Source organism: Cetorhinus maximus, chromosome 11 (assembly GCF_964194155.1).
Source record: "Cetorhinus maximus chromosome 11, sCetMax3.hap1.1, whole genome shotgun sequence".
NCBI lineage: Eukaryota > Metazoa > Chordata > Chondrichthyes > Lamniformes > Cetorhinidae > Cetorhinus > Cetorhinus maximus.
The window spans coordinates 111,522,782-112,676,214 of NC_135889.1; the positions used below are offsets into that span (position 1 = coordinate 111,522,782).

At 44.2% G+C, this 1,153,433-nt stretch overlaps 3 protein-coding genes across 3 annotated transcripts; all 3 read left to right on the top strand.

The window, feature by feature from the left end:
* Window positions 1-81,452: 81,452 nt before the first annotated feature.
* LOC144686219 (contactin-associated protein-like 5) lies at window positions 81,453-820,333 on the top strand. The gene is made up of 25 exons (XM_078551310.1): window positions 81,453-81,543; window positions 84,627-84,755; window positions 118,292-118,411; window positions 129,691-129,884; window positions 284,241-284,388; window positions 357,138-357,341; window positions 359,240-359,424; window positions 366,329-366,472; window positions 381,569-381,830; window positions 426,037-426,180; window positions 429,774-429,945; window positions 473,429-473,535; window positions 475,898-476,017; window positions 479,472-479,672; window positions 571,723-571,879; window positions 592,995-593,122; window positions 595,395-595,565; window positions 602,905-603,123; window positions 631,686-631,925; window positions 644,986-645,210; window positions 688,139-688,272; window positions 712,622-712,715; window positions 747,369-747,587; window positions 812,568-812,639; window positions 819,893-820,333. Exons 1-25 carry the CDS (start codon window positions 81,453-81,455, stop codon window positions 820,087-820,089), a joined length of 4,077 nt encoding a protein of 1,358 aa, XP_078407436.1. The 3' UTR covers window positions 820,090-820,333.
* On the top strand, window positions 396,375-396,776 carry LOC144686835 (large ribosomal subunit protein P2-like). The gene has a single exon (XM_078552604.1). It carries the CDS (start codon window positions 396,392-396,394, stop codon window positions 396,725-396,727), a length of 336 nt encoding a protein of 111 aa, XP_078408730.1. The 5' UTR covers window positions 396,375-396,391; the 3' UTR covers window positions 396,728-396,776.
* On the top strand, window positions 396,790-402,184 carry LOC144686934 (small ribosomal subunit protein uS2-like). The gene is given in 2 exon segments (XM_078552779.1): window positions 396,790-397,500; window positions 402,174-402,184. Coding segments are annotated over 2 exon segments (669 nt in total). The 5' UTR covers window positions 396,790-396,842.
* Window positions 820,334-1,153,433: the final 333,100 nt, after the last annotated feature.

A 1,153,433-nucleotide genomic window follows, 5' to 3' on the forward strand; every position in this document is an offset into this window, starting at 1 on the left:
TTTCACACAAAGATAGCTTAAATCTGGAACTTCTTTCCCCAAATAACTGAGACAGTGTATGGAGGGTTAATTGAAATTTTGAAGACTGAGGCTGCAACAAAAGTGGGTAAATGGGGTTGAGGTATAGATTAATCACCATCTAACTGAATGATGGAATGGCTTGAGGGCTGAATGGTCTATTCCTGTTCTTAAGTGACTTACATCTCAAAAATAGTGGGTTTACTTGGCGGCTTCTTGCAAAAGCAGCCTATTAACATTGTAATTAAGTACTATATTGGCTTGACTCTTGGTAGGAGTCCAAGATCTTCAGAGTTTACACTTACACTATTACTGTTACGAACCTTTTTAAGCTCGTTACAAGGACATCAGAATGCTTAACTAAGAGTAATGGCGTATTCCACAGCCTCATTAAATCAAAGCTTTGCTCTGGCCCTTAGACTCTAGTGGTATGAAGCCCATGATTAGAAACATGACTTTACATATCAATAATTATATTCAGAATTCAGTTAAAATTCTGTTCTTTTGTATCCTTTAGAGTAGCCATTTGCACAATTTCCTTCCCCACGCAGGAGCTAAAAAGCCTTTTGAAAAAGCATTCCACTAGTTTTCATAATAAAGATGAATTTCAATATGAGATTTGAGTTTTTACTCCTTTAACCTTCACTCTTTACCATTTGGTTCTGTCTCTGTGTCTGATGGTGAAACTAAAATAATCAGAGTAGGTCAATGGCACAAATACACAACCTGCAGTTTTGTGAAATTGAAAAATACAGTATCTTCATATTCCTCGGTGGTGGGTGAAAACAATTATGCTTCTGTAGTTTCTATCTAAATATATATATTTTTAAGTCATCAAAGCTATGGGCCTTTGCAATTTCAAATAAACAAAGTAATTGAGAGGGCGTATTATGACAACACTTCACACAATCAGAGAATTGTTACTGCACAGAAGGAGGTCATTCTGCCCGTCGTGTCTCTGCCAGCTCTCTGAATGAACAATGTGCCTAGTGCCACTCCCCCAACTTCTCCGCATAACCCTGTGCATTCTTCCTTTTCAGATCATAATCCAATTCCATCTTGGATGCCTTGATTGAACCCGCCACCACCACACCATCAGGCAGCGCATCCCACATCTTAGATACTCATTGTGTGAAAAAGTTTCTGCTCATGTCCCCATTGCTTCTTTTTCCAATTACCTTAAATTTGTACCCTCTCTTTCATGATCCTTCCACCAGTGGGAGTAGTTTTTCCCAATCTACTCAGTTCAGACACCTCATGATTTTGAATACCTCTTTCAAATCTCCTCTCAACCTTCTCTTCTCCAAGGAAAATAGTCCCAACTTCTCCTATCTATCTACGTGACTGAAGTTGCTCATCTCTGGAATCATTCTCATGAATCGTTTCTGCACTCTCTCTTCACATCTTTCCTAAAGTGCAGCACCCAGAATTGAACTCAACATTCCAGTTGAGGCCGAACAAGTGTTTTATGCAAATTCAACATAACCTCCTTGCTCTTGTACATTATGCCTCTGTTAATAATGCTTAGGATACTTTATGCTTTATTAATTGTTCTCTCAACCTGTCCTGCCATCTTAAATGACTCATGCACATGTACACCCAGGTCCCTCTCCTCCTGTATCCCTTTTAGAATTGTACACTTTCTTTTATATTGTCTTTCTGTGTTCTTCCTACCAAAATGTATTACTTCACATTCCTCTGCATTGAAATTCATTGGCCACTCCATTAACTTGTCTTTGTCCATTTGAAATTTTACATTATCGTCCTCATTTCACAATGATTCCAATTTTCATCCACAAATTTTGAAATTGTACCCTGGATAACTGCACTTTAAGCCACTAATCACTTCATGGAAAATTTGACATAATTTACAGGCAGGAACCTAGCTCCAGAATGAAAGGTTAAAATAATCCCACACAACAAAATGGGCACAAACCTGAATAGCGTGAATGAAAAGGTAAGAAAAAGAAGGCTCCAATAATCGTTGTTCCAAATTTCTTTGTAATTCTCGTGTACACACAATTAGAATCAATAAGAGCAGAGTGAAGATCTAGCCAATTTAAAGGAAGGAATGCCGCAAACACACTTGAGCAGCTTGGGTTGAGTCAGCCTATTGTCAAGGACAGTAGCGGGAAAACTTCATTACTGTCAAGGACAACACTTACCTATTGCGGGAGAAAGGTGGGAGGAAAACCATCTATTGTCATAAAGAGTCCAGCATTAAACTAGTTATTGCCAGAGACTTATAGCACAAGCCTGTTTCAGGTCAGGGAGGGTGTTACACAAGCTCAGCTGTTACCAGAGAGTTATAATCTCTGACATCCATTGTAAGAGATATAATTTTAAAAAATCTAGTCTCTTGTCATGGACAGGATGCTGTAATAGTAGAAAGTACAGTTCACAAACTCACCTAGGACCTTTGGAAACCCTCACATACACACCTCGTTTCTGAAAGGGTACGATATGGGTGCAGCCACCATGTGGAAATGACAAGAAAACGGGTCTTTCAACCTAACCCAAGTCCTCTCAGGTTTGCAGCAAGGAGCCCTAGGCAAACTTCAGGCCACAGTTGACCATCACTCTCCCTGAATTTGCCAGCTCTTTGAGACCACACAGATCTTCTTGCTATATAGTGAACATCTTGGGCATGGAGACAGTTTCCAAATCTGCCAAATACATTTGTCAGGGCTCAGAAATTATTGCTAATTTAGACAGATTCAGTCAATTCAGCATCTCCAAGCCTTCATCACTCTGACATGTCTTGTTTCATGCTGAACGCACCCTGCCGATCACAGCAGATGGTGTCAATTGGTTAGAGGCGGGACTTTGGCCCGAGTGAGGGGTGGAAGTCCTTCCTCAGAGATCTGCTGGCCAATCTGATTATCTGGCAGCTCTTTAGTCACAGCAGCACCGATGACAGCAATGGCCATGACTGGGACTACAAGCAGTTCCCAGATTCTAAATCCAGGAGTTCAGGACCATGTAAGGGCAGGTGATCTCACGATGTGGAGGCAAGGTGAGGTTTGGAGGCGGTGGGGCAGGGGTGTGGGGGTCTTGATGGAGAAGCTGGGGTGGGGTTGAGGAGGACCTGCAGGGGAGGGGCAGCCATTGGGGAGGGGCGCCTGATGTTGAAAGCGGGCACGGGAGGGAGGCATTTCCCCCCTTCCTGCCCAAGGCCTGAGCAAGGTGACATGATGGGTCTCCCCTCTGCACCTGAACTCCTCCCACCAACCTCAAAATTGAGGCCAAGTGGGAAGTGGCTCTTAAGTGGCCTGTAATTGGCTACATGGGATGGGCAATAAATGTGATGCCCACATCCCATGAATGAATAAAAAAAAAATTACAATAGTGATTGTACTTCATTGGCTGTAAAGTACTTTGGGAAACTGAGATCATGAAAGATGCCATAGAGAAACATATGAACATGGGGAATAGGAGCAGGAGCAGGAGTAGGCCATTAGGCCCCTCAAACCTGCTCCGCCACTCAACTAGATCATGGCTGATATTCTAACTCAACGCCATTTTCCCAACTATCCCCATATCGCCTTGATATATTTAATATCTAAAAATCTATTGATCTCTGGCTTGAATATACTCAATGACTTAGCTTCCTCAGCCCTCTGGGGTAGAGAATTCCGAAGATTCGCTATTCTCTGAGCGAAGAAATGGCCCCTCATCTGAGTCCAAAATGGCCTACTTCTTATTATGAGACTGTGTCCTCTGGTTCTAGACCACATCCCCAGCCAGGAAAACACCCTTCCTGCATTTACCTTGTCGAGCCCTATAAGAATTTTATATGCTTCAAAGAGATCATCTCTCATTCTATTTTTTTATTCATTTATGGGATGTGGGCATTGCTGGCTAGGCCAGCATTTATTGCCCATTCCTAATTGCACTTGAGAAGCTGGTGGTGAGCTGCCTTCTTGAGCCGCTGCAGTCGATGTGGTCTAGGTAGCCTTATTGACTTCCTAGCGGTTTTGATACAACTAAGTGGCTTGCTAAGCCATTTCAGAGGGCACTTAAGAGTAAACCACACTGCTATGGATCTGGAATCACATTTAGGCCAGACCAGAGCATTACCCTGGGTCTCTGGATTACTCATCCAGTGACAATACCACAATGCCACCATCTCCCATCTAATGAATATGGACCCAGTCTCCCCAATCTCTCCTCGTGGGACAATTTCAGCATCCTAGGGATCAGTCCGGTGAACCTTCATTGCACTCCTTCTAATGGCAAGTACATTCTTCCTTAGGTAAGGAGACCAAAACTGGTCCCACCAAGGCTCTCTACAATTGCAGCAAGGTTTCTTTACGCCTATACCTAAAACCCCTTGCAATAAATGCAGGTCTCTTATTTCAAGTCACTTCCTTAAACTCTCCTTCTTCAACAAAGCTTTTGGTTACCTATCACTACTATCTCTATGGGCAGAATTTTACAGCCCCGTCACAGCGAGGGCGGGCCCGTAAATTGCGGCGATCCATTCAAAAGTCCATTGACTTCTGTAGGACCATAAAATCCCACTGGCGGGAAGGGCTGCAAGATTCAGCCCTTTATATAGTTGGGTGCCCAACTTTGTTTGATAATTAACCTTGAGACATTTTTTAAAATTAAGTTCAAAACACTATGGAGGTGCAAATTGTTGTAAACTACTGTGACATTTTATCTCAACAGATGACGCAGTGATTAGTTTATAAGATGAAAAAACAGAAAGTGCTGGAAAAACTCAGCCCACCTGGCAGCATCTGTGGAGAGAGAAACAGAGTTGTTTGGCGGAATTTTACAGCCCGGTCATGGTGGGGGCAGGGCTGTGAAATGCTTCACCGTTCGAAAGCCCATTGACTTTGGCTGGACCATAAAATCACACCAGCATAAAATTTCGCCCAACGTATCACGTTGAATATGACATTTCTTCTGCACACTATTTGTTTACATGGTAAGATCTCACAAAAGGAGAATACAGTGCCCAGCCTGTTTTTGGTGGCGGCGGAAGGGACAATGTTGGCCATGCTCTTCTTTGAAAGTGGTCTGGTGATCTTTAGTGTCTAACTGAACAAGCAATTAAGTCCTCAGTTCAATAGTCCACCTGAGTAATGGAGAGCAATGCAAAAGACCCAGTCACCCATGTTCTGGTTTGAGACTGAGATTTTAAAAAAGTGTTACTGCAAGCCCATTTAGACAATCTATGATGATAGATTGGAGAGGTTGGGACTGTTCTCCTTGGAGAGAAGAAGGCTGAGAGGCGATTTGATAGAGATGTTCAAAATCATGAGGGCATTGGACAGAGCAGATAGGGAGAAACTGTTCCCACTCGTAAAAAGGGCCAAGAATGAGAGGGCACGGGTTTAAAGCGATTTGCAAAAGAAGCAAGTGTGACATGAGAAAAAGCTTTTTCAAACAACGGATGGTTCGAGTCTGGAATGCACTACCTGGAAGTGTGGTAGAGGCAGGCTCAATCGATGCATTCAAGAGGACATTTAGATTATTTGAATAGAAACAATGTGTAGGGGTACAGGGAAAAGGCAGGGCAATGGCACTAGGCCATAATGCTCATTGGGAGAGCCGGTGCAGATGTGATGGGCAGAATGGCCTCTTTCTGTGCCATTAAGATTCTGCGATTCTGTGAAATAGGGCATGATATTTTTAAAAGGTAAATAAGTGACATTTCAACTGTTGTGCTGACCCAGGGAAGCAGACCAGGGGAAAGCAAACTACTGTGGATGCTGGAAATCTGAAATCAAAACAGAAAATGCTGGAAAAACTCAACAGGTCTGGCAGCAACTGTGGAGAGAGAAACAGAGTTAACGTTTCCCGTCGGTATAACACTGAAGAAGAGTCATAGGCCTTGAAACCTTGGTCAGAATTTTCTAGCCCTTCACACAGGCTGGATCTTCGGGCCCACCGATGTGAACGGAGATTTCAATAGCTCTGAAGAAGGGTCATACAGACTCCAAACGTTAACTCTGCTTCTCTCTCCACAGATGCTGCCAGACCTGCTGAGTTTTTCTAGCATTTTCTGTTTTTATTTTATATTATATAAGCAGACAAGGGAATCCAGGGAGTACCCAACTGGGTGTGTCTTACTCCCTTTCATTTATTTTTGTTATGTCTGGATTACCAATTGCGTTGGGGGTGAGGGGTGCGGGCCGTGACTAAGCAATACCGAGCCGACTATAAGTAGGGGTTTGAAAAGAAAAGTTTTTAAAAACTACCTTTTGAGAAGAAAATGCGGTTTTTGCTCTTACTTTGATTTAAAACCAATTACGACTCTTTGTTGAGATGGAGAAGCCCGACTTTTGTAATATAAGTATCGAAGGAAAATTGCATCTCTGGTAGCTGTAATTACACACGTTAGCACTGAGAGTTACTCTGGTAAATTCAGATAAAAGAATGCTTTTCAGAACATTGGAATGGAGTGGAGTGGAGGTTTTATGTTTTTTAAAAGTGCATACTGGAAGTGTTGCTAAAAGAGGCAATTGAGAAGCTATGCATCAATAACCTCCCACCCCACCCCAGCCTCACGAACACACAAAAAAACACCTGAATTTGAGCGGATTACATCTCACCACCTTTGGGCAGAGGTAAACAAACCATTGGTTTTGGTATCAAACAGGTTTGTTTCTCGTGCACGTTATTCGGACTTATTGGCGAATGGAATCAAGAAAGGAGAGCCTTAAATGATACAGCTGAGTAAGATTGAGAATTGTCTACAATTAGGCAGATATACAACTAACAATTGCAATGTTTTTAGCTAGCTCTCGAAGAATTTGATCATCAAGGGCATTTACGTTCAGGTTAAACATTGTATAGTGTCCCAAATCCATGCTTATTGCCGAAAGCACATGCCGGAAGGGAAAATAAAATTACAGGACCATTGGAAAATACTAGGTGAGTTGAATTCATTGGATAGTTTTGCCAGAGAGCCGGCAAAGGTACGACGGGCCGAATGGTCTCCTCCTAGGCTGTATCATTCTATGACTCCATGACCTTTCCACGTTATGCAGGTGTAAAGTAATCTTAAATTACGAGTCAGGTTTCAGGCTCAGTGTGTGGGAAGCAGTCGTGGGAACGCACGACTCTGTGTGTCCAGAGTGACTTTCCTGGGGTCGTTCAGCACTGAAGGGGAAGCTGGGTTACGGGAGGTCACATAGTGGAGCTAAAAACAGTGCGTAGGGTCACCCATTCCTGCTCAAGATTGTGTTACTGGGTTATAAAGTATCCTGAAACTGTACAAATGTTGCCACAGCCTGACATAAATTGCAGCCAATCTTTAGTGAACTGGCTAGAAGGATGTGCAGCGGCGCTAGCTCAATACTGTACAGTAGTTTGTGCTGCGGCCCTTCGACGCCGAGTTGCGATGTCTCTCTGGCATTTCCTCTAAGTGATATTGAGCCGCGTGGCTCCTCCGCACTTACGTCCGGATTCCCCGGTACAAATCGCTGGCGCAGGGAAACGTGTTGTGGCAGGACAGTGAAATGAACAGCTGCTTTTAAAGAGGGAGGGAGAGAGAGAGAGAGAGGCAAGGCAGAATGTGCGCTGACATGGTCAAGAGTGGAGCAAGAGAGCACCAGTCCTGAGCTTAAGATCAAATTGCTTCAAAACATGGACTCACAAACTGGCAGAGAACGCTTCTCCTTCGCTCTGTCCCTCTCCACCATCAGCCTATGGATCTTCCTGACAACTGCTCATTCCCGTAAGTACAGTTTCCGCTTATTGCTGGGGAAAGGAGACAGACAAAGTGAACCGCGGACAAATCGGCGCAGGGTCTGCATCCAATGTAAAATAAATGACAGAAAGGACACGTCGAGGTAATGTCCCTAGAAATATTTCAACCGAACTGCAGAGTGGTAATTATATTTTCTATAATAATGCGAATTAAAGGGCTGTACCTAGTGTAATGTTAATGTATCAGTGGCATTCGACGTATGTGCAAAATACTTTATGATCTAGTTTGCTCCAATGTTTATATAATTTATATATATATATATCAAATCCAGAGTGCCGAAGTTTTTATTGGGCGAATCCCGCCATCTGTTCCAACTACTTTAACGGCGTTTGCGGTGGTAATGTGCATTATGCAATATAAATCAAAAGGCTCTGTCCATGGTTCTGAAACCAGAGCAGTATCTGGGACCAGAACTGGACGCTGACAGCTACTTACTCCAATAGTTGATGCTTTGCCGAGGAGTTGCTTCGGGGACCCGGAAGCGAGTTAGCAACACATTGCCGTGTGTGGGCTTGGAGTCAGTTGCTATACACTTACGTACCGGCCACATCTCTAAATGCTTATGCTATTTTATTAAACAAACATCGTTACTAACAGTTAACGTTTTAACATTTCTAACCCCAATCGGCAGGAAGTGCATGTTGCCATTAGAAACGCTTAGCAAACATTCTGAAATTATTTCTTAACTCGACTTGTACAGTCTTCAGCAATTCCCATTCGGCGAAGTGGGTCATTGAGAGCTCTATTTTCACATTTCACTTGACAAGGAATAAGGTACCATTAATACACACTGCCTTTGTATGTAGGCGTTGAGGTGTAGCAAATAAATTATGCCTGTCTATCCTGTGTCTGTGCGAGATGGGGGTGGAGGGAAGGAAGGAGGCGTGCATAGTGCTAAATGATCAATTGACACCCTAACTCAAAGTATCCTATTTTTACCATCTGCTGAGGATACACAGAGGAAAATGTTGCACATCAACGTTTCTGAATGTTTTCCTCTGTTATTATCCTGTGGATATCACAAAAATGAACACTAACTGCAGGCAACTGCATCTAATTAGCCATGAGGTTGCCACAATGTCTTGACTGAAGGATTTTTTAATCTTTAATTTGTTACAATGGTTAGTTGGCCACTTATGGACTGCAGTTGTATTGCCTCACTTGATTCTGTGCAAAACTCTTTTGGGTGTACATTGATGAAAATGTAACAATAAAACTTGAGAGATAGGTTCTGATTAGACTCCTGAACCCACAAAAGCCAAACAATGTGAGACATCCTCCAGTAGCTAATCTTTATTCTGGGCATAACTCCAGTTTTATCAGCTTTGTGGCAATACTTTACTCCTATGTGTTTCAATTGCAGGCAGGTTTAATGGGGAAAGATGCCACAAAAGCATATTTCTCTCATACTTTGCAATCTGGCACTGTTTCTGAAGTCTGAAGATACTGAAAAGCCCACCGGCATTTAAACAAAATGTGTAGGATCTAATCAATTCATCAAAGATCATGTTCCATGTATATGTTCGATTTTAGCATAACCTTTTTTTATTTATGGTATTTAAGGTACAGCTAAGATAGAGAATTTTAAAGCCTGTGGAACAACAGGTAGGAAACATTTAAGCCAAGTCATGAATATACAATGTTATAGGGAGGGCAATACTTTGGCTTAATTCAAAATAAACTTGTGTGCCTATTTGTGTGTGTGCAATGACAGGAATGGGGGGGAGGCGGGGGTGGGGGGGTGGTTGGTGGTATGGTGTGGAAGAATAGACACAACAGAAAATGCAAAGTTATTGCAGCTGTCAATATCCTTTTAAAAAAAATAGGAATCTCTTGACGAAGCCAGTGAATAGCTCAGCAGTCTGGAATGGGAAATGATTTCAGATTCAATTCCAGATTTACAGATTTAATGGATACCTGCTGGAATGAGAGTTGGATTAAAGAGCATTTTTAGGCTAAGGGAAAGTAAATTTCCTACTCCTGGTTGTATTCAGCCATCCCTAATGAAAGCACCCATTTATAGGGGGTTGAACTTCACATTGATGATCCCCCTCAAGTAACCTGGTGGCAGTCACTGTTCAGAATCACACATAAACAGTAGCTGAAATAAAAGCAGAAAATGCTGGAAATGCTCAGCGGGTCAGGCATTATCTATATAGAGAGAAAAACATGGTTAATGTTACAGGTCGATGACCTTTCATCCGAACAAAAGGTCATTCACCTGAAACCTTGATTCTGTTTCTCTCTGCACAAAGTCTGCTCCACCAAAAATAGGAGAACATAAACAAAACTACTAAATTAGATTGCTATTAACATACTTCTGCTTATTTTGATTGTTCAGGAGGTTTTAAGTTTGCTTTTAAGTGGTAAGAGATAGTGAAATGACTAAGAGTTGGCCTGGAGTTATCACTAAGCCAGTGTGAGAGACCTGAATGAATCTGCACAATTAAAGCCAAAGTACCTTTTGGTTAATAATTACAGCTGACACCATTTCAACTTCTTCATGTTATGAGAGTTACAGGCAGTTAATGTGGTCCTGGTGTAGTACCTTGATGAACCTTTTACACAGTTGGCTCTATGGCTCCCAGTTTCTCATCCACACAGCACAGTGTTCATCACCTTGAATCCCATGACTGACAGTGTGGTGTCAGAGTTCTTGGACTACATGGGCAGCATTATTGTGCCATTAAACATTTCCTGCTTAATAAAACAAGAATGATTTGCATTCATCTAGCACTACTCATTGATTTTACTGCATGGAATAGGCCATTTGTCCAAGTGGTCACTTCCATTAATGCTCCAGCCTCCTCCCTCTGTACTTCAACTCACCCTATTAACATAATTCTTGAGATGCAGGAAGACAACTTGGGGTTTTTACAATAAGGAGGAAAAGGATACTATGAGTTTGAGACAAGGGAAAAACCAATGGAGAGAATAGGGGAGAGAAACTGAAAGAACTGTTGAAGAGGAGGTTTTTGAAAGCAATGAAGGGCGGACTGAGGAGAGAGGGAGTTGCACAAGACAGGAGCATTGTGGCTTTGAGTGGGGGAGAGGGATGAAGAGAAGCCCACTCTCAGAGGACCAGAATATGTGCATATGGATGTAAGTCAGGAGGAGATTACAAATTTAGTGTGGGATGAGGCCATTATGAGATTTGCAAGAATTAGAATTTTGGAATCAGCAAACTGGCCATAAGGAACTAATGGAGCTCAGAAAGGACGGAGGTGGAAGGAGTGTGCAACTTCATGCCAATATGGCATGAGCTGCAAATACTTGGATGAAAATGTGTGGAAGGGTGAGATGGAGAGGCAATTGAGAAAATTAAAACATAAAGCAGGTAAAGACTAAAAGTGCAAGCAAGTAATTTTGGCAATGGAGATGATCTGGGAAAGGAAGCTCAGCTTGAGGTTGAATCAGATGCTATGGCTCACTATCTCTTAATTCAGCCTGAGGTACTTGCTGGGGAGGTTGATGGAATTGAGACCAGAGACATGGAGGTAATGATGGAAGATAAAGAAGATGGCATCAATTTTGCACATATTAAGCTTGAGGAAGTATGGGCATCAGTTTGGCAATTTGAGGGTGTGGCAGCAACCTTTGGGCTAATGAAGAAGACAGTAGATGGGGATAGGTGATAACACAGTGACTTAACCAATGCTGTGTTGCTGGATAGAGCACAATTAAATTGTACACTAGGACTTTGGAGAATGGAAAGTTTGAGATAGGTATTAATGTCATTTCAGGTGGTAATTCAGGATTGTGGCCAGGGCGGATGCTGCTGAGGAACCATGGAAAGGGTTTGAAGGAATTTCTGTTTGGGGAGTGAAAAGTTTCAGAAGAAGTTAAAAAGTGAGGAGGGTGGTATGTTGGAGAATGGAAATAAGGAGGTGTTTTGAGAGAGCCTTGTCAACAATGGAGACCAGGAATCTCACGGGCACAATGGAGTTAGAGGGTGAGATGGAGAGGGGAATGAATGCAAAGAAATTACTGGAGGCAGGGAAAAATGAAGATTGAAATGACCGAGGATGAAGATTTTAATCTTGATAACTCATATTTATATAATGCTTTAACAGTAGGAACACATCCAAAGGTGCTTCAGAGAAGAGTGAGCAGACAAAATGGCTGAGTCAAAATAAGAGGGGTGCCAAAAGCTTGATAAAAGAATTGGGTTTCAAATAGGATCTCAATGGCGGAAGTGAAATGGAAGGGTTTAGGGAGGGAACTACAGAGCTTAGGCCCTAGATGACTGAAGGCTAGATCGGTCAAAAATGATGTGGTGAGAGGGGCCTTCAAGACATTAGAGTCAGGTAGAGGGTTGGGGACATGGAGGTGGTAGAAGGTTGTATTGGGTTAGAGAAATAAGGAAGGGTGAGGTCCAGGTGGGATTTAACAAATAATGACATCATTGATAGAGACATACACATAGGATTAAGGTAGAAGGTAAAATATCATAAACATTAAAAAATGTATTATTTTAAATATGTGGAATTTCTTACCACAATGGAGAAATTTGGCATTCAGCATCTATAAATTACACTTTAGGTGACAGTGAGGCTGTTTAACAGTAATTATGAAGGTATACTATTAAAAACCCAGTTACACCACATTCAAAATGATGTACTTTTCCAAAGGTTTTTCTTGAGAATAAGAGTGTAAAAGTGAACGTTTTCATCAGTTCAATGATTTCCAATTGTTTGAAGTCTGGAAGGTGGGATAGGGGAGGGGGACTTCAATAGCTTCCCCTGTGGAGAAATGTAGAATTACTGACAGCAGCTTCTGGATTTCCCTGTTCAGCATCACATCTGCAGACTCCAGAAGCTGCTGTTAGCTTTGCTGTCACTGCTACCACAAAATCTCAGCCATTACGTATTCGTACCCTAATTTTGGCAATAGGGGTTTCTAGATTCTGGATTTTGGGGTGCATAGAATGAAAACAATTCTTCCTTCACTGAAAAACGAACAATGTTGATGGTCACCCTATAAAAAATTAGTGAACCACTTGTGAACTTTTTAAAACTTTAAAGTTCGCATTGCACTGTACCCTTCACAATTCAGAACCCCGAGGAAGTAAAAACTCGACACATAAATGCTAGATTACAAGGTTGGTATCGAAATCTGAACAGTTGTCACTTGCACTTGAGTTATATTGGAGATTTCTGATTGCTGCAAAGCCAGCCTTACAGCAATGCAACATGCACAATCGAATTGTCCTGTGAATCTCAAATCATAATGATGTTTATTTAAATCTAAAGCACATGGTAAAATACATTTCCAATAAATTACTCTTTGGATTTCGCTGCATTTCGAAGTTGCCACTTTTATTTTAACCTTTCCTTTCTTCTTAGTGCCAACTGTAGAAGGTGCAAATTAAAGTGAGTGTTAAGTTGGAGAAGGGGGCTGAGATGTGGTGATGTCAAGACATCAATGATTCTGTTGATGTATGGCAGTTGACATTCTGTTTCTCTGATCTTACAAGTTAGCAGGACTTCAAAGGTTCGCACCAGAGTGATCATTGGACAATTCCAATCACATATATAGAGATAAGCCGCTCTATTTTATATAACATGCAGATATAATATATTGATACACACACACACACATATATATATATATATATATACCAAAATCCATGTGTGATATTTGTGCGGTTCAAGTATTATTTCTGGTTCCAAGTAGCATAGAGCAGGACACTAGAACTCGCTCTCCTTGCTCGTTCAGCTATGATTTTCCCTTTTATAAAGATATGAATATTTCAATGAATTGTTTCCATTATGCTTTTTATTATGGCATTATGACGGTAGTGAAAAAGATGTACAAATGTGCAGAAAATTGGTCTGCAAGTGACGTTTTATGCCCATAGTTTATTCAAATATAGACACCGGTATTTAGAGGGCGAGGTTGGGGGAGGTGGGATGTGGCGGGAAAACAGAGAGCTCCTGATCTTGCTGAATTTAACAGCAGCTGTTCCATGCCTGACAAACTGGGCAGTTTGACTGCCTGGTCAGCTGGCAGGCGGGAAAGCCAGCAGCAGAAAGCCGTAACCAGGGACCGACTTTGGTGGTTTGCAATTATTGGTGGCTCCCAATTTCGGTGGGAATCAGTAGGAATGGACGATTGATTTCTCGAGCGCCAGTGCTGGTGACTCGGAAGCAACGCTGCTTGAATGTATGGTCTACACATAACCTGAACCCTGGCTGTGGTGGCTTGCCACCAGTTTTCTTTGTCAGGGCCCCCGCTGGTCTCCCACTATTCGGAAAAAAAAAATTGAATGTAAAGTCCGCGAATCCTGAGAAAGTAGGGGGAGGGAGAGAGGAACACACAATCTTAGGGGCAGGGGGTAAGGAAGGTGGAGAACCATCACTGAGGTTGGGGGCGGAGAGAAACAGAAACCGGGGGAAGGAGAGAGGTACACACATTGGGATACGAAGAAGATACAGACATGCAGAGGGTGGGAGGGAAAGAGAGAGAGAGAAAAATAAACTGGGGATGGGAGCAACAGAGATTGGACAGAGGGAGAGTTCGTGTTGTGAAGTTTGCTGCGGTGATGTTTATGTAGTGAAGTGTTTTATGTTGAGCAACTTTGGAGCTCAGGTTCGAGTCTCAACTCCCTGAAACTGGGCTTCAGTGCTGGGAATCAGCGAAGTGAATTAGGTTTGGTTTGGGCTTTGTTTTATTTATTGTTTTTATAGCTTGCTGTCTATTGCAAAAAGTCAAACCATGTACAAATACTTCAGTTAGAAGTTACTTACATCCATGATAATTTGGCTAAATCAGTGGAATTTGCTTCATGTTGCTCTTGCAACACAGAAACTGCACAGGAGTTTTGTATTTAAATATTACAATGCTTAGATCTGCCAATTCTTCAGTGTTCTCAGTTTAACGAATCAAGTATGTTATTCATTTCAGTAGAAAACAAAAAGTTAATTATTTTATTTGGGGCTTGTTACTCAGGCACTCAACCAATGTTCCCTCATTTTTTTATGTTGTGCCTGGCCTGCTGGGTACATTGAGGATTTATCTACGGCCGCGCGCTCGCACATCTTAAAGGAAACGTTGGTGGGGTTTTCAGCCAGTTACGTTACACTGTACGGCATATACCGGATTGGGCACGCATCCGTGCAGTTTAGAGGAAACATTGCACCCCGCTAAAGTGAATGCATGTGCAAACAATGAGCTGTCAAATGTCATGTGACTAGTGTCACAGGATCAAATCTCCAGGGATAGTTCAAACTGGAGATGGCAGTTTCCTTGACGCACTTTCTCCCACTCCACTTTCGCAGAGAACAACATTTCAGTAAAACATCCTAATATTTCATAAAACCACATCTAAATAAAAACATTAAAGTAACAAATCAACATCCTTAAATTCCTGATAAAGAGTCATTGACTTAAAATGTTAACTTTATTACTCTTTACGTAGCTGTTTCCTGGCCTGTTATTTCCAGCATTTCTATTTTTATTTCAGATTTCCAACATCTGTGTTATTGTATTTATGCCCTCGAATTTAACATTTTAATTCTGGACAGGACAACGTATTAAATAATGTGCAAACTGGCTGTAGAATTATACTCCACACTGGCACTGACTGCAAGACAAGCTGATAATAGGGTAGTCAATCTTCCCGGATTGGCCAGAGACTCCAGGAATGGAAGATTGATATCCTGGACTGTGTTGCTCATGGTCCGGGGAAAAATGTACATCGCATTGGCGGTATCCTCCTGTGTAATTTAATTCCTCACCCTTCAGGGACCGGGCCGCAGTGAAATCAGGGAACTCGCAGGAATAATTATTTCGATTTATCGATTGAGAAACACCATTTTATTGTTTCACAAAAAAAAAATCAATTTGAAAACTTTCCCTTAGGGTTACTGAAGTGTGGACGGAACGGTTGCTGTCTCTTACATTGACATATATCACACAATGGTTTTCGGCGGCAGTGGAACCCGGAATTTCAGCGTGTATTCATTTTATTTATTGCTTTTTATCTTTGTTTCACATTCCCTGTTCCAAACGCGGTTCTCCACGGCCGATCTTAATAGGATGTGTTCCGCGGTCCTCAGGGATAATGGTGGATGTCCCTACCCAGGGTGCACGGCGCGAGAGAATATGCCCTATCTACTGTAGAGGAGCCCGGCGCGCAGCCGCAGACGGGGTTCTGGCTCAGCTGGTAAATTCAGCAACTCCTTATATTTTCCTGTATGGAGACCAAGAGCGATATCATGATTTGATATTAATATTTATATCAATTTTAAAGTCGCAGGAGACCAAATTAGTAGGTAGTTTGATCCAAAAGCTGGAAAGAGATTTGACAATTCATGAGTTAAGTGCAGAGCCAGACTAATGTGGCCGGTAGGTTGAGTTTTTATATTCATTCATGGGACGTGGACATCAATGGCTAGGCCAGCATTTATTGCCCATCCCTAATTGCCCTTGAGAGGGTGGTGGTGAGCCGCCTTCCTGAACTGCTGCAGCCTATGTGCTGTAGGCACACCCACAGTGCTGTTAGGAAGGGAGTTCCAGGATATTGACCCAGCGACAATGAAGGAACGGCGATATATTTCCAAGTCAGGATGGTGAGTGGAGGAAAGAATTAGATGGATGGGACATACAGATGTAGCCAGGAGTTCTGTGACTGAGATATATTCTTAGGGTCACTCAGTTCCAGACTTCAATACAGCTTTGGTCCAAACATGAGCAAAAGAGTAGAATTCCAGAGGTGAAGTGAGAGTGACTGCCCTTGACATCAAAGAAAAATTTGACCCAGTGCGACATGAACAAGCCTAGTAAAATTTAAGTTTTTGGGAAACAAGGGGAAAGCACTCATACTGGATTGTTTCCAAACATTGCTGCCATTGAGAATCTTGCTGAGGTCTCTCAAAGTAGAGACCCTTCATTGTTGGTGTAGGCAAGTGCATCTGTCCACCCTTCCAGATTGGTCAGGGAACCTGGAGGCAGCTTGATAATTAGATCGCTCTGAGAAGGTGCAACCACAGCTCATAGAGTAGGGTTCCCGAACCAAAAATGGTCCCACCACTCATCAGGGACCAAGGTGAGAAAATTCCACCCATGTCTTCAGACATTTAATGTTTTATTAGGTATTTCAATTTAAAGCTCCATGTGGTTGTGGTAGGAACATGCCGAATGGTCAACGATCAATGGGGATTTCTGGTAAAAAGGTTCGGAAGCTTGGGAAAGTGCTGAGAAACAGAGTGCAAGGGTTTCCAATCAGATGGAAGGTACAGTTAGAGGAAATTGCCTGATCTAACATCATAAACTAAATACAATATCAATTACAAAGTTGCAGTTAAGTGTCATGATCAGATATTATGTGATGAGATGTCATGTGATCTTTTCAAGGTCAGCAATGCAAATGGCTGCTGTTTGAGTCTGAGCTGTTTTTGCCTCTTTGGGTTTAGTCAGATGTGCTAAATGGTTAATTAATCTCAGCAGTGACTCAAGTTGCATAGGAGGAGAGTATTACAGTCATCCTTACGGAGCATCATATAATCTGTGGGTATATAATATTCCAAACCTTTCTTCCTTTGCATAGATCAAACAGGACATATATCACCCCTGAGTCCAAATTGAACAGTTGGAGTTAGACAAAATATCAAAGCTAAATTTATGTCAGTATGTGCTGTGTGATTACATAGAACTAACACAATTACATAAAATTTACAGCACAGGAATGGAATATTCTGCCTGCCTGGTCTGTGCTTCAGGTTTTTTTTTCCTTTTTCTAGTTTGTGGGCCTACATACATTACTATATTCTTCCAAGTGGGAATCCTTCCAATATTGTACGTGGTGATTGCAGAATATTGTTTCTATGGTACAGCATGTAAACAAAGACATAGGAACAAGAGGCCATTCAGCCCCTCATGCCTATTTCATCATTCAATTAGATTTATGGCTGATCTGCATTTTAGCTCCATTCACCCACCTTTGTTCCCTATCCCTTAATATCCTTGTGAAAACTAAATACTGTTAGTGTCTGTTGTGAATGCAACACACAAGAGGGGAAATAAAAACAGAAAATGTTGGAAAAACTCAGCAGGTCTGGCAGCATCCGTGGAGAGACAAACAGAGATAATGTTTCGAGTCTGTATGACTTCTTCAGAGCTCTGTTTTTATTTCAGGTTTCCAGCATCCGCAGCATTTTTCTTTTAAACAAGAGCTGAATGGCAGTTTGGACTGAGAATGAGTGTGTCCATTTCACAGAATGGTTGCAGCACAGAAGGAGGCCATTCAGCCTGTCATGTCTGCGCTGACTCTCTGAAGGAACAATTTATCCAGTGCCATTCCCCATCTTCTCCCTGTAACCAGTGGGGATGAAGAGGTGAAGGATGAGATGCAGGGGAGGGAATAATTCAAGATGCAGGGGTAGGGGTGGGAGTGGAGAGGACAGTTGCCAGGGATTAAGTAAAATAAGAAATAGGAACAGGACTAGACCATACTGTCTTTCGAACCTGCACCACCATTCAATGCGATCATGGCTAATCATTGACCTTAACTGTACCTTCCTGTCTGCTCTCAATATTTCTTGATTCCCTGAGAGCCCAAAAAACAGTCTATCTCAGCCATAAATGTATTCAATGATGAACCATCTACAACACTCTGGGGTAGAGAATTCCAAAGATTCACAACCCTGAGTGAAGAAATTTACCCTCATCTCAGTCCTAAATGATTGACCCCTTATCCTGATAATGTGTCCCCATGTTCTATATTCCCCAGCAAGGGGAAACAACCTTTCAGTACCGCTCCTATAAAACCCCTTCAGAATCTTGTATGATTCCTGAGATCACCTCATACTCTTCTAAGCTTAAGAGACCTTAGGCACAATTTACTCAATCTCTCATCATTGGATGACTCTTTCATCCCAGGAACCAATTGACCAAACTTTGCTGCACCACCTCCAGTGTAAATTTATCTTTCTTAAATATGGAGACCAGAACTACACACAGTATCCCAGGTGTGGTTCCACCAAAGCCCTGTACAATTGTGGCAAGAAAATGCCCCATTTATACCCATTCTTTGCCTGCTGTCTGTTAACCTATCTTCTATCCATGCTAACATATTACTCCAACTCCATGAGCCCTTATTAACCTTTGTCTGGCACCTTATCAAATGTCTTTTGGAAATCTAAGTACACTACATCTACTGGTTGCCTTTTGTCTACCCTACTCGTTACATCCTCAAAAAGCTGCAATGAATTTTTACAGGACAATTTCCCCTTCTTAAAACCATTTTGACTTTGTCTGATCATTCTATGATTTTCCAAGTGCATGGTTAAGACTTCCTTAATAAGAGATTCTAGCAAATTCCCGATGACTGATGGCAGGCTAACTGGCCTGTAGCTCAATTTCTCTCTCTCTCTCTCTCTCTTTCTCTCCTTCCTTGAAGAACAGAGTTAAATTTGTTATTTTGCAATTCGCTGGACTGTTCTAGAATCAAGGGAATTTTGGAAAATTATAATCATAACTATCTCTGCCACTATCTCTTTTAAAACCCTTGGATATAGGCTATCAGACCCTGGGGATTTGTTGGATATTAACCCCTAAATTTCTCCAATACATTACTTTTCTCTGTTGATATTAATTATTTTAAGTTCCTCACTCCTTTTAGACTACCCTCTATTATTGAGAGAGATAGAGAAATGAAGATCTTTATTCACCTTGTTGCTCTTGTTACATTATCATTGATCTCATTGGCCTTGGAATGGCAGAACAGGCTCGAAGGGCTAAATGGTTTCCTCCTGTTCCTATGCTTATTGAAGTATTTCCTGCCTTGCATCCACACCCAGGAGGTTGCTGATTCTGGAGCTAGCAATCTCAGTTATCCATGCCCGGTTCCAATGAACATCCATTTTGTGTTTCCTCTTCTTCCCATTGGTGGGAAAGAGAACCTCCCTCCTCACCCTCATCTCTTCAACCATGACCTTCAGTGAGGTTTCATTAAACTTTGGAGCCTGCTTCTACTTCTCCCTCCAGTTTTCAGCATTAAGCGACATGAATGACAGCAAAACGAATGCAACATTGGCTTTCAAGATGTGCATTCCTGCTTTAGATAAGGTTCACTGGAATTTATGGCGAGAAAATGGATGGTTACATTCCCATTCTGGCATGATTGGATGGGAACTCTGCCAAACAAATGTTCATAAGGTTTGGGAGTTAAAATACTCCATGGTCTCAAATTCAGGTCAGCAAGTGCTTTTTATATTCACTCAACAGCCTTCCCATCTGCAACTAGCTTTGGGTTAACCCTGTGTATGTACTTGTGTGATTAAAAAAAATATTGTGTTGCATTAATGGACTTCAGTTTAGGCAATGATGTGCAGACACAATAATTGGCTCTCATGCTAGAGAAGGGAATTTTTAAAAAAATTCATTCATGGGGTGTGAGCGTCACTGGCTAGGCCAGCATTTATTGCCCATCCCTAATTGCTCTTGAGAAGATGGTGGTGAGCTGCTTTCTTCATCCATTGCAGTCCATGTGGTGTAGGTACACCCACAGTGCTGCTAGGGACGGAGTTCCAGGATTTTGACGCAGCAATAGTAAAGGAATGGTGATATAGTTCTATGTCAGGATGGTAAGTGATTTGGAGGGGAACTTCCATAGTTCCCATAGGCAGAATCTTCGGGCCAGTGAGCGGGGGCGGGCCCCACTCGATGACATGTAAAATAACGCGCGGTGATGTTGGGCGTGTCCCGAGGTCACCGCACGTCATTCAGATATTCAGATCCGCAGGCGTGCACCGGAATCGGCTGCGCGCCCAATGAACTGTTAAAGGCCTATTAAGACCATTTAAATATCAATTAAAGTATTTAACTGAGCTGCCCGTCCAATCTTAAGGTTGGGGGGGGCAGGTGAAGAGCCCAGGCAGCCTTTGCATTTATCATGAAACCTCATCCACAGGCGGGATGAGGTTTCATGAAGGTTTTTAAAATTTAATAACATTTTTTCATAAAATTCATTGACATATCCTAGCTAGGGGACATGTCTTAAATTTTTTTTTGTCTTTATTAAAATTTTTAAAAATCAAACTGATCTCCCTGAGGCAGCTCTTTGCCTCAGGGAGATTTCTGCGCTCGCAGGCCCCGACTCAGCCTACTGCCCTCGCCCACACAGGGAGCGCACAGCGCTTCCAGGCGCGCTTCACGCTGGGCAATCCTTAATTAGCCCGCCTAAGCAAAATGGCGCCGCGCAGCCGATCGCGGGCAGCAATCGGCTGCATGCCTGCCCGCGCCTGCTCCCGCCCAACCCCTCTGACGGGGATAAAGTTCTCCCCCTTGTGTCTGCTGTGCTTGTTCTTCTAGATGTTAGAGGTCATGGTTTAAAGGTGCTGTTGAAGGAGCGTTGGTGAGTTCCTGCAATGGATCTTGTAGGCGGTACACACTGCTGTCACTGTGTGTCGGTGGTGGAGGGAGTGAATATTTCTGGATGGGCTACCAATCAAGTGGACTGTTTTGTCCAGTATTCTCCAGTCAAGTGGAGTCCATTCAATCAGAATTCTCTGTCCTCGTTGTTATCCAGTGATTCACTGTGAACTACTCTTGTTTGAATGCTGAGGAAGGCGAGGTTTTTCAGGTGTGACTCCTAAAATTGCCAAAGTAAAAGAAAGTTTTACATTTATATAACACCTTTCAGTACCATAGGGTGGCCCAAAGTGCTTTACAGCCAAATAAATAATTTTGAAATGTAGTACCTGCTCTAGGGTAGGAAATGTAGCGGCCAGTATTTTGCGCAGCAAGGTTCCATAAACAGTGATGTGATAATTACTTTTTTAGTGATGATGGTTGAAGGATAAACGTGGGCCAGGATGCTGTCTTCTACAAAAGGGCAATTAGGGATGGGCAACGACTGCTGGCCATGCCAACGATGCCCAAATCCCCATGAAATAAGAACAAATAATAGTGTCATGGGATCTTTTACACCCACCTGAAGAGGCAGAGCTTCGTTTTGACATCTGATCTGAAAGGTGGCACCGCTGACAGTGCAGCACTCCCTCAGCACTGCACTGGCGTATCAGCCTAGATTTTGTACCCAAATCTCTTTCTCTGGGATTTAACCGAACAACCTTCAGACGCGGGAGAAAGATTTTGACCAATTGAGTCACAGCCACCACTCAGCATCCAGCCTCTTGCATGAAGGCTGGTCACTAAAGTAGGACATGGCTTTCAGGAATGCAGGAAGGAAATTTGGCTGTGAGATGGAGGAAGAGAATTAGTACAAAAATTCCATCCAAAAGCATGAACAGGCTGTACTGGATATTTAGACCAGCAATGACTTTTGTGGGAGGAGGCAATTGCCATGTTATGAAAGACGACACAATGTATGTTTTCAGTGCACTGAGTACTACAGTTTCTGTGAGATCAGTAACCTTCATCCTGGTCATGCTAATTACTGGAATTATTGCCATGCAGATTATATGCAGGTGGAATAATAGGTGGATGTTTACGTAATGTTCTTAATGACAAAAGTTAGTCCTGTGCTATCTTAATCTTTATTGAATTCAATGTGCTATAAAGTATGAAATGCCGAGAGTCACCCTAATAGTCTCCTATTACAACATTTACACGAAATTTTGAATTTAATAAAGTCGATTGCTTATGGGGGTGAATTACAGCACCCCAGGTTTCCAGAGGGACAATGTTCTAATGAGTTGCTTTCGCGCCTGGCTGAGGTCCCAGCAATTTTAACCATAAGGCCGAATTTAAACGCCGGCAGAACGAGTGTGCAGAGCCCCCAGAGCAGCTGCTGGCAGGTGGAGATTCAGCAGACTTTGGCTGTCTACTGCCTGCCTGGAAACTGCAGGGGAGGATCTTGAGGGAGGGCCATGCATAGTGTGGGGAGCTGCAACATGTGGGGTTTGGAGGAAAAGTCTTCCAAGTGGATAGGCTTAAAATTGAACCCTGGTCTATTATTAATTTTGACCTAAGCAACATTAACATTACTGAATCTAAATGAATCAAAGTACAAAAACATTGCCAAATAACGCGGAGATCTAGAAGCTGCTGGCAGCGATTCTATGCTTCGCCAGAGTGTGCGCTATTGAGACGCCCCTAGACTGCAATCAATGGAAAATCATTCAACGAACGCGAGCTTATGCTATTAGTCTCACTGCAAAAATCCATGAAGAAGTTATATCTCGTTGAATGAGGTATAACTGGGTTTTTATCATTCACGTCACACAAGTGCCAGGCAATGACCATCTCCAACAAGAGTATTTAATCATCTCCCCATGACATTCAATGGCATTACCATCACTGAATACCCCACTATCAACATCCTGGGTGTTACCATTGACCAGAGGAACTGGACCATCTATTTATATATGATTGCTACAAGATCTGGTTAGAGGCTAGGAATTCTACGGCAAGTAACTCACTTCATGTTTCTCCAAAGCCTGTCCACCATCTACAAGTCAGGAGTGTGATGGAATACTCTCCACTTGCCTGGAAGAGTGCGGATCCAACAAAACTCAAGAAGCTTGATACCATCCAGGACAAAGCAGTCTGCTTGATTGGCACCCCATCCACCAAACAAAACCTTTACTCTCTCCACCACTGACGCACGGTGGCAGCAGTATGTACCATCTACAAGATGCACTGCAGCAACTCACCAAGGCTTCTTTGACAGCACCTTCCAAACCCATGACCTCTATCACCTAGTTGGACAAGGGCAGCAGATAGATGGGGGACACCACCACCTGCAAATTCCCCTCCAAGCCACATACCATGCTTGACAAAGCAATGAGAGGTCCCCTTCTGGTGAGTTTGTGGCGCCTGCACTTTGTATAGTAAAGATATTGGTAAACAGGATACAGAATATTCTGTCCTGGATACGGAACAGGAAGCAGACATCAACAGATGGATCATTACCAACACACACTAGTCCAGAATAATATCACATCTGCTAACAATCATGCAATGGTGAAATTGGGGGGAAAAATGTAAATCAAAAAACCTTTCCCCAGCCCGGGCATCTTGACTTCTGCTACAGCAGACCAGGATCAAAGATAGGAGATGAGAACATAAAAAAAATTTGCTGGAAATGCTCAGCAGGTCAGGCAGTATTTGTGGAGAGAGAAACAGAGTTAATGGCCGGGATTTTCCAGTCCCGTCCACGATGGGATTTGTCGGGGGTGGGAAGGGGAATTTGAGAGACCAGCAAAAGCTCTGTCGACTTCGGGTGGGAATTTCCGGTCCTGTGGCGGGCGGGACTGGAAAATCTCATCCGTTCTGTGTAACTGGGAACTCACAGCAGTCTGACGGCATGATGGAGTTAAAGCGCTCTACTGTCATCGATATTTTCCTTTTCGGTTTTAATTCTTCTCGGCTGTGGTGCTCTTCTCTATTTGCTGTTGGTAAATCCTGGCAGTCGGTTCAATGTACAACATTCAGTGAGAGGTCAACAAGCTGAAACCTGGGGCTGACTTTTTCCCCTGCAGAGACAGGAAACAAGAGCCGGGACTGTTTTCCGGTCTCCGATCCGCCTTTGATGATTGAAGTCAAGATCATCGTGTGGGTGAGCCCTTCATTGCGTGGAGACGGGTTCCTTGTCCAATTAAAGGCAGTGCATGGGCTCTCGCAGCTGGAAGGCCAGTTAGAGGCCTTCTAGCATCTGAGAAGTACCCAGCTGAGTGCAAGCTAAGTAACTGGGAGGGTGCCTGAAGAAGAGGTTGCCTTTTTGGCCACTTTTGAAAAATTTTAATTAAAAAAATAATGACAAACAGCAGCCAGCTACCACTGTGGCGGCAGAGGTGGTGAGAAGGGGGTGGGGGTGTGGTGGAGAGTGCCTCTCTAGAGGGTGACTTTTGGATGTACCTCCATCCAAACAGGAAGGAAGGGCCTGTAGGCCTGCCAGGAGCGTTGATGCTCCAACCTGCTACTGGATGGCTGCATCCAGGCAATTGATATGCCCCTTGTTGCATCAGAAAACTGGTGGAAAACTCCATTCAGTCTCCATTAGCTACCCTTTAACAAGGCTTAGAGATTAAAAGAATTAGAGGCGATCTTATTCAACCATACGATTCTGAGGGGACTTGACAGGGTAGGTGCTGAGAGGATGCCTCTTCTCATAGGGGGTCTCGAACTGGGGCAAAGTTCCAAAATGAGGGGTCTTCCATTTAAGACAGAGGTGAGGGGGAACTTGTTCTCTAAGCAGGCTGTTAGTCATTGCAATTCTCCTCCCCAGAGAGCAGTGGAGTCTGGATCATGGAATATATCCCAAGCTGAGATAGACAGGGAGCCAAGGGTTTTGGGGGAAAGGCAGGAAAGTGGAGTTAAGGCCACAATCAGATCAACCATGGCTTTATTGAATGGTGGAGCAAGCTTGAAGGGCCAAATGGCCTTTTCCTGGTCCTATTTCTTATGTTCTTAGTCTCCTAATGAGTCTAATTGCCTGTCCTCCAGTTGGACCACGAGTAGCCTTCCTGGGCCCCAAACCAACAATGGGAACAGGGTTGGGAAGCCGGCACACTGGCCAGCTTCGTTAATTTGGGGCCATGTCTGCCTCCATTTCCATTGTCGGTGGGGCTTGAAAATTTGGCCCATTAACTCTGTTTCTCTCTCCACAGACTCGGGCTGCCAATGAACGTTTCCAGTATTTCCTGATTTCCAGCATTCCAACATTTTTGCTTTTGTATCGAAGATGAGTTTGTGGTTCCTTAGGGAGCCAGGAATCTTAGGATTGTAATGCAAAGCCGGAGGCCATTCCACCCATCATGTGTCATGCCCGTGAAAGCAGTAATTAATTAGTCGCATCCTCCATCGTACTCTTTTGAAAGTTACTGTTGAATCTTTCGATTTATAGTTTCAACAACACTGAAAGCATGAAGAGATCCAGAATCATATATGATCCATTTTGACATGCAGCCCACCACCAGATGGATGAATACTTCCACCTGAGATTCAAGTGATTAATTCACAGCTCAATTATGTAATAAGCATGAGGATTGCTGCATAACTTTGCATGTTTAATTCTGCTGTGGGTGAGGAAGGTCACAGACCAAATTGTTCTGAAATTATTGCTGCTGTGTAGCGGCGATAAGAAAAAAAGTTTATTTTTTGTCATTTTTCATAACTTTTGCCACCCACTTCCACTCTGGGGTATTCCCAGATGAGGCATAGTGTGGCCATGTACATAGTAATGCTTCCCTTTACTCTGTCCAAACAATTTGTCTCAACACAGTTTCAAAATAATGCCTCTTACCATGTTAGTGTGAATGATTTCACTTTTCCCATTAATCATATATTTAGTCTCTTGGGGTAAAATGGCCATTTTACTGCTGCATCACATCTCATTTTATGTATTTTACTGCCATGAATCACATCCATAAGAGCTAGATAACCAGGGTGAGCATGCAGAACAGCAGAGAGGGGAGATTTTAACTTTGGTTGCTAGGTTGATTCAAATCTGGAGCTGTTAGGAATGTCCAAGGAATTTGCATCAGGAATCTGGAGGTAAGGGAAACTAAACATGGTAAGCCTTTATTTGGGTAAAATGTTTGATATCTGTTTTTCAAATAAATAAACAGCCCTCCATATATTTTGAACGGGATATTGGGAACTTCTTTGACCAGATATATAAAGAGCTCCCACTAGACTTACTAACTACTTGAATGGAGGTTACATATTCCAATAAAGGTTTAACAGCTGTTTAACCAACAGTGAAATAAAATCACCTTTATCAATTGTTAGCGATTAGATCTCATTTTCAGATGCCACATTGCATACTGTTATGACCAAGTGAGAAGGGGTGAGCTGGCTGAAAGGGTGGTAGAGGCAGATACCCTCAAAACTTTTAAGAAGTATGTGGATGTGCACTTGCGATGCCATGGCATACAAGGCTATGGGCCTAGTGCTGGAAAATGGGATTAGAATAGCTGGGTTCTTGTTTGACTGGCGCAGACTCGATGGGCCGAAGGGCCTTTTTCTGTGCTGTAGACCTCTATGACTCTATGGCTCCCCTCTATTCAACCTCCTTGGTTGGTCACAGCAAAGGTTTCAGTTTCTTTATCATGAGGATATGCCTTTTCCAAATCAGAATGTATTTAACTACGTAAGTGGTGAGCAATAAGGAGTCAAAAAACAAGGTTTTCTTGAGTCAAAGAAAGAGCAAATTTATTAACCACTAGACACGAGGGGAAAAAAATAAAAACGCAACCTCACACACACACACACACACACACACAGGGTTATCAGAAATAAGGGAAGTAAGAGTCCAAATAACAAAAAAGTTAAAAGGAATATATGGGGTTAAGTGTCCTTTGATTGTCCTGGAGGTATAGAGGTGTAGCCTTTCAAACGTTGCAGCCAATTTGGATTAGTTGGTTTTGTGGATGCGATCAGGTGTAGAAGATGCTGCAAATATCATAAGACCTTTGTTCGCTGGTAGATTTCTAGTAAAGTTGGCTTCCAAACCAGGTGATACACTTGTTCCAAAAGAGAGAGAGAGCTTTCAGCCTGTCTCTTCTGCCAAAGTCTTTCTTGCAATCTCATTTCAGTGGCTGCAGCCTTGCCTTGAAATATCCCACCCATTGTGTATTTTCAAGAGGGTTTAGGTATGTCTGCCTGTGGCAGCCATTGTTTCAATAACCAGTACTTTGCGCTTCAACATCTCTTCCTTGGACAGTGACCAGTTTTGTTGGATCTCTGAATTATAGGAAATGTCTTTCTCTCTTCACACTCCCCTGAAGGTAGTTTGTTTGTTTTTATTTTCACCTTCACCTTGGAAGGTGGCCTGGCATTTTTAAGTAGTTTGTTCATTTAAATTGCAAAATTTCCAGCCGTTTCAAAGTGTGAAAGTCATATTTTCAAAAATAGAGGAGCATCTCCTTGTGACAATACTCTGAACTTTAGAGGTCAGTCTTGGACTAGGCTTTACATTGCAGTCAACTAGTGATTTGTGAACAAAACTGATCAATGGCCAGGATTTTACAGCCCTGCCACAGCGTGTCTCCTCCTGCCGGATGCAACCAGCCATTTAAATCTCTGTTCAGTTCGGTGGGACTGTAATATCCCGCTGGGCGGGAGCGGCCATAAAATCCTGGCCAAGGTCTTCAAAGCCCACACAAGAACCATAGTATTGTTTGGTGAATGGCAAATGTAGGCACAGTGGATCCGAAAGCCCATGTTATTTTCATGTTTAAACATTTTCTTAACCCTTCAGAAGCATTGGGCAGAATTTTGCCGTTGGCGAGCAGGGGGCGGAACCCCCGACGTCATCCCGCCCCATTTAAATTTTCAGGAAGGCGGGGGCGCAGCAAAATCAGCTGCGCGCCCGCCGACTTGTCAATGGCCAATTGAGGCCATTGACAGGATCATTTAAACAATTAAAGGACCTGCCCGTACAACCTTAAGTTTGGCGGGCAGGCCAGCAGCCCCAGCGGGGAATAGATAAAACATGAAACCTCATCCACTGGCGGGATGAGGTTTCATGCAGGGTTTTAAAAATTTTAATAAAGTTATTATGTAAATTATGAACATGTCTCATCTCATGTGACATTGTCACATGAGGGGGACATGTTAGGGAATTTTTTTTTTCTATTTTTATTATTTTTCAACATAAAAGCGATCTCCCTGAGGCAACACTTAGCCTCAGGGAGATGTGCGCTCTTTCGTGCACATGCGCGAAAGTGCGAACTCTCGCTTTTGGGGAATCCCCCCGCCCGCACAGGAAGCGCATAGCACTTCCCGCCAGACGTCACGCTGGGCGGGCCTTAATTGGCCTGCCCACGTAAAATGGTGGCGCAGCCCACTTCTCCAGCGGGGATCGGCTCCCTACTCACCGGAGATTGGGTCGGGCCTGCCCATTATCTTATGTAGAAAAGTTGACCAGGTTGGGCCTATACCCATTGGAGTTTAGAAGAATGAGAGGTCATTTTATTGAAACACATATAAGATCTTGAGGGGATTTGACAGGGTGGATGCTGAGAGGAAGTTTTCCCTTGTGCGGGAATCTTGAACCAAGGGACGCAATGTAAAAATTAGGGGTCACCTATATAAGACTGAGATGAGGAGAGCTTTTTCTCTCAGAGGGTCATTAGTCTGTGGTATTCTCTACCCCGGAGAGCAGTGGAGGCTGGGTCATTGAATATATTCAAGGCTGAGTTAGATGATTTTTAATCGACAAGGGAGTCAAGGGTTATGGGGGGGGGCAGTCAGGAAAGTGGAATTGAGGCCACAATCAGATCGGCCACGATCTTATCAAATGGGAGAGCAGGGTCGTTAGGCCAAATGGCCTATTCCTGTTCTTGTTTCTTGTGTTCCCGGATCTCTGTCATGGCAGAGAATCTCCCCATTGTGGCAAAAATCCTGGAAATGGCCGAAATTTCTAAGTTCCACCCCTGAACCCAGCATTTTCCATCTTTGTGGGGCAGTACCGGAGTCGGGTCAGCATGCAGAGTTCACCAAGGCAGCTGGATATTTAAATCACCATCTGCCTCCACTGAAGTGAGATTTTGGAAGAACAGGAGTGTGGAATTCAGTGTGTGCTGAACACATAAGAGGAGGTCTGAACTTGGTGGATTCTTGTGGATAGCCTTTGGATAAGGTTCAGGACTCCACTGGGAGAGTTAATGCATATTTTTGGGATCATTAAAAGCGAATATGATTATGCACTTTTTACGCACAAACTCATTGGAGCTGTTAAGCTGTAAAGATGATCTCCAGCTGATGAGGAGCTGACCAGCTGACAAGGAATTGTTAAGAGGCTGTCCAGTTGCCAAGTCTGGCAAAGCTATCCAGGAAGTGTCAAAGCTGTCAAGGAATTGCCCAAGGGTATCAGGTGAGTTGGCATGGAGGGGATAAGGGTGATGGGGTGCATGGGTAGGCATGAGTTGACACTAAGTTGGCATAGTGGGTATGTGGATATTGGGGTTGGTAGAGGCGCATTAAGTTAACATAGGGGCATGAGGACCCATGGGAGTGGGTAGAGGGCAACTAAGTTGGCATTGGAGTGTGGGGCATAGCTTGGCATGGATTGAACATAGGGAGAGTGTGTGGGGGGGGTGAGGTCTGGAGGGATTCTTTTGTTTTATTGTTATTTTTTATTTCTTTGAACACAGTGCCAGGGCACAGAGGCAGGCCATGCACCAGCCCACCTCTGCGCCCGGCAGCCTGCGGATTTATTCCGGCGTCACCCGCCTTGACTCCTGTTTTAGCTTATCCTCGTCCTCGTGACCAAAAATCCCATCTGCAGAGGGCCATTTTTAAAGGCCCTGTTTGCCGAGCCGGGAAATCACCCGACTCTCTGCTCCCAACCCGGGGACGCAAATCTGGGCCCTTGCTTTTGGTCACCTGCCCTATAACTTGGTGTCAAATCTTGTCCATTAATGGTCCTGCGATGCACCATGTGATTCATTCCTCCAAAGGCACAATATCAATGCAATTGTTGTTACATTTGAATATAGAGGTGTCTTGACTTACCTTTGCCATGAAGCCGAAATGCTGTTGATTCAAATGTGCAGTGTTAACAGATGGATGTAACATATATGCTTACTGTCAGAGGTGTGTTTGAAGTGTCTTTATGCCAAATATGCTGAAAAAAACTCTACACGATGCCCCATCCAGTGGTCTGACTGAGATCTGACAAAACCTGCCCTTGGAGAAGTAAGAGGCAATATTTAACATTGGACTCAAAGTCTTACATCTTCAGCTATTGTGTCACTGACAACATTGTCTGTAAAATGTATTTTTTCAATTATGAAATGATAAAATATTTAGGAACATAATGTACAGTGTTTTACTTTTAACTTGCTCATGGCTCATTAGCTCTTAACTTTCTACTCAGGGACTGTACTTGTGTGTTATCACCAACATAAAAACGTTTCTGTATTTTGGCTGATGAATCCCGAATGCAGGAGTTGTACAGGGAATGATATTTTAAAGCCTAAATTTAACAAGATATTGGCAAGAAAGAATGGCTTGAACTAATTCCCCATTAGGGTTGCTGTATAATCTCACACACACACACACACAAATACAGTGATGATCTCTACATATGCACAATTGTATGCATTGATTAATATTCACTGTAATAGTGCGTGGAGGCACTGGTGTGTGTTATTAAGGACTCAATAAAGGTTATGCATTCATTTGATGTGGATGATGTAAGGCACTGAATTCATAAGCATGAATTTAAATGGTGGGAATATCCTGCAGCATTTTTCCTTCAACTACCACGTCCTTTCCGGCACTATCCATTCCCCCCTCCTGCCCCATCAGCACTGGCTTGGTTTTTGCGGTTCAACCTCCTGCACATGCCCAATTTTTATTGCCCCACCAGTGGCAGCCATGCCCTCAATTGATTGAGCCCTAACCTCTGGAATTCCTTCTTTAAAGCTCTCTGCCTGCTTAACTTTCTCTCCTTTTAGCCGGTCCTTATAGCCTACTTCTTTGATCGAGCTTTTGGTCACCTGTCCAAATATCTACTTATGTGGCTCAGTATCAAATTTTGTTTGATAATGCTACTGTAAAGTACTTGGCCCATTTTACTGCATCCGAAGATGGGAGGATGTGATTGCACTGGAGGGGGTGCAGAGGAGATTCACCAGGATGTTGCCTGGGATGAAACATTTAAGTCATGAAGAGAGGTTGGATAGACTTGGGTTGTTTTCATTGGAGCAGAGAGGACTGAAGGGCGACCTGATCGTGGTGTACAAGATTGTGAGGGGCAGGATTGACAGGGTGGATAGGGAGCAGCTGTTCCCCTTAGTTGAAGGGTCAGTCACGATGGGACACAAATTCAAGGTGAGGGGCAGGAGGTTTAGGGGGGATGTGAGGAAAAACCTTTTTACCCAGAGGGTGGTGACAGTCTGGAATGCGCTGCCTGGGAGGGTGGTGGAGGTGGGTTGCCTCACATCCTTTAAAAAGTACCTGGATGAGCACTTGGCACGTCATAACATTCAAGGCTATGGGCCAAGTGCTGGTAAATGGGATTAGGTAGGTAGGTCAGGTGTTTCTCACGTGTCGGTGCAGACTCGATGGGCCGAAGACTCGATTCTGCACTATGATTCTGTGATTCTGAAACAAACTGTTGTTGTAATACCATGAAGTGGATTCTTTTTATATATTTTGTAAAGCCAGTGTTTTTTTCAAATTCATTCATGAGATGTGGGCTTCGCTGGCTGGGCCAGCATTTATTGCCCATCCATAGTTGCCCTTGAGAAGGTGGTGGTGAGCTGCCTTCTTGAACCGCTGCAGTCCATGTGGTGTTGGTATGCTCACAGTGCTGTTAGGAAGGGAGTTCCAGGATTTTGACCTAGTGACAGTGAACGACCGGCAATGTATTTCCACATCAGGGCGGTGAGTGACTTGGAGGGGAAATTCTAGGTGGTGGTGTTCCCATATATCTGCTGCCCTTGTCCTTCTAGATGGTAGTGGTCGTGGATTTTGAAGATGCTGTCAAAGGAGCCTTGTTGAATTCCTGCAGTGCATCTTGTAGATGGCACACACTGCTGCTACTGTGTGTCGGTGGTGACATGACAAGTTCATTCATGGCCAACAATGTTCTTACTATTTTCTACTCTGGTGCTGTCTGTTTCTCCCACTATTCTTCACACCTTACTCTGCCTCTCTAGTGTTACCTCCTGGTTCCAACCATCTTGCCAAGTTAGTTTAAAGACTTCCCGCTATCTCTTGCAAATCTTCCTGGAAGGTAATTGATCCAGGTTCTGCCTAGGTATAACCTGCCAAGCCTATACATGTCCCATCTCCCCGAGAACTGGTTCCAATGTCCCAGGAATCTAAAGCCCTCCCTCCTGCACTGTCTTTCTAGCCATGCATTCATCTGCTTTGCTCTCCTATTTCTGCACTCACTTATGCGTGATGCTGGGAGTAACCCTGAGATTACTACTTTTGAGGCCCTGCTTGCTAATTTCCTACCTAGCTCCCTACATTCTGCCTGCAGGACTGCAATCCTCTTTCTGCCTACGTTGTTTGTACCAATGTGGACCACGACTGGTGGCTATTCACCTTCCTTCCCCCCACCCTCAGCACGCTCTACAGTGACTCACTGAATCTGTTCCTGTGGCTTCCTCTTTATTTGGCAGCTCTGTTTTTCTGTCATTTATGGAAGATTTTGTACTATCACCCACAGCACATATTCAATCTCTTCATGCATACTTCATCTTGGAACATCAACACCACCTGAAAAGCAAATCTTACACCACCGGTCTTCAGCCAGCTGAACTCTGTGAAAGAATTCCTCACTGGAATTTGATTCTGTACTCTGGACCACCACTCCGTTGGTGTTGATGTCCCAAGATGAAGTATGCATGAAGAGATTGAATATGTACTGTGGGTAATAGTACAAAATCTTCCCACAGGGGTAGAGGAACCCAGAGATACATACATAAATTACAGTAGGTTTTTCTCCCCTTTCTCCCTTTCTGCCTCGACCTGTATGTGTGTTTGTTTATTTGTGTATGTGTGTGTGTATATCTGTAGTCTGATGTCACTTTCTCGTCCCTGTGTGTACTTGCCCTACTCTATCTGTACATTGAGTGTCCAAACCTCAATTTTCATTCATATTTCTAATCAGTATAATGTGCAAATGCATCTGTGTTTCTAAGATGATTGCCATGCTCGTCCGCAGGATAAATTTCAATAATTCTTAAAACCTAAGCTTCAAACTTCAAACACCAGAATGCAACAAATTTTATGAAAATCAGTTTCTGTAAAAAAAATCATCCGTCTCATTAATGAGTCAACTGAAATCCAGATGCTGCAGCTTTTAGTGGGACCTCTTTGCCAAGGCTCCACTGAAGTCTCAGCTTAATAAGCTCTCTTGAATAATAAATATTAATGGTATTCAAGGCTAGCTTTTCATCCACATCCACTGGTTCACAGAATTTGACCAAGTTTTATTTTAGCTGTTGCCCTGTAAAATGTTTTGATCCATAATGTCTTCTGCATTTATATTTTTATATGTTGCTTAAAAATGCCAACAATGGGGAGGTGATGGCGTACTGGTATTGTCACTGGACTGGTAATCCAGGGACCCAGAATAATGCTCTGGGAACCCGGGTTCAAATCCCACCACAGCAAATGGTGGAATTTGAATTCAATAAAAATCTGGAATTAAAAGTCTAATGAAGAGGAATATGAAACCATTGTTATATAAACCCATCTGGTTGACTAATGTCCTTTAGGGAAGGAAATCTGCTGTCCTTACCTGGTCTGGCTTCATGTGACTCCAGATCCATAATAATGTGGTTGACTCTTAAATGCCCAAGGGCAATTAGGGATGAACAACAAATGCTGGCCTAGCCAACGATGCCCATATCCTGTGAACAAATCAAAAAAAAATTCTATTCCTGGCCCCTCATTTTCTTCATATATGTGATGGCCTTCAGCAACATTATTCATAGGAATGACATCAACTTCCCTATCTATATCACACCACTGATAAATCTTAGAAGAGCACCAAGTTAAAATTGGAAAACAAAATGAAGCCAATCTATTCATCACCCAACAGAGCCTCTGCATCCAAATCCTCAGTTTCTTGGCTGCTTGTTCATCCAGAATCCAGCAATGTCCAACCTCATTGCCCTGTTTGACTCTGAGCCCAGATTTAAATCCTATGTCCCATCTGTTATGGGCAGGAGGGGGTTTAATTTAGAACGGCCCTGATTTCTCCGCTCATTATCCATCCGTAAACAGAAAGGTGTTTTGATTTTTGATTTCCTCCCTTTATAAGTGGTGGCGTGTTTTCCCCAAACCTTTGGTTTGGAGTGATTCAATCCTCCATTAATGACCCCACATCAGATAAGGTAAAATGAGAGGGTTGGTTTATTTTACTCACACACAGAATACTGGAAAGGGGTTTTGCAACACCCGCCTCTTTTTGCACTCATACAACAAAAGAGGGATAAGGGAAAGAAAGTGGTTCAGGGCAGAGTCCATGATAAAAATAGGAATTATGGTTTCACATGAGTCCAGAGTACAGAATCAAAGTCCAATGAGGAATTCTTTCACAGAGTTCGGCTGGCTGAAGACCGGTGGTGTAAGATTTGCTTTTCTGGTGGTGTTGATGTCCCAAGATGAAGTATGCATGAAGAGATTGAATATGTGCTGTGGGTGATAGTACAAAATCTTCCCAGCAGATTAGATATATTAGGTAGGCCCCAGTTGTCCAACCTAGCCAGAGCTTGCTTCTGTGTGGCCTGCCATTCAGGTGTTAAACAGCAGACTGAAGATGGAATCCGAAAGCTGTATAATTAAAGCAATTCAAACAGCTCAAATCTCAGTCATGTGACAAGGTGGCTTTGGATTGAGCTATTCAACTAACGAGGATCCCCTGGTTAAAAACCATTGTGTTTTTAGCAGGTAACTGTAGAACTGCAGAACTGTAGCACAGCGTTGGAGATGGGGAGTCACAAATAGCTCTGCCTTTGTTCATAGTTAGCTGGCACAGGCATCTCATCTGCTATTCTTTGTGTTTCTTTGGCTGCAATGGCTTATACAATGCAGGGATTGCCACATTCCAGGGGTTTGATGTGTTAGCCTTTGTCCACTTTTAAACTGCTCAGAAACTTTCAGAGCTACCATCATGTGGTCAGCGACGGCCATTTTGTCAGTCCAGCCATTTGTCCATTTTAAAAGAAAAATAATAATTTTATAAAGTATCCAGGGTGATGTAGATATATATAGCTATCTGTATTTTCCTTCATGTCTCCTGATCATGACAAGTCCATTACCATAATTTTAACCTCATTAAACACACTCCCAAAACTTCTCATCTACTACCTTTAAGGTCAACATCTCCAAAGGCCCCAGATTTCATTCTGCCTTAATTCCAATCAGTCCAAACTCCACAATATCCCACAATAAAACGTGTTCCCCTGCACCCATTCCTCACTGGAATGCAATTACTCAGTGCCCCAGCGCTTTGATTTCCAAATCCTTGTCCTCATTTACAAATCCCTCCACACTTTTGCCCCTCTGTACTCCTGCTGCCCCCTCTACCTTATGTGTTAGTATGTGTCTCCTGCTTCTGTGACTCTGGCATTCTTTGCATTCCTCCTTCTTTCTGCTCCACATTTGGTCACAGTGCCTTCAAACACCTTGGGCAATATTCTGGAACGTTTCTTTCCCAATCTTTCCATTGTAATGTACTAGCTCTTCCCTGCATCAACAGGATCTTCAAAACTTACATCTTTGTTCTTGCCTTAGTTCATTGTCACCAGCTCTTTTACTTTTGCCTGTCTTGCATTTCTGCCTCTGTGAAGTACTTTGGTATATTTCCCTATCTTAAAGGCACTGTATAAATGTGTGATTTTGTACAATGTAGACTAAAATTTTATGGGAAAAGAAAATAAACACATTTCCACTGTCTAATTATTTTCCAGATAGTCTTAACAACGTATCTGTTGCTTTTATAGTTGCACAAAGGAATTAATTATTCTTTTACCTTTTTACAAATTATTCAAACAAAAATAGTCTCCCTGTCATCTTCACCCTGGTCATATGTTCTTTTTCAGGAATGTTCCTCTGGACTTCCCTTTCTCTCCGTCCAATTTGTACCTTTACTTTGTATTTTCACTTCTATAATTCATTCTCTCCATAAATATTCACAGCTAGAGATTTAACCCGCGATGCATGGACATGAGCTGAAATATCACTGCATCTGGAGAAAATAAAATCAGCACAAGGAATGCTGGATGGCCAGCAAGGGACTATATTTTTTCTTCCACTTCAGAATATTTATGGCACATGTTCTGATAACTTTGAAGTTGTTTACTTGTACAATCTGCTTAGTTGTTGAAACAACTCAGACTGAATAGTGAATGTGTTTATTTAAAAAAAAACAAATGTGCAAAAGGATAGCTTTACTGTCTGCAATCACTTTTTCTCTCCTTGCAGCTAAGAGGCATTGTGGACTTATGGGGGATACTTGTCTAAACTGTATGTATGAAGGATGGAACTTAATTTGTTTTTAAACTGGACGTGTGTGGGGTGCAAAAAAACCTTGAGTTTATGTCAAGGGACAAATCTAACCACTTACCCAGATGGATGCACTCAATTAAAAGTAAATTATTGAAATAATTAACTGAAGAACTCCACTGGAGATGGGGCTCCTCCATCTTAGATGCACGTCAGAGGCAAAATTGCTGGTGACAATTGTGATCAAACTGTGCAGGAAATAAATCTGCACACTGCAAAGGACAGCACAAAAACCACATTTGCCACAGGCAATAATGTGATTGTTTACTTGGACCCTAAATCCCATGGTTTAAGTTTATACTGCTAATATGTCCCTATAACTATGGAAGGAAAATCAAGCCTAGCTGATGAACACAAAATACAAATTGTTGGGCAGTTGCTGTATCGACCCAACATTGGTATCTCAAATCTTTTGTGTTCAGAGATTAAACAGTCCACCTACTGACTTCTTCAGCCATTTCCTTGACTAATAAATAATGCAAGCAAATGTTTGAAAGGATGAATAACAGCAAAGTAGTACATTCACCTAATGCTTCCAGTGTGGGATTAATCAACACAAAGTGGGACATCAGTCCAGACAGTGATGATACAATTCCAGCCATAGAACCTAAAACAGCAAGTATGAATTAGAATATTTATTTCAGTGTGAAATCATATAAAGAGCAGGAAAGAAAGATGGGATTAGGGGAGAGAAATATAAAAACATGAAAACCATAATAAAATTTAAAAGTAATTACAATAGAAACATAGGATTTAGGAGCAGGAGTAGGCCTTTTGAGCCTGCTCCACCATCAGATAAGATCATGGATGATTTGGTTGTGGCCTCAACTCCACTATCCTGTCTGCACCTCCACACCACCCCCTCCCCTGCTGTTCCCATAGCCCTTGATCCCTTTGTCTATCAAAAACTTGAATAAATTCAATGACCCAGCCTCCACTGCTTTCTGGAGAATGATGTGGATCTGAGAGGTTGTTTGGCAGAAATTGGGAATTTGAGTATTGCTGAAAAAAAAATGGTGTTCCCCTCTAGGCCCAGCTCTCACAAACATCCTTGATGGGTTCCATGATAAACATGTCTTTGATGGAATAACACCTAACCTCCTACTACTTGCATATTTTCAATATGTGGATGATATGTAATAGCATGTCTTAATGGGCTCCATCCTGCATTCACCTTTGAAATGGGGCAGTCAAATTAACTCCTCTTCCTTAATGTACTAGTTGTGAAATCTGCCAGGGTGTTTTCTACCACAGTCTACCTTTTTTTAAAATTCATTCATGGGATGTGGGCATCACTGGTGCAGCCAGCATTTATTGCCCATCCCCAATTGCCCTTGTTCAGGGGGCACTTAAGAGTCAACCACTGTGGGTATGGAGTCACATGTATGCCATACCCACAGTGGTTAGTAGATTTCCTTCCCTAAAGGGCATTAGTGAACCAGATGGGTGACAATCAGCAATGACTTTTAATGGATTGAAATTCCACCATCTGCTGTGGTGGGATTTGAACCTGGGTCCCCAGTGCATTACCCCTAGGTTTCCAAATTACCAGTCCAGTGACAATACCACTACGCCACCACCTCCCCTGATTAATATACCCATTTGGATTCTGACAGTTCCACATGCTATAAGATTGGTCTTATCGGCAGCCTCGTAAATAAGGTCCAAGCCATTTGCTCACCATGCAAGCTTGATGCTGAAATAGGGCACATCAAAGGCATCGTGTGGGATAATGGCTGCCCTGATCAGATCATTTGGCGCTGTATATCATGAAAACTCATGAACGGGCCTAAGGCCGACACTTTTGGCTCTGAAAAGTGCCAAGTCTACCTCAGATTGCCCTGGTACGGCAAGGTATCTCAAAAATTTCAGCAACAGGTGAAGCTGGCTACTTCACACTGCCGCTATGCAGTAGAAACACGAGTGGTATTCGCCACTAACAGGATGCTGCCATCAAACCAAAATGACGTTCTGCCTATCACACAAATGAGTAATGTGGTATATGAATTTCAGTGCCAATGTGATGCTAGGTAGGTAGGCCGTACATCCCAAATACCGGTGGGTCGTATCAAACAGCATGTCCCTTTTGCTGTTTGCAACAGGCAAGGTACAGACCGTACCCAACCAGCCCGGACTTGCAAAACTCAAAAAGCTCTGTCCAACATTAGATATGATTCCATGATTGGACAACCTTTGCTAAGTATCCTCAGTGGGCTAAAAATTACGCTGACAACCAATTTAAGTTTGTCAGTTGGGCTCGCAGTGTGGTACATTTGCACGTACTGGAAGCGACATCTATTATTACACAGGGCCCTGTTTTTTTCCGGACAAAAAGAAAGAACATGTATACACATTGCGCCTGTTTCAGCTAAACAAAATAAGTGATAGTCGTTTGCTGGTTCATTCCTCAGGCCAATGCCTTGACCAATCAGAGTCAAGCTGCCTGGTTTAAAATTTCAAACAATGGCTTGGCAGTTAACTGTCAGTCACCATTAACTGGTCCATTCTCCATGGCAACATCTCTACCAATCAGAATCCATTTGCCAACCAATCAGCACTGTCTCCTCAGGAAGTATAAAGTTGTTGCTTCCCCTGACATTGGTATTCTAGCGATTGTCCTTATTCGTGCAAGACGACAAGCTTTGATAACATGTCTTGTTTTCAGCAATATTCAAATGCAAATGTGTTTCGCTGGCATATCATGAGAACACAAGAAATAGGAGCAGGAGTAGACCACACAGCCCATCAAGCCTGCTGCACCACCATCACGCCAGGCACCACATTTAAAGTACAGCTGCGCTCAGTACTTCTAGCCCAGGACTGCAGCAAAGAAGACATGGCTCCGAAAGGCAAGAAGACTGGAGCCCTCAAGCACCTTTTGGACACCATGGAGACTCGCTGCGATGTCCTCTAACCCCGCTCTGGCCTCCGGAGGGGCAGCTACATTACCACTCCGGCTTGGTAGGCGATGGCAGCAGTGATCAGTACCAATGTTACACAGAAGAGGTTGGCCATCCAATGCGGATAGAGGATCAATGAACTCACCCATGCAGCCAGGATATAGCAACCATCTCATCACTCTATACTCACACACTCAAGCCCATCACACATTCACTGGCACCTCACTCACTGCCAGCTCAAGAGACATTACCACCCATTCTCACACACGTACCCTTACATATCTATCTGGCCTCATCTCCTCTGGAGACTGCCCCCTTGAGGCCACTTGCACAACATGTGCTGCCACACGCACCCTAGGATACCCCCGTTCCCCAGTACAACTCTCGTCCTGCAGCCTCTTCCTTTGCCTGAAGCCATTTATCCCCCTTCCCCAAGACCTTGCCCTGCAGCCATTGAAAAGCCACCCACATATGGGTGACCTGATAGGTAGAGACCTACCCATGATCCCCCTAAAAGTGATGTGGTGTTGTCTGTGAAGCCTGGAGCTGATGACTGCGAGTGCTGACTGAAGCAAGGTAGGCAAACAAACCTTGAAGTCCTGGGTGAAGTGCAGCTCGCCGAGTGCATGCCTTATATGTGCTGTCGTGAAACACATCGGCATGTTTTCCCATGGGCACCGTGGGTGGACGATCCAGTTGGAGGGGGATGAGTCTGGTGGGCTGGCCTTATAATAATATGCTGATGTATTACAAGGAGAATCCTGACGTCCAGTGGTGGGGAAAGTGGCCCACCATCGACGGGCGGAGCGGATGCTCGCAAACTGGTTTCACAACATCGTGAAAATGATATTTGGCCTTCTCACCATCCTGCCCGTCCACGCCACCGAACACACCCAACACCAGCGGGCACAGAAAATCCCAGCCCTAATGGCTAGTAAGGCAAAATGCCAAAAGTAAAATCAAGAATTCATTTCCATTGTCTTGCAACTGTTAATCTTGACAACTTGGGTGTATTGAGAAACTAACCACTTATGCATAACTTCCCAATATTAAATTGATGAAGAACTATGTTCTTATACCCAACTGCACCTTGGCTTAAATATTCAGATGCACCCAGTTTTGGGCATGTGGGGATGCAGTGCCTAGTTTCCTGCATTACAGCAGTGATTGCACTTCAAAAGTACTTCATTGGCTGCAAACTGGAACATTGCCCAGCTCTGCCCCTGTCTCAGCTCATCCATGCCTTTTTTTAGCTCTAGACTTGACTGTTCCAGTGCACTCCTGGCTGGCATCCCACATTCCATCCTGCTCAAGGATGAGGTCATCTCTCCTGCCCTTGTAATAACTTGCGCTTGCTCCATTCACCGATCACCCCTGTGCTGTCAGACCTACATTGGCTCCCGGTTGAGCATTGCCTTGATTTTAAAGCTCTCAAACGTGTTTTCAAATCCATCTATTGAATAGCCCTCCCTATCTCTGTAACCTCCAGCCTACAACCCTCTGAGCAGTTTTGGTCTCCATATTTAAGGAAGGATATACTTGCATTGGAGGCAGTACAGCAAAGGTTCACTAGATTGGTTCCTGGGACGAAGCAGTTGCCCTATGATGAGAGGCTGCGTAAATTGGGTCTATATTCTCTAGAGTTTAGAAGAACGAGAGGTGTTCTCATTGAAACACTCAAGATTCTGAAGGGGCCTGACAGAATAGCTACTGAGAAGTTGTTTCCCCTGGCTGGGGAACCCAGAACACAGGGGCATAAATTCAAGATAATGGGTCAATCACTTAGGACTGAGATGAGAAGAAATTTCTTCACTTGAAAGGGTTGTGAATCTTTGGAATTTTCCACCAAAGAGGGTTGTAGATGCTCCAGCACTGAATATATTTAAGGCTGGGATGGACAGATTTTTGGTTTCACAGGGAATTAAGGGATATGGGGAGCTGGCAGGAAAGGAGTTTAAGCCATAGATCAACTATGATCGTATAGAATGTCGGAACAGGCCCAACAGGATAAATTGTCCATTCCTGTTCCTATTTTTTATGTTTAATATCTGCTCTCCTCCAATTCTGACCCCCTCGAGCATTCCTGATTTTAATTGCTCCACCTTCAGCTATCTTTTGGAAGTCCCTCCCTAAATCTCTCCCCTGCTTGCTCCTCCTTTAAGATGCTCCTTAAAATGTACATCCCTGGCCAAGCTTTAGTTTGTCTGCCTTAATATCTCCTTAAGTGGCTCGGTGTCAAACCTTGTTTTAAAATGCTCCCTGTGAAATTTGGGATGTTTTATTACATTAAAAACACTGGGCAGAACTTAATCCAACCCATTGCAGCAGCAAAGAGGGTGGGAAGACACGTTAGGTGGTAGGAGAGGCCGCACCTCAGGGGTCTGATGGTGGGAAAACATTCTGCAATCAAGTTGATGGCAGGAGGGCTCCGATTCGCCCACTCATGATAGGCAGGTAATTACGTTCATTAAGGAGCCTGTTATACTAATTGGCCCTCTGATGATGATTACGTTTTAGTTTTCAAATTTAATCAAACTCCCATGGATCTCACCCACCCAGTGAAACCTGGCCATTTATAAGTGGCTTCGCTGATCTCTGCTGAGTTTATCTGGCAGTGACTGCCAATGGTCTTCTGTCCATTGAGAAATGTACATCAACGCAAAGGCAGACAGTAGTCTAAGGGACTGACCTTTGCATTTAAGGGCTGGAGCCTTTCAAAGGATGTTGCCCATGGACCAGCAGAGGTCCAGTCTCTTAAAGGGAATATGCCTTTCAGAGCAGCAGAAGAGCCACTTCTTAAAATTGAAGTGTACAACAGGAAGGCAATCAGGGTGGGATTAATGCACCCTATAATGTTCCAGCCATTGGCATTTGAAGGTGCACTATCAGGCAGATGACTAAGATTTAGAGGCAGCATATCCCCCACCAGCAGGTACTGCGCCACACCAAGCGGCTAGGCAGTGAGTGAGACGAAGACAATGGTGTCCAGTCAAGTCCAGACTAGAGCCTTCTACACACGGTTAAACTATCTGCAAATGACTGAGAGGCAATGCCAGGCATGACTCCATCTCTCTCACGAGACCACCACTGAGCTCTGCGCCATAATGCAGGCTGGCCTTCAACCAAAATGCTATGGCGGTAACTCCATGCCTGTAGCAATGAAAGTTATAGGCGCACTAAATTTTTATGCCACATGTTCCTTCCAAAGGATCAACAGGGACCTGTGCGAGATCGCACAGGCAGTAACCCACTGCTGCATTAAGGAGGTCACCAGTGCTCTTTGCAAGACAGCTGGTAGCTTCATAAAATTTAGGATGGACAAGGAGAGCCAGGTTGGGTGCGCCATGGACGTTGTGGTCATGGCAGGGTCCCCAAGGTTGCAGGGTATGATAGACTGCACACATGCAGCTATCAAGGCACCCTCTGGCTAGCTGGGCATGTTCACCAACCGTAAGGGCCTCTACTCTCTTAATGTCCAGATAGTCTGACCATTGTAACAGATTTTCAGGTGTGTGCAAGGTATCCAGGCAGCAGCCACGATGCATACATCCTGCGACATTCCCAGGTGTCACACCTGTTGGGACCATGCCATTGGGTCAATGGATGGCTCCTTGGGAACTGAGGATACCCTCTACAGACCTGGCCAATGATGCCCATGAGGAACCCTTGCACTGAAACAGAGGAATGATATCATGTCAGCCACGGGATCACATGGGCCAGATATTAGGGTTATTGTTGCAAAACTATAATAATTTTCATAATATTGTTGTGGGTTACTGTAAAGTAGGTTCATAGGTGTGAGTATGGATGATTCTGTCTGTGTGTGATTTAATTGAATTGGAGTCAGCTAAACTGCAAGCTTGAAATTGTCAAAAGAAGTTAGGGGTAAAAGGCATTTGAAATGCCAATGAGTAAACATGGATGAGGTCTTAGCATGTAGGGTGTGAAGGGAATTTGCATTTTTAGATAAGCGAAGGAGTTGTTTGGATTTCAAAGGGTGGTAGGATGTTTACAACTGGCAAGATAAGCGGGGGCAAGCAGTGTGTTTATTTTTTCCTAAAGGAAAGAGGTCATATTGGTATATATATATATATATATATACATATATATGAAAGACTGTGTTGGAGGGCCATGTAAGATCTAAAAGGAGTATGTAAAACAGCCTTGAAGAAACCTCCAGCATTTTTGCAAAAGCCTGCTGTGTCCAGTAACTAAAGTTGGGGAAAATATTTTGGGATTCCACTGTTGAATGGGTACCATGGTAACTTGCTGGCTTGTTTTTTTTAATTTAAAATCTATTTTGGACTGTTGCCTTAAAGGAGGTGTGTAGTTGGGAGTTAAGTTAATTAAGAATTTTAGGATTTGTTATAGTATTAAGCAACTGTAGTCTTATGGGGTATATGCTTGAAATCTTTTCTTTTGGTCATAAATATTTTAATTTAATTTTTAAAATCTCTAAAGGACTTAGTGGACTCATTACTTCTGAATTCAGTGCAACATCTTCTCATAATGAATACAAATTGCAAAACCATAGTGATAGCGTGACCAAGTCTCCCTTGTGGATTTTGTCTGCCTGACACACAACATCTGCCATATCCTAACCTTATTGAAGATGCATTTCTGTTGTCTGGAAGGGTTGGGAGAGCTCTGTAAAACCACCCAGACAGGGCCTTATGCATCATCGCGATGTGCAGCATGTTACATAATCTTGCTCTGCAGAGCGCGGAGCACCTGAATCCAGAGTGGGCAGAGGCAGCAGCATCCTCATCCTATGTGGAAGAAGGAGAGGATTAGGTTGCTGCAGAACAGGGACACCAGCAACAAAAACAGAAAATGCTGGAAAAACTCAGCAGGTCTAGCAGCATCTGTGGAGAGAAAGACAGTTAATGTTTCAAGTCTGTATGACTCTTCTTCAGAGCACCAGCATCTTCTTCAGAGCACCATCAGGGACACCAGCATCTCCATGATGCAGACAAGCAGCAGAACTCAATGCCAGGGAGGTGAGGGAAAGCCTGATCGTCCCTCATTTCCATTGCCCTGTATTGCAGTGAGGGCCAGATGGGTCTAGCTCTCCATCAGTAAGCACTGGCATGCAATGGCTTTCTCACATGAACCACACATATGCGCGCCTTTCTGCAGATCTGATGCTGACACCCGTTGAGGCAGTCAATCATCACACCCATTACCCAGCCACTGATGACTCATCCCCTTCTTAAGCTGTCAAAATACCATGCAGCCCGCAATCACTGAGCAACACAGATATGGGAATTTCAAAAAAGCTTACTTCATTACATACAAATCAATATATATGAATTCAAACAAGTCCTCGTGCTGCAAGTGGTGTGTTCATGTAATCTTAAAACATTTGCGAGTGCTGTGGCAAGCTATGTCCCCAGCATCTGCAGATGACTTTGAGGCAGGCTGCTGCTCTCCATGCCCTCTGGCCTTTGATGACCATGGTGAGTGTGCTCTGGGTGCCATAGCATGGATGTGCCACGGCAAGTAAGGGGCTCCTGCAGCAGTGCAGGAGCCTCCTCTGTGGTTACGGCTGCTGGAGAAGTTCGGGCCACTGGAAAGGGGGTGGGGAGCAACTGCCAACCCTCAAATTGAAGTTGTTCAGCTGGCAGCTCCTCAGTCCTCTCGGTGTGGGGTGACACCTCCCTCCTCTCGGTGGGTGGAGGCAATTCAGGGCGTCGTCTACCTCTCACTGGCTCACTGTAACAATATGATCTTGGCACCAGCAAGGGTCTGCATGTTTGCGATAAAACTAGGCATCTACAGCATGATCACCTGGGCCTGCTTCTCCATGGCGATCGACAACCTCTCTCTGGAGGAACCGATGTGCTCAAATATGTGAGACATGGCAGAGGTCATAGCCAGCATGGACTCCCCCACACGCATGCATGCCTGCTCAATGCTTCAGGCAGCTCTGGCAGATTCTTCCCTGCTTGTTTCTTTAACTCCAGCAGACCAATTGTAGCCATCACCCGAGGCCCTTCATCGGCCTAGGCCACAGCATTGGCCTGGCCTCCAGCAGTCCTCTGACTGTCAGTGGCCTGGGCTGTCACAGCCTCTGCCATCTGTGTCTGCTCAACAGTAAGGTGCTCAGCGCATAGTGACCCAGAGCTGATAAGTGCGTATCCACCATTTGAGGTGTGTGCATCTGCATTGGCGCATGGTGAAGGGTAATGACCTGACTCTTTGCCCTCTGGGACTGGATCGCCTTCAGAGATGATGGCCTATGTCTCGCTGGCAGGTTCTGCTGGCACTTTATCTGGCACCGATTCTGTCAAGGAAAGAGAAACACAATGAGATCCTGAGATTATACACTGAGACATACCAACAGCAGGTTCAGTGCTCTTCCATTCGGGTGCAAGGAAATCGCCATGCACGCCTGGTCCTCACTCTCCACACCTGGCGCTCCAAACTCTGAGTCTGAGACAGGCAGCTCCAGGTCCTCAGTTTCCGCAGGAGTGAGATTTCTAGTGTTGGGCACCAATCTGTCCATCTTGGCCCGCTCTGCCCCACTGTAAGCCCATTTCTCCTGCAAGTACAAGTGGACAGTGACTTATAATTCAGATGAGGATGAGGAATTGCCCTCAGCACAGTGTTTTCCCTAGTCTTGAGGGGTGCACGAGAATGCTGAATTCCCACCCATGCTTCCACTGTTATGTGTGGGGCATGAGGTAGAATGGAAGGTGGGCTTGCATGAAACTCACGTGCATCCAGCAGTCCTGAAGCAGCTGGTGAGGGTGCACATGGTAATGTGGGTGGGACGACCGGTCACTTTGAAATTTACCGATCACACTGTTCCCTGTCGACACTTTAGTCACTGCCCTTGTCGACAATTTGCAAGGCACTGACTCAGCCTCACCCTTGTGATTTATACAAAGATCATTCAACCTCTTCCTGCACTGAGCCCACCTGTGTGGATGTACCCCTCGGCTGCCAACCTGCGCTGCAACCTGTACCCAGGCACCTTTTGTCATTTTGGATGGCTTCTTCTGGCCAACCAACGGGAAATGTATCTCCCTTCACTCATGTGCTGCCTGAAGCAGGTCCATCAAGGAAGCATTGCTTAACCTAGGCGGCGATCCTGTGATCACTCTGTGACATCTCTCTGGCAATACAGTTCAGTCCCTCCAATGTGCCCTAGAATGCTCCCTCCAGCTGGCTTCTTGGAAAACTTCTGATTTTATAATTCAGCTCCTTCCATATAGCCATACCAGCAGTCACTTTCTGGTGTAAAATGAGGTACCCTGTCGATTTAAGAGAATGCAAGTGTACTGATCATGTGACAGTACTGACGAATCATTGTATAGCGTGGGCAACTGGGAACTGTAGGTCTAGTTCTGGAGGTTTCTGAGTGAGCACGTATGATCTGGGGCTCTGCCCTCTGTCTCAAAAAACCATCATTGTTTATTCTTACATCAGTCTCTCCACGTTATTGATTGCAAGCAGCAATTGATGAGAATATAGGAAGGTGTGCAGTTAGAGTTCGGTCAGCCAACGAACTCATTTATCTAAGACATAAAGGTTTCCCTGGCTTTTTATAGCAAGTTCAGGTGTGGCTGCCTTTTAAAAATGGCATCAACACCTGTGTCAGGTGCTCTGTGGAACTCCGGCATCTGGAACGCGATCGCTTGGGGTCCCCTGCATCAGTTCCCTTAATTGGTCGGCTGACGCATGAGTGCGTTTGGCCGGCCACAGGAGACCTGCTACAATCCTGTGCCATCCTCCTGATCACTATATAAATACAAGTTGTTGTTGGCGTTGTCATCATCATGCTGAAGTTTTGAAAGGCACTATATAAATGCAAGTCTTTCTTCTTTCACTCCCTGCGACTGAATGCTGAGGTCAGATGCACGCCTGATTATAGGGCCTTGGCCCTCATATTCGTGAAACATGAAAGTTGCAACACCGAATACCTGGCTGTTGCAATGCTAGCAATGGACCTTAGGAAACTGTCGAACGGTGGGCCCCGAGGCATTGGAGACTGGGCGGGGTTGTGATTGTTCCTCAGGTCGTGCTGGCAAGGAGAAAAACAGTCTCCAGGGTGGGGGAAAAAATGGCTAGTGTACATTTAATATGGCGTCAAGTGGAGCATTCCTGCCCCTCACATTTACACATACAGGTAAGTCTGAGGAGTCGTCATGCCAGACGAAATCTGGAGGCGCATTTAAGCACCTCACAAAACTAGGGAAGGCACTGAGTTGAGGGCAATTCCTCATCATCATCTGGAGTCCAACTCGCTGTCCACTTGTACTTGCAAGAGAAATGGGCTGTGCTATGCAAGCTCCACAGAAGGTGAGTGAAACACTTAGGGCATTTTAAAATTGTGAATAGGCCTCGTGAGATGCACAGGCGCCTAAATTAAATCAATCATTTCTACCTTTTAATATTCCCAGCGTGCGCTCCACTTCAAATGCTGCCACCTTACACAAAATGGCGGGTGGCTCACTACCAGTCGGAAATGTGCACGCACTCCCTGACTCCCACATTGGGACTTAGGAGGCCGTTTACCTGAAAAAAATGGCCATTGTGTTATTGAACTTCTAGGCCCAAGTATTTCGTGAATGGTTAAGATAATGAATGGTAATACACATAAACATGGGATAGGACCCTCTAATTAGGTCCGAAATAGAATGGGGGAAGAACTGCACCTCAGTGGCTTGACACATGGTAGCTGATGTAAAACCACCTCCAGAAATTAAAGCAATCGGCAAGTCACATCTCAAGTTTGTTTTTCACAGCTACATTTGTAAAAGTCGATAAGCAGCACCAATGGTAAATGTTTACAAGGCAAAATCAATAGTAAATATGGGCTGCTTCAGGAAAAGTCTAAATTAGGGGTTTCGTCAATGTTAAAATGTGGGTTAAGCTCAGTGAAGCTGGTATTGTTTATCAGGGTCTCTTGAATGAATATTTTATTTTCAAAAGCTATTATCTAATTCTTATTTACTTCTCATTTTTCTGCAACACCTTCATATATTCTCTGTTAGAGATGATGCCATCCAATGGTTGAAAAAATGTTGGATGCCTGTAGAATTTGTGATCCTTCCATCGCCTGCTGTTTGATGCATTTATGACTTACTATAGGTAGGAGAGCTCTTAAAATAGCTACAAATGTTAATATGCCATCAAGCATGTCAAGTATTTCTGTGAGAGAATCCAAGAAATCACTTAAAGGTTGCCAAGTAGATTTTATTGCTGTTTCTGAGGCCTTAGCTACTTCTAAATGTAGCAATAAAATCTGAAAATGCTGGAAAAACTCAACTGGTCAGACAGCATCTGTAGAGAGAAAAACAGAGTGATCATTTTAGGTCAATGACCTTTAATCAGAATAGGCCAATGGAACAATGGATATGAAGGTTTAGGACGTATCAAAATTGGATGGCATCATCTGTATCAAAATTCCTGTTGTATGGTGTTGTATGTGCCTGCATGCTATTGGCACTCAGCAGAGCAAGGGTTAATGTGGGACTGGAGAATAGCACTGCACACAGTATGATGTATAGAGTCACATGGTAATAGATTGAGAGATCAGTCTAGAGAGTACAAGATGGTCTGCTGCCACCATATATGTTGAGGGTCTCAAGGGATCTGTCTTTATGCTATCTATGCCAAACAGGATATTGAGACTGAGGAGGGCTTTGGTCAAACACAATTACCTGAAGTTTATTACTAGCAACAACTATATACAGCTCTGCACATGCTTTGATCTAGCCTGCGTCCTAACAGTTACATAGGCTGATTACTTGACTATATACCTAACTCATAAATATACATAGCATACATAGGGGAGAATGTTCACCTTGGTGGGCAGGTGGCTGCTTGACCTGCTCGAGTGTGAAATGATGCACGATGACGTCGGGCCAACGTCTGGATGTCAACGCACAATCGCATGATAGTTCAGTTGGCGGGCGGACGTGGGAATTGGCAGCGCCCCCGCTGATAATCAGAAGGCCTATTCAGGCCATTAAAGTATTAATTAACATAAATGTTTCGCTGCCGTCCAACCTTATTGTTGGCGGGCAGGTGAAAAGTCCAAATGGCCTTTGCATTTTTTAAGAAACCTTGTTCACGGTTGGGATGATGTTTCCAACAGCAAATGAAAATAAAATAAACATTTTTACATCTCTTTCAAAACATGTCCCTGCTCATGTTATAGAGTCATATGAGGCGACATGTTTTTTAACATTTAAAAATTCTTTATTTTTCTTTTTCAGAACTCTTCATCTCCCTGAGGCAACTCTGTGCCTTAGGGAGCTTTCCCAGTGCGCACCTGCGCGCATGTGCAAATTCCCCCTGCTCGTCCCACTCGCTTTCCTCCCCCCCGCCGCGCAGGCAGCACTGAGCGCTGCAGCACGCGTTTCATGGTGGGTGGGCCTTAATTGGCCCACCAGCGTGAAATCACGGTCCAGGCCTGACTGCCCCCGCCCGCCTCCGCTGAGCCTCCTGACAAAGGCAAAATTCTGCTCATAAAATCTTACTGATACAGAGTCACAGACAGTAGTGAGCCCTTGCACTTAAACATATACCCTTTCACTATTTTTTTTTTATTGGACTCTAACTCCCCTTATTTCAGATACGTGTGTGTGTGGGTGGGGGTGGGAGTGTTGTTGTAGCGATGGGGGGGACCTTAATGACTACATGGGCTTGACATTATAGTTTTATTATTTTTCCTGGGTTTAGTGGTTAATAAGCTTGCTCTTTCTTTGACTGACGAAAGCCTTGTTTGATTGGCTCCTTATTGCTCAGCGCTTAAATAGTTAAATACAGCCTGATTTGAAAAAGGTATATCCTTGTGATAAGGAAACTTACACCTTGGTTGTGACCAACCGAGAAGGTTGAATAGAGGGGATCCAGTTCACCCCTTTTCACCTGGGCACAGCAACACAAAATCTGTTTGAAATGTATAAAAAGGTGGACTATAGCGATGCACAGGCTGCAGGCGAGAAATAATATTAGCTGCATTACAAATTTAAAAGAAATCTCACAAATCCCTTATTCTGGTCAGGGCTTTGAATTTCAGAAAAATCATATGCCATTGCACATCACCAGATTTATCCCACGGTTTAAAATTAATTAGGTTTTTAATCAAACATTTTTGTTTTTAACCTAGTTATTTATTGGTAGCGGAGCAGCATCTACTGATCTGTTGCAAAGCTTTCTTATGCATTATTCTTACGTGGCCTGTAGTCAAGTGCGAATAATCCCAGGGGCTCTAAACTGCTATTGCCTGTGATAACCAAATTTGTTGTCAAGGTAAGTGAAGAACTTTCTGAAGCAATGAATGGTCTAGAGTCACTGGGAAAGGTTTGGCCTCTCAGCAGGAATTGGTAGGGGAAAGATTTTGATTTTGAAAATGCTGATATGTTTGTGTGCTTTTCGTAATTATCTTCAATCTTTCTTCCGCTTCTGAATGCCGTGCCAAAATGACAAGTTTAAAGGCACTTACTGGTACTAATGTGCAAGCCATTCTGCAACTTGTGGTGAGGAAGCGATATCCCATGAGTTGTGAATCACCACAAATTGCTGGATGATTTGCGCTGCTCCACTGTCAGCCTCGCAAAGACACCTGCTCGCCCTCAACCTCCCCACTGGTTTCATGAAATTGGACACTTGAGAGAAAGACTTGCATTTATATGGCAACATTTACACCCATCAGAAATCTCAAAGTGCTTTGCAGCCAACTAAGTTCATTTCAAGCGTAGTCACTGTCGTAATGTAGGAAACACAGCAGTCAATTTGTGCACAGCAAGATTCCACAAATAGCAATTTGATGATGACCCAGATAACCTGCTTTTGTGATGTTGATTCAGGGACAAACATTGACCAGGCTGCCAGGGATAACTCCCCTGTTTTTCTATGAAAGAGTGCCATAGGATCTTATGTGCCCACCTGACAGGGCTGATGGGTCTCGGTTTAACATCTCATCTGAAAGACTCCACTGCCAACAGTGTAGCACTCTGTCATACTGCACTGGAATATCAGCCTTGATTCTTTTCACTGAAGTGCTGGAGGGGGACCTGAACCTGGAGTCTCCAGGTAGAGTGCTACCAACTGAGCCAGCACTAACACACTTGCACATTAATTACCTATTAAGTAGAAAGTTGTGGTTGCTACTTCACAGCATAAATACCTTTTCAATGTGGAGATTTTTGTTCCTGCAACGCAAATCAACCTCTCCAGCAGAAAGGAAACCATTTAAACCACAGGGCTTTATTCCTACAACTCATAAAATTGTTGTGAGAAATTTTTAAATATAACATGTAAGTTTTACAAAAAATCTTACTTTTCCTTTCTGTCACTGTTTTTCTCACCCTCAAAATCCAGCCTTTCATTTTGTCTCTTTATTTCTCTATATCGAATTCGTGCTATCTCCATTGTTGCTCTGTTGTTTTCTCTATCCTTAAATCTCATTGTTTAAGATAGTTCCAGATGCTCTGTTGTCTCACTGCACTGCTATTCGCATGCACTTCCAGCAATTTGAGGCACAAAACATCTTTGAGCTGAAGGATGAGGAACAAAAACTAACAAACGGGGCACACCCTAACAAACACTTTGCCATTGGCTCCAGTCAACTACAGTCCCTATTAGTCCTGTCTGAGCCTTGACAGATTACAGTATGTAAGAGGCTATCCAATGGTGAGCCAAAGCTGGATTTGTCTTTGCCTGACATTCACACATGCACAAATGCTTTGGAGATTATTCGATAGTTGGCTCTTGGTAGCAGAACTTTTTGCTGGTATTTTTTCCCCCACAGCCCAAGGTTCTGAGAACCCTGGGGCTGTCCTAACTGATGCCAGATAACTTAGCACAGAGTAGGAATAGAACTTGGAACCTTCTAATCTTCATGGCTCAAAAACCATTAGGCCTGAAACTCCTGGGATCCTGATCTGCTACTGGTGTTTACCAACAGATCCCTGTAATCCTGATCTTGTCTCATATCAGGTCTATTGGTATGGGGGAAGGTGGGTATTTGCACCAATAGTAACATGTCTTGGACAACTGCTCAGAGTGGAAGAGTCAAGAATTTTGCTGTGGTACCTTGCTTAAAGAGGATCCCACTGTCAGCAATCCAATGTTGGCTGAGGGACAAATAATGTAATAAATAACACCCTAGCTCTTCTTCAGCAGTTCCTCAATAATGCAGTGGAGTGTCAGTCTTGATAGCATGCTCAAGTCTGTGGTGTAAAATTGTTAACAGAATCCAAGCCAGCTGTTGAAGTCAAAACCAGGACACAGAGCTTTACTTTACTGAGAAAGTTTATTAACTTTGTTCAGTTTTATAGCTCTCTTTCCCTCACCCTGTGTCCCAGCTTTCCCCTACTTTGATGCTCTTTTAATATGTGCTCAAAGCACTTAATTAAACAATACCCTTCACGTGTGTATCTTAACAGTATAATTAACATACCATTAACAGAATATAACCCCACAACCTTCAGACGAGAAGGGAGGTCAACCATGCAAGCCAAAAATTGCCAGAAACTTACACAGAGCTTTAAAAAAACCAACATAGCTGTTTTCCCAATCACAACAATGACACCTGAAACAGTTGTGAGCCCTTATTTCCACATATGTTTTGGTACTACAGTGAAGTGTGCCTACATTATGCAGTGCAATTAGTGTTGGGGAAACTGAGAGGGTCTGCACAGGTTTTCTGGCAGATGATGCCATCCTGCTAGTTGCACTTTTCCTGGGGATATCCACATGAGGAGGAGGTGGTGGTGCGGCTGAGGTGGGGTGGACACTTGTCCCAGTTACAAAGGGTTGTTAAAGTAAAATCTCTGAACCTGGTGCTGCCTCAAATTCTGGTCCATTGGAATGTGTTTTCCCTTCTACTTCGGCTCAGGAATGTCATGTCCAATTTTTCTTTTCAAACTCTGAGCCACTGGGAGATCTAATGCTCAGGTTTCTTTTTCTTAAGTTTGGTATTCTAGCTTGATAAGATTTGACAGAGTGGAGAGCCCTGGCTGATCCTGATAGTGACTTGGGGAGCAGTAATGCCTGACTGGACCTCATGCCAAAAAGATCGGCATAAGCAGCATCGAGCGCCCTTTGGTTTGGCACCGTTTTTATTTATGCAAAATGTAACAGGTGGCGACACATCAGTCTGTGATGTTACTGACAATCCCTCCTGACTGTCGTCTTCTGCTCAGGTTCATCCAAATACTAATTGTGTGAATGGCATTTTTAGTTGGGACCTGAGAACAGTTTAGGTAGCTTGAATGGTGATACAGTAAGCAAGTGCTGTCTATTTGGGTAAAAGGAGAGTAATTTAATCATAGAAACTTACAGCACAGAAGGAGGCCATTTGGCCTGCTGTGCCTGTTCTAGCTCTTTGAATGATCAGACATGCTTAGTTCCACACTCGCCTTGCATTTTGACCATAACCCTATAAGTTTCTCATCCTTATCTTAATGGACTACACATTTATTTTAGTTTTAAGCAGAAATGTGAACCTAGTCTGGATAAATGGGGTGAAAACATGCTCTGTACACCAGTAGTGAAGTTGCCAACTGAGGTAAGTGTGAGTGATTCCTGGTGAATATTAAAACAACAACAACTACTTACCTTTTATATAGCAGCTTTAACATAGTATAACAGCTAAGGTGCTTCACAGGTATGGCATTGAACTACATTTGACACCAAGCTACACTAGACGGTATTAAGACTGGTGACCAAAAGCTTGGTCAAAGAGGTAGGCTTTAAGGAGTGTCTTAAAGGGTGAGCGAGGTAGAGAGGCTTATGGAGGGAATTCCAGAACTAAAGGTCTTGACAGCTGAAGGCACAGACATCAATGGCAGAGCAATTACAATTGAGGATGTGGAAAAACAAGGAATTGGCGGAATGTAGAGAACTTGGCAGGTTGTAGGCCTGTAGGAGGTTACAAAGATAGAAAGGGGCAATGCCACAGAGAGATTTTAAAATGAAGATGAGAATTTTAAAATAACAATAAGGGATTAAATGGCAATCAGAATTGGAGGCTGCAAGGGTGGACGATACGGGAAATAAAGTATTATGTTGGTGAAGTGAGAGGCCTGCTCCGAGTTGGAACTTAAGGCACTGTTGTGAAACAGTGCCGAGTCTGCTGACCTGACCTGAGTGAGCTAGACAAAAAAAAACAATAGACCGACAAACTCTGGAAATCTAAAGCAGAAACACAGGGCGGAATCTTGTTCAGGTGTCGGAGCTCTTGCCTCCAAGATGGAGAGCCGGCCGGAGACCCACGCTGTATCTTTCCGGGAAGGCGAGCAGAACCACAAGCCAATCAAGCAGTGTCGAGACCAGCGGCGGGCCTTCCCCGGGAATCAAACCCCGGGGGGTGGTGTTAGAAGTCCTGCCTACTGAGAGCTGCCAGCCAATCAGAGGCTGGCAGCTCTGCACTCAGCAGCGCAACTGAGGAGGCTGTGGCTACTGCATTCCCCCCCCCGAATCCCACGAGAACTCAGGCTACATGTAAGAGGAGGGTGGGGGGCGGTTTTGCAGGGTTGGGGCTGCAGGGAGGGGGGTACAGAGTGAGCAGAAGCAAGGGCAAGGGGATGGCACTCAATGTGCACCCCCCCTTTCTGATGCCCAGTCCCTCTATCAGGTACTGGGTGCCTTTGATTGAGAGATTCCCCGCCCGGCACCTGAGGTGAAAAGCAGCCTGCCCACTTTAACCAGTCATGCCCGCTGCATGGCGACAGGCCCACTTGCAGCTGGGTTAATCCCCGTGGCAGTGATATGAGGCCCTCATGTGGTCATTAACTAGAGGCGGGGCGGGAAGGTTGGCTCTGGGTCTTCCCACTCAAGAGCTTAATTCTGGTGGAGGTGGAAATGTAGTGGAGTTCGGGTCCGCCACCATCCATGCCTTTCCGCCCCCTCTCCAAGCTCGCCACCAGTGGGGAGCAGAAGATTCTGCCCACAAAATGCTGGAAACAAACCCGACAGGCCAAGAACGCACCTGTGGAGAGAACAGAAGAGTCAGCGTTTTGGGTGAGCTCTTCCTCACAAGTGGAAAGCTAATGTTATCTGGAGGAACCGAAGAAGGGTTAGGAACAGGAATTAAAATGGAGATGGCCTGTAAAGTGCCTTCGTGGAAATTAGGAGATAGTTAAGTGGTAGCAGTGCTCTTAAATTTTAAGCAGGTCATTTTTTTCTGAATGTCTGTGTTCTCTTTTCCTCCCTCCTCCCTCTGATCTGTACCTTTTTTCAATGTTATAAGATTGCTTAACCCTGATATTGAATGTCAGAGTTAGAAATATGCTTTACTCCTGACACTAACCTCAATTACCTTGGTTAGCCAAAATCAATTGCCTACACCCGGAAAGAAAGATGAGACATGAATCAGTCTATTTTGGTCAATCTGTATTTTTTTTTTCTTGTCTTTTAAACATTGGAGTGCATAAACAAAGACTGTGCAGCAATAATAAGTATTGATGTTTATTGGCTGGCGTTGTATTTGGGCAGATTTGCTTTGTAACTAATGCAAAACTGTTCATTTCAATGCCTTTATATAGTTTCCTGTGCCAATGTTATAATAGCAAGATGAATTTCATATGCACATTTCAATGTCAATTTGGCTATTATTCTGAATTAATCTGTACTTCAAATGAATTTTTAAAAATGCTCTCTAGCCACAGGAGAAAAGATTGCTAAATATTCAGTTATTTTATGCTTCCTTGACTAACACAGGAAATTAGTATAGATTCAAGAATTGTTAGTCCGTCACTCCTATTAAAATCAGTTTGTCACTGTCATGGCACATTCACAGAATTACGTTTCCACACAAGAAATTCAGTCACATACGGGCATTTTCACTGCTGCACCAGCGACCTCCAGGGCCTCCTCACTTCTGTCCAAGAGGTTGGGAAAGGATCTCTGAAAAGGATTCCCTAGCAGTGACTTGGGAAACCTGTAGCGTCTAAAATACATATGCAGCAGTATTTATTTTGACACGTGCTTTGCCTACAGTGTCCTCAACTTTCCTATGCTTCTGGGTTAAGGTTATTTACCTATTGGGTCCATTGCACCCATATCAGCTCTCTGAACAAGCTATTCAATTAACTCCCGTCCTGTGCCTCTTGGCTCCCGGTCCACCAATTTAATATTCCCAATGTCAAGTTCAGTTCTTTCCAAGGGCTCAGTCCCTCCAGCTGTGCAAACCTGAGATACCTGCAACTCCCCAGTATCCGCATTTTTTTTTCGCTTATGTCACTTTTTTTTAACCCGCACGTGAAACAAATAGGTCAATTTTAACCTAACTCTCCATTGGGAATCTGATGGGATCAGGCGCCTGTTTTTATTCCCCATTGAAGTCACAGCGGAGTGATATTGGATGGAGTAGAAAACTAGAACTCCACCCGATCCTGCAGGTTTCCCACCCAGCAAGTGTTATATTATTCTACTACTCCAATATCATTTAGGAAATATGGCCAGAATTTTTCTGTCGGCGATTTGGGGGCGGGACCTGCTCGGCGACGGGAAAATGACCCGGGATGACTTTGGGAGGAACCCCTGACATCATCCCACCCCATTTAAATTCTCAGGAAGGCGGGAGCGCAGCGAAATCAGCTGTGGGCCCGCCGACCTGTCAATGGCCAATTGAGGCCATTGGCAGGATAATTAAAACAATTAAAGGCCCTGCCCGTCCAACCTTAAGGCTGGCGGGCAGGCCAGGAGCCCCGGCGGGCAGTAGAAAAAACATGAAACCTCATCCACTGGCGGGATGAGGTTTCATGTCCGTTTTAAAAATCTTTAATAAACTTTATGTCATATTTATTAATATGTCCCATCTCGTGTGACATTGTCACATGAGGGGGACATGTTAATAATTTTTTTTATTTTTCTATTTCTGAGGTTTTTTAAACTGTCAATAATCTCCCTGAGACAGCTCTTAGTCTCAGGGAGATGAGCTCTCTTTCACGCGCATGCAAGAAAGAGCGCACTCTGGCAATTGGGGAATCCCTCGCCCCTCGCACAGGTCAGGCAGGCCTCTGGTTGGGCCTTAATTGGCCCGCCCACTCAAAATGGCAGCGGGGCCTGTTTTGGCAACGGAGTTCGGCTGCCCGCCAGCCGCCAAGCCGGTGGGGCCCGGGGCCCGCCCGCCTATCGAGGGCTAAATTCTGCCCTATATGTTCATGCGTATGTACATGGGATTATCCGGAGTGTCACATCACTCACTACTGCACTGCAATCAGGGTGCCAAGCAACAACGTATCAGTCTGCAGCACGTGGTGAGATCCGTGAAATACATTCGAAGAAGGGCCTTCTTTAGTGTCTAAGAGAGTGATTATTTCGCACTTCTGGCTACCCCAGGCCTAACAGTGAGTCAGGTTAAAATATTTCCTCATCCGCTATTACCTGAAGTTTCCCTATATGAACTTGGCTCTAATTTATGTCTGGGTTGGTTACTCACAAGGATTGGCTTTTGCACATCTGCATTGCTGGCAGGGAGACACTTGCTGGCGTATCAGAAAGTTGGCCACGAGCTTCTGTGTTATGGCCAGAACATCACAGGCAATGTCAACCTGAATTTATGATATGTACTGCGAGACTCTTCGCTGTCACCACTGCTTTATCACAGGTAACATTTAACATAATTACTGCGGCCACCAATTTATGATGATTGACTGAGCCTAACTTCATTTTTATTACAGCACCTTAATTGCTCAGGTGTAAAATTACCACAAGAAATCTGCTAATGCAGAGGGGTATATTCGGTCCAATCTTATTTGAACAATCACTAAAACTTACAAGCAACTTAGGTTAGCTGAATTCAGTTGAGAATTCCTCAGTGTTACACTGAATTCAGTGATGTGCAGTTCAAGCCTTGTTGTTTATAAATGTGATAAGCTTGTAACTCATTTTAAATGAGCAAATTCTAAGGCGAGGAAATTATCCATGCAATATTACACAAACTTATTACACAAACCGTAACTTGTTTGTATCGAATTCATTTTTCCACGATTTTATATAATGGGTTTACATCTGTTAAAATAGCAAGCAATGTAATGCAAATGTATAAAAACCTCCTCGCAAGTGGCAGGGGAAGGTTGTGTATTGGGCAGGGGCTGGAGAACCGGGCGGATGGGGATTAAAAGACATATATATCGGGAGAGAATCCCCAAAATGCTGCACGTGTGCCTGCCCACCTTATTATTTTACAGTGATGGATATCAGGGTGTTCAAGTCTCCTGCCAAGGAGGGAAGGGACACTTAGTTAACAAATTTAAATCAGGCTCTCACAGCGCAGTTTAAAATTGACTGTTGCTGCACAGGTTTCCCAGTTTACCTCTGTAACCTACTCCATCCCTACAGCCCTCTAAGACTACGGTGTTCCTCAAATTCCGACCTCTTGTGCATTCTTGATTTTAAATCTCTCCAGCATCGGTGGCCATGTGTCCAGCAGCCTCGGCCCTAAGCTTTGGAAATCTCTCCTGGATGATATTTACTTTTCAATCGACATCAGTAAAACAGACGACCTTGCCGTCATCAGACTGTTTGTGGGAGCTTGCTGTACGCAAATTGGCTGTCGGGTTTCCTACATTACAATAGTAACTGCACTTCGAAAGTACTTCATTGGCTGAACAGTGCTTTGGGACATCCTGAGGTCATGAAAGGCACTATATAAATGCAAGTCTCTTTCACTCTTTTTCCATCTCTCTACCTCTACCTCGTCCTTTAAGAAGCTCCTTTAAACCTTCCTCTTGAACCCAGCATGTCTTGTGAGAGATTTTGTGTGATAATGCTCCTGTGAATCACCTTGGGATGTTTTATTACGTTAAAAGTACTATAGAAATGCAAGTTGTTGTTATTGTAGTAGAGGTTGCTTTAATTCAGTCATTAGTTTTGAAGTTAAAGCAATTATGAGCTCCAGACAGATTCTATGCCCCAAGCTAAACTTGATAAAAGACATTTTGTGGGCCTTGGCAAAGTTTGGGAGAGGAGTCAAGCTACTTTTCAACAGGCTCAGTGTAAGTGATTTGTTCAGCAGGAGATTTGAAATGGCCCAGAAACACAGAACCCTAGAAACTTACAGCACAGAAGGAGGCCATCCAGTCCAGGGAGCGACTCCCATTTAATCCCTGAGCCATCACTAAATTATGGTGAGCTCCAGGATAATTGTCAAGTGGCTCATTAACTTACCTAATTGACACCCCACTGGCGGGATTCCTATATCGAGCCCTTCCCACCCCCAACTTGTTGAGGACACTCTTCCTGATGCTGGAAATCCAATGCGGGTACACCAATGTTCCCCTCCCATTCCAGCGGGCTCCATTAATTTGCGTCCAATACTTCATTTGAGGAACCAGTATTTTATTAATGCTCGCCATAACTTCCTTGTTTTAATGCTCTATGTTTCTACTTAGAAGATCCGATGGCCTGAATTTTACGCTCCGTTGCTGGTGGATTTTCGGGTGGGGAGGAGCGTGAAATATCACGGATCAGCTTCCCACTGGGTTCCTACCCGCCCCAACCTCTCAACAATTTTATGCTGGGGCGGGCGAGGCCTCAGCCCATCCTTGCCCCAGTTGAGGCCCTTAAGTGGCCAATTATTGACTACTGAAGGACCATTTTCTGCCCAGCCTCAATTTTTAGGCTGGTGGGAAGAGTTCTGAGCATGGACGAAACCTGAAAATAACCGGGTTTAGGCCTCAGGTGGGAAGCGGGTGTGGGCGCCTCCATCAGAATCCCCCTTTTAACTTTGGGCACCCTGCCTTAAGGTCCAGTAGCCACAGCACCTCTATCTCCCCACTCAGCCACTCCCCCGATACCCCACTGTCCAGCCCCCCAGGCCTCCCCTACCTTCCCTGCCTTGAGATCCCCAAAACGTACCTTATCCTGGAATCCCAGGACTTAGGCTTCAGGGACTGGATGCAGTCCCAGTCCTGTCCAATGCAGCTTATTTCCCCACTCCTGCGGGGTCATCAACCTGACTCACTAACTCTGTTTCTCTCTCTATAGGTGCTGCCTGACCTGCTGAGTATTTCCAGCATTTGCAGTTTTTATTTCAGGTTTCCAGCTTCTGCAATATTTTGCTTTCATATTAACCCCACCAGTAATGTTCTATTGTAGTTTTTTCCTCTTTCACCCATGCTTCACCACATCAACTCTTTTCTTCCTTCAATGAGCCAACAGATAAGACTGTGCTTTTGTCTTCCAATGCAAATTCCATCAGCAAACACGTTGCAAACTTAGGCTGAGAGATGAATGGCTTGTGTGTTAAGCTCCACGATACTGTTAAGAAATAGAGCTAGTTTAAGTAAATTATATTAGTATTTGTGGGTGTTAGGAATGAGTTTTAGCTTTAATGTTTAAGCTTTATTTGTATTTCTGTACGTGTGTGTTAAGGAAAGGCCAAGTTGAGTTTTAGTTTCACTTTTAAAGGTGTCTGCATTTCTAATGAGAGATTACGCCTGTAAGTTAAACAAACGCAAGAGTAGAAAAACTGGGCTGTTGCTTAGCAACAAGGGCCCGGAGAGGCAGGTGCCTCCCATAGATACACACAGAAGAAACTAGAAACAGCAATTTTTCAGTAGCCCCTCTCCACTTATCTAAACCAACAAATAGGATCTATCAAGCTGGGTTCCACCCTGGGATCAGGCTTGCCCAGTGGTAACTAACAAAACAACACAAAGCAAGAATTTGAATTGTTACAATACAAACTGCTAGGAAGGAGCTTTACCAGCTTCTTGGAGGTGGGGGGAAAGCAAAATTAGAGACAAATTTGTCGGGCCGGTTTGCTGACGACCTGGTCCCACCTCCGGCTGCTTTTCCCAGGGGCGACCAGAGTCCAATGTTGGCAATCCATCCTGCAGTGGCAGAAAGCCAACTGAAGTGGATAATTAGGCAATTAACTGCAATCTTCCATTGACATAGTAGTTTTCCAGGTTTCGTATGGGCCCCATGCTGTGTCAGCAGCTTGGCCACTCAGAGGTGGAGGCTGCACAGAAGGGAATCGCAGTAGAATTCGAGGCTTTCTGATCTTTAATGGCAAAAGAATGGCAAGGCTATTGTCTTCCAATGGCCATTGTATAAGTAGCTTCTGATAACTGATGTCTCCTATAGTGCTGGGGTGAGGTGGTCATTCTGTGGTAGCCGCTCCTCCAATGTGTGCCTCCACAGCACTCTCAGTACAGACACAGTGGGCGGTATTTAATGGAGACATCGGTGTGTGTGTGGCTGGGTGGGGGGGCGGGGGGCACCCACCCAATGACTAGAAAGCCAACGAGAGCCCACGTTGCCTCATTTAGGGAAGGCCTGCCAAAGCAAGTGCCACTCAGGCACTTAAATGGACAGTGTCAGACCTTCCCCAGGATCAAGGATGTCGGGGAGGAAGTCCCACCTTGTGAGAGCTGCAGGCCATGGGGTGGCAGCTCTATGGGAGAGCAGTGCCACTGGGAAGATGGTGGTTGCTGCTGGTATGACACTAACCTGAGGCCTAGTTCCATTGCTGGATCCTAGGCCATAGATGAGAGATTGCGGGAGGGGGCTCGTGGAGAAAGCAGGGAGGAGGGGGGCGGGGGGTGGTCAGCGGCAAGGGCAGGAAGTGGCTCTCAGCGAGCGACCCCTTCCCGATGCCGGGTCCCTTCATCAGATGTTAAATGTCTTTGAAGGAGGGACCCATCCAGAGCCTGCAAGCAACCCCTCAAGGGTTTGCTTCTTGTGCTCCCTCCATGGTGAACAGTGGGTTAATGCTGGCAGCAGTGGGATGAGGCCCTTATGTGGGAATTGATTGCCAACTTAACGGCCTCAATGGGCGGCGGGCCGGGCAGAGCGTTCACAGGCCTTCCTGCCACAGACTTAACCGGTGTGGAGGCAGGAATGCGGCGGGGTCTCCACGCACCATCGTACCGTCTGATTAAATGCCGTCCCACCACAAAACCTGCCATGGGAGAGGATAGTAAATTCCACCCAGGGTAGGCTGCCGTCCATCCTTGCAATGGGGTGTGCTGAATCACCCTCTTACGTGCTCAGGCTGCCCGTCATTCCTAACTGGGTGACGATCCCAGAGGTGATTTCTTAATTGGCCATCTTTAGGAAGGTTGAACCAGAAGGCATGAACGAAGGCAGGACTTGGAACTTTCCGTCCCTAGACTCTACCTTGTAAAGTGGACCTGTGGCTCTGTATTTATCTGGAACAGTTTAACATTTTGCCCTAAAGAGTTATTGCTGTTTTCCTAGATCTTGCCAGGGTTTCACATTTGTAAGTTCTGAATGTAGATCACTTATCAGAAAATGGCTTTGAGGCCTTTGGCAGTTCCATTATCCTTCATCTCAACTTGCTGCTTGATGTGCCTCAGGGTTTCTATTCATGGCCTGCCAACCTTCTTTTTGGATATCATCACGTTTACCGCACATGTTCCATTTTTTCTCCTGCTATCTGGTGAGAGAAAGAAAGGGACTGCTTTTAAGAGAAACATTTATCTCAGTATGTAGAAAACAAAAGAAAGCACTCTCTTAAAATTATGGTGCTGGCGGCTCCATGAAAAACACAGGTTTAAGCCTTTTGTTTCCGTTCCCTTCCTATGAGTGCTTGCTTTCCACTCAGTGACTGCCCAATATGACACATTGACAATCAGCAGCTTATCATCTGTTAGAAGGCTCGTTAGGTGTTCTGACCAGTTAACCCAGCAGTATTAATTCATCAGTTTAGAATAAAACAACTCATAGGCGGGCGCAGTCCACTGCCAATTTCTGATATAAATTTGCGCACAGAAAGCTTCCATAATTCAGTAATAACCAGATAATCTTTTTATTTGAGTCTGCAGCAGCTGAGGGATAAACATGGGCCACAACACCAGAGAGAACACCTTTGCTTTTCTCTCAGTAGTGCCACGGAATCTTTTACTTCCGCTTGTGAAGACAGTTTGGGATTTTGGTTAAACATCGCATCTGAGAAAGGGAACTTTAGACAGTCACCTCCTCAGTATCCACATTAATGAGGCCTAAGCCTTCACATGGGGCTCCTTCCTTCCTTCTGGCTCAACAGCTTTCTGCTGGTCAGGCATTCAAAGGTTGAAATTTACCCAATGAATCTGGTAATTTGGCTGGCAGCATAAGAATTACCATGAAAGATTGTGGGTAGTTATGCTAGAACACCTAACCTAACACCATCCTGGGAGCAACATCTCCAGAAGATTCATCCCAGATCAAAGGGAAGGTCCATTACCACCATCTTCTTAAGGCAATGGAGGTTGGCAATAAATGCAATGTTTCCAGTTCCACTCAGTTCCCCAAAGGTAATTTTGAAAAAAAGTTTTTGAAATCGGAGTCTCGCCATCTGCATTTGCCCAGTACTGATCCTCATTGCAATTTACACTTGTCTCAATAAAAAAAAAATCTCCAACATGATATGACCTCGCAGTTTTGCAATATAAATCAGAGAATAGTACAGCCATTTGGCCCAATAAATCTGTTCAAAGAGCAATCCAAGTTAGTCCAACTCTCCTGCTCTTTCACCATATCCTTTCATTTCTTTTCTTCTTCAAACGTTTATTCAATTCCCTTTATTAGGGAAGGAGACAGTTAAAGAAGTTCAATTGCTAAATATTAGGTTGTTTAACTAAGTACCCATTTGGTTGTATAAAAGGGATAACAGCTGAGATTAGTGTGGTCTGTGGACAGTTTTATGACAAGCAATAAAACTCTGGCTGAAGGAATCTTTCTTGGTTTCAGTCTTCATTTCTAAACAACTATTAGAACTTAACACCTTTTTGAAAGCTACTATTGCATCTGTATCCCTCACCCTAATCGGCAGTGCATTACAGGTCCAAGCAACTCGTTGCATGAAAATAAATCCTCGTTTTGCCTCTGGTTCTTTGCCAATCATTTTAAGTCTGTGCTGTTTTATTACCAACCCTTCAGCCATTAGAAACAACTGCTTTTCATTAACTCTATCCAAACCCTTCAATGATCTTAAACAGCTCTGGTAAATCTCCTCTTAGCCTCTACTGCTCTTAAGGAGAACAGTCTTTCCAAATAAATGTAATTCCTCATCCCTGGAAGCATTTAAGTAAATCTCTTCTGAACCCTCACCAAAACCTTCATATTATACTTCAAGATGCATACTAAGTATGGTCATGTAAAATGGTAGTGTAGTGCTCATGCTATTACATTAACTACTCGAGAGGCTTTGAGATTAAATCACTGCATTGTAAGTTATGTAACTACATTTAATAAATCTTATGCTTTGATAATTAGCAGGACTGACAATAACCATGAAAACCACTGGGATTGTTTTAAAATCCCAACTAGTTCACTAATATCCTTCCGGGAAAGAAACCCGTCACTCTTCCCCAGCTGACCTGTATGTGACTGAGGCAGAATTATGCAGTTGACTCATAATGGCCCTTAGTACAATGACGGATGGTGAATAAATGCTGTCTTTCCACTGATACCCATGCCTCAAGAAGAAAATATATATAAAATCAACATGCTTTATTCCTTTAAATTAATTATATGAAGAATAAATATATTTTCCACTGATGTCCTTCGGAGGAATAAATCTGTTGTCCTTATCTACGTGACTCCAGGTCCACAGCAATGTAGTTGACTCTTGACTGTCCTCTGAAATGGCCTAGCAAACCATTCAGTTGCATTTCAAAAGACGGGTTCACCAGCATCTTCTCGAGAGCAATTTGGGATGGTCAATAAATGCTGACATTACCAGCGACACCCACATCCCTGAGTGAATAAGAAAGAACTTCTTTGGACTTAAAATTATTTCAGTATCATTCCTTTCCACTCTGAAATATGAAGAGAGAGCTTGTGTAGTTTAATTTGGCATTTGTGATAGAAATGTGTAAGAAAGTGATATAACACATTTCCATCTCAAAGTCAAATCCAATGATCTACAATGGTAAAAATTTGGGAAGGCTTCAGCTATGGAGAGGTCAAAGATCATATTTGTTAAAAGACATCTGAAATTCCTGGCTATGTATCAAATGTACCTTAAAAAAGTGGTTTAACACAATCAACCAAAACTAGATCAAACCTAAAGCAAAAGCAAAATACTGAGGATGCTGAAAATCTGAAGTAAAAACAGAAAATGCTGGAAATAGTCAGCAAGTCTGGCAGCATCTGTGGGAAGAGAAAGAAAGTTAACTTTTCAGGTTGATGCCTTTTAATAGAACTAAACCAATCTGTGAAGTTCCTGGGATAGAAACAGTTATATATTCAGCCAGAGACTTTTAGAATTAGAACTTCATGAACTGTTAAACATGGATCGTCTCTTCCTAGCAGATGCTCTCTGTATGGTAGCCTCAAATGGAAAAGAATGCACAATGCAATCTTCAATTCACTACACGATACAGTTGGTTAAAAGTCAGTTTCATTAAAAAAATCCACGGGTCTTTTTCAGAAATGTGCTTTATTTCTTGAAGGCCTTATCAAACAATTGTTCGACACTATGTTCTATCCTGATTTTATCGATTTCAATTATTCCTGTTGACCATCTTTTTTGCTTATCTGGATAGCAAAGATCATGGCTATCCATAAGCAGCGATCAAATCCAGATCCCCAGTCACAATTCGTCAGTATCTTGCTGCTAATTGTGTTCAAAATGAATGCAAAGGCTGTTACAGCACCTCAGTTACAGCAACCTTTTATTTGGTCACCAAAATGCCTTTGGCAAATCTTTCAGAGCTTTTGACTTTCAATTTCATGGCTCAGAAATACTGCGATTCCCAGTCAAAACAATAGAATATGGTTCCCCAAACTTACTGAAAAGATGGATTAATGTGGGTTTTCTGGTGAACCGTTCCACTGTATCTTGACTTTTTCAAAGGATGCAGCCATTTGGGTATTATCATTAAAAGAGCTTTTGTAAAATCACTTATGGGCCTCTAAAGGAAAGTATTTTTTTAAAAAATTCATTCATGGGATGTGGGCTTCGCTGGCTGGGTCAGCATTTATTGCCCTTCCCTAGTTGCCCTTGAGAAGGTAGTGGTGAGCTGCCTTCTTGAACTGTTGCAGTTCATGTGGTGTAGGTACACCCACAGTGCTGTTAGGAAGGAAATTCCAGGATTTTGACCCAGCAACAGTGAAGGAACGGTGACATATTTCTAAGTCAGGATGATATGTGACTTGGAGAAGAATGTCCAGGTGGTAGTCTTCCAATCTATTTGCTGTCCTTGTCCTTCTAGGTGGTAGTGGTCGTGGGTTTGGAAGGTGCTGTCGAAGAAGCCTTGGTGAATTCCTACACTGTGTCATGTAGATGGTACACACTGCTGCTACTGTGTATTGGTGGTGGAGGGAGTGAATGTGGTGCCAATCATGTGGGTTGCTTTGTCCTGGATGGTGTAATGCTTCTTGAGTGTTGAGGGAGCTGCACTTATTCAGGCAAGTGGGGAGCATTCCATCACACTCCTGACTTGTGCCTTGTAGATGGTGGACAGGCTTTGGGGAGTCAGGAGGTGGGTTACTCATTGCATGATTCCTAGCCTCTGACCTGCTCTTGTAGCCCACAGTATTTATATAGCTAGTCCAGTTCAGTTTCTGGTCAATGGTAACCCCCAGGATGTTGATAGTGGGGGATTCAGAGGTGTCATTGAACATCAAGGGGTAATGGTTGGATTCTCTCTTGTTGGAGATGGTCATTGCCTGACGCTTGTGTGGCACGAATGTTACTAGCCATTGTCAGCCCAAGCCTGGATATTGTCCAGGTCTTGCTGCATTTGGACATGGGCTGCTTCAGTATCTGAGGAGTTGCAAATGGTGCTGAACATCGTGCAATCATCAGCACACATCCCCACTTCTGACCTTATGATGGAAGGAAGGTCATTGATGAAGCAGCTTAAGAGGTTGGGACAAGGACACTATCCTGAGGAACTCCTGCGGTGATGTCCTCGAGCTGAGATGACTGACCTCAAACAACCACAACAATCTTCCTTTGTGCTGGGTATGACTCCAACCAGTGGAAAGTTTTCCCCCTGATTCCCATTGACTCCAGTTTTACTAGGGCTCCTTGATGCCACACTCTGTCAAATGCAGTGTTGATGTCAAGGGCAGTCACTCTCACCTCACCTCTGGAATTCAGCTCTTTTGTCCGTGCTTGAACCAAGACTGTAATGAGGTCAGCAGCTGAGTGGCCCTGGTGGAACCCAAACTGAGCGTCAGCAAGCAGGTTCTTGCTAACCAATGCCACATGATAGCAATGTTGATGACCCCTTTCATTACTTCACTGATGATGAAGAGTAGACTGATAGGGTGGTAATTGGCTGATTTGGATTTGTCCTACTTTTTGTGTACAGGACATACCTGGGCAATTTCCCACTTAGCCGGGTAGATGCCACTGTTGTAGTTGTACTGGAACAGCTTGGCTAGGGGCACGGCAAGTTCTGGAGCACAAGTCTTCAGTACTATTGCCGGAATATTGTCAGGGCCCACCGCCTTTGCAGTATCCAGTGCCTTCAGCTGTTTCTTGATATCATATGGAGTGAATTGAATTGGTTGAGGACTGGCATCTATGATGCTAGGAACCTCTGGAGGAAGCCGAGATGGATCATCCACATGGCACTTCTGGCTGAAGATTGTAACAAATCCTTCAGCTTTATCTTTTGCACTGATGTGCCGGGCTCCTCCATCATTAAGGATGGGGATATTTGTGGAGCTTCCTCCTCCAGTGAGTTGTTTAATTGTCCACCACCATTAACGACTGGATGTGGCAGGACTGCAGAGTTCTGATCCATTGGTTGTGGGATTGCTTAGCTCTGTCTATCACTTGCTGCTTATACTGTTTGGCACACAAGTAGTCTTGTGCTATAGCTTCACACCTCATTTTGAGGTATGCCTGGTGCTGCTCCTGGCATGCCCTCCTGCACTTTTCATTGAACCAGGGTTGATCCCCTGGCTTGATGGTAATTGTAGAGCGGGGGATATATTGGGGAATGAGGTTACAGATTGTGTCCAAGTACAATTCTGCTGCTGCTGATGGCCCACAGTGCCTCATGGATGCCCAGTCTTGAGTTGCTAGATCTGTTTGAAATCTATCCCATTTAGCACAGTGGTGGTGTCACACAACATGATGGAGGGTACCCTCAATGTGAAGGCGGGACTTCATCTCCACAATGATGTGCCGTGGTCACTCCTACTGATACTGTCATGGACAGATGCATTTGCAGCAGGCAGGTTGGTGAGGATGAAGTCAAGTATGTTTTTCCCTCTTGTTGGTTCCCTTACCACCTGCCCCAGACCCAGTCTAGCAGCTATGTCATATTGGACTCAGCCAGCCCGGTTAGTAGTGGTGCTACCAAGCCACTCTTGGTGATAGACATTGAAGTTCCCCCACCCATAATAAATTCTGCACCCTTGCCACCCTCAGTGCTTCCTCCAAGTGGTCAACATGGAGGAGCACTGATTCATCAGCTGAGAGAGGGTGGTACGTAGTAATCAGCCAGAAGTTTCCTTACCCATGTTTGACCTGATGCCATGAGACTTCATGGGGGTCTGGAGCTGATGTTGAGGACTCCCAGGGCAACTCCCTCCTAACTGTATACCACTGTGCCACTAACTCTGCTGGGCAAGTCCTGGTGGGATAGGACATACCCAGGGATGGTGATGGTGGAGTCTGGGACATTATCTGTCAGGTATGATTTCGTGAGGATGACTATGTCAGGCTGCTGCTTGACTAGTCTGTGAGACAGCCCTCCCAATTTTGGCACTGGCCCCCAGATGTTAGTAAGGAGGATTTTGCCCGGTTGACAGGGCTGCAATTGCTGTTGTCGTTTCCAGTGCCTAGGTCGATCCCAGGTGGTCTGTCCAGTTTCATTCCTTTCTTGTGATTTTATCACATTGGAGTGACATGCTCAGCCATTTCAGAGGGCAGTTACTGTGGGTCTGGGGTCACTTGTAGGCCAGACCAGGTAAGGATGACAGATTATCCTCCCTAAAGGGGTATTAGTGAACCAGGTGGGTTTTTACAACATTCGACAATGGTTCCATGGTCATTGTTAGACTTTTAATTCCAGATTTTTATTGGATTCAAATTCCACCATCTGCCATGACGGGATTTGAACCCATGTCCCCAGAGCATTACCCTGGGCCTCTGGATTACTAGTCCGGAGACAATACCACTACGCCATCCCCACTCTCATTATTTCGACAAACTCTGCCTTTTCTTCCCCATATTAGTGGCCTTTTGGGTGACTTTTTTTTAAATAACTCAGTTGCTCACCTGAGTTATGCAGAAATCCATCAGCATGTTTAAGAGTCTACACATGAAACATTGAACTCACGCCCTCTTCACACTCTCTCTACTTGGTTACCCAAGATGAGAGAGTTTATGTAAGGGAATCCAAATGAGTGCACTCTTGTTGCTAGAATTCAGCCAGGCAGACCAGGGTTGCCTATCAGCATGGGCACTTCCGGACACAAGTTCAAGGTGAGGGGCAGGAGGTTTAGGGGGGATGTGAGGAAAAACCTTTTTACCCAGAGGGTGGGGACGGTCTGGAATGCGCTGCCTGGGAGGGTGGTGGAGGCGGGATGCCTCACATCCTTTAAAAAGTACCTGGATGCGCACTTGGCATATCATAACGTTCAAGGCTATGGGCCAAGTGCTGATAAATGGGATTAGGTAGGCGAGTCAGGTGTTTCTCACATGTCGATGGGCTGAAGGGCCTCTTCTGCACTGTGTGATTCTGTGGTTCTGTAATTTGCTGCTGGTTTCGCAGGTAGAATCAGCTGACCCATTAAGGTTACGGCTTGTAACATCATCTGGATCAAAATCAGGAAAATTTCATCCCCCACAGTAGGTCCACCCCTCAGGCTTCTATGAGTGAAGAAGGTTTCTAATAAAGATGTGAGTACTCACAGACAAAAACAAAAAGACTTGTATTTATATAGCCCCTATCATGACCACAGGATGTTAAAAGCACTTCACAGCCAATGAAGTACTTCTGAAGTGTAGACACCGTTATATTGGTGGAAACGTGACAACTTTTTTGCACACAGCAAGCTCCCAGAAACAACTATGTGGTGATAACAAGTTTATCTGGGGGTTTTTTTGGGATATTGATTGGGGGATAACTATTGGCTGGAACACCGTGGATAACTCTCTTCCTCATTTTTAAATAGTGCCATGAGATCTTTTACATCCATTTGGGAGGGTAGGCGGGACCTCAATTGAACATCTCATCCAAAAGTTGTGTTTCCTATTCTTACTGCCAAACGCCAACACATGAACCACTTAAATGGATTGTTAAACTCAAATGTGGGTTCTTTATTCATGAAGATTAAGTGACACATGTACAATTGTGGAGAGCTCTTGATGTCTCATTTTACTTGGATGACTACACACTGCTGGCTACCTAACATGTCGTACCTTACATCATTTCCTATCTCGTGGTGTACCTAAGTCGTAGCTGCACCTACTTTAAGGTGAACAAAAACAGACCAGAAGGAAGAAAAAGCAGTAAAAACTGGGAAATAAGAATACTGGGCAGAATTTTGCCCTGGCTGGGCGGGCCCTGCAGGAGCAAGCGGGGACAGTCGGAAAGCCGACCGTGATTTTGCGCTGGCGTGAAACGCGAACGACAGTGCTCAGCGCTGCCTGTGTGGGGTAGGGAGGGAGGAGGGCGAGCACGAACTTCGTGCATGCTCACAGGTGCATGCAGAGAGCTGCCTCCGGCAGAAAGGCCGCTTGGCCTTTGCGCCCGCCCGCCAACCATTAGGTTGGACGGGCAGCAAAAAAATTATTTCAATTAATTTTCTAATGGCCTTAATAGGCCTTTTAATTATTGGCAGGTGTGCTGCTGACTCCGGTGCATTCCTGCCGACCGAAATATCATGCGAGTGCACGATGACTCTGGTATGCTCACCCGACATCATCGCGCGTCATTTTACGCTCAGGTGCACGTACACCCGATGAGCTAAAAATTTTCCTCACTGGTCTGAACCTTAAAGTGGAATACCAGTAAAAACTGGGAAATAAGAGTACTGGTCCAAACTGTATTTTCCTTCTGGGAGGCATATCATACTGTATTGGAGTGTCCGCCATGGTTTTTGTGCTAAATCCTGGTGCAGGACTTGAACCCACAACCAACTCAAAGGTTGCCTACTGAACCACACATGACAGAAAATCCCTGGCCGACTGCAAACTTATCTGTCCTGCACTGTTTCCTGTGCCCCCTGCCATACACTTCCCGCCACCAACAATTGCTCCTTCCCCTTTGACTCATCACTTCCTCCACAGAGGAATCACCAGATTTTCCAATCATGCTGATTGGCAAACTGGCTGTTAATACTGGTTCAACTCTTGCAGCTTGATGGTTCAGTGTGAGTCTTCAAGCTCATAATAGCTTGAGTTCATGCTGAGGACAATATGAGGACAATCGCACTAGCCAAAGTTTAAAAAAAACTTAATGAAGCGTAAAGGGTGAGAACAAGTGGACATCTGTGTAAACTGCAAGACCATGGCCAGGTTAGGTGTCTTTTGTAGAGAAGCATCAACCTTTGGAATATATTGTCAGTGGTGAATTTTAATTTGCGATGAGTGTTCAAAATGGAGTTAGATAAGTTCCTGTAAGTTACTGAACGTGGGTGGGTTAACAAGGATAGCGGTGCAGACAGAATGGAATTTCCCAAAGTTTGTTTTTTCCTGAATTGGCTTAAAGGTTTCTTTGCAGCTACTCGGAGATTGTGGGCAGAATTTGACAGTCCCCCGCCAGTGGCTTTGTAGGCTGGAGCTGAGCATAGCATTTCTCGGATGGTCTTTGCGCCGGGTTCCTGCCTGCCCTGACCTCTCTGCAATTTTACACTTGGACAGGTGAGCCCTAGGCTGGCCCGCCCACCCTTGCCCCAGTTGAAGCCCTTCAGTGGCCAATTATTGACCACTCAAGTGCCGTTTCCCACCCAGCCTCAATTTTCAGGCTGGCAGGAGGAGTTCTGGGGCAGGGGGAAAGCCAGAAAATAAACGAGGTTTAAGCCCAAGGTAGGCACAGGGCCCTGTTCTTTGCAGAGAGAAAGAACATATACATACGTTGTGCCCGTTTCAGCTAAACAAAATAAGCGACAGCCATTCTCTGACTCGTTCCTCAGCGCAATGCCTTGACCAATGAGGGTCAAGCTGCCTGGTTTAAATTTCAAACAATGCTTAGCAGTAAACTATCAGTCACCATCAATTCTGCATGCTCCATGGCAACACCTCGACCAATCAGAGTCCACTTGCCAACTAATCAGCACTCTCTCCTCAGACAGTATACATTGTTGTTTTCACCTTATATTGGTATTCTTGCGAAGTGTCCTGAAGCGGGCAAGACAAAAAGCTTCAACATATCTCTTTTTTCAGCAATACTACAAAACATAAATATTTATTGCATCGGTACACTACTGATGGCATGGTCTGCACCACTTGTGTTGACTTGCCTCTTACTTCCAGTAGACTTGTGGAGCTTGCCAGGTTTTCATGCTCTGAATAGGAGACAGTTCAGGCGTTCCCTGGATTGTATATCGCTAATTTCTATCGGAATGTCTCCTTTTGTCTTACACCATTATTCTCCACCCAATTAACGTCTCATTCTTCTTCTTTCCTTGTGCATGTGGCCCCTATTTTTCCTTGCACCTTCCTTTTCTGAACTTTGTTTCTTCTGTTTCATATGTAAAATGTTCATGTTCTGATGGAGGGCTATCTCTGAAACATTGGGTGGAATTTTACGGTCCTGTCACAGCAGGGGCCGGGATATAAAATGTAATGAGCCATTCAAAAGCTTCGGCAGGACCCTAAAATCCTGCCAGCGTAAAATTTTTCCCAATGATATTTGCTTATCTTTACAAATGCTGCCTGACTAGCTGAGCTTCAAGGGCTGTTTTTTATTTTGGTTTTGTTTTAAGATTTCCAGCATTTGCAGTAACTTATTTTCTTCATAACTTCGGTGAGGGAGATGGTGGAAGCAGTGAGTATTTCTTACATTTAAATTCAAATCAGATTTCTTTCCAAAAATAACATTTTAGGATGCAGTATGTGAGCAATTTGTAATGCGACGTGATAAGTATGGAGGAAAAAGATTGCTTTAGATTAGAACTACAGTTCCCAAAGCTCTTCACCACTGGAGTTTTCCTCATGTCACATCTGGACCTGCTGTAGACTAATTGGGTTATTGATTGCCACGATTAGTCCAATTGATTTACCCCATTACAATTGTATCATGTGAAGGCTGGGAGATGAGAAGGCAAACCAGCTGGACCTTGGTGGTTTTTTGTTCAGCTATGCTGCAGTTGCCTAAAGGGAGACTTAGAATAAAAATAAGGCATATTTAAAATAAAAATATTAAAATGATTCAGTCAAGCTTCACCCTCACAGAAAATCTAACTCCTCTTTAAATTAAAAGCATTGGGAAATGCATCATGTAACAAAAAAGTATAATCAAACCTGCTTGTTGTGCTCACCACATGTAATGAGGAAGTGCTCAATTTTGAAATACAAGAAACATATTTGATGTAAAATGCTGCCTTAGAATCTCTGCTTGCGGTACTCTTACTTTTAAATCATTTACGGGTTGTGGGTATAGCTACTCGGAGGTAAGGCCTATCCTCTGAACATATGACTTCTCACACTCATGCAGACCCAACCACAGAGAAGATACAATGAGAGCCACCTTTACTTGAGAACGCTAAGTGAACAGGCCTTTGGCTTTCTAAAGATGATGTTCAGGTCCCTGGACCACTTAGGAGGCTTGCTACAGTAGACACCTCACAGAGTCTCCAGAATCATTGAGATCTGCTGCATGCTTTGCAACCTGGCACTGATAAGAGGATTGGTTCTGGACCCAGAAGATGAGGAGCAATGGGGTCTATCCTCAGGCGAGGAAGACGAGGACGAGGATGACAATGAGGGAGAGGAGGAAGAAGCATTTCCCTGAGGAGGGTGAGGTAGATGGTCAATAGGACAACCCCAGAGAAGATGAAGGGGTTGTATGTGCACATGCTATGAGGTGTCCATGTAGGTTGCCGTCTTTGCCAAAGACCTTATATAATGGTGCTTCACGTGATGGGACCTGGTCATCAGGTTGAAAGCTGACCAGGAGGTCAGAGTAGGTGCTTGGCTACACCAAGCGACAACCATTGGAAGGATCCTGCAATCCAGCCAAATAGAGGATTGATGAACCACATGGATGCACAGCTCAGGTCAGCTGATGACTGGGAAATGGCTTAACTTTATATCACATTAAAAACCCCAAGATGTTGAACATTGCTACCTGTACCTTTAATCTATCAGATTCTGAAAACAATTCCATTGCAGTGACTTGTTTCACTTCATGGGCCAGAATTTCGCGTCCCGCAGGTAGGCGCGTACCTGACCCAATCGCGCGTAAAATGGTGCATGATGATGTCGGGCGAGCGTCCTGACGCCATTGTGCGTGGGCACGCGTGAGAGTTGGCAGTGCGCCTGCTGCCAATTAAGAGGCCTATTAAGGCCATTAAAGTATTTATTAGCAGCGATTTTTCATTGCCTGTCCAATCTTACAGTTGGCGGACGGACGAATCGGCCAGGCAGACTTTGCGTTTTTCAGGAAACCTCATCCAAGGACGGGATGAGGGTTCCATAATTAAATAATTAAAAAATAAAAATGTTTGGGCAGAATTTTTGTAATGCATGGCCAGAATCCGCGCGCCATCGTGATATTTCTGTGGGCCGGAGCACGATGATCTCCGATGCGCGCCCGACATTAATTAATGGGCCGCTTAAGGCCCTTGAGGCACCAACTGACGGCGATTTTTCGGGGCCCATGCGATCTTCAGGATGTCGCACGGGCGCAATGGGCAGGCGGGTAGGCCACATTTGTATAAACCTCATCCACGGGCGGGATAAGAGGGGTCAGTGGGGTCGTGAATGTTATTTGTCAGACATTTAATGCTTAAAGTTACTGATACTTGCCTGTGTGAGCAGGAATACTTCAAAACTCATACCAGCTGCCTGGACAGGAGTAACAGCCTTCAGGTAAGGTCTCTGAGTAAACATCATTTCTGGGGCCTTGCTAGCTTCAGGAAGCCTTCCCTTAGCCTGGGAATGGGAGTTGTGTTATCCACTGGAGGCACTTCCTCTGAGGAGGATGGGCGGGCCAGACAGGGGAGGAGGCCAGGAGTCCACATTCAGCCTCCAGGGGAGCCACCTTTGGGAGGAGAGGCGCAGGAACAAGGGCTGCAGGGCCAACAGGAAGTCCAAGGTGGAAGGGGCTGCAGAAGACACCACTATCCTGCTGCCAGGGTATACGGCGGTGAAGCAGCTACCTCAATATGTCTGAGGTGCAGTGCCAAAGAATGTTCTGTCTCTCAAGGGAGACAGTCACCTCCATCTGTCAGATGATTGGCCCTGAGATCTGCGCCAACTGTGTGGGTGGGCACCCCATGCCAGTAGCATTGAAGGTCACAGCCACCCTCAACTTCTATGCCTCCGGCTCTTTCTAGGGGTCGATGGGTGATCTTTGCAGAGTCTCCCAATCAGATGTCCACACTTGTGTCAAGCAGGTGACAGATGCTCTGTTCAGGCGTGCATTGACTTTCATCCACTACTGATGGGACAAGGCCAGCCAGACAGAGCGAGCCAGAGGCTTTGCAGCCATTGCTGGCTTTCCCGCATCCAGGGTGCAATCGGCTGCACACATGTGGCCATCAAGGCGCCAGCGGGTGAGCCGGGTGGCTTCGTCAATAGGAAGGGCTTACACTCCATGAACGTGCAGATAGTGTGTGATCACAGGATGCAGATTCTGCAAGTCTGTGCAAGGTACCCAGGCAGCTCCCACGACACCTACATCCTCAGACACTCCCAGGTGCCGGGGCTCTTCAGTGCTCCAGCCCGGCTGGATGGATGGCTGCTGGGTGATAAGGGCTATCCCCTCAGAAGAAGACTCATGACACCTCTCTGCCATCCAAGAACAGAAGCTGAGCAGGGGTACAATAGGAGCCACACCTACACAAGGGCTGTGGTGGAGAGAACCATCGGTCTCCTCAAGATGCGCTTCTGATGCCTGGACCGCTCAGGGGGCACACTCCAGTACCCCCCAGATCATTTGTCACGATAGTGGTTGCATGTTGCGCTCTCCACAATCTGGTGCTGGAAAGGGAAGAAGACGTAGACTCAGTTGCTGCGGCTGCACGTGGTAAGCCCAAGGATGAGCACGCACAGGAGAACACTGAGGGGGTAGACGCTGACCCGGGCAGCCTCCAGGGAGGCAGGGTCATCCTGGAAGCTTTAATCCAATGAACCTTCAGCTAGCCCACCACAGATGGACCTCCAACACACGTCAGGGCTGCAGGCTCCATACTCGATACGTGAGAGCAACATCCGCCTGGTTAGGAGCATTAACTATTGCCTTATCAATAAAGCTCAATGTGACACAACTCACTCATAGCATCATGGGTTCCCGTCCACCTGCAGAAGTAGGGAATCACCCTGAGCCATGCTCACATATCAAAATATAATAATTTAACACAATGAAGCACAAAAATAATCGCAAGGATGTTACACATCACACCAAGTGTTCATCAACTAATAGCGGGCAACATAAAACCACCAGTGAGAAACCCGTGCCTAAGGTGCCTTAAGTTTACATTTCCGGGTGCTACGTCTGGGTGCTCCCCCCTCACTGGCACTGGCATCTGAGACAGCCTGCTCAATGTGCTGTCCTGTTGGCCTCGATGACCTTGACGGGCATCCTCTGGCCTGTGGAGCCTTTGATGGCCCCGCCTGGGAGGGAGCAGCCAGTGCCATGGCTGGCATCTCCCCAGTCGCCGCAGCCTCATTGGATCCCACAGTCACTGGCAGAGGGGCGGAGGAGCTATTGCCCTCATCCAGAGTGCCCTGAGAGGAGCCCGCAGAGACAACAGGCAGCTGCTGTGCCGACGTGAAGTCACTTTGGACCTCCTTTCTCACCATAGATAGATAGGCACCATGGGATACTTGGTGCCCAAACCATCTCCCACACTGGCACTGACCAGCTGAGGTCAATGCTGCTGTGGGGGCTTGCAGGTCTGAGCACAACCCCAGGAGGCTCTGAATGTTCTCCTGGAGGAGCCTCTCCACGAGAGTCGCCACTCTCTCCATGGAGGAAGCATGGCGCTCGGCCATGAGGTTCATTGCATCGGTGATGCTCCGCGTGAACTCCTCCAGCACGGGCACCATGCCACGCATTGCCTCATGTATCTCTGCCAGATCCTCCCGGATACCCTGCTGCACTTCCAGCATTTGCTGCCTCATAGACAACTCCAGAGCCACATCATCAGCCACCAACCGAGCATGTGCCTGGTCCCCAGCATTCCTCCGACAGCCGGCGCCCTGGGCACTCTCTGTCTCTGCCTGCACCTCAGGTGAGCGTGAAGTGCCCTCACCGCTGTGCCCTGGGACACTAGCCGATGATCTAGTTCCCACTCATGTGCTAATATCTGCGCTTGTACCTGTCTGGCAGAGATGGTGTGACGCTGGTGAGTCGATATGTTTTGTGCCCTCAGGGCAGAAAGGGGGCCCCTCTGCCTCCTCCTCCCAGCCCTGCTCCGGTGATGCTGAAAGGAAGAACAAGGACATTTGATTAAAGTGGAGACAATGTCAGTGTGCATCCCTGTCCCCCGGATCAGTATGTGCTCATCATTCCATAATCAATGGTCAACCCATGTTGCAATCGCTGAGCATTCAGCAGTGCCGTGGCTGCTGGGACACACATGGTGACCGCAGTGCTTGGCAAACATACCTTCCCGTGGCACCCCAGCCTCATCACCACCGGTAGACCTGGGTGCATGGCGCCTCTCCAGATCCTTCACCTGTTCTTACCTGGTTACCAAGGATGACTGGGCCTGGCCTCTGCCAGTCCGCATCCACTCGGCAGCATTGTGTGCAGTCTTCTCCTGAAAAGGAGAGAGGAGCATTGATTAATCCACCCTGTACCTGGATTCCCATCACATCCCTGTCACCACAACCTGAGTGGGACATTGCAGGGCTCCAGTGATTCGTCACCCCACAGCTGCCATATACTCATACCAAGAAGCCAGGGCTGACCCCCCCCTTGCCCACATGCTGCCTCCATCACCTTTGGCACCACATGGTCTAACCTTGCGAAGCAAGCAGGCACAAGCACGTGGAACACAAAGGCCAGCAGATGGATTGGTGCCCTGCCACCTGGAAGCTCCCCTCCCAGCCTGTCAGCATCCTGACATTGACATGTTTTGCAGTTCCAGCACTGCGCCTGGGTGCAGATCCTTGAGGTTGCCCCCAAAACAGTATTCTGGGTCAGTAGTCACACATGCTGTGGGTGCAGAACCCATCTCAGCACTACCCTCTCAGGGTGAACTAGGCATGGGCAATATCTGCTGGCCCACCCAGCGAGAGATACATGCTGTGAAGGATTCAATGCTGTAACTGCACTCACTGTTGGGGGTTGTGGGGGCGGGGGGTTGGGGGTGGGGTCTTGGGGGGAAAGCCTACCCGCTGTGTTAAGTGTCCTTTGCCAGCATGGTGCTCATCCTTCCCGAGTGCAAGAGGTAGTTGAATCACTTGCGGCGCTGGACCCATGTGCATCCCACCATGTCATGGGAGTTGACTATGTCCGCACCTCCTCCCAGCCACGTTGGGTCAGGTGGGGAGGCCTCGGCCTCCTGTCCCTCGGAACGAGGACCTCCCTCCGTGCTGCCACCTCCTCCAGGAGGGCAGCTAGGCACTCATCCGAAAACCGAGGGCACACTGCCCCACTGCCCTACCTTCCTGCCTGGCCTGCTCTCCAGCAGCGCTCTGGGGAGCCCTTCTACTGGCCGTGATGAACAGTCTTCGCAAAGCTGCCAGCGCTGTATTTGAACGCTAGGTCGCCATTGGACCCAGAGGTCATTGTACTCCTGCCACCGCCCGCCCACTCCCGCTATCCTCGGGAGTCGTGTTTCATGGCTTAAAATGGCGGCGTTGACCTGATCGCGGGCGGCGATTGGCTCCACTCCTGCCTGCGCCCATTCCAGAACGGCCAGGAAAATTCTCCCCCATATGTTTAGGTTTGTGAGTCTGATGTGTGGACATTTGTTCTGCATTTATAAATCTTTATTTGATGGTTTTATATCCTTCAGCCCTTTGAGGCAGTTCTCTGCCTTCAGGGAACTTTCATTGCGTGCTCCCCTGTGCCTGTGCTGACTTCAGCGCTCACCATCCTCCCGCCCCCCACCCCGGCAGAGTTTCTCAGCGTACGTTTCACGTTGTCTGGCCGTTAATTGGCCAGCCAGTGCGAAATCATCATCGTCGGAGGCCAATTGCAGGTGGCGGACTGTTTCCTGGCCAGTCCCGGGCCTGCCCACAATGCCCGAAAATCCTGCCCGTGATTTATTTCAAAAATGTCGTTCCTTTGCTGCTTTAGAGCTAACCCAGTGTAGAAAGTAGTCCAGCAACTACTTGAGTATACGAAGCTGGTTTGGGGGAGTCACTGATCACTGGGACATGTATTTCTTGAACCAGCTGCCATATGGACAGGCTTAGTATCTAGAATCAATGTTCAAGAAATCCCATTTTAATGTATCTCAGGAAGAAAATGAACAATGGTTCTTCAGTAATATAAATAGATATACATCTGAACTTGAAAAGCAACTCTCTGTAGGGTTATGGGGAAAGAGCAGGGCAGTGGCACTTATTGGAATGCTCTTTCTAAGAGCTGCCAGTATGGACTGAATAACCTCCTCCTGTGCTATAGAAAACCTGAAACTGATTATTGCAAAATAAATTCTCATTTTTTTCAAGTTTGTTTTATGATTTTACACAGTTGCGATTTAATGACCAGACAAGCTCGAATTCTATTATATTACAGAGATGCCCAGTTTGCCTGCTAACGGTTATGCTAGCAACAGGATATCCAGGCACCCGTACCTCACTCAACTAATCTGACCTTACAAAGTCATCCTTCATTATGCTGCTGTAAATACTTTGGATAAATCGAAGTCGTGCTTTGTACAGCTTCTTGGGATGGAGATATTACCGCAATAAAGAAGAGATCTGCTGGCCTTTCATCCTAATCTGTTCACTTAAAAAAGAAAATGTGCATGTGCAACCTGGGAATGGTGGACCTTACACAATATATCGTACAATCCTGAAGCGACACAGATTTTTCTTAATGTGATCATTTTGCGTTGCAGGTCTAGGCTGCACTTTTGAATACACAGTTGAAAGTCTTACAAATATAAGGCCTGGAATTTGCTGCAAGCTGGCTTGTCAAGGTAACTGTACTCCCCGTGCAGCAGAACCTGTGAACCCAGAGACATTATGGCATCGGCTTGGAGAAAGCTCCTGGGCCAGGATTTTCTGTTTAGCATGCAGGGCTGGACGCTATCACATGAGGGGACATGTGTCAATGATTTTTAGCTTTTTTTATTGTGAAGTTTCAAATTCAACTTAATCTCCCTGAGGCACGGAGCTGCCTTAGGGAAATTCCTGCGTTCTTTCACGCGCATACATGAAAGAGTGCAGGCTCCGACTCTCCCACTCCCCCCTCCCCCCCCCCCGCCCGCACAGGTAGCGCTGAGCGCTACCGGGCACGCGTCACGCTGGACGGGCGTTAATTAGCTCGCCCACGTAAAATGGCGGCGTGCAGCCAATGGTGGGTGGCGATCAGCTCCGCCCCAGCTCCTGACCGGCCCGCCCGACGGGGAGAAAATTCTCCCTCTGGTCTGCTTCCTGAAATAGTCAGGAAGGAATGACTGGGAGTCTGGTTACAACAACCACTTACATCTATTTGGCATCTTTAACTCAGTAATACTCTCGAAGGATTGTTATCAAACAACATTGAATACAGAGCCATATCAGGAGATATTAGTGACCCAAAGCTTGATCAAAGGAGGTAGGGTTTTAAGAAGTTTCTTGAAAGGAGGAGGGAGAGGTGGAGAACTGGAGGTGTTTAGGGAGGGAATTCCAGAGCATAATGGAAAGCACAGCCGCCAATGATGGAATGACTGAAAAAGAAACAGACAACCAGAACTGTGGACTTGATTACCAGAAACGCAGGTACAAAGGTGGGGTGTGAAATGGGCGGGTTGTGTGCTAGCAGCCACCCCTTGTGAATAGGCACAAGTTGCAGACAGGGAGCCCTTTAGGTCTTGTGTGGCTGGCACCAGTGTCCAGAAAATCAGCCTTCTGTTCTGGCAAAATGTGGAGGTGGGGGGACTTGTCCACTCTAATTACTACCGACACCCCATTGAGATCTAATGCAGCATAACGTTTCAACAAAAGCTTCAAGCTCTCATTAACCAAATTCAGAAAAAAAGGACAATTCAGCAGTTAACATTTGGTTTTACAACAAGGAACCAAGAAATTAAATTGCAGGTTTTTTGTTTTGCTTTTGTTTAAAATTATGACAGTGGGCGGAATTTTACAACAGTGGGATTTTATTTTCCCTGCCAAAGTCAATGGAGTTTAGAATGGCTCTCTGCAATTTATTGCCCCTGCTGCGAAGGGGCCGTAGAATTCCAGTCATTAAGTGGAAATTTGATTGGTAATGCTTTTTTGGCTGTATATCTTTTTCCACAGTTATTTTCATCTGAACCGATAGATTTATTATTTTTGACTGCTAGGTATGTGCTCTGTAGAAAAATGTTAACTAACTAAGATCTGAAATATTTTAATCACATAATTAATAATTTGGATTGATATTGTACTGCAACTTATGTTTAATGTCAAAATAATAACCCTAATGCTCTGCAACATTCAATTAAGCAATGCAAATGAGATGACCTCCTGATCCTTTCTGGGGAACTGACAATAGGAGTAAAAAGTGAAGCAGATATTGCGTGGCAATAAAGAGAATTTATTTTCAGCACTTTGCTACAGGAGAAGTGGTTTTATTGATACCGTCTCCTGTTTGATTGTTTCTTAATAGATACATGAATGCTTGATGTATATATCGTTGAATGACAAACTGGTATTTATTGAAGAGTTGCTTTTCCAAGTTAATGAAGTTTATTGTGGATGCAATTAATGTTCTCCCTTCAATATAGGTTAGAGCAGGGAGCAAAATCTAGTTGTTCCCTTACACTAATCTCTTTTTTAATAAGCCATAAATGCCTTAAGCCAATTTTTCAAATACAGTGAAGCACACTTTGTGCATATACCCAGATAGCGTCCTATGATCTGCTGAAAATTATTTTGTTATTTTCTCCATAGTGTGTGTGCAGAACCTGTTTAAACATGTAGCGGTAAAAATTAAATATTTTCATATCAAGTACATTCTTAACATTAACCTGATGGGTTGTTCTTTGAATAAATTAAAAGATTGTTGTGATGCCTGACTGCTGCCAAATGTTTATTATTAAATACAATGTTGCAACAGTTGTGGCAATAATAAATTAATTATGGAAATGCCAGGGTGATTATGCTTTAATTCATTATGATTCTTTAATAGTTTTCAGTTCAGTTTTTTTTAATATACTCAGTTTACAGTTTTTGGAATACAAATTGTAAGTACAAAGTATTCAAACTTTAAAAAAATTCTTTCATGGGATGTGGGCATCACTGCCAAGGCCAGCATTTGTTGCCCATCCCTAATTGCCCTTGAACTGAGTGGATTGCTGGGTCATTTCAGAGGCATTAAATATCGAGGGAAGACAGTTAGATTCGCTCTTCGATGGATATTACCTGGCACTTGTTACTTGCCACTTATCAACCCAAGCCTGAAAATCGTTCAGGCCTTCCTGCTTATGGACAAGGACTGCTTCAGTATCTGAGGAGTCACAAATGGTGCAATCATCAGCAAATATCCCCTTGTCTGACCTTATGATGAGGGAAGGTCATTGATGAAGCAGCTGAAGGTGGTTGGGTCTAGGCCTGTACCCTGAGGAACTCCTGAAGCGATGTCCTGGGACTGAGATGATTGACCTCCAACAACCACAACCATCTTCCTTTGTGCTAGGTATGACTCCAAACAATGGAGAGTTTCCCCCCCCAATTCCTATTGACTCCAGTTTTGCTAGGGCTCCTTGATGCCACACTCGATCAAATGCTGCCTTGATGTCAGAGGCAGTCACTCTCACCTCACCTAATGAGTTCAGCTCTTTTGTCTATGTTTGGACCAAGGCTGTAGTAAGGTCAGGAGCTGAGTGGTCCTGGCAGAACCCAAACCGAGCACCAGTGAGCAGGTTATTGCTGAGTAAGTGCCACTTGATAGCACTGTCAATGACATTTTTCATATCTTTGCTGATTGAGAGCAGATTAATCGGGCGGTGAGTGGCCTGCTGTTTATGAATGGATTGGTCCCCCGCCTTGATGGTAGTGGTGGAGCGGGGGATATACCAAGCCATGAGGTTACAGATTGTGGTTGTATACAATTCTACTGCTGCTGATATCCCACAGCACCTCATGGATGCCCAGTTTTGAGTTGTTAGATCTGTTTGAAATCTATCCCATTTAGCACAGCGGTAGTGCCACACAACACAGAACATTTCAAAAATGCTTCATTAGTTGTAAAACAGTGAAAGGTGCTAAGTATATTGCAATTTTTTTTTCTATTTCTTTTTACAAGTCACATTTGCTTTGCTGTGCTATTATAATCCCAGCATTGTAGGAACCGTCAAGTGACACAGAGCTTGTGATTATTAATACCTTTACTTGAGTATTTCTGTAAATAGAGGCATGCTGTCAAATCTTTGTGTCTTGCACTCATCAGGACAGATGCAAGGATACTAAATTTCAAAGGATGCAACAATTTATACAGCATGAGAAATGGGTGCTGATTGGTTGGCCAGTCAGCTCTTATTGGTTGAGGCATTGTCATGGAGAATACACCAGGGAGCTACTGCTCCCCATGCTTTTGTTTAACTAGAAAAGGTGCAATGCCTGGGCATGCTCTTTCTGCTTGCATTGGACAGGGCCCCACGTATTGATATAGCTTCTAACAGGCATAAGTGAGCTAAATTGTGAGCCCGACTGATAATCTTAAATTAGCTTTATTCTTCTTTCTTAAAGTCTTCGATTGATAACATTTCCTGTTTTAGCCAGGAATGTGTCCCACATACCCACTACACGATGAGGCTATGAGGAGAAAAATGCTTTTACCCTTTCAACTTGGCAATTTTACACTTGTCTTGCAAATTTGTGTTCACAGCTAATGGAAACCGCTTGTGCAATACCGCGTTCAAGTTTTATAAAGTGAACAGAATGCTGCAGCAACAGCTTGTGCTGATACAACACCTTCAATATAGGAAACATTTCAAGGTGCTTTGTAAGGAGCAAGGTGGGACCGTGATGTTAGGGAAAAATTTGGTAAAAGGAATAGCACTGAGCCAGGATGGGACAGCTAGAGAGGTGGTAGAAAGCTTGTCTGAAAGGATGGGGTTTTGTAAAGACAGGTAAAGAAATGGAGAGGTTGAGTTGTTGAAGGAGGGATTTCCAAAGAGAAGAGGAATAATGGCTCTGCCACCAATGGTGGAGTGAAGGCAGGGTGGGCTGGTGCTGAGGAGGTGAGGGGAGGGAGGGGGTGGTGGTGGGGAAGAGAAAAGCACTTAACCATTTGGTCATGAATTGGATGCTTACAACAGCAGCAATAAAAAAGAAATCTGCGTTGTTTACCTGACATTCCCATAGCTATGGAGATTTCACTTTTACATGGGAATTATGTGGAAATTTCATATTACAGGGAATAAATATGGATTCAGGATGCAAATTAAGGAAAATTGAGAATTAGCAGTGAAACAAGAAAGAGGGAGAGAAAAACTGGTGTCCAAGTTATTTGATTCATAGCTTATTGCCTTATGACGTGGCAGATGATGTGTGCCAGGCAGACCAAATCCAAAAGGGAAACTTGGTCATGCTATCACAGCGGTTTTTCAATTTGTATTTATTATGAGAAGATATGTGCATTGAATTCAGAAGTAATAAGTCCACCAAGACCTTTAGAGGTTTTAAAAATTAAATTAAAATATTTACTAACAAATTAAAAGATTTTAAGCACATACTTAAGACTACCATTACTTACTACTATAACAACTCCTAAAATTCTGAATTAACCCGACCCCAAGTTACACCCCCTTTAAGGTAACAGTCCAAAATAGATTTTAGATCTAAACAGAACCAGAAAGTAATGCAGTACCCACTTGGCAGTGGAATTCCAAATGACTTCCCCCATCTTCAGTTACTTTACATAGCAGACTTATGCACAAATGAGGCTTCTTGAAGGTTGTTTCACACACCCTTTAGATCTCACATGGCCTTCTCTCACAGCCTTTCATTTCCCTTTATATATGTTCCTTTCTCTTTAATATGTAAATAATATTGTTCCATATGTCTTTGAAGCTGTATCTTCCTCATAATATAAAACTTTCATGTTGCCAATATTGTCAGTAACCTTTGGGAAAAATAAACGCACCCCTTAGCCTTGCTTATCTGGCTAGTTGTAAACAGACTAAGATCCCTTTTAAATCCAACAATCCCTTCATTTATCTAAAAATGCAAATTCCCTTCACACCTTACATGATAAGCTAGCATCCATGTTTACTCATTAGCATGTCAAGCACATTTCTACACCTAGCTTCTTTTGATGATTTCAAGATTGCAGTATACTGGACTCCAAAATGTAATTAAATCACACAAACAGACCCGACTATAATCACACCCATAAACCTACTTCACAATAAACAAGAAAAGTATCATGAAAATTATTATACTTTCATCACAATTGATACAACAAATGTATTTTTAGAACTAGGATGTTACAATATCCAGGGGAATGAATGAGTTATTAGGATGTTTTACTACATTAAAGGTGGTACATAAAAGCATGTTGTTGTTACGCCGTGCGTGTGGAGGTTTAGCCTAGATTGCCAGCAAGTCATTTTCAGTGTGTGAAGATTTTTAAGCTAATGAGACATGCCAGTAAGAAGCAATCATTAATGCCCTTCCTATATGACAACATTTAACAATTTGAGTTACATTTTTTCCTTGTTAATTTTTTTTTTGTGGACACTGAAAGAAACAAGCAGGGTAAAATATGAAATCCATTTTGGAAGCATGAAAATCACTTTGATAAGGAAGTTGGAAGCAAAATATTTATCTTCACAGATGATTCCAAAATAATTGGAATTGCAAACAATGAAGAAAAGTGCAGCCAGATTCAGAAGGATCAGGACCATTAAGGTAATTGGGCCACAGGGGCAATGTGAAGGAATTAGTTTGGGAGAAGGAAATCATGATGGTTATTATTGATGCATCTATAAACCCATCTGTTGATAACAATGTGTATTTATTTAGCTTCTCTAACATAATGAAGCATCCCAAGGTGCTTCGCAGGAAAGTTATAAAGTGAAGAATTAACTTCAAGCTACAAAGGGAGACATTAGGTCAGGTGACCAAAAGCTTGGTCAAAGAGGCAGGTTTTAAGGAGAGTCTTAAAAGGAGGAAAGAGAGGTGGAGAGGTGTAGGGAGGGAATTCCATGACTTGGGGTCTACGGGTAGCTGAAGACACAGATACAAATGATGGAGCAATTAAACTCAGGTATACCCAAGAGGCCACCATTTGATGAGAGCAGATACCTTGGAGGGTTGTGGGGCTGGAGGAGATTACGGAGAAAGGCTGATGCTATGGGGAGAATTGAAAACCAGGATGAACATATGTATTAGGAGCAGGCCCCTCGAGCCTGCTCCGTCATTCAATAAGATCATGGCTGATCTGATTGTAACCTCAACGCCACGTTCCAGCCTACCCCTGATGACCCGTCACCCTTGTTAATCCAGAATCCATCTAGCTCTGCCTTAAAAATATACAAATACTCTGGTTCCACTGCCTTTTGAGGAAGGGAGTTCCAAAAATTCTCCTTGTCTCTCTTAATTGAGTGACCCCTTAAACAGTGACCCCCTAGTTCTAGATCCTCCCACAAGAGGAAACATGCTCTCCACATGCACCCTGTCAAGACCCCTCAGGATCTTAAAGGTTTTAATTAAGCCCCCTCTTAGTCTTCTAAATTCCAGTGGATTCAAGCCTAACCTGTCCAGCCTTTCCTTATAAGGCAACCCGCCCATTCCTGGTAATGGCCTAGTAAAGCTTCTCTGAACTGTTTCGAACACATTTACATCTTTCTTTAAATAAAGAGACCTGTACTGTACACAACACTCCAGATGTGGGGCAGAATTTTCTGAGCCCGCTGGCAGTGGGCGTGATAGATGGCATGCACGGAAATTATGGCGAGACCCACTTCACAACGGTGTGAAGGCAGGTCGTGATCTTCCTCTCAGCCCACCATCGGTGGGCCACGTTTCCTGCCATTGGTCGGCGGGGAGCTAATTGTAATATATTACCATCTAATTAAAAGGCCATCCCACCAGTCTCTTGGAACCCCACCACATCGTCCCGCCAAGTCGGTGGGAAAGCAGGCCGACGTGTTTCACAACAGCGCGCAGGTGACCTGCACTTGGCGGCCTTCACTTTGGGGGAACGGAGGTGAGTGAGCAGCAGCGTTCTCCACAGCTCGCCTCTTGTTTACAGGCCTCAGGGGCACCAGGGGGTGGGGGAAACTGGTGCCTGGCCCCGCAGACGACTGCTGGGGGTTGGGGGATGTCTGAGGACAAGTGCTGGCCAGCCTTGGAGGCAATTGCTGGGGTGGGGGGGGGTCAAGTGCTGCCCTGGCGCTGCATCCCACGCACAGCAATTGAGGTGGGGGGGCAGGGTAAGCGAGGGGAATGGCCATGCATTGGGACACCTGTATAAACTTACCTCTGCAACTAAGACAGGTCAGGCGCAGCAACAGTGATATGATGGAGGTCAGGCTCCCAGCCTGCCCGCCCATGCAAGCAACACAGAGGCACCAAAGGGCCACCAAGTGCTCCATATCTTACCCTCCCCCACCTCCCCCAACCCCTGGTACAGACTTTGAGTCCGCCACCACCTAATGGACTGCAGAGCAGTTGGACTGCACACGTTGTACAATCTCCTCGCCAATGCTGACCATGGAGCAGTCACTGCTGGAGGGCCTCATAGCCCCTTGCAATCTCAGCATCCTAGTTTGGACCAGTGTCCCCCATGTCGCAGGTCAACAGGGCAGCCATGCAACGCATTCATCTCTGGCCATTAGAGGAGTGACCAGCGCTCTCCGGGAAGCATTAAGGGGCGGCCACACAAGGCCAAGAAAGGTGCTAATTACAGCCATGATAACCACGTCTCTCTCTCTTTCATGCTGCAGGAGGACCATGTCAGGATCATGGATCGTGGTGACCTAGCTGTATGCCTGATGGCCTACAGAGACCATAGAAGACAGAGGAGTGAGTGACTGAGGCTCCTGGCCGTGCATAGGCAGGAGCAGCAAACTCATGAAGAAGCAGCAGCAGGGGTTCCTGCACATGCTGCCCAGGAGCAACAGTGAGCTGTGGTTGGTCGGCGCCTAGCGACACCCAGGGTTTATAGACGCCGCCTGCCATTCCTGCAGATGACAGGGAACTAGTGTTGCTGATGACTGCACATGTCTAGGGACCTAGTGGCTCACATCTGCCCTTACTGAAGGATTTGGCGTCAAGAGGACATGGAGGGCATCCCCAGCCTGTGGCAGTGAAAGTGACCACGACGCTCAATTTCTATGCCAGTGGCTCCTTTCAGGGCTCTACAGGTGGCCTCTGTGGGATTTCACAATCTGTCACCCACAGCCAGGATGCAAGGGCCATTGGATTTGTCCTGATCTCAGGATTCCCACAGGTGCAGGGTGCGATTGACTGCACTCACGTGGCACTCAGGTCTCTGTCGCTACACTCGGTGGACTTCATCAACCTCAAGACCTTCCACTCACTAACTGTGCATCTGGTATGCGACCACCAGCAACACATCCTGCAGGTATGCGCACGGTTTCCGGGGAGTGTGCACGATGCCTACATGCTGAGTTGCTCGCAGATCCCTGCAGTCTTCCAAGGTCCACAGAGGCTGCAGAATTGGCTCCTTGGAGACAAGGGTGCAGAGGCCGTGGCTGATGACACCCGTGCGGCAGCCTCAGACTGCGATAATGAGGCTTGTGCAGCAGCTCGCAACATGCAGCAGACCATCGAGATGCTGAAGATGTGGTTCCGGTGCCTGGACCGGCCTGGTGGAGGCCTGCAATACAGTCCGCAAAGAGTAGGATGAGTGTCCTGCAGTCAGCATCGCGGTGAAGCAGTCTGGGAAGAGCATCCCGCAGTCAGCATTGCAGTAAAGCAGTCTGGGAAGAGTGTCCCGCAGTCAGCATCGCGGTGAAGCAGTCTGGGAAGAGTGTCAGGCAGTCAGTTCTTGCTGAAAATAACAAAAGTGACATCACAAGACAGAATGAGAGAACGGCGGAGAGATCAGAACCAGCGAGAGTGCGGGGAAGCTTCAAAAAGTGATGTCAGCACAAAGGTGAGAGCTCATTGGTGAGTAGTGGGTAAGTGTTTTTCTCCAGTTCAAAATAGATTAAGCTAAAGAAAGGTAAGGGTTCTAGTTTTTATTTAAAGTACATGAATAATTTAATGTTATTTTTTACTGTATTTAACTTAAAGTAAGGGTTTTTTTTTCAACTCGAGGCATGACTGCTCAGTCCTGTGTTATGTACCGCCTGCAATATGTGGGAAGTCCTAGACGCTCCTTGAGCACCGGCCACGTGTGTAGGAAGTGCCACCAGCTGCAGCTACTTGAGCTCTGAGTTTCGGAGCTTGAGCGGCAGCTGGAGGCATTGAGGTGCATCCGTGAGGCTGAGAGTCCCGTGGATAGCATGTTTTTAGACGTGGTCACTTCACAGCTTACGGAAGTGCAGGCAAAAGGGGAATGGGTCACCATCAGCCAGAAGAAAGGTGTTAGGAAATCCCCAGGGTGCATCACGCTCGAGAACCGTTTTTCTGTGTTGGAAAACGGTGAGAGTGATGGTTCCTCTGGGGAGTGCAGCCACACTCATGGCATTGTGAGTGACTCAGCTGCACAGGGGGGGAGGAAAAAGAGGGCAAGAGCAATAGTGGTAGGAGACTTGCTAGTAAGGGGAATAGACAGGCATTCCTGGGGCCGTCGAGGTGACTCCAGGATGCTATGTTGCCTCCCTGGTGCCAGGGTCAAGGATGTCACTGAGCGGCTGCATAGCATTCTAAAGGGAGAGGGCAAACAGATAGAGATTGTGGTGCATATTGGTACCAATGACATAGGTAAAAAGAGGGATGAGGTCCTGCAAGCAGAATTTAGGGAACTAGGAAACAGATTAAAAAACAGGACCTCAAAGGTAGTAATCTTTGGAGCACTTCTGGTGCCACGCGCTAGTCAGTATAGAAATAGGAGGTTAGTCCAGATGAGTGCGTGGCTGGAGAGATCATACAGGAGGGAGGGCTTTAGATTCCTGGGACATTGGGACTGTTTCTGAGGGCAGTGGGACCTCTACAAGGTGGATGGGTTGCACCTGAATCGGAATGGGAAGGTTTGCTAGTGCTGTTGGGGAGGGTTTAAACTAACTTGGCTGGGGGTTGGGATCCTGAGAAAAGGTTCAGCAGGGGGAGATGCACAGCCAAAATTAGAAGAGAGAGCAAGTAAGTCTGGAAGGCATAGAAATTATAGGTCAGTTAAGGCACAAGGGAGTTTGGCAAGGTTGGATGGCATTTATTTTAATGCAAGGAGTCTGATGAATAAGGCAGATGAGCTGAGGGCACAGATTGACACATGAAAGTATGATATCATTGCTGTCAGAGAGACATGGTTGAGAGAAGGGCAGGATTGATAGCTCAATATTCCATGATATAGGGTCTTCAGACGAGACAGGGAAAGAGGTAAAAGAGGAGGGGGTATTGCAATATTGACCAAGGAATCAATTACAACAGTAAGGAGGGATGACATCTTAGAAGGCTCCTCAAACGAAGCCATATGGGCAGAATTTAAAAACAAAAAAGGAGCAATCACATTGCTGGGAGCATACTATAGGCCCCCTAACAGTCAGAGAGAAATAGAAGAGCAGATATGTAGGCACATTTCAGAGAAGTGTAAAATAATAGGGTAGTAAGAGTGGGGGATTTCAACTTCCCCAATATTAACTGGGTTAGTCATAGAGTGATAGGTTTAGAGGGAGCGGAATTCTTAAAATGCATCCAGGATAGCATTTTAAGCTAATACGTAGAAGGTCCTACGAGAGAGGGGGTGGTCCTGGACTTAATTTAGGGAATGAAGCCGAGAAAGTGGTAGAGGCATCAGTGGGGGAGCATTTTGCAGATAGTGATCATAACTCCGTTAGATTCAAAGTTGTTATGGAAAAAGGACAAGGATGGGCCAGAAATCAGAGTTCTAAATTAGGGGAAGGCCGATTTTGATAAGATCAGTTATGATCTGGCCAGAGTGGACTGGGAGCAGCTGCTTTTAGGTAAATCTGCGTCAGAGCAGTAAGACTTATTTAGGAAGGAAATAGGGAGAATACAGGGCTAACATATTCCAGTAAAGACAAAGTGTGGGACCAACAAACCTAGGGAGCCCTGGATGTCCAGGGATATATCGGATTGGATAAAGAGAAAAAAGGAGGCTTATGGCAGATACTGAGGGCTCAAAACAGTGGAAGCCCTAGAGGAGTGTAAAATGTATAGGGGGGGAAACTTAAAAAGGAAATTAGGAGAGCAAAAGGGCATGAAAAAACAATGGCAGGTAAAATAGAAGAACATCCAAAGTTATTTTACAAGTACATTAAGAGTAAGGGGATAACTAGGGAAAGAGTAGGGCTTATTAAGGACCATAGTGGTAATTTGTGTGTGGAGCCGGAAGATGTAGGTAGGGTTCTAAATGAATACTTTGTGTCGGTGTTCACAAGTGAGGGGAACGACATGGAAATCAGGCAGAAGGACTGTGATATAATTAAGGAAATTAACATAGAAAGGGAGGAGGTACTAAGTGGTCTGGCAGGCTTAAAAGTAGATAAATCTCCAGGCCCGGATGAAATGTATCCCAGGCTGTTGAGTGACGCAAGGGAGGAGATGGCAGGGGCGCTGGCAATAATTTTCAATACTTCTCTGGCCACAGGAGAGGTGCCAGAGGACTGGAGGACAGCCAATGTGGTATCGTTATTCAAGAAGGGAGGAAGGGATAAACCAGAGAACTACAGGCCAGTCAGTCTAACCTCAGTGGTGGGAAACTATTGGAAGCAATTCTGAGGGATGGAATTAATCTAAACTTGGAGAAGCAGGGATTAATCAAGAACAATCAGCATGGTTTTGTTAAGGGGAGGTCATGTCTGACCAATTTGATTGAATTTTTCAAAGAGGTGACCAGCTGTGTAGATGAGAGCAATGCATTTGATGTAGTCTACTTGGACTTCAGCAAGGCTTTTGATAAGGCCCCGCATGGGAGACTCATAACGAAAGTAAAAGCCCATGGGATCCAAGGCAATTTGGCAAATTGGATCCAGAATTGACTGAGTGGCAGGAAGCAGAGGGTGATGGTCGAGGGGTGTTTTTGTGACTGGATGCCTGTGTCCAGTGGGGTTCCACAGGGATCGGTGTTGGGTCACTTGCTGTTTGTGGTATATACAAATGATTTAGACTTGAATGTAGGAGGGTTGATCAGTAAGTTCATAGATGACACGAAAATTGGTGGGGTGGTAAATAGTGAGGAGGATAACCTTAGATTACAGGGGGATATAGACGAGCTGGTCAGATGGGCTAATCAGTGGCAAATGGAATTTAATCTGGATAAGTGTGAGGTGGTGCACTTAGGCGGGACAAACAAGGCATGGGGATACACGGTGAATGGTAGGACCCTGGGAAGTACCGAGGATCTAGAGAGAGTGCAGAGGAGAGTTACCAGGATGTTGCCTGGGCTGGAGAGTTTTAGTTATGAGGAGAGATTGGATAGACTGGGGTTAATTTCCCTGGAGCAGAGGAGATTGAGGGGAGATATGATTGAGGTGTATAAAATTATGAGGGGCATAGATAGGGTAGACCGGAAGGAACTTTTCCCTTTGGTGGAGGGATCAATAACCAGGGGGCATAGATTTAAGGTAAGGGGCAGGAAGTTTAGAGGGGATGTGAGGAAGAATTTTTTCACCCAGAAGGTGGTGTGAATCTGGAACTCACTGCCTGAAAGGGTGGTAGAGGCAGAAACCCTCATAATATTTAAGTATTATTTGGTTGTGCACCTGTGATTCCATGGCATACAAGGCTATGGGCCTCATGCTGGAAAATGGGATTAGAATAGTTAGATACTTGTTTCACTGGCGCAGACTTGATGGACCGAAGGGCCTTTTTCTGTGCTGTAGACCTGTATTACTCTGAGGGTGTCATGCATCGTCATTGTCTGCTGCGCCCTTTACAACCTGGCGCTGCAATGGGATGAGGAGCTGGCCGAGGAGGAGATGGAGGAGCTGCATGTCTCCTCCGATGAGGAGGATGCTGACAGGGATAAGGGTGAGGGGGTCCTCGGTGGTGACAACGACAGGGATGAGGTTTTCGCACCAACTTGATGAGGCAGGCGCACTCGGGAGGCCCTCAGCTGCCAGATTTGTGGAGGATGATGACGACATGCAGTGAGGTGTCCCTGTAGACCCTCACATTGCAATTGTGAAAGTTTGACTCCAGTCTGGCTTATCTCAGCGCCAATACCCTCTGAGAGAATGCTCCTGTCATGGAGATGCAGTGGAGGCCCTAACGTTTTCTAATTACTTGCTGTACCTACGTACTAGCATTTTGTGATTCTTGCATGAGGACACCGGGATTCCTCTGAATCTCAGAACTCTGCAATCTCTCACCATTTAGATAATACGCTTCTTTTTTATTCTTCCTGCCAAAATGAACAAGTTTGTATTTGCCCACATTATATTCCATTTATCAGAACTTTGCCCACTCACTTAACCTATCTCTGTCACTTTGTAGCCTCCTTGCATCCTCTTCACAAGTTGCTTTCCTACCTACCCTTGTGTTTTTAGCAGATTTCGAAACCATTCTTTTGATCCCTTCATCCAAGTAATTTATATAAATTGTAAAAAGTTGAGGCCCCAGCACTGATCCCTGTGGCACACCACTTGTCACATCCTGCCAATCAGAAAAAGACCCATTAATGCCAACTCTCTGCTCCCTGTTAGCTAGCCAATCTTCCATCCATGCAATTATGTTACCTCCTATACCATGAACTTTTATTTTCTACAATACCCTTTGATGTGGTACCTTATCGAATGCCCTCTGGAAATCTAAGTACAGTACATCCACCAGTTCCCCTATATCCAGCACATGTGGCTCCTTAAAGGAACTCCAATAAATTGGATAAACATGGTTTCCCTTTCATGTTGAATCTGCCTGATTGCCTTGAATTTTTCTAAGTGCCCTGCTATAACATCTTTAATAATAGTTTCTAATATTTTCCCTAAGACGGATATTAAGCCAACTGGACTGTCGTTTCCTGCTTTCTGTCTCCCTCCCTTTTTGAATAAAGGAGTTATATTTGCAATTTTCAAATCTAGTGGAACCTTCCCCGAATCGAGGGAATTTTGGAAAATTAAAACCAGTGCGTCAATTATCTCACTCGCCACTTCTCTTAAGAAGTTAGGGTGAAGTCCATCCAGACCTGGGGATTTGTCAGCCCACAGCCCCAACAATTTGTTACACTTCCCTGGTGATTGTAATTTTCCTGAGTTCCTCCCTCCGTCCCATTTCCTGATTTATAGTTATTTCCGGGATGTTACTTGTCTTCTCTATAGTGAAGACTGAAGCAAAATACCTGTTTAATTCATCCACCATCTCCCTACTTTCCATTATCAATTCCCCAGAGCACTTTCTCCAGGAGCAACGCTCACTTGGTTAACTCTTTTCTTATTTAAATATCTATAGAAACTCTCACTATCCTTGTTTTTGGGCAGGATTTTGAGTTCGGCGTGCGGGTGCGACCAGCGGGCCTGGGAGCGGCCGGGAGATGGGCCAGAGCCCGTTCCTTGAGGTCGGGGTGCTGAAATATTCAGCGTTGCCGGGATGGGGGGGCTGGAGGAGGACGAGCGCTGAGGTCAGCACGGGCAGCGTGGAGTGCTCTCAGAAAGCGCCCTGATGGCAGAGAGCTGCCTCGGGCATCTGAAGAATCGAAATGCAATAAAAACAGATTTTAAATTCTGGAAATAAAATGCCCATGCATCAGAAACATTAACCTTAACATATACAGGATGAAAACTCTGTTTATTTTTTTAAATTAATATCGGAAACATCATCACGCCCTTGGATGAGGTTTCCTCAAAAAGGCAAAGGCCGGCTGGCCAATTCACCTGCCCGTCAACTGTAAGGTTGGACGGGCAACGTAAAATCATTGATTAATACGTAAATGGCCTTAATAGGCCTCTTAATTGTCAGTGGGCACGTTGCCAACTCTCGCACACGCCCGCCGACCAAAACATCGCAAGAGTGCGTGATGATGTTGGGACACTCACTCAATGCCATCACGCGCTATTTCATGCTTGAGCGTGTTGGGCGTGCACCTATATTACTAGCTAGCTTTCTTTCAGACTCTAATTTTCCCTCCTAATTAATCTTTGTCATTCTTTGCTGTTATTTCTATTCTTTCCAATCTCCTGGCCTGCCACCCATCTTTATGTAATTATATGCCTTTTCTTTAAGTTTGATCTTGGCCAGGATTTTCCCTGCCCACTGGTGTCGGGCGTTTTCGGTCGCGTGAGTGGACAATATGGCGAGAACGCCAAATATCGGTTTCATGACATTGCGAAACCCGTTCATGATCGTCCACTTAGCCCGCCGATGGTGGGCCACGTTCCCCGCCATCGGTCATCGGGAACCTCATTGTAATACATCAGCATATCATTGAAAGGCCAGCTCGCCGGACTCATCCCCCCCCCCCACTGGTTCGTCCAGCCAGGCCAGCGGGAAAACAGGCTGACATGTTTCACAACAGCATATATAAGGGGTGCACTTGGTGGGCTGCACTTCACTTGGGACTTCAAGGTTTGTTTGCCTACGTTGCTTTAGTCAGCACTCGCAATCATCAGTGCCAGGCTTCATAGACAGCACCGCATCACTTTTAGGGGTAGGCCATATGTGGGTGGCTTTTCAATGGCTGCAGGGCAAGGTCTTGCTTGGGGAAGGGGGAGAAGTGGCTTCAGGCAAGGGAAGAGGCTGCAGGACAAGGGCTACACTATGGGGGTATCCCAGGGTGTGTGGGGGCACATGTTGCCCTATGCAAGTGGCCTCAAGATGGTGAGGGCTTAGGAGGCATTTTCCAGAGGAGATAAGGTCAGATGGACATGAGTGTATGTGTTTGAGAATAGGTGGTGATGTCCCTTGAGCTGGCAGTGAGTAAGATGCCAGTGAATGTGTGGTGGGCTTGAGTGTGTGACTTTAGAGTGATGAGATGGTTTCCTTATTCTGGCGGCACAGATGAGATCATTTATCCTCTATTTACATTGGATGGCCAAACTCTTCTGTTCAGCATTGGCACCAATCACCACAGCCGTTGTCTACCAAGCTGGAGTGGTAATGTTGCTGCCCCTCCTGCAGGAAGAGCGGGGGTAGAGGACATCACAATAGGCCTCATGGCATCCAAAAGGTGCTCGAGGGCTGCAGTATTCTTGCCTTTCAGGGCCATGTCTTCTTTGCTGCAGCCCTGGGCTGGAAGCATTGAGTGCGGCGATACTTTAAATGTGGTGCCTGGCGTGATGAAGTGGCAAGGTGACAGCATGGCAGGTAAATCGGAGCCCGTCCGCCATGGAAACAGCGTGCATCCTGGGAATGTGGGTTTGGGACGATATGGTGTGAAAATAGCCACCATTGCGACTGACTAGTACAGTGTCGCTCTTCCTGCCTGCTACCACACTTAGTACAAATCTGGGACAATTCCACCCAATATATTTAACTTTTTTTAGTTAACTACGGATGGTGGGACCTCCCGTTAGAATTTTTCTTTCTCATTGGAATATCTATTCTGTGTATTCTGAAATATTCCTTTAAATGTCTGTTACTGAACCTCTATTGACCTATCCCTTAACCTATTTTTGCCTGTTCACTTTAGCTAGTTCCATTTTCATCTCCTCATTACTGCTCTTATTTAAGTATAAAATAGTAGTTTGGATGCACTCATATCTCCGTCAAAATAAATGTAAAATTCAGTTAGATTATGATCGCTGCTATCTCGGGGTACCTTCACTATGAGGTTATCAAGTAATCCTATCTTGTTGCTCAATATATTAGCCTTCTCTCTGGTTGGCTCCAGACCATACTGTTCTAAAAAACTATCCCGAAAACATTCTGTGAACTCATCTAAGCTAAAGGTAGCTTAGATGCCCATCTGATTTTTCCAGTCTATATGTAGATTAAAATCCTCCATGATTATTGCTGTACCTTTCTGGCAAGTTCCCATTATTTTTTTTTAATACTCTGTCCTACTGTGTAGTTACACTTAGGGGCCTGTCCACCATACCTACAAGTGACTTTTTGCCTTTATCATTCCTCATCTGAACCCAAACCACTTCTACATCCTGGTTTCCTGAACTTAGGTCATCCCTCTCTAACGTGCTAATACCATCATTAGTTAACAGAGCCACCCCTCCACCTTTTCCCAACATCCTATCCATCCTAAATGACACGTACCCTTCACTATCCAGGTCCCAATCTATGTCATTCTGTAGCCATGGCCTAAATTTTTCCCTCATCAGGCGTTTGTGATTGGCAGGCCCAGGAGCGGTTGGGAAAGAGACCCCCGACCAATTAACGGCCAGCCAGCATGAAATGCATGCGGAAAAGCTCAGCGCTGCCGGGTGGGAGTGGGGAGAGGGTAGGCAACGCAGGGCATGCTTCCACAAAGCTCCCTGAAGGCAGACAGCAGCCTCAGGGAGCTGCAGACCTCCAAACAATAAAATAAAGCACAAAAAGCTGCAAAAATATATGTCCATGCAGCACAATCAAGCACCTGAAAGCATACCTCAAAAATGCCGTCCCTAGATATTTATGTTTATTTTATTTCCTAATGGAGATTTTATCCCGCTTTTGGATGAGGTTTCATCAAAAATGTAAAAGCTACCTGGCCGATTGGCCTGTCCGCCAACTAGGAGGTTGGACGGGCCACAAAAAGAAAAATCTTTGAATTGCGCCATTAAAGGGCTTACTTGCCCATTTAATTGTCGATGGGCACTCTTCCAACTTTTGCACATGCCCACTGAGCAAAATATCATGTGAGTACGCGATGACCTCAGGATGCGCGCCTGACATCATCTTGCACGATTTTATGCCCGTTCGGGTCAGGCATGCACCCACCCATGGAACGTAAAATTCTGCCATGTCCCTGTAATGGCTATCAGATTGTATTTATTTATTTCTATTTGCATTATCTGTTCATCTGTTTTGTTTCAAATGCTACGTGCGTTTAGATACAGAGCCCTCACTTTTGTCCTTCTATTATTTTTGTAACACCTGGCCTCATCTGCTGAGTTACTCTTAAAATTGTACTCTCTGTCCCTTCCTGTCATAGTCTGTTTAACATTTCCCATATTAATACCTTTTTCTCTTGTCTTGTCTCTACTCTTTGTTTTACCACATCTTCCCAAATTTAATTCCTTGCCCCACTATTCAGTTTAAAATCCTCTTCACTTCCTTAGTTATGCAGCTCTAGAGGACACCAGCCTTACACCATTCAGGTGTGGACCATCCCAATGGTACAGATCCCACTTTCCCCACAACTGGTGCCAGTGCCCCATGAACCAGAACTCACTCCTCCCACACCGATCTTTGAGCCACGCATTCATTTCTCTAATCTTATTTGCCCTATGCCAATTTGCATGTGGCTCAGGTAATAATCCAGAGATTATTATCTTTAAAGTCTGCTTCTTAATTTGGTGACTAGCTCTTCATACTGACTATGCAGAGCCTCCTTCCTTATCCTGCTTATGTTGTTGGTATCTACATGGACCATGACCACTGGATCCTCCCCCTCCCACTGCAAGTTCCTCTCCAGCCCTGAGCAGATGTCACAAACTTTGACACCGGGCAGGCTACAAAGTTGTCTGGACTCTCGCTCTTTGCTACAGAGAACAATGTCAATCTCCCTCACTATACTGTCCCCTCCTACCGCTATGTTCCTTTTTGCTCCCTCCATTTGGATGTCTTCCTGTACCACGGTGCCATGGTCAGTTTGCTCATTCATCCTGCGGCACCCACTCATCCAACCAGCTGAGAGAACCTCAAACCTGTTGGACAATTGCTGAGGCTCACACCCCTGCCCTCTGGGCCCCCTTACCTGCCTCACTCAGAGTCACACCCTCCTGTCCCAGGCCACTGACCAAATCAGAAGACCCTATCCTAAGCGGTGTGACTGCCTCCTGGTATAAAGCATCCAGATTACTTTTCCCCCTTCCTGATGTTTCGCAGCTCGGCCTCAAGCTGCAAACACTTACTGCAGACGTGTTTGCCCTGGATCACAGAGTTATCCAGCAGCTCCCATATGCTGCAGCCTTGATATATCACTGTCCTGTCACCCTTAATGAGTTTTAAATAATTACTTAATTATATTAATCACTTAATGTTGTTTTCTTATATATTTTATTAAATTTATCACCAATTTATGTACTATTTTATAACTTAGGGGTAGAATAGAACTTACCCACTCACAAGACACTCACCAAACAGCTAGCTCCTTTCCCTGTAGTAGAACAAACACCAATTTCCATGAGGTGAGGAAGATAGAAAGAGGAAACAAACAACTCCTTTCCTTACCCTACCCTACCCTACCCTACCCTACCCTACCCTACCCTACCCTACCCTACCCTACCCTACCCTACCCTACCCTACCCTACCCTACCCTACCCTACCCTACCCTACCCTACCCTACCCTACCCTACCCTACCCTACCCTACCCTACCCTACCCTACCCTACCCACTTCTCACCAAACTCTAAATCTTCACTCAACTGCACTGCCATTTGCCAAGGTTGCACTGAAGAACCCTGAATTTATAGTAAACTGAACTGGGGCCATAATAACCAGATTTGACCAGTTAGCTAATTAACTACTCAGCTCCTACAGCTGAGAGTGAGTTTACCCCATCTAAACTGCAAGAATGAAACAACTCAGCCTAGTTACACGGTACTTTCTAGTTACTGCTAATTTAAGACTAGATTAAAATTTAAGAGCAACATTAGTTAGCTCAGCTGCACTCTGTTTACTTAAACAGGACTCAAAATAAGTCAGCAGCAAAAGGTGATGGGTGAACAGGGCTTGACGGGAGTAAGGATCCGAGAACCAGAATTTTGGATAACCTCATGAAGCCTCAAAAGTAAATAAGGTGCTGCACTAAATTAGCAAAGGAATAAAGTATATATCAGAATATATTTTGTTGCTGTATATGATCCTAATCTGGAGCATGGGTTCACTTCTATCAATTAAATTATAAGAAGGGTCTTGCCCTTGAGAATGATGAACATCCAAGATGATTATGTACATTTGGATCGAGAGTGAAATCTTGATGTGGCAAACTTGGATGATATGAAGTTCCACTTGTGCCGAAGTTATCAACCATTCCCAGCAGCAGAATAACAAAAGGGACATAAGGGACATGTCAAGGGACATAAAGGTTAGAATTAAGAAAAAAAAAGAAGCTTATGGCAGATAACAAGGGCTCAATATGGCAGAGTCCCTAGAGGGGTATAAAAAGTGCATGGGGGAGCTTAAAAAGGAAATTAGGAAAGCTAAGAGGGTGCATGAGAAAGCATTGGTGGATAGAATAAAGGAAAACCCAAAGGGTTTTTTTAAATAAGCAAGAGAATAACTAGGGAAAGAATAGGGCCAATTAGGGACCATAGAAGTAATCTTTGTGTGCACCCGAAAGACATGGGTACAGTCCTCAATTAATACTTTGTGTCGTTCTTCACAATGGAAAGGGACAATGCAGATAAAGACACCGGGGTGAAGGGCTGTGAAATATTAGAGGAAATTAACATAGAGAGAGAAGAGGTACTAGCGGGTTTAGAGATCTTAAAAGTGGATAAATCTGCAGGCCCGGATGAGATGTATCCCAGGCTGTTGAGGGAGGCAAGGGAAGAGATGATATGGGCCCTGGCAATAATTTTCAAATCCTCTCTTGCCACAGGTGAGATGCCAGAGGACTGGAGGACTGTTAGCATTGTCCCATTATTTAAAAAAGCAGGATAGGCCAGGGAATTACAGGCCAATCTGTCTAACCTCGGTGGTGGAGAAGCTACTAGAAAGAACTCTGAGGGACAGAATATACTTGCACTTGGAGAGACACAGTTTAATTAGGGATAGCCAGCATTGATTTGTTAAGGGAAGGCTGTGTTTGACAAATTTGATCGAATATGTCGAATAGGTAACCAGGAGTGTTGATGAGGGTAATGCATTTGATGTGTTCTACATGGATGTTATGACACAGCAGATGGTAAATGCCGAGCTGATTAAATCCCAGAGGGAAACTTGAAATAACTGTCACAACTAATTTTCAATTTGTCTAAATTCCGAGACGCATGCCTTGAATTCAATGGTAATAAGACCACCAAGTCTTATAGGTTTTATAAAACTAGATTGAACATTTATTAATAAGAGAAATGATTTTAAATACATATATAGATCTACAAATTACTACTATGATAACTTCTAAATCCCCTACTCATTCTAACTCCCAATTACACTTTTGTTAAGGCAACAGGAAGACTCATAGGTTTTAAAAGACCCAGGCAAAGAAACATGATACCGTGAATAAGTCAACTTCCAAGTGAGTTTTCTTTACTTTAGTCCTTTGAAGGCAGCAGCTTGAGGCATACCTGCTGAAGGCTTTTCATACTTGTAAGATCTTAAAAATGCCTTCCCATACACACAGTCCTTGCTGCTTCTTTAAACACACTTTCCTCTTTGAATGCAAATAGCCATTGTTTCACTATGTCTTTGGACTTTATCTCCCTGATAATAAAACCCTCTCATAGCACTAAGTTTTACCAGTAATCTTTGGGAAAAATAAACACACTAGGCAGAATTTTTCATATGGTGGGTGGGCTCGGCAGGAGCAGTCGCTGAGCCGATCGCTGCCACCATTTATGCGGGTGATCCAATTAAGGCCCAGCCAGCATAATACATGAGCCATAGCGCTCAGCGCTATCTGTGCAGGCGGGGGGAGGAGGGAGAGTTGGCACCAGTGCATGCGCGAAAAAGCTGTTCAATCTCCCTGAGGCACAGAGCTCATTTCGATGAGCGTCGATATGAAAATGATTAAATAAAGGGTTTAAAAATGTATTTAAACATGTCCCCTCATGTGACTGTTTCACATGAGATGGGACATGTTTTTATATTGATGCAATTTATAAAATTTATTTGATAAAAGCTTTAGGAAACATCATCCCACTTGTGGATGAGGTTTCCTAAAAAAAACACGAAGGCCGCTTGGGCTTTTCGCCTGCCCGCCAACCTTAAGTTTGGATGGGCAGTGTTAACAATTACAATAATTGCTTTGTTAATGGCCTTAATAGGCCGTTTACATTTCGATGGGCACACAGCCGACTCTGGCGCGCGTTCGCCGACCGACACATTGCAGGACTGCACGATGATGTCGGGACATACGCCCGACGTCATCACGCATCATTTTACATGTCGGTGTGTCGGGCAGGCACGCCCCCTCATGCCAACTGAAAAATCCTGCCCACTCTTAGGCTAAATGACACATTTCAGCCCTTGTTTGAAAACAATCTAGTCTGGTTCATTTCAAAATGCAAATGTTCCCTTGACAACTATGTTTCTAAACTTCTTTGTGTTTATCCAATTAACATTTCAAACCTTCCCTCTCTTCTTAGATCAAAGCACCCAGTCTAGCTGCCTCTAATTCAATTAAATCTCGCACACACACAAACCTATAGACACAAAGACACATCCCACTATTACCCTCTTTTACAATAAATTCCAATAATATTATGAGAATTATTATATCCTCTTGACAATGGACTTTAGCAAGGTTTTTGATGAGGTCTCTCTTGGCAGATGGTCAAGAAATTAAGAGCCCATGGGATCCAAGGCAAAGTGGCATGTTGGATCCAAAATTGGCTGAGGGGCAGGAAGCAGAGGGTGATGGTAGAGATGTTTCCATAATTAGAAGTCTGTTTCCTGTGGGGTTCCACAGGGCTCAGTGTTGGTGCCCTTGCTGTTTGTGGTGTATGTAAATGATTTGGACTTAAATGTAGGGGGTATGATCAAGAATTTCATGGATGTCATGAAAATTGGTAGGGTGCTAAACAGTGAGGAGGATAGCCGTAAACCACAGGAGGATATCGATGGACTGGTCAGGTGGGCAGAGCAGTGGCAAATGGAATTCGATCCAGAAAAGTGTGAGCTAATGCACCTAGGGAGGGTTAACAAGGCAAGACACTATGAATGATAGGACCCTGGAAAGTACTGAAGATTGGAGGGACATTGGTGTGCATATAGACAGATCCCTGAGGGTAGCAGGGCAGGTAGATAAGGTGTTTAAGAAGACATATGGGATTCTTGCCTTTATTAGCTGAGGCACAATACAAGAGCAGGGAGGTTATGCTGGAACTGTATAAAACACTGGTTAGGCCATATCTGGAGTACTACGTGCAGTTCTGGTCAGCACAACTTAGGAAGGATGTGATTGCACTGGAGAGGATGCAGAGGAGATTTACCAGGATGCTGCCAGTGCTAGAGGGTCTGAGCTTTGAGGAAAGATTGGATAGGCTGGGGTTATTTTCCTTGGAGCAGCGAAGGTTGAGAGGGGACCTGATAGAGGTGTATAAGATTATGATGTCTATAGATAGGGTGGGTAGGAAGGCACATTGTCCATTAGTAGAGGGGTCAATAACCAGGGGGCATAGATTCAAGGTAAGAGTTAGAAGGCTAAGAGGGGAGTTGAGGAGAAATCTTTTTCACTTAGAGGGTGCCAGGAGTCTGGCACTCATTGGCTGAAAGGGTAGTTGATTCAGAAACTCTTGTAATATTTAAGAAATATTTAGATATTCACGTGCATTGCCATAGCCTCCAGGGCTATGGTCCGAGCGCTGGTATTAGTGTTGTCAGATCTTTGTTGACCGGTGCGGACACTATGGGCTGAATGGCCTTCTGTGCTGTAAACCTCTATGAGTCTAAAAACTATAGAACAATGCCCATGATTAGCTAAAATTCCGGTGGTTGATCCAGGTTAGCCAAACCTTGTTCAGCACTGGCAAGACAAATAATGCTGAAATCCGTCACAAAAGGGGTGCTTCCACGGTACAAGCAAGCCGGCTTCTTCCACCAGGGTCATGTGGCTGCACTGACCAGAGAGGAGTAATCGACTTTTAAAAAATGTATTTACGGGATGTGGGCGTTGCTGCCAAGGCAAGCGTTTATTGCTCATTCCTAATTGCCCTTGAGGAGGTGGTGGTGAGCTGCCTTCTTGACCCGCTGTAGTCTATGTGGTGTAGGTACAGGGAAGGAGTTCCAGGATTTTGACCCAGTGACAGTGAAGGAACGACGATATATTTCCAAGTCAGGATGGTGAGTGTCTTGGAGGGGAACTTCCAGGTGGTGGTGTTCCCATGTGTCTGCTGCCCTTGTCCTTCCGGATGGTAGTGGTCGTGGGTTTGGAAGGTGCTGCCTAAGCTCAAATTTCTGACAGATGATGCCATCATCGATGCATTACATTCTTCAGCCGAGGAGGCCTAAACACATGAGGATTCCAATGAATGTCTGCCTGCTCGCCCACTTGTTTGCCTGGCTAATGCCGCAAAGGCTGTAGAGATACGTCGGGATTTTGCACTGCAGCAGAAAAACACCAAAAACACATTTGCCTGTCTTGACAACATGGTGGACTGTATCATGCACGTGGGAAAAGAGCACTCCAAGCAGAAAAAGATTACGGAAATTTTTCCAGTGTTAAATCTTGGCCTTTCTCACGGCCAACCCCTGGCCTTTTTCAACATCAGCACACAGTGAACAAATTAAATAAAGATTTTTTTTTTACTCTTTTAGTGTTTGACTATGTGTTGTTTATTCAGCATTTGAATCTGAAAAATAGAAAGTTATAAGTGTTAGAATGATTCAATAAGTAGCATTTCAAATAGGTACTACAGTATATACTGCGGTTGTAGACATATCGGGTAACATGGAAATGCATTCAGGTGGCAAATTGGGCCTCCTCAGCTATCACAAGGCTCTGCTTAACCCAAATTTGAAGGTGGCTCCCCTGGGATTTGACTTATCAAGAATTTATTGTAAATTGGGAAGAACGGGGAAGAACGTTGGACTTCACTTTGGAAAAGAAAAGCTTTAGAGTTGACCAAACTGAGACTTTTAAGATTACAGTAATGGAGGGCAGATCTCAGGAAAACCCAGATGAGAAAGACATTTAGTTTATCCCAACTCCTCCATCTAGAAATGATATACAGGTCCCCCTCACCACCATAAACCCGACAGGAGTGTGATGGAAAACTCTCCACTTGCCAGTTATGGAAGGGGATTGCGGGAATAGATGAGTTAAACTTGAGGAAGTTAGATTTAACAATGGGTATTGGACCTTCCGACCAAATTAAAGGTCAAAGCCATTGAGGAGAATAGGTAAATTGGTGCAAGAGGCAACGAGATTTAAAGAAGGGATTAAGAGATATGATGAGAAGGTAAGTAGGTGGCACTGAAATTAATCAAAAAGGTTAGGCTTTGGAGCATGGTGGCCTTTTTTGTTTATTCTTAGAAATATATATATTTTACGTAGTCACCTGTGGTTTAACTTCCATCAGTGCATTCACTCAACTCTCTGCTTGATGGAGCAGAGTCTATTCTGTTGATATGTTACTGAATATTTTTCAAAGAAATTACTTTTCTGCGATAAATAAGTGGCAGTGCTCTAAAGTTAAGAGTAATTATCACTCATCATACTTCTCTGCGTAGTTTCAAACTAATTAATATTGTTCTGTCATTCAGCGCCACTTTAAATGGAAAATTAAAACGAGAAGATTAAAGCAGCTCATTGGATTTTTCTGCTCATCATTTCTTTATGGTAATGTGGTTTTAAAACTTTTGTGGGCAGAGTTCCTTCAATTAATAATATGGGAGTTGCTATAGGAACCTATGAACATATAAGGGAGTGTTTCCCTTTGGGTAAATAAAGGAAGGGCCTCAAGCATTCTGCAAAAATACACACTGGGGCTGTCGACCTGAGCAATCAATTCATTAGATACAAAATTTTACAACCAAAATTCTTCAAAACTTTTTGGAGGTTTCACTTGCATGTGCCTGGACTTGATTAAATTAACCCACATTAAACTAAATTTGTCCAGGCATGAATTCCATGATGTTTTTGGCCTTTTCATCCTGATAGCGTTCCTTTCTGTTTTATAAAAGTAGCCTTTCTGGTCTTCTGTACCCTGGCAGTGAGAATTTTTTTCTTTAAAATTAGCTACTCTTCATATCATTGAATAAAATTTGGGTCACCCTTGGGCAGGATTTTGGATTAGGACTCCAAATAGGGGTCCTGACCCCATGCTCTCTTAGGAGCGTTCACCCAACAGTGATCATCCCCGAATTACTCAGTTCTTGGCCAGTGGGCACGCCTGCCATCCAATTGAGGACAGCTGGCAGGCCCTTGAAGCTAAAGGGCCAATAGGAGGCCACTCAGCACGGAAGGAGTTGCAGGCGGCCAGTGCAGGTGAGGGAGAGAGAGAGAGAGGGTGCCTCCATCTTGCAGTGCCCTCTTGGCAAATTTTTAAAAAGTTGAATTAAAAAATGGCCATAGCTCCTGGGTCACCATTGTAGAGAGAGGAAGTGGCTATGGCCAGTTACGCCTGCCTGGGGAGATGTGCTGCCCCTTCTCTCCCGTCAGTCTGCCATTGGGAGGCTGTGTGTAGGCAGATGACATGTTCCTGACTGCCACCATTTGGCCCATCAATCTTGCTGCTCTGTTTGATAAGGTCATGGCTGATCTGATTGTGGCCTTCACTCCACTTTCCTGCCTGTCCCCCGTGACCTTCAAGTCCCTTGTACATCAAAAATCTCTCTAACTCAGCCTTGAACATATTTAATGACCCAGCCTCCACTGCTTTCTGTGGAATTGAATTCCAAAGGTCAACAAGCCTCTCAGAGAAGAAATTCCTCCTCATCTCCATCATTAATGGAAGACGCCTTATTTTTAAACTGTTCCCTAGTTCTTGATTCCCCCATGAAAGGAAACATCCTTTCAGCATCTACCCTGCCAAGCCCCCTAAGGATCTTCTCAGCAGGTCTGACAGTATCTGTGGAGAGAGAGACAGAGCTAATGTTTCAAGTCCATATGATTCTTCTACAGATCCTGGGTCACCAATGTACCATTGTTCCATTTAAGTTGGATTTGATCTGTAGAAGAGTCATACGGGCTCGAAACATCATCTCTGTCTCTCTCTCCACAGATGCTGTCAGACCTGCTGAGTTTTTCCAGCATTTTTTGTTTTCGTTTCATTTCTGATTTCCAGCGTCCACAGTATTTTGTCCCGAAGGATCTTGTTTGTTTCAATAAGATCACTTCTCATCCTTCTAAACTCCAGCTCAACCTGCCCAACCTTTCCTCATAAGACAACCCCTTCATCCCAGAATCAGCCTAGTGAACTTCTCTGAACTTATTCCAATGCAAACATGTCCCTTCTCAAGTGAAGAGACCAAAACTATGCATAAGACTCCAGGTGCGGTTTCACCAATGCACTGTACAGCTGTAAAAGTATTTGTTACTTTTATACTCCATCTCCCTTGCAATAAAGGCCAAAGCCCATCTGCCTTCTACAACTTACGATCTATGTCATTGACTTGGATGAAGGGAACGAATGTACGGTCATTAAATTTGCTGATGACACAAAGATAGGTAGGAAAGTAAGTTGTCAAGAGGACATAAAGATTCTACGGAGGGCATTAGATAGGTTAAGTGAGTGGGGAAAAAAAATGGCAGATGGAATATAAAGTGGGAAAATGTGAATTTGTCCGCTTTGGCAGGAAGAATAGAAAAGCAGTATATTATTTGAATGGAGAGAGACTGCAGAACTCTACTCTAGGAATCTGGGTACCCTAGTACATGAGTCATGAAAGGTTAGTGTGCAGGTACAGCAAGTGATTAGGAAGGCAAATGGAATGTTGGCATTTATTGTAAGGCAAATCAAATGTATACTACATTTACTGGTTCCCCTTTATCCTTCCTGCTTGTTACATCCTCAAAGAACTTAATAAATTTGTCAAACACGATTTCCCTTTCATAAAACCATGTTGAATCCAAATGATTGTATTCTGGTTTTCTAAATGTCCTGCTACTATTAATGGATTCCAGCATTTTACCAATGACAGATTGTAGACTAACTGTCCTATAGTTTCCTGCTTCCCATCTCTCTCTTGAATAGCGGTGTTACATTTGCCGTTTTCCAATCTGCTGTACTTGTCCAGAAACTAGGGAACTTTGGAAGATTACAACCAATGCATCCATTATCCCTGCAGCCAACTTCTTTTAAGACCCTAGGATGTAGGCCATCAGGTCCATGGGATTTGTCAGCCTTTAGTCCCATTAGATTTCCTAGTATTGTTTCTCTGGTGATCATGATTTAAGTTCCTCTCTCCCTTTATTCTTTTTGTTTTCTACTATTCTTGGGATGATTTATGTTTCTTCTCCTGTGAACACAGATACAAAATACTTGTTCAAAGTCTCTACCGTTTTCTTGTTTCCCATTATTAATTCCCCAGTCTCTCCCTCTAAGGGATCAATACTTACTTTAGCTAATCTATTTTTTAGATACTTGTGGAAGCTTTTACATTTCTTGCTAGTTTTCTTTCATAACCCAGTTTCTCCCTCCATTTTTTTTTAGTCATCCTTTGCTGGTTTCTAAACTTTTCCCAACCTTCTGGCCTTCCACTAATCTTTGCAGTATTACACATCTTTTCTTTCAATTTGATACCATCCTCAACTTTCTTAGTTAACCACGGATGGTGCAACTTTCTCATAGAGTCTTTCTTTCTCAATGGAATATATCTTTGTTGAGAGTTATTAAATATCTCCCACTGCTTCTGTACCGTCCTACCTTTTAACTTTCCTCCCAGTCCACTTTAGCCAACTCTGTCTTCATACCCTTGTAATGCCTTTGTTTAACTTTAAGAAGCTAGTTTCAGGCCTAAATTTCTCAGCCTGAATGTGAAATCCTATCATGTTATGATCACTCTTACCTAGAGCATCCTTTACTTGGAGGTCTTTAATTAATCCTATCACATTACACATTACCAGGTCTAAAATAACCTGGCCCCTGGTTGGTTCCAGAATGTATTATTCTAAGAAACTATCCCAGATACACTCTATGCACTCATCCTCCAAGCTACATTTGCTGATTTGTTTCGAGCAATCTATATGAAGATTAAAATTGCCCATGATTATTGCAGTATTTTTCTTTCGAACCCCTATTATTTCTCGATTTGTATTCTTTCCTACAGCATAACTACTGCCACAGGGCTTATAATCCAATCCCACCAGTGATTTCTTTCCTTTGATATTTCTAATCTCCACCCAAACTGAATCTACATGTTGATCCTCCACACCAAGACCATTTCACACTACTGTACTGCTCTCATCCTTTATTAACATAGCCACCCCACCTCCTTTTCCTTTCTTCTTATCCTTACGAAATGTCAACTACCCTTGAAGATTCAGGTCCCAGCAATGGTCGTTTTGCAACCATGCCTCTTTAATGGCTATCAGATTATACATATTTATTGCTATTTGTGCTAACAATTCATCTGTCTTGTTACAAATGCTGCATGCATCCAGATAAAAACCCTTTAATTCTGTATTTTTACCATTTTTCCTTTATCTGACCTTATTTGCTGGTGCACTCTTATGTTTGTACACTCTGTCTCTTCCTGTCACACTCTGGTTATCATTACCCACATCATACCCTGGTACTATTGCTTTGTCCTTTCTCTTTAAAATGAATAGTGATGGATGGAAGGTTCATGTGAGGGGAGATTTGGAATGTTAAAGCCCTCTTTACAGTCCTAGTTATACAATTCACAAGTACTTGACCCAGCACAGACCAGGTGATGGTCATCGCAATGTTACACCTCCCTCTTTCCTCTGTCCTTGTGACAGTGCCCCATGAATCAAGACTCATTCCTCCCGCACCAATCTTTTGAGCACATTCAACTCTCTGACCTTATTTACTCTATGTCAATTTGCTCGTGGCTCAGGTAGTAATTCAGAGCTTATTACCTTTGTGTTTCTGCTTTTTAATTTAGTCCCTAGCTGCTCAAACTTCCTTAGTCCCACCAACATTGTTGTTACCCACAGAGACCACAACAACTGGATCCTTCCCCTTCCACTCCAAGTTCCTCTCCGGCATTGAGGTGATGTCCTTAGCCCTGGCACCAAGCAGGCAACACAGCCTTTGAGGCACTTGCTCTCAGCTAACCCACCAACTATACTGTCCTCCACTACAACTACATTCCTTGAATGGCTCCCTGCACCATGGTTCTGTGGTCAGATTGCTCATCCTCCCTGCAGTCCCTACTCTTGTCCACATGAGTTGCAAGAACCTGGAACCTGTTTGAAAATTTCAAGGGCTGACCGGCTCTTTGCTACCTTCTGGATGCCCATGCCTGCCTCAGTTGCAGTCACACCCTCCTGTCCCTGACTACGGACCAAATCTAAAGTGCTTAGCTTAAGGGGTGTGGACTGCCCCCTGGAACAGAATGTCCCCCTTCCTGATGTATCGCAGTCTCCGAGGCTCAGAATCCAGCTCGTCAAGTCAGAGCCGAAGTTCCTTGAGCCACAGACATTTACACTAGATGTGGTTGCCATGGATCACACTAGTGCCCATCAGCTCCCACGCGCTACAGCCTCAGGCATGTAGCTCCTCCATACCCGATCCTGCCTCCAGAAAATGGCCCAGGCTCATGCATTTGCCGGCAAATAGTTAGGCTGGCCAGCAGCACAAAATTACATGTCCATCCGCCTCCATTCCCACCCCATAATCAGGATGGAAATTCCCCCCTCAGATGGGGAATTGAGATCTCTCATTTTCTTAGAAATCTGAAATAGTAATCCTACTGTTAATTCTCAATATTTTTAATTGATAATGGAATTATATAGTGCATTATGTAAGTGAACAAAAATTTTCAATAACCTATTCTTCCTTTTCAAAAAATATTGTGCCTTGTTGTTTAAGGACTGATTGTAAAGGGGAGCAAAACTAAGGTAGATTCCCCACATATTGGTAATCTATGTACTGTAGATGTCACAGGCATGTTCTATGCCTGTAAAACTTATTAGGAAGATGGACACTTTAACCTTGATTTTAAAAGGCAGCATGGAATGGACAATTTACCATAACAAAATGTATTCTGGGGAGCCAGGTGACTTCTTTTGTGGTTTCTTTATAGACAAGACTTACCTCATGTCTGAACATGCCTGTGTAAAAACATTAACATGTAAGTGCCCTTGTGGATGATCTTCCATTGAAGAGAATCAGGATACAATAAGATCACCTGGAGAATTTACAGGTACTAGTGTCCGGTTATTTACGGAAACTCAAATATAATGGTTACCGCTGGCTCGGTGCCTGCAAACTTGAAATCTAACAGAGTGGGGTGTGAAGGAATCTTATATCAACCACATCAGCAGCAGGTGTGAACGGCCACCAATCATTCCCCGTTGTGTAACAATGGCTTATAACATTGAATCATTTGTGTGGGCAATGGAATACATGGGTACTGTTGTCACATAGCTGAAACTGTTTGGAGATAGCCAATATCTTATTATTGCTTGGGGGCCGACCAGTGGGCCAGTAAGGGATATGAAGACCAGAAGGAAACTATCTCTAGCCCGGCACAAGATTGGATCCTGCCTCGAAAAGAAAGTCATCGCAGGCAGTGACATAGGGCTAATACATCTTGGCTGCAGAATTATAAATTGCTACCGGAACTTGACCATAGTTTTGACTGAAAAAGCTAGAAAACTCCAACCTCCATTGTTTCTCGGTAACCAAGAGAGAATCCATTAAGGCTGCAATGCTTAAAGGAGTGACCTGTTTCTTTTACCCTTCAAATAATTTAGCTGAATATTACACCTTTAGAAATCATCTTTTCCTACGTGCACGCGCGCGTGTGTGTTTATGCAATTACATTTCGGGTGTTGTGAGAAATAAATAAACGTTTATCCTTTTGAGTTAAAAAAGTTTACAAGAAAGCCTGCTTTGTGTCTGTTCTTCGAAGTCGCAGCACTCAAGAGGTTAAAACGCTCCTTCTCAGAAATATATCTTGTTGCAGTCAGCCGAGAAGTGAGAAAAGGGGAAAATTATATCACATCTCTCCCCATCCGTAACAAAAGACTGAAGTACAATCTTTCCCCATCTGCAAGATTAGAAAGCAATCATTTGTTCTAGTTCCCTCTGCAATTACTCATGGAACACTGCTCATTAAATACAAAATAAGACACAATTTACAGGTACGATTGTCTGGGTTATCTTCCCAGGAACTAATACATTCATTGGCCCAGATAATATCATAAGCATGGAGAGTGAAGATCAATTGGAGTGTTAATGAGCTGCTGAACCTAAAGTTGAAACACCTACTCTTATATCGATGCAGAAAATGTAATTCATTTGAAAACAAGAAGGCAAACAAACTCGTCATTTAGTACGTCTGTGGGCTGCAGTGACTGAGTCCCATAATTCGAACAAAAGTGATGGACAGAAACTTTACATTCCACCCGAGGCTGGGTTGTAAGGTGGGATGGGGTGTAAAATTGGGCTCCATGGCCAGTCAGTCAACACCTGTCCGCCCCCCCCAGATATTTAACCTGCAGCTTGGCAGGCATCCATCTTTCTGCTCACCCTGGGCCAATTGAGGCCCCTAAGTGGTCAACCAATGGTCACCTAAGGGCCTCCACCCATCGCCACTGGGGTTGTCCTTGCAGCGAAGGAGACCGGTGCTGAGTGACCAAGCTGCCAGGTAAAGAGTTAGCAAAACAAACACTTAATACTGTCTATCGTATACTCCAACATCCATAATTAACTGGAGGTAAACATGAATTAACAGGCAAATTGTGTTTGTCTACATCACAAACTTCACGTTAAATGGCAGACACAGCCAAGACAAATCCCACAAATTTCTCAGCAACCCACCCAGATGTCAGAGGGTGGAACTCTCCTATCCCTTCATGCCGGTGGGATCTTCCGGTCCCGCCTACGTGAACAGGGATTTCAATGGCTCACCGGCCCCGCCGTGGTGGGGCTGGAAAATTCCGCCCTGAGAGTCAGAAACATTCTTTAAAACTCTGACCTCTACGTGAGGGATTTTAGCTTCGCTCCTTCAAGGATATAGCCTCTTATTTCCCTCAACAGCAGCTCCAACAAACCTGGAAGCCTTATTTCGATCTATTGTTTCTTCTCCACCTTTTAGCCCATTTTGATCCCTTCCCCCCACCCCACCCCCACTAGGGCCATCTGTACCTCATCCTGCTTTCTACCCTTAATGTCACCATTAGCACATTCCTTAGATAATATCACTACCGTCAACACCCATTTATCCTTTTGTCTATGACATCTTTGGCAATCTCTTCTTTGCCTCCACCTATCACTGGCCCTCCATCCAGCTCTACCCCAACCCCCTCAACCAGCTTATATTTCATCTCATTTCTATTTTTCCTTAGATTTGATGAAGAGTCATACAGACTCTCCGCAGATGCTGTCAGACCTGTTGAGTTTTTCCAGCTATTTTTGTTTTTGCTGGAAGCCTTCTTGCTTCTTCTGCTGCAATGAGTTGTCAGGCAACCAGACTCCAGCTCAGGCTGCCCCAACAACTGCTCACCTTCAGCTGCTCAATCACTTCATCCGAAACTGCGTCCCACTGGGGTGGCCTGGCTGCAACCCAGTATCTAACTAGCTGTATGATCCAAGCTATCAAGCTGTATTAAGCAGACACCATGATCACCATGGGCTCCTCTTTTCCCCCACTGCTAGCTTCATGGAGCAGACAGCTTCATTTCAGCTTCTCTGAGCTGCCAACTACTACTGGGGGGAAGGTAGCTCCTTGAGCCCCCACTCCCCAGCAGCACAGAGCTACCAGTGCCCCTGGGCTTCTCTGAACCCCAGCTCCCCATGGGCTTCTCTGAACCGCAGCTGCACAAAGCTAACAACAGCACCTCAGCTGTCGCCTCTTCGGCTCTGGACTAATGTTGTCATGTGGGTTCTCTTTCACGTCCCCCTCCAGGTCCCTTGGTCAGGTTTTCACACTGCAGGCCTCGTCACGTGGTCAACTTTTCACAGACCATGCAAGCTCACTGCTGATCCATCCCCCGACATCCTTCAACCAGAATCGGGCCTCAAAACATACAAATACAATTTAAAAGTTCAGATTCCAGTGCCCTCTGCGCCCTGCAGCTCCCCCGCACGACCCTAATTAGCAGGCAGCAGTACCCGATTCCTGGATCTCTCAGACACGGGGCCTCCTCTCCATCAAGCCAACGAAAGGCCTGACGACCATTTAGATGGCTGCAGGGTGAGCTGGCAAAGCACAGGCAGGCTCACCCTCAACTTTTATGTCCCCAGTGTAAAATTCAGCCCACTGATACACAATGTAATTCACACAACGATCCAGCCATCCCATATGGTTTGTAATGCCATGCTATCAAGTGGTAATTGAGAATGTGAATTAAAATAAAATAACGGACCCTGTATAAATTTAGAAGAAAATTACAATTTCTACAGTGTGGGACTTGGTATCATTACCTAGGTAATGATGATTATGTGTACATAAACTGGTGAAACGTGGAAATCATCAAAACTTTGATCCCGAGGTTACACAAGACCACAATACCAAAGTGAAAGAAAAGGTAACTACTTCCATAATAATTTGATGAGACAAAATAAAGTTTGATACCTGGAACCACAAGTTCAAGAAGGCGACTCACCACCACCATCTTTTCAAGGGCAACCAGGGAGGGGCAATCAATGCTGGCCTAGCCAGCGATGCCCACATCCCACAAACGAATGAATAACAAAAAAACAAGAAGAAAGTTTTACAAAGCAGCATATTGGAGTGAAATTAAGCTATTTATTTTCATTATACTAATGCTTTCCTCAATGTGTTTTATTTTATAGAATGACACAATTTAAGATCATTTTACAGATGAAATAAATCAGTATAATTTGTTTTGAAACTGTTACCCATTTTGAATGAATGTGTACACTAGAAGCCATCTGTCATGACAGAAGCTGTGAGTGTAGTGAATATTTATGATCTGATGAACATCAGCAGTTTGGAGCATTGTTATTAATGAATTCCTCAAGTGTATATTACACTGAGGGAGCTTTGCAATTTCCCCAGTGCAAGTTTTTCTAACTCATTCCAGGCTCATAGATTGTACCTGGGTAATCGTTCGAGCCATCCATCTATGTTCTAATTTTCTCTAAATGCATCTTCTGTAGTGCAAACAATGCATTTCTAAACAGAAGCCAGATAGACAGTAGTTCTCACTTCTTCATTTCGCCATCACTGTTTAATTTATTGGTGTAAACTAAGAAACACTTTAGGCTTACTGAGCAAGTAACATAGTCACCTTACACAGTGATTATGGGTTGGGTGGAATCATCCCAGATTTGCACTAAGTTCAGTAGCAGGCGGGTAAAATGACATTTTACCCACCGGCTGCAATGGTACGTTCTCGCGCCATATTGTCCCAAACATGAGAACAGAAGAACGTAAGAAATAGGAACAGGAGTAGACCATTCAGCCCCTTGAGCCTGCTCTGTCATTCAACAAGATCATGGCTGATCTTCTTGTGTTTCGATTTCCACATTCCTATCTAACCCGATAACCTTTGATTCCCTTGCCTAACAAGAATCTATCTACCTCCACCTTAAAAATATTCAATGACCCCGCCTCCACCACCTTCTGAGGTAGAGAGTTCCAAAGTCACATAACCCTCTGAGAGAAATAAATTCTCCTCATCTCTGTCCTAAAAAGGCAAATCCTAATTTTAAAACAGTGCCCCCTAGAAACACCCTTTCGACGTCCACCTTGTCGAGGCTGTTCAGGATCTTGTATACTTCAATCAAATCACCCCTCACTCTTCTAAACTCCTGTGGAAACAAGCCCAGTCTGTCCAACCTTTCCTCATAAGACAACCCACTCATTCCAGAATGCATTACTTATGCTTTCCCGGGAAATGCACCATTTCGATGGTGGGCGGGGTCTCATTTGCCCGCCATGCCATCACCTCACCGTTTCATCACACCTGACACCATATTTAAAGTCCAGCCGCATGCACACATCTCAGTACTTCCAGCCCATAACTTCTGCATGGAAGGTGTTCATAAAGGCAAAAAGACTGCAGCCTCCAGGTTTAGTGAAACATCACTCGACCGCCATTTGTACGCCCTGGAGACCTACCGTGATGTCCTCTAACCACGCTCTGGCCACAGGATGGACAGTGGCATGACCGACCAGGCTTGGGAGGCGGTGGCAGTGGTGATCAGTGCCAATGCTGCACAAAAGAGGTTAGCCATCCAATGCAGATAGAGGGTGAACGATCTCATCCCTGCAGCCAGGGTATGGCAACCATCTCATCACTCTAAACTCACACACTCAAGTCCATCACACATTCACTGGCACCTCACTCACTGCCAGCTTAATTGATATCACCACCCATTCTCACACAGATACCCACACATGTCCAAGTGACCCCATCTCCTCTGGGGACTGCCTCCTCAGCCCTCACCATCTTGAGGCCACTTGCACAGATCAACATGTGCCCCCCCACACACCCTGGGATACCCTCCTTCCCCAGTGCAGCCCTCTTCTCCCCCTTTCCCAAACAAGCCCTAGCCCTGCAGTCATTGAAAAGCCACCCCCATATGGCTGATCTGGTAGGTGGACACCTGCTGTGAGCCCCCCCTTAAAAGTGATGTGGTGCTGTCTGTGAAGCCTGGCCCTGATGACTGCGAGTGCTGACCCAAGCAAGGTAGGCCAACAAACCTTGTAGTCCCGAGTGAAATGCTGCCTGCCAGGTGCATGTCGCTTATGTGCTGTTGTGAAACACATCGGCGTGTTTTCCTGCCGATGTGGGCAGACGATATAGCAGCGTGGGGGGGGAGGGGGGGTGGGGGGGTGGGGGGGTTGGGAGGTGGAGAGGTTTCCGCCGGGCAGGCCTAATAATGATTTACAGATGTATTACAATGAGTTTCCTGACGTCCGGTGGCTGGAAACGTGGCCTGCCATTGGTGGGCTGAGCAGACGATAGCAAACTGGTTTCACACCGTCGTGAAACTGATCGCACTGATCATATTGTCTGTTCACGCCACTAAACATGCCCGACGCCAGCGGGCAGGGAAAATCCTGGCCTCTGCTATGCTATAGATTGGTAGTGGCTAAGCTCCCCATTTCATGTGGTGGGTACTCCTACCTCGGTTGAGCTGTTTAAGGGGAGGCATTGGTTCAAGACATGGCACTTTAGTAAGGGAACTAAGTGGAAGGTGAATTAACCTCCTCCATTCTTGTTCACCTCATATTGGCTAGTTGCAGGGTATCATTGGCAGAGGACTGCAAGCAGGCTGTTTGCAGGCTCCCTTCATTTGGCCTGGAGTGTAGTGTAGTGTTTGGTGGAGTAGCGACGAGTGTCATGGGGGAACCCTAAGCAGGGGTTGAAAATAATCAACCAAAAGGAGAAAATGTGTAAACAGACACGTGTATACATTGTTATTTGTGTGCTCTTAGTCTAATAGACTGCACAGATTTTTGGTTCACAATATGTCAGTGATTTCAGTTTGACAACCACCTAGGTCTCTAAGGCTTTGTTAGGATTCTCTGCTGCACTTGCAAATAGCAGAAACATATTGTGAGGCTAATTGATTTAAATTTAATGCTTTTCTTCATCTGGCAGATGACTGTGATGATCACTTGGTGTCTGATTTGCCTCAGTTGGTGTTTGATTCCTCCTCCGAGTTGTCGAGCAGTCACAGCCCTGGTTTTGCAAAGCTGAACAGACGAGATGGTAAGACGCAAGCTACTGATCAACAACCATTCATGTTTATTATACAGGACTTGAATAACAATGAAAAGGTGTATTCGCTTTCATCAGTTTGATAAGTGCAAAAGGTCAGATGCTATAACTTGTACTTCAAACTGTGCGTGGTATGAAGTTAGAAATTGGGTCGCTCCTTCAGTACTCCTTTTTCAGAATTCCAAATACCTTTATGGAAGATAATAATCAATGGTAGCATTCTTCCCTTTCGATCTGTCTTTGTTTCCCACATTTTCAAAATATTTAAACCCTTATTGTTAATGCAACTTCAAGAGAGAATTGGCTGAGAAGAGTTAGTGAACCTGATGTCATTTGTCCAATTAAAGCCCATTCTGTGGTACCCTAATCGCCCATCATAATGTCCAACTACATTTGAACTGAGGTGTCAGCTGTGGCTCAGTTCATAGCACCCTCGCCTTTGAATCAGAATGTTGTGGGTTCATGTCCCACTCCCGGAAACCAAGAACTGTGAATGTACTCAAAAGAGTTACATGCGATCTGTTGATAACTCGAAAGAGTTACATTTGAACTAAGCCTGTGCTTTTTCCTCCTAATCCAAGCAAAATAATTATCACTCTGAGTAGAGGCATTCTTCCTGAGACTTGTTTGGATGCGATTTTAAACCTTGATCCTGCCTGCCTATTCTATTGGTTCCCATGAATGTTAAAAATTTACATGGCCATGATTTGAAGAACAGGGGATTTTCCTGATGCAAAAACATAAAAAGATAAGAAATAGGAACAGGAGTGGAACATATGGCCCTTCGAATCTGCTCCACCATTCAACATGATCATGGCTGAACCTCTGTCTTAATTTGACTTCCCTGTCCATTCTCCATACCCCTCAATTCCCTGAGAGTCTCTCTGTCCATCCATCAAATATATTTAACAAAGGAGCACCCATAAACCTCTGGGGTAGGGAATTCCGAAGATTTACGACTCCCTAAATTAAGGATGAGATTTCAGAATACTTGGAAGTGCATGGTAAAATAGGGCAAAGTCAGCATGGTTTCATCAAGGGGAAGTCAGGCCTGACAAATCTGTGAGAATTCTTTGAGGAGATAACGAGTAGGTTAGACAAAGGAGAGCCAATGGATGTTATCTACTTGGACTTCCAGAAGGCCTTTGACAAGGTGCCGCACAGGAGGCTGCTCAGTAAGGTAAGAGCCCATGGTGTTAGAGGTAAGGTACTAGCATGGATAGAAGATTGGCTGTCTGGCAGGAGGCAGAGAGTGGGAATAAGGCTGTCCTTCTCAGGATGGCGGCCGGTGACTAGTGGAGGTCCGCAAGGGTCAGTGTTGGGACCACAACTTTTCACTTTATACATTAATGACCTAGATGAAGGAATAGAGGGCATCCTGGCTAAGTTTGCAGATGATACAAAGATAGATGGAGGGACAGGTAGTATTGAGGAGGCGGGCAGGCTGCAGAAGGATTTGGACAGGTTAGGAGAATGGGCAAAGAAGTGGCAGATGGAATACAACGTGGGGAAGTGTGAGGTCATGCACTTTGGTAGGAAGAATAGAGGCATAGACTATTTTCTAAATGGGGAGAGAATTCAGAAGTCTGGAGTGCAAAGGGACTTGGGTGTCCTAGTCCAGGATTCTCTTACGGTTAACTTGCAGATTGAGTTGGTAGTTAGGAAGGCAAATGCAATGTTGGCATTTATTTCGAGAGGACTAGAATATAAAAGCAGGGATGTTCTGCTGAGGCTTTATAAGGCTCTGATCAGACCACGTTTAGAATGTTGTGAGCAATTTTGGGCCCCGTATCTCAGGAAGGATGTTCTGGCCCTGGAGAGGGTCCAGAGGAGGTTCACGAGAATGATCCCAGGAATGAAAGGCTTAACACATAAGGAATGTATGAGGACTCTGGGTCTATACTCGATGGAGTTTAGAAGGATGAGAGGGGATCTGATTGAAACTTACAGAATACTGAAAGGCCTGGATAGAGTTGACGTGGGGAAGATGTTTCCATGAGTAGGAGAGTCTAGGACACGAGGGCACAGCCTCAGAGTAAAGGGAAGACCTTTTAGTACAGAGATGAGGAGAAACTTCTTTAGCCAGAGAGTGGTGAATCTATGGAATTCATTGCCACAGAAGGCTGTGGAGGTCAGGTCATTGAGTGTATTTAACACTGAGATAGATAGGTTCTTGATTGGTAAGCGGATCAAAGGTTACGGAGAGAAGGCAGGAGAATGCGGTTGAGAAACTTATCAGCCATGATTGAATGGCAGAGCAGACTCGATGGGCTGAATGGCCTAATTTCTGCTCCTATGTCCTATGGTCTTATCCATTATTTTGAACTCCCACAAGCAGTGAAAATATTCTTTCTGCATCTATCCTGTTCAAATTCATAATTTTAAAGACCGCAATCTGATCTTCCTTAAATCTTTTCTAAAAGGCATGAAACCCTAATTAGTTCAATGTTGCAGGATAGCTTTCATCTGTCAGAATAGGTGCCATCCTTGTAAATCTTTTTTGCACTATCTTCTCTGTATGGAGACCAGAATTGTGCACAGGACTCCAAGTGCAGCCTGTCCAGGATCCTACAGCTTCAGTGCTTTAACATAGCTTCATTACTTTTGAATTCTATACCCCCAGAATGAATCCCAGTGCTTTGTTAGCATTTTTAATGGATTTGTTGATCTATGATGCTACTTTTTCATGATTTGTTCACCTATATCCCTGGATCCCTTTACTCTTCTACCCCATTCAGGTTTCTAAGTTGTAAGTGATGCCTCAGTTTTTCCGCTCCCTTCCTAACTGTACTGTGGGTGTACCTACACCACATGGGCTGCAGCAGTTCAAGAAGGCAGCTCACCACCACCTTCTCAAGGGCAACTAGGGATGGGCAATAAATGCTGGACCTGCCAGCGACACCCACGTCCCATGAATGAATGAAAAAAATATCAGGCATGGTTTTTCAGTTGGCGTGCAGGGACCGGCCTGATATGCCACGCGTAAAATGACGCGCGATGAAGTTGGGCGTGCGTCCCGATGCCATCGTGCAGTCCCGCGATATGTCGTTCGGTGGGCGCACGCCGGAGTCGGCTGCGCGTCTGACGGAATGGCCTATTAAGGCCATTAACAAATCAATTATTGTCATTGTTAACACGAAAAGCCCAAGCGGCCTTCGCGTTTTTTTAGGAAATCTCATCCACGAGTGGGATGAGGTTTCCTAAAGCTTTTATTAAATAAAAAAATTAAAAAATTTCATCAATACAAAATCATGTCCCATCTCATATGACACAGTCACATGAGGGGACATGTTTAAATAAATGTTTAAACCTTTTATTTAACAATTTTAATATCCATTCAATCTCCCTGAGGCAGCTCCGTGCCTCAGAGGAATTGAAGCGTTCTTTCGTGCGCATGCAAAGGAGCTCTGGCCCCGACTCTCCCTCCTCTCCCCGCCGCACAGGTAGTGCTGAACGCTATGGCTCATGTATTACGCTGGGCAGGCATTAATTGGCCAGTCCGCATAAAATGGCAGCGCGGACCCAGTCGTGGGTGGCGATCAGCTCCGCGACTGCCCCCATCTGCTCCCGCCATATGAACAATTCTGCCCATTAACTCAATTTCTTTCTCCACAGATGCTGCCAGACCTGCTAAGTTTTTTCTAACATTTTCTGTTTTTACATTAGATAAAAGTTACAATTTGCTCATATCTGACAGGAAATGTAAACCGACACGAAAATAGTCTAGCAGAAGCAGGGAGAAAAGTAACCATGCATATATGTGGAGCTGATATAAAGTTGACACTAGGGGCCAAAAAAACTATGCCGGGTTAAGAAATATGAGCACTGCACAAGACGGAGCAAGACAAACAAAAAAACCAAGGAAATAAAACAGCTGCACTGCATCAATGTGCCCTGAGTTGGCAGAAAGATGCTTACTGATTCTGAAGATGACGGAGTGGGGTGTAGTGCCTTTATCCCATACTACATGTTGTTGTCCTCCAAATTTTAAGATTGATTCCTGGGATGAGAAGGTTCAGTCCGACGAGGAGAGATTGAGTTAGAATGGGTCTATATTCTCTGCAATTTAGAAGAATGTCAGGTGATTGCATTGAAGCATATCGAGGATGGGAGATAAAAACAAAAAACTACTGCGGATGCAGGAAATCCAAAACAAAAACAGAATTACCTGGAAAAACTCAGCAGGTCTGGCAGCATCGGCGGAGAAGAATAAAGTTGACGTTTCGAGCCCTCATGACCCTGTTCTGTTGATTCACTAATCCAGTGAAATTACCACTACCCCACCATCTCCCCCCAAAATTAGTGAAATACCTATTTTTAAATTAAATTGTTTGCCAGCATTTATATAGTTCTTTTCAGATCAAAACCTCTCAAAAGATTATTTTTGGAATGCAGTGACTCATTTTAGCACCCCAATTAGGATGTAAAATGGTCATACTTACAGATGGTGCAAAAATGAGGGCGTGGGTGATTGAATCAGCAGAGCCACCCAGCAGTGTATTAACTGTGAAAGTCGGTGGAACAACTGCAGATGAAATTTAACATGGGTAATATAAAGTAATGTATAAAGAAAGATTTGCCAACAAAGGTACTCCATAGAGGAACAAGTTGAAAGAGATCTCGAGATTCAGCACCAGTCAATTTAGCAGATTTAGTAGATCCATCATTTAACTTGTACAATCACTGATAGGCAGCAATTAATAAATCACATTGAACATTGAGCTACACTGAAAATGTAGCCAAAGTAAAGTATGTCAGAAGAAGCCATCTTCAAACTGGTCAGAGAACACTGTCATGAGGAAAGACTGGAGACGTTTGATCCTTCCAGCCTGGAGAAAGGAGACGAATATTGATGATCTCATAACTTTATTTAAAATAATGAAAGACATAGAAAGTGTAAATTCAAATATAGAATTCAAAAGTAATAAAGCTATGTTAAAGCACTGAAGCTGTAGGATGCTGTACAGGCTGCACTTGGAGTCCTGTGCACAATTCTGGTCTCCATACCGACTCGATAGTGCAAAAAAGATTTACAAGGATGGCACCTATTCTGAGAGATGAAAGCTATCCAGCAACATTGAACTAATTAGGGTTTCATTCCTTTTAGAAAAGATTTAAGGGAGATCAGATTGTGGTCTTTAAAATTATGAACATGGACAGGATAGATGCAGAAAAATTATTTTCACTGATTGTGGGAGTTAAAACAATGGATAAGATCATAAGATACAGGAACAGAAATTAGGCCATTCGGCCCATCGAGTCTGCTCTGCCATTCAATCATGGCTGATAAATTTCTCAACCCCATTCTCCCGTCTTCTCCCCGTAACCTTTGATCCCCTTACCAATCAAGAACCTATCTATCTCGGTCTTAATACACTCAATGACCTGGCCTCCACAGTCTTCTGTGGCAATGAATCCCATAGATTCGCCACTCTCTGGTTCAAGAGGTTTCTCCTCATCTCTGTTCTAAAAGGTCTTCTCTTTACTCTGAGGCTGTGCCCTCGTGTCCTAGACTCTCCTACTCGTGGAAACATCTTCCCCACGTCCACTCTATCCAGGCCTTTCAGTATTCTGTAAGTTTCAATCAGATCCCCCCTCATCCTTCTAAACTCCATCGAGTATAGACCCAGAGTCCTCAAACGTTCCTCGTATGTTAAGCCTTTCATTCCTGGGATCGTTCTCGTGAACCTCCTCTGGACCCTCTCCAGGACCAGAATATCCTTCCTGAGATACGGGGCCCAAAATTGCTCACAATATTCGAAATGTAGTCTGACCTGCGCCTTATAAAGCCTCAGCAGCACATCCCTGCTTTTATATTCTAGTCCTCTCGAAATAAATGCCAACATTGCATTTGCCTTCCTAACTAGCGACTCAACCTGCAAGTTAATGTTAAGAGAATCCTGGACTAGGACTCCCAAGTCCCTTTGCACTCCAGATTTCTGAATTCTCTCCCTATTTAGAAAATAATCTATGCCTCTATTCTTCCTACCAAAGTGCATGACCTCACACTTCCCCACGTTGTATTCCATCTGTCACTTCTTTGCCCATTCTCCTAACCTGTCCAAATCCTTCTGCAGCCTGCCCGCCTCCTCAATACTACCTGTCCCTCCACCTATCTTCGTATCATCTGCAAACTTAGCCAGAATGCCCTCTATTCCTTTATCTAGATCATTAATGTATAAAGTGAAAAGTTGTGGCCCCAACACTGATCCTTGCGGAACTCCACTAGTCACCGGCCACCATCATGAGAAGGACCCCCTTATCCCCACTCTCTGCCTCCATGCTAGTACCTTGCCTCTAACACCATGGGCTCTTATCTTACTGAGCAGCCTCCTGTGCGGCACCTTGTCAAAGGCCTTCTGGAAGTCCAAGTAGATAACATCCATTGGCTCTCCTTTGTCTAACCTACTCATTACCTCCTCAAAGAATTCTAACAGATTTGTCAGGCATGACCTCTCCTTGATGAAACCATGCTGACTTTGCCCTATTTTGCCATGCAGTTCCAAGTATTCTGAAATCTCATCCTTAATAATGGACTCTAAAATCTTACCAATGACCGAGGTCAGGCTAATCGGCCTGTAATTTCCCGTCTTTTGCCTCACTCCCTTCTTAAGCAGGGGAGTTACATTAGCAATTTTCCAGTCCTCTGGGACCCTACCTGACTAGAGTGATTCCTGAAAGATCACCACTAATGCCTCCACTATCTCTTCAGCTATCTCCTTCAGAACTCTGGGGTGTAATCCATCTGGTCCAGGTGATTTATCCACCTTCAGATCTTTCAGTTTTCCTAGCACCTTCTCCTTGGTAATGGCCACCATACTCACCTCTGACCCCCGACTCTCTTGAACTTTGGAGATGTTACTCGTATCTTCCACCATGAAGACTGACGCAAAGTACCTATTCAGTTCCTCCGCCATTTCTTTGTTCCCCACTACTACTTCTCTAGCGTCATTTTCCAGCGGCCCAATGTCCACTTTTGCCTCTCTCTTACCCTTTATATATCTAAAAAATCTCTTTCAATCTTCTTTTATATTACTGGCTAGTTTACACTCATATTTAATCTTCTCCCTCATTTCTTTTTTAGTTGTCCTCTGTTGGTCTTTGTAGGCTTCCCAATCCACTGCTCTTCGCCGCATTGTATGCTTTCTCTTTAGCTTTTATGCTGTCACTGACTTCCCTTGTCAGCCATGGTTGCCTCGTCCTCCCTTTAGTATGCTTCTTCTTCCTAGGGATGAATTTTTGCTGTGTCTCCCAAATTACTCCCAGAAACTCCTGCCATTGCTGTTCCACTGTCTTTCCTGCTAGACTCATCTCCCAGTCAATTCTGGCCAGCTCCTCCCTCATGCCTCTGTAGTTGCCTTTATTCAACTGTAATACCGTTACATCTGATTCCAGCTTTTTCCTCTCAAATTGCAGGGTAAATTCTATCATATTATGGTCACTTCCTCCTAAGGTCACCTTAAGCTCCCTTATTAAATTTGCCTCATTACACATCACTAAATCTAGAATTGCCTGTTCCCCAGTGGGCTCCACCACAAACTGCTCCAAAAAGCCATTTTGTAGACATTCCACAAATTCCTTTTCTTGGGATCCACTACCAACCTGATTTTCCCAGTCTACCTGCATTTTGAAATCCCCCATGATCACTGTAACCTTGCCTTTCTTACACGCCTTTTCTATCTCTTGGTGTATCTTGTGCCCCACATCCTGACTACTGTTTGGAGGGCTGTACATAACTCCCATTATGGTTTTTTAACCTTTGCGGTTCCTCAACTCTACCCACACAGATTCTACATCATCTAACCCTATGTCATTTCTTGCTATCGATTTAATTTCATTTTTTACTAACAAAGCAACCCCACCCCCTCTTCCAACCTGCCTATCTTTTCGATAGGATGTATATCCTTGGATATTTAGCTCCCAGTCCTGATCCCCTTACAGCCATGTCTCCGTGATGCCCACCACATCATACCTGCCAATTTCAATCTGCGCCACAAGCTCATTTACCTTATTTCGTATACTGCGTGCATTCAGATACAACACCTTCAGTCCTGTATTTCCCGTCCCCTTTCTCATTGTCATCCCTTTATCTGATGTGCTTGAAGTTAGATTCCTAGCCTTTTCCAAACACTCTGTCCTATTTTGTGTTTTGGAGACTTTAATAACCTCTCCTGGGCTCTCCTTTCTTTTCAGTTTTTTCATAATTTTCCATGAAGTTAATTCCCCCTCTTCTCCCTACATGCTAACCTGCTGCTTTGTTTCCCATTAGTCATACTTCTTGGGGTTTTACCCTTCCCTCCCCCTCCCACTTTCCAGTTTAAAGTCCTGTTGACCACCCTATTAACCCTTTTCGCTAGAACATTGGTCCCAGATTGGTTCAGGTGGAGACCGTCCCAGGGGTACAGATCCCTCCTGTTCCAATACTGATGCCAGTGCCCCACAAAATGGAACCCCTCTTTCCCGCACCACTCCTTTAGCCACGTGTTTACTTCCCTTATTCTCGTGTCCCTATGCCAATTTGCACGTGGCTTGGGTAGTAATCCGGAGATTATAACCATTGAGGACCTGTTCTTTAATTTAGTTCCTATTTGCAGATTATTTCAGCTCACACCAGTTTTTGCAGTGAGCGCTTGCTCACAACACTCACCCCTATGACTATGACTAGGTGGCAATCTGAGCAAGGCTGGACACAAGAACTAACACCCACTAATCAGGGGCAGTGCTCTGTTCAGGAATCTACCTAATGTGTGTGGCCTAAGAATCAGATGGCTGCCCTTGGAGGTATAAGGCTAGTAAAAGTTGCTTGAGAGCCGATGGAACACTTTTCAGCACTTTTCTCCTGTGCATTGTGCCCATGAAATATGCATTATTTGGACAAACAAAAGACAAAAAGAAGGAAAATGCAATTAATCAGAGTTCAAATAATCATAACCAAGGTGGAAATACCATCCAAATTTCCTCATCCTAACCTGAGGGCGCTGGGGCTGATTACAGCACCCCAGCAGTGCTCTGGAACTTGGGAACATCTTTATGTTAACAGTTCAACTACACATTGACATTTTCCTCATATTTTTCTTTTCCCCTAGACTACTGGCATATGCCCTTGTTTATGTTCCACATGAGCCTCTTCCCATTTTACTTTACCTCATCCAATCACCATATTCTCCCTCATGTACTTCGCTACTTTCCCCTTAATCGCATCTATGCTATTACCTCAAAATAAGAAATAGGAGCAGGAGTAGACCACACGGCCCATCAAGCCTGCTCCGCTATTCAACACGATTATGGCTGATCTTGGGCTTCAGGTCCATTTTGTCGCCCACTCCCGATATCCCTTAACTCCCCGAGACACCAACAATCTATCTATCGCAGCCTTAAATGTATTCAGCAATGGAGCATCCACAACCTCCTGGGGTGGAGAATTCCAAAATTCACAATCCTTTGAGTAAATAAATTCCTCCTCACCTCAGTCCTAAATGATTGGCCCCGTACCCTGAGACTGCGCCTGCATGTTTTAGATTCCCCCGGAAACAAATCTCTCAGCGTCCACCCTATCAAGCCCCCTCGGAATCTTGTATAAATCACAAGAAGTTAGTATGCAGGTACAGGAAGTGTTTAGGAAGGCAAATGGAATATTTTCATTTATTGCAAGGGGAATGTAATAAAAAATAGAGATGTGTTGGTACCGATGTACAGGGCAATGGTGAGACCATGGGCAGGATTTTCCCCTCGTTGGGGACAAAGTTGAAGTGTGGGTGCGCACAGGTGTGCCTCCGATCGGCGCCCGTGATTGGGGGCGCGGCGCCATTTTACGTGGGCGGGCCAATTAAGGCCCGCCCAGCGTGACGTCCGCACGGAAGCGCCATGCGTTCCCTGTGCGGGCGGAGTGGGGAGTGCCTAAGCCTGAGAGTGCACTCTTTCACGCATGCGTACGGAAGAGCGCACTCATCTCCCTGAGGCTAAGTGCTACCGCAGGGAGATCGCCTCTACAATAAAAAATATTAAAAATAGAAGAAAAATCCCTGACATGTCCCCTCATGTGACACTGTCACATGGGACATGTCCATAATTTTAAAAAAAAACTTTAATAAAATTTTTAAAAACCTACATGAAACCTCATCCCGCCCGTGGATGAGTTTTCATGCTTTTTCTAATTCCCACCAGGGCTCCTGGCCTGCCCGCCAACCTTAAGGTTGGACGGGCAGGTCCATTAATTAGTTAAATGACTCTGTCAATTGGCCCTTGACAGGTTGGCGGGCGCACAGCTGATTTTGTTGTGCCCCCAACTACCTGAAAATTTAAATGGGGCGCGGTGACGGGAGTCCCGCCCGACGTCACCGCGTGTCATTTTACACGTTGGCGAGCAGGCCCCACCCCCCCGCTCGCCGATGGGAAAATCCTGCCCCCTATCTGGAATACTGTGTACAGTTTTGGTCTTATTTAGGAAAGGACATAATTGCATTTTAAGCAGCTCAGCGAAGGTTCTCGCCACTGAAATCTGGGATGGGGAGGGGGGTGGTTATCATATGAGGAAAGGTTGTACAGGCAGGGCCTGTATCCATTGCAGTTTAGAAGATTGAAAGGTAATCTTATTGAAACATATAAAATCCTGAGGAGGCTTGACAGAATGGATGCTGAAAGGATGTTTCCCTTTTTAGGAGAGTCTAAAACTGGGGGACACAGTTTAAAAATAAGGTGTCTCCCATTTAAGACACAGATGAAGGGAATTTTTTTTCTCTCAGAGGGTTGTGAGTCTGCGGAACTCTCCCCCCAGGGAGTGGTGGAGGCAGAGTCATGGAGTATTTTTAAGGCAGAGGTAAATAGATTCTTGAGGTAGATAAGGGAATCATAGGGTATCGATGATTGGCAAGGTAGTGGCACTGAGGCCACAATCAGATCAGCCATGATCTTACTGAATGGCAGAGCAGACGTGAGGAGCTGAATGGCCGATTCCCACTCCTGATTCGTATGTTCCGATGTCCATGTGCTTCTGAGATCACCTCTCATTCTTCTAAACTCCAGAGAATATAGACCCAATTTACTCAGCCTCTCATCAACTATTGCATGTGGATGCATTCTCACCACTAGTTCACATAGAATGATCACATCTTCTTTATAAAGCTTCTGAAATTATCTTTTGCAGTGTTTTCTGTAAATGTGAATTTTATTTTAATATAAAACATGCAAGTATCCATAGTGATTTAAAGGTAACTTAAGGGAAGTCCATAGCCCATTGTTACCAATGGCTTTTAAAAAAAATGTTATTTCAGGGGCAGGTGGATGGTCCCCACTGGAATCTAACAAACACCAGTGGCTGCAGATAGATCTCGGCGAGAGGACAGGAATCACTGCTGTAGCAACTCAAGGTCGATATGGTAGTTCAGACTGGGTAATAAGTTACCTGTTAATGTTCAGTGATACTGGAAGGAACTGGAAACAGTATCGTCAAGAAGACAGCATTTGGGTATGTGCTTCACACAATTATTTTCAATCTCTCAGTATAAAATGTTAGAAAAGGATAAAAATTGTGAAATGCATTTAACAAGTGTCATGAAGAGACATTAATGCCTATAATGTTATTGGGAATTATTTTTTTGAAATAGAGTTCTAGTGGGGTCTGTGCCTATGTGTGTGTCTTAATTGGATTAAAACCAGCTAGTCTAGATGCTTTGATGTAAATACATTTTGAAATGTTAATTAGGTAAATATAAGGAGGGTAGATGGTAAATTTGCATTTGTTAAAAGAAGCCATTCAAGACTGCAGGTGAAATCTTACACCTGGCTAGAAGACCCCAAAAAATGTGTTTATTTTTTTCAGCTTACTAATAAATTTGGTGGAATGAAAGGATGCTATTGTTAGAAAAGGTAAAGTTAAAAGCCTATTGATATAATGGAAAATTTATATTCAATGAGAAAGATATATATAAAGGAAAAAGGAAATTGTGTGTAAGGTAGAGGCATTTTAAGGTCCAACAGGTGTGAGAAGCCTCCAGCCTGTAAGCCTCAAGCTGCTGTCTGCAAGGACCCAGAGCTGAAATAAACTCATTTTGAATGCGTCTGTGCAGGATGTGCTTTGCCAGGTGTCTGTTTAAATCTATGAGATTTACTGTTGCCTTAACAGGGGTGTAACTGAGAGTCAGATTAATTTTTAGGGGATTTTTTGCAGTTATTATAGTAGTAATTTTGTAGACATATATATGTGTTTACAATCTTTCTTGTATTAATACATGTTTAATTTAGTTTTATAAAAAACACTTGAGACTCGGTGGTCTTATTACGACTGAATTCAAAGCCTGCATCTCAAAACATACACATTGCAAAAATTGGGTTATGACAGTTGTTTCCCCCTGGGATTTGAACAACTTAGCCTTTACCATCAGCTGTGTCATAATACAAGAAATGTATGATGCAAATAGCCATCATGATTATTAGATAGAATATATTAAAACCCTTTTTACCCGCTCATATACAAGTACCCAACAAGTATTCTTTTTACCCATTTTTCTTCAAACCTCCAGTTTATTTTGAAACAAAAACAGAAAATGCTTGAAAAGCTCAGCAGGTCTGACAGCATCTGTGGAGAGAGAAAAAAATAGAGCTAACGTTTTGAGTCGGTATGACCCTAAGAAAGGGTCATACAGACTTGAAACGTTAACTCTTTTTCTCTTTCCACAGATGCACTCAGACCTGCTGAGCTTTTCCAGCAATTTCTGTTTTTGTTTCAGATTCCCAGCATCCACAGTATTTTGCTTTTATCTCCAATTTATTATCTTTGATCAAAAATTATTTGTGTCAGGTTAAACAATTTGCATCTCATTTCTGATCACCTGCTATTACCGCATTTTTCTGTGCTTGTTGCTGTACTTCTTAAGACTCTTTATCCTCAGTTTTACAAACTATTGCCATCGAGGTAAAGTCAGAAAACTACATGGACCTTTATAGGACAACGTGTTGCTGTTAGCAAGACCAGATTCAAAAGAGCACTGAGGTACACATCTGTGGAAGCAAAGCATTTGTAGCCAATTCATTCTTACCTAGGATACACTGGAGGTTAGATTTTCTTGAATAACATTTTGACGAATTGTTAGTTTGGATTCATTTTTTTTGGCAGAAGCAATTCTCTCCATTGAAACTTGAAGGTCATTTAAAAAAATGAGAATGATAACCCAGTGATTAGGGAACTGAACCAGCAACATATTGTGTCATTAGTTCATGTTGTGAAATTGAATTCACTAAATGTGGCTATATGTGGGCTGGAAAGATAATCAAAATTGCTAGGCTGTTGTAAAATCCAATAAGTTTACTAATGTCTTTTACTGTAGGCACCTATTATCTTTACCCACTGTGGCCTGCATGTGAATCTGGTCCCATTCATTGCATGATTGGCTTTTAACGTCCTCAAGTAGAACTTGGTATGGATAATAAATACTGCCATGTCAACAATGTTCATGGAATGTAAGCAATTGGAGGGCCTCAGGAGTCAAAGCTGCAGTGAATAACTTCTTTTAACCTGCCCTTTCATTGAGATACAGTGCTTAAGATTGGGACAGTTTGTGCGCTGCCAGGGAACTGCACTTGATAACCATCTGCATTGGTGGAATAGAATTTCTTTCTTTTGACTTCGATGTTCAATGGGGGATAAAAATCAGGAGAGATGTAAACAGGCTGACGACTTGCTATCATCTGTATTATATCATCGTACAAAGTCAAGGTCTATTCTGCTGTTTCTCATACTATCATTGGACGCACTCTGGTGTGATTTGATCAAAGTAACAAAAATGAAAAGGAACTGTGCACTGTATTTGGGTGACTAGCTCATTTCAATACAATAGTGAGGCTGCCTGCTTTAGGATTAGTTCTCCATTTTCGGTTTAACCCTGACCAGTTGAGTTCCCCCTGAAATTTGGCAGGATCTGAGGCAGATCCATTCTTTTGAGTTCCCTGAGGCAAAACAGCTCCTACTCCCTCCCCGCCTCAGCATAAAACTGTGGGACTAATATACTTGTGCCCTTCGCTTTAGCTAATGAATTCTCTGGGTTTCCAAGTTATTAGATGGAGTGTTCACATTCTGAATTTATATGACAGTATTACTGAATGCTGCTGTAGTCTTTTCTAAAACAAAATTGCATGCCCTTTTTGGATATCTTTTGCACTTCTCAAAATTCCTTCCTTTCCTGAAAACATTAACTCATGTTTAATATATTGTTTCACATGCTCCTTCAGGCCCCTTTACATAGATTCTACAACACAAACAGACCCAACCATGCTGGCATTTGTGGTCCCCTCGAGCATCCTCCCATCTAACCCTTATCAGCATAACCCTCTATTCTCTTTTCCCTTATAGCTTTATCTAGCACCTTGTCCAAGTGGCAATTCTTCATATGAGCTTAACTGGTAGGCATTAGGCATGCGAAGCAACACAGCCAAATCAGATTCCCTTCCTACCTGAAGTTCATGCATAAAGCATTTTCCAGAAAGCGTCTCTGGAAAACTATCAAGAGCAGGGACCATATACATCTCCCTAGCTCTCGTCCCAGCCTAAAGACTAACCGGAATGACCCCTGCCCAACTAACTCAGCACAAGTTGGTGATTGAATGGAGACTTTTTGCTGTATTTAACTTGGATCCACACCAGACGTTGAACCCATCAACTGAGATTTGAAGGAAGCTCTTTCCACTTGCCTAGCTTTTTTTATGTGTTCTCATCAAATCTCCTCTCAAAGGAACTTGTTATTAATTTTAACAGATATGCATGGGTTTGTGATGTTATACTAATGGTAAATCACCACAATTACATATAATTGTAATTTGCGTATTGCTGCGAAAAGAGATGTGCTATCAAAGCTTTTTGTCTTGCACTCATCAGGATGGATCACAAGAAATTACCAACAGTAGTGGAGAACAACAATTCTCCTGCATGAGAAGAGAATACTGATTGGTTGGGAAGTGGAACAGTTAACTGCCCAGTTTTGTGCTGATTGGTCAAGGCATTGCCTTGGGGACTGACTGTTCCCCAAGCTTTTGTTTCATTGAAAAAGGTGCAACGTATGGACGTGTTCCTGTCTGCAAGGGACAGAGCCCTGTGTGTGAATGTATGTGATTCCTAGCATGTCGGAAGCAGGGCAGCACTCCAGGCAGGCTATGAGGCCCTCCCTCCCACCTGTCTGGCTTCAGCTACCTTGAGCAGCCAGGCCACCATTGCGGAGTCTCCAGAATGGTAACCTGGCTGCTAAGGGCATTTCTTATTTTAAAGTTAAAGGAAGTTGAAAAGAGAAGGCACTCTTGGTACACCCTCTCACTTACCTGAAAAGGCAGCCTGTTCCTTCTTCCACATTGGAGGGACCTGCTGTTGGCCCTTCAGCTACGAACACCCACCCACTGTCCTTAATTGGGCAGCAAGCCTACTCTCTGGATACTAATTGGCCAATTTGGGAGAAAATAAAATCGCAGCCGTGAGAGTGTTCCTCACACAGCTTTGATGGTAGGGTCCCATGGCCCACAGGGACAATCCTGCCCAGAGTTTCTGCTGTTTTGCTCTTGTACAAACGGAAATTAACTATCATTTTTACCTTTCCAAGTGAGACCTGATATGGCTTTCTATACAATAATAAGTAACACAAAATAGTTTCAATTAGATTAAATTTCCAGTGTGTTCTTCATCCACTCCCTCCTCTTCGTTTAGCTGTAACTCTACTACCTCTTCCTATTTTGCTATGCTGTTCTTTAACCTTACCTCTTATCTCAGCACCATCTCTGTTTAGATCTTTTAAGCCAAGGCACCGGAGTGAGTGCTGTTCATGGAAAGCGATTTTTTTTGGGGTTTTAATGGATAAATTGATGTATGCTTGGTACAACTGAGATAAAATAGACAAATAGGTACCCGGTTGTAACGACAGAGAAAGCTTTCTTTAAGAAGAAAAGTGGCGCTGTTGTTGCTTACAGCATTGTTCAGTTCCCGTCTGGATTAGTATGATTAGGTTTGGTTACCTAATCAAAAGGACTGCAAGTGGATACTGAAGCTAGCAATAAAAAAGACAATTCCGGATATTAAGAATTTAAGTTTTGAGGAATGACTAAACAGGTTGACTCAATTTTCTTAGGAAAACAGGGGAGACCTTGAGATGATCCATGTGATTTTTTTCAAGGTTTGACACTGCTACCCATATGACTGTTTGAATACTTGAACATAATTTTTCAATGAGGTTAACGATAAGAAAGCTCGATGGAAGTTTTGCATCCAAGTCATAATATGACAGAATAATGGAAAGTTATTGCAAGAAAATATCAATTGACTAAAGAGACAAGAGATAGTCAAGGGATAATATCCGGAAAGAGATTTTAGAAATTAATTTTCAGGATTACAGACATCACTAGCAAAGTCAATCATTATTGTCCATCCCTAGATGCCCGAGTAGGTGGTGGTGGAGAGCGATTTTCTTGAGCTGTTGCTGTCCGTGTGGTAAATGTATGCCCACAGTTTGAGGGGTAAGAAGCTATCAAAGTGAATACCCTCCTGCAATATCTTTCATTCTTCTTCACCCAAGGTTAAAAGGAGATGGGCATTTTTTTTTTTAAACTGGACAAAACATTGTGGAAATGGTCACCCAACATAAACCTGCAGGCAATTGACAGAGCTGTCTGCAACTGTATTGGATGGCTGCTGAAGGTGAGGTTATATAGTTTAGATCATCAGAAGGAGAGTTCTCTACTATGCCACACCACGGGACACTGCCCATCAATCGACTTAACAGCATCCTTGCAAAGAGGTGGAAACAGGCTTGAAGCTACAGCTGACAGGTCAACAAGGAAAAAGTTATGTCCACTGACATCTGCAAATAGAAAAAAATAATATGCAATATTTATTTGTGTCCAAGCATAAAATAAAAACTTACATTTCTATAGTGCTTCCACAGCCACCAAATGCCTCACAGCACTTTACAGCCAATAATGTACTTTTGAATTATAGTCACTGTTGTAATTTAGAAAAGGCAGCAATGAATTTGCGCACAACAAGCTCCCATAAACAGCAATATAATAATGACCAGATAATCTGTTGTGTTGGGATGTTGATCGGAGGGATAAATATCGGCCAAGGCACTGTGGATAACACCCCTGCTCTTCTTCAAAATGGTGCTGCGGGATCTTTAATGTCCACCCATGCAGGCAGATGCAGCCTTGGTTTAACATCTCATCCAAAAGATGCCACCTGCAACAGTGCAGCAAACCCTCAGAACTACACTGGTCTTGATTTTTGAGCTCAAACCCTGGAGTGGCACTCAAACCCAAAAACCTTGTGACTTCAAGGTGAGCGTGTTACTAACTGAGCCACTGCTAACACAAAATAACCAACAATGAGCAAACTACTGGAGGTGAAAAATCTGAAATTGGGAATGACACTAATAAAGCATATCCTGATACACCAGAAGTGCTATCCAAGACTAATACATATTTTACCATTAAAGGAAAACTGAATTGATAAGATAATTACTTTTGATTGAGTAGATTAATAGCTCCAAATGAAAGAGCAAAGTTCTCTCAAGCCATAGGTATGTGCTTACACAGCAGAGTTTAAGAAATTGCTTCTCTAGCACCAATTTACTGTTGATAACCAAGCAAGAGTGCAGAGACATATGGATCAGGTGTGAAATACGCAAAACAATTTCAATCTAAATGGTGGCTGAATCCTGATGGAAAAAGTCCCCATCAATACTCAAATAACAAGCTTGTTACACTCTCAAGCAGCGGTAGAGTAATAGAAAAAACAAGTAATAGTACTTTTATCTATCAATGACTTTCTTTGAAAAAACTGGGACTGTTAGGCTTTGTAGGTTATATAGAATTACTGTTCTATTCAAAGGTCTCTTTTCATAAGAGAAAAATCAATTTGTGTAACATCCAAAATGATTGAACATTAATGCACAAGAATCCTTCTGCCTACTCTAGTAGCATAAGCACCAGAGTGGGAGTCCCACTTCATAACTGACCTCCATTCTTGACCTTGCCGGAATATCAGAGGTCAGCCAGTCTCAGTATTGCCAATGGACTCCTGCACCAGTACAGAATTTGATGAACACCAATCCAAGGAGTGAGCAGAGGGTGTAGCACCATTAGCTGTATAGAGGGCAAGCTGATCACAACTGACAGCCCCCTGTGACACTCAGGATTAGAAATTCCTAACAGGATTAGGGTCCTACTTGTGACCTTTCATGCACTTGACATGGACTTCTTTCCGGTGGAAAGGAGGTATCTGCCATAGGAACCCTGGCAGGTGAAGCCTTCCTCCAGGCCTTATCATGGATATTCTAAAGAGCAAATAGAACTTCCATTTATCTTAGGCCCAAACTGAAGCTTTGCATGCCCACTTCACCAGCTGCAGACCTGACATTTCCCAGGTTTTGGCCAATTTCCCACCCCTAAAAGGCTTCTTCTGCATCCTTGATTCCAAAGAATTCCAAGCCCCTACCATTGTTAAACTCTGGAATGTTTCTTCATTTGTTATGGGCAAACTTTAAAAAACAGACATTTCAACTGTTATCATTTCTCTCGACATCACTTTATTCTTCCATAGAACGCCATTTGCCCAACAGTGCTCTAATATCACTCATGAGGACCTTCTACTGTGTCACTATTCTTATTGTAATCATCAACATCCAGCACTGTATACTTATCAAGCGTCTTCAATTTCCTACTCTACCATCCTCATATTCTCCCTTTCTTTTCCTCCAAGGAATTGCTAACCTCTTTCCTTCCTCTGCCTTACTAGTCTTCTAGTTGTCAGGTGCAACAATAGCCTTTCAAAAGTTATTCTACCTCCCAGCTAATGCAGAAAATCTGTACTGGTTTCTGGAGCTCAAGTGATTTCACATGAAGGTGCCTTTTAGAATATCTTTGGTTAGCCTAGTCACTGTGTCATCATACTAGTCCCTTCCAACAGTTGCCACAGCACAGCCACACACAATAAATGGGGAAACCACTGTGATTGAAAATAGAACCAAGCCAAATACACTACTTTTGCCAAACACTCCTCTCACATAGCTACCTCCTCACTCTGTTAGTCTCTGGCAATTGAACTATCCCTCACTTCTACAATGTACTTAAACTCGTTAGTTGGACTCATCGACCAATTCAGACACAGGCTTACATTTTCAACACAACTAAACTAAATCACGTGCAAACAAGAGTGCCTGATTGATAGTTGGAATCTCAATAAAACCAATCCAACCAGTGCTTGCAAAAACAGCCATCAGATAAAGACCTACCATGTCAATAGACATAATTTAGACTCAACCACTTATTTAAGCTACTCATTTTCCCTCTTACTCTGGGTGGTGAGAAGGCTAAGAGTCAATGATGATCTATCAAATATGAAAGGTCTCATTGGGTATAATATGCTTGGACAATTTTTGATAATTATAACTTGAAGTATTCCACAGTGTATAACAAAGTGTTGTTCATGACTAAGAAATAGGAGCAGAAGTAGGGCATTCAGCCCTTTGAGCCCGCTCTGCCATTCAATGAGATTATGGGTTGATGGGCTGTCATGTCCCTGGCTCTTCTGGACTTCCCTGCACATGTCAGGGCAATAGTGTGTGCAATTTTCATTGTAAGTATTTTATGTGCCATTTTCAGCAGAGTACAATTACCACACAACAGCCCAACAGCACCCTCCACCAACACTCCTATCACCACTCTGATGCCCAATGGAGAACACTCAGAATGTGTTGCTGTTAAAAAATTGAATCATGTTTTACATTGCTCTCTTGAAATGATGGTTTTTGTCTGGAAACTAGTTCTGACTAGTGATTCTTTTAAAGTGGTGTAGATCAATGCATGTGATGAAGCTAATAACATATACTTTTATAGGTTGAAGAACAGTAAAATTCTGGAAAATGTTTGTGCTTTTATTGAATAGGGGAAGAAAGCAGCCATTTATAGACATTTTGAAATGTTTGCTCTTCATACTTAAGGGAAATACAAACATTATCTTATCATTTATTAATATACCGTAATGCTAAAAGTTAATGCAAAATGCAGAAACAAGTCCAGCAAATGCTGATATGTCTTTCATTTTAATTTAAGTGGTAATATAGCTCTTGCAGTGAAACTCAGCAAAACCAACTCCAGGTCTAGTAGCATACATTGTATTGATAAAACATTCTTACCTGCTGGTATTAAATTTGAACTTCCAGAAAATAACAAGCTATGGATAATCTCTCTCGTGAATTATGCATGAAAAAAGGTATTTTATAATAGCCTTCTCAGATATAACAATAATGCTCAACCCCTGTCACCTCAGTAGTCAACATGTTTACTCAACTGCATATTGTAAAAACCAATTTTAACTGATCTACTGATCTTCAAAGGGATGGGTCTAATGGTTCAGGCTGCAATCTAGGAAGTACTCTGTCTGAGATGAGTATTAAATTGCAACCACAATCCATTTTAAGTGACTCAATTTAAACATGGTTTATAGTTTATTTTAGCCATCAGGCTTTTAGATCACTCTATCTGTTCTTTGATAAGGCAGAAGTCCCTGAATTTCCTTGATGTCAGTTATGCTCTACTTGCGCTGCACAGTTACATTGCTCGCCATCAGAGAGATTAACACACAAGCTTTCTGGTGTAAGTTAATTTACAGTTTTCAGTGCATCTCTGGTGAAATTTAAGTGTAGAAATTATGAACGATGCAAAACTCTCCTGCTCAGGAAACTTCCATGTAACAGCACTAACTCTTTAAAGGACTCTATGGATGTCTGTTAGTAGCATAACACTACCAACAGTCATATCATATGACGCATCTCTCACCCACAGCATCAGTCCAGATTGGCATTACTGCTCACACCTAAGTGCCAACTGTGCCCACTGGGCACCACTCCAAGGCACCATGCTGAAGAAATCCAACTACCAACATCAATCATGCTGCTGTGAACTGCCACTGGCACCCAAAACTGAGTAATAGAGCAGAAAGAAGTGAAACCACTTCAGGAGAGCAGCCAATGTCACCACACTTCTCTTCTCCTTGCCCATCGTGGGCACCACCACACTCTTCACCCTCTTAAAACAACACATTACACTCTTGGTATGGGCTCTTACAACTCCCCTAAAGCACAACAATAGCCTTCAATAACCCCAAAACGACTTTGTCCACTTTAATACCCTCACATCTTTCATGTCAGTTCTCCCTACTCAGTTACCAAACACTCCTTAAATGATAATGTTATCTCAAACACAAAAAAAAACACCCCCTTTGCTTGCAGTAGAAGAAATGTTTGCTTTTCAGTACACTGAGCAATTGTCCTGTGGTTTATGATGAAGATAGGAAAGCAGAGAAATTGATCAGAGTGGCACAGCAAAGATGTGTGACCGAGATGGCTCCCTTTGATGTTGAAGTGTTTAAGCTCTTCTTGTAGATGTACCAAAGGAGAATTGTCCTCCTTGGGAATGAAGACCACCTTCCAGTTAAAGAACAGGTGCAAGTCGCATTGAGGGAGGCTCCTGATGGACAAATGCAGTTGCCTAAGCCCCATCTTTGCTAAACTCAGGGGGAAGGTGAAGAGTCAGGTCATTCTCACATTTGCACCTATTTTTCTAATGGTCTATCAAGCAATGACAACCCATTTTGGGAACTCCCATATTTCCTGTACACAAACATATCATATGCCATTACATTGAATCACTTAGTCACAGGTAGGGAATTCAGGAGAAACATTTCTGGCAGACATAAAGTGGCAGACAGATAACCTAGCTTGCAGGGAAAGGTTGTTTTCTGTTGCTGGGCTTCTGAAGAAATTAGCTCTTGTCCTCTAGAGCTGTTCCCACCCATTGCCATGTTTCCTCTCCTTCTAAAAACATAGCCACTGTGGATTGCTGCTTAGTGATGGCATCATACTGCTTACTGGACAATGGCCAATGATGTGTTTAATGATGTTTCTGTGGTCAGATGCATTGATTGAACACAAACCTTTTCTATGCATGTAAAGTGCAGCACTAATGTGATGCCCACATGGGTCTCGCCTTGCATTAAGGAGAAACCTGTCACCAGTGACAGCTCTGTGGCATGTCCAGCTGATGAAGGTGTGGTCGACTTGCAAACATGGCAGCTGTAAATTGCTTGATTCTTGCTCTGAAATATACCTGATAAGCTGCCTTTTCCTCAGGCACCTTGGGAGGAACTTCACACAGTGGGAACGTTCACTCTGACAAGAAGAACCGACCTTTTTCCAGATGTTGTCTACCAGTCATCCTGCAGCCTCTGGCACAATGCTTTGTTTTGCAAAGTGGAGGCAGCGAAGACTGACCTCTGATATGTCCAGGTGGATGGAGAGGTCTATAAATGTAGGCCCCCCAGGATTATGACTGATGTAGAGAGAAAAGTATTTATTGCGCCTGCATTTTCCCTCACCATTTAGAATGCCAAAGGAATGCCAACCTTGCCAATTTCTATGATGCCATTTAAATAATGAAAGGAAACAATGTGCGTCAGCTGTGCCTTAGTTGATAGCACTCTTGGTTCTGACTCAGAAGGTTTTGATTTCAAGTGCCACTCCAGGACTTGAACACAAATCTAGGCTGGCAATAAAGTGCTTACATTAATGTCCCTGTCTCTCACCACCAACCACATCTTCTTGGTGAGAGCCGCAGGTTTTCTTCTTCTTTTTACTGGGGAAATGTATTTATTTTCCTTCTTTCAGTGGATGTGGGAATCACTGGCTAGGCCAGCATTTATTGCCCATCCCTAATTGCCCTTGAGAAGGTGGTGCTGAGCTGCCTTCTTGAACCGCTGCAGGCCATTTGGTGTGTATGTACAGCCACAGTGTTACTAGGAAGGGAGATTCAGGATTTTGACCCAGCAACAGCAAAGGAATGGTGATGTAGTTACAAGTCAGGATAGTGTGTGCTTTGGAGGGGAACTTGTAGGTGGTGCCCCTGTCGAAAGAGCCTTGGTGAGGTGCTGCAGTGCATTGTAAAGGTAGTACACACTGCTGCCACTGTGCGTCGGTGGTGGAGGAAATGAATGTTTGTGGAAGGGGTACCATTTAAGCAGGCTGCTTTGCCCGAGATGGTGTCAAGCTTCTTGAGTGTTGTTGGAGCTGCACTTATCACAGAATCACAGAATCACACAGTGCAGAAGAGGCCCTTCGGCCCATTGAGTCTGCACCGACACATGAGAAACACCTGACCTACCTACCTAATCCATTTAAAAGCACTTGGCCCATAGCCTTGAATATTATGACATGCCAAGTGCTCATCTAGGCACTTTTTAAAGGATGTGAAGTAATCCACCTCCACCACCCTCACAGGCAGTGCATTCCAGACCAAATAAGCAACCAGCAGCAAACTGTCTCCTGAACTCTTCACTACTCACACTGGCAATGCTGCTGAACATTTTTATCCCACCCTTGGATGAGGTTTTGCAAAATGTGGGCTGCCCGTTTTGCATGAGCACGAAATTGCACGGTGTTCAGCATGGAGGAGTACTTGCTCATCAGCTGAGGCGGGGCTGTAGGTAGTATCTGCACTGGTGCCTGGTTCAGAGAGTGGATGTGATATTGGGTCATGTGAAGCCTGGCGGTCCTCTGGCGTCAGCAGTGGCTCTTCGGAGTCCTGTGAATGAGTGTGTGCTGGCGAATCTAAGGGAGAACAAGGATATGTCATTAGTTTACGTCTTCACACTGTCACTATGCATGCCAGGCACCTGGTGGGACCATGGAGATCTGCATCATGGTGCCATTGTCTTTCAAAGATCCGTGGGGACTCCAGGTTCGAGGCTCACATCAATGATGAGACTACACGAAAATGTTTGCAACATCCGAAACTCTCACCTCTATACACTGCACTCTTATCTTCATCTGACACCCCAGCCTCTCTGTAGCTGGTTGACCCAGGTGTGTGGTGCCGCACCAGCTCCAAAGTGTCCTGCTCGAATCTGGATAGGATTAGGAGGTTTCGGGGGCATCTGCCTGCCTGTAACCTTTCAATGTTGTTATGGGTTGTCTTCTCCTGAAAGGACAGAGGAGTATGGGTTAGTCCACTCTCTACTTGCGGCACCATTGCAGCCTGGCCAACTCCACCTGAAGGACACCTTGCAGGGCACATCCGAGTTGTGGCCCTCAAGGTGCAAGTCACTCAGTCCAATCAGCCAGGGCTCACCCCCTTGGCCAGCTCCGCGTCAATTACAGTTGGCACTCAGGCTCTGACACCCCTGATGGCCAGCCCTTAACACATCACCACACTGTTCCATGGCAACATGATACTCACCCTTCCTGAGCGCAGCAGGCCATGCGCCGCACAACATTGCGACTGCTGATCTGCGCTGCCTCCTCCTTCCATCTCTGGGGACAAGGGTGTCCCTCCTAGACAGCCCACCTCCTCCAGGAGGACCGCGAGACACTCTTCCGAAAACCAGGGGGGCCGAGTGCCCACCCGACCTGCCCTCCCGCCTGGTGTCTCCAGCCGCACTTGAGGCCATAACGTTAATGTTCAGAATGCTACAAATATGTCCTTCCCTGGCAGCCTTCAAGGAGCTGCCTGTGACGTTTTTAAACCGGCCACCGGGTCACCATTGGACCCAGCGGCCGATGGGTCCCCACCCCCACCTGGCCCTTCCCGACCATTGGGAAAACACGTTTCAAGCTAGGCGGGCCTTAATTTGCCAACCAGCGTGAAATCGCGGTCGGGGGCTGATCGCAGGCGGCGGGCGGCCTGTTTCCCGACTGGTCGCGATCCCTCCCACCCGCCAAGGGTAACATTCAGGCCAAGTTTTTTTTTTAAGTTCCAGATTTATTAATTGAATTTAAATTCCACTACCTGCCGTGGTGGGATTCAAACCTGTGTCAAGAGAATATTAGCCTGGGCCTTTGGATTGCCAGTCCAGTGACATTACCAGTACATCACCGCCTCCCCATGTCCCTTCTGCTCCTGACTTCAGACAGCAGTAATTCAAGGGAAGCATCACTGATTCTGGCTGCTGGCCTTGCTGTTTGTGAACTTGTGCTAAAAAGCCCATGGCTCTTCTAAAGTCCATTCCAGCATTGGCCCTTTAAGTAGTAGACTTCAGATTGCATCAAGCTGGTGCATATCATACCTGCTGTGCAGCTTGGTGATGCAAAATCAGGAAGGTAAAATTTAATGATACAATCAAGTCAAAATCAGAGAGTCTGACTTTACTGCCAGATTTCGCACATGCCATTCCTCACTGCCCTCACACACCTAATGAAAATTCACCTTGGCATTAATCTCATGGCCTGAGATCCATTGAACTCAAAAAGATCATGTCCTGATCATCCTTCCCAATCCACATTAATTGAATATAAATTGGTTCATACCAGACATTGTCCATCAATAGTAAACATCCATGATTTGGCAATGGCGGGAGCTGACTGCTTGTAATTTTACTGTACTCTAAGCTCAGCAGTACATTCATATGAAGTACAGTAGAAAACACTTTGTCTTCTTGAATGAAAGTGTTATTAGTTTCCTCATAGGTGCTGTCAGTTTTGTTTATCGAATACAATAAAACATCCAGGAAAGCTGAGAGAGAAATGCAGCCGCCATTTCACTTGTTGACAGCAGCAGGACACACGCAGGCTTTCCCTGTGTGGAAAATTCTACCCAAAATCACTGGCCCTAAAACATTGAGAAAACAAATTTTGGACACTTTACATTGCCAGCGTTACAGCAGTGCTGGAACTTCAAAAGAACTTCATTGGCTATTAAGTACTTTGGGGCATCCTGAGGTTGTGAAAAGTCCTTTGTAAATGCAAGTTGTTATTTTTTTTAAACATTAAATGGACAGCAGTCTTTAGAAGTCGCTAAACTTAGGTGGTACAATCTCTGGTACCAGTGGAATGAGCGTCAAGTTGGATTTACACTTTCTACATCACTGTGATGTTAAGTCAGGGTGCGTCTGTAGTCCAAATGCACGCTATGTTACATACAGCAAAACCTATTAGCGTCTGCGCTGGAGTGTTTCTTTAGCCTGGATGAATATATTGGACTTAAGTGCATCCTGTCAGATGATTCAAAACCCATCCTCTGAATTACCTTGTGAGCCCTGGTAAAGATCTGGCTCTGGATTTTCTCTTTAATTTGGCTTCAAATTCCTGGACTTCACTGGACATCTGGACAATGCTTCTGCACTGGACTACAATAGAAAAAAATAGTTAGGCTCTGCGTCTGTTATTATCTCCTGTTATTATTTTTTCTCTGCTCCGTGATCTGTGGAATAAATCCACCTCATCTTTCAAGATTCCTGGACTCCTCTTGACGTCAAAGAGGATGTTTCTGCTCTGGAACACACCGGAATTTCTGTTTCTGTCTTACTGATCTCTTGTGAAATCTAAAGTCTCTTGATTCATTCTACTGCCCTCCCGCACCACTGAAATGATTGAGAGAATTCAGTCCCCTGCTGAGCCTGTGTCTGGCTACTGGTTCGACTGGTTTTTCACCTTCAGTCTTTTCCAGGCCACAGGTTATGCTGGCCACCTGCTTATCATTGTACACAGACTCTGCTAATGTCTCATAGCAGAGCCTGGCCTCCACTCATCTTGGAACCCCCTTGCCATTGGACCAAGGTCTCGCTCTGCTGAGACTGTGTGGTAGTCGGTGTGCAATGGTCACACTACATTTAAAAAAAATCATGCACTCTACCACTCATCACATTGAAGTTTGGGAACTGGAACATCAGGACCCTCGTGGACAAGCCCAGCATTGACAGATCTGAACATCGCACTGCATTCATACTCAGGAACTCAGGCGCCCCGACATCGACATTGACATGATATTAGCTCCGGATTGGAGTAATTGGAAGGAATGTGGTACCGTTATTCAAGAAGGGAGGAAGGGATAAACCAGGGAACTACAGGCCATTCAGTCTAGTGGGGAAACTATTGGAAGCAATTCTGAGAGACAGAATTAATCTAACTTGGAGAGGCAAGGATTAATCAAGAACAATCAGCATGGCTTTGTTAAGGGGAGGTCATGTCTGACCAATTTGATTGAATTTTTTGAAGAGGTAACCAGGTGTGTAGATGACATGACGTGATGCATGATATTCAGGAGAAGGTCAATTAAAGGAACAAGGCAGCGGGTACACCTTTTTCTGGAAAGGCCTTCCGGAAGAGGCACAACACCTCCATGCAATGGGCTTCACTGTCAAAAATGAGCTTGTCTGGGGATGTCAGTGACTCCACCTGTAGGATAAGAAAACATCTCATTACGACCTGGCTCATCCTGATGAGAAATCAACATGCCACTGTCATCAGTGCATAAAATCCTACACTTTAGGCCACAGATGAAGCCGAGGAGGGGTTCTACACTGACCTTGAGCAATCCCTAGCCCAAATCCCAGCTGGCGGCAGACTGATCCTCCTCGGAGACTTCAACATCAGAATTGGGAAGGATGCGAATGACATGACCAAGCATCTGGAGAAATGGAGAAAAGCTTTGGAAGGTAGGATATGACGATCTGTAGACCAAAGACCCTATTTATGGACTGTCGACTTGAGCCTAGGAAGGAGGATCAGAGTGAAGGTGTAAAGATTATGGGTGAAGACTTAGAGAAAGTGAAGAGCTTCAAGTACTGGGGGTAAGTGGTGGCAGAAGATGGAAATATGGAAATGATAATGAAGCAATGGATTAGCTCTGGTTGGAGTAATTGGAAGAAATGTGGTACCGTTATTCAAGAAGGGAGGAAGGGATAAACCAGGGAACTACAGGCCATTCAGTCTAACCTCAGTGGTGGGGAAACTATTGGAAGCAATTCTGAGGGACAGAATTAATCTACACTTGGAGAGGCAGGAATTAATCAAGGACAGTCAGCATGGTTTTGTTAAGCGGAGGTCATGTCTGACCAATTTGATTGAATTTTTTGAAGAGGTGACCAGGTGTGTAGATGATGCAATGCATTTGATGTAGTCTACTTGGACTTCAGCAAGGCTTTTGATAAGGTCCCGCATGGAGACTGATAACAAAGTTAAGAGCTCATAGGATTCAAGGCAATTTGGCAAATTGGATCCAGAATTGGCTGAATGGCAGGAAGCAGAGGGTGATGGTCGAGGGGTGTTTTTGTGACTGGATGCCTGTGTCCAGTGGGTTCCATAGGGAGAGGTGTTGTGTCCCTTGCTGCTTGTGGTATATATAAACGATTTCGACTTGAATGTAGGAGGGTTGATCAGTAAGTTCACGGATGACACGAAAATTGGTGGTGTGGTAAATAGTGAGGAGGATAGCCTTAGATTACAGGAGAATATAGATGGGCTGATCAGTGACAAATGGAATTTAATCTGGATAAGTGTGAGATGATACACTTGGGCAGGACAAACAAGGCACAGGAATACACGATGAATGGTAGGACCCTGGGAAGTCCCGAGGATCAGAGGGACCTTGGTGTGCTTGTCCATCGGTCCCTTAAGGTAGTGGGACAGGTAAGTAAGGTGGTTAAGAAGGCATATGGGATACTTGCCTTTATTAGCTGAGGCATAGAATATAAGAGCAGGGAGGTTATGCTGGAACTGTATAAAATGCTGGTTAGGCCACAGCTAGAGTATTATGTGCCGTTCTGGAATCTGCATTATAGGAAGGATGTGATTGCACTAGAGAGAGTGCAGAGGACATTTACCAGGAGGTTACCTGGGCTGGAGAGTTTTAGTTATGAGGAGAGATTGGATAGACTGGGTTATTTTCCTTGGAGCAGAGGAGATTGAGGTGTATAAAATTATGAGGGGCATAGACAGGGTAGACAGGAAGGAACTTTTCCCCTTGGTGGAGGGATCAATAACCAGCGGGCATAGATTTAAGGTAAGGGGCAGGAGGTTTAGAGGGGACATGAGGAAGAATTTTTTCACCCAGAAGATGTTGGGAATCTGGAACTCACTGCCTGAAAGGGTGGTAGAGGTGGAAACCATCATAACATGTAATAAGTATTTGGATGTGCACTTGCGATGCCATGACATACAAGGCTATGGGTCTAGTGCTGGGAAATGGGATTAGAATAGTTAGGTACTTATTTGACCAGCACAGACTCAATGGGCCAAAGGGCCTTTTAGTATGCTGTAGATCTCTATGACTATGACTCTATAAGAAGTGCAGCGGAGTGCTATGTGATAGAAAAGTTGCACTGAAACTGAAAGGAAGAATCTAGAAGCCAGTTGTGAGAGCTGCCTTGCTATGCAGTGCAGAAACTTGGGCAACATCAAGAGGAAAGGAACAACACTTAGATACTAATAAGATGCAGATGCTGAGACGGGTGTGTGGAGTGACAAGAAAGCACAAAATCAGGAACCAACACATCAAGGGGTGAGTGAAGATTGTGGGAGCATCAACAAAAGTAGCTGAGAAGAAATTGAAATGATATGACCAACTATTTCAGAGCGAGAGAGAAAATGTGGTGAGGAGGGTATTGGAGATGGGACTGCTAGGAAGCAGGAGAAAGAAGAAGATCGAAGGCCAGGTGGAAAGATGCAGTGGTGAGAGAGACTTAAACACAGTGAGTTTGGAAGAGGAATGGGTGACTGATAGGGGGAGATGGAGAAGGGTGATCAACCAGAATTGTAGTGACCCCAAGTAAAATGGGAGAAGCCGAAAGAAGAAGGAAAATAAGAACAAGGGAAGGACACGAATCTATGAAAGGGCATGATAGGCACAGAAGGAATAGGGAAAGCAAACTGCAACAGGGCCCTCTTGATGAAATGTCTAGAACATGACCTTGTCATACCTGAGCCACGGGCAAACTGGCATAGGGTAAATAAAATCAAGGAGTTAAATGCGTGGCTCAAATGGGTTTCAGTTCATGGGGCACTGGCACCAGTACTGGGGTAGAAGGGAGCTGTTCTGGTGGGACGGGCTTCACTTGAATTATGCTGGGACCAGTGTCCTGGTGAACTAGGGCTGCAGAGAGGGCTTTAACTTCAACAGAGTGGGGGAGGGTTCTGGAAAGGGAATACGTAGGCTTACAAAGCAAAAGGATATGGCAGCTTTGCAGGGCAGCTATTTGGTTAATGATACCCAGAGTGTGACAGGAAGAGACAGAGTGTACAAGCGTAAAAATAAAGCAGCAAGTAGGGTCAAAGGGGTGAAAATAGTAAAAAGGCAAAGTTAATGGCTCTTTACTTAAATGCATGTAGTATTCGTAAGAAAGTAAGTGAATTAACAGCACAAATAGAGGTTAATGGGTGTGATCTTATAGCCATTATGGAGATGTGGTTACAAGGAGATCAAAGCTGGGAACTAAATATTCAGGGGTATGTGACTTTTCAAAAGGACAGGCAGGAAGGAAAGGGTGGTGGCATAGCTTAGTTAGTACGAGATGGAATAAGTACAATAACAAGAAATGATCTTGGATCGGAAGATGTAGAATCCATATGGGTGGAGTTAAGAAATAACAAGGGGAAGAAGATGCGGGTGGGAGTAGTGTATAGGCCCCCTAACAGTAGCTATATTGTAGGACAGAGAATAAATCAGGAGATAATGAGAGCATGTAAAAAGGCAGCACATTAATCATGGGTGACTTTAACCTTTAATGTAGATTGGGAAAATCAAATTGGCAGAGGTAGCCACGAGCAAGAATTCATAGAATATATTCAGGACAGTTTCCTAGAATAATATGTTGTGGATCCAACCAGGGATCAGGCCATTTTGGATCTGGTAATATGTAATGAGGCAGGTTTAATAAATGATCTCAGATTAAATGTTCCCTAGGAAATAGTGATTAGGTAGAATTTAGCATTCAGTTAGAGAGTGAGAAACTTGGGCTCGAAACAACTGTGCTAAACTTAAATAAGGGTAATTACAAAGGAATGAGGGCAGAGTTGGCTAGAGTGGATTGGGATAGGATTTTAGCAGAAAGAAACAGTTGAGGAACAATGGCAGATGTTTAAGAAAATAGTTTGTGACTCACAACAAAGATGCATCCCAGTGAGGAAGAAGGATTCAATGAAGGGGATAGACCAATGATGGTTAACCAAGGAAGTTAAGGATAGTATCAAATTAAAAGAAAAGACATACAATGTGGCAAAGATTAGTGGTAAGCCAGAGGATTGGAAAAGTTTTAAAAACCAACAAAAGATGGCCAAGAAAAAAATAAAGAGAAAGAAAATAAACTTTGACGATAAACTAGCATGTAATATAAAAATGGACAGTAGGAGCTTCTTTAATGATATAAAAAGAAGAGAGAGGCCAAAGTGAACATAGGCCCCTTAGAGAATGAAGCTGGGGAAATAATAATGGGGACCAGGAAATGGCAGAGGAGTTGAATAAATACTTTGCTTGAGTCTTCGCGGTAGAAGACACTAATAGCGTTCTAATATTAAATAATCAAGGGGAAAAAGAGAAGGAGGAAATAAATACAATAACCATCACTAGAGAAAAAGTACTAGGGAAACTAATGGGGCTAAAGGCCAATAAGTCCCCTGGACCTGATGGGTTGCAACCTAGGATATTAAAGGAAGTAACTACAGAGATAGTGGATGCACTGGTAGTAATCTTCCAAGAATCTTTAGATTCTGGAAAAGTCCCAGAATATTGGAAACCTGCCAATGTAACGCCCTTATTGAAAAAGAGAGGGAGACAAAAAAACAGGTAACTATAAGCCAGTTAGCTTAATATCTGTCATTGGGAAAATGTTAGTCTATTATAAAGGATGTAATAGCAGAGCATTTAGAGTTACATAATCTAATCAAGCAGAGTCAGCATGGTAATAAAAGTAAAAATAGCTGGAAAAACTCAGCAGGTCTGACAGCATCTGTGGAGAGGAACACAGTTAACATTTCAAGTCTGTATGACTCTTCATCAGAACTGATGAAATATAGAAATGAGGTGAAATATAAGCTGGTTGAGGGGGGTGGGACAGGTAGAGCTGGATAGAGGGCCAGTGATAGGTGGAGGCAAAGAAGAGATTGCCAAAGATGTCATAGACAAAAGGACAAAGAGGTGTTGACAGTGGTGATATTAGCTATGGAATGTGCTAATGGTGACATTAAGGGTAGAAAGCAGGATGAGCAAGGTACAGATAGGCATAGTGGGGCTGCGGTGGGGGGAAGGGATCAAAAAGGCTAAAAGCTGGAGAAGAAACAAAGGATGGAAATACATTTAAAAATAATGGAAATAGGTGAGAAAAGGAAAAAATATTTTAAAAATATAAATTATTGGAAAAAGGGGGATCGGAAAGGGGGTGCGGATGGAGGAGAGAGTTCATGATCTGAAGTTGTTGAACCCAATGATAAGTCCGGCAGGCTGTAAAGTGCCTAGTCGGAAGATGAGATGCTGTTCCTCCAGTTTACGTTGAGCTTCATTGGAACATTGCAGCAGGCCAAGGATGGACATATGGCCATGAGAGCAGGGTGGAGTGTTGAAATGGCAAGCGACAGGGAGGTCTGGGTCATGCTTGTGGACAGACCGAAGGTGTTCCGCAAAGCGGTCACCCAGTCTGCATTTGGTCTCTCCAATGTAAAAGAGACTGCATTGGGAGCAGCGAATGCAGTAGACTAAATTGGGGGAAGTGCAAGTGAAATGCTGCTTCACTTGAAAGGAGTGTTTGGGCCCTTGGACGGTGAGGAGAGGGGAAGTAAAGGGGCAGGTGTTGCACTTTCTGCGGTTGCATGGGAAGGTATCGTGGGAGGGAGTTGAGGTGTAGGGGGTGATGGAGGAGTGGACCAGGGTGTCCTGGAGGGAACGGTCCCTGCGGAATGCCGCCAGGGGGAGAAGGGAAGATGTATTTGGTGGTGGCATTATGCTGGAGTTGGCAGAAATGGAGGAGGATGATCCTTTGAATGCGGAGGCTGGTGGGGTGATAAGTGAGGACAAGGGGGACCCTACCATGGTTCTGGGAGTGAGAGGAAGGTGTGAGGGTGGATGCGCGGGAGATGGGCCGGACACGGTTGAGGGCCCTGTCAACCACCGTGGGTGGAAAACCTCGGTTAAGGAAGAAGGAAGACATGCCAGAGGAACTGTTTTGGAAAGTGGCATCATCAGAACAGATGCGATGGAGGTGAAGGAACTGAGAGAATTGGGTGGAGTCCTTACAGGAAGCGGGGTGTGAGGAGCTGTAGTCGAGGTAGCTGTGGGAGTCGGTAGGCTTGTAATGAATATTGGTGGACAGTCTATCACCAGAAATTGAGACAGAGAGGTCAAGGAAGGGAAGGGAAGCATCAGTGATGGACCATGTGAAAATGATGGTGTGGTGGAAATTGGAAGCAAAATTAATAAATTTTTCCAGGTCCAGACGATAGCATGAAGCAGCACCGAAGCAATCATCGATGTACCGGAGAAAGAGTTGTGGTAGGGGGCCTAAGTAGGACTGGATCAAAGAATGTTCCACATACACCATAAAGAAACAGGCATAACTGGGGCCCATGCGGGTACCCATAGCCACACCTTTTATTTGGAGGAAGTGAGAGGAGTTTAAGGAGAAATTGTTCAGTGAGAGAACAAGTTCAGCCAGACGGAGGAGAGTAGTGGTGGATGGGGATTGTTCGGGCCTCTGTTCGAGGAAGAAGCGGAGAGCCCTCAGGCCATCCTGGTGGGGGATGGAGGTGTTGAGGGATTGGACGCCCATGGTAAAGAGGAGGCGATTGGGGCCAGGGAACTGGCAATTGTTGATATGATGTAGGGTGTCAGAGGAATGGCGGATGTAGGTGGGAAGAGACTGGACAAGGGGAGAGAAAATGGAGTCAAGATAGCAAGAAATGAGTTCCATGGGGCAGGAACAGGCTGACACGATCGGTCTGCCGGGACAGTTCTGTTTGTGGATTTTGGGGAGGAGGTAGAAGCGGGCCGTACGAGGTTGAGAGACTATGAGGTTGGAAGCTGTGGAGGAAAGATCTGCAGAGGAGATGAGGTCAGTGACAGTCCTGGAAACAATAGCTTGATGTTCAGTGGTGGGGTCATGGTCCAGGGGGAGGTAGGAGGAAGTGTCTGCGAGTTGACACTCAGCTTCTGCAAGGTAGAGGTCAGTGCGCCAGACAACAACAGTACCACCCTTGTCAGTGGGTTTGATGACAATGTCAGGGTTGGGCCTTAGATAACGGAATGCAGCAAGTTCAGAAAGAGACAGGATAGAGTGGGTGAGAGGAGCAGAGAAATTGAGACGACTGATGTCACGCCGACAGTTCTCAAAGAAAAGATCAAGAGAAGGTAAGAATCCAGAGGGAGGGGTCCAGGTGGAGGGAGAATATTGGAGGTGGGTAAAAGGATCCGTTGAACGGGAGAGGACTCCTGCCCAAAGAAGTGAGCACGGGGACGAAGTTGGCGGAAGGAGAGTTCAGCATCGTGCCGAGCCCAAAATTCATTGAGGTGAGGGCATAAGGGTATGAAACTAAGTCCTTTGCTGAGCACTGAAGGTTTAGCATCAGAGAGGGAAGGTCAGGGGGTATGGTGATTACATGGTCGGGATGGGATTGGAAGATGGGATGGGGTCAGAGGACGGGCAGGGGTGGAGGGTCCTGGATGGGCGTGGTGTCGATGAGTTGTTGAACCTTGCGTTCCTTTGCACCTGCAAGAAAGAGACAAAGTTTGTTGTTGAGGCGACGAAGAATAAAATGAAACTGGGGGCAAGGACAGCTTAGAGATAGGGTGAGTCGGTGCTGCTGGAGAGAGAGGTCAAGTATGTTCATATGGCGGCGCATGGTACTGAGTGTAGATCTCAGGATGTGACGAGAATAGCAGTCCGAGGAGCGTTGTATGTTCCGGAGATACCTGTAATCCTGGGTGGGTTCGAAACATGAGGGATGGAACTTCAATTGGAATCCACGTGGGGTAAGTCGGAGACAGAGACAGTCACTGAGGAAGGAAATATGGCTACGAAAGCGAGTTTTAGTAAACACCTTGTCAAACACCAGGAGAGAAATGGAAAGCAATGAAGGTGAACAGGGCAAAAGAGACAAGCGGAAATCCTGTCGGAGAGAAGAGCAGTATTTCTTCAAGGTAGGCATTCCTGGAAGAGGAGTGGCAGTAAATTAAACACTAAGATAAAAGCAAAATACTGCAGATGCTGGAAATCCAAAACAAAAATAAAAATAGCTGGAAAAACTCAGCAGGTCTGACAGTATCTGCAGAGAGGGATACAGTTAACGTTTCGAGTCTGTATGAGTCAGCATGGCTTCATCAAGGGGAAATCATTCCTGACAAATTTATTAGAATTATTTGAGGAGTTAACTAGCTGGATAGATAAAGAGGAGCCTGTAGATGTGATATATTTGGATTTCCAAAAGGCGTTCGATAAGGTATTGCACATAAGGTTACTTAATAAGATAAGAGCCCATGGTGTTTGGGATAGTATATTAGCATGGATAGAGGATTGGCCAACTAATAGAAGACAGAGAGCTGGGATAAGGGGGGAGTTTTCAGGATGGCCACCCATAACTAGTGGAGTCCCACATGGATCAGTGCTGGGGTCTCAGTTATTTACAATATATATTAATGGCTTAGATGAGGGAAGTGAATGTATTATCGCCAAATTTGCGGATGATACAAAAATAGGTGGGAAGGCAAGTGGTGAGGATGACACAAGGAGTCTACAGTGGGACATAGACAGGTTAAGTGAGTGGGCAAAAGAGTGGCAGATGGAATATAATGTGGGAAAATGTGAGATTATGCTCTTTGGCAGGAAGAATAGAAGAGCTGAATATTATTTAATTGGAGAAAGACTGCAGGAATCCACAGCACAGAGGGATTTAGGAGTCCTCATGCATGAATCCCAAAAAGCTAACATGCAAGTTCAACAGGTAATAAGGAAGGCAAATGGAATGTGGGCCTTTATTTCAAAGGGAATGGAATATTAAAATAGGGAAGTCTTGCTAAAACTATACAAGGCACCAGTTAGACCATATCTAGAATACTGTTTACAGTTTTAGTCCCCTTATCTAAGGAAAGATATACTGGCATTGGAGACAGTCCAGAGAAGGTTCGCTAGGTTGATTCCAGGTATGAAGGGATTTTCTTATAAGGAGAGGTTGAGTAGGCTGAGACTGTACTCATTGGAGTTTAGAAGAATGAGAGGCGGCCTTATTGAAACACATAAGCTTCTTAGGGGGCTTGACAGGGTAGATGCTGAGAGGTTGTTTCCCCTTGTGGGAGAGTATAGGACCAGTGGGCATAATTACAGAGTAAGGGGTCGCCCATTCAAAACCGAGATGAGGAGGATTTTCTTCTTTCAGAGTGTAGTGAATCTGTGAAATTCTTTACCGCAGAGGGCTGTAGAGGTTGGGTCGTTAAGTATATTCAAGGCTGAGATAGACAGATTTTTAATCAGTAAGGGAATCAAGGGTTATGGGGAAAAGGCAGGAAAGTGGAGTTGAGGATTTTCAGATCAGCCATGATCTCATTGAATGGCGGAGCGGACTCAATGGGCCGAATGGCCTACTTATCCTCCTATATCTTATGGTCATAACCAACACCCTATTATGCCAGCAAGACAAGCACAAGATCTCTTGGCAACACCCACGGCCCAAATTGGCACTTGCTCAACTACTTCATAGTTCAAGCAAGGGACCACACAGATGTCCACATAACCCACACGACAACAAGCACTGACAGCTGCTGGACCAGTCATCGCCTTATATGATTCACCATCTCCATCAACCTGCCCCCCAAACAGCAGGGGCAACTGTAGCAATGCCGCAAGAAAATTAACATTAAGGACCTCAAAGCAACAAGACCTGAACGAGTGGCAAGTAACATTCGCACCACACAAGTGCCAGGCAATGGCCATCTCCAACAAGAGAGAAACTAATCATCGTCCCTTGGCATTCAATGGCATTACCATCACTGAATGCCCCACTATCAACATCCTGGGGTCTACCATTGACCAGAAACTGAGCTGAATCAACCATATAAATACTCTGACCACAAGACCAGGTCAGAGGCTGGGAATTCTGCGGCAAGTAACTCACTTCCTAACTCCCCAGTGTCTGTCCACCATTTACAAGGCACAAGTCAGGAGTGTGATGGAATACTCTCCACTTGCCTGGATGAGTTGAGCTCCAACAACACGCAGGAAGTGGGGCACTATCTAGCCTGCTTGATTGGCACATCAGCCACGACATTAAACATACACTCCCTCCACCACCGATGTACAAAGGCAGCAGTGTGTACCAATTAGAAGTTGCACAGCAGTAACTCAACAAGCCTCCTTTGACAGCACCCTCTAAACCTGCAACTTATACCACCTAGAATATACAATCATACGAATTGGGAGCAGGAATAGGCCACTCGGCCCTTCGAGCCTGCTACGCCATTCAATGAAATCATAGCTGATCTGAATATAACCTCAACCGCATGTGCATGCCTATCCCTGATAACCTTTCACCCCCTTGTTAATCAAGAATCTATCTAGCTCTGGTGTAGCGTGTAGGCAGAAATATGGCGCAGAGATTACTATCAGATCAGCCATGATCTTATTGAATGGCAGAGCAGGCTCGAGGGGCCGAGTGGCCTACTCCTGCACCTAATTGTATGTTCATCTGTATGGACATAAAGAACAAAGTAGACAGGCACTGGGAGATCCAGCAGCTCACAGCCAGCAACAAGATATGCGGTTTAATAAAAGGAAAATACTGCGGATGCTGGAAATCTAGAACAGAAACAAAAATACCTGGAAAAACTCAGCAGGTCTGACAGCATCTGCGGAGAGGGATACAGTTGACATTTCAAGTCCGTATAAATATATGCGGTTTCTTCAGCGCTGTCCAGGCGATCTATGGCTCAAGCAAACAGGGGTCCAACCCGCTGAGAGCCAAGCATGGAGAGAGCACATCAATAACAAGGAGGCAGTCAGTGCTTGGTGGAGACAACGTTTTAAAGAACTCCTCAGCTGAGGCCCTGGCTTTGATCTGAACATCCACAACTCCATTCCTCGCTACCTCTCCAGCTCAGTTTCGCTGCTTCTAAATACCAAAGAATATTCCACTCAATATTAACATATTTACTTTTACCAAGACTCAAGGGGCTGGATCTTTGTGGCCCACATCAGGTCTGAAAGGAGGGGGGGGGAGGAGGGGTGGGGGGTGGGGGAGGCCGAAAATAATGGTGGCAATGTCATGTGTGCCAGCATGCACCCAGGGTGTGAGAACTATTCATGGGGGCAGTGCGGGGTCCAGGCCAGCAAGCTGGTCTGCACTCCTGTTGAGGCCCATTGGGAATGTTGAGGGCTTGTTAAAAGCCTGAGTTTCTGCAGCTTTTCAACTTTGGTGGAGGCAGCCGGTGTTTAGGAGCTGCCTGCCTGAAGTCAGGCGTGGTGCAAGTCGGGGGCGAGTCAGAGAGATCAGACAAAAATGTCTGATGGTAAGTCTAAATGTTGATTGTAGGTGAAAGGGCTTACCATTTTGAAGGAAAAGTTGTAGTAGCCCATCACAGGTCAGGGGAGGAGTCAGCATTCAGAACTTTGCCAGTTCAGAGGGTCATCACCCTCCTGGCATCGCGTGGTCATCGGAGCAGGGGGCACGGCTGTTTGGATTCTACCTGAGCACCAGGAAGAGTGCAGCTGGAAGAGGGTGCTGCACCCTCAGAAATCGAGGTCACTAGAGAGGAAGATCAGCAGCCTGCAGAGGAAGGCAGATCTCTTGGCATCAGGAGGCCAGAGGAGAGGTACAAGGGCACGAAGGAGAAGGCGACACGACCCTGAGGCAAAGAAATCTGGACATGACTGAGAACCAGTGTCGAAGGGGATGTGACTCTTGAAGCAGATGGGCACAGATATTGGCGCCCTTATCAGTGAGGACCTCCCACCTAGCATCACTGATCGTGATACCTTGCCAGTAGCAGTCAAGCTAAATTTCTTCGCTCCTGTATCCTTTCAAGGTCAGTTATGGATTTCTGCAGCATCTCACAGGCGGCTGCACATTGGTGCATCATCCAGGGGACAGAGGCCCTCTTGGCCAAGGCTGGACAACACATCAGATTCACAATCGATGGAACATTGCTGGTTCAGAGGCATTGGGTTGGGTTGTGCCCTCCAGTACTCTCTTGCAAGGGTCTCAGACATTGTGGTGGTCTGTTGCGCTCGCCATCACGTGGCCCTCCAGAGAGGTGTGGGCCTTGAGGACAGTGAGCCCTAGCAGGAGCATCGGGAATGGAGCAGGAGTAGGAGATATGAACAGAGGAGGAATTGGAAGTAGAGGGAGATGACGCTGAACAGAGAGGTGTCCCTGCTGCATGATGAAGTGGCCTCCCCTTGCCACCCTCTGGGAAGAGGACCTTCTTTTCTCCCTCACGGCCTCCAGCATTAGATCCAGGTTGGCATCATTGAAGTGAGGAGCTGCCTGCCCCAGCTACCAGGTCTCTGGCCATCCTGTGACATCTCACTTCCTTTGGTGGGATGGAAGGCTTTGGCACAAACTGCAAATCTCTCCGTTAGGTCAACCAGCAACCACAGTGATGGCTGCGTGGGAGTCTAAATGAGATCCACACTTCATCTGATCCACCTCCATTCCCACGCCCCACTGGCTCTAATTGGACAGGAAATCCATCTCCATATCAATTAATTCTCAGTTTTTTTACACATTGCAAGACTTCAGTGCAGCTTCTACATTACCATACTATTCTATTCAGTTCTGGATCAATTTGTGAAAAAATTAAACATTCAAGACAGGAACACTAATATTATATCAATGTATATACTTTTGGAAGTTAGTTTAATTTATAGGTTGATAGAATGTTAATGCTGAGCTCTCCATAGAATGTGTTCTATCCTGGTGCACCTCAGCCATAGATGAAATGAATGATAACCCATGAAATCTTACAGTGTGACCTTCAGATAACTCGACTGAGCTCGGAGTTGTAACATCTTAAAGCAGGTAACAGGAAGGTTGTAGGTTGGCCGAGTTGAACTATTAATGAGAGAGTTGATCTGTAGGCACTTCTTGGGTGGAGACATTAAGTTTATTTACAATATGCTCAGCAGCATGTGTGCTTTCAACTCCAACTCTATCTCTGCACTGACTGCTGAGGTAGCCCGCGCTACTCTCCTATTGGTCACTACAGATCATGTGATCTTGCTTAACAAGTATTATTCTTAAAGGTACATTGCGCACTAACTAAAATCATAATTATTACAAGGAGGGTGACCTGAGATTTGGTTTGTTTTTTCAACTTTTTTTTTATTCATTCATGGGATGTTGGCTTCGCTGGCTGGGTCCATCCCTAATTGCCATTGAGAAGGTGGTGGTGAGTTGACGCCTTGAACTGCTGCAGTTCATGTGGTGTAGGTATACCAACAGTGCTGTTAAGAAGGGAGTTCCAGGATTTTGACCCAGTGACAGTGAAGGGACGGCGATATATTTCCAAGTCAGGATGGTAAGTGACTTGGAGGGGAACTTCCAGGTGGTGGTGTTCCCATCTATCTGCTGCCATTGTCCTTCTAGATGGTAGTGGTTGTGGGTTTGGAAGGTGCTGTCGAAGGAGCCTTGGTGAATTCCTGCAGTGCATCTTGTAGATGGTACACACTGCTACAACTGTGTGTCCGTGGTGGAGGGAGTGAATGTTTGTGGGCGTGGTGCCAATCAAGCGGGCTGCTTTGCCCTGAATGACTTCCAGCTTCTTGGCTGTTGTGGGAGCTACACTCATCCAGGAGAATGGGGAGTATTCCATCACACTCCTGACTTGTGCCTTTTAGATGATGGATAGGCTTTGGGGAGTCAGGAGGTGAGTTACTCGTTGCAGGATTCCTAGCCCCTGACCTGCTCTTGTAGCCACAGTATTTACATGGCTAGTCCAGTTCAGTTTCTGCTATTCCCAGTTCAAAAGGAAACTGTTATGCAGGTCTGCATGTTAGCATTCATCTAGTTGTTACCACACTGCACACTGACACATGGACTATTGTTAACAGCTGAATGAAAGAGGCTTACTTCAGGTGACTGGGATAATAATTGGAAATGTTAATTTTCTTGTTGAACCATTCACACGCTGAGGGCAAGGTCAGCATTTATTGCTCACCCCAAATTGCCTTTGAGAAGGTGGCATTGAGCCATCTTCTTGACAACTGAGTAGCTTGCTGGGCTATTTTAGAAGGAGATTAAGAATCAACTCCATTACTGTGGAGTTACATAGAGGCGATGTCAGGTAAGAACCCAACAACATCCCTTCTGATGAGCTGGTTATGTTTTTACAACAAGCCAGTATCTGGTCACCATTACAGGTACAATGGCGTTTTTTTTCAATTGCAGTTTTATTTATGAACCAAATTTAAATTCCCAACTGTGGGACAGGATTTGAATTTATGGGCTGTATCTTCTGGTTAGCGAGCGGGGGAGGGGGGGGTGCTCGCCGATGTGTAAAATGATGCAGGGTGATATCAGGCGGGCGTCCCGATGTCGCCCTGCGTCACTTACATTTTCAGGTCAGCGCGCGCGGAGCCGAGTGGGCTGAGCGCCCGCCGACCTGTCAATGGCCACTTAAGGCCATTAATAAAGTAATTGAGGTAATCGATGTACCTGCCCGTCCAACCTTAAGGTTGACGGGCAGGCCGGGAACCCAGACGGGCTTCTGAAAAAACACGAAACCTTTTTCTCATCTTTAATCAAATTTTCAAACCTGAGCCGATCTCCCTGAGGCAGCACTTTGCCTCAGGGAGAGATCTGTGCACTCTTTCGTGTGTGGAAGAGCACACTCCTGGCTCAGGGAATTCCCCCCATGCCTGCACAGGGAGCACATAGCACTTCTTGGCGGACGTCACACTGGGCTGGTCTTAATGGCCCGCCCATGTAAAGTGGCAGCGCGCCCCCGACTGAGGGCGCCAATCAGGAATCCGCCCGCTCGTGCCCGCTCCCGCACAACCCACCTGACAGGGGGAAGATCCTGTCCTATGTCTCTAGACTAAGCCTCTGGAGGGGGTTGGTTAGCTCAGTTGGTTGGACGGTTGGTTTGTGATGCAGAGTGATGCCAACAGTGTGGGTTCAATTCTCATACTGGCTGAGGTCATCCATAAAGGCCCCACCCTCACCCCTTGCCTGAGGTTATACTCACCACCACTCATTTCTCTCTCTAATGAGAGAACAGTCTATGGCCCTCTGGGACTACAGTGACATTCATTCACATCGCTGGATTAAGAGTCCCTTCTTTTTAGGCAGTCCCTCGGGACCAAGGATGACTTTCTTCCAACTTGAGGTTGTGGGTCCTGAGGTGATTAAAAAGTCTAAAGCTGGGTCCGCACACTCTGCCACAGCTGGTCAGATTTTAGTACATTCCTTCCACTGTTTATGCTTGGTCTCCACCTGGGCATGTTGGAGATGTTCGAAATGGTTGCAAACCGGATGCTCCTTCTCCAGTTTGGCAGGTCTCAAACAAGAGATTCCCACAAATTCGTGGGATTGTTGCATTTTTTCAGGGCGTCTTTTGAGGATGCCCCTGAAACATTTCTTCTGCCCTCTTGGTAACTGCTTGCCACGATGAAGTTTGGAGTAGAGAGCTTCTTTTGGGAGCCTTGTCAGGCATGCAAACGATGTGGCCCACCCAACGTAGCTGTCTTACAAGATGCTAATTAAGTAGATTAAAAGTCTAGTAATGTAATCACTGGGCCATTGATACCAGTTGATGACAGAGTTTCTCTTGTGGAACTCAAATCCTCCCATATCTAATGCTGTAAGGCTTAAATGATAGCACCTAAAGGAGGTCCTGTAGAAGATATGTAAAGTTGCTGAGATTTATGTTAGGGTACTCCAGTGGATAGTCAGCAGAAGTCCCAGATAAATAGAGTAAGCAGCTAAAATTGACCATTTACAGCCAATGAAATACTTTTGAAGTGCAGTCACTGTGGTAGGAAATGTAGTAACAGCACACAATCCATAAAAGTAATATTTAAATGACCTAGTAATATTCGTTAGTGATGACTTTTGGGCAATAAATACTGGTCAGGACACTGGGGCGAACTTCCCTGTTCTTATTCAAAATATTGCCTGAAATCTTTTAAGTCTACAGAGAGGGCAGAGAGGACCTTGTTTCAACGTCTCATCTGAAAAAATAGCACCTCTGTCATGACAACACTCCCTCAGGACTGCCCTGGGGTGGCAGGCTAGATTTTGTTCTCAAATACCTGGACTGGGACCCATAACTATTGTGTTATTGGTTCTAAATGTACCAAGCACTATGCCAATGATTGATAAATCTAAAACAAGGGTTCTCTATAAAGAGTAAGAGGATCCCAGGAGAGCTCTTCATGCACGTGTTACCTGCTGATCAACGCTGCTCCAACTACTATATCACATGTTAACATGCATCTCTTCCTGTGATGATGTTACCTATTCAGCAGAGTGTTGATCAGCATGTTTAACCACAGGCACTACAAAGCTCCTTCGCAACAATAATCTCCTGATGCCAAGCCTACCAGCTGAGTCGAGGCTGACATTGTGCAGCATGCAGTTCAAAGGAAGACTTCCACCTCCACCTGTGAGTTCTTTTTGGCACAGAAAAGATGCTATCTACTTGATAAGATCAAATCCACTGGCTCTGTTAGATGATTAAATATGTTTCTTAAAATTTCACAAGCATCACAGAATTACAGCAAATTATTATGCAGGTACGGCATGTAGTCAAGAAGGCTAATGGAATGCTATCCTTTATTATGAAAGGAATAGAACATAAAAGTAAGAATGTTATGCTTCAGTTATATAAGGCATTGGTGAGACCGCACCTTGAATGCTGTGTACAGTTTTGGTCTCCTTATTTAAGCAAGGATGCAAGTGCATTGGGGGCAGTTCAGAAGAGGTTTACTAGATTGATACCTGGAATGAGTGGGTTTTCTTATGAGGAAAGGTTGGACAGGCTGTGCTTGTTTCCACTGGAGTTTAGAAGAGTGAGGGGTGACTTGATTGAAGTATGTAAGATCCTGAATGGTCTTGACAAGGTGGACGTGGAAAGGATGTTTCCTCTTGTGGGTGAGTCCTTAAAATTAGGTGTCGTCCTTACAGGACAGAGATTAGGAGATTTTTTTTTCTCTCAGAGGGTTGTGCGACTTTGGAACTCTCTGCCTGAGAAGGTGGTGGAAGCAGGGTCACTGAATATTTTTAAGGCAGAGGTAGATACATTCTTGTTAAGCAAGAAAATCCAAGGTTATCGGTGGTAGATGGGAGTATGGAACTTGAAACGCAAACAGATCAGCCATGATCTTATTGAATGGCGGAGCAGGCTCGAGGAGTCGAGTGGCCTATTTCTGCTCCTATTTCATATGTTCATATTATCATGCTTTCAAAATGACAAGAAAAAGGCTGGAACATAACAAACAGAAGTTCAAACTGCATCACATCTGTTAAGTTGAAAAGAACACTCTGAAATCTTCTGTCAAGGAATAACTAACACCAGAGCCATCTTGGAGTCTAATTGCTAAAATGTTCTCACTCCCATCAGGGGGAACCTATTATTCAGTTAACAACATGCAGATACCATACATAAAAGTACCAACCTTGAAATGTCAAACAAGAATGGCACACCTGGTCTTAGCCATGAATACTAAGCAGTTCTATTTACGAAGGGGAAAGTGCTTTGCCTGAGACTCATCAGTCTGGTGAGCATGTAATGCAAGGAAATTAAAAGCACTGTTTATGATAGCAATTTTGAAGCAATTGATTTCCATGAGTGAAGTTCTGTTTTGTAACTCCTCAGGTCCCCAGAATCACATAAATTATTCTTGACTGTCTGACACCTGCAGTAATCACTTTACGTTTCATGTTCCTGTTTTCAATAATAACTTTGTATTACATATGTTCTTCATGTCCACAATGAGTCATCTTCCTCCAATTCCATTGCGTCCATCCCTAAGGCTATAAGACTCCCATAGGAGGTCAATGATAATACATAGAACAAGATCAGTGAAATAAAAGGAACATCACCCGTCAAAGAGGTGCTTCCCAGGGGCCAGAATCCAAACTGTGCTATTGAGTAGCAAAAATACACTGGCCTTGAAATTCTGCAGAATTTTCCCAACCATTTTAATGAAAAGTCTGTGAGTCCTGGAGATCTCCAGCCATGGCCACGTGCGAGACTGGAGTTCAAAGTTCATATCCCCTCAGGAAACGCTATCAAGGCTTGGCTTGGCAGGTGATTGCCAACTGTTTGGAAGGCACTTCACCTGTTAAGCATGTCACCCACCTTTAGCCACACTTCTCTGCTGCCAACCAACAGGGTGACATGGGAACAGCTTATGTAGCTCCACTGTTCACCTCTGCTGAGGATTGAGGGCGGAGGGCTCCCCATCTTGCACCAGCAGCAGCAGTTGCCTTCTTCTTAATGCCCCTCTGCAGGGCAGATGGGATAGAAACCAAGATCCAACCGGAAGGAGATGAGACCCCCCCAACCCAGGGTCAACAATGCAGAGGATCTGAGACCCCCCCAACCCAGGGTCAACAATGCAGAGGATCAGCTGTCATGACATGTCTGAGCACCAGTGCCTCAGGAGGCTCGAGCTCTCTCGTGGCAGGTCACTGCTGACATCTGCAGCCCCCTGGAACAAGACCTTCTTCCCAGTGGGCCTGGTGAATCAGTAGCCAACAAGGTGTCTGTTACTAGGGGATCTCCTTCCACTGCTCTCCCTCCCCCTGACACATATCCCTGCCTCTCAACAAGCTGTATGCTGTCTTCCCCTGCAACAAGGGAAAGCAGAGAGGCTTCTTGAGTGTTATTGAAGCTGCACTCATCCAGGCAAGTGGAGAGTATTCCATCACATTCCTGACTTGTGCCTTGTAGATGGTGGACAGTCTTTGGAGAGTCAGGAGATGAATTACTTGTCACAGGATTCCTAGCCTCTGACTTGCTCTTGTAGCCACAGTATTTATATGGCTAGTCCAGTTCATTTTCTGGTCAATGGTAACCCCCAGAATGTTGATAGTAGGGGATTCAGTGATGGTAATGCCATTGAATGTCAAGGGATGATGGTTAGATTCTCTCTTGTTGGATATGCTCATTGCCTAGCACTTGTGTGGCGTGAATGTTACTATCCAATTGTCAGCTCAAGTCTAGCTGGATATTGCTTGAATCCAGGTCTTGCTGCATTTAGATATGGACTGCTTCAGTATCTGAGGAGTCGCGACTGCTGAAGATTGTGCAATCATCGTCGAACATCCCCACTTCTGACCTTAAGATGAAAGGAAGGCCATTGATGAAGTAACTGTAGGTGTAAAAGTGTGTGTGAAAGTTGGTGCATATTTTATTATTTTACTGGATTAGTATAAGTAATAAAGCTAACCTCTTTCTTCATTAAAGCCAACAAAACCTGCCTGGTTCTTTTATGATCACAGTGCGTAAACAGTTAAGTACTCACTGAATTGGCAAGTATATCATTTTCAAACAAAGAAATCTGTTGCAGTCAAACCATGAGAGGGAAAAGAGGGGAGCCATTTGACCCTTCTTCTTCTGATTGTAATAGGTGTAAAGAGCAATCCCAAAGCCCTCACATTGAGGAATTGGGATCCAAACCTGAAAATGACCTGTCGGTGTGTCAGAGGTTTGTAAGATTCCGCCCAGTACATCTGTGAGTAATCTATGGTCTGAACTTGCCACATTTGCCCAGTATACTGGAAAATTTTCCACTTCAGTGCTTCTAATATTAGGAATGTATTTTAGCAAATTGTGCCTGAATTGAAGCTATCATATCCATGCAGGTGCTTAGCGAGTCCAATCTAAAACTAATCCCACTGCCCTGCTTTCTCACAATAGTTGTAGGTCTCACAGTAGTTCAAGCATTTATCCACTCCCAGTGCCAGAACCTTCCATGCTCTTAATAGCTCAATGCATAAAATAATAGTTGTTAAACTTTATCAGCTCCTTCCATAGTGGGAAGTTATATTTTTTTTTACAAATCTTGTGCTATGACTAGAATTATCTTCTCACAGTTATTTATTAATCCTTTCCTCACTGGCTACAGAAGTTCCCCAGCTTATGTTTCCTTCAGAAGTCCCAGTCACATAATCACTCTTTGAAGAATTCCAGTCATTGGCGGTTTGAACTGGAGCTGCTTCGCTAATTTATGCAATCCTTGAAGTTAATACGTTGCCAACTGGACACATTATTTGGAAGAAATCACAGGCATGCTTATATTTGAATTACTTGGCTTAAGACCATAAGAAATAGTTGCAGGAGTGGCGCCTACAAGCCTGCTCCACCACTTCATAAGATCATTGTTGATCTTCTATCTCCGCAACATCTTCTTGTGCTATCCCCATATTCCTTGATTTCCCCGAGGATCCAAAGATCCATCGATCTCCAACTTGAATATTCTCAACAATTGAGCCTCCACACCTCTCTGAGGTGGAGAATTCTAAAGATCCGTAATCCTTTGAGTGAAAAAATTTCTCCTCACCTTCGTCATAAATAGCCGACCCCCTTATTCTGAAACTGTGGCCCCATGTTCTAGATTCCCCAGCCAAAGGAAGCATCCTTCTAACGTCTATCCAGTCAAGCCCTTAAGCACTTTATGAGATCCCTTTTCATTTTTTCTAAATTCTAGGAGATATAGGCCTGATCTATTCAATCTCTCCTCATAGAATAACCCTCTCACCTCGGCACCAGTCCAGTGAAATTTTGTTGTGCTTCCTGTATGGCAGGTATATTCATCCGTAGGTAAGGAGGCCAAAACTGTACACAGGACTCCGGGTGTAGCTTCACCAAGACCCTCCCTCAAGGCCTGTCCTGGTTCCTTCCTCAAATGAACAACCCTGAGGTCAAGTTGATTAATTGTTGCAACATTATATGAATGTAAGCTGAAATATGATTTCTATGAGAGTAGCTGGTCTCGTGACAAAAAGAGGCTAATATAAAGCTAAGCATCACACTAAAATATTCATTTTTGCCACACAGCTATATCAATTTACAATAAAATTATGGTAGGAAAACGGGGGAAGGAATACAAAGAGAATATAGCAGAGAAAGGATTCTGTCTGTGAAGGGAAATAATCATGTGGCGGTTTCCATGGGGTAGAAATTAATGTGGGCTTGTTTTCAGACCAAGGTTCAACATTGCAGTGGCAGTAGACACCCTAGGCATAATCAAAATTGGTCCTTGTGTCTTGTCTGTGTATTCAGGGCTGCCATACTCTCATGGGATAAACTACTGGCACAATTGGAAGTGGCATTCAGGTAAGTCCCAGATGGGGTGGGGGAGGGAATGAGATCCTTGTGACTGCTGTGGAGTTAGGGGAGCTTTCCTGCTCCTCCTGGCTCTATAAAAAGGTTTTTAAACTCAAGAAGTTATCCATGGTTTTTTTTTACTGTGGGGCTGTTGAAGAAGCCTGAATATGGTAGGCCAGATGCCTACTCCATTCCTGAGGTAAATAATTTGTCCAAGGGGTCCTTAAACAGGCAATATGTCCCCCAGTTGATGGTTTCAAGGTATGCAGAGCCTCCTTTAGGCATCCACACTTTCAGCCTTAAATTGGACCCTTTCAATTTGGCAGCAAGGCTACTGCCTATGCAAGTTGGACAGAGGCCACCCTGACAGTAAATTGGTATGCGTTGCGTTGGTTTTATGACCTGAAACACATACCAATTTCCATCCCAATTTATCCAGCAGAAGATAGATTCATTATCCTTGACAGCAATGAACACAGCATGAAAAATTCATCAGAACATTCTTGATAAGCTGTCTTCAGAAAAGCAAAATCAACAGCTTGCAATTATACATAATTATGTATTCGATGGAATCTTATTTTTATCAACTCCTCAGTTGTAACATGTGATTTCCTTGTCAGCCACTTTGTTATTGTTAGCAGAAGGATTCAGATAATGATAGAACAAAATCATTTTGCAAGGTTTTAAAATCAATATGGTTAGCTTGAACTGCAATCAATGCATCCTAATTTCCCATTAGATATAATAACGTAAATGAAAATTTGGTTTTTTAAGTGTTTTCATCTTCAAAGGCACTAATCTTTTTATCACATCTTGTTATCTATGAAGTGTTCAACTACATCCATTTTGGACCTCCTACATATATTTATTGAGATTTAAAGTGTTTGTGCATAGCAATGAATTGCAGCTGGATACAGCTGCAATAAGGACAGATGTCTATAGCAAGTTTGCTGCTGTTGATTGCTGAGAGTATGACGGCTGGGAGACACTTTCTTGCTGAACACAAATCTCACCAGTAGCCCTGGTTCCATGGAGTAACCTTCCATTTCGGGGTTGCAGTCAGCAGTGTTTGAGAGAGTTTCACCACTAAGATGGAAGGTGATGTGAAGCTGAACTGCCGGTGACATTTTGGCCTGATACGAGAAGCTTAAGATGCAGCTGCAGCAGCAGGAAATGGAGATCTGGCTTAAGCACCAGCAACTCTCATAGTGCCAATTCAATCATGACCTTGTTGAGGATTGACATTCGAGCAGCAGACAACCCTAACCCTAACCCTAACCCTAACCTGTGTTTTTTTACAAAAATATTTCTTTCCGAATTACAATCTGAACGTTATATTTTTAGTTTAAGGCAAGGTGAGTGTTTTTATTTTCAAGATGAACCTTGCCAGTGAGAAGAATAGAACTTCTTATTGCACTTTGCATCCAATGAAGCTATGCAGTGCTAAGTTAAGAACAGTTGATGCTTCTTTTAAATGCTGTAACTTGTACCCCAAGTCCAATGTGAGAGAATAATTTGTTGGTGAAGATCACATTCCCAATGCTGTCTAATCTTGTTGAATTTCTGTGCAAGATTATGAGCTTAATGTTAATTGGAGTTGTGTAACTTGCAGTAATTGCTGCCTTCTTGAATCATTGCAGTCCATGTGGTGTAGGTACACCCACAGCACTGTTAGGGAGGGAGTTCCAGGATTCTGACCCAGCGACACTGAAGGAACAGCGATATATTTCCATGTCAGGATGGTGAGTGGCTTGGAGCAGAACTTCCAGGTGGTGCTGTTCCCATGGTCCTTCTAGATGGTAGTGGTTGTGGGTTTGGGAGGTGCTGTCAAAGGTGAGTTTCTGCAGTGCATCTTGTAGGTGGTACACACTGCAGCCACTGTGTGTCAGTGGAGAAGGGAGTGAATGTTTGTGGATGTGGTGTCAATCAAGCGGGCTGCTTTGTCTTGGATGATGTCAAGTTTCTTGAGTGTTGAGTGTTTTTGGAGCTGCACGCATCCAGAGAAGTTCCATCATACTCCTGACTTTTGCTTTGTAGATGGTGGACAGGCTTTGGGGGGTTGTCAGGAGGTGAGTTACTCACTGCAGGATTCCTAGCCTCATCTTGTAGCCATAGTATTTCTATGACTAGCCCAGTTCAGTTTCTGGTCAAGGGTAACTCCCAGGATGTTGATTTCTTTTTTAATTCATTGGATGTGGGCATCACTGTCCAGGCCAGCATTTATTACCCATCCCTAGTTGCCCTAGTTCAGGGGGCATTTAAGAGTTAACCACATTGCTGTTGATCTGGAGTCACATGTATGAGCAGATTTCCTTCCCTAAAGGGATGGGTTTTTAACAACAATTGACAATGGCTTCACGGCCATCATTAGACTTTTAATTCCACCAGTTGCCATGGCAGGATTGGAACCCGAGTTCTCAGAGCATTACGCTGGGTTTCTGGATTACTAGTCCAGCAACAATGCCACTTTGCCATCGCCTCTGATAGTGGGGATTCAATGATGGTAATGCCATTGAATGTCAAGGGATAATGCTTAGATTCTCTCTTGTTGGAAATGGTCGTTGCCTGACATTTGTGTGGCACAACTGTTACTTGCCACTCGTCAACCCAATCCTGGATATTGTCCAGGTCCTGCTGCATTTGGACATGGAGTGCTTCAGCATCTGAGGGGTCTCAGCTGGTGCTGAACATTGTGCAAACATCAGCGAACACCCCTACTTCTGACCTTATGATGGAAGGAAGGCCATTGATGAAGCAGCTGAAGATAGTTGGGCCGAGAACTCCTGCAGTGATGTCCTGGAGTTGAGATGATTGGTCTCCAACAACCACAACCATCTCCCTTTCTGCTAGGTATGACTCCAACCAGTGGAGATTTTTCTCCCCCTGATGCTCAAAGGCTCCAGTTTGGATCGGACTCCTTGATGCCACACTCAGTCAAATGCTGCCTTGATATCAAGGGCAGTCACTTTCACCAGTGTAGCCACTGAGAATTGTATTCCTCCTGCTCCAAAGTGATTTCACTTCAGCTGCATTGATTTACCAGTGTAAATCTGACTCCACAGGTCAACTCTCACTCAAACCAGCAATACAGTTGCATTAGACTGACAAAATATCCTTGGTCGTTGAACTTTCTCTGAGATGAAGAGCACCTTCAGCAAACATTGTCATTTATGTCTGCAATGGATGAGACTGAACATCAGATGCCATGATTGTACATGTGTAGGTCTATGTTTAAAGCAAACCTGGTTTCTGAGTGGTCAAAAACGTAGTGATTATCACCAGGCTGTGTAAAAATTATGTGACCTGTCAGAGTTGAGCGGGAAGTTTAAATTATACAGATATGTAATTATGATGACAGTAATATTTTGATACTAATGGATGTTATGAGATCGAGGTGAGCAAGGCTTTCATCTTCCCTATTTTTCAAATAATATCATAAGGTGCTTACCAGTTCAAACATTTTTTTTGGTTATTTATTGAGATTGTGGCCTCTATTCTATTCAATTCAAAAGATCAGGCAATTGCTCGATTAGTTTTTATAGCACATGAATTTTCTACCTTCAACAGCTTTCATTTTACAAAGTGGTACAATTTGTCTTTATGTTGATAATTAAGCCTAGTCTCTATAATTCAGACTGGCACTAACTGTTGCTGCATTGGAATTATGATGAGCTCTTGATCTTTAATTGTAATTTATTCATTTTCATGAGAAGGCACATTGCTACATTGCATGGATATGAAGTGAATGGTGCTTCCATACTGTTACAACGTTTTACATTTTCACTGAGTAATGTAAAAAAGAACAACTTGCATCCATGTAGAGCCTTTTCGCGGCCTTGGGACGTTCCAAAGCACTGTACAGCCGATCAAGTACTTTTTCATAATGTGTATGTAATGAACGAAGCATTTTGCCTAATGAACAGATAAGCATAGATTATTTTAAGGATGCCTCAGCACATCAATGTCTCTTCCATTTCATATGAAGATAGTTTTTTGATATTATTTCACTTATGTGTCTGGAATCTCCTGAGCTATTGCCGATGGACAAAAAATGTTGGTATCTTTCTGGCTATAGATACCTCTCTCTTTTCATCTATTTTTTTCCTTCCTCTCTCTCTCTTCCTGTTTGTCTTACATTCTTCTTATCTCCCTCTAGATATCTCTTTATCTCAGTTGTACCCTAATGCAAACATTTGTTTAATACTATAAACTGTTTATTTGCATCGTACTGAATCCTGAGATTGACCAATTTTCTGCTGTTTGTTACATATACCAGTAAATAGTCTGTGACACTACTCTCAGACAGCTGATGAATAGGAGGTTTTATCCTTCATTTATTCGATCATGATGGATTTGGGAGAGAAGCTTGGGAAAAACATCAGTCCATTCCACCTAGTAGTCAGAGCAAGCACTGTGCTGTGACAGTTCACACAGCAAAATTAACTAAGAAATGTTGACAGAAGTGCCTGTCCAAAAATTGTGACAACACAAATTATGACATGTGGACAGAAAACATGTGCAAGGTTTTTTTAATAATATTCAAATTGTTTGTATGGAATTATAAGTCAAAGTTTTGTAGTTTTAATGAAAGCTTTTGATGTTTTTGTTGATGTTTCAAGGAGCGGTTTGGAGTGTCAAGCTATTATGTGTTATACAAAAAGTGATAGGTGTTTAGAACAACTTGCCAGGACAGGCAGTAGGTGCAAAAACATTGTGATCATTCAATATACAGTTAGATGATATGACAGGCAAGTTAGTGCACGAGGGTACTCTGTTTGATGGGCCTAAAGCCTTTTTGTCCTTTTCATACATTCTTATGGAATGATACTCGATATTTAAGAGGGCACATGGGCACAGTCCAGTTTGCAACAAACAACAGGAAAGTTTCATACAGGAAAATTGTGCAATGCAGCACCAAAAGGCTTTGCTCCCTCTCGGTGTAACTTTAGTATAGCAGGTTGGATTAGTGATGTCTGAGAGCCTCTGAATAATAGAGGACACAAAAAGAAAGACTTGTATTTATATATCACTTTTAGTGACATCTTCCATTATGGTTTTATTTAGTGTACAATGTACCTTTAAGAATAATATTTGTTAAGGAAGATCACATGATCTGTAGTAACCAATTGGAGAGTAGCACAGGCTACCTCAGCAGTCAGTGCAGAGTTGGAGTTGGAGTTGAAACACACGTGTATTTGCTGCTGAGTATATTTTAAATAAACTTAAATTTTCCACCCAAGAAGTGTCTGCAGATCAACTTTATCATCAATAGTACAATTCAGCCACCGTACAACATATCTCAAAGCACTTTACGACCAATTAAGTATTGTTGAAGTGTAGCAGCCAATATGCACACAGCAAACTGCTGCAAATAACAATTTGATAATGACCAGACAATTTGTTTTTGTGAAGTTGATTGAGGGATAAATAATGGGAAAGATACAGAGGATAACTCCACTACTGTTCTTCTAAATAGTGCCATGGGATCTTTTACATCCACCCAGGCAGGCAGATTGGCCTCCGGTTTAATGTCTCATCTGAAAGACAGCACTTCCAATAGTGCAGCACTCCCTCAGCACTGCAGTGGAGTGTTAGCCTTGATTGTGGTGTTCAAGCCCTGGAGTGGGACTTAATTGAACCTAACTGAGCCACAGCTGACACAAAATATAATTAACTTATAGTAATTTTTGGTGGGATCTGCACCAGAGTAAAATTGTAGTCAAAAGCTCCACTCTCCACCCCTCACAACTGCACCCCAAAATTTCTAAATTCATCCAGATATTACTGTATAAGAAACAAAAGCAGATCACTCTAATACACTACACCTTCAGGTTCATTGTCACAATCAGGACAAATGTCACTTGGTCTCACATCATCATGATAACTCAAGGTTTTAATGTCGTTACACAGCTATCATAAATAAAACCCTATTTTTAAAAAATCATCTATCAAAAGAAAAGGATTATAGAATAAACGATTTTGGATTGGATTACAAATGCAGTTCCACTTAGAGTTTATGCTGTTGTTTATAATGACCTTAAGCTTTGCTCTTTTTTTATTCAATGGGATGTGGGCATCACTGGCAAGGCCCATCCCTAATTGCCGCTGAGAAATTGCTGGGGAGCTGGTTTCTTGAATTGCTGTAGTCTACGTGATGTAGATGCAACCACACTAATGATAGGGAGGGAGTTCTAGGATTTTGACCCAGCGACAGTGTAGGAACAGCAATATAGTTCTAGGTCAGGATGGTGACTTGGAGGGGAACTTGCAGGTGGTGATGTTCCCATGTCCTTTGTCCTTCCAGGTGGTAGAGGTTGTGGGTTTGGAAGATGCTGTCAAAGGAGCCTTAGCAAGTTACTGCAGTGCATCTTGTTGAGGGCTGACACTGCTGCCACTATGCGTCGGTGGTGGAGGGAGTGAATGTTGAAGGTGATGGACTATGATGCCAGTTGGACTGCTTGAAAGAAGTGCAACCTTACACCTCTTGGTTAGGTATCTCTTATATAATGTATCCATACCTTTGTTATTATGAATATTCATTTGCTCTTTTATCACTTCTTCTCACTTACTGCTAGTTAATTTTAATATTGTTTTGCTTGGCCTCTGTTTCTTTTCACTTAACATCCATCTAGCTACTGGTGCTTTTTATGATCTCAATTTTAATTGGCCTTGTTATATATGTTCTGGTTTGTTTGGTGGGTTTCTTGTTTGCAGTGACCTCTGTACAAGTTAATAGTTTTCTAACCTGAAGCTTCTTAATCTGTTTGTCTAATTGAGAGAGAAACAAATGTTGAGCTAAGAAAAGTAACATAATTTTTTTTTAAAAGAGGTATGTTTGAGTAATTTGTAAAAATATACAATTTGCACTGCCACAAACCTGGGCAAAAAGATCAAGTCCACACCCAGGCAAGAGGCTGAGACCTTTAACCAAAAGCTCTAATGAAGGTATTAAAAGACAATTCAATGGACACACTTCTTCATCTTATCATAAAATAAGTACCTTAAAAATAGATATTTTCAAAGCCCTTATATAAGGCACAGGAATATTCAGTTACTGAGGGAAAACATTGCAGATGGGGAAAAAAAGATGCATTTCAAAAGATTTGTGGTAACCTGATGACCCTAGTGTGCATCACAGGATGATAAACAGGATGAAATACTCCTGCTATAAAGTAGCCACTGGTGGGTATTGCCAGGGTGAGGCTAGAAGGCCCCGGCGAGGCAGCTGGAGAGGGGGGAATGGTGAGGCAGCTGGAGGACCGGCATAGAGACGCCAGAGTGGGAGGAAAACCGGTAATGGGGGAGCACAACCTGGAGTGGCCCATTAAGGAGGGACCATTAATTGGCCACTTAAGGGTCTCAATTGGCCCAAGGGTGGATGAGCCTTTGACGCCTCGCCTGCTACAGGTAAAATTGTGGTGGGGCATGGGCGAGCAGGTTTTTTAAACTGTGCTCTATTTCAAGTTCTTTACCTCAATTCCCACAGAGGGGATAGATATTAGGATTGCAGAACCAGCACAGAACAGTGGAAAATTATACTTTGAGAAATGGTATTGAAGAAGTTACGCAGAATTAAAGTAAAACAATTGCAGGGAGCTGATGGTTTGTATCTAAGGATTCCAAAAGAAGCTGAGGAAATTACTATGATTCTCTAGGTATTGATAGGAAGGACATTTGTAGGAGAGGAGTGGATGATATAAGTGACGTTCCTCTTCAAAAAGGAGATGCAGTAAGCCGGGTAGACTTACTTCTGGTTTGTGTAAACTATTAGGCCTCAATGTAAGGTTTAAGTACAGTGACTAGATCTTCAACATGACATGCACAGGCCCATTTCCACCCATTGTTACGAGGGCCAATATTAGGGAGTGGCGGAACACTTCATTAACATATTAAATTGTACTCCCACTCTGCAATTGGGAACCCAATTTAAAATTCATTGCTGGTGGATAGATTTCACAAAAGGTCAGTCCCTTCCTCAGCACTCCTTGTGGGCCAGAAGGAACAGGCATCCTCCCCCACACCCCCCACCCCCCACCCCCACCTGCAACCCCTCCTCCCTATGCCCAGGCCTCCCAAGAAAGCCATTGATCGGATCACTGCATCCTTGGCAGGCTCTGCGGCCGTTTTCAACTCTGCAAATGCCCTCCTTGCCTTTCCATAAATGTTGGGACCCTCGAGTTTGTATCACGGGTAAAAATTACCAAACACTTGGAGAAACGGAGGTTAATCAGGCCCAGCCACCAAGGACGTTTAAAGAGCAGGTCAGGCTTGAGCAACTGTATCGAGTTCTTTGAAGGAAAATAACATTCAGGATGAATAAAGGAAATGCAATGGACGTCATTTAAATGGATTTTCAAAAAGCATTTAATAGCATATCGTATAAAGGATTAATGGCAAAGGTAACATTGCATGCAATTATACAAATAAATGATCTATACTTCAAAATTAAGGGAATTAAATCAATAATTGACTAAATGTACCAATTTGAGGAGTATGACAAATTTTGACAAACACATTGAAAAACGTCAACAAGGCAGGATTGGCAGATAAGTATCAGGTATAGGTCAATAAGAAAGCTGAAGTAACACTTTATGGAGGTAAGAATAGATAAAAGAATACAATTTAAATGGGAAGATTTTAAATGAAGGCAAGGAACTGATGGGCCTTGATGTGTAAATACGAAGGTCATTGACTGTCAGCATCGTAGCACTCTCATCTCTGAGTCAGAAGATTGTGCATTCAAATCCCTCTCAAGAGGTTTTAGCACTTCATTTGAGCTTACATCTTCGTGCATTACTGGGGAATGCTGCACCGTTGGATGAAGGCCCCATGATCTGTCCTCTCACGTTGATTTAAGGGATCCAAGTGAACCATTCAAAGAAGGGAGGCAAGTTCTCATAATGCCCCACCATTAGGGAATTGACCATCAACCATTACCTAAAACAGATCTGAAATTTCAGGAACACACTCGTCACGCAATGACACATTACAGTACAACAGTTAGATGTTGCTCAGATGATCTGAGTGTTTATTTAATTCCTGTTTGTGGGAGCTTGCTGTGCACATATTGGCTGTCATGTTTCTTACATTAGTACAGTCACCAAACTTCAGAAACACTCCATTGCCTGTGAGGAACTTTGGGATGTCATGTGGATATGAAAGGCATTATAAAAGTGAAAGTATTTATTTATTTTAATTTCTTTAAGTGAAAGGTGAAAAAAGGGAAACAAATCATTGGTTTTGTATCAAGGACATAATGCATAACATCTGGAAAGTAGTAAGCTACAAAATGCCTTAGATAGGCCATAGTTATGATTAGTTTATATATTGAGTAGTTTTAGGTATTCTAGTATGTGGAAGAATCACTCATTAGATTTCTACTAGGGAAGAAGATTGCAGTTAGAAAGAGAATTGAGGAGTTAGGACTTCTTTACTGGCATCAGGAAGGTTAAAGGGTAACTTATTAAACCTGCTCAAGATTATGAACGGTTTATGATGTGTTATGGATGGAGGAAAGCGACAAACCTGAACTCCTTTATTTTCTCATCTTCTGCCTGTAAGCACAGATATTTTAATTTTTGAATAGGCTGTGGCATGTTTCCCCAAATCCTTGGTTTGTGAGGTCAATTTTTAAAGTGACTTGCAGCAAACTCTTTTTAGAGTTAAATCAGAAGTATAGTTTACTCACACATTCAAACCTGGGGAATAATCACAACTTCATACATGCACACAATAAGAAGATAGGAAGGAAGAGTTTTTACAACTATGAATAACTTAAAAGAAAAATAATCACTTCACGTGATTGCCAGAGTCCAGAAAGTCAGGATCCAGGGAGAGTTCCTTCACGGAGGAGTCATGGTTCAGGTGGTTCAGCTAGCAGGAATTGCAGAATTCCTTTAAAGTTGATGGTGACACAGCGAGATGAGGTTGGTATGCAAAGACTTGGTCTGTGCATCAGGTGATGGCAGGTATCTTTCAGAGGACAAAGATTTGAGGAAGCTTAGACTTGATGCAGGCTGTTGGTTAGCCTGGAGTCCTGCTGTGGTGTTTTCAGGCTGGAGGCTAAACAGCAGACTGAGTTAGGAGTCTAGAAATGTAATTTTAAAGCTTTCCAAAGACCAGAAACTTAGGTCATGTGACATTTCTGATTACTGAGTCAGTTGCAGGATACCAAACAGTTTCTATGCCTCTGGTCAAAATCCATTGTTCACCTTAGGAGGTAGATGATGGCTATTAGTGCCTCTGCAGGTATAATAAGTTTCAATGGTTCTCCTTTTGTTATGGGACCAGGCTGGAGAGATAGATTATCTGTAGGTCCCTGGTTTCATTGATTGTAATGTGTCCTCACAATGAGAGGCGTGAGATTCCACAAAGTTGAGGGTTGAGCTTTTGTCCTGTAACTGCTGTTGGACATTTCCAGAAACTCGTGAATCATGTGACATGTAACAACCATCTTTTGATTCAGTAAAGTCTACTTTTTAGATAAACAAAAAAGTAAGATTTGACTTAAACCGTTTGTGATCTCTGTCATGTCTTAGGGACGTGACAGATGGGGTAAATGTTGATAGTTTGTTTGCAATGTTCAGTGAGATATTAATAAAAGGGTACAAATTTAAAAAGGTTTCTTGAATAATAAGACCATTAAAGAGTACAGGTGAATGAACAGAATAGAATTTGACTTTGTAGTGCAAAGAGAGAACCATCGCCTTAGACTTGTTGGACCAAGTGGCCTGTTTCCATGGTGTAAACATTCTGGAATATGTAGTCAAATGCATTAGTCGTGCTTTCCAGCACATGATCCATCTTGTTGATATAAAGCAACATTCAACTGTCAGTAATCCTTTCTCCTGGCCTTATTTGCTGTCATATTATCTAAACTTATGTGTTCTATAAATGATCTTGAGTAATTTTCTATCCTGTTGAATTAGACTTGACTTTCGTATTTTTTATTTCAGCGAATCACAATAGTTCTGCATGTAGGGAGTCATTAACCTTAGATGATTTATTGGAGCTGAACTAAGATAGGGCAGAGGGGAGGAGAAAATTAAATCATATTTCTTCTCTAGCTGCTATCATGTGTTTCCTAGGGGACATTTCAGAATGCCACCGGCAAATATTTGGAAGCCGTTTATCCACCCTCTGCCACAGGTGTCTTGGGAATGATAGAAATTGTACACTCCGGCAAAAAGGGATCATTAAAACAAAAAAACAAGCACAGAATTAAATAAGAAGCATTAAAACAAAATGAAAACATTGGACAGTAAGGTAAAAGAAACATTAAAATGACAATACCATAGGTAAGCATCATAGAAAGAAAATGAAAGAAATAAAGTGGTAAAGTCCAAGATATGAACATGTCTTTTGAATTGTTTTTTAGGACTATAGAATTAAATTTACAGTACAGAAACAAACCATTTACTTGGTTTATACTTGTGTTTATTCTCCACATGAGTCTCTTCCCACCTTACTTTATCTGAACCTGTCAACATATTCCTCTATTCCTACTTTCCTCATGTACTTATCTAGCTTCCTCTTAAATAAATCAACCCAATTCCCTTCAACAACTCCATGTGGTCAGGAGTTCCACATTTTAACCACTCTTCTGTTAAAGCAGTTTCTCTTGAAATCATTATTGGATTTATTAGTAACTATCTTATAATGATAACAGCTAGTTTTGGACTTCCCCACAAGTAGGAGCATCCTCTCTACGTCCACCCTATCATGCCCCTTCCTAATTTTAAAGACCTCTAATTGATCAGCCTTTAGCTTTCTATTTTCTACTGAAAAGAGGCTCAACCTGACCTGCCTTCCCTGATAGTTATGTGTTTTCGGTTGTGTTTAGTGCTGGGAGTGATGCTCTAAAGACCTGCCAGTAAAATTTCCCTCTGCCACAGAAGTTATAAAATTATACCATTGTGTCTTAAAGTGACCACAACATTCAACTGTTATTTTTCAGAGTTTCTAAAAGGTGCCACAGAAGACTTTGAAAGGAATGAGCCATGCCACAGTGCACTGGTGCATCCACAATGTTATTCAAGTTTCACTAAGGCACATACCCACAAAGCACACTTTGTCACCAACCACAGCAGCAGACATCCATGTTGGAGGCCTCTGTGATAATTGACAATTTACTACTGGTAGAGGACACGAAATTGTGGACATTAGCCCATTTTGACTTCATTAGAGTAGGTCATGCCCTACAAAGATTAAAGGAAGCACAATATTCAATCATTATCCAGATGGTGCATGACGTCAGCCTGAGACCTGCTGTTACGGGAGTTGTGACAGCGCAACATTTATGAGCTGTTCCATTGAGATGTCAAATTGAATGGAAGAGTGATTTGAGCTATCCTCTTCCACCTTCGCTGATGGCATTAGTCAAAGTGGTATCCCAAAAGAAGGGTGCTCACTGAACAAAGCCTTGCAGTTTTGATGCCTCTATCTCTGGGTGTGAAGTTACAAAATGTCCCAGAGAAGGTTTATAAGGCAGAAATGGTGCACTGTGTGCTCTATAATGTTGTGATAGAGTGTTAACGGGATGTGCTTTTTGAAGGTACAATTTTTATTTTTTATTTTTCTGGCTGGATTTTAAAAAAGCTGGGACCCTTCACAGACAATAGGAAAACTGCCCGGACTGCTGCAGCATACACAATTTCACACTTCACCAGTCGGGATGAAGACAGACACTCAACCCCTGGGGAGTGTGAAAGACCCCGGCCCCTGTTGATTCACAGCACCATGAGGCGAGAGATCAAAATGCAATGACCTGTTTGGAATCAATAACTGCAGCAGATATGAACTAATAGAATTTCTCTGGAATATACAACCGGCAAGTTACTTCAAGGGGCTTTTCCAAGCGCACAGGAGGGGAAAAAAGACAATTCTGTCAATGCTGTCCTGAACACAGGCCGATTGAAGCTTTGTGCTCTCTCTCTCCCTTGGATGTTCTGTGCCTGGTTTGCAAGGTAACAATACTGAGAAGAAAAACCAACTGTGAACATAGATCTTTGAAAACAAAAATGTGGCAATCTGCTCCATCCAACCACACCCAGGAGGACAACGGAATAAAATGGCCACAACTTTGATCCACCACCGTCCGCCATTGAATCACCAATTAAGGAACAGCTAACTGTATACTCCTTGTTTTAACTGTCATAAGCTCTTAAAAATCCTATGAGCCTATCCTCTTTCTCACGAGCATACAAATTAGGGGCAGGAGTAGTCCAATTGGCCCCTCGAGCCTGCTCTACCATTCAATAAGATCATGGCTGATCTGATTGCAATCTCCCACCTACGCCTAATAACCTTTCACCCCCTTATTGATCAAGAATCTCTTACTCTGTCATCTGTACTGGTGTGTGTGTGTGTGTGGGCCCAGATGAATGTATACGACTGTATGAATGGTGGTTGCGACATACTAGTTTTCTTTCAGCTCGGAAAATAAATTCATTGAAACTATTTTGCTCTTTGTTTAACCTAATTCTTTAACATGATTCTTTGCAATCTCAAAACGTGAATAGTGCGACTCTTACAGAATCGGTGAAGTGCATCCTCTCTAAATTCTCAAACAGACCATGCTGTGGGCAAACAAGGAGTGGGATTTTCCGGCCCCATTAGCAGTCAGCATTATCGCGGGTGGGACAGGAAAATGTGGAGGAGGGCCAAAAGTCGGTTTCCCGCTGGCATAAAGAACGTTTTGCGACTGCCCAACCCCTACTCTCATAGAGGGCCAGGCAGCCCATCAGGAACCACATTTTCATTCATTTAAATATCACGAATACTCTTTATAAAGGCAACTCGTCAGAATCATGACCCCATTCCAGATCATGGGGCTACACCGGCAGCTAATTAGACCGGCGTGATTCACAACTGGATATAAGCGATGGGCGCCTGGCGAGCACCACTTCATTCACGTCCTCGAGGTACGTTCACCTACCTTTCATTGCACTGTGCTCTTGGTTGCTCTGAGTCCGTGCCAAGACTGTGCAGGCAAGACCAGTGGGAACTCAAGGCGAGTTGGAGTGGGGGATGCGGTCCGAGACCAAGGTTTATCTCGCGAGACTAGCGGGAAGGCAGGGGATGAGTTTTAGTTGCCGGGCAATATGATCGGCGCAGGCTTGGAGGTCCAATGGGCCTGTTCCTGGTGCTGTACTTTTCTTGAGTGGAAGGTGCTGGAGGACAAAGACTTGAATGGAGGGGTGGGGTGGAGTGGCGGTGAGACAAGACAGAGGCAAGAGAAAGGGCTGGAGGGCAAATGCTTGACTGCGGGCAGGGGTAAGACTGGAGAAGGGTGCATGCAGATGCATCATGGGGTGGCTGGGAGGTTTAATGCAGTCAGAGCCAGAAAGCTTATGCGTCCGCACCACAATTTAGAGGGCTGTGCTTGGCATGCCAGTCCAGGGAGGGGGAGGGCCTGGCAGCCCTGTGTCAGCCATGCCCAGGGTCGTGCACAGGGCATGGTCATTCCCTCCCACACATCAGGTCTGGGGGTTGGTGGCTTCATACTGGGCCGCAGATGGTACAGTCACAATCAGGAGATGCATCTGCAACCTGCAGATGAGGAAGAGGTAATGTAGGGGTGGACACTCGATGGTCTCGGGGGTGGGGGATAGTCTCTGTAAGTCACCATACAAAAAGCCTCAAAAAAAGGGAAGGGGCCAGGTCAACATGGGGCATTGGGATATCAACATCAAATGGTTTAGCGGAGAGGGCTGGGATACCAACGACATTCACGATCCGTAAGGATCAGAGGGTGAGGAAGGAGAGTGATTGGAGGCAGAGAAACCTGGACATGATGTTTCTCCAGCATGGTGGGAGGGATCTTGACAGTCACAGGGTTGGGGTGGGGTGGGGGCAAAGGTAGTAAAACCTCAGCACCACCATTTTTCAAGTTGATTCAATGATGCAGTTGAAAAAAAAAATATGGAAAAGAAATGCCCTAGAAGGGCTCTTAGGGCTTATGGGAGGACTCGCCCGCTATAACTGTGGGGCGATTGAAGGGGTACTAACTAATTTTTGCTTTTCCAAATTGAGAGGAAGGCACAACTGAGACATGTTAGGAGCATTTGAAAGCCAACTTAGGGAACGTGGCACCTTAACTTCTGTAGCGCATTCATGCAAGAGTATAATCCTGATTGGAGCCATTGTCGGATTGACTTTCAAAAACCCTTTGTCCCTCTCGTGGGAAATCCCAAGGGTCGGAAGGCACCAATTGAAAAAGGGCCATCGGCCAAAATGCATCTGCCCAATGGCCCTAAGACCTCTAAACCTTGCAGCTGACATGTTTGTGATTCCACCAACCACCACCCCCCACCCCCTGACTCCCCCAAAACTATCATACCATAATTACAAGTTTGGACTCCTGTGTAATCCAAAGAATGCAGTCTGAGAGTGCCCTGAGTGAGGCTTCTGCTGCCTGGCAGAACTCATTGACATCCAAGCTCCTGTGTTGAAGCACTGTTAAACGTGTGTTGTTTTGGGGGAGTGAGTGGGGTTGTGTCGTGGGTGCGTTAGCAGTGATCCGGAAGCCGGTAATAGCGCTGCAGAGGGACTAAGTGGGGATGTAATGGCTGGGATGATAGGAACCCATGGACTCCACACAGATTCCCTCATTGGCGAATGTAACATGACCATTTCAGCCTCATGTTCATTCATGTTTCTGTCCATTGCTTCTGCAGAGATGAGCACGAGCTCATGGTGGATGGAGCAGGGAAGGTTGTGTCCATCCTGGCAATCAGGTAACAAAGAAGGAGGAGAAGAAGGGCCCATCATCGCTAGGTTGGGCCAAGGAAAGAGCCTCACCCTGATAGTCAAGGACCAGCGGGGCCCCCTCAACACCCCAGAAACAGAGGCTGCCAGGGGCATTATGTAAGGCAAGATCAAGGGTGTACAGAAGATGTCTCTCCTCCATTCCTCCAGATGGGCGAGAGACAGTGCCGTAGACGCCTTCACATGTTTAGGGATACAATGGCCCACATCTGAGATAACACTGCAGGCAGACAGAAGCGCATAAAAACTGCAAGCTTCTGTTCGCTGCGCGCCACCATTAAATCCTCTTGGATACACATTGATTAATCCACAATGTGGAAGCTGGGGGCGGGGGGGATTAAAGCAGCCTGCAGATTCTGAAATCATGAGGCATCATGACATGAGCCTCTGAGGCAGGGCTCATTAATGCCCTGGCCAACTAGGGGGAGGCAGTGGTGTAGTGGTATTGTCACTGGACCGGTAATCCAGAGACTGAGGTTAATGCTCTGGGGCCCCAGGTTCAAGTCTCACTGTGGCAGATGGTGGAATTTGAATTCAATAAAAGTCTGGAATTAAAACTTGAATGATGACCATGAAACCCATCTGCTGTCTTCACCCGGCCTGGCCTATATGTGACTCCAAATCCATAGTAATGTGGTTGAGTCTTAAAATGCCCTCTGAAATACCACTCAGTTATTAGTTGTAGTTGGTCAAAATGGCTATTAAAAAAAAATCAATAAAAAGGAATGAAACTGGACCACCTGGCATTGACCTAGGCACCAGAAACAACAAACCCAATCCCTGTTGACACTGCAAAGTCCTCCTGCATCTGGGGGCTTGTGCCAAAATTAGGAGAGCTGTCTCACAGGCTAGTCAAGCAGTGGAGTGAGGTTGAGGTGCCCAGCTCACCTGGGGCTGGAGTGATGGAATGCAGGACCTGTCATATGAAAAGTGCTATGTCCTGTACCAAGGTCTCCATGGCAGTCGCCATCCTACCTTGTTGACCCCCCCCTTGATGCACTGGCATATCAGAGCAATGACATCAGACAGAGTGTGGATGGGCTCCTCCATCCTGTGTTGCAATTTGGTGGCGGCTTCATACAACCCTGCTTGATGTTCCCTTGCCTGCCTTTGCAGCTCCAACATCTGTGTTACGGCCTAGTCCAGAGGCTCAGCAGGAGTCTGGCTTCCAGCAGTAGTCCTCTGAGTGCTGGTGGTGACCTCGGATGTCCCGGCCTCCACCTGCTCTGGGCCCGAATCTGTGCTGTGCTCACCAGATGGTGACCCCGACCTGCTCTAGAACTTGGTCCCACTGAGGTTTGTGTCTCTGTGCTGGTGCAGGTGAAAGCTGTGATGCGTCTTCATCTCGTGGGTCCTCTGAGGTGGTGTGGGTGCTGGGGCTGATGGGCTGGCTGCCTGTATCTCTTTCCCGCTTTGTGCTGGTACCTGTCAAAGAGAGATGAGATTATTAGCAGAGTGACCAACGTAACAAAGCACTCAGTTTTGTCGGCTGAAGGGCAAGATAGTGATGGGTTGGGAGGCACCAATCTCACCCTCGGCACAGGCATGGTCCTGTTCCTTGCTGGGCAGCTCTATCGCGCGCTCCTCAAACTCTGTGAGGGGCTTGAGCTCAATCATCCCTCCCACTCCGGTCCAGGATCTCTCCCTGTTGTTGTCAGCGAACTTGTTCTGCGTAAAGACAGGTGGACAGACTGTGAGCAGGATGGATGCCAGGGCAGACGATAGGGATGCCTGCCTTCTGTAGATCCTGAGTGGGCCTGCGAACATGAGCTGTGAAGAACGTGAGAAGAGATGAAGGTGTCAAATGTGTGAGAGAGAGTCAGCGGTGATGCCCCTTGTGCTGGTAGTGTGTGAGATCCCTGTGGAATGTAACCCTGCGAAACCTGACGGGCTTATGAGAGTGTGAGTTGAGAGTCAGGAGAAGGCTGACTTACCCTGGTGGAGTGGGTGACATCATTTATCCTTTTCCTGCACTGGATGGTGGTTCTCCTGTGTGCTGTGTTGGCACTGACTGCACTGGTGACCTTCTCCTAAGCCGGAATGGTGAGGCTGGTGGACCTCCGTCGCCCATCACTGGGGTAAAGGACGTCCCATTGTGTCTTCACCGCATCCAGAGGTACTCCCAGCACTTTGTCACTAAACCTGGGGGCAGTTGGTTGCTTTCCTCTGGGGGCCGTCACTCACCACGACCAGTCCTGGGCTGCAGAGAAGGAATGATTGTGTGGGCACGGCTTAAATATGGTGCCTGGAAAGATGATCCAATGAGGTCATGGCGGGGCAGACGAATCGCAGCCCACCCCACCATGTGATCTGACATGGATCACGTTCATGCATATATATTGAGCTGAAAAGCAGACGATCTGGTGCACAAACCCACAACTCTGGCCGACGGGACACGCACTGCTTTTCCAGCCCCCCCCCCGCAACTACACTTCGTCTCCGGAGCGGAAAATTCTGCCCAAGGAATGGGAGAATACACGAGTCATTTCACCCCTTCTCGTGTAGTCATAACAAGAGAAAGAATCATTTATTATCTGCAGCATCTACGGAAGAAACAAGATGGAGGATGGCTGAAGAATGTTACAAATGCCAAAATACTATGGACGTGCTATGATCCCTATGGAGACCAATAGCTTTTAGAAAGAAATCCAACCTTGCAGTTAACAGCTGAAAGAATGACACGTTAAGATTTCACATTTTAAGACCTTTTCTCCAACAGAGAAAAAGCACTGAGGACTAAATGCTATTTTTGTAGGCAACATAGTCTTTAAACTATAGAAAGGAATACCAGCCTTCATATTTCTAGCACAGTCGAAATTCCACCATCAGGCATGTGTTACATTGTCCTTCCAGTAGACATTCAATTCTCCCAGAATTAGCCCGAAATGATTCTTAGCTCCTGAGGGTTTACTTTTGTTTTATTTTTCCTTTCTCAGCCTGGGAACTTCTAATCCCAGAAATGTCCTACACGGTGAGAGTATTACTGGTGATCCTCCTTCTAGCGCAAGCTAGGCAAATCTTCTAGCCACATTGTCAGCCCTCAGGGCAGACAGTGGTGTAGCAGTAATGTTGCTGGACTGGTAACCAAGAGACCTAGGCCAATGCTCTGGGGACATGGATTCAAATCCCATCATGACAGCTGGTGGAGTTTGAATTCAGTTAATAAATCAGGAACATAAACTATCTTCGATTGTCTTTAAAACCCATCTGGTTCCCTAATGTCCTTTAGAGAAGGAAATCTGCCATCTTTACCTGGTCTGGCCTACATGTGATTCCAGACCCCCAGCAATGTGGTTGACTCTTAAATGCCCTCTGAAATGTCCTCAGAAGCCACTAAGTTCAAGGGCAATTAGGGATGGGTAACAAATGCTTGCCTTTCCATCGATGCCCACATCCCATGAAGAAATAATAATAAAAAAACGAATTTGGTCTTTTCAAACCAAGCACAAGTTTCCACCTGTGCTCTGACATAGTGAACCATAGAAACTTTTGACCTCTAGCTGCTCTCTGTTCCAGACTCTAACTAACTGACTGAAATATTCAGTGATATTTTAGGAAAGCCTGCAATCCGACCTCACAATAGCTTCCTCTGTACCTTTCCCATCTCAAAGCCCATCACCATGGCAATGTGCATCATGTGGGCCTTGTATCTGGCTAGAGATGCTCATTAGCTATCCTTGAAACCCCAACTCTCTTTCATCTTGGAACTAAATGGACAGTTTAAAGCACAACTGTTTACAACCCCAGCATTCTCAACACTTTTCTGGGACTTTGGAGACTTACAGCCTATCCACTGCTAGCACACAGGCTGCTATGATTGTCTCCAATCGTAAACACATTGTACCTTCCGCCCAGTAAAACAAACTGGGCCCCCTTTAATCTCTAACAATCAAAAATCATGAAATCTTTTACATCTTAGATTGAAGCATTTTCCATGTCACAGTGCCAATCAGTTGGAGAGGAATTGCAAACAAATGCTAAACATTGAAATGAGGTTCTAAAGCGAGGCAACTTGAACTTAATAGCTAAAATGATCTAGAAAGAGAAAAGTATAATATGCCATTAAATTTCAATAGCGGAAGTTGCCAGTGAGTAAATGACAATAAGTGGAACTAGGAACTTGAGTAATTGGGTATATAATGTACAGCCACCCAAAAGCCAATGAAAACTGACAATGAATGTTATAGAATAGTATTTTAGTAGACATCATTCTCTGCAGAGTGATTATTCCTACGCAATCTCAGGACCTCTTTCTTTTTCTGATGTGCGCACAAAAAATGGAAGTTCGGAAACCATCCAGAATTTTTGAGGAACTGCAGATGTTCAGTTTGATCACTGCACTTCACTTCAAGTGGCTCTGCATCTTTAAATGTCCCCCAAGTCAGAGGACTATCAGTGGGGATGGGAATGATATCCAGCGCATCTTCTAGTCTTGCTGTCATCGCATATCAACTAATGGCAGTACTCAAAGGCTGCAAAGGGATAAAATAAAATCACCAGGCTTGCTCAAAGTGACAGGAAGGGTGTTGTGTTGTCAGATAGACACCAGAACAGGTCACTTGGCCCGCTTCATTTTACCCTAAATTTAAAGGCACAGAACACAAAGCATAACATAAACTTATAAACTTCATAATTATAACAGATGATGGAAATCTGAAATAAAAACAGAAAATGCTGGAAACAATCAACAGGCCAAGCAGCGTTTGTGGGGAGAAAATGAGATAACGTTTCGGGTCAATGACCGTTTGTCCTGTTCTGAGGTCATCGGCCTGAAATGTTAACTCTGTTTCTTTCTCCACTGATGCTGAGTGTTTCCAGCATTTTCTGTATGACTCAAGAAGGTGGCTGTGGATGTGGCACTGTTGCCAGGCAACTGAAAACATCAACAGATAATTGCCACATTCTTTATTTGAGTGTGGGTACTCACTGTTGAAATGTCCTTGGGCCAGCAATGGCTCTCTCCTCTACTTATCCATTCGAATGCTAATAATGGCCTGCAGCTCACAGGAAATGTGTGGCTCTTTGCTGGAATTGACTGCCGCCATATAGTTCCCGATAATTAATGACAACATAGTTGTGGGCTGGCACTGATCTCATACCCTGCTTGAAGTAAGCTAGTCATCTGACTACCAACAAGTCCCCTACCCACAAAAACAGGAGACAGTGCAAAATACTTGATTGCTGTAGACGACACGCAGGTACTGGTGTGTGATAAAGGAGGATACCTAGGGCCTGATTTTCCCATTCCGAATGAGGTCGGAACCAAGGTGGCTTCCATCTCCGCTCTCGGCTCTGCTGGCTTTCCTGAACGGAGGGGGAGGGCAGGTGTGGGTGGGAAAGTGAAGTCGCCCACTTTGTTAATTGGGTGTGTTGCTCACTGAGAGCTCGGCTTCTGACCCCTCGAGATTTTCATGGGGGCGGGCGGTCATTCAGAGCTCTCTGGAGCTGATAGGTTTCAATGTGGTGGGAGCAGGCGCAGCAGTACCCAAACAGTTTTATTTGTTGGAAAAAAAATGCAAGTTTGGACAAAAGTAGTCCTAAGCACCAATGAAATTTTAATAACCAACTTTCCCCTACCTTACTCAGGCTCTCTATTTGCCCTGGCCACCTTGAAGATGAAGGTCCTCTCATTTTTTTAAGACCATGCACTGAAGGTAGCCTTAGCAATGGCTGCCTATTTGGGTTAGGGTATGGCCCGCTTCCCTGGTTCCCTACCTCCCCCCCTCCCCCACTGCCACTAACTGGGTGGCAAACCCATCTCTAGGGTCATTAATTCCACCACCCAGCAAACTGGCAACAGAGGCAAGAACGCAAACCGGGATCGGTCCCAATTCCCACCTCGAATGGGGAAATCCAGCCCCAAATCCTTGAGGAATAAAGCATTTAATGCAAAGCATCTCTGTGATCATTGTTGGTGTACACCTCTCCCAGGTGTCCGTCTCACTCTAATTCTACCTGTGAATGCTTCCCAGTTTCTATCTGCTTAGACAGCCCAAGCAGGAATAAGACAGCATCTATTTATGCTGCAAGATAACAGTAGTCGAGCAGTATTGAAGCAACTCTCTTCTTGGACAAGATTGCTAACTTAACTTGGTGTGGTTAACGATCATTCATCCATGGGGAGTCAATCTCACTTTAACAGTGTTCATCAATATGCTGTTGTGATTGTGCTGTGAGGGGTAAAGGGTGGTGGAGGCGATGTCTACATCTTCCACTCCATTATCTTTAGTGCCAGCAGTGATCCAGAAATAAATTTGAAACTCTAAAATGCTGTCAATCAGAAGTGGAAGAAAGCCGTTAGTAAATGTATTATCATGGAAATACACCATACAATATTATGGAAAGAATTGCAAAGTTGAGCTCATTTCAGAGACCTCATTCTGCTATTTCAGTTCAGGCTACAAGAAAGAAAGAAACCCTTTTGGTCCATCAATTTCATTTTCAATGGGTGTTAAATTACAGTTAAATTGCAGACAAAGGGATTTGTTATATATGCACTAAACATTTGCATTGCTAATATTACATAGCAATGTTCCCCGGGTGTACTGAGTATCCTGTAATCACTGCAAATTATTTTTCTCTATCCCTGCAGAATTGGCACCATATATTTGCAAGGATAATTACTATGCTGAAACAGCTAACAACTGAGAAAAAGAGAAAGGCTGAAAGCACCTGACGCTGTTTTCTAGCATTTGTTACTGCGCCAATTATTTACCCATTCTTGCTTGCCCTTGAGAAGTGCTGGTTGGCCGCCTTCTTGAGCCACTGCTGTCTGTGGGATGAAGGTACTCCGACAATGTTGTCAGGTAGAGAGTTCTAGGATTTCAAACCAGCTACGATGAAGGAAGGGAATATACACCCAACTCAAGATGGTGTGTGCCTTAGAGGGAAGTCTAGAGATGATGATGTTCCCATGCACCTGCTGCTTTTATTCTTGTAGATAGTGGAGATTGTGGGTTTGGGAAGTGTTTTCAAAGAAGCCTTTTGTGAGTTGCTGCACTTCACCTTTACAGTTAGCATGCTAGTGGTAGAGGGGTAGACAGGCTAGTTGATAAGTTGCTGACCAAATGGATAACTGTGCCCTAGGTGGTCTCAAGCTTCTTGAGTATTATTGCAGTTTTATCCAACCAGACAAATGAAAACTATTCAATTATGCTCCTGACTTGTGCCTTGTAGGTGATCGCGTTGGAGTCGGAAATTAAATAACTTGCCGCAGAATAACCAGCCTCTAACCAGCTCTAGTTTCCATGGCATTTTTGGGGCATTTTAGAGTGTTATTTAAATTGCATGTGCCTGTCTAAGTATTTGAACATAAGAGCATAGTTTTAATAAAATTGTGTATAATTATAATGCAAGCAGAGAGGGAATGGGTGACTGTCAGACAGAAGAAGGGGACCAGGCAGGTAGTGAGGGAAACCCCGAGTGCATCTCGCTTGTAAACCATTTCTCGGCCTTGGAAAACACAGAGAGTGATGGTTCCTCTGTGGAGGCCAACCAATGCCAAGGCCAAGGCACGGTGGGTGGTCCAGCTGTTCATGGTGGGAGGAAGAAGTGTGGAAGGGCAATAGTGATGGGGGATTCATTAGTGAGGGGAGTAGACAGGCACTTTGGCAGCCGTAGATGTGACTCCAGGGTGGTATGTTGCCTCCGCGTTGCCAGGGCCAAGGATGTCACAGAATGGCTGCAGGACATTCTGAAGGGGGAGGGTGAACAGCCAGAGGCAGTGCTCCATGTTGGGACCAATGACATAGGCAGAAAGAGAAATGAGGTCCTGCAAGCAGACTTTAGGGAGTTAGATAAGTAAATGAAAAGCAGGGCTTCAAAGGTAGTAATCTCCAGATTACTCCTAGCATCACGCAGTAGCAAGTATTACTCTTTTAGAGTCCACCAAATAAACTAAATTAACAAACTGAGGGACAAAATAAACACAGCCCCTAAATTAGGGAACTGCAAAACCAAAGACAGAATTTAAAGGAAACTGACAAACATCAAATCAAAATGTGATTAAGGGGGTCAATAAAACACCCCAGTCCCTGTGGTGCCCACCGGGCACGGAAGGCCTCGACAGTGTCGGTAGACACTGCGTGCTCCCTCTCCAGGGGCACCCGGCCGCGAACGTAGCCACAGAAGAGGGGCAGACAGTCGGGATAGATGACCCCCTCGATCGCCCACTGCCTGGACCTGTTAATGGCTAACTTGGCCAGGCCCAGGAGCAGGTTCACGAAGAGGTCCTCCTCCCTCCCGGCCCCCTCTGCGCCGGGTGCCCGTAGATCAGGAGTGTGGGACTGAAGTGCAAACAAAACATCAATAAAAGGTTTTTTAAATAACTGAAAAGGGAGTGCAGCCTACAACACCCTATATATATGTAGTCCACGGACTCCACAAGACCGCAAAAAACACAGGTATCTTGGGAGTCCGTGAACCGCCACATCCTACGGCTATTCGGGACTGCTGGATGCAACACCCTCCATCAGAGGTCCCCAATGGAAAGCGGGAGGACACCTCCGTAGAGGGCCCCCCTAATGGGGACTTCCGCCGCCGGACAGCAAAAAGGCACGCCAGGGCCTGTCCGGGCGGCGGTTGAGGGGGTGTGCAGCAGCAGCCTGCACAGAAAACCCCTCCGTGCTGTGCTAAAGGACATGGAGGGCATTTCCACGAGGCGACTCAGGCTGCGGGGCACAGGCTCCCGAGGGAGGGTTCAGGGCCAATATGGAATTACGTCCGAACAGGGGTATGCTCAGACGGAAGACCACCACGCACCTGTGCTATCTCAAGGCTCAGTATAACGTCAGGTCCGAGCACGACCGCCCTGAGGTCTTGAATGGCATTGGCCACGAGCCGGATGTCCACGGATGCATGATGCGCCAACTCCTGTGGGAGCATCCAGCCCACTCCTCCGCCATCCAACACGTCCCCGATCCTGGTCATCCTGGCAGCCACAGCCCTCCTCTCCGCCAGCCACTGAAATGGATGGAGGGGCGGATTCCTGAGCAGTGGCTCTCTGACGATAACCGCTACTCCTGACGGGGGAGAGCTGCATCGCGAGGCGACCACGTTCCAGACTTTGATCAGGTCCTGGTAAAAGACGGGCTATGCCTGCAAGGAGCCACTAAGGCTCCTCAGGTTTATAAACAGGAGCTGCAAGTCATAGTTCAGGCCGTGCACCTGGGGGAAGAAATACATCGCGAGGGTGCACACCATCTCAGAGGGTGCCCGATGTAAAGGTATCACTGCAGGGCCTGAAGGCAGAAGGTCGCCACCTGGGTGCGTAGCCACACCAATGCCTAACCGCCCTCCACAAGCGTGAGACTCAGGACCTCAGCAGCCACCCAGTGCAGCCTTTTGTCCCAGAAGAAGTCAACAAGCATCCTCTGAGTTTTTGTGACAAAGTCCAGGGAAGAGGTCAAAGTGACCAGCTGGTACCACAGCATGGTGCCAGTCAGCTGGTTTATGACCAGAACTCGACCCCGATAAGACAGCGCTCGGAGCAGTCCTGCCCAGCACCGCAGGCAAGTGGTGACTTTGGTCTCCAGCTCCTGCCAGTTCGCTGGCCAGGATTCCTCGGCAGGGCAGAGACGAACCCCAAGGTAGAGGAGGCTGGTCCTGCTCTAGGTGAAAGGCCTGAGCTCCTCGGGTAGGGGATCCATTTGCCACTGACCGACCAGGATTCCAGAACATTTACCCCAGTTGATCCTGGCAGAGGACGCGGTGGAGTAAACCTCCTGGCGCTCACGCATCCTCCACAGGTCAGCCGGGTCACTAAACATGAGGAGCACGTCATCAGCACAAGCCAAAAGGACCACCCCGATGCCCGGCCCGCACAGAACCATTCCTGACAACCTCCGCGGAAGGAAAGGCTCCACGCAGATAGAATACAATTGGCCAGATAGGGGGCAGCCCTGACGCACTCCTCTCCCAAAGTGAGTATAGGTGCAGAAGGATAGAGCAGATGAATGCGTAGCTGGAGAGATGGTGCAGGAGGAAGGGCTTTAGATTCGTGGGGCATTGGGGCCATTTCTGGGGGAGGCGGGACCTGTACAAGTTGGACAGGTTACATCTGAACAGGAGTGGGACCAACCTCCTCGCGGGGAGGTTTGCCAATCCTGTTGGGGAGGATTTAAAATAAATTGGCAGGGGGATGGGATCCTGAAAAGTAGTTCCGAGGGGAGAGAAGCTGAGATAGAATTAGAAGTGAAAGCGCTAGTAAGTGAGTCTGGAAGGCAGAGGAAACGTAGGCTAATTAAGAAAGAAATGAGTTTAGCAAGGCTAAATGGAATATATTTTAATGCAAGGAGCCTGAGGAATAAGACAGATGAGCTGAGGGCATAGAGGAGTATGATACCATAGCTATGACTGAGACTTGGCTAAAAGAAGGACAGGTTGGCAGTTCAGCATTCCTGGTTAGAAGGTATTCAGACGAGATAGAGAGGGGGATAGAAGAGGAGAGGGGGTTGCAATATTGATCAAGGAATCAAATATAGCAGTGAGGAGGGATGATATCCCAGAAGGATCATCAAATAAAGCAATACGGGTAGAAGTAAAAAACACAAAAGGGGCAAACATGCTGTTGTGTGTGTATTATAGGCCCCCAAATAGTCAGGGAGATATGAGGATCAAATATGTAATCAAATTTCAGGGAAGTGTAAGAATAATAGGGCAGTGATAGTAGGGGATTTTAACTCCCCAAATATTAACTGGGATAGCTTTTGTGTGCAAGGTAGAGAGGGAGAAAAATTCTTAAATTGCATCCAGGAGAACTTTTTTAGCCAGTGCATAGAAAGCCCAACAAGGGAGGGGGCAGTTCTGGATCTAATATTCAGAAATAAGCCCGGGCAGGTGGAAGGCGTATCCATAGTGGAGCATTTTGGAGATAGTGATCACAACTCAGTTAAATTTAGGATAGTTATGGAAAAGGACAAGGTTGGACCGGGAACATAAGTCCTAAACTGGGGAAAGGCTAATTTTACTAAGATTTGGCCCAAGTGGACTGGAAGCAGCTACTTGCAGATAAAACTGTGTCAGAGCTGTGGGAGACATTCAAGGAGGAAATAGCGAGAGTACAGGGCAAATATGTTCCCTTAAAGACAAAGGGAGGGGGGAAACCAAGTCCAGAGAACCCTGGATGTCAAGAGACGTAAAGGTCAGGATTAAGAAAAAAAAAGCTTATGCCAGATACCGAGTGTTAATCACAATAAGAGGTTGTGGTGGAAGAATTAGTCCAGGCTGGTCTTTTGGTTTAAGCTGGTTTATTTTCAAGATAATTCCTCAGTGCTACTGACTTCCAAGTAGTTTCCACACAAAGTGTTCCAGCTGTTTCTTTTTATTCCATTTAGATGGGATAATCAATGCCCATCACGTGTTTAACTAGCAATTGGCTTTAACAAGGTGATTGCCACATTAACAGATTCTTCTCTTTTCTTCTTAAATTAAAACTAAAAAAAAACTTAAAGAACATTTTTTTAAACAAACAGAAGGAAATAATGTCACGTATTTCCACATCTATAATTCCTGAATTTATTTTACCATACAATTATAAAAGAAAATTTTTTTTATAAAATCATTATAAGACACCCCTCTTCCAACATTGTGTCAACCCATTGTATCTTAGAGACCACTCTTCCCTCCAACATCTCTTTTATGCTGGCTAGGTCTATTCTTAGCCTTTTTTCAGTGATACTTTTCGTGGAATGAACGTTGTTCCAAAGAGACCGGTTATTAACATAACATTCTAGGGCAAACTTTTCCCACATTGCCCCTTATATATTTCTGTCAGTATATTGGATAGGTAAACCCCCATATCTAATGCTTCTACCAAGGTTAACGTTCAGCAGCTAAGGTGCTTTTCATTACCCTTTATTTTCTTGGCCTCCCAAGCCAGCAAGCAACATTTATCATTCTTTCCCACCAAGAATATGAGAAACCCTGCTGTGCTAGAGTTCCTATCTGGAAGATTGGCATGTGAAGCATCGCTAAAAATAACCAACCTCATATCTTTTGGATCACCCAAGACTGGAAACTTGAGCACACATCTTTCCGAATTTAATTTTTAGTGTTTTATTTGCTCGCTCTCAGAACATTTTCAACTGTGGCATGTTTCATCCTGGTACTCAGGTCCAACATATCATAACCAGTATCAGGCCTCCTCTGAGTGCACAACCAGTTCAGCTGTTCAATCAAGCTTCTCAACTGTTCCGTTTCTTCCTTGGTAGCAGGATCCTCTTTTTGTGAGGATCTTCCATGACTTATTAGGATATGATTAACATTTTCTAGATAAGATTGTTGATTCAATGTCACTCTTAACTTGCTCTGCTTAATATCTAAGCCTATGTATTTAAAGGCCCCCTGAAACCTGACTTCCGACCTGGAATTCTTTCTTTATCTTCTCAATTATCCATTGTTCAAATTCTACAGAACCTCCCCACAGGAAATCATTGACATGCGCGATAAAGATTCCAGCTAGTTTCCCCTTATGGTACCAGTAGAACATCGCGGGGTCTGCCTTTAACTGAATGCAACCTGTGTTCAACAGGACAGACCTCACGGAAAAATACCAAACTCTCGATGCATCATTCAATCCATAAACACACTTGTTCAATTCATATAGCTTTCCTTCTACATCCCCGGCTTCTCTGGATGGTTTCCAAAAAAACTTCCCTTTGAAACTTCACCCCCTGTAAAAACGCAGCCGTTATATCAATTGATTTGCACTCCCAGGAATAGGATGCCAAAATAGTTTAAAAAATCTTCAAACTCACTTTCCCCGCAGTAGGCGAGTCCACTCTGACATCTTGATCTCCTCGTCTCTCTTCAAAGCCTTGGGCTACCAATCTCGCTTTGGCCTTGTATGTGCCATCTGGGAGTACCTTTTTTGTACTGATCCATCTGTGGAGATGAAGCTGGCTGTCCGGTTTTTCAAAATATACCCCAAATTCCTTCCAACTTTCTAACTTTCCGTTTGGCTTTCTTTATAAGCCTACTTTCCAATTTATTAGCAGCTACTAGAATCTCTCGGTCATAAGGACTTCTACTTCTATTGAGATTGCCAGCTTGATCTCTAGTCCTCCTTGTTAAGCTCTGGCCTCTACTCGCATTCCTCTCCCTTTCTGGACTGCTACTATATGATCGTCCTCCCATGCGAACAGAACTCCGTTCGCAAGTCTGTGATTTTTTTCTAGGGTCGCAGACACTTTCTGGTCCACTGCCAGAATTTATACTACGCTTTCTGGGTTTCCACATCCTTACCTCAGTTTACATTCAATAGGCCTCGTCTCCTTTCCTTCAACCTGCACATTTAGCCAATATTTGCATTTATCAGTGGCCTTTCCTGCTCTCCCTATGATTGTGGCATCCCTCCACACACCGGTCCCTTCTGGCATGTATGTTACCTTTGTCCCTACTTCGGGTAATTGCCCTTTTGGATAATTAGCATTGTCCTGTACTTCAGTATTACTTTGTTCATAGTCAGTCAACCCTGTATCTGCCATCGTCTGCTCCTCATAACTACCCAGTGTATGTGTATGTGAAGTGTATGGTGCCTCCTTGCGTTCTATGTCCTGTTCAGAACCTGTACAAGGTACAGTCAGTACCAATTAACCATGAAGAATGTACCCTAACAGTTTGATTGCCGTGTTGCACAATTACTACTTCCCCATCACTCCCTATTACTTTGCCAGGTCCTTTCCACTCCTCCTGGCCTTCCCTTTTATAATATACCATGTCTCCTTGACTAAACTGTATTCCTGATGGTCTTAGGCAATGCCATAGGGCCCACCGAATTTTCTCCGAAACCTCAGCTTTAACGAAAGCTTTTCTGCCCGCATGCAGATGAGCAGAAAAAGGTGGAGCTAATGCTAGTCCCTTCTAGAGCAGGGGGAGCATCTGACAACCCTGTAGGTAACTTTGGATTGCTTCCGTACACCAACTCGTAGGGACTGTGCCCCCCAACCATTTGCAGAGAATTCTTTGCATGCACTGCCCATGCTAGCGCCAATTGCAATTTACAGTCTGGTTGATCAGCTGATATTTTATGTAACATGTCATCTATTACCACATGGTTTCTTTCGCAAAGACCATTACTAAATGGGCTCTCAGCTGCATTGTGCATAACTATGATGTTTAAATTTTCGCACACATCTCAAAATTCCTCATTGGCAAATTCCCCACCATTATCTGTGAGGAACTTCGTTGGTGTTCCTAACCCTGTTCCTATCCATTTCTCCATGACCTTATCGACAATGGTCCTTTTGTCTTTACTATGTATCACAGTGGATAGGCTAAATCTGGTTGTCATACCTATGAAGTGCAGTAAAAAAAAATACCCCTATCCTTGTCCCAAACTTTCCAGTCCATTGCCACTGCATCGTTAAACTCTCTGGCTAGTGGCAACCTCACAACAGGACACAGTGGTGTCTTGCGATATTTAAGGCAAATTTCTCACTGAGCAGGGATTTATTCAATAAGGTCATGATATCCTTTATTGACCACTCCTGCATCTCGAAGTAGAGTCTTCAGTTTCTGTGGCGCCGGATGTGCAAACTGTCTATGTAATTTTGCAAATTATCTTCTATTTGTCCACCAAGTTCTTATTCTCAGCAGTTAACAAAACTTCATAAACTTTTTGATGAAAAATCTCTAGTTTCCTTATTGGCAAACAGTAATGGCCTGACCGAGTGAAATGTAGATCCACATTTTTTCCAAACACGACTGCTCTATCATTCTTCATCATCTGAGCCTTCTTCATCATAGATCGATTCAACAATAATGGTAACTCGCTAGAAACCACATCAATACTGATAAACAGATGGATCCCTGCTATCTTACAAGGGAAGACCACCCGTTTGGAGGATGTTAATGTATTGTCATCTCCGAACCTGAAGCAGGTAGAGCTTTCATACTCCTTGACCTTCCGCTGGTCTGCTTCATCAAGAGACTCAAGATAGCAGTCAAGCCAGTCCATGCCGCACACCATAGCAGTACAATCACTGTCCAGAACTGCACAGTTGGTGGGATCTACCATCAAGATACTCATCACCGAATTCAAACTGTGATCAATACAATTCCACTATGGCAGTCACCATCACCCTTTTCCGTTTCAGATGAATCCATCTTGTGGGTCACTTCCAAAATGCAATTCCTTCGCTGTGAGCAGTTCAAGTAATGATACTGGGAATCACACCAGAAACACTCGGATTAACCATTCCCCATGCATTATTTGGGTTTAAACACCTACAGCCACTGTCCCAGACATGCTTTTTGTCCTGACTCTCAAATTGGCTAGGGTTATGACTATTTTCAGACCTCTTGTCATTAATCCCATCTTTGTATTGGAATCTTCATCTAATATTTGGTTGACCGTGAAATTCGGTCACTATTGAATCCTCTATCCTTTGTTTCACAGCATAGTTGTTCGCAGTTGCTAAAAATGTGGCTGGGAATGACTGTTTCTCCAGAACTTTTTTTAGGGCAGCAGCCATTTGATCTAAGAGAGACTCTCTCCCCCGGAACTGAACCCCTGTTAATACTAAAAGATTACCAATGTGGGAAATGCGAGCACAGTCCAGTGCCAATACCAATTCTAATTCTGGAATTTCAAGTTCAAAGCTCTGTAGCCTCCTTTACCATTTATCAAAAGCCATGATGTATTCTTCCATGGGCTGATCATCTGTTTTCCTAAACCTATCAAAGATCATCCACCTTACTCCTTATCTTACTTTTGGCTGGTAATGATAACATCAAAGCCACACCTTGCTTCTTCCAGGGTATAGAAATAACCCAGGTCCACATTTCAACTCCAGCCTTCCATTGCTGATAAGGTTCAGAGTCAGAAAAAATTGGTGGATAATCAAAGCTTGCGATGTTTACACTGTCCTTGTGCCATTCCATAACTTAAACTGTCAGCAACAGTACACTTCTTTTCCCTCTGAGGATTGAGTCAGAAATCTTCATATACAGCAATCAATCTGCAAAGCTTAAAGTTCATCCTCTGCAACCATGTTACTCACAAGAAGAGGTTGTGGTGGAATAATTAATTCAGGCTGGTCTTTTGGCTTAAGCTGGTTTATTTTCAAGACAGCTACTGACTTCCAGGTAGCTTCCACACAAAGTGTTCCAGCTGTGTCTTTTTATTCTATTTAGATGGGAATCAATGCCCGTCACCTGTTTAAATAGCAATTGGTTTTAACAAGGTGATTGCCATATTAACACTGAGGGCTTATTATGGCAGAGTCCTTCGAGGAGTGGAAAAACTGCAGAAGGGAACCTAAAAAGGAAATTATGAAAGCTAAGAAAGTGCATGAGAAAGCATCTGTGGGTAGAATAAAGAAAAACCCAAAGGGTTATTTTTAAATAAATTAGGAGCAAGAGAATAACTAGGAAAAGAGTGGAGCCAATTAGGGACCATAGATGTAATCTGTGTGTGGACCCAGAAGACGCGAGTACAGTCCTTGATGGAGGTGTCAGCTGTGGCTCAGTTCATAGCACCCTCGCCTTTGAATCAGAAGGTTGTGGGTTCATGTCCCACTCCCGGAAACCAAGAACTGTGAATGTACTCGAAAGAGTTACATGCGATCTGTTGATAACTCGAAAGAGTTACAGTCCTTGATGGAGGTGTCAGCTGTGGCTCAGTTCATAGCACCCTCGCCTTTGAATCAGAAGGTTGTGGGTTCATGTCCCACTCCCGGAAACCAAGAACTGTGAATGTACTCGAAAGAGTTACAATCTGTGACTGTTGATAACTCGAAAGAGTTACAGTCCTTGATGGAGGTGTCAGCTGTGGCTCAGTTCATAGCACCCTCGCCTTTGAATCAGAAGGTTGTGTGTTCATGTCCCACTCCCGGAAACCAAGAACTGTGAATGTACTCGAAAGAGTTACAATCTGTGACTGTTGATAACTCGAAAGAGTTACAGTCCTTGATGAATACTTTACGTCAGTCTTCACAATGGAAAAGGACAATGCAGATGTAGGCATCAGGGTGGAGGACTGTGAAATATTAGAGGAAATTAACATAGAGAGGGCATACTAGCGGGTTTAGTGGCCTTATAAGTGGATAAATCCGCAGGCCTGATTGAGATGTATCTCAGGCATTGAGGGAGGCAAGGGAAGAGATATCAGGAGCCCTAACATTAATTTTCAAATCCTCTCTATCCAGCGGTGAGGTGCCAGAGGACTGGAAGACTGCTAACATTGTCCCATTATTAAAAATGGGAGGAAGGGATAGACTAGGAAGTTACAGGCCAGTCAGTCTAACCTCGGTGGTGGGGAAATTACTAGAAAGAATTCTGAGGGACAGAATATATCTGCACTTGGAGAGACACAGATTAATTAGGGATAGTCAGCATGCATTTGTTAAGGGAAGGTCATGTTTGACAAATTTGATCGAATTGTTTGAGGAGGTAACCAGGAATATTGATGAGGATAATGCATTTGATGTGGCCTACATGGACTTTAGCAAGGCTTTTGATAAGGTCCCTCATGGAAGACTGGTCAAGAAAGTAAGAGCCCATGGGATCCAAGGAAAAGTGGCACATTGTATCCAAAATTGGCTGAAAGGCAGGAAGCAGATAGTGATTGTAGAAGGATGTTTCTGTGACTGGAAGTCTGTTTCCAGTGGGGTTCTGTAGGAGTCAATGCTGTTTGTGGTGTAAATAAATAATTTGGATTTAAATGTAGGGGGTATGATCAAGAAGTTCATGGATTACATAAAAATTGACAGGGTGGTAAATAGAGGAGGATAGCCGTAAACTGCAGCAGGATATCAATGGACTGGTCAGATGGGCAGAGCAGGGGAAGTTAAAATTGTGTGGCAAGTGTCTTGAAATATCTTTGGCCTGTGAAAGACACTAGTATAAGTGAAAACTTTGTGGTATATGTTGTGCATGAAGATGTTACGACTTGGTCCAGCTAGTCACACTCTAACCACTCGCTCAGGAGTTATGGTTTCAATCTCCCAGTCATAATTTCACACATATTCTTGGTTGACATTTGAGAGTCTCAGTGCTAGAGGTGCTATGGAAGAATTGATGAACAAAGGTCCTAGCTGGTTGTCCTCTTGGTTTAAGTGTACAGAAAAAATTCCATTGAGCAACTGAAAGAAGAGTAGGAAGCTCTCCTGGTTTTGTAGCTAATTGGCCGGAATTTAATTGCCCCCCAACCCCACCGGCGAGTTTTTAGGCAGGGATTGGTGTGGGGTGGGGGTTGGGTAGCGTGAAATTGAAGGGTTGGGTTTTCCTCCGGTTTCCTGCCCACCCCAACCATGTAGCAAATTTATACTGAAGCTGGCAAGGCCCTGGGCGCGAAGCCTGCCCTTACCCCAGTTGAGGCCCTTAAGTGGCTACTTAACCCACCCACCCAGCCTCAATGTTTAGGCTGGTGAGAAGATCTAACCCCCATAGGGGAAGCCCAAAATACAACAAAGTTACATCTCGGGCGGGAAGGTGGGGACTTGGGTGGGGTGGGGCACCCCCATCAGAAGCCCCTTTCTGAAATCAGGTGCTTCCCCCACCCCCCAAAGGTCCGGTAGCCTCCTTCCTCACCAGCTTCTCCCCCGAGACCCTAATCGCACCGCCCCCCCCACCTGCCTCATGCCACTCCCCCGAGGCCTTTCCTACCCTCCCTGCTCTGGGACCCCTTGAACTTACCTGGGCCTCTGGTTCCAGGACTTAGTCCCTGATGTCTACTTGAACTTCCTCTTCTATCCACTGCAGCGCTGTCACTGCAGGGACTGTAGAGCTGCCAGCCAATCAGATTGACCAGCAGCTCTCTAAGGCGCGACTTCCTCCCAAGGGAGGTGTGGAAGTCCCACCTACAGCCAATTAATGCCTGTAGGAGTGTAAATTGGCTGCGGGGCAGTCTAAGTCAGTGGAAATGTGTGCTCTGCTGACTCTTCGGATAGGGGGAAGCAAAACCCCACCATCTGAAAAACTCATGCCATAGTCTTCCCTCAAAGATAGATTCAAGCAGCTATTCCTATTATTGCACTGAGGTGTCTTGGACTATGCGTTGTGAAGCACAGAGAAGAAAATTGACCTTATGGGCACGTGATCCTCTCATCTGATCTTCCTCCACGTGCTAAAGTCAGGCTTTCCAATGCACTCAGATGTAAAGAACGCTTCCCCCTTAGAAAGCCGTTCATCTCATTCTTTTGAACAGAAATTGGGCTGTTTTGAAGTCTGTGCACTTCAAAAAGTGGGTGTGAAGCACCTTGGTACATCCTGAGCTTGTGTAAAACCCATGGTACAAATTCAAGCTCATTGTTTCTTATAAGCAAGCAAGAAGGAGAGGATTTTATTTAGACTATATTACTAGTTTATGGACTAGACCACCACTGAAGGAGCGCTGAACTGTCAGAGGTGCTGTCTTTTAGATGAGACATTAAACCAAGGCTCTGTCTGCTCTCTCAGATGGATGTAAAAGATCCCATGGCATCATTTCGAAGGAGAGTAGGGGAGTTCTCCCCTAATGTTCTGGCCAGTATTTATTCCTCAAGCAACATCACAAAAAACAGATTATTTGGTCATTATCACATTGCTGTTCGCGAGAGCTTGCTGTGTGCAAATTGACTGCTGTATTTCCTACATTACAGCAACGACTACTCTTCAATAGTACTACAATGGCTGTAAAGTGCTTTGGAATGTCTGACGATCATGTAACGTGCTATTTAAATGCAAGTCTGTTTTTCAGAGAACATGGCCCCTTACCAGCAGCTTCCACCAAACATGCATCCCCAATTTCTGTCCTCTGCATTTGGATTTTCCCTTTCAGCCTCTCAAGTCCTTGGTTTTTGTTCCTCAAGTACACGTGCATTACTACACTTAAGATACAAAGCCCATATAAACTACCTGCTTTCATTCACCAAGGGCATTATCAGTTTTTGGGCTTAAGACAATTTTTGTAAAGCTGTTAGTCAGCTTTAGCTACTTTTCCTATTTTGCATATATGTTGGCGGAAAAAGGTCCATCTTGTAGGAACATAGGGATGCTCAACAAAAAAAGACCAAGATCCACTAGTTTGCCATCTAATATCCAGATTGTAGCATTATACAATGAGAGTGGAACTGTTGACTGATCATAGCAATCAATCTTTAATAATTAACCTACAAGAAACCCAGAAATGACACAAGAGAAATCCTAATGTTGGAAAACATTAAGGATAGTTCCAAAATCACCTCCTTTCTCCCAAGCATGTTACATTTAACACATGTGTTCTGATCAGGTGAGGAGGGGTAGACTGACTCCCCGCTTTTCCCACTCTTATTTGACTGCAACAAGAATTTTTTTAAGGGATATCCTTGCTAATTCAGCGAGTGTTTAACTGTTTAAATGCAGTGGGGGTAAAAATCACATACAGACAGGATTCCGTGTAAGTTTTTAAAAAGGAGAATAATATTGCACTTAACACCCAGTATAAAGAAAAATAATAAAAATGCTCTGACTCTCACACACACAATCATTCAAAGGTTCACATGCACAAGTAAGTTACTGAGTAGGAAGATAGATTAAGCAGCTTTATGACTTGGATGGTTTCAGGCTGGGCTCGATGTTACCTCAGAATTCAGCATCAAGACAGTTTAAAGATGACTTATCTAGAAGTAGCAGCTGCTGGGTTGATTCCTAAAACACTGCCTACGGTGAGCGGATGGTTAAACAACAGGTAGGGCTCCAAGCTTGCAGGATGGGTGAAGAGAGAGAGAGAGTGCCCACTCAGGGTTTTACTTCTTCAGTGTCTCGTCTGCTCCTGTTCTGTGGCTTGGAGAAATGTGGTTTCTTAAACAAAAAGGGTGGGGTTAGTTGGCTCATCACATGACCCCTCTCCCCAACTGACCAGTTACTCAAACGTGGTCATCGCAAGTTGGGTTCATGGTTTACATGTTTAGATTAAGGCTGTGTGGGTTCCTTTCTCAGCCAGAGTCTATTTTACAAAGTGATTACATCCAATGCATGTTCCACACCCAGTTGAATACCTAGGTGCTGTCTGGATGTTTTGTGAATGGGTCAAGAGGTGGTCCTTCTACACAGGTTGATTCCATTGTGTTGGCTTTACAATGTGCAAGGTAAAGTCTTGCAAATGTTTAGCCATCTTAGAAGCTATTGTTTTAAGTCACTAGAATGTTTCAGCCTTTTAAAAGTCAACCAGTGCTTTCAGCCCAATAATTAAATTGTCATTTTCAATATGAAGCATGGCTTTATAACACATGGCTCCTTTGCCTAATCACTGCTGGCCTTCTGAGGTGCTGCCTGCTTTGTTCGGCAAGGCAACAGAAGCGGCAGGCCCCATCATGGCTGCCATCTGCCTTTGCAGTTGACGCCAGGCAGGCAGCTCCCGGCACCTTGAGTTGTAGGCACCACTAATTGGGTGCCGAGCTCTCCTTTTGCCCATTTAGGGCATGAGCATTTCAAAATAGTATCGCGCGAGTGATGCAGTGGCGGCATGCTGTTGGGACCTGGAAGTCATTCGGGCATCAGGTTCCTGACCTCACTTTGAAAATCTGGTCCAAAGCTTCTTGAAAACCTGTGAGGCAAATAAGGTTCTGTTATGAATAGCCATAATTGCAAGACATTAATATAAAATAATAGCTTCTTCTGTATTTCTGTGATTACACTTAAAATGAAAAAAAAAAAATTACAGGTGACTTTGCTTATTCCTGCTATTATTATTCAGCCTGCATAAAGTAATTGTTAAACAGGAGTGCAGTATTTATAATATACCTGACAGATAGCCACTTACCTGTCTAAAATATTTACTAGAGTGTGGGCCAGAGAGGCGTAAATATCTTTGAGTGTGTTTTAGGTTAAAGTTTAATCTTGCATGAACGCCTATTTATTATTTTGCAATGGATGGCAGGCCTGTTTATATCAGTCAAATTCAGAAGTTTAGTAATTTAGATTCTCCTTGGCTTAGTGATTCCCTGGATGTTTGCATGGTTGGTTGGAATGGTTTAATTCTTCTGGCAGTGTGGAATGAAGCGTGATATTCACATGAAGCGCAGCATTCAAGTAAATGAATATGTCCGGGAATGGGTATAAACCTGGATTAGCTAGGAGCTGCTATGGTTTTTCTCTATTCAAATGTGCACTTTTTGTGATGTTTCCATCCATATTTAATATCTATCAGCTTTCATAAAGCTGAATACATAAAAACTTATTGCAAAAAAGCATTAAGATAAGTTTACACTGAATAATATATAAAATGTTTGAATTTTATTTTTAAATTCCAAACACTTTAGGCCAGAGTTTTCTGCCTGACGTGCGGATGTGGTAGACTGCACGTCAGCGGGTAAAATGACGCGCAGGCGTGCCGATGTCAGCGCGTGCCATCACGATATTTCGGTGGGCGGTCGCGCTCAGTTCGCCCGCCATTAATTGAAGGGCTCGTTAAGCCCCTTAACTTGCCAATTGTCTACGATTTTGAGGGGCCCCTGTGCGAACTTCGGGTCGGTGCATGGGCCCAACAGGAAGGCAGGTAGGAGATTATTTAAGAAAACTTTTGCAATGTCGGGATATGTGGACTCAGAGGGGTTGTTCATGTTTTTGACAAAGTTATAATTGATGAAAGTGTTTACAAGTTGCCTGTGTGATTGTTAGTAGTTCTCATCGATTTCCAAGAGCTTCTTGTGTACTTTGAAACCAGTCTGCAGACAGTTATCTTTCTCGGGCCTGCAGCTTTCCGGAGGCCTCCATTTAGCCTGGGGATATGAGTTCTGACCTCTCCACTGGAGGTAGCTCCCCTGAGGAGGAAGGGAGGGATAGAATAAGGAGGAGGCCAGGACTGGACAATCAGCCTCCAGGGGAGCCACCTTTGGGAGGCCAGGCGCAGGCACAAGGGGCGTAGGGCCAAGAAGTTGTCCAAGTTGCAAGGGGCCGCAGAAGACGCCACTATCCAGCTGCCAGGATATACAGGCGGCGAAGTAGCTACCTCAATATGACTGAGGTGCAGTGCCGAAGGAGGCTCCATCTCTCAAGGGAGACAGTCAACTATATCTGTCAGATGATTGGCCCTGAGATCTCTCCTAACTGTGTGGGTGGACACCCCATGCCAGCAGCTCTGAAGCTCACAGTTACCCTCCACTTCAATGCCTCTGGCTCCTTCCAGGGCTCGGTGGTTGATTTTAGCGGTGTCTCCCAATCAGCTGTCCACACTTGTGTCAAGCAGGTTACAGACGCTCTGTTGAGACGGGTATCCACCTTCATCCACTTCCGCTGAGACCAGGCAAGCCAGGCACAGCAAGCCAGAGGCTTTGCGGCCATTGCTGGCTTCCTCCGTGTCCAGGGTGCAATAGACTTTACACATGTGGCTATCAAGGCGCCAGCAGGTGAGCCCGGTGCCTTTGTCAACAGGAAGGGCTTCCACTCCATTAACGTGCAGATAGTGTGTGATCACAGGATGCTGGTTCTACAAGTCTGTGCAAGGTACCCAGGCAGCTCCCACGACGCCTACATCCTCAGACACTCCCAGGTGCCGGGGCTCTTCAGTGCTCCAACTCGGCTGGATGGTTGGCTGCTGGGTGACAAGGGCTAACCCCTCAGAAGGTGGCTCATGACGCCTCGCCACCATCCAATATCAGGAGCTGAGCAGCGGTACAATAGGAGTCACGGCTCCACAAGGGCTGTGGTGGAGAGAACCATCGGTCTTCTGAAGATGTGCTTCCGTTGCCTGGACCGCTCAGGGGGCGCACTCCAGTACCCCCCAGATCACGTCTCTGTGATAGTGGTTGCATGCTGCGCTCTGCACAATCTTGCGCTGGAAAGGGGGGATGCAGTTGACGATGAAGACCTTGACACCCTGGTTGAGGCTGCACATGATGAATCCAGCAGTGGCTCAGAGGATGAGGAAGCACAGGGCAATGATGAGGGGCAGAACGATGACCCGCATTTACACCAAGGAGGCAGGGACACCCGGGACAATTTAATCCAACGAACATTCAGCTAGCTCCACACACGTCGATCAGCAGGTCCAGCATTGCCTGGCACCTCCGTGTGTCTGCGCTGGTGCCTGGCTGGCTGAAATGCTGTGCTGCAAGTTGCACTTGTTAGCCCTCAGGTGTGGGGGAGGGGCCGCGGGGTCGAGGTGCGGGTCACTCTGGTGGTGATGCTGAAATTAACAACAAGGATAGTGCATCAGTTAACGGGCATTCAGTTCAACCTTTCATCCCTTTCCCCCCAGCCTCATAAGTCACTCACCCTTCAAGACCCTAAGGAGATGAACATTGGTGAGGTGAAAAAGAGTCAAGACGAGCCCCAAACATTAAACGCACATGCAGAGAGGCTGGTCAGATGGCCTCAGGAATGCCACATGGCATGTTATGTACCATAGGAGTGGGGAGAGCACAGAGGTACCTGACCTGGATGCATTGTGGACTGGATAGTTGCGGGGCTGAGGAAACATCGCAAACAGTAGCGACATTTGCCGTCGATCACAGGAGATTGAGAGGTCACATTATTGGCCTTCATTCCATAAAGAGGGGCATAGACCGGGTGGGCAGAAGGCAACATTTCGCAGGGATGAGTAACGTGCTGGCATTCATCTAAGTTGAGTGCCATGATGTCCACAGCTGAGGTGCTGAGGACCTTTTGGACAAAGTAATGTGGGGCACCCCCTCAAATGAAATAATTCTTTGGCTGTGCAGCAGCGATCCAATGGCATGTTAGGCCATGGGGATAGTGGTCACAAATGGGATAAGGTGACTTTGGAAGGTGGTGGAGACGCGATTCCTCAAGGGGACGAGGGTCCCTCTGTATGACCCACACGTCAGAATGTCTCAGTCTGTGAATGAGCATTGTTGCAGCATTAACGATTGCAGCAACCATCAGTGGTTTGGATGGTGGGCAGACAGAGTGGATGGGACTGTGGACCTCAAATACCTGGCCGCTGCACCCCAGCCTCGCTGCCCCGGCCACCCTGGCCTCCTGCCTCCTGCCCAGCTCCATGACCTGCTCTTCAAAAGGCCTGAGGTGCTGCAGGAGGGCGCACCCACTTCCAGTCCTCTGGCGCTCCCAGTCATTATGGTGAGTTTTTGCCTGCAAAACAGAGAAGAGGATTTATTGGGGCTGATCGCTCATGTACTCTGCACACGCACACTGCACCCCGACCACAGTGGCCAATCTGAGGCCTCCAGCGGCTCCTGTCCACACCACTGGTGATCAGTCCCCAGGAGATAGCATAGCTGGTCCCAACCTCCTCCCTCAACGGCCACCTTGGACACATTCGGCGTCCATCACCTTGAATATCACACGGCTCTTAGCGCCCATGGCAAGGAGGCACAACTAGGTGCGGCACCAATGCCAGCAGATGACACTTGCCCAAAACACCTTGAGGCACCCCTTGCACCATCTCATTACCATCAATAAGACATGTGTTGGAGTTCTGAGTAGGTGTCTAGCGGCCTCCCCTGCAGGTTGCCCCCAGACTACTCAAATGCCACAAAGACCAACATATGCTGCGGGGAGAATCCATCTTCTCCTCAACCACTAAGGCTGATGTAAGCATGGTCAGTACCCATTTACCCACCCAGTGTATGACAGATGCCCTGTGCAGTAACAACAGCAAGACATGGTGGGGCGAGGGTGGGGGGGGGGGGGGGGGTGATGGTGGTGGGGTGGGGGGGGGGGGGGGGGCGTCAAAGGCTAAGGCTGCCTTCTGGGTCAAATGGCCAAGGCCGACATGGTACTCACCCTTCCAGAGCGCAGCAAATCATTAAATCGTTTCCTGCACTGTGTGCCAGTGCACCACATATCATCATGGGTGCTTACAGCGTCACCCACCTCCTCCCATGCCTGGCTGGTGACATGGGGGGCTCTCCTCCTCCCATCCTCCGGATACAGAAGGTGCCGACGGATGCCCACCTCTTGCAGGAGGACAGCAAGGCACGCATCGGAAAATCGGGGGGCACAGTGACCCCCCGCTGGCCTCTCCTGCAGCCTGCCCCCCTCCTCCTGCTCATGCTGCTCTCCACTGCCTCAAGCAGGCTGCCTGTCTACTCTTTATACTGGCTGCCGGTTCCCCATTGGAACTGGTGGTCTGAGGCCGCCTGCCCACGCGACTGTATTCCCGTTCTCCATGGGAATCGCTTACCCGCTAGGCCCACCCGTGGAAAATGGCGGCACGGCCCGTTTCTTCAGTGGCAATCAGCCGCCCGCCCGCCACCGAGTCGGTCAGGCGCAATCGGAAAATTCTGCCCTTAAAGTTCACTGTTAATTGCCCACTATTACTAAACATTGTTCCCTTATTAAAGTGTGCATTCATTCATCCTTTGAGTCTCAAGCAGATAGATGTAACATATTGATAAGAGTAACAGAAAGCATTCATCCAAACTACAACACTAACTTACATTCATGCAGCGCGTTTAACATATTGAAATGTCCGAAAGCACTTCACAGGACCATTATCAAACAAAATTTGACTCATAGCAACTAAGGAGATATTAGGACAAGCCTGCTCAAAGAAGTAGATTTTAAGGAGCATCTTAAAGTAGGAGAGAAGTCAAATGAACAACCACAAATCTCCCACTATATTTCCGGTTAGTGCTATTTAATGTATGTCCAAAGTTTATTAATGAATCTCTAAAGCCATACATAAAAATTGCTAACCTATCAGCTATAACTCTTTTGGTAATGCAATACATGTCAGGGTACAATATATTTTTGAAAGCTTGACTTTTATGCATATCTTTTGCCATTCTTGTGACTGACTTTCTTTATAAAGGTATAAGGGCCTAAATTCAACATTATTGCTCCCATTTTAAGAGTGTAGAATGGGTGCAATGGTGACAGATTTTGCAGGGAGGAGGCCAACATCTAATTTGCATGTGTACCCAGGTGAATTCAGCAGTGCCTTTCTTTCACCAGCATGACATCCACTTGAAATGAGTGCAAACCTAATTTCAACACTGAGATGAGTCTCCTATCGCCAAATAGTTTTAAAAGTTCCAACTGCTTTTTCAAGCTCCACAATGGCCTCCACCTCTTTAAAGAGAGGCCACAAAAAAAGCCTGCAAGTAGCTCTCTTTAAAAGTTACTTTAGAATTATAGAATGTTACGACGGAAGAGTTGGAGGCCATTCAGTCCATCGTGCCTGTGCTGGCTCTTTGAAATAGCTACCTGATTAGTCCCATTCTCCTGCTCCCTGCCCATGGCCCTCTAATTTTCTCCCATTCAAGTATTTATCCAATTTCCTTTTGAAAGTCACTATTGAACTGGTTCCCTCCACCCTTTCAGGCACTGCATTCCGGATCATAACAACTCACTACACAAAAAAAACCTCTCCCCATCTTACCTCTGGTTCTTGTGCCAATAACCTTAAATTGGTCCTTTGTTTATCGTCTTTAAGATGATGGAAACACTTCTACCTCATTTGCTTTAACAAAACCGTTCATCATTTGGAGAACTCAGTTAAATCTCCTATAATACAGAGTTGGGAGCTGCAGCTTGTTGAGTCAATCTGGACAGTGCAGGGATACTCTTGTTACTAATGCTTTGACCTATCTATCTTTAGTTTTGGTTAAAATGACTTTATTTGCCATATAAGACACCCAGAAACCTATTTTCTTTCCGAAGAGAACATGAGTAATCAATTATACTTGAGCAAGGGCAAGCTTTTTCTTTTAACCTGCTCAGGTGTACAAAAACCAGTTTATGAAGTCAATGGCATTTTATGATTTTCACTTAATTATGATGATTTGCTTATACATGCATTTTTAGGCTTAATTGGAAAAAGTTTCTAAACTGCTGCTTCGTAGATATACTGCTGCATTAAAAATAAGAGGGCAACATTCTGAGGAAGTGACATTAATATAACAGTTTCTCGATCAGTGTTGACTTTGTATCAGCTATCTTTGTATCTATGTACTAAGGATCACAGTCAATGGCTGTTCTCACATCAACACATGTTTTATATTCAAGCCAACAGACAATCGTTGCAATTTTGTGGTTTTGTGTATGTTAGCATAGTTCTGAAAAAAAGAGATATGTCAAAACTTCTATTCCATATTTGAAGTCTTACTGAGAGCAGGGGAGGGTGTAAATGATTCTGATTTGATCATGATAGTGGAATAGCCAGGACAAAGGTTCATAATATTCTGGCCCCAATGAGCGGCTTAAAAGGATGATTTTGTGATTTACCATACACCAAATATTTCACTGCATTAGATTTTGGGTACTCTGAGTTTCCAAGTAGCAGCAGCATTGAGAAAATATGTCTGATAATTGCCTCATTATCACTGCATCTCCAGGTTGGTCTTAGGTTTGTCAACTCAAGGTGAATGCATGGTTCCATCACATGACCACAAACCACCCTCCCCTCAACCCTCCCACTATTGGTTGCCCAACATGTCCATCCCCACAGGGCATGCTTCCCACTAGCCTCCTCCCCGCAATCTCCAACAACCCCTTAGTCCACTCAAGTCTGAACCTCTCCACGATCTCCCCTCCATCTGCTAAAATTGGAATGACAAAGTTGACAGGTAGTGCCATTATTCAACTTGTTTGAAGTCTGCCAGTATGTATACTGCAAGCTCAAAGTCGCATCCTCAATTCTCTGCATTTGTTATGTTGATAGGGAAAATGGTGATGTTATATTTATTTGCCACTGTGAAAGCATGCATGAGCAAAATAATTTTTCACTGCTAAAAGTAAGTGATCTCTCCCTGCACTACTCACGACTACTATGGTGTTCGTAATCTGGTTGTGAAATTTTATTGCTATCCTGGCCTGTGCCTTTAAGGCCCACTGCTCCCATTTTCCCTATGGAGAGCTTGTCTAAATCAGCGCTTCCTGAACTCAGTAAGAAGCTGATTGCCAAAGCTACTGGAGATTTCTCTAGATTGGTAGGTGCTTACTCTTCTTGAGGGACAAGCAAGCTTAGCTCAAGGTCAAGAAAATTAGCACAGGAGTTTTCATTTGTGATCTGATAGCGTTTCATACTGATGATAGCTTCCATCTTCTACAAGCAACATCAAAGCTTAGCAGACCGGAAACATTGTGAGGCCAGTATCGTTCTTCAATAGTAATCACACTAATCTCTATCTCTTCTAAAGGGTCAGCATCTATATCATGGCTATATATTTACAAAGTCAGCATGCCTAAACCAAATTCAGAGCCCTTGCTCTGAATAAAATGTTTTGACAAATAAACTTGGATTCCTTCCTCAGTGGAGTTTGATGAGAATCTAATTTTGGTGTTTACGCTAGCACACTAACACAATTCACTCCATACACTAGACAGTTTAAACAATTACCAGCAATTCAATGCAGTAAAATACATTTATGACATACATAGTGAGACAATGTGATTGAATCTGTTTATCTCACCATTTGTTTCCTAAACAGCACTTTAGTTATCATGTTGGGAATCTCAGAAAAAGATTGAACCTTATAAATATTCTGCCAAAGTGCATAAATCCTGATTCATGTGACGACTCTAATATCTTATCTAACGCAGATAATGCAAATCCCAGCTCTTGCTACCGCTATTAACTGCATCTATGTTTTGAAGAGAAATGTGGAGAACAATTTGAACTCCCATGCAAATTTTAATAAGAGGAGCTAAATAATTTAACTAATGTCCTGACCAACCAGGCTGCTGCCTCATGGGTGAATTGCAGCAGGTCAACTTGCTGGATCACATTTTATTCGAGTACCAGAAGCAGCTTTTGCAGAGAAAGAAAGCAAATTGGAACATTCACACCTCCTTTTGTTCCCAGTAAAATTAAATGTGAAGTATTTTGCAATGTTTTATTCATTTTTTTAAAAATAGAATATTCAGTAGTTATGCTATTTTTACCCATTTGCATGCAAGCTCCCCAGCATGCATTTGTAACTTCGCTCAGACCTGACACATCCTTACCTGTTTATTGGGTAAAAAAATTGATATTCCAATTCCAATCTAAGCAACTTCCTTCGACTCAAAACGTTAACCCCCCCTTTCTCTTTCCACAGATCCTGGCAGACATGCTGAGTTTTGCCAGCGTTTTCTGTTTTTATTCCAATAGAATCCGCTGATGTCCTTGTTGTCATTTAATAATCAAATTGTCACTTGATAGGGCTATATTCCTTGGAATTTAAAAGGTGATTTGATCAAAGTTTTCAATATATTAAGGGAACTCACAGGTTAGATAGAGAAGAATTGTTTCAGCTGGTTGGGGAGTCTAGGTGGCGTAACCTAACAGAGCCAGGCCTTTCAGGAGTAACTTAAGAAACGTTTCTACACACAAGGGGGTGGGAGAAATTCAAATCCTGTTCCACAAATAGCAATTAATTAAAAAAATTGAGATTGATAGGCTTTTGTTAAAGGGATAACTTACAACAGTGACAACATTTCAAAAGTATTTCATTGGCTGCAAAGCACTTTCAGACACCCACTGGTTATGGAAAATGATGCAAGTCTTTCATTTCTTTTAAAGTTGAGTAGATGGAGTTGGGTCACAGATAAGCCATAATCTCATTGAACATGGGAACAGGCTCGAAGGGCTTTTTAAGAATTCTTTCATGGGATGAGGGCATCGCTGATAAGGCAAGCATTTACTGCCCATCCCTAATTGCCCTTAAGAAGGTGGTGGTGAGCCGCCGCCTTGAACCGCTGCAGTCCACTTTTTAAAAATTTGTTCATGGGATATGGGGGTAGCTGGCGAGAACAGCATGGTGTAGGTGCACCCACAGTGCTGTTAGGAAGGGAGTACCAGGATTTTGATCCTGCAATAGGAAAGGATAGGCAATATAATTCCAAGTCAGGATGATGTGTGACTTGAAGGGGAACTTGTAGGTGGTGGAGTTACCGTGCATCTGCTGCCCTTGTCCTTCCAGGTGGTAGAGGCCACGGGTTTGGAAGCTGTTGTCAAAGGAGCCTTGGTAAGTTGTTGCACTGCATGTTGTATATGGTACATCTCGCTGCCACAGATGGTGGAGGGAATGAATGTTTAATTTGGTTGATGGAGTGCCAATCAAGCAGTCCGCTTTGTCCTGGGAGCTTTCAAACTTTTTGACTGCTGTTAGAGCCGCACTCAATTATTTGTTCACAGGATATGGGCGTCTCTGGAGAGGCCAGCACTTTTTGTCCATTCCTGATTTCCCTTGAGAAGGTGGTAATGAGCCGCCTTCTTGACCCGCTGCAGTCCATGTGGTGTAGGTACAACCACAGTGCTGTTAGGGAGGGAGTTCCAGGCATGTGGGGAGTATTCCATTACACTCCTGACTTGTGCCTTATGGATAGTGGACAGGCTTTTGGGAGTCAGGAGGTGAGTTGCTCGCTTCAGATTTCCCAGTCTCTGACCTTCTCTGGTAGCCAAGTTATTTATGTGGCTTGCCCACTTCAGCTTCTGGAAAATTGTAACCCCAGGAAGTTGATAGCAGGTGATTTAGCAATGGTAATTCCATTTAATGTCAAGGGGAGATAGTTAGATTCTCTTGTTGGAGATGTTCCTTTCCTGGCATAAGAATGGTGCGGATGTTACTTGCCACTTACCAGCACAAAACTGAATGTTGTCCAGGTCTTGCTACATATGGACACGGACTGCTTCAGTATCTGAGAATGGTGCTGACCATTGTACATTCATCAGCAAACATCCCCCACTTCGGACCTTATGGTGGAGGGAGGTTCATTGACGAAGCAGCTGAAGATGGTCGGGCTCAGGATATTACCCTGAGGAATTCCTGCAGCTATGTCTTGTACTGAGATGATTGGCCTCTAACAACCACAACCATCTTCCTTTATGCTAGGTACTACTCCAACTAGCAGAGAGTTTTCCCCCTGATCCCCATTGACTTGTGGGCTCCTGTTCCTATGCTCCTGTGACCACAATCATTGATTCGTCAATATGTTGACTAAGCCAAAGAATATGCTGGTTCTGAACAAAGAAACACAACTTATATTTGTATAGCACCTTCAATGTAATAAAGCATCCCAAGGCACTTCACAGGAGCACTACTGAACAAAATTAGACACCAAACCACCCGCATAAGGAAATATTAGGCCAGCTGACCAAAACTTGATCATAAAGGCAGATTTTAATGATTGATTTAAGGGAGCAGAGCGTGGAACAGAGGTGGAAGGGTGCAATGAGGGAATTGTAAAGTTTAGGGCCTAGACAGCTGAAACTACGGGCCACCAATAGGGTGATTAACATTGGCGATGCTTTATAGGCCAGAATTTGAGGAGTGCAGATATATTGGAGGGTTGTGGAGCTGAAAGAGACTTGAGAGATGGGGAGAGGCAAGCCATGAAGCGATTTGATAACCAGGTGGAGAATTTAAAAATCAATGTGATGCTTGACTGGGAGCCAATGTGGATCAACGAGTACAAGGAAGATGGATGAATGGCACATGGTGCAAGTTAAAACTTGGTCAAATACAAAATCTAAAATAAAATTCCCCGATTATATTCCACTCCATCTCCTGGTATGTGGAAGTGATTACAGGGCAATCATTGGATGTTAAGGTACTTTTTCCAAGGCATTGATCAGTTAGCGATCCTCTGAAGGAGACCATTGTAATATAATCGCTCATGGGAATGCATTATTCATCATTTCAGTGCTTAGTTAATTATGAGCTACTGCTGGGCTCCAATGGTCAAATTTAATCCACGAGTTAATTTTATAGCAAGCTTTTCCTTCTGGAATAAAGTTACAGAAAAATTCTAACGATAACTATTTGCACGGCATACTTCAATTGTATATTCTTTATAACCGGAGCTAAATTGCCTCTTACTTAACAGGATGCCCTATTTTCTAAATATTTTGAAGCTAACTTCCCAATGAGCCTCTTGGCGTTAAGGTTTGTCTTGATGGTTCCCAATTACTGACATGGAGTTAATGTAGCATAAAACAATAATTTCCAGTGGATTAACAACTCCAATTGAGTCCATTATAAATGCATTACCTTGAGTAATTCTGGCATTTTAAAAACAATATTTTAAAGTACTTAAATTAGGGATGTCCAAGCTCGTTTTGGATTTTTTTGGTTATAAATGGCAGTTTAATCCACACAAAATTTGCAGACATCTCAAGTTGGTGTTGCTAAGGGATCATGATGTTCTGGTTTAGCAACTATCCACCAATGGGACAACTGCCTCAAAACCACCATTAAAAAAAAGGGACTCAAATTTTAAGGCTTGCCGAAAATCTATTTCATCATGTTTATATAAGAGTCACACAGGCACCGTGGACCCCTCCACCTCATTCCTCCACAGCCATAAATAAGTACGATCAACATATCAACAACAGGGTTGCTGGAAGTTATCCCTGAAGCAGATACCATGGAATCATAGGGCAGAAATTTACCCCTGGTGGGGGGTGGGGGGGGGCACGCGGCCAACCCAAACTGACGTGAAATAGCTTGAACTGACTTCGGGCGAGTGTCCTGATGTTATCCTGCACGCGAGAAATCTTCAGGTCGGCGGGGACGCGCGGGTGTCAGAGCCGTGCCCGTCAACAATTAAAAGGCCACTTAAGACCATTAAAAAGGCAATTGTTTGCCATTTTACATTGCCCACGCGATTCCACGCTCGTTGCACTGGCAAAAAGGGCAGGCGGGCAGCCCACTTTTAACAAAACCTCATATAGGGGCTGCATTGCCATTGTGAGTAGTGAGGGGTTTCAGAGATAGTTAGCTGCTAGATGCTTACTTGAACTTGACATCTTCATCTCTGTGCTGAACTTCAGTCATAGCATTTCTAGGCTTCATTTCAGGACTCATTGGTATCTCCAAGGACCCAGGGGATTCAGACCATGTGGGCCCTTCCAGGTATCAGACAGCCTCCTGTTGCCCTGGTAATGGGGATTGTGCTCTCCACCGGTGGCACCTCCTCAGAGGAGGGGCAGATGGGAGAGGAGGCCAGGTGTCCCTATGCAGCTTCCAGGGGAGTGACCTGTGCGAGGAGAGGTGCAGTCACAAGAGGCGCAGAGCCAGCAGGAAGTCCAATGCATAGGGGGCCACAGAAGACACCATTATCCTGCTGCTAGGGTTTACAGGCAGTAATGCAGCTACCTCAACATGTCCGAGGTACAACGCTGAAGGAGGCTCCGCCTCTCTAGGGAGACTGTAGCCTTCATTTGTCAGATGATTGGGACCTGAGACCACCTCCAAATGTGTGGGTGGACACCCTATGCCAGTGGCTCTGAAGGTCACATCAAGATTCCATTTCAATGTCTATGCCTTCGGCTCTTTCCGGAGGTCAGTGGGGGATCTTTGTGGAGTGTCCCAATCAGAAGCCACAGTTGCGTCAAGCTGCTCACTGATGCTCTCTCAGGTGAGTAGTGACATTTATTCATTTCGGACTGGATGAGGCCAGTCAGGCTGAGCGAGCCAAAGGCTTTGCAGCGATTGTTGGGTTCCCCTGCATGCAGAGTGCAATCGACTGCACACATGTGGCCATCAAAGCACCAGCGGGTCAGCCGGTGCCTCAGTCAACAGGAAGGGCTTCCACTCCTTGAACGTCCAATTAGTTTGTGACCACAAGATGCAGATTCTGCAAGTCTGTGCAAGGTAACCTGGTAGCTCCCATGACCCTTGCACCCTCAGACACTCATAGGTACCAAGGCTGCTCACTGCTCCAGCTTGACTGGATGGATGGCTGCTGGGTGACAAGGGCTATTCCTTGAAAAAGTGGCTTATGACGCCTCTCCACCATCCAAGAACAGAGGCAGAGCAGCGTTATAATACGAGTCATGCCTCCACAAGGGCAGAGATGGAGAGGACAATAGTCTTCTGAAGATGTGCTTCCAATGCCTGGACTATTCAGAGGGAGCACTACAATACCCCCTAGAGCGGGTGTCACTGATAGTGGTTGCATGCTGCACTCTCCACAACCTGGCACTGGCAAGGGGGAACCCACTGGAGGAAAAGGATCTTGAAGCAGCTCCACAAGCCACAGAGGATGAATCCGGTGGTGAGTCAGAAGAGGAGTACGGTGAGGAGAATGCTGAGGCCGTGGTGGCAGACCTTTGGATCCTTCAGGGAGGCAGGGACACTAGGAACGCCTTGATCCAATGTTCCTTCAGTCAGGCTGCCAAAGATCTGATTCCATATCAAGCCAGGGCTGCTGCCTCCATCCCAGATGTCTGAAATGACCATTTCATTTGAACCCAAAGTCCACTCAGTGCTTGCACAATAATGTTTAGAGCCACTCACGTCCATCATGGGATACTGGTGTGCCCTGCACCTGCAAAACAAGTGAAGCATACTCAGGCCATTAAGGCAAAAGCAAAATTTATAACATTTTGACACTCACATCAAGTGAACATAACTATATATGGTGTTAATGGCCACACCAGTAAACATATTAACAAAACATGACAGAACAGAAGATCACCTGTGAACAGTCCCTCTTGTGCTCATGGTACCTTAAACTTATGTTTGCGAGTGCTGCGTCTTATTGCACCCCCTCCCTCATCGCTGGCAGAGGCATTGGAGCCAGCCTGCTGACCGTGCTGTCCTGTTGGCCTTGAAGACCTCGGTGGTCGTCCTCTGGCCAGTGGAACCTGTGCTGGCCCCGCCTGGGAGGCTCCATCTAGTGCCACGGCTGACATCTCCCCAGTCATTGTAGCCTCACCAGATGGCACGGCCACTGGCAGAAGGACAGAGGAGCTGCTGCCATCATCCAGAGCACCCAGAGATGAGCCCACATGCAGGTCATGTGCCAACATGATATTGCTCTGGACCTCCCTGCTCACCATTGATGGATGGGCACGTAGCTGGAATACTGGGTGCCTCATCTATCTCCCACACTGGCACTGATCACCTGAGATCATTACCTGTATAAGGGCTTGCATGTCCGAGCATGACCCCAGGAACCCCTGATTCTGTCCCTGGAGGAGGCAGTGCGCTCGGCCATGAGGGTCAACGCTGTGCTCATGCTCTGCATGGACTCCTCCATAACAGAGACCATGACACGCATACCCTCATTATCTCCGCCCGATCCTCTCGCACATCCCGTTGGACATCTGCTGTCTAATGGACGACTCCAGAAGCTCATCATCTGCCTTCAGTTCAGCATGGTCCTGCTCTCCAGCAGTCCTCTGACTGCTGGCGCCGTGGGCACTCTTTGCCTCCACCTGCTCCTGAAGCAAGTGTGAAGCGCTTTCACCGCTGTGCACCAACACTCTAACCAACAATATGATGCCCACCGAGGCACTGGTATCTGGTGCCCAGTTCAGAGAGGGGGTGTGATGCAGGTGTATCTAAAGCCCCATGGTCCTATGGCGTTAAGGGTGGCTCTTCAGAGTCCTGTGTTCGAGTGCGAGCTGGCAAATCTAAGGGAGAAAAATGACACACCATTAGTTTAAGTCATTATACTGTCACTGTGCATGTCAGGCGCCCTGGTGAGACAATGGAGATCTGCATCATGGTGCCATCGTCATTCCATGAACAATGGGGACTCCAGGTTTGAGGCTCCTAATAATAATGAGAACACAAGAATGTTTGCACCATCCAACACTCTCACCTCTGTGCACTGCACTCTTACCTTCATCAGAGACCTCTGCCTCTCCACGACCGGCTGACTGAGGTGGGTGGTGGTTCTCCAGCTCCAATGCATCCATTTCGGAAATCGCCAAAATTAGGAGGTTTGAGGACCCTCTGCCTGTCCTTGACCCCTTGATGGTGTTATGGCTTCACGTCTCCTGAAAGGACAGAGGAGAATTGATTAGTCCACTCTCTACCTGCAGCACCATTGCAGCCTGGCCAACCCCACCTGAGGAACACTTTGCAGGGCATATCTGAGTTGTGGTCCTCGACCCGCAAGGCACTCACGCCAAACAGCCAGGGCTCACCCCCTTAGCCAGCTCAGTCGTCGTTGACAGTTGGCACTCAGAGTCTAACACCCCTGAGCTCCACGGGGGGATGGCCAACACTTAACACTTCTCCACACAGATTCATGCCAACTCAGTATTCCTAGGCTCCGGCTGACTTGGAGTGCCCGTCAAGTGTGAAACTCAGGCCATAGAATGGAATAGCATAGAAGGTGGCCACTTGGCCCATCGTGCCTGCACTGGCTCTGTCAAAGAGCAATCCACCCTTGCCAAGCGCAGCAGGACATTGAAGCTTTTGCGGCACTGCAACCACATGCGCCACACAGCGTCATGGCCGCTGACCCTGGCTGCCACCTCCTCCCAAGCTTTTTTGGTCAGGTGCAGTGGCCTCCTCCAGCTGTCCCTGGGTATGAGAGTGTCCCACCTGACACCGACCTCCTCCACAAGGGCCGCGAGGCACTCGCCTGATAAACAGGGGAGGGGGGCCGAGTAGCCACCGGGTTAGCCTTCCCACATGTCGTTTTCAGCTGCTGGTGAGGTCATTGTTCCAGTCTCTGGAGTGACTCTAAAGATTTTCCCCTGGCAGCTTTCAGGGAGCTGCCTTTGCAGGTTTTAAAGCGCCCGCCGGGTCGCCATTGGACCCGATGCCCGACAGGCCCCTGCCCCCGCCCAGCCCTTCCCGATTATTCAGAAGACGCCTTTCACGCAGGGCGGACCTTAATTGGCCATCCAACGTGAAATCGTGTTTGCAGTGCAACCGGGGCTGGGACCGGATTCAACATCCGCCTAGGCTCCGGCCGACTTGGAGTGCCCGTCAAGTGTGAAACTCAGGCCATAGAATGGGATAGCACAGAAGGTGGCCACTTGGCCCATCGTGCCTGCGCTGGCTCTGTCAAAGAGCAATCCAGTAGGCCCCATTCACATGCTCCTCTCCGTTGGATAATGTAAGTGGCGCTAATTTGATGGTGAGGGTGCAAGAAACGAGGGGCCTGGAGGACCTTTTTGAAGTTGACAGGGTTAAGTTGATAAGGCAGGGTAATTGGCTTGTAAATATGGATATTTAATACGAGGAGAGGAATGTGGTGGAGGAGTCAACCATACCTGTTTGATTCTATCTAAACCTTTACAATTCAATCTCAGCTGGAGTATTATGTACAATTCTGGATTTCACGTTATAGGGAGGATGTCAAGACCTTAAAGAGGGTACAGAGGAAGTTTACCCAGGATGATACCAGAGATAAGGGTTATATCGAGAGATTGGAGGACCTGGGATTGTTCTCCTGAGAGCAGGGAAGGTTAAGGGGAGACCTAATAGAGGTATTAAAATTATGAGGGCTTTTGATAGAGCAAATAGAGATAAACTGTTTCCTTTAGCAAGTGGTCAGTAACCAAAAGTCACATGTTTAAAGTAATTGGAAATTTAGTACACAAACTCAAAGAGGAATTGGGCACGTATTGGAAGAGGACTTATTTGCAGTGTTAAAGGGAAAAAGTTGGGCGCGGGACAAAATTGAACAGCTCTTTCAAAGAGCCAGCAGAGGTATGATGGGATGAATGGCCTCCTTCTATGCTGTAAGATTCTGTCAGTGATATCAGCATAATTGAGCCGATTGCAATTGCATTCCAATAAAGAGCATATCCCCAGGAAAGATTTAGGAAAGCCCAGCTCGCGACATTGTACCATGCTTGCTAATTACTCTTTCTTTGCAGAATTAATTACCCTGTCAATTCAGCACACATTGTTGTGCCTCATTTCATTATATTTGAGAAGCAAGACACACAGCTGGCAGCATTGGTGGAGACAAAAGCTTAACATGCAAACCATTGGAAAACTCATCAACTGTGAACTTCTACTCTGTTGTTACAAAGCTTCATAAATGAGTTTAACTTCACCCATGACCATAACTGACATTGTCTTAGTAATTTCCGAAGCAACTATTCTTTCATTGGAGCATAGCTACAGACAGCCATTATCTATATCCCATTGCAGTATCTCAATTAACAAGGAACTTTTATCTATTCACTTCAATAAGAAAGGGAGGAAGGGAAAAGTTATCTTCTGAAGCTATATTTCGTTGATGAGACTCCTATAAGCTTGGTCTTTCCAAAGTGCAGCAATCACAGCCATATCAGGGCGCTTTATTTGCTACTGCTACCAATGGCAGACAAATCCAAGGTAGCTGTAACTATGCAGTGGACAAAAGATTATTAGCACACCAGGCTTCTCGCAATTGCTACTGGAACTGTAAAAATTGGCCTGCACCTGTTAGGGCCTCAGACTGCCGAAATTTAGTCAGCGCTGATATTTATACGGCCTGGTTGTGCTTGCTGTCAACATGCCCTAGTTAATAACGCTCTCACCTCTGAGTCAGAAGGCTATGGATTCATAGTCCCACTCCAGAGCTAGAGGCCAAAAATCAAGGCTGACACTGCAGCGCAGTACTGAAGGACTGTTGCACTGTTGGAGATGCTGTCTTTTGAATATGGCATTAAACTGGGGTTCCGTCTACCCTCTTGAGTGGATGTTAAAGATCCTGTGGCATCAAGGAGCCCTAGCAAAACTGGAGTCAATGGGAATCAGGGGGAAAACTCTCCGCTGGTTGGAGTCATACCTAGCACAAAGGAAGATGGTTGTTGGAGGTCAGTCATCTCAGCTCCAGGACATCACTGCAGGAGTTCCTCAGGGTAATTTCCTCTGGCCAACCATCTTCAGCTGCTCCATCAATGACTTTTCTTCCATCACAAGGTCAGAAGTGGGGATGTTCGCTGATGATTGCACAATGTTCAGCCCCCTTCGTGACTCCTCAGATACTGAAGCGGTCCATGTCCAAATGCATCTACACCTGGACAATATCCAGGCTTGGGCTGACAAGTGGCAAGTAACGTTCACGCCACACAAGTGTCAGGCAATGACCATCTCCAATAAGAGAGAATCCAACCATCACCACTTGATAAAAGCAAAAAACTGCGGATGCTGGAAATCAAAAACAAAAACAAAAATACCTGGAAAAACTCAGCAGGTCTGGCAGCATCTGTGGAAGGGAGCACAGTTAACGTTTTGAGTCCGCATGACTCTTCAACAGAACCATCTTCAGCTGCTCCATCAATAACTTTTCTTCCATTACAAGGTCAGAAGTGGGGATGTTCGCTGATGATTGCACAATGTTCAGCCCCATTCGTGACTCCTCAGATACTGAAGCAGTCCATGTCACCACTTGACATCCAATGGCATTACCATCACCGAATCCCCCACTATCAACATCCTGTGGGTTACTATTGACCATAAACTGAACTGAACTAGCCATATAAATACTGTGGCTACAAGAGCAGGTCAGAGGCTAAGAATTGTGTGATGAGTAACCCACCCCCTGACTCCCCAAAGCCTGTCCACCATCTACAAGGCACAACTCAGGAGTGTGATGGAATACTCCCCACTTGCCTATATGAGTGCAGCTCCCACAACACTCAAGAAGCTTGACACCATCCAGGACAAAGTAGCCCACTTGATTGGCACCACATCCACAAACATTAACTCCCTCCACCACCGACGCACAATAGCAGCAGTGTGTGCCGCCTACAAGATGTATCGCAGGAATTCACCAAGGCTCCTTTGACAGCACCTTCCAAACCAACGACCACTACCATCTTGTAGGAAAAGGGCAGATAGATTGGAATACCACCTCCTGGAAGTTCCCCTCCAAGACACTCATCATCCTGACTTGGAAATATATCGCCGTTCCTTCACTGTCACTGGGTCAAAATCCTGGAACTCCCTTCCTAACAGCACTGTGGGTGTACCTACACCACATGGACTGCAGCGGTTCAAGAAGGCAGCTCACCACCACCTTCTCAAGGGCAACTAGGGATAGGTAATAAATGCTGGCCCAGTCAGCGAAGCCAACATCCCATGAATGAATTAAAAAAAAAACTATTTTCAAGAAGAGCAGAGGAGTTATTGCTGATGGCCTGTCCAATTTTTATTCTTCAATCAATAGGCTGAATTTTACGTGCCCTGTGTAATAGACTTTGGGGTACTGGTCAGGTTTCTTGTTAGAAACAGTAAACTTTAATTACAGAGCTCCTGATGAAGCTGCATGCTGTACCAAGACCGTGCCGATAAAACTCCGCCCCTAAGAATGCCCACGCTTAGGGCAGATTTTTCCGTACAGTCACATGAGCCCCATAACAGTATGAAAGGTATTACTTATAATTACTACACCCTGTGGGCATGTTTCCATGTACAATAGGGTGAGCGCCCATCCTACCACCTTCCCTCCACCCCCTGAGCTCACCTGCATAATACGGGGCGGGGTTGGCCTGCCATGTTTAAATGAATAATTAAGGGTCGATTAGGCTTGTTACCAAGACATTGACCCTGGTAATATGCTGCCCACTCCATTGGTGTGGACAGCAGAGCAGGAGCAGGAAGCACGGCTTTTTAACCTAAATGTTTAAAGGGTGGGAAGGGGGTGGTTACTCTCTGGGGGCTGCCCTTTGCCGATTACTTAGGTCAAACACCCCCTTTCTTCCTACTGGCTCCCTCTCTTAAACCCATTCCACCCGCCACCCCCCCACCCCCCACGCCACTCTCCCTAACCTACCCAAACCCTTCTGGCCCAAGACCTCAAACTGACCAGCTCCGGGATCCATGGGCCTTGATCGCCTTTTCCTTCGGCAAACCCAGCAGGCGGCCACTGACGCCTTCTTGATGCTGCCGGGACTGATGGAGCTGCAGCCAATCGGATTGGCCGGCAGCTTCAGAAGATGGAATTCCCACCCCAATGAGGGGAGGGAGCCCCGCTTGGCCCTCTTTAGTCCATTCTGCAGTCCATCTTGCTTTATGGCTGCAGAGCGGGTTCCGGGGTTTGGGTGCCATCTGTATTATTCAGCCCAACATCTCAAAATCAGATTACGTGGTCATTATCACATTGATGTTTGTGGGAGCTTGCTGTGTGCAAGTTGGCTGTTCTGTTTCCCACATTACAACAGTGCCTACGCTTCAGTGGTACTTCATTTGCTGCAAAGGGCTTGGAGCATCCTGTGGTTGTGAAAGGGACTATATCAATGCAAGTGTATTTTTATTTTTCATGGCGTAGGTGGACTCTTGTGCTTGGAAATGAGGACCAGAACAACAACGTGCAACTTTTTTGTAATCATCATGAAACCTTATTCCTTCAGTATTACGGAAAATCGAAACAGCTATGCTTCTCCTATTCATTACTGTCGGATTTGGTTTGTTTCTCAATTTTGTTGCCCTCCTCACTTTTCGTGGTCTCTGCATTAGAAGGTATGGATCAACAGGGAAATTAACAGCTTACGCACATAGCGGGAACTCTAATCTTCTGCTTCTTATGACAGAAATCCCCACTATTGCTAGGTAATGGAATGCTATTATCTGAGGGTGAAAGCTGGTCAGCTTGCATAATGCTTGTTAGGCAGCAAAGAGAACATTGAGGCACTAACCAGGCATTTGAGCCTCTAAAATGTCAAGCTGGAAGTGCACGCTCATTTTGAGTTGAAAGTGCAGTGCTCACCATATTGGGGCAGGCAAAAAAACACACATCCAGAGCCAACACCTAAAACGGGCTCCAGGCCCTTTGCAAATACAGGTAAAGGACCTGGCACTTGTTTGAGTCTCCCTCTGAAACACTAACTTGCCTAAAGGCTGCCAGTGCATGGTTGTATCAGGAAAGCCAGGAGCATATGCATTCTATCAGGCAGTCCTGAGTTTAATGAATCTTGGGCATCACTGCAGGTAGTGGATCGGCATCAACAAAGATATTTTAAAGAAGAATAATTGTGTGTGAACATATAGTGCCATTTTGCTGTCCTAAGACTCGCACAATTTTGTGAGCGGTTTTGGAGATGAACAGCTGGAGATGTTTTGAAAGACCCGTGCTCAGACATTCTAGATCACCTGAATGCAGAGCAGTGGGAAATCAGGCATATCGAGTTCTTGGAGAGTGAGGAGGGGAGATTTACCAGAATGGCAGCAGGGGTGAGATATTTCCTTTAGGTGGAGAGACAAGAGAAGTTGGAAGTGTTCCTCTTACATCAGAGAAGGTTAAGGTGGAGGTATGATAGAAATGTTTAAATTTATGAATGGTTTTGATAGACCTACATAGGGAAAAACTGTTTCCACTGGCTGGAGTAACCATAGGACACAGATTTAAGATAATCAGCAAAACAATCTGAGGATGGAGGTAGTGGATTGAGGAAAATTTGTTTTACAGAGTACGTTGTAGCATAAGAACATAGGAAATAAGTGCTGGAGTCGGCCATTTGGTCCCTTGAACCTGCTGAGCTATTCAGAAATATCATGGTTGATTTTTTACCTCAGTTCTACCTTCCTGCATTCATCCATATCCCTTATTTCCCTTAGTAACCAAACATTTTGCCTTGAATATACACAATGACTGAATATCCTCAGCTCTCCACGGTGGAGTATTCCAAAGATTGATAACCTTTCAAGTGAAAGAAAAATCCCTCATCGTCTCAGTCCTAAATGCCCTGTTATTCTGAGACTGTGACCCCGTATTCTAGAATTCCCCATCAGGAGAAACGTCAACATCTACCCTTCGGACTTTAATATTGTCAGGGACTTGATTTTCCAGACAGCTTTCCCGTTAGAAACATTGAACTTTATTTACTGGCTGCAGCAGCAGTTACATGCTTCCCTCAAGCTCCACAGCTAGAAGAAGAACTCCTACTCTAAGGTTTCCCATGCTTGGAGCTGATTCGTCCACACTGTCATGTGATACTATACAACACAGTAAGTCTTAAAGCTACAGTCACTACATTCTTTAAAGCAACAATTACTACAAATAAGTTTCAAAGAGATCACCTCTCACTCTTCTAAACTGCAGGGAACATTGGCCCAGTCTTCTTAAACTCTCCTCATAAATCAACCTGGAATGTACTGCCTGAAAGAGTGGAAGCAGCTTTAATAGTAGCTTTCAAAAAGCAGCTGGATAAATACTCGAAAGGGACAGATTTTGTGGGGATGGAGTGGGGCAGTGGGTGCAGTATGCCACATATCAGTAAGCCTGTTACAACACAATTGTTTTCGGTCAGGAATTCTGGGTTGCAGTTATCTGTGTTTATTAGGTGTTTGTCCAGTGATCAGTGTGTGGGACTAAATAGGACAGCTTTGTCAAAGAGCCAGCACAGGCACAATGGGCCAAATGGTCCCTATCTCATGCTGTAAGATTCTATTGTTGAATGTTTACCTGTCTATTCCCCTTCCATTTAAATTAAAATCATGGTTAGAGTCACGTAGAGGCCCAGGATACTGAAAACACACAGGTCCATAGTCTGCCTTTGCCCTCGGGTGCAACGGCGCACAGCAATGGGTTGCGCGCTTATTTTTGACCATACATAAGCATACCAACAAAGCAACACTAAAACCTCACTGTGTGCAGGAAATTTAACAAAGATATGAAATTTTAAAAATGGCCTTTGTCCTTTCACCATCCAAGAATGTTGTCATGTCCTTTAGAGACAAACTGTTCTAGAGATGAATGAAGGTGACATTGGACGTAACAAATGGAAACAATGTGCTATTCAACACTGAAAACCTTCAGTTTGATAAGTACACAGAAAAATCTTTATAATGAAAAGGTTTTCATCAAAACATAAGTAAGTTCAATTTTTCAATAAAAGTGAACAGCTAAAAAAAGAGCTGGGTTTAAAGAACGCCAGTAAATTGTCTGTGCTGATGCTCACAATAACGTTATAAGCCAAAGGGAAATGGTGAATGGGGAATTGGACTGGTTTGGGTAGCTTGAGATATGTTAGGTGGTGGACGCAGGAAAAGGATTGTAATGTGGACTGAGGGAAAGAGCTAGATAAAAGGGAGAGCTCAGATACTGGCAAGAAGCAGTGTGTGGACCCTGCTGTGAATATCTTAACTTGCACCTTAAGTCCTGTTCACCATCAGCCCTGTGCTCACTGACCAACATTGCTTCCCTATTAAACAATGCCTCAATTTTAAAAGTTTTCTTTTCGAATCCTGTTATGGCTTTGCCACTCCCTGTCTTTGGAATCTCTCCATGCCCTATAACTCGCAGAGATATCTGTGCTTCTCCAATTCTGGCCTCCTGCCCACTCTGATTTTAATCATTTCATCACTGGCCGTCATGTCTTCAGCTGCCAAGACCCTAAGCTTTGAAATTCCCTCCCTAAACCTCACCTGCACTCCACCTCTCTTTCCTTCTTTAAAGCACTCCTTAAAGCCTAGCTCTTTGACCAAGCATTTGGTCAGCTGCCCTCATGCCTTATTACGTGACTCAGTGTCAAACCTTGTTTAATAATCTTCCTGTGAAACGCCTTGGGGTGTTTTACTATGTTTATTATTAACTTTGGCTATCCCTCGCTAGGCCAGGATGATTGTCTTCCATGAGTCTGAAGATGGCTGATGAGGCTGATTCAGGATCTGCAGACTTTTTGGCAAGTAGGGCATTTGTTGTCATGTGGGCTGTCTGGTTGTTTGTTATCAGTTTGAGCCATAGCATATTCTTTTCGCCACTTTTGCTCTTCCTCTTCATTTTGTCATCGCTGGGTCTCAAAATACTGGGATCCTTCCCACAGACTCTGCCGCCATCCGGTCCGGGGCGATGGTCTCCCGGGAGTTGACGTCAATGTTGCATTTCCTCATGTTAGCTTTCAGCACATCCTTAAAGTGCTTCCTCTGTCCTCCTCTGGTGCATCTGCCCTGGCTGAGCTGAGAGAAGAAGATCTGCTTTGGGAGCCTGGTGCCTGACATCTGAACAATATGACCAACCCAACAAAGCTGATGGCAGATGATCCTTGCCTCGATGCTTGTGGTACCTGCTCGTGAGAGGACACTGATATTGGTGAACCTGTCCTCCCACTTAATATGTAAGGTCTTCCACAGACAACATTGATGGTATTAGCGTGCTATATAAATTAAGTTGTTTTAATGTTGTTGAGCTGTTGGAATGGGGAGGCATATGCTGCAGTTGGTTGCTGAGAAGTGTGGGAGATGGTGAAGGGAAGGGAAGCAGCAGGTAACTATGGTTAAAGAGTCAGGAAAAGTTTGTATTTGACACAGAAAATGCTTGGGAATGCAGGCAGGATAAGCGAGCTGAGGATGAGAAAACTGCACAAGACAATAAAGAGATTTTGGCTGTGCACATTGAACAAATGGACCATTTGGTGTCAACCTTGGGCTACTGGTAGCACAATTGCCTTCGACCAGGAAATCATGAGTTTAAGTCCAACTCCAAAACATATATTCTAAGCAGACACTTCAGAACAGTACTAAGAGATGCCATTCTTTGGATGAGACATTAAACTGCCTTCCCAAAACACAGAAAAAATAGCCTTAAAAATAGTGATGCTCTGTTGCTGGGCTCATTCATTGCTCAAACAGTGCAGATTAACAAATGATTCATCTTGTTGCTGTTTATCTGATCTCACTTTGAGTGAATTGGTTGATGTATTACCCACAAAACCACAATGTCCTTGCTACATAAGTAACTCATTGTTCATGAAGCACTCTGAAATATATAAAGGATGTGAAGTGCCGTGCATAAATCCAAGTCCTTCCTCTATTTATGCTCTAGTGATATGGCATTAGGGCTAATCATTCTTAGTCCTTCCAACGCACTTCATCCATAACTGGCTAGAATACAGGCTGCCCCTTTTTCCTATGGTGCACCATCAGTGACACGTTCCTTCCAGGGTCATTCAGATGGGGAGATCTTCGATGAATCCTACTAACTCCAAAAAGTCAGCACTAGAGGTCAACAGTGGCCATAATCCAGGCATGATTGCCAGAATAGCTATCTATCCATTTTTTGCACTATTATCTCTACTTAGTACAGCAACCCCCTTGCCCTTCGTTCCCGCCTCATCCGTGTTTTAAAGTCAGATCCAATACTTTCTTACAAGCAAAGACACAATGGGCAAAATTGAATTTCAATCTGCATTAACACTACAAAATGGTCATCTGTTATAGAAAGTGCAATGGAAATGAAAACCAAGTGGCTTCTATGGTCGATCCACCATACCAGTTACATCTGGGCAGCATGTTAAAAACTCCTTATGGCTTCGTGTACCTGAAGTTTTGTATCAGACATTGCACCATGCCAACATCCTAGACTGAATTGTAGAATCATAGACTGGTTACAACACATTTGGTCCATTGAGTATGTGTTGGCTCTCTGCAAGAACAATTTAGCTGGTACCACACCCTACTTGTTCCCCATAGCTGTGCTAATGTATTCCCTTCAAGTGCTTAGCCTTTTGAAAGCCACAACTGAATATGTGCCTCCACCACATTCAGCAGTACATTCCAGATCCTAACCACTCACTGCACTAATAAGTTTTTTCTCATGTCAACTTTTGTTCTTTTGCCAATCATTTTAAATCTGTTGTTCCCGACCTTTGGTCAGTGGGAACAGTTTCTCTCTACCTACTTGGTCTAGATGCATTGTGGGAAGAATTTTGCCCTTGGTTGGGGTGCTTGGCAGGGGCGGGCCGGGCAGTCGGGAAGCTACCTGTGATAGGCACAGCATCGCGATTTCACACTGGCAGGCCAAGTAAGGCCTGCCCAGCGTGAAACGCAAGCGGCAGCGCTGAGTAGTGCCTGTGCTGGGCGGGGGAGTGCGAGCAGGCCAAGTGCAAACTTCATGCATGCACGCGAGTGAACGCTGCATAATCTCCCTGAGGCATGGAGCTGCCTCAGGGAGATGAAGAGATATTTAAAAAATTCATTTAAAAAATTGTCATGAAACATGTCCCTTCATGTGACTCTGTTACATGGGCAGGGACACATGTTATTAATTTAAATTTTAAAACTTTTATTTTATTATTATTTGCTTTTGGAAACCTCATCCCACCTGTGAATGAGGTTACCAAAAAAATACAGAGGCCGCTTGGCCTTTTTGCCTGCCCGCCAACCATTAGGCGTGCCCACCGACCGAACTATTGTGCGACTGCGCGTTGGTGTTGGCATGCTTGGCCGACGTCAACGCGAGTCATTTTACGTTCAAGCGGGTCGGAAGCGTGCCTGCCCGCCGAGCGAAAACTCCTGCCCCGTGATTTTCAACGCCTCTATCAAATTTCCTCTAGCTCTTCCTTTCTGAAAGGAGAAAACCCAAAACTTCTCCAACCTATCCATGTAACTGAAGTCCCTCATCCATGAAACCATTGTTGTGAATCCTCTCTGCACCATCTCTAAAGCCTTCACATTCCAGTTCTGGACTGGCTGGTCAAACCAATCTTTTGCAAAGGTTCATCATAACTTCCTTGCTTTCATACCCTATGCCCCTATTTATAAAGCCCTCTGTTAACAGTTTTCTCAATCTGCGCTGTCACTTTCAAATATTTATGCACATATACCAACAGTTCCTGCGCCCCATTTAGAATTGCACCCTTTAGTTTGTATTGCCTCTTCTTGTTTTTCCTACAAAAATAAATCACTTCACACTTCTCTGTGTTAAATTATGTCTGCCCATTCTATCAGCCTGCCTATGTCCTCTTAAAATCTATCACTCTCCTCTTCATTATTCATAATATTCCCAAGTTTTGTCATCTTGCAATTGTATCCTGTACACCCAAGTTTAAGTCATTAATATACATCAAGAAAAGCAGTGGTCCTAGTACTGACCCCCATAGAATTCCACTGTGTATCTTCCTCCAGTCCAAAAAATGACCATTCACCATTACACTCTATTTCTTATCACTCAGCCAACTTCTTATCTATTCTGCCACTCTGTCTTTTATTCTATGGGCTTCAACTTTGCTGTTAAGACTGTTATATGACATTTTATCAAATACTGTTTGGAAGTCCATGTATACATCACATCAAATCATTACCCTCATCAATTCTCCCAGTTACCTCATCAAAAAACTCAATCTTAAACACGATTTGCCTTTAACATCCATGCTTGCTTTCCTTAATTAATTCACACTTGTCCAAATGACTATAAATTTTTTTCCCCAGAGTATGGTTTCTAAAAGCTTCCTCACCACTGAGGTTAAATTGATTAGCTTGTAGCTGCTGTGTTTATCATCATTTTATGAACAAGGGTGTAATTTTTACAATCCTCCAGTCCTCTGGCACCATTCCTGTAACTAAGGACGATGGGAAGATTGTGGTCAGTACCTTCGGAATTTTCGGCTTTATGTCCTTCAGCATCCAAGGATGCATTGCATCCTGGTGGCTTATCAACTTTAGGTACAGCCAGCCTGGTACCCCCTCTTTGTCAATTTTTAGCCCATGCAATATCTCAAATACCTCCTCTTCCACGACGGTACTGGTAGCATTTACTTCCTTGGGAAAGACAGATACAAAGTACTCAATTAGCACCTCAGCCGTGCCCACTGCTCCATAGATAGGCCTCCTTTTCAGTCCCTAATCGCCTCCACCCTTCGTCTTACTACCTTTTTGCTATTTCTATGCCTATAGAAGGTTTCTTGGATTCCTTTACATGTAAGCTGCCAGTCTCTTCTCAAGCTCTCTCTTTGACCCCCTTATTTCCTTTTCCACTTCCCCTCTGAATGTTCTATATTCAGCCTGGTTCTCACTTATGCGAACAACCTGATATCTGCCATTTGACCCCTTATTTCTGCTCCATAAACCAGATAAGGAGCATTTTTTTTTATCAATATGCAGCTAGAAAATATATAATGAAGCTTAAAATCAGTGTGCACCATATGTTTTTTCTTTGTCAGCATTAAGGAAGTGAGAACATTCATTGTCCTGGAATGACGCAGAGATCTGCAACTAAAAAGGGAAAGTCTGAAATAAGTATGAAATTGAAAATCTTTAGGGACACACCCAGAACACCGTAATCTGTTCTTTTTTCACAAATGATGACTGGCCTGCTGCGTATTTCCAGCATTTTCTCTTTTCATCGTAACGATCTCTAAAGCCCATGTTCCAGGTTGATCTTTACATAAGTGGATATTAGCTTCCACTCTAACAACACATTAAGCCAACAAATACAGACGGACGCCTTTCATCATACAAATAGATGTTTTACTGTAAGAATAACACCATTATTGCTTGCAGTAAAGAGTGATCAATATTAACAACATTCAGTCTTTGACTTTGACAGGTCGTCAATACACTTGTGAGGTGCAAATATGAGTTTCATTTTTGAATTTGCAAACCATTACTCTCAAACCAAACAAATGTTGTCCTTAAATATAATGGACTGTTATTTGCAGGAGCCTTGGCATTTTAAAAAATTCCACAAGGTTCTGGTAAAGAGGACTGTTTGGAACCTTTCATTAATTAGTTCAAAGAAGGCTGCTTGTGTTATGGACTTGTCTAGGTATTGCTGCTGGCAGGGAGTGATCAGGAAAGAAAAGCCAATTTTAGTATTTATTATCTCCCACGACTGAAATCGAATACCGATAGTCAACAACTTCATGTTCTATTCTGCAGAATTACATTATAGGTGTTTGAGGAAGACAATTGCCCTTTTGAGGGCTGGAGTAATATTTCCCTGATAATGTACTGAAATATAACAAGATTACGATGTTTGTTTTATTAGGAGCATATGATCAAGTGAGATAAAAAGACAAGGTGCCACCATGCTTTAGATCGCTGTCCTTTCAACTCTGTGGTGTGGATCTGATTGGCCTGGTTGACGGGGTGATGCAAGAGCAAAGTTTTGCGGGTGCTGAAATTCTGAAATAAAAACTGAAAATGCTGGAAATGCCCAGGCAGCATCAATAGAGAGCGAGACAGAGTTAAAGAGGAGAATTTTACCAGCCTGCATGAGCAAGGCAGGGGGTGGGGTTGCAGTAAAATTTCAGGGAGCCATGGTGGATCAACCATATCCCCAGCCACATCCCGCTGCTGGGGAATTTTACTAACGGTGGGACTGGCTTCCCAGCACAATGATGCAAGAAGCTAATTTAAATATGCAAAGGCACTATAAAGGGCCCTTTTACAATGTCATTTGCATTTTGCCAACAGCGCATCGACTCCCTGCCGCATGGGGGTGCTGCCAGCTGAATGGAGGTGACCTCCCAGTGGCAGCCTGGGGAAAAGGATTTTAAAAGTATAGAGGGGGCTGCGGGCAGGGTAGGCTGGTTTCCCCCCAACTCTTGAACATTTACTTTTTATTAACTCTTTTCGGCCAACCTCCTGAATGCAGGAGGGCCCCTTCCTACCTCAGCAGCAGCCACTGCTCCTGGTGGCACTGCTGAGGCTGCTGTGTTGACAGCCCTCTGATTGGGCTGACAGCTCTTGGGGGCGGCGGCTATCCTGAGTGGGACAGCAACCCCACTGGCAGCTACTTAATTGGGCGCCGCCCGTAACATTAGGCAAGGAACCCCCTTGCCAGCCGCCTGTGCGTGTTGCCACCATGTATTTCCAGCCAATGTCGGAGCCTTGAGGGGTCTTGGTAAAATCCCTTCCCGATGTTTCGGGTCAATGGCCTTTCCTCAGAGCTGGGAAAAGTTCTGAATGGAATAGGTTTTAAGAAAGGGAAAAGGAGAGAGCTTCAGAAAAAGAACAAAAGGAAAGGTCTGCAATAGTGTGGAAGACAGCAGCAGTTAAATGACAAAGGTATTGGTGGTGCAAGGCCAACAGGAGTGGCAATGGGACTGCTAATGAAACACAAGATTGCCTAGAGGAGGTGTGAATGGCAGAGCAAAAGCAAAGAAAAAGAAAAACAAAGCACTAAAACAAAACCTGCAAAGAAAAAGGAATCAAAAAGGGGGCAGAAGTTACGGTCTGTATTTGGCAACCAAATGTGTGTAAAGTACTTAATCACAGATGAGGTGCAGTTCCTCCAGGTTACATTGACCTTCATTGGAATACTGCAGTAAGAACATAAGAACTAGGAGCAGGAGTCAGCAATTCAGCCCCTCGAGCCTGCCCTGCCATTCAATACGATCATGGCTGATCTCATTTTGGCCTCAACTCCAATTTCCCGCCCTCTCCCCATAACCTTTCAACCCATTACTAATTAAAAATCTGTCTATCTCCTCCTTAAATTTATTCAGTGTCCTGGCATCCACTGCACTCTGAGGTAGAGAATTCCACAGATTCACGACCCTTTGAGAAAAATAATTCCTCCTCACCTCTGATTTAAATCTACCACCCCTTATCCTAAAATTATGGCCTCTCATACTAAATTGCCCCAGAAGGGGAAACATCTGCTTCACGTCTACTTTGTCTATCCCCTTTAGCATCTTATATACCTCAATTAGATCTCCTCTCATCCTTCTAAACTCTAGTGACTATAGGTCTAAACTGCTCAATCTCTCCTCATAAGACAAGTCCCGCATCTCTGGAATCAATTAGTGAACCTCTTCTGAACCGCCTCCAGTGCAACTACATCCCTCCTCAGGTAAGGGGACCAAAACTGTGCACAGTACTCCAGGTGCGGTTTCACCAATGCCTTATACAGTTGCAACAACACTTCCTTATTTTTATACTCTATTCCTTTAGCAATAAATGCCAAAATCCCATTTGCCTTCCTTATTACCTACTGTACCTGCTTACTAGCTTTCAGCGATTCATGCATGAGGACACCCAGATCCCTCTGCACTGAAGTGTTCTGAAGTTTCTCTCCGTTTAAATAATAAGTCGCCTTTTTATTCTTCCAACCAAAATGGATAACTTCACATTTATCTACATTAAACTCCATCTGCCACATTTTTGCCCATTCACCTAACCTGTCCATATCCATTTGTAAATTTCTCATTTCTTCCTTGCAACTTACTTTCCTGCCTATTTTGGCATCATCTGCAAATTTAGCTAAAGTACCTTCTACACCTGAAACCAAGTCATTAATATAGATTGTAAATAGTTGGGGCCCAAGGACCGAACCCTGTGGCACTCCACTATTTACAGCTTGCCATCCAGAAAAAGACCCATTTATCCCAACTCTCTGCTTTCTGTTGGTTAGCCAATCCCCTATCCAAGCTAATATATTACCCCTAACTCAATATGATCTTATCTTGTGTATTAATCTTTTGTGTGGCACCTTATCAAAGGCCTTCTGGAAGTCCAGATATAGTACATCTACAGGAACCCCATTATCCACTTTGCTTGTCACATCTTCAAAGAACTCTAACAAATTAGTCAAACACGATTTACTCATCATAAAACCATGCTGACTCTGATGGATTGCATTTTGACTTTCCAAATGTCCCATTACTACTTCCATAATAATGCATTCCAACAATTTCCCAATGACAGACGTTAAACTAACTGGTCTATAGTTTCCTACCTTCTGCCTCCCCCCCCCTCCTTTTTGAATAAGGGCATTATATTAGCATTTTTCCAATCCACTGGAAGTAGGCTGGGGGCAGAAAGGTGTGTGACCTATTTCTGGCCAACAAGAAATGTCCAATTTTTTAATAAATAACCTTTCATATGTTGTTGCGAAAATTGCATTTTTAAATGTGAGAAGTTTTGATTTAAAAACTTACAATTCCAACTGAGAATAAATTTCACAGGGCATTTTGACGATCTACGCTTGTGTTGTCCTGCGCATTATAGAAAGCAACAAAAGATAAAGCTGGTGAAGTAACAAGGGGGAATAAGGTGGCCGAGTATAAAACAAACCAGCAGAGAGTATCAGGACTAATAGTAAATGCTGTTTAAGTTGCTAAAAAAGCGACAGTGTGGCAAAAGAAGATGTAAGCCCATTAAAATCAGCTTCTATGTTTAGCGGCAGAGGATAATGATGTGGCTGAACGGCCAAAGTAATATTTTTTACTTAGTTTTCGCAATGAAAAAAGAAAGGATACAAATCCAATTCTGCAAGCAAGGCTAGAGATTAGTGAAGATGTAAACAGGGATTAGTATGAAGAGAAAATGGAAAATCCAATGAGATTGACTTCAGAAAGGCTTGGAGACCTGGATGGTTTCCAACTAAAAGTAAGAAAGAGCGTGCACTAATATTGTATTCAATCACATTTTTGAGATGCCCCAAATCATGCAACAGCCATTTTAATTTTTTTTTCATGGGATGTGCGTATTGCTGCCAGCCAGCATTTGTTGCCCAACTCATAATTGCTTTTGAGAAGCTGGTGGTGGGGCACCTTCTTGAACCACTGCAGCCCATCTGCTGTAGCTACACTCACTGTGCTGTTACGGAAGGAGTTCCAGGATTTTGACCCAGCAACAGTGAAGGAACACTGAAGTATTTCCTAGTCAAGAATGGTGAGTGACTTGGAGGGGAACATCAGGTGTTGACCCCATGAAGATGCTGCCCTTGTCCTTCTCAGAGATAGAGGTCGCAGGTTTGGAGGGTGCTGTCAAAGGAGGCTTGGTGAAATACTTCAGTGCATCTTGTAGATGGTGCACGCTGCAGTCAATATGTTCCGGCGGTCAAGGGGGTGAATGTTTAAGCTGATGGATGGGGTGCCGATCAAATGGACTGCTTGATAGCACTTTCAATGACACCTCACATCACTTTACTGGTGATTTAGAGTAGACTGATGGGGTCGTAGTTGGCCAGATTGGATTTGCCCAGTTTTTTGTGGATAGGACATATCTGGGCATTTTTATTAAGTGCCAGTCTTGTAGCTGTACTGGAATACTGGAACTTGGCTAGTGTTGCAGCTAGTTCTGGAGCACAAGTCTTCAGTATTACAGCTGAGATGTTGTCATACATGCAAACTTACAAACATACAAATTAGGAGCAGGAGTAGGCCATTCAGTTCCTCAAGCTTGCTCTGCCATTTGATAAGATCGTAGCTGACCTGACTGTGACCTCAACTATACTTTCCTGTCTACCCTGATAACCTTTTATGCCGTTATCAATTAAGAATCTAACACAGCCTTAAAAATATTCAATGAAGCTGCCTCCATTGTTCTCTGGAGAAGAGAATTCCACAGACTAATGACACTCTGAAAGAATAAAATTCTCCTCATCTCTGTCTCTCTCACAAGGGGAAACATCCTCTCAGTATCCACCATGTCGAGTGTCTTCAAGGGCTTAAATGTTTCACTAAGACCACTTCTTGCTCTTCTAAACTTTTTTAATAAGGTAATTTCTCATTCTTCTGACAGAGCCCATAACCTTTGTATCCAGTGCCTTCAACATTTTTTGATATCATGTGGAATGAATCGAATTGGCTGAAGACTGGCATCTGTGATGCTGGGTACCTCAGGAGGAGGCCAAGTTGGATCATCCACTTGGCACTTCTGGCTGTAGATGGCTGCCAAAATTTTGGCCTTGTCCTTTGCACAGATGTGATGATCTCCCACATCATTGAGGATGGGGATATTTGTGGAGCCTCTGCCTCTGGCTAGTTGTTTAATTGGCCATTACAATTCATGACTGGATGTCCCATGAATGCAAACCTATGATCTGATCCATTGGCTGTGGAATTGCTTAGCCCTGTTTATCGCATTCTGAAGTTTTGCAATATAGAGTTTAAAAATAAGTAGACCAGGAAACTGAGATAATAATGGTGCGTTGGAAATGAGAAACAAAGCAACTGCAGGGCACTGAATTTAATATCAGTCGTGAAAATAATTACTAAGAAATAGAATTCCTAGAGAGGCCTTGAGGACACGGTGGAACCTCTACCCAAACACAACTAATGTTCCTGCTTCCTTCAGAAGTACCAAGATCAAGCGATTGTAATTAATTTGCATTAGTATCCATGCAAAGTAATTACACAAATGGGGTGCTTGTCTAATCCATGTTTGGGGGCAAGTGTCACAGGGTTTGTGGAGCTACACAAATTCAGAAACAACTACAATGTTTTTTCAGATGATCTGATTTTTTGGTCATTCTTGGCAATGTATTTGTTTGAACTGCAAACCTGATCTTCTAGTTCCAATACTCTCTGTTCCCAACAGTACTGGGATTCATGGCAGGGCCACAAATCATTGGATCTGGATTCGAACTGGCATCAGGTTATCATGTTATTAGAATCTGACCATTCTTAGGGACAGAGTAAATGGTCACTTGGAAAAGTGGAAGATAATTAGGAAATTGCTATGGCTTTCTGAAAGGTAGGTCACCTCCAGCTAGCCTCATAGAAAAGTTTCAGATAAGAATAATTAAGGTAGAGTGGAGGGAATTGATGCTTCTCCTATTTTAGACAGTATCTAGAGTTAGGTCACAGATCAGCCAAAATCTAATTGAATGGAAGAACAGACTTGAGGGTCTAAATGACTGCCTCATGTCCCTAAGTTCCTATATTCCTAAACTGGATGAGTGCAACTCCAACAGCACTCAAGAAGCTTGACACCATACAGGACAAAGCAGCTCACTTGAATGGCAACACATCCACAAACATTCACTCCCTCCACCACCGATGAACAGTGGCAGCAGTGTGTATCATCTACAAGATGTACTTCAGAAACTCACCAAGGCTCTTAAGCAGCATCTTCCAAACCCATGACCGCTACCATCTAGAAGGACAAGGGCAGCAGATAAATGGGAACATCAGCGCCTGGAAGTTCCCCTCCAAACCACTCACCAAACTTACTTGGAAATATATCGCCGTTCCTTCACGGGAATCTTGGACATCCCTCCCTAACAGCACTGTGGATGTACCTAAATCACATGGACTGCAGCGGCTCAAGAAGGCAGCTCACCACCATCTTCTCAAGGGCAATTAGGGATGGACAATAAATACTGGCCTAGCCAGCGATGCCCACATCCCATGAATGAATTTTTAAAAAGCTATTTGTAAATTCACAGAAACCGTTACTAGTTAAAGTTATGGTGCGCTGAATTGATGGGAACCTTTGGCGTGAATAAAAATTGATATACCTGAAGAGTTGGGATAAAACGAAGATTCTTAGGGCTGAATTTTACGTACCACCAGTGGGTGTGTTTCTCATGGGTGGGGGGGAGCACATAAAGTGGGGTGGGCACCCATCCTACCACCCTCCCGTCCACCCCCATGCTCTCCCTCGTAATATCAGGGGGTGGACGGGCGCCAGAATCATCAGCCCGCCCACCATATTTAAATGAACAATTAAGGGTCAATGAGGCTTGTTATCAAGCCAGTTAAACCTCATAATGTGCTGCCCACACTACAAAAAGTTTGGAGTGGATAGCAGGGCGGGAGTGGAAAGCCCGATTTTTAAACTTAAATGTTTAATAGGCGGGAGGAAGTGGGGGTCGGTCTTGGGGGCTGTACATGGCTGATTGCGGGGCAGCCCCCACTTAGTTTGAACCCCACCCCCCTTTCTTCCTACCCGCTTCCTTCTGTAAACCCATCCCTCACACACCACCCCCCCACCTACACACCCCCCACCCCTCCAAATAACCTGCCCAAAACCTCCTGGTCCAAGACCCTGGGCTTATCTGCTCCAGGGATCCATGGGCTTTGACCTTCCTGTTTTGCTCTGGTTCCGGAAGCTGCCACTGACGTCTTCCTGGTGCTGCTGGGACTGATGGAGCTGCCAGCCAATCAGACTGGGAGCCCTAGCAAAACTGAAGTCAAAGGGGATCAATAGAAAAACTTTCCACTGGTTGGAGTCATACCTACCACAAAGGAAGGTTGTTGTGGTTGTTGGATGCCAAGCATCTGAGCCCAAGACATTGCTGCAGGAGTCCCTGAGCCCAGCCACCTTAAGATGCTTGATCAATGACCTACCTTCCATCATAAAATCTGAAGGCGGTGGGGGGGGGGGTCATGCGCAAATCATAGCTCAGTATTCAGTGTTATTCTCGATTTTTCAGATGTTGAAGTAGCCCATGTCCATATGCAGCAAGATCTGGACACATTCAGACTTGGGCTGATAAGTGGCAATAAAATTTGCCCCACAAAAGTACCAGACCACGATCATCTCCAACGAGAGAGAATCTAACCATCACCCTTTGACGTTCAACAGCATTACCATCACTGAATCCCCCACCATCAACATCCTGGGTGTTATCATTGACCAGAAACTTAACTGGACGGGCCATATGAATACTGTAGCTACAAGAGCACGTGAGTGACTGGGAATTCTGCGGTGAGTAACTCGCGTCCTTACTCTCCAGAGCCTGTCCACCATTAGGAAGATGATGGAATACTCTTCCCTTGCCTGGATAACCGCAGCTTGAATAACACACAAGAATCTTGACACTATCCAGGAAAACGCAACCTCTTGATCAGCACTCCCTCCACTACTGGCACACAATGGAAGCAGTGTGTGCCATCTACAAGATGCATTGCAGCAACTTATCAAGGCTCCTTTGCCAGCACCTTTCAACTTGGAACTTCTACCATTTAGAAGGACAAGGGCAGCAGATGCATTGGCGCACTACCGCCTGCAAGTTCCCCTCCAAGGCACACACTATCCTGACTTGGAACTACATCACCATTCCTTCACTGTGTCCAGGTCAAAAACCTAAAATTCCCCTCTGTTATGAATGCCAAGTTAAGAGCTAAGGTCAGGGACTCCAAGTCCGGACAGACCTCTGAGTTTCCATGCATGCACAATGCAGGGCTACATATGCACAATGCTGCAATCCTTATGTTCTTTGGGCCCAGAACGCCTGTGCATGAAGAAAAAGGTGCAAAAAACCCAGATCATGTGACCGGGAGCGGACTCCATTGAAAATAAGAGTCCCAGGCAGGGGATAGGGAGACGGGACAGGGAGAGGTCCCAAAAAGAAGAGTCCCAGGCATGGGAAAAGGGACATGGAAGAGAGTTAAGTTTAAATTACGCAGCAGAGAAAGAGGCTCCAATCAGAGAAATGGCTGCGGTTAACGGACTCTAAGTGAAGTGGGCTCAGGAGAAGCTGAGGCAAACAGAGAGGGTAGCAGAAGGTTGGCGACTCCCTGCTGTGGGCCGTTGGGGTGAAAGTAGCCCTTTGGGTCAGTAGTGTTCTCCTCAGTGTGGCCAAAGATCTTAAATTGTGCTTGTGAATTGATGCTTGAGTGCAGATTCGGGAATCCAGGGAAATGAAGTCTTAGGAGACGAGATTGAAACCCTATGAGGTGAGCCACTGTTGAGCCGTCCAACTTGGAGCGACTTTTAGAGAGAATTCCCCAGGTTAGATCTTTGAAGGTGAAGACAGGAATCCCTCATGAGAGGGACAGAGTGGGATTTTCTGGCCCCACCTGCCACCGAGATTGTCTGGTCCTGCGGGAGAGTCAATGGACTTTTGGCTGGGCCACCAATTCTCCCACAGCAGGTCCCGCCATGTCAGGGCCAGAAAATCCAGCCTGAGTTTCAGTGAAATTGGCTGACTCACAGTGTTTACTGACGTCTGGGTGGGTTGTTGAGAAATCCATTGTCTTAGTCTAGGTCACCTCTGCCACTTATTGTGTAATGGGGTGTGTTTGACCACAGTTTGCTTATTATTTCACATGTACCTCATTAACACTGAATGTTAGAGGATAAGATAGATAGTGTAAATTGTTTTATCTTCCCGACATTATTTAGTTTATTTTTGTTTGATCAAAACCTTTGGAATCTTGTGGCTTTATTCTCTTAGTGAGTTTCTTGAATCTCAAACTTCATCTGTTTTAAACAAAATGATACCAGTCCTTAACCTGATCTTACCAAAAACTTGGGAGTCTGGTTTATAATACTTCATAACGTCACTGTGGTTGCACCTGCACCACACCGACTGCAACGGTTGAAGAAGGCAGCTTGCCACCACCTTCTCAAGGGCAATCAAGAATGGGCAACAAATGCTGGCCTAGCCAGTGACCCTTTGTTATGATCAATGCAGTTGGTAAAGCTGAGTTGTTTAAAAATCCCAGAGGTAAACTTTAAACAGCTGTCATAACCCATAATTTTAAGTGTTGTGTTTGAGATGCAACTCTAAATTCAGGAATCAGACCACCAGTTCTCGAGGTTTTACATTAAACTAAATTAAACATTCTATTAATTTACAGAGGTTAAAATATATATATACATGGCTACAAATTACTACCATCATAACTTTTAACAAATTCCCAATCTAATCTCCACTAAGGCAACAGCAACACATAGACTTAACCAAACACCAGGCAAAGCATTTTCACCTTACAAATTCAAAATGAGGTCCATTTCACTTTGGTTCCTGTGGGGACAGTTGGAGGCTTGCAGGGCCTTTTGATCTTACATTGCCTCTGCCCTGCACACACAAAACTGCTGAAGTTATACACACCACCGCCATTGAATGTAAATTTTCATTGTATCACCAGCCTCTGAACTAAACCCTTTTAACAATAAAACACCTTTCATAATACCAATTTTATTTGTAATATAAACATATTGCTTGGTATCTGCTAGATTGGTGTCAGTTTTCACTACACTTCTTGAATGCTCTATTCAAAAAAAATGCAAATACACTCTACCTCTCTGTTTACATCTCAAAACTAGCACTTATCAAAGTACCCAGACTAGCTGACTTTAATCCAGTTATGACACACTCACAGACTAAACTTGTATTTTAAAGGAAAAATACTTTCCAATAATATTAAATACTTTAATAGCTTCATGACACCCTCAACCCCATGAAAGAATATATTTAAAACATAGTTTTCGTGGAGAATATTTCTGGGATATCATTTCTCCCTCTTTCTGAATGTTTTTTTTAGAGTGACCAAAGAGCTGCAGCATGGTAATATAGCAAGTAGTGTCTGTGATGTTAGGCTGCTGTGTCCTACCAAAGAGTCGGGTGATAATTCCAGGAGCAAAGTGCAACAAGAATATTTTCTGAAGCAATCAACATAACATACCAGCATGCTCAATGTAAATTGGCAACTCAAGCTTAAACATTAATATTTAACACTAAATGTAAAACCAAAATCAATCCACTATTTTGTATTCTTCCTTCTTCAGCTTCTTTCACCATTTATAACTTAATCAAAAAAGCCACTTGATTTGATTACTATATTGTAAATCACTGCCAGCCACCTGCTCCTGCATCCAGACTTCATTATTTGGGATTATCTGCACAATTTACTCATGATTTTGTTTCATGTATACTCTGAGTACTTTTTAAACACAGCGGAAGTTTTAACCACACATACACACATGACCAATTACTGGCAGGGACCATTTGTTCATAATGAGGAGGGAAAACTATTTATATTCCATGTGCATAATTTATATTAGATGTGGGCTTTGATACTCAGAGATTAGAAGGAGACTTTTTCCAAATATTTATGTTTATTACAGTCACAGAAGAATCTACACGATGTAAAGAAGTTAAAATACAATGATCATTCTTATAGCATAATGAGTTTGAGTTTGAGATAAAATCTAACATTTCTTTTATCATTCATTCATGGGACATGAGTATCACTGGCTAGGCTAGCATTTATTGCCCATCTCTAATTTCTCTTGAGAAGGTGGTGATGAAGGGCCTCCTTGAACTGCTGCAGTCCTTGTGGTGTAGTTACACCCGTAATACTGCTAGGGAGTGGGTTCCAGGATTTTGACCCAGCGACAATGAAGGAACAGCGATATATTTCCAAGTCAGCTTGGTGAGTGGCCTGGAGGGGAACTTGTAGGTGGTGGAGTTCGCATGTGTCTGCTTCCCTTGTCCTTCTGAATGGTAGTGGACGTAGGTTTGAAAGATGCTGCCTATGGTTCTACAAGGTTCTGAGGTAATCAAGGTTGAGTTTGCCTTGCAACCACCTGAGCATATCCAGTTCTGCTCCAAGGGCAAAGTTTTTAGTTTGGTGTGCGGGCGCGCGCCTGACCCGCTCGAGTGTAAAATAGCGCATGATGATGTCCGCTGAGAGTCCCGATGTCATCCCATGCTCGCACGAAATTCTGGTTAGCATCTGCACACAGAAGTTAGAAGCGTGCCCGCTGACAATGAGGAGAGCAATTATTCCCAATAAAGTTCCAATTGTCCCCAATTTTTTGTGGTGCGTCCAACCATATGGTTGGCGGACAGGCGAATCTGCCAGGCGGACTTTCCATTTTTGACGAAACCCCCACCTAAGGGTGGGACAAGGTTTCAGTTATTAAATAAGTAAAAATGTTTGGACAGAATTTTCATCATCAAATGTTCAGGTGACTGATTCCGAGGCGTGGACATTTTTTTCTGGGTTTTAAAATATTTATTTCTTGGTTTTAAATTCTTCAGCTCCCTGAGGCAACTCTCTGCGTTCAAGGAGCTTTCGTTCTACGCTCCCCTGCACCCCTGATTACGTCAGCACTTGCCCCCACCTTGGGAGCGCTAAGCATTTTAGCGCGCGTTTCATGCTAGCTAGCCGTCAATTGGCCAGCCAACGTGAAATCGCGGGCGGGGGCCGATCGCGGTCAGCGGTCCATTCCCTGGCCAGTCCCGGGTCCGCTGATCGCGCATGCCCACCGAACTAAAAACCCTGCCCTAAGAAATGTCCCATCAATCTCTGCTCTAAGCCCCCAATATATATGTTAAAAGCATCCATATTTCTAATGGTCCGTGTGACCTTGTGAAGCCTCCTAGCCATTGTGGCCTTTGCCTCGAAGCCATTTCATCCTTGATTTCACATGGTACCTGACGCTGACCTCCCTTAAAACCATTCTACAAACACACGATAAGAACAGAGAAAGGGGCCAGAATTTTTGCGTAAATGGAGAGGCTCTTCATCTTTGCCAAAATGGTGGCTCAGTTGTCCTGCTGAAATTGGGTGGAATCTAATGTGCACATCTGTGGTTAATGGATGCAAATGCATATGTTAAAATGCAGTTGCCACAGTCAAATTTGAATTAGCGAATGGGATGTCAAACCATGACTTGTGCACTTTAGACCTAATAGGAGAAGAAAGTCTAAAGCTGTCAAAGTTCTTTGGAGAGGTAGGGTATTCTTTTAGACATGGTTCTGGGAAAACTTTGGGAGAGGTCAGGTGCACTTTGGGATAGGTAAGGTCCCTTTGTGATTGTTAAAATTAGACATGAATGTGCATAAAAAGTGTAAAAACTCATTGGAACTGTCAAGCTCATTGGAACTGTCAAGAAAGCTGTCAAGAGAACTATCAAAAAAATTGTCAAGAGAATGGTCAAAAGATCTGATAAGGCATTTAAATATGAACTGTCAAAAGAACTATTAAGGCATTTAAATGTCCTGCCGTTTTAATATTATAAAAAAAACTGCCTGTGGGCTTGAAAAAAGTCAGCACTTGTTATTTCACTGTCTGTTGATATAACCTTAAGGGTTATCATTACAGAGTTAGTGTTGCATGACTGATTTTGTAACCTTTCATTGTCACAGTGGGGTGCCTGCCAATTCACAGTTTTATTGATGGCTCCAAGTGCTTCTCAGCCTGTGTCCTGAGGTCTGTCCATGCTAGATACTGAGTGAGTTGGTAGAGCAAGTGTAAGGGCAAAGGGTGATGGGTGGGTGGCATGGGTTTGAATGAGTTGGTATTAAGTCAGCATGGGGCTATAAAGGACCATGGACATGGCTGGTGGGCATAAGGTCGTATGGATTGATATGGATGGGGCATGGGGAGTGTGTGGGAGCGGTGAGCGGGTGTGAGGGGTGAGGGCAGTTTTTGTTTTATTGATTTTTTGGTAACTTCGACAAAGTGCCAGAGCACCGAGGGAAGCCTTCCACCCAGCCCACTTCCACATCTGGCACACTCCAAACTCTTTCTGGGGTCACCCGCCATGACTCCCATTTTCACCTGCAACACCCCCAAAATCCCCCCTCCCCCCCCATCCCGACACCCCCCCACCCCCACTTCCACCGCCATCACCCTGGACAAAAGATTGAACTTCCCGGGTACTTTATCTGGTCGGGTTTGTGAAGCCAGGAATTGTCCCGGCTCTGCTTCTGACCCAGGAGCAAAAATGCGGGCCAGAGTGTCTCATTATGTGGAATGCTTCAAGGAAAAACTACCTGACAAAGTTTTGATACTTTAGTTGAGGAATTGCCAATAATACATTGGTAATTTGTGGTGGTAGTGACGGTGAAACTGTCAGCATTCACCATCATTACTCCACTGAAACTGACAGAAACTAAAGACATCTGCACATGTGCAGAATAACGTGGAAATCCTATCATAGGAACATGGGAGCAGGAGTAGACCATTAAGCCCTTCAAGCCCAATCTGCCATTCAACTACATCATAATTTTAGTCTACCTCAATGCCATTTTCCCATATCTCTTGATGTCATTAATATTTAGAAATATATCGATCTCTGTCTTGAACATACTCAATAACTAAGCTTCCATAGCCCTCTGGGTTCCAAAGATTCACTACCCCCTGAGTGAAGAAATTCCTCCTCATCTCAGTCCTAAATACCTTGCCCCTTTTTCTGAGACTGTGTCGCCTGGTTCTAGACTACCACCCCGCAAAACATCTAAAATCCTGCACCCAGATTCTGTTGTGATAAAGACAAAGTCAATGACTCTACCCTTCAGCAGACTGTAATCAGTGGGAAATCATTGAGCTGATGAAAGCTTCCACTCTTACACTCTTCATCTCACTGTAAAATAAATGCCTTGAAAGAGTTATGCCTTCTTCAATGAGGTGTAACAGGATTTTTTAATGATGTTCAATAATTATTATTTCTGATAAATTTACAATTACTGCTAAACACCTTCACTGGCCCTGGGAAACATTGCGGAATGTTAAATTTCTCCATTATTATTTTTAAAAATGTACCTTTTAAAAATGATTTTTGAAAAGATTAATTTTATTTTATCTTTTAATCTTTATCATCTATTATTGATATCTATTATTTATTTTATCTTTATTTTAGGCTATATACTAGTCCCATCATAAATCATTTTATTTCACTGTCTGACACTTTAAATTCACTTCCTAGCTTGCTCATTGTGAGAATACTTTAAGGCAATTGGTTGCTTATCCAATTTGCTGATATCACTGCTGCTGCACATCTGGAGAGCCCTTTGACTTGGTGCCTGATTTAAACTGCAATGTGAAAAGAGAAAGCAATGCTACAGAGATCGCTGACTCGTTACAGACGGATTTATTCAAGGTCAGCAGCAAGCGCCCTTGCTTTGCCACTGACCACAAAATCGAAGCCAATGTTATATAGAAAGCCTTGCTCCCAAAGGAAAATATGCACAGGTACACTTTTTCCTTTCCCTGACCAGCACAGGAACCCCACCAATATTAATCTCCGGCTTCTTTTTTAACTATCACATATCTTCCTCAATTGACAGGATGGCTAACCAATTTACTACCAAACCTGTGTGACATGAAGCTGTTCCATTGGACATGCAATTTCTGCCCTTACACCAGTTGCCGTACAGTAATTAACACTCCAACAGGGACAGAGCATGCAAGTGGAATGAGCTGAGTTGCTCTTGAACAGAGCCAGCACAGGCACAATGGGTTGAATGGCCTTCTTCTGTGCTGTAGCTATTCTATGATTCTGGGGAAAGCTATTGAACAGAATATTATAGATAAAATGAATATCATCCAATTACATTTCACTATTAAAATCACGCAAAACATGTTTCTGCCATTTAGGTGCCTGACAAAGGTACCAAAACATTTTTGAAAAACTTTATCAATGGTTTAATATTTTATGATCAATTTATCCAGACCACATTCCCCTTTAAAAGTCCTGCAAATTTATTACAGTCTATAGTGATTGATTGCCTCATATGTAAATCAAATTGAAATACACAGAACTTCTGAATATATGTTCCCTGGGAATAGCAGCAGACAGCCAGCCAAAATAGCAACATTCAGCTTTGATACAGCTCTGGAAGTGCTTTGTGGACATACTGTGGATTGCTGTGTAAGGTACACATTTATTATTGCGTACTAGTTTTAAACAATACTTCAGTCAAACCTATTAAAATGTAAGCGTGATGATTTTCTAATTCAAAGGCAGAAAATATACACAAGTGTTGCCTTTCAATTACTCTGGCAGACCGACTTATGCCTCAGCTGCAGAGGATGCTGCCCAGCTTGCCAGAGGTAGTTTCAGACTGGCATGTTGAAGTGATGCATTAATATTGATGAATTCATCACTTAATCTTGGCAACTGGTACAGGTGGAATTTTCCAGCCCCTCTCACCGGCAGGGTCTTCCGGTCCCATTGACGTCAACAGACTTTGGAATGGCTCACTGCGTTTTCCAGCCCCACCCCCACTGTGACAGGGCCATAAAATTCCACCCATAGTTTTGAATCTTCCTATGGAAAGACATTCCTTGCAGTCAATTCTACGCATTGGCCTGAACCCGCTCGTCGTGGCATAAAATGACACGGGGTGATGTTGGGTGTGCTTCCCGACATCACCGCCCGTCATTTAGATGATCAATTCGGCAGGCCGACTCAGCTGCGCGCTCGCCGAACTGTCAAACGCCTATTAAGGACATTTAAAAAGGCAATTAAGCAGTTACCTGAGCTGCCTGTCCAACCTTAAGGTTGGCGGGGGGGCAGGCGAAGAGCCCAGGCGGCCTTCGCGTTTTTCATGGAACCTCATCCACGGGCGGGATGAGGTTTCATGAATGATTTTAAATTTTCAAACAAAGTTTTATTAAAATTAATGCACATGTCCCCAGCTCATGTGGCAGTTTCACATGAGGGGACGTGTCATAAAAATTATTTCTCCACTTTATTAACCTCTTAAAACTTGTAGTGCCTCAGGGAGATTTCTGCACTCTTTCGTGCACATGTGTGAAAGAGCGCACTCCCGACTTAGGCAACCACCGCCACCCACCCCACCCGCCTGCACAGGGTGTGCGTCACGCTGGGCAGGCCTTAATTGGCCCGCCCACATAGAATGGCGGCATCGACCCGTTCGGGGGCACTGATCGGTCCGTGCCTGCCCGCGCCCGCCCCTGCACAAGCCCCCGACGGGGGGGAAAGTTCTACCCATAGTGTAGCTTTAGATGAAGTAACAATGGAGGAGGTTTGTGTGGAGGTACATACTGGCAGAGACCAGTTTGGCTGAATGGCCTGTTAATTCTGTGTAATTCTATGCACAATGAATGTGAGCGCTGTCTTGTACCCCTTTACGTTTACATTATGAGAATACATACACGAGTTCACTAGTTACAAAATCTTGAACTCAATGGACAGACAAAATGAACTGTCTGGTTGAAAGATGGGTGGATGGCAACTCCACCTGCACCTTGTGCATCTTGCGCTAATATTTGCATTTAAGGGAACAATGAGACTGGCCTTGCTGAGCATGTTCTTTCTCTAGTCTTCGCTGTGTGTCTGTGTTGCCGGCTGTTATGTGAACATCAGAACAAAGGTGCTTTTCAGAACAATGGCAGACTTAAGTATCCCCACAGAGAACAGTGAGTTCCAAAGAACAACCATTCAGCATGCCAGTACATGGAGTTTATGTTCTCAACTAATCTGTTTTTTGAATTTATTTTGTTGGCTGGCTGTGTGGAGCTCTTTTATTTGCTTTCCTTTCACATTTGAAACAATATAGAATTCATTCTGCTTAGAGCAAGTTTCATTTCTTGCACCTTTACGCTTGCGTTCTAGATACAAGTGCAGAGATGTGGTTATAATTAAAATTACTTTTGGTCCAACTATAAAGAACCCCTGTACAAAAAAGAGCAATAAATCTGCTGCTCGTAACTTGGATATATACTGTTCAGTCTAAACTGGGTCAGTGCTGTGAAACATAAATTATCAAGAAACCTCAATTATCACTTCAGGCATGCACGAGGTTTAAAAAAAGAATCTATAGATACTCAACAGTTGGCACTGAATGTAGCTGAATGCCACTGAATTTAAATATATCACATTTGTACATTAGTGTCTTTGATGAAGCTCCTTATCACAAATTATTGTTAATAGCAGCAATGCAAAAACAACCCAGTATAGCTGCCATTTGTAGAATTTTGGAGAATTAGATTTTTTTTAATGTAATCGTGCAGAAATTTGTAAAGACTTGGGAAATTGTAGAATTTCCTGTCTGTATGAAAGTACAAAGCACTTTTCCTGACCAAGAAAGACAATGGGCGGCATCGTCCTAGGTTTGTACTAAGTGCGATAGCGGGCGTGAAAGATGGCATTTTACCTGCCGGCTGCAATGGCGGGTTTTAGCGCCGTATGGTTCCCTTACTGGCGCAACCCACCTCATTATTAATTTGTATTCTCTGGCACTTGTGTCCTCATCCCATCCATGGCTCTACTCACCACACAAACATTCCTCGCAGTTTCATGTGCCCTGCTCACACACTCTCCATCTGTTTTCATGCAGAAGAAACTGGCTCACAACAGCAGGGAGAGGTCCCAGACTGCGGGTGGAGTGGCCCATATTAGGCTCCTCACTCACTATGAGGAGTGTGCCATCGCGCTGACTGGTGAGGACATGGACCGTGCCTGCGGCGATGGTGAGGTCAGCGATGAGCACCCATGTGAGGGTCCTGCACTACATTATCCTCTCTCAACACAACTGTGAGTGCTCTCTCTCCTGCTTTTGACTCTGCTGCCACGTACTAATTATCTCTACTTTGGCTCACAGGGAGCTCTGCCAAGCGATCGACACCCTCAGCCAGACAGTCCCTCAGCTCCATCCAGGTCCTTACCTCCAGTCAAGAGGACACCTCCTCCATTGAAGAGCTGGAAAAAAGCAGCCAGGAAGACCCGTCACAGTGCCTACCCACACCCTCCACCAGCGCAGAGACACACACCTCGGACACACACATGGACATGTGTCCGCAGCAGGAGGAGGCAGGTTCAGTCGAGCTTGCCGGCACCTGGAGGACTTCTGGGGAAGAGGCGAGGTCCAAGTCAGATGACGAGCCTCTGGATTTGGCCTTCCGCTTATCGTGGAGAGTCAGCTGAAGGTGGAGGAACATCATGCAGAGCTGTTGGAAGCCCTCAACAGAGTGGCACACGAGTCGGAGGAGTGTGTCCGCCTGCTCTTTAATGAAGTGGTGCCCACATGTATGGAGGTCCCCATGGGAAGTATGGCAGGTGCCATGGAGACCCTGGTCCAGCAGAATGCAGAGATGCGTGGTGGCCATGGATGAGTTCCTGCAGTGGAATGCGAGAGGGAAATAGGGCACCTTGATGTCCTTCCAGGTACTCATTCCCCTCAAGGAGTCAGGCTGGGGCCCTTGGGCACCCAAAGGGAGGAGAAGCAGCAGCTGGACACCCCTGGGTCATCCACTCAGGAATCGCGCAGACTGTCCTCTCCCTCCCTGTCCCCTTTGCCTTTGACCCCCTCAACCTCATTCTCTGTCACTGCAGAGGGAGCAGCTGGCCCACAGGAAGACAGCCAAAGCAAGCCAGGGCCCTCAAGGCCTCAGCTCTCCAGAAGACCCACGCTGAAGTCATCAGAGGCAACAGGACCAAGCATTGCACAGGCTGTCTCCACACCTGTTGAGGATGTCAGGGCAGCACCTATAAGATGGTAGGCCTAGAAAAGTTAAGAAATTCTGAACATAAGTGGTTGCACAGGTGAACACATTTTGTTACTTCATAATCTGAAAATATATTCACTTTCACTGAATAATGTGCCATGTTGTCTTTCAGCTTCATTGACAGGCTTGGTGAGTCCTCCCACTGCATCCACTCACCAGCCCCCCCCGACTCCCGCCTCCAATCCCCACCCTTGCTGGATAGCAGTTCAACTTCATGCAGCCAGGCCACAAGAGATTCTGGAGGGAGAAGTGTGTGTGTGGCTGGGCTTCATGCAAATACTCTTCTACCCACGCGGAGCCTTCATCCATTACACTCATCTCACTGTCTCGAGCATTTTCAATGCTGCCTGCTGGGGTTCTCTTTCAGTTGTCCATCTGAGCTGAACTGCATCTCCGCCCACCCACTGACTGCACTCCCATGCAGCACCTGTGCCTGTCCAACACAAGGCTCCGCTCACTCTCAATTTTGACAGCCATGGTCGTGGTCAAGTATATCATCAGCTGCCCCACCCCTTCTCCTCCCCCAGTTGCCCATGCCCTTTCTCCTATCACTGTTGACCCCACCCCCGGCATCCCCTTCTACCTTCCCAATGTCAACAGCCAACCCAAACCCTTGTCATTCCAGGATGTCCAGGTGAACATGGACATTCCCTACCTTCCTGAGAATCCCACCCCCACCCCGATTGACCTCCCTGACCTCCTCCTTCCCAACTCCAGGCTCCGTGTCTGCCTCCGAGTCTCCACCAACCACCCTCGCTGTCCCTTGTACAGCTACCGACACACCCTCGCCCTCCCATCCTACAGCTTCCTTCTGCCCACCTCATTCTCACCATTCCCCCCTACCATGCCCACCCTCAGTTCGCTCCCCAGGAGGCAGTCATTGAATCCATAGACTCCCTCCCTTGCACAATCACCTGGACATTCCCCCCAACATCCCCCCGACTTACTCCCGCCTCCACTCTTACTCCTTCCTTTCCCTGGACACCGTCCCCTCTCCGAAATTCCTCTCTTACACCTTCCTCCCCCTTACACCTACCTCCCCAATTACAGTATTCTCACCTGTTACAGACCCCTCCATGCTCCAAACTCTCACCCCCCCAAAACCTTCTTCCTCCCCACCCACAACGTCACCCCCGCGAGACCTTTGATCCCAATCAACCTTGCCCCCCTCCAATACCTTTGTCCCACACCTCTCAACCTCACCCCCACCGACCACCGCCCCATCCCCCCCGCCCCCGGCTAGACCCCCCTCTCCCACCAATGCCCCCCCCACCCCACCCACCCCTGTCAGTGCACCTTCCTTTCCTGCTCACAGCTTGACCTTCCTCTCCACCCACCACCTGATAATCATCCATAGCAGCCCATGGCCAAAACCATGATGTTCTAGAGCAGACACAAAGCATTAATGGAGACCTCCCACCTTCCAAGAGTGTGTGGCGGAGCCATGTCCATGAGAATCCACCCAGCGTGCGATGCACGCGTTCCTTCAGGGTCTGGTAGCTGCAGGGCTCCAGCATCTTCTGTTGCTCGGACGTCCGCAATCTGAGCGAGGCCCCAAAGTTGACCCTCAACTTCTGCCTGTCTCGCTTGTCCAGACGTGCTCTGGGCCGACGTGTTTTTCCGCCGGCCTAATGGTCAATTGGGTGTTGGGAGACAATTCCGGTCGGGCCTTACTTTGCATCCCATTAGCGGGATGCAAGCCTGCCTCCAGCGGGATTCGTGTTCCCTCATCGAATGATCCCGCAGTGATTTCACGTCGGCATGAAACCGATTTCTGCACCTCCAGCCGAATTGTCCACCAACGCCCCCACCCCCGCCCGCCATGACGGCCGTTGCCAATGGGACCGGACAATTCCACCCAATGACTCTGTGTTTATAAAACTAGTTTTGATTAAAACTGCCACTTGAAATATTGCAGTTGTAGGTAGATTAAATAATAATTCAATTAACCACCTTCTACCACAGTACAGTGCCAGGAAATGCGTCATATCAGCAATGCTTTTATGTCTGTTTTCAGCAGGATAGTAGGACATCCTGGGTATAGCAGCTGAGATTTTGCATCCCAGTTTACTTACATTTTTCAATTTTATCCCCTCTCTTGATTCATCCCTGGGTAGAGTTCCACAGATGCTGCCTGCCCAAGTTCTGATTCTGGCCTATGGGGGGGGTCCCATGTGACACCAGGAAAGTTGATGCACTGCAGGAAAATGGCCCTTGATTGGGGCCCTAGTTGACTTCATTGCCTGCCGGACTCCACGCAGCGGGCTGCCGATTCCCACGGGAGCGCGCCTCTGGGAAAGCGGCCTGGAGACAGGATGACGTCAGGGAGGCAGCCCATCGTGGCTTCCTGCTGGTTCCCCAGCCTTCGGCCCAGCCTCTCCGTCCCGGCCTTCCCCACCCCCGCAGCCCCCAGCCTCCAAAGCCGTCTCCAGTGGGCTGGGAAAACTCAGCCCGTTACTTCAGCTCACTGACTTTTCATCGGAACTGGGAGAAGTTGGAGGAGTAGGTGGTTTTAAGTTAGTACTGAGACAAGGAAAGAGGGAGAGAGAGGGGAAAGGAACAAATGGGCAGGTGTGCAATAGGGCAGAAATCAGGATTGATTAAATGAATAAAGGGACAATGGAGTAAGGCAAAAGGAACATAAAACAAAAGATGCTTGCAGACTGAACAAAAGCATTCAGTAAAGTTATCATTCCATCAGCTTTTGGTTTCTCCGTTAAGAATACCGCAATCATGAGTAGCAAACATGGTGCATTAATTTGAAAGCACAAGTTTCACCTGGAAGGAGGGTTTGTTGCTCTGAGCATGGGAAGGGATGAGATGAAAGTGTAGGCGTTAATTCTGCTGCACTTGAATGGGAAGGTGTCATGGTCAGGGGAGTGGGTGTTGGCGGGGGGCAGTGATGCAAAAGTGGAACAGGGTATCGCAGAGGGAACTGTCCCTTTGAAATGATGAAAAGGGAGGGGAGGATGGATATGGTGGACGATGATTCATTCAGTGTGGAGGCTGACAGTGTGGAAGATGAAAATGAGTACCCTCTTGGGAAATGGACCCTGTCAACCACAGTGTGGCAGAATCCTCAGTTGAGGGAAAAGGAAGGTATACCAATGCAGTAGGTGGCACCATCAGAACAAATGTGACGGAGACAGAGAAACTAGGAATATGGAATAGATTCCTTACAGGGATCTGGTGGGAGGAAGTGTAGTCAAAGTGGCTATACGATTCCGTGGGCTTATAGTAGACACTGGGATCTGGGATCTAACTTGAGACCTACGAGTTTCTTGGCTTAGAAACACATCACATGGTGTAATTACCACAATATAATTTTTCACCTCTAAGAAGCTTCAGTGAAGGGGAGTATATGATAATTCAAGAAACAGTGATTAGCTGAAGCCAAGAAAATTACAAATGGGTCAATCATTGAAGGAATGACAGATTGTTGAGGGGGGGGTGGAGAATACTTCGGCGTGCTTTCCCGCCAAGGTGGACAGACGATCCAATGGCGGGGGACATTTCCAGCGGGCTGGCCTAATAATGATATGCTGATTGTCATGAAGATATTAAGGTATATAATGTTATTGGAAATTATTTTAAATTGGACTTGTAGTAGGGTCTGTTGTCTGTGGGTGTGAGTGTGCATGTCTTAATTGGATTAAAGCCAGCTAGCCTGGGTGCTTTGATGTATAATAGTTTTGATATGTTAAATAGTAAGGTAGAGGGTACATTTGCATTTTGTTGAATAAACCATTCAACACTGGGGGTGAAATCTTGCACCAAGCGAGGAGACACCAAGCAATATGTTTACATTACTAATAAAATTGGTTCTATGAAAGGGGTTTTATTGTTAGAAGAGGTGGAGTTCAAAGGCCTGGTGATACAATGAGAATTTACATTCAAAGGAAAGGCTAGATAAATACAGAAAAGAGTTTTGTATGTGTAGGTCAGAGGCATCTAATATCTAAGCCACCTGTAAGCCCTACAACTGTCTGCAAAGGAAACAAATTGCAAAGGAACCTCATTTTCAATTTGTAAGATAAAATGTGCTTTGCCTGGTGCCTGTTTAAGTTTATGGGTTATTGTTGTCTTGGTGAAGATTTACTTTGGAATAATTAATTTGGGGATTTAGAACATAAGAACATAAGAAATAGGAGTAGGAGTAGGCCATTCTGCCCCTCATGCCTGCCCTGCCATTCAATAAGATCATGGCTGACCTGCCCCAAGCCTCAACTCCTCTTTCGTGACAGCTCCTCATAGCCCTCAACTCCCCGATATTTAAAAAATCTATCTACCTCCACTTTAAATACTTTCAGTGATCGAACCTCCACAACTCTCTGAGGTAGAGAATTCCAGACATTCACTACCCTCTGAGAGAAGAAATTCCTTTGCATCTCAATTCTAATTCCCTAATACCCTTATTTTGTAACTATATCCCCTAGTTCGAGATACCCCACTAGTGGAAACATCTTCTTAACATCTACCCTGTCAAGCACCCTCAGAATCTTCTACATTTCAATAAGATCACCTCTCATTCTTCTAAACTCTAATGAATAAAGGCCTGACCTGTTTAGCCATTCTTGATAAGTCAACCCCTTCATCCCAGGAATCATCCTCGTGAATCTCTTTTGAACTGGCTCCAATGCCAGTATATCCTTTCTTAAATACAGGGACCAAAACTGTACAGACTACTCCAGGTGTGGCCTCACCAACACCCTGTACAGTTGTAACAAGACTTCCCTATTTTTAAGCTCCAACCCCTTAGCAATACAGGCCAAAATTCCATTTGCCTTCTTAATTACTTGCTGCACCTGCATGCTAACTTTTTGTGTTTCATACACAAGAATATCCCGATCCCTCTGTGCTGCACTTTTTTGGAATCTCTCTCCATTTAAATAATAGTCTGCCTTTTGATTTTTCCTACCAAAGTGCATGAGCTCACACTTTCCTACATTTAACTCCATCTGCCAAGTTTTTGTCCACTCACTCAACCTATCTATATCCCCTTGCAGATTCCTTATGTCCTCATCACAACTATTTTTGTCTCGTCAGCAGATTTGGATACATTACACTTTGTCCCCTCCTCCAAGTCATTAATATAGAGGGTAAATAATTGAGGCCCTAGGACTGATCCTTGTGGCACTCCACTAGTTAGAGCAATGTGGTTGACTCTTAACTGCCCTCTGAAATGGCTGAGAAAGCCACTCAGTTCAAGGGAAATTAGGGATGGGGAACAAATGCTGGCCTTGCCAATGATGTCCACATCGCATGGAAGAATAAAGAAAAGGAAATTACCAAGACTGCCTACTTCCACAACCATAAAATTGCTCAATTCTCCCCCTATCTCAGCTCATCTGCTGCTGCAGCCATCGTCAATGTATTTGTTACATCTGGACTTGACTATTCCATTGATCTTCTGGCTGGCCTGCTTTCTTTAACCCTACATGAACCTGACCTCATCCAAAATTCTGCTGCTCATATCTGAACTTGCACCAGCTCACCTTCACTTTTAACCAAGGTGCTTGTTGGCCTACGCTGGGTCCCAGCTTGGTGATGCCTTAATTTAAAAAAAATCTCATTATTGTTTTCAAAGTTCTCCCTATCTGTAGCCCTCTCTATCTCTGTAACTTTTTCTAGCCCTGCAACCCTCCGAGATCTTTCCGCATCACCAATTCTGAGCTCTTGTGCAGCCCCGATTTTAATAGCTCCATCATTGGTGGCTATGCCTTCCACTGCCAAAGTCCAAAGCTCTGGAAATCCCTCCCTAAACCTCTCCATCTCTCTGTCTCTCTCTCGCTTCTCCTTTTAGATGCCCCTGCCCAGTACCAGGTCCAGGACTTCTGCTTGGGGCAGGGGAGGAACTTTCAGTTGGAAGGGAAGGATCCAGTTGTCATGGTCCACGTGGGTACCAATGACATAGATAGGATTAGGGAAGAGGTTCTGTTTAGGGATTAGGAGCAGCTAGGCGCTAAATTAAAAAGCGGAATCGCAGAGGTGATAATCTCTGGCTTACTACCCGAGCCATGAGAAAATTGTCTTAGGGTAAATATGGTCAGAGACTTGAATGAGTGGCTCAAAGGTTGGTGTGTGAGACATGGGCTGCAATTCATGGACACCAGTACTGGGGAAAGTGGGAGCTGTATCGTTGGGATGATCTTCACCTGAACCGTGCTGGGACCACTGTTCTGGCGAGTCATGTAACTAGGACGGTAGAGAGGGATTTAAACTAAATAGTGGGGTGGGAGGGAGGTGGGGGGAATCACGTGAGGGGAGATGTAGTAAACTAAAGGAAAGGACAAGCAAATAGAGCATGGTAGTGATATGGATAATGATAACCAGAGTGTGGCAGGAAGTTACAGAGCATACAAGCTTAAATGTGCACCAGCAGATAAGGCCAGAGTTTGCAAGAATGGTAAAAAGACAGAATTAAAGGCTCTGTATCTGAACGTGTGTAGCATTCATAATAAAATGGATGAATTTATAGCATAAATAGAAATAAATATGTATGACCTGGTAACCATTTCAGGAAGATGGCCATTTCTGGGATCTGGTTGCAAGATGACCAAGGCTGGGATCTAGCTATTCAAGGGTCTTTGATATTTTGGAAGGACAGGAAGCTTGGAATAGGTGGTGGGGTAGCTCTGTTAATTAAGGCTGACATTACTACAGTAGTGAGAGATGACCATAGTTCAGAAGATCAAGACATAGAATCAGTTTGGGTAAAGATAAGAAATGGCAAAGGTAAAAAGTTACTTGTGGGAGTAGTTAATAGGCCCTCAAACAGTAGCTACACTGTAGAACAGTGTATACAGGAAGAATTAATGGGTGCTTGAAGGAATGTACTACAATAATCATGGGTGATTTGAATCTTCACATAGATTGAATGAAAGAGATTGGCAAAGGCAGCCTGAAAAATGGGTTCATAGAGTGTTTTAGGATAATTTCTTAGAACAGTACATTCTAGAGCCAACCTGGGAAAAGGCTATTTTAGACCTGGTAATGTGAAATGAAACAGGACTAACCAATGATCTCATCGTAAAGGATTCTCTAGTCAATAGTGATCATATTATATTAGAATATCACATTCAGTTTGAGGGTCAGAATTATGGGTCTAATACAAGTGACTTCAACTTAAATATAGGCAATCACAAGAATACGAAAACAAAGTTGGCTAAAGTGAACTGGGAAAATAGGTTAAAAGGTAAGACAGTAGAGGAGCAGGAGCAGATATTTAAAGAGATATTTTATAACTCTCAGCAAAATATATTCCATTAAGAAAGGAAAACCATGAGAAGGATGCATGATCTATGACTAACTAAGGAAATTAAGGATAGTATCAAATTGAAAGAAAAGATCTACAGTGAGACTAGGGAATTAATATTGGGAAACAAGGAACTGGAGGAAGTGTTGAACAGGGATTTTGTGCCTGTCTTCACTGTAGAAGATATTAAAAAACCCCAAGAATACTTGAAAATAAAAAGATAAAGGGGAGGGAGGAACTTGAAACAATCACAAACACTAGGGGACAGGTACTGGGAAAACTATTGGAACTAAAAGCTGACAAGTCCCTGATCTGATGACCTTCATCCTTGGGTCTTAAAAGAAGTTCAGAGTGATTAGATGCATTGGTTGTGATCTTCCAAAATTCCATAGATTCTGGAAAGTTTCCAGCGGATTGGAAAATCACAAATGTTAAACTTTTGTTCAAGAAAGGAGGGAGAAAGTAGGATACTATTGGCCAGTTAGCCTAACATCTGTCATAGGGAAATTGTTAGAATCCATTATTAAGGAGGTAATGGCAGGACACTTGGAAAATCAGAATAAAATCAGGCAGAGTCAACATGTTTTTGTGGAAGGGAAGTCATGTTTGACAATTTTTTTTAGCGTTCTTTGAGGAAGTAACAAGCAAGGTGGATATAAAGGAGCCAGTAGATGTGGTGCACTTGGATTTCTAAAAGCCATTTGATAAGGTGTCATATCAAAGGATACTACACAAAATAAGAGCTTAAGGCATAGGGAGTAACATATTAGCATGGATAAAGGACTGGTTAGCTAATTGGATGTAGAGAGTAGGGATAAGTGGGTCATTTTTGGATTGGCAAGCTGTAACTAGTGGAGTGCCACAAGGATCAGTACTTGGACCTCAACTATTTACAATCTATAGCAATGACTTGGATGAAAGCATGGTAGCTAAATTTGCTGATGACACAAAGATAGGTTGCAAAGAGGACATAAATAGTGTACAAAGGGATTTAGATAGGTTAAGTGAGTGGGCAAAAATTTGGCAGATGAAGTATAATGTGGGAAAATATGAACTTGTCCACTTTGGCAGGAAGAATAGAAAAGCAGTATACTATTTGAATGGAACGAGACTGCAAACTCTGACGTAAAGAGGGATCTTGGTGTCCTGGTACATGAATCGGGAGAAGTTAGTATGCAGATACAGCAAGTGATTAGGAAGACAAATGGAACGCTAATGTTTATTGCGAGGAGAATCAAGCATAAAAGTAGGGATGTGTTGCTATAGCTGTACAGATCTTGATGAGATTGCATCTGGAGTACAATGTGTATAGTTTTGGTCTCCTTATTTAAGAAAGGATGTAATTGTATTAGAAGCAGTTCGGAGAAGATTCACTGGACTGATTCCTGGGATGAAAGGGTTAGCTTAGGAGGAAAGGTTAGCAGCTTGGGCATATACCCATCAGAGTTTAGAAGATTGAGAGGTAATTTTATTGAAACATAAAATCCTGAGGCAACTGGACACGATGGATACTGAGAGGATTTTCCCCCTTTTGGGGGAGTCTAGAACAAGGGGACACAGTTTAAAACTTAGGGGTCTCCCATTTAAGACTGAGATGAGGAGATATATTTTTCCCACAGTGGGCCTTTAGTCTGAGAAATCATCTTCTCCAGAAAACAGTGGGGACTGGGTCATTGAATATATTCAAGGCTGAGTTAGATAGATTTTTTGATCAACAAGACAGTCAAGGATTCTAGGAGCAGGCAGGAAAGTGAAGTTAAGGCAATGATCAAATCAGCCATGATCTTCTTGAACTGTAGAGCAGGCTTGATGGCCCGAATTGCCTACTCCTGGTCCTAATTCATGTGTTCTTGTGTTCTCCTTAAAACCTACCTCTTTGATCATGCTTTTGGTCATCTGCCCTTCAAGTCCTGATGTGGCCCACTGTCAAGTTTGTCTCTAACACTCCCATAGCAGACAGATCGATATTACTCCCACTAGAGAAAACTGTTGAGGACATTTCCAGAAAAGGGATGTTTCAGGTTTAATGTACTCACTACAATTAATCAGCAATCTTTGTAGTGACCACAGGATTCCACCGAAAGGTAACTATATTCAAATCCTCATTCTCTGACATCTTCTCGCTGTGGTAACATCAGATACAGAACATGAATTGGATCACCCACCAATATAAAACCAGATCCACAGCAGTCCCTTTTTGAATACCCTTGTGTAGCTTGTAAACTTGAGTTCTGAGTGATGTGTTACCAGGTACACCCATTTTGCACATGATAGCATCAGCCATTATTACTGTGAGAAGGTATAGATGATCTCAAGTGATGAAGCCTTATGTAAGTAGTTTATTAGCTGATTTACATTTCTGCAAGGGTTTCATAACCATGTGAAATCATTATGTAGGAAGAATTTGCTCTATATGAACTGATCCAGGGAGAAGTTATGTATTTTCTCTATTGTAACATCCATTTGACATTCTTTCAGAGAACGATGCAATCCCTAATTCTTCTTAACTGCCCTTTGCAAGATTCATCTGTTATTTAAACTCTGGAGTCAAACATCTGCTTTTGGGTGTTCCATCTGTCGTATTTTTAAAATGCTTGAGCTTTATCCCTTGACAGTCCAGTCTTTGCAGTGCTGTATATATTTTTGATTGACTGTATGTTCAGGGTATCTGATGCATAATTTATACAATAGATCAAGGGGATTTGATTTGATTTCGGGCTTTCTGATTCTATTTTTGTTGGATTGACCAAGATGCTCTCCTCCAGTTCCAATATTACATTTCTGCATTAACTGCTACTTTGATAGCAGATCAGGTGGAGGAATTCAGCATTTAAAATTATTTTGAATCTGTACAGGCAGTTAAGAGGAACCTAGGTAAGCATATGAGAGAGAAAGGATTAGAGGGTTATTCTGACAGAATTAGGGGAGGAAGGATGAGAGGATGCTCGAGTGGAGCATAAATTCTGGCATGAATTTGTTGGTCTGAATGGCCAGATTCTGTATTGTATCTTCTGTCTGATTCTTTAACTCCTCCTCCTGAGAACTTTGCCCTCTAATTATTTGCCAGAGATAAAACTAAAACCTTTTCCTAAAACCTAAAACCAGGACAACCTGCAAGAAATCACTAACATTGAAGGGGAAACAACAATTTATACTGCATGAGAAGAGAGTGTTGATTGGTTGGCAAGTGGACTTTAGATGCATTGCCATGGAGAATGCAGCATGGAACAATTAACTGCCCAGCTTTGCTCAAATTCAAACTAGGCAGGTCGACTCTGAATCATCAAGGCATTGCCCTAGGGGATGAACCAGGGAATGACTTCTCTCCAAGTTTTTGTTTAATTGAAAAAAGCACAATGTGTGGACATGATCCTTCTGTCTACAAAGACCAGGGCCCTGTGTGTGAATATATCCACACATAGAGTCCACTTGACAACCAATCTTGGCATGTAGTATAAACTGTTGTTCCCCCTTCATTGTTAGTAATTTCTTGCAATCTGCCCTGATGAGTGCAAGTCAAAAGGTTTTGATAGCACGTCTCTTTTTTCAGCAATAATCAACATAATCTTAAAATTAGAATTAAGTCATTTAAGAGTGAAATCACAAAACACTTCACAAAGAGGCTATTGGGAATCTGGAACTCTCCCCAGTAAAAGGCAGTGGACGCTGGATCAATTTAAATTTTCATTAGATTTTTGTTTCGTAGGGGTATTATGGAAAATGTAGCAAAGACATTTTATGGAGTTGAGATGTAGAGGGCTGAGTTTTTGTCAAGGAGACAGGTCTCAGGAATATGGAATTTTCCTGACTCTGTGACCCCGTCTCTATTCAGTGGCAAGCCCAAGATGGCAACAGAGGTGGGCGGATGGCAAGGCTGGCAGTTTAGTGGGGCATTATTACAGTTGTATTCAAAAAGCCCATCTTGCTCTGACGTCCCCACCCACTCCCATACCCCTTCAAATGCCCTATGTGCCCTGCATGCTCATTCATCCAATATGCACTAGCTTCACAACCAATGATCTTTATAATCACACTGGCAATGCTTTGAAAAGCTCTTCAGAAAAAAACAAAACAGCCATTCAACATTTCCTTTCAAAAACATTGTCCCTCTTACCTTCTCATAAATCTATCAATGAAACACAGACAAAGTCCCATTGGGAAAGCCTTTAATCCACTTCACACCTCTTAATCTTGTCCAGTTAAACACAGAAGCATTGAAAACCCTCTGGAAAGAAAGATCAGATGATTACAAAGCTATGAAGATGTCAGCCATGCAAAGCTAGCACTCCCCTTAGCACTGAGTAAATAAATCCCTCCTGAGCTGTGTCCATTAGTCATTCTTGGAGCTCAGTCAAGCATTGGTGATGAGGCCATCTGGAAAAACAGATTTCAATCCACCTGCCTGTGTTTGACTGATAGTTTTATGAGAAGGTAGGAGAGGCAATGTTTTTCAAAGGGAATGGCGATAGCATAATTGTGTTTTTTGTGGTTCCTGTCTCAAGACTGTAGTTTCCCCTTGGTTCATGAATCCCCCGTGGTGACATGAACGACATCTCCTAATAAAACGGGCCTGACCCCATGAAAATTATGGTGTCCTTGAAATGCCTACCCCTGGTCTTGCTGCCAGCACACTTATCCTGCACCAGCAAAAGTTGCTGGAAACAGGATTAAGGGAAGGAAATTCAGAATCCGGTCCCTCCACCCTTTTTTAAAGGTCTCCAGATTCTCCCAACTTCAGGAAAATTTGGGCCGGAGCACCCATGCTGAATAGAGGAGCAGGCTAGGGGGTTTGATGCAAGTCTCTGATCCCTCTCATAATTATCAGGACCTCACATGAAAATAATTTATTCAGTCTCATTCTGTTTTATTTCTAGACTGCCCACAATTTGGAACAGAGTGCCAATTAGAGACAACATTGGGTGGCTTGACACAAAAAGTGGGAAAAAAAATATTATGGAATATTGAAAGATTTACAGCGCAGAAGGAGGCCATTCAGCCCATCAGTGCCAGTGATGTCAGTGTAGTAATGGTTCCTCCTCTGTAAGCTTTTGTTCCATGATGTACAATTGTAATTTTTGTAAATTATCCTAAATTACATTTGAATGTTAGCTGTGGCTCACTTGACAGCATTCTTGTTTCTGAGTAACAGTTTCTGAGGGTTCATGTCCCATCACAGAATGTGAGCACAACAATCATGGCTGATATTCCAGTGCAGTACAGCAGTACTGTGTGAGTGCTGCACAGTTGTAGGTGCTGTCTTTTGGATGATACATTAAACTGAAGCTCTGTCTGTTCTCTCTGTGAAGGTAAATAATCTCATGGCAGAATTTCAAAGAAGACAAGGGGAGTTGTCCCTTGTGTCCTGGCCATTAGTTATTCTTCAATCAACTTCACAAAAATGTACGAGCTTGCTGTGCGCAAATTGGCTGCTGCATTTCCTACATTACAACAGGGGCTGCATTTCAAAAAGTACTTTAATAGTTGCAAAGCACCTTGAGATGTCCAGTGTCATGAAAGGCAATATATAAATGCAAGTTTTTCTTTCTTTCAAACACATTGTGTTATTTATACAGATTTAAAAAAAAATAGTTTTGTCTTTAATGAATTTATAACATTTTAAAAACTCATAAAAAAGAATTGATTTCTTGATCACCTGCTCCCAGCAGGAAACCATGCTGAAAGGAGGTGCAGGAAGGAGTCTGGGCTACAATATTGTAACCATGACTCTCCAATATGTGCTGCCAACTAGCACGGCCCCGTGCTGGGAGTGTGGAATTACCTCCGTGGATAGTTAATTTAAAAATGATTTATTCCTTTTTGTGTCAATTTTCTTTTTACATCCTGTTGCTGTGTCGGTGTCTCTTAGAGGTGTGAGGCAGGAGAGGCAAACTTGATCTGATTCTCCCTCCCTTGGGGAATTATTGTTTCATGTAGTCTCTAGCAGCTCACAAGATGGAGGATCATGGGTATAACCCTGCAACTTAACACATGGGTAAATCAGTATTTGCCATATTGTGGCCTTTTAAAGGAAATCTAAATTAAAATAACGGTGACTAACTTTTCTGTCCCCTTTCTGGGTCCGTGGTTCCATATCCCTAGCGAGGTTTTAAGGTTCTGTCAGACCCCAATTTATAAGTGCCAATGAAGCCCATGCCCGTCTGTCAATGAGGACCTCATGCAATGCTTGTGTTCAGAATGGGTTAGGTAAGACATTTTTAATCATTGCACCTCCTGCTGTTATTGGGTGCTGAGGATTAAAGTTGAGGTGGGCACTCTTACTGGACAATTATATATAACTTAGAGGGGTAAGATAGCATCCACATGCACATGCATAGAACTAACAGCAACGTAACAGGCCATTTGGTCCAATTGGTTTATGACAATGTTTATGCTCCACACAAGCCTCCTCCCACTTGAATTCATCTAACCTTATCTGCTTATCCTTCTATTCCTTTCTCCCTTATGTACTTATTTAGCTTCCCCTTAAATGCACACAATCTATAGTTACCTCAACTATTCCAAGTTCCCTATTCTAACCACCTTCGAGGTAATGAAGTTTATCCTAATTGTTCTTTACTGGGTTTATCGATCACTTTCTTATATTTATGACCCTGACTTTTTGACTCTCGCACAAGTGGAAACGTGTGACCAACTCTAAAATTATGAAGAGTCTTGATTGGGTAGAGACTTCTATTATGCCACCCTTGGTTTTCTCTTTTCGAGAGAAAACAAATTTCAATAATTAATTAATGTTTAAGGAATTCCTAAATCCATAATTGGTTTTATCTAAGTTTTAAGTCAACATTTCTATTGGCATAGACATTTTGCGAATGTAGGTCATACTTACTACCTAAGTGTCAAAAGCATAAATTGAAGGCAACAGAAGCACCTGCTTTTTGACATGGAGCCAGCAACTCACTAGCACTGGACAATCTCAAGACTTTATTTTTCCACAGAAGTGGTTTGAAAGGGACAGGACCAGCTAACAGGTGAGTTTTACACTGTGCTTCAGATTCCAAGCAATGCCACAGGGCAGCAGCTAATTTGATAAATACCTCTTTTTGTTAATAAGCATCCAACCATTTTCCTAAAAATAAATAAAAATATCCGACATTGATTGCAGTTAAAGGAAAGTTGGCGCAGGCTTGGGCCACGCATTTTGCCTCAATGTCGGGACTACAATCCTGCCGGTAAAATTTCGGCATTACCAAGGGCAGGTGAAAAACATTAATACTGTTCCTCATTTGGTTACTGCCACTAGAAAGGAGGGAAATTAGAATTCTATTGCAGATTTTAAAGGGCTGCTGCTAGTTAAAGTGGGACATCAATTGTTCAACAGCAGGAATTACAGTTCAAGGTGTATGAATGAGCTGCAGCCTTGGGGTAAGGGTGCTGGGAGGATAAGGGGTCAACAACAGGCCTGGCTTCCAGGTTCTCTGATACAATTATGGGTGCATGGCCCAAAATAAAAGCTTAAAGGGAATGACTTTTGGGCACCACATAAAGGAAAAGCTACAAAATGGCTATACCTCTTCCCGTTATCCTTCTATCTCTGGATTCCACTAATATGCAAAATCTATGGATCTCTGGATTGAATATACACATTGATTCAGCCTCGACAGCTCTCTGTGATGGTGAGTTCCAAAGGTCCACAGCCCTTTGAGTGAAGAAATTTCACCTCACCTCTGTCGGAAATGGCTGACCCCTTATCCTGAGACTGTGACTCCCTAGTTCTAGACTCCCCAACCAGGTGAAATATCCTCCCAGCATCTACCCTGTAAAGCTCCTTAAGAATTTTATATATTTCAATGAAATGAATGCTGGCCTTGACAGCAATGTCAATGTTCCCTGAGCAAATAAAGAAAAAACTCACATTCTTTTAAAACTCATGGGAATATAGGCCTAATCCACTCAATATTTCCTCATTGGATAATCTTCTCATCCCAGGAATCAGACTTTCACTCATGCTTTCACTCCCTCCAAGACAAATATATTCTTCTTTAGATAAGAAGACTAAACTTGCTAAGTGTGGTCTCACCAAAGCCCCATACAATATCAGGAAGACTTATTTACTGTTATACATGCGAACATATGAATTAGGAGCAGGAGTAGGCCACTCGGCCCCTCAAGTCTGCTCCACCATTCAATAAGATCATGGCTGATCCGATTGTACTCAACTCCACATTCCCACCTACCCCCGATAGCCTTTCACCCCCTTGCTTATCAAGAATCTACCTAGCTATGTCTTAAAAATACTTCAAGACTCTGCTTCCACCATCTTTTGAGGAAGAGAGTTCCAAAGACTCATGACCCTCAAAGAAAAAAAATCTCCTCACCTGTGTCTTAAATAGGTGTCCCCTTATTTTTAAACAGTGGCCCCTGGTTCCAGATTCTTCCATAAGAGGAAACATCCTTTCCACATCCACCCTGTCAAGCCCCCTCAGGATCTTACTCTTCTAAACTCCAGCGGATATAAGCCTAGCCTGTCCAACCTTTCCTCATAAGACAACCCACCCAATCCAGCTATTAGTCTAGTAAATCTTCCCTGAACTGCTTCCAATGCACTTACATACTTTGATAAATAAGGAGACCAATACTGTGCACATTACTCCAGGTGTGCTTTCACCAATGCCCTGTATAACTTTCTGTCTCCTTCCCTTTTTGAATAAAGGAGTTACATTTGCTACTTCCCAGTCTAGTGGAACCTTCCCCAAATCTAGGAAATTTTGGAAAATTAAAGCCAACGCATCAACTATCTCATTAGCCACTTCTTTCAAGACCCTAGGATGAAGTCCATCAGGAGCCGGGGACTTGACAGCCCACAACTCCAACAATTTGCTCAGTACCACTTCCCTGGAGATTATAATTTTCTTCAGTTCTCCCTACCTTCCTTTTCATGATTTACAGTAAATTCTTTGCTGTTCTTTATATTCTGTCCGATCTTCTGACTAGCCACCCATCCTTGCACAATTATATGCTTTGTCTTTAAGATTGACACTATCTTTAACTTTTTTAGTTAACCACGGATGGTAGGTCCTCCGCTTGGAATTTTTCTTTCTCGTTGGAATGTATCTATTCTGTGTATTCTGAAATATCCCTTTAAATGTCTGCCACTGAACCTCTATTGACCTATCCCTTAACTTCATTTGCCAGTTCACTTTAGCTGGCTGTGCTTTCATGCCCTTATAATTGCCCTTGTACCGACTCCTCTCCCTCAAATTGAATGTAAAATTCAATCATATTATGTTCACTTCTACCAAGAGGCGCCTTCACTATGAGGCCATTAATTAATCCTATCTTGTTGCACAGTACCAAGTCTAGTATTGCCTGCTCTCTCGTTTGCTCCAGAACAAGTTGTTCTAAAAAAGCTTTCCCAAAAAATTTCGATGAACTCCTCATCTGGGCTGCCTTTGTCCATCTGATTTTTCCAGTTCATATGTAAATTAAAATCCCCCATGATTATTGTCGTAACTTTCCAACAAGCTCCCATTATTTCTTCCTTTATACTCTGTCCGACCCCGTGCGGGTAATGTTAGGGGGTCTGCACACCATTCCCGAAAGTGAATTCTCACCTTTATCATTTCTCATCTCTACTCAAGCCATCCTGGTTTCATGAACTTAGGTCATCCCTCTCTAATGTGCTAATTCCATCATTAATTGACAGAGCCACCCCTCCACCTTTTCCTAGCTTCCTGTCCTTCCCAAATGTCACATTCCCTTCAATATTCAGGTCCCAATCTATGTCAACCTGCAGTGATGGCTGTCAGATCGTACTTATAAATTCCTATTTGAGCTATTAGTTCATCTGTTTTGTTTTGAATGCTATGTGCAATCAGATTCAGAGCCTATAGTTTTATCTTTTTATTAGTTTTGTAACCTCTAGCGTTATCTGCTAATTTACTCTTAGGGCAGAATTTTTAGGTCAGCGTGCGGGTGCAATCGACGGGCCTGGGAGTGGCCGGGGAAGGGACCGCCACCCGCGATTGGCCCCCGACTGTGATTTCACACTGGCTGGCCAATTAATGGCCAGGTAGCGTGAAACGCGCACTGAAATGCTTAGCACGGCTGAGGTGGAGGCGGGAGGAGGGCGGGTGCTGATGTAAGCGCCGGGGGGAGCACAGAATGAAAGCTCCCTGAAGGTAGAGAGCTGCCTCAGGGAGCGGAAGAATTTAAAAACGATAAAGAAAGATATTAAAATCCAGAAAAAAATGTCCATGCATCAGAGTCAGTCACCTGAACATGCTCATGATTAAAATTTTGTCCATACGTTTTTATATTTTTGATTTAATAACAGAAACCTCATCCCGCCCTTGAATGAGGTTTCATCAAGAATGCAAAGTCCGCCTGGCAGATTCGCCCCATGCCAACCTTAAAGTTGGACGGACCACGAAAGATCGGGGACAATTGGAACTTTCATGGGTTTAATTGCCCTCTTAATTGCTGGTGAGCACGCTTCCGACTTCTGCGCCCGCCCGCTGACCAAAATATCACTCGAGCTTGGGACGCTCGCCCGACTTCATCACATGCTATTTTATGCTCGAGCAGGTCGGGCGTACACCCGCATGCCAAGTTTAAAATTCTGCCCTTAGGTTTGTACTCTCCAATCTCTTCCTGTCACGGTCTGTTTATCATTTCCCATAGAAGTATATTTCTCTCTTGCCTTGCCTCTACTCTATGATTTACCACCGCTTCCCAAATTTGATCCCTCGCCCCCACTATTTAGTTTAAAATCCTCTTCACTTCTCTGGTTATGTGGCTCGCTAGAACACTGTTCCCAGATCCCTGCTTAAGCCTGGTTGAAATTTAGAATTTATACAGTAAGTTCCAGTTAGATGTTAAATGCAAACAAAATTAGATTTTTAGAAACTGATTAAGATTCCCTCATTCACCCAACTCTCAGCACTCTTGATCAAAGTAACACTCTGGTCCTTTGTAATAAAGGCTAATAAACTATTTTACTTTCTAATTGCATGCTGCACCTGCTTATTAATGTTCTGTGATTCAAACACAAGGACACTAAGAACCTTCTGAATGCCAACATTACACACTCTCGCAATTTGAGAAAAATCTGCTTTTCTATTTTTCCTATCAAAGTGGATAACTTCTGCACTCTGTACTCCCTCTGCTATGTTTTAGCCGACTCTTTTAACCTACCAATATCCTTTTGCAGCCTCCTTGCATCCTCATCAGAGCTTATTTTTCCACCTAACTTTATATTGTCAACATTCGTTCCCCTCATCTAAGTCATTGATATAGACTATAATTAATTAAAACCCAAGTACTGATCCTTGTGATACCCCATTAGCTCCAGCCTGCCAACCTGAAAATGACATATGTCCATCCGTCCATTTGTCCAGTCACTTGCCCATCCGTTTACCTGTCTCACTCTACATACATACATATATATTAGAGAGAGAGATTTTAAAAAAATATTATATGCATATATAATCATAAAATATATCACCCAAACCCCATGGGCCTTAATGTGTGTACAGTACAGCACCTTCACAAATGCTGTTGAAAATCCAAATACACTCCATCCATTGATCTTCCCTTATCCAGCCTATTGTTACAGCCTCCAAAAAAGATTTTACAAACTTGTCAATCACAAATCCCCTTTCATACAGCGCCTTGTTAAGATGCCCCTAATAATAGATACCAGCCTTTTTCCTACTGTTGACATCAGCCTAACTGGCCTGTAGTTTCCCTTTTCTCTCTCCTTCTTTTCTTGAATATTGGGGTCATATTTGCTACCTTCCAATCCATAGAGACTGTGTAGATGAATTGAGGCAAATCAGAATGAAGCCACCTCCTTAAACACTGTAATATTTATATATATGTATATATATATGAAAAAAAATGCATGAGAGTTGTTTCAAGGTTGCAATCTCATGTCTGGTTTAGATGACAGTTATAAAGCACTCAAAGCTTAGCTCTCACAGTTTGAGATGTCATGTAAACTGGGAGATGAGATTATTGCCTTGTAATGACTCCCTGCCATTCATTACTTCCAATCTGATGGGAAAATACAGCTTGTTTGGGTCTTAAGACTCATTTTTCTCTAAGAGGGTCGATTCTGCCATGTTATTTCAGAATTAATTTACCAGATCTCTGTAGTATTACCCCTACAGTCAGAAATGCCTGCGTGAGAGGAATGTGTTAAATCCAGGCAGAGGTGACGGAAATGATTGCCTACTCATTATCAACCTCTGCAAGAATATGGAGGAATAAAAATGTCCCAGTCTTCAAGCTGGTAGTGAAAATTTTAGGTATTAAGATGCTTTAGTAACACTGGCGAAACATACCCATATTAAAATGAATTGATTCAATGCTGACAGTCTCAAATGCAGCATCTTTGACAAGGATAGTAACAATTTATCCCTGGAAGTAAATCCATGATGCCCACGGACAGCTATATTGAAGCCTTAAAGACTAAAATGCACCTCTACAGAAACTTGCATTGATTTTATCATTATATATTTACCCATATGAACATTCAATAAACTATGATGTACAATGCAAGCAAGAAGTCAGATTTAACATCAGCTGAATAATATAAAAGCATCTTAGCTTTTGATATTTAGGCAAATTGTTTTTTTTTTAAATGATTAACTCTGTATGATTGCTTGCAAAAATATAAACTTGGCAAATTTAATAAAATAAATTGTTATCTGTGTTGTAGGGTGTTCAGTAAAATCAGTTCTCTCCCTATCAAGTAGGTACTGAAGAATTCAATTTCACATGGAGAGAAAGCCAGGATTAATATCAGCATAAACTGCATGGATAGAATTGAACCTCTACCTGCTATTGGTAATCCAATCAAGCTATCACATGCTTAGCCAATGAACCAAGCAAGGCTATTAAGTGTGCAAGTCCAAAATAGCATTTTCCCCAGGCTTTGAGAGTAAACTGCAGAAAATCTGCATGTCTCCCCTTGAAATCCATTTGATGTTAATCTCTGAGGCATTGTATTGTGTTGCATTATCAATAATAAGGTTTAATTATATCATTTGTATCTGTAGGGTTACAAAGACATTTACATCATCTCAAGGTTTATGAGAGAGAAACTGAAAGTGGTGCAATTAGTTATATTAATCTGTTAGGTTTAAACATTGATCCGTTGTCAATGGTCCTAGATATAGATGCATGCTGTGGGTACAGGCTCCTTCTCTATTTTATTGTGATTAAGAGGCCACACACACCCCCCCGTCCCCGAAAACCCGAGGGTAAATCAAAGTAATTAATGTAACTTTTCAGTGGAAGCATGACAAATAGTTTATTTTTTCTTTATTCTTTGTTGGGATGTGGGTGTCGCTGACGTGGGCAACAAATGCTGGCCATCCCTAACTGACCATGAGAAGGCGTTGGTAAGTCATCTTCTTGAATACAACTAAGTGCCACGCTAGGCCATTTCTGAGTGCAGTTAAGAGTCAACCACATGGCTGTGGGTCTGGAGTCACATGTAGGCCAGACCAGGTAAGGACGGCAAATTCCCTTCCCCTAAAAGGACTCAGTGAACCAGATGGGTTTTGCAACAATTGAAAATAGCTTCATGGTCACCATTACTGAGACTTGCTTTATATTCCAGAGGTGATGGTATTGTTGCTGCACTAGTAATCCAGAGAATCAGGGTAATGCTCTGGGGACCTGGGTTTGAATTTCACCATGGCAGATGGTGGAATTTGAATTCAATAAAAATTTGGATAATGATGAACATGAAACCATTATTGTAAAAGCCCACCTGGTCCCTTAGGTTCTTACCTGGTCTGTCTGGCCTACATGTGACTCCAGATCTACAGCAATGTGGTTGATTCTTAAATGTCCTCTGAATAAGGGCAATGGACAATAAATGCTGACCTAACCAGCAACACCCATGTCCTGTAAATGAATTAAAACATATATATTAATTGAATTTAAATTTCACTAGCTGCCATGGTGGGATTTGAACCCATGCCTCTGAATTACTAGTACAGTGGTATTATTAAGCCACCATTTCCCCCTATGCTCGCTCGCTATTTATTTGTTTGTCATGATTGAAGGGATTTTGAATTTTTGAACTCAGCCAGTGTTTATCTAGCAGCAAATAGACTTTGAGGGGATGAAACTGGTCTATGCCAGCAGCACAAAACAGGCTTGTGGAGAATCACAGTCAATTGTTTATCATGTCTGATCTTTACCCCGCCCCCTCAGGGCTTTTACACCTCCCCTCACAGCCTCTCAAACCTGGCCATCCGATCCCCTCACTCCTTTTCTAGGGCCTGCCAGTCAGATCCCATCAATACACCGTGCTTAACTGACCACCTTTCCTTCAGGCACTGCCTGTAGTCCCAGAAGCGGCCACCATATGAACCTGGCGCTGCTGGGTCTATAGTGCTGCCTGCCAATCGATTGGCCAGCTACACTATAAACTGGGACTTCCTCCCCAGCTGGAGGCAGTAGTCTTACCCTGAGTCAATTAATGCCCCGGTAGCATAAAATAGCTGCGGGGTAGCGGCTTTTGGGTTCCCAGCTGACTTTTCAGTCGGGGGAGGTCTGGTGAATATGACTCCCCATATAAGCTAGCTCATAATTTCGATCAAACTATGCTTCAGCCAGATAACTGTGCGGAGGATGTTACAATATGATAGACATGTAGCAAAACCCTGCAGAAACACAGAACAGTCAGTCATCCTAAAAGAGGAAGCTGGGATAACATTTCAGCTGCAACCTTTCATTAATATTGAGTATGCTGAAGGGTTACACATGAAAAGTTAAGCTACTAATCTTTCCCTTACAGAAGACTTTGTTGTGCATTTCCAGCAGCTTCTGTTTTTCCTGTGTTATATACAGCAGGCTTTTCAAAGCTCTGCAATAATATTTATGATTTTTATCCCCCTCTCAATTGGCGAGCTGCTAATCTGGTGTATTATGAATAGGTTGTTTTTCTTTACAAACTAAAAATTGAACGCTATTAAATGAGCTTGAAATCAATTTTGCAAGTAATGCAGACATTTCCCATAGCATTGCACATAATTTAAGGCCAAAAGTTTTGGAGTTGCATTAAGTGACGCATAAATATGAAGAACTAAGAAAAATCACCACCATTGTTTGGTCCAAATTATTAGTGCCTTATATTAAACAATAGGAAACACATTATTCATTCACTTGTTTTATGATGAATACATTTAATATTATCATTACCTAAGCTCTACATAAATCAGAGATAAACTGATTATACATGACCTTTAATGTCTTATTAATAGCTGAACACATTAAATACGAGTTAAATCACAGTCTTTGCAAACACTTTCTTGATTATAGTTATATATCACCATGAATGAATCACAACACCCTAATTAGGTGTAGTATAAATCTACCGAAAGTAGAAATTTTTGCTCAATATTCCAGACTGCTTAAAACTAATATTGTATTACCTTGCAGGATCCCATTATTTTTGTTCTTTGATACTTTGACACTTTTCCAGATATTGATACAGAACTCTTTGCAAGCTGTGCTACTTTGTTTACGCGGGTACAGCGATGTTGTTATGAAGGATAAGCCATTAAAAATTAGCCCTGTAATTTAATATAAGCAGATGAGCAGCATAAATGGAAACAAAATTAAGCAACTTGATATTTCATGCATCACAGTGATTGCTTTGTGAGCCATAAGGAGATGAACACAGCAGCTTGAAGAGAACATTTCAGCTGGGGGGTGGGGATGGGGCAGGATTGGGTGGAGAGAAGATGGAAAGGATGTTGATCCTTTATAAGCAGTCAGTTGAATTTGGCTTCCCACTACCTGTACTTAATCCAGTTATGTTGGTTTGTGAATGGGTAACTGTATTTGATCTATTATAGAAACATCCATTCAATCTTAAAGAAATTAGGAAGAAAACTGATATTGTTATGGAAACCTAATGGCGATTATCCTTGCTGCACAAAGCATCTTCTGCATGTACGTAGAAGTTGCTGCATTCTAAAGTAATTCATTTTGAAGAGCTTTGAACATTTCTGCTATGATAATTTTATTTTTTTTCTTTGCTTTTCCTAACCACACAGTCCCCAAGCTCCAAAACCAAATATGTGTGGCCTAGTGGCCAGAAAGAGAGAGTAAATAGAGAAAGTAAAAAGACCGATATAAAGTTGAAAAGGAATGGCATAGATTTTCAACTTGCTGCCCAGATGTAAAACTGAGGTTGCAGATCAGTCATTCACTATGGCAGCTGTTCTTTTTTTCATTTAAAAAAAATTACAGGACGATTTGCATTCATATAATGCCTTTGATGACCTCAAGACCCCTTCCTGTGCTTTGCAATCGATGAAGCCCTTTCGAAGTACGATCAGTGCTGTAATGTAGAAAGCATGACAGCCAAATCATGCACACCAAGGTCCACATCCAACAGCAGGATAATGACCACATAAACAGTATTAGAGAGTGTTGGTTGAAGGATAAATATTAGTCAGGACGCCATGGAGAAACCCCTTACTCTTCTTGGAAATCGTCCTTTGGAATCTTTTCTGTCCGACAGAGTGGGAAGACTGCACCCTAATTTAATGGGCTGAATTTTACGTGACACCGTGTTCCTCGTCTCCCCGACTAAAAAGTTGGTCAGGAGCCCACCCACCAAGAAGCAGGCTGCCCTGCTGCTTGAGGGGCATTAATAGACTCAGTGTGAGATTCCCGCCCCCCATCTGGGGAGGAAGTCCTGCCTTAGAGAGCTGCCAGACAATCTGATTGGCCAGTCTCAGCAGCACCAAGTTCAAGTAGCGACCATTGCTGGTACCATAGCCAGACCCCGAACAAGAGGAAATTAAGGGGCAGACACCAGTGAGAAGGTGGGGGGGTCCAGAGACAAGATAGGGTGGGGTGGGGGGGAGGTTGCCTCCGATGGGCACAGGGGATCCGTAAAGAAGGTCACCCCCACCCCACTTTTGGCCAACATGAACCTGTGCTGTAAAAGCTGGCAGGCTACTCACCTGGCATGGGCCTCCCCCCTGCCATAGGTAAAATAGGAGTGGAGATGTGCTGAGGCACTTAAGTGGCCAGTAATTGGTTGGGGTGGGTGGAAAGGCAGTGGGCAGGCCACGCGCTGCATTTTACAAGCCCCCCTGCCTTCAGACATATCAGTGGGGTGCCGTAAAATCTAATCCAACGTCTCATCCAAAAGAAAGGAAACAATCAAGCAGTTTCTACCTGATCTGGCACATCACTTGGATGTCCAGGTCTAGAGATTAATTGGACTGTATTTTGCACTCATACTATTGACCGCTGATTTTCACCCCTGCAGTCATAGCATTATCACCATAGAGTCGTTATGGCATAGGTGGAGGCCATTTGGCCCATTAAAATTCTGGCTTTACATTTGAAAATAATCTAAAACCAAGAGAAGCTTAGCAATGTTAACCTGCCTTCCCTTGATTGAATGTTGGTTCAATAGCTTAAAAATCTTTGTAATGATTGGCATCATGAAGGATATGTTTGAACTAGCTCTTGTGTACCTTAGCTAAGTATTGTTTGGAGACAATCTTACTCCTTTGAACGCCAGTAGTGTCTAACAGATAAAGGGGGATACAATTATGGGATGAAGCATGTATTTTTCTAATAGTCTGCTCTCCTCTCCTGAAGACATCACTCATGCTGTCTATTTGTACCCAAGTTTCCTGACAATCTCATTCAGTTCCAACGTCATGTAGAAATGGGTATTAATAAACAGAAATCATGGTGAACAATCTCACCTGGTTGGGACGCACTGAACTTGCACATCGTTTTTAAGTACGAAAAGTAAAGGGCGGAATCTCCTGGTCCCGCCAGCAGAGGGTTTCGTGGCAGGTGAGAGCAGACAATTCGGAGAGAGGCCAAGAATCGGAATCCCACCGGCAGGAAAAAAAGTCGGAATTTCCCCCTCGCCACTTTCTTGGCTGACTGAGTGTGGGTCAGATTTCCCACTGACCCATGACAGGAACCCCAGCGCCATGCATTAGCATGTCATGAATACTTATGAATACGCGGAATCACGTTCCCCCCTCCTAATTACGTGCCACACCAGCGGGAAATTAGACTGGTCTCATTCACGACCGGATATAAGTGGTGTGCAGCAGTCCACCCTCACTTCGCTCGTGACTTCAAGGTGAGTGCAACATTCAGTGCCAACCTGCGACAGCGTTGCTCTGGGTCCTCAGCGATACCAGTGTTAGCACACGCTGGTGGGGGTTTATGCTTGGGCTGTTCATGATGGGTGCCGGGCTACACTGGGACAGCAGCATTGTGTGCTGTGTGCCTCAGGTAGGACTGCACTCTGAAAGAGAGACCAGCATAGTGACAGGGGCGGGGGAGGGGGGTGGGAGTAAGTAGATGATGGAGACATGAGGGTGAAGGGGTATGATGGGTTTGGGGGGGCAGAGAAGAAGACTAAGTTGTAAGGGTGAAGGGAGTGTTATGATGTTTGGGGAGGGCGGTTTCACGATGACAGGCAGAGGGAAGATTAGGGGTGGGGAAGCTGGAGGCTGACATGGACACTGAAACGCAGACACAGAGGGCGGATAGATGGGCATGAATGTGAAGGGCTGCATGCAGGCGCTGGACTGGGAAGTGGGGTAGGGGTTGGCGTTAGGTGGCACGTGAGGGAAGGGTTACACATAGATCATGAGCGGTGTCAGGGGGGAAGGCTTGCACAAGAGGGATGGGTTGCACAGAGACTCATGGAGGGGAAATGTCCTGAAGGAACTCGTGAGCTGAGTAAAAGATAATCGTAGTCCCTAGACTGGGGTCAAGAAGTCGGGGTGAGAGACTAAAGGCAGTCCTGTGGGTCTGTGGAACACTTAGCTGGGGTGAGAAATTAAAGGCAGTCCTGGGGCTTTGCAGGCCATGCTACAGGGCTATGTATGGCACGCACACTGTCTTCCCACTCCAGGGAGGAGAAAGGCCTGTGTGCTCAATAGGTATCAGGAACAGCTTTCTGTGTAAGGCGTGGTCCTAGTCTCACACTTGGGCCTGACAGGGTATCTGGCTCAGTACTGAACTGCAGATAGGATGGTCATGGTCAGGGGAGACATCTGTAGCCTGTAAATAGGGAAAACATAATAAAGTGGGGTATACTCAAAGCTCTCTTGGAGGGTGGGGTGGGGTGGGGACGGGGGTCGCCTCTGTATGTCACCGGGCACACAGCCTCAAGATGGGGAAGGGTGAGGTCTACATGGGGCATGGGGACATCAACAGTGATGGGTTCGGGGGGAAGGGCAGGAATGTCCACCAAAACGACAATGGGATCCAGGTTTACTGCGGGTGGCTGGAGAATCACCAGAGGAGCTCTACTGGCAAATTGTGAGGTTCAAGGAAGATCGTGGAGAGACCTGGACACTGACAGGAGAAGAGTCATAGCTGGTCTTGAAATAAAATGCGACATCACCGCCTTGAGACCTCTAAGTTATGATGCAGTTTAAAATCGAAACTAGAAAGTAATCTGCACGGGAGGGAGCTGAGACATAGAAACATAGAAACATAGAAAATGTGAGCAGGAGTAGGTAATACAGCCCTTCAAGCCCACTCTGCCATTCAATATGACCATGACTGATCCTCTAACTCAATGCCATACTCCTGCGCTCTCCCCATTCCTCTTGACGCCTTTAGAGTCCAGAAATCTATCTATTTCCTTCTTAAATATATTCAGTGACTTGGACTCCATGTGGTAGAGAATTCCACAGATTCACCGCTCTCCGAATGAAGAAGATTCTCCTCACCTCAGTCCTAAATGGCTTACCCCATATCCTGAGACTGTGACCCCTTGTTCTAGATGGGCCAGCCAGGGGAAACATCATCCCTGCATCCAGTCTGTCCATCCCTTTCAGAATTTTATATATTTCAATAAGATCCCTCTCATTCTTCTAAATTCAAATGAATACAAGCCTAGTCGGCCCAATCTCTCCTCATACGACAATCTTGTCATCCCAGAAATCAGTCTGGTGAACCTTCGCTGCACTCCCTCTACGGCAAGTATATAAGAGACCAAAACTGCACACAATACTCCAGTTGTGGTCTCACCAATGCCCTGTACAGCTGCAGTAAGATATCCTTGCTCCTGTACTCAAGTCCTTTCACAATGAAGGCCAACATACCATTTGCCTTCTTAACTGCTTGATGCACCTACATGCTTGCTTTCAGTGATTGGTGTATAAGGACACTCGGGTCCTTTTGTACATCAAAATTTCCCAATGTATCACCATTTAAATAATACTCTGTCATTCTGTTTTCCCTACCGTAGTGGATAACTTCACACTTATCCACATTATACTGCATCTGCCATGTATTTGTCCACTCACTCAACCTGATACTGAAGCAGTCCATGTCCAAATGTAGCAAGACCTGGACAATATCCAGGTTTGGGCTGACAAGTGGCAAATAACATTCCACCCAACTGCCAAGCAATGACCATCTCCAACAAGAGAGAATCCAACCATTACCCCTTGACGTTCAATTGCATTACCATCACTGAATCCCCCACTATCAACATCCTGGGGGTTACCATTGATTAGAAACTGAACTGGACTAGCCATATAAATACTATGGCTACAAGAGCGAATCAGAGGCTAGGAATCCTGTGACGAGTAACTCACCTCCTGACTGCCCAAAGCCTGTCCACCATCTACAAGGGACAAGTCAGGGGTGTGATGGAATACTCCCCGCTTGCCTGGATGAGTGCAGCTCCCACAACACTGAAGAAGCTTGACACCATCCAGGACAAAGCAGCCCACTTGATTGGCATCTCTTCCACAAATATTCATTCCCTCCACCACCACAGTAGCAGCAGTGTGTACCATCTACAAGATGCACCACAGGAACTCACTAAGGTTCCTTAGACAGCACCTTCCAAACCCACAGCCACTACCATCTAGAAGGGCAAGGGCAGCAGACACTTGGGAACACCACCACTTAGAAGTTCCCCTCCAAGTCACTCACCATCGTGACTTGGAAATATATCGCCGTTACTTCACTGTCGCTGGGTCAAAATTCTGGAACTCGCTCCCTAACAGCACTGTGGGTGCACCTACACCACATGGACTGCAGCAGTTCAAGAAGGCAGCTCACCACCACCACCTCAAGGGTAATTGGCAATGGGCAATAAATGCTGACCTAGCCAGCCACATGAACGAATAAAAAAAAAACAGAAAGCAAACGGACTCCTCCATCCTTCACTCTAGTCTGTTGACTGCCTCTCACAACTCTTTGCATCTCCAGCATGTTTGCTCATCACCTGACTCAGACTCAGCGGGAGCCTGTTCTCCATCTATCCTCTGAGTGCCAGAGACCTGGGCTGTCACTGCCTCCCCATGCCGTGGGGATGTGTCAGTGAGGTGTTCCTCAGAATGTGACCCTGAGCCTAATCTAGATGTGTGACCCACCAGGGTGTGTGTCTCCGCACTGGTGGAGGGTGCAGATGAACACAGTGATGGGTCATCTTCAAATGGAACCTCAGAATCCTCCTCTGAGGTGGCCTCGGGGCTGGGGCTTAAGTTGCCTTTGCTGCTCTGTCTGGACCTGCTGCTGCCTGTTAGAGAGAGAAGATAGATTTACTTCATGAACAGGCTGAATACAACATTGCATCTGTCCTGTGAATGTCAGGATGTGATCAACTCATGGAGGGCTCATTGAGGGCCGTACTGGCTTGCTGAGAGAGGCTGACCTCGCCTTTGGCACGTGAGAAACCTCTGTTCTCGCCTGTCAACTCGGCGGCATCTTCCTTGAATTTGGAGAGCTTCTGAATGTCGGCCATCCCTCCTCCAGTCTGGGATCTCTTCCTCTTGTTGTGGGCAAGCTTGGCCTGCATGAAGACAAGTGGATGAGAAGGGATGGAGCAGAGGCTGGGGAGCTGTGCATGCCTACTGGTATGCTGAGCCCTCCCCAGTAAGGACTGAAGGTGCTGCCTGTGCAGGATGATAGATGAGATGCTGATGATTAGGCTTTCAATGCTGACTCCTCCCCCAGTAATATTGTGAGAGATCCCTGAGCTGTGTGACACTTTGAGTGCATAATATCATGGTGACTGAGTGTGTTTGGAGTGAGCTGAAGATTGACTTATCATGGCGGTGCAGATGAGGTCATTCAACCTCTTCCTGCACCAGTTGGCATTTTCCCGGTGGTTGCCCGCAGAGCTGACCTTCTTTTCCGCCTCCCAGGCTGGTGAGGTAAGGTTGGCGTACATCCTGGATCCATCCCTGAGAAAAAGAACCTCCCAGTGCTGGCAGGCACCTCTAATTGAAACCTCCAGGGAGCAGTGGCTCAACCTTGATGCACCCTTCTTGTTCCTTGGGCCCATCTCTGGAATTTTCAATCACACTGCAGGGCTGCAGACAGTAATGTGTGTGTTCAGGTGGCATTTAAATATGGTGCCAGGAACCTCGACCCCATGAGGTGGCAGGGCGGGCGGACAAATCAGTGCCTGCTGCACCGATTGATCCAGCGAACAGCTCATATCTGCACAATTAATGAGATTTCAAGCGTAAGATTGGGCATGAGAACCTGACCTGCCAATCAGCGGCAATCTCGCCGCTAATCCCACCCGCCATGCATTTAGTCTCCGGAATGGAAAAGTCCATCCAAAGTATCGAACAATCTAGCAATCATTTGTGTGCACTAAGCACAACACATTTAAGAACTTGCACTGTAAAAGCTTTTCAATTTCAATTTTTAATGCAAAATAATACTGGTTCCATGAAAATGCAGTCAAAGAAACTAAAAATTTATCTTAGGTTTCAGTGAGGGTAATTATTTTTTTGTTTAAAAGTTGTCGAGAATATAACAATAATGCACCAAAGAAATAACTTATGTTTCTGGCTGCGTCTGAAATTTTATATCTTTTGTTTTGGACTAGCCTAATTGCAGAAGGTTTGCGTATATATTTCTTAAGCCTGAAGGCAGAGCCATTATAATGAACCAAGATGCATTGGAGGCAAGGGTTGACTAATGGGCAGATTTTGGGCCCATCTCTGGAATAAATTTTGTGCAATTATATACATAACGCACTTGCTGTCAAGCTTCCTCTGTCTCTTACTCTATAGGTATTTGCTTTACATCCCAATTATATATGTCTACTGGCACACATACACAGGAAATTTTACCTCTTAAGAGTTCAATCAATAGCGATTTATTCAAGTTGTAAAAGATTATATGGCTGGATGCTGGGGCTGGGAGAAGAGAGGTTGAATTGGGGACAACTGGAAAAATATTACATAAATTGTTAACTTACACAGGCCTAAAACGTTCTTCATAGAAGTAGTTTCCTCATTATTTCAGGACTTTTAAAAAAATCTTTTGATTCTACTTCAATTGTCACACATTTTCTCTTTTCACCTGCATTCCTTTTGTAACACAAAGAAATTGGAAGTCTTGACCTGTGGTACTTCAGTTCTGTGCGACTGGACAATGGTTCAACCTACTGACAATCTAATAGCAGTGCACTTGACAGTGAGTTAATTTTTGCTAGCTGTTCTACCAATAGAAATGCCTAAAGTAGTTCTGATCTGCTCAATACAAAAGCAAAATGTTGCAGATGCTGGAAATCTGAAATATAACAAAAAAAAAGATGCTGGAAACGCTCAGCAGGTCAGGCAGCATCTGTGGGGAGAAGCAGAGTTAATGGTTCAAGTCAAGGTGACCTTTCATCAAAAGATGAAATGATCAAATGATCTTTTGTTCTTTTATATGGAGGAGGCTACCACAGTTGAACACACTACTGTTTTTGTTTGAATGCCAGACATATGTACTTTTCAACGGGAGTCATCTATGGTGATTAGCAGCAGGAATCTTAACTGAATTGCTCCCTCCTTAACCCCAGGGCGCTGAAGTGTGATCTAATATCATGGCCAAGAAATCCTGGGCAGAGAACTTGGTCTACGTTAGCGGAGTTATCACCACGCCCAATCTTGTTTACATTGAAGTTCACAAAACAATACCTCAAACCCTGTTTGAAGACTCATTTCCTTGTCTCACTGTCATTTTTATTTGCTTTGAAATTAAAAAAAACTTGGCAATATTTTCAGAGTCAATGGAAAATAAAAAAATCAAAAGAATGATGGAAAATTGGCATTCGCCCAATTCCTGCTGCTGGCACAGGCCAATTTCACCGAAATTACTTCCCTCCCTTCCCCCCCAACTGGCACTAAATCTCCCTCCTCTCAGGCTGAGGATACTGAGGTCAACTGCAAGTGCTCCACTGCTGAAATCAGCTAACTCAGCACTGACTGGGATTGAACCTGGGAACCACCAAGCTGCAAACCTCAGTGTTATTCATTACTTATTCTTTTACATTACAAAATGATTACACAAGGGCTCTCTTGTGAGCTAATCCATTCTGGGTTACTCATTAAAAGATGCGGCTACTGGAACTTTGCACAGATAATGACCAATGGACACAATATCAGCAATGTATACTTTCTTTCAAAAGCAAAATTGGAAACAGGTGAACACATTTCTTGAGCACTGCTTTTATATCATCTTTTATTATTAGGCTATAATCAATGGCAGAAATGTCCAAATGTTTAGTCTCAATGGGCTACATAGGTATGTACCACAGAGCTTCGGAGGCATATATGAATATAAATCCAAGTTTAGATTAATTTGCAAGTATCTCAAACTACTAATCCTAACAGAACTTCCTGTGTGAATTTGCCCACCATTGACGTAACAATACTAAGAATAGCCCCTCTAATAACCCAAGCACACATCTTTTTTGTTTATTTCATGGGATGTGGGCGTCGCTGGCAAGGGCAGCATTTATTGCCCAGCTCAAACTGCCCTTGAGAAATTGATGCTAAGCTACCTGCATCATCAACTACTGCAATCTGTGTAGTGCAGGCACACACAAGGTGCTGTTAGATAGAGTCGCAGGATTTTGAGGGAGTGAATGTTTAATTTGGTGGATGGGATTAATCCAGTTAAGCGGGCTGCTTTATCCTGGATGGTGTTGAGCTTCTTGAGTGTTGTTGGAGCAGGCAACTGGAAAATATTCTATCACACTCCTGACTAATGCATGGTAGATGATGGATATACTGGAGGTGAGTTACCCTCCACAGCATTCCCATTGCCTGACCTGCTGTTTTAGCTATAATATTTATGCGACTTGTCCAGTTAACTTTCTGGTCAATGGTGACACTCAGCATGTTGATGGTGGAGAATTCAGTGACGATAGTGTATTTGAATGTCAACAGGAGATGGTTAGACTCTCTTGTTGGAGATCGCCATGGCTTGCTACTTATGTGGCACAAATGTTACTTGCCAATTATCAGCCCAAGCCAGAATGTTTTCCAGACCTTGTTACTTGTGGGAAGTGGGCTCCTTCAGTATCTAAGGAGTGGTGAATGGAATTGAACACTATTCAATCATTAGCAAACACCCCCACTTCTGATATAATAATGGAGGGAATGTCATTGATGAAGCAGCTGAAGATGATTGGGTCTAGCGTACTGCCCTGAGGGACTCCTGCAACAATATCCTGGGCTGAAATGATTGGCCTGCAAGAGCCATGATTATCTTCCTTTGTGCTGTACGCAATTCCAATCTGTGGACAGATTTCCCTTGATTCCCATTGATTTCAATTTGACTCATTCTCATAGGTGAAAACCAGTAATGAAGATAAATAAGTGCACAGAGGACTAAGCTGGTGGTGCTTCAATGATCTAATTGCCATGATGTACTGCACTTTGGATACCACTTGTTTCAAAGGAGATTTCAAGATTCTATTTCAAATATTTAGTTTAATGCCAATCTTGTTCCAGCCACATCAGTAGCAGGGCATTATTGCTTTCCTGCCTGATTTCTTTTTACTCTTTCTATTCCCTCCACAGGCTTTTACAGGGAACTCCAATGCGGATGGTGTTGTGCGACACAAGTTGCAGCATTCTATTAAAGCAAGACTCCTTCGTTTTGTTCCTCTTGAGTGGAATCCGCATGGGAGAATAGGAATGAGGGTTGAAGTCTATGGCTGTTCGTACAGTAAGTACAAATTAATAACGCAAAGGGCTCTGTTTTAAAAGTGTATTTCTCAAGTCCTGTTATCGTTTGGGTAAGCTGAACTGAAATGAGGAATGCCGGCACTTTGTAGTTCAATGCCGCAGAGATTTAAATGAACAGTCCTGGAGACAATCTTATTAAAAGTTAATTGAACGACAGTCATTGCATCAACCAACAGAAGATGAGGTGCCTTATAATGAAGGTCAGTGAAAATTAAGTCAGAATCTTTATCAGCTTCACTGCAAGAACATACAGTTATTAAACATAACTGATTTATGTTAATTCAGCTTAAAAGCAAACTTTTATTAGAATAACTAATAATTCAGATCAATGGCTTGACACTTCTTACAGCTTTGTGGCTAAAACATCTGAAAGGAATTTGCATTCATGTTGAAATCATTTTGAATAAATCAGCATTTTGACTGATTCCGTTGGGCATGATTTAAATTGGGAGTGGGTTCTGGACAGGTGGGGAGTCGGGGCAGAATCGAGCATGAAACCACCCCAGTGCCATCAATTTGACACCTGGGCTATTTTACTTTCTAGACCCCATTTACATCCAGCCAGCTGCCCACTAGAAATGGATGGACGAATGGAGAGGCACCTGGCTATTCACGGACAGCTAAATACCCAGGTCAGGGGGAAGGTGCAATCGGATCCATTTCAAGGGTTTGCAAGGAATGCCCGGGGCAGCAGCGGTCTTGACATTTTTTTGTGAGGCCCAGAGAGAGTGAGGAATGTGGAGCAGTTTTCAGAAATCGCAACTCAGTTTTGTGTACACCTTCACAGAATGCCATCATGCACAGGGTTGTCATAAAACAAAAAAGGAAACGCAAAAGGTCGGGTACATTCAGTCCTTTGATGGAAGTTTTGAAAGGGGGACAACACCTTGGACAGTACCTGAAGAAAGAAATTTACAACTAAGGTCAGAAAAAGATATGACTAAGGCCAGGAGAGGGACAATTGGTTTCATCCAGGAAGCCAAATGCAATTTTAAGTGATTTCAAAGACTTAATGATTTGACATTGATAAACATAAAAAAAAAGACTACCTTGAATTTCTTTATTGCCTTTCATGCACAAAGGTGACCCAAAGCACTTCACAAATAGGAATAAAGAAAACAAGCTATTCACTGGGGAGTGGTAGGTCTGGTTATGGGACAAGAGGATTACAGACATTGCCAATGTACACATTCTGGATCGATACACTGTAAGACACCTGTCAAACACTTGCAAAGTTCGCTTTTTCTCACCATAAACTGAAAATACTTTAGGTGGACCTGAAACTGAAATGTAAAAAAAATTTGACGATGAGGACAAAAATCAGAAACAAAAATTCAGCTTTTTTGTTGAATACCCACTACTCACATCTGAGAGGGACAGTTTATCATGAAAGCATATGACGGGCTTGCTAAAGATTTGAGAGCCTACAAGTTATTTGCTGCTGCCCAGTTTAAAATTAGCCAAATTCCATGTTGGAGCTTTCGATCAAGCATTCGGAAACACATTATTCTACTTGGCTACTTATCTAGTAGGAAGTGTGATCTCTGAGGCTGGAATTGACTTTCTCTTTGACCTTGGATGGACCACAGTACCGAGACACAAAAACCCAATGAGCGTTATGATTAGGCAATGTCAACTTCATCAACCAGTGGAGGCAAGTTAAAAATGGAGGTGTGGGAGCCATTTCAACTGGTAACATGCCTGGCTTGGTCTTAGAAACTTTACCATTACTGGAAGACCAATTCCTAAAAACTCAGTACACCCTATACATCTACATGTATATTTTCTACTGATTATTGCACTCTAGGTAAGGGATGTGTTATCGTTACCCAGAGCAAAAGAACATTGAAAACTGGGAAATAAGAATACTGGTCTGAACTGGCCTTGTATACCTTAAAATGGAACACCAGTAAAACCTGGAAAACAAGAGTACGGGTCCGAACTGTTGTTAACTATTGGGTAAACTTTCCAAAGTCGGGTCCAGCAAGGATGGTCTGAAGTAAATTGCTCTGTACCCCGCCACAAACATGCCTTGACTCATGCATCACCCTAACAGCTTTGCCTCACCAGTGTGGCCTTGTGCATTTCCCAAACCAGCTGTTCTAATGGCCTTTTTGTGCAAAACTACCAATTTGCTACCAATTAGTGCTGACTTATGAGTTCACTTGTGTTTTGAACCTGTTCTTTATCTACCAGGAAACAAGTTGATGCTGGCCAGGTCATTATTTCACATAGTGAATCGTGCACCTTTTCAGCCCATGGTCTTGCTCTGCAGCAACTGCGGCAGCGACTGCCATGCCAGAGTGAGGCTCCTGAGCCACACCAGGTGATACTTAACACAGAGTTGACCATGACACCGTAAACCATCATCTTACGCGATGGAAGGCTGCTACAGAATAGGATTCTTACAGAGATTCCATTACTCTGGAATGGATTTGAATCCAGGTCCCTACCCCTTGCAAAAGAAAACTAATGTAACCATCCAGCCCCACAATGCCAAATAACACTTTTAATAGGCATTTGTAGTAGTCATTCTGCAACTGTTAACAATTTTGATTACTTTCTTCCTGCTGTGTCTCAACACATGCATGGGTTTTTTCTCATCCAGTTTGAATAAATTACCTCTAATATAGCCACTGATATATTGGTGTCAAACGGGTTTGTTTCTAATGCACATTATTCAGAATTACTGGTGAATGGAATTGAAAAGGGAGAACCTTAAAAGATGCAGTGGAGTAGGAGTGAGAGTTATCTATAATTAGGCACATATACACTAACAACTGCAATGTTTTTTGCTGACTCTCGAATATTAATATTCAAGTTAAATATTGCATGATGTCACAAATCCATGCCTCTGCCGAAAGTCCACTGTGGGATGGTGCTGGTTACAGAACGTGTCTGTTAAAGAAGTCTTTGTAGTCAACTGTATGTTAACAGCAAGTCTAACAACATGTAACTATTTACTTACAGTAATGGGTACAGGCAAGGAGCTATCACCATGTCTAGGTTTTAACATGTTTCCGCTGAACACCACATGGATCCTAGGCCTGGGTGATGTGTCTTCTTACGTCACAGTGTGGGAGGCACTTTACTCTGTCCAACATTAACCCTGTATATGCCAGACCCTAATACTACACCTCCCCCTGAGTCTTTATCCAATGGATATGGAGTTACACTAGTTTACTTCATGTCTTACATTGTTAATAGTGTTATGCATTTACCCTGTTGTTACAGTCTTAAAGTTATTCCAACATTATTGCTATTACTATATTCACACTAACTTACCCCTTCAAGTTCTTGAATTTAGGGGTTCAGGTGGTCTGGAGGCCTTGTAACCCTTCCACATCTCATTTGCAGTTCTGTCGAAAGAGTGGTAAGCTCTGTTGGTTCTGGTTCTTGCTGAAGGTTTGGAGGTTGGACTGGATTTTGTGTTTCATCATCAATAGTCCTCCACTTTGCGATGGGAGGGGTCGGTCTAGGGAGAGGGCAGAGACTCCTCCTGTTTCGCCAGACTGTGCCCTCTGCCATGCACTCTGGTAGGACTGGGGTTAGTCGTCGTTCCACTGGAGGACCGTTCCTTGTCACCCTGCTGTAGCTGTGGCAAATGCCTGGTGCAGTGCCATCTGTTGTAGGCAGCAGCTTCTTCTGTATGTCTGACTGCTCTTTTGCTTGGATGTCCCAGTAGTCTTTGGCTACCAACCCTGGCATGACTTCTTCTGGCAGAATCGGAAGTTGTGTGCAAAGTTTCCTGCCCATCAGGAGCTCGGATGGGGACAGGCTGCGCTGCGAGGTAAGTGAGCAATGTGGTGAGGAAGTTCTCATTTTTCTTCAGGAGGGTTTTCACCGTATGGTCCCCTTGTTCTACTTCACTGTTTGACTGTGGGTACCTTGGGGAGCTGGTGCGATGGCAGAAACCAGCTATGACTGCAAGCCCTGTGAACATGTGCTAGAATTGTGGGCTGTTATCGGATATCAGCTTGTTCGGGTAGCCATGACTCGCAAACATCTCTTTTAGCGCTTTGATGACTGTCTCTGTGGTGGTCGTATAAAGTTGTTTTGCCCCCTTCCATCTGGAGAAGTAGTCCACCACTGTCAGGAAGGATTTGTTATTCTGGATAAACAGGTTGATGCCCAGCCTTTCCAAAAGCCTGTTGAAAAATTGCGTGGGAATGAATAGCTCCCTTTGGCCCTGGCAGTGCAATGCACAAACTTGGCAATTTGCGATGATGGTCTCTTCTATCACTTTGGAAATGCTTGGCCACCAGATGCCCTGCATTTAGTGATGCCCAGATGACCCTGATATATCTTTTGAAGGACTCTGCCCACAAGGAGGCTGGGATGACCAGCCATTTGCCATAGACAAGGAGTTTATCTATGATTCGAGAGCCTACAAGCTATTTGCTGCTGCCCAGTTAACAATTAGCCAAAATCCATGTGGTTCTGCTGCTCGAATCACATTTGAGCTGCACCTCTGTTTGGTCTCTGTCATGGCCACCCTTATTGGCAGTAGGTGTGGATGTGAGTGCACTCTCCATCGCGGAGTTGCTCCTGGTTGATCTGCTGGGGCCTGGTTGTGGTTATCAGCAGGGTGACCGGCTTGGGCGTAGGCCACAAGCTCTGCGACAAAGTCAACAAAGTCCTGTTTTGTCGGGAGGCTCACAGTCACCTGCCGTCATCTGATTTTTTTCCTTGGACGTAGACAGTGTCATAGGTAACTCTCATGAGGTGTAGGTGAAACCATTGGATCCTAGGAGGCATCTTTGTGAGCTCCTTCTCATTCAGTAAGGAGACCAGTGGCTTATGGTCCATCTTGACTGTGACCTTGAGGCCGATAATATAGTTGGATAACTTCTTACAGGCCCATGTGACTGCAAGAGCTTCTTTCTCGATGACGGTATATCTTGTCTCTATGTCGACAGCCCTCTGCAAGTGTAGTAGATGGGTCAACAACTGCCACCCAATTGCTCCCGAAAGAGGGCCTCCCTGGGGCCTGTGGATGAAGCAATGGCCACTATGATGGTGGGCAGGGCCAGGCCATAGTGGGCCAGAAATTCAGTGAGAGCAGCATCGCCTTGATGCAAGTGAACACTTGCTCTTGCTGGGAATCTTACTAACATGCTTGGTCTTTCTTGAGCAGGTTTCTCATCGGTTCTGTGACATGAGCCAAGTTAGGTAAAAACTTTGCCATCTGGTTCACCACCCCCAGGAGACATTAGAGGTCAGGGGTGGAGGGAGGGGTTCGGATTTTTGTGGGTCCAGTGTGATGCCTTTGTTGCTGCTTTGTTGCAGGAACCAAATGCAGGTCTTGGTGAGTTCACATTTGCCGTTCAGTGTCAGCCCTGCCCCCTGCAGTCAGTCCAAGACTGCCGCGAGTCTTTCGTCATGCTCTTCCACTGTGACCTCATGAACCAAAACATAGTCCATGTGGCAAATGACCACCCCCCCCCCCCCCCCCCCCCACTGCCCCCTGCCTCCCCGAAGGCCCTGCAAGATGTCAGACATCTCGCGTTGGAATATCTCTGGCACTGACGTAATCATAAAGGACAGAGGTGGAGGCAAAATCTGTCAAACTGGGCAATAAATGTGGTTATGAGCCGGGAGTCCTAATCGAGGGGAGGCTGCCAAAAACTGCTATTAGCCTCTCATTGGGATAACACCATGCTCCTGGAGATTTTAATCTGGCTCTCATCCACTGAGGACATGGAATGAACCTCCCTGACTTTGGCCTTGTTAAGCTGTGTCAGGCCGATGCAGATGTGGAGGGGCCTGTTTATTTTTTGGACTGGGGCCACCCTGGAGCATCATGCGGTGAGTTGTTTGACTGGGGAAATTACTTCCATGTTCACCATCTCATCCAGTTGGCACTGCACTTTCTTCATGAGGGGGCGGGGAACTTTCCGTCAAGCGAAAAAACGCCCACCATCGCTGAGCGTTATCCTGTACGCGGCCAGGCGGCCTAGTCATGTGAAGAGCTTCAGGAACTCATGCCTGTATCTGCAGGCAGGCCCTCGTCGGCTGACATCATCAATCCATTGCAGGAGGTTGAGTTTGATACTGTGATACAGGTGTTGCGGCTTAATAGAGAGTAGTCCTGGTTGTGGACAACGAAGAAGGTTGTTTAGATCGTTTTGTCCTTAAACCTCAGAGTTGGCTGCAGGGTGCCCTTGACTGGAGGGCGGATACCTCCTGCCGCATGAACTGGAGAGTCTGTTGTTCGAAGCCGGAGGTCTTTGAGCCATGGTTCCTTGTCTGACAGGACGGTCACACTGGTACCTGAATCTAATTTAAAATTTATTAGATTACCATTTACCAAGATGTCAGCATTCCAAAATAAAGAACCACAACCTTTGACCTCACCCAAGAAGCATGGCTGTGTGTCTAATGGAGCTTTGGTCTCAGCCTTGTGCATTACCTTTGGGATGCCTGTGCGGTGCTGAGGTTTTGACTTGCAGTTTGCTAAAGTGTCCCTGTCTGTTGCAGTGGGAGCATTGGGCAGTGCTCACAGTACACTGATCTCTCCAGTGAGGGCGCTTTGCACTGCAGCGCTGGGAAGGTCTCTCTGTTGGGCGATTTGGGACTTGCTTTCCCAGACTTGAATTGTCCCTGCGCCTTTGTGACCTGATAAGCTGGACCAAAGGTTGGTTCCTGCCCCATGTTGTATTCTCTTCCCTTCGGATTGTCCTGTGTTGCTCATGTAGCTCAGACAGTCCAACTATCCAGATTGCCTTGTCTAGGGTTAGATTATCTTTTGCTTGCAGTTCTGCAGACTTTTGCTGAAGCCTTTCACAATGCTGTGACTTAAAAATATTTCCCTCCAAAGGTCCCAATTTTGTGACTGGTCTGGGCCTTGGGCAAGTCCAAGTGGAGCTGGAAATGTGGAATTGTGATCCATGTTAAAGATGTTTAAAGTGTGGGTACAGCTTTAAGATCTTACAGGCACACTGGAGGACAAAGGATTTCCCGAGCTTGCCAGTTTTTGGCGGGCTCCACAAAATGGTGGCGGTGCACTTCCAGAAGAATATTTTTTAACAATGGCTGCATGGGTCAGCTGTCTGCCGACCAATTTCATTCAGCGATTTACTGTTGAGAGTAGCTAGGCGTTAACGCAATCTTGCTGTTTTACGAATCAGACGGTCACAACGTTCCCAAGAGGCTGAGTAATTTACTTAATTATTTTTTTCCTTTTTGAACTTAGAGGCTACGTGTTGAGGGTCAGAGTTGTGGATCAGGTTTAGCAATGAGTTTTGTTCAAACGGCACTTCTGACCCTGGATTATTAAAAAGGGTTCTCAGGACCGGCCACAGCCTGGACCTTAAAAATATTTAGCTCACCTTTGCAGGCTCTGGGCTCTGCCTGCTGAAACTGGACTTCCAAGGGAGATTCTATGGAGACTTCTTCTGCAGTGAAATCTCTGCCTTCAGCTTCCAGGCTCTTTTGTCTGGAGCTTTTCCTGGCGAATTCCCTCAGTGTCATCAGCTTCAGTTGGGAGCTTCTTTCAGGTCAGAATTTCTGTTGAAGGTTTATTTTTTCTTAGTCTTTCAGCATTTCTGTGAGGTTGAGGATTTTTGATCCTGAGTTGACGCCGTATTGGGATGGTGTCGGTTACAGAATGTGTCTGTTAAAGAAGTCTTCGTAGTCTTCTATATGTTAACCGCAAGTTTTTATCAACAACTTGTAGCTATCTACATATACAGTATAGGGTACAGGCAAGGTGTTATCTTCATGTGTAGGTCTTAACACATCTTTGTTCAACACCACACTGACCCTAGGCCTGGGTCATGTGTCTTCTTACATCACTGTATGGGCAGTACTGCACTCAGTCCCACATTAACCCAGTCTTTAACAGGGATATACTGTTAGAAGCGCACCACCACTGATATCTTGTCTGAAGGTTCATACATACAAATGAATATCCAAAATAGGAGCAGAAGTAGGCCTTTCAGCCCCTCGAGCCTGCTCCACCGTTCAATAAGATCATGGCTGATGTGTTTGTGTTTTGAATTCCACATTCCCATCTACCTTCGACAACCTTTGACTCCCTTGCCGAACAAGAATCTATCTACCTCTGCCTGAAAAATATCCAGTGACCCCGCCTCCACCGCCTTTGGAGTTCCAAAGTTGCACAACCCTCTGAGAGAAAAAAATTCACCTCATCGCTATACTAAAAGAGCAACCCTAATTTTAAAACAGTGCCCACTAGATTTGGACACAAGAGGAGACATCTTTTCTACATCCACCTTGTCAATACCGTTCAGGATCTTATACAGTTCAATCAAGTCAGACCTCACTGTTCTAAACTCCAGTGGAAACAAACCCAGCCTGATTAACCTATCCTCATAAGACAGCCCGCTGATTCCAGGTATCAATCTAGTAAACCTCCTCTGAACTGCCCTCAATGCATTTACATCCTTCCTTAAATAAGGAGACCAAAACTGCACACAAAACTCGAGATGTAGTCTCACCAATGCCCTGCGTAACTGAAGCATAACACCCTTACTTTTATGTTCAATTCCTCTCATAATAAATGATAGCATCCCATTTACCTTCTTAATTAATGCAGTACCTGCATACGAACATTTTGTGACTCATGCACTAGAACACCTAGATCTCTCTGTATCTCAGAATTCTGCAGCTGTTCTCCATTTAATTAATTCTCTGCTTTTTTATTCTTCCTGCCAAAGTGAGCAAATTCATATTTTCCTACATTATACTCCATCTGCCAGATTTTTGCCCACTCACTCAACCTATCTACATTTGTCAGCAACCTTCTTATGTCCTCTTCTGCTTTCTGACTACTCTGGTTTTTCTCCACCTTCCCCTCTAAGTTAGTGAATATTAGACTCAATCTTGTACGAAGGTGGTGTTTCATTAGCAATTCAGATGGTGTTGAACCTGTAGTTACATGAGGAGTCATGCGATAGTTGAAAATAAATCTTGAAATTTCTAACGTTCCCTCAGAAAATTTCTTCTTGCTTGTTTTAAAGATTTGTACTGCTCTTTCTGCCAAACCATTGGATGAGGAATGATACAGTGCTGTTCTGGCATGTTTAATCCCATTAGTTTCATAAATCTCTGGAATTCCACACTAGCGAAAACATTATCTGATGCAATGACTTCTGGTAGGCCATGTACGCTAAAACATTGGCACAGCTTTTCAGTAGTTGCACACAATGTAGGTGATCTCACCTCATACACATCCATTCACTTTGAATGTGCATCGGTAATCACTAAAAACATGGCACCTTAAAATGGATCTACAGTCTATATGTAGTCTAATCCAAGGTCGACTAGGCCCGTCCCACAGATGCAGAGGAGCTGAAATGTGCAACTTCTGCTGTTGGTAACACTGGAGACAGTGTTAACCATTTGTTCTATATCACTATCTATGCCTGGCCACCAGATGTAGCTTCGTGTGAGCATTTTCATTGTCGAAATGCCTGGGTGCGCACTGTGAAGGTCTGTCAAGCGTGGTTCTCTTCCTTGAGAAGGGACGACGACTCTTGCTACCCACAAAAAGATACCATCTTGACAACTTAGTTTAGATTTACGAACGTAGAACGGTTTTAACCCTTCAGGGGCTTGGGCATTTGACCATCCTTGCAATACCTGTTCTCGGACTCTTGATAAAATTGGGACACGGTTTGTCCAATTCTTTAGCTGCTTCGCAAAGTCTGTGAGGAGTCCAGGAAATTCAGCACAATTACAACTTCTTGAGGTACTGGAGCATGTGTGTTGCTATCTGGCAAAGGAAGACAACTGAGGTGTCTGGATTTGGTATATGCATAATACATACATAAAATTGTACTCGTATGTCGACAAAATTAAAGCCCACCTTTGAATTCTAGCAGAGACTGTCAGTGCGATTGCTTTATCTTCACTAAACAAACCCAATAGTGGCTTATGATCTGACACTATGGTGAAGAGTCGACTGTGCAAATATTAATGGAACTTCTTTACTCCAAATATGACTGATAAGGCTTCTTTTCCAATTTGTGAGTAACCCTTCTTAGCTGCAGAGAGGGTTCTGGAGACATAACCTATTGGCCTTTCAGATCCATCCACAATCTTGTGTGACAATACAGCTCCCACTCCATAGGCAGATGCATCACAAGTGAGTATTAATTCCTTTGACAGGTCATAGTGTACTAGCAGACATGACAAGTGTATAAGTTTCTTGACTTTTATGAAGGCTTCCTCTTGCTGTGTCTTCCAGGACCATCTGTGGTTCTTCTTCAATAATAAGTGTAAAAGGGCTAATACTGTAGATAAATTAGGCAAGAAGGTACCGTAGTAATTTATCATGCCCAAAAAAGATTTGGGCCAGAATTTTTCAGTCAGTGTGCGGGGGCAGGCCTACCACACCAGCGCGTAAAATGATGCGCAGTGACGCAGGGAATGCATCCCGATGTCATTGCGCTGCCTTGCAATGTTTCATTCGGCAGGCGCGCACCAAAGTTGGCTGTGCATCCGCCAATAATCGATAATTCATGAGCGGGATGAGATTTCCTAAAGCTTTTATGAAATAAATAAAAAGTTTTAAATGAAAAATAAAAACATGTCCCATCTCATGTGACACAGTCACATGTGAGGGGACATGTTTCATTAAATTTTTATGACATTTATTTATTTTTTTCAAAAGTGCTTCAATCTCCCTGAGGCAGCTCCGTGCCTCGGAGATTGAAGTGCTCTTTTGCGCGCATGTTGGACCCGACTCTCCCTCCTCCAACCGCCTGCACAGGTAGCGCTCTACTGCTTGTGTATTATGCTGGATGAGCCTTAATTCCACCGCCCCCCCGCCCCCACCGTATAAATGGCAGTGCGGAGCCGATCGCAGGTGGTGGTCAGCTCTGTAACCGCCCGGCCTGCTCCGGCCAAGCCTGTCCAACACGGGGAAAATTCAGGCCTTGAGCTCGGTGACACTGGTAGGAGAGAGTGCTTCCTTGATTGCCCTGACTTTCTCCTCAATCATTGGGCACCCACTCGATCACCCAAATACATGACTTCAATCATTCGGAAAGTGCACTTCTCTTTTTTTCAAACGTATGCCAGCCTCCAAAAATCTCTTCAGAACCTCTTCAAAGTTGGCCAAATGTTTTGAGTTTAATTTCTTTTAACCAATCACGGCCCAGGAGGCAGGGTCCTTCACCTGTTACAACAATTACTGGCAGCTGAGCTGTCTGTTGCCTATAGGATACAGGTACAGAGGTGATGCCTTTCACATGTATTGCCTCTCCGGTATACGTTTTTAGCTGAACTGTGGACTGCTCCAAACTCAATGGTTGAGTACATTTGTTGAGGTATTCAAAGTCGTGTTTTCCCTCCACTGTGGTCAATGCTCCTGTGTCAACCTCCATGACTAGAGGCTTCCTATTTACTTGAAGGGTAATGGTGATTGGTTCAGTTTTCCTGACCTTAAGGTTGTATAAGGAATAAAGATTGGCTGTCTGGCAGGAGGCAGAGAGTGGTGATAAGGGAGTCCTTCTCAGGATGGCGGCCGGTGACTAGTGGAGTTCCGCAGGGGTCAGTTTTGGGACCACAACTTTTCACTTTATACATGAATGATCTAGATAAAGGAACTGAGGGCATTCTGGCTAAGTTTGCAGATGATACAAAGATAGGTGGAGGGACAGGTAGTATTGAGGAGGCGGGGAGGCTGCAGAAGGATTTAGACAGGTTAGGAGAATGGGCAAATAAGTGGCAGATGGAATACAACATGGGGAAGTGTGAGGTCATGCACTTTGGTAGGAAGAATAGAGGCATAGACTATTTTCTAAATGGGGAGAGAATTCAGAAATCTGGAGTGCAAAGGGATTTGGAAGTCCTAGTCCAGGATTCTCTTAAGGTTAACTTGCAGGTTGAGTCAGTAGTTAGGAAGGCAAATGCAATGTTGGCATTTATTTCGAAAGGACTAGAATATAAAAGCAGGGATGTGCTGCTGAGGCTTTATAAGGCTCTGGTCAGACCACATTTAGAATATTGTGAGCAATTTTGGGCCCCGTATCTCAGGAAGGATGTGCTGGCCCTGGAGAGGATCCAGAGGTGGTTCATGAAAATGATCCCAGGAATGAAAGGCTTAACATACGAGGAACGTTTGAGGACTCTGGGTCTATACTCGATGGAGTTTAGAAGGATGAGGGGGGCTCTGATTGAAACGTACAGAATACTGAAAGGCCTGGATAGAGTGGACGTGGGGAAGATGTTTCCATTAGTAGGAGAGACTAGGACCCAAGGGCACAGCCTCAGAGTAAAGGGAAGACCTTTTGGAACAGAGATGAGGAGAAACTTCTTTAGCCAGAGAGTGGTGAATCTATAGAATTCATTGCCACAGAAGGCTGTGGAGGCCAGGTCATTGAGTGTATTTAAGACCGAGATAGAGAGGTTCTTGATTGGTAAGGGGATCAAAGGTTACGGGGAGAAGGTGGGAGAATGGGGTTGAGAAACTTATCAGCCATGATTGAATGGTAGAGCAGACTCGATGGGCCGAATGGTCGAATTTCTGCTCCTATATCTTATGGTCTTATGTTTACCTCCACATCAGCAATACTTTAATTTCTAAATTACTAGTGAGCTACTTTCAGTATTTCTTTTTGTTTTTCGAATAGTAGGGACCGTGTCCAGCTTCGCGGTGGCCTCCCTGGTTTTTGTGCCACGCACGGCAGCATGTTCTCGCCCTGACAGAAGAACGGCTCCATGTTGTACACTCTGCAAAGCCTGCAAGTCCCTCTCAGCACTCTCCATTGCTAGCGTTATCTCCATGGTACGCTTCAGGTCTCTATTAACTTCTGCAAGTAAACAGAGCTGAATGGCGCTGTTGTGTACACTGCATACCAAACGATCTTGCTAGATGTCGTTTAGAATATCCCTGACATCACAGTGCGCCGTGAACTGTTTTAACTTCACGATGTATGTTGCAATCAACTCACCGGGAACCCTTACTCCAGAGTTAAACTTGAATCTTTGCATGATTGGCGATGGTTTAGGTTGAAAATGTGTCTTGGTGAGGCCTACCAGCTTGTTGAAGATTCTGGAATTTGCTGCATTCGGGGCCATCAGACTACAGATTAGGTTATAGATCTTGCTGTCACAGACACTTAGGAAAATTGCCTCCTGTTTCTCCTCCGCCGTTATTTCGTTCGCCACACAGTAGAAACCTATGCGCCCCATGTACTGACTTCAATCTTTTATGGACGAGTTGTAGGGTCAATTCTGCCGATAAGCAGCATGGCTGCTGAGTATACCTCCCTTTCTTCCTTTAAAAATCAAAATACTCACATTCACGAGGCAAGGTGCAGCATCAGAGCTATTTCCCTCATCTCCAATTGTAATAAACTTGGGGTAATGGACAGGTTTCTTGTTAAAACAGTAAACTTTATTTACAGAGCTCCTGTTAAAGCTACATGGTTGTACCAAGACCAAGGTTAGAAAACTCCACCCCTAAGATTACCTGCCCTTAGGGCTGATTTGTTTGTACAGTCACATGATCCCCATAACAGTGTGGAAGGTTTTGCCTACAATTACTACACATACTCTTTGTTTTCTGCCAGCCAGCCAATCTTCTATCCATGCCAATATGTTACCCATTATGCCATGAGCTTTTATCTTCTGAAAAAAACCTTTGTTGTTGCACCTTATCAAATGCCTTTTGGAGATCCAAGTACAGCCCATCTTCAGGCTCCCCTTTATCCACAGCACATGTTACTCCTTCAAAGATCTCCAGTAAATTGGTTAAACATGATTTCCCTTTCATAAAACCATGCTGACTCATCCTGAGTACCTTGAGTTTCTCTAAGTGTCCAACTATAATCTCCTTGATTATCAATTCTAACACCTTCCCCACAACAGACATCAAACTAACTGGCCTATAATTTCCTTTTTTCTGCCTCCCTCCTTCTTGAATAAAGGGGTTAATATTTGTTTCTTTGCAGTCTGATGAGTTCTAGCAAATTTTGGAAAATTGACACCAATGCATCTACTCTCTCATTAGCTACCTCTTTTAAGACTATAGGATGAAGTCCACCAGGACCCGGAGACTTGTCAGTCCGCAGCTCCATCAGTTTGCTCTTTCATTTGTTCATTTCATTCACTATTTCCTTATTATCTACTATTAAATCTCCACTGTCACTCTTTCGAGGAACAACACTCACTTTACTTACTCTTTTCCTTTTTAAATACCTGTAGAAACTCTTGCTCTTCTTTGTTACTTTTCTAGCTAGCTTCCTCTCATACTCTAATTCTTTTCTCCTGATTAACCTTTTAGTCATTCTCTGCCATTCTTTATATTCTGACCAATCATCGGACCTGCCATTTAGCTTTGCGTAGGGATATGCTTTTTCCTTAAGTTTAATGTTTTCCTTAACTTCTTTAGTTGACCGTGGATGATGGGTCCTCCCTTTAGGATTTTTCTTTATAGTAGGAATATACTTATTCTGAGTATTCTGAAATATCCCCTCAAATGTCTGCCACTGTTTCTCTATTGATTTATCCACTACCCTAGAAACCCAGTTCACTTCTGCTAGCTCAACTTTCATGCCCACATAGTTGCCCTTATTTAAGTTTAAACTACCAGTTTTAGATCCACTCTTCTCCCTTTCAAACTGGATGTAAAATTCAATCATATTGTGGTCACTGCTACCTGGGTATGCCTTTACCCTGAGGCCATTAATTAATCCTGTCACATTACACAGTACCAAGTCTAATATAACCTGCTCACTGGTTGGTTCCAGGACGTGCTGCTCCAAGAAAATATCTCAAAAGCATTCTATGAACTCCTCATCCAGGCTACTATTGCTAATCTGATTTTTCAAGGAGGCAGTGGCACAGTGGTATTGTCACTGGGCTGGTAATCCAGGGACCCAGGGTAATTATCTGGAGACCCAGGTTAGAATCGCACCACGGCAGATGGTGGAATTTGAATTCAATAAATATCTGGAATTAAAGGTCTAATGATGACCTTGAAATCATTGTTGATTGTCATAAAAACCCATCTGGTTCGCTAATGTCCTTTAAGGAAGGAAATCTGCTGTCCTTACCTGACCTGTCCTACACGTGATTCCAGACCCACGTCAATATGGTTGACTCTCAAAACAAGGGCAATTAGGGATGGGCAATAAATGCTGGCCTAACCATCACACAAATTAGTAAAAAAAAGTATATTAAGATCACACATGATTATTGCTGTCCCTTTATCACAAGCACCCAATATTTCTTCTTGTGTACTTTGTCCTACATTGTGGTTACTGTTAGGGGGCCTGCAGACCACTCCCACTAGTGGCTTCTTTCCCCTACTATTCCTCATTTCCACCCAAATGGATTCTACATCCTGATTTCCTGAACCAAGTTCATCTCTAACTATTGCATCAATGCCATCCTTGATTAACAGTGCTACCCTTCCACCTTTACCTAGCTTCCTATTCTTCTTGAATGTCATGTACCCATCAATATTCAGGACCCAATCCTTGTCATCCTACAGCCACGTCTCCGTAATGGCTATTTATTTACTTCAATGTGCACTGTCAATTCATTTACTTTGTTATGAATGCTATGCACATTCAGATACAGAGCCTTTAGTTTTATCTTTTTGTTATCTTTGTAACATCCAGACTTGACTATTGGTGTATTTTTAGGTTTTATCTCTTTGTCCTTTCCTGCTATTCTCTAACCCTAATTTCCCATATGACTATTATGATGTTCTGCCTTGAATCCATTCCTTGATTTGTCACATCTACCCAAGCTTGATATCTCACTCCCCTTATTTAGTTTAAAGCCCTCTCTACTTCCCTAGTTACACGATTTGCAAGAACACATGACCCAGCAAGCTTCAGGTGTAGACCGTCCCAACGGTACAGGCCTCACTTTCCTGAATACTGGTGCCTGTGCCCCACAAACTGGAATCCACTTCTCCCACACCAGTCTTTGAGCCACACACTCATTTCTCTAATCTTATTTGCCCTATGCCTGTGTCAAATTTGCATGTGGCTCAGGTAATATCCAGAGATTATTACATTTGATGTTTTCTTCTTAATTTGGTACTTAGCCTCTCTTATTGACGATGCAGAATTTCCTTCCTTGTCCTGCCTATGTTGTTGGCACCTACGTGGACCATGATGACTCGGTCCTCCCCCTCCCACTACAAGTTCCTTTCCAGCCCTGAGCAGATGTCCCGAACCCTGCCACAGAACAGGCAACACAGCCTTCTGGATGTGCTCTTTGCTGCAGAGAACAGTGTCAATCCCCCTCACTATCCCCTATTACCACTACATTGCTGTTTGCTCTCCCTGCTTGAATGTCTTTCTGCACCATGGCGCCATGGCCAGCCAGGTCACCCACCTTGCAGACTCACTTTCATCCACACAGGTTGTGAGCACCTCAAACCCGTTTGACAATTGCAAAGTCTGAGGCTCCTCCACTACTGCCTGCTCAGTCCCATTACCTGCCTCACTCACGGTAACATCCTCCTGTCCCTCACTGCTGACCAAAACAGATGACCCTATTCTAAGAGGCGTAACCATCTTCTGGAACAAAGTGTCCAGACATTTTTCCTCTCCCTTATGCTGCACGTCTGCAGTTCAGCTTCAAGATCAATAATCCTGATCTGGAATTCATCTTGCTGCTTACACTCTTTGCAGACGTGTTTATCATGGATTGCCTTGGTGTCCAAAAGTCCTACATTCCACAGCTGCAATATAACACCTGTCCTGCCATTGTTACTTATGTCATTTAGCTAACTTAATTTAATTACTCACTTAATTAACTTAAAATAATTCCTATATATACTACACTTTTTTCCCCATGCACCAAATTTACATGTGAACCTAATTCGCTTCTCACTCAGTCTCTGTCTCACTCTAGCGTAGTCGCCTGTCTCCTCATGTGCCCATTACTGATCATGCAGTTTGAAAAGCCTGTCTCTGTTATAGAACCTCTGATGAGTCACTAACTAGTTAGCTTCCTGTTACAGTAAATGACATCACTTGAACCAACTCTTTCCTGTAATTGACAGATAACTGCCACTCCAGGCAGTTCTCTGTTTAACCAGCTAACCTAACTTACTTAAATAAAAGCAAAAAACTGTGGATGCTGGAAATCCAAAACAAAAACAGAAACAGAAATACCTGGAAAAACTCAGCAGGTCTGGCAGCATTGGCGGAGGAGAGCACAGTTGACGTTTCGTGTCCTCAGAAGTTCTGTTGAAGGGTCATGAGGATTCGAAATGTCAACTGTGCTCTCCTCCGCCGATGCTGCCAGACCTGCTGAGATTTTCCAGGTATTTCTGTTTCTGTTTCTGAACCTAACTTACTTGAAGGTTAGTATTATGTCGCGTCTTGATTCTTAATCTATAGTTAAAACCTGAAAAGGACTTACCAGAACTTATCATGTGAACTTAATTTGCTACGCAATCTGCCTCTGCCACACTTCAGCATAGACACCTGTCTCCTCACCTGTCCCGTACTAATGGATGCCCCTTCCTCTGGACAAGCAACATCAAAAACTCTTAGAAGTAATTGTGTGCAGGCAGACCAGGATATGTCATTGCTGATGAAGATCTGATATTTGAGTCTGACATGCTTACATAAGCAGCTAGCAGATGTTTGCTGGAAGTTTTTAAGATATTGAGGGGAACAGATAGGGTAGAGAGAAAGAAATTATTTCCGATGGTAAGGGAGTCCAGGACTAGAGGTCATAATCTTAAAATTTAGAGTCAGGCATTTCAGGAGTGAAATTAGGAAACAGTTCTCCAAACAGAAGGTAGTAGATGCTTGGAACTCTCTTTCTGCAAACAGCAATTGCTGCTAGATCAATGATGAATTTTAAATCTGAGATTGTTGGATATTTGTCATCCAAAGTTATTAAGGGATATGGGCCAAATGCAGGTATATGGAGCTATGATATAGATCAGCCATGATCTCATTGAATGGTGGAACAGGCTTAGAGGCTAAGTGGTGTACTCCTGTTCCTATGTTCCTATATCTCCAACTCCACCTCAAGTTCTGGGATCTTCAGCTCAAGTAATTAAATTCAGAAATGTTTCCCATTGATATTTCTGTCCGAGTTGGCATCTGTGCCTCGAAACTCCCACTCTCTACAGAAACCCAACTTCACTGCCCCATGGATGCTTGAAGTCCATGTGGATGCAGTCAGTGGTCACCGTGTGCTCTCGAAATTCCACCTGTTTTGAAAACTCTGTTAGCCTTTCTTGCTGCTGCTGTTTGTTGGCACTGATTTAAATGTATTCACAGGCACGTTAAAACAGGGAATCTGAGACCTGCATAATATAGTAAAGTACCATAAACAAACTAAATGCTTGCTTCCATGCCATTGCCTGGAAGAAACCTGTGGTTAAAAGAAAAGAATAGCTGAGCACTATTATTTACCATGCTTACTCTAAGTGGACATGATATTGTTGTATAGATGCAGATCTGAGTCTAAGTGACTATTTATTTACTGCCTTCTTCTTGAGCCATAGGCTCCTGACATTCTGTTCCTCCTCAAGGTTGCCATTTTCTGGTGGCTTGCATTATAACGCAATAGTGGATGTAGTGGTCTTCATTATATGGCCTCCTCTACTGTTTGGCTTCCTCTTGCTCCTCCTTATTGTTCAGTAACAGCACATATGCCAATTCATCCACACTGCTGGGTCTGGATTGAGGCACCTGCATTGCTGTTCACAAGGTGCCCAGCTGTGCTCTCTGCTGGTATCCGTGCCATTGCATTAATATCAACTTTATTATAGACTTCACAGATTTATTGCAACAACAACTTATATTTATATCGAGCCTTTAACATAATAAGGTGCTTCACAGGGCCACTGAGCAATATAAGGACATATGAGGCAGTATGGCCAAAAGCGTGGTCACAGGGTAGGTTTTGAGGAGTATCTTAAAGTAGGAAATGTGAGATAGAGAGGCAGAAAGGTTTAGTGAAGGGGTTCAAGAGCTTAGAGCCCAGACCACTAAAAGTGTGACCACCAATGGTGGAGCACTTAAATTCAAGGATGCTCAAGAGGCCAGAATTAGAAGAGTGCAGGTATCTTGGAGAGTTGTGGGGCTGGAGGAAAGAGTTAGGGAGGGGTGCAGCCATGGAGGGATTTGAAAACAAGGATGGGAATTTTAAAATCCAGGTGTGGCTTAACCGGGAGCCCTTGTCGGTCAATGAGCACAGTGGTGATGGGTGAATGGGCTTTGAGATGAGTTAGGACATGTTATGAGTTAGGACATGGGCCGCAGAGGTTTAGATAACCTCAGGTTTACAAATGGTAGAATGTATGAGGCCAGCCAATGGTATGTTAGAGTAGTCAAGTCCAAAGGAAACAAAGGTATGAATTAATAAATGTATTAATGATAAACAAACCCATAACAAGCCAGAGCAATTGAATCTGCGAGTTAGTGTGCATTAGTTTGGTTCAGTCCCAGGAGGAGCCTTGGAAATGAGAAGAAAAGTGTGCTAATTCTCCAGCAAGACTAACAGTCCATACTAATGCTCATTACATGCATTAGTTCTATTGCATCTTCTCCCCAACTGTTTTGCTTAACAAAGAATAACATATACTTCATTCCCATATCACTAAAATACTGACATGGAAATGTGGTAGTTTAATTGTTTTGTAAGAAAAAATAACTGGGCATATCGATATTGGAGATTATATAAATGTGGCTGCAGGCTTTAAAATAAATTCATTCTGAGAGAAGACATTGGCTACTTCAGATTTATATCCCTATTGAAGGCTAAGTAACTTTCACTGATATAGACATCTACTTTAAGTCTGAAGCTATTTCATTTTCATAGGAATAATCACACCATAAAAGCAACTTGCAAATGTGCACAAAAGAGCGCTGATTGCCCTCATTTCATATCTCAAATTGTCTTCATGTGGAGTATCCAGTTTTGTGAATTTTGTAATAATCATTCCTTTGATCTGCTTTTCTTTGATTTTATTCTTCCCATTTCTTTCTCTTCATCTATCTGAGTCTCCTGGGGAGGTTTGGCATTTTGAACCATGAATGCAGATAGCGAGTCACTGCACCTTACGTCAGAAATGTTTCCTTTTAAACTCTCAGGATGATTGTCACTTCTTAGTTTGAGACCTATGCACAAAATTTATGCCGAGAAAGGAACATGGATTTGCTTTAAAATTCTGCTCCTAAAATTGACAACAGGCATGCAAAATATTACTTAAAGACAGGAAAATTAGCCTTCCCAATTGCTTATTGACCAGATCCAGTGATTAACTAAGTCATAACTCCGAGATATGATGCCCCAACTCAGTTGGTGTTATGGTTGGATCACTATATTTGACCTCAGTGCCAACAACTGAGAAGGAGGGAAATCAACTAGCAACCATAGTCTTAATCACTATCCAGTGGAAGTGTTAACAGGAAGCAAACAGGATTGAGCTGCATAGTGCTGCTGGTCTCAGTGATATGGACTGGTGATAGAGGTTAGCATCAATGACAAATGCTTGAGAGAGGCACAAGATTGGAGCTGATTGCTATTTATGGAAGTATACCCCAGCACATCAATGCACTAGCAAAGATTTAACATCTTCAGGAAAGAAAGAAGTTGAGAAAAACTTTTAAAAATGATTGCCTTTGCAAATAAGGATATAAAATCTAGAATGTGTTTAATTTCAGGTTACTTTTTAAAAAACTAAATATTTTACAATTTGTAACTTAGGTGCAATGTGTCTCAAAAATAAACTACAAAACATTAATAAACTAAAGCAATGAAGCACTCTTCCCACTTTAGTTTGAATTTGTAGGTATAATCCCCAGTACCTCAGCACATAACAGTAACACAATGTTTAGTGTAGATATCTCAATCCGTTCAGGTTATAATGCACTGGTCCTAAAAGAACCTGAACAAGGTCCACACAGCAAGCTGAATTGAGTGGAAACAGGTATAGAACGGGAACTTAATGTCCGACCCTTTGGAAATTGAGTTAAGAAATTAACTTTCATCCTGTTTGACGGAACCATTTTCCAAGTCATATCAATCCATGACTTACGAATCTAACTCAGAACCGAAGTTGGGGACTTGAAACTAACCCATCCTTTGGTGAAGTGATGGGATTGGGTGCAGCCATGGTTTTACACCCTGCCTAATTTCGCTCTCCATTACACTTATAAGGACATAAGAAATAGGAACAGGAGTAGGCACTCGGTACCTTCAGCCTGCTCCACCATTCAATGGATGATCTTCTACCTCAACTCTCCTTTCCCACCTTATTTTTTTTAAATTCGTTCACAGGATATGGGCTTCACTGGCTGGGCCAGCATTTATTGCTCACCCCTAGTTGTCCTTGAGAAGGTGGTGGTGAGCTGCCTTCTTGAACCGCTGCAATCCATGTGGTGTAGGTGCACCCACCGTGCTGTTAGGAAGGGAGTTCCAGTATTTTGATCCAGCGACAGTGAAGAAACGACAATATATTTCCAAGTCAGGATGGTGAGTGACTTGGAGGGGAACCTCCAGGTGGTGGTGTTCCCATATATCTGCTGCCCTTGTCCTTCTGGATGGTAGTGGTCGTGCGTTTGGAAGGTGCTGTTGATTCTTATCCGCCTCTGGCTACCCTCAAAAATGGTAGCCAGCTTTCTTCTGGACTATAGAGCAGGTTGAATGGCCACTTTAGAGGGCATTAAGTATCAAACACAACATATGGGCTGGAATACTGGTTCTGTAGAGATGTTCCAGGGGTCCGAGAGGCGATGTGGGTGATCTCTAAGGGTGCTGTACTTAAGAGAAAGCGAGTGAGTGCTAGTTGGACATGTGTTCTGCTCTCCCCATGCTCCTGCTCTCCCCCGTTCCTTTAGTTCTCTCTCTGTGCTCCTATACTCTCTGTGTTCTGACTCTCTCCATGCTCCAACACTCTCTGGGTTCCTGCTCCCTCTGTACTCCTACACACTCTGGCTTCTTGCTTTCTCTGGGCTCCGGCTCTCACTATCCTCCATCTATTTCCAGTCTCCTGCTGTGTCTGTGCTCCACTTCCTTTTTTCACCTGCTTTCTCTAGGTTCCTGCCATCTTTTTGTCCTGCCAAGGTTAGACAAACTCTTCAGTGAGATGCAGGCGCACCCATCACACTGATATTTGTAAATAGATAACTGTTTTCTCAGAAGAACTATTAGAACAGCCTTTAAATGTGATACTTCCATTGTATGAGTATTATATAGCATTATAATTTAGATCGGTGATTGAGAACTACTGGACTAGAGTCAATTGGATGTCAAATTGAGTAGAGGTGGCAAGCCCTCCACCCTGAAGGACATCAGTGACCGGTTTTGTTTCTTGAGTAATTCGGCAAAATTTACAGAATTTACTTTTTTTTATTCATTCACAGAATGTGGGCATTGGTGGCTTGGCCAGCATTTATTTCCCATCCCTAACTGCCCTTGAAAAGGAGGTGGTGAGCTGCCTTCTTAAACTGCTGCAGCCTATGTGGTGTAGGTACACCCACTGTGCTGTTAGGAAGGGAGTTCAAGGATTTTGACCCAGCGGCAGTGAAGGAACAGTGACATATTTCCAAGTCAGGATAGTGTGTGGCTTGGAGAGGAATTTGAAGGTGGTGCTGTTCCCATGCATCTGCTACCCTTGTCCTTCTAGGTGGCAGTGGTCGTGGATTGGAAGGTGCTGTCGAAGAAGTCTTGGTGAGCTACTGCAGTGCATCTTGCACATGGTACACACTGCTGCCACTGTGCGTCAGTGGTGGAGGAAGTGAATGTTGAAGGTGTTGGATGGGGTGCCAATCAAGCGGGTTTGTCCTGGATGGTGTCGAGCTTCTTGAGTGTTGTGGGAGCTGCACTCATCCAGGCAAGTGGGGAGTATTCCATCACACTCCTGAATTGTGCCTTGAAGATGGTGGACAGGCTTTGGGGAGTCAGGAGATGAGTTACTCACTGCAGAATTCCCAGCCTCTTTTACAATTAGCCTGGAAAGATCTGAACTTATGACCTCTAGGTTGCTACATTAATACCACAATCACCAAACTGCCATATCCTATTAGTAGAGGAATACTTAATACGGCGAATTTTACCTTCTGAACGGTTGGCTGACAGAACGCATGGGCAGACCATGTAGCGGGTAGAGTGGGAAGCCCAGTCTAATCTAATGGACAATCTCATCTTAATGAACCCTGTAACTTTCATGCCCCAAACATGTGCCGAGAGGCTGCTTGCTGATTTTTGGCGTAGTGGTATTGTTGATGGACTAGCAATCCAGAGACCCAGGGTAATGCTCTCGGGACCCGGGTTCGAATCCCACCATGGCAGATGGCGGAATTTGAATTCAATAAAAATCTGGAAATAAGAGTCTAATGATGACCATGAAACTATTGTCAATTGTTGTAAAAACCCATCTAGTTCACTAATGTCCTTTAGAGAAGGAAACCTGTTGTCCTTACCTGGTGTGGCCTACATGTGACTCCAGATCCACAGCAATGTGGTTGACTCTTAAATGCCCTCTGAAATGGCCTAGCCTAGCAAGCCACTCAGTTGTAACAAGCTGCTACAAAGGCACAAAAAAGGGATGAAACCGGAAGGGCCGCCCACCATCGACCTAGACAACGGAAACAACAACGGCAATCGCAGCCCTGTCAATCCTGCAAAGTCCCCCTTACTAACATCTGGGGGCTCGTGCCAAAATTTGGAGAGCTGTCTCACAGACTAGTCAAGCAACAGCCTGGCATTGTCATCGTCACGGAATCTGGGACATTACAGATGATGTCCCAGACTCCACCATCACCATCCCTGGGTATGTCCTGCCCCAGCGGCAGAACAGACCCAGAAAAGGTGGCAGCACAGTGGTATACAGTCGGGAGGGAGTTCCCGGGAGTCGTCAAATTCGACTACGGACCCCATGAAGTCTCATGGCATCAGGTCAAACATGGGCAAGGAAACCTCCTGCTGATTACCACGTACTGCGCCCCCCTCAGCTGATGAATCAGTGCTCCTCCATGTTGAACACCACTTGGAGGAAGCACTGAGGGTGACAAGGGCATAGAAGGTACTCTGGGTGGGGGATCTCAATGTCCATCACCAAGAATGGTTCGGTAGCACCACTACTGACCGAGCTGGCCAAGTCTGAAATGACATAGCTGCTAGGCCGGGTCTGGGGCAGGTGGTGAGGGAACCAACAAGAGGGAAAAACATACTTGGCCTCATCCTCACCAACCTGCCTGCTGCTGATGCATCTGTCCATGACAGTATCGGTAGGAATGACCACCGCGCAGTCCTTGTGGAGACGAAGTCCCACCTTCACATTGAGGATACCCTCCTTCGTGTTGTGTGGCACTACCACTGTGCTAAATGGGATAGATTTTGAACATATCTAGCAACTCAAGACTGGGCATCCATGAGGCGCTGTGGGCCATCAGCAGCAGCAGAGTTACACTCGAACACAATCTGTAACCTCATGGCCAGGCATATCCCCCACTCTAGCATTACCATCAAGCCAGAGGATCAACCCTGGTTCAATGAAGAGACCAGGAGGGCATGCCAAGAGCAGCACCAGGCATACCTAAAAATGAGGTGTACAGCACAGGACTACTTGCGTGCCAAACAGCATAAGCAGCAAGTGATATACTGTGAAGCCCATATCCTGTGAATGAATAAAAAAAACACAATATTAGACAGCCCAAAAGCTGCGTGACCAGCAGCAAGTAACAACAACAATAACTCATAGTTGTAGAGCACCCTTAGTATAATGAAACATCTCAAGGTGCTTCACGACAGCACTATAAAACAAAATATGACACCTAGTTACATAAGAAGATCATGGATCAGATGGCCAAAAGCTTGGTCGAAGAGGTAGGTTTTAAGACATGTCTTAAAGGAGGAAAGTGAGTTGGAGAGATGTGGGCAGAGTATCCCAGAGCTTAGAGGCAACCAAAGGTGCTGCTGCCAATGATGTAGTGATTAAAATAGGGGATGCTCAAGAAACTAGAACTAGGGAATGTTGAAAAGAGGATGGCTGAGGCAGACGCAGCCCAAATTATTTGCCTGGCGCCTTGAATCTCATAGGTCTCCCATTTTCTTGCAAATATTTCCAAGACCCTGAGTTTAGAATTGAAAAACAGTGTTGAATATAATTTAGAATGGATTATCTCAAGATCTAGAGTGAATCTATTTCACATACACTAGGTGAAGTTCTGGTGAAATAATTGCATAGTGGAATTTAACCCTTACCGTAAAGGTCCGTCATTTCTTGACGTGAAACGCAACAGCCAAAAGCTTTGATGGATTCAGATGGAAGTCTAGAAATGATAGAGCACATAGGGAGATTCATCTGCAATTCCGGTTAGAATGCTAACTGATGATTTATGTGTTACCCAACCTACTGTAGTTTAAATTGTCACTCAACGGGATAATATTTCATCCGAGTGTACACTAACATAAAAACTGAAAAGTTGACTTAACATGATCAGTGCTGTGCTTAAAAACACTGTCATATATCAGTGAGCTATCTTTGAAAATTACAACATTACCTTTGAATATCAGGAGCTTTTCACATGGCCATTTAATTTCCTGTGGAAGCCATGCCTATTTTAACCACAGGGCCTCATTTAAATAATTTGGCTGTGGAAGGCTGCAGCTGGGTACATGCGGTTAAGGTTCCCGTCACTCAGTTGGTGGTGGGCCTCCAGAATTCACTGGGATCAGACAGGGCTGGGAACTCCATGGGCATGTTGTGATCAGAGTTGGTGCGGGGCTAGGGAGTGTGTTTTTGCGTTGGCCGACACAAGGAGCCTTTGGGCTGAAAATTTCCTGAAATTCTGTGAGAATTCTGCATTAGAAAAGGCTCAAGGATTGAGTGATTTGTGGTTCCTTCTGCCACGTTACTGCTGCTGGGTGTCATACCATGCAAGGCTTTCCAGCATGAATCTTAAAATTACGTTGGGGCACCATAGAATCATAGGGCTGGATTTCAGTCTTGGGTTTGGGAAATGGAAGTCAGGGCAGATCCTGACTTCACCAAAGCGAACCTGTCACCTCCTCCTATACCCACCATATTTTCGTCTCCCAGGGATTTGCTGGGCAAGGTTCGGGTCTGCTGCCTTCCTCAGGCAGGTTGAAGGCAGTGTCAGAGTAGTGCAGGTGCTGAGGTGGCCAAATTAAAATGCCCGCCTCGGTTCTTGAGGCATCCACCCAGAACTCCACATTGTCTTTCTGCTCCCAACCCTCACCCCTCAGGCCTCTGACCTCTCCACCCAGCCCCATGCTCCCTCCATGATCATTCATTTCACCCTTGCCCCTTCATGCCCCCTCATATCCCCCATGCCCCTTCCACGCCACCTCATACTCCCATGCCCCCTCCACGCCCTCCATGTACCTTTCATAGCCTCTCACCCAATATCCACTATGGACAAACCTCAGGAGCCATGTAATAGCAATTGGAAGCCTTATCAATGGAGTTGGGGAAAAAACCTCTAACAACCTAATAACACTGTCAGTCAAACACAATGCCATTCACCCTGAATAGAAAAAGGAACTTTAATCCCATTGAAAAAAGTTAAATCCCCTTAAGTGAGCATTCAGTTGTGAAAGCAAGCAATCATCTTTTCAAGAAACCACACCAAGGACAGAAAGTACTATTATACCCTCTTAAAACTGTCAATTGAACCATGCTGTCAGTCCCAAGTAAACAAACAACCTGCTGAGTGAAGTGTTTCAGAGCTTTTGAAACTCAGCCAAACATTCCTAGTAGGCTCAGCTGTCAAAACAAATTATTATAAATAGTTGTTTGGTAGTACAGAACTTGAGTATTGCTGAAAAAAAGAGATATGTTTAAACTTTTCACCTTGCACTTATCAGGAGACTTGCAAGAATGCTAATCTAAGGGAGAAAACAACAACTTATACTATATGTGAAGAGATTGCTGATTGGTTGGCAAGTGACATGGCCATGGAGAATGCACCGCTTATGATAACTGACAGTTAAATGCCAAGCATTGTTTTAAATTTAAACCAGGCAGCTTGACCCTGATTAGTCAAGGCATTGCCCTGAGAAATGAGTCAGCTTAAATTTAACTGAAACAGGCGCAATGTATGTACATGTTCTTTCTGTCTGCAATGAACAGGGCCCTGTGTACTAATATATGTAGCTTTCAGTACACGCAAATACGCTACATTGCGAGCCCAACTGACAATCTTAAATTGGTCGTCAGCATAGTTCTTGGAACACTGAGGATTATTTAGTAAATGCTGTCCAATTGCGGAATCATGTCTAATGTTGGACACTGGTTTGAGTTTTAGGAGGCTGGTTGGGTACGGTCTGTACCCTGCCCATTGCAAACAATGGCTGGGACATGCTGTTTGATATGATCTGTCGCCAGTCTTTGGGACGTACGGCCTACTTACCTAGCATCACACTGGCACTGAAATTCATATACTACATTACTCATTTGTGTGATAGGCAGAACGTGCATCATGTTAGTGGCAAGTACCACTCGTGTTGCTACTGCATAGTAACAGCGTGAAACAGCTAGCTTTACCTGTTGCTGAAATTTTTGAGATAGCTTGCCCTTCCAGGGTAATCTGAGATAGACTGGGCACTTTTCAAGGCTGAAAGTGACGGCCTTGGGTCCGTTCATGAGTTTGCGTGGTATACAGTGCAAAATGATCTGATCAGGGCAGCCATTATCCTGCTGGATGCCTTTGATGTGCCCTATTTCACCATCAGGTTTGCATGGTGAGCAAATGGCTCGGGCCCTATTTACAATGTTGCTGATAAGGCCAATCTTATAGCGTGTGAAACTGTAAGAATCCCAACGCATATATTAACCAGTGAAAGCAGGCTTGCGGTAGACAGTGGTAGAGAACTCCCTGGCAGATTTCTCAACTAGTACGTCGAGGAAGGGGAGTTCATTTCATGCTGCTCCATTTCATAGGTGAATTTGAGTGTAGGATGGAGCCCATTAAGAAATGCAAGGAAATTATTACACACAATACTCAAATGATCATAGCTCCAGACAATGGAGCTTATTGAACCTGAAAGACCAGATGTTATTTTTCTATTTCAAAGCAGATGGCCTGTCAAAGGAGTGGAGCAAGTGACTGTTATTTTTGCTAAATTTAAGCAGCAGGTCATTTTTTTTTTTTCTAAATGAAAGCGCTCTGGACCTTTAAATCACTGTTCACATCTTGACAGGAGAGTCACCAGGCAACGTTTTCTTCAGTTTTGAATACATAATGGGAAACAGTACTCTCATACGTCTCAACACTTACACAATGCTAGTCAACGTAATGGTTAACTTACCTTTGCAGGGCAGAACCCGATGATCAGTAACTGCAGCAAAAGCACACACACAACATCTATTAATGACATTTGTAGTTGTCAAAACATTTAACACTTACCTGTCCCAATGTCCCTGACTCCTCTGCAGGCTGCCCCGAGGTTCTTGAACTCTATTACTAGGAGGGTTTCCCAAAGGCGTCTCAAAATCGCCCATCCTGATGAAAATACTCTGCAATGTGAAATATAAATTTCTCCTAGGCCATAAATTTCAATGACGACCTGATCTCACAGACTGAGCGTGCGGAGTCACAACCCAAAACTAACCCAAAACTCTTCCCGCCTATGTGAAGTTTGCGTGAGGCTCTTTTTGGGGGGAAAATTAACATTTCTAGCCCTGCAGCCTCCATTTGCCGACTCCTGCACCCATTTCCAACTTCTTTGTGGCATGGAAATCCAACCCATAGAGGAATTCACCAAGGCTCCTTAGACAGCACGTTCCAAACCGACAACCACTACCATCTACAAGGACAAGGGCAGCAGATAGATGGGAACACCACCACCTAGAAGTTCCCCTCCAAGTCACTCGCCATCCTGACTTGGAAATATAACACCGTTCCTTCACTGTCGCTGGGTCAAAATCTTGGAACTCCCTTCCTAACAACACTGTGGGTGCACCCACACCACATAGACTGCAGCGGATCAAGAAGGCAGCTCACCACCACCTTCGCCCAGCCAGCGAAGCCCACAGACCGTGAATGAATTAAATAAAAAAGGTTACAACACAGAGAGGGGGCATTCGGCCCATCGAGTCTATGCTGACTCTCTGTAGAACAAGCCAGTCAGCCCCAATCCTCCAACCCTATTCTCGTGGTGCTGCAAGTTTATTTCCTTCAAATGACAATCCAAATTCCTTTTTAAATTATTGACTGTTTCTGTCTCCATCACCCTTGTGGCAGTAAGGTCCAAGTCACATGCTCTGTTAGAAGTTCTTCCTCACATCCCCCCCTGCGCAAAACCTGAAATTGTTGTCCCCTCGTCCTTGTACCATCAGCTAATGGGAAAAGCTTTTCTTTGTCTACCTTATCTAAACCTGTCACAAGCTTTTATACCCTATCAAATCTTCCCTCAATCTTCTTTGCTGTAAGAAGAACAGTCTCAGCTTTTCCAACCTAACCTTGTAGCCAAAATATCTGGAACGATTCTGGTAAAGCTCCTGTGCACCCTCTCAAGGACCTTCAAATTCTTCCTTATGTGTGGTGACCAGAGCTGGATGCAATACCCTAGTTGTGGCCTAATAGAGGTTCAGCATAACATCCTTGCTTTTTCACTCAACACCCTTATTTATGAAGCCCGAGATCCCATACACTTTGCTCATCACTCTCTCAATGTATCCTGCCCGCTTCAAAGATTGATGCACATGCAACTCAAGGTCCCTGTGCCCCTCCACACTGTTTGGATCTGTGCAATTAAATATATATTGTCTCTCCTTATCCCTTCTGTCAAAATGCATCATCTTACATATCTCTACATTAAATTCCATCTGCCACTTGTCTGCCCATTCTACTAGCCTATCTAGGCCCTGTTGTAGTTGCTTGGTATCATCCTCAATGTTTGTCACACCTCCAAGTATGTCATTAGCAAATTTTGAAATTTTACTTTGTATTTGTATTCTACCATCCAAGTCATTTATATATATATATATATCAAAAAGCAGTGGTCCCAGCACTGATCCTTTTGGGAAAACCATTGTCCACCATCCTCCAGTCTGAAAAACAACCATTTACCACAACTTAAATATTATAAAAGCAAAATACTGCAGATGCTGGAAATCTGAAATAAAAACAATAAATGCTGGAAAACTCAGCAGGTCTGGCAGCATCTGTGGAGAGAGAAACCGAGTATATGACTCTTCTTCAGGACTTACCATGACTTGCTTCTCCTGCCCTTAAGCCATTTTTTTTGTCAAAACTAATGCTGACTCTCCTATTCCAAGAGCCTCAATTTTGTTAAACAGCCTTTTATGTGGTACTTCTGTCAAAAACTTTGTTTAAATCCATATAAATAACATCCATTGCATTCCCTTCATCAACCTTCTCTGTAACTTGATTGAAAAATCAATTAAATTAAATTACAAATCCACACTGGCTCTCCTTAATTAACTCAAAACTTTCCAAGCGTCTGTTAATGTTTTCCCTGATTTTTATTCTCTGAAACCTTACCCACCCCTGATATTAAATTGACTGACCTGTAGATACTTGGGTTGCCCTTACACCTTTTTTTGAATAAGGGTGTCACACTTGCCCCCCTCCAATCCTCTGTTGCCTCCCTCGCATATAAGGAAGATTGGAAGATTATGGCAAGCCCTTCCGCTATCCCCACCCCCACTTCCTTTAGCAACCTGGGATGCATACCATTCAGACCAAGTGACATATCCACTCTCAGCATAGCCAGCCTTTGCAGTACTTCCTACCTCTCAATTTTAATCCCATCACCTGTACCATCTCTGCTTCTATTGATAATTGGTCAGCATCTTCTTCCTTAGTAAACACGGGCACAAAGTGCTCAAAATATGTAACCAATTACATACTGGGGCATAACTTTCGAATTTTGAGCAAGTCCCACCTGCTTTTAGCATGGGCCTCCACCCAGTGCCTGAATCGCCAGCATTAATATTATAGTAATTGATATTTTGATGGCTTGGGGGCGGAGTCTAGAATTTAGGGTTTTGAACCCTCACCGAGGCCCTTTTCTGCCGGTCGAGGGAGCGGGATTGGCAGAGAATCGTTGACCATACTGCTAAACTTTGGATCTGTCAACATCTGTCATGTGGAATTCATACATTTTGTCTCAATGGAAAGGGCTGCAGGCATATTAAAGTTCTGGGTAAAAACAGAAAATGCTGGAAACACTCAGCAGGTCTAACAGCATCTGTGGAGAGAGAAACAGAGTTAATGTTTCGAGTCCGAGTCACTCGACCTCGAAACGTTATCACTGTTTCTCTCTCCACAGATGCTGTTAGACCTGCAGAGTGTTTCCAGCCATTTGCTGTTTGTGTTTCAGATTTCTGGCATCCGCAGCATTTTGCTTTAATCTAAAAGTTCTGAATAGTTAGTTTAGTAACTATTAACCTAGTTAGGTGAAATTTGGCAAAGAATGCTTTCAGATGGTGATTACAGTAAAGTATGATTGATAATGTAAATCATTGTCCTCTTGAGAGATTGTTCATTTATTCTAATTGTATGTTCAGTTGGTTGTTTTCTGAGCCTGTTTTACAAGAGCAGCACTTTAAGCAATTATGATTTATGGGTGTTTTAATTATCGTGCCTGTTGATGGCTGCCTTCATAGATATATCTCATATTTCTTTTCATTTTCCTTCTGTGACTGCATGGGAATCTCAAATTTTCTTACAGCCTTATTGCAATCCTGCTGAACTCAGCAAATATTCAACTCACCTTTGCACAATGACGGCATGGAAACATAACTATGAAAGCATGTCTTGAAGCAAGACTTTTCACTAAATGAAACTGCATTTACTGAGTAATTGTTCGTTGGTTTGGTTTAGTTGGAGTCACTTAGTTGTTTGGTCACAAGTACCATATATCACAAGGCCAAAGTATACAATATAACTATCTGATCTATTTGCCCCTCATGGTCCTGTTAGTACATAGAAAATTTTAACGGTACACATTTTGCATATTACAATGCTCGGCTATGTTAATCAGAAGGATGATGGCCGTAAATCCAAAGCCCTTCTTTACGGTGAACTAGCCACAGGATCAAGACCTCCTAGGCATCCAGACATCCACCACAAGGACACATACAAGAAAGATATGAAGATGGCGGGCATTGATATTGACAACTGGGAGATAGTTGCTGACGGCAGTGACCTCTAGAGACTGATTGTTTGGAGGGGCATTGGGAGAGGCGAGCTGAAATAAAAAGCTCAGCTATCCAAGAGGAGAGCCCAATGAAAACAGAGGCCAGCGAATCGAGCATCTTTTCAGCCCCACTGTCTTCCTCTGCTGCAAATATGGCAAGGACTGTCATGCCAGAGTAGAGTTCCTGAACCACACCAGGCGATGCTTAACACAGGGTTGACCACCATGGTGCAGGCCATAATCTTACGAGAGGGAAGGCTGGCACATGGATTACAATGCAAATAATGAATGTACACTTTATCTAGCATGACTAATTCATTTACCAAAGTCTAGCAGGCTTACAACAAACCTTCCAAACCCAAGGGTGACCTCTACCACCTAGAAGGACAAGGGCAGCAGATAGATGGGAACACCACCACCTGCAAGTTCCCCTCCAAGCCACACACCATCCTGACTTGGAAATATATCTCCGTTCCTTCATTGTTGCAGGGTCAAAATCCTGGAACTCCCTTCTGAAAGCACTGTGGGTGTACCTACATCACATGGACCGCAGTCGTTCAAGAAGGCAACTCACCACCATCTTCTCAAGGGCAGTTAGGGATGGGCAATAAATGCTGGCCTAGCCAGCGATGCCCATACCTGGTAAAGAATAAAAAAAAAATAGTGTTAAAGTTTTTAATAATAAAAAAGTTGGGGTGTGGAGAATTGTGTTTGGGATTAAATACTGAATTAGAAGTGATTCAGAGTATATCCAGTATTTAATGAGAAACTACATATTTAGAGTGTATGCTGGCCAAACGTTCATTTTTTTTTAATGACCAATTTCATGTACCTGACGATTTTGATACTCAGATAGGAAAGTCCAATTTTTAATTCCATTTTTAAAAAATGCTTCTTTTTTTGAATATATAAATAAAGAAAAGAAAGGCTTGCATTTATATGGTGCCTATCACAATCGCAGGACGTCCAAAAGTGCCTTACAGCCAATGAAATGCTTTTGAGGTGTGATCACTGTTGTAAAGTCGGAAATGTGTCTGCTAAGTTGCACACAGCAACTTCCTACATACAACAAAATGATGAATACCAGATAATCTTAGTGATGTGGATGAAAGGATCAATATTGGCCAGGACACTGAGGATGACTCCTCTACTCTTCTTCAAAATGGTGCCCTGGGAAGCCCACCTGAAAGGTCAGCCTTGGCCTTGGCTTAACATCTCATCCAAAAGGCAGCACCTCCAACAGTGCAGTACTCCCTTAGTCATGCACTGAAATGGCAGCCTAGATCTTTACACTTAAGTCCTGGAGTGGGACTTGAACCCACAACCAGACTCAGAAGTGAGAGTGAGCCACAGTGAACAAAAAAGCTACAAGTTGTTATTATTGTTGATAAATAAACCATTTTGTTCCTGGTAACACCTGTCAAAGTAGTTTATCAGATTAAAAGGGGTAGGATGACATGTGCTACTCAAAATTATTTTGACTGCTATTTGAAAAGGATGGCAAAATTCATAAGGGGTTGCTTGACAAACATTGTGCTCTATTTGAAAAGGAGTTGAGTCACTTTCTCCATGATGACCTGATGTGTGAAGGACACAATATGGCTAGTTTTCCAAAGCACTGGGATCTGAACAGCATGGTCTTGATGCTTGCCAACACTCCTGGGGATTCCCCAAGGCCACCCTGAATTAGCTTTACATGGCAAGTTGCCTGGCCTAAACAGGCATTGTGTCAGTGGCGCACTGCCAACATTGATAGCATGTCGCCCACTTACAAGGAGTTGGTCATTTAAAGAGGCCCAAAATAATTTCAACTTTCCCAACAGTTGCAATTATTTAGATTTTTCAGTCTTATCAAAAGTTTATCTGGGGGTTGGGGAGTGGGGAAGAAAAGAAGAAAAAAACAAGGGATTGCAAAGCAGATTTGAAGGTTGGACATGGTCTACAGGCAAGTATTAGAATGGCAATAGGATCTGAATCCCCCTACTGATAAAAGAAGTAACATAACTGTAGACAAGATTAAGAATATAGGAACATAGGAGTAGGTGTAGACCATTCAGCCCATCATTCCTGCTCATCCATTCAATTTCATCATGGCCGATCAGTTATCTCAAAGCCACTTTCCTGCACTATCCACATATGCCATTAGAATCCAGAAACCTATTGATTTATGTCTTCAATATGCTCGATGATTGAGCTTCCATAGCCCTCCTGGGTAGAGAATTTCAAAGATTCACCACCTTCTGAGTGAAGAACTTCTTCCTAATTTTAGTCTTAAATGGCCTGCTCTTTATCCTGAGATTGTGTCCCCTGGTTCTAGACTCACCAGCCAGGGGATACATCCTATCTACATCTACCCTATAATGCCCTGTGAGAATTTTGTAAGTTTCAATGCGATCACCTCTCATTCTTCGAAACTCTAGAGAACACAGGCCCAGTTTCCTTAATCTCTCTTCATAAGACAATCCTGCCATTCCAGGGATTAATCTGGTTGACCTCTGTTGCACTCCTTCTGTGGCAAATATATCCTTCCTTAGATAAGGAGACCAAAACTGTACACAATGCTCAAGAAACAAAAACAAAAATTGCTGGAAAAACTCAATGAAGCCACACCTTTTATTTGGAGGAAGTGAGCTGAGTTTAAGGAGAAATTGTTCAGTGAGAGAACAAGTTCAGCTAGACGGAGGAGAATGGTGGTGGATGGGGATTGTTCGGGCCTCTGTTCAAGGAAGAAGCGGAGACCCCTCAGCCCATCCCGGTGGGGGATGGAGGTGTAGAGGGATTGGAAGTCCATGGTGAAGAGGAGGCGGTTGGGGCCAGAGAACTGGAAATTGTTGATATGATGTAGGGCATCAGAGGAATTTTGGATGTAGGTGGGAAGAGACTGGACAAGGGGAGAGAGAACAGAGTCAAGATAGCAAGAAATGAGTTCCGTGGGGCAGGAACAGGCTGACACGATCGGTCTACCGGGACAGTCCTGTTTGTGGATTTTGGGGAGGAGGTAGAAGCGGGCTCTCCGAGGCTGGGAAACTATGAGGTTGAAAGCTGTGGGTGGAAGATCTCCAGAGGAGATGAGGTCAGTGACAGTCCTGGAAACAATGGCTTGATATTTGGTGGTGGGGTCATGGTCCAGGGAGAGGTAGGAGAAAGTGTCTGAGAGTTGGCGCTCAGCCTCTGCGAGGTAGAGGTCAGTACGCCAGACAACAACAGCACCACCCTTGTCGGCAGGTTTGATAACAAAGTCAGGGTTGGGCCTGAGAGAACGGAGTGCGTCAAGTTCAGAGAGAGACAGGTTAGAGTGGGTGAGAGGAGCAGAGAAATTGAGACGGCCGATATCACGCTGACAGTTCTCAATGAATGAATGAATTTCAGCCTAATTTGATCTTTTAGCTCACACCATCCCCTCCCCCCACCCCACCTCCACCAGGGCCATCTGTCACTTGCTCATCCTGCTTTTTACGCTTAATGTCACCATTAGCACCTCCTTTAGCCAGTATCATGATCATTAACACCCCTTCGACCTTTTGTTTACGACATCTTTTGCAATCTCTCCTTTGCCTCCAGCTATCACTGGCCTTCTACCCAGGTTCACCTGTCCCACCCCCGACCCCCCCACCCTTAAACAGTATATATTTCACCACATTTCTACTTCTCTTTAGTTCTGAAGAAGAGTCATACGTACTCGAAACATTAACTCTGTCTTTCTCTCCACAGATGCTGTCAGACCTGCTGAGATTTTCCAGCAACGTTTGCTTTTGTTTCAGATTTCCAGCATCCGCAGTATTTTGCCTTTTTCACAATGCTCAAGATGCAACCTTACCAAAGGTCTATACAATTGCAGCATGACTTCTTTACTCCTGCAATCAAATCCCCTTGCAACAAAGGCCAACATATGAATTGCCTTCCTTGCTGCACCTGCATGATAGCTTTTATTGATCCTTGCACAAGGAGACCCAGGCCCCTTTGGACATCAACACTTCCCAACTTCTCACCATTTAACAAATACTCTGCCTTTTTTTTTCTACGAAAGTTGATAACTTCGCACCTATTCACATTATATTCCACCTGCCATGTTCTTGCCCATTCACTTAGCCTGTTCAACTACCATTGAAGCCGCCTTGCATCCTCCTCACAATTTACATTCCCACCTAGTTTTGTGTCACTGGCAAATTTAGAAATATTACATCTGGTCCCCACATCCAAATCATTTATGTAGATTGTGAACAGCTGTGGCCCCAGCTCTGACTCTTGTGGTACATCACTAGTAACTGCCGACCATCCTGAGAATGGCCCTTCTCTCTGTTTTCTGTCTGTTAACCAATTCTCAATCCATACCAATATATTACCCCCAATCCCATGTGCTTTAGTTTTGTTCCTACAGATTGGAGGGTAGCTAATGTAATCCCACTATTTAAAAAGGGAAGTAGAGAGAAAACAGGGAATTATTGACCAATCAGCCTGATGTCGGTAGTGGGTAAAATTCTAGAGTCCATTATAAAATATTTAATAGCTGAGCACTTGGAAAACAACGGCAGAATCGGACAGAGTCAGCATGGATTTACGAAAGGGAAATCATGCTTGACAAATCGACTGGAATTTTTCAAGGATGTAACTAGTAGAGTTGATGCAGGGAAGCCAGTAGATGTGGTTTATTTGGACTTTCAGAAGACTTTCGACAAAGTCCCGCATAAGAGATTAGCATGTAAAATTAAAGCGTATGGGATTGGGGGTAGTGTATTGAGATGGATAGAAAACTGGTTGGCAGACAGGAAACAAAGAGTAGGAATAAACGAGTGTTTTCCTGAATGGCAGGCAGTGACTAGTGGGGTACCACAGGGATCGGTGCTGGGACCCCAGCTATTCACAATATATATTAATGATTTAGATGAGGGAATTAAATGTTGCGGAGCAGACTCGATGGGCCGAATGGCCTAATTTCTGCTCCTATGTCTTATGTCTTATGGTAATATCTCCAGATTTGCAGATGACTCAAAGCTGGGTGGAAGGGTGAGCTGTGAGGAGGATGCAGAGATGCTTCAGGGTGATTTGGACAAGCTGAGTGGGCAAATGCATGGCAGATGCAGTATAATGTGGATACATGTGAGGTTATTCATTGTGTTAGCGAAAACAGGAAGGCAGATTATTATCTGAATGGCTATAAATTGAGAGAGGGGAATGTGCATCGACACCTGGGTGTCCTCGTACACCAGTCGCTGAAGGTAAGCATGTAGGTGCAGCAGGCGATAATGAAGGCAAATGATATGTTGCCCTTCATAGCTAGAGGATTCGAGTACAGGGACAGGGATGTCTTGCTGCAATTGTACAGGGCCTTGGTGAGACCACACTTGGAATATTGTGTGCAGTTTTGGTCTCCTTATCTGAGGAAGGATGTTCTTGCTATAGAGGGAGTGCAGCGAAGGTTTACCAGACTGATTCCTGGGATGGCAGGACTGACATATGAGGAGAGATTGAGTCGTTTAGGATTATATTCGCTGGAGTTCAGAAGAATGAGGGAGGATCTCATAGTAACCTATAAAATTCTAACAGGACTAGACTGGGTAAATGCAGGAAGGATGTTCCCAATGGTGGGGGAGTCCAGAACCAGGGGTCACAGTCTGAGGATATGGGGTAGACCATTTAGGACTGAAATGAGGAGAAATTTCTTCACCCAGAGAGTGGTGAGCCTGTGGAAGTCGCTACCATGGAAAGTAATTGAGGCCAAAACATTGTATGTTTTCAAGAAGGAGTTAGATATAGCTCTTGGGGTGAAAGGGATCAAAGGGTATGGGGAGAGAGCAGGAGCAGGCTATTGAGTTGGATGATCAGCCATGATCATAATGAATGACAGAGCAGGCTCGAAGGGCCGAATGGCCTACTCCTGCTCCTATTTTCTATGTTTCTATGTTTACTGACTTCCTGTGGGGGACCTTTTTGAAAGCGTTCTGAAAATTCAAATACAGCACATCCACTGGCTCCCTTTTGTCTATGCTACAAGTAACATCTTCAAAAAAAACTCCAAAAGGTTTGTCAAACATGATTTCCCTTTCATAAATCTATGTTGACTCCACTCAACCATGTCATTATTTTCCAAGTGCCTAGTTATCACATCCTCTCTAATAGCTTTTAACGTTTTCCCTACTGATATCAAACTAACAGGTCTGTAGTTCTCCCTTTTCTCTTTCCCTCCCTTCTTAAATAGTATGGTTACATTTGCTACTTTCCAGTCTGCAGAAACCCTTCCAGAATCTATAGAATTTAGAAAGATAACCACCAATGCATCCACTCTCTCTATAGCCACCTCCTTCAACACTCTGGGGTGTAGCTCATCAGGTCCAGAGGATTTATCAACTTTCAATCCAATTAATTTTTCAAGTGCTGCTTCCTTATTAACACAAATTTATTTCAGTTCCTCATTTTCACAAGTCTCTTGGTGCCAAGGTTATTTCTGGAAGATTTTCTGTATCTTCCTCCTTGAAGACAGACACAATTGTTAAGTTTCTCCACCATTTCCCTATTCTACATTATAAATTGTCCAGTCTCCATCTGTAATGGACCCACATTTGTCTTTGCTAATCTTTTTCCTTTTCAAGTCTAAAAAAGCTTTTGCAGTCCACCTTTATGTTTCTCACTAGCTTACACTCTTATTCTCTTTTCCCTTTTTTTTTACAGTTCCTTGGCTGGATTCTGAATTGCTCCCAAACCTTAGGGTTTACCACTTTTTCTGGAAATCTTATAAAGCACTTCCTTTGATTTGATTCAATCTTTAATTTCTATTGTTACCCATGGTTGATTCACTTTTCCTGTTGGATTTTTGTGTCTTAGAGGAATGGATATTTCTTGTAGGCCATGCAATACTTCTTTAAGTACTAGCCATTGTCCTTTGGTGTATTTTCCCTTGGTGTATTTTTCCAATCCACCATAGCCAACTTGCCCCTCATATCTTCATAGTTTCCTTTGTCCAGATTTCAGATTGTACAAGATCACTTTTAAACTTAATGTAAAATTCTCTGATATTATGATCACAATTTAGCAATTACAGCAAGTTCATTAATTATCCCTTTCTAATTATATAATACTAAATCTAAATTCATCCAATCCCTAGTTGGTTCTTCAAGAAATCCATCTCATATATACTCCAAGAACTCATCCTCTATAGCCTTAGTGCTAATTAGGTTCACCCAATCTATATATAAATTGAAGTCACCCATCATTTCTGTATTACCGATGTTATATGCAGCTCTAATTTCCTAATTCATACTGTGCCCAATGTTACCACTATAGTTTGGTAGCCTATAATCAACTCCCACCAATGTTTGCTGCCTCTTACTGTTTCTTAGTTTCACCCAAACTGATTCTACATCTTGATCCTCCAATCTAAGATGCTTTCTCACTAATGTACTGATCTCGTTCCTTGTTAACAGTGCTACCCCACCTCCTGTTCTTTTTTACCTTTCCTTCCTAAATGATGAATATTCAGTTCCCAGTCTCAGTCTCCCTGTAACCACTTCTCCATAATGGCAATTAAATTGGATCCATTTACCTCTATTTGTACCTTCAAATCATCCACCTTGTTGCGAATGCTGCACGCATTCAGATACAGTGCCCTTGACTTTGTCTTTTTAGCATTATTCTGTACTCTGATCCTATTTGATGCCTGCCTTCACTTCACCTGCTTTCTAATTTCGCTTACTACTTTCCTACTTCCTGATATCAGGTTTGCTTCCCTCCAGTCTGAGCACTGTCTCAGGTTCCCATCCCCCTGCCAATCCAGTTTAAATTCTCCTCAACAGCACTAGCAAAACTTCCTGCAAAGATGTTAGTCCTGATGCTGTTAAGGTGCAACCCGTCTATCTTGTACAGGTCTCACCTGCCCTGAACCAGTCCCAATGCCTCAGAAATAAGGTTACAGTTAGAGTACTGTGCACAGTCTTTGATATCTAATTCTGGAAAAGGCAGTGAAGCTACATAGGGCATACAGCAGAGCTTCATTTCGATCATGATCAGGATGGGAATTAATGCTACTAATGAAGCACTTGAGTTAATGGGATTATTTCCACTGGAGCAAAGGAATCGAAGTGGAGGTTTAATTAATGTTTTGTATATTTATGAATAGGGAAAGATTATTTCTTTTGGTTGAGGGGTCATCAGTTTAAAATTATCACCGAGGAGGAAGGTTAAAAGGATTTTCTTTTTATGCAGAGAGTTGTTAAAGCATGGAAAGCTTTGCAACAAAGAATTGTTGATGCAGAGACTAGCACATCACTTATGGATTACTTAACCAAGGCTGGTAGTTGGAATTGAGTTAGAGATCAACCATAATCAATAGCAGAAGAGGCTCAAGGATTTCAACATGGCAAAGTGTGAGCTTATCCATTTCAAATCTAAACAGAAGCCATCTGGTAAAGTTCCACACAAGGGATTATTAGTAAAAATGAGAGTGCACAGGATTGAACGTTGAGGCATGGGGCAAGAATTGGTTTGGAGATAGGCAACAGAGAGTAGGCATGAAAGGTTTGTCCTCCAGTTGGTGGGATGTGAGAAATGGTGCTCCCCAAGGATTGGTACCAGCACCTCAGCTTTTTACATTAAATATTAAGGACTTGGATGAAGTAAGAAAGTGTTGTAGATCCAAATTTGCAAATAACACTTAGTTAGCAGGTTTTGCCATTGAGAATAGAAGGTTGTAGAAGAATATAGAAAGGCTGAGGGGCTCTCTAGAAGTGGGGAAACGTGAGGTTATCCATTTTGGATCTAAGGAAGACAAATCAGAATACACTCTTAATAGTGATGTCACTGGACTAGTAATCCAAAGGTCCAGGCTAATGCTCTGGGCACACAGGTTCAAATCCCACTATGGGAACAGGTGGGATTTAAATTCTTAAAAAATGAATAGAATTGAAAGGTAGTCTCAATAAAGGTGACCATCATGATTGTTGCAAAAACCCATCTGGTCACTAATGCCACTTTAGGGAAGTGTCTTCCATCCTTCAGAGCTAAAGAGAACTAAAGTTCTGAAGAAGAGTCATACCGATTCGAAACGTTAACTCTATCTTTCTCTCCGCAGATGCTGTTAGACCTGCTGAGTTTTTCCAGCAATTTTTGTTTTTGCTTCAGATTCCCAGCATCTGCAGAATTTTGCTTTTATCTTAGTGTCTTCCATCCTTACCTGGCCTGACCTACATGTGACTCCAGTAATGTGATTTGCTCTAAACAGCCCATTGAAATGGCCTCGCAAGCCGTTCAGTTCAAGGGCAATAATTTGGGATGGACAACAATTGCTGGCCTTGCCAGTGATGCCTGCATCCCAGGCAGGAGTGAAAGGATTTAGGTGCTGATGCATACAAATACTAAAAGCTGGTTCACGGGTACAAAAAGTAATCAAAAAAGCTAATAGGATGTTGGCCTTTATCACAAGGGGGTTGGATTCAGAAGTGAGGAGGTGATGCTTCAGTTGTACAAAGTAAGACCCCAAAAGCTGTGCTTATTTTTAGATACCTCAGGAAAGATATATTGGCCTTGAAAGGAACATAACAGAAATTTACAGCCCTGATACCAGGGCTTAAAGGGTGAAATTATGAACAGAGGTTGCATAAATTTGGTTTGGAAAATTAAGTGATGATCTAATCAAAGTGTTCATCATGATAATGTGATTCGGAAGGGTAGATACAAAGAAATTATTTCCACTGGTGGAGAAGATAGACAGGGGGGGCATAATCCTAAAATGAGATGCTATGTTATTTAGGAGTGAAGAATTTTTTCACAAAGCAGAATAAAAACCTGGAAATGACTCTGCCAAAATGCTGAAGATGCTGAGTCAATTGAAATTTTCAAGATTGAGGCAATAGATTTTTGTTGGGTAAGTGTATCAAGGGATATGGAACAAAAATAGGTCTCTGGAATCAATCAGATTGAATGGTGGAACAGGGCCAAGGGGTTAAATGAACTGCTGTTCCTATGATGAAATTGAGTGTTAATGGCGCTCAATGTGGAAGGAGTTAAATATATTAGACCAATATATTGGTCATAATTTTGATTCAGCAAAAACATGTGCCAACTAGCTTTCTTTCTAATGCTCAAAAACTGAAGGTAACTATCAATGAGTTGCTTAATAATGAACCAAAAGCAATTTCCAGACCACCTACTCGTAATTTTCCCCTGAAGAAGAGTCATAAGGACTCGAAACGTTAACTCTCTTTCTCTCTCCACAGATGCTGCCAGACCTGTTGAGTTTTTTCAGCATTTTCTGTTTTTGCTCCTGTTCCTGATGGTTATTGAATTACCCTTCTTGGAGAGCATTGGTGTGCAAGTCTATGATAAGCGTTGAATTAGTGCTACTGATGGTTTCAGCACCTCTGCTCAAATAACTTCATGAATTTGCTAATGCTGCTTGCAAGGTAGCTTCAGATTTAGCAATAAATAGTTGGATGAGGTACTAGAGGATTAAAAATGCCTGTGGAACTAAATCCTAAAATGAGTTAACAACTTGAGGGAGTGGAGGACAGAAAACCATTGAGGGAGGCATTAATTCAGGGATATGCTCCATGTTCAGAATGACTATATTCCTGCAACAAACAATCATTCTAAGTGCATGAACCATTTAATTCTATCATTGCAGGGCCAGATAGGTTCACTATTCCCGTCATATGGAATGGAGTTGAGCTGTCTTTGTTATGTTACCTGATTTCTAGTGGTTTGCTGTTATTTTGTTGTAATGTCTCTTTTATTTTGTCAATATTTTTCATTAAAGTCAGATCACTGTCTTGTATAATCTTTTGATAAAACAACATTTTAAAACAGGGATCAATAAATGTATTTTTCCCCTCCCAAAGTAAACGATACTGTTACTCTCACTTACGAGTTTAGATTTGTGATCAATAAAACTTTAACATCTGTCAACAAGTGGTATATTGGTATAAAACAGCTTTCACTAATTCTAAACCGCAAACATTAAATGGCTTGCAGTACAAGCAGGCAGGATGGATGCTGATCAATTATACACTATGCAAAAATTATCACTTTGTGCATTACTAGGTGTTATTAATGTAACACCACAATAAACTCACATTTTTGCAATGCCTTTAAGACAGTAAAACATCCCAAAGCATTTCATAGGAGTTTTAGCAATCAAAAGGGAATAGTCAAGTGGAAGACCAAAAGCTTGCTCAAAGAAGTAGGTTTTAAGAAGCATTTTGAAGGAGGAATGCGAGGTAGAGAAGTAGAAATGTCTAGGGAGAGAAGTCCAGATCTTAGAGCCTCGGCAGCTGAAGGCACAGCTGCCAATGGTGGAATGAATCATTTTAGGGGATGCGCAAGAGGCCAGAATTAGAGGAGCCCAGAGATCTCAGAGGGTTGTAGAGCTGAAGGTGATTACAGAGATAGAGAGGGCCAAGGAGGGATCTGAAAGCAGGAATGAGATTTTAAAAATGCACAGGAAAGACACTGGGCGGAATTGTCCCAGATTTGCATTAAGTGCGATAGCAGGCACGATGGCGGGTTTTCACGCCATAGCGTCCCAAACCCGTTGCATTACTTATGCATTCCCAGGAAACGTACCGTTTCCATGGTGGGTGGGCTCTCATTCACCCACCTTACCTTCACCTTGCCGCTTCATCACACCAGGCACCACATTTAAAGTACAGCTGTGCTCAGTGCTTCCAGACCAGGGCTGTAACAAAGAAGACATGGCCGCGAAAGGCAAAAAGACTGTAGCCCTTGAGTGCCTTTTGGATGCTGTGGAAGCCACTGTGATGTCCTGTAACCCCGCTCTGGCTGCAGAAGTGACAGCTACATTAGTACTCTTGCTTGGTAGGCAATGGCAGTGGTGATCAGTGCCAATGCTGCACAGAAGAGGTTGGCCATTTAATGCAGATGGAGGATGAATGATCTCATCCGTGCAGCCAGGGTATGGCAACCATCTCATCACTCTAAACTCACACACTCAAGCCCATCACACATTCACTGGCATCTCACTCACTGCCAGCTCAAGGGACATCACCACCCATTCTCACACACATACCCTCACATGTTCATCTGGCCTCATCTCCTCTGGAGACCGCCTACTCAGCCCTCACCATCTTGAGGCCACTTGTACAGATCAACATGTGCCCCCACACACACCTCTGGATACCCTCCTTCAACAGTACAGCCCTCACCCTGCAGCCTGTTCCCTTGCCTGAGGCCATTTCTCCCCCTTCCCCAAGCAAACCCTCGCCCAGCAGCCTTTGAAAAGCCACCCCACATATGGCTGATCGGGTAGGTAGAGACCTGCCCGTGAGCCCCCCTAAAAGTGATGTGGTGCTGTCTGTGAAGCCTGGCGCTGATGACAGTGAGTGCTGACCGAAACAAGGTAGGCAAACAAACCTTGAAGTCCCGAGCGAAGTGAAGCCCGCCAGGTGCATGTTGCATATGTGCTGTTGTGAAACACGTTGGCGTCTTTTCCCGCCGACATGGGCAGACAATCCAGTGGGGGGGAGACACGGTGGGGGATGAGTTCGGCGGGCTGCTCTTATGATGATATGCTGATCAATTACAATGAGGTTCCCGACATCCGATGGCGGGAAACGCAGCCCGTCATTAGCGGGCTGAGCAGCCGATCGCAAACTGGTTTCACACCGTCGTGAAATTGATCATGCCATGTTGTCCGCTCACGCCCCCAAACACGTCCAACACCGACGGGCACGGAAAATCCTGCCCGTTACGTGAGACACATAATGGTTGATTTTAAACTTGGGGCTCGGGTTAATTAGGAATGAAAATTGGACAGTTTTTCTAATTGGTGGTTTTAAATCTGGATGGGAAGTTCAATACTGTGGGTGTGCCAACACCACACAGAATACTGCAGTTCTTGAAAGTGGCTTCTACCACATTTTCAAGGACAATTAAGGATGGGCAATAAATGCTGGCTTTGCCACTGATGCCCATATCCCATGAATGGACAAATGAAAAAACGACCCTGTGCTATGTAGATGGCTGCTCTATGTCTCGGGATTCTAAATGAATTAACCAACACTTCATAGCCAGTGTCTTACAATATCATATAGAACTAACCATTACTTATCGAACTCGAGATGTAGGAGTATTTAGTGTACTTATGGGGCTGGACTTTATGTACCCCCTCTGAGGTGAAGGGTGGGGGGAGGCCATGTAAAATCAAACAGGTGGCATTCCCACCACCTACCCACCTGCCCCCGACCTGTCTGAAATTTCTCATGAGGATGGGGTGTGGGAGGAAGCCGGGAGGTAGGCATCGGGCAGCTCATCTGCCCTTGGGATTATTGAGACCCTTAATCACAGAATCCTGACAGCACAGAAGGAGGCCATTTGACCCATCGTGTCTGCACTGACTCTCCAAAAGAGCATTATGACCTAGTTCCTTTGCCCTGCCTTTTCCCTGTACCCCTGCACATTGTTTCTATTCAAATAATCGATCTATGCTCTCTTGAAGTAAAAGTTCAGATTTAACAAAATAGAGATGTTGAGGGAGCATGGTCAAGCTAATAGAAATGGAAGGAGATATCCAGATAGAAAGAGAAAGAAGCCAGAATGGTTACTTGAAAGCATGCCGGAAGAGAGAAGAAAAATAAGCTGTTCTTATCATTGCTTCTTGTCAGATGATGATATTTTTGTTAAATATGCTAGCATTAAAGATTTATAAAAAATATAAATTGCTCTTGCATGTTGGTTATATATGTTTTGGTTGCGATTACAGGAAAAGCAAAGTAAGCAACCCAACTTGTTAAAATTCAGGCATTGTTGACATCAGTTTCATCATATGGTATCTGGGAAATGATGTACATATACCATTTTACGTTTTAATGTACAAGTTGCGTTTTTGAAGTAGGGGGAGAGTGTAGTATATTGTAGACCTGCCCTCTTTGCTGCCCTCTCTGTTCTGCAGGACAGGTGCAAGTAAAGTCTATTCAACAATGGCTGCCTGCTGCGAGTCCATGTTTCTCAGTGCTATACACAAAACTCAGTTTTTAAACATTTGCATCTCATTACAGATTGAAACTACAGGAATAAAATAAAATCTGTATTTTTGGTGCTTGGGGGCTTATGATTTATTGATAAGAAAGGGACAAAAGCATGATATAAGACATTGAAACAGAATTTATTTTCATGTGATTTTTGTCTCGCTGATTCGCATGAGTTAGTCAATCCAGTTGTCAAAACTTAACACTTTAAGAGATTCCTTCAATTGCTCATTAAAATCCAGTGTACAAAAGTTCAACGTTATCAATCTTCGCAATAAATGATTTTCACAGAAGTGATGTTGTCTTAATTTCACATGAATGATGATTAGAATTGAAAAGATAATGTAAATGTCATTGGTTCAATTAACTCCTGACAATATCAATGGACGTGTAGAAAGAATGATGGTGCAAAATAAATTAGCCCATAATATTCAAAAACATCTAATCAGAATTTCAAATTCATATTTTGTCTCAAGTTAAATTGCTGTTCTTGCACTGATCAAAATAAAATATCAAAGCTATAGGCAGTAGGACATGTTTCCATGTTGCTCGGCCAGTTCTCAGAGCAACACTCAGTAAGGGGGTAAAATTCAACATCTGGCCAGGACACAAAATGGGCGGTAGCAGGTTGGCCACCCATTATACATTTCACCTGATTTTCTTTCTACAACGATTTTAATTTACCCTCCTTTGCATTGAGGATCTCAAAGCAACCAAAGGCACTTCACAAAGGGACAGACTGAGCAGGAATAGATAGAAGGTCAACAAAGTTGGTTGAATCTGTGGATGCAGAGGTAGGTTTTGATTCGACAAATGAAATTGGGGAGAGGCAGTTGTGAATTAAACTTGTGCACCCTGTGCTGTGCCAGTAAAGTCAATGGGCGCAAAAATGGAGAGAGGTGTTCAACAGGCGAATGAGCCGATATTGCCTACTTTATACTATTGCCAAAAGTCAAAATTACCCCCCCAGTCTATTCGCCTGAGACTGTGTTATGTAGCTGCAGGATTTCAGGATAGTTATTTTCCCAGTCATACTTTTTCTCAGGAACTAAAGTTTAAAACATCCAAAATAAGGGCGTTGACCAACTTAAAAAGAAAATCACGATTCACAATAACATGGTTAAATGTATACTTTAAGTAGTCTATTGTTGTTTAACACCTTTACAAAAAGTTTTCATTTGAATATCTCAGACCCTCCTCGAAAATTTTGAGCTCCGAACTATTGGGCAGAATTTTGCCCTTGGCAGGGGGTGCTCGGTCACACTGCGATTTCACCCAGGCGGGCCCATTCGGGTTTGCCCAGTGTGAAATGTGAGCGGAAGTGCTGAGGGCTGCCTCTGCGGGGGAGGGGAGGAGGGCGAGCCGGCTGAGTGCAAACTTTGCGTATGTGTGCGAGTGAGCACTGCATAATCTCCCGGAGCCGTCTCAGGGAGATGAAGAGATATTTTTTAAAAATGTAATGAAACGTGTCCCCTCATGTGACCTCATGTGTCACATGAGCAGGGACATGCTATGAATGAAAAATTAAAATTTTTATTTAATTGATCACTTAATGGCCTTAACAGGTCTTTTAATTGTCAGCGGGCGTGCTGCCGGCTCCGGCGCGTGCCCGCCGACCGAACTATCGCACGATTGCACGTTGACGTCGGCACGCTCAGCCGACATCAACGCACGTCATTTCACGCTCGAATGGGTGGGGAGACCCATTGTATGGTTTTCATTAGTCATTACAAGTCAGTGAACATGGGAAAATGTTTTTTCAAGAATGCATTTTGGAGATATTCGTTTTTCATTACTTCTTTTATTCATTCACGGGATGTGGGCTTCACTGGCTGGGCCAGCATTTATTGCCCATCCCTAGATCCCCTTGAGAAGGTGGTGGTGAGCTGCCTTCTTGAACCGCTGCAGTCCATGTAGTGTTGGTACACCCACAGTGCTGTTAGGAAGGGAGTTCCAGGATTTTAACCCAGTGGAAGTGAAGGAATGGCGACATATTTCCAAGTCAGGATGGTGAGTGACTTGGAGGGGAACTTCCAGTTAGTGGTGTTCCCATCTATCTGCTGTCCTTATCCTTCTGGATGGTAGTGGTCATGGGTTTGAAAGGTGCTGTCTAAGGAGCCTTGATGAATTCCTGCAGTGCATCTTGTAGATGTACACACTGCTGCCACTGTGCGTTGGTGGTGGAGGGAGTGAATGTTTGTAGATGTGGTGCCAATCAAGTGGACTGCTTTGTCCTGGACGGTATCATGCTTCTTCAGTGTTGTGGGAGCTGCACTCATATAGGCAAGTGGGGAGTATTCCATCACACTCCTGACTTGTGCCTTGTAGATGGTGGACAGGCTTTTGGGAGCCAAGAGATGAGTTACTCGTCTCAGGATTCCTAACCTCTGACCTGCTCTTGTAGCCACAGTGTTATGGCTAGTCCATTGAATGTCAAGGGACGATGGTTAGATTTCTCTTGTTGGAGATGGTCATTGCCTGGGTACTTGTGTGACATAAATGTTATTTGTCACTTGTCAGCCCAAGCCTGGATATTGTCCAGGTCTTGCTGCATTTGCTTCAGTATCTGAGGAGTCACGAATGGTGCTGAATATTGTACAATCATCAGCGAACATTCCCACTTCTGACCTTACCATGGAATGAAGGTCATTGATGAAGCAGCTGAAAATGGTTGGGCCAAGGACACTATCCTGAGGAATTTCTATGGTGGTGTCCTGGAGCTGAGATGACTGGCCCCAAATAACCACAACCATCTTCCTTTGTGCTCGGTATGACTCCAACCAGCAGAGAGTTTTCCCCCTGATTCCCATTGACTCCAGTTTTGCTCGGGCTCCTTGATGCCACACTCGGTCAAATGCTGCCTTGATGTCAAGGGCAGTCACTCTCACCTCACCTCTGGAGTTCAGCTCTTTTATCCATGTTTGAACCAAGACTGTAATGAGGTCAGGAGCTGAGTGGCCCTGGGGGAACCCAAACTGGGTGTCAGTGAGCAGGTTGTTGCTAAGCAAGTGCTGCTTGATAGCACTGTCAATGACCCCTTACATCACTTTACTGATGATCTAGATTTACACACCTCAAGCAATATCGTAAAAGAAGGATATGATTCAGCTCTCTACTTGTAACTTTTTCAGCCCCAGGAGATTGGATTCCTCTTATGGAAGGGACAGGAACTGCTGCAGTTGACATTATTCCAATCAGCAGTAGTACTGGTGGACAATGTGAGAAATCAGGTTGCAGATCAGCAGCATCGTTAACTCATCCACTTCCTACCCGACTCATCCTTTCTCCGGCTAACGCCAGCACTCAAAAATAAGCTCACAGGTAGCATATCTGAGATTTATTTCTACTGCTCTGTTTAAACTACAAACACTCAAACGAACGGTGGCCCCATTTGTAGTTGCTGTCAATAAAAATATACTGTCCTCATTTCTGTGTGATTTGAATTCAAATTATGTGTTTGAAAAATTGCTGCAGTTTGTACACAGGTCATGAGTTTTTAGTGCTGGGCAATAGATCTATTTCCCACTCTTGGTGACGCATGTTAATATCAAGTATCCTACAATTAGATACGTCGGAGTTTTTGCGGATTTGAAGTTCACTGGAAGTTGGCCAAACCAATGCAAAACTTCACGGAATATCAAGTGCAGATTATGGCAAGTGCAAACCTAGCTTCTGCCATCACGCGCTGTTTATAAAATATCACAATGGAAGCTGGCCCCATTTGCAAAACTGGCAGTGCTCCCCAGACCGAATTAATCAGCATGGCGAGCTTTCATTAGTTGCATTCATTTGCAGGTCTTCAAGGAGATTCTTAAAATTAAGCTTTTTTATCATTTGCCAGGGAACGAATTGGCACCTTTTAAAAGCTTTCAAACATTAAGCATTTAATTTACTAAGAAACTGACAACTGTGCCCCAATGAATCCAGCAGTTATCTCTGTATAGTTTTTAAAAAAATCTTATTTAATTATTTATAATCTGGTTATTCAACAGATAGTGAACTAGGCACTGGGCGGAATGTTCCACTCAGGGGGGTTAATTCCAGTGATGCGCGGGAAAGTCGGCGTGATGCCCGCTTGGCGCTGGGACGGCTGAACCTCTGCAATCTTCCGTTGGTCAATTCGTTAATTATGCATCCGCGAGGAGATCGGCGACTCTCGTGGCGGAGCAGGCAGAAAGACGCCTGCCCCGCTGCCACCTGAGGGGGTCAAAGGTCCAGCTGCCATATTGAAAAGGCACTCGGACAAACATTCACTCAATGCAGGCCAGGAGCTCCGCATTACTCCACCAGAGCCCTTGCAGCCACAGCTCGTACTGGAGAAGCTGACAGATGTGAGCAGCCACATCCCGGGACATATAAGGGTGCTTCCAGCATTGCCTTTCACTCATCTCTAGACAAGAGCGCCTTTGGTGATACACCCATGTTCGGGCCAATGCTTGCCATTGTAGTCATCCATGTTCACCTGCATCTTGACCTTATAGGGGCTTTGCTGCCTCCTGCTGCTCAAACCCTTGCTCTTCCTGGCCCTGTGCCAACCTGCGATGGGTCTCCTCCTCATCTGGATGAGAGCCATTACCAAGGCAGGGTTGCCTACAGCCTGCATTGTCATTGCCTCAGTGGACATGTGAACGAATTGAAGTGATAAATTTACTGAGCATGTGCTTGTTAGGTTTTCACCTATCTCAAAGCCATTAGGCAAGTAGTAAACCTTCACCTGGCCTCCATCTAGGCATGGAAATTCCACCACACCCTTTCCAGGTAAAGGATATCCTGGAGGACCAGAGATAGGTGTTCCTCCAGTTCATACATGGTTGCGTATGGAGACATTGCTCTTTGACCAGGGTGATGAGAGTCATGTGCAAGAAGCCTCATTTGGACGTTTTTCTGCTTGCATCCACAACACTTGAGACTCTATAGAGAGACCATTGTCTTAGCAGCTTAGAAAGACTAATCACATGATCCCTTGTCAGCCATGACCATTCAATTGTGAGGATGGACGCTTGGAGTTATGAGTTACATAGGAACATAGAAAATAGGAGCAGGGGTAGGCCATTCAGCCCCTCGAGCCTGCTCCACCGTTCAGTAGGTTCTTGACTGATCCTCCATCTCAATGCCATATTCCTGCTCTCTCCCCATACTGCCTGACGCCTTTAGAGTCCCAAAATCAATCTATCAATTTCCTTCTTAAATATGTTCAATGACTTGGCCCCCACAGCCTTCTGTGGTAGGGAATTCCACAGGCTCTCCACCCTCTGAGAGAAGAAGTTTCTCCTCATCTCAGTCCTAAAAGATCTACCCCATATCCTGAGACTGTGACCCCTTGTTCTAGAGCCCCTAGCCAGAGGAAACATCATCTCTGCATCCAGTCTGTCCAGCCCTGTCAGAATTTTATACGTTTCAATGAGATCTCCACTTGTTCTTCTAAACTCCAGTGAATACAGGCCTAGTCAGCCCAATCTGTCCTCATACGACAATCCTGCCGTCCCAGGAATCAGTCTGGTGAACCTTCGCTGCACTCCAGTATATCCTTTCTTAGGTAAGGAGACCAAAACTGCACAGAATACTCCAGGTGTGTTCTTACCAAGGCCCTGTACAGCTGCAGTAAGACATCCTTGCTCCTGTACTCAAGTCCTTTCGCAATGAAGGCCAACATACCATTTGCCTTCTTAATTGCTTGCTGTACCTGCATGCTTGCTTTCAGTGACTGGTGTACAAGGACACCCAGGTCCCTTTTGTACATCAACATTTCCCAATCAAATACCATTTAAATAAAACTCTGCCATTCTGTTATTCCTACCAAAGTGAATAACTTCACACTTGTCCATGTTATACTGCATCAGCCATGTATTTACCCACTCACTCAACCTGCCTAAGTCACCTTGAAGTTTCTTTACACCCTCCTCACCACTCAGATTGCCACCAAGTTTCATGTCATCGGAAAACTTGGAAATATTACATTTGGTTCCCTCATTCAAAGCATTGATATATATTGTGAATAGCTGGGGCCCATCACTAATCCCTGTGGTACCCCACTAGTCGCCACCTGCCACTCCTAAAAATACCCACTTATTCCTACTCTCTGTTTCCTGTCTGCTAACCAATTCTCAATCCATGCCAATATATTATCCCCCAACCCCACGTGCTTTACTTTTACACACTAACCTCTTATGTGGGACTTTATCAAAAGCTTTCTGAAAATCCAAATGTGCCACATGCACTTATCTATTCTGTTGTAACATCCTCAAAAAACTCCAGTCCGTTTGTCAAAAATGATTCCCCTTTCATAAATCCATGTGGACTTTGTCTAATTCTGTTGATATTTTTTAAGGGTCCTGTTATCACATCCTTTATAATAGATTCTAGCAATTTCCCTACTACTGAAGTTAGGCTGACCGGCCTATAATTTGCTGTTTTCTCCCTCCCTCCTTTTTTAAATAGTGGGGTTACATTTGCTACCCTCCAATCTGCCAGGACTGTTCCAGAATCTGCAGAATTTTGGGAGATGATAACCAACACACCAACTATTTCCAAGGCTATTTCCTTTAGTATCCTGTGATGTAGATTACCAGACCCTTGGGATTTATCAGCTTTCAGTCCCATTAATTTCTCCAGTACTATTTTTTTAGTAACACTAATTTCCTCAAATTCCTCCTTCTCACCCATGAGACGCATAAGTTGGCTGCCATCTACCAGCCAACTGGAGGCATCCACCTCCCTCTTTCCCTTCTTCCCTGCCTCTGGCAGCAGTTGATGGCAAATGGCACAAAATGAGTTCCACAACTTGCTTGGATCTCGATGTTATGAGACCCATGAGTTGGCAACAAACATGCTGCTGTATGAGCTTCGCCATAGAGAGGAGAACACAAGTTAACACCTTTGACCTCCAGCTGCCTCATAATTATTGAGATGGTCGGGATTTTCTATTTATGAGACTAAGTGCAGTGGCGGGTAGTTTTGGTGACGTCCACCCCGCTGGCCGGAATGGCAGGAACTCGCGCCCGACTCCGCGCTTGGAGGGTCATCAATTATGCACAGGCGAGTATCGGGCCGAATCACCTGGCAGGTTGGGAGCTGATTCATTCACCTGCTATCAGCTGGTGGGTCAAAAGTTCAGGTGCCATATTTAATGTCAAATACATACCTCTCATTCTCTCCAGCCCACCTGAATCCAGGAGACCATTACAGATGTCTTCTGCACACAAGAAGAAGGCCGTAAGCCTCAAGAAGAAGGCAGCACCCCACTTCACCCATCAGGCCCTCGAGGCCTTCATCAGAGGAGTGCGGGCACACAGGCATGCCCTGTATGCCAGGGATGGATCTAGGAAGCAGACCAGCCTCATGTCTCTGGCCTGGGAGACGCAGAGTAGTTCAGTGTGGCTGGCAACTGCACCTGAAATGCCGCCCAGTAGGAAGAGGATGAATGATCTCATCCGCTCCGCCAGGGTAAGTCATCCTTCAACTCCCTCCAATATCAAACTCTCATCACGTCATCAGGCACTCAAACTGCTACCCTCTTCAGGGATCTCACACAACCAATAGCAGGGGACACATATCAACACTCATTCTCTCATGGAGACTTTCACATCACCGCCATCCCATCTATCATGTTACTCACACTCCATCCTCTGGCCCTTCTGGGGAGGGCTCACCACACACAGGGGACATGCATCTCACCCAACCTCTACTCCATCCCTTCTCATAACATGCCTTTCTTTCATCTTCATACAGGCCAAGCTGGTGCACAACAGGCACGAGAGGGCACAGATCTTGGGGAGGGACGGCCAACATCATTGCCCTCACTGAGTTTGAGGAGGCTGCAACTGAGCTGGCTGGGGAGGACAGGGATTGCTCCTGTGGGGAAGGGGAGATCGGTTTGTCCCACCAACCTAGTACGGTTCACAGTTCCATCACTTCATCAAATCCTGACAGTCACAATGAGCCACATGCCGTCTTATCTAGCTCATGCTCATCAACTGAAACTCTATTCTCTATTTTCTGGGCAGCAGCAGATCGAGGCCCACAAGCCAGTTGAGCACCAGCCCGAGCCCCTGGATCACGTCCATAGAGGAAGCTCTGGGAGAACCATCACTGCGCTCATCCACACCCTCCACCAGCTCAGAGACACACACGTCGGTGGGGCACAGATGTAGATTAGGCTCAGGCTCTCTTTCTGGAGAACACTTCACTGACACGTCCCTGCAGCAATCGGAGGCAGGGACAACCCAGCTCTCTGGCACTCGGAGCGCTGCTGGAGACCAGCAACCCACTCAGTCCGAGTCAGATGATGAGTCTCTGGAAGTAGCCGCCAACCCAATGCTGGAGATGTAATGACAGGCAGCGGAACATCAGGCAGAGATTCGACAGTCACTCAGCAGACCAGAGCGAACGATGGAGAAGTCCATCCACATCCTGTCTGATGTTGTGGCTCGGACATGCGAGTGCCTTGAGGTCACCATGGGAAGGCTGCCGACCACCATGGAGACTTTGGTCCAGCAGGTCTAGCCAGATTTGTGCTGGGCCCTGCACCCCATGGCCACACACCCTGCTGGGCACCATCAAGATGTAGGCGACATGGTGACGAGGCACCTTGACCTCCCTCCAGGTGCACCGTCGCCTGCAGGAGTCAGGATGGGGCCCTCGGGCACCCACAGGGAGGGTGAGTGCCAGCCAGACACCCCTGGGGGCCTCCTCTCAGGAGACTTCAAGGGTGTGCAGCTGCTCACAGTCTGCTGTGCCTGTGACCCCATCCGCTCTAGCTACTCACGCTGCTGAGGGTGCCTCTGCACCTGAGCAGGAGACTCTTATCAGGCCGGGGCCCTTCAGGCCTCAGACCACCAGAGTACGTCTGCCGAGGTCATTGCAGACATCAGGACATAGCAGTTAGTAGGCTGCCTCCACATCTGCTGTGGATGTCGGGGCTGCACCAAGTCGTAGTGGTGAGTGTGCTATAACTCTGAAGAAATTGCACTTCTGCGAACACAGTTGATAGTTATGTGAATGTTTTGGTCAACTGAAGGCATTATTATTTTGTACATTAGAATCGGCTTATATAGAGGTTTAGCCATCCTCCCATTCAGTGATATTGTCCCACTGTGAAATTAACATTCTTGTGATGTCAACCTCTCTTGAACTAGTCTTCGCACATTTGTGTGATGTCAGGGAGATATGTTTAAATCATTATTTGAAGTGTGTGATATAAGCATTTCTGGCCCTTCTTCCTCAAAGAGCATCATTGAGTGAGGGCAGCTCCTCAGCATTGATATTCCAGCAGCATTTGTGTCTCCTCTGTGGTAGTGGCAGAAGACAAGACATGCACGGGGGGAGGAGATCCGTGGGCATGTCCACATCGCAGTCGCAGCAGTGTTTGCATCATTATACGGTGGAGAAAGCTTCAAGTCTTCTCTCGCATCGCTCTCGTTCCCCAGTGGACTCTCAGTTCCTGGAGTGAGATCACTCACAGGGCCCCATGGACCAAAGCAAAGATCATGGCCTGGTGATTCATGAGGCCAGAATGCGCAAGTGTGAATGCTGAACTTGTTCTCGCTGTGAGTAGTTGTGCATCCCCTGAGATGAAAGGAAGTGGCATCGAGGTCTAGGAGAGATGTGGCCATATGCCCTCCCTTACCTTCAGTCTTCCTGGAACCTGTCAGCAATTATCGTATCACGGGCATGTCTCCTACATCTTGCTTCCTCCATGGCGTGATCACGTTCATACTGACCCTCAGCAACCTCCGAAGGTTCCTGGGCTTCCGGACCTTCATCCTCTGATGAGCTCTCATCCTCCTCCATTTCACCCTCTGGCAAGGGATCACCTCTTTGCATTGCCAGATTGTGAAGGGTGTAACACACTGCGATGATGTGGGAAACCTTGTCGGGAGTGTATTGGAGTGAGCCACCTCCAACTCCATCCCTCTTGTGCCACACTAACAATCACCCCCACCCCATTCCTATTCCAGAGTCTGTGTGCATCCCCTTCCAGTGAAACAGGTGTTATCCCGTTGACTCCCTTGAATGTCAACATTTCATGTTTCTTGTTGGGCTCCAGCTTCCCACCCCTAGGTCTACCCTCTGCCTTCCATTGCTCCCCATCCCCCTCCGCCTCCTAGCCTCTCTGCCTTCCATCATACCCTATCTCACCCCTTACAGCCATTGAACAGCCTTCCTTCCCTATTGCACCCCCCCCCACCCCACCCAACTTGTGTTCGTTATCCCCACTCTCCCCTCACACCCCACCCCTGGTCAAAATGCTCATTTCTGAGAGTGGAGTTCTGCCTGAGTACCACTGATTAGAGGTGTCCTTCTGGACAACGTAGGCAAAGAATAGGAACAGACCAAACTTACAACCCCAGCAGGGTGGCATTCATTGCAACAAGACTGGCGTAACGCTATGGCCTTGAAGTCATGAACGAACTGAGATCTGAGGTGTGCATGCCTCTCCTTTTCAAACAGGTTTAAGGCCGATGTAATTTTCTGTGATGCAAGATTGGAAGGCGTCACGAGATTCCAGCGAGCCGCTATTTTAATGTGCATTCATGAGATGGTAATGAATGCAAATTGCGTTGGTGCCACTAGGCGGTGGAATAACCGACCCGCCAGTAACCCGCCATTGGTAGAACCACAAATTACTTTTGCGCTGGTGGGTAACTTTTTGACCACCGTTGGATTCTCTGTTCCCACCCTCCATGAAACCTGTGGCGGAAAGAATGGAAAATTCAGTCTGGTGTCTCTTCAGTCAGCACTTGTGCTGACCTTGAGCTCCACCCACCCGAAAAGACCCTCCTCCCACTTTGAGGGATCTCACTGACTGCGTGGTCAAGGTCAGTTTGGAAACATGATCGGTGTCACCTTTCAGACTCGCTCCACCACTTTCTACCCTATCCCTGTCAGCCACCACTTCTCCCCCCCCTAGATCCACCCAATATCACCATTCCTCTCCCTTTTGTCACCCTTGAACCTCCCGGTTACCCTGGACCCTGTCACGATCCACCTCTACACGCCTTTCCTCTCCTCAGAGCCGACACCTGTTACCGTCCCCATGCCCACCCTGACCCTGCCCCCTCCCATTTTCTGAGCCGCCTGTCATGTCTCGCTCCATGGCCCACCCAATGAGACCTTCACCTACCAGACTCTCATGCTGGACCTGCAACCCTACCGCATTGCACTCCCCCCTCTGACTGTGACTGTTACCACTAACACCAGTACACCCAAGGACCCCATTGTCGACACCACAGAAACCACCATCTAAGACACTCACCACCCCCCCATTTCCCCAGACATTCCCCCGCCCTTCCCCAGACACTCTCCAAACAGCGTTTGCGAGTGGCACTCGAGTGAAGTTGTGCAAGATCACTGAGAGGGAGAAAGCAACGTCGCCTGATCTCAAAGTCATGGAAGAAGTGAAGCTCGCCAGGTGCACGCCACTTAAGTACGGTCGTAAAACTGGACGTTCTAAATTCTCACTGTGGAGAACTTAATTTGGAGGGTGAGCTTAATTCCGGTGAGGTGGCCTTTTAATGAGCGGGCATGAGATGCTAACGTATGCAAACGGGTATCAGACATTGTCTGTCGGGAAGCTCGATTCCCCCTTTGACCCGCCTTGAAAGTCGGGGGGACAAAATTCCCAGAGTTTATCCCGCTGTTGGGAAACAGATTTTTCTGCCTCCTGCCAAATTAAGCGTCCACCTCATTCTTGCTGCTGGTGGGAGTGGAAAATTCCACGCTGCGATAAAATGCTTTTTTTTGTGATGGATCCATTTTCAACTATCTCAATAAAAATGTACTCGGTTACCTCTCCTCGGTATTTTTGTTGATGTAAGCTGCTCTGCTGTTCAGCCTTTAGTTTCTTGAATTAAAATATCATTATTATTCTACATGAAGGATTATTTTATTGACCAATTATGCTCTAAAATGCTGCCCCATTGCATTAGTTCCATAGAAAAACGTTTGTGATTATGCAAAAGGGTTTGAGTGGAAACTCAAGCCATAGCTTCATTTTGGAAAACTTGCAATGTTTTGAGCACAATTTACGCCCAGCTTGGCAAGTGCACCCAAAGCAGAAACTTTACCCCAGTGAATTCATATGAAAAGTAAAGTACCTACTGTCAATGTCCTGCCCATCACTTAAGGAAATCAACTCCTATTGTATTCTCCATATTAGCTAGTCCCAAGAGATACGACATCAAATGGACATTCCCAAGGGGGGGAAGTAGTATAGTGAGATCATAGGAACATACAAGCTGGTTGAAACTATTCATGCTGCTCCTCACCTATACTCTCTGATGAGCTGTTCAACCCACTACTGCCTGCCTTCCATCTCAGTGTCCCATATGGAGCACCCTTCCTGAGCAAGATCAACCAGCAGATATCCTTTGGATCAAGGAATGGGAAGTCGCTAATAAGTTCCTTGTGACAAACCCCATCTGCCGAATGGGAGGCTTTGAACTAGCATGGCAACAGTGGTCCTTGCTAAATTGTTTCAGGACAGGCCTATGTAGCCAACCTCCACTGCTGAGGTCTCAATACAGACGTCTCATGCACTTGTAGAAAGATGCAAGCAATGCTGCACATTACTGAGGAGTGGCCCCTCTACAGACTAAGTGATGGACTAATTACCTTAAACTCAGCAAATGAGGAGGCAGTCACTTGGCTTCAGGGATCTGCATTCACTAAATAAATAATAAAAAATAAAATAGGAATATAGGAACAGGACTCGGCCATTCAACTCAATCATTACTGATCTGTATCTTAAATCCATCTACCCCCTTGGTTCTGCAACCCTCAATATCATAGGCGGACAAAAACCTCAGCTTTGAAATTTTCACTGCCCAGTTAATGCCTGATTGGCACTTAATGTGGTGGGCCTTCCCGTAAAGAGGCCATGTGGGGCTCCCGCTGGCTCATCATTGCTGCCGTTAGGTACCACCCAAAGAGTGTCTTTTGCAGTGACATTTAATTTTGATTTAGTAATTTGGTTAAATATTTATATTCAATATTATTTCAACAATTCCATAATTTTCAGAAATGTTGGTTAATACTATAATTTTGCCTGTGTAAAACTGCTGTTGGTTAGATAGAAGACTTTGATTTGCAATCTCACGAGTCAGCATACAGGCATGGTAAGTGAAAAAATAATAATCTCCATGTATTGAAGTGTGTTGAAAGAGGACCTATCCACAGTCAGCATACAAATTGCTATGATAAAATAAATAGAGTAGATAGACAGTCCCTATTGATTTCTTTAAGGAAAAGAAAATCAGTCAGCTGAATAACATAATTTGTTGGTGTGCTTTCTTTGCATCTTCATTGAGTCACTGGCTCCATGCTTTTATCTCCTCATATTAATTATCCATTTTTCTTGTTAGCACTGAGTGCGATTAGTGTTTTTGTCAAATAATGGAGTTTTTTTCTATATTTTTTTAATGTTTTTATGCTACTCACCTTCTCCAGCCAGGATTGCAGCTAATCAGATTTTTGCCTTGTTGTGCTTTCTCTATCTGCATTGTCACATATCAAACCATTTGCTCTCTGAAGACCTGAGACAGGGAGATTAGGTGGACAGAAGGTCATTGCAGACTTGGCGATGACTCACAGAACCTTCCATTTATTTTTTTTTGGGATCTGAGCAGCTGTCAGTGAGACGAGACATTCATCTCCTTCCCCCAAATGGATTTAAATCTGGGCTTCAAAGGTGAAGGACAGTTACTGAGATTAGTAGATCAACCAGCAATGCATTTTAAGCTATCAAAGTTATTTCTTGGTAAGTAAGTGCTTTTAACGAAGGAAATAATATACTTGCGTCTATATAGTACCTTGCGTGGCTGCAGAACATCTCACAATGCTTCAGAATTAATGAGGCACTTCTCAACTATGGTCACCGTTGTATATAAGGTTGCACAGCAGTCAATTTGCACACAGTATAGTCCCACCAAACAACAATGAGGTTTTTTTGTTAGTGCTATTGGTTGGAGAATAAATGCTGGCAGAACACCAGGAGCCTGCCCCTGTTCTTAGAACCATAGAAGGGTTATGGAGCAGAAAGAGGCCATTCAGCCCATTGTGTCTGTGCCGGCCAAAAAGAGAGAAAAAAAAAGAAACTAGCCACTCTTTTTAATCTCACTTTCCAGCGCCTGGTCCGTAGTCTTGCAGGTCACAACGCTTCAGGTGTAGATCCAGCTACCTTTTAAATGAGTTGGGCGTTTCAGCCTCAACCACAAATTTGGCAGTGAATTCCAGACACCCACCACCCTCTGGGTGAATTTTTTTTTTCCTCATTTCCCCTCAAATCCTTCTACCAATTGCTAGGAACTAGAGATAATTTAAGTAAGTTATATTTGTATTTGTGGATGTTAGGAATGAGCTTTAGCTTTAAGCTTAAGCTTAATTTGTATTTCTGTAATATGTGTTAAGAAAGGGGGACTTGAGTTTTGGTTTCAATTTTAAAAATGCCTGCATTTTAATGAGGGAAGTTAAAGCAAACACAAAGTAGAAAAAAAACTGTGCTGTTGCCTAGCAACAGGGGTCCAGAGAGAGGGATTCACAGATACAGAGAAAAACAGAAAAAATAGTTTTCAGTTCAGCTGAAAGGAGTTGCCAGGGGAAACAGCGTAGTAGAGGGACAAAGGGACAAAGCAAGCCCAAAACTAGAGAAGAAGCCAAAACCAGGGAGTGAAACAGGAGAAAAGTCTCAAGAAGACCTTCTAGTCAAAAGAAGAACAGGAATCTAGAAAATGTCCTGTTAAGTGAAGTTAAGAGTGAGGAGCAGAGGAAGGCTCCAAGCTTAAGGAGAGAAAGCTGCAGGATGTGGACTTAAAGCAAAATAGGCTTGTGAGAAGCCAGAACATTCGAGGAGACAGCTAAAGATTGGTGACTCCTTACTATGGGCATGTGAAGCAGTGCTGTTCTGCTGGTGTGACTGAGTAACTGAGAGTGCATGAAGGCAAGACTTGAATACACGTGGTGAACCAGGAGAGAGGAACATTAGAAGGGGAGTTTGAAACCCTGGAGGTGGGCCCTTGCGGAAGATCTTTGAGAGAAAGCTTTGTTTGGGAGAAAAGTCGAAAGCAGGTTCTTTGAGAGTGGAGATTGGAAACCCTCATGTGAAAGATGGAGTTCAGTGAGGCCAGTTAGCTCACAGTGTGACAAGCGTCTTGGGTGAGTTGATGAGGGGTCCATAGCATTTGTTTGGGGTGGCACCTGTCACTTGGGGCAGGATGTTTCAGTTGGCATGCAGGGGCAGGCCCGACACGCCGACGCGTAAAATGACGTCAGGCGTGCGTCCAGTGATGTTTCATTCGGCGGGCGCGTGCCTGAGTTGGCTGCGCGCCCGCCGATATTTAAACAGCCTATTAAGGCCATTAAGGAAGTAATTAATGTAATTGTTAATGGTGCCTGTCCAACCTTAAGGTTGCCGGCAAGTGAAAAGGCCAAGCAGCCTTCATAATTTTTAGGAAACCTCATCCACGAGTGGGATGAGGTTCCCTAAAGATTTTATTAATTACATTTTTTAAAATTCCTAAATATAAAAGTGTGTCCCATCTCACGTGACACGGTCACATGTGAGGAGACATGTTTAAATAAATTTTTAACCCATTTATTTAATCATTTCAATAGCGATTCAATCTCCCTGAGGTGCCTCAGGGAGTTTGAAGTGCTCCTTCACGCATATGCTCAAAAGAGCACTGGCCCCGAATCTGAGACGCAGCTGACAGCTCAAGCAAAGGGAAACCATGCTTTTCTGAAGAATTAAGGCCTGAATAGTCACAGATCAAATGTTCCAAAGTGAAAACAGGACATGCTGAAGTATCCAATCAGTCAACAACTGAAAAACCAGAACAAAATACTGCAGATGCTGGAAATCTGAAATAAAATGCAGGAAATACTCAGCAGGTCTGGCAACACCTGTGGAGAGAAAAACAAAGTTAACATTTCGTGTCAAAGACATTCCTTCAGAACCTCCTTAAGGATGCTACCCTGAGGAGCCAGCGCATTGAAACCAGCCAAGGAACAGCTAACAATAAACTCCTTTGATTTATTTTTCATGAACTGTAAAAATGCTCTAAGCTTACTCTGCCATCTGTACTGGTGTGTGTGTGTGTGGGGGGGGTCCTGACTACAGCATGTGGCCATGTGAATAGTGGTTGCGATTTTTAAAAATACCATTTGTGGAATGTGGGCATTGCTGGCTAGGCCAGCATTTATTGTCTGTTCCGAAGAGTCAACCACATTACTGTGGGTCTAGAGTCACATGTAGGCTAGCAAATTTCCTTTTCAAAAGGGAGTTAGTGAACCAGATGGGATTTTACAACAATTATCTTCCAGCCATCATCAGGTTTTTAATTCCTATTTTTATTAGGTTCAAACTTTACCATCTGCAGTGGTGGAATTCAAACCTGTGTCTCTAGAGCATTACCCTGGGTATCTAGATTACTAGTTTAGTGACAATACCACTATGCCACTATCTCCCCTCATTCATCCAGCTCTTTTTTTAGCTCAGGAAATAGTTTTCAAAACTTATCTTGTTCTTTGGTAAATCTGAGAAAACCTGTCTGAATAATTCTATGCAACCTCAAAGTGTGTAAATAGTGGGACTCTTACAGAATCGGCAAAGCTCACCCCCTCTAAGTTCTCAAAAAAGAACCCTGTTATGGTCAAACCTGGAGTTGGAGAATAGGGGAGTCATTTCGTCCCTCCCTGGTTGTAACACAAGCTCCAGAGTCATGCTTGCAAAGCGAATGGAGATGCTCTGCAAAGCGGTCTTCCAGTCTGCATGTGGTCTTCTCGATGGAGAGGAGACCTCATTATGAGCAGCGAATATGATGCACTAAACTGAAGGGAGGACAAGTAAATCCCTGTTTCACCTGGAAGGGGTATCTGGAACCTTGGATAGTGAGAAAGGAGGAGGTAAAAAGCAGGTAAAAAGAAAACAGTTGTTCAGTAATGGTAAATGTCCCACATGGAATCAGCTTCATTTTGTGAAGATTTTGGCCTGTAGTCAAGATTTTGTGTTATGAGCAAGTCAGACTGCGGCAACAATTTTCATTGTTTGCTATTATATTTTGATTAATGATGTTTTTATTGTTAATACAAAATACAATAATAAATATATGTTGGTAACCTAAAATAGAAAGAGAATTATAAATGAAAAGAAGAATCATTATTTGGAGACTTTGCAACAATCCGGTTGGTGAAATGGTCTCCTTGATAATGGAGAGTCGTCTGAGCTAATATTTCTCAAGGATATTTAAGTTTTTCCCAAAAACGTTTTTTTGGGGGAGTTATTTTGTACTGTTTCACATATTTAATAGTTCACTGTGTGCCATGAATTCTAGTCTTTACTAGTGTTGCTCTGTACCTGGCTGCAGAACGCCAAGGCAACTTGACCTTCTTTCCTATGGAGTGGTGCCTGGCCTCTTCTTGTAGGTTCCCTCTGGTGGCATATTTTTGTTTATTCTGACATGGGATGTGGGCAATGTTGCCTATCCCTAATTTTCCCTGAACTGATTGGCCATTTCAGACGGCAGTAAAGAGTCAACCTCAGTACTGTGGGTCTGGAGTCACATGTAGGCCTCGCATGGACAGCAGATTTCCTTCCCTAAAGGATATTAGTGAACCAGATTTTTTTTTTTGGTAAGTGACAATAGTTTCATTACTGAGACTAGAGCCAGAATTTTCCCATCAGCGATTTGGGGGCGGGGCCTGCTCGCCGACGGGAAAATGATGCGGGATGACATCGGGAGGAACCCCCGACGTCATCCCGGTTCCTTTAAATTTTTAGGAAGGCGGGCGGACAGCAAAATCAGCTGTCCGCCCTCCGACCTGCCAATGGTCAATTAAGACCATTGACAGGCTAATTAAGATCAGAACACCTTCGGTCTGTCCGCAAGAATGACCCAGACCTCCCTGTCGCTTGCCATTTCAACACTCCACCCTGCTCTCTTGCCCACATGTCTGTCCTTGGCTTGCTGCATTATTCCAGTGAAGCTCAACGCAAACTGGAGGAACAGCACCTCATCTTCCAACTAGGCACTTTACAGCCTTCCGGACTGAATATTGAGTTCAACAACTTTAGATCTTGAACTCCCTCCTCCATCCCCACTCCCTTTCCATTTCTTCCCCCTCCCTTTTGCTTTTTCCAATAATTTATATAGATTTTTCTTTTCCCACCTATTTCCATTATTTTTAAATCTATACCTTTTATGCCCTTTTAGTCTTATTTCACCCCACCCCCACTAGAGCTATCTGTACCTTGCTCATCCTGCTATCCATTCTTAATTAGCACATTCTTTTAGATAATATCACCACCTTCAACACCTCTTTGTTCTTTTGTCTGTGACATATTTTGGTTATCTGCTCCTATCACTGCTTGCTTGTCCCTACAACCACCCCCCCCACTTCTCCCCCCCACCCACCTTAAACCCGCTTATATTTCACCCTCTCCTATTTTTACTTAGTTCTGTTGAAGGATCATGAGGACTCGAAATGTTAACTGTGCTCTTCTCCGCCGATGCTGCTAGACCTGCTGAGTTTTTCCAGGTATTTCTGTTTTTGTTTAAGATCATTAAAGGCCCTGCCTGTCCAACTTTAAGGCTGGCGGGCAGGCCAGGAGCCCCAGTGGGCTCCTGATAATAAATTAAACCTCATCCACTGGCGGGATGAGGTTTCATGTCTTTTTTAAAAGTTCAATAAAGTTTATGTCCATTTTATTAACATGTCCCATCTCATGTGACATTGTCACATGAGGGGGACATGTTAATTTTTTATATTTTTCTATTTTTAATGTTTTTTACACTGTCAGTGATCTCCCTGAGACACCACTTAGTCTCAGGGAGCAGTGCGCTCTTCCGCGCGGATGCACGTAAGAGCGCACTTTGACAGATGGGGAATCCCTCCACCCCCTGCACAGGAAGGGCATAGCGCTTCCCGTCGGGCAGGCCACTGGGCGGTCCTTAATTGGCCCGCCCACTCAAAATGGCAGCAGGCCCCGTTTCGGCGGCGGAGTTTGGCTGCCCGCCCGCCGCCAAGCCGGTGGGGACCGCCCGCCCAACAAGGTAAGAATTCTGGCCTAGGGGCAGAATTTTGCCTTTGGCGGGGGCGAGCAGGGGCAGTCAGGAAGCCAACTGCCGCCCGCAATCGGCACCACACCACGATTTTACGTGGGCGGACCAAGTAAGGCCCGCCCAGCATGGAATGTGAGCAGCAGTTCTGAGCGCTGCCTGTGCGGTCGGGGGCAGGAGTGCGAGCGGGCCTAACGCGAACTTCACGCATGCGCGCGAAAGAGTGCTTCAATCTCCTTGAGGCACGAAGCTACCTCAGGGAGATGAAGTGCTGTTTTGAAAAAACTAATGAACAAAATAAAAATGTCATGAAACATGTCCCCTCATGTGACACTGTCACATGAGCAGGGACATGTTTTTAATTCAAGTGTAAACTTTTTATTTCATTTTTATTTGCTTTAGGTTTATTAAAAAAACGCAAAGCCAGCCTGGCCTTTTTGCTTGCCTGTCAACCGTTAGGTTGAATGGGCAGTGAAAGATTCAGCGCAATTGTTAACTTAATCACCTTAATAGGCCTTTTAATTGTGAGCGGCCAACCTAACTTTTGCAAGAGTGCGCATTGCCATCGGCACGCTCGACTGACGTCAACACGCTTTATTTCACGCTTGTGAGTGTCAGGCGCACACCGAGCGAAAAATTCTGCCTTAGCTTTCAATTCCAAATTTTATTAATTCAATTTAAATTTCACCAGTTGTTATGAGCACTAACCTGGGCTTTATTGATTACTAGCACAGTGATATTACCACTACAACACCAACTCCCCTAATACCTGGGACTTAACACTCAACTCACCATGGAGGAAGTTGCAGGCCAACACCTGATTTTATTTCAGAATGGTATTGCAAGGAAGTACTGAACAGCTTCTGATAAGATTTTCCTTCATCACATAAAGCAGCTCTGATAATGTAACTAAGGATTTAGCCCATCCTTGTGCTTGCTAGTTTATTGCTCCTCCTTTATGATGGCCTGGTTGGCCACTTGTTCATAACTATGGGCAATATATTCTTGTCAAAACAAAAACAAAAATACCTGAAAAAACTCAGCAGGTCTGGCAGCATCTGCGGAGAGGAATACAGTTAACGTTTCGAGTCCGTATGACTCTTCAACAGAACTAAGGAAAAATAGAAAAGCGGTGAAATATAAGCTGGTTAAAGGGGTGAGGTGGGACAGGTAGAGCTGGCTAGAGGGCCAGCGATAGGTGGAGATAACCAAAAAATGTCATAGATAAAAGCACAAAGAGGTGTTGAAGCTGGTGATGTGCAGATGCTGTCAAACCTGCTGAGTTTTTCCAGGTATTTTTGTTTTTATTTTGGATTTCCAGCATCCGCAGTTTTTTGCTTTTATCAATATATTCTTGTCAATGGCTTGAAGATTTTCTGTAAACTTTTATTGAAAGTAGGTGGAATATAATTCCGCACATTACTCCTCATGGGCTCTTATATTTTTAATTATTTTATTCTGTGAATTGGATGCTACTGACCTAATCAGAGGTCAATATGTATCAAAGTCGACTTTCTAACAAAGAGAGGTGCATGCTGAACAACTGCAAAGGGACAAACCTGCAGAAAAAAAAACTCTGCATTCAATTATGGTATGAAAGTTATATAATAACAGTGACTGAAATCAATTATTTTGAAAGGAAAATTATATTTTCCCTATAATTCGCAAGCATGCAGTGCTGACTTATTTGGATTCTTTCAGTAATTTTTTCCATCAATGCTGACAGTTATTAAGGACTCAGGCATGCAAACCTACTCTCACACTGAAGAAAGAAATAATATTTTGAAAGTTCAAATCAAATGAATATATATTGCTTTCCACAATGGAAATTCATTGATTGTAATTCTAGATTGTTGAAGAAAACAATTTTTTACACAGCACCATATAATACAAAAGAAAATTTCTTTAGAATTTCTTCCATTCCTTACATAATCTGATGCCTGTCAATCGACCACTCTGAGAAGTCCTGGGCTAATGTGGCAAAACTTTGTGATGATTGGCTGGGGTGGGGGAGCGGGGTGCTTAGGGACGACTGATGCTGGGAGGTATTGTAGTATTCCTTTGAACTAATTTGTATGCAAAACATATTTCTCAATAACTCAGAACTTCACAATATTTCACTTGGAAGGGAGGAAAGAACAAAGAGGAATGTCTGTAGCAGAATGGAAACTTGGAGAAATTACGTACCAAAAGGGCTGTTGGCGCAATTGCTGTCCAGATAAAATGGGACCAGCGGCCATGTTCTGAAACTCCTGAACTCACTTGAGTCCAAAAGGCTGTAAAGTGTCTAATCAGGAGAATACAGCTGCTAAAGATTTTGTTGTGCTTATTTAAAGCCTCTCTGTTTCCACCTTTCATTTCTTGTCCACTTTTGCCTTGCCCCAAATTGCGTAAAAGATCAAGGAATTTAAAGTGAGTGTTACGTCCTTTCCTACTTTACACTCGGACATCACCAATCTTTTGCATGGATTCAATAGCCTCTTCCTGAAGCAGTCTCGTCTCCACAACTGGCCATGCTCCCAGGTCAGAAAGGCAAGTATCCACCCGTTGCACTTGTTCGGGGTTTCGCATAGATACCTATTGTCACATTAATCCAGTGTTAATCACAGGCCAGCAGTGGGCAGCAACCAATTGAAGGCACTGGTCTGCCGTGTGCTGCTGCAGAAATACCATTTAGTTAATTATAGACAACAGTGACCAACAATCAACTGAAGCCACAATCTTGCCCTGTGGCTGCAGAAATAATAAAACAGAAAGACTCGCATTTATATAGCACCTTTCATGACCACTGGATGTCTCAAAGTTTTTTTACAGCAAATGAAGTACTTTTAAAGTGTAGCCACTGTTGTCAAATAGGAAACGTAGCAGCTAATTTGCGCACAGCAAATCCCACAGACAGTAAAATAAAAGCAAAATACTGCAGATGCTGGAGATCTGAAATATACACAGAAAGTACTGGAAAAACTAAGCAGGTCTAGCACATCTGCACAGAGAGCAACAGAGTTAATGTTTTGAGCCTGATATGACTCTTCTTCAGAACTAATGAGAGGAAGAAATGTGATGGGATTTAAGCTGTTGAAAGGAGGGCTGGGCCAGGTGGAGCGAAAAGGGAAGGTCAGGGATTGCTTAGAGGGCAGGGGAGATTCAATTACAAAGATGTCAGGGAACAAAAGGCAAAGAGAATGGGAGTCATAGTGGTGAAGGAACAGAGCATTGGTCCAGAGTAGGTGTTAATAGCAGAATAAAGGTCAGCATGGTGTGAAAGCAAAATAGCAGCATGTGTTAATATCAAAATAAAGATCCATGTTGTTTGAAAGCAAATCATGAGAACAAAATGCAGACTGGCACTAGGGGAAAAAGTACAAAATGGAGGACAGAGTTCATGGTTTGAAGTTGTTAAGCTCAATGTTGAGCCCAGAAAGCTGTAACGTCTGAACGGAAGATGAGGTACTTATAATCAAGCGTGTGTTGAGCATTACTAGGACATTGCAGGGGTCATTACTGGAGCATTGCAGGGGCCATGCTTGCAGACAGAACCGAGATGTTGTGCAAAGCGGTCACCCAGTCTGCGTTTGGTTTCCGAATGTAGAGGAGACTCCAAACAGTATTGTGTTAGCGATCAGATATGCTTTTTTTGTGCTGTTGACAAGGTAAATATTGACCAGGACAATAGGGATAACTTCCCTGCTTTTCTTCAAAAATAGATTTTTTATGTCTACCTAAGAGGGCCAACAGGACCTCAGTTTAACATCTCATCAGAAAGGTAGTGTTTCTGAGAGTACAGTGATCCCTCAGCACTAGACTGGAGTGCCAGTCTAGATTTTGTGCTTAAATTCTGAAATCGGGCTTGAACTCACAACTATGGTAACTCAGCAGTAAGTATACTACCAATGGAGCCATGGCTGACATATAAATCAGTGGCTCATTAAAGCTGGTGAACTGAAGTTGCTTATTTCCTGGCAATCTGAATTTTCTTTGTGATGTTGAAGAATGCCCTGTCCCATTCACAAATCGATTACAGTGCTGGACTCTGCCAATTCATGGGAGGCTTTGCCTTTGGGCTTATGCTAACCAATTTGTGTGGAAATTTGGATGTAACTAGTGCAGCTAACGGGTGCCTTCAGGGTACAATTTGCTGATTGTGTCCTGAGTGGAAACGCCAGGGCATGATCTAAACTGACATTTCAGTGCAACATTTAGGAAGTGCAGTAATGTTGGAGGTGCTGCCTTTCAGAAGGGATATAAGCCAAGGCCCGGATTGGCCCTGGCAAGTGACCATCCACAACCAAGCTGAAGACGTGAGATTTCCTGATTGATAATTGATTTAGCCATCTATCGCTAAATCAGGCTGCGTCACTATTCCAAAATCACCCAGCTGAGCGTAGATGGTACCCAGCTTCTTTTATCCACCACTGACCATCTCCTTAAACCCCACTCCCTTGTCCCCTCACTTTCACATTCACCAGTGGTTGGTATGTAATGGAGGTGATGGGGACATTGCTTCCTAGTTGGCGAGCCAGCGAGAGTCCTATGTCACCTTTTAGGCAAGGGCTGTCAAATTAAGTACCACTCAGGCACTTAACAGGACAGTAGTAGGCCTTTCCTTGGGGCCAGCTGAGAGTTGCTGGTCAGCCTGAAGCTCTATTGAACAGCAGAGCCAGTGGTGAGGCAGTGGCTGCTGCCAACATGACAAAACCAGCTGCCTAGGAGCGTCACTGGATCCCAAGCCATAGGCGAGTGATGGCAGGAGAGGGGTTGGGTGGGGGATGGGCTTTGGGGAAGAGGTATGTCATGCTGGAGGGAGGGGGTCAGCGACAAGGGCAAGGGGTGGCTCTCAGGGGGTCACCTCTTCCTGATGCCGCATCCCTCAATCAGGCACTGAGTGCCTTTGAATGAGACACCAAACCCTCTACTTCCCGGGAGCCTGCTTGTCATGCCCCCTGCATGGCGAGCACCCGCCTCCCCGACACCGCCTCACCCTCTACCAGTTAGTGGGTTAATACTAGTGCTGGCCGCATTAATTGCCCATTTACAGGCCTCAATTTGCAGCGGGTCTTCCCAACATGGACTTACTCAGGGTGGACATGGGAAGGTGGCAGGTGGCAGGGTCCCAACCCCCCACCCCCCACCCCCCCACCCTCCCCACCTCTCCCCACCTCCTCACCATCGGGGAGAGCATTAAATTCCATCCAGCAAGTGTGAAAAGTTGATGAACTTCATTGTCACTGAGGTTGAGACCATCAGTTCAGCTATCTCTGCTGCTTGTTCCCTTTTGCTAATCACAAAACCATAGCTGCTGTAAGCTGACTGCTGCACCAGCCTTAAACCTCCATCTCTCTCTCATTTTTAAAAATTTATTCATGGGATGTGGGCATCGCTGGCTAGGCCAGCATTTATTGCCCATTCCTAATTGCCCTTGAGAAGGTGGTGTTGAGCTGCCTTCCTGAACCGCTACAGTCCCTGTAGGTACACCCATAATGCTGTTAGGGAGGGAGTTCCAGGATTTTGACCCAGCGACAGTGAAGGAACGGCAATATATTTCCAAGTCAGGATGGTGAGTGACTTGAAGGGAAACTTTCAGGTGTTCTCTCGTGCCTGCTGCCCTTGTTCTCCTAGATGATAGCAGTTGTGGGTTTGGAAGGTGCTGTCTAAAGAGGCTTGGTGAGCTCCTGAAATGCATCTTGTAGATGGTAAACACTTGCTGCCACTGTGCATCGGTGGTGGAGGGAGTGAATGTTAGTGGATGGGGTGCCAATCAAGCGGGGCTGCTTTGTCCTGGAAGGTGTCAAGTTTCTTGAGTGTTGTTGGAGCTGTTTCTTTCTTATCCCCTCTCCTTGTGTCTCTGAGGTCATTTCATCTATAATACGAACCTTCTGCTCCCTTAACTCCGCTCCTATTATGTTGCTAACCTCAGCACTTTCCTAGCTGTCCCTATCCTAGCCGACAATATAAATGGTTTTGTCTCCAAGGTTACTGTCTCACCTTCTTTCAAAACTTCCATTATTGTACTTTCCTCAGAAAAACCACGCTACGCTTACATCCTTACAAGCTACTGCCTCATCTTCAACCAACCCTTTCAGCTCCAGAATCCAAGTCCATCTTTCCTTTGATTCTATGCCTAGGATTTTATACGGTGTGTCTCCCCCCCACCTCGGTGGATGGGGCGAGCCATTTAAACCTCTAATCAGTTGGGCTGGACTGTAATATCCCGCTGGCGGGAGGAGCCGTAAAATCCTGACCTATGTTTCAATTTCTCCAACAGGTTTCTGTAGCTGCACAGCTGCAAAAGAGGCCTAACTAAAGTTACATTTCATTGACTGTGACGATGGTGCATTATCCATCCTCATCCTCCTTGATCCCTCTTTAGCCTTTGACATGGTTGAGCATATCATATTTCTCTAGCTTTGACCAAGACACCAGGAGAACTTTATACTCTACTTTGGATGGTATTGTGGGATCTTTTATGTGCAACTGAATAGATAATAGCCATTGCCTTCCCCATTTTTCTTTCATTAGATATGGGCATCGCTGGCAAGGCCAACATTTGTTGACCAACCCTAATTGCCCTTAAGAAGGTGGCTGTGAGCTGCCTTCTTGAACCACTGCAGTCCATCTGGTGTAGGTGCACCCACAGTGCTGTTGTGAAGGGAGTTGCAGGTTTTTGATTCAGCAACAATGAAGATATGGCAATATATTTCCAAATCGGGATGCTGTATAGGTGGGAGGAGAACTTGTCGATGATGTTGTTCCCATGCATCTGCTGCCCTTGCCCTTCTAGTTGGGAAAGGTTTGCAGGTTTGGAAGATACTATCAGAGAGAGGATCCATGCCAAATTATTGCAGTGCATCTTGTGTACAGTGTACACTGCTGCCACTGTGTGTCAGTTGTGGAGGGAGCGAATGTTTAAGATGGTGCTGATTAATCAGATACTTTGTCCTGGATGGTGTCGAGCTTCTTGAGTGCTGTTGGAGCTGCACTCATCCAGGCAAGTGGACAGTATTCCATCACACTCCTGACTTGACCAGTGTAAATGGTGGACAGGCTTTGTGGAGTCAGGATGTGAGTTACTCACTGCAGAATTCTCAGCCTCTGACCTGCTTTTGCAGCCACAGTGCCTATGTGGCTGGTCCAGTTCAGTCTATGGTCAATGGTGACCCCCAGGATGTTGATAGTGGGGGTTCTGCGACGGTAATGCCATTGAATGTCAAGAGGAGTTAGTTAGATTCTCTCTTGTTGGAGATGGCAATTGTCTGGCAATGTGCTCAAATCCATAGTGGGGGTGTTCAGGAGGGGGAGGGGGGGTGGCATAGTGAGAAGGTCTCAATCCCATTGTGATCAGATATGAGGATGAGGTCAATGGAAATAAGTTAATACGTATTTGATGGTGAGTGATGAATTCTTCCATGGGTTCTCCAGATTGGTTTCTGTAACTTCAGTGGAAAATCCTGCCGATGGTATTGATGCTGTGCCTCCAGAGCTTCCCTGGATTTTCAGCTGAAGTCATGGTAGCTGATGCTGTATGGATATTGAACCCCTCAGTTTTAGCTTTGGCATGAGACATCAAAGAACGTTTTCGAAATTTGACATGAATACTTTTTCTTCCTCTGTAGAATCTGACGTAGCTGACTTTGACGGCAGAAGTTCCCTACTTTACAGATTCAATCAAAAGAGCATGAGCACGGTCAAGGACATCATTTCTTTGAAGTTCAAAACGATGCAAAGTGACGGAGTCATGTTGCATGGAGAAGGACAGAGGGGAGATTGTATCACACTGGAGCTAAAGAAAGGCAAACTCTCGCTGGAGATCAATTTAGGTTTGTATTTAAATACCCAAATTGGCAATAATAATTAATTATAGCCCACTAATCCAGCCCGTGTGGCAAGATATAGATGAGGCAGAGGAATGGTCAAAGATCTTGAGGAAGCTCTACAGTTAAAGATGGTGGGGGCGGGGGTTGGGTGGGAAGAGTCTCCATTGTTGGAGATGCTGTGGCAACAGTTGGATAGATAGAAGTGGAACCAAGTAAGGGACATGGCAATGAGCTTGATAGCAAAAAGGATCATGTGATTGACCTTGCCAGAAGATTCAGAAAGTTTGACGAAGATGAGGAGGGAAAATGCACCATATACAGAGTTACTGAGCAGATATTTTTTAATGTTTGTTACATTCACTTTTATTGGTGGACAGTAAGCATGATTGGACAAATCCAAACCCGAAATTGTGGAAAGGATGGGCGTGAATCTGGTAAGTGATAAACTTTCACTGATTTTAAAGAGGCTGACAATGAGACATGCAGAACTATGGGGACAAGGACTGAGGGAACACTAATGGAAATTTTTGAAGAGAGAATGGTAAGATTAGTTTTGAAAGGGATGTGAACAATTGCTGAGGAATGGGAACCATTTACAATGTCATCTAGCATGAGGGCCGGAAAAGTGGGTTGGGGGAGGTAGTCAGGAAAGTGGCAGCAGATCTCCCCATTGTACTCTCCCGCCCAATCAAACGGCTACCCCACCAACTCCCATCAACCCCACGAGAGAGTGGGGCAGGGGGGACATTAAATTCCATCCAGTGCTGGAAGTAGAACACATGAGATCTTTAAATAGGAGTGTGGATAAATGAGGGGATTGACAAAGGACAGAGGAAAAGACAAAAAAGATAATGGATACAAGCACAACAAAGAGAATGTGGAAACACATGACAGTTAAAATTTAATGCAGAGAAATGTGAAGTGATTCATTTTGGAAGGAAAAACTGAGGAGATGTAAAATTAACTAAACAATGTCATTTTAAAAGGGGCACAGAAACAAAGGGCTTAGATATACACATCTCAAAGGCGTCAGGAGAAATGACAAAACTATTAAAAATATATTGTAATCCATTACTTTATAAATAGAAGCTTGAAGTACATAAACAAGGAAGTTAAGCCTTCATAAATCACCAGTTTAGGTTATAGCTGGATTATTATGTCCAACAACTGGACATCAAACTTTGAGAAGGATATCAAGGTCAATGGGAAAGGTGCAGAGGTGATTTACCCAAGTGATTCCAGGTACAAGGGCCTTCAGTTATATGGAGAGACTTGAGGAGCTGGGATTGTTCTCTTTAGAGTGGGGAAGTTTCAGGAGAGATTTAATTGAGGCGTTCAAAATTATGAAGATATTGCTAAAATAAGTATAGAGAAGCAGCAAGGTGCCACATACAAAGGACACAGATTTAAGATAATTGGCAAAAGAACCAGAGGGGAGATGAGGGGATTTTCTTTTGAACCAAGTGAGTTATGACCTGGAAATGCACTGCCTGAAAGGGTGGTAGAAGTGGAATCAATAGCAACTTGCAAAAGGGAATTGGATAATTACCTGAAAAGGTAACAATAGCAGGACTTTCAGGAAATAAGAGGGTTTTGGGGCTAATTGAATACCTCTGTCAAAGACCTTTTTCAGACCCAATGATCCGAGAAGCCTTCTACAATGTAGTAAGATTCTTTGATTCTATGACTGGGCTCCTTCCCTGCTACAAAATTCAATGTTTCAGGTGGATACCCACCATTCAAAAATTTGCGAACCAGTTTTCTCTGTTGATTTAACAGTTCCCATGTTTCATTATGTAGCTCAGCTGGATTTCCATTCCTAAGGCAATAGCTTCATGCACATTTGTCAAGACTTTCATTGATGTGGGAAAATGTAACTGTACAGCCTTTCTATATTTTAGGTAGCACAAAGTTGCATTCCATCAACGGCCACACCTCAGTCACATTGGGGAGCCTGCTGGACGATCAGCACTGGCACTCCATTACCATCGAACGCTACAACAAACAAGTGAACTTCACCGTGGATAAGCACACGCAGCACTTTCGAACCAAAGGAGAGTTTGATCATCTGGATATTGATTACGAGGTGAGACTTGTACCTAAGAGAAAGGCAAGTCAAACATTGGAAAGAAATCTTCGAACGCCTGATTCACGTTGCCGATGAGGCCAGAACTAAGAAAGCCGCTAATAAATCCAATGAGGCGTTCGGAAGAAAGTCCTTACCCAGGGAATGGTTAGAATGTGAAACTTGCTATCGCTAGGTGCAGCTGAGCCAAATAGCATAGATACATTTAAATGGAAACAGGTTAATACATGAGGGAAAAATAAATAGAATGACATGTTGATAGGATTAGATGAAGGTGGGGAGGGGGGTGGGAGGAAGTTCATGTGGAGCATAAGCAGAGGCATCCTGGGATGAATGGCCTACTTCTATGATGTAAATAAATACTTTACAATATTTGTCATAGAGTCGTTGTGGCACAGTAAAAGGCGATTCGGCCCATTGAGCCATGTTGGCTCTTTGTAGAGCAATACAATCAGTCCCATTCCCACGCTCTATCTCCGTAGCCCTACAAGTTTATTTCCCTCATGTGCCTATTCAGTATCCTATGGAAATTATTGAGTTGTCTGCTGCCATCACCCTCATAGGCAGTGAGTTCCAGATCATTGCCACTTCAGAATCACAGAATCACAGTGCAGAAGAGGCCCTTCGGCCCATCGAGTCTGCACCGACATGTGAGAAACACCTGACCTACCTACCTATCCCTTTTACCAGCACTTGGCCCATAGCCTTGAATGTTATGATGTGCCAAGTGCTCACCCAGGTACTTTTTAAAGGATGTGAGGCAACCCGCCTCCACCACCCTCCAAGGCAGCACATTCCAGACCGTCACCACCCTCTGGGTAAAAAGGTTTTTCCTCACATCCCCGCTAAACCTCCTGCCCCTCACCTTGAACTTATGCCCCCTTGTGACTGACCCTTAAATTAAGGGGAACAGCTGTCCATGCCCCTCATAATCTTGTATACCTTGATCAGGTATACCCCTCAGTCTTCTCTGCTCCAATGAAAACAACCCAAGTCTATCCAACCTCACTTCATAACTTAAATGTTTCATCCCAGGCAACGTCCTGGTGAATCTCCTCTGCACCCCCTCCAATGCAATCACATCCTTCCTATAATGTGGCGACCAGAACTGCAAACAGTGCTCCGGCTGTGGCCTCACCAAGGTTCTATACAACTCCAACACGACCTCCCTACTTTTGTAATCTATGCCTCAATTGATAAAGGCAAATGTCCCATATGCCTTTTTCACCATCCCACTAACATGCCCCTCCACCTTCAGAGATCTATGGACACACATGCCAAGGTCCCTTTGTTCCTCAGAACTTCCTAGTGCCATGCCGTTCATTGAATACTTCCTTGTCAAATTACTCCTTCCAAAGTGTATCACCTCACACTTTTCAGGGTTAAATTCCATCTGCCACTTATCTGCCCATTTGACCATACCATCTAAATCTTCCTGTAACCCAAGACACTCAACCTCACTGTTAACCACCCAGCCAATCTTTGCTTGTTGCATAAAAAAGTTCTTCCTCACATCTTTTGCCCAAAATCTTAAATTTGTGTCCCCTAGTCATTGTACCATCAGCTAATGGGAAAATATTTTCTTAATTGTCTACCTTATCTAAACCTGTCATAACCTTGTACACCTCTTTCAAATCTCCCCTCAAACCCCTTTGCTCCAATGAGAACAATTCCAGCTTCTCCAACCTAACCTTGTAGCTAAAATCTCTCATACCTTGAACCATTCTGGTAAACCTCTGTACCCATTCAAGGATCCACCCGTTCTTCCTAATGTGTGATGACTCAAAACCCTAGTTGTGGCCTAACCAGAGCTTTATTAACATCACAGTTTTTTTTTGTTGTTCAGATGCAGACAGCTTGTCCTACACAATCTGTTGGATGTCAAGTGGTTTTCCTTTCACATCAACATAAACTACTTAGCATAACCTAAATATGGAGTAAACAGCATCTCATTGATGGAAGTATGTTGTATCATCTAAAGGCACCTCATGCCCCATTGGCTTCATGTTGGTTGCAATAGAACTTTTTTAATTAAAAAAGTTTCTTATTAAACTCCATTTTGAATCTTTTTAACATTAAAAGACATACAATGGAACATTTGGCCATGCATATAACTTGGACCAGTTGTCTGCATATGTTCATCCCAGGAGGTCTCATTGACCAAACAGTACTTGTAGTAAAATAATGCTCTTGGAATTGTGAAAACTAAGATTGGATGAAGCACTACAACTACTTCGACAAAAATGCTTCAATTTTTTAAATATAATTACTTACACACACTTGAGATAACTTCTACCAGTCAGGAAGCACAACAGAAATAATTTATTATTCCCTTATCAAGAAGTTGTTTTGTATAACTGGAGACCTAAAAACCCCTACTTATAGGATTATAGGGTCTACTCATGAATCATCTCACATCCAGGGCTTGCTTCAATGCCATGTGCATCATTCCTAAAGCCACTGCATGCCAACCCCACCAAATTAACCTTTATCACAATTCTCACATCTTGAAAGAGTTAAAGAAGGATGTTTTAGTGTTTAGATTTTCTATGCTCTCCCTCCCTTCCTCCCCCCAAGACTTCCCCACTGCCCTCCCCCCACCACCCTAGTTTTCTCCTTGCTATCCTGAACATAGGGGCCTAAACTGGACAATGCATTCAACACATACCAACCTGATTATTCATGTGCGAATAGAGCTAGTGAGTTGACTCTGGGATCCATCACAGCTTCACCTTATCTTGTCCTCCAGTATCCCAAAAACCATTATTTCAGGCATGGTGTCATTCACATGTAGAGGTTACAAAATGCTGTATATTTAAATGCAATACCAAATCTACAGGTTTCAAGATTTGGACCCTTATTAACACCAGACACAGTTTCAGGGTGAAAATTTGGCGTATTTATTAAACACAAAGCTAAATCCAGCATACATCTGCAGGAAACCTTACAGCACAAAGCTGACCCCCTAACAAAAAAAAAAGACAAGTTATACATACAGCCAAGTTAACAAGTGATCGGCTGAGTGACAAGGAGGGGTGCTTCTTTCTGTACGACTGATCAGGCCATCCAACTGACTGCTGCAGAAGAGCGCTAGAATTCCTGGAGAGTCAGTTCTCACATTTGTTTTCTTCCAGGTGCATACATGCCCCAAATTATGCTGGCTAGCATCCACTGGTGGTATCTCCTACCCTTATTGATGATCAATGGACCTCAAGGTTACTTATGCCTGACAGGAATGCATAGTTTGCAGCAGGTCCTTAATTTGTGATAGCTAGGAGCAGGATTTTCTGCCTGTCGGGCGGGCCGGTCGTGGGCAGGCGCAGGCAAGGGCAGGTGTGGAGCTGATCGCTGCCTGCCATCGGCTGCGCGCCTCCGTTTTACATGGGCAGGCCTTAATTGGCCCGCCCAGGGTGACACATGGCCAGTAGGCGCTCAGCACTACACGTGTGGGTGGGGGGAGGAGGGAGAGTCCGGGCCTGCGCTCTTTCGCGCTCAGTTGCAGAAACCTCCCTGAGGCACAGAGCTGCCTCAGGGAGATCAAGTTCAAATTGAAAGTGTCAAATAAAAATTATGTAGACATGTCCCCTCACCTGACAGTGTCACATGAGCTGGGACATGTTTATGAATTGCGGAAAAAATATTTATTTAATTATTAAAAGCTTTAGAAAACCTCATCCCGCTCGTGGGTAAGGGTTCCTAAAAAACGCGAAGGCCGCTTGGACACTTTGCCTGCCCGCCAACCTTAAGGTTGGGACGGGCAGCATTGATAATTGCTGTAATTGGTTTCTTAATGGCCTTAACAAGCCTTGGACGGTTCAGCGGATGCTCAGCCGCCTCCTGCACGCGCCCGCTGAACAAAAGGTCTGAATGACACGCGGTGATGTCGGGACACACGCCTGACATCACCACGCGTCATTTTACACATCAGTGTGCCGGGCCCGTCCCCCACGCCAACATGAACATTTTCCCCTCGGAGCATTTTCACAGAACTCTCAAGCTCTGTTTCCTTAACTTGATGCAAATGTCTGACTGTAGCACGGTGGCCCCATTCAGTCTGACATCCTTATCTGTATTTTGTCAGCAGTTCGAAAAAACAAGGTAAATGTTTCAGTTCATCAAGTTTTAAAGAAGTTGGCCCATTAACGCCATGCTGGTACATTAAATTTGGTCAGGCTTCAGTAATATCTCGTTAAATTTGCAAAAAATTGCTCTACTATCTTACATATGGCCCTCATCGTTAGGTCATCTGAGATTACCTAATGCAGTATAGATCATAGGTCCAACCTGTAATCTATCTGGTCCACATGGTTCATATGTAGCTGCTCATTATTACATTCATGACCACATTTACTAATACAGCATCAGGAAACATGAGATAACTGTGTTCATACCCAAATCAATCATAAGTAATTCACTTCTCATCCCAGTTTAATGTTCCACAAGTGCGGAATGATAAAGAACTAAAATAACTTCATTTTAATTAATGCCAAAAGAATATTATACGCAATTATAAGTTACACATTGCTTCACAGAGATTTGATGCTGTATTGTAAAGTAGTGTTGGATCTTAACCCTGTGAAGCTTGGGCTTAATGCCTGTAGAAATAAAGGCCCAGATTTTCACCCCAGGTTGGCTGTGCAGAGTGGGGACATTTCCTGCATCTACAAACCTGACTTTGAAAATGTCCGCCAACTAGGAGACAGGGCGGGCGACCCCAGAACAAGTGTGGAGGTGGGCTGGGGGAAGTCTTCCTCTGTTCACTGGCACTGTTATTAAATAAATAACAAAAAATATTAAAACAAAAAACATCCCTCCAGCCTTCACACCCCAACACACTCCCTGTTCCCCATTCATGCCAACCTATGTCAACCCACACACCCCCATGACCCTTCATACCTCCTATTCCAACTTATGCCTCCAATCATCCCACAATGATAACCACTATGTCAATCCATGCTCTCACCCACCACACTTTGTCCTTCCCCTCTCCATGCCAACTGACCTAGTATCCTTGGACATTTCCTTGACAGCTTTGACATTTCCTTGACAGCTTGACAGTTCCTTGACAGCTGGACAGTTCTGTGGCAGCTTGACAGTTCCAATGAGTTTGTATGTAAAAGTGCTTAATCATGTTTAATTTTAACAAACCCAAAGCGTGCCTTACATCTCCCAAATGTGTCCTGGGACCCTACCCAAAGGGGTTCCTTACCTCTCCAAAGGGGTACCCTGGTAATCCAAATGAGTTGACCAAGTTCGGACCAGCTCTTACCTGGTCTAATCTGCATACTCTGGGTTACACACTCCCGGCCTTCCAAAATCCCAATTCAGCAGAGACAGCTGGTGACTTGAATGGCCAACTGCCTCCACAAACCTCGCATGCGAGAACCCCAGCCTGACTCCAGTCCCATCCCCACAAAGATAGAAATTCAGGGTTCAAGGGACTTAGAAATTTTGGGCATTTCTGGGGTTTTCACCACAACAGAAAGCCTCAAAGTCTAGGCCAAAGAGTCTTTGCAAAGATACAAGAGTTCCAGTGGGAGTGGATGCAAGGTCTCCATTTGTGCAAGAGTTTCAAATAATTGAGCAGAGTGGGGTTATTTTCAGGCGGTGAAGGCTCATTACAGATTTAAACAGGAGGAATTATAAATTTGTCATGGGGGTGTGGTTGGGGAGTTGTAGACCAAAATGGGCCACAACTAATTTCCAGCTTTTTTTATATTGACTACAGTGGGAAATAAATTGGACCTAGTGTGAAATGGGAGCCTGATTCATTCGCTATTGTCCATTTTGCACAGCCACCAGGGATGGATTTCTACCCTGAGCAGTACAATTTAGTGAGAGTAACAAGTTGTTCCAACATGAATAGCAGCAGACAATTTTATGTTGAGTAATTGATATTTAAATTGCTTCAAACTGAAGTGTTAAAGTAATATTTTAAGTGAGGGGGCAAGGCTGTTGAAACTAAGCAGCTAGCTTTTTTAATGGGAACTGGGCCAAAATCCAAGCCTGGATCACTCAGGTCAGATGCACAGATATCTGGCCTGAAGCCAGTCGTCCTGGTTGAGCCTGACCTATTGACTGCTCAGTGTATCCCAGGCCAGGGATGAGGACATTCTTGGCCTGAGAATACCTTCTTTTGGAGTGAACTAATCAAGAGTTGGGTAAAAGGAGCCAGCAAAGTGGATTCAGCCCATGGCCCATGTCTTGGATACCACCATCAAGGATATGGTTCAATAGACACCGCATGCCTCATTCAAATGGTCATTCTCCATAGAAGAGTCTAAACAGTGAGCCCTGAATGTGGGGAAACACACGACTGATATCTTACCAGATATCTACACCACATACTTTCCAGCAAAGACGAATAAATTATAATGAAGAACAAGCATCTGGATTTTCTCCTGCCTACCCTCAGTGACCAAAATTAATTGTAGCATGAAAAACACCATCAAGTATAAGATCAGCACTTTTGGAATTATTTGTTGGAAGGGTCTAATTTCCTTCAAGAATTGCATCTCAAAATATTTTGCTGATACTGAGGGTTAAAACCGTTGTGCACTATGTTGTGTACAGCAATTCTCAGTGCATTTATCTTGATCATTTACAATGTGAACAAAGGATCCAGACTCTATGGTAAGACAATCAAATAGGGTCTAAATTAATTACTTATTAATAAGAAATAAGAATTGTACATGTATTTGTTATTCTGCCAGCTATTGCAGGGCAATTGAACATTGATAGTCATTTAATTATCTGGAAAAAATTGCTGTATTGCAACAACAGATATGATCAAACTCACAATATCCTAGCGCCTTTAATTATTTTGTATATTGCTATTACTTTATCCCATGAAGAAATGCTGTAATAATCATTCCTTTTTGTGTATCCTCTTTTTCTTTCAAAGCTCAGTTTTGGAGGAATCCCAGTTCCAGGCAAATCGGTGAATTTTTTGAGGAAGAACTTTCATGGCTGCATTGAAAATCTCTATTACAATGGAGTGAATATTATTGACTTGGCCAAGCGACATAAACCTCAGATACACATTATGGTAAGATTGGCAACATGCTCACTCAGGGTATAAAACTGAGGGATCTTGGATGAAATAATAAAGGCCCTATAAGTAAAATGGATGTTCTGAAAGGTTTGAAGTACAAAGCAGGCAGGTATTTGGTAAAATATAGAGTGTCAACTCTGGCTCAGTTGATAGCACTCTCACTTGGGAGTTAGAAGGCTGTGGGTTCAAATTAAACTCCATAGGCTTGAGCACAAAACACTAGGCTGACACTCCAGTGAACTGCTGCACTGAGGGAGATGCCATTTTTGGATGAGATGTTAAAATGAGATTCTGTTAGGTGGGTAGAAAATAAAATCTCTTAGCACCGTACTGAAGAAGAGCAGGGGAGCTCTTCTCTGCGGGAACTCGCTATGCGCAAGGCGGCTGCTGTGTTTCCTACTTGAAAACAGTGACTGAGAAATTGCCTGAAAGGGCAGAAGAAGATAAAATAATGGGCGGGATTTTCCAGCCCTGCCTGCCGCTGGGATGGTCTGGTCCTGCCGAAAGTCAATAGAATTTTGTCTGGGCCGTTGTATCTCCTGCAGCGGGTCCTGCCACGATGGGGCCGGAAAATCCCGGCAAATGACTTTCAAAATGGAATTGGATAAATACTTAACAGGGAAAATGTTACAGGGCCATGGAAAAAGGGCAAGACAATGAGACTAATTGGATAGCTCCTTTAAAAAGTCAGTATAGGCATGATGGGCCGAATTGCTGCTTCGCTGCTGAAACATTCCATGATTCTATGAATAACTTGATTTATAATCAAATAGTAATGAAAGGCATAAAAAGTCAACGAGTAAAAGTTGATGCAATGGGAACATCTGTCATGGATCATGTATCTTGTTCAAGCCCCATTTTTGGGGCTTAACACATTGGATTCTGGCAAGGCATTGACAGTTCGATTACCTTGCCTTTCCATTGGCCACCTGCAGTAATTATATAGTTTTAATTAATTAGGTTTTATTTAGTGTGTAATGTACCTTTAAGAATAATACTTGTTAAGGAAGATTACATGACCTGTAGCAGCCAATAGGAGAGCAGCGCGGGCCACCTCGGCAGTTAGTGTAGAGAGACACTTGGATTTTTAGCTTGGCGGGTGGCCATGCACCCCACCCGACCAAGCGCAAAATGATGTGAGATGACGTCGGCTGAGCGTGTCGATGTCAACGCGCAGTCGTGCAGTGGCTCGGTAGGCAGGGGCGTGCAAGAGCTGGCAGCTAACGCGGCGACGATTAAAAGGCCTATTAAGGCCATTAAGTTATCAGTTAAGTTTAATTTTTCACTGCCCGTTCAACCTAATGGTTGGTGGGCAGGTGAAAAGGCCAAGCAGCCTTTGCACTTTTTTGGAACCCTTATCCACGGGTGGGATGAGGTTCCTAAAAGTAATTAAAAATTCGATAAAAACTTTATTTTTTCATTAAAAACACGACCCTGCTCATGTCACAGAGTCACACGAGAGGACATGTTTCATTACATTTTTCTGTTCTTTTTAAAAAAAATATCTCTTCATCTCCCTGAGACAGCTCCATGCCCCAGGGAGCTTATTCTGCGCTCTCTCGCGTGCATGCGCGAGGTTCACGCTAGGCCTGATCGTACTCCTCCCCCTGCCCGGCACAGGCCACTCGCGTATCACGCTGGGCAGGCCTTAATTGTTGGCCCACCTGCGTAAAATCACGGAGCGCTGCCAATCGCGGGCGGTGGGCGGCTTCCAGACTGCTCCCGCTGATCCCGTACGCCAAGGGCAAAATTCTGCCCACAGAGTTGGAGTTGAAAGCACGCATTTAGTTGCTGCTGAGCATGTTGTAAATAAACTGAATGTTTCCACCCAAGAAGTGACTGCAGATCAACTCTATCAGTAATAGTACAACTCAGTCATCCTACAACACCTCTTTCCATGGGCAACCCATTCTCTTTTCCGTCAGAAGCCACAGGACTTTAGGAAGCAGAGATTTCCCATTGAAGTGTTGATTTTCTGAAGTTGGGAAAGGCATGTTGATAGAACAAAGTCACGGAAGCTTTATTCTGTATCGAGCTTTTCTTGCCTTGGCTCAGTGGGAGCTAAATGGAAACATATTTCAACTGCTAACCCTGATGCTGCTCACCTGCCTGATCATAAAAAATCACCAAACCAAAATAAACCCGTTCAGTAAACTTGAGACATCACATTAATCTACCATTTTATCTTCTAATTCTCTCCAATTGCCAATTTCCATGGAAATGCTGCAGCACTATTAATCAAAAGATTTAAATAAAACATTAAGTGAGCATTCCCTTAAATAGACTAAGCACTGTCAGTTTGCTATTAACTCCACTGAACAACCTCAAAATGTAATAAGAAGTTAGCTTTAGAATGCTCAGAGTAATTAATTATTGGGGCCTAAAGTTTTGCTTCCGATTCAGGTGCACTAAGACGGGAGAATTCCTGGCTCCACAAATCCACAAATCTAAAAATGTCTGCCCGAGCTTCAGATTTCCGGTCTGTGGGGTGGGGTTGGGGGTGGTGGGTGGCAGGCTAGGATAGGAGTCGGAACGGGCAACACCAGAAGTGGTGAATGGTTGGAGGCATTCCTAGGTTGGGACTCGAACGCAGATAAAAAGCGAGCCTTCAGAAAGGTCCAATTGAGAGGTAGGTCATCAACGCAAAAGTCTGGGAAGAGATGTCATTGCTTTCTCAAGTGTGTGTCCAAGCTCTAGATGTTGTCCGACCCTTAGTTGACCCTAGAATGGATGGCCCATCATGGGCTTTCCCTGTGGTGGAATTGTCATTGTTGCTGCCTCATCAAAGCAACGCGCCGAGGCTTCTTAGACAGCACTTTCCAAACCCGTGGCCTCTGCCACCTGGCAAGGCAAGGGCAGCAGATGCATGGGAACACCACCACCTGTAAGTTCCAATCCAAGACACAGGCCATCCTGACTTGAAACTACATCGCCGTTCCTTCATTGTCGTGGGGTCAAAGTCCTGGAACTCCTTTCCTAACGGCACAGTGGGAGTTCCTACACCGCATGGACTGCAGTGGTTCAAAAAGGCAGCTCACTACTACCTTCTCAAGGGCAATTAGAATTGGAGAATAAATGCTGGCCTAGGCAACAACACCCACATCCTGTGAATGAATACATTAAAACAAGCAAGGAACCATCAGCGCTCACGGATTCACTACAGGAAAACTTTTAATGACCTGCTGTGTTCTGGCCAGGTAAGTAGTTTGGCTCATCCACACAGAGCTCTAAGAACATAAGAACATATGAATTAGGAGCAGGAGTAGGCCACTCGGCCCCTCGAGCCTGCTCTGCCATTCAATATGATAATGGCTGATCTGATTGTAACCTCAACTCCACATTCCCGCCTACCCCCGATAACCTTTCACCCCCTTGCTTATCAAGAATCTATCTACCTCTACCTTAAGAATATTCAAAGACTCTGTTTCCACTGCCTTTTGAGGAGGAGAGTTCCAAAGACTCACAAGTCTCAGAGAAAAAAAACTTCTCCTCCTCTCTGCCTTAAATGGGCGACCCCTTATTTTTAAACAGTGGCTCCTAGTTCTAGATTCTCCCACAGGAGGAAATATCCTCTCCTCAAACACCCTGTGAAAACCCCACAGGATTTTATATGTTTCAGTGAAGTTGCTTCTTTGCCAGATGTTCTAAATTCGAGTGGATACAAGCCTAGCCAGTCCAACCATTCCTCATAACACAACCCGCCCATTCCAGGCATTATTCCAGTAAACCTTCTCTGAACTGCTTCTAATGCAGTTACGTCTTTTCTTAAATATGAAGGCCAATACTGTGCACAGTACTCCAGATATGGTCTCACTAATGGTTTGTATAACTGAAGCATCACCTCCCTATTTTTGTATTCAATTCCCCTCACAATAAATGATAACATTCTATTAACATTCCTAATTATTTGCTGTACCTGCACACTTTTGTGATTCATGCACTAGGATACCCAGGTCCCTTTGCATCTCAGAGCTCTGCAATCTTCCACCATTTAGATAATATGCTTTGGTTTTTATTCTTCTTGCCAAAATGGACAATTTCACATGTTTCCACATTATACTCCATTTGCCAGATCTTTGCCCACTCACTTAACTTATATACATCCCTTTGTAGCCTCCTCATAACCTCTTCACAACTTATTTTCCTACCTACCTTTGTGCCATCAGTAAATTTAGCAACCATACCTTCAGTCCGTCCATCCAAGTCATTTGTCTAAATTGTAAAAAGTTGAGGCCCCAGCACTGATCCTTGTGGCACACCACTTGTCACATCCTGTCAAATAGAAAAAAGACCCATTTATGGCTACTCTCTGTTTCCTGTTAGCTAGCTAATCTCCTTTCCATGCCAAAATGTTAACCTCTACACCATGAGCTTTTATTTTCTGCAATAACCTTTAATGTGGCAACTTATCAAATGCCTTCTGGAATTCTAAGCACAGTACATTCACCGGTTCCCCTTTATCCACAGCACACATTACTTCTTCAAAGAACTCCAATAAATTGGTTAAACATGACTTCCCTTTCACAAAACCATGTGACCCTGCCTGATTACCTTGAATTTTTCTAAGTGCCCTTTTTAATAATAGCTTCTGACATTTTCTGACCTGCAGTTTCCTGCTTTCTGTCTCCATCCCTTTTTGAATAAAGGAGTTACATTCACTATTTTCCAATCTAATGGAACCTTCTCCGAATCTGGAGAATTTTGGAAAATTAAAACCAACATGTCAACTCTCTCACTAGCCACTCCTTTGAAGACCCAAGTATGAAGTCCATTAGGAGCTGAGGACTCATCAGCCCACAGCTCCAACAATTTTCTCAACACCAATTCCCTGATGATTGTAATTTTCTTGAGTTCTTCCCTTCCTTCCATTTCCTGATTTACAGCTACTTCTGTGATGTTGCTTGCATCCTCTATAGTGAAGATTGATGCAAAATGCCTGTTCAATTCATCTGTCATATCCTTATTTTCCATTATTAATTCCCCAGACGCACTTTCTATAGGACCAGCAATCACTTAGTTAACTTTTCTTTTTTAAATGGCTATCAAAACTCATATATCCTGCTGTCTGGTTGGTGCCAGAATGTGCTGTTCTAAGAAACTATCCCAAAAACATTCTATAAATTCCTCATCTAGGCTATTTTGCCCTTATGATTTTTCCGGCCTATATGTAGATTAAAAACCCCCATGATAAGCGCCATACCTCTCTGACCAGCTTCCATTATTTCTTCCATCATATCCCATCCTACCATGAGGTTATTGTGAGGGGGCCTGTACACCACTCCCAGAAGTGACTTCCTACCTTTACCATTTCTCACCCTTACCCAAACTGTTTCTACACCCTGGTTTCCTGAACTTAGGTCATCACTCTCTATTGTACTAATACCACCATTAATTAACAGAGCCACCCCTCCACATTTTCCTAGCTTCCTGTCCTTCATAAATGTCATGTACCCTTCAATATTCAGGTCCCAATCTATGTCATCCTGCAGCTATGTCTCTGTATCAGATCATACTTATTTATTTCGATTTGCGCTATTAGTTCATCTGTTTTGTTTTGAATGTTACGTGCATTCAGATACAGAGCCTTTCATTTTGTCCTTTTATTATTTTTGTAGTGCCTAGCCTTATCTGCTGATTTACTCTTAGATCTGTACTCCCTGTCCCATCCTATCACGGTCTGTTTATCTTTTCCTATATTAACACCTTCCTCTCTTGCCTTGTCTCTACTCTTTGATTTACCACATCTTCCCAAATTTGATTCCTTGCCCTCACTGTTTAGTTTAAAATCCTCGCTACTTTCCTAGTTATGTGCCTCACTAGAACACTGGTCCTAGCACACTGCAGGTGTAGACTGTCCCAATGGTACAGCCCCCACTTTCCCCAGTAACAGTACCAGTGCCCCATGAACCAGAACCCACTCTTCCACACCAGTCTTTGATCCGCAAATTCACCTCTTTAATTTTATTTACCCTATGCCAATATGCACATGGCTCAGGTAACAATCCAGAGCTTATTACCTTCTGCTTTTTTAGAGGAGGGTCATGCTGCAACCAATGTGCGAGACATGGCACGTACCTCTGCTTCAGCATTGAGGGTTGTATGTAAACACATCTCGTATCGGTGTGCACAGAACACTTGTAAATGAGCATTGTAATGCACAGATGCAGTGAATAACAATATGCCTCCATGCACTTTATATCAGGCTAACATAAATTCATGTTGTTGTTCTAGCCTAAAAGAGTGAAAGAAAATTGTAGAGCAAAGGGTTAATGGTTATATTAATTAGACAATGATTTTGATGGCATGTCAGCATGACATCAGAGTCAGATGACCAAGAGGCTCCAAGGGAGCAAGCCACAGAACAGAAAACAATATACTTACCATAAGGTCTTGGATGTAAATAGTGTAAATAAATAACTTAAGGAAAACTAAATACTATCTCCAAGTCACTTCTAGAGTAAGTGAAAACTCATCAAAACAGATATGATCCCGACTGGGGGTAGGTCAGCCTGGCTGTCACACATCCGACCCATGGAACAGATGGCCATAGAGATTGCCAGGGTGCCGACAGAGCTGTCTGTTGGTGATGGTGAATCGCCGTTAGAGGTTGATGAAGGTGGTGTTGAAATCACCTTGGAACATGGTGGTAATGGTAGAGGTCATGATGTCACTTCACTGAGAACAGGGGGATGTTGGCATGAGAGAGAGTGCAAGGATGGGGTTGGGTCATACAGGCAGCATGAGCATGGTTAAGCTGGCTTTTGGTGATGGTGAATCAGCGTTAGCAGTTGATAATGGCAGTGTTGAGATCACCTTGGAACATGGTGGTAATGGTGGAGGCCATAATGCTGTGTATCAGAGAGTGCTTTCACAATGAGAAGGGCTATGCCTAAATAACTTATTTTGTGTCCCACACAGTCCCCAGCTCTGATCCCTCACCCCTCCCACCCCATCACCCCCACCCCAGGCCAGACCATTCCTTGGGCATCAAGAGGAGGGAGAGATGGCCAAGGAAGCAGCATCACTGACTAGCGCACACTCCACCAACTCAGGTACAAGCGCTTAGGAGGGTGTAGCGCATCTAGAGTCAGTGGCACAGGGTAAATGTCACCACACCAAAGTGCAGGAGGAGCTATCAGTGTTAGAGACATCTGTGCACAGCCCCCTTCGGAGGAGGGAGGAAAGACATGATGATGCTCCAGTGGGCAGGAACATGGAGCCTCAGGAGTCACCTTTTGGGCACAGTATTTACATAATCAGCAACAGATGTGTGGACATCTGGCAGAATTCCCTGAGGTATTAGGGACAGTTGGACTGTGATTGGACGAGTCCATCGCCATCATGAGCTCCATATTGTCCCAGGGGTTCAACTGCATGTACTTTGACCATTGGCGATTGGCCAATCTCATGGAGAGACTCATGCAGCAGCAGTTGGAGCGGATGCAAGAGCAGAATCTCGGCCAGGAAAGGGTGAAAGCCTCCTTCAGTAACCTGAAAAAGTCCACACAGAGTGCTGACACCCACAGAGTGCATGAGGAGCTGTGAACCCTTAACAAGATGGTAGCGCTGTTGGTCCAGTGGTCCCTGGATTGGATGACTGCTGTACACCAGCACCCAGCCACACCAATCCCACCTGAAGACCAGCCCAGGGCTGTGGAGCTGGCTGAGGAGGGTGAAGGAGCTGAGTACACTCCCATCTTCCTCCACCTCCCCAGCCCCTCTTCCACAGCCCTTGTCTGCTGCACACATGCTAGTGACCACGGATGCCCATGCAGAGGCTGCAGTCTGAGGGAGGTCCCAAACTGGTGCCTGTGCGATGAGGCAGGCCATCACTCCCCTCATTGCCGTTTAGAAAGAGAAGTGAGGAGCCTGCCTCCATCTCCTCTGAGGCAACACGGGGGGAACTTCATAGGAGTGTACGAGAGCGAAGGGTTCTGTCCTGCCTAGAGCACTAATGGGTTTACATTGTATATAGCAAATCTGAGAAATTCTTTAATATACTTACTGACACTTGAACATGACTCTGGGTGCGTGTGTGTGTACACCAGAGAGCCCAAAAAGAATGGTAACAAGGCAGTTCTCGCCAGTAATAATGAGGGCAGCCTCTTGCTCCTGACCTTCTCCCCACCCGCTGGCCTCTGGCTGCTCATGGTAACTGGCTTCAATGGCCTCTACGTGCAAGGGCACCCATGCTCATCTTCTATGTCCCTTCGCATGAAGTGCTATACACCCTTCTCCAGCACAAGGTGCTTCCTGTTAGCTGGGTGTACGAGTCAGTTGGTGCAATGATAATTGCACCTCGTGACCAGGAGCCCCACCCTCCTACTCTCTTGGGTTAAGGGAAAACAATTGGAATTTGTTTTGTGTCATTTCTGGGGCCATGAATAAAATTTTAAATTAAATTCTACAGGGTACCCTGCCTCTTCAAAATTTTAATTTACATATTGGAGTAATAAATTTTATGCCAACAAATTAGCCCAGATTTCCCGATCGGTTTTAATATTCCTCAAAAGTTGTGGTGTTGCTTTCTTTCATTTTTAGGATGTGGGTGTCGCTGGCAAGGCCAGGATTTGCTGTCCATCTCTAATTGCCCTTGAGAAAGTGTTGTTCAGGCACCTTTTTTAAAATTCATTTTACCGGATGAGGGTTTCGTCGGCTAGGCCAGTATTTATCACCCATTCCTAATTGCCCCTGAGAAGGTGGGGGGCGGGGTGAGCTGCCTTCTTGAAGCACTGCAGTCCATGCAGTATAGGTGCATCTGCAGTGCTATTAGGGAGGGAGTTCCAGGATTTTGACCCAGCGACAGTGAAGGAACAGGGATATATTTCCTAGTCAGGTTGGTGAGTGGCTTGGAGGGGAACTTCTAGATGCTGGTGTCCCCATGTATCTGCTGCCCTTGTCCTTCTAGATGGTAGCAGTCATGGGTTTGGAAGGTGCTGTCTAAGGGGCCTTGGTGAGTTTCTGCAGTGCATCTTGTAGATGGTACACACTGCTGCCACTGTATGTCAGTGGTGGAGGGAGTGAATGTTTGTGGATGGGGTGCCAATCAAATGGGCTGCTTTGTCCTGGATGTTGTCAAGCTTCTTGAGCATTCTGGGAGCTACTTTCATCTGGGTAAGTGGAGACTATTCCATCACACTCCTGACTTGTGTCTTGTAGATGGTGGACAGGCTTTAGGGTGTCAGGAGGTGAGTTACTTGCCACAGGATTCCCAGCCTCTGACCTGCTCTTGTAGCCAAAGCATTTATATGGCTAGTCCAGTTCAGTTTCTGGTCAATAGTAACCCCCAGGATGTTGATAGTGGGGGATTCAGTGATGGTGATGCCATTGAACATCAGGGGGCGATGGTTAGATTCTCTCTTGTTGGAGATGGTCATTGCCTGGCGTTTGTGTGGCACAAATGTCACTTGCTACTTGTCAGCCCAAGCCTGGATATTGTCCAGGTCTTGCTGCATTTGACATGGACTGCTTCAGTATCTGGGGAGTTGCAAATGGTGCTGAACATTGTGCAATCATCAGCGAACATACCCACTTCTGACCTAATGATGGAAGGAAATTCATTGATGAAGCAGCTGAAGATGGTTGGGCCGAGGACACTACCTTGTGGAACTCCTGCAGCTGAGGTATTTGACCACTAACAATCACAACCATCTTCCCTTGTGCTGGGTATGACCATAACTAGCGGAGAGCTTTCCTCCTGATTCCCATTGACTCCAGTTTTGCTCAGGCTCATTGATGCCACACTCGGTCAAATGCTGCCTTGATGTCAAGGGCAGTCACTCTCAGCTCACCTTGGGAGTTGAGCTCTTTTGTCCATGTTTGAACCAAGGCTGTAATGAGGTCAGTAGCTGCGTGACCCTGACAGAACCCAAACTGAGAGTCGGTGCGTAGGTTATTGCTAAGCAAGTGCCACTTGATAGCAATGTTGATGACCCCTTCCATCACTTTACTAATGATTGAGAGTAGACTGATGCGGCGGTAATTGGTTGGGTTGGATTTGTCCTGCTTTTTGTGTACAGGACATGCCTGGGCAATTTTCCACATAGCCAGGTAGATGCCAGTGTGGTAGTTGTACTGGAACAGCTTGGCTAGGGGTGCGGCAAGTTCTGGAGCATAAGTCTTCAGTACCATTGCCGGAATATTGTCAGTGCCCATAGCTTGTGCAGCATCCAGTGCCGTCAGCTGTTTCTTGATATCACATGGAGTGAATCAAATTGGCTGAAAACTGGCATCTGTGATGCTGAGGACCTCTGGAGAAGGGGGAGATGGATCACCCATTCGGCACTTCTGGCTGTAGATTGTTGCGAATGCTTCAACCTTATCTTTTGCACTGATGTGCTGGGCTCCCCCCTCATTGAGGATGGGGATATTTTTGGAGCCTGCTCCTCCAGTGAGTTGTTTAACTGTCCACCACAATTCATGACTAGGTGTGGCAGGACTGCAGAGCTTAGATCTGATCCATTGATTTGCAGAATCACTTAGCTCTGCCTGCCATTTGCTGCTTATGGTGTTTGGCACACAAGTAGTCCTGTGTTATAGCTTCACCAGGTTGATAACTCATTTTTAGGTCTGCCTGGTGCTGCTCCTGGCATGCCCTCCTGCACACCTCATTGAACCAGGGTTGATCGTCTGGCTTGATGGTAATGGTAGTGTGAGGGATTTGCCAGGCCATGAGGTTACAGATTATTGTTAAGTACAATTCTGCTGCTGCTGATGGCCCACAGCGCCTCATGGATGACCAGTCTTGAGTTGCTAGATCTGTTAGAAATCTATCCCATTTAGCACAGTGGTAGTGCCACACAACACGATGAAGGGTATCTTCATTGTGAAGGAGGGACTTCGTCTCCACAATGACTGTGCGGTGGTCACTACTACCGATACTGTCATGGACAGATGCATTTGCGGCAGGCAGGTTGGTGAGGATGAGGTGAAGTATGTTTTTCCCTCTTGTTGGTTCCCTCACCACCTGCTGCAAACCCAGTCTTGCTGCTATGTCCTTAAGGACTTGATCAGCTTGGTCTGCGGTGGTGCTCCCGAGCCACTCTTGATGATGGACATTGATGTCCCCCACCCAGAGTACATTCTGCGCCCTTGTCACCCTCAGTGCTCCCTCCAAGTGGTGTTCAACATGAGAGAGTACTGATCCATCAGCTGAGGGGGGGGGTGGGGGGGCAGTACTTGCTAATCAGCAGGAAGTTTCCTTGCCCATGTTTGACCTGATGCCATGAGATAAGACTTCATTGGGGCTGGAGTTGATGTTGAGGACTCCCAGGGCAACTCCCACCTGACTGTATACCACTGTGCCGCCACCTCTGCTGGATCTGTCCTGCCAGTGGGACAGGACATACCCAGGGATGGTGATGGTGGTGAGAGGGACATGATCTGTCAAGTATGATTCCATGAGTATGACAATGTAACGTTGTTGCTTGCCCAATCTGCGACACAGCTCTCCCAATTTTGGCACAAGCCCTCAGATTTTGGTCAGGAGGACTTTGTCGGATCGGCAGGGTTTGCCTTTGTTGTTTCCGGTGCCTAGGTCGATGCCGGGCGGTGCTTTCAGTTTCATTCCTTTTTAATGGCTTTGCAGCAGTTTGATACAACTGATTGGCTTGCTCGGTCACTTCAGAGAGCATTATAGAGTCAATCACATTACTGCAGATCCGGAGTCATATATAGGCCAGGTGAGGATGGCAGATGGGTTTATATAACAATAGTTTCATTGTCATCATTAGAATTTTTAATTCCAGATATTTATTGAATTCAAGTTCCACCATCGGCTGAGGTGGGACTCGCACCCGCCCCGGGTCCCGAACCCAGGCCCCAGAGCTTTATCCTGGCTTTCTGGATTACTAATCCAGTGACAATACACTACGCCACTGCCTCCCCCTCAAACCCTGTTGAACCTCTGCAGTCCCTCTGATTCCCTCTGTATGTATACCCACAGTACTGTTAGGTAGAAATTTTGACCCAGTGACGATGAAGGCATGTTGATATATATCCAAATGAGAATGGTTTGTGACTTGGAGAGGAACTTGGAGGTGGAGGCCTTGCCATGCACCTGCTGTCCTTTATTTTCTAGATTGTAGAGGCTGCAGGTTTGGGAGATACAGTCTTAGAAGCCTTGGTGAGTTGCTGCAGTGCACCCTGTAGACAGAAATCACTACAGCACAGGAGCATGGTGACAACAACTGCTCCATACACTAGGGCTTTTGTTGAATTGTAGCAGTCTTTCTTGTCAAACTCTCACTGCTGTAGTTTGCAGAAGGCTGAGCTGGCATAGCTGATCTGGTGTTGAACCTCCTCATCAATGGTGGCCTTCCAAAGTATGGAAGTACTCAACATACTCCAGAGTCCCTCCTTCAACATATATGGGAGGTGGACTATTTGACTGACCAGGTCTCGATTGCTATATGAATTTTGTTTTGGCAACATTCAAGAATTGGCCGAGTCTCCTCAGAAGAGACTAGGTGTGGTTTGCAAATCTGGTGCAGAGTGGGCAAATACACTGCAGTCATCCACAAACTGTAGATCATGTATGCCTATGGTGAACCTGGAATGCGTATCAGTGACACATGAGAGTGCTAGAGAAATTCCATCAGCAATGCCTCCACCACATCCTCTGGATTCAATAGGAGGACCATCAAACAAATGCTAGTGTCCTTCTTGAAGCCAGATCCATAAGCTTTCAGTCAAAACTCCTGCAAAATCAGCTGCAATGGACTAGACACTGTGTCTGGATTGCTGAAAACCATTTTCCCCGCCATTTCCTGTTCTCTCAACTCTAAATGGCCAACATTCCAGGAGACGACAAAGAAGACATTCCAAAGACACTCTGAAGCTTTCCAGGAAGCACCGCAGCATTGACATTAATGACTGGGAGGAGCTTGCTACCAACCATTCAAAATGGCGACAACTTGTCCATCAAGATGCATCTCGATTTGAGTCCAAATGCCTTAATGATGAGGCAGAGCAGCAGCAGAGAAGGAAAGAAAAGGAAGCAAATCCTGCACTCCAGATCCCACTACCTCGTGGGACATCCTGCCTCATGTGCCCAAAGATCTGGGGGTCAACATTCACATGAAGACTCATGGCGGAAACTGGCGACCGTGAGTAGATGGCAGCCTCGAATTGAGGCACGGTGAACGTCGATAATAATTTACGACAGCCACAATGCACAGGCAGTGATGGAGCAGATTTTGCAGGTGGTGAAATGGCTGCCAGTCAAGCGGACTGCTTTGTTCTGGAAAAAGTAGAATCATTTACAATTCATTTAGGAAGTGGTGTGATAGAGAGCATCAACAATGAACACTGTAGTTTCTAGATTCTTGTGAAAATTCTGCCATTTGGTTACCTTGTACCCTCTTTTCATGTTGTTTGCAACTAGTCCATGGGGGAGGAAATTGAAATACTGCCTCAAGCTTGCTGACCCTGGGATGAGTGCGGAGGTTGCATGGTGCAGAGACGGACTGGCCAAAGGCCTGCCTCTGGGCTCTTTATTGAATTAAATGGAATAAAAAGATTAATGCAAAAAACAGCCCTCCAACCCTCACCCCTCACTCCCTCTGACCTCCCCATACACTCACCACTTCCCATCCATGCTAACCTATGCCACCTTATGCCCCGCCCACCCCCAGGGCCCCTCGCTATGCCAACCCATGCCCCTCTACCCAACCTCATGGCCCTTCATACTCCCTATGCTCCCCCATATCTCCATGGCCCTATATAGCACCTGTGCCAACTTAGTGGCAACTCATGCCATGCCAGCGGGTGCCTTAGACTGTGCATGCGCAGGCCCCAGCCCGACTCCAGTCCTGCCCATGAAAAAATAGGAAGTGCCATGTTTGGGGGGGGGAGGGGTGCTCAGGATTTCCGGGTTCGTCCACCACTTTCGCCATGACGGAAAGGCTCTCTGTCATGGTGAAAATCTGGGCCATTGGGTAAGTATTTAATCATTCTCTTTAGTTCACAGCAGTTCCAATTTGCAATTTAAAGACATTTACTTAACAATCAGGATCTGACAATGTGTAATGTAGACTGCTTCAGCCTACAAGTGTAGTTTTGTTAGCAAAACCCACAATTTTGGTACATATGATGGAGTTAGAATTTAACTGAGGGTGGACTTTGTGTGGGTGATGGGAGAATTGGCACCACCCGCCTGAAATTCCTGCGGAGAGGCCCAAATATTTTGAACACTGGGCGGTATTTCCATAATCCCAGTGATCTGCTAGTAGTGCTCAGGTGCTCAAACACTGTAAGATCATAAGATATAGGAGCAGAGGTAGGCCATTCAGCTCATCAAGTCTGCTCTGACATTCAATGAGATCATGGCTGATCTTAAAATCCTCAACTCCACTTTCCTGTCTTTTCCCTATATCCCTTGATTCCCTGACTGATTAAAAACCTGTCTATCTCAGCCTTGAATATACTTAACGACCCAGCTACTGCAGCCCGCTATGGTAAAGAATTCCACAGATTGACTACCCAGTGAGAGAAGAAATTCCTCCTCATCTGTGTTTTAAATGAGCACCTCCTTACTCTGAGATTATGCTCTCTGGTCCTAGACTCTCCCACGTAGGACCAGAGGGCATAATCTCAGGGTAAGGGGGGTGTCCATTTTAAACAGAGATGAAGAGGCAACTCCCAGGATGAGAGAGTGGGAATTCTGATGGCTCTACTCTGGGTGGGAGATACAAATGGGCCGCAACAGGTTGGAAAAGTTCAGTGGAGCCAAGAGGAACATCCAGCCTGCCATTGTCGAAACAATTGTGTTGGGGGTCATAGACACATCATAAGACCTTGAAATAAGGCTCCCATCTGGATCACCGAAGCAGAGATCCCAAGGAAAATGGAGCCAAGCAAAAACGAAGCTGTTAAGGGGCAATACGCACAGCTTTTCAGGTCACTCATGCATTGTAGTTGGTGGAGCAACATAACATTATGCTTAACGTACTTAAAAAATGTTCTTCTTTTTCACTTAATCTTGATTTACAAAGAACCCTGACATGTGTTTTACTCAATCAGACATTTTTTTTCTATGAAAAAGAAAACAACCGTTACAATATGTTTCCTTTTCTCTTCATATTTCTTTAGGGTAATGTAAGTTTTTCGTGCTCAGAGCCACACATTATTCCGGTCACGTTCATGGCTTCCAGCAGTTACTTGCTGCTGCCTGGCCCACCCCAAATGGACGGACTGTCTGTCAGTTTCCAGTTCCGCACATGGAACAAGGCTGGTCTGTTGCTGTACAATGGACTTCGTGAAGCATCTGGAGCCCTACAGATTCATCTCAGTGATGGAAAGCTGAAAATAACCATTCTGAAACTGTCAAGGACCCAAACTGACATTGCTACAGGTAATTGCAACAGTTGATTACTTCATGTTCGGTGAGAGCAAAAATATTGAAACTGAAAGTCAGACAAATCTCTTAGGTTTTAGGAAGGCATTTTTGGCAGACAATTAAATTTTTCTTCCTAGGGGTTGTGCGAATGTCAGTGGGTTTTTGCGTTAATGCTTCAGCACTTTGCAGAAAATGAGTTTTGTGAAGGCTTGAGAACTATTTATCATGCAGCCCTACAGCTTCAATACCTGGAATTTGGGAGGTCTAGACTGTCGACCATGGACCCAGCCTGCATCATCTGCATAGGGAGCTAAGTGTCAGACGGCAATAAGCTTATATGGCTCCTACCTGGAGCAAACATGCAGAGTTCCTAAGGAAATCCTGGCCGTGAGCAAGACTGGAACGTTCAGCTGTAGAGCCCAGGGCGTATAGGCTTATTGGTCCTAAAGAAAATATCCATCCAGGGAAAAAAATCATGAGGAGCTGAAAGAAAAGTAAGAGTGTGTATTTAAATAGCGTCTCTCACGTCCTCAGGACATCCTGAAGTGCTTTTCAGTTAACTAATTTGAAATTAATTTTCAATCATAGTCACTGTTAGGAACATAGCAGTCAAGCAGCACACAGTAAGCAGACAGAGTGCAGCTGAGGAAACTGAATGCTGACTTGGGGAAGAATTTTGCCCTTGGTGGGCGGGCGGGCCCCACCGGCTCGGCGGTGGGCGTGCAGCTGATCGCCGCCACCGAAACGGGCCCCGCCGCCATTTTAAGTGGGCGGGCCAATTAAGGCCCACCCAGCGGCCTGCCCGCTGGGAAACGCTATGCGCTTCCTGTGTGGGGGGGAGGGATTCCCCAACTGTCAAAGTGCGTTCTTTCACGCATCCGCGTGAAAGAGAGCACATCTCCCTGAGACTAAGTGGTGTCTCAGGGAGAGTGCTGAAAGTTTTATAAACTTCAAAAATAGAAAAATAAAAAAATTATTAACATGTCCCCCTCATGGGACAATGTCACACGAGATGGGACATGTTAATAAATATCACATAAACTTTATTCAAGCTTTTTAAAACAGACATGAATCCTCATCCCGCCAGTGGATGAGGTTTCATGTTTTTTCAGAAGCCCGCTGGGTCTCCTGGCCTGCCCGCCAGCCTTAAGGTTGGACAGGCAGGGCCTTTAATTGATTTAACTACCCTGTCAATGGCCTCAATTGGCCATTGACAGGTCGGCGGGCGCATAGCTGATTGCGTAGTCCGCCTTCCTTCCTGAATATTTAGATGGGGCAGGATGATGTCAGGGGTTCCCCCGATGTCATCCCGCGTCATTTTCCCGTCGGCGAGCGGGCCCCGCCACCAGCCCGCCGACGGAAAAATTTTGCCCTTGGAGTTTGGTGAGTGGGAGAGTTTAAAGTGTTAACTTTGATCTTAAGTTTTACTCTTAAAATCTAATCTAGTCTGTAATTAGCAGAAACTGGAAAGTACTGTGTAAGCAGGCTAAGTTCTTTTTTTCTTGCAGGGTAAACTCACTCTCTGCTGTGAGAGCTGAGTAGTTAATTAGCTAACTGGTTGAATCTCGTTACTCTAGCCCCAGTTCAGCTTGACTATAAATACAGGCCACTTCAGTGCAGCTAAGGCTAATGGAGTGCAGCTGAGAAAACTGAGTGCAGACTTGGAGTTTGGTGAGCGGGGGAGTTCAGTGAAGGGAGGGAAGGAGATGTTTGCTTCCTTTTTTTATCTTTCTCACCCTGTAGGAATTGGTTCTTGCTCTACTGTCGGGAAAGGAGTTTGCTGTCTGGTGAGTATCTGGTAAGTGGTTAAGGTCTATTTTATTCCTAAGGTCTAAAATAGTATACACATTGGTGGTAAATAATAAAATATATAAAAAAAAGCAACATAAATAAGTGAATAATATAATTAAGTAATTATTTAAAACACATTAAGGATGGCAGAAGAGGCGATGTATCAAGGCTTCAGCATGTGGAGTTCCTGGATAACATTGTGATCCAGGGCAAACACATCTGCAGTGAGTGTCTGCGGCTTGAGGGACTGCGGCTTAGAGTCATTGAGCTGGAGGCAGACTCTGCGGCTCATCAAGGAGGGGGAAAGTTACCTGGATGCTTTGTAGCAGGAGGCAGTCGCACCTCTTAGGATAGGGTCTTTTGATTTGGTCAGTGGTCAGGGACAGGAGGGTGTGACTGTGAGTTAGACAGGTAAAGGGACCCAGAGGGCAGGAGGCAGAAGTGTGAGCCTTTTCAATTGTCCAATAGGTTTGAGGTTCTCTCAGCATGTTTGGTTGAAAGCCGGGACTGCAGGGTGGATGAGAAAACTGACCGTGGTACAGGAAGCCATTCAATGGGGAGAGCAAAAAGGAATCTAGTGGTAGTAGGGGACAGTATAGTGAGGAGGGTTGACATTGTTCTCTGCAGCAAAGAGCAAGATTCCAGAAGGCTGTGTTGCCTGCCCAATGCCAGGCATTCAGGACAGCTGCTCAGGATTGGAGAGGAACTTGCAGTGGGAGGGGCAGGAGCCAGTTGTTGTGGTACACTTAGGTACCAACAGCATGGGTAGAACAAGGAAAGAGCTTCTGTATAGAGTATGAGGAGCTAGGGTTCCTCCTTGTGGGGCACTGGCACCAGTAGTGGGCAAAATAGGGGCTGTACCATTGGAATGGTCTACACCTGAACCGTGCTGGGATTAATGATCTGGTGAACTGTATAAGTAGGGAAGTAGAGAGTGTTTTAAACTAAATATGGGGGCAAGCAATCAAATGTGGCAAGATGTGATATATCAAAGAGTAGAGACAAGGTAAGAGAGGAAAATAGTAATATGGGAAATGAGGATTGGAGAATGGCAGGGAAGGGACAGAGGGAAAAAACCTAAGAATGCATCAGGAATCAAGACTAGATGTCATAAAGATAACAAAAAGGCAAAACTATAGGCTTTGTTTCTGAATGCGTGTAGTGCTCATAACAAAGTAAACAAATTGATAGCGCACAGGGAAGTAAATAAATATGATCTGATAGCTATTTAGGAGACATGGTTGCAGGGTGACAAGGACTGGGTCCTGCATATTTATATTCAAGAAGAATAGGAAGTTAGGTAAGGGTGGAGGTGCTGCACTGTTAATCAAGGATGGCATTTGTGCAATAATCACAGATGATCTTGGTTCAGGAGATCAGGATGTAGAGTCGGTTTGGGTGGAGATGAGGAATAGCAGGAGAGAGAAGTCCCTAGTGGGAGTGGTCTACAGGCACCCTAACAGTAACCGCAATGTAGGGCAAAGTATGAAATATTGGGTGCTTGTGATAAAGGGACGGCAAAAACCATGGGTTACTTTAATCTGCATATATACTGGGAAAATCAGAATGGCAGTTGTAACCTGGATGAGGAGTTCATAGAATGCTTTGGACATAGTTTCTTAGAGCAGCATGTCCTGGAACCAACCAGTGAGTAGGTTATATTAAACTTGGTATTGTGTAATGTGACAGGATTAATTAATGACCTCAGGGTAAAGGCACCCACAAATAGCAGTGACCACAATATGATTGAATATTACATCCAGTATGAAAGGGGGAAGAGTGGATCTGAGACTAGTGTTTGAAACTTAAATAAGGGCAATTATATGGGCATGAAAGTTGAGCTAGCTGAAGTTAACTGGATTACTAGGCTAGGGGATAGATCAATAGAGAAACAGTGGCAGATATTTAAGGGATTTTACGGAATACTCAGAATAAGTATATTCCTACTATAAAGAAAAATTCTAAATGCATGACTAGTGGTGAACTAAAGAAGTTAAGGAAAGCATCAAACTTAAGGATAAAGCATGTATCTGTGCAAAGATGAGTGGCTGGTCAGATGATTGGTCAGAATATGAAGAACGACAGAGAATGACTAAAGGGTTAATCAGGAGGAGGAAATTAGAGTATCAGAGGAAGCTAGCTAGAAATGTAAAAAATGGATAGCAAGAATTTCTACATGTATTTAAACAAGAAAATAGTAAGTAAAGTGAGTGTTGTTCCCCTGGAGAGTAAAAATGGTGAGTTAATAGTAGATAATAAGGAAATGACAGATGAAATGAACAAATATTTTGTTTCTGTCTTCACCGTGGAGGATATAAAAACACTCCAGTAAAAGCTATAAATCAGGATGTGGAGGGGAGAGAGGAACTTGGTGAAATTACAATTGCTAGGGAAGTGCTACTGAGCAAACTGATGGATCTGCAGGCTGACAAGTCTTTGGATCCAGATGGATTTCATCCCACGGTCTTAAAAGAGGTGGCTAATGAGGTAGTAGATAAATTGGTGTTTATTTTCCAAAATTCCCTAAGCTCTGGAAAGGCTCATTCAGACTGGAAAATAGCAAATATAACCCCTCCAATCAAGAAGGGAGGGAGGCAGAAAACAGGAAACTATAGACCAATTGGCTTGATGTCTGTCATGGGGAAAGTGTTAGTGTCAATCATTAAAGAGGTCATAGCTGGGCACTTAGAAAAACACAAGGAATTGGGAAGAGTCAGCATGGTTTGGTGAAAGGGAAATCATGTTTAACTAATTTATTAGAATTTCTTGAAGAAGTAACATGTGCTGTTGATAAAGGGGAGCCTGTAGAGGTTCTGGATTTGGATTCCCAGGAGCATTCAATAAGGTGCCAGGTCAAATAAAAATAAAAGTTTATGGTGTAGGGGGTAACATATTCGCCCAGATAGAGGACTGGCTGGCTGGCAGGCAGAAAACAGAGTATGCATAACTGGACCTTAGTCTGATTGGCAGGGTGTGACTAATGGACTCCCGCAGGGGTCTATGCTGAGGTGCCAACTTTATACAATTTATATCAGTGACTTAGGTGAGGGGAGCAAAGGCAGAGCAGCTAAACTTGAAATTGACACAAAGATTGGTAGGAAATTATGTTGTAAAGAAGACACAAGGATCTTGTAGACAAATATATATAAGTTGAGCGATTGGACAAAAATCTGGCAGATGGAGTATAATGTGGGAAAATGTGAAGTCGTTCGCTTTGGCAGGAAGAATAAGAAAGCAGAGTATTACTTAAATGGAGAATGACTGCAGAATTCTGAGGTGTAGAGGGATCTAGGTGCATTCATGCATGAGTCACAAAAAGTTAGTATGCAAGGTACAGCACGTAATCAAGAAGGCTAATGGAATGCTATCCTTTATTATGAGAGGAATTGAACATAAAAATAAGGGTTAACGTTTCGAGTTTGTATGACTGTTCTTCAAGAGTCATATGGACTCGAAACATTAACTCTGTCTTTCTCTCCACAGATGCTGTCAGACCTGCTGAGTTTTTCCAGCAAGTTTTGTTATTGTTTCAAATTTCCAGCGTCCGCAGTATTTTGCTTTTACAAAAGTAAGGATGTTACGCTTCAGTTATACAGGGTATTGGCGAGATCGCATCTCAAATACTGTGTGCAGTTTTGATCTCCGTATTTAAGGAAGGATATAAATGTGTTGGAGGCAGTTCAGAGGCGGTTTACTAGATTACTACTTTTAACAAAAGATTAAAACATTTATTTAATAAGAAAAGATAAACTATATTACAATACTCAATCACCCACAACTATACCTTTCCAGATATATACAGATTTGTAAGGGTAACACAAGTTACAAAAGCTATCTTATACTCTGATGTTCATGATGAGTACACAGTCCATGTAAACCAATAGGCAACCTGTGGTCAGACACTCCACGCTCTGAAACCAAGTGACAGATGCCAGATGCTATGGATCTCTCATCAACTCCCCTCAGACACTTGTCACACTGTGAGCCAACGGGTCTCACTGAACTCCATCTTCCACACGAGGTTTCCAATCTCCATTCTCCAAGAACTCGTCTTGGAATCTTCTCCCAAACCGACGCTTTCTTTTAGACGCCTTCCCACAAGGCTTCACCTTCAGGGTTTTGAAATCTCCTTACGATGTTCCTCTCCCCTGCGTCACCACATGCATTCAAGTGTTCCTCCATGCACTCTCTCTTACTGACTTATCTGTCCACAGTACACCACTGCTTCATATGGCCACAGCAAAGAGTTACAGATCTTCAGTTAACTCTTTGGACCTTCTGGCTTCTCACAAGCTTTTATCTCTTTAAGCTTCAAGCTTGGAGCCTTTCTCTGCTCCTCACTCTTAACTCCACTTAACAGGGCCCTTTCCAGGTTCGTGTCCTTCCTTGGACTAGAAGGTCTTCTTGGGACTGATTCCTGTTCCACCCCCCTAGATTTGGAGACCTTCTTTAACTTGGGACTAGCTATCTGCCCCTTCTAGATTGCTTCTGCTTGGCAGCTGTCTTAAAAACTGGCTGAACTCAAACAGCTTTCAAATCAAACTGCTGTTTCTAGTTTCTTCTGTGTGTATGTCTGTGGGAGGGACCTGCCTCTCCGGACCCCTGTTGCTAGGCGACAACCCAGTTTTCTTGTTTGTTTAACTTAGCTTCAACAGTCATAAAACTCTCATTAGAAATGCAGGCAGCTTTTAAAGTGAAATTAAAACTCAACTTGACCTTTTCTTAACACACAGATACAGAAATACACATCTGACTTAAACATTAAAGCTAAACCTCATTCCTAACACCCAAAAAAATACAAATATAACTTACTTAAACTATCTCTGTTTCCTAACACTGGAATGAGCGGGTTGTCTTATGAGGATAGATTGGACAGCCTGGGTTTGGTTCCACTGGAATTTACAAGAGTGAGGGGTGACTGGATTGAAGTATATAAGATCCTGAATGGTCTTGACAAGGTGGATGTAGAAAGGATGTTTCCTCTTGTGTGTGAGTCCAGAATAAGGGGCCCTGTTTTAAAATTAGGGGTTGCCTTTTTCAGACAGAGATGAGGAGGATTTCTTTCTCCCAGAGGGTTGTGTGACCTTGGAACTCTCTGCCTCAGAAAGCAATGGAAGCAGGGTCACTGAATATGAGGTAGATAGATTCTTGTTAGGCAAGGGAATCGAAGGGATATCGGGGGTAGATGGGAATGTAGAATTCGAAACATAAACAAATCAGCCATGATCTTATTGAATGGCAGAGCAGGCTCGAGGGGTCGAATGGCCTACTTATACTCCTACCCCTATTTCATATTATCTTATGTTTGTATAAGGTCCCTTAAGCAACACTGAGGTGATGATCGGGTAATCTGTTTTTTTAGTAATGTTGATTGCAGGAAAAATATTAGTCAGGACGCTAGGGAGCTTCTATCTTGCTCTTCTCTAAAAGAGTAACAGGAGATTGTTTGCATCCACCTAAAAGGGAAGTCAGGCCTTTTTATCCAACTCTGCCTCCAACAGGGCTGAGCTCCCTCAGTACTTCACTGGAGAGTCAGCCTAGATCATGTGCTCAAGTCTCTGGAGTGGGACTTGAACCCACAACCAAGGCAAGGGAACTCCAACTGATTCACAATTGACAAGTTACCCAAGTGTGGGCTTGGCTGACTCTCATCATATTTTACCATGGCTGATGCATGACTTTCTCTCCAAAAAAATGACCGTGCCAAATTACAACCTTAGTTGTGGCATGAAGTACAAGGTTAAAAGACTTGTACACTGCGATAGGATTTGCACTGCAGTTATGAAAATTTTGAACAATTTTTAATTTGAAATTTTTCTTTTGGTGTTAGATCAAACCAAAGTGCCACTCCACAACTTGTTCAAATCATAACTATCACAGAGTTTTAGAACAACTACTCCTTATTTTCTAAATATATTCAAATGACAAGCATTTTTAATTTAATCTAAATCCCAAACAAGTAAAATTTACTATACCACTTCTCAGCAGCAATTACACATTTCAATAATCATTCCATGCCTGGATGTGTCACTGAGGAAATTGAATATTGTGGCAGTTTCATTCGGAGGGACACAACCATTGACAGTAGAATTTCTGCAATTACATTGCCTGTAACTGCTTAACCTATTAAAGAAAGAAAATAACTTGCAATGTGTAGTAACTTATCATGTCCTCAGGAGCTCCCAAAGTGATTCACATCCCATTAATTATCTTTAGAAATATAGCCAGTGCTGTGACAGAAGTTAATTTCCTCACAGCAAGGTCCCACTAACAGTAAAGGAGAAAAACACCATTTAATCTGTTTTTAGCTGAAGGTAAATGTTGACCAGGACACTAGGAGAATTCCCTGTTCTTCTTCAGCTATTGCTATGAAATCTTTTACATCCACCTGGATAGATAGATAGGGTCTGGGTTTAATATCTCAAGTGAACAATGTCACCTTTCCCAATGCAACACTCACACAGCACTGCTCTGAGTAGAATGGCAATCATGTGGCTTTTTTTTTAAATATAGTTTTTAATATTCAATCGGAGGCTCTAGATTCATGGATCAGATAACCAAATTTTCACAAGCTAAATGTCAGTTCTGTTGTTGCACGGATTAGTGTTTGACAGATGTCTGCAAGTACATTTAAAGGAGGTCCTGTGGCTAGACTTCAGCTTCACACATAAAGTATAGCCCTATCTCTTTTAAAACAAAGTCAATAATCTATATTTCATCAGTTTGGTGATATGGGTAGTGAACTTTGCCTGCCCCTTCCCCCCCCCCCCACCTCCCAAACCAAGGTATAAGGTTATCTTGCATCAGTTTAAACTACTATGAACGATGTTCAGTTTTCAACTGTGGGCTGTGCAGTGGGAAACAAAATTATAAAGAATTATATTTAGAAATATTAAAATAGATAAGGATGCCAGTTTGGATAGAATAGGAAATAAATCAGGCTTCACAAGAACACAAGAAATAGGAGCAGGAGTAGACCACATGGCCTGTCGTGCCTGCATCGCTATTTAATATGACCATGGCTAATTTTGGGCTTCAACCCCATTTTCCCATCCACTCCCCATATCCCTTAGTTCCCTAAGAGACCAAAAATGTTTCTGTCCCAGCCTTAAATATATTCAATGATAGAGCATCCACAACCTTCTGGGATAGAGATTTCTAAAGATTCACAACCCTTTGAGTAAAGTAATTTCTCCTCATCTCCATCCTAAATGATTGGCCTCTTATCCTGAGACTGTGCTCTAATGTTTTAGATTCTTCGACCAGTGAAAGCAATCTCTCAGATCCAGATGACATCCACCCAACAGAACTGAAAGAGATGGGACAGGTGCATTTTGAGCTCCATGCCAATACCTCAAGAGCTCAATAGAATCAGACACTGTTCCTTTAAACTAAAAGATAGCTCAATAGCTCATGTGTTATTGATTTTCAAAATTGGGATAAGACAGAGTTAACAACAATAGTTTTACATTAGGAATCAGGCTAGTTTAGATCTAGTATTGTGTAATGAGGCATGGTTAATATGCTTGTCGTATAGAGGAGTCTGGGGAAGAGTGATCATAATATGACATGATTTTGCATTTAGTTTGAGGGTGATTCAATTAAGGGCAAAAGTAGGGTCTTAAATTTGAGCAATATATGTAGATACTATAGATCTGTTGGCTAAGGTAAATTGAGAAACTAGATTAAAAGATATGATGGCAGATAAGCAATGGCTAAAAAATAATTCATGATTCACAATGAATAAATATTCCCTTATAAAAAAGTGGTCCAAGGTGGCCAACAAAATAAGTTTATGGTAGTATTAGAGTAAGAAAAGAGGCTTAAATGATGGCTGGTTCTTAACAGCAAAGATCATGGAAAATCTTTTCACTGTAGTAGTTGGCATGATCTTTGGTGACTCAAAAGACATATTGTTAGTATGTAATAGGTTCTGTTGATGGGTGTTAAGTACCTAGTAGTTGAATGTAATAAGGTGAACAGTGTTGAGTATTAATTAGTTAATTATGCCCAGATGTGTATATAAAGAAAAATCAGCCAGTACTGGGAGGATTGTGTTAGAGTGGAGAATTAAGCACTACGGCAATCAATAGATAGTTTCCAAAAAAGCATTCTAGTCTCAGTGTCTTCTTCACAATCGGGCTTAGGACAAGATTTTCCACAACTGTTTTGTGAAAGGGAACCTTTTGATCAATGGAAAAAAAGTTGATGGCTCTAGCGCTTTCGCTTCCTGCCAGGAGCAAGATCTGCTGCACAGTGTTCTCGGAACTAAATGCTCAGGAACTGGACAATGAAGCAGGGCTGCGCATTCTCTTGAGATTCATGGATAAAATTTATATGGAAGATGACTTATTGAACACCTAGGAGGCTTGGCCGGACATTGATAAATTAAAGGAAAAGGATGATTCTTCAGTAGAGGAATACATCACGGAATTTAACCGACTATATATGAGATTGCAGCAATTCCACTTGGAAATTCCTAAATCAGTACTTGCCTTTAAATTATTGGGCTGTGTTAGGATATCAAACATGGATAGGGTCTTGATTTTAACTGGAGTTAGACTTAAAGAGAGATACTCTTTCGGATCAAATGTCCGAAGTCTTAAAAACATTTCTGGGAAACCATTTATTTCCGGCTGCTTTTATGGCACTTCAGCAGTAACACCAAAGATGGAGGACACAATGCGAGCAGCATTTCATGTCCATTCAAATATAGGGCCCAAACATCTGTATGAAAGAAAAATTACAAACAAGAAGTACGGGGACAGAGACCCTTTTGGGAGCTATAACTGGCGGCGGGAGTTGGGTAATTATGGAAGGAGGATGAATCCCAGGAATAACCAAAGGGTGGTCATCAGGTGCTTCGAATGAGGCTCTAAGTATCATTATGCATTGAATTGCCCAAAAATGAAAAATTGGATTTTTGAGTTAAGACATGACATGGAAGATATGGAAAGTGAGGAGGATGATACTGACCAATCAAAAGGAATCGTATTGGTGACCAAAAGTTTCAGTCTGGTAGTGAGTATCCGAGGGTTTTCTGCCTGTCGGGTCACGCAGGCGCATGAAAGAGCGCAGATCTTCCTGAGACTAAGTGCTACCTCAGGGAGATCGCTTACACTTCTAAAAATATGAAAATTAGAAAAAGAAAAATTCCCTAACATGTCCCCCTCATGTGATAATGTCACATGAGATGGGACATGTTCATAATTTACATTATAAGTTTATTAAACTTTTTAAATCCCAGCATGAAACCTCATCCTGCCGGTGGATGAGGTTTTATGTTTTATCTATTTGCCGCTGGGACTCCTGGCCTGCCCACCAATATGAAAGGTTGGACGGGCAGGTCCTTTAATTGTTTAAATGATCCTGTCAATGGCCTCAATTGGCTATTGACAGGTCGGCGGGCCCACAGCTGATTTTGCTGCGCCCCCGCCTTCCTGAAAATTTAAATGGGGCGGGGTGACGTCGGGGGTTCCACCCAATGTCATCTCACGTCATTTTACGCATCGGTGAGCGGGCCCCGCCCCCTGCTCGCCAACGGCAAAATTCTGCCCCTAGTCACAGATTTGTTCAATTGCGCAGTTCTAGACAGTGGGTGTATGTCCACGATATGTAGAGTGGACTGGCTAAACTGTTACATGGATTCTTTAAGTAAGGAACACAGAAGTAATGTCAAAGAATACAATTCTTCTGTTTGTTTCAGGTTCGGTGATGGTAACGCATTGAAATCACTAAAAAGAATAGTAATTCCATGTAAAATTGAATGGGGAAATTACGTAATCAATACTGATATATGGAGTGAAATACCTTTACTGTTAAGTAAGCTTTCAATGATAAAGGCTCAGATGAAGTTGGACATGGAGCATGATAAAGCGATTGTCTTTGGGAGATCTGTAGATTTACAATTTATGCAGTTGGGGCATTATTGTGTTCATTGAAGGCCTATCATCTCTAGACAGAATGTTAAACAGGCATTAAAGGCAGCTGGGGATAAGGATTTAAAAGAGATGAAGCAAATAATTAGAAAACTACATCAACAATTTGAACATAAGAAATAGGAACAGGAGTAGACCATTCGGCCCCTCGAGCCTGCTCCGCCATTCAGTAAGATCATAGGTGGCTACGTATGGAGAAAGTACTTCCCAATGGTAGAAAACCAGACTCGTAACTTGGGGATTTGAGGAAAAACTTAGTAATCAGGAAGTTAGAGTAGACTCCACAACAGTGGCGAATGTAAGTTTCCTAATACTTTTTGCGACATGCTCATGGGAATGTAAATCCAGGATTTTTGCAAGTGGACTAATTTGGAGGCTAAACATGCTGTTTATGGGCTAAATAATGCATTCAGGGCCAGACATTTTTCACATAGGCCTGTCCTGCAAACATCTGATTGCTGGATCTGCTTTTAGCTGAAGGCAATGTTTTATTGTGCTCTGCGCGTGGGCGCACGCCCAACACGCCCCAGCGTAAAATGACGCACGATGACATTGGGCGTGTGTCCCAACGTCATCGTGCAGCCTTGCTATATTTTGTTTGGCGGGCGCATGCTGGAGTCGGCTGCACACCCGCCGATAATTAAAAGGCCTATTAAGGCCATTAACAATCTAATTAAATTCAAATTTACACAGCCCATCCAACCTAATGGTTGGCAGGCAGGCGAAAAGGCCAGGCGGCCTTAACATTTTTTAGGAAACCTCATCCACAGGCGGGATGAGGTTTCTTAAAGCAAATAAACATTAAATACATTTTTTTTTAATTTAAAAATGTGCCCCATGTTTTATTCAATTTTTATTCTCTCCATTTTTTTTTTACACAGTGCTTCAATCTCCCTGAGGCTCGGCTCTCCCTCCTCCCCCCGACTGTACAGGCAGCGCTTAGCGCTGCCGCTCACGATGCACGCAGTGCAGGCCTTAATTGGCCCGCCTGCGTGAAATCGCGGTGCGCAGCCAATTGCAATGGCGGTTGGCTTCCCGACTACCCCTGCGCGCCCCCGCTTAGCAACCCCGCCAAGGGCAAAATCCTGCGCATTGTTACTATGAAGGAAAATTGCAGGCATTTTCATAATGCACGTAGATGATTTCCTGTGGGGGGAATCTGCAACGCTTGAGAAATTTGTGATAGAAAAAATTACACAGGAATTCATAATTGAAAGTCCGGCTCCTGGAGCTTTTAAGTATATAGGGTTTGGCAATAGGTAGAATAAGTTGGGAATAACCCTGAAACAACAGTCTTATCTAGAAAATGTTAATACGATCCTGATAAATCAGGCCAGATCCTCACAAAAGGAATTCTGTACAACCAAGGAAGAAGCAGATCAATTAAGAAGCTTAATTGGGCAATTAAACTGGTTATGCACACAAACTGGACCAGATGTGTGCTATGATGTATTAGAATTGAGCACCATGCTGAAATATGCCGCTGTTGGTAAAAGCAAGTAAGGCACTGAAGAAATTAAGCTTAGAAGAATGTACAGTCAGATTTCCGGACCTTGGTGACCCAGAAGGGATGAAATTAGTCATTTTTAGTGACATCTCACACACTAACCTTCCCAATAGTAATTTAAGTACAGCAGGGTTCATTTTTTTTTAGTGGGAAGAAATGATAAATGTTGTCCATTAGCATGGAATCGAAAAAAAATAAGGAAGCTAGTTAAAAGCACCTTAGCTGTGGAGACACTGGCACTGGTGGAAGTGACAGATATGGTTCTGTATTTATTGGGTAGAATCTTCGGCGTAAAATGGCGCGCGGTGATGTTGGGCGAGCGTCCCGACTTCACCGTGCGGTATTTAGATTTTCAGTTTGGCTGGGGTGCAGCTGAGTTGGCTGCGCGCCCGCCGAGCTTTCAAAGGCCTATTAAGGCCATTTAAAAAGCCGATAAAGCAATTAACTGAGCTGCCTGTCCAGCCTTAAGGTTGGCGGGCAAGCGAAGAGCCCAGGTGGCCTTCGCATTTTTCATGGAACTTCATCCACAGGCGGGACAAGGTTTCATGAACTTTTTTAAGGTGTTTGAAAAATTTTTAGTAAAATTAATGGGCATGTTCCAGCTCATGTGACAGTTTCACATGAGGGGGACATATCCTTAACATTTTTTTAACCTTTATTCAATGTTTTATAAGTGAAAGTAATCCCAACGGTTAGCGGACAGGCAAATCGGCCAGGCGGCCTTTACATTTTTCATAAAGCCTCATCCAAGGGCGGGATGAGGTTTCCATTATGAAATAAAATATAAATAAAAATCTGGGGGCAGCATTTTTATCACCTAGATTTTCAGGTGCCTGATTGTGATGCTCGGACATTTTCTTCTGCTTTTTAAAACTTCGCTGGAATATTTTTGGGTCTGCAGCTCCCTGAGGCAGCTCTCTTGCCTTCAGGGAGCTTTCTCTCAGCACTCGCCCACACTTGCATTGACGTCATCGCCCGCCCTCCTCCCACCCCCAGTCCGGCAGCGCTGAGCTTTTCAGTGCACTCTTCACATTGGCTGGCTGTTAATTGGCGGTGTGAACTCGCGGGCGGAGGCAGATCACGGTCAGTGGTCTGTTTCCCAAACGATCCCAGGCCCGCCGATCCTGCCCACCAACTGAGCTAAAAATTCAGGCCTATGACTAGTTTTTGTTTGCACATCAATTTAATTTAAAAAGAGGGAACCTGCTGATATCTAATAGGTTCTGCTGATGGAAGTTAAATACCCAGTAGTTGAAGATAACAAGGTGAACAGGCGTTGGGCATTGATTAGTTAATCATACTCAGGTATGGATATGAAGAAGAGTCATCCGCTTGCCAAAATGCGTTACATCGCAGCTTACCTCCTTGCCGTGTTGGGTGGCAATGAAGCCCCATATTCAAAGGATATCAAGAAGATTCTTGACAGTGTTGGTATTGAAGCTGATGATGAACGATTGAATAAGGTCATCAGTGAGCTGAAAGGCAAGAATGTGGATGATGTCACCACTGCAGGCAATGCCAAGCTTGCAAGTGTCCCTGCTGGAGGTGTTGCAACTGCTGGTGCTACAGGTGGTGCTGCTCCAGCTGCAGCTGCTGTTGTTGAAGAAAAGAAAGAGGAGAAGAAAGAAGAGTCTGAAGAATCAGATGATGACATGGGCTTTGGTCTCTTTGATTAAATACAAAACTGTCTTTAAAATAAACTGTTCTGTGTTCTTAAAAAAAAAACATCTGAGCTTCCACCCGGCGTTGTACTGGGTGGCCCGTCGTTGCTTTTAACGGGAAACGTTCACAATGTCCGGGGGTCTCGATGTGCTGCAGATGAACGAGGAGGATGTCCTCAAATTCCTTGCCGCTTCTACCCACCTGGGCAGCACCAACCTGGACTCCCAGATGGAGCAGTATGTCTACAAGAGGAAAAGTGATGGTATCTATATCATCAACCTGAAGGAGACATGGGAGAAATTGCTGCTTGCTGCTCGTGTCATTGTCTCTATCAAGAGCCCAGCTGACATCTGCGTCATCTCCTCCAGACCGTTTGGGCAGCGCACTGTGCTGAAGTTTGCTGCTGCCACTGGTGCCACCCCCATTGCTGGAAGATTTACCCCGGGTACGTTCACCAATCAGATCCAGGCCGCCTTCAGGGAGCCCCGTCTGTTGGTGGTGACAGACCCTCGACAGGACCATCAGCCCTTAACTGAAGCACCATAAGTTAACATCCCCACCATTGGCATGAGCAACACTGACTCGCCCCTGTATTACGTGGATATCGCAGTCCTGTGCAACAACAAGAGTGCCCGCTCCATTGGTCTGATGTGGTGGATGCTTGACCGGGAAGTTCTGCGTATGCGTGGTACCATTAGTCGCGAACATCCGTGGGAGGTGATGCCTGATCTGTACATCTACAGGGATCCTGATGAGATTGAGAAGGAGGAACAAGCTGCTGCAAAAAGTAAAAAACAAAAAATAAACATTCTAGACTGTGCCTTCTTTACAACCAGGCTTGGGAGTTTCTCTGACACAAATTATTGCTTTGCTGGCTCTTCAGCAGTTGGGCCACAGGAACTCCTAATTTGGAAGGTATCTGGTAGAAGGTTGCCTGCGCCTTCCTTCAGCAGCCTCATACCTGTTTCAAAATGTCAGTTCGCCTTTCTGGTTATTGTGCACCGACTGTCTCTGTCGGCAGCTTCCTGCTCTCACACCCATTGGTCAATATCAGCCAGAGAGAGCTGTCTTTCCAGCTGGTGTTTAAAGGGCAACATTTTTAGCTCAGCGGGCGGGCGCACGCCTGACCCGCTCAAGCGTGAAATGAAGCGCATTGATCTTGGCCGAGCGTGCTGATGTCAATGCACAGCCACACGATAGTTAATTAAGGCACTTACTAAAATAAGATCTTGTGGAATCAATAGGAATTTGATGCATTAGATTAGGAATTGGCTCCAAGCCTATAGGCAGAAAGTTGTAGTCAATGGTTGTGGATCAGCCTGGTGGCTAGTGGTGTTCCATAGGGATCAGTGTTAGAACCAGTACTTTTTCACTATTTTCATTCATTGCCTGGACATTTATATTGGGTGTATGGTCAGCAAGATTGTAGATGATATAAGAATATTTGAAAGTGTTAAGACTGTAAGAGAGTACAATATTCTGTAAAAAATATAGATACACTGGTGGAATGGGTCAAACAATGTCAAAAGGCAATTAACCTAGACAAGTGCGATGTGATCCATGTTGGCAGGCCCAACACAGAATATAATTACCACTTACAGGCAATGTTACTGAATTCAGTTAAGAAGGAAAAGCATTGAGATGTTACTGTGCAAGGTTCATGACCAAAGCAGAGAAACCATCACTAAAACAATGAACAGTTAATGGAACCATTCAGTACAAGTCAAAGGACACCATTCACTCCTCATATAGGACCTTGGTTAGTCTGCTTTGATAGTACTAAGTCCAGTTTTTGTCCCCTTTCAATGTGGCTTTGGAATGGGTTTACAGGAGAGCCACAGGAATAGTTCCCAGCTTAGAAGATTTTATTTACTCAGATAAGCTTACAGCTAGATCTATTTACTTTAAAGCAGCAGAGAATTAGGGATGGCCTGATACGGGCATATAAAATAATGAGATGGCTGGAATGTGTTCCCAGTGATAGATTATTTCAGTTTTGACAGATTGAGGAGGGCTAGGGGGGGTCATGCATTTAAACCAGGCAAGAGTAGGAATAGGTTAGCTGTGAGGCGGTTCTTCTTCTTAAACAGAATAGTGAACTGGAATAAGTTGATGGTACATGAGGAATGTATTGGCTTTCAAGTGCCTTCAAAAGAGAGTGGATTTGTTCTTGGCTGGGGCAGAGATTGGGAGCTGAATTTTACCAGCCCTTTGGGGATGGGCTAGGTGGTGAGGTGGCCTGTAAAATGGTGAGGAAAGGCATAATTATGGACTAATTCTGGGAGAATTGGTTGTCTGCTTAAAGAACAGTATAACATATACCTGATGGTGTTTTCTTTTGGTTGGGTAAAAGTTTCTTAAAGTTTAGGTTGCCTACTAAAAAGAAATGTTTAGTCAATGTGCTTTTAGTCTGGTGTTACAGTAAAAGTCTTAAAACATGACATTTTGTTATGTTACCCTTTCAGCTATTAACTGGAAGACCAAATGTCTTTCTTTTTTAAAGTTATCAGTCTGTATGAGGGTTGGAACAACATCCCCATTTCTAACCTTTTGATGGAGGGAGGGTCATTGATGAAGCAGCTGAAAATGGTTGGGGCTAGGATACTCCCCTGAGGAACTCCTGCAGCAATTGAGATGACTGAGAAGATTGGCCTCCAACAACCAGAACCAACGTCCTTTGTGCTAGGTATAACTCCAACCAGTGGAGAATTTTCCCCAGAATGGGAAGTGCCCAATTTACTATAGATTATGAACTAAGTTCAGAGACCAGATGCAGGGAAGACTGGAAAAAACATCAGGTGCTGACCTGAAATCATGCCTGCAGATTCAGTCTCCCATAACCTTGAGTTCCTAAACTTGGCTGTGCTTTTGCAAGGAGATAAAAGGGAGCTCCTTTAATTAAAAAAAGAGACAATGGCCTGATTTTACCTTTAGCAGGCACGCCCGATCGGCAGGCCCGGGAGCAGACGGGAAACGGACTGCTGACTGCGATCGGCTCCCGACCGCAATTTCATTGGCCAATTAACGACCAGCCAGCGTGAAAGGCGTACTGAGATGCTCAGCGCTGCCGGGGTCGGGGAGGGGAGGGGGGGGTGAGTGATGAAGTCACCACGGGTGCGGGCGAGCGCTGCGAGAAAGCTCCCTGAGGGCAAACAGCTGCCGCGGGCCTGAAAATCATCAAATAAAGGCTTTAAAAGTTGGGAAAAAAAAATGTCCATGCATCACAATCAAGCAGCTGAAAATACAACGGATAAAAATGCTGCCCACAGATATTTATTTTTATTTTGTTTCATGATGGAAATTTCATCCCACCCTTGGATGAGGTTTGATGAAAATGCAAAGTCTGCCTGGCCGATTCCCCCGTTCACCAACCGTAAGGTTGGACAGGCCACAGAAAATCGGAGCCAATTGCGCCACTAATGCACGTATGAAGAGATATTAATGTCAATAAAGTTACTGGAAATTATTTTTAAATGGGAATTGTAGTTGGGTCTGTGTATGTATGTGGCTTACTTGGATTAAAGCCAGCTAGTCTTGGTGCTTTGATGTTTAGTAGTTTTGAGATATTATTTAGATAAATGTGAGAAGGTAAAGCATAAATTTGCATTTGTTCAATAAACCATTCGAAAGAATGGGTAAAATCTTGCACCTAGCTGGGAGACACTAAGCAACGTGTTTATGTTATTAATAAAACTAATGGGATGAAAATGTTATTGTGAGAAGATGTGACACTAAAAGCTGAGGATACAATGGAAAATTTACATTCAAAGGGGAAACTAGGTATAAACAGAAGGGAGTTTGTATGTGTAAGGCAGAGGCATTTAAAATCTAACCCGCCTGTACGCCTACAGCTGTGCCTGCAAAGGAACCAACTTGCAAGGAACCTCGTTTTGAATTTGTAAAGTCAAACGTGCTTTGCCTGGTGTCTGCTGAAAGTCTAAGGCCTGGATTTTTCAGTTGGCATGAGGGGGCGGGCCCAACACGCTGGCATGTAAAATGATGCGCGATAATGTCGGGCCTGCATCCCGGCGTCGTCGTGCTGTCTCGCGATGTTTCGTTTGGCGGGTGCTCAGCCGACTCCGGCAGGCGCCCGCCGGTATTTAAAAGGCCCATTAAGGAAGTACTTAAGTTCAACTTTACTCTGCCCTTCCAACCTTATGGTTGGCAGGCAGGCGAAAAGGCCAAGCAGCCTTCACGTTTTTTTAGGAAACCTCATCCACGAGCGGGATGAGGTTCCCTAAAGCTTTGAAAATTAAAATTAAAAGTTTTTCTGAAAAATAAAAACTAGTCCCATTTCATGTGGCGCAGTCACATGAGGGGACATGTTTCATTAAATTGTCATTGCTTTTACTTATTTTTTTTAACAATTGCTTCAATCTCCCTCAGGCAGCTCCATGCCTCAGGGAGATTGAAGTGCTCTCCCTCCTCCCCCTGCCTGCACAGGCCGCGCTGAGCGCTACCGCTTGCGTAGTACGCTGGGTGGGCCATAATTGTGAAACGGTGCAGCGGAGCTGAACGCAGGCAGCGGTCAGCTCCACAACTGCCCCTGCCCGCTTTCCCCCTGACATGGGGAAAATTCAGACCAATGGGTTACTGTTGCCTTGGTGCAAATTTACCTGGGAGTGATTAATTTGGGGATTTGTGAAAAGTTTTTATGGTGGTAATTTGTAGACAATTATGTGTGTGTGTTTAATTTGATGTTAAATTAATAAATGTTTAATTTAGTTTTATTTAAAAAACCTCGTGAGGCTCGGCGGTCTTATTCCTGAATTCAGAGCTGCATCTCAAACAAACCAATTGAAAATAGAGGTTATGACAGTTGTCCAATTTTCCCCTCCGGGATTTAAACAACTCAGCCTCTACCAGCTGCTGTGTCATAACAATGGGCTTAATTGCCCTCTTAATTGTCAGTGCGCGCGCTTCGAACTTTAGCGCGTGCCCGCCGAGCGAAACATCACGCAAGTGCGCGATGACGTCGGGATGCTCGCCCGATGTCTTCTCGTGTGATTTTACGCCCGATCGTGTCAGGCACGTGGCCACCCATGGGACGTAAAATTCAGCCCCTTGAGTTTGACAACTGGGGGTGGGGAGGGGGTGGTGGTGGAGGTAGGATAGAAATGGTCCTCTCCTGCACTTTATAATGTTTAGTTAGGGATTGTGGTCAACAGTCGATCTTTGTCTATCAGGCACGGGAAGGTGAGAAATTGAAGGGGAGTGCATAGAAAAGTCTAGATATGTCTCTGCGTTGGAGCTGTACTAGTAATCTCCAGAGTAATTCAATAGCTATTTGTGAGTAGTCTGGAATAGTTAATCAAGTTTTCTATCCTAGCCTGCAAAGGAAGATGATGGATTCTGACCACACGCTGAATGTGATATTATGTTAACAGTCTTTCATACTTGTAAATGGTGGATATAATGTAATGTTCTGGCTTTCTACTATGATTTTCCCTTTTATTTCAGAAAAATGGTGATGGGTAATAGCAGTATGCACTTTTGATTGTTGGTACAATAGGAAAAAAAAAAGCAATTACCCTTCCCCTGACCTGAAACATGCCTCTAGTTCATGCACGTTGATGCTACCTCTGGTCACACATGGTCTTCCATGAATCAGAGCAGGAGATACAAACTCCTTCATTCCAGAAGGGGGACTTTCTTCAATAAGTTTCATATTTCTTTTGCCTGGTCCGTACTTCGTGTCATTTACATAAATGGTGCTTAACATCACACCTCTGACACAGATCTGAACACAGCACGTTAGTTTAAATTCATTTTTTGGGCTGTGCTTATTGCTGGCAAGGCTGGGATTTATTGCCCATCCCTGGTTGCCCTAAAAAGTTGGCGGTAAGCCTTCCTATTAAACCACTGGCACCAGTTTGACACAAGGAAGTGACTCAACAGGCCACTTCAGAGGGCAGTTAAGAGCAAACAGAAATGATGTGGCACTGGGGTCACATACAAGCTAGAATGGGTAAGATTAGCAAGTTCCCTTCCTATAAAGAGACTAGTGAGCCAGTTGGGTTTTTAACCACAGTCTGACAGCTTTATAGTCTAGAATAAGTGCAGATTTCTGACAGAAATATTAATGACTAGATCCTCTTATCCAGTTACTGATAACTACAACTAAGCTAGAAGATAGATTACAACTTCCAGTGGGGATTAGCATGTTGGCAGTAAACTATACACCTTGAATAGGCATTCCAACGGAACTTGCCTGCTGCGGGCCAGCAGAACATTGGATGCCCAGATTGGGGATCCAGTTGGTAAAATGACGTGCCCTATTAGGGTAGGATTTGCAATTGTGGGGAGAGAGGGGAGCCCAGAGCAACAGCGGTTCATATTTTTTTTGAGTCCAGACGAGCTCTCCCTGCCTCCCCTAAACCCACAAAAAATAATTTTAGCCCTCAGAGAGTCTCTTCTGCTGTTTCACCCAGTTGTTGCTAGGTGTGATATCCACAGTCGACAGAGTCTGCAATAAAATTAGCATTGGCAGCCTGGTCTTTCTGCTCAATTACAGTCTTTTTGGCTGAAACCAGCTTAACCATGCAAAAGAATGTGAATTTTCAGTGCGAGTTTTGTGATTGGCCAGGATTTCTGCCACCTTTTGCATCAGTTTTTCAAAAACAATTCACCAGAATGCTGACCCCTCCCAAACAACTGGCCACAGCCCCAGGGTAAATTAACCAGCACTGGGAGTTTCCACTGAGACTATAACACCAGGGGGAGCACTTCCCGCTTATCTGCACTCCAATGCACAATGAGTCTCAATTTTGGGAATCAATGTCCTGGGCCCCAAGGGCGCTCTAAAGACTTCTGGCCCGATTTGAGGGACAGTTCATTCTTCTGCCACAAGCTCTCCACCAAAAGCAGGTGCTCGCCCACTTACGAAGAGCCAAATACCGATTTATCAACCCCTCTGGAATCGACTCCAGGCCAAAAGGAACATCACTCTGCTCATTTTTGTATTAAACAATATCGTTATGTTGGCAGATTATTTGCAATGGAACCTCAAAACTATCCATTCTATTGTCAAATAAGACAAAGTTCCAATTTATACACACTGCGCCTGGCCAAAAAGGGTTTACAAATGAGCTGCTTAGGAAATTTCAGAGTTATAGTGCTGCTTAAAACCTGCCATCTATATCCCATAAGACCATAAGCCCCCAGCAATAAGACATCATAAATGAGTGACATTGCAGAGCAATCACTGCAAAACATCAAGTTGCTTCTAAAATTATTTCTCAAGACCTTTCATTTAATCGATTCTCAGTAAATGGGGGATCTGATAAGTAATTAACCTGGGTTTCTGTAAGAAAAGATGGAGTTGAAATATCGGGGTGCACAGCTAAACACGTGCAAGGCAGTGGCCGCAGTGTGAGCCAAGTGTACATGTGCAACTGTTCCTGGTGCCTGGCTGGTCAGTGTCATGAGTTACAACTGAACTCTGAACTGGACCAGCCATATAAATACTGTGGCTACAAGAGCAGATCAGAGGCTAGGAATCCTGCAGTGAGTAACTCACCTCCTGACTCCCCAAAGCCTGTCCACCATCTACAAGGCACAAGTCAGGAGTGTGAGGGAATATTCTCCGCTTGCCTGGGTGAGTTCAGCTCCCACAAAACTCAAGAAGCTTGACACCATCCAGGACAAAGCAGCCCGCTTGATTGGCACCCCATGCACAAACATTCACTTCCTCCACCACCGACGCATAGTAGCAGCGGTGTGTACCATCTACAAGACGCACTGCAGGAACTCACCAAGATTCCTTAGACAGCACCTTCCAAACCCACAACTGTTACTATCTAGAAGGTCAATGGCAGCAAACAGATGGGAATGCCACCACCTGCAAGTTCCCCTCCAAGACACTCACCATCCTGACTTGGAAATATATCACCATTCCTTCACTGTTTCTGAGTCAAAATCCTGGAATTCCTTCCCTAACAGCACTGTGGGTGTATCTACAGTACATGGACCACAGCAGTTCAAGAAGATGGCTCACCGCCACCTTCTCAAGGGCAAATGGGATGGGCAGTAAATGCTGGCTTAGCCAGTGACGCCCACATCCTATGAATGAATAAAAGAAAAGTATTCTACTTATTTCTATCGTTTGCAGATGTTCAAATGTTCTTTTGGGTGTAAAGGCACAAAAGGATACATTTTACAAGCTTTGAAATGTGATTTTTGTATTAATTTACTAAGAAACTGACCATTGTACCCCTAATATAACTAGAAAGTTGTTTTAAATATTCTTTAAAAGTGAATTTCAATAATATGTCATCAGGCTACTCAAAGGTCATGGATTGACAGGGTGATTAAAATGCTTCATTTTTGTGATAAACTATAGTCAGCTGTTTTAATCAAACTGCATCAAGCTGCCACTTTTAAATATATCGAGGAAGATCTTTTAAAGCAAGTGTATATATATATTTTTAAACTACTTTATAAATACTGCCCGAATACACTGGATTTTGGATTGGGTGGTATACATTGGTGGTGTGTCTTACTTGCCAATAGAATGGACAGTTTTGAAGTCCCATTGCAAATAATCTGCCAGTGTAACAATATCCTATGATACAAAAATGAGGAGAGTGATGTTTCTGCTGGCCTGAGGTCTATTGCAGAGGGGTTGATAAACTGGTATTCTGCCCTTCATAAGTGGGCGAACACATGCTTTTGGGTGGCATTCCTGTGGCAGAAAAACGAACCATCCTAATAATGCATCGCAAGTGTTTAAGATGCCCTTGGGGTCCAGGATGTTGAGATGCAAAATTGAGCCCCACTGTGCTCATTGTACCATGTTTAATTTCTTTTGTGGATATTGTTAATTCAGGCTGATTTGAGGACAGAGCGATTCCACTCGCTAGTTAGCATTCGGGTAACCAGCATTTTTTAAGAAGAAATGTTTTACACTAAAAGCATCAACAGAATACAATAAATAAACCGAGGATGAAATGACACATACTTTAATTCTGAGCATGACAATTTTATGACAATTCCCATAATGTGAACACAGCTTATGCATCAGCAAAACTTCTCCACAGCTGGAACATCTGTTTAGAATAATCTATTAAAATGGATATGAGGGGTGGTTATGAATCATTCCCCTGTGGTTGCGAGAGATTTCATTTTTTTATTACCTGTGTTATATCCACAAGTTAAAATAAAGGAGATGTTAGTGCTGCTTTGCATTTTTTTTTGAGACTGATGTTGTTTAATTTATAACCTTCACTCTGCTGTTTGAGGAGTTTTTTTTTTTGGGATCAAATACTTGCCTCATTTATATCTGTGTCAGACGGAACGGGAAACCTTACACCATCTGGAATTTCAAAGCTGTTACACTTCAGCTCATCGGAGCATTACAGAAAATCATTAAGTTCTCCAGAAGACAACATGGGACCTGCTCTTCTGTGGGTTCTGTTGACAGCAACAAAATCAAATGATACAGTTAGGGTGACCACCTTTTGCCAAATTCTAAATCCGATAGTGAAAACAGAGCTTGAAAGGCAGTGGGGGGGGTGGTGGGGGGGATGGGACATGTGGGGGAGGCATTAAGAAGAAAACATTACAGTTTACGTGAAGATAAATTACTTTGCAGCTTCAACATTCGTCTGTTATGGGGGTATATTTATTTCAACACGGCCTCTCTGTTCCAGGATTCTCTGGCTCCTTCTACCTTCATCAGCCCTTAGTGTACACACTGCAGATTTACATCCCATGCCTGAGGCTTTTTTTGTTGTGTCTCAGAATTTGAATTTGTTTTTATACCCGGTCCTTGTCTTGGGTGGGTGGGTGGTCTGTCTGGCAGGATTTAGCCTACCCAACCGGACCGGTGAATCTGTGCTTCCACCTCCTGGATCCTTTGCTTGATTTACAATGCAGGATAGATTCGATCTGACCTAATGCGCTCTGGCACCGAATACGAGAGTGTTTCTCACTTGCTCAGTTTCAAGCACGTTCAGATGAACCTCCCAAAGGTTTTCGCTGACTTTGTGCTCGTCCCATCCGCGTGAAATATGTGTTAAAGTCAGTAGATTTGGGACTTCTTTTTTACCTAGCTCAAATTCTTCAAATGATCTAAATCCATAGGGTGGATGTGCCTTTGCTGGTGCTTTTGACAGGGGTTTGCTCGCTTAGCATTATGAGCTGCTATTGGACCTTGTGGCTGTTTACCGAAGAGGAATATAGATCCAAGTCAGGATGGTGGGAAACACAAAGTTGATGCTGTTCCTCATGACGTTGCTGTTCTCGGCCTTCTTGGAGGCCCAGGCCGCAGAGTGGAAGCTGCTTTCACATTAACCTTGGCACTTGAGTCGCTGCAGTAGTTTCTATCAACTGCAGCCACAGTGCACACTGGTGGAGGGGGCGGATACTGAGTCCAGTGGGAAGGGTGCTAGTGAAATGAACAGCTCCCACCTAGATGGCGTTCAGTCTTTTTGGGAGTTGTTGCAGTTGTACCCATTCAGCCAAGTGGTGAGAAATCCCACCACGCTGCTGGCTTCAACCTTGTAAATGGTGGACAGGCTTTGAGGGATCAGGTAGTTATCATAGTTGTTATCATAGCCACCATGAAGGTATGGTTGGCCCATTTCAACACCTGGTCAGTAATGGGCTGATGGTGGAGGCCTCGGTAATGGTGGGACTGTTGAAGGAGGAACTGGCTGGGCTCTCTCTTGTTCGGGGTGGTCATTAACCAGCACTTATTTGGCATGAAGCAAGCCTCCGCTCTCATTCCATCTATACTGAGCCTGGGGACTGATAGCTTTTTTTTTTCTATCCCAAGGGTTTCAAAATTTTGAACATCTGGGATATTGTTAACATTCACCTTACATCATTTATCATTCTGCATCTGGTGTGCAGTTAATGCAATGTGAGTTTACCTTCTCAAGATGATCTTGCAGCTCTTATATTGAACTAAACCTGGTTTAAATCTCTGCCGTAATACTACAGTTTCTGTATTGCTTCAGCACATTTTTCACCACAAATTGACACAAGAACAGATATACGATGGGCCCATAGAGGAATTATACACAGGATAGACAAGTACATAAATAACTGTTCAACAAAAAAGAACTTATACAGCATCTTTATCATAATAAAGGGTCCGAAAATTAAGGTGCTTCACAGGAGCATTGTAAAACAAAATATAACACTGAGCCACATGAGATACTAGGGCAGATAGTCAAAAGCTTGGCCAGAGGTAGGTATTAAGAAGCATGTTAAAAGAGGGAACTCATAGGCTCATAGCCATCTACAGCACAGAAGGAGGCCATTCGGCCCATCACGTCCGTGCCAGTCAACAAAGACCTGACTACGCTAATGCCATTTTCCAGCGCTTGGCCCATAGCCCTGGAGGCTATGGCAACCCAAGTGAATATCTAAATACTTCTTAAATGTTACTAGAGTTTCTGACTCAACCACCCTTTCAGGCAGTTAATTCCAGACTTCCACCACCCTCTGGGTGAAAAAATTTCTCCTCAACTCCCCTCTTAGCCTTCTACCTCTTACCTGAAATCTATGCCCCTGGTTATTGGCCCCTCTGCTAATGGAAAAAAAAAAGTGCCTTCCTATCCATCCTATCTATGCCCCTCATAATTTTATACATCTTTATCAGGTCCCCTCTCAACCTTCATTGCTCCAAGGAAAACAACCCCAGCCTATCCAATCTTTTCCTCTCAGACCCTCCAGCCCAGGCAGCATCCTGGTAAACCTCCTCTGCACCCTCTCCAGTGCAGTTGCATCCTTCCTATAATGTGGTTACCAGAGCTGCACACAGTACTCTAATTGTGGCCTAACCAGCATTTTATACAGTTCCAGCATAGCCTCCCTGCTCTTGTAGCCTATGCCTCAGCTAATAAAGGCAAGTATCCTAAGGAAGAGGGACACAAAGGTGGAGATGTTTGAGGGAGGGAATACCAGAGCTGAGGAACTTGGCAACTGAAGACATGGCCACTGGTGTTGGAGCAATTCAAATTGGGGATGCTCAAGAGACCCCAGAATTAGAGGGGTGCAGAAAACTTGGAGGGTTATGGGCTGGAGGAGATTACAGGGATAGGGAGGGGTGAGGGGAGGGATTTGGATACAGAGAATTTTTTAAAAATGAGGCATTGTTTAACTGGGAGCCAGTATAGGTCAACAAGCTCAGGGGTTATGGGTGAACAGGACTTGGTGTGATTATGGACTCGAGCAGCAGAGTTTTGGATGACCTCAAGTTTGTTTGTGAAGAAATAAGGGTTAAAAGATATGGTAATAATGCAGGAATAGCAGATTAAACGTTACTTTTCTGTAAACTCACAGAGAGCTATATTTTCTTTAACAAAAATCAGAACTAGCTTGCAAAACACAATGGTGCTGACTCCCTCCACAACCATGTGAATTTGCTGATTAAGAAACTACACGCACCCAAAAAATGGTATTATATGGTTCTCTTTCTAACACCAGCACGTAAACATACAGTGCAAGGCCAGATAATTAAAACCACAATCAGACAGAAAAATTTTAGGTCCCAAGTCCCGCTATCTTCCTTGAAACTGTTGTAATATGCCTTTAAGGGTTATCAGCAGGCCATCACTAGAAGGGAAGAATGTCATGTCATCCAGTCTCAAATTCACTTTTTCCTGTGAGCAGAGTGCAGTACAGTTCTCATGTCTTCAAGCTTTTTACCTTAGGTGCCTAGTCTAAATAAATGAACCCACAACGTGTTTACCCAATCCCTTATGAGTGATTGGTGCCTTTATATCATTGTAAGAATATGACAGTAGTCATCCTGTGACTAAGGGAAAACACATGACTACAACCTAGGCTTCCCCTTCCAAGAACAGGTCAAGCCATCATTTCGTAGAATTGATCAGAAACGTTCATCACAATAGGTGGTCCTTTCACCAAAAATGAGAAATTAAAAGGATGACCTCACTGTGAATTAAAAAAACACCTATCTACATAAAAATTAATTATATAGCCCCCAAAATTACTAAGTATCTGAACATAATTTGAATAGATATAGATTTGTTTCGCAACTCCTCACTCAGGGATTAAGGTAACCTTGCTTTAATATTTGATATCCTTTCCTTTTTTAAAATGTTATCACTGTACCAATTAAAGTTTAAACTAGGATTCAGTATTAGATATAAGAACTCGCTGGTTTCTCTTTTTCTAGATTTGTCCGGTATCGCAATTTATGCTTTCCATCTCAACACTGTGTTAGCTTCTTTTAATAAATGTTTATGTATTTTTAAATTTATATTGCCTCACATAATTTTCTGTATCAATAACTCAAAGAATCCAACTCCTACTCCCTACTGGTGGGGGGAGTAATTAACTGAGGAGTTCCACCCAGACCCTTAAATATGCAGGAAAATTACAAGCTGGCTAACGCTTGCTAAAAATAAAAGGCTATTAGGATGAAGGTAATAATCTTGCTATCTCTCTTCCTTCAGGGAAAGATTTATCAGACTCTGGAGTTAATTGTCCTCGGTTTCTGACTCTCTCTCTAATTGTGGTTGAAGGAGGTTATCTGGGAGCCATGCCTGATCTAGAATAGCCCTGAAAATGGGCTAGGATTGCAGTACACCACATATTGGAGTGTGAAATGTGGGAGACCAGCCATGAGTGCATTGGGATAGTCAAGTCTAGTGATAGGAAAGGCATGGATGAGGGTTTCAGCAGCAGATGAGCTGAGGCAACAATCAGGGCTATATGTGTGAGTAGCATTTAGAATGAAAAATATATCCTTAAGGGACCAACACCAGTAAAATTATCAGTAACCAATAACTCTAAATCTCAATCATAATGCATCACAAATTCAAGTTCCAGTCTTCTGTTTCCATCATTCAGTCTTTTTCAAGGCAATATCAAACATGACAAAATACCGTTGTTTGAATTTCTGTTCTAATTTTAAGAGACATGGTGTTACAGAACAAAGATGCGAATTAACAATTAAGCAGGTTTACTTGACTTAGGGAAGAATTCTCCAGTCATCGAGTGGGCGGGATGAGGTTTCATGAAGTGTTTTAAAATCTAGTAAAAGTTTATACGATTATTCTTTGACATGTCCCAGCTCATGTAATAGCGTCACATGAGGGGACGTAGTTTTAAAAGTGTTAAAAATCTTTATTTAAAACTTTAGCACTGAAACTAACCTCCCTGAGGCACCTCCGTGCCTTGGGGAGATCTTTGTGCGCTTTTGCACGCATGCGCGAAAGAGCGCGGGGAACCTCTCAGGGAATCCCACCCACCCCCCCCCACCCCCCCCCGCCTGCACAGCGAGCGCTCAGCACTTCCGGTTGAGCGTCATGCTGGGTGTGCCTTAACTGACCTACTCATGTAAAATGGCGGCGCGCCCCCGATCGGAGGTACGCCCACTCGCTCCTGCTCCCACACTTTGCCCCCCCTCCCCTCACCGAGCAGGGGAATACTTTTTCCTTAATGTTTTAGCAATGTAGGAGCCATTAGCCTGTCTTCTCCAGCACAACATAAGATTTGTTCAATATAGTGTTTCATTCGGCGGAGAGTAATGATAGGGAATAATAGCTGCTCTTTTCTTAAGGCATGCACACAATTTTAGAACCAGTATGTAATAAAACATATTTTTAATGAAGGTAATGTGGTATTATAATACTAAGCATAGCTTTGAAACTTTTGCTTTCAACCCTTAAATGGAATTCAAACCGATTCTGCCAATTAACAATTAAATTTCGAGCCCTTCACCTGCACATTTTACCAATAATTTCTGCATTGATATAATGCCTGATTGTGTTTGCTTGTTGAATCATTTTGAAGTGTAATGAATGTTGTCATAGGGTCATTTATGGCTCAGAAATAGGCTATTTGGCCCATCGTGTCCATGCCAGCTCTCTGTAGAGCAAATCAGTCAGTCACATTCCCATGCTTTGGCCAGAATTTTCCCGTCGGCGATTTGGGGGCGGGGCCCGCTCGCCACCGGGAAACTGACACGGGATGAGGTTGGGAGGAACCCCCAACGTCATCCCGGTCCATTAAAGTTTTTAGGAAGGTGGGCGGACAGCGAAATCAGCTGCGCGCCCGCCGACCTGTCAATAGCCAATTGAGGCCATTGACAGGATCCTTAAGCTCATTGAAAGACCTGCCCGTCCAACCTTAAGGCTGGCGGACAGGCCAGGAGCCCCAGCGGGCTTCTGAATAAAGATAAAACCTCATCCACTGGCGGGATGAGGTTTCATCTCAGTTTTTAAAAAGTTTATTAAAGTTTCACTCATATTTATTAACATGTCCCATCTTGTTTGGCAGTGTCACATGAGGGGGTCATGTAAATAATGTTTTTCTTTCTCTATTTTTAAAGTTTTTTAAACATTCAGCGCTCTCCCTGAGACAGTGAGCAGTGCGCTCTTTCGCACGCGTACGTGAAAGAGCACACTTTGACAGTTGGGGGATTCACTCCCCTCCCCCTGCACAGGAAACGCATAGTGCTTCCCGTCGGGTGGTCCGCTGGGCGGGCCTTAATTGGCCTGCCCACTCAAAATGGCGGCCAGCCCCGTTTCGGCGGCGGAGTTCAGCTGCCCACCCAGCGCCAAGCCAGTGGGGCCCACCCGCCCATCAAGGTCAAAATTCTGGCCTTTATCTCCATAGCTCAGGAGGTTTATTCCTTTGAGTGCTCATCCAATTTTATTCTGAAAACATTGATTGCCTCTACTTCCACCATCCTCATGGACAATGAGCTCCGGGTCATTACCACTTAAGAAATTTCTTCCTCACATCCCTCTCTGCTCTTTTGCCAAAAACCTTAAATCCGTGTCCCCTAGTCCTCGTACCATAAGCTAATCGTGTGCCTTATTCACACCTGCCATAATCCAGTACACCTCTATCAAATCTCCCTTCAATGTCCTTTGGTACAGGAGAACAATCCTAGCTTCTCCATCCAAACCTTGCAGCTAAAATCCTCCATGGAATCATTCTGGTAAATCTCCTCTGCGTCTTCTCAAGGATCCTCACATCTTTCCTAAAGTGTGGTGACCTGGACGCAATACTTTAGTTGCACAACAAGTTCCCACAAATAGTAATGAGTATGTGTGACAAGAAAAGCGTGACAGGAAATAAAAATGACAGTTTGAAATCAGATTTTGCATAGGTTGTTGCTTTCATCGGAAAATCAAAAGCTGAGTACAGAGGTATTTCAAGCTGGTTACCATATCTGCGAAATTAGAATATCTTCGTAGGAGAAATATTCCAACTTTAATAATTTGGTTTGTTTGAAATTTATCTCTGACAAGGAATTATTGAATCCTGAAGGTCTAGCGTGATCCAAAATGAAGTTTAAATGAATCTTCTCCCAGTTGGGAAAAATAGCTACTAGCCTGTTGTGGATATAGTGTCCCATTTGTCTTTGGCTGATGCTGCAAGATGAGACACATTAAAAGTGTGATCTATCATAAACTAGATTTGATTCCCGTTTGGAATGCCTGTAATGTAGATAGCAATAGATGCCCCTGTATTTAACTCATAACTCAAAATGCGATTTGTGAAGTTTTTTATACAATTACACGTAACCTGAGAGGAAACTCTTTCTTTGTTTGGTTTTTCTGTCAGTTTGCAATATGAATGTTACTTTTCATTCTCTGTTTGAACAGATAGATATCAAGATGTTGGAGAATTGCATTACACGGTTGTAACTATTGATAGTTTATCATTGTACAGTAACGGAGAGAAACCAACTTATAGCTCGCAAACTTATTGTAGTCATTGTGTTTTATTCATGTTCATGTAATATAATTCAAAAACTCACCTGATGTCTCAGTAAATTTAGCCGACAAGTAACTGAGACATGTAAACCCAGAAGGCTCTAAGTTTGATCTTTGGTCTGCCCAGTTAAGCAGAAGGATGCTGCACAATTGACCTCAACACTCTTTTTTAAGGAGAGGAATAAATATTCTTCCTTGTGATTTAATCCTGCAATTCCTGCTGTGGATTTCAGCGGAGGGCTGGTTTGGGATGCACTGCTTATCAAAATCACTCTCCAATGTTATGTTATTTGAAAGTTTGCTTTAAAATCTAGGCTGATGCTCCAGTACAGTATATAGGGAGTGTTGCAAGTGCTTTCAAGTGAGTTGTTAAAATTTTTCAAGACACTATTTCGCAGTATAGCAGTGGAGTTCTCCCTGGTGAACAGGCAATATGTAGCCCTTAACCAATGTCACTAAAGCGGAATTTCTGGTGATTGCTGGTTGAGACCTTGCTGTGCACAAGTTGGCTGCTGTGATCCTTACGGCATCTACATTTCTAATTTACTCACTTGGTTATGAAGTGCTTTGGGATGTTCAAGGTCATGAAAGGCAGTATATAAATGCAAGTCTTCATTTATTTTTAAAACTGGAAATATATGACCACTTTTGTGCAATTTTAATAATGTTGGCCATTATAAAGCTGCTTAGAACTGTCAACCAACAGTTGATGACAATGTCAAAATCTTGGCTGAACTGGTGAACAAGTGTCCAGATGGCAATATTAATTGTAGAGCTGAGTGGTCTGTTGGTGATTCACGTTAAGGTCAATTTTCAATCTTATTCAAGTAAAGAACAATTTTAATGTTACAACTGTTCCATATCTGACAACTGCATTGCACTTAATGAGCTCAGTGCAATGCAAACTCATACACACACAGAGGCAGGGGAATTCCAGGTTCAACACCTGCTCTGTGTTGTATTAGCAGATTTCATTTCAGGCAACGGTAGTGGTGTTATAATTGTCTTCAGTGCTACACTGCTATCTAGTCAGCCCTGCTGGAGTATAGACTGTTGTGCAATTGCTATTTTTTGTATGTGCAGAAGGAAATCAGCTTTTTGGAGTATCATTTAAAATTTTGATGTGTGGAGTAGAATTTGGCATGAGTCTTGTCAATTTTTTGGACATAAAATGGGTGCAAAGCATACTGATTTAGCAGTGGAACAACTAGTACCTAAGCATTGGTCAAAGTTGTGGACCCCTTATTTTATAATTCACAGATGTAAATTAGGGGCCTAAAGCCTGTTGAAGGCCATAATCCAGGAATTAGTCAGCGATGATCAGGACAGGCTTTGGGCACAAGGAGCTGGCATGAATCCAATTTGCATCCCTTTAATGGGATGCAGTTTAAGGATTCACGCCCCTGCCCGATCGTCCATGGTGCCAGCAGGAAATCACAGAGGTCCAGAGCACGTCTGGATCAATGTGGCATGGACATGTCAGCACTTACTTGAATAAAGCCTGGGGCAGTGTGCGGAGATCAGAAGAGAAGATGAACACCTCCAGCATGTTAGCTGATCCCTGGAGCATCATGTGCAGCAGTGGGTTAGTGGAGCATCTTTGACATAGATCCTCTGACTCCAGGATCTTCCAGGAGGTCCATCTTCTATCCTCAGGACATTCAGGGGGTGGATCTTCTATCTTCAACAGTGGGTCAGTTGATGTCCAGGTGCCTTTAAAATATGGCGCCTAGATATGATGGCAGGGCGCGAGCCATCCAGCCTGCCCTGCTGTGCAATACGTCGGGAAACCCCCAACTGCATAATTAAGGCCAAGGTCACACGATACAGCACAAATTCCAATTGGCCTCCGAAACAGGGAACATTCCCAGTTCCCACTCCCCCCACAGGACCTAGTCCCGGAATAGAAAATTCTTAGTGTATAGTGTAATAGTGTATTTCTTAAATGGTGAGATATTGGGAAATATTGATGTCCAAAGGGATCTAGGTGTCCATGTTCATAACTCACTAAAAGCTAACATGCAAGTGCGGCAAGCAATTAGGAAGGCAAATGGTATGTTGGCCTTTATTGCAAGAGGTACCAGAGTAAAGAATTCTTGCTGCAATTGTATAAAGTCTTGGTGAGATGGCACTTGGAATATTCTGGTCTCCTTACCTAAGGAGGATATACTTGCCATAAAGGGAATGCAATGAAAGTTCAGCAGACTGATCCGTGGGATGGTAGGATTGTCTGGTGAGGATAGATTGAGGAGACTGGGCCTGTATTCTCTTGAGTCTGGAATAATGAGGGGTGATCTCATTGAAGCATAGAAAATTCTTACATGGCTCAACAGGGTGGATGCAGGAAGGTCTAGAACCAGGGGACTCAATCTCAGCGTAAGAGGTAGGCCATTTAGGACTCAGGTGAGGAGGAATTTCTTCACTCAGAGGGTGCTGAATCTTTGGAACTCTTTACCTTGGAGGGTTGTGGGGGCTTAATCATTGAGTATATTAAAGACAGAGATAATAGATTTTGAGGTATTAAAATTATCAAGAGATGGGGATAGTACGAGGAAATGGCATTGAGGCAGCAGATCAACCATGATCATATTGAATGGTGGAGCAGGCTCGAGGTGCCGTATGGTCAACTCCTGCTCATACCTCTTGTGTTCTTGTGTCCTTATGGCCTTTAGCTAGTCACACAATTGCAGCATTTAAAGTGTTGGGCTGAGCTTTTTGTTATTAAAATTTCGGAAGTCCGCACTCACGAGCAGCGTATATCCAAAATATATGCTCTTTACACCCTTTAACCCATTGGCACAATCTTGAATTTCAGCTGCAAGTTGGCACAGCATGTGCCCTGATTTCCGCTACACATTTTCAGCAGGAGACTCACCTTAGTAAAATAATCTTTAAGGGCATTTTCAAAGCTAGGAGGCAGAGCAGTGAGTGAAAAAACTGAGGCAGGTCAGTGTGACCACTCGCACTGTTGGTTGTGCTTTGTAGATGGTGGGCAGGCTTTGGGGAGTCAGAAAGCAAGTTACTTGCCACAGGATTCCTAGCCTCTTACCTGCTCTTGTAGACACAGTATTTATATGACTAGTCCAGTTCAATTTCTGGGCAATGGTAACGCCCTCAAGTGTACTTAAAAGATCCAATAGCATTATTTCAAAGGACAACAGGGGAGATATCCCTGTCATGTTGGCCAATTGTTATCCTAAATCAACATCACGAAAACCGATTGTTCATTGCTGTTTGTCGGAGCTTGCTATGCACAAAAAGAGCTCTCACATTTCCTTAATTACAACAGTGACCACACTTCAAAAGCACTTCATTGGCTGTAAAGAGCTTTGGACTTCCTGAGACCATGAAAGGTGCTATAGAAATGAAAGCCTTTTTTTTACGATGTTCTTATTGCATATTCTCCAAATATCAATGATTCTTTCATTTCAATGCAGTGTGGTGTTAACTTTGTACCTTATTATATTAATATTGTGAAAATAATGTAACTTTTCATCTGATAGCTTATTTTGAAGGTTGACTTTTTTTATTTACTGCGCTCTCAAACTGAAAAAATAAAATACCTGCCTGCAATAATAGATATTTCAAATTGGCTGCTTAATGTTTCCTAAGTGAATACCCTACGAGAGCTAAGATAGAGTGCACACCACTTCCGATGTCATAATACATGTTATGTGAACCCTTTGCAAAACTTCCACGAGCATCAGAAGAGTTGCTAGCAATTCAGCCAAATGTCTGCTTTTAGGACGAAAACACCAAATTATGTTTATGTAGTGCCTTTATTGCAGAAAAATGTCAAAGAGGTAGGCTTTAAGGAGCAGTTCACAGCCTTGGCGTCACCTTTGACCCCGAGGTGAGTTTCCAACCTTATTTGTGCTGTGCTGCCATTTCCACCTCCAGAACGTCGCCTGACCCTGTTTCAGCTACTCTGCTGCTGAAACCCTGATTCATTCCTTTGTCACCTCCAGCATTGACTATTCCAATGCGCTGCTGGCTGGTCTCCCACATCCTACCTCCTGTACACTTGAGATCGTCCAAGAACTCTGCTGCCCGTGCTTCAAATCACACCTCTATGTCTGCTGACTTACATTGGCTTCTGGTCAAGCAATGTCTTGACTTTGAAGTTCTCATCCTTATTTTCAAATCCCTCCATGGCCTCGCTCCTATAATCTCCTCAAGCCCCACAACCCTCTGAGATATCTGCACTCCTCTAATACTGGCCTCATGAGCATCATTGATTTTAATCGCTTAATCACTGGTGGCCTTGACTTCAGTTGCCTCGGTCCCAAACTCTGGGATTCCCTTCCTGCTCCTCTTTATCTTGCTTTCCTCCCTCGGGCTCAAGAACCAAAAATCTGTTGTAGATATACCTAGGCACCCTGAATCAATCCAAACAATCCAGCAAAGAATACCAGCAGCAAAACCTTGTGGACTGCAGCTGCCTTTGCCCGTGGAACATTCTCTCTGACCTTGCCGTCAGATGTAACATTGTTACTTTGTGGACAATTTTAGTAGCTGAACCAGAGATATGGACCATACATTAGCCATGAGAAGGCTCTGAGCTTCCTGCAAGCACTAGGGTCAAGTCTGTAATGCATTCACCCCTTGACATTGAGCAGCACCTTGTTGTCAGTGTCACATGTAAACCTCAGCGACAAGGCACTCGAGTTGAACTTTGACTGACAGCCAACAGGAGATAGGATATAAGTGACTATCAGATATATTTTGCCAATCTCTTATTTTGTTGCGTATTTGATTTATTTTTTTGAGCAACAGCTTTATGTACAAGTCGCATTTCAGCTGCAAGAGTGCAGCAATAGCTTAAAATGTACAAAATTCGATCGATGCCTTAACTAAAAATATTCACAAATTATGTTTCTTTATGTGTGTTGTAAGTCAGAACATTAAGGCCAGGATTTTACGTGTTAGTTTCGGTGGCGCGGCCCATCCGGAAGAAGGTTAAACCGCGTGTGACGATGTTGGACACGCATCCTGTCGTCATCACGCTCTGACGCGATGTTATGGTTGGCGGGCGCAGGCGGGAGTCAGCAGTGCGCTCGCCGACAACTGACAGCCACTTAAGGCAATTAAAAGAGCAATTGAGTGGAATTTTACGTTGCCCGTGAGATTTTTCGTTCGGCACACAGGGAGCTGGCCGCCCCCTTTTTTATTTAATTTTTCTCATCCAAGGGTAGAACGAAAGGGGACAGGAGCATTGGCTGTGTGAGGTGTTAGGAGCTCGGGTAAGAGTTTGCTTCTGCTTTACTGTTGAGATTTCAGACCTTTCCCTCTGGTTTCTCCCGCAGTATTTGCTTTGTTAGCCTTGTTCTGAGGGCTCCTTTGTTTTGTCAACTCTCTTGGTGTATTTCTGCCCAGTGCAGTCTTCAGTGTACAGGGCAGTGCCATCTGCATCTCGGCAGATAGGGATTGTGTACGGCACTGGGGGGCACCTCCTCTGAGGAGGAAGAGAGGGTCAGAAGGGAGAGGAGGCCAGGGGTCTGCAGGCAGTGTTGCAGGGAGAGACCTGTGGGGAGTACAATTGGAGTCATGCCTCCATGAGGGCAGTAGTTGAGAGGACAGTAGAGCTGCTGGAGACGAGGTTCCACTGCCTGGGCCATTCTAGGGGTCCCCTGCAATATCCTCCAGAGCATGAGTCGCTTATCATCATGGCCTGCTGTGCCATGCACAACCTGGCACTGACAAGGAGGACCCCCTCGAGGATGAGGATACCAAGGCAGCTCCGCACACATCTGCAGATGGATCTGATGAGAAGCCTGGGCAGGCACAGTCTCAGGACGATGAAGTAGACTTGATGATCCTTCAGGGAGGCAGGGACATCAGGGAAACTTTGAATCAATGCTCCTTCAGCTAGGCTGCCAAGGCTTGGCTTCCATCTCAGCGCGTGGGCACCGCCTCCATCACACACATTTCTGAGGCGTCAATGCCATGGCCTCAGTGTCGCCTCCACAACCTCTGTAATAAAGTTTGCTGCCCCTACCGTCTATCATAAGGCACTGATGAGGCCTGCACCTTTGGAAAACACGAGGGGCACAGGGCTTTGAAAAAAAATCATGCCTGAAATCTTTACCAGAGTTGCAAACAAGAAACAAAACATAATATGGTTTTGAAAGTCACACAAAAACAAAACATAGCACTGATTAAATTAACTCATGTCACCTATGAAAACCCCATCCTGTGCTCACGGTGCCTTAGACTTGTGCTTGTGAGTGTTATGTCTTGGTGCTGCCCCCCACCCCTCCCCCTCACGCCCCCCACCCTCGCTGGCATTGGAGGCAGATTGCCGACTCTGCTGTTGTGTCAGCCCTGATAACCTTGGTGGTCGTCCTCTGGCCAGCGGGGCCTGAGCAGTCTTTGCTTGGGCGGGCGTGACCAGCGACATGGCTGGGTGCTCCTCAGTCATCACGGCCTCAGAAAATGCCACGGTCACGAGCAGACAGGCGGAGGAGCTGTTGCCCTCGTCCGGAGTGCTGTGCGAGGAGCCCACAGAGACGACAGGTAGCTGGTCTGCCAGCGAGAGGAATGCCTGGACCTCCCTGCACACCATTGATGGAATGGGCACCTAGCAGAGAGACTAGGTGCCTCATCCATCTCTCACACTGGTAGTGGCCTCCTAAGGTCACAGCCGGTGTGTGGGCTTGCAGATCCGAGTCCAGCCCCAGGAAGCCCTGATCCTGGAGCTGCCTCTCCATGAGAGTCGCCACTCTCTCCATGGAGGAGGTTGGGCGCTCGGTACTCATGGTCAACGCAGTGTTCAAGCTCCGCATGGACTCCTCCATGACAGACACCATGGCATGCAGACCCTCAGGGATCATCTCCAGATCTTCCAGCACCTGCTGCCTGATGGACGACTCCAGAGGCTCATCATCTACCTCAGGATCAGCATGGTCTAGGTCCCCAGCAGTCCTCCGACGACTGGCACCCTGGGCACTCTCTGCCCCCCACCAGCTCCTCGTGCGAGTGTGATGTGCCCTAATCACAGTGAATCCCAAACAGAGCAAACGGGCAAAAGCTCACCGAAGTGCCTGTATCTGCACTGGTGCTTGGTGCAGAGCAAGGATGTGATGCGAGTGCATCATTCAGTGGTTCCTCCTCAGATGTCAAGGGGGGGAGATCCTCAGGGTCAGCTGTGGGTTGTGAGGGAGAAACAGAATATGTCATTTCAAAATGTCACCACCATGGGCTGAATTTTCCCCCCGTTGGGGGGGAAGTTGATAGGCGGGCGCGTACGGGCATGCTTCTGATAGGCGCCCCCGACCGGAGGCGCGGCGCCATTTTACGTGGGCAGGCCAATTAAGGCCCGCTCAGCGTGATATCCACACAGAAGCGCTATGCGCTCCCTGTGCGGGCAGTGTGGGGAAGCCTAAAATCGGGATTGTGCTCTTTTGCGCATGCACGCAAAAGAGCACACTCATCTCCCTGAGGCTATGTGCAGCCTCAGGGAGATCAGCTGTAAATGTTAAAAAAGTTCAAAATTGAAAAATAAAATTTCCCTAACATGTTCCCTCATGTGACAATGTCACATGAGTTGGTACATGTTCATAATTTCCAAAAAAACTTCATTAAAATTTTAAAAACCCTACATGAAATCTCATCCCGCCCGTGGATGAGGTTTCATGCTTTTTTTGGTTCGCGCCAGGGCTCCTGGCCTGCCCGCCAACCTTAAGGTTTGAGGTGCCCGTCAGATTGGCACTCCTCACCCTTCTATACACACGCAAGGTGAGCTGCAACATCTCCCTCCCTTGGATGGCACAGGGATATGTGCCATTTGGCACGATGCATCTTACACCCCTGAGTGCCACACCTTACGGCCACCTTCCAAGGCATCTATACACAGTTCGACGCCAAGTTAGCACTCACCCTTGCAGAGCACAGAAGATCATTGAACTGTTTTCAGCATTGAATTCATGCGCAGTGCACCACATCATGTCCGCTCACCTAGGCAGCCACCTCTGTCCAGGCCTTCTTTGTCTGGTGGAGTGGCCTCCTCTTGCCATCCCACAGCATGAGTATTTCATGCTGGGCACTCACTGTCTCCATGAGAGCGCACAGGCAGTTGTCTGAGAATCGTGGGGCAGAGTGCCCACCAGCATTGGCATCCTGCCTGCTGTGCCCTCCAGGTGCTGAGGCCATCACTTACGCAAAATTTTCCAGTCTCTCATCGACAGCTCTGTTAAGCTCCTCTCCAACTCCTGGCGGACTTCAGGGAGCTTCCTGGGGTCATTTTTTATCCTCCTCCAGGTCACCATTCGACCTGGCGCCCACCAGGCTCCCGCGCCCTGCCGGCAGCACTGCCCCAATGTCCGGGCGCGTTTCATGCTGGCCCGCCCTTAATTGGCCAGAGTGAAATGGCATCGTTCTGACGTTCGCAGGTGGAAGCGGACACCGCGATCGCTTTCAGGCCTGCCGATCACGCACGCCCAACGAGCACAAAATTCAGGACTAGACATCATAAAAATTCACAAATGTCAGCCCAGTCACATTCCAGCACGTACATTTTACCATGTCAGGACAATCCATTGGGATTTTACTTAAATTCAAAAACATTGATCAAGCGCCAATATCCCTGTGACAAAAGCAACAACAATAACAACTGGCATTTATATAGTACCCTGGTTGTACTAAAATATCCCAAGACACATCAGAGGTGCGTATTCAAACCGAATTTGACAGCAAGCCACATCAGGCGATAATAGGGAAAATAGCCAAATGAAGCATCTTAATTAAAGGGGAAAGAGAGACAGAGAAGTGGAGAAGTTTAGGGAGGGAATTTCAGAGCTTAGGGCTTTGGCAACTAGGAATATGGAGTGAAGCCACGGAGGGATTTGAAATCAAGGATGAGCTTTTTAAAATCTAGACAATGCTTAACGGAGAGTTGAGCGCAGGGGTAATGGGTGAAGGGGACTTGGTCTGAGTTAGGACACGGGCGGCAGAGTTTTAAGGGACTTCAAGTTTGTGAAGGGTGGAAAGTTGGAGGCCAGACAGGAGCGCATTAGAATAGTCAAGACTAAATTTAACAAAAGGCTTGCATGAGCGTTTCAGCAGCCGACTGAGCTGAGGTGGGGCAGAGTCGGTGAAATTACAGAGGTGGAAATTGACAGCCTTGGTGATTTGATGTGTTCATTGCAGTGTCAAATATGACATCAAGATTGCAAACGTTCTGGTTCAGCATCAGACAGTTACCAGAGTGAGGGATGGAAGGGTGGCTAGGGAACAGAATTTGTGATAGCACAGAAAATAATGGCTTTAGTTTTCCCTGTATTTACTCAGAGGAATCCCATCCTGTATTGGATATTAAATAAGAAGAGTAGCAGTTTAGAGGAAGTTGAGGGGTTGAAAGGTATAGGCCAGGATTTTATGGCCCCGCCACGGCATGCCTCCCCAGCGGCAGATGCGGCAAGCCATTTAAATCTCCATTCAGTTCGACGGGACCATAATGTCCTGCCAGGTGGGAGGGGCCATAAAATCCTGGCCATAATGTTGTAGGGGTTGGTGTTGTTGATGTACATGTGGAAACTGATGATTGGGGGATGGTACCAAGCGACAGCATGTGGCTAAGGAATAGGCCGGGGCCAAAGATAACGGTGAGATTACGGTGCTCGCGTGGGACGAGAAACCATTGCAAGCAATTCTCTCATTATGACTGAATGGACAAGAATGGAACCAGAAATGGGTATAGTATCACCCAGCTGAATAACAGTGAAGAAGCATTGGAACACGATAGTGTGGTCAGATGTGTTGATGGCTGCAGACAGGTTGAGAAGTAAGAGGGGTAGTTTACCTTTGATGCAGTCGCATAAGATGTCACTTGCTACTTTGATAAGAGCCATTTCTCAACACTGCAGGTGTGGAAACCTGATTGGACGGATGCAAACATAAAGTCCTAGGTAAGGTGGACATGGATTTGGGAGGCATTAACATGTTCAAGGAGTTTGGAGATGGGCCGATGGTTTGCAAAGGGCGGATGGGTCGAGGCTTGGTTATTTATGGAGATGGATGATGATGGTGGTTTTGGAGGAGAGGGGGATCTGAGGAGAGATAACCGTTAGCAATGATCAGCTCATATAGGAGTCAGAAAGGTAAGTTGGGTGGTCAGCAGTTTAGTGGAAATAAGGTCAGGAGAGTAGGACAAGATGAACTCAGAGAGGGCATGAGGAGTGATAGGAGAAAAACTAGAGAAATATGCAAGTCCAGGGCTGGAGCGGAGCCAACCATAGAGGAAACTTGGCGCAGGGTGAGCTGATCGATTGGTCTCAATCAAAGTGAAGACTATGAGCTCCTGACATTTTATGTTGGAGGTAAGACAGGGGAAAGGGGTTAACAAGATGGTTAGCATTCTGGGATGATCCTGAAATAGTGAGCAATTTTGGCAGATGAGAGCAGGACCCAATAGTTCTTTATGCGATCCAGCAAGATCTGGTAGTGAATGGCTAAACCAACTGTCCTCCATATCTATACATGTGCATCCTTTGAACTTAAGGGAGCAGAGGTGAGGGCTGTACTGGAAGACAATAGCTGGGCTGAGAGAAAGTAATGGTCTTTATGGAGACTAGGGCATCAAAGGTGTTTAGTGAGGGCATGGTTGAGTAGGTTGGTAGCTGTGAAAATGTCATGGTGAATGGAAGATCAAAGGCTGGATGGTTGGGATTTGGAAAATGCTGTTTTAAATGGATTGGGAGAGATTTTTTCTGGGCAGACACAGGAGGAAGTAGGTTTAGGGGAGGAAAGGGAATGTGGGTGGAGAGCATACAAAGAATTGAGCAGAGGAAGTCTTACCTCTTATTGACACAATGGGGTAACAAGGTCACGTGTGATGGTAAGCCAGGAATATATGTTGCAGAGTTTATTGGAGGGAGCGATGAGGGAAGGATAGGAGGAAAGTGAACTCAGAGGAAAGGGAGCATGATTTTAGTGTGGAATAAAGATCTATTTGCTCTGCTCCAGCACTGTGCTTTAGATCCAACCTTAGGACAGCAAACCCTACCACACTAGTCCAGTTCCACACTAACCATCCATCATATCTGTGGTCTCCCTGAGCAAGAATGTACATTCAGTGTTAATTACTGTAGAACTGTGGGTGATTTAGGATTGATCAAACTCAGTTTGTGAAGATAGGGAGAGATAGAAATTCATGCCATTACCTTGGGTTGGATCTGAACCAGAGGGATGTGTCGTCTGGTATTCCAACCCAATGTACTATCCAGTACTTAGACCAAAGTCTCGGGATTTCAGGCCCTCTTCTTTGAAGGACAGAATTTGGGTGGCAGGTCAATGGAGGTTCTGAAATTCAAGGGAACTCTGATCCATTGGGTTTCCACCCCTTCAGTTCTCCAAAGGCACATTCCAATCAAAGTGAGTGTGTGCTCAATCTGCCCATGAAAAAATATTTGAGCAGACATCTTAAAATTAGAGCTGGACCATTCAGGAGTGAAGTCAGGAAACTTTTTCACAGAGGGTAGAAAAAGACTCAGAATTCTCTCCCTCAGTAATGCTCAAAGTAATGCTGAGTCAATTGAAATTTTCATGATTGAGATCAATGGGTAAGGGTATCTCAGGACTATGAATCAAGGCAGGGATAAACGGAGCTGAGGTACAGAGCAGTCATACTTGTGTAGTGGAATTGGCTGGAGGGGTTGAAAAGCTTACTTCTATTATCATGTTCTTACCTGAGGATCCTGCCTCATACACTTTCAATAGGTTTAAAGGTGCCTACATCTGCAAGCAGATATAGATGATTTTCTGGGCCACGTGTGGGTCCCAGGAAAAAAAGAAGTTGAATAATAATTAATGATTGTTCAGGTTTGGGTCTGCCATTTTGGCAGCGACATTAAATAAGTTTGTAATTGCTACCTGTCTTTAGCCAGTGGCTCCCCCTCATGCTTGATAAGCTGTCACTTTGAGATTTGGACCCCAGCACTTTAATTGCAGCTGGAACTGGTGTCTACCAATATCAATGACTCAACACTTGACTGAATTTTCAGACCAAGACCAGTTCAAGCAAAGAAAGGTTAGAGGATGGAATGGAGTCAGGGTGGGGGAGGGGTAGGGGGCAGGCATGGTACGTGGTGGATGAATTGGTTTAGAGCACACAGATATAGTTCACTCTCCATTTTAACAACATGCACTGAGTTCTTATTGCTACACACATGTAGAAAGTGCACATCCGCTCCAGGAATTTTGATATTTTTAGATCGGTTATTGCCTTTGGTAAAATAGCACACAGAAATATTTTCAGTTTATCCATTCATGCCTTTTTTACTAAAATAGCACCATAGGAAGGAGACCACAAACAATTTTTAAAATAACACAGTTTAAGTTTCCAAGTGCACTTTAGGTTAAACAACAGATGGCTTCTACATACATCAGCTCAACATCAATTCATGACTGTAAACCTCTCAGAAATACATTGCTGATCATCTGTTTTACTGAAAATGTTAAAGATGCTGATGCCTTAACATGAATTCATGTATCACAAATGGTGATGACACAACTGAATAAGTTCAGTGCAAGATGCAGTGCCCCCATTTATCATGCTTATGCCAACATGCTGCTAACAAGAGTGTGTTTGATTTTATGATGATCTGATTTACATTTTGCAGGTACGGAGCTGAATGATGGGCAATGGCATTCCATTCATTTCAATGCAAGGAGGAATCATGTCAGCATCACACTGGACAATGATGCTGCCTCGACTGTTCATTCAATTGTACAGATTCATTCAGGAAACAGTTATTATTTCGGAGGTAAGACAGATCCCTTGCTCCACATCTATCATTTATGCTTATTAGCCGTTTCATTTAATATATTACTGTTTTATAACCGTACGAATCAGCAACATCCAACTGAGACCATGTATAAGTGAATTTTATCAAATCACTTCAGCAAAGGCTCTACTCTTTCTACAGGCTATCTTACCCATTTACTTAATAACCTAAGGGAAAGTTTTCAAAAGACTCTTCTTAAACCCCAGGACTAATCCAATTCCTATCTTCCATCATTTATGTATTCAATAAGTCAGCAGAATTTTTACACAGAGGATTGTTAGGATCTGAAATGCACTGCCAGAAAGGGTGATTGAATCATATTTCATATTACCTTTTAAAAGGCATTTGGACATATGTTTGAAGAGAGCTAATTTACGGGGTTATGGGGAAAAAGCTGGGGCATGCAGCTAAATTGGATAGCTCTTTCACAGAGCCAGCACAGGCACAATGGGCAGAATGGCCCCCCTTGTGTGCTGTAAGATTCTATAATTCTATAATTCTGTGGATCCCAGTATTCAAATCTAGCCTGCATTTTGATACAGTGACACCTCCCTTTGTCCCAACAGCACAAAACCCGTCACATTCCTGAGAATATTTCTGTCAACACTTATCCCTTCTGTCCTATTTCCTAACTGTATATTTATCCAGTTTTTTTTTTAAATCTAAGAATATAACTAACCCAGCTTTAACTATTTCCTCTCTGGTCTCTTTCACATATCTGCTTTTTGTGTGTTGGGGTGGTGGAGTAGGACGTAATAATCTCTCATAAAAAATTTTAAAATGCAGGCTCTTGGGAGAGAGCCTCCACAGTATTTTTGGTTTGCTTTATTCTAATAATCTCTAGCCTCTCTTAAGGTTTATTCAATTCTTGGCCTCATTTCTTCATTCAGTATTCACATGAAAGATACATAATTTGCTTAATAATGGACATGCAGAAACATTGGGGTTGGTAGTGGGAGGACCCCTCAGTTTCCGCTCTGCCTCCCTTGCCCTGCTGACAACCCAGCCCGCACATTATATAAGTCTTTTGAAAGACAATAGATCAGATCCTCTGTCAAGGGTACGGGTGAGGCCACATCTGGAGTACTATGTACAGTACTGGTCTCCTTATTTAAGGCAAGATGTAAAAGCATTAGAAGCAGTTCAAAGAAGGCTTACCAGACCCATACCGGGAAATGGATGGGTTGTCTTATGAGGAAAGGTTGGATGGGTTAGGCTTGTATCCACTGGAGTTTAGAAGAGTAAGGGGTGACTTGATCGAAACCATTAAGATCCTGAGGGGCCTTGACAGAGTGAACGTGGAAAGGATGTTCCCTCTTGTGGGAGAATCTCGAACTAGGGGTCACCATTTAAAAATAAGGGGTTGCTTGTTTAAAGTAGAGATGAGGAGAATTTTTTTCTCTCAGAGGGTTGACAATCTTTGGAGCTCTCTTCCTCAATTGACAAAGTCTTTGAATATTTTTAAGGCAGAGCTAGATAGTTTGTTGATTACCAAGGGGGTGGCAGGTTATCGGGGTAGGCAGGAGGTTACAATCAGGTCAGCCATGATCTTATTGAATAGTGGAGCAGGCTTGAGAGGCTGAATAGCCTACTCCTGCTCCATGTTCGTACGTTCCTTTTTGTCCAAAGAAAAAGATTGATGAAGGATTAGTCAAGACATTTGCATATCATTGCTGGCCTTCAGAACTCGATGCCTGCTCTGCTCAGGACAAACCAGGTTCCTGAATGGGTCTTCTGACAAGCATTTCACCCCTTATTAACACATGTACTGCACTCTATTCCTGTCCTAGCCTGACTCTAGAGATTCCTCTCCAGCATACGAACCGAAATAACATTAGGTATGTTTCCGATGCTATTCAGAGCAGGAGGTTGGACCCTTAAATTGACCATGCTGTGTTGCTCCCTCCCTTTTAGTTAGTCTCTAAACCCTATACTTAAATCTGTGGCCTTGAAGATGGGCGAGACCATTCATGGACATTTCCATGGATTTCCTCACCACCATTCTTCAACTTCGCAAAATTATTACTGTAAAATGCAACAAAAAAGACAGTATTGCTTCCTTTATCAACTGATTCAGCCACTAGGGGAAGCTTTTAAGTCACTGTTAGTTGAGACATTGGGGTGAACCTTATGGAAGGGGAGGCATATTGTTCCCCTCGAAACCCCGCCCTAGTAGAAAAGTTGGTCTCGTGCCCGCCAACTTTAAATGGACTGCAGTGCAGTGATAATACACTGGGGCCAGTATTAATAGACTGAGAGTGGGACTTCTGCCTCTCAGACACAGGAAGTCCTGCCCTCGAGAGCTGGCAGCCAATCAGATTGGCCGGCAGAACTTGTAGTCCCAGCAGCGCTAGAAGCAAGTAGTGGCCACTGCTGGAATTACAAGAAGTCCCAAGAAGAAGAGAACATGAACACCGGACTTAAATAAGTCTGGGGGTTTTAGTGGGATAAGGATTGAGGACCCTAGCAAAGAGTGGGGAGAGGGGTTGGGGGTCATGTTCTAGAGTCCGGGGGATGCACAAATGAAGGGTACCATCATTTGGTGGAGGGGGGTGCCTCTGATGGGCACAGAGGAACCCGTAAAGGAGGTACATGCCCCCATCCACCTTCCTTCATGCCTTTTGCCCAAGGTAGCAAACCTGGTGGACTAGATTCCTTTGTACCACTATCTCCAGCTGCCCAGCTGCATGTATTATTGTGGTGAAGGTGGAATGAGGCCCAACTGGCCAGTTAAGAGCCTTATTAGATCTAAGGGTGGCTTGGTGCCTTACTGGGCACCATAATATGGGGCACAGCTTGAGGATGGGCAGGAAGATGGTGTGCTGGCCACCCATTTTATTTAAGTGACCCCCATAGCCTTCAAATATGCTGGCGGGGGGCTGTAAAATTCCCCAAACCCCCACCATGGTTCAGAATTTCTAATGGAACGGCATGAAATATGTATACAATGTGGGACAACCAAATAAAGCATGAGCAACAAAGACTGCTTGCCATCATTATTCCCCAAGAGCAATTCCAAGCAATGAGAAGTATGAATCCTCCACAGCTTCGGAACTTGTAGTCTAAGAAGTGTCCTCATTAGTGTGCTGAATCTGAAAATAAAACACTTAGAATGTGTTAAATAAAAAGAAAGCAACACCAGCATTGACACAACGAAGACTGTCCTTAATGTGTCTGCTGTAAGGAACCTGATAACCAGATGTATTGCTCCAATTGTGGTTTGTTCTGGGAAAGTGTTTTAAATGATTTTCTTTATGCAACTGGTTGCTCAGCAACTTTATAATGTATGCTGGTTATTGTTCTTTTACTTTTTCCATTAAATGTCTTAGCGACAGGCTTTAATAGAAATTGTCAAAACATTATATGGAATATCATTATCTCTTGCTTATATTGGACTCATGACGATAAATGAACCTACCGAAGATAGTTTCTTGATTGTTTTTGTTGCCAAGTGCAAATGTAAATAATTACTCATTCCATGGCTTTTGATGCATGACTACTGTCACATACAGAGCTTTGTCTTTGCTTATGATATTCTGAACTAATTTTTATGCATGTGTTGTGCTCCTAAGGCTGCCCTGAAACTGTCAGAAACGCTGGATGTTCCAATCCCTATGGTGCTTTTCATGGCTGCATGCGACTCATCTTCATAGACAATCAGCCAGCAGATCTCATTCTGGTGCAACAGGGCTTACAGGGAAACTTCAGTGACCTGCAAATAGACTTGTGCGGTATTGTGGACAGGTAACCGTACCTCCTGATATACTGAGTAGAGACTCTGTTATAGTTCAAAGCAGTTACGCGGATAGAAATAATCCAAAATTGGCACCACAGTCAGGCACCAACTCAATATGTAAGTCAAAGGCCAATTGTAGAACTTGATCATTGATAACCAATAATGCATTGCGTGGAAATCTTCTCGAACAAGATTGCTTTGTTTCACACGTTTGTCCTTTGGAAATGGAGGTGACGGGTTTTTGACACCTTTTCCAAGTGCTGCAAATGGGCTGCTGTATCTGTTAGAAAAACAGCAAAGAACTGATTGTGATAGGTCTGTGGGCTTGTTGCCTATAAGTCCAGCTAATTACTAAGTCTAGAAAAAGCTCAGCAAAATTAAAATTTTTAAAACAAGCCTTTTGCCTCCATTCACTGTGACTTAGGCTTTCGTAGATGATCACCTTTGCTGGTGTGCCTCTGATGAAAGGTAGATCAAGTGAAGAGTATGACTGTGTGCCCAATGCTGGGCTGCTTTCTATGTGCCCCCGTCGAGCATGTTTTCAGCAGGTCAGTGGGGGGGGACAAGTGGGGGGGGGGATGGGTAAAATAGGACGGGTGCCCAACCCACCACCTCCCACCCACCCCTGAGCTCCCCCCCGAGCTCACCCCCATAACATGGGGGTGGGTGGGCACCGAAATCAACAACCCGCACGCCATATTCAAATAAGTAATCAAGGGTTATTTGGACTAGTTATCGAGCCAATTGACCCTGATAATGTGCTGCCCAAATCATAAAACGTTTAGCGTGGGCAGCTGGGCGGGAGTGGGCAGCCCAATATTTTGAAAATAAGTTCTTCAAAGGGCGGAAAGGAAGGGGGGAATTCTAACTTCCGTTTGCGGATCGGTGGGGTGCTAAGATAAAACCCCTCGCCTTTCCTCCTACCCGCCTGCAGTCTTCAAGGTACCACCACCACTCCCCCCACACTTCCCCCAACCTGCTCAAACCCTCCCCAACCAAGATCCCAGACTTACATGTTTCCAGGGATCTATTGCTCCTTCTTCTTGTTCCCTGCTGCAGTCCCAGCAGCTTCCATTAATACAGTCCTGGTTTTGCAGGGACTGATGGATCTGTCGACCAATCGGATTGACCAGCAGCTCCCAAGGGTAGAGCTTCCTCCCCAGCAAGGGGCAGACGTTGTATTCGGCTCTTGTATAGCCCTCCCACAGCGCTTGATCGCTGCGGGGGGGGTGGTGTGTGGGGACGGGCGTAGAGTGGTCGGCTCCATGCCTACTTTGTCTTGGTAAGGGGGCAAGGGCACAGAGGTGGGGCAAGCTGTTTGCACCCCCTGTAATAGCCCACTAATTCTGAATTACGCACTAAAGTGCAAATAAAGGCCACCATTGTTAGTTGATCAGAATATGATGCATTTTGGAAAAAATCCTGCTTCCAACTATTTTCCCCCTCTGCTTCCGCCTGGCATTTGGACTGTTTATTTGCAGTGATAGCTATGGAGGATTGGACTCTGGGCTCAAATAGGGAAATGCAAAATAAAAGGCTTCCCACAGAGAGGAATTGTTAACAGCCTGAAACAGTGTTTGTGTGCATGCGCGTACATCTGTGTCTGTGTATGCGTTTCCCTCTCTCTCTCTCTCTCTCTCTGATGGTTGGACCAACTGGATAATTTGTAGACACTCTTGTTTGTTTTGCTTCCACTATCATGTGAAGTTATCCTAGGGTAATCCTGAGGTGTCCTCTGTCAGCTTGTGCTCATAATTGTTCAGCTGGTAGGTATCAGCTAGGCTCAGTTGGTAGCACTCTCTTCTCTGAGTCAGAATTGTCAAGTCCTACTTCAGGACTTCAGAATAAAAATCAAAGCTAGCAGTCCAGCGCAGTGCTGAGAGAGTGCTGTACTGTTGAAGATGTAGTCTTTCAAATGAGACACGAAACTGAAGCCAAGCCTTCCCTCACAGGCGGACATAAAAGATTCCACATCAATATTTCAATGAAGAACAGGAGAGTTATCCCTGGTGTCCTGGCCAACATTTATCTGTCAATCAACAGCACTAAAACAGATTATCTGGTCATTGCTCTGTGCAAATTTTCTTCTGTGCTTCACACATGACAACAGTGGCTACATTTCAAAAGTACTTCATTGAATGTAAAGCATTTTGTGACACTGCGAAAGGTGCTTTCTCTTTCTTATAGTTAACGCTGCACTTTTCAAGGCAAAGATTGAATAAGGGATGGTGGCCTTTGCATAGCATTACATGGAAAGAAATAATTCATCTTCACATAGCAGTTTATTATATCCTCAAAATGTCCCAAAACATGACACAACCAATGAGTTATGTTTGAATTGCTGTCAGTACGGTTAGGCAGGCGCCTGTAGCAACCAATTTGCAAAGTCCCACATGGTTAATAAGAATAGAGCTGCTGCACAGGCTGTTTTGGATTTTGCAGTCACTCCCTTAAGCAATCTGAGCACCTCCCCTTTCTGTGGAATGACTCACGCTGCTCCATACCAACACATAAAATAGCATAACCCAGGGAGATGATAGCTGTTTTTCCCTGTGAATTGGGCTATATGCTCATGCGTTTCAAATGTATGTCTTCAAGGTCGAGTTAACAGTAGATGAGAGATAATTTCGTTCAAATCATAAGCTATTTTATTCCATGGTAAAGTGAAAGGACAGAACTGTAGTAATGATCAGATATACATAGACTGATTGATCTATAGATCTTATCTCCACGTAATAATCTGAAAAAAAAAGTGCATGATATTCGACCCCACTTCAACGGACTGTCTTGCCAGACTTAAACAGGAAGTTCTGTAGCTATGGGCAGAATTTTTCACTGAGCAAATGGGCACGTGCCTGACCCGCTCGGGCATAAAATAGCACGTGATGAGGCCGGGACAGCGTCCTGACATCATTGCGCACTCCTGCGATATTTCAATCAGCGGCCGCGTGCAGGAGTCTGAGCCACGCCCACCATCAACTACGAGGCCAGTTAAGGCGTTTAAAAAAGCAATTAAGCTAGATTTTATGTTGCCCGTGCGATTTCCCGCTCGTCAAAATGGGCAGGCGGGCAGCTGACAATTTGCTTAAACCTCATCCAAGGATGGGGTAAAAAGGGTCCACAGCATTGCCAGTGTGAGTTGTGAGGAGTTTTGGAGATAGCTTGCTGCTGGTTGCTTACTGGTACTTGGCAGCTTCATCTCTGTTCGGGGCTTCATTCTTAGCATTTCCAAGTTTCATTTCGGGACTCATTGCTGTCTGCCAGGCCCCTGGAGGATTCAGACCGTGCAGACCTTTCCAGGTATCAGACAGCCTTCCTTTACCCTGGGAATGGGGATTGTGGTCTCCGCTGGTGGCACCTCCTCTGAGGAGGAAGGGAGGGGTAGAAGGGAGAGGGGGCCAGGTGTCCCAATACAGCTTCCAGGAGAGGGACCTGTGGGAGGAGAGGCACAGGTACAAGTGGCGCAGAGCCAGCAGGAAGTCCAAGGTGGAAGAGACCACAGAAGACACCATTATCTTGCTGCCAGGGTTTACAGGCGGTGATGCATTTACCGCAATATATCTGAGGTGCAATGCTGAAGGAGGCTCCGCCTCTCAAGGGAGACGGTGACCTCCATTTGTCAGGGGATTGGGCCTGAGATCAGCTCCGACTGTGTGTGTGGACACGCCATAACAGTGGTGCTGAAGGTCACAGTGGCCCTCAGCTTCTATGCCTCCCTGCTCTTTCCAGGGGTCAGTGGGGGATCTGTGTGGAGTTTCCCAATCAGCTGCCCACAGTTACGTTAAGCTGGTGACAGAAGCTCTGTTCAGGCGGGCACTGGCATTTATTCTTTACCATATGGATGAGGCCAACCAGGCTGAATGAGCCAGAGGCTTTGCAGCGATTGCTGGCTTCCCCCGCATCCAGGGTGTAATCGACTGCACACATGTGGCATCAAGGCGCCAGTGGGTCTGCTGGGTACCTTCATGAACAGGAAGGGCAGATAGTGTGTGATCACAAGATGCAGATTCTGCAAATCTGTGCAAGGTACCTGGCAGCTCCCATGATGCTTACATCCTCAGGCACTCCCAGGTGTCAAGGCTCTTCAGTGCTCCAGCCCGATTGGATGGATGGCTGCTGGGTGACAAGGGCTATCCATTGAAAAGGCGCCTCTCTGCCACCCAAGAACAGAGGCTGAGCAGCTTTACAATAGGAGCCATGCCTCCACAAGGGCGGTGGTTAACAGGACCATTGGTCTTCTCAAGTTGCGCTTCCGATGCCTGGACCGTTCAGGGGGAGCACTACAATCACCCCCAGAGCGGGTGTCACTGATCGTGGTCGCCTGCTGCACTCTCCACAATCTGGCTTTGGCAAAGGTGGAACCCACTGGAGGAAGAGGATCTTGACGCATCTCCACAGGCCACAAATGATGAATCCAGTGATGAGTCAGAAGAGGGTCATTGTGAGGAGAATGCTGAGGGCATGGAAGCAGATCTTGCCAATCTCCAGGGAGGCAGGGACACCAGGGATGCCTTGATCCAACGCTCCTTCAACTAGGTAACAAAGATCAGCTTCAGTCTCATGCCAGGGCTGCAGCCTCCATCCCAGATGTCTGAAATTACCCTTTCATTTGAACCCGAATTCCACTCAATGCCTGTGCAATAAAGTATTGAGCCATTTGCCTCCAGCATTACATACTGTGTACCCTGCACCAGAAAGAAAAAGATGAAGCATACTCAGGCCATCAGAACAAAAGCAAATTTAATGTTATTGTCACATTGATTGCATAATGACATTACCATTGCTGGTGTTGGTGTCCACACCAACAGACATATAAACCAAACATAAATGAATAGAAAATCACCCGTGTACTGTCCCTCTTGTGCCCATGGTGCCTTAAACTTATGTTTCCAAGTGCTACATCTTGGTGCCCGCTCCCATCGTTGGCACCGGCATAGGAGGCAGCCTGCTGACCCTGGTGTCTTGTTGGCCTTGATGACCTTGGTGGTCATCCTCTGGCGAGTGGAGCCTGTACCGGCTCTGCCTGGAGGGGAATGGCCAGTGCCACGGCTGGCATCTCCCTAGTCATCGCAGCCTCATCAGATGCCACAGTTACTGGCGGAGGGGCGGAGGAGCTGCTGCCATCATCCAGAGCACCCTGAGAGGAGCCTACAGAGATGACAAGCAGCTCGTGAGTCAATGTGAGGTCGATCTGGACCTCCTTGCTCACCATTGATGGATGGGCACCTAACTGGGATACTGGGTGTTTCATCCATCTGCCACACTGGCACTGACCACCTGAGGTCAGTGCCTGTGTGAGGGCTTGCAGGTCTGAGCGCAACCCCAGGAACCCCTAATTCTGTTCCTGGAGCAGCCTCTCCATGAGAGTTGCCACTCTCTCAATGGAGGAGGCAGTGCGCTCGGCCATGAGGGTCAACGCAGTGCTCATGTTCCACATGGACTCCTCCACAACGGAGACCATGACAAGCAGACCCTCATGGATCTCCGCCAGGTCCTCCTGCACATCCCACTGGACTTCCAGCATCTGCCACCTGATGGATGACTCAAGAGGTTCATCATCTGCCTTTGACTCAGCATCATCCTGGTTCCCAGCAGTCCTCCGACTGCCGACGTTCTGGGTACTCTCTGTCTCCGCCTGCACCTCAAGAAGTGCCCTCACCAATGTGCACCGACATTCTAGCCGCCATTCTAATGTCCACGGAGGTGCTGGTATCTGCGCTGGTGCCTGGTTCAGAGAGTGGGTGTGACACAGGTGCAAATGAAGCCCAGTGGTCCTCTGGCATTACGGGTGGCCCTTCGGGGTCCAGAGAGAAAGTGCGTGCTGGAAAATCCAAGGGCGAACCAAGGACCTGTCATTAGTTAAAGTCATCACTCGGTCACTGCGCATACCAGGCACCCTGGTGAGATAATGGAGATCTGCATCATGGTGCCCTTGTCTTTCCATGATCAATGCGGACTCCAGGTTTGGGGCTCCCATCAGTGAAGAGACTACACTAGAATGGTTGCAAAATCTGAAACTCTCACCTCTATGCTCTGCACTCTTACCTTCGTCTGGCACCCCCGCCTCTCCACGGCCGGTTACATGTCTGCCCCTAGGGCGTCCTGCCTGAATCTGGAGAGGAGCAGCAGGTTGGGCGGGTCTCCGCCTGTCCGTGACCTCTCTGATCAGTTATGGCTCGTCTTCTCCTGAAAGGACAGAAGAGCATTGATTAGCCCACTCTGTACCAGCAGCACCCTTGCAGCCTGGCCAGTCCCAGTTGAGGACCACCTCACAGGGCACATCAAGTCACAAGGCACTCAGTCCAAGCAGTCAGGGCTCACCACCTTGGCCAGCTCTGGTATCATTGACAGTTGGCACTCAGACCCTGAGGCCCGTGGAGGGGGGACAGCCACACCTTCACACTTCTGCACACTGACCCATGCCAACATGGTACTCACCCTTCCTGAGTGCAGCAGGTCACTGAAGTGCCTCCGGCACTGCACCCATGTCCGCCACACCATGTCATGGCTGCTGACCAGCACTGCAACCTCCTCCCATGCCCTCTTTGTGAGGTGCGGTGGCCTCCTCCTCTGGGGCACAAGGGCGTCCCTCCTAGCAGGAGGACCCCGAGGTATTTATCTGAAAAGCAGGGGGCCGAGTGCCCTCCCGACCTGCCTGGCGTCTCCAGCCGCGCTCAGCTCCATCACGTTAGGTTTCGAGAGACAGAAGAGACGTTCTTCCATGGCAGCCTTCAAGGGGCTGCCTGAGCCACTTTAAAACCGGTTGTTGGGTCACCATTGGACCCAGGTAAAGACCTGCCAATTGTCCGCTCGTGCCCACCATGACACCCGCGCCAACGGGGGTGGAAAATTCCGGCCTCTGTTTCTCTCTCTGCAGATGCTTCCAGGCCAAAAGAAGCAAATCTGTGCTGAATCAGCGTTTATCTGATATCGATCTCAAGGATTAAAGCAAGTATTATTGTTTATTTTAAGTATAAATTTTCTTTGTTTAAGAATCTCTAGGGCAGTTTTATATCATTACCGCAACAAGATCTCCTTCTAACAAAATGGTAAACATTTAATTTCTCAAAGTATTTATGCTTGACTAAGATTATCAGCCCAAAGGAAAATTCCCCAAATTAGCTCAGAATATTATTATACCCAATGACATTTTCTTTTAAATATTCTTCTTGGATCTGTATGTGTTGCAAGGAATTGCAGCTCGAAAGCTAATATGCATGAAAAATAGTCAAGTGATTTGGAACGAAAGGACTCAAGGTGCCCATAAAAAATGAGCAGGGCTTTTTTGGGACTTGGCTGAGGCACTGTTTACATTTGAGATAAAAGCAAAGAACTGCGGATGCTGGAAATCCAAAACAAAAACAAAAACAGAAATACCTGGAAAAACTCAGCAGGTCTGGCAGCATCGGCGGAGAAGAGCACAGTTGACGTTTCGAGTCCTCATGACCCTTCAACATTTGCCTGTATTTCCGGAGAGACCGGTTTGAGTTCAATCCATAGGGGAGAGAAGATGATGGCATACTCGCAGGGTTAAGGGTCATCAGTGAATTGATTTCTGGTCATTGTGTTTAGCTCTCCAGTGAGTGCAACTCCACTCCATGTAACTGCCCTTGATTTGGCATCTAATTAATCAGCAATAGCCTGGGGATATCCACGAATAAAAGTGGGGGAAAGGAATGGAAAATCTGGGACACTGAAACATGGCACTTTCAAAGGAGTCAATGCTGCATTCTTTGAACAAATTATGGGAAATGCACTGATCCGAATTCACCTGCTCTTTAAAATAAAAATGCAAGGAAGACTTCAGCTGTAAAAGCATGATTTTATTGTGACTCTTAAGTTTTGTAAGTAACGTTGCAACAGGTGATCATTTATTCTTGGTATCAGCATTTCATTATTTGAGCATTTTTGAAGCTATGTGAAAAACAAGGAATATAATTACCTCTTACAAAGCTGGACACCCAGCTCCACGCCCACCTCTTTCAAAATTACCTGTTCCCAATGTAGCTCAAAGTACTGATGATCCCCTCCCAATTTCCTCTCCCTACAATGTTAGCAGAGACTAGGTCTTTAGCCACAATTGGCCAGAAGGTTTGAGCAGCACATCAATTCAACTGAAATGAGGCTAGATGCCCAACGTTAAGGACATCTCAGGCACAGAATGTCCCTTGCAGCTGAATTTCTACACCTAGGGCTGAATGAAGGTATGTGGCCCTGGATGGTCTATGAGTTGCCACCACGGGTTGGCATTACTCAAGAGATCCAGTACGTAATGAAAGGATGTAAAGTGAGGTCTACAGTCAGGGCTCACTGAGATTAGCTATTCTTTACCAGTCAATACAGTTTTACTGAGTCCATATCATCCAGGAAAAGCACCGAGAAATAACTTATTAAATGCGGACAAGTTAGTGTCAGCTGTGGCTCAGTTGGTAACACTCTTGCCTCTAATGCAGCACATCCTTGGTTCAAGTTCCACACCAGTGTATTACTGAGGGAATGGGTGGGTGGTGGTTGGTGAAGTTATCCCCAGTGTCTTGGCCGATATTTATTCTTCATTCAACATCACGTAACAGGTCTAATCATTACCATGTTGTTGTTTGTGGGAGCTTGCTGTGCACAAATTGCTTTCTGAATTTCCTACTTTGCAGCAGTGACTACATTTCAACAGCACTTCATTGGTGATTAAGTACTTTGAGACATCTGGTGGTCATGAAAGGAGCTATATAAATACAAAGTCTTTTTTTCAAGTTTAGGAGCGATGTTGGGTAGAGGGTTAAATTATCATTCTTTTACCTCGGATTGTCTGCTCATTCTGCAACCTGTGCAAATTACATATGAGGCTAATTTAGTTCAATTGTGTCCGATTCTAAAGAACATTAGTTGACAGAGCGGACTGTCCATAACCATCACCAGTCACTGTTAATATCACTGAGAGATGGACAGGGATAGTTGGTGAGGGAAATATATATTGGCGTAGAGGAGCTTATTAAAGTCCTGATGCTAATTGTTCCATTCATCACCCTTGTACTTCATTAAGTTTAATGAAAATAGCAGAAAGAAATACTGTTGTAATTTGAATCTTGTCCAAATCAAATTCTTGAGAAATCAAATTAGTTACCAATACTACTTCACTGCTCCCCGCTATTTCACAGAGTAGTCTTGGATGAAGGCAGTATGCATACATGGAGTATGTCAGGAAAATGATGAGTACAAGGAACAAGATGAATGAACTCCTAAAAAAATTCCTGTTGCATACACATAAAGCTATTAGCAAACACAGCGATCATTTCACTTTAAAGCTTGTCACAGAGTCCCAATGTGCTAAGAGATTTTTAAAGCTGTAGCATTCATGTATAACTTCAATAGAACTTCAATATTTTAATTGTTCACAGCTTAGTTACTAGAATACATTAATTCTTGTCACATGTGCAAAAACAACAATTTGCTTTTATCTAATGTCTTTAATGTAGTAAAGGAACTTCAATGATAATGATGGATTCTCCCTTGGCTTCAATGGATGAGTGCTCAGCAAAATAAAATGGTTTACAGCCTAGGTTGATGTTGTCTCATGTGTGACGTTAGGCCATAACTGATTGCAAATGCTGCATATGAAGCCAGTGTTGGAGGGATGGATGGAAGCATTGACTTTGATTATTTGTCCTGAAGGCACTTGACTGTTCTCCTCAAATGTTGAAATTGCTTGATGATAGGGACTTTTCCATTGGTGGCTGCCCAGAGCTGTATTTCCTAATGTATTGGGATCCAGATTGATTTAAGCTCTGAGGTTGGCTTTCAGATTATCTGGGATGTCCTGTGGTGTGGGTTCCTGTGCTCAGCCGGCTGTAGTGCACTGCATTTAGTGTACAGGAATCCCACATGCGAACTATGTGACCTACCCAGCGGAGCTGAGCTCCGATGAGCATGCTCTCGATGCCAGGTATACAGCACTTTGCAAGGATCATGTTGTTGGGAATTCTGTCTTGCCACCTGATGTTGCAAATAGTTCTCAGACAGCATTGATGAAATGCTTCTAGTTGCTTTAGGTGATGCCGGTATGTTGTCTAAGTCTCGCAACCATAAAGAAGTGATGTAAGAATGACTGCCCGGTAAATTTTGATCTTTGTACTGAGACAAGCTCCATGATCTTTCCAAAATCTGAGTGAGTCTGCCAACTGCTGAGCTGGCTTTTGCCAAGTGATGATTGATTTTGTCATCCAGCGTAGTGTTACTGGAGAGGATACTCCCAAGATAGCAAACCTTCTGGACTGAGCAGAGGGCTGTGTTGTTTATAGTGACTGTGGGCTCTTGGAGTATGTGGCCAGGGGTGGGTTGATACAAGATCTCTGTCTTCTTCAGACTTATTGTCAGGCCAAAGTGTTCTGAGGTTAGGGCAAAGTGATCAACAAGCAGCTAAATGTCCTCCGGAGTATGTGCTATGAGAGCACAGTTGTCGATGAACAAGAGTTCACCCAGTGGCTGTACAGTAACCTTTGTGCAAGCCTTGAGCCTTTGCAAGTTGAAGAGGTTGCTGTCTGTCCTGAATTGAATATGTACTCCTGTGTCAAGGTTTTTGAGTGCGCACTGAAGCATCACCGAGAAATATGTAGTGAACAGAGCTGAAGCCAATACACAGCCTTGCTTCATCCTGTTCGTGACAGGAAAGATATCCAATGACATACCACCTGGCCATTATGCCATCATGAAATGAGCAACTGACACTGATCATCTTTCAGGGCAGCCATATTTATACAGAACCTTCCATAAATCCCTCCTGCTTTACTGTGTCAAAATTGGTCAGGTCAACGATCACCAAATTGAGGTCCTTATACTGTTCATGGGACTCTTTCTGAATTTGATGAGCTGCAAAGAATATGTTGGCTGTTCCCTCTCTAGAATGGGAGCCACATTGAGATTATGGACATATGGGGCAGAATTTTGCCCTTGATGGGCGAGCGGGCCCCACTGGCTTGGCGGTGGGTAGGCAGCCGATCGCCGCCACCAAAATGAGCCCCGCTGCCATTTTAAGTGGGCAGGCCAATTAAAGCCCACTCGGCGGGCCACCCAATGGGAAGCGCTATGCGCTTCCTGTGCCGGGGGGGGAGGGATTCCCCAACTGTCAGAGTGTGCTCTTTCACGCATGCGCACGAAAGAGAGCACATCTCCCTGAGACTAAGTTCTGCCTCAGGGAGATCGCTGACAATGTTTGAAACTTTAAAAACAGAAAAATAAAAAAATTATTAACATGTCCCCCTCATGTGACAATGTCACACGAGATGGGACATGTTAATAAATATCACAAAAACTTTATTAAACTTTTTTAAAACCGATGTGAAACCTCATCCCGCCAGTGGATGAGGTTTCATGCTTTTTCAGAAGCCCGCTGGGGCTCCTGGCCTGCCCGCCAACCTTAAGGTTGGATGGGCAGGGCCTTTAATTGATTTAACTACCCTGTCAATGGCCTCAATTGGCCATCGACAGGTCGGCGGGTGGACAGCTGATCTCGCTGTGCCCCCGCCTTCCTGAATATTTAAATGGGGCGGGATGATGTCAGGGGTTCCCCCAATGTCATCCCCTGTTGGCGAGCGGGCCCCGCCCCCAGCTCGCCGACAGAAAAACTCTGCCCCATGGAGTCAGTGAGGTGAGTGACAATCCAATTAAGAAAAACCTTAGCTTGCAAGATTTTTTTTTTGCTGTTGAAAGAAGTGATATTTTACAATTATTGTCACAAATGGACTTGCTCCCTTTCCGTTTGTAGAGATGAGTTATGGAGTATGCTTGTAATCTTGGGGCACAGTGCCCTGGTTTCAGATTAGGCAGAAGAGTCCTGTGAGTTTCCTCCGTTCCTCTGTACTTTGAGTATTTCAGGTGAGACCAGCTCTCAGTGGCTTGCTTCACACAAGTGAACATCAAACAAAATTTGCCACCAAACCAGAGGAGGAGATATTAGGACAAGTGACCAAAAGCCTGAACAAAAAGGGAAGTTTTAAGGAACGTCCTAAAAGAGCAGAGGGAGAAGCAGTGATGTTTCAGGAGGGAATTCCAAAGCTAAGGGCCTAAACAGTTGAAGGTATGGGTCACCAAGGGGATACACAAGAAGCCAGTATTGGAGGTCCAGTATTGGAGGTACAGCAGCACACACATCTCCAGCTCCTCATTCTGTTGCTATTGAAATTGTACAACCTGGCAGATGTAATCATCTTTTCATACTAGGAAAGTCACTTTGAATTGTCTGAAGCCAAAATGATCTCCTGGGGATTGAGTTTCCACTTTGGATGCAATTGACAATCAATGAATTGCATTCAAAATTGTGTTGGTTCTTCAACGTGAAATTATGGTTCAAATTACCGCTCAAACTTATTGACACAATCACAAATCCTCCATGAGCCATTGCAATGGGTCAATATTTCAAATGTGATACTTCAATTTTTTCCCTTGGCCCAATTAAAATTATTTCTTGATATATTTAAAAGTGATAACCTGGTGCAATTTTATTAGTGCAGCTGAAAATGGTTTTGTCACAAAAATACACAATTGAAATACATGCTTATTGCATCGCGTTTTACTAACCCATTTTAAATAACTGATAACGACTTGAAAAAATTCAGAGCCATTTACTAGTTTCATTTGTGGACTGTAGTCAGTTTCCCGGTAAATTACTTTTTATGTTTAAAGCTTTTAATAAATACCAATAGTGCCCAAAGGAAAAAAAAAACCTTGATTTAAAGTCTCCTTCAAAGGTCTGAAATGGATGCAAATAGTAGAAACTGGCCATTGTGGTGTATTTGATCTGGGGACATGTCCAGTTTTGTGGGCGGGGTTATCTTTCTGTGCAATATTTTTTAAGCCTGCGCAAAAGATCGAGGAAACTTGATTTGTGTGGCCATAACTTGCCATTCAACACAAGAACTTATGATCATAAGAGATAGGAGCAGGCTCCTTGAGCCTGCTTTGCCATTCAATAAGGTCATGGTTAATCTGATTGTGGCCTTCAATCCACTCTTCTTCCTGTCCCCCATAACCCTTGGCTTGATGGACAAATTTTTGATTGACAATCTCAGCTTTGAATCTTTTCAATGGATCAGCCTCCACTGCTCTCTGGGGTAGAGAACTCCAGAGATTAACAACCCTCTGAGAGAAGAAATTCCTCCTCATCTCCATCCTAAATAGGAGACCCCCTAGTTCTCGACTCCCCCATGAGGGGAACCATCCTCTCAGCATCTACCCTGTGAAGCCCCCTCAGATTCTTATGTTTCAGTAAGGTCACCTACCATTCTTCTAAACCCCAATGAGTACAGGCCCAACCTGCCCAACCTTTCCTTATAAGACAAACTCCTCATCCCAGAAATAAAAACAAAACATGCTAGTTATGCTCAGCAGGTCAGGTAGTATCTGCGTAGAGAAAGAGTTAACATTTCAAGCCGACGAAAGGGTCATCAGCCTGAAACGTTAACTCTTTTTTTTCTCCACAGATGCTGCCTGACCTGCTGAGCATTTACAGCATTTATGTTCTTATTCCAGACTCCCAGCATCTGCAGTATTTTGCTTTTGTATTAATCCTCATCCCAAGAACCAGCCTAGTGAACCTCCTTAAGGAAGATGACCAAATGCATTCCTTTTGCTGGACATTGGGCCTGTGAAGCTCAGGGGTGATAAATCTGTTATCGGATGAGACTCCAGGCCTACCCTGCGTGAATAAAGAAACTGAAACTCTACCTGGGAAGAATAGAGTTTTGTGGAATTTTGTGGATTAATACCATATATGGTGGGATTTTTTGTGAGACCTGCCTTTGCTGTATCGGATATTTAAAGTTAATTTACAGTTTCTATTGAATACAACCTTCCTGTTAATATATGTTCAATCTATTTTGATTTTAATTTGATTGTTACTGTAAAAGTTTTAAAAAGTGAAATCTTGACCATTAGGCTTTTTCCATTGGGGTCATTTGGAAAGCTCAATTCTTTACTGGTCTCCACGGGGATCATAACAAAATCACAACTTCTTATAAAGAGCATTGCTTACAGCTCCCTTAATAATGATTCCCATACAAAATAGACCCTTGGTAGTACAGCCCTATGACAGATTTTTTCTTGAACTCCCACACAATATAATGGAGGTTCATGAGGTTTGATGTTAACTAGCAGTTATAATTTCGGAATCGGTTGGTTAAAAATTAATAGATGTCTTCACTCTTTCGGTCAGCTGAAGGTACTTAATGACAGTGGCGCTGTTGATAGTTCTTGGACAATTTCATTCTGCAAGTTACTATTTACTCCCAGGCTGAGCAATGACACATCTTTCTTGGACTGTTTCATTATCTTCCCCTTCTCACTCATTCACATTGAGTTTTAGATTGTGGTAAATAATGGCCAGGGCATAGGAGAACTCCCCAATTTTCTTTGAGACAGTACCATAGAATTATTTTTGTCCACCTGAGTGCAGACGGGGCTTCAGTTAAAACATTTTTTTTGTCTAAAAGTGGATTATTTTTCTACTGAACCATAGACACAAACAGCTTCTAGTACAACAAACCAATTTCCCTGCTGGCTTCAAATGAAATGCCTATGACTATAACAGCCGTCTGCCGGCACAATAAAGCCTGCACCACTCTCCCCATGGCTTATACTGCAGTAATGATCCAAGTCTGTCATGCTATAAAGCTTCTCTGTCAATCTACATTTCCCATAATGATCTTGCAGGCTCAAAGAAGACAGCCACCAAGTGAGTTTGTTCCTACATGCAATTCTTTGAATCCTTTTTGTTTTGCTCATACTGTCAAGCACAGCAGGAAATTAGATGGAGAAGCAGTTGGTCTAATTGTGATAGCATTGTCAAAATATCCTACACTTCTTTAAAAGTTTAATGGGGTATTTAACATCCATCCAAACAGGCAGGCAGTCTCTCATCCAAAGGTTGGCTCCACAGGCAATACAGCACTCCATCAGTGCTGCACTAAAATATCAACCTAGATCAGGTGTTCAGCTGCCGCAGAAGGGTTGAACACACAGTGTGTTGACAGTGAGATGAGAATGCCACCAACTAAACTAAGGTGACACTGAAACAGAATGAAAACGTTGCAATCAAAGAGGGAGCGAGAGTGAAAAAGTCTCTCAGGAAGATATAATAATTTTTATAATATTATTGGAATTTTTTGTAGAGTGAGGGTAGGATCTATGTCTGTGTTGGACTTAATTGAATTAAAGGCAGCTGGCCTGAAAGCTTTGATGTAATGGAAGATAAGATAGATTTGAAAGGTTAAGTAGGCAAACATAGGTGTAAAGGGAACATTTGCATTTTTAAATAAGCCAGACTAGATTGATTTCAAAAGAGGGAGTGAAATATTACACCTAGCCACGAGGAGTTAAGAAACAGTGTGTTTACTTTTCCCAAAGATTACTGGTAAAATTGGTACTATGACAGATTTTTATTATTAGAAAGCCTAAGTCCAAAGACATAGTGAAACAATGGGAATTTTCATTCAAAGGAGAAAATATGGATAAAGGAGAGAAGGCTGTGTCTAAGATCTAACAAATGTGAAAACTTCCAGCATCTAAGCCTCAAGCTGCTGTCTACAAAGAATTGGAGTTAAGAAAACTCACTTAAAATTCGACTAGTTCAGGATACTGTGTGTTACTTTGCCTGGGTTTTTTAAAATCTATGTGTCCTACTGTTGCCGTAATGAAAGTGTAACTGGGAATTAGATTAACTAGGGGATTTAGAAGTTACCATAATAGTAATTTGTAAATTTAAGCATGTACTTAAATCATTTCTTCTATTATTAAAGGCTTAATTTAGTTTTGTAAGAAGCCTATAAGACTTGGTGGCCTTACTACTGATTCAAGGCACGCATCTCAAAATTTATACAAATTACAAAACAGTTGTGGCAGTTGTTTCAAGTTTTCCCCTGGGATTTGAGCAGCTCAGCATTTACCATTGGCTGTGCCATAACAAAGTCACACATAAAGCAACAACAATAACTTGCATTTACATAGCTCCTATAACTAAGTAAAACATCCCAAGGCATTTCACAGCAGCACAATCAGACAAAAATTGACATTGACCCAAAGAAGGAGACATTAATTGGGCCAGAATTTTGCTGTCAAAATAACAGTGAGACCTTTACCATTGTTGTGAGTAAATGCTAGGGAAAATCTAGGTGAGTACCAAATGCACAGGTAAATGGCAATACTTAAATGTTGCTGTCCACGTTGTGCCACTCTGCAGTTAGCTTTGCAAAAATGGCATTTCATTGTCTGCCTCACTATTGAAATGCACTGATGGTGTGAAGTTGCTCTATTTGTGCAGCAGACATGAACTAAACTTGCCACAGGAAGTTAAGCCTTATCATATCAAGTGTAAGTACCCTTTAATCAGCAGAACTCTTAATTATTCCCAATCAACTTTTCTGGTACCAAAGATTAACTATTACAAATTTCAGATGTTAATTGTTGTTGGAGTTTTCTCTTATTTTGCTCTTCAGTCTCCTTTTTCCCTCTCAATCCAATCTTTCTTTTCCTCTTTTCACTTCTCTTTTTGGCCCTGATTTGACATTGAATACACCCACTTAAATTCATCCTCCTGCTCAGACCTTGCGCTATTTATTAATCCTTCATCTCATTGTTTAGGGAGATACCCAATTTCTTGACCTGTTCCTTCAGCATTGTGGGGCTGGAGGCTATTGCAGAAATAGGGAGTAGAGAGGCCATGGTGGGATTTGAAAACAAGATTAGAATTTTAAAATCAAGACTGCTTAACTGGGAGCAAATGTAGGTCAGTGAGCACAAGGGTGATGGTTACAAACAGGAAACTGTATTTCGAAGAGCTAAAAAGGGGTTATTTTCCCACACAAAATGTTTATTTTCCAAAAACAAATGCTAAAATGTGAAGAGTTTTCACAATGAGTTCATCCTTCTAAATCCAGTGTATTTATATGCAGACTTATGTGGTAGGACCCTGACGATCAGAGGGACCTTGGTGTGCTTGTCTACCAGTCCCTTAAGGTAGCCGGACAAGTAGATAAGGTGGTTAAGAAGGCGTATGGGATACTTGGCATTATTAGCCGAGGCACAGAATATAAGAGCAGCGAGGTTATGCTGGAACTGTATAAAACACTGGTTAGGCCTCAGCTAGAGTATTGCATGCAGTTCTGGTCACCACTTTATAGGAAGGATGTGATTGCACTAGAGAGAGTGCAAAGGATATTTACCAGGATGCTGCCAGGGCTGCAGAGTTTTAGTTATGAGGAGAGATGGACTGGGGTTATTTTCCCCAGAGCAGAGGAGATTGAGGAGGGGACATGATTGAGGTGTATAAAATTTTGAGGGGCATAGATAGAATAGACAGGAAGGAGCTTTTCCCCTTGGTGGAGGGATCAATAACCAGGGGTCATAGATTTAAGGTGAGGGGCAGGAGATTTAGAAGGGATGTGAGGAATAATTTTTTCACCCAGAGGGTGGTGGGAATCTGGAACTCACAGACTGAAAGGGTGGTAGAGGCAGAAACCCTCTTAACATTTAAGAAGCATTTGGATGTGCACTTGCGATGCCATGGCATTCAAGGTTATGGGCCTAGTGCTGGAAAATGGGATTTGAATAGTCAGGTACTTGTTTGAATGGCACAGACTCAATGGACCGAAGGGCCTTTTTCAGTGTTGTAGACCTCTATGACTCTATGACTCTATGATGCCAACCCATGACACCCCCCCCACCACCCTTTGCCCTTACACCCTCTATCCCAACTCAAACAATGTCCACCATGGGCAGACCTGAGGAACTACAATGAGATAAAATAAAGGTCTAAATATCCATTACAACCTTCACTATAGTAAAAAAAACAAACTTTCATGCATGCCCAAAGTGTTTACATCCCCTCAGATACTTAATCCCCTATAAAAACAAACAGCCTTGTATTCATAACCGCACATCAAAGACAGCTAACATTTTAATAAGAGTCATACAGACTCGAAATGTTAACTGGGTTCCTCTCCGCAGATGCTGTCAGACCTGCTGAGTTTTTCCAGCTATTTTTGTTTTTGTTTAACATTTTAATAACCTCTTTGATCTGTTAACCAAACTGTCAACTTTGGATCCTTTAGGTTGGTCCTAGGGTAATGTCAACAAACAGTAATTGTAACTGCTAGAACAGATTTTTTTTTAACTTTCATTGAGACAGGCAGCCTATATTTTATATTTATAAAGGGCTAGGTATTTAAATAACTTGACAGATTGAGTTTGTTTTTACCTCTCACTGACACAGGCAGTGTTTTTTTTTTCAATGTTAAAGGGCCGAGGATTTAAATAACTTCACCGCTTGACAGTTTTGCAGACTTTATCCATCCTTCCGGAGCTTTTACAACTAAGTTTGTAACTTCCACACTGCAGGTTAAGGCCCTTACTACAGTTAAAATGGGGCCCCTTAGAACTCAACACTAAGTTCAAATGACTGAGCTGAGTTTGGGTTTTCCTCCTGTGTGAGTCACATCCTGCCGCCTTTCCCTGACCCGCAAAAATGGGATCTCTTGGAAATGGGGATGGGATTTCCTGACATTTTTATAAGTGGAAACTCCGCAAAAATCTGTATCCTAGTCTGTGATTAGCAGGCGGCGCCAGGACAATTACATTAATCCTCACTGACCGTGGGCTGGAGATAGCAAGCATTGGCAAAATGTTGGTCTGAATTGAATGACTGCAGCTGTGGGCCCATACATTGGCAGAAGACCTGGTGGCGATCCTGCCCTGGGTCGGGATTTCCTGACCCCGTTGCGGGTGGGACCCGCCGGGGGCGAGGCAGCGCCCCAGTCAGAAGTCCATTGACTTGCGGCGGGACTGAAAGATCCCAGCTTCGGGTGGGTGCAGAAAGTCCCACCCAAGGTCTTTTCTGGGAGTCCCGATGGTATTAAATCCTAATCAGGCACTTACCAGCCTGACTTGGGGGCTCCTAAGTGCCTAGAATGAGGAGGCAGTGGCATAGTGGTGTTATCACGGGAGTAGTATTCCAGAGACCCAGTGTAATGCTCTGGGGACCTGGATTCGAATCCCACCACAGCAGATGGTGAAATTTGAACTCAATAAAAATTTGGAATTAAAAGTCTGATGATGACCATGAAACCATTGCTGATTGTTGTAATGGTTACTGGTTCTCTAGGGAAGGCATTCTGCTGTCCTTACCTGGTCTGGCCTGCCATATATGTGACTCCAGGCCTACAGCAACGTGGTTGACTCTTAAAAATGCCCCTCTGAACAAGGGCAATTAGGGATGGGCAATAAATGCTGGCCTAGCCAGCAATGCCCACATCCCATAAATAAAAAATAATACTGCCACCAAGCGGGGCTGACCAATCAGAGGCTGGAAGTTATTCAGAAACAGCAATGCCAATGGGTGTGGTCACTACTGCAGGTAAGTGAGGGGCCTTGCTGAGGCCAGTTAGGCAGACCACAGGGAGAGCAGGAGATGGTGTTTTCGCTGCAGAGGAGGCCCTTGCCATCAGCTGGGCCCTCTGTTGTCACAGCTACCCCCAAGCTTGCAAGCAGGCGCACGTGGTGTGGGTTCCCCTCATTACTTTGTGACGTAATGAAGCCCTTAAGTGGCCAATTAAGGCCTCAATTGGCCCAGTGGTCAGAAGGCTGACTTCATCCTTTTCCCTCCCAGGCTTAATTGGGGGACGTTGGGAAGGATCTCCACCTCACACCTTCCCGCTCAATTAAACGACTCCTGCCGCCTCCCAGTCTGCTGAACATAATGTAGTAATGCCGACTGAAACCTGCTTTCATGCAGGTGCATTCAAGATCGGGGGAGTCCCAAATTTTCTCCAAGGTTGATAGACTCATGTAAAGAATGGTGACTTGTGTCAGTTTTTAAAGGGTGATTGGCTTCTGAATCATCAGCTCAGCATGAATCAGCACCTTGGGAAGAGCACCACCAAGAAAAAAACAATCTTTTAAATTCCCTTTGTAAATGTTCCTGAATTTACGCTGATTTTCTCATTTATTTCCATGTTTTATTAACATTAAATTACGAGAACCTCTACACTTTAAATTACTTATCATTGCCACTTCTAATAAATTGGATTTTTCCTCTGTGTTTGCAGAGCATTCGTGTGTCACATGCTACAACAAGGAGACAATTTCAAAGTTTTTGAAAAAAGACACGGACACAGCATGGACACGATGGGCCAAAGGGCCTGCTTCTGTACTGTATAACCCTATGACTCTATGCCTTGTATTTATGAGGCACTTTTCATGACCTCAGGGCATCCAAAAGTGCTTTACAGCCAATGAAGTACTTCTGAAGTGAATTCGCTATTGCGATTGCAGAAAATGGGAGCTGGTTAGCTCAGTTGGCTAGATAGTGAGTGTATAGTGCAGAATAATACTATACAGCAAGGGTTTGATTCCTGCTCTGGCTGAGGTAGATTTGCAAACTGCCTCCTTGCTCTCCCCCTGAGAGTGGAAGACAATAGTAAACCGCCGCTGTCAAAAGAACTGCCAAGTGAAGCAGCTCATGATAAAGCATCAGCACATAATGAGTCAAGGACCTACCTTCAGGCAGAGTATTGAGGGAATGTAGAAAATATGTAGGCTAATTTTGTGCTTAGCAAGTCTCCTGTGGACTGAGGAGGAAAGTGAGTCTCCAGACAATGATCAACCGACTCCTTCATCAGTTGGCATTCCTCAGTCATATGATGGGACACTGACTGTCTCTTTCACGCATTCACTTTTCATTGGATTTGGAGGGTGCTGGCACCACGAGGTAGATGCCTCTCCCCCCACATGCAGCCATTCCTCATGAGGAAGTTGCTGATGGGATGGACTACTCTCTCGCCCGCCTGGCCTAAGCCTTCCCACACTGAGAGCAGCTGGCAGCCGCAGTGCACTCATCATTCACTCAGACACGCCCTGGTGGTGCTGAGGAGGTCATTGACCCATTTCCGACACTGGAGCCAGTTGGGCTGCTGGACCCCATGGCTGCTAACCTCCACTGCTACCTCCGTCCAGGCTCCCTTGGCCAGGCTGTCCGTTGGGAACATGACCTCTCTCAGTTCCCGTGCCTGCTGGAGGTGAATCTGAGAGAAGGCATCACTGAACCATGGGGCCATGCTCTGTCTGGCTTTCACCATTCCCCTATCAACAGTCTTGCTCTGCTTCTTGGACTGAACACTGCAAGCACTGGTGATGAAGAATGTTGGTGGGCTCAGTGAGGGATCTAAGTCTTGCTGATGAATGCTTTCTGTCTTACAGGTGAAGGCGGTTTTGGAGGGTGGAGTCTCACAGTTGCAGGCGCAAGAAGTCAGAAAGATTTACAACACTGCAGGCAGGACTGGCCGCCATTTAAAAATGGTGCCAGCACCCATGCTGCCCTCACCTGATGTTAGGATCACTAGCCTGAATTTTTCAGGCGGCGGGTGGGCTCGGCAGGAGCGGGCGGTGGCGGTCGAGTAGCCAATCACCGCCTGCGATAAGCTATGCGCCGCCATTTTATGCCTTAATTAGCCCGCCCATCATAAGATGCGAGCTGTAGCGCTCAGCGTTACCTGTGCGGGTGGGGGGAGGAGGGAGAGTCGGGGCTAGCGCTCTTTTGCACATGCGCACAAAAGAGCGCTTCAATCTCCCTGAGGCACGAAGCTGCCTCAGGGAGATTGAATCACTGTTGTAAGTAATGAATAAATGGATTAAAAATTTATTTAAGCATGTCTCCACAGGTGACTGTGTCACATGAGATGGGGCATGATATATTTAGGAAATTTTTAAAATTTAATTAATAAAAGCTTTAGGAAACCTCATCCTGCTTGTGGATGAAGTTTCCTAAAAAAAAAGTGAAGGTCGCTCGGCCTTTTCGCCAACCTTAAGGTTGGACGGGCAGCGTTAACAATGACATTAATCACTTCCTTCATGGCCTGAATAGACCGTTTACATATCGACGGGCGTGCACCCATCTCCGGTGTGCGCCCGCCGAGCAAAACATCGCCAGACAGCCAATGATGTCAGGACGCACGCCCGACGCCATCGCGCGTCATTTTACGTGTTGGCGTGTCGGGCCCACCTCCGCACACCAACTGAAAAATCCTGCCCCACTGTCTTCCTGTTCACCTCTGACACTTGAGTGGGCGGCCCTGCACCTTTTCCCCATGAATTAGCCGGCAGCCATGTGACCACGTTCAACCAGCCGTTTCCACCCCAAACAGCAATGTTGCTGACTTACGGGTCTGTCACTGTGACCTGCGCCACTGATGATAAATTCAGCCTGTTAACTCTGTTTCTGCCTCCACAGATGCTGCCTGACCTGCTGAGTACTTCCAGCACTTTCTTTCAAAAATTCCTCCCCAAGTTTGGAAAAGGATCTCTTTTTCTCTTGCTTTAACTAAAAAATGTGGGTTGTCCACCTCTTTGCATACAATTTTAATAAATCAGCCGAAAAGACAAATTGTTTTCTGCCTGATTAAAGCAACAAATCGATCTGCACACTCATTTTTTTCTTTGAGACTGACTTCTTATAGTTAACTTTTTAATGGAGTTCAGATTTTTGCCAGTGAAATACATTACATTTATATTACTGTAGTTGTGCTATTTAATAAATTATCAATGGCTAAATCATTCAGCATTTGTTAGTATGGATTGACTGTCTCTTAGCTGATGCTGTACAGTCAAGGGGTGAACAGTTGCGACCACCCCATTGCACAAAAGCTTAATTGTATTTACGTTTGATATTCTGAAATGTGAGGTAGCAACTTGAAAAGAGTCACTGATTGACTTGTGATGAGCGAGATAAATATTTTCCTTCATTGTTCTAGGTTAAGCTTCTATCATAAGTGGGTTTCAAGGCGATATTGCAGCCAGTTCAAGTCAATGAATGAGCAACAAAAGCAAATTACGAGCCGAGATGTCTGGCAATTCAAGATCGATTTTTGTACTCATTCTTCCCTTAACAATGTGCCACAGGGCAGTTCAGGGATTTGACAGAAATGTGTTATGAATGTAAAGAACATATGATGCGATTATATGTTATAAAAATAGAAAATGCTGGAAACGCTCAGCAGGTCTGGCATCTGTGGAGGGAAAGACTGAGTGACTGGGTTCAATTTTAACTCTGTGTAAGTGCAAAGATCAGGTGAGGAGGGGTCGATTGGCTGCCCTCTTTTCTGCCTCCCTGTATGAGCGCAATAGGTTTTTCGGAAAGGACATACTTGCTAATTGAGTGAGCAGTTAACTGTTTGTGTGCTGTGACCATAAAAGGCACAATCAGAGAGGCTTTCTTGAGTTTCAAAAAATAAAGGAGGATAGAGTTTACTGCACTTAACCCAGCCTAAGTAAAATGATACAATACGTTCTGACTTTTGCACACACACACATACTCTGCAAGTTTCCACCTCCGCTATTGATTACAGAGTGGGGAAGGATAGCTTAAGCAAGTTAGAGTCCAATAAAATTAAAAGTGTATACAGTTAGTGGATGTTGGTGACATGGTTGGCTTTAGGATGAATTCAGTGGTCTTTCTGTCTTCACTCGGTTGACCTGATGCTTCCAGCGTCAAGGTGATTTGAAGGTGCAGACGGACAATTTATCTGTTCTTCTGGAGATAGTACTGCTGTGTTGACTTCTTTTAAAAAGCTCTGCCTGCAGCACTTGGATTAGTCGCAATCAGCAGATAGGGTTCAAAAACTTGCAAGTTGGCAGAGAGAGAGAGAGAGAAAGAGAGGAAGGAACCCACTCAGGTTCTTGATCCTTCAGTGTCATGGCTGCTTGTCCAGTTCTGCAGAGAAAGCAGGTGCTCAAACACTCAAAAGGTTGGGTTGTCACATGACCTACCTGCTCCAACTATCCAGGGATCCAAATAAGGTCATGGCCAGTGTATTCTACTTGTAGCTTGATTAGTTCATGCCTGGGAATCCCTCTCTCCGTGATCCCATTTTTCAAGTAGTTATGTCTAATGGTTTGTCTCCATCCAGTTGGGACCTAGATGAGTGTCTGGATGCTGTCCTAATCAGATAGGGCATGTGGTTCATACACATTCCCCTTAGATAATTATCTTTGTTTTTTTTTGCAGACAGGTGAACTCCACCTCAATGGTGTTGGAATGTGGAATGGACAGTGATGTAAATTGTGTAGTTATCTTTGGCTACGAGTTCAAGTCCACTGGAGTGCAGCTTTTGTCCTTTTTTTAAAAAAAAAATCAATTAGGGGTTTCCAACCAGTAGATTCACAAATCATTTCTTGACATGAAACAGGTGTCCATGATAATAAGTGCATGGGTTTAAAATGTGTTAGAACATCAGCCGCAAATGTTTCAAGCCGATAATCTTTTTCCAGCATTTTCTGTATTTATTCCAGATATCCAGCATCTGCAGTATTGTGCTTTTGTAACAGTAATATGATAGTTACTTTGAAAACATATAGAAAATCAAAAGGAATTGGTCCAGGTTTTATCGAACAGGCTGTTAAAAAAAAACTCTGCTGAAAAAAATCACTGTAGATTTTACCACAGCAAGGTAATTTTTTTTTGCAAAAGTGAATAGTGCAGAGTACATGGATTTCAGATATCTTAATTTATATTCCCAGATAGCTAACCTTTGTAAATGTACATTGCATCAGATAATCTATTAAATAGAAATTGCTACATTGAAATAGGTCAGCTGGTCGGTGCCGATGAATATCCTCCCACCCCGACTGCATCTAATCCTAGCAATATATCTTTCTACTCCTTCCTTCCTCATGCTCTTACCTAGATAGTGTGGATAGGAAGAACCTATTTCATCCAGCAGGGGAGTTTTCACAAGGAAGGTTATGGCTGTGCAGAACTCACTGCCTCAAAGGGTGGTAGAGGCAGAAACTCACATTGTGTTTCACAAATATTTGGATATGCACCTGAAGTGCCATAACCTACAGGACTACAGATCAAGAAGTGGAAAGTGGGGTTAAGCAGAATAGCTCTTTTTTGGGTCTCATTCTGTGCCATAAATTTCTCTGTTGTGATCTATGCATCTATGCTTTTCTGCTCAGCTGCTCCATGTGGTAGATAGTTCCACATTCTAACCACTCTTAAATTCTTTACTGCATTTACTATTTGACTATCTTATATTTATGTCCTGTACTTTTAGACTCCCCTACAAGAGGAAAAAATCTGTTCCATGCTGATCCTATCAAACCCTTCCATAATATTAGACGTGTCGAACAGAAAGATAAGAGTGCATGAGTCTATATTTGTGTGGTTAAGCATGATAGAGGTAATATGTTACAAACACACAACATTTTGGTATAGAATTAGAAAATTTGTTAGACTATTAGGCTTGAAGAAGGCCTAGAAAACTTGGATGAAATTCTGTCTGTAATCTTGAAGTGCCTATTTTATTGTAGCAGTAAATTGTGATCAAGAACTCCTGAAAAGTTATACATGGTCTGTAGGGCAATTGTGAAACAGAATAATTTTACTATTAAACCCCATAACTGCAGTTCAAAATCTTCCTGTACTCTTTACTACGCACTAGGCTTATCACCCCACCAGCCTCCGCATTCAAAGGATCATCCTCCGCCATTTCCGCCAACTCCAGCATGATGCCACCACCAAACACATCTTCCCTTCACCCCGCCCTGGCAGCATTCCATAGGGATCTTTCCCTCCGTGACACCCTGGTCCACTCCTCCATCACCCCCTACTCCTCCTCCCATGGCACCTCTCCATGCAAACGCAGAAGATGCAACACCTGCCCCTTCACTTCCTCTTTCCTCACCATCCAAGGGCCCAAACACTCCTTTCAAGTAAAGCAGCATTTCACTTGCACTTCCCTCAACTTAGTCTACTGCATTTGTTGCTCCCAATGCGGTTTCCCCTACATTGGAGAGACCAAATGCAGACTGGGTGACCGCTTTGCAGAACACCTTCGGTCTGTCCGCAAGCATTACCCAGACCTCCCTGTCGCTTGCTATTTCAACACTCCACCCTGCTCTCTTGCCCACACATCTGTCCTTGGCTTGCTGCATTGTTCCAGTGAAGCTCAACGCAAACTGGAGGAACAGCACCTCATCTTCCGACTAGGCACTGTACAGCCTTCCGGGCTGAATATTGAGTTCAACAATTTTAGATCTTGAACTCTCTGCTCCATCCCCACCCCCTTCCCGTTTCTTCCCCCTCCTTTTTGTTTTCTCCAATAATTTATATAGATTTTTCTTTTCCTACCTATTTCCATTATTTTTAAATGTATTTCCACCATTGCTTATTTCTACCTTTTAGTATTCCCCCATCCCCACTAGAGCTATCTGTACCTTATCTGTCCTGTCTTATACTCTTAATTAGCACATTCCTTTAGATAATATCACCACCTTCAACACCTCTTTGTTCTTTTGTCTGTGACAGCTTTTGGTTATCCCCACCTATCACTGGCTGCTTGTCCCAACAAACCACCCCCCACCCCCCCCCCCCCCCCCCGCCCCTTAAACCAGCTTATATTTCACCCCTTTCCTAATTTTACTTAGTTCTGTTGGAGGGTCATGAGGACTCGAAATGTCAACTGTACTCTTCTCCGCCGATGCTGCCAGACCTGCTGAGTTTTTCCAGGTATTTCTGTTTCTGTTTTTTTGGGGCTGAACACTATGCTGACTACACTACAGTATAGAGCACAGGCAATTTAATCTTCAGTCATGCTTATAATCATAGATCATATTGCATCCTATGAACAATTATATTGACATGAACAACTTGATTATGTGCCCGGGACAACAGAACACAAATTTGTAATTTAACTTGAATACAGCAACAGGAACAAATTGAGTACCAATTCTTACCACCACCAATTCAAGTCCTGCAGATGAATCTACTCTTGTGTGGTTCAAGCCACATATCTCATCCCTCATAGTCAACATGTAAAAGTCTAGACTGTAGTGTTCGGTTGTTTGGTGTTTGATTATATGTGCATGTTGACTCTTCTCTGCACTGTCTGATTAGTTAAGCCTGCGTGTGATGACTGAGAAAGAGAAACTAAACTGTAGGCACACAGCTGTAACGTGAGAGAGCAGATATTCCAAAGTGTTGAATAAAATTCCTGTTACAAACATCAAAGCTGATGTAAATCTCTTCATAGTTCCAAGGCATAAAATGCAACATAGCCTACTGTTTTTCACAGAGAGGACTAACTTGGTTTCCTAAGATTGGGACCAAATATCTACCCATATTCCACCAGGCTGTAAATGAAGTCTATTACTATCCTCCTCACCACTGAAGCTATCATCTTTGGCCCTTCTCATAAACTCTGCACCCTTGCCACCAATTCAAGCCCATTCCCCAGCTATTGGTTGAGGCTGAATCTTACTGTTCACAACTTTGGCATCCTGGTGTCCTCAACCCAGAGTTGTGCTTTTGACTCCATATCCTCACCATCACAAAGATGGTCTATTTTCACCCAAGTAATATCACCCATCTCTACCTCTACCTCATCCCATCTACTGCTGAAACCTTTAACTCCAGCCTCAGCTACTCAAACGTCCTTTTTGAAGGCCTCCCATTCTTCACCTCTGTAAACATCAGCTCACCCAAAACTATGGTGCCTATATCCTATTCTGCACAAAGTCCCACTTGCTCATCGCCATTATCCTTGTTGACCTTCAATGACCACGTGTTCCCTAATTCCTCAAATTTAAAATTCCCACTTTCATATTTAAATCCCGTTATAGCTTTGCTGTTCCCTAACTTTGTTATTACAATTCCAATTATCCCTACAATTACAACAGCAACTACACTTCAACATACTTAATTGGCTTGAACCAACATCCTGGGGTTGTGAAAGGTGCTATTCAAATGCATGTCTTTCTTTCTGAAATGCAATGTATGTTGTAGTATGTCTCTAGTTCATGAGCAGGTAATGACAACCAGATCTATAATAACCAAGACAGATTTATTCATAGAGTATAATAGATGTAGCAGGTGTTACTCAGCAGGGAACAAATACTCCCCAAATTCTAGAGTCTGCAATTCTTAAGCAAAGTAAAAACATTTTTTAATGAGATTGACTATCCAAAGCTTAAAATTCCCCAGGTCCCCACTAGTCTTCAACATATTGAATTTATTTTCCAGATACACAATTTAGGGAAGTTTCTCATAGTCTTTATTTTCCTCATTCACTAAGGGACAAACTTACTTCAGTTTGCTAATCAGGATGCTCAACTCATGACAATATTCATATATCAGTTTCAGCAGATCATGCCCAACTGTGTGCCAAGGGAGTCACTGCCTTTGATGGTTGCATCCTGATCAATCCTAGCACTAGGAGGCTCAGTCTGCAGCTGTTTCAAACATCCTCTTGGGCATAAACATTAACCCGAATTGCTATTCCCCTGGCTTGCAGAATATTTGGAGTGAATCTGTTCTTTCAAGGTTATAGCAGCTCAGGTTTCATTTTCTTGCTTTACTTCCTTTACATTAACACCCCTCATATTCTTTCCAAATCTGACCTGATTTTTAGTCTTATTTATTTCAGATATTTGCATATCTGGCAAAAGAACCAGAAGCGAGATGAGATTTTTATTTTCTAATGCAACAAGTTCTGACATTCTGGAAGTCAGTGCTAGAAAAGGTGGTGGAACACAGATACAACAGCAACTTTCTAAACAGAGTTGGATAAATGCACAAGAGGGTCACAGCTGCAGGGAAAGGGCAAATGAATGGAATTAATTGCATGCTCGTTCAAAGAGCCCACACAGGCACAATGGAATGAATGGCCTCCTACATGTTGTATCATTCATTGATTCACTGATTGGTATAACCAACCAAACAAGCGAAAGAAAGGAGCGGTTGAGAAGTCAGTTGCACTTTGACCTTAGACAGTGGGTTCACCCTGCCGACCAGAAAAATACTGCTCCATAGTCTTGCCCCGAAAAGTGATGGAAACAGCAACTGGCTGGTCTAGGTAGCGAGTACTAGCTGCTAGTTCCCTAAGTACGTTCCTATTATTTGTCAAGATGCAGGGAACACAACTTAGCCATAACACTTGACAGCTTTATCAGACAGGGAAAACCATGACAATTTGTACTTAATTCCTTAATAGCTAGGTGTTATAAAACTTTCAGACTAGACAGTTCAGTGGCAAATGAACTGTAACATAGATAAATATGAATTGATGCAGCTTGGCAGGAAAAAAACAAATGTCATCTAGAGCTTAGAAAACAAGAAATTGAATGGGATAGGAAAGTAAAGGGATTTAGGGATACAGGTGAACAAATCATTGAAAGCATATCCCCAGACTAGCAAAGAGAGTAAAACTGTTAACAAAGCACTGGATTTATCTATGAGGGTATAGAATTCAAAAATTATGAAGTTAACATTAAACTTTAAAGGGCACTTGTCAGGCCGCACTTGGAACCGTGTGCATGAGGGGAGACAGTGGTGTAGTGATAATGTCACCAGACTGGTACTCTGGAGGCCCAGGCTAATGCTCTCGGGACTTTGGCTCAAATCCCACTATGACAGCTGGTGGAATTTAAATTCGATTAATAAACCTGGAATAGAAAGCTAGTCTCGGTAATGGTGACCATATAACCATTATTGATTGCTGGAAAAACCCCTTTAGGGAAGGAAACCTGCCATCCTTACCTGGTCTGGCCTGTTTGTGACTCCAAATCTGCAGCAATGTGCTTGACACTGAATTGGCCTAGCAAGCCGCTCAGTTCAAGGGCAATTAGGGATGGGTTACAAATGCTGGCCTTGTTGGTGATGCCCACATCCCATGAAAGAATTAAGGAGTTTTTCTGGTCCCCACACTATACAAAGACTATAGAAATATTGAAGAAAATGCAAACATAATTACAAGGATGTTACCTGAACTGAGAGATGACAGCCATCTGGAAAAATTAAACAGGTTGGAGCTTTCTTCTTTAGAAAAGACCCAGTAGACTTTTTTTTAAAAATTAAGAATAGTTTGTACAGGCTAGATTATGGAAAGAATGTTTCCACTTTTTGGACCATCCATAAATACAAGATAATAAATCTAATTGGGAAAAAAAAATGAAGAAATTAATTTGCTCCGTGTGGTCAGAGTGAGGAACTTGCTATAATAGGAAGCAGTTGAAGCAAATAGCTTAGATGTTTTCAAGGGGAAACTAGATGGTATGTGAGGGTCAATGGAATAGAAAGATATGCTGAAAGGCTGAGATGAGGTAGATTTTTTTATTCGTTCATGGGATGCTGGCCAGGCCGACATTTTTATTGCCCATCCCTAATTGCCCTTGAGAGGGTGGTGGTGAGTCGCTGTCTTGAACTGCTGAAGTCTCTAATGGGAGGAGACTCATATGAAGTGTAAGCAATAGCACTGACTGGGCCAAATGACCTGTTACTGTGCTGTATATGCTATGTAATTCTATGCAACCTAGACAAAATGAAATTAGTCATGAAAGAAGAAAACGGTTTTCTGTTATATCAACTGTAATATTTTCAATTTATTCTGAAGACTAGCAGTTCAAATTGTTCCTATTGTTATGAGGACATTTCCACTGGCCATCTTTTCTCCACTTTTTACCTGTAGGCAATGGCATGTGCTCGGGCACGCATAGCTCTCAAAAGATCAGCACAAGCTAGTACCTCACTCAAGTGACCAATTTGAAATTCTGTTTCAAATAAATTAGCATAGTGAGCGTTTTTTACATGCAGGACATTGGAGCTGAGCCTGATGAGGCACTCACCTAATTTCAACACATGCCCACTTTGCAGGGGGAGTCAGTGAGTAGCTAACAAAAGCATTGACCCTGATTTATTCCTTTGCTTTTGAACTTTTGGACACTGAGCGTAATTGTTGTACCCCTACTGAGATCTCCTCCTGAGATCAGATAATAGTTACTACAACCTAGATCAGACCTGGGATCTTCCCTGTTTGTGTGGCTCAATACGAACATACAGATTAGGAGCAGGAGTAGGACACTCAGCCCCTCGAGCCTGCTCTGCCATTCAATATGATCATGACTGATCGGAATACAATCTCAACCCCACATTCCTGCCTATGCCCGATAACCTTTCACCCACTTGTAAATCAAGAATCTATCTAGCTCTGCCTTAAAAATATTCAAAGACTCTGTTTCCACTGCCTTTTGAGGAAGAGAGTTCCAAAGGCTCACAACCCTCTTAGAGAAAAAGTATCTCCTCATCTCTGTCTTAAATGAGCGGCCCCATATTTTTAAACAGTGACCCCTAGTTCTGGATTCCCCCACAAGAGGAAAAATCCTCTCTACATCCATCCTGTCATGACCGCTCAGGACCTTGAAGATTTCAATTGAGTCACCTCTTACTCTTCTAAATTCCAGTCGATACAAGCCTAACCTGTCCGGCCTTTCCCCATAAGGCAACCTGCCCATTCCTGGTACTCGTCTAATAAACCTTCTCTGAACTTCTAACGCATTTACATCTTTCTTTAAATAAGGAGGCCAGTACTGTACACAATACTCCAGATGTGGTCTCACCAATGCCCTGTAGAACTGAAGCATAACCTCCCTACTTTTGTAATTAATTCCTCTCGCAATAAATGATAACATTCTATTAGCTTTCCTAATTACCTGCTGTACCTGCATACTAACCTTTTGTGATTCATGCACCAGGACACCCAGATCCCTGTGAATCTGAGCTCTGCAATCCCTCACCATTTAGATAATAAGCTCCTTTTTATTCTTCCTGCCAAAATGAATGATTTCAGATGTGTGCATATTATACTCCACTTGCCAGATCTTTGCCCACTGACTTAACCTATCTATGTCACTTTGTAGCCTCCTTACGTCCTCTTCACAATTTACTTTTCGACCTATCTTTATGTCGTCAGCAAATTTAGGCACCATTCCATCGGTACTTCATCCAAGTCATTTATATTAATTGTAAAAAGTTGAGGCCCCATCACTGATCCCTGTGGCTCATCACTCAGCACATCCTGCCAGCCAGAAAAAGACCCTTTTATGCCAACTCTCTGCCTCCTGTTAGCTAGCCAATCTTCTACACATGCAAATATGTTACCCTCTACACCATGAGCTTTTATTTTCTGCAATAACCTTTGATGTGGCACTTTATCAAATGCCTTCCGAAAATCTAAGTACAGTATATCCTTTTTATCCACAGCACATGTGAATCCTTCAAATAACTCCAATAAATTGGTTAAACAGGATTTTACTTTTTCTTATTCGTTCATGGGATGTGGGCGTCGCTGGCTAGGCCAGTATTTTTTGCCCATCCCTAAATGCCCTTGGTCAGAGGGTATTTTCTTAAGAGTCAACCACATTATTGTGGAACTCGAGACTCATGTAGGCCAGACCAGGTAAAGACAGCAGATTTCTTTTCCCTAAAGGACATTAGTGAACCAGATGGATTTTTATGACAATCGACAATGGTTTCATGGTCATCATTAGACTTTTAATTCCAGATTTTTATTGAATTCAAATTCCACCATCTGCCGTGGTGGGATTTGAACCTGGGTCCCTGGGTCCCCAGAGTATTATCCTGGGTCTCTGGATTAAGAGTCCAGTGACAATACCATGACACTGCCGCCTCCCCAAAACCATGGTGACTACCTGATTGCTTTGAATTTTTATAAGTGCCTTGCGTAAGTAACGTACCTTTTTATTTTCGGTTGGACAGTAGATTAGAATTACAATGGCTGCAGTTTAAAGGACATGTCCACTGGAACAGGATGAGAGATATATACAATATTGCATTCCTGGAACAGAGTGTGCCATGAAAAACAGGATGGCGCCGGCAAGGAATCCTGGACCAAGGGAACTGCCTGACAACGACATTTTAATTGGCTCCTGACCAGGTGACCAGGGTTTTGTGTGGCAGCAATATGCAGCAAAAAGCTCCTGGCCTGCAAAGAGAAAACATCTAAAATCTCTTTACCTCATATCTCTATAACCTGCTCTCTCTCTGAGGAAACCCTTGTAAAAAAGAAAAGGGGAAAACCACTGTTAGAGACATTGAGAGAGGGGAATGTGCAACGAGACCTGGGTGTCCTTGTACACCAGTCGCTGAAGGTAAGCATGTAGGTGCAGCAGGCGGTAAAGAAGGCAAATGATGTGTTGGCCTTCATAGCCAGAGGATTCGAGTACAGGAACAGGGATTCTTGCTGCAATTGTACAGGGCCTTGGTGAGACCACACCTGGAATATTGTGTGCAGATTTGGTCTCCTTATCTGAAGAAGATTGTACTTGCTACAGAGGGAGTGCAGCGAGGTTTACCCAACTGATTCCTGGGATGGCGGGACTGACATATGAGGAGAGATTGAGTCAGTTAGGATTATATTTGTTGGAGTTCAGAAGGATGAGGGGGGATCTCACAAAAACCTATAAAATTCTAACAGGACTAGACAGGGTAGATGCAGGAAGGATGTTCCCGATGGTGGGGGAGTCCAGAACTAGGGGTCAAAGTCTGAGGATATGGGGTAGACCATTTAGGACTGAGATGAGGAGAAATTTCTTCATCCAGAGAGTGGTGAGCCTGTGGAATTCGTTATCACAGAAAATAGTTAAGACCAAAACATTGTATGTTTTCAAGAAGGAGTTAGATATAGCTCTTTGGGTGAAAAGGATCAAAGGGTATGGGGAGAAAGCGGGAGCAGGCTATTGAATTGGATGATCAGCCATGATCATAATGAATGGCGGAGCAGGCTCAAAGGGCTGAATGGCCTACTCCTGCACCTAGTTTCTATGTTTCCATGAAAAGCAAGTTCTCAACCAATGAACTAAATACTGAAAGTGCTGGAAGACCACCTCATGTCATCAAGAAGAACTGAAAAGTATTTTGAAGACATTGATTAAAATCAACCCATTGAATCCTGTTACTTTCTTATATATTTGATTAACTTTCCCACCAAATTGTGTACTATTTTAAACCTTAGGGATAGCATAGAACTTACCCACTTACAAGACAGTCACTAAACAGCTATCTCATTTTCCTGTAGTAAAGCAAGAACCAATTTCCATGGGGTGAAAAAGAGGAAATGGACAACTCTTTACCCCCACCCCCACCCCTACCTTCACCGAACTCTCCTCTCACCAAATTCCAAGTCTTCACTCAGTTTGTCAGCTGCACTTTGTTTGCCAAGGCTGCATACTTGGGCATGTAGTGCGCCTGTACCACCAAGAAAGCCAGGATCCTTTTTTCATAAGCTGTCTTCTTTTTCAATGCAAGTTTTTGTCTTAATAAAAAGTTTGTTAATTGGTTAAGTGTCATTCAAGCTACCTTTTATAATTGGTATCAAAATAAGCTTTAACTGAAATAATCAAACTGAAATATAATGAAGCTCCTATTGGAGTTTAATGTACAGGTGCAAGTATAATGAAGCATGTACCATACAGCAAATACATAGCTATTATTGTGATAAATCTATAAGAGCCGTATCTAGAACTGCTGTCTATCACCAGACAGAATGTGATGTATATACTCATGTGATCTTCAGGCAGAAGACACCAGCAGATCTTGTGAGGGAATCTATATTTTTTAATTTAATCTGTACGTTTTTAAAGCAGATCCTACATCAGAACAGAAACTGAACTGAGAAATGGAACTGAAAGGGAAGTAGGAAAGGTAAACCCAGAAATGAAAATGAACTCACCAGTTTCTAAGGAAACCACAAACAAACTGAGTTTGGAGAATCAAAGCTGAAATCTGGTTGAAAGATATAAAAGGACGCAAATCAATGCAAGCAGCAGTCGCAGTTGTTGAGTCTGCTGATGCAGTACAAGCAAACTGATAGGGACAGGCCAGATCCGGGTAATGTGAATACATTGCTGCAGCTGTTTCTGTTACAGGAAGATAACATGGCTGGGTCTACCACATTCAGATTGAGTTGAGCAGGTTCTGCAGGTGGATGCCATTTGTGGTGAGGAACTTGGGTTAGTGGTGCACTGCTGTTGGCTGGGGATTAGCCTAGCACTCAGAAAGGGGGGAGCTGAAATTCCTCATGAAGAAGAGAGTTTGAAGGACTCACTGTGGTTACTGAAATCTGAGTGGACTACTGAGTCAATTCATAAGATTTGCCTTCGTTGTATCTGCCAATTAATTTACAATTTATAGTTTATATCCAGGCACCAATTGTTAATTCTGTTTATCTCATATTCATTCTGGATATTAGAGTTCAAGATCAAAACTATTTAGTGTTTACTTTGTTGACTCTGTATATTAAACATTCTTCCATTTTAAACCATGGAACCAAGGCTTCATTCCCTTAGTAAATAACTGGGATTTCATATTTCTTCTATTTTTTAAAAAGTTACTGGTATCTATTGAGATCATAACAACCTAGAGATCAGGCAGAATCACAGGATTTTAATGGCACAGAAGGAGGCCATTCGATCCATCATGTCTGTACCGGCTCTCCAAATAAGCACTATGACCAAGTGTCATTGTCCTGCCTTTTCCCCATACCCCTGCATATTTTTTCTATTCAAATAATCATCTAAAGCCCTCTTGAATGCCTCGATTGAACCTGCCTCCACGACACTTCCAGACAGTGCACTCAAGACCTGGACCTCTCATTGTGTGAAAAAGTTTTTCTCATGTCACACTTGCTTCTTTTTCAAATCACTTTAAATCTGTGCCCTCTTGTTCTTGACCCTTTTACAAGCAGGAACAGCTTCTCCTTATCTACTCTGTCCAGCCCCCTCATGATTTTGAACATCTCTATCAAGTCTCCTCTCAGCCTTCGTCTCTCCAAGAAGAACAGTCCCAACCTCTCCAATCTATCCTCATAGCTGAAGTTTCTCATCCCTGTAACCATTCTTATAAACCTCTTCTGCAATCTCTCCAATGTGTTCGCATCCTTCCTATAGTGTGGCGCCCAGAACTGTAGACAACACTCCAGCTGACGTATTATCTCACCTCATAGATACTGTTATATATAGTTTCAAATCTTTAACTAAAAGAGCCCACCTTGTTTGAGTTACCAATCCTCCTTGTGTGGTTGGTATGTTTGTGTAAGCATAGCGAAACAAAACAGCTACGTTTCTGGCACAGCTAGATGGGCCGAATGGCCTCCTCTGTGCGGTATTATTTACTGATTTTGTCACATTCAATATGAGCTTACATTTATAAAATAAATAAATATAAATAAGTTGGTAAGTGCACTCCATTATTTCATGCTTAAATGATGAGAATTCTAAAGAGCGTTTCTTCTCCTGATGAGGTAGAAGTTGGATATTCATGTGAAATGCAGCACTGTATGGCAAGGAGTGTGAAGAGAAGTATAACTCCTGAGGCACAGGATTTTCTCTGGTGGGAAAAAGAAGAATGAAACAGGAACCGAGCACACATAAATGAGACAAAGCATTAGGACAGGGATAAGAGAAATCGGATATTGTTCTACTGTGAATAGAAAGGATTTGTAGGAGGATTATGAGAAGAAACTTAATCATCAGATAGATCCCAAGCGATTGTCAATGTCTAATTTAAAGAAAATGAAGAAGCAGGTCCAAATACAATTTTAATCAAAATGATTTTTTTTAAAAACTGCATTATTAAAGAGCATTCTTTTTTTTGTTTTAACAACCGTTCTGAGTTGATCATTAACCATGCTTGGGAATTCTGCTAGTAGCACACAAGACAGGGGCGAATAATGGCTGAACAAGGTGTAACTATGAGAAAGTATGTACAATACTACAGATTACAGATTGGTATGTGAGATTCCAGGTGATAAGTAAGAACATAAATGCGGCTCGTTACTACTGATTTTAAAATTCTCATCTTCATTTTCAAATTCCTCTATCACCTTGTCACCCCCGATTATTGTAATCTCCTCCAGCCCCAAAACCCTCCAAGATATCTGCGTTCCTTTAACTCTGACCTCTTGAGTATTGGCGATTCGAGTTGCTTCACCATTGGTGGCCGTGCCTTCAGCTGCTTAGGCCCTAAGGTCTGGAATCCCCTCCCTACACCTCCTTGCCTCTCTACCCCTTGTTCCTCCTTTGAGACACTCTTTAAAACTCTTTTTGGTCACCTGGCCTAATGACCCTTTATGTGGCTCGGTGCAGTCATTTTTTGTATTATAACGTACCTGTGAAGTGCCTTTGGACATTTTAGCACATTAAAGGCATGATATAAATACAACTTATTGTTGATGAAGTAACCAGGCATGATTCCAAGACATTCCTTTATTTACAAATACCCCCCCAAAAAACCTGGAGCTTTAAAGAGGTAAAACAAGGCCAAATCACTCATCCTTATAAACTGTGTTGGCTTCCCTTCAAAAAAAAGGTCCAACTAAGCAAGTGGAAAATCATCCCCGTAGTCAGGCAAGGAAAGGTCCTCAGGCACTGATGTGAAGTATTGGCAAGTTGCAAATACAGTTACAATGCAGCCTGGGGAAAGCTGTAAGAAAAATAAATTACTGCTAACATGAGATTTTCAATGAAGGCTGTTAGAAGTTAATTTATAAGCAGTTTAAATATATTATTGGAGGAATCCCCTTTTTGTTACTCAACAAGTATGTAATTACAAAGAAACTAGACTTTGTAAATCACCTTTTCTTGATTGGAATAATGTCCTGAAAAAGCACCGCCTGCTGGATATTTGGGTGTATTACAAATCCTGTTTTAAAGAAAAAAAATGATAGACAAATGAAGCCATGAAAATCAAGGATACGCCAGAGGCCAGAATTGGAAGAGCACAGATATGGCAGCAAGTTGTCAGGTTAGAGCAAGTTACAGAGATAGGGAGGGGACAGACCATGGGGGGGATTTGTAAACAAGGATGAGAATTAAAAACATTCAATGCATTGCTGGACCAAGAGCCAATATAAGTTGGCAAGCACAGTGCTGATGATGAGCAGGACTTGGCGCAAGTTAGAGCATGGACAGCAGAGTTTTGGATAACCTGATGTTTAGGGAGGGTGGAAGATGGGAGGTCATCCAGGAGTGCATTGGAGGTTGTCTACTGGTAACAAAGCTGTAGATGGGGATTTCATTTGCAGATGAGCTGAGCCTGGGACGGAGTCCGACGATGTTATGGAGGTGAAAATAGGTGATTTTGAGATGGCACAGAGGTTGGAGTCTCAGTATGGGGTCAAATATGACACCAAGGTTTTGAACAGTCTGGTTCAGCCTTAGACAATTGCTAGGGAGAGGGATGGAGTCGGTGGCTAGAAACCGGAGTTTACCATCCTCCTCAAATGTCTCCTGTATTGTCTAGCTTAATGAGATTGCCCTCACCTAGTTCCACCCTCATTTATCCAATCATAGCAAGAGATTCTCCGACAATAGCTTTTCTTCCAGGCCCCACTCTATTACCTCTGGAGTCTCCAAGGGTCCAAGCCAAGATTGTCCCTTAAATACAATGCACTGCCTTATAGAGATTGGCATCTTTTGGAATACAGCAACACTAACAAGTGAACAATCTGTCAAGTATAATACAACAAAAACTCCTTGACATGTATGTAATGGTGTTTTATAAATAATTACATACAACATTGTCACAAATGACAAAGAGATTTTAATAGCAAGAGCCATTTCTTTGATAATTAGGCATGTATGCTTTAATTCTGAAGCGAAGCACGTAATCCATAAAATACTTGATTGCTCTGGACAAATAAAAACCATAACTCAACATGCAAACATCTCTCACAGAACAGACAGCAATGTAGGAGACTTATTTGCATATTTAATTCCTATAAAGGCTTGCAGTGAACCATCAGCTGATCTTTCCCTTTCAGACTTAGACTTGAATGTTGGAGGGTTGATCAGTAAGTTCACGGACGACATGAAAATTGGTGGGGTGGTAAATAGTGAGGAGGATAACCTTAGATTACAGGAGGATATAGACGGACTGGTAAGATGGGCTGATCAGTGGCAAATGAAATTTAATCCGGATAAGTGTGAGGTGATGCACTTGGGCAGGACAAACAAGGCACGGGAATACACGATGAATTGTAGGACCCTGAGAAGTACCGAGGATCAGAGGGACCTTGATGTGCATGTCCACCGGTCCCTTAAGGTAGTGGGATAGGTAGATAAGGTGGTTAAGAAGGCATATACTTGCCTTTATTAGCCAAGGCATAGAATATAAGAGTGGGGAGGTTATGCTGGAACTATATAAAATGCTGGTTAGGCCACAGCTAGAGTATTAGATGTGATTGCACTAGAGAGAGTGCAGAGGAGATTTACCAGGATGTTGCTTGGGCTGGAGAGTTTTAGTTATGAAGAGAGATTGAATAGACTGGGGTTATTTTTCTTGGAGCAGAGGAGATTGAGGGGGGACATGATTGAGATGTATAAAATTATGAGGGGCATAGATAGGGTAGACAGGAAGGAACTTTTTCCCTTGGTGGAGGGATCAATAACCAGAGGTCATAGATTTAAGGTAAGGGGCAGGAGGTTTAGAGGGGATGTGAGGAAGAGTGGGAATCTGGAACTCACTGCCTGAAAGGGTGGTAGAGGCAGAAACCCTCATAACATGTAACAAGTATTTGGATGTGCACTTGTGATGCCATGGCACACAAGGCTATGGGCCTAGTGCTGGAAAATGGTAGAATAGTTAGGTACTTGTTTGGCTGGCGCAGACTCAATGGACCGAAGGGCCTTTTTCTGTGCTGTAGACCTCTACGACTCTGAGATGCTGGGCTGCTTGCTGTGAATTTGCAGCATTGTCTGTTTAACACCATGTTTCATGGTTTGTTTCTTTTACTTCAAAACTTGGGAACTGTAGGACTTGCTGTAAGGAAGATAGACCCACACCATACTTTGTGCAGCTTAACACTGTTCCAAAGGATTCAAATAGACAATACACGGAGCTGGATCAGATCTAAGCTCTGCAGTCCTGCCCCATCCTGTCGTGAATGGGGTGGACATTTATGCAATTCATTGGAGGAGGAGGCTCTACAAATATCCCCATCCTCAATGATGGGGGAGCCCAGAACATCAGTGCAGAAGACAAGGTTGAAGCATTTGCAACAACCTTCAGCCAGAAGTGCTGAGTGAATGATCCACCTTCACCAGAATTTACCATACTCCGAGCCAAGCTTTTCCAGTTACAGTTACAACACTGGAACCTACCCGGCAATGTGGAAATTGCCCAGGCATGTCGTGGCTACGAAAAGCAGGACAAATCCTACCCGGCCAATTACTGCCTTATCAATCTACTCTCCATCATCAGCAAAGTGATGGGAGACTCCACGACTGTGCTATCAAGCGCCACTTGATTAGAAATAACCTGCTCACTGATGCTCAGTTTGGGTTCCGCCAGGGCCACTCAGTTCCTGACCTCATTACAGCCTTGGTTCAAACATGGACAAAAGAGCTGAACTCTTGAGGTGAGGTGAGAGTAACTGCCCTTGACCATCAAGGCAGCATTTGACCCAGTGTAGCATCAAGGAGCCCAAGCAAAACTGGAGTCAATGGGAATCAGAGGAAAAGCTCAGCACTGGTTGGAGTCATACCTAGCACAATCCAAAATGGTTATGGTTGTTGGAGGTCAATCATCTCAGCTCATCACTGCAAGAGTTCCTCAGGGTAGTGTCCTGGGCCCAACATCTTCAGCAGCTGCTTCATCAATGACCTTCCCTCCATCATAAGGTCAGAAGTGGGGATGTTTGCTGATGATTGCACAATGTTCAGCACCATTCGCGATTCCTTGGATACAGAAGCAGTCCATGTCGAAATGCAGCAAGACCTAGACAATATACAGGCTTGGGCTCGTAAGTGGCAAGTAAAATTCATGCCACACAAGTGCCAGGTAATGACCACCCCCAACAAGAGAGAATCTAACCATTGCCCCTTGACATTCAATGGCATTACCATCATGGTATCTTCCACTATCAACATCCGGGAGGTTACCATTGACCAGAAACTGAACTGGACATTCATATAAATACTGTGACTACAAGAGCAGGTCAAAAGCCAGGAATTCTGTAGCACGTAATTCACCTCATGATTGGATAACATTTGCGAAATAATCCTCAGTATGCTAATAATTACGTTGACAACCAATTGTCAATCGGGCGCACAGTGGGGCACATGTGTGTGTACTGGAAGCTACACACATTAATACACAGGGCCCTGTTCTTTGCAGACAGAAAGAACACATTATGCCTGTTTCAACTAAACAAAATAAGTAACAGCCATTCGCTAACTCATTCCTCAGGGCAATGCCTTGACCAATCAAGGTCAAGCTGCCTGGTTTAAATTTCAAACAATGCCTGCCAGTTATCTGTCAGTCACCATCACGTGTGCATTCTACATGGCAACGCCTCTACCAATCAGAGTCCACTTGCCAACCAATCAGCACTCTATTCTCATACAGTATAAATTAATTTCCCCTTATATTGGTACCCTTGCAAAGTGTCCTGATGAGGGCATGATGAGAACTTTTGACACTTCTCTTTTTTCAGCAGCAATTAAAAGAAACTTCAACTCAGCTCCAACAATTATTTCTGATTTTCAGAATGATGCTTTACACCAAATTAAATTACTGAAGCATCCTCATTGAATGTTTTTTTTAAAATCTATTTATTCGTTCATGTGTCAAAGGGGACCATGGATAAAACCAGCATTTATTACCCATCCCTAATTCCCCTTGAGAAAGTAGCTGTGAGCTCCATCTTGTATTGCTGCAGCCCGTGGGAAAGTACACCCACAGTACTGTTAGGAAGGGAGTTCCCCGATTTTAGCCCAGTGACAGCGAAGGAACGGTGATTTGGTCTCAAGTCAGGATGGTGTGTGGCTTGGAGGGGGGCTTGCTGGTGGTGGTATTCCCAAGTATCTGCTGCCCTTGTCCTTCTAGGTGATAGAGGTTGCGGATTTGGAAATAAGTTAGCGAGACTCATTTTATTTTGGACTTAATTGTTCTCAATCTTTCTTACGAACCATCTTAACTTTCCCAGATGCCATGCAAGCGTTTTTTTCAAGGCATTGACATTGGAAACACATGGGTTAGGAGAGTCCCAAATTCATTACTCCCTTTGTGCTGAGCTTCCCAGCAGGAGCAGCAGTTGGATACTACAAATGTTCTCAGTACCATTGGTCAAGACTAGGAGGAGGCCAATTGTGCAGAGTTCCCAGCCCAGGACAGTATCCAGAGAACTCTGCTGGCAAGATTAGTTTTATTTTATTGGCATAGATGGTGGCACAGTGGTAATGTTGCTGGACTGATAATCTAGAGACCTAGGCTAATGCTCTGGGGGTATGGGTTCAATCACACTATGGCAGCTGTTGGAATTTAAATTAAATTAACAAATCTGGAATATAAAGCCAGTGACAACTATCATGGATTGTTGTTTCAAACCCATCTGGTTCACTACTGTCCTTTAGGGAAGGAAATCTGCCACCCTTAGCTGGCTTGGCCTACATAACGCTCCAGATCCACGACAATGTGGTTGGCTCTTAACTACCTTCTGAAATGGCCACTAATTTCAGAAATTAGTGACGGGCATCAAAGCTGGTCTTGCTAGTGACACCCATATCCCATGGAAGAATAAAGAAAAAAGAGACGTAGATTATTTCCTTAGTTTTGCTTACGGTGATTTTTGCGCAAGGGATAATTTTCATCCGCTGTTCATCACACTGAGAAAATTGTTGAAATTCGCAACCCAGCAGGAAGACCCACATTGTGCCAAATAGCCATGGCTGAAGCAGATGGGAGCTTTAAATTAATGGGGTGTTCCCATTGCTCAGAACGAAAAAAACAGTGAAAACTGGGAAATAAGAATACTGGTCTCAACTGACCTTGTATACCTTAAAATGGAACACCAATAAAAACTGGGAAACAGAAGTGCTGGTCTGAACTGTCTTTTCCTTCTGGTCCCAACCAATGGTCATTAAAGGGATCGCTGCAGGCAACTCCAATTCTGGCCAATCCTTTTATTTTTGCTTTCATTTTTATGGGGCCAGGACGAGGCAGAGTGCCCCTCTTGGCCCCACAAAATTATTCTGCCCTGCTGCCTGCTGCTGGTTCCTGTTCCAGGATTGCATCCTCCACCCTCCCCCCTCTCCCCTCTTCCCCACTTCCCCTCCAGGTATGTACTGTTAGCCTTCTCAGGGAAAGAACCGGCCAATTTCCTGCCCTCCCTGATTGTCAAGCTGTTTAACATTCGTGAACAGTTACATGCTAGTGAAGTCCCTGTGCCAGGATGATTTAGCCCCTTTGCTGCTCCAATGGTGCATAATCCGTGTGCCCACTGCCTGACCTCATTCCCACAGCAACTCAGAATTGACCCTTCCTTCAACTTGATTTGGAAGCAGCCTCAGTATGAGCTTATATTATCATGCATGAATTCCATTAAGGCTTGATTGAGCTGGTTGCAACATTGGTGGCCGTGCCTTCAGCTGCCAACCCCCTAAGCTCTAGACATTCCTCTCTAGACCTCTCCATCTCTCTCCTCCTTTGAGATCTCCTTAAATCTACCTCTTAGTCCAAGCTTTCGGACATCTCTAGGTTTCAAACTTTTTTCTGATGATGCTCCTGTGAGGTACCTTGGGGCATTTACTATGTTAAAGGAACTATACAAAGGAAAGTTGTTATTATTGAGGTACATCTATTTAATCACTTCCTTTCTTATGCTCTAGATGTTTACCAAATTACTGTGAGCATGGTGGAGAATGCTCGCAGTCCTGGAATACCTTTTACTGTGACTGTGCAGGGACTGACTATAAAGGAGCCACCTGCCATAACTGTGAGTATATCTTTGTGATCCTCTTCTTTTAAGTAATGAATTTTTATAGTCCAGTACTGCTAAGTCAAACCATCATACTCAGGCAACCACTGTATTTGTACTGAGTTTAAAATTATCATTCCATTTATTTGCTTCTATGAGCATGTGCTTGTTACAATGTTCAGCATACCAATGTGCAAATTTCTATGGGAGATGTGAATGAGACAGGGCTACTTATCTCATCAAAAGTCTACGATTAACTCTATCACGAACTCTCCATGACCTATTAAATCCTCGGAGGGTAAGTTCTGTTTAAATAGCCCCTGATCCCTGCAGGAAATCAAATAAGCCTCGAAGAATATTCAACCATCTCCACATCTCCATTATTGAGCATTCGCCAACAGGCCTCTACAGAGAAGATTCCCAATCCTCCCTTCATCCACATGCGTAAAAAATATAACATGGATATTTGATCATCTTTTTCTGCATCTATGCTGAAAATCATTGATTCTGTTCCCAACCATATAATTATCCACTCTCTTTTTGAGGAAATTAGTCAATAAAAACTCTTCTCCCACATCTGATATTTCTAGTTTTTCTTGAAGCTGATCATTTGAAACCTGTGTTCACTAATCCTGTCATAGATTAACTCACTTACTGTGTTTCACCTAGACTATTTATGATTATACTATATTTTTTGTGTGAAGGCAGGAATTCCTTTCCTTGCCCACAGGCTGCCAGCTCCTATCTCCACCAGTAGCTTTATTGAATCAGATGTAGATGGATCCCAAGAACAATAAGCCACTTTCCCTTGATGTCCCCCACCTCCAATTCCTCCTTGACCACCGCTTCCCCGCCAGACAGCTCATAAGGGGGATGCCTTTCCCCAACTCCTAATCTATTGAAAGATTTACCCTTATCAATCTATCTGGTCCATTGAGCTCCCTACATCACCCTCCAGAAAAGGATAATTTATTCCATTCATGATGCTTCAATTTTCCAAACAGAGGATGGCAGTTCCATATTAACTTTGAATCTCATTTTCAAGATTAAAGGGTAGGTTCATCGAACCATTGAATTTTCTAACACAGAAAGGCACATTTGGCTCATCCTGCCTGAGCTGGCACTTGGCTCGAACAATCCAGAGCTAACCCCAGGGCCCTCCCCTCCTCCTCACAGCTGGTATCTTTCTTTGTTTCATCTGGTTAATCAAAGGATACAATGGTCTCCACCTCATCTGCTCAATTCTATGCTCTGCAGAATTACATTGATCCTCGATTCTCTTTTCACTCACTTGGGAATCATTTTAAATTGATAACTCCTCACCACTGACTTCTAAACCTGAAATAATCTTTCCCCATTAACTCTATCAAGAGTCTTCAGAACTAATTAAACAGTAATGAAATCATCTCTTAGAGGTGATTTTTTTCTCTTCTTCTGAATGTAATTTATCTTTCGAAATGAAATTTTGATGACTGGTGATGGAAAACACTTTGCTTCCAGAACAGGTAGACATTGACTTGAAATGCTGGGCTGAAATTTTCCTGCCCCAAAGTTGCAGACTTGAAGGTGGGATGGCTGGGAAAATAGGGATGATTCCCCAATGCATTGCCCCACCGTGATATGGCTTGGCTGCCCGCTAAATGGAGGTGGACAGCCATTTTAAGCAATTAAAGCCCCAGTTAGGGGTGATTTTTTCAGGCTTGCTGGCATTTTCCCACTGAGGTAGCTTTCGTGCAGCAGGCTGGTAGGGAGAGGAGAGGGTTCGTCAGGACCAGAGGCTCCATTTCCCAAAGAGGGGGGACAAAAGAGGCTCCATCTGCAGGGGTTGGGGGGGCGGTGCTGGGGGTACCTGCCTGCTTGACTGGTCTGAATCTATCGTTGAAATTTCTGCCTTTGAGGGTGCCTCCATTTTGTGGAGCCGTCAAGGTCCTCACACCTGCCTTAGCAGTACTCACTTCTCCCGGTGTGGCTGCCAAGACTCCAGACCTGCCTCCCTTTGATTAAATTGGCAGCACCGGGAGCCCAATCACCATCCTTAATAGGACGGCAAACACGGTGGCAGGGAATTTGGAGGCCGCTTTGGAAAATAGCTCAGTCCAGCCTGGCTCCCAACAAGTGTGGACCTGGGACCCCCATTTGGTCCCGATGTCAGGGCTCCAATGCCCAGGGGAAATTCCTGTCCATCAACCTAGTTTAGCTCTGCACAGACGCCGCCTGATATGCTGAACATTCCCAGCATTTCTTGTTTTATTTCGGATTTCCAATTTCCATGGCATTTTGCTCTCAATGTTTGGCAGAATATTTGTAATACCCTGGTTTCATAACATTGTCAAAGACCTAGAGTGAAAGAACTCTTTTTATTTTGTTTGTCTTATTGCAGCGGTGCATGAACAGTCATGTGAAGCTTACAAACACAAAGGGAATACATCAGGTTTCTTCTCCATTGATCCAGATGGCAGTGGCCCAGTGGGACCACTCCTTGTATACTGTAACATGACAGGTGAGCTGCTTTACATCGTTTTTGCTTTCAAGAGTCAATAAATCAGAACCTATAGGAAGTCAAAAACCATGAACCAGGCAAAATACTTTCTTCCGCCCACTGAACAGTTTCATTCTTTGTTCTTGTCTTTCTTTGCAAGGCAAGGATCAGTTTTATGGGAGTTGATAAGATGTAAATATGAAATAGAAGACATGAGAATCGGCTTCTGAAGGAGAAAGATGGAATTATGTTCTTGGGCAGAGGTTGGGGAGAAGCGTGACTCTTCATGACTCTTGTATTTTAACATCAGAGGTAACATTGTATTCCCAGTGGGAAGCGATGCTCACAGGGAACGTGATTGGAGACAGTGCTGCCACGTTGTAGCACCAATTCTTGAGCCCACTGGGAGAGTAGGATCACTGAATCACCCCCTAATGATGTTTCTCTTTCTTTCAGTTCCTGAGTGACAAGCTGTGCCTTTCCACAGTTTCCTGATTTGATTTCTGTTTCTCAACATATTCTTTTGCTTTACATTTTGATCTTATTTTTTAGATCACAGCTATTTGCAAAAAAAATGCTTCTGACTTTCCTTATTACCAGCAAATTTTAAAAGCTAAATAAAAATTGCCTCATGATTTCTAGACGTCTTTAGCTATCAGAATTTCAACTCGAAATCCAGCAGGTATGCTAAATTGATAGCACAGCACTTCGGACTGTAGGAGATGAGGTTGAATCTAGCAAAGCCCAAGAGAAAAAGCTCCTCTACCTCTACAGCTCTAAGTATCTTAAAGGATATTGAATTCTGGGCAGTCCATCTACCCAGTCAATTGTCAGTTTGAGTCCACAGCATACAATGGGCCTTCATGTAGATTTGAATGAGAATTGGAAATATCACATTGCTGCAGCTGCAGCGATACTTACTCTTCTGAAATCATTCTTTAGACAGTGACAAGAGCCCTGTCCTGCATCTGACAAGCATTGTGCATGGGAGTGCTGGATGTTGTTACCGGGTGCCAAGAAGTGGAAAAACTTCCTGCTTCCCGGTTCTGGATCTCACTTCAGCGAGCAAAAGGAATTCAGAATGTGAAAGTTTTGAGAACAATGAGAAGGTTACTAACCTCAGGAATACATGAAGAAATGAAATATAATGCAACCATTCAACCTAGTTATTTTGTCTGACTGTAGTGTTATGTTAGCCAGATTTATTTTATTCATTCTCAGGATGTGGGTGTCACTGATAAGGTCAGCATTATCTTTGCCCACCCTTAGATGCCCTGAGAAGATGGGATAATGCAACTGAGTGTCTTGTTAAACAACTTCAGAAGGCAGTTAAGAATCAATCGCATTGATGTGGAATTGGAGTCACATATAGGTTAGACAGGGTAAGGAGAGCACATGTTAATCCCTAAAGGACATTAAGTGCACACAATATTTCATCTTTAGCAAAACTGTGGAAACATGTATAAATTGCAAATAGATTAAATAAGGCTATCCACTTTTTGGTGCTTATTTTAAGAGTGAGGAAGTGACTCTTTAATCTGTAAAATTTTACTATGATGGGTTATGAGTGAAATTAACATTTTTCCTCATAATATATTTCCCAAAGTGCCTTAGGGCACAAGGCTATAACTCAGCAATTGCACCTCAGAGGAGCCTGAGTGTCATGCGTTGTAAGCAGAATTGCCATCAAAACATCAGTCACAAACACCTTGAACCTGCTGTCAGTCATTGGGTGTGAATCATATGCATATAGTTACATGGTCGCGCAATTTGAATGCAGAAATAGTAACTGCTGCTAATGAAACAGTTTGAATATGGGTAGGGTATGCATCTTGGTACCATCCTGTCAGAGAAGGAACCACACCAGTCACACAGAAGACAAAGGGCAGGATATGGCTGTGACAACTTATTTATCGTCAACTCCTGCATTTTAACGTAGATTCATCATTCTAAGAAGGAACCTCATTCACATGTAGCTATTTGGCGATACACAGCCCATGACTGACTATTAATTTTAATTGTCAGCAAATCTCAGGTGGTACACCCACAATTTCCCATACTGCCTTAGACCAAAATCTTAGCTTGCACTCCAGGAACCTTGGGAACGTTTTCTTTTGTACCAATCTTTCCTTCCTTTTTCAGTCATTTGGGAAACAATTCCAAGGCCTAGTATATTATAATTTCACGTCTTAGTTTCTCAATGTTTTATCTTCCCTCGCAAATTCATCTTTAGCTTAAATTTTACTTTAAAAAAAAATCCAAGCTTTTTATCTTACTGTGCTCAAATAGACAAAAATCATAGCATGATGGCTCAGATTTTACAGTTAGCAACAAAGTTACAATGCTTGTGGCTGACCTCGAAGAAAGCTGCCCACAAAGATCTCGTGATTTCTATGGCGTGGAACTTTAGACATGCAGCTGCAGTGATGACAGCAAGCATGGCAGCAGCCAATCATATTGAAGTATTCTTACAGGCAGCCAACCAGAAAGTTAAAAGCACTGAATCCCATAACTTTTAATTTACATTTTCAGGTAAGGGAATAAATGGTTATGATTGGATATTTCTGAAAAGAGAGATATGTTATTAAAGTTTTTTGTTTTGCACTCAACAGGACAAACCCAGATTGCAAAATTTGCTTTCTTCATGGCAATGCCAATCAGAGTCAACTTTCCAACCAATCAGCACCCTTTTCTTCCTTTAGTATGAATAATGATCCTTTGAAATTTGACATTCTTGCATTTGTCATGATGAGTGCAAGACGAAAAGCTTCAGCGACATGTTTCCCTTTTCAACAATATTCACATTTTGTACTACCAAGCAACTGAATTTGATTGGATTAAGATAGAAGTAAAAATAAAGATAGACAAACTTTAAACAATATATTTAATTTGAAAAAATATGTGGAATTTCTTTTGTCATAATGGAGAATATTGACATTCCACAAATATAAAATTAGTACCCATGAGGATGTTCAGCATTAATTAAGAATAGAGCATACTGTTGCAAACTCAGTTACACCTCATTCAATAAGGTGTAACTTTTTCAAAATTTTTTTACAGTGAGATTAACAGGATAGGGCAGGAAGTTTTCATCAATTAAAAGATTTCCCATTGATTGTGGTCTGGGGAGGATAGGCTCAACAGTGCACCCTCTGGAGAAGCATAGAACCATTGACAACAGCTTCTGAATACCTGTGGTATTCTGTACATGTGCAGACTCCTGAAGTTGTTGTCCATTTCACTAGAGTATTGATGATGGTGTTGACTTTTCACTGTCATTGCTACCACAAAATCTGAGCCATTATAGTACATCTTCAAGATCAAATGTTAATTCCAAGAAAATCACACTGATGTGGGGGGGGAAAAAAAAACTTTTCCAGATTTCGTTGCAAATCAATTGCAGTTCCCGTATGCCATTGCCAAAATGTTCTTAAGGCTTTAATGTTTTTATTTTCTTTCTTTAAAAAAAAATCAGAAGATAAAACCTGGACTGTGATTCAGCACAACAACACTGAGCTAACCATAGTGCGAGGCTCTACTGCAGAAAAACCTCACCTCGTGCATTTTAACTACAATGCCAGCATGGAACAGCTTCAAGCCATGATTAACAGTATGGACTACTGTGAGCAGAAAGTGGCCTACCACTGCAGGAAGTCACGCCTTTTAAATACGCCCGGTAAGTACATGTGCCAGAAATTATGAAACTAATTATGTTGGAACATTAAAGTTTAAAATCAGTCTCTTCCTTCTCATTGCAATGATCAAGAAATGCCTAGTGCAAAATTAGCTTCAGTCAGAAGGCATTACTTCTGTTTGACACTGGAGTGTCATGCTCTACAGTGCTATCCTAATAAACTGGGAACCTTCACAGGCAATGCATAATGATTGCCCTAAATCAAATCTCGATGTCAGGAGAACATATGGATGGTGCAAAAATGATGAGGAAAATGTATTGGTTGCTTAGATATTAGATAAATACATTAGGTACTTTGATATGCCTAAAAATGACAAATATAATGGAATTAATGTATCATACATTTTTATATTTTCCCTCCACTCGCTAACCTGCATCATTCCTTAGTTCCTTGGCATTATGTAACTGACTGATGGAAGATATGAAATGTATCTAGAGCACACTAACTTGATGTACTGCTTATTTTCCTCTAATTTCTGTAGGTTCACACCTAGGCTTGCTCACCACCTTCCTTAACTCAATAGGCCAGATCAAGGCCTCTATATGTAGAGCATGAAAGCTGTATGTGCATAATTTACCATTCTGGTCCAGTTGTGTTAATAATCAGGATGTCTATTGACACCACTGTATCAGCAACAAGATGGGACTTATGGCAGGACTTAGAAGAAACAAATGCAGTTTACAGCGAACAAAGATAATTTACTCAACAAATAAAGCAAACAAAGGCTCATTAGAAAGTCTATTTAATAAAATTATCTAAGAATTGCAGCAAAGAGAACTCCTGAACAAAACTGCAGCAACTTCTACCAATAAAAGCAGGATTATTTTTCCAACAAAGTGCAATCAGTGGAGGGTAGTTACATTATGTTAATTATGACTGCAAAGTCAATCCTCATTACTTACAACCTACAGCAGTGTAGTCTCCAGACATTATTGATGGGGGAATTACCCAGTCCTCTCCATTCTGGTCAGGAGTAGTGGTGGCATTATAATCTAACCCACCACACCACCAGGTAGTAGATAAAGCTACAAGTATATTAAAGGAAATAGTATCCCAACACAACAATGTTCAGGCATCAGTCTCAGTAGGTAATCCAGTTGTAGTGTGCATGGCAATGTGGCGCAATTAAAGCATAAGAAAGGTTCTGGAGTAAAAGCTTCAAACAGCTTTATTCACTTAAGAAAGATGTGCAAGAACCTACAATAGCAGGTCACAAAGGCCTATTCAGTTTTGACAGGCAAAACGCAGTACACAGCTAGTAGAGCAGAAGGTGACTGCTTACCTGTCTCTGCTTGGCGAGTTCAAAGTTTTTGGACATTGGCTTAGTAATGAAAAATGTGGAAATGTAAACAAGTCAGGAAAAATAGCATTCCATTAGGTGCGGAACCTAATTGAATAATCTATTTTTAATTCAGACCTTTGGTGGCTTCATTTTAAAAGTGCACCTGGTTTTGGTAACCTGCCTTTTCTCTGAAGCTGACTGGAGCTATTTGAAGTTTGGACAACTTAAGAATTCTATAGGGAAAGAAGCTCTGCTTCTAGCATTATTGAACTCCCCATGGTTTTATTTTGCTTTGTATCTGTTACAGTTCTGTCATGTAGTAAACATTAAGTGAAGGATTTTCCCCCAGGCGTAGGGGGGTTGTGCGGAGGTGGGCAGGAGCGAGCCGAACCCGATTGGCGCCCCCTATCAGGTGCGCGCTGCCATTTTACGTGGGAGGGCCAATTAAGGCCTGCCCAGCGTGACGCCTGCCCGAAAGCGCTGAACGCTCCCTGTGCGGATGGGGGAGGGGGATTTCCTGAGTCAGGGCCTGCGCTCTTTCACGCATGCGAAGAGAGGTTTAACTTCTGGAAAATGTAATAAAGTTGAAAAAAAAATGTTAAGGACATGTCCCCTCATTTGAAACTGTCACATGAGCTGGGACATGTCCATTAATTTTTTCAAAAATTTTTATTAAATTAATAAACCCTTCATGAGGCCTCATCCCACCCGTGGATGAGGTTTCATGAAAAATGCGAAGGCCGCCTGGGCTCTTCGCCTGCCTCCCCAACCTTAAGTTTGGACGGGGCAGCTTTCTTAACAGCTTTAATTACTTTGGTGATGGCCTTTGACCGTTCGGCAGGCGCGCAGCCGAACTGACAATCTAAATGACGCATTGTGACGTCAGGGCGCCCGTCTGACATCACTGTGTTTCATTTTACGCCCCGCCCCCACTCACCGACAGGAAAATTCTTCCGAAAGAGTTGCAGCTTTCATCTGAGCTAATTACCTTTAATTCTTTGGTTGCCAAGGCAAATCATGTTTTCTTGTAAGACCATTATTTGATTGCACTTTTTCTCGCACTGTGTCATTTCAACGAGATAAAATGTTCTTACCTGAAATAGAAATACCTAAATTTCCTCCTAACTTTACCAAGATTAGGCAGAATATGTTCAATGAATCTAAATCCATATAAATCTCTCACTTAGTGGCGCACAGAAACATAGACAAGAGTCTAACGTTTCACGGGCGAGCATGTGCCCGACCCGTCAGGCTGCGTACTCGTGCGATATCTCACTCGGTGGGCATGCACGGCAGTCGGGAGCGTACTCAGCAACAATTAAGCCCATTAAAGAGACACTTGAAAGCAACTTTTCATGACCCGTCTACAGTTTTTCAGTTGGGTGGACAAGCCAATCGGCCAGGCGGCCTTTACATTTTTGGTCAAACCTCGATCCAGGTTTCATCCCAATGAAATCTCCGTGGGGAAATAAAATAAAAAGAGATATCTGGGGACTTTTTTTTTTATGAGGGATGCTTTCAGGTGCTTGATTGTGCTTCATGGACATATTTTGCAGCATGTTTTGTTGTTGTGTTTATTCTGTGGAGGTCTGCGGCTCCCTGGGGCAGCTGTCTGCCTTCAGGGAGGTCAGTGGAAGTGCTCACCAGCACCTGCGGTGCCATCAGCGCCCCCCCTGCTCCCGCCCCCACCGGTAGTGCTGAGCCTTTTTCAGTGCGTGCTTCACACTGTCTGGACGTTAATTAACCAGCCAGCGTGAAATTGTGGTTGGGGGCCGATTGTGGTCAGGGGTCCGTTTCCCGTCTGCTCCCGGGCCTTCCGATCGCACGTGCCCAATGAGCGAAAAACTCAGCGCCATAGGTCTGGAACTTCACAGCGCCAGTGTGGGTGCACGGCACTCCTGGCATCCCGTGAAATAGAGTGTGGGAGGTGTTCCCAACGTCACCACGCCTCATCGCGATATTTCGCTGGGTGGGCGTGCCCGAATGTCGGGCCAATTGAGGTGATTAAGGAAGCAATGTACGGAAGGTTTGAGAGGCTCATGCGTTTTTACGATCGGGTCACGGGATAATCTGGCAGGTGGGGAACACATAATTTGCACTTTCTCAACTCAGGGAGGGATATGAGGCTGAGGATGAAGCGAAGAGTGTGGAGGTAGGAGGATACATTTCTTGTGTAAGCCTGGACTCTCTAGTTTGCTCTGTGAACCATCTTGCTCATATCTTCTGTATGTAAGGAGGCTTCTACCCTTAAAGAGGCATTTACAGACTGGCCACAGCATCATTAATTCAGCTCCTCATTCAAACATTTACTTTTGCAAGAACATAGAGGAGCAGTGGATGTAACCTTGCAGCCATTGACCTGTTGCCCTCCATTTCTGAGCCCCTTCCCCAATCAAAAGTGTGTCCTCTTCACTATTACCCTCCTCGGAAACCCCAGCCTGCCCTCAACTAGTGCACCTCACCCCATGTTCACAGGCCAACTCTAATATGTCCTTCTCCATCGGAGTCAGCATAGCCAGATTTGGGACATCACCACCAGTACAGTTCATTCGATCGCAATGTGCTTCCTCTTCTCCTGTGAGGACAAGAGCAGATTCAAGAGTCCCTCCTCGATTTGGCAAAACCTTATATCCTCCTCCTCAGCATCACTGGTCCATGTGTCCAACACACTGCAGGACTCCTTCCTCCTAGGCAAGACTCCCATCTTGCCTGGCCCCAGACAGCCTTGTAGACCCAGGACACCTCAGCAACTGGAGCTGGTGGCTTAACACCTTCCAGCCCCCAGTGCAAGCCCACACATAAACCATCCTTCAAGATGCAAAGAGACTTCCTTACTCACCCTTACAGAGCGAAGAAGGTCATTCAGCCTCTTCTGAAACTGCACCCTTTGGATAACCCCACAACTGCTGACTACTGCTGCCACATCTGTCCAAGCTTTCTTGCTGACATAAGGAGGCCTCCTCTTGTTTTCACGCGGCAGCAGTACCTCCCGGCGATCACTTAGTGCCTGCACGAGTGTCTGCAAGTAGTCATCTGAAAAATGAGGAGCTGCTTGGCTTTCAGTCATTCCCATGTCCACTTCCCTGGCTTGATCCTCTGGATGACGTTACTCAATGCTGTATACAGTTTGCTACTGCCTTTGAACCTGCATGAAAAGATTGAATTACTCCTGCCACAATGCAAACTTCCAAAGTTCTTCTCCATAACCTTCGCTGCTTCCTTCCTCTTGTGTCCTTTTAAACCCCCCCCAACCCACAGCTGACTCCATTGAGGTGCCCACCCTGTACCGCCACCTGCCCCCTACTTTCACGCATAACTGGCCCTCTCAAACAACAAGTTTCACATTGGGCGGCCATTGCGTGATTGCTGTTGGCTGCCAGTCTCGGGCAGAAGTGGAGTTTACATCTGCTTCCGGGCTACACTGACTGAAAAATTCAAGCCATAATTATGATCAAACCATGAAAATATATCACAACAATGACAGAAAATTGTATTAATATAATGTGTTTAGCATAGTAGAACATCCCAAAATGCTTCACAGGAGCATTATCAAACAAAGAATGCCACCGAACCACCTCAAGAAATGTTAGGGTTGGTAACCAAATGGTTGGTCAAAGAGGTTTTAAGGAGCATCTTAAAGGAGGAAAGAGAGTAAGAAAGGCTAAAGGGTTTTAGGGAAAGAACTCTAGAGCTTAGGGGTGGAATCACCCCAGAATTACACTACGTGCGCTAACGGGCATGATAAACGGCGTTGACCCAACAGCCGCAATGACGGGTTTTCACGCTGTATCATCCGCTTCCCACCTCGTAAATTATGCAGCCACAGGAAACACGCCGTTTTGCTGGCGGGCGGCATCTGAATCACCCACCACGCCGTTATCTCACCGTTTCCTCGCTCCAGGTGCCACATTTAAACTGCAGCCGCCCACACAGTTCTCAATGCTTGCAGCCCAGGACTTCTCCAGTGAAGACATGGCCTGAAAGACAAGAAGAGTTCAGTGACCTGTCAATGGAAGGCCTTTTGGCCCTGCTGTGGCCGCAGAAGGTCCAGCAATCTCACCACTCTAGTTTGGGAGGTGGAGTCAGTGGCGGTCATTGCCAATGCTGCACACAAAAAAAAAATTGGCCATCCAGTGCAGAAAGAGAATGATCTCATCCATGCCGCAAGAGTAAGGCAACCATCTTATCACTCCAAGCTCACACACTCGCAAGATCATCACACATTCACTGGCATCTCACTCACTGTCAGCTCAAGGGACATCCCCACTCACTCTCTCTTACTCACATCCTCAAATCTCCATCTGGCCTCATCTCCTCCGGAGACTGCCTCCTCAGCCCTCGCCGTCGACTGATACGTGGAAAATTACAGTGTGTTCAGGTGATTGTGCTGACGGGCAGCATGTAAACAAGAGGTGGGGGCAGGTGCAGGACTAGATCCTTGAGGGACAGAGATAATGGTACAGGACCAACAAGAGAAACCATTGCAGGTGATTCTCTGGCTCCAATGAGATAGAAAAGAATGGAGCCAGGTGAATGCAGTCCCACCAGCTGGACAAGGGGTGAGAGATGTTGGAGAAGAATGATGTGGTCAACCACATTAAAAGCAGCAGACAGGTCAGGACAGATGAGGAGAGACAGTTTACCTTTTTTGGAGTTGCATAGAATGTCATTTGTAACTTTGTTAACAGCCATTTCTGTACTCTGGTGGATTGGAATCCTGATTGAAAGGATTCAGATGTGAATTTCTGGGAAGAATGGGTAAGGGTCTGGGAGAAGACAACATATCCAAGTGCTTTGATGAGGAAAGGCAGTTTGCAGATGGGGTTGTTAATTTGCAAAGGATGGAGGCATGAAACATTGTTTTTGGGGAGAGAGGAGATCTTGGAAGATTTGAAGGAGAAGGGGATGGCACCTGAGAGGAAACAATTAAGAACATCAGCCCAGTGGGTGCAGGAAAGGAAGGTGGGTGGTCAGCAGCTTAGTGGGATTGGGTTGACGAAGCAGGTACATGGGCCTCATGGGTAATATGAGCTCAGCGGTGGCGTAAGGGAAAATAGGAGAGATGCTGAAGATTGATGCATTTTCAGGACTAGAACAGGAGGAACATGAAAGCAGGTTTAGGTTGGTGGGCTAGGGGAAGGGTGGGAAGTGACAGCGATGACAGATTGGAGGTTAAGGTGCAAAAGTGACTTGTTCTGACTTAAAGATATTAAGGCATTTTTATATTGCCAAAATAAATCTAGATTTCCAGGCACTTAACATCGTCTAGGTTATAGTGCATTCCTATTAATGCCTTCACTAAGACTTTGAAATTGTCCTTTATCATTCCATAAAACATTCTAAATTACGTAAAATGAATATTACAACTTGCCATGTGGGATTATGCAGGATTGATTGCAAAATTCTACAAAGAGACTGTAAGTTATTAAAAAAATGATGAATATGATCTCCAACCAGACTTAGAGTCCGAATTACCACAATTGGAACAATGGATACACATGTTACGTGCTAAACGGCGTTCATTTCAGAAGTTGTTGATTGGTAGATTGTTGTTATGTGGGCCTAAATTTTAACTGGAGGTGGATTTTCTGCTCAGGCCTGAGTTAAAATTAGAGTCAGGTCTCAATTGTGTCATCAAGTTGCAACATGCATTCAGAAAGAAAGACCCGGGGCCAGATTTTGGGGAGTCAGTAAGGCTCTGCAGGGCTTTAAAAATGGTAGCCAGGACCGGGATGCAGAAATCCTGTCCCATTTCTGACAGACCCAATTTTTGCTGACAGGGAGATGGAGGCATGGCGTGATTCACACTTCAGGATAGCCAAACTCAGAAGGGCCATTTGAGCTATGTTCTGAGTGTAAGCAAAGCACGTTTTCACTGTTTCAGGGGGGTGAGCCCACAATGTGGGAGTCACGAATTGATGGTGTGGATGTAAATGCTCGTGGAGGGCTGGGAAATTTTGTTTAAGTGTCGTGATCCAAAGTTTTTTTTGTATCCCCTGGTCTCTAAACTGGAAAAAGAACAGGCTTAAGCTGTCAGTGAGATTTGAAAAAAAATACTAGCCGAAATCTTACGCGAGTTGTGCAGGCGCGCGCCCGACCTGAGAACGCATGAAATCATGCGAGGCGACGTTGGGTGTATGCCCCGACGTCATCGTGCACTCGCGCGATATTTCTCTCAACGGTTGCAGGTAGTAGTGGGAAGCGTGCCTGCCAACAGTTAAGCAGGTAATTAAGCCCATTAAGGACGCAATTGAAATCAATTTTATGTGGCCCGTCCGCTTTTACGGTTGGCGGACAGACCAATCGGCCAGGCGGCCTTTACATTTTCACTGAAACCTCGATCTAGGGTAAGATGAAATCTACGGGGTGAAATATAATAAAAGAAGCTATCTGGGGACTGATGTCTTTTGAGTTCTGCTGTTGGGTGATTGAATGTGCTGCATAGACACAGTTTGGTGCATTTTTTTCTTATCATTTAATCTGTCCCAGCCTGCAGCTCCCTGAGGCAGTTCCGCGGCACCTGTCTGCCTTCAGGGAGCTCGCTAGAAACGCACACCTGCACCATCACTTTTGTCGGCACCCACCCTCTTCCCACCCATGTCCCCTCCCCACCCGAATGTCACTTGTCACTTGTCAGCCCAAGCCTGGATATTGTTCAGGTCATGCTGCATTTGGACATGGACTGCTTCAGTGTCTGAAGAGTCGCGAATGGTGCTGAAAATTGTACAATCAGCAGCGAACATCCTCACTTCTGACCTTATGTTGGAGGAAAAGTCATTGATGAAGCAGCTGAAGATGGTTGGGCTAAGGACACTACCCTGAGGAACTCCTGCAGTGATGTCCTGGAACTAGGATAATTGACCTCCAACAACTACAACCATCTTCCTTTGTGATAAGTATGACTCCAACCAATGGAGAGTTTTCCCTCTGATTCCCATTGACTCCAGTTATGCTAGGGCTCCTTGATGCCAAACTCGGTCAAATGCTGCCTTGATGTCAAGGACAGTCACTCTCACCTCACCCCTGGAGTTCAGCTGTTTTGTCCATGTTTAAACCAAGGCTGTAATGAGGTCAGGAGCTGAGAGATCCTAGTGGAACCTAAACTGGGCGTCAGTGAGCAGGTTATTGCTAAGCAAGTGCCGCTTCATAGCACTGTTGATGACCCCATCCATCACTTCACTGATGATGGAGAGTAGACTGAAGGGACAGTAATTGTGCTTTTTGTGGATGGGACACACCTGGGCAATTTTCCACATCGCCAGGTAGGTGCCAGTGTTGTAGCTGTACTGGAACAGTTTGGCTAGGGGCACAGCAAGTTCAGGACCATAAGTCTTCAGTACTATTGCCGGAATATTGTCAGGGCCCATAGCCTTTGCAGTATCCGGTGCCTTCAGCCATTTCTTGATATCACGTGGAGTGAATTGAATTGGCTGAAAACTGGCATCTGTGATGCTGGGGACCTCTGGAGGAAGCCGAGATGGATGATCCACTCGGCACTTCTGGCTGTAGATTGTTGCGAATGCTTCAGCCTTATCGTTTGCACTGATGTGCTGGGCTCCCCCCTCATTGAGGATGGGGATATTTGTGGAGCCTCCTCCTCCAGTGAGCTGTTTAATTGTCCACCACCCATTCACATCTGGATGTGGCAGGACTGCAGAGCTTAGATCTGATCCATTGGGTGTGGGATCGCTTAACTCTATTATATGCTGCTTACGCTGTTTGGCATGCCAGTAATCCTGAGTTGTAGCTTCACCACTTTGGTACTTTATCTTTGGGTATGCCTGGTGCTGCTCTGGGAATGCCCTCCTGCACTCTTCATTGAATCAGCGCTGATCCCCAGCTTGATGGTAATGGTAGAGTGAGGGATATGCTGGGCCATGAGGTTACAGATTGTGGTTAAGTACAATTTTGCTGCTGCAGATGGCTCACAGCGCCTCATGGATGCCCAGTCTTGAGCTGTGAGACCTGTTCAAAATCTACCTCACTTAGTACGTTGGTAGTGCCATGAAACATGATGGAGGGTATCCTCAATGTGAAGACGGGACTTTGTCTCCACAAAGACTGTGCGGTGGTCACTCCAGTACTGATGCTGTCATGGATAGATGCATCTGTGGCAGGTAAATTGGTGAGGATGGGGTCAAGTATGTTTTTCCTTCTTGTTGATTCCCTCACCACCTGCCACAGACCTGGTCTAGCAGTTAAGTCCTTTAGGACTCAGCCAGCTTGGTCAGTAGTGGTGCTACTGAGCCACTCTTGGTGATAGACATATAAAAATGCCCCAGCCAGAATACATTCTGTGCCCTTGCCATCCTCAATGGTGTTCAACATGAAGGAGTACTAATTCACCAACTGAGGGTTGGGGGGAGGGTGGGGGAGGTTGGGTGGGATACATGGTAATTTGCAGTTTTCCTTGCCCATGTTTGACCTGGTGCCATGAGACTTCATGGGGTCCAGAGTAAATGTTGAGGACCCCCAGGGCAACTCCTTCCCGACTGTATACCACTGTGCTGCTAGCCGCTACCTCCCCTGGGTCTGTCCTGCCGGTGGGACATAAGGTATGATTTGGTGAGTAAGACTATGTTAGGCTGTTGCTTGAGTAGTCTGTGAGACAGCTCTCCCAATTTTGGCACTAGCCCCCAGATAAGGAGGACTTTGCAGGGTTAACATGGCAGAGTTTGCCATTAGTCATTTCCTGTACCTTAGCTGATGCTGAGTGGTCCATCTGGTTTCATTCCTTATAGGCTTCCTAGTGGTTTGATACAACTTAATGGCTTGCTAGGCCTTTTAAGAGCCAACCACATTACTGAGGGCCTGGAATCACATGTAGGCCAGGCAAGGATGGCAATTTTTTTTCCCCTAAAGGGCATTAGTGAACCAGAAGGGTTTTTATGATAATCGACATTAGTTTTATGGTTATCATTAGATTTTTAATTTCAGATAATTCCAAATTTTTATTCATTTGCCATGGTGGGATTTGAACCCAGGTCCCCAGAGTATTACCTTGCTTTTATGGTCTATTAACAATACCACTATGCCATCTCCTCCCCCACTGCTTTGATTGACAAACCATTTGGTGTGTGTTAGAAAAAAACAACTTGACTTCAATCAATATCTCTGTTGATGTTTGCCAAGGGTTGTTATTATTGACATTGTGAATGCTTGGCTGAGTTTCAAAACTCACAATTCCATCAATAGGGGCTTCTGAGTTCACAGTTTGATTGACAGTTTAAAGAGGCATTTAAAGGATATGCTGTATTTGTTGTGGTTACTGAATAGAAGCATGTTTGTTTTTATAGTAGATTGAACATTTAGGAGATTTAAAAGCTTTGAATGAATGTCATAAGTGGGATTTTTTCACTATCAAGTGTGTATGAGTGAGAGCTATATTAGATTGTTACAAGTGCATTTTTTTCATCTCCATATACCTCCTGATGTCTTCCCATGGTGGATACTTCAGAGTGGCTATGGAGGTATCACAGCAGCAATACAGGTCATGAGGGGTGGGTGGGGGGTATGAGTTGGCATGAAGTTGCATGGGGGTATGAGGGTTCATGCGGCGTGGGTGAGGTGGTATCAGTGATGAGAGCCAGAGGGCTTACTATTTTCTAAAACAACTGCGACAAAGTCACAGAGAATCTAGGTGGGACTTCCTTGGCACTCACCTGCCTCCATGGCTGCCTAAGATTTGCTTCCGGGGTCATTGGGTCCAAATCTATCTCACCATCACCCCCCACCCCGAATAAAAATTGGGTCTAAGACAACCCTTTCAGCTGAGGCGTGCCTGCCATGTCAGGAAATTTCTCCACTTAAGCTATTCACCTCAGTAGCAAAAATCTAGCCCCCTGTTGGCTTTGGGCACATCTCTGCCCCCTCAGGTGATCAGCTTAAAATTGCATAAGTTGAGATCATGGCAGCTGTCAGACAGATAAAAGCTAGGGTGTTTTTTTACCTGCCCACCTGCCAGTTTTTCACGAAGTAGGTAGGGAAAAAATCACGCCCATTTTGTTGCACAGTTGCAGAGAGAGAATTCCATACTTCTATCACTCTTTGCATGAAGAAAAATTTCCCAACTTCTCTTCTAAATACCTTGGATCTGATTTTAAAGCCATGGCTCCTTCTTCTAGGCTCCTAACCGGTGAAAAAAAAATCTCTCTATCTACTGTATGAATTCCTTTCAATTTCTTAAAAAACTCAGTGAAATCATCCCTTAACCTTTTATGTTCCAGGGAATACACACAGCTAGTTTTTGTAATATCTCCTCATAATCTAACCCTTGGAACCCTGATAACAGTCTGTACTCCTCCCAAGGTCAATATACCCTTTCCGAATGCATTCACAGCATTCAAAGCATTGCTAAGCAGGCAATGTGACATGAGTTCAAGAAATTATTGAGAACCACGCTATCTTAGTTTTGAAACAAACGTGTTCCAATTTTGCAACTTCCTTCTGTAGCCTGATAACTCAAAGCTTTCTATTTCAGGACTGAATCAGCTCAGTGGTTTGACAAGTTAGTTGCCTAAATGGGAGGAGATGTTTCCAAGTGCCTATTTTGATTCTGCAAGGAGTGTAATCATGGGCAGGACTTTTAGGTTAGCGTGCGGGCATGATCAGGGGGCTCGGGAGTGGCCAGGGTATGGACCGTTGCCCGTGTTCAGCCCTCGACTGCGATTTTACGCTGGCTGGCCAATTAATGGCCACCCAGCATGAAATGTGCACTGAAATGCTCAGTGTTGCCAGGGTGGGGGCGGGAGGAGGGCGGGCGCTGACGTAAGTGCGGGCGCATGCGGACGTGGAATGAAAGCTCCCTGAAGGCAGAGAGCTGCCTCAGGGAGCTGAAGAATTTAAAACCAAGAAATAAAGATTTTAAAATCCAGAAATAAATGTCCACACATCAGAATCAATCACCTGAACAGCAGTGTGTAACATTGACAAGATGCACTGTAGAAAACCATTAAGGCTCCTTAGGCAGCACCTGCCAAACCCACGAGTATATAGAAGGACCAGGCCAGCAGGTACATTGGAACACCGCCACCTGGAACTTCCCCTCCAAGCCACTCACCTTCCTGGCTTGGAAATATATCGCCATCCCTTCACTGTCAAAATCTTGGAACTCCCTCCCTAACAGCATTGTGGGTGTACCTACACCACAGGGACTGCAGAGGTTCAAGAAGGCAACTCACCACCACCTTCTCAAGGGCAATTAAGGATGGGCAATAAATGCTGGCCTAGCCAGTGATGCCTACATCCTGTAAATGAATTAAAAAAAAGAAAAAATCTATTTTCCCAGACCAAGTCTAAAGCTATTCTCTACTCTCTACTTGTTCTTTTTCCCAACTGGGTAACTTCTAATTCCCGAACTGACTTTCACCGTGAGGGTTACACTGGAAGTTCCTTCTCTCTAGCCAAAGCTTCGTTTAAATCCTCATAAACCTGGTCTCTTCACTCTGAGTTTGAGCTCCCCCCTGCATCCTGCATGATAGAAAATAGGGTCAACATTTTCTCTGCTTCAGGTGCAAGGCTGGCTGCCTCTATTTTCCTGCTCTCTCTCTCTCTCTCTTAGATTCTTAATGACTGACTTGGGTCTGTGAGGTTCAATGATAACTTCGGAAACCCTGTAACCCGATACTACAATGGCTTCCTATGGACTCTTCCCCTAACTCAAAGCCCATCTCCTAGCCCATGGCCAAGTGAATCACTTGGGCCTTGTATTCAGGTAGAAATGCTAACTAGTTATCCTCTAGACCCCAAACTCCATTTTAAGCTGTAATTAAAGTTTTAAGCATCATTGTTTATAAAACAATGACATTCCTAATACCTCCCTATGAGACTTGGGGAATAACAGTCTACCATAGTCAACACAGATGCTCTTGCCATCTTCCACAGCTGCATGTAATATAAGGGTGTTCAGGCACAGCAAGGCTAATGTGAGACCGGGAAGCAGTACCGCCCACAGTGTGATGTAAAGAGAGGCACATGATAGTAGACTGAGTACAGTAGTAGTCTAGCAGAAGCCAGCATGGAGACAGCACCCAAGCAGGACTGTACCTTCGAGATGTATATAGTTATGAGTTGTTAATAAAGACTTAATGTTCAACCATACAAGTCTGCAGACCTCTCAGTTGGACGCCAAACAACCCTTACTACATGGTTTTTGTGAAGGATGGACCCTGAATTCCCGATAGCTTGAAAAAGTAAAGAAACTGCAGCATGACCTGATGAAAAACACCAGAAGCAAAGAAGGAAATCACCAGAGAAAAGCTCCAAAGCAGGATTGGAAGCAGAAGGCAGAAATAAAATGCCACACTGCAGCAGAAGATGCCTTTGAGTCCCTTGGAAGTCCAGCTCCGATACCAAGGAGTGCAGAATCAGATGACCTGGCAGGGCCATGCTAAAAAATTAAGTTTTCGGCAAGGATAAGTTAAAAGAAGCTTTTCAGTCAACAGCAGTCAGAATTGCCATTTTAAAACGCACCACAAATAGCCCGAATCCCGAGTTGGTGCCTGGACATGCGGCAGCTGAGCTAACTCCAAACAAAACACAAATTAAATAACAAATAATCGGCAGTTAAAAGACCCATCAAAAGCTGGGAATCGACGATCTCATGACCTGAAAGTACTTATATACTGTGGGGATGACTCAGAGAGGTTAATCCAGGGAGTCATTGCTGAAAATTTAAAATACAGAAATCGTGAATGCTATTACTGTGGTAGCCCACCAGAACCGACAAGTGCAGGAAACCTTATTGTGAAGAAGCATAGTGCAGTACGATCTTGGATTCCCTAACAGCATTTTAAAGCTATACACATATTTAAATTTAATGATCATGGATCAAAAATCTACCTTATCAGGCCAGTTTGGACCCATGCAAGGGCCAAACTTAACCCAGAATTAGGAATCATGGAGAAGAAAATTTAGATTGCAGGAGCACATCAGGATTAAGTAAGAAGTCAGAAGCAGTTCAAGTTAATATGTTTTTTATTATAAATGTTTGCTATATCTGCACCTGAAATAATCTTAATGCAAGGCATTGATGAATCCTCAGCCAGCTTTGATGAAATAGTAAAAACTTTTGACAAATATTTCAGTCTCCAAGTTATGGAGAGCACACCCCCAGTAAAGCACTGAACACCCCTGATAAAGCACTGAAGGATCAAAAAGACCCCAGGCCGAGGGAGACAGGAAATCCCAGGCCAAGGGAGACAATACCTAAGCAAACTACGTGATGGTAGCGGTCAAACAGTGAACCAGCTGGAAGTCATAAAAATAAATCTTTTTGAAAATGCTGACACATTTCCCAAACTGCATCAGCTGCCTGGCTATGGGTTGAAGGTGAAGTCATAGCGTATTCCATTCCAAGCTACAAGCAGATAGTGAAGCCACAAATAGTATGATTACAGAACTGAAATTAGTTAAGACTTCACCGGAGTCAGACCTGGGGAACAGCGAAATCAAAATCAAAGACAAGGATAATGATCTGCAGAAGGAGAAATAAAAGGCAGAAAAAAGGTCTAAAATGATTGTATTAAAGTTGAATTGGAAAACCTGAAACGCAAGATTCAAGCTGTTTGAAAACACATGATAAACTAAAGCCTTGAATGAACCAAATGTCCAAGATCTGAACAAACAAATTTCTGAGATGTTACAAAGGTACAAGGAGACTTTGAAAGAAACAAAGAGGTTGAATGTTAAGAAGAATGCAATATGTACAAATCTGAATTGTGTGCAAGCTCAGAAAAGCACAAGGGGAAAATAGCAATGCTGAATTCCATTGTTGGCAAATTGAAAAGGGAGTTGGAAAAACTCAACCAGAAGAGCAGCCCGGAAAAATAGCAGGCAGAAGATGTACTCAAAGAAGTTGCTGACTTGAGAGACTCTTTGAAGAATTAATATATGACCCTGGGAAAACATGAGGAGTCACAAAAGATGTTGAATACTACTTCAGAAAAAAGCTGCATTGGAAATATCAGCAGTGACGAAGCAATGCACCGAAGTGCAGTGTGAGTTGGCAAAAAGTTAAAAGAAAATAAGCAGTTGAAAGGGCAGCCAATCATCCTTCAAGATCAAATGCAACAGAAGTACATAACCCTTCAGCAGCATGAAGAAATGAAGGCAACCTTGAACAGTAGAATGGAAAAACAGCACAAACATATTTCTAACCCAGTGTCTACATTTAGAAATTATGTCACGTAATTAAAAATAAAAGTGAAGTTGTTCTGCAACTTACTGTAGGATTTTGATTCATGCTAGTAATTTCCCAAGAGATGAGTTCCTGCTCTAATAGGACTGTTGACTTATTGCTGTATGTGGAAAGAAGTACAGGAAATCTGTGCTTATATATTAACTGAAGAGTGACAGAAGTGCTGAACTTGGAAAAGAACAATATGTTTGTTAAAACATGAGAGAACATCTAATCTTGGTAAATTAAAGAGTTTGCTAATTTAAGCATGTGTGATATCTTACACATACATCTGTGTTCTGAGACTTCTATCCAAGCTTTGCTTGCCACTTAGCCTGTTCAAATTAGTATTATTAAAGAACAAACCCATCAGCCCCTCCACCAGTACAAAGTTAGCACAAGACCAGAAAAAAAACCTTTCTACAAATCTTTTAATGTTTTTAGTTAAGCCTTTAACAACTGGACAAATATCTGATTATGAATGAGGTTCAAGAATATTGCGAAAAGTGTAGGCTGAGATAATTACACATAAAAATGGTTTTGCACCTTGGTATCAAAGGAACATTGTGTATGCAGTATAACTGATAAAGTTTGAATAATGCCTGTTAAATTTGAACATATACTTTTTTTTACAAAAAGTTATCTTTGTTGGAGAAATTCCAAGGTTTTATGTTATCTGAAGCATTGCCTGTGGCTGTTCACAGCTTGCCAAATTCAAGTAAGTTGGGCCACACTATAGCAGACAAATTTATATATATATATTGAATTCGTTCATGGGATGTGGGCTTCGCTGGTTGGGCCAACATTTAATGCCCATCCCTAGTTGCCCATGAGAAGGTGGTGGTGAGCTGCCTTCTTGAAGCGCTGCAGTCCATGTGGCGTAGGTACACCCACAGTCCTTTGAAGAGACTGAATTTGTTGAGCCACATGGCATTTATTCATTCATTTTGTGGATGCGTTCTTCTACTTGTCTGAGATGAATTTGTTGAATTCTGCATGTATATATCCAGAGATAAAAATCAAGTCTTTTCTAATAGTCTTGCCAACGTTGCCAACATCCTAAGAAAAAATAAGTTGAGATAAAATATCCTCTCTTATGTATTTTGAGCTTTTAATTTAGAAAATTGTCTCTGGTTCAGTGTTTCAAGTCATTCCTGTGAGCAAAAGATGTCTCTCTAAAGCATGGATTATCTTTTGCCTGCTCAAGGTAAATATCTAGGTTTTTTTAACATGATCATGAATAAAACTGCAAAACCTTGTTACTGTATGGCGACTTTCTGGTTATAGAATATGTCCTCATATGATTTTTTGAATGATGGAATATGATGGAGTAAACTTTTCATTAGAACAAGGCTTCCGTTATAAACTGCCAAGCAGATCTATTAATGATGAATGGTTAAGTGAACGAAATACATGACACAATGTAGATTTTCAATAAATAGCTACCTCTCCTTGGATGGTAGAAAAATAAAAGTTATTAATAAATAGTAATAACTACTGCGCTAAACCGCAAAACAACTTGAATTGGACATCAGCTCGTTGAATATTTACCCTTACATGGTAATTTGATTTTACAGTCTCTCTGATATATTTCTCTCTTATGTCTCCAGACAACTTATCCAATTTTGAATGAGACAGACCGAGAGGTAGCTTCCAAAATTTGATAAGCTTAAAGGAAATTTAAATATGAGTCTCTTATCACAATAAGGAATACCAATCAAACATATGCATATAATAAAACCCTACAAGATGCTTCCATCTCAATTGAATACTTGGTCACTTTCTCAGACACCTAATCAGACATGATGAATGTCAGAGGCTGGGAATTCTGTGGTGAGTAACTTACCTCCTAACTGTCCAGAGCCTGTCTACCATCTACAAGATACAAGCCAAGAACATGATGGAATACTCTCCACTTGCCTGGATGAACACAGCTCTAATAACACTCAAGAAGTTTGACACCATCCAGGATAAAGCAGCCCGCTTGATTGGTACCCTATCCACCACAATAAATAGTCAGTCCCTCCACCACCGATGCACAGCAGCAGCAGTATGTACCATCTACAAGATGCGCTGCAGCAACTCACGAAAACTCATTCGATAACACGTTCCAAATCCGTGACTTCTACCACCTAGAAGGACAAGGGCAGCAGATGCATGGGAACAGCACCACCTGCAAGTTCCCCTCCAAGTCACTATATCGCCATTCCTTCACCGTTGCTGAGTGTCCTGGAACTCCCTTCCTAACAGCGCTGTGGGTGTACCTACACCACATGGACCGCAGCGGTTTAAGAAGGCAACTCACCACCACCTTCTCAAGGGCGATTAGGAATGGGCAATAAATCTTGGCCTAGCCAGCGACACCCACATCCCATGAAAGAATACATTTTAAAAGGTATGATTTCCTGTTAGTGGATTGCATGATCACAACATTTAGTGGAGAAACAGGTCGGGGGAGGGCTGCTTGTAAAAAACCCTGTCTGACTTTGCTTTATTAATTTTAATGAAGCAAAAATAGATCATGTTACATTATCCATCCTTTCCCCTATGTTCTGCGCCCATATGATCCTAAATGCTCACGCCCAAAGATGGGAAAAGCTTCAGCATTGTCTAAATTCTGAGATTTTGGTGATCAAAATAAATTGGCCCATTTTCTGAGTGAATCAGATGCATACTATGACATTAAAAAAAGGAAGGCACAATATTACACAGATTTTTTTTTAAATCCTTTTTTTGTTGCAATTCTGCCACCTCCTGCCCATCACATATCTTGGATTTTTCGTTGTCATATTCCAGTCTCAATGAATTTACTAAAGCAGCTGAGAGATTTCACAGTGTATCCAATCATTTTAGGCAAAAGGAGAGACACATGAGGCAGAACTGGCTAATGGGCCACGAGTGATTAAATTACCTTTGAGGAGTATAATCATGGTTAAACATTTAAGGCCAGATTTAGCCTGTGAATCAGGGGATTGAACATATTTGCTGTAGGTCATTGGTGCACCAGTGCTTGATGTAGCATTAACTACTCTTGCCTAGCGAACCATCTACCAACCAGAAAGTACGCACACTAACTGAACAAGTAAGCAAACAACTCAACTACATTATGTACAATGCCTTATAAAAACAAACAAAAAAAAATAGATATAGCCTAAAGCACCCCAGTGAAATTTTAAAACTAAATCAGGCATATTCAACTTTATTTCATTTTAAATTTTAAGGAATAAACATTTGGTATCTTGCTGCTTTCAAAGTAAAGGCTTGAATCGATTCAGATTCACAGCAAAATGTATACAGGAGATATAAATATGTTACATGCCATCTAAGCATTGAGTTTTCTGAAAGATTCATGCTTACTTATACCAGAATAAGTTGTCAAAAACACCGTGCATGCATTTAAGCAAGACAATAATTCTTTTTAGAAAAATGGGCATACAATCTACCTTTAGCAGATGGACATGTTCAGGTTTTATCATTGAACAATCTCATTATTCTTGATTTGATCAGTGCTCCCATCTGCTGGTTTTTCTCCCCATAACGCTCCCTGGTAGTTCTCAGCTTCTTGCTTTTAAATGTTTGACATTCTTATTTTTCCTTGGTTAAATTGTTCGCATCCACCAGGAGAGGAGTGGCAGGGGAGAGCTTGTCCTTGTCAAGCCACATTTGCGGCACTATGGATGGGGAACAGGGAGAATCTTACTGAGCACATTTTAGCTTCTGTTTCAAAAGCAAACAGAGGTCGTCCTGCCCGATGTGATTAGATAAGCTGACGCTCTGATTTAATTTATTTTCTTCCTTTCATGGTATTGATCACTGAGCTAATTCCTCAAGGAAAGTAACGTGCTTCTTCTTCCCGCTCCTGTTTAGAGGGATAATGTTATTTGAATAGAGATCTTGCTAGGAACAATTACCTGTTTTCTATCTATAAGATAGAAAAGGTGTGCTCCCTTCACACCTACTGCATAGCGAGAGAAATAACTCATAGTATTGAGAAAATGATGATCCAAATTAACTGAAACTATGCAAATATTACAAATTAGAGAAATAAAATTTTAAAAATTATTTTGTTGAAGTAATGTACCCAGTGGCGTGAATAGCTGGGGCTGATGAAAATATGATTTGACGTGTTATGACTGTTGAAAAGTGCTACAATAAGCTATAGTTGAAGATATGCAGTGTGGTTGAAAATGGATACTATGCTTGGTGATAAGACTGGGGATATTAAGATTACCAAATTTCACAGTGCATGATGTTATGTAACTGATGCACCAAGTGATATAGTTAATCCTGCATGATTAAAAACTGATGTGAAGCAAGGCCCTATGTTTGGAAATGAAATGAGAGGTTGGATGAATTCTAAGCTATACTGAGTAACTAAAATAAAATGACCGAGACTGAGGAATGATGTTCTAAAAACTTATAGAAATACAGATAAATGTCTAACAATTAGCTTTTGAGAACAAGTTATAATGTACTATTGTTAAGGTGAAGAAGGAACAAAAAGTCCAAATACTGCCCTAGCCAAGCACCACACTGCATGCCAAAACACCTGAAGAATACCTAGAAGAACTCAGAAAATAGCAAATTTGACAGTATGTCCATAAACGTAGATAGTCACCTCAGCAATATAGAACACTGGGCAAGTACTAGAACATTGAATTGGCTGTATGTTTTAAGCGAGTGTCACAATCATGGGTAGTGTGTTGATCTGGAGGGGTAGGGGCACATGAGGGGGTCGGGGTGAAGCAGGATTTCTAGCAGTTCCTCTGCTGACCCAAGAAAAGGTTGGCTCTATGGGTCGTTAATTGGACCTTCCTATGCATAATGCCAAAGGGTGGATACCATGCTGCGTACACTCTACCCATTCATGTATGTCAGCTGTGGCTCAGTGGTTCACCTTCTTGCCTCAAAATCAGAATGTTGTGGGTTGAAGGCTCATTCGAGTTCCTGAGCGCAAAATAAAACATCTAGGCTGACAGTGAAGTATTGAGGGAGTGCTGCACCACTGGGGATGCCATCTTTCAGATGATACAGTCATAGAATCTTTACAGTGCAGAAAGAGGCCATTTGGCCCATTGAGTCTGCACTGGCTCTCTGAAATAACATTCTATCTAGTCCCACTCCCCTGCCTTATCCCTGTAACCTTGCACATTCTTTCTTTTCAGGTAGCAATCCAATTCCCTTTTGAATACCTCAATCGAACCTGCCTCCTTCACCCTCTCAGGAAGTTCATTCCAGACCCCAACCACCCTCTGGGTGAAAAAAAAAAACTGTCCTCACATCACATTTACTCCTTTTGCCAGTTGTTTTGAATCTGTGCCGTCTAGTTCCTGATGCTCCCTTGATTGGGAACAGTTTCTCACTATTTACCCTACCCATACCCTTCAGGACTTTGAATACCTCTATTTATTCTCCTCACAGCCTTCTTTTCTCCAAAGAAAACAGACCCACTCTCTCCAACTATCCTTATAGCTACAGTTCATCATTCCTGGAATCATTCTCCTCTGCAGTCTCTCCACTGTTTTCACTTCCTCAAGTATAGTGCCCAGAACTGGACACAGTACCGCAGGTGAGGCCTAACTAGTGTCTTATACAAGTTCAACATGACCTCCTCACTCTTGTGCTCAATGCCCCTATTAATAAAGCCTAAAGATACTACAAGCTTTATTAACTGCTCTCTTAACATGCCCTACCATTTTCAATGACTTATGTACATATACAACGAGGACCCTCAGCTCCTGCACCTCCTTTAGAGATTCTCCATTTATTTTATATTGTGTCTCCATGCTCTTCCTGCCAAAATGAGTCACCTCACACTTCTCCACATTGAACTTCATCTGCCACTTGTCTGCCCAATCTACCAGCGTGACGATGTCCTTTTGAAGTCCAAGACTATCCTCATCACATTTACAATGTTTCCAATCGTCGTATCATCTGCAAATTTTGAAATCATGCCCTGAACACCACAGTCTAGGTCATTAAGATATATCCAGAAGAGCAAGGGTCCCAACATTGACCCCTGGGAAACTCCACTACAAACCTTCCTCCAATCTGAAAAACATCCATTATCCACTACTCTTTGTTTCCTGTCAGTCAGCTAATTTCTTATCCAAGTGTCTACTTTCCCTTTTATTCCATGAGCTAGAATTTTGCTCACAAGTCTGTTGTGTGGCACTGTATCGAATGCCTTTTGAAAATCCATATGCACCACATCAGCAGCATTGCCTTTATCAACCTTCTCTGTTACCGCCTCAAAAACCTCCAGCAAGTTAGTTCAACATGATTTTCCCTTAATACATTAAACTGATGCCTCATCTGCTCTCTAAGGTGGATATAAAAGATCCGATGGCACTATTTTGAAGAAGTGCAGGGGAATTATCCCCAGTGCGTTGCCAAATATCCATCAATTAACATCACAAAACAGACTATCTGTTCATTATCACACTCATTCATGGGAGCTGGCCGTGCACAAATTGCCTGGAACTTTACCTACATTACAAATTCAAAAGTGCTTCACTAGCTGTAAAGCGCTTTGAGAGGTGCTGTGGTTGTGAATGGCGCTATACAAATGTAAGTCTTTTTTTCCCCCCCACCCCTCCATGAAAGTTGCATTCAGGTCTTACGAATAGCTTAGCACCCCGCCCATTTACAAATTAATGTTCAGCACTCCAGTCAACCATTTCCAAAACTGGTTTAAAATTGCAGCTGGTGGATCAGGAGCAGAAAGAGGGCAGAAAGTTCAGCTCTGCCGTTTTACTGAGGTGGGTCACAGGGTGATGTTGCACCATTCGCTTTCGCTTTCTTATTAACCTTACTCCAAGGAACTGAACGCTAAAACACATTTGAACATTGAATAAAGTTAGTTGATTATTCCAGCAGAGAGAAAAAAAGTATCCTTTGCATAAAGGTCATTCCTGCCTAACACAACTTGATAAGAGCAAGCAGCATGGTGTAGCAAGGTTCGAAAAGCCCAAATGACCTACATGGGTCTCTTGTGCCAGTGGACTCTCTCAACTAAACACAAACATAAACTTACACTAATGATCAGCGACCTTTTAACAATTGTGTAGTTATAATGATTTAATGGGTTTTTTTTCCCCCTATTTGAGTTTGACATAATATTCTGCAGTTCAGTTTTATTGTGACAACCAATCAGTGATCTACAGATTGTGCCACAGTTTTAAGCCATTTAAACATTTTCACCATTAACTGATTGATTAGCTAAATAATGAGGAACTGATTAGCCTTGGCCAGGTCTTGTGGCACAGTGGGTAAAGTCCCTGCCTCTCAGCTAGATGTTTTGAGTTCACGTCCCACTCCAGGACTTGATGACCACAGAAAGTGAAGCTGATAGTGCAGCCAAACAAGATGGTTATCAACCTGCAAAATCCTTCCACCGTGGCCAAGGCAGGCATGAAGATTAGGATGGTCTCCTGGTTGGTCATGCTCAATGTGGAACATATCAAGCTGTAGCCTCTGGCTTCCCGCGAGTGACCTGTTCCAGGAAACTTAAGCTTTGGAAATAGAGGTAGACATCTGCCACATGTGTCTCCAGATGTGGGAAATTTTCTAAAGCTAGGATTAGCCTACCGTATTAACTGTCAAGCTTTGCTTGTTTGTTCTGTAGAATATATAAAGCACAGAATGCATCAAATAAGTAATGATTATTGTTACACTGTTGAAAGTGGATTAAGAAATCCCACACTCTAAAAGAAATGGTTGATCAGTAATAAGGATGAACACTGTAGCAACGATTCTCCTGTATGTGCAGGGTCACCAAATTTAACCCTGTTGTGGAATCATGCACCACAGAGCAAGGCTATTTGGCCCTTTATGCCTACTGGTTTCAAAGAGTTACACAATTAGTTCCACTCCACTTATCTTTCCCTAAAGTATTGTAAATGTTCCCTTTCAAATGTACACCCGATTCCCTTTTGAAAGTTGCTACCGGCTTTATAGGCTGGGTTTTACAGAGGGGAATTGGGTAGGTGTCCCTGCCCCCCACACCGTTATAAATTATGGTGTCATGATGTTGGATCGCCAATCTAATGTCATCATGACAATCTCGAATCAGACGGAAGGTGAGCGGGCCCCAAAGCCGGAAACCTGCCCGCCTTTGGAAATCGATTGATTTAAATACAATTAAGCTCATTATGATCCCAATGTTACAGGGCCCGCTCCATTTTACAGAGGTTTCGTGGGCAAAAACTATCCGGGGATAAAAAGGCCACGAACAGTTGAAAGGTCAGATGTTGCATCTAGTCGATGATTTTGCTACTGAAGAGGAGATGGTTGAGTGCAATTTTTGTTTTTGGCAACTTTGTGCTTTTCGACAGCCAAAAATAAAACAATGAGAGGCCAGGCGTTTTGGAGACAAAGATTTCCTTAAGGATGAAGGCTCAAACAGGAGTCCAAAGGTGACTGTCTCTATGACGATTGGACATTCTTCAGGAAGCTCCTCCAGCAAGGAGGAGGCCAAGAGAAGGTGGCTCAGGAAGGCAAATGGCCAAGGACACGTGGGCCCTGCCAAACAGGTGCAGAATGGATCTGGTCCTATGCAAAGGGTAGATGGCCACCGAGAACAACAGCAGCCAGTTCCTCAAAGGAGAAGGCACTCTCCAGTGCGTAGAATATTCAAGCGGAGCATGAACTACCTGCAGCTGTTGAAGCACCCCTGTCTGCGCAGACTGATTATCTCCATGGAGACACTGATGTTCCTTTGTGACCTGCTGGCTGGCGAGATCAGCTCTAATTGCATGGATGGACACCCAATACCTGCAGCTCTAATGGTCACCATGGCTTTGTACTTGTATGCCTCAGGGTCTTTCCAGGCATTAGCTGGAGATATTTGCAACATTTCACAAGCTTCTGCACACAATTGCAAAAAGGTGGTGATGGATGTAATATTTAGGCATGCAAACCTTCACCTGAGGTTCATCAGGTAGAGAAAGCCAGAGGATTTAGGAATATTACTGGATTCTCAAAAGTGATAGTTTGCATAGATTGCACGCTTATGTTGCCATTAAGTCTCCAGCCGGCCATTTGTAAACCATAAAGGGTTTCATTCCCCAAATATCCAACTGGTGAGTAATCATCACCAAAGCATAATTCAGGTCTGTGTGCGTTATCCAGGGAGGATAACGTTATCATGTCACAACATATAGATCCTTTGGTACTCACAAGTGCCACAGCTTTTCAATGGGGAGGTAGATTCTTGATAACAAGTGCTATACATTGAAGAGATAACTAACTGAAGAGATGCCTGGACTGTTCAGGAGACATTCTGCCATATGCTCATGCTCGGGTCTCACTAATTCTCGAGGTATGCTGCGCCCTCCGTAACCTGGTGCTCCAGAGAAGGGAAACCCTAACAGAGAAGAATTTACTGGATGGGGCCACATCCTCTGGTGACAAATCAGAGCAGCTTTCTGAGGATAAGCAAGAGGAGCCAGGCCAGTTTGCAACAGAAGCTGAGGGGCATAAAGTGCTAGAGAGACGCGGAAGTTTCTCATTCTGCAACGTTTCACCCGAGATTATGGATGCCTTCTATTAAAAAGATCATCATCTTGTAGACCTTCGCAATGTCACTGCAGGCCATCACTCCCCCCAGGGCCATTATGCATGTGTCAAATGCAAGACAGGCACTGAGGAGGGTCACTGGAGCACACATGACCTACAATTCCCTGGTTAACAGTTAACAAGTCAATACACATTTGCAAGTTTACAAGGGAAAATGTTACATTTAAGAGAAGGAAGAGGATATTGCATAGACAATGGAATGGAGAATTGAAGAAAAGGTAAGGAGTTTGATATGGAGTGTGGCACTGAAACACAGATTCTGAGGAAAGAGAAGGCCAGGCTTCTCAAGAGTTTTGAGATATGACCGTGGAGATGCCTAGAGAAGATAAAGTGGACAGACAGGGAAAGTGAGGAGGAGATGTTGTCGATGATTAATTAATATTATCAGGAAAAGGCAAATGAGTTGGATTGGGCATGTCCTGAGAGTGGATGGGATGTTCAAAGGGGTGTTGGAAGACTGAATGCAAGGAAAAAAGCCAAGAGGGGGGAAAAGAATGATGCTTTTGAATTGAAGAGTAGAGCACATCTGAATAGTTCAGAGAAGAAGATATTGATTTAAGACCTGCATTAGGCAAATCAATGATGATGACATAGAGGGCATTTTCTCCAATGCACCTGTGGTGGATGCCTGAAGAAGCTATTCACATCGTCTCATTCTGCTGCAGTTCTATTTCTTTCTTTTTCAAAGATTTATCGATTTTTCTTTCAAGTGCTGGTTTGAATTCTGCTCTTACCACCGTCTCTGAGGTCAAGTGACATCATTTAGATCCCGGCGCCATTTCTATCTCTGCCCACCCGCTACTGCCAGTTCCTGCTCACATCCACCACCAATACATGCAGGTGGCAAGCACAGAGCAATTGTTCTCAAAAGGGATCCTCAGCTACTATCAAATCATGATGGATGGAACTTTTAAAGAGATGTCTTTCTGGCAGGTTTTTTTTTTGTTGATTTCCCGTTTTTAATGGAAATGAAATCTTATGGGCATATTGCTGTGGGATCAATCTGCATTCAATGGCTGGTATTTCACAATGCTCTTTCTTTCTGTTTCCTATATTGGCCGGGAAATTCTTGTCCCATCGAGGGTGGGACCTGCTGCGGGCGAGGTGGTGCGGAAAATCCCTCGGATTGTGTTGTTGAGTTGGAGTAGTCTCAATAACTCCCAAGGACTGCCGTCTGTAAATACACTAAACTTATTGTAACATATCTACAGTTATGAGAACACTCCCTTACACTAACTTCCCTCCACGATGCTTTCTCCCTGACTCAGATCACATGAGAAATGTCACTTCCTTCTATGACATCACAGTCTATTGCAGTTAACCCTTTGTCCGACTTAGTCCAACACACTCCATTATATTACATTTCCCATGCTAGGCAGGTTAAGCTCATACCATAGGCAGTTGACGTTAGGCACACTCGCCTTCCTCTCTGCAAGTTGTTGAGCTGCTTTTGGGGAATGTGTTTCATGCTGGCAGCTCACCGACTGCATTTTAATGATTGCCAACCACAATAAAATGGATCAGGTTCCATGCTGCGCCCTCTGTCTCATCACCATGCACACCCTGTCCATTGCCCACATATTTACCAGATACACCTGAAGTTATGTCACAGCCCTGTATTTAGAGTTTGAGCAAATTCCTTTTTGAAGTATAGGGCTAACACTTCATGCTGTTCCTGCTTTGAATTCCGGCAAATTTTACCATGCTGTTTCATTATCTGTGCTTACCTTTTTCTATTTACTCTATCTCCTCTTCTTGTATCTTTCCATTCTCACCCTTGTGTTAAAACCAAGGCAAAGTACTCATTTAGCATGTTTGCTACTTCTTTATCCGGATTGAGATGATCTTTTTGTCTCTAAATGGTCTTACCCTTTGTTAACTTTTTGTTACATCTCCTGTGTTTATGAGATCTTTCACTATTTGCTTTTATATTTTCTGCCAGGCTTTCTTCAAACCCCGCTTAATCCTTTAATCTCCTTTTTAGCTTTCCCAGAGCTTACATCCTCGGGACTTAATTTTCATTTCCTTAAATTTTGCCAGATTTGCCCTATGTCTTTTAGCCTGATTTTAATTTTAAATTCCCCACTCATCCAAGAAAGTAGTTTTTGCTGTATCCCAATTAATTGTGGGAGCCTATTCCATACTTGATATATCTCCCGTTTGAACATTTTTCAATGTTCATCTGCTGTCTTATCTGCTGATTTGCCATTCCAATTTATCTGGGATAGTTTCTTTTTTATCACACCAAAATTTGTTATTTTTCATGTCAAGTACTTTTATCTTTGAATGGTCTTCCTCCTTTTTTCAGGTTGAATCGAATGATCGGCTGTAGTTGTAATGAATAAAGATTAAAGACAGAAGTGCCTAAATTTTATAGCACCAGAAATAGGCATACAGATCTCCGTGCATGATTCATCTGCCCCGTTGATCGCAATACAAGCTACATGATAACTTTGTACTGCCTGCATTTTTCAATAATAGCAGAATCCAGCCAGCTCCATCCATGCTGTTGATTGGCAGGGCACCTGAGCAGGAGGCCAATATTGTGAGGGGCTAGCAGAATTAAAACAAGCCCATGCTGCTAAACGTTAGTCTACACCTCTTAGGGGAGTTAGATTGTGGCTGGTGCAGGCGTTGGCAGCTGTGCAGGAAGTGTATCTGACTTGGGAACATTGAATAATGACACAACATGGGAGAGAATGGGATTCATGGTTTTCAGATGCTGTACTGGAAGCTTTGGAGGAGGACCTGGAAGGGAGGAGGAGAGATGTCCTGTACCCATCGAGAGCCAGAGACCTTAAAGATATATGCTCAGAAGGGAGCGGGAGCATTTTATATGAGGTCAATGCAAGGAGTCAAGCCCCAAGGACCTGGATGTAGTTTCACAAGCCGTTTAATGACTTCAAACATGTGGTTGAGGTCAGAGAGTGCACCTTTAAATGGCATATCCTATTAACTACACTAGGCTCAGCCAATGCAGAAATCACCATGTCCTGATCACTCACCTCCCATCTATCCCTATCAATCAGGACTAATATCTGACACTGTACCCTCATCACATATCACAGTTGCAAGCCTCACATGCACATCCGACAGCTCGAACACAATTCCAGCTGTTCACCCATGGCATACACATCACCCAAACAGATTGTACAACACTCACTGACAGGAGAAGGGGGTCACACAGGGACCAGCCAGAGCCTACAGATCCTAAGTCCCATGGAGGAGATGGTACTGGCCATTATCTGGACAGTCATTGCGGAGGCTATGGCTGAAACCAAACTATTTTCATACCTAATCCTCTATCTCACATCCCACTTCCCCTTGTCCCACACTTTTTTCTGATCTACTAGCTGCAGATCATGTAAGTATGTACCCCTTACTTTCCTCCTGCCATCTCCACAACACAACCTTACCCTCCTGCCTTTCTCCTTTCAGAAAACCAAAAAATGCAGTCTGGCCAGGGATTGGAAGAACAGGAGGAATAGAAAAACAGCATGTTATATAAACGGAGAGAGATTGCAGAACTCTGAGGTACAGAGGGATCTGGGTGTCCTAGTACATGAATTAGGAAAAATTAATATGCAGGTACAGCAAGTGATTAGGAAGGCAAATGGAATGTTGTCCTTTATTGCAATGGGAATGGAATATAAAAGTGGGGATGTTTTGCTACAGCTGTACAGATGTGAGACCACATCTTGCTTACTGTGTACAGTTTTGGTCTCCTTATCTAAGAAAAGAAATAAATGAATTAAAAGCAGTTCAGAAAAGGTTCACTTGACAGATACCTAGGATGGGGGAGGGCGGTGGGGGGGTTGGTTCTTATGAGGAAAGGTTGGACAGGCTGGGCCTATACCCATTGGAGGTTAGAAGATTGAGAGGTGATCTTATTGAAACATATAAGATCCTGAGAGGGCTTGACAGGGCGGGTGCTGAAAGGATGTTTCCCCTTATGGGAGAGTCTAGAACTAGGGGACACTGTTTAAAAATAAAGAGTCTCCCATTTAAGACAGAGATGAGAAGATTTTTTTTGTTGTGATGTATTTGTGAATCTTTGTATTCTCTTCCCCAGGGAGCGGTGGAGGCAGGGTTAATGAATATTTTTAAGGCAGAGGTAGATAGATTCTTGATTAACAAGGGAGTCAAAGGCTATCAGGTATATGTGGAATGTGGAGTTGAGGCCGCAATCAGATCAGCCATGATCTTATTGAATGGTGGTGCAGGCTCGATGGGCCAAATGGCCTACTCCTGCTCCTAATCTGTATGCACTTAAGGCTGTAAAGATGAAGAAACACTGTCACTCGATTTCACACTCACAGTCAGCAGCTCAGATGCTGACACTGCATCTAATTTAGAAAGTAACACATCTGCACATAGCGAGACGCCAGATGTGAGTGGCCTATATCCAGGGGCAGGAGCAAGGATAACGCAGGTGCTGGGGCTTGCAGGATTTCTGCTGCAGAGGACTCAGATAGGCACTTCAATGGGGCAGCTTACGGAAGAATGCTGATGGGTAACCACAACAAAGTGCCCGGTGCATTGAGAAGTCTGCCAGGAAGCCTGAAGCCAACGTGAAGGAACATGGAGGAATCCAGCACCAGTTTCACCTGGGGCTTCATCAGGAGATTGGCGTCCATACCATCCAGCATGGAAATGCTGGCCAACTCCATTCCCACACTCGAGCACTTAACCAATACCTGCTGGCCGATATTGCTGTTTCTACTGCAGCACCTTCAGCGGCCACTCATAGTCTGGTTGCAGCAGTGGAAGCTCAGATTGCTGTCATGCAAGCTTACACTGCAACCATCATGATTGTGGGATAGCAGTGTGCAAAGAGACTTTTAGGCAATCCATCTAGCAGTCTGTCCACTAGTTGATTCTCTGGAACATGAACCTGCTTTCTACCCTCAAGATAGCATTCATCTTCCCACTCCTGCCACCCTGCCAGTGTCCCTGCTGTTTCCTGTTAGCCAGCAAGGCTAGGCTGGTGCCGCCCATGCCAAGAGCTGTTCAAGATCATCCTCCCAAGGCCATCTGCACCATCTTCAACTTTCCTCCAGCCATGCTGCAGTCTCTGAGGTAACAGCATGTCGGAGATCGAGGACAGGCAAAAGCAGACAGAAGAGCTGGCAGTGAGAGAATGCACAAGGGTGAATAGTTGACTGTTGTATGCAATATGAAAGACTTCATTTATAAACTTGGTTTGCAATGTTTATTTTGAGGTGGCTTTTATTTTTACATTGTGTCTCGGTGAATAATGCAATGGGCATTGACAGAGGAAAGGTACAGAGTGGCCCAGTTTGTGAAGGGGGAATTGTGGTTACTGGTATTGCAATTGTCGGAATTTCACACAGACAGCCCAGGTAGAAATGGACTGTCTAGGTTCCCTTTTCTCTTCTTAACCCTGCTCCCCCTCCTCATGTTCTGGCTCTTCAGCTGTTTGCTGTGTAGCCGGTGGCAAGGGTTGTCCCCCCATCATGGCGAGGTTGGGCAACATACAGCCAACCACTAAGAATCTTGACACCTGCTCTGCTGAGTGTCAGTGGCCTATATCCAGGGGCAGGAGCAAGGATAACGCAGGTGCTGGGGCTTGCAGGATTTCTGCTGCAGAGGACTCAGATAGGCACTTCAATGGGGCAGCTTACGGAAGAATGCTGATGGGTAACCACAACAAAGTGCCCGGTGCATTGAGAAGTCTGCCAGGAAGCCTGAGGCCAACGTGAAGTGTTATTTCAGTCTGCCAGTGATCTTTCTACCACATTTAGTATGGCAGCGTGGCTTTCATTTATGTACGCTGTGCATGCGTGCGTGGATTGAGCTTCGGAGTCGTCAGCCATGTCATTATGGGATTGTCCTTGTCACCCTAGTAGCCTCCATTTTGTCTTCCATGGTGATTCAAATGCATCTGGCACAGCTGGCACAACTGCTGCCAGGGTATTGGGCATTGACCTGAGTTCTATGCCTATGGTCACACACCAGCTGTATGTTGAGGGGCGGAATCCCTTTCGATTCCAGCCAATGGCAGAGTCAACATGAGCACATGCAAAGTGATGTCCACGAAGTCAATGTCACCTTGCCCCACTGGGAAACCTGAAATCTTCCTGACGCCACACGCGTGTTGTACCTGCTTCTCTGCAGCTGCACACAGTGAAATGTAGTTAGCTCTCAACGAATAGAGAGATGTTGCAAGATTTGTCATGGTCAGCTCCAACTGTGAAGGAACCAGGCGCATAAAAGTACATGACCATTTTCTCCTTCACAAGTGGCAACACAGATCTTGCGCTGTTGTGTGCTTACAGCTGTGACTGCAGGAGTGGAAGATTTTCAGAGTATATCCTTATTGAAGTGTCAATGTCACTAAAAATATTCCTTGTTGAGTTTCAGGTAGGAGACTTATATCCTGAACGCCCTGAGTAATTATGACTTTCTGCTGAGAGTTCTTCTCCACTGGCATCTTCTCCTTCCTCTTCCAGCAGCTTGTCCTTATGTGCAAGACCTCTGTCCATTCTCCAAGTGATGCTATATTCCCAAAGGAATGGCTTATCATGCACCCATGTTTGGGAGCAGCTCATTTGGGTTGAAGCCTTGAAGTCTGGTAAGGCTCCTTCAGCCCTGCCACATCACTCATTGTTGACTTTTGCAACTTTGAACCACTTTAGAAGACACTGATCACTTGCAGAATTGAAGCAAGAGCCAAATGAAATCAGGCAGCAACTAAGTTTTAAGTGGTTGACTATCCCTATAAAGCACTGCCAGGGGTGTCCTTCCTGCTGCTGAGTGCGTGTTCATCTGTGCAAAGTTATGAGAGGAGATTAGCTCAACCATTGAGGTCCAAAATGGCACAGCTGCCATCTAATAAGCATGACCTGCCTGTTCTGCATACTTCCGACAGTCATTTACTAGACACATGCTAGTGCCCTCATCAATATTGCATCTGGTGCAGCTCGTCCCAAAGGTGTGGACACCATTTTGGGGGTTGAAGAGTACTCATAGAGTCCAAAAAACAGGCACTAATGATCCAAATTTTGTGCCCTAGAGCATTATGAATTAATAGAAGAGTTGAGCTGGGGAGAGAGACATAAAGCAACTGGGGAAGAGGGGGTAGTGGGGGATAAATTGTGACTTTATCCAATAATGGCTTTCAATTGAGAGATGTATAACAGGCTATCAATTCACTATCACTTCTTTTATACAATTCCACACAAAGTCAAAATTACCCCACTGTGTGTAAATGGTACTGGCAGAGATCTTGCAATGGATTAACATGACCGCAGCTTGTTTTTATCTATTGCTGCATGCCTTATATCCAAGTACATCACTGGTTGTGCACAAACCAAGGCAAGATTTAACGGTTTTAAATCATTCCAGAGCTAGAGAACACTAGTTATTCCCAGCAGGGAACCATGGATACATTGCACAATTACAAAGGCTATTTTTCTTCTGACTTGGTTAAGAAGGGTTGATTTGAGTTACTCTCACTGCTAAAATTAATTGTGTGACTCATCTTTTGAATATCCTGTTACTTTCGGTTCCCACACCAATCTCTCCTTATTTTATAAGATGAAAATTCTACCATTACATCATGCAATCTTCTTTCCTTTGAAAAGCAGACACTTAAAAAAGCATTTGGACACTGATTTTTTTTTTTCATTTAATGGGATGTGGGTGCCACTAGCAAGGCCAGCATTTGTTGCCCATCCCTAATTGCCCTTGAACTGAGTAGCTTACTAGGCCCTTTCAGGGGGCAGTTAAGAGTCAACCACATTGCTGTGAGCCTGGAGTCTCACGTAGGCCAGACCAGGTAAGGATGGTATCTTCCTCCCCTAAGTCAACCTTAGTCAACCTGATGAGTTTTTCCAACAATCAATGGCTGTTTCATGATCACTGTTATTGAGGCTAGCTTTCAATTCCAGATTTTATTAATTAAATTTAAATTCCACGAGCTGCCATGATGTGATTTGACCCCATATCCCCAGGGCATGAGCCTGGGCCTCAAAGCAGGGAGAGGTTAATAAAGACAAAGGACTTGGGAGGAAAATCCAGGCACGGGGCATCGCAAAGGAACAATCACTAAATGGTAGAGTGAAGGGTGCAGGAATGGGGATGGATCTGGTGTAGAAACAGGCAAGAAAGAAGACTGAATTTTCAGGCCCCACCAAGGTTGGGAACGGAGGCAAGTAAGACCTGAGCAGCATGCTGGCTTTCTGACCCCGTACCAGTCACCGGCAGTTTTTGCTGCGACTGTAACAGCCTACCCAATGAGACGGGTCGTGAATGAGGCTCATTCAGAGCCTAGTCAAGCAGAGTTAAAGGAAGCTGACTAGGATTTTCCAGTCAGCTCCCAGCTTTATGTTGTGACTGGGGACAGTTTAAGTGTGTTGATGTGGGTGCGCCACAGTAGCTTCCCTGCTCTCATAGGTGCAGGAGCAGCTGAAGACCCCCCTGTAGAGGGATTCCCACTCTCTCTCCCCTGTAGTGATAGCCTGGCTGCTGTTTTTCCCATTTATTTAAAATGTATAATAGAGACTGTGAGATGGCACCTCCAGGATGAAGCACCCTCTCTGTCACTTACCCTCTACTGAAACCTGCTGCTTCTTTCAGGAAGGCCTCTGATTGACTCTCTTTTTTTTGAGAGCCTTCCCACCTCCTTTAATTGGGCAGGGAACCTTCCTCCAGGCCAATGGAGAGGGTGCCTCAGCAAAAATTCCAAATAATGACTGCTCCCAACCCTACTCTGGGGGTAGGCTCAAGGACCAGAAACAGTCCTGACTACATTTATTTTCAGAGGATGTGGGCATCGCTGGCTAGGCCAGCATTTGCTGCCCATCCCTAATTGCCCTTAAGAAGGTGGTGGTGACCCGCTGCAGTCCATATGGTGTAGGTACACCTACAGTGCTATTAGGGAGGGAGTTCCAGGATTTTGATCCAGTGGCAGTGAAGGAACGGTCATATATTTCCAAGTCAGGATGGTATGTGTTTCGGAAGGGAACTTGCAGGTGCCGGTGTTCTACTACTTATGCTGCCTTGCTATTCTAGGGGTATAGGTCCCAGGCTTGGAAGGTGCTATTGAAGGCACCTTGATGATTTGCTGCAATGCACCTTGTACATGCTGCTGCAACTGTGTGTCAGTGATGGAGATAGTGAATATTTAAGGTGGTGGATGGGTTGCCAATCAAGCAGGCTGCCTTGTCCTGATTGGTGTCAAGGTTCTTTTTATTGGGGCTGCATTCATCCAGACAAGTGGAGAGTATTCCATCACACTCCTGACTTATGTCTTGTAGATGGTGGACAGGCTTTGGGGAGTCAAGAGGTGAGTTACTCACTGCAGAATTCCCAGCTTCTGACCTGCTCATGAAGCCACAGTATTTGTATGGCTGGTCCACTTCAGTTTATGGTCAATGAAGGGAAGTTCATTGGTGAAGCAGATGAAGATGGTTGGGCCTAGGACACGACCTTGAGGAACTCCTGTCAGAATGTCCTGAAACTGAGATGATTGACCTCCAACAACCACACCCATTTTCCTTTGGTTCTGAATATGACTTCAGCCACTTACCTCGGAGCCAGAGAGGTAGTGGACCTGCAAGGAAGCAACCTGAGTGGGAGAGTATAAATGGGGACCAAGGCTTAAGGCCTACACCACTCACCTGAGAGTCGTAGATGTGGTGGACCGACAAGGAAGCAACCAAGAGCAGGAGAGTATAAATCGGGTCTGAGGCTTGAGGTCTACACCATTTACCTGGGAGTCGGAGAGGCAGCAGGGCCAATCAGCTGCTCAAAAGTGGCCCACACTGAGCTCAAAAGGAGAGTGCGAAACATAAATAGTGACAGCACAGGAAAACCGTGTTTATTGGATGCTAAGAAACTGTTGTTAGGGACTGTCTTTAAATTGCTATAAATTAGAAAAGCACATATTTTTTGAAGTAGCTATACATGGATTTAAATGAGAAACACCAGGAATAAGGGAAAGTCAGGGCCAGTATAATAAAATAATATAAGTAAACCAAAGTAAAATTAAGTTAAGACATGGCAAGGTAGCTCGGTTGAGTGGGATGCGTGTCCTGTAATATGTGGGAAGTCATGGACACTACATATGTCCTAGACAACCACATGTGCAGGAAGTACTGCCAGCTGCAGAACCTTGAGGCCTGGGTTTCAGAGCTCGAGCAGCAGATGGAGTCACTGTGGCATACTTGCAAGGTGGAGATCTACATGGATAGCATGATGAGTGAGGTGGTCACAGCTCAGCTTAGGAGCCTGGAGGCAGAGAGGCAATGGGTGACTGCCAGGCAGTCCAAGAGAACCAGGCAGGTAGTGCAGGAGTCTCCTGGGGTCCCGCTCACAAATCGGTTTTCCATTTTGGAAGCTGGTGAGGGTGCTGGTTCCTTAGAAAAGTGCAGACAGAGCCAAGTTTGTGGCAACATGATTACCTTGGCTGTACAGGAGAGGAAGAAGGAGAAAGGAAGAGCAATAGTGATAGGGATTCATTAGTTAGGGGAACAGACAGGAGCTGTAGATGTGACTCCAGGATGATATGTTGTCTCCCTGGTGCTAGGGTCAAGGTTGTCACCAAATGGCTGCAGGACATTCTTCTGGGGGAGGGCGATTAGCCAGAGGCCATGGTCCACATTGGTACCATTGACTTTGGTAGGAAGGGGGATGTGGTCCTGAGATCAGAATTTAGGGAACTAGGTTGAAAATTAGCAAGCAGGACCTCAAATGTAGTAATCTCTGGATTACCCCCAGTGTCATGTGCAGGTGAGTACAGAAATAGCGGGATAAGGCAGATGAGTGCGTAGCTGGAAAGATGGTGCAGGAGGGAAGGCTTTAGATTCCTGGGACACTGGGATTGGCTCTGGAGGAGATGGTACCTGTACAAGGCTGATCGGTTGCACCTGAACAGAGCCAGGACTGGGTTCCTTGCAGGGCGTTTTGCTAGTGCTGTTGGGAGGGCTTTAAATTAAATCAGTAGGGATGTGACAACCAGGAGAGAATATTAGAGAGAAATACCAGGATGCACAAAACACTGGGACAGACAGGTAGCACTAGTATAGAGAATAGTAAATCAACAGGTGGAGTTGAAGTAAGGGAAAAAGTCATGAACTCTAAAGCAGGGTTACTGTGCATGTATGTGAGTGCACAGAATATAGTACATAAGATTGGGGAATTACAGGTGCAGAATATCATGTGGAAATATGATATTGTGGCAGTAATAGAGTTCAAGGAAGGGCAGGACTGGGTGTTAAATATTCCTGGGTACAAGGTGTTCAGAAAAGATTGAAAGGAAGGAAAGGAGGAGGGGTGGCAATATTGGTTAAGGAGAGCATTGCAATGCTGGAGAAAGAGGGTATCCCAGAAGGTTCCAGGACAAAATCAATTTGGCTAGAGCTAAGGAACAAAAAGTGTGCAATTACATTTTTTGGTGTAGTCTATAGACTGCCGACTAGTGGGAAGAAAGTAGAGGAACAAATTTGTAGAGAAATTACAGAGAGATGCAAACATTATAGAGTAGTTATAATGGAGGACTTTAATTACCTGAATGTAGATGGGGACAGTGTTAGTGTAAAGGGTGGAGAGGGGGGAGAGTTCCTAAATTGTGTTCAGGAGAATCTTCTACAGCAGTATTTCTCCAGTCCAACAAGAAAGGATGCACTGTTGGACCTGGTTCTTAGAAATGAGGTGGGCCAAGTAGATCAAGTCTGAGTGTGGGAACATTTAGGAGACAGAGATCATTGTATTTCTGGGTTGGTCTTCTTACCTTCCAATATAAGATCCAAGGAGGTAAATTACTTATGAAAACAATCACAATAATATGCAGAACTAGTAGTATCCATAACGTAATTTTAGAGTTACGCCACCCAGGGGTGACATCCAGAATCACATCTTCGCACAAATGGTCATGGAACGTTGAAATTCTCTCAACTGAAAATATTAAAACCAAACATTTGTTAGGCAAGGGTAGTGTTGGACGTCAGTTGGTTCACATGGTTGGAATGTAATGTAGAATGACATCAGAGGCATCGGTTCAATCCCCATAATGGCTGTGGTAGTTCATGGAGGCCTGTCTCCTAACCTTTCCCCATGCTTTTGGAATGGTGACCCACAAGCTATATATAACCAATGGTCTCTGTCATGGAGAGAGGTGCTTATAGTCCTTTGTGGACTATGGCTACTTACCTTCCTCATTAGGGTTACAGAACCAGATAGTTACATGCAGTTAAGATGCAAATCAACCATGATTTAATTGAGGGGTGGAGCAGGCTTGAGGGCTGAATGGCCTGCTCCTCTTCTTAGTTTCCCATTAAGCCCTGCCTTGCAATATGTTCCATTATGAGGAGCAACAATTATTTGCATTTATATCGTGACTATAATATAGTAAAATGTTCTAAGGTGATTCATAGGGGTGCTAGCAAACAAAATCTTACACTTGGGAATGTAAGCTGATATTAGGACAACTGAAAACAAACTTGGCGAAAGAGGGAGTTTTTAAGAAGTGTTTTAAACAATGGGAACGAGATAGAGAAACAGGTGGATAAGGAAGGTCTCGGTCTGATGTTTCATCTGAAAGATGCACTTTTAACAGTGCAGCACTCCGTCACTACTGTATTGAGGTGTTAGCCTAAATTGTTCATTCAAATCTCTAAAATAGGGATTTAAGTTCATGGTTTTCTGATTCTGAGCTGAGGCTGCTTCCCCTAGTGTTGTAATGTACGGTAAATCAGCAAAAAGGTGGTGTTATTAGTTTTGTAACATTGAAGGTGAGACAATCGTGACCATATGGTGATGTTCTTGTTCCCTCATATATTGTGTTCCACTGGCATCACATCTTTATAAGCATTCATGGAAAAGCTTAACTCCAAGAAATGAATGGTTTACAAAGGACGTCTGTGGTCCATAGTCCAGGATATCGTTGAGAAGTTAACTCCTGGTCTTCAGTCAGTCGGGTAGCAGAGTTCAGTCGGTGGAAATTCTATTGCTCATTTCCTGTGACCACATGACCCAGATTAACCTAGTCTTCCAGACCCGAAGGGAATTTTCTCTCCTCGTGGCCTCTTGGACTCAGGGGCGCTGTCCAGGCATTCCCCTTCAGTCTCCAGCAGCTGTATGCTGCTCCACTTCCACTGCCTGGCTCTCTAGCCACTGTGAGAGGTTTCAGTCTGCCCTATTTGTGGCCTTGGCTCACCAGACTTCTTCATATTTCTGAAGAAGCAGAGGACATGGAAGTACATCACCCGGGTTTCTGCTCCTGCTCTTTGCTTCTGCCCTCACTAACGCTCATCCCACTCCAGGTTCCATCCCTCCTTCTACCGGGCCTCAGGCTCCGCTCCTTCTGCTTCAGCCTGCACTCGGGCTCCACCCTCCGCCCTCCTGACGGCCGAGGGCAACACAGCTTGTCCCAAGGGGGACCCACAGAGCTGACCGAGTTCCCTGCCTGGCATTCTTCCGAGCCCACTACCTCTGCTGGCGTGGACCCAGTGCTCCTCAGGGAATGCCCCATGGTGGCGCATGCTTGGCATCTGGTCACACATCATCATCGGAAGATGGGGCTCTGAAGTCCCACTCACCTTCCCAGCTACAATTGATTAATGACTCCATCTCAGCACTAGCTCAGAGCAATTGTTTTTTTTTTGTATCTAAGAAGACCTTTGAGACATGCAACCTAAAACCAATGTACTTACCACTGATAAATAACAATGATAGAATCTTGCCTGGTTTCTGTTTCTTCATGCTCAGCCTCCTTCAGATTTATATTTGTAAGATAAAACGTATTTAAAATGTCGTCGTCATATCTACCAGGTGGCATGAATTCTGCAGCAAGCAGAGAAAAGAACAAGTTAACTTACAGTTCATTTCATGTTCCTGTAGAATATAGGAGGCATACTGTTATCCCTGATCATCGCATTGAATCATAGAATGCTTACCGCACTGTGTTGGTACTGGCTCTCTGCAAGAATATATCAGCTAGTTCCTTTCCCCCATCTTTTTCCCTGTAGCTCTGCAATTTTTTCCTCTTCAGGTTGTTATCCAATTGCCTTTTGAAAGCCATGAATGAATCTACCTCCACCACACTCTCACGCATTCCAGATCCTGACCAGTCACTGCGCTTAATAAAAAGGAATGTCCCCATGTTGCTGTTGGTTCTGTTGCTATTCACCTTAAATTGGTGTCATCTGGTCCTCAACTCATCCACCAGTGGACTTGCATTGGCGTAACCCTCTATTCCCTTCTCTCTCATGTAGCCTCCCCTTAAATACCTCTATATTATTGGCCTGCACCACTCCATGTAACATGAGTTTGGCATTCTCACCACTGTCTGGGTAAAGATGTCCCACCCAATGTGGCCTGTCTCCGTCCCAAGAATGGGGTATTTTCTAAAGTTGTGAAGCCAAATGCAATATGTTTACCATTTCCTTTTCCAAGTGTATCTGACTCTGGGAGATCCAACATCAAGCTTTAGTTATCCTTCCACCCTCTCATCTCCCGCTTCTCCTTCTCTAGATGAAAGAAAAAATGAATTGTGGTGAATATACAGTGCAGAAATAGACCATTTGGGCTATCCAGCCCATGATGGTGTTTACACTCTACTTGACTCTCTTCCCATCGTTCCTCATATAACTGCATTAGCATAACCCTCTATTCCCTTCTCTCTCATGTAGCCTCCCCTTAGATACAACTATATTATTGGCCTGAACCGCTCCGTGAGTTCGGCATTCTCACCACTGTCTGGGTTTCTCCCGAATTCTCTATTAGATTTCTTAGTGACTATATTGATGATCTTTAGTTTTGGTCCTTCCCACAAATGGAAACATCCTGTGTCTAGTTAAGAGAAAAGAGAGCCACCCTGTTCATCCTTTGCTCATTGGTATAACCTCATATTTCTGAAGAAGCAGAGGACGTTGGAGTACATGCCCCAGATCTCTCTACCTCAAACCCGGTCAGCATTATGTGGCCCTCACATATGATAGGCACCTGAGATGGTGTGGTGGGGTTGGGGCATGGAGCAGGAATAGGACTAGGCTACTCTGTGTTATATAGAGTTGGAAAGAGCAGAAAGCCGAAGAGAGGAAGGGCAATGGATTGTGGATTGGAAAAGACCTATTGCTGCTTATTTCACTATTGCCAGAGCCCAGTTGACTGTTTAAAGGGGTTGGAGAAGGGAGTCTCTAGGGATTCTATGCCATCAGGATTACCATGACATGAGTAAGAAAGGGTTCATAAACATGTGCCTTGTCGGTGCGATTCAAGGGCCAAAACAATTAAGTGGGAAGTGAAAGACCCTACATAGCAGAGGCAGGCTTAGAACGACCATAAGATTGCACGTGGTCCCACATTTGTCCAGCATAAAATCTTGTCCAGCAGTTTTCTTTTCATCAGCGTCGCAGTGTTAAGAAATAGGAAGCTACCTAGTTCTGGACAGAGGCCGAGGACTCCATTTCCCGGCAGGTCCAAGAATTTGAAGTATGCGTGGAGCGCAGCAGGGTGACAGGCCGTGCATGCTCTGTCCTAGGCTTTGTTTTTTTTAAGTAAAGGACTCGACCATCCGAGACATTGGGAGTGCTGCGTGGCATGAAAAATAACGATCACAGGACCCAGGTTTGATGTCATATTGAGAAGAGTCCTGGGACAGAGAGAGAGAACCCAGGGAGAGATGAACAAGAGAAGAAGACCACTGGGGAAGGAGCCACCGACAGGAGAAGATCACCTTGGAGGACACCACCAGTAGGAGCCTCCCAGAAGAGGAACAAGGAAAGAGGCTCTATGCAGGTAGTATATCTTGGGATATACTCATTCTTGGGATGTGTGTATCACTAGCAAGGTAAGCATTCATTGCCCATTCCTGATTGCCCTTGAGAAGGTGGTGGTGAGCTGCCTTCTTGGACCGCTACAGTCCAGTCGTGGTGCGGGTACACCCACAGTGCTGTCAGGGAGGGAGTTCCAGGATTTTGTCCCTGTGACAGTGAAGAATTGCGATCTAGTTCTGAGTCAGAATGGTGTTCCCCTTATCCTGCTGCCCTTATCCTTTTAGGCCATGGTTTTAGAAGGTGCTGTCAAAGGAGACTTGGTGAGCTGCTGCAGTGCATCTTGTAGATGGTACACACACTGCTGCCGCTGTGCATCAGTGGTGGAGGGATTGAAAGTTTAAGGTGGTTTATGGGGCGCTGAACAAGCTGGCTGCTTTGTCTTGGATGGTGTCAAACCTTTTGGGTGTTGTTGGAGCTGCATTCATCCAGGTCTTAGCAGAGGAAGCACACAGAATGCCGTATGCTGCCCTCGATATGGGATTGCAGCAGTTTGAATACCCAATTTGTCAAATGCATTCAGCCCATCAAATGGGATCTTGACATCTGTTAAGTTGAAAACCTGCTAATTAAAAACAAAATCCCTAGTTACTTATTGAGCATGTGTGAAGCAATCCTGAATTTGAATAAAAAGGTTTGTACACTCGATGTGACCTTCTTCACATAAGTCCAGGGTGTGTACAGTTGTACACTGCTTATATTTTTTAAAGAAGGAACATAGCTGGATGAATCTGTATTCTGAATGGAGTTCTGAATTCGGCAATCCATTTCCTTGTCATGTTAGCTGGTATGGAAAGCTTAATTTGCATATTTGTGAAATAAATTATTTAGAGAACATGACACAGCTTGAAGGCAAAGTGTTTCTACATTGAGGTAAACTAGTTGCCCAGTACTGTAGCCTGAAACAACGTATATGCTGAATGAGTTTATTGTAATACCCTTGAGTTTATTATACCTCCATCTGGCCTGAGTCACCCAACTATCTTCAGCATGTTTGAACAAATGAATGGAATCGGTGTAAATCTGTTTGAAACTCGTATGTGAACTGAATCAGTGAAGTATTAAAAACCGTTCTGCTAAATAATGATATTAGAAAATCCAGGCCTAATTCGTAAGCAATGCATGGAGGCCAAGGAATCATTATAAACTATTACCTCAATGGGCAAGTCAACTTTGTTTGGCATGAGATGGAATAAATCCACTTTTATCATGGGGACTTTGTTTTACTTCTCGAGTTGTCCCCTATCTGATTCTGGAATGAATGATAAGAAAGCTGGAAGAAGCAAGCCAGTCTTTTTTTTTTGTTGAAAAGAGCCCCTTCTCATTCCATTTACTTCTCCATTTCATGATATGGAGATGTTAAATAATGCTTGACACTAGGCTAAACTTTACCTGGGGGGTGGTAGGTATATAGTGCAAAGGGCTGCCCCACAGCGATAATACACTGGGGCGGACTTAACGAGTTGAGAGTGTGACGTCCACCCCTCATGGGAAGGAAGTCCTGTCCTCGAGAGCTGTGGCCAGAACTCAGTAGTGGTCGCTGATGGGAGTTCTAGCAGACCCAAGGATAAAAAGGATCTCGGCTGGACTTAGAGGTAAGTCTGGGGCTCTTGGTCGAGGTGGGATTGGGATCCCTAGGGGTGGGGGAAAAGGAGTGGGGGTTGGGTTTTGGAGTCTTAGGGGCTGGGGGGAAGGGTCACAAAGTGGGGAATCATGTCAGGATAAGTACAGGCAGGCTGGCTTATGCCTTACCCACCCACTGTATTATGGGGAACAGCTCGGAGTGGGCCGGAAGGTGATGGGTTAGCCACCCATCTGGTGTAATGTGCCCCCCTCTGCAAATACACCAGCTGGGGGGTGGGGGGGTAGGGGGGGGCATGAAATTCCCCACTCTCTACCTCACTGCCACTGGGTCAAAATCGTTGAACTCCCTCCCTAACAGCACTGCGGGTGTATCTACACCACATGGACTGCAGCATTTCAAGAAGGCAGCCCTCATCACCACCTTCTCAAGGGCAATTAGGGATGGGCAATAAATGCTGGCCTAACCAGCAATACCCGCATCCTATGAATGAATTTTAAAAAACTTACTAGACTGTGAATTAACTAATGCATTCACTTCAATTAAGGGGAAGCTAGATGAGGAAGAAAATAATAGAATATTCTGATAGGGTGAGATGAAGAAAGCTGCGAGGAAACTAGGCAAAATATAAACACCAGAATGTCACCTGTTCATTCATGGGATGCAGGCATCGCTGGCTAGGCCAGGGTCTGGAGTCACATGTAGGTCAAACCAGGTAAGGGAAGCAGATTTCTTTCCCTAAAGGACATTAGTGAACCAGATGGATTTTTACAACAATCAGCAATGGTTTCATGGTCATCATCAGACTTTTAATTCCAGATTTTTAGTAAATTCAAATTTCACCATCTGCCATAGTGGGGTTTGAATCTGGGTCCCCAGAACAATACCCTGGGTCTCTTAAATACTAGCCCAGTGATAATACCAATATGTCACCACCCCTCCTGGCTTTGCTCTGCAACATTCTATGTAGTTCTAAGCATTTGCTTCATACTTCACTTGGAAGCATTTTTAGAATAGCATCGCTTGAATTAATAAATAATTCATGGCAGCTCAATTTTCTTGTTCAAAAGTAAAATGCTACAAGTGCTAGAAATCTGAAATAAAAATATTACCTCAACAGCTAGGCCAGGCAGCATCTGTGGAGAGAGAAAGGGTTAACATTTCATGATGTCAATGACCTTTAGCCAGAACTGGAAAATGCTAGAGACTTAACAGTTTTTAATCAATTACTGAAGCAGGGAAAGGAGGGCTGGGGGAAGAAAGGTCAAAGAGAAGGGGCTGTGATAGGGTAGAGAGCAGTCGTGATTAAATGGCAAAAGGACTGGTACACGATTTGATGGACAGATTTTGGGTCTCCCAGGGAATCAAGGGATCTTGTTAAGATCTTCATAGGTACTGATAATTTTAAACAGGAGATTTGAGTTCTCAGTAGATTGGGTTCATGATGCTATGTTTTGACAAGTCGTAACATCACTTGACCATCCCTCAGTTTTCGGAGAATTTCTAAACTGACTACACATAGCAAGTTCCACTCTGGCAATTTCTCATCCTGACCTCAACAGGGCAAATCTTCCAGATTTTTTAGATTTTCACAGGATGCATTTCTTCAACCAGACACTGTCCTTCCTCCTGAATACCAGCATTCAGCCTGGTAGCTCACAGAGCATCCACAACCTTCTTCTCTCCACTGACCACACCAGGTACAGCCATTTGCCTATCTGTAAGTTCTCTCTCTCTGACTGACCAAAAACTCAGAGACTGAAAGCCTGTCCACAGTCAGCCCAGCTGCTTCTGCCTTTATTTTCAAACGTGAAATATGGAATGTAAATTTCAATAGCCCCTGACCTGGGCCCTTCCTTTTCCCTATGGTAACCAACCCGTTAGGCATGTTGTTGGCAGAATTCAAAGCAGATCACATGACCCTTTTCATTCCTCCATTTTATCTTGAATTAAAGCGACAGTCGCAGGCTGAAATCATCCTACAAAACCTTGCACTCATATCAATGTGGGGAGCAGTCGAGAAAGTGGAATTCAAACCGAAGATCAGCTATGGTCATATTGAATGGTGGAGCAGGCTCAATGGGCTGTATGGCCTACCCCTACTCCTCTTATGTTCTTATATCCTCCTCCATCACAGAGGTTCCCTTTTGCATGTTTCCCCCCCGCCCCCACATTCCCTGGCTCCATGCTTGCTTAGGAGCTGTTACATCTCTAACTTTTGCCAGTTCTGAAGACAGGACATTAACATGAAACATTGGGTGGAATTTAGCATTGGCAATGGAAGTCCCACCCATTGATTGGAGAGCCAGTAAAAGCCCCATGTCGCTTTTCCCCAGGATGCACAATGCTATATAAGTGCAATCAGGCATTCACCTGGACAGTGTTGAGCTTTTCATTTGAAGAAGGCCCCATTAGGGCAGGAATCCCTCCTCCTAGCGTTGCTGGCCAATAGGGGCTGGCAGCTCTCCAGTACCCACAGGGAATGGTGGCTGGAGCTGGTAATCCACTGAAGCCTTCACTATCAATCTGAAAGCCTGGAGACAGGTAAATGTGAGGGGGGATGGAATGTGTACAACGGCCGGGGGTTGGATTTCGGGGGCATCTCCTTTCCTTTTGCTGGGCCCCTTGATCGGGCACTGAGACCTCATGAATGAGGGACCCCTCGGTAGGGCGTGGGCAGCTTTCGGGAGGTGTGGGAGACATGTGCGAGTCCCGTTATATCCTGAATTACCATTAAAAGCTGGTGGACTGAGCGTTAGTTGCTCTCAGGCGGCTTATTAATGAGTCTAATTGACATGCTGCTGCCAGGATTTCTGCTTTGAGCCCTTCCTGCACCGCACCCCCACCCCCCCCCCCTAATTGCATAACAGTTTTCCCAAAGCCAGGATTCCTGTGCAATTCTCCTGGCCTGCCCGTCACACTGCCCGCTGGAGCGGGCTCCACTAAATTCTGCCTGTTAACTCTGTTTCCCTCTCCACAGATGCTGCCTGACCAGCTAAGTTTTTCCAGGCTTTTCTGTTTTTATTCCAAGTTTCTCACAATTCCTGATGCAGTGCAGTGATGATGATTGGCGTTGAATCTTCAGGGGAATAGCACCAACTTGTGAGAATAGTGATGTTCTCCAAGCCAGCACCACAAATTGCTGTGTTACAGTTGTTGGACTCAATGTATGAGTTTCATGCTACAATTGTTATTTGAGCCTTTTGGATTGAAGTGCAACACTTGCGACAGTCGGAGCTGGCATCACAAACCTATGTTTCCAAATTGCTGCAAAAAGCAGTCTTAACGTTGTGAACACTTATGTGAAAAATAGGCTCCCTAAAGATACAGTTATAGGACAAAGTCACTGTAAATGTTAAATATGAAAACAATGGAAATGAATCTTGGCCTTTTACCTAGTTTTTTCCGATACCAGTCAAGTGTTACCATTGTAAATTACCCTAGGGCATATTCATGCATCTTGTGAATGCGCTAAGGTCATTTAAATGTTAATAACTAATGTCAAATGTCTGTTGTTGTGCATAAAATGCAGAAAAGATGATGTGCCTTTGGTAAAATGTGTACGCTGGAGAATTTCTCTTCCAAGGGGGAAGGAAACTTTTATTTATGTAAGGATGCAAATATCTGAAAGGTAACATTTGGCTTTCCGGTTGACAGCTTGTCATTTTGCAAGAAAATATTTTTAATGAGCTCCATAAGAAAAATAATCATATATATGAAGAAACTGTTTAGCTGGGAGTTAGCTGCACTTATTTAATTACTTGTGGAGTGCAGAGATTCGGTGTACTTTTGTTCATTAAAGTTTGTTAAATTTAATTGTGCTAACTCCTGAGCAACTGGTCATCGTGGCTGTCCCTCGATCCGAGGATGACGTGTTCTCGGGGTCGCCAGTTTTCATGTGACTGAACAGGTCGTTTCTCAACCTGCAAATCTTTGGGCACTTGGGGAAGGATGTCCCACTAGGTCGTGGGATCCGGAGGGCAGGATTTGCTTCCTTTTCTTTCCCTCTCTGCCTCGTCATTAAGACGTTGTGACTCAAAGTGTGACTCAGCATGATGGACAAGTTGTCACCATTTTGAAGGATTGATAGCAAGTTCCTCCTAGCCATTAATGTGCAAATGTAGCATTGCCAACACTCTCAATTTTGTGAATGATTTATTGACTTGACACAATTATTTTAAGGTGTACTTTTCACAGGATAGAAGGGCAAACATTTCTCTCTCTTACTAGCTCCTCTGTGCCATAAGTAACAAGCACTAAAAACATGCAGTATCGATAAATCACAGGAAGTACGAATGATGGTAATGTTGATGACAGTGGGAATTAACTAGACCACTTGACTCTTGGCAATCGTGAAACTCTTGATCCTGGCACCTCTCAGCTGTTTCTACAATGAAAGTATTTATTCTAGGCCGGAATCGTACGCTCCCATTGGCAGTGGGTGTCATGGCAGGTGTGAGCGGACAATGTGGCGAGAAGGCCAAAAAACGGCTTTACAGCACTTGTGATCGTCCGCTCTGCCCATCAATGTCGGGCCGCGTCTCCTGCCGTCCAACGCCAGGAACTTAATTTCAATGTACTTGCATCTCATCATTGTGGCAGCACACCAGAATCACCCCACACCTCAAATTTACCTCCCATTTCGCTGTGACTTCGGAACAGTGTGAGTTAGGACTGACTTTAAAAGGTGTGCAACTGGTGAGGTGAACTTTGAAGGGAATTCAGAGGTGCGTGCGAACAACCTCGTGCAGTGCTTGTGAGGATCGCCAGTATGACTTCAAGGAAGAGGTGCCACGCACTCAGTAGGGGAACAGGCAAGTCGCTTCTTTCCTGGTTGGCGTTCAGTGTTGTGCTGGGACAAGGGCTCTAGTGTGGGTGGGGCTGGTGGGGGGGATGGGGGGGTGGCAGTGGAGGCAACGCAACACAGACTAAAGGAAGTACGCAAGCATGTGCCCACTTGGGGGGAGGGGGGAGGGTGGAGGGGGGAGTGGGGAGGGGGAGGCCACGTACTTGCAAAAGCTTATCAAAAGTGAGCATTCTTCCGCAGCTGAGGCTGTTAAGCAGCAGCTCCATTGACAGGCTTGGAGTCAGACCTCTGAAGCCTTCCTGCCCACTCACACAACGCAAAAGCACGAATGTGCCATCAAATTCCCCAGAACCTTTCACCCCTCGGGCGCAGATTGCAAATTAATGTGCATTTTAGGGGGCAGCAGGGCAATTGCTAGGCTGGGCAAGTTGTACAATCCCCTTTCGAATGGTGACCATGGTGTAGTCACTGGTGGAGGCCCTCACAGCACTTTGCAATGTCTTTATTAAGGTGTGGACCAGTATCCATCATGGTTCAAGCCAATAGCACAGCTTTGCAGTGCGGGTTAGGAGAATACCTGCTCCTGAGCTGAGAGCACAGCATGCAGTCCATTGGGCGAAGCTGCCACCAATCAGTGAAGTGGAGTGGGGAGGAGGTGGGTGGGGTTTCAGACAGTTATAAAGTGCACTAAACACTGGCCATCCAAGTGGTGCCCAGCACTCTCCGGCATGTATGAAGGGGCCTTGAGACTTAACCAAGAGGGTCTCTTAGGACACATATGCTAACCCATGCATCTTTCTCTTTGATCCTGCAGGAGGAGAATATCAGGATCATGGAGCCTGGTGATTTAACGGTACGCCTCATGGCTTACAGGGAGCAGGGAAGAAGGAGAAGAGTGTGACGGAGGTGCCTGGCTCACCAGTAGGAGGAGCACCACCCTCAAGATGAAGGTGTGTCAAGGCCACGTGCGCAGGCAGCTGAAGATCCACAGTGAGCCATCACTTGTAGGGGGCTCGCTAGACCCAGGGTCTATAGAAAGTGTGTATCATCCCTGTAGAAGACTGAGAACCAGTGTCGCCGAAGACTGTGCATGTCTAGGGAACTGGTCGGTCACATATACCACCTGCTGCAGGATTTGGCACCACAGGGACATGGAGGGCATTCACTCCCAGTGGCCATGAAAGTGACCACAGCACTGTTTTTACACCAATGGCTCCTTCCAGGGCTCCACAGCTGACCAATGTGGGATCGTGCAAGCCTCCACCCACAGGTGCATCCAGGAGGTCACTGATGCCATCTTCACGAAGACACAACTTGTGGATTTTGATCGGGATCAGGCAAGCCAAGATGCAAGCACACTGGGATATGTGCAGATCTCAGGTTTTCCACAGGTGCAGGGTTCAGTCTTTTTTATAATTCATTTATGGGATGTGGGCATTGTTGGCTAGGCCAGCATTTATTGCCCATTGCTAATGGCCCTTGAGAAGGTGGTGGTGAGCTGCCTCCTTGAACCGCTGCAGTCCCTGTGGTGTAGGTACACCCACAGTGCTGTTAGGGAGGGAATTCCAGGATTTTGACCCAGCGACAGTGAAGGAACGGCGATATATTTCCAAGTCAGGATGGTGTGTGGCTTGGAGGGGTACTTCCAGGTGGTGGTGTTCCCATCTATCTGCTGCTCTTATCCTTCTAGATGGCAGCAGTCATGGGTTCAGAAGGTGCTGCCTAAGAAGCCTTGGTGAGTTTCTGCATTCACTGCACTCACGTGGCACTTAAATTTTCGTGGCAACAAGCAGTCAACCACAGCAATCTCACTGAATGTACAGCTGGTGTGCAGCCACCACAAATGCATCCTACAGGCCTGCGCACAATTCCCAAGGAGTGTCCACGGCTCCGACAGTCTTAGCAGGTCTCAGATCCCTGACATCTTCCAGAGTCCACAGAGGCTGCAGAGTTGGCTCCTCGGGGACAAGGACTACCAAAGGGGACATGGCTCATGAAGCCCGTGCAGCTACCTCAGACTGAAGCAGAGAGATGGTACAATGAAGCTCGTGCCGTGACCTGGACCTTGGTGGAGCAAAGGATAGGCATATTGAAAATGAGGTTCCGGTTTCCCAACAGGGGGAGGATGTGGCTGAGGAGGAGATGGAAGAGCTGCACGTCTCCTCCGATGAGGGGGATGTCGAAGGGGATGGCGGTGATGAGGTCCTTGAAGGCGAGGATGCCGGCGATGAGGCCATCGCACTGGTCAGATGAGGCAGGCACACTTGGGAGGCCCTGACAGCCTCAAGACTCATGGAGGATGATGATTAGATGCAGTGAAGACAGTCCTGACATCCTCACCTTGCATCTGTGAATGTTTGACTCCTGTGTGGCTAATGGCAGCACACATACCCTCAGTGCTCAGGCTCATGTCATGAAGATGCAGTGGAGGCCCTAATCATTGCTAGATTCCAGGAGGATGATGACATGCAACGAGGACACTCCATAGATCTTCACATTGCTTCTGTAAATGTCTGACTCCTGTCTGGCTGAGGGCAACTCACTTGCGCTCTATGATCAGGATCATATCAGAGAGAAACAGCCGTGAAACTTTAAATGCACCTGATCCTTTGGCAGCCTTCAGCACCTGTCCCCTTCAGGAGCACAGCATCACTGGTCACAGATGCTGCAGCAATGGGGGCCAGCCCCAACTCAAAGGTGCTGAGAGCACACAGAGAGAATGACAGAACTCTGATGCCTGCCAACAGCATTCTGGCAACTATGACAAGCACCATCAGGGTGCAGGTATTACTGATGTGCCCAGTGAGTGTGAAGCCAGACCATCACTTTGCACTGAAGATTGCACACTGCACAGGGAAGAGGTCCTGGACTGAGACACCTGCCTTTATCTTGTGCAGGAACCAAGGTTTCACATCTGAATGAAGCTAACACTGCTCATCATAACAAAGAGCCATAGAAAAGGAGGCATTCTTGGGAATTTATTTACAATAGTGAACATTGTGTACAAGTGATTAATGCCTGTGCCCAGTCAGCTGTGGCTCAGTTCATAGCACCCTCGCCTTTGAATCAGAAGGTTGTGGGTTCATGTCCCACTCCCGGAAACCAAGAACTGTGAATGTACTCGAAAGAGTTACAATCTGTGACTGTTGATAACTCGAAAGAGTTACATCTTCTTAACCTTCCTAACCCTGCTGCGACATGTTGGTTCTCCCCCGACATCCACAGTGGAGATGGAGGCAGCCTATTGAGTGTCAAGCCCTGTTGTCTGTGATGACTTTGATGGGTGTCCTCTGGAGGGCCGAGACATGAAGGGCCCTGGCCAGCTTTGGGCATCCTGCTGTGGGCCAGGTGCACCCTCCTCGGCCTGTGGAGCTGGTGGGGGTCACAGGAGGAGGGGATTTATAGTGACCGGGCATTTCCAGGGTGTCGAGCTGTTGGTCCTCCTCCCTATGGGTGCCTGATGGCCCCTGGCTGGCTCCTTGAGGAGAAGGGGAAGCTGGAGTGAGATCAAGTTGCCCCCCACCCCACTCGTCTTGACACTGTTGGAAGCTAACTATGACGTCAGCGATAGAATTCAGCCCATGCAGCAGGGCAGGACTTATGTCCTGGACCAAGGTCTCCATGGCGGCCATCATCCTGCAAGTTGACCTCGGTACATCAGCATGCTGGTACTATCACTTCAGACAGTTGGATGGACTCCTCTATCATCCCTTGCAATCTGAGGAGTGCGCCAGACATCCCTGCCTGATGTTCCCGTGATTGTCTTTGAAGCTCCAACAACTGATAGAGGGACCGAGTCCAGGGGCTCATCATCTGACTCGGACTCAGCAGATTCCTTGCCTCCAGCAGTTCTCCGCGTGCTGGCAACCTCAGATGTTGCTGTCTCCGCCTGCTGTGCTCACCAGATCGTGATCCCAGGGCTGCTCTACATCTAGATCCCATCGAGGTGTGTGTCACTGTGCTGGTGGTGGGTGTGGGTGAGCACCGTGACATATCCTCAGGGTCCTCATCTGAGGTGCTGTCAGCGCTGGGTTTGGGGTCAAGGTTGCCTGAGGGCAACGTGGCAGGTGTGCCTAGGAGAGGAAGTGGAGATTATTAGTGTTTGGTAGCCGTGTTACACGCAGGACCGTGGACTCAGAGTAGTGTTGAGAGAGGGATAATTTGGTACAGGATCCTCACTAGATGCTTGCCGCCAACCTCACTTTCGCTAGAGGAATGGTCCAAGTCTCCGGCCAACTCCAACGTGTGACTCTTGAACGGAGTAAGGACCTTGATGTCCGGCACTCCGCCCCCGGTCTGGGACTTCTCCCATTGATTGTGCGTGATCTTGTCCTGCATAAAGGCAGATGGAGAGAGTATGAGCAAGGCACATGCCAGGCCAAATAAGAAGGACAGCATGCGTGCGTATGTGCTGAGCGGAGCCTTGGAAAGGATGAGGAGGCAGTCTCCAGAGGAGATGAGGCCAGATGGAGATCTGAGGGTGTATGTGAAAGAGTGAGTGGTGATGTCTCTTGAGCTGGCATTGAGTGAGATGGCAGTCAATGTGTGATGGGCATGTGAGTGTGTGAGTTGAGAATGATGAGATGGGTGACTTACCCTGGTGGCACGGATGGGATCATTGATCCTTTTTCTGCACTGAATGGCCGACCTCTTGTGTGCAGCATTGGCACTGACCCCCTCTGCCACTGCCTCCCCAGCCAGAGTGGTGAGACTGATGGGCCTCCTGAGGCCAGAGCAGGGGTAGGGGACATCACGGTGGGCCTCCATGGCGTCCAAAAAGAGCTCCAGGGATGCATCACTGAATTGGGGGGGTGCACTCTTCTTGGCTTTTGGGGCCATGTCGTCACAGGAGCAGCCCTGGGCTGCGAGCAATGAGAAGTGTGAGCGCGGCTGCAGTTTAAATATGGCGCCCAGAGGGAGGAAGCAGTGAGATAGCGCCATGGCAGGCAAATTGGAGGCCAGCCGCCAGCGATCCGGCATGGTTTCCCGTGACTGCATAATTTATGAGGCGGGAAGGGGCCGATACAGCGCGACAATCCGCCATTGCGGCCGACGGGCAAAACGTCTTTCTTCACAGCCGCTACCGCACTTAGTGCAAACCTGGGACGATTCTGCCCTTGGTTGCTCTCCATAACCTGGAAAGACCAAGTCCTGGAATCTCCCCTGACAGTCCCCTTTGAACAATTTCCAATTCATTTTTCATCCTTTTGAAGTCACAATACTGAACTCAGTTCCTGAAGTGATCTATACCACATTAGAAGAACTGGTTTTGGGCATCATTATACATCCTTCAGATGAAGCTATTAGTTTCGGTATGGTCAGCTGACTTTGCATGCAAGATTTGTGGTAAACTATTATTTTGTTTCAGTGACTTTAAAGCAATATGGTAAGAAGTTTACCTGATACTGGATACATATGTTAGAGGTACATTCTAATTAATTCCCTTTTTTTTCCAGCCTCAAATATAATTAATAAGTGGATTGACAAGCCCCTTGTAATTTCAGTTTTGACGTGGGTGTTTTTGATAACTTAATGACCTGGAAATATTCATTTTTTCTCCCACTTACATGTGAAATATTTGGCCTGTCTGCCAAAATGGATTAAGGAATTTACTGCTAAAATTTGAAAATCAGGTAAACATTTGCTAAACAAAGGTCTGGGCAATGATGCATTGGTAAGAACAACTCGCCTCATCCCACTCCCCCCACCTGTTCCTCCTAGCCCTGCATTTTTTCTCTCCAGATGACTGTCCAATTCCCTTTTGAAAGTCACGAGTGAATCTGCCTCTACCACACTCTCAGGTAGTGCATTCCAAATCCCAACCACTCATATGTTTAAAAAAAAGCTTTTCCTTGTGTTGCCACTGCTTCTTTTGCCAATTGCCTTAAATCTGCCTTCTGACACATTGCATCCCCAATAACACGTGCTGCAAACTCAAACCGTATATAATGGAAAGTAAGAAAGCAACATTGTTAACGCTTTAATCCCTGCAGTTAGGCAGAATTGTTCCAACAGCCAACATTGAAAGAAGTTCTTCAAACATTCAATCTGGATATTTTAGAAACAGCCAACTTGAAGACTCATCTGTTAAGGTCTCAATGCCCTTTTAATTATCCTTCTGCACTCGATCAGTGAGCTCAGGATACAACATTTTATAAATGTCTCTCTGGTTAAATAATGTTAAGGTTTGAGCTTGAATAGAGCGTGAGTGACGCTTGGCATGTTTTTAACAAATCCCTAAAGACATTTCCCAATTTCTTTAAACATTCCGTGAATACTGGCATTGTCCTTGTAGTCATTTTCCAAGGGTGAAAGTCCAGACAGCTGGAGAAGTGCCATTAATTAATAGTAATAACCCTATCTTTCAACATAAGGTCAACAGTATTGGTTGCAAATTATATCTTGAAACTGGATTCATTCCAAACACTTTGGTGATACAGAATATTAACAGCTTAATAATTAAATGTAATTTATAAGTTAGAACATATGGTTAAAATCATTGTTGTCAGATCAGTTAATGACAGTCCCTTTTTCTTCCTGCAGTTCTCTGGTAATCCTCTCTCCCCCATCTGTACATATAAAGGATGGGTTAGCGAGTTCAGTATTTCTGATAGCCATAATATCGCAGATTACCAGTGACATGTCTTAATGATATGTGGAATTACTTTGTTTTAATTGGCATTTTTTGTGAAATGTCAAATGACGACAGGTGAAAGCTTACCTCAAACTTAGAAAAAGCTCACATACCACACTAAAGCGCAAGTACCCAAGTTGTCAAAGCGACAATCTTCAGCACTTTTTTCCTAAAACTTTTCCACAAACAAAGATAGTTCAAAACTATTTTCCAGTGCATAGTTTATTGATAAGTTCTGCTGATCTCTGCTTATGAGCATTCAGTTCCATGATTGGGAATGTTGTAGTACTTTCTTAGGTTGTGGAGGAAGAGAAAACTTTGGCCGACATTTTCCAGCCCCGTCGTAATGTGACCCACCGCAGTAGAACCATAGAACCATAGAAAAGTTACAGCACAGAAGGAGGCCATTTGGCCCATCTTGTCCATGCCAGCCCGAGGACATCCAGGTGCCCTTTCTAATCCCACCTTCCTGCACCTGGCCCGTAACCCTGCAGCTTACAGCACTTAAGGTGCAGATCCAGGTACTTTTTAAAAGAGTTTAGAGTTTCTGCCTCTACCACCAACTTGGGCAGCAAATTCCATACACCCACTACCCTCTGCATAAAAAAGTTCTTCCTCATGTCCCGCCTACACCTTCTGCCACTTTTCTTGAATCTATGTCCCCTGGTTCTAGAATTGTCCACCAAGGGAAACAATTTTATCCTGTCCACTCTATCTATTCCCCTCATAATTTTGTACACCTCAATCAAGTCACCTCTCAAGCCTTCTTTGTGGCCCAGCTAAAAGTCAGTTGGCTTTCGGTGGGACCAGATGTTCCTGGCGGCGAAAGAGGGTAGAAAAAACAATTGGGCGAGATTTGTTTCTTCCCAATATCTATAGAATGATAGGTTATGTTTCCCTTCTCTCCTTTATTGAATAAAGCTTGAGTAAGCTTCAACAAGCAATGTACGCCCTCCAGTAAAGTGAAACATTGATAATTCTGCTTGGGCTAGATATTACTAAGGAGATAAAGCATCCGAACAATGCATGCCTTTATTACTGTGAAAATTGCTTAGAAACTTGTAGTGAGAAGAGACATTACATGAATTGTGAATTGCCACAAGTTGCACCACTTTGTACCGCTCCACCATAAATTTCACGAAAGCGTCATATTTCACTAAATGTCTCTGTGATTTTCATGAAGCTGCTGCATTTGCACATCAATTGACCTTTGAACTCACCACAGAAAGCTAAGTCTAGTAGTAATTAATAGTATAATAATTATTTTAAAAACGCTATAATTGTTAATAATTGCAAACCAACCTCTCCTGCCCAGAAAGTGAACAATTATAAGTAGTGGAGCCCTATCGTTTGAGGTTGTGAATTGTTTCTAGAGATGTTAAAAATGCCAATTTTAAAATATATAAAAAAACCTTCCTTTTCCTTCCTGTCTGTCTCTATCTGTTAATCCAATATTTGTTTCCTCTCTATATTTCCCTTTCTGTACTTGACTTGACATTTAAGTAATAAAAACAGAAAATGCTGGAAAAACTCAGCAGGTCCGGCAGCATCTGCGGAGAGAGAAACAGAGTTAACATTTCAAGTCCGTATGACTCTTCTTCAATTTGTACACGCAAATTGTTGTATTGGTGCTCATAATATGGAAGTGTTTGTGGAGTACTGTAAAGTTTGAGTGGTTAGTTACTGGAGTCAACATTGATGCTCATGGGTTGTAAAATGAAGTAGAAAGGCAACAGAGAGAGCCAGTGAAATGAAGAGAGACAGAGCAAAGACAATGGCAGGAGATTTGGCAGCACAACCAAAAGTCCATTGACTTTCGGCGTGATTGGACGATCCTAGCAGTGGGCAGGGCCAGAAAATCCTGCCCAATAAAATAGAGGGTGCCATTTGAGGATGGTACAATCCCTGTTGAGATGGAAAACTTTTAAAAATGTATATAAATGAATTCCTAAGTGGCCAATGGAAAGAATCACACAAGATTTCATGTTTTAAAATGTTTACTGTAACAAACCAACTAAAATCCACATGACTAAACAATATTTAGTAGGCAACTAACACACTAAACTATCCCATTAACTAATTAACACAGCTGAAAATACTTCATGACCAATGTATTCTTTATACTGAAGATATGAAGCCTTGTAGATTCAATTAAAAGTCCCCTCTGCTGTTTTAGCAGGCTCCCTTCTCTCTGCCTTTTAAGGGTGAATCTTCCAGTGTCCCTTTGAACGTGCCTTCACTCTGAGCATCCTGGAACTGACTTCCAGCTGCAAGGTCCACACTTGTGACTCCTTGGTTCTTTAAATCTCCACAAGTTCCATCTTTTCAAACAGTGAATCCATTCTCACCAGTATTCTGCTTGGTGGTTAACACAAAAACAGTCTTTTATTCTCTGGCACAGTTGCTGCTGTTTCCAGTCTTCCTCTCCAGGTCTCTCTGTTGGATTGAATCTGAGAGCTGAATTTTCACCACTGAGGCAGGTAGCTCAAGTTGGGAAATTTCATGATTTGGTAGACCAGCCTTGATATAAAGGGCCCCAGCACACACAATATTCACTCTGTGGAGACAGCGGTGAGATTGAGTTGGGCCTGCTGACCTTGAGAGCAGATCAGAAGTGGCTATGGAAGTGCGTGAGTGGCTAGGTGGGCTGGTTAGAATGCTGGCCTTGGTTCTCTGGGACTTATTCCAGTTGTTTTAAAAACTGTTAGGCCCTCTAACCCTCAACCCTCACACCCTGCTCATCACCCATTCACTAACCATGCTCCTTCCATGCCCCTATGTCCCCTTCATGGCTCTTTCATGCCTCTCATATCCCTTCCATTCACACTCATGATCCATTTAGTAACAATGACAAGTCTTGAAATGCTGTGGGAAAAATGCTGAGTGTCAATCGGACAGAGCTATTCATTGTGTCAATTGCAGAAGCTTTTCTTCACTTCATAGCCCTTAATCTTGTCTAAATAAACATACATACATTGAAAAAATAGAACACAGAATAACTCATTATAACCTCATAAAGATGTAAATCAATCAAAGCAAATACCCTATTTCCACCTCTTAAATCAGAACCCTACTGAATTAATTTATTTGTGAGTCTTAACTCACAAGCATTCTTAATGCACCTATTTGGAATAAAAGGTGTCTGACCATCTGTCGCTGTTGACACAGTTCCCGAATGGCTTTGTCTGATTAACACATTTATAGGGTTGCAGGAAACTTTCTCAAGCAGCATGGATATTTTTCTTTTTTCCTCAGCATGTCAAAATTTGCCATTGTTATTGTATGGTTCATTGGTTCTGCAAATAGAGCATACTCAGTGAGTGGGCATTGAGGGGGCATGGAGGGGGCATGGAAGTGCCATGGAAGGCATGGCTAAGTCCTTTTGAACTTACTTTTCAGAAGGTTCCTGAATCCAGGCTATGATTCACAACTCCACTGACTCTTGGGCCACGAACCATAAAGAAGCTGGCCTGACTCCATACAAGTTGTGGGGGGGGGCTTTCAAATGCCTATCTTCACCATGGAGCCAGTCAGGTCGGGAGTGCAGGCTGCAGGCTCATTACCTGCACCTTTATCCCATACTGGGATAAATTGCTAGTGCCGGGAAGAGGGCTGGAATCCTGGAATCAGATCCCATCTGCGATTTTCAAATCCCCCTGTCTCTGTTCCGAAATGAACAAAGACAGGAAAATCCAGGCTTGAGAGTCTGCGTCCAGCAAGACCAGTTACCCTCTTTCCTACCAAGGTATGAAAATTGGCACTTGAATTTCTATGGGTTTCAGCCTGGGCATCTGTCCTCATAACAACCAAATCACATGGACCTGTCTCCAGGCAGAGTTGAATATATTTCCACTATTCCCCACCCTAGGACATTCTGTTTTACCTTGAATTAAAAGAGACAGTTTAAAACATAACCATCTTATAAAGCCTTGCATTTGTAACAAGGGGAAGACACCCACCTCACAGAACGTCCAGTGATTTCTTTTTTTGTAGCTTCCACGCACTTACTGCTTGAAATATGCCAATAGCCCATTACAGAGTCTTAGGCTTGTCTTTCACTTACAACAGTGGACCCTGATCGATCCTAGTTCAAAACACCTTTTAACATGCAGGACACAAAGCAAGACCATAGAGTGTGTCTTTCAACACTTCAACTCCCAGTCTCTCTTTTTTCCTTTATTCTTTCCTAGGTGAGCATTTGTTGCCCATCCCTAATTGCCCTTGAACTGAGTCACTTGCCACACTATTTCAGAGGGCAGTTAAGAGTCAACTGCATTGCTGTGGGCCTGGAGTCACATGTAGGCCAGATTGGGTAAGGATGGCAGAGTTCCCCCCTAAAGGGCAATGATTTCATGGTCACCATATTGAGACTGGCTTTTCAATTCCAGATTATTAATTGAAATCAAACTTCACCAGATACCATGCTGGGATTTGAACCCTTGTCCCCAGAACATTAGTCTAGACCTCTGGGTGACTAGTTTCAGTGATGTAACCACTACACCACCACCTCCCCCTAGTGGGCCCTTTTGCCTTTCATCTGGGATCAGAGCCCTCATCAGCCTACATGTGACTTACTGGCCCTCAATCACTCAGCTACACCCCATCATCAAAATTCTGAGACCAACCTGTGGGGACTAACGGACCAAGTCAGCTCTCAGTGTTAAATGAACATTGAATGGATAAAAGAATCTCAAGTTCTGCTACAAAATAGTGAAAGCTGAATGTCTGAAAGGTAATATGTGATAGGATGAAGCTGTTCTGCTTTAATATGCTTTTGCGATATTTTGAGTACTCATGATGGGAAAGGGATCAGCTCTTGGGAATACTGCATTATCATAATACACAATCATTGTTATCACCCATTGTCAGCTTCAAGCATGGCACGTCAGCTAACGAACATCTCAGGTACATAGTAAAGTTACTTCTATTCAACCACAATAAAGCCTGTGAACTTCAATCTCAGAGGACTAGCCTGACTCATTTTTCTTTCCATTTCACGCATCAATCAAATTGTTATCACCAAGTGTACACTTATCTTGTGAGATACCGCAATTTGAAGCAAAACTATGTACTTGATAATATGATTGCAGACAGTATGTAGAGCAGTGTGGAATCACTATCACTAAATTTTAACAATAGTCCAGAGTAGAAAATACTCAAACAGCATGTGCACTTGGAGCTAAGGTTTGGAACCAAACTCTGTTCACTGATTAGAGAGAAACAAGTGGATATATATAAAAAGCAAGGAATACCCACTAAATTTGCATGCCTTTCAGAATGACTATTCTGTGATTTTGTTCTGTGTCAATGAGCTGGATTTCGCAGTGGTAATGACAGTGAAACTGTCAGCATTCACCGTCATTATTCCTCTGAAACTGACAGCAGCTCTTGGAGTCCACACATGCACAGTTAAACATGGATGCTGTCAGTGATTCTACAGTTGGGAGTTTGACTTTAAAGACTGCAAATGGGAACATGAGACAAAAAAAAAAATCTAAATGTAACCTAATTTGAAAGCCTCCGATTTAAAAAAGCACTTCTTAATCAGAATTTCTTTATATATCTATTTATTCATCACCATTTGTTTCACCCCAGAGAATGGTATCAGGGAGTACCATTTAATCTGCAGAGATGAGACGCGGCTATGAGAGTCAGGTCTCCCTCACATCACGAAAATTATTGGAGGCAAAAGCTTTAAAAATAAAAATCTCTTTTGTCTTGACTCTACAAGTTACTGAAGCAGTCCATGTCCAAATGCAGCAAGACCTGGACAACATCCAGGCTTGGGCTGACAACTGGCAAGTAACATTTGCACTACACAAGTGCCAGGCAATGACCATCTCCAACAAGAGAGAATCTAACTATTGCCCCTTGACATTCAATGGCATTACCATCACTGAATCCCCCACTATCAACATTGTGGGGGTTACCATTGACCAGAAACTGAACTGGACTAGACATATAAATACTGTGGCTACAAGAGCGGGTTAGAGGCTTGGAATCCTGTGGCAAGTAACGCACTTCCCGACTCTCCAAAGCCTGCCCAGCATCTACAAGGCTCAAGGAGTGCGATGGAATACTCCCCACTTGCTTGGATGACTGCAGCTCCAACAACACTCAAGAAGCTTGTCCATTACAAAGCAGCCCGCTTGATTGGCACCCCATCCACAAACATTTACTCCCTTCACCCCGGCGCACAGTGGCAGCAGTGTGTACCATCTCCAAGATGTACTGCAGGAACTTCTAAGGACAACCGCCTTAGACAGCATCTTCCAAACCCACGACCATTACCATCTAGATGGACAAGGACAGAAGAGAGATGGGAATACCACCACCTGGAAGTTCCCCTTCAAGCCACTCACCATCCAGGCTTGGAAATATATTGCCGTTCCTCCACTGTCGCTGGGTCAAAATCCTGGAACTCCCTCCCTAAAAGCGCTATGGACACCTATACCACATGGATTGCAGCAGTTCAAGAAGGCAGCTCGCCACCACTTTCTCAAGGGCAATTAGAGATGGGCAATAAATGCTGGCCTAACCAGTGATGCCCACATTCATTCCCATGAACGAATTAAAAACAAGTTAATGCCAACTACCTGCCTGTCAGCAGCAATGATGGTGAGGAAGCATTTGGCGAGGTCTGAAAGCTGAACAGACAAATGCAGACACTAATTAGCCTAATTCAGCGATCCTTGTGCATATTCTGTGCCTATCTAGTTCTGTGTTCAGTCTCTTAGCAAAGGGGATTGGAAAAGTGAAACAATGTCAAAAAGTGATCCTTGGAGCAGAGAAGACTGAGGGGTGACCTGATCGAGGTGTACAAGATTATGAGGGGCTTGGACAGGGTAGAAAGGGAGCAGCTGTGCCCCTTAGTTGAAGGAACAGCCACGAGGGGACATAAATTCAAGGTGAGGGACAGGAGGTTTAGGGGAGATGTGACGAAAAACTTTTTTACCCAGAGGGTGGTGACGGTCTGGAATGCGCTGCCTGGGAGGGTGGTGGAGGCGGGTTGCCTCACATCCTTTAAAAAGTATCTGGATGAGCTCTTGGCACATCATAACATTCAAGGCTATGGACCAAGTGCTGGTAAATGGGATTAGGTAGATAGGTCAGGTGTTTCTCACGTGTCGGTGCAGACTCGATGGGCCTAAGTGCTTCATCTGCACTGTGTGATTCTGTGATTCTGTGAAAACATGTCAGTGTCATTTTCTCAAAGTAATGGCGTTTAATCTTCAGTTTGATATTTACTTCCTTGAATATAACACCAATAGTACGTGTTTATAAAGTGCCTTCAATTTAATAAAATGTCCCAATGCACTTCACAGAAGCATTATAAAGCAAAACATCACATGAGCTATAAAAGGAGATATAAGGCCAAAGGGGTAAATTTTAAGGAGTATTTGAAAGGAGGAAAGCGAGGTAGTGAGATGGGGAGGTCTAGGATGGTTAATCCAGAGCTCAGGGGCTAGGCAACTGAAAGCATGGCCACCAATTGTGGAGCAATTAAAATTGGGGATGCTCAAGAGACCAAAGTTGGAAGAGCACTGATATCTTACAGAGTTGTGGGGCTAGAGAGGATTACAGGGACAGGGAGGGGGTGAGGACATAGAGGGAATTGAAAACAAGGATGAGTATTTTAAATTCACAATGCGATTTTAATCCAATGTAAGTCAGCGAGCACATGGGTGATGGGCAATGGGGTTTGGTGAAAGATAGGAGAGAGGCAGTGGCGTTTTGGATGAACTCAAGTTTACAGAGGGTAGAATGAGGGAGACTTTCCAGGAGTGCATTGAAATAGTCAAGTCTAGAGGTAACAAAGGCAAGATTGAGGATTTCAGCAGCAGATGAGCTGAGACAAGGGTGAAGTTGGGTGATGTTACTGAGGTGGAAGTAGACTGTCATAGTGATGGTGCAGATGGTTGGTTGGAAGCTTGACTCAGGGTCAAATATAATGCCAAGGTTGCAAAAAGACTGGTTTACTCTCAGACTGTTACCAGGGGAGGGATGAAGTCAATAGTTTGAGAATGGAGTTTGGAGTGGGGACCAAAAACAATGACTCCGGTCTTCACAATATTTAATTGTAGGCAATTCTGTTCATCCAGTACGGCATGTCGGATAAGCAGACTAATAATTTAGCAACAGCGGAGGAGGCGAGAGGGTGGAAGAGAGGTAGAACTGGGTGTTGTGTGTGTTCATGTGAAAACTAACAGTGTGCTTTTGGATGATATCACCGAGGAGCAGCATGTGGATGAGAAAAAGGAGGAGACTAATGATAGACCAAAGTTAACAGTGATGCCCAATTTACAAGCTAAAAATTAAATTATTCTAGACCTTTTGGAGTGAGTTCAATGAAGTATTTACCCATTTATCATAATGGATAAAAAGATAAATTGAAATGTTCTTGGGCTGAATTTTGCCCTTGGCATGCAGGCTCAGTGGTGGCATCGGACCGCGATTTCAAGCTGGTGGGCCAATTAACGCCCAGCGTGAAACGCAAGCGGCAGCGCTAAGCGCTGCCTGTGCGGGCGGGGGGAGGAGTGTGACTGGGCCAAGCGTGAACTTGGCACATGCGTGTGAGTGAGTGCACAGAGCTGCCTCAGGGAAATGAAGCGCTGTTAAAAAAAAATGAAGAAAATAAAAATGTAATAAAACACATCCTCTCATGTGACTCTGTCACATGAGCAGGGACATGTTATTAATTCAATTGCAAAACTCATATTTTATTTTTATTTGCTTTTGGAAGCCTCATCCCGCCTGTGGATGAGGTTTCCAAAAAAACGCAAAGGCCGCTTGGCCTTTTCGCCTGCCCGCCAACCATTAGGTTGGACGGGCAGGCGAAAAATTTAGGTTAATTGAAAATTAACTTCAGATTCATTGATTAATAATGGCCTTAGCAGGCCTTTTAATTATCAGCGGATGCGCTGCCGACTCCTGTGCACGGCTGCCGACTGAACTATTGCGCGACTGCGTGTTGACGTTGGCACGCTCAGCCGATGTCAACGCGTGTCATTTCATGCTCGAGTGGGTCAGGTGCCCGCCCGCCCACCCAGCAAAAGTTCCTGCCCCATGTTTTGGGGATTCTTTTATAAATTCAGCGTATCTTTCATTTCATCAGTTACAGGTAGTGAACTGGGGTATATTAAATAGGGGCAATTCTACTAAAGTACATACATCTGACCCCTCAGCTCTGGAAATATTTGTTAAGAAGACAATAACCTAGCAAGTCCATCCCATAGTTTGGTTAGCAAATATATATGTGATTAAACAGGAATGCTATTAATATTATTTCAGCACCTTGATTCAACTTTGAGCAGTCCTGACTCAAATATGGAGTAAAACATTCTTTATCATGGTTCATCAGCATATCATAACAATGATCTCAGAACAACAGTCAGTACTGTATAAATCTAATGTCATCCCCGTGGTGATTTCTCGCTAATTGAGCTCTATGTAATCAACACTTTTGTGTTGTAAACCACAGCGCAAAAAGAATTGGTTTGAGATTTTAACATTCTTAGCTTTATGTTCAAATTCCACCCCCCCAACCTCACACCTCTCTATCTCTGTAATCTCCTCAAGCCCCACTACCATCCGAGATAGCTGCGCTTTTCCAATTTTGGTCTCTTGCGCATTGACAATTTCAATTGCTCCACCACTGGCAGCCATGCTTTCAGCTGCCCAGGCCCTAAGCTCTGAAATTCGTTCCTAAAATATCTCCATCTCTGTTTAACTGGGGTATATTGAGAAGTCCTGACTCTTTAACTTGCTCTTTAAAAACCAATTACTTTAGTCAAGCATTTGGTCACCAGAGCTAATATCTCTTTTATGTGGTATGCTGTTAAACTTTGCCTGATAACCCCTCCTGTGAACCACACCGCGACATTTGCTATGTTAAAGACACTGGCTGGAATTTTCCAGTCCCATTGGCGCCGGGTGTAATGGTGGGCTGGGGGTGGGGGTGGGGGTGACGACAATATGGCCAGAAGGCCAAAATCAGTTTTACGCTAGCGTGAAAGCACAGCGGGATCATCCAATGGTGTCTGCAATGGCGGAACGCCAATCCCGCTGGAGGCTGGCATGAACCCACTTTGCATCCCGCTAATGGGGTGCAAAGTAAGGCCCGATCGGAATTGTCCCACCAGGCCAGATTTACCGTTATGCCCAGAACATGTCTGGACAAGCGAGTCACGCAATAAGTCAGGTCTCACCTTTAGGGCCTTGCTCAGAGAAGAAACTTAATGGCTACAATGGCTGTCAAAATCGAGAATGAATGGAGCCTTGTGTTTGACGGGCACAGGTGCTGCATGGGAGTGCAGTCAGTGGGCGGGCGGAGATGCAGGTCAGCTCAGATGGACAACTGAAAGAGAACCCCAGCAGGCAGCATTGGAAATGCTTGGGACAGTGAGATGAGTGTGAGGGATGAAGGCTCCACATGCGTGGGAGAGCTCCTGCCTGAGGCTCTGAAAGCCACACACACTTCTCCCTCCAGATTCACTCGTGGTCCGGATGCGTGCTGCAAACTGCAGGGAGTGGGGAATGCAGGAGGAGGACTCGCAAAGCCTGTAAATGAAGCTGAAAGACAACATTACGCATTATTCAATGAAAGTGAATATATTTTCAGATTATAAAGTGACAAATTGTGTTCACCAGTGCAACCACTTTTGATCAGAATTTTCTTAGCTTTTTTAGGCTCACCACTTCTTCTAGGTGCTGCCCTGACATCTGCAGCAGAGGTGGAGACAGCCTGTGCAATAATTGGGCCTGTTGCCTCTGATGAATTTGGCATGTGTCCTCTGAGGAGCTGAGGCCCTGAGGGCCCCGACTTGTATTGGCTGTCCTCCTGTGAGCCAGCTGCTCCCTTTTCGGTGAGAGAGGATGAGGTTGAGAGGGTCACAGGCAAAAGGGGCTCACAGGGAGCGGACAGCCTCTGAGATTCCTGAGTGGGTGACCCGGGGGTGTCCAGCTGCTGCTGCTCCTCCCGAGGGCCCCGGCCTGGCTCCTTGATGGGAAGGAGCACCTGGACAGATGTTGTGTTGCCACTGCAGGAACTCACCCATGATTACAGTGATGGAGTGCAGGTCTGTGTGCATCTCCACGTTCTGCTGGAGCAGGGTCTCCATGGCGACGACCATCCTTCTCATGGAGAGCTCCATATGCGCACATGTGGGCACCACTTCATCAGAGAGCAGGCGGACGCACTCCTCTGACTTGCCTGCCACTCTGTTGAGGGCTTCCAACAGCTCTGCATGATGTTCCCCCGCCTTCTGCTGGCTCTCCACGATTAGTTGGAAGGGCGAATCCAGAGCCTCGTTACCTGACTCGGACCTCACAGACACCTCTTCCCCAGCAGCCCTCTGAGTGCTGGGGAACTCGGCTGAACCTGCCTCTTGCTGCTGTGGACATGTGTCCGTGTGGTGACCACCAGATTGTGAACCCGAGCCTGCTGTAGACCTAGGTCCCAGTAAGGTGTGTGTCTTTGCACTGGTGGGGGGTGTGGGTACGCGCTGTTATGATTCTTTCAGGATTCTTATTTCCAGCTCTTCAATGGGGGAGGTGTCCGCTTGACTAGAGGTGAGAAACTGGATGGAACTGAGGGACTGGCTGGCTGAGGGATTCGGTCGCTTGGCGGAGCTCCCTGTGAACCAGAATAGAGATAATTAGTGCATGGCAAGAGAATCAAAAGTAGGAGTGAAGGCACTCAGAGTTGAGTTCAGAAAGGGATTATGTGGTGCAGGATCCTCATGTGGGTGCTTGCCGCCGACCTCATCGTCGCTGCAGGTACGGTCCACGTCCTCACCAGTCAGCGCGATGGCACGCTCCTCAAAATGGATGAGGGGCCTAATGTGGGTCACTCCAGCCCGGGTCTCGTACCTCTCTCTGCTGTTGTGAGCCAGCTTCTCCTGCATGAAAACAGTTGGAGAGAGTGTGAGCAGGACACATGGCACTGCATGGAATGTTTGTTGTGGTGAGCGGAGCCATGGATGGGATGAGGACACAAGCGTCTGAGGATATGAGCCTGATGGAGATGTGAGGGTGTGTGAGAGAGTTAGTGGTATTGTCCCTTGAGGTATGAGATCCCTGGGGATATCCCTGCGATGTGTGTGAGTTGAGAGTGATGAGGTGGCTGACTTACCCTGGCAGAATGGTTTAGAGCATTCAACCTCTTCCAACACTGAATGGCTGACTTCCTCTGTGGTCTGGTGGCACTGATCAGCGCTGCCACCACTTCCCAGGCTGGATTGGTGACTCTGATGGAACTCCTGAGGCCAGAGCGGGGGTAGAGGGCATCGCAGTGGCCTTCCACTGCATCCAGCAGGTGCCTCAGAGAGACGTCACTAAATTTGGGGGCTGCCGTCTTCTTTGCTTTCAGAGCCATCTGTCGCCTGGAGCGGTCCTGGTCTGTGGTTATGAAATAGGCTGCATTCCTGTGCGCGTTAAACGTGGCGCCCTGCGAGGAAGCGCTGAGGTCGCGATGTGGTGGGCAAATTCGAGCCCGCCCACCAGTGATCCACCATGTTTCCAATGAATGCATTATTAATGAGGTGGGAGGCACCAGGAATGGTACGATATGGCTCAAAAACCCACCATTGCGGCTGGTGGGTAAAACGTCCTTTATCACGTCCACTACCGCACTTTGTGAAAATCTGGGATGATTCTGCCCTCTGTATAAATACAACCATAAGACCATAAGGCATAGGAGCAGTAGGTCATTCCACCTATTGAATCTGCTCCGCCACTCAATGAGATCATGGCTGATCTGATAATCCTCAACTCCACTTTCCTGCCTTTTCCCCATAACCCTTGATTCCCTTACTGATTAAAAATTTGTCTATCTCAACCTTGAATATACTTAACGACCCAGCCTCCACAGCCCTCTGTGGTAAAGAATTACACAGATTAACTACCCTCTGAGAGAAGAAATTCCTCCTCATCTCTGTCTTAAATGGGCGACCCCTTACTCTGAGATTATGCCATCTGGTCCTAGACTCTCCCACAAGGGGAAATAACCTCTCAGCATCTACCCTGTCAAGCCCCCTAATAATTTTGTATGTTTCAATAAGATCGCCTCTCATTCTTCTAAATTCCAATGAGTACAGGCCCAACCTACTCAACCTTTCCTCATAAGAAAACCCCTCCATTCCCCGGATCAACCTTCTCTGGACTGCCTCCAATGTCAGTATATCCTTCCTTAGATAAGGGGGCCAAAACTGTTCATAGTATTCTAGGTGTGGTCTAACTAGTACCTTGTATAGTTCTAGCAAGGCTTCTCTATTTTTATGCTCCACTCCCTTTGAAACAAAGGCCAAAATTCCATTTGCCTTCCCTAATACCTGCTGAACTTGTGTGCTAGCTTTTTGAGATTCATGCACGAGGACTCCCAAATCCCTCTGTGCTGCAGCTTTCTGCAGTCTTTCTCCATTTCATTAATATTCAGCTCCTCTATTCTTCTTGCCAAAATGCATCACCTCAGATTTTCGCACATTAGGGGGAGGTGGTATTGTCACTGGACTAGTATTCCAGATGCTCTGGGGAGCTGGGTTTGAATCCCACCATAGCAGATGGTGAAATTTGAATTCAATAAAAATCTGGAATTAAAAGTCTGATGATGACCACAAAAGCATTGCAAACTGCCATAAAAGCCCATCTGGTTCACTGATGTCCTTTAGGGAAGGAAATCTGCTGTCCTTAACTGTTCTGGCCTATGTGTGTCTCCAGTCCCAAGCACTATGGTTGACTCTTAAAATGTCCTCTGAACAAGGGTAATTAGGGATAAGCTATAAATACTGGCCTAGCCAGCGACACCCACATCCCATGAATGAATTAAAAAAAAATTATATTCCATCTGTCAATCTTTTGCCCACTTACCTAACCTGTCTATATCCCTCTGTAGACCCTTTGTGTCATCCTCACCACTTGCCTTCCCACCTATGTTTGTGTCACCTGCAAGCTTGGTGATAACACATTCACTTCCCTTGTCTAAGTCATTAACATATATATTGTAAATAATTGTGGCCCCAGCACTGATCCCTGTGGCACTCCACTAGTTACAGGTTACCATCCTGACAATGCCCCTCTTATCTCAACTCTCTGTCTTCTATTGGTTATCCAATCCTCTATCCATGCAATATACTATCTCCAACACCATGGGCTCTGATCTTATTAAGTAGTCTTATGTGTGGTACCCTATCGAACACCTTTTGAAAATCCAAATATATTACATCTACTGGTTCCCCTTTATTTATCCTCTTGTTACCTCCTCAAAGAATTCTAATAAATTTGTGAGGCATGATTTCCCCTTCATGAAGCCATGCTGACTCTGCTTGATTATATTCTGTATTTCTAAATGCTCTGCTATTATATCCTTTATAATAGACTCCAACATTTTCCCAATGACAGATGTTAATCTAACTGCCCTATAGTTACATGTTTTTTGTCTCCCTCCCTTTTTGAATAAGGATGTTACATTGGCAGTTTTTCAGTACTCTGGGACTTTCTCAGAATTTAAGGATTCTTGGAAGGTTACCACCACTGCATCCACTATCTCTGTAGCTACTTCCTTTAATATTCTAGGATGCAAATCATCAGGTCTAGGGGGCTTATCAGCCTTTAGCCCCATTAGTTTCCCTAGAACTTTTTGTCTAGTGAGAGTTATTGTATTTATTTCCTCCTCCTTTTGCCCCTTGGGTAGTTAGCATTATTGGGATGCTATTAGTGTCTTCTACCATGAAGGCTGATACCCTGCCATTTCCTGGTTCCTCATTATTATTTCCCCAGCCTCATTCACTAAAGGGCCAATGTTCATTTTGGCCTCTCTCTTCCTTTTTATATATTTAAAGAAGATCTTACTGTCCATTTTTATATTACTTGCTAGTTTGCCTTCAAAGTTTATTTTATTTATTTATTTTAAAACTGTCCCAATCCGCTGGCTTACCATTAATTGTTCCCACATTTTATGTTTTTCCTTTCAATTCGATATTGTCCTTAACTTCTTTGGTTAACCATGGTTGGTTTATCCCCTTCCTGGAATCCTTCTTCCTCACTGGGATATATCCTTGTTGTGACTCATGAAGTATTTTCTTAAACGTCTACCATTGTTCATCAACTGTCTTTTCTGCTAAACTCTTTTCTCAGTCCATTGCAGCCAACTCTGCCCTCATTCCTTTGTAATTACCATTATTTATGTTTAGCACAGTTGTTTCTAACCTTAAATTTCTCACTCTCAAACTGAATGCTAAATTCTACCATGTTATGGTCACTGTTTCCTAGGGGATCTTTTACTCTGAGGTAATTTATTAAACCTGCCTCATTACACATTACCAGGTCCAAAATAGCCTGATCCTGGTTGGATCCACAACATATTGTTCTAGGAAGCTGTCCTGAATACACTCTATGAATTCTTGCTCGTGGCTACCTCTGCCAATTTGATTTTCTCAATCTACATGAAGATAAAAGTCACCCATGATTAATGTACTGCCTTTTTTACCTGCCCTCATTGCCTCCTGATTTATTCCCTGCCCTACAATATAGCTACTGTTAGGGGGCCTATAGACTACTCCCACCAATGTCTTCTCCCCCTTGTTATTTCTTACCTCCATCCATATGGATTCTACATCTTCCGATCCAAGATAATTTCTTGCCATTGCACTTATTGCATCTCATAATAACAAAACTACCCCACCACCATTTTCTTCCTGCTTGTCCTTTCAAAAAGTCACTTACCCCTGAATATTTAGTTTCTAGCTTTGATCTCCTTGTAACCATGTCGCTATAATGGCTATAAGATCATACCCACTAACCTCTATTTGTGCTGTTAATTCATTTATTTTGTTCTGAATACAATGTTCATTTAAGTAAAAAGCCATTAATTTTCCCTTTTTTACCATTTGTCCCCCCCTTTGACTCTATTTGCTGCTGTATTTTTATGTCCCTTCCTGTCATACTCTAGGTATCATTACCTAAATAGCTGCCCTGCAATGCTGCCATATCCTTTTGCTTTATAAGCCTGCGTATCCCCTCTCCAGAACCCCCACCCCCACTCAATTTAGTTTAAAGCCCCCTCTACAGCCCTTGTTATTTGATTTGCCAGGACACTGGTCGCAGCACAGTTCAACAAATTTCTGTTATAGTTGAGATTGACTAATCTTCTCCTATGTGGACATTTTACAACTTGAAGAAAGGATGACTATATTCCATTAACCCAGAAAAAAAAAGGATAATGCACCAAATCCATTTGCCACAGATCTGTTTTTCGGGGGGAAATTGTATGAATGCATGTGTTAAATCTTTGTTATTCAAAAGCACCAAAACAACAAAAAGGATGTTAGAAGATTTGTTGTTATGCAAAAGGCTGTTAGAATATGGAGATCTTGGTCCAGATTTTCATCTACGAGGCGGGAATCATGAGTTTGGCTATTTCCCAACATTGCGATCCTGCCTCCTACTTGGCAGTGCCCACCCACACTATTTTCATTGAGGGGTAGTGCAGGCAGGCTGGAGTTGGGGGCCGTCATCTCCCAAAGGAGGGTGGAGATGGAAGCGGAGGTGGGCGGATACCAAGGTAGACAGGTTAGAAGGCCCGCCTCTGTTCCCTATGACATTGATCAAGTTCTATACATGTGTGTTAGGCAGCCTAACCCTCACTCTCACCCATTCACCCCCCTCATCCCACACCCATCCTCCATCCCCATTCACTCCCTACCCTCTCCATATCTCCCATGTCCTCTCCATATGCCCCCTCATATTGCCCAATCCCCACATATCTCCCAATTCCTCTTCTATATACCACAATGCCCCCTCATATCTCCCCATATCCCCCATGCCCACTTACCCAGTATTCACAATGGACAGAACTAATTAACCTTTAATAACATTGTGAAATCTTTGTGATGCTCACAAAAATGTCAAGTAAGAAAGACACAGATTCAAACCCTACTTAAAAAAAAAGCTTAATCCAATTAAGTGGTCATAAATCTGTCAAAATGAACAAACAACCATTCAAAAAACTTTTCAAAAAGACACAAACCTGCCATGAACTCATAAAATATCAATTAAAACAAAACTCATACTCTCCTTGACAGCTGTATTGTATTAACAACCCCTGCTGAACTGAATCTATTATTATTAATATGGGCTTTGGAGCTCAATCAAAAATTTAAAATGATATTTCATTGCACAACTGTGTCAACAAAGCCTCCAGAGTGGAATACATTAAAACCTTTGAAATAATGGAACAGATAAGCACATTTTGAACTGCTTCAAATGCTGAACAGATGGCTGACCTGTCAATCAATGTAACTACCAAAGCATGGGGTGTTATTGACACAGTCAAATCTGAATTTTAACATTGTCCAATGCAGAAAAACAATTTATCCAAGGATAAATTAATCCAGTGCATCTGAAGACTTTCACAATGCTGGTCAATTTAATGGTCACTTAATTTTTTCTAAACAAAGCCCTATTAAAAAAATCACTGTATTAAATAACATATCATATACTATTACACTATGACATGTGAAACTGGCCACACATTTTGATCCTGCCTGTCAAAAGGTTCCTGACTGCAGGCTAGAGTTTCCTCATGGTTCACGATTCTTATTAGATGCCACTTGGCCTACCAAAATGGGTTCAATTCCATGAAAGTAGCAGGGGTTCTACGATGCTAACCCCTGCAATGAAGTTGTCAATGCTGGGAATGTTGCATGCGGACTAGTCACCCGCATTCTTAAACCAAGCCACTAAAAATAGCCAATGACGGGAATTGGGACAGGAATTGTGGAAGCAGAACAGGCTCCCTGTTTTTAAAGCCTGCCTGCCTATGTTCTAATACAGATTGAGGCATGAAAGCATGGCCCCTTATTTCAGAATTAATGGTGGATGCATGATAACTTGTAAAAGGGAAAGATAGAAATTCTAAAGAAATTTTTAAAACCTCATTCCCCTACCCCTTTAGGGGTTAGGATTAGGGGTTAGGGTTAGGATTAGGAGTTAGAGTTAGGGGTTAGGGTTAGGGTTTAGGGTTGGGTTAATGTTAGGGTTATGGGTTAGGGTTAGATTTAGGGTAAGGGTTAGGGGTTTGAGATAGGGTTAGGAGTTAGGTTTAGGGTTAAGGTCAGGGTTAGGGGTTAGGGCTTGGTTTAGGGGTTAGTGTTAGGGTTATGGGTTAGGGTTGGGGGTTAGGAAAGGCTAAGGCAATAAAATTAAATCGGTTCCACTAAATAGAGTGCCATAGAACCCTAACAACTCCTGAAGATGCCATTTGAACCAATGTGATTTTGCCAGATGTTTGGTAAAGCAATCAAAAGCTTATCCATTGCCCTAGTCTTTTCCTATAGCCCTGCATATGCTGGCCAATAACCCAGCAGTGGACCCAATCACATCCTTTGCTGTAAGCTTCTTTGATCCTATATGCTGAGTCAACGTCCTCTTCCTATCTTTCGACACTGTGGATTTAGCTTCAGAAGTACTAAAATGGATGAAGAATATAACTTGCCACCAGCTTTTGTGGTGTAATTGGGATGGGTAATAAATGCTGGCTTTGCCAGTGATGCCATATTCCATGAACTAATTTTAAAAATACAGTTAAGTATTTACAATATTTCCCATAGTCTTTATCCATTAATTCACATACATAACATTTTTTCAAGTGTTTTCAATTCAAGATTATGCTGAAGGGTTTTCTATCTTTAGCTCATTTCATTTAGTTACGATGTAGAGTGAGGAGCATATGCAATGGAGCTCTTAATCTTAAGGTCACAGACATTCTTTTGGAACCAAGCTTCATTGACTGCAAGTAAGTTGGATCAATTTGCTGTGTGTTAAATACACCTCTTTGTGAAATATCAATAAACATCTAAAAGTAGAGGTTCCACTTATACAACCAAACAGCTTTTCTTCTGCACCATACTGTTCATTTGCTTTTGGTTCTCTCAGCTTTCCATTTCAAAAGGATTTGAATGAGCTAGGCAGACTGTAAGCTGCTGTATTACCATTTCACATGCAATGTAATTATGCTGACTAATTAGAATATATTTCAGTGTCAGAGTGTTGGATGTACATTATATTTAATGAGTAGAAGGTGGATTCTGAAGATGAATCTGGGTCATGTACCTTATATCACTGCGTGGGTGATACCTTACTCAGTCCCACATTAACCCTGCATGTGCCAGACCCTTATGCTACACCTCCTCCCAAGCATTATCCAATATCTATAGAGTTATATTAGTTTACTTCATGCCTTACACTGTTATCAGTCTCATATATTTTCATTGTGTTAACCACATTGTTGCTATTACCATCTTATTGCTAATTAACCGTGTATGTACCAGACCCTTAGACTAAGTTACCAAATGGGAAGTATGGATTCATCCATACCAAGATTGTTTACTTCAGTGTACGTGTACATTCCTGATAAGAAATCATAGCAAACTGCCTGGCACAGCAAAGGGGCAGTTAGCTAAGATTGGAGGTTGAAAAAGCCCATGGAGATGAAGTTCAAAATTACTTCAACTGTTTTTTGACCATAAGATGAAGATGAGATGTGTAGGGGGGTGGAGCAGGGTGGGGGGAGTAATTTGGAGTTGTGATTTTCCATCCCCAGTCCCTTTCTTACCCGCTCCTACCAACCACCCCCGCCCCACTGCAACCCCATTCCCAACTTGTGTGCTGGTTACTGTTGGGAGGGTATTGGTTACAGAACAGTGTTTCTTTAAAAAGCCGTCATAGCCTTCAGTAGGTTAACTGTAAGCCTTTATTAACTACTAGAACTATTTACAAATGTATAATAAAGGGTACAGGCTAGGAGCTACTCCATGCTTAGGCCTTTACCCGTCTCTGCTCAACACCACACTGACCCCATGAGTCTGGGTCATGTACCTTCTTACAACACTGTGCGGGCAGTACTGTACTCAGTCCCACATTAACCCTGCCTGTGCCAGACCCTTATGCTACACCTCCTCCCAAGTCATTATCCAATGTCTATGGAATTATATTAGTTTACTTCATGCCTTACACTGTTATCAGTCTCATATATTTTCATTGTGTTAACCACATTGTTGCTATTACTACCTTATTGCTATTTAATTGTGTATGTGCCAGACCCCTCGACTAAGTTACCAAAGTGGAAGCTGGCAGTTTCTAGGCATGCAGGGTGCCCACCAGACACAATCATTAAAAACTTGAGATTTACAAATTGTGGTTCTAATGCTGATTGTATGACCCCTGTTGCAATCAATGTACAAATAAGCATGTACAAACCTTACATTCCAAAGTCCTATTGGGTAGGATTGTCCTAGCCAGACAAGCGGTAGTAAGTTTAACACTGGCACTGGCAAATTGTGTGGTTCTAGCTAGTTAAATCCCTGCCCTAATTCACCACAGGAAGTAGCTCAAAGAAGTGTTTCCTGTTGATAATCCTGCTGGGGAGCTGGGAGCAGGGAATGCTTCTTCATGAGGAAACTCAATGTATTTCATGCAATTAACAATGAAACAAGATTCCTACCGCAATATAGGCTGAGATTTTCCCAACAGCGATTTAGGGGGCGGGGCCCACTCGCCGAGGGGAAAATGACATGGGACGCGTCAGCAGGAATCCCCGACGTCATCCTGGTCCATTTAAATTTTCAGGAAGGTGGGCAGACAGCGAAATCAGCTGTCCACCCGCCGACCTGTCAATGGCCAATTGAGGCCATTGACAGGCTAATTAAGATTGTTAAAGACCTGCCGTCCAACCTTAAGGCTGGCGGGCAGGCCAGGAGCCCCAGCGGGCTCCAGATTATACATGAAACTTCATCCACTGGCGGGATGAGGTTTCATGTCCATTTTTAAAAAGTTTAATAAAGTTAATATGTTTCTTATTAACATGTCCCATCTCGTGTGGCATTGTCACATGAGGGGGACATGTTAATAATTTTAATATTTTTCTATTTTTGGTGTTTTTTTACCTGTCAGTAATCTCCCTGAGACAGCACTTGGTCTCAGGGAGCAGTGCGCACTTTGACAGATGGGGAATCCATCCCCCCCCGCACAGGAAATGCATAGCGCTTCCTGTTGGGCAGGTCGGCCACTCAAAATGGCGGTGGGCCCCGTTTCGGTGGCGGGGGTCGGCTGTCCACCCGCCGCCAAGCCGGTGGGGCCCACACGCCCACCAAGGGCAAAATTCTGCCCGTAATATTTATTCTAGTATTCATCATGACAAAATTAAAATACTGCAGATGCTGGAAATATGCAATATAAACAGAAAATGAGGGAAATACTCAGCCAGGTCAGATAGGGACTGTGATGATAAAACAGAGTTAATGGCTGTAAATTTATGCCCCCACCCCTGGAGCAAGCTGGCAGGTGGGGTGGGGAGGTGGTGGAGGAGGCATAAAATAGGGTGGTTTGACAGGGTTTGTGCCCATTGCCTAACTGCCTCCAGTGAAATTTTACCAGCAAGTTTCTTCAGGCAGCCCAATTGGGCAAATTAAGGCCTTTAAGTGGCCACTTAATGTCTACTTAAGGGTCTTCACCTGCTGGTCATCCACGCTTGTTCAACACTACCAAGCCCCCTCCCCCCAGCTCACCCCTCCCCCGCCACTTTGGCAGGGCCTGTCTGACTGGCTGAAGCCACCCTGACTTACCTCAATCTCTCGCCTCCTCCATGGTCCTAGTTGGGGACTGACTGCAGTCCCAACATAGGCCACCACTCCTGTTGGCGCTGCTGGGACTGGAGAGCTGCCAGTCATTTGATTGGTTATCAGCTTTGTCAGGTGGGAAATGCTGCCACATGGTGGTGGAAGTCATGACCTCCAGCCATGGCTCCCCTAGCTGCTGGACGCAGGTTAGCCCCTGAGCTTTCAGCCACAATCTCTGGAAAAAATTCCAGCCAATGTTTCAAGTCAATGACCTTTTGTCAGAATTGGAAGATGTAACAGATTTTAACCAAGTAAAGAGGCAGGGAAAAGGAGAAGTGCGGTGTGGGATGGGGAAGGGGAACAAAAGGGAAAGTCTGTGAACTGGTGATTTTTAAAATTAGTTTTATGGGATGTGGGTTTCGCTGGCTAGGCCAACATTTATTACTCATCCCTAATTGCCCTTGAGAAGGTGGTGGTTAGCTGCCTTCCTGAACTGCTGAAATCCATGTGGTGTAGATACACCCACAGTGCTGATAGGGCGGGAATTCCAGGATTGTGACCCAGCGACAGTGAAGGATTGGCGATATATTTCCAAGTCAAGATGGTGAGTGGCTTGGAGGGGAACTCCAGGTGGTAGTGTTCCCATCTATCTGCTGCCCTTGTCTTTCTAAGTGGCAGTAGTCATGGGTTTGGAGCCTTGGTGAGTTGCTGCAGTGCATCTTGTAGATAGTACACACTACTGCTACTGTGCATCGGCGGTGGAGGGAGTGAATGTTTGTGGTGCCAATCTAGTGGTGTCCAGGATGGTGTCAAGCTTCTTGAGTGTTGCTGGAGCTGCACTCATCCAGGCAAGTGGAGAGTATTCCATCACACTCCTGACTTGTGCCTTGTAGATGGTGGACAGGCTTTGGGGAGTCAGGAGGTGAGTTACTCGTCATAGGATTCCTAACCTCTGACCTGCTCTTGTAGCCACAGTATTTATATGGCTAGTCCAGTTCAGATTCTGGTCAAGGTAACCCCCAGGATGTTGATAGCGGAGGATTCAGCGATGGTAATGCCATTGAATGTCAAGGGGCGATGGTTGGATTCTCTCTTGTTGGAGATGGTAATTGGCACAAAGTCAGAAGTTATAAAAAGGATAATAGTGAAAGACAAAAGGAGATGGTAATGGCATAATAAAAGAAAGAAAAGATGGGTCGAGAGAGATTGTAAATGGAAATCACAGAATCATAATCAATAGCTGACATCCCGAAAAAGGGAGGTGGCTGTTATACCTTTGTCATTTAATCACTTCTGACTTCTACCCTACACAAACATTAACTCTGCTCTTCACTCCTCCCCCACCCCCATCTCCCTTGCCTCTGTGCTTGCTTAAAACATGTCAAATGTCTAATTTTCTCCAGTTTTGATGATGGGGCGTTGGCCTGAAAGGTTAACTCTGTTTTTCTCTCTCCAAAGATGATGCCTGATCGGCTGTGTATTTCCAGCATTTTCTGTTTTTATTTTCTCTCATGTATTCATCATTCTGTGCTGGGAACTTATTGAACCAACACTCCCAAACAATCCTACATTTACAATCCCGAAGGAAAAAATAATCATTCTTTTGAAGGGAGAACGGTAGAGATAAAGGTTAAAATGTGTAACTGGATATGTGAGCATGAGAAAAATCATTGCACAATGTAATTAATTGTTCTACGAGGCATTTTGGTGTCTTAAGCTGCCATATAAATACAAATATTTACTTTATGTCCCTAGTTCCTCATAGGTTTTAGTAACCTTGGTGCTAATGAGAAAACAAAACCCTATTAAATCACATGCCAAGCAATTTAACCTTTTAACCCCTTTCTTATTGCATCAGTTGTTTGCAGCCTTTTTGACTTAGCTGAGCTAGTATAGCCCAATGTGTATTGGATTTAGCTGTAACATATGTCTTGCTATTAAGTTTAATGGCTAGATTTCTTGGTTGTTGGGTAATGGAGGTTTCAGCTCCCTGATCATCTTAACAGCAGATGCTATAAAATATCAAAATCAACCAAACATAATGCAGACTGAGCCGTTTGTCAGGAATATTTGGAATAGGAGCAGGCCATTCAGCCCCTCGAGCCTGCACTGCAATCCAATCAGTTCATGGTTTCTTAACTCCTTCTCATGGCCTTTTGCTCCATGTCCCTTTATACCTGGACCCAGTGCCACAAAGGGAATCTCTTTGTTCCAATGGCATTACATGAATGTTGTTTGAACACATGGTAAAGCTTTGTCCTGCAGAGGATACAACTTCAAATTATGCAAAAATGAATAAGTTGTTTTCAATAAAAGTCTAAATGATTGGCATAATTGCCACTGACATTTAAAAAAACCTGGGAAGCCATGACATATAATTTATCCATTCCATGCTGGTTACACTTCTGCAAGTTACAGCAATTTGTAACTTACACCCTATCTGTTCCTTATCATAGTTGCTGGATTTTTAAACTATTAAAAAGGACATTTTTTTAAAATTCCTTCTTGGTATGGGGGCATCATTGGCTGGACCAGCATTTATTGCCCACCCCTAATTGCCCTTAAGAACTGAGTGGCTTTCTCAGCTATTTCAGAGTCAACCATATTGCTGTGGGTTTGGAGTCACATGTAGGCTGACCAGATAAGGATGGCAGATTTCATCCTTTAAAGGACATGAGTGAACCAGATGATTTTTATGACAATCAACATTAGATGTTTAATTCCAGATTTTTTTTTTACTGAATTTAAATTTCACCACCTGTTGTGGTGGGATTCGAACCCAGGTTCCTCCAGAACATTACTCTGGGTCTCTGGATTATTAGGCCAGTGCCAATATCAATACGCCACCACCGCTGCCTCCTCCTGTGAGCTCACCATTGCTTTTGCAACAAATTCTGGACCTTGTGAGCCATGAAAGTGTCAGCCATGTTTCAGTAATAACACTCTCACCTCTAAATACTAAGATTAAAGGGTTTAAGCAAAGATTCAAGCATACAATCCAGGTTGTCACTGAGGGAGTGCTGCACAGTTGGCTGTGCTGTTTTCTGAATGAGATGTTAAACCAAAACCCCGGCTTCCTTCTCAGGTGAAGAATGGCAAGTGAGTTCTCCTGAGGCCCTGGTCAATATTTACCTTTCAACCAACATCACTAAAACTGATGCTGCATCTCATCACTGTTTGCCGAACCTTGCTGTGTACAAATTGGCCGCTACATTTCCAATACTAGGAACAGTGACTACACTTCGGAAGTACTTAACTAACTGTAAAGCACTAGGGCCATTCTGAAGTCATGAAAGGTGCCTTATTTTTTTCTTCTTTTGAAGAATTGATATGTTTTGGTCCAGTTTACATCATACTCTTTAGTAGTGAAGGTTTGAGCTGAGCAGTGGGTTTTTGCACGATACAATGTCCAGCGTTCTTGCTCTGTTAAGGCAAACAAATCAATAAGTAAGCCTAAGGAGATTAATTTATCAAATGCCAAAGAGTTACAACAGTGCATGGTCTGGATTAGGGTTCTCACAGATTTGAAACCAGCATAGAAAGGTTTTACAAGCAGTAAATTATAAACAGCGACAAACCTTAATGCTAGCCATTCAACACCCACATCTTCAATCATGAAGCATTGTGTCAAAGTATGTTGAGATTCTGTTTCAACATAGTCAGGCAATCTTGATAAAAGGCTTAGTAACTGGCAAAAGACTCTGCAGAGATTGTAGTTGAATGTAGGATAGGTGCACTGAAGTACAGATATAGTGTGGCAAATTCATAAAACAGATTGAGAGGGAAAGAGAGGGCATCAAATTCGTAAAACAGAGTGGGAGGGAAAGAGCGAGCATCAAATCCATAAAACAGTGTGAGAGCAAGAAATAGTCCGGCAAATTCATAAAATAGTACAAGAGCGAAAGAGAGAGAGAGAGCGAGAATGGCAAATCCATAAAACAACACAAGAGGAAGGGAGAGTGGCAAATCCAGAAAACAGCTCGAGAGGGAGAGAGAAAGAGCAGCAAATCCATAAAACAGCACTAAAGGGAGGGAGTGTGGCAAATCCATAAAACAACATGAGGAGGAGAGAAAGCTGTGAATCTATAAAACAGTGTGAGAGGAAGAAAGAGGCGACAAATCTATAGAGCAGCATGAAGGGGAGACAGAGTGGTGAATCCATAAAGCAGTGTGAGGTGGAGAGAGTGCAGCGAATCTATAAAACAGCGTGAGGGTGAGACAGAGTGGTGAATCCAGAAAACAATGTGAGGGGGAGATAGACAGTGACAAATCCATAGAGCAGCGTGAGGGTGAGACAGAGTGGTGAATCCATAGAGCAGCGTGAGGGTGAGACAGAGTGGTGAATCCATAAAGCAGCATGAGGGGGAGACAGAGTGGTGAATCCATAAAGCAGCATGAGGGGGAGAGAGTGCAGCGAATCTATAAAACAGCGTGAGCACAGCAAACCCATAATGCAGTTCATGGGGGTCAGTCTGTAGTTCCAGAGTGAACCTGAGAAAAACAAAAGTATAAAGTCATAGGGAAGCAGGTAAGTGATTGGTTGCTCAGTATTTTTCATTCATTATTCAAAGCTGGAATAACTTATTAGTAATTGTAAGGTTTTATTAGTAGTAGTAAGGTTTACCAATACAAGTAAATCCTATTATGAGTAGAAGGGTTTATTAATTATAAATTTATTAAGAAAAATAAATAAATTAAATATGGTGGGGCAGGTGATATGTTGCAGCTGCAGTACGTGGGGTATGGTGGACACGAGTGTGATCCATGCTGGCCACATCTGCAGTAAGTGTCTGTGACCCAAGGAGCTTTGGCTCAGGGTCAATGAGATGAAGGCTGAGCTACGCACACCACGATACATCAGGAAAAGGGAAAGTCACATGGACACTTTGTTCCAGAAGATAGTCACATCTCTTAGGATAGGGTCTTCTGATTTGGTCCGTGGTCAGGAACAGGAGAGTGTGATGGCAAGGGAAGCAACTAAGGGGATCGAGAGGGTAGAAGTGGAGGAGCCTTAGCCCTTGCAATTGTGCAACAGGTTTGAGTTTCTTGCAGCTTATATGGATGAGAACAGGGGCTGCAAGGTGAGTGAGTGAACTAACCATGGGACTGTGATACATGAAACCATTCAAGTGGGGGAAGTAAATAGGAATGTTTTGGTAGGAGGGAACAGTATAGTCAAGGGGCTAGTTCTCAGCAGCTAAGAGAGACAGTCCAGATTGCTGCATTCCCTGCTTAGTGCCAGGGTTTAGGACAGCTGCTTGGGGCTGGAGAGGAACCTGCAGTGGGAGTGGGGGTTCCAGTTGTCATGGTCCATGTGGGTACCAACGATATAGACAGGACTAGGAAAGAGGTTCTGCCTAAGGATTATGGGTAGCTAGGGGCTGCATTAAAAAACTAATAATCTCTGTATCATTACCTGAGCCACAAGCAACTAGAAGGATATGAAGTAGGGTAAATAAGATTAGAGAGATGAATATGTGGCTTAAAGACTGGCGTGGGAGAAATGGGTTCCAATTCTTGGGGCACTGGCACAAGTATAGGGGAAGTGAGAGCTACATCATTGGGATGGTCTTCACCTGAACCGTGCTGGGACTAATGTTCTAGTAAGTCATAAAACTAGGGTGGTAGAGAGGGCTTTAAACTAAATAGTGTGGGGAAGGGATTATGTGAAAGACAATCTGATAAATCAAAGGGAAACAATGAGATAATAGAGCAGGGCAGCAATTTAGTTAATTATAACCACAGTGTGGTAAGAAGTGTCAGAAAGTACAAACTTAAGAGTGCACCAGCATATAAGGTCAGGGATTACAAAAATGGTAAAAAGACAGAGTTAATGGCTCTGTATCTGAATGTACACAACATTCATAATAAAATGGATGAATTGTTAGCACAGACAGAAATAAATATGTATGACCTGATAGCCATTACAGAGACATGGTTGCAGGGTGACCAAGGCTGGGACCTGAATTTTGAGTGTTTTTTGACATTTAAAAAAGACTGGAAGCTAGGAACTGGTAGTGGGGTAGCTCTGTTAATTAAGGATATCATTAGAACAGTACTGAGAGATGATCTTAGCTCAAAAGACCAGGATGCAGAAACAGCTTGGGTAGAGATAAGAAATGGAAAAGGTAAAAAGTCACCTGTAGGAGTAAGTTATAGGCCTCCCTAACAGAAGTTACACTCTAGGACAGAATATGCAGTAAGAAATAAGTGGGGCATGGAAGAAGGGTGCTGAAATAATCATGGATGACTTTAATCTACATGTAGATTGGGCAAATCAGGTTGGCAAAGGTAGCCTGGAAAATGAGTTCAAAAAGTGTACTCAGAACAATTTCTTAAAGCAATATGCCCTGGAGTCACCCAGCAACAGGCAATTCCAGACCCAGTAATGTGCAATGAGACAGGATTAATCAATAACTTCATAGTAAAGGAGCCTCTAAGCGATTGTGATCATAACATGATAGAATGCTAGTTTGAAGGGGAATAATGTGGGTCAAAGACTAGTGTTTTAAACCTAAATAAAGGTATCTAGAAGGATTTGAAGGCAGAAATGCCCAAAGTGAACCGGGAAACCATGTTAAAAGGTCGGACAGTATAGTTGCAGTGGCAGGCCTTTAAGGAGATATTTAATAACTCTCAGCAAAGACTTATCCCAATGAGAAAGACTCTTTGAGAAGGATGCATCATCCTTGGCTAAATAAGGAAGTTAAAGATTGTAGCAAATTGAAAGAACCAATGTACAAACCTGCATAGATTAGTGGTAGGTCAGAAGATAGGGCAGATTTTAAGAACTAATAAAGAATGACTAAAAAAATGATTAAGAGGAAGAAAGTAGAGTACGAGAGAAAGATAGCTAGTAATATAAAACATTGTAAAAGTTTCTACAAGTACTTAAATAGGAAAAGGGTAACTAAAGCTAGTGTTGGTTATCTAGAGAGTGAGTCCGGGGCATTGAAAATGGAAAACAAGGAAATGGCGGAGGCGTTGAACAAGTAGTTTGTGTGCATCTTTACTGCAGAAGATTTAGAAAACTTTCCAAAGATACTTGAAAATCAAGAGGTGAAAGGAAGGGAGGAACTTAAAACAATTTCCATTCCTTGGGAAAAGCTGTTAGGAAAACTGTTAGCCCCGAAGGCTGAAAGTCCCTGGGACCAGGTGGCCTGCATCCTTGGGTCTTAAAAGAAGTGGCTGCAGAGATAGTTGAGGCACTGGTTATGATCTTCCAAAATTCCTTAAAATTCCTGGAAGGGGCCCAGCGGATTGGAAAATAGCTGATGTTACACTTTTATTCAAGGAAGGAGGGAGACTGAAATCAGGAAACCATAGGCCAATTAGCCTAACATCTATCATAGGGAAATTGCTAAATCCATGATTATGGAGGTTATAGCAGAATGCTTAGAAAGTCATAATGTAATTTGGCAGCTTCAACATGGTTTTGTGAAAAGGAAATCTTGATGAACTAATTTATTAGAGTTTTTTGAGGAAGTAAGCAGCAAGGGGCATAAAGGGGAACCAGCAGAAGTGGTGTATTTGGATTTCTAAAAGCCATTTGATAAAGTACAACATCAAAGGCTACTATAAAAGATAAGAGAACATTATGTAGGGTAACATATTAGAATGGATAAAGTATTGGTCATCTAAGAGGAAGCAGAGAGTAGGGATAAACGGGTCTTTCGTTGGGTTTGCAAGCTAGTAGAGTGCAAGTTGGTAACTAGTGGAGTGCCCTAGGTATCATTGCAGAGCCTGGCGGAGACTAGACCTAGAAGATACAGTTTAATAATAAGAAATCTCCCCTTAAAGACAGAGATGAGGAGAATGTTTTTCTATCAGAGGGTCATTTGAATGTGAAATTCTTTTCCCCAGGATGCAGTGGAGGCTGGGTCATTCAATTTATTCAAGGCTGAGTTGGATAGATTTTTGACAGACAAGGAAGTCAAGAGTTATGAGCATCAGACAGGAAAGTGGATCTGAGACCACAACCAGATCAACCATGATCTTATTGAATGGTAGAGCAGGCTCGAAGGGCCAAATAGCCTACCCCTGTTCCTAAGTCCTATGTTCCTATGCTCCTATCATATATCTGTCCCGTGCCAAATGTAGAACATGCTCTCCAAGTAGCCTACCCAGCAATTTTCTTTATAGTACCGCATCGGTGACTTACCTGATCTCTGACATTGAGGCTTAAATATAAATGGAATGCGTAACTGAACAACAAATAAAAAGTTTTCCATAAGTTTGTTATTATGTCTGCAGTTGTGCCCTGCTAGAAATAGTTTTACTGATCCACTATATTAATTAAAATTCCTGCAACTGGAATACTTTGTACAGGTCTGGGCACTGCACCTCAGGAAAGATATAGCAGCCTTGGAAGGGGTGCAGCACAGATTTACCATATTGATACCCATCCCTAATAGCCCATGAACTGAGTGGCTTGCTAGGCCACTTCAGAGGGCTGTTAAGAGTCAACCACATTGCTGTGGATCTGGAGTTACATGTAGGCCAGACCAGGTAAGGATGGCAGATTTCCTTCCCCAAAGGGCGTGAGTGAACCAGGTGGGTTTTTACAACATTTGACAATAGTTTAACGGTCACCATTATTAGCTTTCAATTCCAGGTTTTATAATTGAATTTAAAATCCACCAGCTGCCACGATGGGATTTAAACCCCTATCCCCAGAGCATTAGCCCTGGATTGCTAATCTGGTGACTTTACCACTACACCACATCGCCCCGATAAAATGAACATAAATTGCATAGAACAGTTTGAATAGAAAAGATGGAGGAGTCTTCCAAGTGAGCTATTTAAGAAGGTGAAACATTTTGATAGGTTCGATGGAGACAAAATATTTCCCCTGGGTGTGGAATCCAGAACAAAGAGGTATCACCTTAAAGTTAGACTACTCAGGGGTAATGCCAGGAAGCACTTCTTCATAGAATTGGTAGTGAAAATCTGAAACTTTCTCCCCTCAGAAACTGCTGAGGCTGAAGGTCAATTGAAAATGTAAAATCCTTCAGCACTAAAGCATTGATAGATTTTTGTTAGGCAAAGGTATTAAAGAATTTGAGACTAAGGTGAATAAACAAACTTAAGGTATAGATCTTCCATGATCTAATTTATTGGCAAAATCGGCTCAAAACGGGCCTAGTCATATCAGATTTTTGCTTGACTCAGGCCACCAGCTCAGGGGAAGATTGTGGCTGCCACAGTGCCACCAGGGACTGAGCAGTAGGTCACAACCCAGCATTTTCAGGCTGCTACCACCACATTTCCATCAGGCAGCAGGACTCAAAACCTATTGAAAGTGTTCTAACGCACAAAGGGGGAGGGAGGTCGTTCAGCCCATCTAGATTCAACACCTTCTATAGTGAACGATCTTAACGCCTAACTTCCTCGTGTGTGATTTCAGTGTTTCAGCCCCAGTGCGATGGGCTGAGAAGGTGGGTGGTCCGGGAAAATGCCAGAGACTCACATCGGGGCGGTTCCCCGATAAGAATATTTTCACAGAAATGTAATGTAAAGATGTGGGCCGGGATTTTCCGGCCGGGCATCGTTGTGGGTGGGACGGGAAAATTTAGTCAATTGACTTTTGGCCGCTCTCCAAATTTTCCTTTCCCACCCGCAACAATGCCCGCCACTGGCAGGACTGGAAAATCCTGCCCATAGTCTTTGCTAACTTAGTACTCTTTGTAGAACTTCATTAAATTTAACGCTGAATTAAATGTTTCTTTTTTAGTCATTCATAATTTGCCTCAGCTCCAATGGCTGTTTCAATATTTTAAAACCTATTCATTTTATTTTCATTGGAATTATATTTACAAAGTACACAAGAAAATTCATGGAATTACTTAAGTTTGCTTTGAGGACATGAATCAATGAGGCATTAAGTTTCTTTATGTTAAAAATAGAACTGATCTCAATGTTACTCTGGCGCGTCATCTCCAGGCAGCATGTTAATACAAAATAATAAGATATAGAGAGTAGGTTTTTTGATGTGAGGTTCTTTGATGTTTTTATCTATTTATTTCCCCCCAAACTACAAGGGCCACCACTTCAACCGTAGTGCCACTATTTAACGCTGTCTTGCTCACCGTTACAGGGGTTTATTTGTAGGGAGGAGATTCCTTAGCTGAAATGAAAGGTCACAAGAAAATGCAGTTTTTTTGGGGCAAAAAAAAGTTGAATTTCTTCTTAGAAGAAAGGAAAATTAAACAAAAAAATGAATGGAGTTAAATCAAAGGGTGTAATCTTTTTACCCAATTCTCTTGATTCAGTGTGTGTGTATACTTGAATGGTAACATCACAACTGTACTAAGAACTACTCAACCTTGTAAAAGATCAAAGCAAGACTTGTATTGAGATAGGGACCTTCAAAATATCCTAAAACACTTCCTATACCATTAATTACTTTGACACAATAGAGAAATCATGCTCTGGAAAATGCTTAGATTTTTGACTGAATGGAATGTGATACAAATCTGACTAACAGGACATCATTAACCTATGATTCCTGCGTTCGCTGACCAACATTGGCACAAGGTCCAACAAACCCTTGATTTTAAAATCCTCACCCTTGTTTTCAAATACCTCCATGACCTCATCTCTCCCTATCCCTGTAACCTCCTCCAGCACTACCTCTCCAAGATCTCTGTGCATCTCTAACTCTGCTCTCTTAAGCATTCCTGCTTTTACTTTGCCCCACCATTGGTGGCTGAGCCTTCAGCTGCCAGGGTCCTAAACCTTTTCTAGAAGGGCAAGGGTACTAGATGCATGAACAACACCACATCTAAATTCCTTTCCAAGCAACGTGGCATCCTCACTTGGACATTAACTGCTGTTCCTTCATTACTGTTAGTTTCCAGCACTGTGGGAGCACCTTCACTGCATGGACTGTAGTGGTTCGAGAAGTAGATTCACCGACACCTTCTCAAGGGAAACTAAGGTAGATGGGCAATAAATGCAGGCCTTCCCAGCAATCGCACATTCCAGGAGAGAATTCATAAAAGATTGAGCAAAATGGGTTTTAGTTCAGTTAATAATGAGATGTTGAATTAATGCACATCATAGATGTCCAAATTGGAAGAGAATTAAGACCTTTTTGGTTACAAAAACTGAATTGCTCACAAGTATTTAGAATGCTGTTTTTGCAGCTATGTTTGCATCTTTGTGATTATATTTTTATTTTGAAATGACAATGAAGCAATGGTATAATTCTTGATCCACTCACCAATTTACCTCCAGAAAAGAATGATCTAATGTGCTTTTGGTGAGGTCATCTTAAAACCTTTGTCTTCACACTGCAGGGAGAATAATTGGATGGTAATGAGAAATCATTTTCGACATTGTGGGTATTTAAAATCTAAGTAGAATCTTTTAATGTTCTGAGAAAATAGATCATCATACGCATTAAACAAAACAGTCACCATCTGGAAACAATGCTTTTTTTTCAGGCTATTGGCATGTCTCATCACCTGTCGTATTAATCAGTATTGACAGATGCAGAACACACTATGCAACTATCAGTCTGAGATTAGCAGTGGACCATAAGTGTCTAATTATTTCTGTGAAGAGCTATGTGCATTGAATGCATGAAAAACATCTCAAATGTTTGCAAGTATTTCAAGTTACCTGTGTAGAAGGATTTTGCAACTCAAAGCACTGTCTATTTTATAATAGCGAACAAAATAACAACTTTCCATCTTATATTTTTAGAACTGAATTAGGGTGTGCTCGGGTCCAGAAATTGGTGATCCATCAATCTCAGGAGGATTCCATTGGAATCATTCTCATCTCCATTTTCTATTTAGGTCTTACACCTTTCTAATGCATTACCACTGTTTGCAGCTGAGGGACTTTTGGTGTCTTGTCAAATACGCCAATCTTTATGTGCAGGTATCACCCAACTGTCTATCTTTGCATTCGGATCAAATGCAACTGTTGAAGGGATACACTGTTTATGCGGGGGACAATTAACACCCCATGAAGGGCAGGAGAGGGTCAGCTGGGGGTTAAATCAACAGATATGCAAAATGTCGAGTCCAGCCCATCATAAATGCACCTACTTGCATTTTAACCATGATGGATTTTGGCGGTATCAGAGCAACCAATATGGAGAATTTGGTCCATTGTTACAATAAATTATATAGTAAATAAGGCTTCATTCCTCACATTTTGACAACCATTTAACTATACCAGTCGACCAAGCTTCCCAGGGTTCAGGAAACCCAGCAGATAAAGGAAGTTTGGAGGAGTTGGATCCAACAGGTAAGTATAGCATTATATTATATATAGCAATTATAGCAATTAAGTATAGCAATTATAGCATTGCTTGCCCCTGCCCCGCATTGCTTGCCCCTGCCCCATCAAGCAAATTTCCTGCCACACTCAGCTAACCACCATCCTCCAAGTGTCTGTTTATCATCTCCGAGCCAGCGGCTGTCAGCTGTCTAATCAGGCAGGGGGAAGGAGGGGGTATCACAGTTCAGTTTGATCTTGCTCTCCTTCAATATCCACACACATGCATACTTTGCATGGACACTGCAAAATTGTTTTGCCGTTTTTGTGGTCACCAGGTATTAAGGCTAGGAGCACTGCCCACTGCCTCTTCGTCCCGAACTGAGCTAGTTCAGCACAAACAAGGAATCAAACCTAGAACCTTTTTGGTCTTTTTGGAATCAGTGCCACACCGATTATGATGAATTCATGTCTGAGCCTCCAGCAGTTTTGCATAAGTCATCAGGCTCTGAAGGGGAACAATCCGGAAAACAATTCCTGAGTGGATCAACAATAAGGAAAGAACAATAAAAAAATTGATTTCCCCACTGTTGAGAGAGAAGGGCAGGATTTTTCCCGCGGGATCCACGTTCAAATGGGAGTCAGAGGAACGCACTGTGTATGAAGCAGTCACCCAGCTGTGATTTTCCCCAAATTGGTCAATTCTTTTTTTTATTATTCATTCACGGGATGTTGGCTTCATTGGCTGGGCCAGCATTTATTGCCCATCCCTAGTTTCCCTTGAGAAGGTGATGGTGAGCTGCGTCCTTGAACCGCTGGAGTCCAAGTGGTGTAGGTACACCTACAGTGCTGTTAGGAAGGGAGTTCTGGGATTTTGACCCAGCGACAGTGAAGGAACGGTGATATATTTCCAAGTCAGGATGGTGAGTGACTTGGAAGGGAACTTCCAGGTGGTGGTGTTCCTATCTATCTGCTGCCCTTGTCCTTCTAGATGGTAGTGGATATGGGTTTGGAAGGTGCTGTTTAAGAAGCCTTGGTGAATTCCCCACAGTGTATCTTGTAGGTTGTACATACTGCTGCCACTGTGTGTCAGTGGTGGAGGGAGTGAATGTTTGTGGACGGGGTGCCAATCAAATAGGCTGCTTTGTCCTGGTTGGTGTCAAGCTTCTTGAGTGTCGTGGGAGCTGCACTCATCCAGGCAAGTGTAGAGTATTCCATCGCACTCCTGACCTGTGCCTTGTAGATTGTGGACAGGTTTTGGGGAGTCAGGAGGTGAGTTACTCGCCACAGGATTCCTAGCCTCTGACCTGTTCTTGTAGCCACAGTATTTATATGGTGAGTCCAGTTCAGTTTCTGGTCAATGGTAACCCCCAGGATGTTTACAGTGGGATATTCAGCGATAGTAATGTCATTGAGCATCAAGGAGCAATGATTAGATTCTCCCTTGTTAGAGATGGTCATTGCCTGGCACTTGTGTGGTGCGAACGTTACATGCTACTTGTCAGCCCAAACCTGGATATTGTCCAGGTCTTGCTGCATTTGGACATGGACTGCTTCAGTACCTGAGGAGTTGCAAATGGTGCTAAGCAATGTGCAATCATCAGCGAACATCCCCACATCTGATCTTATGATGGAAGGAAGGTTATTGATGAAGCAGCTGAAGATGATTAGACTGAGGACACTACCCTGAGGAACTCCTGCAGTGATGTCCTGGAGCTGAGATGATTGACCTCCAACAATACAACCATCTTCCTTTGTGCTAGGTTTGACTCCAGCCAGCAGAGAGTTTTCCCCCGATTCCCATTGACTCTAGTTTTGCTAGGGTTCCTTGATGCCACACTCAGACAAATGTGGCGTTGATGTCAAGGGCAGTCACTCTCACCTCACCTTGGGAGTTCAGCTCTTTTGTCCATATCTGAACCAAATCTGTAATGAGGTCAGGAGCTGAGTGGCCACAGGGTGGGATCGGTGCTCAATTAAGAATGGTGGGTAGATGGAGGGCCAATAGGAAGCCCCTCCATGTTCGAAGCAACAGCAGAATGCCATGCCAGGTAAGTGAGAAAGAGGACCCACCCAAGGTGGATTGCATCGCCTCTCCCATAATTTTAAATTCAAAACAAAAAAAGGCCTTTGCAGCTCTGTACCATTGTGCTAGGTTGGGGGTGGGTGGGAGGAGCCCTTCTGAAAGGTGTGCCCACGGTAGAAATAAGTAAGGGCCTCTAAATGTGTGACACTGCGTCCCACGCTGGTCCCAGTCTGCTGCTGGAGGCCACCTCGAGGCAGATGTACTGGCCGCTGTCATTGCAGATCTGTGAGCAACTTGTAATCTGCTTGGTTTTAGCTGATTAAACTCCAGCAAAATCCCTGTTCAGTTCTGGGTGCCTGAAAGCCTTGGCTTTGTCAACTGTGTCGAAACTCACTGGGTTTAGAGGAGTGGGATTTGTCTCCAAAGGAGAGTATGTGGTGCAAACTAGATAAGCAATGGGATTAGATTTTTCTTTAATTTAAATTGTCAACATTTAACCAGGGAGGTGGCTTTCTGTAAATGTGAAAGACCTGGCTGCATGTAAAAGAAAACTAATATTAGAGTTTTTTTGCCCATTTTATGATGATGATGGTGATGTTGATGATGATGATGATGGCAGGTTCTTTGTGAGCAAAGATCATGGGAAGGCTTGTCAATGTGGTGGTTGGCAGTATCGGACACTGAATTGACCAATTCTTGATCTGCAGGTTCTTCTGCAGTTGGGCCACAGGAGCTCCTGGTTTGGAAGTATAAGCAGATTCCTTCCATTGAACCTTTCTTCAATAGCCTCATGTCTGTTTGTTTCAAACTTTTAGGTAGCTTTCCTGATTGTTGTGTGCCAGCTGTCTCTGTTGGCAGTCTCCTGCACTCACACCCATTACTTACTTTGAGATACTGTGCTTTGATATTTAAGTTACTTGATGCAAATATCAAGAGCTGTTCAAACAGATATAATGAGCGTTTTGCTGCTGTGCATCATATTATGTCATCCTCAGGAGAAGCAGTTGGCATTTGTACAGAGCTCTACTCAACAGCATCGAAATCCTTTGACAACACTTTCAAAGCCCACGAGCTCTACCACCTAGAAGGACAAGGGCAGCAGATGTGTGGGAACATCACCACCTGGAAGTTCCCCTCCAAGCCACTCACCATCCTGACTTGGAAATATATCGTCGTTGCTTCACTGTCGCTAGGTCAAAATCATGGAACTCCCTCCCTAACAGCACTGTGGATGTACCTACTCCACAGTGACTGCAGCGGTTCATGAAAGCAACTCACCACCACTTTCTCAAGGGCAATTAGGGATGGGCAATAAACACTGGCCTAGATAGCGATGGCCACATCCCATGACATAATTTTTTAAAAAGCTTGTGAAATTTTAAAGTGGTCATTTTGGCAGCTTAGTGGCACTAAAAGCCTACAGAGTGGTTTACCGGCCTTTCTAAATGTTTCTCTACACATTGGGCAGAAATTTTCACTCGTTGGGTGGGCGTGCGCCCAACCCATTCGAGCAGGAATTGACATGCGTTGACGTCGGTAACATGCATTTGCGCAATAGTTCGGTCGGCGGGTGTGCGCCAGAGTCCGCAGTGCGCCTGCCAACAATTAAAAGGCCTGTTAAGGCCATTAAGTAATCAATTAAATTATTGTTTTGCTGCCCGTCCAACCTAATGGTTGGCGGGCAGGCGAAAAGGCCAAGCGGCCTTTGCATTTTTTTTGGAAACCTCATCCACGGGCGGGATGAGGTTTCTCAAAAGCAAATAATAATAAAATAAAAGTTTTAAAATTTAATCAATAACATGTCCCTGCTCATGTGACATGAGGGGGACATGTTTCATGACATTTTTTTAAAATTAATTTTTAAAATATCTCTTCATCTTACGCAGCGCTCACTCACGCGCGTGTGCGAATTTCGCACTCGGCTGGCTCGCACTCCGGCCCCCACACCCTCCCGCACAGGCAGCCCTCAGCGCTGCTGCCCACGCCCGCCCTCACCGAGCACCCCCACCAAGGACAAAATTCTGCCCATTATACTTTAGAACCAATGTGAAGGTACAGCAATGCCAGATTACTGCCTGAAGTGGCTCCTGCTTCTATTAAATCAATTTTCAGGCAGGTCAGGTGCCTTCAACAAGTTGTACTGCAGATTCTATTTTGACTTGCAAAAGGGATGTAATTAATGCCAAATAATCAGACTAACTAGCCCTTTAAAATTGTCTTAAGCAAATGCGAACAGAACTCTCAATTCACAGCCCTGGCTTTGTAGAAGCTGGCACTAGATGTGGCTGTTTTTGTATTCCCCCCAGGTGGTGTACCGTTCACATGGTGGATCGGGAGGACGAATGATAAACAAGCTTACTGGGGTGGTTCATCACCAGGAGTTCAAAAATGTGTCTGCGGATTGGAGGGGAACTGCTTAGACACAAATTACCACTGTAACTGTGATGCTGATAATGATAAATGGTAAGTCAGGCTTTAATTTATGAAAAGAAAACTGCAGCTTATTGTGTCTTGCTAGAATGACAAAATACTATTTCAAAAGTACTTGAGCAAATCTCTCTAGATTTAGTCATTTGTCTACGTTTTAAAGTTGAAATGTTTTTACCATACGTAGTAATGGCTATGAATTTATGAACATGTCTACTAAGAACATAAGAAGATAAAAATAGATACAGGAGCAGGTCATATGGCCCATCGAGCCTGCTCCACCATTCAATACGATCATGGCTGATCTTTTGTTTCAACTCTACTTTCCCATCCAATCCCCATTTCCCTTGATTCCCTGAGAGACCAAAAATCTGTTTATCTCAGTCTCAAATATACTCAAGGATGGAGTATCCATAATCCCCTGAGGTAGAGAATTCCATAGATTCACAACCCTTTGAGTGAAGAGATTTCTCCTCATCTGAGTACTAAATGATCGGCCCCTTATCCTAAGACTGTGCCGCTGTGTCCTAGATTCTACGGCCAGCGAAAATAACCTCTCAGTGTCGACCCTTGCAGGTCCCTTTAGAATACTGTCTGTTTCATTCGGTCACCCCTCATTGGACTATGGACTAATTATAAAACTGTCTAGTCTTAAGTACACAGACACAAATGGGCAATTTGGGGGTTATCAATGAAGCCATGCAGGTTGCACAGAAGCTGTCTGCCCGGGGAATACACATATGCCTACTGCAAAGCCAGAGCCACATGAAGAAATTTCTCCCCTTTTATTTGCGACCTGAATTTCCTCATAGTTTTTGTGCCATACTTCAATGTGCTGATTTATTATAATGAGTTCTGATTCAATCACATAACTGCCAAAATTGGGTCTCACTGTTACACTAATCTGTTGAATAGACTTATCTCAGTTTAACTGAGTTGGGCAAGAGGTCAATGGCATCCTTAGTCCACCCACTTGAAACTTCCTGGTCTGTGTGCTTCCCCCACCACCATTGATTCTTTCTGACGCCTTCACCTCCCACTGATCTCTGGCAACAACTTCCTTCCCGTAGTCAATGGCCTCTCCTCCTCGCTGTTACCATTGTCTCGATGCTGGTACCATGTCCCCCACACATTGCACTAATTTGTAGCTTTGAACCTTCCTCCCTCCCTCCTTCACCACCAACTCAGACTTTGGGGTGGTTGGAATCACCTCCACTCAAGACATCAACCTAGGACCAAGACTAGGCACCTTGTTTAACTGGCCTTCTACCAGGAACAACCAGGCAGGTTGATCACCCATGCACAGTCCTGTTTGAACATTGGAATCAGTGAGGAAGTAGAGGGAAGAAATGGATAGCCAGCAATTGAAAATCTGTATTCCTTTTAGCTTGTGGTTATTGCAAAAGACTGAGGTTGGTTACAGTTCTCCCTGCGAATTAAACAAATCCTAGCCATATTGTTGTTTTAGAGGAAATAATGCCACCACTGGATGAAGTAAGAATAGCAGATTTTTAAAATTTTATTTACTGTTTCATGGAATGTGGATATCACTGGCAAAGCTAGCATTTGCTGGCTAGGCTATTTCAGAGTCAACCATATTGCTGTGGGTCTGTAGGATGGCAGATTTCCTTCCCTAAAGGGCATGAGTAAACCAGATGGGTTTTTATGACAATTGATAATAGCTTTATGATCACCACCAGGACTAGCTTTATATTCCAGATTTTATTAACTGAATACAAATCCCACCAGCTGCCGTGGTGGTATTCAAACCCACGCCCCCAGAGCATTAGCCCGGGCCTCTGGATTACTAGCTCAGTGACATTACCACTATGCCACCACCTTGGGCCATTATGGCGTTACCATTAAGTTAAATGGACCAAAAATGCTGTAGCATTTCAATACATGAAGAGACAAATAATTGTAATCAATTCAAAAAATTCAAGCAATTTAAAACTTCACCAGCCAATTCTGTGGATTTACACAGAAGTTAAGACTAAATAATCTTCAAATGAAGTAGGGTTAAAGTACTGGAGACAATTGAACGAAGCCAAATCATCTAATATAAAACAATAAAAACAAAATGCTGTGGATGTTGGAGATCTGAAATAAAAACAGAAAATGTCAGGAAATGCTCAGCAGATCTGGTAGCATCTTTGGACAGAGGAATAGAGTTAACATTTCAGTTTGGATATGACTCTTCTTCGGAATAGATATAATTCAGTACTCACTTCAAAGCCATAGTGAGTCATTTTAACCCACAAAATCGGATGGGTTTGGGTCGATGAAAAGTTAAAAATTCAAACTAACCCACCTTAACCCTGCTCATAGAGGAGAGACGAGGGCTGGATGACCAACTCACTTTTGGGAGGCAGATCAGTATTGAAACATTTTCAGAAGGCTGCTTGCCTCCATTTTGACATTGTTTCTATTTTTAATACATGTTGGTCAGGTCTTAAACTTAGCAGGTAAAAGTGGGAGGGGCTGGATCCCATAGGTAAGTACCTTTACCATAGTACTGGAAGACCAGGAGAAGCACAAGTGTTTCTTCCAGGCTCAACAATGCCTTTCAGCCTCCATAATCGGCCCCCAACACCTCCCCACTCTCTCATCAACAACCCCCTTACGGTCTCTCCACTCCAACTCACTGATCAATCTCTTCCCACACCCTGTGATCTCCACACTCAGTTACTCACTAAGAGAACAAAGCCACAAGATTCCATGGCTTCAAACAAACAGAAGACGTTTCACTATACAAGAGTCAATAAAGCAAACAGTCGAAACTCTCTCTCTTATACTCTAACATCAGGGTTAACATGAGGGAAACATGAATTAACACATGAACTGCAGTCAAAAACACCACAAACTGCACATTAAATGGCAGACACAACCAAGACAGATTCTACAAATTTCTCAGCAACCCATCCAGACATCAGTGATCACAAAAATTCTTTAAAGCTCTGTCTTCCTCACAAGGAATTTCAGCTCCTCATCTTCAAAAAAGAGTTAGTCTGACCCCCAGTCAACAGCAGCTCTACTCTACCTGAGTTCCATGGGTACAATTGCCACTCAAAAGGTGAATCATTCCAGATGTCTCTCAAACCAGCTCTAAGATCCGGCCTTCTTGGTCTTCTTTTCCAGCTGGGCTGATCTACCACTGAGACTTAATCACCCTGTGTTGGCCAGGCTACACTGCAGTATACAAACATTGGCACAGTTTCCGCTCCTCTACCACAATGATGCCAACCAATGCTTCTGGCTTTCTCTGAGTCCAGCCCTTAGCAGCATGGAGCTACTAATGGCTCCCAGGGTTTTCTTTTTCTTTATTATTTGATGGGATGTTGGCATCGCTGACAAGGCCAGCAATTTTTGACTGTTATATGATGCGCCTGCATGCCATTGTAATGTAAAGGTGCTTAGCAGAGCAAGGGTTAATGTGGGACTGGAGAATAGCACCACCCACAGTATGATGCATAAAGTCACATGGTAATAGACTGAGAGAACAGTCTAGAGAAAACACTCTGGAAACTGTCTGCATGAAGGTAGCAGCACCATGCCTGACAGTAAACTGGGATCTGTAAATAGTTAAAAGTTAACAATAAAGGGTTCATGTTTAAGTATACAAGTCTCAAGATCTCTCATCATTGAGACATCTAAAGAACTCATATCACAACATGGTGCCAGAGGTATGACCTCCTAAAAGATATCACACAAGCTGTGATCTGAAAGGCGGCAGCATTTTAAACAATGAACACAGGACAGTACCCTAAGGGAAGAAACACTAAAAGCAGCTGAAGCTGATCTAGAGAAACATGCACCTAAGAAGAAAACTTGAAGAAACAGTCTTAGAAGCTTTGCTACAGCCTTAGAAGTTGAGGAATCTGCCAGAGTGAGTGGAAGTTTATTGCAAGACCCCGAGTAACTCAGGGTCAAAAGGGTAAATGAAAAAACTGGTCCCAGGGCTCAGCAGACTTCAGCAGTGGTGGCTATGCTGCATTGAAGTTAAAAAAAAAATGGCTGGCAGAGTCAAGAGAGAACCTTGCAGAGCACAGTAACAAAAAAGGAAAAAATCCCTGCAGAGCTTTTTAAAAAAGGAGGATTGCTGCTTTGCTTAGGTTTTCAAATAAGGCAAGCAGAGCAAATGGAAAGAAGCACTGTAGCTTTGAGTTCAAATAAACTGCACCTGCCAAAGCACCCAAAACGCAAAGCTAACAGAGACCGGCAGAGTTTTAGGTGGCAATTGTACCCATGGAACTCAGGTAGAGTAGAGCTGCTGTTGACTGGGGGTCAGACTAACTCTTCTTTGAAGATGAGGAGCTGAAATTCCTCATGAGGAAGACAGAGCTTTAAAGAATTTTTGTGATCACTGATGTCTGGATGGGTTGCTGAGAAATTTGTAGAATCTGTCTTGGTTGTGTCTGCCATTTAATGTGCAGTTTGTGGTGTTTTTGACTGCAGTTCATGTGTTAATTCATGTTTCCCTCATGTTAACCCTGATGTCAGAGTATAAGAGAGAGAGTTTTTTAAGAAATAAAAGCTGCAGCATTTTCTTTTATAAAAAGCTTTCTAAAAAGGTTGAAAGAATGCCCATGATTGGGGGGATCCCAAAAAGCATGGAAAAATCACAGGCAGCTGCAGACAGCCTGAAGTGAAAAGAATGGTTACTGCGCTCACAGTCTTAAAGGGGAAATGACATTTAAAGTGGTAACTACAAGAACAAAAGCAACCATGGACAGCAAATTAGAAGAAACTCCAGAGAGAGGGAACTCCCAATAAAGTGTCAAGGGCAACAATAAGAGACCCCATAGGGAGGGCAACTCCCAATAAAGCACCGAGAACAACAAGAGACTCCAGAGGGCAACTCCCAATAAAGCACCAAGGGCAACTAAAGACCCCAGAGAGAGGGCAACAAAAGACCCCAGAGAGAGGGCAACATAAAACCTCAGAGGGAGGACAACAAAAGACCCCAGCAAGAGGGCAACAGATGGCAGTGCGGTGTGAGCAGATGGCCTTGAATGAAGGAAAGCTATGTGAGGTAGCTCAAAAGAAGCAAAACATGCATAACGTAAGTGAAGCTTTTCTGCAGGAAAATGTTCACATCAAAGCTGAACTGGAGGGTTTGAAGCGTAAGGTTCAAGCTGAGTATATACCTTTGAAAATGCACAACAAACTGAAGTCTTCAATGAACCAGCTGTTTGAGATCTGAACAAACAAATTTCAGTGATGACACAGCGGTATCAGGAGGCAATAACCACCCTCAATTCCACAGTTGGGAAATCAAAACAAAAGTTGGGAAAATTCAATCAGATATACAACCAAGCAAAACAGCAGGCAGAAAATGCACATAAAGAAGTTTTAACCCTGAAAGACTCCTCGAAGAATCAATATGTAGCCATGGAAAAACATGAGGACCTTAAATGGACATTGAATATTACTTCAGGAAAAGCTGCGTTGGAACTATCACTAGCAATGAAAGGATGCACTGAAGCCCAGAGTGAGTTGGCAAGAGGTCGACCAGCAAAAAAACTGTTAAAAGAACACCTTCAAGATCAAATGCAAAAGGATTGCATTACCATTCGGCAACATAAAGCAATGAAGACTGTCTTAAACAGCAGAATGGAAGCTGGACAGAAAAAAACTCGAAGCAACTCTATTGAATTACAGGGAAGCTCAAGGTGAAACAAGCAATCTTCGCAAAGAAAAGGAAAACCTGTTGAAAGACCTCCACATGTTACAAGAATCCCTCAGGTCAAAATATATTCCTCTGGAACATTCTGAAGAGAAGCAAAATGGATGTAACATCATTCTGAACAAAGTGAAGAACCAGCTGGCGGAGAAGGTTCAGCAAAGTTCAATATTCCAGGAGGAAGCTGAAACCTACAAGAAACAGACTGAAGAGCTGAAGAAGCAGTTGAATGGAAAAGAGGAGGCATTGAAAGGAAAAGCCGTAGAACTTTTCAAAACTGTGCATGGGTTAAGAAGCCATGAGTAGCACAATTATAGAACTGAAACAAGCTAAGAATTCACTGGAGACAGACCTGGCTAACAGTGAAACCAAAATGAAAGACAGGAACAAGGTTCTCTTGCTAGCAGAGAAAGAAAAGATGGAAATAAGATTGGGAAATGTAAATCCGCACTGAAGCATGAGGAACTAGAAGAAGAAAAAGCTGAAGCTGAATGAAAAGATTCATAAGCTTGCAAAAGGATTAGAAAATAAAACAGCAAACAAATGTTTGGCAGCAATGGTGGAACAAGTGGAAATGAATGTTCCATTGCAAAATGTCATGGTCCAGCAAGAACATGGCGGCACAGACTCACAGGATCATAGAATTATTATGGTGCAGAAGGAGGCCATTCAGCCCATAATGTCTGCACCGGCTCTCCAAATGAGCATTATGACTTAGTGCCAATCTCCTGCCTTTTCCCCATACCCTTGCACATTGCTTCTATTCAAATAATCATTTGCCTTCTTGAATGCCTCGATTAAACCTACCTCCACCACACTTCCAGGCAGTGCAGTCCAGAGTCGAACCACTCGCTGTGTGAAAAAGTTTTTTCTCACATCATATTTGCTTCTTTTGCAAATCACTTTAAATCTGTGTCCTCTCGTTATTGATCCTTTTATGAGTGGGAACAGTTTCTGCCGATCAACTCTATCCAGCCCCTCATGATTTTGAACACCTCTGTCAAATCTCCACTTGCTTTCTCCTCTCCAAGGAGAGCAGTCCCAGCCTCCTATCTTCATAACTGAAGTTTCTCATCTGTGGAGCTCTTCTTGTAAGCCTCTTCTGCACTCTCTCCAAAGCGTTCACACCCTTCCTATAATGTGGTACCCATAACAATACTCCAGCTGAGGTTTAACTAGTGTCTTATATAAGCTCAGCATAACCTCCTTGATTTTGTACTCTATACCAGGATACTGTATGCTTTATTAACTGCTCCCTCCACCTGTCCTGCCACCTTCAATGTTCTATGCACATACATGCCTAGGTCCCTCTGCTCCTGCACCCCCTTAAAATTGTATCCCTTATTTTGTATTGTCTCTAGAAACAATTATTTGGGATAGAATTAGTAGTCACATGGAAAAATATGGGTTGATTAGGAAGAGCCAGCATAGCTCTCTAAAGGGGAAATCCTGTTTAACTAACTTGCTGGAGTTTTTGAAGAGGTAACAGAAAGGGTAGATGAGGGTACTGCTGTTGATGTTGGGTACATGGATTTTCAAAAGGCATTCGATACAGTGCCACACACAGACTTGTGAGAAAAGTTAGATCTCATGGAATAAAAGGGACAGTAGCAACGTGGATCCAAAATCGGTTGAGTAATCGGAAACAGAGGGTAATGATCAATGGATATTTTTCGGGCTGGAGGAAGGTTTCTGGTGGAGTTCCCCCGGGGTCAGTACTGGGACCCTTGCTTTTCCTGATATATATTAATGATCTAGATCTTGGCGTGCACGGGACAATTTCAAAGATGCAGATGATATGAAACTTGGAAGCATTGTAAACTGTGAGGAGGACAGCGTGGAATTTCAAAAGGAATTGGACAAGTTGGTGGAGTGGGCAGATAGGTGGCAGATGAAGTTCAATGTGGAGAAGTGTGAGAAAGAAAATCCGGTTCCATTCCAGGAACGAACAGAATACACATTCCCTTCGGAAGGAATGGGATAAGCCAACAGTGTCCGAGCACAGCAGATGGGTTGCTAATAAAGAGAAACACAACTTGAAGGAGCATAAAAGTGAATCCAATAGAGATAGTCAAGCACCAGAAACACAGAGTACTACTACCATTTCTCCAAACGTGACAGACCAAGATGTGGAAGAACTATCAAGCCTCAAGGCCATCTGAATTTAAAAAGTAAGAAACTTAAGAAGGGGGAGCAGGGATAGCAAGTAAAGATTGTATTACAAATAGCTATACTCCATTGGAAAGGAAAGCTTTCTTTGGAGCAGAAAGGGGGATGTTGTGTGATGAGTTTGCATGTCATGATAATTGTAAAGGTGCTTTGCAGAGCAAGGGTTAACTTGGGACTGGAGAATAGCATCGGTCATGGTATGATATATAGAGTCACATAAGACCATAAGACATAGGAGCAGAAGTAGGCCATTTGGCCATCGAGTATGCTCAGCCATTCAATGATATCATGGTTTACCTGATAATCCTCAATTCCACTTTCCTGCCTTTTCCCCATAACCCTCGATCCCCTTACTGATTAAAAATCTGTCTATCTCAGCCTTGAATATACTTAACGGTCCAGCCTCTACAGCCCTCTGCAGTAAAGAATTCCACAGATTCACTACTCTCTGAGAGAAGAAATTCCTCCTCAACTCTGTCTTAAATGGGTGACCACTTACTCTGAGGTTATGCCCACTGGTCCTAGACTCTCCCACAAGGGGAAACAACCTCTCAGCATCTACCCTGTCAAGCCCCCGAAGAATCTTATATGTTTCAATAAGGTCGCCTCTCATTCTTCTAAACTCCAATGAGTACAGGCCCAACCGACTCAACCTCACCTCATAAGAAAATCCCTCCATACCTGGTATCAGTCTTGTGAACCTTCTCTGGACTGCCTGCAATGTCAGTATATCTCTCCTTAGATAAGGGGACCAAAGCTGTTCACAGTATTCTAGGTGTGGTCTAACTAGTGCCTTGTATAGATTTGGCACGACTTCCCTATTTTTATGTTCCATTCTCTTTGAAATAAAGGCCAACATTCCATTTGCCTTCCCTATTACCTGCTGAATTTATATGCTAGCTTTTTGGGATTCATGCACAAGGACCCCAAATCCCTCTGTGCTGCAACTTTCTGTAATCTTTCTCCATTTAAATAATATTCAGCTCCTCTATTCTTCCTGCCAAAGTGCATAACCTCACATTTTCCCACATTATATTCTATCTGTGACTTTTTTCCCACTCACTTAACCTGTTTATATCCCTCTGCACTCTTTGTGTTATCCTCACCACTTGCCTTCTCACCTATTTTTGTGTGATCTGCAAACTTGGCGATAGTACATTCACTTCCCTCATCCAAGTCATTAATATATATTGCAAATAACTGTGGCCCCAGCACTGGTCCCTGTGGCACTCCACTACTTACAGGTTGCCATCTCGAAAATTCCCCCCTTATCCCAAATCTCTGTCTTCTATTAGTTATCCCATTCTCTATCCATGCTTATATACTACCCCCAACACCATGGGCTTTTATCTTATTAAGTAACCTTATGTGCGGTACCTTATTGAACGCCTTTTGGAAATCAAAATATATTACATCTACTGGTTCCCCTTTATCTATCCTGCTTGTTACCTCTTCAAAGAATTCTAATAAGTTTTTGAGGCATGATTAGCCCTTCATGAAGCCATGCTGACTCTGCTTGATTATATTATGTATTTCTAAATGCTCTGCTATTACATCCTTTATAATAGACTCTGACATTTTCCCAATGAAAGATGTTAAGCTTACTGACCTTTAGTTACCTTTTTTTGTCTCCCTATTATACGGTAATAGACTGAGAGAACAGAATAGAGAGAACACTCTGGAACCAGACTGCATGGAGGTAACAGCACCATGCATGACAATAACCTGGGATCTGTAAATAGTTAAAAGTTAACGATAAAGAGTTCATGTTTAAATATACAAGTGTCAAGATCTCGTCATTGAGACATCTAAAGAACTCATATTACAACATTGACCATCCCTAATTACCCTTGAACTGAGTGGCTTGGTAGACGATTCAGAGGCACTTAAGAGTCTTACTTTACCGAGATTTACCGAGATAGATAGGTTATTGATTGGTAAGGGATCAAAGGTTACGGGGAGAAGGCGGGAGAATGGGGTTGCGAAACTTAACAGCCATGATTGAATGGCAGACTAGACTCAATGGGCCAAATGGCCTAATTTCTGCTCCTATGTCTTATGGTCTTAAGAGTCCACCGCATTGCCTTGGGTCTGGAACCACATGTAGGCCAGACCAGGTTTCCTTGCCTAAAGGACATTAGTGAAGCAGATGGTTTTTTTAATGATAATCAAAGATAGTTTTAATACTGAGACCAGCTTTCAGTCCCAGATTTTATTAATTTACTTTAAATTCCATGACTTGCCATGGTGGGATTTAAATACATGTCCCCAGAGCATTAGTTAGGGCCTTTGGGTTAGTGGTCCAGTGATATTACCACCACACCACTGTCTCCCTATGGGACTTCTCTGAGGCCTAGCCCCTCAGCAACCCGGAGCTAGCGGCAAAGCTTCAGCTGCATGGAGCCGACTTACCTCTCCGCCTGCTCCCGGCTGACCTGTCACGTGGGCTCACTTTCGCACCATACTCCAGTCCAGTCCCGTTATTGTTATTTTCACACCACCATTTAGGAATGCATGGTTTGTCAGGAAGGCTGAGCCCTTCAGCTACCTTCCTGAGGCATGGCCTGGAGGCCGAGTCTCTCCAATTGCCACCAGAACTGAACGCGATGTGAACCAGGCTCTCAGCTTGAATTCTCCAGCAAAAAAACAATGGGCAGAATTTTGCCGTCGGCGACCAGGGGACAGAGCCCGCTCACCAACGCGTAAAATGACGCGGGATGACATCGGGCGCAACCCTCGATACCATCCCGGTCCATTTAAATTTTCAGGAAGGCGGGGGCGCACCAAAATCAGCCGTGCGCCCGCCGACCTGTCAATGGCCAATTGAGGCCATTGACAGGATCATTTGAACAATTAAAGGACCTGCCCGTCCAACCTTAAGGTTGGCGGGCAGGCCAGGAGCCCCGGCGGCAAATATATAAAACATGAAACCTCATCCACCGGTGGGATGAGGTTTCATGTAGGGTTTTAAAAATTTTAATAAAGTTATAGTGTAAATTATGAACATGTCCCATCTCATGGTGTAAAATGGCGGCGGGGCCTGTTTCTCCGGCGGGGATCGGCTCCCCGCCCACCGGAGATTGGGTCAGGCCCACCCGCCCGACTGGCAGAAAATTCTGCCCAATGTTTCAAGCCGTCTCTGAGCAGCTGTCAAAGGAAAACTGGAACACAGCACAGAGCATGTCCCCCTGCTGCACTCTGCACTGGCGCCGGAACCCCAGGCATGCTGGGAATTATGGTCCTTGGTCTCCACCTGGAAAACCCACAAGGCCAAAAATACAGATCCCCTTACCATGTGCATGCAGGCACGATATTTTCAATACACTATTAATTGAGCAGTTCAGGTGAATGATAAAGATGTTTTTAAGAGGAAGTTAGATAGGTACATTACCAGGGAGAAAGAATAGGAGGCGCTGATCTACCTGCCAGAGGGGAAAGGGGGGCAATTGTAATACCCTTTACTGCCCTGCTATGTTACAAACTTCATTTTCCAGGGAAGTGCACATCTCCTGTGGAGCTTTGGCATGTTAAAATGTTAAAGCTGAATGTCTCATTCACCTTTTTGTTACCAGGTGCCACCTCAGTAGGATTCCCAATGGTAAACTTTACCAATGATTAGCTCTGATACTCTCAAACACGGTGATCTTACCAAAGCGGAGGGTTTCTTGAGGAATTGTGCTGCAGGAACAAAAAGTTGGTGGTCTTGTTTCTGAAAAGGAAGGTTGACAGCCTATAATTCATCGACACTGGAGATGAAAAGAAAGATCTGCCCCATAATAAAGGAAAACTGGAGTCTCTGGGAGTCAGCCTAATTCCATTACAAGATTGAATTTCATAAGCTTCATAATCCCCACTATAGCCAACCTTGTACCCACCCACCCCTCCCACTGGATAGGGGCAGCTTCAGAGCAATTGCGTTTCATCAGAATCTCTTTTTAATTGTTCAACAATAAGCATTTTTAAGAGCCTTAGTGCTGCAAAAGTCTTGTGATTAAAGTAATCTATTATTAGTAAAATGCAAATACATTCCAAACATTGTTGATTTCCATTTAATTTTTAAAATGGTTCTTTTAACTTTTCCTAAGTTAAATTCCAAGGCTGTTCATATTAATATTTTACTAAATGACATTAAATGAATTATATATTTAATTCAATTAAATGACTTACAAGATGATTTTAGCATTTAATATTTTAGTGAAATTTGCTAAGTGCTTGTTTTAAGTTTTCAGTGAATTTAATATGACACGTAATGTTTTTAATATTTTATTAAATTATATTTGATTAATAGTCGAGAAAAGTTGGATGAATGGTAGATTAAATATTCACTAAGGAAAGTGATGACTTCAATACTTCACTTCTTTCAAATAAATGAATGATAATTTACTGAATTAGATCAGATAGATGATTTTTATATTAAACGATCGTTGAAAAATATTCTGTTTTGATTTTAATATTTGATATTTAATAATTTATCTTAATTCATCATTGTTTTACATTTCATGATAAGGTACTTTAACATCAGTGCATACCCTTGAAATCTTAAGGAATTTATTTAATGTTTATTATGAATGCTACAGGAGATCAATTAGTATATATTGTTACATGTGTGAGCTTTATAGGATGATTACGTTTTAGGACTATATCTTTTGGTTTGTAAGAGTATTGTTGTTTGGGACTTTATCTCTAAATGTAGGTTAAATGAAAGGAGCCATGTGCCCTAGGCTTGAGGCTGGCTGGCAGTAAACCTGCATAGTTAGGAGAAGATCCTTTGGGCAGAATGTTACAGACCTGTTGTGTTGGGAGTGGGGCTGTAAAATGCGGTGGGCCATTCAAAAGTCCATTGACTTCGGCAGGACCAGGATATCCCGCTGGTGGGAGGGGCCATAAAACCTTGCCCTAAGTCTTCGAAAACCCAGAAAGGTGTTGCTGGTTTCAGGTTATAGAGAATTGTGCTGGAACATGCCCCTTTGCTTCTAAGATGAAAGGCCGTGGTGTTCAGAGTTAGCTAATTAATGTTTCTACTGTTTTCCGTTGTGTTGAAGATGAGAATGGAGGAAGCCATTTTGAGATCAGATTACAGGCTTCCCTATAAGCCCAGAGATATCGCAGACAGAAGGGAGTTGCAGTTTTTAGCCTTGGGAAGCCTTCAGCCAACTGGGAGTTGGAGAGCAAAAAGAAGATAGATGTTAGCCAGGCCTACACCTTGAGAAGAGAAAATACTGACTCTATCATTCACCATGCAGAAGCGGGGGATGGGAGCTTGCGCTCAGTTTGAAAACCAAATTTGTGAGGAGTTAAAGCAAGGCTGGAGGATTCACCCAGCTAAGGATAGAGGGAGAATCCCCAGAGAAAACTCTCATGGTGGAATATAGCATTGGGAAAGGAAAGGTACAGAAGTAAACTTTTGGGTGCTGTGAAACACTTTGGATTGGTTCCAGGAGATTGAACGTCTACTTAAAAGACAAAGTAATGTAACAAAATTGTGGCTTCTGGTTGTCATTAAAAGTAGAAAGTGCAGACTCTGTACTTTAAAGTATGTTACCTCTGAGAAGTTGGTAATGTTTAATTAATAGGCCAGAATTTTATGCTCCCACCCTCTGTGGGTTCTGAGGTGGGGGGTGTCGGGGGGGGCTATGGAGTGCGCTGGTGGAGTGTGAAATTGCATGGACGAGATTCTCTTTGGATTTCCGCCTGCCCCCACCTGGTAGTGATTTTTGCTAATGTGGGCAGCGCCTCCGATGGGAAGCCCACCCTTGCCCCAGCTGAGGCCCTTAAATGGCCACAAGGGGATTTTTCCCACCCAGCCTCAATTTTTAGGCTGGTGGGCGGATGACAGCTCAGGTAGGGGGACACGAGAAAGTAAAGTAAACCTCGGCTAGGAAGGTGGGGGGGGCATTTCAATCAGAAGGCCCCTCCTGGCTGGGGGTCAGGCTTACCTTAAGCTGCCAACCTCCCTCCCTCCAGGCCTTCCCTACGCTCTCTGCCCTAGGACCCCTGCCACTTCCCTGTCCTCTGGTTCCCAGGACTAAGTGCTAGGCAGCTCCCTGTAGTGCCTCTTCCGGCCACTGTAGCGCTGTGCCTGGACAGCTGCTGGCCAATCTGATTAAGCCGACAGTCTCCAAGGCAGGGCTTCCTTCCAAGTGAGGGGCAGATGTCCTGCCTTATGTCAATCACACTCGTTAGAGCGTAATATGGCATTGGGGCTGCTGGAGTTGGCAGGGATGTGTTCCCACCTACTTCCTGCCATCCTGAAAATTCAGGACAAATTCAGGTTTAGTCATTGATACAGTAAAAGCTCTTTTAAAATATGAAATCTTGATGAGTCATCCTTTTAGCTAATAACTAGTTTGATTTCTGTATAAACTGTTATCTGTCCCTATGAATTTCATAACAATGCAAATATGCTTTAAAATATTGTATCATGTATTCCACATTAATTCATTCCTTTTATTCAAAATCGTTTATAATATGTGAGCCTCTAATTTTAACTTATTTATCAATTATTTTATTCCAATTTCTATTTAATTTTCTCTACTATTGACTTTTATTCTAGTATTGTTTATAACTTTATAACCCATACTCCTTGCATTTCCACTTAAATATATCAGTACAATGAAATACATATAAGATCCTCTTTTTCAAACATGTTATGACACGGCAGATAATGGGTGGAATTTTCCCAGAATGGCACTAAGTGCGGTAATGGGCGGGTAAAATGAAGTCTTACCTGCCGATGAAAATGGTGGGTTTTCACGCCGTATCTTCCCGAGCCCACCTCATTATTTATGCATTCCCGGGAAACACGCCATTTCCGTGGCAGGCAGGCTCTCATTCGCATGCTCGCCATCACCTCGCTGTTGCATGATGCTGGCTGCCATCTTTAAAAGGCAGCCGCCGGCAAAGCACTCATCACCACCAGCTCACCACCGCTGTCCGAGAGACATGGCCAGCAAAGGAAAAAAAGACTGCAGCCCCCTACTTCAACGGTAGGTCTCTCGAACGCTTGCTGGATGCCGTGGAGGCCCAACGGGATTTTCTCTACCCCTGCTCTGGTCGCAGGATGGGTAGCAATATCACCCACCCAGCTTGGGAGGCAGTGCAGTGGTGGTCAGCGCGAACATCCTGCAGAGGAGGACAGCCACCCAGTGCCGCAAGAGGATGAATGATCTCCTCCGTTCCGCCAGGGTAAGTCACGCTTTTCATCACTCCCAACTCACACACTCAGAAACCCATCACATACCCACAGGGCCCTTGCTCACTGCCAGTGCAAGGGACATCACCATTCACTCTTTCACACACACCATCATTGTCCTCATCCCGTCCATGGGACCACTCACCACCCACACAGGGCAGGCATACTTATCATCTGGCCTGATAGGATATCCATTTCTATCCATGCAGGACAAACTGGCTCACAACAGGAGAAAGAGGCCACAGACAGGTGGAGGGATGCCGGAAATCAACGTTCTGACGGAATTCGAAAACAAAGCCATCCAGCTGGCCGGTGATGACTGGAACCTGTCCTGTGCTGACGGTGAGGTCAGCGCTGCTCTACCAAGTGAGGATCCAGCAGTGCAACATCCTTCAGACAGCCATGCTGTGAGTGATGTGTCCTCTTTCACAGGCCACTGCCAAGCACTAATTATGTCCCCTTGCTTTCCCAAGTACATCTGCCAAGCAGCTGACAGACCCAGGACCTCCAATCAGACTATGAAGAAACCTCTGAAAAGGAATCTGAAGGCACCCTCTGTGAAGTTCCATCACAGCGCTCACCCACACCCTCCACCAGTGCAGAGACACACATCTTGGTGAGACCTAGCTTTACAGTAGCCTCGGGATCACAATCTGGTGAGCATATCGCACTTTCCGATGCACAGCAGATGGAGGCAGGGATTTCCCAGGTCCCCGGCACTCGGAGGGCTGCTGGAGACCGGAACATTGCTGAGTCTGAGTCAGATGACAAACCTCTGGACTCGGACATGTCCCAGTTGCTGGAGCTACAAAGGCAAGCTCGGGAACATCAGGAAGAGATATCTGCTGCACTCCTCAGATTGCAAGGCATGATGGAGGAGTCCATCCATCTTCAGGCTGAGGTGATAGCACTGGCATTGCAATGTGCCGAGGTCAACACTAGCCGGATGGTGGCCACCATGGAGACCTTGGTCCAGGATGTCACTCCTGCACTGCTCGCGGGCTTAACTCCAACTCTGATGCCAAAGTTGGCCTCCAACAGAGCACATGCGAGAGGGGTGCTGGGCAGCTCAATCTCACTCCTGCTACCCCTTCTGCTCATGGAGTCAGCCAGGGGCCCTCGGGCACCCATAGGGTGGATGATCAGCAGGTGCACGCTCTGGGACCATCCACCCAGATGACTCTGGGAGTGACCAGCCCATCTGAATCCTATACTCCTGTGACCTCCGCAGATCCAGCTTCACTGGGCCAAGGAAGCTGCCAGTGCCACACAGCAGGACCCCGAAATTAGGCCGAGGCCCTCCAAGCCTCAGCCCTCCAGAGGACGCCTGCCAAAGTCATCACAGACGGGGCGTCACAGTCAATAGGCTGCCTCCACCTCTGTTGTGGATGCCTGGGGAGCACCAAGATGTAGCAGCAGGGTTAGGAAACTTTGGTAAAAGTAGTTGCACAACCTGGCCATGGGTGTTGATCATTTGTACATATTGTTCACTATTATCAATAAACTCCTAAGGGTGTCTCTCTGCCTGTGGCTCCATGTTCTGATGAGCAGTGTTCTTGTCACTCAAATGTGAAACCTTTCTGCACAAGATAAAAGGCAGGTGTCTCAGTCCAGGGCCTCTTCCCTGTGCTTTGTGCAGCCTTCAGACCACAGTGATGGTCCAGCCTCACACTACCTGGAAACACTATTGATGCCTGCACCTTGGTGGTGTTTGTCATTACTACTAGAATGTAGTGGGCAGGTACCACAGGGTTCTCTCATTCTCTCTGTGTGTTCTCAGCACCTTTAGGTGTGGCTGGTCCCTAACACACCAGCATCTGTGACCAATAATGCTGTGCACCAGCTCCTGAAGGGCTGAGGTGCTGAAGGCGGACACAGCATCAGATGTGTCTAAAGATTCATGGCTGTGACTCTGAGATGGCCCTGATCACAGAGTGCAAGCAAGCTGCCCTCTGCCAGACAGGAGTCAACATTCTCAGAGGCTATGTGAGGATCTATGGAGTGTCCTCACTGCATGTTGTCATCATCCTCCTGCGATCGAGTGACTATTAGGGTCTCCACTGCATCCCCAAGATGGCAGTATTCTCACAGAGGGCATTCGCGCTGCAATAAGCCAGACTGGAGTCAAACGTTCAAAACTGTGATGTGAGGATCTACGGGGGCACCTCACTGCATGTCGTCATCATCCTCCACAAATCTGGCCTCCCGACTGTGCCTGCCCTGTCTAGCCAGTGCAAGAGCCTCGTCCCCGTTGTCATCACCACCGAGGACCCCCTCACCCTCATCCCCATCGGTGTCCTCCTCATCGGGGGAGATGTGCAGCTCCTTGATCTCCTCCTCAGCCAGCTCATCTCCCCGTTGCAGTGCCAGGTTGTAAAGGACGCAGCAGACGATGATGATGTGTGACACCCTCTGCGGACTGTATTGCAGGGATCCACCAGACCGGTCCAGGCACCAGAACTGCCTTTTCAGCGTCCCGATGGTCTGCTGCACCGAGTTGTGAGCTGCTGCATGAGCCTCATTATAGCGTTGCTCTGCTGCAGTCTGAGGCCACCGCAAGGGTGTCATCAACCATGGCCTCTGCGGGTATCCCTTGTCCCCAAAGAGCCAACCCTGCAGCCTCTGTGGACCCTGAAAGATGCAGGGATCTGCGAGTGACTCAGGATGTAGGCATCGTGCACACTCCCTGGAAACTGTGCGCACACCTGCAGGATGCATTTCCGATGGTTGCAGACCATTGTGAGCAGTTCAGTGAGTGGAAGGCCTTGCAGTCGATGAAGTCCACTGAGACCTGAGCGCCACATGAGTGCAGTCACACCCTGCATCTGTGGGAATCCCGAGATCCAATGGCCCTCGCATCCTGGCTGTCCCGGTCCCGGGCGTAATGCACAAATTTGTGTGCCATGCAGAAGGTGGCATCCGTGACCTCATGGATGCATTTGTGGGTGGCGGATTGTGAAATCACACAGAGGTCACCTGTGGAGCCCTGAAATAAGCCACTGGCATAGAAATTGAGTGCCCACGGTCACTTTCTACTGGCAGTGGACGCCCTCCATGTCACCTTGGCGTCAAGTCCTGCAGTAAGTGGCAGATGTGAGCCACCAGGCCCCTAGGCATGCACAGTCATCGACAACACTGGTTCGCAGTCAACTACTCAACCTACTTTACAATAAACCAGGAAAATATTATAAAAAAATATTATACTTGCATAACAAACAAACATACACACTATCACAAAAGAAAGCCTTGCATTTATATATCATCTTTCACAACCTCAGAATGGACCAAAGTGCTTTACAACCAATGACCTAGTTTTGGAGTGTAATCACTGTTGGGATGTTCACAATTTATGCACAGCACACACCCACAAACAACACTATGCTGATGAACAGATAATATCGTTAAAACATTGTTTGTTGGGGTTTACCTTTCGATCAGTATGCTGGAGAGAACTATGCTGCATTCCTTTAAAACAGCAAAATGGAATCTGTTTAATCCACCTGAGAGGTTTGACTGGTCCTTCATTCAACATCTAACCTGAAAGACAGCACCTTCTCTACTCAGTTTAGCTGCGATGGAACTCCTTCAGTACTGCACTTGAGTGTCAGCTTAGATTTTGTGCACAGGTTTCTGGAGTGGGACCTGAACCCATAATCTTCTGACTCAGAGGTTAGCAACTGGGTCATGGCTGACACTTTTAAATCAAGGCAATTTGGCTGAAAATATCACTAGGGGCCTAACAAAAGTCTGCAACAAAAACGCAAATGGACATTCAATAAGTGATCATGATGATAAATTATGCGATATGAACAATATGAACGCCCCTCTGGCTCATCAAGAGCAATGCCACGGGGAAATCATGGCGTATTTCGTGTCTGTCACACTTTGCTCACCACACTTTAGTCAGGATTTCACCTTTGAATTGACAGATACATTCTTGGGAATTTCTGTCAGAGCAATTTTTAAATGTAAACACGGGCAGTCAAGTTGTTGACATCACCTTAATTAGCACAGGAGTCAGAAGGAAACTCAATCTGACCAGACAGGGGTGAGAGACCAAAAAAAAAAAATCCCCACTGGAATTTTTTGCCAATTATCTTAAATCTGTGACCTTACTCTCCAGCCAATGGAAACAGTTCTTCCTTATTTCTGCAAACCCCAGTATAATCCCTGCTTCTCTAGTTGTTATGGACTTGAATGCACCACCTTCATATGTGGTAGAAGCAGATTCAACAGTAATTCTCAAAAAGGAATTGGGAATATGCTTAAATTGACATGATTGTGGGGTAAAAGGGGGGACAAATTAGATAGCTCTTTCAAAGAGCTGCCAGGGGCGCAATGGGCCAAATGGCCTCCTTTTGTGCTCTATGATTCTGTGACATTCAAAATGTTTGGTGAGATGCTGAGATTGGAAGTTAGGACATCGGATAGAGGGATTTTAGTATGCTTTTCATACCTTGAATATATTTCAATGTAAAATAACCTATCATTGAATAAACATAAATGATGAAAACATGAATAAAAACAAAAGTGGAAGGCAGGACTTGGTATGTATGTTGAAAGTTCACAGCAACTTGAATAGCATCCATATCTATAAAGGACAAGTTAACAATTAACAATCAGCACGCCCAGGAAAACCAAGCAAATGAGATGTTTTCATTGATTTGAGTTAATGGTCTACATTTTAATGGCAGTAATGATAGCAAAACTGTCAGCATTTGCTGTTATTACTCCTTTGAAATGGACAGTAACTTCTGGAGTCTGCACATGCACAGTTAAACACAGAGATCCAGAAGCTGCCAACAGTGATTCTGTGCTTCTCCAGTGGGTGTGCTATTAAAGATCCCCCAGTCTGTAATCAATTGGAAATCATTGAACCTGACAAGAACATGCCCTTTTATGCTATGTTTCACTGTGAAAACTCTTAAGTATATTTGTTAAATGTAGTATATTTGGGTTTTTAATAGTGCACTAGGTTCACAATCACCAATGAACAGCCTCACTGGCACTGAAAAATGAATTTTACATTTGTGGGATATCAATTTTCTACATTATGATTAAAAAATCCACATATTTTAAAATAATTTGTTTTTAAAGTTTGTTTATGGTATTTCAGTATTTACCTTATATATGACTCAATCACTTATTTCACTTTCTGTAGAGGTTATTTAAAAGAGAAGGATAATCAGTGCATTTTACTTCCTGATTTGCTCTCTCTGGGAATTATTCAATGTGATTGGCTACTTACCCTGCTTGCTGACATCACTGTTGCCGGATGCCTGGAGATCCACTTGACTTTGCATCAGGTTCAAACTAACACTAAGGAAGGGAACAGAAATCGCTGATGTTTGTGGCCAATTTTCTTTGAGGTCAGCCATTGCTTTGCCAATGATCATGAAATCTGGGCCATTAATCAACATATAAGGCAACAGGCAAATTTGTAAAGTACATGAATTAAGGTTATAGGAATTAAGGCCTAATGGAATGCTTTGTTTAACAAAAAATTATTTCAGTTATGTTTCAGTTTTTTTAGGCACTTGAGCAACCATGAAGCCATCCTTCTGAACTCATGCCTTTTTGTCCAGGATTATTTTCGTATCTCTTTTATACATTACATAATTAATAGGTGCCTCATTTTAAAAATAAGATTGAAAAGAGCACATGATTTCAATTGTGTAAGTCACGAAGATTTAAATTGTACAACCCAATGTACCAATCATATATGCGCATGTCACCAATGTGTGCACTTTATGCTAAGCATTTATGGCATGGTTAATTTTTCAATAAATGCTGCCTGCATTCATATTGTTTTATATACACCAACTGCATTCTAGGGCCCAGCAAACACAAGAGGAGGCATGTATATTTTGGACTTACAGTCCTGATGTTAAAATAGTGTTTCCTGTCATAGAAACTAGGTGATTTTAATTTCCATGCAAGGCAATGATAATGAAAATCAGATAGTTTCTATAACACGTAACTGGTCTGTTCCACCATTTTTACACCCAGGCAGTCACTGGAAAATCTACCCTCACCTCTGTGACTGAGTTATTGGTATCGAAGCATCTTTATTTGAGGTATATTTATAACATTCTACTTATTGGCAGGACTAATGACACAGGACATCTTTTATACAAAGATCATTTACCTGTAACACAGATAATTATTGGGGACACAGACAGAATGAACTCAGAAGCTGCCTATAGACTCGGACCACTTCGTTGCCATGGTGACAGTAAGTGTCAACTTCTATTTCAGGATCGGACTCGTGAAAGTTTAGCAACCGTAGATAGCAGTCAACAGTGCCTTGCATTAATTTCCTACTTGTACCTGCCTCCAACTGAAAGTTAACTCATTCTGTTGCCTCTTGTTAAGATACACGTATTGATATTTTTTAATGCCCAATTTTTTGCGCCATATTTCCTAATTAGGCATATAGAAAATAATTGATACTTTGTGCCTATTACAAGGTAACAATCCAATCAATGTGTAAAAATATCATCATTAAACATAAGAACAGAAATGTAGAAAATTTACAGCACAGAAGGAGACCATTCAGACATCATGTTTAAGCTGGCCAAGAATAAATCTCTCCAGCCTAAACCCACCTTGTAACTCTTGGCCATAGCATTGTAGGTTATGGCATTTAAGTGTATATGCAAGTTTTTTTTTTAAATGTGATGAGGATTCCTGCCTCTATCTATTACTCTTTCAGGCAGTGAGTTCTAGATCCTCATCAACATTTGGGTGAAAAAGAATCCCTTCAACTCCCCACTAATCCTTCGATAAATCACGTGGAATCTATGCCCCCTGATTATTGACGTCCCTGCTAAGGACAATTGGTCCTTCCCATCCACTTTATCTAGGCTCTTCAGAATTTTATACACCTCAATTAAATCTCCTCTCAGCCTCCTCTGTTCCAAAGAAAACAACCTCAGCCCACCCAACCTTTTCTCTTAGCTAAAATTCTCCATTCCTGGTGACAGCCTCGTAAATTTCCTCTCTAGTGTGATCACATCCTTCCTGTAATGTGATGCCCAGAATTGGAAGCAGTACTCTAGCTGTGGACTGACTAGTGTTTTGTACAGTTCTACCACATCCCCCCTTCTCTTACTTTGGAGACTTCAGCCAATAAATGAAAGGATCACAAATACCTTCTTGACCACCTTCTCTAACTGTCCTGTCACCTGCAAGGATTTGTGGGTATGGACTCCAAGGACCCTCTGTTCCTCTGTACTTCTAAGAACCCCACAATTTATTGTGTGTCCCCTTGCCTTGTTTGTCCTTCACAAATATATTACCTCATACTTCTTCAGGTTGAATACATTGTTTCTTGATTTCTCTGGGACTGACACTGAATGCACACTAAGGAGTGTCAGGGTGGGAATGTCAGGTGGCAGCAGCTAGTGAAGAAATACCTAGAAAAGCGGGAGAGGGTAAACGGTCAGTGCAACACAGAAACACTCGACAGCGGCAGATGGTTGACAGCACGATTCAGCACCAAGTATGTGTGATTCCTCGAGGGAGGAGAAAGGCTATGAGCATTGGCAAGCAAATTGTAGCCTTGCTGATTGTCAATGCACCTTGACCTGCCTGTCTCCATGATATCTATGGCTGCTTCCTCCAGATTGGTGAGTGCTTGAATGGAGATTAACCCTTCCCTTTCTGATTTCAGCCCTCTTCGCATTATTGGCAGGGAGGTTTTCCGGAATAAAGGCAAGGAGTTATTGAATGTTTGTTAAGAGTTGTGCAGCTTCATGTAGTGTGCCTGCTGAGAGAGAAAGAAACAGCAAGCTGTGGGCACAATGGGAGCAGGGGGTGGGGGAGGTGGCGATGGTTATGTGCAAGAAAGTGACTCCACTGTGAAATGAGAAAGCAGTCTGCAGAATAGTGAAGTGTTTAGCAATTGCTGGCAGGAGAAAGCAGAATTCTGTTGGTGTATGTTGTACGGTCCACAGCAATAAGTGATGAGTGATTGAAATGATAAGGAGAGTTGGTGTAGTATCCATTATAATTGGTGGAGAAGCCGATAATGCAGGCTGTGGCCTGCTAAACTGATGAGAAATAGAGGAAGGAAGACTTCATGTTCACCCTTGTAGCCTGGCATGGGTCATTAAAGCTTCTGATAATGTTGATGGTATGAGCGGAAGACAATGTCTGGAGAACATCCTTCTAACTGTGGAGCTGGTGTAGGCCATTTGACCCTTCAAGCTTGCCTTGCCCTTCAACAAGATCATGCCTGATCTACTACCTCAACTCCACCTTCCTACACTATCCCAATATCCTTTAATTCCCTTAGTTATTCCCTCATTATAACAGTGACTGTACTTCCAAAGATAAGTACTTCATTGACTGGAAAGCGCACTGGGAGGAGTGTGAAAGGTGCAAGCCTTTAGTTTCTTCAGCTGAGAAGAGAAGAAAACTGAAGCAAAAAAAAAAGCAGTTTCCAAGCGACGTTTCAATATTTAAAGGTTAATCATGAATTTAAACTCTTTTTGCCCATCCAGGAAATTACTGGAATGCAGCATCGTTCAATACCGAGTCCTCGTATCTCCATTTCCCCACATTCCACGGTGAACTCAGTGCGGACATTTCATTTTTCTTCAAAACGACTGCTTCCTCTGGTGTTTTCCTGGAGAATCTCGGAATTAAGGACTTCATAAGGATTGAGCTGAACTGTAAGTAAGGGGAGGCAATAAGACTTGTAAATAGGATGTGGGTGTAGAAAAACGCAATCACTAACCGCATTCAAACTGTCTTAATGTCATGGGTAACTCAAAATGTCTATGGGTTATTGTCATCCTTGGAGTAGTTTCACAGTAACAGTAAGGTTACACAAGACATTCAATCTGCTGTTGTTGACAGGTACCCTCACCAAAATAAATAACAGAAGAGAATAAAGGTTTTAAACTTGACTTTTTTTTAAAATCAATTTTTTCTCTTACTCTATTGGAAATGCTATCACATGGTGGAGTATGAATCAAAAGCACCCGACAGCCATCCCACGCCTCCTTCAAGTGGCCATTTTTCATTGGGGAGCTTAGCCTGCGAGTTGAACCATAGAAGGGCATGACAGCAGAGCTTGATACTGCCCTCAGCTGGCATCCACGAACATACGTTTTAGCAGAGAACAGAATTTTATGGACAAGAGCCAGCAATTTCTTTTCCACTTCTGTTCCGTCACTGGTGCTTCAGTGGATGGTTGGTCGAAACCAGGTTTACGTATATCAGCTGGGTTTGTGCCAAACTTACACTGAGGTTAGGAGGCTGGAACAAGGAAATTCCCCGCAGAAGAATCAAGTACAAACCTGAACCTTTGTAGTCTGTATGAGCTATGTGTGTTCACTTGTTGTTTCTGGAGGCAGTTATGCTGTTCGATTCTTGTAATCAGTCCCACCTATTGTTACGATTGGGGTGGAAGGAGTGTGTGAATTATCAAACCCCGCTACTCTGCAGGCCATACCGTTAATTTAAGTGTTTAATTTTCTCAAAGAAATGGCCAATTGTGTACCGATACCTCCAGTACTCAGAAGAAAAGAGGCTCTGACCAGCCTTCTTACAAAATCTCAGAATGATTAATTTATTTTAAAATAAAACTTCTTTTAACAAATTGCAAGTATTGATTAACACACAATTGTAATCAGGAATTATAACTATCTATCTCTTCCTAAAGAATTCCCCAGCACACCCACAGAAACGTACACAGACAAACAAAGGACAAACAAACAGAGTCCCTCTGCAGCGATAGGTTTTGGAGGATGGGTGTATAAAATAAAGAATAAAGTCCACGGGGTCAACTTGGGAGTTCTCTCGTTTGGTCCCGGTGGATACCTGGATGTTCTCACCAATAGTCTCAGCTTTGCAGGTCCAAATGCAGACTGGTTACACCCAGATGAGGGTTCTTTGGATACAGGTTGACAGCCAAACACAGGCAAGGTAGAGAAATGGAGCCAGTCAAGGTCGCCTTCTTTCCTCAGCTTGTTCCCCAACAAAATTGCCTTCAAAACAAGCAGGTTCACAACTTAAGTTTTCTTTTCCCTCTCTCCCACGTGACTGTCTTTTTTGTCTCCCAGCTTTTCATTAAGTAAAGAGCTTTGCAGTTCAAACAAACAAATAACTCCTTCTCAAGTACCATATAGGTCAGGTGATTTCTTGGAAGAGGCCTGCTTGTTTACAAGGTGAACAGGGTGAACTTACGACCTTACTTTTAAAAAAAAATGTCAGGTTACCATCCAGATCATTCCGTGTCCTTCCACTTTGTAAAAGAAAACTTCAGTTTTGAGAGATATGATTCTAACACTATCCATTACTCATGTCCTATTGGTTCTCCAGCAACCTTGCTAGATCGTTTTTATTTGCATTTACACCACTAGGCAATTTGTTGTACATTGTCATTGGCAAAATACCATCGCTCGTTGAATGGTTTTCAATAATAACATTTTTGTTTGATGCTGGTTTTTATTACACAAGCCACTTTATCCTGTACTTGTTTTGATATAATGAGTGCTTAATTATACTTAATGCACGGTGTTGCTATTTTTTTCCCTGAACCTTCTGGGCTGCTAGGCTTTAACCTGAGTTTTGTTGCTATCTCGCTAAAAGCTCAATAATATGACTGTAAAGAACATCCTAAGCCAAATATAAGTATCTCTGTGCTAAATGATGCATGTCGGTTATCTAATTACATTGTCATCTTCAGTTAGGAACAGGACAACTGCATGCATTAGTGGTAACCTTTACTGTGACAGGATCAACTACCACCAGGTTTTCATTGTATTTTCTTAATTGCTCATGTTTAATGGGGGACTGCAGTAAAGGTGTTCCTCAGAAACATAGCCTTGAAATTATGCCATGGGATATTAATGTACTGATGCTTTGGTCTGAAATATCTCTCTTCCATTCAAGTATTCTACCACCAAGTGTTACATGTTAATACCCTAAATTGTAATTTTAAGGCTTTTAAACAGTAAGGTGCCACAATTTGATTTCATACTCTATATAATTTATGGCAAATTACAGCTGTCCTTGTAAATAGTAGGATAGTCACTATTAACATTGTGGCTTTCAAAGCATTTAAAATAAATTCTTTAACCATAAATAAGGAAATATGTTGTCCTGCTTTGAATTATTTTGTGATTTCTTGGCTGCACAGCTAAATGAGGAAGCCCAGGTTACTATGAAGCCAGAAGGAGGAATATTACGATTGCCACAACACTATCAATCTTATTTATCTGTATACATTTGGAAAATAGAATATTGAAGGGTTTTATTTTCACCACCAGCTACACCACAGTAAGATTGCAATTGTCTTGCATAAATCAAGTCCGATGTGACCCGTGATTGTATTTGGTTCTTGTGGCTGGACCAGGTTTGGATCCTACAAATCCAGGCCAGGATTCTATACCCTGCGGGCGGGCGCGTGCCCAACCCCATCGGGTGTTAAATAGCGCGGGATATTTTGGTCGGCTGGCATGGGCCTGCCCGCGGGATGTAAAATTCTGCCCTGTTAAGGCCATTAATCTATTAATTAAAAGCTATTTTTCGCTGCCCGTCCAACCTTACGGTTGGCGGGCGGGCGAATCGGCCAGGCAGCTTTTTATATTTTATAGGCAACCTCGCCCACAGGTGGGATGAGGTTTCCACAATTAAAGAAAAAATAAAAAATAAAAATTTCTGGGCAGAATTTTTATTCTGTTTGTGTTATTATGAGTGAGTCCTACATCGGGACATTTTTTTTCAGATTTGAAATGTTCTTTTTGATTCGAAAATTCTCCTGCCTTCAGGGAGCTTTCAGTGCGCGCTCCCTGCACGTGTGCAGACTTTGGCACTGGCACTCCTCCCATCCCCAGCCCAGCAGCGATGAGCCTCTCAGCGCGACTTTCAGGATGGTGGCCGTTAATTGGCCAGCCAGTGTGAAATCGCATTCGGGGCCTGATTGTGGGCGGGGCCTGATTGTGGGCGGGGCCTGATTGTGGGCGGCTCCTGGGCCCACCTGCCCCACCCGCCCGACGACCCAAAATCTTGCCCCTACATCCCAATCAATATCTAGATAATACTAGTGTTGATTCTTCCCCTTTCTCATCACAAGAGAAAAAAGAAATACGTATCCATACTTAACTTGATTTAATAAAGAGGAAAGAGGAGAGGGCGGGGGCATGCCATCTCATGTCTTCTTCTTGTTAGACAGTCCCTCGGGATTGAGGATGACTTCCTCCCCGCTCCAGTTTGTTGGGTTCTGAGATGTGTGATAAATCCAATGTACGACCTGCAGATACTGCCGTATGCAGGGCAGGTAGTGCTTGAACAGTCAGGAAGATTAGGCATTTGCAGGTTTAAGCCCTCTCTCCAACTCAACTTTGTCCCAGTGTGTTCCCGACAAAGTCTTTCAATGTGTTCGCTGCCTTCCTGAATAAACCTTCTCCATTTCGGGTCAGTCACAAGCCAGGGGCTCCCATGAGTTGGAAGGAATGTTTGACCTCTTCAGAGATGCTTTGAGGACGTCCCTAAAGCCTGTCCGCCATCCTCTTGGGAGTCTCCGGTGCAACCGAGTTCCGAGTGGAGCAGTTGCTTCAGATGTCAGGTGTACGAGCGACATGTCCCATCCAGCTGACCTGCTTTTGAGTGAGTAGCAGCTCTCTGCTGGGCATGTTGGCTTGGGAGAGGACAGTACTGTTAGGCTGCCTTCCTTGTCCCCAGGTTTGAAGGATTGTGAAGGCACTGCTGGAGTGCTTCAGCAGTGCTTTGAGGTATCTGCTGTAGGTCATCCAAGTTTCTGAAGCATATAGGAGCACGGGGAACACCACGGCCTGGTAAACCATAACCTTAGTCCCAGGTTTGAGACCCTGATCCTCAAATACTCTTTTTCTCAGTCAGGATGAAGGCTGAGCTTTTTTAAAAATTCTTTCATGGGATGTGGCTGTCGCTGGAAAGGCCTGCATTTGTTGCCCATCCCTAATGGCCCTTGAGCTGAATGGCTTGCTTGGCCATATTAGAGGGCAGATAAGAGTCAACTACATTGCTGTTGGTCTGGAATCACATGTAGGCCAGACCAGGTAAAGGAAGGCAGATTTCCTTCCCTTAAAGGCCATTAGGGAATCAGTTGGGATTTTACAACAATTGATGATGGTTTCGTGGTCACAATTACTGAGACTAGCTTTACATTCCAGACTTATTTATGAATTCAGATTCCACAAGCTGCTGTGTTGGGATTTGAATCCATGTCCCCAAAGAATTAACCTGGTCGTCTGGATTACAACAAATGCTGGCCTTTCCAGCGACAGCCACATCCCATGAAAGAGTTTTTTAAAAAGCTTAGCCTTCAGCCCGACTGAGGAAAAGAGTATTCGAGGATCAGGATCCCAAACCTGAGACTAAGGTTATGGTTTTCCAGGCAGTAGTGATCCCTGTGCTCCTATATGCTTCAGAAACCCTGGATGACCTACAGCAGATACCTCAAAGCACTGCTGACGCACTCCAGCAATGCCTTCACAATCCTTCAAGCCTGGGGACAAGGAAGGCAGCCCAACAGTAGTCTCCTCTCCCAAGCCAACATGCCCAGTTTACTCACTCAAAAGCAGGTCAGCTGGATGGGACATGTCGTTCGTATGCCCAGTGACTTTACCACTACACCACCATTTCCCTCCATCATCCCCACACCTACTGCCCCCATCCCCACACATTCTGGGACATTAGAGGCAATGATGAATTTTCCCATCTTCCTCAATGCAATAATGCACCTTAACTCCAGCAAATTACCCACAGCCATGGAGATAATCCACAGAACAGACAGGAAACTGTTCAACCTACGTTGCCTTCAATACAAAATCAAAATCACTCCAATCTCAATCACGGAGCTTCAGGGTGCAGATGATGCTTGTGTGTGTGCACCCGTTCAGAAACTGAGCTCCAGGTCATTTTCAACATCTTCTCCAAAGCATATGGGAAAACTAAGGTCCTCTTCCAACCATCTCCCACAACACAATACTTCTCCCAGCAATTAGGATCAACAGCGAGATCCTGGAAGATGCGGACCATTTTTCCTATCTTTGGAGCCTCCCCTCAATGAAGGCAATCATAGATGACGAAATTCAACTCGTGTAGACCCTCATTCACCACCTCTTTGTATCCCTCACCACCCCTACCCCCGGCCCATGCCACTTTATTTTGCATCTGGAAACATCTCTCTCAACCTACTTACAGTGACGCTTTGAAACTCCAAACTGCCCAGCATTTGATGCTAGCGGTACTTTTGCAGCTGTCCATTTGCTCTCTCAATCCCCCTCTTCCAGCTTTGATACTGTGGTCACCAATAAAATATACCCTGGTCATTTTCCCTTGTATGGCCTACAGCTTTACTCTTTGAATTCCTAGGCTTGAGGCCTGGCACAGACTTGAGCATATCTGGCACAACTGCTTTAGCATCCAAAATTAATTTGCCCAAATCCTATCGCTCATTAAGTTCTGCTCACTCATCCTTGATGTCTTCTTTGTGGCTGGAATTTCCAGATGCACTAATCCTCTGTCTGTTTGAGGTATGTGCACCTCGGTCTATAGACTTGAGCATGAGAGTTCTGTAGATAGGAAACAGAATACTGCTGCCTCATTGGACTTGCATCCATCCATTTGCCTTAATCCTTTTACTACAAAGAGGACAGACAAAAGGGGGTCCTCATGGGGAAGTAACCGGGTAATGCTAATCGTGCCAGGAGAGAACATAAATGAGGCAAGAGAGCAATTGGTGCCGAGAGAAATGCAAGCAGCAGTGGTAATAAATAAAAATATAACCTGTAAAAAAAGCTGTTCATGAGTCTTCTGATTAAACCCTTTAAGTTAATCCATGTCAATAGTTGAGCCCCTGGCAAATCGAATCTCTGTTATAAATAGTGTGAGTGTCCACCAGTTTTCTGCTTGCACCTGCAACAGGACAAATGACAGGCCATCTTTTCCTCTTATTCCAATATTAATGAGGTCCTTGCCTGTTTCAGGTGAGAGTTTTCTATTCCGGTTAGTTTTGCTGGTGTGGAGCATGTGCAAAGTGGGCAAAGATCCAGTGTTATGTATTTTCACCTAATTCTGCGATCAAGTTGAGCACAATCAATATCTATTAATGAAGTCTATTAATCTCATTCATGACCATATCACCATTCAAAACTCTTCTATAATGTCATGAAATGCAGTTGAGTGCAACTTAAAAACAACAATTTTAATTAAAGCGTTTGATATACCTTTTTGGGAGCGAGGGAGAAGAATTCCATGCACCCTTCCCATCAATGCAATATTGTGCTGATCACATTAGGTATGATAGTATCATGGTTATGTTGTCGGACTAATACTCCAGCAAACACGAGTTCAAACCCTACCAGTCTGAAAATATGAATCCAGTTTAACAAAAAAAGCTGTAAAATAATAAGCTACTTTCAGACAGCAAAGCTGTTGGGTTCTCTTAAAAGCCAAACTGGTTCACTAATGTTCTTCAGGGAATGAAATCTGCTATCTATCTGGTCTACATGTACTCCAGCTTCCCATCAAAGTGACTGATTCTGAAGTGACCTTGCAAACCACTCAGTTGTATTCAAGATGCAGTTCAGCTTTAATAAAAATGGGGAATAAATGCGAGCCTTGCCAGTAATGTCCATGTCCTGAGAACGAGCTTTTAAACAATGTCTTTCGTTGTAATGCAGGTTATATATATATATATATATATATATATATAATGGTTTGTCCCTTTAAAAGATACAGAATGTTAGGAGTAATTAAATTTTAAAAAACTACCTCTGTAATCATAATTTATTCCACTCAGGCTCTATCTGTGATATGTGAAGAGACCTGAGTTAGACATGAATAATAAATCCACGTCTTGTGCTAATTTTCAAAGATGGGTCAATGTTAATACAGTGGGGACTAATTACATTTTTGTCTGATGAGAAACATAAATACATTATTCCAGGGCACTCTTGCAGAAGCCTTCTCTTCAGGTCAAAGATAGTTACCTTTGTTTGTATCTTGTGTGATTTTCAGCTCCAATGGAAGTGGTTCTCTCATTTGATGTGGGTAATGGACCGTTTGAGGTGACTGTGAAATCGCCTACGCATTTGAACGACAATCAGTGGCATTATGTTGAAGCAGAACGAAATATCAGAGAGGCATCCCTTCAAGTGGATCACCTGCCAAGAGAAGCTCAGGAGGCCCCCTCTGATGGACACATCCAGTTACAGCTCAGCAGTCAACTGTTTGTAGGTAGGAGCTCATTGTTTGCTATTGGCCTGTCATTCTTTGTGACATTTACACATTGATGGCAAGTACCTTTCAATTCAGAGAACCATGTTTTTCTTGCATTATTTAGAGTGGAAAAATGTACAGAGTAACAAGGTGAGCACATGTAGGTCATTGATCCAAAGAGAAATTCACTGTAGTGACTGAAATAGAGAAGAGATGTGTACCTGACTGAAAATAACACATCATTTATGCGAAGAATGCTAACATTATTGATTTAATTTAGTTCTGTTGCCATCACGCAGTGATTCAAGTGTATTCCCACTTCAAATATAGCATAGTCTGAGAATTATTTATATATGTATTAGAATTTGAAATGATAGAATTTTGTATAATTTCTGAATGACAAGTGAAATTACTTGTAATGCTAACCCACATAAAAAGGAAGTACCAACACAAAGACTGCACATTATGTTAGGGTACTTGGATGCTGTACAGTGCATGTGGCACTGTAACACACCCATAACTGTGACCCACTGTAACCCACCATCTGTAACACACCCTCCAGACTACATTCCCATCCAATACACACCTCACCCTTTACACACCCTGTTCACTACAGTACAACCATTAAACACCCCTTTTACTACACCTCCATCAGTTACGCACCCAATCTGTTACACACCCTAAGATAAAAGCAAAATACTGTAGATGCTGGAAATCTGAAATAAAGGGCTGAATTTTCCCCCCATCGGCGGGGGGATGTTGAATGGCGGGTACGCACAGATGTGCTTCCGATTGGCGCCCCCGATTGGGCCAATTAAGGCCCTCCCCGCACGGAAGCGCTTCCCTGTGCGGACAGGGGGGGATCCCAAAATCGAGAATCCGCTCTTTCGCGCACGTGCACAAAAGTGTGCACTCATCTCCCTGAGGCTAAGTGCAGCCTCAGGGAGATCGGCTGTAAATATCAAAAAGATAAAAATAGAAAAATAAAATGTCCCTAACATGTCCCCTCATGTAACAATGTCACATGAGTTGGGACATGTCCATAATTTTCACAAAAACTTTATTAAAATTTTTAAAAAGCTACATGAAACCTCATCCCGCTGGTGGATGAGGTTTCATGTTTTTGCTATTCCCCGCCGGGGCTCCTGGCCTGCCCGCCAACCTTAAGGTTGACTCTTAATTGACTCCGTCAATGGCCTCAATTGGCCATTGACAGGTCAGCGGGCATGCAGCTGATTTTGCTGCGCCACCGCCTTCCTGAAAATTTAAATGGGGTGTGGTGACGTCGGGAGTTCCCCCCGACGTTACCACGCGTCATTTTACGTGTTGGCAAGCGGGCCCCACCCCCTGCTCGCCGATGCGTAAAATCCTGCCCAAAGAGTTTTGCTTGTTTCTGTTTCTCTCTCCACAGATGCTGAGATTTTCCAGCATTTTTTGTTTTTATTCCATTATATACCCTGCCCGTTACACATCCCATTGTTTACACACCCCTTTTACTACAGTCCCACCTGTTAACACCCCACCTTCTACATCCCCATCTGTTATACATCTCGTCCGTTACACACCTTGTCCTTCACTACATCACCACCCATTACACACTCTGCTCACTACATCCCCATTCTTTACACAGCCCGACAACCATACCCCCACCCGTACACACACCAGCTGTTAAATACCCCACCTGATACACCCCCATCCATTTTACACACCCATTACACACCCCACCCTTTATATACCTTGTTTGCTACATCCCTATCAGTTACACATCCCGCTTGCTATACCCCCATCTGCTACATACTCCACCCACTACACGCCTATCCATTTTACATTCTGCCCATTACATACCCCGTCCTTTATACACCTTGTTCACTACTTCCCCATCAGTTACAGACCCCGCTTGCTACACCCCCATCCGTTATATACCCCACCCACTACACCCTCACCCATTGCATACCTCACCCATTACAAACCCTGCATACCCCATCCGTTAAACATCTTGATCAGTGCGCCCCCATTTGTTATAAATCCTGCCTGTTACATACCCCATCCACCACATCCCTATTGCACACCCTGCCAATACAAACCTGACCCACTACACCCCACCCATTACACACCATGCTCATTACACACCCCAACCAAAACAACTACCAGTTACATTCTCCTTTTGTTACACACCCTGCCCACTGCACACCCATCCATTACACACCCCAACCTTTACACACCCCGCCCACTACACACTTAACAACAACAAGAAATTGCATATTCATAATGCTTTTAAAATAACCAAATGTCCCAAGGGCTCTCCAACAATTTTCTTTACCATTGATGTCAACCCATATAAGCCTCTTTCTGCCTCTGCCAAAGTGAAGATTCTTCTTCAGGTTCCTTCCTCTTGCTGAAGATTGGATGAAATGTTGCGCCTGTCAATTGTGCTGTTAGCAACAACATTTTTGCAACTAGGTTTCATTGCTGACTATGGGAAGATACATGGTAAGGCCCCAATCATTTCCAAGGTGAGAGGTAAGAAGTCTGCTTTGTCAGGAGAGTGCTCTGGATGTGTCACACTTTGTGCGGGTGTCCACCTTCAGGGCCATCCTCTTGCTGGGATCATCTACCTCTTCCATCGTTCCAGACTTCATGCACTTAGAGAGACCCTATCTACACCGGGCAGAGCTGTTGATATCTTCATTTAGTTTAGCTCGTCAGCCAAGTCAAGGTACCTAATGGTGTGCATTACCATCTACTTGGAGGCATAAGTGAGAGCTGAGGACACTGTGGGACACTAATCAGCCTCACCCATATTCTTAATCTTGTGACCGAAATCCCAGATGTACCCCAAAGTGAAGATTAGCCGCATAGATTACTGTTCCACCCATTCCTGCTCTTGGTGTTGGGCTAACGCAAACTGGGGGCACAGACCTGTGTAAATCAGTTCCCTTGATAGGAGGTTCCCTTAAAATAACTCCACACATTACATAGATTACAAAATTAAAACAAATTCCATTTTATCTGCCTAACTGCTGATTAATTATTAACAAATAGCGCCACCAGCATCTGTTGTTTCCTGGAAATAGATTTTGTTTTCAGTGTCTATCTCTGATGAGTATTGGCTGCAAGTGATCCAACAAGGTTGTTGATTCGGTGATAGCAATGATTTTACTTAAGCCTCATTTCGTTGCATGGATTTAACTTCAAACAAAGCACAAACATTTCTTGAGAAAGTCTAAACTAACAATTATTGATGATGCACTTTTTAAAAAGAAATCGTTTTGTGATGTTCTGTGATGCAAACAAATCTATATGTTCTAAGTTGTTCTTAGTTAGACTGCTAATAAAGTTTGAGTGTGATAATAAATAGAATGGGCTCTATGGCTTTTAGAAGCAATTATCTTATAGCTTACTTTAATGAGGGCTGTGCACTATGATAAGGCCCGATTTTAATTACTAGTGGGTTGGGATGTGAGGCAGGCAAACATTCCTTGCAGATATTTGAGCATGACATCTGGGCCATTTTAACACCTGTGCCTCAAGCAGTCCAGGAATGACATCAAGGGCTGATAAGAGGGAGCTGGAATTTATGTTGGAGCTGAAAGACACGGATGTCCAATAGAATGGTTCCCCAGCGTAAATGTGGAGGAACCCAGTGATTGCAGCAAGAGGAGTGGCCAGGCCTGGGGAGATTCATTGCAAGCACAGGAGGTGCATATTTTGGTCCTCCTAACCCACCATGAAACCTCACAGAAATTATATTTAAACATTAGCTTGCCGACTTCTGGTAACTTTGTTCCTCCAAGTACGTTTTTCTAATGCCTTTACATATGGGCCTCCCCTTTCCTAATTAAGATAGTGATGTCACATTAGAGTGCTAATCGTTTTCTACCCATGTGGCCACTGCTTCTTGAATATTTGCTTTTGTTAAGTTAAAATAGCCGCAGGTGGGAATGTAGCATGAGTCCCTCCCTGACCACCATTGTGACTATGTAGCATTGCCCATGTTGACCGGCTTTGTTAATATTGTTAAAGGCTTGGAAATAGAATTAATACAGAAAAAAAAAATCCTGCAGGAAAGTCACCTTGCTACTTGACTGAGGTCTATTGGTCCTTCTGGTGACATTCAACTATAAACTCATCTAGTACTTTGTTCAAGGAGCATTATTCCTTCAAGCTTTCAGCTTCCGTTTGTGTCCCAGGTATAGACGAGTCATTACTCATTGTGATATTGGCTGATACTTTGCACGGCAGAGCTTTGCTTCCTGATTGACAGCTGCAGCTGGCCTGATTTATTCTGATAAGGCCCAATGATGAATTTTCTCCCATGGCTGCTGTGCTGTGGCAGACACGGGCACAGCTTGTGACACCAAGGAGTTTATGCCCCATTGGGGGAGAAATTGTTCGAATAGCACCACTTCAAGCAACTTTATGCAGTCTTATGTCAACTCACTGAAGTGGTCCTTCAATTATATCAATGAGAAATGCTATGTGGGCCATGCAGATAGTGACCCATGGCATTGACTGCCAAGGGCAATCAAGGTAAGTATACATAGTGCCGCTTCTAGTGGAAACAAACTAGTATGCAAACACATTTCTCCTTCATTGCATCTCAGTTTGGGAGATATCATTCAAACACCTCATTGACTGTAAGTTAATATTGATTTAAATTACGGTCAATAAAACTTCATAAAATCATACAGGATAGAAGGAAGCTTTTTGGCCGATTGTGCCTTTGCCAGTTTTTGAAAGATCAATCCAATCAGTCGCCTAGAGGTTTTTGTGTGCAGTTGATTACATTACATCTGACTACAATTTTGTGAATAGAGTACACACAAAACAGTTACAGTTCAATAAGCACTTGGTTGCTTTGCAAACATTATACCTGGTTGAGAAATCACAAAGGCTTTAAATTCTCTTGAGTGAGAAGCCTGGAAAGATTTAACTGCACTGCTTGAAGGAGCAGCTTAACTCCCCAGGGAAGAGTCCCATATCTTGACACACGAGCAGTCAATTTAAAGTCCGTTTGATCGACTCCTAGAAGGATCACAGCAACTATACATGTGAAAGAAAGAAAGGCATTTAATAAGTGACTGAAGCAGTAGGAGAAAAATTCTGACAGTTGCATGCTGAGTTTAAAGACCATTATATCAGGTGAACAGATTACCTACATTACAGCACCTGCCTAATGATTCTGACTATAGTGTTAATCTATTTAGACTCTCATGCCCATTATATAGGAATGACAATCAGTTCCTATTTTAAAAACGTTGGTCAAATTTTAATGATTACCCCTTAGAATGCCTTACAAGTGCTTTATAAAATTTTATTCCCTAAATTTGATGTTGACATCTAGTTGCAGATCATCAGTAATGCAACTGTTTTATTTATAATATACTGGAGGGTGGCTAACTTGGATTTTTATTATTTGGAATATTAATTTGGTTGGATTGGATATGGATGTTAATCTAATAAAGGTTAGCCTTGACTCAGTGACAAGACTCCCTACTCTGAGACAGAAGGTTGTGGGTTCACAGATCCACTCCAAAAAACTTGAGCACATGATCTAGGCTGACACGGTAGTGCAGTGCTGAGTAAGTGCTGCACTGTCAGAGTACTGTGTTTCAGACAAGGGATTAAACCAATGCACCCTCAGAGATGGGTGTAAACAATCCCATGGCATTAATTAAGAAGTGTATTGACCAACATTTATTGCTCAATCAATATTGCTAAAACAAATGATTTGTCATTTGTCTCATTGCTGCTTGTTCTTGCACTGGCTGTACCATTTCCATACATTACAGCAGTGACTGCATTTCAAAAGGGGATTTACAGGCTGTGAAGCATTTGTCTTGAATTCAGGAAAGATACTGTATAAGAACATAAGAAATTGAAGCAGAATTATGTCATATGGCCTTGGAAGCATGCTCTGCCATTCAATGTGATTACTGATAATCTTCTACCTCAACTCTACCTCCTGCACTATTCCCATACCCTTACTTCCCTTCATGTTTAAAAATCTAAAGCCTTGAACATACTCAATGACTGAGCATTCCAGCACTCTGGGTTAAAGAATTTCACAATTTGGATTCTTCAGATTTTAACCTCCCTGCCCCATCCCCCACCCCCCACCCCAGTCTCAATCTGCTTCTACCTATCTCAAGGGGTTAATATTGAGGTTTTAGACATCGCCACCCACCATCTGCTCCCCCACCTTTGACCACCAACCAGTAGCCATAGCAGCTGCATGGTCATTCAGGGGAAGACTTTCCTGTTACACTTAAATGCTTTCATTCTCTGAAGATGCTCGGAGGCCTATATTTTTGCAATTTATTTTGTCCAGCCATTGGAAAAAGCAGAAAGCCCCTGTTTTAAATGTGGCAGCTGGGTCATGGGAAAGCTGATACCTTGAGCTATTTCTGGATCTGTTATTGGTAACCTGCTGGATGTATTTAAAAATAGTAGAGTTCACCTCCCTGGTGACACAGTAGGTTTGCAGTGTTGATATAATTTGCTTAAAAGATCAAACTAGTTAATTTCCTTGATTTAATTAACATTGATTCCAAATGTGAGGCAAATGGTTTATTCCTGAGCATGGTTATGTACTATTCAGCGTACTAGAGCACCAAATTGTTGAATTATTGGAATTGTTATTCTCGATTCTAATATTATTAGCAGCCCCTAGAAACATACAAAGGATAATTGAATATGCCTACTTTACATTACTGCTCCCACATGATTGGAAGTGTTCTGTACAGTTGGATGATTTATCTTCAACTTTCTTTATGTGTCACTTTAACACATTCAACCTGAGATGCTAGAGTGTTCTGAAGGGTAGCATGAGTGTAGGGGCTCTGCCGGCAACCAGGCAGACAAAGCAGCATTCCTAGGCTGCATTTAATCCTGGAAAATGAGCTGCGATAAGAAATACCATCAAGAAAATTAATGTGTCAAGGCAATGGGTTGTTCTTGGAGGCTGTTTACTAATGGGCTGTTTCTGAAGTGTTATGGCTGACTCGTGAATGTGTGATTAAATTGGTTTCCGTGTGGGAAGAAGCTGAAACTTTATTACTTCTTGCAGCCTGAAACTAATTAATCAATTTGTATTTCCCTCACAGGATGATTAAAGTCACAGGTAATCGGGTTTTGAGCGTATAAATTTTTAGATCGACGTATTCCATGCCATTTAGACTGCACTTTGCCATATGATTGCGCATTGGATGCTCAATGATTTCTTCAGTAACTAAATATCTGGAGGATATTCAGCTTTGAAATGGTTGTCATTATTGCATCCTGCATGTAAACCAAAGAGAGAAAAATCTTATTCTGTAATGCATTTAATATCAAACCTTATGTCTAAAAATTACTGCAAACCTTAATGAAGAAAATAAAGAGCTCCCACTGTGAAAGCCCTTGTATGGCACAGAAGTCACATAGCGTACTTATCTGCCTTCTGTCTGTTCAATTTATTTGACATTTATTAACATACATGTGTAATATTGGAGTTTTCACTGCAGGACACAAGTTTGCAGTCAAGTGAGTTTAACTTATGATTAAAGTGCCACATGCTGAAGTACAATTGATGCTTGTTCTAATTGTTATGCAATTTTTAATAATAATGCAGCAATCGATCTTTTGTCAGATAATTACTCATACCGAGAAGCTGACATTAGCGGAGGAGTGCAGCAAATCAACAAGAAAATAAATCTGTCTGGGTTACTTTAGATTCTTCGAGAATTTAATTGAAATGCCTTAATTTAAAGGAAAATCTTTTTTAAAAAGCCATGTTGGGAAGTAAGAAGATATTCAGGATAGAAAATTGGATCAGATATTTCACTTTCTCCCTCCCTAATAAATACAGAGGGCAGGATTTCTCGGTAGGCATGCGGGGATGTGACCCCGCACGCCGACATGTAAAATGACGCGCGATGACATCGGGCAGAACTCCTGACGTCACCCCGCGTCATTTCAATTTTCAGGTCGGCGGGGGCGCAGCCGAGTCAGCTGTGCGTCCGCCGACCTGTCAACGGCCAATTGAGGCCATTTAAAAAGTAATTGCACTAGTTAAAGGACCTGCCCCTCCAACCTTAAGGTTGGCGGGCAGGCCAGGAGCCCTGGCGGGAATTAGAAAAAGCATGAAACCTTGTCCCGCGTAGGTTTTTAAAGATTTAATAAAAGTTTAATTAAAAGTGATGGACATGCCCCAACTCATGTGACAGTGTAAAAATGTTAAAATGGTGTCACATGAGGGGACATGTCAGGGAAATTTTATTTTTCTATTTTTAACATTTTTGAATTTGGCGCCGATCTCCCTGAGACAGCACTTAGCCTCATGGAGGTGAGTGCGCTCTTCCGTGCACATGCGCGAAAGAGCGCACTCTCGGCTTAGGGACCTCCCTCCTCCCGCCTGCACAGGGAGCGCTATGGCAGACATCGCGCTGGGCAGGCCTTAATTGGCCCGCCCACATAAAATGGCATCGCACCACCGATCGGGGGCACGCCCGCATGCGCCCGCTCCTGAACATCCCCCTGCCGACAGGGGAAAATTCTGCCCATATAATGGATGTGTGTGGATATCTCTCTCTCTCTCTCTCTCTTATATATATCTTTATATATATATAATAACGAATGTATGTACCAAGTCTTCACACAGTAAGAAAATTCAAAAGATTTCTCATAGAAATTACATACATCAGATAAATTAGGAAGTCTTCCAGAAGAAACATTAACAATTAAATTATTAAACATCTATTAGAAGAAGTCATGTGGTGCAGTGAGTAGCATCCCAGCCTCTGAGCTCAATGCTTCTGGGTTCAAGTCCTGCTCTAAGACGTTTAGGACTTGATGGCTAAGGAAGATGTGTTCATAATGCAGCCAAACCGGTTGAGTATCAACCTGTAAATCCTCCCAACACACATGCCATAGGCAGGTGGTATGAGCAGGAGTGATTGTTGATCAGCCATATATTGGAAAACTATGCTGTGCCTTATCTTGGATCGGTTCAGTCATCTGTCACTATATTTGAACTCCATGTGGCCCAGCTTCTTTGCCAAGGTGACTCCCCTTTCCTGCAGGATTGAACCGGAGATAGGAACAGTCTCTGCAACCATGCTCGAAGGCTTTGAACATCCTTTCACAGGGAGATCTCGATGTCAAATGATGGCTTGCCCAGCGCTCCATGATTTCACACTCCTGAATGGTCTAAATCCGTGCTGATTGGTCGGCGCGGTCACATAACAAGCTGAGACAAGTTCGGCAAATCCGGAGTTACCAGCACAGAATCTCAGCTTATCACGGGCATTGTTCCATGGGGTTTGCTACTCTACCGGCGGGATTGGCTGTCAGCTTTGACATAAACGGAATTTTGCGTCATCAAAGTTTGACTCATTGCAATTTCACTGCAGGGCGATTATATAAGAGTGTCAGCCTTGTCTCAGTTGGTAGCACTTGCACCTCTAAATCAGAAAGTTGTGGGTTTAAGTCCCACTCCAGAGACTTGAGCACCAAAATCTAAGCTGGCACTCCATTTCAGTACCAAAGGAGTGCTGGACTGTTGGAGGTGGCACCTTCCAGGTAAGTCGTTAAACTGAGACCCTCTCAGGTGAATGTAAAAGACTTCATGGTACTTTTTGAAGAAAAGAAGTGGAGCTATCCCTGGTGACGGAGCCAGTATATCTCCTTCAAACAACATTACAAAAACAGATGATCTGGTCATTATCCTATTGCTGTTTGTGGGAGCTCGTTGTGCCAAGGTTAGCTGCCATCTTTCCTACATTACAACATTACATTTGAGAAGAGCTACATTTGAAAAGAAAGTGCTTAGGGACATCTGGAGCTTGTCAAAAATGCCATGTAAATGCAAGTCTTTTCTTTACATTCAGTGTCTGTTCCACATGTCTGTTACAAGACTCTGTTCCACACTTTCTGTATCTCTTATTATCCATTCTTGTGAACAATAATTGTTTAATTCTTGCCATTATTGTACAAACCTTCTGAGTCTGCCAGCCCTCCTTTGCTCCCAATGTTACAGCTTAGTCTCTATTATAATTTCCCTATGCCTTAAACTCTTTACGGTAGCTGATCTATCTCGATGTGCCTTTTTTCCACCCTTGCCACCAATAGCATTAGCTGGAGGTCCATCTGTTAAAATTACAGTTTTCAGTACAGGGCAATATAATTTAAGCATTCCCATCAAAGCTCACATTTTTTAATTACACTTCCAATCATCACTTAGTGAACTAAATTCCTGCAACGCAATAAGCCACATGCTTTCCCTGAAGCAGCAACTTCCAACACAGACTAATAAAACCTGCAATACCAAAAGAAACAGTCTCGCACCAGATTTACGCAGCCAAGATTTCAGGTCCCTTTCTCAGCTCAGCTGCTAAATTTCTCCCAAAAAGCTAATTCTGCCCTGAGCTGCAGATAAATTGGCCGGGATTTTCCGTGCCCACTGGCATTGGGCGTATTTGGACAATATGGCATGATCGGTTTCAGGATGGCGTGAAACCAGTTTGCGATCGTCCGCTCAGCCTACCGATGGAGGGCCGCGTTTCCCGCCATTGGACATCAGGAACCTCATTGTAATACATCTGCATATCATTATTAGGCCAGCCCGCTGGACTCATTCCCCCTCCACTCCATCGGTGATAAAGCATACCAACGTGTTTCACAACAGCACATAAGCGACGTGCACCTGGTGGGCTGCACTTCGCTTAGGACTTCAAGGTTTTTTTGTCTACTTTGCTTTGGTCAGCACTCGCAATCATCAAGCGCCAGGCTTCACAGGCAGCACCACATCACTTTGAGGGGGGCTCATGGCAGGTCTCTAACTACCAGATGGGCCATATGTGGGTGGCTTCAGTTGCTGCAGGACCAGGGCTTGCTTGGCGAAGTCGGAGAAGTGGCCTCAGGCAAGGGAAGAGGGTGCAGGATGAGGGCTGTTCTAGGGAAGGAGGGTATCCCAGGGTGTGTTTGGGGCCGCATGTTGATCTTTGCAAGTGGCGTCAAGTTGGTGATGCCTGAGGAGGCAGTCTCCAAAGGAGATGAGGCTAGATGGACATGGGAGGGTATGTGTGTGAGAATGGGTGGTGATGTCCCTTTAACTGGCAGTGAGTGAGCTGCCAGTGAATGTGTGATGAGCTTGAGTTTGTGCATTTAGAGTGATAAGATGGTCGCCATACCTGGCTGCACGGATGAGATCATTCATCCTCTTTATGCATTGGATAGCCAACCTCTTCTGTGCAGCATTGGCACTGATCACCACTGCCACCGCCTACCAAGCCTGGTTGGTCATGCCGCTGCCCATCCCTGCGGCCAGAGCTGGGGTACAGGACATCCCAGCGGGCCTCCACTGTGTCCAAAAGGCGTTCCTGTGACGTGTCACTAGACCTGGAGGCTGCAGTCTTTTTGCCTTTTTGCCTTTCATGAACATCTTCCCTACAATCGTCCTGATCTGGGAGCACTGAGATGTGTGCCCGTGTCTGGACTTTAAATATGGCACTCAGCGTTGTGATTGCATGGCGGGGGAATGAGAGCCCGCCCGCCATGGGAATGCATAATTAACACGGCGAGTTTGGGACGATACGGTGTGAAAACCCACCATTGCGGCCAGCGGGTAAAACGTCGTATTATCCGCCTGCTACTGCACTTAGTGCAAATCTGGGGTGATTCTGCCGATCATTCTTTTGCTGGTGCACCATTACCCTTTGCCAATTTACAAGCCAATGAAATCAAAGCCGAATTAATTTTGTTCTACATGTTCACTAAGATCATGGAAACAATTTAAGATGAGAAATTTAATCACGTGATAGGTGATGCATCATGAACACCCAACGAACCATCAGTATGCCGACTCTGCCAAAGGATCACCTGAACTCATATTAAACAGATGAGTTCCTGAATCATTTGAGCTTGGATGAGATTTGAGGGGTTTGTTTTATCCTGTTGGTGCTCATTGTGATGCGTTGGGGAGGCAGGGTGAGAAGGGTGGAGGGGAGCGGAGAGATTCTTCCATAGATTACTGCTTGTTTAGGAGCATTAAAAGGATCAAAGTGCAACCTAGGGGATACCCCCTCAAATTTCTGCCCAAAACTCAGGCTTGCATTCACCCAAAAGAACACTAACCTTTTTTAAGATCCAGCAGTTATGAATATGTCCCAGTGTGAGTAGATGTGATGGAGTGTGATCAATTCTTCTAACTTACTGGGAGGGATGGTGGTGGATAATGTCGCTTGGCCAGTAACCTTGAGACTCAGGCTAATGCACTGATGGTATGGGTTCAAATCCCATCATTGCAGCTGGTGGAATTTCAATTCAATTAATAAAATCTGGAATTGAAAACTAGTCTTAGTAATGGTGATCATGAAACTATCATTGATTGTTATAACAATCCCACCTGGTTCTCTAATGTCTTTTAGGGAAGGAAATCTGCTCTCCTTAGCTGGCCTGGCCTATATACGACTCCAGGCCCATGGCAATGTAGTTGACTCTTAAATGGCCTCGTAAGCCACTCAATTCAAGGGCAATTAGGAATGGGCAACAAATCCTGAACTTGCCAGTGATACCTAACATCCCAACAAACAATAAAAAACACCATACACCTCCATTTCCATAACCAAAATTTAACATGATTTCCCTGAGGTGGATGAAGTTTGGAGGGTACAGCCTTGTGTGCTTATACTCAAGATGGCTGTTTCTTTGCTAGTATAGTATTCTTTAAAGTGCTTTGGCAGATGAGTCAGGACTTAATTTGCTACTTTAATTCAGCTCTACTCAAACCACCGTGTCACACTCTAGACTCAGAGGCTGAGAGACACAAAGTGGGTGCAAAGTCGGCCTTGGCACTTCCTTAAATGCCACAGACCGATTGCAGGCACCAAACGTGTGGCTGGGTACAGTAGGTTGGGTAGGGATGGTAATATGGGCTAGCTCTCCCATTGAGCCATCAAGAAGGTTGAATCTGCCGTGGAGGTAGGTGATTCCGAGAGGGAGGCCCTCCAAAAGCGCAACCTGCAAGCAGAATTATTTTGTGGACCCAGAAACAACGCTTCTATTTCTGCTGAACCCGCAAAAAATTAAAAATAAAGGTAATTTTTTGACTTTTTTTGAGAATAATTATTCTTCTGAGGAATGGGCCACTGAGGTCTGATTTATTTGAGTCCTCACCTGAGATCTGTCCATCCCTTCCCCTTTCTTTGAAGGAACCAACCTCTCCCTTCCATTCGCAGCTCCTCATTCTCACTAGTGCTCGGCGCTTTATTTCATTTTAGCTTTCATCAGGTTATGCCTGTAATGGATAGACTACATGCTGAAGGACACACAATTAACTCCGATTTGTCCCTTCTGTGTTCCTAGGTGAAAACATGTGGGATACAAATTATATCCAGCACCGCTTCATCTCCTGATAGAACATGGAGAATATTCTCAGCAGGAAATATTTTTTCAAATATCATATTTTCAATTATCATGCATTATCTTATTGAATAAATCCTAGATGTGCTTGCATGCTGTAGGTTGTCCTGTTAATTTCTCAGGACAAATAAATGCATTAATCTGGAAAGTGTATTTAACGTAAATTGAGTTTCACACACAAAGCACTGGAGTGAATCAATTTTCTATGCTGTGGTGACATTACAGAGTGTTCACTCTTGAATAAAACATACTAATGGTTTTTAAACAAGTGACATATACTAAGAATTTTCCAATGAAATGATTCAAGAGTATGATTACACTGTATTCTTCATAAGATTAGTAGCGCCATGATGAATTTAAATAGGAAACCAATGTTGTGTAAGTGCAGAATACATCTGTAAGCAATAGTAATTTTAAAAAGTGGTTTACAAAGTTTTCTTGGATGCTTTTGAATAGAACATGGTTGAGAAAAAACTTTCTTTTCATTGGCTTTATTGACTTTTGAGAAACATCAGGTGAACAGAGATTCCTACTTAGGAGCATTTTACTTTTCCTTGGATCAGTTCATAGTGACACGTGGATGTAGATCAATTGTTGCGAAGGATTGAGACTTGAATATGGCTGAAAAGAGAGACATGTTGCTGAAGTTTTTTGTCTTGCACTCATCAGGACAAACACAAGAATGCCAAATTTCAAACGATCAGAACAATTTACAGGAGATAAGGGTTTTCCCCTGTAAACTATTGTGCACGCTGGGTGCTGGGTGCTGTCAGTGTATGTATGGAAGCCTATGGCATGGTTAGCATCCTGATTCCTTAAAAAAAACTCCCCTTCCCATACTCCAGCAGCCATGTGAACTCTAAGGAGCGGCAATAAATTTAAGTTGGAATCATTTAGGACTAAGATGAGGAGAAATTACTTCACTCAAAGGGTTATGAATCTTTGGAATTCTGACCTCCTAAGGAAATCAAAACTATAAGTTGACTACATTTACCATGATTTCCATCGCTTCGTATCTCACCTGCCTTTTGTATAAGGTTTTCAGCTCAGTCAGAAACTTGTTGCAGGTATGTAACAAACCCTCACTCAGAACATGAGATGGCATATTGGATTATAGACCCATGTTCCTCTGAAAAAAGAAATGCTTGACATTTAACCACTCTTGCCCTGTGCATGACCAGTCTTGCCACCCTCCCCACCCTCCCCATCTTCCCTGTTCCTTAGAGTCTGTTATTGAATTAGTCCACCTGCACAAGCCATCTAGTACAATGGAGGACCCATCACTATTTGAATCCACAGACCCCCATGCACAATTACCCCCAGTCATAGCCTTTTTGCTTAATCCTCTGATAGAGGTCAATAATCAGAGATAGAGCTTCCAAGGAGGTATCTGATTGGCTACACTGCACGGGATGGATGAGGTTTCCAAAACCAAATAAAAATAACAACTTTAATTTTTCATTAATAACATGTCCCTGCTCATGTGACAGAGTCACAGGAGCTGACATGTTTCATCACATTTTTATTTTTTTCAGCTCCGTGCCTCAGGGAGATTATGATGCGCGCACTTGTGCACATGCGCAAAGGTCGCTCTTGCCAGGCTCGCACTGCCCCACCCCCCCGCTCGCACAGGTAGCGCTGAGCACTGCCGCTCGTCTTTCACGCTGGGCAGACTTTAATTGGCTCGCCAGCACAAAATCGCGGCCCGGTGCTGAGTGAAGGCGGTGGTCAGCTTCCCGACCGCTCCGCCCGCCCCCGCCAAGCCCACCTGACATGGGTGAAATTCTGCCATTGGGTGAGTGTAAAATTTAATTCGATAGTACTCCTATGAAGTTACTTGTGATGTTTACTCTACGATGCTACCTGTGGCTCAGTTGGAGGCTCTCATGCCTCCGATTTTCAAGGTTGAAGTCCCATTTCAGGAATTGAGAACAAAAGTCAAGGCTGATAATCTAGTACAGCACGGGAGGAATGCTCCACTGCTGGGGATATCCGCTTTTGGGTGAGATGTTAAACTGAGACACTGTCAGGTTCATGTAAAAGATCCCATGACACTATTTCATAGAAGAGTAGGGTAGTTATCTCCAGGACCTTAGTCAAAATTTATCCCTCAACCAACATCACAGAAAAAAGTTTATCTGATCATTATCATATTGCTATTTGTGGGAGCTTCCTGTGCACAAACTGGTTGCTGTGTTTCCTACATTAAAAGTGTGACTACACTTCAAAAGTACTTAATTGGCTGTAAAACGCTTTAAGCCATCTACTGGTCGTGAAAAGTGCTACATAAATACAAGTCTTTTTTGAGGGCATTATATAAATTCAATTAATTCGGGCTGTTGTTGTAATGCTGTTTTTTGACCCACCAGTTCCGATATTTGGATTTCTTAATCATGCCACTAGGGCTGATTGCTGGTCATGAATCAGTCCCATTTTTATTATCTAGCATCCCAAAAATTTTAAGAATGTTTTGAGGATAGCATTGCAGGATTATGTTTGATTTTCCATGAAAATTATAAAACGATAGCCTTGAATCTTCAGTGAAGGCAGCTTAGGGTGAGTAACAGCAGATTCACGGCTTCAGTATTGTAGTTCTTCTATGATCCAGACTCTTTATTAGAGCAGCTCACCACTGGCTGGGTGAGACTGATGAATTCAGGCTCCGATGGACAACTGAATCTGCACTCATGCCTGAAACTCTGGGTGTCTCTAAAATTGCAAGATTATAAAAAGGATGGGACAGAGTAGAACAAACAGTCGTGGGGCCTTGTATTGGGAAGAGGGATGCTATCTGGGGACTGGTGCTTATTCCAGTAATTCACGAGCACCAGAAGAGCTTGAGGTGACCGTGAAGGAATCCATTACTCATACCTGTGAGGTTGTGCATGACAACCACAAAGCATTGAGTGTGTGATAACACCGGTGTCAGTTTCAATGGTGCCCCTAATAACAGAAATCCTAAACACCAGTGGAATATTTCTCATGAAGGCTGATACTGTTGTTATATAGAGAGTCCTTGGACTCCAATTCATAGGAATCTGGCTAACTTCAACTTGCTGGAGAGTCACAGAGCGATGGAGAACAGAACAGGATCCATTTAGCCTATCGTGTGTGATTTTTGAAAGAGCTATCCAATTGGTTCCACTTCCCTTTCCCCATAGCCCTGCAATTTTTTATTTTCAAGTGTATATCTGATACCCTTTCAGATGTTACTATTGTAAAATCATAGAATATTTGTAGCACAGAAGCTGGCCATTCAGCCGTAGTGTCCGTGATTACTCTCTGCAAGAGCTACTCAGCTTATTCCAGTCCCCGCCTTTTCCCTATAGCCCTGTATTTTTTTTCTTTTCAGATAATTAGCCAATCCCCTTTTGAAATCCACGATTGTATCTGCCTCCACCACACTCTCAGTGCATTCCAGATCTTAAGCACTCTCTGTGTAAAAAATGTTTTTCCTCCCTTCTTTTTGCCCATCACCTTAAATCAGTGTCCTTTGGTTCTTGATCCTTCTGCCAATGGGAAAATATATTTTCTCTATCTATTATTACCAGAGCCCTCATGATTTCCAACAGGCTGGTCCAGTGAATATTGTTATTATAGCAGTGTGCATGCCCACATCAGAGCACCCTGGTGAAGAAGTGGAGACAGAGTGCCAGAAATTGGAAGAACAGATAGGAAAGGGAAGATGAAGCGGTTTCTTGGTGAGCTTGGGAGGCAGGAATGCGGTAGTCAGTAAAGGCAAAGGTGGAAACAAAGTTGGAGCCATGCACTGGGTGTCAGAAACAACAGAGGAGAGATATTGGTTAAACACAAGAACACAACAAATAGGAACAGGAATAGACCATATGCCCCATCGAGCCTGCTCTGACATTCAGTACGATCATTGCTGATCTTGGGCTTCAACTCCATTTTCCAGTCCGCTCCCCATATCCTTTAATTCCCTGAGAGACCAAAAAATCTGTCTATCCCAGCCATAAATGTCATCAACGATCCACAACCCTCTGGGGTGGAGAATTCCAAAGATTCATAACCCTTTGAGTGAAGTAATTTCTCCTCATCTTAGCCCTAAATGATTGGTCCCTTATCCTGAGACTGTGCCCCTCTGTTTTAGATTCCCCAACCAATGGGAACAATCTCTCAGCATTTACCCTATCAAGCCCCTTCAGAATTTTGTAGGTTTCAACGAGATCGCCTCTCATTCTTCTAAACTCCAGAGAATATCAGCCCAACTTACTTAGTCTCTCATCATTGAACAACCCTCTCATCCCAAAGACCAATTTAGTGAATCTTTGCTGTACCCTCGAGACCAAAACTGCACACAGTATTCCAGATGTGTTCTCACCAAAACCCTGTACAACTGTACCAAGATTTGTCTATTCTCATACTCCAATCTCTTTGCAATAAAGGCCAACATGTCATTAGCCTTCCTAATTGTTTGTTGCACCTGCATGCTAACTTTCTGTATGTGCATACCCAAGTCTCTTCGAATATCAACACTTATAAGTTTCACACCTTTTAAAATATATTTGTTTTTTCTATTCTTACGACTAAAGTGAATAACTTTATGCTTCCCTGCGTTATACTCCATCTGCCATCTTGTTGCCCACTCACTTAATCAGTCTATATCTCTTCGTATCTTCCCTGTGTCCTCCCCATGGGTTATCTTTTCACCAAGCTTGGTATCATCAGCAAACTTTTATACATTACTCTCTGTTCCTTCATCTAAGGCATTGATATAGGTTATAAATAATTGAGGCCCCAGCACTGATCCTTGTGGCACTCCACTATTCATTGCCTGCCAACTTGAAAGAGCCCATTTATGCCCACTCTCTGCTTTCTATCTGTTAACCAATCCTCTATCCATGCTAAAATATTACCCCCAACTCCATGAGTCCTTATCTTGCCGACTAACATTTTTTGTTTTGTTAATGGGTGTTCAGGTATACTACATCTACTGGTTCCCCTTTATCTCCCTACTAGTTACACCTTCAAAAAACTCTAATAAATTTGTCAAACAGGATTTCCCTTAGTAAAACCATGCTGACTTGTTCTAATCATACTATTCTCTTCTAAGTACTTTTCTTGCTGAACTTTATTTATCAATTAAATATATTTTTGTTGAGCATTTTGGATTGTTTCTTAACCAGTTCTCCCCTCATATCTATATAATTGGCTTTGTTTAAGATTCTTGTTTGGAGTATGTCACTTTCAAATTTAACATTGAATTCAATAGTATCATGATCAATGTTTCCCAGTGGATCTTTTACTATGACATAACTAATTAACCCTGCTTCATTACACAATACTAGATCTAATATAGTTTTATCTTGAGTCGGTCCCACAACGCATTGCTCCAAGAAACTCACCTAAGCATTCTACAAACTCATCTTCTAGACTACCCTTGCCAATCTGAGTGTCACAGTCAAATGAAGATTAAAGTTCTCACAATTATTACATTGCTTTTGTTACAAGCTCCAATAACTTTTTGATTAATGCTCTGTCTAAAGGTATAACTACTGTCAGGGGGCCCATAAACTACTCCTACCAGTGTTTTCTGACGCTTGCTATTCCTAATTTCCACCCATACTGATTCTACTTCATGGACTTCAGAGGCCAGATCCTTTCTCAAAAATGTCCTTAGATAATCCTTGACTATCAGGGCTGCCCCTCCTCCTTTGTTATTCTGTCTGTCTTTCCAAAATATTGTGTGCAATGGAAAGTTTATTTCCCATACTTGTTCACCTTGTAACCATGTCTCTGTAATGGTGATTAGATCTAAATCATTTACTTCAATTTGTGCCACTAGTTCATCTATCTTAATATAGATGCTTCATGCATTCAGATAAAGAACCTTGAATTTCATTATTTTACTTCTATTCCCTGCAATGACCTTATTTACCAATGTACAATTTTTGTTAGGCTTTCTGTCCCATTCTACGTTTCTTCACCTCCATTGCTATGCTGCTTTGATGCCTTGAACTTTCTCTTTGGATTTCTAAATCTCCCCTCACCCGAACACTACCCCAGCTCTATTAGTCTAAAGCGCATAGCCCTAGCTATATAATTGGCCAGAACACTGGTTCCAGCCCAGTTCCCATCCCACCGGAATAGTTCACCCTGCCCTGAGCACTGGCACTAGTGCCCCATTAATTGAAACCCTTTCTTCACACACACCACTCTTGGAGCTAAGCATTTAATTCTCTAACCTGCTTGACGCTATGCTAATTAGTGCATAGCTCAGGTAACAGTCCAGAGCTGATTACCTTTGATGTTCTGCATTTTAATTTGGACCATAACTCCTCAAGTTCTCTTAACAGATCATCATTCCTGGTTCTACCTGTGTCGTTGGTTTCCATGTGAGCCACAACTACTGGGATCCCCCCCCTCACACTCCACGTTCCTCTCCAGCCCCGAGGAGATGCCCTTAACCCTGGCACTAGGTAAACAACACAACCTTCAGAGCTCAAGGTCATGGCTGTAGAGAATAGAAACCATCCCCTTGACTATACTGTCTCCTATCACTTCCACATTCCTCTTCGCTCTCCCAACTTGAATGGCATCCTTCACCATGGTGTCATGGCCAGCCCACTCACCCACCTTGCAGTCCTTCCCCTTATCCAAACAGGTAGTAAGCACCTCGTACCTGTTGGACAAAGTCAAGGGCTTAGGCTCCCCATCGCTACATGTCGATTCCCTTTACCTGTCTGATTCGCTGTCACACCATTTACCAACTTTAAGGTTCTGCCTAACCTAAAGGGTGTGGCTGTCTCCTGGAATAAAGTGTCCAGGTAACTCTTCCCCTCCCCGATGCCCGCACTCTCCGCAACTCAGACTCCAGCTCAGCAACTCTGAGCCGAAGTTGCCTAAACTGCAGACACTTATTGGGATTGCAGTGCATTCCACAGATTCCCACGTGCTACTGTCACAACACATCACCGGCCCTACCATTTCTTTTAATTTAATCCACCAATTAGTTAATAATTTACACAGATAAAGCAATAGAAAGTTACCATGACTGAGCTTGAAGACAAAGAAAGAAAACTCACCAACTACTGGAGGCTGAATGAAAAAAAGAAAAAGGATCACCTCTTTGTCCCTCCACCCAATTCCCACCCGAGCTAAATTCCTAACTGTACGCTCCCTCTACATCTCAGTCTGGCATAGCCCCCTCCCGTGCGTCCCCTAACTCCATGCAGGTTGGAAATCCTGTCTCTCTGTTTAGGTTCTTTAGCAGAGAGAAGCTGCATCTCAACACCTGGTTTAAGCACAATCAGAGGAAAAGGTCACCTAGGGATCCGAAGATAATCCAGATTGAATACGTCCTTGTCAAACAGAAACATCGAAACAGCATTAAGTGGGTACTGTGCACGACGTTAAATATAAGATCATCAGTAATTAACTCAATATGGAATTTAGGGGAAAATTCTTTACCCAGAGTAGTTACATTGTGGAACTTGCTACCATGGAAGGGCAAATAGCACAGATACATTTATAGGGAAGTTAGATGAGCTCATGAGGGAGAAAGGAATAGAAGGATACCCTGATAGCTTTCATTAAAGTAGATTTGGGGGAGGTTTGTGTAGAGGAAACACTGGTCTAGACCGGTAGGTTGGATGACCTATTTCTGAGCTATGGGGCTGAATTTTCTGCCTACCGGGCGGGTGGGCACGACCCAAACTCCAGCGGGCGGGGAGCCAATCCCCGCCGGAGAAGCGGGCCCCGCCGCCATATTAAGTGGGTGGGCCAATTAAGGCCCGCCCAGCATGATGTCCGCCGGTAAGCGCTATGCGCTTCCTGTGCGGGAGAGGGGCGGGGGGACGGGATTTCCCAAATGCGAGAGTATGCTCTTTCACGCATGCGCACGAAACAGCGCACATTTCCCTGAGGCTAAGTGCTGCCTCAGGGAGATCACTGACAGTTTTATGAAGTCTAAAAATAGAAACATTAAAAAATCATTAACGTGCCGCCCTCATGTGACAATGTCATACGAGATGGGACATGTTAATAAATATCACAAAAACTTTAATAAACTTTTTTAAAACCGACATGAAACCTCGTGGATGAGGTTTCATGTTTTATCTATTTGCCGCCGGGGCTCCTGGCCTGCACATCAACCTTAAGGTTGGACGGGCAGGGCCTTTAATTGTTTTAATTATCCTGTCAATGGCCTCAATTGGCCATTGACAGGTCGGCGGGCCCACAAATGATTTTGCCGCGCCCCCGCCTTACTGAAGACTTAAATGGGGGCGGGATGACGTCGGGGGTTCCCCCCAGTGTCATCTCGCATCGGCGAGCGGGCCCCGCCCCCTGCTCACCAACGGAAAAATTCAGCCCATAATTTCAATGTAATTCTGTATAAACTAGTTTGCTCCCTCCTGCCACGTCTACTGCGCTGCTAGTGCCCTCTCAGGGAGGAGGTCATGAAGGAACAAATGTGGAAATCTTCCTCAGTACTGCATCATGTAACAGCATTTGCAGTTTAGCAATTAGGAAACCACAGGTTCTGGTTATGTCACTGCTCCAGAGACAGCACAAGCTGAATTTTCAAAGGGAGCCAGGGTCAGGACTGGGGTCAGGATTGGAGGCCCGCAATTGGCCCTGCCGGCCGTCATGTTAGTGTGTTACCAATATTCCCACAAGTGGCAAATAGCAAATTCATAACAGCTTAATGTAAATAAGGCGCCCATTAAGGCACTGTTCCCATGCCAACTGGGATTTTCCATCACCATGGGCAGCATTTTCCCGTCGGCGAGCAGGGGGTGGGGCCCGCTTGCCAACGCGTAAAATGACACGCGGTGACTTCAGGCGGGTGTCCTGATGTCACCCCGTGTCATTCTGATCCTCAGTTCGGCGGGCACGCAGCAGGGTCAACTGTGTGCCCGCCGAACTGTCAAAGGCCTATTCTGGCCTGTTAAAAACTAATTAAAGTACTTAACTGAGCTGCCCGTCCAACCTTAAGGTTGGGGGGCAGGCGAAGAGCCCAGGCGGCTTTCCCATTTTTCATGAAACCTCATCCACAGGCGGGATGAGATTTCGTGAAGGATTTATTAATTAAATGAAAATTTTTGAAAAAATTCTTTGACATGTCCCAGCTCATGTGACACTGTCACATGAGGGGATATGTTTTAAAAGCATTTTTTCCCCTTTATTTAAATTTTAAAACCTTAAACTGAGGCACCTCTGTGTCTCAGGGAGATCTCTACCTTCCTTAGCGCGTATGTGCAAAAGGGCGCAGGGAGCCATTCAGGGAATCCCCCCCACCCCGCCGCCCGCACAGGGAGTGCTCAGTGTTTCTGGGCACGCGTCAAGATGGACAGGTGGACGGGCCTTATTTGGCCCGCCCACATAAAATGGGGGTGTGTCTCTGAACGGGGTTTGCGTCTGCCTCCGCACAACCACCCCCCCACCTCCCCGGCCAACGGGGGGAAATTTATGCCCCATATGGGCAACCCTCATTGGCCTGCAGCACATTCAGGCCAACCTGGTGGGCTCAGGTTGGGAAGTGGGGGGCGACAACCATGTTTGAATCTTCAAGAGATCCCCTCCTGCACCCGCAATGGCCACTAGGCCACAGCTACAACCTCTGGATGTCTGATGTCCCGCCAAGGTCATGTAGGCAGCTGTGGCCATTTTAAAAATAAAACATACTTACCCGGCCTACCCCCTCTCTGTCCTTAGATCAGTAACTCCCACCTCAGCCAGTGGAGCTTCTGATCTGTGCGTTCTAGAGAGTTTCCCTTTGGCCCTCCAGCATCGGGAGCCTGCTCCCCCCCATCCCTAATTGGACATTTAACTGTCCATTCCTCTAAAAGTAGAGGTAAGCATGTCTGGAACACACCACGTGAGACTGGGGCATGGACCTGGACCCCACATCAGCTTCCCGATTCTGGAATAAAAATTCAGCCCCATTTCTCAACACTCCATATTATTTAATTTTCCACTTATTAGTGATTCTACTATTCTTTTTAAGACTTAAGTATGCTTTTTTAAATATTTATAGACTCTGTAAAGCCTTCAATAGCTTCCCCTCATGTAGCGACTTGCCTTAAAAACTGCTGCATTCCATCATATTTTTCAGCTCTCTAAACATTATAGACCTGAAACTGTTTCCTTTTCAGTCATCCTCAACAGCAAGTCCTAGTAGAGTTACAGGATGAATACACTATCCAAAAAAAAACTCAACAAGGTGAGCTCAATGAATGGGTTCGTTACTTATGGTGCAAAAGCCATTAATAACTATCCAATTAAAAGATTAACATGTAAGGATACTTGGTGCTCTTCAAAGAAGCACAATATTTTGAGACCCTGTCTCGCAAGCTGAGCCTCACAAATAGTGGGATGCTCACTTAGCATAAAACTGCAGCTGCAGAGCCTCAGATTGTTCCTCTATTAAGTGACAGGATTGTCTAGTGATGCAGACCTTTGGGGGGGCTTTACTCCCTGCTGGAGCAGTGTCATCTTTCTGGGGACCTATGGGAAGCTCACCACTCCAGTCCTATGCCAGCAAGATTCAGCCTGGCCTTCTGGCCTCTTGATGATGTGACACACCACTAAAATACCAAAGGCCAACTATTTTCAACACTCCCCCTGCCGAGGCTATGCGCTTCAACAAGGTCAATGGTGGGTGCTATGGATGGACACCTTCTGGCACTAGTGCTGGGATGTGCTCACTTGAGGATTTTCAGGGCCATAGTCTTTGCGGTCCTGTCGAGACTATGAGGATGAAATTCAACTTCAGCTGGGGATACTGAATGGATGGTATGGATCAGTCGTCCATTATACGCCCCACCTGATTATACTTTCCATTACCTTCAACTCAGCCCAGGGTGGGACCAGAAAAATCCCAGCCTCGCAGTGTTTAAAAAGAGAGGTGCGGGGCTGGTGTGTGGGTGACAAAGTGCAACTTTGATTTCATGCTGGTCCAGTGAATATGTATCCATTGGTGTCTGGGTGCATCTGTTCTGAATCATGTCAATCTCCTGGAAAGTAAGTGGACCCAGAGGGTCTACTTGAAGTAGGGTGATGCTCTTGGTCGGCTAATGGGGAACATACAGGTTATCCCTACTGGTCTAATATCAGTGCATTTCTATAAGAATGTATCCCCGTGTCCTGAGATAGGTGAATACGTAAGCCAATCCTTTTGATGACTTACAGAAGAAAAATATGCTGTTTTCATTCAATGTGAGAAGGCAATAAGGCTTTGGCAGACCTGTCTTTAATCTCATAACCGTTTATTTTGCGGCTTTGAAATTAAAATGTAAATACCTAAAATAATAACACTGATAATTCTCTTCATAATTTTACGGTTCATGTCTTCATCTTATTATTACAGACACAACTCTCCCAATTGGTTTTTGATGTTCAAGAGTTTTCCCTTTGTAAACATGATGGTTCTTTCAAAAGCCCAGAATTACCCCTTTATTCAAAACTTGTTTTTGGATAAATAAACCATTTCATGCAGCATGGTGTTTCTAATGTTTGGTACTCATAAGCGGATATTCCGGATAAGGAATTTCAAATGGTGGGAATTTACTTACTTAATTAACATGAGTGCACTGCATCTGGAATAAGCAATGTCCCTGTAGAACTGACAAGGTTAATGCAAGTGCCACTGTTTTCCTTTATTGTCTGTTAGACTGATATCTGCTGGCAAAAATTCATTGGCATGTATTCTTGATATCTATCGAAGCACAGACTTAATGCAGCAAAGCTGGATAAGAGGCTTATTTGCAAAGCAACAAAAAAACTAATCTGCAAGTGTGTTTTTATAACGACATACTTATTTTTTTATTAAAAATATAATTTGTGCAGCTTTATTTAAGGTCAAACCATGTCAAAAGAAGGAGCTGGAAGTAAAATGCTTCAGAGGAGAAAACAGTTGGAATATATTTTGTGAAACACTGGATGCCTAAAGGGATTATTGCAAGTAGTATTAATAATAGAGTACATTAATCACTGAGCTTTAGCTGTTCAGTTTTATTGCCTTTCTTAAGCTTTATAAATACCTGCATACATCAACACAACAGAAAGGGGAATTGAGCTTTATTCCAAAGATTTTAACAGTTCTCTTGAATGTGTAGTTTCCTACTTCACTAATTCTGCAGAGGCTTTTAATAATAATGCATTTAATAGTATTTAAATAATATTAAAATTGAAATTTTGTGTCTTAAATTTTATTGGGTTCAATTTTTCACGCATGCCACTGTTTACAAATGCTGTTGTGTAAAAGTGGAGGCGATGCTGCTCTTTAAGTTTTTTGCTAGCGCATTGTACCAGGGGAAAGTTAATTGGAACAACCCCGTCTCAGCTGCCATTAAAGTTACTGTGCACTTAAGATTTGCTTCTTAGTGCCTCAGCACAGTATACCACAGAATCACAGAATTCTAACGGCACAGAAGGAGGCCATTCGGCCCATCGTGTCTGCACCGGCTCTCCGAATGAGCATTATGACCTAGTGTCATTGCCCTGCTTTTTCCCCCGTACCCTTGCACATTGTTTCAATGCAAATAATCTTCTAACGTCCTCTTGAATGCCTCGATTAAACCTGCCTCTGCCACATTTCCAGGAAGTGCATTCCACGCCCAAAGCACTCATTGTGTGAAAAAGTTTTTTCTCACGTCATATTTGCTTCTTTTGCAAATCACTTTAAATCTGTGCCCTCTCGTTCTTGATCCTTTTACGAGCGGGAACAGCTTCTCCCTATCTACTCTGTCCAGCCCCCTCACAATTTTGAACATCTCTATCATATCTCCTCTTAGCCTTCTTCTCTCCAAGGAGTCCTGACAGTCCCAACCTTTCCAATCTATCTTTACCACCACAGGGTGATAAACCACAGCTTTAGTCCCAGGGCCCCAAGCTGCTTATTGCAGCCGCATCACTTCGGTGGGACGCTGAGCTGAGATACTTCCTTATCAGAAAGGGAGACATGGAGAATTTAATGCTACTAATTTAATTCTACCTGCCTGAAGGAAGGTGAGCAAGTTAAAAATAAGTTAAGTGCCCACTCAGATCCTGACCGTTCCCAATGTCAACTGGCAGGAACAAAAACAAAAATTGCTGGAAAAGCTCAGCAGGCCTGACAGCGTCTATGAGGAGAAAGACGGAGTTAACGTTTCGAGTCTGAACGACTCTTCTTCAGAACGTCATACGGACTCGAAACGTTAACTCGTTCTCTCCACAGATGCTGTCAGGCCTGCTGAACTTTTCCAGCAGTTTTTGGTTTTGTTTCAGATTTCCAGCATCCGCAGTATTTTGCTTTTGTCAACTGGCAGGGTTGTGTAGGCAGCTGAAATGCCCTCCTAAAGCAGGTGGGAGCCTCATAACTTCATGCAAATTGTTGGGCCTGTCATGTCAGCAGGACTCCATTGTAGCTTTAGCTAAGAAGCTAAGGCGAGCAGCCACCCTGGCTTTCCTGCTAGGCAGAGGCAGGCCTGAATATGGAAGAGGCTCTGTTGGTTAAAAGGTTCGGTTTGTGGGGTTCAGGAGGAGCAAGAGTTCTCTTCCAGGCCACACAAGGAAAATCAAGGCCTCCACTGACCCAGATACCCAGGCCTCCTTTCAGTCCCATGAGAGTCTTCCAGAATCTTATTCCCACCACTTACTGAGAAGTCTGCCCAAACTTCACTTGCCAACAGCTGCGCTGAACCATCTATTTGCACATTCTGTCCAGGAAGTGAACGGGTGGCATTTCAATGGGGCCCAAGAGTTAAAACATCCTGGGCCTGACATTTAGACCGGGCAGCGTGTTTCACACTCTCCCCACTCCCCGCCAACCCAAATCTCACTCTAGTTTAAAATTGATCCCTGGATCTGTCTTATTTATCTCCTTAAGATCATTTGGACATTGGCAAGATCTAGGAGTATTTTGCCAACCTGTCACTTCCCCTAACCCAGAGAACGTGCATTTTAAAAAGCATTGGGAAGGTAAAAACACAAGGAAGTCTTTTAAAAATATTCACAGCAATCACATTATCTAACTCCCTCAAAAAATAAACCTAGGTCGCAAACGACATGAGCCCATCATTTAAACATAATTTTAAAATGTCTGTTACAGACACCAGTGCCAGAACATTTAAGACAGTGATATGACATTCCGTTATCTGCCGTTTTAAGATGTGGTTAAACCATTTACAGTGCACAGGTTAACAAATGCATTAAAAAAAATTGACAGAGGAACGTGGTGCATATGAGTTTAATCTTTCATCTCAAACACTCATTTCCAGTCTTGCATTCTTACTTAATTGAACATTAAGAAAGTAATAAAAATAAAAATACCTGGAAAAACTCAGCAGGGCCTGACAGCATCTGCGGAGAGGAACACAGTTAACGTTTCGAGTCCGTATGACTCTTCAACAGAACTAAGGAAAAATAGAAGAGAGGTGAAATATAAACTGGTTCAAGGGAGGGGATGGGTGGGACAAGTAGAGCTGGATAGAGGGCCAGTGATAGGTGGAGATTGCCAAAAGATGTCATAGACAAAAGGACAAAGAGGTGTTGACGGTGGTTAGAGAAAGTTGAGAAAGTAATGTTTTTTGCAACAGGATTCCTGTAACTGGACAATACAAGCGCCTGATTAATAAATACACATATCCAATATTCTATCGTAACTTGATCCAAAGATAAGGAATCCATAAAGTAAACTTTTCGCACAAAAAAAAACACTTCTAAAATAAAAACAAGAAGTGCTGGAAAACTCAGCAGGTCTGGCAGCATCTGTGGAGAGAGAAACAGAGTTAACGTTTCAAGTCCAATATGATCCTTCTTTGGAACTTTTGCTTTTACGTCTAAAATATACTGCTGTCTAGTTGAAATTTAGCCATCAGTTATATTTCACGTATTAAAAACTGGAAGATTAATGTCTTCATTCTTAGATCAAAACAATTGTATCATCAAGATGCATGAGAACTGATTTTGTACATTGGATGCATCTGTGTGTTTATTTGGAATCAGCCTTACACTGAAAAGGAGGGTAAAAATGAATTAAGATTGCTTCATGTGAGTTGAGGAAATTGTTTTTTGTTTTGCATTTATTGTGGGAACTTTTCTTTAGTTAGTGCTGTGTGTTTATTGACTGTTAACAAGACATACTGCACAAACAACTGGGATAGGACACAAGTCTTTTAGGTTTTAGCCACCCAACCCCCTCCCGATTCACTTAAAATTAGCCAATCTATTTTCAGGCGGAACTGCCTCAAGACAGAAGGGATTTCTCGGATGTGTTCGCTCTTTACGGTTAAATGGAATCACCCTTGATCTTGAAGAAAGAGCCAAAATTACCCCGGGGGTGAAGCCAGGATGCCTGGGACACTGCAGCAGTTACGGTAACCTGTGTCACAATGGAGGGAGGTGTATCGAGAAGTACAACGGCTATTCATGCAACTGCAGTCGCTCTGCATATGATGGACCATTCTGTAAAAAAGGTGAGCAAATATGTTCCTTTTTTTTTGTCGCCAAATAACGGGAATGATTTTCTTTTGACGGACGTGCACTGGATTTCATCAAGCTTTCATCCAGATTAAAGCAGAATCATTTGTTCTGAGTGTCAAAATATTGAGTCATGCTCATTAAATAAAAAGAACCACTAAACGCAGGTATCGAGATTCTCTCTCATGTAAAGATGTCTTTCCGTTGTGACTCTCTGCAGTCATGCTTCTGAACCACAATGACCTTTGTTGGAACTTTTTTTTCTGAACTGCTCCATGATTGGTTGCTTCCTTTTGTCTGGCTGACCCTGTGTCACATTTTCCATTAACCTTCCAGCCGCCTAGATTTGTCTCGCAGCGGAATCGTCCCAGGTTTTGCACAAAGTGCGGTAATGGGCGGGAAAAAGGACATTTTAGCCGCTGGCCGCAATAGTGGCTTTTTTGCACCATATCATCTCATTCCTGGCGCATCCCGCCTCGTTAGTTATGTATCCACAGGTAACACGCTGGCTCGCTGGAAGACGGGCTCAGGTTTGTCTGCCACGTCGTGACCTCAGCGCTTCCTCGCTCCGGACACCATATTTAAAGTCTCCAGAGCACACAGCCTAATTCATGTCTACAGACCAAGGCTGCTCCAGGGGACAGATGGGCCTGAAAACAAAGAAGGCGGCAATCTCAAAATTCAGTGACATTTCTCTGGGGCACCTGCCGGATGCAGTGGAAAGCCGCCATGATGTCCTTTACCCCCACTCTGGCCGCAGACTGTCCACCAGAGTCACCAATCCGGCCTGGGAGGTGGTGGCAGCAGCGGTCAGCACCATTGGAGCACAGAGGAGGTCAGCCATCCAGTGCAGGAAGAGGATGAATGCTTTCATCCGTTCCACCGGGGGTAAGTCAACCACCTCATCACTCTCAACTCACACACTCTCAAATCTATCACACATCCACAGGGATCTCACACCTCAAGGGACACCACTAACTCTCACACACACCCTCACATCACCATCAGGCTCATACCTTCTGAAGCTCACGTCCTCATCCCATCCATGGCTCTGCTCACCATACAAACATTCCACGTAGTGTCCTATGTCCTACTCAGTCTCTCTCCATTTGCGTTAATGCAGGAGAAGCTGGCTCAAAGCAGCAGGGAGAGGTCTCAGACTGAGGGTGGAGTGGCCGCATTAGACCCCTCATTCACTTTGAGAACTGTGCCATGCACTGACTGGTTAGGACTGTGCTTACAGCGACGGTGAGGTCAGCGGTGAACACCCACATGAGGATCCCACACCACATCATCCCTCTCTCGATGCAACTGTGAGTGTGCTCTCTCCTGCTTTTGACTCAGCTGCCATGTACTAATTATCTCTACTTTGGTTCACAGGGAGCTCTGCCAAGCGACCGACACCCTCAGCCAGCCAGTCCCTCAGCTCCATCCGGGTCCTCACCTCCAGCCAAGAGGGCACCTCCTCCATTGAAGAGCTGGAAATAAGCAGCCTGGAAGACCCGTCACAGTGCTTACCCACACCCTCCACCAGTGCAGAGACACAAACCTCGGCGGGACCTAGATATAGATGAAAAGCCTCTGGATTTGGCCCTCCAGCTCATCGTGGAGAGTCAGCAGAAGGCGGGGGAACTTTATGCAGAGCAGTTGGAAGCCCTTAACAGAGTGGCACATGAGTCGGAGGAGTGGGTCCGCCTGCTCTCTGATGAAATGGTGCCCACATGTGTGAGTATGGAGATCTCCATGGGGAGGATGGTGGACGCCATGGAGGCCCTGGTCCAGCAGAACTCGGAGATGCGTGCAGACCTGCACTCCATCACGGGAGCCGTGGGTGAGTTTCTGCAGTGGAGCGCGAGAGGGAAACAGTGCACTGCTATGTCCCTCCAGGTGTTCCTTCCCCTCAAGGAGTCAGGTTGGGGCCCTTGGGCACCCGAAGAGAGGAGAAGCGGCATTTGGACACCCTGTGTCATACACTCAGGAATCTCAGAGGCTGTCCTCTTCTTCGAGTCGCCTTTACCTGTGACACCCACAACTTCATCTTCTGTCACCACAGGTGGAGCAGCTGGCCCATAGGAGGACAGCCAAAGCAAGCCAGAGCCCTCAAGGCCTCAGCTCTGACGCATGCCAAAGTCATCAGAGGCAACAGGGCCAACCATTGCACAGGCTGTCTCCACCCCTGCTGCGGATGTCAGGGCAGCACCTAGAAGAAGTGGTAGGTCTAGCAAAGTTAAGATATCCTGATTATAAGCGGTTGCACAGCTGAACACGTGTTGTTACTTTATAATCTGAAAATATATTCACTTTCACTGAATAATGTGGGTGTCTTTCAGCTTCATTTACAGGCTTCACGAGTCCCACCCCAGCATACCCCCACTAGCAGTTCAGCTGCATGCAGCTAGACCACAAGTGCTTCTGGAGTGAGAAGTGTGTGTGTGGCAGGGCTTTTAGGAGGCTCATACAAGCTCAAGTTTAATGGGGGTGATAGAATGAGGGAGATCAGCCAAGCGTGTTGGAATAATCGAGCCTAGAAGTAACAAAGGCATCAATGAGGGTTTCAGCAGCAGATGATCTGAGACAGGGTGAAGTTGGGCGATGTTGTGGAGATGGAATTAGGCATCAAGTGGGATCAAATGCAACACTAGGGTGGGGAACAGACTGGCTTAAACACAGACTGTTACTGGGAGAGGGATGGGGACGGTGGCTAGGCAACTGAGTTGAAACATGGATGAAAAACAATGGCTTAAACCTTCCCAATATTTAATTGGGGGACATTTCTTCTCATCCAGTATTGGATGTCAAATAAGCAGTCTGAGAATTTAGCAACAGTGGAGGAGAGAAGAGGGGTGGTAGTGAGGTAGAGTTGGGTGTCGTCAGTGTACAAGTGAAATCTAGATGCTGCTTTTGAATGATGTCATCGCAGGGGAGCATGCAGGTAAGAAATAGGAGGGGGCCAAGGACTGATTCTTGTAGGGCACCAGAGATAACAGTCTGGGAGCAGGAAGAGAGGTCTGCAAGTGATGCAGCTCTTTTTCTGTAATCCTCCATGTTACAGCACATCAAGGGCATGTCCAAGAGCTTTTTAAATACGTTTTAAAAATGCATTTGGACTGATGAGGTCCATATCCAAATGCAGCAAGACCTGGACAATACCTAGGCTTGGGCTGACAAGTGGCAAGTAACATTCGCGCCACACAAGTGTCAGGCAATGACCATCTCCAACAAGGGAGAATCCAACCATCGCCACTTGATGTTCCATGGCATTACCATCACTGAATCCCCCACTATCAACATCCTGGGGGGTTACCATTGACCAGAAACTGAACTAAACGATCCATATAAATACTATGGCTACAAGAGCAGGTCAGAGGCTAGGAATCCGGTGGCGAGTAACTCACCTCCTGATTCCTCATAGCCTATCCACCATCTACAAGGCACATGTCAGGAATGTGATGGAATACTCCCCACTTGCCTGGATAAGTGCAGCTCCCACAATACTCAAGAAGCTGTCTAGGACAAAGCAGCCTGCTTGAGAGGCACCACATCAACAAACATTCGGTCCCTCCACCACCAACGCACAATAGCAGCAGCGTGTACCATCTACAAGATGCACTGCAGGAATTCACCAAGGCTTAGACAGAACCTTCCAAACCCACGAGCACTACCATCTAAAAGGACAAGGAGAGCAGGTAGATGGGAACACCACCACCTGGAAACTTCCCTTCAAGTCACCCACCATCCTGACTTGGAAATATATCACCGTTCCTTCACTGTCACTGGGTCAAAAATCCTGGAACTCTCTCCTTAACAGCACTGTGGGTGTACATACACCACATAGACTGTAGCAGTTCAGGAAGGCAGCTCACCACCACCTTCTCAAGGGCAACTAGGGATGGGCAATAAATGTTGGCCCAGCCAGCAAAGCCCACATCCCGTGAATGAGTTAAAAAATAAAATAATGAAGGTTTCTACATCTACCATCTTTTCAGGAAGTGAGTTCCAAATCCCCACCACCCCCTGGGAGAAGAAATTTCTCCTTAATTTCCCTCAAATCTCTCTACCAATTACGTTAAACCGATGCCCCCTGGTTATTCACCTCTCTGATAAGGTAAATAAGACCTTCCTATCCAGCCTACATAGGCCCCTCATAATTTTCTAAACCTCAATCAAATCTTCTCTTAGCGTCCTCTGTTCCAAGGAGAACAACCCCAGCCTAACCAATCTTTCCTCATAGTTAAAACTCTCCATTCATGGCAGTATCCTTGTAAATCTCCTCTGTACCCTCTCGATGCAGTCACATCCTTTCTGAAATGCAGTGGCCACAACTTTGTCCAGTAACCAAGCTGTGGCTTAACTAGAGTTTCATACAGCTCTAGCATAATGGCTGCCCCCACTGCACAAGTTATCTTGCACAAAAAAAATAAATGAAAAGGAGTAAATTTAAATCAAAGCAAAATAAAAGGATGAGGTGATTGTGTTACAAAGCTCAGTGTAATGAAGTGAAAGTGGGAAGCACAAGAAGACAGAGGCTGGAATTTTCTGGCCCCATTGGCGCCGGGGGGGGTCATGGCAGGCAGGGGGGGCGGGGACAATATGGTGAGAAGGCCAAAATGTTTGCGATCATCCGCCTTTCCTGCCGCCGCCATTCGGGAACCTAATTTCAATACTTTAGCATTTCATTATAAGCCCTGCTCGCTGGAGTCATTCACCCACCCATCATGTGGGCATGTTGTATGCCAACGTGTTTCACTACTGTACATAAGCAACGCGCACCTGGGGAGCTGCGCTTCACTCAGGACTTCGAGGTTTCTTTGCCTACTTTGCTTCGGGCAGCACTCACGGTCATCAGCACCAGACTTTTAAGGGAGCTCACGGGTAAGTGTCTACCTACCAGACCAGCCGTAAGGCAGGGGTGCCTTTTCAATGGCTGAAGGGCTATGGCTTGCTTGGGGAAGGGGGAGAAGTGGCCTCAGGTAAGGGAAGAGGCTGCAGGGTGTCGGCTATACTGCGGGAGTGTTTTTCCTTTATTCTTTCACGGGATGTGGGCATCGATGGCAAGGCCAGTTTTCATTGCCCATCACTAAATGCCCTGAAACTGACCTTGCTAAGGTCATTCCAGAGTGCAATTAAAAGCCACATGTCGGCCAGTCCGGGTAAGGACGGCAGATTTCCTTCCCCAAAAGAATCGATAATAGTTTCATCGTCATGGCTACTGAGACTAGCTTTATATTCCAGACTGCCAGATTGATGAATCAAATTTAAATTCCACCAGCATCCATGGTGGGATTGTGTGTGTGTGTGTGTGCGTGCGTGTGTCTGTTCAAGTTGATCTGTGCAAGTAGCTTCAAGATGTTGAGGGTTGAGGGGGCAGTCTCCAGAGGAGATGAGGCCAGATGGAGATGTGAGAGTGTGTGTGAGAGAGTGAGTGGTGATGTCCCTTGAGCTGTCAGTGAGTGAGATGGCAGTGAATGTGTGAAGGCCTTGTGAGTGTGTGAGTTTAGAGTGATGAGATGGTTGCCTTACCCTGGCGGCACAGATGAGATCATTCATCCATTTTCTCCACTGGTTGGCTGACCTCTTGTGTGCAGCATTGGCACTGACCACCTCTGTCACAGCCTCCCAAGTCGGAGTGGCGAAACTGATGGGCCTCCTGCTGCCAGAGCGGGGGGTAGAGGACATCACGGCAGACCACCACGGCATCCAGAAGGCACCCCAGGGATGCGTCACTGAATCGGGGGGCTGCATTCTTCATGGCTTTTTGGGCCATGCCTTCACTGGAACAGACCTGGGTAGCAAGCATTGAGAAGTGTGCGTGTGGCTCCATTTTAAATATTGCGCCCTGCCTGAGGAAACGGCGAGGTAACTGGAGGCCGCCTACCAGCAAGATGGCGCGTTCCCTGTGGCTGCATAATTAATGAGGTGGGAATGGGATGATACAGTGCAAAAACCCGCCATTGCGGTCGGGATGGTGGGGGGGGGGGGGGTAAAATTACTTTTTTCCCTCTTGCTTCCGCACTTTGTGCAACCCTGTGACGATTCCATCCATTGATTTACTATCAGTAAGAAAAACAGCTGCAAATTAGACAGCAAACATCTGGTTATGGTATTTTTAGGAGGGGACAAGATAGGGAAGAAATAAATTGTGGCAATAATGGTGAAGGGAGACTACACGCATGGAGAAAACAAGAATTGTCAGACAGAGTTAATATAGTTAGCAATCAAAGATAATTAAGGGATTATTACATTAATGGGGTTATGCGATAGAACCCCACTCCCCAACTATGGAAGGCAAATAGAAGACAAAATCTGTAGAAAAAACAGAGAGGTGAAAAGGAATAACAACATTATTGCTCCAGGAGTTATTGTTTACTCACTCATTGGGCAGAGTCTTGTGGAGGCACTGGGGATTTCCGCTGCAGCCAGAAAGCGAGTGAGAGCCTTGCATCACCTGTTTTAGATAAGGCCCACCACATCTTGTAGTACCACTCAGGCACTTAACAGCCCAGAGCCAGGTCTCCCCCCCCCCACCCCGGGATCACTGCCCCCCCACCGCTGGGGGCAGAGGCCCCACCTGCCAATCAGAGTCCAGCAGCTCTTCTGTACTCAGCAGTGCCACTGGGGACGCAGTGGCTGCTGCCAGTACTACAAGCACTCAAGGCCTCGGATCAAGGGCAGACCAATGCACAAGTAAGTGATGACAGGAGCAGGATCTCAATATAGCGGGCGAGGTGCATCAGCAACAAGGGCAGTGGGCTCCACTCTTCCCAGTGACAGGTCCCTTGACCAGGCACTAAGTGCCTTTGAACGAGGGACCCCCTCCCCACCTCCCCAGAAGCCCATGAAGCAAACATGCAAGGGTTTGCTTGTCATGTTCCCCGCATGGCGAGACCTCTGCACGCTGCTGGGTTAATACCAGTGGCGGTGGGGGGAGGTCCTTAAGTGGACATTAATTCCCCACTTAAGGACCTCCATTGGCAGCTAGGTTGGAAGACTGTCCGCAGGCCTTCTTACTGTGGGCATAATCTGGATGGAGGCTGCAGGGCAGCAGGTTCCCCACCTGCCACCCTCTCACTTTATTAAATTCCCGACCCACCACCAAACTGGCCAAGGGGGAGGGCACAATTGATTCGGACAGGGTGAAAAAGAAACGCTATTCCTAAAATGCATGTAGGGCTGCAGGGCTTCTCTCTCAAGCAGCTAGTTTGTGAGCCTTCAAGGGCAGAGGTGCTGTTAGATCTACATACGAGAACAAAAATAGATCGAGTAGATGAATTAAACATCAAGCGTAGTGACCATAATCTGCTCCAAAAATATGCCTGAGCGAATCTCCTGATTAGAAACCTGGGGCGAAATTTTGTTGCAGCGTCGGGGGTCTCGCCTGCTGGCTGGATGGCCGGTGAGATACCCACGCTGTCTCCTTTCGGCAAGGCCCACCGAACCTCAAGCCAATCAGGCAGTGGCGAGGCCAGCAGCGGGCCTTCCCCTGGAATCAAGACCTCAGGGGCGGAATTCTCGCCCACCAAGGACTGCCGACCAATCAGAGGCCGGCTGCTCTTGGGCCCAGTAGCGTCACTGGGGAGGATGTGGTTGCTGCTGGAAGGATAGGCACCAGAGTTCCAGGATCACGTAATGTCTTTTTGGAGGGAGTTTCACGGGGTGACAGTCACTGGGAGAGGGGTATAGGGAGGTTCAGCAGCAAGGCAGGGAGGTGGCTCCCAGCAAGACTTTAAATTGCAGGATTTTATAGCTCTGCCTGCAGCTAGCAACTGTCTGCAGATGCAAGCACTTAAGTTATTTAAATTGTCCAACCTCATAGTTTTGTACATCTTTGCGTGTGATAGGCTAACAGTGTTCCGGTCCTGACTCCTATATGGTAGAATGAGAAAGGTTACCCCATTGAGGGTGAAGTACCAGGGAAAAAAAAATACAAATATATTTATGACGATACTGGATTTATTCAAGAAGTGGCATTGTTCCACCAAAATCACTGCTCCGAATTTGAATAATAAAATAAACAATGCAAATGCGATCTGTTTTATATGAAATTCTCATCAAAACCTACCTGCACAATATTTAAATTCACACTGCATCCTATTCTTTTCATCAACGCATCCTCAGTAAAAAGCTCATGTCACATTAGCAGTTAGTTAAATGTTACATCGCATGAACAAATGCCACAACAATCATCAATTAGCAATTGTATGAATGTTTATTGTTGCTGAAATTATAGTGCCTCTGGCTAATGATGGGACATGACTTCCTAATATTTTCTTTTCAAAACTTCATTTGAACTTTGAAGATAGAAAGAAACAGAGTGCATTTATATCACACGTATCTTTTATCGTTAATTATCATTTTACACACATTGGAGAGGAAGGCATAATGCCTTAAGGTTGCTTTAGGCAATTTTCTTCACAAAACCTCCCTGCATTCATCAGGTCCCAATCCATTTTAACAGTAAAGGCCACATCTGAAGAAATACATTTAAAATGTCTTATCTTATGAGGGAAATTGGATACATGTTCTTGAAAGTGATGTGCACTATAATTTATTTAAATTGCTTTGCCTCCTATCATCCTCCACCATAATTTAAAGATATATATATGGAAACACGTTGTAAATTTGCAGGCATGGAATTGTTGCAGTCAGGATTCCCACTGTCCCTACACAATCTAGTGAAACTTAAAAGCCCGTATGAAATATTTAGTTGGACAAATGCTTTGCCCTTAACTTACAGTTGACAAAAATCTTCTGGTTAAACGATGATGAAAGAATAAAACTTGTGAGATAAATAATGTTGCATAATGTGCAATGCCTATGTAGTTACAACTGCAAACATGTTCCTGTGTGCATGACCCTTCTTCACACAGTAACTTGATATAATTTATGGCAGCTAGTATGCTTCTCTAAGACAACCAGCAAAGAAAAATCCGGATTTCATTTCCAGTATGAAGCCTAGAAGTTATGCTGTTTAAAATAAGCTTAATAAACACAATGCATTTGTATGAACTTATTTTGCCATTTTAACAGAGGTATTACAATATATGGGTTCAGCTCCTGTTAAAATAGGAGAAAAGGTCATTTTGTGCAGATGTCAAATATTCTCACATATTGCGATCAAGCAGTAAAATTTCTAGGCTATGTTACAATGCCATTTCGGGTCTAATCATTATAGTACACACTCAAGGGCTGGCTGCGACCCCCTAACTGGCAAAATGGTAAAGAAAATAGAAACCAGTTCAACTGAGACAAAAACAAGGTCAGAAATCTTTATGGGATAAGTATTCCGAGTTTGCATTTCCAGTGAAATTGGCAATTGATCTGCGGATGAATGGATGAAAAATCTAATGATCCATTGACTACTATATCAGGATCTTCATTATGCACTCCTGGTTTAGTAAAGCTCTATGTTGTGAGCTAAAATTCAGAGACTCTACCACCATTGTCAATAAACTGCTCTAACTTATGCTGCCATTGTGGTGTATTACAATCTTAGATTATTTCAGGGAGTTTTTTTTCAAGATCCGGTGTACTTCCCAATGAAATCCCTGAACTTCGGCTAGAGGGAGTTAGACCCAATGGTACATAAATGGGTTCCCTGAGTCCAACTCAAACCTCAGCTAAAGGAGTGAAACCAGCCAAGGTTATTACCTTATTCCTGATAGACTTATTTACAACTAGTTTTAAGCTAGTTTGTAATTTCCCAGATATTATAAGGGCCAAGGTGGAACTCCACAGTAACTATTCCCCCATCATAAGAGAACAGGAATCAAGTTCATGTTTTTGATGCAGAAGACTAAATGAGACAATTTAAGTTTGAAGTACACACAAATTTATTCTAATAAGACAACATGCTGGTTACATGAAAAGCATAAATCGCAAAACTAGATAAATCCTGAAAAAGAAAAGATTGCTCATCCTTATTTCTGACAGAGAATCTGAAATTTAAACATTGCATGTTACAAATGTAGTATTTTTAAAAGAAAAATAAGCAAGGATATCTATCCAATATTAAAGTAAGATTACCATAATCCCCGGACGTGAGGCTCATTAGGTTTAGAATGGATTTGAAGCCAATTTAAACAGCTTAACGAATCTGCAATTATTCGAGTTTGGGTTGAGATATTTACATCGAATTTTGTGGTTGTAGAATTAATGGTTACATGGAGGGATGTTCATTTGATCAATAATAGACTACCTCTAACTAATATCCCATATTTGATGCAAGGGCCATCTATTATAACGAGAGTGCCCATTCAATTTCTAAGAAATGTTATTTTGAATTCATTTCTCAAAACTGGACCTTAGGTAACAGTCGTGCTGGTCAATTTTGCTTAGTCATGATACAGTGCCTTGCAGATAATAAGACTTGAGGCCAGGTATTCTTTTATCTGATCGCAGTTTTAATTATCAGGGCCAGCATTGTATGCTTAAGTGCTAGTGTAATATTAGGAATCATAGAATACTGTTTTTTAGGTGTGTGTATTAATTATCAATAGCTTCACATTGTGGCGAACCATGGTGTTTTGAAAGCTAGTTTTGATTCCTGTTAAAATATGTCTTACTGTGAGTTTACCGAAAGTAACTTTTAATCTAATAGTGCTGTATTAATCCCATACTATTTGACCCTTATTCCTTCACACTATGGGTGTTGGTGTCAATTATTTTTTTTTAATTCATGCATGGGATGTGGGTGTCTCTGGCTAGGCCAGCATTTGTTGCCCATCCCTAATTGCCCTTGAGAAGGTGGTAGTGAGATGATTCTTGAACCGCTGCAGTCCATGTGGTGTAGGTACACACAGAGTGCTGTTAGGGAGGGAGTTCCAGGATTCTGACCCAGCGAAAGTGAAGCAACAGAGGTATTTCCAAGTCAGGACGGTAAGTGGCTTTGAGGAGAACTTGCAAGTGCTGGTGCTCTGGGCAGGATTTTCCCCGCAGGTTTCAAGATTCTGACATCAGGGTCAAATGGGGATCAGAAGCCTGCACCATTTAGGAAACAGTCACCTGGCTGTGATTCCTCCCAGTTGGTCAATTAATGGCCAGAGCAGGGCAGACGCACCATCCAATCAAAGGCAGCGGGTGGCCTTTAGAAGCTGGAGGGTCAATAGGAAGCCCTCCAGCTCGGAAGAAGCAGCAGGCTGCCTTTTCAGGCAAGTGTAAGAGAGGGCGCACCGAGATGGAAAATTCCAGTCAGCCTTTGGCAATGGGCCTCAATAGACTTTAAACTACCTTAATTGACTACCCAGCGTTTGCGGGTGGGTAACTCTGCTGCCTCCACCCCAGCTTCGGGGAAGTACCCCAGAAGCAGAATGATGCCGGGAAACCAGCATGTCGGCTAGCAATTTTCATGCCCGCCCACTTCTGTACTTGCCTCCATCGGGGGCTAAAAATTCAGTGCTTTGTGCTCATCATTAGTTGATGATTTCTTTATAATGGCTACTTCAGACCCTTATCCGGGAACAGAATATGACAAGCATCAAGACTTCAGGTTGATGGACCTGTTCAGATAAAAACAGACTCCAAAACTGCAATGGGATGCAGATGATCAAACCAAATACGCACAATGAAGCATAAAATAGAAGTTAATTTGAAGTCAGTCATATGTGACTCGATCATGAGAGTTTGAATGATACACTGTAACCTCTCTAGCCCGGAAATCCGAAATCGGAAATCAATAGTTGTCTGGGAATTTTGTTGAGCAGTGAGAAGACTGCAGGAGAATGAGGCAAGTTGAATGACATAGAAAGAGAAGTAAGCTAATTAAGTAGGAATTAAAATTAAAAAATCAAAGCGTTTCACACTTTAAAAAATTCTTTCATGGGATCTGGGCATTGTTCATCCCTAATTGCCCTTGAACTAAACATTTCAGAGGGCAGTTAAGACTCAACCACATTGTTGTGGATCTGGAATCACATGTAGGCCAGACCAGGTTAAGGATTGCAGATTTCCTTCCCTAAAGTACATTAGTGAACCAGAAGGGCCTTTACAACAGTCAGTGATAGTTTCATGGTCACTGAGAGTAGCTTTGTTTTTTCCAGATGTTATTAATTGAATTTAAAATCTTACCACAGCAGCTGGTGGAATTTGAGCTCACGTCCCTGGAGCATTGGCCTGGGCCTCAGGATTACTAGTCTAGTAATTAGATTACTCTGCCACCATCTCCCTCTTTTTGGGAAAGGACATTGTTCCCAGTGTTATTTTGAATGTTTAGTAAATAATCATTACCTTCCCCAGGCTGGGGCTGTTGGTATTGATAATTCTAGGTCTCCTGGAATCACCTGTTCCCTCAACATCATCGGCATCATTTTAGTACGTGCAGTACTTTGGAAAAATGGAAGATACTGTATTTGGATAAATAAACAATTTTTATTCATGCTTTATAATGTTTTGATACAGTTTTATGTCTTAGGTACATATATATATATATATATATATAATACATATATCTCCATTCACATACTTGTGGTTAGGCATTCCACTGTCTTTCTATAATCCAGAAAATACCATAATCCAGAAAAAACTTGGTTCCAAGCATATTCCGGACTGGAGATCTTACAGTGTATTTTACCATCTGGTCAATAGGTGTTACAGTCTCAACTTTTATTTCATGTGCATTTTACCTGTATTCATGGTAAAGAATTGACTTTTGTCCTTTCATCTGCCACGTCCTCGAAGGCAAGAGAGAATGCTGCCTTCAAGTGTTGAACTGTGTACACTTACCATATATGCTGTTATAGATCAGTTCTCTTAATGAGGAATATTCCTCCTTTAAAAATGCTTAAGTTTGAAACACCTTCAACATTGCTTAAAAGACACACAAATTCAAGTAAGATCAAATATTTCCTTGCCTACTGTATGCAAGGCCATACAGCACTAATTGAATACAAAGTACACCTTGTTTTTGTGATCGATCGGCAAGTAGATAGATCATCATTGTACAAAAGCAATTTGTTTCTTTTTCTTGTTCCAGTATTTGGTATATTGTCAAGTAGATTGGTATTAAGCTAGAATATATTTGACCTCACAATATATGATTTTATTTTTTTTTATTGTTTTCAGAGATTTCTGCCCTCTTTGATCCTGGAACATCACTGATATACACCTTAGAGAAATCTTCCACCATTGTCAGCAATTTAAGTGACCCTTCATCTGCTGCGTCCTCAGATGTCACTCTCTTAAGGGAGAATATTGCATTCAGTTTTCGAACTACACATACACCATCTATGCTTCTTTATATCAGTTCTCTTAATGAGGAATATTTGGCTGTGACTCTGTCAAAAAATGGTAAGCCCGACACGCTTATAATGAATAGTTACAAATAACATAGTAATCTATTTCAAATGCTTATCTCCCTTTATGTTGCTGAGTACCTAGTACCGAAAGTTAGCAAATAATGCATCTTTTAAGAGGCAAATGACTGGAAAATCTGATGGGACACATTGACTACTGTGCCAGAATTTCGCAATAGTGCGGATGAATTTCACCATTATGTGTCAAAAAGGCAATAACCTTTTTATTCATTTTCTCACGCAGTTTTTCCTAGTATTTGGCATCTCCCATTTAATGAGCCCGAGGGAAACATTTGACATGTTTTCCCAGTGCTCCAGGTAGTTATGCTCTCGAAGCGACTCACATTGATGTGATTTTCTTAAATTTTAAAATTTGATTTTAATCTGCATAAGTTTTCATTTAACTTTTAGAGATTTGCTTCCATATTTTATCATTGTTTTGCTTGTATTGTATTTCCATCAATAAAATTTTATCTCGTAACCAGCAGATGTTTCTCTCGAAGCCTCTGGAGAATGCGTTCTCCGTAAACATTGTGATCCATTGCTCGCTACTTCAACCCTTGTAACTCAATCTTCTGTATGTACAATGACTGTACTCTCCAAGTAGTCTAAGGTCTCATTTGCTTACTTTCCTGTTGGAGACTGTGTGCAAGGTTTCAAAGCTTTTTTATCTAACATGACTAAATCAGGTCAATATTTTGGACTTAACTGTCTGAGACGCTGAAGGTTATCTTCTCTTGACAACTTTATTTCTGACCCTCTATCATTTCATTCCAACTCTGCCACCATTACTGTTCAAATAGCTTCTCCTTCTTTCGCCACAAAGGTAAGTTTTCGAATCTCAGGCCCCTTCATTATTTTGACAAGAACCGCTATATTCCTGAACCTTACTTTGATTGACGGTAAGACTTGTATGCTTGACATTTAAATGCCAGCATCAATGACATTGTAAATTTGTTCATAGCAACAACAGCAACTTGCACTTAAATAGCATCTTTAACGTAGTAAGAATGTCCCAAGGTGCTTTGCTGGCATTGAACAGTATCTGGATCAGAAACGAAAACAGAAAATGCTGGAAACACTCAGCAGGTCTAACAGCATCTGTGGAGAGAAAGACAGAGTTAACATTTCGAGTCCATGGGCAGAATTTTCTGCTTGATGTGCAGGGGGCGGGCCCTGCGTGTAAAATGATGCGCGGTGACGTTGGGCGAGCGTCCCGATGTCATCGCGCACCATTGCGATATTTCGCTTTCAATGTGCGCCCGCCATTAATTAACAGGCTAGTTAAGGCCCTTAAGTGGTCAATCGATGGCAATTTTCAGGCGCCCCTTCGATCTTCGGGTCGGCGCACGGGCGCAATGGGCAGGCGGGTAAGAGACTATTTAATGAAACTCATCCACAGGCGGGATAAAAGGGCTCAGTGGGGGTGTCAATCTGCTCTGTGAAGTATTTATTGCAGAAAATGTTTTAAACTTGCCTGTGTGATCTGTAGCGGTTCAGAACAATTTCCAGCATCTTTCTGTGTACTTTAAACTTTCAGGTCAGCACTCTGCAGTCAGTAATATTTATCGGGCCTGCAGCTTTCCGGAGGCCTCCCCTTAGCCTGGGTATGGGTTCTGACATGTCCACTGGAGGCAGCTCCTCTGAGGAGGAAGGCAGGGCTAGAATAAGGAGGAGGCCAGGAGTGCACATTCAGCCTCCAGGGGAGCAACTTTTGGGAGGTCAGGCGCAGGGGTGCAGGGCCAAGAGGTAGTCCAAGGTGGAAGGGGCCTCAGAAGACACCACTATCCTACTGCCAGGGTATACAGGCGGTGAAGCAGCTACCTCAATATGACTGAGGTGCAGTGCTGAAGGAGGCTCCGACTGTCAAAGGAGACAGTTAACTACATCTGTCAGATGATTGGCCCTGAGATCTCTCCTAACTGTGTGGGCGGACACCCCGTGCCAGTGGCTCTGAAGGTCACAGTTGCCCTCAAATTCTATGCCTCTGGTTCCTTCTAGGGCTCGGTGGGTGATCTTTGCGGTGTCTCCCAATCAGCTGTCCACTCTTGTGTCAAGCAGGTTACAGATCCTCTGTTCAGACGTGCATTGATCTTCATCCACTTCTGCTGTGACTAGGCAAGTCAGACACAGCGAGCCAGAGGCTTCGGGGCCATTGCTGGCTTCCCCCACGTCCAGGGTGCAATAGACTGTACACATGTGGCCATCAAGGCACCAGCAGGTGAGCCCGGTGCCTTCATCAACAGGAAGGGCTTCCACTCCATGAACGTGCAGATAGTGTGTGATCACAGGATGCAGATTCTGCAAGTCTGTGCAAGGTACCCAGGCAGCTCCCACAACGCCTACATCCTCAGACACTCCCAGGTGCCAGGGCTCTGTAGTGCTCCAGCCCGGCTTGATGGATAGCTGCTGGGTGACAAGGACTATCCCCTCAGAAGGTGGCTCATAACGCCTCTCTGCCATCCAATATCTGAAGCTGAGCAGCGGTACAATAGGAGCCACGCCTCCACAAGGGCTGTGGTGGAGAGAGCCATTGGTCTTCTCAAGATGTGCTTCCGATGCCTGGACCGCTCAGGGGCGCACTCCAGTAGCCCCCAGATTGTGTCTCGGTGATAGTGGTTGCATGCTGCACTCTCCACAATCTTGCGCTGGAAAGGGGAGACGCAGTGGACGATGAAGACGCCGACGCAGTGAATGCGGCTGCACACGATGAGTTCAGCAGTGATTCTGAGGATGAGGAAGCACAGGGGAATGCTGAGGTGCTAAACACTAACCCGGGACTACACCAAGGAGGCAGGGACACCCGGGAGGCTTTAATCCAATGAACCTTCAGCTAGTTCAACACAAATGGACCAGCCTTGCCTGGCACTTCCATACTCGGCCCTAAGTGTTAAATCTGCCAGGTCATCAGCTGCAACTAAGGGCTTTGGACATAAACTTCAACATCGAAACAAACACTCATGACATTTATCTTAAACGTACAAATGCAGAACAAAGAAGCTACCCTCAGCCATGGTATCACATCTGGTTTTTATTTTAACCATCAGAAGTTCTCACAAATCCAAAACAAAACGTTAATCAAACAGAAAAAAATTATAAGTACCTAATCTTGGGCCAACACAAAAGCACCAGTGAGAAACCTGTGGTGTGCCTAAGGCGCCTTATGTTTCCGAATGCTATGTCTTGGTGCTGCCCCATTGTTCGGAGTGGCTTGTGAGCCAGCCTGCTGACTCTGCTGTCCTGTCGGCCTCGATGACCTTGGCGGTCGTCCTCTGGCCTGTGGAGCCTGTGCTGGGCCCGCCTGGGAAGGAGCTGCCAGTTCCACAGCTGGCATCTCCCCGGTTGTCACAGTCTCACCCGATGAAGTGGTCACTGGGAGAGGGGCGGAGCAGCTGGTGCCCTCATCCGGAGCGCCCTGAGAGGAGCCCACAGAGACGACAGGCAGCTGCTGCACCGACGTGAGGTCACCCCGGGCCTCCCTGCTCACCATGGATGGATGGGCAACGAGCTGGGAAGCTTGAAGCCCACACCACCTCCCACATTGGCAATGACCAGCTGTGGCCACTGGCGCTGTGAGGGCTTGCAGGTCCCAGCGTAGCCCCAGGAGGACCTGATTGTTCTCCTGGAGGTGCCTGTCCATGAGAGTTGCCACTCTCTCCATGAAGGAGGCGTGACGCTCAGTCATGAAGCTCATTGCATCAGTGATGCTCCACATGGACTCCTCCACCACGGACACCAAGTGAAGCACAGCCTCATGTATCACTCCCAGATGCTCCCGCACACCCGGCCGCATTTCCTGCAGCTGCTGCGTCGCGGACGACTCCAGAGGCACATCATCATGCCCCGACTGAGCATGTGCCTGGTCCCCTGCAGTCCTCCAACTGCTGGCGCCATCGGCACTCTCTGTCTCTGCCAGCTCCTCCAGCGATTGTGAAGTGCCCTCACCGCTGTGCCCCGGGACACTAGCCGATGTTGCAATGCCCACCGAGGTGCTAGTATCTGCGCTGGTGCCTGCCTCGCAGAAATGGTGTGACGCAGGAGAGACTTGAGGGCCCTCAGGTGTGAGAGGGGGCATCTGCAATTCCTCCTGGCGGCCATGCTCTGATGATGCTGAAATGAACAACAAGGACAGTGGATCAGTTAGTGTGCACACTGTGACACACTTCATCCCTTTCCCCATGGCTCATTTTGCGCTTAACCTTCCAGAATCTATGGACATGAATATTGGTGGGGTGGTAAATAGTGAGGAGGATACCCTTACATTGCAGGCGGATACAGACGGGCTGGTCCGATGGCCTAAGGAATGCCAAATGGAATGTTGGGCAGAATTTTGCCCTCGGATGGCGTGAGGTCTCCACCGGCTCGGCGGCGGGCAGACAGCCAACCCCCGCCACCGAAATGGGGCCCGCCGCCATTTTGAGTGGGTGGGCCAATTAAGGCCTGCCCAGCGGCCTGCCCGACAGGAAGCGTTATGCGGGTGGGGGGAGGGATTCCCCATTTGTCAAAGTGCGCTCTTTCCCTTGAGGCAAAGTCCTGTCTCAGGGAGTTTCGTGACAGGTAAGTAAAGTGTAAAAATAGATAAATATTGAAATTATTAACATGTCTCCCTCATGTGACAATGTCACAAGAGATGGGACATGTTAATAATAAACACATAAAATTTATTAAATGTTTAAAAAACGGACATGAAACTTCATCCCGCCAGTGGATGAAGTTTCATGAATAATCTGGAGCCCGCTGGGGCTCCTGGCCTGTCCACCAGCCTTAAGGTTGGACGGGCAGGTCTTTAATTACTTTAGCTAGCCTGTCAATGGTCTCAATTGGCCATTGACAGGTCGGCGGGTGGACAGCTGATTTCGCTGTCCGCCCGCCTTCCTAAAAATTTAAAGGGACCGGGATGACGTTGGGGATTCCGCCTGACGTTATCCCGCGTTATTTTCCCTTCGGCGAGCGGGCCCCACCCCCAAATCACCGAGAGGAAAATCCTGCCCATTATGTGGATAAGTGTAAGGTGATGTTCTTGGCCAGGTCAAAAAAGATACGGGAATACACGATGAATGGTAGGACCGTGGAAAGTAAGGACGATCAGAGGGACCTTGCTGTGCATGTCGACAGGCCCATTAAGGTAGCGGGACAGGTACATAAGTTGTTTAAGAGGGTAAATGCCATACTTGCCTTTATTAGCCAAGGATTAGAATATAGGAACAGGGAGATGATGTTCCAAGTGCAGAAAATGCTGCCTGGGCCACAGCTATAGCTCTGCGTGGAGTTCTGAAATGCGCTTCCTGGGAGGGATATGATTGGAGTGGAGAGAGTGCAGAGGTCGTTGACCAGGATGCTGGCTGGTCTGGAGAGTTTGACTTATGAGGAGACATGACATAGACTGGGGTTATTTCCCTTGGAGCAGAGGAGATTGAGGGGTGACATCATTGAGGTTTTTAAAATTATGAGGGGCATAGGTAGGGTAGACAGAAAGGAACTTTTCCCCTTGGCGGAGGGATCAGTAACCAGGTGACAAATGTTTAAGGTAAGGGGCATGAGGTTGACAGGTGATGTGATGAGCAACGTTTGAACACAGAGGTTGTTGGGAATGTGGGACGCGCTGCCTGAAAGGATGGTGGACGCAGAAACCCTCCTAATGTGTCATAAGTATTTGGATGTGCAGTTGTGATGCCATGGCATACAAGGCCATGGGCATAGTGCTGGGAAATGGGATTAGGAGACTTAGGAAGGTGTTTGACGTGTGCATCCTCGAAGGGCCGAAGGACCTTTTTCTATGATCCACACCTCTGACTCTATCACTCTGTGACCGAGCAATGTTGCAACAATAACAAATTAAACAATCATCAGTGCTATGGATGTTGGGAGGACATTGCGGATCTCACTGTTGGCCTCAAATACCTGGCCGTTCCACCCCAGCCTCACCGACACCAGTTGACCTGGGCGCCTGGCGCCTCTCAAGCTCCAGGGCCTCCTGTTTGAAGAGGCTTAATATCATCAGGTGAGCCTGGCCACCTCCAGTCCCCGAACACTCTGACGCATTATGAGCATTCTTCTCCTGAAAAACATAAAAGACAATTCATTGTGGCAAATTGCACATGGACTCAGCACACGCACGCCGCACCCCAACCACAGTGGCCCATATCAGGCCTCCAGTGCCTCCTCTCCCCGCTACTGCTGATCAGTCACACAAAGATAGTACGCCTGCTCCCAACCCCCCCAACGGCCACCTTGGACACATTCTGCGTACATCACTTGAGGAATCACATGGTATTTGCTCCCATAGCAAGGAGGTGCAACTATGTGCAGCATTGAGGGCAGCAGATGGCTCTTGGCCATGACACCTTGAGGCTCCCCTTCCACAATCTCATCACCCTGAATAGGACATGTATTGGAGTTCTGAGTATGCGCCGAGCTGCATCTCTTGCAGGTTGCCCCCAGACTAGTTACATGCGACTAAGAGCAACACATGGTGCGGGGCAGAACTCATCTCCTCATGAACCACTCAGGCTGATCTAAGCATGGGCACTATCTGCTTGCCCACCCAGCGTACGAGAAATGCCCAACATGATTCAATGCAGTCACGACAGTGAGACTTGGGTGAGGGGGGCCTCAAAGGTTAAGGCTACCTGCTGGGTTAAATGCCCAATGCCAACATGGTCCTCACCCTTCCAGAGTGCAACAAATCATTGAAGCGCCTACAGCACTGGATCCAGGTGCTCCGCACCACATCACGGGTGCTCACCACCTCCGCCACCGCCTCCCAGGCACATTTGGTCATGTAGGGGGGCCTCTTCCTCCCATCCTGGGGGACCAACACCTCCCGCCTTGCAGCTACCTCCTCGAGGAGGGCAGCAAGGCAGTCATCAGAAAAACGAGGGGCGCATGGGCCCCCCCTCTGGCCTATCCTGCAGCCTGGCCTGCTCCTGTGGCAGTCCCTGCAGCTTGCCCTGCTCCTGGTGCAGACCCTGCAGCCTGCCCTGCTCCTGGGGCAGACCCTGCAGCCTGGCCTGCTCCTGTACCAGACCCTGCAGCCTGGCCTGCTCCTGTGACAGACCCTGCAGCCTGGCCCTGCTCCTGTACCAGACCCTGCAGCCTGGCCTGCTCCTGGGGCAGACCCTGCAGCCTGGCCTGCTCCTGGGGCAGACCCTGCAGCCTGGCCCTGCTCCTGTACCAGACCCTGCAGCCTGGCCTGCTCCTGGGGCAGACCCTGCAGCCTGGCCCTGCTCCTGTACCAGACCCTGCAGCCTGGCCTGCTCCGGTGACAGACCCTGCAGCGTTCCCTGCTCAGCTATCCCCCTGCAGTGTGACCTGGAAGCGGCCATTGTGAGCAGCCTACAGGAGGCTGCCAGGCCTTCCTTTAAACAGACTGCCGGGTCACCATTGGACCAAGGGTCTGTGCACACCCGCCATAGCCCACACACTCCCGCTATTCATGGGAGTCAGCAAATCTGCTGGGTGGGCCTTAATTGGCCCGCCCGCACAAAATGGAGGCGCGGAACCGATCACGGACGCTGATCAAGTTCACAGTTGCTCCAACTCCGCCCGCCCAACAGGCAGAAAATTCTGCTCCATGTGACTCTTCTTCAGAGCATAAAAGCATTTTGCTTTTATCTTAGTATCTGAATCAGATCTGACCCAAGAAATCACTATTGTGCCCTTATTTTCTTGTGCATCACAAAGTGGGCATTTGGAAATGTGAATACAAGAAAAGGAAGAAGGAATTACATTGCACTTTTCATGACCACAGCAAGCTCCCACAAACAGCAACGTGATAATGACTAGGTAATCGATTTTTGTGATTTTGATTAAGGGATAAATATTGACCAGGACACTGGGGATAATTAACTCCCCTGCCCATCTTTGAAAATAGTACCACCTTTTACCTCCAATCAAGCAGGGTTCGGTTTGATGTCTCACCTGAAAGACAGCATCTCAAACAGTACAGCACTCTTTCAGTAATACACTGGTTTGTCAGCAGATATTTCTGTGCACAAGCTCTGGAGTGAGGCTTTTTTTTTCATTCATTCATGGGATGTGGGCATTGCTGGCTAGGCCAGTATTTATTGCCCATCCCTAATTGCCTTTGACAAAGGTCCATGCAGTACATGCGGTGCAGGAACACCCACAGTGCTTTAGTGAGGGAGTTCCAGGATTTTGCCCCAGCAGCAGTGAAGGGATGGTGATATATTTCCAAGTCAGGAGGGTATGTAGCTTGGAGGGTGTTGTGTTCCTTCTCTGTTGGGTCACTTTGATCAGCAAACACGGCTGCACACCTATCTACTGGTAAACAAGATACTGCAGACATAGCGACCAATGTAAGATGAAGCACATGCTGTTTATTAACACAAGTAACAGCACTAACACAATGTGTGCTTCTCAAACCAGGCTCTATTCTAAACTACATATTAACATTGTAGCCCACGCTACACGGCAATTGGGCAATGAAATCACATGGTCAATCTGCTCACATTTTCTTAAAGGTGTATTGCACCTCAGATTACCACAGAGGGGAACTTCCAGGTGGTGGTGTTCCCATGTGTCTCTTGCCATTGTCCTTCTAGATGGTAGAGGTCATAGTTTGGAAAGTGCTGTCTGAGGAGTCACGAGGATCTTGAACCCCGGGAGCATTGAGACTCAGAGGCACAAGTGCTACAAGCTTAACCATGGTTGACAAAAGTGAATTCTGAATTTCTACTGTAGAATCATAAAGATTTGAATCATGCACAATTAATATTTGGATAAAACTCCCATCAAGGCAAGACATGCTTATTTGTTGAAAGACATTTTACATTGTCACTAGCAACAGTAAATAATCCCTGCCACAGGAAAAAATTGCAGTTTGACAATGGCAAGAGTCACAATGTGCTTTGGTTTTAACTCAGTTGCTTTAAGAGAATGTTTGCTGAGCATCCAAAAGGAACACAAACGAACAGGACCAAAATCGGACCTGCGATTTTGCCAGAGGCAGCCTCCTGATCAGAGGGCAAGCAGCTCACAACCTCAGCTGCCCCAGTGGGAATGGTGGGCAGTGGTGCGGAACGCGTGAAAGAACCCAATTGGCCTTGGTACCTTGGGGGGAGGTATATAAAAAATTAAAATTCACAGGCTGAGCGTGAAAGGCCCCACAGGAGCTGGGGTAAAACCGTCTGAGGGAAATGTTTGGGATGCTGAGGCGTCCTTTCCTTCATGCTCCCCACCCCCCAGTGGACCATGCAGGCTCAGACGGAAAGCGGGCAGCACCATAAAATGCGCCCCCCCCCACCCCCAGTTTGCACCTTCAGCGCTTGAATTTGCTGCCAGCCGCCATGGGGCTGGTAGCCTTACCCGCGCACAGCCTGCCGCTGGGAATCTTTGCCAACCACCAGCCTGCACTGGGGAGCCATCCCGACGCGGCCTCCCATTATCTTCCCAGCCTGCCACCTCAGGGCTGGGAAAATCTCGCTCAGAGTTTCAGGCCGATGACCATTCAGCAGAATCGGCTTCATTATCCTATTTTCTATTTCGATAACAGTGGAAGCTTAAGCTTAAGCTTGGAGAGTGGTAATTTATTATAAAGGGACGCTTCAGTACACAATATTCTTTAGTTGCCTTATATTTACACAGTGAGCTATAATTTTGGTTAATTACAAGCTAGCTAGGTTCAGAGTGAACAAAATGCTGGAGGACATTCCAGGTGATAAATATTTAAAGACCACAGCTATCATAGGGAGTAATCAACATGGCTTTAGAGTTGACAGGCCGTGCTTTCAAATCTACTGGAATTCTTTGTGGAGATAATTAAGCTAGTTCAGGTATGTAATTCAGTAGATGCAGTTCACTTGCATCTTCAACAAAGCTCCTCATGCAAGACCAGCAGGGGGAAGTTAAGTTTCATTGACGAGATAACGTCCTGCTGATATGGATTCAGGATTTGTTTAGCAGTTGAAGACAGAAGGTATTGATCAATGCCGAGTGTTCTGCCCAGGAGAAAAGCATTCCTAATGTTCAAAACCCTTTTGAAAGCGGGGAAACGTATAGGATTTAACTGTTGGGCTGTGGACTACGCTTGTTGACTGCGCCATCCCGTTAGCGGTTGGGCGGGGTGGGGGGGGCAGGGGGCGGGGGGGCAGGGGGGCGGGGGTGGTGCTGTCCTTATTAACATCCTGCTGACGAACTGTGGGCGTGAAGCAGGCACCCAGCCCAGCACAATGTCATGCGCGTCCGGGGAGGGGCCACAATTGCAGGAAGGAGTATTGGAGGGGGGAGGAGTGAGAGTCCGGACAGGAGCCTTCCTACCTCAGGTCCTCATGGCCCCACAATGATAAGTCAAAGCATATTGACGGGGACCTCTCCCGCTGCAGCTTACACCCCTCGTCCCATTTAATGAAAACTGGGTGGCACATGCCCAGCGGTCACTCTACCCAAGACCACAATCGGGGTCCTATCATGGGACTCCAGCTTGTGTACCGAAAGAGTGCACCGCCTCACAAACGGACAGGCATTCTGGTTACCCAGAGGAAGGTCCCTTGCAGCACGGCGACAGTCGGAACATCGGAGGAATGTGAAAGCAAAACGCTGCAGGTGCTGCGAATCTGAAATAAAAACAAAACCCAAAAAAAAAACAATGCTGGAAACACTCAGCAGGTCAGGCAGCATCAGTGGAGAGAGAGACAGAGTTCACGGGTGAGATTTTACAGCCCCGTCCCTCCCCCCCGCCGCCGCCGCCGGGTTGGTGGGGGGGGTCATCCGGTCCCGCCGAAAGTCAGCGGACCTTCGGCTGGCACCGCCGCATCGCCCGCAGAGGGTCCCGCCCACGGCAAGGCCGGAAAATCCCGGCCGACGTTTTTTAGGTCGAGGTGACCTTTCGCCAGAGCTGGGTTTTGCCCCGAGACGCGGGCTGGCAGCAGATGTGCACGATCTCCAACAACAACCCGTTCGGACATTCGGCACCCAGCGTAACACTTCCCAACCAGCTAAGCAGCCAGCTTCCTTTTCCAGATACTCCAGGGTGAATTTATCAGTCCGTGCACAGGTTTCACATCTGCTGCGTTGACTGTGTGTTGATACCACGAGAGCCTCCAGGGCTGGACTCATTATAATTCTCCCCAATGTACTCCACATGGAAGCAGCATCTGCCATTGGATTCTCGCTGGCGGCGGAGTAGGATTCCCTACGCTGCATCTTAAAGGGGAGCTGCAACATTTGTTCGTTGTTGCAAATGTTAAAAATCACTTCAATCCTTTTAGAACGGTGGTGGCTGCAACATCGTGTGCACTAAAATTTAAAGATGCTTGAGTGGGAGCTTTGTTTGTCATAAGTACAGAAAACAGTGACACTTCAATCAGAAAGAGCCATGGGTTTCAAGATCGACCTCCAGGGACTGGAGCATAAAATCCGAGGTGCACATTTCAGTGAGGTACCGAGGGTGTACATCACTGTCAGTAGTACAGTCTTTCAGATCATAAAACAATCTGCCCCATCAGACATGCATTAAAGATGCTACACCATTAATTGAAGATAAGCAGGGGAGACTTCCTGAGAGCTTGGCCAACAATTATTTCTCAAATAACACCATCAGAACAGATTGTTTGGCCTATTATCATGTTTCATGTTGTGGGATTTAGCTGTGCTTAAATTGGCTGCTGTGTTTCCCTATATAACACCAGTGAGTATACTGTGAAGTGCTTAGGGACACTCTAAGGATGTAAAAGGTGCTATAAGTTCATTCTTACTTAAACTCCTGGGTCATGCTATCAGCTAGTTAGATATTGAGCACTTAACGCACAGATGCAGGAATGATGAGCCCCAGTGTACCTAAGAGACTATCTGTAATTTTGCATAATATTTTAAGGAGGCAAAGGCATGGGATCTACAGTAATTTAGATCCAACAGCTGCCTGTGTAGATATGGGTACAGGCGCTTATTGATGTTTTGGATGGGATGGGCAGCTATGAGAAGCCAGGAGGCTATTTGAGCCAGACCTTTATGGAGAGAAATTGGGAAGCACTTCTTCACACAAAGTTTGTAACTCTGTTCTGCAAATAGCGGTCGATGTTAGATCAATTGTAGATTTTTGTTAGCCAAAGGTATTATGGGATATGGAGTTAGATTGCAGATAAGCCATGATGTCACTGAATGGCAGAACAAGTTTGAGATGCGAAATGGTCTACTCCCATTCCTATAAACGTTCCTCTGCATGCAGGCAGGTCCTTTGATTCCTCCTGCTCTTAATGATTATCTTCAGCTGCTCATGACTTGCTGCATGGACAAACTGTGTAGCAGTGATGTGGGATACTTTCGTTAGGCTATACTGGAACAGGCGAGTGGAATTTTGTTGGTGTTTATGTGGAGAAAAACATTGGCGCAGACTTGATAAGCCAAAAAAAAACTTTTCTGTGCTGTAACATTATGACCTAAGTGCAGCCCCCTGTCTCATAAGGTTACTTCTGGATCCCAGTGAATGCATTCTATAATAATCCCTTGGCTGAAGTCACCTCATTGTACTCCTGCACTATCTGATGTCTGCAACGGCTGAGGGGTATCATGAACCATGGCTCCACAGGGCAGCATAGTCACTTGAGATCTTCAACGTGTCCCTCTGTTTGAAATATTGGATGCACTTTAGAATACCTTAAGATAAAACAGATTATGACTGATGTTGGGACCCAAGCATTGACCTGCATTATTCGACCCTGATGGTCACAGTTGAGCTGGACATTGATTAAAGGTCCTCCTTGTGGTTCATAAATGTGTACAGATTGTGGCCAGGCGTTATAAATTGTGCACTCTGAGTAATCTTGTCATTTAGAACAAATGTGAAGCCTTCGAATGCCGGTGTGAGCTGTCCACGGGCAATGTGAAAATAATTCGCTGTTGCAAACAGTGCTGTAATAAATCTGAAGCTCTTATGGACTGCGCAATCAAATATTCAAAGCTGGCTCTATGTTGGCAACAGTTACAATGTTTATTTAAGCATAAGTGGGATTTAATATATCACAACAACCAAGCAGCTGTTTACAAAGTGCAATTGAGAATGAGATGACATGTCATTTTCTTTTGGATAGAAGACACTAAAAGGTTGTTTCCACTGATTGGCAAATCTTGAATACAGGGGGGCAGAATCTCAGAGTAAGGAGCTGATTATTTTGGATTGAGATGAAGGTCTCTCAGGGATATGGGGAGAGAGAGCGGGAAAGTGGAGTTGAACTGGAGATCGGCCATGACTGTATTGAAAGGCAGAGCGGGCTCGACAGGACACATGGTCTCCCCCTGCTCCTATTTCAAATGTTCTTTTTGTTTTTCTCTGTGCTTGTTTTCCCTTTACATGTTTGATAACACGACCCAGGACCTTGAGAAAAACAGGCGTCCCATCTATAAGTAAAATCTAGGGTGGAATTAATGCCAGAACCGCTGCCCCCCACCCCCCCTCCTCCTCAGAGGCAAGTTTAGAGGAAAGGGAGCCATTTAATCTGGCAAAAAGAAGCGTTATAGGGACCCCCACCATCTTTCCACCTCCAGCTGATTAGATCACGGGTAGGAATGCTCACTTCAAGGCCTCACCCAGCCGCTGCTTCCGTTCAACCAATGGCAGGTGGCAGAGTCACCAGGCCGGAAGCCTGAAAACAATCTCTGTTGAGTTTGTTTGCAGGCTCCCTATGGAGTCAGTTACTCAGTGTCTGATCAATGGATCCGTTTTTGGAAAGGGGTTGGGAAGAGGGGTGGGGTGGGTGGGCTCAGAAAGCCACCCTCCTGCCCGTGCCACCTACGCCCACTACCACGCACTCTCCCGTGACTTACTCCCAGCGCATGACCCCCCATTCCACCCTCAATCACCTTTGGTCTGGAGTTTGCTCCTGAATGCATTACCGGCAGCTGCCGCCTCTCCCAGTGGCGCTGACACCAATGGAGAGCCACTGGGTTCTGACTGGCCAACAGTTCAGAGGGAGCAGCATTTTTGCCCCCAGGGTCCTTAGGGGAAGGCCTGACACTGGTCTTTTATGGCAAACCTTCCCCAATGGACGCGATGTAGGGATCATGCACCCCTGTCACAAACATTAACTTCCGTTCCCAGGGCTGGATTTTACACCCGGCAAATCCCAGCCCATTAGATCTAATGAGGCCCTTTCCTGCCCACTTAATTAGCAATAAAGGGCCTCAGTCCATCCCCATTGCCATAAAATGCTGGGTGAGGCAGACACACCAGAGTGTGAAGGCTGTTTTTGAAGGCTTCTCTGAAAGGACAGGAAGGAAAGGCGGAGGTGGGGAGTGTGGGTGGGGGGGGGGGGGGGAGAGGAGGAGACGAGGACGGAGGGTAGTGCACATCGATCAGTGGGTGCAGTATGTGAGCATTCCACCCCCTGTAAAACCTAGGCCCCCAGAATTTAACATACCTTTTCCTAATTGTAATAATTAAATAGAGAAATAAAGTTGAAGCAATAAATCTGTAGACCAGCATCTTTAATATTAGAGTGAAATCTAGCAGAGCTTAATGTATTAAAAAATAGTTTAAGGGAATTTATATTTAATTAAATTTCGACAACTTACAGAAATTTGTGCATCCCCACAGACATAGCAAGTGGTAAGAGAAAAGGCTGTTGACAGTTTTGAGTCTCATTCTGTTCTTTTCCCCCCTCTCTTCTCGTAATGATAATTTCATTTTGCAATAACAACGTCACTTGTGATACGGCACCTGCCAGAAGTCTGCAGACACTCCAAAACGGTGAGACCTTGCAGCACACTAGCGTCAAAGAAAAGCTTAGGTTCATTTAACACCTACAATGTCTAATCCCTCAAAACACCCTTATATGCCCCATATTGTTACAGTGCACCAGTCATACGCTTCATACATCAGTGCATTGCTGACTGAAGTCTTCTGTGACATAATGGAAAAAGCCTGAGGCATAAAAGTTGAAGGCTGTGGTGACCTTGACAGCCTTTGGCACTGCTGTGGAGGTTTGGCTGGATGTCAAATTGCAGCACATGGCATCGCCTCACTAGTGAATTTTAGCCTGTGTAGACAGAGTTCCTCAAACAAGTGCAGTTAATTTGATCTCTGTTGAGGTGTATGGATTGAACAGCAATGCCTGAACAATATTAACTGTCTAACATCCAGCCTTTGCTCTTCCTCCTCTTCTTTCTTCACATAACACAGAGATAAGCAAATAGTGCTCCACACCACCAGCAAGGACAGGCATGCAACCGATGCATGTTGCCTGGGTCAAAATCCTGGAACTCCCTAACAGCACCGTGGGTGTACCTACACCACATGGACTGCAGCGGTTCAAGAAGGCAGCTCACCACCACCTTCTCAAGGGCAATTAGGAATGGGCAATAAATGCTGGCCCAGCCAACAAAGCCCACATCCCATGAATGGATAAAAATAAAATGTACTCTGTTATATTGGAAAGCCATATGATCGATTTGGTGGTGCCAAAACTCATGGCACAGACAGTGAGGAAATGAAGCAGGCCAAAACCAAACAGCAACGCAAAAAAAAAACTAAATTAAAGTAGGGATGTTGCTGAAATGGTAATATGGATCATTGATGGACGAAATTTCCACCCACCCCATACCTCAGCTGTGTGCCTGGCAGATTTCCCCAGTCAGGGAATCATTTTGCTGGGGCCTTGGCTGACAATGCAAGTAAATTCCTCTTGTGAATTTGTTGCTTTGGCCATTGAGCTCCATCATTCTGCAATCAAATTGCACTGGATAAAGTAACCCTTTAAAATGCTACTTAACGTCAGGGCAAAAGAAAGAGGAGTAAGGGTTGGCCATTTGACATTTTGACCCTGCTCGGCAATTCAATATGATCATGTGACCTTCTATACCTCAACTTCCCGCACTATCGCCTTATCACTTAATTCCCTTAGTGTCCAAAAACCTATCGATCTTTGTCATGAGTATTCTCAATGACTGAGTATCTGCAGCTCCCTGTCAAAGCTGTTGTCCACACCAGCTTGCAAAGCTTGAGGGAGGATGTAGAGAGGAGCTTCAGTTAGATGAGAAACCTCCAACAGCTGCCCGCACATCGATAGGCTCCTGACCACTTTGAGCAGGAGTGGCACTTTGGGAATTGACAAGCCTGTTCTCTCTCAAAATGGCAGCATGCCTGTTCCCCAGCCATCCCTTTAACCAATGTCCACCTTGGTTATAGGAAGCCAGCTGAGACAGACTGCCCCAGTGGCAGCCGACATGGTGCAACCTCTCAGGCCCACTAACTGCAACCACCTTAGGAACCTTAATTGGAACTAGAACAACACCTCACCCCCTGTGTTGAAACCACTGTGATAGCACCTCATAGGAGCACAAAATTAGTCAATATAATATCTACAGTAGGCTCAAGGCTGAAATATTTGTACATGTTGGTGGCAGTTACACGACATTTTTATGAAATCTTGTGCAGTGTGTGAGTATACACTCACTGGGTATTTGAGTTAAACACAACTCTCTGGGGCGTGTATGGCCCGTGGAATGATGTCGGGGCAGGAGCAGGGATGGATTAAGAAAGTGGTCTTGGATGATCTTTTGTCGACCGTCTTGAAGCTGCCAAGATAGGTGGAATTTGCTCTTCTCCCTCCATTCTCTGAGGCTTCCTGTGTACCTGCTCTTTGACCACAGTTTCCCCTCTTCTCCTGCTATCTTAATGGGTTGCTCCCTTTACAAGGCTAGGTTGTACACCATTCAGGTGACAACAATGATGACTCTGTATGGGTTGTACTGCAGCATCTGTCCAGGCAGTACATTATTCTAAGAACATAATGTTCTGCTGTATGACTACTCTTGGTGGAGGTATGGATTGATCGATTGAACCCGTGCTCATCCTCAGATTGTGCTGTCTGACAGGTGTTAAGAGCCAAGTTTTCTGGGAATGGCTCTTGACCCCCCTGGGACCTCCCCCTCCCCCCCCAGCCCCCAACACCCCCCCCCCCCCCCCCACCCCACCCACTTCCCCAAGCAGCCAGCCTCTCACCCAATGCAAGAGCGGGGGCTGGAGGACTGATGCAGGATATAAAGCATCATGAGAGTGGACTCTGATCTGCATGATGTGATGTACACCAGTTGAACATTGTGAGAGAAGTATCCTATCCTACTCATCCTTATTGCAAGACGTAAGGTAATATTTGTCTCGAGTTGATGATACCCTGCACCTAGAAGCACAGAAAGTTTCAGCTCAGAAACAGCCATTCAGTCCATCGTGCCTTTGCTGGGTCTTTAAAAGAGCATTTGCACTTTAGTTCCATGCCCCCATTTTTTCATTAGTAATCCACATCCTCAAGTATTTGTCCAACTCCCTTTAGAATCAGCTTCCATTAACTTTTCAAATAGAGCATTCCAGATCCAATAGCTCTCCTGAGTGGACGTTTGTAATTCTGACTAAATCTGGAGCCTTGTCTTGCTATTCTGTGGCCTGTACGCAGAATGATATGAGTTGTTATGGGGCCTTTGAGGCATCTGCTATGCAGACGTGCAGAGCGGACTAGTTTGTGTTAGTTATGTCTCCTTCATCAGCCTCGAAGAACCCCAAAGTATAAAAATTAAGGGACATAGTGACCCAGACAACAATGTGTAGGGTCCTGAACTTGGCTGGAAGGCCTATTGGAGTAGATGGCACAGCTCAGGGATTGCCTGCCTGGAACCCCTGAGTTTCTACGCACACTGTGAAGTGCAACTGGAACTCCTTGGCCTACGTAGTCTGGTAAGCAGGAAAGGGGTAAGGCTTCTGTGTGATCCTATTCTTCTGCCTCCTCTTCATAAAACTGCTGTTCCTCCTCCTCTTCCTCTCCCCCTCTTTCGTCAAGATTCTGAGGGGACTTGGCAGGGTAGATGTTGAGTCGGTGTTTTCAATAGTGGGGGAATCTCAAACTAGGGGACATAGTTACAAAATAAGGGGACACTCATTTAAACCTGACGTGCAAAGGAATTTCTTCTCTCAGAGGGTAGTGAATGTCTGGAATTCTCTACCACAGAGAGTTGTGGAGGTTAGATCACTGAAAGTAGTTAAAGAGGAGGTAGGTAGGTTTTTGAAATATTGGGGAGCTGAGGGCTATGAGGAGCTGGCACAAAAGAGGAATTGAGGCCTGGGGCAGATCAACCATGATCTTATTGAATGGCGGGGCAGGCTTGAGGGGCTAAATGGTTTACTCCTGCTCCTATTTATTATGTTCTTATGTTCTTATCATGCCCATAATGGTACAGAGAGGTGTTTCCTCATGGTTCAAGTAGAACTCTAAACTCAGTGCTACTGTGCCTAAAAGGGTGAGTTTGGATTGTGTTGGTGGTCAATAATATCAGGGAAAAAAAACATTTTACCTTGTAAATGACAAGAGTTCCAGTATTTAGCTGGTACATGTTGTCAAAGCTGTTACTCATAAACCTAGTTATTAAAGAAATCTTCCCAATGATCTATTCATCCAGGAAAACCAGCTTGAATTTTTGCAGTGGATTCCGAAAATTGACTCCAGGGCCTGGATTTTGCGTTGGTCGGGTTGGCTTGGGGGGAGCGGGCAGGGGTGGTCAGGAACCCGACCACCGCCCATGATCGGCTCCACACCCGCCATTTTACGTGGGCATGCCAATTAAGGCCCGCCCAGCGTAATGCGCGACTGCTGCATCAACGTGAAGGGGCGGGGGCAGGAGTTCGATGTCCGCCGGGTCCAATGGCAACCCAGCGGCCGATTCAAAAGTGGCCACGGCAGCCATGCAAGGGCTGCCATTGACTAGGAGGACCGTTGTCCTGGAGAAACTCAGTGCTGAACACAGCAGGCGGGAGGGCAGTCGGCCCCTCAGTTTTCCGACAAGTGTCTCGCTGCCCTCCTGGAGGACGTGGCAGCACGCCGGGATATACTTGTCCCCAGGGATGGGAGGAGGAGGCCCCCTCACCCCCACCTCACCAAAAGTGCCTGGGAGGAGGTGGCATCCAGGGTCAGCTCCCATGATGTGGTGAGGCGTACATAGGTGCAGTGCCGTAAGCGCTTCAATGACCTCCTGCGATTGGGAAGGATGAGTATCATGTTGGCATGGATCACTTAGCACAGCAGTTAGGTGCCCCCCCCGCACTCCGACCCCCCTCCACCCCGGACCTCAGAGTTCTTAGAGTGTGATTGGCAAATGTCAATGAGGCAGCATCTGGGCAAGGGGTTGAGCCCTGGCTGCTTGGACTGAGTGTCTTGCGGCTCCAGGGTCACGAATCAGCTGAGCCCTACGAGGTGTTCCTCGGGTGGGGTTGGCCAGGCTGTAATGGCAAGGCAGGTGTAGGGTGAACTAATAAATGCTCCTCTCTCCTTTCAGGAGAAGACATCCCACAACAATGCAGTGAGGCTGCGGACTGGCGGAGGACCACTCCACCTTCTAATCTAGTCCAGATACGAGCAGGAGGCACTGGAGCTGGAGAGGTGCCATGCACCTGGGTCATCCGGCTGTGGTGATCTTGGGGTGCCACAGGGAGGTAAGAGTGCAGTGCACTGGGGTCAGAATGTCCGTCATAGCAACCATTCCACTGTTGTCTCTATGTTGATGTGAGCCTCAAACATGGAATCCCCACTGATAATGGAAAGATGAGGGCACCCTGATCCAGGTGCCAGGCATGCACAGTAACTTCAACTAATGACATGTCCTTGTTCGTCCTTTCAGAGTCACCAGAGGCCCGTCGGGGTCAGGAGCCTGAAGGCCCGCCGCTTGCCCCAGAGGACACAGACTAGAGAAACAAACCAGCATCACACCCTCTCAGCCAGGCAGGCACCAGCGCAGATACAGCACCTCGGTGGGCATTAGATCGGCGGATACTATCTCAGTGCACAGTGGTGAGGGCACTTCACACTCGCTTGAGGTGCAGGCGGTGGCAGGGAGTGCCCAGGGCGCCAGCAGTCGGAGGACTGCTGGGGACCAGGAACATGCTCAGCCGGTGGCTGATGATGGGCCTCTGGAGTCGTCCCTGAGGCAGCAGATGCTGGAAGTCCAGCAGGGTGTGCGGGAGGATCTGGTGGAGATGCATGAGGGAATACGTGCCATTGTCTCTGTTGTGGAGAGTCCATGCGGAGCGTGAGCAATGCAATGAACCGCATGGCCGAGCGCAATGCCTCCTCCATGGGGAGAGTGGTGACTCTCGTGGAGAGGCTGCTCTAGGAGCTGAATCGGGGTTTCCTGGGGATGCGCTCAGACCTGCAATGACCTCAGGTGGTCACTGTCACTGTGGGAGATGGATTGGGCACCCAGTATCCCAGCTAGGTGCCCATCCATCAATGGTGAGAATCAAGGTCCAAAGCGACCTGACATTGGCACACAAGCTGCTTGTTGTCTCTGCGGGCTCCTCTCAGGGTGCTCCGGATAAGGGCAGTAGCTCCCCTGCCCATCTGCCAATGACTATGACATCGGGTGAGGTTGCAGCGGCTGGGGAGATGTCTGCCGTGCCATTGGATGCTCCTTCCCAGGCAGGGCCAGCACAAGCTCCATGGGCCAGAGGATGCCCGTCAAGGTTATCAAGGCGAATAGGATAGTAGAGTCAGCAGGCTGTCTCCAATACCGGTGCCAGCGAGGGGGGAGCATCTAAACATAGCACTCGCAAATGCAAACTTAAAGCACCTTAGGCACAACACGGGCTTATCACTGGTGATATTTTTTTGCCCCACTTTTCAGTTAGTTATTTGTAGGTGTGATGGAGAAGGCTTCTCCATTTAATTTGATTTAAGTATACCAGGCACCACACCATTAAATGTGTTTGTGTTCAACAAGCCTCTGGGTCTTCATTAGTTTGCAGGTGAAGGGTAACCCAGGATGTCATGAGTGACTTGTTTGTCATTGAGCTTTATTGAAATAGCACATAGTGCACGTTGTTCACCAAGCAAATGTTCCGTGTATGGAGCCTGCAGCCCTGGCATGTGGTGGTGGTTCTTTGGTAGGCTAGCTGAAGGATCATTGGATCAAAGCATCCCGGGTGTCCGTGCCTCCCTGGAGCTTGCCCAGGTCAGCATCTATCCCCTCAGTGATCTTCTGAGCATGCTCGTCCTCGGACTCACTACTGGACTTACCGTCTGCTGTCAGAGTAGCTGCATCAACATCTCCTTCCTCCACTGCGTCCCCTCTTTCCAGTGCCAGAGTGCGGAGAGCACAGCATGCAACCATTACCTGCGGGGTACTGGAGTGCAGCCCTGAACGGTCCAGGCATCGGAAGTGCATCTTGAAAAGACCTATGGTTCTCTCCACCACAGCCCTTTGGAGCCGTGGCTCCTATTGTACCACTGCTCAGCTTCTGTTCTTGGATGGCGGAGAGGCGTCATGAGCCACCTTCTGAGGGGATAGCCCTTGTCATCCAGCAGCCATCCATCCAGCCGGGCTGGAGCACTGAAGAGCCCCGGGACATGGAAGTGCCTCAGGATGTAGGTGTCGTGGGAGCTGCCTGGGTACCTTGCACAGACTTGTAGAATCAGCATCCTGTAATCACAAACTATCTGCACGTTCATGGAGTGGAAGCCCTTCCTGTTGATAAAGGCACCGGGCTTACCCGCTGGCACCTTGATGCCATGTCTATTGCACCCTGGATGCGGGGGAAGCCAGCAATCGCCGCGAAGCCTCTGACTCACTGTGTCTGGTTGGCCTCATCCGTACAGTAGTGAACGAAAGTCAATGCACGCCTGAACAGAGCATTTGTCACCAGCTTGGCACAACTGTGGATAGCTGACTGGAAGACTTCACAAAGATCACTCACTGACCCTGGAAAGAGCCGGACGCATAGTCTTTGAGGGCCACTGTGAACTTCGGAGCCACTGGCATGGGGTGTCCACCCGCACAGTCGAAGCTGATATCAGGGCCGATCATCTGACAAATGGAGGTCACGGCCTACCTTGAGAGGCGGAGCCTCCTTCGGCACTGCACCTTGGACATATTGAGGTAGCTGCAATGCTGCCTGTAAGCCCTGGCAGCAGGATAGTGGTATCTTCTGCGGCCCCTTTCGCCTTGGACTCCCTGTTGGCCCTGCGCCCCTTGTGCCTGCGCCTGTCCTCCCACAGGTCACTCTCCTGGAGGTTGAATAAGGACACCAGGCCTCCTCCCCCTTCTGGCCCTCTCTTCCCCCTCAGAGGAGGTGCCTCCAGCAGAGACCACAATCCCCATTCCCAGGGTGAGGGAAGGCTGTCTGGTACCTGGAAGGCCCCAAGTGTTATGACTCCTCCGGAGTCCTGAACTGAAGCCTGTTATTTCTGTCAAAGCAGCTCTGAAGCGAAATGAAGTTGGTCCTGTTCACACAAGCAAGCGAGCAGCAAGTTATAATGTAAATTTCTAGCAACTTGCATTAGCTAGCCTACTCAGGCCTCTTATCCTGCCCATGGATGAGGTTTTTGAAAATGTGGCCTACCCGCCTGCCCATTGCACCCGTGTGATGCCCTGAAAATCACACGGGCTGCGTAAAATCGAAGACAATTGGTGCCTCAAGGGCATTAACTGGCCCGTTAACTAATGGCGGGCGCGCCTCTGTCCTCATAGCACGCCCGCCTACCGAAATATCGCGATGGTGCGCGGTGACATCAGGACACGTGTCATCGCGTGCCATTATACGTACTGGCATGTCGGGCCCGCCCAGCACACCGAATGTAAAATTCTGCCCCAGGTGCATTGAAGAAAATGAAAGTAAAATAACCGCAAGTGTATTTTCCTCCCACGCAGAGTCAAAACTAATGTTTTTAATTATTAACACTCTGGATACGTATAACCATTGAAAGATTAACTCAAAATGACTCTACTATGTGAACTACGATGGGCCCTCATTAGACAGCAAGAGAACTTAATGCTTGCCTACTGGATGACTTGAACACTCAAACACGTATCCAACAGATTCAAAGAAGCTGAGATATATTCCACTCATGGTTGAGGTTATAAAGAATTAAACTGGGACATTTTTAAAAATAAATGTTATTCCTCAGGAACCTGGCAAATGTGAAGGTTCAATGTTCAGTTACATGACTATAGAATTATTCAGTGAAATTTCTGTACTCTTATTCAAAAATCATGTAGCATTATGCAAAATTCATATAAGATATAATCCTTTACATGGAATTGATGAATGCAAAACATAAAAAAAAACTACTAGACCATTTTCAACCAGTTTCTTCAGTTTACGTATATTAAGGCATCTGTATTATTATTTCAAATCGGTATTTCTGTAAAATTTAATTTGGAGTGTTCTTTCTGTCAGTGCCTAAAATGTAATATTTTTATTGTAGTCAACATGTTCCCAGTAAATTCACTGCCATTTTTAAACTTTGTCATTGGCTTCCAATGCTACATGTAAACTTAAGCGCAAAATAATATTTATGGAAGATTGATAAAATATGTTGAATTATTTAATAGCATGAATCAAATTATCACCTCATAATCTTACGCAAATCCCTGGATTTTTAAACTTGTGCCTTAAAAAAACATGAATGATATCTAATTCTTCCGATCAAACACCGTAATTTCAAGATGCTGCTCATACTTTTCAGTGAAACCCTTAAGTTAGTTCTTGACTGTTTTGGTGTGAAGGTAGAGCTATTGCTTGATACCAAATGCTGTGCCACAGTATTTATCCTCTAAACTGCTGACAATTTGCCACCTTGTTCTTGTTAACTCAATAGAGCTTGAGATCCAAGCTCATGCCATATAATTCAATTTTCTCACACTTGTGCTGATGATACCCAGCTCTACCTCACTTCCCCCTCTCTCCACCCCTCCACTGTCTCGAAACTGTCAGACTGCCTATCAGACACCCAGTACTTGATCAGCAGAAATTTTCCCCAACTAAATGTTGGGAAGTCCGAAGCCAGTGTCATCAGTCCCTGTCACAAACTCTGCTTTCTTTCTACTGACTCTGTCCCTCTCCCTGGCAGCTCTCTGGGACTGAACCAGACTGGTTGTAACCTTGGTGTTGCATTTGACCCCGAGGTGAGGCTCCAACCATTTATCCACACCATACCACTGAGACCACCTATTTCCACTTCTATGATTCTATCCTTGCTTCAGCTCATCCGCTGCTGAAACCATCACCCATATCTTTGTTACCTCTAGACTTGACTACTCGAACACATTCTTGGCCGCACCCCACCCTCCCAAAACCCTCCTGCCCCCGCCCCCGCCAGTTGCACCCTCCATAAACTTAAATCCATCCCAAACTCTGTGTTCAAACTTGTTCTAAGTTGCATCCACCCATTAACCCTGTGCTTGTTGACCTACATTGGCTCCTAGTTAAGCAACATCTCAATTTTAAAATTCTTATCCTTGTTTCCAAATCCCTCTGTGGGGTAGCCCCTCCTGTAATATCTGTAGAATAAAGAGTGATTGCTATGTGCCCCATCATGTCTCAAGTCGGCTCTCTGTGAGAGCAACTCACTCCCCTCCCCTTTCCCCGGAAAGCTTTTCTCTTCATAGGATCTTCTCTTCATGATCCAATTCGCTTTTGAAGGTCATGATTGGATCTGCCTCCACCTCACTCTCAGGCAGTGCGTTCCAGACCATAACCGCTCATTGTGGACGAAAAGTTTTTCCTCATGTCGCCTTGTTTTGATAAGTTGCCCGCTTGGAGGTCAGCCTAATTGTCAGGCTTGGCTTACAATTGGGCGGGGTGGGTTCTGGAAGACGCTGAAGGCACAGGTAGGTTGCCTGCTGCAGCTAGTGAGCGTGTTGAGTTGTGGCCCGATTCCCTAACCTGGGTGTGGGAATCTGACGTGGAGGAGCTTGGGAGGAAGAACTTACCTCCTCCCCTTCTCTCTTCAGCTGTTGGGTTTTCCGAGGTCTGGGAAACTTGGCTCAATATGGTTTAATATGCCAGCCTCATCCCGGGAGTGGGCCGGTTGCCCCCCACACCCCAACCAACTCCTTGACCTATCCCTGTTGAACCCAGAAGTGGGTGAGTTGTGAGGGGGAGGCGGTACGACATGGTGTTAGTGGTGGGCTCGAGAGTTTTACAGCTTTAATATTTCACCCGACTCAAACATAACAATTTTTGGAGGTTAAAGCTCAGCCAGAGTCTCCAAACTAGAGCTAACAGAAGTCAGGATCGAAACGGCAGCAGAGTCTGCTGATATTTTAATACACATTATTCCCAGTCACTTACACCATTGTCTGTAAATGGTCTCCAGGCATGATTGACAAGGGATTTACAAGTCATTTCTATTCTGACCGAGGATCATGTTTTCACTAGATGCAGTCTTACAATTTTGATGGGATGTTTGGCTTCAATGTTCCTGGCATATAGTAATGGTTGAAAAGGTATGTGCCGAATGTGCAGAACATTCCCATATGAGCTTCTGGTATGCGTCAAGAGGAGAAAACAATGATTCCTTTGTTTATCCTCATTCATCTATATTCCATAGTTATACTGCACTCAACTTTTTATTTGCTGTTCTGTGTATTTTTTAACTCCCTGGCCTCATTAAATGGCACTGGCTGACTTCCCATCCATTCTGAGCAGGGGGGCTGTTGGGAAGCAACACAAATTCACACACCCAAGAGGCTGCCTCTCCTGGAACGGGAGGCCTAAGACTTTCTCCAGCTTGAAACAATAGAAGTAAAACCAGAACAAAAACAGGATTACCTGGAAAAACTCAGCAGGTCTGGCAGCATCGGTGGAGAAGAAAAGAGTCGACGTTTCGAGTCCTCACAACCCTTCAACAGAACTTTATAGCTTTCACTGGCCTTGATCCTCTCCCGCGCTGGGATGGCTTGGCGGGATGCGGACTGCTAAATAAAGTGCAGCTGAGTCTGGTTAACATCAGCAGGACCCACCATGCATGTGCTGTAAAAAGATACCTGGCCTGACTTGGGCCAGGGCCTTTTAAGTTTTCAGTGAAGACCCCTGGGATCCTCGGACGGCCAGGGTGAGTAAATGCCCTGGGGGAATTTTAACTGCCTGGCTGCCCAGTTTCTGCAAGGCGGCCCGGGTTAAACTCTGCCCACAAGCTCTGCGCTTGATCTAACACTGGCGTTAGATGCATGGCTTTGGCACGAGACTGGCAGAAATTCCAGCGAAACTGTGCTTAAAGCTGAAGACACCCACAAATGAGTTTAGAACAGATGTAAAAGCACCCATGAAGGTGAAATGCTGTAACTTCTCTAATTTCATTAACTGTTTCTCTACAATTTTGATATATTCAGTTATTTTGCTGGCATATCCCAAATAACGAGTCTGAAGAAAAATAATCATGTGCACAAGAATATTGCACAAAATTTTAGCAGTTTTAATGCAGCAAAAGCTGATTCCACATAAACTTTAGCTGCATAAATCAAGAAAAATAGCACACACATAAACATTAAAGGGACGAAGACTAGTAGGCCAAGCATGCAGACATGATTCACGTCTCCAAGGTTACTAACGACTGACAATAGTTTGGCTTGGAAGAGTGTTTCACAAGTTGCAGCTCAGGCCCTGAAATGGGATGATCACAATAAGAGCAGTGTAATTCCAAAGGAGGCAAGGGAATAAAAAATAATTGCAACCTTAAATAAAAAGTCAAAATGCTGGAAATACAAGGCATTGGAAAAGTAAAGATTAATAAATTAGGCTTAAACTTTCATTTGCTTAAATATTTCTGACACCTAAACCATTAACGTGCCACATTTCAATGTGATGATTCATAGGAGACGTTGGGTGGAATTTTACAGCCCCGTTGTGGTGGGGACAGGTCTGTAAAATGCAGCAAACCGTTCAGATGTCCATTGACATTGGCAGGACTGTAAAATCTCGCCAACATAAAATTCCACCCATTGGAACAGGAGAAGGCCATTCAACCTCATCTAGTCTGTTCTGCCGTTCAGTTAGATCGTGGATGATGTGTACCTTAATTCCATTTACACTCCTGGGTTCCATTTCCCCTAACACTTTTACCTTACACAGTTCCATTCAACATTGCATGTACACAGATGCTGATAAGACCATAAAACGTAGGAGCAGAAGTAGGCCATTCGGCCCATCGAGTCTGCTCCACCATTCAATCAGATCATGGTGAATCTGATAATCCTCAACTCCACTTTCCTGCCTTTTCCTCATAACCCTTGATTCCCTTACTGATTAAAAATCTGTCTCAGCCTTGAATATACTTAACAACCCAGCCTCTACAGCCCTCTGCATTAAACAACTCCACAGATTCACTACCCTCTGAGAGAAGAAAATCCTCTTCATCTCTGTTTTAAATGGGCACCCCCTCACTCTGAGATTATGCCCTCTAGTCCTAGACTCTCCCACAAGGGGAAACAACCTCTCAGCATCTACCTTGTCAAGCCCCCTAAGAATCTTATGTGTTTCAATAAGGTCGCCTCTCATTCTTTTAAACTCCAATGAGTACAGGCCCAACCTACCCAACCTTTCCTCATAAGAAAATCCCTCCATCCCCGGGATCAACCCAGTGAGCCTTCTCTGGACTGCCTCCAATGCCAGAATATCTTTCCTTAGATAAGGGGACCAAAACAGTTCACAGTATTCTAGGTGTGGTCTAACTAGTGCCTTGTATACTTTTAGCAAGACTTCCCTATCTTTATACTCCATTCCCTTTGAAATAAAGTCCAACATTCCATTTGCTTTTCCTATTACCTGTTGAACTTGTATGTTAGCTCTTTGGGATTCATGCATGGGGACCCCCAAATCCCTTTGTGCTGTAGCTTTTTACAGTTTTTCGCCATTTGAATAATATTCAGCTCCTCTATTCTTCCTGCCAAAGTGCATAACCTCACATTTTCCCACATTATATTCCATCTGCCAAGTTTTTACGCAATCACTTAACCTGTCTATATCCCTCTGTAGACTCCTTGTGCCACCCTCACCGTTTGCCTTCCCACCTATTTTTGTGTCACCCGCAAACTTGGCGATAGTACATTCATGTTCATGTTAATCAATATTAGTAAACATGCCACCTGGAAGACTAATTTTTGTTAATACAGCTTACTTCACCACAGGATGCTGAACTTAGCTTAACTAAGCAGCCACAAGACAACTCTTAAAGGAAACTTTAAGGCAAGAAAGGTTTAATCATTTTTCAAGTATTTAAAAGTACCCAACCTGAGCAGCCAGGGATCCCAATTGAAATAACCGTTGGTAGCCTTCCATCTGCAGAAGATGATGAACATGCAGCAAATCAAATCCGTTGGGGTTGGGGTAACTTCATATGGTGGACTTTAGCTGATGGCTGAAGAAACCAACCCACCAGAGGCAGGCTCTGCCCCAATCCTGCATATTAAGTGCTTACAGTTGCTTGGCAACAAGTGATACCTCATTGTGACACACGCCAGCCCATAGGTGATGTTGCCATTTTCCGCTATCGCCAACTGACGTCTCCACATGGAAGAATTGAAGCCTAGGGTCTTCATGTCACACTTGCAAGTATTCTTTCAGAAGAGTTTTGGGTGTCCTCCTGGTTCTCTGGCTGCAGTTACCCCGCCTTACAGAAAATCCTGAGTTATATGTGACCTTCTTCCATCCTGCTAACGTGTGTGAGCCAGTGAAGTTGCCTCTGCTTGGTGAGTGCCAACATACTTTGAGAGGACTGCCGCCATTGTGACTGTGTCCTTCCAAGAGATGTCCAGAGTGCTCTGCAAACAATTGAAGTTATACTTCAGATATTTGCAATCTGACCAAGGAAACCTCTTTAATTCCAATTAATGTAATATTCAGGACTTCAGCCAAGATTGAAGCCAGTGCTCCAGCTGAGGTGTTATTATTGAGGTGTTACAAACACCAGCAGGAAGATTGAATACTGTTCATCAAGCTGTGTGAGTCTGGCAAGCTTCCAGAATAATTTCAGCTACTTTCTTACCTTTCAGGCACTGGGATATTCCATCTGTACAACCAGACATTGCAGCATTTAACAGCGCTCAACTTTTATTCAATCCTATTCAGGGCAGCTAAAGCAAAGATTGAAGAATTGCAGCTGGGATACTGTAGTAATTATGGTTTTATTTAGTGTGTAATATACCTTTAAGAATAATACTTATTAAAGAAGATCACATGACCTGTAGTATCCAATGGGAAAGTAGCTCAGGCTACCTCAGCAGTCATTGTAGACTTAGATTTGGAGTTGAAAACACACGCACAGTTGCTGCTGAGTATATTGTAAATAAACGTACAGTTTCCACCCCAAGAATTGTCTGCTGATCAACTCTATCACTAATAGCATAACTCAGCCACCGTACAGCAAACTGACGATGAGGATAAAACAGGGTTGAACAGAAAAAAATCAAGTTAAAAAGAAATCGGCACTATAGCTTGCTCAGTGATTGTTAGTAGCAAGCTCCGTTAGAATTGAAGAAGTTATCCTTTCTCAAAATGCCACAATTTGGGAGAATTGATCCTTTTCAACCAGCCACAGGCGATTGGTCTCAATACATAGAACTCTTTCTTCAAGCAAACGAGATTTCATGGGAAGAGAAGAGGCAAGTGATCCCCTTGAGTACTTCTGAGAGCAAAACCTACAGCTTGATTTGAAGCTTGATGGCACCCAATGCCACAGATTTGAAAAATTTTGATGAATTGCTGGACCTTGTGAAGGGTCACTTTTATACCAAGCCCTCAGTCACGATGCAGAGGTTTAGATTTAATTCACGAAATAAAGCCCCGGGGGAGACAAATGCATGCTACGTGGCAAATTTGAAGCAGCTAACGGAATATTGTGAGTTTGGTATGGCTCTGGATGACATGCTCAGAGATTGTTTAGTGTGTGATGTGAAAGAAGAAACTATTCAGAAAAGACTTTTGTCCGAAGTGAAACTGGATTTCAGGAAGGTGCTAGAGATAGTGCTGGCCATGCAAAGTGCAGTAAGAGATTTGAAAGCAATACAGGGTGAGCAAAATGGCACCATTCTCCACACCGGGCAAGAAACCTCAGCTGAAAATAGTGCAAAAAGGGAGACTCTGCCGAGAAGTGGGAAACAGCCCCTGCAAGCCGAAGAATAAAAAATAACTTAGCAGTGAGTTTGAAGAATAATTTTAATAGAGGTAGAAAGAAACAGTCTTTTAGCGATTGGTAGTTTAAAACATCGAATGCTGTTATTGTCATAGAAATGGACACATTATGAGGCAATGCAAGGAAAGATTCAAGCAGGCTTGTGAACAAAAGAAGAAGCCCAATGAAATCTACAATGTAGAAGAGCCTGAAACAACAAATTCAGACATTTACTCGTTGTTTACTCTGAAAGTTGGAAATATTTATCACAGTGAAAGTAAATGGCAAACCTGTTAGAATGGAAGTGGACATGGGAGTTTCCACTACAGTAATTGAGGAACATACCTTCAGATATTTGAACATCAATTAAGATTAGAAGAACCAGCCGCCAAACTAAAAACATATACAGGAGAAGACAATCAAGTAAAAGGCACACGCAGATTAACTGTCCATTTTGGAAGCCAATCGGCAAAGCTACCAGTATTAGTATTGAGAGGCAGAGGACCAAGCCTTCTATGTCGAAATTGGCTAAGGGAAATCAACCTTGATTGGCCACTGGGATTCCAAAAGGAAGCTGGAAGCGTTCCTGTTTTGAAAAAGGAATGTGTAAGGACTCAACAAGTTGAAGAAACGCAGGCTTTCTTCTACATTGGGAATGTCACCACCTTTAACCAGCATAAAAATGTTGGTCCCGTCTCCTGGTGACTTGTAAATAATGATTAATAGGTCAAAAAAAGCACTGAAACAGGCTATTATGTTCTAAAAATGCAATATTGAAATGCAAACCAGCTACTTCTTGTTTTCAGTTAGCACTTTCACAAAAGTGCTGAGTACCCCCAATACTACTGCTAGTACTGGCAGCACACTGCTGATGTTGTTCCTTGGCTACATACCTGCTTACAAGGCAAAACGGAATTCATTAATGACTTCTTTGATGAGAGCAAAAAAGCACTTCACATAGTAATTCTCAGTGAGCTTGCAGTATATGCACTACCCTTGATAGCAGCAGGTTCTGCTGATTCTCCTCATAACTTTTTGATCCTTCAGCTGTTGCTCTTCCAACAAGATAAGACTTGATGATGCACCCATGCTACTCTGTGGATTGAAATAATTGCAATGATCCTGTCCCTGATTGTTGGTGCTAGATCATTTCTGACTACACTGCTTCAACATGACCTTTGATGTAGATGCCATTAATGCTACATGCTTTTCAAGGATGACAAGGCCACATATGTATGTACAACATAAAATGACTGTTAATGGCAAGCTTCATTAGCTTGCTTTAAGCAAGTTTCTCCTGATAGTAGTTTTCTAGCAAAAAACATTGTGACTACATCTTTAATGCTAACAAGGAGAATTATTGTACTGAGAGTCGTAGCTCAGTCGGTAGCAGTCTCACTGTTGGATTCAATTGTTTGATGTTTGATTGTGCGTGTGCCATTGACTGCTCTCTGTGTTGTGTGCTGTTAGTCAAGCTTGTGACTGTGGCTGCAGAGAAAGAGAAACTGGATGCAAGCTGGAAGCTTCAGGCTGCAGACATTTTAAAAAAGCTTTTGTAATAAAGTCTTATTCACACATAGAACATAATGTGTGTCATCTCTGCACATCTCCAAGGCACAAAAAAACAGTACTCGCCTATGAATCACAAAGTTCTGAGTTCAAGGCCTACTCCAAAGCTTGAGTACAAAAATCAGGGCTGATACTCCAGTGCAATACAGAGGGAGCACGGCACTGTTGGAGCTGCCTTCTTTCAGATGAAATGTTAAACTAAGGCCCCATCTGCCATTTTAGCTGGATCTAAATGATCCCAGGGCACTATTTCAAAGAAGATCAGGGGAAGATTCCCAATGAGCCTAGGGCCTGCCTTCAGAGCACATATGACATGACATTTAATATCTTCTCATACTAGTGACCACCCTAAAAAAATTCAACTACAATAATCAGCTGTTGTCCGCCCGTCAATGAATCCATACTGAATCTCCGGACAGCTCCTACTTGATAATGCTGCATGTGACTGGCAATTTGTGTTAATAGAAATCCAACTGGGAGGAAAATACTCTTGCCTAGACAGACTTACTTGATTCCAGTTATATTAGTGCCAATTCCAAATTAAAATGCATCTTTTTCTGGAGAAGAAAGATTATTGGTAAGGGCCCAGGGGAAGCAGATCAAATAAAATAACTTTCTCCCTCTGTCCTGACCGTTGCAATATGGGGGAAAGCTATTAGCTCAGCTCTGAAATCAAAGACATTTACAGAGGCATTCCAGCAGAGCCTGCCACTGACAAAGATACATTTCGCTGCAAGTTTCATCAAAAAGATTGCTCAGTTTCACTTTGTGATCAGTAATTATGCATAGAAATCTTAATTTGGTGTTCAGTTTATATGCAAATAATTCAGAACATTCACTGTACATGTGCACATTTCTTTTAATGCAACTGCCCTCTTTGCAATTACAGCAATTTTTACCTAATCCCGAAAGTTTGTAATGTTCAAAGCTTGACCTTTTCACTTAGAGAGTTCATTGGCTTATGCAACCTCCAAGAACAGCGCTATCTAATATCAGAAAGTAATCCGCTCATGGTATACTTAATATGCAACGTCCTTCACTGTTTGTTAAATTTGAAACTACTTCAAATAAATGTTCTGTTTTATTGCATTTTTCAAGACATTTAAACCTAGAAATTGCTGCCGATTTTCTGGTCAGCACAGCCCGTGGGCGTTACAAGCAACTTTAAGTGCCCTTTCACAAGCTGTCTGCAAACTTCATTTTATGAATGATAATGAGATGAATATTGACAAAGACACAATTTCCTGAAATTCTCATGGAATGGGTTTGAAGAGCAGATCACCCATGTAAAATATAAAATAGGGGCAATGTTTTGAGCTTTAAGGGAGACCATCTATATTTTTCATTTGGAACATTTATGTAAGTGGACCTTGAGGCCCTTTAGGCTTGAGGGAGCTGAATTATTCAGTGCTTCTTTTTTGGTAGTTTTTCCGAGCATTAACTCAACTCCCCATTCCTTTCATCTGCTAATTTAATCCAAACTATCCCCCCAAAAATCTTCGAATTAAAAGGGCCGATTCCACCAGTCCGACTAATAAATGTTAATAATAATGTGTAATGTTCATCACAACTATTAAATGTTAATCGGATGGTAAACCCTGTGCTGTCTATTCATGATTTTTAAATCTGTCAGTACAGAGTAGGACCTAAAAAGCAACTCCATTTAGTAGCTGAAAAATTAATTGTGTATGTGGCTAAGGTTTTTGCTTCTAGTCTTCCGTTGTGTCAGTGCATGTTTGGCATGGTCTTGATCTTCTCTTGGCAGGAATAAATGAGATAGCTGGTAGCTTGATGTAAGTAGAAGAACCTTGGGATGATCCAAGTGCTGGGTCATAGGATGCTCTTGTGTCACATCCAGTGGTGCAGTGGCTGTCCACTTCTGTCACTTTCTATCAAATCTCTTGTCACTTGTGGGGAAATGTGCAAGAGGGACTGGATCTAGAATCATCTTGTTCCAAGTCTTGGTGCGTAAAGAAGGAAGTAAGTTGGTCCTCTGGTCAGCAAGCTTCTGCTGTTTCACTGCCCCTACATCTGTTCCTTCTCAATCTCCCCTTGTATCTTTCAGCTACATAAGAGCCTAAGTGAGGAAGAGCAGGTAAGAGTTTAATGGGTAGGAATTTGTTTCTGCTGGCCCTCATGCAGAGGTTGTTTCTTGGTTGTTTGCTGGAATGTACACATTTGAGCAAGTGAGTGTTCGCAATGATAGTGAGCTCGCAATAGCAGTCCTAAATTGGTCTTACTGTCTTAGCACTATTCAGGAAACCTCAATATGTAAGCAAGTGCTTAACTTACTGCTCATCATTCCCAACAGTTTAGTGATGGGACCAACAAATGTTCCCAATATCCCATGATGTTTCTAATTGGCACGAGGCTACGCCCCTTTAGTTTTGAAAATAAGACTTCAACTTTCAACTGACTGAAAATTTTGCAATTTGAAATGAGACAGAACAAACTACTTAAAAATGAAAGGCCACCTTCCATGATGAAGGTGAAAAACAAACAAACCTTCAGAGACCCATAGCACTCATCACTGGCCAGTATTTTACATTTGGCGTGCAGGCGCCCAACATGCTCAAGCGTAACATGACGTATGATGACGTCGGGCTGCGTCCTGACGACACCGTGCACTTGCGCGATATTTCGTTCAGCGGGAGCGCGCCGGAGTCGGCAGCACATCCGCCAATAGTTGAAAGGACTATTAAGGCCATTAACAAGTTAATTAAAATTGAGTTAATGCTGCCCGTCCAACCTTATAGTTGGCAGGCAGGTGAAAAGGCCCAGCGGCCATTACATTTTTTAGGAAAACTCATCTACGAGCGGGATGAGGTTCCCCAAAGCAAATAAACATTAACTGAAAACTTTATCTTTGAATTAAAAACATGTCCCATCTGATGTGACAGAGTCAGATAAGGGGACGTGTTTTTAAAATTTTTTTACTGTCTTTAATAATTTTTTTAAAAAGTGCTTCAATCTCCCTGAGGCAGCTCCGTGCCTCAGGGAGATTGAAGCGCTTTTTTGCGCATATGAACTGCGCACCAGACCCGCTCTCCCTCCTCCCCCCACCTGCACAGGTAGCGCTAAGCGCTTACACTCACGATCCAAGCAGGGGGGGCCTTAATTGGCTGCCCGTGTGAAATCGCAAAGCGGAACCGATCGCGGGCGGCGGGCGGCTTCCCAAACGCCTCTGCCTGCTCCCGCCTGACGAGGGAAACGTTCTGGCCATTAAAACACAAAGTGCTGGACATTGAAACCATGGCTTCCACAGCCAAAAGCCTTTGGAAATATACAATGGGTGAAGTATAACAGTCCTGGCTGCAGTCACTGCAGAGAGATGGCTAGAAAGTTTTCAGTAGAAGAGGCAGGCTGAAAGCTCTCTCTCTCTCCCTCTCTCTCTTTTCGAAAAAGCTTGTGTTACCCTATTCAAGAAGTCAACTGTCAGAAACCTGCCAGTGAATTGAGATGTCGTAATAATTGCAACATCTTCTACAGCTGACCATATCTATGAAACCAGCTAATCCAAATCAATTGCAATGTTTAACAACTTATGCCTCAAGGACAAGCAAAGGACACTTAAAGGTGTATTCTTTTAACATTTTTTATTGGACTCTAACTTCCCTAATTCTGATACCTGCGTGTGTGTGTGTGTGACGTCGCATTTTTATTTTTTGTTTCTTAGGTTTAGTGGTTAATAAATTTGCTCTTTCTCAAAATCGTAAAAACCTTGTTTGATTGGCTCCTTATTGCTCACTGCACAAATAGTTGAATATATTTTGATTTGGAAAAGACATATCCTCGCGAAAATGAAACGTAAACCTTTGTTGCGAGGAGGTTGAATAGAGGGGAACCAGTTCCCTCCTTCTCACCTGGTCATAACACAATATGTTAAAGGGAGCGGATAGAGAAAACCATTTCTGCTGGTTGGGAATTTTATGGCTAAGTGGCATAGTCTAAAAACTAGAGTAAGGTTTCTAGAAGCGAAACTAAGAAATACACTTGCACACAAAGGGTGGTAGATGTTTGGAACTCTCATCCATAAATAGTAATTGGTGCCAGGTCGATAGTTAATTTTAAATCTGAGATTGATGGATTTTTGTTAACCAAAGGAATAAGGGATGTAGGGGAAAGGTAGGTGTATGGAGTAGGTCACAGAGTATCCATGATCTCACTGAATGGCGGAACAGGCTTGAGCGGCTAAATGATCTTCTCCTGTTCCTCTGTTCCTGTGTTAACAACTATTCCCACACTGAATGCATGAAAGGCAGAAATCAGCACAAAAGTCACAAAATTTAGCCCATTCCTTGAAATGCCACCACTAAAATAAGAGACAGAGCAATTTCAGAAGAATATTTAATATGCTAACCCAATATTATTGTTAACAATAATTTTAGGCCAGAATTTCTGTATATTCAGATGCTCCCTGCTGGGTAGGCTCACAACCTTCTGCATCCAGTCATTAAAATGACTTGTTGAAAACAATAAGTTAACACACCATTTTAATATATTTGAGAAAATTAATTTCTGTGCTTTCTGAAGAGAATATTAGAGCGTAGACTTGAAGAAACGTGCAACAAAAAAACATTTCAACATTCTTGTAAGATTTCTTTTTCAGGTTAATTGGCTTCCTTGAAAAGAAGATTGGGCAGGGTGTAAGATGGGTGGCTGATTTGCAAACAGGTTTTTGGCACGGCAATCCAAGGTGAATTTATATCCCACTATTGGATGAGATGGCTTTTCACCGTTTATTAATCTGGGCGACTTTTGCAATTAGTTGACGCTGCAGCTTGAAATAACTTGTGTCAGGATTTTCTCTCTGGAATTAAAGGCTGGGATTGTTTCTGGGTCCTGAGCTCCGCCCAGTGAGTGCCCCCCTTAATAGATTTGGAGATGGGCTTGCCATCCAACTGAGGATTATGGGTAGGCTCTTGAAGTTGGAGGGCCCATCAGAGACCTTCCAGCCGTGCTGGCCCTGGAGAGGGTCCAGAAGAGGTTCACGAGAACGATCCCAGGAATGAAAGGCTTAACATATGAGGAACGTTTGAGGACTCTGGGTCTATAGTCGATGGAGTTTAGAAGGAGGAGGGGGGATCTGATTGAAACTTACAGAATACTGAAAGGCCTGGATAGAGTGGACATGGGGAAGATGTTTCCATTAGTAGGAGAGACTAGGACCCGAGGGCAAAGCCTCAGAGTAAAGGGAAGACCTTTTAGAACAGAGGTGAGGAGAAACTTCTTTAGCCAGGGAGTGGTGAATCTATGGAATTCATTGCCACAGAAGCTGTGGAGGCCAGGTCATTGAGTGTATTTAAGACCGAGATAGATAGGTTCTTGATTGGTAAGGGGATCAAAGGTTACGGGGAGAAGGCGGGAGAATGGGGATGAGAAACTTATCAACCATGATTGAATGGCAGAGCAGACTTGATGGGCCGAATGGCCTAATTTCTGCTCCTATGTCTTATGGTCTTATGAAAGCAGCAGCAAGCTGCAATAGAGGGTAAGTAATTCAGGGAAGTGCCTTCTCTCCAGTTTTTTGAAATCTTAAATTTAAAAATGGCTTTTGCAGCAAGGCTGTTGCGGGGGTTGCGGGGGGGTGGGGGGTCTCTCTACAGGATGGCCTGTGGCTGCTCCTGCCTGGGGCCTGTCCGTCCCCGCTTCGCTGTTGGAGATAGCCTCCAGGCACAGCTAACCTGGCCCCTCTCGCCTGCAGGAAAACTGGAGGCCGACTGGAAAATCCCAATCGGCCTCCTTTAACTGGCCTCAAGCATCTCTCAATTAACTGTTGGGTAGACCGGCCACCTTCCCCTGTCCTCCCTCTGCAAAAATGGCCTGAAAATGGGGCGGATCTGGGGAACCAGCACTTTTTGGCTGGTGAGGCTATTTGTCGCTACGCATTGGCGATCTGAATCCTGGCCCTGGCGGCTATTAAAAACCCAGCCTCTGAGGTCAAAACTTCTATTCGTTGGCGCAAAATATATAATCGAGCTGGCCTACCAATGTGTTTAGTAGCAGCACCAAAGTGATTTTGTTTGGTAAAAAGTCCTTTCTGGTGGCTTGGCAACATTATTGAATAAGGTGCTGCTGGTGAGCAAAATAAGCTAAGATGTTTACAACTAAACGATGCTAACACACCACACATCATCAGCTTAAACCATGTGCTAAGTTGTTATCAATTGATTTGTCTCTGAATGAGCACTTTTCCTAACCTCCACCCTCCGTTAAAGCAATTGAACCGCTAAAGCTTTGTGAATTGTTTTTTGCCTTGCTCCAGGAAGGAGACTGCCCAAAAGCAGTACTTAGAGCACTGTACATCATGTCCTTCTGCTGTAATGGTAGGTATGCAGACAGCAGCTTTTCAGAATGGTTGATAAATTCAAAGGAATTGAGTCAGATTCATGAAGTCCTCACAGCAGGCTGCCATTTTATGTATCTTTGGAATAAAAGAAGTGTGGAGACATCATTGATTTTCAATGATATGGGGCCATGAAGGCAATTCTTCTGCTGATGAATGCTCTCTTCCCTTTTTATCCAAAGGTGGTTAGATTAAAAAGATTTGTGCTGAAGGTGTGCAGAATGTAGAATTTTCTGCTGCCAAGTGTTGTTGAAACATGGTCTATTAATTATTTTCAGAGGGAATTAAATAGCTGTTTGAAAAAGAGAAATAGTAAAGGGTTTGGAAAGGGAGAAGGGAAATGGAATTAGACTGGGTGGCGGAACAACTGGACATCACTTCACCTGGGGAATGTGGGACCTCGACAAGCTGGACAGCCTATGCTTGAACAGGACTGGGATGCGGAAGGAGGTCAGAAAGCACCAATTTCATGACTCCAGTGACTCAAGTCCGCTTGAAATATGTCCAACTCCAAACTGGGTTGGCTTCTTAAATCAGATGTTAGAAAGAAAAGAAAAACTGGCATTTATACAATGCCTTTCACGATCTCAGAATGTCCCAAACCTCTTTACACCCAATGAAGTACTTTTGAATTGCAGTCACTGTTGTAATGTAGGAAACATGACAGCCAATTTGTGCACAGCATGTTCCCATAAACAGCAATGTGATAATGAGCAAATAATCTGTTTTTAGTGAGGTTGTTTTCAGGAAGATTATTAACTAGGACACCACGGAGAACATCCTTGCTCTTCTTCAAAATCCATGGGAATTTTTAATCCACGTGACTGGGTTTACTGTCTCATCCAAAGAACACCATCTCCACAGTAGTCCCTCAACACTGCACTTGGAGTGCCAGCTTAGGTAGTGCCAGCTTAGATTTTGTGCTCATGCCTCTGGAGTGAGACTTAAAACCACAACCTTCTGACTCAGAGATGGGCGTTCTGGCCACAGCTGATAGCACATGATTCGTCAACAATACTATTCTCCCCATCCCTATCTCTCTCTTCTCCTGTTGCTGTGTAATTGCCAAAGTATCAGTTCTGCCCTCAATCATAGTACTGATATTCTAAACGTGGCCTGATAGCTCAAGGGCAGAATCTTCCCAATTATGCCATTTAAACTTCATACTTTGCGAAAATGAAATGAATTATAGCGCTCTGTGTCGTTCAGTTCATACAAAATTCTTAAATCCTAGAGAGAAAATAATAAGTATTCAGCTTTACACAAATCACTTTTTATTGAAGCCTTAACTTTCCAAAGTACCAATTAATATTTCAATAATTTGAGTTGCTTCAGGTGTTGCCTACTTTCAAAGAGCCAGAAAGCGCACATCTTGACCAATAAGTAAAAGCAACGTGATTCAAATGCTAAATAACCTGCTTCTTACTTTTGTCCTGCGATTTTTATGTTAAGTTGCTGACAGCAAGTGGTGTCAGTCACCAGTTGCCTCACAGGATGTTTGGTTGATGCACCCTCTCCAGTTGAACATTTTATCATGAGGTTAGTTGCATTCCTGGGCCTCGCATCGTTGATGTGACCATATGTTCGTATCTTTGCCAATCTGTTTGATGGCTGCCACATATTCCACTCGTAGGTACATTTCTTAACCATATGAAGAATTTGAAACACTCTGAATTGAATAAAAATAGCCTTGAAATTGTTGCTAATAAGATCGTAAGAAATAGGAGCAGGAGTAGGCATTTCAGCCCATTGATCTTGCTCCACCATTCAATAAGATCATGGCTAATTTGATTGTGGCCTAAACTCCACTCTCCTGCCTGTCCCCCCATAACCTTTAGCTCCTTTGAAGATCAAAAATCTAACAAATGCTCATTTAACAATTTTAAAATGTCAGGAAGATATAATAATTTCCATAATGTTATTTGGATTTTATTATAGCTTAATAATAGGGCCTGTGTCTATGGGCCTGTGTGTGTGTGTGCGTGTGTGTGTGCAACTTAATTGAACTAGGGACAGCTGATCTGGAGGCTGTGATGTAGAAACTAGGTTTGAAATGTTAAGTAGGTAAACATGGGTGAGGTTTTAGAATGTGAGGTGTGAAGGGAACATTTGCATTTTTAAATAAACCAGACTAGCTTGAATTCAAAAGAGGGGACGAAATGTTTCACTTAGCCAGGAGGAGTTAAGAAACAGTGGAGAGAATTTTTCCTATGGCAGGCGGGCGGGATGTGCAGGAGCAGGTGGGGGCGGGCAGGGGTGGGCGCAGAGCCGATCTCTGCCCGTGATCAGCTGCGCGCCGCCATTTTACGCAGGCGGGCCAATTTAAGGCCCGCCCAGCATAACGCGCGGCCGGTAACACTCAGCGGGCGAGTGGAGGAGGGGGAGTCGGGGCCTCACGGAGCTGCCTCAGGGAAATTCAGTAGATAATAAAACTTTTTCATAAATAACGTAAAATAATTATTTAAACATGTCTCATCATGTGACAGTGTCACATGAGCTGGGACATGTTTGTGAAGTGTGGAAAATTTTAAAAATTATTTTATAAAAGCTTCAGGAAACCTCATCCCGCCATGGATGAGGTTTCCTGAAAAACGCAACGGCCGCTTGGGCTCTTCGCCTGCCCACCCACCTTAAGGCTGGACGGGCAGCATTGTTAACAAGTTAAATTACACTTTTAATGGCCTTAATAGGCCATTGATAGTCCGGCGGGAGCGCAGCTGCGTCTGGCACGCGCCTGCTGAACAAAATAACACGCGACGATGTCGGGATGCACGCCCAACGTCATCGTGCATCATTTTACCTGTCACCGTGTTGGGCCCGCCCCTGCATGCCGATGGCAATATTCTGCCCAGTGTGTTTATTTTTTCCAAAGATTACTGGTCAAATTGGTACTATGATAGATTTTTATCTTTAAAGAGGTAAAGTCCAAAGATATAGTGAAACAATGGGAATTTGCATTCAAAGGGGAAACTTTGTATAAAGGAGAGAAGGCTGAATGCAAGGGAAGGCATTCTAAGATCTAATGACTGTGAAAAGCCTCCACCCTCTATGCCCAAACTGTTGTTTGCAAGAACTCCAGTTAAGAAAACTCACTTTGAATTCAACTGTTAGGGTATTGTGTTACTTTGCCTGGGTCTTTTAAAATCCAAGTGTTTTTAATGTTGCCTTAATGTTGGTGTAACTGGGAGTTAGATTAATTAGGACAGCTAGGAGTTATCATAGTAGTAATTTCTAGACCTATGTATGTGTTTAACATTTATATTAATAAATGTTAAATTTAGTTTTGTAGAAACCCTCTAAGCCTCAGTAGCCTTTTTTTACTGAATTAAACACCCGCATCTCTGAATAAATACAAATTGCAAATAGTTGTGGTAGCTGTTTCAGGTTTCCCTCTGGGATTTGAGCAGCTTGGCATTTACCATCCGCCTGCCATAACAAAAATATCTAATAACAATTTACTACATGCAGGAATGAGACTCAGCAGCTTAAATTGCCCCCTTTCTGGACCAAAGAGAGATTTATTGGTATTGTATTAACAAATATCACACCTTTAAAAGGGAATTTGGAGTATTAATTCTGTGGGAGGTTTAATGGGCAATTAATAAGCAAACCTAGCAAGCTCATAAACATAACGGGAAGACTAACGGTGAAGTGTCATTTGCGCAAGGGAAAAGACTGAATGGTGTAAATCGACCAACATGTTCTAGAAATTCGTAACTCAGAGAGTATCTCCCCATCCCCTGAACCTGCTAGCCAATGTGAGCATTAATAATGATGTTATTTTTCCAGCAAGGTTTAGTCCAATGGAACTATTTCTGAGAGTGTCTATTTGGTAACATAATCACATCTCCAATTTCCAATCACAGTGAACCGTGTAAGATACTATTAATTGTACAGATGCATATTACTACGATGGGACAGAGAAAGTGGGTGCAAGAATAAACATAAATCCATTTTACTTCTTTGTATTTGTGTGCTGTTTCCTAAAAGGGAATACCAACTCTCAGGCAGCCTTGATTTATATCTTCCTTAACACACTCCTGGTGGCCAAACTTGGACTATGCTGGGTTTTGTGCTGCACTACTCTCCACCAATCATTTGGAAAATAGTTGAAAGCATTATTCTGCCTTGAAGTGCTCCCACTGATCCTACTTTTGCCTTTTTAAGACAAGTGAAAAGGGTGTTATCTATTATGTACAATCAGGGCCACCAACCATCCCATTTTTTTATGGGACTGTCCTGTATTTGAGGCCACTGTCCTGTGTCCTGGGTCAAATGCTGTCAGGATGCTGCTTTTCGATCCTCTACGTCCAGTGCATGCACAGTACCTGTTCTCCTTTTTTCCCCATTCTCACAGCCCTGGCACACCCACACCCTGCCATTTCCCCCACTCTCGCAGCCCTTGCAACCTCCCCTCCCAGCCTTCCTCCTATCCCACCCCTCTCTAGCTCACAGACCTGGCACCGCCCTCTCCCACCCAAACACTGCCAGCTCTCACAGCCCTGGCAAACCCCCACCCCCCCCACCCCACACCCCACCCCAGCTCTCAGTACTGGTAGCACCTCCCCTATCCACCCCACTCCAGCTCACAGCCATGGCAACCCTCCCTCGCACACCACCCCCCCCCCTCCAGCCCCCCCACCCCAGGTCTCACATCCCTGGTAGCACCCGCTCTGATGGACCCCACCCCATGCTAGAGTGTCCCTTTCCATGAGAGTTTGGTCACCTCTCACACAATTACTGCAGGCTTTATTTTGTTATCTAAGGCACAATAAATGTGCGGAGGCAGTTGAGCAGTGTACTTTCCAATACATTAATATTGAATGGTGGTTTATTCGTGCAAAATATCATTTATATAGAAAATAAAAAGCACATTAAGATGACAAATGAAAACGTATGACTAATAAAAAAAATCTATCGCACAGTATTAGAGATGACATTTTTTTTTAGTGTAATAGTAAGCAGGCTGTATACATGATTTTTTTTATATACCTGAATACGTGTTTGGTTTACATAATTATCTTTTCTTGAATACAGAACCTGGTTCGGTATTTGAATTTTGACCTATGCTTATCCTGTTAACCAGATTGTATCTCTTCAATTGAAATCAATCAACTCTTTCCTTCCAGGGAGCTTTCAAATAAGGTACAAACTGGACGGTGATAAAGATCCTGTTTTCTTGAGCATTGATACCAGAAACTGGGCGAACGGCCAACTTCACAGTGTCAAAATCGATCGAGAAGGGAAGGACATCTACATTCAGGTAATACGCAGCATTAAGTAGTGCACTTTTTAAAAGAGCACTTGATTCCATAGGCATTGGTGGTTATGTACATAATTTGGATGTTAAGTTTGTCAGCTACGCAAACTCCAGATCCTCAGGGTCTGGCTGCATGATAATCTTGAGTAAACTTGGGTTAGCGCATTCAAAGTAATTATACGCACAGAATTTGTGCTTTGGGATGTAGTGGCATTATGAAGGCATCGTGGAAATAAAAATCCTTCTATTTGCTTTCTTCCTTCTTTCTTTCCAGCAGTCGAAATTTCTCTTAGGCAGTGTGGTCGCCAGGTGCTCTAGCCCTTGTGATCAGAACTTCAAAAATAGAATTAACCAGTGCCTGCTGATCCAGAGCTGTTGGAAAATGTTCTAGGTAATGATTAGACTGCAGGAAGGCTCCTGGTTTACCTCTTTGTACCCAAACATTCAATCTCACAAAGCCTTTGTGCTCTCAGCAACAACCAAGATTGGCTTGGCGAGATTTTTATCATCGTGACAGCTGCCTTTAGCTTCTTGCACCCTGCAGCCATGCTACATAACTTTAAAAAAAAGACAAAAGCAGACTCCCCTGAAAGCTTGGAGCGAAAGCCACCATCTCTGAACAGCACAGACAAAAAGGAGCTCAGGTTAGATCCCTGATCTGTGTGAGTGGTGTGAGATTGCTCTTCATGTCACGATAAGCATCCATTGTATGTAGAATTAGATAAGTTAGAGTTTTCTGAGATTCATTATAAGCACGACGAAAACTTTATAGTAACTGTGCAGAGAATGATCAGAAACAAATGATCCTTTTAGGTTTGAGGGGGATGATGGTTTGAGCAGCTCCAATACTAATTTTGCATAGTGCGGGTTCAGAGACCCACTGATGAATTTCTGAGGAGCCCGGAGTAAGAAAGTCACATGATTGAATAGCACCATGAACAGAGTCTGGCATGAAACTCATTGGGGAAAGGGATGCTTAATAATTCATCAAACGATCGATATGTCTTGGCTCTCGTATAATGCAAAGCCTAATTGTTCCGTTTCTGAAGTCGGTTAATTAATGGTTTAGACATGATCTAATTGGGTGTTGCGCGTACAGCTCAAAGACGAGTGTGAATTATTAAAGGCAGAATACTATCCAGTAGGTGCTATGATTCATTTTAATTGGGATGCTCAGTGTCAGTTATAATGAATAGAAGCAACACTTATTAGGGTTTAGAAGTCAGGTGTTCAAACCAAGGACTCCATCCTCTAGTTATCTACGAGGGCAACCATATGGTCATCAACTTTCTGTGTAATTGTCTCAATGGCCAGAATTTTTTTGCTCGTCGGGCGGGCATGCGTCCGACCCGAATAAGCATGACTTCCGGCGAGCGTCCCGACGTCATCGCACACTCGCACAATATTTCAGGTGGCGGGTGCACGCTGGAGTTGGCAGCACACCCGCCGACAATTAAAAGGCCGATTAAGGCCATTAAAGTAATAATTAAGTTCAATGTTTCGCTGCCCGTCCAGCCTTATGGTTGGCGGGCAGGCGAAAAGGCCAAGCGGCCTTTGGATCTTTTGGGAAACCTCATCCACGGGCTGGATGAAGCTTCCAACAGCAAATAAAAATCAAATAAAAATGTTTAAATTTTTCATTCATAACATGTCCCTGCTCATGGGGCAGAGCCACATGAGGGGACATGCTTTTTTAACATTTTAAAATTCCTTATTTTAAATTTTTAAATCTTCAGCTCCCTGAGGCAGCGCTGTGCCTCAGGGAGATTTTCCAGCATGCACCTGCCCGTATGCGTGAAGTCTGCCCTCCCCCCACCTCCCCGAACAGGTAGTGCTGAGTGTTGCAGTGCGCATTTCACACTGACATCGTGGTCGCGTCTTGATCGCGGGCGGCGGTCAGCTTCCCGACCACTCCCGCTTGCCCTCGCCAAGCCTGCCCGCTGAGGGCGAAATCCTGGCCAATATTTCAATATTTTTCTGTACTTTAGTTGGTGAACTAATTTCTTTAGCTGTATACCCACAATTTTAATTACTCCACCTTTGACGGCTGTTCCTTGAGCTGCCTGAGCCCCAAACTTTCTTAAACCTCTCCGCCCCACTACTTCCCCTTCCTCCTTTAAGATACCATGGCTCCAAAGCTTGTATTTTTTGAGACAGACCCTATTGAAAAGGGAAACCAAGAAGGGAAACTGAGAAAAAAAAATGACCCTCCCAGTTTCTAAGGAAATTAAAACTTAAACTGAGATTGGAAACCAAAGCTGCAGGGGAGACTGAAGCTAGTTGAAACCACATGTATATATATATATGTATGTATATGTGGATTGTTTTATTCATTCTTGTGATGTGGGCATTGCTGGCTAGGTCAGGATTTAGTGCCCATCCTAAATGCCATTGCAAAGGTGGTGCTGAGCTGCCTTCTTAAACTACAGCAGTCCATGTGGCTTGGGTACATCCACTGTGCTGTTAGGATGGGAGTTCTAGGATTTTGACCCAGCGACAGTGATGGAACGGTGATATATTTCCAAGACAGGATGGTGAGTGACTTGGAGGGGAACTTTTAGGTGGTGGTGTTCCCATCTATCTGCTGCCCTTGTCCTTTTAGATGGTAATGGTCATGTGTTTGGAAGGTGCTGTCGAAGGAGCCTTGGTGAGTTCCTGCAGTTCATCTTGTAGGAGGTACACACTGCTGCCACTGTGCGTCGGTGATGGACAGAATGAATGTTTGTGGATGGGATGCCAACCAAACGGGCTGTTTTATCCTGGATGATGTCAAGCTTCTTGAGTGTTGTTGGAGCTGCACTCATCCAGGCAACTGCGGAGTATTCCATCACACTCCTGACATGTGCTTTGTAGATGGTGGACAGTCTTTGGAGAGTCAGGGGGTGAGTTACTCGCCACAGGATTCCTAGCCTCTGACCTGCTCTAGTAGCCACAGTATTTGTATGACTAGTCCAGTTCAGTTTCTGGTCAATGATAACCCCGAGGTTGTTGATAGTGGGGGATTCAGCAATGGTAATGCCACTGAATGTCAAGGGGCAACAGTTAGATTGCCTCTTACTGGAGATGATCACTGCCTGGACATTGTGTGGCACAAATGTTACTTGCCACTTGTCAGCCCAAACCTGGACATTGCCCAGGTCTTGCTGCATTTGGGCATGGACTGCTTCAGTGTCTGAGGAGTCATGAATGGTGCTGAACATTGTGCAATCCTCAGCCAACATCCCCACTCCTGACCTTATGATGGAAGGAAGGTCATTAATGAAGCAGCTAAAGATGGTTTGGCCTTGGACATTATCTGAAGAATGCCTGCAGTGATGTCCTGGAACATTTAAGTAACATTTGTCCTGTCCTTCGACAGCATCTTCCAAACCCATGACCACTACCATCTAAAAGGACAAGGGCAGCAGATAGATGGGAACACTACCACCTAAAGGTTCCCCTCCAAGTCACACCAAGTTGTTTATTTGTCCACCACCATTCAGGATTGGATGTGGCAGGATTGCAGATCATAGATCTGATCCGTTGGTTGTGGAATCACTTAGCTCTCTCTATCACTTGCTGTTGATGCTGTTTGGCATGCAAGTAGTCCTGTGTTGTAGCTTCACCAGGTTGACACCTCATTTTTAGGTATTCCTGGTGCTGCTCTGAGTATGCCCTCCTGACCCTTCATTGAACCAGGGTTGATCCCCTAGTTTCCTGGTAATGGTAGAGAGGGGGATATGCCGGTCCATGAGGTTACAGATTATGATTGAGGACATTTCTGCTGCTGCTGATGGCCCACAGCACCTCATGGCCCAGTCTTGAGTTGCTAGATCTGTTCGAAATCTATCCCATTTAGCACAGTGGTAGTGCTACACAACATGTTGGCGGGTACCTTCAATGTGAAGACAGGACTTCAACTCCACAAGGACTGTGCGGTACTCACTCCTATCCGTCCTGCCAAGGACAGATGCATCTGCTGCTGAGGATGAGGTCACATGTATTTTTCCCTCTTGTTGATTCCCTCACCATCTACCGCAGACCCAGCCTAGCAGCTATGTCCTTTAGGACTTGGCCAGCTTGGTCAGTACCAAGCCACTCTTGGAGATGGAGATTGAAGTCCCCTACCCAGAGTACACTCTGCACCCTTGCTACCCTCAGTGCTCCTCAGGAGTACTGATTCATCAGCTGAGGCAGAGGGGTACATGGTAATCAGCAGGAAGTTTCCTTTCCCATGTTTGACTTGATGCCATGAGACATCATGGGGTCCGGAGTCAATGTTGAGTACTCCCAGGGCAACTCCCGCCCGGCTCTATACCATTGTGCTGCCACCTCTGCTGGGCCTGTCCTAGATATACCCCAGGATGGTGATGTTGGTGTCTGGGACATTGTCTGTAAGGTATGATTTTGTGAGACTGTTGCTTGACTAGCCTGGGAGACAGCTCTCCCAATTTTGGCACAAACCCCCAGATGCTCGTAAGGAGGACTTTTCATGGTCGACAGGGCTGAGTTTGATGTTGTCATTTCTGGTGTCTAGGTCGGTGCCGGTTGGTCCATCCGGTTTGATTCCATACAAAGGACACAGAGCCATCAGAGCTCTGATGATGATTCCAGTGGTGCAGTGCAGGCTGGTTGAAGAAGACAGAGGCTAGATCCAGAAGCTTAGAATAGGCAAACATGCAGTTGCTGCAGCTTTATCTATTACTTGAAGATAGCTTTGGCTGATCTACGCCATCCAGACCATCATCAGCAGAGTTGCGGAGGTTCTGCAGATGTGTGCCATTTTTGGTGAAGACCGTGCCCCTGGTACTTAGGTAGGTCGTACACTGCTGTCAGCTGGGAATCAGGCTAAGTCATGGAAGAACAGCTGAAATTGTTCGTGAGGAAGGCAGAGTTTTGAAGGGCTTTGTGAATGCGATTGATGACATATATGAAGCAGACAGCTGAGCCTATTTGCAAGATCTGCCTCAGTTGTGTCTGCCATTCAACGTGTAATTGATGGTTTATAACTGACCACAATTTAATTTATGTTGATCCTTTTAGAGCATAGGTGGTTACCCAAGGTAGTATTTAGTGGTCACTTTGTTTGACTCTTTAGGCTGGGATTTTCTGGCCCTATCGTGGCAAGATTCGCTGCGGGAGATTCGGTGGCCCAGCCAAAAGTCCATCGACTTTCGGTGGGACTAGATGATCCCGGTGGCGGGCAGGAGTGGAAAATTCCACCCTTCCAAAAAATTCTTTTCTTTTAAACCGTGGAATCTTGAGGCTTCATTCTTTCAGTAACTATTTGGGATTTCATATTCTTTCTTTCTAAAACATTACTGGTCTTGACCAAGATCATAACAATACCCCTTAAAGTCTACCTCTTTGACCAAGCTTTTGGTCATCCAACCTAATATCTTCTTATGAGGCTCAGTGTCAAAGGTTGCATTATAATGTTCCTCTGAAGTTCCTGCTGGGGGCGCATTTTATTACATTGTGCTATATAAGTGCAAGTTATTGTTGTGTACAAATAAAAGTATGTGGTAGAATGTTAGCTCAGCTTTCCCTTTGAACAACTGTGGAATTATGCTTCTGGAGGCATGTCAATGTTTACAGGTGGTCTCTGACCCAGAAACATTTGTAAACCATTGACTTCAGCTGATGAGATCGAATGGTTGGTTCAAATAGCCCTAGGACCTTAAGGTACAATGAGGTAATTATACTTTTTTGAGACGTTGAACAGCCAAAATATTCATTCAGGAGTACTCCGAAGGAATGAAGATAAAAATAAGGAGCATTGGGCATAACCTTCATGGCTTGTTGAACACAGACGGCAGCAGATGGCTGAAAACTAACTAATGTTACTTCAGGTTTGAAAAGGTGAGGGCCATGTTCCTTGTAATTATAGTCTTGTTAGCCTGATATCTAAAATGGGTACTACAATTATTAAGGAATGAAAGTATTTCAGATTTAATGAGAATTATGCTAATAAATTCAAAGCATTACGGGTTTATGCAAGCAGGACATGTCAAACAAATTTCTTGGAAATCTTTGAGGATGTAAGAGTTTTAAACAATAATGGTAATATAATTGGTCTTGTAAATCTCAACTTTTGGAAAGCTTTTTATGAGATCCCATGCCAGAAATCAAAGTAGAACTCATGAGACTAAGTAGGAAGCTGTAAACTGATAATGATGGGGTAGATAATAGCAACCAGAGAGTACTTATCAATGGTAATAGCTCTATTATAGGATAGCTAAGATCAGCAAAGTCTCGTGAAGCTCTGGTCTGGGGCTATTATTCCTACCACAATATTTATTAATGATCTTGACATGGGTATTGTGAATAGAATGCCTAACTTTATTTGTGGGGGTGCTAAGCTTTGTAGGAAAGGATACAATTCTGGGGAGAGGCATCATTTAAACAGATCTGTACAGGCAATAATCATGCAAATGAACAGTAGGATGGCTAAACATGTAAAGTTATCACTAAGACTGGCAACAAGTAAATCTTTGCATCATGATGGAATACTTAAATGTCTTTCTAATGTTATTTTGTATGGATTACCTCACATCTTTTATCAAATTAAATGGATTTTAAGATAGCTGACTATGCAAGTTCAAATCAGCGCGGATGGATTTTCCTCTATGAGGCACCTGGTGAATGCTCATTCCACTGGTGAATCAAAGAAGGGAAAAAAGTGCAGTGACTCATTCCATCAGCTCTCCCCCCTGAGTATGTTGCTGGATGGTTTCCTTGAGACTTCCCAAATTAGAATGTTTGGCCTTGGGCCTGGAGTAAAGCAGTCTGAGGCCTTCTGAATTGCAACCAAAAGGCCACGATGCTAGCAAAGGAGGTCAGTCACAAAACCCACAAGCTGCAAGTTCTGCTATCTGTCCCGGCTTCTGACACCAGGGTCATGCATATGTCTGGCACCAGCAAACCTGCCCTACTCACATTGCCAGTACTGGAGAGCTGCTGGCCTCTTATTGGCTAACAACTCTCAGAGGTTGGGCATCTGTCCCGCACCAGGATTTCTGAGGACATTACCCTCACAGGAACTGGGAAGCCCGATAGCAAGCAGGTACAGGTAGTTGCCTGACTGGAATTAATTCCCATCAGGCCTCCAACAAATGGCTGAGGTGGGTTTGCCGCCGGTTTTCCGGTTGGTGGATGGGTCCTTAAATTCTGCCCTTTCTTTTTCTCATCTATATTGATGTTAATAACATTCAATATTCTGCCTTTTTGCTCCTGATATTTAACATTCAAACTGTTATGATACGGCAGGTGGTATTTGCCAGGCTGACCAAATCCACAAGAGAAACTTGGCTACGTTATCACAGTGATTTTGCAATTTGTATTTATTATGAGAAGGCTTGTGCACTGAAGTCGGAAGTGATGAGTTCACTACCACTTTTAGAGATTTTAAAGATTAAATTAAAACATTCTTTAACAAAAGAAGAACAAACTTAAACACAGACAAGATTACAGTTACACTGTTACAACAGTTCCAAAATTTCCTACTTAACCAAACTCCTAACTACACACCCCCTTTAAGACAACAGTCCAAATAGATTTAAAACTTAAAAAGTCATCCAGCAATTTTGCCACACTGGACAATAGACTTCCAAAGGCTTTTGACACAACTTTGGTTACTGGAATAGCAGACTTCTTCAGGGTGGCTAGAGGCTTTTTCTCCAAGTCTGTTTCATGCAGTCATCTTTCCAGATCTCACACAGCCATACCTCACACAGCCTTCCGTCTTTTTTAAAATATATTTTATCCCTTTTGATTTGTAAGTCCCATTGTTTCCACTTGTCTTTAGAAGTTTGGGCTACATTGCTGTGGGTCTGGAGACACATGTAGCCCAATCTCTTCCAATTTTCACCAATGGACATACATCAAGAGTTGCAAGTGCCAGTAAGAACCTGTGTTTAGGTGACACCTCGTTTATTTTTGTTCTCTTTCTGTAGATACTTTTGTCCCCAAAAGTTTTAAAGTTTTAATCTTTATAGTTCTTGCCACTGGTACCTTTTCTGGAACCAATTGTTAATTTAAAATTTTTGATTGAGAGATTTTCATTATCCAAAGGTGTTAATGAGGATAAGGGTAAATGCAGTTCGGTCACAGATCAGCCACAATCTCACTGAATGGCAGAACAGGCTCAAGGATCTAAATAGCCTCTTCCTTATTCTATGTTCCTCATTTATTTCATATCAGGAACACCCCTATGAATGGCTCACAAGAGTAGGAGGAAAGGATGCTGATATAGTGAAAAGATCTGAATTTTCAGGCTGAACTAAAATTCCCTCACTTGAGAGCTGATTTAAAAACTACCCCTTTATGATTTTGCTAAGATTTCTCAGAACATGCCAGCGTGTATAATAACAAATGAGTCAGCCCAGTCAATTGTTTCATTCGTTTTATATTTTCATCGCTTTCGTGCAATTAAATCCTATGTTGAGTTTAGTTCTTAGTGAGGAAGGTATCTTTTTGATGACATGCTGTAATAGTTGAGCTTCTTCCTCAGTAGTCCATCTAGGAGCGATCCTAATCCTTCAGACACGTCAGCAGGCCATTATCCTTACATTTCATTTGAGCCACATTTGAGGCTTTAACGCTTTATGAACTGAAGTTTCTAATGTGTTTTGAATCTAAAATTGGTGGTATTTCTGTACTCATAAAGTCTGCTTTGTACTCTCCACCTTTGAACGACACAAGTGCTATTCACTGACCTTTCACTATTATACAAAGTTCAAGAACCCCATTTTCTTAGATGTTTATTCTTTGTGTCGATGTTCTCAGGCAAAGAAACAAAAGGCTTGCATTTGTATTGCACTTTCCGTGACATCAGAAATTACCACAGTGCTTTACAATCAATTGAAAAGTAGTCACTCTTGTAATGTAGGAAAGTGGCAAGCAATTATACCCAGCAAGACCCCACAAACAGCGATGTGATAATGACCTGTAATCTGTTTAAGTAGTGTCAGTTGACAGATTATTATGGGCCAGAATTCTCTTGCTCTTCTTTGAAATAATGCCATGGGACCTTTCGTGCCCACCTGAGATGGGGGACAGTTCCTTGGTTTAAAGTCTCATCTGAAAGAATGTACCTCCGACAATGTAGCACTCTCCCAATGCCCGGTACTGATCTGGAGTGTCAGCTTAGATTCTGTTCTCAAGTCTCAAGTTTGGGGCTAGAATCCATAACCCGCTGACCCAGAGGTGAGAGTATTACCACTTGTGAGGAACTCCAATACTTAGCTTTATCAGCAGTCGGAGATCGGGAGTTCGAAGGCCTAGAACTACAGTTTCCAGCAGGCCTCGGGCCTTTAGGAAGATGGCCGCATTTATGCAGTGCATTGTTGGCATGCAGGTACCAGCTGGGAAAGGGCTGCACATGCGCAGTTAGTCTTTCCTTTTACATTCTTTAAGCCGGGAACCAACCCTGCACAGAAGAAAAAGAAAAACAAAAGTGAAACAGCACAAAACTGCAGGTCAAGTGACCTGAAGAGGAGCACCATTGCAGGGAGTGTGTCCCAGGGAGCAGGACATAGGACAGGGACAGGGTGAAGGCCCCAAAACAAGACAAAGATCCCAAACAAGTGAATGAGACAGAACGAGGTCCCAGGAGACAGCCCCAGGTAAGGGACAAGGACAGAGATCAGAAACAGATGCTGTTGAGTAAAGTTGACAGAAAGGAATAGAGCAACAGGCTCTGAATGAAAGAGAGAGAGAGCTGCGGGGAGCAAGCTTGAAGCACATTGTGTCCTCGAGAGAAGCCCTGAAGATCTGAGAGGACAGCTGAAGATTGGTGACTCCATGCTGCAAGGGCAAAGGCGCCCTTTGGAGCGGTGTTGCTTTGCTTGGCCGAAGATCTGAAATTGTGCTTGGAAGGTGAAGCTTGAGTGTACGCCGAGATCCAGAGGAAAGGAATCTCAGAAGGTGAGACTGAAACACTGGACGTGGATCCTCGTTGAAACGAGTAGGAGTGACATTTGGAGAGAATTCCAAGGCGAGTTCTTCAAATATGGAAATTGGAAACCCTCGTAGGAAAGATAGAGTTTCAGTGTGACCAGTTGGCTCACCTGGGTGGGTTGAATAGAAATCTATAGAATCTGCTTTGGTCGCATCTGTTATTTACTTTGGACTCTGGTGTGTCTGACCACAGTTCACCAGTTGGTTCACATGTATTGCCCTGAATATTAGATTATAGGATAGATATGGTAAATTGTTTTAACTTTCTGAATATATAATATAAAGATATAGCTGGGGCGAAGGGATAATGAATATTTGCATCATTTTCTTGTGCATGTGTTGAGTTCTTTCCAATCTTTTTGCCTGGTGTAATATAGTTCATTTTTCTTGTTTAATAAATATTTTATTCTTTATGTTAAAAGTTCATCAGCAGACTCGTGTGAATTTGCTCGGAAGCTTACCTCCATGGTTTCTAAAAAAGAAATAAAAGTTAGGCATTATCAAGCCAGACTTGACTCTCGGACCTGGCTTCTCCAGCATTAACATCAGCTGGGATCGTGCCAAAGCGGGGGCTCCTTGAGTTTTAAGTCAGACCTGTGTATCTTTTAAAAAATGGGTAAGTGGATGCACTGGGCATTGGAACAGGATTGGCTGTGAAATATATTACACCTCATTTGGTTGGAACTCCAAAATGGCTTTGACTGTTGCAAAAACTTCTCTAGGAATAGAAAATGTAATAATAGATTATTTACATTCATTGACTTCGACTATACTAAGAGAGTTAGCAGATAAATTGAAGGTAGAAATATTTCGTAAGGATGATATGATTGAAGTAATTACCCAGCATTTAGAATTAAAAGGAGAGAATCCTGAACTTGGTGTCTCGCAGCCAGCGTCAGTAAGGATTCTGTTAGGAGTGAGAGAAATAGAGATGGAGAAAAGCAGGAGCTTGAACTTGAAAGAGAAAAAGAGATGAAAAAACTTGAACTGGAGGAAAAATAAAGAGCAAAAGAAATGGAAATGAAAAGGCTTGAACTGGCAAAAGAGGAGAAAGAAAACGGAAGAGAAATGGAAATGTGAAAACTTGAACTACAGAGAGAGAAGTTAGCAGAGGAGGAATGATATAAGCAAAGAGAAAGAGAGGTTTAAAGAGAGAAAGAACTCAGACAGCATGAACTGGCTGAAGAAAAGTTTAGATTAAAGAAACAAAGGTGGGATAGTAGTTCAGAGGGTGATTTTGATTCCACTGAGGATTTTGATTTAACTAAAAATCTTCGTTTAGTGCCTAAATTTACAGAGGATCGAGTTGAAATAGATTTCACCTCATTTGAAAATATAGCTGTGGGCTTCAAGTGGCCAAAGGATGCTTGGACATTAATGTTACAACATGTCCTGATAGGTACAGCTATGGATGTGTACACTAGCCTGTCAGAAGAGCAATCTGCAGAGCATGAAGAAGTTAAAGGGCATTTTTGTTTTCATTCACTGGATGTGGGCATCGCTGGCCAGGCCAGCATTTATTGCCCATACCCAATTGCCTTCATTTTACAGTTCAGTTCAATAAAGACACCAGGCTAGAAAGATGGTAATTTTTGTCATGATGTCAGAAGTGGAGCTGAGATTAAGTTTTGGGGACTGGAAAAGCTGCAGATAAGCCAGAGCTACTAAAAAAGGAACAAAGTGTTTAAGCCTACTGAAAAACTGCTGAAAAAAGGACAAGGAAAAGTAACCACCAACTAAAGGCTGCAAGTAAAACAATGGGTGAGATAAAATGGCTGTAAATTTTCCTCCCCCCGCTCCTGTCAAGGTGAAAGGTGATATGTGGCAGAACTGGCAGTTTTACCACTTGTAATGGCAAAACTATGAGATTGCAACAAATTTAAATAACAAGCCAGAGCTGATACAAATAGCAACACTTTTAACACAGCTAAGGAGAGACTGCTGCAAATTGTATTCCACTCAATATCTATCCAACAAACAGAGGGAATGGATGACAGAGGTTTTGAATGCCTTGAAGGTACGCTTTGAACCCCAAGTGAATGTAACTTATAAGCAGCATGTATTCAACATTAGGGCTCAAGGTGAAAAAGAGTCAGCCCAAGACAAGTGACAGTCCAACATGGCATCTTGTGCAAAAGAAATAAGAGTCATCATCATTAAGGAGATGAGAGAGACCCTGAAGTGCATTAAGAATGCCATCAAGGAATTGAATTGAGTCTGAGAAAGGAAAGAGGAGTGCTCTACTGGCTAAACACAAGCAATAAAAGTAAAGACCACATCAGCCAGTGCGGTGATTATAACGAGTACCAAACTAAACAAGCTAGACAGCCGTTGATGATGCATGTCAACCCAGGCAGACCATGGATGAAGCTGGGAGTAAACCTCTTCAGTATAGCAGGAACAGATTATTGTGTCACTGTAGACTACTATTCTGACGACTGGGAGGTGAACACCACCACCTGGGAATTCCCCTCCAAGTCACTCACCATCCTGATTTGGAAATGCATCGCTGTTCCTTCACTGTCGCTGGGTCAAAATCCTGGAATTCCCTTCCTAACAGTACTGGGGATGTGCCTATGCCACATGGACTACAGCGGTTCTAGAAGGCAGCTCACCACCACCTTCTCAAGGGCAACTAGAGATGGGCAATAAATGCTGGCCCAGCCAGCGAAGCCCACATCCCATAAATGAATATTAAAAAAAAGCTGACTTCAACAATGACAGGAGAGATAGCAGAATGCCTGAAAGCACACCTCAGCCATTATGGCATTATGGACCTTGTGACAGGTGACAATGGTCCTCAGGTCATGAGTGCAGAACTCAACGACTTCACAAAGAATTGGGAAATTCAACATTACATATCGTCTCCACACTATCCCCAGTTGAATGGAAAGGCTGAGGCGGCAATGAAAATTGCTAAAGGAGTCATCAAGAAATCAAGCAAATCTGGCACAGACATATACAAGGCAAACTGCAAGTGGAGAAACAGCCGACTGAAGGCACGCCCAGTCCAAAGACCAATGTCACGTTGCACCCAAACTGCTTTTCTAATAGCAAAAAAGCTACTGAAACCAGGAGTGGTAACATGTGTGAGTCAAAAAAATCAAGGTAAAATGGCAGAAAGCCCCAATTTTCATTTTGACAAGTCTGCCAAACCATTGCCAGAGTTGAGCATTGGAGATCCAGTCAGGGCACACATCTTCAACACTCTCAACATGAGTCAGCCCATGCACCAGCTGGGGACATGTGTAGAGAAATTATCACCTCGATCGTACGCGGTGGAAGTGAAAAATAAAGATATTGGTATAGCCGCAGGCATATGAGAACAACTAGAGGAGCTGTTCTTTCACTGCAGGTGGTGGATCAGGAAGGTGGGATTTTAGCTGCTGCACAGAGTACAGTAAGACCATCACTCCCAGAGGTCCACCAGTACCAACAATGGAAATGCAACAACAGGAACAAGGGCCACAGCAACAGCAAGTGCCACAGGAACACATTCCCCGGAGAGGGAACATCACCTTGATGAACAGCCAATGACAACGCACACGTGTACCATCAAAAAACTTGCATGATTTAACAACTATGTATGCAATGCAGGTTCAGAGACTGACTAGAATAATAAACTAGTCTGTTAATACATTTGAACAGTAGGTGTATAGTGGGTAACTTGGGTAACTCACAGTTACACATGATAATGCATGCAAATTTGCCTCTTATCTGTTAGGAAAAGGGGTGGGGGGTGGATTTGTGCCTTTTGTTCATTCTGAAAAGAGGGATGTTTGGGTTTTGAAATGCAGTCAGTTCTACATGCCCTATTTGGCTTGCTATTGTCATGTGCCCTCTGCCATGAGGGACACCCTGCAGGCAGCCATTACAGCTCAGTTCAATAAAGACACCAGACAGGAAAGACTGTAATATTTGAGCTTGTAACAGTTTGTGTCACTCTGTGAATGTTCCTGGTAAATTTCATATGGTGCTTAACACTGAGAGGCCACAGTGTCTGTAAATATGAAATATGCTCCTTACATTTTTTTTTAAGATTTGACTGGGTACTGCTGTGTTCTGTCACCTTAGCTTTCTACTTGAGATCATTGAATCTCTTTCTACATGTATAAGGTGCTGTAGGTGACACTGACGGCCACTGCCACCTCCTTCCACAGTGCAAAATACCGACATCACATTCTTAGTCATCCTCCTTTCTTCAATTCCAAAGGGAGTTCCCCTCCTTATTCATATCTTAGAGAGAAGAAACTTCAGGGATACACCTGACATCTGATAAAACATCAGCTGGCCTGATTCCGAGACTCAGCTATAACTTTGCCATTGGACTTCTCAATTGCTCCTTCAGGCAATTGCAGTAATTCAAATATCTCTGCTGTACTGCATTTCCTGTTCTGTCAGCCATTTCAGAGCAGGGACACTGGCCTCAGCACGTCCTAAATAAATAGCCCACAGTGAGGAAAAGTCCCCCGACATGGCTTTTCATGATGCTATCATGCAGTAACAGAACCCACCACTAGATGGAGGTGTATTCCTTTGTCATGGCTCTAGTTAATGGGTGAGAATATTGGTCTTTAAATTGCACCTGGGTTTGAATTCAGACCTGGGCTGGCTTCATGGAACCTACTTGAAATGAGTGTGAATATTATCAGTCCAGTTTCTAATGATACGTCAAGAGCACTGCATTCCTCACCAAGTAGAACAAAATTCCAATTGCATGCAGTCTGGTATTAGTTTGACAATCTCCGTTAAAGCATGTTTCAAAAGTGGAATATTTGAAAAGCAGAGGTTGAGATTGGAAGTTGGTAGAACACCAACGACAAGAACTTGAATTATTATAGCATCGTCCACGTAGTAAAATGTCCCAAGACTACTTCCCAGGTGCATTAGCAGAGAATATTGTACACTGAGCAACAGGTGATGTTAGAACACAGGACCTAAAACTTGGTCAAAGAGGTAGGGTTTAAGGAATGAGGAGAGGGATGGAGAAACAGAAAGTCTCAGGAAGGGAATTCCAGAGCTTGGGGTCAAGGCAGCTGAAGACACGTCTGCCAGACAGCGGAGCGCTAAAGGAATCGGGCCTAGAGCAGAGGGAGATTTACTTCGCAAATGCCCATGTTACAATTTACCTGGGAGGGTTTCACGCCAGTACTGGAGCTCAGGTTTCCCACCTGTTGCTGTCTGATTTTCAACATAACAAAAATTTCAATATACTTCAAAGGAGAGTTATGAAGAAAAAATTGACACACAGCCACATAAGGTGACAGTAAGGGAGATGGCCAAAAGGTTGATGAGATATATTTTAAGCAGCGCGTTCAAGGAGGAAAGAGAGACAGAGAGGCAGAGAGATGCATCACGGAGAGAGTTACAGAGCTTAGGGCCTAGATGGCTGAAGACAGGGCCGCCATTGGTGGAGCCATTAAAATTAGGATGTTCAAGAGGCTCAAAATAGATGAGCGTAGTTATCTCATAAGGTTGTAGGCCTGGGGATTACAGAGATAGGGCCATGGACGCGTTTGAAAATAAGGATGAGAATTGTTAAATCAGGACATTGCTTGACCTGGATGGAGCCAGCGTAGGTCACCAAGAACAGGAATGATGGGTGAATCGGAATTGATGCGAGTGAGGACATGGGCAGCAGAGTTTTGCATTACCTCAAGTTTATGGAGAGTAGAACATGGGAGGCCAGCCAGGTATGTATTGAAATAGTCAAGTCTAGAGGCAACAAAGGCAATGATGAGGGTTTCAGCAGCAGATGCACTGAGGCAGAGGTGGAGTCAGGCAATGTTACAGAGGTGGAAATAGGCGGTGTTAGTGATGGCCCAGATATGTGGTCAGAGCTCATCTCAAGGTCAAATATGACACCAGGGTTACAAAGTCCAGTTTAGCAATAGCAGCAACAAAAACTCATATTTAGTCAGATGAGCAGGGGTGGGAATTTAAATCAGCACGCTGATTTCCACCAACCTCAGTGCCATCAGTACCACAGTGATGGTAGAATGGCCCACCTTAAAATGGGTGAGAATAGTCAAGTCAGATGATAATGATCTGATGATGTCAAATATTGCAATTTTCCTTGCTGACAACGGGTAGACAGGATTGCTAAATGCTCAGAGAAGATGGCATTAAACCAGTTATCCATTATTCTGTGGAGAACTTTGACTAATTCACACACTGGAATAATATATGCTAAATTGAAACGTGTAAATCAACGGCATCAGACCTCTCACGCACACTAAAGGTTTGGATAAGCAAATGTCAAGTATCAGAGGAAAGAGTTCTTCGATAGGGAGATGAGTTATCCATGTTTGAAAAACAGTAGGAAGACTGTGTGCCTTTGTATGTGCTTATTGAGGGCAGCCAGCCTGATTTTACAACCTGCATTACACTGGGCTGCCTTTTAATAGATTTGCCTTGTAGATAAGAGAAGTGTTCCATAAGGCAAAGGAACGCAGACAATGTCACGATGTATCTTGATAGATCAGGTATTGAAGAGGGCATTAAGAAGCCGTGCAATGCTGCTCATACTGCATCCTTTAAGTACAGTACCTTGTCCTGCTTTTTTCTAGCTGCTGTTACATTCCTGACGACTGTGGAGGCCCCCGGGCCTTTGACACAGATCTGAAAACGTCCCTGGAAGCTGTTAGCTAAAAGCTTCCCCATGATGGCTTTGTCACTGTCATGTTTAAATAATGAGAACAGTGGCTCCAGTTTAATTAGTGTAGGTGCTGGTACTGGGAACTTAACATTTCTCCTGCCTTGATTCGCCATGTCCTGAGGGTGCCTGTGCTAATGACACTACCTGCAGCCGTCAGCACTGTACAATTTTACTATAGTTACAGCGGTCGTGCCTATAAGCACCTGTATTCTGTCTGCACTCTCCTCTTATCGGAAACATTCTCAGTCTCTGGAGTGGCTAGTTATCTGCTCGCTGCAACATGTTCGAGTGACACACTGGCTGGGGTATTTGCTTTGCTGAGGCTTGATGATACAGTAATGATGCGCAGTGATGCGCCAGCCCCTCTTCAGAATTAGCAATCATCAAAAAAGGCATAAATTAGCATGCGTGTACACAAGGACGAGTGGCATCAGATATCATAAAATGCTGTACTCCCCAGAGGTATTCCCAAAATACCAACATCCTCCAATCAGGCGCAGTAAAAGCAGTCAAAGTGTTTTTTAAGACGAGGGCTGAAGAGGGTTTGTAGCAGGTACTGAAGCGAGCGGCATTGGTCCTTCCAATAGTTAACTGGAGGGCATTCCCGTTCATCCAAAGCTAGGGGCAGGATTTCCCCTTGGTCGGGCAGACGTGGTGGGCCGGGCCGGCAGCGGGCGTGAGATGGACCGCCGCCCACGATCGGGGCCCAGACCGCGATTTCACGCTGGTCCTGGCCGATTAACGGGCAGCCAGCCAGTGAAACACGTGCTGGGTACCTCAGCGCTCCTGGATTGGGGGGGCGGGAGGAGCGCGGGGGTGCTAAAGTCTGCACGTACGCAGGGGGGAGCCACTCGCTGGAAGCTCCCTGAAGGCCCCGAGCTGCCTCAGGGGAGCTGCAGAATTTTACAATCAAAAATAAAAATGTTCAAAAGAACGGAAACCTGCCCCCCAAAAAATATGACTCAGTTACATGAGCAGGGACCATATTAAAGATGAAGTTTAAATTTTTTTAAAAATTGCCGCTGGAAACCTCATCCCGTCCGTGGATGAGGTTTCCTAAAAAATGCGAAGGCCGCCTGGCCTATTCGCCCGCCTGCCAACCGTAAGGTTGGACGGGCAGCGAAAAATACACATCAATTGCTAGTTTACTGGCCTTAATAGGCCTCTTAATTATCAGCGGGCGCGCTGCCAACTCTCACGCGTGCCCTCTGACCGAAATATCGCGCGACTGTGCGATGACCTCGGACTCTTTTACCTGACATTATCGCGCACTATTTTACCACCGATCGGGTCGGACGCTCTGTTTCAAACCTTATGTTCGTTTCATTGCTGAAACCGCCTATTTCTGCCTCCATAACATCACCTGACTTTGCCCGTCTCAGGTCATCTGCTGCTGAAACCCATGTTAATGCCTTTGTTACCTCTAGACTATTCCAATGAATTTGTGGCTGGCCTCCCAAGTGATACCCTCCATAAACTTGAGATCATCAAAATCTCCGTTGCCTGTGTTTTTGCTCACAGGAAGTCCCATTCCCCTACCACGCCAGGTGCTCACTGACCTACATTGACTCCCGATACAGCAGTGGCTTGATTTTAAAATTCCAACTCTCACTTTCAAGTCCCTCCATGGCCTCACCCCTCTCTACCTTTTGAACCTCCTCCAGCTCCGCAGCCCTCCGAGATACCTGTGCTCCTCCAATTCTGGCTGCGTGTGCATTCCGATTTTAACTGCTCCACGATTAGTGGTGGTGCCTTCAATTACATTGGCCCCCGAGCTTTGGAATACCCTCCTCACACCTCGTCTTTCGATTAGGCACATGAGAGCCTCCTGGACTCAAGATTGAGTTCAACCATTTCAGATCATAACCTCTGCCTCCATTTAGTTTCCTTTTCCTTTGCAGGTTTTGATTTTACTCTCATTTTTTTCTCTTGCTTTAGCTTTTGGAGGACACTGTTCAATATCCTGCCATTCACACCTCCTCTCGACACATCCTTTGTTTCTTTACTTGTCCCATTGCCATTTCCTTTGGTCTTGCACCACCAACTCTTTTGTCAGTCAATGTCTTACATCTTGACCCCATCGCAGACCTTTCCTTTGCTTCTTCTTTTCCCACCCTCCCGACTTTCACTTGCTTATAACCTATTACAATTCTATCTTTTCCCAGTTTAATGAAAGGCCATTGACCTGAAACGTGAACTCTTTTTCTCTCTTTACAGTTGATGCCTGCCCTGCAGAGTATTTCCAGCATCCACAATATTTTTGCCTTTGCAAGTGTTTCTCACACTTGTTGGTGGAGGAGATAGGGGAGAGGGATTTAAGAGGGCGGGTTTACAGTAGAGAAATGAAAATGAGGATTGCCCTTGCATTCCAAGGCGATTCTAGAACAGGGAGCAGTTGTGACAGAGGAGAATAGGACCTGTTAGTGCTTTACCTGGTTTAGCCAGATCCGGGTGGTGAATGGCTAAACCAATTGTCTGCCATATCCCTTTAAATCTGCATCCCTTGGATGTAAAAGAGTGCAGATGAGAACAATATCAGGGAAAATGACCAGGGTGAGAGAGAGTAATGATTTTAGAGGGGAATATAGTATCAAAACTAAGGGTCCAGTTGTGAATAGTCTGCTTCAGCATGGAAACACGGTGGGGGTATAGAGTTCTTGGTAGGTCTTCTCATTTGGCTAACTGAAGGAAATTAAGGCTAATCTGAGAGTGGATGTCAGACAAGTAATTTGACTACATGGAGACAGTGCAGGGATCCTATGGGAAAGATAAAGCGAGATGTAATCAGCATACCATCAAACACCTCAATGGAAACTATCAGGAGAACTAGGCCAGACGTAGGCCTTTGAGTTCTCCAACAGTGATACTCAATCCCACTTTCTTATGTAGAGGGGCATATGTACAAGGTGCTCACCTGTCATTGGACAGCTGGTTGGAGTGCAGGGGCAAGAGGCAAGGCAGACCTCATTGGAGTGGATGATGTAATTTATACAATGTGTGCCTTCAACCCTTTTTTTGTGTGTAGTGACAGAAGGAGCTAAATATTTTATGGAATTGTCAGGCTTCTTTTATTGAACCGTAACCTTGATTCATTTCATATTTGACGGGCAGCTGGCTGCATTTCTTTAAAGAAGTGAATAACTCTGTGTGCATTGCTAGTCACTACTGCATAATAATTTATTTGGAAAGAAACAAACTGAAATGCTCTAATTACTGTAGTTACATCCCATCAGTTTTCTGCTTGATGGGTTATGTGTGATTCAATTCTTAGCAGGAAAATGATTGAAATCTTTAAGGAGTTTTGAGGGGAATTTATGCTCAAATACTAATCCACCATAAGAAGGATTTAGATATAGCTCTTGGGGCAAAGGGATCAAAGGGTATGGGGAGAAAGCATGAGCAGGCTATTGAGCTGGATGATCAGCCATGATCATAATGGATGGCGGAGCAGGCTTGAAGGGCCGAATGGCCTACTCCTGCTCCTGGTCTCTATATTTCTATGTTTCTACCACCAAAATAAAACAACATAATTGTGTTTTTTTAATATAATCTTTATGGATTAGCAAGTACCCTGACCTGTGATAAAATGTGCGTGTTGTGCCTTTAACAAATAATGACCGATCGACCATCTGAGTTTTCTTCCTGATTGTACTAATTTCCTCCATTCACTACTTTTGGACGACCAATTCCTGTCTGTGGTACATTAATGTTGTCATTCATCGTTTTGCTTTGTTAAAATAACACAGACGTGAATTTATACAAAGACTTCGGGCAGAATTTTCCATTCGGCAGTGGGCGAGCGCCCGACACACCAGAACACTAAATGACGCGCGATAACATCGGGCTCCTGTCCCGATGTCATTTGCGAAGATCGCGCGATATTTCATTCGGCGGGCAGGCGCCGGAGTCGGCTGCACGCCCGCCGATAATTGACAGACCTATTAAGGCCACTAACCAGGTACTCAACCTGAATTTTACACTGCCCGTTCATTCAACCTTACGGTAGGCGGGCAGGCGAAAAGGCCAAGCGGCCTTTACGTTTTTCAGGAAACCTCATCCACGAGCGGGATGAGGTTTCCTGAAGTTTTTACAAATTGAATAAAAACTTTTTTTTTTGAAAAATGGAAGCATGTCCCATGTCATGTGACACAGTCGCACGAGGGAACACATTTCATTAAAGTTTTAGTGTATTTATTTATTTTAAAAAGCGTTTCAATCTCTCTGAGTCAGCTCCGTGCCTCAGGGAGATTAAAGCGCTCTTTCACGCGCGTGCACGAGAGAGCGCTGGACCCGACTCTCCCTCCTCCTCCCCTTCCCCCCCCCCCCCCCCGCCCGCACAGGTAGCGCTCAGCGCTGCCGCTCGTGATCCACGCTGGGCGGGCCAATGGCGTGAAACTGTGGCGCGGGAGCCAATCGCGGGCGGTAGTTGACTCTGCGACCACCCCCTGCCCCGCTCCCGCCGAGCCAACCTGACGAATGAAAAATCCTGGCCTTAAATTTGCGTTTTAAAATTATAAGACAGAGAAGAAATTCAACCAAACTAGTGCTCCAAACAACTGCTCCTCTCATAAATAAGCACATGGGAAAAGACCTTCAGAAGAGGAATGATCTTAAACTCCACAGGAGACTGTCACCGTGTGTCATCCGCTAATGTATCAAAGACTGAAAAGGCATCGATGATCTGAGATTTTAATAAACTGGAATGACAAATGAAAAAAACAGCAAAATTCCTGTGAGCCTTCCAGGAAAAAGATGAAGAGCTGATTTCCCGCTGATATTTTGGAAAGACTGTCTACTCTCTGCAGGAACTGGTAAGAGAGCCACACTGCTCTCTGTGTGAAGCTGCTCCAACCTGGGCAATGGGAAGAATTGCTGAGAATATGGAGACGAGACAGCCTCATCTTCTGTAATGAGAAGAATTTCCTGTAGGCAATTAACCCTGGGACAAGATAGTTGTACAGTTTCAGAAGTGCTAAAAGTCCTGCAGCGCATTGGCTGAAGCCAGTTGAAACCACCTACTAGTGTGTTGACAGCAGCTCCCGGTATCAATTTTAAAGGTGGTATTGAAGCCGATAACTTGCATTGTTACTGACCAACAGGCTGGACTAAGACTATGAACCTCCTTTAGGAACTTTGGAATTTTGTCTTTCTCCTGATTCCCAATTCTTGGATGGAGCATGTTTCGTAATTGTTTTTTGCCTTCTACCTCGATTAAAGTTGTTGGGTTTGCATAAATGCTTGAAATGTCCCATTGTGCTGCACAGGAAGCATTCAGTGCCCCCTGCTGGATAGTCCTGGCGACTATGTGGGTTCTTTGCACCACAACGCAAGCATCTCAAAATGGCTGCCGGCGTGGAGTTTCCTGCCCTTTGGCCCGGTTTGGTGGGCTTTCTTATGGGTCGGGCGGCTGCCTGTGTGCCTACCCAGTCACTGGAGTCATGCCGAATTATAGCCCGGTTAAAATCTCTAAGCTCGGCCTGCATCACATTCCGGACCACTTAATCTAAAGTAAGGTCACCTTTGACCTGCAAGAAGTCGGAGAATTTTTCACCCCAGAATCCCACGACTGTGCGATCATGGATTAGCTCATCCTCCAGCAGCCCATACCTGCAAGAAGTAGCCAGGCGATATAGGCCATTTGGAAATAAGTCAGTCAATTTTCTGGGTCATTGGGACCTTTGGTTAAAATGTGCTCATTCTATAACTAAGTTTCGCTTCAGGCTAAAATAGGTGTCAAAGGCTTTGAGAATGGTCTCACAGCCCACGGGTGGACACCTCCACTCCCTGCTTCAGGAGAACACCGTCTGCTACTGGACCTACAGCATAAAGAAAGGAACTGACTTGATGCATTCGCTCTTCCCTTTTCTTAGCTTTGAAAGTTTAATTCTGTTCTTCTCCAGCCTGGTAACATTCTCTCCAATGAGCTTAAGACCACCAGTTAATTAGAGGCTTGCTTCAGTTTAACGTTTTGTTTGAAAGATACCACCCCCAATTCCTTCAGTACTGCCCTGAAGTGCCAGCCTAGATTTTTGCCCTCAAGTCTCTGGAGTGGGACTTTGAACCTACTGACCTTCTGACTCAGAGGCAAGAGTGCTACTACTGACATGTAGTTTATAACTGAGCCCAACTGTATTCCTACTATTAACTGATAGAACCCTGCCTGAAATCAGCACAAACCAGGGAGTTCCCAGATCTGTATGGACAAAGAACAAAGAACAAAGAACAAAGAAAAGTACAGCACAGGAACAGGCCCTTCGGCCCGCCAAGCCTGCGCCGATCATATTGCCCGTCAACTAAAACATTTTGCACTTCCGGGGTCCGTATCCCTCTATTCCCATCCTATTCATGTATTTGTCAAGCTGCCTCTTAAACACCACTATCGTACCTGCTTCCACCACCTCCTCTGGCAGCGAATTCCAGACACTCACTACCCTCTGCGTAAAAAAACTTGCCCCGCACATCACCTTTATAATTTTCTCCTCTCACCTTAAATCTATGTCCCCTAGTAATTGACTCTTCCACCCTGGGAAAAAGCTTCTGACTATCTACTCTGTCCATGCCACTCATAATTTTGTAAACTTCTATCAAGTCGCCCTTCATTCTCCGTCGGAGAACAATCCGAGTTTCTCCAACCTCTCCTCACAGCTAATAACCTCCAGACCAGGCAGCATCCTGGTAAACCTCCTCTGCACCCTCTCCAATGCCTCCATATCCTTCTGGTAATGTGGTGACCAGAATTGCACACAATATTCCAAGTGTGGCCTAACCAAGGTTCTATACAGCTGCAGCATGACTTCCCAGCTTTTATACTCAATACCCTGCCAGTGAAGGCAAGCATGCCATATGCCTTCCTGATTACCTTATTCACCTGCGTTGCCACATTCAGTGACCTGTGGACCTGTACACCCAGATCCCTCTGCCCGTCGATGCACTTAAGGGTTCTGCCATTTACTGTATAATTCCTGCCTGTATTAGACCTTCCAAAATGCATCACCTCGCATTTGTCCGGATTGAACTCCATCTGCCATTTCTCCGCCCAAGTTTCCAACCGATCTATATCCCGTTGTATCCTTTGACAATCCTCTTCACTATCTGCAACTCCTCCAACCTTAGTGTCGTCTGAAAACTTACTAATTAGCCCAGTTATATTTTCCTCCAAATCATTTATGTATACCACAAACAGCAAAGGTCCCAGCACTGATCCCTGTGGAACACCCCTAGTCACAGCTCTCCATTCAGAAAAGCACACTTCCACTGCTACCCTCTGTCTTCTATGACCAAGCCAATTCTGTATCCATCTTGCCAGCTCACCTCTGATCCCGTGCGACTTTACCTTCTGTACCAGTCTGCCATGGTTCAGCTCTATATCTATAAATATTTTAAAACCATGTTCTAATTACCACAGACGATTTGGTATCATTGCAGGTTAGATGCTATGCTGTGCTTTGTCTTTGCACCTGAGGTTTATCAAAACCAGAGTGAAATGGATACATTGATATTTTGCTTTAAACTTCCTGCTTTAAACCAATAAAAATTGGAAATGAAGGGAACCAGTAAGCTTGTCCAAACTGGTCTTGCATACCTTAAAATGGAAATTTTATAAAAAAAGTGTTCATGGCATTGTGCAAGGAATCACTGCTCCAAAAGTTACTGTCTGAATATGTATGTTGATCAATGCTAAAAAATGCAGCATAAACTGAGAGTCTACCACAGGAATACATTGTGACGTTTAGTATTTCCACCCTTTATTTACAGATTGACCAGTCTGCGACCGTGAAGTACAGCCTCCCCTCAGTTACAGATCTCGAATTCAACACCATTAAATCTCTCATTCTGGGCAAGGTTATGGGTAAGCAATCGAAAGTTTCCTTTTACTTTGTTTATAGTGTTGTATTTGGCCTGGAATACATTGCCTGAAAAGGGGGTGGATGCAGATTCAGTAGTAACTTTCAAAAGAGATTTGGAAAAAAGGAACATTTCCAAGGCTACGGGCGTGGGTCGAATTGGGTAGCTCTCTCAAATAGGCGTCATGGACATAACAGGCTGAATACCCTCCTTCTGTGCTGTACAATTGTATGGGCAGAATATTACGCTTGGCGTGTGAGTGCGCACCCGACACGCCAGCCTGAGGACGCCCAGGTGCCCTTTCTAATCCTACCTTCCTGCACCCGGCCCACAGCCCTGCAGCTTACAGCACTTTAGGTGCAGATCCGGGTACTTTTTTAAAAGAGTTTAGAGTTTCTACCTCTACCACCAAATTGGGCAGCGAATTCCAGACACCCGCTACCCTCTGCATAAAAAAGTTCCTCCTCATGTTCCCTCGACACCTTCTGCCACTTATCTTGAATCTATGTCCCTTAGTTCTAGAATTCTCCATCAAGGGAAACAATTTTATCCTGTCCACTCTATCTATTCCCCTCATAATTCTGTACACCTCAATCAAGTCACTTCTCAGCCTTCTTTGTTCTAAGGAGAATAACCCCACCCTATCCAATCTCTCCTCGTAGCTATACTTTTCTAATCCTGGCAACACTCTTGTAAACCTCCTCTGCACTCTCTCCAGAGCTATTACGTCCTTCCTGTAATGTGGTGACCAGAACTGCACGCAGTACTCCAGTTGTGGCCTCACCAGTGTTTTATACAATTCCAAAATTATATCCCTACTTTTATATTCTATACCTCTGCCAATGAAGGAGAGCATTCCATATGCCTTCTTTACAACCTTGACTACTTGAACTGCTGCCTTCAGGGACCTGTGTACTTGTACGCCAAGATCTCTCGCTTCATCTACCCCTCTTATTATATTCCCATTTATTTTGTAATCCCTGTAACTGTTTGACCTCCCTAAATGTATGACCTCACACTTCTCTATGTTAAAATCCATCTGCCGCTTTACCGCCCACCCCACCAACCCATCTATATTGTTTTGGAGATTATGGCTATCCTCTATACCATCCACTACTCGGCCAATCTCTGTGTCATCACAACAGGAGTCACTATAAAAATTTCCTCCTCAAGACACCAGTCCTGCGTGGAACCCCCAAAGTGAAGTTGGTCCACCGAGAGAGAACGAAGAAGGGCTTGTGCCTTTCTTCTCAGTGTACCAAACTCTGAAGATCCACCAAACCTCTGAGATCAGGAATTTGGGATGGGAGCTGGCAAATGCCCAGCAATGACCATCCCCACTAAGCAAAGGTCCCAGCCCCCTCGGCCTGGCCTTCACTGGCATCACAATCACTAATTGCCCCTCACCATCAACCTCCAGGGGTCATTGTTGGCCAGCTTAACCAATGCCATTGTCAACTTTTCCAGAAATGTTAACACTGTCCGCTTGTTTACCTAAAAGAAATCATGGAAATTCTTGCCATACGTTAGCATTAATGGTTAAAATTAGCCCACAAACCAGAGTTCACAGGGTGGATTGTTGGCTCTGGATTTTTTAAAATTGTTTATTTGCTTCTACCAGGAGATTACATGGTTGTGGGGGAGGGGCAGGAGGGAGGGACGGAAAGGAGTGTTTAGCCACGATGATAAACTTGATAGACCAGCTGGTCTTATTTTCATACATTCAAATTAATTAAATTAAACTGTAACTGATAAATAAAAATGATGTAATTATACATTAGCATTACCTTTTAACATAGTAAACCTATAGCAGTGGCATTATGCTTTTCACTATTTTAAACCTGCCAATATTCTTAAACAAATCTCACTCGTGTCAATACAGTGAGAAAAGGCCGTGCGTTGTTTTCATTATTTTAAGTTGCCACTGATCCCATTCATAAATCATTGCAACTATTTAAATTAAAACACCGTTAACATAAACAGCAGGTACCTACCTGCGAATGTGATAAATAGAGGGGTCACACAAATTTAAACTGTTTCCAAGGAATAATTAATGAAAAAGTATTTTATTTCTGTTGCTACGCTTTCTAATATCAACGCATCTCCTGGCATCTTCAGTAGGACAGCAGAATATAAAAAAAATAATTTCCCACCTTCAGTACTTTGTTTTTTTCTTTCCCTCTGCCAGTAAGGTGAAATGAAATATTCAACCAGCTGTTGAGTGTTCAGTTGAATAATTCCTCCACTTCTCACCGCACAAAGATTTTTGTGAACTCACCAAGCAAATTCTAGTACGTTATGGAAGAGCCATTGACAGTTTGGAGTGATTCATGAGTTTTGCTTATTCCATCAGGAGATCTATTAGCACATAGAGATGTTAATGAACAAATTGATTAATCATTGCAGAGCTAATGGCGTACACCAGCTGGTGGCACGTTTGTGAGTATATGGCCAGGGAATAAATCGACTGTCTATAGTCTGGGGGTGAGGGGAATGGGAGGGGGGGGGTTACTTTTAGTCTGGCGGTATTAAGTGTACATGATGGGCTAGGGACAGAGACAGAAAGACATGGGCCGAGATAATCCAACTTATCAGAGCCGGACCACTCTTTCAGCATGGCACAACCTCACCTTGCCACAAAGAAGCATCCCTTGCACTGATTAGTTTTCCAGCTCTGGTGCCATTGGCTAGACCTCACCAGTAAGCGAGCCTTTATTGGGAGTGGAGATTGATTCCATGGTCTACTGCAGCCTGTAGCTTCTGTGTAAATTGAAAAAAAAAATGTTTTAGACTTGTCATCTTAAATATATGTAGTAGCTTTCTGAGTAATTAATTGCATAAACTCTGGAGGTATTTTAATTGTAAATGTCCCCACTGTTATAGCAGCACCAAATGCTTCAAATGACCTGGGATTCAGCATTGCAGCGATTGGTATGACACATGGTAAAGGCTGAGATGTTCAAATCCCAAAGGGAAACTTGAAATAATTGTCATAACCCATTTTTGAAATTTGTATGTTTCAAGATGCAGGCTTTGAATTTAGGAGTAATAAGACCACCGAGCCTCAAGAGGTTTTTTGTAAAACTAAATTAAACATTTATTAATACAAGAAAAATTGTAAGCACATACATATGTCTACAAAATTACTATTATAGTAACTACAAAAATCCCCTAATTAATCTGGCTGTCAGTTACACGGCCATTAAAGCAACAGTAAAATTCATAGATTTTAAAAGACCCCAGGCAAATTACATTTGGCCTTATGAATTCAACATGAGGTTCCTTGCAGACACAGTTGCAGGCATACAGGCTGGTTAGATCTTAAATGCCTCTACCTTACTCACACAAACTCCGTTCTGTTTATGCCTAGCTTTTCCTTTGAATGTAAATTTCCCATTGTATTACTAGATTTTTAATTTTATCTCTTATAACAATAATACTCTTTGATTCCACCAATTAGTAAGCTGGGGAAAAAAAACAAACACAATGCTTGGCATATTCAGGCTAGGTTCAAGATTTCACCCATTCTTTTGAATGCTTTATAAAAAATGCAAATTGCCCCTTTGACACCTATGTTTCTAAATGTCCCCATGCTTATCTAATTACCATTTCAAACCTACTTCTTTCTATACATCAAAGCATCCAGACCAGCTAGCTTTAATCCAATTAAGACACATAGACATAGACACAGACACCACTAAACTCTATTTAAACAAATAATTTCCAGTAACATTATAGACATTAATCTCTTCATGCCAGTGATGCAAGTAATAGAAAATACTACTGCCATTCCATTTCTTGTCCAAGTCCAATTGTTTTAATTGCTCCACCATTGGTGGCAGTGTTTGCAACTGCCCATAGATGTGAGGATCTGGAATTCCCTTCCTAAAATCTCTCCATCTCTCTACTGTTCTCTCTCCTCCTTTAAATTGATTCTTACAGTAGGAGTGTGCACAAGTTAGGATCACGGTGAAGCATCAAGGAGGAGTATGCAGCAGGTCAGGTCCACAGTGCAGCAGAGCAGGAGGAGGGTGAAGCAGACCAGGAGGAGGGTGCAGCAGGTCAGACCCACAGTACAACAGTGAGGGAGGAGTGTGAAGTGGTTCAGCATCACCTTGAAGCAGACCGGGAGGAGTAAACAGCAGGCAGGATCACTGTGAAGCAGATTAGGAGGAGCGTGCAGCAGGTCATTATCACTGTTAAACAGGCCAGGAGGAGTGTGAAGCAGGCCAGGATCACTGTGAAGCAGACCGGGAGGAGTATGATGCAGGGGCAGAATCTTCTGTTCATCGTGTGGGGGTGGGCCCTGCAGGGGTGGGCTCCCTCACCCCACATGCACAGGTAGCGCTGAGCATTACTGGGTGAATGTCACACTGGGTGGGCCTTAATTGGCATGCCCATGTAAAATGGCGATGCGCAGCTAATTGCGGGTGGCGATCGGCTCTGTGCCCGCTCCCGACCGGCCCGCCTGATGGGGCAAAAATTCTCTCCAAGTTCATGATAGTTATGAAGCAGACCAGGAAGAGTATGAAGCAGGTCACGATAACTGTGAAGCAGACCAGGAGGAGTGTGAAGCTGGTCAGGATCACTGTGAAGCAGATGGGGAGGAGTATGAAGCTGGTCAGGATCACTGTGAAGCAGACCGGGAGGAGTGTGAAGCAGATCAGGATCACTGTGAAGCAGATGGGGAGGAGTATGAAGCTGGTCAGGATCACTGTGAAGCAGACTGGGAGGAGTGTGAAGCAGATCAGGATCACTGTGAAGCAGATGGGGAGGAGTATGAAGCTGATCAGGATCGCTGTGTAGCAGACCAGCAGGAGTGTAAGACAGGTTGCGATCACTGAAGTGAGGGAGAAAACGATGCTCAAACTGTGACATCACAGGAAGGCATGAGTTGATTGGCTTGTGCATGTTATAGCTTTGTTTCCCTTTCTCCAGTTAGGAGCCAAGTCTAAGGAGCAGGGAAATTAAAACATTTTTTTTTGGTAATAAAGGTCAAGTAAAGCACTGCAAAAAAACTCCCTGTATTTAAGTGGCAACAGAAAAAGAGATGTGAGTAGCTGGTGAGCCTTTTTTTTATATAGTAAGTTTTAGTGTTTAATAGATAGAGGAATGGCAAAGTAGCTCTGATACCTGGAGTGACCATCCTGTTCCATGTGGGAACTCCAGAAAATTCCCTGTGTCCTGGATAACTAAATACGCAGGAAGTGTTGTCAGCTACAGCAACTCAAGTTCCGGGTCTCAGAGATTGAGCAGCAGCTGGCATCACTGCAACACATCTGCAGGGTTGAGGTCTTTGTGGATAGCACAGTAATAGATGCGGTCACCCCACTGCTTAAGAGTATGCGGGGAGAGAGGCAATAGATGATGACCAGAAAGTCAAGAAGAAATGGGCAGGTCGTGCAGGAGTCCCCTGAGTGCATCCCACTCACCAACCAGTATTCAGTTCCGAATACTCATGAAAATGATTATTCATCTGGACAGCGCAGCCAGAGACAAGCCCATGGCACCATTGTTTTACAGGCAGCACACAGAACACTAGCTGAGCAATAGTGATAGGAAATTTGTTGGGGGAGCGACAGGTTGTTCTGCAGCCGAAGACCTGAGTCCAGGATGGCATGATGCCTACCTGATGCCAAGGCCAAGGAAATCACTGATCAGCTGCAGAGAACCCCGTGAGGTTGGGGGGGGGGGGGGGGGGGGGAGGTGTTGGTGGTGGTGGAGGGGGTGGGTGCAGTGTTGGGGGTGGGAGGGTGAACAGCCAGTGGTTGTGGTCCACGTCATTATCTACCACATAGGGAGAATGAGGGATGTGGTCCTGCGGTCAGAATTTGGGAAGCTAAGTAGGAAATTAGCATGCAGGACCTCAGAAGCATTAATCTCTGGATTACTGCCAATAACACTCACAAGTGAATATATAAATAGAAAGGATAAAGCAGACAAATGCGTGGGTGGAGAGATGCGGGTGCAGGAGGGGGTGCTTTAGTTTTTTGGAGCATTGGCATCCATTCTGTCCAGGCCAGGCAGGTTGTGGTTAAACAGAGCTGGGACTGAGTTCCTTGGTGGGAGAGGGGTGGGGGGTGCAATTTGCTACATTATTGGGGAGAGTTTAACCAAGTTTGGCAGGAGGGTGGGAACCAGGAGGTAATACTAGAGTGGAATATGGAAGTGCAAAGAATATTGGAAGAGACAGGAAGTACTAGAGTAGGAAATAGTAAGGTATTAGGTGGTTTAGTGTAAGAGGGAAGGCAATAAAGTCTAAATTAGAGTTAAATTGCATGTATGTGAATATGCGGGGTATGGTAAATAAGATCAGTGAGCTGCAGATGCAGATGGCCACATGGAAATATAAGTAGCTATAATGGGCACTTCAATTATCCAAATATAGACTGGGCTAGTAGTAGTGTAAAGGGCAGAGAGGGAAAAGAGTTCCTAGAGTATGTTCAGGAGAATTTTCTACAGCAGTATGCTTCTAGTCCAGTAAGAAAAGAAGCATTGTTAGACCTGGTTCTTGGGAATGAGGTGGGCCAAGAGGATCAAGTGTTAGTAGGGGGACATTGAGGAGGCAGTGATCATTGTATCTTAAGGTTTACCTTGGCTATGGAAAAGGACAAGGAGCAATCCAGAGTAAGAATAATTAACTGGGGGAAAGCCAACTTCAATGGGATAAGAATGAATGTAGACCAGACAAATTGGAATCAAAGATTAGCAGGCAAAGCTGTAATTTAACAATGAGTTGCCTTTAAAGAAGAGATAGACCAAGCACAGTCATGGTGTATTGCCACAAAGGGGAGATGTTAGGCAAACAAATCCAGAGCTCCCCGGATGACGAGAGAGATAGAGATTAAGGTGAAGCAGAAAAAGTGTGCTTATGTCACATGGATGATACAATTGAGAACCAGGTTGAAATTAGAAGGTTTAGAGGTGAATTGAAAAAGCAAATAAGAGAAGCAAACAGAGAGCATGAGAAGAGACTGGCAGTCAATGCAAAAGGGAATCTGGTAATCTTCTATAGGCACATAAACATTTAAAGGGTGGTAAGAGGGGGAGTGGGGCAGATTTGGGACCAAAAAAGAGGAATTATGAATAGAGACAGGGGACATAGCTGAGATATTAAATGAAACTTTGCATCTGCCTTTACCAAGAAAGAAGATGCTGCCCAGGTTGTGGTGAAAGAGTTGATGGTTCGGACACTTGAAGGTTTTAAACTGATAAGGAGGATCATTGGTTAGGCTGTTGTATTCAAAGTTGGCTAGGCATCAGGACTCGATGAGAAGCATCTAAGGATAGTGAAAGAATTGAAGGTGGAAACTGCAGAGGCACTAGCCATAATTTTCCAATCTTCCTTAGACTCAGGAGTGATACCAGGGACCAGGAGAATTGCAAAACTTACACCCTTGCTCAAAATAGGTTGTAAAGATAAGCCTAGCATCTACACAGCAGTCAGCTTAACCTCCGTGGCAGGAATCTTTTAGAAATGATAACTAGGGACAAAGTTAATAGTCACTTGGACAAACACAGGTTAATTAAGGAAAGTGAACATGGATTTGATGAGGGCAAATCATGTTTAACTCACTTGCTTGAGTTTTTTGCTGAGGTAACAGAGAAGGTTGGTTACGGTAATGTTGTTGATGTGATGTGTATGGACTTCCAAACGGCATTTGACGCAGTGCGGCACCACTTGTGAGCAAAATTTGAAATCATAGAATAAAAGGGACAAGTTCGAGCTCATAGAATAAAAGGAATAGTAGCAACATTGATTCAAAATTGGTTGAGTGACAGGAAACAGAAGGTACTGGTTCATGGATATTTTTCGGGCAGGAGGAAGGTTTATAGTGGAGTTCCCCAGGGATCCAAGGCAAATTGGCAAATTGGATCCAGAATTGGCTGAGTGGCAGGAAGCAGAGGGTGATGATCGAGGGGTGTTTTTGTGACTGAATACCTGGGTCCAGTGGGGTTCCACAAGGATCGGTGTTGGGCCCCTTACTGTTTGTGGTATATATAAACGATTTAGACTTGAATGTAGGAGGGTTGATCAGTAAGTTCGCAGATGACACGAAAATTAGTGGGGTGGTAATTAGTGAGGAGGATAGATTACAGTAAGATATAGCCGGGCTGGTCAGATGTGCTGATCAATGGCAAATGGAATTTAACCTGGATAAGTGTGAGGTGATGCACTTGGACAGGACAAACGAGGCATGGGAATACACGGTGAATGGTAGGACCCTGGGAAGTACAGAGGATCAGAGGGACATTGGTGTGCATGTCCACCAGTCCCTTAAGGTAGTGAGACAGGTAGATAAGGTGGTTAAGAAGGCATATGGGATAGTTGCCTTTATTAGCTGTGGCATAGAATATAAGAGCAGGGAGATTATGCTGGAACTGTATAAAACACTGGTTAGGCCACAGCTGGATTATTGCTTGCAGTTCTGGAATCCGCATTATAGGAAGGATGTGATTGCACTAGAGAGAGTGCAGAGGAGATTTACCAGGATGTTGCCTGGGTTGGAGAGTTTTAGTTATGAGGAGAGATTGGATAGACTGGGGTTATTTTCCCTGGAGCAGAGGAGATTGAGGGGGGACATAATTGAGGTGTATAAAATTGAGGGGCATAGATAGGGTAGACAGGAAGGAACTTTTCCCGTTGGTAGAGGGATCAATAACCAGGGGGCATAGATTTAAGGTAAGGGGCAGGAGGATGTGAGGAAGAATTTTTTCACCCAGAGGGTGGTGGGAATCTGGAACTCACTGCCTGAAAGGGTGGTAGAGGCAGAAACCCTCATAACATTTAAGAAGTATTTGGATGTGCACTTGCGATGCCATGGCATACAAGGCTATGGGCCAAGTGCTGGAAAATGGGATTAGAATAGTTAGGTATTTGTTTGGCTGGCGCAGGCTCGATGGGCTGAAGGGCCTTTTTCTATGCTGTAGACCTCTATGACTATGACTCTAATTCTAAAGTGGGTGCAGGAGCAGAGGGATCTGGGTGTACATGTGCATAAACCATTGAAGGTGGCAGGACAGGTTGAGTGTGCAGTTAATAAAACACATGGTTTCCTGGGCTTTATCAATATGGTGTGTAGACTAAAAAAGTAAGGAAGTTATGTTAAAACCTGTAAAGTTGCCCCAGCATTGCTGCTGACTGAAAGTTCTGAGCTATTAAGTCATTATAGCACAGGAGGAGGCCATTCAGCTCACCATGCCATCTCCCAGATATTTCTATTTATGAAGCACAAAATCCCATAGGCTTTGCTAACTACTCTCTCAATATGTCCTGCCACCTTCAAGGTTATGTGCACATGGACCCCAAGGTCCCTCTATTCCTGCACACTCTTTGGAATTGTGCCATTAAATCTATATTGCCTCTCCCTACATCCTCTGTAAAAATGCATCACCTCTTGCTTTTCTGTATGAAATACCCACTGCCACTTGTCTGCCTATTCTACTAACCTATCTCTGTCCTGTTGAAGTCAATTTGTGTCATCCTCACTGTTTCCCGCTCCTCCAAATTATGTATCATCAGTAAATTTAGAAATTTTGCTCTGTATTCCAATATCCAAGTCATTTATATGTATAGCAGAAAAAAAACAGGAATCTTAGCACTGAACCTTGGGAACACTACTGTCTACCGCCTGCAGTCTGAAAAATAAGTCATAAGACCATAAGACGTAGGAGCAGAAGTAGGCCATTCAGCCCATCGAGTCTGCTCCACCATTCAATGAGATCATGGCTGATCTGATAATCCTCAACTCTACTTTTCTGCCTTTTTCCCATACCCCTTGAATCCCTTACTGGTTAAAAATATGTCAATCTCAGCTTTGAATATACTTAACGACCCAGCCTCTACAGCCTCTAAAGAATTCCACAGATTGACTACACTCTGAGAGAAGAAATTCCTCCTCATCTCTGTTTTAAATGGGCACCCCCTTACTCTGAGGTTATGCCCTCTGGTCCTAGACTCTCCCACAAGGAGAAACAACCTCTCAGCATCTACCCTGTCAAGCCCCCTAAGAATCTTATATGTTTCAATAAGGTCGCTTCTCATTCTTCTAAACTCCAATGAGTACAGGCCCAACCTACTCAATCTCTCCTCATAAGAAAATCCCTCCATCCCTGGGATCAATCTAGTGAACCTCCTCTGGATTGCCTCCAATGCCATCTTCCCTTAGATAAGGGGACCAAAACAGTTCACAGTATTCTAGGTGTGGTCTAACTAGTGCCTTGTATAGTTTTAGCAAGACTTCCCAATTTAATGCTCCATTCCCTTTGAAATAAAGGTCAACATTCCATTTGTCTTACCTATTACCTGTTGAACTTCTATGCTAGCTTTTTGGGATTATTGCACGAGGACCCCCAAATCGCTCTGTGCTGCAGCTTTCTTCAGTCTTTCTCCATTTAAGTAATATTCAGCTCTTCTATTCTTCCTGCCAAAGTGCATAACCTCACATTTTCACATTATATTCCATCTGCCACGTTTTTGCCCACTCACTTAGCTTGTCTATACCCCTCTGTGGACTCTTTGTGTCACCCTCACCACTTGCCTTCACATCTATTTTTGTGTGATCCGCAAACTTAGCGATAGTACATTCATTTCCCTCATCCAAGTCATTAATATATATTGTAAATAATTGCAGCCCCAGCACTGATCCCAGTTGCACTTCATTAGTTACAGGTTGCCATCCTGAAAATGCCTCCTTTATCCCAACTCTCTTTCTTCTATTAGCCAGTCCTCTATCCATGCTAATATACTGTCCCCAACACCATGGGCTCTTATCTTATTAACTAGCCTTATGTGTGCTACCGTATTGAACGCCTTTTGGAAATCCAAATATATTACATCAACATTACATTACGTCTATATTACACCACGACTCACTGTTTTCTTCCCTTCCGCCAATTTTTTTAAATCTCAGATGACACTGATCCTCCTATTCCATTGCCTTCAAGTTTGTTATTCAGCCTTTCATGTGGTACTTTTTAAAATGCTTTCTTAAAATCCATATAGACAACAATCACTCCATTTTCTTCATTAACCTTCTCTGTTACTTCATCAAAAAATTCAATTAGATTAGTCAAACACAATCTGTCTTTTCCAAATCTGTGCTGGCTATCCTTAATTAATTAAAACCTCTCCAAGTGCTTGTTGATTTTTTTTTTCACCCTGATTATTGGGCAGAATTTTGCCCTTGATGGGCGGGCGGGCCCGACCGACTCAGCGGTGGGTGGGCAGCCGATTGCCGCCGCTGAAATGGGCCGTGCCGCTATTTTGTGCGGGCGGGCCAATTAAGGACCGCCCAGCGGGTTAGCGACTCCCATGGAGAATGGGAAAATAGTCGTCGTTGGTGGGGGGGCCTCAGACTGCCGGTTCCAATGGGGAGCCAGCAGCCTGTATAAAGAGCGGCCAGGTAGTCTCATTGAGGCAGTGCACCATGGCCACTTGAAGAGAGAGAGGGGCTGCTCTCACAGGACAGGAGCAGGAGGAGGGGGGCAGGCTGCAGGAGAGGCCAGCGGGGGGGGCCACTGTGCCCCTCGCTTCTCTGATGCCTGCCTTGCTGTCCTCCTCCAAGAGGTGTCCAGCCGTCAGGATATTTTGTATCCAGAAGATGGGAGGAGGAGGGCCCGCCCATGTCGCCAGGCAGGCGTGGGAGGAGGTGGGTGACGCAGTAAACGCCCATGATGATGTGCGGGCGCACTGGAACGCAGTGCCGCAAACGATTCAATGATTTGTTGCGCTCTGGAAGGGTGAGTACCATGTTGGCCTTGGCCATTTAACCAAGCAGGTAGCCTTAACCTTTGAGCAACCCGCCCCCCCCCTCCCGCCCCCTCAACGTCTTAGTGTGGTTACTGCACTGGGCATTTGGCGCACGCTGGGTGGGCAAATGGGTACTGACCATGCTTACAATAGCCTTAGTGGTTGAGGAGAAGATGGGTTCTCCCCACAGCACATGTTGTTGTTTGTCGCATTTGAGTAGTCTGGGGGCAACCTGCAGGGGAGGCAGCTAGACACATACTCAGAACTCCAACACATGTCATATTGATGGTGATGAGATGGTGGAAGGGGTGCCTCAAGGTGTCATGGCCAAGAGCCATCTGGTGGCATCGGCGCCACACCTAGTTCCGCCTCCTTGACATGGGCGCTAAGACCCATGTGTTATTCAAAGTGATGGATGCCGAATGTGCCCAAGGTGGCCGTTGGGGGAGGGGGTTGGGACCAGCCGTACTATCTTCTGGGGACTGATCACCAGTAGTGTGGACAGGAGCCGCTGGAGGCCTCAGATGGGCCACTGTGGTTGGGGTGCGGTGTGCGCGTGCAGAGTACATGAGCGATCAGCCCCAATAAATCCTCTTCTCTGTCCTGCAGGCAAAAACTGAGCACAATCAGCGGGAGTGTCAGCGGACTGGTGGTGGGCACACCCTGCTCCAGCACCTCACCACATATGAGGAGCAGGCCATGGAGCTGGGGAGGAGGCAGGCGGCCAGGGCGGCAGGTGTCGGTGAGGTTGGGGTGCAGCGGCCAGATATTTGAGGTCCACAGTCCCATCCACTCTGTCTCCCCACCATCCAAACCACCGATGGCTGCTGCATTTGTTAATGCAGCAACACTGCTCATTCACAGAGTGATACAGTCCGACGTGTGAGTCATACACAAAGGTCCCTCGTCCCCTTGAGGATTCGCATCTCCACTACCTTCCAAAGTCGCCTTATCCCATTTGTGACCACTACCCCCATGGCCTAACATGCCATGGCATCGCTGCTGCACAGCCAAAGACATTTTGCATCTTAGGGGGGTTGGTACCTCCCCCACCCTTTCAGCCAGTGTGCCCCACATTACTCTGTCCAAAAGTTCCTCAGCACCTCAGCTGTCAACATCATGATACTCAACTGAAATAAATGCCACCACGTTACTCATCCCTGCGCCAAGGGGAAATGTTGCCTTCTGCCCACCCAGTCTATGCCCCTCCTAACAGTATGAAGGTCAATAATGTGACCTCTCAATCTCCTGTGATCCACGACAGATATCGCAAGTGTTTGCGATGTTTCCTCAGCCCCGCAACTATCCAGGCCAGCATGCATCCAGGTCAGGTACCTCTGCACTCTCCCCACTCCAATGGTACATAACATGCCATGTGGCATTCCTGAGGCCATCTGACCAGCCTGTCTGTATGCGCGTCTAATGTTTGGGCCTCCTCTTGACTCTTTTCCACCCCACCAATGTTCATCTCCTTAGGGTCTTGAAGGGTGAGTGACTTATGAGGCTGGGAGGGAAAGGGATGAAAGGTTTAACTGCCTGTACGCTAACTGATGCACTGTCCTTGTTGTTAATTTCAGCATCACCACCGCATGGCCACGCCCACAGACACCAGAGCCCCCCCTCCACACCTGAGGGCCAAGGCAACTTGCAGCACATCATTTCAGCCAGCCAGGCACCAGCGCAGACACAAACACGTCGGTGGGGAATTTAACATCGGCTAGTGTCCCGGGTCACAGTGGAGAGGGCACTTCACAATCACTGGAGGAGATGGCAGGGACAGAGAGTGCCGATGGCGCCAGCAGCCGGAGGGCTGCAGGGGACCAGGCACATGCTGAGTCCGGCACTGATGACGTGCCTCTGGAGTTGTCACCAATGCAGCAGCTGCAGGACAAGTGGCAGGAATCGCGTTTGCATCTGGCAGGGTTGCATGAGGGTGTGCTTCAGTTGGTCTCTGTGGTGGAGGAGTCCAGGCAGAGTGTCAGCGAAGGCATGAACCTCACGCTTCCTGCACTGAGAGATTGGTGACTCTCATGGGGAGGGGCTTCGATCGGATGGAGACTGTTCTGGTTGGGTTACACTCTGACCTGCAAGCCCTCACAGCGCTAATAGCCACAGGTGGTCATTCCCAATGTGGGAGATGTTCTGGGCACCAAGTGTCGGCGCTCAGTGCCCATCCATCTGCGGTGAGCAGGAAGGTCCAGTGTGACCTCACATTGGCGCAGCAGCTGCCTGTCGTCTCTGTGGGCTCCTCTCAGGACGCTCCGGATGAGGGCAGCAGCTCCTCCGCTCCTCTGCCAGTCAACGTTGCATCTGTTGAGGCTGCGACAACTGGGGAGGTGCCAGTTCTGGAACTGGCCACTCCCTCCCAGGCGGGGCCATCACAAGCTCCAGGAGTCAGAGCACGCCCGCCAAGGTCATCGAGGCCAGTAGGACAGCAGAGTCAGCAGGCTGTCTCACAAGCCACTCTAAGCGATGGGGCGGCACCTAGACGTAGCACCCACAAACGTAAGCATAAGGCACATTAGGCACACCACAGGTATGTCACTGGTGATTTTGTGTTGGTCTTAGATTAGGGAACAAATACTTATGTTTGTCATAGAGACATTTCTGTTTTATGTTGGACAGAGTAAAGTCCACTTTTCCGACCATGGCCTAGGGTGTTTCCTTTGTGCTGCATTTGTATTTTTCACAGACATCTCATGAGTGTTTGAGTGGACATTGATGTTTCTGTACTAAGCCCTTAGTTGCAGCTGATGAGGTGGAAGATGTGGCACCTAAGTGCCACGTGTAGAAGCGCCAGGCAATGCTGGTCCTGCTGATCCATGGGTGTGGAGCTAGCTGAAGGTTTGTTGGATTAAATTGTCCCGGGTGTCCCTGCCTCCTCGGTGTAGTAGCGGGTCAGCGTGCTGCCCCTCATCATTGCCCTGAGCTTCCTCATCCTCTGAGCCACTGCTGGATTCATCATGTGCAGCTTCATCCAGGGCGTCATGGTCTTCATCAACTGCATCCCCCCTTTCCAGCGCAAGATTGTGCAGAGCGCAGCATGCAACCACTATCAGAGAGATGGGATCTGGGGGGTACTGGAGTAAGTACAGGACTGCCTGAGCGGTCCAGGCAACGGAAGCGCACCTTAAGAAGATCAATGGCTGTCTCCACCACAGCCCTTATGGAGCCGTGGCTCCTATTGTACCGCTGCTCAGCTTCTGTTCTTGGATGGCGGAGAGGTGTCATGAACCACCTTCTGAGGGGATAGCCCTTGTCACCCAGCAGCCAACCATCCAGCCGAGCCGGAGCACTGAAGAGCCCCGGCACCTGGGAGTGCCTGAGGATGTTGGCGTCGTGGGAGCTGCCTGGGTACCTTGCACAGACTTGTAGAATCAGCATCCTGTGATCACACACTATCTGCACGTTCATGGAGTGGAAGCCCTTCCTGTTGACAAAGGCACCGGGCTCACCTGCTGGCCCCTTGTTGGCCACATGTGCAGTCTATAGCACCATGGACGTGGGGGAAGCCAGCAATGGCCGCGAAGCCTCTGGCTCGCTGTGCCTGACTTGCCTGGTTGCAGCGGAAGTGGATGACGGTCAATGCCCGTCTGAATAGAGCGTCTGTAACCTGCTTGACACATGTCTTGGCCCTACGCCCCCTGTACTTGCACCTGGCCACCCAAAGGTGGCTCCCCTGGAGGCTGATTGTCCAGTCCTGGCCTCCTCCTTATTCTATCCCTCCCTTCCTCCTCAGGGGAGCTGCCTCCAGTGGAGATGTCAGAACCCATACCCAGGCTAATTGGAGGCCTCCGGAAAGCTGCAGGCCCGATAAAGATAACTGCCTGCAGACTGGTTTCAAAGTACACAAAAAGCTCTTGGAAATCGATGTGAACTGCTAACAATCACACAGGCAAGTTTAAAACACTTTCTGCATTAAACACTTCATGAAAAACATGAACAACTCCTCTGAGCCCACATAACCTGCCAGTGCATTAGTTTTAATAAAAAATCTCCTACCCGCCTGCCCGTTGGGCCCGTGCGCCGAGCCGAAGTTCGCACGGGCCCCTCACAATCGTCGACATTTGGCAAGTTAAGGGCCTTAACGAGGCCTTTAATTAATGGCGAGCACGCGTCCCACTGCTGTACGCGCCCGCCGACCTAAATATCACGATGCCGCACGCTGACGTTGGGACACTCGCGCAACATCAGCCCACGACATTTAAGCGCTGATGCACGGGCTCCACCACCCGCACGTCAGCCAGAAAATTCTGCCCGCTGTTTCTAAAACTTTACCCACCACTGATGTTAAACTGACTAGCCTGTCGTCACTCGGACTGCCCTTACATCTTTCCTCAAATAAGGGTGTCATATTTGCCACTCTCCAGACACTTCAGGGAGACATAAAAAACAAAAATGGATCCCAAGACAGTGAAAGACGCCAGAACATTGTGATAACTATCAAATGATTCGGAGTGATGAATTTTAAGGAATATTTGAAAAGAGAGGAGGAAGGTAACTGGCTGCTGAAATTTCCAGACACTCTAGAATATTCCATGAAATGAATAACAAGCCGATACAAGAGGAAAGATTGAAGTGTATTTGCTACAATGTGGTTACTCCCATCATAAGATCATGTAGCATTCAGTTCACAATGTGCAAGTATCATGCATATCACAATTACATAGCACAAATAATCAACCTCAGTAATGAACCTGGTTAACTGCTCAAAAGCATGAAAAAAAATTCAACACGTACATTTTGCAATTACATAATTTAAAAACAAGTAAAAATAGCACTTATAATATAAGTACGTTAGCATAGTGGTTATGTTACTGGAGTAGAGATCCAGAGATATGAGTTCAAATCTCTTCATGACAGCTTTGGAATTTAAATTCAATTAAATAAATGTGAAATATCAAGCTAGTATCAGTAATGGTGATCATGAAAACACTGGATTGTCATAAAAAAAACACATCTGTTTCACCACTTTCCTTTGGGGAAGGAACTCTGCCAATCTTACCCAGTCTGACCCATATGTGACTCCAGATCTACAGCAATGTAGCTGACTCTTAACTGCCCTCTGAAATGGCTGTGCAAGCCTCTCAGTTGTATTCACAAAGACTGCCTTCTCAAGGGCATTTAGGGATGGGCAATAAATGCTGGCGTAGCCAGAGATTCCCACATCCCATGAAGGAATTTTAAACAATAGTCATTCAGTAATACACAGGAAAGATTGTTTATGCCAACCTTAGGATTATAATGAAAGCCACTATAGTCATAACAATCAAATAATTTGGAGGTTTCCTTGGCCTTTGTGGATATTTTCAAGTGGAATTGATGGTGAATGAGCTGGAGCCAATATCATGAGCAGCAGGTAGTAACTTTTCAAGTTTCAACACTGTCAAGATTCACAACTTTTCTTGGCATACAACCTGAAGAGTTCACACCACAACTGGGAGGTTGTTGATTCATTACACAAAGGAATAGGTGAAACATCTGACTATTTTTAGGATAAATAACAGTTACTTAATGCTAAGTCACACCAAGTGCATCAAAAGTGGTTGATTGACACAGTCTTCAGATTGGCCCTCATGCCAGTTTTATCCATCTACTGAAACAAAAATAATGTAACAGCTCCAATCTTCTGTTATTTAACAAGTTTTCCTATCAGCCTGGGTGTTCTCATGTCAGGTTTAAAAGCGTCAAACTAAGTGTGTAACTTCCTTCCAGTGAAGAATGCTTGTCAGGTGCCATTGAGGTGATGTTATGAATTTGCCGAATAACTCAAAATGCAGCTTATTTCTGATGCACGGTGCCAGGATCTACTTTAGAGAATGTACACTCAACCCGCTCAGTTTCCCCAGGTATCTATAGGGTCCAGCTGGAGAAGTAAAATGGGGCAGGTCTTGTTGAGTGAAGGGTTGACGTCAGAAGCACATGATGTTGATGTGATGACACATGACTAAGTCGCTGAGATCTAGAGGGAACAAGAAGTCCAAATTCATGTGGGGTTCCTAAGATATAGAGCTGGAAATAAACAATTCTAAAGCAGTCTGCATAGGGAAACAGGCAAACCTTGAAGAACCCCACCTAGACCCCAAACACAAAACAAAACATGGGCAGCAGTGGGCAGTGAGTAAAAGACCCAGAAAAACTCCAAGAAAAGACAGCAGGCCTGAAAGATCTACAGACCCTTGGAAGAAGGATAAAAAGAAAATTGATTCAAGACTCACCTGAGAACTCAGAGCATCATGGGTGCAGCAGATGTAAGCTGAGACACAGACCCGGAGTCCAGACAGCAGTGAGATCACAATCTACAACCTAGACTACTGAAGCAGTAGCAGATCCAGAGCTTAGGACAAGCATGGAGTCCACTTTGGCCCTCCCGGAACCATTTTAAACCATTGAAGGCTCACAAAAGGCTCAACAATGGGACAATTGGACAAAGAGATTTTCCAGACACAGAAAAGCTTCATGTTTTCACAAAAAGGATCAGAAGGATCAGGTCAACACTTGACTCTGTGCAGCTGTAGCTATTGGCAACGGCATAATGGTGAGACAGGGAATCGATGAGGCTTCAAGCTTTTATGATGAAGTCCTCCAGACATTCGATTTGTACTTCAGTGTTTGAAAAAAATTAATCATCAGGCGAGCAAAATTTAATAAGCGGAAAAAAAAACAGGTGGATGCGTGGATTAATTTATTAATGATCTGTTCAGGCCAGCAGAAAATTGTGTGCATGAGATCCTAAGAGATGAATGAATATGCAATTGCACAGTAGCTGGAGTCCGAGATGGATCTCTTTCAGATCTCTTACAAATGACAGAAAACGTAACTCTCATTAAGGAAGTACAAATGGCGTGACAGACCGTGCTTGAAGCAAAATAGAGCAGTTGTTCATGGGGAAAGTGATATCCCTTGGAACCAATGAGTGAGGCCATTCAATATTTCCATCAGGAAATACAAAGCACTATTAAGCAGAAGCCCATGAAATTGGGGAAAAACACGCCAACCACCATCTTTAAATGCTCCTGGTGTGGCGGGAAAACCCTCCACAAGCAGGAAGGGTGCCCAGCAGGGGGAGCAGGGTGTCACAACTGTGGAAAGTTAGGACATTTTAAAATTGTCTGCCGATCTAAAACATAAGTAGCCCACAAGAGAAAAAGAGAAAATAACAAGATCAAACCAAATACATGAAGTGGAAGAACCACAGAGAAAAAAAAAAGAACCTTCCTATGGGGAAGTTAATGAAGCAGAAAATTATTGCTGGAGCATTAAACTAGAAGTGGACAGACACCCCACAGAGTTTAAATTAGACACAGGCACAGGTGTTTCAGTCTTATCTGATAAAGTAAGTGGCTTAAATACACCACACTATAGCCATCATCCATTCAGGTACTACGGTAAAAATCATAGGGCAATACTTGGCAAGATTAAAGTACAAGGATAAATAAATCATTGAACCTCTGCATGCCATATAGAACCAAGGATCATCATTATTAAGCAAAAAAGCATGCTAACGATTAAGGCTGACCTACAAGGTTGATGAAATTGCTGATGAGCTGCCCAATAATGTTTTCAGGAATATATTTCCAACATTATGTTCAGGATTAGGAAAGCTGAGGACTGAATATCATGTGACCCTAAGAGCTGGTACTAAACCAATTTGCCTCCTCACACTTAGACAAAGTCAAGAATGAAAATTGGGCACATGCAACAGCAAGGCGTTATCTCTCTAGTAACCACGCTGACAAAGTGGTGTTCTGGAATGGTCACGGTCCCAAAGCCAAATGGCTCAATTAGAATCTAATTAGAATCTTTTTAGATTTGACGCAAATAAACAAATCAGTGGAACGTGAAATCCACCTGATAGCATCAGTGGATGGAAGTCTTGCCAAACTAGCTGAAAGTACCCTATTTACAAAATTAGATGCAGAATGTGGTTTTTGGCAGTTGCCTCTGGCCAAAGAATCCAGGTTGCTGACCACTTTTATCATCGCATTTGGTCATTATTGTTTAACAGATTACCATTTGAAATTGCACCAGAGATATTCCAAAGAATAATGTCTCAGACCCAAGAAGACATGAAAGCGGGAATATGCCATATGGACGACTTCCTTGTACATGGCTCCATGAAGGAAAAGCATGACTGTAGAGCGACAGCAGTCCTGAAATTTCGACAGGGTGCAGCTTTGACAATGAACGAGAAATGTGGCTTTACAAATCCTACGATTAAATTTTTAGGGCACATCATGCAAGCCTAAGGAATAACAATCGAACCACAGAAAACTAAAGTGATTAGAATGAGCAGGTTGTCTTATGAGGAAAGGTTAGACAGACAGGGCTTGTTCCCACTGGAGTTTAGAAGAGTGAGGGGTGACTTGATTGAAGCATATAAGATCGTGAACGGCCTTGACAACGTGGACATGGGTGAGTCCAGAACTAGGGGGCACTGTTTTAAAATTAGGGATTGCCCTTTTTGGACAGAGACGAGGTAAAATTGTTTCTCTCAGCGGGTTGTGCGACTTTGGAACTCTCTGCCTTAGAAGGTAGTGGAGGCGGGGGTGATTGAATATTTTTAAGGCAGTGGTAGATAGATTCTTGTTAGGCAAGGGAATCAAAGGTTATCGGGGATAGATAGGAATGCGGATTTCGAAACACAAACAGATCAGCCATGATCTTAATAAATGGCAGACCAGCCTCAAGGGGCCGAATAACCTACTTCTGCTCCTATTTCGTATGTTCGTATGTAGTTCCCACAGCCTGGGAACATCACAGAGTTGCAAAGATTCCTTGGGATGGTTAACCAAGTAGGCAAGTTACCACCAAGTTTGGTGAAAATCAGTGAGCCATTGAGACAGCTGTTGAGACAAGGTCAACAGTGCTGCTGGAGCGTGGGCCAGCAAAATTCTTTTTACAAGATCCAAATCGCCCAATTTCACCTGAAATTCTAGCGCACTACGATCCAGAATTTCCAACGATTATTGCAGCGGATGCATCGTCCACAGGATTGGATGCAGTTTTGTTTCAAGTTCCAAAAGATGGAAAAAGAAGACCAGTTTATTAGGCCTTAAGAACACTCACAGACACAGGGAAAGGTATGCAATCATTGAGGAGGAAGCATTAGCAGCAACCCTGGCGTGTAAGAAATGATCAGACACGTGATGGGGTTGAGGTTTAAAACTGAAACTGACCACAAACCATTAGTCACTCAGCATGTTCAAAGGAAGTACTAGACAGCAACTGATGCATAATCAAGAATACCAGTGGAAGGAAGCAAACTGGAAGGATAGAGTTTCACCTAGGGAGTGGAAACATATACTTCACTTGTTACCACACACTTAACCGCTACAGAAAAGAGGCTACAGGAGATCATGCAAGCGTAAGAGCAGGATGACAAATTTATCCAAATAAAAGAATATTGTCAGAGAGGATGGCCAGGTTATACCCATAACAAGTCAGTACTATTCCAGTTCTTCAGACAGAAAAAACATCTCACAAAAAAATTGATGATTCTTAGTTTTTAATGGCAGACTCGTCATTTCTAAAATACTTCAACTCAAAATTCTCTAAATACATCAAGGACACTTAGGGATAGCAAAATTCTGAGAAAGAGCCCAGCAGTCACTTGGTGGCCAGGAATTAGTCGTCCTATTGAATAGTTAATCTCAAATTGCCTTTGACGTACAGTGAATAGCCAAGAGCAGAGTCATTGTTGTCATCCCCTACTTTCCATCGAGGCCATGGGAGCACCTGGGAATGGATTTATTTGAGTTTAGAGGCAAAGTATTCGTCATTGTCATTGATTATGACTCCAGATTGATTGATGTGAACAGATTGCCCAGCATATCAGTGGAGGCAGTCATTCAGCCACTGAAGACAATCTTTGTGACACATGACATCCTGGGCATTGTAGTGTCACACAATAGTCCATAGTTTGATAGTGAATTATTCCATAACTTTGCACAGGAATATGGTTTAATGCATATGTGACCAGCTTGCCTAGATACCCTCAGTCAGGTGGAAAAAGCAGAAAGAGGAGTTTGAACAATCAAAAATTGATGAAAAAGAACAACGATGTTAACTTAGCCCTTCTTAGTAAGAACCTCACCGCTACAAAGTGGGTTCTCAACATCAGAGTTGTTAATGGGAAGATGACTGAGAACACAACTTCTGCTCTGCAACAGAAACTAGAACCAAATATCACATTGGACGACCATGAGTTAGTTAAAAAGCATGAGGAGAAACAAAGACAAAACAAGTTTGTAACTTCAACATCAGGCCCAGAGCGTGAGACTTATCAGTGCTGCAGCCTGGGCAGAGAGTATGGATACAAGACCAACAGATAAAAGGCATAATAATAGAAAGAGCTCCACAACTAAGATCTTATAAGGTTGAGATGGACCAGGGAAATATAAGGAGAAACTGCAGCACCTTATTATACTTGGAAAGGAAGCCAATATAAACTTGGGCTCACTATTCAGGTCTGGATGAAGATAAGGAACAAGAAGCAAGACAAAGTTCTATAGCCGCCCCGGAGAAGGAGACTCATATCAGACAAGTACAGTATGTCCTCAACTTCAGAAATAAATTAGAAAAAGACCATGGGCGTTGGTCAAGGCACCTCATAGACTAACCCTGTGAAGTCTGAGACTGTGGATATAGTTGGGATAAAGACCTGGGGGGCATATAGAGTTAGCATCAGAAGCACCCGATGCTGATGTAACTATGATGTAATGTCACATGACTAAGTGATAGAAATCCGGAGGGAAAGAGAAGTCCAAGCTCGTGCAGAGTTCCTAAGATGTACGTAGAGCTGTAAATAAACAAGAATGTTTTTTTACGAAATACAGCCTAAAGTACCTTTCTTAGGGAAACAGACAAACCCTGAAGGAACCAATCTAGACCATGAATATAACATGAAACAGATCTCATTGAAAGATTGAGCAAAATTGTATGATTGAGCAAGTGACCATTGTCAGAGAACAGCTCCACAGGAAGTCTACATTGAGCAAATCACTTTACATCACTTGTCACTGTTGCATCTGTTAGCGTCATAAAAGAGTGCAGCCACAGTGTGCAATTCAAATTCATGTTGTTACGGCCAGGATGGGAATGATTGTGCAGTTGATCTAGCCCCACTATTCCACAGGTCATACCATTAGTTTAAAAGTTTAATTTATTCACCCAAAATGGCCAATCATTTACCTTCACTACTGGTACCCAGAATAAAAGAGACTTTACATACATACGAATTAGGAGCAGAAGTAGGCCACTCGGCCCCTCGAGCCTGCTCCACCATTCAATTGACATAGAGCACATCCCAACGAGCCTCCACGGCACCCAACAGTCACTCGAGAGACTGGCCTTTGAAGCAGGGGGCTGCAGTCTTTTTTTCTTTTTCTGGCCATGTCTCCTGGGTCGCGGTGGTGAGCTGGTGGCGATGAGCGCTTTGCTGGTGGCTGCCTTTTAAAGATGGTGGCCGGTGTGCTGCAACAGTGGGTTGATGGCGGCCGGGCGAATGAGAGCCCGCTCGACATGGAAATGGCGCGTTTTACAGGAGTGCATAAATAATGAGGGCTTGGGACGATACGACATGAAAACCTGCCATTTTCATCGGGGGTTAGGACTCCATTTTACCCGCCCGCTACAGCACTTATTGCAACTCTGGGAAAATTCCGCACAACGTGTTTAAGAGCTTCCAGCTTTGTTAGGAAGTTAGCACATAACATCAAACAAATGGGATTGGTGTCTCCCACGTGACGATGAAGGTTTTACAGAAACACTTTTATCCTCTTACACATCCTCAATTCAAATGAAAGCAGTTCTGTGTGTTAACAATGTGTTAGTGTTGAAACCTTCTTCAGCTACGATGACTGGTATTCCATTTTCTGTGGGTTAAATTATCCCTATCACTTCAGTCCTTGGTGTTAAATCAGAAGACAACCTGCTGATGAGAGCATTACAGCCAGATTTAATGTGTAAAAATCAATACGAACAGCAATATTGTTAGTCATTTGGCTTATCCTTTGGCAGTTCAATTAATGATCAAATTCTGAAATTACACTCAGAAGAATGAATTAGTGGGTATAACATGCATCAACTCCAAGCCAAATGTTTTATCAGATTGATGTTGCCTTAGTCTAACCTTGAAATTGAAGAACTTCCATGGCATCTATCTAAGGTCATTCGGTGGCAAGTTCTCATGAGTTTCCTCCAGATGAGATTGGCTTTGAGTGCCATCAATTAAAGAAGGTTTTTGAGAATTGCGTGCGTGTTGGGGATATTGGTCGGGGGGTGGAGTGGGGGGTCGGTGGTGGGGGGATGTGGGGGAATTCTTACATGACATAAGTCTAGGCAGGCATGCTTCAGGCATTGATTTAAAACATTTATGTCACATAAATACTCCAGCAATCTCTGCAATGCATATTGTAATAAAGGCAATATAATAATTGTGGTGGAGGTGGGGAGGAATTTAATCTTCACATAGACTGGTCAAATCAAATTGGCAAAGGTCGTCTGGAAGATGTGTTTTTAGAATGCTTTTGCAACAGTTTACTGGAACAATATACTAGGGATAAGCTAGGGATAATGCTATTTTATGTCTACTATTGTGCTATGAGACAGATTTAATGAGTAACCTCACAGTAAAAAGATTCTCTGGGGAAAAAGTGATCATAATACAATTGAATACCACTTAAGCTTGAAAGCACACTCTAGTCCAGACAAGAATCTTAAACTTGAACAAAGCCTGTTCCATGGTATGAGGGAAGAGTTGCCTATGTTTTCTTGGGTAAATAGACCAAGAGGTATGACAGTAAATAAACAGTGGAAAATAGTTAAAGAAATAGTTCAACATGTTCAACAAAATGCATGTTATAGAAAAACAAAAACTTAGCAAGAAAGATTCATCCATGGCTTCCTAGGGGAGTTAAGAAGAGTAATGAATTAAAGGATCAGGCTTACAATTTTGTGAAAAATAGTAGTTAGCCTAAGAATTGGAAATGCTTTCAGAAACCAGCAAAGGATGACCAAAAAGTTGATAAAATGGGGAAAGATAGAATGAGAATAAACTCGCCAGGAATATAAAAACAGATTGCACGAGCTTTTATGAGTACATTGAAAGGAGGAGAGTAGCTAAAGTAAACATTGGCCCTTTACCACTATCATTAACACCTCTTTGTCCTTTTGTCCATGACATCTCTGGCAATCTCTTCTTTGCCTCTACCTATCATTGGCTTTCTATCCAGCTTCACCTGCTCCACTCCCCTTAAACAGTATAAATTTCATTACATTTTTACTCTCTTTAGCTTTGAAGAAGAGTCATAAGGACTCGAAACATTAACTCTATTTTTTTTTCTCCACAGATGCTGTTAGACCTGCTGAGTTTTTCCAGCATTTTATGTTTTTGTTTCAGATTTCCAGTATCTGTAGTGTTTTGCTTTTATGTTGGTCCGTTAGAGCCTGAGACAGGAGAAATTATGGGGAATGAGGAAATGGCAGAGAGGCTGAGCAAATATTTTGTGCCTGTCTTCCAAGTAGAAAAATAGACATAAGTTATAGACTAGAAATAGAAGGTGTCTAAGGAGCTAATAAGAGTGAGCAACTTAAGTTAATTAATATTAGCAGAGAAAAAGTATTGGAGAAACATGAGGGACTAAGGGTAACATCTTTCCCCCGTTGGGGGGGAGGTGTGGGAGCGGGCGCGAGCGGGTGGGCTTCTGATCAGCTCCCACAGTTTGGGGTGCGCCACCATTTTACGTGGGCGGCCAATTAAGACCCGCCCAGCGTAATATCTGCCAGGAAGCGCTATGCTCTCAGCCGGGAGTGCGTGCAAAAGAGCGCAAAGTGCTGCCTCAGGGAGATCGGCTCTGATTTAAAACTTTGCATAAAGATTAGAAGAAAATTTCCCTGCCATGTCTCTTCATGCGACACTGTCGGGACATGGGACTTGTCCATAACTTTAATTGTAAAATATTTTGCATTTTAAATCACTCATGAAACCTTATCCTGCCTGTGGATGATGTTTCATGTTTTTTCACAAGTCCGCCTGGGCTCCCGGCCTGCCCGCCAATCTTAGGGTTGGACGGGCAGGACCATTAATGAGTTCAATTGGTTTTTTAATGGCCTTAATAGGCCGTTGACAGGTCGGCGGGTGCGCATCTGACTTGGATGCATGCCCACCAAACTGACAATCTAAATGACGTGGGGTGACGTCGGGACACACGCCCCACTCGCCGACCGGAAGATGCTGACCTAAAGGTTGACAAATCCCCATGACTTGTTGGCCTACATCCTAGAGCTCTGAAAGAGGTAGCGGCAGAGAGAGTGGATACAATGGCTTTTTTTAATTTTCCAAATTTGCCTGGAGTCTAGAGCGATGTCAGAGGATTGGAAACTAGAAAATGTAACCTCGCTATTCAAGAATGTAGAAAAGAGAGAGATAAAAAATATGGAACTACAAACCAATTAGCCTGACATCAGTTGATGGGATATGACTTGAATCTCTTATTAAGGAAGTCTTAACAATGCACATACACAATCATAGTCAACATTGTTTTGTGAAAGGGAAGTCATGTTTGACAAATGTATTTGTTTTTTGAGGATGAAAAGGGGAACCAGCAGATGTAGCTTACTGAGTTTCCAAGACACCTTCAATAAGGTGCCACACAAAATATTAATGCACAAAGTAAAGGCTCAGGAAGTTGGGACAATATATAAGCATGTTTGAAGCATCGGTTAATTGCAGAAAGTAGAGAGCAGGGATTAACAGGGCAGTTTCAATTACCACCCCATCAGTCTACTCTCGATCATCAGTAAAGTGACGGAAGGGGTCATGAGCAGTGCAATCAAGCGGCACTTGCTTAGCAATAACCTGCTCACTGATGTCCAGTTTGGGCTCTGCCAGGGCCACTCAGCTCCTGACCGCATTGGTTCAAACATGGACAAAAAAACTGAACTCCAGAGGTGAGAGTGACTGCTCTTGACATCAAGGCAGCATTTAACCGAGTGTGGCATCAAGGAGCCCTAGCAAAAGTGGAGTCAATGGGAATCAGGGAGAAAACTCTCCGCTGGTTGGACTCATACCTAGCACAAAAACAGATGGTTGTGGTTGTAGGAGGTCAGTCATCTCAGCTCCAGGACATCACTGCAGGCGTTCCTCAGCCCAATTATATTCAACTGCTTCATCAATGACCTTACTTCCAACATAAGGTCAAGAGTAAGGATGTTCGCTGATAATTGCACAATGTTCAGCACCATTCGCGACCCCTCAGATACTGAAGCAGTCCATGTCCAAATGCAGCAAGACCTGGACAATATCCAGGCTTGAGCTGACAAGCGGAAAGTAACATTCACGCCACACAAGTGTCAGGCAATGACTATTTCCAATAAGAGAGAATCTAACCATCGCCCCTTGACATTCAATGGCATTATCACCACTATCAATATCCAGGGGGTTATCATTGACCGGAAACTGAACTGGAATAGCCATATAAATACTGTGGCTACAAGAGCAGGTCAGAGGCTAGGAATCCTGCAATAAGTAACTCACCTCCTGACTCCCTAAAGCCTGTCCACCATCTGCAAGGCACGAGTCAGGAGTATGATGGAATATGCTCCACTTGCCTGGATATATGCAGCTCCCACAACACTCAAGAACTTGACACTGTCCAGGACAAAACAGCCTGGTTGACTGGCACCGCATCCACAATTATTCACTCCCTCCACCACAAATGCACAGTAGCAGCAGTGTGTACCATCGACAAGATGCACTGCAGGAATTCACCAAGTTCCTGAGACACCAACTTCCAAAACCACGGCTACTACCATCTGGAAGGACAAGGGCAGCAGATATATGGGAACACCGCCACCTGGAAGATCCCCCCCAAGCCACTCACCATCCTGACTTGGAAATATATCACCGTTCCTTCACTGTCACTGGGTCAAAATCCTAGAGCTCCCTTCCTAATTGCTCTGCAGGTGTACCTACACCATATGGACTGCAGCGATTCAAGAAGCCAGCCCCACATCACCTTCTCAAGGGCAATTTGGAATGGGCAACAAATGCTGGCCCAGCCAGCAAAGCCCACATCCCATGAATGATAAATAAAAGGGCAGGTTGTAACTAGTAAGGATCAGTGCTGGGGCCTAAGCTATTTACAATCTATATTAATGACTTAGATAAAGAGACCAAGAGTAATACATCTAAGGTTGCTGATAAAACAAAGTTAGGTGGGAATGTAAGTTTTGAGGAGGACACAAATAGGCCACAAAGAGATATAGACAGGTTAAGTGAGCAGGTAACAAGTTGGGCTATGGAGTATGATGTGGGGAAGTATTAAGTTATTTACTTTGGCAGAAAGAACAGAAAAATATAATGATTTTTGAAAGGTGTGACAGTTTTAAATGTTGATGTTCAAAGAGACTTGGGTGTGCTGTACAAGGAACACAGAAAGTTAGCATGCAGGTACAGCAAGCAATTATGAAGGCAAATGGCATGTTAGCCCTTTTTTGCAGAGGAGCTGTAGTGCAAGAATAAAGATGTCTTGTTATTATTGCATAGCTTTGGTGAGATTGTACCTGGAGTGATGTGTGCAGTTTTTTGTCTCCATTTCTAAGGAAGGATATCTACACTTGCATTAGAGACAGTGCAGCAAAGGTTCACTAGATTGGACTCTGGGAAGAGAGGGCTGTCAAAGGAGAGGTTGAATAAATTGGGCCAATACTCTCTGGAGTTTAGGGGGATGAGAGGTGATCTCATTGAAATATACAAGTTCCTGAAAGGGCTTGAGAGAGTAGATACAGAGAAATTGTTTCCATTGGCCAGGGAATCTAAAACGATGGGACACAGGCTCAGGATAAAGGGACAATCATGAGTTGAGGAGAAATTCCTTCAATGAATATTTGGAATTGTCTACCCGAGAAGGTTATGGATGCTTCATCGTTGGATATATTCAAGGCTAAGATCAATCAATGTTTGGTCCCTCAGGGAATCAAAGGAAATGGGAGGGAGGGAGGAAAGTGGATTTGAGCTAGAAGATCAGCCATGAACATATTGAATGGTGGAGCAGACTGGAGGGGACAAATGGCCTACTCCTGCTCCTGTTTCTTAGTTTCATAAGTTCTTAATGCAAAGCGCAATTTCTTCTGGATTGCTTCTCCCTGTCCATTTTTCTCTTCTCTACTACTGGGAAGCTGGATCATGCTGCTATGCAAGCTTTTGCCCACTGAAGCAATAATTCTGGATGTGACCTGAAACAGAGCAGTAAGACAGGTGAACCCAACCCTGTCTTCACCTGATAAATGCACATGCTCACTTTTCAGAAGGAGTCATATGGTGGCATAATGATCCAAAGTGGGAACTGTGGAAGATTCTATTCCCAATCCCTATCTTCAAATGTTTAGACCACTTCTAGGATTGTTATTCCACCATAAGATCAGATAACTCAGTTGGATCCTCAGATACCCAAGCAGTCCATCTGTTTGCAGCAACATTCAGGCTTGGGCTGATAAGTGGCAAGTAACATTTGCACTACACATGTACCATCTCCAACAAGATTGGCACCCCATTCACCACCTTCAACATCCAGTCCATCCACCACTGACGTACAGCCAGCAGACACAATGGGCCGAATGGCCTCTTTTTGCGCCATGACATTCTGTGATTCTGTGATTCAGCGGCAGCAGTGTGCAACATCTACAAGATGCACTACAGCAACTCACCCAGGCTCCTTTAACAGCACCTTCCAAACCCATGACCTCCAACATCTAGAAGGACAAGGGCAGCAGACAAATGGGAACACCACCACCTGGAAGTTCCCTTCCAAGGCACTCACCATCCTGACTTGGAAATATATCGCGGTTCCTTCACTGTCGCTGGGACAAAATCCTGGAACTCCCTCCCAAACAGCACGGTGGGTGCACCTGCATTGGATTGAATGCAGTGGTTCAAGAAGGCAGCTCACCACCACCTTCTCAAGGGCAATCAGAGATGGGCAATAAAAAAGCTGGTCCAGCCACATCTCATGAAAGAGTAAAAAAAAAACTACTAAAAAATTTTTTTTATAGGTCAAAATGTTTTTTTACCCCAGTGATTTTTGTCTGTTTTGGGTTGCTGCCAGGGCCAAGCTGTCCTGGTAGATGTGGAGTGCCACAGTCTGCAGCCAGCTTCTCTGAGGCAGGAACACAACTTGGTCACCAACCGCAAACATATTGTGAACCCTAGGATGTGCCACGGCAGCCTTTGATCTCCCATGTCAGAAACCACTGGGCAACAACTCGAATAAGCACTGCATAAGTGGGGAAGCACTCAAGTCAGGCACGTTATACCCAACTGGTCCGAGATAGCACCTTCTTAATCCAATCTTTCTGGAATTCCGTTCACTGTCCATTTTCAAAAGTGTCTATCATCAGGGTAATGTGAGTCAACATTGGATCAACCGAAGCAGATCAATACCAAGAGTTCATTGAGTTCCTTGTGACACAATGCAAAAGACAGTACCCCTGTACTGATTCCTATTTATTCCAGTATCATAGCATTTCAGTTCATCTTTGAGATTTTCTCTTAGCTATGAATAAAATTATTTCAATTCCAAAGTTCTCATTTCTTTCTGGCATTACATTCTAACATATGTACAGCCTATGCTATTGTCCTGTAATATGCAGAAAAACAGAATCCAACATCACTGCGGTTAAATCAAAGCATAATGCCACCTCACTTCGAATCACAGGATTCAACTGTGATGATATCTAGCCACCTTCCCCCCCATCCATAAAAAAACAACTTACTGAAAACAGCAGAAAATTGCACCCACCCACAAGTTCCATTTATATCTTATAGAATACCACAGGTTGAAAAGCCTTCCAAGGATGTAACATATTTCAAGGTTGATAAACTGTGACACAAAATGCAACAGCATTTTCTGTTTTTATTTCAGTTCTCCAGAATTTTGCAGTTTTTTGGTTGATGAACCGTTCAACCATTCTTCATCTAGTCTGTGACATGACTTCATCCCCACAATGTGTTATTACCTTGTGACAGTCACTGAATTACCCTATAGGCACTCACAATTACCTATTCATCTTCCTCAGTGCTATAATACAGATGCAATGGAGAGACTAGCCAATCTCCATTTAGTTTATTGGAAGCTGCATCGCGCAGAAGGCAAAATCATGCACATGATACAAAGAACGATAACAACATATATAGTGTCTTTGAAGGCCTCTGAGCCAGAAGCTCCGGGTTCAATTCCTCACTCCTAGACTTGATGGCAAAGGAAGGTGCATTCATAACGCAGCCAAACAGGTTGAGTATTCACTTGAAAATCCTTCCAACACACTCCAATGGCAAGTGGCAAGAGTGGGAGAGATTCCTGGTCAGCCATGTGATGGAAAGAAAATTGGAGCCTCTACCACCACTATCCATAGCTCCCGACTACAACATGCATGTGCAGGGTTACGGGGAAAAGGCAGGAGATTGGAACTAAGTTACAATGCTCAGAGAGCTGGTGCAAACACGATGGGCTGAATGGCCTCCTTCTACACCATAAAAATTCTGTGATTCTGTGATGCCTGTACGAGCGCATGTTGCCACGGCAATTTGGACTCCTAGGTGGCTGGATAGCTCAGTTGACTGGATAGCCGGTCTAGAGCAGATTGGTGCCAACTGTACTGGGGCTCGATCCCTGATCCAGCTGGGATGGATTCAGGACCTGCCTCCTTGTGGTGGGGACCAAGGTGCTGTGGGTCAGACCTGCCTTTGGGCAGGGAACTGAAGAAGGTATTGGGACTGATTTTTTCCAGGATCTTCTGGTCCTGCCAAAGTCAATCGACCTTTGGCTAGCTTGTGGGACCTGCTGCGCCAGGACTGGAAAATTTTGGCCAGTGTCTTTAATGCAGTAATCAAAAGGTATTTCACAGGAGCGGTGTCCGACAAAATTTTACACCGAGATGAGGAGCTATTAGGACAAGTGACTCAAAGATTGGTCAAAGAGGTAAGTTTTAAATCTTAAAGGATGAAGGAGAGACAAAGAAGTGGAGAAGTTTAGTGATCAAATTCCAGAGATGAATGCCTAAAAGCATAACGACCAACTTTTAGGCAAAGGAAATCAGAATGCATAAAGACACCATTATTAGTAGAGTGCAGAGATCTTGTAGGGCTGAAAGAAACTACAGAGGTAGGGCTGAGTGAGGCTGTGCAGTGATTTCAATGTAATAATGAAAATTTAAAACTTGAGGCATTGCTGGACTGTGAGCCAATGCAGGTCAGTGAGCAGAGGGGTGATGAATGAATGGGAATTGCTGCGAGTTAGGATATGGGCAACATACAATTAAACCTACATTTACAACAAACTTGAAATCTCCTTGTTGGCAATATGGGCAAGATTTTAACTCATTTAAAATCCACCCATTTGCACAGTTATAACCAGCCCGAGGTGTTCAGATGTATGGGCATGAGATGAAATATTAGACTCACTCAAGTGGCTTCTCAAATAAATCATGATTAATCTATGTCAGTATAAACTCTAGCTGAGGTTATTCTGACAAACATTTCCTTCAAACATGTGCTAGTTCCAATACAACTAGAGTAAGGGTTAACTTTTAACAAGCATTGCCTTAGTGGTCAGTAAGAATTTCTGTAAATAGGATTCACTGTATAGCGGGACCTCTGTTATCTAACTTGAATTATATCTTCTTCCAATTGAATAGGGTACAGAGCACAGAAACAGACCATTCGGCTCCACAGGTCAATGCTGGCCCCACATGAGCCTCATCCTTATTCATCCAATCCTGTCAGCATATTTTACTTTCTTTCCTTTCTCCCACATGTGCTTATCTATCTTCCCACTAAGTAAATCAATTCTATTCACCTCAACTAAAACTTAGGATAGAAAGTTCCACATTCTTATCACTGTATGGGTAAAGTAGTTTGACCTAACTTCCTTACTGGTGATGATCTTTACTTATCTAGATTGGTTTTGGATTCCTCCATAAGAGGAAACATTTATCTGCTTCAACTCTATCAAGCTGTTTCATAATCATAAAACATTTGATTAAGTCAACCTCCCAGCTTTCATTTTCTGTAGCTTACCCTGCTCTGGCTTTCCTCATTAATATATTCTCACTGTTCTGGTATAAGCCTTGTTGTTCTTTTTTACACGTTCTCCAGTGATTCTTTTGATAATAAGGAGACTATAGCTGGGCACAATATTCCAATTATGGTCAAACCAAAATCCAATACATAAATACGCTGCTTTTCAATTCTATTCCTCTAGAAATGAACCTCACTGCTTTATTTTTTTATAGCTTTATTAACCTAGATCATTTTTTTTCCCGTTATTTGTTTATCCCTACCTGTAGGTCCCTTTGTCCTTTACCCCCATTTGGACTCATTGTCCAAGTCATAAGTGGCCTACTTATTCTTTATACCGAAGTGCAGTACTTCACATGTATCTATATTAAATTCATTTGCCGATTGCATGTCCATTCTGCAAGTTTATCAATGTCTTCTTGTATTTTGACACATTATTCCTCGGTATTAACTACACCCCCAAATTTGGTGTCATCCAAAAATGTTGAAGTTGTACTTCTGATTCCTGAGTCCAAATTGCCTATGTAAATGGTGATCAATTGTGGTCCCAGCAACAATCCCTGTTAATACCACTGCCCACCTTTTGTCAGGTTGAATAGCTATCCTAAATCTCCACTTCAAAAACAAAATACTGCATATGCTAGAAATCTGGAATACACACAGAAAATTGCTGAAAATACACAGCAGGTCTGGAAGCGCCTGTGGAGAGGCAAACAGGGTTAATGTTTCAGGTCTTGACAGTGAGTTTGGAGGCAGCCATTCAGGAGGCTGCCTCCCGGAAGGTTGCACTGTTGGTCTGATAAGCCAGAGTGTGAAAGGTTATCAGAGGTAGGCGGGGATGTGGAGTTGAAATAACAGTGAGGTCAACCTAACTTATCTAGCTTGGTTTTGGATTCCTCCAGAAGAGGAAACATTTATCTAAGTCAACCCTATCAAGCTGTTTCATAATCATAAAACATTTGATTAAGCCAACCTCCCAGCTTTCATTTTCTGTAGCTTAACCTGCTCTGGCTTCCCTCATTAATATATTCTCACTGTTCTGGTATAAGCCTTGTTGTTCTTTTTTTCACCTTCTCCAGTGTCTCTTTTGATAATATGGAGACTATAGCTGGGCGGAGCTGGTTCGAGGGGCTGAGTGGCCTACTCCTGCTTCTAATTTGTGTGTTCGCATGCCTTGCTGCCGTCAAGTGTGGGCTCAGGTCCCCCCATTTAGTCTCAGCGTCAGGGCTTCAAGTCCGTGGGAAAATCCAGCACCATTGAAACAGCGACACTGGATTCCCTGAAGACTTATGACTTTCAATACTGATCTTCTGGTAGTAAACATGATGATAAACGCTCTCATGATAGTAATGAGCTTTCTTGCCGATGGTCTAGACACGTCAATGAGAATGTTAGGATGACACTCAGACAAGTTTGATTAAAATTCTGATGAATTTACAATTAAGGGACTGCAGCCTGTGAAAAATTGACTTCAACGTTTTCTATTCTCCCTTAAGTCTAATTAACAATCAATTTTTAGATGCACTTTGTACTTAGGATGTGGGGTGAATCGATGGAAGGGATGACAAAGTGCATGAATAATTTAAGAATTAGTTAAAAACTGATTATAAAGATTATATTTATTTAAAAATTTGTAACATCTAACTTCATTATGTATGGAGTGATCATATGGATTCATAAAAAAGGCATCATGATGAAGATTGTGGCTGATTTTGATAAGTAATGTGTGAGTAGTTATAAGAGTTAATTTGTACTTAATTAGCTTGTTGTCAACTTTTATCATGTCCTGTAACTGACTAATTGCACATGATGTTTAATTCATGTTTCAGACAGCGATAATCTAGATAAAGACGTACTGAGGGCAAACACAGAAGGCTATGTTGGCTGCCTCTCATCGGTCCAATTCAATGGGATTACTCCTCTGAAAGTTGCATTGCATCATCCAGGTTCTCCCCTAGTCTCTGTAAAAGGACATTTGGTTGAATCAAACTGTGGATCTTCCATTGCGAGTGAATCGATTGCAGTCACCACATCGTATTCTTTAACAGGTATCTTTTTTTTATAATAGGAACAACCAATCATTTGAAGGTAATGTTTTTGAAGCACACATTTGATTACAATAGGGCAAACAATTTGGTGTTGTGCTATTAGTACCTAGACTAACTAACGACTAATTGAAAAGTTTTGAAAGCATCTTCATGTTGCAATGTACTGAACCATATAAGGCATCACCATCTCTATAACAGAGGATCCAAAAATCTTTTTTCTAAGCCCCCACATCTCTCCTTTACAGATTCATGAATTTCTAAGAAATGGTACATTTCACAAATCAATGCTCCTGCTTGGAATCCTATCCAACGGGGGTGTATATGTTGGAAATCTGCACCCATCCCTGCACTGCCTCACCATTTATTTCGTGATTTTCTATCCAGTAAATTAATAACGAACATATTCATCAAATTTGCCTTTTGTACTATCCCTGGGTAGTGAGGAAAACATTTGGAATGTGGCAGAGAGTGACTCACCAAGCTTCATTATCTATGCTTGACTGAGAGCCCAGACAGCAATTAGAATATTAGAATAGTTTCTCCCCAGAGGAAACATTGGCCAGAATATTGCCGTCAGCGTGTGGGAATGGGCCCGACATGATGACACCGGGCATGCGTAGCCATGAAACGTAGCCATTGTTGTATCGTAGAACTTAATGGCAGCCAATTTGTGCACAGCAAGGTCCCACAACCAGCTATGCAATGATGACCACATAATCTGTTTCTGTAATGTTAGCTGAGCAATAAATTTTATCCAGGGCCCCAGGAGATCTCCTTGCTCTTCAAGAAGCGCTATGAGATTTTTTTTTTACATCTCGGTGAGAGAACAAACGGATCCTTGTTTCAACATCTTAACTGAAAGATGCCACCTCAGACAGTCAAGCATTTCTCTCAAAACTGCATTTGATTACATCAGCCTAGAGCATGCATTTCAATCAATGGGATGGCTCTTGAAACTGCAACTGGCATTACCACTAAGCCAAAACGTAGATGTAAATGATGTTTACACCATTTTACTGAAGTTTCTGCAAAATTTCTACTAAAGTTATGGTAGACAATAGAAGTACCTCCACAGAGTTTGATCCCCATTATACGTATGCATTAGGATGCTCATATTTTACCACACACATGGCATGGCAGTAGATCTGCAATTCTATGATGAACCAGGTCCTTCTTGAAAGCAGAAGTGGTTAATGGACATGGACAAGAATAATATATTGGATTGTAGACAAGAGAACTGGCTAAATTCTCTTAGCAGTCTCAAGTGCGTAGCTCTATGCTTAACAAAAATGACATTTGTGTGAATTGTTTAAAAAGATTAGTAACCTGAATATGCCCAGCCTGCCATTTTACTTCAATGTGGACCCCACACAATCTGACAATTCTCAAAATACCTTTTTGTTACCTTGCATCAATTGCGAGAATTGACAAAAGCAAAATGTTGCGGATGCTGGAAACCTGAAAACAGAAAATGCTGGGAAGCGCTAGCAGGTCAGGCAGCATCAACTGAGCTCGTTTGCAAGTCAATTAACCCCAATATTACAAAGTCAGATGGGTAGATAGGCAGAAGTGGGCAGCCCATCCTTTCAGAAATGCTTTTAATAGGGCGGGGAGGAATGAGTGCACTAACTTTGGTGAGGGGTTGCTCTTTGCACATCGGTCCCCCGCCCCCAGCCCACCAAAGGTAGTACCCCCCCATTCCTCTCTGCCTGCACTGCAAAGCCCACACCCCACACCCCCTGCCTAGGATGCCTGATCCTTCCCCGCCCAATACCCTGACTTACCTGAGTCCAAGGTCCATTGAGGCCTTCACCCCAGGCTTGCTTGGAGTCCATGTAGCACCCACTGCTGAGCTCTGGCGCTGCCGGGACTGCAAGAAATGCAGGCCAATCAGATTGGCCAGCAGACCCCGATGGCAGGACCTCCTCCCAGTGAGAGGCGGAAGTCCGACACTTTCCTTGTTGTTGTGGCCTACAGTGTGCTATTGCTGTGGTGCGGACTTTCAGTTTTAGTCAGGGAGGGGAGGTGAGCAGTACACCCCGACCGCCCCTGCAAAATCCAGCCCTTTGTCTGGAGATATGTTTCCTAACTTCTCTCCTGAAATGCCTGGCTCTGATTTTGAGGTTTTAGCCCCTTTGTCTTAGTCTCTCTCACCAGCAGAAACCTTTTCTTCCAAGCACAAAACAAAGTGTTCAGTTGTTCCTATATTATCAATGTTTATAAACAGAAGCAGGAAATGTAAGATGAAATGCAGAGATCTTCCGTATAAATAAAATCATTAGCATTCTTCAAAGATGGTGCTGTGGTTATTTAATGGACAGGTAATGATGTTTATAGTCACCCTATCTATTCTTTTCAAAATCCCATAAAGCTTCAATAAAATCAGCCCTTGACATTTTAAAGCTGAGGAAGCCTATTTTATGTAATCCCAGCACATAGTTTAACTCTTGGAATCCTGGTAACATTCTGGTTAATCAGTTGTGTACTCAATCCAAGGTCAGTATATTCTAAGGTGTGGTACTGTATACACTATTGCAGTTGAAGTTTAGCCAGTGCTTTGCAAATCTGCAGCAAAACTCACTTTTATATTCCCCTTAATAAAGCAAACATCCATTAGCATTTTAGATTATTTTATTTTTATGAACTTCATTTTAACGATCGATAAACATGAACCCTGAAATCTCTCTGGACCTCCAATGTTCCTTGCTTTTCTCCATTTAAATAAAACTCAGATCTATCTTTCTGTTTGGTCCAAAATAGCTAATTTCATACTTAACTGCTTTCATATCCATCTGCTATATATTTTCATCCACTCTCAATCTATCAACGTCTCTTAATAATGTTATGCTCCCGTCTACGCTACTTACTTTACCACCAATCTTTGTGTCATCGGCAAAATAAAACATAAGTCAAAACTTGATCTTGTAAACAGACAATGACACACATGGTGCACTTGTCAGCCACCAAAATATGTGTCAGGGCTTGGCATAATAAGCAATCTATTCCTCTTCTCTCCTTCCCCTCTGTCCTCAAAAAATGAAGTCAAACTTTAGTTGTGCAGACAGATGACACCCTTGCCATTGCCTGCCAGGTTTCCAAAAATTCATATCAAAGCTTAGGCTTAGAAACAGACACTACCACCAGGGACCTGGTCTATCTTTCTCTAAGGACTGTTGTCAAAAGTTGGTCTTGTAAACAAAACAATATTTGGAATTTGCTTGGCAGACTCCTGTTCTAGTGCAGTTGCACTGTCATAATACTGAGGGAGAGATGGTGGTGCAGTTTGACAGTAGATTATAATGTCAGTGTGGATCAAAACACCAAGGGGGACTAAGATGACATAAGTCGTTGATCAAAACACCAAAGGGGAACTGAGATGGCATAACAGCAATGTTGAGATTTCCTGTCCATGAGTCATTCGAGTCTTTCTAGTCATCCTATTTCTCTTTGAGTTTGCATGGTTGTGGGCTTTCATTTTATAAATTTCATAATCCTGCAGGAGCCTTATAGTTAGGAGTATGAACGATGAAATTAAACTCGGTATTGGCGTAAAACAGGCAGTTGTGCCTTGGTCAACCATTAAAGATCCTGCCCAATTTTCCTTTTCACTGAAGCCAATGGAAATAAATAAATGTCTGAGACATTTAATGTACAGGCAAATCATCTACTATCCATTTTGCATCCTGTAGAGGTTGAATTTCAGGTTGTCAGCCGTGATACGTTTTCGAATGTGAGATACATAAGGCACAAAATAAATATTTTCCAGAGGCATGGACTAATAATCCTGATAGCATGAGTTTAATTTCCACCATGGTAGTTTGAGAATGCAAATTCAGTTCAGAAACAGTGGCAGGGATTTCCCAGCCTCCCCGACCCCCTGCAGTGGGGCTAATGAGCCATTGAAATCTTTGTTCAGCGATGGGCAATAAATGCTGGCCTAGCTAGTCATGCCCCCATCCCATGAACGAATAAAAAGGACAAAATCACATCGGCGGGACCGGAAGATCCCGCTGGCGTGACGGGCTGGAACATTCTGGCCAGTAAAGCTGATATCTGGTAAAAAGGACCATGTTGGATTGTCATAAAAACCCAACCATAAAACACTTCAGGAATTCATAGCAGGATAGTGGGATAGGTGAACAAATGTCAGATGCAATGAAATGTGGATAGGCTTGAGATGAATCTTATTGTGGAGGGAGAGGCAAGGAACGAGAGTATATATAGAAAAAAAACACTGAAGGGATAAACAACAAGACTTAGAGGATAAAACGGACAGACCCTGAAAAGTTCAAAGGAATCTCTCCATAACCCCAGGTCTGTTGTTTCTGGGAATTCTTTGTAAAGGATTGTATCTTACATTGTCACTGATGCACGTAGTTAAACAGGGCAGGCAATTTGCACTTAGCAAGATTCCACAAACCACAAGTGCATCAATGTCCAGTAAGTTTGTCTAGTAGTTTGCATTGCTTGGTGGAAGAATGTTGGGAAGACCACACTCACTTATCTTTTTTAAGTATCACTCAGGATTTTTTAAGCCCACCTAAGCTGTCACTGAGGTTTTGCTTACACATCTCATATGGAAAATGGGGCACCTCTGTTAATCTTAGCACTTTTTGTGGGACAATCTAGAACTAGGGGGTCACTGTTTAAAAATAAGTAGTCACTCATTTTAGAGAGAGATGAGGAGAATTTTTTTTCTCTCAGAGGGTTGTGAGCCTTTGGAACTCTCTTCCTCAAAAGGTAGTGGAAGCAGAGCCTTTGAATATTTTTTAGGCAGAGCTCATTAGATTCTTGATTAACAAGGGAGCGAAAGGTTATTGGGGGTTGACAGCAATGTGGGGTTGGGGTTTTATTCACCTCAGCCATGATCTTATTGAATGACAGAGCAGGCTCAATGGGCTGAGTGGCCTACTCCTGCTCCTAATGCGTATTTTTGTACGTTCCACACCACAATACTGAAATATCAGCTGAACGTATTTGCTCCAGTATTTAGGGGAGCCTGAACCCCCAAGCCTCCTGCTTCAGGCAGGAGTTCTACCCACATAATGAAGCTGATACTCTTTACTGTGATGTCATATCTCAGAATATTTAATCAAAATGTCCATTGGCCTATTAAAATTCTGACACATGTTAGTATGTCCCCTTTGAAAAGCTTCAGTTTTAGTAATTTCACTGGGCTTCTTTACAAATGACATGCATTTTTATTTAATAATGCTATCTGTATAATAGGCTTTATAACATTTGATATATTTAAAATATAACTATTTTGCTCTTCATTATTGACAAGGTTATCCTCTAAAACAACAAAGACCAAAACTGAAAAATATGAACACTTTAAAATATCGCAGCTATCAAGTTGTGCATCCAAACAATAGCAATAAAAATGTTATGGATGATGGGGCAAGGAGATTGAATTAAAATTATGACACATGAAGACTGATATAATGCAACCTAATATAATAATTTTGCAACGGCGACTAGCTGAAGAATATTGCTGAGGTACATTCATGACACAACAGAAAATCAAATTAGATGCATTTTGAATCCTCTGCTGTAGACTTTCAGAATAAATCTGGTGTGGGGTTGTTACCATGTGTGATGAGAGATTGCCTTAGGGTATTTGCCTCTTCAGAGTGGTCTTTGGTAATATTGAACTGGGTCACAGATATTAATTTTGATTTCTTTACCCCCAAATGTCTATCTGGAATTTCCATCGTCAAGAGCAGAATGAGTTGATGCTTTGGGCGTTCTGAGCCTGGAGCACAAAGTTGATCAGAGAGATTTGTAAATTAGACGTATTTATCAGTATGTAAAGAAGCAATAGGCAGAGTTAATAAAATTTGCTTTGCCTAAATTTCAAAACAGTAAGGATATCACACTAACAATGAGGTAGCTTGCATTCTTGTGTTCTTGTGCTCGCATTTCCTTATAAGACTATAGCAAAGCAGGTAAAAATGATGTGCTTTTATCTTTTATATCTGCTTAAATCAGAAGACTGAATGATCAAAATGGCAAAATGCACCTTTACACTTAGAAACAGCAAACATTAACTTTTAAGGATAAAAAGATGCAGTGATAAACCTGATTGCATTATGAGTCAATTGGCTGCAATTAATGATAGGATAGAATCATAGAAACTTACAGCACAGAAAAAAGACTGTCTACCCACCATAGGTGTGCTCGTTCTTGGAAGAGCAGTTGGGCTTAGTCCAACATCCCTCATTTTGTCTGTAACCCTGTAAGCACCTCATTCTCAAGTATCTGTCCAACTCCCTTTCAAAATTATTCATGGAGTCAGCTTCCACCAGATTTTTCAGGTAGAGCTTTCCAGACCCAGGCAACTCTTTCAGCTCAAGCTTTCCCCTTTTTTAATCTTACACTTTAGACAAATCGACCAAAGATATTTAAAGCAGGGTCCAATTTAATATATAATCCAGTTTTTGAACCGTTTCCAATCCAAACCTTTGCATTTGACAACTGTCGCATGTCGGGGTGAGGTATTGAGTTGGCTGCAGAACCATCATAATATTGGCGATGTGGCCTCGTGCCTGCCCAAAGCAGCAGTCGGGAATTTAGGGGGGAGTGAGGGTGCAGGAGGCGAGCACATCTGAGCTTCCCTAGTCACCTAAACTGAAGTCCCTTAACTCTAGTTATATTCCTTTAAATACCCTCTGCACCTTCACTAATATCTATATTACATTCACAATAACTCAATATAGTAGCTAGCTAGCTAAATCATGTGCAATGGTAGTTTCAGTGTAACCTTTGACTTATTTCTGGGATGCTGCATCCTGATGGCCCATCACACTTGGTTCCTTTACACCAGCAGGCATATCTGCTTTTTATTGCAACTGTAATCTATAGAACACAGAAATGTGATTAGGAAGTAGCTGAATTTAATTTGCAAGCCAGGAAATGACAGCCATTTATTATACACATGTAGCAAACTTATGAAATGGACTGCTTTATTGGCAGCTGTATGACAAATGGCTTCATAATGGATCAGATTTTGTGCCTCTATCAGATAGTTGCTATCTTATCAAGTGTGTGTACATTAGGAAATATCATGGTTCGTAAACTGATTTAGTATATTTCTTTTCTAAATAGGTCACATCTGAATACCAATAATTAATCAGGCTTTTCCTTGATGTTAGTGAGGTCCAGAATAATGCGCAACCTGAAAGGGCAGATGACGTATCTCAAAATTCAACATTGTTAAATCTTCATTTCTTACATTACGCCTTTAACAGAAAGGAGCACTTCCATTTATATGGCACTTCTCATGACCTCAGGACATCCCAAAGTGCTTTTGAAGTGTGGTCACTGTTCTAATGTACGGAGGTGGCAGCCAGTTTGTACACAGCAGAGTCCCACAATTGACAATTTGATGTTGGCCAAATAACCTGTCTTTGTAGTGTTAGTTGAAGGATAAATATTGGTTAGGACACTGGGAATAACTCCCCTGCTCTTTTTTGAAACAGTGCCGTGGAAACATATGGACACGTGGATAACAAGAATAATCTTCAAAATATTATAAATGTTGTTAAAACTACTACATAGGAATTACAGGACAGAAACAGGCTACTCACCCCAATGGTCTATGTTGGTGTTGGTGCTCCACATGAGTTTTCTCCCACAGTTTCAATTAACCCTGTTAACATTACCTTCTATTCCATTCTTCCTCATGTGCTTATTTACTGAGTGCAGAAAGATCGCGCTTATGTTACTGGGTTAGTGATTCAGAGGTCTGAGCTACAGATATCGTGATGGCAGGGCAGCTGGGGGCTTTAAATTCAATTACTGTAATTGACTAAATCTGGATTGAAAAGCAAGACTGCTATCAGAAATGGTGACTATGAAACTGCTGGAGTGTTGTTAAAAAAACCCCATCTGGTTCACTATCCCATTTAGGGAAACTTGCTGACCTTACTCAGTCTGGCCGATATGTGACTTCAGGCACCCAGCGCTGTGTTGACACTTTAACTGCCCGCTGATATGGCATAACAATTCACATAACCCACCACCACCCTCTCAAGGGAAATTAGAGATGGGCAATAAATGCTTACTTTGCCAATGGTTCTCACATCTTGTGAAAGAATTTTTTAAAAATGTAGCTTCTACTTCAATCCATCTGTGCTATTCACCTCAACTACTCCATGTGGTAGTCAGATTCCCACTCTCACAACTGCCTGAGTGAATTCTCCTGCATTCCTTGTTGCGTTTATTATCTTCTATTTATGGCCTAAGTCTTAAAAAAAAACCCATAAGGAGAAGCATCTTCTCCATGTCTACCTTATTAAACTTTTCATGATTTTAAAGACTTCCAATAGGTTGCCCCTCGACCTTCTCTTTTCTAGAACCGTTCAGTCCCTTCTGGTAGATGTAGCCTCGCTGTTCTGCTTTCATGCATGCAAATCTTTGTTACACCTTCTCCTGTGCCTCTGCTTACTTATTTCTAATAGTTGTGTATGATACTGTGTGTGGTAATGGGTCACTATGAGGGCAAAAATGCAACAGAACAGGACTTCTCTCTTCCCTAGTGATTGACCCAGTCCAAAATCCCTAGAGCTTTGCCAGGCATCCGCACAATTTATGGCAGTCATTGGCAAGGTCTTCCTCCCAGGGATTTGGAATTTCAGGGTGGCACCATGCTACACCGCCGGGCAAAGAGGTGGGGTTGTGGTGGTGGGGGATGGTGGTGGTGGTAGTGGGAGATGGTAGCGGTGGTGGGGGATGCAGTGGGGGTGTGGGTGGACAGACCACATTGGTTGAAGAGCAAAATTTCCTCTGCGTGGTGCTCTTTGGAGTAGATGGCACCTCTGAGATTCATTACCATTGGGAAATAATATTGTGGGTTTCACTGACAACAGTATGTTGGTTGTACACTAAGTGGAACTAATGAGATATCTGGTGGAAAATTTACATACCAGCGATTAAGTGAAGATCAGGGCACAGCAAATGCTCCACCATGCAATGAATCTACCATAAGGGAATCAGCTACCTAACCATGCTGAGGAGCAGTGGATGAGTGGACTTTGTAAAAATAGTTGCCATTTGATCCTATTAGGACAGCTACCTAGATGAGCAGGAACGGGGCAGCTTTGTTACATAAGTAGCTCGTCAGGCAGTCACCATCAAAGGCATCATCTAAATGAGAAAGGCCAAGCTTTCAGGATATACTGTGAAACTTGGTGGGACCATCATGAGGGAGGACACAAACATTCACAGCATGTGCATTTAGTAACTTAAATGCCTGTCTTATATCCCTTTTTCCCTCCAACTAGCACTTAGACTTCCCTGAGATCTCATGTTGATTGCATTTATCTGTTTACTTATTTTGCCTCAACTTCCTTCTTGGGCATCAGAGGATCTGTTACCAGGAATACTTTGAGTAACTGGTGTGCTTGGAGATAAAGGGGACCAGCAGAACATAAGAGCATAAAACCAAAAGAACAGAAGAAATAGGAGCAGGAGTAAGTCATTTTGCCCCCTCAAGCCTGCTCTGCCATCAGGCCATAGCTGATTTGATTGTGGCCTTAACTCCACTTTCCTGCCTGCCCCCCATCACCCACCCCATAACCTTTGAACCTCTTGTAGATCAGAAGTTTGTCTAACTCAGGCTTGAATATATTCAATGACCCAGCCTCCAGTTCTCCCTGGGAGAGAGAAGGTTAGGTGTATTTATTTGTTTAGTGAATGCAAATCCCTTATTTGTCTCCTCATTTGCTGAGTTTAAGGTGATTAATTTGCCACTTGGTCTGTAGAGAGGACACTCCTTGGTAGTGTGCAATGTTGTTTGTGTCTTTACACAAGTGCATAAGAGGTTTATACTGAGGCCCCAGTGGTGGAGGATTGCTGCACTGGGACCCTGGTCTGTCCTGAACCTGTTTACCAAGGACTACTCTCGCCATGGTAGTTCAAAGCCTGCCATTCGATAGATGGGGTTTGTCACAAGGAACTTCCGTGTTTCCCACTCCTTGGTCCAAAGGATGTCTGCTGGCAGATCTTGTTCAGGAGGGGTGCTCCATATGGGACCCTGAGGTAGAAGGTGGGCAGCAGGCTGGCTGAACAGGTCATCATGGAGGTGCAGCATGGTTTCAGCCAGCTTGTGGGTTTTCGTCAGTCGGCGAATGTGTGGCGGAGTGATGTTTACAAGGACAGGAAGCGATTAATGACCATCTGAGAGAAGACATTCCTCCTCATCTCCATCCTAACTGGGAGCCAAACTTATTTTTAAACTGTTTCCCCTAGTTCTAGATTCCACTAGAGGAAACACCCTCTCAAACCCCGCCAGAATCTCACATGTTTCAACAAGATCACGTCTCATGTTTCTAAACTCCAGTGAATATAGGCCCAACCTTTCCTCATAGGACAAACCCCTCATCCCAGGAACAAACTAGTGAACCTTCTCTGACCGGTTTTCAATCCAATTATACCCCTCCTTAAGTGAGGAGGCCAAAACTGTACACAATACTCTAGGAGGAGTCCCAAGCAGGTCAGGCTGACCAAATGCTGCTCTCAGGCTTCCTGTGTGTGCCTGTACCCCTAAAGAAGTAGCAATACGTACTTTAGCTTACGTCGTTGATGTTTCTCTTCTGAATAATGGCTGTGCCAGCAGAATCAGCTCAGTGAACTCATCTCTAGGTCTACCTGAGCTAGCAACTGGTGTTGTCGGTCGTAACTCAAATAGTGGCCCATAGTCTGCCCTGGAAGGACATCTAGCGTTGTTTGCCATTCACTATACTTGCCCTTGCACATTTTAGTTTGTAAAATTTTTGTTTGGAGAGTTGGTGAGAGTGTGAGCCGTAACAGTGCAGTGAGGGAAACCAGGCACCTGGGAGCTGAATGAACAGGGCAAGCAACTGTGCATCTTCCTATCCGATCAGATTCGAGGATTGTGAAATTATCAGTGCAAAGATTAAGATGAATTTGGGTGAAGATAATGTTGAAAAGGGTCTAGAAAGAGAAATAGAAGGGCTTGATTTTGCCATGGTCATCGGCACCTGGATGTCAGGCTCAGCTTCACTTTGTGAATCTGGACGTGGTTGTGACAGGATGCTGCTCACATTTTTCTCAGAGGCGACTCATTAAGAAACCACGTCCAGGAGCCCTGTCCCAGTGAGGATGGCACGTGGACCAGTGAACTTGGAAGCCCAATTAGAGCTGCAGCAATGACCATTGGACAGTCCCATCAGGGGAGATGAGCAGTTGTTGACACAGGCCGAAGACTGCGAGAGTGCCTCAAAATGGAGACGCACTCTGCAGGATTGTAAACAGTTAAAAAAAAAAATCCCTCGGTCAGGCCATCATTGTGGAGGGGTGTGGTAAAGTGGAGTGCTATGTGCCTTTAAGAGAATGTAGTTAGTTGACCATGTGGCTGTATTGACCAATCGCTATACAGCAGGGGCTTCTTGGGTAACTGTAAGTCTCAATTTTGAGGTGTTTGAAGAAGCACACATGGCATTAGTGCTTTGTTCTTAGTTCCAATATATCACCGGGGTTTGTTCAGTTAATCGGTCTCTCTGCCTATATTGTTTCAAGCACCAACTACTGTGTTAATATCAAGGGTGCAGCTAGCGTTCGCCAGACAAAGCAAACCTGATAACCAAAAACATTAAAAGGGGGATCCTCGGACATGATGGCCTATAGATGTGGCTGGGCTTGTCACATCCCAGAGGGTCCATGGTGAGGAGTTGGCCACTACCTTCAGGCCTGCCACTGGGACGCCACCTCCAGATAATTGAGGGGCTCCAGCCTCAGCAGGGGGCTCATCTGCCATCAGAAAGATCCCAGCGGTGGCAACATCATTCCCCCAATTGGCCCAGAAATGGGTCTAATTGGTTACCCACTGCTGTCAAGGAACTACCATATTTTTCCTAATATTATTGTAGGATATTTTAAAGCAAGCTATGTGTGTGGGGCTAATTTAATTAAACTAGAGACAATTAGACTGCAAGGTTTAAATTATCAAAGAAGTGAGGTGTAAAACAGGCATCTGAAATGGAGATGAGTAAAGCTAGGGTGAGGTCAACAGATACGGTATGAATAAAATTTGCATTTTTAGATAAGTGGTAAAGGTGTTTGATTTTCAAAGGAACAAGAAAGATTTTTATATTCTGGGAAAAGCAACTCCTAAAGACAAGTGGAAACAATGGAATTTATAGATCAAAAAGGGAGAAATATATTTAAGGAAGGGTGGAAGGTTGTGTGAGGTGTGGCCACATGAAACAGACTTGGGGAAAAAGCCTCTAACCACCCTGAAGAAGTTTGCTGTTCTAGTAACCAAAGTTGTGTTGAAAGCCTTTGGAAATCTATTGTCCAGTGGGTGTTTGTGATAACATTGCTGTATGACTTTATAAATTTGGAATCTATTTAGACTGCCGCCTTAAAGGGAATGTGTAGTTGGGAGTTTGGTTAAGTAGAAATTTTTGGAACTGTTACAACTGTGTAACTGTAATCTTGTCTGTGTTTAAGGCTTGTTTTTTCTTCTTTTGTTAATACATGTTTTAATTTAATCTTTAAATCTCTAAAGGTGGTAGTGGACTCATTACTTCTGACTTCAGTGCATAAGCCTTCTTGTAATAAATACAAATTTGAAAATCATTGTGATAGCGTGACCAAGTTTCCTTTGTGGATTTGGTCAGCCTGGCAAATACCGCCTGCCATATCATAACACTGCTGTAGGGGAAATAGTCTCTGCCAGGCTCACCCCACCTCTGGCAAGATCGCTCCAAGGCAGGAATGCTTGATGCACTATTTTCCGATTTTGTTCCCAGCTCCACCACCTACCTCATCTCTGTGAAACCGAGAAAATTCGGCCCAGAGAGAGGGAAAGAAAGATCAGGTTAAGAGAGAGAGAAAAAAAAACAGAAAGGAAATAGAAAAAGCGTATAAGGAAATAGTTCTTAACCTTTTCTTTGACATTTTTAAAATCTCTAACCCTGAAGGAATGAGACACCACACTTGCAATAACAACAACAACAACTTACATTTATGGAGTGCTTTTAACATAACAACACATTCAAAGATGCATCATAGGAGCATTAGAAAACAAAACATGACACTGAGCCACATAAGGAGTTATTAGGTCAAAGAGGTAATATTCAAGCATGCCTTAAAGGTGGAAAGCAAGATGGAGAGGTGGGGAGGTATAGGGAGGGTATTCCAGAGTTTGGGACCTAAGCAACTGGAAGCACAGCCACCAATAGTGGAGAGGTTAAAACTGGGGATGCACAGGAAGCCAGAATTAAAGGAGAGCAGAGGGCTGTGGGATTGAAGGAAATTACAGAGATAGGGAGAGGCAACTTAATAGTTAATTTCTAGTGCCAGAGAGGTTCACTGGGAGTAATTGACACTTACCGCATCATTAAAAATGTAATTAGGCTGAAATGGACACAAGCTAACTTTCTATGGTAAGTTAAGGTTTTGTCTACCATGTAAGTACAGCAACTTCATAGCATGCAGGTCAATTGTGAGGCAAACAACAAGATGCCATTTATTTTTATTTCTTTTTTAAATTATTCTTTCGTGGGATGTGGGCATCACTGGCTAGGCCAGCATTTATTTCCCATCCTTAATTGCCCTTGTTCAGGGGGCATTTTTAAGAGTCAACCACATTGCTGTGGGTCTGGAGTCACATGTAGGCCAGACCAGGTAAGGGCAACAGATTTCCTTCCCGAAAGGACATTAGTGAACTAGATGGGTTTTTATGACAATCGACAATGGTTTCACGGTCATCATTAGACTTTTAATTCCAGATATTTATTGAATTTAAATTCCACCATCTGCCATGGTGGGATTTGAACCTGGGTCCCCAGAGCATGTGAAGCTAACAGCGGTGTTGCATGACGGTGACTGCCAATTTTGCACTCTCCCTCTTCCCTGAAGGTGCTTGTACCAGTTGCACATAAATAACGGAAAGTGCCATTAACCTCAGCAGTATTTTGATAGTAATTTATAGTCCAAGGTTAGACTTGAAAATCGTGAGCTTTTAGACGGTTCAAAAATAATAAAATCCAAATGAGAAACTTTTCATTTTGGAAGGTGAAAATTGCCTTAGCTTTTTACTCCGGCAAATGATTTTTCCTTCTCTTACCTAATGCAGTTGTTGCATAAATGAAAAATAATTGCCTGATTTTACCTGTAGGACATCTAAAGACATCAGGGCTAAATGTCCTGCGGGCTGTAACTGCAGCAGAAACCTTGGCCAGGATTTTCCCGTCGGCGATTTGGGGGCGGGGCCCGGTCACCGAGGGGAAAATGATGCGGGATGACATTGGGAGGAATCCCCGCCGTCATCCCGGGCGATTTAAAGTTTTAGGAAGGCGGGCAGACAACGAAATCAGCTGTCCGCCCGCCGACCTGTCAATGGCCAATTAAAGCCATTGACAGGCTAATTAAAGTAATTAAAGACCTGCCCGTCCAACCTTAAGGCTGGCGGACAGGCCAGGAGCCCCAGCGGGCTTCTGATTATTCATGAAACTTTATACACTGGCAGGATGAGGTTTCATGTCCGTTTTGTTCAAAAATAATAACGTTTATGTGTTCTTTATTAACATGTCCCATCTCGTGTGACATTATCACGTGAGGGGGACATGTTAATTTTTTAATGTTTCTATGTTTAAAGTTTTTACCACTGTCAGTATTCTCCCTGAGACAGGACTTTGCCTCAGGGAGAAGTGCGCTCTTTTGCGCACTTTGACAGATGGGGATTCCCTCCCCCCCCAGCACAGGAAGCGCATAGCGCTTCCCGTCGGGGATGCTGCTGGGTGGGCCTTAATTGGCCCGCCCACTTAAAATGGCGGCGGGCCCCATTTCACTGGTGGGGGTCGGCTGCCCGCCCGCCGCCAAGCCGGTGGGGCCCGCCCGCTATCCAAGGGCAAGATTCTGACCCTTGTTTCTGCCAGACTTTCAGCAGCGGAGAGGGAGAAGGATCAAAGGAAACCCCCAGCCTATTTCAAATTGATCTATTAATCAATATAACAAGCTTTGGGATCTCAAGTAAAAATGTAATTTATTGTTTTACAGACAGTGTCAAGCAATGAGACAATGTCCACTACATTTCTCATGATCTTCAGAAGTTTATTCAGCAAAAAAGGTCCATTGTGCCTGTACCGGCTCGTTGAAAGAGCTCTTCAATTACTCCCCCACTCTTTACCCATAAGCCAGCATTTTATTTCACCTTAAAGCATTTATCTAATTCCCTTTGGAAAGTTGTGGTTGAATATGCTTCCACCAACCTTACGTTATCAATAACTGCAGCACCTGATGCCTGGATTTTAACACATGAGGGAATTGGTGTATACAGCTGGGTCAGGGTGAGCGAGAAACTTGAATCCTGAGCCCGGCTGAGATTTTAACTCCTCAGTTCTCAGCGACCAACGCCCGCTGATGCCCAGCAGGAATCATTGCCCGATTGGCCGGCTTGAGCTTGGAATTCGTGTGGCAGGGAGCCACTGGTTACCCACGGGAATAGACCCCAACAGTCTGGCATGTGGGGAGGAGATCCGGAGATCAGGGGACAGGGAGATCCGGGGCAAGGGACTCCCAAGGTTTCCTCGCGGCAGATTTTCCCCCCTGTGAATGTAGATCCATTGCTCCCCTGTAAAGGCCTCAGGTTAAAATAGCAGATTGGGTCTCAGTGACCTCAGCTACATTTCCAGTGGCTTGGAAAGGAAACTTGCAGGATTATATGGAAAGAACAGGGAGGTTGGGAAGAATTGGTTAGATTTTTTAAAGAGCCAGCAGAGGGACAATGGGCTGAATGGCCCCTTTCTTGTGCAGTACAATTCTCTGATTCTATGAACATTTGTGCATTAAGTTATTAGTTTAAATTTATATTTAATTGTGTGTGGCATCTTGTTCCATACTGCTAAAATATAAGAAAAAGCTAAACCAGCCTTTTGTAACTGTAATGAGGGACCTTATCACAAAATCACTATGCAGCCTTTCTTCCTTTAACCACTTAAGATCTTTAAAAGCAGCGGGGAGTAACTCATAATTTCCAATTTCAAAGTAGTTCTGTGATAGAAGAATGAACTGGCACAGGCAGGATGGGCTGAATGGGCTCCATTTGTGTTATATCTCTCCAAGATTCCATAAAACTGGAATGACCTACATTTTCCCCCCTCTTGGCCTTTTTAATGAGTCCGTTGGAGATTCCACATTGTGAGAAAAATAAAAATGATGATGGACAGCTGCTCATTAGGATACCAGAATGATCAGATCTTAACATTTCATTTTTTACTTAAGTTTTTCCACTAATTTGTGGTCATACAATTGTAAGAAGAGCTCAGTGTGGGAGCTTATACCGAAATGTTACTTGACTAATGCCACCTGCCATGATTGTATAAAATCTGTGCATTTTACAAGAGTTGTTGAGTGATCATCATTCGGTGCATGGAGATTATTTTATTTTTTACTCCATTTATCTATTCCATATTTTCCCTTCCCGTTACATCTTCCAATTGGCTTTAAACTGAAAGTGCATAATTTGCAATTTAGTAATGGTGCATTTGAATTAAATTCCGCTGTAGCATGTCTTAAAGGAAGAATTAGCTGGTGTGAATTTTTTTTAAGTAACGTATCATAGGATCATGGAATGGTTACAGCACAGATGGAGGCCAATCGGCCCATCATGTCTATGTTGGCTCTCTGCAAGAGCAACTCAGGTAGTGCCGCTTTCTTGCCCGAAGCCCTGCGTTATTTTTTCTCTTCAGACAATTATCCAAAAACCATTTTGAAAGCCATGGTTGAATCTGCTCCCACACCCTCTCAGACAGTGCATTCACGATCCTAACCACTCAGTGTGTAAAAAAAGTTTTTCCTTATGTCACCCCTGGCTCTTTTGCCAATCACTTTAAATTGGTGAGCTCTGGTTCTTAACCATTTTGCCAATGGGAACAGTCCCTCTATACCTGCTCCCCCGAGCACTCATGATTTTGAACACCTCTATCAAATCTCCTCTTAACTCTCTCTTTTCTAAGGAGAATAGATCCGGCTTCTTCCATCTGTTCTAGTAACTGAAGTCACTCCTCCCTGGGACCATTCTTGTAAATCTTTTCTGCACCCTCTCTAATGCCCCTACACCCTTCCTAAAGTGTGGTGCCCAGAATTGAGGCACCAATGCTCCAGTTGAGGCCGAACCAGTATTTTATAAAGGTTCATTATAACCTCCTTGCCTTTTGTACCCTATGGGCAGGATCTTCTGGCCCCGCCCACCATCAGGATCGCCCGCTCCCACTGAAAGTCAGCGGGCCTTTGGCTGGGCCGCAGAATCCCCTGTGGCAGGTCCCGCCACAACGGGGCCAGAAAATCCCGACCTATGCCTCTATTTATAAATCCCAGGATCCCATATGTCTTATTATCCACTTTTTCCACCTGCTGTGCCACCTTCAATGCTTTGTGCACATTGACCCTCAGATTCTGCTGCTGCTTCACCATCTTTAGAATTGTTTCCTTTATCTTATATTGCTTCTCCTCGGTCTTCCTCCCAAAATGTATCACTTTACACTCCTCTGCATTAAATTTCACCTTCCACATTGCCACCCATTCCACCAGCCTGTCTATGTCCCCTTGAAGTCTATCACTATCCTCCTGACAGTTCACAATGTTTACCAGGTTTTGTGACAATCATAAATTTTGAAATTACATCCTGCACACCCAAGTCTTGGTCATTAATATAGGTCAATAAAAGCAGTGACCCTAATACTGATCTCTGGGGAAACCCACTATATACCTTCCCCCAGCCTGAAAAGCAACCGTTTGCCACTACTCTGTGTCCTGTCACTCAGCTAACTTTGCATGCATGCTGCCACTGTCCTTTTTGTTCCATAGGCTTTTGCTGACTGGCCTGTAACGTGGGACCTTATCAAATGATTTTTGGAAGTCCATGTACACCACACCAACTACATCCCCCTCATCAGAAGAAGTCAGTCAAGTTAGTTAAACACGATTTTCCCTTAACAAATCCATGCTGACTTTCCATAATTAGTCCACATTTATCCAAGTGAATGACTACATTTCTAAAAACTTTCCAACCACTGTGGTTAAACTGACTGGCCTGTAGTTGCTGGTTTACCCTTAAACCTTTTTGTTGAACCAGAGTATAACTTTTGCAATTCTTCAGTCCTCTGGCACCTCCTCTGTATCTAAGCAGGATTGGGAGATTATTGCCGATGCTTCTGCAATTTACACCCTTATTTCTCTCAATATCCTCAGACGTGTGTTATAAAGTCCTGGTGACCTATCAGCTTTAAGTGCAGCCAGCCTTCCTAATGCCTCCTCTTTCACTGTGACTTTAGCAGCTATTTATTTCTTAGTAAAGACAAATGCAAAGTATTCATTTTAGAACCTTAACCATGTCCCCTGCCTCCATGTATAAATCCCACTTTTTGTCCCTAATCAGCCCCACCCCTCCTTTTCCTACACTTTTAACTATTTATATGTCTACAGGAAACTTTTGGATTATGTAAGCTGCCAGTCTCTTCTCATACTCTCTTTGTTTCTCTTATTGCATTTTTCATTTTCACTCTGTATTTTCCATATTCAGCTTGGTCCTCAGTTGTATTATCAATCTTACATGTGTATCCTTTTTCTGCTTCATCTTACTCTTTATCTCGTTTATCATGCAGGGAGTTCTGGTTTTGTTTGTGCTATCTTTCCCTTCTGTGTGGAACGTACCTTGACAGTACAGTTACCTGGACCAGTTCCATTCTAACCCCACTGAAATTGTACCACCCCCAATAATATATATTTTTTAATATTCTGGATTGATCCTTTTTCTTTTCCGTAGCTAACCTAAATCTTACAACACAATGATCGGTGTCCCTTAAACATTTGCTTACAGCCACTTGATCCACTTGACCCACCTCATTCCCAGAACCAGAAATGCTTCCTTCCTCATTAGGCCGGAAACATACTGATATAGGAAATTCTTCTGAACTTACTTCATAAACTCTTTTACCCTCTTTGTCCTTTACACTATTGCTATCACAGTCTAATTTAGAATAATTAACATCTCTCATTATAACTACACTATTGTTTTTGTACCTGTCTATGATTTCCTTGCAAATTTGTTCCTTTATATCTTTTCCAGTAGTTGGTGAAAAGAAGAATTTTAGTTAAGAGCATTAATGTGTCTTTTATTATTATTAAACAGTATAATATCATTTTTTTCCCCCTTTAACATTTGTTAGCAATATGTGGGGATGGAACAGCCAGCTATCTAGGAAAAGCCAGCTAACAATTAGTATTTTGAAATGAACCATGATGTATTTTGGTCATAGAATCAGAGAATTATTACAGCGCAGAAGGAGGTCATTCGGCCCATTGACTCTGCACTGGCTCTCTGAGCAATTCACCTAGTGTCATAACATAGCCCTGCACAATCTTCTTTTTCCAATAGCATTCTAATTCATTTTTGAATGCCTCGATTGAACCTACCTCCACCAACTCTCAGGTAGTGCATTCCAGACATGAACCACTTGCTGCATGAAAAGGTTTTTCCTCATATGTCACCTTTACTTCTTTTTACAATTACTTTAAATCTGTGCCCTTCCCCCTTTCAACTCAACTGCTTCTTCTTGAAGACATGTTTCCAACCAAACAATTATTTGAGAGCTGCTTTCTCTTCAAAAGGGCAGTGTTTTGTTCTAAATAATTGGATGATTAATGCACTTCACATTTTATGATGACTAAGTTAATTTTTGTATTAATTACTGATGCTACTTCAGTGAGCACTGTCAGTATGTTTGACAGCCAGTAGGATCATTAAGTTAAAAGTCACTCAATAAGAATCTTTGCCATTTTTAATTCTTGAAATGTTGCTGTTTGAAATATTAAATCACTTCAAATACCCATTATTCTACCTGTCCAAGACAGCAAATGTAATCCCTAGGTAGTGAACCTATTGAAGGACCACAACCAGGAATGAAGCAATTTAACTGCACATAACCATATCATTTAATAAGCTGCTTCTATGGGTTATTTTCTATAGTGAAAATAGATCTAATCATCTAACTTATTGCAGTACCATAGCCTAAGGATTCACACGTATCATTTTAACTGTTGATGTACTGTGAAATAGGATGTAAGTGTGCTTATTTTGTTAATAGTCTCATAATTTCTTTTATTGATATATTATAAAAGGAATAGATAATTTATGTTAAAAGAAATAAAGGTATTTGGGGGAGGAGGGAAAGCAATAAATGTTGCTTGTTCCTAGTTGCAACTAACCTTCGAAGGCTACCAGCCAAGTGTACATAGCATCATATTATGCTTTCAAACATGACACTGCATAGAATTACATAAAATATGCATCACAGAAACATGGTATTCAGTCCAATCAGTCCATGCCTGTGTTTATGTTTCACTTCAGCCTCCTACTGCCTGTGGTAGCATGTTCCACAATAAAGAAGTTTCTTTTGAATTTCCTATTTGATTTTTTGATGACCATCTTATACTAATGGCCTCTGGTTTTACAAACCAAGCTGAGGAGTAGCAAACTGGATTCTTTATCTTCGAAAGTATTACTACCTCCATTAAGACTGATATTGTTCTAATGGAAGTAAGATGAGATAGCAAACCAAGTGAATCTTCTCTTCACATTTTTTGAAACGATTGCTTTTCTGAATCTGTCTAACCAAATAACATGAGTTCAAATGCTTTCATTGAATCTCCTGAAGTCATTCTCCTTCATCCTATATAATCTTACAACATAGAAGATGTTGAACTCGTTGAAAGAGTTTTCATACCTGAGACAAGGAAGAGAGGTTTGTGAGTGGTCAGTAAATGCAGATGTAACAATAGTTAAAGGGTAACAATAGCTGCGGCATTTGACCCCTCCTTTTGTTACCCTGACTATCAGACTGCATGATACGATAAATGTCCCTTGTGGACACTAGGAAGGATGCAATATGATAAACACTTCATACAGATGTGCTAGTCTTCACCTTTCCAAAAAACACAATCTTTGATCCAGATATTGCATGCGGGTTATTGAGTGACAGATGATATAACACTATAGATAACTCTCTTTTGACATGGAGACAGCTGTCTGTGACTTCTCCAGGTACTCCAGAAGGGTCTTTATATGTATGTCCCAGACTGTGGAACAAACACCTCAGATGTAATTGTTGCCTCCTCATAAACTCAGTGGTGCATTATCTTATCTGTCTGAGGCTTGTAGATCTGAGAAAATTGGGGAAATGACTCAAGACAACTTGCTGCCTTATTGGAAAAAGAATTAATTGTAATCTATTTCCATGTTAAGTTTTAAAAGTGTATTTTATTTCTGGATGACTGGAGGCAACTTTCTTGCAGGTTCTTGCATCTGCAATTCCATTGAGTGTGCCTGCTCTCCTCCATATTGTAGCAATCCAGGGATAACACTGAAACCTTTGTGCGTTCCCTATAAAGATGCCATCGTGCTAAAAAGTATATCTGTTTCCCTGCTATAATGAAAGGATTGGACATCCAAGATGAAGTGTGCTTAGCTGCTCATTAAAAACGGAGGGACATTCTTCAAAATAATGAATAAAATCAGATCCTCTGGAACACAGAGGAAGTATAAAGAGTGAAAATTCCCATTGCAAAATAAAAGAATGACAGCCAGTATCAACATTTCCGACCAATTTATGATTTCTACCTTAGAAATTAAATGGACTGAATTCAAAAGGCTACATATTTGCATTTCTTTTATGTTCTTTTTTTCTCCATTACCATGAATGCTTTCAAGAGTGAGTGATCTTTACTGAAAATCTTCAGAGTTTTAGTGAAAATGTTATCCAGTTCAGAAAAAAAAACTGACACCAAACTGCCAGAAGCATCATGAATTGTATAACACTGAATTTATTTAATAGTGAAAGTCAGGCTGGCTGAATTCCTAGGATTGGGTTTAATTAAGAATATTTTAATAGGTAATAGGCATCAATGCATAGCAATAGTACCCTCTGCAGTTTTACATGGAAGTAAGCAGAGCAATATGTACTTATTGTCACAAAAGAAAACCAGACTACATTGATAGGAGAGTAATCAACTATGATCGCAGAGCTTATTTTAGGATCCCATAGTTTCCTAGAACTCATGGGGATTTGCTAAAGCTATTGCAAGATGTGAAGCAATGGAAATGTGTGTACAAATAGGCACTTGGAGTGTCCGCAGTGGTTCTTCTGATCTTCTGTAGTAACGTTGGTGGAAGGTTAGCAGAAACTCTGGAGAAATGCCTGTTTCAACCATTTTTTATGGGGGAGGGTGGGAGTGTGCGGGGGTTCCATGACCTTCTCCTGATGTTACGAGAGAGGATCAAAGAGCTTCCCAATTATGATCAGAATCTGTGCTCATTTTTCTCTTTAGCTGATGTGAGGTCTAGTGAATATTTCATATATAGGGCTAGTTTTCTTTTCTCATGTACTGCCTACTGAGAGGGCTTACTGGAAACTCTGCCATAAGCTGTGCAGAGCTTTCCAACTGGTTAATGAGACAAAAAAAATGCTCAACATGTGTTGAAATTTCCAGCATGTGGTCTTGGCAGAGGAGGGTCCCTGTCTTATGCACATATCAAATCATTGCCCCTGAGACATTAACTGTCTCAAGCTTTTTGTGACTGTTTAAAGTATTACTGATGGAAAGAACAAGACTAGAGAAGTTGGGATTGTTATGAAAGTCTTATATTGTTGCTGAGGTACAGCGCCACCCTTCCTATTGCAAAGTCTTTGTTAAGGATAAGACTGAATCAAGGTGTCATGAGCAGTGTAGTTACAAATTGAGTTATTGGACAGTAGTAGTCATGGAGGTTCCACTGATTCCCCATGGTAATGTTGGTGCAAGATCAGCAGAAAGCCACAAAGGTTGGGAGATGGCCGGCTATTAGATTGTGATGGGCATCAAAACCAATCCCATCCTCAGTTGACACCTGTGCTGGCATACTTTGCAGTATGGGCTATTGGGTTACAATGGATGAGGCGGGGAGGGGGAGGGGAAAGAATTGCATTGTAGCCACTAGGCAAAGATTTAATTTGATTCCTTTGGACTCGGCCTGTACAATATCCGATCCACACTCGCATGAGGCAATCAAATCTACCCTTTACAGTCCCGGTTGATCACTTGTTCTTTTAACTTACATCCACATGAACATTGGAGTCGCTTTTAACATGTGATGCATATCAGATAGGCGATGAGTGCAATAATGGGAATGCCTGTTCAAAGGCACCAGTGAGAGGCATGAACCAAATCATCAGGCCTCACTTGGAAACTCATAGACAAGTTAGCTATGCCTTTACAGCACTGATTGTCAGCTCAATGATTTGGAAGATAATCTATTTAAAGCAAACTTAAATCTCCTCTTCACACTGTCCAAGGCCTTCATATCCATCCTAGTGTGTAGTACGCAATATTCTAGCTGAGTCCTAATGGATAATTTATTGAGGACGAGCTTCCTTGATTTATTCATGAAAATATATTGGGAAATGTTGCTTCTTCTTTGGCTGTATACGTGCATTGTGGGGCGAGGGTGAAAGGCTTTGTGAGCCTGCAGAGGATGCCATGCACTGTTATTTGCAACAGAAACAAACAGCTGCATCGATTTTGCCTGAGATTCTATAACTCTTCGTCAACAGAGATATGTATAAATACGACAGTGAAATAAAGCTGGATTCTTAATTTCCCAAATGTGCTTTTTATCATTAAAGTAAAGTATTTGATTTGTGAGAATACTTTTTCCTAAAATGAAAAAAAAACCCAAAAAAACATAAGCAATGGATATTAAAATGAAAGCTTCTTTGATCTATGTGACAGCGTACAAAGACACATTTTATAATACATTTTTATTATGAAAATGTAAATTCAATCTCTGGATTGCTGCCTAGCTGTGCTTCGTTCTCTGTTATTGTTCTTCACCTGAAACTTAATAATCTTTTAAGATTATTTTCGGCATTTCGCTTGCTTCTTTATTATGCACCCAGAAGAAAGGAACATTGTTGTGAAACTGCTTCTTGTGGTAATTAGGGTGAGTTCTTAGCTTCCTCACGTTGGTGGTAATCTTGCTGAGGGATTGCCTGACTGTTGTAGAAGCCAAAGATAAAAACAAAAAGCTAAAAGCTACTGCGGATGCTGGAAATCCAAAACCTTTAGTCTTTCCACCCCACCCCCACTAGAGCTGTACTTTGAATATCCTGTTTTCCATTCTTAATTAGCACTTTTCTCAGACAAAGACCACCACCTTCAACACCTCTTTGACCCTTTTGTCTGTGACATCTTTGGATTATCTGCTCACACCACACCCTCAATGTGTCTCTTCATCCCCCCCCCACCCCCCCCCCCACCCCCCCCCCCCCCACCCCCCCTTAAACCAATTTATATTTCTCCCTTGTTGAAACTATGCTGCAGTTCTGCCGAAGGGCCATGGAGGCTCGAAACGTTAACTGATTTCTTCTCCGCCGATGCTGCCAGACTTGCTGAGTTTTTCCAGGTAATTCTGTTTTTGTTTTGTTTTGGATTTCCAGCATCCGCAGTAGCTTTTAGCTTTTTGTTTTTATCTTTGTGTTTGATTGACTGCCACCTCTCTTCAAAAAAATGCCCTCTTGGAAGAAGTATGGCTCTGTCCTCCGACAGGATTTCCGACTGTCTCTTCTGCCCTGCTCACCTTCATTGCTTTCCATTTCTCTCCTGGTGTTTGACAAGGTGTTTACTAAAACCCGCTTTCACAGCCATATCTCCTTTCTCAGTGACTGTCTCCGTCTCCGACTCACCCCACGTGGATTTCAACTGAAATTCCATCCCTCTTGTTTCGAACCCACCCAGGATTACAGGTATCTCCGGGACATAAAACGTTTCTCGGACTGCTGTTCCCGTCGCATTCTGAGATCCACACTCAGTGCCATGCGCCGCCATATGAACACACTCGACCTCTCCCTCCAGCAGCACCGCCGCACCCTTTTTCAAAGCTGCCCGTGCCCCCAGTTTCATTTTATTCTTCGCCTCATCCGTCGCCTCAACAAGAAACGTTTTCTCTTTCTCTCAAGTGCTAAGGAACGCAAGCTCCAACAACTCATCGACTCCAACACCCATCTGGGACCCTCCACCCCTGCTTGTCCCTCCGTCCTCACCCCATCTTCCAATCCCAGCCCCAGCCGCGTATTCACTATACCCCCTGACCTTCCCCTCTCCGATGCTGAACGTTCAGTGCTCAACAAAGGATTTAGTTTCATACCCTTACGCCCTCATCTCAATGAATTTCGGGCTCGGCATGACGCTGAACTCTTCTTCCGCCGTCTTCGTCTCCGTGCTCACTTCTTTGGGCAGGAGTCCTCTCCCCGTTCAACGGATCCTTTTACCCACCTCCAATATTCTCCCTCCACTTGGACCCCTCCCTCTGGATTCTTACCTTCTCTTGATCTTTTCATTGAGAACTGTCGGCGTGACATTAGCCGTCTCAATTTCTCTGCTCCTCTCACCCATTCTAATCTGTCTCTCTCTGAACTCACTGCACTCCGTTCTCTCAGGTCCAACCCCAACATTGTCATCAAACCCGCTGACAAGGGTGGTACTGTTGTTGTCTGGCGCATTGACCTCTACCTCGCGGAGGCTGAGCGTCAACTCGCAGACGTTTCCTCCTACCTCTCCCTGGACCATGACCCCACCACAGAACATCAAGCCATTGTTTCCAGGACTGTCACTGACCTCATCTCCTCTGGAGATCTTCCTCCCACAGCTTCCAACTTGATAGTCGCCCAACCTCGGACGGCCCGCTTCTACCTCCTACCCAAAATCCACAAACAGAACTGTCCTGGCAGACCGATCGTGTCAGCCTGTTCCTGCCCCACGGAACTCATTTCTCGTTATCTTGACTCCCTTCTCTCTCCCCTTGTCCAGTCCCTTCCCACCTACATCCGTGATTCCTCTGACACCTTACGTCACATCAACAATTTCCAGTTCCCTGGCCCCAACCGCTTCCTCTTCACCATGGATGTCCAATCCCTCTACACCTCCATCCCCCACCAGGATGGTCTGAGGGCCCTTAGCTTCTTCCTTGAACAGAGGCCCCAACAATCCCCATCCACCACTACTCTCCTCCGTCTGGCTGAACTTGTTCTCACACTGAACAATTTCTCCTTTAACTCCTCTCACTTCCTCCAAATAAAAGGTGTGGCTATGGGTACCCGCATGGGTCCCAGCTATGCCTGTCTCTTTATGGGGTATGTGGAACATTCCTTGTTCCAGTCCTACTCCGGCCCCCTACCACAACTCTTTCTCCGGTACATCGATGATTACTTCGGTGCTGCTTCATGCTCTCGTCGGGACCTGGAAAAATTTATTAGTTTTGCTTCCAATCTCCACCCCTCCATCATCTTCACATGGTCCATCTTTGACACTTCTCTTCCCTTCCTTGACCTCTCTGTCTCAATTTCTGATGATAGACTGTCCACCAATATCCATTACAAGCCTACCGACTCCCACAGCTACCTCGACTACAGCTCCTCACACCCCGCTTCCTGTAAAGACTCCATCCCATTCTCTCAGTTCCTTCGCCTCCGTCGCATCTGTTCTGATGACGCTACCTTCAAAAACAGCTCCTCTGACATGTCCTCCTTCTTCCTTAACCGAGGTTTTCCATCCACGGTCGTTGACAGGGCCCTCAACCGTGTCCGGCCCATATCCCGCGCATCCTCCCTCACGCCTTCTCCTCCTTCCCAGAAACATGATAGGGTCCCCCTTGTCCTCACTTATCACCCCACCAGCCTCCGCATTCAAAGGATCATCCTCCGCCAACTCCAGCATGATGCCACCACCAAACACATCTTCCCTTCACCCCCCTTGACGGCATTCCGTAGGGATCGTTCCCTCCGGGACACCATGGTCCACTCCTCCATCACCCCCTACTCCTCAACCCCCACTTATGGCACCTCCCCATGCCCACGCAGAAGATGCAACACCTGCCCCTTCACTTCCTCTCTCCTCACCGTCCAAGGGCCCAAACACTCCTTTCAAGTGAAGCAGCATTTCACTTGCATTTCCCCTAACTTAGTCTACTGCATTCGTTGCTCCCAATGCGGTCTCCTCTACATTGGAGAGACCAAACGCAAACTGGGCGACCGTTTTGCGGAACACCTGCGGTCTGTCCGCAAGAAAGACCCAAACCTCCCTGTCGCTTGCCATTTTAACACTCCACCCTGTTCTCTCGCCAACATGTCTGTCCTTGGCTTGCTGCATTGTTCCAGTGAAGCCCAACGCAAACTGGAGGAACAGCACCTCATCTTCCGACTAGGCACTTTACAGCCCTCTGGGCTGAATATTGAATTCAACAACTTCAGATCTTAAACTCCCCCTCCCCCCATCCCCACCCCGTTTCTTTTCCCCCCCACCCGTTTTTTTTCAATAATTTATATAGATTCTTCTTTCCCCACCTATTTCCATTATTTTTAAATCTAAAACTAAAACCTTTAGTCTTTCCACCCCACCTCCACTAGAGCTGTACTTTGAATATCCTGTTTTCCATTCTTAATTAGCACTTTTCTCAGACAAAGACCACCACCTTCAACACCTCTTTGACCCTTTTGTCTGTGACATCTTTGGATTATCTGCTCACACCACACCCTCAATGTGTCCCTTCCCCCCCCACCCACCTTAAACCAATTTATATTTCTCCCTTGTTGAAACTATGCTGCAGTTCTGCCGAAGGGCCATGGAGGCTTGAAACGTTAACTGATTTCTTCTCCGCCGATGCTGCCAGACTTGCTGAGTTTTTCCAGGTAATTCTGTTTTTGTTTTGTTGTAGAAGCCATCTGGTTTTCATACCATTTCATTTCAATAGAGATGAGTTCCATAGCACAACTCACTCACCATTCTGGCCATTGCTGTTCCTGGGCCAAAATTCCGGAACACCTTATCTAACAGTACTGTGGCCGTAACTATACCACACAGAGTGGAGCGGTTCAAGAAGGCACCTCACCACCACCTTCTCAAGGGCATTTAGGGGTGGAAGATAAATGCTGACCTTGTCACTGACAACTACACCCCATGAATGAATAAAAAAATCTTGGTCAAATAAAGTTGGTTCTTTTCGGTACGGGGAAGAAGCTTATTGGTGAGTAACTGGTAAGTTATTCTAAATATAATAGCTTGCAAAGCTAAGGTATGGCAGGGCAGCTCAGCCGAGTGAAATGTACACCTTGTGGCATGTGGGAAGTCATGTTCTCACCATGTGTCATGGGAAAACACATCTTCAGGAAGTGTCACCAACTGCAAAAGCTTGAGTTATGGCTTTTGGAACTTGAACATATGAACATATATATGTGGGTTTGAGTGGTGGCTGGAGAACCTGTGGTGCATCTGTGAGGCACAGAGCTACATAGATAGCACATTTAGAGGGGTAGTCACACTGCAGGTTAGGAGCATGCAGGCAGAGAATTACTGGGTGCTCACCAGGCAGTAGAAGAGAACCAGACAGGTAGTGCAGGAGTTCCCTGAGCTTACTAACTGGTTTTCCACTTTGGATAATGGGGGGTGGGCAATGGTTCCTCTGAGGAATACAGCAAGAGCCAAGTCTGTGGCACCACAGGTGGCTCAGCTGCAGGAGGGGAGAAAGAAGAACAATAGTTTGCAGAATCGTTGCAGATTTACACTAAGTCTGGTAGTGGGCATGTAAAATGACCTCGCTGGCTGCGAGGGTGAGTTTTCATGCCGTATTGTCCCAAACCCTCCACATTATTGATGCATTCCCAGGAAACACGTCGTTTCCACGGCAGCCGGGCTCTCATTCGGCCGCCATCACCCAGCTGCTGCATCATGCCAGGTGCCATATTTGAAGTCCAGCCGCGAGCTCACATCTCAGTGCTTCCAGCTCACCACTGCTGCATGGAAGACATGGCCCTGAAACTGAAGAAGACTCCAGCCCCCAGGTTCAGCAACGGGTCTCTCGAGCCCCTTTTGGATGCCATGGAAGCCCGCCGGGGTGCCGTCTACCCCTACTCTCACCGCAGGATGGGCAGCAACAGCAATAACCTGGCTTGGGAGGCGGTGGCAGCAGTAGTCAACACCAACACCCTTCAAAAAGCCACCCGGTGCCGCAAAACGATGAATGATCTCTGTCGTTGCACCAGGCTACGTCACTCCTCTCATCACTCTCAACTCTCACACTCACAAACCCATCCACAGGGCCCTCACTCACTGCCGGTTCAAGGGACATCACCATTCACTCTCTCACACTCACCATCATTGTTCTCATCCTGTCCATGGGCCCACTCACCACCCACACAGGCCAGGCATACTTATCATCTGGCCTCGCAGGCATCCTGCTTATGAACTCTGCCTCTCTATTCATGCAGGACAAGCTGGCACATAACAAGAGAGAGAGGTCTCAGGCCGGAGGTGGAATGCCCAAAATCTAGGTCCTCATAGACTTTGAAAACACAGCCATCCAGCTGGCCAGCGAGGATCTGGATTGGTCCTGTGCTGACGGTGAGGTCAGTGCTGCTCTACCAAGCGAGGATCCAGCAGTGCAACATCCACCAGACAACCATCCCGTGTGTGATGTGTCCTGTTTCACAGGCCGCTGCCATGCACTAACTATCTCTCCTTGTTTTTGCAGGCACACCTGCCAAACAGTCGATGGAGTCCACGACCCAGGGTCTCCAATCAAGCCCCAAAGAAACCTCTGAAGAAGAATCTGGAGGCACCCTCTCTGAAGTCCTGTCAAAGCGCTCACCCACACCCTCCACCATCGCAGAGACACACACCTAGGTGGGACCTAGCTTTAGAGTAGCCCCGGGATCACAATCTGGTGAGCACATTGCATAGTCCGATCCACAGCAGGTGGAGGCAGGGATTTCCCAGGCGTCCGGCCAGAACTTTGCCGAGGTTGAGTCAAATGATGAACCTCCGACTCGTCGTGTCACAGTTGCCGGAGCTGCAAAGGGAACATCAGGAAGGGATGTCCGCTGCACTCCTCAGATTGCAAGGCACAATGGAGGAGTGCACCTACCTTCACTCTGAGGTGATAGCACGGCATGCCAATGCAGCAAGGTCAACACTGGGAGGATGGTGGCCGCCGTGGAGGCCTTGTTCCAGTACTTCACTCCTGCACTTCTGTGCGGTCTTAACTCCATCGCTGATGCCATAGTTTGCCTCCAACAGTGTGTAAGCAAGAGGGGTGCTGAGAAGCTCAATCTCACACCAGCTACCCCTGCTCCTCAAGGAGTCAGCCTGGGGCCCCTTGGCAGCCATAGGGAGGAGGATCAGCAGGTGCACATTCTGGGCCCATTCATCCAGGTGAGTCCGGGAGTGACCGACGCATCCGACTTCCCTCTCCCTGTGACCTCAGCAGCTCCATCTCTACAGGCCAAGGAGGGCGCCACTGCCACACAGCAGGACCCCAAAAGTAGGCTGGGGCCCTCCATGTCTCGGCCCCCCAGAGGTGGCCTGCCAAGTCATCACAGACAGCGCATCGCAGTCAGCAGACGGCCTCCACCTCCGCTGTGGATGCTCAGGGAGCTCCGAGACGCAGTGGCAGGGTTAGGAAAGCTAAGGAGGATTAGCTGCACAGCCTGGGCACGGATGTTAATCACTTATACACACTGTTCACTATTGTCAAAAACTCTCAAGACTGTCTCCCTGCCTTTTGCTTCTTTTCCTGATGCGCAGTGTTCTTGTCACCCAGATGTGTAACTTTACTGTACAAGATAAAGGCAGCTGTCTCAGTCCCTGTCTCAGCCTCTTCCCTGTGCTCTGTGCAGCCTTCAGACCAAAGTGATGGTCTAGCCGTACATTCCCTGGAAATATTGCTAATGCCTCCACCTCGGCGGTGCTGGTCATTGCTGCCAGAATGTAGTGGGCAGGTGCCGCAGTGTTCCATCATTCTCTCGTTGTGCTCTTCGCACTTAAGGAGGGGCTGGCCCCCATCTCTTCAGCATCTGTGACCTCTCATGCTGTGCTCTTGAAGGGCTCAGGTACTGAAAGTGGACAAAGGATTATACGCTTCTGAAGTTTCATGGCTGCGTCTTATGATATGACCCTGATCACAGAGCACAGGCGATCTGCCCTCAGCCAGACAGGAGTCAGACACTCTCAGAGGCTATGTGTACATTTATGGAGTGTCCTCACTGCATATTGTCATCATCCTCCTACAATCGAGCGACTATTAGAGCCTCTACTGCATCGCCATGACAGGAGCATTCTCACAGGGGGTATTCACACTGCCAGACTGGAGTCAAACTTTCACAAATGCAATGTGAGGAACTATGGGGTCACCTCCCTGCATGTTTCCATCACTCTCCACAAACCTAGAAGCTATGAGGGCCTCCGAGCATGCCTGCCCCATCTAGCTGGTGCGAGAGCCTCGTTCCTGTCATTGTCGCGTCCGAGGACCTCCTCGCCGTCGGCGTCCTCCTCATCAGAGGAGACGTGCAGCTCCTCAATCTCTTCCCCAGTCACCTCCTCTCCCCTTTGCAGCGCTAGGTTGTAAAGGGCACAGCAGGCGACGATGATGTGTGACACCCTCTGTGGACTATACTGCAGGGCTCCACCAGACCGGTCCAGACACTGGAACTTCATTTTCAGCATCCAGATGGTTTGCTCCACCAGGTTGCGAGCTGCAGCGTGAGCCTCGTTATACCTTCACTCTGCTGCAGTCTGAGGTCGCTGCACGATTCTCATCAGCCACAGCCTCTGCGGGTAGCCCTTGTCCCCAAGGAGCCACCCCTGCAGCTTCTGTGGAACCTGGAAGACTTCAAGGATCTGTGACCGACTGAAGGTGTAGGAGTCGTGCACACTCCCTGGAAACCGAGTGCACACCTGCAGGATGTGTTTGCAGTAGCTCCAGTCGCCCCTTCTTCCTGAGGTTGCTGCTCCTGCCTCTGCACAACCAGGAGCCTCAGTCGCTCTCTCCTCCATTGTCCTTGCACTCTGTAGGCCATCAGGCATACAACAAGTTCACCAGGCTCCATGATGCTGATGTATTCCTCCTACAGAGAGAGACACATGGTTAGCATGGGTGTACTAAGAACCTGCCCCGGTTAAGTGTGACGATCCCTTAATGCTTCCTGGAGAGCGCTGGCCACCACTTGGATGGCCAGAGATTAGTGCACTGCATGGCTGCCCTGTTGGCTTGAACCATGAGGGAGACTGGTCCAAACAGGGATGCTGACAATGCAAGGGCCTGTGTGTGCCTCCAGCAGTGGCTACTCCATGGCCAGCTTTAGCAAGGAGATTGTACAATGTGTGCAGTTGTCCAACTGTTCTGCTGTACACTAAAATGCTCATGAGTTTGCAGTCTGTGCCGGGGGTGCAGCGGGGGAGCTCTGGAGCACTTGGTGGCATTTTGATGCCTCTGCGTTGCTTGAGTGGGCAGATAAGTTAGAAGCCCGACCCCAATCATATCAATGTGGCTGCGCCTGAACTGCCTCAGTTGCACAGGAATGGCCACTTTATACAAGTTTCCCTAATCCGTGGCCACTTCCCTCGCCCACCCTATCACCCACCCCAAACGCTTGTGTGCCATTTTCAATAGCAGGGCTGCCCTTGCCCCTTGCCCCCCTCCACCCGCGCCCCCCCCCCCCCCCCCTCCACCATCTCAATGTCAGGTCTGCCCTTCTGCCCTTAACCCCGACCCCTGACACCCCTGAAGCTTGAAGTCCAACAGGCGACCCTGGCGAGCGCTGCACATCGTTGCTGTGTACTCATCTCCAAGTTCCCCTCAAAGTGCAGGCCACCAAGTGCACGCCTTTTATGTGCTGTTGTGAAACACTTCAGCATGCTTTCCCGCTGACATGGACGGACGATCCAGCGACAGGGGGGCAATTCCGGCAGACTAGTCTGATAATGATATGCTGATATATTACAATGAGGTTCCCGATGTCTGATGGCAGGAAATGCAACCCACTGTTGGCGGGCTGAGCGCACGATCGTGAACTGGTTTCCCGCCATATGACACATCACACCACATTGTCCGCTCACTCCAACGATCTCATCCGACACCAGCGGGCACGGAAAATTCTACCTAGTGTTAGGGAATTTATTAGTCAGGCGAATAGACAGGTGTTTCTGTGGCTGTAGATGTGCTAATTAATAACCTTGCTGTTAAGGTGCCTTTAGGAAATAGTGACCATAATATGATAGAATTTTACATTAAGTTTGAAAGTTATATAGTTATTTCTGAAACTAGGGGTTTAAATCTGAAGAAAGGAAATTATGATGGTATGAGGGGGAAGTGGGTTATGGTGCAATTGGAAAATACATTAAAAGATTTGATGGTAGACAGGTAATGCCTAGTATTTAAAGATGTATTATGTGGTCTACAAAAAATGTACATTCCTCCAATACGCAAAAGCCAAACAGGAAAGGTGAATCAACCATGTCATTAAAGATTGCAATTGATCAATGGAAGTGGCTTATAAGGTTGCCAGAAAAAGTGGTAAGCCTGAGGGTTGAGAGCAATTTAGAATCCAGCAAAGGAGGACCTGGAAACTGATAAAGGAAGGGAAAAGAGAATATGAATGCAAGCTAGCAAGAAACATCAAGGTGGACTGCAAAATTTTCTTTAGGTATGTGGAAAGGAAAAGATTGGCAAATATGGGTCCATTACAGGAGAATTTATAATGGAGAATAAAAAATACAGAAATGGCAGAGAAACTAAACAATTTTGTATCTGTCTTCACAGAGGAAGATACAGAAAATCTCCCAGAAATACTAAAGAACCAAGGGACGAATGAAAATAAGGAACTGAAAGAAATTAGTGCTAATACAGAGGTAGTACTTGAAAAATGATTTGGATTGAAGGTTAATAAATCCCCTATACCAGAAGAGTTACATCCCAAAATCTTGAAGGAGGTGACTATAAAGGTAGTGAATGCATTGGTGGTTATCTTCCAAAATTCCATAGATTCTGTAAAGGTTCCTGCAGACTGGAAAGTAGCAAATGTAACCCCACCATTTAAGAAGAGAGGGAGAGAGATAATGGGGAACTACAGGCCTGTTAGTTTGACATCAGTAGTCTGAAAATGTTAGAATCTATTGCAGAGGGTGTGATAACTGGACACTTAGAAAATTATGATATGATTGGGCAGAGTCAACATGGATTTATGAAAGGGAAATCATGTTTAACAAACCTGTTGGAATGTTTTGAGGATGTTACTTGTAGCATAGATGAAGGAGAAGCAGTGGATGGGGGGGGGTATTTGGATTTTCAGAAGGCTTTTGATAAGGACCCACACAGGAGGCTAGTAAACGAAATTAGAGCACAAGGGATTGAGGGTCATATAATGGTATAGATTGAGGATTGGTTAATGTAGTATAGGGGTCTGGCACATAAAGGGCTAAAGTGGGATTGAGTACAGTACCGCCCACACAGTGATGTAAGAGAACACATAACCCGCACCTAGGAGTCAGTGTAGTGTTGGACAGAGCTGTGTATAAAAGCAAGCATGGAGACAGCTCTTAATTGGACCTTTACTGTACCTATGTCTATAGTTTCTAGTAGAAACTATAATGAATACTTACTGTTGAACTATCTAAGACCACAAAAACCTTAATATGACCTAACAATGGTTGCAGACAGAAAACAGGGTGTAGGAATAAATGGGTCATTCTCAGGGTGGTAGGCTGTTACTATTGGGGTACCACAAGGAGCATTGCTGGGGCCACAGCTGCTCGCAATCTATATAAATGATTTGGATGTGGGGACCAAGTGTACTATTTTCACATTTGCTGATCACACAAAAGTAGATGGGAATATGAGTTGTGAGGAGGATTCAAGGAGGCTTCAAGGGGATTTTTTAAGGCTGTGAGTGGGCAGGAACACGAAAGATGGAATGTGATGTGAACAAGTGTGAAGTTATCCATCATGGTAGAAAAAACAGAAAAGCAAAGTATTTCATAAATGGTGAGAGGCTGGCAAGTGTTGATGTCCAAAGGGACCTGGGTGTCCTTGTTCATGAGTCACATTAATTATGTATTCCCGGGAAACACGCCATTTCTATGGCAGGCGGGCTCCAACTTGTCTGCTATGCTGTCACCTTGCTGCTTCATCACGCTGGGTGCCACATTTAAAGTGCAACCACACGCACACCTCTCAGTGCTTCCAGACCAGGACTGCTGCAAATAAGACATGGCCCTGAAAGGCAGCCCCCAGGTTTAGTGACGTTTCCCTCAAGCACCTTTTGGATGCTGTGGAGGCCTGCTGTGATGTCCTCTACCTGTGCTCTGGCTGCAGGATGGCAGCAATATCACCACTCCAGCTTGGTAGGCAATAGCAGTATTGGTCAGTGCCAACGCTGCACAGAAGAGATTGGCCATCCAATGTAGATAGAAGATGAATGACCTCACCTGTGTCATGAGGGTATGGCAACCATCTCATCTCTCTAAGCTCACTCAAGCACACCATACATTCCCTGGCATCTCACTCACTGCCAGCTCAAGGGACATCACCACTCACTCTCTCACACACATCTTCACATCTTCATCTGGCCTCATCTCCTCTGGAGACTGCCTCCTCAGCCCTCACTATCTTGAGGCCACTTGCACGGATCAACATGTGCCTCCATGCAAATCCTGGGATACCCCCCTTCCTCAGAGCAGCCCTCGCCATGCAGACTCTCCCCTTGCCTGAGGCCACTCCTTCCACTTCCCAAAGCAAGCCCTATCCCTGCAGCCGCATAAAGCTAACCCTGCCTTATGACTGGTCTGGTAGGTAGACACATGCCTGTGAGCCCTCCTAAAAGTTATGTGGCGCAGTCTGCAAAGCCTGGCGCCGATGACTGCGAGTGCTGCACGTCACTTATGTGCAGTTGTGAAACACGCTGGCATGGGTGGACGATCCAGCGTGGGGGATGAGTCCGGCGAGCTAGCCGGACTCATCCCCTCACGCTGCATGTATTGTAGTGCAGATGTATTATAATGAGGTTCCCGATGTCCGATGGCGGGAAACGCGGCCTGCCATTGGTGGGCTGAGCGGATGATCGCGAAATAGCTTCACGACATTGTGGAACCGATTTTTGGCCTTCTCGCCATATTGTCTGCTCATGCCGCCGAGCATGCCCGATGCCAGCGGGCACAGACGATTCCACCCCAGAGGGCTGTGGAAGCTCAATCATTGAGCATGTTCAATACAGAAACCTATCGATTTCTGTGTAGAGATGACATCAAGAGATAAGGGGATAGCATGGAAAAATGGCGTAGAGGTAGATGATCAACTATGATCTGTTTGAATGGCGGAGCAGGTTTGAGGGGCTGAATGGCCTACTCCTGCTCCTATGTTCCTACATTCCTGAAGTGCAAAAATTCACCTTGGCACTTCAACAATCTGTTCAAAACTTCAAGTATTGTTTGATTCTTAAATGACAAACTGCTCTTAATTTTGAAGCAAAAAAAATGCAGCTTATTGAGAGAGATGCAATAAATATTGATATTTTCATGAAGTAGGGAGCCCAGTAAATTAAACTCCCCTTTCACCTGAGTGTTGAATTCGATTCCAGCCCAGGCTACTGGGATAAAAACTTTATCTCACTGCCGGTAGTATATTGCAAGATCTGAACATTTTGCTAGATTGTGCTGTCTGCTGTCCGCTTTTGTTGAGGAGGTGTAAATAAAGCTAATTCAATAATGGCTGCCTGCAGCTAAGCATGTGTTAGTCTTACTCAGCGCAATGCCCAACAGAAAGATAGGGACATGGCTGGGCTGGAATTTTCTTTTGCGTTTCATCTGAGAAATTAAGGACTGAAGAACATTGTGACACGTCTTTTGGAACTCCTATTGTTGATTTTGGGGAAGTTTGAACGATTTGGAAGATTGCTTTGTGCAAACATCGTATTCAGGTACAGAGTGAGTCGGCACAGTACACAATTGAAAAGAAAATGGCACTGAAGACATATTTGGGGATAACGGGGGAATTCAACCCTAATAAAGAAAACTGGTATAATTACAAATGTTTGGCTGAAAGCAAACAGAAAAATAGATGAGAATAAAATAAATGTTTTCCTCACAATGATGAGACCTGATGCTCTTGGTATAGCTTTTAACCAATGTTGTCTGACAGACCCCAGTTCTATGGAATATGCTGATATTAATGAAATTAAGGACACACATTATGGGACGACTATGAATGAAATTGCACTAAGGGTTGTTCCATCAAAGGAGCAGTTGCCAAGAGAGGCAGTAATGTAAGGTTACATTCTCGGATTAAGGAAACTTTCTCCTTGCTGTGGGTATGGTGCAAACTTAGAAATCAACCTTGGAGACACATTCATGTGAGGGCTAAAGAACAATAAAATCTAGGCCAAACTTTTGCAGGAAGGCAATAAGTGGAAGGAGGCCTGTTATGAGGGTGTTGCCAAGGGAATGGCAGGAAGAGATAGTTGCAGATTGCAAGGGAGTTCTTTTCCTGAACTGACAGGGGAGGTCGACCAGATTTCAGTGGGACCCAGGCCATGACAGCCAAATTCACAGTCTCAGAGTTGAAGTTTAGATACTACCATTGCCATGATAGCCACCAAGCATTTAAATGTTCCCATTGGTGTGCAGGGGAGAATTTCAAAGTTTGCGGATGATATGAATCTTGGGAGTGTTGTGAGCTGCGAGGAAGATGATGTGGAACTTCAAGAGGACATAGAAAAGTTGGTAGAGTGGGCAGATAGGTGGCAGATGAAGTTCACTGTCGAGAAGTGTGAAGTGATGCATTTTGGTAGGAAGAACATGGACAGACAATACAAAATAAGGGATGAAATTTTGAAAGGGGTGCAGGAGCAGAAAGACCTGGGTGCACATTTGCATAGATCATTGAAGGTGGCAGGACAGGTGGAGAGAGCAGTTATTAAAGTATATAGTATCCTGGGCTTTATTAATAGGGGCAAAGAGTATAAGAGCTAGGAGGTTATGCTGAATTTATATAAGACACTCGTTAAACCTCAGCTGGAGTATTGTACAGTTCTGGATGCCACACTATAGGAAGGATGTGAACACATTGGAGAGAGTGCAGAAGAGGTTAAAAATAATGATTCCAGGGATGAGAAACTTCAGCTGTGAGGATAGAATGGAGAGGTTGGGACTGTTCTCTTTGGAGGGAAGAGGGCTCAGACGAGATTTGATGGAAATATTCAAAATCATGAGGGGCTGGATAGAGTAGACAGGGAGAATTTGCCCCTGCTCGTAAAAGGATCAAGAATGAGAAGGCACAGATTTAAAGTGATTCACAAAAGAAGCAAATGTGACGTGAGAAAAATATTTTTCACACGAGTGGTTCGGGCCTGGAATGCACTGCCTGGAAGTGTGGTGGAGGCAGGTTCAATTGAAGCATTCAAGAGGGCATTAGATGATTATTTGAATAGAAACAATGTGCAGGACACGGGGAAAAGGCAGGGCAATGGCACTAGGTCATAATGCTTCTTTGGAGAGCCGGTGCAGACACGATGGGCCAAATGACCCCCTTCCGTGCTGTTAAAATTCTGTGATTCTGTTATTTTCAGTCAAAATGCTAAGCATGTGGGAAATTTGGTCATACTCAGACAACATGTAGTAGTAGAGGAAAGAGTGATGTTCCAGATTGTGCAGCCATGCACCCGTTCGAGGCTATGCTAGATCTAAAGCTAGTTCAGGAGTCTGGAAATCATCTAATGCACATGTGATAAAAATGGAAACAGAAGTTGATGTTATCGAGCAGGAAGATTAAGATTCTGCTCAGTCAGAGAGCAAGAAAACAATAAATGGAAGATGAGAGTAAAGGGCTGAAAATATAATTCCACTGCCCAAAGTAGAAATGAAAGTCAGAGATTCACAATTTATTTTCATCATTGACACAGTTGTAGCAGTGTCTGTCATCTCTGGAGAGTACAAGAAATCCCTGAGCCACTTGCTCTAATGAAAAACTGATGTGAAATGGACTGATCATTCCAATAATCATATTATAAGGGTGAAGTTAGTGTGACAGTGGAATACGGTGATGATTCTTATTCTTTGCCATTGGTAGTAGTCAAAGCGAACAATGTCTCCCTGATGGGAAGGAATTGGCTTAAGAAGTTATGGTAAAACTGGGCCAATTTATTTACAACATGGATCAGTAAGAGCACATCTGAGAAAGTGCTAAGAGAGCACAAACTGGCCTTTGAGTAAGAAGGGCCAAATGATAAAACTCAACATCACAAGGCCGAGGTCAAGATAAAGGTGAATATACAGCTGATATTTTGCAAGGCTAGACCATTTTTAAAAATTCATTCATGGGATGTGGGCGTCGCTGGCTAGGCCAGCATTTATTGCCAATCCCTAATTGCCCTTGAGAAGGTGGTGGTGAGCTGCCTTCTTGAACCACTGCAGTCCATGTGGTGTAGGTACACCCACAGTGCTGTTAAGAAGGGAGTCCCAGGATTTTGACCCAGCGACAGTGAAGGAACAGTGATATATTTCCAAGTCAGGATGGTGTGTGACTTGGAGGGGAACTTGCAGGTGGTGGTGTTCCCATGCACCTGCTGCCTTTGTCCTTCTAGAGGATAGCGGCCGTGGGTTTGGAGAGTATTGTCGAAGGAACCTTGGTGAGTTTCTGGAGTGCATCTTGTAGATGGTACACACTGCTGGCACTCTCACCTCACCAGTGTTTTATGCACAGTTAGAAGCAGGTAAGTGATGAGCTGGATAGATTAGAAAGAACAAGGGAAATTTTGAAAGTGTAAAGCTGTGAATTGTGTCTCGAATGAGAAATGATCCAACCACTTTTATTCCATACTCAAACACAAGAAAGCCATGGGAATGAGTACATGCGGATTCCTTTGAGCTGGAAGGGAAAGAGTACCATGTTTTGGCCAATAGCTATAGCAAGTGGATAAGGGTTGAGTCTATGCCCAATACCACAAGTGCCAAAACTATTGAGGTTTTGAGAAGTTTGTTTGCAATTTATGGATCCCAGAGGTGTTGGTGTCAGATAATAGTCCGTGGTTTATGTCAGAAGAGTTTGAAATATTTCTGACTATGAATGGAGTCAAACACACTCTAATGCCACCATATTATCCACCGTGGAATGGTGCTGCAAAAAGAAGCATACAGATTGTGAAGAGATCTTTAAGAAGAATTTGCTAGGTGACAAGCTAGACAGTATTTTCCATGTTTCTCTTTGACATCGGCTAGCCAATGTTCTGTTCTCTTACAGAATAACCCCATAGTCTACAACAGGTTGTTCACCTTATGAGTTAGTATGTAAACATGCTCCTAGGTTAAGGTTAATATGCTTAAGAGTGAAGTCAATAGCAAAGTAAGAGAAACGTAAGCAAAGTCAAGATGAACCATAATACACAAAGCATGAAACTTAGAGAGTATAGTGCTAGTCAGAAGGTCATGGTGAAAAGCCACTATGGTGATAAGGAGAAGTATGAGACTGGAGTTCTCTTAAAGAGACTAGGCGCATTCAGATATCCAGTGAAGATTGGAGAGAGTTTCTGTTAGTGTCATGTAGATCATTTGCTTGAAAGAGGAAATCTGGCAAATGGAGACCATGAGAAACCTCCTATAGTCCAAATTATTCCTACAGCCTAAAGTGAATGTCAGAAAGAAAGTGAAAATCAAAAAGGAAGTGAAAGTTAGTCGGTATTACAGAATACACCAGTAGAGCAAAATGAGTCAGGGTCTTTGATTAAGATACCTCAGTGTCCAAACCACTCAGTGGAGATGCTAGCTAAAGATAAAATTCAGGCTTTACACAGTCAGCAATGTTCAGAGAGCAGAATCAAACTAATGGAGATGGAAGCAGGAAAGAAAGGAAAAAGGAACCAGTCAGATTAATTGAAATTATGTAGGAGGGAGAAGAAATAAGCTTTTCTTTTCATTAGTTCTTGTCAAATAGTGATATTTTTTGCTAAACACATACAGGTATTAAGAAAAGCATTTTTTTTTACATGTAAGTTACTCTGGTGGAATTGGTCATCTTATATTTTAGTTGTGATTACAGTAAAAACAGGTATGTAATCAACTGGTCAAATTTTCACGTATTGTTGATGTTAGTTTCCTTGTATTATATTCTGGGAACTTATGTACACGTATAATTTTACATCTTAATGCATGAGTTTTTTTTTAAATGGGGGGGGAAGTGCATATTACAAAATATGAGCATTTTGTTCTATTGCCCTCTCTGCTGCCCTCTCAGTAGGGGAGGTGTGAATAAAGTTAGTTCAATAATAGCTGCCTGCAGCTGTGCATGTGTTAGTCTTACTCAGTGCAATGCACAAGACTGTCAATTGCAAGAGTACATTGTGAAATTAATTTGGAATAGTGCCATTTCCCCTAGTAGCTCCAAGCCATTAAAAAAGGACAGGGCTTTGAGATAAAACTTTGGTGTGAGAAATGTAAATGCCATACTTAGGCAGTAATGGGTACTTTTCAGAAGATTCACTTACACCCCCATAACTCTTATCTAGTGTGAAAGTGCAAGACGCCCATTATGTGGAGGGGGAAGGGGTGATAATATTGAAAAAATACTCTATAGTCTATTCAGTCACTTGCTTCAAATTGTTGAATCATCCCATCTTTTAGCACAAAATATGACTTAATCATTATTAAAAATAATAGGTCTTCCAATATGATATTCCTGATTGAGCAACCTCAAACTCAATGAAAGTATCTGCTCTGTACAAAAAGGAATAAGATGAAGGTGGCTGCAATAAGATTAGTCTTTCAGCTAACCACCCACCCCAAAGCAAATAAGTTTACAGTACACAAGGAAGTCACTTGGTACATCATTCTCATTTTTAAAATTCATTTATGGGATGTGGGCATCGCTGGCTAAACCAGCATTTATTGCCCATCCCGAATTGCCCTTGAGAAGGAGGTGGAAACCTGCCTTCTTGAACCGCTGCAGTCTATGTGGTGTAGGTACACCCACAGTGCTTTTAGCAAACGGGTTCCAGGATTTTGACTCAGCGACAGTTAAGGAATGGTGATATATTTCCAAGTCAGGATGGTGAGTGGATTGGAGGGGAACTCTCAGGTGGTGTTTTAATTAAATTTGTTCATGGGATGTGCGGGTCACTGACTGGGCCAGCATTTATTGCCCATTACTAATTGCCTTTGAGAAGGTGGTGGTGAGCTGCCTTCTTGAACCGTTGCAGTCCATGTGGTGTAGGCATGCCCAGTGCTGTTAGGGACGGAGTTCCAGGATTTTGACCCAGCGACAGTGAAGGAACAGTGATATATGTCCAAGTCAGGGGAACTTTTAGGTTGTGCTATTCCCATCTATCTGCTGCCCTTGTCCTTCTAGATGGTAGTGGTCGTGGGTTTGCAATGTGCTGTCTAAGGAGACTTGGTGAATTCCTGCAGTGCACCTTGTAGATGGTACACACTGCTGCCACTGTGCTTCGGTGGAGAGAGTAAATGTTTGTGGGTGGGGTGTCAATCAAATGGGCTGCTTTGTCCTGGATGGTGTCAAGTTCCTTGGGTTGTTGGAACTGCACCCCTCCAGGAAAGTGGAAGATTATTCCATCACACTCCTGACTTGTGCCTTGTAGATGGTGGACAGGTTTTGGGGAGTCAGGAGGTGAGTTACTTGTTGCAGGATTCCTAGCCTCTGACTGCTCTTGTAGCCATAGTATTTATATGGCTAGTCCAGTTCTGTTTCAGTCAATGGTAACCCCCAGGATCTTGATAGTGGGGGAATTCAGCAATAGTAATGCCATTGAACATCAAGGGGTGATGGTTATGTTCTCTCTTGTTGGAGATGGTTGTTGCCTGGCACTCGTGTGGCATGAATGTTTCTTGCCACTTGTCAGCCCAAGCCTGGATTTGTCCAGGTTTTGCTACATTTGGGCATGGACTGCTTCAGGATTTGATGAGTCGCAAATGGTGCTGAACATTGTGCAAAGTGACTTCCCCACTTCTGACCTTATGATGGGAGGAAGGTCATTGATGAAGCAGCTGAAGATGATTGGGCCTAGGACACTACCCTGACGATCTCCTGGAGCTGAATTTTCCTCCCGTCGGGTGGGGGGAAGTTGAATGGCGGGTGCACACAGGCGCACTTATGATCATGCCACTGATTGGAGGTGCGGCACCATTTTATGTGGGCAGGCCAATTTAGGCCCGCCTAGTGTGACATCTGCACGGAAGTGCTATGCGCTCCCTGTGCGGGTGGGGGGGGGCGGAATCCCTAAACCCGAGAGTGCGCTCGTTCACGCATGCGCATGAAAGAGCGCACTCATCTCCCTGAGGCTAAGTGCAGCCTCAGGGAGATCAGCTCAAAATGTATAAAACCTAAAAATAGAAAAGTAAAATTTCCCTAACATGTCCCCTCATGTGACAATGTCACATGAGTTGGGACATCGCCATAATTGTTACAAAAACTTTATTAAATTCTTTTAGACCCGACATGAAACCTCATCCCGCCTGTGGATGAGGTTTCAAGCTTTTTATAGTTTGCGCCAGGGCTCCTGGCCCGCCCGCCAACCTTAAGGTTGGACGGGCAGGTCATTTAATTACATAATTGACTCTGTCAATGGCCTCAATTGGCCATTGACAGGTCAGCGGGCGTGCAGCTGATTTCGCTGCGCCCCCGTCTTCCTGAAAATTTAAATGGGACGCGGTGATGTCGGGAGTTCCCCCCGATGTCACCGCGCATCATTTTACGTGTTGGTGAGTGGGCCCCGCCCCCTGCTCGTCGACGGGACAATCCTGCTCCTGCAGTGATGTCCTGGAGCTGAGATGACTGGCCGCCAACAACCACAACCATCTTCATTTGTGCTAGATATGATTCCAACCAGCAGAGAGCTTTCCCCCTGATTCCCATTGACTCCAGTTTTGTTAGGGCTCCTTGGTGCCACACACAGTCAAATGCTACCTTGATCTCAAGGGCAATCACTCCCGCCTAACCTCTTGTCATCTCTTTTATTATAAAACTAATTCCGCTGCCGTATTCTCTGTATGGCTGTTTCTGCTTTAAGCAATGATCCAATTTTCCATTAAGAGAAGCAAAAATCTCTTTGCAAACTATGAAAAACATACCATGCTCGACTAAGGTAAACTGCTTTACTTCGACCATAGATCCAAATATGACTTTGAAAGTTTTCTGATTCCCACTCCCAAAATGACCTCAGCAAAATTGCAGCCTCATAGATTGTCAAGCAACCTTTTAACACATTATGGACTGAAAAAGAAAGACTTCCATTTACACAGCCCTGTTCCTGACTACCGGATGTCTGAAAGCATTTTACAGCCAATTAAGTACGATTGAAATTTCGTCACGGTTGTAATGTAGGAAATGCAGCAGCCAATTATTGCACATCCAGCTCCCACAAACAGCAATGTGATAATGCCCAGATAATCTGTTTTTGTGTTGTTGATTGAGGAACAAATATTGGCTGTGGCCAGTGATAACTCCCCTGTTCATCTTTAAAATGCTGTCATGAGATCTTTTACCTCTACCCAAGCATGCACATTGGGCCTCAGTTTAATATCTCATCTAAAAGACAACCCTCCAACAGTGGAGCACTCCCACACTACTGCACTGTAGTGTCAGCTTGATTTTTCTGCTCAAATCCTGGAGTGGGACTTGAGCCTGGAACTTTGGGACTCAGAGGCAAGAGTGCTACCAATTGAGGTAAGACTGACACCATCACAGACGTAATACCCCAGTTCCAAAGTCAACTCCCACACAAGACCAGACACAGATTGTTCGTCCTCTGAATAATCTGAGCAGATTAAGTTCACCTTGTTGCAGGAATACACTTTGTCACCCAATCTGGTAGCATTGCTGTAGACGTGCAGTAACCTGTATCTCAAACCAGCAAATTTTCACAGCAGAAAGGGAAATCCTTTGTAGATGTGTATGGAACGATTTAAGGGACTTTGAGAATCAAATGCAAAGTTTTGAAAACCATGCCTGTCCAGATAGGTGTTTTAGTTATTTTATTTTGAAATAGATCTATTGACATGTTGGTTTATTGTTGTAAGAGCTGGAATGGGCAGGCATTACTGTTGGTGGTGCTGTTGCATAAATGTTTAATATATTCTAATCAAATTCTCGTTTCTGCTATTTAATGGAAGATTAACTCATTTATGGTAGACATTAAGCACTCGTACAATAACATCAATAACAATTATTTCTACTCTTGGTATGTTGCTGAATGTTAGCTATATTGAGAATAAAATAATGTTGACTAGACTTTGGGAGAGACACCATACTGCAAATAGCCCTATTCAATATACATGTTACTTGAAAAGTTCATATAAACTTCATACACTCGAGCAGAACAAAACTACTTTTTAAAATATAATTCAGTTTATAACTAAATGTGTATATTGAACTAAATCTTTAATTAGGAACAAAAAAGCAGAGAAGAGACGAGGGAAATGGTCAATACTTTTCATCAAATTAAAAAGCATTTGCTATGCACGCAACCTCGTTTAGACTTTCTAAAAATTTTACAACACACCATCAAAATGCAAATAATATGTGTCCATCACCAAAAATTAACAGATATCGACATACATTTCCCAGGAAAATTTCAATCAAGATAACACAACTTCATGAAGGACAAGTTAAAAATTTGCATCTGGGTCATCACAGGCAAAATGTTCAACTGTGGTTAACAGTATCTCTGTACAGCTCTCCTGTTCCAATAGAGCCCAAATACAAAGCTACACATGGGCAAACCAAATCACCTTCACTGAGCAACTATTTGGGTTGTTTAAATCTTAATCCAGACATATAGATGATGGAGAAACCCGGGCTGTGGAAAGAACTGGGACCTGGAGTAAGGAAATAATAGGATTCAAACTGGGCCTGAGCAGCAGGCCATATGGTTGAGTTCTGGTTGCCAGCCGTGGTTCACTTAGTCGCACTCTTGCCTCTGAATCGCATGGATTTGAGTTGAAGTCCCACTCCAGCTCTTGAGCCCAAAAATGTACGTTGAAACTCCAGTCTAGTGCTGAGGGAGCACTGTGCTGTTGGAAGTGCCATCTTTAAGATGAAACATTAAATCGAGGGCCCAGCTGGATGTAAAAGACTCCATAGCATTAATTCAAAATCAGGGGAGTTGTCCTTGGTGTCGTGGCTAGTATTTATCCCTCAATCAACTTCACAATAAAGCAGATTATCTTTCCATTATCACATTGCTGTTTGTATAAGAGTTTGCTGTACATGCACAAGATGGCTGCCATGTTTCGTACATTACAACAGTACCACACTTCATAAGTACTTTGTTCGCTGCGAAGTGCTTTGGGAGGTTGGGTGGTCATGAAAAGCTCTACATAAATGCAAGTCTTTCTTTCTTTCTTTCTAAAACTGAGAAGAGGACAGAGGACGATAGGTGTAGAGACTGTAAACCAGGGAATGCAGTGAAGCTTGTGACATGAAGCTGGAATAGGGAGATATGCTCTAGGGCCCATAGGCTAAACCTGGAAGAGAGAGACATTTGTGATGCTGACTAGTTTGTTTTAGGTGTGGGTGGTGGGGGCAGGGGAGGGGAAGGGAAATGAAGGGCACCAGAATAGATGTTAATTAAGTTGGTGATTTTAAGTACCTTTTTTCCTAAGTTCAAAGATCAGAACTACATAGGTGTGAACAAGGTAAAATGTTTGGAGGAAATTCATTACAAAGTTGGGTTATGCCTAGCTGCTATGAGAATGCTATAAATATACTGTCTTACCTGTGTTATCCATCCCCTGTGCATAATATTGAATGATTTTATGTGGAAGTTGAGCATAGGGATAGACATTAATTAAATTTCCATTGCAGTTTTTTTGGTGTACCTAAATACAGCCTCAGGCTAAAGCCTTGAGAACTAATTGGTACAGAGAACTAAATCACTGCTTCAACCTCTTGAGAAACAATTTCAGATTTAGTAGAAGGAAAGGAGATCAAGAACATTAATCATTAATAGTTTTAACTTTTACAGGTAAAATGATCGTGGGTTATATTGTGATGGTTCTGAGAGCATCATTCTTGTAATGAACCCAAGTAACCCAGAGGCACATTCCAAAAGGAGCAATTTGATCATGCAAGTAATTGTTTGGTATCAACATGTTATTTCGCCCAAATTGTGCTCATGTTTTATCCATGTGAAATTATTGCAACATTAACCTCCAAATAAATGACTTGTTTTTACAAATACTTTATTTACCACAGAGTTTATACATAAAGAGAAAGGAACAATTGATGTAAATAGTAATTTTAGTATACTGAAACCATCCAGGTTCAGCCACCCAAAAGTGCCCTTAAATTACTGGTCATACTTTTTCTCTGGAATTCCTTCCCTAAACCTCTCCAACTCTCCACCTTTCTTTCCTCCTTTAAGACTGTGGGTGTACCTACACCACATGGACTGCAGCGGTTCAAGAAGGCAGCTCACCACTACCTTCTCAAGGGGCAATTAGTGATGGGCAATAAATGCTGGCCTAGGCAGCAAAGCCCACATCCCTTGAATGAATATAAGAAACATCCTCATAGAATCCTGCCTCTTTGACCAGGCTTTTGGTCATCTGCCCTAATATCTCATTATGTGGCTCAGTTTCAAATTTTGTTCCATAACCCTCCTGTGAACTGCCTTGGAACATCTAACCATGTCAAAGGCGCTATATAAATATAAGTTGTTGTTTTCTTATTCTTACTATTCTTGCAATTTGACCCATCAGCCACGTCAATAATTTAAGAGCTTCGCGTTTTGTGGCCTTAGCTTGTCAGAGTAATGACGGGCTTGATGTGAATCACATATATAATATACGATGGCTAAAAGCAGGCAATTCATTAACAATTCAACTGGTGCTGCAAGTCTTTTGTATGGTTTATCTATTACTACGGTTCCTAATATATAGAAAACTGGATAACCTCACAGTAGCAGCAGAAATAAATATTTCAGATCATGACACTCTTTGTTTCGAGCAAAGAGAATATGTACAGCAGTTGCATAAATACAAATGTGTACAATTCCCATGATATGTGTGATAAGAAACAATATATTTACCAATGTCAGCTTTTACAGGATTCCTGCACCGACAATTTAATTCATAAACTAAAAATGTACTTGTTTGGGATTTACTATGGGATGCACAATATTTATGAACACAATGATATTCAAGTAGACCAGTGGCAAATTAACTGAAAACCCAATTTCCAGCTATTTGATTGTAAATTGACATATATATATTGACTTAAAATACAGATCAAAACTGAATGTTGTGTCAAAAGCATTGAATGTAAAATCAGAATCTGTGGAGTACTGAAGTTTATGCACTTCTCCTTACTGGCTCAAAGAAGAAGCAATCTATTCTACCAAAATAATGTAATTACAATCACTCCAAAAGATAAATGGTCATCATGCTCAAGATCAGCCTAAAAACCTAAAAATAAAGCAATTACAGAAACCATTTTGGAGAAAATGCTCCTGCTGTCAAAGGCTCTTTAAGACTGGCGTGCGGAATAGAAAGGGGCTCTAGCTCAAGCTGTGAATCTCTGTGCATTCTTAAAGCAATTAAAAAGAGTCAGATAATATTTATGTTATGATTTTCTAAAAAAGAACTGTGAAATTCATCTTTTATTCCTAATATATCTGCAAAAATAAAGTAATGACTCCACAATACAATTGACTGTAATGATGCTTTATTAGCATTTGTCTGTTCATTTATGTTTCTTGAAGCCCAGTAAATACACTGACCTTCAAATTTGGTTGTGCAGAGCCTGTTTTTCTGGGGCTAAGTAGTCTACTAAGCAGGCAAAAAGCACGAACACATTTCTGGCTGGAAGGGTACCGTCCGTAATTTTTTAGAAAATCATGATACCATCAGGCAAGGCCAGCATGGTTTTCTGAAAGGGAAATCATGTTTCAATAATTTTTTGAGGAAGTAACAAACAAGGTGGACAAAAGGGAACCTGTAGATGTGGTGCACTTGGATTTCCAAAAGCCATTTGATAAGGTGCCACATCAAAGGTTACATAAGAACATACAAACATATGAATTAGGAGCAGGGGTATGCCACTCAACCCCTCGAGTCTGCACCGCCATTTAATAAGATCATGGCTGATCTGATTGTAACCTCAACTCCACATTCCCACCTTCCCCCTTTCACCCCCTTGCTTACCAAGAATCTATCTAGCTCTGCCTTCCAACGCCTTTCCAGGAAGAGAGTTCCAAAGACTCACGACCCTCTGAGAGAAAAACTTTCTCCTCATCTCTGTCTTAAATGGGCGACCCCTTGTTTTTGAACAGTGACTCCTAGTTCTAGATTCTCCCACAAGAGGAAATGTTCTCTTCACTATATAAATATAAGTTGTTGTTTTCTCTTTCTTACTATTCTTGCAATTTGACGCATCAGCCAAGTCACGACCCCTCAGGATCGTATATGTTTCAATCAAGTCGCCTCTGACCCTTCTAAACTCCAGTGGAAAGAAGCCTAGTCTGTCTAACCTTTCCTCATAAGACAGCCTGCCCGTTCCAGATATTAGTCTGAACTGCTTCCAATGTATTTACATCCTTCCTTAAATAAGGAGACCAATACTGTACACAATACTCCAGATGTGGTCCCACTATTGCCCTATATAACTGAAGCATAACCTCCCGACTTTTGTATTCCAATTCCCCTTGCAATAAATGATAACATTCTATTAGCTTTCCTAATGCTTGCTGTATATGCATATGAGCCTTTTGTGATTCATGTACTAGGACACTCAGATCCCTCTGAATCTCAGAGTTCTGCAATCCCTCGCTATTTGGATAATATGCTTCTTTTTAAAAATATTTTCTTGCCAAAGTGGACAATCTCACATTTTCCCACATTATACTCCATTTGCCAGATCATTGCTTACTCACTTAACCTATCTATATCCCTTTGTAGCCTCCTTATGTCCTCTTCACAACTTACTTTCCTACCTATCTTTGTGTCATCAGCAAATTTAGCAACCACATCTTTGGTCCCTTCATCCAAGTCATTTATATAAATTGTAAAAATTGGAGGTGCCAGTACTGATCCCTGTGGCACACTACTCGTTACATCTTGCCGACCAGCAAAAAACCGTTTATGCCCACTCTCTGTTTCATGTTAGCTAGCCAATCGTCTATCCATCCCAATATGTTGCTCCCTACACTATGAGCTTTTATTTTTCACAGTAACCTTTAATGTGGCACCTTATCAAATGCCGTCTGGAAATCTAAGTACAGTACATCCACCAGTTCCCCTTTATCCACAGCATAGGTTATTTCTTCAAAGGATTCTAATACTACACAAAATAAAACCTCATGGTGTTAGGAGTAATATATAAGCATGGATAGAGGACTTGTTAGCAAACAAGAAGCAGAGAGTAGGGATACATGGGTTATTTTCAGGTTGGCAAGCTGTTACCAGTGCCACAGGGATCAATGCTGGGGCCTCAACTAATTGCAGTCCAAGGGACTAGATGTATGGTAGCTAAATTTGCTGATGAGACAAAGATAAGATAGAAAGTAAGTTGTTAAGAGACATAAAGAGTCTACAGAGAGATTTAGATAGATTATGTGAATGTGCAAAAATTAGAAGATAGAAGATAGAATATAATGTGGGAAAATATGAATTATCCACTTTGACAAGAAGAATAGAAAAGGAGTACATTATTTGAATGGAGAAAGACTGCAGAACTGCTCGACACAGAGGGATCTGGGTGTCCTGGTGCATGAATCAAAATAAGTCAGTGTGCAGCAAGTGAGGAGGAAGGTGTACAGAATGTTGGCATTTATTGGGAGGGGAATTAAGCATTAAAGTAGGGAAATATTGCTGCAGCTGTAAAGGCCTTAGACCACATCTGGAGTGCTGTGTATAGTTTTGGTCTCCTCACTTAAGAAAGGATATAATTGCATTAGAAGCAGTTCAGAGAAGTTTCAGTCAACTGATCCCTGGGATGAAGGAGTTATCTTATGAGGAAAGGTTGAACAGGTTGGGCCTATACCCATTGGAGTTTAGAAGAATGAGAGGTGATCTTATTGAAACATATAAGATCCTGAGGGGACTTGACAGGGTGGATGCTGAGAGGATATTCCCCCTTGTCGGGGACTCTAGAATTTGGGGACACAATTTAAAAATTAAGGGTCTTTCCTTTAAGACTGAAATAGGGAGAAATCTTTTTCTCTTGGAGGGTCGTTAGTCTGTGGAATTCTCTTCCCAGAGTGCAGTGGAGGCTGGGCCATTGAATATATTCAAGGCTGAGTTAGATAGATTTTTGGGTGACAAGGAAGTCAAGGGTTATTTGGGACAGACAGGAAAGTGGAGTTGAGACCACATCCAGATCAGCCATGATCTTATTGAACGGCAGAGCAGGCTTGAGGGGTTGAATGACCTATTCCTGCTCCTAATTAAACATATAGAAACTTAGAAACTAGGAGCAGGAGTAGGCTATTCGGCCCTTCGAGCGTGCTCTGCCATTCATTATGATCATGGCTGATCATCCAACTCAATAGCCTGCTCCCACTTTCTCCCCATACTCTTTGATCCCTTTTGCCCCAAGAGCTATATCTAAATCCTTCTTGAAAACATACAATGTTTTGGTCTCAACTACATTCTGTGGTAACAAATTCCACAGGCTCACCACTCTCTGGGTGAAGAAATTTCTCCTCATCTCAGTCCTAAATGGTCTACCCCATATCCACAGACTGTGACCCCTGGTTCTGGACTCCCCCACCATCGGGAACATCCTTCCTGCATCTACCCTGTCTAGTCCTGTTAGAATTTTATAGGTTTCTATGAGAGCCCCCCCTTATTCTTCTGAACTCCAGCCAATATAATCCTAATCGACTCAATCTCTCCTCACATGTCAGTCCCGCCATCCCAGGAATCAGTCGGGTAAACCTTGGCTGCACTCCCTCTATAGCAAGTACACCCTTCCTCAGATAAGGAGACCAAAACTGCACACAATATTCCAGGTGTGGTCTCACCAAGTCTTTGTACAATTGCAGCAAGACATCCCTGTTCCTGTACTCAAATCCTCTTGTTATGAAGGCCAATTTACCATTTGCCTTCTTAACTGCCTGCTGCACCTGCATGCTTACCTTCAGCGACTGGTGTACAAGGACGCCCAGGTCTCATTGCACATTCCCCTCTCTTAATTTATAGCCATTCATATAATAATCTGCCTTCTTGTTTTTGCTACCAAAATGGATAACCTCACATTTATCCACATCATACTGCATCTGCCATGCATTTGCCCACTCACTCAGCTTGTCCAAATCACATTGTCATGTTCTTGACCTTAAGAGACTGTTCCAGTAGCAGGAGCACATGGCAACAACATTCTGAGCTCTGGATAATGTAAATTAGGGTCCTGCATTTCTAAAGGGACCCGTTTTCTATTTTTGGTCATCCCAGTGCTTCACTTGCCATGTGCTAACCTCGCAAAAAACAATGTGTGACTAACCGACATGAAGCCAACTCAGCAGTGCTATTTAAAGGGACCATGCTGTAGTTCTGGCTTAGGTTCTACTTTAATAATTATGATTGCCCCTTAATGCATAGACGTTTTATGCTGTATTGCAACATTCTGGTGAATTCACTTTGTCTGCATAGAGAGAGGCTCTACTGCTCTTGTGCTTTGCCTCAAAAGTGGTCTGGCTACAGAAATGAGTGACCTTCTATCGAGCTTCCTCTTGTGCTGGAGGATGAGAGAGTTGCAGCAAGGAAGAAACAACAGAATGGGAGAAGGTATCCGAAGAGGGAGGAGAAGGAGGAGGGCCATTGGCATGATGCCCTATCCACAAAGAATCTTAGATACAACTTCTGCTATTCAGAAACAATGGACGAGGGTACCTTCACTTCGCCAAGGAGACTGTCATGGAAATATGTCACCTATTTCAGCCTCAAGCCAGGACATGGGCAGCACTGCCAGTGACTACCAAGGGCACCATGTCCCTCAACTTTTATGCTACAGGGCTCTCTCAGTCTGCACTAGATGGCATCAACATCATCTCACAGTTTGCAGTATCATGAGGGCCACCAGGAGAAATACTTAAACCTCCCTCGCCAGGCCCACGTTTCACACATGCACCACACTGTCCTAGGTGCAGTGTGCCATTGACGGAAAACTCATTCCCTATCACCAACCGGGCATGTTGCAGGTCTATGCCTGGTATCGCGGCACCAGCTTATGATTCTTTCCCCCACTGGACTGTGCTCATGGATCTAGCTAAGGGCCCATGCGCAGCTTCTGAGCAAGCCAACTACGAGAGCCACACTGCCACAAAGAACCTTTTTTTAAATTTGTTCATGGGATGTGGGCATCCCTGGATGGGCCAGCATTTACTGCCTATCCCTAATTGCCCTTGAGAAGGTGGTGGTATGATGCCTTCTTGAACCGCTGCAGTCCAAGGCCAGAATTTTATGCTGGTTGTGCGGGTGGGAGCCTGACCCGACAGTGCGTGAAATTGTGCGAGACGACTTCGGCTGAGCGTCCGGACACCATCGCGCACTCGCTCGGTTTTTCGCTGGTCCTGCGCATGCGGTAGTCGGAAGCGCGCCCGCCGACAATTAAGTGGGCAAATAGGCCCTTTAAGGAAGTAATTGAAATTGATTTTACATGGCTCAACAACATTTACAGTCGGCAGATGGGCCAATCGGCCAGGCGGCCTTTACATTTTCACTGAAACCTCGATCCAGGGCGGGATGAAATGTCCGAGTGAAATATAATGAGGAAAGGTATCTGGGGGGTTGATGTTTTTTGAGTTCTACTGTCAGGTGCTTGAATGTGCTGCATAGACACAGTTTGGTGCACTTTTTTCTTGACACTTAACCTGCCCAGGGTCACCTCCCTGAGGCAGCTCCGCAGCAGCCGTCTGCCTTCAGGGAGCTCGCTAGAAGCGCACACCCACACCCTCACTTCTGTCGGTGCCCAGTTAATTGGCCAGCCAGCGTGAAATCGTGCTCGGGGGCCAATCGTGGGCAGAAGTGCATTTTGCATCTGCTTCCGGGCCCGCCGATCGCGCGCACCCGACGAACGTAAGGTTCGGGCCGATGCGTTGTCGGGCCACCACAGTGGTGTTAGCAAAGGAGTTCTGGGATTATGTGCCAGCGACAGTGAAGGAACATTATCAAGCAATTGGTGTGCTCATGTAATGCTTCTGCTGCCTGGACCATATCAGATTTATTATTGTCTACTGTATGCTCCACGACGCCACCATTATGAAGACAGTAACAGTACAGGAGCATGAAGAGGAGGCAGAGATGCAGAAACCATCAGCGCCTCTATAGGTTTGAGCTCTCAGGGATAATGGCTGGGATTTTCCTGCCCCGTCATTGGCAGGACCTGCCGCAGGTGAGACGGCTCCCCAGCCAGAAGTCCATTGACTTGCAGCAGGACTGGAAGATCCCAGCAACGGGTGGGTGTGGAAAGTTCCATTGTGTGTTACCAAAGAGTGTTTCAGCTAAATTACCTTCCTTTTGCCCACTCAACAATAATCCCCCAAGCCTCGCCACTCTTCTTGCAACTACCATCTGATTGCCAATTGCCTTCCTTCACTCCAAACTTCGGGATCTCACCCTTGTTTCATCATCAGGATAACACAACATCTAATATGCAACAGCAACAACAGAAAAATCATCAAGCCACTCACTTCAACATTGACACAAAGAAAATGCCTAATCAGCCTTGTGCAAGCCCAAGCTTGTCTTGTGTACTCATTTTTCCATCCTGGCAGTCCTCCGAGGTGCTTCCCCTAGTGGCTACAGCTTGGGAGGTTGAAGGGAAGGGGAAGGTGGCTGAGGTTCCATTGAGGATACTCAGATGGGCAACCTCGGGCACCCGACTTCAGTCTACAATCTCTCGCCGTGTACTGGGGCATCAGGCCCAACCGGTTGTGTGGCACCTGGTCAAATGGGCACGGTCGAACTTCTAAGCCAACACACTTATGGGGCATCCTGAGGGCGCTGTAGAAATGTCAAATCTTTCTTTCCTGCATCTGACTGTTCCGTAAATAAGCCCGCCACACGACTATTATGTCACCAATGCAGATCACATTCAACATCGATTTCTGGAATAGGAATTTCGGGGATTTTCCTGTAAATTTATTTGCAGCCTGAAGGCCCAGATAACGTTTTGTCATTGCCTTCTGAAGATATTTTACATTCCAGGCATAAAATGTAGCAGACAGGCTAAACAAGCAGTCAAATGTGTGGATGATAAAAGTAGCAGAGGACGCGATTATTTCCAGCTGATCCTGGGTTTATGTAAAAGCCGGTTTTGTCATCCTCTCCCCAGATATTTGAGGAGGCCAGACCGGGGTCTTGTCCATCAGCAACAAACCGAACGAAAAAGGCAGAACAAAATAACAGCTGCGACTCGAAATCCGTGCCAAAACAGGCACCTACTGAACTTGTCCACAAACTAAATTCTTAACAGAAAAATAATTAGCCATTGGAAAAGTTGTTTAATAATTACATTTTGCCCTATCTAGGCGTAGGTGTTCCATGCGCAAAGGTCCTCCCACACAACCTGACCCCTGTTATAATACCCCACACTGATGTGTAATTTGCGCAAGTTCACAATGGATACATTTCTAATTTTTTTTTCCAAGATTCTTTTAACACGTGCGACTTTCAAAAATAACTTTGTTATCTTAATGGGATCATACAACAAGCATGACAACTCGAGAATCTAAAAATGAACTTACAGGTGGAAAGGGAAAAATGGCAATCCAATTTGTTGTGTGGCATCAAGGATGATTGACAGTATCAGGGAAACAATATGATATATGAAATGTATAGTTTCCTGTCTGAACTGGATAATTGGTTTTCACCCCTCACCTGCGGACACAACCATTGAAATGAAACATTATTTCATGGTTGAACTTCATGCATGAAACAACACAGATGAGAATCTTTTGTCGGAGTTCTTTTTTGTCCGTGAGACCAATAAAATGCCTTAAACTCCACCATTTAAGATCTTCGGGCAGCCTAGGAATTCTCATGCATAACGTTTAACAGATTCCTCCTTTTCTAGTGAAAAGGAATCTTAGCATACCACACCAAATCGCTCCTTGCCCTCACGCTAAGTAAGACCCCTTGCATCACAGTTACGGCTTAGATTCCTGTTTGTTCTGGAGCAATGACAGTGCTTCGGAGCCACCCCGTTTCCACTCATACAATGGAGTTCAATTCCTGCAGCAGAACTTCCAATATGTCCGTTCTGGGTAAATAATGAATGAAAATTCACACAATAACAGCAACTTTTATTACTGTAGCACTGTTAATGTTATAAAACATCCCAAGATGCTTCAAAGAGGCATAATAAGACAAAAGATGACACTGAGCAACATAAGGAGATATTAGGGCAGATGACCAAAAGATTGGCCAAAGAGGTAGTTTTTAAGGAGTGTCTACAAGGAAGAAAGCAACGTGGAGAGGTTTATGGAGGGTATTCCAGAGCTTAATTCTTGTGCCACTCAAGGCGTGGCCACTAATGGTAGAGCGGTTAAAATCAGGAATTCTCAGGAGGTCAGAATTAGAGGACCACAGATATCCCGGCGGGTTGTGGGACTGGAGGAGATTACAAGAGGTGGGGGCAAGGCCACGGAGGGATTTGAAAATAAGGATGCAAATTTTAAAACCAAGACATTGCTTGACCATGAGCCAATGTAGGCCAGCAAGCACAAAGGTGACAGGGGAACATAACTTGCTATGAGTTAGGACACATGGCAGCACGTTTTTGGATGACCTCAAGTTTATGGCGGGTAGGATGTGGGAGGTCAACCAGGATTGCATTGAAATAGGTAAGTCAAGACGTGTATAACACCTTAAAAAAAACACTAATAATTAGAGTTAAAAAGAAAACATTCAATTATCAGGAGTTGGTTCTTAACCATGTGCCGCTAAAATTAGCACCTTGAAGGGCTCTATTAATGGTTCAGAGAGTTTCTTCAGTAATATCTCCAGACCAGACATGTCACAGGTTTGCTAAATTAGCTGGTCTAAAATGGGAAAAAGTAGTGTTAATTCAACTGGTTTCCATGCTCCACATTAAGGAAGGGAAAGATTCCTGCGTTCCCTAGTTCTGATCCATATCCGGTAATCCTTGTTGGAACATGTACATGTGCAAACCTTCAGTGAAGCTAGGATTCTACGTGCAGAAGTGTATCCTATTCAACCCCATGAGATCATGGCAGATCTGTGTCTCATTTCTATTTCCCTGCCTTGTTCCATTGCCTCTGCCTAACAAAAAACAGTGATGTCAGTTTGAAAATTTCAACGGGCTCAGCACCCACAGCCATGTGGAGGAGAGAGCTCTACACTTCCACTACAAAGATACTTCAGATTTCACTCCTAAATAGCCTAGCTTTAAATTCACAATCCTGTTCTGAATTCCCCCACCAGATGAAATAGTTTCTCTGCAACCAAATCCATTTATCATATTAAACACCTCAATAGGATCACTTCTGAGCCTTCTTCACTCACCTGTAATCCCTACAAACTGTCGCAGTGATCATAGAAGAATTGTGATTAGGCCAATTTTAATCTGATATTTTGATGGCAAATTGAGATCTGGTACCATTCAGTGAGTTATCTCACCCATGACAGACTGGTGCTAGATGCAAGTGTTCAGTCATGGACCATCAAGGGTTAGGAACCAATGTTTCCTCTAATTTTTTTCTGACTACGTGGACAATTTATTTAAGTGCACAACCCCTGCGATTTTTTTTGTGTGGCCGCACATGAGCATCAATTTTAAGGGGCCGACGCATGTGAGCCCTGCGCTGGAAATGTTTGGATTTCTGCCCAGCCAAGTGGCCACACAGCTTGGAGGGAATGTTATCAGGAACATGTACAAATATCATTGAAAAAACTGTAAACTGTGGTTAATGCAAGTTATTTGTGGTACCAAGTGATTTGGCAACTCTCAAAGTCACTCACAAATTAGTCATTTCACTATCCCTGGAAATTTTATGCGAAGCTGCCCAAATTGTAACTTGTACTGCATGTATGAAATGTAAAATTTTGTGAGATTTGTTGAGAAATGATGCAACACAGCAACACCGTATGTTTATCACATGAGGTTGAAGTAATCCTTTGCTGTTAGGGGTTTTCTCAATGGGGGTCAGCAATAATGAATGCACAGGATAGCACTGTTCTCCTAACAGCCAATAGCTCAGTCTAAACAGTGTTCCATGGTGGCTGCTTACCAGAGAATGGCCATTGTCATGTATGATGATGTTTCTGTGATCAGATACCAACTGAACATGTTATGATCTCCATAGAGACCAATAGCTTTTAAAGAGAAATTCGAACTTCCAGTTGTTAGCTGAAAGAATGACACCTGAAGATTTCATTTTTAAAATATTCTACTCCAACAAATGACTAAAACAACCCATTGACTAAGTACTGTTTTCTTTCGTAGGCAACTTATACTTTAAACTGTAGGAATGAATGGTTCCTTTTTACTTATCAAACATCACACTCTCCATGGAATTGCAGTTCTTACCGCAAACAGTTCACAGTTGCTCTCAGCTTCCAATAGGTTGCTTCCTTTTTACTTTCCCAGCCTGGTAACTCCTAATCCCGGAGCTATCTCTCACTGTAAGGGTTATAATGTACAATTTTTCCTCTATCTCCAAGTTAGGGAAATCTTCCAGCCTCCTTTAACTCTTCACAAACTCAGTCTTCAATCTGAATGTGAGCTCCTGTGAACATTCTGTATGGTGAGCAATAGAGTCAGCATTTTCTCTGCTTAAGGTGCATAGCTGCCTGGTTCTATCTCTTGCTCTTTACTTCTCAGTTGGCTATGGACCACAAAATGCCAACCACTGTCCGTCTGTGGTATCCCTGGGTTTAAAGGGAAGTCTGTTAGCTGATCTCAAAATGGCCTCCACTACCCATTTTCCCCGTGGCAACAGGAAACACGTTAGCTTTGTATCTAAATGGGAATGTTAATTAGTTACCCTTGATCACAACATCCTTTCATCTTAGAAGTAAAGGGATAGTTTACAACACAGCTGTTTACAACTTACTATTGTAACACCTTTCTGGGACTTTGAGAGACTCAGTTTACTCGTTGTCACTGCTGTCACTGTCCCTAAGCATAAATACATTCTACCTCCCTCTCAATAAAACAACCTGAGTCTTTCTCAGATCTCTAATAATTAAACCACCCAGACATACTCTCAAACAGAGCCAGCATAGGTCACATGACCCCTTTCATCTACCCCCATATTTAAAGCTACAGTCTCAAAATATAGTAATTTTATAAACCAAAGGATATACTCCTGAACATAATAATCTTTAAAAGCCTCATAACTACAGCAAACATTAATTGAGTGCAAACCTTTCCTTCTTTTGAAGACCCTAAGACCATGATTATGTAAACCTTTGATAGGGTAGACATGGAAATGTTTTCATTTGTAGGCAAAGCCAGAACTAGAGACATAAGTATAAAATAGTCATTGATAAATCCAATAGGGAGTTCACAAGAAACTTCTTTGCCCAGTGAGCAATTAGAATGTTGAACTTGCAACCACAAGGAGTAGTTGAGAGAGTAGTATAGATGCATTTTTAAAAAATTTGTTCATTCAACAAGGAGATCGCTGGCAAGGTGAGATGTTGCCCATCCCTAATTTCCTTTGAGAAGGTGATGGTGAACCTCCTTCTTTAACTACTGCAGTCCATGTAGAGAAAGTAGACCCATAGTGATGTTGGGGAGGGATCCGTATTTTGACCCAGTGGCAGTGAAGGAATGGTGATATATTTCCAAGTCAAGGTGGTATGTGACTTCGAGGGAATCTTGCAGGTGGTGGTGTTCCCAGGTGTGAACTGTCCTGTCCTTCGAGGTCTCAGGTTTTGTATGTGCTGTCAGAGAATGCTTTGCAATTTGCTGCAGTGCATCTTGGAGATGGTACACATGGCTGCCACTGTGTGCCAGTGGTGGAGGGAGTGCACGTTTAATGTACTGGATGGGTGCTGATGAAGCAGATTGATATGTCCTGGACGGTGTCAGTCTTCTTGAGTGTGGTTGGAGCTTCACTATTCCAGACAAGTGGAGAGTATTCCATCACACTCCCGACTTGTGCTCTACAGGCTTTGGGGAGTCAGGAGGTGAGTTACTCACGGCAGAATTCCCAGCCTCTGACCTGCTCATGTAATTACAGTATTTATGTGGCTGGTCCAATTAAGTTTCTCATCAGTGGTAACTCTCCCAGAATGTCGATGCTGAGGGGTTCAGCAATGGTAATGTCGTTGAACGCCAAAGAAGGTGGATTAAATTTTCTTGTGTCAAAGATGATCATTGCCTGGTATTTGAGTGGCGCAAATGTAACTTGATTCTTATAAGCTCACGCCTGAATGTTGTCCAGATCTTGCTGCAAGCAGGCACGGGCTGCTTCAGTATCTGAGCATAATCATCAGTGAGCATCCCCATTTCTGACCTTATGATGGAGTGAAGGTCACTGATGAATCAGTTGAAGATTGTTTAGCCTAGGGTCTAGTTAAGAGGGAGCTAGAAAAACATGAAGGAAAGATGGAACCGAAGGATTTGCTGATGGGGTTAGATAAAGAGGGGTGGGAGGAGGCTCGTGTGGAGCATAAACACAGGCATGGACCGGTTAGGCTGAATTGGCTGTTTCTGTGCCGTAAATAAATTGTAAAACTTTGTTATGAGATTAAATGAAGAGCCCTAATGCCCCTAATGAGTATCATGTTTGAGAGTCTCTGGTGCAAGTTGCGCATTATGTCCAGCTGATGCTTTCTTTCCACAAGAAAAGCAATTAAGATGCACCTCCTCACCACCCTCTTCGCCCCAACCACCAACCGTGGAAATTTATGAGTGTTCGCTGCCTTGATGTATAATTGCCTGACGTGGCAGTTGTCTCCTGGGTTGGCTTAGAAGGATGCAGCAGCATGAACATATGGCAGCCTTTCGCTTTTGTGTAGCACCGGGGCTCCAGCAGTTAAATTACGAGAAGATATTACACAAACTACACAAAATTTAGAAGACGATCGATGATTTGATTGAAATTTTCAAGGCATTACAACCATAGAAACATAGAAAAGTTACAGCACAGAAAGAGGCCATTCAGCCCATCATGTCTGCGGCGGCTGAAAAAGAAAAAAAATAAAAAGCTAACTGCCCATTCTAATCCCACCTTCCAGTGCCGGGTCCATAAGAGGAACAAATATTAAGGGGATCAAATTCGGTAAATGTTGAAGCTTGTCAGCATTTGCTATCAGTACTCCTCTGTTACTGACAAAAACATAGTCCGCACATGTGTAGTTGAATGCAGAAACCCAGAAATTGCCTTCAATGATTTTGTGCTTCTCTGGAGGGTGTGCTGTTGATTCACCTGGTTTACAATCAGTTAGAGATCAATGAATTGATGAGAAGTTGCACTTTCGGGAAATTCATTTGGCTGTAAAGCCCCTTGGAAAAATTACACTCTGTTGACTGAGGTATAATTGAGGTCTTAACAGCTTACTAAGTTCATAATTAATGCTATAGAACCTCAATGGATCTGAAAATTAGTTTTATATTTGTGGAATAACAAATTTCTCCATTATGATAAAAAAATTCCCACTTTTCAAAAAATAACCATTTTTTATATTTGTTAATGATATTTTAGCTTTTGCCTCAACCCCATAAGTATGTCCTAATCTTTATTTCATTCTGTGTAAAATGATATTATAAAGTGAAAGATAGTCAATGCTTTCAACTTACTGGTTTGCTGTCTGTGAGAATTCTTCAATGTGATTGGCTGCTTACCCTACTTCATGACATCACTGTTGCTGGAGGCCTGAAGATCTCTTTGACTTGGTGCCAGATTCAAATTAATGCTGATATGGGCTGTCATGGCTGTCACTAGGTCTTTGTGGGTACCTTTCTTTGAAGCCAATGATGTACGTCATCACTTCGCTGCTGACTGCAGTAACCAAACTTACATTTGTCGGTAAATGTTGTGATATAGATTGAAACCTATATACAGTGGAACGTTGACTATCTGAATGTCTATCATTTGCATTCTTGAATACCTGTCAGAATGTTTGCAGGTTTCAGAGCCATTGGATATTTTACTTTCAGTCAAGAGCAAATGGGTTTCTAGAATTCCTGAAAACAGAGAAAAGAAAATTCAGTGCAAATAAAACAATGGAGTTGATGAATATTGTTCAAAGCACCTATTGCAGGGGATTTAGGAACTCTCAATTGTCTGCATTTTCTATTACCCCTCAGAGATGGCTTCATTAGCCTATGGTTGAAGGGAGGCTCCCATCTGGTACAATTTGGTATTTGATTTTGAAATTAACCATTCACAAGCCTGGTTTGACATTTCTACTGATTCTGTATATGTTAAATTGATTGGTCTATTTACTACATAATTTGCAAGGTTTCTGTTCATTCATAAATGTGCCAAGGTCTGCAATGGGTCCTTATTGTCATTCAAAACACACGAAATACCACCCACCTATAGATACAATGGGCTGGATTTTACATTTACAAATTGGGCAGATCACCGCTCCCCGCGAATGTAAAAGAGGCGTGATGACGTTGTGTTGCCAATATGACGTCATCACGCCCGTCTCCCAAATTATGGAAGGTGAGCGGGTGTGTAAAATAGCAGCCTGCCCACCATTTTGAAAGCACTAATTTAAAAACTATTGAGCTTATTAGCACGCCAATCATCCAGAATTTTATGTTGCCCACTGCATCTTTCTGTCCGCTTCATTTTTCGACTGTCGGACTGTGAAACATTTTGGGAGCGCTTTACGTCAGTTATAATGAGGTGGCACGAGGGTGGAAGAAAAGACTTGCCACCAGGATTATGGTTGAATGTACCAGCAGATTCTGCTGGGGTAGGTGCCCGCTTCCAGAAAATTCTTTATGACAGTTTTTAATTTTTTTTATTGCACTTTCAATAACAAACAAACACTGAACCTGAGAGCAGGGGACGTTTACAATTCTAGCAGGAACTGACTTCCTGTTCACGGCATTATCCCTCTGCCACATGATGTTGTGGGGCAAATGCCACTTGGAGTCGGGATTATGCCAAAAGTAGGACATTTTATTGCAATCGTAGGGGAGTACTTCAGCAAACCAAAGCATCTCAAAGAGTTGTTACAATAACATACATTTATACACAATGTAGCTTCAGCTGGCCGCATGCCTAAATGTGTTTTGACTGCAAGTTAGTGGGAAAGTACAGAATGTAAGGAAAACAAAATACAAGTTGAAAGCAGCTCAGGCTTATCGGATATAGTGACTTCATCTCCAGCAAAACACATTGAGGAGAACAATAGCAGACATGTAGGGCAAGGATTGTAGTAGATAAATACAGTGATAGAGAGAGAGAGAGAGACAGTTTTCATGAACATACCTCACTTTATAACCCATAGAGCAAAATTTGTGGTTTGGTGGGCGGGCGCGCACCTGACCCGCTTGAGTGTAAAGCGAGCGTCCCGATGTCAATGCGGAGTCGCGTGATATTTTGTTTCCTTTTACATTTCTTTATTAATTTTTTTAATACACGTTATCTCCCTGAGGCAGCCTCTGGGCTTCAGGGAGATTATCAAGGGTGCACTCTCACGCACGCGTGAAGTTTGTGGCAGCCCGCTCGCACTCCCGCCCCACCCACCCCCCACCGCCCGCACAGGCACTCTGCTCATATTTCACGCTGGGTGGGCCAGAGTGAAATCGCCTTCCGGCCTCGATCGCGGGCGGCGATCGGCTTCCTGACCACCCCTCACCCGTCCCCGCCAAGCTCGCCCGACAATGGCAAAATTCTGCCCATAATAATCGTATTAACCATTTATTCCCCACATCACAGGCCAACTGGGGAGCAGGATTCCCCCTTGTGCTCCTTTAATTTGCCTCCTTCCCACTGGATGGCCACTAACTGGCTGTCCAACACCTGACTGGATGTGTGGTATGGTAGGGACAGGAGCGAAAAGACCCCTCAGTTTCCATTCCACCTCCCTCACCCCATCGAGGATCATAAAATCCAGCCCCTTTCATCGACCCTTTACTTTAACAGAGTAAACTGCTTTGCAAAGCGGTATTGATTGGAATGGATAAAGTCTTTTATATTGCTCTTACTCAGATGGCTGCACACTATTATACAATATGTTAATTTCCTCTAGTAAATGTGTGATGAGCTACCTTAATTGCTACAATTGATGCTCATAGCATTTAAAAAATAGAATTTGAGAATAATGGGCCGATATTGCTGCGTAAACACCAAAATCCGTCTGCCAGGAATGTCTGGCATTGATCCAGCCAGAATTGGGGGAGTTGGGAAAGTTTCCCTAATTATAATAACCTGGGTGCAGAACCATGCCACCAGCTGTCATATCTGAGGTTACAACTCGTTGGGCAATGTCGCAAAACATGGCAGAGAATGACTGCTCTGGAGGGCGCATGTGACGCGATACCCTCAGGAAATATGTGGATAATGACCCATCTGCCAGGTTTGGAAGCAATCCAAAAAGATGTACAAATCTTCACTCCCCACACCCCAAGGTGGATTTTACTTTGACTGGCTGGCATCTTTCCTTTAACTGGGCACTTCAGTCTCCAGCTGCATTCCCAATTTTGGAATGAATAGAGGTTTCACCCTGAACAAACGCCTGTAAAACTGTCAGAGAAGGCCAGAATCTGCATATCCGGGTCCCAACATAACTCCTGGCTCTTTCACTGCACTCCGCTATTGGAGTAGTGGTTGGACTGTAGCAATAAATGCCATGGACTTTCAGGCCCGAGGTTGCCAGTTATAGCTTGATCCATTCCCTTCTGAAAGCTAAACATGGTGATGGCATTTAGAAAGTGAGACTTGAAGCATCTGGAAGTGATCTGAAGAAACTGACTGCTGGCAAATAATGTTGAGGACCTGGCAGGCTAATCGTGTCATATTTATTGACCAAATTCCTGCTCTGGATCCATGTATGGGTGAGCCCCACAGGAAATGTGAAAGAAAATGAACAGATGTGGACTGTATAATTAAGAGCATTTGCACTAGATACTATGTATAGCTGGGAGAGGGGAAAACACCAGTAAAAGTATTTCAATGCATTAACCTCTGATAATTCTAACGTTGATTTTCTATCCAACTGCAGATCATTCTGGGGCAATAGATGTGGGGCAGCCATTAAAAAATTCAGTCAGAAGTGACTCAGCAGTCATTGGAGGTAAGTGTGTGAACTGGCTGCAAGACTATTATATTTAAATCTTATAAATTTCACATCCTTGTTTACAAATCCCTCCATGGCCTCGCCTCTCCCTATCTCTGTAACCTCCTCCAGCCCTACAATCCTCCAAGTTGTCTGCGCTCCACCAATTCTATCCTCTACCGCATCCCTGATTTTCATTGCTCCACCATGGGCAGCCATGTCTCCAGCTGCCTAGGTCCTACGCTTTGGAATTCCTTCTTTTAACCTCTCAGCCTCTCTACCTCTCTCTCATCCTTCAAGATATTCCTTAAAACCTACCTCTTTGACTGAACTTTTGGTTATATGTCCTAATATCTGTTTGTGTGGCTCTGTGTCAAATTTTGTTTGATAATCACTCCTGAGAATTGCCTTATGATGTCTTATTGCGTCAAAGGTGTTAAATAAATGCAACTTTTTTTGGCATTGAAAGTTGGTATAAGTATCTACAAGGCACAAGTCAGGAGTGTATTGGAATACCCTCCATTTGCCTGGATGAGTGTAACTCCATCAACACTCAAGAAGCTTGACACCATCCAGTACAGTACATCCAGGCACCCCACCCATCACCTTAGACATTCACTCCTTCCACCACTGATGCACAGTAGCAGCAGTGTGTACCATCTACAAGATGCACTACAGAAACTCATCAAGGCTCCTTCGACAGCACCTTCCAAACCAATGATGTCTACCATCTAGAAGGACAAGGGCAGCAGATGCATGGGAACACCACCACCTGCACGTTCCCCTTCAAGCCACACACCATCCTGGACTTGGAACTATATTGCCATTCCTTCACTGTCTCTGGGTCAAAATCCTGGAACTCCCTTCTTAAGAGCACTGTGGGTGTACCTACACCACGTGGCCTGCAGTGGTTCAAGAAGGTAGATCATCATTACCTTCTCAAGAGAAATTAGTGATGGGCAATAATACTGGCCTAGTTAGTGACTCTCACGCCCCATGAAATAATAAAAAAGTCAAATATTTTTTAAATCCAGTGTGCATTTACATATCTAGATAAATGTGTAAAGATGACCAGAGTGTTTTTTTTTTAAAAAGAATTTTTCTATATTTTTTAAATATTTGTTCTTGGGACATGGGCAACACTGACAAGGCTGGACTCATTCTCAAACCTTTCTACCCTGAAACGGTGGTATTAGGCTTTCTTCTCGAATTACTTCAACTGTTGTGGCAATGGTGCTCCCTCTTTAGTTTTCAGTCAGCATTCGAGCTGTTTTATCACCAAGAAACATGATTACAGTAGAGGATTATGAAAAGTTAATTTTGTGTAATTAAAAGACAAGGACATCTAAATTGAACTGAAATACTTTAAGATCTGCTGTTGAGAGTTTCAAAGGAATTAATTTCTAGTCAATTGCTTTGAGTTATGAGAAATAGATAGTGCAGGTCAATTTGGTGTTCAGTCATATATTTTTATACTTTATATGAAGACTGGGAGAAATTGAGGGTCTGCTGTAGATGCTCCCTCATTCCTCACTTCCATATTTCTTCCTGATTATGAAAGCATTGGCAATAGTATGACACCATAAAGTTGAGGGAAACTACAACTCAATTCAATGTACCCTGTCTAGCTGATGCCTCTTTTCCATGATAAAAATGACAAAGAATCTGCTGTTTGCAAACATCTGGCTTGACTCATGCATTGCACTGAAGACTTTTTGCTAATCTGACAGTCATCCCCAGCCACTTCCAGCACCTGCTGCAGCAAGAATACACCGCCCCTTTAAGAGATGCAGGCTGGATTTAAGTAGAGCAGGCTAGTTTTATCCGGTGCTAGCCGTGCATGAGCTCCAGCCCCATACTGGGGCATGCAATCGCTCAGAATTACACTTAGCACGAAACCATCACCCAGATGGTTGCTTGTGATTTGGCGCAATCAGTCAAAGTGTTTCTTGGGGTGATTGGGTGGCGCAATGGGTTCATCCATTTCTGTTATTTGATTTAATTCAGGAAAGCACAATTCAGATGAAAGTATGTCTCTGCAGGCTGTGACGTCCATTTGAGAAGTAAGCTTCATTAATTCCGACTCAGTTCATGATTGGCATCGGACGATAATTTTCTCTCTGACACTGATAATTTGTCTCCTGCTTCTGTTACCACTTCTGTGGCCCTCCAGTTGCCAGCTGCTGTTCATTAGCTGCTGCTAATCCCGACACTCTCCTTCTGGGCTCCTTCCCCCTGGACCTTGGATCAAAACTCCTTTATCTCCTTTGTTTCACTGAAACGTATAAAACTCTGACAGGGATGGACAGGCTGGATGCAGGGATGATGTTTCCTCTGGCTGGGGAGGGTCTAGAACAAGGGGGTCACAGTCTCAGGATACGGGATAGGCCATTTAGGACCAAGATGAGGAGAAATTTCTTCACTCAGAGGATGGTGAATCTGTGGAATTTTCTACCACAGAAGGCTGTGGAGACCAGGTCACTGAATATATTTAAGAAGGAAATAGATAGATTTCTAGACATTAAAGGAGTCAAGGGGTCTGGGAGGGAGCAGAGTATGGTGTTGAGATAGAGGATCAGCCATGATCATATTGACCGGTGGAGCAGGCTCGAAGGGCTGAATGGCCTACTCCTCTTATTTTCTACGGGCAGAATCGTCCCAGAATTGCACTAGGTGCGATAGTGGGCGGGAAAAACGAAGTTTCAACCCGCCGGCCACAATGTCGGCTTTTCACACCTTTTTGTCCCAAATCCGCCGCTTTAATTATGCATTCCCGGGATACAAGCCGTTTCCATGGCGATCAGGCTCCAATTCGCCTGCCACGCTGTCACCTCGCTGCATCATCACGCCAGGCACCACATTTAAAGTACAGCTGGGCTCAGTACTTCCAGCCCAGGACTGCAGCAAAGAAGACATGGCCCCAAAAGGCAAGAAGACTTCAGCCCTTGATCACCTTTTGGAAGCCGTGGAGGCCCCGCTGTGATGTCCTCTACCCCCGCTCTGGTCGCTGGAGGCTCAGCAACATTACCACTCCGGCTTGGTAGGGGATGGCAGTGGTGGTCAGTGCCAATGCTGCACAGAAGAGGTTGGCCATCCAATGCAGATAGAGGATGAATGATCTCATCCGTGCAGCCAGGGTATGACAACCATCTCATCACTCTAAACTCACACACTCAAGCCCATCACACATTCACTGGCATCCAACTCACTACCAGCTCAAGGGACATCACCACCCATTGTCACACACATACCCTCCCATGTCCATCTGGCCTCATCTCCTCTGGAGACTGCCTCCTCAGTCCTGACCATTTTGAGGACATTTGCCCAGATCAACATGTGCCCACCCACACACCCTGGGATACCCTCCTTCCCCAGCACAGCCCTCGTCCTGCAGCCTCTCCCCTTGCCTGAGGCCACCTCACCCCCTTCACCAAACAAGCCCTAGCCCTGCAGCCATTGAAAAGCCACCTATATGGCTGATCTGGTAGGTAGAGACCTGCCCGTGAGCCCCCATAAAAGTGATGTGGTGCTGTCTGTGAAGCCTGGCGCTGATGACTGCGAGTGCTGCCTGAAGCAAGGTAGGCAAACAAACCTTGAAGTGCTGAGCGAAGTGCAGCTCACCAAGTACACAGCTTATATATGTTGTTGTGAAACATGTCGGTGGGTGGATGATCCAGCGAAGGGGGATGAATCTGGCGGGCTGGCCTTGTAATGATATGCAGATGTATCAATGAGGTTCCCAACGACCGATGGCGGGGAACGTGGCCCGCCATTGATGGGCTGAGTAGACAATCGCAAACTGGTTTCACGGCGTTGTGAAACCGAATTTTGGCCTTCTAGCCATATTGTCCACTCACACCACCGAACACGCCTGACGCCAGCAGGCACCGAAAATCCAAGCCTATGTTTCTATGTCTCTATACTGTAAGTGGCTTCTGATGATGGCCATTTTCTGGTCATTGGCAGTTTACAAACTGAAGTGACATGTACAGCAGGACGGCTTCTTCCTCCACACCAATGACGGAAACACGCACATATACACCACCTTTACTGGTCGATGGTGTTGTAAGGAGCTTTGGGGAGTTCAGAGCATAAATAAAAGGGGCGCAGGGAAAGACAAGGGCTGGGATTTTCTAGCCCTGTCGTGGTGGGACCAGCCAAATTTCCATTGACTTTCAGCAGGACGGGATGATCCTGACGTGGGTGGGGCTGTAAAATCCTGCCCCAGGTGGGGAGGTGTCAAAAGAAGGTGCAAGCTACTTGACTACAACAACAACTTGATTTTTATAGCATCGTTAACATGGTATAAAGCCCCAGTGCGCTTCACAGGCATGATATCAAGTAACCTTTGACCATGAGTCACATATAGATGACAAAAGTTTGGCCAAAGAGGTATGCTCTAAGGAGTGCTTTGAAAGAGGGAAGGGAGGTGGAGAGACAGAGAGGACTGGAGAGGGAATGCCACTGCAAAGAGCCTTGGCACCTGAAGGCAAGGCCGCCCATTGGGGGAGCGATTAAAATTGTGGTGTGCGAGAGACTAGAATTGGAGGAGTGCAGATATTCAGGAGGGTTGTACGGCTGATGTAGGTTACAGGGTGGGGTGAGGCCATGGAGGGATTTGAAAACATGGATTTAAAATCGAGGCTGGGAACCAATTTAAGTTATTGCCCACAGGGATGATGGGTCTAAATAGTGGCCAGTGGCTGATTGTAGTTGGTTGATTTCAGGTGCTGGATGGTTGACATGTACTAGCCTGGTATTGGCAGGCTGCTGGTAACTGGCTGCTCTTGTATGTAGTACATTGTTGTGTATCAGGAAGTCATTTACACACAATAAAACAGTTCTGTGTATCAAAACAGCCAATTCCAAGGTAAATTGGGAAATATTGCATGAATAAATCTGCATTTTCAAGAGGGCAGGTCCCTTTCCACCACAGAAGATGAATCTTCTGTATGATATACAATATGCCCACTTCTAACATTGTCATTCTATTAATTCCTGAGGGTATTTGGTGCTTAGATTTGGGGCAAAAGTGGTAAATATGTTCTTTTTCAAAGAGCTAACATATTTATTGTCAGTAAATTATACACAAAATATATTTTAGTGTTTTGTGCATTGTTACTTATCTGATTACCTGACTGATTACAGGTTTTACTTTAAGGAACATAGGAACATAAAACTTAGAAACAGAAATAGACCATTTGTCCCTTAAACCTGCCCTGCCATTCGTTAAGCTCATGGCTGATCTGGTTGTGATCTCACTTCACTTTCCTGTCTGCCCCTCATAACCCTTGATTACCTTGTCTATTAAAAATCTATTTAACTCAGCCTAGAACATAAGAACATAAGAACTAGTAACAGAAATAGGTAATTCAGCCCCTTGAGCCTGCCCTGCCATTCAATACGATCATGGCTGATCTTATTTTGGCCTCAACTCAAATTTCCCGCCCTCTCCCAATAACCTTTCAACCCAGTACTAATTAAAAATCTGTCTATCTCCTCCTTAAATTTATTCAGCGTCCTGGCATCCACTTGTGAATTCCACAGATTCACGACCCTTGGAGGAAAGTAATTCCTCCTCATCTCTGATTTAAATCTACCACCCCTTAGCCTAAAACTATGGCCTCTCATTCTAGAATGCCCCACAACGGGAAACATCCACTCCACGTCTACTTTGTCTATCCCCTTTAGCATCTTATATACCTCAATTAGATCTCCTCTCATCCTTCTATACTCTAGTAAGTATAGGCTTAAACTGCTCAATCTCTCCTCATAAGACAAGCCCCGCATCTCTGGAATCAATCTAGTGAACCTCCTCTGAACCGCCTCCAATGCAACTACATCCTTCCTCAAGTAAGGGGACCAAAACTGTGCACAGTACTCCAGGTGCGGTCTCACCAATGCCTTGTACAGTTGCAACAACACTTCCCTATTTTTATACTCTATTCCTTTAGCAATAAATTCTATTTGCCTTAATAAATTCAATGACCCAGCTTCTACTGCTTTCAGGGGAAGAGAATTGCACAGACTAACAATCCTCTAAGAGGAAAATATTCTCCACGTCTCCGTCTTAAAAGGAAGACCTTTTATTCTTAAATGGTGTCCCATGGTTCTAGTCTCCCCAACAAGAGGAAACATCCTCCCAGTATTGACCTTTTCAAGACCCCTCAGGATCTTATATGTTTCAATAAGATCACCTCTCATTCTCCTAAACTCCTATGAGTATAGGCCCAACCTGTTCAACTTTTCTTCATAAGATAAGTACTTCATCCCAGGAATGAGTCACGTGAACCTTCTCTGAACTGCTTCTAATGCAGCTATATCCTTTTTCGAATAAGGGGACCAAAACTGTACTCTAGTACTCCAGGTGTGTTCTCACTCAGGCCATGCACAGCTGCAGTAAAGCTTCCCTACTTTATATTCCATTCCCCTTGCAATAAATGACAACATTCTATTTACCTTCCTAATCACTTGCTGTACCTGCATACCAACATTTTGTGATTCATGTACATGGTCACCCAGATCCCTCGGTACCACCGAGTTCAGCAGTGTCCCTCCATTTAAATAATATACTGCTTTGCTCTTCTTCCTGCCAAGGTGAACAAGATCACATTTACCCACATTATACTCCATCTGCCAATTTTTTGCCCGCTCACTTAACCTATTTAAATTCCTCTGTATACTCTTCATATCCTCCTGTCAACTTACTTTCCTACTTATCTTGGTGTCATCGACAATTTAAGTACCATATATTTGGCCCTTTCGTCTAAATCATTGATATAGATTATAAATAGTTGAGACCCCAGCACTGATTCCTGTGGCACCCCACTAGTTACAGCGTGCCAAACTGTAAAAGACACACTTATCCCTACTCTCTGCTTCCTGTTAGATAACCAATCCTTTGCCCATTTTAATATGTTGCCATGCACACCATGCGCTCTTATTTTGTGTTGTAACCTTTGATGTGGCACCTTATCAAATGCTGTTTGGAAATCCAAGAACACCACATCTACAGGTTGCCCTATATCCACCTTACTTGTTATTTCCTCAAAGAGCTCTAATAAGTTAGTTAAACATGATTTCCCTTTCACAAAACCATGTTGACTCTGCTTGATGCCATTATGATTTTTTAAGTATCCTACTATAACATCCTTAATAATGGATTCTAACAATTTCCCTATTTCCCCTGTTGTCATTGGCACTGACACTTCTACTGCTATATCTACTCTTCAGTCGCCTGTTCAACTTCAGTTCTTTTTTCACTTCCACAGGCGTGATAGCGATTGTGATCTTCGTCGTCCTCTGTGTCATTGCTGTAACGGGACGCTTGTTATACAGACACAAAGGCACATACCGCACAAACGAAACAAAGGGAGCAGAATATGCTGAGAATGCCGACACCACACTGAAGAACAATGCCAATTACCAGGACTCCATTAGTGAAGGCAAGAAGGAATATTTCATCTGACAGCAATACAGGCCCTCCTCGTTACTACACAGCAGAAGATTAACAATACTCGAGCTGGGACTCACTGACCATACAATGAGTTAGCCACAGACTCTGCAGACTACATGGCCAAAAGCTCAAAGTACTGTACATGGCATAGAACTGGCTTACATGATCAGATGGTGCAGAATGTGTTGTTTTCTGTTGACTGTGGTTGAGCTCAGGGCAGTAGAAATGCAAATTCTATAGTATTTGAAAAGTGTTTAGAAGCAGCTATTGAAAGATGAAATCTTTTACTTTAAATGGCCCCAAACAGATATCCTGTTTATTTCAGTAGCATTATTTTAAAATCTGACTGGGGAAAGATGGTGCACATTTCCACCTAAACAGTTGAGTGGTATAAAAAGAAACTCAAACTAAGCCAGAGCCTTCTGAGATTCTGATCATTGGAACTTCGATGTTGATTAAATTAATGCATCTTTGATATAAATCATCTTATTTTATTCAGTGATCTGCTCCAATTGTTTCATCTAAGAAGGGTCCATTGATTTCTTCCCCCTGTGTTCAAGTTAGAATTGTAACTACACCTTTTCTGCACATGCCTGTAATTGTGCAGGGATACACCAGGGAAAATTGGATTGCGATTAGCACAAGAGACAGAGAGATGGCCAGGTTCTATTTTCCAATGAATTTGACTTCTGGAACAGTCAAGGCAAAAGACATTCAGGTCACCGACTTTACAAACTTCAACCGGTGTGTTGTGACTCAAACAGTAACAGGCAAACACGGACCCTGTTCTCTGTGTGTTCCATTCACAGTTCAATTAACCATCTTAAGACCATAGAGAGTTGACCATGGGCCACCTACTTGGTTTGAATAATACAAAATTGCATGTTGGCTGTCTCAACGCAGTTTGCGTAACACAAAACTGCCCCATTCCAATTCTAATTGGTACTGAACTGGTAATGTTCTCTGAGAAGCAACGTAATAGACTGTATGGGAATTCAAAAAATAAATCTCACTGTTGCAGGAAAGGGGCTGTTTAACACAATGCTGGTCCCAGAGTAGAGGGAACCTGCTCATAAACCTAATGATCTGATGCCTGAGCTGAGAGTGTTTGATGCGAACACTGGGTATCTGAAATGGAAAGTGTTCCCTTCCCCAAATACTAACATCTTGCAAATAAATGTGATATTGTTATTAAATTGTGATTGTTAATAATTTGGTCAGGAGTTAATGAGTGCAGTGGTCCACTCTGAGTAGATAGTTTTCTATTTAAACTCTTTCATTATAACATATAATCTGCCCTTTATTACACAGTTTGTCTTTGTTTGGTATATACATATATACTGACATTGAAGACAAACAACAAACTAATGTTTAAGAATTGAAATCTTTTTTGTTTCTAGAATGTGACGGAAGTGCTATGATGCTGAATTTAAAATGACTGCTGCAGCCTTACATATGTTTATAAAAGTGCTTTGTAAAGTCCTGTTACGTGTTCTGACTTCTTGAAGTACCTCCTTGTGTGAAGATTTTACAACTCTTTTGTAAAAAAAAACATTCAAAATCATGTTACTACTAATAATGGATTCAAAGTGGTCAAGTGTAATTTCAGACAATGGTTGTCCTCATCCTTGTATTTTACATCTACAAGATATAACTTACATTTATGATTAAAGTAATACTATGGAAACTAACAATATGGCATCTATAACCTTTTCAGTAAAGGAATTTTGTTTTAATGTTTACTGGGCTTTGCCCAGGGGTCCAAGCATGCAATGAGTCAACAGAACTGTTCACTTGATTATTGAGATGGTTTATTTGAAATTAAATCAACCTTTTCAGAAAATTGTATGCTTGCGGCAGTCTTAAATGCTACAGTGGCTCTCTAACTCCATGCCCAGCTAAGCTTGGTGCAAACTGGATTTTGACACACATCAAACAAACTCCAAAACAGCGAGCCTATTGTATATGGTCAAATTTTATTGGTAGCTTGGGTGTAGTTATGCAAATAACTTCTCCTATAAGCATATAAACATGTGGTAAACAAAGAGTGGGGCAGATTAGGGATAAAAAAAGCAACTTGTACATGGAGGCAGGAGAAATAGCGGAGGTATTAAATGAGTACTTTGCATCTGCCTTTACAAAGGAAGAAGATGCTATTCAGGCCAAGGTGAGAGAAGAGGTAACTGGTACAGTAGAAAGATTTAAGTTGAGAAGGGCTAGGCATTAGAAAGGCTATCTTTACTTAAAATAGATAAGGTAACAGGACCAGATGAGATGCATCCGAGGGTACTGAGGGAAGTGAGAGTGGAAATTGCAGAGGCACTCGTGACAATCTTCTAATCTTCCTTAGACACAGGGGTGGTGCCAGAGGACTGAAGAATTGCGAATCGCACCCTTGTTCAAAAAGGGGTGCAAGGGTAAAGCCGGCAACTACAGACCAGTCAATTTGACTTCAGTGGTAGGGAAACTTATGGAAACTATAGTTCAGGTCAAAATCAATGGTCACTTGGACAAGTGCAGGATAATTAAGGGAAGACAGCATGGATTTATTAAGGGAAAATCATGTTTAACTAACTTGCTGGAGTGCTTTAAGGAGGCAACAGAGAAGGTTGATAAGGGCAATGCTGTTGATGTGGTATATATGGATTTTCAAATTTTGATACAGTGCCACACAACAGACTTGTGAGCAAAATTCTAGCTCATGGAATAAAAGGGAAAGTAGGCACTTGGATAAGAAGTTGGCTGAGTGACAGGAAACAGAGAGTAATGATAAATGGTTGTTTTTTCAGATCGGACGAAGGTTTGTAGTGGAGTTCCCCAGGGGTCAGTGCTGGGACCCTTGACCTTCCTGATATACATTAATGACGTAGACTATGGGGTGCAGGGCATGATTTCAAAATTTGCAGATGATACGAAGATTGGAAACATTGTCAACTATGATGAGGATAGTTTCGGACTTCAAAAGGACATAGACATGTTGATGGATTGGACAGACAAGTGACAGAGGAAGTTCAATGCAGAGGAGTGTGAGGTGATTCATTTTGGCAGGAAGAATATAGAAAGACATGATAAAATAAAGGGAGAAACTCTAAAGGAGGTGCGGGAACAGAGGGACCCCAGTGTACATGTGCATAAGTCATTGAAGATGACAGGGCATGTTGAGAGAGCAATTAATAAAACATATAGTGTCTTAGGTTTTATTAATAGGGGCATTGGGTACAAGAGTAAGCAGCTCATGTTGAATTTGTATAAGACACTAGTTGTGCCTCATCTGGAGTACTACGTCCAGTCCTGGGTGCCATACTTGAGGAAGGTTGTCGGAGAGAGTACAGAGGAGATTCACAAGAATGATTCCCAGGATGAAGAACTGTAACTATGAGGATAGATTGGAGAGGTTGGGATTGTTTTTCTTGGAGAAAAGAAGGCTGAGAGGAGGCTTGATAGAAGTATTCAAGATCCTGAGGGGTATGGACAGGATAAATAGTGAGAATCTGCTCCCTCTCAAGAGAACAACAAGAAATCGAGGGCACAGAATCAAAATAATTGGAAAAAAGAGTAAATGTGATGTGAGGGAAAAAAAATTCATCAGAGGGTGTTTGGATTCTGGAGTGAACTTCCTGAGAGGGTGGTGGAGGCAGTTTCGATTGAGGCATTCAAAAGGAAATTGGATCGCTATCTGAGAAGAAAGAATGTGCATGATTATGGGGATAACACAGGGGGTGGGGCCTGGTAGAATGCTCTTTCAGAGAGCCAGTGCAACCTCGATGGGCCCGAATGGCCTCCTTCTGGACTGTAAAGATTCTGTGAAATATTGTCATTTATATATTTCTAGTGACGCAGATAGAGAAGGCAAAAGCAAAAAAGTGCTTTAATATTACAAATTATACAAGTTGATTATTACTTTTAGTTCATCTACTCACCCTACAGCCTCACTGTACAATGAAAATACCCAATGATGACACTGCATTAGAGGTGGCTGAGTGTGTGCAGTAACATAGTGGTTATGTTACCGGACTAAGCATTTAGAGACATGGGGCTGGATTTAATCTGCCAGGTATATTTTCGGTAAGGTTGGTATGTGAAATATGTCGGGGGTGCTGGGTAGCCTACCACCTCCCCACCCATCACTGGCCAGGTCCCCTTAACACAAGGGGTGGGTAAGTCACCTACTAACTTATTTGCCCATGTCTATTGAGGCCTTTAACTGCCCCATTAAGTGGCAATTAGGGTCCTCAATCCGCTTCCATTGCTATAATGCCCTGGGCAGTGGAAGTCGGGCAAATGTGAGAACGACATTTTCTCACCAAAATTGGTGTAAAGGTGGGAAGGAAGGTGGGGAACACCCTTTGGCGGGGTTGGGTGGGGGGGTGCGGGGAATGGGGGCAACCTCCCCTAAGATTGTATCCCCCTCTTTGTGTTTACCCACCTGGCTTACAAAACTCAACCCCCACCCCTCATCTCCCTGCCTTGGGCGCCCAATCCATTCCTTCCCAGAAAGGCCTGACATATGTAGGTTCGGTGTCCATGACACTGCTGCCCAAGGCTTCCTCGTAGTTCCAGCAGCACCCATTGCTTTCTTCTGGCGCTGCTAGGACTTCAAGAGCTGCCAGCCAATCAGATTGGCCGGCAGCCCGAGGGCGGCACTCCCTTCCACTGAGAGAGGAAGTCCGACCCTCAGCTTGTTAAGACACCCGCAGCGTGCTATTGCTGCAGTGCAACTTCATTTAAAGTCGGTTGGTTTCCAACCTAATTTTCTTCTGGGGGGAATGGGGTGAGCTATAGAAAGCCCAGAAAATCCAGCCATGAGTTCAAATCCTACCAGATCAACTGTGAAATTTAAATGAAGTTAATTAAATAAATCTGTAATTAAAAACTAGTATCAGTAATAGTGACCATGAAATTACCAGGTTGTCATGAAAACCCCATCTGCTCCTATAAGTCTTTACCCTTCCCTTTAGGGTAGGAAATCTGTCACCCTTACCCAATCTTTCCTATATGGTGGCTCCAGACCCACAGCAATGTGTTTGACTCTTAACTGCCCTCTTAAATGACCTAGCAAGCCACTCAGATACATTCAAAGAGATGACTCATTACCACCTTTTCTAGGGCATTTTGGGATGAGCAATAAATTCTGGCCTTGTCGATGCCCGTATCCCTTGAATTAATTAAAAAAAATAGATTGCCACAAATGTTTACATTATCACAGAAAACTATGATCTTTTCCTCATATCCCTTTTCTTTAAAACATCATTCATTATAATGAGAAACAGGACATTACTCCATAGCCCATACTGGTGCACAAAAGTCCCATTCATTCATCAAATAATCTAAATGCATTTATATTTCAAAGGCTTTAGTTCTTGCCTAGAGGAAATAACTAGACAGGATTAATTGGAGCAATATATGGGAGGGATAAAAAAGAGTTTACATAAGAAAATGGAACAGGTATGAATGAACTGTGTGGCTTAAAGGAGAAAGAGGTTAATATTAGAATTCACCAAGGCTCCTTAGACAGCACCTTCCAAACCCACGACCGCTACCACCTAGAAGGACAAGAGCAGCAAACGCATGAAAACACCATCACCTGGAAGCTCCCCCCTAGTCATACACCATCCTGACTCAGAAATATATTGCCATTCCTTCACTGTAGATGGTCAAAATCCTGGAATTCCCTCCCTAACAGCATTGTGGGTGCACCTACACCACATGGACTGCAGCAGTTCAAGAAGGCAGCTCACCATCACCTTCTCAAGGGCAGCTAGGGATGGGCAATAAATGCTGGCATTTATTGCCAGCAAAGCCCACATCTTGTCAATGAATAAAAAAAAACTAGAGCTTTGTTTCAAATGGCTGCCAAGGGGACAAAAATCAATCAGTAAATCAATTAACCTATAAGAAAACCAGGTTACTTGAGGCATAGTTATTAAACAATACAGGCAGAGTTCACATTCTCATTCATAAAATGACCTTTGGGAGATCAAAGGTATTTTCACACCAGTAGATTTGGATTCACCTCATAAGTAACATCATATGATTAGCAAAGAATATAAACATATGGGGAATGGGATCCATTTGTGTTAAATGTGACAGATCATTAAGTAGCAAGGTACTAGGTCAAATTCATGTGCTCATATTTTTTGGTGTCTCCCACATAAAAGACAATTAGTTGCTTGGTAGTACAAAAATTGAATAGCCGTTTGGTAGCACAGAACTTGAGTATTGATGAAAAAAGAGACGTGTCTAAGCTTTTCGTCTTGCACTCAGGACACTCGCAAAAATACCAATATAAGCGGAAGACAATCATTTAAACTGTATGTGAAGAGAGTGTAGATTGGTTGGCAAGTGGCGTTGCCATGGAGAATGCACCATGATATTCTCGCAAGTGCAGGACAAAAAGCTTTGACATGTCTCTTTTTTTAGCAATAAAAATTGGATATTGCTGCAAAAAGATTCCTGCTGTTGGAGCTCTTCACCTTGCATTCATCAGGGCAGAATCGCAAGAATACCAAATCTCAAAGGGAACAATAATTTATACTGCATGAGAAAAGGGTGCTGATTGGTTGACAAGGGGGCTCGAGCTTTGACAGCATGAGTGATTTTCTATTTTTAGCAATAAAAAGTTATACATTTTAAAGATTTATAGAAGTAAATAATTTGGAGCTTTATGAAATAGATTGAAAATTAGGATAAGGATTATAAAGGTTATCAGAAAGGATGTTGCATTTATATAGCATCTTCCACATTCTCTGTGTCTTGAAAAGTGTTTCACAGCCAACAAATTATTTTTGGAGCACAGTCACTGTTGTTTTACAAACAAAACACAGCAAAACAGCAAAATATCACAAAGAACAACAAAACGAATGACTATATCATTCGTGTTTGAATGTTGGCCGAGGATATATGTAGGTCAAGAATCGTGCCATATGTAAAGTCAACTGTGGCCCTTGTTTCATGTCTCATCTCATCTCTGACTGAAGAGTAGCAATGTGATAATGACAATTTGATATAGTTGTAAATTCAGGGATAAATGTTGGTCAGGGCAGCAGAGGAGAGCTCCCCTGCTCTTCTTCAACTAGTGCCACAGGAAATTTTATGCATGTCTGAGAGGGCAGATAGGACCGCAGTTTAACATCTCACCTGAAAGATCGCACCTCTGAAAGGTACATCTACAAACTAGCATATTTTGGGCAAAAATAGAAAATTGCTCAGGGAAGTCCTGTCCGCAAAAAGCACTGGACAAATATAATCTGACCAATTAGTCTACTCCCAATTATTGGCAAAGTAATGAATGTGTCGCCAACGGTACTTGGCCATACTCATCAATAACATGCCCATGAATGGGATCTGCCAGGATTGCTCGGCTCGAGACCTCACCACCTTTAGTTTTGATCCAAACAAAAGATCTGAGCTAAGAGTAAGTCCTTTTAACATCAAAATATAATTTCACTGAGTGTGGCATCAAGGAACTCTAGTCAATTGAAGTCAATGGGGATCAAGGAAATCCCTTAACTGGTTATCACAAGGAAGATAGTTGTAGTTGTTGAAGACTATTCATCTCAGCCCCAGGACATTGCTGCAGGAGTTTCTTAGGGTAGTGTCCCAGGGTCAATCAACTTAATGACTTCATCAGTGACTTCACTCCATCATAAGGTCAGAAGAGTTCTTTGATGATTGCACAGTATTCAAAACAATTCACAATCCTTCAGATGATGAAGCAGTCTGTGCTTACATGTAGCAACACCTGAACAACATTCAGGCTTGAGCTAAAAAGCAGAAAGTAACATTTGTGCCATTCAAATGCCAGTAAGAGAGGGTCTAACCACCTCCCTTTGGCCTGCAATGGTATTACAATCATTAAATTCTCCACCATTAATATCTCGAGAGTTATCATTGCCCAGAAGCTTAAGTGAACCAACCACATGAAAACTGTGGTTGCAAAAGTTTGTCATCCTGTGACAAGACTGGGTATTCTGTGATAGGTGACTCACCTCATGATTCCACAAAGACTTTCCACTACCTACAAGGTACAAGTCAGCAGTATGATTGAATACTTTACACTTGGCTGGATAAGTCCAGCTCCAACAATGCTCCAGAAGCCTGACATCATTCAGGGTGAAGCAGTCCACTTGATTAATGCCTCATCCACCACCTTAAACATTGACTCCCTCCACATTGGCACACAGTGGCTGCAGTGCGTACCATCTACAAGATGAACTGCAGCAACTCACTGAAGTCCCTTCGACAACATTTTCGAAATTAACGACCTCTACCACCTATAAGGACAAGGGCAAAAGGCACATAAGGACAGCAATACAACACTCACCATCCTGACTTGGAAATACAGTGCTATTGCTTCAACATTGTTTGGTAAAATACTGGAACTTCCTTCCCAATGGCACTGTGGGCATATCTTAACCACTTGGACTTCAGCACTTCAAGAAGTAGCTCACCACTACTTCTTGAGGGAAATTAGGGAGGAGAATGAGTGTGGCTTCACCAGTAACGCTTCTATCCCATGAATGGGTTAAAAAAAATAAAATTACCTCAATTTCAACTACACAGCACTTATTTAATGCAGATGTAAGCCTATTTAGGATACAAAACTCTCCTTTAATGCAGATGTAACCAATTTACTTTTCACAAAGCTACTTCGACATTGCCATTAACCCATTACTAAGCCATGCTTTACAAAAAAATAACTTCATAAATTTACTGGCTGGGAGCCATTGACTGGATTTTAAAAAGACTGAAACCACATTCCAGTAGCTTGAAACCATAGCTTCTAGGATGGCTGGAAATTTACATCACTATGTAGCATTAGGGTGATCAGGGTTGAAAGGAAATGTGTGGGGCTGGAGAAACTGTACCACCCACATGATGATGTAAGAGACACATGACTAAAGATCGAGAGGGAGAATGTTTCCAGCTTAACTAGAATAACATCTAATCATGTATGTCTGTATATAGTTATGTTTATCCAATGAACCAGTCATGGATCAGATATAGCTAGGTCTCAGCAATCGTTCCTTAGCCTGTCATAATCAACGTACAACACTGTACATGATAAATTCCAAAGCCATTAAGTGTAGCCAGCCTGTCTAGAAAACCCCAACAGAGACAATTACCTTGAAGGAGCATGATAAGGCTAATTTCCTAACCCATTCACCGAACATCCTAATAATCACCTGGGTGGCAAAGATGCATTAGATGTAATCCCCTCAGCCAATGAACTCTGAGAAAGGAATCCACCACAGCCATAATCTAATCAAGTCAAAACCATGCACCTGGAATACAATAGCCGTGACTGTATTTGGGTCACTGGAAAGTTGGAGAGAGAAGATCATGTGACAAGCCAGCTAACTCTTTTTAAGTGTTTAAGAGGCTTTTTTGCTCCAGATCAGAGACAGAAGCAGAAAAGACACCAAAGTGGCAAGACCACTGTGTAGAATTTTTTTCTCTCTCTCTCCCCACTCAACTTGCAAGCTTGAATCCTGTCTGCTATTTAGCTATCCATGTGCTGCTGACAGAGATCTTTAAAAGGACTCAAGTCAGTAGCTGCTGTCTCCAGAGGAACAGGTAAGTCCTCAGTCTACATCGTTAAACTGCTTCAACAACAAAACAAGAAGGGACACTGAGCCCAGAATGGGTCTAAACAAATCATCAACCCATATGAACCATATCACTTTAATCTTCATTGGACTTTACCCTCCCACTCTGTAACTTACTTTGTGTGTGCGTGTGTGTGCGTGTGTGTATGTGCATGCATGTGTGTCCGTGTATGTGCATGCATGCGTGTCCGTGTATGTGCATGCATGCGTGTCCGTGTATGTGCATGCATGCGTGTCCGTGTATGTGCATGCATGCGTGTCCATGTATGTGCATGCATGCATGTCTGTGTATGTGCATGCATATGTGTCCGTGTATGTGCATGCATGTGTCTGTGTATGTGCATGCATGCGTGTCCGTGTATGTGCATGCATGCGTGTCCGTGTATGTGCATGCATGCATGTCTGTGTATGTGCATGCATGCGTGTCCGTGTATGTGCATGCATGCGTGTGCGTGAAAATTGGAGCATTTTTATCGTTTTTCTTAGACTGGGTTAAATACAATAAATACAACCCTCTTTACTTTTTGAAAACCACAAGGAAACCTGTTTGTTTGTGTCTCTCACAGTCACAGCACATAAACTGTTAAGTACTCACTGAAATGGAAAGCATATCCTTTTTAAAACACTTGTTGCAAGCAAATAGGGAGTGGGGAAAGGGAAGAGCCATTCGGCCCCTCTTCACCCAATTGTAACACCATTTAAAATCGACATTCACCTATTTAAGATAAACAGTGCTATTTTAATGCAGGAATTAGCAATATCAGGTAGCAAGACTTCAACCCATACCTCACATAATCTGTCACCAAAGCCATATGGTGAAAAGTGCTATACTGTAAAACACCTGAAGTCAGCCCAGGTAACATTTTATTGTGTAACTTGCATGTGAAATGTGAATATTTCTATAGCAATATTACTTTAAAAAAAATTCAAATGGCTAAAAAGTTTCACATCAAACAGAAATTGCTGGAAATGCTCAGTAGGTCAACCTTTTTTTGATGAAACTCAGCAGGTTAAGGTTTCTAATCTGAAACATGAATCTATTTGATCTTTCAGATACTGACTGACCTATATTGTGTACTTCCAAATCATTGGTGAAAATGACCATTGGAGAGGGAGAAGGTTGGTATAGATGTTCAGCTAGACCCCTACCTGTTCTCCTCAAACAATTCACATTCCATCATCCTTTTCAGTCAGCTGAAACCACACGTCAGGCCTCAACTGAGAAACTCATTGGAGCATCTTTTAACAGTGTCGTCCTGAAGTAGCCAAGTACCTGGTCAAGCATGCAGTCATTTCAATGGATGTCTGCCAGACAAACAGTGGGACTACATCATGAGGGGTCTGGACAGAGTAGGTAAGGAGAGGCTGGAAAAAGAAGACATGATGACATGAGTAAAATCTTTTTTATGCAGCGAATGGTTGGGATCTGGAATGCACTGCCTGAAAGTGTGATGGAGGCAGATTCACTTATATCTGTCAAAAGGAAAATGGATAATTATCTTCAGAGAAAAGATTTGCAAAGCTACTGGGAATAGGAAGGGGAGTGGGGCTAGTTGAGTTGCAGAGAGCCAGCACAGACAGTCTAATGGCCTCCTTCTGTGCTGCAACCATTGTATGACCCTATGATTCTATAACTTTGTGCTATCTGAAATGACCGAGCAAGCCACTCAGTTTCATTAAACTGCTACAAAAATGGTAAATGAAAATAAAAACTTGATAGGCCATATGACATCAACCTATTTTCTGTGCCCGTTGGTGTCAGGTGCGTTTAGTGGCATGAGCGGACAATATAGCAAGAAGGCCAAAAAAGTGGTTTCAAAATGTTGTGAAACCAGTTTGCAATTGTGGCAGGTGGTGTTTCATGGTCAGGCATCGGGAACTTCATTGTAATACACCTGCAAACCATTATAAGCCAAGCCCAAGGGAATCATCTCCCCCATGTTGGGTCTTCTGAGCACCGTCGAAATGTTTCACAACGGCATATATAGGGCATGCGCTTGGTGGGCTGCACTTTGGGGGAACTCAGAGGTGAGCACACAGTAAGGTTGCGCAGCACTCGCCAGGGTCAGCTGTTGGACTTCAAGGTTGAGGTGGGGGTGGGGGCAAGGACTGCACCGTGGTCAAGGCGAGTTTGGGGGGTGCAAGGGCTGCCCTGCAGTTGATGGTGGTGCACAAGCATGTGCAGGGCGGGGTGGAGGGAAATAGCCATGCATTAGGGAAACCTTGTATAAAGTGACCAATCCTCCGCAGCTGAGACAGTTCAGACACAGTCAGGCTTCTGGCTTATCTGCCAACTCAAGCAACGCAAAGGCATGGAAGTGCCACCAAATGCTCCTGAACTTTTCACCCCTCGGGCACAGACTGCAAACTAATTAGCATTTTAGCGGACTACAGAACAGTTGGATGACCAGACATGCTGTACAATCTCCTTGCTAAAGCTGGTCATGGAGCAGTCACTGGTGGAGGTGCTCACAGCCCCTTGCAATGTCATCGTTCCAGTTTTGACAGTCTCGCCCATGATTCAAGCTAACTATGCAGCCTTGCAGCGGGGCTTAGGAGAACGCCCGTGCCTGAGCTGAGAGCACAGCTTGCAGTCCAATGGGCAAAGCTGCCGCTAATCGGTCAGGTGGAGTGGGGTGGAGGTGGGTGGGGTTTCGGGCAGCCATGCAGCGCACTAAACTCTGGCCATACAAGTGGTGACCAGCACTCTCCGGGATGCGTTAAGTGGCCTTCAGACTTAACCAAGAGAGGTTCTTAGTGCACCCAAGCGATTTCACTCTGGTGGGCCGATTAAAGCCTGCCCAGCGTGAAACGTGAGCGGCAATGCTCGGCGCTGCCTGTGTGTGCGGGGTGGGGGGAGGAGGGCGAGCGGGGCAAGGGGAGAACTTTGCACATGCGCGCAAGTGAGCGCTTGAAAATCTCCCTGAGGCACAGAGCTGCCTCAGGGAGATGAAGACTTCTAAAAATTAGAAATAAAGATTTTAAAAATGTCACAAAACATGTCACCTCGCGTTATTTTATTTTATTTGATGTTGGAAATCTTACCCCACCCGAGGATGAGCTTTCCAAAAGAATGCAAAGACCACTTAGCCTTTTCACGTGCGAAAAGTTTAACTTAATTAATACTTTAATGGCCTTAATAGGCCTCCTCATTGTTGGCGAGCGCGCTGCCGATTCCCACACGGGCCCGCCAACTGAGCTATCGCGCGACTGTGCGTCACATCGGGACGCTTGCCCATTGTCATCGTGCGTCATTTCACGTTCGAGCGGGTCAGGCACCCACCCGCCCGCCCGCTGAGGTGAAAATGGAGCTTGGTGATCTAGCTGTATGCCTCGTGGTGTGTAGAGAGCGGAGACGAAGGAGAAGTGAGCGATGGAGGCACCTGGCTGGGCAGAGGGAGGAGGAGCACCCTCAGGAAGAGGGGGCAGCTGAGCCTCCCGCACACGCCGCTGAAGAGCCACAGCGAGCCATCGCTGGTCAGTGCCTAACTAGACCCAGGTCTATAGGCGCCGCCTTTCATTCCTGCAGATGACCAAGAACCAGTGTCGTTGAAGGCTGCACATGCCTAGGGAACTGTTCAGTCACATCCGCCAGCTACTGCATGGTTTGACGCCGTGGGGGCATGGAGGGCATCCACTGCCAGTAACCATGAAAGTGATCGCAACGCTCAATTATTACGCCAGTGGCTCCTTTCAAGGCTCCACAGGTGACCTCTGTGGAATGTCACAAGCCTTCACCCAAAACTGCAACCCTGAGGTCACGGATACCACCTTCGCGAGGACACACAACTTTGTACAATTTGCCTAGGACCAGGACAACCAGGATGCAAGGGCGCTGGGATTTGCCCAGATCTCAGGCTTCCCACACATACAGGGTGCATCAACTGCACGCATGTGGCGATCAGATCTCTGTGGCAACAAGGGGTCAATTATATCAACCACAAGGGCTTCCACTCGCTGAGTGTGCAGCTGGTGTGCGACCACCACAAACGCATCCTGCAGGTGTGTGCATGGTTCCCAGGGTCCATGAGTCCTACATCCTTAGCCGGTCTCAGGTCCCTGATGTCTTCCAGGGTCCGCAGAGGCTGCAGGGATGGTTCCTCAGGGACAAGGACTACCCGCAGAGGGCATGGCTGATGAAATGCGTGTGGCAGCCTCAGACTGCAGAAGAGTGAAGGTATAATGAGGCTCACGCTGCAACTCGCACCCTGGGGGAGCAAACCATCGGGATGCTGAAAATGAGGTTCCAGTGCCTGGACCGGTCTGGTGGAGCTCTGCTATATAGTCCACAGAGAGTGTCACACACCGTTGTCGCCTGCTGTGCCCTTTACAGCAGGGAGAGGAGCTGGCTGAGGCGGAAATGGAAGAGCTGCAAGTCTCCTCCAGTGAGAAGGACGTCAACAGGGATGAGGGTGAGGAGGTCCTCCAAGGCGACAATGAAGACGATGAGGCCAGGTGCGCTTGGGAGGCTCTCACAGCTGCTAGATTTGTGGAGGATGATGTTGACGTGCAGTGAGGAGACACTATAGAAACTCACAATGCATTTGTGAATGTTTGACTCCAGTCTGGCTGAGGGCAACACACCTACCCTCTCTGATAAGGCTCCTGTCATGGAGATGCAACAGAAGCCATAATCGCTGATTGATTCCAGGAGGATGATGACGACATGCAGTGTGGACTCTCCATAGATGTTCACATAGCCTTTGTGAATGTCTGACTCCTGTCTGGCCGAGGGCAGCTCACTAGCGCTTTGTGATCAGGGTCATATCATGGAAACTTTAAATGCACCTGATCCTTTGACAGCCTTCATCACCTGATCCCTTTTAGGAGCACAGCATCACCGGTCACAGATGCTGACAATATGGGGCCAGCCCCACCTGAAAGGTGCTGAGAGCACACAGAGAGAGTGATGGAACTCTGTGACGCTGCTTACGACATTCTGGCAGCAGTGATTAGCACCATCGGGATGTAGGCTTCACTAATATATCCAGGGAGCGTGAAGCCAGACCATCACTTTGCTTTGAAGGTTACTCACTGCAGAGGGAAGAGAAGAGGCCCTGGGCTGAAACACCTGCCTTTATCTTGTGCAGAAACCGAGGTTTCACACCTGAGTAACAAGAACACTGCTCATCAGGACAGGAAGCCATAGGCAGGGTGACATTCTTGGGAGTTTATTTACAATAGTGAACGTTATTTACAAGTGATTAACACTCTTGCCCAGGCTGTGCAAGCACAACTTTTGAACTCCCTAACCCTGCCGCTATGTCTTGGTGCTCATTCGACATCCACTGCGGAGGTGGAGGCAGCCTGCTGACTGCTATGCCCTGTCTGTGATTGCTTTAGCGTTCATCCTGTGGAGGGCCGAGACCTGGAGGGCCCCAGCCTGCTTTCAGGGTCCTGCTGTGTGTCAGCAGCACCCTCCTTGGCCTGTGAAACTGGAGCTACTGGGGTCACAGGAAGAGGGGATTGGGATGGGCCAAACACTCCAGGGGTCACTTGGATGGATGGCCTTGGGGTGCCAAGCTCCTGGTCTTCCTCCCTATGGTTGCCCAATGGCCTTGGCTGATTACTTGAGGAGAAGGGGAAGCTCAAGCAAGATCCCATACCCCTCTCAAGTACACAGTGTGTTGGAGGCCAACAACGGCGTCAGCGATGGTGTTCAGCCTATGCAGCAGTGCAGGACTAATGTCCTGGACCAAGGTCTCCATGGCGGCCACCATCCTTCCAGTGTTGACTTGGTGTGTTGGCATGCCAGCACTCTCACCTCAGGCTGAAGGTGGACAGACTTCTTCATCATGCCTTGCAATCTGAGGAGAACAGAGGACATCCTTTCGCGATGTCTCCCAGCTTGCCTTTGCAGCCCCAGCAACTGAGGTCTGACCGAGTCCAGAGACTCAATATCTGACTCGAACTCAGCAACATTCTGGCCTCCAGCAGTCCTCTGGGTGCCAGGCAGCTGAGAAGTCCCTGCTGCTGCCTGCAGTGTTTCAGAGAGAGTGATCGGTTCACCAGATTGTGATCCCAAAGCTACTCCACAGCTAAGTCCCACTGAGGTGTGTATCTTTGCACTGGTGGAGGGTGTGGGTGATGCTGTGACGGGTCTTTAATGAAATCACCTTTGGATTCCTCTTTAGGGGTTTCTTTGGGGCTTGATTGGAGACCATGGGCCATGGACTCCATTGACTGTCTCCCATATGTGCCTGCAAAAGCAAGGAGAGTTAATTAGTGCATGGCAGTGGCCTGTGAAACAGGGCACATAACTCACAGCATGGTTGCCTGATGGGTGTTGCACTGCTGGATCCTCAGTTGTTTGCGTGCCACCAACCTCACCATCAGCACAGGAACAGTCCAGATCTTTGCCAGCCAGCTCGATGACTCTATTTACAAAGTCCATAATGACCTTGGTTTCAGGCATTCCTCCACCAGTCTGCGACTTCTCTGCCTTGTTGTGTCAGCTTGTCCTGTATGAATACGGATGGGGAGAGTGTAATCAGGATGGCTGCCAGGCCAGATGATAAGTATGCCTGGTGTGTATGGATGGTGAGTGGTTCCATGGATGGAATGAGGAAAATGAAGGTGTGCGTGAGAGAGTGAATGGTGATGTCCCTTGAACTGTCAGTGAGTGAGGGCCATGTGGATGTGTGATGTGAGTGCAAGAGTTGAGAGTGACGAGAAGAGTGACTTATCCTGGAGGAACGGAGGAGGTCATTAATCCTTTTGCGGCACTGGGTGGCTGCCCTCTTTTGCAGGTCGATGGCACTGGCCACTGCCTCCCAGGCCAGTTTGGTGATGTTGCTGGCCCTTCCGCTGCCAGAGTTGGGGTAGAGGACATCCCAGTGGGCCTCCATGGCATCCAAAAGGCGCTCAAGAGATGCGTCATTGAATTGGGGGGCTGCAGTCTTTTTGCCTTTCAGGACCATGTCTTCCGGGCATCAGTCCTGGGCTGGAAGCATTGAGAGGTGTATGCGCAGCTACACTTTAAATATGGTGCGCGGCATGTTGAAGCAGTGAGGTGATGGTGTGGTGGGCGAATGAGAGCCCACCCACCTTTGAAATGGCATGTTTCCCAGGAATGCATGATTGATTAGATGGGACTAGGATGATACGATGCGAAAACCCATCATTGTGGCCAGCAGGAAAAACATCTTTTCTCCCCCCGCCCTCTACCACACTTAGTGTAAATCTTGGATGATTCCGCCCATTGACTTTGAGCCTCATGAAGTCTTATGGCATCGAGTCATTCAACGATGATAATGCCATTTATTGTCAAGGGGTGATGGATAGATTGTTTCTTGTTGGAGATGGTCATTGCCTGTCACTTGTGTGGTGCAAGTGTTACTTGCCACTTGTCAGCCCAAGCCTGGTTATTGTCCAGGTCTTGTTGCATTTGAACATGGACTGCTTCCTACCACCCTCCATCGGCAAGGAAGCCTCCTGCTGATTGCTACCTTTCTCTAATTCATTTATGGGATGTGCGTGTCGCAGGGTAGTCCAGCATTTATTACCCGTCCCTAATTGCCCTTGAGAAGGTGGCAGTGAGCTGCGTTCTTGAACTGTTGCAGTCCTTGAGGTGTTGGTACACCCACAGTGCTATTAGGGAGGGAATTCCAGGATTTTGACCCAGTGACAGTGAAGGAACGGCAATATTTTTCCAAGTCAGGATGGTGAGTGGCTTGGAGGTGAATTTTCAGGTGGTGGTGTTCCCATATATCTGCTACCCTTGTCCTTCTAGATGGTAGTGCTCATAGGTTTGGAAGGTGCTGCCTAACGAGCCTTGGTGAGTTTCTGCAGTGCATCTTGTAAATGGTACACACTGCTGCCACTGTTTGTCAGTGTTGGAGGGAGTGATTGTTTCTGAAAGGGGTACCAATGCAGCAGGCTGGTTTGTCCTGCATGGTATCAAGCTTTCTGAGTGTTGTTGGAGCTGCATTCAGCCAGGCAAGTGGAGAGTATTCCATCACACTCCTGAGTTGTGCTTTGTAGATTGTGAACAGGCTTTGTGGAGTCAGGGGGTGAGTTATTTGCTGCAGGATTCCGAGCCTCTGACCTGCTCTTTAAGCCACAGTTATGTGGCTAGTCCAGTTCAGTTTCTGGTCAATGGTAATCCCCAGTATGTTGATTGTGGTGGATTCAGCTATGGTAATGCCATTAAAAATCAGCAGGCGACGGTTAGATTGTCTCTTGTTGGAAACGGTCATTGCCTGTCCCTTGTGTGGCGCGAGTGTTACTTGCCACTTGTCAGCCCAAGCCTGGTTATTGTTAAGGTCTTGCTGCATTTGGACATGGACTTCTTCCTACCACCCTCCCTCAGCTGATGAATCAGTGCTACACCATGTTTACAGAGAGATGGTGGAAAAATGGTAATGCCATTGGACTAGAAATCAAAAGGCCCAGGTTAATGCTCTGGGGACATGGGTTCAAATCCCACCATTACAGCTGGTGGAATTTGAATTTCATTAATAAATCTGGAATATAAAGCTAGTCTCAGTCAAGGTGAGATGGCTCAGTCATGACCATGACAACTATCATTGATTGTTAAAACCCATTTGCTTCACTAATGTCCTTTAGGGAAGGAAATCTGCCATTCTTACCCAATCTGGCCTACATGTCACTTCAGACCCACAACAATGTGGTTGACTCTTAACTACTCTCTGAAATGGCCTAGCACTCACTCAGTTCAAGGACAATTGGAGATGGGCAACAAATGCTGACCTTGCCAGTGATGCCCACATCCCACAAAAAAAATCGCTTGGAAGAAGCAAGGGCACAGAATGTACTCTGGGTAGGGGACTTCAATGTCCATCGCATGAGTGGCTTGGTAGCACAAGTACTGGCCAAGATGACCAGGTTTTCAGCAGGTGATAAAGAGAACCAAAATGTATTTGACCCCATCCTCACCACTCTACCTATGGCATATGCATCTGTCTAGGATAATATTGGTGTGAATGAGTAAGAAGACAAAGATCTACCTACAGACTGAGGACACACTCCATCCTGTTGTGTAGCATTACCACCATGCTAAATGAAATAGATTTGGATCAGATGTATCATCTCAAAACTGGGCACCCATGAGCCATGTGAACCATCAGCAGCATCAGAATTGTACTCCACCACAACGCAGACCACACCGTCAATCCTGTTTCAATGAGGAGTGAAGGAGAACATCCCTGGAGCAGCACCAAGCATATCTAAAATTGAGGTGCCAAACTGGTGAAGGTACAACACAGGACCATGTGCATATTAAACAGAGGGAGCAGCATATTATAGACAGGGTTAAGCACTCCAACAACCAACAAATCAGATCAAAGCTCAATCCACAGTCTTGCCACAGTCGTGAATGATGGAGGACAATTAAACTACTAATGGGAGGAGAGGGCTTCATGAACATTACCATCAACCTAAGTCTTGGGGCAGAATCTTGCCTGCTGAACTAAATATTTTACCCTTGGAATTCCCTTCCTAAATTCTCTACCTCACCATCACTCCTCCTTTCAGATGCTCCTTCAAACCTATTGTAGTGGCCCAAGTTTTGATCACCTGTCCTAATGTCTCTTTCTCTCACATCAGTGTCAATTTGTTGTCTGATTTTGCTCTTATGAAGTGCCTTGGGAAAGTTTACCATGCTAAAGGAGTTTTATAAATGCAATGCAAACTTAAAATGCTTGAAATACTCAGCAGGACTGACAGCATCTAGGGAGAGAGAGAGAGAGAGAGAGAGGCAGAGATAATGTTTCAGGTCAACGATCTATTGTGCATGTTGTTGTTAAATTGCTGCTCAGAAGCAGTTGTGCTCAGGACAGGCAGCACTATGCATCTTACAGAACACACCACCTTTCACATAGTCACGGCCAGGATCCCTGTAACTGGCACAACCAAATAAAAAAGGGTGCGGCCTTCTTCAAAAGCAAACACACATCAGAGGCAGAGAGACAATGCAAGCAGAGGAAATCCCCAGCAAACAGCTCACCCAAAACTCAGTCATCTGTGCTATCCTGTCCTGCTTGCAGCAGAGCCTGCCAGCTGCAGATCGGCCTTAACAGTCACCTACCTACCCACAGGCACCCTATCAAACACCCAGGATGATGGACATGGTCACCTTTGCCTCGAAGGATGGGCAAGGTAACTTTCACATAGGCTACTCGATTGCTTTAGATTACACCATTTTATTTTTCTCTAATTTTTCGGTTTAGCATTGTGATGCATTGTACACCAATGCCTTAATGTACCTTCATGTTCCTTTCAGCTTGAAGGCAATTTCAAGTAGTAAGTGTCCAGGAATTATTTAACCAGAGTAATAAACATGGTTGGATCTTGGTCTCTGTAGGTAGCATTCAAGCTCCACATTTTGAATGAGCATAATCAGCTGGAGGTGCACCCAACGATTCACATAGTGAACGAACTTAATGGGCTAAAACCCTGTTATTGTTGCCCTTGGCTTGGTATGTGGCAGTTGTGGTTCTGTACTTACAGATAAGACTTGAGATGATCCTATTAGCAAGCTCTAACTTTTATTGAAAAGTATGCAAACTAATTGTACCATACTCTCTACGCAATGCTCTACATAGAACTATCTCTCTCCATGCTCTGTTATCATGTGGTCTTACATCACTGATGATGTAGACTATATATTTACATATTTAACATTATCCCTTTGTACTACAAAAAAACAAATAGCTCAACTAGATCAGTGGTTAAGCTGTGCAAGTGGCAAGATATGCAAATAATGTAATAAATCACCTTTGTTTTTTTTTGTTAGCTTGTACCTGGTGAGATTGTTTCTGGAACAGGTCAGAGTATTGACCCTTAGCACTATCTGGAGAATGCAGCTGAATCCCATTCGTTGTTCTTGTAACAACTGAGTTTAGCTCATCTGTGTTTTGACTAACAATCAAACTATTGTGCGGCTGTCTTTAATTGTGAAATTTCCAGACTCAACTTCTCCAAAACTCTCCTGCCTGGCCTCCCATTTTCCACCCTGTGTAAATTCACCCAATGTTCTGCTGCCCTTTCCTGACCTGCACCAAGTCCCGTTCATTCGTCGCTCACTAGCCTACATTGGCTCCCAGTCTAGCAATGATTCAACTTTAAAATACTCGTACTTAATTTCAAATCCCTCCATGGTCTTCCTTTGTTTTCATAAATTGCATTGTTTAGTCATAATCAACACCCTTTAAATAAAAGGTTATCTAACCATTATCACATTGTTGTTTATGGGAACTTGCAGTGTCCAAATTGCCAGCTGTGATTCCTATATTACTGCAGTGACTGCACTTAAAAAGTGCTTTTTCTTTTATTTATTCATTTACAGGATGTGGGCATCGCTGGCTAGGCCAACATTTATTGCTCATCCCTAATTGCTCTGAGAAGGTGTAACTTACAGGCGGTGGTGTTCCCATGCATCTGCTGTCTGCTTCTAGATGGTTTGGAAGGTGCTGCTGAAGGAGCCAGGGTGTGTTGCTAAAGTGTATCTTGCAGATGGTACACACTGCTGCCACTATTGGTGATAGAGGGAGTGGGTGTTGAAGGTGATTGATGGAGAGCCAATCAAGCAGGCTGTTTTGTCCTGGATGGTGTGGAGATTCTTGAGTGTTGGGGCTGCACTCATTCAGGCAAGTGGAGAGTATTCCATCACACTCCTAACTTGTGCCTTGTAGATGGTGGACAAGCTTTGGGGAGTCATTGATTGGAAAGGGATTTGGGGTGTCCTTAGGTCATGAAAGGCGTAACATAAATGCAAGTCTTTATTTCCTTCATGAATAGCAGTGAGAAGTTAAGTTGCTCATTCTGGAGTTGTTGAAATTCTAGCACTCACTTCTCTTGCCAGTAAGATGGGTTTTGAGATCACAGTTCAATGTGTTTTGCCTTGAAATGTCACCAGGAAGAATATCAAAGGGACAACCTGTCTTTTTCAATAGGTCCAAGTTACACAAATACACAAGTAAGCACTATTTCCGCTTGATGTGTTGATGATTCAACATAACAGAAGTGCATAAGTGACTGTATATCAGTTGGAGCAGGTTTTTCTGTTCACTAGGCAGACCCGGGAGCGGCCATGGGACTGACATCTGCCCACGGTCGGGCCCTGACTGCCATTTCACACTGGCTGGCCAATTAAGGCCCGTCCAGCATGAAATACGACACTGCACTGACCGGGAAGGGCTGAGCGACGGTGGGGGCCTGTCAGCCGCTGGGTCCAATCAATGGCGACCCGGCGGCCGTTTAAAAGTGGCCCAGGCAGCCCCTGGAAGGCTGCCACGGAGGACGTGCCCTGAACCTTCTCTATGGACCCGAGTGCGGCTGGACACGGCAGGCAGGAGGGCAGGTCAGGTGGGCACTTGGCCCCCCTGCTTTTCTGATGAGTGCCTTGCCGTTCTACTGTAAGAGGTGGCTGCCAGGAGGTACAGCCTTGTACCCTGGGATGGGAGGAGGAGGCCACCGCACCTCACCAAGAGGGCATGGGAGGAGTTGGCAGCAATGGTGAGCAGCCGCGAAGTGGTGCGACCCTCCTGGGTCCAGTGCTGGAAGCGCTTCAATGGCCTGCTACACTCAGGAAGGTTGAGTACCATGTTGGCATGGGTCAGTGTGCAGAAGTGTTGAGGTCTGGCTGTGCTCCCATGGACCTCAGGTGCTAGAGTCTGAGTGCCAACTGTCAATCGCGCTGGAGCTGGCCAAGGGGGTGAGCCCTGGCTGCTTGGGCTGAGTGCCTTGTGGCTCGAGGGCCACGGCTCGGGTGTGCCCTGCGAGGTGTTCCTCAGCTGGGGTTGGCCAGGCTGCAATGGTGCTGCAGAGTGGATGAATCAATGCTCCTCTGTTGTTTCAGGAGAAGACGGCCCACAACAATATAGAAAGATTGCAAATCAGCGGAAGCTCTTCTAGCCTGCTAATCCTCTCCAGGTACGAGCAAGACGCCCTGGAATTCGAGAGCCGGCACATCCCACATGCAACTGGGCATGGAGAGGCGGGGGTGCCAGATGAAGGTAAGAGTGCAGTGCACAGAGGTTAGACTTTTGGCATGTGTGACCATTCTAATGTAGCCTCTTCATTGATGTAAGTCTCAAACCTGGATTCCCCATTGATCATTGAAGGATGATGGCACCATGATGCAGCTCCCCATTGTCACACCAGGTGCCTGGCATGCACAGTGACAGTGCGATGCCTTTAACTAATGACATGCTCCTCTTCTCCCTTTTAGGCGTTCGCTCTGGGACCCCGAGGGGCCACCCCTGATACCGGAGGACCACTGGGTGTAATTTGCATCTGCGTTACACCCGCTCTCTGAAGCAGGCACCAGCACAGATACCAGCACCTCGGTGGGCATTAGATCGGCAGTTCGTATCTCGAAGCACATCGGTCAGGGCACTTCACAATTACTTGAGGTGCAGGCGGAGGCAGAAAGTGCCCAGGTTACCAGCAGTCAGAAGACTGCTGGAGACCAGGACAATGCTCAGTCAAAGGCTGATGATGAGCCTCTGGAGTCATTGATTAGGCGGCAGATGCTGGATGTCCAGTGGGATGTGTGGGAGGATCAGGTGGATATCCATGAGGGTATGCGTGCCATGGTCTCCGTGATGGAGGAGTCAACATGGTGCGCGGGCGCTGCATTGACTGTCATGGTTGGGCGCACTGCCTCCTCCATTGAGAGAGTGGCGACTCTTATGGAGAGGCAGCTCCAGGGATAAAATGAGGGGTTCCAGGGGCTGCACTCAGACCTGCAAGACCTCACACAGGCACTGACCTCAGGTAGTCAGTGCACCAGTGAGGGAGATGGATGAGGCACCCAGTATCCGAGCTAAGTGCCCATCCATCAATGGTGAGCAGGGAGATCCAGAGCGACCTCACGTTGGCGCACGAGCTGCCTGTCATCTCCTCTCAGGGTACTCTGTATATATGGCAGCAGCTCCTCTGCCCCTCCGCCAGTGACACTGGCATCTGATGAGGCGGCGATGACTGGGGAGATGCCAGTCGTGGCACTGGCCACTCCCTCCCAGGAAGGGCTAGTACAGGCTCCACTGGCCAGAGGTATTTGACCAAGGCCAACAAGACAGCACGGTCAGCAGGCTGCCTCCAATGCCCGTGCCAGCGAGGGGGGAGTACCTAGACGTAGCACTCGCAAACATACGTTAAAGGCACCATGAGCACAAGAGCGACAGGTCACAGGTGATTTTATCTTCATTTTTGCTTACTTTACGTATACTGGTCTGATGTTGAATACCAGAAATGTTTCTGTTAAGATTATTGAACTGTCAGAATGACATAAATGGTGTTTTTGTCATCATGCCCTGAGTATGCTTTATCTCTTTATTTCACTGGTGTGGGGAACACCAGTATGTAATGCTGGACGTAGGTGGCTCTGAACTTTATTGCTCAGGCCTCAGAGTGCTCTTTGTGTTCAAACGAAAGGGCACTTTCAGACATCCAGGATAGAGACAGCCCTGGCATGCGGTTGAAGTTGGCCTTTGGTAGTATAGTTGAAGGACCATTGGATTAAGACGTCCCTGGTGTCGCTGCAGGTTACCGAGGTCTGGCTCCACGCCCTCAGCATTCTCCTCACCGTGCTCCTCTTCGACTCACCACTGGACTCATCAACTGTGGCTTGTGCAGCTGTGCCAAGGTCCTCTTCCTCCAGTGGGTCCTCCCTCACCAGAGCCAGATTGTGGAGAGCGCAGCGTGCAACCACGATCGGTGACACACGCTCTGGGGGGTATTGTAGTGTTCCCCCTGAACGGTCCAAGCTTCAGAAGCGCAACTTGAGAAGACCTATGGTCCTCTCTATCCCTGCACTTGTGGAGGCATGACTCCTATTATAACGCTGCTCTGCCTCTGTTCTTGGGTGACAGAGAGGCGTCATGAGCCACCTTTTCAATGGATAACCCTTCACCCAGCAGCCATCTATCCAGCCAGGCTGGAGCACTGAAGAGCCTCAGCACCTGGGAGTGTCTCAGGATATAAGTGTCATGGGAGCTGCCAGGGTACCTTATACAGACTTGCAGAATCTGCATCCTGTGATCACACACTATCTGCACGTTCATGGGGTGGAAGCCCTTCCTGTTGATGAAGGCACTCGGCTGACCCACTGGCACCTTGATGGCCACATGTGTGCAGTCGATTGTACCCTAGACGTGGGGAACCCAACAATCGCTGCAAATCTTTGGCTTGCTCAGCCTGGCTGGCCTCATTCATACGGTAAATAATACAGGTCAGTACCTGCCTGAACAGATCTTATGTCACCAGCTTAACACGACTGTGGACAGCTGATTGGGAGACTCCACAAAAATCCCCCACTGACTTCTGGAAAGAGCCAGCGGCATAGAAGTTGAGGGCCACTGTGACCTTCAGAGCCACTGACATTGGGTGTCCACCCACACAGATGGAGCTGATCTCAGGGCCGATCATTGGCAAATGGAGGTCACACCCTCCCTTGTGAGGTGGAGCCTCCTTCAGCATTGCACCTCAGACATATTGAGGTAACTGCATCACTGCCTGTAACAGGATTGTGGTATCTTCTGCGGCCCTTTCCTCCTTGGACTACGCCCCTTGTGCCTGCGCCTCTCCTCCCACAGGTCCCTCCCCTGGAAGCGGCAATGTCACACCTGGCCTCCTCTCCCTTCTGCCCCTGTCTTCCTCCTCAGCAGAGACCACTATCCCCATTACCAGGGTAAGGGAAGGCTGCCGGATAACTGGAAGGATCCACAAGGTCAAAGTTCTCAGGGGCTCTTGAAGACGCCTGATGTGTCCTGATATGAAGCCTGGAAATACTGAGAATGAAGCTCAGAACAGAGATGAAGCTGTCAAGACCAAATAAGCAACCAACAGCAAAATATCTCCTAAACTCTTCATTATTCACATTGGCAATGCTGCTGACCTTTGTTATCTCACCCGTGGATGAGGTTTGTGAAAATGTCGGCTTGCCACCTGCCATTTTGCGTGTGAGGCGATCAGGAAATCGCAAAGAAAAATCGCAGTTAATTGGGCTGTTAAGGGCCTTAAGTGTCAATTTAATTAATGGCGGGCACCGCTCCATTACCCACACGCGCCTGAGCGAAATATCGCGCTAGTGCGCGATGACGTCGGGACGCTCACCCGTCGTCAACACCAGCAATTTTACGTCCGATCGGGTCGGGTGCGCGCCCGCTCACAGGACATAAAATTCTGTCCAGGCTTTTTGAAAAGCAACCAGTTAACCTTTCATTTCTGTGAAGTGGCTTCTCCCCATACCTTTATAGGAAAAAGATCACCGGATAGAAATCACTCTGGGCAATAACATTTTGCCAAATGTTTGATGTACAAAATTCCTCTGATTTTTTTTGATGGTATGTAAAATATGAAGCACTTGGACAATAACATCACCAGCTATAATGCCAACCCTCTTCTCTCAAAGCTGCTCTATTGAATCGGTAACAATTGTCTATTGTAACACATTTGTTGAAATGATAGTAAGGGGAATTGAGTGGAACAATGAAACTTGGATTTAAACCAAGCCTAAAATAAATGAAAGTCTCAACCTAAATCCTTGTAAGCATCGGCCAAAGATCCCAATACTTCCTCGAGTCTGAATGTGTCCAAGACAAGGCTTGCAAACATATTTTCACTCACAGATCAACTTCTGTAAAGCCTACCATAGATGAGAATAAATTGAAAGAAACATGGAGCCTGCAAACGTTGACCATTCCCTTGTGTCACCATTGCATTTTCACGTTTTTGGCCAACTTTCCACAGAAAGAATTTGAAGAAGTAGCTATTATTAAATTTTTTTTAAAAAATGTGTATTCACACAAGTTTAGAATAAGCACAGAAATGCTCCTTGAACTCCTTTGCTCTTGTTCAGTATAGCGCCATGCAATCTTTCACATCCACCCGAGAGAACACACAAATTGTGATATGTTAACAGGCTAGGGATTGAAGCTGCTTTCCCCAAAGACCCAGTGGTGTAATGGGAAGTTTTGAGATGCAGGAGCTCTAAGGAAATGTGTTGGCCATGTCACTTCTAAATCTACTATTACGTTGTTTTCCTATGTATTAATCATTTGAGTCCCTATGCTTTTTAAGTGAAAAATATCAGTGCTGCTAGGCGGTAGGCATTTTATTTTGAACCATGTGGTATTTTGAATCATTAGTCTTTAGCGTAGTTAGAATTTCATTATGCGACATTTTACAGATTGAGTATCCATTATCCAAAATCCTCAGGGTCGATCGTGTTTCGGATTTCAGATAACTTCGGGTTTTGGTTACCACATGCAGGACTAGGCCTACTTATATTACAATAGTCTAAGCTATAGTCTAAAGTAAATGAAATGGCTAGAAAAGTAAGATGTATCACTGAATAATAAATACAAGGTACCTGTAATAAGTTCCTACTCGGGCCACCATCTTTGACCCTACTTGTAGGAGAGGGTTCAGAGAGGCGATGTATTCAGCTTGGAGGCATTCCTGAATAGTTCTTAAAGCTTCGTCTACCTCGTCAAAATTGGGCTTTGTTTCCTAAGTTTGTCTTCTATTTTATAGACTGACATTGGGCAGTATTGTCCCAGATTTGCACTATGTGCTGTAGCGGGCAGGTAAAACGGTTGCAATGGCGGATTTTCATGCCGTATTGTCCCAAACCCGCCACTTTACTTATGCATTCCCGGGATACATGGTATTTCGGTGGCAGGTGGACTCCTATTTGTCTGCTCCGCCATCATCTCGCTGCTTCATCATTCCAGGCACCACATTTAAAGTACAGCCGGGCTCAGTGCTTCCAGCCCAGGACTGCAGCAAAGAAGACATGGCTCCGAGAGGCAAGAAGACTGCAGCCCTCGAACACCTTTTGGACATCCCGCTGTGATGTCCTCTACCCCCACTCTGGCTGCAGGAGGGGCAGCTACATTACCACTCTGACTTGGTAGGCAATAGCAGTGGTGATCAGTGCCAATGTTGTCCAGAGGCTAGGAATTGTGCGACAAGTAACTCACCTCCTGTTTCTCCAAAGCCTGTCCACCATCAACAATGCACAAGTCAGGAGTGTGATGGAATACTCCCCACTTGCCTGGATGAGTGCAGCTCCCACAACACTCAAGAAGCTCGACACCATCCAGGACAAAGCAGCCTGCTTGATTGGCACCATATCCTCACTTACATTCACTCCCTCCACCACCGACACACAGTAGCAGCAGTGTGCACCATATACAAGATGCACTGCAGGAATTCACCAAGGCTCCTTAGACTGCGCCTTCCAATCCCACGACCACTACCACCTAGAAGGACAAGGGCAGCAGATAAATGGGAACGCCACCAACTGGAGGTTCCCCTCCACATCACTCATCATCCTGACTTGGAAATATATCGCCATTCCTTCACTGTTGTTGGGTCAAAATCCTGGAACTCCCTCCCAAAAGCACTGTGGGTATATCTACACCACATGGACTTCAGTGGTTCAAGGAAGCAGCTCACCACCACCTTCTCAGGAACAACTAGGGATGGGCAATAAATGCTGGCCCAGCCTGCGAAGCCCGCATCCCGTGAATGAATAAAAAAAATGAAGAGTTTGGCCATCCAATGCAGAAAGAGGATGAATGATCTCATCTGTGCAGCCAGGGTAAGGCAACCATCTCATCACTCTAAACTCACACACTCAAGCCCATTCACTGGCAACTCAATCACTGCCAGCTCAAGGGACATCACCACCCATTCTCACACACACACATTCACATGTCCATCTGGCCTCATCTCCTCTGCAGACTGCCTCCTCAGCCCTCACCATCTCAAGGCCACTTGCACAGATCAACATGCGTCCCCCACACACACCCTGGGATACCCCCCCTTCCCCAGTACAGCCCTCGTCCTGCCGCCTCTTCCCTTGCCTGAGGCCACTTCTCCCCCTTCCCCAAGCAAGACCTTGTCCTGCAGCCATTGAAAAGCCACCCACATATGGCTGGTCTGGTAGGTAGAGACTTACCTGTGAGCCCCTCTAAAAGTGATGTGGTGCTGTGTGTGAAGCCTGGTGCTGATGACAGTGAGTGCTGACCGAAGCAAGGTAGGCAAACAAACCTTGTAGTCCCAAGCGAAGTGCAGCTCACCAAGTACACACTTTATATATGCTGTTGTGAAACATGTTGGCCTGTTTATCCGCCGATATGGGTGGACGATCCAGCTGCGGGGGATGAGTCCGGCGAGCTGGCCTTATAATGATATGTTGATGTATAACAATGATGTTCCTGATGTCTGATGCCGGGGAACGTGGCCTACTATCGGCAGGTAGGGCAGATGATCGCAAACTGGTTTCACGATGTCGTGAAACCGATTTCTGGCCTTCTCGCCATACTTCCTGTTCATGCCACCAAACACGCCCGATGCCAGTGGGCGCGGAAAATCCCAGCTATTATTTCTTACTCACTTATAAATTCGCATTGCTTGAGTGCATCTATCACTCCGCCACACATCTTAATCATATCCTCTATGTACGCTTTCTCCACTGGATTCACTTTGTCAGCCTCGTCATCACTCTTTTTAATCATTTACATTTCATGATCCGAAAATTGCCTCGCTTCGTCGGCTGAATTAATGATGTTATGTTGCACTTAGAGACTTTAAAAATTGTCCTGTTTCCAATGGGAAGCTGTTAGCAATTCTGACTGAGGCCCTTCTCCCTTCAGGCTGACAGTGAGCACTGAGTACATGGCTCAAGGAATGACAAAAGATAAACTGTTCATGTGCCAGTCAGTTCCCGGCAGGCGCATGTGCAAAAGAGCTGAGAGCGGACACAGCCTGCTGGGAAATGTAGTTCCATGGCAATGGCAGTAGCAGCAAGCTTTCACTATGTTCTTCAGGCTCAAGGGGAGTTGGAGCTGTCAAGGGGAGGGAGGAGGGGGCTGTCGGGGCTGTTAGAACCATAGAACACTACAGCACAGAAAACAGGCCATTCGGCCCTTCTAGTCTGTGCCAAAATATTAATCCGCTAGTCCCATTGACCTGCACCTAGTCCATAACCCTCCAGACCTCTCCCATCCATGTATCTATCTAATTTATTCTTAAAACTTAAGAGTGAGCCCGCATTTGCCACGTCAGATGGTAGCTCGTTCCACATTCTCACCACTCTGAGTGAAGAAGTTCCCCCTAATGTTCCCCCTAAACCTTTCCCCTTTCACCCTAAAGCCATGTCCTCTCATGTTTATTTCTCCTAATCTAAGTGGAAAGAACCTACTCGCATTTACTCTGTCTATACCCCTCACAATTTTGTAAACTTCTATCAAATCTCCCCTCATTCTTCTACGCTCCAAGGAATAAAGTCCTAACCTGTTTAATCTTTCCCTGTAACTCAACTCCTTAAGACCCGGCAACATCCTAGTAAATCTTCTCTGCACTCTTTCAATCTTACTGATATCCTTCCTGTAGTTAGGTGACCAGAACTGCACACAATACTCCAAAGTTGGCCTCACCAATGTCTTATACAACCTCACCATAACATCCCAACTCCTATACTCCATAATTTGATTTATGAAGGCCAGTATGCCAAAAGCTTTCTTTACAACCTTGTCTACCTGTGACACCACTTTCAGGGAATTATATATCTGAACTCCCAGATCCCTTTGTTCCTCTGCACTCCTCAGTGCCCTACCATTTACTGTGTGTGTCCTACCTTGGTTTGACCTTCCAAAATGTAACACCTCACACTTTTCCGCATTAAATTCCATCTACCATTTTCTGGCCCATTTTTCCAGTTGGTCCAGATTGCTCTGCAAGCTTTGAAAGCCTTCCTCGCTGTCCACAATGCCTCCAATCTTAGCGTCATTAGCAAACTTGCTGATCCAATTCACCACATTATCATCCAAATCATTGATATAGACAACAAACAACAATGGTCCCAGTACAGATCCCTGAGGCACACCACTAGTCACAGACCTCCAGTCTGAGAAGCAACCATCCACTACCACTCTCTGTCTTCTCCCACACAGCCAATTTCGAATCCAGTTTACAACCTCTCCATGGATACCAAGTCTAAACCTTCTGAACTAACCTCCCATGTGGGACCTTGTCAAAGGCCTTACTAAAGTCCATGTAGACAACATCCACAGCCTTTCCTTCATCTACTTTCTTGGTAACCTCTTCAAAAAACTCTACAAGATTCGTTAAACACGACCTACCATGCACAAAGCCATGCTGACTATCCTTAATCAGCCCTTGGCTGTCCAAATAATTATATACCCGATCTCTCAGAACACCTTCCAATAATTTACCTACCACTGACGTCAGGCTCACTGGCCTGTAATTACCTGGTTTACTTTTGGAGCCTTTTTTAAACAATGGAACAACATGAGTTACCCTCCAATCCTCCGGCACCTCACCCGTGGCTAAGGACATTTTAAATATTTCTACACTAGTCTCCCTCAAGGTCCGAGGGAATATCATGTTAGGCCCGGGGGATTTATCTACCTTTATTCGCTGTAAGGCAGCAAGCACCTCCTCCTCTTTAATCTCTATATGTTCCATGAAACTACTGCTTGTTTCCCTTCCTTCCTTATACACTATGCCAGTTTCCTGAGTAAATACTGATGCAAAAAAACTTTTTAAGATCTCCCCCATCTCGTGAGGCTCCACACATAGACGACCACTCTGATCTTCAAGGGGACCAATTGTGTCCCTTACTATCCTTTTACTCTTAATATACTTGTAGAAAACCTTCGGGTTTACCTTCACGTTATCTGCCAAAGCAACCTCATGTCTTCTTTTTGCCTTCCTGATTTCCTTCTTTAGTATTTTCTTACATTTTCTATACTCTACAAGTACCTCATTTGCTTCTTGTTGCCTATACCTGCTATACACCTCTCTCTTCTTCTTAACCAGATCGCCAATATCCCTTGAAAACCAAGGTTCCCTATGCCTGTTAACTTTGCCTTTAATCCTGACAGGAACATGCAAACTCTGCACTTTCAAAATTTCGCCTTTGAATGCCTTCCACTTACTGAACACATCCTTGCCAGAAAACAACTTATGCCAATCCACTCTTCCTAGATCCTTTCTCATTTCCACAAGATTGGCCTTTCTCCAATTTAGAATCTCAACTCGAGGACCAGACCTATCCTTATCCATAATTAGCTTAAAACTAATGACATTGTGGTCACTGGACCCAAAATGTTCGCCTACACATACTTCTGTCACCTGACCTGTCTGGTTCCCTAATAGGAGATCAAGTATTGCATCCTCTCTCCTTGGTACCTCTATATATTGATTTAGAAAACTTTCCTGAACACATTTGACAAACTCCAAGCCATCCAGCCCTTTTACAGTATGGGAGTCCCAGTCAATATGTGGAAAGTTAAAATCTCCTACTATCACAACTTTCTGTTTCTTACATCGGTCTGCTATCTCTCTACAGATTTGTTCCTCCAATTCTCTCTGACTATTGGGCGGTCTATAATACAACCCTATTAGTGTGGTCACACCTTTCCCATTCTTCAGCTCTACCCATATGGCCACTGTAGACGAGCCCTCTGGGCTGTCCTGCTTATGCACAGCTGTGATATTTTCCCTGACTAGTAATGCCACTCCTCCCACTTTCATCCCTCCCCCTCTATCATGTCTGAAACAATGGAACCCCGGAACATTGAGCTGCCAGTCCTGCCCCTCCTGCAACCAAGTCTCACTAATAGCAATAATGTCGTAATCCCAGACACCAATCCACGCCCTAAGCTCATCTGCCTTTCCAACAATACTCCTTGCATTGAAATAGATGCACCTGAGAACATTTCTATCACGTACGGACCCTTGATTTCTGTCTATACATGCATTCCTCGCTTGACCTTTATCCTCCTCCACCTCACTATCTGCTTTAACACTCTGGTTCCCCTCCCCCTGCAAATCTAGTTTAAACGCCCCAGAGCAGCACTAGCAAACCTACTCGCAAGGATGTTAGTCCCCCTCCAGTTCAGGTGCAAACCGTCCCATCAGAACAGGTCCCACCTTCCCTGGAACAGAGCCCAATTGTCAAGAAACATGAAGCCCTCCCTCCTGCACCATCTCCTTAGCCACGTATTTAGCTGCATTATTGTTCAGGAATTGGAGCTGATGCTAGTTGGAGGGGGGGTGGTGCTGCAACGGCACTCCAGCATGCTCCAACAGCAGCAAAACACTGCTAAAGACGGTAACCAATAAGCAACTTGTAAGCCTGTCTGAGCAGTCAAAATAGACCTCATGCCCATTGCACTGGAAAACCTCTAGTCCTACACACTTGTGAGGAAATTATTGCAGCATTTTCTTCTGGATCTGAGAGCAAATTATCCGGGCGCTTTCTCCTGGCTATGAGCACAGGGAATTATAATAACAGAATTTTCCATGGAACAGAACTACCGGAAAGAGACAGAAATCAAGAAAGAAAGAAACAAAGAAAATATTCACATTTATTTCGGATCTTTTATGACTTAAGGACATCCCAAAGCACTTTAGAGTCAGTTAAGTATTTTTGAAATGTAGTCACTACTGTGGTGTAGGAAATGCAGAAGTCAATTTGCACACAGCAAACTCTCATAAACATCAATACATAATGACCAAAAAAATCTACTTTTAGTGATGTTGATTGAGAGATAAATATTGGCCAGGACACCGGGGATAACTCCCATACCCATCTTTGAAATTGTGCTCTTGGGCCTTTAATATCAGCTGAGAGACAGTCCTTGGGTTAGCGCCTCATCTGAAAGATGGCACCTCCGACAGTGCAGCACTCCCTCAGTACTGCATTGGAGTGTCAGCCTACATTATATGTTCAAGTCTGCATGATTCCTATCTATCCTCATGCAACCAAGTGTTTCCTTAGACTGTCTTCAAAAAATTAGGGTTACTGTGGGGCCCACATGGTAAGATATAAATATCTGATTTAGATCACCCTGGGTTGAGTTATTCTATAGTATATACATTTATTAGCTAGTCCTTGTGTGCTAAAGTATATAAGGGCCATGGGATGTCTTTAGTAAGTGACTGATACAACTAAAAACAAGATGATATCTGCAGCAGATCCAACTATCAGCAACCTACTGAAACTTGATACATTGAACTCTCTACTCAGGAGAGTGTTCATAACATTTTTTACAAATATTTCTCTTTCCCACAAAAGTGGCTGCTTTGTGGCAGTTCAGAATAGCACACAATGCCAATTACAAGCGCGTAGCTTTTCATACACAATGTGAATCAGCCAACTTGAGCAGCTATTCAGTTGGGCACCAGTTTTTTTTATTCTTTCACAGGGTGCGGGCATTGCTGGGCGTTTATTGCCCATTCCTAATTGCCCTTGAGAAGCTGGTGGTGAGCTGTCTTCTTGAACCGCTACAGTCCATGTGTTGTGCTGCACTGTCAGAGGTGCCGTCTTTCAGATGAGGCGCTAACCCAAGGACTCTTGTCTCTCAGCTGATGTTAAAGGCCCAAGAGCACAATTTCAAAGATGGGTATAGGAGTTATCCCCAGTGTCCTGGCCAATATTTATCTCTCAATCAACATCACTAAAAGTAGATTTTTTTTGTCATTATGTATTGACGTTTATGAGAGTTTGCTGTGTGCAGATTGACTTCTGCATTTCCTACACCACAGTAGTGCTGTTAGGAAGGGATTTTGACCCAGTGACAGTAAAGGAATGGAGACACAGTTCCAAGTCGGGATGGTAGTGTAGCTTGGAGGGGATCTTGCAGGTGGTGGTCTTCCCATGCATCTGCTGCCCTTGTCGTTCTAGGTGGTAGAGGTCACGGGTTTGGAAGGTGCTGTTGAAGGAGTCTATGTGATGAAATCATAAGTAGGGCGTAAAGTAAAAACTCGCATCAGTGGAGCTAATAACTCTGAATGCAAGTCTAGAAATTATTGCTTGCATTATTAACAACATTAAAATAAACAAGTCATTTTTTCTGTTAATAGCAGAAGAATGTCACGCAAGCACATTCATCATTGATTGTTGCCAACAACATTATCTAATCATTATGTTTTTTTTTTCCCGGCCTCTACTGTAGTATTTATAGTTTTGATAAAAGTAGGATTGTGGCTTTCAGAGCCGTCGCCTTTCTTTTCACTCAGGCAGTCTCTGCAGCTGTCGGCATTTCTGTGCCGCGTTTCCCGCTCTTTTCGAGTTTTGTCGGGATCCTCGCGATCGTACGTCTTCTTTTCTTTTAACTCTGTAAAACTTCGTTCCTGTTCAGAAAAAAAAAAGCACAGCAGCAATTTCCTCCCCCTTTTGCAGGCGATTCTGCAGGTTTTTGTTTTTCTTTTTTTGGTACTCCTCAGGTCCTTTAGATGTTGGAGACCCAACGGCCTCGTGATCAGATCGGAGCCTTTTTTTTTGTTTAAATTTAAAACTGCAGCACTGTTTTCTGCTCTGGTTGCCTTTTCTTTTCAAACTTGCAAGCTGCCAAATCTGCAGCAAGCTTTTTTTAAATTTTTAACTCTGCCAGTCTTTTTTTCCTTACTTGTAACTGTGTGCCAGCTGCTCTAACCTACTAGGCCTGTGGGGCAGTCACCTATTTTACAACATAAGAACAGATTCTCTTTTTAGTTTTGCCTCCGCAGATCCTGTTTTAAAAAGAAAAATGTCGGGAGCGCTCTGGGATATTTCTCAGCCATTTGGATCGAGGTCCTTTTTTTAACTTAAAATGACAGCGCTTCGGTTTCTTCTGTTTGAACGGTGCAGCACATCTGGTGAGTATATTTTCCTTTTTATTTAATTATATAAGATACTCACAATCACTGGACGAGGGACAGCGCCGGATCTGATCCCATCCTCATCGCCAGATTGTTATAGAGTTGATTTCCCAGGCAACTTTTCTTGATGGCAATATTGAACTTTATTTACAAGACAACAACAGCAGCAACATGCGTGCATCAAGCTCTATAGCTAAAGGAGAACTCCCTCTTAGCGATTCCCTGCACCACAAACAGATTGGTTTACACAGATCACATGATCTTACAACACAGAATTATTCTTAAAGCCACAGACCTACGTTTATCAAATCCATAATTACTACACCTACAAAGCACATTCAGCCTGAAATTCCACTTGGACACTGGGTGCAACTCTGTTGCAATATAATTTGGCATTAAGTATGGAGAAACACTGTTCTGCCTGGAGAGGAACTGATGAAATTTTGGCAAGGAGGGTAGAAAGCAATATGCCCACCCACAGCCACCCCCCTACCCACACTGTACCAAGAGTGATGGAGTTCCTGGTATACCACAGGAAATTCTACCCAGTACACTGCTTCTTAGACCCAATGATACTCATCCCTAGTGATACCACAGGAAAAGCAAATTGATCACCTTGAAACGATGAGCCAATAGCTACTTTGGGAGATGAAAACTTGGGTCTGGATTTTCAAAGTAGGTTCGAGAGCTCAACACTCAGATGAATTCCAGATCATGACCTTGTTTCTCATCAGTGTCAACTCTCACAACATTATTTTTGAATTCAAATGTCCTAACTGGGCAGGAGAGGAGATTGGCGCCCAAATTTGGTGCCTGACGCCAGTGGTAAAGGCAGGCATCAGCCATGCTGGAGCTTGCCACTACCTTGCTGAACATGGTAGGCTGCTCATCAAGAGGCCAGGAGCTGGAGTAGAGAGGAAAGTAGCCACACAAAGAGAGAAAAGGTACAATGTTGGACCTAGCGCTAGTTGGCCCATCAAAATTGAGTCTTCCACAAAGTCAAATGAACTTACCAATGTGCCTACATTCTTCACTGGACAGGCCCATTCAGAAGCTCCTTAAGGAGCTCAGGGGACCATTAATTGGTGGCGAGTAGGTATCTTGTTCTCTTGCTCCCTCCCCATCTCCCACTGACCCTTTGAAAATTCCAAACTGTTCCTGAAGCGTGGAGGTCCCGAGACAACATCTAGGACTGAGATTTTGAAATTGCTGCAGCACTAGGCTCCAACACTGCAGTAATTTAAAAATCTGGCCCTCGGACATTTTGTCAGCCATTCTTGTCCATTGAAGCTGGTATGATGCTTCTCCCAAACATTCCAGACCTGTGTCAGGATGTGTACCTCAGCTGTGGCTCAGTGGTAGTAGGCCTCTTGCCTTAGAGTCAGAAAGTTATGCATTCAAGTCCTACTCCAGATACTTGTACATAATATTTAAGTTGACCCTTGTGTACAGTGCTGACAGAGTGCTGCACTTTTGGAGGTGTCATCTTTTGGCTGAGATATTAAAGTGTTGCCCAGCCTGCCATCTCAGGAGGACCAAAAAAATCCCATGGTAACATTTGAAGAAGAGAAAGGAAGTCCTAGCCAGTATTGGCCAAAATTTGTCCCTCAACCAATGTAATTAAAAAATATACTATTACATTGCTATTTGAGGGAGCTTGCTCTGTGCAAATTAGCTGCTCAATTTCCTACATTGCAACAATGATTGCAATTCAAAGGTATTGCATTAACTATCCAGCACTTTGGGACATCATGAAGTTATGGAAGGCGCTATGATTCCAAAGCTTTCCTAAATTATCCTGCCCTGCAAATTTGTTGGGGCTAGTGTCCTTCTGAGTCAGTGGAAACCGGACATGCTTCTGCCAATGAAGTGGGACAACAAGAATTGAGTTGAGAAAACAGGACCCGATGGGGAAGACATTTCTTAGCCATCCGGACACATTGTCCAGTCCATCAAAGTTGAATTTGCTGGAGTTTTGCCTGGATGTTGTGGACCTGGCTTCAAGAAGGACATAGAGTTTGTTCAATGGTCTTCCCATTGAATCCAGGGGATGCAGCAGAGGCATTTTCGATGGTATATCTCTAATGCTCTTATATATTGCTGATGCACAGTCTAGGCCTTGCTGAAGTGCAGGAGCATGTTAATGCCATCTGTCCTGTACACTATGGATTTTTTGTTTTTTGTGTGGAGGGGTGGGGCATGTATATTGCTTGCTGTGATATCTTTGCTGGACAAAAAGAGGTTTGTGCATAAACATGATTTTCAAGTGCACAACTAAACTAGTTTATTCTGGTTTGCTTATATATGTACATACACAAATGGCCACAAGAGGGTGCTATTACACTTAGCATCCCCCAACCACAACACCCACCCCCCCAACCCCCCCACCACTAGAAAAGTCAGTCACGACCTGACCAACTTTAAAAAAGGCTGCACTGCAGTGATAATATGCTGTTTGTGGCCTTAACAAGCTCAACGTGGGGCTTCCACACCGCAACCCCCAACAGTGGAAGGAAGTCTTGCCCTCAAGAGCTGCCGGCCAATTTGGTTGGCTGGCAGCTCTTGCAGTCCCAGCAGTGTCAGAATTCAGTAGTGGGTACTGCTGGGACTGTAAGCAGCCCCATGAAGAAGACAACATGGACACCAGACTAAGGTACGTCTGGGAGTTTTGCACAAGGAGGGATCAGGCACCCTAGGGAGGGGTGGGAAGCGGGTGGGGGTTATGTTTTGGAAGCTGGGTCGGGGAGACACGAGATGGAGGTTACCACCCCTAATGCGCATAGGGCAGCCACCAAAGGAGGTATTCCCTTTATTCCCCTTTTTTTCACCAAAGTTGATGAAAAAAGCATCTAACTTTCGCTGCCAACTGCATTATGGAGGAGGTAGACTTTAGGTCCTTAACTCCCTTAGTTGGGCAGGGGCAGTTAAGGGCCTAAGGACGGGTGGGCTGGCAGGCATCTGACCCACCCACTGTATTCTGGGGAACAGGCTGGAAGTGGGCTAGCCCCCTGTCATCTTTTATGTGCCCCACCACCACCATTGTCCACTCCCTCCCCATCAAAAACACAAAATCTAGCCCAAGCCCTGCTTTTGTTTCTCCTGCTGAAGACATAATGTACAACCAGCTCACCACCACCTTCTCAAAGGCAAATAGGGATGGGCAATAAATGCTGACCCAGCCAACGAAGCCCACACCCTGTGAATCAATTTTTAAAAATCTGGCTTGATTTTTTTCAGGTTTGTTTTGTTTCTTTGTCCCCCAATCCACGAACATTCATCTTTGATGAAAGGTCCTGAGACAAGCGTGTTTGCACTGCAGTAATTCAGTTGCAAATCCCAAGCATTATTTTGAGAAAAGGATCTTTACTCATAAATAGATCTTTTTTTAACCTTGGGTTTTAAGCAACAGTAAATTGTAATTACATGATTTGCATTTCAGCATGATTTTTGTGTATTTTATAGCAGGCATGCTAAAAAAAATACTGCCACATTGAAATGTTCTCCTTCACATGTATTTATCTAATTCTCTTTTAAAAGTTACCATTGAATCTGCTTCCACCACGTTTTCAGGCAGTACATTCCAGGTCATAACTATAGAACCATAGAACACTACAGCACAGAAAAACAGGCCATTCGGCCCTTCTAGTCTGTGCCGAAATATTATTCCGCTAGTCCCACTGACCTGCACCCAGTCCATAACCCTCCAGACCTCTCCCATCCATGTATATAGAACAAATATAACAATGTGCGAAATAATGAAATCCCTAATTAGGTCATCTCTGGTGCTTTTGGCAGTTATCTTCAATCTAGCCTTTGATTACTGACACCTATGCCACTGGAACACATTTATCTAATCTCCTCTTGATGTCCTCTACTCTAAGGAGAACAACCCCAGCTCCACAAGTGTCTCCATAAAACTTGAGTCCCTCATCCCTGGTATAATTTTAGTAAATCTCTCTGCATTCTCTCGAAAGCCTTGACTGAGGTTTGGTGCTCAAGATAGGACACAATACTCAAACTGAAGTTGAACTAATGCTTTATAAGTAGTTGTTTGGTAGTACAGAGCTTGAGTATTGCTGAGAAAAGAAAAATGCCATTGTTACAATCACAGCAGATGTTATTTGCTGAGCAAGCCAGATTGCAGACGAAACCTGTCTTACTGATCATAAAACCTTTTTATGTATTTTGAAAGCAAGGAGGAAAAGCTACTGTCCCCAAAAGCATAGAACTCCAATAACACCTTTAGGATTTTAAACATTAAATGATTTATTGAAAAGAAACAAAAGAACTTAAGCACATAAGATTAAAGTTACATAGTTAAAACAGTCTTACAGAACAACCTCCAAAAAACCCACTTGGCCAAAACACACTACCTTCTTGGCAACAACTCTCTTACAGATTTTAACTATAAAAATCCAGTAATATTACCAAAGGCAAAGAATTGTTGTCACTTTAACAAAGGTATATCGCACAACTCCTCAAACACTTCCAATTCGAGGTGGAAATCCAAAGGAAAGGTTTGGAACCAGACCGCTTTCTGAAAACAAAGACTTTTCTGGCTTGTAACTGGATGGCTACTTCAAATTCACGATTTTTACACCTCTCCAGCACACCAATCTGGTCTCAGGACATTTCCCCACACAGACACACACTCAGCTAAACATCTTTCCTACAATATATTTTCCGCCTTGCATCTCAAATTGGATTGTCCTTGACACCTCTTTGAACTCAACTCCATCATATTTAAAAGTATGTTATGTTCTCCTATTGGCTCTACATTTGGGTCAATAAAATTTATACCTTCCTCTGTTTGCCTATGAAGCCTTTGTAAGTTGTAAAAGTTTGTTGTCATTTCTAATTTTCACTTTGAAATTCAACAAATGAAAAACCAAGTCTTTACTTATGATGCAAATTTTAAATCCGATTTGAAAATCCAAACTCACCATAACCGCTCATTACAAATGCATGAACCTAACTCCTTTATCATCTTATCTCACTGTTCTCACAGACAATCTGTCTCTATTCATCTCCCCCAGTTTAATTAATCATGGACACAAATGCACAACCTTCCTTACAGAATGCCATCATATTCCCAAAAATATTTTTTAAATAATCCATCATCACATTATCAAAGCCTTTTATCTTGCACTCATCAGGATAGTGAGTGATATGTATTTTATAAATGTTTAGCTCTTGCATTTGTACTCTATGTCTTGATTAATAAAGATAATTATTCCATATGCTTTTTCAAACTGGCCACTTAGCTTAAAAAAACAAAATACAGCAGATGCTGGAAATCTGAAATAAAAATAGAAAACACTGGGAAATACTCAGCAGGTCTGGCAGCATCTTGTAGAGACAATCAGAGTTAATGGCTGAAATCTTCCGCTCCCACCAGCAGTGGGGAATTTAATTTGGTTTGAGGCCAAAAAACCAGTTTCCTGAATGTGGGATGGACTTTGTAATTATGCCCTGGGAACTTTAATGGTGGGTTGAGCTTCTCAACAAACAATGTCGGGAAGCCCTTTTTGCATGCATTGGCAAGTCGTGCCTGCTCAGTGAAAGGCCTGCTCACCAGAATTAAGTTCCCCCTCCAAATAAAGTTCCCCACAAGTCAGAAATTAGAACGTTCACATTTACGACTGCATATCAGCGGTGTGCACCGGAGAGGTTGACTTCTTCCACAACTTTGAAGTGACTGGCCACCCCTTTGGCCTTCTTGGGGACTGCTCACAAATGTCAGCCGCTAGATTGAGACCTGGCACTGGTATAGGCTGCGCGGAGGGGCTGGATGCGGGAAGTAGGACCAGCAGGGAAGGGCGGAGTGGAGGCTAGATTTGGGAGGCAGGGCCAGTGGGGAAGGGTGGGAGGCTGCCTGGGGAGGAAGACAGACTGCCTGGGCCAGGGAGAGAGGTTGTCTGGGGAAGGAAGACAAACTGACCAGGGAAGGGAGGGGGGCACTGAGAGGGTGTGAGGGTGCAGGGGTGAGGGATGGACGGAAGGGACTTGCTTCTTGGGTCTGGCAGTCCTGTGTTGGGTGAGAGAGGGAGATTCTTGGCAGGAATGGTGGGTTAATGATAGTCCTAGAGGATAGGGTTTGTGCTAACTAGGGTGGGGTCCTGGGGTGCAACCTAGGCCAAGCTGTTACAGTACAGCTACAACACTGACATCTACCTGGCAATGTGCAAAATTGCCCAGGTATTTCCTGTACACAAAAAGCAGGAGAAATCCAACCCGGCCACTTACCATTCCATCAGTCTACTCTCAATCATCAGTGAAGCGCTGGAAGAGGTCATTAACAGTGCTATCAAGCAGCACTTGCTTAGCAATAACCTGTTCACTGATATCCAGTTTGGGTTCCACCAGGGCCACTCAGCACCTGACTCATTCCAGCCTTGGTTCAAACATGGACAAAAGAGCTGAACTCCAGAGGTGAGATGAGAGTGACTGCACTTGACATCAAGGCAACATTTGTCTGATTGTGGCATCTAGGAGCCCCAGCAAAACTGGAGTAAATGGGAATCACGGGGAAAACTCTCCACTGGTTGGAGTCATACCCAGCACAAGGAAGATGGTTGTGATTGTTGGAGATTAATCTTCTCAGTTCATCTCAGGGTAACCCAACCATCTTCAGCTGCTTCAACAATGACCTTCCTTCCATCATAAGGTCAGAAGTGGGGATGTTCACTGATGATTGCATAATGTTCAGCACCATTCACGACTCCTCAGATACTGAGGCAGTCCACATCTAAATGCAGCAAGACCTGGTCAATATCCATATTTGGGCTCACAAGTGGCAAGTAACATTCGTGCCACACAGGTGTCAGGCAATGACCATCTCCAACAAAAAAGAATCCAACCATCACCCCTTGAAATTCAATGGCATTAACATAGTTGAATCTCCCACTATCAACATCTTGGGGGGGCGGTTTCCAATGACTAGAAGCTGAATTGGACTAGCCATATAAACACTTGTCTACAAGAGCAGGTTAGAGGCTAGGAATCCTGCGGCTGGTAACTCAACTCCTGACTCCCCAAAGCCTGTCCACCATCTACAAGGCACAGGTCAGGAGTGTGATGGAATACTCTCCAGTTGCCTAGATGAGTGCAGCCCCAAGAACACTCAAGAAGCTTTAAACCATCCAAGACAAAGCAGTTCGCTTGATTAGCATCCTATCCACAAACATTCACTCCTTCCACCACCGACGCACAGTGGCAGCAGTGTGTGTAATCTATGAGATGCACTGCAGGAACTCACCAAGCCTCCTTAGACAGCACCTTCCAAACCCACAACCACTACCAGCAGATAGATGTGAATACCACCACCTGGGGTTTCCCCTCCAAGCCACACGCCATCCTGACTTGGAAATATATCACTGTTCCTTCACTGTCGCTGGGTTAAAATCCTGGAACTCCCTCCCTAACAGCACTGCGGGTGCCCCCACATGGACTGCAGCACTTCAAGAAGGCAGCTCACCACCACCTTCTTAAACGCAGTCAGGAATGGGCAATAAATCCTGGCCTAGTCAGCGATGCCCTCATCCCGTAAATTAATTTTAAAAAACTGAGGGTACCGGGCAGCAGAGGGAACAGTGACAGTGAGAGGGCGGAGTGGAATGTGGTAGAGTGGTGGGTCCAATGGGTAGCTGAAAGTCTCATGGTGGGGCAGTATTCACAGAAACAGACGAAACAGCTGGCTTGGATAACAAGAGGGGGTCAATGTCAAGATGGTCGTGGGGACTGTAATGGGTGTAGGTTCAGAGGGGAGAGAAGGCATGGGAAGGGTAATAGTTATAGGTTCAAGGCTAATGGCTGACAAAGGGGCGAGGGATGGTTATATTGGGTCAGTCAAGGGTGATGGGGGGAATTTGGTGGGTGACAGGGGGAGGGTAGAAGGCAGTGGAGCGAGTCTGGAAAGTTACACGCAACATTTTTTCAAGGCTCTTCTTCACAACACAGTTGCTCTGTGAGTGTGAATCCTGGAAGTGTGAGGAGGATCTTTGTGGGTGGGTGGAGTTCAAGATGAACACAATTGGCTGACTAAAGGGACACCCTAATAACCATGAGGCAACTGGATGAGAACCATGCTCAGTTGTGTTCTCCTCTCTATGGTGAATCCCACATGGCAGCAGCTTTTCTCTCTGATTCATGGGTCTCCTAACATCGAGATCCCAGCAAGGTCAGGAGCTGCAGTAATCTCACCTCATGGGATAATCCCCCTACCTCTGGAATAAATCTAGAGAACCTTGGTCGCAATCGCTTTATGCGAGGTCAGGCATTCCCTAAATAAGGAGACGAATAGGACGGATAATGCTCCAGTTGAGGTCTCACCAAGACTACAGTCAACTGGCTCCTCACCTCTTTAATCCTACACTCTACCTTTCTTGCAACCAAGGGCAACCTGACAGTTGCTTCTTATTTGCTAGCTGCACTTACATGTTAGCTCAAAGTTACTTTTGAACAAGGATAGCCAAGTCTGTTTACCTGTCCAAACTTCTCATTATCTCACCATCCAGGAAAGACTCTTGTTTGCTTTTCCTCAGACCACAGTGGAGACCCTCCTGCTTTTGACCCTCAAACTCCATCTGCCATGTTCCTGGCCACTACCCTTGTCTAACTCCCCTTGAGGCCTCTTTGCCTCCTCCTCACATCTTACATCAGGACCTGCAGCGACTTGGCTGCAAACGCTACACAGACAGCAACCTAAGAGGGCTCAACACTGGGTCAGCAGGATGTTTGCCTATAACCCACACATTCACAAATGATGTCCTATACTGAAACATACTCATGTCCAAATACTCAATGCTGACACCACTGATGATGTGAGACAATAAATGGTATATCATTAGAACCACACCATTGGAATCTGATTGGGAACAAAATGCGATGCCCTTAATTCGCTGTGGCCATGGTAGTAATTAGCAGCATAATGAGGATGCAGCAAACCTGAACACAGTGCAATTAAACATATATTTATAAGTGACAAAAGTATAAATGATGGTTGTACACCCATTCCATCTGTGTGCCTTCAAAATTTCGTTATCTTTCTTTTCCTGTTACTATGTCCAGGTTCAGCCCGGACGTCCGCAGCTGAGGTGGATTCAGCCTTCAGATTGCTATGCCCTGTTGACATGGCGAGCATCCTCTGGTGATCCAAAACCTAGAGGGCCCCAGTCAGCTAATGGGTTTCTGCACAGTTGCAGGGGCACCCTCATCGGCCTGACCTGCTGGAGGCAATAGGGTCACTGGCAAAGGGGAGGTGGAGAGGCAGGGCATCCTAGGAGTGTCCTGGGATGAAGCCCCCAGGGTCCCTGGCTGGCATTCCTCCTCCCTGTGAGTATGTCATGCCACCTCCCTGACTCCTTGAGGAAGGGGCACCTGGAGGGAGGTCAGGTGCCTCGCCCCCGTCTCACCTAGCCACTGCCGCACTGCACCCATGGCTGGAGTGATGGAGTGCATACCTGGCAGTCACTGTGTTCTGCTGGACCTGGGTCTCCAAGGCAACCGCTGCCCTTTCCATGGAGGCAGATAAGTGCTCTCATGCTGGAGCCACAACAGCAGACCGAATGTGGACGGACTCCTCCAACTTTCGGTCCACCCTGCGCATGACCTCTGGCATCTCTGCTTGATGTTCCCCTGCCTGCCTTTGCATCTCCATCAGGCCTCTTATGGTTGAGTCGAGAGGCTCATCATCTGCATGGGGCCAAACAGGGCCCTTGTTTGCAACAGTCCTCCCACTATCAGAGACCTTGGCTGTCGCTGCCTCTGCCAGTTGTGGACCCGTGTCAGCAATGTGCTCACCAGATCATGACCCTGAGTCTATTCTAGAATGTGCACCCAATGAGGTGAATGTATCGGTGCTGGTGGAAGGCGCAGGTGAATGCTATGCCAGTGCATCCTCTGAGGCTTCTGAAACATCCCCCTCAGAGGTGGGGCTGGGGCTGGTCCTGTGGCTGGTCTCCCTTCTGAGCCTTCCCCTTTTCTTGCTGGTGTCTGGAATGGAGAAAAGGAAGAATTAGTGTACGCCTAAGCAGGCTCCCTTATTAAAACAGTGTCTCACTCTGTGGCGCATCTGACAACTGCAGACTGAAGGCATCCTCACTGGCTACCTGGGGGAGCCCTATCTCGCCTTCAGTGTAGGCATGACCTTGTTCCTCTCCAGCTATTTCTGTGACCCCCTGCTTGAATAAGGTGGGGATTTAGCTGTCAGGCAGGCCACTTCCATCCTTGGCCTGCTCCCTCCTGTGGTGAGAGTTCTTGTCCTTCAGGAAGACAGAAGGATTGTTTGTCATCCCAGTGGGTGCGTGAGCAGTTTAGGAGCATGCATGCCTATGCCAGCTCCTGAGCCCTCCCGATTAACAACCAAGATGTCCTGCTACTAATAGAACACTGGGAGCATGAAGTGACTGGCACAAATTCAGTGCACATGTCCCATCTGCTGTTGAGTGCTGCAACCCTAACTCCTGTCTCACACTCCTCTGCACTTGCACTCTTACACTGCCTTATGCCCTTATGAGTGTCACTTTACAGTGAGTAGACAGTGCCACTTACCCTGGCAGAGCACAGCAGGCTATTCATCCTTTTGTTGATTTCTGGGCAGTTCTCTTGTGAGCCCCATGGGCGTAAACCTCCGCTGCCACATCCACCACTGTAATCAGATGGGAGGGCCTCCTGCTGCCATCCCTAGGAAGCAGTACCTCCTGCCTTTCCTGGACAGCTTGAAGGAGAACCTGCAGGGTGGCTTTGTTAAACTGAAGGACCACAAGTCTGCTCTGTGACACACTGACTGTGATCTGGAGAATATGGAGCCCTGGCTTGTAGTGAGTGAACGGCTGCCCAGGTGCCCTTTAAATATCGCCCCAGGCCCTTTGACCCCACGAGGTAAGGGTGGAGATGGTGATTTCTTGGCAACAAATAGCGAGAGTCCAAACAGCTATGTTGCCTGCCCGGTGCCAAGGTTCAGGACATCTGCTCAGGGCTGGAAATGAACTTGCAGTGGGAGGGGGAGGAACCAGTTGTCATGGTCCATGTAGCTACCAACAACATAGGCAGGACAAGGAAAGAGGTTCTGCACAGTCAGGATGAGGAGCTAGGTACCAAATTAAGAAGCAAAACCTCAAAGGTCATAATCTCTGGATTATTACTTGAACCACATGCAAATTGGCATAGGGCAAATCAGATTAGGGAGATGAATGTGAGGGTCAAAGACTATTGTGGGAGAAGTGGGTTCTGATTCATGGAGCAATGGCATCAGTACTGGGAAAAGTGAGATCTGTACCGTTGGGATGGTCTACACGTGAACTGTGCTGGGACCAGTGTTCTAGTGAGCCGCATAACTAAAGAAGTAGAGAAGGCTTTAAACTAAAGGTTGAGGGATCAAGCTTGGGTAGATGTAACAAATCAGGGGGTAGAGTAAAGGCAAGAGAGCAAAATAGTAATTTGGGAAATGAGGGTCAAAGAATGGCAGGAAGAGACAGAGAGAAAAAAAACCTAAGAATATACCAACAATCAAGACTAGATGTTACAAAGATAAAAATAAGACAAAACTAAATGATTGCATGCAGCAATCATAATAAATGAATTGATAGTGTACATTGAAGTAAATAAATATGATCTGATGGCCATTACAGAGACATAGCTGAAGATTACAAGGATTGGGTCCTGAATATTGATAGGTATATGACATTCAATAAGAATAGGAAGCTAGGTAAAGGTAGAGGGGTAGCACTGTTGATCAAGAATGGCATTGGTGCAACAGTTAGGGATGACCTTGATTCAGGAGATCAGGATGTCAAATTGGTTTGGATGGAGGTGAGGAATAGTAGGGGAAAGAAGTCACTAGGGTTCTACAGGCCCCCTAACAATAACCATAATGTAGGGAGAAGTACACAAGAAGAAATATTGGGTGCTTGTGATAAAGGGATGGCAATAATCATGGCTGACTTTAATCTACACATAAAGTGGAAAAATCAGATTTGCATTAGTAGACTGGATGAGGAGTTCATAGAATGCCTTTGAGATAGTTTCTTAGAGCAGCAACTTCTGGAACCAACCAGAAATCAGGTTATATTCGACTTGGTATTGTGTAACGTGATGGTTAATTAATGACCTCAGGATAAAAGCACCTCTAGGTAGCAGCGACCATAATATGATTGAATTTTACATCCAGTTTTAAAGGGAGAATAATGGGTCTAAGACTAGTATTTTAAACTTAATTAAAGGCAACTATGTGGGCATGAAGCTGATCTAGCTGAAATGAAGTGAGGATAAATATTAGGGAAGCTGTGGGAGACATTTAAGGGGATTTAAGTGAGTGGACAAAAACTTGGAATATAGTGTAGGAAAATGTGAGGTTATGCACTTTGGCATGAAGAATAGAGGAGCTGAACTTTATTTAAATGGAAAAAGACTGCAGAAAGCTGCAGCATAGAGGGATTTGGGGGTCCTCATACATGAATCACAAAAAGCTAGCACACAAGTTCAGCAGGTAATAGGGAAGGCAAATGGAATGTTGGCCTTTATTTCAAAGGGAATGGCGCATATAAATAGGGAAGCCTTGCTAAAACTAAACAAGGCACTAGTTAGACCATACCTAGCATACTGTGAACGTTTATGGTCCCCTTATCTAAGGAAAGATATACTGGCATTGGTGGCAGTCCAGGGAAAGTGCACTAGGTTGATGCCGGGTATGGAGGGGTTTCCTTACGAGGAGAGGCTGAGTCGGTTGGGCCTGTACTCATTGGAGTTTAGAAGAATGAGAGGCAACCTTATCGAATCAGATAAGATTCTTAGGGAACTTGACAGGGTAGGTGCTGGGAGGTTGTTTCCCCTTGTGAGAGACTCTAGGACCAGGGACCATAATCTCAGAGCAAGGGATCGGCCATTTAAAACAGAAATGAGAAGGAATTTCTTCTTTCAGAGGGTAGTGAGTCTGTAGAATTCTTTACCGCAGAGGGCTGTAGAGGCTGGGTCATTAAGTATATTCAAAGCTGGGACAGACAATTTTTTAATCAGTAAGGGAATCAAGGGTTATGGGGAAAAGGCAGGAAAGTGGAGTTGAGGATTATCAGATCAGCCATGGTGTCATTGAATGACAGAGCTGGCTCGATGGGCCGAATGGTTTACTTCTGTTCCTAGGTCTTATGGGATATTTCAAAAGATCCAGAATACTTACATTCCTACAATAAAGAAAAATTCTAAGGGGAGGATCCACCATCCGTGATTAACTAAAGAAGTTAAGGAAAACATCAAACTTAAGGAAAGAGCATATAACTGCGCAACAGTGAGTGGGAGGTCAGATGATTAGTCAGAATATAAAGAACAGCAGAGGATGACTGAAAGGTTAATCAGGAGAAAGAAATTAATGTATGAGAGGAAGTTAGCTAGAAACATAAAAACAGATAGCAGGAGTTTCTACAGGTACTTAAAAAGAAAAAGAGTCAGTAAAGTGAGTTTCAGTCCTCCAGAAAGTGAGGATGAATCACAGAATTACAGAATAGTGGCAGCGCAGAAGGAGGCCATTCAGCCCATCGTGTCTGCACCGACTCTCTGAATAAGCATTATGATTTAGTGCCATTCTCCTGCCTTTTCCCCATACCTCTGCACATTGTTTCTATTCAAATAATCATCTAATTCCCTCTTGAATGCCTCAATTGAACCTGCTTCCACCACACTTACAAGCAGTGCATTCAGGCTCGAACCACTCGTTGTGTGAAAAAGTTTCTTCTCAAGTCACATTTGCGTCTTTCGCAAATCACTTTAAGTCTGTGCCCTCTCGTTCTTGATCCTTTTACAAGCAGGAACAGATTCTCCCTATCTACTCTATCCAGCCCCCTCATGATTTTGAACAATGGGGAGTTAATAATAGATAATAAGGAAATGGCGGATGAAATGAACAAATATTTTGCTTCTGTAAGCTGCAAATGAGGTGGAGGAAAGGGGGAACTTGGTGAAATTACACTCACTAGGGAAGTGGTGCTGAGCAAACTGATGGAGCTGCGGACTGACAGGTCTCCGGGTCATAATGGACTTCATCCTAGGGCATTAAAAGAGGTGGCTAATGAGGTAGCAGATGTGTGGGTGTTAATTTTCCAAAAGTCGCTGGAGTCTGGAAAGGTTCAATCACACTGGAAAGTAGAAAATATCACCCCTCTATTCAAGAAGGGAGGGAGGCAGGAAACAGGAAACTGTAGACCGGTTAGCTTGATGTCTGTCGTGGGGAAGGTATTAGAACCTATCATTAAGGAGGGTATAGCTGGGCACTGAGAAAAACTCAAGTTAATTGGAAAGAGTCAACATGATTTTGTGAAAGGGAAATCATGTTTAACCAATTTATGGAAGTTATTTGAAGAAGTAACATGCACAGTGGATAAAGGGGAGCCTGTAGATGTCCTGTACTTGGATTTCCAGAAGGCAGTTGATCAGGTGCCACATCAAAGGTTATTGCAGAAAATAAAAGCTCATGGTATAGGGGTAACATTTCAGCATGGATAGAAGATTGGCTAGCTGACAGAAATGGGCCTTTGTCTGATTGGCAGGATGTGACAAGTGGAGTCCCATAGGGGTCTGTGCTGGGGTCTCAACATTTTACAACTTACATCAATGACTCAGATGAGAGGAATGAAGGCATGGTAGCTAAATTTGCAGATGACACAGAGATAGGTAGGAAAGTATGTTGTGAAGAGGACATAAGGAGGTTGCAGATGGATGTCAATAGATTGAGTGAGTGGACAAAAATCTGGCAGATGGAGTTTACTGTGGAGTAAAGTAAGTGAAGTAATGTGAAGTTGTTCACTTTGGCAGGAAGAATAAAAAAGCAAAGCATGACTTAAATGGAGAACGGCTGCAGAATTCCGAGGTGCAGAGGGATCTAGGTGTTCTAGTGCAAGAGTCACAAAAAGTTAATATGCTGGTACATCAAGTAATTAAGAAGGCTAATGGAATGTTATCCTTTATTACGAGGGGAATTGAACATAAAGGTAAGGATGTTATGCTTCAGTTATACAGGGCATTGGTGGGACCACATCTCGAATGCTATATGTAGTTTTCGTCTCCTTATTTGAGAAAGGATGTAAATGCGTGGACGCGGTTCAGAAAAGGTTTACTGGGGTGAGACCTGGAATGAGCAGATTGCCTTATTAGGAAAGTTTGGACAGACTGGGCTTGTTTCCACTGGAGTTTAGAAGTGTGAAGGGTAACTTGATTGAAGTATATAAGATCCGGAACAGTCTTGGCAAGGCGGACGTGTATAGGATGTTTCCTCTTGTGGGTGAGTCCAGAGCTAGGGGGCACTGTTTTAAAATTAGGGGGTCGCCCTTTCAGGACTGAGATGAGAAGAATTTTTTTTCACTCAAGAGGGTTGTGCGACTTTGGAACTCATTGCCTCAGAAGGGGTTGGAGGTGGGATCATTGGATATTTTTAAGGTGGAGGTATATAGATTCTTGTTAGGCAAGAGAATCAAAGGTTATCGGGGGTAGTTGGGAATGTGGAATTCAAAACACAGTTGCAGCGTCTTTCTGGGGAGATTGACGGGAGAATATGAAGAGTTATAAAATCATCCTCCCCTCTCACAAGTGGTTACCACACACTGGAATTTCTAACCTCTGTATCCTGGCAAGCATCACTTCAAAGACTCCTGTTAGGTTTACTTAAATGACCCATGACCCCTAATATGTTGGCACGGTTAGAGCCTGAGGTCACAGAAATGAACATCATAGCAATTGCAGGGTTGTTGGATCCAACACTTTTTTGCACTCATAGCTCTGGACTGCAACATGGATGTAAATGTGCAGGCTACCAGGGTTAATTCAATTGCCCCTTCCTAGCCCATTGGCAAGAGTCAATTGTAGTCTAGCTGATTGCACAGAGTAGGTAAGGCCTGTACCTTCTAGCTGAATGTCATTGTGAGGTCTTATCATACTATCCTTTCTGCTCTATCTATCTTTAACTGCCCACTGGTTCATCTGTGTTCATGGCAGCAGTATCATCCCGAGGACTGAAGACAGTTATTGGGAAGTGAAATTAATCTACAGTTTCTCAGGCCATTTCCTCTTCTTAGTTAAAGACTGAACAGACAGGGGGTCTTTTCTATAGAAAAGAGAAGACTGGGATGTGATCTGATAAAGGTCTTTAAACTTGTGAAGGGGTTTGTTCAGCTAGTCAGAAAGAAGGTGTTTCCACTTGTGGGGGAGCCCAAAGCATGGGCCATAAATATAAGATATTGACTTGTAAAACCAATAAGGAATTCAGGAGGAACACCCTTACCCAGAGAGTGGTTGGCATGTGAAACTTGCCACCACATGGAGTGGTTGAGGTGAATAATATAGATGCATTTAAGGGGACGCCAGAGGAAGAAAGGAATAGGAGATATTAATAGGGCAAGTTGAAGTAAGAAGGCGGATGCTGACATGGAGCATAATTACTAGCATAGGCAATTGGGCTGAATGGCCTGTTTCTGTGCTGTGAGGTTCTATGTGATTCTATGATTAATGGCAGTGACGTCAAGTATTTTTGCTCATCTATATGATTCAGTGTTAGCATTGCGGTGTTTAAATTTTCATCATAAACTCATGAGATCAGAAAGGGCATGTTCAACTAGGCAGCCATTAAACTGAACAGAGCAATACTGGACCTTACTGCACATAATGCAGAAGCTTAGGGGTCAACAGTGCATGTGAGGCAGGTTACGCACAACACTATGACTGTAAATAGTAGCGTTTAATTACAGAGGCTGTATCCTTTTTATTTTCTGTTTGACTGTTACACACGTAGAGATAGCTAGAATTATTTCTGAGACGTTTTTGAAATGCTGTGCTACAATTTCACAATATTTAGTAAGGTTTTGTTAAAATCTGGTTTGATTACAGCAATTTAAAATGAAAAGCTTTGAAGTGGCATTGTAAATTTTGAATATAGCCCCATTAATGGCAGAATTTAAAACGTAATATTGAATTGTATAATTACAAGAAAGCTGTCGAACAGCATGTGTTGAAAATACTGTATGATTATACATTATCACTCAATATTACCACAGCTTCAAGAATTGATTGCAAGGATTTTTAATTTTTAAAAAAATATTAATTCATGGGATGCGGGTGTTGCTGCTAAGGCCGGCATTTATTGTCCTATCTTTGAGAAGATAGTAGTGACTCGCCCTCTTAAACTGTTGCAGCCAAGAGGTGATACCCACAGTGCTGTTAGGTAGGCATTTCCAAGATTTGACCAGATAGCCATAAAGGAACATCAATAAAGTTCCAAGTCAGGATGGCGTGTGACTTGATGGGAACCTGGAGGTGGTGACGTTCCTGTGCAACTGTTACCCTTATCTTACGAGATGGTAGAGATTGCAGTTTTGCGAGGTGCTGTTGAAGAACCCCCAAAACAAAATGCTGCAGTGCATCTTGTGAATGGTGCACACTGCAGCATGATGTGTGATTGGTGGAGGGAGTGAAACTTTAAGTCGGTGGATGAAGTACCGATCAAGCCGGCTGCTTTGTCCTGGATGGTGTTGATCTTCTTGAGCGTTTTTTGGAGCCGCACTCATTCACGCCAGTGGAAGGTATTCCATCACAATCCTGACTTGTGCCTTGTAAATGGTGGCATTGGGGAGTCTGGAGTTTTATACCTAGCCTCTGGCCTGCTCTTTCAGCCGCAGTATTTATTTAGCAGGACCAGGTAAGTTTCTGATCAATGGTGACCCCCAGGATGTTGATGTGGGGGCTTTATAAGAATATAAGTACTTAAGAAATAGGAGCTGGAGCAGGGGAGCTGATGCCTGATCTTTGAACTCACCTCCACCAACCCAAAATATCCCCATATTCCTCGATTCTCTTAGTATCCCAAAAAAGTCTATCAATTTGAGAATTGAATATACTCAACAACTGACATATGAGTGCAGACATTACCCAAATAGCTCAAAGCTCTGATTATTGTAAAGTTACTTTTAATTAGACCTTAAATGCACCCAATCAGAGTGACGTTTTGCGGCAAAGAATTATCACTGAATTTCCTGCTAAGCCGTGCGCGTGTGAATATGCAACGGCCTCATAAGGCATTGTGCAGGTCTTGTTCCATGCTATTAAACATGCCTGCAGTGCCAGGCAGAAAAACTTAAAGGCACAGAGCATTGGAGAAACTGGCCACGCACAACGACAATATTTTACAGGAAGCATTGATTTTCACCCCAATTTATTTTTAATTTCAACTGTGACTACTTGCATTTATATCGCAATTTAAAGTAATAAAATGTCCAAGGTGCTTCACAGGAGCATTATCAAACAATATTTGACACTGATCTTTTTTTTTATTCATTCATTCATGTGATCGAGCCACTAAAGAATATATGACCAAAAGTTTGGTCAAAGAGGTAAGTTTTAAGGATCGGCTTAAAGGGCAATAGAGAGGGTAGAGAGGCAGACAGGTTTAAGAAGGAATTCCAGGGCTTAGGGCCTAGGCAATGGAAGGCAGAGTCGCCAGTGCTGGAGTGATGAAAATGCATGAGAGGCCAGAATTGGAGGATCTTGGGTTGGTGGCTGGAGGAGGTTGCAGAGGTTGAGAGGGGTGAGACCCCTCACAACAATGCATTTTCCAGGTGATATTTTGAGGAGAGACCCTCCCTAAGGAAATATCCTGGAGTTTCCTTTATTTCCTTTGGGTTAGTGAAACACTGAATACACTTTCAAGCCTGAATCATTAATACGTTGATGGGGCCCTTTTAAAAATGTTCTTGGTAAAAGTTAGGGCTTATGTACGGGTGATATTTAAAACTGCGTTTACAGCACACAGGCATCAAAGACAGGATACTTCCTCCATTAGCCTGACAAGTCAGCCCATTCCTCAGCACATTCTAGTTTACTAATTGCATATTTCCATTTTTATCAACTCTCTGAAGTGGAAAAGGTTTCTTCACATTGCTCTGTTTCTAGTTAACACTTCAGACTGTGATTCTTGCACAACTCAACAACCAGAAAGTATCATGATTTACCGCCCATTATTATGAGTGCAGCACTGACTACACAGCTTCCAATAAAAACAAAGTTCTCCCTCTCCAAGCATTGTACCATTTTTAGATGCTTTTTGTTTTTCTCCTGTTTTCTGCCTTCTGCTCCTTTAAATTTCTGTTGGCATTTTCAATTGTTTCTTGCTTAGTACTCGTTTGTAATTGCTGTAAGTCTAGATAGAAGCATGCTGGAAATTAAATTAATTAAATAATAAATAATTCAACAGCACAAGTGTACTTAAGTGCCGCAGAATAGAATTGAATTTTAGCACTAAGCTCCAATGTCAATATAAATAGCACAAATAAAATTACTGCCTTTATTGCCTCTCTGTGTAGGATTAGCCAGATATTACCTAAATAGCAAACTCTGATGAAAGGCTAATTCTGATGAAAGGTCACAAGCCTGAAGCATTAACACTGCTTCTGTCTTTACTAATACTAAATGTTTCCCAGCATTTTCCGTTTTTATTACATAAACAGGATTGATTCATATTAAGTGTCTACTCTTGAGGCATATTTTCCAGATATACTTTTATATTGATCAAAGAGAGGAGATCCGGAAGGTTCTGTCTAGCACTGGAAGATCGTTCCATGGACACCATTGCGTTTGCAGATGAGACCTTTCCTCAAGGCTGAGCCTCGACACTGAGTGAGCCGGCTACTTGAATATGGGGTGGGGGTTGGGTGGGGATGATGGGGAGGCATTATAATTGAGTCTAATTCTGTCTTCATCTGACTTCCATGTATCCTCACACTTTACTGCAGGGGTCAGTGAATACAGGAACACAAGAACTCAAGAAATAGGAGCAGGAGTAGACCCAAGGTCCATTGAGCCTGCTCCATTCAATACGATCATGGCTGACCTTGGGCTTCAACTTCACTTCCCTGCCCGTTCCCCATATCCATTGATTCCCTGAGAGACCAAGATCTGGATAAGGCTGGCATAAGCCTTAGATGTATTCAACAATGGAGCATCCACAACCCTCTGGGGCAGAAAATTCCAAAGATTCACAACCTTCAAATGAAGAAATTTCCCCTCATTTCAGTCCTAAATGAACGGTCCCTTATCCTGAGACTGTGCTCTGGCGTTTTACATTCCCCGACCAGCAGAAACAATCTCTCAGCGTCCGCCCTATCAAGGCCCTTCAGAATCTTGTATGATTCAATTAGATCACCTCTTGTTCTTCTAAACGCCAGAGAAAATAAACCCAATTTGCTCTGTCTGTCATTATAGGACAATCCCCTCACCCCAGGGGCCAACTTAATGAACCTTCACTGTACCACCTCCAATGTAAGCATATCCTTTCACAGAAATCAGGAATGTCAGATTTTTTCTTCCCCCTTTTTCCAGTGTTCCTGCTATGTGTTTTTGTTATCTTTTGGTTTCCAGATGTTGGTAATAATCACATTTTATGCTTTGAAAGGTCAGAACTTGTTATCTTTAACTTGCCCTGCTGCCTTGTACAAAAGAAGGACTGGTTAGAATTGGTTCTGTTACACTTCACAACAGTCTCTGGTGCAGCCGTAAAATGTGAATGGCCCCCTTGAACCCCTACACATAACAATTTGTTCCTAGCTAATTAGTTCCTCGCACTTTACATATATTTACGGATAATACAAAAATATATCATCGCCCCTGACCCCCATTTGCTGTCCTAACTGAGATATAACCTGAGACAATTTCATAGATGTTTATGGCACATTGCACACTCTGATGAAATGATTATCAAAAGGAGAGAGGTTGGCACAGGAGCTACCATGGTTGGCTTTAACCTCTGGCAGCAGAGTTCAAATCCTGCCCAACTGATATGATGATGATCCATTACTCCTCTAGCCATAAAGGTCCTATTTAAAGTGAGATTTTGCAGCCCCCACCTAGCTCCAGGCAAATGCATGACCACAGCCATAAATTGTCCCTAAATCTGCAGTCACTTGTGGTGAACTTGCAATCTCTCTGAGAAAAGGCAAGGCACAGCTTTTATAAAAAATCATTCATGGGATGTGGGCATCGCTGGCTGGGCCAGCATTTGTTGCCCATCCCTATTTGAGAAGGTGGCGGTGAGCTGCCTTCTTGAACCACTGCAGTCCATGTGGTGTAGGTACATCCATAGTGCTGTTAGGAAGGGAGTTCCAGGACTTTGACCCAGCGACAGTGAAGGAACTGTGATATATTTCCAAGTCAAGATGGTGAATGGCTTGGAGGGGAGCTTGCAGGCGGTGGCATCCCCAAGTCTCCGCTGTCCTTGTCCTTCTAGATGGTACCAAATTGGTGGAGTAAGGAGTCTTTTAAGCATGAGGCTAGGGCATATTTTGGAGTTGAAAAATCTTTAATCGACACCCAATTGTGCTTCACCTTACTTGGTTGTTCTTGACACTGACCTTGGATACATGAAATGGAAAGCAGTGATACGGTAGTGATTTGTCTCCACTGCCTTCCCAGTAAGATGTTGGCTAAATCTTAGGCACTTTTTTTAGAACCTGCCCCTGATTTGCCATTGGCCTGAATGGAATGAGAATTAGATGGGTTCTATGTACCAGATGCAGGTGACAAGGAGGCTCCAGCCACAGCAACAACCAATCAGGAATTGCCCATCCACACTGATGGCCCTAACAGAGGTGGCCCTTCTTTCTTTTTAAATTCTCTACAGTCATCCGAAAGTGTCTCCATTTTAAGGCACCTTCACACTCCCCTTTCTGTCTCCGCCATGCCCACATCTCGCGATGGGGCCTGCCGGCTGTCCAGCGATGTGTGCTGCCCCCCACCACCTAGCTTTTCCACCGCGCAGTCCGTGTTTCGATGGTGAACGCGAGCATGCCTCTTAATTGGCCTCCTCCCATAAGTTTGCAGTTGGGGGGGGGTCAGGTTGTGACACCCATGGGAAAACTCAGTCCATTGTTTCACTGAAATGAAAAGCTAATCTCACGGCTCTGCTTTCTCCCCATAGCTCCATATTTTCCCTGATCTCAATTATTTATTTGCCTTTTTCTTAGGAGAAGTGAGTGGTCTACTCAAGAAGCCACTCCTTCTGGCAAACTGTGCATGCTCTAACAATTGTCCATCTCAATAAGTTTCTCCCAACCTTTCTCCTCACTTATTTCTTAGATTGATAACAACTCATTCAACTTTCTTCCTCTTTCAGCTTTTCCCATATTACATGGGATCATCTTAGTGCTGGTTGATCATCCTTCATCTCACCCATTTTTTCTTTTGGATTTGGCAGTTCCTGCTACTAACCCTCCCAAATTTATCCATGTTGGGACAAGCACTAAACACTGGCTTCCCTGCACCAGTAGCTGGGCTCTTACCTGGCCAGCAAGCCCTAGAATGAGACTTAAACCCGGACCCTTCTGGTTACAAGTCAGGAGAGCTCCCTCCTGAGCCACCCTAGCTCCCTAATTGCTAGCTCACCAACCATAGGAAATAATCTTTCCCCTTTCTTTGTGTAATGTTGTGTTCAGAATTGAACAAGTTCTTCCCATCTTATCCTAATCATCGTCTTGTATAAATTTATAATTACCTTTTCACTCAAGCAAAGCAAGAATACAGGTCTGGATTTAAGCAGGAACCATGTCTGCATAGCATTCTTAGAGTAACATTATCGGTAAGTTGGACAGGCATGGAAGTTTTCCATTCTGAAGCAGGAACATCCCTCACCTTAATGAGCTCAGAAAACATTTGTCAAATATTCAGTCCTTTTTCTTGCTCAGCAGCACTTGCTGGCTGATTGAACAGTCAATGTTATTTTTTCTTTTACTAGGCCATGCATCTTTCGGCCCTTTGTTTCTTTTTCTGCCTATCTTGCAATGAAAAGCTCATCACTTACTTAAGGCCCACATCTATCGCAAACAACAGTACTTAAGATAAAAATCAGGACAGAACATTTGAGGCAAAGCTGCTCTTGCATAGAAGCGTGAATGCATCTCAAATGCACTCAGTGGATTAGCATTTTGCCATTGTATCTTTGATCAAATACAGTAATATATTCATTGTAACACTTGCAATAAGAATTGCTCTGTGATTAACGAGAGATTTGTTGTGAAGGGTTTTTTAACTGCACTTAGTGATATTGTGATCCTCATTTGAATATTAACATTTGGTGACTGCTGTTGTAATGCTTGAGTCAGGCATTTCTCCTCGTGGTAAGCATCTTCTGTCAATTTTGCTGCTGTCACAAATCAAGAAATTGTGCTTTTAATTTTATGGCGTATAAAAAAATCAAGATTATGAAATTCGATGAGACCCCAAAACAGGCACAGGGATCACAATGCACGATTAACGCATGCCCGGGATTTCGACGCAGACAGCACGCAAACCTCCTGCTGCCTGATCATTTCAATGATTTCTGCATTCAACCAGCACTACGCACACTGCTGAGTAGAGCGAGGGGTGAAAATCAGGTGAGGTCTGCACCACTTAAAACCTGCACTACTTATATCCAGTCTGCATCTCTTAAAGGGAAGGTGCTGATTTCCAAAGAGAATGTGAGCAAACACGTATTATGGCATAACACAGCAGGGTGGGCTACAGGTCTTTCTGAAGCAGCACTGGAGGCCTTACTCGAGGAGGTACAGAGGAGGAGAGATGTCATGTGCTCAAATGGCCCTCCAGACAATCTGTACGAAGGCAATGGGAGCACATGACTCTGCCAGTCAATGTCAGGAACAAAACCACAAGAACCTGGATGCAGAGCCACAAGAAGTTTGATGTCCCCGCATGCATGGCCAAGATCACTAAATGCATCTTCAAATGCCATATCTCACCATGGGCCCTTTAACCTCACTCACTGCATGCTTAATGTACCACTTACCTCCCAACAATCTCTATCAGTCAGGACTCTTACCTAACATTCACATGCCTCGCACCACTCACCCTCACACACTTTGCATTGCTGCAAGCCTTCTACCCATAGCTCACAGCGTGTGCACACTACAAGCTATTCAACTATGACAGTCACATCACCCAAACACATTGCACCGCATTCACTGACACACTTCCCTCTCTCTTGCAGGATGGGGTAATGCATAAGTGGAGCCAACCAGCAATAACCAGCAGCAGGAAGATGCATCTGCATGTCCTAACACCGATGGAGCAGACAGTGTTTACCATCATTGCCAGCATGAGGCTGTGGCCAATGGCTGAGCTGAAACCATTGGCAATGACAATATGTTCATACCAAATTCTCCTTCTTACATCTGATCCCACAATCTCTTCTTATTTACAAGCTTCTGATGATGTGCCTTCTGCTTTTCCCACGTCCTCCCCTCACCACAACACTTAAGTTGTTTTCCTTACAGGTATCCAAGATCTGAGACCTGGCCTGATAATGGTGAAGGAGGTGGAAGAGCAAGAAGATGTCACTGCCACTTGCTCTCACACTTATAGTGACCATCTCAGATACTGGTGCTGTACGATCTTTAGAAGACAGTTTAGAGCCAGGATCTGCACGTGGTGAGTCACCGTGCATGAATGACCTGCAAGCTGTCAGGGTAGTGCAGATGCCGACCCACTGGAGACTGAGGTCGCACACAGGTCCTGCTGCAGAGCCCTCAGATAAGGACTTTGATATGGCGGCCCACAGGAAAGGGCTGATGGGGTATGCATACCAAAATTCCTGGTGCATTGGCAAGCCTGCCAGAAAGCCTGAGCACTATCGAGGAATATGGAGGAGCCCAGCACTAACTTTGCACAGGGTTTTTCGTGGAGTTTGGAGCGCATCCTTTCACATGTGGAAGGGAGGCCAATTGCATTAGCACACTTGCCAACTCAATCACTGATGCAGTACCTGAAGGCTCCTTTACAGCACAATCAGAGTTCATCCAACATCGCAGTGCTGTAAGTCACGCAAGCTGGGCCTGCTGCCACAGATACTCAGGCTGCTGTTATCATGGCTGCAGAGATCAGTGTGCAGGGGGGCTTGTAGGGTCCCACAACAGTCCAGCAACCTGTCTTCTGAACCATTGCTAAGGTTGCTGCATCACTGACCCATTAGGATGGCAGCATGGACCTGATATCCCCTCAGCAGAATGATAACATTTATCTTCCCACAGCCACCACTCTTCCATTGACATTCCTCTTGCCGTTCACCTAGCCAGCCCAGATTGCTGCCACCCATGTCGAGACGATACAGTCTGAAATCGGGTCCACAATGCCCAGAGCTGCTCGAGGGTATCCTGAAAGCCCATTTGTGTTCTCCCTCAGTGAAAGTCAGCAACCTTCCACCAACCATTCTACAGCCACTGGGGAAGCAGTGTGTAGGAGCATTAGGCCAGTTAAAAATACACACATAAACAGAACATGTTGACAGCATTTGTGGAGAGAAAAACAGAGTTGACATTTCGAGTCGTATGACCCTTCTTCAGAGCTACAGGGAAGTAGAAATGTGATGAAATTTATACTGTTTAAGATGGGGGGTGGAGCAGGTGAAGCTGGATAGAAGGCCAGCGATAGGTGAGGGCAAAGGAGAGATGGACAAAGATGTCATGAACAAAAGGGCAAAGGGAGTGTTAATGATAGTGGTAAGATGCTGATAGTGGCAAAGGTGGGAAAGCAGGAGGTGGTAATAGCAGGACAAGGGTAAGCACTCAGAAAAGAACAACATGAACACGGAACAGATGGCCCTTGTGGGGATGGGGTGAGGGGGGCTGTGGTGGTGGGGGGAGAAAAGGGATTGAAAGTGGGATAAAAAAAGGGGGGATAAAACAATGAATAAATTAATAAAACTAAAAATAAGTGGATAAAAAATAAAAATGATTTTTTAAAAAAGGGATTTAAAAAAAAGGGGGTGGGGATGGAGGAGAGAGTTCATGGTCTGAAGTTGTTGAACTCAATGTTCAGTCCAGAAGGCTGTAAAGTGCTTAGTCGGAAGATGAGGTGCTGTTCCTCCAGTTTGCATTGGGCTTCACTGGAACAATGCAGCAGGCCAAGGACGGATATGTGGGCATGAGAGCAGGGTGGAGTGTTGAAATGGCAAGCGACAGGGAAGTCTGGGTCATGCTTGCGGACAGATCGAAGGTGTTCCGCAAAGCGATCACCCAGTCTGCGTTTGGTCTCTCCAATGTAGAGGGAACTGCATTGGGAGCAGCGAATGCAGTGGACTAAATTGAAGGAGGTGCAAGTGAAATGCTGCTTCATCTGAAAGGAGTGTTTGGATCCTTGGATGGTGAGGAGGGAGGAAGTAAAGGGGCAGGTGTTGCACCTTCTGCGATTGCATGGGAAGGTGCAGTGGGAGAGGGATGTGGTGTTGGGGGTGATGGAGGAGTGGACCAGAGTGTCCCAGAGGGAATGATCCCTACGGAATACTGATGCGGGGGGGTGAGGGGAAGATGTGTTTGGTGGTGGCATCATGCTGGAGTTGGCAGAAATGGCCTTTGAATGCGGAGGCTGGTGGGGTGAAGACAGGACAGGCACTAAAGAGAACGCACAAGAGGGATTAGTTGACTTTTGTATGGAATATTGGATGGTTTCATTAATGAGGTTTATTTGAAATATTTACTTTGTTGTGGCTTTTACTTCCACATTATGGCCAAGGAGATGCTGTGATGCACAGAAACAGGGGGAATGTAAGGTATGGGACTGTTGGTGAATGAGGAATTGGGGTGCGTTCAATGGCACTGCAGTTGGATGAGCTGATGCCCAGCCAGAAAGTGGATGTGTTGGTTGCCTCCTGCTTTTCTCCACCTCCTTCGTTCTTCTTCTTCCTCCTTTTTCCTTTCCTCCTCCCTTGTTTCCTTCTCAGCTGCTCACTATATCCCTGGTGGCAATGGCTGTGCCCTCATGTTAGGGAAGGTGTCCAGGATGCAGTAGGCCATGACAAATTGTGACATGTCCTCCAGAGCGGTGCATTCTGACCATTTGTGCGTTTGCTATGCACTGGAGTCATGAGCCAAGTGGCCAACAGGTCGTCCTTGTTGGCCCATAGTCACAAGCTGGTTTCTGGTGGTGGTTCAAATGCATATGGTACAGCAGGCTGGCACAGAATGAATTCTGTCAGACTCTCAGGCATTGACTTTCACGGTGCGCTAGTCTGGTCACACACCAACCGGATGTTGAGTGAGTGGAATCTATTCCCATTGTTGAATTTACATGCGGCACCTGCAAAGTGACATGTGTGCAGTCAATGGTTCTCTGCACCATGGGGAAGCCTGCAATCCTGGTGAAGCTGCATGCTGTCTCTGCCTGCTTCTCTCTGGCAAGAGAGAATGAAATGTATTCACCTACCGCTGCATACAAGGTCTCAGTAACTTCCCTCATGCAACAGTGAATGGCAAGTTAGGAAATGTTGCAAAAATCACTTGCTCCAGCCTGGAAGGAGCTTGTGCATAAAGTTTTGTAGCTACAATCACCTTCACACCATTGACAATGCAGTCATTGCCCTGTTCTCAGGCGACAGTTCTGGCTGAGCAGGCAGCATGTTCCAATGGGCATCTCTTTGGTGATGCTCAAGTACCTAACTCACAGTCTCTCGCTAAGGTACAGACAGAAGAATAAGAAGAAAAGAATGAGAGCAGGAGTGGACCATATGAACCCTCGAGTCTGCTCTGCCATTCAATATGCTCATGGCCGGCTTCAGCTTCAACTCCACTTTCCTGCTCACTCCCCATTTCCCTTAATTCCCTGAGAGACCAAAAATCTATCAATATCAGCCTTAAGTATATTCACCAATGGAACATCCACAACCCCCTGGGGTAGAGCATTCCAAAGATTCACAGCCCTTTGAGTGAAGCCATTTCTCCTCAACTCACCCCTAAATGATTGGCTCCTTACCCTGAGACTGTGTCCCCATGTTCTAGATTCCCCAACCAGGGGAAACAACCTCTCAGTATCTATGCTGTCAAGCCGCTTTGGAATATTGTATGCTTCAATGAGATCACCTCACATTTTTCTAAACTATAGAGAGTATAGACATAATTTGCTCAGCCTCTCATCATAGGGCAACCCTCTCATCCCAGGGACCATTCTAGTGAACATTCACCAATGCAATTATAGCCTTCCTTAAATATGGAGACTAAAATTGAACGTAATATTTCTGGTGTGGCCCATAAAATTGTAGCAAGACTTCTTTATTTGTGTATTATTGGAATAAAGACCAACATGCCATTTTCCTTCCTAATTGCTTGCTGTACCTGAATGCTAACTTCTGTGTTCCTTGTACACTCAAGCAGCATGTACAAGTTTCAAATCTTGTGAAAAATATTCAGCCTTTCTATTCTTATGACCAAAGTGAATAACCTCATACCTCCCCACCTTATACTCCATCTGCCACCTTGTTGCCTACTCACTTAACCTGCCTATATCTCTTTTCAGCCGCTTTGTGTCCTCCTCACATCTTACATTCCCACCTAGCTTTAATAGTTAGAAATTTTAGGCACATTACTCTCAGCCTCTTTGTCTAAGTCATTAATTGCTCCCTGAAGACCCTGGCCACACATGGCCTGCAGCTGAGAACCCTTCTTCTCCCTCTCCCTCTTCCAGCAGCTTGTTCTCTAGAGTGTCAGCTCTGCTCATTCTCCTCATTATGTTGTAGGCCAAGGGGGATTCTGCATCCATGCCTGGCAGCAAGTGATCTGAGCTGAACCCTTAAAGTCAAAAATAAGGCTTTCACCATGTATAACACCACTCTCTGTAGACTTCAGCAACTTCAAATAGCAGTATAAACCACCAAACACTTCTTCTAACTCAGCAGCAGCCAATAGAAAACAATAAGCAACCAACCTGGAAATAGTTGGTGATCCTGTTAAATGATGTTGCTGGGGTTCCCTCCTGCTACAGAACTCATTTTCAGCTGTGCAAAGTTAAGAGAGCGTGTAGGCTACCAGCACTGGTATCAAGTCAGCAACACACGTTGACTGATGTCACAATCTGCCTACTCTGTATGCCTCTGCTGTACACTCCCTGTGCTGGCACTAGCACCCTCACCAAAATGTCAAGCACAGCCAGCACCAGATCTGTCTGCGTGTGGCCCAGACATCCACTTGGAGCTAAAATGACACCCATAACACTGGAAATATATGTATTATGCAACCAAATTTTGGGGCCCATGTTCTTTCAAATATGAGTATAAAAATATCATTCCAGGATTCACCAAATTTATTTTTTTAACACTTCAAAGGTGGTTAGCTTTGTTGAGACAGCTATTCATAAATGTGAGAATTAACAGCTTTTCATGTTGATTATCGGCCTCTTCATTTTGCATATGACAATGATTTGTGTTGGGTTTCAGCTACTATAGCAGTCAGACTGAATCTATTGTCCATATTTCAAAGGAGCCCAGCTGCTCCTTTTTAATTGACATAATGGTCTTTATTTGAAAGCAATTTCCTCACTAGTGTGAAATTTTGAGTCCAATAAAAGCTTTCAAATGTGTGTGTGTGGAGTGCTGTACGTAAGTAAATTGTTACAGTTCATTGGCAACTAGGAATGTGATTTCAGGTTGCTCAAATGGTTGACTTCTGCATGTAAAATCTATATGTGGTAAGCTCTGGTTCCACAATAAAATGCCCTCCCATTGGTGAGTAATAACATTATGAGGTGACTGGTTTTGGCAGCAATTGTTTCCTTCTTCAAAGAAGTTAAAACATTTTTGAGCTCTTATTGGATCTTTGAAAGTTGTTCACATGAAAGATCTCCATGACAGTTCAGCTCCAATATCGCATACAAAACTTTTTTTTTAACCTGAAACAATATAATGCTATTTATTCCAGAATATGGTTCAATTTCAAGAGATTGATGCAATTGCTGGAGCATAACTGATGAGAGATCCAAAGAAACTGTCTGCATCTCTGTATTTATTCATTATTTTTTACTTTATAATACATATCTAGTATATTTTACTATATATTACATGAATATAAAAAAAGGAATTGGATGCTTTTGCCTGTACAAATCCGGTTTGCTGCTTAATATTATTTTGCTATCAGATAAACTGAAGAAATATTGGGATCCTTACAGTATGCAGGTTAATGCAATCATAGTTAATTGTTAGACTTAAGCTATTTTAACTCTGCACGAGTAAAGAGTCTCAGATATCCACAGGTAAACAAACCATTGGATTGTTTACAAAAGTGCCTGAACTGTAACTGCCACTCCATCTTGGTTCAATCATGCCTGTCATTCTGCTCTCCTGTAAAACCTCTGCCCACCACATTCGTGCTCTGCTTGAGGCTTGTAATTTTATAAATCCAGCCTTAGTGTTGCTAACTGCTCTTTTATTGCAAAGAAACATTAACTGCTGGCTTCCTGTCCCTCCAGTTGCTGTTCTTTCAGTACCTAATCTGGTGTGTCACAGCTTCTGTAAATCCCCATTTCCATCCTTCTTCCACTCAGCTGACACAGTGCTTAGCTCTTCAAAAGAGAAAGCTTGCCTTTCCTGCTCACTTCTCTAACTGTGATCTCAATGGTTTTGGTGAGGAAGCTTCACTGTATTTGCCCAAAAGTCCAAAATGATCCATATGAAACTCTCTACTCAAAGTGTCAGCCAGATCCACCTCTCTCTGGAAAGACAAGGTTTGGTACTGGTGGTATTCCTTCCAATACTCTTGTGATATTTGGACATTATATTCAGATATTATTCTGATATCAGTGCTCTTATGTTGTGTCTTAATCCTTTATTTCTTTCTCCTTGGTCATATCCACTCCATCCCTGGGAAAGATATACTCTTCAGCTACAAGCCTACTGGCTTTACATTTTTTTCTAAGATTGTAGAAGCTGTCAGCTCCCAAATTATGGATCACCTTAATGGTTCTGGCACAGTCCACAAACATGGACAGATTTCACTGGTGATTTCACTACCTCTGAAACTTTGCTATTGAAGACTTTGACATCACCTTGGATATCTTCAGATCTTTTGACGAGGGTTGGCAGAACATTTCTCTGATTTCCAGCAAAGTTTTATGCTTTCTTCTCAAATCATTGGGTCTGTAGGAAATTGATGATGCAGACTCCAATTCTTTTTCCCAAAGAGCACTGTCCCCTCTCTCATACCATTCCATCAACAACAGCTTATATTTATGTGGCAGCTTTAACATAATGAAACATCCCACCAGAACATTGTGAAACGAAGTATGACACTGAGCCATAAAGGGGGAAATTATGTCAGATGACCAAAACCTTGGTCAAAGAGGTTGGTTTTAAGAAGTGTCTTAAAGGAAGAATGTGAGGTAGAGAGACAGAGAGGTGTAGGGACAGTATTCCGGAGTGTCCTCTATCACAGAATTGACCTCCTCCTGTCATTATCCAATCTGATGATTAAGTCCTTAAACTATTAATTTTCATCAGAGTACACACAGATAGCAGGATGCTGGCTGAATTACCACATCTGGATGTTCTTTATGCCCTTCAGAAGGGCAATGAAAATCTAACTTCTTTTAATTCTCAAAAGGCACAGGCACATTTTATTAATACCACTCATCGTTTCCATATATTACTTTAATTTTGGTACATCTACACATATTCCTTATGCATCTATTGACCCTCTTGATCTCACTATCTTCTCAGATCTGAAATGTAACTCAAAGATCCCACCTATTGGCAGAGCTGTCTCCTAGTTGCTCTGTTTACTCATTCATGCCAAAAGCATCCTGTATTGCTGAAATGAGAGACACGTTACTGAAGCGTTTTGTCTTGCGCCAATTGGGACAAATGCCAAATACCAAACTTCAAGTAATCACAGCAATTTATACTGCAGGAGAAAAAGGTGTTGATTAGTTAGCAAGTTGACTTTGATTGGCATTGCAACAGAAGCAGTGGGGAACATTGGAACTAGGACTTAAGAGCAGGAGTAGGCCTTTGTCCTTTGAGCCTACTCCACCAATTGTTAAAATCATGGCTGATCTGGTTGTGACCTCAACTCCACTTTCCTGTCCACCACCTATAACCATTGACTCCCATGACTATTAAAAATGTATCTAACTCAGCCTTGAATAAAATCAATTATCCTGGGAAGAGAATTCTCCAAACTAGCGACTCTCTAAAAGGAAAATATTTCTCCTTTTGGGTAATTCACAAAAAGCACAAGGTTTGAACATATCCTTTTGTTCACAGAGAATGGGTTCCCCCCCTGTGAATGTATGTTGCTTCTAGCAAGTATAAATGAGCCATGTTATGAACTTGACTGACTATTTTGAATTGTTTATTCCTGTAGATATTCAGGATTGCTTAACAATCTTTTATCCTAAAGTCCATTTAAGACCTGAATACTGCACCAAATTCTGTCAAAGAAACTTATGGCACTTGCTTTGCGCCATTAGATGGGATACAAGAAGAAAAAATGAAATTTTAATTCTCGATCAGAACTAAACTCCAAATTTTCCTTTTGGCCATCATTTTGATCACTCGCTAATAAACATTACAAAAACCTGATGAATCAGACCCATGAAATAGCATTTTCTACATTTAAAACAACATGAAGAATGTTTTCCATCTGAGGTCTGAGTCTTTGAGTTTATGTTCTTCTAAGAGCTGTCACTCTGTTGGTTGAAGAGACAATAACTACAGCTCCCAGCAAATACCTGGGCTTAGCACCCCCAGCCTGCCACAGTCTGGGAAAACTCCTGGCACGCACTCATGTATTACTGTCAATAATTTGTTGTGGATGTTGCACTTGTGACTTTTCAAAAGGAATTTGAAAAGATGCACAAAAGAGGCTTGTCGATGAATTAAATCATTGGGCACTGAAGAGAATGCAGTAGCACAATGCACGTTGGCTAAACTGGGAAGAGCAATTAATGAATGACTTGCCTATGGTTGCACTATATCAGAATGTGCAGGTTACAAAAAAATGGTTAACTCTGATGAGGAATTCAGGAGGATATAGTTTAGCAGGCTGGGTAGGGATATGTCAGATCAAATATAATGAGGAGAAATGTAAGGTGATAATGTTTTTTGAAGGGTGGAAGAATAAGTTGAAGATGTCTTTCATTCATAGATAGCTTGACAGAGGCAGAAAACCATCACTTTTATGGTATAAAGGCCATGTCATTATAAAGTAATATCCTCTGACTTATTGAGAGCATCACAATGGGGCATCCACTAAATTATGCTGTCATTGTTCATGGAATTAATTCTCATGCTCACTCGACATGTGGCCCCGAACACATGAAATCTCTAGTAGTGGAATCTCCACTGTCTCTGATTTGTCACACTGCATATCTAATATCCAGAACTGGATGTGCAAAAATTTCCAACTAAATATTTGGAAGATTTAAGCAATTGTTTTCAGTCCCTGCCACCAACTCCACAATCTCTCCCGAGCCATTCACTCCATATCATTCCCTAGACATTGTCTGAGACTTAACCACAGCATCCACACCCTGGGCATTGCATTTGATTCCAGGATGAGCTTCCTACCACATGCCACTCCATTACAAAGACAGCCTACTTTCATCTATGTAACATTGCCTGACTCCACCCCTTCATCAGCTAATCTGCTAATGAAGCCCTCACTCATGGCTTTGTTAGCTCTCAATTTAACTATGCTAATGCTGTTCTGGTCATCCTCCATCCTACGTTCATCCAAAGTTCATCCAAAACTCTGCTGTCCATGTCCCATTTCCCAGCATGTTCCAAAATCCCTCCATGACCTTGTTCTTCCCTCTGTCTGGTACCTCCTCCAGCTCCACGTCTATCCGCACTCTCGGTGCTCCTCCAATTCTAGTCTCTTGGGCATCCTTGATGTCAATCGCTCCACCGTTAGCACTGTGCCTTCAGCTGCCATGGCCTTAAGCCCTGGAATCCCCTTCCTAAATCTTCCCACATCTCTACATCTCTGTCCTCCTTTAAACGCTCCTTCAAATCTCCCTCTTTGAGCGTGGGTCATCCGTCCCAATACATTTTTACATGCCAAATTGTATTTGATAAGGCTCCTGCGAAGTGCCCATGGATGTCTTACTACTTTAAAAGGTGCTATATTAATGCAAATGATTATTGTTGTGGAGGTTGAGTCAAAGAAATGGAATTGTGCTAACAATGTCTACCGAGATGATTGTTTGTTATCCTGCGACATTTATTTTCACTTTGATGTAAATATTTATTCACAAAACTTTTCAACTAAATAACTGAAATGTCTGAACATAGATTGATGGATTGATTGTGAAGCCCTTTCAGCCAGAACGAATGTGAATTCCTTTCACCTCCGGCAGAAGTAAATTCAATTTTAGCCTTGTAAAAGTTGAAATCAGTCAGCTGGAGTTATGTCAGGCTGATATTACATAACATAGTTTGCTTCTAATTTTTGACAGCCTTCAGCCGCACTCTGTCTCCATGAGTTTATGTTCTTCCATCATACGTAAACTCAGATCAAGTGAGTCTGCTATTCTTTCCACTCCATTGTAGACTTAATCCAACCCAATTAGTCTGATGAAAGGCTCTGCTTAAGTTCCATGTCCTTTCCCCAAAAAGGCAAATGAAGCAAACCTCCTGAATAACTAATTAACCTTAATTTTCTAACGTTATTTGTCCCTGACCAGTCATCTTTGCATGCAATTTCTGTCTTTATAATAGCTCAGAGATCATCTTGTCTATTTTAAATAAAAACAGAAATACTCAGGTCTGGCAACATCTGCGGAGAGAGAAAAAGAGTTAACATTTCAGGTCAAGGACATTTCTTTGGAACCTTCCTGAAGAAAGATTCTTGACCAGGGGCATTAACTGTTTGTCTCTCCACAGATCCAGCCTGACCAGCTGAGTATTTCTAGCATTTTCTGTTTTTATTTCAGACTTCCAGCATCCGCTGTGCCTTGCCATTGTGATCTTGCCTATTTGACTCCAGATTTATCCCTATAGCCTAATCAGGTATCCATCTAGTTCTTTATCAACATTTATCATTGGCGTGGAATTGTTTACTTCAGCTAAGGCTTTATTCCGCAAAACCAAATTTGTCTGGACTATGACGATCATTACCACCTTTCTCTCTTAAATCATTCCACTACTCCAGGATCATTCTTGAAGCCAACAAGAACCCTTGATAACTCTTCTCTACGACGCACTATTTTCACAAATTCCCTTCCCTCACACTTTCCCCACTCACCTCAGACACATAGTGAAAGCAGTTTATGGATTTCTTCACTCCAAAGCTCAAGGTCATTAGATGCCACTTTGAGTCTCCCTCTACCACATCCAGCTATCAACTGTTTACTAACTCTTCACACATCTTTATCCCATCGGCCTCCAAAGCGTTTCTCATCTTTGTCCTATGAGATTTAGGGCAGAATTTTACGGCCCTGTTTCAGTGGGGATGGGGCTGTAAAATGCAGCGGGACATTATAAACCCCATTGACTTCAGCGGGAACATAAAATCCTGCTGTCATAAAATTCTGCCCTTATTTTCTGTCCCCTTGATCACTACATTACACAGCTCTCAACTGCTTACCTGCCTTTTCTGACCTGAAAATTCATTGATATTGTTATTGGGTTCTTTTCAGACAATGGCAACCTTTCTTTTCAAAGCCATCACCATCTCCTCAAAGGGCCCCTCCAAAAGCTTCCCAATCTCCAACCTACCTTCCTTTTGCCAATTTCTCAAATTTTTCCATTGTCCCGAGTTCAAATCATTCCTATTGCGAGGAATTTTGGGTATCATACTTTGCAAAGGATGTCAAAACCATGGAAAGGTCCAGAAAGGAATAATTTGAGTAAGGCTAGGGGTGATGTGCTTTAGCTATGAGGACAGATTAGAGAACAGGGTGCTTTTTATCAGAAGGAGGAGTGTAGAGGAGACCTGTGAGAAGTATTCAAAATTATGAAAGCTTTTGATGAATGAAATGAGGAAAAGAAAATTCCACTTACCAAGTGAGCCAGTAACTTAAAAGGCACAAAATTAGGGACCATCACCAAAAACAGAGAGAAAACTTACGCCAGGATTTTCTGGTCCCGTTGGCGTCGGGCGTCATGGCGGGTGGGAGTGGACAACATGGTGAGAAGGCCAAAAATCTGTTCCATGCCATTGTAAAACCATTTTGCGATCGTCCGCTCCACCCGTCAAAGCGGGCCGCGTTTCCTACTGCCGCACATCGGGAACCTAATTTCAATACTTTAGCATCTCCTATAAGCCCTGCTCGCCAGATTCATTCCTCCTCCCTCCCTCACTGGATCATCCGGGTACCACGTTGACATGTTTCACAACTACGCATAAGCAACGTGCACCTGGTGAGTTGTACTTAACTCGGGACCTCGAGGCTTATTTGCCGACCTTGTTTTGGACAGCACTCACAGTCATCAGTGCCAGGCTTTGCAGGTAGCACCACATCACTTTTAGTGGGGGCTCATGGACAGGTCTCTACCTACCAGACTAACTGTAAGGCGGGGGTGGCTGTTCAACAGCTGCAGGGCTAGGGCTTGCTTGGGGAGGGGGTAGAAGTGGCCTCAGAGAAGGGGAGAGGCTGCAGGGCAAGGGCTGTACTGGAGAAGGGGGCCTCCAGTTGGTGAAGGCTGAGCAGGCAGTCTCCAGAGGAGATGAGGCCAAATGGAGATGTGCGTATGTGAGAGAGAGTGAGTGGTGATGTCCCTTGAGCTGGCAGTGAATGAGGTGCCAGTGAATATGTGTGATGGCCTTGTAAGTGTGTGAGTTTAGAGTGATAAGGTGGTTGCCTTACCCTGGCAGCACGGATGAGATCATTCATCCGTTTTCTGCACTGGATGGCCGACCTCTTGTGTGCAGCATTTCCACTCACCACTCCTGCAGCCGCCTCCCAAGCCAGAGTGGCGAGGCTGATGGGCCTCCTGCAGCCAGAGCGGGGGTTGAGCACATCACGGCGGGCCTCCAAGACATCGTCCAGAAGGTGTCTTAGGGGTGTGTCACTGAATCAGGGATGATGCACTACTCTTGATTTTTGGGGCCATGTCTTCACCGGAGCAAGTATTGAGAAGTATGCACGCGGCTCCAGTTTAAATATGGTACCCTGCATGAGGAAACGGTGAGGTAACGGTGTGGCGGGCAAATCGTAGGCTGCCCACCAGCGAGATGCCGTGTTTCCTGTGGCTGCATAATTAATGAGGCGAGAATGGGACAATACGGCGCAAAAACCTGCCATTGTGGCCGGCGGGTAAAACGACTTTCTACGTGCCCGCTACCACACTTTGTACAAATCTGGGACGATTCCGCCCTTAGAATTCATCCTATGCCAGGAATTGTTAGACTGCCCAGAAACAGTGATGGAAGCAAAATCAATAATCACTTTTCAAAGGAAAGAGGGTGAATATTAAACAGCAAAAGGTAAAAGGAGATGGTGCAGCTCTTTCAGACAGGCAGCACAGCATGAGAGGCAGAATGGCCTCTTCTTGTGCTATAACATTTTATGATTCCATTAAAGAAAGCATCAGCATGTTTAAACCGAGCAGCTTTGAATTAATATTGCTGTCATTGCCGCTCTGCTGCATATTTCAATAGGCTATTAAGTAACAAAATCCGCTTGTCTTTTAAAATACATACCTCTGTAACAAAGCCAGCACAATTTAACTCCCAGATCAGGTTAAAAAATAAGGTCAACACAATGTGAAACTTTCTCCATACTGTTTCAACAACTTTTCCTTAAACCCAACATTAAATCAGCACTCCCATGTTCACAGCACTAAAGTTGCCTAAACCCATTTTATCTAGGACGCATTCAACTATCACAGCAAACAGAAACTTGCCTCCCACCAGCCTGAGCTGATTAAAAGCCATGTCAAAATGGCCAAAGGACAACATATTGATCTATTGAATTATTGTGACTCCTCAAATATTACTTTTCATTTATAATCTTTGTTTAAAAACAAAATATTCAAAGAAAATAAATTGTTTTTCTTCTCCGTGCCGTCACTAAGACCAACTACTTCTGCCTGACTCCACCTGCCTCAGCTCATCTGTTGCTGAAACCCTCATCCATGGTTTTGTTACCTCCAGACAGACTATTTTAATGCACTCCTGACCAGCCTTCTACCCTCCGTAAACTTGAGATCATCTAAAACTCTGCTGCCCATGTCCTTACTCGCACCAAATTCTGCTTAGCTGTCACCCAGTCAGATACCCATCACCCAGTCAGATACCCATCACCCAGTCAGATACCCAACACCCTGTCAGATACCCATCACCCAGTCAGATACCCATCACCCAGTCAGATACCCATCAGCCATTTTAGATGCTTGCTGATCTAACTGGCTGCAGGTTAAGCAACGCTTCAGTTTTAAAATTCTAATCGTTGTTTAAAAATCCCTCCACAGCTTTGCCCCTCCCTATCTCTCTAACCTCCTTCACCTCTACAACCCACCAAATATACACACTCCTCTAATTCTGGCCTCTTGAGCAACTCTGCTTTTAATTGCTCCACCACTGGTCGCCATGCCTTCAGTTGCCTAGTTCCCGAGCTCAGAAATTCCCTCCCTACATCCTTTCAGCTCTTTACCTCTCTTTCCTCCTTTAAGATACCCCTGAAAACCTACCACCTTGACCAAGCTTTTGGTCATCTGCCCTAATGTCCCCTTACGTGTCTCAATGTCATATTTTGTTTCATAATTGACTCTGTGAAGCACCCTGGGGTGTTTAATTATGCTAAAGGTGCTATATAAATACAAGTTGTTGTTGTTCTAAAGTGTAATTAAACATCAATTTCCAAGCCTGTGTCAATGGATGCCCCAGAATTAGCCATGCCCTTAGCCAAGCTGTTCCGATACAACTAAAACATTGGCACCTACTCAATAGTGCGGAAAATTAACCAGGTACTCCCTGTAGAATTTCCTAAAGAAGAACAAATCTAAATTGGACCCATCAGCTTACTTCAATCATCAGCAAACTGATGTAAGGGGCCATCAACAGTACTATCAAGTGGCGCTTAATGTTAGAAACAAAAACAGAAAATGCCGGAAAAACTCAACAGGTCTAGCAGCACTTGCAGAGAGAGAAACAGTGTTAATGTTTCGAGTCCGCACGATCCTTCTTCAGAGCTCAGAAGAAGGATTGTACGGACTCGAAACGTTAACTTTGTTTCTCTCTCCACAGATGCCGTCAGACCTGCTGAGCTTTTCCAGCATTTTCTGTTTTTGTTTCAGATTTCCAGCGTCCGCAGTATTTTGCTTTTATTTTTGCACTTAATGTTAGCCTGCCCCACTGATGCTTACTTACGTTAGAAGCACTTAGGTCCAGACCTCACTGCAGCCTTGGTCCAAACATGGACACAAGACCTGAATTCCAGAGGTGAGGTGAGAGTAACTTGACAGGAAGGCAGTGTTAGACAAAATGCAGCACCAGTGCAGGGCACCTTAGCAAAACTGGAGCCAATGGGGATCAAGTGGAAAATTCTCCAGTGACTGGAGTCATACCTGACTCAAAAACAGATGATTCTTGGAGGTTACCTCAGCTCCAGGTATTGCTCAGGGCAGCATCCTTGTCCTCATTATCTTAAGCTGCTTTATCAATGATCTTCCCTCCATTGTAAGGTCAGGATTAGCTACTGTTGATCCTGCTTTGTTCAGCTCTTCTAAAGCACCTCCTGACTCCTAAAGCCCCTCCACCACCTACAAGGCACAAGACAGAAGTGTGAAGGGATGCTCCCCACTTGACACCATGGGTGCAACTGCAACAACACTCTAGGAGCTTGATACCATCTAGGAAAAGCAGCCCTGCTTCTTGAGTGGCTTCTTAGTGACTTTAGTCAGCGACTGCTTCATTGCCTTTCACTGCAGCTGCCACCTCAGGCACTCCACTCGACTTGGACCAACTGGTGCACGTTCATCAATGCTGGTCAAAATTCTGAACCTTTACGTAAAAGCACTGTGGGAGCACTTTCACCTTATGAACTGCAATGGGTCAACAAGAGAGTGGCTCACTACCACCCAGAACTAGGTATTAGCAATATGTGCCAGCATTGCTCACATCGAGAATGAATTGAAAAATAACCTTCTTCATATTCTGCCAATAAGAAATCTTAAAAAATAAATGTATTTGCTTATGTTCCTTTAAATCTATCAGACTTCAGCTTTTGATTTAGCTATAATGGCATTCAGGGATAGTATATATGTGGAAATATATTTCTAGCAATTTGACAGTAATTATGTAGATTGAGCTTGATCAGACTAATGCTTAGTACCACACTACTATCCTCAAATGAATAGTATTGAACTCCCTCAAGTCCATTAATGATATTCATCCATCTTCTTCTGGCTTAGAATTTCTTTCCCTTTTCTGTGTGTGTGTGTGTGTGTGTAGAAGGGCTGCTATTGAAGCAACCTTTATTGCCTGCTGCATTAAATAGATTGTTAACGTTATGTGAATCCATCAGGAAATCTTTATATTTTTTGTTCTATGTACCAGTGTATACATGTAGGATAACAGAACTTGGCAGCAACACAGGGAGGCAATCTCCTGACATTGTAAACCACAAAAGTGATGCTCAAGCAGTTTATCAATGTCACCTGAACCCCAAGATGTGTTACGCCCTTGAAACAAACTTCAAGGTGTGTTCTTTGACGTACTGGTGGAGATCACAAAGTAGTTTTATGTTGTTTGCAGCAAGTTTTCTTTATTTTGACTTGAATACATCAAATGAATGGAAGTGCAAGTTTTATTTCATAGCACATTATATGATACGCCTTAAATAATTGCAATTTCCTCATTAGGATGATATAGGTTAGGCTCAGTTCCAGGAACAATTGATAACTTGTGAAGTTGGGTTTCATGGTGATCTTCTTTAATGGTCACACTTTACATGGGAAATTTAAACATAAGAGGTTAAGAGTGCAGAAGATGACCATGCCAACACATTTCTAAGAGCAATCTATAACTAATCCCACTTCCTCGCTCTCTCCTGATGGTCTTAAACTTTCCTCTGCTTCAAATGTTTGACTAAATTACCTTTAAAACAGACAACGGCATCTGCCTCAAACATTTTCCTTAGGATTCCACACTCCAAACGCTCTCTATGTGAAGAAATATCTCTGAGACTCCCTCAGCTTCTTAATGATGATGTTAAATTGATGATCTTTTGTCTCTGAGGCTCCAACAAGAGGTAATAGTCTTTCCAAAATTACTTTTGAAGTTTCCATGTGGGATGCAGGCTTTTAAATAAGAAAGGGTGCCACAGACACCTTGCCTTGCAAGCAACTCTGGAAACTCATAAGCAAATTGTGGGTGTTAGCATTTGAAAACAAAAAATGCAGGAAAAATGCTGTTTTTGTTTTTATTTCAGATTTCGAGCATCTGCAGTATTTTGCTTTCATTATGTGGGTGTTAGCATTCCTTTTTATCCCTCACTAGCTCATCACTCAGATTAATGTAAGTTAATTAAGCTGTAAGCTCACATTGCCACAGACAACACACAACAATGTATTTATAGGTTTTTTTTTTCTTTTTAAAATGTCGCAGTTTTGATTAAAAATATTTATTTTAGCACAGCCCCCGAAAATGTAATTACTTTTTTGCTCTTTTCACTGTTTACCAACCAGGTCGATTTTTTTCGAAGACTAATTGTCCAATTATAAAAAAGAAAAATCTGCTTCACTGATGTGACATTCATGTATCATACAGCATTTTCCATCTCTTTCAAACCTTTAAAGAAGAATCTGTTCATGAGCTCTTAATGATAATTAATCACCTCTTTGTACTAGTCAGTAACATGTTGGGATTGTAATTTTACAATAGAAGCACTTGTATCAGGCCATATTTTTGAAAAAAATATATACATTTTTGTCTCCTTTTGCTGTCCTTCACATGCTGAGTGCCTGGCGCTAACAAGCCTCCCTCGAGTGCAGTGTGTAAATGATACAAATCATTGGAGATATGTAGGGAGACGTATTGTCAGGATTTGCCTTTCACTGTAATACGACTGGCGATCTTATCTACCAGAGCCAGAGAACAGGAAATGGAGGCATTATAGGAGCAGGCAGGAGAGCTCTTCAACAAATCTTCAACCTCACCCTCCCCAAATCTGCCAGAAATTTGGTGGAGTTCAGTGAAGAAACTCCAGGCTTCGGATTCTATGATTTCCACCTCATGAAAGGGCTCGTCTGCCTTTCTCTTTCAGCTCTGATAGCTGATAAATTAACCTGTCTTTCTCTTGTTAACTATTGACATAGACACTGTGCATTTTCATTATTCTCTGCTTTTATCAGCTTAGAGGAGACCTTCACTCTGAGTGAGGAATAAATTGGTTGGCCTTTATTTTTAGGAGTGAACCCAGTGGGGCATATGCTGTTCATGAGCTTAGAAGAGATTGGTCCAAAGAACACACAAATTTGATCCTCAGGCCTCATCTTAATAATTTGGGCTTTTGTGCTGACAAAGGCAAATTAGCCACGTCAAGAGGTCCATTCTTAACTTGCTTGCCTCATCATTGGTCAGTAGAACTAGTAGTCTAGTTCAAATGAACAGGTTGTTCCCATTAAAATAGATGGGAGAGAATTTGATAGGAGGGTTTTAAGCATTTGTGCAATAATATGGATCACAGTAAATTACAGGTTCTTACAATTATTATTTGTTCTATTAAAAACAGTTTTGTATGTAAACTTGCTCATGCCTAAAGCTACTGAGAATCAAGGAACATTTAACAAATATTAAAAATACCCCAGGAGATTCATCACTGAGTTAAGATTTGTTCAATCCTAAAATGCCAGGTTATGTACTTAGTTTTGCATAACATTAAAAAACATTTTACCCTATGGGTGGTTATATAAACTACAGGGATAAGCCTTTGTTGTAAATTGGGTTACGGTAGCATCGTGATTACGCTACTTGCATAAACAACCAAGAGGCCTGGAGTAACAATCCAACCAGTGGGTTCAATTCCCACCATGGCAGCTTGAGAACTTGAATTTGGTTTTCAAAGATCTGGAAATAAAAATGCGTCCATGAAGTTGTCCGATTGTCCAGTGACGTCCTTTAAGGAAGGAAACCTGCTGGCCTTAACCGTTCTGACATCTGTGTGACTCCAGTCCTGCACTAACAGTTTAACTGCCCTCTCGAGTGACCTAGCAGGCTACGCAGCAGTTCAAGAAGAAAGTCCAACACCATCTTCGCAAAAAAACTAGAAATGGGCAATAAATCCTGGCTGTGCAAGCAACGCCGACATCCTAAGTATAAATTTTTTTAAAAGGTGGATTTCTGACAGTGATAAACAAAATTCATAGCTTGGTAATATTTAGCCAGAAGGATGCCAAGTACATAGCATTCAAGAGATGTCCACCTGGGGGTGCTAATAAACCTCCTTTAAAATAAACTAACACATGAGAGCATTCTATCCGATTCTACTATTCACATTTTGAAATTAGCTCTGTTGTGTGATATTGCTACGAGTAAGGCTTAACCAATATCAGATGAAAATTACTTTTTTTTTCATTTACTTTGAATGTCAATTTGAAATCTCAGGTTTTTCCTGTGTAGTATCTAAATGTTTCTTTTGAAAAGGGTCTTGGCAAAATCAAATGGACCATATTTGTATTGCTTATGAGGAAAATCACTGCTGTAGATTAAGCAAATTATTAATCTGTTGAAGTTGCCACTTAACATAGCAAAAGCTTTTCATGAGAAAATTGCTTGCAATACGAATGCTTTACTGAGCCTGAAGATTCCATCATATTTCCTCGCCTAGATTTCCTTTCACCTCTCCTGACCCCATGCTCCCTGAGTCCATTGGGATAAAATGGAAGAAGAGGATATAGTTTAACAGTCACGTTCACATCAATGGAAGTCAGTTTCGGCTCTGCATTAACACAAAAATGGCAGTCTGACTGCCAAGTGCTCAAAAGCAATATTCAAGACCAGCTGAATTAGGTAGTCCCATGCCAATTCATGATTTCTCTTCATGTACTGTCCTTCTTATCCAAGGTTGCTAACCATGGCTTATGCTTTGAGAGCACCATAGAACAAGGCAAGGAAGTGGGCCCCAAGAACTACATCAGCCAGTACAAGGATTGAACCCATGTAGTTTATGTTATTCTGTATTAAACTCTTGACATCTAGCCAACTGAACTAACCAGCTATTCCAGTTTGGGCTAAGTGCACTATAGTTCCAGTCAGACAAAGACCACCATGGTTCGAGAAAGTGGGCATTCTGGCCTGCCCCCCACCTATGTCCAATCATACATGTGCAGTGCTCCATAGTTGTCAAGATCAGCATAAGACATGGTCGGCAGTATTTATATGATCTGCAGACTGAGCATTGTACTCTGCAGCACAGTCCCAGTTTGAGACTATTATAGTGAGGAAGTATGCGCTTTGCACAGGACTTCAAATCCAACAAAAAGAGAGGTCACATCTGTTCTTCTTGAATGTAACACAATAGCAAGAAACAAGATTTTTTTTAAAAATCATTTGAAATTTAGTCAGGCAATCCCTACTTTGCTATCTCAGAAATAATTGGACTCAAATATGCTGGGCCATTCTGTTTCTGCCAATACTATTTCTTGATAGATGCAACTGTGGGTAATGGAACTAGTAATGCATTGGTTAACAGTGATAAAAATAAAGACATTAGTAATACGTTAAGGGAAATTAAAGCTTCAAAAAAATGAATAAAACATTGCAGCTAGGTGATATTTCAATGACGTTCTTCAGAGAACATTAAAAGTGCCATATTTTATAGATAAGTTCAGCTGATACTTTTCCACATATTTTCATTGCCTCTCAGACAATCATTTTAATCAGCACCTTTATTCTCAATAATTCTAACTTAGGGAAATGATTATGTGTTATGTTTCTATTGCAACTGCGCTTTGTGGATATCTAATACAGAAAGTGTGAAAGTTCCAATGTTTCACACACTTCTAGATTTGTGGATGTATTATTTCCCATGGGTTAATGCATATGTAAAAATAATGCACAGAGAAATCTAACTGGATTAGAATATCATTCATGAAGATTGGAATTAGAATTTCTGCCAAGGGCAAAGATTTAAGGTGAATGGCAAAAGAAATAGAGGAAACATGAGGAAAATAAAATGTACGCATTGAGTTTCTGTGATCCGCTGCAGGAAAGGGTGGTGGCAGATTTAATGTTAACTTTCATAATGGAATTGGCTAAGGACTTGAAGGGCAAATACTTACAGCGCTTTGAGGTGGGAGTAGGGATTGTCAATGTCTTATCAATTACATTGTTCAGGTTTGTTCATGCCAATTACATTGTTCAGGTTTGTTAATACTAATTACATTTGAACACATATAAATAGGGAATGGCTGGGACACTGGGTATGGGTGAGGAGTGCTAACAGTGAACAAAACCAATTAACTCTCTCAGCAAGGAAAAGCTCTGTGTCTTAGTTTTAACTTCACCAACTAGCGTGGATCCTGTTAACAGTGATGTTGGAATAATTGGATAGCTTTAATAAATAGCTGGCATAGCAATGATAGAATCCATATAATGATTCTAATAAATTGAAGTTTTTTCAAAACAACACAGCCACATAATGCGAGTTTTAATGGAAGCATACCAATTAGAGTAGGTTCCTCTCAATAAATAATATGCTGTTTGCCTGGGGAAATCTCATTGAAGACATTTGTTCGAATGTGCAGTTAGGCAACTATCATATTCTTTGATATTCATATTTAAATCACCCACTGCCACATGTTATCTTAGTCAGGACTAGAAAAATTAAATTACTGACCCAAGGTTGGCTTCCACAGCCCCCTCTCCATAGGCTACTTAAAGCTTCATTACCCATTATGATGTCCTGCATGGCCTGTTGGCCTCTGGTGAAGTACCAACAGTGACTCAACTGTGTGATCAGTTTTCTTTTTCAAGCATCATTAGAACAGAAACTACACCAGGCAACTCCCAGAATCCATCAAGCCAGGTTGCTTGGGCAACAGGAGACAACATAGCTCAGCCCAGTGGGTCTAGTCATTTCAGACCTTCTTGCTTAGAAGTCGCCTAAAGACCAGAATGCGTACGTTGATGGGGCAGAGGGTGCACATAGCATTCAAGGTCATCAAACGCCTTGAAAAGATACTTTAGTTTCTGTCTCTCAGTGGGCTAGACATTCCATTCTCTTCACTAATGTTTTCAGAAGAAGTCTACACATAATAGCTGAGAAACTAAGCTGTTAGTGAGGATGTGAAACAATAACTGGCGCTCATTTAAACTGGATTTAGTGTGCAGCAAGGTTGTGATATTGGCATACATAGATATGAACTAATTGTTATTCATAAAAGTGGAATAGAAACATAAAATAGTTCAAAAACAGCCAAAAGCCATTAATGGTGTCAAATGCTTTCATAGCAATACAAGGCACATTCGAAACAAGCTAATGGAATTAGAGATATACACAGCTTGCAAATTACAGGCATCACAGAAACATGGTGTTGAGGAAAAATAGAACCAAAACTGCAGAGTTTTGAAAATAAAGCAATGAAGCCTGGTGAAGGAATGGTTTATTTTTAAAAGATGAAATAACCGTTATAAAGGTTTTCAAATAGTGGTTACAGGCAAGAAGTAATTTGGTTAAAAATAGGAATGGCATAGGAAATAAGGTAATAGAGACAGAACTTGCATTTATCAGCAACTCCTTACAGCAGCTCAAGATAAACAGATAAGCTGTGAGTTGCTTGGGCTAGGAGAATTTGCAGGGAATTTTAATGTAGTAATAACCAATGTCTGGAAGGTAAAATGAAAAGGCGAGGCACCATCAAAATAAAGTAGTGAGTACATAAGCAGCATCCAGACACAACAAAGTGCTAGTGTGTATGCAATATTAGATTCACACTTCATAAGAATATGTTAGAAATCTGGAATGAGTGAACATTTAGATGCGAGTCATGATTGCATAGTGAAATTTGCTTCTATAATTGAAGCTAAAATTAACAATTTTAAAATGCTTCCAATTTCGGAAGATGAATCACTGGAGAAATAAGAAGAAACCTAGGGAGGATTAAATCAGCAGCAGTTATAAAAAATACACAGGGAAAACAATGAACATGTGTAGGACACATTATAAAGGGAATACTTACCTCTGGGCTAAAACGAGAATCGAGGATAACCTCAGGGTTTGGAAGATTCATTTCTAGAAATTTTAAAGTAATGAGAAACGAGATACAAAAAAATAATTTGCTGATAAGGTAAGCAATAGAAGGATGATGATAACAGAAAGGTGGATTGCCATGAGAAAACTGAAGACCACTTTTTTCTGCATGAAGTGGGGAGAATGTTAAGAATGTAAAGGGGAAAAGCTGAACAGAAATATCATTGAAGACCAAGAACTAGCAGATCTGTTAAATGAATTATTCACATAGTTTTTTTTTTGCCAATGAAGACAGAGGACAAATTCCAGATCTAGTCAAATTGGCTTGGGAATCTGTAATATATGCAGAGGTCAATGAAATGTGTGTTGTGTAGAAATTCAAAGAAATGGGCTGTTTTTCCACAGGATATTCATTTTTATACTATCTTATCATTATACAGTACATTAGTACTTCTGTCCTTGTAGAACTGCACTGATTCACCATCTCACAATGCATTAAGTCCTCAACCTCATCTTCAAACCGCTCCAGGGTCGGCCCATTCTATCTTTGCAAACTCTTCTAGACTGACTTTTCCTCCTACATCATTTGGTTGCCTGACTATGGATCTCTGCATCCTCCCAACCTGCCACCTCCCATGCCCCATTTTTGTCTCACCATCAGGACTTTCTTTCCTTTAAATATGTTTTCTTGGGATTAGGTTTTGCCATCAAGGCTGACACTTATTTCCCATTCTTGGTTGCCATTGAGAAGGTAATGGTTAACCTTCTTCTTGAACCACTGCCGTCCACATGGTGACAATGCACCCAAAATGCCCTTGGACTCAAAACACGTGAAGGATTGGCAATATGTGTAAGTTAAAATGGTGTGTGACTTGGAGGGGAAGTTGCAGATGATGGGTTTCCGTGTCTTTCTAGCTGGTTGAAGTCACTGGTTTGGAAAGTATTGCTGGAGGTACCTTGGTGAGTTGCTGAAATGCATCATTTGGATAATACACACTGCAGCCACGGTGGGCTGGTGGTGGAGGGTGTGAATGTTTAAGCTGGTTGATGGGCTGCCATTCAGACTTTGTCCTGGATAAATTTGAGCTTCATGAGAATTTTAAAGTTGCATAAATCCAGGCAAGTGGAGGATATTCCATTACTCTACTGATTTAAGTCTTACAGGTGCCAAATCCTTGCTATCTAGAACTCTCTCGCTAAACCCCTCTGCCTGTAACTTTCTATCCTGCTTTAATATCATCCTCAAAACAAACCTTTATACCTAATCCTGCTATTGCTCTTCCTAAACTATTTTCCCTGGCGAAGTATTACTGTCCAACTTACTACTGTTCTGTAAAGATGCTTGGGATTTGTTTTCTGTTAATGGCAAGTAAAATACAAATATTTGTTATAAGTGGTCATTCTAATTTAGGTTTAACATAATGGTTAATGTATTATGTTGGCAGATTAAAAGCACCATGTGAGCAAAAAGACAATCCCAATTCATTTATATCACATTGAACACCTCACTTTGTAAAGTTATACCGTTCACCAGTGACATAAGGCATGATCAGACTAGGCTTTAATAATGGCATCAAATAAACAATGGCTGCTTTGACACTGACAGTTTGACATGTTCACTGCTAAAAGCATCAGCAGATTTTGTAGTTCTGGTGAAAGGTCACTTGACCTGAACCAATGGTCTGGATGTTATGCTTTTTTGCCAGCGGACCTGAAGGCGGGTGGTGGGGCGGGGGTGGGGGGGGGGTGGCATCGACTCATAAAATGCAACATGTGGCCAGTCTGCCCTTGGGCTTTACCCTTGCCCCCGCCACCATTTTACTGGTGGCAGGGGGGGGAGCCCACACCAAGCGGGTAGCCCTCACACTTTAACTGGCCGGGCTGGTGTCGGACAATGGGAGGGCAGGGGGGAGCCAATCTTGGGAGTCCCCTGTGCCCAGCTGAAGGTCTAACCCCACCTTTAATCCTCCCCTTTGACCTCTCAAACCTGGAGCCTCACCAACCTCACCCCACTTGCTGGAGACTGCCAGGTTGGCTCCGCAATACCCCAGACTTACCTTCAGTCCGGCCTCCATTGACTCCTCTTCTTTGGAGACTGCCTGCAGTCCCAGCAGTGGCCACCAGCCGAACTTGGTGCTGCTGGGGCTACAGAGCTGCCGGCCAATCCAATTGTCTGCCAGCTCTCTAAGGCAGGATTTCTTCCCCAGCTGGGGGATATTATAGTGTGGCCTTGTCACCTATTTGTAATAGAGTTGACCTGCAGACAACTTTCTAAGTGGAAGCATTAGGTTTACTTACAACACAGCCTGCTTCGCGGCAGAGTCTGACTTTTTCGCACTACTTTCAGCTAACTGTTCCCGCCCGATTTGTATTATAGTGCCATTTTGCGCCCCTTGTATTGCTTCTGAAACTCTTACAGGGCTTTCCATGGCCAGCGCTATTTCTAATGCCTTCTTGAAAACCAGATTCACTTCAGCCAGCAATCTTCTCTGAATAGTGCCTTTGTTCACACCACACGCTAAACGATCCCGAAGCACATCGTTCAGACTCTTACCAAACTGGCAATGTTCCATTAATTGCTTCAAATTCAAATTCAAATAACTAGCAATTGTCTCACCCTGGGCTCTATTTCGCAAACTGAACTGGAATCTTTGCATTGTGACTGAGGGCTTGGGTTAAAAATGACCCTTCACTAGGTCTACCAGTTCTCCAAAATTCTTCAAATCTGTGGCACTGGGGGCTGTCAAACTTTGAACAAAACTGTAGGCCTTGCTTCCAAAAATACTCAAGAGGATTGCTCGCCTCTTTTCTTCCCCAGTAGTTTTGTTTGTTGGAAGAAGAATGCAAGGCATTCTATATACTGAGACCAGTCATCTGTGGCTGGCTCAAAGGGACATTTTCTACCAAACTGTGGCATTTTGGGCAAGGTACAGTACCAATTCAGATTTATCTTGATTTATCCTTGTCACCAGTGGAAACTTTATGTTTATTAACAATACAGCTAGCAGCAACTACACGTATGTATTCAATTCCATCTCTATCTCTACACTGACTGTGGAGGTAGCCCATGCTTCTAACGCATTGGTTTACACAGATCATGTGATCTTACATCACAGGACTATTCGTAAAGGTACAGTCCAACATTTAACAAAACCATAATTTTGGCGGAATTAAACTAAATGGCGGAAATCTCACCATGAGCCAATTAACGAGCTTAAAATGTCTTTGGGTCAGGCGGATTTTTCATGGGCGGGTTCCCAACTGACTTGTTAGCCAAGGGCAGGAGACATGGCATTTCATAAAATCCAGCTTGTTTAACTCTGTTTCCCTCCAAAGACGCTTCCTGATCTGCTAAGTATTTCCAGCAGATCTCCCAGGTATAGAGAAGGAAGAAAGGAGTATATGAGATTATTAAAAAGAGAAATGAAAAGATGAGGTTCCCTTAGCGAATCTGTCATGGCAGGTCCACACCTATTTCAGGAGCCACGAGAATGGACCCTCAGCGTATTAGGGAGATATTATCCTGAGATAGAAAATGCAGGAAACTCGTCGGAGTGTCTATTGATACCAATGTGTGAGAAAATGAGTGGGAGGTGGGATGGCTCTTATGGCAAGGTTTACAAAGCTGTTTATTTTCAGTAGCCCAAGTCTGTTTACTTAGCAAACAGCCTGTTTAAACAACACACTACATCAAAAAGCCTTCAGAGGGCGGAATTGTCCCAGATTTGCAGCGAGTGCAGTAGCGGGCGGGAAAAGCGACGTTTTACCCGTTGGCTGCGATGGTGGCTTTTCACGCCGTATTGTCCCAAAGCCCCTGCATTAATTACGCATTCCTGGGAAACACTCCGTTTCCATGGTGGGCGGGCTCTCATTCATTTGCCACGCCATCATCTCACCGCTTCATCACGCCAGGCACCATATTTAAAGTGCAACCATGCACACGCCTCTCAGTGCTTCCAGCCCACGACTGCTACAAAGAAGACATGGTCCTGAAAGGCAAAAAGGCTACAGCCCCCCGGGTTCAATGCCACATCACTCGAGCACCTTTTGGACCCGGTGGAGGTTGGCTGTGATGTCCTCTACACCCGCTCTGGCCTCAGGGTGGACAGCAACATCACTAATCTGGCCTGGGAGGTAGTGGCAGTGGTGGTCAGCACAAACGCCCTGCAAAAGAGGACAAGCCACCCAGTACCGCAAGAGGATGAATGATCTCCTCCGTTCCGCCAGGGTACAACACTGGAGACCTTGGTCCAGGGCATCACTCCTGCACTGCTGCATGGGATGAAATCCATCGCTGATGCCATAGTTGGCCTCCAACAGGGTGTACGCGAGAGGGATGCGGGGCAGCCCGGTCTCACTCCAGCTACCCTTTCTCCTCAAGTAGTCAGGCAGGAGCCCTTGGACATCCATATGGAGGAGGATCAGCAGGTGTACCCCCAGGGCTATCCATCCAGCTGACTCTGCATTTGTCCGGCCCATCCGACTCCGCTGTTCCTGTAACCTCAGCAGCTCCAGCTCCACAGGCTGAGGAGGGTGCCACTGCCACACAGCAGGATCCTGAAAGAAGGCCAGGGTTCTCCAGGTCTCAGCCCTCCAGAGGACGTCCGCCAAGGTCATCACAGACAGGCTGCCTCCACCTCTGCTGTGCACAACCAGGGAACATCAAGACGTAGGGGCAGGGTTAGGAAGGTTAAGAAGATGCAGTTGCACAGCTTGGGCACGGGTGTTAATCACTTGTACCGTAATGTTCACTATTGTCAGCAAAGTCCTAAGAACGTCTCCCTGCCTATCATTCCTTGTTCTAATGAGCAATGTTATTGTCACTCAGATGTGAAACCTTCCTGCACAAGATAAAGGCAGGTGTCTCAGTTTCCTGTTTTTTTTGTAGCCTCCAGAACAAAGTGGTGGTCCGACCTCACACTCCCTGGACATATTACTGATGCCTGCACCTCGATGGTGCTTGTCATCACTGCCAGAATGTCGTGGGCAGGCGTCACAGAGCTCCGTCATTCTCTCTGTCTGCTTAAGGTGGTGCTGGCCCCCATCTCTTCAGCACCTGTGTCCAGTGATGCTGTGCTCCTGAAGGTGAACAAAGGAACAGATGCTTTTAACATTTCATGGCTGCGTCTCTATGATATGAACCTGCTCACAGAGCGCAAGCGAGCTGCCCTCAGCCAGACAGGAGTCAGGCATCCTCAGAGGCTATGTGAAGATCTTTGCAGTGTCCTTACTGCATGTCATCATCATCCTCCTGCAATCAAGTGACTGTCACGGCCTCCACTGTATCTCTATAACAGAAGCATTATCACAGAGTGTATGTGCACTGCCATAAGCCAGACCGGGGTCAAACATTCATAGATGAAATGTGAGGATCCATGGTGTCTCCTCACTGCATGTCATCATCATCTTCCACAAATCTAACAGCAATGAGCGTCTCTCAAGTGTGCCTGCCTCATCTGGCCAGCGTGATGGCCTCATCTCTGTCATCGTCGCCTTCGAGGACTTTTCACCCTCATCACCGTCGACATCCTCCTCATCGGAGGAGATCTCCAACTCCTGCATCTCCTCGTCAACCAGCTCATCTCCCTGTTGCAGCACCAGGTTGTAAAGGGCACAGCAGGTGACAACGATGTGTGATACCCTCTGTGGACTATATTGCAGGGCTCCACCAGACTGGCCCAGGCATCGGAACCTCATTTTCAGCATCCGGATGGTTTGCTCTACCAAGGTGCGAGTTGCAGCGTGAACCTCGTTATACCTTCACTCTGCTGCAGTCTGAGGCCACCGCATGGGTGTCATCAGCCGCGGCCTCTACCCTTGTCCCTGAGGAGCCATCCCTGCAGCCTATGTGGACCCTGGAAGACGTCAGGGGTCTGTGACCACCTGAGAATGTAAGAGTCGTGCACAATCTCTGGGAACCATGCACAGACCTGCAGGATGCATTTGGGGTGGTCTCACACCAGCTGCACATTCAGCGAATGAAATCCTTTGCGGTTGATATAATTGACAATGCAGAGGCAGCAAAATGGGCAGCCAAGTACTGAGGTGGGCTGTTTAAAAGGCCCGCCTCGGTGCTCTGGGACTTCATCCCAGTTGTAACAAAAACAATAAAATAAAAAAACAGCCCTCTCACCCTCACCCCCCCACCCACCCCCCCCCCAAGCCCCAACCCCACAAACTCCCCATGCCCCATCCATGCCAACTCATGCCACCTCGTGCCACCCACCCACCTCCCCATGGTGCCTCATACCATTCATGCCAACGTAGTGCCAATTCATGCCAACCCATGGCTCCCCGTTCATCCCCATAGCCCTTTATAGTCCATATGCCAACTTAGCACCAACCCATGCCAATCCATTCTCCCACAACCGTGACCCATTGTCCTTATGTTCTCCATGCCAACTCATCCAGTATTCACCATGAGATGTCAGGAGACATGCGGAGATGACATATAAATTTAAATATCTATTACAGACTTTGCTACATTAAAACAAACACTCTCAATCACAGAATCACAGAATCTTTACAGTGCAGGAGGCCATTCATCCCATCGAGTCTGCCCTGGCTCTCTGAAAGAGCATTCCACCTAGTCCCACTCCCCTGTCTTATCCCCGTAACTTTGCACATTTTTTTTTTAGGTAGCAATCAAATTCGCTTTTGAATACCTTGATCAATCCTGCCTCCACCACCCTTTTAGGAAGTTCGCTCCAGACTCCAACCACCCTCTGCGAGAAAATATTTTTCCTCACATTACTTTTACTCCTTTTGCCAATTATTTTGAATCTGTGCCCTCTAGTTCTTGATGCTCTTTTGAGTGGGAACAGTTTCTCACCATTTACCCTGTCCATACCCCTCAGGGTCTTGAATACCTCTATCAAGTCTCCTCTCAGCCTTCTCTTCTCCAAGGGAAAGAGTCCCAAACTCTCCGATCTATCCTCATAGCTACAGTTCTTTATCCCGGGAATCATTCTTGTGAATTTCCTCTGTACTCTCTCCAATGCCTTCACATCCTTCCTCAAGGATGTCACCCAGAACTGAAATCAGTACTCCAGATAAGGCTTAACTAGTGCCTTATACAAGTTCAACATGACCTCCTTATTCTTGTACTCAATGCCCCTATTAATAAAGCCTAAGATACCATATTCTTTATTAACTACTCTCTCAATGTGCCCTGCCATCTTCAATTACCTATGCACATATACTTGGAGTGCCCTATGTTCCTCCACCTCCTTTAGAGTTTCTCCCAACTTTCCCTTTTATTCCATGACCTAGAATTTTGCTCACAAGTCTGTTGTGTGGCGCTGTATCAAATGCCTTTTGAAAATCCATATACACCACATGAATAGTGTTTCCCTTGTCAATTTTCTCTGTTACCTCCTTTAAAAACTCCAGCAAGTTAGTTAAACATGGTTTTCCCTTAATGAATCCATTCTGGCTTTCCTTAATTATCCTGCACTTATCTAAGTTTCCATTTATTTTATCCCAAACTATAGTTCCCATAAGTTTCCCTGCCACTGAGGTCAAACTGGCTGGTCTGTAGTTGCCAGGCATATCATTGCACCCCTTTTTGAACAAGGGTGCAATGTTTGCAATTACCCAGTCCTCTGGTACCTCCTCTGTGTTTAAGGAAGACTGAGATCTCATTGATGAAAGCCCCTTCAATACATTTAAATCCCTTCAATATTTAATCTCTTACAAAAACAAACATCTCCTTCAACTGCTTAATCCCAATATAAAAGCATTCATAGCCCTACATGCAAAAAATAGCTAATCTCTTTCTAACCACTTGTTGCTGTCAATCAAACTGTGAATTTATAGGCTCCCTACTGTGATAATGTTAGGTTGTGGAGCAGTCAGGCAGCACTAATCATATAATGATAACCCTCTTGTTTGTGTGAAGAAACAGCTGGTGAAATTGCAAACATTGATCTTATTCAACTGCAAGCTGTTGATTTTTCAAAAAGAATTCAAGAGCAGATGTTCAATGACTTGACAGCTTGACAGTTCCACGGACCTTATCCACTTTTTATGCACATTCATGTCTACTCTTAAGAATCCCAAAGGGCACCTGACCTCTCCAAAAAAGACACCTGACCTCTCCCAAAGGAGTGCCTCCCCAAAGAGCTCCGGCAGGCTTATATCTCTTCCTCAGGTGTCTAAAGCCATGAGTCATGTTTCAGAAACCTGGGCGACACAAAGTTGCTTCTGAGTGAAGGCAGCTGCACTTTTAACATTGCAACTGCCTCTGTGAACCGTAAATTTATGAAATACCTCTCACCCCTGCTCCACACCCAACCTCCAACCCCACCCCCTGACGAAAATGGTGGGTGCCAGCTTCGGGGGTGGGACTTCCTGAATCGGGGTAACGGCACCATTTTGAATAAGGTGTGGAGCCCTTCCGACTTCACAAAAATTCATGCCTAAATGTTTACATTGAAGAAAAGAAAAGAACTGTAGCTGCTGGAAATCTGAAAGTAAAACACAAAACGCTGAAAGCAAGATGGCAACATCCGAGGAGAGAAAAACAGATTTAATGTTTCAGATTGATGAGCTTTCATTGGGTGTTTAGATACATTGCAGTTCTATTTCTTAAATTATTTTAGTCGTTTGTGCCTTTCATATCTAATCGTCTTTTAACAGATAATGATTTACATTGACTGACTTTTTCTGACAGGCGGAAGGAGGGATCAAAACCTAATGTGATTTCCGGGCAAACAAATAGTTAGGCATGGCACCAAATAAAGTTGCCTTATCTTAAAAAAGCTAGTGGTGGTCCATTGAGTACAGCTTCTACACTTCGAAGCAGATTCAGAGACAAAACATTCCCAAATTTCATTGTTACCTTTTCAAGACTCTTAGCGACATCACTCAAAGACATGGCAACACTTGTTTCTGATTTGCGTTACACTAATTTCGCTGTTTGGAGAAAGCGCTGTGGAATTGCAGAACATGAGCATGGTGTTTAAACATCAATTGTCCTGACCCCTCAGCAAGGTGGAGATGGTGCTTCCGTCAAGATGAAGCAAGTTAATTTTACTCTAGGTCATTGTCACACCATAATGGGAGGACAATTGACTTGAGGCTGCTCATTTGTTCAGTTGAAGTCATTTTCTCTGTTGGTCACATTAGCTTTCCCGTCCCCCTGTTTTGCATATACTTCATTGGTGGGTTAGCTGGAGTCCACCAGAATTTCTTGCTCTCTGATTTACCTGGGGACACTTTTTTAAATGCTTGGGGTGCACCAGGCATCCCTGAAGTGACACTCAATGGGTCAATTACTTACTTTAAATAATAAAGCAGTGCACTTAATACGCAGCCTCGTGTTAACTTGTCATGGATCTTTTTTAAAAATAATCATTCTCAGGATATGGGCATCATTAGCAACGTTGGTCATGTCCTGCAGGTTAATCTTGGAGACATTTGTTAATTTCTCCCACCCATCATTTAAATAGACTCTGTAGACTGTGTGCTGTTTAAATAGGCTCCATTTGCTGAGTCAATGGACATTGTTTGCTGTAACAGACACTGCTTGCTGGAAGTCCTGCATTAAGAGCTGCCTTGCTACCAATGCATTGACACTAGACTCTCTGATGGGTTTATAGCTATATACCTACCTCAGGAAAATCTCTTCCCTGAAGCTTTAGCCTCTACTGCTTCACCAATAGGGGATCCTCAATAGGATGACGAGCAGGGTCCCTCTGATTGGGCCATCAGTTCTGGAGTCTCGTCAGCCCCACTGGGAGATGTGGGCACTGCTGAGGAAAATCAGGACCCATAAAGGTGGCTCTTCAGAGGCCCGTTGGACGTGTAAACAAATGAAAAAAAATGAGAGGGGCCAAGCCCGTGGGCCCCATGGAGCAGAGTGGTAACTACTCCTGCAGAAGCTCCATACCAATTTGGGGAATGGAGCCTCCTTCTCCAATGGTCCCCAGGCCTGCTGAAGGGAAACCACTTCCATGGAACTGGAAGTCTCCAGATAGGGCCACTCCGCTCCCTGTAAAATGCTAGTGCTGCTGCAAAATTGCCACCAATTGGTGCCATAGGTATATAAATTGGCTGCGCACCTCTGTGCAGTGGCAGCCCATCCACTTCCAAGGCGACCCCTGGGGATTTTCCCTGGTGGAGGGATTGAGTTGTGGAATTGTCCCAATGTGCCTCCTGCTTGTTCCCCCAGTCTCCACCTCCAAGCCGACCCCAACAGAGCTGGGAAAATTCAGCTCTTTGTACCCTCCTCACAGCTTACTTTCCCCAGCTTTGTATAAATTTAGCAAATTTAGATACATTACGCTTGGTCACTTTATCTTAATCTTTAATAAAGATCGTAAATGGCTGATGTAAGTGTTACTGGTACCCCACCAGTAATTGCCTGCCAACTTGAAAATGACCTATTTATTCTCAAAATCTATTTTCTGTCCTTTGACCAATCCTCTTTCCATGTTAATATATTAACCCCAATCCATGAAATCTTATGTTGTGCAATTAACTTTTGTGACCATCCCAGCTGATGTTAATACCAGACAAGTTAGACCCCAGAGTAGAACCTGGCTTGATAGATCCTAATTTTGTTTTTTATTTTAGAAACCATAGAGGAAAATTACTGAACAAATTCACAGGAGTCTGCAGATGAACTTTTCACATAAAAATAAAGCATTTATTAAACAAGGGGAAAAAAAAAACCTATATTACACCAGACAGAAAGGTTGGAAAAATCTCAATACAAACACAAGAAAATGATTCAAACTCACACCATTCCTTTTATCCCAGCAATACCCTTACAGACACAAAACCCCAGTGAAGATTTATCACTAGCTTAACATCAAGGCTTCTTGCTTGGGCTGGCCCAGTTACAAATGATTTTCCTCTGGTGGATATCTAAGAATTCACTAGATCATTTCCTCTAGCTGATATCTCTACCTGAGATACCCAAAACTGTACTCTAAACTCATTATTACTTCAACTTCAGGGCAAAGATGAGTCCCCTAAATTCAGTCCCCAGCAGCCTTGTAGCAGTTCTTATCAGAGAGCTTAGAACTCCTGTTTTCACTCTCTAACATACGCACTCTGAACTTCTTTTGCTGTCTTTCCCCGATGTCTCTGTAGATGCAATAATCCTAGATTTGTACTAGGTGCGGTAGCGGGCATGAAAGAAGGCGTTTTACCTGCTGGCCGCAATGGCGGGTTTTTGCGCCGTATTATCCCCTTCCCTCCTCATAAATCATGAAGTCACAGGAAACACGCTGGATCACTGGCAGCAGGCCACTGATTTGCCCACCACACCAATACCTCACCGCTTCCTCACACCGGGCGCCATATTTAAACTGCAGCCGCACACGCAGTTCTCAATGCTCGCAGCCAGGTCTGCTCCGGTGAAGACATGGCCCCAAAAGCTATGAAGAGTGCAGCCCCCCGATTCAGTTACAAATCCCTGGGAGGCCCTTTGGATGACATGGAGTCCTCTACCCCCGCTCTGCCCGCAGGAGGCCCATCAGTCTCAACACTCTGGCTTGGGAGGTGGTGGCAGAGGTCGTCGGTGCCAACACATGAGGTTGGTCATCCAATGCAGAAAACGGATTAATGATAATTGGTCATGGTACGCCAACCATATCATCAATCTCAGCTCACCCACTCACAAGCCCAACGCACATTCACTGGCATCTCACTCACTGCCAGGTCAAGGGACATCAACACTCACTCTCTCTCATACACCTTCACACCTCCATCTGGCCTCATCTCCTCTGGAGACTGCCTCCCCATCCTGTCCATAGTTCCACTCAGCACACACGCACGCATGCCTGACATCCTTCTCATTTGGTCTGGCATACGCCTAGCTCACACTCTCTCCATCTGTCTTTATGCAGGATGAGATCATGCGCACAATCAATGGGAGAGGCCCCAGACTGGCGGTGGAGTACCTGACACCAAGGCCCTCACTCCATTCAAGAGTCGTGCATTGGAGCTGGCCAGAGAGGACGTGAACCATTCCTGTGGTGAAGGTGCGGTCGGCGGTGAACACCCACATGAGGATCCAGCACTACATCATCCCTCTTTCAACACTACTCTGAGTCCACAGTTCTGTGTTTAACGTGGCTACCAAGCACTAATAATCGGCACTTTCTATCATAGGCACATCTGACACCTCACCCTCAGGCAAACTGGACCCTGGCGCCAGTGCTGAGAATGCCTCGGGTGTGGACCCTGATGGCAGCACCATTGAAGACCCATCATGGCGATCATGCACACCCTCCACCAGCGCAACAACACACACCTCGGTGGGACCTGGATGTAGAGCAGCCTTGGGATCACAATCTGGTGAACAGAACTCACCAACTATTCCACAGCAGGCAGGCAAAGGGACATCCTTGGTTGCTGGTGCTCGGAGGACTGCTGGAGGCGAGGAATCTGCTAATTCCAAGTCAAATGGCGAGGCTCTGGACTTGGTTCCCAATCAGTTGTTGGAGCTGCCAGAACATTCATGGGAACATCAGGAAGGGATGCCTGGTGCACTCCTCAGATTTCAAGGGACGATAGAGGAGTCTGTCTGCCTTCAGTCCGAGGTGATAGTGCTGGCATGTCAACAGACCAAGGCCAACACTGGCAGGATGGTGCTGCCATGGAGACCTTGATGAAGGACATCACTCCTGCACTACTGCGTGGGCTGAACTCCATCACTGACGCCATAGTTGAACCCCAACAGTGTGTATGCGTGAGGGGTGTGGGGCAGCCCGATCTCACTCCAGCTTCCCCTTCTCCTCTAGGAGTCAGCTATGGGCTGTTGGGCCCCAATAGGGAGGAGGACCAGCAGCTCGACAGCTGGGGCCATCCACCCAGATGACTCCAGGAATGTCTGACCAATCCAAATCCTCTCTTCCTGTGATCCCCGCAGCTCTAGCTCCACAGGCTGAGGATGGTTCAGCTGGCCCACAGCAGGACACTCAAAGCAGGCCAAGGCCCTCCAGGTCTTAGGCCTCCAGAGGACACATGCCAAAGTATTCACGGACAACGGGTAGCAGTCATCAGCTGCCTCAACCTCTGCTGTGGGTGTCGGGGGAGCACCAAAATGTAGCGGCAGGGTTAGGAAGGTTAAGAAGATGTAACTCTTTAGAGTTATCAACAGATCGCATGTAACTCTTTCGAGTACATTCACTGTTCTTGGTTTCCGGGAGTGGGACATGAACCCACAACCTTCTGATTCAAAGGTGAGGGTGCTATGAACTGAGCCACAGCTGACACCTCGTTAAGAAGATGTAACTCTTTCGAGTTATCAACAGTCACAGATTGTAACTCTTTCGAGTACATTCACAGTTCTTGGTTTCCGGGAGTGGGACATGAACCCACAACCCCCTGATTCAAATGCGAGGGTGCTATGAACTGAGCCATAGCTGACACCTCATTAAGAAGATGTAACTCTTTCGAGTTATCAACAGATCTCATGTAACTCTTATGAGTACATTCACAGTTCTTGGTTTCTGGGAGTGGGACATGAACCCACAACCCTCTGATTCAAAGGCGAGGGTGCTATGAACTGAGCCACAGCTGACATCTCAAATTGTAACTCTTTCAAGTACATTCACAGTTCTTGACTTTTTTTTTCCGGGAGTGGGACATGAACCCACAACCTTCTGAATAAAAGGTGAGGGTGCTATGAACTGAGCCACAGCTGACACCTCGTTAAGAAGATGTAAATCTTATGAGTTATCAACAGATCGCATGTAACTCTTTCGAGTACATTCACAGTTCTTGGTTTCCGGGAGTGGGACATGAACCCACAACCCTCTGATTCAAAGGCGAGGGTGCTATGAACTGATCACAGCTGACACCTCGTCAAGAAGATGTAACTCTTTTGAGTCAAAACAATAAACTAAATTAACAAAAACAAGGGAGAAATCAAGCACAGCCCCTAAGTCAGGTCAGCTGTAAAATCAAGGAAAAGCTTTAAAGGAACCTTACAAACATCAAACTAAGATGTGATTAAAGGGGTCAACAAAACACCCCAGTCCGCGCGGTGCCCACCGGGCATGGAAGGCCTCGATGGTGCCGGCAGACACCGCGTGCTCCCTTTCCAGGGACATCCAGCCGCGAACGTAGCCGCGGAAGAGGGACAAACAATCGGGCGGGACTCCCCCGTCGATCGCCCGCTGCCTGGACCTGTTGATGGCCAACTTGGCCAGGCCCAGGAGCAGGTTCACGAGGAGGTCCTCCTCCTTCCCGACCCTCTTCCGCACCGGGTGTCCGTAGATCAGGAGCGTGGGACTGAAGTGCAAACAAAATAGTAATAAGAGATTTTTTAAATAACTAAAAAGGGAGTGCAGCCTAAGACACCCTATATATGCATGGTCCACGGACTCCACAAGACCGCAAAAAGGGCAAGTGTCCTGGGAGTCCGTGAACGTAAACATCCTCCTATTATAGGGGACTGCTGCATGCAACACCCTCCAACCCAGGTCCCCGATAGAAAGAGGGAGAACTCCTTCGTAGAGGACCTCCCATCGGGGGCCTCCGCCACCGGACGGCAACAAGGCATGCCAGGGCGTGTCCGGGCGGCGGACCAGGGCAAGAAAATGGAAGGTGTGCAGCAGCAGTCCGTACAGAAAACCCCTCCGCATCGTGCCAAATGGCACGGAGGGCATGTCCCCGAGGTGGCTTATATTATTGCGGGGCACCGGCACCCAAAGGAGGGTTCGGGGCTTGGGGCCAATGTGGAATTCCGTCCGAACAGGGGAACGTTCAGCCAGAAGATCACCGCGCACCTGGGCCACCTCGAGACCTAAAATGACTTTGGGTCCGAGCACGACCGTTTTTAGGTCTTGGATGGCATCGGCTGCGACCTGGACACTCACTGACGTGCGGCGCGCCAACTCTTGCGGGAGCATCCAGCCCAGTCCTCCGCCACCCAGCACGTCCCCGATCCTGGTTACCCCGGCAGCCACAGCCCTCCTCTCTGCCAGCCACTGAAAGGGACGGAGGGGCGGATTCCTGAGCAGCGACTCTCTGACGATAGCCGCTACTCCTGACGGGGGAGAGCTGCGTCACGAGGCGACCACGTTCCAGACTTTGATCAGGTCCTGGTAAAAGACTGGCAACACCTGGAAGGAGCCACCGAGGCCCCTATGCTCTATAAACAGGAGCTGCACGTCAAGAAGATGTAACTCTTTCGAGTTATCAACAGTCACAGATTGTAACTCTTTTGAGTACATTCACAGTTTTTGGTTTTTCCGGGAGTGGGACATGAACCCACAACCCTCTGATGCAAAGGCGAGGGTGCTATGAACTGAGCCACAACTGACACCTCGTTAAGAAGATGTAACTCTTTTGAGTCAAAACAATAAACTAAATGAGCAAAAAGGAACAAGGGAGAAAACAAGCACAGCCCCTAAGTCAGGTCAGCTGTAAAATCAAGGAAAAACTTTAAAGGAACCTTACAAACATCAAACTAAGATGTGATTAAAGGGGTCAACAAAACACCCCAGACCCCGTTTAAAGGTGAGGGTGCTATGAACTGAGCCACAGCTGACACCTCGTTAAGAAGATGTAAATCTTACGAGTTATCAACAGATCGCATGTAACTCTTTCGAGTACATTCACAGTTCTTGGTTTCTGGGAGTGGGACATGAACCCACAACCTTCTGATTCAAAGGCGAGGGTGCTATGAACTGAGCCACAGCTGACACCTCGTTAAGAAGATGTAATTCTTTCGAGTTATCAACAGTCACAGATTGTAACTCTTTCGAGTACATTCACAGTTCTTGGTTTCCGGGAGTGGGACATGAACCCACAACCCTCTGATTCAAAGGCGAGGGTGCTATGAACTGAGCCACAGCTGACACCTCGTTAAGAAGATGTAACTCTTTCGAATTATCAACAGTCACAGATTGTAACTCTTTGGAGTACATTCACAGTTTTTGGTTTTTCCAGGAGTGGGACATGAACCCACAACCCTCTGATGCAAAGGCGAGGGTGCTATGAACTGAGCCACAACTGACACCTAGTTAAGAAGATGTAGTTGCACAGTGTGGGCACAGGTATTAATCACTTGTACATAATGTTCGCTATTGTAAATAAACTCCCAAGAATGTCTCCCTGCCTATGGTTCCTTGTTATGAAGAGCAGTATTCACGCCACTCAGGAGTGAAACCTTAGTTCTTGCACAAGATAAAGGCAGATGCCTCAGTCCAGGGCCTCTTCCCTGGTAAGCTTCAGGGCAAAGTGATGGTCTTGCTTCACACTCACTGGACACATTAGTGATGCCTACACCTCGATGTGTCATTGCTGACGTCACAGATTTCTGTCATTCTCTCTGTGTGATCTCAGCAACTTTGAGGTGGGGCTGGCCCCCCATCTCTTCATCATCTGTGTCTGGTGACACTGAGCTCCTGAAGGAGACAGGTGCTGAAGGTTGACAAAGGATCAGGTGTATTTAAAGTTTCACAGCTGCTTCTCTCTGATATGTCCCTGGTCACAGAGCGCAAGCAAGCTGCCCTCAGCCAGACAGGAGTCAGACATTCAAAGAGGCAACCTGAAGATCTATGGAGGGTCCCCACTGCATGTCGTCATCATCCTCCTGGAATCTAGTGACTATAGGACCTCTACTGCTTCTCCATGACATGAGCCTGAGCACTGAGGCTATGTGCGCTGCCATCAGCCACACAGGAGTCAAAGATTTACAGATGCAAGGTGAGGATGTCAGGACTGTCTTCACTGCATCTTATCATCATCCTCCACAAATCTTGTAGCTAAGAAGATCACCCAAGTGCACCTGCCTCATCTGGCTAATGTGATGGCCTCATCGCCAGCATCCTCACCTTCAAGGACCTCAAAATCATCATCCCTTATGACATACTCCTTATCGGAGGTGACGTGCAGCTCTTCCATCTCCTCCTTAGCAAGGTCCTCCCCCCATTGCAGCGCCAGGTTGTATAGCGCACAGTAAGCGAAGATGATGTGCTACACCCTCTGGGGACTATATTGCAGAGCTCCACCGGACCTATCAAGGCACTGGAACCTCATTTTTAAGATGCCTATCCTTTGCTTGACCAAAGATCAGGTTAAAGATCAAGCCTCGTTATACCGTCGCTCTGCTGCGGTCTGAGGCCACTGCACAGGTGTAATCAACCACATCCAAAACAGCAGCCTCTGTGGACCCTGGAAGGTGTCAGAGATCTGAGATCTGCTCAGGATGTAGGAGTCATGGATGGTTCCTGGGAATCTTGTGCAGACCTGCAGGATGCTTTTGTGGTTGTCGCACACCAGCTGAATATTCAGCAAGTCCTTGCTGTTGACATAGTTGACTGCTTGTTGCCACAGAGATCTAAGCGTCACCTGAGTGCAGTCGATGGCACCCGGCACCTGTGGAAAACCTGAGGTCTGCACAAATCCTAGCACTCTTGCTTCCTGGCTTTCCTGATCCTGGGCGAAATACACAAAGTTCTGTGCCTTAGTGAAGAAGGCACCTGTGACCTCCTGGAGACACTTGTTCATGGAGGCTTGTGAGATCCCACACAGGTCACCAGTGCAGTCCTGAAAGGAGCCACTGGTGTAAAAATTGAGCGCCACAGTCACTTTCACAGCCACTGACAGTGGATGCCCTCCATGTCACCATGGCGCCAAATTCTGCAGCAGGCGGCATATGTGACCGGCCAATTCCCTAGACACGTGCAGTCTTCGGCGGCAGTGGCTCTCGGTCATCTGCAGGAATGACAGGCGCCATCAATAGGCCTTGGGTCTATTGAATGATGGCACCTGCGAGTGATGACTCTCTGTGGATCTTCAGCTGCGTGTGTTGCAGGCCCTGCCACCCCTTCGCCTTGACGGAGGTGCTCCTCCCTTTGCCGAGCCAGGCACATCCACCGGCCTCCTCTTCTTCCCTGCTCCCTGTAAGTCATAAGACAGATGCTAAATCACCAGGCTCCATGATCCTGATGTTCTCCTCCTGCAGGATCAAAGAGAGAAATGCCTGGGTTAACATAAGTCTCCTAAGAACCTCTCTTGGTTAAGCCTGAAGGCCCCTTGCAGCATGCCGGTGAGTCCTGACCACCACTTGGATGACTAATGTGTAGCGCACTTCATGGCTGTCCAAAACCCCACCCCCCTCCGCCCCACTCCACTTCAGTGATTGGCGGCAGCCTTGGCCATTGGACTGCATGCTGTGCTCTCAGCTCAGGCGCAGGCATTCTCCTAACGCGCACTGCAAGGCTGAACTGTTAGCTTGAAGCATGAGGGATACTGGTCCAAACCTTAATAAAGACACTGCAAGGGGCTCTGAGCACCTCCACCAATGACTGCTCCATAGCCACCATTTGCAAGGGGACTGTACAACTTTCCCACTCAGCCGATTTCTCAGCTACCAAAGGATGCTCACTTTTGTCAAGCATTTCCAAGTGCGTGGCTGCTTCCTTCACCCCACTTGCCCCCTCCACCCACCCCCGGCATGTCCTTGTGCTGTCGGCTTCTTTCAGTCTGTGCTGCCTTGCCCCCCGACCCCGCTCTCTGGCCTAACCCCACTGGAGCCTTTGCCCCGGCACTACACTCAAAACCAACCGACTTGCTTGTGGCCCCCCCCAGATGAATGACACCTCTTCCTTGATATCCTACGGTCGATGCTCGCAAGCACTGAGCAAGATTGTGCGCACTGTCCTCCGAGTTGCCCTTGAAGTTCAGGTTGCCAGGCGCACGCCTTTTAAAGGCCGCCGTGATGCACACTGTTCAGAAGTCACGCTGACATGGACTGTAAATTTGAAGTGGGGGACGATTCTGGCATAAGGGCGCAAAAACGGGATGCAAATGCATTAAAATTAAACATCCCCGATGTTGGATGGTGGGAAACATGGCCCACCATTTATGGGTGGGGTGGATGATCACAAACTGGTTTGGCGTCGGTGTAAAACCAATTTTTGGCATTCTCGCCATATCCGCTCACGCCCACCCAGACGCCCGCTGCCAATGGGACCAGACAATTCCACCCTGTGTGTTACTGGACCCCTGTCGCTAGGCAACAGCTGTTTTATCTACTTTGTGTTTTTTTCCCAAAATCACAAAACTACTGACCCCTTTGTAACCTGTCTCTTCACTTCAAGGGATGTAAAACCTCATCAACCATGTATCTATACAAACAAATCCAGAAAACCTGATCTTGTTGCTTGAAGGCCCTCCAGACTTCCCAGCAAGCTCACAACAAAAAAAAACTAAATGAAACTGAAACCATGTTCAACCTCTCTTAACACACAAACATAGCTATAAATTAAACTTAAAGTTATACATTGTTCCTAACACTTCCTGAGCATTTTTGCAGCTGGGCCCATCATGGCAGTTTTTATTCCTGCCTTATGTGAACCAACATTTTCTGTCACTTTTGATGCTTCAATTTGACTTGTACAAATATTTTCAACTGAACTGTTTAATCAGAATTATTGAACTACATAACTACACCACCAATGTCCGTTTAATGTTGTTTTAACCAAAGTTGGTGCTGTGTTTTGGAACACTTTCCATATGGCCCCCAGCGTCAGCAACATCACTTCAGGCGCAGTGCAATGAGAGGCTCTTTCGACTCTGCTCTAATAACATGCTTTAGCCACAACCTCAGGAAAGAAAGACTGACATGATTGCTGAAGAGGAAAATGGGGAAAAAAAAAAAAAATATCAGTCCTGTGGCATTTTTCCATTTCACGCACCAGCCAACTGTGAGCCACCTGAGGGAGCTTACTGCTGAGGGGCCTATTAATGTCAAATTTGGGGTATTTTTGTACTGTAGACTTGCAACACTAGGAGCCAGAATGAAGATGTTCAGGCACATTTCATTTAGGACCTTTACGACCAGCAGACATCAGACTTTTTGATCCTACCAATTTGACCTGGATTTGGACCCAGGTTGAAAGGTTAGTGTCTGGGTCTCTGCAATGAAGCAATGCTGTAAATGTGTAATTTCACTTATAATTTTGAGTTACCTATAATAAATCAATGACTTTTCATCACTTTAGCTACTGCATGGGAACTAGACACAAGGTAAACAATATTAGGTGACTGCCTTACTGAATCATTCATAGTAATAGGTTTACTCAATGACAAAAGTTACAACGTCAATTTTAAATCGCCATTATAGCATTAAGTAAATAATTTAGAAAACAATTACCATTCTAACGCAAGGCCCATGCTTCATCTTCAAAAACACAACAGCTATCACAAAGAGTAATACTCTGACATTTATATTAATGCTAATATATAAAATTCAAAAATTTATGCCAAGGTTTCCATTTTCTCCTTTCTTCTGTGTGTTGCATTTATGCAGAAGGAATACTTATTTGGCTCTTTGAGCTATTTCCCCCCACCTTATTCAGCTTTCTATATTCAGTGTTGCAATAGGTTTTATTTTCGATGAAGAGAATATATCTCTGCAGGCAGAGGATAATGATAAATATCTTCTGAGGAGAACTTGACTATATCATGTTGAATGAGTTATGGTCAGCTTTACGAGTGGAAATATTTTTTACATCTCATTCCTGACCGTGGCACATTCAGTTTGCAGATTGCACCAAATATTCTTGGTGAAAGAAACAAAACAAAATAACTTGTGTTTCTGGAAATAAAGGCACGTGAGTAGTCCTTGAGCCTGCTCTGCTATTCAGTTAGGCAAGGGCTGATCTTCATCACAATTTCATTCACCACTGCACCCACCCCCCTTGGCTCCCCAATACCTGCAGAGCACCTTGCATGTCCTCAAGGCTTTTGAAACCACGTGACGGCCAATGTGTTGCTGTTTTGCTAAAGTTGTCCCGCAGGCAAACTCAGCAGCCAATTTGAGTGAAACGTAAGTTGTCAGTTGACCAGCTTTGGCGCAATTACTTTGTATAATATTCACCGGTATATAATGTTGACCATAACTGTCCACTCTTCCTAATAGTAGGAGGTAGTCTTTTATATCCAGCTCTAACTACACAGGCAAGCAGAGCCCAGGTGACAAAATTGCACAGTAACCCTGGAGCCTCCAACAATGCAGCACTCCCTCACTACTGTACTGAAGTGTTGGCATAGATTGTGTACTTGAGTCCCGACGTGAGGTTTAATTCCACTTTGCCTTAGGGGTCCGAGGGCTACCGACTAAGACAGGTTGACAATTTCAGCAGCAAAAGCTAACAATACTGGACTAGTGTTCACCATTGTAATGAATGGATGATCCTTCCTGGCTTTCCCCTGAGGTCCCTACCACCACAGAATCATGGGAATACCTTCTCCACGTGGGCTGCATCGGTTAGAAGAAAGTCCATGAGCAACTAAGGATGGACAATAAATGCCAGCTTTACCAGTGATGCGCTCATCCCTTAGAATGATTTTTTTAAAAACGCAATACACAGGTCAAGTATTCATTTTCCACAATTACGAATTCTGAATTAAATCAATAAATCCATTTATTTCTAGATTCTAGCAGAAAAATAAAGGACATGAGAGCTTTCAGATTCAATCCAATTGCTATACAATACTAACGCCTTTAGGGGATGAGAATTTGCTACCCATCCCCCCTCTTCCCCCCCACTACCTCCCCCCAACCAACACCACCCAGCCTGGCCCACATGGGACTCCAGTCCCACACTATATATGTCAGAAAAGATCTGCAGTCCCTTAGGACTGTAGGTTCAATGGTTCAAAGCTAACTCCATATTGGTAACAGTCATGATTTTATTTAAGCATAAATGAGATTTAATATGTCACAGTATTCGAGCAGCAAATTACAAAGAACAATTGAGAATTATATTACGCAATCCTCATTTCTCCTACTTGAATATACATCTGCACCAGTCTGGATCAGTATCCTCTCTAGTCCTAGTGCACTGAGAATGACCCAACACCACTTGAATATACCCCAAAAACCCGAACTACAGAAAAATCCATCCAATCATATAATTTCCACTAAATAAGGCTACATTAAGTTTATAAAACCCATAAACTCACTCTATTAACCTACAGCCTAGCAAAGCTTAATACTGAAAACACTTAATACTGAAAGTTAGTAAAAGGATTTTCTTTTGTGCGGATCTAGCCCAGTGTTATGGAGAATATAAATTTGATAAAGCCCAACTTCATGAAGCTGGATTTAAAAATAGCTTTCTACACCCTGCTGGCCTGCTAGGCTTGTATCCGCTGGAGTTTAGATAAATAAGAGGCAACTTGATTGAAACATATAAGACCCCGAGGGGTCTTGACAGGGTGGATGTGGAAAGGATGTTTCCTGGTGTGGGAGAATCTAGAACCAGGGGGCACTGTATAAAAATAAGGCTAATTTAAAACAGAAAAGAGGCTATTTTTTTTTTCACTCAGAGGGTCGTGAGTCTATGGAAATCTGGGTAAAATCTTACCTATGCCAGGCAGGCTTGGTGGGCCGATTAAGGCCTGCCCAGCATAATGCGCGGCCAGTAGCGCTCAGCACTACCTGTGCGGGCAGGGGGGAGGGGGGAGAGTCAGGGCACATGAGCCGGGACATGTTTGTGAAGTCAAGAAAAATTATTTATTTATTTTATACAAGCTTCAGGAAACCTCACCCCGCCCGTGGATGAGGTTTCCTGAAAAAACACAAAGGCCGCTTGGGCCTTTAAGGATGGAAGGGTAGCGTTGTTAGCAACTTTAATTGCTTTTTTAATGGCCTTAATAGGCCGTTGACAGTTCGGAGGTGCGGAGCTGCCAAACGAAACATCGAAATGACTCGCGATGATGTCAGGACGCACACCCGACATTGTCACGTGTCATTTTACGCGTTGGCATGTCGGGCCTGCCCCCGCACGCCAACAGCAATATTCTTCCTGAAAAGGCGGTGGAAGCAGAGTCTTTGAATATTTTTAAGGCAGAGGTGGATAGATTCTTGGTAAGCAAAGGGATGATAGGTTATCGGGGGTAGGTGGGATGCAGATTTCAGGTTACTATCAGATCAGCTATGATCCGGAGTAGGATCGAGGGGCAGTATGGCCTACTCCTGCTCCTTGTTCATATGTTCACACCCGTATGTGTAACTATGTGTAACTTTCAACGGAGTGAATAAGATGATCAACATGCCGCAAGAAGCTTTAGCCTTTTTCAAGGGTACAATTGTACCTTCTCTTAAGAAGCCATATCGTGACTTCATCCAGGACAAAACGGTACTCAATGCTTAACTAGGTAACTATGGGTGATGCAAAACAAAAACAGAATTACCTGGAAAAACTCAGCAGGTCTGGCAGCATCAGTGGAGAAGGAAAGAGTCGACGTTTCGGGTCCACACGACCCTTCAACAGAACTGAAGTATAGTTAGGAGAGGGGTGAAATATAAGCTGATTTAAGGTGGGGGGGCGGGGGGGTGGGGGGAGAGAGAAGTTGAGGGTGGGGTGGTTGTAGGGATAAGCAAGCAGTGATAGGAGCATATAATCAAAAGATGTCACAGACAAAAGGATCAAAGAGGTGTTGAAGGTGGTGATATTATCTAAGAAAAGTGCAAATTAAGAATGGATGGCAGGACACTCAAGGTACAGATCTAGTGGGGGTGGGGTGGAAAGATTCACAAGGTATTAGTTGTAGATTTAAAAATAATGGAAATAGGTGGGAAAAATCTATATAAATTATTGAAAAAACAAAACAAAAGGGAGGGCGAGGAAATGGGGTGGGGATGGGGGGAGGGGTAGTTTAAGATCTAAAGTTGTTGAATTCAATATTCAACCCAGAAGGCTGTAAAGTGCCTAGTCGGAAGATGAGGTGCTGTTCCTCCAGTTTGCGTTGGGCTTCACTGGAACAATGCAGCAAGCCAAGGACAGACATGTGGGCAAGAGAGCAGGGTGGAGTGTTAAAATGGCAAGCGACAGGGAGGTTTGGGTCTTTCTTGCGGACAGACTGCAGGTATTCTGCAAAGCCGTCGCCCAGTTTGCGTTTGGTCTCTCCAATGTAGAGGAGACCGCATTGGGAGCAACGAATGCAGTAGACTAAGTTAGGGGAAATGCAAGTGAAATGCTGCTTCACTTGAAAGGAGTGTTTGGGCCCTTGGACAGTGAGGAGAGAGGAAGTGAAGGGGCAGGTGTTGCATCTTCCGCGTGGGCATGGGGAGGTGCCATAGGTGGGGGTTGAGGAGTAGGGGGTAATGGAGGAGTGGATCAGGGTGTCCCAGAGGGAACGATCCCTACGGAATGCCGCCGGGGTGGTGAAGGGAAGATGTGTTTGGTGGTGGCATCATGCTGGAGTTGGCAGGAATGGTGGAGGATGATCCTTTGAATGCGGAGGCTGGTGGGGTGATAAGTGAGGACAAGGGGGACCCTATCATGTTTCTGGGAGGGAGGAGAAGGCGTGAGGGTGGATGCGCGGGAGATGGGCCGGACACGGTTGAGGGCCCTGTCAATGACCGTGGGTGGAAAATCTCGGTTAAGGAAGAAGGAGGACATGTCACAGGAACTGTTTTTGAAGGTAGCGTCATCAGAACAGATGCGACGGAGGCGAAGGAACTGAGAGAATGGGATGGAGCCCTTACAGGAAGTGGGGTGTGAGGAGCTGTAGTCGAGGTAGCTGTGGGAGTCGGTAGGCTTGTAATGAATATTGGTGGACAGTCTATCATCAGAAATTGAGACAGAGAGGTCAAGGAAGGGAAGAGAAGTGTCAGAGACGGACCATGTGAAAATGATGGAGGGGTGGAGATTGGGAGCAAAATTAATAAATTTTTCCAGGTCCCGACGACAGCATGAAGCAGCACCGAAGTAATCATTGATGTACCAGAGAAAGAGTTGTGGGACGGGACAAGAAAGACCCAAACCTCCCTGTCGCTTGCCATTTTAACACTCCACCCTGCTCTCTTGCCCACATGTCTGTCCTTGGCTTGCTGCATTGTTCCAGTGAAGCCCAACGCAAACTGGAGGAACAGCACCTCATCTTCTGACTAGGCACTTTACAGCCTGCCGGGCTGAATATTGAATTCAACAACTTTAGATCTTAAACTCCACCTCCTCCCATCCCCACCCCATTTCCTCGCCCTCCCTTTTGTTTTTTTTTCAATAATTTAAATAGATTTTTCTTTTCCCACCTATTTCCATTATTTTTAAATCTACAACTAATACCTTGTCAATCTTTCCACTCCACCCCCACTAGAGCTGTACCTTGAGTGTCCTGCCATCCATTCTTAATTAGCACTTTTCTTAGACAATATCACCACTTTCAACACCTCTTTGATCCTTGTCTGTGACATCTTTTGATTATCTGCTCCTATCACTGCTTGCTTGTCCCTACAACCACCCCACCCACAACTTCTCTCTCCCCCCACCCCCCCGCCCCCCACCTTAAACCAGCTTATATTTCACCCCTCTCCTAACTATACTTCAGTTCTGTTGAAGGGTCGTGTGGACCCAAAACGTCGACTCTTTTCTTCTCCACCGATGCTGCCAGACCTGCTGAGTTTTTCCAGGTAATTCTGTTTTTGTTTTGGATTTCCAGCATCCGCAGTAGTTTTTTGTTTTTATAACTATGGGTGATGGTTCTGGTACACGATAAGTTTTGTTGGTTATACCGATCTCTTTGTATCTTATGTCCAAACTGCACTAATCGCGGGAGGTTTTACATAAACGCTATGGGTGTTTATTTTTCACCTTTTACCACATGTGCAATTGAATTCTTTGAGAGTTGAATCTCCCTTTAAATCCTCCCCCTCTTGTTGAGTACTGTATTACAAAACTGTTGCCTCAGACAGTTTCTGCATCTTGTTTAGCATAGGCTGAGCTTTACAATACTTCTGTTTGGGATATTTGGTTGCATATTGCTTTACTGTGGGCTGTCCTTTCAAGACACACTGGTAAGATAGGTATGAATAGTACACTAGCTGTGAGGGATAGCATTCACCTCGTTTGGGGAGGTGATGTAAGCTTTTCTTTCCTTCTTGCCCTTCTTCTTATATTTTTTCCTCCCTTTTTTTTCTCTTTTTCTTATTCTTTACCAAATATACACATATACTTTCCTTTTGGTCAGTTTTTAACATTCTTCAGGTAGATGAGCTCTGGTTCAAAAAATATTTAATCCTTTATTTGCAATGGTTAACCTATGGGGGCCACATGCTTTGATACACTTTTATCATCATAATGTCCGCTGATATTAAGGCCTCACAGGATGGTTGTCCAATCCACTTTATCACCTGGAATGTGAAAGGTCTAAATCACCCAATTAAAAGAAATAAAGCTTTCTCTCATTTACATCGTTTGAAAGTTGGCATCACCTTGCTGCAGGAAACTCACTTACGTACATCTGGCCACTTTCCAATGTGGAAGGGTTGGGCTGGGCAGATGTTTCATTCTAATTTTCGCAGTAAAGGCGCGGCAATTTTAATCCATAAAGGCATTCCCTTTGTTCACTCTCAGATTACAGCTGACCCTAATGGCCACTATCTTGTAGTACAAGGCAGGCTTTTTAGCTGCCCGTTGATCCCAGCTAATGTATGTGCACCCAATTGGGATGATCACCGTTTCATTCCAAATTTCTTATTTGCCGTACCTGTTTTAGACTCATATCACTTATTTCTTGGAGGAGACTTTAATCGTGCTCTGAACCCAAATTTAGATTGCTCATCCACAAAATCTGTTCCATTATCAAAATCAGCCTCAGCCATCAGTTCTTTTCTGGATACACACGGGTTGGTAGACTCATGCCGTTTTCTATACCCATCAGCAAGACAATACCCCTTTTCCTCTCCTGTTCACCTCGCCTATTCGCGTACTGGTCATTTTCTTCCTTGACAAAAGGCTGCTCGCGTTAATCCAATCTTGCACATACAATGGTTTTGTGATCTCTGATTGTGCCCCCTTAGTTTTAGTCCATGACTATCCTGTTTCTTGCCCACCGCGGCATCTTGATTCTCTTCCTCTGGCAGACCCAGATTTTACTAAATTCATTTCCCCACAAATAGATAATTTTGTAGACCTTAATGCTACCCCAGATATTTCCTTTGCTATTGTCAGGGAGAGTATGAAGGCTTAAATTCGTGGACAAATAATTTCATATACTGCTCAACTTAACAAACACAATCCCTCAAAATTGTCCCAATTGATTGATCAGATTCTCTTAGTGGACCAGCAGTATGCTATCGGCCCTACCCTAGTATTATACAAACAGCGTCTGGCTCTACAGACTGAATTTGATCTTCTTTCCACTAAACAAACAGAAAAGCTTATACTTGGATCACCTGGTACATTCTACGAGCGTGGTGAAAGAACCAGTCGGATCCTGGCTCACCAGCTTCGCCAGTTAGCTTCCTCTCAACTTATTACTGAAACCACCACTCCAACAGGATCAACCACCGCCGATCATCAGGAGATCAATGATCAATTCAAACATTTTTATTCCACTCTTTATACCTCAGACTCCTTTTCAGACCCTGGTTTATTTCACAATTATTTTGATAATATGGACATCCCATTTCTAACGCCTGACTCTATGAATGAGTTAGAAGTATCCCTTTCCCCAAGGGGAAATACTAAAGGCAATTAAACTGATGCAAAATAATAAGGCACCAGGGCCTGCTGGATTTCCAGTAGAATTTAATAAAAAATTCTGATCACAACTTTCTCTGTTATTACTGTCTCTATTTTCGGGATGCTTTCTCTCTAAAATGCTCCCTCCTACACTGTGCAAGGCATCTTTGTCTATCCTTTTAAAGAGGTTTATGGATCCCCTGCATTGCAGTCCATACCAACCCATTTCCCATTTAATTGCAGATGTCAACATACTAGCTAAAAGTCTTAGCTCGCCATCTTGAACCTGTCCTTCCATCTATTTTCTCTCCTGACCAGACATGTTATATACAGGGCAGGCAATCCTTCTCTAATTTAAGGCATCTTTTCAATGTTATTTATACACAGCTCAGTTTCTGGTCAACGGTAACCCCCAGGATGTTGATTTTGGGGATTCAGCGATGGTAATGCCATTTAATGTCAAGGGGCAATAGTTAGATTCGATCTTGTTGGTGATGGTCATTGCTTGGCACTTGTGTGGCATGAATGTTACTTGCCACATGTCAGCCCAAGCTTGGATATTGTTCAGGTCTTGCTGCATTTGAACATGGACTGCTTCAGTATCTGGGGAGTCATGAAAGGTGCTGAACATTGAGCAATCATCAACAAACATCCCCACTTCTGACCTTATGATGGAAGGAAGGTCATTGATGAAGCAGCTGAAGATGGTTGGGCCTAGGACACTACCCTGAGGAACTCCTGCAGTGATGTCCTGGGGCTGAGGTAATTGACCTCCAACAACCACAACCATCTTTGTTTGTGCTAGGTATGTCTCCCGCCAGCAGAGAGTTTTCACCCTGATTCCCATTGATTCCAGTTTTGCGAGGGCTCCTTGATGCCACACTGAGTCAAATGCTGCCTTAATGTCAAGGCAGTGACTCTCACCTCACATCTGGAGTTCAGCTCTTTAGTCCATGTTTTAACCTCGACTAAAAGAGGTCAGGAATTGAGTGGCCCTGGCACAGCCCAAACTGATCATCAGTGAGCAATTGCTAAGCAGGTGCCACTTGTTAACACTATTGATGACTCCTTCCATCAGTTTACTGATAATGGAGAGTAGACTGATGGGGTGGTAATTGGCTGGGTTCGATTTTTCCTGCTTTGTACAGGATATACCTGGGCAATTTTCTACATTGCCAAGTAGATGCCAGTGTTGCAGCTGTAATGGAGCAGCTTGGTTAAGGGCGTGGCAAGTTCTGGAGCACAAGTCTTCAGTGCTATTGCCAGAATATCGTCAGCCTTTGCAGCATCCTGTGCCTTCAGCCGTTTCTTGATATCACGTGGACTGAGTCGAATTGGTTGAAGACTGGCATCTGTGTTGCTGGGGACTTTTGGAGGAGGCCGAGATGGATCACCCACTCGGCACTTCTGGCTGAAGATTGTTGCAAATGCTTCCACCTTATCTTTTGCTCTGATGTGCTGGGCTCCTCCATCATTGAGGATGGAGATATTTGTGGAGCCTCCTCCCCCAGTGAGTTGTTTAATTGTCCACCACCATTCATGACTGGTTATGGCAGGACTGCAGAGCTTAGATCTGATCTGCTGCATGTGGGATTGCTTAGCTTTGTCTATCACTTGCTTCTTATGCTGTTTGTCACACAAGTAGTCCTAGATTGTAGCTTCACCAGGTTGACACCTCGTTTTTAGGTTTGTCTGGTGCTGCTCCTGGCATGCCCCCCTGCACGCTTCATTGAACCAGGGTTAATCCCCTGGCTTGATGGTTTTAGTAGAGTGGGGGGGATATGCTGGGCCATGAGTTTACAGATTATGTTCGAGTACAGTTCTGCTGCTGCTGATGGCCCACAGCACCTCATGGATGCCCAGTCTTGAGTTGCTAGACCTGTTCAAAATCTATCCCATTTAGCACAGTGATAGTGCCACACAACACGATGGATGTACCCTCAATGTGCAAGTGGGACTTCGTCTCTGCAAGGACTGTGCAATGGTCACTCCTACTGATGGACAGATGCATCTGCGGCAGGCAGATTGGTGAAATGAGGTCAAGTATGTTTTTCCCCCTTGTTGGTTCCCTCATCACCTGCCACAGGCCCAGTCTAGAAACTATGTGCTTAAGGGCTCATCCAGCTCAGTCTTTACTGGTGCTACTTAGCCACAATCTGTGCTCTTGCCATCATCAGTGCTTCCTCCAAATTAACTCCGACATGGAAGAGTACCGATTTATCAGCTGAGTGGGGCCAGTACGTGGTTATGAGCAGGAGGTTTCTTTGCCCATTTTGATCTGATGCTATGAGACTTTATGTGGCCCAGAGTAAATGTTGAGGACTTCCAGAGCAACTCTCTTCTGACTCTATATGACTGTGCCGCCAGCTCTGCTGAGCCTGTCCTGCCAGTGGGACAGGGCATACCCAGGTCAGAGGCTAGGAATCGTGCAACAAATAACTCAACAAATAACTCCTGACTCCCCAAAGCCTGTCCACCATCTACAAGGCACAAGTCAGGAGTGTGATGGAATAGTCTCCACTTGCCTGGATGAATGCAGCTCCTACAAGGCTGAAGAAGCTTGACACCATCCAGGACAAAGCAGCCCGCTTGATTGGCATCACATCCACAAACATTCACTCCCTCTAACATCGACGCACAGTAGCAGCATGTGTACCATCTACAAGATGCACTGCAGGAATTTACCAAGGCTCCTTCAACAGTATTTTGCAACCCCACGACCACTACCACCTAGAAGGACAAGGGCAGCAGATAGATGGGAACACCACCACCTGGAAGTTCCCCTCCAAGTCACTCACCATCCTGACTTGGAAATATATCGCCGTTCCTTCACTCTCGCTGGGACTAAATCCTGCAACTCCCTTCCTAACAGCACTGTGGGTGCACCTACTTGGACTGTAGTGGTTTAAGAAGACAGCTCAACACTTCTCAAGGGCAACTAGGGATGGGCAATAAATGCTGGCCCAGCCAGTGGAGCCACATCCTGTGAATGATTTTAAAAAAAAAACAGGAACAGTGATGGTGGTGTCTGAGACATTATCTGTAAGGTATGATTCCGTGAGGATGACTATGTCAGGCTGTTGTTTGTCTAGACCTGTGAGACAGCTCTCCCAATTTTGGCACAAGCCCCCAGATGTTAGGAAGGAGAACTTTGCAGGGCCAACAGGGCTGGTTTAGCCATTGTAATTTCCAGTCCTAGGTCAATGCCAGCTGGTTTCATTCCATTTTTTTAGATTTTGTAGCAGCTTGATACAATTGAGTGGCTTGCTGGGTGATTTCAGAGGGCATTTAAGAGTCAATCACATTAGTTAACCAGATGGGTTTTTTCCGATAATTGATGGTGGTTTTTATGGTCATCATTAGGATTTTTATTGGATTCAAATTCCACCAACTGCCACGGTGGGATTCGAATCCGAAGTGGGTACCCAATGCATTACCCTGGGTCTCTGGCTTACCAGTCCATTACGCCACCGCCTCTATGTGTTAGTTGATTCACATAGAACAAATCACATTTACACTCAGGCCAGTATCTTAACATGATGCTACATATGACTCCTTCTTGGACTTTCAAGAATTCTTATCAGAAGATCAGGGCAGGTGCCTGGAGATCTTTACTCATCCCTCCCTGTCCCGCTGCCTTGGATAGTGGATGCACTGTCAACTGTCATTTTCTTAAAACATTCATTTGGCAAGGATAAAAAGATCTCTAAAGGAGGAACTTTATGGTCCCCCGTTGGCAGGTTTGAAGTGGGGGACTCATAAAATACAAGGCATGTCCTGCCTGCCGCCTAATGCCTCATCCCGACCTGTTTCCCATTTTACATGGGGCAGCGGAGGCACCAGGTAGCTCTCCCGGCCTTGAGCTCATTGAAGCCATTAAATGGGGGCTTTCCGAGTGGGTGGGAAGGTTCTGGCTGAACCTGATCACATAGCAGCCAAACAATTAGTGGAATTAGCGCATGGGGCCCTGTCCTATTACGTGGTGGGTATGGGCCCTTTTGCTGCTTCTTCCTCTCCGATAATGGTGCCTCTGGTGCCTGCAGGCACCTCCTCCACTGCTCATGAGGCCAACAATAGGGGGTTTGTGATCTTTATGGATCCGATTTTAGCTCCTTCGCTGGCTGCTAGCCTCGGATTTAAAGTGCCAAATTAAGACCATCAGACTATACCATCAGCCCTAACGTTCTATTTTATACTCCTCAGACTTGACCATCAGCCCTCCCCCCCCTCCCCCACTCCAATCTATGCCTTTCACACTTTACCATTAGGTTCTCACCCACCAAATCTATGCCCCTCAGACTTTAACTTTGCGAATCCTTCTGTCCTGCTGCGGAAGGAAGCTGCAAACTGGCTGACCTTCCACCATCGGAGAGACACCTCAGTTCAACATCGACAGCTTGCGATGACTCCAAAAGGTGCGCTTGTTAGAATTCAGCAGCATGCAAATGACTCTTAACTACCTGCTTAACAATTTTGATTAGTTTCCCACCTCATGCCGGTTTTCCATCTTGCAGCCTTTCCCCCAGCTGTTTAATTCTTCTATCAGTTTCCGCTGTCAGGATTCTGACTTGCCCACTTCCATGCAATGCTATGTCCCTTCCCACCATGGATCCTGCTTTTGCTTTCAAATTGCAGCATCGTTGGACTGACAGCTTGTCAATGTTCAATTTTATTTCCTCCCAAATATTCTTCTTTGATGCACAGGAACCATGTAAACTATTTTCCATGAGTTTCTGTGAATGAAAATTTGATTATCTCCTCAATTTTCTGGTAGAGTTTCTCTTCTCGATTGCTCGAAGCGGCAATTCAGTTCAATTTAATTTTATCAATGCCAGTTTCAGAAACATATGATACCCAGACTTTGTGGTTTTACATTAGGGACAGACGTGCTTGCAATTAATTTGGAGGTAGCTTTTATTTTGCCCCTTGTTGAACACTCTGCCTTGGATGATAACAATTGACCTTCAATGGGTCAATTTCTTTATTTTCCCATGGGATGTGGGCAAGGCCAGCATTTGTTGCCCATCCCTAATTGCCCTTGAACTGAGCGGCTTGCTCGGCCTTTTCAGAGGGCAGTCAAGAGTCAATCACATTGCTGTGGGTCTGGAGTAACGTGTAGGCCAGACCAGGTAAGGATGGCATGTTTCATTTCCTAAAGGGCATTAATGAACTAGACAGGTCTTTACAACAATTGATGATAGTTCCATGGTCACCATGGGACTAGCTTTATATTCCAGATTTTTTATTAATTGCATTTAAAATTCCACTAGCAGTCATGGTGAGATTTGAACCCTTGGACCCACGGCGTTAGCTTGGGCTTCTGGATCACTAGTCCAATGATATTGTCACTACGGTACTATCCCCCCTTCGACAACTGAAGTTTTTAATCCAAATAGCCATCATGCTGTGATATATATGTTTGCAGATTCTTAAATCCTTAAAACTGGTGGATCTCTGCTACACTATTCTTGTGGTGACCATCTATTTTATAGAAAAGAAAATCAAGAATCCATAGTGGCTCTACTTAGGGCCTCAAGGGGTTAATTTGTCAAAGCATAATTCCCATTTGTTAACATAACAAATATAACTGAGGGAGAAATTTATTCTCTTAAAGGCTTATGTTGATTCCTCATGAGCAGGGGATGATTAGTTATGTGTCCCACGTTGCCTTCTGCATTGATATCATCAAAGAACACTGTGGGGCCAATCAGGTAGCAGCCCACAGTGCTGCCTGTCCCAGGGATTTCATGCAGGTCTGTGTAGGACACCAACAAATTTCTCCCATTTAGAATTTAATAGTTATTTAAATTCAGCCTCAAAGAAGTGTTGTTGCCTCTAGTCTTGACTATACTAACACGCTCCTGGCTAACCTCCCATATTCTACACCTGTAGTAATTATGGTTTTTAGAGTGTGTAATGTACCTTTAAGAGTAATACCAGTTATGGAAGATCACATGATCTGTAATAACCAATAAGAGAGTAGCACGGGCTACCTCAGCAGTCAGTGTAGAGATAGAGTTGGAGTTGAAGGCACACGTGTAGTTGCTGCTGAGCATATTGTAAATAAACTTAATGCTTCCACCCAAAAGGTGTTTGCAGATCAACTCTATCATTAATATACAACTCAGCCATCCCACAACAACACTCCATAAACTTGAAGTCATCCAAACCTCTGCTGCCCATGTCCTTACTCGCACCAAGTCCTGTCCACTCATCTCCCATGCTCGCTGACCTACACTGGTTCCCGTTAAGCAATGCCTTAATTTTAAAATTCTCATCCTCGTTTTTGAACCCCTCCGTGGCCGCACCCTCCATATCTCTGCAATCTCCTCCGGCCTTGCAACCCTCTGTGACACCTGTGCTCCTCTAATCCTAGCTTATTGAGCTTTCCCAATTTCAATTGATCCATCATTGTGGCCATTCCTTCAGCTGCTTAGGCCCAAAGCTCTGAACATTTCCCCCTAGATTCCTCCACTTCTCTTTCCTCGTTTGTTCCTTGAACCCTACCACATGGACCAAGCTTTTGGTCATCTGAGTTGACAAGCAGAAGTTAAAGAGGGTAGCGGGGGGTGGGGGTGAGGATGTCACCTGCCACCAAAACTGATGCACCCTCACCGACCCAATTTCAGGGAGCCCTGAGGGAATAAAGTCCCTAAGTGGCAGCAGGAACCCTCCTGCCAGGGCTCTTGGGGACATCTAATTGCTGCACTTCCCCCATTAGGGCAGAAACCCAGCTCCCAAGAGCTGCTGGCCAATCAGAGGCCGGGAGCGGCTGCTGCTGCTGCTGGTAATCCCTGGAGTTAGGTAAGGGGAATTGGGGGTCATGGGGAGGGGTTGCAGGCCAGGGGGAGGTCAGGGGGAGGGGGAGGTCATAGGAAAGGGCAGGGGGATGATTCCCAGATGGCTCTCCTTCCCAATGCCGAGTTCCTCAATCAGGCACTGATCTTTTAAAACTTGCACAAAGTCCTTATCCTAATTGAAAATTTGCCACAACAGCAGAAATTGTTAGTAATATCATTATTACCTTAAAAAAAACAGTATTTAGATCAAATTCCAAGATTTTTCATCATCCAAGTAACTTAGGGTCTTAAGGTTGAATTTTCAATCGCCCATCAGGGGATTTCACACTTGAAAGGCATCACTGGTTTCTACCACCTCAGTGACATGATTAGCTTTTCAAAAGGTGGGTGGGAGGGGTGCCAGCAACCCGCACACCTCCAACGAATTGCTTGTTGAGCTCATTCTGGAGCTCTTTAGGAGTCTGGGGAGCAACAGTTAGTAATTTCAAATGGTCAGGACTGGGCATGTGGAGGGTCTGGGACACATTTGAGTGGAACACAACAGGGAGCTATTAGTATAAAAGCAAAAAAAAATGGATGCTGAAAATTCAAAACAAAAATAAAAATAAACATACCTGGAAAAACTCAGCAGGTCTGGCAGCATCTGCGGAGAGGAACACAGTTAACATTTTGAGTCCGTATGACTCTTCAACAGAACTAAGTAAAAATAGAAGAGAGGTGAAATATAAGATGGATTAAGTGGGGCTGGGACAAGTAGAGCTGGATAGAGGGCCAGTGATAGGTGGAGGTTGCCAAAATATGTCATAGACAAAAGGACAAAGAGGTGTTGAAGGTGGTAATTTTATCTAAGGAATGTGCTAATTAAGGGTAGAAAGCAGGACAAGCAAGGTACAGATAGCCCTAGTGGGGGTGGGGTGAAGGAATCTAAATAGGCTAAAAGGTAGAGATAAAACAATGGATGGAAATACATTTAAAAATAATGGAAATATGTGGGAAAAGAAAAATCTATATAAATTATTGGAAAAAAGTGGGGGGGATCGGAAAGGGGATGGGGATGGAGGAGAGAGTTCATGATCTAAAATTGTTGAACTCAATATTCTGTCCGGAAGGCTGTAAAGTGCCTAGTTGGAAGATGAGGTGCTGTTCCTCCAGTTTGCGTTGAGCTTCACTGGAGCAATGCAGCAGGCCAAGGATGGACATGTGGGCATGAGAGCAGGGTGGAGTGTTGAAATGGCAAGTGACTGGGAGGTCTGGGTCATGCTTGTGGACAGACCGAAGGTGTCCTGCAAAGCGGTCACCCAGTCTGTGTTTGGTCTCTCCAATGTTGAGGAAACCGCATTGGGAGCAGGGAATGCAGTAGACTAAATTGAGGGAAGTGCAAGTGAAATGCTGCTTCACTTGAAAGGAGTGTTTGGTTCCTTGAACGGTGAGGAGAGGGGAAGTAATGGGGCAGGTGTTGCACCTTCTGCGGTTGCATGGGAAGGTGCCGTGGGAGGGGTTTGAGGTGTAGGGGTTGAAGGAGGAGTGGACCAGGGTGTCCCGGAGGGAACGATCCCTACGGAATGCCGCCGGGGCGGGTGAAGGGAAGAAGCGTTTGGTGGTTTCATCATGCTGGAGTTGGCGGAAATGGCGGAGGATGATCCTTTGAATGCGGAGGCTGGTGGGGTGATAAGTGAGGACAAGGGGGACCATGGCGCTGGGAGGGGGAGGAAGGTGCGAGGGCGGATGCGCGGGAGATGGGCCGGACACGGTTGAAGGCCCTGTCAACTACTGTGGGTGGAAAACCTCGGTTAAGGAAGAAGGAAGATATGTCAGAGGAACTGTTTTTGAAAGAGGCATCATCAGAACAGATGCGACGGAGGCAAAGGAACTGAGAGAATGGGATGGATTCCTTACAGGAAGCGGGGTGTGAGGAGCTGTAGTCGAGGTAACTGTGGAAGTCGGTAGGCTTGTAATGGATATTGGTGGACAGTCTATCACCAGAAATTGAGACAGAGAGGTCAAGGAAGGGAAGTGTCAGAGTTGGACTATGTGAAAATGATGGAGGGGTGGAAACTGGAAGCAAAATTAATAAATTTTTCCAGGTCCAGACGAGAGCATGAAGCAGCACCGAAGTAATCATCGATGTGCCAGAGAAAGAGTTGTGGGAGGGGGCCGGAGTAGGACTGGAACAAGGAATGTTCCACATATCCCATAAAGAGACAGGCATAACTGGGGCCCATGCGGGTACCCATAGCCACACCTTATATTTGGAGGAAGTGAGCACAGTTTAAGGAGAAATTGTTCAGTGTGAGAACAAGTTCAGCCATATGGAGGAGAGTGGTGGTGGATGGGGATTGTTCAGGCCTCTGTTCGAGGAAGAAGCGGAGAGCCATCAGACCATCCTGGTGGAGGATGGAGGTACAGAGGGATTGGACGTCCATGGTGAAGAGGAGGCGGTTGGAGCCAGGGAACTGGAAATTGTTGATATGATGTAGGGTGTCAGAGGAATCACGGATGTAGGTGGGAAGGGACTGGACAAGGGGAGAGAGAATGGAGTCAAGATAGCAAGAAATGAGTTCCGTGGGGCAGGAACAGGCTGACACGATCGGTCTGCCGGGACAGTCCTGTTTGGGAATTTTGGGTAGGAGGTAGAAGCGGGCCATCTGAGGTTGGAAGCTGTGGAAGGAAGATCTCCAGAGGAGATGAGGTCAGTAACAGTCCTGGAAATAATAGCCTGATGTTCAGTGGTGGGGTCATGGTCCAAGGAGAGGTAGGAGGAAGTGTCTGCGAGTTGACGCACAGCCTCTGCGAGTTAGAGGTCAGTGCGCTAGACAACAACAGGTTTGATGACAATTTCAGGGTTGGATCTGAAAGAACGGAGTGCAGCAAGTTCAGAGAGAGACAGGTTAGAGTGGGTGAGAGGCCAGAGAAATTTAGATGGCTAATGTCACACTGACAGTTCTCAATGAAAAGATCAGGAGAAGGTAAGAACCCAGAGGGAGGGGTCCAGGTGGAGGGAGAATATTGGAGGTGGGTAAAAGGATCCGTTGAACGGGGAGAGGACTCCTGCCCAAAGAAGTGAGCACGGAGACGAAGGCGGCGGAAGAAGTGTTCAGCATCATGCCAAGCCCGAAATTCATTGAGATGAGGGCGTAAGGGTATGAAACTAAGTCCTTTGCTGAGCACTGAACGTTCAGCATCGGAGAGGGGAAGCTCAGGGGGTATAGTGAATACACGGTCGGGGCTGGGATTGGAAGATGGGATTTTGGACAGATGGACAGGCAGGGGTGGAGGGTCCTGGATGGGTGTTGGTGTCGCTGAGTTGTTGGAGTTTGTGTTCCTTTGCACCTGAAAGAAAGAGACAAAGTTTCTTGTTGAGGCGTTGGATGAGACGAGGAATAAAATGAAACTGGGGGCACACCCAGCTTATGAAAATGGTGCGGCGGTGCTGCTGGAGTGAGAGGTCGAGTGTGTTTATATGGCGGCGCATGGCACTGTTATTGGCACTGGGAGCTATTAGTGTTCTTCTCTGCAGTGTGAAAGGTTGTATAAAGAGGGAGATTTAAACTCTCTTACCCATACAATGGCATGGACTTGCAATCACGAGAGCTGAGAGAGACTTGATTTTGTGAGGAAAGAGGATTTGGACTCTTGAGAGGAGGATGAGGCTGTTGGAATCTGTAGCCAACTCTAGACATTCCTGCTTGATCTAGTTCACTTTAATTCTTTGTCCAGATGGAGAGGAAGAGTACAGCTCTCCTGTCCTCCGCTGCCTAGATCAGGACCTTAAGAAAGACACCAAGAAAAAGTGGAGGCACCCGAGGATGACTGGCCAAGCCACCACTGGGTCCCTGCTCTACCTAATGATAATGCCACTGAAATGTCAAGGAGAGATGGCTATATTCCCTCTTGTTAGAGGTGGTCATTGCCTGGCAATTGTGTGTCACAAATGTTCCTTGCCATTTATCAGCACAAGCCTGAATATTGTCCTGGCCTTGGTGCACATGTGGACACAGGCTGCTTCAGTATCTGAAGAGTCGCGAATGGTGCTGAACATTGTGCAATCATCTGCGAACAAGTGCACTTCTGATCTTATGGTGAAGGGGAGATCATTGATGAAGCAGCTGTGGATGGTTGGGCCTAGGACACCAGCCTGAGGGACGCCAATTTTGATATCTCAGGATTAAGGGAAATGGGGAGCCGACAGGAAATAGAGTTGAAGCCCAAGATCAGCCGTGATCGTATTGAATCGCAGCGGAGGCTTGATGGGCCGCATGTTCTACTTCTGAGCCTCTTGCTCGTGTAATTATATAAAAGGTAAGCTTCCATAGTTAAACAAAAGCTTTGTCTCATTTATACACAAAAGGGAAAAGGGGTGAAGCCATAGCCTGTGGCACTGAAAGATTCACACAGGCTTTATAAAGAAATTGTATACTGAAATCTCGCAGATTTTAAAATTAAAAAAGGGATGGATCCTTTCAATATTTTTCCTTCTTTATCTCATCAAAGATTAAGTTAATGCTATTTCCCTCAAACCAATTTATAACCAGCTATAGCCAACATTTTGTAATATTCTTTCATGGGATGTGGGTGTCACTGTCAAGGCCAGCATTTGTTGTCCATCCCTAATTGCCCTTGAGAAGGTGGTGGTGACCTGCTTGCTTGAACCACTGCAGTGTAGGTACACCCACACTGCTGTTAGGAAGGGAGTTCCAGGATTTTGATCTGGTGACAGTGAAAGAATAATTAAATAGTTTCTCATCAAGATGGTTTGTAGCTTTGAGGGGCACCTGCAGGTGATGGGGTTCCCATGGGTCAGCTGTTCTTGTCACCTACGGGTTACCCTTGTGAAACAGGCCAAGGTAATCAATCTTAGCATTTCCTTGGAGGCCATACTGGAATTTTTCAGTGGGTGTTGTAACTCTGAGTGTGGGGTCATGCTGGACAAATATGAGGCTGTCATTAATAATGGCTTTCACAGTCTGATTCTGCTGTATTAGCCTTTGGATCTAGCTTCCACCCTGCCCACTAGAAGTTTGACTCAATGGAACACCTCATGAACCTGATAAAATTACAAGTTGCCTTGTACTGTCATCACTGTAGTTTCTGTTAAAGGCAACTTAGGGTCTTGAGTCCTCAACATTGACAGCTGCCTGGACTGATTTAATGCCAGGGTCCTCACCCTGCACCTCTGCAAGATCTTTTATTTTATCCATTCATGGGATGTAGGCATTGCTAGCTAGGCCAGCATTTATTGCCCATCCCCAATTGCCCTTGAGAAGGTGGTGGTGGTGGGCTGCTTTCTTGAACCGTTGCAGTCCATGTGGTGTTATTTACCTGGCTGTGCAAGATGGTAGTAGATTTCTCATGCAATTTCAAACTTCTTGGCTCTCTGATCTGCCCTACTGCTCTCACTGGATCTGCGGTGATGCTATGTTTTGCCCTGAAGGTATTTCCTCTCAGCCATATGCCAGAATCCACTGTATCGACCTTGAAAGGGCAAAGCCTTGTCATCCGCAGAGGTGAATTCTCTTTTATTTCAAATTACCTTGCACTTCTCAAAATCTAAGGAGATGTGGGAAAAGTCAGTCACATTAGCAAGTTGTGAACTTGAAGTAGCCAAAGGCATTACTTTGTAAACCTTCGAATTGATTTAAAGCAAGACCAGGCATTTTCAAGTTAAAAGAAACTATTTTGTTTCGCTGTAATCAAATTCAAACAAAGCGCTTTAAAAAGTTCAGATTTTAATACATTGCTTTTCATAGTTGCGCAAGCAATCTTTGGATAATACAAATACACACCAGTATCTTTAATTGAAAACCGTACTCAAAGTTTTCCCCAATTCCAGGTCTATAATCTGGAAATAAACATAATCAACCACATTTAAATTTTCATGAAACTGAGAAATATTGTTCTCTGTAATGGGTCATAAACTCAAAATACCAAATTTTCATTTGATATTCCCAGATCAAGAAATATTCATAGTCTAAACTGTTTCAAAACTAAAGCACGTCTCATGGAACTCACAAATAACACACATGTGTATATACAAGGAACGATTAACAAACTTAAACCATGCTGTTATACATTCAAGGCAAGAGTACAGTGCACAGCACAGTGTTGGCTCTGAAATTAAACACTAACAATAACACACACACTTCTTTTAACATAAGAAATTCTGTAACTTGTTAAAAGTTGATAGTCCATAAATAGGAAATTTCCACAAACGCACACTCACATTTCCACACAAAGTGAAACTTGAGCAGTTTTTGCTTTCCTTCCACTCAGTAAACCTTGTGATTCATTTTCCCGGCACTGAAGCTAGTAACATTTATTATCAGCATCCACTGTGATTTCAATCTTAAGTTTCTTTCCCCTCACATTTTAAACTGATGTCTCTGCAGCTTGCTTCGGTTACCTGACTTCTTATTCTTTTCCTGTATTTATTGCGTTCCCAGAGCTTGTACTGCTGCTGCTACCACATGCCCAGAATTGGGTTAACATACAGCTTAGATCACCATTCCTGGTTTCCAGCTGCTGGTGTCCTTTTGTCCAATTGGCTTTAAGTTGTTGGTGGCCTTTATTCCTCTCTGGTTTATCTCTCTGATAATTGTTATCTTGCACGTCATAACTCTGCACAAAAATATCAGGAACATAGTGCAACAACTGCCTGCATTATTTTGATTCGATTTTGCTCAGAATTATTTGGATCTAGATGCTGTCTTCTGCCTTTCAATATGAGTCTGGACTTCTGGACTGTTCGAAGCAACAATAAATCTTTGCAAGGTCTGTGGCCCTCTCAAAATTGTTTGAGTCCACCACCTTTCTCTTGCTCTTCAACACAAGTGCACGTTTGGATGTCTCATAAGCACAGAATTTCACAGAATTTTAATGGCACAGAAGGAGACCATTCGGCCCATTGTGTCTGCACCGTCTCTCCAAATGAGCATTATGACCTACTGCCATTGCCCTGCCTTTTGCTCGTGCCCTTGCGCATTGTTTCTATTCAGATAATCAGCTAATGACCTCTTGAGTGCCTTCATTGAACCTGCCTCTGCCACACTTCCAGGCAGTGCATTCCAGACCCGAACCAATCGCTGTGTGAAAACGTTTTCTCTTGCTCACGTTTGCTTCTTTTGCAAATCACGTTAAATCTGTGCCCTCTTGTTCTTGATCCTTTTACGAGTGGGAACAAGCTTCTCCCTATCTACTCTGTCCAGCCCCCTTTGAACCTCTCTATCATATCTCCTCTTATCCTTCTTCTCTCCAAGGAGAACAGTCCCGACCTTTCCAATCTATCTTCATAGCTGAAGTTTCTCATCCCTGGAAACCATCCTTGTAAACCTCTTCTGCACTCTCTCCAATGTGTTCACATCCTTCCTATAATATGGTGCCCAGAACTGTACACAATATTCCAGCTGAGGCCTAATGAGTGTCTTATATAAATTCAACATAACCTCCCTGCTCTATATGCAGCCTAGATGGCACAAGGATGATGTCTCAAAAATGGCACAAAGTGTATCACACATCTTCTGTCTCTGACTCTCTCAACATTGTTTGAGCCTGCTATCTTTAATTAACTGCCACAAAACGGCTGGTAAATGGTGTCCTATACACCCTGAAGGTTTTTCATCCTTAATTGGCTAGGCAGCACTAACCAGACCAGTTCTAAGAACTCACTTACACCAAAATATTCAATTACTGTTAATCAGCCCCTGGCTAGCTCACCATTGTAAGAAAAAATTGGAGTCCTTTAGGGCTGTATTGTCAGTGGTTAGAAGCTGACTCCATGTTGGTAATGGTTATCATTTCATTTAAGGATAAGTGAGTTTTAAAACATTACAGTATTTGAACAGCAGCTTACATATTGTCCTTTGAGTTGTAGGCATGACCCACTCTTTGTTCCTCCTATACTTGATTACACATTTATACCTATTTGGATTGTAATCCTCCTGGTCCTACCACACTGAACTATCACCCAACTCCCTGAAAATCAAAATTACAGATAAATCCATACAATTATGTGACTTTCACACGCTCCAGTCAGGAGCCCAGCAACATCTGTAGCCAGCACAGGCCTTGGGCCTCCTTTATCTGCTTTTTAACCTTCAGCATAGGCTTCTTCTGTTTCCATGGTAATGACGTAACCCAGGATATTGATGACAATGAGTTCTCATTCGAGTTTTTAATGCATCCTTTCTTAATTGTGAGAAGAAATAAACTAGGTAAATGAAACCATACTAACTTCATAAAATACTAGACTGGACAATTTTTGTGTTGAACTACAGCCTATAGCAAACCTTAATGCTGAACCTAGCAAAAGGATTGTAACTGGTTATACTATGATGGCTCACAAATTTGACTTTTCCTTGTACAAAAACCAGCTGAGAAGCTCAGACCCTCTCTTGTCCATTTCCCCATAGCGTTAAGAGCAAAGGCAAGGGCAATTTTGCCATACACAATGCCGTCTGTGACATACCCTTCAATCTGACAGCTGTGGAGTTCTGCATGACAGCAGTTCTAGCACAAAGTTTGGCGGCATTTAACTGTTGCAATGCCAGATCCCTCAAAATACCCTCAAAAGCCAATATTCTTACACATAGCTAAGCCGATGCCCTGTGAAGTGACTGAACAAGCCACTCGGTTGCACAGAGGGCAACTAGGGATGGCTGTTGAATGCTGCCTTGTCAGAATCACCCTTGTTCCATAAGTAGGGTGAGTACATGTGGAGCATAAACACTGACCCAAACTGGTTCAGCCGAATAACCTGTTTCCATGTTGCAATACGTGGCTGCATGGTGTGGGTTTTACGGTCCTTCACCAGCATTTGAAGGTGGGGGTGGGCTTGTAAAATGCAGCGTGTGGCCTGCCCGCCACATTCCCATCTATCCCCGCCCTGTCTCCTATTTTACAGGAGGTGTTGCAGGTTGCGTGGCCCGCTTGCCCTTGGATCCATTGAGGCACTTAAGTGGCCAATTAATGGCCAATTAAGTTCCTCATCCTACCTCCCCCGCAATTTTACCCGCAGCAGAGGGAGGCCCAGGTCAAGCGGGTAACCTGGCATCTATTACTCAGTGAGCTGGTGTCAAGCAAGAAGGGGGCAACCTCCTTTGGGGCTTCCTGTGCTTATCAGAGAAACCCCACCCCACCCCCAACCCCAAGGCAAAAACCCCCTCCCCATCCCTGGCTTCTCTAAACTGGTCCCCCTCACCACCCTCGTTGAGGCCTGCTAGCCAGCCATCGCCCAAGCCCTGGAGTTCCTTCAACCCGGCTTCCACAACCTCCTCTTCTTCAGGTTGTAGCCTGAGCAGTGGCCACCACTCACCTGGGGCTGCAGACTGCCGGACAATCCCACCGGGACACTGAGCCAATTAACATCCCTCTGAGCGTAAACTGGATGCGGTGTAGCCGGCTTTCTTGTGGGCGGGCTCCCGAACCGATGTTTTAGTCAGGGCAGCGGGGAGTATGGCCCTATGTATCAAGATGAAAAAAAAGAGAATTACCGAGTTGTCTATCAACTGCTGCCCATCTTCAGCATTTCCTGTTTTTAACCTTTGCTTTTGCTAGCATTTGATTGTTATTTTCATGCCATTAATCAGTGGTGCACCTTGAAAACAGCAATGCGAATGTATTACTCAATCAATTAGACCTGCTTAGTTTTTATGAAGAGTCATTATTTCATGTTCTTTTGACACATACACTGAATACATAGGAATAATCCAATGTGCACTTGACAGGTAGCCTGGCAGTGACAATTTGTATCCCACCTGCTTCAGAACCAGATGGTCTCTGGTTCAAATCTCAAAACAGCATGTCTCTTTAACTAACTTTGTTAGGAAAGGGACCTTTGATATTGCATCAGTACATTCTCAAGTGAGAGAAATACAGAAAATGAGAAAGAAAAAACGTGCCTTCATATAGCACCTTTCAAGACCTCAAGATGTGCCAAAGTGCTTTACAACCAATGAGCCATGCTTATGCCATGTAGTCACTGTTGTAATGTAAAAAACACGACAGTCGGTTTATGCACAGCCAGCTCCCACATACAGCAATGAAATAAATAAACAGATCATTTTGGTTTAGGTATTGGTTGATGGATAAATGCTGGCTAGGACATAGGAGAACTCCCCTTTTTTGCTTTCAGTAGTGGAATCATTTACAACCACCTGAGAGAGAAGTTTAACATCTCAAAAACAACATATTTATAGAGCGCTTTTAATGTAATACATCACCCCATGGTGCTTCACAGGAGCATTATAAAGCAGCAAGCCACATAAGGTGATGTTAGGTCAGGTGATCAAACATTTGGTCAAATGGTTGGGTTTAAAGGAACCTCTTAAAGGAAGAAAGCAAGGTAGAGAGACAGAGGGATGTAGGGAGGGTATTCCAGAGATTAGGGCCTAGGCAGCTGAAGGCATGGCCTTCAATGTTCAATGGTTAAAATCGGAGATTCTCAGGAGGCCAGAATTAGTGGAGCACAATATCTCGGAGGGTTGTGGGGCTGGAGGAAACCACAGAGATAGGGAAGAGCTAGAACATGGAGGGATTTTAAAACAAGGGTGAGAATTTTAAAATCAACATGTTGCTTTACCAGGAGCGAATGTAGGTCAATGAGCACAGGGCTGATAGGAGAACAAAAACTTGGTGCGAATTACGACACCATGGGCTGAATTTTCTACCTGTTGGGCGGGCGGGCCTGACCCAATCTCCGGTGGGCAGGGAGCTGATCCCCGCTGGAGAAGCGGGCCCCGTCGCCATTTTAAGTGGGCGGGCCAATTAAGGCCCGCCCAGCGTGACGCCCGCTGGGAAGTGCTATACACTTCCTGTGCAGGCGGGGGGGATTCCCCAAAAGAGAGAGTGCGCTCTTTCGCGCATGCGCCGAAGGAGCGCACATCTCCCTGAGGCTAAGTGCTGCCTCAGGGAGATCGCTGACAGCGTTATAAACTTTAAAAATAGAAAAATAAAAAAATCCTTAACATGTCCCCCTCATGTGACAATATCACACGAGATGGGACATGTTAATAAATTTCACTGAAACTTTAATAAACTTTTTAAAACCCTACATGAAACCTCATCCCACCGGTGGATGAGGTTTCATGTTTTTTCAGAAGGCTGGACGGGCAGGTCCTTTAATTGTTTTAATTATCCTGTCAACGGCCTCAACTGGCCATTGACAGGTCGGCAGGCGGACAGCTGATCGCGCTGTGCCCCCGCCTCCCCGAATATTTAAATGGGGCGGGATAATGTTGGGGATTCCCTCTGACGTCATCCCGCATCATTTCCACGTTGGCGAGCAGGCCCCGCCCCCTGCTCGCCAACGGAAAAATTCAGCCCCATGAGTTTTGGATGACTTCAAGCTTATGGAGGGTAGAATCTGGGAGAACAGCCAGAAGTACTTTGGAATAGCCTAGTCTTGAGGTCACAAAGACGTGAATGAGAGTTTCAGCAGTAGATGAGCTGAGACAGGAGTCTCATTGGAAAGACCTCCCTCAGCATTGCACTGAAGTGCCAGCCAGGGTTATGTACTCAAGCCTCAGTAGTGCAATTTGAACCCCACAACTTTTTGACTCAGAGATTAGAGTGTTACCAGTGCGCCACAGCTGATACTGTGACACAGGGCAGATTAAAACTTAACAACTGCTACTGGAAGTATATCTACTATTAACAGAATACAGCGCCAGCACTGATGACAATCATAGATCAACCTGCACCTTCTCTCATGGCCCTAGTTAAAGAGGCAACATAACATTAAGCAAAAGTAAAGAATCAAATAATACATAGAATAATAAAATCATAGAATGGTTACTGCACAGAAAGAGCCTATTTGGCCTATTGTGTCTGTGCTGGCTCTCTGCAAGAGAAACTCATATAGTTCCACTCCACTGCCTTTTCCTGTAGACTTGCACATTTGTTTTTCTTCAGATAATGACCCAATCCTCTTTTGAAAGCCATGACTGAATTGCCTCCACCATACCCTCAGGCAGTGCATTCTAGATCCTGGGCACTCACTGCGTGAAAAAGCTTTTCCTCATTTCGCCTTTGCTTCTTTTGCCAATCACCTTACGTTGGTGTCCTCTGGTTCTTGATCCTTGATCACCAATGAGAGCAGCTTCTCCCTATCAACTCTGTCCAGACCCCCTCTGATTTTGAACACCTCTGTCATATTTCCTCTCAACCAACCTTCTCTTCCCGAAGTGTGGTGCCCTGAACTGGGCATAATACTCCAGGTGAGTCCGTATCAGTGTTTTATACAGATTTACCAGAACTCCCTTTCTGAAGTACTCTATGCCCTATTTATAAAGCCTATGATCCCATATGTTTTATTAACCACCCTTCCCACTTGTCATGCCACCTTCAATGATTTGTGCGCATACACCCCCAGGTCCTTCAGTTCCTGCACTCCCTTTAGAATTGTACCCTCTATTTTATATTGTCTCTCCTCAGTCTTCCCAATAAAATGAATCACTTCATACCTCTGACTTGAAACTTGAATTAAATGAAGTGAAGGAGTTTTTTCAAGTGTGCTCGTTTTCATACTGAGACTAGAATTAACACCCGCTCACATATTCAACCTAAGCTTTCGTGGATGAGCTTGAAAAAAAAAAATCTTAACTAATTATCAGTGGCCAGATCCAATTAAGATGCAGGTGCGGTGCTACTTTTACATCGATGTGAGCTCAGCGGTAAAGTGGCCGTGTAACTTAGAATCAGATTGGTGAGGAGTGTTAGCACCTCTGCTGTGTGCAGACAGCAATAAGACAGCATACTGTGAATTTAAAAATAGCTGCTCACCAACAGCGCGGTGTGTCACACAGGCCAGGCTTTATTACTATCAACAGAATTAAGTCAATATGCTATAATTCATTTTTATCTGACATGTGACAGAATTTATAATCTAAAATCTGTGTGTGCGCTGTGCTGATGTTTAATATTTCTAAGTTTTCTCCATGTCGCTGTGTGACAGACCCTCTTGTCATGCTTTACGTGGATGTGCCAGTGTGGTTGGACACTCAGAAATGGATGTAGATGCAACTGAGGCGTAATTTTCTCTCCGTTGCTATGACTTCCGTCTGTGAGGCAGACCAGTTGTGGATTCAGCACCTAGCCTGTGATTTAAGTGCATCATCTAGGTTTACAAGTCCCTCGCTGAGGAAGTGCTGTATTGTTGTGGTTCTGACGTTCGATTTTAAACTGAGACCCTGGGCTGCCTGTTTAGGTGGATATAAAACATCTCATGGGCATATCGAAAGAAAAATCAGGGAGTCCTCCCGTGCCCGGGCCAGGGTTTGTCCCTCGAACCAGAGAAGCTGAATTTTGTTTTAATTAGTTTGCTGTGCTGTGGGATCTTGCTGTGTGCAATTGGTTTCTGCATTTATGGACCATAACATAAGGCACTGAATTTCAAAAGTAGCTCATCAGCTCTGAAGCTCTTTGGGAATGATAAGGTACTATATAAATGTAAATTCTTTCTTTGTACGAGGAGGAATTTATCTGCTGCAAATGGAACAAGTGAAATATTCATGACCATATTGATGATAGCAATACCCCCTGGAGAAAAGAATAGCACACATGACTGAGCAATGAAGAGACTTAAACAGCTGCCCCTAGGACAGTGAACAGGAAAGAGTAAAAAGATATAAATAAAACATAGTGGGCAAGAAATTGGGCTCTTTTAAAGCTTTGAGCCCATGGTCTTCCTTTCTTAAAGTAGTAAAATATCCCAAGGTGCATCACAGGAGTATTTTTGAACAACGTTTAACACAGGCCATGTAAGGAGATAGAAGAACAGATAACCAAAAGCCGGGCCGAAGATGTAGGCTTTAAAGAGTGCCTCAAATGAGTGGAGAGAGGGGATGAGGATTAAGGAGGGAATTCCAAAATTTAAGGTCTTGGCAGCCAATGGTGGATTAAAATCAGGGATTCTCAAGAGGCCAGAATTAGAGGAGTGCAGATATCCCTGAGGGTTGTAGGGCTACATCAGGCTACAGAGGTATGGAGTTGCAAGGCCATGGTGGGATTTAAAATCAAAAATGAGAAGTTTAGAATTGGGGAATTGCTTAACTGGGAGCCAATGTAGGTCAGCAAGCACAGGCCTGGGACTTGGAGTGTGTTAGGTCATGGGCAGCAGAGTTTTGGATCTTCTCAAGTTTACAGAGAGTGGAATGTTGCAGGTCACCCTGGAGTACATTGGGATAGTCAAGTCTTGAGGTAACGAAGGCATTAATGAGGGTTTCGGCAGCAGATGAGCTGAGGCAGAGGTGGTGTCAGATAATGTTATGTAGGTGGAAATATAGGCAGACTTAATGATCCATGGATACGTGGTCAGAAGCTCATCTCAGAGTCAAATATGAAACTTGCGAAAAGATCGGCACAGCCTCAGACAGTTAATGTGGAGAGGATGGGATCAATGGCTATGGAATGGAGGCTGTAAGTGGAACCAAAAAGAATTGCTTTGGTCTTTCTAATATTTAGTTGGAGGACATTTTTGCTTATCCAATATTGCATGTCAAACTGTCTGGCAATTTAGTAGTAGTCGAGAGAGGTGGTGATAAGGCAGAGGTGGGTGTCATCAGTGTACATGTGGAAACCGAGGCTCTGTTTTTAAATGATGGGTGGAATATTCCGTGCCCGCTGGCATCGGAAGTGCTCGGTGGCATGAGCGGGCAAGAAGGCCAAAAATTGGTTTCACAATGTCGTGAAGCCAGTTTGCGATCGTCAGCATTTCAGGCCACATTTCCCGCCATCAGCCATTGGGAACCTTATTGTAATACATCTGCATATCATTATAAGGCTAGCCCACCAGACTCATTCCCCCATGCTGGATTGTCCGCCCATATCGGTGTGATTACACTCCGGCATGTTTCACAACAGCACATAAGTGACGTGCACTTGGCGAGCTGCACTTCACTTGGGACTTCAAGGTTTGTTTGACTACTTTGCTTGGAGCAGCACTCACACTCATCAATGCCAGGCTTCGCAGACAGCACCACAGCACTTTTAGGGGGGCTCATGGGCAGGTCGCTACCTACCAGATCAGCCGTAAGGTGGGGGTGGCTTTTCAATTGCTTCAGGGCAAGGGCTTGCTTGGGGAAGGGGGAGAAGTGGCCTCAGGGGAGGGAAGAGGCTGCAGGGCGAGAGCTGTACTAGGGAAGGGGGTTATCCCAGGGGGTGTGTGGGGGCACAAGTTGATCTGTATAAGTGGCCTCAAGATGGTGAGGGTGGAGGAGGCTGTCTCCAGAGGAGATGAGACCAGATGGAGATTTGAGGATGTGTGTGAAACAATGATTGGTGATGTCCCTTGAGCTGGCAGTGAGTGAGATGCCAGAGAATGTGTGATGGCCTTGTGAGTGTGTGAGTTTAAAGTGATAAGATAGTTGCCTTACACTGGCAGCACAGATTACATCATTCATCCTCTATCTGCATTGGATGGCCAACCTCTTCTGTACAGCATTGGCACTGACCACCACTGCCATCGTCTACTAAGCTGGAGTGGTAATGTTGCTGCCCCTCCTGTGGCCAGAGCAAGGGTAGAGGAAATCACAGCAGACCTCCACAGCATCCAAAAGGTGCTTGAGGGAAATGTCACTAAACCTGGGGGCTGCAGTCTTCTTGCCTTTCGGGGCCATGTCTTATATGCAGCAGTCCTGGAAGCACTGAGAGGTGTGCGCGTGGCTGTACTTTAAATGTGGCACCCGGCCTGATGAAGCAGCGAGTTGACAGCGTGGCGGGTGGTCTCCGATTCACCATGAAAACAGCTTGTTTCCTGGGAGTGCATAATTAATGCGGCTGCTTTGGGATGATACGGTGTGAGAATCCACCATTGCGGCCAGCAGGTAAAACGTCGTTTTACCCTCCCACTACCGCATTTAGTGCAAACGTGGGATGATTCTGCCTGATGTCTTCAACGGGCAGCATGCAGATGAGAACTATGAATAGGCCTAGGATAGATCTTTGCAGGAAAGCAGAGGTAATGGTGCAGGAGTGGGAGAGTTTCTCCGACTATAACTGGATAGGTAAGAATGGACCAGGTGAGTGCAGTCCCACCAAATGGACCATGGTGGTGAGGCATTGGAGGAGTCTGGTTTGGTCAGCCATATCAAAAGCAACAGACAGGTCAAGGAGGATGAAGAGGGAAAGTTTACTTTTGTCACTTTACATAAGCTGTCACTTGTGACTTTGACAATAGCCCCTATGGCAGGCATGGAAATCCAACTGGAGGGATTAAAACATTAAGGCCCGGCTATTCCAATCAGTGCATTGGTGGCCCCATTAACACTGCCTGCAAAGTTTTCTCTGACCTGACGATACTACCCATTTTCAGCCAGGACATCCGATCGCACCTGCAGCAGTGATGGGTCATTGCAACCATCCCCGGCGAAGACTGATGAGCGTAGGAGAAGGTAGGGCACACCCCCTTTTTATGACATCAGCTGCTGTATTCAGGTATTTTTTTTTAAAGATCTTGAAGAACCCTGCGTCGGACACCATGAAGTAGGCTTCAAGACTGGAGAATGTTAACAGCAAACCTTTATTAACAACTCCTAACAATTTACATATTTACAGTAGAAGGTACAGGTATGGTGCTGACCCCATTCTAAGTCTTAACCCAACTGGTGTTCATCTCTAGACTGACCCTGGCTCTAGGTTATGTGTCTTCTTGCATAAGTGTACTGTACTCAGTCCCATATTAACCCTATATGTACCAGACCCTTCTACTACAGATCTCAAAAGGCTTTCAGTGGTTTAGTGAGTGAGTGGGTGAGTGTTTGAGTGAGTGTGTGAGTGGGTGAATGGATGGGTGAGTGAGTGGGTGAGTGGGTGAATAAGTTAGCGGGTGAGTTAGTGAGTGAGTGGGTGAGCAAATGAGTGAGTAAGAAATGAATGAGTAGGTGAATGAGTAGGTGAGTATGTGGGCACGTGAGTGAGGGGGGAGTAATTGAGTGAAATGGCGAGTGAGTGGGTGGATAGATGAGTGGGTGAGTGAGTGAGTGAGTGAGTGAGTGAGTGAATGAGTAGGTGGGTGAGTGACTGGGTGAGCAGCTGGGTCAAGTTGGTGAGGTGCTGGTGGGAGGGAGCTGGGTCTGGGAGGAAGTTGGTTTGGGTCTAGGGGGTGATGGTGGGAGAGAGCATTGGGTCAGGTTGTGGGGGAGGCAGTCAGGTGGTTTTGGGAGAGTCAGTGATGGCAGAGAGTTGGGTCGGGTCGGATTGGGCTGGGTGGGGTATTCGGGTTGGATCAAGGGGATGATGGATGATGTTGAGAGAGAGAGTTGTGTTGGGTGGGGAGGAGGTGGTCAGGTTGGGTTGGGGGCTGGCGTGGGAGGGAGTCGGGTTGGGTCAGGTTGGTTAGGGTAGTTGGATTGGGTGGGTTAGTTGGCTCAGGTCGGGGGTAGTTGGGTCAGGTCTGGGTGGCAGTCCTGTGGGGAGACCGTCAGGTCGGGTGGTTGGGGTAGTCAGGACAGGGTCGGGGGATAGTGTGGAAGAGAGAGATTCAAGTCAGTTTGGGTCAGAGGGCAAGGTTGGTGACTTTGATTGCAAGGCATTGGTTGTGGGTTTCAGTTCAGTTACACCGGCTAATCACTGAGTAGACCAAGTATTAACCAGCATAACAGTTGCTGGTTAAGTATGCAGGTAAATCCCACATATGTGGCCTAAGTGTCTGAAACTGGGTTCCAGAGACTTTTGCAGAGGGTCCTAGGCAGCATAAACCAGCCCATCGGAAGCTTAAACTTCCCCAAGCAATTTCAGCGCACGTGTGTGTGTGTCAGGACCTCCCCAGGGTTCCGATGCACATCACTCTCTGCCATCACTGACTCTCCCAAAACCACCTGACTGCCTCCCCCACAACCTGACTTTAGTTCCAATTTCAACAATACAGATATTAAAGGATTTGGGTCCAAATTTATGAAAAATGGGCATGGATTTCGGAAGTGACAACATGTTCAAAAACTTCAGCGAGTAAAAGGGGATTGGAAATGAGATGGTAGTTTGCAAGGATGAAGGGGTCAAGGTCTGGTTTTTTTTTGAGGAAGGGGTGATGATGACAGATTTGATGGAGAGAGTGAGATTTCATGAGGAGAGAGAACAATGACAATATGAAAAGAATCACTAACAAAACCACAGAGTATGTAATAAGTTAACATAGAATATAGAGATAGTAAGTACATTTCTCAATCCTGTACTCCCAGCAGGGAACTACACTACAGTGATACAGTTTCTAGTTAGAGCTACAATAATGTTGTCCTATTACTCAGAGCTGCAGCTGAAGAGACCGGCCAGTCGATGGATTCAAGTGACTGTCGGTCATAGGTCTTATATATAAGCTAGCAATCCAGTGTCGTACAGTAAGGGTGCTGTACTGTTGAAGGTGCTGTGTTTCATATGGTATCTTGACCTAAGATCCATGTTTCTTTGTCCCTTTGGTTCAGGTGAATGTTAAAGTCAGTAAGAACTCAGAGAATAAGAACATAAGAAATAGGAACAGGAGTAGACCATTCGGCCCCTCAAGTCTGCTCCACCATTCAATAAGATCATAGCTGATCTTCTTGTGTTTCGATTTCCACATTCCCATTTAACCGCGATAACCTTTGATTCCCTCACCTAACAAGAATCTATCTAGCTCTGCCTTAAAAATATTCAATGACCCCGTCTCCACCACCCTCTGAGGCAGAAAATTCCAAAGTCATGCAACCCTCTGAGAGAAATAAATTCTCCTCATCTCTGTCCTGAAAGGGCAAGCCCTAATTTTAAAACAATGTCCCCTAGTTCTGGACTCACCCACAAGAGGAAACATCCTTGTCAAAGCTGTTCTGGATCTTGTATACTTCAATTAAATCGCCCCTCACTCATCTAAACTCCAATGGAAACAAGCCCAATCTGTCCAACCTTTCCTCATAAGACAACCCACTCATTCCAGGTATCAATCTAGTAAACCTCCTTAAATAAGGAGACCAAAACTGCACACAGTATTCGAAATGCGATCTCACCAATGTCCTGTATAACACAACATCCTTACTTTTATGTTCAATCCCTCTCGTAATAAAAGATAGCATTGCATTAGCTTTCTTAATTACCTGCTGTACCTTGCATACTAACTTTTTGTGACTCATGTATTAGGACACCAAGATCCCTCTGCATCTCAGAATTATGCAGCCATTCTCCATTTGAGTAATACACTTTTTTTGTTCTTCTTGCCAAAGTGAACGACTTCACATTTTCCCACATTAAACTCCATTTGCCAGATCTTTGCCTACTCACTCAACCTATCTATATCCATCTGTAACCTCCTCTTAACAGCATACTTTCCTACCTGTCTTTGTGTCATCTGCAAATTTAGCTAACTTCACTCCCTTCATCTAAACCATTGATGTAAATATTTAAAAGTTGAGGCAACAGTACAGACCCCTGTGGGACTCCACTTGTCACATCCTGTCAATCAGAAAAAGACCCATTTATGCATACTCTCTGCTTTCTGCCAGACAGCCAATCTTCTATCCATGCTAATATGTTACCCTCTACACCATGCACTTTTATTTTCCATAATAATCTTTGATGTGGCATTTCATAAAATACCTTCTGGAAATACAGGTACAGTATGTCTACAGGCTCCCCTTTATCCACTGCACATGTTACTCCTTCGAAAAACTCTGGTTAAACATGATTTTCCTTTCACAAAACCACGCTGACTCTTCCCAATTGCTTTGAGCTCTTCTAAGTGCCCTGCTATAACCTCCTTAATGACCAATTCTAATAACTTCCCCATGAAATCAGTAAGGGAATCAAGGGTTATGGGGAAAAGGCAGGAAAGTGGAGTTGAGGATTATCAGATCAGCCATGATCTCATTGAATGGTGGAGCAGGCTTCATGGGCTGAATGACCTACTTCCGCTCCTATGTCTTATGGTTTTATGGACTAAGCTAACTGGCCTTTGGTTTCCTGTTTTCTGCCTCCCTCCCTTCTTGAATAGAGGAGTTATATTTGCTGCTTTCCAATCTGATGTAACCTTTCCAGAAGCTAGCAAATTTTGGAAAATTTAACATCAGCACATCAACTACCTCATTAGCCACCTCTTTTAAGACCCTAGGATGTAGTCCGTTGGGTCCTGGAGGTTTGCCAGCCCGCAGTTCCATCAGTTTTCTCAGTACCATTTCCCTAGTGATTTTAATTTCATCAAATTGCTTTCTCCCTTTCACCTCCTGATTTGCAGCTATTACTGGAATGTTTTTTGTATCCTCTATAGTGACCACAGAAGCAAAACATTTGTTCATTTCTTCCGCCATTTCCTTATTATCTAATATTAACTCCTCACTGTCACTCTCTAGAGGACCAACACTCACTTTACTTACTCTTTTCCTTTTAAGTACCTGTAGAAGCTCTTGCTATCTGTTTTTACACTTCTAGCTAACTTCTTCTCATACTCTAATTTCTTTCTCCTGATTAACCTTCTAGCTATTCTCTGCCATTCTTTGTATTCTGTCCAATCATCTGTGCTGCCACTCAACTTTGCAGAATTGGAAGCTTTTTCCTTAAGTTTGATGCTTTCCTTAACTTCTTTAGTTAACCACAGATGATGGGTCCTCCCCTTAGAATTTTTCTTTATACTACGAATGTATTTATTCTGAATACTCTGAAATATCCCCTTAATTGTCTGCCACTGCTTCTTTATTGATCTATCCTCTAGCCTAGTTTCCCAGTTCACTTCAGTTAGCTCAGCTTTTATACCCACATAGTTCCCCTTATTTAAGTTTAAGATACTAGTCTTAGACCCACTCTTCTCCCTTTCAAACTAGATGTAAAATTCAATCATAATGTGGTCATTGCTACCTAGCGGTGCCTTTACTCTGAGGTCATTAATTAATCCTGTCATGTTACACAATACCAAGTCTAATATAGCCTGCCCTCTGGTTGGTTCCAGAACATGCTACTCTAAGAAACTATCTCAAAAGCATTCTAAGAACTCCCCATCCAGGCTATTACTGCCAATCTGGTTTTTTCAGTTTATGTGTAGATTAAAATCACCCATGATTATCGCCATCCCTTTATCACAATAACACAATATTTTCTCTTGAATACTCTGTCCTACACTGTGGCTACTGTTAGGGGTCCTGTAGACCACTCCCAGTGATTAATTTTTTCCCCTACTATTCCTTATCTCCACCCAAACCGATTCTATATCCTGATCTCCTCAACCAGGGTCATCTCTAACTGTTGCACCAATGCCCTCTTTGATTAACAGTGCTGCCCTCCACCTTTACCTGCTTCCTATACTTCTTGAATATCATGCACCCCTCAATATTAAGGACTCAATCTTTGTCATCCTGCAGCCACGTCTCTGTAATTGCCTTCAGATCAAATTTATTTACTTCAATGTAGGCCATCAATTAATTTACTTTGTTAGTAATGCTACGTGCATTCAGGTAGTGAGCCTTCAGTTTTGTCTTTTTGTTACCTTTGTAACACTTAGTCTTGACTGTTGATGTATTCTTGGATTTTCTTTCTTTGTCCCTTCCTGCCATTCTCTGACCCTCATTCCTCAGATTATTATTTTGCTCTCCTGTCTTGACTCTACACCTTGAATTGTTACCTCTACCCAAGCTTGATCCCTCACTCCTCTTGTTTAGTTTAAAGCCTTCTCAACTCCCTAGTTATGTGATTTGCAAGGACACTCGTCCTAGCATGGTTCAGGGGTAAACCATCCCAACTGTACAGCCCCCACTTTCCCCAGTACTTTCCCCAGTGCCCCATAAACTGGAACCCACTCCTCCCATACCAGTCTTTGAGCCGCATATTCATCTCTCTAATCTAATTTGTACTATGCCAATTTGCACGTGGCTCAGGTAATAACCCAGAGATTATTACCTTTGAGGTTCTGCTTCTTAATTTGGTACCTAGCTCCTCATACTAACTTTTCAGAGCCTCTTTCCTAGTTCTACCCATGTCATTGGTACCTCCATGGACCACAACAACTGGATCCCCCTCTTCCCACTGCAAGTTCCTCTCCAGCCCTGAGCAGATGTCCCGAACTCTGGCACAGGGCAGGCAACATAGCCGTCTGGACTCTCACTTTTTGCTGCAGTGAACAGTGTCAATCCCCCTCATTATACTGTCCCCTACTACCACTACATTCTTTCTTGCTCCCCCCACTTGAACGGCTTCCTGTACCACAGTGCCATTGCCAGCCAGCTCATCCACCTTGCAGGCTTCACTTTCATCCACACAGGTTGTGAGCACCTCAAACCTGTTTGTCAGTTGCAAAGCCTGAAGCTCCTCTGCTACTGTCTGCTCAGTCCCATTATTTGCCTCACTGACAGTCACATCCTCCTGTCCCTCACTGCTGACCAAAACAGATGACCTTCTTCTTAGAGGTGTGACTGTCTTCTGGAACAAAGTATCCAGGTATTTCTCCCCCTCCCTTATGCTGCGCATTCTCTGCATTTTGGCTTCCAGATCAATAATCCTGATTCGGAATTCCTCAAACTGTTTACACTTCCTGCAGACGTGTTTGTCATGGATCACCTTGGCATCAAAAAGCTCCCAAATCTCACAGCTGCAACATAACACCTGTCCCGCCGTTCTAACTTATGCTATTCAGTTAATTTTCTTTAATTATTCTTCCTACATATGCAACAATTTACTGTGTTTATTGAATGCTAGAACCATTGACGACTAAAGGCTATATGCTTCTTAAATACAAGGTATGTGTTTTAGGTGTTTGTTTAAACTACTTTATTTTTAATTTTTAAAAAAATCTTTGTTGTTTTATTTTAATTTTAAAGTTTTCAAATTTTGGTATATTATTTTAAAGTTTTAGACTGAGCACATACCAGCCAATCAATTTACTAGCTTCCTGTGATGTCACAGTTGCTTTTTTCTCCTTCTTCCCACACAACAGCTTCTCAGCGGCTGAAACAGTGAAAGAGTGAGCTCCTCACCTCCAGACTGTCTCCCGCAGGTCTGCTCCTCAGATCCACTTCGGCTCCCAGCAAGGTAGGCTGCTCTGCAATTCCCCCAGCCTGTATTCATAGGCACTTCTCAGCTCCTGACTGCCTTCTGCAGGTCCGCTCCTCAGCTCTAATCCAACTCCCAGCAAGGTAGCAATAGCACACAGTTCTGCCGACCAACGTTTTTCCCCCTTGACCATTGCTAAGTAAAAATAGGCAAATCATCTACTCAAATCATAGGCTATCTTGGGAACTTGGGGTCCACATTGACTTCATAAAGCAGTGATTGTATTTCGAAAGTAATTATTCTGTTGTGAAGTCCTTTGAGATGTTCTGAGGCCATCCTATTAACAAAACAATCTTTCAGTAATGAGCAAGTTTATCACAAGTGTACTTTCAGCTTTACAACTTAGAAAGAAAGTAAAGGTATTTTGAATGGCCCAAATGTGCTGTATTCTAAAATGCGATGCAAAGGTTTATGCCCATTATTATCTACATGATAAATGCCTGGTTGCCACTCAATGAAGAGAAAGTACTTTTGGAAGGAAGGAAAATCACTTAAGCACCTCTTACAACATCCTTTTAAGGGAAGAAATAGGCAGAGATTCTGGCAGCAATCTTCTCAACCAGTGACAGATCTGTGGCAGTTTTAATTCCTGAGGAATCTTTATGGAGGTCTGAGGCGAGAGTGCAAGAGTCCACAAGGTTCAGAAAGTGCAACATATTAAGAAGCAGTAATTCCAAGACAAAATACCATAACAACGATAACTTGTATCTATATAGCACCATTAACTTAATAAAATAATCCTCACGGCAGTATTACAAAATAAAATATGACACCGAGGCACATAAGGGGATAAGACAAATTTTAACAAGTACCTTAAAGGAGAAAAATGAGGTAGAGAGGCAGAGAGGTTTAGGGAGGGAATTACAGGTTGTAGGGCCTTGGCAGTTGAAGGCATAGCCACCAATGGTGGTGCAATTAAAATTGGGAATTAGAGGAGCACAGGTATCGCGAAGGGTTGCAGGTCTGGTGGGGATTAAGGCCAGGCTTTTCCGACCCCGTCACGGGTAGGACCTGCCACGGGTGAGGCGGCGACCCAGCCAGGAGCTCATTGACTTGCGGCGGTACTGGAAGATCCCAGCAGAGGGCAGGTGTGGAAAATCCCTAAGTGATAAGGAGGACTGAGGCCATTGAAAGATTCGAAAGCAAGGATAACAATTTTAAAATGGAGGCATTGCTTAACCAACTGCCAATGTAGGTCAGTGAGCACAGGGGTACATAAGAACCTAAGGAATAGGAGCAAGGATAGGCCATTTGGCCCCTCAAGCCTGCTCCATCATTCAATAAGAACATGCCTAATCTGATAGTGGCTTTAACCCCACTTTCCTGCTTGTCGCCAATAACCTTTGACTCCGTTTGTTGATTAAAAGTCTATCTCACTCAGCTTTGAATATATTCAATGACCCAAGGATATACTTGTATTGAAGACAGTTCAGAGACGGTTTACTAGGTTGAATCCGGGATGAAGGGGTTGTCTTATGCGCAAAGATTGAACAGGCTGGGCCTGGAGTTTAGAAGATTGAGAGGTGATCTTATTGAAACATATAAGATTCTGAGGAGGCTTGACAGGGTAGATGCTGTGAGGATGTTTCCCCTCATGGGGGAATCTAGAACTAGGAAGCATGGTTTCAAAATAAAGGGTCTTCATTTTCAATGACCCACCCTTCACTGCTCGCTGGGGTAGAGAATTCCAAAGATTAAAAGCCTCTGGGGGAAGAAATTCCTCCTCACCTCTGCCTTAAATGGAAGACCCTTTATTTTGAAACCCATGCTCCTTAGTTCTAGTTTCCCTCATGAAGGGAAACATCCTCTCAGCATCTGCCCTGTCCAGCCCCCTCAGAATCTTATATGTTTCAATAAGATATTACCCCTCAATCTTCTAAACTCCAGGCCCAACCTGTTCAACCTTAAGACAACTCCTTCATCCCAGATTCAACCCAGTGAACCTTCTCTGAACTGTCTTCAATACAAGTATATCCTTCCTTAAATAAGGAAACCAACATCCTATGTAATACCTGAAGCATGGTCGCTGGTGACCTCAAGATCAGACAGTAGAATGTTCGAGGTCAGCCAAGCTAGCATTGGGATGGTCAAGTCTGGAGGTAACAAGGGTTCCAACAGCAGTTGAATCATGGCACTTGATTTCTATGTGAATGTATTGTAGAAGGGATCTAATTCTAAATGAAATTTGAGAGCCTGGGAAAAGCGTGTAAAAAAAGAAACACATTTGGAAAGTATGGGGAATGGAAGAAAGAAAACTCAAAATGAATATTGACTAAGAAAGAAGAACTTGCTTTTAAGTCATTAATAGGACAGCCCAAAGAGTTTCACAGCCAATTAATTATTTTTGAAATTTAATCACAGCAAGAAGCTAGGGACGGGCCACAATGTCTCAAAAGGATGTTCACTCCAGTAGAAAATAGACTTTTGTCACGATAATCTCTTGCTTTGTGCAGGTCCTCTGAGATATATGTTTATTATTGTACCCGTTGTGGACCTGGAGACAGGACATCACGACCTTTCTGACTAAGATTGCCCTTGAAGGAGGCTGAAGTCATGAACCAGAATATTTATTTCTGAACTGAAAATCAAAAAAGTACTTAAGAAGATAGAAATCCCAATTCTGTTATTCTTCAATATCTAAGCATTAACTTAAATCTATGGGGATGACTGATGCCCAGAGCTAAAGAAACACCATTAGCGACTTCCTGAAGAACAAGGTCAGCAGATGATAGAGTGGACAGCTGAATAAGTAGACTACTTGACAACAGCAAGCAGGTTATTAAAGGGAGACTCCAGCACCGATTTATAATTCGAGCATTTATTGCTTTCCGCTTGATTCATAGCTGAGAGGATGTTAACAAAGACCAAAAACAAGAGATAAAGGAAATGATATATATTACATGTAGGTTGATGTAATGAAGAATCTGAGAGGAACAGATTTGACAGAAAAGTGGGCAATAGCAATGAGTTGAGTAAAATGGCAGTGCTTTTCTGCTCTCGAGATTTGAGGGTGGTGGCATGGGAGATTTTAACCGTTTACCCGGCAGAAAGGAGGCACAATTGTACTTCAAATGGGGGTGTTATAACAATCACCATGATCCCATTCTGCTTTCATATTTCTTGGAATCTTCACTGAGCAGCTGAGCTTCTGACCTGGAACAGGTAGGATATCATTCATCTGATCAAATCTGTATGTATCTGATGTACCAAGGGTTTCAATGTCATTCTACCTGCTTATTGGGCGGAGCCGTGGATACTCGGCTGGCTAAAACTTGGAGGTAAATCATTAAAATTCACAAAAATGTATGTCGCGTTAATTTTGTGTGGGGCCAGAAGGAGCAGGCTGCACAAGGCCAGTGATTGCTGTCCCAAGTTTCCCCGAACCACCACAATTACAATGTCAGCCTCATGTCCCCTTATCAGGTGTCAGCTATGGCTCAATTGGTAGCTTCTGAGTCACAACGTTGTTGGTTCAAATCCCACTCCAGGATTTGAGCACAAAAAAAAAATCAAGACCAACACTCCAGTACCAAGAGGGTTCTGCACGCTCATCTCGCGCGAGATGTTAAACTGAGGCCCCTTCTGCTCTCTCAGAGACTCCCATGGCACTATTTCGAAAAACAGCAGGACCCTTACCCCTGATGTCCTGACCAATATGTATCCCTCAACCGACATAAAAAATTTGTTTCTTTCCTTATCAGATTGCTAATTGTGGGAGTTTGCTGTGTGAAAATTGGCTGCCACATTTCCCACACTATGACAGTGACAACACTTAAGTAGCTACAAAGCACTTTGGGGCACCTTGCAGTTGTGAAAGGCGCTATATAAATGCAGGTCTTTTGTTCTTTCCCTTTCTTCCTTTTTCTAGTCTCTGGGTGCTTAATATTGCACTGGCCAAGAATGGGCGAGCTGCACTGGGACACCAACCTGGCATCTATAGCCTGCTGGGTACATATTAATGAGGAAGTTGATCCCTGGGTTTTAATTCCTTAGAGGATTGAAAGGTTAAAATTTTTACATCCTGTTAAAGGATTCATAAAAATTCATTCAGTTTAGTCAGTATTGTTTCCCTCAAGTAAAACTGCGAAAGAGTTTGATAACCATCGTACAATGAGCAAGGACAACATGGAACTGAGATAAAAACAGAAAATGCTGAAAAAACCCAGCATGTCTGGCAGCATCTGTGGAAAACAGAGTTAACATTTCGAGTCCCATATGACTCTTCATAGGAACTGAGACTTGTATTTATGTTGTTGCCCTGTTCTGTCTCTCAAAAACAATTTAAAAGCATTTCACGCACAATGAATTGTTTTGAAATGGCCTATCTTTTGGATGTAGGTGAGCAGTGACTGATGTATCTCATCGCATCATTTGATTTAATTGGGCAGATGTTGGCAGTGGCTGTCTTGATCTCTCCACCCTTAACCTGCCTTTAAAGGGAAACTCACTACCTAGTGCTGAGAAGCTTGAGTGCAAGTGGAAGCACATGACTGAATATTTTGGAGGAAGATTGTCACCAGATGGTCAAATTGGCAGCAGTTAAGGTGGAAATCAGGAGGAAGGCCAATTGCTTTCTATCTGTGATCACTGTCTGAAGCTACAGACTGGGAAGACATTCCATTGCTTTCCTCAAATTGCATTATTGTTTGTTTCTGTAATGTCCTAATATTTGAAAAATATTAACAACGTTGGAATGAGGAACAGCCACTCTTACGCAAACTGCTCCGCCTTTCAGAGATTAATGAGTTATATTTTTATAGACGCTTTCTCAGAATATAGATTAATACAAAGCATCTGCTGGGGTACAGATACTTGCTGCGAGGGTCACAGTGCTATGAGGGTACTCTGCGACAGGGTTTCCTGTTGAAGAGACTGCAATCTCCTCCCTTATCAATAAGACCAGAGAGTACATTTTCCCCTTGTTGACGTGAGTCAAAATAGTCAGAGCTTCTATATACCAGGGAAGGTCATTTTCTAGTTTCACTGACACTTTGGCAATCATTAGCAACAGCGTGCACCATAATAGCTTTTTACTGTCTCATGAGTCAGGGATATTAACGGACATGCGGGCTTAAGATCCCGCAAATCAAAAATCAATGGCCAATTTGAGTACTTTTGTTTATTTATACTAATAGCCACTTATAGAAATAAAGAAATAAGTAACTGGCAATGCAGTACTTTTTTTGAAGAGTGGTCACTGTTATAATGTAGGAAACAGGGCAGCCAAGATTCCACAAACAGTGTAAAGAAAATATCATTTTTCCTAATGTTAATGTGGGATATTGTGCAGATATTGTGGGGGCTGTGTGTGTGTGTGAGACTAATTTAATTTAACTGAAGACAGTCAGACTGCAAAGTTTAAATCATCAAAGGGTTTAGGTGTAAAAGCAGGCATTTTGAAATGGAGATGGACAAGTTAAGATGAAATCCCAGTACATGCAGTATGGATGGGAATTTGGATTAGGAGATAAGTGAGGAATGAATTGTTAGCTGTTGAATTTCAAAGAGGCATAACAGGAAGTTTTACAACTGGCAAAAATTGTAAATAAATAAGGCAAAGTTATTAAGTTTATTTTTCCTTAAAATGCTGGCTATAATGCCAACACAAAAGATTTTTATATTCTGGGAAAGGTAACTTCCAAAAAAGTTTAGCACAATAGATCTAGAGATAAAAAGGGAAAAAAAATATTTAAGGGAAGATTGAAAGCTGTATGGGGTGAGTGGCCATGTGAGACCTTAAAGAGTGTATTGTGAAAAGCAGGCTTTAGCCACCCCAGTGAACTGCATGTTTGTTCCAGAAAGCATGGCTTGCTACAAGCTTTGGATTTCCATTGCCAAGTGAGAGTGAGAGGGAAGCTTGTGAAATACCTCCCTTATAGCAACAGTGAGTGCCTTGCAGTAATATTACTGGATGTTTTATAGATTAAGAGTTTATTTGGACTGTTGCCTGGAAAAGGGTGTTTATTTGTGAGTCTAGCTAAGTAGAAATCTTTTGGGAAATTTTATAAGACTAAGTTTAACTGTGTAACTGTAACCTTGTGTGTTTAAGTTTTCCTTTATTTTGTTAATAATTTAAAACATTTTATTATTTAAGACCTCCAAAAGTAGCAATGGTATCTTTACTTCTGACTTCTGTGCACATACTTTCATGTAATAAAATACAAATTTCAAATTGTTGTGATAGCTTGACCAAGTTTCCCTTTGGGGATTTGGTCAGCCCAGCAATTACCACCTGCCTCATAACAAAATCATTGCAATAATGATCAGATAATGTATTTTTGTGATGTTGGTTGAAGAATAAATATTGTTCAGAACATCAGGGATAACTTTCCTGCTCTTCTTCAAAATATTGTCATGGGATTTTTAACATTCTTCTGAGAGGACAGGCAGGGCCTTGGTTTAAATGTCATCTGAAAGATGGCACCTCCAATAGTGCAGTGCTCCCTCAGTAATTCACTGGAGTGTCAGCCTAGATTTTGACTGAGACACCAGAATGCTATCTGTGAGCTGTGGCTGACATTGTTGGTTTTCATGCAATCCTTTGTGCAACGTTGAAAAAAATACTTAAGTCTGTATATGTCATGTTAATGCAAAATGCTTTTGACTTTACATTCATTTGAACTGTGTCACGTGATTCAAGAGTGGAGTGAGACTAGTTCCAGGAGGGAGTCTTACACTCCTGCAGATACACAAAGCTCCATTTTCCTTTGCCAGGCTTATAGGTTTAACACTGACACTTTTGCCAAACTTAAATCAAAGATGTACACAATGCAATGTTGCACTTGTGCATCATTTTATGCCTCTGTGTGTGTGTGTGCTTGCATCTCTGTGGGACACCCTACAGCCTTCCAAGAACTCTGCTTTGCTCCATGTCTATTGACCATTCCCACTTTCTTCACCCCACCATTGGCGACTTTGCTTTCTCTGACCACATGTCAATTTTTGTTTGATTATGCTTATGTGGATGTCTTGGGTCATTTTATTACATTAAAAGTGCTATGACTGGCACAGGTTTGGATAAGGTAGAGAACGAAAAACTGTTCCCATTAGCCGATGGTACAAGAACTATCGGACACAGGTATAAGTTTTTGGGGAGGATGTGAGGAAGAGCATTCTTAGTAATGATCTTGAACTCCTGCCCATGAGGATGATAGTAGTGGAGATAATCAATGACTTCAAAAGGAAATTGGATGAGTACTTGAGTGAAATAAACTTACAGGCCTAGGGGAAAGGGATCGATTGCTCCATGGAGATCCAGATGGACTTGATTGACCAAATGGTCGGCTTCTGCACCCGCTTCTGTGAATACAAGTTGTTGTTACTGAGAGTATTCTAAATTGTTCAAGTTCAAATACATTATTAAGATAGAATAGTGAAGTTCTACATTACAGCTGGTGTGAGAGAAACACAGCCAGCAGAAGCAAAGGCAAAGTTTTTTTTATCATTTACCAGTGCAGTCACCCTTCACTTTGACAAGCAAAGAATTGGCAAACAAATTTTACTTCTCAAAGGATGTTTACAAATGAATAAATGCTGATTATGTGGCTGAGGCCAGTAGAAGATAAAACATGTAACAGATGCATCAGATTTGTACAATCATAATCAACACAGATCAAATAAGTGGATCCTTCTATAGCTCTATTTATATAGCCTGTACCACTACACTTTTATTATAATATGGAGATCTGGTAATAGCAATTTGAGAAAAATAACACCAGCAGTGGGCTTATTGTTTAGATGATGCACTATTGGCAACCTTTGAAAGAGGGCCAACTGTCAGAAGCGACTGCAATCCTTGGATCCAATATAATCCCCGCAGATCTTAGTGTAGCAAAGCTGCAAACAGCGGCATCTGTACAATGTGACCTTGGCCATATCAGGATGGTCCCATCTGTAGCCCTACTGTAATCAAGAACACAGCCATGGAGACCAGCCTGTCCAGTGTGATCAGCATGTGGCAGTAGATTGTTCCCAAACTGTGGCATGTGGTCAGTTGTTAAAGATGAATTTCTTGATGTTGAAAAATTAGAATTAACATGGCAGATTGACAATAAAAGTCTGCGAGTTGTTCCTGCCTCACAGCACAACAATGATAATATAATCATCCGAGCATTAAACTGCTTGAGGAAGGTTCTTTATTTCTAACTCTGCAGCACCAGAATAAATATTAAATCTATTTTATACTGGAAACGTATTATTGACAGGATTTGCACCATGGATAGGTAAATTACAATCATATTTATTAAGGTGTAAGTGGGGCTCAAAGAAAGAAATGGCGAATGTGGGAAATTGAAACAAGAGCAAAAAAAAATGTCAGAAATAAACAATGGGCCCATTAGCATCTGAAAAAAGGAACAGTTAACAACTTTGGATGTAGATAATTCATAAATCTTCTGTTGAAGGATTGATATGGTGTTAACTCACTTTACAGATGGCTGTTGCATATTTACAAAATTTTCATACCTTTATATGGAAATAGAAACTTACCTGGTTCCAGGCAGAGGCCAAAGACTCCATTTCCTGGCAGGTCCAAAAGTTCTGATCATGCATGGAGGGCAGGAGGATGACAGGAGGCACAGGCTCCATTCTAGTTTTGCTTGCTTTAGTTAAAAGGCTCGGCCATCCGGGACATTGGGGGTGCGGCTATATGGTACGAGAGAACAATGATCAAGGGACCATAGCTTTGGTGCCATAAGAAGGGGAGTGCTGGGAACAAGAGAGGGAACCTAGAGAGAGGTCCCAGAGAGAGAGAGGACCCAGAGAGTGGGACCACTGGTGGGAATCAGGGAGAGAAACCCGTGCTGCGGGTCACTGGGGCATAGAGGGGCCTTTGGGGCAGTGGTGTTATGCTCAGCGTGGCTGAAGAGCTGGAGTTCTGCGTGTGAGTTGGTGCTGGAGTGCAGACTTAGGAAGCCAGTGGAATGCAGTCTCAGGAGAAGAGATTGAAACCTTCAGGATGTAAGCTTGCATTGAGTTAATCCAAATTGGAGAGACTTTTGGAGGGAATTCAGAGCTAGACCTTCAAATCCCTCAAGAGGGAGGCAGAGATTCGATAAGATTGTGTAACTCACAGTGGACACTGACATCTGGGTGAGTTGCTAGGAAATCCATGGGATTTGCTTGGTTTCTCCTGCCATTTATTTTGCAGTGTAATCTGTTCAACCACAGTTTGCCTGTTAATTCACATGTGCCTCATGAAAATTCTGAATGTTAGCGTATAAGATAGACATTGAAAATTGTTTTATTTTTCTGACTTTGTAACATGTATTTTACTTGTTTAAAAATGGTGGAACCCTTGTGGTTTTATTCTCTTCTATATCCCATTACCTGGGATTTCAAAATTTGTCTACTTTAAACAAAAGTTACTGGTTCCTAACCATATCGTACCAAAATTTGGGGGCCTGGTTCAGGATCATAACGTTTTCCTTGAGCTATTTTTGGGACCTGCAATGTGAAAGCTGAAGTAAAGACTTGAGGTTATTCAAATGTGAGGCACAAAGACAAGAGCTGTCGATCCATTCAGAACCATTGCATTGACTTTCTGTCAAATTCATTGTCTAAAGTAAGTCACTGGAATGAATACATCAATATCTGTCAACAATAACAACAACAGTTTGCATTTCTGTAGCACCTTTAGCCTAGTAAAATGTCTGAAGACGCTTTGGAGCATTATCATTAAATAAAAATTGACAACAAACCGCATAAGAAATTATTAGAACTGTTGACCAGATTCTTGATCAAAGACGGAGACCTTAAGGAGTGGCTTAAAAGGGGATAGAGAAGTGGAGAGGTTTAAGAAGGGAATGCCAATGGAAATGTACAGTTGTAATGATAGTGAACGTGACAGGTGCTCACCATCATTACAGTCAGAAACGGAGAGCAAACACTGGCATCAGCAGAAACACAGTTAAATATGGAAATCCAGAAATTTCTGTCAATGATATCCTGCATCCCCACAGGATGAAATCAACACTGATTTGACGTGAACTTCAATGTTTATTTACTAGTCTTGCTGTAAATACCAATGAAAATGTTAACCTTGTTTAATAGGAGTAATCAAGGGAAATATTTTCCCCCTGTTGGGGGGGAAATTCAGGAACGGGCGTCTGTGGGCACGCCTCCAATCAGCGCCGCCATTTTATGTGGCGGGCCCATCGTGATGTCAGCCAGGGCGCTCGCTGTGCGGGTGGGGATGGGAAGAGTGCACTCATCTCCCTGAGGCTAAATGCTCAGGGAGATCGGTGCCAAATTCGAAAATGTGAAATGTAGAAAAATAAAAATTTCCCTGACACGTCCCTTCATGTGACACTGTCACTTTTAATTAAACTTTTATTAAATTTTTAAATCCCTCACGAAACCTCATCCCACCCGTGGATGAGGTTTTGTGCTTTTTCTGAAGCCCGCAAGGGCTCCCGGCCTGCCCGCCAACCTTAAGGTTGGACGGGCAGGTCCTTTAAGTGCTTCAATTAGTTTTTAAATGGCCTCAATTGGCTATTGACAGGTCGGCGAGCGCATAGCTGATTCGGTTGTGCTCCCGCTGACCTGAAAATTGAAAAGACACCGGATGACGCTGGGAGTTCCGCCCAATGTCATCCCGTATCATTTTACGTGTCGGCGAGTGGGAAATCCCGGACTGATTAATTAATTAGGCCAGTGCGGACGATAGGGCGCATATTCCCAGTGACCTCTGCAGTGGGAAACTCTACCCGTTCCCACCCTCGCCACGGGACTTAGTCCCAGAGTGGAACATCCTGCCCACTATTTCAGATCAGTATCCACCTGCTGAGTTCAAAATCCTGGAACTCCCTCCCTAACAGCACTGTGGGTGCACCTGCACCACATGGACTGCAGCGGTTCAAGAAGGCAGCTCCCCACTACCTTCTCAAGGGCAATTAGGGATGGGCAATAAATGCTGGCCCAGCCAGTGACACCCACATCCCATGGGTGACTAAATAAAAGCTTAACATCCTATTTCACGTAAGCGGCAGCCTTAAAAACTGCTAGCGCACCCTAGTCTGGCTGAGAAGCTGGCCTCTTTTGAATATGTGAATTATCGAGTGAACTGATGAATATGATAAGTGGCTTTTTCAGAGGGTGTAAGCATCAAGCCATAATAATGGCCACTTACCTTGTTATTGCAACATTTAATCAGCAGTCTCTAGGGAAAGCGTGCTTGAACATACTTTGTTATTCATTTTCACCTATAACTTGGTATGTGTCGCCAGAAGTGACATTGCTCTATTTAATAATGAATTCGTCCTCTAGACAGTGGGTAATTTCGAGTTTAAAACCCAAGGAGGGATTGAATAACTGTGGGTTAATATCTGTGAAAAATTAGGAGTCTGAAACAAGAAACAGAACATGTTGGAAATAGACAGCATATCAGTCTGCCCCTGTGAGATGAAGATAGGTTAGTGTTTCAGATGCAGATTGTCATGCAAGGCATGGTAAGTAAGGATCTTGTCCAATATGGACATTGAACAGGGAAGCTGTTCAAAATATTGCTTTAAGAGGTCCCTGTGTCCACAAAATGGCTGCCGGACATCAGGTGACACTGCTGTGTGAATTCCAGGGCCTGTCTCTCAAGGAGAAAAAGTGTATTCCAGCCTAAAAGGTGTAAATTACACACATCCTGAAAAACTATTAGAGGGCATTCTCGGGCTGAATGGGTCTTTTGAAAGAAAAGGTAATTGTTTCCCCCCACTCCCCCCCAATCAAGGTGGATGATTTAATCAATGAGACAGTAATCCAGAAACTGTAAAGCAGGATGTGTCCCATCAATCTAAGGACTCCGCTGTATTTGGTAAACAAACCACAGTTATGAGAAGTCACACGACGGAACTGACGTGTTTGTCCTTTTGAATCTTGAAATAAGAAAAGCTGTCTGCAGAAAGAGGAAAGAAATTGAGACACAGAAAAGGCAGGAACACCTGGGGTAACGTCGAACCCTGCCCTGCCCCCACCTCCCCACAAGCCTGTACTTTCCCCAGCCTACACAACAGATCAGGGTCTCCTCCCTATCCACCATGGAGAGATGGTAGCATGGTGGCAACTTCCCTGGTGCTTGTAATCCAGAGGCCCAGGCTAATTCTCTGGGGCATAGGTTCAAATCCCACCCTGGTAGCTGGTGGAATTTAAATTCACTTAATAAACCTGCAATTAAAAATTTGTGACAATTATTATTGATTGTTTGTTAAAAACCCATCTGGTTCACTAACATCCTTTCGGGAAGGAAATCCACCATCCTTACCAGTGGTTGACTCTTATATAATATGCCCTCATGAATTTTGGGCTCGGCACGATGCTGAACTCTTCTTCCAATTCCTTCGTCTCCGCGCTCACTTCTTTGAGCAGGAGTCCTCTCCCCGTTCAACAGATCCTTTTACCCACCTCCAATATTCTCCCTTCACCTGGACCCCTCCCTCTGACCTCTTACCTGCTGTTGATCTTTTCATTGAAAACTGTTGGCGCGATTTCTCTGCTCCTCTCACCCAATCCAACCTATTTCCTTCTGAACTTGCTGCACTCAGTTGTCTCAGGTCCAACCCTGACTTTGTTATCAAACCTGCCGACAGGGGTGACGCTGTTGTTGTCTGGTGTACTGACCTCTACCTTGCAGAGGCTGAGCACCAACTTTCAGACACTTCTTCCTATCTGCCCCGGACCATGACCCCACCACCGAACATCAAGCCATTGTTTCCAGACGCAGTGGACAAAGAAGATGTAGATGTAGTTGCTCCGGCTGCGCATGATGAGTCCAGCAGTGAGTCCGAGGATGAGCACGCACAGGAGAATGCTGAGGGGGAAAACGCTGACCCGGGAATACTCCAGGGAGGCAGGGACACCCGGGAGGCTTTAATCCAATGAACCTTCAGCTAGCCCATCACAGATGGACCTCCAACACACGCCAGGGCTGCAGGCTCCATACTCGATAGCTGAGAGCAAAATCTGCCTGGATAGGAACATTAACTAAGGGCCTTGCAAATAAAGCTCAATGCCACACAACTCACTCATAACATCATGGGATTCCATCCACCTGCAGAGGAAAGGAGTCATACTGAGCCATGCTTACATATCAAAATTTAATGATATAACAAAATGAAGTTGCACATCACACCAAGTGGTCATGAACTAATAGTGGGGTAACATAAAAGCACCAGTGGGAGACCCGTGTGTGCCTAAGGTGCCTTAAATTTACACTTACAGGTGCTACGTCTGGGTGCTTCCCCCTCGCTGGCACTGGCATCTGAGACAGCCTACTCACTGTGATGTCCTGTTGGCCTCGATGACCTTAGCGGCCGTCCTCTGGCCCGTGGATCCTTTGATGGCCCCGCCTGGGAGGGAACGGCCAGTTCTGCAGTTGGCAGCTCCCCAGTCACCACAGCCTCATCGGATGCCACGGTCACTGGCAGAGGGGCAGAGGAGCTACTGTCCTCACCCAGAGCGGCCTGAGAGGAGCCCGCAGAGACGACAGGCAGCTGCTGTGCTGACGTGAGGTCGCTTCGGACCTCCCTGCTCATGTAGATGGATGGGCACCGAGCTGGGATACTGAGGTCAATGCCGTTGTGAGGGCTTGCAGGTACAAGCGCAACCCCAGGAGGCCCTGATTGTTCTCCTGGAGAAGCCTCTCCACGAGAGTCGCCACTCTTTCCATGGAGGAAGCATGGCACTCGGCCATGAGGCTCATTGCATCAGTGATGCTCCATGTGGACTCCTCCAGCACGGGCACCATACCACACATTGCCTCATGTATCTCTGCCAGATCCTCCCAGATACCCTGCTGCATTTCCAGCATTTGCTGCCTCACAGACAATTCCAGAGGTGCATCATCAGCCACCGACCGAGCATGTGCCTGTCCCCCAGCATTCCTCCGACTGCCGGTGCCCTGGGCACTCTCTGTCTCCGCCCACACCTCAAGTGAGTGTGAAGTGCCCTCACCGCTGTGCCCCGGGACACTAGCTGATGATCTAATTCCCACCGAGGTGCTAGTATCTGCGTTGGTGCCTGCCTGGCAGAGATGGTGTGATGCTGGTGAGTCAATATGTTCAGACCCTCAGGTGTGAGAGGTGGCCCCTCTGCCTCCTCCTCCCAGCCTTGCTCCGGTGATGCTGAAAGGAAGAACAAGGATGTTTGATTAGTTACAGCACAGACAACGTCAATGTGCATCCCTGTCCCCCGGATCATTATGTGCTCATCCTTCCATAATCAATGGTCAACCCATGTTGCAAACTTCAATCACTGAGCATTCAGCACTGCCATGGCTTCTGGGACACTAATGGTGACCTCAGTGCTCAGCAAACATACCTCCCCCGGCACACCAGCCTCACCAGTGGACCTGTGTGCATGGCGCCTCTCCAGATCCATGGCCTGCTGCTCAAATCAAGTCACATTGGCCTACTGGGCCTGGCCTCCGCCAGTCCACACCCGCTCGGCGGCATTGTGTGCAGTCTTCTGGAAAGGAGAGAAGGGCATTGATTAGTCCAGCCTATATCTGGATTCCTATCGCATCCTTGTCAACCCAACCAGAAAGGGACATTGCAGGGTTCCAGTTCTTTCTCACTCAGCAGCTGCCGCACACTCACACAAAGAAGCCAGGGCTGACCCCACCCTTGCCCAAATGCAGCCTCCATCACATTTGGCACCATACAGTCTAACCTTGCGAAGCAAGCAGGCACTTACACATGGAACACAAAGGCCAGCAGATGGATTGGTGCCCAGCCACCTGGAAGCTCCCCTCCCAACCTGTCTGCACCCTGACATTGACATGCTTCACAGATCCAGCACTGCGCCTGGGTGCAGATGCTTGAGTTTCCCTCCGATTCTGTACTCTGGGTGTCAGTGTCACACATGCTGCGGCTGCAGATCCCATCTCAGCACTTCCCTCTTAGGGTGAACTAGGCATGGGCAATATCTGCTGGCCCACCCAGCGAGGGACACATGCCGTGGGGGGTTCAATGCTATAACTGCACTCACAGTTGCTGGGTGCAGGGGAAAGGCTGACGGCTGCATTAAGTGACCTCTGCCAACATGGTACTCACCCTTCCCGAGCGCAGGAGGTCATTGAATCTCTTGAGGCACTGGACCCACGTGCGTTGCACCACATCATGGGAGCTCACACTCTCGACCACCTCCTCCCAGGCACGTTGGGTCAGGTGGGGAGGCCTCCGCCTCCCGTCCCTCAGAAACAGGACCTCCCGCCACGCTGCCACCTCCTCCAGGAGGGCAGCTAGGCACTCATCTAAAAACCAAGGGGCACACTGCCCCACTGCCCTACCCTCCATCCTGGCCTGCTCACCAGGAGACCTCTGGTGAGCCCTTGTACTTGCCATTGTGAGCAGCCTTGCCAAGGCTGCCAGCGCTTCATTTAAACAGGCCACCGGGTCGCCATTGGACCTGGCGGTCATTGTACTCCCCCTACCGCCTGCCCACTCCCCCTATCCTCGGGAGTCACGCATTACGCTGTGCGGGCCTTAATTGGCTGCCCACATAAAATGGTGGCGCGGACCTGATTGCGAGCAGTGATCGGGTCTGCTCCCGCCCATGCCCACTCCAGCTTGGCCTGCCTGACATGGGGAAAATTCTCCCCATTGTTTCCTAATCCCGGACAGCCCCCTTCTACCTCCTTCCCAAAATCCACAAACAGGACTGTCCTGGTAGATCGTGTCAGCTTGTTCCTGCCCCGTGGAAATCATTTCTTCCTAGCTTAACTCCATTCTCTCTCCCCTTGTCCAGTTTCTTCCCACCTACATCCCCGATTCCTCTGATGCCGAACGTCATATCAACAATTTCCAGTTTCTTGGTTCTAACCGCCTCCTCTTCATCATGGATGTTCGATACCTCTACACCTCCATCCCCCATCAAGATGGTCTGAGGGGTCTCCACTCCTTCCTTGAACAGAGGCCCAAAAAATCCTGATCCACCACTGCTCTCCTCCGTCTGGCTGAACTTCTTTCTCTCTCACTGAACAATTTCTCTTTTAACTTGTCTCCAAATAAAAGGTGTGACTATGGATACCCACATGGGCCCCAGTTATGCCTGTCTCCTTATGGGGTAAATAGAAAATTCCTTGTTCCAGTCCTACTCAGGCTCCCTCTCACAACTCCTTTATCGGTACATCGATGACTGTATCAATGCCACTTAATACTGTAGTCTGGATCTGCAAAAAATTATCAATTTTGCTTCCACCCTTTATCACCTTCACATGATCCATCTCTGACATTTCCCTTCCCTTCCTTGACCTCTCTGTCTCAATTTCTGGTGATAGACTGCCCACCAATATCCATTACAAGCCTACCGACTCCCACAGCTACCTCGACTACAGCTCCCCACACCCCGCTTCCTGTAAGGACTCCATCCCGTTCTCTCAGTTCCTTCACCTCCGTCGCGTCTCGTCCAATGATGCCACTTTGCAAAACAACACTTCTGACATGTCTTCCTTCTTCCTTAATTAAGGATTCCCCCCCACTGTGCTTGACAGGGCCCTCAACCGTGTCTGAACCATCTCCTGCACCTCTGCCCTCACCCCTTCTCCTCCATCCCAAAACCATGATAGGGTCCCCCTTGCCCTCACTTTTCTCCCCACCAGCCTCCGCATTTAATGGATCATCTTCTGCCATTTCCGCCAACTTCAACATGATGCCACCATCAAACACATCTTCCCCTCACCCCCCTGTCAGCATTCTATAGAAACCATTCCCTCCAGGACACCCTGCTCCTCCATCACCTCCAACAGCTCGTCCACTTCCCAGGGCATCTTCCCATGCAATCGCAGAAGGCACAACATCTTCCCCTTTACCTCCTTCCGCCTCACTGTCCAAGGGCCCAAACACTCCTTTCAGGTGAAGCAGCGCTTCACTTGCGCCTCCTTTAATTTAGTCTACTGCATTCGCTGCTCCCAATGTGGTCTCCTCTACATTGGCGAGGCAGTGACTGGGTGACTGCTTTGCAGAACATCTTCGGTCTGTCCGCAAGCATGACCCAGACCTCCCTGTCACTTGCCATTTCAACACACCACTCTGGTCTCATGCCCACGTGTCCGTCCTTGGCCTGCTGCAATGTTCCAGTGAAGCCCAACGCAAACTGGAGGAACAGCATCTCATCTTCCGACTAGGCATTTTATGGCTTTCCAGACTTAACATTGAGTTCAACAACTTCAGACCATGAACTCTCTCCTCCATCCTCACCCCTTTTTTAATCCCTTAAAAAATATATATTTTTACTTTATTTTATTTCATCACTTAATTTTTTATTTACTTGTTTTATTTTTATTCATTTATTCATTGTTTTAACCCTTTTTTAAGTCCCTTTTTATCCCTTTTTCTATACTTTGTCAATCTCAGCTTCGCCCCCACCTATCACTTCTATCCTGCTTTACCTGCTCCACTCCACCGCCCCCCCCGCCTTAAACAGTATACATTCCATCACATCCCTACTTCTCTTTATTTCTGAAGAAGTCATACAGACTTGAAACTTTAACTCTGTTTCTCTCTCCACAGATGCTGACAGACCTGCTGAGTTTTGCCAGCATTTTCTGTTTTTATTTCAGATTTCCAGCATCCACAGTGTTTTGATTTTATCCTAGCGGTTGGCTCTTTACTGCCCTCTGGAATGGCTTCATTAAGTCACTCATTTCAAGGGTAACCGGAGATGGGCAACAAATGTTGGTAGGCCAGAGAAGCCCGCTTGCCCAAGAAAACATTTTTAAAAGACTTCAGCCCACATAAGGATTGTTCATCATTGAGGAAATGACCAGAAACCAGCCTGACCCCTGCAAGAGGATTTCTGCAAATCTCTTTGATCTCGATGGTTGAAATCCCTTCATTAACTTTTCCTAAACAAGACCTCTCATCAGGCTGCAACCTTGACCTTCAGATCACATCAGACAAGTCATATATGAGCATTTCTTTTTTTTTTCCTTATAAGTTGTGACAGTGAACATCTTTTATCACATGGGCGACTGTATGAGTGAGTGAAATGAAGCTAGTTATTTAGCATTTTTTAAAAATAAGCAATCATCAATTTTTTTGAAACAAACTCCTGGAAGTCTGCTGCTGTACAATTTCTTGACTCAGGAGGTTAAAACAAACACATACACCATTCCCATTCTTCAAACTCACTTATCACCGGCAGTTTGAAAAGGAGAAATGGGTTTTCAGCAGGTTCCCTTTCAACCTGACTGTGGCAAGACCATTTATCATAACAAGTATAATTAAGAAGGGAGCCTTTTCACGGAACTAATTGGTTGTTAATCTATTCTTCTCTATGTCAACTATTGTTGCCTCTTAATCAGAAGCTTGTGGGTAATTTTTATTTAAAAGTTTAATTTCAAAGACAAATCTAGGCTGACACTCCAGCGCAGTATTGGTGAAATACTGCATTGTTGGAGCTGCCACTTTTTAGATTACCTTCATTGATGCCTCATCTAAAAAGTCTGCCCTCTCAAGTGGACATCAGCGATTCTGTGGAAATATTTTGAAGATAAGCCAGGGAGTTTACCATTGCATCCTTGCCAACATTTATCCCTCAGCCAACCCTAGAAACAGATTGTGTGGTCATTATCACGTTGCTGTTTGTGGGACATTACTGTTTGTTACTCAGAGTTAACCACCGCTTGGTGAATCAAGGTTGGCTACAGGTGTTGCGGTGAAATTTCTTGCCAGCTCTATTCACTCCCATCAATGAGAAGGGTTGCTGTCAGGAGACATCTGTCCTTGCCTCAGTTGTCTGCAGCACCTTCCTTTTGATGGCAGAGCCAGATGGGTAAAAGAGAAAACTCATGCAAAAATATTTATATTTGAGAGAGTTAAATAGCAGGTTTTTAACATTAAATAAGAGAATATTGACTTCAGGGCTCATCTCAGCACATGGTAACATGATTCAGATGAGATCTTCACATAATGCGAATATAAACAAGGCTTGTGACTTCCTTGGCACAAATGCTGCACACTGACTGAGGTGGAGCTGATTAGCGGTGTCGAATTATACATGCAAATTGCTGAATACACTGCATATCTGATCAGGATGATAGTTTACATTCATAATAGATAATTAGTCTGTATAAAAGAAGACAAATTATTACTACCTCGGTGCCCAATAACCGACAACCGCTTCAAACATTTCCAAACGTGTATTCAATTATTGTGACAATCTGAAGGCTTGTTCAGAACTTGCTTAGCCCATCACGTGTAAATTTATGACTAATTTACTGTGTGTGTGTTGGGAATCTGTTGCTTTTTTTCCCCCCAGTTAGCTGAGACATTGATTCTTTGTATTTCATTTGTTTCCATGACAGAAATAGTTTACTCTCACCGAAAGTAAGGATGGATTAACAGTGCCAAACCTGATTCTGACACTTGCAATCTTAGTTCAATCATTTCAATATAAAGCCTTGTGAAATTTTTCTATTTTTCCTGTAGTACGATGATAGCACAATTTGCTTTCATTGGATCAATCACCGACAATTTTGTAATTAATACGCTTGATAAAGCAACCTGTGCAACGGTTAAGCAGAATGGTGTGGGGCTGAGCTTAATGAGTTGCAGCCTTCAGGATGAGGACCTTTTCTCCAAGAGCTGCCAGCCTATGAGAGTGCTGGCAGTTCTTCAGTCCTAGCAGCGCTGAGAATGCGGGAAACTTGGGACAAGGAGCAGACCCGGAGGCACTGGAGGAAAGGTAATTGAGGTCGCCAACTGTAGCCAACCTTGGTTCGCCAAATGGTGCTTCATTCTGAGCAATGTGATAATGACCAGATCATCTGCTTTTAGGGTCGCTGACCAATAATGTCGCACAATAGTCTCTGTGGAAAAGTAGAGGGATTCTAAGTGGTGTCATGCTCACTATTTATCCCTCAACTAACACCTAAGGCGAGCCGAGAGAAAAGAAATCACTCCTTTGACACTTTTCTAACTGTATCTATTGTTGTATTTTCAGTCGACTAGAATTTGAATTTTGTGTTTCATTTGATAATTTTTGTATAATCAGTTAACAAGTCAGGATTGCAATACTTAAAATTAAAAGCTCTTTGCTTCCTTTCTGCAAAGTTTAAATAGTGGCATCCTAAACTTTTTGAAATAGCACACTGAGAGGGCAATGAAATGGAACAGAATGATGCAAAATCTGAAAGTTGCATCTGAGTGCTAATGGGCTAAATTTTGATAGATGTGATTCATCCTCTCCTCTGCCCTGGGAATGAAATGGGCTATCAACCAACTAAGAACACACATGTGTATGAAATTTGGACTCATTCTGTTTAACATACTAACCTCTTACCTAGCTAGTAAGCTGTTAGTGTTTGACAATGACGATCATCAAATTAATTAACTCATTCTGATTATAGTGAAATGAACATTCCCCATTATTTAATACCCTAGTTTTTTCAAAATATTCACTCTTGAGATATGGGTGTTGATGGTGAAGCCAGCCTTTCATGCCCATCTCTAGTTGCCCCTCATAGAAATTACGAGCTTATTCAGCCATTTCAGAGGGCAATTGGCATGGGACAGGAGGTACACATGGTCTGCACTAGGTAAGGATGGCAGGTTTCCTTCCCCAAAGGGCATTAGTGAACCAGTTGGGTTTTTACTTTAATCGTGGTCACTTTTCTTGTACTAATACCGGCCTTTAATTCTAGATGTTTTTAAAATGAACTAAAATTCACAAATTAGGATTTGAAATCAGCAGATGTGCTAACAGCTGAGCCATAGCATTCTAGAAGGTTATTGCTACATTTTTTTGTGTTTGTATTTAAGGATTATCCAATTTTTAAAAATTTATTTACAGTATGTGGGCATTGCTGGCTAGGCAAGCATTTATTGCCCATAACTAATTGCCCATGAGAAGTTTATGGTGAGCTGTCTTCTTGAACCGCTGCAGTCCATGTGGTCTAGGTACACCCACAGTGCTGTTAGGGAGGGAGTTCCAGGAATTTGACCCAGTGACAATGAAGGAACAACAATATAGTTCCAGGTCAGAATGGTGAGTGGCTTGGAGGGGAACTTCCAGTTGGTGGTGTTCCCATCTATCTGCTGCTTTTGTCCTTCTAGATTGTAGTGGCCATGGGTTTGGAAGATGCTGCCTAAGGAGCCTAGGTAAGTTTCTGCAGTGCATCTTGTAGATGGTACACACTGCTGCCAATGTGCGTCGGTGGTAGAGGGAATAAATGTTTGTGAAAATGGTGCCAATCAAGTGGGCTGCTTTGTCCTGGACGGTGTCAAGTTTCTTGAGTTTTGTGGGAGCTGCACTCATCCAGGCAAGTGGAGTGTATTCCAATACACTCCTTACTTATGCCTTGTAGATGATGGTCAGGCTTGGGGAGTCAGGAGGTGAGTTACTCGCCATAGGATTTCTAGCCCCTGACCTGCTCTTTTAGTGACAGTATTTATATGGCTAGTCCAGTTCAACTTCTGGTCAATGGTAAACTCCAGGATGTTTATAATGGGGGATTCAATGATGGTAATGCCATTGAATGTCAAGGGGGCGATGGTTATATTTTCTCGTTGGAGATGGCCATTGCCTGGCACTTGTGTGGCACAAATGTTACATGCCACTTGTCAACTCAAGCCTGGATATTGTCCAGGTCTTGCTGCATTTGGACATGGATGGGATTAAAACCCCATTCTCACTGTTTTGTAGCTATTGTGATGTGTATTTTATTTACGTTGAGCGTGGTGCAAGTTGTTGTTGCTGCAGCTACCCTTAGAAACCTCAGGTGAGCTGTTGGAACAGAATGAGAACTTAACTCATGTTGTTTGTGCAGGCAACACATATAAAAATTGCACGCGATCCTTCTAAACACTTTCCCCCATCCCTCACAGTACTTCCAGTATGACCATTCAGATTGCTCAGCTGTGGCCCCCATCCTCCAGAGAATTTCAAATTTCATAATAAATATGGCTTATTCTAATCTTAGAACACTTATTCTTTGACCTTGCTGTCAACAGCTTTTTTTTTTGTATTATCTAAAAAGCACATTGCAACTCAATTTATATGAAGCTGGCCTCTAAAGTATATTAAATCAGTTATTCAGGGCAGAGGGCATTTTTTTTTAATCGACTGTAAACATGACTGAACCTAACACACTGTCGGCATAATTAATTTGAAATAAAAGACTGAGTTTATCACATAATTAGAATAATTAGAAGACATACCTAGCAGAGAGGTGCCTGAATAGCAAAAGACAGAAACAGAGATGGAGGACTACAATTTTTTTTTCACTGTTATTCATGGTGGGCAGACAGTTCAAATCTATTAGTCTTATATACTATAAAAAATTGAATCCTTGATTTACCACAAAGGGATTAAAAATATGAAGAATGGACTGGAAAATGCATCATTGAGTCATAGAATAATAGAAACTTACAGCACTTTTTACAGCTTTAGCCCATTGAACCTGTGCCAAATCTTTGAAAGAGCCATCTAATTAGCCCCGCTCCCCCCTCTTCGTTCACAGCCCCGCAAATCTTTCCTTTACAAGTATTTTTCCACCACCCTTTTGGAAGTGACAATTGAATCTGTTTTCATCAACTTTTCTGACAGTGCATGTTAAACAGCGTCTTAATTTTATTCAGTAAGAACTTCAACAGTAAACACTGACTAGAATTTACAGTGACACCAGCCAATATCATAGCGAGCATTAAGAATCTCTACTTTGGGTGTAGATGGAATTGGGTGCAAATTGCACTTGAATTTGAGCTGGTTAGGCCACAGTTCATGTTCCCACTAAAATTCATTTACAAATGTAAAATCTTCCATGCTCAAGTGCTTGGTCTATCCTCAACGGATAACTATTGTTTTTCACTGTTTTGAGGTAAGGAATATTCTCTGAAGTATTTAACATGTGGTACCCTGGTTCAGTTTTATTAATACAGCTTATCAGAAAAAATAAATATTTTGAGTAACTATTCACTTTCAGTACTGCACTCGAGTGTCAGTTTTAATTTTTGTGATCGAGTCTCTCGAATGGGATTTGAACCAACAACCTTGTGACTCAATCAAAATGCCACTAACTGAGCCACAACTAACACCAGGCTTACAATTACTGATTATCTTTAAAATACGCCAATGTTTTTATGCCTCTGAGAATCAATATTTACAGGCTTCACACCTTTTAAAATATATTCTGTTTTTTCTAATCTTACTCCCAAATGACCTTACACTTTTGAGGGAAGACGGTGGCGTAATGATAATGTCACCGAACTAGTAATCTAGGGCCCAAGCCTAATTCTCTGGGGAGATGGGCTCAGAACCCACAATCCCATCATGGCAGCTAACGGACTTTAGGTTTGATTTTTAAAAAAATCTATGGAACTGAAAGCTTGCCTCAGTGTTGGTGACTATGAAATATTGTTGATTGTCATAAAAATCCATCTGGTTCACTAATGCCCTTTAGGGAAGGAAATCTGTTGTCCCTACCTGATCTTGCCTACATGTGGTTGGCTCTTAACTCCCAAGGGCAATTAGGGATGGGCAGCAAGTGCTGGACTTGCCAGTGATGCCCACATCCCATGAAAGAATAAAGAAAAAAAAAATTCCACCTTATACTCCATCTGCTACCCTGTTACCCATTCACTTGACCTGTCAATATATCTTTGTAACCTCTTTGCGTCCTCCTCAGAGCTTACCTTCCACCTAGTTTTGTTACTTTCCATCTCTTCAACTAAGTTATTGATACAGGTTGTAAATAGTTGAGGTCCCAAAGATCCTTGCAGCACTCCACTAGTCACAGCCTGCCAACTTGAAAATACCCCACTTACCCATAGTCTTTGGTTCCTATCCATTAGCCAATCCTCTGTCCATGTTCAGATATTACCCCCAAGTCTGAACCTTTATCTTGCCTATTAACCTTTTGTGTGGTACATTATTGGCAGTCCAGGTATACTACATCTACCGGCTCCCCTTTATCTTCTCTACTAGTTACATACTCAAAAAAGTCCTATAAATTCTCGAAGGATTTCCTTTCTTTAAAACCATGTTGACTTGTTTTAATCATACTATGCTTTTCTAAGTGAGTTATTAAGAGTTCCTTAATATGATAAATTCCAGCATTTTCCCAAAGACTGATATCAGGCTTACCTGCCTGTAGTTCCCCAATTTAATTTTCCCTCTTTCCTTGAATCATGGTGTTACCTTTACTAACTACCAATCTGCTGGGTCCACTCTAGAATCTAGGGAATATTGCTGAATAAAGAGACACGTTGAAGCTTTTTGTCTTGTACTCATCGGGCACTTCGCAAGAATACCAACATAAGGGGAAAAGAATTGTTTTCCACTTATTTTAGTAATACTCAAGTTCTGTACTACTAAATGACTAAATCTAGGGAATTTTGATAAATCATAACCAGCGCATATGCTATTGCAGGTGCTTCCCCTCTCAGATCCCTAAGATGGGGGTAATCAGGTTCTAGAGATGTGGTAACTATGGTTTCATCCAATGTGTTGTGTACCTTTAAGAAGGATGTTATAATGATCTTGTGTAACCAACAGTCTAACTCTGTAGTTACTTAGTAGTTAGTTGAAAGTCAGTTGTCTGCAAGTGGGCAGCAGAAGTATGTAGATAGAGTTTGGCGTAGAAAGACACATGTGTAGTTGCTGAGTACCTTGTAAATAAACAGAATGTGTCCCACCTAAGAAGCACCTGCAGAACCACGCTATCTAAGGTACAAACTCGGTCACCGCGCAAGAAGCACACAAGTGTGATTCACAAGTCACCATAAACTGGTGACTAAGTCACAACAAACTGGCATGAGGATAAAATTAGGATAAAACAAGACCCGACAAACTTGCGATGAGGACGCAACAAGTGGCAACAAGGAAAAAGAAGGAAAAAGCGAGGATAGAAGAAAGATACAACGAACTATCACTGAGAGTAAAATCACGGAGGAAATCAAAAGAAGCAAAATCCGGCTGTACCTCGAACAGTAATTGTAAGTAGAATTTCCAAATCATTGAAGTAATCCCCTCACAGAATGCAGCCATTTGGAAGAATTGATCCTTTCGACCCATTCATGGACGATTGGTCCCATTATATCATTATATTGAATGCCTCGTGCTCCATTTTCAAGCAAATGAGATTATGGGGGAAGAGAAGAGGCGGGCGATCCTCCTATCGACTTGTGGGGATAAAGCCTAGGGCTTAATTCAAAGTTTGATGACACCCAATGCCCCAGATTCAAAAAATGTTGATGAATTGGTGGACCTCGTGAAGGGTCATCACCAGCCCCAAGGGAGACAGTTGCTTGTTAGCAGGTGAAGGGCCAAGTCTCCTGGGACAAAACTGGCTAAAGGAGATTAAGTTAGAACGGGCTGAAATTTTCCAGCTAAGAGCAAGTGGATTACCAGAGCTCCTACAAAAAGTCTTCAAATTGGGAAGATCCAGGGGCTGCAAGCAAAAATTCATGTGGACCCAGAGGCAACCCAGCGATTCATGAAGGCAAGACTAGTATCTTATGCACTATGGGAAAAGGTCAACACCGAACTTTACAGATTAGAAAAACTGGGCGTTATATAACCTGTGCAGTTCTCACAGTGCGCAGCACCAATAGTCCCCATACTTAAATACGACCAAAGGGTCCGAATTTGTGGAGACTACAAATTGACAGTTAACAAAGTGGCTAAGTTGGACCGACACCCCACACCAAAAATCGAAGACCTGTATGCCCAGCTGGCAGGCGGAACCGCCTACACGAAGCTCAATACGAGTCATGCTTATCAGCAATTAGAATTAGAGAAGGCCTCCTGGGAATTTGTCACAATTAATACCCTAACAGGGTTGTACCAATATACTTGATTACCTTTCAGCATCTCCTCAGCTTGCACCATCTTCCAGAGAACAATGGAAAGTTTACTGCAAGGATTGCCTTACGTTGTAATTTATTTAGATTACGTTCTTGGTGACAGGACTCACTGAAAAGGAGCATTTGGCAAACTTAGAAGAAGTCTTAATACATTTCTCACAGGCTGGAATGCCTTTAAAACAAGAAAGGTGCACGTTCCAAGTGAGGAAGGTAATCTATTTGGGTCACTGGGTAGATTCACAGGGCCTCTACGCATTTGAGGAAAAAGTCAGAGCCATAAGAGAGGCACCTGCGCCAAAGCTCAAATCATTATTTGGAATGATCAATCATTATGGGTGGTTCTTACCCAATTTGTCCACAGAACTGGCCCCCCTGCATTCTCTACTCAAGAAGAACCAATGTTGGTCTTGGGAGGAACCCCAGAAAGAATCTTTCACTAAGGTGAAACAATTTTTGCACTCATCCAACCTATTAGTACATTTTGACCAGAGGAAATAATTGGTATTGACATGTGATGCATCCCTCTACGGAGTGGGAGCAGTGCTCTCCCATCGGATGGACAATGGCACAGAACGGCCTATAGGATATGTGTCAAGAATGCTCACCTCAGCAGAAAAGGGATAATCACATATAGAAAAAGAAGGCCTGTCAAGAAATTTCACCAGTACGTACACGGCCATCATTTTACTATCGTTTCTGACCATAAGCCATTGCTCGGATTGTTCAGTGAGGACAAAGCTATACCACCCATAGCCTCAGCGAGAATACAACGTTGGGTCCTGATCCTGGCAGCCTACGATTATCCTTTTGTACATAGGCCTGGAATCAAATACAAACGCAGGTGCACTGAGTCATTTATTTTGACAAGAAAATGATGAGCATGTCCCAATTCCACAAGAACTTGTGTTATTGTTAAATTTCTTAGATTCCTCTTGATAGATCAGAGACTGGACAAGTCGGGACCCAGTCCTAGCTCAAGTACGGGAACAGATACTTCATGGTTGGTCACAAGACCCTGTATCTGACAAAATGAAACCGTACTTTAACAAAATACATGAAATAACCCGCCAGTGTGGTATCTTATAGTGGAGAGCACGAGTGATAGTTCCTCCAAAGGGAAGAAAGTCATTGTTGTTTGAACTACATAGTGTACATCCAGTAATATCCCAAATGAGGACCATAGCACGCAACTATCTATGGTAGCCTGGAATGGCTAGAGAAATAGAGAGCTTAGTGAAAAATTGTGTGCAGTTACAGCAATTGGAAAATTTACCTTCAACAGCTCCGTTACCCCCTTGGCAGTGGCCAGGAAGTCCATGGGAACGATTACACATTGACTATGTGGGACCTTTCAGAGGAACAACATTTCTGCTCATTGTTGATGCCCACTTAAAATGGTTGGGCATATATGAGGTGAAGTCACCAATGTCTTCTGCTATAATAGAGAAGCTACGTCAAAGTTTAGCAATTAATGGACTACCAGAAGTGGTCATGTCTAATAATGGCACAGCATTAACGAGTGCTGGGTTTCAACGGTTTATCAGCCTCAAAAGTATCACTCATGTGAAAACTTCTTGGAAGGGGCTGGCTAAAAGAGCAGTTCCAACATTCAAGCCTGGCATGAAAAAGTTAACTGGAGATTCCCTCGCACCCAAGCTAGCACGCTTTCTTTATCAGTATAGGACCACCCCTCACAAAATATCAGGTGTGACACCTGCAGAATTATTAATAAAACGTCTCAGGATGAGATTGAACTTAATAATGCCGAACTTAGGGGGGAATGTGGAAAGGGGTCAAGGGAGTCAGAAGATTGTACATGACTGGCATAGTCATGAGAGGAAATTTACCATGGGAGAGACGAGACCTTGGAGAAGGACCAAAGTGGTTACCAAGTGAAATAAATGCAGGCACTGGACCTCTACCTTACTACGTGAAGGTGAAAGGTTGGGTCATAGGGAGACACGTGGATCATTTGAGGAAGAGCGAGAAATATTATCCAGAAATGATTCCACCAGTTGTCACGACCAAGTCAACGTTTCCTGTTGAGAGCACTCAACCCAACCTAGTAAAGATGTGTCTGAAGTGCCTCTTGTACCTACAAGAGTTGATGAAACAGATCTGCAGGTACCCACCAAAGGACATGATGTTCAGACAACTCCAGAAAATGAGGTTCCGAACAAAGCATCTGAAATTGTAGAGCTGAGATGTTCTACACGCCAAAGAAAACCCCCAGAAAGACTCAATTTGTAAATTACTTATAAGAACAAAGAAAGAACAAAGAAAAGTACAGCACAGGAACAGGCCCTTCGGCCCTCCAAGCCTGCGCCAATCATATTGCCCATCAAACTAAAACATTTTGCACTTCCGGGGTCCGTATCCCTCTATTCCCATCCTATTCATGTATTTGTCAAGCTGCCTCTTAAACACCACGATCGTACCTGCTTCCACCACCTCCTCTGGCAGCGAATTCCAGACACTCACTACCCTCTGCGTAAAAAACTTGCCCTGCACATCTCCTTTATAGTTTTCTCCTCTCACCTTAAATCTATGTCCCCTAGTAATTGACTCTTCCACCCTGGAAAAAAGCTTCTGACTATCTACTCTGTCCATGCCACTCATAATTTTGTAAACTTCTATCAAGTCGCCCCTCAATCTCTGTCACTCTAGTGAGAACAATCCGAGTTTCTCCAACCTCTCCTCATAGCTAATAACCTCCAGGCCAGGCAGCATCCTGGTAAACCTCCTCTGCACCCTCTCCAATGCCTCCATATCCTTCTGGTAATGTGGTGACCAGAATTGCACGCAATGTTTCAAGTGTGGCCTAACCTAGGTTCTATACAGCTGCAGCATGACTTCCCAGCTTTTATACTCAATACCCCTGCCGATGAAGGCAAGCATGCCATGTGCCTTCCTGACTACCTTATCCACCTGCGTTGCTACTTTCAGTGACCTGTGGACCTGTACACCCAGATCCCTCTGCCCGTTGATGCACTTAAGGGTTCTGCCATTTACTGTATAATTTCTACCTGTATTAGACCTTCCAAAATGCATTACCTTGCATTTGTCCGGATTAAACTCCATCTGCCATTTCTCCGCCTAAGTCTCCAACCGATCTATATCCCGTTGTATCCTTTAACAAGCCTCTTCACTAACTGCAACTCCTCCAACCTTAGTGTTGTCTGCAAACTTACTAATTAGCCCAGTTACATTTTCCTCCAAATTATTTACGTATACTACAAACAGCAAAGGTCCTAGCACTGATCCCTGTGGAACACCACTAGTCACAGCTCTCCATTCAGAAAAGCACCCTTCCACTGCTACCCTCTGACTTCTATGACCAAGCCAATTCTGTATCCATCTTGCCAGCTCACCTCTGATCCAGTGTGACTTTACCTTCTGTACCAGTCTGCCATGAGGGACCTTGTCAAAGGCCTTACTGAAATCCATGTAGATAACATCCACTGTCCTTCCATCGTCGATCATCTTTGTCACTTCCTTGAAAAACTTGATCAAGTTAGTGAGACATGACCTCCCCTTCACAAAACCATGCTGCCTCTCACTAATACGCCCATTTCCTTCCAAATGTAGTAAATCCTGTCACGAAGAATCTTCTTCAATAATTTCCATATCACTGACATAAGGCTCACCAGCCTGTAATTTCCTGGATTATCCCTGCTACCCTTCTTAAACAATGGAACAACATTGGCCATTCTCCAGTCCTCTGGGACCTCACCCGTAGCCAGTGAGGATAAAAGATTTCTGTCAAGGCCCCAGCAATCTCCTCCCTTGCCTCCCTCATTACTCTGGGGCAGATACCATCTGGCCCTGGGGACTTATCCACGTTAATATTCTTCAAGACGCCTAACACCTCTTTTTTGATCTCAACATGATCCAGGCTATCTACACACTCTTCCCTAGACAAATCGGCCGCTAAGTCCTTCTCTTTGGTGAATACTGATGAGAAGTACTCATTTAGTATCTCTCCCATTTCTTCTGGCTCCACACACAGATTTCCACCCTTGTCCCTGAGTGGGCCTACCCTTTCCCTGGCTACCCTCTTGCTTTTTACATATGTATAAAAGGCCTTGGGATTTTCCTTAATCCTAGTTGCCAATGACTTTTCATGACCCCTTTTAGCCCTCCTGACTCTTTGCTTAAGTTTCTTCCTACTTTCTTTATATTCTCCACGGGCTTCATCTGTTCCCAGCCTTCTAGCCCTTATGAATGATTCCCTTTTCTTTTTGACTAATCTCACAATATCCTTCATTATCCAAGGTTCCTGAAACTTGCCATACTTATCCTTCATCCTAGCAGGAACATGCCGGCCCTGAATTCTTATCAACTGACGTTTGAAAGCCCCTCACATGTCAGTTGTTGATTTGCCCTCAAACATCCGCCTCCAGTCTAGATTCCTCAGTTCCTGCCTAATATTGTTATAATTAGCCTGCCCCCAATTAAGCACCTTAACCCGAGGACTCCTGTTATCCTTATCCACCAGTACCTTGAAACTTACTAATCTATGGCCACTTTTCCCAAAATGCTCCCCTACTGAAACTTCGACCACCTGGCCGGGTTCATTCCCTAATACCAGGTCCAGTATTGTCCCTTCTCTAGTTGGACTATCTATATATTGTCTCAGGAAGCCCTCCTGGGTGCACCTTACAAATTCTGCACCATCCAAACCCCTAGCACTAAGTGATTCCCAGTCAATATAGGGAAAGTTAAAATCACCCACCACAACAACCCTATTGCTTTTACATCTTTCCAAAATCTGCCTATATAACTGTTCCTCAATCTCCCACTGGCAATTGGGAGGCCTATAGTAAACCCCTAACATTGTGACTGCACCCTTCCTATTCCGGAGCTCTACCCATATTGCCTTGCTGCATGAGCCCTCCGAGGTGTCCTCCTGTCGTACAGCTGTGATATTCCCCTTAACCAGCAGTGCAACTCCCCCACCTCTTCTACATCCCTCTCTATCCTGCCTGAAACATCTAAATCCTGGAACGTTTATCTGCCAATCCTGTCCATCCTTCAACCAAGTCTCTGTAATAGCAATAACATCATAGTCCCAAGTACTAATCCAAGCTCTAAGCTCATCTGCCTTGCCTGTTATTCTTCTCGCATTGAAACAAATGCATTTCAGACCCCCAGTCCCACTGTGTTCAGTAATTTCTCCCTCCCTGCTCTTTCTCTTAGTCCTACTGGCCATATTCACTAGTTCCCAGTCATTTATTTCACCTACTGACTTATTTCTCTGGTTCCCACCCCCTGCCATACTAGTTTAAACCCTCCCGAGTGACACTAGCAAACCTCGCAGCCAGGATATTGGTGCCCCTCCAGTTTGGATGCAACCCGTCCTTCTTGTACAGGTCCCAACTGCCCCGGAAGAGATCCCAATGATCCAGATATCGGAAACCCTCCCTCCTACACCATCGGTTCAGCCACGTGTTTAGCTGCACTATCTTCCTATTTCTAGCCTCACTGGCACATGGCACAGGGAGTAATCCTGAGATTACAACCCTAGAGGTCCTGTTTTTTAACTTTCTACCTAATTCCCTGAACTCCCGCTGCAGGACCTCATCACTCTTCCTGCCTATGTCGTTAGTATCAATGTGTACCACGACCTCTGGCTGTTCTCCCTCCCCCTTCAGAATGTCCTGTACCCGATCAGAGACATCCTGGACCCTGGCACCATGGAGGCAACATACCATCCAAGTGTCTCTTTCACGACCACAGAAGCGCCTATCCGAGCCCCTGACTATAGAGTCCCCTATGACAGTTGCTCTTCTGTGCTTTGACCCCCCTGCTGAACAACAGAGACAGCCGTGGTGCCACTGCTCTGGCTACTGCTGTTGTTTTCCCCTGATAGGCCATCCCCCCCTACAGTATCCAAAACGGTATACCTGTTAGAGAGGGGGACAGCCACAGGGGATTTCTGCACTGACTGCCTGCCCCTTCTAGCGGTCACCCATCTATCTGTCTGTACCTTGGGTGTGACCACGTCTGTAAAACTCCTGTCTATGACGCTTTCCGCCACCTGAGTGCTCCTAAGTGCATCCAACTGCTGCTCCAACCGATCCATGCGGTCTGTGAGGAGCTGCAATTGGGTACACTTCCTGCAGATGTAGTTGTCGGGACACTTGAAGCGTCATAGATTTCCCACATTTCAGAGATGAAGCACTTCACCCCAGCAACTGCCATTTCTAGAACTATTTAATAAATTAATTTAAATCTAATAACTTCCTATTGACTCCTTATTAACTATACATTCCCAAGGGCTAGATTTCTACAATAAATGCTAAATTCTAAGAACAGTAATCACCTGCTTCTGGTCTAGATACCATCTACTTATTAATTAAGTGATTAGTTTATTTGGTTTAATTAGTTTAACAATGTTTTAGTTTCAAATTAATTGTAGATTCCCTACCAGCCAATCAGGTCACAGATTTACCGTGATGCCACTTTTAATTTTTTCTAAGCCCCGAGGTCTGCCCTCCGACTCTGCTCCCTGGAACTAGGCTGCGAATCCCCAAGGTGAGGTTCTTATACTCATCGCTCTGGAACTCCGCCCTCCGACTCTGTTCCCTGGAACAAGCTAATCAGTGTAAATAATTTGCTATTTTGAAAAGATTGTAATTGTAAAAGTAAAAATATGTTTCTGAGTAAAGGGGGAGGGATGTGGTAAATATGGTTTATTTAATGTGTAGTATACCTTTAAGAAGGATGTTATAATGGAAGATCACATGATCTTGTGTAACCAATAGTGGAGTAGCGTGGGCTAACTGTAGTCAGTTGGAAGTCAGTAACCTGCAAGTGAGCAGTAGAAGTATGTAGATAGAGTTTGGTGTAGAAGCACACATGTGTAGCTGCTGTGTACCTTGTAAATAAACAGAATGTGTTCCACTTGAGAAGTGCCTGCAAGACGACTCTATCCAAAGTGCCAACTCGGTCACACTGCAACAAGTGTGCAAGTGTGATTCACAAGTCACCAAAAACTGGCGATTGAGTCACAACAGGAGATATGTTAGACTTTAGCGCCTTAAGTTTCTCCAATACTTTTACTTTACTGATATAAGTTGCCTTAAGTTCTTCACTCTTATTAGCTCCTTATTGAGGAGAATAAAAGCTCATGGCGTGAGAGGTGACATTTTCACCTGGATTGGAGATCGGCTGGCTGACAGAAAACAGAGAGTATGCATAAATGGGTCTTTGTCTTATTGGCAGGATGTGATGAGTGGAGTTCCGTAGAGGTCTGTGCTGGGGCCTCAACTTTTTAAAATTTGCATCAATGACTTAGGTTGAAGGCACGGTAGCTAAACTTGCAGACAAGACAAAGATAGGTAGGAAAGTATGTTGTGAATAAGGAGTTTGCCGACAGATATAGATAAGTTGAGTGAGTGGGCAATAATCTGGCAGCTGGGGTATAATGTGGGAAAATGTGAAGTTGTTCACTTTGGCAGGAAGAATAAAAAAGCAAAGTATTGCTTAAATGGAGAACGACTGCAGAATTGCGAGGTGCAGAGGTGTTTTCGTGCATAAGTCACGTAAAGTTACTATGCAGGTACAGCATGTAATCAAGAAGGCTAATGGGATGCTATCCTTTAATACGAGAGGAGTGGAACATAAAAGTAAGGATGTTATGCTTCAGTTATACAGGGCATTGGTGAGACCGCACCTTGAATACTGTGTGTGGCTTTGGTCTCCTTATTTAAAGAAGGATGTAAATGCGTTGGAGGCAGTTCAGAAGAGGCTTACTAGATTGATACCTGGAATGAGGGGGTTGTCTTACGGGGATAGGTTGGACAGACTGGGCTCGTTTCCACTGGAGTTTAGAAGAGTGAGGGGTAATTTGATTGAAGTATATTAGATCCTGAATGGTCTTGACAATGTGGACGTGGAAAGGCTGTTTCCTCTTGTGGGTGAGTCCAGAACTAGGGGCTACTGTTTTAAAATTAGAGGTTGCCATTTTCGGTCAGAGATGGGGAGAATTTTTTTCTCTCAGAGGGCTGTGCAACTTTGGAACTCTGCCTCAGAAGGCAGTGGAGACGGAGTCATTGAATATTTTTAAGGCAGAGGTAGATAGATTCTTGTTAGTCAAGGGAATCAAAGGTTATCAGGGGTAGATGGGAATGTGGAACTCGAAACACAAACAGATCAGCCATGATCTTACTGAATGGCAGAGCAGGTTCAAGGGGCTGAATGACTTACTTCTGCTGCTAGTTCGTACGCTCATATGTCCTTGGTTACTCTTTATTTCTGGTATGTGGGAAATGTACTGTAAAGGCACAAAACATTTGTTCAATGGCTCTGCCGTCTCCTCATGCCCCATGATAATTTCATCTCTCTCTGCCTCTAAGGGGCCAACATTTAGTTTAGTTACCCTCTTTTTATTTTATATACTTTAAAATCTCTTACAATCTGTTTTTACTTTCCAGGCAGTCAGAATAAGAAGGCCCTCAGATTTGCTGCACTGGCTGGATTTCTACAGGTACAGGGAGTCACAGGCTGTGTACATGTGGTTATCAACGTGCCCACAGATCAACCAGCAGTATTCATCAATGAAACAGGATTCCATGCCATCGATGTTCAGCTGGTATGTAACCAGCTGACCAAAATTATGTGGCCAATTAATTACTCCATCTATCCCCTACTCCCCTTGGTGTGGATGGATCCTGTTTCTTCAACTCTTGAAGGGAGTTCTATGTAAGTACTTCACTGTCTTCAAATGGCAATCAATCAAAACTCTACAACCTTTATTTAATCTGCCATCTCTACTGCTCAAACTTGGCATGCTAATTTCTATACAATATTGCACCATGATCCGGCAACACAGGAATCAATGTGTTCCATATGGACCATCTCAGTATTTATTTATCCTTAGTACTTGCATCCAAACTGAGTTTTATTCAGCTCTTTTTTGAAATAAATTCATCATGTTATTTGTAGCCAGTTTTATTGGGATCATGCTATACATGTACCCTATGTTTCTAGCCTTGTTGAAGATTTGTTCATTTTAAACCCACATTCCCTGATTCTATAGTCACGGTTTAAGCCAGATAGCTTGCACCTCGGCATTTTAAAGACCTGAATCTTCTCTTCCCCCACAATCCATCTTTAGTCAAACGAAAACAATTTCAGCTCAGCAAATCTCTCAGCCCAGACCATTAATCCTCTGAGCGATCCTTCTTGCTATGAACTGAACCAATTGCAATGCATTAAAATCTTTTCACTCATCATAGCATAGTTGGACAGAGCACAGCTCTCCCATAGAAAACCTTACAGTATCAACTGATCTCCTCACCTGTATTCATAACAGCTACCCATATATTCTCAATGTGACCTCATCGGTGATCTATACTGTCTGGAATAACTTCATGGATTTATAGTTAAAGTCCCCAATGATGGGTCTTGGTCTTTGATTGGCTTTGATACCAACAGTAGCAGTGAAATGCCATTAATTGGCTAAAAATCACAGCTTGATCCCTTCTCTCTACTCCACTAATGGACACATCCTCAGACGCCTGTCACTTTTTATTCCAACTCTCTCTACCACTCACCCCTATTTCAGCCATAGTGTTTAACTGAAAGAGGTAGCGACACAACTTAACCACAGTTGAAAAGTAAGATTTACAGGAGAATACATTTTTCATTTATTCTTGTGCTGTAACCTGTAAGGCTACAGACCAGGTGCTGGAAAGTGGAATTAAAATGAGCAGCTAGTTTCTTTTTTCTCTTTTTTTGGCCGGCATAGAGATGATGGGCTGAATGGCCTCTTTCTGCACTGTAACTTTCTATGGTTCTATGGTAATTGTGAGTGATACTGGCAAAAGTACATTTATTATCCATCCCTAGTCACTGCATAAATATTTTGGGGGGAGGGTTGGGTGAGGGATGTTGGGTGGGGTGTGAACAAAGAGGTTTCTTGGTCACACTAATCTGCAACTTACCTATCATGCCAAGATAGCAGGATGAGGGTGAGGTGGAAGTTGAGAAAGACCATAAGGCCATCATCATGAATGATCTTGGTGACACTGGATGCTACGGACTCTGTTGCAGCCGACCCATGATGCGGAGACTCCTTCATTGGATTAAGAGGTGCCAATTCTCTGCTGCTCCTTTGTATTTCAAGCCACCCTGCCCTTCAAGAAAGAGGGCAGAATTTCCAGCGGAGTGTGTTGTGCTTTGTTCAGGTGATGTATTTGCCATAACTGAAGGTATCACAAATTGGGTGTAAAACTGGGGTCACTGGAAGCTTTGTGAGGGTGAGTTGGAATTTCTGAAAGTTCAGCTCAGGACTGCTGCTGAGTGAGGGTGTGGTGCATTGATCAGCGTGAGAAGTTGGTGGCGTGGCCGGTAGGAGATGTGATGCGTGGATGCACTCACTGATCTTCAGCATACACATGAGGTCAGTACATTTCTTCCATCATCGCTGCCAAGTCCTCGGAATCAGACTTTGAGCATTGATCTCCCTAGCCACATTCCAAGGGTGGACCTTGGAGGGACTCCTGGTGCCCCAGGATGATGGCCGGTGACTAGTGGAGTTCCGCAGGGGTCAGTGTTGGGACCACAACTTTTCACTTTATACATTAATGATTTGGATGAAGGAACGGAGGGCATCCTGGCTAAGTTTGCAGATGATACAAAGATAGGTGGAGGGACAGGTAGTATTGAGGAGGCGGGGAGGCTGCAGAAGGATTCGGACAGGTTAGGAGAATGGGCAAAGAAGTGGCAGATGGAATACAACATGGGGAATTGTGAGGTCATGCACTTTGGTAGGAAGAATAGAGGCATAGACTATTTTCTAAATGGGGAGAGAATTCAGAAACCTGGAGTGCAAAGGGACTTGGGAGTCCTAGTCCAGGATTCTCTTAAGGTTAACTTGCAGGTTGAGTTGGTGGTTAGGAAGGAAAATGCAATGTTGGCATTTATTTCGAGAGGACTGGAATATAAAAGCAAGGATGTGTTGCTGAGGCTTTATAAGGCGCTGGTCAGACCACATTTAGAATACTGTGAGCAATTTTGGGCCCCGTATCTCAGGAAGGATGTGCTGGCCCTGGAGAGGGTCCAGAGGAGGTTCACAAGAATGATCCCAGGAATGAAAGGCTTAACATATGAGGAACGTTTGAGGACTCTGGATCTATACTCGATGGAGTTTAGAAGGATGAGGGGGGATCTGATTGAAACTTACAGAATACTGAAAGTCCTGGATAGAGTGGACGTGGGGAAGATGTTTTCATGAGTAGGAGAGACTAGGACCCGAGGGCACAGCCTCAGAGTAAAGGGAAGATCTTTTAGAACAGAGATGAGGAGAAACTTCTTTAGCCAGAGAGTGGTGAATCTATGGAATTCATTGCCACAGAAGGCTGTGGAGGCCAGGTCATTGAGTGTATTTAAGACCGAGATAGATAGGTTCTTGATTGGTAAGGGGATCAAAGGTTACAGGGAGAAGGCGGGAGAATGGGGTTGAGAGACTTATCAGCCATGATTGAATGGCGGAGCAGACTTGATGGGCTGAATGGCCTAATTTCTGTTCCTATTTCTTATGGTCTTATGGCCCCATGGAAATATGGCTTATTTTCTCCCGTCCACTTCTGTGATTGAGGCCTCCTTTGCTGCATCCACAACTGCAGAGCCTTCTCCCTGCCCTGGTGCTCCATTTCCCTTGCTTGCAGTTGCAGAACTGGTATTCAAGCTGATCAGCTTCGTCCTTTAGTGCACATACTACCTTTGAGAGCTGTCGTTATGCCAACAGGCAGCGAGCTGCATGGAACATGCTGGATTGCACTCAGGACTCATTTGAATGAAGAGGCCACACAAAGTCTTAGTGCTGCCTGTCTCAATGGGAATGAGAGCAAATCGCCCCATCCTATGCCCAAAAACGTGTGCCAATCAATTCGTAGTTGGGGATTATTTACTTCCATCTGAAAAGGCAGACAGGGCCTTGGGTTAACGTCTAATCCAATATAAATAAAAGCTGAAATAATAAATGTTTAAAAGAACCCAGGTTCAGATGTCTGTCCCTCAGTGCACCAACGTTACTATATTTTCATTATTAACATTCAGCTGTGAACAGATTTTACTAACTTTGAACCCTGTCCAAATGCCAGCAAGCATTTTATCAATATTTATTTAGAAAGCTGTCAATGCTGTTGATCTATAACTGCGAAAAATGAATAAGAAAGCACTTAGTCACATGTCAGCCATTTGATATATACCAATATAGAGGGAAAAAAAATTAGTAGAAGAATTATATTCTATGGAGCTATCCAGTATGGAAGTAAAAAAGATGATTCAAACTTCAATTTTACTGAAGCACAAGGTAACTTATACGCGAGTATGTAAGCTTTTAAAATAGAAGTGTTTGACTAATAAAGTTGTGAAGCAACAAGGAATGTTCGTATTTGAAACATACTGTAGCATTTCATAAAGCAGAATAGAGTTGTTAGTTAAATCACTTTTTTTTTGTCTGATTTGACGCTGAGCGCTGTTCTGAATTGTTTCTGTTCTCAGGCATGTGACATCTGTTGTATTATTCTTGCCTGTTGGTGGCAATTTGAATTTTAAATAGTAAAGCTTTATTAAGCTATTCATAAAATACTTCTTTACTGGGAAGTTAGATTGCTATCCATTACGTTGTGGCACTTGCAGACGTGAATGATTGAGGGGTTTCTAGAAGACTTATGCACAACATAGATTAAATGTATTTTGTAGAGGTGTAATAATTCATAAACTGGCATAGATTAGTCACATTGTCGAACTCTTGATTGTACATTGAAACTCCAGTGTATTAGAGAATCCCATTTTCCACTTCTTTGCAATATACAGCTAACTCTTCACAAAAACGATTAAGGAACTTGCTCTGGGAAGGAGCGGCTCCAGAAACACAGCAAACTGCACTCTCCAATGTGTCATCACTTTTGCGCAACCAAGGTCATTTACGACTTCCATGTTAATAAAGCACCATATAAAATAATTCTCTACAAAACCTCCCTTAATTATGAGAACGTTTGGTATCACTCCCAAAGGCAATGTTGAAAAGATAGCATAAATGCCCTCACATTTTGCATTTAAATAAACTGTCTCCTGGTGAAAAATAACTATTCCTTCATAGCAACAGTCTAGATAGACAGTGGAGTAAACCATCCAACTGACAACGCCCAAGTTTTTGCCATAACATAGAAGTTATCAACAGGAATATGGTTACGCTGACTCTTTGACAACTTTCCACCCCATCTCATTTTGCCATGGAATTTGGGATAATATCAGTCACAGCCAACCACCACGGCCATGCAAACTAGACCAAGATAACATTGTGCGGGTGATTTATCCACCAGTACTACTAGTTCGGCACTGTGTAGCCCATCTGTACAAATGTACCCCCTGAAACTGGAATCATAGAATAATATATACAGAAGGAGGCCACTTGGCCCAGCAAGTTGGCACTGGTTCCTTTGGGTTACAAACCAGCTAATCCCAAACGCCGGCTCGTTCTCCATATCCCTGCAACTTTTATCTCTTCAAGTATTCATGCAATTCACAGTTAAAACCACTATTGAACCAGTTTCCCGCACCCTATTAGACAGTGGATCCCAAATCCTAACCACATGTTACATAAAAAAAGGTTTTTCTCCTGTCGCCTCTTGTTCTTTTCTGTCCTCTGGTTACTGATTCTTCTGTTCTTGGAAATAATTATTCTTTATCTAAACCTTTCATGATTTTGAACACTTCTAAGAAACCTCTTCTTAGCCATCTCTGCTCCAATGAGAATTCTATGGGAAAGCAGTAGAATCCCAAGGGACATGAGAAAGGGAATGATGTGACAGGAAAGCGAGTGATTCATTGTAGGATTTCAGAGCTTGGCTGTTGCAAGATGCTGGACACTGAGCTGCATCACAGGGTAAGTTTGAAGAGCTCAGGCTGAATTTTCTTGTCTCTGTCCATGTTGGAATGGGGATGGCTGGAATATAAAAATTATTGGGCAGGACCTGATCCTGGGATTCCGCACCCCCCCCAACCTCCCCATTCCCGTCAAGTGGGACTTTTAAGGGTAAGGGTGTGGTAGTGCACCCACATGCAGCAATCCTACCTTATCCATTGAGGGGTTGGGCATTTCAGACTCCCCTGCTACTTCCATTCAGTCGGGCCCATTTTGGTAGGAGATTTGGTTCACACCACCTCAGGTGAACTGTGAGCCATGGTCTGGAGTTAGGAACCTTTGGCCAATTAAGTTCAAAAGGTGTTTCTAACTTCATATGTCATGAAATGCTGTATGATAAGTTAAATATGTTTTAATACAATGGGTAATGATAGACATTGTTTAGAAAAGATAAGTGCCCATTAAGTTGACAAGCATTGCTAAAATGTTCAGGTACATTTGTATAATTTATCTAGTGGATTAAGTGCACTTCTGCATTCAAAATTATTGTGATTCAAATTTTAAGGTGACAATTTTCCACTATGGTTTAATATTTTCTTTCATTGGCAGCCCAACCATCTATTGAACCTTTGAAGCAATGCAAAAATGGCCAACTGTTCTACTACTTCAAAAGTTTTAATGTATTAAGCTCTGGCGACTTTGTTGACACAGTTGTGCAATTGAATCCCATTAAGAATGCTTAGCTAAGCTGCAAACCCCACTAAGGGATTCAGCTCGGCAGGGGTTGTTGGTATCGCTATCAAGGGAAGTGTGAGTTTTGTTTTGATTTACAGTTTAATGAGCAGTTATTAGGTTTTTTTGAGAATGTTTTTGAATGGCTGTTTATTTATTTTAACAGTTTCATTAGCATCTCAATACTTCATACTAGAATATGTGATTCTGTCCATAGTGGATAGATGGGCGAGTGAGCATGGGGGGAATATAAGCGGGAATATGATGTATGGAAAGGGTATTAGGAGATATTAGGGGCATGGAGGGTAGGTATGGCATGGGTGAATTGCGGTTGATGTGTGAGTGGGGAGTGAGGGGTAAGGGCTAGGCGCCTAACACTTATGTACAGAACAAGACTGATGTCCCAGTAATGGAGGTGAACCTTCTAACCTGCCCAGCTTGGTATCCACTGCCTCGAATTCCACTTCGGGCCTGCTTCCGGAAGTGGCGGCCCTCACCTCAGCCCATCTCTGCCACCCACCAAGAAAATAAAATAGGCAAGCTCTGCAGGGCAGGAGGTGGGATTGTGACGCTGGGGAATGGCCCAACTCGAGATTCCCACCTTTAGGATGAAAATCCAGGCCCTCAATCCTTCCTGAGTTCTATGCGGTCTTGAGGAGAGGTTTGTTCCAAGCGGGATGGAGGAAAGAGGGTAAGATTGCAAATGTCTGTGGAAAGAAGTTAAACATGTGATATTTGCTCCCAAAGATGATGTAGTCTTCTGGAAAAGAAAGGAATTTAAGCAGCTCTGTATTAGCATTCCACCAGTAGCTTTGAGTTAGTAACTGTTGTTCTCATTCAAATTAAGTAGTTTCATAGAATATTTGTCTGGCGTTGTGTAAATTGTGCTTACAAGTGATCAATAAATCTTTATCTAAAATCCACTTTGTTAATACAAAAACCTATATAGAACTGGCTGGTCTCACGATCTCAATGACTTGTGATATACAGTTAAAGCCTTGGGCCCAGATTTTCATCCTGAAGGTGGGGTTCACGAGAATTGGGCCATATCCCGACATCGTAATTCCACTTCCTGCTTGATAGTGCCAACCTACATTATTTTCATGACGAGGTGACAGGGACAGGCTGGAGTCAGGGCTTCTACCTCTGGAAGCAGGCCTGAGCTGGAATGGAGGTGGGCTGATGCTGTGGTGGGCAAGTTGGAAGGCCCACCCCCATTCATTGGGACATCAACACGGTTTTGTATGAGTGTTAGGCACATTAGTCCTGATAGCGTCACCTCCATCCATGCCCATGATGCTCGCTCCCTAATCCCATGCTCAATCACCAACTATCCAGTATGGACAGAACTCATGAGCCCTATAATAAAATTGGAAAGTCTTCAAGATGCTTATAAAATAAACAAACAGCTATTCAAAAACCTCGTCAAAAAACAATCATATTCACGACTCATAAAACTGTTAACCAAAACAAATCTCACAGTCCCCTTGTCAGCTGTACTGATAACTCCTGTTAAGCTGAATTCATTTGTGTGATAGGAGCTCAGTCAAGCATTCATAATGGAATTTCATTGCACAGCTGTGTCAGCAAAACATCCAGAGCTGAATCATTAAAAACTCTGAAATAGTGGAGCTGGGCTGTCAGCCAAAGGAAAGATTAAATCACAGTGGAAAATTGACACAGTAAAGCCTGAATCTCAATACTGTTGAATGAAGAACACACTTTGTGCACTCGATAGAGTACTCTAATGTCCCTGAATCCTGGTCAATTTAATGGTCACTTACCTTATCCAAACAAATATGTGTCATTAATTACTGTATTAAAAACACATTTAATTTATCTTGCACCATTACATCATGACATGTGAAGTTGTCAGTACCTCTTGAATTTACCTGTTGAAAGGTTCCAGACTCCAGACTAAGCTTCCCTCATTGTTCACAATTCCTCTGATGTGCCACGAACCATGATGCCTACCAAAATGGCCTGACTCCATGAAAATAGTAGGGTGTCTAAAATGCCCATTCCCACAATGGAGTTGGCAAGGGCAGGATTGCTGAGCATAGACTAGTTAACTGCACCCTTACCCAATGTCCTTAAAAAATGCAACATAACAGCAATGGGAGCAGGAATCCAGGAATTGGGTCCCATCTGCCATGTTTAAATGCTGCCCACCCCCTTTCTGACATGAAAATTTGTCCCTTAGTTGAAAAGGCTGAAACTTCGTTAGATGAGTGAGTTGTGTGGCAGAGGTTGGTCTATTTGCATGAAAAAGGGGCATACCAACACAATCTGTGCGATCAGTCCTCTGCATGGGAAGTCTAATGTTCATGGCTGTATGAGGGCTGATTCCCTGGTGACCATCAATTTGGCACACTCAGGAATTGGTGGCAACCAAGGAAACCAGTAAAGCACTAACTCCTATTCACCCATCATCCCGGTGCTCGCTAACCTACACTGACTCCCCATCCGGTGGTGCCTCAACCTTGAAATTCTCATTCCTGTCTTCAAATTCCTCCAAGCCCTCATTCCTCCCTATCACTGTAACCTCCTCAAGAAACCATACAACCCATTTCTCCTCCAATTCTGGCCTCTTGCATATCCCTGATTTTCATTGCTGCACCATAGGCGGCTGTGCCTTCAGCTGCCTAGACCCTAAGCTCTGTAATTCCCTCCCTAAGTCTTTCCATAACGCCACTTCCTTTAAGTTGTTCCTTAAGACACACCTCTTTGACCAAACTCTTGGTCACTCTCTTCGAATTTCTTTCTGGGATTCAGTGTTGAATCTTTGTCTGTTAATGCTTCTGTAAAGCCCCTTGGGAGCATTTTATTACATTAAATATGTGTTGTTGTTATTGTGAACTTTTAACCTTGGTTTTTCACCCATCTAAGTTAATGGACAGAAAATTAGAAATTGTAAGCTCATTACTTCTTGAAGAGTGCTCCCTGAGTGCCGTCCTTTACCTGGTGAAGTACGATGGAGGAAATAAGCCCTCGGGTTCCACTAACCCTTCAGAATACTCAACAACCCTTTGCAATTGGCTCTTCCTTCTACACAAGATTAGCATAACTGGTGGGGTCACTATCCCAAGTGTATTATCATAAGTTGGCACCAAATCTTAATGAGATATGACTCCAGCAGAATAGATAGGAGGGAGCCTTGGACTTAGCGATAGCATTCTCAACTCTGGATCAGAAAGTGCTTGGTCCAAACAGCATGCACCAGACAGTCGCAGAGTGAAGACTCCATGGGGTTCTGGGTTGACATCCATCAGGATATCCACGGTAGCTCTGCACACCACCACCACCCCCACACCCTCCTGCCCCTGTTCCCGACCTCATTGTAAGACTCGCGAGATCTCATAAAATCAATAAAGGATTAACCACGCTATTGGCTCATACAACACTGGTCACAGTCATGGAAGGAATGTTCCAGCCTGTCAGACTATGAATTGGCAAACCCTTCCACTACTTCACATTGGTTACCAAGAAAAGGTATAAAGACCTCAAGAACCAGAACAAGATATATTGGTCAGAAAGAAAAGATTATTCAATAATTTCAATAGATTGTATTTTTTCCTCCTTTGCTTTAAGCAAAATGACATAAAATATTGAATGGATTTTGCAGAGCATTCATTTAGAAAAAATATTTGTTTTCTCTAATGCTCCATAAAAGAGGTGACAACGCATTCAAAATATTTATAAATTATAGACACAAAACATTTAATGTTTCATTGCTAATAAGGGAAAATTCGTGTAGAAACAATCTTACATCAACATCTTTTCAAAGATGTGATAGCACAAATATATTATTTATCATCATTATTAATTTATCAGGATCACATCTAAGCCAATAGTATTCTGTTTTAGATTTTTACACTTCGATTTCACTGACAAAGCCAAAGGACTGGTCAGCACTAATTATAGGATAACAATATTGTATCATAAACAGTCTAATGTGTGACTTTATCTAATTTAGTTTGAAAAGCAACTTCTGCTTAACCTGCAATATTTACCCTTGCTGCTGGAGCCTATTGCATCTTTTATAGAATGCCAAAACATCTTGTATAGCACCTTCAAAGTAAAAACATCCCAAGGCATTTTACAAAGGGGGGAAAAAAAAGGAATGGCAGGACATTAAGTTGAAGGGACTGAAACATTTATGGAAGCAGAGAAGGTGACAGCAGTAAGGAAGTAATTGGAGAAATCAAGTCTAGAATGATAAAAGGGTGGATAGAGGTTTTAGCAGCAGCCAGAATGATGTGGAGTGAAGACAAATAATGCTTCAAAGGTGGAAGTAAATCATCAGAGGTAGGACTTGAAGCTTGTGCTTCAAATGTGGCCTGAACAAGATGCATAGAAAGAAAGAGAGGCGGGAAGGAAGAAGGAAAGAGAGAAAAAGGAAAAGAGAGGAGAGAGAGAAAGAGAGAAATAAAGAAAGAAAGAAAGAAAGAAAGAAAGGGGGAGAGAAAGAAAGAGCGAGAGAAAGGGGGAAATAAAAAGAGAGAGAAAGAGATGGCAGAAGTGGAACTTGATGCAAAAATTGAAAACTGAAAACCTTCCAGTGTGCAACTGCGGTCACCCAGAATAGACCATGGAACATGTAACAACTCAACTTCTGATTCACAGGTATCAGTGGTACACTCCGCTATTCCTGATGCAGTGATCTGATCTGGTCTAATCATCTGAATGTATAATTAAAGTTGTTAATCTACATCTATATCAGCATTAAGGAAAGGATAATGAGAATAAGGGAAAAATGTCCTGTGATCTTTTCAGTATCAGTTAATGCTTCCTGTTATCAGTATGAACACCTTCCTGCCCCTCTACATTGGGGAGCTAGCCAGCATGAAGCACTACTGGTCTCCACTGTAGCAATTGCTCCTTGTATTCTGGCTTGGCACTAAGTGAGAATCTAATGTAGTCATAAAGGTACAATTGCTTTCCAGATGCACCTAACAGACAAGAGATATCCATGCTGATATAGATGTAGATTAACAATCGCCAAACTAAAAAAAACATTAAGATAAAAGCAAAAAACTGCAGATGCTGGAAGTCCAAAACAAAAACAAAACTACCTGGAAAAACTCAGCAGGTCTGGCAGCATCTGCGGAGAGGAACACAGTTAACATTTCGAGTCCGAATGACCCTTCAACAGAACTGTTCTGTTTTCTGTTGTTAAAAAAAAAACATGCTGGATATTATAACAGTATTGATTAAAGTTGAGAATTATCACAGTTAGATATTAGCCCAAAGGTTTCAAAAGTGACCAGGAGTAATGGCATGCTCTCTATCACCACTGCAATTTCAGAAGCAATGTTATGCTTATTTCCCCAAACTGCAGTCAACATTCATTTTATGGTCCTATCATTAGAATTTAATTTATTTCTAAATAAGACAGAGAACAAGGACTGTTTGTCTCAGCTTTACTGGGCTCTGGTACCACTCGCTAAAGATGGAAATAGAATCATTACTCAAGCTAGTCTCCTGGAATTCAACTCTGGGGTAGAAGAAGGGATGGCACAATAATAATATATCAAAAGCTCTCAGAAACCCTTTGTATACAACGATGAATTTACAGCAGTTCTAAAATAGCAAAGTAGACAAAAGGAAGTTTGAGTCATAAGAGCAGTTTCTCGTTTATTTTTACAACTCACATTCTTAATTTAATATTTTAATTATACTCAGGATATCAGCATGATAACAGAGCCAAAGTTTATTTCCAATCCCATTTTGACCTTGAAAAGATAATGATGGACCACCTTCTTAAGCCTCTGCAGTCCATGTGGTCAAGATACTCCCACAGTGGTTTTCAGTACAGACTTCTAGGAACTTGACCCAGCGACAATGAAGGAATGGCTGATATATATTTCCAATTTGGAATTATATGTAACAAGAAGGGGAACTCGGAGGTGATGGTGTTCTTATGTATATACTTGTTGAGTATGTACCAGCCCGTACTTGCAAAACCCAAAATAAAACATCGTTAGATGCGATTCCACGATTGGGGACATGCCAAAAAACCCCGAGTGTGTTAATAGCTACACTAACAACCAATTTAAGAGAATCAGTTGAGCTCGTAATTTGGCTCAGTTACGCTTGTTAGAAGCAACATACATTCTTATGCAGGGAGCCATTCTCTGCAAGCAGAAAGAATATGTTGAAGCCTGGTGCCTTTTTTGAATTACCGGGAGCTTGGGGAGCTTATTGTTACCCATTGTTTTCTCCATGGCAACACCTCAGCCAATCAGAGTCGATTTGCCAACCCATTAGCACCCTTTTCTCCTGTAGTATATATTGTCGTGATCGTTTGAAATTTGGTGTTCTTGTGTTTGTCCTGATGAGTGCAAGACAAAAAGCTTCAGCGACATGTCTTTCTTTTCAGCAATGTTCAAGGTCTGTACTTACTTTTATATTGTATCTTTCACAGCTTCAGGACATCCTCAAAGTGCTTTACTTATTGTTAAGTATCTGAATTCTTATGTAATTTTTGAGGTGATGTTGTAATATCGGAAACATGGAAGCCATTTGGGCACTAACATCAATGGGACAATGACCAGATAACCTCTTTTAGTGATGTTGGTTGAGGGATAAAGATTGACTAGGACACTGGGGTATAGTGGGGGGAGTTGGGGTAACCCCTGTTCTTCTACGAAGTTTTGCTGTGGGATCTTTCATAATGAAGGAAATGAAGGTTTACAGGTCCAGGTAGACCCACACAGTGATGACATTAAAATTGGCAGCCAGTTGAGGCTGAATACTTTTGCCAGTGGTTTATTTTCCCTCAATCCCTTTTGATGAAGCATCATTCACTTTTTAAAGTACGTAAAGGCATTCTCAAATGGAAATGCTAATGCTGTACTCAACAAATATGCTTACTTTTAATCTAATTGTCAGAATAAATACTCTAAATTGGTTGCTCATTGGAATGCAGTTGTACACTGAACCATGTATTTAGGTCAACTATTTTGCAATTAGGCAGACTACACCTGAGTGACAAAGCACATTATGGTCACCATCTTGTAATGGTTCCCCCATAAAGATTTAAGCATCTGACATCTTGTGAGCTATTTTTAGCATACCAATTTGTCCTTTTTCAACATATAGTCATTAACATGTACAGAATAAGTAGTTTAATAACTGCACTAAAATAATGCAGACTGGAATTTCACTGAACGCGTTTGTTCACATTAACTCATAGAGGATATTAACCCCACCAGTGCTATGCAAGCCTTTTTGAACATAAACACAGCCATGAGAGCTACCGGTAAATACTGCTGCCTTGAGTATGTGTGCAACGGTTGTTCAGCTGTGAAGGGCATCACAGTTGAACCACTTCCCGTCTTTACCTGACAGCCACAATTCTGGACTGGTGAGGTTATTGGATGGAGTGGTATAGAGCGAGGAGATGTGAGAAAATCCTTCCTTTCTTAGCCCAGCAAACCTGGGGTGAGACGCAACAATAACAACTGCTGCTGTGGCTGCCATCAGCTGATTGAGCACAGATGAAGACTGATGCTATATGGTTTAGCATCACATTGAATAAAACATGCATGCACTAAAATGTTTTAAATGTTCAATCCGAAATTTACTTGGGGTTTTAGCTGACCCAGTTGAATGAATAATCATAACACATCTTGCTTTTAAGCTTTTATACAGAAGAGCTCGGAATCTTCCTACACAATGGGCAGGATTTTTCGGTCGGCAGGTGGGCGTGATAGACGGCTCTGGGATCGGCTGGGGAATGGACTGCTGACCGCGATTTCACACCGGCTGGCCAATTAACAGCCAGCCAGCGTGAAGTGCGCACTGAAATGCTCAGCGTTGCTGGGGTGGGGGCGGGAGGAGGGAGGGCGCTGACGTAAGCATAGGCATGGGCCAGCGCATGCGCAGAATGAAAACTCCCTGAAGGCAGAGAGCTGCCTCAGGGAGCTGAAGACTTTAGTCTTTAGTTAAATAAAGTTTGTAAAATAAGGAAAAAAAATGTGCATGCATCAGAATCAGTCACCTGAACACATACATGGTAACAAATCTGTCCATAAATTTTTATTTTCTTTTTTAACAACGGAAACCTCATCCGTGAAAAATGCAAAGTCTGCCTAGCTGATTTGCTCGTAAGACAATGTACCATGAAAATCAGAGACAATTACTACTTTAGTGACCTTAATAGGCCTCTTAATTGTCGGCGGGCATGCTTCCAACTTTCGCACGCGCCTACTGACCAAAATATCGCGTGAACACAGGATGACATCGCCCAATGTCATCTCACGTGATTTTGTGTCCAATTGGGTCGGGCGCACACCCCCACAGGAACCTAAAAATTCTGCCCAATGTTGTCCTTCCGTGAAATGAAAAGCCATAGCAGTACTCTACAACAAGAAAAAACATTAGTGGTTCTCCTAACTGTGTTTCATCCGCTGAACAAATATGGAGCTGGAGCATGTAGGCAGATGTATAAATTGGGATAAAAACTTGGGGGAGATGTAGAGTAAAATGTTAACATCAGGACCACCTGATACTGATATAACTTGTGATGTAACGATGATGCAATGTCAAATGATTAGGTAACTTGAGATCTGGAGGGAAGCAGAAGTTCAACCTCATGTAGAGTTACTGAGAAGTATCTGTAAATAAACAAGAATTATTTTTATTTACAGATTACATTTTACAGATTTACAGGTTAAAATAACTTTTTTAGGGAAACAAGCAAACCCTAAAGAAAGCCCATCTAGACCCCAAACTCAAGATGAAACAAAACAGACAGCAAAGATTGACAAAAACTGTTGTCAAAGTCAGCAATGCTTTCTCCCATTCCAACACTAAGTTGTACAACTCTGACTGAAGACTTTGCCATGATGTGATGAGGGCATGAGGGTGCCCTGCCTCTTATATAATGCCATCCAGAAGTGCTAGCTATTTCATCCTTTTGTAAGCTTTTGCTGTCATGGCAGAATTGGGAATCCTCTCAACTAGCTGCATTGAGAAGACATTGGAAAATACATAACATCTCACCCTCTGACATTAAACGAGGAAGAACATTTGGACTAATTTGGCCACGGGATTTGTAAACAAATTTCAATAAAGATAAGTTGAGGTTGTGCATTTTGGTAGGAAGAATAAGGGGGTCACCAACTCCTTGGAAAATAATTCCAAATAGGATAAAGGAGCTATGAAATATAGGGGTACAGGTTCACAAATCATTAAAAATAGCAGCAGAGGTTGACCAGGCTATGAAAATGCAAACAAAAGACTGGAATTCATTTCTTGAGGAGTAGAAATGAAAAGCAGAGAAGTGATTGGATGTTGACCTTGTATAAAACCTTAGTTAGATCATACTTGGAGTACTGCATACAGTGCTGGTCTCCATGGGTAGACTTTTACAGGACCCCCGTTAGTGGGTTAGGAGAAGTAGGGCCTGTAAAATTCTCCAGGTGGCCGTCCCACTGCCAACACGCCCACCCCAATCTATCAGAAATTTCACAGAGACAAGCAATGCCTAGGGTGGCCCGCCTGCCTCACCCCAATTGAGGCCCTTATATGGCCAATCATTGGTCAATTAAGGGTCCTCCTGCCCGGCCACAATCATGGGGAGGTCAGGGATGGGGCAGGTTAGCCATCTGGGGCCTTGGATAGGAAAGAGGGCGGTGTCTCCATCACTGATCCCCTTTCCTGATCAGGGGCCTCCCCACCATGGGTGTTCCCTGCCTCCTAGCCTTTCCAGCATGACCTTCACCCCTCATGCCTCCACCCTGCCTTCCTCGCACTTTGAATCTGGGACCTTCATGTAGTCCCACCACTGGACAGCACACTGGATAAAATTGATGGCATCTCTCTGAGGCGGGGCTGCCCTCCTAGTGGGAGTGGGAAGTCCCTTCTCCAGCCAATTAACACTCCATGGAGTGTTAAGTGGCTGTGGGGCTTCCAACATCAACAGGGATGCGTTTCCCACCAACTTTCCCTGGCCCATGTCACAAAAACAAATGTAGAGACACTGGAGAAGGTGCAAGGAAGATTTACAAGGATGATACCAGAACTGAGAGATTATAACTATCAAAAGACTGAACAGGCTGGGGCACTTTTCACTAGAAAAAAGCTAGAGAGGCGACCTAATAAAAGTCTTTCGAATTGCGAACTGGTTTGTTGGAGTAGATATACTGAAAATGCTTCGACTTCTCAAGAGACCAAAACATGGGGCCATCAATATAAGATATAAATGCAATAAGAAATAATTCAGGAGAAACCTCTCTATTCTGAATGTGGTTAGAATGTGGAACGTTGCTACCACAAGGAATAGTTGAGGCGTTGAAGCAGCCTAGGAAGGGAAGAAGCCGAGCAGAGTAATAAGCCGGAATGTCCCAGGGGGTATTGAAGGGAAATATTGGCTCCTAATCCTCTACTGAAAGTGTGGATGGTAGGCGATGACAGCATCAGCCTCAGCTGCCAATACCCTGTAGCTGAGCAGTCAGATTACAGAGTATCGTGCCTCACACTTGATATACGAACCTGGATACTGCCTGGTCAAACTGTAATCTAGTGAGTGAGTGCCTATGATGTTATTTTTGATATTTTTCTTTAAAAGTCCTTCCCATATGAATGTGATGAGAAAGGAAAAACAAAGACATACCTTAAGTTTAAACCGGGGGTTCGGAGACCGGGAACTACAGTTCCCAGCGGGCCTCAGGACCTTTGCGCATGCATCGGCCGAGAAAGGGCCGCACCGGGGAGGCGGTGGCATAGTGGTATTGTCGCAGGACTAGTATTCCAGGGACTCAGAATAATGCTCTGGGTACCACCATGGTAGATGGTGTATTTGAATCCAGTAAAAAAAATCTGGAATTAAAAGCCTGACGATGACTACAAAACAATGTTTGATTGTCAGGGGGGAAAACCCATCTGGTTCACTAATGTCCCTTAAGAAAGGAAATCTGCTGTCCTTACCTGTTCTGGCCTACATGTGACTCCAGACCCCCAGCAGTGTGGTTGAACAGTGCCTCTGAACAAGGCAATTAAGGATGGGCAATAAATACGGGCCTAGCCAGAGATGCCCACACCCAATGATTGAATTTTTAAAAAATGTACAGTTGGTGTATTCCACATCTTCTGGCTGGGAGCCAGCCCTGTGTGCATGTGCAGTTCTTCTCTTCTACCTCTTTAAGCTGGGAACTGAGCAAAGCAATATTCTCCAACTTAAAGTTCAGGGAGCAGACTTGAAACAAAGAGAGTGGCAGACATTTAAGGTGATATTTCAGAATACTCAGAATAAGTATATCCCTACTATAAAGAAAAATTCTAAGTGGAGGACCTATCATCTGTGGTCACCTGAAGTTGTTAAGGAAAGCATCAAGCTTAAGGAAAATGATGAGTGGCAGATCAGATGATTGATCAGAATATAAAGAAGGACAGGGAGTGACTAAAAGGTTAATCAGGAGTAAGAAATTAGAGTATGAGAGGAAGCTAGCTAGAAATGTAAAAATGGATAGCAAGAGTACCTAAGGTACTTAACAAGGAAAAGAGTAAGTAAAGTGAATGTCGGTCCTCTGGGGAGTGACAAAGGGAAGTTAATAGTTGATAATAAGGAAATGGCGGATGAAATGAACAAAAATTTTGCTTCTGTCTAGACTCTAGGGTATACAAACAAATTCCAGTAATTGCAGTAAATCAGGAGGTGGAAAGGAGAGGGGAACTTGGCGAAATTACAATCGCTTCGGAAGCGGTATTGAGCAAGCTGATGGAGCTGCGGGCTGACAAGCCTCAGGGTCCTGAGAGACTTCATCCTCAGGTCTTAAAAGAGGTGGCTAATGAGGTAATGATGTGTCGATGTTAATTTTCCAAAATTCACTAGATTCTGGAAAGGTTCCGACAGACTGGAAAGTAGCAAATAATTACCCTTCTATTCAAGAATGGAGGGAGGCAGAAAACAGGAAATTATAGGCCAGTTAGTCATAGGAAAAGTGTTAGAATCGATCATTAAGGAGGTTATAACTGGGCACTCAGAAACTCAAAGTAATTGGGAAGAGTCAGCATGGTTTTGTGAAAGGAAAATCATGTTTAACCAATTGTTACAACAGGGATGGGAGAGGTGCATGAATTATTAGCCCCACTACTCTGTAGGCCATGCCATTAATTTAAATGTTTAATTTTCTCACCAAAATGGCTAACTGTGTGCCTATACCCCTCAAACCCAGAAGAAAAGAGGCTCTGACCAGGCTTCTTTCAAAAATTCAGAATGATTAATTTATTTAAAAACAAAACTTCTTTTAACAAGTTGCAAGTATTGGTTAACACACAATTATAATTGGGAAATGTAACTATCTATCTCTTCCTAAAGAATTCCCCCAGCACATACACAGACACACACACACAGACAAACAAAGGCCAAACAGATAGAGCCTCTTTACAGAGTTGGGCTTTGGAGGTTGGGTGTTATAAAATAAAGGATAAAGTCCGCAGGGTCTTAACACTGTCAACCTGGAGTTCTCTTGTGTGAAGATGGGCCACTGGTCCCGATGGATGCCTGGATGTTCTCACCACTGGTCTCAGCTTTACAGGTCCAAATACAAACTAGTTACACTCAAATGAAGGTTCTCTGGCTACAGGTTGATAGCCACACACAATTTTAGGCACGATAGAGAGAGAAGGAGCTAGTCAAGGTAGCCCTCTTTCTTCAGCTTGCTATCCAACAAGGCTGCCTTCCAAACAAGCAGGTTCACAACTTCAGTTTTTCCTTCTCCTCCATGTGACTACCAATTTTGTCTCCCAGCTTTTCATTAAGCAAAGTGCTTTGTAGTTCAAACAGACAAACAACTCCTTCTCAAGTACCATATAGGTCAGGTGATTTCTTGGCAGGGTCCTGTTTGTTTATAGTTCCTAGGTGAATTTATGACCTTCTTTTAAAAAAAAATAATCCCAGGTTAGCATCCAAATAACCAGATCGTGCCTAGTCCTTCCACTTTGTAAAATAAAACTTCAGTCTTGCGAGATATGATTCTATTTATTGGAGTTCTTTGAAGGAGTAACGTATGCTATGGATAAAGGGGAGCCTGTAGATGTGCTGTACTTGGATTTCCAGAAGGCATTTGGTGCCACATCAAAGGTTATTGCAGAAAATAAAAGCTCATGGTATACGGGTAATGTATTTGCATGGATAGAAGATTGGCTGGCTGGCAGAAAACAGAGAGTATACATAAATGGACCTTTTTCTGATTGGCAGGATGTGACGAATGGAGTACTACAGTGGTCTGTGCTGGGATCTCAACTTTTTTACAATTTACATCAATGACTTAGATGAGGGGAGTGGAAGAATGGTAGCTAAATTTGCAGATGACACAAAGATAGGTGGGAAAGTATTTTGTGAAGAGGACATAAGGAGGTTGCAGATGCGATTAGATAAGTTGAGTGAATGGGCAAAAACCTGGCAGATGGAGTATAATGTGGGGAAATGTGAAGTTGTTCACTTTGGCAGGAAGAATAAAAAAGAATTCTGAGGTGCAGAGGGATCTAGGTGTTCTAGTGCGTGAGTCACAAAAAGTTAGTGTGCAGGTGCAGCAAGTAATTAAGATGGCTAATGGAATGCTATCCTTTAATACGAGAGGAATTGAACATAAAAGTAAAGATGTTATGCTTCGGTTATACAGGGCATTGGTGAGTTCTTGAATATTGTGTTTAGTTTTGGTCTCCTTATTTAAGGAAGGATGTAAATGCATTGGAGGTGGTTCAGAGGATGTTTACTAGATGGATACCTGGAATGAGCAGGTTGCTTTTTGAGGAAAGGTTAGGCAGACTGAGGTTGTTTCTCCTGGAGTTTAAATGAGTGACGGGTGACTTGACTAAAGTATATAAGATCCTGAACGGTATTGACAAGGTGGATGTGAAAAGGATGTTTCCTCTTGTGGGTGAGTCCAGAACTAGGGGGCATGGTTTTAAAATTACGGGTTGCCCTTTTAGGACAGAGATGAAGAGAAATTCTTTCTCTCAGAGGGTTGTGCATCTTTGGAACCCTCTGCCTTAGAAGGCTGGTTCATTGAATAAGATGGAAGTGGATAGATTCTTGTTAGGCAAGGGAATCATCGGGGGTAGATGGGAATGTGGAACTCGAAACACAAACAGATCAGCCATAATCTTATTGACTGTTGCAGCAGGCTCAAGGGGCCGAATGGCCTACTTCTGTTCTTATTTTGTATGTTCGTATGTTTGTAATCAGTAACAAATTAAGGGAATTCCTAGCTGGAAACTAATCAACAATATGGACTTGCACTTATAAAGCACTTCATAGGAGCGTTATTTGGCCAAATCTGACACCTTGCCACATTGATGGATATGAGGGCAGGTGAACAAATGCTTGGTCAACAAGAATGGTTTTAGGCACATATTAAGGAAGGAGAGAGAGATGGATAGGCAAATGAGTTTAGAGAAAGAATTTGAAAGTTTAGGACCTGGATAGCGAAAGGCACATGGATAATCAATCAAATTCAGCATGCTGACAGAAAGCCAATGTGAGCACTACAATGGGAGTCTTTAAAGGAATTGGATTAATGACAAGTTATCTCAAGCATAAACTTCTTTATAAATTTACAGCCACAAAACGTTGAAAGCCCAATATGAGCAGTTTTAGTTGAAGCTCATTTTATTATAGGACATTAGCAGGTTTAGATTCTATTGCTTTTAAGAGGCAGGATAGCAATGCTGATTGTTTGTGCACCATCACAATGATGAAAATGACATAAAAATAATGTGTGGCTATTTCACGCCTCTCCAGGTTTCTACAACTGATTCAAAATAATTGGTTCTACATAACTAAAACACATTGTATATATTAGTGATACCCATGATATGGTCAAGACCTGCCTAATCTTTGATATGTGTGCTGTTTGCATATTGCTAACTGAACACTAGATGACTCCCGGATGGGAGCAACCATATTGCAGCGATTTCTCTCCAATGTCCTTTCTTCTATTAGTTGTATTATTCTTTGATGAGAATTCTATAGAGGGCCTGGAAATAAAAGCAGTTAGTTGTTGCTCCGCCAATTAGAGTGTTTTTTGTCTGAACATAACAACCTTTACTGTTGCTCAGAAAGAACATGCTTCTGAATCTTATGCTTCTAGTTCCTAGTTTGCTGGATTCAAGAACACTAATGCGCTAATCCTGTTCACAAGAGAAGTATTTGAAGGACTTCCTGTGTATCTGTTCCTGGGCCTGGCCAAGGTGACCATTAAGAGGTCCAGGCTGAACATGGTCATTAGGGTTGTGCAATCTAGTTGCTTATCTCTATTTCATGGTTTTATTCATGCCCAACTGTCCCTGTAGAAAAGAACACACGCTGTCTGCTTCTACGCTTGAAGCACCAGAATGGGCACCCGAGCGACTGGGATGCATAGTTGACATAGATGAAAACGTGATTTAATTTATCAAGTGTCCTTAGGTTTTCCTCATAATTTGGATTCATTGACCTGAATCCTCTCTGCTTTAAAAAACAATCAGCCAGATTTGTGAGTCCCAACTCCGCTCGTGTCATAATCTTACGGAAGGCAGACATTTAACAGAACATCCCTGCACTCGCTATCCAATTTGTAGCTGCTGTGGGAATGCAAGTGACTGGGGTGCAAGAGGGAGCACCACTACCAGAGGGAAGTGAGGAGGAAGGGGCCACAGTGATTTCCTTAAGTCACAGCATGCTCAGTGTCAGCAGGCTGCCTGGGATCCTGGTGCAGTGACAGGCCTCTGCATACACTTAAACATAGGCCTCCTGTTTTCCTGAGATTATTCTCAGATCTAGTCCTGGGTTCACCCGCTGTGCACTTGCCTCCTTTGAGCTAGTGAGCCATGCGCTCTGCGGGTTCCCGGTCACCTCCTGGAGAATAGGAATCTCATGGGAAAATCCAGCTTAATCACGCACTCAACTGCCTTAAGTGGTTTCCTGCCACTTCCAGGTGGGTTGTCATCAGCGCCTCGGGCAAAAGTGTGCAGAGGCGGCGAGACATCAAGGAGCCAGCCCCGGCACATCTTATAGCAAATTGTCCATCTCCCCTGCCTCCAACCTTGACTCCAAGGCGAGCTGAGGAAATTCCAGCCATTCCGGCTCTTTTAAAAAGGGCACTTTTGTTAAATCAATTTTTAATTTGATGACTCAGTCATCCTTACTGGCACTTAAAAGAGTAGAAAAAATTAGAGGCAGGATTATATTGGAAACATAAAATGCCAGAGATACTCAGCAGGTCAGGCAGAAACAGAGCTAATGCCTCAGATCGATGGCCCTTATATCAGAACAATTTGGGCGAAAGGCCATCGACCAGAAACGTTAACCCTATTTTCTTTCTCTTTATATGTTGCCTGACCTGCTGAGCATTTCTCGCATTTTCTGGGTTTCTTTTTTTCTAAACTCAGATTTCTAGCATGTGCAGTATTTTGCTTTGGTATTACATGTCGAGTAGCCTTTATCCAGAACCCTTGGAGCCGATTGCATTTCGGTATTCAGATATTTTCAGTTTTCGGATCTACCGTACAGACAGTAGGCCGAGGCCTATTCACATTACAATAGCCTAAGCCTAGCTATAGCCTACAAATACTAGGTTGTTTCTCCATTTGCCAATTCTCAGACACCCTATTTCTTACCGGTTAATACCCATTACACCTGTGGTAGGATATTACGTTGCTTAATTAACATACAAATTAACTGCATAGCCGTTCAAAAAAAGTTTGGTTTTCAGGTGTAAAGATAAAGGATATTCTACTGTAAATTTGAACGGTGTAATGGCACCATTAGTGCTGCTTTTCCCTTTTCCCATAGCGAGGAATCAGGCTTCCCTTGTGGTAACTAGCCTGGAGTCTCCAGGAATTAAAGATTATGTCCAGGACACAACTCTGAGTAACCCTGGAGAAAAATAGTGGTGTTCTTATTTTACAATTTCCTTGAACAGAAAAAGCTGTTGGGGCAGAATTTTCAGGTTGGCATGTGGGCGCGCGCCCGACCTGATCGGACGTGAAATCTCACGAGATGACGTTGGGGGCGGGCATCCCGATGTCATCCCGCACTTGCGTGATATTTTGGTCGGCAGGGGCACATGAGTTTCGGAAGTACGCCCACCAACAATTAATAAGACAATTAAAGTTGTTAAAGTTCCAATTAACCCCGGTTTTTTGTGGTCCGTCCAACCTCACGGTTGGCGGACAGGTGAATCTGACAGGTGGACTTTGCATTTTTGATGAAATCTCACCCAAGGGCAGGATGAGTTTTCCTTTATTAAATTTAAAAATATGTATGGACAGAATGTTCATCATGTTTATGTTCAGGTGACTGATTCTGATGCGTGAGCATTTTTCCGCGATTTTAAAATCTTTATTTATTTGTTTTGAAGTCTTCAGCTCCCTCAGGCAGCTCCCTGTCTTCAGGGAGCTTTCATTCAGCAATCGCCCACGCTTGTGTCAGCACCTGCCCTCGTCCAGCCCCCAACCCTGGCAACGCTGAGCATTTCAGAGCACGCTTCACACTGGCTGGCTGGTAATTGGCCAGCCAGCGTGAAATCGCGGTCGGGGGCCGATTGCGTACGACAGTCTGTCCCCCGGCTGCTCCTGGGCCTGCCCATCACGCCCGCACACCAACCTAAAAATCCTGCCCTTAGTTGTAAAAATATTGGAGGTGGTTTTTAAGAAATGGCGTTGATTTGGTTAGGCGGTTGGTGGTTTGGGGGTCACCAACCTCCAGAAACCTCCAGGAATGCACCCGGCATGGTTGGCAACAGCTGAAATCAGAGTGTCAACTCCCTATCACTCTATGGCGTGACTTGTGCTGGAAAATTGGTGATAAGCCCCCTTGAGCAACACCATGTTTCATAATGTAGGACTCAACTCGATGTTGATGAGTTAGATGTGCCTGCGACCCATATTGGAAGCTAAATGCTGAATGTATCCAATAATTACATGTGGTGGCTCTTCAAACCGTAAATGCGGGTGTATTTGAAGATATACGAGTAGATCCCCTGTGTTACACAGGGGCTAAGTATATATATATATATATACACATATAAATTTATACTGATTAAATGGATTGTGTATCACAATTCTTCTGACATTTTTTTAAATAAAAATTAAACCGGTCTTTATTCCAGTAACATGGACCAGCGGGCACAGAGCTGCATATGTGCAAGAGGTGGGGAGAGCAAGTCTTCCCTACCCTCAGAAATGGGACTGAGTCTCCCCGAAAACGACAAACACCCTCACCCTCAGAGACCCGCAGTGAGCGAGGTCATCAGTTTCAATTCTTCTTCTTCTTGGGAGTTTTGGTTGTGAGGGGAGGCGGGAGGCCTGCCTGGTATAGGGTGGCAGAGAGCTTGTTAACGCAGTACAGTCCAATCGTGGAAAAGATGGAGCAGGTTGTGACGCACACCCGGAGGATCAGTGCCGATGCAAAGAGAGACAGCAGTAAGCATACCATGATCTCCGGGAATGTCTTGGCCTGGGATCCTTTTCCAAATAAAGAGACAAGGCTGCACACCCTTGAATTGCTGTCGGGTTGGATGATAAGTGAAAACAGTTAGCATATTTCTTTTATTTTTAAGTTTATTTTTGAAAGTTATTCCATTTATGAATATAGGAATTTAGGAATCTACAATATTTAAACTTACAGGGGATAATGTTTTAATGGTTTTTCTTCTGAGGGGAAAGTTCCTACGGAACCTAACTAAAGTTTTAATAAAAAGCGAAATACTGCAGATGCTGGAGATCTGACATAAAAAAGAGAAAGTGCTGGGAAAACACAGCAGGTCTGGCAGGACCTGTGGAGAGAGAATCAGAGTTAATGTTTTGAGCCCAATATGACTCTTCTAGACCGAACACTTCTATTCCGAAGAAGAGTCATATTGGACTCAAAACATTAACTCCGTTTCTCTCTCCACGGGTGATCCCAGACCTGCTGAGTTTTTTTTTTCTCCAGCAGTTTCTGTTTTTATTAAAGCTTTTATATTGGCTGCAATGGGAATATCTGATTTGCTTAACATTGTTTCATTTAAAGTTACACTTTTTAGGAGCACAACTTCCATGTTAAGCAAGGGATAACTGTATGAGGGTCAAAAGAAAGGCTGTAGTAGTACCTCCTTCTATATCTCATCATTTTATTTGCTGAAACCCTTATTTGTGCATTTGTAACTCGAAGATCACCTTGACCCCAATACCTGTTGACTTCACAAATTGCCGCTTGACCAATGTTCCATTGCCTACATCTTGTAATATATCAAAATCTGCTGCCAAGCACTGATCATTCACTCCTCATCTCCCAGTAGGTTGGTTTCAAAATCCTTGTACTTGTGTTCAGTACCCCCTCCCCAGCCTGACTCTGAGGACTTCTTCGGTCCTGTGATCTGGCACACACAAGGGATGGGAATGAGTGGAGCTGTAGAGTGCATTGTCCTGAAAATTGCTGTGCAGGATATGCTGGACAAATCAGTGTACAGCTTGGCACCTGCAAGTATTATGTCACTCATCTGACATGCCCTCCTGATGTTCTGGAACATTTTGGTGCACTGTTTCCAGGTTGGAGGGACCACACATCTCCTGTTGACTTCCTCAGTCACTTCCCCATCCACATTTGCTTAGTTGTAGATGTTGTTCTCTTCCTTGGGAGAGCTCACTCCACTGCAGTCCCTCAGATCCCAGAGCAGAACTTCCAGGTAAGAGTGAGAGACTCAGTAAGCAGCCTTCCCAGGTCCCTTTTCCATTCCTGTGATTGCTGAAGCCTCAAGAATTTGAGTGTTAATGGGCCCTTGTAACCTATACCATGATTCCTTTAATTCGAAATCCTTCCTATGACAGATCCACCACGTCATCTTGACTAACCTCCCTGATTGTTGGAGAACCCAAATGTGGGATGATAATCAAAGCCTGCCAATCAGTGAACAGGGTTGCTGACACACATTAATTATCCCGCCATTCCTGTAGGGATTAAGTGTAGAAAATTCCACCCATTCTTCCTCAAATATTTTATATCATGATTTAATAAATACTGTAAGATTTCTCACTCTGGAAATAAAATGTTTATTCAGTTGAAAATTATTTGGCACTTGTCCTTCATGGCTGGTATTTTCCAACCTTTGTTTTTTTTTTCTCCCTGGGCTGTGTGGCCCCTTTATATTTTTGAGAAGTACATTGCTCACTTTTACACTACTCCATTTTTCTTTATTTATAACTCTCACAGTCAGTCACTGAAGATCATCAATGGTAGCAGAGAATGAACCTTGTCTCCTTGCTGAGTTTAACAATCCATCATTCAAGCTTTGGAAGACCTTTATAGGACGACAGCGTCAAATAGTTTCTTTTCAAAATGTTTCCTCGTGGCTTAATCTGATGTTCAATGGGTCTTTTTTAAAGAAACATTTCTACGTCTGTGTAGTCCCTTGGTAGGCAACTATCTGAAACTTATTACAATTTCCAATTTTTATTGTCCAATTTCCATGCCAGAGGGCCGAAGCATTTCTGGTAACAGGTTAAAAGCAATAAACAACCTCCTCCGGGTATAACTAATGTAGTGTCTCTGCAATCATTACTATTTTCACGATTGTTTCTTTATCATGGCTCATCATTGTTTATGTTTCATGCTAAGGTTGTTCAGTTGAGAAATCCAATTGTACTCAGAATTTGGTAGGCAGCGGGGGGGCTGTATACTCTGGATGCCTGTGGCCATTTCCTAAGGTAGTATCTGTGCTGCCTGATTACTGGCTGCATGCCTCTCAGAGTGGAGAGAGGCAGATAGCAGGCATCCATGATGCCACTTAAAAGCAGCCAGCACCTCTTGAAGGGATAGTGCATTCTAGTTTCTGATAGCGCCTGAACACTTTTGGATGTAGTGATAAGGCTGATGATAGTGCCCAGGGTGCTGCCTTGTAGTCCTGGCTGTAAGGCAATGAACAGGAGGAAGGACATGTCCTGCCCTTTCCCCACACCCACTCACCCTTCCCCCATCTGGAGGCAGGAAGCCCTGCAAGCATCAACTCCACTTACAGTGGGGGGAGATTGCAGAGTTTGTGAATGCCAGAAACCTAGAGCCCAGAACATGGTTTTATCATGGATGAAGTTCAATGATCTCACCAGAGCTGTTAAGGTAAGAAAGCTGCTAACACAGTTCCACCACTAACAGCCTTACTAATAACAAGACTCATGAAACTCCCCTCGCCTGCTTCTATTCATGCTTCTACAATCATTGGGCCGCATTCCATCACATCTCTTTCTCTTCATTCTCTCACACACAACACTATCATGATTCCCACTTACTGACCTTCCACACCTAGGGCAGAATCATCCCAGATTTGCACAAAGTGCAAAACATTTGTTTTACCCACCGGCCGCATTGGCAGGTTTTCACACTGTATCGCTCTATTCCCACCTCATTAACAATACAACCACAGGAAACATGCCATCTCACAGGCAGGCGGCCTCTGACTTGCCCGTCACACCGTTACCTCGCCGCTTCATCACGCAGGGCAGCTGCGCCCACACTTCTTAATGCTTGCAGCCCAGGAGGGCTCTAGTGAAGACATGGCCGCAAAAGCCAAGAAGATCGCAGCCCCACCCCCCACCCCACCCCAATTCAGTGACGCATCCCTGGGATGCCTTCTGGACACCATGGAAGCCCATTGCCATGTTGTCTATCCCCCGCTCTGGCCGCAGGAGGCCCATCAGTCTCACCACTGCGGCTTGGGAAGCATTGGCAGAAGTGGTCAGTGCCAATGTTACACACAAGGAGTCAGCTATCCAGTGCAGAAAACGGATGAATGATCTCATCCATGCCACCAGAGCAAGGCAACCATCTTATCACTTTAAACTCACACACTCACAAGGCCTTCACACATTCACTGGCATCTCACTCACTGCCAGCTCAAGGGACATCACCACTCACTCTCTCACTCACATCCTCACATCTCCACCTGGCCTCATCTCCTCTGGAGACTGCCTCCTCAGTCCTCACCATCTTGAGGCCACTTGCACAGGTCAATGTACACACACACGCACCCTGGGGTGCCCATCTTCCCCAGTGCAGCCCTCACCCGGCAGCCTCTTCTCTTGCCTGGGGCCACTTATCCCCCTTCCCCAAGCAAGCTCTAGCTCTCTAGCCATTGAAAAATCAACCCCACCTTCCGCTGGTGTGGTAAGTAGAGGCCTGCCCATCAGTCGCCCTAAAAGTGATGTGGTGCTGCCTGTGAAGCTATGGCACTGATGACTGCGAGTGCTGCCTGAAGCAAGGTAGGCAAACAAACCTCAAAGTCCCGAGTGAAGTGCAGCTCACTAGGTGCACGGCGCTTATGTACAGTTGTGAAATATGTTGGCATGACGCCTGGATGATCCAACATGAAGAGGATTTATAAGAGATGCTAAAGTGTTGAAATGAGGTTCCCGATGTGCAGTGGCGGGAAACGCGTCCCTCCATTGACGGGTGGAGCGGACGATCGCAAACTGGTTTCACAACGGCATGAAATCGATTTTTGGCCACCTCACCATGTTGTTTCCCCCCCAACCCCGCCTGCCATGACTCCCGACGCCAACAGGAACAGAGAATTCTGGCCCTAAAGTACAACCTATTCCATCAGGTAAAGGCACACTCTCCAATCACCTCACAAGACCCTCACTAACACACTCCCAACTTTCTTGCAGGTGAAGGCCATGTACAACTGAAAACAGCAGGTTGGATCCAAAGGAAGGTTAGCCCTACTCTTTTGCTTTGTTTTGTTTCCTGCACATGATAAAGAATATCAAGGCTGTGAAGAAAGTGAATGGGAAGATGACCAGACTGATCATTAGCTTCATTATCAGGATAGGCTCTGTGATTTAAAGGGTTTTTACTTTGAAGAAATATAGCCTCAGAGTTGGCTAGAACAAGGATTTTAAAATGATGGAGGGATTGGGTTCAGTTTGATTAGGTAAGGTAATTGCACATAGATAGGAAAGGGAGAACTAGAAGACATGCTTAAGAACTAACTGCTGGGGAGTGTTTAATTTCCAATAGAGTCATCACCCTTTGGAACAGACAACCACAATATTTGGTGCTACAGCTTCGCTTTCAGTGGGAAAGAAACAGGTTATGATGAAGTGGATGATTCCAGTGTAGGACATAAATTGTCAGCTGAAATGATGAGTCTGTGGAGCAAGTATGGAAGAAGGCTACCAGACTGATACTGGGATAAGTAATGGGCTATTAGGATCAACTCCTTGGGGGTTGCTTGATTGTCTTAAAGAATCAGAGAGGAATTTTTCAGAATTTTGCCTCAATTTGCTGCAATTTTCTATGGCTGTTTGGTTTTTGGCTCTTATAGAATACAGTATAAAGGATTAACAGGTGGGATATGCAAATTTATGATGATGATGATGATGATGATGATGTAGTACTGACATCAGTTAGTCATGTCGAGGGAGAAGCCTAGAAGCAACATGCCTACTCTGTAATATGACAAAGATCTAATACTAATAAAGGAGGGTTACCTGAGTACGTCTACAGTCTGGCTAAGGACCAAATCCCATGCTGAGAGTCCAAGGTAGAAGGATCCAATCTCAGAACAGTCAAAGTGGGTGATGGGGAGATTGCCAAAATATAATTTCAACATGACAATCTCAGAACACAGAAAACTAAGTGTGAGGTAATACACTTTGGTAGAAGGAATAAGGAGCCACATATTCCTTGGAAATGAAATGTCAAAGTGGGGTCAAGGAATGGAGGGATCAGATTTTTTCAGATATATAAATCACTAAGAATAGTGATCAGTTAATAAAGTCAGTAAAGCAAACAAAGCACTGGGATTCATTTCTGGATAGAGAGAATTGAAATTCTAGCAAGTTATGTTAAACTTGACATCAAGGCAGCATTTGACCAAGTGTGGCATCAAGGAGCCCTAGCAAAACTGGAGTCAATGGGAATCAGGGGGAAAAGTCTCCACTGGTTGGAGTCATACCTAGCACAAAGGAAGATGGTTGTGGTTGTTGGAGGTTAATCATCTCAGCCCCAGGATATCACTGTAAGAGTTCCTCAGGGTAGTGTCCTCGTCCGAACCATCTTCAGCTGCTTCATCAATGACCTTCCCTCCATCTTAAGGTCAGAAATGGGGATGTTCACTGATGATTGTTCAATGTTCAGCATCAATCGTGGCTCCTCAGTTACTGAAGCAGCCCATGCCCATATGCAGCAAGACCCGGACAACATTCAGGCTTGGGCTGACAAGTGGCAAGTAACATTCACGCCACTCAAGTGCCAGCCAATGGCCATCTCCAACAAGAGATAATCCAACCATCTCCCCTTGACATTCAATGGCAGTACCTCCACTGTAAACATCCTGGGGTTTACAATTGACCAGAAATTGAACTGAACCAGCCATATAAATACTGTGTCTACAAGAGCAGGTCAGAGGCTGGGAATCCTATGGCGAGTAACTCACCTCCTGACTCCCCAAAGCCTGTTAACCATCTACAAAGTATAAGTCAAGAGTGTGATGGAATACTCCCCACTTGCCTGGATGAGAGCAGCTCCAACAACCTTCAAGAAGCTTGACACCACCCAGGACAAAGCAGCCTGCTTGATTGACACCCCATCCACAAACATTCACCACCTCCACCACCGACGCACAGTAGCAGCAGTGTGTACCATCAACAAGGTGCACAGCAGCAACTCAGCAAGGCTCCTTTGACAGCACCTTCCAAACTGGCAGCCTCTACCAACTAGAAGGACAATTGCAGCAGGCAGCAGATACATGGGAACACCACCGCCTGGATGGACACCTGCAAGTCACACATCATCCTGACTTGGAACTATATCACTGTTCCTTCACTGTCGTAGGGTCAAAATCCTGGAACTCTCTCCCTAACAGCACCGTGGGTGTACATACACCACATGGGCTGCAGCGGTTCAAGAAGGCACCACCTTCTCAAGGGCAGTTAGGGACAGGCAATAAATGCTGGCCTAGCCAGCAACACCTACATCTGTGAAAGAATTAAAAAAAAAACTTGTATAGTACTTTGGTTTAATCGTATTCGGAGTACTGCATTCTTGCCTCCATATTATAAAAATAACACAGAGGTATTGGGATGTGGCTGAAGGATGGGAAAATGGTGCATGTGGCTACTCTATATCCCAATGCTTCTTGATCGAATGGTCTTGTCCTGTCCTTTTTAAAAAGCCTGTTTGTAGGCACTCTCCTGCTTTTAAATGAAGGAGAAATTCACAGATGTGACACAGTTCAAACCAGCACATTCCCAGCTCCATCAGCAGATTGTGAATTATAAAGAAAAGAGACTTTCTATGGTTTTTCATTGAAAGCAATATTCCGAAACTCTCCACCCCTACACCTCCATCACCATGCCCCAACCCCTGCCCCCTCACCAACAATACAGAGATTTTATTTCTGGACCTTTAGAGTTCATTTTAGCATAGTTGATAAACGGTTTTAAAAAAAAACTAACATAGCAATACAAGCAATGGATTTATTTGGCAATGACCAGCTCACAACATCTAATACAAGCAAACTTGTATCATGAATAACTGATCAGTTAAGTGTTTAGAAGGAGCAGCTGAAGCTGTTTGATGTAACGACATTAGTCCTACAACTCATTCAAGAATTATATTTTTTATTGTATCTACATGTATAATCCCACCTTGATTAACTTACTTTGTGAAAAGGGCTTTTCCACGATATATTATAATATGAAATAATAGACTTAGGTTTTGGGCCTGCATTGAAAACTTTATTTCAGTATGTAGACTGCTACTTCTGTTGGGTTCAAAATGACCTTGAGTGCAGATTGATGAGAAGGTTGGCATACAGTTTAGGAATCAGATCCTGGGTGTCAAAAAGGGCTAATTAATAATCTCACTGTAAATGAGCCTCTAGGGAAGAGTGACCGTAATATGATAGAATTTTAGATTAAATTTGAATGTGATATAGTTCATTTTGAAACTAGGGCCTTAAATTTAAACAAGAAAACTATAAAGATATGATGGGCAAATTGGCTGTGGTGGATTGGGAATCTACATTAAAAGGCAGGACAATATAAAGGCAATGGCTAGCATCTAAAGAATTAATACATAGTTTACAAAAAATTTATATTCCTTTGAGGCGCAAAAAACCCAGTAGGAAAGGCCATCAAACCATGGTTAACAAGAGAAGTTAAAGATTGAATTATATCAAAGGAAGAGGCTTATAAAGTTGCCAAAAAATTAATAAGCCTGAGGATTGGGAGCATTTTAGAATTCAGTAAAGGAAAACCAAGAAACTGATAAAGAAAGAAAAGTAAACTAGCAAGAAATATAAAAGTAGATTGTAAAAACCTGTATAGGTATGTAAAAAGGGAAATATTAGCAAAGACAAATGTGTGCCCATTACAGGCAGAGACAGGAGAATTTATAATGGGGAATAATGAAATGGCAGAGAAACTAAACAAATACTTTGTGTCTGTCTTTATGGAGGAAGATACAAAAAAAATCCCAGGAATACTAGAGAACTAAGTGACTAGCGAGAATGAGCAACTAAAATAAATGTTGGCATTAGTAACATAGTAGTACTGAAGAAATGTAATGCAACTGAAAGTTGATTAATAACCTGGACCTGATGATTTACATCCCAGAGTGTTGAAAGAGGTGGCTGTAGAGACAGTGGATGCATTGGCGGACATCTTCCAAAATTCTACAGATTGTGGAAAGGTTCCTGCAGATTGGAATGTAGCAAATGTAACCACACTATTAATGAAAAAAGAGAGAGAAAACAGGGAACTATAAACCTGTTAGCCTGACATCAGTAATGGGGGAATTGCTAGAATCTATTATAAAGGATGCGATAATTAGACACTTTAGAAAAAAAATGGTAGGATTGGCAGAGTTTCAAAACAAAATAAAAATACCTGGAAAAACTCAGCAGGTCTGACAGCATCTGCGGAGAGGAACACAGTTAATGTTTCGAGTCCGTATGACTCTTCAACAGAACTAAGTAAAAATAGAAAAGAGGTGAAATATAAGCTGATTTAAGGGGGGGTGGGACAGGTAGAGCTGGATAGAGGGCCAGTGATAGGTGGAGATAGCCAAAAGATGTTATACACAAAAGGACAAAGAGGTGTTGAAGGTGGTGATATTATCTAAGGAATGTTCTAATTAAGGGTAGAAATCAGGACGAGCAAGGTACAGATAGCCCTAGTGGGGGTGGGGTGGGGGGAAGGGAAGGGATCTAAATAGGCTAAAAGGTAGAGATAAAACAATGGATGGAAATACATTTAAAAATAATGGAAATAGGTAGGAAAAGAAAAATCTATATAAATTAGTGAAAAAAAAGGGGGATTGGAAAAGGGGTGGGGATGGAGGAGAGAGTTCATGATCTCAAATTGTTGAACTCAATATTCAGTCCGGAAGGCAGTAAAGTGCCTAGTTGGAAGATGAGGTGCTGTTCCTCCAGTTTGCGTTGAGCTTCACTGGAACAATGCAGCAAGCCAAGGATGGACATGTGGGCATGAGAGCAGGGTGGAGTGTTGAAATGGCAAGCGACAGGGAGGTCTGGGTCATGCTTGCAGACAGATCGAAGGTGTTCCGCAAAGCGGTCATCCAGCCTGCGTTTGGTCTCTCCGATGTATAGGAAACCGCATTGGGAGCAACGAATGCAGTAGACTAAATTAAGGGAAGTGCAAGTGAAATGCTGCTTCACTTGAAAGGAGTGTTTTGGCCCTTGGACAGTGAGGAGAGGGGAAGTAAAGGGGCAGGTGTTGCACCTTCTGCGGTTGCAAGGGAAGGTTCCGTGGGAGGGGTTGAAGTGTAGGGGGTGTTGGAGGAGTAGACCAGGGTGTCCCGGAGGGAACGATCCCTGCAGAATGCCGCTGGGGGGGGTGAAGGGAAGATGTGTTTGGTGGTGGCATCATGTTGGAGTTGGCGGATGATCCTTTGAATGTGGAGGGATGCTGGTGGGGTGATAAGTGAGAACAAGGGGGACCCTATCATGGTTCTGGGAGGGAGAGGAAGGTGTGAGGGCGGATGCGCGGGAGATGGGCCGGACACAGTTGAGGGCCCCGTCAACCACCGTGGGTAGAAAACCTCGGTTAAGGAAGAAGGAAGACATGTCAGAGGAACTGTTTTTGAAACTGGCATCATCAGAACAGATGAGACGGAGATGAAGGAACTGAGAGAATGGGATGGAGTCCTTACAGGAAGCGGGGTGTGAGGAGCTGTAGTCGAGGTAGCTGTGGGAGTCGGTAGGCTTGTAATGAATATTGGTGGACAGTCTATCACCAGAAATTGAGACAGAGAGGTCAAGCAAGGGAAGGGAAGTGTCAGAGATGGACCATGTGAAAATGATGGAGGGGTGGAGATTGGAAGCAAAATTGATAAATTTTTCCAGGTCCAGACAAGAGCATGAAGCAGCACCGAAGCAATCATCGATGTACCGGAGCAAGAGTTGTGGTAGGGGGCCGGAGTAGGACTGGAACAAGGAATGTTCCACATACCCCATAAAGAGACAGGCATAATTGGGGCCCATGCGGGTACCCATAGCCACACCTTTTATTTGGAGGAAGTGAGAGGAGTTTAAGGAGAAATTGTTCAGTGTGAGAACAAGTTCAGCCAGACGGAGGAGAGTAGTGGTGGATGGGGATTGTTCAGGCCTCTGTTCAAGAAAGAAGCGGAGAGCCATCAGACCATCCTGGTTGGGGATGGAGGTGTAGAGGGATTGCACGTCCATGGTGAAGAGGAGGCGGTTGGGGCCACGGAACTGGAAATTGTTGATGTGACGTAAGGTGTCAGAGGAATCACGGATGTAGGTGGGAAGGGACTGGACAAGGGGAGAGAGAATGGAGTCAAGAAAGCAAGAAATGAGTTCCGTGGGGCAGGAACAGGCTGACACGATCGGTCTGCCGGGACCGTCCTGTTTGTGGATTTAGGGTAGGAAGTAGAAGCGGGCCGTCCGAAGTTGGGCGACTATCAGGTCGGAAGCTGTGGAAGGAAGATCTACTGAGGAGATGAGGTCAGTAACAGTCCTGGAAACAATGGCTTGATGTTCAGTGGTGGGGTCATGGTCCAGGGGGAGTTAGGAGGAAGTGTCTGCGAGTTGACGCTCAGCCTCTGCGAGGTAGAGGTCAGTGCGCCAAACAACAAAAGCACCACCCTTGTCAGGAGGTTTGATGACAATGTCAGGGTTGGACCTGAGAGAACGGAGTGTAGCAAGTTCAGAGAGAGACAGGTTAGAGTGGGTGAGAGGAGCAGAGAAATTGAGACGGCTAATGTCACGCCGACAGTTCTGAATGAAAAGATCAAGAGAAGGTAAGAATCCAGAGGGAGGGGTCCAGATGGAGGGAGAATATTGGAGGTGGGTAAAAGGATCCGTTGAACGGGGAGAGGACTCCTGCCCAAAGAAGTGAGCACGAAGACGAAGGCAGCGGAAGAAGAAGTCAGCATCGTGCCGAGCCCAAAGTTCATTGAGATGAGGGCGCAAGGGTATGAAACTAAGTCCTTTGCTGAGCACTGAACGTTGAGCATCGGAGAGGGGAAGGTCAGGGGGTATGGTGAATACACGGCCGGGGCTGGGATTGGAAGACAGGATGGGGACAGAGGGACAGGCAGGGGTGGAGGGTCCTGGATGGGTGTTGGTGTCGATGAGTTGTTGGAGCTTGCGTTCTTTTGCACCTGAAAGAAAGAGACAAAGTTTCTTGTTGAGGCGTCGGATGAGACGAAGATTAAAATGAAACTGGGGGCACGTGCAGCTTAGAAATAGGGTGCGGCGGTGCTGCTGGAGGGAGAGGTCAAGCGTGTTCATATGGCGGCGCATGGCACTGAGTGTGGATCTCAGAACGCGATGAGAACAGCAGTCCGAGAAACGTTTTATGTCCTGGAGATACCTGTAATCCTGGGTGGGTTCGAAACATGAGGGATGGAACTTCAGTTGAAATCCACGTGGGGTAAGTCGGAGATGGAGACAGTCACTGAGGAAGGAAATATGGCTGTGAATATGGGCAGAGTCATCATGGATCTATGTAAGGGAAATCATGTTTGACAAATCTGTTACAGTTTTTTGCGGATGTAATTAGCAAAATAGGTAAGGGGGGACCAGTGAATGTGGGTATATTTGGATTTTCAGAAGGTTTTTGATAAGGTTCCACACAGGAGGTTAGTAAACAAAATTAAAGCATGTGGAATTGGGGGTAATATACTAGCACGGATTGAAAATTTGTCAATGGATGGAAAACAGAGAGCAGGAATAAAAAAATTATTCTCAGGATGGCAGGCTGTGACTAGTGGGATACCGCAAATATCAATGCTTGGGTCACAGCTATTCACAATCTTTATAAGTGATTTGGATGTGGGGAACAAATGTAATATTTCCAAGTTTGCTGGTAGCACAAAATTAGATGGGAAGGTGAGTTGTGAGGACGATGAAAAGAGCCTTCATGAGGATTTAGGCAGGCTTCATGACTGGGCAAGAATATGGGAGATGAAATATAAAGTGGAAAAATGTGAAGTTATTCACTTTGGTAGGAAAAACAGAAATGCAGAGCATTTCTTAAATGATGAGAGATTGGGAAGTGCTGATGTCCAAAGGGACCTGGGTGTGCGTGTTCATAAGTCACTGAAAGTTAACATGCAGGTGTAGCAAGCAATTAGGAAGCCAAGTAGCATGTTGCCTTTATTTGAGAGGATTTGAGTACAGACGTAAAGAAGTCTTGCCGCAATTGCATAGCACCTAGGTGAGAGCACACCTGTAGAATTGTGTATAGTTTTGGTCTCTCTATCTAAGGAAGGATATACTTGCCACAGAGGGAACACAACAAAGGTTCACTAGACTGTTCCCTGGGATAGTGGGATTGTCCTATGTTGACAGATTGAGGAAAATGGGCCTATATTCTCTGGAGTTTAGAAGAATGAGAGGTGATCTCATTGAAACCTATAAAATTCTTACAGGGTTCGATGGGACAGATGCAGGAAGGATGCTTCTCCTGGATGGGGGTTGGGGGGTGCGTGGGGGGTGTCTAGGAGAGGTGGGCAATTTAGGACTGAAATGAGGAGGTAATTATTCACTCAGAGAAGAGTGAATATTTGGAATTCTCCATCCCAGAGAGCTGTGGAGGCTCAACCATTGAGTATATTCAAGACAGAGTTTGATAGATTTCTAGATATTAAAGATACAAAAGATGGGAGGATAGTACAGCAAAATGGTATTGCGATAGAAGATCAGCCATGATCTAGTTGAATGGCAGAGCAGGCTTGAGGGTCCAGATGGCTTATTCTTGGTCTTATGTCCTGTTTCTATAAGATTCCATGGAACAACTATGTCAACAAAGCCTCCAGTGCTGAATATATTAAAACCTTTGAAGTCAGCCAGGAGCTTAGCCAACTCTCAAAGCTTTGTAACCATCAAACAGGTAGCTGAGCTGATTTTCAAGGAGAACATGATTGCAAATGGGACAAGTAACACAGACAAATATGAATTTCATTATTGTACAATACAGAATAGCAGTTTAGTGGATAATGTACTCTAATACATCTGAAGATTTTTCAATTTTCACAATGCTCTTTAATGGTCACTTATCTTTTTTAAAAAAGCACTTTCATCAATCATTGTATTAAAAACGTATAACTTATCTTGCATTATTACATTATGACATATAAAGTTAGCCATACTACTTGAACTAGCCTTTCATATGGCTCCCAATTCCAAACCAGGGTTCCCCAATGGCTACACTGTCTCTGAACTGATGTGAACCATGTCATCTTCACAAATCAGCTTGACTCCATGAAAATTGCAGGGAGGCTGAAATGCTAACTTCAGCAATGGAGTTGGCAATGTCAGGACAGCTGGATGCAGGGTCATGACTCATCCCTTTACCCTGCACTGATCAAAATTGCTGGCAATGGGAATGAAGCAGAAATCCCAGAATTGGGTTCCACCCGCCAGTTTTAAAGCCTGCCAGGTGGGGGTGGCGGGGTGTGGTTGGGGATGGTGGCTGCATTGGGATGGTAAAACCCGGCCCTTGATGTTTACCTACAACATTTCTCAGTCTACTTTTATGGCAGTGGTACTCTTTTATTTGAAATGAACAGGTCAGTTGCTGAATTGAAATGGCCAAAGTATTACAACAATGTGGTGTACATTCATCAGGATAAGGAGCAGGCCATTTAAGATGAAGAGGCATTCCTTCACTCAGAGTGTGGTGAATCTTTGGAATTCTCTAACCCAGAGGGCTGTGGAGAGCCAGTCACTGAGCATGATCAATACAGAAATCGATAGATTTCTGGATACTAATGACATCAAGGGATAGTGGAGAAAAATGGTGTAGAGGTAGATGATCAGCATGGTGGTGCAGGCTAGATGGGCTGAATGGCCTACTCCTGCTCCTATGTTCCTATGTTCATTACTGTTAATATTGGCAACTTCTAACCGTACAGTTACTTATTTTTATTTTACATAATTCAAGAGTGCCAGAAAGAGGTGCACAGTTCCTTAAGGCTCTCCCAGTGTTTGACTTTGTCACTAAAATATTAGCTTTGTTAATATGCCAGCAGCATGAGATAATATCCAGAGGACGCAAAGCTCTGCATGCTTAGAGCCGGAATGAATCACCCGCATTCCAGCTACTGCAGCAGCGTGACCTCTTCAACAGCAGAATGTGAGCCAACTTAGAATTGCAATTTTTCTGTCTGTAAACCTAGATCGACAGCCTTCACATCCCTTACCTCCCTCAGTCCTCCTTTTACTCTGCAAACTACAGGATTTTAGAACAGAATGATTGTGATCAACTGGTCTCTATTTCTTGAATTCCACTCCCTTCTATCCCATTCCTTTCATACCCTTCTCCTGGGTTTCTCCATTTCAAAAGAGTCGAATCAACACATGTTTCACAGTGGAAACTGGTTTTAGATTTGAGGGGGAGCAAATACTAAAGGCCGGACTTTGTCCCTGGAAGAGAGCTTTGGGAGTCAGGCCATTGTCACGTTGCTGCCTCCTGCTTCAACTCACGTGCTCATGTTATTTCTCCCGGGCAGAGTGAACGATAGACTGGACCTGGGGCTGCCACATCTCGAAGCAGGCCTGAGGCAGGAACAGAGGCGGTTAGAAGGTTAGAAGGCCTGCATCCATTCACTGAGACTGTGACCTGGTTCTGTGGATGTCTTTTAGGCCCCCTAGCACTGACCGTCTCACCCCCCCCACCCAATCCTACCCCCCCATGCATCTTCCATACCCTTCAAGTGTTCTCAATACCCCCATCTCCCCTCTATACCTTCCACACCCCCTCCCTATCCACACATTCAGCCTCCACGATAAACAGAACTCTTATGCCCAATAATAACACGAGGAGGTATTTGACATTCTCATGAAAATGTCAAAGTAAACAAACATCCATTCAAACAACACTTGAAAAAACTTACTCCTGTTAAGGCCTCATAAAACTGTAAATCAAACACAGCCATTTCAATTCCACTCGACAAAAATTCCTTAACCCTCTTAAGTGATCATAAATATGCCAAAATAAATAAACAGCCATTCATAGATGACTTCAGAAAAAAACATAGGCCAGGATTTTCCGGTTGCCGGGTGGGCCCGGCGGGGGCTAGCAGTAGTGGCCGCAAAATGGTCAGCCACCTGTGATCGGGCCATGACTGCAATTTCACGCTGGCTGGCCAATTAAAGGCCAGCTAGTGTGAGAGGTGTGCTGCAGTGCTCTGTGTTGCCAGGTTGGCGGCAGGGATAGCACAAACACCGAAGTTCATGCATGCGCACAGGCCCATGTACTAAAAGCTCCCAGAGGCACAGAGCTGCCTCTGTCACATGAGCAGGGACATGCTAGAGATTAGTTTGAAAAGGTTTTAAAAAATTTTAAACACTGGTCTGCCCGTGGATGAGGCTTCACCAAAAATGCAAAGGCCACTTGGCCTTTTCCCCCTCCTACCAACCGAGCAATTGGATAGGCAGCAAAACATTTCAATCAATTAGTTCATGAAGGGCCTTATTAAGCTGCTTAAAGGTCGACGGCGTGCTGCTGACTCCCGCGCATGCCCACCAGCCAAAATATTATGTGAGTGTGTGATGATGTTGAGACGCTCGCTCAACATCATCGCACGTCATTTTACGTACATTCGGGTCGGGCGCACGCCTGCCTGATGAGCCAAAATTTCTGCCCATAATGCTGTTAATTGCTCATAAAATTGTCAATGAAGCAAAGCTGAAAGTCATCTTGACTGCTGTGTCTCCAACCTCTGCTGAGCTGAATCATTAGAGGTTTTGAAACTCAGCCAAACATTCATATTGAGATTCAATTGAAAATCTGTGTCAACAAAACACCCAAAGCTATATATATTAAAACCATTGAAGTTGTCTGAATGGGTGGCTGGACTGTTAATCAGAGAAGGCAGTTCTCAAAACTCTGCTACAGGACTCAGTTATTTCAACAGCTCAACTGGATCATCAATGTGAATCAATGTAAAATATCAAAGCACAGGGTCCAGATCACACATTAAAATCTGATTCTCAATACTGTCTAATGCAGAAGAGCTCCTTATCCACTGAATAAAATATTCTAATTCATCTGAGCAATTTCATGATGCTGGTCAGTTTAATAATCACTTAACTTTTAAAGTCAGAGCCCTATGATTAATCACCACGTTAAAAACATTTTTAACTTATCATATAGCATCAAATTATGATATTTGAAGTTGGCAAACTTTTCTGTCAAAAGTTTTCTGACTCCATAACAGGTTTGCCCCTTGGTTCACAAGCTCATTGACTTGACAAGCTTCACACACTCTTCAGAAACCAACCTGCCTTGCTGAAAATTTTAAAGTCAGATAAATTCAAAATTGTGGTAGGCATTAAGATGGAAGGCCTGACATCAGGTTGGGTGCTTGTCGGGTCGTGATCCACCACATTTCCTGCACTATTCAAATTGGCGGCCGCAGGAATCAGCTCACAATTTCAAATTTACACTCTTCCCTTTGTGGACACCCAATGCGAGTTAACCTCACATCAGAATGGCAAATTCTAGCCCCAGGTTGTTTACACAGCAGCACAAAAATATCAGGGGTGGGACAATTTGGAAATTGTTCAAATTGTGTATTCAAATAAAGACAATCACCGTCAGCTTGAACTTATAAAGTGCCTACAAATTTAGAAAAATATCATAGGCTCTTTCAGAGAGACAAGAGGCAAATCAGGAGAGATTAGAAAGGGTGAGCTGAACCTTGGTCAAAGAGGTGGGTATTGAGGAGAAGGAGAGTTCTTTAAAAAATTTTCATTCACGGGATGTGGACTTCGGTGGCCAGGCCAGCATTTATTGCCCATTCCTAGTTGCCCTTGAGAAGGTGGTGCTGAATTGCCTTCTTGAACTGCTGCAGTCCATGTGGTGTAGGCACATCCACAGCGCTGTTAGGAAGGGAGTTCCAGAATTTTGACCCAATGACAGTGAAGGAATGGCGATATATTTCCAAGTTAGGACAGTGAGTGACTTGAAGGGAAACTTCCAGGTGGTGGTGTTCCCATCTATCTGCTGCCCTTGTCCTTCTAGATGGTAGTGGTCGTGTGTTTGGAAGGTGCTGTCTAAGGAGCCTTGGTGAATTCCTGCGGTGTAGATGGTACATACTGCTGCTACTGTGCGTCGGTGGTGCAGGGAGTGAATGTTTGTGGATGTGATGCCAATTAAGTGGGCTGCTTGTCCTGGATGGTGTCAAGCTTCTTGAGTGTTGTGGGAGCTGCATATATCCAGGCAAGTGGGGAGTATTCCATCACACTCCTGACTTGTGCCTTGTAGATGGTGGACAGGCTTTGGGGACTGAGGAGGCGAGTTATTCATCGCATGATTACTAGCATCTGACTCGCTCTTGTAGTCACAGTATTTATATGGCTAGTCCAGTTCAGTTTCTGGTCAATGGTAAACCCCAGGGTGTTGATATTGTGGGATTCAGTGATGGCAATGCCATTGAACATCAAAGGGTGTTAGTTAAATTCTCCCTTGTAGGAGATAGTCATTGCCTGGCACTTGTGTGGCGCGAATGTTACTTACCACTTGTCAGCCCAAGCCTGGACATTGTCCAGGTCTTGCTGCATTTGGACATAGACTGCTTCAGTATCTGAGGAGTCACGAATGGTGCTGAACATTGTGCAATCATCAGTGAACATCCCCACTTCAGACCTTATGTTGGAAGGAAGGTCATTGATGAAGCAGCTGTTTGGGCTGAGGACACTACCCTGAGGAACTCCTGTAGTGATGTCCTGGAGCTCAGATGACTGACCTCCAACAACTACAACCATTTTCCTTTGTGCTAGGTGTGACTCCAACCAGAGGAGAGTTTTCCACCTGATTCCCATTGACTCCAGTTTTGCTAGGGCTTCTTGATGTCACACTTGTTCAAAGATGCCCTTGATGTCAAGGGCAGTCACTCTCGCCTCACCTCTGGAGTTCAGCTCTTTTGCCCATGTTTGAACCAAGGCTGTAATGGGGTCAGGTGCTGAGTGGCCCTGGCAGAACCGAAACTGGGAGGAAGGTGGAGGGACCAAATGCTTTAGGGGAAGAATTACAGAGAGAAGGACCCAGGTGTCTGAAAATATAACCATTGATGCTGTGCTGAAGTGTCTGAAAGGCAAATTTAGTGAGTATTATTTTTCTGTCGCATTCTAAGATTAATATTACTTTCTAAACTATTACAGGGAAACAGTAAAATAAATCTGGATAGTAGCTCAGTGTTAATATGAACCTATTTTTAGCTCTGATGGGAGACATAGAGGACAATGAGCACAAAGCAAGAGCTTACTGTACAATTTGTGAAACATTCTGAAGTGCCACAACATGACAGCGCCTCTAAATAACCATCGAAGAGGCAGCCATTGGTCCAATTCGTTGATGATCAAATCCTCACCAAGAAAAGAAGCATGTTTAATCATTTGGCCAGGGCATGTACTAGACAAGATAAATACAAATAACCAAATATGTCATATGCTACTTTTCACTGAAGATTTGTGTACAATTAAGGCAAGAGATTTGACTTCACAGTCTTTAGTAGATTATAGACAACATAAAATAAATGCTGCAATTCTATCTAGATGCAGGGACAGAGAGATCTGTGGGATTTGTGTACACAAATCTTTCTACGTGGCAGGCCATGTTGATAAGAATGTTACTAAAGTTGCAGGATCCTTGGTTTTATAAATAGAGACGAATAGTACAAAAACAAAGAGGTTATGCTAAACATTCATGGCTTGCCTAAGCTGGTGCATAGTACATATTTCTGGACAATACACTTTAGGAAGGATGTCAATATTTTGGAAAGGGTACTGAGTACATTTACTGGCATGATAACATGAACGAAGGACTTCAGTTGTGCGGAGAGACAAAAGAATTTGGGATTATTCTCTTCAGGGTAGAGAAGGTCAAGAGGAGATGTAACAGAGGTGTTCCGAATTACAAAGGGTTTTGATGGGCCAGGATTTTCCAGTCATCGGGCGGGCTTGGTGGGAGTGGGTGGGTTCGGTCGCAGAGCCGACTGCCACCCACAATCGGCTCCGCACCCTAATTTTATGCGGGCGGGATCGTGAGCAGTAGCACGCACTACCTGTGCGGGCTGAGGGAGGTGGAAGAGTCGGGGCCAGCGCTCTTTTGTGCACATGTGCGCGAGAGAGCGCTTCAATCTCACTGAGGCACGGAGCTGCCTCGGGGAGATTGAAGCGCTTTTTAAAAAAATTATTAAAGACATTAACAATTTAATGAAACACGTGCCCTCATGTCACTGTGTCACATGTGATGGGACATGTTTTTACCGTCAAAATGAAGTTTTTATTTAACTTGTAATAGCTTTAGGAAACTTCATCCTACTCCTCATCCGCTCGGCCTTTTTGCCTGCTCGCCAACCGTTAGGTTGGATGGGCCGCGTAAATTTGAAGTTAATGGCCTTAATAGCCCTTTCAATTATCGGCGGGCGTGCAGCTGACTCTAGTGCACACCTGTCGAACAAAATATCGTGAGACAGCGCAATAACGTCGGGACGCACGCCCGACGTCATCGCGCATCATATTACATTCCAGCGTGTCGGGCACGCACCCGCATGCCGAATGTAAAATTCTGCCCAAAGAGCAAATAGCAAGAAGCTGTTTCTGTTGGCAGGAGGGTCAGCAAACAAAGTGCCAAATGGCCTCAGTTTGTGCTCTATGATTCTATGACTTATAACTTTGGGTGTTATATTTTTTCCTGCTCGGGGTTGGGGGTGGAGGGGGGGAGGCACATGGGAGGTGGATTGAAGAAGCATGATGACAGGGCATTAATAAGTTTTGCTTGTGTGACATTAAAGAAAATAGCTTCTCAGCTAACAGATTAGTAGTTGCATTTATATATTGTCCCCTATAGTACAATGATTACCCTTTAAATTATGGGAAAATAGTAAATGGAGCATAATATTTTTTGCAAACATCTCATGCCCAACATAAACAGCGCTGTCAATATTTTCAAATGTCATCAGAAAATCATCAGTGCCTCAATATTTCTGGAGAACATGTGATAAAGCAATTCACACTTTTCCGTTGGCTGGAACATTAAATCCACAATTAACAAGCGAAAATAACTGATGTTGCTTAAAGACTTGTTGGACAATTTGCACACAAGTAAACCCAGAGAGATGCACAGTCAGGACATTCTCGAAACATGTTAATTAATTTTGGTGCCAGAGCCTAAGAAACTAAAATCAAAAATGCATAGAAGTAAGCAAGGAATAAATATATTTGCATTTATAAAGCTCTCACACTTGGGGCATCCCAATTCGTAAACAACGTATTGGTTCATTTTGGGGAAAGTATGTGATCAAATTTCCTTTGCATTATCTTCCTCTGTTTGTTAACATTAGTGAAAAATGTTCAAGTGTGAAAAATTGATTAAGTATCCATTAAAATTTCCTATGGGCCAGATTTTGATGGAGCGGCTGATGGAATCATAGAGCCACTAAGTGATAGAATGATTGCAGCACCGAAGGAGGCCATGTGGCCCATCAAGTCTGTGTCGGCTCTTCTGAAATGCAATCCACTTCCCAGCTCTTTCCCCATTTCCCTGCAAGTTTTTCCCCTTCAAGTGCCAATTTACTTTTGAAAACTTCTATTGAATCTGCTTCCACCACCCTATCAGTTCTGACAATGCAGTACTCCCTCAGTGCTGAACCATAAACCTAGATTCATGCTCACGTCTCTAGAGCAGCATTATGAACCCACAACCTTTGAATCAGAGGCGATGGTGCTACTTACTGAGCTGGACCTTTCACCTAATCCCTGTTAGTATCTGTTTACAATAATAGAATCAAAAAAGTACTTTAAAGCAAGTTTTGGAAGCAATGGGAGGAGAAAAGGATTGAGTAGGATTTTCTATTCTGAGTACTTAAAGTGAGTGATGTTATTATTAAGTGTTCTATGTGTGATAGCCTTGAGCAGTCAACTCAAAATCTCTTCAAATGATGCTTCCTAATCCAGAAGTACTTGTGCATGAAGGGCGCAGCTTGAAATTTAAAAGGATTAAGAAATCAAAAACAAGAATTGTGGCAAGTTGCCAATAAATTAGACAATCAAATGCTCAAGAAATGAAGTTCAAAGAGCGGACTGGCCATGTTTGCCAAATAAATCAAATTAATAGGTTAATTCTGCACAGCTGAAGCTGGTTGATTTCACAAGAGGCAGGGAATGGAGTCTACGAGGTCTCACTGGGGTAGTTTCTTTTTCATTCTTTCATGGGAAACGGGCACTGCTGAAAAGGCCAGCACTTATTGCCTACCCATAATTGACCTTGAGAAGGTGGTGGTGAGCGGCCTTCCTGAACTGTTGCAGTCCATGTGGTGCTGGCAGATCCACAGTGCTGTTAGGGAGGGAGCTCCAGAATTTTGACCCAGCGGCAGTGAAGGAATGGTGCTATAGTTTGAAGTCAGGATTGTGTGTGGATTGGAGGGGAAGTTGCAGATGGTGGTGTTTCCATGTGTTTGTTGCACTTGTCCTTCTATCTGATAGAGCTTGTAGGTTTGGAAGGTGTTGCCGAAGGAACCTTAGTGAGTTGCTGCAGTGTACCTTGTAAATTGTACAGACTGTTGCCATTGTGTGTCAGCGGTGGAGGGGGTGAATGTTGAAGGTGGTGGAAGTGGTGCCAGTCAAGCGAACTGCTTTGTTTTGGATACTTTTGAGCTTCTTAAGTGTTGTTGGAACTGCACTCATCCAGGCAAGGAGAGTATTCCATCATGCTCCTAACTTGTGCCTTGTAGATGATGGACATTATTCGGGGAATCAGGAGATGAGTTACTCGTCAAAGAGTTCCCAGCCTCCGACCTGCTTTTGTAGCCACAATATTTATATGGCTGGTGCAATTCAGTTTCAGGTCAATGGTAACCCCCAGGATGTTGATGGTGAGGGATTCAGCAATGGTAATGCCATTGAATGTCAAGGGGAGATGGTTGGATTCTCTCTTGTCGGAGATGGTCATTGTCTGGCACTTGTGTGATGCAAATGGTACTTGTCACTCATCAGCCCTAGCTCAACTGTTGTCCAGCTCTTACTGCATATGGACACAGACTGCTTCAGTATCTGAGGAGTTGTGAATATTGCTGAACATCATGCAATCATCAGTGAACATCCCCCACTTAGGTAAGAGAGAGGGTTGATGAGGGCAGTGCTGTTGATGTGGTGATGTGGTGTACATGGACTTCCAATAGGCGTTTGATACAATGCTGCACAACAGACTTACGAGAGAGTTATAGCTCATGGAATAAAAGAGACAGCAGCTATATGGATTTGGAATTGAGTGAGCAACAGGAAACAGAGAGTTAATGGATGTTTTTAATGGTGGAGGAAGGTTTTTAGTGGAATAGCCAGGGATCAGAGTTTGGACCCTTGCTTTCACTGATATATGTTAATGACCTAGACCTTGGTGTACAGGGTACAATTCCAAAGTTTGCAGATGATACAAAACTTGGAAGTATTGTGAACCACGAGGAGGATAGTGTAGAACTTCAAAAGGACATAGACAAATTCGTGGAATGGGTGGACGGGTGACAGATGAAGTTCAATGCAGAGATATGTAACGTGATTTATTTTGGTAGGAAGAACATGGAGAGATGATACAAAATAAAGGGTATGACTCTAAAGCGGTTGCAGGAGCAGAGGGACCTGGGTGTATACGTGCTTAAATCATTGAAAGTGGCAAGACAGGTTGAGAGAGCAGTTAATAAAGTGTACAATATCATGGGCTTTGTTAATAGAAGTATAGAGTACAAGACCAAGGAGGTTATGTTGAATTTGTATGAGATGCTAGTTTGGTCTCAGCTAGACTATTGCATCCAGTTTTGGGCAGCACACTTTAGGAAGGATGTGAAGGAATTTGAGAGGGTGCAGAAATCATTCATCAGAATGGTTCCAGAGATGAGGAACATCAGTTATGAAGATGGATTAGAGAAGTTAGGACTGTTTTCCTAAGAAAAAAGAAGGTTGGGAGGAGGTTTGATAGAGGTATTCAAAGTCATGAGGGATCTGGACAGGATAGATAGGGAGAGACTGTTCCCACGCATCAAATGATTGAGATAAATGGGCACAGATTCAAAGTAATTAATAAAAGAAGAAAAAGTAACATGAGGAAATTTTTTTTTACATGTTGAGTGATTAGGGTTTGGAATACATTGCCTGGGAGTGTGGTGGAGGCAGGTTCAAATAAAGCATTCAAAAGGGAATTAGACTGTTAACTGAAAAGGAAGAATGCCCAAGGTTACGGGTAGAAGGTGGGGGAATGACACTAGGTAAGTTGCTCATTCGGAGAGATGGTGAAGATATGATGGGTCAAGTGGCTTCATTCTGCTCAGTAACCATTCTGTGATTCATCTGACCTTATGATAGAAGGAAGGTCATTGATGAAGCAGCTGAAGATGGTTGGTAGGACACTACCCTGAGGAACTCCTGCAGTAAGGACTGGATCAGGCTGTATGCTTGAGTTGACGAATAGCCACTTGGGGCATGATACTGTTAGCATAGAACCAAACCATTGCGAGAGATAAGCATCTTCAGTAAAGGATTGAAGCATTTTTTAAAAAGAGTTTCTCTTCTGTTGTGATGATAAATTTACCATTGTTTAAGGTAACAGTTTGCAAATTGAGCAATGAATTGTCAACAGCCAGCTAAATAGCTTGATATGATTGAGTTTTATGGTTACTTCTAATGTTTGATAAACTGTCTCAATTAAGAGCAAGAGCAGAATATTAATTCTCTTAGCGGCAGGAAGGTATATATAAAACACATACTGAATGAGACTATTTGGCTTACAAGTTGATTAAATATTGGACAAAGGAAAGGAAAGTTGCTACTGATGAGAGCTGATACATACAGCAGTTCATGTCAGCCTGTTCTGCTTTTTCAGCTGAAGGATTTAGAATATAAACACATGAATTACGAGCGGGAGTAGGCCATTTTGCCCCTCGAGCCTGCTTCGCCATTCAATAAAATCATGTCTGATCTGATTGTGGCCTCAATTCTAATCTCCTCTCTACCCTTATACCCTTTGACTCCCCAGTTAATCAAGAATGTATCTAACTGAGCCAGAAACAGAGTCAATGACCCTGCCCTTGGGAAGAGAATTCCACAGACTAACGACTCTCTGAGAGTAAAAAAATCTCCTCACCTCTGTCTTAGAGGGCAGGATCCTTATATTTAAACTGTGCCCCATCATTAGTAGTCTCTCGTAAGGGGAAACATCCTCTCAGCACCAACCCTGTCAAGCCCCCCTCAGGATCCGATATGTGTCAATAAGATCACCTCTCATTCTTTGAAACTCCAACAGTTTTAGCCAGTTACGTCGACTTTACAGCAAAATGCTGATTAAACTGTTTCCTGCTGCGGCTCCCAGAGTCTTCCAGCAGCCAGTCACTATGCTTCAACTATCCTAATGACAACGTTCAGTCTTCAATAGCTCCTGTTACACCTGCTAACTGCTTCACCCTGCAATGAAGTCTCCTGCCGCCCTCAGGCCAGGAGATCAGTGTGCCAATTATTTTTGAGGGTTTCTTCTTGGGCAGTCCCAACACCACGTGAATAGGCTGGATAAATAACAATTAGCAACATCGTAAAAGGCTGAGGAAAGTGGGACGAAAAAGATTTACCTGTTTAAAACGTGTCTCGGGATGTCCATTTGCTACCTGTACAGTGTTGAGGTTTGCACATTCTGCTGTCTGTTGGTAGCCACGAGAACTATTATATCGCCAGTAGGGTTTATTATTTTCAACAGTTGTACTTTGGGCCGGTGCTTCCTGAATTAATTTTATCCTGGAAGTATTGCTGTGACACCCTGAGGAAAACAGTAAGAGATGGTCCCATCTATGAAAGCCAGCATATTATTTACCTTTTAAATGTACACTTACTTTTGAACCATGTAACTATTTATTTATTTATGAAATTAATAAATGTAGACTGGTTGTGATGTAGAGTCTATGTGTAGAGTCTGTCTCGTGGTGGTAGAGTGGAACATAAAGAAGAAAGGAGAAGCTCAGTACCGAAGACAGCTTGAGAACTCTGTGATAAAAACAAAAAACTACTGCGGATGCTGGAAATCCAAAACAAAAACAGAATTACCTAGAAAAACTCAGCAGGCCTGGCAGCATCGGCGGAGAAGAAAAGAGTTGACGTTTCGGAAGGGTCATGAGGACTCGAAACATCAACTCTTTTCTTCTCCGCCGATGCTGCCAGACCTGCTGAGTTTTTCCAGGTAATTCTGTTTTTGTTTGAAAACTCTGTGGTATGGGCATGGAAGAATACACGATGGGTAATTCAGCCAAGGCAGAACCTTGCTAGAATCAGCAAGTTCCGCAAAACAGGTTAAACACTGTGCGGAAGTGCTTGTCTCAGACTGTGAGAAAGACAGATTCCTTTTTGCTCATTAGGGGACAACAAACCTGCCTCCTCCTATCTTTGGAGATTGATAACAGTGTTAGAGATAACAAAGCAGAATCAAGTTGGCTATGGTACCTCAAGTGTGACCTTGAAAGGGGGTCTAAACAGGAAACATCTAGAGAGGGGTAACTGTGAACCCACTGACTTGTATTGGGAAAGGTCAATTGAAAGATAATCGAAAACCAATTGAATGGGCTAAAAACATGCCATAAGGCCAGAGACAAAACCAGTATAAAGAAAAAAATACACAAATTCATCATTGCTGCTGTGGTTAGAGTGGTTTGGTCAGCCACTCTGAACACGCGCACAGAAGCCTCATCAGCTGATTGGCCATCGATGCAAACTCAGGCTTGTAACGCTATTAAGTAACCAGTATTGTGAGCATGTACTATTGCTTAGTGGAATTAATAAAGGTATACCATACTTCGTGGAACAATATCCAAGTTCTTGTATGGCATTGATACCAAGAGTAGAGGAAAAAACCTTTAGACCGGTAGAGGGTCTTACATTTATAAAGTCTGTTTCCACGCTTTTTACCAACACCAGTGGCCCTCTGACAATCTCCATTCCATCCTCTGGTACTCCCAGCAGCCAAGGAATGGCAAGCAAGATGCAGATTGATGGGAAGTAAAGAGGGCAAAGGTTTATGAATTCATAACAGGCCTGGTGCTAAGAGAGGAAATCAGAAGCCTCATGGGTGGGTGTTGTGTTCGATTGTTCAATTGTTCGGCATTTGTCATAGTGTCATAGAGTTATACAACACAGAATCAAGCACCTATCTATTCTAATCCCATTTTCCAGCACTTGGCCCATACCCCTGTATGCTATGGCGTTTCCAAGTGCTCATCTAAATGCTTCTTAAATGTTGTGAGGGTTCCTGCCTCTACCACCTCCTCAGGTAGTGTGATCCAGATTCCAACCACCCTCTGGGTGAAATTTTTTTTTCTCAAATCCTCTCTAAACCTCCTGCCCCTTACCTTGAATCTATGCCCCCTGATTATTGACACCTCCGCTAAAGGGAAAAGTTTCTTCCTATCTACCCTATCTATGCCCCTCATAATTTTGTGTACCTCTATCAGGTCCCCCTCAGCTTTCTCTGCTCTAAGGAAAACAACCCTAGCCTATCCAACCTCGCTTCATAGCTGAAATACTCCAGCCCAGGTAACATCCTGGTGAATCTCCTCTGCACCCTCTCCCATGCAATCACATTCTTTCTATAGCGTGGTGACCAGAACTGCACACAGTACTCCAGCTGTGGCCTGACCAGCACTTTATACAGCTCCAAAATAAACTTTTATATTCTATGCCTCGGCTAATAAAGGCAAATATCCCATATGCCTTCTTAACCACCTTATCTACCTGTGCTGCTGCCTTCAGGGATCTATGGACATGTACACCAAGGACTCTCTGATCCTCTGTACTTCCTAGGGTCCTACCATTCCTTGTGTATTCCCTTGCCGTGTTAGTTCTCCCAAAATGCATCACCTCACACTTCTCAGGAATAAATTACATTTGCCACTGCTCTGCCCATCTTATCAGCCCATCTATATCGTCCTGTAATCTAAGGCTTTCCTCCTCACTATTTACGACACCACCAATTTTTGATTGTGTGTGTCTGGCGACTGCTCAGTCTACTGTGAGCTGTGAGTCAAGCCCGTAAGTGTGGATACAGAGAAACTGAAACAAGTAGTAAGAATGAGAAAGCTGACATTTTAGTCGCACTGAAATAAAGCTCCTGTCCACACATAGAACCTGGTCATCTCAGGGTCACAAAACATAACCGTGGGGGCATAGACAAGACTGGGAGTCTTTGTTTATAATTAAGAAAAAATTGAACGTAAAATGTCATTCTGCCTGTTTCATAGCAGCAGTAATCTCACAAAAACGTATTTTGTAGATTGCAATCGGTCCAGTCACAAAAATGTCAGCAGGAACATTCTAAATACCAATCATAAACAATAAAAGCAAGCAATGGAACAAAAATGTCCTGCAGGACATATATATCTGAAAAATGTAAAATGTATAGGTTTCTATTGTAATGGTAAAAATAGCAAGTGACATTTAGCTCATTGTGTCTGATCTGCAATTTCCTTTTTATTCGTTCGTGGAATATGGGCTTCGCTGGCTGGGCCAGAATTTATTGCCCATCCATAATTGCCCTTAAATAGGTGGTGGTGAGCTGCATTCTTGAACCGCTGCAGTCCATGTGGTGTAGATACAGGCTTAGTGCTGTTAGGGAGGGAGTTCCAGAATTTCGACCTAGTGACAGTGAAGGGACGGTGATATATTTCCAAGTCAGGATGGTGAGTGACTTGCGGGGGAACTTGCAGGTGCTGGTGTTTCCCATGTGTCTGTTGCCTTTGTCCTTCTAGATGGTAGTGGTTGTGGGTTTGGAAGGTGCTGTCTGAGGAGGCTTGGTGTGTTCCTGAAGTGCATCTTGTAGATGGTACACACTGCTGCCACTGTGTGTTGGTGGTGGAGGGAGTGAATATTTGTGGATGTGGTGCCAATCAAGTGGGCTGCTTTGTCCTGGATGGTGTCAAGCTTCTTAAGTGTTGTTAGAGCTGCACTCCATCACACTCCTGACTTGTGCCTTGTAGATGGTGGAAAGGCTTTGGGGAGTCAGGAGGTGAGTTACTCATTGCTGGATTTCTTGCCCCTGACCTGCTCTTGTAGCCACAGTATATATATGGCTAGTCCAGTTCAGTTTCTGGTCAATAGTAACCTGCAAGATGTTGATCGTTGGGGATTCAATGGTAATGCCATTGAATGTCAAGTGGCGATGGTTAGATCCTCTCTTGTTGGAGATGGAACAATGGTAATGCCATTGAATGTCAAGGGGCAATGGTTAGATTCTCTCTTGTTGGAGATGGTCATTGCCTGACACTTGTATGGCACAAATGGATATTGTCCAGGCCTTGCTGCATTTGGATATGGACTGCTTCAATATCTGAGGAGTCGCAAATAGGCTGATCATTGTGCAATCATCAGCAAACATCCCCACTTCTGACCTTATGATGGAAGGAAGGTCATTGATGAAGCAGCTGAACATGGTTGGGCCGAGGACACTACCTTGAGGAACTCTTGCAGTGATGCCCCGGAACTGAGATGATTGACCCCCAACAACCATTACCATTTTCCTTTGTGCTAGGTATGACTCCAACCAGGGCGGGGGAGTTTTCCCCCTGATTCCTACTGAGTCCAGTTTTGTTAGGGCTCCTTGATGACACACTCAGTCAAATGCTGCCTTGATTTTCAAGGGCAGTCACTCTCACCTCACCTCTGGAGTTCAGCTCTTTTGTCCATGTTTGAACCAAGGCTGTAAGAGTTCAGGAACTGAATGGCCCTGGCAAAACCCAAATTGATCATCAGTGAGCAAGTTATTGCTAAGAAAGTGGCACTTGATAGCAATGTTGATGACCCCTTCCATTACTTTACTGATGATGGAGAGTAGACTGATGGGGCGGTAATTGGCTGAGTTGGATTTGTCCAGCTTTTTGTGTACAGGACATAACTGGGCAATTTTCCACATAGCCAGGTAGATGCCAGTGTGTAGCTGTACTTGAACAGCTTGGCTAGGGATGCGGCAAGTTCTGGAGTGCAAAACTTCAGTACTATTGCCGGAATATTGTCAGGACCCATAGCCTTTGCAGTATCCAGTGACTTCAGCCGTTTGCTGACATCATGTGGACTGAATCAAATTTTCTAAAGACTGTCATCTATGATGCTGTGGAACTCTGGAGGAGGCCGAAGAGGATCATCCACTCGGCACTTCTGGCTGAAGATTGTTGCAAATGCTTCAGCCTTATCTTTTACACTGATGTGCTGGGCTTCTGCATCATTAAGGATGGGAATATTTGTGGAGTCTTGTCCTCCAGTGAGTTGTTTAATTGTCTACCACCATTCATGACAATTGCTTAGCTTTGTCTATCGTTTGCTGCTTATGCTGTTTGGCATGCAAATAGTCCTGTGTTATAGCTTTATCTGGGTGATACCTCATTTTTAGGTATGCCTGGTGCTGCTCCTGGCATGCCCTCCTGCACTCTTCATTGAACAAGTGTTGATTCCTTGGCTTGGTGATAATGTAGACTGCTGGGCCATGAGGTTACAGATTATGCTTGAGTACAATTCTGCTGCTGCTGATGCCCCCAGCGCTTTATGGTTGCCCAATCTTGAGTTGCTAGATCTGTTCGAAGTATATTCCATTTAGCATGGTGGTAGTGCCACACAACACACTTGAGGGTATCCTCAATGTGAAGGCGGGACTTCATCTCCACAAGGACTCATGGCAATACTGTCATGGACAGATGCATCTGTGGCAGGCAGGTTGGTGAGGATGAGGTCAAGTATGTTTTTCCCTCTTGTTGGTTCCCTCACCACCTGCCGCAGATCCAGTCTAGCAGCTATGTCCTTTAGGACTTGGCCACCTCGGTCAGTAATGGTGCTACCGTGCCACAGTTGGTAATGGATATTGAAGTCCTCTACCCAGAGTTCATTCTGCACACAACCCGCCCTCAGTGTTTCCTCCAATGGTATTCGACATGGAGGAGTACTGATTCATCAGCTGAGGGGTGGGGGAGGGTGCGGTGGGTGGCGATACATGGCAATCAGCAGGAGGTTTCCTTGCCTATGCTTGACCTAGAGTTGATGTTGTGGACTCCCAGGGCAACTCCCTCCCGACTATATAGCACAGTCCCATTACCTTTGCTGGGTCTGTCCTGCCGGTGGGACAGGACATACACAGGAATGGTAATGGTGGTGTCTGGGACATTGACTGTAAGGTGTGATTCAATGAATATGACAATGTAAGGCCATTACTTGACTAGTCTGTGAGACAGCTCTCCCATTTTTGGCACTAGCCCCCAGATGTTAGTCAGGAGGACTTTGCAGGATCGGCAGGGCTGAATTCGCTGCTGTCGTTTCCAGTGCCTAGGTCAATGCAGTATTTGAGTCCGTCCGGTTCCATTCCTTTTAGACTTTGTAAAAGTTTGATAGAACTGAGCGGCTTGTTTGGCCATTTCCGAGCTCATTTAAGAGTCAACCGCATTTTACTCACAGCACTTCTTCTCTTTATTATCCCAACTCCCTGGGCAGGATTTTATGGTTCACCACCAGCGGCTTAGCAGGCGGGAGGGCCTGTAAAAGGCCTTCTCGCTGTCCTCTCACCCGCCCCAAGCTGAGGTGATTTTACATGGGACAGCTGAGGCCCAAGCCACATAAGGGCCACCCCATCGGGCTTCAATTTTGAGCCTGATGGGAAGAGTTTAGGGTTGTGGGGAGGTCTGCTTGGGGCTCGGGCGGGAAATGGGATTACTTCCCTGAAGGAGCTTCCCTAAGATCCCCCCTTCGGCCTATTCCAACATAAACCCCACCTCCCCAGGCCCCTCCCCGCCGTAAGACCCCTCCCCCTACTTGCACTTACCTGATCTTGGACTCCCGGATTTTGATTCCCGGGGCTGCTTTTAGGCCCAATCCTGGCCACTGCTGCTAGTGATGCTGCTGGGACTGCAGAGCTGCTGGCCAATCAGATTGACCAGCAGCTTTTCTGAGGCAAGACGTCCACCTGAGTGAGAGGCAGAAGTCCTGTCTCCAGTCAACTGACACTCCTGAGAGCATAAAATGGCTGTATGGCTGCTGTGCATCAGTAGGGATGCGTTCACTGCTGAGTCTTCGGATGGCAGGGCGGGAAACCCTACTATCCGAAAAAGCCTGCCCCCTGTCTTTACTCCATCTCTATTAACACCTTTCTTGTCCTCACTTTCCACCCCACCACCCTCCACGTTCAATGCATAATTCCCCACCATCCCTCCCACCTTCAGGCCTGATTCCGCCACCAAATACATCTTTCCCTCCCCTTCCCTTTCAGCATTCCAGAGGAACCGTTCCCTGTGTGGCAGACTGGTCACTTCTCGATAGCTCCCAACACCCTAACCCCCCCCATTCCATGCAAAAGCAAGAGGTCTTACACCTGCCCCTTATCTCCTGGGCCTACTGCTTAAGGAGCGGTCACCTCGACATTGCATAGCCCAAACGAAGATTAGGTGATTGATCGCTTGGTGGGAAATGGCCTGCTAACATGAGCCCTGAGCTTCTGGTTGCCTGTCATTGCGATTCTCTTCCCAGCTCCATCTCTGGCCTTTCTGCTGTTGGCCTCTTGCACTGTTCTAATGAAGCTTATCGGAAGCTTGAGGAACAGCACCTCATCTTTTGATTCGGCACTTTATAAGCCTTCTGGACTCACCATTGTGTTCAACGATTTTAATTCCTAACCTCTAGTCTTTTTTTTTTACGGTCTTGGTAACGGTTTTGCAATTGCCATTTACGCTCCTCTACACTCACCTTTTGTTTCTTTGCTTTTGCATTAATATCCACTTCTATCATTTAATCTCTCTTAACTTCCACCATATCACAGACCTTCCCCTTCGATCTTTCTCCCTCTCCCCTTTTCTCCCTGTCTCAATATTTGCTTTAAATCTGTTACATTTCCAACTTCTTCCAGCTCCGATGAAAGGTCAGTGACCTGGATTTTCATCCTCCAGGTGGGCAATGGGAGTTGGGAAAATTCCCAGCTCAGCCCGCTTGCCGAGGAAGAGTGTCCACAAAGGCGGGATTTTCATTGTGGAGTGGGGATGGGGGAGCATGCGTGGGCTGCAGTCAGGACAGCCGACCAAGTTCGGAGTTCAGAGGCAGCCACAGAGGATGCTGGGTGCAGAGGCGGGAGGTTTAAAAGCACCATCTCGGTGCTGTGGGACTTTGTCCCAGTTAAAATAAAGTCAGAAATGCTCTCCAACCCTCACCCCTCACACCCATCAAACACTCCCCATGCCCATCCGTGCCACTTCATGCCAATCCACACACCCTCCACTAGCCCCTCATGCCCCCTTGTCAAGTTATGATCCCCACCCACCCCCATGACCCCTCATCCCTCTATTCCAAGTGGCGGCGACTTCCATGCCAATTCACCCACCATACACTCTATAGAACCAATGAACTCTCTCGTGACAATAGGATGCCTGAAATAACATATAAGAAGTCACTCATCCATTACATTCTACTTCTTAAAAACAAACACCTTTTGTTACAGGGCAGGCCGATAAAAGTGTCACTGACTCTTTAAAGTATCAATAGCAGAAACTACAAGCACTTGAAACTTCTCCATAGTGTGTAAATAAACTGTGCAATTGACAGAAGGGATCAGAAAGCCAGAGTTGTCAATCAAGCAATGTTTTCCCTGGAGCTCAGCTGTTTCAACAGCCTAATGCATGTTCGAGCTCATAGTCAAGACTCGTTACACATTTGAACCGCTTGCACTCTTAAAAGGCACCCTTGAAAATCAGAAACCCTGGGAATGGGGTTGGGAATCCTGGAATCAGGTCCCAGCCGCCATTATCACCCCTCCACAGAGTCTCCCTGACTCCATGAAAATCCAGGCTGCTAACTTTGTTTTTCCCTCCAGAGATGCTGCCTGACCTACTAAGTATTTCCACCATTTCCTGTTTCAATTCTATTGACACCTTCGTAATTATTATTCCTTTTTAAATTCCAGGGAACACAACAACATTTCTTTAACCTCTCCTTGTAGCTTAGCCTATTAATCCAAGCTTTGGGGAGGGAGGGAGAAACAAGGAGGAACCTTGCACATTTTTTCCTCCAGGGATTAAATAAGTACTCCCTGATATGACATTAAGTGTTATGCGTGAATGGAGTTAAGAGATAGATCAGCCATGATCTGACTGAATAACAGAACAGGATCAAAGGCTGAATGGCCTACACCATTACCTATGGGAACATGACAGTGGGAGTGGGGGAATGTGATGGGAAGTTTAGCAAAGGTTTAGCTTCATGCTTTATACACTTGAGCCACTCTGGTGCCTTTCTTTTAAAGAGCATTTTAAATAACTTTGCCTATTAGCCTATGTCTAAAGTCTTAATCCATACTGGCTCCAATACTCACGTTCAAAGAAATTTGGAAATCATTGCATGCAAAAGACTCATCTTCAGCTGTTACATTTTCTGATTCCAAATGAGATTTCATAATTGCTGTCATCAATATTCATATGGAAGACAGCCACTCCATGTCTATAAGCAAAATATGTGCAAATACATCTGTTTTTATGGATGCATTTGCAAATACTAAGGCTATGATTTTATGCGTCAGAAAAAAATGTACGGATTTAAATGGGGAATCGTATATATGTTAAAAAAATATAATAGCCCGGAATTTGCAGACTGCAGCGAGCAAATGGTGTTCAATATTCGTCATGGTTACAGCTGCTCACAGACTTTTTCTGGCCTTTTGCATGGCAGCTTTTGGCAATTCGAAATCAGTTTCAGTGTTGTGCCTTTACAGGGGTTCTGTGAGCAGGGCAAGTGACAATGTGCCTCCTCAACCAATCAGATTGAGAGGTTAAACCGACGCCCCGTCTGCTGTCTAAGGTGGCTGTAAAAGATCCCACGGCACTGTTGTGAGGGAAAGCAGGGGAATTTTCACCAGCGTCCTGGCCAATATCTACTTCTCAATCAATATCACTTAAAGAGACTATTTGATCATTATATTTTGCTGTTTGTGGGAGTTTGCCATGTGCAAAATTGGCTGCCGCATTTTCCACATTACAACAGTGACTACACTTTGTAAATACTTCGCTGGCTGTGAAAGACTTTGGGCAGCCCAATGGTCATGAAATGTGCTCTATTATTGTATCATGCTGTTAAAATTCATATACACCTGAATTCACCTGTCCAAACTGTTTTTGCATGTTTAGTGGATAATTGGTAAGTAAATACCTCAACTTCACACCTTTCATGTGTTTTGCTGCTGAGCCTATAGGTGAGGTTCCAGTGTAGCTGCTTCCGAGCTTTTGCCTTTAACTGCGCGTAAGTTGCTGTCCGATTAAGACCATAACAACAATGAGCACTGACAGCCTCACCATTAGCCCCATGGCAAAATCCAGGGCAGTAACATCATTCATTGCTGGAGCGGTTGGAAAATTGCTTTTGCTTCTTTGACTCTGCCTAAACCTTTGGCGAAAATAATACTGATTCATTCCCTTCAGGCACCATAATAGGCGAGATTCAGAAAGAAAGGCATTAATCGTGACCTTCTGTTAGGTGCTTGGCTATTTCTTTCCAATCAAGGGAAGTTAATGCAGGCTTAACCAGTCATGGTTCAACATGACCTGAATCCTGCATCATGTTTGAAGGTCCTAAAGCAAGCTGAAGTTTCTTGAACGAAAATAGCTCTTGGAATATTTGGACAAGGATTTCAATTGAAATAAAAATAGGGGTTGCTGGAAAAACTCAGCAGGTCTGGCAGCATCTGTGGAGAGAGAGACAGAGTTAATGTTTTAAGTCCAATGTGACTCTTCTTTGGAACAGAAGAGGGGTAGAAATGTGATGGGTTTTACACTGTTGAAAAAGGGGGAGGGTGTCAGGTGGAACCAAATGAAAGTTCAGGGATTAGTTAGAGAGCGGGGAAGATTAAGTAACAAATTTGTCGTGGAACAAAAGGCAAAGGTAGTAGTAAAGAAATAAAGCATTGGCCCAGAGTAGGTATTAATAGCAGAATAAAGGTCAGCTCAGCCTGAAAGCAAAAGTATGAAAACAAGATACAAACTGGAATTTGGGAAGAAAACAAAATCAAAATGGAGGGCAGAGTTCATGGTTTGAAATTGTTGAACACAATCTTGAGTCCAGAATGCTATAAAGTGCCTAATTGAAAGCTGAGATGCTGTTCCTCCAGCGTACGTTGGGCTTCACCAGCACATTCTAGCAGGCCAAGAACAGAAATGTAAGCATGAGAGCAAGATGGTGAATTGAAATGACAAGCAATCGGAAGGTCATGGTCATGCTTGCGGACTGAATAGCAATTTTCCACAAAGCGCCCATCCAGGGCAGAATTTTCCATGCCCGCTGGCGTCGGTCGCATTTGGTGGCGAGAAGGCCAAAAATCGGTTTCACGCCGTCATGAAACCAATTTGCAATTGTCCGCTCAGTCCGTCGATGGTGGGCAGGTTTCCCACCATTGGACATCGGGAGCCTCATTACAATACATCTGCATATCATTATCAGGCCAGCCCATCAGAATCATCCCCCAACCCCCCGCCCCCACCCCCCTGCCATGTCGGATCGTCCGCCCACGTCAGCATATTTCACGACAGCATATATGAGGCGTGCATTTGGCGGGCTGCACTTTGAGGGGAACGCGAAGGTGAGTGCACCGTAATGTTGGGGGTGACTTGGGGTGGAGGAGGCAAGGGCTGCCCTGCAGTTGAAGGTAGTGCACAAGCATGTGTGGAGTGGGAACAGGGAAATGACCACGCAAGAGGGAAACCTTGTATAAAGTGACCATTCCACTGCAGCTGAGATAGTTCAGGCACAGCCACATGCATGAAGACAGACCCCTAGATTATCTGCCCACTCAAGCAACACAGAGGCATGAAAGTGCCACCAAGTGCTCCAGAGCTTTTCACCCCTCGGGCATAGTCTGCAAAGTAATGAGAATTTTAGTGGACTGCATAACAGTTGGATGTCAGGGCACATTGTACAATCTCCTTGCTAAATCTGGCCATGGAGCAGTCACTGGCGAAGATGCTCACAGCCCCTTGCAATGTCACCATCCTAGTTTGGACTAGTCTCCCCCATGGTTCAAGCTAACAGTGAAGACCTGCAGTGCTGGTTAGGAGAATGCCTGTGCCTGAGCTGAGAGCACAGTGTGCAGCCCGATGGGCAAAGCTGTCACCACTCGGTCAGGCGGAGTGGGGCAGAGGTAGGTGGGGTTTCGGGCAGCCATGCAGTGCACTAATCTCTAGTCATCCAAGGTGTGGCCAGCACTCTCTGGGATGCTTTAAGAGGCCTTCAAACGTAACAAAGAGGTTCTTAGTGCACCCAAGCTAACCCACACATCTCTCTCTTTCATCCTGCAAGATGAGTATACCAAGAACATGGTGAACTAGCTGTATGCCTCATGGCATACAGAGAGCAAAGATGATGGAGAAGAGAGTGACTGAGGTGCCTGGTTGTGCAGAAGCAGGAGCTGCACCCTCAGGAAGAATGGGAGGCTGGGGCTCCCACACACAATGCCAAAGAGCCACATCGAGCTGTCACTGATTGGTGCCTAGCTGCACCCAGGATATATAGACGCCACCTTTCATTCCTGCAGATAACCGAGAACCATCCTCACCGAAGGCTGCACATGTCTATGGAACTGGTCTGTCACATCTGCCAGCTACTGCAGGATTTAGCATCACGGGGACATGGAGGGCATCCACTGACAGTGGCCGTGAAAGTGACCGTGGCGCTCAATTTCTATGTCAGTGGCTCCTTTCAGGCCTCCACAGGTGGCCTCTGTGGGATATCACAAGCCTCCACCCACAAATGCATCCATGAGGTCATAGATGCCATCTTCACGAGGGCACACAACTTTGTGCATTTCACCCAGGACCAGGACGCAAGAGCGATTGGATTTGCCTAGAACTCGGGTTTCCCACAGGTGCGGGAGTGATCGACTACACTCACATGGCGCTCAGATCTTCTTCGCGATAGCGGTCAACTATGTCGACTGCGAGGGCTTCCATTCGCTGAATGTGCAGCTGGTGTGTGACCACCACAAACACATCCTTCAGGTGTGTGCACAGTTTCCAGGGACTGTCCACGACTCTATGTTCTCAGTCGATCACAGATCCCTGACGTCTCCCAGGGCGCACAGAGGCTGCAGAGTTGGTTTCTCGGGGATAAGGGCTACCCGCTAATGATGCCCGTGCGGCAGCCTCAGACTGCAGCATAGTGAAGGTATAACAAGGCTCATGCTGCAACTTACCACTTGGTGGAGCAGACCATCGGGATGCTGAAAATGAGATTTTTGTGCCTGGACTGGTCTGGTGGAGCCCTGCAATATAATCTACGGAGGGTGTCACGCATCGTTATTGCCTGCTGCATCCTTTACAGCCTGGTGCTGCAATGAGGAGAAGAGCAGGCTCAGGGGAAGATGGAGGAGGTGGAGGTCTCTTCCGATGAGGAGGACATCGACAGTGATGAGGATGAGGAGGTCCTCAAAGGCGATGATGATGGCGATGAGGCCCTCGCTCTGGCCAGACGAGGCAGGAGCGCTCGGGAGGCCCACATAGCTGCTAGATTTGTGGAGGATGATGAAGACATGCCGTGAGGAGACACCGTAGATCCTCACATTGCATATGAATGTTTGACTCCAGTCTGGCTTCAGGACCACAGCATCACTGGTCACAGATGCTGAAGAGATTGGAGCTGAGAGGACACAGAGAGAATGACGGAACTCGGTGATGCTAGCCCATGACATTCTGGCAGCAATGACAAGCACCATCGAGGTGCAGGCATCGGTAATGTGTCCACGGCGTATGAGGCCGGACCATTACTTTGGTCTGAAGGGCTGCACAAAGTGCAGGGAAGAGGCCCTGGACTGAGACACCTGTCTTTATCTTGTGTAGAAATGTTTCACATCTGAGTGACACGAACACTGCTCATCAGAACCAGGAGCCATAGGCAGGGAGACATTGTTGAGATTTTATTTACAATAGTGAACATTATGTACAAGTTCCCGTACCCGTACACCCGTGCCTAGGCTGTACAATTACATCTTCATAGCCTTCCTAACCCTGCTGCTACATCTTGGTGCTCCCAGGACATCCACAGCGCAGCTGGAAGCAGCCTGCTGACTGCTATGTCCCGTCTCTGATGACCTTGGCAGGCTTCCTCTGGAGGGCCGAGACCTGGAGGGCCCCGGCCAGCTTTCGGGGTCCTGCTGTGTGGTAGTGGCATCCTCCTCGGCCTGTAGAGCTAGAGCTGTTGTGGCCACAGGAAGATGGGATTTGGATGGGCTGGACAGTCCCGGGGCCATGTGGGTGGATATCTCCAGGGTGTGCACCTGCATGTTCTCCTCCCTATGGGTGCCCGAGGGCCCTGGCTGATTCCTTGAGGAGAAGGGGAAGCTGGAGTGAGAATAAACGATAAGACCATAAAGCGTAGGAGCAGAAGTAGGCCATTCAGCCCATCAAGTCTGCTCCACTATTCAGTGAGATCATGGTTGAAGGTTGCATCATCAGAGAAGGTGCAACAGAGATGGAGAAACTGGGAGAATGGAATGAAGTAAAAGCTGGGACCATCTGTTCTCCCCCTATCTGTTGAAGAGCACACTTAATCTTAGTTGTTATTGCCAATGCTCTGTCTGCAGTCTGGCTCCCAAGGCCTTTCTGTTGTTTGCAGGCCCTAAGGCTGTGCAAGGTTCATCTGGTAACCTTTAACTGCCAATGTGCTTGGAGATTTTAAGTAATTCATTCCCTTTCGATAAGTTCTTACTGTACCCCTATATTTCCCCCTAACACTGTTTAAGCAGGGTGGAGCAGGTGAAGCTAGGTAGGAGGTCAGCGGTAGGCGGGGGCTAAGGAGAAATTGACAAAGATGTCATGGACACAAGACAAAGGGAGTGTTAATGGTGGTGGTAAGGGCTAAAGAAGGTACTGATAATGGCCTAAAGGTAAGAAAGCAGAATATGTGAATAGCAGAACCAGGGTCAGCACTCAAGTCATACGGACTTGAAATGTTAACTCTGTTTCTCTCTCCACAGATGCTTCAGACCTGCTGAGCTTTTCCAGAATTATCTGTTTTTATTTCAGATTTCCAAAATCTGCAGCATTTTATCTTAACTGTGGGGGGGGTTGGTGGGCTTGTAATGAGTATTAGCAGACAGTCTATCCCCAGAAATGGAGACAGAAAAGTCAAGGAAGGAAAAGGAAGCGTTGAGATGGACCACGTGAAAATGAGAGAGGGGTGGTAATTGGAAGCTAAGTTAATGAATTTTTCCAGTACTGGATGAAAGCAGGAAGTGGTACTGATATAGTCATCAATATACCAGAAAAAGAATTGTGGGAGGGGACCTGAGCATGAATGGAACAAGGAATGTAGGGGAGGTGATGGCATAGTGGTATTGTTGCTGGACTAGTAATCCACAGACCTAGGGTAATGCTCTGGGGACTGGGGCTCAAATCCTGCCATGGAAGATGATGGAATTTGAATTTGAATAAAGTCTGGAATTAAAAGCCTAATGATGACCATGAAACCATTGTTGATTGTTGTTAAAGCCCCTCTGGTGTCCTGACCTGGTCTGGTCTACATGTGACTCCAGACCCACAGCAATGTGGTTGACTCTGCCCTCTGAATGAGGGATGGGTAATAAATGCTGGCCTGGCCAGTGACACCCACATCCTATGAATGAATTTTTAAAAAGACAGGCATAAGTAGGGCCTGTGTGAGTACCCATGGCTGCATTTAGGGCTGGGTGGGTGTTGGGTGTTAATGTTGAAATCGTGCTACAATAGAATATATGCTTTAAATTGGTAATTAAGCACGGCTATCCTCAATTGGGGAAAGATTAGGGAATCACTACAAGAGTGTATAAACCAGTTCACGCTGTGTGTTTGGGATAGATATGATTAGTGATTGACTATGGGTGTCAATGGTAAAAACCTTATTGTATAAATTAGATGTAATTCATTCTCAAGCATTCAGGATTTGTTTTGGTGCATTTCCAATAATAGATCTACAGGTGGGGATTGGAGAAATGCCTCTTCAGTTGAAGGAAATGTGGATAGATTTGAATTATTGGGTGAACTTGGTAGGGAAGAGAGACAATCATTTAACCAAATGTGTTCAAGCTAGCTGGGATCATGGATTGCAAATAAGGGGGAATTTCTTTTGGAAAAGAGTAAGTGATTTAGTGGAAGAGTTGGGCCTACAAGTTTTTTATACAAGCAAACATACATGCATGCTAGTCAGTAATTCCACCCTAGTGCTTTCAATATCCAGAAGTTTATTTTACAATACTGGGCAAATTTAAAGGGAATAGTATCGGTTTTAATTTATCTAGTTTTGTAAAAGAATATATGGATAAGAATTGGTTTGCTTATATTCAACTTTATGCTGATAATTCTAAGGATCCTAGGATGGGAAGGACAGGTTTAGCAGTTTTTATTCCTGAATTTAAGGTTAAGATTGTGAAAAATTTATCTGACAGTGTATCAGTATTTTAAGTTGTGTTGGTGGCGATTATGTTGGTTTTAGAGTGGGTAGTGGAGGTAAAGCCATTGAGAGTTGTCTTTTGTTCAGATTTGTCATCAGCATTGGTCTCTAACCATTCTTGGTTTTTCCAAATCCAGACAGGATAGTATATTTGATTTTTGTTTTCATTTATTGAGTAACATACAAACAAGTAGGGTATTGAGGTGGGTTTTGTGTGGATGCGGGAAGATGAAAATTAAATCTAAGGTTAAACTATGTGCATTATGGAAACAAAACTGGGATATGGTTGAGAAAGGAAGACATTTATATCAGATTCAAAACAATGTGAAGTTATCTAGTAAATTCACGAAGGGATGAGGTGATTGAGAAGGATTGGGCACTATGGGTTAAATAAGTTTCTGCATTTAAGAGGGAAACATTTAGTGATTTGTGTCAGGAATGTGGGGATGGATTCCTGCAATCAGTGGAACATGTTTTATCACTGTACTAAGTTTTCAGCTGAATGGGGAAATATACAGTCTAATTTGCAACAGAAGAGTATACAGTGGCTAGTATTTTCGCAGTTTGTCAGGAAGATATAATAATTTAATATTAGTGGAATTAATTGTAAAGTAGAGTAATAGTAGTGTGTGTGGAGTTTATATTGGCATTGGAGTTACTCAGTTGTGCATTTCTCATGTTAATAGACTTTTGGCCTTGACAGGGGCTCAGTTCCATGGAAAAGACGCTCTCTGTACTTAGACCAAATGGCTGCTGTCCTAAATTTATGGGAAAACATACATTTCCAGCTACTTTCCTGTCAAAAACAAGCAATTGAGATGGTGGTATAGTGGTAATGTTGCTGGACTAGTAATCCAGGGACCCAGGTTAATGCTGGGCCCATGGCAGCTGGTGGTAATTTGAATTTAATTAATAAGTCTGGAATATAAACCTAGTCTCAGTAATGATGACCATCAAGCTACGTTCAATTGTCATTAAAAAACCATCTGGTTCACTAATGTCTGCTGTCCTTACCTGGTCTGGCCTACATGTGACTTCAGATCCACAGTGGTTGACTTGTAACTGCCCTCTGAAATGGCCTAAGAAGCCACTCAGTTCTTGGGCAATTAGGGATGGGCAACAAATGCCAGTGACGTGCACATCTCATGAAAGAATAAAGGGAAAACAAAACCCTGCAGTAAAGCAAAGGAATGAGGATTCCATGGTGGCCAAATTTTAAGATTGCCAATCTTAAAGGGGTCGCTGATGGGCAGTCTGAGGATGGTCGCACTTCTAGCCAATTTGAGAGTCAAGACAAAAAGCAGATCTAGGACGGCAACTTGAATTGCATGGAGAATGGTTAATCGATATTATCGGTATCATTACACAATGAATCTCCTGCAGCGAAAGAATCTCGTTTTTGAAATAATGCATGAAACAGATAATTCTGATGCTGAGAATAATGAAGTTGGCTGCCATAAAGGAGTTGTGTTGCTCACTGGGAGTTTGAATCTGGTGATGAGTGTTGAGGCTGATCGTTCAACTGGACAGTTTCAGATAGGGTCGCACTTCCACAGTGTGTGGAGTGGATGGGCTTAAGTGCCACATGGAATCTGAAGTAGATCGGTGGAAGGTTGAGGAGCATGCAAGCTCCTCCTGCTTTAAGTTTGGGGAAGATAACACACTAACATCTTCCAAAAGAGTAGTCTTCCCTTGCAAGATAGCTGGGATCCGTCTTTTCATCAGTACTGACCTGGTCTCTAGTGAGATGCCTCTTGTTGAGCAGATCTCCAATGAGAAAAGCACAGATGAAGCTAGACATGGAGAAAAACAGAGCAATTGTGTTGAGGGAAAGCTGTGGATCTACATTTTACTCAGTCAGGCCATATCTGGCTTCCTTAACAGCAGGCAGTAATTTCTCGTCAGTTCAAGCAGTCTGTTAACTTCTGCGAATAAAAAGTTTGGTGGACAAGAAGATTATTTGGAAGTTGAATCAACAATTTGTACATTCAGAGTTGATAGCTCTACTGCAGGATGCTGGAGTGGTTAATGAAGAATACGACAACCTAATTAAGCATGCCACGACTCAATGTGACATTCTGCTTAAATATCAGAAGGACACCACCATGTCCTGTTGGGCTTGCTGCTGGCTCACTAATTTAATGATGTAGTAGCAATGGCATTAGAAACATGGGACAAGGATCAGGTTTTTTTTCTTTATTGCTACACCTTGTAGATATGGTGACTAGATTTAGCCTATTTACGATAATAAATGGCAAAGACAAACAGAACATTGTCAATAAGGTCACGGGGAAGGAAATAGGTGGGTAGTGGATTAGGAACGCTAATGAAATTCCTGACAGAAAATGGAAGGGAATTTGTGAATGGTGTGTTTCTGGATGTGTGAAAATTTGAGTAACCTAATCATGCATACTGCAACTGAGTGCCTGTTCAGCAATGGCTTATGTGAGAGGAAACATGCAGTGATAAATGAAAAGTTGTATAAGATACTGGCTGAGCAACCAGATTGCAAGTTGCAAACAGCATTACATGTACTGCCCATGCCAAAATTCTTTACAAATGGTTAGGGAGGTATAGCCCATACCAGTTGGTGTACAGAAGAAATCGGAAGTTGCGTTCAGTGCTATCTGATGTTTCCCCTTCTCTTGAAGGAACTACCATTAGGTTTTATGCTGCTTGAATGTCATGCTTTCAAGGTGGAAGTTTCAGAAAGAGTTAGAGCATTGTGACACCGTATAAGACCATCTGAGGTAGAATTTACTTCAGATGATCTGGTTTATTATAAGGGGGGCAAAGGGAATGGAAAGGCCCAGGAAAGTTATAGGATGTAAAGGAGAAAATTGATTATTCAACGTGAGAATCAAATAAAAGCCCCTTCATCACATGTCATCAGTATGAATTTTTGAATACAGGCAAATGTGATAGAAGATAACAAAGCACCATGTGGGCCAGAGCCAGAGGGACAAGATACGATGGAGCAGGAGATGGATATCAGTAGAAAATCAGATTGTGGTAAACGGGAGGGGGCTATTTTATCCAGAGGTCAGCTGCCCAAAGTGGGTTCCCACATATCATAGCATCCAAAGGATTGGGTAACTGGAGGGATGCAACAATAGTGGAATGGGCCAGGAAAATATAAGAATTGGCTGAATGTACAGGATGATGGACAAGCAGTCAAGGCCATGGACTGGGAGAATAGAATACAAGAATGGAAAATAAGAAAACCTAGCCCAAGTTGCAGTCATGGGGCAGGTAATGAGTCCCAGGTGAGAAAACGTTCACTTGCAGTGGATAGGGCCTTTGACAGGGTAAGCAGGGGATCGGACAGCAGGAGCCCAGAAAGACTTAAACAGGCAAGCAGGGGTCACAGCCTGACTAGATGACATAGTTCAGTGGAGAATGCTGAATCATTACAACAAAGTAACAGAAACAGGTGTCCCCACGACAGAGATTTTTGTAATGGCTGATAAGTTGGGGGATAAAGCTATATAGGAGGCTAAACAGGGAGTTGGACAGTTGGTGGGAGTTTGTGTATCCCGAAGTTCCACACAGGGATCAGCCAATGTTATTACATAGGTGGGTCTGCATGGAAAACATCCTACCAGGTGGCATTTATAAGGCCAAGGCTAGGTTAGTGGCCTGGGAATTTGAATTTAGCACACAAAGAAATCAGATAGATTCTCACACAGCAGAGAAGGTAATTTTGAATTTTTTTGGCCCATTTGGTGATGTTTTTGTGGGAATGTAATTCTATAGATATAAAGCTGTATTTCTGCAGGGAATCATCTCCAAAGGAACGTGTTTCTCAAACCTCCTAATAAGATGCCAGGGGTGGAGGGAAAACTTTGGAAGTTGAATAAGTGCGTATATGGTATAAACATTGATTCCAGATTGGTACTTTTCAGTTCAATTGGTGGTGGTGTTAAAGTTGGGTTGTTCTCCAACTGAAGGTAGACCACGCCATGTTTTATTGGTACTGTGGTGAGGAACTTGCAGGCAACTTTATGGTGCTTGTTGGCATGAGTTCAAAATGGTTGACAGGATTAGGATAGACTTGAAGGTTGGGAGTCAGGCTAATGGAGTCTATAAATAATATTGGATTAGAAATAAAACCGCACAGGTCTGACGTTACTTTGCACTAGCAATTGTATTTAGTAAGTATTAGGCCTATGGCAGTCAGTTGGGCTAGGTCTTAGCACGAAGATGCTGATGCTTCCAAGGATGAGATGGGGTAGCTGTGGAAGTCTGGCTGAGCACAGATGGCCGGATGCAAGTTTTGTTTTTGAACTAAGCACTATAATGAAACATCCCAAGGTCCAGGACAACTACAGGCAATGAAACATTGAAGTTAAATGATGAAGAAATGTGTACTGAAATAAGAATATAAAATTGTTCAGTGATGTCTCTCACTCAAACCTCATTGATGGGTTTTCAAGTGCAGCGGGTTTTACATTATTTCATGTGGGTGAAAATGTGAAGTGTTGTCTCTTGGCTTGGGAAGCCAAGAAAATAAAGTGAGTAGTAAAATTTACCCTGGCTACAGAGACACTTGCACCAGTAGAGGTGGTTGACATGGCATTTTTATCTAATAGGTTAGCAGAAATACTAGATGGGGGAACTAACCCAATAAAATGCTATGTTGAGAATCAATCCCTTTGAGATAATATGCACTCCACAAAGAATGTGACTGAAAAAAAAGATTATGAATTGACATTGTCAATCTAAAACAAATGGTGGGGAAAAAAGGAAACCTGTAAGCTCCAGTGGGTTGATACAAGTCATCTGTTATCGGACTGTGATAGCAAAAGAAGTGCTTGTCGTGAAAAATTGTTGGGGGCATTTGCAGAAGGATGACTTAGGGATGTGAAGGTTTTTTTTTTTGAAAATGTGTGATTTATTTTCTGTCTCCTTTTTTACCTGGAAAGGAAATGCACTTGTTTTTGTTTTGCTTTCAAAAGAAGGGAACCTGTTAATGTTGGAATAGTTCTGCAACAGAAATACATGCTTTAAGTTGGTGATGAAGCGCAAATGGGGAAGGATTAGAGAATCATTACAACAGGAAATAAAATCTGGGGGTGTCTGGCAGGGACTTGGAGTGTCTACGGGTGGAATGGTCCCAGATTTGCACTAAGGGCAGTAGCAGGCAGGGAAAACGTTTTGCCGACCGCAATGGTGGTTCCTCACCACCATTCCTTCGGGCGTATCGTCCCAAACCCGCTGCATTGATTATGCATTCGAGGGGAAACATGCTGTTTCCACAGCAGGTGGGCTCTCGTTCACAAGTCACGCCAACACCACCTCACCGCTTTATCAGGCCGAGGCAATATAGTTATAGCGCAGCCACGTGTGCACCCCTCAGTGCTCCCAGCCCAGGACTGCTACACAGAAGACAGGATGGCCCCAAAAGGCAAAAGGACTGCAGTTTGCACCCCACCTGCCATGCCCCCACCCCCTAGTATAGTGACACATCTCTCGAGTGCCTTTTGGATGTCATGGAGTCCTGCCGTGATGTTCTCTACCCCCTGCGCTGGCTGCAGGAGGGGCAGTGGTGTTACTAATCTAGAGGTGGTGGTCCGCGCCCTGCAAAAGAGGGATAACCACTCAGTGCTGCAAGAGGGTGAATGATGATCTCTGTTCCACCAGGGTTAGGGTTAGGCAGGGGTCACAGCCTGACTAGATGACATAGTCATCTAACCCTAACCCTAACCCTAACTCTTCTCATCACTCTCAACTCATTCTCAAACCCGTCACACATCCACAGGGCTCTCACTCGCTGCCAGTTCAAGGGATATCACCGTTCGCTCTCTCTCTCACACACACACCTTCATTGCCCTCATCCTGTCCACGGGACAGCCCACCTATGACAGGCATACATATTTGGCCTGGCAGATACTCCACTTGCACTCAATCCATCGCTAGTCATGCAGGACAAGCTGGCACACAGCAGGGAGAGGTCGCTTACCAGTGGAGGAATACCTGACATTAAGGTCCTCATGGAATTTGAAAACAGCGCCATCCACAGCTGGTGGGGAAAACCTGGACCGTTCCTGCACAGACAGAGAAATCAAGGGTGTTCCACCAAGTGAGGATCCAGCAGTGCAACATCCATCAGGCAACCATGCTGTGAGTGATGTGCCGTGTTTCACAGGTCACTGCCATACACTAATTATCTCTCCTTGCTTTCGCAGGCACATGTGGGGAAACAGCCAATAGTCAATGATTTAGGCCCTCTCCTCAGGGCTTGAATGAAGTTCAGAAGCGAAACCCACTGAAACTCTCCCTGAAGACCCATCACAGCGCTCACCCTCATCCTGTGCCAGCACAGAGAAAGACCTCAGTGGGACCTAGCTTAAGAGTAGCCTCAGGTTCACAATCTGAGCACATCGTGCTTTCTGATCCACAGTAGGCAGTGGCAGGGAATTCCCAGGTGTACTGCACTTGGAGGATTGCTGGAGGCTGGAAATTTGCTAAGCCTGAGTCAGATGACGAACTTCTGGACTTGGTCATGTCACACTTGCTTGAGTGGCAAAGGCAAGCTTGGGAAAATCAGGAAGGAATGTCCGCTGCACTCCTCAGATTGCAAGGCACGATGCAGTCCATCCAACTTCTGGCTGAGGTGATAGCGCCAGCATGCCAGCACACCAAAGTTAACACTGGTAGGATGGTGGCTGCCACGGAGACCTTGGCTCAGGACATCGCAGCTGCGCGGGCTGAACTCCATCGCCAATGCCATAGTTGGCCTCCAACAGTGTGTATGTGAGGCGTGTGGGGCGGCCTGATCTCACTCCGCCTACCCCTTCTCAAGGAGTCAGCCAGGTGCCCTCAGGCACCAATAGGAGGGGGATCAGCAGGTGTACCCCCTGCGCCACCACCAGGCTATCCATCCAAGTGACTCTAGTGTCTGGCCCATCCAAACCCCCTCTTCCTGTGACCTCAGCAGTTCCACAAGCCCAAGAGGGTGCCACTGCCACTGAAAGCAGAACGGGGGCCATCCAGGACTCTGCCCTCCAGAGAATGCTCACCAAGGTCATCACAGGGTGTAGCAGGTTGCTTCCACCTCCTCTGTGGATGTCTGGGGAGCACTAAAATGTGGTGGCAGAGTTAGGGTGGTTAAGATGTAGTTGCATGCCTGGGCACAGGTGTTAATAATTTATACATACTGTTTGCTATTGTCAATAAACTCCCAAGGCTATCTTCCTGCCTATGGCTCATTGTTCTGATGAGCAATGGTTTTGTCACTCTGAAACCTTTCTGCACAAGATAAGGGCAGGTGTCTCAATCCAGGGCCTCTTCCCTGTGCTTTGTGCAGCTTTCAGACCAAAATGATGGTCTGGCCTCTCACTCCCTGGGCATATTACTGATGCCTGCACCTCGACAGTGCTTGTCATTGCTGCCAGAATGTCGTGGGCAGGTGTCACAGAGTTCCGTGATTCTCTGTGTGCTCTCAGCACCTTTTTAAAGTAGGGCTGGCCCCCATCTCTTCAGCCTCTGTGACTAGAGATGCTGTGCCCCTGAAGGGGTCAGGTGCTGTAGGCGGATAAAGGATCAGGAGCTTTTAAAGTTCCATGGCTACGTCTCCATGACATGACCCTGATTACAGAGTGAAATAGAGCTGCCCTCAGATAGACAGGAGTCAGGCATTCTCGGAGGCTATGTGAAGATATATAGAGTGCCCTCGCTGCATGTCATCACCATCCTCCTGCAATCAAGCGACTATTAGGACCTCCATCATGTTTCCATGACAGGAGCATTATCACTGATGGTATGTGTGCTGCCGTAAGCCAGACTGGAGTCAAATGTTCATAGGCACAATGTGAGGATCTATGATGTCGCCTCACTGCATGTTGTTAACACCCCCACCAGGTTTTCCCAGAGGCCCACCCAGCAAAGTGTCTCAGGTTTGCCAGATGCTTTCTGGGGCTCCCTTGTTGTCAGGCACTCTTGCCTCACCAAGAGACCTGGCATCAGGAAGGCGGGGTGGGGAGCTGAAGGCCTTGCCCTTTCCTCTGATCCATCTTCCCCCACACCCTTTCAGAGGTGCTATAACCCTGCCATTCCATGACCCCATCACACCCTCACTTACCTTTGACCTAGTGAGCCTGGGCCTCTAGTGATTGCATTGCTGGCTGCTGCTAGTGGCACTGATTACAAAGAGGATCTGCCAGCCTCACGCACACACGCCAATTTGAGTTTGGTTGGTCAGTGTGCCCTAAAGTTGAAAGGAATTGCCGCAGATGCAGGATAGGAGAGAGACAAATAGCAAGTTGAAACCAGCTGCCAGGAGAAGCTGGACAGCAGGGAGCTGCAGGAAGCAGGTTTCCCAAGAGAACAGAAGAAGACGGGTCCTGAGAAGCCCTCCTAGTTAAAGGGAATGAACAGGAATCTGGAAAAGGTCCTCTTAAGTGAAGTTCAGTGAGGAGCAGAAAGGCTCCAAGCTTAAAGGGAAAAGTTGCAGGGTGCAGATTTAAAGCAATATCAGCTTGCGAGAAGCCAGAAGATCCAAGGATACAGCTGAAGGTCTGTAACTCTTTGCAATGGACATCTGAAAGTTATATTCTCTCGGCATTGTTGAGTCAGTGAGTGTGTGTGGAAGGAAGCTTGAATGCATGTGACGGTCCAGGAGAGCTTGCAACCCTGGAGGTTGGCCCTTGTGGAAGGCATCTGAGAGAAGATATCAAAGCAAGTTCTTCGAGTGGAGATTGGAAATCCGGTGTGAAAGACATAGTTCAGTGAGACCAGCTGGCTCACGGCGTGATAAGCATCTGCAGGGAGCTGAGGAGAGATCCATAGTATCTGTTAGGGATGGCATCTGTCACTTGGCTTCAGAGTGTAGTGTGGCTGACCACAGATCACCTATTGGTTTACATGGACTGTGCACTTTGAACATTTTAGAGCATAAGATAAGCTTTTGTAACTTGTGTTCTGATTGCAGATCTGTATATATCTGTAGAGGTATAGTTATGGGTGAAGGAGTATTGTAATATAGTTCATCTTTTCTTGTTTAATAAATGTTTTATTCTTTTTGTTAAAAAGTTCATCAGCCGACTCCTGTGACTCTTCAGTAGCCACTCTCCACATACCTAAACAAAAGTTAGGATCTATCAAGCCAGGTTCTACCCTGGGATCTGACTTGTCCAGTAGTAACATCAGCTAGGATCATAACACAGCCTAGTGCAGCAGTACCTCAGTTTGGCACTGGAGTGTCAGCTTATATTATTTGCTCCAATCTCTGGAGCAGAATGTACTCTGTCAAGCCCAAGCAGGGATCTCACTTGGCTTCCCTGTGAAGTTGGGTCAAGGCGCGACGTGCAGAAATGCTTTATGTCGTTTTGAGGCTGAAATTTCTTTGCCGTAACAATAGACTTGCAGTATAGGTTCATCCCTGGTTTAAAGGTCAACGCATAAGGGGTCCTATGTGAAGTCAGTTTATGGGCAGTGTTAACACTGTGTTTCTTCTGATTACAAGTTAATAGCACAAAACTGCCTTCAGGTCTGCACGTTTCAATGCAAAATTATTAACTTCACTCAGATGCCACAAAGATTGCTGGTATGAGGAGTAAAAATGTCAAACTGGAGCAATAATTTGAGGTCAGAGTACATAGAAAACTTTACATGGTAGCCATGTTATACTAGGAATACTCAGCACAAAGGTTAAAAAAGGGTGTTTTCTACCACCAGTACTAAATTATCCCAATGAGTACAAAAGAAAGTGCTCTCATACAAATACAAGTCAAAAACACCTTCAAGGTTCTGTTGAGCTAAATATAAAGTCCCATGGGCTGGGAATGATTGAAAATTGCTGTGGAAGTAGCAGTCTAAGAATTCTCCCTGCCAACACTAAAACCATTTCCCTATCAATTCTGACCTGGAATGGCAAGGACATATCTTCTCCTGTGGGCATTCTTGTATGGAAATGCCAGCAAAAAAATAGTGTTCAGAGCGCTTCACCTGTTGCATTTCAACGTGACGAAATTAACATCTCATTTTCTGCATATTCCTCAGGATCATTGCATCATGTGCAAATTTTTCAATCAATGAATCCATGTTTAAGATATTAGTCAGTGCTTCTCTGCCATGTGTGGGAGCAGTCTTTTTGAAGTTGCAGATAAGAGAGAGGGATTTATTTGAGGAGCAATGTTAAAATAAGGTACATTGAGAATTGTTGCTGACAACAAGGGAAGGGCAAGTAAGGAAGAGGCCTCAGAAAACTGGAAGTGTCTATAATATTGTTCCACTTATATTTTGCATTTGTTTTTCTACAGTATTACAAGGAAAGGTAATTAGAGTACGTAGGTACCAGTACCATTATATAATGTGCAACCATTGAAATCAAGCATGGGATACTAAATCAAAACTCTAACCATATGTTCTCATCTAAAATGACCGTGACAAAATAACAGTGAAAGGAATATCTAAGGAACATATTAGGGAATTGCATTGTTGCATCCCTCTTGCAATTTCAGGGCCATACACGTTACTAATTGATTCATGGGTGGGACAAAATGGCTGCCCCGGAGATAACAGTGCATAATAGAAGTGCTGGCATTCCTAGCATTTCAATGATACTTCGACACAGTCTGTGTGCTAACTACTTTACCTAGGCTCATCAGTACATTTAAGTGGCCTCCCTTCATAACCTGGCAGCTCCATGAGGTTGTCTAGTGGGGGGAAAGAGAGAGAGTAAAGGAAACGAGAAAGGGAGCGATAAAGAGAGAGAGACTACATTTATGCAGTGCCTTTCATAATCTCAAGGCATTCCAAAGCACTTTATAGTCAATGAAGCACCTTAAGTGTACACACTGTTGTAATTTAGGAATAACAGCAACCAATTTGCACGCAGTAAAGTCCCACAAACAGCAATGTGATAATGACTAAATAATGTGTTTTTGTGATTATGGTTGAGGTATAAATATTGGCCAGAGCACAGAACTTGCTCTGCTCTTCTTCAGAATAGTGCTATATCCACCTGAGATGGTAGTGGGTGCTTTGATTTAACATTTCACCTGAAAGGTAGGTCATCATTCCCTCAATGCTGTATTGACAAATCAGCCTAGATTTAATGCTGGAGTGGGATATAAACCTACAACCTGCCTGACTCAGCTACTACTGAGCAATGGCTGACACCCAACTACAATTAGGATTCTGGCCTTCAGCAAAAAGATAGTGAGTAATTGGTTCAATATACTTATTATAGTGCATTCATGTGCCCATCTTGTGTATTGTGATGCTGCTCAGTATCTGCCACTAAATAGCCTCTATGAAATATGCAAAAAGGAACGTTCTCTCCAGTGGTTAAAGGAAACAGATGGTGCACATTTCAAGTTTACTACGCGGTATATCAGCTTGTTACATTGATATTCTCACCAGAAACTATCTCCCACATAGCCCGTCCCAGGTCTTTGACCTTAGAGTTATAGAATATTCTATTCCTTCATTAAAATTTCAGAGGGGTAGAGGGTCCAGTTTATAATGGTCTGTCCATTGACACATTGCTTGGAAATGTATCCCCATGAGATAAAGTGTATTCTATTGCTTCAGGATGATCTGTGTTAGTTACTGTTTTAAAAGAACTGATTGGCATATCATTATCCAGTTTTATGAAATTGTTACTGCACATGGGAGTGTGTCAATGAACATGGATATTTTTAGAAGACATTTTTGTGCGTGGTGGAATCATTTCCAAGTTAATCTGCCATATCAATTAGCGCAGTGGGCATTTTGGTCTTAGTCAGAGTGATGTGAGGCTATAACACATGCATCACCTGGGATCCTTTTATTTATGTACATTTGAAAACAGATGGAGGAGGCAAATTAACCCTCCTGGCTACATTTACCAGGCACAGGGAGTAAAAGATTTGATGGTGTCATCTGTTGAATGGATGATCACTTCTGGAACTGTTTGTGTTGATCTCAGAGTATTAAAGAAAGAACTTATAAATATAACCCACATAGAAATAAATAATTACAGAGACATGGCTGCAGGAGGACACGGATTAGGACCTGAATATTGAAGGGTACAGGATATTTAGGAATAATAGGAAGGGAGGAAAAGGTGGAGGGGTGAATCTGTTATTTAGTGATAGTAATAGCACAACAGAGAGGGATGACCTAAGTTCAGGAAATCAGGATGTGGAAATGGTTTGCGTAGGGATGAGAAATGGTAAAGGCAAGAAGTCACTTGTGGGAGTTGTGTACAAGCCCCCTAAAAGAACCAACTGGTAGGTTGGAGCATAAAGGAATAAATAATTGGAGTTCATCAGAAAGGCAAGTCAATAATCATGGGAGATTTTAACTTACATACACACTGGAAAAGTCAGATGAGCAATGATAGCCTAGATGAGGAGTACATTGAATGCGTTTGGGATAGTTTCTTAGAACAGCACGTTCTGGAGCCAACCAGAGAACAGGCTGTACTGGACCTGAATAAATTGATGGAGCTGTGGACTGACAAGAGCCCAGACTCTGATGGACTTAATTCTGGAGTCTTAAAAGAAGTTTTGGTGAAATAGTTTATGTATTGGTTTTAATTTTCTAAAGCTCCCTAGATTCGGGGAAGGTTCCTTTAGATTGGAAGATAGCAAATTTAACTCCATTATTCAAAAAGGGAGGGAGTTAGAAAGTAGGAAACTACAGGTCAGTTAGCTTAACATCTGTAATAGAGAAATGAAGTGATTATTAAAGAAATAATAGTAGTTAACTTGGATAAGCTCAAGGTCATCAGGCAGAATCAACATGGTTTTGTAAAAAGGAAATTGTGTTTACCTAACTTATTCGAGCTCTTTGAGGAAGTAGCATGTGCTGTGGAAAAAGGAGAATTGGTAGATGTGCTGTACTTATATTCCCAGAAGGCATTTGATGAAGTGCCACATCATAGATTATTGCAAAAAATAAAATCTCACAGTATAGGGGGTAACATATTGGCATGGATAGAAGATTGGCTGGCTAACAGGAAGCAGAGAGTAGGCATAAATGGATCTTTTTAGGGAACAGGCAGTTCTAGATTTAGTGATGTGTAATGAGGCAGGTTTGATAAGGGAGCTTAAGGTGAAGGAACCCTTAGGAGGAAGTCACCATAATATGTTAGAATTTACCCTGCAATTTGAGAGGAAAAAGCTGGAATCAGATGTAACGGTATTATAGTTGAATAAAGGCAACTACAGAGGCATGAGGGAGGAGCTGGCCAGAATTGACTGGGAGATGAGCCTAGCAGAAAAGACAGTGGAACAGCAATGGGAGGAGTTTCTGGGAATAATTTGGGAGACACAGCAAAAATTAATCCCTAAGAAGAAGAAGCATACTAAAGGGAGGACGAGGCAACCATGGCTGACAAGGGAAGTCAGGGACAGCATAAAAGCTAAAGAGAAGGCATACAATGCGGCGAAGAGCAGTGGGAAACCAGGGGATTGGGAAGCCTACAAAGACCAACAGAGGACAACTAAAAAAAAAATGAGGGAGAAGATTAAATATGAGGGTAAACTAGCCAGTAATATAAAAGAAGATTGCAAGAGTTTTTTTAGATATATAAAGGGTAAAAGAGAGGAAAAAGTGGACATTGGGCCACTGGAAAATGACACTGGAGAAGTAGTAGTGGGGAACAAAGAAATGGCGGAGGAACTGAATAGATACTTTGCGTCAGTCTTCACAGTGGAAGACATGAGTGACATCCCCAAAGTTCAAGAGAGTTGGGAGGCAGAGGTGAGTATGGTGGCCATTTCCAAGGAGAAGGTGCTAGGAAAACTGAAAGGTCTGAAGGTGGATAAATCACCTGGGCCAGATGGATTACACCCCAGAGTTCTGAAGGAGATAGCTGAAGAGATAGTGGAGGTGTTAGTGGTGATCTTTCAGGAATCACTGGAGTCAGGGAGCGTCCTAGAGGACTGGAAAATCGCTAATGTAACCCCCCTGTTTAAGAAGGGAGTGAGGCAAAAGACAGGAAAATACAGACCTATTAGCCTGACGTCGGACGTTGGTAAGATTTTAGAGTCCATTATTAAGGATGAGAGTTCAGAATACTTGGAAGATCGGGCAAAGTCAGCATGGTTTCATCAAGGGGAGGTCATGCCTGACAAATCTGTTAGAATTCTTTGAGGAGGTAACGAGTAGGTTAGACAAAGGAGTCTAAACAATGGATGTTATCTACTTGGACTTCCAGAAGGCCTTTGACAAGGTGCCGCACAGGAGGCTGCTCAGTAAGATAAGAGCCCATGGTGTTAGAGGCAAGGTACTAGCATGAATAGAAGATTGGGTGTCTGGCAGGAGGCAGAGAGTGGGGATAAGGGGGTCCTTCTCAGGATGGTGGCCGGTGACTAGTGGAGTTCCGCAGGGGTCAGTGTTGGGGCCACAACTTTTCACTTTATAAATTAATGATCTAGATGAAGGAACTTAGGGCATCCTGGCTAAGTTTACAGATGATACAAAGATAGATAGAGGGACAGGTAGTATTGAGAAGGCAGGGAGGCTGCAGAAGGACTTGGACAGGTTAGGAGAATGGGCAAAGAAGTGGCAGATGGAATAAAATGTGGAGAAGTGTGAGGTCATGCACTTCGGTAGGAAAAATAGAGGCATAGACTATTTTCTAAATGGGGAGAGAATTCAGAAATCTGGAGTGCACAGGGACTTGGGAGTCCTAGTCCAGGATTCTCTTAAGGTTAACTTGCAGGTTGAGTCGGTAGTTAGGAAGGCAAATGCAATATTGGCATTTATTTCGAGAGGACTAGAATATAAAAGCAGAGATGTGTTGCTGAGGCTTTATAAGGCTCTGGTCAGACCACATTTAGAATATTGTGAGCAATTTTGGGCCCCGTATCTCAGGAAGGATGTGCTGGCCCTGGAGAGGGTCCAGAGGAGGTTCAGGAGAATGATCCCAGGAATGAAAGGCTTAACATATGAGGAACGTTTGAGGACTCTGGGTCTATACTCGATGGAGTTTAGAAGGATGAGGGGGGATCTGATTGAAACTTACAGAATACTGAAAGGCCTGGATAGAGTGGACGTGGGGAAGATGTTTCCATTAGTAGGAGAGACTAGGACCCGAGGGCACAGCCTCAGAGTAAAGGGAAAACCTTTTAGAACAGAGATGAGGAGAATCTTCTTTAGCCAGAGAGTGGTGAATCTATGGAATTCATTGCCACAGAAGGCTGTGGAGGCCAGGTCATTGAGTGTATTTAAGACTGAGATAGATAGGTTCTTGATTGGTAAGGGGATCAAAGGTTACGGAGAGAAGGCAGGAGAATGGGGTTGAGAAACTTATCAGCCATGATTGAATGGCAGAGCAGACTCGATGGGCCAATTGGCCTAATTTCTGCTCCTATGTCTTATGGTCTTTTTCAGGTTGGCATGTAATGAGTGGAGTGCCACAGGGATCAGTGCTGGGACCTCAACTGTTTACAATTTATATAATTGACTTGGAGGACGAGATGGATGGGATGGTTGCCAAATTTGCTGAATACACAAAGGTAGGTAGGAAAGTAAGTTGTGAAGAGGACATAGGGAGGCTACAAACAGATATAGATATGTTAAGTGAGTGGACAAAGATCTGGCAAATGGAGTATAATGTGGGAAAATGTTAAATTGTTCATTTTGGCAGGAAGAATAAAAGAGAAACACATTATCTAAATGGTGATAGGGGGCCGAGGGATCTGGGTATCCTAGTGTATGAATCACAAAAGCCTAGTATGCAGGTACAGCAAGTAATTAGGAAAGCTAATAGAATGTTCTCATTTATTGCGAGGGGAACTGAATACAAAAGTAGGGAGGTTACGTTTCAGTTGTACAGAGCACTAGTGATACCACATTTGGAGTACTGTGCACAGTATTAGTCACCTTATTTAAAGAGGGATGTAAATGTGTTGGAAGCAATTCAGAGAAGGTTCACCAGACTAATACCTGAAATGGGTGGTTTGTCTTATGAGGAAAGGTTTGACAGACTGGGATTGTATCCGCTAGAGTTAGAAGAGTAAGAGATGACTTGGTTGAAACGTATAAGGCTCTGAGGCCTTATACCCCTGACATGGTGGATGTGGAGAGGATGTTTCCTCTTGTGGGAGCATCTAGAACTAGAGGACACTGTATAAAAATAAGGGGTCTCCCATTTAAAATAGAGATGAGACAATTTTTTTTCACTGAGGGTCGTGAGTCATTGGAACTCTCTTCTTGAAGAGGTGGTGGAAGCAGAGTCTTTGAATATTTTTAAGGCAGAGGTGGATAGATTCTTGGTAAACAAGGGGTTATCGGTGGTAGGTAGGATGCAGATGTGAGGTTACTCTCAGATCAGCCATGATCTTATTAAATGGTGGAGCAGGCTCAAGGGGCTGAATGGTCTACCCCTGCTCCTCGTATGTTCATATATAACTCCTTTCAGAGCATCTACAAGTGATGATAGCAAGGCCCCAAAGGCAAGTCTGAGATGAATAACACGTTTATCTGTATTTTTGATGGCAATGACAAGGGGAGGAATTCTGACCAGGAGAATTCACTATACCCCCTGACCTTCCCTTCTCCGACGCTGAATATTCAGTGCTCAGCAAAGACTTAATTTCATACCCTTACGCCCGCATCTCAATGAATTTCGGGCTCGGCACGATGCTGAACTCTTCTTCCACCGCCTTCGTCACCGTGCTCACTTCTTTGGGCAGGAGTCCTCTCCCCGTTCAACGGATCCTTTTACCCACCTCCAATATTCTCCCTCCACCTGGACCCCTCCCTCTGGATTCTTACCTTCTCTTGATCTTTTCATTCAGAACTGTCGGCGTGACATTAGCCGTCTCAATTTCTCTGCTCCTCTCACCCACTCTAACCTGTCTCTCTCTGAACTTACTGCATTCCGTTCTCTCGGGTCCAACCCTAACATTGTCATCAAACCCGCTGACAAGGGTGGTGCTGTTGTTGTCTGGCGCACTGACATCTACCTCGCGGAGGCTGAGCATCAACTCGCAGACACTTCCTCTCCCTGGACGATGACCCCACCACTGAACATCAAGCCATTGTTTCCAGGACTGTCACTGACCTCATCTCCTCTGGAGATCTTCCTTCCACAGCTTCCAACCTGATAGTCGCACAACCTCGGATGGCCTGCTTCTACCTCCTACCCAAAATCCACAAACAGGACTGTCCCGGAAGACCGATCGTGTCAGCCTGTTCCTGCCCCACGGAACTCATTTCTTGCTATCTTGACTCCCTTCTCTCTCCCCTTGTCCAGTCCCTTCCCACCTACATCCGTGATTCCTCTGACACCTTACGTCACATCAACAATTTCCATTTCCCTGGCCCCAACCGCCTCCTGTTCACCATGGACGTCCAATCCCTTTACACCTCCATCCCCCACCGGAATGGTCTGATGGCTCTCCGCTTCTTCCTTGAACAGAGGCCCGAACAATTCCCATCCACCACTACTCTCCTCCGTCTGGCTGAACTTGTCCTCACACTGAACAATTTCTCCTTTAACTCCTCTCACTTCCTCCAAATAAAAGGTGTGGCTATGGGTACCCGCATGGGCCCCAGCTATGCCTGTCTCTTTATGGGGTATGTGGAACATTCCTTGTTCCAGTCCTACTCTGGCCCCCTCCCACAACTCTTTCTCCGGTACGTCGATGATTACTTCGGTGCTGCTTCATGCTCTCGTCGGGACCTGGAAAACTTTATTAATTTTGCTTCCAATCTCCACCTCTCCATCATTTTCACATGGTCCATCTCTGACACTTCTCTTCCCTTGCTTGACCTCTCTGTCTCAATTTCTGATGATAGACTGTCCACCAATATTCATTACAAGCCTACCGACTCCCACAGCTACCTCGACTACAGCTCCTCACACCCCGCTTCCTGTAAGGAATCCTTCCCATTCTCTCAGTTCCTTCGCCTCCATCGCATCTGTTCTGATGATGCCACTTTCAAAAACAGTTCCTCTGACATGTCCTCCTTCTTCCTTAACCGAGGTTTTCCACCCACAGTGGTTGACAGGGCCCTCAACCGTGTCCGGCCCATCTCCCGCGCATCCACCCTCACGCCTTCTCTTCCCTCCCAGAAACATGATAGGGTCCCCCTTGTTCTCACTTATTACCCCACCAGCCTCTGCATTCAAAGGATCATCCTGCACCATTTCCGCCAACTCCAGCATGATGCCACCACCAAATGCATCTTCCCTTCACCCTCCACCGGCGGCATTCCGTAGGGATCGTTCCCTCCGTGACTCCCTGGTCCACTCTTCCATCACTCCCTACTCCTCAACCCCCTCCCACGGCACCTTCCCATGCAACCGCAGAAGATGCAACACCTGCCCCTTCACTTCCTCTCTCCTCACCGTCCAAATGGCCCAAACACTCCTTTCAAGTGAAGCACCATTTCACTTGCACTTCCCTCAACTTAGTCTACTGCATTCGTTGCTCCCAATGCAGTTTCCTCTACATTGGAGAGACCAAACGCAGACTGGGTGACCGCTTTGCAGAAACCTTCAGTCTGTCTGCAAGCATTACCCTGACCTCCCTGTCGCTTGCCATTTCAACACTCCACCATGCCCTCATGCCCACATGTCTGTCCTTGGCTTGCTGCATTGTTCCAGTGAAGCTCAACGCAAACTGGAGGAACAGCACCTCATCTTCCGACTAGTCACTTTACAGCCTTCTAGACTGAATATTGAGTTCAACAATTTGAGATCATGAACTCGCTCCTCCATCCCCATCCCCTTTCCGTTTATTCCCCCTCTTTGTTTTTTCCAATAATTTATATAGATTTTTCTTTTCCCACCTATTTCCATTATTTTTAAATGTATTTCCACCCATTGTTTATCTCTACCTTTTAGCCTTTTTAGTATTCCTTCATCCCACCCCCACTAGAGCTATCTGTACCTTGTTTGTTCTGCTTCCTACTCTTAATTAGCACATTCCTTTAGATAATATCACCACCTGCAATACCTCTTTGTCCTTTTGTCTGTGGCATCTTTTGGTTATCTCCACCTATTACTGGCTTCTTGCCCCAACAACCCCACCCCCCCAATCCTTAAAGCAGCTTATCTTTCACCCCTTGCCTGTTTTTACTTAGTTCTGATGAAGGGTCATGAGGACTCGAAATGTCAACTGTGCTCTTCTCCGCCGATGCTGCCAGACCTGCTGAGTTTTTCCAGGTATTTCTGTTTTTGTTTTTGTTTTGGATTTCCAGCATCCGCAGTTCTTTGCTTTTATCTCTGACCAGGAGAATACTTTATCCTTTTCAAAAAGTGCTCTGTGAAATTTAACATTTACCCAGTAAGTCCTTGAACCCACAACCTTCTGATTCAGAAGAGACAGTGCTGACACTATTAAACCATTTAAGAGGACAAGTAAATTAAGGCATATTCTCCAAAACCTGTCAAGTATAGGTTTGTGACTAAGAACTTATTATAGTATCACAGTTAAGGTTCCAGATAATTGTCAGTCCATTAGTTCTGAGTGAGCCATAAACTCTCAACCATTTTGATTCATCTCAATGACCTTGATGTCCAACCTTACTTCGCCCAGGATCAATTACCCTCATCTCCCCTAAAATGGCACATTTTTGCATTTATTTGACCTGAACCATTAAATCTTTTACTAGGATCTCCTGTATCACTGCTCAGTGTTTGGAGCAGTGTTGGGGTTTTGCCAGTAAAGAGAAAAAAACAACTTTTAACAACCTTCAAAGTATTTGAAGCCAATGAAGTACTTTTGAAATGCAGTCATTGCTGTTCTAATGACAGTCAATTGCATGTATCAAGATGCCACAAACAATAATCAGATACATGACCAGATAATACGGTGGAAATTGGGATCCACTGCATCTGTTTTTCTGGAATAAAGTGAGTAATAAGCACTCTGATGTCGCAGCAGGACAGCCTGTGCCCAATCTGCACAGGCACACATCCCACTGTTGAATCCCATGGGCCTTTTTATTAGGTATCTCAGGTGGTTCTCAATTCTGTCTTTCTCACTTCTGTTATTTTTTTTCCCCAGCTCTTCATCACTGTAGCTCTTTACTCCTGTCAGTTCTCTTTTTAAAAAATTCTTCTGTGATCTCAATATATTTTAGTTGAAGATCAAATGACATTACTGAGGGAGCCAAGTCATAACTGGGGGCAGGGGGCACACTTAATAGTTTGTGATGGTTAGTCAAGATCACTGCAGGAAGTCACCAAGGCTCCTTAGACAGCACCTTTCAAACCCACGACCGCTACTATCTAGAAGGACAAGGGCAGCAAATAGATGGGAACACCACCACCTGGAAGTTCCCCTCCAAGTTACTCACCATCCTGACTTGGAAATATATCACCACTTCATTTCTTCACTGTCGCTGGGTCAAAATCCTGGAACTCCCTTCCTAACAGCACTGTGGGTGTACCTATACCACATGGACTGCAGCGGTTCAAGAAGGCAGCTCATCACCACCTTCTCAAGGGCAACAACGAATGGGCAATAAATGCTGGCCCAGCCCATGAAGCCCACATCCCGACAATGAATAGGAAAAAAAATCATTCATGTTTGCAGCATAGCAAGATGTTTGCAGAGAACCCAGAAAGATTTCCAACAAAAACAACCCAAGAGAGAGAACTTAATGTCAGGATGAGGCCAATGAGAAATGAACCCCAGATTGGGTTAGGAAGACCAGAAAGTCTTTCTAAAGAACTAGATCACTAAAGGGCAGGAACAACAACAACCTGCATTTGTATAGCTCTTTTAATGTTGCAAAGCATCCCCATGTGCTTCACAAGAACATCATTGAACAAAATTTGACTTTGAACCACAGAAGATATTAGGACAGGTGACCAAAATCTTTAACAAAGAGGTAGGCTTTAAGGAGTGTCTTGAAGGAGGAATGGGAGGTATGGCTGGAGAGTTTCAGGGGGGGAATTCTATGTCGCCGAAGGCACGGCCACCAATGGTGGAGTTTTAAAATTTGGGATGTGCAAGAGTTCCGAATTGGGAGGATGGAGACTTGTTCGGGAGTGAACTTACCCACGCTGGGTCTCCCTAACACAGTGGTGGCGGGGTGGAATTAAATGTTTGGTGAAGAGGGCGATACAGAAAACTGTTTCCTAGCATCCAAAGGCATTCTCTCTTTTTTATGGGGGTGTGTGTTGGAACATGTTGTGATTTGTACTTTTGTCTGTGAATTGAATGTATTGTTATAATGAAGTGCACTAAGTGTATAAGTGAGTGTTCAAGTGTTTTTTAATTGCTGTTCTTTAGCTTAAATTTCACATTCACTAATCAAGAGACTACATGACTTGTCAACACATTGGCAGTTTCCAGACTCTCTGCAGATCTGTCAGACATGCTCCAGTTACATAATTTTTAATTATATAGTTATAACTTGATGAGAATGCTCTCCACTTTGCTTCAGGAATTTTCTATATACTTTGCTCTTTCCTCCATTTTATGTTTGGCATCATTCTTGCTGCTCTTCTTTGCACCATTCCGAATGCAAGTTTGTCTCTTTCGATATATGGGCATAAAACATCGACATCTGAGTCTAACCACTTTTATTACAAAGTTTCCACACACTTACTGTTGACTTATCTTTGTTTTGCCTATGGATCCCAATATTCTACATGCGTTTATAATTACTTCTCCAAATGACGACTTTATTGTTACCCCCAGCTCTATTTCTAATCTCTGTGCTGATGCTATTCATTTTTTGTATATCTATCTCTTGCAGGATTTTTGCATACCGTGTGTCATATATTGCAGTGGCCAAGCATCTTGTTATACTGCCCTCTCTGTTGGGGAGGTGTAAATAAAATTAATTCAATAATGGTTCCCGACAGTCGAGCATGTGTCAGTCTCACACTGCGCAATATATAACAGAAAGATGACAATGAGGCTGAGATAGAATTATTTTTTACATTTCATTTCAGAAATTAAAGACTAAAGAACATTGTAACACATTTTTGGAGCTCCGAGAGTTTTTCTCTCATTCATTCATGGGATGTGGGCGTTGCTGGCTAGGCTAGCATTTATTGCCCATCCCTAATTGCCCTTGAGAAAGTGGTGGTGGTGAGCTGCTTTCCTGAACCGCTGCAGTCCATGTGGTGTATGTACACCCACAGTGCTGTTAGGGAGAAAGTTCCAGGATTTTAACCCAGCGACAATGAAGGAACGGCCGATATATTTCCAAGTCAGGATGGTAAGTGGCTTGGAGGGGAACTCCCAGGCGGTGCTGTTCCCATGTGTCTGCTGCCCTTGTCCTTCTAGACAGTAGAGCTTGTGGGTTTGGAAGGTGCTGTCTAAGGAGTTCCTGCAGTGCATCCTGTAGATGCTACACACTGCTGCTACTGTGAATCGGTGATAGAGGGAGTGAATGTTTGTGGATGTGGTGCCAATTAAGCGGGCTGCTTTGTCCTGGGTGGCGTCAGGCTTTGAGTGTTGTTGGAGCCGCACCCATCCAGGAGAGTGGAGAGTATTCCATCACACTCCTGACCTGTGCCTTGCAGATGGTGGACAGGCTTTGGGGAGTCAGGAGGTGGGTTACTCACCTTCCAGCGAATGGTGATGCCATTGAATGTCAAAGGGCGATGGTTTAATTCTCTCTCTTGTTGGAGATGGTCATTACCTGGCACTTGTGTGGCACACATGTTACTTGCCACTTGTCAGCCCAAGCCTAAACATTGTTCATGTCTTGCTGCCTTTGGACATGGACTGCCTCAATATCTGAGGAGTCACAAATGGTGGTGATGTGGAAGGAGGCCTGCACTGAAGTCATAGCCATGAAAATGGCAGAAAGAGATGGTTGCAATTTGCAAGGGAGTTATTTTCCTGAGCCGACAGGGGTGGTCCACCAGATTTCAGTGGGATCTATGCCACAGCAGCCAAATTCAGGCTCTGAGTCACAAATTTAGATGTTATCATTGCCATGGTGGCCACCGACCATCTGAATGCCCCATTTCCGGTCCAAGTGCTAGGGTTGTGGGAATGTTGTCATATCCAGACAGATTACAGGAGCAGAGAAAACCATAATGCTTCAGATCGCAGCAATGCATCAACTTGAATTCATGATAGATCTAAAGCTAGTTCAGGAGTCTGGAAGTCCTTGAATGCGCACACGATAGGCATGGAAAGAGAAGTTGATGTTATTGAGCAAGAAGATCAAGAGTTGTGCTCAGTCAGAGAGCAAGAAAAGTAGGACATGGAAGGTGAGCGTAAAAGGGCTGAACATATGATTCCAGTGCTCATAGTAAAAATGAAAGTCAAGAGATTGGCACCCTGCTTTTATCGTTGATGCAACTGCAGCCATGTCCATTATCTTAGGGGAGTGCAAGAAATCTCTAAATCACATTCCCTCATGAAAAAAAACTGGTTAAACTGACTAGTTATTCCAATAACAGTATTTCAGTGTTAGGTGAAGTTAGTGTTGGAGTGGAACACGATGATGATTCCTATTACTTGCCATTGGTAGAAGTAGGAGGGAATAAAATCTCCCTGATTGGAAGGAATTGGCTTAAGGAAATATGATTAAGCTGGGCCGAGTTATTTACAGTAGGGATCAGTAAGGCTACATCTGACATTGAGGATGCACAAAGTGGCCTTTGAACAAGGAGGAACATCAGTGCAATGTTAAATACCATGAGTCAGAAGATCATGTAATTGGAGATGTTCTTTCGAGATTTCTCGTGAAGACTGATTCATTTTTAGCCGCTGAGTTACGGGCGAATCACTTTACATACACAAATGACAAGCCAATGTCTACCAGAGAAATTTGTGAAGGAACTGGAGAAAAGAAAGCCAAAAGGAGATTTGATCGAAGTATTCCAAATCCTGGAAAGAGTGGCTAGGGGGAAACTGTTCCCGTTGATGGAAGGATCGGGAACTGAGGGGGTCGGTCGGGGGAGGGGGGGGTGGGGGGACAAATTTATGGTAATTGGTAAAAGAAGCAAAAGCAACATGAGAAAAACCTTTTTTCACAGAATGGTTAAGGTCTGGAATGCACTGTCTGAGAGCATGGTGGAGGCAGGTGCAATCAAAGCTTTCAAAGAGGTCATTAGATGATTGTTTCTTTTCAAATAATGTGCAAGGTTACGGGGGGAAGTCAGGAGAGTGGCACTAGGCAAAGTGCTCATTCGGAGAGCTGGTGCAGACACAATGGGCTGAATGGCCTCCTTCTGGAACAATTCTGTGAACTTGCAAGGATGTGATGATCAGTAAAGTGTTCAATTATGTCATGAATGGCTGGCCTAATAAGTGTGATGATGAGAAATTGCAGGTATATTTTACACATAGAAATCATCTGAGTCTCGATTAAGGCTGTCTCCTATGGGGCTTGGGTTGTTACTCCGCCAAGGTTTAGAGAGAGATTACTAGAGGAATTTTATCAGGAGCGCACAGGGATTGTACATTTGAAAGCAGTAGCATGAAGCTATTTTTGGTATTTAAATGTAGGTATAGACATTGAATAGTTGTTGAAAAACTGTGGCGTCTCTCACAATGAGAAAAGATCCAACCAAAGTTCTTTTCATTCCATGGTCAAATACAAGAAAACCATGGGGACAAGTACATGTTGATTTAGTGGAGGGGAAAGAGTATTTTGTTTTGGTTGACTGGAATAACAAGTGGATAAATGTTGAATACCTCAAATCCCGAAACTATTGAGGCTTTGAGAAGTTGGTTTCCAACTTATGGGTTTCCAGAGGTGTTGGTGCCAAAGATTTGTGCTCCAGAACTTGCTACACCCCGAGCCAAGCTGTTCCAGTACGGCTACAACACTGACATCTACCCAGCTATGTGGAAAATTGCCCAGGTATGTCCTGTACACAAAAGGCAGGTCAAATCCAACCTGACCAATTACCACCCCATCAGTCTACTCTCAATCATCAGTAAAGTAATGAAAGATATCATCAACAGTGCTATCAACAGCATTTGCTTAGCAATAGCCTGCTGACTGATGTCCAGTTTGGGTTCCACCAGGGCCATTCAGCTCCTGATGTCATTACAGCCTTTCTTCAAACAAGAATAAAAGAGCTGAACTCCCAAGGTGAGGTAAGAGTGACTGCCCTTGACATCAAGGCCACATTTGACCGAGTGTGGCATCAAGGAGCCCTAGCAAAACGGGAGTCAATGGGAATCGGGGGAAAACTCCCCACTGGCTGTGGTTGTTGGAGGTCAGTCATCTAACTCCAAGACATCACTGCAGGAGTTCCTCAGGGTAGAGTCCTTGGCTCAACCATCTTCAGCCGCTTCCTTCCAATAACCTTCCTTCCATCATATGGTCAGAAGTAGGCATGTTCACTGATGATTGCACAATGTTCAACACCATTCACGAATCCTCAGATTCTGAAGCAGTCCATGTCCAAATGCAGCAAGGCCTGGGCAATATCCAAGCTTGGGCTGACAAGTGGCAAGTAATATTTGCACCACACAAGTGCCAGGCAATGACCACCTCCAACAAGAGGGAATCTAACGATCACCCCTTGGCGTTCAATGGCATTACAATCGCTAAATCCCCCACTATCAACATCCTGGGCATTACCATTGACCAGAAACTGAACTGGACTAGCCATATAAATACTGTGGCTACAAGAGCAGGTCAGAGGTTAGGAATCCTGCAACAAGTAACTCACTCCTGACTCCCCAAAGCTTGTCCACCATCTACAAGGCACAGGTCAGGAATGTAATGGAATTTTCCCCACTTGCCTGGGTAAGTGCAGCTCCAGCAACACTCAAGAAGCTTGACATTGTCCAGGACAAAGCAGCCCACTTGATTGGCACCACATCCACAAATATTCACTCCCTCCACCACCGACGCACAGTAGCAGCAGTGTGTACCATCTACAAAATGCACTGCAGGAATTCACCAAGACTCCTTAGACAGCACCTTCCAAACCACAACCACTACCTTCTAGAAGGACAAGAGCAGCAGATAGATAGGAACACCACCACCTGGAAGTCCCCCTCCAAGTCATTCAACATCCTGATTTGGAAATATATCGCCGTTCCTTCATTGTCACTGTGTCAAAATCCTGGAACTCCCTTCCTAACAGTACCATGGGTGTACCTACACCTCATGGGCTGCAGCGGTTCAAGAGGGCAGCTCACCACCACATTCTCAAGGGCAACTAGGGATGGGCAATAAATGCTGGCCCAGCCAATGAAGCCCACATCACGTGAATGAATTAAAAAAAAGACTTCCTTTGCGATCGTCTCCCAGGCTGGCGAGGTGAGGTTGGTGGACCTCCTGGTGCCATCCCTCAGGAAAAGGGCATCTCGGTGTTGGCGCACATCTCTTATAAATGTCTCCAAGATATAGTGGCTACACCTCGGAGCCATGCCCTTCTTGTTCCTGGGGGCCATCTCAGGTCAGTGGTGTTCACAGCCGGGCTGCAGAGAGTGGGTGTGTGTGTTCAGTAGGCGTTTAATTATGGCACCGCGGCCTTTGACCTCATTAGGTGATGGCGGGGCAGACAAATCACTGCCTGCCCCGTCATTTGTTTCGGGGAGCTGCTTGCCGATGCATAATTAACAAGCTTCCAAGCGTAAAATCGGGCGCAATACCCCACCCTGCAGTACAGTGAGAAACGCGTCATTTATCCTGCCCACTACCGCACTTAATCTCTGGAGCAGAAAGTTCCGCCCACAGACAGGCTGTGAATGGCAGGTGGGGAAGTGTGAGGTTATTCACTGTGGCCACAAGAATAGAAAAGTGGATTTTTTTTTAAAAGCTGTGAAACTTTAAATGTTGGTGTTCAGAGAGAATTAGGAGCACTTGTACAAGGAACAAAGTTAGCATGCACGTACAGCAAGCAATTAGGAAAGCAAATGGCATGTTGGTCTCTATTGCATGAGGATTTGAGTACAAGAATGAAGGAATCTTCCTATAATTGTACAGGGCTTTGATGAGAACACACCTAGAATACTGTGTGCAATATTGGCCTCAATATATAAGGAAAGATATACTAGGGATATATTGAAGGCAGTAGTGCAAATGTTTGCTGGATTGGTCTCTGGGACGAGAGGGCTATCCTGGGATGAGAGGCTGAGCAAATTGGGTTTATATTTTCTAGAGTTTAGAAGAATGAGAGTTGATCTCATTGAAGCAGATTATTGAGGGTTTAACAGGGGAGGTACTGAGAGATTGTTTTCCCTGGTTGGGAAATTGCGAACATGGGCTCATCAATTCAGGATAAGGTGGGGGGTGCGTGGGGGTGATCATTCAGGACTGAGATGAGGAGGAATATTTTCATTCCAAGGGTTTTTAATGACAATTCCATCACTCACTAAGGCTAGTTTACAAATCCAAAGTAATTAATGGAATTGTTATATTCTACCAATTGTTGCAATGGGATTTGATTCTCTGCCCTCAGGGAATTAATCCTGGATTGCTGGTCTAATGACATTGCCACTTCGCCAGCATCTCCCCTAACTATGATAACTCTACCAAATTCAGTCTGTGCCGTGGGCATACTACTGAGAGCTAGAAACTTGATAATGGGACTAAATAACATTGAATGAGCAGCCGATCGAATACTCTTGTCTTGTACCATTGCCCCATAATGAATTTCTTTCTCTAAAACTCTAACATAGTTAAATTTACTTTCAATATTCTTAACGCCTTCTTCCCTATTCTATTTGTTCCCAATGTGGACAGCCAGTATTACTTTATCAGAAGGCATTCCAGGTTTTCATCACTTTACAAAATTTTCCCAACACCCTGATACAATTTGTGGCATAGCGATATCACTTTGATGAAGGCTGGCTCTAACACTTTCATTTTAGCATTCACAGCAAGATTTCAAGTAACTGACATTAAAGATAGGAGTTAGAAATTGATGTTTCACAATCGACATATGAATCCAAAAGCCCTGTTAGCACTTGTTTTATTCTTGATGGGGATCTAATAATTCTAACTTTTTCTTCAATTTCAGAGATTTTGAGGCAATACTAGAGACTAGAGAAGCTGATTCTACACTTGTTGTGGCATTTCAGGAAAATAAAATGGCACTGATTGGCAGCTCGACATATCTGATTTTGAAGTTTCCCACAGTGTGTCAGTAAAATGGAAACCTGATGGACAAAAAAATGTCTTAATTTCACCTTTTTAACAGTTGCGTGCAATGTGCAGAGACTGCTGTAAAATGGTGAAGCGTTTTTTTTACGCAGACAATACATAACAATCATTCAGCAGTTTCTTAGCAACAAATTGATTCCATTCCACCTTATTGGATGAGTGGCAGGCAAATTTTAAATCGTCAAGACAGTAAAATTAAATCATTGTTTTTATGAAACAGAATATGCCACTTTTATGAATTATGCTTCAAAATATTTAGTTCAAGTATACATTGAATAAACTTCAGTTGTGCTATGATTATAAAATTAAATCCTTTGCTCCTATCTGTCAGTTGTTTTCACTCAGCGATGAAGTATGGTATTTCTATATTGATTTGTTTTCTTCAACATAGATCTGCAACTATCTGTTACCCTATTATCCATCCCAATTACCTGTCGGAATTTTCGCTTTGCCTCCTACTGTGTATTGCTGTTTCAACGAGTCGACTCACAGTATTGACTGTTTGTACTTTGCAAAAAACCACATATTTGAATGGCTTACCTGAAATGTAGCTCTTGCTTTTAGTCCATCTTAAATAATGAATGAATTAGTGATTCAATAAATAGCTAGTTTTAGCAGGGAATCTCTCACTTAGAAATGTGTGTGGAGAGAATGGCTAGCCCTCCTCGATTCAACTTCTGAAGAAAGATTTATTTTTAAATCGAGATGCCCTAGATGAAGGACTAATTAAAGCTTGCAATTGTATTGAGGACGCTATTATGACTGAGGAGTATGAAGGAAATGTGATGCCAGCTTTGGGTTTTGTAAGCCTGAAGATCGTAGAAGGAAGGGAAGATTCAAGAAAGCAAACTGGTACCCTATCATTTCATTCGCTTTTATTTTATGGTGTGTAATATTTTGAATACAGACTGGTTAGCTTAGTTGGCTAGATAGTTAGTGTGTGGATTAGATTAATGCTAACATCACAGGATTCAATCCCCACTGACGTAGACTTGGGGCCTGCCTCCTTGTCCTACCCATAATGAAAAGTTACCGTGTTTTGCTATGGTTTGGCGCATCATTGCCAAGGACCTGCCTTCGGGCAGCAAACTGAAGGGGAAAACAATTGCTTTGAATCCTTCAAAGTGCTATCATAATATAATTAATTACACCAATTTATTTCAAGCAAGGAACCTGCCATTCACTTCTGACTTCCTGCCAGTCATGAAGTTAGAACTAGGAAGTAAAGATGCATAAGTTTTATGTCTTGAATCTATGAGCCCACTAGTCGAGTGGACTTGAATTGCACGCCTTCATATACATTTGTTAGTTGATGCTCACTATCAATAATGGAGGGCGACCGACATAAGAACAAACTGTGATTGTTTATTGTAATAGAAGGCAGAGCCATTGCGTGCTCCCACAACCACACCCAGCTCTAGACTTACAGTTAACCAGTAGCCTGCTCTGTACAGCGATTGGTCAGTACTGTCACATGGCTAGTCCATTGCATTTTCTTAAAGGTACATGGTACCCCACTTTACCACATCCCTTCCCCTTAAAAAATATAGTTGACAAACTTAATAACATGTGAGCTATTTACACGGATAGCTATTTACAAATCAAGTCTCTCAGGAGGCTTTCTCGGATGTGTTGAGTATCGCAGTTCAAAAATCTCGGCTGTTTTTTCAGAGACCTGTTGAGGGGACAGTTGTCCACTAGGTTTCTCAGTGTCCCGCATGGGGACAAAAGAAGAGCCACCTGGGCTCTTCACCTGCCCGCCAGCCTTAAGGTTATATGGGCAGCATTCTTAACAACTTTAATTACTTTCTTAATGGTCTTAATAGGCCTTTGACAGTTGAGCACTAAATCCTTGCGTGCTCCCACAACTACCTCCAGCTCTAGACTTACAGTTAACCAGTAGCCCACGCTGTACAGTGATTGGTCAGTGTTGCCGCATGGTTAGTCCACTTGCATTCTCTTAAAGGTACATGGTACTCCACTTTACCACAGAAGTAAAGAGTACATATTGGCCTCCTGAAATGGACCTTCACTGAAAAAGCTCTAGTGTCTTAAAGTAAGCAATTCTACCAAGGAAGTATATATTTGATAAGTAGTTTATTCACATTACCACAACTTCAGTGTGACATTACAGCACCTCATTACAGTTCCTCATATTCATCGTGGGGAATCTATTTGCTGATAAACAGTCTCATTGAAGTTATTCTTTCCTAGCTCTGCACATGCTTAAAAAACCGTTAAATACTCAACTTCTTCCAGTTCAGATGAAAGATCTTTGGCCTGAAACGTTAACTCTCCTCCTATCTCCTCAGATGCTGCCTGATCTGCTGAGCGTTTTCAGCATTTTCTTTTGTTTTTATTCTGAAAATATTGCACAGTTTATTATTTCTAAACTCTTGCCCGATGTTGATGATCAACAGTTCGCAAAAATAGGGCAGCATGTCCAGAGGCAAACTGTGTACAACAGCCCGGTAGATAATTTCATTGCAGTGTTCATTATTTGAGGAATGAATCTGAGAAACCAGAGGAATGTGTTTCTGAAACAATGATATTCTATTTAAAGATTTTGATACAAACCTAAATGAAAACGATAAGTTGTGATATTTTATTTTTTGATTGTGCTTCAAACACAATTGATGTCTGTGTTAACAAGTGATTAAGTTGCTCCTGTCAGCAGTAAGACTTCTTTCTCCCACTACTGCCTCTTATTTTATGGAAATGACAAAATAAACAATTGAGTGAGCTAAGTGAACACTTAGTTTTCAAGAGGATTTTCTATTTTTCCCATTTGTTCAATGCATTTGAGGAGATTACATTTTTCAACTGTATATGGGGTCTATTAAGTTCCTCGTAGTGTGTACAATAGGAAGTCTTGTGCCGCAGTGTGGGTAGCCTCCCTACCTCTGAGCCAGAAGCTCCAGGTTCAAGTCCCATTCCAGGGACTGACGGCCGTGGAAGGTGAGTTTATAGTGTAGCCAGATTGGTTGGTTATCAGCCTTCAGATCTTTCCAATATGCCTAGATCAGGTGTCTCCTGGTCAGCCATGCTTGATGTGGAGTAGTGCCCCTTGCCTCTGGCGATAGGCTGGTGACCTGCCCCTGTCTGAGAACTGCATGTGCGCAAATGCATCTGCATATATCAGAGTTGCACAAGCTAAACTAATCAAATTTATATTCAGGCTTATATAAGCAGTGAGAATGTGAACTAAAAGTGCAATCAGGAACTGGCAACTCCAAAGTTCCAGAGAAGCAAAGTTAACTTTGTAGAGTTTAGGCAATGGGCCAGGTCAAATCAGGACACCTATCAAGAGCTAATAACCACAGAAGTATTTGACATGAGTGTGTTTAATTTTGTCTCATATTTGTACCTAAAATGTGGTGTATTTTATGCCATATATGGCATACTTGCATTTATATAACGCCTCTAACATTTAACATTGTAAGCTGCTCCCGGCTCCACCACCACCCCCCCACCCCACACCCCACCTCTCCTCCCGCTCCCACAGTGCTGTTCAGGCATGAGGTAAGCAGAAATATCCTCCATTTAAATAATGGGATAACCAAAACTACAGGCTTCAGATTCCACAACAACTTCTGTTCCCTGGTCACCAATTCCATGCTTCTCATTGGCGACTGTCTGAGGTTGAGCTAGGCTGTTTAAAAACTTGACATCCTATGTTACCCTGAACTGAGCATCCAGCTCCACATCCTCTCCATTGCCAGGCCAGCAACTGCATCCTCAGTAGCACTGCTGTCTCTGCCTCAGCACATCAACAGCTGAAACACTTGAGTGGGATTTTCCATTGATCCCCCCACTCTTGTTCTCACAGACCGACATTGGCTCCTCGGTCAGATGCTCCCTTGAATTTCAAAATTTTCATCCTAATTTTCCATTTCCTCCATGAATTCATTGCTTCCCATGTCTGTAACCTCGTCCAGTCTGACAACCCTCTGAGGCCTCTGCACTCCTCCAATTCTGGTCTCTTATGCATTCCTGATTTTCATCATTCCATCACTGGCACACCCACCTTCAGCTGCCTAAGCACTAAGCTCTGGAACTACCCCACCCCTGCTAAACATTCCGCCTCTCCATATCTCTCTCTCCTCCATCACAGTAACAGTGGTCAGACTCAGAGTACTGTACAGGAGAATTAAACGTTAAAACTAGGTGTAGATTTCTTGCATTGTATGAGGCCTTGGCCCCCTGTATTTAGAATACTGTGCATAAACCTATTGTTATGTTCCTTCTGTCGGCTCGCTTCACTCACAAACACAGTCCTACGCCTATTTACCGGTGGGTGAGTTGGAAAACAACATACTGCAGATGCAGAGACCAGTATAAATGAATCACATGCTGTTTATTTACACAAGTAACTGAGCACTAACACAATGGGCAGGGTTTTCCCGTTGGCGTATGGGGGCGGGAAGTCCCGACATCACCGCGTGCCATTGCGATATTTCGTTGGGCGGGAGCACGATGATATCCGATGCACGCCCGCCATTAATTAAAGGGCCACTTAAGGCTCTTGAGGCACTAATTGATGGCAATTTTTCAGCACCCGTGCGATCTTCGGGTCGACGCACGGGCGCAACGGGCAGGTGGGTAGGACACATTTGTACAAACCTCGTCCACGGGCGGGATAAGAGGGCTCAGTGGAGTTGCGAGTGTGCTCTGTCAAATATTGATGTTTCAAAGTTACTGGTACTTGCCTGTGCGATCTGCAATACTTCAAAACGCATACCAGCTGCTTGGACTGGACTCACAACCCTCAGGTCAGCACTCTGCAGTGAGGAATCTTTTTTGGGCCTGCAGGTTTCAGGAAGCCTTCCCTTAGCCTGGGAATGGGAGCTGAACTCTCCACTGGAGGTACCTCCTCTGAGGAGGAAGGCAGGGCTAGAAGGGATAGGAAGCCAGGAGTGCACATACAGCCTCCTGGGGAGCCACCTTTGGGAGGACAGGCACAAGGGGTGCAGGGCCAAAAGGTAGTCCAAGACGGAAGGGGCCGCAGAAGACACCACTATCCTGCTGCCAGGGTATCCAAGCGGTGAAGCAGCTACCTCAATATGTCTGAGGTGCAGTGCCAAAGGAGCTCCTTCTGTCAAGGGAGACAGTCAACTATATCTGTCACATGATTGGGCCTGAGATCTCCCCTAACTGTCTGGGTGGACGCCTCATGCCAGAGTCTCCAAAGGTCACAGCTGCTCTCAACTTCTATGCCTCTGGCTCCTTCCAGGGCTCGGTGTGTGATCTTTGCGGAGTCTCCCAATCAGCTGTCCACACTTGTGTCAAGCAGGTTACAGACGCTCTGTTCAGACGGGCATTGACCTTCGTCCACTTATGTTGGGACCAGGCAAGCCAGGCACAGCGAGCCAGAGGCTTCGTGGCCATTGCTGGCTTCCCCCGTGTCCAGGGTGCTATAGACTGTACACACATGGCCATCAAGGGGCCAGCAGGTGAGCCCGGTGCCTTTGTCAACAGGAAGAGCTTCCACTCCATGAACATGCAGATAGTGTGTGATCACAGGATGCTGATTCTACAAGTCTGTGCAAGGTACCCAGGCAGCTCCCACGATGCCTACATCCTCAGACACTCCCAGGTGCCAGGGCTCTTCAGTGCTCTGGCTCGGCTGGATGGATGGCTGCTGGGTGACAAGGGCTATCCCCTCAGAAGGTGGCTCATGACGCCTCTCCACCATCCAAGAACAGAAGCTGAGCAGCGGTGCAATAGGAGCCACGCCTACACAAGGGCTGTTGTGGAGAGAGCCATCGGTCTTCTCAAAATGTGCTTCCGATGCCTGGACCCCTCAGGTACCACTCCAGTACCCCCCAGATCGTGTGTCACTGATAATGGTTGCATGCTGCGCTCTCCACAATCTTGCGCTGGAAAGGGGAGACGCTGTGGACGAAGAAGACGTCGACGCAGTGGCTGCGGCTGCACACGATGAGTCCAGCAGTGAGTCCGAGGATGAGCACGCACAGGGAAATGCTGAGGGGGTAGACACTGACCCGGGTATACTCCAGGGAGGCAGGGACACCCGGGAGGCTTTAATCCAATGACCCTTCAGCTAGCAAACCACATATGGACCTCCAGGATAAGCCTGGGCTGCAGGCTCCGTCCTCGGTACCTGACTGAAAAATCTGGCTGGATAGGAACATTAACTAAGGGCCTTGTTAACAAAGCTGAATGTCCTGCAAATCACTCATGACATTATTGGTAACTATCCACCTGCGGGAGAAAAGAGGCACCCTCAGCCACGGTGACATGTCTGAATTTAAGATTATAATAAAAGGATCTTAAGAAAACAAAATGACAAAGGTGTTAAACATCACACCAACTGATAAAGATCTCATCTCGGGCCAACACAAAAGCACCAGTGATAAACCCATGGTGTGCCCAAGGTGCCTTATGTTTACGTTTTCAGGTGCTACGTCTTGGTGCTGCCCCCTCGCTGGGAGTGCCATCTGAGCCAGCCTGCTGACCCTGCTGTCCTGTCGGCCTCGATGACCCTGGCGACCGTCCTCTGGCCCGTGGAGCCTGTGCTGGCCCTGCCTGGGAGGGAGCTGTCAGTTCCAGAACTGGCATCTCCCCAGTCGTCGCAGCCTCACCAGATGCAATGGTCACTGGAAGAGGGGCGGAGGAGCTGCCACCCTCATCCGGAGCACCCTGAGAGGAGCCCGCAGAGATGACAGGCAGCTGCTGTGCCGACGTGAGGTTGCTTTGGACCTCCCTGCTCACAGTGAATAGATGGGCAACAAGCTGGGAAACTTGGTGCCCAGACCATCTCCCACATTGGCACTGACCAGCTGAGGTCAATGCCGATGTGAGGGCTTGCTGGTCCGAGCGCATCCCCAGGAAGCCCTGATTGGCCTCCTAGAGGAGCCTCTCCACAAGAGTCGCCGCTCTCTCCATGGAGGACGCATGGTGCACAACCATGAGGCTCATTGCTTCGGCGATAGTCCACGTAGACTCCTCCACCACGGACACCAAGCCAAGCATAGCCTCATGTCTCTCCACCAGATGCTCCCGCACACCTGGCCGCATTTCCTGCGTTTGCTGCATCATGGACGACTCAATCATCAGGCACTGACTGAGCATATACCTGGTACCCTGCAGTCCTCCGCCTGCTGGCACTCTCTGTCTCTACCAGCTCCTCCAGTGACTGTGCCCTGGGACACTAGCCAATGTTCTAATTCCCACTGAGGTGCTAGTATCTGCGCTGGTGCCTGCCTGACAGGGATGGTGTGATGCTGGTGAGACTTCAGGGCCCTCAGGTGTGAGAGGAGGCCTCTGCTGCTCCTCCTCCCAGCCCTGCTCTGCTAATGCTGAAAGAAAGAACAAGGAGATTGGATCAGTTAACGTGGAGACAATGTCAATGTGCATCCCTGTCCCCCGGATCATTATGCACTCATCCTTCCATAAGCAATGGTCAAGCCATGTTGCAAACTTCAATCACTGAACATTCAGCACTGCCATGGCTGTTGGGAGAACAATGGTGACCTCACTGCTGGGCAAACATACCTGCCCGTGGCACCCCAGCCTCACCGACACCGGTGGACTTGGGCGCATGGCACCTCTCCAGATCGAGGGCCTCCTGCTCGAACCTGGTAAATGGTGGCCAACTGTGCCGGCCCTCGGCCAGTCCTCACCCGCTCGGTGGCATTATGTGCATTCTTCTCCTGTAAAGGAGAGAAGAGCATCGACCAGTGTTACTTGTACCTGGACTCTTTTCGCGGACGGCCCACCCCAAACAGAGTGGGACATTACAGGGCTCCAGTGCCTCCTCACCCCGCTGCTGTCGAACATTCCCACAAAGATGTTAGGCCAGTCCCCTCCCCCTCCCCTTGGACAACTGCTGCCAACATCACATTTGGCATCACACAGTCTAACCTTCCATAGCAAGGAGGCACAAGCACTTGGAGTGCAGAGGACAGCAGATCGATCGGTGCCAATGCCACCTTGTAGTTCCCTTCCCAGCACCTCATCGCCCTGACTTTGACATGTCCTGGAGTTCCAGCACTGCGCCTAGGTGCAGCTCCTCCAGGTTGCCCCCAAAACAGTAATGTGGGTCTCAGTGCACCACATGCTGCGGGGGCAGAACTCATCTTTTCACCACCCTCTCAGGGTGACCTCGGCATGGGCAATATCTGCTGGACAACCCAGCGAAGGACACATGGCATCAATGATTGTGTGGGGGGAGGGTAGCAGGGGGAAAGCCTACCTGCTGGGTTAAGTGACCAGTGCCAACATGGTACTCACCCTTCCCGAGCGCAACCGGTCATTAAAGCGCTTGCGACACTGGATCCAGGTGCACTGCACCACATCGCGGGAGCTCACCACACCTGCCACCTCCTCCCAGGACATTTGCTCATGTGGGAGTGGCCTCCGTCTCCCATCCTGGGGTACGAGGGCCTCCTGCCATGCTGACACCTCCTTGAGGAGGGCAGCAAGGCAGTCATCAGAAAACCGAGGGGCACAGTGCCCCCCCTGCCCTACCCGCCTGCCTGGCCTGCTCACCAGCAGCGCTCTGGGGAGCCCTTCCACTGGCTGTGATTCACAGCCTTTGAAAGGCCGCAGGAGCTTTTTGAAACAGGCCGCCGGGTCGCCATTGGACCCAGTGGTCATTGCAGTCCCGCCACCGCCCGCCTACTCCCACTGTCCTTGGGAGCCGCGATTCACACTGGGTGGGCCTTAATAGGCCCGCCCGTGTAAAATGGCTGCACAGACCCGATCACGGGCGACGATCAGGTCCGCACCCGCCCGTGCCCATTCCCGCACGGCCCACCTGACAGGCAGAAAATTCTGCCCAATGTGTGCTTCTCCAACCAGACCCTATTCTAAACTACTGATTAACAATGTAGGCCGCGATACACAGCAATTGGGGATTACAGTCATGTGGTCAATCTACTCACATTCTCATAAAGGTGTATTGCACCTCAGATTACAACATCCCTCCCCCTTTACTCAAAAGTACAATTTACAATCTTTACAACTATTTACATAAATAAACCATTTACAAATTCAGTCTCTCTGGAGGATACTTCAAACGTGTTGAATGTCGTAGTTCTATGACTTCGGATGGTTTATCCGAGGCCTCCCTCTCAGGAGTTATCTGTCCTCTAGGCTCTCCAGTAGCAACCTGTAAGTTTGTCTCTTCGACTCTCTCAGGCTCAACGGATCTTACAGGCACTTCCAAATCAAATGGAGTTCCTTCTACATGTGGTGTAGGCTCCAACGGGAATACTTTCGGGCCCAATCGCATGCACTCCTGCTGACCCTGCCCTCTTAGTTCAACGTGATGAAGGCCGACTGTCAGGATGGTTCTCAAAATCAGGATGTTGGACAAGGCTAAATTCAACACAGTATGATCAGCTTCCTGTTGTGTTTAAAAAAAACAAACATTTGGGGCCTTGTTAGTAATTCCGCTTTTTCTTCCTACGTGTCTTCTTTTGATGGATTTGCTTCTTGGCAGCGCTGACTTTAATCTCAGCTTCCTCTCCAACTTCCCTATTGGCCAGGCTAGGCTCAGGTATGAGCTCAACCTGAGTGACCTCGGGGTGGTTGAGTCATCCTGCATTTCCTCATCTGTCGGCTCCTTTGAAAACTCAGGGGTCTCTATTTTTAAAGCTTCTTGGCTTCCACGCAGCTGATTCTTCAACTCTTCCATTTCTTTTTATGTTTGTTAGTTGCTTCCTGGAGAATTAGGTATTGTTTGTGTTTTCTCAGCTAATTTATTCTTCATCTCAGCCAGAGATGTGCTGAATTCTTCCTGTTCTTCCTCATACTTTTTTAGTGATACAGATTGGGATCTGAGGGAATCTGGCAATATACGAAAGTCCTTCAGCAAGTTTTCTTTTTCTTTTTGGAGGTTACTGACTTCAACTGAAACTCTGTCCTGAAGCATCACCTTTACGAGTTCCTTTTTGAGTCTTTACATACTCCTTTTTTCAAACAGTAACCATTTCCTGCTTCTGATTGAGATCTCAGAAGTCTCTCAAGATTGATCTCTCTTAGCCAGTTTCTTCTGAGGGGAGTCAGTCCTCTGCCTGCTATCACTATCAGGGGCAGATTAACAGACTGATTTCCATACTGTACTGGAACCTTGCATATACATCTTACTCATATGTTTCACCAATATACTTTCATTTAGCGTCTGAATTTTCCAGATTTAGCGAGTGGCCTCTCCCATTCAGCTATTTGAATGTATGTTCCCCTATAACTGTTGTGAATGCCCCTGTATCCACCTCCATTTGGATGGGTTTTCTGTTGACTTCCACTGTCACGTTGGTTGGCTCTGTTTTACCCATTTCTAAGTTGTATAGTGAGTAAATATCTGATCCTGTTTCTTTCGGTTCCTCTATTATGTGGATTTCACGATTTCTACCTTTTTTGTTTAAAATTCTGTCTCAATCTGTCTTTACGATATCGCTTAATGTGCCCATTACGATGGCAGTAGAAACACTCAGTTCTTTTAAATTGTTATTCACTCGCAGGCTGTGTGGTTCCATTTCTGCCATTACTAATATATCCATTAAACCAATGCTTTTTGCTGGTCTGTTAATGGTGGCTGTTACCCACCTTTCTGCGGAGCCCTGCGCTACCGCGCCATTTCTAACCGGTGCTTCCCTCCCGATGCGATGGTCGGCGCCATTTTGTACTCACTTGATTGCTTCAGAATCCCTGACTGTGCTCTCCATTGCGAGCGCCAACTCCAGCACCTTGCTGAAGTCTAAATTCGTTTCTGACAACAACCTTTTTTGAATGGCGTCTTCGTTAATCCCACTCCCTAATTGGTCTCTTAACATGTCGTTAATCAACATCCTAAACTCACAGTGCTCTGTCAGTTGTTTTAAGGCTGCTACATAGCAAGCGACTGTCTCTCTAGGAGCGCGACACCTCAAATTAAATTTAAAACGCTGCGTTGTTACCGAGGATTTCGGCTAAAAGTAGCTTTTCACAAGATTTACCAATTCATTGAAGCTCTTAGAACCTCGAGCACCTGATGCCGTTAGACTATGAATTAGGCCGTATGTTTTACTGCTGCATGTCGATAAGAGGATCGCTCGCCTCTTCTCCTCCCCTGATATTTCTTTGATCAGAAAGAAGAATGAGAGGCGTTCATCATAATGTGACCAGCCAATGGTGGTCTGATCAAACAGTTCAATACGGCCAAACTGTGGCATATTGGAGGGAGATAACGTTGACGACTATGGGGAAGGCTATACTTACAATTGGCCTGCAAGGCATGTCTGATTCATTTCAGTGGAATTTTTGTGGCTTTCCTTGGTGTCATCGACTGGTCATGTTTTTCTTTGTCATCAGTTGCAATGTTTCTTCTGCTGTGTCGCTTCTCTCGTGAATACGGTTGCACACCTATCTACTGGTGAGTGAGTTGGCAAATGATATACTGCAGATGCAGAGACCAGGATAAGATGAAGCACATGGTTTTTATTTACACAAGTAACAGAGCACTAACACAATGGGCTGAATTTTTCCCTTGTCGGACAGGCATGCGCCCTACCTGAACGAGCATAAAATGACACACGATGACATCGGGTGAGCGTCCCGACGTCATCGCGCACTTGCATGACAATTAAGCGGCCTTCTCAGGCCCTTAATCAAGTTACTGATTGGAATCTTTCACTGCCCTTCCAACCGTTTGGTTGGTGGGCAGGCGAAAAGGCCAAGTGGCCTTTGCGTTTTTGGCGAAACCTCATCATGGGCAGGATGAGGTTCCCACCAGGGATTTAAAAAAACTTTCAACACTTGTTATTTAACATGTCCCTGCTCAAGAGTCACATGAGGGGACATGTTTTCATTATTCTTCATATCTTTGTTTTGAGTGTTCGTGCGCGGACTTCAGCGCTCGCACTCCTCCTGTCCTCGTCCCAATAGCACTGAGTGCTCCAGTGCACGTTTCACACTGGCTGGCTGTTAATTGGTCAGCCAGCATAAAATTGCGGCTGGGGCCCGATGGCAGGCAGCAATTGGCTTGACGACCGCTCCCGCGACTGCCCACGGTGCCCACCCGACGAGGGCAAACCTCTGTCCAATGTGTGCTTCTCCAACCAGACCCTATTCTAAACTACTAGTTAGCATTGGAGCCCGCTCTACACAGTAATTGGGTCATACAGTCATGTGGTCAACCTGCTCACATTCTCTTAAAGGTGTGTTGCACCTCAGATTACCACACCTATCCTATACATTTCTTTAGAGTCCAGGAGGTTGTGGGTGTGATGTAATCAAGGTGCTTTAAGTGGTAAAGGGTTTCAAAAGGGTAAGTGCAGAGAACTGGTGAGGGAACTCAGAACAAGGGGACACAAGCTTAAAATTAAACCTTTTCTGAGAGAAACTAGGGAGCATCTTGTCACACACAGGGTAGCAGAAATGCAGAACTCTCTCCCCAAAAGACGGCAGGTGCTAAATCAATTGACATTTTCAAGTTTGTATCTGTCAAAAATATGCAACCAATGCAGAGAAACAGAGCTGAGGTACAGAGCAGTCTTAATTTAATTGAACGGCAGAACAGGCTTGAGGGGCTGAATGGCCGCCTCCTGTTCTCATCCTCCTATATGTTGGTGGAGAGTCTCCTGAATTACAGGATCAGAATCACAGAATTGTTGCAGAGTTGAAGGAGGCTATTTGGCCCATCGTGTCTACACTGGCTCTCCGAATGAGCAATTCACCTAGCGCCATTCCCCCACCTCCCCGTAATCCTACATATTCTCCCTTCTCAGATCACAGTCTAATTCTCTTTTATTGTTTCATTCCCTTTCAGACAATAGAATAGTATGTGTGCGGCTGACGTTCTCTCTCTCTTCTCCCAGTCTCAGTAACATTTGGTCAGTCTCTTTAAGGGTGCAGTCTGTTGTTTTAATACTCACGTGGTCCATTAAGATTCATTCATTATTTTTAAGGCAATAGCATATTGTGTGTGTGCGTGCGTGTGTGTTGATGGTAAATTCTGGGTTGTTCAAATCTCAAAGGGAAACTTGAAACAACTGCCACAACTTGCTTTGCAGTTTGTGTAGATTTCAAGATACTTGCCTTGAATTTAATAGTAATAAGACGACCAAATCTTATAGGTTTTTACAAAACTAGGTTAAACATTTATTAAGAAGAGAAATGATTTTAAATACGTACATAGATGCACAAATTACCACTATGTTAACTTCTAAATCCCCTAATCAATCTAACTCCCAGTTACACTTTCGTTAAGGCAACAGTAAGACACATAGGGGCGTAACTTGCAACTAGCGTTGGAGAGTGCTGGCCCACAGAAATTAGAAGAAATAAATGCACACTTACCTGGTCCTGAAAATTGCGTGGCCACTTCCGTTCGCTGGAGCTGCTTGGGGCCTGCATCAAAAGAATCCTCGCAGGTCGGGGGTGGGGGGTGCGGGGGTGGTGGGGGGGGCGTCCAGACGTCAGGGGTCTGGAGGTTGGGGGGTTGGAGGTCGGGGGGGAGGTAGGACATTCGGAGGTTGCAGGGGGCAGAAGGTCATGGGGGAGGTAGGGGCGTTTGGAGGTCGGGGGGTCTGAGGACTGGGAGGGGGGATCTGAGGCGGGGGTGGTCAGTGTCTCAGGTTGGGGTCCAATGTCAAAGGGAACTGAGTCGGTGGGAGGAGGTGTGGGGGGGTGGGGGGTGGTGGTGGGAGGTGGGGTTGTCAGTCGGGGGTGGGATGGGGGGAGTCCCGTGGGCAGGGAGGCGGGGGGAATGCAGTGTGTGGGGGAGTCTCGTGGGATCGGTCTTGGTCTTTACAATAGGTACCATGAAGTTAGAAGAGGCTTTAATTCTTCTAAATTTTTCTGGATAATTATTGGTATAACCCCAGCGCAACCATCGAAGTTTGCGATTTAAATCGTATTTTTGGATGGTTCCCGGTGCAGTGCGAATGTCCAGAGGAAGTTAGCACTTCTGGGCAATTGCTGTGTAAACCCTTTCCTGGGAACTTGCCGGAGGGATTCCCCAGTGCAGCTTTGAGGTGCTCCCCAAAATCCGATGCTGGGGAGCGCGGACGTTATGGGCCATAGATTTTAAAAGACCGAGGTAAAGAAACATGATACCCTGAACAAGACGAATTCAAAGTGAGTTTTCTTAACTTCAGTCCTTTGAAAACAAAAGTTTGAGGCATAAATGCTGAAGGATTTTCACACTTGTAAACCTCAAAACCGACTTCCCTTACAAACAGCCTTCACTCCTTTATACATATTTCCTTCTTTGAATGTGAATACCCATTGTTTCACTATGTCTTTGGACTTTATCTTCCCGATAATAAAAACCTCTCATAGCACTAAGTTTTACCAGATTCTTTGGGAAAAATTAACAGACTGTTTCTCAACTTCACCTGGCTCGGTGGCACATTTCACTCCCTCTTTTGAAAACAACGGAGTCTAGTTTATTTTAAAATGCAAATGTTCCCTTGATACCTATGTTTCTAAACTTCCCCATGTTTATTTAATTAACATTTTAAACCTAACAGGCAGAATATTGCGCTCACCGGGTGGACGTGTGCCTGACCCGAACGAGGAACGAGCCTAAAGTGACACGCGATGTCGTCGGGCGAGCATCCCCGATCGCGAGATGTTTTGGTCGGTGTGCACCCCTGGAAGTCGGCAGTGTGCCCGGCGACAATTAACAGGCCTATTAAGGCCATTAAAGTAATAATTAAATGAAATTTTTCACTGCCTGTCCAACCTTACGGTTGGTAGGTGGGCAGACGAAAAGGCCAAGCGGCCTTTGGATGTTTTAAGAAGCCTCATCCATGGGCAAAATGAAGTTTCCAACAGCGAATAAAAATTAAATTAAAAATGTTGAACCTCATTCAAAAGATGTTGTCCCTGTTCATGTGACAGACTCACATGAGGGGATATGTTTATAACATTGTTTAAGTTTTTAATTTTTTATTTCAAAAATCTTCAGCTCCCTGAGGTAGCTCTTGTGCTTCTCCCGCTGCAGCGCGGGTTTCGCTCTGGTTGGCTGTTAATTGGCCAGTCAGTGTGAAAACGCAGTCAGAGCCCAATCGCAGGTAGTGATCGGCTTCCCGATGCTCCCGGGCCCTCCCACCAAGCCCTCACCACCGCCGGAAAATCGTGGCCAACTTCTTTTCTTACACCAAAGCATGCAGACTAATTCAATAAAGTCTTATATACACACACACATATGGGCACATAGACACGTCCCGCTATTATTCTATTTTAATAATATTATGAGAATTATTACATCTTCCTGATGTCCCCCTCTGTATTGAAAAATGAACCGTCATAATTTAAAATGACGCCTTCATTTTTATTAACCCATCTTATACTACCTCCTATATTTACCTATATACTTAAACTATTACATTACCAGATGCATGCATTAACAGAACAATATATCTATGAAACATTTGTATCAACAGAAATCATTCCAGTTCAGAAACCAGGAAGAGAATTTTCCCCCGTCGGGCGGATTGCGCGTGGATGGGCGCAGACCCGATCAAGTCCGCACCGCCATTTTACGAGGGTGGGCCAATTAAGGCCCGCCCAGCGTGATGCGCACCCGGAAGTGCTGTGCTCCCTGCGTGGGTGGGGGGAGGGGGTTCCCTGAGCCAGTGTCACATGAGCTGGGACATGTCAATAAACTTTAATGAAAAAATGTATTTAATTTATAAACCCTTCCTGAAACCTCATCCCGCTCGTGAGTGAGGTTCCGTGAAAAATGCGAAGGCCGTCTGGGCTCTTCGCCTGCCCGCCAACCTTAAGGTTAGACAGGGCAGCTTTCTCAATAGGCTTAATTAGTTAATTAATGGCATTAACAGGCCTTTGACAGTTCAGCGGGTGCGCAGCTGACTCAGCTGTGTGCCCCCCGAACTGAAAATCTAACTGATGCGCGGTGACGTCAGGACGCCCACCCAATGTCACCCCGCATCATTTTATGCCTTGGTGAGTGGGCACCGCCCCCACTCGCCGAGCCGAAGATTCAGCCCCAGCTTTTTAGATGCCCATTTTTTCGTTTAAGCTTCAAACTCTTGATGAAGCATCTGCCGTCAGATTTTCTCAGCTAACAACATGTATAATCTGTAGATTAAATGGTTGCAGTAATAAACTCCACCTGAATAGCCTTACACTTCTGTCTTGAAATTTGTCCAGAAACTTTAAAGGATTGTGGTCTGTATAAATCATTGTCTCTGACGAATTGTTTGCCATATAAATTTCAAAATGCTGCAACGCTATCACCAAACCCAAAGTTTCCTTTTCAGTCATTGAATATCATCTCTGTTGTGCATTCAACTTCCGTGAAAAATACCCTATTGGTTTTTCAATTCCAGTGTCATCTTCTTGTAACAGTACAGCCTCAATGCCTATATCAACAGCCAACTTAAATGCTTGGAATAATTGGGTACTGTCAAAACTAGTATTGTAGTTAGTACAGTTTTCAAATTATCAAATACCTTCTGACACTCCTGTCCATTGAAACCTTCTTGTTCTTTCTTAACAGTCAAGTCAGTGGAGTGACCACACTGCTCAAATTTGGTTCAAATTTCCGATAAAACCCACTCATGCTCAGAAATCTCAAAACTTCTCATTTTGTTGTCAGCACTGGGAAATCCATGATAGTCTTGACTTTCACATCTCTTGGAGTCACCTTACGATGTCCAATGGTATGGCTTAAATTCATAATATGCGTTTTTGCAAATTCACTTTTAGCCATGTTTATCTCCAAATTAGCTTCTTATAATCGAGTAAGTAATTCTTCCAGATGCTGTAAATGCTCCTCCTTCATAGGACTGAAAACTAATAAGTCATCAATATAAACAGTGTTATGACACAGCAGTTATTAAAGGCCGAGTTGTTTAAATCCCATGGGGAAACTTGAAACAACTGTCATAACCTATATTTTCAATTGGTATGTTTGAGATGCAGCTCTGAATTCAGGAATAAGACTGCCGAGTCTCAAGAGGATTTTTTATATAAAAATAAATTGAACACTTATTAATTTACAACAAATTAAACACATACACATGTCTACAAATTACTACCATAATAACTATTAAACAAGTCCCCAAATGAATCACTTCCAGGTAAATCTATGCCAAGGCAACAATAACGCATAGAGTTTAAATAGACACCAGGAAAAATGCATTTGACCTTACAAATTCAAAATGAGGTTCCCTGCAATTTGGTTCCTTTGCAGACACAGTTGTAGGCTTACAGGCTGGTTAGATCTTAAATTCCTCTGCCTTACACACACAAACTCCTTTCTCCGAACACATCTCCTAACAATAATACTCTTTCATTCTACCAATTCCACCATTGCTTGGCATCTTCTAGCTAGGTGCAACATTTTACTCGCACACTTATGTTTATCTAATTAACATCTCAAAAGTACTATACATCAAAGCACCCAGACTAGCTGATTTTTATCCAATTAAGACACACAGACACACACCTAGACACAGACCCCATTAGAACTCTATTTTAAAAATAATTTCCAGTAACATTATAAACATCAATATCTCTGCAAGAGAACAGCACAATTGCCCAGACATGAAATTACTTTAGTTGTCAATCTTTGAAACGTTGCAGGTACATTCTTCATACCAAATGGCATGACTTTGAACTAATACATTTGGTGTCACAAAAGCCGATATCTCCTTTGCTCTCTCCAATAATGATACTTGCCAGTATCCTTTTAGCAAATCAATCTTTGTGCTAAATTTTGATTCTCTCGCTTTCTCAATCCAATCTTCCAACCTTGGCATAGTGTATGAATCCACTTTTGTCACTGCATTCTCCTTTCGATAGTCCACGCACAGTCTTTATGTTCCATTGGCTTTCGGTGCCAGCACAATAGGTGAACTCCAGTTACTGCAACTAGACTCAATAATATCATTTTGAAGCATGAAGTCAATTTCTTTCTGCACTTGTGATAACTTTGCCGGATTTAATCTAAAATGATGTTGCCTTGCCGAAGTTGAAACTTCTACAGACTTATCTTGTATAGCTAAATCTTCCCCCTCCCAACTTATTTCCACAAACAACTTTCTGTAACCGCAAGTGTCACTTTGACACTTGTCTGGAAGGTAACTCAATATTACATTTAAATTTTCAAGTACCCCCTCATTATCCAATTTGATTAGAGGAAAATCAATTCCAGAATTCTGCATTTTTACTTCTTTCTCATTGTCTGCTATCACTAACACCTCCTTTTGGTCCTCTACCCTGTCAAAGTACTTTTTAAACATTTTTACATGACACACCCTTTGCTTCTTTCTTATATCTTATTAAATAATTTACTTCACTCAGTTTCTTTTCAATCCTGTAAGGCTCACTAAACCTTGTCATTAATGAGTCACTCAGTACTGGTAACAGAACTAGCCCTTTTCCCCAGCTACAACATTTCTGAGCTGTAGCTTTCCTGTCTGCTTTCACTTTCATCACTTGCTGTGATATCTTTAAATATTCCCTAACCAACTCACACGCTCTGTCCAATCTCTCTCTGAAGTTTGATACATGATTCAGGAGAGTAGTTTCTGAATTTTGACAAATCAGTTTCTCATGAGTCAATTTCATTGGCCCTCTTACCTCATAACCATAGTCCAGTCCGAAAGGACTAAACCCAGTCAATGCATTAGGCGGGTCTGTAATAACAAATGACAAGTATGGAATTCCTGTACCACAATCCTATGTTTATTTCCTGACTGTACGATCTCATCATAGTTCTTCCCAAAGCCCTTTGTGACTCAGGATGATAAACTGTTGACTTAAATTGTTTGATCCCTGAGCTGTTCATTACTTCCTTAAAGAGCTGTGGCATAAAATTTGAACCCAGATCTGATTGCATTTCTTTAGGTAAACCATACCTTGTAAAAAATGCGGTTAACGCTACTACAGTCTTCTTTGATGTAATGTTTCTCAAAGGTATTGCTTCAGGAAATCTGGTAGGCAATTCCATTATTGTCATTAAGTACTGATTTCCATTTTTCATCTTAGGGAGGGATCCTACACAATCAATCATGACCCTAGCATAAGGTTCTTCAAAGGCTGGAATTTGAATTAAAGTTCTGGCTTAATCACTGCTTGTGGTTCCCCTACATGTGTGACACGTTCTACAAAATTTGACTACATCCCTATGCAATCCAGGCCAAAAAAAAAAGTTCCTGTATCTTTGCCTGTATCTTTATAATTCCTAACTGCGCCCCCATTGGAATTCCATGAGCTATCCTCAGGATCTCATTTATATACCCAAATGGGCTGACAATCTGATGCACCTCCCTCCAGCTATCATTTGCTGAAACGTGATACAGCCTCCATTTTCTCATTAAAATATAACCCTTAAGGTTATAACATTCCAGAATACATTTTACCTGTTTCTGAGTAAGCTGTTTGATATAAATGCTTTATTTACAAATCCCTTTTCTATAACTCCACTAACCTCCTTGAGTTAAGCACTTCAGCTGACTTGTCCTCTAGTCTTTCTTCCTGAATAATGTTATTAAGCACAGTGTCAGCTAATTGGATTTTAACACCTTCTACCTGTCTTTGAACTGCCTGTCCTTCCTGTTTTTCATGTCTCAACCTGTGAGCCTGTGACCTTGTTATCACATAATCTAGAAACAATACAGAATGCTCTCTCTGCAACACGTCTGTTGAATACACCTCTACAGGCTGCTCAACTACCATAGACATCACTCACATTTGTGATTCAGCTATATCATTACCCAAGATAAATTGAATCCCTGCAGTGGGCATTTTTTTCACCACTCCAACAATCACTTCACCTGTTTTCAATTTACTCTTTAAATTTACCTTCCACAATGGAATAGGTTTAGCATCTGCATGAATCCCACTAATTATCTAACCTGTTCCTGCAATACTCCCTCTGAACAACAAATATCACATCCCACAACATTAAGGATTGACTAACCCGTGTTTCTTAAAATTTTAAAATCTTTACCTATTCCGCCCTGTACACGTGGAATGACTCTCCCTTCACACACAAAATCTCTAAACATCTCTGCAACCTGCTCCTCAGAATTCTCTTGGGTAAATTGTGAACACATTCCCACTTCTTTACCTATCGGTGATTCTCCCTGTTTTACCTGTACACAAATCATTGGTTTCTCCTGTGTCTGAACATCAGAACCCACAGTGCTCTTACTTCCAGTACTTTTCTGCACCCCTGTAATTCCAACAGATTTTCCCTGCAATTTCCAACACACTGACTTTGTGTGTCCAACTTCATTACAATAAAAATACCTCAATTTTTGAATGTCACTCCTACCCTCAGCAACTTGCTTTTTATTCTGAGAAAAAACTTCCTGGATATTTCCACCTACTCCTGTCTTCCCTGACTGCCCACCTTCCTTTTTTACCGTTCCACTTTCTATCCTGTGCTGGTTTAAAAGGGTGACAAAAAAAAAGTTTTGGCTCTATGAACTGATTCATAATCATCAGCTATCTCTGCTGCTTGCCTTACCATTCTAACCCTCTGTTCCTCCACATGAGTTCTCACTACAGCAGGCATTGAATCTTTAATTCTTCCAAAAGAATTATTTCTCTAGGAGCTGCATATGTCATCTCTATTTTTAATGCCTATATCCACTAGTCAAAATTGTTTTGTTTTACCCTCTCAAACTCAATATAAGTTTGCTCAGGCTGTTTTCTCATATCCCTAAATTTCTGCCTGTATGCCTCAGGAACAAACTCGTAGGCACTCAAAATAGACTTTTTTTTAACCACATCATGGTTCACTGACATTTCTTCTGACAGTGAAGCATAAACCTCATGTGCTCTACCCACCCACCTGGATTGTTACAACAATGTCCAGTTTTCCTGTAGCCTTTTCATCTGTTCAGCCATCTTCTCAAATTAAATAAGGAATGCTTCATCTCTTTCCTCAAACTTTGGAAGTGCTTGTGCAAATTTAAACATCTCTCCACAGGGTTCTGAGCTGGAAGGAAGTCTTTCCTCACCTACTGGCATCTCTTTTTTAACTGCCTGCATTTTAAGTTGGAACTCTCACCCTCTCTCTCTCTCTCTCTTTCTGTCTCCATCCCTTTTTCACTTTCCGCCTTTTCTTACCTCACCATTTCTAATAACCTTTTCATGTTTTCTTTCTCTCGGCCAGTTCCCTTTGAAACGCTCTTGCGTTTTCTTTTTCTGCTGCCTCTAGTTCCATTTCTTTTTTTCATTTGCAACTGAATTTGAGCCCATTCCAATGAACCACCCCTTGGAGAACTCAGTCTCTTAGGTATACCTTCCAATTTCAAATGCTGTGCTATACCTTCAATTATGTTTGATTTCCTCACCCCTGCAAGTAATCTAATTGTAACTTATCCGCCAATTCCATTGACTTAGCTTCATTTATCAACCAATGTTATAACTTCAACTCCCAAACAAGTCTGAGCAACTACCATGTTGCACTCTCACCACTTAAAAAAAAACCTCACATCAACTCCTGAATTCAAAGTTCTCCTCGTATTCGTAACCCTAAGATTCACCAACTCCAACCCAATCTAGGAATTTCAAATATATCCAGCAAAGAGCCCCCAGTTTTTGTTATGGCACAGCCGATGGTAAAGGCTGATTTGTTCAAATCTCAAAGGGAAACTTGACACAACTGCCACAACTTGTTTTGCAGTTTGCATAAATTTCGATATGTGTGCCTGGAATTCAATAATAATAAGACCACCAAGTCTTATAGGTTTTTTACAAAACTAGATGAAACATTTATTAATAAGAGAAATGATTTCAAATGCATACATAAATCTACAAATTACGAATATGATCATTTCTAACTTCCCTAATCAATCTAACTCCCAGGTACACTGTTGTTAAGGCAACAGTAAGACACGTAGATTTTAAAAGACCCAGGCAAAAAAAAACATGATACCCTGAAAAAGTCGAATTCAAAGTGAGTTTCCTTAGCTTCAGTTCTTTGAAGATAGCTGCTCGAGGCATAGATGCTGAAGTCTGTTCACACTTGTAGTTCTCAAAAATGCCTTCCCTTACACACAGCCTCTCACACACACAATCTCACACACACAGGCTCTCACACAGTCTTCACTCCTTTATACACATTTCCCTCTTGGAATGTAAATACCCATTGTTTCACTATGTCTTTGAACTTTATCTTCCTGATATTAAAAACCTCTCATAGCACTAAGTTTTACCAGCAATCTTGGAGAAAAATAAACACACTGTTTCTAAAATTCACCTGACTAGGTGACACATTTCACTCCCTCTTTTGAAAACAATCTAGTCTGGCTTATTTAAAAATGCAAATGTTCCCTTGACACCTATGTTTCTAAACTATCCCATGTTAACCTAACTAACATTTCAAACCTAACTTCTCTTCTTACATCAAAGCACCCAGACTAATTGAATTACGTCTTACACACACACACACTTATAGACACATGGCATTATCACTCTATTTTACAACACATTCCAATAATATTATGAGAGTTATTATATCTTCCTGACAGTGTGTGTCTGAGTGTGTGTGGAAGAAAGAGTACATGTGTGAGAGTGCATGTGTGAGAGTACATGTGAGTGTGAGACCGAAAGAGAGAGAGAGAGTGTGTAAGAGAAAGGTGTGTGCAAGACAATGCATGTGTGAGAGTGTGCGTTTGTGAGAGTGCATGTGTGAGAGTGTGTGTGAGTATGTGTGAGAGAGAGAGTGTGTGTACATGTGTGTGTCTCTGTTTGGGAGTGTTTGAATGAGTGTATGTGCATGAGTGTGAATGAGTATGTTTGTACAAGTATATGTGTGTCTTCATATGAGTGTGTGTGTGTGTGTGTGTGTGTGTGATTGTGTGTGTGCATGTCAGTGTGTGTTTGTGTGAGTGTGTGTTTCTGCAAGTATATGTGTGCTTTTGTGTGTGAGTGTGTGTCTCTCTCTGTCTTCCTCCCCTCTATCCATTTAAACCTTGCCCTGCCACTTTGAGGTTTGCCCCATCCATTTAAAGCAATACTGTGCTTGTGTGTGTGTCGCTCTCTCCTCTCCTCTCCCCATTAAGGCTTCCCTGTCACTTTAAGATATGCCATGTCCCTTTAAGACTCATCTAAGCCTTTAAGGCAACAAAATAGTGTATGTAAGTCTCTCTCTCTCTCTCTCCCATTATACTTAGCTGGCCACTTTAAGATGCGTCCTGGCTTTTTTTAAGTCTCACTGGTCCCTTTAAGATTTGCCCTCTGCTTTAAGACTTGTGTGCCCCTTTAAAGTTTGGTCTGTCCATTTAAAGCAATAGAATTGTGTGCATTTGTTTGTGTGTGTCTGTCTCTCTATCCCCTCTGCACGATTAAACATTGCCCTGCTACTTTAAGGTGTGCCCTGTCAGACTCACTGGTCCCTTTAAGACTCATTTAGCCTTTTTGATACAATAGTTTGTATCTCTCTCTCTCTCTCTCTCTCCCTCCCTGCCGCGTCCCATTCAACTTTCCATCACATTCAGTAGAATGCTCTCCATTTAAGACGATTGTGCTTTAAAGAGTTTACCAGCTGCTTTAGGATTTGCCCTGCCATTTTAGTAATAGTAAGACTCACCATCCCTTTAAGATTTTCCCAGCCACTTTATATAATGCTTTGGCCCTTTAAGACTCACCTGCCCCTTTAAGCCTTACCTGGCCTTCAAGATTTGTCCTCCCTCTTCAAGTAATGCCCTGCCAATTTTAATAATGTTCTCTCCTTTTCAGACTAATCTAGCCCTTTTAAGATGTGCCCTGTCCCTTTAAGACTCACCTGCCCTTTAAGATTTGTCCTACCACTTTTAATGAAGCCCCCTCCCTTTAAGTCTCAGCTGTCCTTTTAAGACTTTCCCTGCTCCTTGAGCCTCATCTCATCCGTACCTTTAATTAACGCTCTGTCCCTGTCCTTGAGCCTCATCTCATCTGTACCTTTAGGATTTGCACTGTCCCTTTAAGATTTACCGTCTTTGAGACTCATCTCGACTGTCCCTTTAAGATTCGCACTGCCCCTTTAAGAATTACCATCACTTCTAATTTTTTTCTCTTCAAGACTCAGCTGTCCCTTTAAGATTTGTCCTGTCACTCTAAATAATTTTCTCTTCCTTTAAGACTCATCTCACAGAATCACAGAATCACAGTGCAGAAGAGGCCCTTCAGCCCATTGAGTCTGCACCGACACATGAGAAACACCTGACCTACCTAACTAATCCCATTTACCAGCACTTGGCCCCATAGCCTTGAATGTTATGACGTGCCAAGTGCTCATCCAGGTACTTTTTAAAGGATGTGAGGCAACCCGCCTCCATCACCCTCCCAGGCAGTGCATTCCAGACCGTCATCACCCTCTGGGTAAAAAAGCTTTTCCTCACATTCCCCCTAAACCTCCTGCCACTCACCTTGAACTTATGTCCCCTTGTGCCCTTCAGCTAAGGGGAACAGCTGCTCCCTATTCACCCTGCCCACGCCCCTCATAATCTTGTACACCTCGATCAGGTCGCCCCTCAGTCTTCTCTGCTCCAACGAAAACAACCCAAGTCTATCCAACCTCTCTTTAAAACTTAAATGTTTCATCCCAGGCAACATCCTGGTGAATCTCTTCTGCACCCCCTCCAGTGCAATCACATCCTTCCTATAATTCGGTGACCAGAACTGCACACAGTACTCCAGCTGTGGCCTCACTAAGGTTCTATACAACTCCAACATGACCTCCCTACTTTTGTAATCTATGCCTCGACTGATAAAGGCAAGTGTCCCATATGCCTTTTTCACCACCCCACTCACATGCCCCTCCACCTTCAGAGATCTATGGACACTCGCGCCAAAGTCCCTTTGTTCCTCAGAACTTCCTAGTGTCATGCTGTTCATTGAATACTTCCTTGTCAAATTACTCCTTCCAAAGTGTATCACCTCACACTTTTCAGGGCTAAATTCCATCTGCCACTTATCTGCCCATTTGACCATCCCATCTATATCTTCCTGTAGCCCAAGACGCTCAACCTCACTGTTAACCACCCGGCCGATCTTTGTGTCATCCCTTTTAGATTTGTAAGATTTACACTGCCCCTTTAAAATTTATCCTGTCACTCTTAATAAATGTTTCTTCCCTTGAGGCTCATCTGTCCCTTTAAAATTTTTCATTTTCCTCTTCGAGAAACACATATCAGAGGCATGGCAGCACACGACTTTCCAACACTGACTCGATGGCCAGGATTTTATGGTTCCCGCGCAGGTGACATGACAGGCCGGGGGCTGTAATTTGGGTGCCATGCCAGTCGCACCATGCCTGCTGCCTCCCTTATCAGCAGCGGGGTAGGCATTGGGTGGATCACTCGCCCATGGCCCACTTGAGACCCTTAAGTGGCCACTTAAGAGCCTCCTCCCACCACCACTGGAATTTTAACAATGGCGGGGGTGAGGATGGCACCCAGTGTCCAGCCCGCCAGGTTTTGCTGGTGGCTGGGCAAGCGTGGATGCCTCCTTTTCGGGTCCCTGCACCCATCAGAGCACCCCCCGCCAAGGTGATTTCCCCCTCTCCCCTCAGTTTCTCCTCCTCCACCCCGATAATCAGGGTCACCCCAGCTCCCCCTCAACGGGGACTGCCAGGCCGGCCCCAGTGAAACCCCAGAAATACCTTGTCTTCAGGCTCCATCACCGTCTCCCCCCTCGGACTCTTGCTGCAGTCCCAGCAGTAGCCACGTGGCAGGGCTGGGACGAGAGCTGCTGGCCTTTTGATTGGTCAGCTGCCCTCGGAGGCAGCCCGGGGTGGGGGCAAAAGGCCTGCCTGACGCCATCTAATGGCCCAGAGGTCGTTCATTAGCTGTGGGGTGAGCTGACCAAGGGGAAGAAGGCTCGCCCTCACCTTTTACGCCAGGGTGTGTGCCCCCACCCCACCCCAGCCTTCAATTCAGCCCCACGCGTATGTCTCAATTTTCATTACACCAGTACACGGAGGCTGAAATGACCACTGGAAATAGAGAAATGATAAAACCTTCACAAATATATTGACATGTGATTGAACTGAAAGGCTGGAGGATTTCTTGACCCACTCACCACTCCATCTTGTGCTGCAAATCCATAAAAAGTTAGGACAGTCAACAAAAGTTTATCACTTAAACAATAAGATTAGTGGCGAATCTTCCAGAATGAAGCGCGTCTCATTTGTAGCAGATTTGCGAGAATTGGGGTCAAATAGCTGGCTACAGTTTCAGCTGTTGAGAACAATTTGCTGAAATTAGGAGCTCATTATACATCCACGTTTTTTACTGTGCAGTGGCCGTGTTATAAATAGCCTGATTTATTTGCTGCATTTGAAAAAAATATGTCACTACAATGTGTCCGTGTTTATTAATCATTTGCATGTTTGTGTGTCACTCTGGCACTGAATAGAAGTGACCTTGGGATTCTTCCACCTTTGTGTAAAATGGACCACAAAACCTAAGCTTTATTTCTGACTGTATTTTGATTTATTGTGTGCAATGATTCAGATGCTGCTTTCTACGGCTGAACTGAACGTTATGCATCCTTGGATTTTTTTTTTCCCCTGATGCCCACATTTGTTTAAATTACTGTCCCTCTCCTATGCTGTTGGAATTCAAAGCAACCCAACAAGAGAATTATATTTTTACGTTCAAATGCCAGGAGGCCCTCATTTAATTTTTAATTAAGATCAATGAGCCACTGGATCTCAGCTTTGGTATCATATCCGTGTGTTCCACACCAGCAGTTCTGCCTGTTGCTGATCTATTTTATGAATAGAAATTTTAAAGAATGCACACCGTTGACGACAGAAAAATGCATGTTTATTATTCCATTGTGTCATGTTACTTTTCATTCACTCCTATTATGTATAATGTCTAACATACTTAAATTCAGATTATTGATCTTTGGTTATGGGAAAGGACAAACTTCTTCACTGATGTAACCAAGCGGGACAAAGAATTGACAGATGAATCAGCCACACACCTTGATACAGAAAAGCGAGAAAGGTGAAGAAAACAAAATGGCAAAGGGCAGGGTTTTGATATAAGCACAAAAATGTCCCTCTGTAGCAATTTATCTGACCACAATTCAAGTATCAGAAAGAGGCCAAGATGGTAATGCGTTCATACAAACATGCAGGATTGATGGGCAGGAAAAGCCCAGCTGGTCTATCATGCCTGCTCCACACCATGATGGCCAGAATATCCTGGCTAAACACTTCCTCCCTCCCCAAACTCTCCCCCCACCTCCGCCCGGCGTTTCCTCTCGGGTTTTTGCACCAACTCACCGTAAGTTGTACAGTTACTGGCATTAGTTGGCTCGAGCCCTCACATTTTTTTGTTAAGGAGTGCATAAAAATTTCACCTTGGAGACAGCTCCATATTTTAGACGCCTGATCATTTTTATTTTCTAGTATTGAATTATCTTTGGCTAACTTTTGTTTGGATTGAATTTTTAAATATTTACTTAAAATGGCATTGACACCCAATTGGCTTATTTGTTTTTGTGTAAGGTTTGAACAGTCTCTCTTTCCAATTGTAAATCTGACTCCAAATGGAAAACAAAACCTCCATAAGCCAACTATGGCTTTATTAATATTCAACAGTACTATTCAAGTTTATGGGTGGAAAACTAAATGGAATAACCTCACAAAATACATGCTAAATTCAGCTCGGGCATTGGCGCAAAGCATCTTATATATTGTGACTATATTTGAAAGGACAATAAGCAAGTAATAACAAACAAGAGACAAACAACAACAGTACATTCTAGTCACATAAATTTTACTTGCTTGCAATCTTTAAATTACTACTCAAGGCTTAAAGGAAGCTATGTAGCTATTAAATTTTCAAAATCCAGATAACATGCAGTATTTCTACCCAAAAATACAGTTTTGGCCTCTCCAAACTTTGTTATAACTTTATATATATGACAAAACATTCTTCCTATGATATAAATTGCAGAAGGCAGCATTCAGATTGGAAAAAAATCTCAATTTATTTGCACCAAGGTCTTGAATATTTCTGTGCTTTTTCCATACAATCGGTGGTGTCACCTGATTTCACAGGGCTGACCAGCTATTTGACAGCAATCTGATTGGGAAATGAGGCAGTATAGGAGATAGCAGAGGATGCCATTCATCACTGAGATAGCCCAGTGGCCTTTTTAGCACAAATGTGGCAGGATGAAATATGTTGCTGATATATTCCTCTGCACTCTCCACTCATCATATTTTTTTTTTTGGTGGATTAAACACTCCTCGTTTAAATTCATTATTGAAGTAAAATGGCCATTTGTTATTTACGATTTGTAAGAATTGAACATGCAAATTCTGAAAAGAGGTTGACATTCACTGATGTCATATCATAAATATTCCTCTCTATTTTGGCCAACTGATCAAAGCCAGTTAGACCTGTATGGATCCTGAGTTTGGGCGGGGAAAGATTTATATCTTTAAGACAGGCTGACCTGGTTGGTGTTGAATGAATTGTGGAGGGGTGCATCAAGGTGGAGCTTTGGAAACCTGTCACCAAATAGGTGGTGCCAGTGTCCTTTGAATATTTAGGCACCAATCGAAATCCATACCGTGGGTTACCTATCACCGTCCGAGTCACGGTGAACAACAGCGAAGGAGGATCACCTATGGATCGGGACTTCTTCGCCAGGAGGATCCTGTTGAAGGCGTGCGGCTTCGAAGCTCCGGAGATCTACACCCTGCAGGACTTCCGCAAAGCTGGTTATTTCGACGTGACGTTCAAGCGGGTGGCAGACTGCGTCCAGCTCCTGAGGGTGTTCGAGGAGAAGAGAGACCTGCCGGAGATGAAGATCCTGACGGCGGAGCCGCACTTTTCTCTGCCGTTGCAACGGGAACGTGTGGTGATGGTGCATGTGTACAACCCCTTCGTCCCTGTCGCCGACGTGGTCACCTTCCTCACCAGGTACTTCGATAAGGTGGGGAGCGGCACCGAGATTCGAGACGACTTGGGGATCTGGACAGGCAAACGCCTGTTTAAGGTCACGCTAAAGACCGATGGTAAGGGAGCCATTTTCCACCCTCCTTCCAGTTTCGCTATCGGGGGAAACCGTGGCTACCTGGTCTACGCTGGGCAACCCAAGCATTGTCGCTCATGCGGCAAGGCTGGTCATGTGGCGGCCAACTGCCGCGCCTCCCTCTGCAAGATCTGCAAACAGGAAGGGCACCAGACAAAAGACTGCAAACAGGCCAAGTGCTGCAACCTGTGTGGCGAGGCAGGTCACCTCTACAGGACCTGCCCCAAACGCTGCCGTACTTACGCACAGGCAGCCAGAGCCGACGAGGGGGAAGCAGAAGAAATGTTTCGTGTCACTCCAACCACCAAGGCCCCCAGGGAGCTCAACGGGACAAAGGAGGACACAGAAAGAGACAAGGTGGAGAAAGAGATTGAGGCAACAGAGAGCCAATCAACGGCACTACCCCCTAAACCTCCCAGTCCTCAGGACAGCGAATCAATGGAGGAGGAGGCAGCAGTGGAAAAGCAGCAGGGGGAGTGGCGGACGGTGAAGAACAACAAAAGTAAGAAGGAGCGAAGAAGAAGCAAAGCCATTTCCCAGAGAAGCGGCAAGAGGCGTCTCCCATCCGACATGGATGACAAGGGCAGCAGCTCTTCGGACGATGAAGTGCCAGGGCGGCACCGACAGAAGAGGCGGCAAAGCTCCAGGGCGTTGGAGGACGAGACACCCGAGCTCCAGAAAATTGGAGACAACAAGGAGACCAGCGCACCCCAACTTTGCCTGCAACCTGAGGAGGCCAGTGCACCACAGCCCTTGGAATCTGGGAGCAGTGAGGCAATCATCGCACCCCAGCTCCAGGAAGCCGGGAACAGCAACACCCCAGAGGGGGTGAGTTTTGGAGAAGCTTCTCCAGCAAAGGTCATCTCAAAACCCGCTCTCTACGTGAACCTCCAGACGCCACCTGAGCAGAACACTGCCAAGGAGATCTACCTCAGCCCATCCAAAGTGAAGGAATTTGAGCTCACTACGGGTATGAAGGAGCAGACTAAAGGTCTGGGACTCTCAGAGACAGTGGGTTTGGTAGGAGAATAAATGCTTTAAAATGGGTTTAAAGATTGTATCCATAAATGTGCGTAGCATTAAATCTACTACGCGATGTGTTGCGACCTTGGACTACCTAGCCAAGGTCAAAGCTGACCTGTTGTTTCTGCAGGAGTGTGCGATACCGCACCTCAGCTCCTACAGGCAATGGTCACGATGGTGGTCCCATGGGCCATCGATCTGGTCGGGCGGAAACGACTCTCGTTCCTCCGGCCTGGGTATTCTGCTGCGGGGAGGCAACTTCACCGTCTCCGAGGTTAAGGAGGTGGTGGGCGGGCGACTCCTCGTAGCAAACGTAATGTACAAGAACGCTCCACTCCGGTTAATTAACGTGTATGGCCCGGCACAAGGGGCTGAGCGGCTGGAGGTTTTTCAGCAGCTCCCACTGCTGCTGGCGACCTCCAGGCCGGTCATTCTGGGCGGTGACTTCAACTGCATCATCGATGAGGCTGGACGATCCAGCAGGGCCGGCAGCAGATTGGACGCTACGTCCAGATCCCTGATGGAAACAGTTAAGGATGCCAAGCTGCACGACGTCTTCAGCAACCCTGCAGACGGAGCGCAGCGTAGATACACCTGGTCGCGGCCAGACGGGTCCATTCGTTCCAGGATAGACTTCCTGTTTGTGTCCCGTGCATTCACAGTCAGATCCACCGACGTCAAGCCGGTGTTCTTCTCTGACCACTGCCTCCTACTGGCGGACTGCCACTTGGAGAAGGACCTGAGGGTGGGCAGGGGGGCATGGAAGCTAAATGTGCAACTGCTGACCCCAGAGAACATTGAGGAGCTCAAGAGGGATTACAAAGGTTGGAGAACCGTGAAACCCCTCTTTGAGTCCCTGACACACTGGTGGGAAGCGATCAAGGGAAGCATCAAGAGGTTTTTCATCCTCAAAGGCACCCAGAAAGCTAGAAAGGAACAGAGGGAAATGTCCCGACTCCAGAAAAACATGCAGAATCTGCTCCGGCTGCAGTCGATGGGGGTCGATGTCAAGGAGGAGCTCCAAGAGGTGAAGAGCCAGCAAGCCTCGCACTTTGCCTCGGAGGCCTCCAAGATCATCTTCCGTTCCAGAGTCCGCTCCGTGGAGCAGGATGAGACGTGCTCACGTTTCTTCTTCCAAAAGGTACACAGAGAGAGCTCTGTGATCAGCAGCCTGAAGGAAGAAGACGGCTCAGTAAAGTCATCACGGTCCGACATTCTGAGGATCAGCAAATCCTTTTATGCCGGATTGTATGACGTGAAGCCCACGGACAGCACGGCCTCCCAGTCCTTCCTGTCCTCTATCACGGAGGTCTTAGACGACAGTACGCGGGAGAGCCTGGACAAACCGCTAACTCCTGATGAACTGACTAAGGCCCTTGAGTCCTTCGAGAAGAGTAAAACTCCCGGAAGCGACGGCTTGCCGGCGGAGTTGTATTCGGCTCTGTGGGACTTGATCGGCCCAGACCTGCTAGGAGTGTACGAGAGTATGCTCCTGGCCGGTAGTATGTCAGAATCCATGAGGAAAGGCATCATCACCCTCATCTACAAGCACAAGGGGGAAAGGGAGGAAATTAGAAATTGGCGACCCATTTCACTGTTGAATGTGGACTATAAGATTCTGTCCAAGGTCATCGCCAATCGGGTCAAATCCGCTCTGGAATTGGTGATTCACCCTGACCAGACCTGCTCTGTGCCAGGCAGGAAGATCTCTGACAGCCTCGCGCTGCTCAGGGATACGATTGCCTATGTACAGGACAGGGGTGTGGATACCTGCCTCATCAGCTTGGATCAGGAGAAGGCCTTTGACAGAATATCGCACACCTACATGGGGGATGTGCTCTCCAAAATGGGGTTTGGGGAGGGAATTCGAAATTGGATCCAACTGCTCTACACTAACATCAGTAGCGCAGTCTCAATCAATGGGTGGGAAACAGATAGCTTTCCGATTAAACCTGGAGTCAGGCAGGGCTGTCCTCTCTCGCCTTTCCTTTTCGTGTGTTGCATAGAACCCTTTGCCGAGTCCATCAGGAAGGATCCGGGCATAAGAGGAGTGACGATCCCAGGCAGTGGAGGCACTCAGGTAAAAGCCTCCCTGTACATGGACGACGTCGCCGTCTTCTGCTCGGATCCGCTGTCGGTGCGCAGACTGATGCACATCTGCGACCAGTTCGAACTGGCCTCGGGAGCCAAGGTAAATCGTGGGAAGAGTGAGGCCATGTTCTTTGGGAACTGGGCTGACCGATCCTTTGTCCCCTTCACTGTCAGGGCTGACGGCCTGATGGTGCTGGGGATATGGTTCGGAGGGACCAGGGCATGCGTTAGAAACTGGAAGGAGCGAGTGGCTATGGTGAAAAGGAAACTGGGCATGTGGGAGCGACGCTCCCTCTCCATTGCGGGTAAGAACCTGGTCATCAGGTGTGAGGCACTCTCGCTGTTGCTGTACGTGGCGCAGGTCTGGCCCATTCCAGACTCCTGCGCGATGGCGATCACTCGAGCCATCTTCCGCTTTATCTGGAGGTCGAAAATGGATCGTGTCCGCAGGGACGCGATGTACAAGCCTCTAGATAAAGGGGGAAAAAACGTGCCCAACATCGCCCTCATACTGATGGCCACCTTTGTGTGTGGCTGCATCAAGCGGTGCGTAGACCCTCAGTACGCAAACACCAAGTGTCACTACGTGCTGAGGTTCTACCTGTCCCCGGTGTTGCGAAGGATGGGTCTGGCCACGCTGCCGCGGAACGCTCCAAGTAGTTGGACCGTGACGTACCACCTGTCCCTGGTGGAAAAATTTATGCAGAAAAACACCTTTGACCACAAGTCCATCAGGCAGTGGTCAGCACGTAACGTCCTAGAGGCCCTGAGGGAAAAGGAGAGGGTGGACCCTGTGGGATGGTTCCCCGAGCAGACTGTCAAAGTCATTTGGCAGAATGCCTCATCGCCAGAACTTTCCAACAAGCACCAAGACGTAGCTTGGCTGGTGGTGAGAAAGGCCCTCCCCGTCAGATCCTTCCTACACGCCAGGAGTCTCACCCCCTCTGCACGTTGCCCTCGAGGTGGCTGTGGTGGGGAAGAGACCGTTGTTCACCTCCTTGTGGATTGTGCCTTTGCAAAGAAAGTCTGGAGAGAGATGCAGTGGTTGCTGTCGAGGTTCATCCCGAGCAGTTCTGTGACACAGGACCCTGTGCTCTACGGGCTGTTCCCAGGGACACACACCGAGACAAACATCAACTGCAGCTGGAGGATCATCAACTCGGTGAAAGACGCGCTTTGGTCTGCCCGAAACTTGTTGGTCTTCCAGCACAAAGAGTTGTCCCCGACCGATTGTTGCGGACTGGCACAATCCAAAGTCCAGGACTACGTGCTGAGGGACGCACTAAAGCTTGGGGCAGCTGCCGCAAAGGCGCAATGGGGAAGGGTCGCTGTCTAAGACCTTTCTGCCACAGCGCGCCGAGAGACTGGGAACTGTTTAGAGCCCCTCGGGCTGTACAGCTCAAAATGAAAGGCTGTAAATGACTGTAATATTGTTTGTACTGATGCACCTGGTGATACATTTTGTAAAAGTTTAACCTGGATTGTACCCTTGTAATGGTGTTTTTGAAATGGTTTGGAATGTGATTGAAGATATTTTATGAATAAAGTATATTTTTACAAAAAAAAAAATAATATTTAGGCACAGCAAATAATTAGAGCTTCAATCATTTTCCTTTGTCTTTCTCACACCTCTTCCTCCATTGAGTTCTATCACTTTTCTTCTCTTTCTATCTCCCAGCAGCACAAGCTGCAGTAGAAAAAAGTTTACCTGCCAGAATAGATTATGAGACGCAATGCGTGTTTGCAATGCAGACTATGTGCTTCACATGATGTATTTAAGTGGGCCTCCTACAGTAGTGCACAAATTGTAGTTGTCTGTATTGTTTGTTCACTTTAGCTTTCTTTTAGTAAATTCCTCATTTCACAAAAAAACTGTTGATGCAAGTTAGCATTTAGAAATTTAACCAGTAAAATAATTTGTTTTTACCCTCACTGCTATAACAACTATTTTTCAACTATGAAGGAATGTACTATTGGCTTAACTATTTCAAGTGGGCAGTTTACATTTAAATGGCAAGAAATCATCTTTGCTGCTCTGGTGCTCTATCTATGTCAGTGAGGTGCTTGAAGTTGCAGCTCTGTCAGAAAATAGCGTCAGGTGCTGCCAATGATTCCATCCAAAACCAGGTTAAAATTGGTTTCCTAACATAAATAGATCCTGGATAATTTGTGCTCTATTGGGACTTTAATTTGTTGTCCTCACATTTTAAGTGGGTTCAAGTTCTGTCTCATCAAAGTGGATGTGCACTTCACCCTGACTGGAATTTATTCAGATTAAGTAACACATAGGCCAGGAATTTCCCCCCCGTCGGGGCAGAAGCTGAAAGGCGGGCGCGCTTCTGATCGACGCCCCCGATCGGAGGCGTGGCGCCATTTTAAGTGGGCGGGCCAATTAAGGCCCACCCAGCGTGAAGTCCGCACAGAAGTGCTATGAGCTCCCTGTGTGGGCTGGGGGGGGAGGGGGGGGGTGGTGGGGAGTCCCAAAATCAAGAAAATCAAAATCAAAAAATCAAAATCAAAATCACTCATCTCCCTGGGGCTAAGTGCAACCTCAGGGAGATCGGCTGTACATGTAAAAAAGCTAAAAATAGAAAAATAAAATTTCCCTAATGTCCCCACATGTGACACTGTCACGTGAGTTGGGACATGTCCATAATTTTTACAAAAACTTTATTAAAATTTTTTAAAACCTACATGAAACCTCATGCCGCCCGTGGTTGAGGTTTCATGCTTTTTCTAATTCCCACCGGGGCTCCTGGCCTGCCCGCCAACCTTAAGATTAGACGGGCAGGTCTTTTAATTACTTAATTGACTCTGTCAATGGCCTCAATTGGCCACTGACAGATCGGTGGGCACGCAGATGATTTTGCTGCGCCCCCGCCTTCCTGAAAATTGAGATGGGGCGCGGTGACGTCGGGAGTTCTGCCCGACATCGCCGTATGTCATTTTACGCGTCGGCGAGCAGGCCCCACCCCCGCTCGCCTACACATAAAATCCTGCCCATAGACACAGATTTGTTTTTCTTTTTGTATTAGTTGGTCATATCGTGAAAACCACAGCAAAATTGGGTAATAAATGGAAGGGAAAATACAAATACCTCAATATCCTAAAAAGTATAATTTGCGCTTCTGTGGGTAAGAGGGATAACGGACCTCAATTCAGTTAGTCACAGGAATCTATGCAAGAAAAGGTAGAATGAGTGAGCATTTATATGGTGTCTTTCACGTCCTCAGGATAAACTAAAGTGGGATACAGCCAATAAGTCACGTTTGAAGCGTAATCATTATTAAATAGCCAAATGTGACTGATAATTTGAGGGCAGCAAAGTTACACAAAAACAATGAGAAGAATGAACCAGCAAATCCATTTAGGTAATCTGATGATGATTGGAAGATAAATGTTGAGTAGGACAATGCACCTGATCTTCTTTGAATTGTATCATGGGATCTTTTATTTACAACCACGTGGGGCCTTGGTTCAATATCTTATCCGTCAGATGATACCTCAACAATACAGTGCATCCTCCCTCTTGCCCTATGGAACAAAGGCAGAAATTCACTGAATGTGTTCAGCAACTTGAATGACAATAAGCATCTCAACAATTGTTTTTCTCTATTATTTGCTCTCAGAATATGGGTGACACAAGTAAGGCTGCATTAATTTTTCATTGTTGCTTTCCTAGAGAAGGTGGTAGTGAACATTTTCCCTTGAACTGTCATTGGCGTTGAAGTTCGCAAAGGAATTTAAATATACTGATGTTCCCACTACTGCTGTAGTGCCTCCCGATGGTAGAAGTCAGAATAGAGAGAGAGGTGCTGATGAAATAATCCTAGTGAGTTGTTGCAGATGAATCTTGTAGATTTGTACTGACTGCAGCTACAGTGTGCCAGTGATAATGGGGAAGGGTTGGACGTTGAGTCCTTTTTAATAAGCGATGGCATATTTCCCAAACCCTCTGTTTTAGAGTGATTCAGTTCCAAATAATAACCCCACGGTAAATTTGAGGTAGGATCAGCTCAAAAAGCTAGTTTATTGCACACATTCAAAAACCACAAAAAGGAGGGCCCGCAACACCCTGCTCCACACGCATAGAGTAAAGGCGGGGATAGAGGAATGAAGCAGTTACAGTACAGAGGCCACAGAGAAAATAAATATTGTTCACATGAGGCCCAGAATCCAAAATCAGAGTCCGATGAGAAATTTCTTCACGATGGTCCACAGGCTGTAAACCAATGGTGTAAAATTTTTCATTGGTGTTGACTTCACAAGATGAAGTAGGCAGATAGAAATGAATCAGTTTTGTAGGCATCATGAAGAGATATTAACGTCTATAATGTTACTGGAAATGATTTTTAAAATAGAGTTCTAGTGGGGTCTTTGTCTATGTGTGTGTGTCTTAATTGGATTAAAGCCAGCTAGTGTGGGTGCTTTGATATATAGTAGTTTTGAGATGTTAATTCGATGTTTAAGGAGGATAGAAGGTAAAGTGTAAATTTGCATTTGTTGAATAAAGCATTCAACAGTGGGAGTAAGATCTTGCACCTAGCTGGAAGATGCCAAGCAATGTATTTATTTTTTTTCAACTTACTATTAAAATTGGTGGAATGAAAGGACATTATTGATATGAGATGCAACATTAAAAGCCTGGTGATATAATGGAAAACTTATATTCAAAGGATAAGCTAGGTATAAACGGAGAGGAGTTTGTGAATGTAAGGTAGAGGCATTTACCAGCCTTTAAGCCTACAGCTGTGTCTTCAAAGGAACCAAAGTGCAAGGAACCTCATTTTGAATTTGTAAGGTCAAATGTGCTTTGCCTGGTACAAAAACAAAATTAGCTGGAAAAACTCAGCAGGTCTGACAGCATCTGCGGAGAGGAATACTGTTAACGTTTCGAGTCTGTATGACTCTTCATCAGAACTAAAGAAATCTCTCCTATCAATAATGTCCTTTCATTCCACCAATTTTATTTGTAAGCTGAAAAAAATAATAGTTCTGATGAAGAGTCATACGGACTCGAAACGTTAACTGTATTCCTCTCCGCAGATGCTGTCAGACCTGCTGAGTTTTTCCAGCTATTTTTGTTTTTGTTTCAGATTTCCAGCATCCGCAGTATTTTGCTTTTATCTTAGTGCTTTGCCTGGTGTCTGTTTAAAGTCTATGGGTTACTGTTGCCTCATGGAGATTTACCTGGGAGTGATTAATTTGGGGATTTGTTTAAAAGTTATTATGGTAGTAATTTGTAGATGTGTTTAATTTGTTGTAAATTAATACATGTTTAATTTAGTTTTATATAAAAGACCTCTTGAGGCTCGGTGGTCTTCAGAATCACAGATTCACACTGCAGAAGAGGCCCTTTGGCCATCGAGTCTGCACTGACACTGAGTCTTATTCCTGAATACAGAGCTGCATCTCAAACATACCAATTGAAAGTATAGGTTATGACAGTTGTTTCAACTTTCCCTCTGGGGTTTAAACAACTCAGTCTTTACCAACTGCTGTGTCATAAAAAGGCGATGGTACAGCACTTTCAGCAGAAGTAGGGTAGGTGAGGCCAGTTGTCCAGCCTGGCAAGAGCTCCTTCCGTCTGGTCTGCTAGTCATATTTTAAAGCAGCAGACTCTCTTGCAGATCAGGTCGGCAATATTAACTTGTTCAACAACCCAGCGTCTTAGATCACGTGACCTTACTCTCCACCGGGTCTTCAACAAAGGACGTTTGTCCAGTGTCTGGAATTCAGCTTGATCTTCAGGATTGCTATTGTCCCCACCATTGTGGGTTAAAAAGGATATGAGTGAGGCCATTGTCTTAGAGGACTCTCTGACTCCATTGGCAAGCCTGGTCTATCAAATGAAAATGGCCTTTGTGTAGCTCCCTTTGAAGTTGTGCTGTGCAGTCCCCAGGTGGTTAGTAGCATCTCAGATATAATGAGGTGTGATATTTTTGAAAGTGAAAAGTGGCTTATTTTGTTCTGGTGCCTCACAGACAATAACTCACAGACAGAGGGTCAGCCGTCTTAATGGTCTTTGTTCAGCCAAAAGGTCTAGTTTAAAATTTAAAAATAGCCATGAAGATATAATTTTATAAAAATACACAATGTTAGGTCCTGTTCCGTCACACACTCATGAGTTGGCTTCACCAGGGTTGGAGTCAGGGATGTTCATTCAACCTCCCCCTATTGTTATTTACCTGGTTGTCCACCTCCTTTCATGGATGGGTGCGATAAGGCTATAGAGTTCTTCTCTGATCTGTTGGTTGTGGGAGCACTTAGCTGTGTCTATAACCTGTCGCTTTTGGTGTTGATCGTGGAGGTACTTCCTGTGTAATAGTTTGGTTTGTCCCTCATTCTGATGTATGCCTGGTGCTGCTGCCGACATGCCATTAAACACTCCACATTGAACCAAGACTGATCAAGAAATGAGGATATGCTGAGACTCAAGACTACTGATTGTGATGGCATATATTTCGGCTTTTGTCGGTCCACAGTGCCTCTTGGATACCCTAGCTGCACTTAGTCTAATACACTTAGCACGATGGAGCTGGAAGCTGGAGTTGGGGATGTTTTTGGAAGTGGGAAGAAATGCAATCAGAAACAAGGGGCTGAATTTTCTGGCTCAACAGAGGTGAGGAACAGAGGTGAACAGTGTGCCAGCCAGGATTCAAGTCAGCTGACTCTGTTCCCAATGTCAGCCTCCTGGGCTGATGCGAGTTTGCGGCTCAGCAAGACTGTCACCCTATCAAGGTGATCAGGCAATTAGGCTAATTAAGAGTCTTGTTAAAAATAAGTAGTGGAGGCTGACTGGATTTTCTCATCGGCCTCCAGTTTCCCAATGCTAGAGGGAGCAGATAACCTGCCAGGAGGCAGGCACGCAGTGGCATGCTAGGGGTGCAGGGTTCCAGGCAGGCCCACAACCCTATATGCTTGCGTGGATGAGGATGCAGATGAAGATCATAGGGGTTCTGCCCAAAACCACCATCCCAACACCAACCCACTCCCCACCAACACCACCATTATCCCATCTGCCCCATATTGGTGGACTGGCTGTTATTTTTAAGTTTTTAAATTGCTTTAAAAATAAGCGACTGAGACAGCAGCTTCTTATTGAATCTCTACTTTAGTTACTATAGCCTGATCCAGCTCTGCTTTAGTTACTATAACCTGATCCTTCTCTGAGGCTGGAAGGCCTCTGATTGGCCCAGTTTCAAGAGCCCATTCACTGGGCAGTATCTTGCGCTCTTGCTGGCACCAAACTTGGAGGTGAGAAAGTATTTACTTAGGCAGGATGGTGCCATACCTGAACCCCACCACCTTTCCAATTAATCTCCACTTAAGGGCCTCATCCTGCTGCCGCTGCTATTAACCCAATGGCGGGTGGGCTTGTTGACAGGCAGTGTCCACGACAGGTGAACCTGTGTCTGCCAGGGCGGGGTGAGTCCCTCGATCAAAAGTAATCAGTGCCTGATTGATGGACTAGGCATCAGCAAGGGAGGCCCACTGAAAGTCAACCCCCTGCCTTTGCTTCAGATTCCCTTGCTCCCATCTCCCAATGACCCCCACTTCATGAACCACCTCCCACATTAGTTACCTACAGCCTAGGTCCTTCATGGTCATGGGGCTCTGGGGGGATGGGGGTGGGTGACCATCCGGCAGAAACCACAGCCCCTTTGGTGGTGCTGCTGTACATGAGCTACCGGCCTCTGATTGGCCGGTAGGCCTCGCTCGGTGGGACTTCTGCTCCCAGGTTTTTGATTCCAGGGGCAGGCCCGCCACTGATCGTTCCACTGTTAATGGTATGCTTGTGATATTGTTAGTATACACAGGTGAAGGTCATTTTTTAGTTAAGTACTTTGAGCACATATAAATAGGGGATAGCTGGATAACTGGGACACTGGGTATGTGTGAGGAGAGCTATGATACTGAACAAAGTCAATAACCTCTCTGGAAAGAAAAGCTCTATGTCTTAGTTTCTGCTTCACCAGCCAGCTTGGATCTTATTAACAGCCACTGCCTGATTGTTGTTTGTTCGATGGGCCTTCCTGAAAGCGGGGCAGTGCAGGTCTCTCACTAGCTCTCTAGCCAGCTCACCAATGCTTCAAGAAGATTCCATCCACTGTCCTTTATTAGCAGGAAACCAGTCTCCATGCCAATTAAGGGATTACCCCGGCCAAATTCCAACCACTGATTTATTTCCGATTCGGGACCTGGAAACAGTGCTGGTTCCAGTTTCTCCGTTGCCCCACCGCCACCCCCCCCGCCCCCATGCAAAGTGAAAATTTAGCCCTGGGTATTTGGAAAGGCATTTCAGATTCAAAAGTCTTGCTGACTGAAGACTCTGCCACCAATGGGAGAATAGAGAATGGGACCTCCCAAAGGGATTAAGGGTATAGGCAAAGATAGGATAGGGCAAGTTGAGGGAGTGGAGGGGGGTGGGGTGGGGTGGGGGGGCTGTGGGGGTGGTGGGGGGGGTGGGGTGGGGGGGCTGTGGGGGTGGTGGTGTGGGGGGGTGGTGTGGTGGTGTGGGGGGGTGGTGTGGGGGTATTGGGGGGTGTTGGGGGGTGTGGGGGGCTGTGGAGGGGTGGTGTGGGGGTGTGGGGGGTGGTGTGGGGGGTGGTGGGTGTTGGGGGGTGTGGGGGTGTGGCGAGTGTGTTTTAGAATTTCAAATAAGAACTTTGAAATCAATGCAAGGTGGACCATGGAGCCAGTGAAGAACAATCATGATAGGAGTGATAGGTGCACAGCATTTGGTGTTAGATGTTTGTGGACTGACACTTTTAGTGGACAGAGCCAACACCTTTCATTCTGTGGCTGGTTGATGCTATTAGCAGCAAAACTTTGAACATGAAAATTGTGCAGTCTAATGTTCCACAGCATATTGCCTTATTATTGGTGGCACTGTAGACGTGAAGATATAATGTTGAATTTGGAGATACATTAGTATTGATTTGTACAACATTACAGCATTTAAGCAGGCCATAGCATCTGCGCTACATATCTTGATTTTATAAGAACCAATTTAAGATTAATTCTGAGGAGCAACAATAGCCATACTAGTTTGTGCAGTTGCTCTCTTGGTCAAGCAAGTCTGTGTCAGGTTGAGTGAATGTGTGAAGAAAGATCTGAAAGCAACACTAAATAAACATGACAATAAAAGAAGCTAAACATGCCGGTTGCAAAATAGGTCAGGAAGAAATAATAATGCCCATAACGTTATTGAAATTTATTGTAAAATAGAGTCTGTGTCTATGTGTATATATGTGTATGTGTGAGTGTATGTGAAACTTAATTGAGTCAGGGGCAGCTGGTCTGGGTGCTTTGATGTAAGAAGAGAAGTTAGGTTTGAAATGTTAAATAGGTAAACGTGGGGAAATTTAGAAACATAGGTGTCAAGGGAACATTCGCACTTTTATATAAACCAGACTAGATTGTTTTCAAAAGAGGGAGTGAAGTGTGCTGTCTAGCCAGACGAGGTTTAGAAACAGTGTGTTTATTTTTAACAAAAGAATCTGGTAAAACTTAGTGCTATGGGAGGTTTCTATTATCAGAAGATGAAGTCTAAAGACATAGTGAAACAATGGGTATTTGCATTCAAAGAGGGAAATATCTATAAAGGAGCGAAGGCTGTGTTTAAGGGATCTACAAGGGTGAAAAGCCTTCAGCATCTATGCCTCCAGCTGCTGTCTTCAAAAGGACCAAAGTTAAGAAAACTCACTTTGAATTCGACTTGTTCAGGGTATCATGTTTATTTGCCTGGGTGTTTTAAAATTTGTGTCTTAGTGTTGGCTTAACAAAAGTGTACCTAGGAGTTAGATTGATTAGGGGAAGGGGATTTAGAAGTATTCATAGCAGTCATTTGTACATCTGTGCATGTATTTAAAATCATTTATCTTATTAATAAATACTTAACCTAGTTTTGTGAAAACCTATAAGATTTGGTGGTCTTATTACTACTGAATTCATGGCACGCACCTCAAAATTTATACAAACTGCAAAACAAGTTGTGGCAGTTGTTTCAAGTTTCCCCCTGGGATTCGAACAACTCAGTATTTACCATCGGCTGTGCCATAACAACTAACTGTTCCAAATATGGGTATAGTATCAAACCCAATAAATGTTTCTAGTTTGTTGTAATCCCTCTAAGTTCTGCAAACCTATTTCACAGACTCTAAATGAAAAATTATGGTAAAAAATAAAGCCTTCTGATAATTAAATTCCAAGAAACATATGCAACAGCAAGACAGTATTTCTGTTCATCAGTGTGCAACTCCAGATATGTCATTCATGATTATGAGCCAGCACACTTATTAAAGCAATTAAAATGATATTAATAAAACATACATCCGGTCTAGAAAAGTCACACTAAAGTAGCTCAGAGGAATCTCTCCTTAGTTCCAAGTTGCTGCAGTATGTCAGGAGCTAGACAATGTTATGTTAGTTAGTTAGGCTGCTCAAACCAGTCTCACTGGATTCTAGCTGGAAGATTATGGGTTCAAGTCCTACTCCAGAGACTATTCTAGCAAACAACCCAGACTGGCACCTCAGTGCAACAGGGCAGCGCTCCACCTGTGTTGTGTTTAGAGCAAGAGGGCATAATTCATAAAATTAAAGCTGCGCTATTGAGGGTTGATGTCAGGAAGCAGTTATTGACACAAGGGATAGTGGAAATCTCTCCCAAAAAAATGCTGTTGAAGCTAGGTCAATTGAAAATTGAAAAATCGGATTGATACACTTTTGTTGAGCAAGGGCGTTAGTGGATATGAAACCAAGGCAGGTATATGGGAGGAATTAAGATACAGATCAGCCATGATCTAACTGAATGGTGGAAGTAGCTCATTGGGCTGAATGGCTGATTCCTGTTCCTATGATCCTATTTCTTCATGGCCTTTCCCATATCCTCCAGCATTGCAATCAGCCCCAGAACTCACTGTTTCTCAAACTCTAGCTCTAGTTGTGATATGATGAAATGTACCTTTAGGGGGAATGTCTTAGACTGCTGTCAATCACCACTACAATATGATGCATTAGTCCCATGGCTTGTATTCAGTCTGCAAGCAGCAGGACGAGAAGTAAGATGTGTCCATATGGTCTCCCAGTGAATTCTACCTGTACAAAGTCTTATCTTCAAATAAAGAATCCACATTATTGTTTCACCAATCCTTGGGCAGAATTTTCTGCCTGTCGGGTGGGCGGGCCCGACACAATCTCCGGCAGGCGGGGAGACGATCCCCGCCGCCATTTTACGCAGGCGGGCCAATTAAGGCCCGCCCAGTGTGACGTCCGGCGAGAAGCGCTATGTCCTCCCTGTGAGGGCAGGGGGGATTCCCCAAAAGCGAGAGTGCGCCCTTTCATGCATGCACACGGGAGATCCCTTACACTTTTAAAAAGATTAAAAATAGAAAAAAAAAATCCTAATCATGTCCCCCTCATGTAATGTCACATGAGATGGGACATGTTCATAAATTACAGTAAAACTTTATTAAACTGTTTAAAACCGTGTATGAATCCTCATCCCGCCGGTGGATGAGGTTTCATGTTTTCTCTATTGCCCGCCGGGGCTCCTGGCCTGCCCGCCAAGCTTAAGGTTGGACAGGCAGGTCCTTTAATTGTTTAAATGATCCTTTCAATGGCCTCAATTGGCCATTGACAGGTCGGCAGGTGCACAGCTGATTTCGCTGTGCCCCCGCCTTCCTGAAAATTTAAATGGGGCAGGATGACATCGGGAGTAGCCCCCCTATGTTATCCTGCGTCGTTTTACGTATCGGCAAGTGGGCCCCACCCCCTGCTCACCGACGGCAAAATTCTGCCCCTTGTGTGTGAGCGGTCCATTTACATCAAAGCGGAGAGGAATGTAACAGCTCTTAAGCATGGCCTCAGTCCCTTCACCTCACTATTGGCAGGAGCTGTTTAGGCCCCATACTCAGGAATGCCCATCCAACTCTTCCCTCTTCCCCTTTAAGGCCCTCATTAAAACTTCACCTCTTTGACCAAGTTTTTCCAAACACATCCTAAGATCTCTTTCATTTTCTTGCTATTCATTTTTGCCTGAATACACTCTGTTTAAAACCCTTGGACATTTTTCTATGGTAAAGGCACTAACTGATTGCAAGCTGTTCTCACAAATATCCTGAATCATCTTCATTATTTTTTTTTCTATTTTAAGAGTCCATTTAATGTTTTGACCACTCTTTGTGGAAAATATTAACAACATGCGTTTCAATTGATCACAAGATATGCACAGATTAGTGAGATGATTGGCCAATTTTTGTCCGTCCACTCAAAGAGACCTGACTGCACCCTCATTGTAATATTTAACTGTTTCTTAAACTATTTCAGGGCTTTTGAGTGACTACTTTATTTGGAAATCAGTTTCATGCATTGATCATTCTGCTGCAAAGATAAACGTCCTAATATCAGTCATAAATTTTCATCTTAGTGGTTTGAAGCTGTGATCCCTTTCACTGCTTTTGCAGTTAAAATGATATTCTGGATTTTCAATAGAGTTAACTATGCTATCTTCTTTCAAAAGGTGAAAGGCTCAAGATTCTGCAATCTCGCCTTATAACTCTGAACCCTGACACAGGACATCAGCCCTTAGCTGTTCTCTGCACTGCTGCAAATGTTTGAATGTTTCCCATGTGTCTCAGGAACAGAACTGGACACAGCGCTGAAGGTGTGACCTGAACAGAATACTGTAGAGCTACTGAGGCACTTACTTATTTAAAGTCAATGGGGTTGATAGTTCCAACAAAATACCAAAGAGACAAATTTCAAATGCATTAAAGGCTGCTGTACTATCACCGCACAGAGGACCTCCAAGGTTACTGTTCATATACTACAACAAATATTTCAGGGGTCTTTTAAAGGGAGAACCAAGGGTGTGAAATTGGTCTACACCCACAGTGCAAAACAAGCTGCAGCAAAACAGCAGCAGATTTTTCACTGTACCTGGTCTTCTTCCCACTGGAGTTGAAAGAACAATAGTTCAAGCTCCTTTTTATAGATTTGTTTCCTAGCTTCACTCTGGCTTTTTCTGGGTTTGAAATCTCGGCATTGTTTCCCAAGTCATTGGGAATTAAAATATGGCACAGTGAAGAATTAGCTGTCGCTTCGTCATGTGCCTGTTTTGTGTTTCTAATGTCATGCAAGTATAATAATTTTCATAATGTTATTGTGATTTATTGTAAAAGTAGGTTAGTAGTGGTGTGTGCATCTGGAGTTTAATTGAATTGAAGACAGCTAGTCTGGAGCTTTTGAGTTATCAAAAGGCAAGCTAGGTTTGAAATGCTAAATACGTAAGCATGGTTGAGGTTTTATTGTGTAAGGAACATTTGCATTTTTAGATAAACCAGAGTCGTGAATTTCAAAGAGATGGTAACGTGTTACACCTAGCCATAAGAGGCTAAGCCAAACAGTGTGTTTATTTTTCCCAAAGCTTACTGATATGAGTATTATGAAAGATTTATATTATGAGAAATTAAAGTTGCAAAGACATATTGGAACATGGAATTTACGCTAAAAAGGGAGAAACATGCATAAAGGAGCTGAGGTTATGTGTGACAAGCCCCCAGCTTCTAGGTATCAAGTTGCTGTCTACAGGAATGGAAGCCAAGAAAACTCTGAATATCACCGTCCAGGGTATTGTGTGCTTTGCCTTGGTCTGTTGAAATTGATTTGTTTTACTTTTGCCTTAACGGAGGTTTAACTGGGAGGCAGATTAATTAGGGGAGCTAGCAGTTATCATAGTAGTAATTTGCAGACCTATGTATATGCTTAAGTCATTTATTTTATTAAATAAATGTTTTAATTTGGTTTTGTAAAAAAATCTCTAAGACTCGGTGGACTTATTACGACTGAATTCAAGGCATGCATCTCAAAACAAAAATACAAATTGCAAAACAGTTGTGGCAGCTATTTCAAGTTTCCCTCTGGGATTTGAGCAGCTCAGCATTTACTATCAACTGTGCCATAACATTGGGCTATAACTATTTCACCCCCGCCAAAGTTTTGCGGCTTTCAACAGAATTACTTTGCTATGCAAAGTCCACAGAATGCTTAGCAACTTTCATTTTTACTAAATTAGGATGTAACGACTAAGCTTCAACAGTTGATTTTATGCATACTTGATTAAAGAATTTTCAGCATTTAGTCAAATTATATAATTGTGTAAGTATAATTCATATAGAGGCAAACACTTATACCCACGAGTCATTTAATACAACACTGAATGTCACCCTCCATCATATCTACTGCTACACTAATGAATACCTTAATAGGTCAGATAGAACAACATGCTCTCTATAATTAACTGGAACTTCTGTAACATAATGAAATAGCTGTTGGAAATAGCTATAAATACTTTCCTCATCTACGGTAAATGCCATAATATGATTTTACAAAAGGAAGTGTACGTTTGCATTTTTTCTTAACACACCTCTCCTAAAAGGGCTTCACACAAGGAATGATTTTGAAGTGCAGAGATTGTTGTCTGAGGGATTGTTAGATGTACAGCTTTTGTGTTATTATATTGGTTATATCAAAAAAGAGTCATTCAAACAGAATTGCATTCACTGAATGTTTTAATAAACTGAATGTACTCTGTAAGGGTTTGATATGAAGAAGTTAGTTTTACACATCGACAAATAAAAGCATACATTTCTCATCCTATTATACTAGCTTTATATTCTTCTAAATTACCTTGGTTTTACTAACACATTTTGTTGTGAATCAAGCTAAAGGTTCAGTGCAAGAGACAAAGTAAATTATAACCAAAAAAGCATTTTAAGGCACGAAATTGTGCAACTATTAATAAAGCAAAAATATGAAATTCTTCTATGCGCCAAATATAGGAAGACAATCGGGCATGGGAGCAGGAGCAGGATGCTCAGTTTATTGGATTTGCTCTTTTGTGACTTTGGAACTTTCATTCTTCCCAATTTCAGTCCTTTTTCCACGAATAGGTTTTACCGAGTTATCATTCCCGACAGAAACTTTACACAACGGTGCACATGTCAGGAATTTGGGTGTGGAGGTCATTAAGAAAAATAATGAGTGGAGAAATCAGCTTAAGGAGAATGAGGGGGCGCAGGAGTATCGTTGGAGTTGTATTGGACATTTGTTCCTTGCTTTGTGTGAGACTGATGCTATAAATTTGGGAAATAGTTTTATTCAGGGGCAGGGTCTTCCGGTCGGCGAGTGGGGGCGGGGCCCACTCGCCGATGCGTAAAATGACGCGGGATGACGTTGAGCAGGCGTCCCGATGTCATCCCGCGTCATTCACATTTCAGGTCAGTGGGCATGCAGCCGCATCGTCAACGGCCTATTAAGGCCATTAAAAAAGTAATTGAGGTCATTAATGGGCTTGTCTGTCCAACCTTAAGGTTGGCGGGCAGGCCGGGAGACCTGGCATGCTTTTAAAAAAGCATGAAGCCTCATCCACGGGCGGGATGAGGTGTTATGAGGGATTTAAAAATCTAAGAATATTTCAAAATAAAAGTTATGGACATGTCCCAACTCAGATGACAGTGTCACGTGAGGGGACACGGCAACAAAATGTTTTTCTCGGCTTTATTTAAAGTTACACACCTGAGCCGATCTCCCTGAGGCAGCACTTTGTCTCAGGGAGCTCTGAGTGCTCATTCGCGCTTGCGCATGAAAGAGCTCACTCTCGGCTGAGAGAATCCACCCCCCTCCGCCAACCCGCACAGGGAGTGCATAGCGCTTCCTGGTGGACATCACACTAGGTGGGCCTTAATTGCCCCGCCCACATAAAATGGCAACGTTCAGGAACCCGCCCGCCCGCACTCGCTCCCGCACACCCCACCGACCAGGGGGGAAAGTGTTGCCCTAGGTTGTAATTGCATCCGAACTAAAATTACTTTTTAGGCTATCCAATATTTTTCACCAACATGTGCAAAAAAGTAGAAAAAATGTTTCTTAAGAATTCAAGGGAAGGGCAAGAATAGGATCTATAAAATTCTTCCTTACAGTCCAAGTGGGACGTTATCTAACCATAGCTGTAACTACTAGAAAAAAAGAATTTACAATTGCTGCCCCCACAGTGAGAAGTTAATGCAATTACCAGTTACATTGAAAAAGCTGTATATTTTTCAGGGACATAGGAAATTAAGATCATTGCAAGAATAAAACAAAAATAGCATGCTTTTCACGCAGAAGGTTATTGGGTGTAGAGTGTTTATAAGAGACAATATTGGAAGCAGAATTCAGAAAATATTAAGTATTGGCCTTTGCTCTGAATTTGAAATCATGGGCTGAATGTCCCCCCCCCCTGTTGGGGGGGAAGTTGAGGGGCGGGTGAGTACAAGCGTGCTTCCAATCAGCGCCCCCGATTGGAGGCGTGCTGCCATTTTACATGGGTGGACCAATTAAAGCCCGCCCAGTGTGATGTCCGCATGGAAGCACTATGCGCTCCCTGTGCGGGCGGGGGAGGAATCCCAAAATCGAAAGTGCGCACTCATCTCCCTGAGGCTGCACTTAGCCTCAGGGAGATCGGCTGTAAATGTAAAAAAGATAAAAAATAGAAAAATAAAATTTCCCTAACATGTCCCCTCACGTGACAATGTCATATGAGTTGGGACTTGTCCATAATTTTTACAAAACCTTTACTAAATTTTTTTAAAGCCTACATGAAACCTCATTCCGCCCGTGGATGAGGTTTTATGTTTTTTCTAGTTCCCGATGGGACTCCTGGCCTGCCCGCCAACCTTAAGGTTGGACGGGCAGGTCCTTTAATTACTTAATTGACCCTGTCAATGGCCTCAATTGGCCACTGACAGGTCGGTGGGCGCGCAGCTGATTTTGCTGTGCCCCCGCCTTCCTGAAAATTTAAATGGGGCGCGGTGACATCAGGAGTTCCCCCCAACGTCACTGCACATCATTTTACACGTTAGTGAGTGGGCCCTGCCTCTGCTCACCGACGAGTAAAATCATGCCCCATGGGTTCAAATCCCATTCTATAGGCTTGAGCACAGAACCTAAATTGACAATTCCATGCAGTAGTGAGGGAGCACAGCACTCTCTTTCAGATAAAATATCAATTGAGTTCCAGTCTTCCTCCTTAGTTGGACATCAAAGATTATTTGACATTATCTGTGAAGCACAGTCGAATTTGTACCCTGTTACATAACAATAAGGCCAGAATTTATAGCTTTAAGTTTGGAAACTGAATTATATGTGGGCAGTTGGGTGAAATTATCTATTCTCCCCAAAACCTGCTTCTATTGAATTATAGAAACATTGAATCATAGAGTGCTTATTAGCACAGAAAGAGGTCATTCAGCTTGTCATGTCTGTGCTGTCTCTCTGTAAGAACAACTCAGTTTGTCCCATACTCTGCCTTTTCCCCATAGCCCTGCAAATTTCCTGTCTTCAGATAATTATCCAATTCACGTTTGAAAGCCAGGATTGAATCTGCCTCCACCACATTCTCAGCCAGTGCATTTCAGATCTCTATCTAATCTATCCCGCATGACTTTGAACACCTCTATCAAATCTCCTTATAACTTCTCTTTCCTAAGAGAACAGCCCCAGCTTCACCAATCTATCCATGTAGCTTAAGTACCTCATCGTCAGAACTATTTAGTAAATCTTTTCTGCACCCTCTGAAGACAATCATTGAACCTACTTCTACCCAAAAATGCCAAATGGAAAGTAAGAAAAGATTATTCAGCCTATGAAACTCACTGTACAAACAATCTACTCAATTATGGATTTTACCTCACCTGTTTCATCAATTCAATAAACATTCCTTGCAGAAACTCTTTGATCCTCAAATGTTAAGCAACCTTTTTTTTTGTGCATTCATTGGATGTAGGCATTGCGGATTAGGCCTGCATTTATTGCCCATTCCTTATTGCCATTGGGATAGTGGTGGTGAGCTGCCTCCCTGAACTGCTATAGTCCATGTGGTGTAGGTACATCTACAGTGCTGTTAAAGAGGGAGTTCCAGGATTTTGACTCAGCGACAGTGAAGGAATGACGAAAAATTTCCAAGTCAGGATGGTGAGTGACTTGGAGGGGAACTTCCAGGTGCTGGTGTTCCCATGTGTCTGATGATCTTGTCCTTCTAGATGGTAGTGGTTGTGAGTTTGAAAGGTGCTGTCTGAGGAGGCTTGGTGAGTTCCTGCATTGCACCTTGTAGATGATAAACACTGCTGCCATTGCACGTTGGTGGTGGAGGGAGCAAATGTTTCTGGATGAGGTGCCAATCAAGCGGGCTGCTTTGTCCTGGATTGTGTCAAGCTCCTTAAGTGTTGTTGGAAATGCATTCACCCAGACAAGCGGAGAGTATTCCATCACACTCCTGACTTATGCCTCGTTGATTGTGGACATGCTTTGAGGAATCAGGAGGTAAGTTACTTGCTACAGGATTCATAGCCTCTCACCTGCTTTTGTAGCCACAGTATTGATATGGCTAGTCCAGTTCAGTTTCTGGTCAATGGTAACCCCCAGGATATTGATATCTCCAGAAGATTCATCCAACTGCATATCTCCATGCTTTAGCTCTAGGTTACTGCTCTCCCCAGACCCAGCTGCATAGTGTTATTCTCTAGAAAACCTGTTGGTGAAGAGTAGCACTGAAGTTAATCTTTACACAGTCTTACATGTATTCAGAAAGTGAAACATTACAAGCAAACACTCCCTATCTAAAGTCACAGTTTCATTGAGTGTCTCTTTTCATGTACTCAGATGAAACTCCAGTTAATGCCCACCACCTGCGCACCATTAAATACAATTCATTTAAAATTAACTTTTAGGAATCCTCATAGTTCATCACTTCATTCTCTCCTGATCATTTCCCAAACAGATTGAATGTTTTGATGAAGTGACAGAAGTAGTGGACAGGGGAGTGTCTATGGATCTTAGTTATATGGACTCACAGGAACCTTTGATGAGGTTCCTCATAACAAACAGTTGGCTAAAGCTGAAGCTATAGAATTGAAGGCAAAATATTGACCTCGTTAGGAGATTGATTGAGTTGAAGGAGGCTGAAAGTAGGGGTAATGGACAGGATGTGACTAGTGGCACAGAATTTTGGCTGGGGCCTAAACTATTTGCTGGATGGTTTGCCCCTGTTCCTGTATTCCTATGTTTTTATATTCCAATGAATCTGGAGCTTCTGCTCGTTGGTGAGATTTCTTACATCCAAAATCGGCCAAACCAACACAAAACTTGGCAAAATTTCGAATGCTAATTATGTCCATGCAAACCAAGTTTCCATAATCTTTTGAGTTGATTGAAAAAATATCGTGCTAGAACATGGCCATGCCCCCAAAAACTAGCCACACCCCACAGTCAAATTGATCACCATGTTTACTTCCTGCTAATTGTACTCATTAGAGTGCCTTCGAGGAGGCTGTTAATGTTCTGCTGCTTTTTGGGGCTCAAGGCTACTAAGGGACACATTTTAAAAGCTGAAGTATGCATGTTTTTAATTTATAAAAGCTGGCTGTACAGCAATAAAACTAACAAATATTTTTGTCTTTTTATCAAAGTCATTTTGAGTTTTTAAAAAAATGGGTTACTCAGGTGGCGAAATGGACACTTTGAGCAGGGTTTTTGGGCCTGGCGGGCCCGGGAGCAGCCGGGAAATGGACCGCCACCCGCCATCAGCCCCCAACCGCGATTTCACACTGAAAGGCACGTTGAAAGGCTCAGCGCTGCCGGGAGGGGGCCGGAGGAGGGTAGACGTGGCACAAGAGCTGCCTCAGGGAGCTGAAGAATTTAAATTCAATAACATCAAAACATAAAATCCGGAAAAAAATGCCCAAGCATCAGAATGAGTCCCCTAAACATATGGATGCTGAAACTTGTGTCCAAACATTTTTATCTTTTAAAAAATTTATCTTGAATATCTCATCCCGCCCTTGGATGAGGTTTCCTGGAAAATGCAAAGGCAGCCTGGCTGATTCGCCCTCTCACCAACAGGCGTTGGACAGGCAGTGAAAAATCCCATTAATTGTGCCATTAATGGGCTTAATAGCACTCTTAACTGTTGGCGGGCACACTGCGGACTCTCTCGCGCGCCCTCTGACCGAAATATCATGCGAGTGGGAGATGATGTTGGGACGCTCACCCAGCTTCATTGCACACGATTTTACACTCGAGGGTGTCGGGAGCATGGCTGCATGCCAAGCAAAGAATTCTGGCCTTTGAATAAAAATGTTTTTCTTGTGAGAAACCCATTTTCAGTTATATTAATCAAACTACACCAAGCTATCATACTCTTAAATATATCAAGGAATCTTTTCAAAAGCATTGATTAAAAAATTGTTGTTCTAAAACACTGCCCAGTTATGCTGGTTCATGGCCAAAGTCCATGTGCTAAAAAGTTAACACTATCTCTCCACAGATGCTCCCCAGTTTGCTGAATATTTCCAGCATTTTATTTCAGATTTCCAGTATCTGCAATAATTTACTTTTGATTTAATGGGGAAAAAACATAATTTATTTTGTACAGCTTATTTTTAATAAGTGCTAAGTATCTACAAGGGATTAACAGCAGAGTGGTTTACAAGAGCGGTTAAAATTGAACTGAAATTGAAACATTGAAAATTGAAAAATTGAAACACATTTATAGTTGGTGTCACAATACATTCTTTCCTTTTGAGCTAGCATCTAACCCACACATCATAGACAATGAAGGAAAACAAAGCAGCTCAGGCAGAGTATTGTGTGTGATCTGATCCAAAACCAACTTGGGTACCTTCATCTCTGGTGTTAGGTCAGTTATTAAAATCTTCTGCTATGACAAAATAAGGTGCCACCTACTGATGTCATTGGGTGACCGAGGAAGGATGGAGGGACTCTCGATGGGGGAAATGGCATTAAAGGACAGCTGAACCAAGGCTTGAACTAGTCAAAGGCATCAGCCACCTGCAAGCTGCAATACATCCACAATGTTTAACAAATCTGAAAAACAAAATCAAGAGCTCATTGTCATCTCTTATAAGGACAGTCACAAAAGTAGTGTCAAGTGATTGACAATGGTGATAATGCTGATGATGATGGTGGCGTATCCAACTAAATTGAAACCAGGTGCTCACCTCTCATTTGACTCAACGTCAACACAGAAACTTGGCTCAGTAACAAGTGAAGCATTTTTCTTGGCATTTTACAGTTGGGTTGTGGGGGGCTGGGAGTGGGAGCCATATCCATGTGCTGGTTCCTCATGTCTAAATTGCTGCAACCAGCCCTTTACCTGAAAGGTAGAGACATAAATCCCAATCTTATAGAGAAAAGAAAGAATGGGCACCATGATGTGAAGGGAGAGATTAGGACCAATTAGGACTGAAAGGTAGATCACTGTTTATGAATGGTGATTCCATCCACGGCATGATTCATGATGTGCTCTCCCAGCAATGAGAGCTTTGCATAAAAAATGCAAATTCTTGAAATAAACCCCAATATGGGTGTGACTGATGGAGGTAGGCATTTTCGTGAGTCTACAAGGATCATGGAGGCAATTCATTTACTCTAATAGAATACAGCTAACGTGGTTGGGGTGTCTCTCAGCCATTGTGTCGTAGAGGTCAGTGGGACCTGCAAGATTCAACCATCTTTTAAATTTGTGACACTGCTTTTAGTCACCAGTCTTAAACTTCTAATGCGTTTTCTGTTCCCTTGTCTGTGAAGCATTTTGAGACATTTTACTACGTTGAAAATGCTGTATAAAAAATGTGAAATTATTCAGAAATGCTTGGGATTCTTTTGAAATTATAAATGTTGTTGTGGCGGGGGTCGGGCTGGGGGGAAGGGCATGGGGGTGGATTTTAAGGATTATTCCAATGTTTAATCACAATTGCAATCACTTCAGTGTCACAACAGTGAATTCCTATCCTTCAATCATTAAATTAATCAGGATTCACAGTTCACTCAGCGCAAGAACATGTTTGATCTTGACATAACTGAATGTAACTTTAAAATATTAACTAATTGTTTTGCATGCACACAATAAAAGTTATTGAATAAACTTTAAAACCGTGTAACTGCTATTGACGGTTCTTCATATTTAATATGTGCAGATTTCATTCTCCGAGCCTCACCCTATAGTTCATAAGCCTACAAGTGCAGAATCATCTAAACAAACACTTTAATAAAGTACTATTTGTTTTTGTTTGTGCTCCTTACCTACCCAAGTGACTTAACCTTTTTTTTTCATATCAGTCCTGACAGTTCCTCAAGTAATACCACAAAAAGCAATAACATCTGAAGGTTGCTAAGCAACAGAGACCATTGACATTGATACTGCATTACTTGTATTGTATATGTGGCTTGTGAGGTATATGTGAAATAGCATCTGCTTTAGAAAAATAAATGGTCCACTTTGGAGGTTTGCACAATTAAAGTATTTATTTCCCTTTATGGAAGGCTCATACAATATTTAAGCTGTCTGCATGGGAGGTTTTGCAACTATTAGTATAAATTATATGTTAAAATTCAATTGATTGCTCATAATATAAATGTAACTGTATAAAGCAGCAGTCTGATATGAATAAGTTTAGAGTACAACAGTTGCAATGTATAAATTTATATAATTCATAGAACCAGAGTTTCTTAAATTAAAGACAGTACTGGAGTTTTATGCGTACAAATGAGATAGCTGTTATATTATTCGAAAAGAGCTAGGAACTACATTCTTCTACACATGTATACATATATATCCAGAATGCCACATAACCTACTACTGCACTACAGTCAAAGTGTACTGAGCAACAATGCATCAGTCCGCAGCACATGATGCGATCTGAGCAATATATTCAATGTCAACTCCAATATCTGTGTAAAATAGCGCGATTATTTCAAACTTCTGGGAATGACAAAAATAACAGAAGCAATGGTGTGAGGAAGGAATGTATGTTATTGGTACTGTGGGAGGCTTGCTCATGGGACATGCAGACAATGCTCTCTGTTATGGAGAAGAAGCTAATTAAGGCAACATTTTTTTTCCCTGGGTACAGAATTTGGGGGGACAGAAGAGAAGATAAATAATTCAATGCAAGGAGCAGGAGATGAGTCGGGGTGTGCTATACGTGTGAGCAAAGTTCTCTCTAACAGTTGTTTGCTGTGTGCAGCTAGTCCCTTGCACGACACAATCCCTCTAAACCTGCCTCACGGCCATGCACATATATATCTTCAAGGGATTGTTGCTTTTGTGAAGCCTGTTTGTTCCCTGCCTGGCTGCACACCCAATAGAGACAACATTGTACGTGACGATTTAACAGCACAAGAAAGCTATCGGGAATTATTTAACTATCAAGGGGAGGAGGGTTCAGGTGCAGCCAGTGGGAGGAGTTGGGGAGGAGGGGCGGGTTGTTAAAGCCTCAGAAAGCCAGGTGGATGTGTAGGGAAGCAGAGAACCACACGTTTCCTCCCCCCTACCACACACCCCCACCAACGTGGGGCTGCCAAGCAATTGTGTTGGGACAGGGACAATAGTTCAAAATCAAAACTATATGGACAATAAATGCAGTTATAAGTTCCCAGTTTATTCTCTCCTTAGGGCTTCATAGCTTCCTGCACACTCAAAAGTGGCATCTTCTAATTTGCAGCAAAATATAAAGAAATTGCCCTGTTTCTCCACAGACAATTATTGTACCTTGAACTTAAAAAGAGTGATTTTCTACAGTAATGCAAAAACACATCAAATTTTGCAGCCCTCATTCACAATTGCTTAGAGACAGGAAAATTGCATGAATAAATGACTTTTTTCTCCCCCCAGTAATGTTCAAATCATCTGACAGCAAATGGCAATGATAGAAACAATTTCTGCTTTTAGAATGCGTTTTTTGTTAAATTACCTCTGAGTTGCTTTAAGATATTCAGATACACCATACTAATTTTATACATGTGGCTTTTCACCAGCAGCTAATGGAAGCTCATCAGAAATACTAATGCTTCAAAATAATCTACCAGAAGGGGAAGGGAGAATGTATCTTACTCTTTGTGGAAAGTCGGGTCCAGTGTTCACTCTGCACTGGTTGGCAAGTCAATTTAATGCTCGAGACACAAGGTGAAAAAAGGGAAACAAAACAAAGGCTCTTTTTCATCAATGGGATTTAAGAATTGATCTCAAATTATCCTGGAAAGGCAAAGCATCACAAAAATTTGAACAACAGGTTAAGCAAGCCATTTCACGCTGTTGCTGTGCAGCGGCTACACAAGTGCTATTTTCCACTAACAGGCTGTTACTATCGGTCCAAAAAGATGTTCTGCTTAACACACAATTAAGCAATATTATGTATGAGTTTCAGTGCCAGTGTGATGCCAGATATGTAGGCTGTACTTCCCAACAATTGGCTGATTGAATCAAACAGCAAGTTCCTTTGGTTTTCCGTAATAGTCAGAGTACAGACTTTACTCAACCAGGCCGCACTTGCAAAACACCAAACAAAACTTCTACCGTTAGATATGATTGCATGATTGGACATCACTTGCTGAACAATCCTGAGTGTGCTAATAGCTACACTAACAACCAGCCAAGCTCATAACATGGCTCATTTACACTTGCTAGAAACAACGCACAATCACACACAGGGACCTGTTCTCTGAATTAACAAAAGGAATATGTTCAAGCCTTGAGCCTTTTTTGAAGCTTGGAGAGCGTATACTACCCTGTCGCTTTCTCCATTGCAACACCTCAGCCAAACAGAGTTGACTTGTCAACAAATCAGCACCCTTTTCTCCTGTAATATCAATTGCTGTGATTATCTGAAATTTGAATTTGTATTATAACTGTCTCTATTGTAGGTTATATTAAGGGTTAAGAATATAGAGATTTGGTATCAGTTTAAGATGAATTGGGTTTTTTTTTTACTTTTGGTTTGGTTTACTATGCTTATGTACGTTTACAAACCATGTTTGAAATTTTGACCCAGCTGAGAGGTTCTTAGAAGCAAGAAAGCCTTGAATTTGCCATGGGGAAAATTGCTGAGGATGGAGCTATGCTCTAAAAGGAAAACTGGTGGGTGTGTTTGTTTTTAGGGAAATGTATGTATTTAGGAGAAGCTGACCTGGAGGCTGCAGACATCCAGTCTGTTCTATTTAAACAGAGAACTCAGTTCTGTACATTTAGAGGGGAACAGAGGGAGTTCTAGAGAACTGGGTTAGGCCAAGTATCTCTGTAAAGTAAAGAGAAGTCCAGCTGCAGAATAGATACCAGGGGAGTGTCTATGTGTGCCTTGTGAATCATGGCATGTGACCATCAGTGACACCTATACTTGAACCAGATACCCTAGACCTGAGTTGTGACCTGGGCAATTAGAAGCTGAGAAAAGGAAATTGCCTCCCAGAGTATGAGTATGTTGTAAAGCCTATCGGAGTGAAAGGCACTCAGTAAAAAAAAAAGTTAAGCTGGGCTAATTCTGTTGGATTGAGTTTAAGCTCTTATTGTTTAGAATCATTATATTATTTACTCAGTGTACCTAGTTAGCCATGATTGCTTGTGTCTGTTTTGTTCAGGTTTGTGCAGTAAAGATCCTTTTGGTGTTTCAATTTAATATTGAAATCCTGCCACTTCTTTCCTTACCCTTGGTTCTTCCATGCATTACATTCTTTAAATACACGTGGTCCATCCAGCCAGATCCTAACAAGTATTCAGCTTGTCCAGTATTCACATAACTGGGATCATAACATTTGCCATTATTGCGTTTGTCCTGATGAGAGCAAGACAAAAAGCTTCAGCGACATGTCTCTCTATTCCACAATGTAAGAGAGAATTTCATGGCTTTTTTTTTCACCGATGGGAATTGAGCAATTCATGTCTCATTGCGAACTGGAGGTCCAGACCTGAACCCCATTAACACCCACTCCACAATGCAATGTTTCCCCCTAGATTTGTGACCTTAAATATTGAGATCAGAGAAGTTGTTCTATGATGTGTAACAGATCAAAATGTCTGAAAATCCAATCACCTGATTGTGCGGGGAGTGAAACTAAACCAAAAGTCCATTAATGTGATTTCATCATTTAAATCGGGATTCTATAGGGTTATTTCCTTAGGCAAGGGAAGTCAAGTTTTGGTGCGAGCAGGTAATTAAATATGCCAAAAGTGACATTGGGCTGGGATTCCGACAGTTCCTGCCCTCTTCCGGGTTTCATCGGGTGTGTTAGGAGGCAAGCAAGAATCCTCTTGGAACTGCTGAGCAGGTAATTAGATCATTCAAACAGGCAATTAAATGCCTCTAACCCTACATTCTGGCTTTAACACCTTTTTCCCGAGCTGTCAGCAACTTGCTGAGTCAACCAGGTGAGTATGCAATGGGGGAGAGCTTCTTCTGTGGAACTGACTGGCTGGGAAGCCTTTAATCAGTGAAGCTGAAGAACTCCAGCCATGGCCAGCTGAAAAGCTGCTGCTCACGACATCCCTTCCCAGAAAGTGCCTACTCCTTTGCAGTCACTTCTTCTGCCCTACACTTCACTCATCTTCAGCTGCACTTCCCTGATGCCAGGTTTCACCATGGCACGGGAACAGATTACATCGCTCTTCCTTACACATTTGATGAAGACAAAGAGGAGCAGCAATGCCAACAGCAATAGCACCAGGAGCAGCAGGATCAACACCAGCACCAGCTGCCTTCTCCTCTGTCACGTGCAGCTCCACAGGGCAGAGGGGATGGACACAGAGATCCAGCTGGAAGGACGTGAGACCCTCAACACCGGGTCAGTATCAGCTCTCATGGCGTGTGTGAGCACCAGCGGTGCAGGAGGCTCATGTTTTTGTGACAGGCCATTGATGATATCGGCAACCTCCTGAGAAAAAGACTTGCTTCCCGGTTGACCAGATGGTGCACGTGTTGCCATGCATTCTCCATACTGTCTCCAGGCTGGAAAAACCAACCATCTGCTGCTGACTTCTTTGGCCACTTCCATGCATGCCTACTTGGTTGAAGAGGCTGGCATTTTACTCTCATTCTTGGGAAAGATCACCTCGCTGCAATACCTCAGACCCCAGAGCAGGATTCCTGGTAAAAATGAGAAATCCAGTGAGCAGTCTTCCCAGGTCTTTTGTCCATTGCTGTGTTTCCGACATCCTCAAAATCCGTGCATGGTTCAGCTTTACTAACACCTACTAGGGGTTTCTTCAATTAGGGATCCATCCTTTCGCAGATCCGGTGAGTGATCCCGCCATCCATCTTTGACTGGTCAGGAGACACGGAAGTGGGATGCTAAAGCCGTGTCTCAGTTAAAGAGTCATGGTAATCTCACTCTTTCACCATACAAGTTCCTGACTCGATACAGGTCCCAATGTTTTGCCACGGCCCCAGGCCAACGTATTTAAAGGCGGAGGGAGACTCATAAAATACAGCGCGTGGCCTTCCCATTGCCTTCCCTCAACATGTCAACCATTTTACGGTGTCAGGCAGCCCATCCGCCCTTGAGCCTATTGAAGCCCTTAAGTGACCAATTAATGGCCATTTATGTGCCTAATTCCACCTCTGCTGTTATTTTACCCACAGCAGGGGGAGGCCTGCACCAGGTTGGTGTCTCAGCAGCTTTTACTGTGGAGGTTGGGGGAAGCCTCCTGTGGATGTCACCTGTGCCCGTTGGAGGCACAACCCCCGCCAAAGGTCATACCCTCCCACTTAACCCTCCCTACAACATCTCAATCCCACCTCCCCTCACCACCCAAGCTGGGGTGTGCCAACCAGGCCCCACTAGTACCCTGGACTTACTTTGCAATATGGCTCCACAACCTCTTGTTTGGGGAATGTCTATCGTCCCAGCAGCGGCCACCGCTCAAACTTGCACTGCTGGGGTTACAGAGTTGCTGGCCAATCAGATTGTCTGGTAGCTTTCTGAGGCAGGACTTCCTCCCCAGATGGGTGTGGAAGTATCAACCTTAGGCAATTAACGCTCCTTCCAGCATAAAATGACTGTGGGGTAGGTGGCTTTTTGATGGACAAGCAGTCTACTGACTTTTTAGTCGAGGGTGGGGTGTGGGGAATATGGCACACTGTAAAATGCAGCCCCAAGAATTGAAAATCCACCCTACATCGCCAAACTTTTGTACAAAACTTTATTGTTCTTGAAAATAATGGAAATTATTCAACTTTTTTTGAAGGAGTTGGTGTTGGAAAATCTTGTGCTTCTGATTAAAATCATGTAAATATCTAATTACTTGTATATTAGTCTAAGAAATGTGCAGCAAGTATTTAATGATTTGGACCTTCATTATCATGCGCTCAACTCTTTTTTTTACTTTACAGTGTTAACCTTTGCAAATTCATAACATGTTCAAAGCTGTATCTTAGTGGAAACATTTAACCTTAATTACAAAACAGCAATACCAAATACACGTGTGCATCAAACTCCATAACTAAAGAAGAACTCTCTTGTAGAGGTTCCCTGTGCTGTTAACACATTGATTTACAGAGATCATGTGTTCTTACAGTGCAGGATTATTCTCAAAGCTACAGTCCAACATTTCCCAAAACTATACTATGGAACACAACTTTGGTATTATAATCAGGTTGTTATATATTTATAATAGAGATATTATAGAGGCACAAATCAGTTCAGCTCGGTTGGACAACCCCTTAATAACAAGTAGAATGTTTTATATTATAGCATAGCCTGCGCCACATTCCACATAGCTTAAAGAATATTTCAAAGAAAGAAACAACATGCATTTATATAACACTTTTCACAACCACAGAAAGGCCCAAAGCAAACCTCTGAAGTGCAGCCACTAACTTGGCAGCCAATTTGTGCACAGTTAGGTCCCAAAAACAGCAATGAAATTAATGAACAGATAAGTGATTTTACTGGTGTTGGTTGGCCAGAACAGCAGGGCAAACTCCTATGCTCTTTTTTGAAAATAGTGCCAGGAGATCTTTTATGTCCACCTGAGAGGGCATAAAGAGCTACAGTTTAGTCTGATAGTGTAACACTCCTTCATTATTGCACTGGAACGTGAACCTAGATCAAGACTCTGGAGTAGGACTTGAACCCACAGCCTGAGAGGGGAAAGAGCTACCAAGAAAGCCATGGCTGGCATGGCATAAGAAAGCCATCTTTTTTTTAAAAAGGAACTTAAGTCTAATTGAATTAATTATTCAATTTTTCAGATAATTTGTGGGGAATTATTAAGGTATTTATTACATCAACATCATCAATTATTCATACCTGAAATTATTGGAACATTTATATGTCTCAGTGTGATGTTGGTGATTTGTATTCAATTGTACAATGTACTTTGCCTCCCACTGTGCAATTGTACTGAATGTGTAACAAGCCCAGATTTTGCTTTTCACAGGTTTGGAGTAAGCTGGTGAAGATGGATAGCCCAACCAGTGTCAAACAATTTGCTGTGATAAATTGGAGGGAGGAGGCACGGACTGTCCAAACACATTCACGTCGTGTCTTGGCACCAGAGAGCTCTCCAAAGCACCTGAATAAATTATATCATTGATTTTTCACAGCGGAGATCAAACCTGAATAGTGTCAGTTTGGACACAACAGGACAGAAAACGGAACGTGATTTTTAGTGCTGTTCGGTGAATGTGCATGATCCTTTGTGCAACCTGTTGTGTTTTGCTCAAACTGGGACTGCGGGGCCTTTGTGTGCATGCGGGCAAATTTTCAAACCTCAGTTGGCGTATCCCGCCAAGTGTTGCAAATGTTAAATTTCCCACCACCGCTGCAGACGATGAAAACGTGAGCTGCTCTTCAAAATACATTCAACCTGTGACAACGGCTGTCTGTATGGAATTGTTAGAAAACATTTGCAGCGTTTATTAGATGGTGACAACATTTATTTTTCATAACTTACCTAGCAGCTCCTTGGTGACCCAACAGCCTGCTCTCGTCTACAAGTTTAATATTTTTCCCTTTTACACTTCTGAGGCAGCAAATGTCGGATCCTCAGGCCCATGGCTTGCTAATCGGTTCTCCCATCGCACACGAATAATGTATTCTTGTGGAAATTTGCATAAATATGCATCAATTAATTCTGCGGAAATCTAAGTCAGTTCTAAATGTAGTGGAGGTGGCAGCATGCTTTGAAAAGTATGGAGTAATTTGTGAAAGTCAACATGGGTTTGTTAAAGGCAAATTGTGTTTGATTTTATCCTTTGAAGTAATGGTTAGGGTAGATGGGGTAGCGTAGTTGATGCTACATATATGGACTTTCAGAAAATTTGACACTAGTGTGCTATCAATCATCACCAATTTACTTCAAATCTGTGAAAAGCGAAATTTGGTCACATTCCAGATTAAGTACAATTACACAGTTGGAGGCAAAGTAATTTATACAATTGAATGCAAATCACCAACTGAGGCATGATGTTCCAATAATTTCAGATATGAATAATTGTTGATCTTGATGTAATAAACACCTGAATAATTCCTCACAAATTATCTGAAAAATTGAATAATTAAATCCATTAGACTAAGTTTTTAAGAAAAGAAGATGCTTTTTTTACGCCTCAGCCATGGCTTTCTTGGTGGCACTTTCCCCTCTCAGGCCGTGGGTTCAAGTCCCACTCCAGAGACTTGATCTAGGTTCACATTCCAGTGCAGTAATGAAGAAGTGTTACACTGTCGGAGATGCCATCTTTCGAATGAGACACTAAACCACGGCCCTTTATACCCTCTTGGGTGGACATAAAAGATCTTCCAACGTTATTTCGAAAAAAAAAAGAGCATGGAGTTTGCCCTGGTGTTCTGGCCAACTGTTCATTAATTTCATTGTAATTTTTGGGACCTAGCTGTGCACAAATTGGCTGCCAAGTTAGTGACTCACTCCAAAAGTACTTGCTGGCAAAATTGAAGCCCGTAGGATTAAAGGGGCAGGGCAGCATGAATACAAAACTGGCTAAAGGACATTCAGCAGTGAGAAGTGATGTATGCTTGTTTTTCAAACTGGAGGGTGTTTGCCAGGGGTCAGTGTTAGGAACACCTCTCTTTTTGACATATACTAATAACCTGGCATTCTTCTGATCCTGGCTGCAGCAACAATGTGTCAGTGCAGACTTCCAAGGAGGAGACAGGCGAGCGCAGGAAAAGATGGGTGGAGAGCGGACACACCTCCATTTCTAAGATATTATCTGCATCATTCAGGCCTCAAGTCTTTCAGTGGATGTGGATGGGTGGAAGAGTGGATGATTGGGTGGGTGAGTATGGAACTGGTTCAGTTGAGCTATTCCTAGTTGGCCAACTGAGTCGTCAAGTTGGTTCCAGTTGTGACCAGTTGGTCTGGTCACATTTACTGGCCCTGGGTGATCAACTCTTCTGAAATAAAGGAATACTTTGACCTTGAGAGTGGGTAGGGGGGGTCGGGTGTTGGTGACCATGAGAGCAGGGGGTGCAGGTTTAGGAAATATGGGATGGAGGGGCATACAGAGGGGTTGGGATTCTTTTAATTGAGGCTAGGGGTGGGTGTTACAACTTGTTTTGTTGAGCTCCTTTGCTGGCTGACTCACTCAATTGCGCTGCCACTTGAATCACTCTCACTGCAGACTCCCAGGATCAGTCTTTACAGGCTGTCCTATGAAATGCAGGACACAAGGCATCCCTTATAGGACAAATAGTCAATGATCAACTGCTTAAAATATGGAGCAGCTAGGCACCCTACAACTAAGTATTCAAAACTTGTGAAAGGGAACATCCAGAAAATTAATTCACCTACTCCATTCACATAAATACCACTAATAAATGAAAAAAAAAACCAATAGTGTGCCTGTGTGTGCTGTAGTGAAATATAACTTATCTGGACTGCAGTGCAAGTTTCAAATTTTATTGTGAAAGCACAAAATACATGAAGCAAAAACCAAGTAAACAGCACAGGAAACAAAAGAAAATGGTTAAAGTGCAGCAGTTAAATCAAAATACTGAACATAAGCATCATTTACATTTACAGATTGAATGGTTCACTGGATAGTTGTCTTTAATTGAGGTCCTGAATCATCTTGGATAATGTGGAAATCTGAGGTGCAAGACACCTTTAAGAGAATGTGAGCAGATTGACCATGTGGCTGTGAGACCCAATAACTGCGTAGCGCAGGCTACCAGGTTAATGTTCGTCTAGAGTCGGGTTTGGTTGGGAAAGCACACATCACGCTCATGCTCTGTTGTCTGTGTAAGTAAATAGTATGTACTTCATTTCATATTGGTCTCTGCATCTGCAGTATATTGTGATCCACTCACCACCGACAGATAAGTGTGCGAGTGGGTTCGCAAGTAAAGCGACCCCACAGTAGAATGTAACAACAGGCGACGAGGCAAAACACGACCAGCTGCGACACCAAGGAAAGCCGCCAAAACTCAACTGAAGTGAACCAGCCATGAGTTGCAGGCTGATTGTAAGCACAGCCCTCACCAGAGTCGTCGAAGTTACCTCTCTCCACTATGCCATAATTTGGCTGCATCGAACCGTTTGATTAGATCATCGATGAGGCAAAACATCAATGAGGCACATTATATGGAACGTTTTTGCTTTTGGCCAATGACATATCGGAGGGAGGAAGAAAGGCGGGTGATCCTCTTATCAACATGTGGCAGTAAAACATACGGTCTCATTTGTAATCTAATGGCACCCAACGCCCGAGATTCCAAGGGCTTTGATGAATTGGTGAATCTTGGGAAAAGCCACTTCTAGCCGAAACGTTCGGGAACAGCGCAGTGTTTTAAATTCAATTTGAGGTGGAGAGACAGTCGCTTGCTATGTAGCAGCCTTAAAACAGCTGACGGAGCACTGTGAGTTCAGGACGTCGATTAATGACATGCTGAGAGACTGATTAGCGTGTGGGATAAATGAAGACACCATTGAAAATAGGTTGTTGTCAGACAAAAACTTAGACCTCAGCAAGGCGCCGGAGTTGGCGCTCGCAATGGAGAGGGATTCTGAAGCAATCAAGGGAGCACAAAATGGCGCTGTCCATCGCATCGGGAGGGAAGCACCGGTTAGAAATGGCGCAGTAGCGCAGGGCTCCGCGGAAAGGCGGGAAACAGCCACCATTAACAGACCAGCAAAAAGCAATGGTTTAATGGATAAATCCCACATTAATAATGGCAGGCAACCTGCAAATGAACAACAATTTAAAAGAACCGAGTGTTTCTACTGCCAGCGCAATGGGCACATTTTGCAATATTGTAAAGACAGATTGAGACAAAATTTTCAAAAATCATGAAATTCATATAATGGATGAACCAGAGGTACATACTTATTTGCTGCACAACTTAAAAATGGGTAAAACAGAGCCAATCTATGTGACAGAAGAAGTCAACGGAAAACTCATTCGAATGGAAGTGGATACAGGCGCATCCACGGCAGTCGTAGGAGAGCACACGTTTAACTATCTGAATGGAGGAGGCCACTCATTAAAGCTGGAAAATTCAGATGTTAAATTAAAGACGTATACTGGTGAAGCCATCCAAGTAAGAGGTAGATGCAAGGTTCCAGTCCAATATAGAAGCCAGTCTGCTAATCTACCCCTGATCGTTGTAGCAGGGGAGGGTCCAACTCTACTTGGACAGAACTGGCTTAAGTAAATAAAGTTGGAGTGGACAGAGATTTTTCAACTCAGAATGAAAGATCAGCAGGGGTTGTTACAGAAATATGTCCCTGTGTTCAGGTAAGAGCTCGGGAAGATTCAGGGGCTGCAAACTAAAATCCACATGGATTCTGGGGCAACCCCTAGATACTTGAAGGTGAGACCAGTCCCCTATCCATTACGAGAAAAACTGGATATTGAATTCGACAGGCTGGAAAGGTTGGGAGTCTTACAACCTGTACAATTTTCTGAATGGGCAGTGGCCATAGTTCCAGTTCTAATGCCTGACCACAGTGTACAAATATGCGGGGACTAAAGGTTAACCATTGGCCACACTTGATAGGCACCCTGTACCAAAGATTTATGAATTGTACTCCAAGCTGGAAGGGAGAACTGCAGATACAAAACTTGACATGAGCCACGCTTGCCAGCAAGTCAATCTAGAAAAGGCCTCTCAGGATTTTGTGACTATCAACACACATAGGGGCTTATACCAGTATACCAGGGTACTCTTCGAAGTCTCATCAGGTTGTGCCATTTTACAATGGACTGTGGAAAATTTACTTCAAGGTCTACCCCATGTGGTGGTTTTTCTCGATGTTCTAGTAACAGGACTAACCGATGAAGGACACCTGGCTAACTTGGAAGGGGTATTGAAGCATTTCTCACAAGCCGGAGTACGCATGAAAAGAAAAAATGTATCTTCCAAGCAAAAGAAGTGATTTACCTGGGTCATAGGTAAATCGCAGGGCCTTCACCCCGTAGAAGACAAGGTGAGAGCTATTCGTGAGGTGCCAGCCCCGAGAAACGCCACGGAACTCAAGTCCTTCTTGGGAATGTTTAACTACCAAGGTCATTTTCTCCCAAATGTGTCAATGGTATTGGCTCCATAATACGGGTCACTCAAGAAAAATCACAGGTGGACTTGGCAAGCTCCACAACAACAGACTTTTACGGCAGTAAAGCAGTTGCTACATTCATCGGCCCTGTTGGTACATTTCAACTCAAAGAATTGATTTTAACCTGTGATGCATCTCCTCATGGAGTAGGA

Bases quoted from the DNA above. Each gene is read 5' to 3' on its own strand.
- LOC144686219 (XM_078551310.1), top strand. From the start codon at position 81,453: ATGGAAAGCACAGCCGCCAATGATGGAATGACTGAAAAAGAAACAGAC. The intron at 429,946-473,428 runs GTAACCGTACCT...CTTATGCTCTAG, and splicing joins TTGTGCGGTATTGTGGACAG to ATGTTTACCAAATTACTGTG. The intron at 812,640-819,892 runs GTAAGTGTGTGA...TCACTTCCACAG, and splicing joins TGACTCAGCAGTCATTGGAG to GCGTGATAGCGATTGTGATC.
- LOC144686835 (XM_078552604.1), top strand. From the start codon at position 396,392: ATGCGTTACATCGCAGCTTACCTCCTTGCCGTGTTGGGTGGCAATGAA.